General features: G+C 39.2%; 3 protein-coding genes, 2 long non-coding RNA genes and 1 other non-coding gene across 10 annotated transcripts in view; 5 read left to right on the forward strand and 1 right to left on the reverse strand.

The window, feature by feature from the left end:
• Positions 1–76,505, forward strand: part of LOC108177021 (protein enabled-like) — a 102,629-nt gene extending 26,124 nt beyond the window's left edge. Inside the window, exons 2-5 of one of the 2 annotated variants that reach the window (XM_070048733.1) lie at positions 45,731–45,880; positions 46,002–46,101; positions 73,961–74,044; positions 75,948–76,505. The gene's annotated coding sequence lies outside the window, so the exon portion shown is untranslated. The remainder of the gene's footprint in view (positions 1–45,730; positions 45,881–46,001; positions 46,102–73,960; positions 74,045–75,947) is intronic. The other variant, XM_070048734.1, reaches the window with a different exon arrangement.
• Positions 76,506–80,172: 3,667 nt separating this feature from the next.
• Positions 80,173–82,419, forward strand: LOC138843781 (uncharacterized). The gene is made up of 3 exons (XR_011378763.1): positions 80,173–80,297; positions 80,758–81,179; positions 82,076–82,419. It is a non-coding gene; the product is annotated as an uncharacterized lncRNA (long non-coding RNA).
• A 142,155-nt stretch (positions 82,420–224,574) lies between these two features.
• On the forward strand, positions 224,575–781,054 carry DIAPH3 (diaphanous related formin 3). 4 transcript variants are annotated; one of them, XM_051850008.2, is made up of 28 exons: positions 224,634–224,972; positions 269,010–269,042; positions 290,619–290,795; positions 313,666–313,770; positions 354,727–354,857; positions 391,224–391,298; positions 391,387–391,456; positions 396,427–396,563; positions 399,069–399,174; positions 411,844–411,954; positions 412,236–412,354; positions 413,129–413,245; positions 418,317–418,435; positions 419,722–419,786; positions 427,961–428,065; positions 430,470–430,772; positions 431,530–431,644; positions 482,506–482,601; positions 492,964–493,058; positions 497,143–497,244; positions 533,810–534,049; positions 555,474–555,603; positions 577,788–577,911; positions 586,075–586,240; positions 606,185–606,320; positions 642,193–642,288; positions 642,787–642,846; positions 779,844–781,054. In XM_051850008.2, the coding sequence occupies exons 1-28, from the start codon at positions 224,793–224,795 to the stop codon at positions 780,104–780,106; spliced, it is 3,576 nt and encodes a 1,191-aa protein (XP_051705968.2). In that variant the 5' UTR covers positions 224,634–224,792; the 3' UTR covers positions 780,107–781,054. The 4 variants fall into 4 exon arrangements, with proteins under 4 accessions (XP_051705969.2, XP_051705968.2, XP_051705972.2 ...); XM_051850009.2 differs by lacking the exon at positions 269,010–269,042 and having other exon boundaries at positions 224,575–224,972; XM_051850012.2 differs by lacking the exons at positions 224,634–224,972; positions 269,010–269,042; positions 290,619–290,795; ... (2 more) ...; positions 391,224–391,298; positions 391,387–391,456 and adding exons at positions 393,850–394,056; positions 394,345–394,479.
• LOC103349076 (uncharacterized) lies at positions 384,082–393,840 on the reverse strand. Its single transcript, XR_517278.3, has 3 exons — positions 393,734–393,840; positions 391,206–391,281; positions 384,082–387,921 (listed from the first exon to the last, which is right to left on the reverse strand). It is a non-coding gene; the product is annotated as an uncharacterized lncRNA (long non-coding RNA).
• Positions 504,590–505,500, forward strand: LOC100357840 (cytochrome c). Its single transcript, XM_008262288.4, has one exon. The coding sequence runs from the start codon at positions 504,665–504,667 to the stop codon at positions 504,980–504,982; it is 318 nt and encodes a 105-aa protein (XP_008260510.2). The 5' UTR covers positions 504,590–504,664; the 3' UTR covers positions 504,983–505,500.
• LOC127492224 (U4atac minor spliceosomal RNA) lies at positions 733,575–733,701 on the forward strand. Its single transcript, XR_007921383.2, has one exon. It is a non-coding gene; the product is annotated as a U4atac minor spliceosomal RNA (small nuclear RNA).
• Positions 781,055–934,635: the final 153,581 nt, after the last annotated feature.

A 934,635-nucleotide genomic window follows, 5' to 3' on the forward strand; every position in this document is an offset into this window, starting at 1 on the left:
CAGCTTGGCCCAGTCCGGTCATTGTGGCCATTTGGGGAATGAACCAGTGAATGGAAGATTTTATTTAGATATTTATTTGCATGCATTTCATAAATACAACATTAGGAACATAGTAATTCTTCCCACTGTGCCCACCCTCCCACCCACTTTCCCATCCTCTTCCTCTCCCCTCTCCAGTTCCCTGTCCTATTTTTCACTAAGATCTATTTTCATTTAATTTTATATACAGAGGATAAGTTCTATTCTAGGTAAAGAGTTCAACACTTAGTATGAGAAAGAAAAAGAAAGAAAGAAAAAAAAAACTGTTCCTCAACAATACAGACAAGAGCTGTTCAAAATTATTGCATCTCAGAGGTGATTTTGCTTTCTTTTCCCCCTTCCTCTTTTTCCTTCCTTCCTCCCTCTACTTTCCAGGACTAGAACCTGGGGTGCTGGCGCCGCAGGCGGAGGATTAGCCTATTGAGCTGCGGCACTGGTGCAACATTTTCTTTATCCAGTCATCAGCTGATGGACATCTGCATTAATTCTATATCTTGGCCGGCGCTGTGGCTCAATAGGCTAATCCTCCACCTAGCGGCGCCGGCACACCAGGTTCTAGTCCCGGTCGGGGCACCGGATTCTTTGCCGTTTGCCCCCTCTTCCAGGCCAGCTCTCTACTGTGGCCAGGGAGTGCAGTGGAGGATGGCCCAAGTACTTGGGTCCTGCACCCCATGGGAGACCAGGAGAAGCACCTGGCTCCTGGCTTCGGATCAGCGTGGTGCGCTGGCCGCCGCGCGCCAGCCGCGGCGGCCATTGGAGGGTGAACCAACGGCAAAAGGACGACCTTTCTCTCTCTCTCTCTTACTATCCACTCTGCCTGTCAAAAAAATAAATAAATAAATAAAAATTTCTATATCTTAGCTATTGTGAATTGAACTGCAATAAATGTGGGTACAAACAAGTCTTTCATATGTTGATTTCATTTCCACTGGGTAAATTTCCAGCAGTGGGATGGCTGGGTCATATGGTTAATCTAATTTTTGGATTTCTGAGGAATCTCCATACTGTCCTCTATAGTGGTTGTACTAGTTTACATTTAAAAAAAGTGTATTAGGGTACCCTTCCCCCACATCATCACCAACATTTATTATTTTTTTTAGATTTTTTTTGACAGGTAGAGTTATAGACAGTGAGAGAGAGAGAGAGAAAGGTCTTCCTTCCATTGGTTCACCCCCCAAATGGCTGCCACAGCCAGCGCTGCACTGATCCAAAGCCAGGAGCCAGGTGCTTCCTCCTGGTCTCCCATGGGGATGCAGGGTCCAAGCACTTGGGCCATCCTCCACTGCCCTCCCAGGCCACAGCAGAGAGCTGGACTGGAAGAGGAGCAACTGGGACAGAATCCGGCACCCATAAGGGATGTCTAACTCTCCCTGTCAAAAAAAAAAAAAAAAGTGTTTTCTACATTTCTGGATTTTTCTGACCTTAGTGGTATTTTTCAGCCTTTTGAGATTTATGATTTGGTAATTTCCATTACTAAATTTTTCCATTATTCACTTACCAGATTTTATATGCATAACTTGGTTTTTCATCTTTTAAAGAAACTTCCATCCATCTAATTATATATATTTCAGCACACATGAAACCTTGTTCCTCACATACCTTCAAAATTCGTTTCAGTGTAATTCTGTGTGAATGCAAATTTTAAAATTTACATCTGTCATCCAGGCATTTCCAAATATCTAGATGATTTGCTGGATTTTTAAATATCTCATCAGTTTTAGCATCAGATAGCCAAAATCAATGAGTGGAATTCCAGGAACAAATATTAGAATCTGATTTACAGCCTCTGCCAATTTCCCAGGCACTGAAACTCATTTGTTTGAGGGTTTGGTCCCACTAAAAATTAAAGAAAGTTTTAAATTACTCTGGTTATCATAGAAAATCATTTCTGGCTCCTTGCCTTCTTATCATATGGTTCTTCTCATCAAAACACAGCAAGTTCTTCCTTTACATTTTTATTCGATATCTTTTGGCTAAGCATAAAACAGTCACTATCAATTTCTCACCAGTTCCTGAACATTCCTAAGTTGAAATTATTTTAGAGTAGTTATTCATGGGGTTTGCAAGTTGAAATGAAAAAGCACTGAAAATCAATTTCATTATAAGCTTTGAAGTAAAGGGATGTTGCATCAAAAAACTTGACTGGTTGGTAGGTGGTATTTACTTATTTTATTCCGGAATGCTATAGCACAGCAGCATTTAAACCACTGAAAAACCCAGCTGGTGATTTTCTGAATATGTTCTCTGCACATAATCAGGGAAGTCTCAGCTTGACTGAGTGTTTGCACAGAATTCACTGAAAAGAATACATCTGTATTATTTCATGGCAATGACTTCATTTATAACATTATGCACTTTACTTCTCATAGTGGCTGCTTCAGTTAACGATCCTGTTCCGTAGCAGGTTGGATATTTTCCCTGGTGGGTATCAAAATAGTGAGACTAACAAACAGATCTCAAAACTCTGAGGACAGTTCAGAAATCAAAGTTTGCTGTATTCAATGGGCCAAAAGCCTAAGGTTTCAAAGCCATGCATATACAAGCAAAGCAATGTGAAGAGCAGCGATTGAAACCCAGAAATTTTAAGACATCAAAGTGTTAGTGGCATATTACCTTCTATGAGAAACAAGAGCTCTTCTGTAGTACTAATCATTCCAACTACCGAAAAGAGTTGAGCACAAAATGGAGTCCCAAGTGTACCAAATGTAAGTCTTGGTATCAGCGAATGACATTTTGGTGGAAATCACAAAGATATGGGCAATAGAAATCTAAAAAAGCAATCATCATTCTGTCTTTCTGAGCCATCATGCTAGCTTTCTCCTCTCTTTGCTTTACTGTGACTAATGTGTCACGGCAGAGCCTTGGGGTATTTCTGTTTGGGGCACATTTCACCCCATTCCTACTTAAACAGTGTATTTCTTTGGAGTCCTCAGATATTCCAGAGCAAACAGAGGTCTGTTTACCAGCCAAATTCTTATTGGGATATCCTAGCTGTGGAAGACTTAGGGGATGGCAGGGTAGGTCCATGAAAAGAAGAAAGGCAGCTTCTCCCAGGTCCATAAATAGAGGGCTATCTTTTTCCAGGGGACCAGGGAAGCGATTTAAAACTTACCTGAGGAGACAAAGGAGCCAGCCTCCAACCTATGTCTGGTGTATTTGGAAGGAGTTCTCCTGACTTTCATGACCATGCACCAAGTAAGTGATTTGCCAGGAGTCTTGGACCCAAGTTAAGGCATCAGGCTTGCGTAACTCAAAGCCTACAGGATCAGGGAGGTTCCCATGACTGAAACAGGCAGGGCAGGTCTACGTAAACAATGGTATAAGCATCCTGATAAAGGATAAGTGCCACTTGCCTTCAGGGGCAGAGTCAGGAGTGTGTGATGTTGCTGTTGCAGCCTAGAGAACTGCCTTGTACAAACAGGAACTGCCCCCCTCCTCTGACTCTTTGCTATCAAACGTCCTAATTTTTTAAAGGAAATTGTAAATCTGAGTTTTAGGTGTGATCTGATTTTCAAAATTTTGCTGATTAATTGAATCTTTTTAAAAAGTAAGATAAAATAAAAATGCTATACTGGCCAACAAAATTTAGGCTAAGCAAAAATATATGAAAACAAGATGTGGTGTATGGGCTCAACCAGGTGTATCCTGTATGTTATGTGATCTTAATGTTACCTTATTTCTGTAGGTTGTTGATTGAGAATTTAAGAGATCTGGGGATCCTATTCCTTTATATCTGATTAGCACTACCTACTTAAAATATATTGCAAATTCCAAAAACAAAAAAAATGGGAGATTAAAATTCAAAGTAATATAATTATTATGTTGCATTGAATTAGAATTGAAGGTGGTAATTTTGCTTTCATTTTCATCTAAAAAACTCGGTAGAAAGAAAAACCAGTGGTATACAGGCCAACCTACCAACTCCAGAGAACTCAGGAAGATTGCAGAAATAAAGTACTTAAGTTTACAATACCTATTGTGGATGAGATTTTGGGACTAAATTTTTTTTTTTTTTTTGACAGGCAGAGTGGACAGTGAGAGAGAGAGAGACAGAGAGAAAGGTCTTCCTTTTCCGTTGGTTCACCCCACAGTGGCCGCTGCAGCCGGTGCACCGCGCTGATCTGAAGCCAGGAGCCAGGTGCTTCTCCTGGTCTCCCATGCAGGTGCAGGGCCCAAGCACTTGGGTCATCCTCCACTGCCTTCCCAGGCCACAGCAGAGAGCTGGACTGGAAAAGGAGCAACCGGGACAGAATCCGGCACCCCAACCAGGACTAGAACCTGGGGTGCCGGCACCGCAGGTGGAGGATTAGCCTAGTGAGCCGTGATACCAGCCATTTGGGGCTAAATTTTTATGTAGAGTAAATTACTCAATCATCTGGTTTTTGGAATAGGCAAAGTTATTACCCAAAAAATAGATATATTAGATCTGGACCCAAGTAAGAATAAGAATTCCATTAATAGAAAATCTGGAGATGCACCACTAACATATAAGGTATCACAATATGATACAGATAAGGGAAAATAATTTACAAAACTATAGCACATTTAATTTATTTTATAAACACAATAAAATAAAATAACTGCACATATTAGTAAAGTAATTGTGGATAAGTTTAAAGGAAATGCGCCACTTAATTTATTTAATTTAAAAACAATTCAACTTAGCTCAAGAAAATGTGTAGCATTAATTTAAAAGACCAGGTTTGGAGCAGGTGTAAGCCTAGGGATTAAGATGTTTGTGTCCCACATGGGAGAACCTGGGTTCAGTTCCTGGCTCTGACTCCTATTCTTGACTCCAGCTTCCTGTTAGTACAGACCCTTCAAGGCAGCAGTGATGCCCCAAGCAAAGAGGGTCCTGCTACCCACGTGGGAGACCTGGATTGAGTTCCCAGCTCCCAGGTTCAGTCCTAGCCCAGCCTCCACTGTTGCAGGCTATAGGGGAATGAACCAGCTGCTTGGAACTTGATTTCCCTCCTTCTCTCTCTCTCAAATACATTTTCTAAAAGGAAAAAAATTCTTTATGGTTGATAGAAATGCAACATCAAAGAGACTATCAGAAAAAAGAATAAAACAACTCTTAAAATGTAAAGATTGCCCAAGCTGAAGATTATGTGAACATAATATTATATGAAGGGAAAAAATCCAGGATTCACCTTGATTAATGATGTATAGAACTAAACACATAATCATACATATGAGAGCTATTAAAACTGGAGAAATCTGAATAAGATTGATGAATATGTCAATATTCTCAATGTAATATTGTACTATTGTTTTTGCAAGATATATTTCCATTTGGTAAAAGGTACATGGAACGCCTCCACAATACCTATTGTTTCTTAATGATTGCATATGAATCTATGATTACCTCAAAATATGTTTATCTCAGAAATCAATAATTAGAAATTATCCATATTTTAAAGTTTTATTATAATTTCAAAATCTAATGAAACTATAACATATAAACGACAAGCTTTTCCAACAGCAAGAGGTAAGAATCTTGCTAGACACTTAATAATCACAGTGTAAAACATTTAAAGGGAGATCAGAGAGAAAATGAATTTACTTCAGTCACAGAAAGACATGAGGAAATTTCTACTTTCTATATCATCTTTTTAGAGAAAAAGGTAAGTGGTGTTATATGAAATGTTGGAAGCTACATGTCTAAGCCTCCAGTTAGTAGTAATTAGGTTGAGGTGCTATTCTTCAGAATCTATAACTTGTTGCTAATAGCCACTGTCAGCCTGAGGATAGGCACATGGCCTTATAATTTTTATATATTTAATGCTTATGAGAGTAGCTGGAAAATAATAGGCATTCAATAAAAGTTTACTTTTTATTTTAAAAATGAAAAAATAAGTACATGAAGCCCTGAAGATTAATGAAATGTCAGAGTAAGCATTATCCTCAGCTTGCCTTAACCTGGCTCCAAATCCTGGTGCTATCCCTAACTAACTGGGAAAATGTTCAAACTCTGTAATCCTGAGGTTCACACCCTTGAATTGAGGATAATGACAATAATATAACCTACTTCAACAGTGTTTGTGAAGCTACAAAAAATTAATACAGCAAGAGTACATTAACATATAGTAGAAGTGACAGTATATGCTCAGTAAAGAAATACCACTTATCTTTCCCCAATATTGGATAAATTTGATAAATGTAAAATAATAGTAATCACTAGCAAATAAGTAAATGGAGCAATTGCGAGAGAATAATCCTTACTACTAGTGTTCTTCATAAATACAATTAATTTAGTAAATACCTAGTAAATATCAGATAACTTATGAGACATTTAATTTTACTCTCATAATAACCTTGGGAAGTAAATACTATTATGATGCCCATTTTATACACGAAGAAAGTAAAGTGAAAAACGTTAACTAACTTACCCAAAGTCAAAACAACTTCAAGTTGGAGAAATCAAGTTTTGAGCTGAGAAGCTTCCTGGAGGGTCCATTCCTTTTGGGGGATTAAGAAAAAATAAAATTAAAGTGTTATCAAGGACCTAAACACAAAAGGACATTCCATGGGTTATCAGTACATATTTATTAGATATTAAATAGCAAAATTGTGAAGAGGAGGTCTCAGCTATTAAGAGAAATGATTTCTAATGGCTAACTGGTAAAGACAATTTTTTCACACAGAAGTATTCTATTTTTATTTTTGCATTGCAGCATACTAAAAAGAATAAACCCATTGTCCTTGAGTGAGTACTAAATAATGTAGAAATGGTTTTATAAATTTAAAAAACTATGCATGGATTAACTTTCTGATGCTTCAGTGATTCTGGAGAGAAGCTTCTAAAATGATCAAGTAATTTATGGAAGAATAAACAAAAAACTGTTGAAGAGAAAACTAATGCCTTGTTGCCTCTGAAAGAAACTGAGTGACTAGAAGACAGAGAGGGCTCAGGAGGGCAGAGGAAGCTTTTTGCTGCCAAGGACCATGTGGATATTTATAACATCATACACGGGCCATACATGGGCCATTTTATTTACTTAAAAAATAAGCATCCTATAGAATTTCAAGTCCTTCCTGCGGTAGCCTTTGTAGAGCCAGAGCAATTTTTTTTTTTTTTTTGTAGGATTTAGATGTCCTGAAAGGCTGGATGTTTCCCATGCCTGGTAGCCTTTTGACTTTTCTAATTTTACCATGTATGTATTTACAAAAAGAAATGAGCATGAGAATAAAATGACCAGGTCCCAAGGAATATGTTTGAGTACACAATTTGACATGTTTGGGATCCATAAATAACCCTTTCATAGAAACTAAAAATGGAAAGAAGGGAGTGCTGCTAAGTAGGAAGACAATTCATTAGTAAAACAGAATGAACATTTTCAAGCTGTAAACAGGAAGAGAAACTTCATATAGACTCACCAAGATAATAATTTCTCTTTCACTTTCTTGACTTCTAAAACAAATTTACCTACTTTTTTTTTAAGATTTATTTATTTATTTGAAAGGCAGAGTTACAGAGAGGCAGAGGCAGAACCAGAGAGGGAGGGAACAAGGGAGGGAGTGAGGGAGAGAGAGAGAGAGAATCTTCCACCCGCTGGTTCACTCCCCAAATGGTTGCAACGGCCTGCGGTAGGCAGATATGAAGCCAGGAGCCAGGAGCTTCTTCCAGGTCATCCATGCAGGAGCAGGGTCCCAAGGACTTGGGCCATTTTCTACTAATTTCCCAGGCCATAACAGAGAGCTGGATCAGAAGTGGAGCAGCCAGGACTCAAACCGTCACCCATATGGGATGCCTGCACTGTAGGCAGCGGCTTTACATGCTATACCACAGCACCAGCCACATTACCTAACTTCTAATACAAGATTGAAAAAGTAGTCTTAACTCATTTAAAAGTCGTTTAAATGTGTTATGATTAAATGGAATGTCTAAATATACTTTAAGAGGTACTTCAGAGAAATACTTATATATGTGAGAGAAGTGTTAAACTTAACTTGTACTTACTGTGCTCAAATTAATCACCCTATTATCTTCATTTCACAATTCTCTACACTTAGTTAAACACATGGTTTACAATATATTAAAGGAGGATATCTGAAAATAAGAATTAGATAAGCTTATGATATGATCAGTAAATCAAATTAATTTGACTCTAGATTAAGGATAATTGGAGAGAAACTCTTCTTAAAAAGAAATGATAAATCAAGACTATTAAGTACTTAATACTCTTTGTGTGTCATTGATAGAATATTTGTAACACATAAGTAAGCCTTGACCTTGGAACTAGAAATTTATTTCCCAAACTTTTGATCCCCCTGACATATTTTAGACATAGAGAAAGGTTTGTATAGCTTTGTGTGTTGGGGCCTGAGGGAGCTATCTTGATTATGGACTTCTGATCCATGAATTGACTTCCCTGAACACCCCAATGGGCACAGAATGGAGCATTAGCCTCAGCTGGACTGTTGGTGCTACTGTAATTCCAGGGGATGGGCGTGTGTCTCAACATGGGCTTACCCAAATCTGCTCTGGTAGCTGAGGTTTCCTTCCTTGTGATGACAAAACTGAGAAGTAAAGTTAGAGGTTTCGATTCTGTTCCCTCTCCTACCTTGAATCTGCCATATCGAGATCACCAATAACTTCAGGCTGTCAAAGCTAATGGACAGTTTTCTTTTCTCTAACTTCATCTCTGAGTAGTATTCAAGGCAGTTGACTCCTGTGTCTTCCCGTTGACAGATTTGTCTTTATGAACTCTTGGTTTCTATGGCACTACACTACCTGGAAAAGCAGGTAGCCATTTGCTCACTAGCCATTTCTTCTTATGCTTCTTTGCTGGCTTTCTTCTCAGCTGTTTTAAGGGTTGAATACTCTAAAGTGATTTCCTAGACATGCTTCTCTTTCCTAACTATATTCTTGCCCTGGAGGTTCTTATGTCCATCCTAGGACTTTAAGTTGCATCCACATGATAATGTCGTCTGTCCATCTACCATCTACCCTTCATCCTAAATTACTTGCTTCCTTCTCAACTTTTGCCATCTGAGTAAATAGTGCTGCTTTCAACCTAGATTTAGTTGCTAGCACAAAAAATGTGGACATTCCCAGTGATCAATTTCTGTTCACAATTGATCATAATGATAGGACTAAGAACCAAAGGGATCACATAAACAAGAATAGTGTCTGCAAATACTAGCTGATAGAATCAAAAAGGGAGAGAATGATCCAACATGGGAAGTGAGATACACAGCAGACCCATAGAATAGCAGATGTCCTAAACAGCACTCTGGCCTCAGAATCAGCCCTTAAGGCATGCGGATCCGGCTGAAAAGCCCCTGAGAGTATTTCAGGCATGGAAAGCCAAGACACTCTGGGGAAAAAAAAAAAAAAAACTAAATGAAAGATCTCCGCGAGTGAGATCCCAGTGGAAAGAATGGGTCATCAAAGAAGGAGGTACCTTTCTCTGAAGGGAGGAGAGAACTTCCACTTTGACCATGGCCTTGTCTAAATATGATCAGAGTTGGTGAACTCAGGGGGCTTCCATAGCCTTGGCAGCTCATGACAAGAGCCTAGGGTGATTACTGAGGCCATAAACAAGAGTGTCAATTTGTTAAGTCAACAACAGGAGTCACTGTGCACTTACTCCTCATGTAGGATCTTTGTCCTTAGTGTGCTGTACATTGAGATTTAATGCTATAACTAGTACTCAAACAGTATTTTTCACTTTATGTTTCTGTGTGGGAGCAAACTGTTGAAATCTTTACTTAATGTATGCTAAACTGATCTTCTGTATATAAAGAGAATCGAAAATGAATCTTGATGTGAATGGAAGGGGAGAGGGAGTGGGAAAGGGGAGGGTTGCGGGTGGGAGGGAAGTTATGGGGGGGGAGCCATTGTAATCTGTAAGCTGTACTTTGGAAATTTATATTCATTAAATAAAAGTTTAAAAAAAATGTGGACATTATCTGTAATTCCTCTCAGAATTGGAGGCTTGTCAATTTAGTTCCAAAATATTCTCCAAGTTCACTTATATCTTTTTATCTCCATTATTACTATGTTGTCCAAGATATAATGTCTTACCTGAACTACTACAATATGTTCCAAATGTACCTGGCTTTCATGCTCATCAACAATCACTTCTTGACACAGCATCATCTGGCTTCTTATTCAGATTTGATAGAAATTTTACCTTCTGAGAGTAGAGTTTCATGGCCAATCACTGGCAAGTTCTAATTTGGGGTATAGCTCTTCCCTCTCCAATGCTGTCTTTCTATTTCTCACTTTCCTTAATGTATAGCTTCCCACAATTGTGACATAGTTCCATATCTTGCTCACCACTGTGCCGTAAGAATCTAGTATATAGACTAGAAAAACATTGCTGAAATAACTATTCAAAGTAGCAATTAATTTAATCATTTAATTACTACTTTTGTACTCTACTGTAGAGTAGCAGATTAAATCACTGCTTGCAATCCCAGCATCAAGTATCAGAGTACCAATGCAAGTCCCTGCTGCTCTGCTTCAGATCCAACTCCATGTTAATGCACCTGGGAAAGCAGAAGAAGATGGACGAAGTATTTGGGACCCTCCACCCAAACTGGAAACCCAGATGGAATTCCAGACTCCTGGCTTTGGCTTGGCTCATCCCTGGCTATTGCTGCCATTTGGGATGTGAACTAGTAGATGACAGATTCTCTCTCTCTGTCTCTGTCTCTGTCTCTCTCCCCCACCCCCCACCCCACCCCATGTCACTCTGCCTTTCAAATAAATAAATCTTTTTTCTTTTTGAAAAAAAGTAGAAATTATTTTGCTTGGAGCTTCTCTGCATAGTTTTAAATCCACTACCAACAGATAACCATTCATGTGTTTCCCAGTTTGCTATCCTTTCACACCAGGTAATCAGCATTGCTCCCCTCATAATCTTACTGAAATGATCCCAAGAAGCACCCAACTTTATATAATTTTATGTGAATTGCTCCCATTTAATCCCTCTGGAATCTGCTTCATTGTTAAACAGCAAATAAATATTCAACTTTATTCCCTTCCAAATGATGTGTCAGTTATCCCAAACCAGTTACTTGCTAGTCCATACTTTTGCCAGCAATGAGAACTTGGGGCTTTACTTGTGGTGGGTCAATGGATGGCCTTGAATTCATATGACATGGGTTAATACCAGGTTGATCTCCTTACTTCCATGTTGTCTAATATTTCTTTTTTAAAATTTTTATTCTCTTCATTTAATTTGAAAGGCAGAGAGGAAGAGAAAGAGAGAAAGAGAGAGAGAGAGAGAGAGAGAGAGAGAGATCTTTCATCCACTGGTTCATTCCCCAATAGCCTGCAACAGCCAGACTAAACCCATGAGCCAGGAAATCCACCCAGGTCTGGGTGGCAGAGACCCAAGTACTGGAATTAACACTGCTGAGTCACAGGGTGTGCATTACCAGGGAGCTGGATCAGAAGCACAATACCAGGGTCTGGAACCAGGTATTCTGATAAGGTATGTGACATCCCAAGCAATGACTTACCCACTGTGTCAAATGCCCCTGTTATTTCTGATGCTCAAATCCTATTAAAAATGTTATAAGAGTAATATCTTCCTCAAAGACTTGTGTCAAGAATAAAATGAGATAATTTTGAAATATTCAAATATTATTCCTAACACAAAGTGAGCTTCATTACTGTGAGTAATCTTATTAATATTAGCATTACTGTTCTATTTATCATCTAATATTTGGCAGAGTTAGTCCTTAGGATCATTTTTATAAAGATTTATTTATTTGTTTGAAAATCAGAGTTACAGAGAAAGAGAGAGGGAGAAATCAATCTTCCATCCACTGATTGACTCCCCATATGGCCACAACAGCCAGGGCTGGACCAGGCAGAAGCCAAGAGCCAGAAGCTTCATACAGGTCTCCCACATGAATGGCAGGGGCCCAAACACTTGGACCATATTCCACTGGTTTTCCCAGGCCATAAGCAGGAAGCTGGATCATAAGTGGAGCATCCAGGACTTGAACTGATGCCCATTTGGGATGCTAGTGTCAAATTTGGTGGCTTTACCCACTATGCCAAAATGCTAGCCCCCTCTTGACTATTTTTTAAATTTTTGTAATCTAATCTTTCAGCTTCAAATGGAATTTTGATTGGAATAAGTAATAACTAATTTATTTATTTATTAACAAATTAATAAATAATAAATAGTTATAAATCACAGCATGTCTTTCAGTCTTCAAGTCCTTTTAGAGTCTATATTAAAGAAATGTTTTCCTTTTTTATTTTTATTAAGCTTATATAATATATATTCTTTTTATAAGATTGATTGATTTATTTGAAAGGCAGAGTGACAGAGCACGTGAGATTGTCCATCTACTGATTCATTCATCAATCATTGAAAACAGCTGAGGTTCCAAGAGCCAGAAACTCTATTTGGGTCTCCCACATGGTGGCAGGGACTGCTTCCCAGGCACATTAGCAGGCAGCTGAATTAGAAGCCAAGTAGCCAGGACTTGAACAGAAACTCCAACATGGAATTCAGTCCTCCCAAACTGTACTATAATATGCCCTTCTTGTCAAGTATATTCTTAAAATATATTTTATTGCCATATTTTATCGCCATTTCTCATTATGTCTTCTAGATAATATTCAGGCAGGTGTTTATCCTCGTGGATAAGACACACACATCTCATATCAGTCTGCCTGGGTTTGATACCTGGATTCAGATTCTGTTTCCAGCGTCCTGCCAATGCAAACCCTAAGAAGCAATAGTGATGGCTCAAGACCCACCTGGGAGACTTCTGTTGAGTTCCCAGTTCCTAACCCTGTCCAAGCCCTGGTTGTTGTGGACATTAGAAGAGTTAAGCAACACATGTGAGCTATCTGTCTTTCTGCATGATTAATTGTGGTTGAATTCTATAATTTTTTTTTCTTATAACGTATGGCCACAGACTTTCTCTCTAATGATTACTTTGCTCTTCTCTCTTTTTTCCCTTGGTCAGGCTGGTCTGATATTTGTCTATCTTACTGGCCTTCTAAATATTTTACATAGTCTATGAGGGTATTTCAAAAAGTTCATGGAAAATGGAATTAAAAGGTAAGCTTAGGGAAGAGCATAGGGGACAGTGGTTGATACCCCTTGGGATGGCCACATCTCATATCAGAATGCCTAGTTAAAGTCCTGGCTCTGACACTTGCCATCTAGCTTCCTGCTAAGGTGCACCCTGGGAAGAAACAGATGATAGCTCAATTACTTGGTCCCTCCACCCATGTGGGAGACCTAGACTAAATTCTGGGATAATGGGTTCAGCCTGGCACAGCCTTTGGGTATTGTGGGCATTTGGGCACTGAACCAGGGTTATATTCCTGGCTCCATTCCTTACTCCAGCTTGCTGAACTTGTGACATTTTAATAACTGATAGTATTTGTTCTACTTTACTATTTTTAAAAGAATCTTTTTGCTTTATTCTTGCTTTTTTATTTTTCTATATAAAATTTAGGAACAACTTATATGAGTACAATAAATCTGTGATATTTTCATCAAAAATACATTAGATTAATAAATTAAGGGCTGGTATTGTGGCACAATGGGCTAAGCTGCCACTGCAACACTAGGATCCCATATGGGCACCAGTTCAAGTTCTGGTTGCTCCATTTCCAATCCAGATCCCTGCTAACATGCCTGGTAAAGCAGCAGAAGATGTCCAAGTACTTGGGCTCCTCCTATGCACATGGGAGACCTGGGTGGAGTTCTAGACTCCTGGGTTTGGCCTGGCTCAGCCTTGGCCATTGTGGCAATTTGGGAGGTGAACCAACAAATGAAAAGATATCTCTCTCACACTCTCTCTCTCTCTCTCTCTCTCTCTCTGTGTGTGTGTGTGTGTGTGTGTGTGTGTGTTTGTAACTGTGCTTTTCAACTAAATGAATAAATCTTTAAAAAATTAACGAAATTAACTTAGAAGAAACTGATTTGAATCATAATTAAGCACATGATATCTTTCCATTACTTTTAAGTATTCTGTATCTACACTTCCTTGTATGTTAATGTTTTCTTCATATAAGCTAAGCAAACTTACAGAAATAACAGGTTTGAAATTTTAGTTTTATTCCTATGCTCTGGAACAGTTTAAATAGCATTGGATTTTTTTTAAGAAAAAAAAGAGGTTTTAGAATAATTCCTGTAAAATTGTCTGAGTCTAGTAATGTTTTTAAGATCACTCTTTGACAACTGCTATTTCTTCTTAGAAACTGGTATGTTTACATTTTCTATCTTCTTATGGTAATGTATTCATTTCATCCAGGCTTTTCAATTTATTTGCATAGACTTCAGCAGAGTAATCTCAGAATTCTTTGAATGTCCTCATCCTGGAATTACTGTCCCACTACTACTTATTAATTTATGTAGTTATGCTTTCCTTATTTTTTTTGCTTTATTAAGCTAGTCAGTTTGTGAATTCTATGTTTTCCCCTCAAAGATGAGGTTTTGGAGTTATTTGTCAGTTCTATTTTTCTATTCTTTAATTCATTAACTCTGTTTTTTAATCTTTATTAACGTTTTCTTTTTTTCTTCACTCATTTTATTTTTATTTTCCAACTTTTGAAATTGATAGCTTATCTCACTTATTTTTCCCATTCTTTTAAAAACCTTTTAATTAATTTATTTTCATTTTACTAAAAGGCAGAGGGACCTAGAGAGAAAGACTAAGAGGACAACTGCCATTCATTCCCCAAATGCCTACAACAGCCAGGGATAAGCCAAGCCAAAGTCAGTAGCCTGGAACACAATCCAGGCTTCTCATCTGGATGGTAGGGACTTAGGCACTTGAGCCCTCATCTGCTGCCTCCCAGAGTGTGCATTAGCAGGAAGCAGGAACTAGTCACAGAACCTGTATTCAACACTAGATGCTCTGAGATGCAAATATCCTGAGTGGCATCTTAAACACTGCACAAAACACCTGCCCCTGTTCCTCTGTTTTAAGTAATTTAAAATTTAGGGCTATGATCTTCTTTAGAACCAAATTTCATAGTGCTTTCATTATATTTATCTTTTAGGAATTCTGTAATTTCAGTGTGTAGCTCCTTGTGGACAATGCCTCAAGTTGTTTAAGAATTGTCCCTTATTAATTTTTAAGATTAATTTATTTTTAATTAAAAATAGAGTTACTGAGAGAGAGGGAGAGAGAGGTCTTCCATCTGCTGATTCATTCCCCAAATGGCCCCAAAGGCAAAGCTGGGCCAGGCAGAACCCAGGAGCTTCATCCAGGTTCCCCATGTAGGTGTCAGGCCCAAGGACTTGGACTAACTTCTGCTGCTTTCCCAGATGCATTAGCAGGCAGCTGAATTGGAAATGGAGCAGTTGGGACTCAAACCAGTATCCATATGGGATTCATGTCACAGGTGGCATCCCACGATGCCAGCCACAAGATGAAAGGAACTTATATTTTCTGATTTATTTCTAGTTTTATTGTAATTACAACATGATTGGTGATCAGGTATATTGATTAAGGATTGTCCTGATCTAAAATATGATCATTTTACATGAATTGCTTCATGGGCATTTGAAAATAAAATATATATGTGTGTGTGTGTGTGTGTGTGTGTGTGTGTGTATACTTATTTATTTATTTAGAAGGCAGAGAGAGAGAGAGAGATCTTCCATCTGCTAATTCACTCCCCCAGTTTACACAATAGTAGGGCCTGAGCAAAGCTGACACCAGGAGCCTGGAACTCAGTGTGGGTCTTCCATGTGGCCGGCAGAAACCCAACTACTTGAGATATCACCTGCTGCCTCCCAGGATACACATTAGCAGGAAGCTGGAGTTAGGAGCCAGAGCCAGGACTTGTACCAAAGCATTCCAATACAGAATGTGGGTGTCCTAACCACTGTGCCAAATGCTTGCCCCTGTTATACTCCTTTGGACTCAACAAACACGTAGATTGTATCTACCACAATGTTCAGTACTAGAGTTAGTACTTGAGAAATAATGCTTCTCGAAAGTTATAAAATCTTGATCTATTCTGAGGAAAAAAACTGTGGCAATCTAATCAATAAAGTAAGGAGGCTGTCAGTACTACAGCTTATTGTTATCACCAATCTGGAAATGTAGCAACAAACATGCTTTGTGGTTTGCACAGTTTTTGTTTATTATATATCATTTTCTCCTTCAGCCAGATTTGTGGCTTATAAAAATAACCAAATATTTGCTTACAAATTGTTATAATGAAAATCTGTAGCCTGCTGCAGTAAGATTCATGGTCATGATAACTTTGAAAGCATTTGTTTGCATTCAGAGTGTGGGGGAATAATTTAAATTTAAAATTTTTGCATAAATTATTTATATGTTGAGTCCAAGATGTAGTGCAATTACTACAACATTTTTTAGAAGTGAGGCAGAAGTTTAAAATTTATAAATACCTCTTTACATTTTGGCGGCACTAGATATAGTTTTCTAGAAAGCTGTATTTTTTGTTGTTTGAATAGCAGTTAGCTGTTTTCATTCTCTCTAACAGATGGAACCAAAGCATTGTGAACATTTTTATTAAAACAGCAAATGAAGCTATGAGAGAAGTGTCACATTGCCAAGTATTCATCTTGCAAATTAAATTCTACAACTTAGCAGGTGGTTTAAGTTCCCTTTAGAAATTTAAAATCCGCTTATTTCATTTCTCTGTGGTTTAACAGAGACACAGGTTCACTGCTGCATTCACTTACACAGAATCTGTTTGCATGTGTCTTAGAATTGACAGTTGGGAAAATATTTGCTAACTCTCACTCAAGATGGCTCATGATTGCCACATTCAGATGGTTGAGCCTCAATTTCTTTCACTATTAATTTCTGCCATTTGTCTCTGGAGTCTGTAAGAGTCTGAGAGATCCAAAAAGTCAAAGCTCACATTCAGTATGTTTGTTGACCAACTTGATATAGTACATCACTCAGCATACTGGCACCACACTATCCAGTTTAAAAAGCTACAATTGTACATACATGGTAATGCTCAGTTAGCTTACTTCTAGTTTTGAGAATGACGGTAATCAGCATTTCCAGATCTTTCTGGGTCTGTACTGATGGGCTACATCAAATTAGATTCATGAAAGAGCTACCTTAGTTGTTATTTCAGATGTAAGGAAGTAGAATTCCCTTAATTACTTCTAGTGTTATTGCCATAAGATTAATTTCATGAAAAGATCATTTTCCCTCCCCAAGAGTTCTTAATATTTTCTCTCTACCTACAGAATAAAATTTCAACTTATCCATTACAAATGTCTTCAATTTAACCCCAAAGTCTTCTTAAAGTAATTTTCAACAGATATTGTTCCAGATAAACTAGTCTCTTTATCCATTGTTTCTCAAGAAGAATGGTACTTCTCTGTCTACCTTTCTGTTCACCTATGCTAATGCATATTCCTTCTCCTCTTTGGTTATCTTAGTCATGATTTCCCATCAGACACAACTTAGTCATAATACAGTGAAGACTTCCTTAACTATCCTAGATCATCCTCAATTCTTTTTCTTTGGCCTCATCTAGCATCATTTATTGTGTGATGACTTCTATTGTTCTTATTTTTCAGTATACATTCTATCTGCCCAAAGTGAGGGATAAGGGATAGAGATATTTTATAGGCTGAATAACCAGCATCCCAGGAGGTAGAAGTTGTCAGATATGCTGATAGCAGTGATAAAATAACCCAGATTTTCCTAGGCTACATTCAGAAATAAAACATATAATAAAACATATAATAAGAGCTATATCATAGTTCTTGGGAGTTAAAATTATAGTTCAAGTTTGCTTCTCCAGGTGCTTCCTCATCTCCCTCCTGGCTTTTATGTGGACTCCACCTCCCCTCTATATGAAATTGTCAATTATAGCACTGGGTTTGTCAGGAATGGTCAGTAAACAAACAATGCCTGGCTATTGGTAAGTTTAAACACCGCATGTCCAGTGCGCTTTGGATCAGAGGTCTTCTCCAGGTTACCATCACTCGGGAATTCAGTCTAACATCCCATCCTTTTTTAGGAGCATTTCCATTGAAGAGGCAAAGGAATAAAGAGTGGAGAATCATTCATTGCTCTTAAAACCTTTAACAAAGAAAACACACACTGGCAGAAAGTTAGTCATATAGGTTAGTGAAACAGAATTGAGAGACAAGAAGTAAACCTTGACATTTATGACCAAATTATCTTTGAAAAGGGTGCCAAAACATTTTAATTGGTGAAGAATAGCCTTTCCAACAAATGGTGTTAAGACAACTGTTATCCGCATAAAAAAGAATGAAGTTGAACCACTTCTTCAATAATGTTTATAAAGATCAACTGAAAAGTATATTTATGGGGCTGACGTTGTGGCATAGCAGGTAAAGCCGCAGCCTGCAGTCCTGGTATCCTATATGGGTGCCAGTTTGAGACCTGGCTGCTCTACTTCCAATCCAGATCTCTGCTTTGGCCTGGGAAACAGTAGAAGATGGCCCAAGTGCGTAGGCCCCTGTATGCATGTGGGAGACCCAGAAGAAGCTCTTGGCTCCTGGCTTTGGATTGGCCCAGCTCTGGCCATTGTGGCCATTTGGAGAGTGAACCAGTGGAAGGAAGACCTCTCTGTCTGCCTCTGCCTCTCTGTAACTCTGCCTTTCAAATAAATAATTTTTTAAAAAAAAGTAAATTTATACACATAAATATAAAAGCTAAATACAAAATATTAGTGTAAAATGTAAAACTAAATGTAAAGGCTAAAATGATAAAACTTTTAAGATAGGAATAAATCTTCACAACTTTGACTTTCCTCTATATTACACAAATAACAAAAGAAAACGTGGATAAATTGAACTCTACACTAACAAGAAAATGAAAAGATGAGCCAGAAAATCAGAGAAAATATTTGTTGGTTTTTTTTTTTATTTGACATGTAGAGTTATAGACAGTGAGAGAGAGAGAGAGACAGAAAGAAAGGTCTTCCTTCTGTTGGTTCACTCCCCAAATGGCCACTACGGCCGGCACTGTGCCAATCCGAAGCCAGGAGCCAGGTGCTTCTTCCTGGTCTCCTATGCGGGTGCAGGGACCCAAGCACTTGGGCCATCCTCCACTGCACTCCCGGGCCACAGCAGAGAGCTGGACTGGAAGAGGAGCAACCAGGACTAGAAGCGGTGCCCATTTGGGATGCTGGTGCCACAGGCAGAGGATTAACCAAGTGAGCCATGGCGCCGGCCCTGAGAGAAAATATTTGTAAATCATCTATCTTACAAGGGATTTGTACTCAGAATATATAAAGAACTCTTAACAATAAAAAGATAGCCCAACTGAAAATGGGAAAAATATTTGAATGGACATTTTTCCAAAGAAGATATGAAAATGTCCAATAAAGAGGTAAAAAGACACTCAATCTCATTAGTCATCAGAGAAAGACATCATTAGTCACTAGAGAATTGAGAACCAAAATCACAGCAAGATACCACAAAGACAGCTAAATTTAAAAAGACAGAAATAAAAAAAGACAGAAAATGAATAGAGAAATTGGAGCCCTTAAATATTACTGATGGCTATATCAAGTGGTATAGGGGCTTTGGAAAATCGCTTAGCAGTTTCTTAAAACACAAAAATAACTCCTATATCACCCAGCAGTCCCTCTCCTGGCTATATAACCAAAAAAATTGAAAACATAGAGCCACACAAAAACTTCTATGCAAATGTTCATAGCAACTTTCATTGTAATAGACAAAGATAGAAAGAAGTTAAATGTCCATTAATTGATAAATGAATGAGCATAATGTAATATATCCAAATAATAGAATATTATTGAACCATAAAAATAACAAACACTGATACATGTTACAACTTGGATTAATCTTGCAAATAGCATGCTAAGTGAAAGAAGTCAGTCAGAAGAGACCACATATGGTACAGAATGTCTAGAAGAGGCAAACTGATAGAGACAGAAAGTAGATTAGTGACCAGGGAGAAGGGGAAGGGGAAATGGGGAGTTACTGCTAATGGATATGGAGTTCCCTTTAGGGTAATGAAAATGTTCTAGAATACGCAGTGGTAGCTGCACAACTAGGTGAATATACTAAAAGTTACTGAATTGTACAATTTAAGGGGATAGTGTGTATTGCTCTAAATTAGAGTTCAGTCAAGATTTAATTTTTTAAGTGACATCCATCACTTAATGTTCACTTACACTGGTCAGTCAAAGAAAGCCACATGGCCACAAGTTACCCAGATGGGACAGGGAGGTGCAATACTTCCATGTGCCTACAAGGAAAGAGGAAACATTTAGTGAATAGTGCTAGTGACTACAACAGGGGCCCTTTAACCACACAGGTGGCATGAATATTTGTGTGGGTTAATTGTGGCACTACACTGTCCTGGATACAATTATTTGTGTAGTGATAGGCATGTAACATAGGCAGGCCAGCCATCCCCTTATGTGATTACTGTACATTATAGGAAAGAAAATCTTGCAGTTGCTAACTAGGAAGACAAAAGTCTGGAACTACCAGAAGCTGTCCTTACCAGCCTTATGGAAAGAGCCTGTATCCAGCTGTGACTGTTCAACCGTGAGATTTTCAAGATGCAGAAGAATTCTAATTAAGTCATTCACTGCAGAAATGGAATTTCCATTTTGTAATTCCTTGCCCAGCAGATGTCACCCATATTTCCTGAGAAATTTTGACTATATTTCTTCTTTGCCACCTTCTGGCATCTACTCCCTTACCAAGAGCTTCCACTGCCAAAATAGGAGGAGCTGCCTTCGTAGCCTCCCAAGTTCTCCCTTATGTAATATCTCCAATGTTATACACACATACATACATGCACACGAACACATAAGCACAAGCAGAAAGAGATTTTTGATAGAGCTGATTCTTTCTATGCTTTACCACTGTGATAGATAGCTTCTAACATGGCTCCCAACTATTCTCATCTATCCCCACATCTGTATATCCCTCTCCCCTTGAGAGTGAGCAGGTCCTAGTGACTGGCTACTAGCAAACAGAGCACAGCAAAGTGATGGGATGATGCTTCCAATACTAGGTTGCAAAAAGCCTCTGATTTCTGATTTGCATGCCCTCTGATGGACACCAGATGCCTTGTTGTGAGTTAGATCTTTGTAAAAATTAAGAGTGGGAATGTGAGAGAGAGGAGGAAGAAGGGTTGGAGCTTGGGTCCGAGGGAGGGTAGGGTGGGAAAAATCACTATGTTCCTAAATCTGTATATATGAAATACATGAAACTTGTATAACTTAAATAAAATTTAAAAACAAACAAACAAACAAACAAACAAAAAGTCCACTTAAGCCCATTCTACAATTAACTTACTACTATTTTGCTTCTTGTCCAGTCCCAGAACTTAATAAGTGAGATTCCTGTAGTGGATGATCAGCCCACTGCAAATTGGATACATGTAGAATAAGAGTGTCCCAGAGGAATAAGGTTCCTCTGTATCCCATGGAATGAACATGCAAGTGGACGAGTTCACAGATCTTTGTAACTCAGCTGACACCTGGGTTGCAGCCTGTGAGAGACTGGAAATGGAAGACCTGACTAAGCCATGCTCTGATTCCAGACACAGTGCAAACTGTGATATAATTAATCCTGTTATTTTAAGTCACTACGTTTTGTAATAAATTGTTATGCAGCAATAGATAACCAATATGGTCTTATTCCTCAAAATCTTGACACAATCTCTTTTAGGTCTGGTTTGGGAGTCATTATATATAACCTTCCTCTAAACTTTTCATATAAGTCATCAATTCTTATTCCGTGTTCAGGGCCCTGAACAAAGTGGATCACGTCACTTCTCTTCCTTTCAGTAAGATGTTTCCTCCTCCAGTATGCTGCCTGGAGAAATTAAAATGTGGTTCCTGGGGTGGATATTAACGCCCACAGTGTTAAGCCATCATGTCGGACATCCACATCTCACATCTGAGTGTCAATTCAAGTTCTGGCTATGCTGCATTCAATCTAGCTTCCTGGTAGTGCACCTTGGAGGGCAGAAGATGATTGCACAAGACTCCATGTGGGAGACCTGTATGGAGTTCCAGGTTCCTGACTTCAGTCTGCTCCAACCCTGGAAGTTGCCACCATTTGGGGAGTGAACCAGCAGAAGGAAGATCTCTCTCTGTCTTTTTCTGTCTATGCTCTCCCCCTCTGCACTCTGCCTTTCAAATAAGTAAATAAATATTTTATTAAAATTGTGGCTCCTGCCCTCACTTGTTTTAACCACAGAGATTCAGTACAGTCTACTCCATAGTTTCTTCTCTCAAGATTACAGTATTGCTTTCACACTAAAAGAACCTTATTTCTCTAGGACACTCCTTTTCTACATGTATTCAATTTGCACTGGGCCGATCATCCACTACAGGAATCTCATTTATTAAGTTCTGGGACTGGACAAGAAGCAATATAGTAGTAAGTTAATTGTAGATTGGGCTTAAGTGGACTTTTTGTTTGTTTTTAAATTTTATTTAAGTTATACAAGTTTCATGTATTTCATATATACAGATTTAGGAACATAGTGATACTTCCTACCCTACCCTCCCTCAGACCCAAGCTCCAACCCTTCTTCCTCCTCTCTCTCACATTCCCACTCCTAATTTTTACAAAGATCTATTTTCAGTTTACTTAATGACCGTCTAGTTAACCCCACACTAAGTAAAAGAGTTCAACAAATAGTATGAAAAAAAAAATACACTGTTCCTCAACAGAAGGGACAAGGGCTATCAACAATTATTCAATCTCAAAATGTTTAGGGGAATTCTTATATGAGCCAGTGATGATTCTTCAATAAGCATCTGATCACATCACTGCTGCTTTCAATCTTCTAATGACCCATCCTTCTCTATAGAGTGATGCCCTCTACTTACATTTTCCCTCATGCTGCCCCCCACAATCCTTCCTCACATCCTGGAGTGAAGCCATGATGCATCTTGTGGCATTCCCTCGACTTGCTGCGATCTCTTGTACCTGTTATTGTTGGCCTATGTTTTCCTCTGTGGGAATCAGGGTGAAGGACAGGACAGAAGGAGGCAAAGAAGTGGTGTATTTGTCAGCTTTTCATTACTACAACAAACTATCTAAGAGGTTTATGTAGGCTCATGGTTTTGGAGCTTCACAGTCCAAACTTGTGGAAGCCCCTTCAGCTTGTCATCTGCTAAGGTCAGAGGTTGGCAACAGCAAACTTTGTGTAGAGGAAGGATCACATGATGAGCCATGAAGCAGAGAGTGGCTTCCAACTTAGCTTTTATAACAACGCTGTCTGGAGAACAACCTCAGAGGGCCCACTCTTGTTGACCCAGGGATCTCTCACTAGGCCCACCTCCTAGACATCATAATGGAATGAAGTTTCCTTCTTTTCAGTACCATTATCTTTTGAATTTGGAGATTAAATATCTGCAAGTATTGGGTATTGGGGCATCATATCCTATTCAAACTATAGGGGATACTTTTGTTTTAGCCAACTGTGCTTGCACAAGTCCCATGGTTTATCCTCATTCCCTCATTTCATTTTATTTGATGCCATTAATTTCCATGCATACATTTCTCTTTGTCTCTTCAGTACCTAGTGTGGTTCTTGTCCCATAGCACTTTCTTTTTTTTTTATAGCATTTTCTCACAAATTTAATACATAAATCAATGCTCTACAATGCTCTGGTTTTTTGTTTTGTTTTGTTTTGTTTTGTTTTGTTTTGAGAAAAGTCAGAAAGGCAGAGAGAGAGGGACATCTTTCATCTACTGGTTTACTTCCCAAATGGCTACAATAGCCAGATCTGGGCCAGGCTAAAGCCAGGAGCCTGAAATTCCATTTTGGCCTCCTACATGGGTAGCAGAGAACCAGGCACCTGGCCCATCCTCGTCTGCCTTCCCAGACACATGAGCAGGAATGCAGGAGCAGAAGTGGAGCAGCTGGAACTTGGGATCCCAACTGGCAGGCACTCTAATATGATATGCCAGGATTGCAGCTGGTCTCTTTAACTCATTGTGCCACCACACTAGTCCCTATAATGCTCTAGTTTTTAAACTAGTTTTTGATAGATAATGATAACTATTCACATACTGTCTTGACTTTTTCTATACAGATTTTCATTCACAAGTCCTATTTCCTCCTTTCAGAACCAAACTCTATCCATGTTGATGTCAATTTCTGTCCATCTTAGCTTCTTTTCAGGGGGTCCCCATGGCCCCCTACTTCTACAGTGTGCTCTGCTCTGCCTCAAAATTGAATTAGAAGATCATGAATCTGCTTATCAACTTTCTCATCCAAGGAACCAATAAAGTGTGAAATAGTCAAGCCTGAGATGGAATTGCTAAGTGAGCCCATGAATCTGTCTAGGAGAACCCCATAAATAACTCCACAGGAGCTATGCTGCATATGCTGGCTTCTTCTGTTATCTTTATGATTCTTCTCTCCTGTCTAACATCTCCTACACACAGACTCACAACTCTTAACCACTCACACACACACAGCCTTTAAGATGCTGGTTAGAGCTATATCTTACCATGGGAGCTCAGTCAGTGTCTCCTGCCAGCAACTGGGATCTGCCCCATCCCTTTGTTCCCATTAGCCCTATTCCCAGGGGATGTGGCCCAGCTATTCCCCTCCCTGGATTAGGTGATACTCAGTAAAAGATATACCTAGTGCCTAAAATATAGTAGAGTTATGAAGTAATTTCTCTCATGTAAGGTAATGGTCACCTGAAGCTCTCTTCCCTCTTGAATCTGAATGAAATCCCTGTCCTGACTGTGCCCCTCTATCAGGAGCCCTCCCTCCAATTTAACAATGCTCTCTGGGAAGGCTATTCCTTTTGTGTTGCTATATCCTGAATATGGTTGAATTTCTACTGGAAATGCAACCAAATTTGGCATTTTGTAATTTTATATGGGTTTTATTTTATACAAGTTGGGAGGCTTGGAGGGCATGGTGGAGGGCTGAGGATGGCAACTATCAACACAGTCCCTTTTTTTAAGATTTTGTTTATTTGAAAGTCAGTTACAGAGAGATAGAGAGACAGAGAGCGAGAGCCAGGTGTACCACGTGAGTGCAGGGACCACCACTTGGGCCATTCTCTGCTGCTTTCCCAGGCATATTCACAGGGAGCTGGATTGCAAGTGGAGCAGCTGGAACTCCACCTGGCACCCATATGTGATGCTGGTCATAGGCAGATGATTAACCTGCTATGCCACAGTGCCAGTCTTTCAACATAGTTATTGCTATCCAGCTCTATCAGTCTCTCCCATCTCTTAGTATACTCCCAGGTGAACTGTCTTGCTGAGCAAAGCTCCATCAACATGTGTGTGGCCTTCACTATTTATAGCACCATCTCAGCCACCAGTTTTGCTTTAAAAATTTGGGGGGCAGGCAGTTGGCATAGCAGTTAAGCTGCCACTTGGAATATTCAAATCCCATATGGGAGTGTCTGGGCTTGAGTCCTGACTTTGATCCCAATTCCGGGTTTCTGCTAATATGCATCCAGGGAGGCAGCAGTGATGGTTCAAATAGTCAGAAATCTGCTACCCACATGGGATAATCAGATAGCATTTCTAGCTCCTGACTATGGCCTGGCACAGCCCTAGCTGCTGTGGACATTTGGGTGGGAACCAGTAGGTGGGTGTTGTCCTTCTCACTGTGTCTTTCAAGTTAATTCAATCAAGAAAGAAAATTTTGAGAAACTTTCTCCTCATTTTCTTATTTCGTGTGCAATTTCTAGTATGATCGGACACTCTATTTCCTTCTCTGTAAATTCCTATTTAACTACTCTCACTCCAACAGCAAAGCATCTCTTTTATTTCCAAAGGTTGCTCTAGACCTGGGCCATTTCTGTCATGCTTTGGTTGTATTGGCCTGGCCCAGAGGTTTGGTCTCTCTCTCTCCAGGTGACCCTGCATGTTTTATTACTAAATGCCCTGTCTGGGAAAACCCTAACCATTGACTGGGACTGGCACAACAAAGCTTTTTCTGTTTCTTAGATGTATGTGCTGAGCCCGAGGCTCTGTTTTCTCCCACATCTACACACAGGGAAGCAGATTAATCAAAAAGATCTTAAGCAGGCACTGTTTGTTTTGCATGAACAAACAGCAATTTCTCTTTGTTTAAATTTAATAGTTAAAAATGAACAGTTCTGGTGATAATTACCACATATTTATATAGGCATTTTACCTTTTAAGTTCTAGACAAACAGCAGTTTAACTCAATTGGATCACATTTGTCAAGTCAAAGGTTAACTATCACTGGCTTTTAAAATTAGAGAAGACAGTGAACTAAGAAAACGTATCCAATTACTAGGCATGTAAGTATGTAAGTATTTTATTGAGGAGCATGAAGACAGAACAAGAAGAAGAGTAGATCAAAGGAAAGGAGTTTAACATTTGTCTATGAATGGTGGGGAGGCACATAAAAAATCAGCATTCATCACTGATACTCACATTTGTGCAGGCTGACTTTGGTCACTGAACCAATAAAATGTGTTTGTCATAGAAGACACTGCAGCACAAACCAAATGTTATAAATTTCACATCACAAAACTAATCCAGTTGGCACAGCACGTACCACACTCTGCGTGGGAATGTCGACAGTGGCATTTTTAATAAGAATATTGTTAATGATAATCTCATGGTTTATAAAATACCTTGCTGGTTTAAGACTCATGCTTTGTTTTAATCCTATTTCTAACCACCACAAGCAGGAATTCTCTTTTGTCATTGTGACAGTCTATTTGCACCTCTCTTTAAAATGTTTTGTAAGTGCAAGGTAAGCAGGTATTTTACTTAGAACTTATCTATATGGAAGCTTCCTACCTACTCCTATTAAATAATTCTAAATAGAAATGCTTGGAAAGAGGCCAAGTTAAAAATTGGAGGCAATTATCAGTTTGGAATTGGAAATAGAGTAGATTACATATAACATCCTTATAAAAATATGTATAGTTATTTTTATTTTAGAAATTTAATACACAATTTAAATGATAAAATTGTGGAAATGGAAGAACTACACAAGTTAGCAACCTGTCCACATTTTGATAGTTAAGTAACAAGTGGTTAACTATGTGCATGAGACCACACAACTAATAGCGGGAACGGAACTACTACCTACAGTCCTAGTAGATTAATATTCTCTGTATAGCCTCAATACTCCAGTAGTAAACAAAATTGATTTGAAACACTAAGCTTCATTGTATTTTAATAGATCAATTTTCCAAATGAAATTAACATATCAATATTTCAACTAGTCAAATAATTGACTTTGTGTGGATATATTGCCGTGTTTATTATATTTTGCATATTTAATATTCAGGATGTTCTTTCCATAGACCTGATTTTTTTTTTTAATTATTTGACAGGTAGAGTTATAGTCAGTGAGAGAGACAGAGAGAAAGGTCTTCCTTCCATTGGTTCACTCCCCAAATGGCCACTATGGCCAGCACTGCGCCAATCCAAAGCCAGGAGCCAGGTGCTTCTTCCTGGTCTCCTATGCGGGTGCAGGGGCCATCCTCCACTGCCCTCCCGGGCCACAGCAGAGAGCTGGACTGGAAGAGGAGCAACTGGGGCCAGAATCTAGCGCCCATATGGGATGCCGGCGCCGCAGGCGGAGGATTAGCTAAGTGAGCCACGGTGCCAGCTCTTCCATAGACCTGATTTTTAATCCTTACAGTTACTCAAGGTTGAGGAAAGGATAAGACATAGACTTTTAATATTTGCATCTTTTATGCTAATTGAGAATTCAAAATATTAACTTCTCTGAGTTTTAATATTAAAGTTTGACCTGAATTATAGACTAATATATTAATAGGGAATATATATTCATTCTCAGATAAGTAAAATGTTTAATCCATTATTCCTAAAATGATTTTTTTATTGTTGTCTTATGGGATTAGGGTGCTGATTCCATTGCCTTAGAAAATACTTTACAATACTCATTGAACAATACTTCATACAAATAATCTTTTTTGAGAATTTGAAATAAATTGGTGACTCTGATAATTAAAAATACAAAGAGCCTTCACATTATCACTTTATTAAATAAAGTCCTCCCAGTGACAGATAAGAGAAACCCAAAATTAAGCTGATAGAAACAACAAAGAAATGTGTTAACTTGAATAACAGAAAGTTTGATTTGGTAGATTTGGCAACTTGACCATGTTATGAAAGATTCTTTGCATTGGTACCTGAAGTGCCACCTTCCTCTTTTGTAGGGCAAATGCTAGCATTATCCCCACTTTACAAATGAAGAAATTTATACACCTTAAATGCTGCCTTCAAGATCACCTCATGGTCTGAGCATGGCTGCCAGTTACACAGTCACTCCCCTTATATGCAGTTTTGCTTTCCATGGTTTCATTTACTCATGGTCAACTGCTGTTTGAAAATATTAAATGGAAACTTCCATAAATAAATTCATAAATTTTTTATTGCCATCCATTCTAAATAGTGTGATGAAACTTCACATAATCCTGCCCAGGATGTGATCAGTCCTTGGTCCAGGGTAGCTCTGCAGTATATACCACTCACTGCTTCACACAGTAGTCATCTCAGTTTTAAGCTGGACTGTCTTACTATCACAGTACTTATGTTCAATAGTTCATACAATATGGCCACAAAATGTTCAATAGTTCATAGTGCTTATGTGTAGCTTAACATCATGTCACAAGGACAGTGCCATTCACCTTACTCCATCTTATCACATAGGCGTTGTATCATCATCATCTAATCACAAGGAAAAAAGGGTGAGCATATAGGATAATGAGATATTTTGAGAGATAGGGAGGGGAAGAGAAAAACCACGTTCATGTAACTTTATTAAATTGTTATAATTATTCTATTTTACTATCAGTTATGATTGTTAATCTCTTGCTGTGCCTGAATCATAAATTAAACTTAAGCATAGGTGTTTATATGTATCTATAGAATGTTGAACCATCTGCAGTTTCTGGCATCCAGTGGGGATCTTAGAACATATGCTTTGTAGATAAAGAGAGATTACTGTAGTCTGCGCTATGTTGTCAACATTCAGTAGAAGAGAGGGACACTGGGCTTCCTGTTGCTCTCTGTTAAGAGAGAGCACAAATTTTCACAGAAGTCTCCACCACACTTCTCACTGCATCTTACCAGCCAGAAAGTAATTCCCATGTTAAATAAATAAATAAATCTTAAGAATAAAAAAGAATTATTTGAAAGGTAGAGTGACAGAGAGAGGGAGAGACAGAGAACTCCTCCATCCACTGGTTCACTTCCAATATGGCCACAGCCGAGGCTGAGCTAAGCTCAAGCCAGGAGCCAGGAACTCCATCCAGGTCCCTCACATGGGTAGCAGAGTCTCAAGCACTTGGGCCATCTTCTGCTGCTTTCCCGGGCACATTAGCAGGGAGATGGATTGGAAGCAGAGCAGCTAGTACTTGAACCGGTGCTCCAATATGGGATGCTGGCATTGCAAGCAGTGGCTGAACCCACTGTGCCACAATGTCACACCCCTCATGTTAATTCTTGTACCAAACACTGGCAAAAGGAAGTAAGGGATTGCTTTTTACACTATCAGGCACACCCTCAAGTCAGGATCAGTCTTCTAAAAATGCACTGGTGCTAGAATCTCTGCGTCCAATAGAGGAGGTCCCAACTGCCTCCCTGAAAAAATATCCTCTTGACTTTCATAATACCACTTTCCTTCTCCTTCTGTAGCTGCCATTTCACAGATGCTTTTGCAATCTACTCCTCCTTTGCCCTCTCTCTAATTGTTGGAATTATGCATGCTTCAATCTTAGATTCTCTCTCTTTACTTTCTTTCTCTCCCTAGGTTATCTCACCTATTCCTATGGCTTTAAACATCACACTAAATTGTTAATCTCACACATAAAACTTTCTTCATTTTTCTTATTTGTTATTTGTTTAAGAGGCATATATATATATATATATATAGAGAGAGAGAGAGAGAGAGAGAGAAAGAAAGGTCTTCCATCCACTGGTTCGCTCCTCAAATGTCCTCAATGGCCAGAGCTGAGCCAATACGAAGCCAGAAGCCAAGAGCCTCCTCCGGGTCTCCCATGTAGGTGCAGGGGCCCAAGCACCTGGGCCATCCTCTACTGCCTTCCCAGGCCACAAGCAGAGAGCTGGATTAAAGAGGAGAAGCTGGGACTCAAACCTGCACCCACATGGGATGCCAGTGACGCAGGCAGAGGCTTAGCCTACCACACCATGATAGCATCGGCCCCCAAAACTTTCTTCTAAGATCCAAATTCATATATACAGTTTTGTTCCATGTGGACCTTCAGCGACTTGGGTTTATTTCACTTTGTGTCTTCTCTTTCCCCCAAAAGAATTATTCTAAACCTTAAACATACATTAGAATCTCTTGGGTCTTCTGAAAACATTGCTAGTTGCTGGGCCCTATCTTTGAGCTCCTGAATCAATTGGTTTGGATTAGAGGCTTAAGAATCTGCACTTATAACATGTTTCTGGATGATGTTGCTGCTGATGATCTGACACTCTGAGACAAATTTCCTAGATTGTTTTCTTCAAATGAAAGTCCAAAGCTGAATCTCTGCCCCAAAGGGAGTAAACCCAGTGTGGATCTCCAAACTATGAGTGGAAATAAACCTCCTTTTTTCATAAGTAGCGTGTCTTAGGTTTTTAGTTATAGTAACAAAAAGCTAACTCAGACATAAAGCTAAGTTAAAATAAGAGGATACTTCTAAAAAGGAAGTATAGAAAATGAACATTTTAATTTACTTTTTACGTGAACACTTCAAAGCCATCATCAACATATTCAATGAGTTAAACTCAACTCAAAACTAAGTATTATAACTGTTATTTAAATACCAATTTATATTTGCATCTGAAAATATGGTTCAAGAGGAACAAGTAGGGGTCTCTTCTACTTAACCCATTGGCAATTTTAGATCCTTAAAGCAATTCTCTAAACAAAGCTCTTAGACAACTCCCCTCCCTTGAAGGAGGGTGAAATTGCTTGCCCTTCCCTCCCAGGCCATTGCCACACAGTCTTACTTGGTGTAGGACATGAGGAGCCATTTGTCTCATTGTATTGCAATGGGAGGAGGCTTATGATGCGGTCACCATGTCTTGGTGGGCTTTTTCCTGTACTTCCTTCCCATAGTCCTTCTGCTTGTATATTCTAACCCTTAAAAACTCTGCTCTTTCCTTGCTTTTCACCCCTGGCTTAAGGCATATGTTTTTTCTTTCTTTCTGTAATCAATATAGAAGTTTATCTCTAGTTCAAGGCATTGGTTTGGAGTTGATATCACTTACTTTCATATCCTCCTGAGGCTCAAGTTGGTGGCCTCCAAGCATTCCACTTAATTCTTTCAATAAACTTCCATTAAACATTGAGTAAGGGGCCGGCGCTGTGGCGTAGTGGGTTAAGCCGCCGCCTGGAATGCCGGCACCCCATATGGGTGATGGTTCGAGACCCGGCTGCTCCACTTCCGATATGGCTCTCTGCTATGGCCTGGGAAAGCAGTAGATGGCTCGAGTCCTTGGGCCCCTGCACCTGCATGGGAGACCTGGAAGAAGCTCCTGGCTCCTGGCTTCAGATTGGTGCAGCTCCGGCTGTTGCAGCCAGTTGGGGAGTGAACCAGCAGATGGAAGACCTCTCTTTCTCTCTCTGCTTCTCCTTCTCACTGTGTGTGTAACTCTGACTTTCAAATAAATGAATAAATCTTTTTTAAAAAATTGAGTAAGTGACAGGCACTATGCCAGAAGCTAAAAAGTCTGTGAAAATGGTGCTTGTCAAACTGTAACATGGATAGCAAAGATTTGTACATTTTGTTTAAAATACAGATGTGAATGTGGAAGTTCTAGGACAGGGCTTAAGGGTCTCTATTTCTTTTTAAAATTATTTTAATTTATAAATTTCCAATACACATGCACCACTTTTACATGTTTATGGGACACAGTACAATATTTCAACACACATACACAGTGTAAATAAATCAAACAAGGCAACTGGGCTTCCATTTCCTTATTTTTTCTTTCTGTTTCAAGTCTACTAACTCCTCTCTTCCAATTATTTATTTAGATATTATATTGTGAACTCTAGTTACCCCCCTGTGCTATGGAACACTAGAACTGGTTACTTCTATCTGACTGTAATTTGGCACCAAGTATCCAACTTCCCACTATGTCACCTCCCTCAACCTTGCCCAACCTTTAGTAATCATTATTCTTAGTTAGATCAAGTACTTTTTAAAGCTTCCTTATAAGAGGGAACATGTGATAACTGTCTTTCTGTATTTGGCTTATTTCACTGAATATATTGACCTCCATTTCTAACTGTTTTTTTTTTTTTTTTTTTTTGAGAACATCAGGGTTTCCTTCTCTTTCATGGCTGAATAATATTCCACTATGTGTAGATACCATATTTTCTTTAACCATTCATCAGTCAGTAGATATCCAAGTTTGCTCCAGATCTTGGCTTTTGTAGATAATGTTGCAGCAAATACAGGAATGCAAGTTATCTCTTTCATATGCTCATTTCATTTCCTTCAGCTATACAACTAGAAGTGGGATATCTGGGTCATAGGACAGATCTATTTTTATTTTTTTGTAGAACCTCCATGTTTTGCATACCAACTGTGTCTAACGATTGCCTTTTTTCCACACACACTCACTGATGTATTTTATTTTTTGTCTTTTTTTGTAGTAGCCATTCTAACTGGAATGTAATGATATCTTTGTGATTTTGATTTTTATATCTTTAATGACTAGTGATGTTGAGTGTTTTTCATGTATTCATTGATCATTGTATTTTTTCTGAGAAATTTGTATGCAGATCCTTTACCCATTTCTTAACTGAATTGTGGGTGTTTTTTTTAGTTCCTTATATATTCTGGATATTAATCCTTTAACAGATACATTGTTTGAAAATATTTTTCTCCCATTCTGTTGGTTGCCTTTTCACTCTATTGATTTGTTTCAATCGAACCTTCCTAATTGAATATAACCTCATTTGTCTATTTTTACTTTTGTTACCTATGCTTTTGGGGTTTTTTTATTTAAAAAAGTCATAGTCTATGGCAATGTCTTACAGCATTTGCCTCACACCCTCTTCATAGTTTCACATCTTACATTTGGATCTTTGATCCATTTTTGAGTTGATTTTTGCACAGAGAGATGGTAGAGGGGTCTTGTTTAAGTGTTCTGCATATGGATAACCAGTTTTCCCACATTTATGGGAGAGACACTATCCTCTTTCCATTATGTTGTTACTATTTTTCCAAAGATCACTTTGCTATAGACATGTAGATTAATTCCTGGGATCTCTAATCTGTTCTATTGATCTGTGTATCTGTTTTGTTTGGAGAATAATAGCTCTGCAGTATGTCTTAAAATTTGGTAGCATGTTGCCTCCAGTTTTGTTCTTTCTGTTCAAGATTGCTTTGACTATTTGGTATTGGCTGTGCTTCTACGGGAATTTTAGGATTTCCTTTTCTAGTTCTGTGAAGAATGTCTGTTTTTTCATTGGAATTTCATTGAATCCACAAATTGCTCTGGGTATTATGGACATTTTAACAATATTAATTCCTTCAGTCCATGAACCTGGAAAGTCATCTCACTTTTTAGTGTCTTATTCAAATTCTTTTATCAGTGTTTCATAATTTTCACATTCTTCATTAACTTTATTCTATTATTTTATATTTTGTAGTTATCATGAAGGAGATTTTTTTTGACAGGCAGAGTGGACAGTGAGAGAGAGAGACAGAGAGAAAGGTCTTCCTTTTCCGTTGGTTCACCCCCCAATGGCCGCCGCGGCTGGCACACCGCGCTGATCCAAAGCCAGGAGCCAGGTGCTTCTCCTGGTCTCCCATGCGGGTGCAGGGCCCAAGCACTTGGGCCATCCTCCACTGCCTTCCCAGGCCACAGCAGAGAGCTGGACTGGAAGAGGAGCAACTGGGACAGAATCCAGCACCCCGACCAGGACAAGAACCCGATGTGCCGGCAGCGCAGGCAGAGGATTAGCCTAGTGAGCCGCGGCGCTGGCCCAGAGATTTCTCTTATAATGTATTTCTTTGAGTCTGTTACTTACATACAAAAATACTACTGATTTTTGTGTGTCGACTTTGTATACTATGACTCAATTTGTTATCAGTTCTAGTAGTTACTTGGTGGAGTCTTGAGTTTTTCTCTATATAAAATTATGCAATCTGTACATGGATAATTTGACTTCTCCTTTCCTATTTGTATGCCTTGTATTCTTTCTCTTGCCTAATGGCTCAAGCCAAAACCCCCAGTACTGTATTCAATAAGAGTGGTGAGAGTTGGCATTGCTGTCTAGTTCCAGATCTGAGAGAAAATGCTTTCAGCTCTTCACCATTAATATGTTATTGGCAATGGGGTTGTCGTATATGGCCCTTATTATGTTGAGATAAGTTCCTTCAATACCTAATTTGTTCAAGAGGTTTTTTTTTTAACATGAATTTTATCAAATGCTTTTTATGCATCTATTGAGAAGATCATATGATTTTTATTCTTCATCCTGTTGACATAATGCATTTTGTTTATTGATGTGCATATGTTGAAACATCCCTGCAACCCTAGGATAAATCCCAATTGATAAAGATGAAACATTTTTCATGTGTTGTTAGATTTAATTTATTAGTATTTTGTTGAGAATTTTGGTGCTGATGTTCAATAGGTATGTTGCTCTATAGTTTTCATTTTTTGTTGTCCAGTTTTGAAATCCAGGTAATGCTATTCAAACAGAATGAGTTTGGAAAGATTTTTTTCTTTTTGGATTTCTGGAATAGTTTGAGAACTATTGTCAATTCTTTCAAAGTTTGGCAAAATTCAGTAGTGAAGTCATTTAATCCTTGGATTTTCTATATTGTGAGACTTTTGATCATGATTCAGTCTCATAATTTGTTACTGGTCTGTTCCAGTTTTGTCTGTCTTCTTGATTCAATTTTGGTAAACTATGTGTATCCAGAAATTTACCCAGTTTTTCCAGGCTTTCCAATTTTTTGGCATGTACTTGTTCATAATTAGTCCCTCATGATCCTTGTGTTTCTGTAGTGTCGGTTATAATATCTCTTCTTTCATCTCTGATTTTATTTATGTGAATTTCCTCTTTTTTTTCTTGTTAGTTTAGCTAAATTCTTTATTTCCAAGATCATTGTTTGGTTCTTTTTCAAGATCTCTATTTTTTGCTGATTTTTTAAAAGATTTTGTATTTATTTATTTGAGAGGCAGGATTACAGACAGAGAGAGGAAGAGACAGAGATAAAGGTTTCCATCTGCTGGTTCACTCCCCAAATGACCACAATCACCCGAGCTGGGCCAACCTGAATCCAGGAACCAGGAGCTTCTTCCGGGTCTCCCATGTGGGTGCGGGGGCCCAAGCACTTGGGCCATCTTCCACTGCTTTCCCAGGCAATAAGAGCTGGATCAGAAGAGGAGTAGCCAGGACACAAACCAGTGCTCATATGGGATGCCAGTGCTACAGGGGAGGCTTAGCCTAGCCACAGCACCAGCCACCTGCTGATTTTAAAATTCATATCCTGTATTGTTTTCCTTTGTTCAGCTGTCTTTATTCTCTCATTTCCCTCTGAGTACTCTTATAATCACTCTTTTGAATTATTTGTCAGGCATTTCATCAGTTTCCTTTCCCCTGGATTCTGTTGCTGTTGCACTATTTATTGTGTTCTTTTGGGTGCATCCTATTGCCTTACTTTTTCATATGTCCTGTGTCCCTACATTGGTAATTGTGCATTTGGGGGATTAGCTGTTTCTATCCTTTTAATATGTGGTTTTAATGGTAAAAGGCTTTTTCCTGAAGATACGTCTTTAAGTGTCAGTTTGGTAGGCTGTTTTGGCTTTATTTGGATGCTGCAGTATATAGTCTCCTCATATTTTCTTTCTTTTTTTTAAATATTTATTTATTTATTTATTTGAAAGTCAGAGTTACACAGAGAGAGAAAGGAAAGGCAGATGGAGAGGGAGAGAGAGGTCTTCCATCCACGGATTCACTCCCCAGTTGGCTGCAATGGCCAGAGCTGCACCGATCCGAAGCCAGGGGCCAAGAGCTTCTTACAGGTCTCCCATGCAGGTGCAGGGGCCCAATGATTTGAGCCATCTACTGCTTTCCCAGGCCATAGCAGAGAGCTGGATCAGAAGTAGGACAGCTGGAACATGAACCGGCGCCCATATGGGATGCCGGCATTGCAGGCAGCGGCTTTACCTGCTAAGCCACAATGCTGGCCCCTCCTCATATTTTCTTTCAATTGCAATTGCTGTCAGTGGCAGTGGGGCATGAGTGTTCCTCTCAAACCCATCTGGGGATTATGGATCTGAACAGCAGCCCATGAGGCAAATTGCAGGATTACAAGGGTGATAGATCTCAGTCCCCTGTGGCTAGGATTGCAGAAATCCCAGCCTAGAATCCTAGAGGGGACCTTTGTTGGCAGGGTCATGTTTGGGGTCATGGTAGCACCACTTTAAAATCTGACAGGGCATAGAAGTACTCCTAGTTCTAGCCTCAGGTCTACACAATGTCTTGGCATTTCCCTGGCTTTTCTTCCCTCCCTCCTCCCCAGATAATTACTCTCTTGGTTTGATGTTGCCTTGGGTTGAGGGAACAGATTCACTTTTATTTGATGTTTTAGGTTCTAATCAAGCTTCTCAGTTAAGTGTCTTCAGTTCTCCAAACCCAGTATGGTATATGTAGGGTCGATGCCTACATATTAAAGACTGCCTGCTGCTGAGATGGGCTTGCAGCCTGAGGCAGCTACAACCAACCACAGGTGATGCTGGCCAAGATAAAAGTCCAATTGACTGGCCGGCGCCACAGCTCACTAGGCTAATCCTCTGCCTATGGCGCTGGCACCACAGGTCCTAGTCCCGGTTGAGGCACTGGATTCTGTCCCAGTTGCTCCTCTTCCAGTCCAGCTCTCTGCTGTGGCCCAGGAAGGCAGTGGAGGATGGCCCAAGTGCTTGGGTCTCTGCACCCACATGGGAGACCAGGAGGAGGCACCCGGCTCCTGGCTTTGGATTGGCAAAGTGCACTGGCCGTAGCGGCCATTTGGGGGTGAACCAACGGAAAAGGAAGACCTTTGTCTCCGTCTCTCTCTCTCTCTCACACACTCTAACTCTGCCTGTAAAAAAAAAAAAAAAAAGCCCAATTGACTGGAACCATGGGTCTTCACTCAGTATTCGGCTGGTCCAGTGACCACTCTATTTTGTATATGCTTAGTTGTGATTTTACCAGATCCAACATGCAGTACTGTGCTCACCTTGGTACTCTGCTCCCCAGTGGGTGGAGTCTTTTTCTTTGCTCTCTGTGATTTGGGGACAGGTGGTAAGGCAATCCTTTGTCCATGGAGGCTGACATTAAGCTGGGTCAGACCTGAGTTTCATAGTCACTGGGCCCTGCACAGTCCCAGGAACAGATTTACATGATGCTGGTAGTGATACAGGCCAAAAGGAGTCTGTCCCATGAACCACCAAGCTCTACCTGATGCCATCACTGAGCTTTCAACACAAAGGTCTAAGGTCAGTGTGCCAACCCACTTTCCAGTGACTGGAGTCCTGCTCTGCTGCCTGTTGAAGGTTAGGGAGGGATGGTTCTCTGCATATGAGTGGGGGCATGTTGGAGGAGATTTGGTATTCAATAATCCTGCTTTTGAACCTGCTTAAATGTCTGTGCAATGGTAACTGTGTCCCTGAAAGAGTTACTTAAACTCTTAATTCAGCTCTTTCTTATTTAGATGAGAGATTCACTTTTATTTGATGCGTTAGGTTCTGATCAAGTCCCTCAAGTCAAGTGTCTCAAAATGCAAATACAAATTTTGGTTTTATAAAATCAGCTGGGTTTAGAAGTAAATCTGATCTCAATAGGGAATTGTATCATATTGGGTTCCTTTTATGCTGTCACTATAATTGAATTGCCTTTTCACCAAAAAGATTATTTTGAACTCATGGAAAATGTCTTAAAAAAATGACAATGGAAGCCCAAAGGACATTCAATACAAAACCAAATTATTAAGGCATTAAAGGATCTAAGTTAAATCCATGAAGGCAAGAAAATTCAAAGCAAGGTTTATGGAACGAAATTCCTTCAGTTTCATGACTCACTGCATGCACATGGCTGCTTTCTTAAACATGTAGGAAGAAGAAGCAATTAAATCACCTCATAGACATAACCCCGTGGGTCTTTAAATCAATGGAGGAACTCAAAATATTGGTAATAGAAACAGGATCTTAGGGCATGAGTTGAATTTTTTTAAATGAAGCTTTTCATCATTACTATTCTCGCATCTTTTCTTTGTTCTTGGTATTTTCCTCAGCACAGTTCTCAAAAGCTATCTTTTGGCCATTAAAATATCACAAAAAAATGAGATTCCATTTCAAGTGCCATCACAATCCAGTTCACCTCATTACTACCTCCTGCTCCCAACCATCGCTGCTCCCTGGATTCTGTCTCATCTTTCTTTTCTTTCTCTCTATCAGCCCATCTTTACAAAAATAATCTTCCTTTGTTCTTTGTACTTGGCCCCTCATAAAACTTCAAATACAGAACCATGTCTTATGTTACTGACTTCCCCATATCTCTCTGTAGTATCCTCATGGCAGTGCATGGCTGTTTTCCACATCCATGTATGCAGCTATTCCAATATGATGAGCCATCAAAGGAGGTGCTCCTGAATCAGTGGGTGGGGAGTAGCTTTTGTCTATTTCATCAGATCATTCGGAGGGCCTTGAACTTGCCAGTAATGTGCTTCACTTTGAGCCCAAAAGCAAATGCTTCCTTTATCTTCCTCTAACAAGGTAAAGTAAATATTCAGGAATCAGTTTCACTTGTAACTCTTCCATAAGTCGCAGTAACCTCTGTCAGCTTCCCAGATTCTCTTTCTATGATAACTAGAGGGTGTTACTGCCTTGTGTAGGTGCCAACGATTTCACAGAACAGCTGTAAGTGTTGAGAAAAACTCTCCTCTCAGTTGAGCTTGGCCACATTTCTGATTCAATCATGTACACAGCTTTGCAATTCAGAATATCAGGCAGAATTTTTTTCTTTTCTCCTTTCCCTTTGAAATCAAAATATTTTGTTAATTGGTAATTCCTCTTGTACAGTTTCAACCCAAGGTGTTAACCTTTCCTTCCCAGCTGTTATCTAGGATACAGAAACCTCTAGGAAGGTAGAAAACACATCTAGATTGTATTTATTTGTATATTAAATCTGCAAGTTAACAGAAATATGCTAATTAACTTTATTACACACAACTTTCAGTTCTATATTCCTTTCTCCACTATGGTTCAATTTATTCAAATGAGCTACTGCAATGCAGTTCTGCATCTTTTTCACAAGATGGCACTACAAGTCTCTAGATTTATTATCAAGCAGGGAAATTCGAGTACAATAGATTCTAAAATTTATAGTTTAAATTACATAAATTATAGTTGAATATTAAAGGGAATATAATAGCAGAAAACTATATGATGATCTAATTTTCTTTAAGATATTTTAACTCCATTTAAAAAAGTAATAAGTGAAAATCAGAAAGAATTCAAGGAAATTGTGTTTTTATTTCTTCCTCGCTTTTAACATATATTAAATCAGGAAAACCTTTTTCTTCTTTAGAGTAATATGATATTTATACCAGTACAGAGATGCCAGAGTTCTCTTTGCTTCTAATTTTTTTTTCTAATTTTTCTAATAATATAGTAAATGTTTACTTGGAGGAGAACCATTTCTTCATTATAAATATATAAAAATGTCAAATTTTTTTTCATTAAATTTATTCTGGGAAGGAAATGGTAGGACTATGAATTCAAATTGGTTTCTTAATATCGTCTTTGAGCATGACTCTATGATCAGTAGATGTTTTTCACAAGCAGATACAAATAATGGAAACAATGGGAGAAAGAAAAGAAAAGGTAAAGAAATTGCCTAATTATTTAAATTCCCCTAAGTCCAAGCCTTGGCATATACATTTCAACTAACTCTATAGCATAAAAATAATAAACAATTATTTAGTTCTCTCTATATGCTGGACTTGATGCTGTATTCCTTAGATTCTTTGAGAACTTAATTCTCAAAGCTCTGTGGATGGTCAGTGTTATCAGCCATAATTTTTATAGAAGGAACTAATACTCAGCAAGATCATTCATCCAATCTTTTATCTATTCAAGAAGTGATTGATTATTGAATGCCTACTATGTGACTTGAACATTTCAGTATAGAACAGCTGGAATTTAAACCCAAAATCTGCTGAGACAAAAGCCCAAGACGCTTTCATTTAATTACTGAATTATAAAGAATCAGTTTCTCAGATAAGCCTATCAGACAATTACATAGTGAGAGAAAAATCTTACTGTAAAAGGAGTAAGCAAATTGACACACCACCATAAACCGCATCAGTCTCTTCCTCTATGCATTTTCCATAACGTTAATTTAAAGCTTCTCTTTGCAGGGTTCATTTGGACAAAATATGATGTATACTTTGAAATCACAACTATTTCACAACCATTTATTAGACACTTCAGAGTAAAAATCACTTTTGTGGAAGAGATGTAAGAGGACTGGAATAGCTTCCTGTCATAGTAGGCTAAGCAGAGGGGAAATTTTCTATATTCCTTCAACAACAACAAAAACACAGAAATTTTAGATGGAACATTTTCAATTATTTTAATAGTATGTAGCCAAACTCAACATGAGAAAAATCTCCAGGTTACATAAATCAAGAAGTTTCAGTGTGAAAAGGAATTAAAGCTGCCATTGTTCATGAAGTACTAGAATACCATAATTGGAGCCCTAATATTTTGCAAAGATAAGACTGAAGGTGCAGAACCTGTGCAAATCAAGAACTTGATTCCCTGCCTAAAATGACTAATGAAGAATTTTCCTGCCACGAGATCAACAGACCTTAAACAAAGCCCAAACACAACCATCTGCCTGCAGATATAGAAGAAACAGTACACAAAGAAGAGTGAAATCCATGCTATAGTGAAACTATCAATATTCACACTACCCACATTATGCAGAAATCTCAAGTTAAAAAATAATATGATAGTTGAAAATCTAAATAGAGGCTTTGCCAAACCACCCTAAGAGAAGTCTCAGGAAAGATAATTCTTATGGAAGATGAAGTCACAAGCAGTAAATAAATGAGGAAGTTTATTGGTAAATAAGAGGTCTAACAAAGTAGATATTCCACAACTCTGATAATAGAGCAAGGTAAAGGAGATTGTTTTTTAAAATTATCTATTTATTTATTTACTTTAAATCCAGAACAGAGAAAGAGGAAGAGACACAGAAAGAGGTCTTCTGTCCTCTGGTTCATTTTCCAAATGCCTGCAACATCCACGTCTAGGCCAGGACAAAACCAGGAGCCAGGAACTCCATCCTGGTCTCCCAGATGGTGGCAAGCACCAGAGTGCTTGAGGTGTCTTCCACTGTCTTCCCAGAAGGAAGCAGTAAGCAGAGAAGCTGGGACTTGAACCATAACTTCAATAGGAGATGCCAGTGTCACAAATGGCAGGTTAACCCGCTGTGCCATGACACCTGCCCCTGAAGGGGATGTTAATATAAATATGCTTGAAACAAACAAAGAGACAGAATTTATTTTAATGGACAAAACATTAAAACTAAAAGAAGTTGTACCATTTATAAATTTCATAAAAGACACAACAATCACTTAAAAAAAGAACATCAACAAACTTCTTTTTTAAAAAAATATTTATTTATTTATTTATTTGAAAGTCAGAGTTACACAGAGAGAGAAGGAGAGGCAGAGAGAGAGAGAGAGAGAGAGAGAGAGAGGTGTCTTCTATCCACTGGTTCACTCCCCAACTGGCCACAACGGCCCTAGCTATGCTGATCCGAAGCCAGGAGCCAGGAGCTTCTTCCCCATCTCCCACATGGATGCAGGGTCCCAAGGACTTGGGCCATCTTCTACTGCTTTCCCAGACCATAGCAGAGAGCTGGATCAGAACTGGAACAGCCCAGATACCAACTGGTGCCCATATGGGATACCGGCACTGCAGGTGGCGGCTTTATCCGCTCTGCCACAGCACTGGCCCCCAGCAAACTTCTTAAATAATAGCTTGCATACAGCGGGAAAATAGTGAATTGAAGGGGGCAGCACAGTGGCTTAGTAGGTTGATCCTCTGCCTGTGGTCCTAGCATCCCATATAGGCGCCAGTTCTAGTCCAGGTTGCTCCTCTTCCAGTCCAGCTCTCTGCTCTGGCCCAGGAGGGCAGTGGAGGATGGCCCAAGTGCTTTGGTCCCTGCACCCACATGGGAGACCAGGAAGAAGCACCTGGCTCCCGGCTTTGGATGGACATAGCGCCAGCCGTAGTGGCCACTTGGGGAGTGAACCAATGGAAGGAAGACCTTTCTCTCTGTCTCTCTCTCTCACTGTCTATAATTCTACCTGTCAAATAAAAAAAAAAAAAAAAGAAAATAGTCAATTGAAAATAAACCTATGAAAGTAAACCAGAACACAGCACAGAGAAATAATAATATAGAAAATGTGAAAGAAGAGTTAAGGGAAGGAAAGTATAGAATGTAGAGTTCTGGATCTGAAAACAGCTAAGAGATTTCCAGAAGTGAATAAAGACATGGGACCTCAAAGTAAAAGGGCGCACATTACTCTGAGAAAGACAAACAAAAACAAATTAATGCTTAGACTTAGAGTGAAATTGCAGGATAAAGTAATCAAACTTGTGAATCATGAGAAAATCTTGGAAGTAACCAGAAAAAAGACAGATTAACTTCCAAAATGGACAATCAACATGAGCATTGACTTTTCATCAACAGAGAAGGGGTGTGTGTGTGTGTGTGTGTGTGTGTGTGTTTAAGTGTTCAAAGGCAATAAGAATACTAAGCTAAACTGTAGTCTAAAGTGAAAGCAAGCTAAATACACTTCCAGGTTTATTTATAACATTGAAAAGAAGCACAAGTTGGCCAACCATGCACACTTTAGTTTTCTTTTGAAATGAAAAGTTACCCAAAGTGGAGGTGAAAACTGACAAGTACAATAAACCTGACTTCTAGTTAAGGGAATCTATAACAGGCCTAGTACTGGAAAGTACTTCCTTCTTACTGTCAGCCCTACTTGTTAGTTGCCTTGTTAAGGTACCTCCTGTTATGTAAAAGCAGACTGAAAATAAGAACAGCTCTTATTTCTATGAGGAAGAGAATGATGGAACCATAGAATTTTAAACTTCAAAATGTAAGTAATGAAAGTTTTTCTTAAGCCAGCGCCTTGGCTTACTAGGCTAATGCTTCGCCTGCGGCGCTGGCCCGGGTTCTAGTCCCGGTTGGGGCGCCGGATTCTGTCCCAGTTGCTCCTCTTCCAGTCCAGCTCTCTGCTGTCGCCCGGGAAGGCAGTGGAGGATGGCCCAATTGCTTGGGCCCTGCACCCACATGGGAGACCGGAAGGAGGTACCTGGCTCCTGGCTTTGGATCCATGCAGCATGCCAGCTGTAGCGGTCATTTGCGGGGTGAACCAACAGAAAAAGAAGATCTTTCTCTCTGTCTCTCTATCTCTCTCTCTCTCACTGTCTAACTCTGCCTGTCAAAAAAAAAAAAAAAAAAAAGAAGAAGAAGAAGAAGAATGTTTTTCTTTACCATTTTGTGTGTAGCTAGCTGTAAACGCAAAACACTGCCTTTTCCCCAGCTGCCATATCTGTATTGGAGCAGAACAGATTATGCAAGTGTGACTTTTGGTATTTTAAATCTGGTACAATCCACTTCTTCCTTGTCTAGATCTGTCCTGTACATTACAGGAAGTTTAGCACCTCTGATGTCCACCCACATTGCCAGTAAATGTCCCACCCACACTAATGATTTTGACAACTAAAAATTCCACCATTTGTTTGGAGGTCCTCTTTATTTCACTGCAGGACAAATTGCTTTTCTTTTCCAGCTACCACCAGAAATACCATAAGCACGGAGGTGATCTAAAAACAGTTCCCATCACTTTCCTTACCCATCCTTTTGTCACATTGCCATTTAAACAAAGCTGCCTGCAACCAGAACAGCAGTCTTGTGCTGATAGGTGTTAATTCACAATCTCTACCCAATTACAGCCAATGCAATCCACTAAATATAAATAATGTTCTCTAATTAATCAAGCATTAAAGTCAGTTCAAGTTATGAAAACTCATGCTGCAGCAGGGAGGCCTGCACCCCTGAGACCTCCACACAGTTTCTGTTCCCTGCCCACTGCCAAATCTGTCAGGTTGTTCTCAGTTCTCAGCCCTGATCACTTGATACAACAGAATACAGGAGATGCTAGGAACTTCAAGGAAAGCTGGACTTTTTCCTGGGGTCATACAGAAGGCTGGAAACCACTTCACAGACTGTCTTTGAATAGAAAAGCTAAGACATGCATATAGCGTAGGATGTTGAGGTATAAGAACTGGAATTGGTCCTCAGTGGTTAAAGCTTCCATTGTCTATGGGAGAGGATGGAGGATGAGGCTGGAGACAGAGGCAAAAAGCTGTTTATGAAAGACCTGCCCTGTATAAGGAGATTTGACTTTATGTAATAAGAAATCCAGAGAAAATGAAGGATTTTTAAAAAGATTTTATTTATTCATTTTGAAAGAGTTACAGGGCATGTGGGGGAGACAGAGAGAGATCTTCCATCCACTGGTTTACTCCCTAGATGGCTGCAATAGCCAGTGTGGGGCCAGGCCAAAGCAAGGAGCCAGCAGCTGCATCCAGGTTTCCCACATGGGTAACAGGAACCCAAAATTTGGACCTGGGCCATATTCTGCTGCTTTTCCCAGGTCATTAGCAGGGAGCTGGATCAGAAGTGGAGCAGCCAAGACACCAACCCATTCGGGATGCCAGTGTCGTAGGCAGTGGCACATCAGCTATCCCCCAGGATTTTAAACACAGAAAATGCTATGGTCTAAATATTTGTGTTCCTGCAAAATTCATTTGTTAAAACATAATCCTCATTACAATACTACAAAGGTGTGGGGGTTATTATGGGATGATTAGACCTTGAAGACTTCACCCACATAAATGGAATATGTGCCCTTACGAGAGAGGCCTAAGGAAGCTTGTTTGTCTCTTTCACCATGAGAAGACACAGTGGAGGGACCATCTGTGTAGAAGAGGTGCTCATCAGACATGGACTTCCCAACCATCCAGAACTGTTGGAAGTAATTCCTATTGTTTATGAATTACCCAATATAAGGTATTTTTATAGCAGCCCAAAAAAACTAAGATGGAAAATATGGCCAACATTTATGAAGAAACTACCCAACCTCCACTACAAACTCAGTTCCTTCTTACCTATCTGTCTCTGTCTCTCCGCTGCGGGGGGGGGGGGGGGGGGTGAACTATATATTCATCTTCCTGATTTCCTTGCAACTTACATGGTCACAGACCTAGTTCTTGCCAATGTGACATAAGAGGAGGTCAAATGCAGAATATTCTAAGATTTTCCCTCTTTTACAAAAGGGACAGGCATGTGAGAGGAGCTCCTTCATCACTCTGTCCTCACCCTTGCTGGGACTCAAGCCCAGACATTTTGATATGAGATGTGAACCTCCCAAGTGGCATTATAAGTGCTACACCAAGTGCTCAATTCTGATTTTTTAACATACAACATGCCATCAGGGTGTTATCATAATCCTGGGTCATTTTAAAAATTAATGAAATCATGCTCACATTCTTGTCATAAAGTATGTGTAATTCACATGAGTCATGAAATGCTAATGTTTCCTGGTTCCCTCTTTCCTTTCCAGGGAAGCAGTCTGCATTCTGTTTTAGGGTTACCAGGTTTGATCTTCCATTTGTAGGTGTGCTCCCACTGTGGCTACCCAAGAATTCTGCTAATCACCACCTGGGACTCTGGCCCATGGTCAACTCAATAAGCAGATGCTTTCTCCCCTGAAGCCGCCATGTTTTTTGGTCTCTATCTCTTCAGACAAGCACACCACATTGTGCAGGTAAGTGCAACTTTTTCTGCTGGAGTGCTAGCAGAATAGAAGCTTCTAGCTTCATAAAATATGTATTTGGCATCAAAATGAAGGGCACTACCTTCACAAGCAAGTTTGTCTTCCTTCACAGCTACTTTCTCTGCATGGAGAGTCAGTCATGCTCCCCTCTTCAGTTCTCTTCACCTGGAATGGCACTCCCCCCTGCAGCCCCGGGAACACTCCTCACCTTTGTAAGTAAGAGATCCCATTTCTGGGTTCTTTTCTTCTTCCCATCATATACTACCCCAAATATGATTTGGGTAGATGATTAGGACTGGGTTCTACTTCCATGTCCAAAAGTGGACACAGATTCTCTACACTGAGTTCCTCTTCTGCATTCCTACTCATTTCTTCACCTGTAACAAGCAGACAATAATAATACCTATCTGCCAGACTGGGTAGGAAGATTAAGTAATAGCTCATAGCTTGTATAAGGGTCAGACACACAGATATAACTACAGATGAGTTTGTTTCAAAATAATAGTAATGTGCCATTCCTTTGACTAACATAGGTAATTAAGACGAGTTTATCTCTCAGTGACAAATGTTAATTTTTTATGATATAGAATGGTAAAGTCCTGTCCTGGAGCAATTACTTTGTTTAAACAAATGAATAAATAATCACTAAGGTGTTAAAGTGGCACTATTCTGAAGAGCAAAAAAAGAAAAAAGAAAAAGAAATATGGGGAAAAAGCTGAGACTAGAAAAGGGCATTAGATTATCTAAAACATAACACAGAAAATAATGAGATTAAAAGTGAAATAAGAGAATGCAAAATATAGTAATAAAACATATTACAGAAGAACAAAGAGAAAAAAGAAGAAAACCAAGTTGCTTGTTCTATTAAGCAAGTCTCAGACTTAATGGATCTAGTTTCCTGTGGGTTATGGCCAGAGGAAAATTAACAGCTTAGGTAACAGCCAATCCTCACTGGAGGCAGAGGTCCAGAAAATTGCCAAGGCAATAACAGCTATTTATGACATTCTGAAGAAGGGATATTGGGAATTTCTTTTTAGTAAGCAGCTAAGACTATGGTAGAACACCATCCCATGGTGGAAGTGAGGAATGGAGTGTGTCCAAACCCCACCAGAAATGTAGTCAGCAGCAACACAAACATAAGGGGTGCTCCCAGTGACTGTTGAAGTCAATTGAGTTGACAGATAAGAGATATAAGAACAGTAGGGAAAATGTGGAACTAAAATGAGAAGCAAAAGCAGAAGCTCTGGGCTTTACAGCCTCAATAAAGAAGGAACACTGCTTTTAGTGCCAAAAGAATACTTGGCTTCAAATCCTGCCCATATGCCACTGGACCAGTCACTAAAATCCTCTGGGCCTCAGCTTCCTCACCTGCAAAAGGCAGTGATCTAAGAAATTTGTTGGGAATTTAAGGGAAGTCTTAAATTTAATTAAAGCCTCTGCCTGTTTTATAGTAAATACTCTATGAATTTTAGACCTCTCCCCCTTTCTCTAACTGCATATGAAACTATTTCTATAATGGAGAATTTAGGATATTATTTTCAATTAGAATAAAAATTAGAAAGCATGAGACTCAAAGAAATTTAAACGACGTTGTGTTTAGATGACAATTAAAAGTGAAAGCCGGTGTCACAGCTCACTAGGCTAATCCTCTGCCTGCGCCGCCGGCACACAGGGTTCTAGTCCCGGTTGGGGCACCGGATTCTGTCCCGGTTGCCCCTCTTCCAGGCCAGCTCTCTGCTGTGGCTAGGGAGTGCAGTGAAGGATGGCCCAAGTGCTTGGGCCCTGCACCCCATGGGAGACCAGGATAAGTACCTAGCTCCTGCCATCAGATCAGCGCGGTGCGCCAGCCACAGCGCGCAGGCTGCGGCGGCCATTGGAGGGTGAACCAACGGCAAAGGAAGACCTTTCTCACTGTCTCTCTCTCTCACTGTCCACTCTGCCTGTCAAAAAAAAAAAAAAAGTGAAAAGAAAATGAAATGGGTCTTAGGTATATTTCAGCTTTCTGAAAAATCAAAGAATTAGGTTACCAAGCATAACTTTACATGATGTATGTATTGTTATTTTTAGATAAACCATGGATATGACTGTCTTTATATTAATAATAGGTTTTATAATACTTTATTATTGTTAATAATAATATCAAACTCAAACTCATTGATGAATTTCCTAAATCATATCTTCACCTGAAAAACTCAGGCATCTCAATCTTCACATGTTCAAAACCCACGTCCTGAGTCTCTCAACACACAGATCTTTGTAGGGGTTCCTCAGTATATGTACTACGTGGTACCATATACATATATCAAACACCAAACACAAAGGTATTCTTGATTTGTTTGTTCCTTTAGCCACTACATCCAATTCATCTTCAAGTCCTTTACAATTTTATTTCTAAAACTTGTCCATTATTCTTCATGTCTTTTACCACTTCTGCTCCCAGCCACTATTCTAGTGCAATAGGTTTCCACTCAGCTTATGCGTTCTTAATTACTATCTATTCCTCACACAACTAAGAGAATGATCTTTTGAAAACAGGAATTAATGGACACCATTTGGACCTTAAAAGACTTCCGTGAGCTCCCTTTGAATTCAGAGTAAAATTCCACTCCTTTCCAGTGTCTGCAAGGCCCTAAATGATCTCACCCACAACTACCACTTCCTCATCTTACACTGCTTCTACCAGGCTCACCAATCTCTGACATTTCTAGAACATTCCATAGCCTTTTTAATTTCAGGGCTTTTGTGTTTGCTGTTCCCTTTGTCTGAAAAGTTCTCTCCCAGCTTCTGATAGAGCTGACCCCACTCTTCCTCCAGACAAGCCTCTTTTGAACATCCAGTGTAAACATTTCCTCTTTACTTTCAATCACCATTACAACATGCAATTATTTAATGATTTATTGCTGTAGCATTTACTTATCTGTCTCTCCCACTAAAATTTAGGCTATATTAGGGTAGAGACTGTGTTTATCTTACTCTGTCGTGTATCCCTTGCATTAGGTCCTTTACTAGCACCTATTAGATGTTCAATACCTATGTGTGAAATGAATGAACCTGTAGTCTCTTGCTGTTAAGAATATGTGTTTTAAGGGGAAAAAGTTAGCCCCCTCCCCCGAGATTGCAATCAAAAGTTTTTTCCTTCTTTAATTTTCTTATCATATTTTAAACATTTGCATTTTGTTGTTTTTGTGGTTATTCAAGCCAAACATGAAGATTACTTTCTCCCACAGTAATTAGCTCCTTCTGGGAAAACTTCATAGAAAAATTCTTTGTGGTCTTGCCCAATCTGAGCTCTGGACTTATGTTAATTTTTTTATTAAATCTTATCCCTTATATTACATCTCAACTGGCAAAAATGCTGATTGACAGCTTAAAATCCATGTCCCTCTCTTGGAGTGGGAATTGATACAGGGATTAGGAAACCCCAGCACAGGGTAAGAAATCCAACTGGCTGCTATAAATCTGAAGTCCTAAAGAACACCCAGGCCAGATGGTTTAAACGTGCCTCTTTACTAATAGCTTAGCACAAAGAAGAAAATACCTCCCTTGCTAGGTACCATGTTTCAAATGGTTTTAGAACTGGGAGTTAAGGTAATGAGAACCAGGTGAATAAATATAAATTTTTCTTGTTGAAAATGCAGGTGGTATTTTCAAGTGCAGCTGCTATGATTTGGGGGAAGAATTTTTTTCTAATTTTACTATTTTGAAACTTGATTTTTTCTTTGGAAAAGTTTGAAACAGTATATAAGCACCAGATGTTTGGATAGTTATTAATACTGACATTATCATTTGTATTAGTTACCTATTGCTGCGTAACAAATCACTCCCAAAACCTGATGGCTTAAAACAGTTTCTGTAGGTAGGATTCTGGGCGTGGCTTAATGAGATTCTCTGCTCAGGCTCTCACAAGCTTGCAGTCAAGGTGTCAGCCGGTCTGCAGGAATCTCAAGGCTCTAATGAGGAAGGATCTACTTACATGCTCACCCATGTGGATGTTGGCAGAAATTAGTTCTAGATGGGCTGCTGGCTGGGGGCTGCACTTAGTTCCTGCCCTCTGGAGGGCAGATCGCAAAGCAGCAGCTTTCTTCATCAGAGCAAGTGAGGAGGAAGGCAAGAACGAGTGCCAGCAAGTGACTGAAGTCAGTCATTCATAATCTAATCTCCGAATGGCATCTCTTCAATTTTGCCACATTCCTTTTTTTTTTTTTTTTTAGAACCAAGGAACCAAGTCACCAGATCCAACATACACCCAATGGAAGGAGATTCCTGTAAGGGAGTTAACCCATAGGAGGCAGGGATTATTGGGGGCCATTTTTAAAAGTCTACATATTTTAGGTAAACTGAGGCAATATCATACTATCCTTAAAAGCACAGGCTTTGAGAAAAGTAGAGATTGAATACCAAAATCTATTATTTACTACAAGTGTGACTAGACACATCTTTTAACCTATGCAAATTCCCATTTCTTTTTTTTTTTTTTTTTTTTTTTTGACTGGCAGAGTGGACAGTGAGACAGAGAGACAGAGAAAGGTCTTCCTTTTTTTCCGTTGGTTCACCCTCCAATGGCCGCCGTGGCCGGCGCACTGCGCTGATCTGAAGCCAGGAGCCAGGTGCTTTTCCTGGTCTCCCATGCTCCCATGCGGGTGCAGGGCCCAAGCACTTGGGCCATCCTCCACTGCACTCCTGGGCCACAGCAGAGAGCTGGACTGGAAGAGGAGCAACCAGGACAGAATCCGGCACCCCAACCAGGACTAGAACCCGGTGTGCCGGCGGCGCAGGCAGAGGATTAGCCTATTGAGCCGCGGCGCCAGCCTATTTCTCAATCTCTAAAAATTGTATGTACTCTATAGAGTTAGAAGGAGAATGAAGGGAGACCTCAAATTTGAGCACTTAGCATAGAACTCAGCATGTAGCAAGTGCTCAATTAACATTTTTGATTATTAATCGATAGTGCTATAGTACTATAGTACTATACAAGTGACAGGGTCATTAATATTTGTGGGGGGTATAATTAATCTACCAATTAAGATGCTCCTATCCTATATCACAGTGCCTGGGTTTGGTTCTTGACTGCAGCTCCTGACTCCAGTACCCACCAGCTACCCTGGGAGGCAGCAGATAATGACTCATGAAATCAGGTCCCAGGACCAACGCTGTGGCATAGCGGGTAATGCCAGCATCCCATATAGGCACCAGTTCGAGTCCCGGCTGCTCTACTTCTGATGCAGCTCTATACTTTAGCCTAGGAAGCAGTAGAAGATGGCCCAAGTCCTTGGGCCCCTGCACCCACATGGGAGACCCAGAAGAAGCTCCTGGCTCCTGGCTTTGGATCGGCGTAGCTCCAGCCATTGCGGCTATCTGGAAAGTGAACCAGTGGATGGAACGCTTCTCTCTCTCTCTCTTCCTCAGCTTCTCTGTAACTCTGCCTTTCAAATAAATAAATACATCTTTAAAAAAAAAAAAGAAGAAGAAGAAAGAAATCAGGTCCTTGTCACCCAGATGCGAGACTGGAAGGAGTTCCTAGCTCCCAGCTGAAGCATGGTCCAACCTCAAATATTTTGGGCATTTGGGATGTAAATCAGTGGATGGGAGCTCTTTATCCCTTTCATCTGCCTCTCTTTTTCTCTTCCTACCTCTCAACTAAATAAGTAAAATTTTTTAAATATTTAGAAAGAATTCTTGGATTAAAACCCAAGACCTGGGATGATGTTGATGATCTCAGTATTAGCTACAGTGACCATGAGATCAACAGTGTATCATTAGATCCTGTGGATTCTACTTCCAAACAAACCTTCAGATCTTCAGGTTCCTTCATTTCTCCTCAGACACACTGTATTTTCCAGACAACAGCAATACTCTGTTCTTTCCAATCCTCTCTTAAAGGTCCTCACCTGAAGCTCCCATAGAGCAACAAAGGTGACCTTTAGTACATTTTAAAAGACCAGTGCACTCTCCAGATTGAACACCTTACAATGACATCTTTCTACAAGAAATGTAAGTATTTCAAAATGGTCTATAAGAACCTGCCTATCTTTCCAACCTCATCATATCTGGTTCTCTCTGCACCTTAGTCTCAGCCGTTTCAGTTTACCTTTAGGTCCTTGAACATGGCAAGATCTTGCATATTTTCAGGCCTTTCTACATTCCCTTTTCTTTGCCAGGGACCCTCTTATCCAAGCACTTATTAGCTGACTCCAGGGGTGGGCTGGTGTTGTGGCATAATGGGTAAAGCATCTGCCAGCTTCCCATATGAACACCAGTACATGTCCCAACTGCTCCACTTCTTATCCAGCTCCCTGCTAATGGTCTGGGGAAAGAAGCAGGAGATAGCCCAAGTGTTTGGGGCCTGCTACCCATGAGGGAAACCCAAATGAAATAATTGGCTTCTGGCTTTGGCTTGGGCCAGTCCAGGCCATCATGGCCATCTAGGGAGTGAACCAGTGAACGAAAGATCTCTCTCTCTCTCTCTCTGTAACTCTGACCTTCAAAGTAAACTAATAAATCTTAAAAAAAAAAAAAAAAGCTGACTGGAGTCATCCTTCAGGTCACAGTATTTTTCACTGAGTATGGGTATCTTTCACCTTCCTCTTCCAATCCAAATGAGACTTTCCCTTTATTCTTTCTTAAAGCACCTTTCTTTTTTGTGTCACAATTTATAACTTTATCTTTTAGGGGGGGATTATATGCTTGTTTTTAATTTTTTTAAGTTTCTTTGTAAGGAAGAGAAATGCACAGAGACAGACAGATTTCCCATCCACTGGTTCACTCCCCAAATGACTGCAATGACTGAGGTTAAGCCAGGGCCAGATCTAGAAGCGGATTACACAATCCAGGTTTCCCGTGTGGGGGACAGGAGGAATCTCAGTTGTCTCCCAGTGTCTGCACTGGCAGGAATCTAAAGTCGTGAGTCAAAGCCAGGAATAGAACCCAGGAATGCAGGTGTCTTAATTACTAGGTTAAATACTTGGTCCTGGAGCTATTATATTTTAATATTTAATTTAATGTTTAATGTCTGTCTCTTCTGAAATGGCTGAGATGGTGACTGATTTATTTACCATTTTATATTCAAATATAATAATATTCAATATGTACTAGGTAGTAATTAAAGGAGAAATGGAAGAAAACCTCAAAACTGGTACTGCAAGTATAGTGCTGCCTAATATCAAACTTCTCTCCTTACTGGTAAAACCTCTATCTTACTTGTAACACTCTATCCCATGTTAAAAGAATTACCTAGACTTTCAATGTTTCAGGACTATACATATCCAATACTTAACATCTTTTTCTCCATTTCTTTCTACCTTATGGGATAATTTTTTTATATTTTTAAGCTAAGCATTTAAACTCGGAATATTCTCATTTTTTTTTTATTTAACAGGTAGAGTTATAGACAGTGAGAGAGAGACAGAAAGAACGGTCTTCCTTCTGTTGGTTCACTCCCCAAATGGCCGCCACGGCCAGTACTGTGCCAATCCGAAGCCAGGAGCCAGGTGCTTCTTCCTGGTCTCCTATGCGGTTGCAGGGGCCCAAGCACTTGGGCCATCCTCCACTGCCTTCCCCGGCCACAGCAGAGAGGTGGACTGGAAGAGAAGCAACCGGGACTAGAACCTGGCACCCATATGGAATTCTGGCACCGCAGGCGGAGGATTAACCAAGTGAACCATGGTGCCGGCCCCTTCATATTATTTTTATGTTTAATTTTAGCCAAAATAACATCAAAGATTTTTGTCTAGAGCTAGAATATTTTAGAAATATATCTAATCCTTACAGATGAAATGAGATCCTGTCTGGGAATGATTTCAAATAATTTGGAGCATTGGTGGGAACCGCAGGTTTAGATGAAACAAGATTGATGATTTTTGAAGCAGTGTGATGATGCACAGATGTTCATTATACTAGTCTTTATTTTTATTTAAGCCTGAAATTTTTAATAATAAAAAACTTTGGAGGATCCTTACAGCATTTTTTTAGAATCTCCTAGATTCTATATACCTGATGTTCTTCCTTCAGACCCTTAGGTTATGATTTTCCCCATAGCAGACTTAGAACCCTCGTGAATGCATGTGTGGTCTGGCCTAGGTTGTCTGAGTTCAAATCCCAACTGCATCAGCTACCAGCCTGTGTGATTAATATTCACTGGAGGAGGCTACATCACCTTTCTGTGACTAAACTTCCTTTTCTGTAAAGTGTCATAATGATACTTTGAAATGATGAATATAAAACACAGAGCCTGGCATGTAGTAAGTGCTTATTCTTGCTAATAATGAAAACAATTTATAAATTTGTTCAATTAATTATTTATTGAGTACCTATTCTCCATGGAGAGAACTATTCTAAAGGTAACTATTATTATTCCCAGATTTGGTTATTAGCTATAAATACACAGAAATACCAAACCAGAGGGGAAATTTGCAGACACTGAAGAGTTGGGAATAAAGAGTGAGGTGGTGAAGAATCAGAATAAGGAAAAAGGAAATAGTTATGGTACTGCCTTGTCTGTGCTTTCCGTCTTTGTCTCTGTCCTCTGTGTGTAGCATGGGGGACATAAGACAATGCCTTTGCTTTCTGAAGGACATAATATCCCATGGACAGAAGATGGACTTTGAGGATTCTTCTTACAATGGATCAGAACACAATTGCCTAGTTAATTAAAAAAAAATATTCTATGCACTTGGAATCCTAATCCATTCAGTAAGAACAAACCCAGGAGAATTTTTATCTCAGATTTAAAACCTCAGAGAGAAAGATTCCTGAGAATTCGATATGCATTTCCTTCTTGGACTACATCTAAAGGAAAAGCCCTCCCTTCGGTCATGTGTCTTGTGTTGCTTATTTATCCCGTAACCACTGTGGCCTGAGAAAGACCCAGAAGCTGGGGCAGGCAGAGTTTTTAACAAGTATAAAGCTTTTTTGACATTTTGAGAGCTCCTTTTTCCAGCTGCCTCATGCAGTTCCTGCCCACTAATTTTCCCCAGCCTCTCCCTGTGGCCAGGAGCTCAGACCCCCCATGGTGTCTGAGCCCTGGTGTGAGGTCCTCATCATTTCCCAGTATCCTGTCACAGCCTATGTACCGGCCCAACTGCTCAGGCCACACCGCCCTTCTGGCCTGCACCGTCCACCTCTGCTGTCCTGGTCAGTAGTTTCATGAACCTGCTGCCACCTCATTCCTTGTTGCTGTCAAGAGAAAGAAAGAGCAAGAATTATGACCTTGGAGTTTAAGACTCTTAACAGTAGCAGAATCATTGAAAGTTGTATTACAGACAAGAAAGAGAAGAAACAAGTAGGAAATCCTCCCTCCCGTTCTTCCTTCCTCAGTATCTCAGCTTCCTTAAAATGTGGAAGTTTTATTTAGAAAAAGAGTTCTAAGAAATTCTTTTAGAATTTTTAGAAAGTCTTAGAAACTAACTTTGATATAAGTCTTAATTATGTGACCTACTTCAGGGTAAATACAGAATGACTTTTTCCTGAAGTCAGAGCTCCTCTCACCTAATTGTGTGGTATCTGATGAAATAAGTTGACCATCATAGTCTTCTAAGTCATTTCTTCATGTTTTTATATTTTGTATGTTTTATATTTTTATGTTTTATAAAAGCTATTATTTTTCTTTTCTTTCTTTCATTTCTTTTTTTTTTTTCCCCTGAGATTGCTTATTTGAAAGGCAGAGTGACAGAGAGAGAGAAAGATGGAGAGATCAAGAGACCTTCCATCTGCTGGTTCACTACCAAAATGCGTGCAATAATCAGGACTGGGCCAGGCTGACGGCAGAAGCCCAGATCTCCATCCAGGTCTGCCACACTGATGGCAATGCTTTGGGCTGCAGGTTTCCCAGCCAGGCTTATGATAGGTTCTTCCCTCCAAGCATGAAAGAATTCAAAGGTGGAGACATAAAAGATGTACAGGAGAACAAGATTTATTAGGAGCAAAACAAAAGTGCAAACTCAAGAACCAAATAGAACATGAACAAATAGCTAAAAATGCAGAAATGCCTTGGGAAAAACAACTTCACCAAGGAAAAACATCCAACAGTGAAAAAAAGCCCTTCACAAAAGAAATGCCCCCAACCAAGAAGCAGCCCTGGACAAAGGAAAATCTCCTGACAAAGGACAAAGCCTCTCAAGAAGAGCAGGCCTTTGCTTTATATCCTGCAGAAGTGGAACCTTAAAGGTCACTGGGGGATGGGAACACATCCCTCCACCATGTTGGATATATTCAGCTATTGCTGGTTCCAAATTTGCACATTGTGGAACTTGAGGTTTCCAGTACTCCCAAAGAAGTATAGGGGTGTGGAAGTGTGGGGGTGTGGGCCCTGCTGGTGCATGGGAGCTGGGCTTGCACTGCAGGAAAAGAGAAGCTTGGGCAGTAAACAGAAAGGGAAGGGAGTTTTGGATGGCACACAGAAGAGGGACTTGCTGTGCAGGCTGTCATACAGGCCCAACACAGCTGTGGTTATCAAAACGTGAATTACCTCGAGCTGCCAATCACCAACCCACGCTGGTCTGTAAGGAGCTGTCAACAGAGGTTTGACTGGAGCCCAATGCTGTTGGCAAGGAGCTGTCCCGCTGCAGTTCAACTGGAGCTTTCAGACCCCAGTTCCTCTCCCCCAGGTACCCTATGTTCCCATAACTGCAGGGACCAAAATACTTGAGTTATCATCTGCTGCCTTCCCAGTCACCTTTGCAGGAAGCTGGACAGAAGCAGAGCAGCTGGGACTTGAACCAGCACTCCAATATGGCATGTGGGCGTCCTGAGCAGGAGCTTAACCCACTGTGCTACAATGCCCACTATGCTTTCATTTCTTAAATCATTACCTGGGAAGGAAATCATCCCATAGTACCTACCAATGATATTTATAGAAATTACATGGAAGAATTAAAAAGTCTTTTTGGCTGATGTGGTCTTTTTTAAATTGTTATGAATTTTATAGAGTAAATTATGCTTTCTAGTGACTTCCTTTCTAATACTGGTATAGGTGTGGGATGAGAGTGGTGAAATCGCTACTTTTAGCATTCCCAGGAGAAATCAGCAAAATTCAGTTCACTACATGCTTAGTATTGCTCAGTAACTATGTATCCTTCCCATGTGGGCTTCCTGTAGATACCATCAGAGCACCCATGTGGACAGTTCCCACTCTTCCTAATGTTTCCAAGACCTCCTTACATTTACTCCCTGCTCCTCTTTTTGAAACAACCAGTCACAGTGTGGGAGGTTTTCCTTCTCTCTGCTGTCATCCTCAACACAGTATCATTTCAATGAAGATTGAAATGGGTATGTGTTCAAGGGAGGCGATCACCAATTTGGGGAAAATGCTAGCAGTGGTATTCTCTAATAGGAAAATTTTAAGGGATAGCTACTTGCATCTTAAAATGTCCTTTGCAGGTTTTCAGGAAAGAGTAATATTGTGAACAGAAAAACATTCTATGCTGCACATGACTTAAAAATCATTTTTGTGGCGTTTTCAGTACGTTTTTTACTTCTCCCAGCACATCCTCCATTTCTTAAAGGAAATCAAATATTAATTTCAGAAAAAAATGATTTTGAAGACCTTAGAAGAAAGTTTTTCTCCCTCACCCAGTTCCCAGAAGCCCAATTCTTAGGTGTTGTCACAAAACTATCTCCCCTTCATCTTTTCCTTTCACCCTTTGTTCCACATCCTACTTGCCCTTGGTCCCTTTTTGGTTCTCTCCCTCATACAATACCTAATTTCACCCAATCTATGACTCTCTCCTGTCTTCTCATAGCCCTTCCTCTGTTTTGTAGCACTCCAGATTCATGATCAGCAAGCCTCCATGTTTCCAACTTTCTGAATGAACTTTGTCCCCATGGTTATACCTGAAGCGTGAATCTTCCCTGAGGATACCACTGACTTGTGCACTCTGCACCCTCCATTCGTCTCAGGGCTAAGCAGTAAAGCCGAGAATGTTCGTTTCTATACACAACCCATTTCTGTCCCTTCAAAATCCCAAGTCCCCTGCCTTCTAAGTGGCCACATTTTCTTCCCTTCTTTGACTCCTCTCTGACTCTCTTCAAAGACTCTTCTCTTGGGTAATTATTCTCATTGTCTTCCTTCCCATTCCTACAGCTGTATTGAATTTCAATGATTTTTTTTTTTTACTTGAAACACAGAGGAGAGACAGGGAGAGAGAACTCTCATCCACTACTTCAATCCTCAGATGCCCACAAAAACCAGGACTGAGCCAGGCTGAAGGCAGGAACCTGGAACTCAATCGAAATCTCCCATGTGAGAGGCTGGAAGGCAATCACTTGAGCCATCCTTGCTGCTTCCCAGAATCTGCATTACGAGGAAGCTGGAGTCAGGAGCTGGGGCCAGGAATCAAACCTAGGTAACACCACATGGGACCTGGTCCTCTTAACTGGCATCTTAACTGCTAGGCTGACTGCTGCCCCTCAGTAACTTTTAATGTCAAAAGGATATCACATCCTAGTCTCTTTGGCCTGGACTCCTCCTGTCCCCCAACTCCAGTCAGCTTTTCCTCGATCTCAGCTCAGCCACCCGCCCATGGTGATAGCCTAGTCTTTGTCATCACCATTAACAGCACAACTATAGCACATTTGATACGCTATCTTTGTTCTGTTGCACACATTGTAATAATTATTTGATCCTATCAATGTAAGTGACCACTTTTTATTGTTCGTCATTCCTCTTCTGTTTCCACATCTCTGCTTCCCAGTTTAGATTTCATGGTCCATCACCCCCAACCATGACTCCCCTCAAGACACATCCCCTTCTTACATCATAGTCACCTGCCAAGACCTCATTCTACTTGAACACATATCTACAGCAAAGTTGCTAACCTTTGCTGGGAAACCACACACAAGATTACATGGATATCCAAACTCAGGATCACAATCCCCAAATGAACACACCTCTACAGTCCTCCTCCACTTACCAGTGAATTTGCTTTCTTATTATTTGAAACATTCTTTCTTGCCTTCTCTTTCCACACTTTCTTATTCCTTCCTGCCAGTTGATGAAATTTTCATACTACCAACAGGTAAAATAGAATTAGGGGGACAGGCATTTGGTGCAGTGGTTAAGATGCTGATTAGGACACCTGCATCTCATATCCAAGTGCCAGAGTTTGAGTCCAAGCTCTAATTCTGATTGCAGCTTCCTGCTAATGTGTACTTCTTGAGGCAGCTGGTGATGACTCAAGTATCTGGGTCCCTACTACCCATATAGGAGATCCAGATTCAGTTCTAGCCTGCTGTCTCCAGCCTGTCCAAGACATAGCTATTGTGGGCATTTAGGGAGTAAACCAGCAGGTGGAAGATTTCTTTCTCTCTTTTCCTTTCAAACAAGTGAAAATAAATAAATAAATATTTTGAAAAATAAAATAAATCTTTACAAAAATAAAGATTAAAAAAATAGAATTAAGAACTCTTCCAACTAAGAAGCAGAGAAACTAATCTACTTCTCAGGTTCTCTGCCTTCCTGTGTTACCTCTTCTTGTTCCCTTCCTCTTCTTGTGCCTGAGTACCGTCTCTTCTCCCCTTCTCATGGACTTCATCCTCTTGATTATTTCTTCTCTCCAGCATCATCAGTCTCTGACCATGTGACTAGCACCACACTTTTTGTCATGTCCCATTTAAAACAACAACTTCCCTCCTTCACCTCACATTCCCTCCCAGCTCTCTCTTGATTTCTCTGTTCTTTTCACTGCCAGACACCCCCCAAGTGCCTGTTCTTACTGTATCCACTTCTTCACCCCTATTCCTTCTTTGGATAATTTCAGTCTGGTTTCTGCCTCCACTGATACAGTCCTCTGAAGGTCACTGCTGACTTCCAGGTCACAAAATAAAATTGAGATTTTTTTTTTTTTTGCCCTCATTCTAACCTCATAGAAATTTTCAAAATTAATTTATTTATGTATTTATTCAAAAGGCAGAGTATCAGAGAGAGAGGAAGAGAGAAGATGGGGAAAAAGAAATCTTTTATCTGCTAGTTCACTCACCAAATGGCCACAATGGGCAGGGCTAAGCCAGGCCAAAATCAGGAGCCAGGAAATTCTTTCAGTTCTCTCACATGGGTGCAGGGGCCCAAGCACTTGGGCCATTATCAGAGAGCTGGATTGGAAGTGGAGCAGCCAGGATTTGAACTGGTACCTATGTGGGATGTTGGTGGTACAGATGGTGGCTTTACCCACTACATAACAGCACCAGCCCCTACCTCACAGAAATTTTAGGCCCAGATGATAACCCCCTTTTTCTGTTGTGGGTTAGGTTGGACCTAAATTCCTATTCCAGGCACTTACCTCTTACTTAGAGAAGCATTCTAAGTATACACGGAAACACAATGTACAAAATGATGAGGTTTATTTAAAGGGTGAGGAAAACACAAACACGGAGACATTGTTCAGGGAAAGTGGGTCAGGAAGTGCAAAGAGAGAAAGTGATTTCTATAACCTGCCTGCTCTGAGTCCACATGGGGAAGGTGGCAGGGGGAGATAGAGACAGAGACAGAGACAGAGAGAGGGAGAGAGAATGAGAGAGGGAGGCCCCTTCCCTTTGCCAGGATTCTTATGATCTTAGGAAAGGGGAGTAGTTACATAGTACCACCCCCAGGCCCCAGGTAAGGGGAGGTACAATCTGGGGAAGGGATCATTTGATTCACATGTGGGTGGATAGGATGACATGGGGTGGGGAAGATGTGGCTTCCAGCTTGTGGCTCTAATCTAGCTACCTGCCTTATCCCATATCACTTCTTTCACACCTCAGAACTGTTTCAGTCCCTTCTGCTGGCTTCTCCTCTTACCTCCAGCTGGAATATTGGAGGATGTGTGTGTTCCCTGGTTTATCCTTAATTTATCTATGATGTTACTTTCCCCTCAAGCAGTCCCATTCACTTCCATGACTACTTACTCTCAACCCTGCTCTTGGGTGCTCACCTCTAGCCCCTGAGCTCCAGACTCCAGCTCCACCTCAATGGCTAGTGTTCATTGTTTTAAAAGTGAGTGGTTTAAAGTATTCCCTGTCCTTAAAATTGCTGCAGGGACAATGAAGGTGATCTCAGTTCTTGCCTCACACAGAAAAAGAATTTCCATGCAGACAGGGACAGTGAGCAAAGCAAGATTTATTGAAGTGAGAAGCCTCCTGCCACAGCAGTCAGGAGCGGGGATCCAAGGGGGGAATGCCTGAGAAACTTGCCAGTGTGGGATTTTTTATACACAATTTCAGGGGAGGAGCAGAATAACAGCTAACAATCAATCAGAGGACTGAGACAAAGCTCATCAGAGGGCCAGAATTGTAACCCTGTCTAGCCTGCTCAAGATAAAACAAAAGACCCATCAGAAGGTGGGATTGGTAATGTCCTCTTGTAATTCCTATGATAAAACTAGAAACTCATCAGAAGGGTGGGATCAGTAATTTTGTCGTGCTAAAAGGGAGCTTCTGGAGAGACTAAGCATTTTGTCCACTCTTAAAGGGATCTGCCCCTTTTCTCATCCCATCAGGGACCAGACCTAACTGCCTATTAGCCCATCTAACTCCTCACAGAATCATCTGCCTTCCAGTCTTTCACAACTCAAATCTTAGAACCACAATCTGTACCCGTGTTCAAGTTAAAAATCTAAGGGGAAATTCTGCTTCATCTAGTTTTCTCCTCCTCACTCCAATCAAATAGGAAATCCTATCATCTGTTTCTAAAATATATGTAGAATCTGCCCACTTGTCTTCCAGGGCACTGCAATATTTTCTGGAATGGGTTGATGCTTCTGCTCCTCCTGGATCCATTTTGCACAAAGCAGTCAGGAAGAGTAATCTGTTTAAATGCAAATTAGATCTTTTAGCACACCCTTGAGTGGCATCTCATTAAACTTACAATACTCTCAAAAATCACCTTACCTCCTACTCTTCCCTCAGGGCCCAGCCCCATGTCACCTTCTACATATCCTGGTGCCTCACTCTACCTTCAGTCTGAATGGGTGGCCCCTTCTAGCACCAGAGTCTACTCTTCTCTCCTACTCTTGCCTCTACTGTATCTTCCTACAATTCTGTCCCACTATTTTCCCTTATTGCCTGCCTCTTTCCTTATGCAGCAAATTATTTTAGAGCAGGGAATAAGATCATTGTGCTCATGATTATATCCCAGGAGCCTAGCACAGTATCTAGCAGATAAATAATTAAAATATAAATAGATGAATGGGTCTGCCAGAGATGTATGTCCTCACCCACCATAGCCACCATGGTTCACACTTCACATCACTCTCCTACACCCTTCTCCTCATGCTTCATTAATAATGAAGCTCATTATTGATTGAAGTGAATTTTTTCATCAATACAGATTTATTACCCTTTATTTGGTGAACACAAGACAAATAATCAAGCAAGTTTTATAGTCTGTAAAGATTTAGAGACATGAAAGAGTATATTTCTCCTACAATGGCTGCTGCCATAATTGTATGCGGAGTGGTAACCCATATCCAGGACCCTCAGCCTTCTATTGCTAATCACACTAAGATCTATCCCTAGGGCTTAACTCTGGGTAAGATAAACAGGGGAGAAGCCCAAAGCTAAATATAAAGTATATCTCACTTGAGCTCTTTTGAACTTTTTTTAAAATATCTAGAGTAAATATTAAAGATAATATTCAATTTGGTTTTATTAACTCATTTTTTATTCAATAGATATTTCTTGAGACCTCCATAAATAAGGTATTGGGTAGGTGCCAAAAATATAGTAGAGAAAAAGACTCAAAGAGTAGCTGCCTTCAGGGAGCTGACATTCTAATAGAAAGATAAATAACTAATTATGGAATCCACTTTTTTTTAAATACAAAAAGGTTTTTTTTAAGATTTATTTATTTATTTGAAAGGCAGGGGCTGGCGCTTTGACTCACTAGGCTAATCCTCCGCCTGAGGCACCGGCACACCGGGTTCTAGTCCCGGTTGGGGTGCCAGATTCTGTCCCGGTTGCTCCTCTTCCATTCCAGCTCTCTGCTGTGGCCCGGGAGTGCAGTGGAGGGTGGCCCAAGTGCTTGGGCCCTGCACCCACATGGGAGACCAGGAGGAAGCAGCTGGCTCCTGGCTTCGGATCGGCTTAGCCCACCGCCTGTGGCAGCCATTTGGGGGGTGAATCAACGGAAGGAAGACCTTTCTCTCTGTCTCTCTCTCTCTGTCTCTCTCTGTATAACTCTGTCAGAAAGAAAGAGAGAAAGAAAGAAAGAAAGAAAGAAAGAAAGAAAGAAAGAGTTACAGAGAGGCAGAGAGAGAGAGAGAGAGAGAGAGAGATCTTCCATCACTGGTTCACTCCCCAAATGCCAGCAACAGCCGGAGCTGGGCCAATCTGAAACTATGAAACAGGAGCTTCTTCTGGGTCGCCCACATGGGTGCAGGGGCCCAAAGATTTGGGTCACCCTCCACTGCTTTCCCAGGCACATAGCAGGGAGCTGGATTGGAAGTGGAGTAGCCAGGACTGCACTCATTTGGGATGCCAGCACTGCAGGCAGCAGCTTTACCCATTACACCATACTGCCGGTGCATAGAATCCACTTTTTAGTTGAGATTGTGATAAATACTACAATTAAGAAACTAGGAGAGCACATAAAACAGATAACCTCTCTTCACCCCTCCACGTACATTCCTTCCCTTCTCACTGTATGCTCTGGGAGATTGACCTTGTAGGGTTACACCTGTGAGTTTCCTTGTGCTCTGACCTCCCTTTGAGTTCCAAGATAGCTATGGTCCCAGCTCCTTCCATGGTTCTGACCATGGTGTGACAGCACTTGCATCCACTCTTCAGGTTCTGGGAACCACTTCTTTGGCCACTCAAGCGTAGGATTGGTCACAGCTCCTACATGCCAGCCTGGAATTCCTCTCTATTCATATGGTTTTCCCGTAGCCCTGCACACACCTTTGTGAGTCACGTCCCAGTGGGAACATGTAGCCCAATTCCTGTTGGGATCCTGGATAACTCAGAGCAGATAACTGAGTTCCAACTTAATTTAGACACAGGGAGTAGAGTTGAGGAAGATTTTCTTGACAGTGTCATATTCAAGCTGAGCACTGGAGGGTGCTGCTTCCCTGTTCCATCTTCCTTACACCTGCTCTTCCCCTCCCTAAAAACATCTCTGACAAGAAGAGTAGCAGCATCCTTCACTGTTGTCCTTTGTTTTAATCATTGCCTTGCATCAGCCCCAGCAGTAAACACTTTCTCCTTCTAGTTTTGCCAGAACGGGTCCTCCTCCTAGGTCTTTATGTCCTTTGAGAATTTTCCTTCTTCCTTACTCTTCTTCCCTGGTCTTTCACATCCTATCAGTTTCCTTTAACTGCTGCAATCCCTCTCCAATGCTACCATACAAGTGACAGTACCTAACTCATCTCACACTGCTCCGGTACATTCAGCCCCAGTAGATCATTCGCTGTTTCCAGGCCTTTGTTCGCACTGTTCTCTCCTCCTGGATCCCCTTAGCCTCTCCTGTCCCTTCACTTGAAATCCTATCCAGCTTAAATGCCACTGTTCTGTAAAGCCTTCATACAGGTCTCAGCAGGAAGACCTTGCTTCCATTATTTTTTGTTCCCATAAATACTTTTTTTTAACCTTTGTCACACTTCCTACATGCTTTATAGTTTTGATATTTGTAAAAATTTCTTACTTTTCTCCCAAGAGAAGCCAGCAACAAGGTTGTCTTTGTAACATCCACAACACCTAATAAAATGCTCAGCACATGGTAGGAACACTGTGGCTATTAATATTGATTTATACCTATATTTTCTTCTATGTTATAAAAAAATCTTTCAAAAGTTATTCCTTTATACAATGAAATAAATGAAAACATTAGTGTGCTCTCTCCGTATGTGGTCTTCGGCATGGTTACTTTCATAATGTGCTTTTTTATTGCAATGTAATTAAATTATACGGTTTAGCCCAACATAACTACGAGAAATAGAGCTAGGAATATTTCCTCCAGTTAAATCTCGAAGGTCTGATTTTATTCCTCTATTGCCAGTCTTTTCACACTAGAGAATCAGTGATGCCAAAATATTCATCATCTCAAAGAAAAGAAAAGAAAAATCATTGGAGGGCCTCCAGATACTGTATAGCCGCCTAGGGCTGTAGAAGTAGGAATGAGACATGGACAGAGTAATTGAGGGGAAAATGAAAATATGCTTCTTCTAGCTCCATGTTCCACACTCATACTGGGCTTTGGTGATATCTATTGTGGTTTTGGTGATACTGGAAGATGATAAATTTGGGAACTTTAACTCTCAAAGGTCTATTCACTTCAATGTACTCTGTAAGATTGAATATGGTTTTAAATGGATTTCTTTTTTGCTAAGCTACATTTTCAATAAAATAGTAATAACTATCCTTTACGAATCAGTCAGCAACTCTTTTAATCTTAAAACCAAATCTAATGCAGATATATCATCTCCATTTTATAGATGAAGAAATAGAGACACAATATTTGATTATGCTAGTCTCTCAGGCACAGTGTTCTGGCAACTGGTCTTCCCTGGTTCATCCCCATGTTCCTAGCCTCCTGTATGCATATGTCCTCCTGCCAGGATCACTGCGGGGAGTGCCTATTCGCTGGGCCATGCTCTGTATGTGCTATAAATGTTCTACAGCCCACTGAAACCTGCACCACTCAGAACGCCCTTTCTTCAGGGAGCTGAGCTGCATACGAGCTAGAGAAAAGATGGCCTGGACAGAAACAGAGCTGGAAAATGGACTGGACAGGATGCACCTGCAGTGTACCAGCCATCTCAGTGTCCTGAGAGGGTGCCCTGGCCCTTCTAAACCAATAACAGCCTGCAAACTGAGTCTGTGGATCTGCCAGGGGGAAGGGTTTGTGAAGGACAAAAGAAAGACTTTCTACCCCATACACCCAAGTGAGCATGAGCTGAGATCACGTCTCATCATCTATTTCAAAAATCACTCCTGTAAAAGTAGGTTTTAAGGTGATTGGAGGGAGACGTTTTACATGGCTTGCTATCTATATTTAATTACTTTTTTTCTCAGTTGTTACATAAGTTATTTAAACATCAAAAGCCTCAAAGACATGGTAAACTGAGAAAAACATTTTCTGTTGAATTGAAGTTGTGTTTTTTTTTTTTTAAATTGAGAAAGCAGTCATCTAAGTGTGTCTTCTATTTTCTCTCATATAACAAAACATCTCAACAGTAACATGAGAGACAGCATTCAGAAAGCATTACGAACACATTAAAAGAGCTGCTTTGGAAAAATGAGTCAAGTAAGTGTGTGTGTGTTTACCCCCTTTAAAAGTTACAAAAAAAGAAATGCCCTTCTTATAGGGTGATAGGTTGAAAAGAGGATAAGAGGGTGAACACAATATCTCATCTAAAATCTTGCAGGCAAAAACGTTTATTATGGCAGGAAGCAGAAGGTGAGCCTAGCTTATAAATGAGATCCTGCAGACGAAGGAGATGTATCTTGCTGAAGTATTACTGTACAGAATGAATCTTTAGAGCTTGGACTCTGAAGGCATAAACCATTGTCAAATAAATCTAAACTGATGCATTCATTTTTAATAAAAGGAAATGCAACATAGCATGGCCATGATAATATGTAATTTCATACTTGCATTTCAGTTCTGAGGGGTTATTTAATTTTCCTTAAAATATTACAAAAGGAAGAAAAAAAAAAAAACAACCTTCCAAGGGGTTAGATGAAAATAAGCATCACCTAGAACAGTGTTAATTTCATCAACATTTTCCCTGGCACTGAGAAACTTGGAGAAACCTCAAGTATGAAGACTCCCTATGGTTTATCTTTCTCATACTATTACATACCCAGATTGATGGCTAGATTTTTTTTTTAAATATTTATTGATTGATTTTATTTGATTTAGAGTTGGGGGGTTGGGGTGGGAGGAAGAGACTCTTCCATCCTCCAGTATATTCCCCAGATGGCCATAATGGCTGGGGCTGGGGGTGGTCCAGGAGGATGCCAGGAACCAGGAGCTTCATCTGGGTCCTCCAGTTGGGTATAGGGTCCCAAGCACTTGGACCATCCTCTACTGCTTTCCCCAGATCATTGGCAGGGAGCTGGAACAGAAGTGGAGTAGCTGGGACACAAACCAGGGCCCACATGGGATGCCAGTGTTGCAGACAGCAATGGGTTGAGGTGTCCAAGCACAGAGCCATCCTCCACTGCCTTCCCAGGCCATAGCAGAGCGCCGGATCAGAAGTGTTACAGCCGGGTCCAGAACCCGTGACCACATGGATGCCAGCATTATAGGCAGTGACTATCCACTATGCCACAGTGTTGGCCCCTCCTTGGATTTTTAACCTCAGCTCCCTCCCCCACACAGTCCTTTCCTGTTTCCTTTCTTGAATTCCTTCCCTGCTGTTTTTGAATTAGAATTAAAATTAGTTATATTACAAAACACCCACACAAGGAGGTAAATGAACCAAAAGAAGAAGTTATTTTAAAACAGTGGCTGTGCTACAATCCTGTATGGGGCATCCCCACTTCTAGCAGAGCACACAATCTGACTGTCTTAGTGACCCAGGCAGACATTGGACCTTCCTTCTCAATGACCACAGTCATCACCCACTTTTCTGCCAACACCTAATATGACAGAGAAGCTTCCAGTTTCTATTACACAACTGTATTCAATGTAAGAAGATGTAAGAATGCTTTTCCTGGAGCTCAGGTCATTCAAAGTAACAACTAAGTAATCAAGTAATCAACTAATTAACGATTTTCACTTTTTAAATCTGGGTGCAATTCAAAGAAAACTGATTTTCAGGGATATATTATGTAAAACTTTAATTTCTGTGTTGAAGTTAAGGGAGGAAATAGCCAGATGGTACCTCAAAAAAATAAACATAGAATTACCATATCACAGTCATTCTACTCCTACAGGTATACCCAAGAGAAAATGTGTTCACAATTTATGTCATGGAACCAAAACACCTAGTGAATGCCCTAATTTGATTTCTTTGTTATGAAATTAAATAGATATTATCAAATATATGGCATAATTTAAAGTGTTTAAGTACAGTCCCTCAATCTTATTCACAATAAAGTTTTGCTTCATTTGTTCCGTTTTTAGAAAGTAAGGCCAAGGAAACCTTCAGTCTATCTTTGGTCCGTTTTTGAAAAACCTTTTATGTAATTTAGGCTTGAATTATTTAAGCACACAAAACAAAGAACCACATCAGAACAAGGAAAGTAGAGCAACTGTTAAATCCAAAAAGAAGACTATAAAAAGTCTGTATGTTGGGTCTGAGTTATAAAGATGGTATGATGTAGTTATTCCAAATAATTTTAATGATTAGGGTAAGTTAATCTGAAAAAGGGAGAAAAGCAATTTGAAAAAAATGGAGACCATGTAGAGTACAATACGAAAGGATAAGAGAGCAAATAGGAAAAGAAATGGAAAGTGTTCAGGAAGCAATTACTTGCTCTCCCAGGGTTCTGTGAATGATCTAACAGTAGGTGCCCCGGGAGTGGAAAGGGGCCACTGCCATGAATAGGACCTGAGGGAAGTAATCAGAGATAAGAATAACGAGTATCAGAGGCATAAGATACAGAATAGAGAGGATGACAAAGTTTACAGCCTGAACTTCAAAGACATTGCACAATGAGAAAGGGAGCTAAAGCTGAGAATTAAATGAAGGGTCTGCTCACAAATATTATGAAACTGCAAGATGATGGAATACAAGCTCACTGAAGGAGGCAGACAGGGCGTGAAAGAGAAAACCCAGGAATGATGTGCAAAAAGCAGTCCCATTATCAAAAGCATAAATGAATTCTAAGCCCTCCTGTTCAACTGTGCGGTTAGGAAAGTTGAACATGTTGCTGCAGTCAAGAATATAATTCTCAGAAGAAAGAATTTAGGGAAACCAGTCTCCTCTAAACTGAAAAATAAAAAACCGAGTCATTGGCAATCGGGGGTGCCATGGAGCCAGAGTTTCACTTCCAAAAGTTCCAAGGGGATGCATTTAAACAGAAACTAAAACAGATAGAATCTTTCCCAAATGCAGACTGGAAACTGGGGAAAATAACAAATAGTCAAAGTCAATATGGGAAACAAAGCGAAAATGATACAGGAAGAAAATGGTTTATTCTCCATCTGTGTTTATAAACAAACAAGAAAATCACGATTATATTTCACTTCTTAAACTACATCAGAAACAGTTCTTCCACCTCATATTCCCCCCAAAACTGTTTGTTTATATTTGAGTATAAACATGGTGTTAAGCCTATTGTCTTTACTGTATTAAATGTCAGATTACATAGTATTATATCCAGCTTTGTCACTAATTGTCTCCATGTCTCATGTTTGTTAGTGTGGAAAGGAGTTGAAGACATTGGCAGTATAGGGCACTTGTCATCAGAGGACAGTGTGAGCTAATGTCTCATCCTCCGATTTTTTGGACACATTATATTTATTTTGTTCATCTTATTATTAGTTTTCATTAATGGCCACATTTCTACTGTGCCTCAGTCTAATTGTATGCAAGGCATAACAAAGATTTTAGTCAAAAACAATGTAAACTTTATTTGATATAGACTGAACATGATTCAAGAGAAAGCGACAAGCTCAACTTTTCCTCCATATTAAAATAATGAAATGCTACATTTTAATAAACATATTTTGCCAGAAAAATAGGAAATATGCACATTAAAATGCTTCAAACAGAAATTAGTCCTGTGTAATTAGTGTGAATTATCAAAATACCAGCATGTGGGTATATGTGTCCTATTATAAAAACCAGGTGCTTAAATAAGATAAAATTGCCTCCTGAGATAACGAGATTTGAGTTGACTTATGCTTTTTAAATATAGAAAAGGTTGTTTTAAATTCATCTCCATAGGTACCAAGTCTGTACATTTTATAAAAATGTTTCAAAATGAAATTAACAATGCAATGAGGACATCTGTATACATTTTATCCCCTCTCAATTTATCTTGGACCCTCAGAAAGGGAATTTAAATATCAGTCTAGTATAGAATATTAGTTGAGAAAATGGTTGCCAAAATGGAAGGAAAAATGTTTCCAGAATGTTAAGTTTAGTATAGAAATGAAACAAGTTTCTGAAAGAAGCGGGTGACTGGCTCAAAAGACAGGTAGAGAGTTTGGTCTTTAACCAAGGCCTGAACCTCAAGATAGGGTGAAAGGAACCAAGTGCAAGTTTGAATGCAATTCATTTATAGGTGAAGGGTCAGGATATAAGAAAGGTCATGATCAATGATCTTTCTTGATTAATTGAGAGGCAAAGTTAAAAGTTAAAAAAGAGACAGTTAAAAAAGCAAAACCACATGAAGTCTGAGTAGTTCTCACAGACTCCAGGCCTGAGTTTAACATTAAGTAATGTTAAACATTATCACATCTAGAACTCTAATTTTTTTACATAGCCATCAGACTTAATCTTTTATGTAGCTTCCATACTCTTTCTTATAAATGTTATCAACTAAACTAGCAGAGATACACATATTCTACTCTGGCTGAAGATCCAATGCATCAATCTCCAATTCTCTCAAGTTACCCAAGCTCACAAAAATTGGTTTTCCTCAGATTGATAAGGGAGGCCATTTCCAGAGCCCCATATATGCAAGAGGCTGCTTCTTAGCAATAACATCATTATGCAACCCCAGCTCCTACCGAATATCTGAGTCTCTGAAGACAGCGTTCTGGGGACAGAGCCTGTAAATTCTACGTTAATGACTTCAGTGTTGCAAAGGAAGATCTGTGGGACTGCGAAGTCAGTTTGCCCTGCTCCTTCAGTCTGATAGGAAACAACTTCAGCATCTTGTCCTTTCCCTTTTTTTGTTTGTTTGTTTTTATAAAATTTATCAGAAAAAGAAAAGTTTTGAATGCCTTACCAACAAAATTTACCTGTGTAGGGGGCCGGTGTTGTGGTGCAGTGGGTTAAGCCTCTGCTTGCAATGGCAGCATCCCCTGTGAGGGCTTGTTCAAGTCCTAGTTGCTCCACTTCTGATCCAGCCCCCTGCTAATGTGCCTGGGAAAGCAGCAAAAAATGGCCCAAGTACTTGGGCCCCTGCCACCCATGTGGAAGACCAGAATGGAATTCCAAGCCCCTGGTTTCAGCCTGACCCAGCCCTGACCATTGTGGCCATTTGAGAAGTGAACTAGTGTATGTAAGATCTGTGTGTGTGTGTGTGTGTGTGTGTGTATGTGTCTGTCTCTCCTTCACTCACTGTAACTCTTTCAAATAAAATCTTTTTAAAAATAAATAAAATAAAATTTAACTGATTAGCAATAGTATTTTGTTCATTCCTCAAGCATCAATAGGTAGACATAGACTTAGCAAGGTGGCACGGCCTCAGTTGACATAACAAACATTTCAACCTAAGGCAAGGTAGAGCCCATAATATCAAGACACTTGGCGAAATAATTGTCTACTTTGGGATGTGCCTTTTAAGTGTACCAAAGATAACTGCTTCAATTCATGTTTAAGCCTCAGGCAAACAAGATATTAGAATCTTCACAAGAAAAGCCTGCTGCCCACAAGGGGAGTCCCCTTGGGTCCTTGATTAATCTTCACAAAGTCCTGGGAGAGTGTTTCAAAACAACTGGCACTGAAAAAATTGTGGTCATCCAGGGCCTGAATGTGTGTGAAATGATTAAACTGAAAAGCACACTATATGGGTGAAGACAACAGGAGAATTCATGCCACCAGCATCTGACCCATACTGAAAGCACAGCTTCATCACCCTCCTCCATCTGTAGTCAATTCACATAAAAACGGGATTTCTGGATTGTATGGACTGCAGTAATAAAGCTGTAGATGGATGGCTGGGACAAAGGAAATGAGGAAGCGGCATGATGTCCTGGAAATAGCTGGGTGTGATTCAAAGAGATAGAGGCTCTATTAGCTGGAGCACAGCCTGTCCTCTTCCTAACCATCAGCAGACAAAAAGCTGTCTCGGTGGCTGGTCCTTGTGTGTCTGAGCACTGGGGATCTGCAGCTGAATAGGGGACATTGACTTGGAAGTCACGCAGCATCTCTGGAATCAGCAAAGACCCAGGACCCAACCAAATGCGAACACCCAAGGAGAGGCAAAACCCGATGATGTGACTGGATGTAGGCATATTTGCTAACTAACGATCCAATTCTTAATAATTGTAGTTCTTGAATCAGAGCAAGAGGAAACTGCAGGAGAGAGGCTGCTGCTCTGAATCACTTTGATTACCCTAGGCAAAAGCCAAAGTAATGGAAGAAGTAAGTTCTTCCTCCAGCCTTTACAAGAGAGGAACCTTCTGTCTGCTAACGGTTGTATATCAGCGTCATGTATTATGGTTCTGTAAGAGGCTAGCATTGGGGAAAGCTGGGAGAGGAGACACGAGCACTCTTCTGCAATTTGTGAATCTTATAGAAAAACCTTTCCAATATCAACCAAAACAGAACATAAAGATTCTTCAGAATACAAATTTGTCTCAGTCTGTCTCCAGTGACTTATTAGTCAGGAAAAGATTATCTGCCTTACCAGCAAAGGAAGCAGTTTCCTTTCTAGCCTTGTTACAGGAGATTTTTCACCTGCTCATTGCTTCAAGCAAGTAGTAAAGGAAATACGAGCATTGGGCCTAGCAAATGCAGGTGCAGTATTAGGGTAGATGTATGATATTGAGCTTTCATGTATTTTTCTCCTGTAGGGAAACAAAGTCCAGAAAGTCTATGGTTTATGAGGGATTGGTGTAGCTGAGCCCATGCTGAGAAAGTTTGAACACACAATTTATGTTCTGTACTGGAAGGGGGCTTCTGGGTGGGTCCAGTGAACAGCATCCCTCTGCAGGGTCAGGGAGAGAAGGAGGGACAACTTCTACCTCCTGCACTTGTGTCCCTGCCACCCCAACTCCACCCTGGCAATTAGATAAAATCATCCCCAGACCCCACTCAGTCACTCAGTCCTCCCAGAGACTGACAATAAAGTATGCTTCTCTGAACTGCATAATCCAATCTGACCACACTACTGGGTCAACTTCACTGCCCAATCTCCAGCCCTACCCCTAACCCATTGTCATGATCTTCTCCAAAGTTCATTCTGTAATTTTCCATAGGGCCAAAGCATGTTACTAGCCCATGTCTAAATGCACCTTCATCTTCTTATTTGGCCTGTCCTGTTTCACTATACCACAGCTGCTTCAGTCACCTGTTATATGTAACCCGTTTGTGAAAGGTGTATATAAGAGGGCATTAGCACAGGAGTTGTCTTTTTCTTTTTCTATATATTTCAAAGGCAGAATTACAGAGAGAGAGAGAGAGAAAGAGTTAGCAAGAGAGAGAGAGAGAGAGAGAGAGAGAGAGAAAGCAATCTTCCACCCTCTGGTTCACCCCCCCAAATGGCTGCAATCGTCAGGGCTGGGCCAGGCTGAAGCCAGGAGCCAGGAGTTTCATCCAGATTTACCACATGGGTGCAGGGGCCCATGGACTTGAGCCATCTTCCACTGCTTTCCTAGGTGCGTTAGCCTGGAGCTGGATCAGAAGTGCAACAGTCAATACTCGAACCAGCACCCATATGGAATGCTGGCATCACAGGCGGTGGCTAGATCCACTACACCACAGGACTGGTCCTGGTGCATGTCTCTGGACTGTACACTTTGTGCACTTTGGCTAGAGTATACAGTGTTCCTAAGTCTCCAGAATATGCAAGGGTGAGGTCAGTGTCTCCATATCCATATACCTCTGACTCCCACAATATTTCTACTACATAGTTACCCTATGTAGCTGATGGGGGAGAGATCGCATATGGCTGTGCATAAACCATTGGAAGAAAGAGTCATGAGACACACTGCCATGCCTGTTCTTCACTTTGACAATGGTTCTGAGAAGTGTTGTGTGAAGAATGCAAACCAGAGATTACGTGAGATATGAGAAGACAGAGGAAGCAGAAGATAAAGAAACAGGAGGAAAACATACACATGTGCTGAACCATATGAAAAAGACATTTGCATAAATCAAAAGTGGAATACTGGTACTTTCATAGTGTTTCGCCTAATAAAAAGAGACTTGGTGTGGTCTCACTTCAGTTGTACTCTAATAAATAAATAAGATGGCTCATGTCATTGGTTACTTAGCCATTCATCTACCAATAATTTATTGAGCTTCTATTATGTGCCAGGTTATGTTCCAAGGAAACATCAGTGAAAAGGACATCCAGAAATTTCATCATCACAAGACTGACTTCTGGTAGAGAAAGACACTAGTAAGTTATCAATGTGTATTCATCCATATATAAGGCTACTTCAAAAACTTTATGGAAAATGTAATTAAAAGATTAGTGCAAAAAATCTTGAAATCCATGCATATCAGTGGTCTTAAAAAGTCTTTGAAAATATATTTCATAAATAAAAACTATGGGTGGATTTCAAATTTTTTGCATCAAAATGAATTTATCTTTGAATTCCATTTCCATGAACTTTTTGAAGTCCCCTCATTTTGTATTTGTATTATACATATAAACACAAAAGCATTGAACGTATACATAGAATGTTGATAGTGTGAGTACATACATACAGGTAGTATTACTATATATCATAGTGCAGACTTTTCCCAACTTCCATGGTTCAACTTACAATTTTTCACTTAACAAAAATGCAAAAGTGTACTTATAAAATCACTTTTTTGCTTTCATTTTAGTATTCAATAAATTACATCTGATTTTGTAATACTTTATTATAAAATAGTCCTTGTGTTGGATGATTTTGCCCAACTATAGGTTAATATAATTAAGTGTTGTGAACATGTTTAATGTAGGCTAGGTTAAGCTATAACAGTCAGTAGGTTAGGCATATTAAATGCATTTCTGATTCAAGATATTTTCAACTTATGATGGGTTTAGTGGGTCATAACTGCATCATAAGTTGAAGAGCATCTGTTTTGCTAACATAAATCTAATATTTTATGTATGTGTGTGGACTTAGTGTGTGTTGTGTGTATGTATGCATATATATGGTAGTAATACAGTGATATATACTGTGAAGAAAAAGACAGGATATGCAGGGGGCATACAGTGTGCAATTTTAAATAAGGTGATTAAGAAAGTTTTCGTTGGTAAGTTGATCTTTGACAAAGACTGAAAAAAAAATGGGGAAAACCATGAAGATAATGGAAGACAGAGGTTATAGGAAAGGGAAAAAGCAAAAACATGGTGACAGAAATGGAATGAGCAAAGGGGAGAATGACAGAACTCAAAGTAGCAATGGGATCCACATCAGACATGGCCTTATAAAGCTTTGGCTTTTCCTCTGAGGGACCAGGAAGCCATTGGATGATTTTGAGCAGAAAAGAACTCTACTACTTTCATTTTTAAAGACTCACTCTGGCTGTTCTGTTAAAAATGGACTCTGTAGCCACGATGATGGAAGTAGGAACAACCATTAGAAAATTCTTATGGTACTACAGAGGAGAGAAAGTGGCAATGATAGAGATGGTGAGAGGTGGTCACATGTAAGGCGTATGTTGAGCGTAGAACGAAGGGGCTTGCTGAAAGATTAGTCACGGCATGTGAGAGAAACAGAAGGATTGAGGACAGCTCTGAGGTTTTTAGACTGAACAACTGGAACAATAAAAAACTGAAATCATAAATTGGGGAAACCTGCAGAAGTAGGGGTTGCATGTAGGGAGGCAAAATATGAAGAATTCAGGGTCGATTGTGTTCAACTTGATATGTCTATGAGATAGCTAAGGGTCATATAACTAGTAATATACATTCTAGAGCTAAGGCCATAAACATTTTATATATTTATATTTTAAAGCCCTTCAGGTGATTGCCTAGTTGTTTAAAATTAACTTTATTTTTATGTTAGCCCAAATGTTAATATATTCTTTTCTGAAATGAACAGGAATTATAACAACTGACTGCAAAGTGTGGTACAAGAATAAGCAAAGGTAGAATTTGATCCAACTCATTATGCATGTTAATCACACAATTTGGAAACCTTTGCATTTAAAAAAACATAAACACATTCTTCACTTTATCCTCATATATATGAGAAATAAAATTTGACTCATTTCTAATTTTTTAAAATTCATGAGCTTATATCTGGTGCTCAGTCATGCAGGACTGTAATTTGCTACTCTTATGTTCTCTTCTATTTTTTTTATAGCTCAGCTTCTTTGACTCTCTGCTGTCAGAACAAATGTGTACAAAATCCTCCAAAAGTGTGCACATCATCCCTTTTGATTTCACATGTATCATAGAAGTCAGGATCTAAACCCAGGTGTTAACCGAAAATTATGGAAGCCTGTTGTCTTGGACTGAGCTCCTCCTTGCACAACTCCCCAACAGACCAGATCAAACCAGAATGGAGTAACTCATGCTAAATGTCAAATAATCAAACTGAAACTCCAAGGAAACAGATTTCCAGACACACCAGTTTTTCTTCACAATAGGTGAGTCCAGTCTACCTGAACCAGTGTAATAAGGAAGTTTCCTCTGTGTTAACCTTTACCTAAAAAGTAGCCTGATGTTAACAATCAGGGTTGGTTTTTTTTTGTTTTTTGGTTTTTGGTTTTTTTTTTTGCTTTGTTCTGTTTCCTTGTACCAACCAAATGAAACCTCATTTTCTACTATTGTGCAATGGAAGCTCTTATTCTATTTTCTAAGGTGGTGACCTCCTCCATTCATGGATGGCAAATAAAAATCAATTCAATTTATAAGTAAATTTGTTGTAACTTTGTCTTTTGATGGTGGGTGGTGGTTATCATTATCACTATGGACCAGAGGCAAATGTATTGATATGTGACCCCAAAGTACAGTTATGTGCAGGCCATTATTTACTTCTTCTTTTTTTTTTAAGATTTATTTGCTTATTTGAAAATCAAAGTTATACACCGAGAGAAGGAGAAGCAGAGAGAGAGAGAGAGAGAGAGAGAGCTTTTCCATCCGCAGGTTCACTATCCAATTGGCCGCAACAGCCAGAGCTGTGCCAATCTCAGGCCAGGAGCTGGGAACTTTTGGGTCTCCCACGTGGGTGCAGGGGCCCAAGGACTTGGGCCATCTTCTTCTGCTTTCCCAGGCCATAGCAGAGAGCTGGATCAGAGGAGGAGCAGCCAGGACTCCAACTGAAGCCCATATGGGATACCCGCGCTTCAGACTGGGGCTTTAACCAGCTGCACCACAGCACCAGCCCCTATTATTTACTTCTATGACTGTACTGGTTCTACTCGAGAACTTTATCACATCTATTATTTGTTCCCCAAAACAATGGGATTTGATTTTAGATTTCAATTTAGAGGACACATTCTTAGATAATAAAAAAGAACAAAACAGAAATGAGGAAAAGATGTAGCTCAAGATAAGGATAGTTGTTTTTTTTTTTTTTTTTTAAGATTCATTTAGTTATTTTGAAAAGCAGAGTTATATAGAGAGAAGAGACAGAGAGAGAGATCTTCCATCTAGTGGTTTACTCCAGAAATGACCACCATGGCCTGGGCGGGGCCAGGCCAAAGCCAGGAGCTTCTTCCGGGTCTCCCATGTGAGTGGCAGGGGCCCAAGCACTTAGGCCGTCATCCACTGTTTCCTCTCAGGAGCAATAGCAGGGAGCTGATAGTGGATTCTGGCATTGCAGTGGTGGCTTAACTTGCTGCACCACAATGCTGGCCCCAAGGATAGAATATTTAACTGAAAAAAAAATGAAGAAAGAAAAGGAAGACAGAGCAATCAAGACACTTTGCCAAATTCAACCCTGTGTGTGTTATATTTTCTTCAGTTTTCCCTGCCTCCCATTTTACAGCCACTGTTATGCTGGGGGATTTTCAGATTCTGAGAAGACTGACTTCACGGTTTCGGTCTCTCCATTCCCTACATTCTCTATCTTTGTCCCTTCCTCCCTATTACCCTTCAGAAAGCTTTCAAATGGGCAGGCATGCCTATTAGCCTAAGCATGATATTTTGATCTAAGCAAAAAACCAGGGTGAGTAATTGGTTACACACTGAACAGCATAGTGCATTTTAAACTCAGGATTACCAGGTCTTCCTTCCCAAACACCTCCTGAAGAAAAAACAAATTCCTCCTGGATAGCTAGAATTCCAATAAATCTGCAATCTCATGCATGGTGTGCCCTACAAGAAAACAGGGAAGGCTGACGACTGGTATTTTTAAATTATCCAAATAATTACATGGTTCTTCATATCAATCCCCTAATATATGCATAGACTGAGATAGAGGCTTGTCTGCAATGCTACTTTTTAATTCTGCTTATGTGCAACTGCCGACTTTTTCTATGCTCTTTTTCCTTTGCTAGTTTTAAAAGAAAAGTAAGCAAGGGAAAAAAAAGGCAAGAAAGAAAAAGGAAAGATGAGTGATTTGATCATCACAAACCCCAAAGCCCTGTTAAAAAGTATTTGTACTTTAAAAAATATTTTTTGCTGAAAGCTTTTTCAGGAGAAATAAATTATACTGACTCTATATAAATAAAAACAGAAAGAGCAAAGACGAACATGAACATATATTACCAATGCTATTCATCAAATATAGTTGACACTTCAATCTAATCCGGCAAATGAAAACACAGAAGTTTATAGAGTTATAGGAAGTAAGCAATTTAAACATAGCAGGGCACAAGGTCATCTAACAATACAACTAGGAAGATGTTCTTTTTTCTTTCCTCTTTTTCTCTCTTTCATCCTTTCAAAGCTCTCGAATACTGATTGATAATCTATCTTTCTCACAGGGCGAGGTGATCTTTAAATCAGATAATTAATAGTAGCAGTCCAAATGTTCCTTCCCAAGTCCACCTTCCTCTAATGTCATAAAATAAAAGGACACTTCATGCATTTCATGCTATCATTATGGTGCAAGCTTTCTCTTTCCATAATAAAGTAATACATTTCTTAACTAATTAGTTCATTAATTTTAAATGTGATTCACAGTAAAAACTCTTTGAGATAGTTAATCTTCCTTAAGAGTGTGTTAGATTGTAAAAAACAGTTCTCTGAGCACCGTCACCACCAATCATTAATGGTCTGGACAGGTGAGGAAAGACAGAGCTGTGAAAACCACATCTCATTTGGTTTTGAAAGCAAACCCTCCAAGGCTGCTTTATAACCAGAAATCATAGCCATGTCACGCAGATGCTGTGGTAAACTTTACGGTTCCAATTAGGAACGGACAGTTTTCAATGCACTGCTCAAACACTTTGCTAGTCTATATGTAAATACTTCACTAAAATCACTGAACGGTGATGGAGTTCAATATTAATATCGCAAATTAAAGATGACATCTGAAAGTCTGCTCTCCAGAAGAGCGATCAGAGCTCATGGCAAGGCAATAATCAGCGGCTTAAGCAACGTTCAAGAGCCATGGGGGAGAAACAAATGTGATGGAGCTCGGAAACTGCACCGGTGCGTGAAGAACATACCATATTAAAGAACAACTGCTGATTGACCTGGCGATGAAGTGGAGGATATGACCATATGCTTCCATAAAGGACATTTGGAAATGGCTTCAAGATTATTCCCTGAGAGCTCATGACAATTACCTGGTGTATTCCCATTAATTGACAAGGTAAACTTTATATGTAGCAGTGAAATAAGCTGTCAAAATAACTTCCTGTCCTCCTGGGATGAAAAAAAAATTACCTGACTAATGATCCCACCAACATATTTTCCAGACAAAAATATCAGAGGATTATGCTGCCTGGATGTCCCGTATGTATTGTAGTCATTGCCTTTGAAAGGGGAGTCATTTCAACTTCCTTACTTGGGTCATTTGGACAGGGGAAAATAGGTATGGCAAAGTGGGAACCAGGATATATAAAGTTCTAGGAGAGGTAGGAGATGAATCAATGAAGAGTTTATAATCCCAGCACAGAGCCCTCTGCCTTATTCTAAGAATACTATCCTGGGCCAGCATCCTTTGGTAAATCATATTTTTGGAATAGAAACTGATAACTGATAATACAGCTAATGCAATAAAGGTAGCCCCCAGCATGATGCCTAAATCCAAGAATCTCTACAGGGGGAGCTGTGCACCACTATTCTTTATCTTCAGAAAGTGACAGGAAATGAAGCCGAGCATAGAGGTCAGTAAATATTTCTTCCCTGTGACAGTGGTCCTGAGAGTGAGCCCTGGGGCCTGGCTGCTAGAGTTCAAGCCCCAGCTCCCCTCCCTACCAGCTGGGTGGCCTTGGGCAAGTTACTTCATCTCTCTGTGCTTCCCCTTTCTGCTGTAAAATGAAGCTACCTCACAGATCAGGGCCTGGTGCGCACTCAATGGCTACTGCCTGTTAACTATTACCTTCCTGGCCCTACATCAGTCCAGGGACATATTTAGGGAGCAAATGAAGAGCTGTTCAGCTGCAGTTAATCAGTTTCCTCTCTCTGGTTCCCAAGCGAGGCAGGGACTGGGAGAGGCAGCAGTTGAGATTCTCCCACGACTCTGGCTGTGACTGACTGGTTCCCAGTGAAGAATCTACAGCCTGGGCTGCAACCTGGGAAAAGACCTGTGCATCAGGTAAGGGTCACAGTACCTCTTCCCCCTACTGTCTGTCTTTGCGCTGTGTCTGCCCTCACATTTTTCTGTCTCCAAGCACAAAGAAATGGACCCCATAGAATGTGGAAAACAAAGCCCTACCTCTGAGGACACGTGTTCCCCATGTCCACCGATACTACAGAAAACAGCAGACACCTGATGCCAGCTGGCACCGTCTCTCCAGTTCCCGAGAATCAACTCTTAAACTATTTGTACTAGATGCTTGTCTTGGGGCCTGCTTCATTTTTTTCCTGGTGATATCACTGGGGCCTGAGATTGGTTAGGGAACTGCAGTGGTTATAGTGGTTAATACAGTGGTTGAGTGTTAGAGATACTGTGTCCACTGCAGCAACAAGACAGACAGCTGTTGACAGGTGAACAAAGGATAAATGAATGAGAAACATCCACATCTTATGCTAACCTTCATGACTTTCATTTGCAGCCTCTCCTTTTGCTGCATATTCTTTGGTTCCAAGAGACTTTAGCCTGGGAATATTAGAAGAAAAGAAACAGGACATGGAAGCAGCACAAAGAGAATGCTGCTTTCTGCTGTAATTGCTGTGAGTGCAGAGACGGCCTGTGAAGAGCAGGTGCCACATTGGATTGAAATGTTCTCACCTGCACTTTTTCCAGGAGCTGGCACAAAGGGAAGGCTGTGACACGAGAGCAATCTCTCCGTAACAATCATCTGCCACAACTGTACCATCCATAATGGCGGTAATAGAGAAAGCAAGCCGAGGTAAAGGCGCATTGCCTCACCTCTCTGAGATCAAACAATGCTCAGATTGATGGAGGGGACACTTTAATATTTCCTGAAAAGTCCATATTTCTCAATATTGCTGAACTACCAAGACTGTTCCTAAGGTAAGGTTAAAAAAATAATTGTAGTTTGGGCTCCTGTTTCAAAAGAAGAACAAACCGTTATTTAAGTTCTGTAAGAGAACAACAGAGACACTGAATATAGACTGTGCCTCTGACCCATTGTGAAACAGAAGGAAAATAACGCAAGGACTGGCTGCCCGTGAATACCCTGCCCTGAATTCAAGAGTGGTTGGAGTGGGTAGGACAGGCAGGAGGGATGATTATTTTTTAATGGCCACTTCAACAGAGATGTTCATGCTGGCATTGTTCTTGGGAACAAAGCCTCCATTCTGCAAGACACTTGTCACACTCCAATTAAAAACAGAAATCATTGTTCAGGGGTAGTGGAATATCAGTTTCCTTCACCTGTATTTTGTCTGTTGTTGAAAATCTTACATAAAGAAAAAGTTACAGACCAAGAAGAGCTTTTTATAAGCTCAGAGTGCAGAATATTGCCACTTTAAAAAAATAACCATTTCTGAAAGAAAGCAGAGGTGTCAGAGACAAAGAGAAAAAGAGGGAGATGTGTCAGTCAGTCAATAGTATTTATTGAACACTCACTGTGTGGGGAGAACACAAAGGCCATGATGCACATGGTACTTGGTCTCCAGGAGCTTGCAAACTAATGAAAGGACCGGCACTAACACGAGAAAATGCTTTCAAAATGCACACATAGAAGAGACGACACGACTAATTGTAGCTTTAAAGAATTGTGTGCCCGGTGTGTGTGTGTGTGTGTGTGTGTGAGAGAGAGAGAGAGAGAGAGAGAGAGAGACAGGTTTAAAGGCTCTTGAAAGTAAAAAAATAGCTGTGGTAATGAAATCAGAGAATAAACACCACTGAACACAGGAGAAATGATACAAGAATACCAATTATTCTGTAGCACTTTTGTCTTTCAGTTGACTCTTCTCTGCGTGTAAATCAGAGGTGGAAATATAACACAGGGTACCTCTCTTGTCATGGGCATGTCGGGAAACTGGCTTCTCCCCTCGTCTGATAGCTAGCGCTTCAAAGATATGCATCATATTCACTACTGTTCCACCTCATGGAAGTGATTTGACTTGAAAATGCAATGACAAGGAGCCATATTGGGGAACAGAAATTGTTTACATAATTGCTTGGTCTGTTGGTGAATCCAGGCCTTCATTTAGAATTCATTATTTTATAAACTGCACAAAGGGATTTCCAAGTTGTCAAGCTTGGTTTGTAAAAAAATAAAATAAAAAGATATGATAAAATGTCTGGCACAAGCTTTTCTGACTTTAATTTTTTTCCCCTCTCTCCTATTCATCTTCCCAGTCATAGCGGGTACTCCATCAGCTGTGATAGCTGCTATTTTCTCTGGATTTAGATCAAACAACCTCAGAACATCCATCAGGGCCATTTTTACATCCTTTCTCCTTTGATGCCAAACCCCAAAGATTCCCCATCATGTACAGTCTGCAAGTTGTTGGACTGACAAGTATTAGTAACCTTGGAATGTCACCCAGACACCAGCTTTCATCCTGGAGGAGGCTAATGAATTTTGCTGCAACCAACTTGGTCTTGAAATGATTTTTCTTTAGGTCACCTTTTATAGTTAAAATAGTTTGCTTTCTTATAGTTTACTTTTTTCTGCTAAGCTAAAGTGGCAGAGAGAATTGAGCCCAAGGACAAGAATATCTGGAGTACAGAATTCTAATACTTACTGTAGAACTGTATATGTTTTAATCATCAGGGTAAAAATTTAATTTCTTAGGGTAGCTTTATCTGTTAAATGTGACTATAAAAGTATAGCTTACAACTTAGGGTTTTCAATTTTGTAAGCTTATTAGACCCTTTAAAATATATACATACAATACACACACATTTAATAAACTTTGATCATGTGTATGTACACACACATTCATACACATACAGACTGTTATGTTGAATTAACTGTGCTTTTGATATACCTTCAAGGAGAACATGCAAACTCACCTAAAGCTAACTAACATAATATTAAATGAATTTGTATTTTCCTAGGCATATTAGCATTGTCCATGCTCTTGAACAGGATAGTATACACATGTGAGACGTATCAATTATCAGTGCAATTTTGGTAAAAACAAAATGTGCCTGGTCTTTAAAATAACTGTATTCTACAGGGTGCTACAGAGTTAAGAACCACTGATCCAGGGCTATACTACACAACAATTATTACTACAATTTATTCATGTAGAGAGAGGGTTAATGGTGCCCAAATCAGGGGTCCAAACCCAGTATTCATGTCTTTATGCAATTACTATGCATTGAAGACACACACAAGGTGAGTCCCTTCCTATCCCCCCTCCAGCCACTGCCAAGATACCCAGGGGGGCACCAGCACGTTCCAAGGGAAAGCGTCATGTCCGAGGTTTCCAAGGTCATTTCAGAAGACTGTCGCATTCACTGATGACTTTTCAGACACATTTCACTGTGTTTGTCACAGACAGTGAGGAATATCCTTCACTCCTATTTGTGCCACACATTATTATTAGGCAGATGTCCCAACTAACCCCTTATGAAAGCAGCTCCCTCAGCTTTTCCTGCCTCCACTGTTTTGCAAAGGTCATGAGGAAGATATGAAATGTGCCCCAACTATCCTCTCCAGTCCCTGGCTCTTTATACCCGCTACCCGGACTACTGCTTCTGGAGGTCAACTACACCAGTACGTCTTGAACGTAAATGCTTATTTCAATCACCTGGGGATCTTGCTAAAATGCAAATTCTTATGTAGAAATGCTACCCTAGTACCTGAGATTCAGAACCAGGACTAGACACAAACTGTAAAAGGATGACAAAAAAAATCCAGCAATCAAAATAAATATTTTCATGTGATATTTTGAAAAAGTAAATTAATAACAAAAATATCTGTAAAGTATGCTGGTGCTTGTGGCACAATAGGTTAATCTGCCACCTGCCATGCTTAACCCATGTGGGTGCCAGTTCGAGTCCTGGCTGCTCCACTTCTGATCCAGCTCCCTGCTAATGCACCTGGGATAGCAGTGGAATATGGGCCAAATCCTTGGGTCCCTGCACCTATGTGGGGGACCTGGATGAAGCTCCTGGCTCCTGGCTTTGGCTGGGCCCAGCCCTGGCCTTTGTAGCCATTTGGGGAGTGAACCAGTGGATAGAAGATTTCTGTCTCTCCCTCTCTCTTTGTAACTCTGGCTTTTAAAAAATAAATAAATACCCATTATAAATAAAATATCCAAATTTAAATGCAGGAATGAAGCTCCCAACTGATGTTACCAGATCACATTTTTATCAGTAAGATTACATAGTCAAGAAAATTTTAGGGACTGACTTCTGGTATAGCAGTTAAGATGCCAGGTGGGATGCCTGCATTCCATATTAAAGTGCCTGGGTTCAAGTTCCAGTTCTGCTCCAGATTTCAGCTTCCTGCTAATTCATACCCTCAGTGGCAGCTGGTAATGGCTCAAGTCGTTGGGTCCTTGCCACCCATGTGGAAGACCCAGACTGAGCTTTTGGTTCCTGGCTTTGGCCTGGGCCAGTCCCAGCTGTTGCAGGCATTTGGGAAGTGAATGTAAGGATGGGAGATCTCTCTCTAATAAATACATTAGTAAATAACTTTTGAAAATTTATTGCATTCATTTTAAATAGATTAACAGTGAATGGTGCAAGTATTATTTTTCTGTTTTTAAAAAAGATTTATTTTATTTATTCAAAAGACAGAGTTACAGAGAGAGGTAGAGACACACAGAGAGAGTGGTCTTCTATCCACTGGTTCACTCCCCAATTGGCTGCAACAGTCAGAACTAAGCCAATCCATTCAGAAGCCAAGAGCTTCTTCCAGGTCTCCCACATGGGTGCAGGGCCCCAAGGACTTTGGCCATCTTCTGCTGCTTTCCCAGGTACATTAGCAGGGAGCTGGATCGGAAGTGGAGCAGCCGGGACTCGAACCGGCACCCATATGGGATTCCAGCACTTCAGGCCAAGGCTTTAACTCACGCCACAGCACCGGCCCCAACAGTTTTTAAAAATTAAAAAATTTTTAATTTTTAACTTACTTCAAGGGGACATGCCCTCCCATTTTCCAATTATGTATTAATCTGCTAAATTGGGCATATGCTAGGACCACTAGTGTGTATGCCACATCTCATCACATCCTTATAGCTGTGGAAACTTCACTCTACAGCCATGATTTTCAACAGGGAGGAGGGGTAATTTTGCACCCCTAGAGAGATTTAGCGAAGACTGCAAACATTTTTGTTGTTACCCTATCTGAGGGGTCTACATGTCAGGATGCAGCTAAACATCATATAATACACAAGAAAATCCTGTAGCAAAGAATTATCTAGCCTAAAAATGTCAATAGCATAGGCCGGCACCATGGCTTACTAGGCTAATCCTCCGCCTGCGGCACTGGTACTCCAGGTTCTAGGCCCGGTTGGGGCGCCAGATTCTGTCCCGGTTGCTCCTCTTCCAGGCCAGCTCTCTGCTGTGGCCAGGGAGTGCAGTGGAGGATGGCCCAAGTGCTTGGGCCCTGCACCCGCATGGGAGACCAGGAGGAAGCACCTGGCTTCTGGCTATGGATTGGCACAGTGCGCCGGCCGTAGCGGCCATTTGGGGAGTGAACCAATGGAAGGAAGACCTTTCTCTCTGTCTCTCTCACTGTCTAACTCTGCCTGTAAAAAAAAAAAAAAAAAAAAGTCAGTAGCATCAAAACTGAGAAGCCCTGCTATAAAAATAACATACCACAGAAAAAACATATCCTAGAGAACAGGCATTGTCATAGTGTAGTTTGAACTTATTTTTTTCTGATTCTTAACTTTTTCTATACACCATCTTCCCTTACTAGGGAAAAAAGAAAAAGAAAAAACTAAAACCAGCATTGGGGCTGCTCTGTGGCACAGCAGGTAAAGCCACTGCCTGCAGTGCCGGCATCCCATATGGGCACCGGTTTGAGACCCAGCTGTTCCACTTCCAATCCAGCTCTCTTCTACGGCCTGGGAAAGCAATAGAAGATGGTCCGAGTGCTTGGGGCTCTGCACTTGCATGGGAGATCCGGAAGAAGCACCTGGCTCCTGGCTTTGGATCAGCTTCGGCTATTGTTGCCATTTGGGGAGTGAACCAATGGATGGAAGCATTCTCTCTCTCTCTCTCTCTCTCTCTTTATCTCTCTCTCTCTCTCTTTCTCTCTGTCCCCCTCCTCTGCCTCTCTGTAACCATGCCTTTCAAATCAATAAATAAATCGTTTTTAAAAAAAAGAATTAAAAAACCCCAGCATTCCTATGTCTAACCCTGGTCATCGACTTAGTGATAGTCAATAAATAATACCTCTTTATGTATAAAGGTACAGAAACAGGCTTTCAGCTTAGCAGCTAAGATGCCATGTCCCACAGAATACTTGGGTTCTATTCCCAGCTCTGGCTTCTGACTCTAGCTTCCTGCTAATGCAAGGTCTGGGAGGCAGCAGTGATGGTTCAAGTAATTGGGTTCCCTGCTTCTCACATGGGAAACCTGGATTGCTTTCTTGGCTCCTTGCTTTGACTCCAGCCCAATTCAGGCTGTTATAGGCATTTGGGAATTAAACCAGCAGATGAGATCAATATATATTTCTATCTCTACTTCTGCCTTTTACATATTTAACAATTTTAAAAGGTTTGATATAAGAAAATTAATATTCTGGAGTTCTTAAGGGAAATGTCACTGGGTGAAAAATTGAAAAGGTTAGGAAGAATTACTACATGCTACTAATTTATAGCCACTTAAACATGCAAACCAAGAGGCTAGCATTTGGCCTAGCCATTAAGACACCCTCATCCCATATCAGATCACCTGGATTTGGTATCTGGCTCTAGCTCCTGCTCCAGCTTTCTGCTAATGTGGACCTTGGGAGGCAGTCGCAATAGCTCAAGTGGTTGGGATATTCTTACACACATGGGAGACTTGCGTTGAGTCCCCATCTTTGACTTGATCCAGCCCTGGCCATTACAATCATTTGGAGAGTCAACCAACAGATGAGAGCTATTTCTCTATCTGTTTCTCTGTCTCCATGCCTCTCAAATAAATTTTTTATAAGAAATGTAATAGAAAACCACTATGATTTTGTAGAAATTTGGCTCCAATAAATAATGTTTAACAAGTTGCATTCTCTGGTACAAGATTTGGAAAGCTAAATGTACACTGAATTTTTGTATCAACTTAGATTTGAAGCTAATAGAAACTCATCCACCTTTCCAAAAATTTTTTATGTCAGTTGAATCACGATATCAAAAACAAAGACAAAAATGCTTAGGAATATCATTCAAATAAAAATGAGAATATATGAATGAATGCAATGTCATCTTGTTATAGAAAGCTTATCAGTTGTGCATTTTCCATACCCTATTAGGAATAACAGACATAGAACTGGATATAGAAATTATGGTATGTACATACACTATGGAATACTACTCAGTGGCAAAAAAAAAGTGAAATCCTGTCTTTTGCAACAAAATGGATGCAACTGGAAACCATTATACTTAATAAAATAAGCCAATCCCCAAAAGACAAATACCATATGTTTTCCTTTACCTGTGATAACTAATAGAGTACCTAAAATATAATGTATTGAAATGAAATTGACATTTTGAGATTCAACAATCATTTATAGTCCTTATCTCTACTGTTGAGGAACAGTGTTTTTTTCTTCATACTATTTACTGAACTCTTTACTTGGTGTGGGTTAACCTTAGAAGTATAAAGTAAACTGAAAGTAGATCTTTGTAAAAATTAAGCATGGGAATAGGAGAGAGAGGAGGAAGAAGGGTAGGAGTGTGGGCAGGAGGAAGGGTAGGGTAGGAAGTGTCACTATGTTCCTAAATCTGTATGTGTGAAATGCATGAAATTTGTATATATATCTTAAATAATTTTTTTTAAAATTCACAAAAAGAAAAAAAATTTATAAAAGCAATAACATACATAGAACATTACATGGCACACTGGGAACAAAATAGAGACTTATAAAGAAGATACATTACTTTTCTAGTCATCTTTCTTTTTTCCACACCAGAGAAAGTTGAAGATTAGACACATCAAAATTATTTTTTTAAAAAGAATAGGATTCCAGCTGTTTGACCAAAAGAGGCAATGTCTGGAATATATTTCAATAATGTATTGCAACCAGATGTTAGCTAGAGTTTTCTCCTTTTTAAAGAGCAATGAAGCCTGTCCAAGAGAAACTCTTTAATCATCCCATTCTCCCTTTGGAATTATGGAAAATAGCCACTTGCAAATGCTGTGAGTCTGTATGTGTGAATGTGTCTAACTTCTGACTTGCTGCTTCATTTGAAAGAAATACATCTCTATTTTTCTATACCTCTTAGATATTCGTAAGTCTTAAAAAGGCTTGAATATTTTTCGAGACTGGCTTAAGTCATCTAAATTATACTCTGCCATAATTGTGAATGTTTTCTCTAAAACATTCCAAGGAATGATGAATTTTCTGAATATGTTGACAACCATTTTATTTTATAGAAACACAGAAAGTAGTGATTTTATATCATTTTCAATGACATTTCATAGGTAGATGGGCAGAGTTAGACAGTGAGAGAGAGAAAGACAGTGAGAAAGGTCTTCCTTCTGTTGATTCACCCCCCCAAATGGCCGCCATGGCCAGCGTGCTGCACCGATCCGAAGCCAGGAGCCAGGTGCCTCCTCCTGGTCTCCCATGTGGGTGCAGGGCCCAAGCACTTGGGCCATCCTCCACTGCACTCCCTGGCCACAGCAGAGAGCTGGACTGGAAGAGGAGCAACCAGGACAGAACCGGTGCCCCAACTGGGACTAGAACCTGGGGTGCCGACGCCGCAGGCAGAGGATTAGCCAGTGAACCGCGGCGCCGGCCAAAATGTCTGTATTTTTATAAAGCTGTTTCAACATTGCATAGAACATAAAAACCTATTCATAATATTCATGTTAGAGAAAACATTTTCTTGCTTCATTCATGCGACCACATTAAGTGAGTTCTACAGTTAAGAGAACCATTTATCTGGCAACTTTCTGCAGGTTACCAGTGGTCCAACACTATGAACCATCCAGTGAATTTGGAACAACATCTTGGAAGTGTGATGGGAATATGATACAGGACCTGTTTTTTTCATCAGTAGTCTCTAGCAGGAAGTGATAGGTTAATCACGGGTGCCTTTGTAACTGTATGATACAATATATAAACACATGAACATGTGGAGGGCTCTTTGTGAAGCGCTGACATTTTAAGTGATTCATGGCAGGGAAACCATGTGAAAGGAGAATGTTTACAGTGACCTGTGGTAGGAGCCTGTAGGATAGTCTGATTTCCTCTGGGAAACAGAGGTTGAGACTCAGGCTTCTGGGCAGGTAGTTTATTTTGGAAACAAGTGTGAAGGACCAAAGAGAATAAAAGCAGGAAGGAAAGGCAAATCAAGGGTGCATTACTGTGTTGCTCACCACTGTGGACTGCTGGAACTTTAACATGCTGGCAGTACTTGAGTGTCTGAATAGAATAGCCCACCCAAAGGACCCCAGGAAAAAGCATTTAACATTTGGTTCTAGGATCTTCTTCTTTTATTATTTTTTTTAAAGATTTATTTATTTATTTGGAAGACAGAGTTACAGAGAGAGGTAGAGACAGAGAAATTGGTCTTTCATTCACTGATTCACTCCCCACATGGCCGCAACGGTTGGAGCTGCGTGGAGCTGCGCCAATCTGAAGCCAGGAACAGGAGCTTCTTCCAGGTCATGGCCCAAGGACTTGGGCCATCTTCTACTGCTATCCCAGTCCATGGCAGAGAGCTGGATCAGAAGAGGAGCATTCGGGACTAGAATCAGCACCCATATGGGATGCTGGTGCTTCAGGCCAGGGTTTTAGCCCACTGTGCCACAGCGCTGGCCCTCTAGGATCTTCTTGGGATCTCCTTTTGGAGGTGTAGAGTTGTCCATTAGGAGGTAATTCTCCTCCCAGACCCAGGGTCATGGGCATCTCAGACCACAGCATGAGAAATTAGGGCAGGTTGTGAGCATCAGATGGGCCAAAGTGTTGTGCACCTGTTCACAATAGCCACAACTGCAACAGGAAACCAGAGTGAGTGGATGTGAAGCAGTGCTGAAGAGTCTGATAGGTCTCAAAGTTCAAGAGATTTAGAGGTCTCAAACAAGATTTAAGCAAAGAAGTCTTCTACAGAAAGATTTGGTCCCCTCTGTCACAATAAATGTTTTCATGAGGAAGTACCTATCAAAATGTCCTGGTTTTCATTTTGTTTTTTAATGAGCTATCTCATTTCCCTAGACATTCTACTAATAAAACTAATTTGCTTCTTGACTGTTATGTAAATGATATATCACCAACTTTGAAGGAAGGAAAACTTTGTCTTATTTTAACCTGGCTAGATTTTAATCCTTATTGTTTATACTTAATTATCTACAGAGACACCCTTACTTTAGGAGGATTGAGAGGCCAGCTGTTGGGGAGAAGGATTAGCCAATGTATTTTTGAAGAATTGATGTTTCTATAAACAATTTCAAGTCTCCTCAAATTAGCACCATTCTGATGGTTCATCTCATATAATCCAGCCAAAAAGATATTGAGACTCCAACAAGAAATATTTGCTCACAAGCTGCGCTTCAGAAATTGGCTACTGGCAACAGGGCCCTAGTAATACTCCACAGACGTGTGAACTGGAGCTCCTCAGAGAATCTGACCTCAGATGTGGGGGATGGGGAGTATCAGAGAACACCTTAGGGTTGTATTTTTGGCTTGGCAATTATAATGCACACATCCCATTTCAGAGTACCTAGGCTTGAATCCTGGCTCTGCTTCCAGTTCCAGCTTCCTGCTGATATGCAGCCTGGGAGGGACCAGGGGATGACCTAGTTTACTTGGGTCCATGCTACCCACATCAGAGGCCTGGATTAGACTTGCTTCCTGACTTTCGCCTGACTTAGCCCTGGTTGTTACGGGAATTAGGGGAGTGAACCAACAGATGGAAGACCTTTCTGTCTCTCTCATCCTTTCTAATAAATAAAATTAAAAAGAAAGAGAAAGAACAAGAGCATCTTGTAGGGCAACAATGGGAGCCAGGGTCCCCACAGGTCCTAGTCTGGCCCAGGACACCATGATGGGATAGTACTGCAGCTCTGGCTCATTCCAACCTCCAGGGGAGGACTCACGAAAGGTTGAGGAAGTTGCTCCAAAAACACAAGGGAGGAGAGCAGGATGTGAATGGATCATTCCTTGCCTGGGGACTTTTTGCCTGGGTCTAAGAGCAGCACTATTTCTCCCAGTCACCTGCTTTTTTAGAGGCCAAGCCACTAATATTCTGACAGCCTAAATACTTTTCCTTTGTGTGCTAATGCCAAGCATTTATAAACCAGGTTTTTGCAGAGTAGAAGTGTGTATATATATTGGAATCCTGTTTTTATCTGCAATACAACCAAGGGGCAACTCATTAGGAGTATTAAAAAACCATCTTTGTGCTTTATATATTACTCCCCAGACATTCATTCCACTTAGAATGTACTCCTAGTTTTAAGAGAATGAACTTGCCTCATTTTCATTTGATCTGTAATGGAAAATATAGATGACACGGCATATTTTCTTCTTTCCTTCAATTTTAAAGATGCCTCTTTATTGTTTTAGTATTTGTTTAGTATCTTCTGCAACATATATTTCCATCACAGATTCTACAGAAAACAACATTATCAAGGTTATGTAGTACAGACATGGTCACATCTACCTTTTCTTAAGAAGACAGCATTAATGTTGCTGTTACTATTGAACTGTTCTTGTTTCCATGAGGTTAACATATAAAAATGTATTATTCATGAAATGAAATGCATTTCATATATTTCAACAATTGTTATTATTGTTCTAGAGGGGGAAATAAATGAAAATGGTGGCAGTTGTAGAAATGCATCCTTATTCAGGACTTAATATACAATACCAATTTAGACTACGTACTTCTTCAACTTTAAGCCTTCCATTAAACTGCAAAGCTTGATGTCAGCTAAACTCTATAAATGTTAATTTAAGGTCAAGGTGCTCCTGGGAAACATTTGAATGCTTAGAGCGCAGCCCAAGAAAACTTCTTTTCAAAGATTTATGGGATGATATGGCTTCTTTCTGAAAAATAGGAACTCGGTTTCTACTTTTTCCAATCACTTTCTATTTCAAGCTCTAGGACACACTTTCCTTTATGGATCTTTCTGAAATATTTAATAGCATTCTGGAGATGTTAAAATGCAAATTTTTTCCATGTGTAATGTATAGTGTCTCTCCAATTTAAACCTCATTTAGTAATGCCAAATGCTTTGTATCACAAGAAATGAATCATCCAAACTCAGGAGTCTCTTCGTCCATAAAGATGGCCAAAACATAGATGCATAATTTTCAGTATCCAAGTTATCATGAGGTAGGGTTTTTAGGCAATAAACACTTTTCCTGAAACTAAATCATGTGTCAAAATGCGTAGAAGATTTGGTTCAAAAAGGCCTGGAGTCCACTTTCTCTGTTACCTAAATTATTATATGAGATAAAGTTGAGCAGGGAAGAATCTGCAATTGTTCCCTACTTTCAGGCTACCAACTTTGAGTAGGGAGCTGGAGTCTGTTTTTAAGGGGTAGGGTATTTCAAGAAGAAAGAGATTTCAGTTTATTATTTGCCAGGAAGCTCTAAAATCACTTCACTCCATATGAAATGTGAGGTTCTGAGCATGAGGTCTCAGAAGGAGGAGACGTTATCACCATATTCCTCTCCTCCTCTCTGGGACATGGAGTAGAGAGGACACAGTTTGCTGACTATTCTGGGAAGCCCCACTGTAGCCAGTGGTCTAGGAAGGCAGATTTAAGTAGCACCTGAAGCATTTAATGTAACATTTCCTGTAATATAGCGCCTCCTGGGTCAGGCGATGAAAGGCCGGACAATTTATAGGCTATCCAGACGTTGACTAGGTGGTTTGACACAACAGCTTTGTCCAGAAAGGGATGATGTTGATTAGGCAGGGCAATGGCAATTTTCTCTAAGGAATATAAAGGTAGAATTTAAAAAAAAAAAAAAAAAAAAAAAAAAAAAACAGGGTTGAGCAATTAGCAGGGGAATTGAAGGTGAAAGGACACACAGAGGCGGCCATTTGCAGAGGCCACGAGGCAGTAAAGGTTATAAATGAGCAGACACTCTAATAATGCCAGAGTCATAAAGAAGAAAATGAGCAGGGAGAGAGAAATTTCTTAGAAACAACAGGAAAGAGAATTTAAGTTGTATTAATCACAAAATTCCAGAATACAAACCTTCTTTGTGAGCCCCAGATGTAAGACTTTTTCTAGTTCCCTGGGACACTTACCATCTTTATTCCCACAAGTTTTTCTTTATACTGTCTTTATTCCCACAAATAATTTCTTGCTCATTGAGATACTCTCAGTTCTTTGTATAGTACTAACTAAAAGGGCAGTTTATGGAGCTGCTGGGGAATGCCTAAGAAGTAACTAATGGACCCTTATTTCCTGGATCACATGACAAAGTTGAATTATGCAGATCTAAAAATAATCATTGATTTCCTTAGGAAAATGCCGTCTAAGTAGCACCTCCTTTTTGATGGGAAGGGGAACTGGAGGCTGATGTGGATGTGGCTTGCAACAGTAGCAATGGAAGGAATCCAGATGAATCCAGAGAAACTGCTACTAGAGACCTAAGGGAAGAAAATCAGTCGTAGACTTCTGATTAATACTCCTAGTTGATGTTGTGACTCCTAGTCAAAATAAAAGCACATTTTGAGGACTCTATTGGTTGTCTGAGTATGGTAGAAAGACACAACAGTCCTTTGGAGTCCTCACGTAAAAAATATGCTGCAACCAGTGCTGACCTCACATTAGGAAATCATTCACTCCAGGAAATTCTGATCTAAAATAACCAGAAACAAGAAGAGCCTTATGAGAGGCTGGGATGTGGCAGAAGGAACAGTGGGGTAGGAATTTGGAACCCACCTGAGACTACGAGTATCTCATTTTACCTCTCAGGAGTGCACATGACTTCCATGGGATCAACTTTATTCTCTATGGTAATTTAGGCCCAAGTTTCTTCATGGGTAAAATTGAGTGGTGGGATTAGAAAATTAATAAGACATTAGTTCTAAATTCCGAAGGTCTCTCTGATTTGACTCTGATATATCCACAGGTGAGAACTCTGATCTCCCTGGCTACTCAGGAATGGAAAGGAACATTTTTAAGCTAATAGTGTTGCAACTGTTGGGTTTAATTATCACGTGGTAACTTGGTGTATAAATATCAAGTTTCCAAAAAGTTTTGGCCTAATCAAATTTATGAGATGTGTGAATATGAGAAAGTATATAACTACCTTTTGTAAGTAATACAAACAACAGTTTGTTAAACCATGTCTACAAACCTGGCCCCCTGAGCTAGCCTCCATCCTCAATCTCCTGCCTATTCTATGTTCACTGTTGGAGGAAAGCCCCTCATGGTAATTCCCATCTGTCTCTAGCTTTTCTGACAAGTTCATGGTCCAAGGTGAGAAGACATTTGCTTACAGGCAGTTATCTTAGTTTGGGGTTCCCCTTGAAACAAACCCTGAGATAAAGATTTGAGTTGATTTGGGTGCTGATACTAGGAAACTATGAAGGTGAGTGTGGGAGGGAGACAAGAAAGAGAAGAAAGCCAGGAAAGATACGTTATCAAGCCAGTCCCCCAACCTCCCTCATGCAGCTGGAATCAGCACTGGGGGAAACTTCAAGGATGCATGTCGCACCCCAGCTGAAGGGCAGTTACATACTAACTACAGTAAGTTTTGCTTGAGGAATGTAAAAGCAAGTCAATTCCTCAGCACTTCCAGCCTGCCCCCATAGGTTAAATGAGATCTGGCAGCAAGGAACAGCTCCAAGCAAAGAAATGCAGGTGCTCCCTGCAGGAAGTCACTGAAGCAGTAAGGGCAAGAAGACAGGGTTGGGGAAAGACAGGGTCTCTTCCAGGATCCTGTAACTCTTGCACTTTTATGAGATTGGAAAGGGATAAACTGAAGATCGATTCTTCTTAAACTTGCCTAAGTGACTCGTTATTCCACCAACTTTTAATGTCATAACACTTGCTAGACTTGGCCATTCTTACTCTGATGGAATACTTTACAAGTCAACTGCACCTTTAATGCTGCAATATGGAATTAGAATTTTGTCCAATTCAGAGAATGTTTAAAGAAACTTTCTAAGTTTTTGGAAGTTCAAAGTTCAAAATTTTTGAAAGTGACTCCACTGAAATGTATAATATTTGATTGTATACTGACAAGAACATGGATCTTAATTCTTCAAATATTGGAGTAGCATTCAAAAGTTTACCAGCTTACTTGTGTATTAAATAAATATATACTTGCCTTCTACAGTGTACTTGAAGCTGCGGTAGCTTCCAGGAGAACAATGATGAATGAGAGATGGCCCCCACACCCTAGGAGCTTTCCCTCCATTAAAAGTGATGGCAAAGGAAATAGCTAAACACAATACAGTGGAATGAACTCATTGACAAGCTAGCTGTATACAGAGAGCGCTACATAGCAGGTGCACATAGAGGGAATATCAGGGAATCTCGGGGTGTTGTAGAGCACAGAGAAGAAAGAGTATGTTGATAAGGCTAAAGGCAGAAGTGGGAAGGGTGTATGTGTGTGTGTGTGTGTGTGCATGTCCTTACATGTGTGCCTCTCTTTTTTGAATTCTGAGAGTAGAGTAGGTGGTTTCAGGCACAGACAGCTACATGTGCAGAGGCTTGGGAATAAAAAAGAAATGGCAAGTCACAGGAGCTTAAGGCAGAGAACAATCAGAGAAAAGGTTAGAGATGGAAGCTTAGGCCAGATTAAGGATTTAGATTTTATTGATAGAGTAGAGGAGAGTTATTGAAGGCTTTTTAATTCATATTTATTTATTTATTTGAAAGAGTTACAGGGAGAGAGGGAGAGACAGAGAGAGAGAGAGAGAAATCTTTTATTTGCTGGTTCACTCTCCAAATGGCCACAACAGCTGGGGATGAGCCAGGATGAAGCCATGAGCCTGAAATGCCATCCACATCTCCACGCGGCTGGCAGAGGCCCAAGTACTTGGACCGACTTCTACCTCTTTCCCAGGTACATTAGCAGGGAGCTAGATCAGAAGTGGAGCAGCGGAAGGTGGCTTAACCCACTGTCCCACAATGCTGGCCCCAAAAGCCTTTTAGTAAGGAAACATTATTATTTTGGAAATATTATTCTGGCTGTAGTGTAGGTGAAAGAGTGGAAGCAGCAAAGCTGGTGGCAGGAAGACAACCCTGAGACAGCTGCAGAAGCTTGGGTGAAAGATCTAGAGGTCTGGGCGAGTAATCACCATGAAAATAAAGAAGAAGGAGCTGTGACTTGAGCTTTTCTTGGCACTCTGAGTATAGGCTGCAGCCTTCTATTCTGTCATTCAACACTATCTATACCTCGGTAGTTGCATTTTTTGTTACCCGTCATAATTGTTAACTTGTATGTCTAATTCCCCACTGTACAGTAACTTCCATGAAGTGAATAAATGTTTATTTTCTTCTTGTGTCTACTTTGGCAGAAGTCTGCCTGATATGGAGTGGTTTCCTAAATGTTTGTTAAAGGAGAAACTGGCATCCCTTATATAATTCACCCACTTCCCTAGTTATATCACTTGACAACTGTAAGGAACATATTTAAACCAGCTTTCTATTTAAAGCACTTCAGAGTTACCATTTGCACTTCCAGGCTTATAACCTAATCCTTTCAGTGATTCTTTGAATTGGTTTTGAATCCTTCACCACCCTCCTTCTAATTCACCTCATGATACTAAACCCAAGGACTGTGTACTGCCATTTGGGGATCTTGAAAGAGAAAAGTCAAGCTCTAGAAGCTGGTGAGACTGAAGAATCCAGCCAGTTAGTATTATACTATTGACCAATGTCACCTGCAGCCTCTTTTCCAAAGACCTAGCAAGAGATGAAAGCAAAGTGAAAACCCCTCAAGGAAGTGAACAGTTTTTCCACACACTCAACTAGAACCTCCTCTGTGGGGATGGGGAGACTGTGGAGTGTGGGGAGCAACTGGGAGCAACTCGGACTAGACTAAGTTACTGGAATTAAGACTTATTCTATGCATCTGCTCTCCCACAATATGGCGCTGGGAGAGGAGGAAACAGCTTCTACACAGCTGCCTCCAGTTCAACCAATAAACAGCAGGACCTGCTCCTGATTGCAGGAGAGCAGCATACTCGGCGTGTGGGTAGTAGAGTTGGGATTGGTGGAAGAGGACTATAAAGGAGGAGAGAGACAACATGCACCAGGAACATCTATCTGAAGGAACACCTGTGCAGCCCCTGAGAGAGCCGGCCGGCAGTGTGGCGCTCCCCCGTGGAAGTGGGGAAAGTGGCTAGGGGGAACTGCCCTTCCACGGAGGTGGAAGGGACGGTAGCCAACCTGGGAAGAACCAGCAGCAAACCCGGGGAGGGCCGAGCAGACAAAAGAACAGCGCAGGGTCCTGTGTCGTTCCTCCACGAAGAGGGGGAGCGACATAATGGTGCCGTGACTCGGATATGAAGCCTAGGCAGGGTTTAGTGTCGTTCCTCCATGAAGAGGGGGAGCGACAGTGGAGGAAATGTCCCTGCAGCAGAGGTGGACTCAGCCCTGCCAGCAGAGGATGAAGAAGCACAAGCACTTGAAATGAGAGCCCAAGAGTGTGTGCACTGCAGTCCGTCCTTTAGGCTGCCAAACACAAAATTATCAACTTCATTCCCACTTACAAGGTACCCAACCATCTCCTTCCCACAGAACTAAAATATTTAACATTCCTGTTATTTTTCTGTAGATATACATGTATAGGCACATACTTTCTGGCAGCAGTAGGAGAGAGACAGTAATATTGAAGAATAAAAGTTCCATTGTTCTGCTGCTTCTAAAGTAAATGACGGAAATTATAAGCTAATTTGCATATGGGAGATTAGCAGAGTATCCCTTTATTCCTATTAATATATTTTCCCTTCCTAATTATAAAGATTTGAATCTTTTTAAAACAACTTTATACAAAACATTTGTGTGGATATAAGAACTGCATGTTAAATGCTAATTCTGGATGAGTTATTTGCATAACCTTACAAAGGAGCTAAATTGCTTGTATTTAATAATAAATAGAAAGTGTAAAAAGGATTGCGGATATCTTGAGAGAATGTGAAACAGAGAAAAAATTTGCTTCTATTTTAAGATATGGAACTTTTTCTCCACTTCGAATTTAAAACTACTCTCCACCCTCTGGGGAAAACTTGCCCTAACTTTCCGATAAGCTTCCTATTCCAAGGCACCTACAACATGACAACTGAAACCCACTGAAGGTGAAGAGCTAATGTGTTGTTAAGTGAACATGGATAACTTTCAAAAGATAAACTGCTTCTGAGATAGTTTTGCATGTGAAAAGAAGACTTTTGAAGATTATGGATTCTGTATAAGATAGCAAGAACAGGGAGAATTGTGGAAATTATCCAGAGAATTCAAGGAGAATCAAAATTCATAAAAAGGATTCAAGTCTTTTCTTTAAAGTATGTCACCTCACAGTGCTCACGACTCAGAGAGTAGTCACCATTCCTGCAGATGAACAGTACAAACATGCTAGTGGGTGAGACACACATGTAGTAACTAGGATGATAGCCATATAGCATTTTGATATAATGTTTATGCTCTCTGAAGACAGGCACCAGTCTCTTACCTGCATTCATCACAGTAGACCACTCATCCTTCTCTCTCTTCTCATCTCCCCAACTCTTTGCTTCATTGGCTCTGTGCTCTTGAATTTCCCTCTATCTCATTGCCAAATCCATCTGATTTTCCTTTCTTAGACCTCTAACTGTTGCCTTTCCCCAGGAGTCAGTCCTGAACCCTCTCTGGTTCTCCCTCATCACCTTTTCTCTAGGGTGTCTCATTCATTCCCATGACTTTAAATTCCGTTGATGTGTTCCCAAATACCACATTTACAACCCGAAACCTCTCCTCTGAGATCAGATTTACACATGTCTACTAACCAGCTCCTTCCAGACACGTTCCAGTACCTCCGTGGCAACATTCTGCCTCAAACTACACTATCCATGCATCCGGCCACGCAGATCTCCCCAAACTGCTCCACTTCAGTAGCTGGCATGACATCTACCTAATCTAGGTGCATGATATCAACACAATATCTTGGTCATTTCTGCATTGAATGTACATGTTCATCCCTTGCACTGCTCTTCTTTTCCACTACTGCCACTCTGATTTAAGCCACCATCTCACTTGGACTGTTTTGTGGTTTCCCGCATGGTATTGACACACATGACTCCTCCCAGCAGTTTTCCTCATAACAACCGCAGCAATATTTCTCCCAGACTTTTACCACTGCTTTCCCTGGAGCTAAAGAGCAAAGTCCATACCCTACTGCCACACTTGGTTTGCCACAAGTTTGCTCTGATATATAAACATGTCATTTTCCCACTAATACCTTTTCAATAATTTCCTACTGCATAAGAATAAAATCCAAACTCCTTACAATGGGTCTAGAAGACCTGAGATGATCAGGCTCTGGCCTATATGACAAAATTCAGTTATCTACTGCTCCTTCTACCTGTCTCGCTACTCTGCAGTCACACTGACCTTTCAAACTTTCAAATTCCCTGCAGTTTTTTCAGTCTCTCTGAATTTATATGTAATGTGTACCTACTGGGAATATTCTTTCTCTTGCTTTTTATATGACTATTTCACCTTAAATGTCACTCCTTCAAAGAAACCTTCTTCTACAATGTACCATGTTTGTTTACCTCTTTCTTTTCTTTAGAGCACTTATCATATTTGTATTTTTTCCTATATGTATTTAACATTTACTTGTTTACTTGTCTGTTAACTGCCTCTTCTATTGATTGCTAATACTGTAAGGAATATGATTAAATCTTTTTAGTCTTAAATACCCAGAGTTTAGTACAGTGCCTGTTTCACCCCTGTGCCTTAAACATTTTTGTAGAATAAGAGAAAGGTTTATTTTATTTTTTAAAAGATTTATTTATTTACTTTGAAAGTCAGAGTTACACAGAGACAGAGAGGCGGGGGTTGGGGGAGAGAAAGAGAGAGAGGTCTTCCATCCACTGGTTCACTCCCCAGTTGGCCTCAATGGCCGTAGCTGTACCGATCCAAAGCCAGGAACTTCCTCCAGATCTCCCACGTGGGTGCAGGGGCCCAAGGGATTGGGCCATCCTCCACTGCTTTCCCAGGCCATAGCAGAGAGCTGGATTGGAAGTGGAGCAGCCAGGACTTGAACTGGCGCCCATATGGGATGCCGGCACTACAGGTGGTGGCTTTATCCGCTATGCCACAGTGCCAGCCCCAAGAAAGGTATATATATGTATATACATATATATATAGGTATATATATATCTATATATCTATATATATATATAAGAGTTGAGGCAATTAAGAAGGTAAAATATTTTACAAAATCCTTGGGTAGTGAAACTAGTCAACTTCTTAGCATTTGGAATCTCAGTGGTGGGTTGCCACTTGAGGTCTTGATATACTTTAGGGTGGAAATTATGCACTATAGTAATATTTTAATGTCTGGAGAATAACAGTATTAAAATGTCAAGTACCTATTGTATTGAGATTTTAAATGTTTTAAATGATTTAAACTAAATTGCATCCTCATTATTTACTCACAAAACTCTTGTACAGCCCCAAGAAATAGAGTCAAGCCCTGCAATTGAAGATAGAGAAGGCTGAAGTGGTCTGTCTGTCATTGCAGGCCTCCAATTTTCCTAGCATGAGACAGAAAAACATTGTGGCAAGGTGACTGTAGAGTAGAATTATTTACCAGTGTGGGTTGAGACCAAACAAAACTAACTCTGAGAGGTCATGATTCAGTGGCTCCTAACATAGGCAGTGAGTTGATATGGCTTCTTGGGTTTCCACACTATTTCCTCTATTCCAATATATTTTTTCTGTGAGTCATAAATATTGCTTCCAGAATTATTCAGAACAATTACCTACACAAGGACAATGTCAAACGCCTGAAAATTCAAAAAAAATGCATTGAGATCTGCCAGGAAATAGCCTCTTCCCTGCTGATTCCCTCTGAGTGACATTTCAAAGCTGATTACTTAGCCCTATTCAGACAGATACCCCACTGCAATCAACATCCTTCTTGTGTTAGCCTAATAGGGATTTCGCCTTAATAAGAAATATAGAATTGGGTTCTTAGAGATAATTATGATAATAATTTTCAAAGGACAAGTCTTTCCCTTAATAAATAATCCTTCTCAAAAAGCAAGCATCCTTGAATCTTATCTCTGCTGTTTTTCAAATTAACATTTTAAGAAATCAATTTTGATACTTGAGACTTATGCAAGGATAAGTAGAACTCAGAAGTGATATATTCTGCTTTCATGTGGATGTGGATGTGTATCCAGTGCCAACAATGGGTGGGGAGGGGTAGGAAGGGAGGGAGGAGGGAATTAGCAAGTGTATTTATTAAAGTCTCCTTTAATCTTCAGATGCCAAAGATAACAACTGATTTATGTTCAATAATATATCCCACCTTCCTCATAAATTAATGAATTAAAAACAACAAAGGGTATTATCTCAGCATATTGTTGTCACTGTAGCATAATACAATACAGGTGATGTCTCATTGTGGTTTTGACTTGCATTTCCTTGATAATTAGAGACGTTGATAATTTTTTATTCAGTTGTGGAATTTGTGTGTCCTTTTTATGGATAAATCTACTCAAGTCTTTAGCCCATTTTAAAATCAAATTATTAGTTTCTTTACTATTGAGTTGTAGAAGTTCCTTATATATTTTAGAGATTAACCCCTTATCAAATACATGATTTTCAAATATTTCCTTCCATTCCTTAGGCTGCTTTTCCACTCTTGATTGCTTCTCTATATAGGAACTTTATATAGTTTGATGTTGTGCTACATGTTTTATTTTTGTTTTTGTTGTTTGTGCTTCTGGCATCATATTCATTGTTTCAATCTATTCAGTCTGTATAACAAAGTGTCATAGACTAATAAGTGTGTAAATAAGATTCAGTAATCACAGTTCTGGAGATTGGGATATCCTACAAAAAGGCACCAGCAAATTCTGTGTCTGGTGAGATCCCACTTCCTTGTACATCACCGTCTTCCACTGTAACCTTCATGTGTTACATGTGAGATCTCATATGGTACAAAGTGGTGAGAGATCTTTCCAATGTCTTTTAACAATAATTAAGAAGAACATTAATCCTATTTCTGAGGGCAGAGCCTCACCTCTCAGATATTCTGAAACTGGGGCATGAGATCTCAATATATGAATTTAAGAGGACATAACATTCATCTTAGATAATCCATGAAATGATTGTCAAGACCAACTTCAAGTAGTTTAATTGTGTTTGATAAGGATGCCAAGAAGAAAAAGTAGGGAAAGGATAGTCCCTCAACCAATGTACTGGAAATATCCATACTTAGCTTTGCAATATATTTGAAATCAGGAAGTGTGATGCCATCAGTTTGTTCTTCTGTCTTAAGACGAATTCAGCTCCATACTACCAAGAGCAATTTATAGAATCAATGCTATCCTGATCAAAGTACCAACAACATTCTTCTCAGATCTAGAAAAACCAATTCTAAAATTCTTAATGGAATCATACGGAAACACAAGAGAACCCAAATAGCTAAAGCAAGCTTAACAACAAAAACAAAGCTGGAGGCATCACAATACCAGATTTCAAGACATACTACAGAGAAATTATAATCAAAACAGCCTAGTATTAGCACAAAAACAGACATGTAGACAAATGAAACAGAATAGAATCTCCAGAAATCAATCCATGCATCTATAACCAACCTATCTTTGACAAAGGAGCAAAAATCAATCCCTGGAGCAAGGACAGTTTCTTCAACAAATGGTATTGGGAAAACTGGATCTCTGCATGCAGAAGTATGAAACTAGAACCTTACCTTACACCCTACACAAAAAAAAATCCACTCAGAATGGATGAAAGACCTAAATTTACAAACCAATACCATCAAATTACTAGAGAATAATTGGAAAACCTGGCAAGACATTTTCATAGGCAAAGAGTTCTTGGAAAAGACCCCATAAGCACAGGCAATCAAAGTCAAAATAGACAAATGGGATTACACTGAGCTGAGAAGCATCTGCACTGCAGAAGAAACACTTAGCAAAGCAAAGAGGCAATTGACAGAATGGGAGAAAATATTTTCAACCTATGCAACTGCTAAAGGTTTAATATTGAGACTCCACAAAGAGCTCAAGAAATTCAACAACAACAAAACAAACAGTCTAGTTAAGAAATGTGCAAAGAACTTGAACAAGCATTTTTTTAAGAGAGGAAATTCAAATGGTCAACAGACACTTGAAAAAAATGCTCAGGATTACTAACCATCAGGGAAATGCAAATCAAAACCACAATGAGACTTCACCTGACTCCAATTGGAATGGCTCTCACACAGAAATCAACAAATAAAAATGCTGGAAAAGATGTGGGGAAATAGGTATCCTAATTCACTGTTGGTGGGAAGGTAAACTGGTGCAACCAATGTGGAAGACAATACAGAGATAGATATTTAGAAATCTGGATGTATACCCACCATATGATCCAGCCATCCCAAACCTGGGAACCTACCCAAACAAAAAGAAATCAGCATATAAAAGTGTTATCTGTACCCCCATGTTTATCGCAGCTCAATTCATAATAGCTAAGATATGGAATCAACCCAGATGTCCATCAACTGATGACTAGATAAATAAATTATATATATACAACATGAAGTACTACTCAGCAGTAAAAAAAAATGAAATCCTATCATTTGCAACAAATTGGATGCAACTGGAAGCCATTATAGTTAGTGAAATAAGTCAGTCCCAAGAAGACACATATCATGTTTCCCTGATCTGGGGTAACTAACAGAGTACCTAAAATATAATGTATTGGAGTGAAATGGAAATTTTGGTATTTAATGATTGTTTACTTGTCTCTACTGTTGAGGAACAGTGGTTTTTTTTTTCTTCATGCTACTTGTTGAACTGTTTACTTAATGTAGGGTTAACCTGATGAGTAAAAAGTAAATTGAAAATATATCTTTGTAAAATTTAAGAGTAGGAATAGAAGAGAGAGTAGGAAGAAGGGTTGGAGCATGAACAGAAGGGAGGCTAGGATGGGAAGTATCACTATGTTCCTAAATCTGTATATATGAATTACATGAAAATTGTATACCTTAAATAAAATTTTAAAATAAATAAATGTTAGTTAAAAATTTATATTATAAAAAGATTGATTCATCTAGTAATGATATTCAGTGGTTTCATGTAAACTGTAGAAATATTTGCATATAAGATTAAAATCAGACGCTATTATAGAAATCAACTCAAAATGGATTAAAGACTTAAACATTAAGCCTGGAACAGCTAAGCCTGGAACTCCTAGAAGAAGATATACTCTCCATACTTAACTTTGTGACTCATTTGAAAACAGCTAATATGATGTCTCCAGCTTGCTCTTCTTTCTCAAGATTGATTTGGCTGGTAGTGGTCTTTAATGATTCCATATAAATTGTGGAATTATAGATGTGTTAGTGAGGATGTGGAGAAATTAAAACAGTTGCACACTGTTAGTTGGAATGGTGTAGCTCCAATAGAAAACCATATAGAAATTCCTCAAAAAAGTAAAAATGGGAATATTATGATCCAGTAATACTGCTTCTAGGCATTTATCCAGCAGTGAAATCACATCTCAAAGAGATATTAGCAACTCCTATGTTAGTTGTAGCACTATTCACAATAGCCCTAGATATGCAAAAAAAGTTTTTCCATCAACAGATGAATGAACAAAGAAAATATGGCATATACTATCCAGCCTTGAAAAAGAAGGGGAAAACAAGAAAGAAATCCTGTTATTTGTGACATTATGGATGAACCTGAAAGATTTCATGCTAAGTGAAATAATTCAAGCACAGAAAGACAGATATTGTATGATTACACTTACATGAGGTATCTAAAATGTTAAATTTGCGGAATCAAAGAACAAAATGGTGTTTGCCAGGGGCTGGGAAGAAAACAGAATGGAGGGTTCCTAAGCAGGCATAATGTTTCAGGTAAGCAAGACCTGCTGCACACACTGCACATACAATCAATACTGTACTATGCTTTGGACATTTGTGAAGAAGGATGATTTCATATTGTGTTCTCACCACAGCAAAATAATTTGTAAAAATGCAAGGCAGGTGGTGCTGGGATAGCTTGAGATAATTTAGCACCTCCAACTTCCATCAGCCATTCCCCCAACCTGCCTCCAATAAATATATAATTATGTATAACAGAAAATTTGTTAGGCTATAAATGAATCTCTAGCCTCCCACCCCACCTAAATTCACATTCCTGCTTCTAAATTGCTTATATATATGGGCACTCTGGACCCACTATCTGGAGATAGGCAATATGGTGAGGTTGCTAAAACTATATAAAGCTTCTAAAGAATAGGTTTTTTTGTTGTTGCTGTTTTTTTTTAAGGAGGCGATGGGAATTCTTAAAGTTCCCATAACACTATCTCTTATTACAACACCACGGTTCAAAGGGATTCCCAAATTTCATTCTTGCAATGGTAAAAGCACTGCACAAGGCATTGAGAGAGCAGCTGTCTAACTCTGTCATGCTACTATCAGCTATGGATCCTTACTCAATGCATCAGTTTCCTCAGTGTAAAATTAAATATACTAGATTTCTGTTTCTGGGAAAATAGAATACATGCATGTTCTCTATTTTTCCCCTTAAAGTCAACTTTAAAACCCTAGGCCTAGTTTAAACATATATGAAAAGACACCAGAGGGTGGAGAGAAAACTTGGACATAAGAAAAGACATGCTGATACAGTCAAAGTTTTATTTTAGACCCATATAGCTAAGACTTAGCGCTGAAGAAATCCAGAATATAGAAATGCCAATGGGAAAAAACAGCAACAAAATAGGTCATAATAAATACCTGCTCTCTCTAGCCAAGGGGCCAGAAACATGGCAGCCAAGCAAGGCATAAAACTATCAGATAATAAAAACCAAGCACCGCAGAAAAGACAATAGTCCCACCCCCAAACCAACCCATGGCAGGAAAGGCCAGGTGGAGTGAGGAGCTCTTTCCTCTCACATAGGGGACCAGGAGCTCCCCAAGCCCCTGCCAGTGTGCTGCCGGAGAAGTCCAAGTAGGAAGTCATCTCTGCTGACTCCTCCGAGTGTCACCAGACTTGGGAGTCTCTGGTTCCACCTGTCCAGCAGTAATGAGGCTCCTTCCTCCTCCATCCTGGCAACAGGATCAAGTTCACCGCCAGTACTGTGTCAGCACAAGCCACAAGGGGAGCCAAAATCCCACTCTTCTAATAGTAATAAGAAGCCTTTCTGTACCCAGCTGTCAGCAGAGACTGAGTGGGACATCTGGTCTTCTACCTCTGCCTGGAAGTAACAAAGAGCGTCCCACCCCTTTCCCTCACAGAGCACTGTCAGTGAAAGACAGTTAAAACAAAAAGCTGAAAAAAGACCCAGAGTTTCACAACGAAATACCAAACTGTCCATATTGCACCTGAACATCATTTCTTACAACACTAGGAAGACCTAAAACTGAATTTGAAAAAAAAAAAACTTCCAATAATGCCAACATTGTGATGACATAGGTGTTAGAATTATCTGACAAAGATGTTAAAGCAGCCATTGTAGAAATGCTTCAATGAACAACTGCAGACTGTTGAAACAAATGAAAAATAGAATGTCTCAGCAAAGAAATAAAAGATGTAGAAAAGAACCAAAGGGAAATTTTAGCATTGCAAAATACAAAAACTGAAATAAAATGCATGCAATATCCGAATGGAGGGGACAGAGGAAAAAATTAGTAAAGTGAAAAATAGAACAAAACAAATTACATGATTTGAACAGCAAAGAGAAAACAGACTAAAAACCATAAATGAACAGAGCCTCAGAGACCTACAGGACTATAACAAAATATGTAATAAATGTGGCATCCAAGTTCTGGAGAAGAGTAGAATGAGGATGCCATTTAAAAAGTATTCAAAGAAATCAAGAATGAAAACTGTCCAAATTTGGGAGGGGAAAGAAAACTATAAATTCAAGAAGTTGGATGAAGACTAAGTAGAATAAACACAAAGAAATATAGGACAAGACATATAATAATTAACCTTCTGTAAACTGAAAAAAAATCTTGAAAGTAGGCAGATAAAGACACATTACCAATGGCAGAAAAATAAGTCAATGACAGGGGTTTGCTCATCAGAAATCTTGAAGGCCAGAAGGAAGTAGAAATAAATGAACATATTGGACTAGATGAAAATGAAAACACTAAATACTAAAATTTACATTAAATTTGTAACACTTAAAGTATATACTAAAAAAGAAGCAAATTCTCAACTTAGTAATATTATATCTCACCTTAAAAACCTGGTAAAAAAAAAAAAACACAAAATAAACTCAAAGAAAGTAGAATGAAGAAAATAATAGACAGTAGAAATCAATGGAATTCAAGACAGAAAAACAATTGGAAAAATCAGTGGAGCAAAGATCTGATTCTTAAGAAAGATGATAACACTGACAAGCATCTATAGCTGACAAAGGAAAAGAAAGAAAAGACAAATCACAAATATCAGAAATGAAACAAAAGAGTTGACTAAAAGCTCTGCAGATAGCAAAAAGCTAAAGAAACACTAGAAACAGCTCTACACACATAAGTTTGACAGTTTACATAAAATGGACCAATTATTTGAATGATTACTATAATTCACACAATATGAAATAAATAGCTGCTGGGTCCTTGTTCCCAAGTTGAAAAAGAAAAGAAGGAACAACAGCCATGCCAAAAAGGGCATGGCCACATGCAGCCTGTTTGCTGCAGGAACTGCAATGCATGCCCAAGCCCCAGGTGTTTAAGAAGTTTGTCATTCAGACCATAGTGAAGGCCCCAGCTGTCATGATCATCTCCAAAGCAAAAATCTTTGCCACCTATATGCTTCCCAAATTGTATGTGAAGCTGTAGTGTTGAGTGAGGTATGCCATCCACAGCAGGAGGACAGAACTGGATCTCATGAAGCCCAGAAGAACTGAACACCACCACCCCCTTCAGACCAGCTCATGCTGTCCACAGCCTCCACCCATGCCCATCTACAGAGCTTCTTTAAGGGCTGAAGAAAAATTCCCTCTGGAAAAACAAATAGAGATGTATGCTTTAAAAAAAGAAGAAGAAATAGATCATTTGAATAGATGCATAATTATTAAATAAATTAAATGCATAATTTCAAAAATAATCAAAAAGTAATTCTTCGGTCCTAAATGGTTTTACTAGAGGATTCTACTAAATGTTTAAAGAATTAACACCAATCCTGTAGGATGTCTTCCAGAATGTAAAAGAGCAAGGAACACATCCCATTTTATGAATCTATTATGACTGAAACCAATACCAGTTATACAGTACAGAACAAGAAAACTGTAGATCATTGTCCCTTATCTACACATGCAAAACTCTTTTTTAAAAATATTAGCAAATGGGGCTGGCGCTGTGGCTCACTTGGTTAATCCTCCTCCTGCGGCGCCGGCATTCCATATGGGTGCCAAGTTCTAGTCCTGGTTGCTCCTCTTCCAGTCCAGCTCTCTGCTGTGGCCCGGGAGGGCAGTGGAGGATGGCCCAAGTGCTTGGGTCCCTGCACCTGCATGGGAGACCGGGAGGAAGCACCTGGCTCCTGGTCGGATCAGCACAGCACCAGCCGTGGCAGCCATTTGGGGGGTGAGCCAACAGAAGGAAGACTTCTCTCTCTCTCTCTCTCTCTCTCTCTCTCTCTCTCTCTGAATATGGCTCTACCTGTGAAATACATTTTTAAAAAATTAGCAAATGGCAGTCAGCAATACATTAAAAATTATATGCCATGAATGAGTGATATTGACACCAGGGATTCAAGGCTGGCTCAATATTTGAAAAATAATGTAATCAACTTGATAGAATCTACTATTTTAACCAAAGAAGAAAAATAACACAATGAAGGAAATCAATACATATCATTTGACAAAATCCAGTACCAGTTCATGAGGAAAGTTCTCAGAAAAATACGAATAAAGGGGAATTTCTTCAATTTAATAAACCATATTTATCAAAAAACAACCAACAAACCAAACAAAAATCCTAGGACCGGCATTGTGGGATAGCAGGTAAAGCCTCCGTCTGCAATACCAGAATCCCTATGGACACCAGTTCAAGTTCCCACTGTTCCACTTCTGATTCAGTGCCTTGCTAATGGCCTGGGAAAAGCACTGAAAGACGGCTGAAGTGTTTAGAACCCTGACACCCTCGTGGGAGATCCAGAAGAAGCTCCCAACTCATGGCTTCAACGTAGCCCATACCTAGTCATTGTGGGCATCTGGGGAGTGAACCAAAAAAAGTAAGATCTCTCTCTCTCTCTCTCTCTCTCTCTGTCTCTCCCTCTCTGTAAGTCTGACTTTCAAATAAATAAATCTAAGAAAGAAAGAAAGAAAGAAAGAAAGAAAGAAAGAAAGAAAGAAAGAAAAGAAATTAAAGAGAGAGAAACTGCAAACATTATACCTAATGGTAATTATAAGATTATCTGCTTCTACCACTTTCATTCAACATAATAATGGAATTTCTAGCCAAGTCATTATGACAAGAAAAGGAAATAAAAGGCACACAGATCAGAAAATGAAGAATTAAAACTGTCCTTACTACAGAAGATCTATGTAGAAAAGTTCAAATCTTTTTTTATTTTTTTCCCCAAAGAAACTGTTTATTTAGTGAGTACAAATTTCTTAAGTACAACTTTAGGAATATAGTGATTCTTCCAATCATACCCACCCTCACACCCCCACTCTCACCCCATCTCCTCCTCCCTCTCCCACTCCCGGTCCCATTCTCCATTAGCAATGTGGCAGGATACAGGATATACATACAAAAGTGAGCTGTATTTCTGTGTACTAGCAAGGGACGTTGAAATTAGAAGCACAATACTTCTTCAATAGCTAAAAAAAGTACTTACATATAAATTGAACAAGTCATATATATAGGATTTGTATGCTAAAAACTACACAAAGCTAATATAAGACATCAAAGATGTAATAAATGGAGAGACATTCAGTGTTCATGATTTGGCAGAGTAAAAGTAGTAAAAATATTGATTCTTCCAAAACTGATCTATAAGCTTGACAAAGTTCCTATCAAAAATTTAGCTAGATGTTTGTTGCAGATATATATATATATAAAGCTTATTCTAAATTGTATGTATATAGAAATATATAAGAACTAGATTAATTAAAACACTTTTTAAAAAAGAATAATGTCAGAGGAATCAGTCATCACATTTCAAGACTTCTTACATGGCTAAATTAATCAAGACTGTGGTATTGATGGAATAATAGAAAAACAGATCAATGAAATAGAACAGAGGACCCTTAAAAAGAGTCATACAAATATTCCCAACAGATTTTGACAATGGAAGCAAGGACAGTCCACTCAATAAGTAGCACTGTATCAGATGGACAGCCCTAGATTTAAAAAGATTAAGAAATTTCATTCAAAAAATTAACTTAAAATTGGCAATAGATTTAAATGTAAAATACAAAATTACAAAAATTTTAAGAAAAAAAGAGAAAGCCTTTCATAGCTAGTGTTAGGCAAACTTCTTTGAATTGATACCAAAAGTTTGATATATACAAATAAAAATGATAAATTGGACATCACTAAAATTTAAATGTTTGCTTTATGAAAGGCCTTGTTAAGAAGATGAAAAAACTAATAAAAGGCTGGCAGAAAATGCTGGAAAATCATATATCCAAATAAGAGCTTATATCAGAATATATGAAGAATGCTGAAAACTGACCAAAAAATAAAAAACTATCATAAAATTAGCAAAAGACAGAAACATTTCACTCAAGAGGCTATACAGATGGAAAATAAAAACATGAAAAGATGTTTAGCATCATTATCCATTAGAGAAATGTAAGTGAAAATTACAGTTAGATATCACACTATACATCTATCAGAATGACTTAAAGAATAGCAAAAATATCAAATTCTGGCAAGGATGTGGAGAAACTGAATCACTCATATGTTGCTGGTGAGAATGTAAAATTGTACAGTCACTCTAGAAAACAAGCATAGAATCTCTTAAAACACAAAATGAAATTTTAAAAAATGGGTCAGCATTGTGGGTCAGTGACGTTAAAGTGCTGCCTGCAACACTGGCATCCCATTTGGCCAACAGTGCAAATCCTAGCTGCTCCACTTCTGATCCAGCTCCTTGCTTATGTACCTGGGAAGGCAGCAGAAGATGGCCCAAGTGTTTGGGCCCCTGTACTCATGTGGGAGGCCTGGATGAAGTTCTAGGCTCCTGACTTCTACCTGGCCAAACCCCAGCCATTGTGGCCACTTGGGAGTGAACTGATGGATATAAAATCTCCGTGTGTCTCTCTTCATTTTTCTGTTACTATGCCTTCAAATAAATAATAAATATTTTTTAAAAAGATAAGAAAAAACCTGAATATGAAACTACCATGTGACTCAACTCTCTATATATATGTATATACACATATATATTATATATACATAGCAGCTTTCTTTATGATAGCCCAAAATGGAGAACAACCCAGATGTCCTTCAACAAGTTAAATGGTAGACAAATGGTGCACCCATACCAAAGAATACTGCTCAGCCACAAAGTAACAACTAGAAAAACCTCCAAAGAACTATGCTAGGTTAAAAAAGCCAAATGTAAAAGCTAATATTTATACAATATGTAGAAATGAAATTGACAATTTGAGAAGCAATGATTATGAACAGCTCTTCTCTTGACTGTTGAGGAATAGTTCTTATACTATACTTCAGTTTATCTTTTCCTATATAACATTTTCCTTATCTTTTTCTCTTTCATACAATTCATTGAATGTTATACTTAACATATAGTTAATTGAAAATAGATCTTAGTAAAGAATAAGAGTGAGCATAAGAAAGGGAAGAGTAAGGGGGTGGGATTGAGGGTGGGATGGTGGGCACAGTAGGAAGAATCACCAAGATCATAAAGTTGTAATTGCGAAATATATGAAGTTTGCAACTGCAAAGCAGTATAGTTCTACATACATTCATATGGATTTACTTCTAAGGGCACAACTTAACAACTTGCCGTAAGACCCTAAAATCCCTTAAGTGGCTGATAAAAATAGCAGCTTAAATGTTATAAAGATCAAGTGGATAGGAATAAGAGGTAAAGTGACCATACTGTTTAGAAAAAATAATAGAATTAAAAAGGAGTGAAGGCTCCAACATGGGAAGAAGTCCATACAACAGACTTATAGAATGACAACCACTTAAGTAGCACTCCAACCTCAGAATCAGCCCTTAAGGCATTCCAGTCTGGCTGGAAAGCCCAGGAAGAGCATTTCAGGCATGGAAAGCCAAGATACTCTGGAAAAAAATGTCATATATAAAGGACCTCTGTGGGTAAGACCCCAGTGGAAAGAAGTGGCCGCTAAAGGAGAAGGCATTTTTCTCTGAAGGTAGGAGAGAATTTCCACTTTGCTTATGGCCTTGTCAAGCTAGTGGATCTAAAAGGCTTCCACAGCCAAGGTAACTCATGTCAAGAGCCTTGGGTGATCACTGATGTCATACATAAGAGTGTTATTTGTTAAACAAACAACAAGAGTCACTGTGTACTAACTTCCCATGCAGGACCTCTGTCCACAAAAAGTTGTATCATGAGACTGTAAAACTTGTTCTCAAGAATCACTTTCTTGTAGTGTATTAAATGGAGGGTATTATTATGTCTCATAAGTTATAGTTATGTCTAAGAGGTCACAAAAGATGTATCATCCTTGGGTTCTTCTTTAAAGACAATAAAGTTTCAAAAAGAAAGGAGGAGGAAGGAAGGGAAAAAAAGAGAAATCACCTTCAAGAAGCAATAACAAAGAATAGCAATTGAGTAACAGTTCGTTCGTTCTTTCTTTCTTTCTTTCTTTCTTTCTTTCTTTCTTTCCTTCCTTCCTTCCTTCTTTCTTTCTTTTTCTTTCTCAGAACAAACAGTAGAGGGAGGAGGAAGGGGGTGGGTAATGGGTAGGAGTGTAGGTAAAGTGGAAAGGATTACTATGTTCCTCAGGTTGTACTTATGAGATACATACAAATGAGGGAGTTTTTGGACATTAGCTGCAGAGCTATGTTCACACACTTTATGTGAGAAAGAGGGATTTCCCTACATTGCTGGGGGCCAACACCAGAAGCATCCCCTAAAAATATCAACTCCCACCCTAGGAGATCTGGGTAATGATCCCATCTACCCTGCAACATCAGGACTGTAACAATTCATTCTAAATTTCTTGGTGCCACTGGAATCTACCCATTTACAAAGAGAAGAGCCTACCTACATTCCACCTCTCTGGACTCATACTCTCTAGAGTAAAATCTCCTGTATACCTTGAAGTCACCAAGTAGGATTGGCACAACATTTGGTCCTCTAGTCCTAGGACTAGGACTGTTGGTGTTATAAGCCATAGCACCAGGTGGACTCTCCTAATAGGACCTAGGAGAGGTCCATCTGTACCACACAGCCTAGAGCCATAGCAATTGGTGACACAAGCCCTAGCAACACTTAGGCTTGCCAATAGCACAAGGAGACAGCCATCCTTGTCTCCCTTAGCACCAAAAACAAGGCCCTGGCTTTCACATTCACCAGGAAGACTGATACCGAACTTTCTGTGGATCAAAGAAACATATCCAAGGATACCCTTATTCACCTCACAGCCACACTTCTATCCCTGTGAACTACAGTAGACCACCATGGCATCACGTATAGACACAGCTGACACTGATTAAGACAAAAGAATTCATTCAGAGACTATACTGCTAGGCTTACTTAGAACCAAAACCAAAGTAGCAACACAAGTGATACCCTACATTCCAGCTAAATCATAAGCTCTTTTTCAAATAAAACCTACTCCATAAAGAAGAAGGGATGAGTGGGGCCAGCGCTGTGGTGCAGCATGTTAACACCCGGGCCTGAAGCACTGGTATCCCATTTGGGCACCGGTTCGAGTCCTGGCTGCTCCATTTATGATCCAGCTCTTGGCTATGGCCTGGGAAAGCAGTGGAAGATGGCCCAAGTCCTTGGGCCAATGTACCCATGTGAGAGACCCAGAAGAAGCTTTTGGATCAGCGCAGCTCTGGCCATTGCAGCCAATTAGGGAGTGAACCAGCAGATGGAAGACCTCTCTCTCTCTCTCTCTCTCTCTCTCTCTTTCTCTCTCTGCTTCTCCTCTCTCTGTGTAACTCTGACTTTCAAATAAATAAATAAATCTTTAAAAAAAATAGATAGATTAAAAAATGAGGAAATAAGTGAGTGACATGAATGAAAATATTACTGAGGTAGAACTCATTAAGAACCAAATAGTAATTTTGAAGATGAAATTTCAATCAGTGAAATAAAAAAATATGAATGAAATATTTAACAGCAGCATAGACCAAGTGGAAGAAAGAATTTCTGATCCTGAGGACAAGAATTTTGAAATATTCCATTCAGACAAAAATAAAGAGAAAAGAATTAAAAAGAACAAAGAAAATCTATGTAAAATATAGGATACCATTAAATGAACAAATATCCAAATTAGAGGTGTTCCTGAAAGAGAAGAAAAGGAAAATTGCATTGAGAACCTGCTAAATGAAGTAATTGTTAAAAATTTCCCAGATCTAAAAAGAGACATGGACATCCAGATACAAGAAACTCAAAGAACCCCAAGGAGACTGAACCAAAACAGGTCTTCTTCAAGGCATATTGTCATCAAATTGCCAAAAGTTAAAGACAAAGAAAGAATCCTAAATACAGTAAAAGAAAACTGTCAAGTTACATATAAAGGAAAACCAATTAGATTAACATCAGACTTTTCCAGGGAAACCCTATAGGCAGAAAAGAGTGGGATGATATATTCAAGGTCTTAATAGAAAAAAACTTCTAAGCAAGAATATAATATTCCATGAAGCTATCCTTTAAAACTGAAGGAGAGAGGCTGGCACTGTAGGGTAGTAAGTAAATACAAATGGCCAATAAATATATGAAAAAAATGCTCAACTTCACTAGCAATTAGGGAAATGCAAATCAAAACCACAATGAGAGATCACCTCACCCCTGTCAGATGAATAAAATCCAAAACACAAAGAGTAACACATGCTGGAAAGGATCTTGACAAAGGGAACACTTATGCACTCTTGGTGGGAATGTGAATTAGTGAGGCCCCTGCGGAAAACAGTGTGGAGATTTCTTAGAAAACTAGAAACAGATTTGCCATATGATCCAGCAATCCCACTACTGGGTATATACCCAGAAGTCTTGAACACAATGTATCAAATAAACACCTGCACCATCTTGTTCATAGCAGCACTGTTCACAATAGCCAAGGTACCCATTATTAGATGAATGGATAAAGAAAATGTGGTGTATATATATGCATGGAATAGTATTCAGCTATAAAAAAGAATGAAATTCTGCCATTTGCATGAAAATGGATGCAACTGGAGCAGATCATATTGATTGAAATAAGCCAGACCCAGAAAAACAAATACTGCATGTTCTCCCTTATATTTGGAAACTAAAATTTAAAAAAACAAACAAAAAAAAGAAGAAAGAAAATAATGTCTGTGTGTATCAGCATTATTGCAAACATAGTTTTATAAAACTTTGTCTTATACCTTCATTAAACCAATGATTAAGAATGCTATACTACTAAAGTTTTAATGATATATGATTACTTTAAAATTTACTATATGTATGTGAAATGGTCATTTTTCCAATCAATTATTGTTTATAGCTGTTGTATATATTGTCACTAAACTAGTATCTTTTTGCTTTTTACTTGTTAACCTTCTTATTTGGTGAAGTAGTAAGCCTTTTTTACTGTAATGTAAATTTAAATTTGTTATCTCAGAAGCTAAATAAAAAAAGAAGGAAAGAGGGTGGAAGGGCAGGAGGGAGAAATATAGAGAATATCACTATGATCTTTAGATTAGTATCTACTTATCACACTGAATCTGTTAAAAAACTAATTAAAATAAAAAATTCTAAGGAAAGAAAGATATACCAAGATGGCAGAATAGGGAGGGAGCTTGCTGCTCTAGTCTAGGGGAAGACAGTTGTAAAAAAGTGGAGAGAGTGCAATCTTAGGGAAGAGCTTGGGAAAAACGCCAGAGGAAACTCCATGCAAATTAGAGTGAGACCATGAATCTGAATGGAAGCTGTAGATGCACACAACTCAGGAACCCAGTAGCCGAGAGCCTCAGCACCAGCTTGGAGAGTGAGGTGAGATCAGACTGCAGCAGCCCAAGCCATTGGCGAAAAACCTGTAGGAAGAACCTGGCATGGGTCTGCCTTGGAGACCCATAGGGGACAGTGTACCTCCCAACGAGAGGAAAAAAAGGGGTGCATGTTTCTTGATTCCCAACCACTCAGTACCAGTTTCCTATAACTAGCCAAGAGAAGGCAGATGCCATTTTGGACATATTTAACAGCTGCACCAGCTAGTAGTATCCAAGTGCCCAGCAATAAGCCAAGAGGAGATGTCTGAGTCTGGTTGGGAGAATTGACAGGAGGCTGGGTGCTCATGACTGTGGGAACCTTGTGTGCCAGGACTGGGAAAACACTGTGGCTATATGGAAGGGCATAAATTGTGGCTGGGACATTGGGCAGTCACTGTGGGCAGCTATACATGCTTAGGGCTCCCTGATTCCCTGATGAGGGTCATTGCTATGTGATCTGTGCTCACACCAAGGACTGCACATATCCTTTGTGTGGTTCTTGTGACAGCAGACAAATGTTGTACCTACTGAGGTTGGAGCCCAGGCATTGGTCTCCTTTGAGGACAGGAGGTGAGCATGAGACTATGCCAACAGAGCAAAACAAACCTTCCCTCTGATAAAAAAAAAAAAAAGAAGAAGAAGAAAAAGAAAAAAGAGAGAGAGAGAGGGAAAGAGAGAGATTTACCACACCCAACTTGGGTGTCATCTTGGACACACCCCTCACCCTGGAGCACTAAACAGAGCTCCCTGGCCACACCTAGCACATGCCTCAGGGTATTTGCTAAAAGAGCAGTTACTCCATTAAGACACAGAGGAATAGGTCAAAAATAAAAGCTATCACAGGAAAAAAAATAGCCAACGAGCCACAAATGTCTAAAAATAAATGCAGTAATTCAAGAAGCACAAATAAGGAAGACAATATGATACCCCCAAAGGAACACAACGCTTCAATACTACAATGTGAAAATGAAGAGAATGAAGAAATACCAGAAATGGAATTCAAAAAATTGATCATAGAATTACTTAGAAGTAATCAGAAGCAAATCCATGAACTAAAGAAATCAGTACATGATGAGAAAATTTTTTCTCATGAAATTGAAATTTTAAAGAGAAATTGAATGAAATATTAGAAATGAGGATTTCAATAGAACAAATAAAAAATTTGGCAGAAAGCCTTAACAACAGAATTGGTGAGGCAGAAGAAAGAATGTCTAAGTTGGAAGACAAATCTCTGGAAATTTTACAGTCAGACCAAAAAAAAAAAAAAAAAGGAATAAATTAGAAAACTAAATAAACAGTGTTGGAGATCTATGGAACACTATCAAAAGAACAAAGACACGGGTCTTAGGTGTGAAAAGAGAGAATGGATTGGTAGGCCTTTTTAGTGAAATAATTATAGAAAACTTCCCTAATTTGGAGAAAGAAAAGGAAGTCCAAGTACAGAAAGCACATAGAACTCCTAACAGATATGACCAGAAAAGGTCTTCATTATGACACATTGTAGTCCAATTCTCAACAGTAAAACATAAAGAAAAGATTCTAAAATTTGCATGAGAGAAATGCCAGATTACTTTCAGAGAATCTCCAATTAGACTCACAGCTGACTTCTCATCAGAAACTTAACAGACTAGGAGAGAATGGAGAGATATATTCCAAGTCTTAAGAGAAAAAAACTGCCAACCCAGAATACTGTATTCTGCAAAGTTCTCATTTATGTATGAAGGTGAAATAAACACCTTCCATAATGAACAGAAATTGAAAGAATTTCTCACTAGTCATCCAGCCTTGCAAAAGATGCTTAAGGATGTACTGCACACAGAAACACAGAAATGTGGTCATCACTCTGAAAGAAAGTGAAGACAGAAAATCCCCCAGTAAAAGTAAAAAGGAACTCCAATGTGAGCAATAAGAATATTTATGGAAAAATGGCAAGGACAAGATTAGCAAAAGACCAGCAAAAAGAAGAGCTATTGTTTTTTGAAAAAAATAAACATTGATTCACTGTTTGCCCAACTCACCAAAAAAAAGGGGGATGATCCAAATCAATAATATTAAAAATTAGAAATGAAAAACGAAATGTAACAGACACCACAGAAATAAAAAGAATCATCAGAAACTACTACAAAGAATTGTATGCCAACAAATTGAGAAACCTAGAAGAAATGGATGGATTCCTGGACACACACCACCTACCTATATGAGCCATGAAGACATAGAAAACCTAAACTGACTAATAAACAAGACAGATATTGAATCAGTAATAAAGACACTCTCAGTAAAGAAAAGCCCAGGACCTGATGGCTTCACTGCAGAATTCTACCAGACATTTAAAGAAGAACTAACTCCAATTCTTCTTAAGCTTTCAAAATGATTGAAAGGGAGGGAATCCTCACAAACTCCTTCTATTCCTAAATAGAAACTCCTTAATTCCTAAACCTGAAAAATACACAACACAGAAAGAGAACTATAGACTAATTTCCCTGATGAACTTAGATGCAAAAATCCTTAACAAAATACTAGCCGATTGAAGCAAACAATTCATCAGAGAGATCATTCACCCAGAGCAAGTGGGATTTATCCCTGGTATGCAGGGATGGTTCAACATTTGGGAATCAATTAATGTGATACAACACATTAACAAATTGAAGAACAAAAACCATATGATTATCTCAACAGATGCAGAGAAAGCATCATAAAATACAACACTCTTCATGATAAAAACTTTAAGCAAATTGGGTATAGAAGGAACATTCCTAAACACAATCAAGACAATTTATCACAAATTCATGGCCAATGTCCTATTGAATGGGAAAAGTTGGAAGCATTCCCATGAGATCCAGTACCAGACAAAGATGTCCACTGTCACCATTGTTAGTCAATATAGTCCTGAAAGTTTTAGTTATATCCATTAGACAGTAAAAAGAAATCAAAGGGATACAAATTGGGTAGGAGGATGTCAAATTATCTCTGTTTTCAGATGACACAATTCTATATATAGGGGATCCAAAAGACTCCACTAAGAAACTATTGGAACTTATAAAATGTTTGGTAAAATAAACACAGAAACATCAATGGTCTTTGTATACACAGACAATGCCACAGCTGAGAAATAATTTCAAAGACCAATCCCATTCACAATAGCTACAAAATAAAATAAAATAAAATACCTTGAAATAAATTTAACCATGGATGTCATTTTTTTTAGATTTACTTATTTATTTGAAAGTCAGAGTTACTCAGAGAGAGAAAGAGAGGCAGAGAGAGATCTTCTATCTGCTGATTCACTCACTAACTGGCTGCAATGGCCAGAGCTGCACCAATGCAAAGCCAGGAGCCAGGAGCTTCTTCTGGGTCTCCCATATGGGTTCAGGGGTCCAAGGACTTTGGGAAACCTTCCCTTGCTTTCCCAGGCCACAGAAGAGTGCTGGATTGGTAGTAGAGCAGCTGGTACTAGAACTGGTACCCATGTGGGATGCTGGCACTGCAAGCAGTGGCTTTACCCACTAAGCCACAGTGCTGGCCCCACCAAGGATGTCAAAGATCTCTATGATGAGAATTAGAAAACACAAAAAAAGAAATAGAAGACACAAAAATGTAATAGTCTTCCATGTTCATGGATTGAAAGAATCAATATCATAAGAATGTCCATAATATTGAAAGCAATTTTCAGATTTCAAAATACCAAGAACATTCTTCTCAGATCCAGAAAAAATGATGCTGAAATTCATATGAAAACACAGGAGATCCTGAATAGCTAAAGCAATTTTGCACAAGAAAAACAAAGCATCACAATATCAGATTCAAGACATACTACAGGGCAGTTATAATCAAAACAGCCTTGTACTGGTACTAAAACAGATGGATAGACCAATGGAACAGAATGGAAATGCCAGAAATCAATCCATGCATCAAGAACAAATTTATCTTTGACAAAGGAGCTAAAATCAATCCCCAGAGCAAGGACAGTATCTTCAACAAATGGTACTGGAAAAAACTGAATTTCCACATGCAAAAGTATGAAGCAAGACCCCTACTTTACACCTTACACAAAAATCTACTCAAAATTGATTAAAGACCTAAATCTATGACATGATACCATCACATTTTTAAAGAACATTGGGTAAACCCTGGAAGACATTGGCATATGCAAAGAGTTCTTGGAAAAGACCACAGGGGCAATGACTTTGAAACAGCCCTTATCTCAACTGTTGAGAAACAGTTTGTCTTTTTTTTATACTATTTGTTGAACTCTTTACGTAGTATAGAGTTAATCATATATGTATAAAGTAAATTAAAAATAGATCTTAGTAATAAATAAGAATGGGAATAGGAGAGGAAAGAGGAAGAAAAGTGGGAGAGTGGGTGCAAGGGCAGGTATGGCGGGAAGAATCACTATGTTCCTAAATTGTACTTATGAAATTTGTATTCCTTAATGAAAGGTTTTTTGGGGAAAAAAAGAAAAAGAAAGAAAGAAAGAAAATAAATATCAGAGAACAATAAAGTTGCAATCATCCTTCCACTAATCCTGGAATGAGCTCTTGGTAACCACACAGTGAGGTCAAAATAATGGTTCTAACATCTGACACCAAGTTAGAAACAAATCAGCATTATGAATAAGACTACTTGAAGCATAGATTTACATCTGCTCATTTTAGCAGTGAACCTTGTCATGCTTCTTGGATTTAGTAAAGCCAATCATTATTATTAAGACTTTTTAAAGCAAAATGTCTCCATAAAGCACAAAAGTATTTTTCAGCTACTTTTAGAGACACTTAACATTCAATCTAGGAAGAATGTTGTGTGGTGATCAAGTTTTAGATTCTATGTTCGAGTTTTCTTGCACAAAGGCAGAGGAAAAATGCCACATTCTATGACTTCCTCTTTTTAAATTTTTTATTGATTTATTGATTTTATTTGAAAGGCAGAGAGAAACAGAAACAGAGACCTTGCATCCACTGGTTCACTCCCCAAATTCCCACAACAGTCAGCACTGGTCTAGGCCAAAATCAGGATTCAGGAACTCAGTCTGACTCTGCTATATGGGTAGCAGGGATCCAAGTACTTGAGCCATCACCTGTTGCCTTTTGTGGGCCACATTAGCAGGAATCTGGAATCAGGAGTGGGGCTAGGACTTGATCTCAGGCACCCTGGGATGGGATGTAGGCATCGCAAGTGTTATCTTAACCCCTGCACCAAATGACCAACCATGACTCCCTCTTTCAGAATAAAATGTGCTGTATATACATAATGAAATATTATTAATCTACAAAAATTAATTAAATTATCTCATTTGCTCCAGAAATGGATGAAACTGGAGAACATCAGATTAAGCAAAATGACCAGTCACAGAAAGAAAATTACTGTTTGTTCTCTCTCTTATGCAATCTATATGGAAGCTAAAATATTCAATCTTAAGATAAAATAGTGGGGCCAGAACTCTGGCATAGTAGGCCAAGCCTCTGCCTGCAGGGCTGGCATCCCATAAGGGAACCAGTTCAAGTCCCAGCTACTTCTCTTCCAATACAGCTCTTTGCTTATGGCTTGGGAAAGTAGTGGAAGATGGCCCAGGCTCCTGGACTCCTGCACCCACGTGTGAAATCCAAGGAAGCTCCCAGTTCCTGGCTTCAGCTGGTTCCAGCTCCAGCTGTTGCAGATATTACTGGAGTGAGCCAACAGATGGAAGACCTCTGTTTCTTCCTCTCTCTCTTGACTATATAAATATTTAAAAAAAAAAGATACAATAGTAATCACTATAGGCTGGAGAGGTAAAAGGGAAAGTGAAAGGTTGGATAATGGCCAGTAAGCAAGTTAGATATAAGGAATAAGTTCTTAATGTTACACAGCTTGGTGAGGTGATAATAGTTCACAATTAACTATTATATATTTTATGATCAAATACAAGAAAGGAACTCCAAGGCTCCAATCATAAAGTAATACCAAAGAGAGGAGGATATTAAATACCTGATTTTATCAGTACACTGTGAAATATCTTATTGGTGCCCATAAATGTGCACAATTATTGTAATACAGTTTTTAATGTTTTAAAAAGTAAATAAAATTTAAGGCCGGCGCCGTGGCTCACTAAGCCAATTCATTTCCTTTGGGTAAATTCCAAGGAGTGGGATGGCTGGGTTGGATGGTAGGGTTATATTCAGGTTTCTGAGGAATCTCCAGACTGACTTCCATAGTGGCTTAACCAGTTTGCATTCCCACCAACAGTGGGTTAGTGTCCCTTTTCCCCCACATCCTCTCCAGCATCTATTGTTGGTAGATTTCTGAATATGAGCCATTTAACCGGGGTGAGGTGAAACCTCATTGTGGTTTTGATTTGCATTTCCCTGATGGCTAGTGATCTTGAACATTTTTTCATGTGTCTGTTGGCCATTTGGATTTCCTCTTTTGAAAAATGTCTATTGAGGTCCTCGGCCCATCTCTTAAGTGGGTTGTTTGTTTTTATGTTGTGGAGTTTCTTGATTTCTTTGTAGATTCTGGTTATCAACACTTTATCAGTTGCATAGTTTGCAAATATTTTTTCCCATTCTGTTGGTTGCCTCTTCAATCTCCTGACTGTTTTTTTGCAGTACAGAAACTTCTCAAGTTGATGCAATCCCAAATGTTAATTTTGGCTTTGACTGCCTGTGCTTCTGGGGTCTTTCCTAGGAAGTCTTTGCTGGTACTTATATCTTGCAGGGTTTTTCCAATGCTCTCTAATAATTTGATGGTGTCGGGTCGTAGATTTAAGTCTTTAATCCACGTTGAGTGGATTTTTGTGTAAGGTGAAAGGTATAGGGGTCTTGCATCATGATTCTGCATGTGGAAATCCAATTTTCCCAGCACCATTTATTGAATAGACTGTCCTTACTCCAGGGATTGGTTTTAGATCCTTGATCAAATATAAGTTGGTTGTAGATGTTTGGATTGATTTCTGGTGTTTCTATTCTGTTCCATTGGTCTATCCATCTGTTTCTGTACCAGTACCATGCTGTTTTGATAACAACTGCCCTGTAGTATGTCCTGAAATCTAGTATTGTGATGCCTCTGGCTTTGTTTTTGTTGTACAGGATTGCTTTAGCTATTCGAGGTCTCCTGTGTCTCCATATGAATTTCAGCATCATTTTTTCCAGATCTGAGAAGAAGGTCTTCGGTATTTTCATTGGTATCGCATTGAATCTGTAAATTGCTTTTGGAAGAATGGACATTTTGTAATATTGATTCTTCCAATTCATGAGCATGGAAGGTTTTTCCATTTTTTGTTATCCTCTTCTATTTCTTTCTTTAAGGTTTTGTAATTTTCATCATAGAGATCTTTAATGTCCTTGGTTAAGTTTATTCCAAGGTATTTGATTGTTTTTGTAGCTATTGTGAATGGGATCGATCTTAGAAGTTCTTCCTCAGCCGTGGCATTACCTGTGTATACAAAGGCTGTTGATTTTTGTGCATTGATTTTATATCCTGCTACTTTGCCAAAGTCTTCTATGAGTTCCAATAATCTCTTAGTAGAGTTATTTGGATCCCCTAAATAAAGAATCATATCATCTGCAAATAGGGACAGTTTGAGTTCTTCCTTCCTAATTTGTACCCCTTTAATTTCTTTTTCTTGCCTAATAGCTCTGGCTAAAACTTCCAGAACTACATTGAATAGCAGTGGTGAGAGTGGGCATACCTGTCTGGTACCATATCTCAGTGGAAATGCTTCCAACTTTTCCCCATTCAATAGGATGTTGGCTGTGGGTTTTCATAAATTGCTTTGATTGCATTGAGTTATGTTCCTTCCATACCCAGTTTGCTTAGAGTTTTCATCATAAAAGGGTGTTGTATTTTATCAAATGCTCTCTTTGCATCTATTGAGATAATCGTATGGTTTTTCTTCTGTGGTCTGTTAATGTGGTGTATCACATTGATTGTTTTGTGAACATTGAACCATCCCTGCATGCCAGGGATAAATCCCACTTGGTCTGGGTGGATGATCTTTCTGATGTGTTGTTGCATTCTATTGGCGAGAATTTTATTGAGGATTTTTGCATCTATGTTCATCAGGGATATTGGTCTGTAATACTCTTTCAATGCTGCATCTTTCTCTGGCTTAGGAATTAAGGTGATGCTGGCTTCATAGAAAGAATTTGGGAAGACTCCCTCTTCTTCGATTGTTCTGAATAGTTTGAGAAGAATTGGAGTTAGTTCTTCTTTAAATGTCTGGTAGAATTCAGCAGTGAATCCATCTGGTCCTGGGCTTTTCTTTGTTGGGAGGGCCTTTATTACTGTTTCAATTTCTGTCTCAGTTATGGGTCTGTTTAGGTTTTCGATGTCTTCCTGGTTCAATTTAGGTAGGTTGCATGTGTCCAGGAATCTATCCATTTATGATAGATTTCCCTGTTTGCTGGCATACAAGTCCTTGTAGTAATTTCTGATGATTCTTTTTATTTCTGTGGTGTCTGTTGTTATGTTTCCTTTTTCATCTCTGATTTTATTGATTTGGGTCTTTTCTCTTCTTTTTTTAGTTAGTTGGGCCAATGGGGTGTCAATTTTGTTTATTTTTTCAAAAAACCAGCTTCTTGTTTGGCTGATTTTTTGAATTTTTTTTGGATTCAAACCTGTTGATTTCTTCTCTGATTTTAATTATTTCTTTTCCCCTGCTAGATTTGGGTCTGGTTTGCTGCAGATTATCTAGATCCTTGAGATGCATTGAAAGCTCATCTATTTGGTGCCTTTCCAATTTCTTGATGTAGGCACCTATTGATATGAACTTTGCTCTTAACACTGCTTTTGCTGCGTCCCATAAGTTTTGATATGTTGTGCTGTTATCCTAATTTACTTCCAGAAAGTTTTTGATTTCTCTTTTGATTTCTTCTATGACCCATTGTTCATTCAGGAGCATGTTGTTCAATCTCCATGTGTTTGCGTATGCTCTAGGGATTCCTGAGTTGCTAATTTCCAACTTCATTCCTTTATGGTCTGAGAAGCTGCATGGTATGATTCTAATTCTTTTGAATTTGCTGAGACTTGCTTTATGGCCTAGTATGTGGTCAATCCTAGAGAAGGTTCCATGTACTGCTGAGAAGAATGTAAAATCTTTAGCTGTAGGATTGAAAGTTCTGTAGATATCTGTTAGATCCATTTGGGCTATAGTGTCATTTAAATCTACTCTATCCTTGTTGATCTTCTGTCCTGTTGATCTGTCTATTTCTGAGAGTGGAGTATTGAAGTCCCCCAGAACTATTGTATTGGAGTCTAAGTCTCCCTTTAAGTCCCTTAACAGATCTTTTAAATAAACCAGTGCCCTGTAATTAGGTGCATATACATTGATAATTGTTATATCTTCCTGTTGAATTGATCCCTTAATCATTATATAGTGTCCCTCTTTGTCTCTCTTAACAGTTTTTGTGGTAAAGTTTATGTTGTCCAATATTAAATGGCTACGCCCGCTCTTTTTTCATTTCTGTTGGCATGGTATATCTTTTTCCAGCCTTTTACTTTCAGTCTATATGCATTTTTGTTGGAAAGATGTGTTTCTTGTAAGCAGCAAATAGATGTGTTTTGTTCCTTAACCCAATCCGCCTATCTGTCTCTTTTAACTGGACAGTTCAGGCCATTAACGTTCAATGTGACTATTGATAAGTGGTAACTTTTCCCTGCCATTTGCCAAAGATATTTTCTAATATATGCTTTGAATTCCCTGTGATCTTTTGCTGTGTGGTTTCCTTCCTTTACCTTCTTTCATATTGATGACCGTGTTTCTGTGTTTCTGTGTGCAACACATCTTTAAGCATCTTTTGCAGGGCTAGATGAGTGGCAACAAATTCTTTCAATTTCTGTTTGCTATAAAAGGTCTTTATTTCACCTTCATTCACAAATGAGAGCTTTGCAGGATATAATATTCTGGGCTGGCAGTTTTTCTCTCTTAGCACCTGGGCTATGTCTTGCCATTCCCTTCTAGCTTGTAGGGTTTCTGATGAGAAGTCAGCTGTGAGTCTGATTGGAGATCCTCTGAGAGTAATCTGACGTTTCTCTCTTGCACATTTTAGGATCTTTTCTTTCTGTTTCATTGTGGTGAGTTTAATTACAACGTGTCGTGGTGAGGATCTCTTTTGGTCGTGTTTATTAGGGGTTCTATGAGCTTCCTGTACTAGGATGTCTCTGTCCTTCTCCAAACCTGGGAAATTTTCTGCTAATATCTCACTAAAAAGGCATTCTAATCCTTTCTCCCTCTCCATGCCTTCAGGAACTCCTAGAACCCAAATGTTGGGTTTTTCATAGTATCCTGTAGATTCCCAACAATATTTTTTAGATTTCTAATTTCCTCTTCTTTTCTTTGGTCTGACTGTATACTTTCCTGTTCTCTGTCTTCTAAGTCCGATATTCTCTCTTCTGCTTCACTCATTCTGTTTTTAAGGCTCTCTAATGTGTTTGTCATTTGATCTATTGAATTCTTTATTTCACTATGATTTCTCATCACTATCACAGTTTCATGTTCTACTAGTTGCTTCATTTCATTTTGATTCCTCCTTAATATTTCATTTTCACGAGAGATTTTCTATCCTGCCCAGTAAGGATTTCTGTACTTCAAGAATTTGTTTTTGAGAACTTCTTAATGTTCTTATCAACTTTTTGAGATCTGCTTCTTGCATTTCTTCTATCTCGTCATCTTCATAATCTTGAATTGGGGTGTCTTTATCATTTCAGGGCGTTGTAGTGTCTTCCTTGTTCTTGTTACCTCGGTTTCTGTGTTTGTTTGGCATTATGGAGATATTCTTTGGTTTCTTTGCTGTGGTGTTTTTTCTCATTATACTGTGATTCTAGATTAAGTGGACTGTCTGCTTTAGATGGAATTCTTAGAGGCTTGAGATTGGTGTGGCCTGAGAGCTCTGTTTGGTTCCTCAGGGTTAAGGGTGTGCCAAAGATGACACTCCCAGGTTAGGCGTGGTAAATTTCTCTTTCTTTCTTTTTTTGATTCAAAAGGGAAGTAATTCCACACAGCTGAATGGAATTGGAGGTCGTTAGCAGGCAAATGATATACCCACAGGAGCCAGAGATCGGAAGCTCTTTCCCAAGGACCACACAGGGAATCTGTGATGCCCTCAGTGTGGGCTCCAATTCTCCTGCATTCTCCCACTGGGTTGCCAAGGTTACTGAATTGTAGTGTCTCTGGAGAGTACTCACGTGAATTCCGTGAGTTCTCTCCCCCACCGTCTCTTTTTTCACAGTCTCAGTTCATTAGCACCACACATTCACTGGGTCCTAATCTCCTGTTATTTCACCGCCCACCCCGCCCCCTCAGAGTCAGGTTTTTCTGCTAGGCTCAGGGCCGGTGCAGACCTGAGGTTGCCCTGTTTATGATGTATTCCAAAATGGCGCCTGCTCTTCGTCTTGCTCGCCTTTGAGAAGTGAGCGGAGAGAGAGAAACCCGTGTCCGTATCAGTTACTTTTTTTTTTCCTCTCTCTTCTAGTTAGCCTGGTGAACTTTTCCCCATGGGGTTCAAGCCTCGTTCCCTCTAGTCTCCTCTTTCTGCTTGCCCACCGGTGTCTCGGGCTATTGAGGTTTGGCTCACCTCACATTCCAGCACCGGTGTGTTGAGTCTGACGCTGGTGTCCCCAACTGTGGGCTCCCACACTGTCCATGCAGGTCCACTGTGAATCACTAGTTCTGGAAGAGTTTCCTCTGCTGTTTCTTCCCCTACTCTTTTTTGAACCTGCAGTATCTCCACTTTTATTAAACTGTCTCTTCCCGGACTATCAGTGTGCTCCCTTCCTATTCCGCCATCTTGCCCCTCTCCCTGAGAAAAATGTTTTAAAATTGTTTAACATCTTTAGAAAATAAAGAGAAGATATTTTATATTGTGTCCATGAGGAAAAATAATCAGCAGATAAAAATGTGATAGAAGAAATAATTATATAAGAAGACTGGAAGATAAGACAATAAAGAGATAAAATTGAACCAAAGATAAATAAGTGGGAAGTAGGAAAGATAAGGAAACAAGTTGATTAAGCCCAGAGGTCCCACATGTGAATAAAAGGATTTTCAGAAAGGGACTACAGAGAAAATGAAGGGAAAAAAATTAAGAAAGCAACATTGAAAGCTTAGAGGAAAACCTTTAAAATTTTGAAAGAAAGGTTATTCCAGACTTAACTAAGTTATTAAATCAAGTGTGAGGATAGAAAAGACAGAATTTAGGGGCTGGCACTGTGGTGCAGTGAGTTAAAGTCCTGGCCTGAAGTGCTGGCATCCCATATGGGTGTTGGTTCTTGTCCCAGCTGCTCCTCTTCCAATCCAGCTCTCTGCTATGGCCTGGGAAAGCAGCAGAAGATGGCCCAAGTCCTTGGGGCCCTGCACCCATGTGGGAGACTTGGAAGAAGCTCCTGGCTCCTGGCTTCAGATTGGCTCAGCTCTGGCCGTTGAGGCCATTTGGGGAGTGAAACAGCAGATGGAAGACCTCTCTCTTTCTGTCTGTCTCTTCCTCTCTCTGCAACTCTATCTTTCAAATAAATAAAAATAAATCTTAAAAAAAATAAAAGAGTTCAGAAACTTTATTACCTCTCTTTGTACTTTGGAAAGCTACCATAGAATAAGCAATAAGAAATAATGCAGTAGGCCAAGAAATGTGCAATTGTCGGGGTAGGGGTAAACGCGATAAAACACAGCCCCCAAATCTCTGTGTTTTAACACAAGAAGTTTATCATTTATGCATGACTCCAACAACAACTGCTTTTTAATTTTATTTATTTTTATTTATATCAAAGACAGAATGACAGAAAGAGTGAAAAAAGAAAAGGAAAGGAAAGGAAAGGAAGAAGAAACAGACAGAGAGAAACCATCTGCTGGTTCGTTCTCCAAATGTGCGCAGCCAGAGCTGGGCCAGTCTGAAGTCAAAAGCCTGAATACACAGTCCAGCTCTTTCACATGGGTGATAGACAGCTGAATACTCGGGCCATTGCCTGCTGCTTCCCAAGGTGCTCACTAGAAAGAAACCAAAATCAGAATCAGAGCCTGTATGCAAACCCAAGCACTTGGATCTTGGATGTGAGCATTGCAGGAGGCATTTTAACTGCCAGGCCAAATGCCTGCCTGCTTGAGGTCTGTTACTCTTGAGAGCAATCCTACTCCAAATAATGACTTAAGGGCCAACTATCTTACCTCTAAGAGGCCTCTCCACCCACCTGAGGTTGAGAATAGTACACAAGAAATCTGTGATTGGCCTGGAAGTGGCTTATATCACTCTTATTCATATTCCTCTGGCCTAAAATTAACAACCTGGCTTCAAGTAACAGCAAGGGAGTCTGGGAAATGTTGTTTACTCCAAATTTAAAAAGTGCCGAGTTTGAAATTGGTGTGTCTTTTGGATGAGAAGTCACCAAGAAGTGGGGCAGGACACTATGATCTATCATTATCTTAATGATTAAACAGTGTGCATAATGGCATTTTCAAGTTATATTAAAAATAATTTTAAGCAATAATAAATGCATAAAATACATGGATATCCAACAAAACATTTAAAACTGGCAACCAATCTTGATTATGTGAAGTTTCTTAAGTTGCTTTTTTTTTTTTGTCCATTTGTTTGTTTGAGGATATGCCAGTGCATAGGCCTATTTGAAAACATAAAGAAACAAACGGGACAATAATGCTTAAGGCCAGCTAATATTTTATTCAAACTATATATAAACAACTTTTTATTAGATTTCTATAAAAATAATGAAGACATTTAATAGATATTAGAGTATATGATGAAGACTAAGCATTAAAATATGTGAGTCTAGATAGGTTTACTTTCTTTTAAAATTAGTCTATAAACCACCATCTAAAATAACCATTTGTGAATGTTTAATTGATATCTAATAATATTCTCTAGAATTTAGGGAATTAATCTAATTAATTTTGCTAAGTTGACAACAAAAAGCACAAAAAACAACTCAAGAAATGCAGACCATATAACAGATGACTGTTCTTATTACCTCTGGAAATAATAACTCCCAGGGAAGAGAAAATGTTCGTCATGCTGTTGTAAAATGAATGAAAGCTGCAATTGCAAACTCCAAATCCTGATAGCATAAACTGTACAAGAGGGGAAAGTGAAATTTACAAGGAACAATTAGAAAAATTATAAATACTTGGGTTTCCTAAAATTATTTTATAATGCATTTGATCACTGAGCTATTAAGATTTTTCTCTCATAAAATTATAATAAATTCTAGGCAGTCTGAAAATCCTATCAGCAGGAAGCATGTGTCTTTCTTTTATGCAATGTGGCTTTAAAATGAGCAATTCCCAATTATTAACCTTAAAACATCTCAACAGACAGAAATAGAGATAAATGCTTTGTTTTTCTGGAGCCCCACACCAGGCATTTTCATCATCTCCTCCTTCCTTCATAGGAAGCAATTAAATCTTTGCATATAAGATTTACAAGTCTTTGGAAAAGCAAAATCATTAGAACAAAACAATGTAGCCATTTGAAGAGAGTATCAGGGTTGGTAATAACAATTGAACTTGAAGTTATTAAGCAATAAATTGTTATTTTTTATTTTTGTAAGGGTTTTTTATTTATTTAAAAGGCAGATTTACAGAGAGAATGACAGAGGGAGACAGATCTTCTACCTGTTGGGTCACTCCTTAAACGGCTGTAATGGCTAGAGCCAGGCCAATCTGAAACCAGGAGCCAGGAGCTTCTTCTAGGTCTCTCACATGGGTGCAGGGGCCCAAGGACTTTGGCCATCTTCTACTGCTTTCCTAGGCACATTAGTAGGGAACTGAATTGGAAGAGGAGCAGCCAGGACTTGAATTGGGGCTCATATGGGATGCTGGTGCCACAGGTGGTGTCTTTACCTGCTATGCCACAGCACTGGCCCCTTGCAGTAATTTTTTTAAATGAATTTGGGAATTGTGATGAGTATCTGAAATCTTTACTTTGCATTAATTGATTTTTCTCCTCTAAGACAAGCATTCTCAGAGTGACCTCTTAAGAATTCTTCCAGATCTAACTCAGACTTCCTAAAGAAATATAAAGTACATTTTAAAATCAGTATGACATTTATTTTATTTTGTACAATTCTTGTGAAAGTTAGTAGTCACTTAATTCTTAGGGTTTTTATAAATACACTTCACTTTTTCAACCTGATATGATCTCTGTTGTTGCCAGGGCAGTGACACCATCATATATTGCTCTGAGTTAAGATTAATACATGCCAGCACCACGGCTCACTAGGCTAATCCTCCACCTAGCAGAGCCGGCACACCGGGTTCTAGTCCCAGTTGGGGCACTGGATTCTGTCCCGGTTGCCCCTCTTCCAGGCCAGCTCTCTGCTGTGGCCAGGGAGTGCAGTGGAGGATGGCCCAAGTACTTGGGCCCTGCACCCCATGGGAGACCAGGATAAGTACCTGGCTCCTGCCATCAGATCAGCGTGGTGTGCTGGCCGCGGCGGCCATTGGAGGGTGAACCAACGGCAAAGGAAGACCTTTCTCTCTGTCTCTCTCTCACTGTCCACTCTGCCTGTCAAAAAAAAAAAAAGATTAATACATAATGATGTTTGGCAGGTTTTAGTTGATGACATGCTGTTGGCACTGTCTCTTCAACAAAGCAGGGAAATTAACAGATTCAGTTTTTGAGTCACTACAGTTGAAGTTGCAAACAGGATCCCAGAAACCAAGATAGGAGTTGGGTTCAAATCTTCTGGGAAACTCAGCTCAGAAGAGTGGAAGCACCATTGAGAGAGAGAGAGAGAGAGAGAGAGAGAGAGAGAGAGAGAAAGAAAGAGAGAGAGAGGAAGGAAGGAAGGAAGGAAGGAAGGAAGGAAGGAAGGAAGGAAGGAAGGAAGGGAGGGAGGGAGAGAGAGAAAGAGAGAAAGAGAGAAAGAAAGAAAGAAAGAGAGAGAGAGAGAAAGAGAGAAAGAAAGAGAGAAAGAGAGAGGGAGGGAGGGAGGGAGGGAGGGAGGGAGGGAGGGAGGGAGGGAGGGAGAGGGAAAGAAAGAAACAAAGAGAGAGAGAAAGAAAAGAAAGCGTTTGATTTGTGAACATCTGTTGAACACTGATGAGTGTGCACCACAAGTGAGTGCTCACAGCAGATTTGCTGGACAAGATGCTGTTTCAGGGAGTCAGCACAGTGTGTGCACCTATGAACAGCCAAAGACCAGAGCCAGGAGGCAGCCCAAAGATACGGACAGAAAAAGACACAGTATAGAAAGAGAGCTATGAGCCAAGATCAATGCAAAAATGTCCCAAATGTTTTAAAGGATGGAACTATTTATTTGGTGCTTGCTTTGAACAAAACAAACAAAATCCTTAGAATACTGCCACCATTTTTGTCATGGTCCTAATATCTCACCAGGATTATGGTTGCATCCCTGTGTCCCCAAATTTCTCAGATTGGAAGTGAGATGTTGTCAAACTAACTTTTCTGGAGACTTCTTCATTCTCACTATTTTCTTTTCATATCTTCTGTAGATCAGTGAGTTGGAAGATCTCAAAAAAGACCCTCCGGCCGGCGCCGCGGCTCACTAGGCTAATCCTCTGCCTAGCGGCGCCGGCACACCGGGTTCTAGTCCCGGTCGGGGCGCCGGATTCTGTCCCGGTTGCCCCTCTTCCAGGCCAGCTCTCTGCTGTGGCCAGGGAGTGCAGTGGAGGATGGCCCAGGTGCTTGGGCCCTGCACCCCATGGGAGACCAGGAGAAGCACCTGGCTCCTGGCTCCTGCCATCGGATCAGCGCGGTGCGCCGGCCGCAGCGCGCCGGCCGCGGCGGCCATTGGAGGGTGAACCAACGGCAAAGGAAGACCTTTCTCTCTGTCTCTCTCTCTCACTGTCCACTCTGCCTGTCAAAAAAAAAAAAAAAAAACAAAAAACAAAAAAAAAAAAAACAAAAAAACAAAACAAACAAACAAAAAAAAAAACAAAACAAAAAAAGACCCTCCCTGTATTCATACTCTCAGCAATGTGAGTTTGCAGTCCCTTCCATTAAGAGGTAGAGTCTAATTCTATACCAGCCTGGGCTGGCCTGTGGTAGGCTTTTCTCAACATAATGTAGCAAAAATGATAGTGTGCCATGTGCAGGCCTAGGCTTTCTGAGACCTTGGTATGCTTCTCCCCTTGCTGCATGCATTTCTGCCACATGAGAAGAAGCATAAACTAGCGAGTTGTAAGTTGAAAGACTATGTGGAGTCATTTCAATCAACCACCAGGCAACAGCCATCCACCCACCACCATCCAAACACTTACCAATCACCAGCCAACTGCCAATCAGCAACACACCGTCCAACTATCAACCAATTAGCTTAAAGTGCAGATGAGTTATTCTAGACCACTCTACCCAACCTTCAAGGCAACTATGGCCTGGAAGAACAACTGAGACTCACTGAGCCTCCCAGATAGCAGTACCACTCAATCTTAGAATAAAGAACAAGAACAGGGGCTGGTGTTGTGGCATGGCAGGTTAAGCCTCCGCCTGTGGTGCCAGCATCCCAAGTGGGCTCCATTTCAAGTTCCGGTTGCTCCTCTTCTGATTCGGTTCCCTGCTAATGGCCTAGGAGAGCAGTGGAAGATGGCCCAAGTCTTGGGCCTCTGCACCCACATGGGAGACCCAGAAGAAGCTCCTGGCTACTGGCTTCGATCGGCCCAGCTCCAGCTGTTGTGGCCATTTCAGAAGTGAACCAGCAGTGAACCTCTCTCTGTAACTCTGCCTTTCAAATAAATAAATGAATCTTTAAAAAAAAAAAAAGGAACAAGAGCAAATGGCCTTTATTTTCAGTCACTAAGTTGGGAGGTGACATGTTACATAGCAATAACTGTTTAATGTAGCTACCAAACATTCTTTGCTTATTCCCACCTCTAGGCTTCTATAATTGTGTATCAACCTATTGTTCTGCCTGGAATGCCTCTTTCTTTCCCCCATCTTTGTTGAAACACTTTTAAGTCCCAAGTCAGACCCATGTCGTAGAACTCTCTTTGACCACTTCAATCTGAATGACTAGCTCCCTTTAGTTATGTTTTTTAAGACTGTCACTATTCTCTGACATTTGGTGTATCCTTTCTCAGGATTACAAGCCTCGAGGTTTCTGAATCCCTCACGCAGAGCTAGTTCATCCTGGATGCCTCACTGAAATGCACTTGCTGGAAGCGAACGGGTTTGGTATTCTCCTCACCTAGCCAAGCCATCGCCCCATGAAAGCATCACTACAACTCCCTCAACTGACTGTGTCTTGGAACTGATTAACAGGTGCAAAAATTTCCCTGTGGAAGATCTTTATAAAGAGAATTGATGGCTATATAAATACAGTTTACTTAAATCATCAATTTCCTTTAAATAAAAGAACTGTGTTGATTGATTTTTCATATATATATTTAAGGCTTAAGAGAATTCCTCCTTTGGAAGGGATATCAGTTTTTGTTTCTGCTTATTAAGGAAGCACTTCATATTCATTTTACCTGACACTACAGGAAATTGTGCATGTCTCAGGCTACATAACTCTTGAGCTATTTCTGAGATGCTTTGTCTCTTATTTCAAACTGTCACAAGGTCGGTTGACTCTTAACATGCACCAGGTAAAATAAGAACTATGTGTATATACATATATATGTTAAACACCATAATAAATTCCTATGATCTGTACTAGCCATGACAATCCCATGTTCTAACATCATTTTTTTCCAGAATTCCTGATACTTACACATGATAGTGCAAAAGCTACAGCATTGAAACTTAAGTGCAATAAGCAGTTATAACATATATACAAGACCGACGCCTTACCACTTGGCCACCGCGCCTGCGTTAGTTATAACATATATACTATTTGGTCTCATTCATTGCCTCAGTACAATTCCAAAGTTAGTCTGATTAATTTAAATATTTAAAATTAATATCTCATGGTAGCAGGCATTTGGTCCAGCAGTTAGGAAGCCACTTGCGACACCAGCATCTCATATCAGAGCGACAAGGTTTGAGTCCTAGTTCTGCTTCTGATTCCAACTTCCTTCTAATATTTACTCCAGGAGGCAGAAGGTGATGACTAAAGCACTTAGGTCCCTGCCATATACATAGGAGACCCAGACTGAGTTCTGGGCTCCTGGTTTCAGCCTGCTCAGCCCGGCTGTTACAGTCATTTAGGGAATGAACCAGAAAATGGGAAATAAGATTTCTGTCTCTGTCTCTCCCTATCTTTTAAATAAATAAAAAATAAAATAATGGCTTTTTTGGTAGTTTTTACTTTTTTGAATTTTCCTAAGAAACCAAGAAAGGCACACTTATTACAAAAAAAAAAAAAAAACAAACTTGTCTCAGCTTAACACACTTATTCTAATATTAAACAATGACACTACTGAATAGTATATACAGAGCACTCAAGAAATTTTAAGCCAATGTACCAGTTCACTCATGCAGAAAAAGTTTTGTGTTAGAAGTGGTACCAGTTAGAAATGAGAGTAGCACCACATAGTGAGCATTTACCATGTGTCAGGTGTATGCAAAAGCTTTCCCTTTAAGATCAGATTGAATTCTCACAACAGTCCGAAACAATAGCTATTAGTATCAATCTTTTTTTGATAATAAGGACATTAGGGCTTTGCAAAGTAACATGCCCATAGCCACCCAGAAAACAAACTGTATTTGTAATATCACAAGACTTATTGTTAAGGAGTCTGATGAATCACTGAGGCTGTCACTGAGATCATTCTGGTGGCAAAACATCTGTTTTCACCCACGTCACCTCTGCCTGGGTCATTCACTGCCGCCTTCTGTGTACAACCAGCATGAGGGAGTGCGCAGCATACTTGTATCATTTATGCGTGTGAATTTCGAGGTTTGTGTCTTCATTTTAAGTCTGCTGAACTTACTTGTGCTAAATTATTAGAAACTTGGTGTATTAAATCTTTGGAAAAAAATCACTAAGTTTTGAAAGATAACCAACAAGGAATTGCTTAGTCCAGAGGAAGCAATTACTGGTAGTAGAGTCTTCGGCAGGTGTGAGGTTGTTTAATTAGATAAGTGGTTTCCAGCCATGGCAGCGCACTGAATCTCCTGTGGAGTTCTCAAAAATCCTCACCTGATGATCTCTAGGGTTTCTAATTCAATTGTTCTGTGTGATGGATACTGGCACCAGTGTGTTTTTACAAAATTTCCAAATGTAATGTTAATAGAAAGATTAGGGAAAGAAAACCTCTAGTTTGGATAAGAAGGTCCTAGGACTGTTGACAAAATATTTATATATCCAAAACATTGAATCTGGCTTGGATTTTCTTCTAAATGTCTGAAGTACTGAGCTTATTCTCCACATAGAATACAAATTTCTCACCTGTAAACAGAAATGTGCCTTTTAAAAATTACAATATCTGGGGTGGACATTTAGCCTAGCAGGTAAACTGCCAATTGGGATACCCACATCTTGTATCACAGCACCTGGGTATGAGTCCTGGTGCAGCTCCTAATTCCTGCTTCCTCCTGAGGCACACCATCAGAGGCAGTGGATGATAGTTTAAGGAGTTGGGTTCCTGCCACACTCATGGAGACTAGGATTGGCCTGACCATTGTGGCAATTTGCAGAGTTAGTCAGTGGATGAAAGTTCTGTCTTTCTCTTCCTGAAATAAATAATTTTAGAAAATGACTTAAAATTTTGTTTTTATGAAAGTACTAAAAGAAAACAATTGGGGAGATATTTATAACTCTAAAGAGTAGAGTATAAGATATAAACCCCAGGCTTCCATAGCCTTGGCAGCTCATGACAAGAGCCTCGGGTAATTACTGACGTCATAAACAAGAGTGTCAGTTGTTAAATCAACAACAGGAGTCACTGTGCACTTACTCCCCACATTGGATCTCTGTCCTTAATGTGTTGTACTATGTGAATTAACGGTATAACTAGTACTCAAACAGTACTTTATACTTTGTGTTTTTGTGTGGGTGCAAACTGTTGAAATCTTTACTTAGTATATACTAAATTGATCTTCTGTATATAAAGGTAATTGAAAATGAATCTTGATGTGAATGGGGTAAGAGAGCGAGTGGGAGATGGAATGGTTGTGGGTGGGAGGGAGGTTATGGGGGAAAAAGCTGCTATAATCCAAAAGTTGTACTTTGGAAATTTATATTTATTAAATAAAAGTTTAAAAAAGATATAAACCCCAGAAGCCAAAACAAAAACACAATTGATATACTGGGCTACAAAATGATTGATTTTTTCTGTTTAGCAAGAATCATCATAAATAAAATGAAAAGAAAAACTTCAAAGTGAGAAAAGCTATTTGCAACACTCATGACAAAATGGATCATTTTCTTAACATACAAAGGGCTTGAAAGTGTTTAGAGGGCTTGGGACCAAAAATATCCCAACAGCAACTGGCATACCTAACAACCAAATCTTAAAATCTTTGAAAAGAGGCCAGAGCAGAATAGAGAAATGCTGACTCAGGGCTCGGGGAGAGAAAGGACAAGAGGAGCAGGAACATCATCTTGTGCCAGGATGTGGGGAGACGGTGAAGGATTGATGAGGACATGAGAAGCAGCTTCAATGGGACTCACTGGCCAGATCTGGGACAATCTGAGTATCAAAAAATAATAACAATAATAATGACATTGTAATCCATTGATAAAATAGGAATCCAGAAATCCACACTGATATATGTAAGTTAGTGAATCAAAAGTTAGAGGACTGGGGATGGCGCTGTGACATAGTGGGCTAACCCTCCACCTGCAGCGCCAGCATCCCATATGGACACTGGTTTGTGTCCCAGCTGCTCCTCTTCCCATCCAGCTCTCTGATAATGGCCTGGGAAAGCAGCAGAAGATGGCCCAAGTGTTTGGGCCCCTGTAACCACATAGAAGACCCGGAAGAAGCTCCTGGCTGCTGGTTTTGGATCTGCTTGGCTCTGGCTGTTGCAGCCATTTGGGGAGGAATCAGTGGATGGAAGACCTCTTTCTCTGTCTTTCTCTGTCTGTAATTCTACCTCTCAAATAAATAAGTAAAATCTTTTTAAAAAGTTAGAGGACAAATGGGATAGCTTAAAGTCTTTCCTCACAAAATACTTATTAAAAGAGAAAAAAATTAACTACAGAAAACTGGAAGACATCACTGTAACCAGGTGATCTAAGTTATTATTATAAATTAATTAGGTAAATCAAAAATCACATTCCATTTAATAGGATGCAATGCATAGCACATCTCCTCTGTGGTATTCAGGCAAAGATGTATAAAACGAATCTGCTCATGAGGAATCAGAGAGGCATTCTACTTGGAAACAGCATTAGCCCTGTCATGTTGAAAAGCATCAAGGTGACAAAGGAAAGGAAAGACTGAGGCACTCTTCTAAACTGAAAGAAACTAAACACTTATAACCACTAAAGGTAATGCTTGATTCTGAACCAGATCCCTTTTCTATGAAAGATACCATTGGGATGGTAAAAGATCTTGACTAGAGACTAGGATGAGGTGGTAGCAAATGATCAATTTTGATCTCCTGACTTGCACCCCTATATTATGGGTATATGCCTCTGAACTAAAGTATTGGAGATTATGGGACATTAAGATAGCAATTTTAAAATATTTTAGTAAAGAAAACTTATAGTATATTTGCAGTTTTTTCTGTAAGTAAAATGGTTTCAAAACATCTTAATGCATTGCAATTTATCGTAAGAACTCAATGAGGTAGAGGTGCAAATGTACATATTTCTCCCCAAGAAAAGCAAGAAAATTATGAATCCTTTTGATACTAGACATGGCAAGGTAAGTATCAAAAAAAAAAAAGTCTAAGGTTTCAAACACTGGCTTTTACCTTACCTCTGACATTTAAGCTTTCCCTTGTAAACCCCAGCAGACGGCTAGGGGTAAAAGGACATCTTGGAAGGGAAATTATTTACATTTCATTCTCAATTCTGTGGAAGAAAGAGGGAATCTGTAAAAAGATTATGTAAATAAAGCTCCAAAGTTTTTCAGCAGTTCTCTAGCAAATCCAAACATTTAACTGCAGTTTGAAAATGTTTTTCAAAAAAGCAAAGACATTTGTGAAGTTTCAACAAATATCTCACAAGCACAATTTTTAAAAAGTACTCTGAGGTTTTTAGAATGCTACCTCTTCTCAGAGATAAGAAAAACATGCTGTTCATTGAATTGGAGCTTCAAGAGACCTCTGGAGCTCATCTTCCCCAAGTACCTCCCACTGGATGATCGTCCCATTCTTCTTGTTCTGCCTTGGTGGGTGTGGAGAACAGATGGAAATCATCCTCTGATCCTGATGAGCTCCAGGGTCTGCAGACAGAGAACTGCCCCCTGCCCAGGCTGCAGTCATGCTGAGCCTGATTCCCCTCATATCTCCTCCAGCTGATGTCAATATTGATGTTCCATGGTTCACAAGCTCCATGGGCAACAAGCTCTTTAGAACAACAATGCTTAGCTCCTGGCTGGTGTTTTGCTAATCTTCCTGAACTGTGTTGCTTGTGGACCAGGCTGAATGGGCAAAGGTAGAAAATGCATTTCACTGGACTCTGAAGCTATCTGTAGGATCTTCAATGGTCACCTGTTACCCCTTCCCAGACTATAATTATCTTTGAAATAACACAGCCTCTTAATGTCATGTGGTCAGTTGCTCTTCCAAGAGCAACTGCCCTGAAGAAAGAACATCACATTCAGTCCCATGTTCCTCCTTCCTTGCCCATTTCTCCTGTAAGGCGCAAGAACCAGCCACCAAGTGGGTGGACCAAATTTCTCCTTCATTGTTTGCTATTATCTGTTTGCAGGCCCAAAGTGAAGCACTCCCTAGGCAAAAGAAGCCAAGGACAGAGATAAAATGCTAGATAGGGAATTAACCAGGGAAATTTGTCTCTGATAAACCCAAATTCACATTTTATGCCTGAAATAAACTGCAGGAAATCAATGCATCTTCATAAAACCATAGAGAACAGACTTTATAGTTACTTGTTCCAGCTGAATCCTATTGTTGAATACTCATAGAAGTTCTTGACATAATCCACATTCTTCACTTAAAGTTTTTTTTCCTTATTAGATAACAGGAAACAAGTGTTATGTAGTGTGGCTTGGTCTCTATAATTTATAATATCCTTACCCTCTTCCTGGCAAAGAATATACGGGTAGTATATTAAGCCTCTCAACTTCCTCTTGAGGTAAGAGTTATTATTTTGCCCATTTTTAAGGTGATAAAACTGAATCTTTTTTTTAACTTTTATTTAATGAATATAAATTTCCAAAGTACAGCTTATGGATTACAATGGCTTCCCCCCCATAACGTCCCTCCCACCCGCAATCCTCCCCTTTCCCACTCCCTCTCCCCTTCCATTCACATCAAGATTCATTTTCGATTCTCTTTATATACAGAAGATCAGTTTAACATACATCAAGTAAAGATTTCAACAGTTTGCTCCCACACAGAAACATAAAGTGAAAAATACTGTTTGAGTACTAGTTATAGCATTAAATCTCAATGTACAGCACACTAAGGACAGAGATCCTACATGAGGAGTAAGTGCACAGTGACTCCTATTGTTGACTTAACAAAATTGACACTCTTGTTTATGGCCTCAGTAATCACCCTAGGCTCTTGTCATGAGCTGCCAAGGCTATGGAAGCCCCCTGAGTTCACCGACTCTGATCATATTTAGACAAGGCCATGGTCAAAGTGGAAGTTCTCTCCTCCCTTCAGAGAAAGGTACCTCCTTCTTTGATGACCCATTCTTTCCACTGGGATCTCACTCGTGGAGATCTTGCATTTAGTTTTTTTTTTCCCCCAGAGTGTCTTGGCTTTCCATGCCTGAAATACTCTCATGGGCTTTTCAGCTGGATCTGCATGCCTTAAGGGCTGATTCTGAGGCCAGAGTGCTGTTTAGGACATCTGCCATTCTATGGGTCTGCTGTGTATCTCACTTCCCATGTTGGATCGTTCTCTCCCTTTTTTCAATTCGGGACATGCTCAAGCTGACTTACCTCAAACGGTAGAGTTAGAAACATACCAGGGGATTCCAATTCAATCCCATCAAGGTGGCATGTACCAATGCCATCTCACTAGTCCCAGTGATCAGTTTCTGTTCACAATTGATCATAATGATAGGACTAAGAACCAAAGGGATCACATAAACAAGAATAGTGTCTGCAAATACTAGCTGATAGATAAAACTGAATCTTAAGGAAGTGGCTTATCCAGGGCCACAGAGCCCAGGAAGGCTCTGAAAGGATTTGAAGCCAGAACTGACTGATTCTCACATATTTTTGTAAACTCATCTGTCAAAGATAATTGCAGCATTTGATGCATACAAAATAATAAGTGTGACATGTAATGTTCTGGTTATCTGTTGCATGACAGACTCCTTTCAACTTGGTGGCTTAAAACAGCTGTGCATTATTCTCCCTCACAGTTATATGGGTTCACTAGGCAGTTCTCTCTTGAGGTTTCTCACACAGTTGCCACTGCATGGTACCCAGGGCTAGTGTTACCTAGATACGCACCTGTGGTAGACACCCAGAATGGCTATATCCCTCACACACCTGGTGCTTCCACTGGGAAGAATTGGCTGGACATCGCCCTGTCTCCATGCAGTTTCTCCATATGGCTAACTCAGACTTCCTCAATATGATGGGCTCAGGTAGTCAGATTTCTTACTTGATGATTAACTTCTCTAGAATGTGTGTGCCAAGAGGCCCAGGCAGCAGATGCAAGCACTTTGTGACCTCAGCTTAGCATAGCCTAGCTTTTTGTTGCCTCTTATTTATACTTAGATTCAGAGGCAAAGAGAACTATAAAAGATATGACTACTGGTTGCCATGGGCCATAGGAGGGCCATCTTTGCAGACCTGTTGCCTACTATAAGTTAGGCACCATATTGGGTATTCTTTTTTTTTCTTTTTTTTGCTATTACATACAACACTGTTATGCACATCCTTTTATTTGTCTCCTGAGATATGTATAGTAGAGTGTTCCTTCAAAGATGTACCTATGAATGGTGAGACTGGGTCATGGGTCATAGGAAAACTAATGTGTAAATAAGTCTTGCTCTCTGCAAGCTCATATCCCTCGAGTACATTCTCCACACTTGCCAGAGTGATCTCTCAAATACAAATCTGGTGTTACTGCCTTATTCTAGGGTCTTCTGTAGCTCCCCACTGACTATACCAGCTACTTGCTTACTTTTTTAAAAAAACATTTATTTATTTATTTATTTATTTGAAATGCAGAGTTACTGAGAGAGGGAGAGACTCAGAGGTCTCCCATCTGATGGTCTGCTCCCCAAATGGCTGCAATGGCAGGGACTGGGCCAGGCCAAAACTGGGAGCCTCTTCTGGGTCTCCCATGTGGGTGCAGGAACCCAAAGACACAGGCCATCTGCCACTGCCTTCAGGCACATTAGCAGGGAGCTAGATTGGAAGTAGAGCAGCCAGACTCAAACTGGAGCCCACACGGGATCCTGGCCCTGCAGACTGCAGCTTTACCCGCTGCGCCACAGTGTCAGCCCCTATAGTTGGCCTCAAACTTGTATGCATTAGAAGTACCTAAGAGACTTGTCAAAAATTGCAGTGTTCTGTTCCTGGACATTCAGGTGCCATCAATCAAGGGCAGATGAGCTACTCCAAGCAATTCTGTTGCATAACAAAACTTGAGAATCACTGGATACATAATAAAGCCCCAACTGCTTAGTATATTGTAAAAGACAATCCACTATTTGGTTCCTGCCTATGACTCCAGCCTTCTCTTTGATCCACCTTGTCAAGCACCCTCAGAGCCACAAGATCAAAGGGCTTGAAGATCCTAAAATGTTTCTTGCTGCCTCCAACCTTACCTGCTGTGGTTTGTGTGTTCCTCGTAGGTTAATGCATTGTAGGCTGGGTTCCCAGTTTGGCATTGTGGGAGATGGTGGAACTTTTGAGAGATGGTGTCTTGTGATTTTAAGATAATTGGGGAGGGCTGGCACCGTGGCTCACTAGGCTAATCCTCCATCTGTGGCACCAGCACACCGGGTTCTAGTCCCGGTCGGGGCACTGGAGTCTGTCCCAGTTGCCCCTCTTCCAGGCCAGCTCTCTGCTGTGGCCCAGGAGTGCAGTGGAGGATGGCCCAAGTGCTTGGGCCCCTGCACCCCATGGGAGACCAGGAGAAGCACCTCGCTCCTGGCTTCGGATCAGCGCGGTGCTGCGGCCATTGGAGGGTAAACCAATGGCAAAAGGAAGACCTTTCTCTCTGTCTCTCTCTCTCACTGTCCACTCTGCCTGTCCAAAAAAAAAAAAATAATTGGGGTGCCATCCTCAGAAGGGAATATTGGTGTTTTAGAGAAAGTGGTCACAAGAGCGAAGTCTCTGAATTGCTCTCCGGCTCCCAGTTTAGTGATGCAGTCCCTCTTTTTACACATGCCCCTGCCACCTGTCACGAGGTACTCGCCAGAGCTGAGCTGGTGCCTATTCCAGACCCTAGACTGATATAAATAAGACTTTCCGTATAGAATTAGCCTACCTCAGGTACTTTTCTGTAGAATCAAAAAGCCAACTGATATTTGTACATTATCCCATATATTTCTTACTGTTGCTCCTGTAGTTTTGATTGTGATTATTTCTTTACTGCCAGCCTTTCTCTACTAAGGAGAAGAAATCTTTCCTGTTGCTACCATATCTTCAGCACCTTATATATAGTGCGTAGATGCTGAAGAAACGTTTGTCAAAGTCATTGATTTTTCTGAGATCACAAAACCAGTTAATGATGCATCTGGGAAGAGAACCTAGAGTTCTTTCTTTCTGATCAGTGTTCTTTCTACACCATAGTTGGTCTTACCTACTAAACATCACATTGCCATCGTATTCCCAGTTTGGACTAAAAGGAGAGGGCTGACCTTCATTTCTTCTTCTTAGGAAAGGAGTCCAAATTCACCCCTGGTAAGGGTGGGACGTATATAAATCCTCAGACCTCAATTTCCTTCCACAAGTTCTAAATTCTTCTTCAAAGCATAGGAAAGTTTGGTTCTCTTCAGCTTGGTAAACATCTTAACTTAAAAAATTTATCACGGTTTTTAAAGGTTGCCTTTGGGAAGATCATAAAGATTGACATATTTTATCACTCATCTTGTACCTATTTTTGATAACTTCATTTACATTATAAATCTTTTCACTATTAGTTATAGGTGTTTCCATTGCTTTAATAAATCCAAAAAGAACATATGTAATTTATACAAAACTACCCACATATTATAATGCATTTTCGGGGAATTTTTTTGAAATCTCCCTTAGAGCAGAATGTGAAAGGAGCTGTTGTTGTGTTGTTGGATTTGGCTTCCAGCTTTAGAATTCTCTCCAAACACTTTCTCAATCAGACTTCTAGGCTTTCTATAATTTAGTATTTTCATGCTTCTGAATTTCTGCTCTTTGTAAAAAAGCCATATTGTAGGCAACTTCAAAGAAAATATAAATTAAAAAATTTATCTAGGAAAATCAATGAGAGTGATTATTGAGTAAATGAGTTAATTCTATGTTGAAATAAGCCAAAATATCTCCCTTTAGTGACAGATCCTATTTTACTGATATGAATTCTTGCCCTGACAGGGAGCCACAGCAGACAATTTGAGACAAGAATAATTAATTAAAAGATACATTTCATGAGGCAGATGACATTGACAGAGTAAGAAATAAGCAAAGCAGGAAGGCAGAGCAGAATTCACAATCTGAAGATGAAGCACTGAAAAAAACTCAGCCCTTTCAAGTGGGGTAGGTATTTTCTTCTGATGAACAAAAATGCAGAAGGCAATTCAACCCTTTAGAGGTCTGCTTTTCATCAGCTTTGATCTGAAAATTGAGACAAGTGTTTGGAGCACTGTCACTGATAAGGAGGAAAGTGAGGGCTGGAAGCATGCTCGAACAGAATGTGGTTACTCACACCCTGAGCGATTAAACACTCACTGAATTTTTTTTAAGGCAAATTCCACAAGTCACACAGTCTCAGAAATCATTACAGAGAAAAAGCACACCATACACAGTACTTTCATAAGAGCAAAAGCTGTCATGACCACAGAATACCAAAGCAGAAGCTATGCACATATTCCTGGTTTCATCTTTCGTTTTTCTTATTTGTTTTCTCGACGTTGTTTTCTCTGCCACCGACAGTGTTTACAGTCTCTGACTGTCACATAATGAAACAGAAGCAGAAAGCCTTTATTACGGAGTTAGTACTATAGAAAGACACCCGTGTAGTTGGGTGTCTGACTTGCTTTTGTTTTATTATATTTTTATGCTCTCTCCTGGGGAATGAGGCTGTTTCCTTTCTATCAGGAGCCTGAGGAATTTCTGGTCAGTGGGTCGTTGGTAATGGAAAGGCCAAATTAATGAGGCCAGTTGCATGGCTGAGATGCAATCCAGTGAGATGTAAATTATTATAGACATTTACCCCCTAGGAGGGGAGGGGAAGAGCCTCCTCCAAGCCAACCCTTCAGTGCAAATCTAAGACTTTTGGGTAAAAGCAGGAGGTAGACCAGTAACTCCAAAACTCCTCCAATTGGCTGGAGTGAAGTTTATGGGACATGTGAGCATTTTCTTCAGGGTCCCTTTCTGATTTAGGAGGGGTAGTGGGTCAAGACTCAGCACTTCATCAGCTGTGAAACAGAAATGTCACATTTAACAATGGTGCTTTAGTTTCTCCCTTTGCATTAGCAGAGTATATGAAATTGTTTTCTGTATTGGTGCTAAATGATTATGCCTGTGTGACAAAGAAGTAGAGTTAATGAAATAATGAAAACATTACTCAGCACCCACTTTGTAGCAGATACTACAAGGCATTGGAGACACAAAGAAGAGTAAGACATAATAACAGGGGGCTGTGGTATAGCAGGTAAAACCTCCACCTGCAGTGCCAGCATCCCATATGGTCACTAGTACAGGTCCAAGCTGCTCCACTTCCAATCCGGCTCTCTGCTATGGCCTGGGAAAGCAGTAGAAGTTGGCCAAAGTCCTTGGGCCCCTGCACCCACATGGGAGACCTGGAAGAAGCTCCTGGCTCCTGGCTTCGGATCAGCCCAACTCCAGCCATTGTAACTATTTGGGGAGTGAAACAGCAGATGGAACACCTCTCTCTCTGCCTCTGCCTCTGCCTCTCTGTAACTCTGCCTTTCAAATAAATAAATAAATCTTTTTTTAAAAAAGGCCTAATAACTCCAGGTCTCAAGCAGTCATGGTCTAGTGGGGGAGACAGACCTGAAGACAGTCATTTCTGTATATAATGACCAAATGTGCTAAATGCCGTAAATAGAGTACACACTGAATTGCAGGGACACAGAAGAGGTGTGAACTCATTCTGCTGGGTTCCTATGAAAAGGAAGCCTAGGACTATGTGACAGAGGAAGTGATATATTTGTCAGAGTTCTCCAGGTAGAGAAGGCATAGAAGGCCATGGCACAAACAGGAAACAGCAAAGGCCAAGCCTGCGTGAGAGTTTGCAAATGGGTGCAGGAAACAACTCACCTGGAATGTACCAACACAAGCAGCAGCATCCAACAAGAGAAGAACTACACATCCTGCCCCCAGTACTGGTGTTCAATGGAAAGCAAACAGAATAAACATTCAAGTGGCTTTGAAAGGGCAAAGATGTAGAGGGAACGTGGTGGGGACTGAGGACAGCAGGATAAGATAGAGCCACTCCCAGAGCAGGGACATTTTTTGAGATGCTGGTTCTAGGTCCATACCTTTATTTTATTTTTTAAAAAGATTTATTTATTTATTTGAAAGAGTTACACAGAGAGAGGAGAGAGAGAGAGAGAGAGAGAGAGAGAGAGAGAGGTGTTCCATCCGATGGTTCACTCCCCAGTTGGCCGCAACAGCCAGAGATGTGCTGATCCGAAGCCAGGAGCCAGGAGCTTCCTTTGGGTCTCCCACACAGGTGCAGGGGCCCAAGGACTTTGGTCATCTTCCACTGCTTTCCCAGGCCATAGCAGAGAGCTGGATTGAAGTGGAGCAGGCAGGTCTCGAACCAGTGCCCGTATGGAATGCCGGTGCTTCAGGCCAGGGCGTTAACCCACTGTGCCACAGCGCCGGCCCCGGCCCATACATTTATTTGGTGGATTGTTTTCTATTTTTGCATACGTTGCCTTAGATGTCTGTTCTCTAAAGCTATACTGAACCCTGTTAGTGACTGGACTCAAAGAGGTATCTAGGATGATGTTGTTCAGATTCCAGATGAGAGACATAGAATAGATTTCCCCAAAAGGAGAACAAGTAGAAGGGAGATAAACACTGCCGCACTTGAATTTGGGATCCTGAGGGCACAGCCTCTTCAGAGAATGGAGGCGCTGCCAACAGTGGAATTGGGAGGCTAAGCCAAGGCTTGTCCCCTGAATGATCAGGGACACTCAACCAGAACCACTACCCAGGGGAAAGAATTTCAGAATAGTTGGGGCCTCCCCAGGAGGACCAGGAGGAGACCAAAGTTGGAATGGAAGTAAGATTTCTCAGGGTAGCCTTCCCTTACCCCTGTCATAGGTCAGAATTCTTTATTGGAGTTTCTTCAAGAATCACACCTTTATGCTATGGCACCTAGCTCAGTGTAGATGACTCCATTTCATTTGTATATTATGTCCTTGATGCCTGTCCTCTCTTACTAGACTATAAGTGTCCTCAGAAAAAATACTCCTCTGTTTTTCTTACCAGTATGCCCCCAGTGCCTAGCACAACACTTGGTGCTTAGTAGGTGTTCAGTTAGTATTTGATGAATTAAGGCAAAGTTGTTTCTCATCTTTTGGGAGATGGGTTCTTGGTTTTAATAGTGATGACATCTGTAAAACAGCTGCTGGGAATTTGACATACTAGGTAGTTTTTAAACATTTTTATATAAGGTAAACAAATTTCATATATACAGATTTCGGAACACAGTGATATATCCCACTCTACCCTCCCTTCCGCCCATACTCCCACCCTTCCTCCTCCTTCCTCTCTTATTCCCTGTCTTAATTTTTACAATGATCTACTTTCAGTTTACTCTATACTCATAAGATTAGCCCTACACTAAGTAAAGAGCTCAACAAATCCTGCAAGGTGTTTGACCTACAAGTTTGCTGATGACTGGCAGGAGATTAAGAGGAGGAGCAGTGTGCAGGGAGTAAGGCCTCAGTGGGGTTGCTGGCACCTTCTACTACTGTTACTGCAGGCAGGCAGCTTTCTCTCAATGTTGTCTCCCTCTCTACCTTTTCTCATATTGAAGTTCTTTCTGTTCTTTGAACATGACATATTCTCACTTGTCTCCAGATCTTCACACTTACTAATCCTTCTGCCTGAACTGACCCTTACCACCATATTTTATGAAGTTTTATTAAAACACAGTGTCATGGGCTGGCGCCGCGGCTCACTAGGCTAATCCTCCGCCTGCGGCGCTGGCACCCTGGGTTCTAGTCCCGGTCGGGGTGCCAGTTCTGTCCCGGTTGCTTCTCTTCCAGGCCAGCTCTCTGCTGTGGCCTGGGAAGGCAGTGGAGGATGGCCCAAGTGCTTGGGCCCTGCACCCGCATGGGAGACCAGGAGGAAGCACCTGGCTCTTGGCTCCAGATTGGTGCGGTGCACTGGCCACAGCGCTCCAGCCGTAGCAGCCATTTGGGGGGTGAACCAACGGAAGGAAGACCTTTCTCTCTGTCTCTCTCTCTCACTCACTAACTCTGCCTGTCAAAAAAAACAACACAGTGTCATGGACTTAATGTGTCCCCTTTCCCAAAATGATGCATTGAATTCTTAATGCTCACGGTGATTATATTTGGAGTAATAAAGTAAGTTCCCAAAGGTGGGCCCTGATAGGATTACTGTCCTAGTAAAAGAGGTACCTTCCTTTCTCCTCCTGTTTAAGGACACAGTTCCAGTCCACAAGTCAAAAAGAGTCCTCACCAGAAACGAACAATGCTGGCACCTTGACCTTAGATTGCTAGCTTCCAGAACTATAAGAAAATGAATTTCTGTTGTTGAAGCCACCCAGCCTTTGGAATTTTGCAATGGCAGCCCAAGCAGGCTTACATGCACAGCCATAGATTCATGTACATGCTGCCTGGGGTTGTTTCTGTGCTACAAGGACTGTGTTGCAGAGCGTGTGTGTGTGTGTGTGTGTGTGTGTATGTTTATATGTGTGTATATATATATATATATAGAGAGAGAGAGAGAGAGAGAGAGACTATAACACCTAAAATATTTACTGACTTTCCTGTTCCAGAAAAAATTTCCCAAAAATTGTTCAAGATCTACTTGCAACTTTCAGGAAATACAGTGGCTATAAGAGGAAGTGAAGGCGCCAACATTGTGGTGTAGCAATAAAAAGTTGCCACTCACAATGTCTGCATCCCACATGGGTGCCAGATCGTGTATTGGTTGTTCCACTTCCAATCCAGCTCCTTGCTAATGGCTTGAGAAAAGCAATGGAAGATGACCCAAGTAGCTGGAGCCCCTGCTACCCAGATGGGAGACCTGGAAGAAGCTCCTGTCTACTGGTTTCGGCCTGGCCCAGCCTGGGCCGTTGCAGCCATCTGGGGAGAGAATCAGCAGATGGAAGATCTTTCTGTCTCTCCCTCTCTATATATAACTCTTTCAAATAAATGAAGGGAGGAAGGAAGTTAAATGTAACAATATTGCAATCAACCAAGTCTAGAATGTGGTACATTCTGCCCCAATTTCTTCAACAAATGAGTGAACCTCAAAAGGGTTAGAGGATGGAGAGGGTGTTATAATGTAAAAAGACTTAATGAACACAAATGATTAGGCCAAGAAGATAAACAAATGGGTAAAATTTGTCAATTATAAAATACTGGGAATTAGTAATAGGACCTAAATAAATTAAAATGCAAATTTAAAAAAATGAGAGCTCAACAGAACATGTTGGCTGGCTGAATTTGACCAGACACAGCAAACTTGTAACCTTTCATGTGGATGATTAATGCTCCTTAATATAGTTTATTGTTTTTATTCATTTTTCCAAAAGTTCTTTCAATTAAATGTGTTATTTTATCATATTAGTAATTTTCTTCTTCGTAACAGATCTATTTAGTATTAGTATTTGAAATAGGTTTATTTATCACTCCCAAGACCTTCAGAAGTTTATATTCTTGGATTTCTTTAGACTTGGAATACCAGTGTTTTTGTCTATTGTACAATGGTAGGTGTTTTCCCAAGATTAGTCACAGATCAGGTTTGCCTATCCACACATCTCTCACCTTGTTAGCTCCATATGTACTGTTTCTGTTCTTTCTTGTGTTGAAAACACCTCATTTAGCACCATCTGCAAAGTTTAATAAATTCTTTATTTATTGTCTCTCAGAACCAACAAGAATATTAAATGAAATCCTTTTGGTTGTAATGAGAATTTGCAGAGCTCAGTCTTTGATTTGCTATGTAAGCTGAGGCTACTTAATTTCTAGGCCCTTCCATTTTTCCATTGCTTTATTCTCTCCACTTTATTTTTATTACCTTGAGTGCAATTTGTTATGAGTCTATCTCTTCTTCCTTGAGTGTCAAAGTCATAGAATGTCAAGTTGATGTATCTTCTTTTTACAAAATGGTTGCCTGTTGTGCTCACTAAGTAAATATTGCATCAGGGAGTCACATGAAGCAGTTTTTACATGAATGTGTTTCATTGATTCTACCATGTCACTTAGTTACATGTTGTATTTATAAAATGCAAAAAAAGAATAAATGCAATAAAATATGTGAAGCACACTAAATTCCTACTAAGAAAGTGAAGGAACATGAAACATAAGTTAAATGAAACTTAGCATTCACCACATGAACAAAAGATTATGTATAGAATTATAAATCAAACATCTATAAAAAGACACCCAACAGTCCCTTTGAAAATAAAGAGACAAAGGACTGAGAACTTAATAGAAAAATGGGGGAAAGACACAACATTTCACCAAAAATATAAAAAATGGTCCATCAGGTGAAAGGAATCACTGTGTTCCTAAAATTTATATTTATGAAATGCATGAAGTTTGTATACCTTAAATAAAACAAAAAAATTACCACATAAAACCACCAGAAAAAAGAAAATGTGTTCAAAATTGCTCATAATTGGAGAAGTTCAAATTAGAACAACACGGAGATAGGTGTTCTTACCTACTCAATGGGTGAAATTTAAAAGTATGAGCACACATTCTGTTGGCCAGGCTGTGGGAGAACAGACACTCTCATTTGTTCCTGGTGGGAATATAAACTTGTACAACCATTTTGGGGGGAATTTGGAAATATCTAACAACTATATATGCATTTACTTTTTAATTTTTGTACACTCCAAAAGTCTTTTTTTTTACAGTTATTATGCCAAGAATTCATAGAGAATGGGTTCCAGAAGCTGAAGTTCTTTCCTGCTGGTTCTGACCAAGTAGGCTTCTCTGGGTGGAGCAGGTCGTTCAGTTGAACCCAGGTAGCTTTCTCTTTGGCTTCCTTCTTTTTCTGATAATTTTCCATCACACGTTTTAAGAAGGTATCTGGGCTCTTAGAGTAATTAGCATGTGCAATACAAACATTTATTCTCTTGGCAAAAATCTTGCCCTTAACTTGTTTGTTTACAACAATGCCAGCAGCATGTGGATAACATTGTGGATTATTCCAGTTTTACCATGGTCACATTTATAGGGCAGTCCTTTTTGAACAATACCCATTCCCTTGATGTCTACAGCATCACCTTTCTTATAAATGTGCATGTATGTGGCCGAAGAAACAACTGTGTGTTTTCTAAAAGACCTAGAGAACAAGTATTGGGTGCCTCTCGTTTTTTTTTTTTTTTTTAAAGATTCATTTATTTATTTGAAAGTCAGAGATACACACAGAGAGAAGGAGAGGCACAGAGAGAGGTCTTCTATCCACTGGTTCACCCCCCAGTTGGCCACAATGGCCAGAGCTGTGCCAATCCAAAGCCAGGAAACAGGAGCTTCCTTCAGGTCTCCCACCTGGGTGCATGGGACCAAGGACTTGGGCCATCTACTGCTTTCCCAGGGCATAGCAGAGAGCTGGATTGGAAGTGGAGCAGCTGGGACTCAAGCCGGCATCCATATGGGATGCCAGCACCACAGGCGGTGCTTCACCTGCTGTGCCACAGCTCCAGCCCCGAAGGTGCCTCTCTACCTTCTTGTTCGCCATCTTGGTGAATTCCTGGAAGCTGGCAGTTCCTGCCAAAATGTACATTTACTTTTTTACAGATAATTCTACTTCTAGAATTTACCCTGATGACACATCTCCAACAATATGAAAATATACATGCACATACTCATTTCAACATTATTTGTAACTGAAATATTTGAAGCAAGCTTGGCCGGCGCCGTGGCTCAATAGGCTAATCCTCCACCTTCGGCACCGGCACCCCGGGTTCTAGTCCCGGTTGGGGCGCCAGATTCTGTCCCGGTCACTCCTCTTCCTGTCCAGCTCTCTGCTGTGGCCCGGGAAGGCAGTGGAGGATGGCCCAAGTGCTTGGGCCCTGCACCCCATGGGAGACCAGGAGAAGCACCTAGCTCTTGGCTTCTGATCAGCGTGGTGCGCTGGCCGCAGCGGCCATTGGGGGGTAAACCAATGGCAAAAGGAAGACCTTTCTCTCTGTCTCTCTCTCTCACTGTCCACTCTGCCTGTCAAAAAAATTTTTAAAAATAAAATAAAATATTTGAAGCAATCTCAACACTCATGCATCAAATGATTGAATAAATTATATGTATCCATAATTTATTATGGACAATAGTATGAGGAAGATTATTATTAACCATTATGGATTAATAACCAGGATGTACTGTTAAATAAAAATGCCAAGTGCAAAGGAGTATCACAATGTGTATGACAGTCTAAAAAAATAGACATGTATCTTATTTTGGCAACCAAGAACACAGGAAGAATAAACCAGAACAAATGATAGTAGTTACCTAATAGAGATGGATAGCTACAGCATGGAGAGAATGAAAGGATTGGAACAGAGGAGAAGCATGACAGAACAGTAGCACTTCTCTGAATATATCTTTTATTAATGTTATGACTTCTGGAATTATAAGGCTATTAGTCATAATAAATATTTAAAATGAATCAGGAAGTAGAGGAAATTCAAAGTGGAATAAACACAGCAATAAATTTGACTATATTATAAGGCTAAAGACAAAAAATGTAAACAAATATTTGGTTACTAAATTTGTTTCTCACTGGGGAATGGGTTAGCAGTTCCATAACTACCATATGTGTGTTCTAGGATTACTCAAATAAATACTGGGGGTAAGGAGAGCCTGGTTTCTCAACATAGTGGGAAGAAGGCAGGCGAGAATGAACTCTTAGGTGGTGGTTCGGAATCCAAAGTATCAATGGGATTCATAGTTACTAGTAAATGTAGAGATGGGTGGACATAGATGAGTGCATGTTGAATTTATGTGTTCATATATCTGCATGTATTTGTTAGGTACCTGTCTTCTCTGTGACAGCCTAGAAACAACACCTTTGCCATCAGCCCACCTGGCACTCACACCTTGATTTCATCTTAAAAGCATTTTCCAATAAGGGGAACCAAGACTTCTTGGCAGGTTCCAAAGCTGAGGGGAAAAAATATATATGCCTGAACCTGAAGGAACTTGAAGCATCTTTTGGTGCCAGAAAGTAAAGAAAAGGTCACAGCTTCATCAAGCATGTAAAAAGACATGGACACTCACTCGAGGGAGATCCTCATCTCAAGGCTGGGAAAGCAGTTCAGGTGTTTGGTGCAGTGTGTTAAGCCACGCGTGAGATACCCACATCCTGTATTGGAGAGCCTGGGTCTGAGCCCCAGCTCTGCTTCTGCTTCTGATTCCTGCCCGTGATTGTCCTGGGAGGCATCAGTGAAGGCTCCAGTATTTGAGTCCCTGCCACTCATGTGAAAGACATGAATTGAATTCCCAGCTCCTGGCTTTAGCCTGCCGTAGTAGCTCTGGCTGTTGCAGGCATTTAGGGAGTGAATCAGAGGATGGAATCTCTGTTTCTCTGCCTTTCAAATACAAATGAAAGAAAAAAAAAAAACTGGGAAAGCAGCAAAATTAATGAGATTAACATAAAACAAATATCCGTAAGTCCATACTTAAATGAATAAATGATATTTCCATGTGGGCCTTTCTTTTTCAGAATATCTTCATTTAAAACAATGTTAGCCGGTGCCGCGGCTCACTAGGCTAATCCTCTGTCTATGGCGCCAGCACCCTGGGTTCTAGTCCCGGTCGGGGCGCCGGTTCTGTCCCAGTTGCTCCTCTTCGAGTCCAGCTCTCTGCTGCAGCCCGGGAAGGCAGTGGAGGGTGGCCCAGGTCCTTGGGCCCTGCACCTGCATGGGAGACCAGGAGGGAGCACCTGGATCCTGGCTTTGGATCAGCACAGCCGGCCGTAGTAGCCATTTGGGGGGTGAACCAACGGAAGGAAGACTTTTCTCTCTGTCTCTCTCTCACTGTCTAACTCTGCTTGTACAAAAAAAAAAAAAAAAAAAGGTTAGTAATAGTCACCTTGCAATACTGTTGTAGGGGAGCAATTAATTGAGGGAAAGAGTTTGAAAGAACAGTTCTGAACACTGGGAAGGTACCTAGAAACAGAAATTCAGTTCCTTGCCTCATTCTCTTTGTACACAGTCATTTCCCAGAAAATCAGAATGTGATGATTTTAAAGTCAGATCACTGGTGGTGTTTTGATTTAGTTTTAGAAACAGGGTGTTAGTCATTTTTAGCAGCCTGCTTCAAAATGGAATCCTCTACTTATTGACTTGTCAGTGATATTTAACCTAGAATAGTCATTAGAAACTCATCACCACTTCTCTATGCATTCTGCCTTCAGCTTCTTCCCTCCAGGAGGTAAATTGTGGAAGTAATGCTCAGACTTAAAAACTGCCGGCGCTGTAGCTCTGCCACATACTCTGGACTGATGGCCATTAGGGGGCGCTGCAGGCTTAGAAGAGGTGATTTTTCTTCCACCGTGTCTAGCAGTGTGGGTGAAGTAGCTATCATTTGTATAAAGATGTTGATCTCCCACAGGAAAAGCTCCAGTTTAGCCACATGGGCCTTTCTGGTACCTTTTCTTGATATTTAGGTGGGTCCATTTTGGGGAATGTTAAAAAGAATTAAAAGAACCTGTTTTTCTAACTATTTTCTGTGGATTTTGTCTTCTTCTATGTGATCCCTGAAGGCGGAGAATGGTTCTACTTTTTTTGATAATCCCTCAGCATCCAATTTAATAATCTGAACATTGGACTTGATGCTATCAATACAGTTTTAGGTACAAACTAATCTTAGGAAACAGATATAAATCCAATTCTCCCTCTGTTAGACAGAGATAATAATACCTGCTTTTTTACCTATCATACAGAGATGTGTGCTCCCATCATCTTTTTAAAGCCAAAGAAATATAATATGATTTGTGTATAAGACCAGCATAAGGACGGATAATTCATTGGTACACCATTACTTCACTCATTCAACAAATATTCATCAAGCATTCACGATAGCCCTGGTGCTGTGGTACATAATAAGGATGAATAAGACTCAAAGCAAATATAAGATAGCATCTGCTCTCACTGAGGTTACAGTCCATTAGAGTGTGCCAAGCGTGTGAGCATATATAGTGAAGCGCCATGGTATTTGTGCCCTGATTACCATCTGCACAAGATACACTGAGGCACGATGAAGGTCAAGTAATTCTGAAATTATCGGGAAAGCCATGTGAGTATCCCGAGGAAGGGAGGTCCAGGCAGAAGTAGGAAGGCTGGTGTTTATGACACAGAGCAAGCAAGATGGAGAAAGGCAGAATTTGAGAGCAGCAAGTAAGAAATGAATGGAATGACGTTGGGCAGAGAAAGATGGCTTTCCAGGAATGTGCATGGTCTGCAGGCCCCACATCCAGATAGTAAGTGGAGTTCTGAGGTCCTCTGCTGGACACCCACTTTGGGTGGAGGTGATGTCTCCATGAGTACTCAGGGAGGTATAGGGTAGAGGTGCAGCCTGCTGGGGTGGAGGGGAATGATTTCAATCAGAATATGTGAAGCTTTGGGTACCCATGGGGTGGCAGGAAGAGATTCCAGTGGGTGGATTGTATAGGAATCTGTAGACAGGAGAGACTGCAGAGTTGGCAACAGGAACCATGGACTTGTTTGTGATATTTATGTATGCAAGTGGATGTGGTCACCAAGCAAGGGGTGAGTGAGCAGAGGCCTGCTATTGGTGAACCAATGGAAGGAAGACTTTTCTGCCTCTCTCTCACTGTCTAACTCTATCTTTCAAATATACAAATTTTTTTTAAAAAAATTTTAAAAAGGGCTGAAATAAATGGGACTATGAACAAGACTGACAGGGAATGTTATGGGTTAGAAAGACAAATAATAGAAATGTGGTAGCATAGAGGTCACAGGAAAAAAGATTTCTTTAGAAGACAAAAATAATTAGCATCGTGCGGTGAAGCAAATGTTAGGTAAAAACATAGACATTGAGCATGGATTCTTTGTTCAAGGAATTTTGACGTAAAGGGAAGAAGTGAGAGAGGTGTTACCCAGAGGGGAATCACGACAATTGAAATGAGGTTGTTCCTGCTTTTTTAATTTAAGGTGGCTGAAATGAGCATGTTGGTGGGCTTTGGGGAATGAATGGCTATACAGGGGAGGAAGCTGAAATTTAGGAGAGGGAGAGAACAGTGAATTGAGCAAAATCACAGAGGAAAAAAATGGGAATGAGGATGAAGACACTACCCATTTTACAAAAGTGAGATCTGATCTTTTTTTTTTTTAAGATTTTATTTATTTATTTGAGAGGAAGATTACAGAGGGAGAGGTAGAAAGGTCCTCCATCCATTGGTTCACTTCCCAAATAGCCACATTGGCCAGAGCTGAGCCCATCTGAAGCCAGCATCTTCTTCCAGGTCTGTCATGCATATGCAGAGGCCCAAGCACTTGGGCCATATTCTACTACTTTCTCAGGCCATAGCAGAGAACTGAATCAGAAGAGGAGCAACTGGGACACAAACTGCCTCCCATATGGGATGTTGGCGCTGCAGACAGAGGCTTAGCCTACTATGCCACAGTGCTGGCACTGTGGTCTGGTTTTATTTCAGATTTTGGTATTTGTAAAGCTTGTATTATTTGGTATTCATTTTGATTTTTTAAAAAATATTACAATTCTATTTATCTTCACTACAACTGTTTTGGTGCCCTTGAAATTTTGCACCATAACTTTTGTTCACACACACCCAAACACACCCACATGTTTACCCATTGGTGAAAATGTTTTTAGAAGAAATCCTTCCAGAAAGAGGTTAATCTTGGGACAAATACCAAGAACTAGGGGAGCAGGATGTGAGATGGAGGTAGACACTCTGTGGGTCTCAAGGCTCGGATTTCAGGGAAGCAGAAATGCTCAATGCAGGCCAGTGCTGTGGCATAGTGGGTGAAGCCAGTGCCAGTTCCAGTCCCGGCTGCTCCTCTTCCTATCCAGCTCTCTGCTATGTCCTGGGAAAGCAGCAGACGATGGCCCAAGTGCTCAGGACCCCGGCACTGGAGTAGGAGACCGGAAAGAAACTCCTGGCTTCGGACTGGCCCAGCTCTGACCATTGTGGCCATTTAGGGAGTGTGCTAGCCGATGGAAGACCTCTGTCTCTGTCTCTCCCTCTCTGTGTCTGTAACTCTACCTCTGAAATAAATAAATAAATAAATCTTTTTTAAAAATTAAAAAAAGAAAAAAATGCCTACTGATTTCCCTGGTGAAGTGAACAGGAAGGAACCATGCCAGAGCCCTCTGCTCCATGGACGGGACTGACTTGAAACGTCAGCACATTTATAATTGCAAATAGATACACACTAAATCATTCTTCTATGATCTAATCATCTTCTTCCTGTTGGGGGCAGTCTAATGCCCAGTAAAAATGCACCACACCCTTGTGAATGAGCTTGCGTTATTATCAAATTATGAATCTATGCAGTTCATTTACTTTAGCAAATTTCTGTCCTTTCATTTAGCTCAGTTTATGCCCTTCGTATTACGATGGCTTTTTCTCTCCCTATGTCTGATATATTCATGGGATAGATTTATGTGTTTCATGTTTTTGCTATTTTTCTGGCTGCATAAAGTGCTACCCACATAGTTGATTGGCATAGGTTTTATTTCTTCTTGAAACCTAATTTCATTCTTTATTGCAATTTACAATTTCCAGTGGTGATAAAGAGACGAATGAATTCACTTATGAGTATCAAAACTCATAACATTATAAAAATAGTTCATTGATGGCAAAACATCCCATTAGCCAGTCATGTAAACATAAGTAACTGTTTTGTCAGGTATCAGCAAAGGAACTGACATCTATTCATACTCTCTTTTCCAGTGTTGTGTTTGTAAACACTAAACAACTAACTCTCCTGAAAAAAAGAAACACATTTTTGTGTTTGCCAATTTCCATGGTGTAAATGCTCATGGTTGATTTCATGCTACCAACATAATGCCACTGAATATGCAGTGAGAAAGAGTTGCTACTGTTCATGATCTAACATTCAGATAAAATGAACATAAACAATAAATATAGAATAATGGCAAAATACAGTGACCAAGGTGTGATGAGTGTATTTCTTTACCTTTTAAAGTTTTTTTTTTTATCTGATTCTAAGTTCATATAACTTAATTTTTAAAACCTACTTATTTGAGGGGCTGACACCAGAGCGCAGTAGGTTAATCCTCTGCCTGCGGCACCGGCATCCCATATAGGCGCTGGTTCTAGTCCTGGCTGCTCCTCTTTCAACCCAGCTCTCTGCTGTGGCCTGGGAAAGCAGTAGAAGATGACCCAAATACTTGGGCCCTTGCACCCATGTGGGAAACTGGGAAGAAGCACCTGGCTCCTGGCTTCAGATCAGCGCAGCTCCAGCCATTGCGGCCATTTGGAGAGTGAACCAATGGACAGAAGACCTTTCTCTCTGTCTCTCCCTCTCACTGTCTGTAACTCTACTTCTCAAATAAATTAAAAAACAAAACAAAATCCTACTTATTTGAGAGGCAGAGACAGATGGAGAGACAGAGATTACTCACATCTACTGGTTCACTCCCCAAAAGCTTACAACTCTCCAAGGCTAGGCTGGGCTGAAACTGGGGGCTGGAAACTTACTCTGTTCTCCACTGTGGGTGGCAAGGACCCCACCTTTTGAGCCGTCACCTGCTGTCTATCAGGGTGTAGGTGAGATGGCAGCTGGCGTCAGAAGTGTAGCCCACACTCCAACCCTTGGTTATGGGATGTGGTCACCTCAACAGATGTCTTAGCCACTAGGCCAAATGCCTGTCCCTATAAATTTTGCTTTTTAATAGTGGCTTGCAAAATCCCTAAGAATTGATTAATTAGCTCTAATGGCCCATGTGGTCCAGCTCCAGCACACCACTGCTCCTCATTAACCATGGTGAAAGGAGTTGGTTGTGAGAAGACAGGTGTAAGGCACAAAACTCCTTATTTTGATAGAAACAGCAGCAGTTATGAGAGATGGTGGCTGGCTGCTTTGAAGAAGCAACAGGAAAATGGGGAGACTCGGGCAAAGCAGTACTAGCACTGCCCTGCTATCGAATGTGCCTGACATCACTGCTCTGCTGGGTAACTTTGTGAGACTGAATCATGGTCTTTATCTTGTAAGTTTGTAAAAACCAAGTATCTCACCCTGGACCTGGAAAATGAGCACTCCCGGTAAAGGTGGTTAGTCTTCTCAAATATAGTACGAGGATTTGTTATTTACAGAGTAATGCCTCTGGGACCAAAGCTCCTTTTAGCAAAACAAGATTTGGAATACTTGTATGGAATAAAAGTTCCATTTTCTCCAGTGTTATATCAAAGTCAGGACAACTTCCAAGAGTATTCTTGTGCTGTCTGCACAATGGGTTTCCTCCTGATGCACCACATTCAAGACTCATATTCTAATGGTTGGGAGTGCTCCATTCAAGAGAGGGCCAAGAAAACCAGTTGCTAATATGCTTTTGCAGACAATCACACCTGAAATAACAGGACTACAGATTGGAAAATGCAGTATCGGTCCTACAGCCATTTCTACATCTTATGACAAAGCATAATATCATAATGCATCTTTTTCATGAATATAGTTTCTATAGAGAACCTCTAAAAAGTTCATAGAAAACACCCATTGTGAAAAAACTATGCATAGACTTCAAAACTTTTTGTATTAAAATAAAATTTCCTTTACATTTATTTGGAAGACAGAGAGCGAGCAAGCTCCCATCACTGGTTCACTGGGTTGCAAATGCCCATAGCACCTGGGGCTGGAGCCAAGAACTTGGAATACAATCCTGGTTTCCCAAATAGGTGGCAAGGACCCAGTTACTTGAGCCATAACCTTGCTTCCCAGGATCTGTGCTGGCAGGAAGCTGCAGTCAGAAGCCAAGAATCAAACCCATGCACTCCAATGTGGGATATGGGTGTTTTAACCACTAGACTCAACGTACATTCCCCAAGCTCATTTTTATTCTAATTTTCCACATTTCTTTCCACATACTTAAATACATGTTCACAAATTTCCATTCCTTCAGCAAATCACATTTTTAATGTTTATTTTGGCTGTGAAACCTGCCAGTCAAACAAAGTATTTGGCTGCAGGGTGGTGGTCTTCAAAGATCTTCCTTTCCTGAACAGTTCCACCATTGCTGTTGAGTTGTGAGGAAGATTTTGCTTGATAAATGAGTTTCCTTGGCACAAAATTTAAGTTTGAAAACCACTAGTTAAAAAAAAGAAGAATCTGTACTGTGCTACATGACAAAAGAAAGAAAGAATTCATCTGGAAGCATTTGGAAAGTCACTGTTGCAATTTAGACTATGATACAAGCCAGTTGGTTCAAAGCTGAAAGAGATGTGAAAAAAAAAAAAACACTCTCAATATTAAATTGAAGATTGTTGTCCTGATATCATTCTTACTCAAGGACTATTGACTTTTTAAAAATCAAGCTGTTTAAAAATGTTGTGCTAAGGATGAAACCATATTCTATGACAAATGGACTGCACAAGCTGTCTTCACTTGGCCCTTATCAAAGCCGTTCACATGGTGCTTGGATGGTTTGTTTTGATGGGCAGAATCTGAGCCCTGCACTCTTATCTAGCTTCATTATTATGGATATGAACATGGTTCCACGAGACTCTCACTACTTCCACAAAAGGAGATTTTTTTTTAATGCAGCCTGATAAATTCTCCATTCAGTGAGAGCTGGAGAATGTTTTATTCTACCCTCCTGTAGCTTCAAGACATCTGACCTGAGTTTCTGCAGGAAGTTGATTTTATAGGGAGAATATTTAGGTTACAATCTGTCAGTATTATTCTCCTCCCTTCTCTTTCACCTTCCCCAAACCAGTTTTAAGTGCTGTTATTTTTTTTTTCCTTCCCCTACACAGAAAATACTCCAGGAGAACCTAAAACGAAAGACAAGGGTGCAAAGAAAGGAACAGGGAGTTTTGCTAAAACATCTGGAAAAACATTTTGCAGGAACATCAAGCTCTCTTCATCACTATATTAATTCAGATCAGGCCAACTCCCTCAGGGGAAACAAACAAACAAACAAATAAGTATAATCCTTTATCTGAAGCCCTACAGAACCACGGTTTCTGCTATACACGTACTCCCAATTAGTTGTTCTTTTCTAATCTTTCATAACTTAGAAGTTGAAAAAAATTTAACATGCAGGTCAGGAAAGAACAGCCTTCACTGGAGTCAACAGCATCAGACTCTCCATTTCTAAGCAAGGGAATCTCCTTGTGGGCTGGGCATTATGTTAAAACTGCATGAGTAATGTATTTCTTAAAATAAAATAATCTGAGGGAGGAAACCTTATTATTCTGATTTTGTGGATTCAGAAATTGAGGCTTAGGGAGGCTAAGTGACTTGCCCAAGATCGTTCAGCTAGAAAGTGGAAGAAAAAGGATACAAGCTTAGGCAGCCAGATCCCTAAGTGCACACTGTACAACAGTAGATGGAAATGAACTAGTGACAGGAGTGTAACTGCAGCCACACAGCAGCACTAGGAGAAGCGGAAATAACAGAAGATGCAGGGCAATTGCTCTTTGCCCTGTCCTGGCTATTTTGTGTCTTGCTTTTTAGCATTCATCTGTGTACTGTTTGACTCCTTTTTGTTTCCATACATAATGCAAAGTTTTCTATACCTCTAAAATGTGGCTGTGTGCCTTATGTCATAGCTTGTAAGTCAAATTTGTATAAATCAAAAGTTAGGCAACCTGGAAAGCATCTGTACATCCTTATTCCCTAGCTAAGATGAAAGAGAAAAGAGGACGAATAGGATAGGATTTTTATTGGGAAGCTGAGAGGAAGATTATAGGGAGGGCCAAAGTGGAGATGAGGAGGAAAACATAAATGATGAGAAAGGAGCAGCAATTGGAGCAAGAAGTTGACTCTTGCTTGATTCTAATAACGTATGTGTTAGCCTCGTCTTGTCTCTTTTTCCTCCCTTTCTCTTTGTCTTTCTTCTCTCCTTTCTTGGTGGTTTGGTTATCAATCTCTTTCCAGTTCTTAGGATCCTAAACGTGTTTAGGGCATCTCACTTTAAGGACGTTATTTGTAAGGATACCGCAAAATAAGAAAAGAAGGTACAACAGAAATTCTGGCGGCTGAGCAAGGTTGATAGCCCTTTCTTCACGAAGCCAGACCTCCAGGAGACCGGGAGCAGCTTCAAGATATGAGCAGGCAGTGTCTCATTACTTTCCTGTCTTCGTCCAGGAGTCCCCGGCGTTTCTGTCTTCACTTCTACTTCTCTTGCACCACTGAGATTCCACACTCTCCATTTACCTCCCATCATCTTCTGGACTTCTGATGCCACATGGCTTTGTCTGCCTTCTGTGTATGTCACAACTTTTGCTGAACCATAGGAGAGTTCAGTTTATTCAGTGTTGCATTCAAAGAATGTTTAGCTTCGATTGTATGTCTTGCCTCTGTGTTCCCTGGACACCTTTTAGAAAGTTCTCAAGAAATTTTCTTCACTGCCCCCCATCATACCCCAGAATAAATGTGGCCTCAGTAGTCATTGTGCACATGTTACTCCTCTCCCAGCCGCTCCTGTCCTAAGATCAGTCAGAATTTCTTCCCCAGCAATAGGAGCTTACTGGTGGTGGTGTTTTACTATTTCATTTGAAAAGGCAAGGAAGCAAAAGCATGAACGATGTTTTAAAATAACTCCAATGTTATCCCTTGGAGAGATTTTCAAGTGTTTTAGAATATAAATGTAGTATTTAATTTCCCTGATCTCTAGTTAAGTGTCATGTGTTGAATGAGATTGGTTTTGAATCTAGTGCTACTAAATGTCAAAATACAAAAATGCTATACATAGAACAAGGTGTCCACTGCAGAACACTAATGAAACTGCACCTCCATTTTGGAAGCTGCACTTTGAAATGGAACTGAGAGAATGGGTCAGTCTCGCCAAGTGACTAGGCCTTTAACGTGTATAACTTGACTGTCCCTGGTCCTTGCATATTCATGTCATGTCTTGTTTTGATCCAACCCAGACAGAAATCAGCTTCCTAAAATTAGTTTCCATTAAAATATCTAGTTATCACCACTATCTCATATTCTTAATATTCTACTGTAAATTGGATGAGAGGAGAGAGGTCATTCGGTTCCTTCCTTACTCCATCTCCTTCCTAGCTTTGTTTCTCCTGGGCCACATTAATTCTCCCTCTTTCTTTGTATGTAGCAGCATAGAGCAATGATTTTATTTTTAAAATGTATTTGTTTATTTAAAAAGGAGAGTTATATAGAGAGAGGAGAGATAGAAAGATCTTCCGTCTGTTGGTTCACTCCCCAAATGGCCACAATGGCCAGGGCTGAACCAGGCTGAAGCCAGGAACCAGAGGCATCTGCTGGGTCTCCCAAATGGGTGTAGGGGCCTAGGATCCTGGGCCACCTTCAATAGCTTTCCCAGATGCATTAGCATGGAGCTGGATTGGAAGTGGAGCTACTGGGATTTGAACACGAGCACTTATGGAACAATGGCACTGCAGGTTGTGGCTTAACCAATTGTACCAGAGCAACTATCTTTTTAAACTTGAGTGTGCCTTGAGGGTTCACCCACTACACCAATCAGTATCAAAGTACTACTTCCAAATCTAGATACCCGCATTCTGCTCAATACAGTTTGGACAGGTCTGTGCTTGGAAGCTGTGGCCAGCTTTACAGCAGCATGCCAAGTGAGGAATTAAGAAACCAGTCTTCAGAAACAAGGTAAAGAGCAGTGGAGAGGACAGTCAGAAAGAGAGCACATCCTGGGGTGCAATAGCTGTCCAATTCCTGGTCCCCATTCTCCCCAGGGCCAGATTGTGTTTCTCCTTTTTGTGTTGCATGAAGCACTTCACTGATAGTACTCTTTTTTAGCTTGGATGAGCTATTTACTTGTCAACCAAAAACCACAATTAATACATTCCCCTACCAAAACGGCATTCTGTTTTGTTGTCAGTCAGCTTCTCTGCGCTCTCCACTTGATTAAAAGCTTGTTAGGGGCAAGAACTGCATTTGTCTTGCTCCCTATTTCATTCTCAACTCTCAGTGTGTTTCTTGGACTCTTACTAAATATATTTGTAAAGAACGTAGAGTTATTGACTGCCAGCTGAGTACCAGGCTCTATTTTATGCATTGTGATTAAAAAGATGAAAGACAACGGGCCAGCGCTGTGGCACAGCAGGTTAAAGCCCTGGCCTGAAGTGCCAGTTCTAGTCCTGGCTGCTCCTCTTCCAATCCAGCTCTCTGCTATGGCCTGGGAAAGCAGTACAAGATGGGCCACTGCACCCACATGGGAGACCCGGAAGAAGTTCCTGGCTCCTGGCTTCAGATTGGCATAGCTCTGGCTATTGTGGTCATCTAGGGAGTAAACCAGCGGTTGGAAGACCTCTCTTTGTGTCTCTACTTCTCTCTGTAACTCTTTCAAATAAATAAAATAAATCTTAAAAAAAAAAAAAAAGATGAAAGACATGATACTTTATCTCACACTGCCTGGAATCTAGATCACTCCCAAATCAATCTGGTTTTACTTCTATTTTAATTGCCCCTTGTATTTAATGTGTTAGGACTCTTTCAAGGGGCAATAATACCTCAGATAACCAAATCCCTTGTGGGACAGGGATAAAACAGGCCTTGGAGACAACTGGAACCAGGGACAAATGTGGTCAAGACTCTTCTGCCTCCCTTGTCCTTGTGAATAGGTTGACTTCACCATATCTGAATCATTTCTCCTGAGTCTGGAACAGTAGCCACTGGCAGTTTTCAAGCTCACATACAGCATTGCAGCTTCAGCACTCAGGAATTATCATGTGTCATGGTTCCAACATGAAAAGTCCTAGGGAAGCCCTCCAATATGCTCAGCTTATGTGAAATATACTTCTCTGGGGCAATTGCCACAAAGGAATGGCAATAGGGTTATTTGAGTTTGGGTTTCCATCACAGCCAATAGGATCTGTAGGAAGATGGCAGTATCCAATGTCAATCATATGAATGGGGCATGGCCAGAATGGGTATGGCTACTCTTCTAGGCAAAGCTTAATCCACTCTATTTGGTCTGTACATTCTCTCTCCTCATACTCACAGCCATCAAACTCCTTTCCCTAACTTTATTTAACAAATATTTATTAAATTCTCATTTAGTGCAAAGTGTCCTGTTGGGTTCTTAGACTAAGATTTTAGATTTTTTATATCAAAATAATTTTTTAAAAAGAAAGCAAACATGTTCTCTTAACTCCTATAGTAGTAACCTAATCTTTCCTGCACTTGCTTTCCAGAGGTATAGGACAGTGAAACCTCAGAGTGCTGGCTTATTTGGACCATTCCAGGGCACACGAATCAGGTGATTTAATCTTTTATTCCTATCCTTGCCATCCCTAATCTGTCAGGCCGTCCTGAATCTATACCATCAGGCTTGTTTGTTCTACTTCTCTATCCTTTTATCTTGGTTCCATTAACTCACATCCAAAGATGTCAAGAGAATAAATAGCCCAATAAAACAAAAGAATATACTTCCAGATTTAAAAAGAAAGAAACATACACGAAATACATAAATCATGCTGTATGACAACAGTTCAGGAGATTGCATGGGAGGATCTTTCTGTTTCCAGTAGAAGCAAAGAAAAATGGAGTTTCCATCCCTTGCATCAGCTCTTGACAGCTGCAGTTATTGTGTATTGGGCAACAAAAAGGAGGAATGGGCATCAGAACTAATTTTGCACTCCCCACACACAAAAAAAAGCAGCACAATTCCATGGAAGATGATAGCAGATTTCCCTGGTGATTATTTTATAATCTGGACAGTTAAAATGTGAGTCTAATCTACATTTTGTCTAACAACTTCCTAATCACAAACATTTCCTCCTAATAAAGCGTGGATCCTTACAACATGGGCTTGGCATACCAGCTTCCCGTCACTAATGTCACACGTATGTAATGGAGACTCATGCCTCAGTGAGTGCTTCCCTGGTAAGCAGAAGGCACTTGTCCAAGCGTAATAAACACCTGGGGTACAGGTTCCTAAGAGTGCAAATAAAGATAAATTTGTTAGCCTGACACAAATGTTCTCTGGATCTCAAATTAATCTAATGTTATCTGACATTTGGCATGCTCTCTATCTAAGCCAAAAAGACGACTCTTTGGCCAGGATCTCATCACTCTATTTCAAGAAGTAATTGTTATTTTGCTTCCTGGTGCTTACATGCTGCTTCAGTAGGGTATATTGGGACTTCCAAATGCAGTATCTATGCTCTAACAGAGTTTGATTTGGAAGTCATTGTAAATCAAATATTTGGTTCCTGGAATTAATAATAATGTAAGGCTAAGCCTAACGTCAAAAGGGAACTTCCTTTTTTAGGTTCTTTACGTGACTTGATTTAGAAATAAATTATATTACCACTTTAAAATGCACTTTAGAGATCTCTTCATTTAAGCTCAGTTTTACAGTTGAGGAAACTCCAGACTCCAAGAAATCATTTCCCCAAGGTCACCCAGATTTACTGAAGGAATGCTAACTTACAGTAGAACACAATTTTGTTTTACCTTAATTATGGAGAAAGTGAAACTATTTATCACTGTTCAATATATATTCTAAGCATTTTGATACGTTTAGGATGACAAACAAAGACAATTTTTTTCTGTCAAGAAAAAGCCAGATTGGCCAGCAGCCAGCAAGTTTACCTGCCAACTTTGATTTACAAATTAATAATTACTTTATCTTCCTGGGAAATACAGATTCAGTGTAGCAGGCTTTGAGAGGGAGAGAGAAACACAGAGGGAAAGAGAAACCACTGAAGTCAACGGCTGTAGAGGGAGAAAACACCTGCTCCAATCTCCTACATTAGGTAAGAACAGACTTTACTACTACTGCTACTACTACTACTACTACTACTACTTCTGCTGCTGCTGCTGCTGCTACTGCTATTACTGCTACTATTACTCTTGCTAACATTATCTAACATAATCTAGCTCTCCTGGTGTCCCCCCAGAGCAAGCTCTGAGATGCAGTTTACAGCACTTGGGAATTTCGTCTCTTTCTCTGGCCAAAGCTTTCCGCTGTTCTCTGGAAGACACAGTGGCTTGCTCACCGCTAAGACTGTGATAAAAGCTTCCCTTCATCACTCTCCCTCCTGAAACACGCAAGATGGTATTGTGGTAGGGCAGAAGAGACCAGTGGAGTCATGTTGCATGTCCCTCACAGCTGAGTCCTGAGAGCTTTGTGATGCTGTGTGTTCCCCACAAACCCACCCGGGCTGGCAAGCTTCCCTTGTTTGCCACGCGGACCAGCAAGTCCATTCCTCTCCCTTACAGTTCACCTGCATTCTCCAGGGGACTTTTTGCAGACTTTCCCAAGCATTTGTCCCTTTTATTTAAGAAGTAACAACTCTCCCACCAACTACATTTGATCTTCTGTTGAAGTCAAATGCTCTTAAGTGAGCTTTTTTTAAAAAAAAAAAAATTATGTATTTATTTGAAAGGGAGTGTTAGAGACACACGCACACACACACACACACTCACACACACATACATGGTGGCGGGAGAGGAGGAGGAAAAAAGAGAGATCTTCAATCTACAGGTTCATTCCACAGATAGCCACAACAGCCAGGGCTGGGCCAGGCTGAAACCAGGAACCTGGGAACTCATCCAGTCTCCCAAGTGGCTGGCAGAGGACCACGTACTTGGACCATCTTTGCTACTTTCCTAGGCACATTGGCAGGGAGCTAGACTGGGAGTGGAGCACCTCACCTAAGACACAAATCAGTTGTCAGGATGCTGGTGTCGCAAGTGGCAGCTTAACCCACTGTACCACAATGCCAGTCCCTTCAGTGAATTTTTTCATTTCTAACTTTCTGCTCTTAAGACACTTAATCATGTATTTATTTTTACATTGTAGAAGAATTTAAATAGGAGGAAATTCACTGACTTTTCTGTGTTCTGTAGTAGACAGATTACAGAAATTATAGGTCCAATGACAATGAAGAAGAATCAATTCTAGCTCAAAAAAAAAAAATCATGGATAAATCCCCCCCAAAAAATAATGTTGAACAAGAGGGCACAAAAGAATACATTCTGAGTAAATTCCATATTTATTAACTTCAAGAGCAGCAAACCTAATCTGTGATGATCCAGGTCAGAGAATAATTGCCTCTGGCGGGGGTATCAACTCTGAAAGGGCATGAGGAGGTTGCCGGTGGTGTCAAAATGTTCTGTTTTGATGTAAACAGTGGCAAGATGGATTTATATAAACATCCACTCAATTATAGACTTAAGATTTGTGTACATAGAGTTATTCTTTAATTTTTAAAATTGTAAAAATGTTGTATGTCTACTTAAAAGAGCCTTTTTAATGACGCAGTGATGTGCTCCAGTCTTTGATGCATATAAGAAGCATTCCTTGGGGGCACTATTTCTGTATTTGCAGATTTCATCTTCAGGGTGTGCAAAGTCTATCATCCTCCCATTTGTTGATTGCGGAGGCTCGTGTCTCCCCAGCAGCCTGGTTGTCCCATGATGGGGCAGCTCTGTTCAGGCTTCTGTGCAGACAACGAAGGTCTGCAAGTTCTTCCACTGAAGTTGGCAAGGTCTTCCAGTGTTGTCTTGATTTCCTGATATTTTCTCCTGGTCAGAATCAGCTACCAGACATTTGGAATACCCACACACCTTTCTGGATATGCTAGACATAACACAAAAAAAAATCCAAATCATCCTTCAAATGTTTTAAGAACATTTCAGATGTGATGGCATCAGAATAGTGAGGAATACTATGGTAGATTCATAATAATCCCAAAACTATTACAAGAAACACAGGAAAGAGAGACTCCAATGATTATTACAGCATGCAACAACCCTCTTGTTTTCCTGAGTTTTCGTTCTTTGGCAACTTTTGTCCAAAAGTCTATGTATACTTATAAATAAGTCAAAAGCCATAATCATAAAGTATTTTTATATAATAATTCACTTTAAATTGATAAAGTGATCACTATTCTTATTTTGGACAAAGCTTGATATTTCCAAGTTTTTTTGTGTTACTAAGAGTGAATACCCTCAGGCATGTAATTTTTTTATAGTTTCGTCACTGAGCACGGTTTATATTTTCAGAGGTAGGATGCCTGGATGAGAGGGCTTCCACAGCTCATGGGACATGCAGTCAAGTTTGCTTCAGAAAAGGATTGTACTGACTTTTAATTTTAATTTTTAATGAGTTTTTAACAGATTCAACATGCTTTGTAAATACAATTCTAAGAACATAATGATATTTTCTTCTAAATGGCTAGAAATGCAGGATTACATCAGTTTTGTCAGTCTTGACAACCCTAACTAATATAAATTTGTTTTAAACAGATTTTAAAAGCCATTATTCACATACACCCATATGCACTGCAGTCATATTTTCCTCTTCCTAGATTTCGTTAAGCACTATTTATTTTCAGTCTTCATTGATCTGAGTATTCTGTATATATCATGTAAATTGGATCATATAATAAGTGACCCTATATGTCTGCCTTTTTCACTAGGTCTAATATTTTTAGGCTCATCCTTTGTATAACCAACTAATATTCCATTATGCGGATATACAAAATGTATTGATTTATCAGTTGACAGACCTTAGGATGTTTCTGCTTTTTGCAATTATAAATAGTGCCATTAAAATTTGCATAAAGGTTTTTGTGTGGGAGACCAGTGCTGTGGCACAACGGTTTAAAGCCCTGGCCGGCAGCATCGGCATCCCATATGGGTGCCAGTTCAAGTCCCGGCTACTCTACTTCCTATCCAGCTCCCTGCTAATGTGCCTGGGAAAGCAGTGGAGGATGGCTCTAGTACTTGGGCCCCTGCACCCATGTGGGTGAGCCAGAGGAAGCTCCAGGCTTCAGCCTGGCCGAGAGCCCCAGTCATTGCGGCTATTTGTGGAGTGAACCAGCGCATGGAAGACCTCTCTCTCTCTCTCTCTCTCTCTGTAACTCTGCCTTTCAAATAAATCTTTAAAAAAAAGGTTTTGTGTGTACATGTTTCAAATTCTCTTGGATATATAATTAGGAGTGGAATTGCATTCTAACTTTATATTTAACTTAATGAAGAATTGTTAAACTGTTTCACAAGTAAGTATAACAACTTTGTATGAGATTCCCAATTTTTCCACTGCCTTGTCAGCAATTATTGTCTACCTTTTTTGATTATAGTCATCCATATGTGTGGGAAGTGGCATCAGATTGTGATTTAATTTTTTTTATTTATTTGAAAGAGAGATTTGATGACTAATGATGATGAACATCAGTCCATGTGTTTATTGGTGACTTGTAGTTGTATATCTTCCTTGGGGAAATGAAAAATTGAATCCTCACCCATGTTTAATTAAATTATTTGTCTATCTTTGAAGTGCAAAAGCTCTTTATATTTTTTAAAAATATAGGATTTGCAAGTATTTTCTATCTTTTCTTGAATTGTTTTTTCACTTGGTGGTATGCTTTGAAGCACAAATGTTTTCAATTTGATGGGGTTTAATTTATTTAATTTTTTCCTTTTGTCATTTGTGGTTTTGGTGTCATTTCCATGAAAACATTCTCTGATTGTAGGTCACAAAGATTTACATACATATTTTCTTCTAGAACTCTTATAGTTTTAGCTGCTACAGTTAGACCTGTGAACCATTTGAGTTAATTATTTTTATGTGTTATTTTTTAATTTTTTTAAAGATTTATTTATTTGAAAGTCAGGGTTACACAGAGAAATGATAGGCAGAGAGAGAGAGAGGTCTTCCATCCGCTGGTTCACTTCCCAATCAGCTGCAACAGTCAGAGCTGCGCCGATCCGAAGCCAGGAGCCAGAAGCCAGGAGCTTCCTCCAGGTTTCCCACGTGGGTGCTGGGGCCCAAGGACTTGGGGCGTCTTCTACTGCTTTCCCAGGCCATAGCAGAGAGCTGGATTGGAAGAGGAGCAGCTGGGTCTCGAACAGGCGCCCATATGGGATGCTGGCTCTTCAGGCCAGAGTGTTAACCCTCTATGTCACAGCGCTGGCCCCAAATTAATTTTTAAGAGAACTAGGGTCCTGGGCCGGTGCCATGGCTCACATGGCTAATCCTCCACCTGTGGAGCCCGGCATCCCATATGGGCGCCGGTTCTAGTCGTGGCTGCTCCTCATCCAGTCTGGCTCTCTGCTGTGGCCCGGGAAGGCAGTGGAGGATGGGCCAGGTGATTGGGCACCTGCACCCATATGGGAGACCAGGAGGAAGCACCTGGCTCCTGGCTTTGGATCAGCGCAGCGCACCAGCTGTAGCAGCCATTTGGGGGTGAATCAACGGAAGGAAGACCTTTCTCTCTGTCTCTCTCTTTCACTGTCTAACTCTACCTGTCAAATAGTTTTAAAAAAAAGAAGAAGAAGAAGAAGAACTAGGGTCCAACTTTATTATTTTGATATGGATGTCCAGCTCCATTATTTAAAAGATTATCATTTCCCCCACTGAATTGTTTTGGCAGTCTTACTGAAAATCAGTTGCTATAAGTGTTAGAGTTTATTTTTGGATTTTCAGTTGAATACAATTGATTTATATTTCTATGTTTATTTCAGTACCACATTGTCTTTATTACCATATCTTTTTAAAAATATATTTTATTTGAAAGAGTGATATAGTAGGGTAGGGGAGAGACGGAGAGAAAAATTGATTTCCTATTTGCTGTTTTACTTCCCAAATGGCCACAACAGTTGAGTCTGCGCCAGGCAGAAGCCAGGAGCAAAGAACACCATCCTGGTCTCCCACATGAGTGGCAGGGGCCCAAGCATTTGGTCCATCTTCCACTGCCTTCCTAGGTACATTAGCAGGATGATGGATTGGAAGTAGAGAAACTAGAACTTGAACTGGCACTCTGATACGAGATATCAGTGTTGTAAGCTGTGACTTAACCTGCTGTGCCATGCAATGCTGGCCCGTTACCATATCTTCATCATAAACTCAAATCAAGAAGTAGGAGGCTGGTGCTGTGGAGTAATGGGTGAAGCTGCCGCCTGTTGTGCTGGCACCCTATATGGGCACCGGTTCGAGTCCCAGCTGCTCCACTTCCAATCTAGCTCTCTGCTGTGGCTTGGGAAAGCATTGGAAGATGGCCCAAGTCCTTAGGCCCCTGCACCCACATGGGAGACCTGGAGGAAGCTTCTGGCTCCTGCCTTTGGGTCGGCACAGCTCAGCCATTGCAGCCATCTGGGGAGTGAACCAGTGGATGAAAGACCTCTCTCAGCCGGCGCTGCGGCTCACTAGGCTAATCCTCCACCTGCAGCACTGGCACACCGGGTTCTAATCCCGGTCGGGGCGCTGGATTCTGTCCCAGTTGCCCCTCTTCCAGGTCAGCTCTCTGCTATGGCCCGGGAGTGCAGTGGAGGATGGCCCAAGTCCTTGGGCCCAGCACCCCATGGGAGACCAGGAGAAGCACCTGGCTCCTGCCTTCGGATCATCACGATGCGCCGGCCGCAGCGGCCATTGGAGGGTGAACCAACAGCAAAAGGAAGACTTGTCTTTGTCTCTCTGTCTCTCTCTCTCTCACTGTCCACTCTGCCTGTCAAAAAAAAAAAAAAAATACAAAAATAAATAATAAAAAAAAGACCTCTCTCTCTCTGCCTCTCTGTAACTTTGCCTTTCAAATAAAATAAACCTTTAAAAAAAAATCAAGAAGTGTTGTCCAGAGACTGGCATTTGGCTTAGCTGTTAAGGCAGTTGTTGGGATGCCCACATGCCATAGTGGAGTGTCTGGGTTTTCGTGCTAGCTCTGCTCTTGGTTCCAGCCACCTGCTAATGCATACCCTGTGAGGCAGCAAATGATTGCTCAAGTGCTTGGGTCTCTGCCGTCTACATGGGAGATAAGGATGGTGTTCCTGGCTCCCAGTTTCACCTGGCCAACCTTGGATGATGTAGGCACTTTGAGAGTGAACTAATGGCTGAAAGCTTTCTCTCCGATTCTGAAATAAATGAAAAGTAAATTTGAAAACATTTTAAAGACAAAATATGTGTCCCCCAGTTTGTTTTTTTCAAGAACGTCTTGACTATTATGGATCCCTTAAATTTCCATGTGAATTTTATAATCAACCTGTCAATTTCTGTCCCAAAAATTGCAGAATTTTGATAGGTATTGTGTTGAATCTGCAGGCTAATTGGTAATGTGTTGTCATCTTAGCAATATTAAGTCTTCCAATCTATGAAGTTCACATATCTTTTCCTTTATTTGGATCTTTATTATTTTAAATAATTTTTTCTGGTTTTCAGTGTGCAAGTTTTATGTACCTTTTATTAAATTTATTTCTAAACATTTTACTTTTTATGCTACCACAAGTACATTTACATTGTTAATTTTATTCATGAATTTTTCAGTAATAGTCTTTACAAATACAATTGATGTTTATATATTAATCTTATATCTTACAATCTCATTAGACTCATACGGTAGTTCTCATAGTCTTATTTTTTGATTTTTTAGATTCTCTTTACGTAAGATCATACCATCTGTAAATAGAGACTGGTTACTTTTTCTTTACAATATGGATGCTTTTTTTTTTTTTTTTTTTTTGACAGGTAGAGTGGACAGTGAGAGAGAGAGACAGAGAGAAAGGTCTTCCTTTGCCGTTGGTTCATCCTCCAATGGCCACCGCGGCCGGCGCGCTGCGGCCGGCGCGCTGCGGCCGGCGCACCGCGCTGATCCGATGGCAGGAGCCAGGAGCCAGGTGCTTTTCCTGGTCTCCCATGGGGTGCAGGGCCCAAGCACCTGGCCATCCTCCACTGCACTCCCTGGCCACAGCAGAGAGCTGGCCTGGAAGAGGGGCAACCGGGACAGAATCCAGTGCCCCGACCGGGACTAGAACCCGGTGTGCCAGCGCCGCTAGGCGGAGGATTAGCCTAGTGAGCCGCGGCGCCGGCCAATATGGATGCCTTTTATTTCATTTACTTGCCTACCGATTCTAACTAGTACCACTAATAAACTGTCAAATAGCAGTAGGAGGAGCAGATATTCTTGTCTTGTTTTTGATCTTATTGGGAAGGCATCAATTCTTTCACCACTAGCTTTGATGTTAGCAATGGGTTTTTGTAGAAAGCCATTAACAGATTGAGAGAATACTTTTCAAATTTTTTTTTTTTTTTGACAGGCAGAGTGGACAGTGAGAGAGAGAGACAGAGAGAAAGGTCTTCCTTTGCCGTTGGTTCACCCTCCAATGGCCACCGTGGCCGGTGCGCTGCGGCCGGCGCACCGCGCTGATCCGATGGCAGGAGCCAGGTACTTATCCTGGTCTCCCATGGGGTGCAGGGCCCAAGGACTTGGGCCATCCTCCACTGCACTTCCTGGCCACAGCAGAGAGCTGGCCTGGAAGAGGGGCAACCGGGACAGAATCCGGTGCCCCGACCGGGACTAGAACCCGGTGTGCCGGCGCCGCAAGGCGGAGGATTAGCCTAGTGAGCCGTGGCGCCGGCCGAATACTTTTCAATTTTTAATTCATTCATTTTTAAATTGTTAATTCATTAAATACTTTCTTACAAAAGGGTGTTCTATTTTAGAACTTTCTTCTGTGTTTATTAAGATTAGTGTATGTTTCCCCCATCATTCTATTGCTGTGATATATTACATTGAACCAATTTCTTCATGTTGAACTATCCAAATATTCCTATGAATATCTCTATTCACTGCTTCACTCCCTCATTAACTGTAATAGCCAGAGCTGTGCTGATCTGAAGCCAGGAGCCAGGAGCTGCTTCCAGGTCTCCCATGTGGGTACGGGGGCCCAAGTACTTGGGCCATCCTCCACTGCTTTCCCAGGTAGCTGGGTCAGAAGTGGAGCAGCTGGGACTCAAACCAGCACTCCTATGAGGATGCCAGTGCCACAGATGGCAGCTTTACCTGCTATGCCACAGCAAAGGCCCACATGTGCTTTTTAAACATGCATGGAAGAAGAAGTTAGATTTTAAAGACCCACAACTTTTATGCTGACATAGATAATCATTCCATATTTGGAGTGGAAATAGGGAATAATAAATCTAGTTTAAAATAAAGACATGTTCTTTAATGCCTAAGACAATTTTTAAATTTTATTTTAACTTCACCAAGCTAGGCAAATACATCAGACATAATCATATCTATCAGTTTTTAATTCTTTCTGTAGTTATTGCTGCTGGCTCCAGTTAGTGAATTTGACTTACTGAGTACCATGCCTATACACTCAGTTCAACATCTAATTCAACTTCCACTGACTTTTTCAACCCAGGAAGATATCAAATCAGAATAAACAATTTAACAAGTATGTGTATTGACAATTAATTTTGTTCAATATGCTAACAAAGAGCCAGTGTTACAAAAAAGCACTTGACATGTGAGAAGATTAGTTGGTATTAAGTTTGATTAGATTTTCAGCTAACCCACCGTTCTCCACAGCTCCATCACAGTGCCTGGGCATCCCCGTTCCCGTTAGAAATGTGTTGTGATCAGATCTGGAAAATCCCTATGCCAGATATATTTGGTATCTGAGGTATGCATATGTGAGGGGAGAAGAATGTGGGTGTGTGAGTTTAAATGCAGGAAAAGTAAACAAAACATTCAGAGACACATGCTGTGTTTTTGTTAGAATATATTAGGAGCAAAATTACCCTTAAAATTTGTCTCTAACTAGTAATTAAAACTGCATAGTATACAAGAGATTTCTTAGCTTTTTGCACTGTCACTGGAAAAAAAAAACTTTTGTGTTTGGAGATTTTGTTTTGAAGATTTATATATTTATTTGAAAGGCAGAATTACAAAGTGGCAGAGGCAGAGGCAGAGAGAGAGAGAAAGTCTTCCATCTGCTGGTTCACTCCTCAAATGGCTGCGATGGGCGGAGCTGCGCCGATTTGAAGCCAGGAATTTGAAGCCAGGAGCCAGGTGTTTCTTCTGGGTCTCCCATGCCAGTGCAGAGGCTCAAGGATTTTAGCCATCTCCCTCTGCTTTCCCAGGCCACAACAGAGAATGGATCAGAAGTGGAGCAGCTAGGACTCAAACCGGCACCCATATGGGACGCTGGCACTGCAGGTGGCAGCTTTACCTGCTACACCAGTGTCAGCCCCATGTTTGGAGATTTTTATCTCTCATTACCTTGTCACACTGGATCAGTATTGCACATAGTTAAACAAATTCTTATTCCAGAAACAGTGTCTGTGCTGACTATATTGAGAGAAAAAAAAAATGATTTAATCATTCTGGGATTCCCGCCCCCCCTCTATTTTAGTGTATTCACTGTGCTTTACAAAGCACTCCAACAGTGTCTATGTGGATCTAAATGTATGACTTAATTAATTGTGGCTACCATTAGAAGTTTGCCAAACAATATGTTATATAAAATTCTCCTCTTTCTCCTAAGTTATCATTTCCATGACATCATTTGATCTAGACAAGGCTATAGGCTTTATCACTTATGGCTGAATGATCCTAACCCTCTGGTCTCAGTTTCCTATTCCTAGCAGGAAAATATTTCTTTCTTCTCAAAGTTGTTGAGACAACTTTTCAAACTTTTGCTCTCATCAACCTGTGGTTATGAGACTTCTTCCTCATAGTCTGATGAACATAACATATGTATTCTCTTTAATCATAGACAGAATAGCTGGAAGATTGGTAAACTGGGAGAAATTAAAAACTGTTTCTGTAATCTTTCTCATTATATCCTCCATAGATAGACTCTCCACTATTATATCCCAAGTATTGTCATCAACACTTAGACACCTGCTTCCTTCTGAAGCAGAAAGATTTATCCCTTCTTAAAAAGTTTTCTCCAATCTTATCACCATTTATGTTTGCCTATTGCTAATGGAAATATTCTTCCCAAAGTCCAGGAAAATTGTTCCCTTCCCTCACCTTACTCACATAATCACTCCAGTTATGAAAGTATCTGCAGTCTTGGCAAGGTGGATCAACATTACAAATAATTGCAACTAGGTCATCAGAACTTGGGACAGATAATAAGCAACACCATTAGTAGGAGCCCAGAGAGCAGAGGTCAAGACATAGGTTTTCATACAAACGAAAGGCTCTAAAGCTGTCTATCGACTCTTTATATCCAGTGACATGGAAAGGTTTTATTCATCTGGGAGTGCACATTGATGCGTTGACAGAAGAAATTCCCTGCCTATAGACAACTTTCTTATCAGCATTAGTGATGAAGCTTGTGATAAGAGCTGCCACACTGTGCCTCCTCCTTATCTCCTTCTATGATTGCGAGCCCTCTCTGCACAGCAGCAAGAGCAGGGAAATGCAGAGCAAACAAAAGCCTGCAAACAACTTGAAGAAAATGGAAGCGTCTCATTTCTCATTATGAAGTTTAATTGAACTGCAAAGTTTTCTCTAAGTTTGGTACAAACTCATTTGGCAATGAAACCTGAACTGATAAAGGCTATTTACAGACTTTATTTATCCTTACTTGGTATGAATATTCATTCATTTCTCTGCTGAAATAACAATGTGCTTAATTGCAGGGCACAGACCTGTTGGGGATGTTATGTAATATCTATCGGCACACTCCATAAAGCATACTCATTCAAACACCTTCCTGAAAGCCAACAATTTCTGAATTCTAAAATGTTTCTAGCCTCAAAGGTTTTTGATAAGAAAGTATGAAGTTGTACTAGTTTTCTACTTAGGTTGTATGAAATTATCCTAGACATTTTTGTTTTATGTAGTACTATACTGGGCTCATATTCCTGATCCTAATTTCTTCATCAGTATTGTTAAATGATAACAGATTTCATCTTAAGCAGAATACTAGATGATTAATAGTAGCTAAGCACTTAGAATGATAATATGAGTGTATACATATATGCATAAAACATACATTTATGTGTAAACAGACATGTGCAGAGCTGCTATTATAAGCACCCTGAACTTAGAAAATACAAGTTAATAATTGATATTTTCATCTAATGAGCTATTTCTCAAAGGCAACACTTAAGAGCACTGGCTGGCAGCAGGCAAGATGGAGTAATGCTGAAATGTCTTCTTGTTTTAAAGAGACTGTCTTCAGGCAGAAAGCTTATAGATCTCTCTTCAAATTGCTGAACATCTTAGCGTAGCCTGATATTCATACTGAAAACTAATTTATCAACATACTGTTTCAGGAGCTTCTGTGTGGCATCTATATCTTTGCTAAGCACTGCAAGCATTTCTTCTTGATTACATTGCAGGAATATCTGAGGTTGCCATTATGGATTTTCAAAGAGCTGCAATATATATTCTCTATATTTGATTTTATATAATAGGATAATAATAATCACATCAAGAGTTGTTTTGAGGATTGAATAACACATTAAATGTCAAGTCCAATGCATTCCACATACTACTACTGTGCATTATCCCCAGTTTTCATATGAGACCCAGAAATTGTAGGTAGCCTGTTCAAGGTCACATGTCTAGTAAACCTGAAAGCTAACACTTGATCTTATTTTACAGGCAATAATTATTGAGAGGTTTTTCCACACCATCTCACTAGCTAAAATAAATGATGGCAACATTTATTATAGCTTTTTGTAAAATGGAAATGGCTACTGTTTTTACTGATAATTCAAATAATAAATACATGGTGATTACAGAGACAATTGCACAGATAAAAAATTTGGTAGATTTAAAGAAAAAAAGGAGAAATAAATCATTCATCATCATATCACCCAAAAAAACCATGTTTAAATGCAACTATAAACTTTAAGACATTTTTCTTCTTTGTTAAGAAATTTATCTTTTTTGAAAAGTAGAGAGATAGAGGGAGACACAAAAAGACAAAGAGATATTCTATTCACTGGTTCAGTTCCCAAATGGTCACAAGAGCTGTAGCTGGGCCAGGTCGAAGCCAGGAGCCAGAAACTTCATCTGAGTCTCCCATGTGGGTTGCAGGGGCCAAGTACTTGGAGCACCTTCTGCTTTACCAGATGCATTAGTAGGGAACTGGAGTGGAGATGGAGCAGCCAGGAGTCAAACCCATGCTATGATATGGTATGTAGGAGTCCTAGTTCTAATTAGTCCTAGTCCTAATCTGCTGTGAAATAATGTTGTTCCCAGGACCTTTATCTGTAAACACATGTAAATACAGCATAACATGGATGAGCATTTGACCTAGTGACTTAGGCACCAATTAGGACATCGAATCCTGGCTCTGGTTCCTGACTTCAACTTCCAGCCAGTGCATATGTGGGAAGACAACAGTGATGGCTCAAGTAATTGGGTTCCTGCCAATCACATGGGGAGCCCTGGATTGAGTTCCCAGCTTCTGCATTTGTAGAGTGAACCAGCAATAGAAACTCTGTGTCTATTTCTCTGTGTCTCTCTCTGCCTCTGAAATAAATTTTTTGAAGTACAACACATCATGTCTGGTATTATGATTTTATATGTTAGACATTTCTATACAACAGATATATATATTTTATATATATAAATATATATAAATATATAATATAAAATATTATATTTTATTTATGAATTTTATTTTGCTTATGGATGTCAAAGTAGTTAGTAAAAGGTACAAAACTGGATCTTTCTAAAATTCTACTTATTCCTAGGATTTATACCTTTGAGGCAGGCATGTAGCCTAGAGGTTAAGATGCCCCCTTTCTACTTTAGAATGCCTGGATTCAATACCCAGCTTCCTGTTAATGCAGACTCTGGTAGGCAAAGACAAGTCACTGGGTTCCTGTCACCCAACTGGGACACTCAGGTTAAACTCTTCACACCCATCTTTGGCCTAGCCCAGCCCAAATCAGAGAATGGGTACTCGCTCTACTTGCTTCTCTGTCTCTCTCTGCATCTCTATCTCCATCCACCTATCAAATAAAGTAAATGCTTTTTCAAAAGATTCACAACTAGTTTAGAAGTCTACCTGGTCAGTTTATGGAAGACTCAATCACTCCAACGTTCTCTTGGTTATTCACTACTGTGCATATTCTCATTACTTCAGAATGTCTTATTTCTGTTCTCCTTGCTTTCACCTGTGATGAATTTTCAGTAAATTGACAATGGTTAGGAATCATTTTGTCAGCAGAAAGGGCAGAATTCACTCTACCCTTTGGCTAATAGCCTGTGTTCTTGCTACATCTGCTAAGAATGCTTGAATCATTCCTTGAGAATGGGATATCAGATTCCATATCCTCCATTCTCATCCCAAACAGAAGGCTTCCTCATGCCCACACAACATTGGTGCCTTCTCAGTTGCTCTCCCAACTACAGATGAAGTTGTCCTTAGAACCACTTGCTGACACAGGAACACAGTTATTGCTATTCTGCTGCGGGGACCCTGTTGTGGAAAGAGAAGAGTAACTCCCAAAGATAATATTCTCAATTCCAGAATGCTCGATATAGGAAGTTTGCAGATGTGATTATGTTAAATAACTTAAAAGGGAGAGATTGTACTGGATTATCCTGGTGGGCCCAATATAATCAAAAGGACTCTTATTAAGCAGGAAGCAGAAAAAGAGATGTGAAGACAGAAGCAAAAAGAGATAGGGAGAGAGAGAGACATGGGAAGATACTGTGCTGCTGGCTTTTGTAAGGGGAGAGAGAGTCAGGAGTCAAGGAATGCAGGCAGCTTTTGGACACTAGAAGGGTGGGAGAACAGATTGTCTCCCAAAGCATGCAGAAGGAATGCAGCTTTTTCAGTCACCTTGAGTTAGTCCACTGAGGTTGAATTTTAGGCTTCTGATCTCTAGAATTCAGAGGTGGCAAGCATGTGTTATTTTAAGCCACTCCGTTAACAGTTACATCATTAACAGGAAAACAACACATACTGCACATGGAATTTCTTTATAGGGCCTGCGGTGTCCCTGGGCTATATGTAGGGAAATAAAACACAGGCATCCTTTCTACACAAACTCAGTTGGATGCCTATTGTCCAACACATCCCACCTTCAAAGCTTGACCACAGGAAAGCAGAGAACTGTATTCCTTCTTTGAGACCACTGCCAGCAGCCAGCTCCATTACTCTACTCTCAGTCTTCTAAGACAGAAAAGCCTGGCCAACCATTCTTCCATATTTCTCATCTTCTCAAACTAAGCATCTTCCTTTCAACAAATTCAGTCTGGCAAAGTGATAGCTTCTTGATTTATGTTTAATATTTTATTCACAAATATATTTGTTCTCAGTTGTTATTTGTCCTCCTCTTGAGAGAATATTGCATTGACTCAAAGATAATTTGGGAGAGAATCTGGGTTAATATCAATGTAATTTAGCCCTGTTCTGATAAACATCAACCAATATTTCCACCAACATTCTTAGTGACTGCAGAATATTCTATGATGTAGCTAGTCCAAGATTTATTTATTTTCCTTAATGCCTTTTGATGAACATTTTGGTTATTTCCAAATTTTTACTAAAATATAAAATGCAGGATGGAATAGTCTTCTACACATATATACATACACACTCACACGCATACACACACACGATTTATTTATTTGAAAGGCAGAGTGACAGAGAATGGAAAGATGGAGACATCTTCTGTCTGCTGGTTCACTTCCCAAGTGCCCTCAAGAGCCATGTCTGGACCAGGCCAAAATCAGTAGCCAGAAACTCCATCTGGGTTTTACATATGGATAAGAGCGACTCAAGTATTTGGGAATCATCTGCTGCTTCCCATGCATATTAGCAGGGAGTCATATCAGAAGTGGAGCAGTCAGTTCTCATATAGAATGCAGACATGATAAGAAGGTGGGAGAATAGCTTAACGTGCTATACCAGAAGGCCTGCTCTGTACATACACTTTAGATAAGAAAGGTCTAGAAACAGATTTCTAGGTTAAAGTGTTATATTTTAGATTTGGGAACATTAACAAATTGTTTTCTTTTATGGTTGAAAAACAAGAGGAATTACCGTAGGGCTGGTGTTGTAGCATAGTAGGGAAGGCCTCATCCCACAGCTCCAGTATCCCATGTGGGCTTTGGTTTGAGTCCCAGTTGCTCTAATTCTGATCCAGCTCCCTGCTGATGCAATTGAAAAAGCAGTAGAAGATGGCCCAAGTGCTCAGGCTCTTGCACCTGCACAGGAGACCCAGATGGAGCTCTTGGTCCCTGACTCCAACCTAGCTTAGCCCTGGCTGTTGCACCCATTTGGTGAGTGAACCAGTGGATGAAAGATCTCTCTCTCTCTTTCTCTCTCTCACTCTCTAACTTTGCCTTTTAAATAAATAAATCTTTAAAAAAAAAAAACCAGTAAACAGAGGAATCAGCCCATTTGTACAAATTTTTGCTTTTATATATACCCCTATATAAAAGTCCTTATTGTCCTTATAGGTGTAAGTTTTCTTTATCCTAAGAATAGACCAAAAATATTTAATTGACATTTACTGTTTCCATATTAGATTATTAATCAAGCTAACATTTCCTGTTTTTATTGAAAATTTCTATTTCTTCTATAGATCCTCCAGTCATGCTCTGCCCATTTCCCATGTTTTTATTTGTATTAGTGTTTATATGCCATGACAAAAAGAATTTTCCATGCTTGTCAGTTGTCTTCTTATTTTTCATTGATTTTTACTCTTTATTTTACTTTTATCGTTGCTCTGCCCCATGAGATTGTCAAGTATGTCAATCTTTCCTTTATATTTTCTGATTTAGGCATTACTCTAGCTTCTAATTTTGGTGCCATGTGTGATTTGCAAAGTGCAATATCTGAGCATTTGGATTACATAGGAAAGTTTAAAACAACTCAGTGACACATGTCAACAGGCTTTATTTCATAACAAATAAGTGTACTTTGATTTAACTGCAGATTTGGGGTCCTTAAAAGCTGTCAGCATAATGGAATGGCTTTCCAAAGGAACAGCAATGTTTATAGCAGCACGTCCCCTACAAAAGACACTCATTTAGTGTTTGTGGTTCAACTAATGAATTATATTTCACATTTGGCATCTTTTTCTGTCACAAACTAATAGACTTTCCAAAAACCCATTCACCTGAGACTGCTCTTTCTGCCATGCCTGTCCTTTGCAGAATTGTTCAAATTTTCAAGAGAATCCCGAATAGTTAGTCTCTAGACAGTTTCTTTCATTGTAGCCGCTTGCTATTCAGACATGTGACAGGAGTCCCATCACTGTTGATCACACTGGATTACCTCTGTGCCTACTGAAAGGTTAGTGTGCTTTTGCTAGGTAGGCCCAAGTCTGAAGTCTCCGTGGAAAAGATATCCTCTAAAGTAATGGGGTGGTGGTGGGGATCAAGACTATATTCACACTAAAACTACCAGATCAAATACTTTGACTGAACAGTCAATGCAGTTAGCCTACTTAACTGGTTAATATGTGAGCACATGTTTGCACGAATTAATAAAATCAACCAGTGATTTGGTATTTTGTGAATGAAAACTCTATTTTGGATTCTTTAAAACTGAAATCATTATCACAATGTTGACATTTCATTTATTAAAATTCCTTTCGTTTAAAAACACTTAATTGAAAAAAAGTGCAAACCAGTTGTATATCTCAATGTGCTTCATGTGATGATTTGATACATGTTCACATTGTGAACTGATTAGAGTGAAGTTAATTAATGCATTCATTATCATCCATAGTTACCATTTGTGTACAGATGGAAAGGACTCTTCAACTCCATTGTATCAAATTTCAAGTGAACAATACATTATTATTAATTAGAGTTACCACATGGTACATTAGATCCCAGGACTGATATTTTATTTCAACATATCATTGCCCTTGGTTCTCTGGAGTGTATGTGTATATGTGAGTTTTTGTGTGCATGTGTGTTGGGGAGAGACAGGTAGTAAAGTGGAATCAATTCCAGGTAATTTTTTTGCATGTATAAGTATTTTAACATGAGGCTTTTTTCCCACATCAATAACTCTTTCAAAGATATTTTGGTGAATTGATATTAATGAGCAATTCTCTAGATAAATACTATTATTGTTACATTCCAGATCATTTAAATGTCCCTTACTTAAAGTAGCTAAAGACATACTGTGGATGATTACACAACCATTAAAAAGACTGGGCATAAATTTTAAAATCAGATTTGTTAGCTATTTTCCCTAATGTACCTATGAGGCTCACTTCATCTGATACACATATTCAAGAATTATAAAGCTATGAGTGGAAGCAAAACTGATGTGTTTATTTTTAAAAATAAGGATTTCCAGCTCAAAAAATATTATCTTGATTATTTCTAAATGTCAGATACCTGGAATGCTAGAAATCTTTAATTTGATTTTGTTGAAATAGCTTGGTTAAAAGTTGAGACCACAGGTACTATGTTTTTCCCCTGATAAATTCAAGAAGCTTGTATGAAAAATATCTGATCTATTTTCATCTTATACTCTTTACTCCAGACATTCAGAAAGCTTTGATTCCTCTTGACCACAGTCTATCTAAATCAAATTCATTTTTGCCCAACAAAAAGTTCAGGAAGAATATATAGAAATATTATTAATGTTGAAATACCAAACATTTCTATAATCCTATAAAAAAGATAATTCTGAAAGGGTTTTTTTAATCTTGATGTATTCTTATTCATTTTTCTTGGGACCATTTTTTTCCTGAGATACAGGTTTTCTCCCATGGCGGTGAAACCAACTATTTTGCTAATAGTTAACAATACACTCTCTAGTTGCTCAGTCTCTCAGCTTTGGTTCCTTGACCTTTTCCTTCAGGAATGAAAAATTCTTTTCAAGAAATCTTCTTAAAGATATCTATGAGCTTTTAACAATTAAATTTGCAGGGAACTCAGTAAGCCTTCTGTCTAATTACTTTCCCTCTCTGGCCAGCTTGTCATCTGTGGCTGTTGATTCATGTGTGTGCAGAATACCTAACCTGCTCATCCTGTTACTCACCCATTGTTCCTTAGGCAAGATCTTGATTATTTCTAAATTGTACAAATTTCCTTTCACTTTTCTTGTTAAAGAAAATGTTTTGAAAGCGACTTCAGTGGTACAGGCACTTAAGAGACATGATTAATTTTATGCTTGTCCTCATTTATTAGCAAACTTACTTCCTTTTTGTGTATCTCCTTCCCCTGATATATTTGCTAACACCCTACTGATTAGTGTTAATCCTTTATGTTATTTGCATATTTTGCTTACTCAAAAAGCACACATCTTCTCAAGTCAAATCTTGTCTCCTTATCTGATATGTTTGCTTTGCTTCTTTGTTATGGTCTCATTCCCCACACAGATGTTATTTGTTAAAAAATCTTTTCTCTGCATATATTCAAGCAACTGTTCAATAGAGTTCTCATTCCTAAAGAAGCTAAAAGATATGCTGGGTTTTAATTAAAATCTCTTAGATTGAATATGTTTTTATTTTAATACTTTTCTTCCTCTGGATTATTTAGGATTTTTTTTCCTGAGTTTTTATCTTATTGATTTATTTACTTGAAGTACACACACACACACACACACAAAGTGAGATCAACCAAGTGAGTGAGCATGCTCCCTTCTGCTGATTTACTATTTAGATGCCCAAAACAATCATTGCTGGACTGGACCGCAACTGGGGGCTCGGAACTCAATGCAGATGGCCCAGGTGGGTGGCGGGAACCTAACTACCTCAGCCATCACTGTTGTCTCCCTGGGAGCATATAAGAAGGAGGCTGGAATCAGGAGCTGGAACTTGGTATCAAAGTCATGTAATTCGAGACACTGCCATCTTAACTACTAAGCTAAATGCATTTCTCTTTCTTGAGTTTTTGTATCATTAAGTCTTTACTATTATACTGCAGTGATACTTTGCTGCGATTATTTTTTTTTATAGCCATAGATTTCTATAAGATGCTTGCTTGTATTTCACCAACAGAACACCTTTTAAACTATCTGAAAACACTTAGACGCTCTTTTCTACCACTTGTATCACCAAAGTATCTAAAATTTTAAGATTAAGAACTAATTTAAGAGCCGGCGCCGCGGCTCACTAGGCTAATCCTCCGCCTTGCGGCACCGGCACACCGGGTTCTAGTCCCGGTCGGGGCGCCAGAGTCTTTCCCGGTTGCCCCTCTTCCAGGCCAGCTCTCTGCTGTGGCCAGCGAGTGCAGTGGAGGATGGCCCAGGTGCTTGGGCCCTGCACCCCATGGGAGACCAGGAAAAGCACCTGGCTCCTGCCTTTGGATCAGCGTGGTGTGCAGGCCGCAGCGCGCCGGCCACGGCGGCCATTGGAGGGTGAACCAACGGCAAAGGAAGACCTTTCTCTCTGTCTCTCTCTCTCACTGTCCACTCTGCCTGTCAAAAAAAAAAAAAAAGAACTAATTTAAGCCAACTCTCTGCTGTGGCCTGGGAGTGCAGTGGAGGATGGCCCAAGTCCTTGGGCCCTGCACCTGCATGGGAGACCAGGAGAAGCACCTGGCTCCTGGCTTCAGATCAGCGCGGTGCGCCAGCCACACCGCGCCCACCACAGCTGCCATTGGGGGTTGAACCAACTGAAAGGAAGACTTTTCTCTCTGTCTCTCTCTCTCACTGCCACTTGTACTGCCTGTCCAAAAACAAACAAACAAACAAAAAAAAGAATGAGACATCTGGTGACTTGATTGCTGTTTTTAGCCCTAGTTTATATCCTGTGGAACTGTATTTTTCCTACTTTCTACTTGTTGAATATTATGGTTAGTGGTGCATTAAGCCTGTGATTATATAGTGGATTAAAATTGTGTTTTTGCAAAAATTAAAAGGAAGGAGGAGAATTGAGAAAGGAATAGAGGGAGGGAAGGAAGTATGGTTATCTTTTTAGAACTGTACCTATGATAAACATGAAATCTGTTCTCTTTGTATCAATAAAAATTTTTGAAATTTTAAAAAAACACGGCTGGCTCTGTGGCTCACTTGGCTAATCCTCCACCTGCGGTGCCGGCATCCCATGTGGGCACCGGGTTCTAGTCCCGGTTGCTCCTCTTCCAGTCCAGCTCTCTGCTGTGGCCCGGGGGGGGGGGGGCAGTGGAGGATGGCCCAAGTGCTTGGGCCCTGCATCTGCATGGGAGACCGGGAGGAGACACCTGGCTCCCGGCTTCGGATTGGCACAGCGCCAGCTGTAGTGGCCTTTTGGGGAGTGAACCAATGGAAGGAAGACCTTTCTCTCTGTTTCTCTCTCTCAATGTCTAACTCTACCTGTCAAATAAAAAAAAATTAAAAAATCATTCCTAAGTTAAAAAAGACCCTTTTCCAGTTCTTTTTGATGCCATGTGTCTGCAGCCATTTGTTACCTCTTGATCTGTCTCCCTCCCCCCCCTTTTTTTTTTTTTTTTTTTTTTTTTTTTTTTTTTTTGCCACTTGTACTTAAAAATGGTCTGTATGAAGCCTGGGCAAAATGGTTTCTTTATGACACTAGTCCCCCCTCTTCAGTTTACTGGACTCCCAGTGCACTCTCTTTCTTTACTTCAATGCCTCACCCTTGGGTACTGGCTTTTTTTGCGTAGCTGACAGATGAGCATGACTCAGTAACACTCCCTCTGTGTAGAGGATTTGAAAATGTGATGTTAATTGTTACATAGATAAATGTTTTATGTGGGTGGAAAGAAGATTACCTGCAGGAGCTGAGGTATGAGTAAAGACGTGAAAAGTAGATCTTATTTTTCTCTTGGCAACTCTAGTTGTGTTTTCTCACTTCTGAGTGGATAAAGCAAGCTCCTCTAATCTCCCTCAGCATCTCTTTTTTGCATTTCTGCAAACCCTTTGGTCTCAGGATGCCTGTGACTTTGAGCTGGAGGATGCAGTCAGGATATATGGATTTTGAAGGATAGAATGTCTTCATCACTGCCCCCATGGGTCTTTTAGAGACCTACACAGCTCTCCACCATGGAGCTCAATACTGCAGATTCATTATATACATGCTGTGGAGAAACACAAGCCATTGTAATGACAAGGTGGTTTTCTTTTTTTTGGTCTTTATTTTGTTTTGTTTTTTAAAGACTTACTTATTTTTATTTGAAAGGCAAAGTGACAGAGAGAGAGGGAGAGACAAAGAGAGATTGATCTTCCATTTCCTGGTTTACTCTACAAATGGCTGCAATGACAAGAGCTAGGCTAGACCAAAGCCAGAAGCCAGGAGATTTTTCTGGGTTATGTAGGTGCAGGGACAAAAGCCACTGTGCCATCTTCCATTACTTTCCCAGGCACATTAACAGGGAGCAGGATCAGAAGTGGAGCAGCTGGGAATTGAACTGGTGCCCATATGGGATGCCAGTGCTGCAGGCAGTGGCTTAGCCTGCTATGCCATAGTGCCAGCCCCTTTTTTGTTTTTAGATACCAATTTTGACCCTCTTAGAAGTAATATTGCCCTCAGTTGATAATTTGTACTATATAGAAGAGACAGTAGATTTAACGCTTCAGTATCTCCTCTTGTCCTATCTCAAAGGTTGACTTCCCTTGGTTGAACAGAACTGAAAGCCAGGAGGAGAGTGATTCCCTGGCTGGATGGAGAAAGTAAATTGTGGATCTGGATAGGCAAATGGAGGATTCTAACTTAGACAATAAGCCAGTAGCCATGAAATGCAGTTTCTATGTGTGGCTATTTTGAGAATAGATAAAGCCAAAAGTCAGATTTGCTAATGCTATGGGAGTGAGAGAGTGAACAGGAAATCAGAGCAAGAAAGAGAGAGCTGAATATAGTGCACAAACAAACAGCTAATTCAAAACCTACTTCTTCCTCCCAAATCTTAAACTCAGGGGCCCTCAAACTTTGTGCAGGATTGACATTGTCCTGCTAGTGTCTTGATGGGTTCTTGATCAACCAAAGTTCTGCCAGGGATAAGGTCTAAAAGGGTTGAATACAGCATTTCATTTAATGGAAGAATAAATGAGGCTTAGAAGAAGAAGTGATGTGGAAGAATTAGAGCTTGTGTTTAAACCTCTAATATATCCCAGAGCTTTCCTGGTACATTGCCTTGTGTCCTGTCATTCCTCTTGCTGACTCAAATTTTCCAGTTCTTTCCTGATGGCTTCTACTTCTTTACCATCTGAAAAAAGAGTCCTATCTCCACTTTCCTCCTCAGAAGATTTTACAAGTAGCATATTAAGTATATTAGAAAATAGACCTAAAAACTATTCTTGAGCATTCACATACTTGATTTCTCTAATTTGAATAATTACTAATATCGCCAAATCTGCAAGCTGTGTGGTAATTTGTAGTTTTGCTGGGAGTATTAGTTTTAGATCTCTGTTACAGAGTAGCTATCCCTCATGTAGTAAAGCTGGCAGTCACCCTGGATGCATGTTCAAATTCAGCTCACTGCTTAGCAACTTTTTTTACTGCTTACCTCTGATTTTATTTGATATTTTTTGTTACCCAGAAATCTTGTATTTAAAGTATATGAACTTCATGCATTTCATAAATACAACTTTAGGAACATAGTAAATCTTCCCACCCTACCTGCCCTCCCACCTGCTCTCCCACTCTTCTTTTTTTTTTTTTAAAGATTTATTTATTTGACAGCTAGAGTTACAGACAATGAGAGGGAGAAACAGAGATAAAGGTCATCCATCCATAGGTTCACTCCCCAAATGGCCACAACAGCTGGAGCTGCACCGATCCGAAGCCAGGAGCCAGGTGCTTCTTCCAGGTCTCCCATATGGGTGCAGGGGTCCAAGGACTTGGGCCATCTTCTACTGCTTTCCCAGGCCACAGCAGAGAGCTGGATCAGAAGTGGAGCAACCAGGACTAGAACCGGCACCCATATGGGATGCCGGCAATGCAGGTGGAGGATTAACCTACTGTAACACAGTGCCGGCCTCTCTCTCCCACCTTTCCTTCTCCTCCCTCTCCTATTCCCATTCCTATTTTTTACTAAGATCTATTTTCTTTCTTTTTTTTTTTTTTAAAAAAAGGATTCATTTATTTATTTGAAAGTCAGAGTTACACAAAGAAGGAAAGGCAGAGAGAGAGAGAGGTCTTCCATCTGATGGTTCACTCCCCAGTTGGCCTCAACAGCTGGAGTTGCACCGATCTGAAGTCAGGAGCCTGGAGCTTCCTCCGGGTCTCCCATGCAGGTACAGGGGCCCAAGGACTTGGGCCATCTTCCACTGTTTTCCCAGGTTATAGCCGAGAGCTGGATTGGAAGTGGAGCAGCCGGAACAAGAACCGGCGCCCATATGGGATGCTGGCACTGCAGGCGGCAGCTTCACCTTCTAAGCTCAGTGCTGGCCCCCTAAGATCTATTTTCAATTAAGCTTATACACACAAGATCAACTCTACACTAAGTAAAGAGTTCAACTTTTGTAGCCACACACAAAGCAACTCATCCACATAAAAGCTTTGTTTGTAGTGATTCATATGGTTATTTTATCTGCATATTGATAGTATTTAGGAAAAGGGGGATTTGCAAATCAGTGAAAAACTAAGTCAAAAATAAGAAAGAATGAGATTTGTCACAGGATTTTACTTTTGTGATCTTTTTACATGGCAAATGTGAGAAGTCTTCATAAATGAACTATTAGTAAGAAAAAGGAAAGACTTGCTCATCTTCTTCCTGTTAAAGTCCTCAAACAAGTGAAACATTTTTTTAATTTGTCTCACACTCCTTGTAAGAGGCAAAAAATGAAGCAAGTGATTTTTTTTTTTTTTTTTTGACAGGCAGAGTGGACAATGAGAGAGAGAGAGAGACAGAGAGAAAGGTCTTCCTTTGCCATTGGTTCACCCTCCAATGGCCGCCGCGGCCGGTGCACCACGCTGATCCGATGGCAGGAGCCAGGTACTTATCCTGGTCTCCCAGGGGGTGCAGGGCCCAAGCACCTGGGCCATCCTCCACTGCACTCCCTGGCCACAGCAGAGAGCTGGCCTAGAAGAGGGGCAACCGGGACAGAATCCGGCGCCCTGACCGGGACTAGAACCTGGTGTGCTGGCGCCGCAAGGCGGAGGATTAGCCTAGTGAGCCGCAGCGCCGGCCCAAGCAAGTAATAATTATAAGAAGATAAATATGGGGCCCGGCACAATGGCACAGTGGGTTAACGCCATGACCTGAAGCACCAGCATCCCATATGTGTGGCGGTTCTAGTCCCAGCTGCTCCTCTTCTGATCCAGCTCTCTGCTGTGGCCTGGGAAGGCAGTGGAAGATTGCCCAAGTCCTTGAGCCCCTGCATCCACGTTGGAGACCTGGAGGAAGCACCTGGCTCCTGGCTTGGATCGGCACAGCTCCAGCCATTGCGGCCAATTGGGACTGAACCAGTGGATGGAAGACCTCTCTCTCTCTCTTTCAGTGTATGTGTGTGTAACTCTGACTTTCGAATAAATAAATACATATTTTAAAAAAAGAACATAAATATAGATGTTGTTCTGCTTAAAACAAAATTGCCTTGTCTCCTATAAAAGAAAAGATGTCAGAGGCAGCACAGAGGAATGCATTTATGTTATTAAGAATTTACAATTAAAATATTAAAATCTTGACATTATAAAAATGGTCATGAACTCATAATCATCATTTGATGTATAAACCCATAAACATTATTTGATGTAGTCATTAAAAATTATATTAGTCAGAAATTCCATTTTGCACAAAGAAATTAGGTAGAAGAATTTTATTAAATAAAATTAGCATTCCTAAAGATGTTGGAAATCTACTTTGAGTAACTTTTGCATGTGTTTGCTCAGAGAATTAAATATATATTTAAACATGTGAGTTATGTTAACTTTTTATTTTAATTATATATTCAATTCTGTGATTCATAGAAAATACTAGCAAATTTATATGCAGAACAGCTTTCAATGTTTATATAATTTCAACATGTTAAAATACATTTCTTAGATATATGATACCTTAGTAGGCACTAGATATAGACAATTTAGCACTACAAATGAATTCACTTACATGTTCATCAATAAAATGTAGAACATGGTTATTGATTTATTTTTGTCTATATATAAAAGGAACAATGGCGATGATTAACCTTAAAATGAAAGTCTGAACTTATTCTTTAGTTTTGCTTTTTCTGGGTTTAGAAGCAAGTATCAATTAGTGATCCAGTTTGTGCAAATCTGGCAATATGCTAGATAACTGTGAATTTATTTTCATATACAAATATAATTAATCACGTAAGTGACTATATGTTTACACATACAAATGCATTTAATCACATAAATGACTATCTAAAGCAATAAAGGAATGTTTTAAAAGGATACTTTTTCCTATGCCATGAAAAATAGAAAATGCTTTTTTTCTTTATGATGTAGAAAATGATATTCACTACTTTACAGTGCATAAAACTTGGTTTTATCACACTGCAAATGTGGAAATGGATTTAATGAGTGGTTTGTTTTCAGATTTCAGGGGATAGTTAAGTCTCATATAACAAATTATCTGTTTTTATATACTCAAGTAAACTATTATTTTTACTATCTTAATCACATATGTTGACTCTCTAACAAAACATATTTTAAAATCTCAGAGTTAATTTTATTTCCACTGAAAATATTTTCAATATAACTAGAAAAATCTTTGCAAATCATATCAAACTAATTTTTCCATACCTACTTTTAGTCCCAGTTATATGTCATTGTACTAATTATTAATCTGCCTTAATTTATAACCAACATTTCTGCCATAAGGAAATTTTAGTTACTTAAAAGTAGAATAATCAGAAACATAGGGCAACCTAATGCTAAGCTATCATTCCACCTCTATGATTAAGAATTAATGTTTCATGTGTTGTTTTTCACTTCTATCCACCTTTAAAATGCCTGTCTCTTCTCAGTCAAATACTCTTCCTTGTCTTGTTCATAGTCTTTCTGAAATTTTACCTCCATTTTATAAATGTTTCCAAGTATATAGAATTGTATAATGGCCTTTTCCAGTGAATGATAACAGATACTGATTACTGTGGCAGGCAAAATAAAGGCCTTAAAGAGGTCCTAATCCCTCTACCTTTACCAGGTATTCAATCTATACTGCACAAAGAGCTCAAAATGGATAGGAAAAAAAGAGGGGCAGGTATTTGATGTAGTGATGAAGATGCCACCTGAGATGTCCACATCTCATATCATTGTACCTGAGTTCACGTCCTGGATCCACTTTCCATCCAGCTTCCTGAGACGCAGGAGGTAATGGCTCAAATGCTTGCACCCCTGCCACCCACATAGGAGACCTGGACGGAGTTCTGTTCTCCTGGCTTCAGCCTGGCCCAACCCTGGATGTTGTGGGTATTTGGGAAGTGAATAGAGATGGGAAGCTCTCTGTCTGTCTCTCTTCCTTTGAAATGAAATTTTAAAAAATAAAAATTTAAAATAGTCAAAGAATATAAAGTTAATTACAAAAAAGCAAATCTGAATGACCAACCAAATATTAAACTCTCTAACAGTTAATGAATAGACAATTAAACTAGCAATGAAATAAAATCTTACCCTATCAGACCAGCAACAGTTTAAGTGCTCTAGTATCTATTTTTGGCAAGGAATTTTTTCCTTACCTTACTTTCCTTACTAACAATGAACTGGTTATGCATTGTTACAGCCTTTTGGGAAATCTATCTGTTGCTAAGGGAATTTTAAAAAACCATATCTAGCAATCTCATTCTAGCAATCGTTTTCATATATCAACCAATATATAAGCATATTGTATAAAATGTTTATTGAAGCACTGAATATTGTGGCACAAAAAAGAATTTTTGATGCCCATTAGTAAGAGAAAGATTCAATAAATTATAATAACATGCCTATCATGAAATTTGCAGCTATTCATTTATTTATTTTTATTTAAAAAGAATACCTTAAAACTATAGCAGTTGATTTAGAAAGGTTTCATAAAAAGAATTGTTTGGTGAGAAAAGAAAACAAAGAAGAACAGAAAAGAACGGGCAATATGATTTTAATTTTAAATTTAACAATGACCAGAAAAAAAAAAGCTGTATATGTGATCATCTCTTTATAAGTAGGGTGGACCATGAAAGTGGCCACACTAGCTGAAACAGTACAGAGAGATCTTAATGCTCAATGGAAAAAACTGCAGTTGTTCTGAGACTTTGAGGAAAATTAGTCAAAACATTACAATCTTTCTTACTGTTAGTTAAAAGTATGTAGAGAAATAAAAAACTATAAACTAATATTTAAATTGCAAATTAAAATATTAGAAGCATTAAGAATTAAAACTTTTTTTTTATAAACAACTTACTAAAACAAATTTGTCAAGAGTAGTTGGCATAGTGAGGACTTCTCATTGTATAACTTACGACACAGAGCAAGTATTTTTTTTTTTTTTATGCCTTGATGAATTGTACTTCTAAGTTTGGAGCAGCTCTGACATTTTACCCTTTACACTTTCAGTGTTGTGAAATATCTTCAGAAATTCCTTTAATGAGAAATCTGTTGTAGGTATAATTTGTTCGGGAGCATCATCCTCCTGGTCACTTTCCTCGTTTATGTCAATCAATTCACTTTCAGTAAGTTACTCTGGCTGCATAGGTAGGATCTCTTGAACAACGACAGTGTCAACATTCTTAGAGTCAGACATTTTCTTTTATAACAGCATTTAGGATTCATTTGAATTTCACTTCCAGCGTTGTTACTTTTCATTTCTTTGCTGCATGTTCATTTTTGTTGACCACGTCTGTGGAAATGTCACATGGAAGACAAGGAGACAACACAGTCACATGCTTTGCTGTCATTGCATAAACTAAATACAAAATGTGTGGGGCCGGCGCTGTGGCATAGCAGGTAAAACCGCCTCCTGCAATGTTGGCATCCCATAGGGGCGCCCGTTCAGGTCCCAGCTACTCTACTTCCAATCCAGCTCCCTGGTGTGGCCTGGGAAAGCAGTGGAAGATGGCCCAAGCTCACAGGCCCCTGCACCCACATGGGAAACCCGGAAGAAGCTCCTGGCTCCTGGCTTCAGATCGGCACAGCTCTGGCCGTTGCGGCTAATTGGGGAGTGAACCAGAGGATGCCTCTCCTTCACTAGCTGTGTTACTCTTGACTTTCAAATAAATAAATAAATCTTTAAAAATAAATAAATAAATAATGTGCAGTAACCAATCACCAACAGATTTTAAAATAAATGATATGACTGGTCACTGATCATGATGTACATTTGTAATTTACATACTGATTTGTAGACTGACAACCTAGCAGTGAAGTTTGTATTTTATGAAATCATTCACAGTTAATGTCCCATGGCAACTGAAATATGAACCATGTTATTATTGAGGGAGTGGTGTTACCTAACTGAAATTCATTTGTATAGAAACTGTGCAAAGTGAAAGCTTTCTGTACAATTCTGTGTGCAATGTATGATAATATGATCACATGTATGATAATATATTCACACATTTAAAATTGTTAAATTGTGGTAATAAATACTTAATATGAAATGTACTATCTTAGGTATTTTCTTTAAAGACTTATTTATTTATTTGAAAGGCAAAGTTATAGAGAGGCAGAGGTAGAGAGAAAGAGAGAGGTTTTCCATCTGCTAGATCATTCCTCAGATGGCTGCGATGGCCGGAGCTGTGCCAATCCGAAGCCAAGAGCCAAGAGATTCTTCCAGGTCTCCCATGCGGGTGCAGGAGCCTAAGGGCTTGGGCCATCTCTCACTGCTTTCCCTGGCCATAGCCGAGAGCTGGATCAGAAGTGGAGTAGCCGGGGCTCGAACTGGTGCCCATATGGGATGCCGCCACTGCAGGCAGCATCTTTACCAGATACGCCACAGTGCCAGCCCCCATATTAGCTATTTTTAAGTGTTCAGTTCAATCATGTTAAGTACATTCATATCATTGTGCAATGGATAGATCTCCAGAACTTTCTCATCTTGCAAAATTGAACCTCTATACTCAGTAAAAATGTGTGCATTTTTTAAAAAGATTTATTTATTTGCCAAGCAGAGTGAACAAAGAGAGAAAGGGAGAAACGAAGACACACACACACACACACACACACACACACCTTCCATCCATTGGTTCTCTCCTTAAATGACTTAATGGCAGATCTGGGTCACACTGAAGCCAGGAATCTGAAACCCAACCTGCGTTTCCCACATGGCAGAGTCTCAAGTAATTGGAGCACTTACTACTCCCTTCCCCAGCACATTATCAGGGAGCTGGATGGGAAGTGGAGCAGCCAGGATTCAAACCACTGCTCTGTTATGGCTATCCCATCATGCCAGGCCCCAAAATGTGTATGTTTTATGTGATTGTATAGTTGTGAAACATATCAAAGGATGTTTTTTACAGGTCATAAGTATGTATTAATGGGGAGGAATTTTTGATTTGAGGGAGGGAGAATTAGATAAAACAAAAACAGAAAAAACAGAAGAAAGATTGCATTAAGACAAGACAAAGCACATACCATATTATCACATTTATGTACTTATGATGAATGGAAGTATATGTGTGTAAATGTGACTAAAAATAAAGGTAGACAAACAGAAATAAAAATGAGGAGGAAGGGGGATATGGCAGCTGTAGAAATTAGCTAATTTTCTCATCTCTCATAATAGAGTCAATTGATACACTGAGCACCAATAAATTGAGAAAATGAGGCATAAGTACAATACTCAGTACTGTGGAGGGAATGGCTAGAAGAACTTTAAATAGAAGCCATTAAATATGATTATCTCTGCTGAATAGAACTAAGAGTAGAAAATGAGAGATTTTTACTTGGTACTGCATAATTTTTATGATGTTAAAATTGTTATTACCATAATTATCTTATTTTTATAATTTAAGAAATTTAAACTTAGTACATATTCTTAGGTGCACACAACCAAGTTATCCATTAAATAAATAAATATGGCACCATACAGGGCAATATCACTAGACAGTATAATTACCTGTTTTGAAATACGTGTATGATATAATAATTTTTCCTTAAGAAGTGAAATTTAGTAGTAGCATTAATGAGGAGAAAGACAGCACTACATTTAAGACCTCTGTGATCATTATACAGCTAGTAATATCCAACACCATAAAATACTAAGATGAATTAAGGTAAGTAGTAGGACACCAGTAAGAATATTAACCTAAAATTTGCAACCGATTTAAATAGTCTGTGGTCAGCTGTACTATATAATGGAAAAGTGTGTCAGTTTCCTCTTTAAGTGGATCAAGGCACTTTACCATCACTAGTATTAGGTAGCCATAATAGAAAAATGTATCCTGATGTAAAAGGTTTTCTGGAACATGTTTGATACTGAGTAATTTAAACAGAAGTCATTCATTTCTTTTGAAACAAGCCACATTTAAATCATGGTTCTAAATATAATGGTGGGCAAATTTTCAGACTCCCTGAGAATGTGTGAATGTGCACCAGTATGGGAGGGTGGAGTAATTGAATTTGCAAGAATTTATGAATAACGATCAAATAACCTTTTTTTAGATGCTAAAAGCCTGAGAGAGCGTGATAGCATGGCAGCAGCTGGGCTTCTCTTCCCCCTGCCATCCTGAGGAAACTATATTTAGGTATTTTTGATATGGAGCAGAATGTTGTGGGTTTTATTTGTGAATGATGAAAGAATGTGGTTGGTAATGGACATTCTTCTCCCTAAATTTTGGTATTGAAAGATGACATATTAATGTGAAAGATTAGATTTTTGTTTATGAAGAGAAGCAAAAGATTTGATTATACTTTCTTGATACTAATTTTCAGAATGGCTCATGTAAATGGTCAGAAAGAATGAAATAAATTGGCAAACCACATGTAGGAAGACATCTGTTGTCCGATCTTTGATATAATCATTAAGGCAAATAGAATATTTGTTTGGTCCCAGCTATTGCTGAATGCATGAGGATATCCATGCTACAGCTAGGACTGTCATAAAGGCTTTTACTACAGAGTTAAAAAGAGAGAGAAAGCAAAAAATGTGGCTCATGTATTTAACATTTATTTAGTATGCATTCTTCATAAGAAAATATTCAGCATTTACAAAGATCTCATGGATTAATACACACAAGTTTATAACATCTAGTATAGAGTTGGTCACCAATAAAGGAGCAGAAGAGTTTGGTTACAGTTAGAGGTTAGTGGTTACACAGCGTGGCACTTCTACCGTAATATCTAACAAACCCAATAAGGACTTTCCTGCCCTCACTCAGTCGTTCTTAAAATCATTTATTCTGGGGCTGGTGCTGTGGTGCAGTGGGTTAACTCCCTGGCCTGAAGTGCTGGGCATCCCATATGGACGCCAGTTCAAGTCCCGGCTGCTCCACTTCCGATCCAGCTCTCTGCTGTGGCCTGGGAAAGCAGTAGAAGATGGCCCAATTCCTTGGGCCCCTGCACCCACAAGGGAGACCAGGAAGAAGCTCCTGGCTTTGGATCAGCCCAGCTGTGGCCATTGCAGGCATTTGGGGAGTGAACCAGCGGTTGGAAGATCTCTCTCTCTCTGTCTCTCTCTGTAACACTTTCAGATAAATAAATCTTTTTTAAAATTTCAAAAAAAAAAGTTTATAACATCTTTCAATTAGGTCTTATATTTTACAAGCACATTCACAAACCTGTTAATCATCTAATGTGATTCAATGTGTTTTACTCCTCAATTCAGTTCTGAAGGTACCGCCCATATAGGCAAAAGTGAAGGAGAGATAAAAACCAAGGTAGTTAAGTAGATAATCTTCAAAATGTTTGGCTACTAAGAAAACAGGTTGCTTATTTTGGTGATTGGTCAGTTTTCCATGTTACTCTGTCTGTGTAAGGAAGGGAAAATGTTGACTCTAACATTAACTTTTACCAATTCTCGTGTCTACAATAAATTCCCTATTCAGCTCTTCCTGGAAATTAAATTGCATTCCTTTCTGTCTGAGGGTGAAGAGAGCTTCTTTCTGCTCTTCAATAAACTTTTAATAATGCATGGGCTGAAGTATAACCAGAATACCCACATGTAAAAGAAGGGAAGCTCGGGAATACAGTTCGGAAAGTTGAATGAGAGAGGCATGGAAATAAAACGGGCAGGAAAGCCGAATAACTGAAGGCCAGTAGGGAATTTGTAGGAAAGGGCTTCCTTGGGGTTCTTATGAAAGTTATATTTGGTAAATTTTTAAAATTCCCACTTGTTTTCTCCAAATCTTCAAAAAGAGCTTTGTTTATCATTATAGACTGTCCATCTGTACTGAGTGAAATTTAAGGACCAATCAAATCTTTACAAACAATAACCGCTTCACCTAGGGGAATACTGATTGGGAACAAGTCACACTCTTCATATTATTAAAGGTGAAGGTTTCTTGTCACCTGACATGCCACTTGTCCTTCAGCCATCTCTCAACCATTCAATATGTGTGTTTTGGGGAAAAAAAAAAAAAAGGCTTCAAATCAGCCAGAATCACTGCATTGTTCATGTGTAAAATTGAAAACTGCACCTGGACTTGCAGTTAATAATAAAATTCTTGTAGACTCTGGAGTCCACGCTAACACTGGGACTTGTTAATTTTTATTGGGTGTCCATAGTGGTGTATTATTTATTAAAAAAAAAAAAAGCTACACCAAGGCAGCCATTTGGCCCAGCAGTTAAGATGTGTTGTGTGATGACTGCATCCTATGTAAGAATATCTGGATTGGTGTCCTGACTCCACTCCTGCTTCCAGCTTTCTGCTAAATCACACCCTGGGAGGCAGCAGGTGATGACTCAAATACCTGGGTCCCTATCACCCAACATGGGGGACCTGGATTGAGTTCTTGGGATCCATCTTTGTCTCAGTCCAGCACTAGCTGTTATGGGTATTGAATGGATGGCAGGCCTGTATATCTATCTATCTGTCTGTCTCTCAAAAAAAAATTCTTTTTAAAAACCCTACAATTTGAGTAACAAGTCAAACCCAGTGAGTTTTATGTGGTAATTTCATGTTGTCCTTGCCTGTTCAGTATTCTGTTCTCCCATTTTTACAGGTAAGAACATCCCAATTTTCCTTTGAAGAGCTCCTCTTCAATTCCTGGTGGTTTGTGTGTACAAGTCAGTCCCGATTTCCCACATGCATCACTCCACCTCTTCCCTGAGAGTCCCTTCAATACACCTAGGCATTCCACCCAGGCCTGGCTTTAAGTACTTAGCAAGGAAGACGGCCTAAGTCCCTCTGGAGTAGGAGAAGATGAGAAAAGCACCGAGAAAGAAACAGAGACAAGAGATATGAGGCATGTCAGGGAGAAAGAGAGAAGGAAGGTACCGGATTACCTGACTCTCTAGCAAGACCAACTTTAAGGCAGTGCTACCCATATAGTCACAAACAGTTCTGAACTTGGAAGGGTCCCCACAGCTGGCTTCATGCTCTGCCATCTGCAACTTCTCAATAATTTTAAGACAGGACACCTTGATTTTTAATTTTATAAATTCTGTATCTAGTACTGATCACCAGCTCCAGATATACTTCCTTCTGTTACCTGGCCTTCCCAAGTACTTTTCTCCACTTTGTGAGAAAATAAAATGCCCTTCTGTGCTTAAGCTAGTTTGAGTTGAGAATCTGTGACTTGCAGTGGAAATGGGTCTGCCCAATAAATTTCCAAACCTGCACATTCTGTCAGGCCTCTGGTTGTGACACTATCAATGCTTGATTATCTGTGAAGGATAATTATTCACTTATGAATGATTTATGACACAATTTTAACACTAAATATTGTTTTCCTGCCATCTGTCATGCTTTTAACTAACTTTACAACATTAATTAGATAGTCCATGGAATGGAAACTAATGTTAACTACATACTAAAAATACATATGTGTTCCTATACTTATGTATATTTTAACATATAAAATATAAATATTACAATATGAAATTTTTAAATATAATATTACATATTTTATCTGGTACCTATAGAGCATGTAGTAAATGCGTGCTAGGGAAAATCATAATTTATATTTTAAGAATGATTCCCAGTTTATAAAATGCTTTAACATATGGCACATTACTATAAGAAATTATCTCTTTTGAGCAGAACTAATGGGTCATTGATAGGTAGATTATCTGCTTGGAACTGGATACATTTTCACATTTGAATATTTTTAAAAAAGATTTATTAACTTGAAAGGCAGAGTGACAGGAGAAAGGAGAGAGGAGAGAGATTTTATCTGCTAGATCACTCCCCAAATAGCCAAAATAACTGGGTCAGGAACTCCATCTGGGTCTACCACATGGGTGCCAGGAATCCAAGTACTTGCACCATCATCTTCTGTGTCACAGGGTGTGTATTTGCAGGAAGCTGGTGGGAAGTGGAGGTGGAATTTGATCCTATACACTCCAATATGGGTTGTGGTATCCGAGGCAGCAGCTTAACCTACCGCACCACACAACTGCCCATCAATGTTTTGAAGATGGATGAAAATAATATTCTACTGCCACATAAAAACATAGTTTATCTATAGCTGAAGTTCTCTTTGTAGTACTGGTTACCATATGTTGGTAAGGATATATTAAAGGAAAGCAAATTCATTTATGATCAACCGGAAGATCTGAAGGGATACTAGAATTCCAAGATGTGAGTGCTTCTAACTGGAGGAGTGAAGACTAAGGAAGGACCTGGCCAAAATGCTTGAAATTGTATGTATTAGATGAAAAAGAACATGTATCACAAATTCTGAAATGTTTGGAAGAAGTCCTGTGCTTTATAACCTCAGCTTAGAAAGTTAGGTCAAACAGAAGCACTGTTTAATTTTAAAAAGCATTTGGGCAAATTCATTAAGGAGAGAGGATTAAGTGGTTGCTAAAAGAAAATAGACTATGCCTGGACATTAAAGTTTAATACAAGTTTGAAGGAACGCTAAAATATGCTTCCACTGTTGTGTTTTTTATCTGTCAGAAAGCTGAAGGCCAGAGTTCTGCGTAGACTGAATGTTGTGCCCCTCCAAGTTCAGATGTTGAAACCTAATCCCCAATATGAATGGGGTGATGCCTTTGGAAGGTGTGTAGGGTGTGAGAGCAGAGCCCTCGTGAGTGGGATTAGTACCCTTATAGAAGACTTGAGAGGATTCCCCGGGACTGTCCCACCACAGGAGGGTATAGCAAGAAGACAACTGTCTATGAACCAGGAAGTAGGCTGTCATGAAACATAGAATCTGTTGGAACATTGATCTTGGCCTTCACAGCCTCCAAAACTGAGAAATAAACTTGTGTTGTTTTTTTAAGCTGGCTAGTCTATGGCATTTTGTTGTGGTCTAAATGGACAAAGACAAGTAACCTGGGTATTCATTTCCCCAGAAGAATTCAACGGGGCCATGGGGTACAAGAATTTTCTTTTATGCATCTTCAATAGCTCTCTTTATTTCTTTCTTTTCCAGCATAGTTTGTCCTTGATCAAGACCACTTTTCAAGAAATGGGTAAGTCATAACTCTTTCCTGTCATAGTGCAAATGAGGAGAGGATGTTTTATTTTGTTTACAATAGTTCACTCCCTCCTGTTAGTAAGAAATGGAAATCAGGTTTAGAGAATCATATAACTGAGAGAGGTGAGAAATAGAGTTATAGAAATGGCAGGACTTTAAAATGAATTCAGGATTTAGTAACCATCTGAAGGACAACGACAGATGGTAAGTTTAGAGGTGTACAAATATAATGGGACGAGGTCAGATGAATTTCGATAGCAATTGCAGAAGAACTGCGTGATAGTTTTAAGGAATAAAGAAGAGAAGAGAAACCATATGGTGAAATGATAATTAGGCTCAAACATTTGCCTTTAAGACAAGAAAAATCTTGAAACTTATTTACAAAGACACAACCGAAGGTAAAGGAAAAGATTTATTGGCATAGAAAAGAAAGAGAGATGGCGTTATAGGTCTAAATTACAGAGTTTTATAGTGATTTCTCAGTAAAATTAAAACTAAGGAAATACAAAGCAATTTAAATAATACAGAACTATGAATCAGGATTCCTAATTACAGGAATAGTAGAAAAGTACTCACAACTGGGACCATATCCCCAAAGAAATTATTTATAAAAACTCAGCAAAAACATTTTGACACTGAAAATAAGGCTGAGTGCATTTTCAACTTATTAAAATGCAGATCTCTTCTTCATGTCCAGGAAGGAAAGTAAACATTTTCTTAAAATGCAGAGAACTGTCTCTGCTGAGTGTGGGTGACTGGCTAAGCGTATTAAAAGCTTGCTAAACCCAGGGAACACTGCCTTCCCTAGGCTAGGCCCAAGACTGTGTCTTTTAAGGTCGACAGAAGGTAAAAGATTCATGACATCAAGCAACTTGTTAAAAGCTTTTTCCCATGCCTATTTTCTGGTGGAGGCAAAGTTGCCACATCAGTTTGTGGCAATTTCTCCTGGAGAAGTCGCCCTTCCTTCCTCTCATTGTTTTGAGGTCCTGAGCAGTGTGAAGGTGGAGTCCAATTTTAAATCCAAAGAGTAACATAGACCATGATCTACGCTTTACCCAGAGAGGTCAGTGTCAGCAGCCTGCAGAATGTTAGAGGGGTTAGAAAGCCGCCTCAGCCAGCAATTGGAGGAGCAGACCCTGGTCTGAAGTGGACAATGGTGCAGAGAGAGTGGATTTGAGTGGCATTAAGGATGAGGAATTGACAGGATTGAGAGATTGGATGGGAAATGTAGCAGGTTTCTGCTTAGGTGACTGGGAGGCAAGGTGCTATTCGGTGGGGTAGGTTTATTACTTGAGGTATGTATAGAAAGATTCTGAGTTCACTGTTGTATGATTGGATTTTAGGTATCTGTAAGGTAATCCTGTTCTATTCTCCTTTCCAATTCTGACCATCACACTTCTGGTGAATATTTTTTTTTTAATGCAAGTTAAATACCATTAAAATCACCAGTCCTTTAACCTAGAAAACAAAGAACATTGTTCTCAATGTATGTTAATTCAATTTGCCTAATTCTCAGAGAGGCAATCTATTTCATTCCTCCTTCCCAGATTTTTGGGTGTTGTTCTCTGTACAATCTGTACAACCTTAAATTGAGTGTAATTTGTCAAATATTTCTGCCTGGAATAAAATAGTGTGGAGGCTGGCAGGCATTGGCAACTGAATGGAGAAGGGCCTAGTAGTGGGGTTTTGAGAGGTTACTTTTTTAATGCTAAGATGTAGAATATCCAACTGCAATTGTAATTTCACAGAATGACAGTATGGACAGGACTTTCAAGGTGAAGGAAAACTAATCTTTATTGAGCATGTAATATGTAGCAGGCATTTTGCTAGAACCCATCATGTATCTTCAATTAATCTTGATAACATGCTTCCAAATTATTTTTCCTGTTATGTTAATGGGAGTAGAGATTCTCCAGAGACAAATAAATAGCTCAAAACCACCCAGGAATTTAGTGGGTTATTCCTATCATGTTATAGGGAGTGATATCATGCTCAGTATCCCATAACAAGATTATGAAAATTGATTCTTACATGGCAAAGAAGTTATCTCTTTTTATGTGTAAAACACTGATACACATACAGCATATAAATGGGTGTACAAATAGGGTTGCCTAAAATTTACTACCTCCTCCACAGAGACAAACCCAAATAACAAGTAAATAACTGCATTTCGAAGTTGGTGCCCATGGTAGAATCCTGAAACCCAGCAAGAGAGACACAGTAGCCTTATGGGACCTGGAGACCTGGCATGGTAGCATAAAGAGGAGCATAAATCACACCAGCAGCCACAACCACACTCTTATGGATGGGGAAAGGGTAAATGAGAGATCCCAGTGAAGTCTATCTCCAGGGATGCCAGGCACAGCAATTCCTCAATAAGGACAGGGAGTAGGGGTCCACAGTTGTTCTAGACTTAGAGTCCAGCAAAGGGATTTACTAGGAGTACCCATGGAAGCTTGGCTTTAGAGAAGGCACTCCCATTGCTTCACCTCATCCCCCTCCCTCAGAGCAATGGCAGTAGGATGCCATCTTGAGAAAGGAGCAACTGATGGAATCCAAACTTCCCTAGGGGATGCAGGTGCTAGCATATTCCTAATCATGGGTCTGACAGATATCCTGCCACAATAGAGAAAGACCTGCAGCCTCAAAAACCAAACTAGACACAGCAGCACATCTGTCATCCCAACACCTTACCCAAGCAATGCCTTGCGCTACAGGGGACAGTAGTTTGGCACAGCTGGGCAGGTCTTGCACAGGATCTTACAAATAGGAGCACTTGTTCCTAGAGTATTGGTATCTATTTCCTACTTCCTCCTTTCTTCTCAGGGTAGTACACACCACAGTGGAGAGCCTCTGCCACTGTTGCAGAAAGCCTCATGTCCCCACTGAACTTCAGGCCATACTCCTGCAACCGCAGTGTCAGTCCATGGGCTTCAGTGATGGCCTGTGTACTCCTACAGGGGCTGAGAAGAGCACCTCACATCCTCACCACCATGGCCTTCAATTATAGCAGATAAAGATTTAGGGAGACTACACTACAACTTCCAAATAGAACTAAAGTCAGAGTAGCCTACCAAACTGATACCCAAAGACCTTTTATCACAAAATCCACTTGTAAAAAGCAATGGAGATAACTGATCTAACAGATGTACAAATATCAACATGAAGACACAGAAATATGAAAAACAAGGCAGTATGATGCCTCCAAAGGAACATAATAATGTTTCAGTATCAGGTTCCAAAGACAAGGAAATTGACAAAATTCCTGATAAATAATTTAAAAATTATTAGGTAGATGCTAAAAGAGATATAGGAGCATACAGACCAATAATTTAATGAAATTAGGAAAATTATGCATGATATGGATGAGAAATTCAGCAAAGAGATAGACTTCTTCTTGGAATCAACAGCTCAACAGTCAAATAATAATTAGGACATTTGGTCTATCATTTAAGGCAATGGTTAAAATATTCATGTCACATGTCCATTGATTTGAGTCCTGGCCCTGATTCCTAATTCCCGATTCCTGTTAATGCAGACCCTGGGAGGCTACACGTGATGGCTCAAGAAACCAACATAGGAGACCTGGATTGAGTTCTGAGTTCCTAGCTTCAGCTTTTTCTAGCCCCAGCCATTAAGGCCATTTAGGGGATGAACCAGCAGATAGTCTGTGTGTGTTTCCTCTAAGTTCCATCTGTCTTCCTCCTAATAATAACTTTAAAAATATAGCTGAAACCACAACTATATACCAGATTAAACAGAAGAAAGAATATTTGATCTTGAATACATATCTTTTGAAACATCACAATCAGACTGACTAATTAATTAATCAATTAAAAATATAGAAGATGGTCTCTGCGGATATTTAGGCACTAGTAGGTAGACAAATACTCTAATCTTGGAATTCCTGAAGGACATGAGAAAAAGCATATAAAACCTATTCAATAAAATAGTTATAAACTTTCCTAATCCTGAGAAAGATGTAGTGAACCAGCAGATGGAAGGCCCCTCTTTCTCTCTTTTTCTCTCTCTGCCTCTCCTCTCTATTTGTATCACTGACTTTCAAATAAATCTTTAAAAAAAAGAAGGTGAAGGCAGAAAGTCCCCCACTAAAAGTACAAAGGAAATCCAAAGTAAACAATAGGAACATTTATCAAAAAATGGTGTGGCAAGTCCCTACTTGTGAACAATCACCTTGAATGTAAATGGCTTCAACTCTCCAGTTAAAAGATATAGACTGGCTGAATGGGAAAAAAAATCTATTTGCTGCCTACAAGAAACACATCTCACCAACAAAGATATAAGCAGACTGAAAGTGAAAGGATAGAAAAAGATATTCCAGGCTAACAGAAACCAAAGAAAAGATGGTGTAGCCATCTGAATCTTTAAAATATCAGACAAAATAGACTTTAACACAAAAACTTACAGGAGACAAAGAAAGGCACTATGTAATGATTAAGAAATCAATTCAACAGGAAGATGTCACCATAGTAAATGTATACACCTAGTTACGGGTACCTGGCTATTTAAAAGAAATGTTAATGGATAAAGGTAGACATAGTCTGCCATACAATAGTAATGGGGGATTTCAATACTCACTTTCAGCAATGGATAGAACAACCAGACAGAAAATCAGCAAGAAACAACAGTTAATCAACACTATAGACCAAATGGACCTAACAGATATCTACAGAACTTTTCATCCTACAGTTGCTGAATGCACATTCTTCTCACCAGTGCATAGAACATTCTCTATGACAGACCACAGGCCAGGCCATAAAGGAAGTCTCAGCAAATTCAAAAATTGAAATCATACCATGCGTCTTGTCTGACCACAATAGAATGAAGCTGGAATTCAACAACTCAGGAATCTCTAGAACATATGTAAATACATGAAGACTAAACAACATGTTCCTGAATGAACAGTGTGTCATAGAAGAAATCAAAAGAGAAATCAAGAAACTATTAAAAAACAAGTTTTTTTCATACTATTTGTTGAACTCTTTACTTAGTATACAGTTACTCTTCCGTGTATAAAGTTAATAGAAAATAGATCTTAGTTAAAAAATAAGCAAGGGAATAAGAGAGGAAGAGGGAAGAAGGGTGGGAGTCAGGATGGGAAGGTATATATTGTGGGAAGAATCACTATCACTATGTTCCTAAAGTTGTATTTATGAGATGCATGAAGTTTGTATACCTTAAATAAAAGGTTTCTGTGGGGAGGGAAGAATGCTACTCCCAAAAAAGACAAGCAAAAACTGAGTGAATTCATCATGACGAGACTGGAATTACAAATGGTGCTTAAGGGAGTCCTACATTCAGAAGCAAAAGAAAGATAACTACCATCATGAAAACATGTGAAAGTATGAAACCCATTAGTAAAAGAGAAATAGGAAAGAATTAAACCTTATCTATACCAGCTGGAAATCACCAGACCACCAAGATGAATAACCATGGAAGAAGGAAAGAACAAAAGATATTCAAAAGAAGAAGAAAATCACAAAGCTGCAGAACTACGTCTTTACTTACTAACAATAAGATTGAAAATAAATTGATGGGGGCCAGCATTGTTGCATAGGAGGCTAAGCCTCCACCTCCACGTCCATCAGCATCCTACATGGGCATGGGTTCCTGTCCCAGCTGCACCTCTTGCAATCCAGCTCCCTGCTGATGCACCTGGGAAAGCAGTGGAAGATGGTCCAAGTGCTTGGGCCGGAGACCTGCAAGAAGCTCCTGGCTCCTAGCTTTGGATTGGCCCAGTTATAGCTGTTGCAGCCATTTGGGGAGTGAACTAGCTGTTGGAAGATCTCTCTGTATTTCCCTCTCTCTGTCTGTAGCTCCGTCTGTCAAATAAATTAATAAATCTTAAAACAAACAAACAAAAAAGAATTAAACCTTATCTATACAGGATGGAAATCACCAGAGCACAAAGGACTAACAGAGGAAGGAAAAAACAAAAGATATTCAAAAGAAGAAGAAAATCAGTGCTTCAGTACTAAGTCTTTACTTACCAATAGTAAGATTGAAAATAAATTGACTATATTCTTCTCTAGTTAAAAGATACAGACAGGCTGAATGAATAAAAAATGAGACCAAGTGATATGTTGCCTGCAATAAATTTGTATTAGCAGAAAAGACAAAAGGATGGAAAAAGATATTCCACATAAAAGCAAGCAGGAATAGACAAAACAGACTGTGAGATAAAAACTGTATAGAGTCAAAGAAGGTCACTATAAGATAATCAAGGGGGGACTGGCGCTGTGGCATAGCGGGTTAAAGCCCTGGCCTAAAGCAGCAGCACCCCATATGGGCACCGGTTCAAGTCCCAGCTGCTCCACTTTCGATCCAGCTCTCTGCTATAGCCTGGGAAAGCAGTACAAGATGGCTCAAGTCCTTGGGCCCCTGTACCCACGTGAAAGACCTGGAGGAAGCTACTGGCTCCTGGCTTAGGATCACTGTAGCTCCGGCCGTTGCAGCCATCTGGGGAGTGAACCAGTGGATGGAAGACCTCTCTGTCTGTCTCTACCTCTCTCTGTAACTCTGTCTTTCAAATAAATAAAAGAAATCTTTAAAAAAAAAAAAGATAATCAAAGGATCAATTCGAAAAGAACATATGATTATTATAAATGTACATGTACCTAACACTGGAGCAACCAATTTTGTAAAACATACATTATTATATTTGAAAGGAAATATAGGCTCTAATACAAGAGTGTGCAACGTCAATACCCCAGTTTCATCAATGGACAGGTCATCCAGACCAAATGAAAAAAAAAATCAGAATTAAACTGTGCTATAGATCAAATAGTATATACTATACTTATATTTACAGATAATTGCATTAACAGCTATTGAAAACACATTCTTTTAATCAACACATGGAACACATTCTCTAAAATAGACTGTATATGAGATCACAAAACCAGTCTCAACAAAATTTTAAGATCAGGAAACATGTAATTTTTCTAATCACAATAGGATAAAACTAGAAAGCAAAAAAAAAAAAAAAACAAAACTTTGAAAATTATGTAGAAACGTGGAGATTGAACAACATGCTATTAAATAAACAGTCACTGAATTGAAAAATAGACATTAAAAATTCCTTGAGAAAAGTAAAAATGGAAGCACAGCATACCAAAACATATGGGATATAGTAAAAACTGAACTAAGAGGGAAGTTCATAGCAGTTAAGTACCTACTCCAAAAAAAAGTCATCAAACAACCTAATGAAACATTTAAAAGACTTAGAAAAGCAAGAACAAACCAAGGCCCCAAGTTAGTAGGAGAGAAATAACAAAGATTAGAGCAGAAATAAATAAAAAAGAGGGGCCCATGCTGTGGCACAGTGGGTTAATACTCCCTTGCTGTGCCGGCATCCTATATGGGTGCCAGTTTGGCTGCTCCTCTTCCAATCCAGCTCTCTGCTATGGCCTGGGAAAGCAGTAGAGGATGGCTCAAGTGCTTGGTTCCCTTGTACCCCCGTGGGAGACCCAGAGGAAGTTCCTGGCTCCTGACTTCCTCCTTTCTTATTTATGAGCCTTTTATTTTTATCTCTTGCCTAATTTCTCTGGATTAAAACTTGAAGGAAATGCTTCCAGCTTTTCCTCATTCATGATATTGGTGATAGTTTGCCATATATGTAACCATTATTATATTGAGGTGTATTTTTATATACCCAATTTTTTCTGAGTTGTTTTCATGAGTGGATGCTGAATTTTGTTGCATGTCTTTTCTGCACCTATTGAGATAATCATATGATTTTTATCCTCCATTCTGTTGATGTGTTATATTTATTGATGTGCATATGGTGAGCCATCCCTCAATCCCTGGGATAATTCCCATTTGTTCATGATCAATGATCTTTTTGATGTGTTGTTAGGTTCATTTGCTAGTGTTTTATTGATTGCATGTATGTTCATTAGGGATTTTGGGATATACTTTCCCTTTTTGTTTAGTCTTTGTCTACTTTTGGTATCAGGGTAATGCTGGCCATGTAAAATGAGTTTGTAAAGGTTCCTCCTCTTGCAATTATTTGTAATATTTTGAGAACAATTGTCATTAGTCCTTCCTTGAAGTTTGGTGGAAAATCAGCAATGAAGCCTTCTGAGTTTTTGTTTATTGGCAAATTATTGCTGATTTAATCTCACTAGTCCTTAGTTGCCTCTGTTTCCTGTGTTTTCATGGTCAATTTTGCTCCTTACTTGTATGGAGAAATGTATTCATTTCTTCTAGATTTTCCATTTGTTGGCATACAGTTGTTATTTCAGTCCCCAAGGATGCTTTGTGTTTCTGTAGTGTAGGATGTAATTTCCCCTTTTTATCTGTGATTTTATTTATTTGAATCTTTTATTTTCTTTTTAGAGGGCGGGTGGCCTATCTAATGTTTTGAGTTTGCTTTGTCATTAAAAAAAAACTCAAATTTTCATTTCATTTATCTTTTATAATTTTTTAGTCTCTTTTTCATTTTTAAAAAGATTTTATTTATTTGAGAGGTAGAGTTACAGTGAGAGGGAGAGACAGAGAAAGGTCTTCCTTCTGCTGGTTCACTCCCTAGATGGCCGCAACATGGGATGTGGCATTTTAACCATTAAGCTAAATGCCTGCCTGTTCCCCACTCCCGTACATTTTGAAGAATGATTTACATGGACTGTTTTGTAAAAATTAAATTTTTTTAAGAAAAAAGATTTATTATTTGGCAAAGCAACAGGGAGGCAGAGAATGATTGTATTAGCTGGTTCTCTCTCCAAATGGCTGTAACTGTCAGGACTGGACCAGGCCAAAGCCAGGAACCATGAACTCTATCCTGGTCTCTCACATGGATGGCAGGGGCCCAAATACTTGTGACATCATCTGCTGCTTTCCCAGATGCATTGGCAGGAAACTGGATCAGCAGTAGAGTAGGTGGGCCTGAACTGGCACTCTGATATGGAAATGTGGGATGCTGGCATCCCGAGTGGTGGCTTAATCTGCTGGGCCACAATGCTGACCCCTTATCTTTTTTTTTTTTAAGCATAGCATTTTTTTTTAAGATTATTTATTTGAAAGACAGAGTTACAGTGAGAGGTAGAGACTGAGAGAGAGAGGTCTTCCATCCATTGGTTCACTCCCCAAATGGCTGCCATGGCAGAGCTGAGCCAATCTGAAGCAAGAAGCCAGCAGCTTTTTCTAGTCTCCCATGGGGCTGCAAGGTGTCAAGCACTTGGGCCACTTCTACTGCTTTCCTAGGAGCATTAGCAGGGAGCTGGATTGGAAGTGGAGCAGCTGGAACTCAAACAGGAGCCCATACAGACTGCTGGCACAGCAGGCGGTGGCTTAACCTGCTATGCCACAGCTCTGGCCCCCTTATCTTTTTTTTAAGTATATATTTTAATTTGATTTATTTATTTGAAAGGGAGAGAGACAGAGAGGAAGGGAGGGAGGGAAGGAGGGGAGAAGGGGAGGCAGGGAGGGAGGGAGGCGGGGGGGGAGAGAGAGAGAGAGAGAGAAATATCTTCCATCCCTTGGTTCACTCTTCAAATGCCTGTAATCTGTTATAGCTAGGGCATGGCCAAGGTGAAGCCAGGAGCTGAATTCTCAGTTCAGATCTCCCAACTTGGTGGCAGGACCCCTAATACTTGAGCCATTGAGCCATCACTACCTCTTCCAGGATGCAATTAACAGGAAGTTGGTATTGGGAACAGAACCAGGACTTAAACCCAGGCACTCCAATTTGGGATGCAGGCATTGTAAGTGGCTGCTCCGAATGCCCACCACTAAATATATTTTTAAATTCCATTTTTTTTTCTGCAAACTTTGGGAGGTACCCCTGTACAGTAAGTAAAAGCAGTGATGGTTTAAATATTGCTGGAGAGAAAGAGGGCCCAGAATATTACCACCTCAGACATCTTTCTTTTCCTCACCCTCTGAGATGGCCCTCAGGGCATGGTGTGAATGCTTAGAACTCTGACCATCTTTGTTTGCATATCTGGGGAACACAGTTTAACCTCCTCATTTTGAGAGTAAACGGAGGCAAGTTTGCATTATGGAATCATTAACAACTCTAGTCATTTTATTATTTGGAAGTCAGGCACAGAATGGAACTGATTCAAGTATTCTATCTGGAAGTATTCCACCTAACGAGGCAACCATCACACTGAAAGACAGGAAGCGAAAGGACAGCCTGGGCCGAGGTCAAGGAAAAAATCTTTAGAGAGATGATGAGAGAAATAAATGAGAAGAGATTCTCAGGAAGGATACTGTCATCAACAGCAGCAAAGGAGAGAGATTAAAGACTGAGAATGAGGATCTGACAGTGTAAATTCTCTAGTGACTTGTGACCACAGTGTCAGGACAGTGTGCAGGCGTAGCATGATTTCACAGGCAATGTAAATATTTCAGACATCTCAGCAAAAATAGGTAAGGATGCTAATTTTGCTAACTATTGCAGCTAATTACATATTACCCTTTTATGACCTGAATAAAAACACCAATATGCTCTTCCCAGCAAATTGAGAAAATAACTTTTGGTCTATCATCTTAAGATGGTTTCAGCTAAGGAATAGAACACAAGCACGTAAAGCATACAAAGAGACACTTTAAGGAAAGACCTCAGGAAAGACAGGTTTTACACACATTTGATATTACTGAATGTTCAGAATACAGTAATCCACCTGAGGAAAAAATGAATGGTGATGAAACAGAGACACAGATGAAAGGAAAAGACAATTTGAAAATCTCCATGGGCACCGTAGACATCTTACAGCTCATTTTACATTTATTTTTGGCATTGAGTATTTGCTATTGTCAGACAAGTTATTTTCCAGTGACTCAACAAATTATATTTAGACTTTAGTAATTGTGCTTTAATATGAAGGAATTAAACTATAATCTTACAACAGTCTTAATAATTACCCAGTTTCTTTTTCCCTGTTTGTTTCAAATATTGGGATTGTGATCTGGTAGTGACATCTAACACTTTCAACTGAACCTTAGTTAAGTGTCTCACACTAATAGGAATATTTCTGTTCTCTTTTAAATGACTCTATCATCTACAAACATGGGCAGATTAATTTTCTAATCAAAACATTCTGGGTAACTATTAAGCATGACATTAAACTGTGTCATACTAATTACATTCCCTATGAAGAATTTCTATCTGAACTAACAGCATAAGACCCTGGAGAAAATTTATCAGAGCACAAATTCCTTACATGTAGTTTAATAAGAATTACATATCCATATAACAGTTTTGCTTTTCATATGCACCTTAAGTCAACTCAGTTCTCCCAGCGATTTATAATGGTCACAAGATTTTGTTGGCCTTGTTAAACAGATTTTTTTGAAAAGGTGTTTAAGCCTGTAGAAATGTGTATAATGGCAAGTGTTCAACTCCATTGTGAATATTTGTCCAAAATTAATATTTGCTTTTTACCAGTATATTACTCTCACTGAAGGAAAAAGAAATAACCAAGCAAAAGTAACTGAGGTATTAGGTAGGAAGTTAGATATGAGCTTATGTGTGTGTAACAGGCCTAAAGAGAAGACATCTATGTCCAGCATATGCTGCATCTCAAAGTCATCCTGATAATGTTTCAAGGGCAGCCTGGTATTTGCATCCTGCCCTGCTCCTTCTACCTGATAACCTGCCAGGTGGGGGTCCCCGCCCCTTCTGCCTGACAGATCTTCTGCAATCTCCCAGATGCAGCCCAGTATCTGCATGTCAAACACCCCGCTCCAGATCCCCATTCTCTAGGGGGTCCTGTTCACCCTTCCTCTGAACCCAGGATGGTGCCAGCTAGGCTTCCTCCTGTCTGATACCTTCAAAGGAAAACTCAGATAGGAGCTTCTTAATATTTGCATCCATAAAATCCTTTGTTTCAGGAAGAGATGTGTGAAGACAAATACCCATCTCCTTAAAAACCCCCAGCCTCAACCAGACTGTGTGCTCAGCCCTCTGCCTCTCTGCTGAGCCACCCGCCTGGCCTGGTCAGGTGTAATCTCTCCACTCAACCATGTAACCTCCCCCCCGCCACCACCACCGAGTCTGAGCGACTGGGCACACTCAGGTTCTTCAGGTTCTGTCTGGAGAGGTGCCCATCCGTCCTTATAAACCTTGCTATTTTTACTTTCCACTACTCTGTCTCACGCCTGAATTCTTTCTTGCGCGAAGACAAGAACCCTGCATTTCTCCGGTAACAGAGGTAACTGAGACACACCAAGGTGTTGGGGGGAACATTCAGTGTGAGTCAGAAAACATTTCTGTATAGTCCAGATAGCCAGTTTTTTGGCTTTGTAAGCTATACAACCTCTGCTGCAAAAGACTGAAAGCAAGACAATATATAAAGAAATGGGTGTAACTGTTCTCCAATAACTTTTTCTTTACAAAAAATAGATGGCAGATCAAAACCTCTTTTACTCACTTGGGTGGCTAGATTAAAAAAGTCATGACAATTGTTGAGAAGGTTGTAGCAAAGTTGGGATCGTCATGCACTGGTGGTGGGACTGTAGAATGGTACAGCCCCTTTGAAAAGTCTGGCAGTCTTCAATCACAGAGTTACCATATGACCCAGCAGTTCTATGTGTTGACAAAGATGCGTTCCTTGGGCCAAACTTAAGTCAGACTCCTCTGAGTCCTTTCTGATTGCCTGACCTTGAGCTTCTCTTTCTGTCTTTGTAGAAACCAGTTTGAGAAAGATTCCTTGTAAGTCAGTTTATCCCTTCTTCTTGGTATCTGATGGCCCTTGGCCCTCCATATCTTATCACATTGGCCTACCTTCAGCAAGAATTCTGTTGAGTTGACTTAGTAATAATCTTACCCCTGATGTTTCCACTTAGCAATTTTCCCTCCAGTAACAACACCCTTCTCTGCCTTCAGGCTCTAAACCTCAACTTGTTGTATTTGGAGTTGAGCCCAATCTCTCTCCCGCAATGCAAGACCCCAATACTGTGGTCTTTCTTAAAAAATATTTATTAATTTATTTGAAAGACAGTGGTGTGCGCACGCACGCATGCGCGCGCGCACACACACACACACACACACAGGGGAGTGGGGTTGAGAGATATGAATCTGTTGATTCATTTCCCAAAAGACTGCAACAGCCAGGTCTGGGCCAGGACAAAGTCATGGGCCAGAAACTACAACCTGGTTTTCCACATGTGTGGCAGGGACCCAAGTACTTGGGCCATTATTCACTACCTTCTCAAGCCCACAGTAGTAGGAAGCTGGATAGGAAGCACAGGGTAGTTGTGACTTGAACCAGCACTCCAATGTGGGATGCTGGCATTGCAAGAGCCAGCTTAACCCTTTAAGCTTATTTTGGTGGTCCCTCTTTGCTCTCTTTAACAGGTGCCATGGATAACTTTTTCAGTATATACTCAGGAGAATGAAGATAATTATCCCTCAGTATCCATGAGAGTTGGGGTCCTGGAGCAAAACTCTGAGTATGGCATCTAGTGGAGAAAAGCTAGGAATGCTGCAGTCCTATAGGCCTGGGATAATCTTCCATAGCAAGCAATTATCCATGCCCAAATGCCAATGGTGCCAAGGTTGAGGAACCCTGGTGTAGACACAAACATAATATGAGTAGATCAGTGATCATTTTGTGTAATAATTTGCTTCTTTCCCATGTAACCTTATATTGTAAGACAGCCACAATTTTAACCAAGACAGACAGCACATGGAGAATGTGCAGAAGGTACCATGCCCCAAATTTGGTAGGACAAGCAGTATTATTATTATATGTTGCCTTTGAGGGCTTGAAAAGAAGGTGCAAAGTCTGCTCTTGACCAGGTAATTATTCTAATACCCTGTCATTAAGCGCAAAATGCTAGAGAATCTGTGTACAGTGAAGCATAATGGTGAAAGTGATGATGTTAAATCAATTAAATTTGTAATTAAATGGTTTTTGTTTTAATCCAATGACCATTTGAAAAGCATGCAAGGCATAGAACTGAATTTTTAAGTTAACCTGAACTTGAAAGAGGAAAATGTAATGCTTTTCCTTGTTTGTTGACTTTTTATTCTGTTCTACTTTAAGGGAAAGAAGAGAAGAGGATGTGAGAAGAGAGAATAGAAGAAAGTAGGGGCTGGCATTTTGGCCTAGTGAATTAAGCCACCATCCTATATGAGTACCAGTTTGAGTCCCAGCTGCTCTACTTCCAATCCAGCTCCCTGCTAATGCACCTGGGAAAGCAGCAGAGGATTGCCCAAGTGCTTGGGCCCCTGCACTCATGTGGGAAACCTGGAAGAAGCTCCTGGCTCCTGGCTTCAGCCTGGCTCAGCCCTGGCTGTTGGCAGACATTTGTGAAGCAGCAGATGGAAAATTTCTCCCTTTCTGTCTTTCCCTCTCTCTCCATAACTCTGCCTTTTAAACCCATCAATCAATCAATCAATCTGGTTTTTTTAAAGATTTATTTATTTTACTTGGAAGTCAGAGTTACATACAGAGAGAAGGAGAGGCAGAGAGAGAGAGAGGTCTTCCATCTGCTGGTTCACTCCACAAGTGGCCATAACCACCTGAGCTGTGTGGATCTGAAGCCAGGAGCCAGGAGCCAGAAGCCAGGAGCTTCTTCTAGGTGTCCTAAGTGGGTGCAGAGGCCCAAGGACTTGGGCCATCTTCTACTGCTTTCCTAGGCCATAGCAGAGAGCTGGATCAGAAGTGGAGCAGCCAGTCTCGAACTGGCGCCCATATGGGATGCAGGCACCAAAGGTGGCGGCTTTACCTGCCCCCTCCCTCCTTTTTTTTTTTTAAAGAATAGAAGAAAATAGAAAGGCAAGGTGAAGGGGAGGAACAGATTTTTACTCAGATTTTTTTTTTAAATTAAACTTAATGTCATCCTGAAAGAAAATTATTGCACATGTTTAACATGGACTACCTAGCTCATTATGGGATCAATAAAATGGAACTTTGAGGAAGAATGGGAAGAGTTCAAGGAACTATCATAGGGTGGGCATTGTGGCAGAGCAGGTTGAGCTGCTGCCCCTTGGAATGCCTACATCCATATCTAAGTGCCTTTTTCATTCTGGTACTCTGTGCCTCTGATGTAGCTTTCTGCTAATGTCCTAGGGAGGCAGTGCAGCATGGCCCATGTACTTGGATTTCTGCCACTCAAAAGGGGGACCTAGATGGGGTTCCTGGATCTTGGCTTCTGTGTAGCTGAGACCTGGCATTTGTGGCCATTTGGGAAAGGAAGTAGTAAATGGAATATTCTCTCTCTCTCTCTGTCTCTCCCCCTCCCTTCCTCCCTCCCTCTCTCTCTGTGCCTGTGTCTTTGTCACTCTGCCTTTCCAATAAATAAATCTTTAAAAAAAGGGAGCAATTGCTAAAGTTTATATGTCTTTGTTAATTTGTGTACTTTGTTAAAAATTAACATGAGATACATCTGATAAATAAAAATTCATAAAGACACAAATGTACTCAATTCTGATATTAAATACATATTAGGATTTTGCTAGATCTACTTATATTTCCCTTTCATTAAATAGGACATTTACAGATACTTTCAAGTATCAGTGTTAATTCCTTCCCTCTTTGTCTTTTCTTCTCTGCAAGTAGGTGAAGTAGTTGTAGGAAGTTACATCAAAAAGTTTGTGAGGAAAACGGAATTAAAGGCTCCTGGCTTTGGATCAGCACGATGCGCCAGCCGCAGCGGCCATTGGAGGGTGAACCAATGGCAAAAAGGAAGACCTTTCTCTCTGTTTCTCTCTCTCACTGTCCACTCTGCCTGTCAAAAAAAAAAAAAAAAAAAAAAAAGATCAACTTATTTTAGTGTCAAGTTTTTTGAAATACATGCTCAGTTTATTTTATTGGCACTTCCAGGAACTTTTTGAAGACCATCTCCCTGATTTCCTTTTTTTTTTTTCCCCAGTGTTATTACATACATGCATACACACATACATATTAGATGCATTACATATATTCACATATGATTTTATTGGTATCAGGTTGATTATATCTATATTTTGAAATTTCATTTTTTCTTTGAGATTTATCTATGTTATTTCTTCACTATTAATTTATTTTAAACATGTCACAGACTTTCAGTGTATAATAAATCTCCATGTAATTTCTCTTCCCCTGACTACAAGATAATTAAATAAAAGGTTTAGCCATTTTTGCTATTACAAAATGTTCAAAATATGCACATTTTCAAAATTATAGCATTGGGAATTAAGCTGCTGCTTGTCATGCTGGCATCTAGAGCTTTAATCCTGGCTGCTCTACTTCTGATCCAACTCCTTGCTAATGTGCCTGGGAAAGCAGCAGAAGATGGCCCAAGTACTTGGTCCCCTCTGGGAGACCTGGATGGAGTTCCAGGCTCCTGGCTACAGTCCTATCTGTTTCAACCATTTAAGGGAGTGAACCAACCAACAATGGAAGATCTCTTTCTATGTCAGTCTCTCCCTTTCCCTCTCTGTCAAAGAAATAAAATAAATCTTTAAAAATAAGTTCAAAGATTATCTTTGTAAGCATATCTTTGGGCTTCTTCAGGAAAACATCAAGACATGGAATTGTTGGATCATAGGCACAGGCACCTTCACCTTCCTTGATATTATCAATTTGTTGTCTAAAGTGGCTGTACCCATTTTGTACTTCCACCATTTATCTATGATTCTTGTGTCCCTAAATCTTGGTGAAAACTTGGTAACATGGTTTGTAATATTTGCCAAAGTAATGAGGTAGAGTAGTTTCTTATTTTTAAATGTTGATTGGGGATGATTAGATCCCTCAACTTTCCACAATTTGTCACTCATTAAACGTGAACCCTCACAAGGATGGCATTGATAATTGTCTGAATGTTGAGGCTAAACAGAAATAATAAAGGACAGAATTGCATGTCTGTACTCCAGGCTTTTCAAAGTCTGCCTTTTTGTCCCCTTCAATTTTGTCTGAGACCTGTACACCAAGCCTGGTGCACGATAGCATTTCCATAATTACTGATACAGTGGAGTGTATCATCTTGTTGGGTGAACTGAATGAGGGGCAGATAAATGCTATTGTGAGTTTTAAATAACAAATACATATAAAATTCCTTTTAAAAATGTAAAAATTGGGGCCAGCAGTGTGGCATAGCGGGTAAAGCCACCGCCTGCAGTGCCAGCATCCCTTACGCGTGCCTCTTCAAGTCCTGGCTACTCCACTTTCGATCTAGCTCTCTGCTATGGCCTGGGAAAGCAGTACAAGATGGCCCAAGTCCTTGGGCTCTTGTGCCCACATGGGAGACCCAGAAGAAGCTCTTGCCTCCAGGCTTCGGATCAGCACAGCTCCAGCCATTGCAGCCAATTGTGGAGTGAACCAGCAGATGGAAGACCTCTCTCTCTTTCTCTCTCTCTGTCTCTCCTTTTCTGTGTAGCTCTGACTTTCAAATAAATAATTTTTTTTAAAATGTAAAAATTATACAAATATATTATTTGCACTGGTACATTGCAGACACATTGAATCTCTGAGGAAAAAGAAATCCAGAGTGCCTTTTGTTAATTTAAAAATTAATTATAGGCCGGCGCCGCGGCTCAATAGGCTAACCCTCCGCCTTGCGGTGCCGGCACACCAGATTCTGTCCCGGTTGCCCCTCTTCCAGGCCAGCTCTCTGCTGTGGCCAGGGAGTGCAGTGGAGGATGGCCCAAGTGCTTGGGAGACCAGGAGAAGCACCTGGCTCCTGCCTTCGGATCAGCACGATGCGCCGGCCACAGCGCGCCAGCCGCAGTGGCTATTGGAGGGTGAACCAATGGCAAAAGGAAGACCTTTGTCTCTCTCTCTCACTGTCCACTCTGCCTGTTAAAAAAAAAATAATTATAACAGCTCCTATTTCTTTATAGTAAATACTTTCAATGTGTCAAGGGCATGAGAAAGAAAAGAGGAGTCCCTTGGCACCAGAGACCTAGTTTGACACTACAGCCAGGCCTCAGCACTTTTAGGAACTGCCAGAGACTCATAGTGGGGTCACCTTGTTCTGATGGAGAGCATCTCACAGACCACCAGTATTAGACAAGGTCACTCTGTGACCATGATGATAAAATGAGAGAAAACAATACCACTTCCTTACTTTGTCTAAGCACGGAAAACAAAAAGGTCAGATACAAATATACCACTGTTAAGTATAATCATGGAAGCCATATGGACCGAGCTTTAGTTCTGGACTAAGCTTCTTTATTACACCCCAGTAGACCAGACGGAATGAAAATGGAGTCACTTATGCTTATTGCCACACAATCAAGCTGAAATTTGGAACTGTTCAATTTGCAAAAAACAAATCACCCCAGGAGATTCATAGTAACCAGTCATTAGGGAACTGGCTTACTTGAGATGGCAAAAGAAAGTTTCCTGTTTTCTTGTTTCTTTACTTGAAAGAATAGGGGGGAGAAAGGGGGATATCCAGAGACATCTTCCACCTGCTGGCTCTTTCCTCAAATAGCTACAAGAGCAAGCTGAAGCCAGGAGCCTGGAACTCCATCGCGATCTCCCATGTGGTTGCAGAGGCCCAAGGATTTGGGCCATCCTTCACTGCTTTCCCAGGTGTGTTAGCAGGGAGCTGGATAGGAAGTGGAGCAGGCACACCACAGTGTCCATGTGGGATGCTGGTGATGCAGATGTAGCATTACCCACTATGCCACAATGCCAGCCCCTTGATTTTTATTTTAACTGACATAAAAATTACACGTATTTATGGAGCACTATGGGATGCTGTGGTAAATAAATACATTGTATATTGCTCAAACCAGGGTAATCATATCTACCTCCTAAAACATGTATCATTTCTTAATGGTATAAACATTTAAAGCCCTTTTTTTCTGTTTTTATTTAAAGAAAAGAAATATATCACACTATCACCATACGGTGCAAAAGAACGTGAGAACTTGCTCCTATATAACTATAACTTAGTACCCACTGAACAATTTTTTTGCAAGCCTCCCTCCTCCTTACTATCTCCAGCCTTTGGTAACCACTATTATACTCCCAACTTCTATGAAATCAAGAAAGTTCCCTCTGCTTTAGCTTAGAAGAAAGATATTTTGAAATGAATAATCCACTTTTCATTCCTTGTATCTGCTTTCTTCAGTCGCTTTCTGCCTTCCCCTGCTCAGCTTATCAGGACATTCAGTTTTATAGAATGAAGTATTGCCCAACTCTTGAATAACAAATAAGAACACATTAGATTTTTAAACTAAATGTTATAATTGTTCTTTGGACACTAAGAGCAACCCCCTTCCCAGGAGATAGTATGACTGTTGCTTCTTTGTCAGTTTGAGCTTTCAGCTTGGCTTCTTAGCTTGTCTAACTGGATAAGATTAAGATACTGAATCACTGAACTGTCCCTGCTTCTTGACAGCACATAAAAAGCAGCAACTGTCCCTCCCTGTTCTCCTGTTCTGTGGTGTCATCTCATGATCACCTAACTAAATACAAATCCTCTAAGTGACTTTTTTTTTTTTAAGATTTATTTATTTGAAGGCAGAGTTAGGAGAGACAGATCTTGCAGTTGTTGGGTCACTGCCCACATGACCACAATGGGAAGGGGTGGACCAGGCTGAAGCCAGGAGCCGGGAGATTCATCCAAGTCTCCCACTTGGATGCAGGGGCCCTGGTACTTTGGCCATCCTTTGCTGCTTTCTGAGGAGCATTAGCAGGGAGCCGGATTGGAAGTATATGGAATGCTGGTGTTGAAAATGGCAGCTTAAGCCAGCGCCGTGGCTCACTAGGCTAATCCTCCGCCTTGTGGCGCCAGCACACCGGGTTCTAGTCCCAGTCGGGGCGCCGGATTCTGTCCCGGTTGCCCCTCTTCCAGGCCAGCTCTCTGCTGTGGCCAGGGAGTGCAGTGGAGGATGGCCCAAGTGCTTGGGCCCTGCACCCCATGGGAGACCAGGAGAAGCACCTGGCTCCTTCCATCGGATCAGCGTGGTGTGCTGGCCGCAACACGCTGGCCACGGTGGCCATTGGAGGGTTCTCTCTGTCTCTCTCTCTCACTGTCCACTCTGCCTGTAAAAAAAAAAAAAGAAAAAAGAAAATGGCAGCTTAACTTGTTACAACACAGTGCTGGCCCCTTATATGCTTTCTAATACCCTCTTATTGAGACAGTCCATGGTTCCTCACTTGATCTTAGCCAAAAGGCAGAGAAGCGATCCATGGTTCCTCAAAGTGCATTTTCTCACTTCCTGTGAGTGATAAACTTGTTGTATTATAGGTATTCCTCCTGCCGGACTTTGGCTGGAGGTCAGTGAGACTTCTAACAGCTTTAAATACATTATCTTGTTTAAGCTGAAAATACTCCTATTTTGTGTGTATTACTGTTATTATCCCCCTTTTGCCAGTGAAGACTCAAAGAAAATTCAACATGATCTTCAACATCACAAAGATAGTAAATGGCAGGAGTAACATTTGCATCTTGGTATAATTGTCCACAAGGTATAAGAAATTACTTACAGTTCTCCTGACCTTGCTATTCTTTTGGAAGTATCCCTAAAGATTAGATGCTCTTTGTTGAAAGTGTGGCACAGAAAAATAAAAAATAAAAAAAAGGGTATTCTATGAAGACGTCCTTGGAGCTAAGGCCCATTCTCTGAACTGCTGTGCTAACTCCCCAGAGAAACTGGAGCTGTTTCTTGTACCAAAATCAATACTGCATGTTTAACAGCGTCTTGGCCCACACCACCTCCCTACAGTCACAAGACGTCTATCTTAAGGAGATAGCTTTAAAGGAAAAGATGACTTTTAAAGGTAGGGGGGAGGAAACACTGATGTGTGAAAAAACTGCACTAGCCCAGTAGCTTGACCTTGGGTATACGGTCTACACAACAAATCCCTTTGCATGGTTTCAGTTCAAGGCCCTGCATTCCAAACCTTTGAAGCTTCTTCAATTCTGTGCTCTTGATTCTCTTAGCCTGGAATCTCGTCCCCTCACTCATTTCTGTCCTGCGAAAACCTGAGCATTCTACTTTTGGCCTTCCCAGACTCACTCTTTCCGATTTATTATCTGCTGTTTTTGTTCTCAACGAATTTTGGAGACGGTTGCTGTCATATTTACACTGCTTTGTTATGCGTGTCAGGGTTTGACAACTTTATTTCGCAGTGAGCTCCATAAAGGGCGTTGGCTCATACTAGCTCTGAGTTTTGGTGGCGTCTCTGCCACCCCAGAGTGAGCATTCGGCACTATGGCACGCGGCGGCGACTAGCAACCAGATCGGGAGAGCGTCCTGCTGGAGCCTGGTGGGAGTGCTGCTTCTCTCCCTCCCGGGACCCCCTCAAGTAAAGAGCCTAGAACTCCCTTTCCCAGCGGCTTTTACCCCAAGGCCAGCAAAAGGAGGGTTAGACGATGACTTCACATTTCACCGCTGCGCAAAAGCTGCCTCACAGCCGGTTTCATTTGCCTTCCACTTTTGGAAGAACTCTTCTCCAAATTCCAAATAACTCCAGGCATGTGACTTTCTTGTCAGTTTTCCGCATCTCTTAAATCACACCCCACCCACAGCAGTTAAGGTGACGGCCGGGACCCTCAGGAAGCTGCAGGAGTGAAACATACAGATGGCTCAGCCAGTCACACTTCAGGAAACCCGGAAGGGGCGGAGCCATGGCGTGTCATTGACCAGGAGGCGCGGGATTGGCGGGGTCCTGGGCGGACCCACGGTGGCGGGACTTTTCGGATGTGTTTGGCTGTGGCCCATCTGTAGCGGTTGTTCTGGGCTGGGCTGACGGCGTGGGCGGCGGAACCGGGAAGCCGGATCTGCCTCGGTTCGCTGAGCTGCCCTCAGCGTGTCGGGAAAGATGGAGCGGCACCGGCCGCGGCTGCGCCACCCGGGGCACGCCTCTGTCGCGGGGACTCCCTACCCTTCCTCAGCCTCGCTCCGCAGCTGCCGGGAAAGCAAGATGACGCGCAGGAAGGGACCCCAGCACCCTCCGCCGCCCGGCGGCCCGGAGGAACCTGGGGAGAAACGGCCCAAGTTTGTAAGTGTCGCCCGCAGCTGGGGTGGGGCGGCGTCCGCTCTGTGGAGGGCCTGTGGCTCTGATCTGGGGCGCCTTCAAGCTCTAGACTGCCGGGCGAGGGCCCACAGGGCCTGGGAGAATAACTTTGGTTTTAGGCATCCAGAGCTGCCAGTCTCCTTAGATTGACGACAGGGTTCCGTTCCAGTTGGATCCTGTGACAGATGCACTGGTATTTGTGTTGCCCCGTATTTCTGAGGGTTGATGTGAAAAGCAGTTCTGATACCTAGATGTTGACGCCATTTAGGTGGATATTGCATTTTTTTTTAAGTCGAACTTCTGCCCTATTCCCTGGTGTATGATGGTATAAGACATATCAAACTTTCATATCAAACATATCAACTTTCAGGTCACGGTATTACTTTTACTGCTTAATGTATTAATCTCGTAAGAACTTTTTTAAGATACATACAGTTTTCCAAGTTGAAACGGCTCGTTTTAAAACTTGGCGGGCCATGTGGTCACTGCTAAAGAATGTTTTGTTTAGTTTGGAAAGAAGTCTAAGTATTTCAGACTCGCTGTTCTGGTTTGCTTTTCTCATTTGCTTTAATACTCAAGGGAAGTGTCATAATTAACACCGTGTAAGTCTTCGTGTTGGTATCAACTAGTGAATGGATAGGCAGTGACGGCTGTTTGAGGGTTGGGTGTAAATAAATCATATAGGTAGATTTGGGGTGAGATAAACAGAGTTGAAAATTGAATAGCAATCCCTTTATTTTGCTGAGTATGGAAAATCCTTTTTTGGTGATAGTATGGCATTTGCCTTCTGTGCACAAGTGAAAATTGTGAGGATTTTATTTGTGATTCACAAATTAAGGGAATAATGTTTTGTGAATGAGGTGCTAAGTATAACTGTGGTTAAAAGTAATAGTTGAATAAACTTGAGAGCAGAACTGTAAGAAGTGATACTGAAAAGGAGAAACAATATGAATTAGTTATGCTAACTTAAGTATAAAAATGGCCATAGGTATGGTGACATTTTGTAAGAGGATCAAATACACATTTGCTGATTGTTACCTTGATAGGTATGAAGAATGAATAGGCTGCAGTTAACTTTGCAGTGCCAGATTTAGCTCAGTAGAAGACTGCTATGAGGCAATGACTTTTCTTCCTTTTATAGCCTTCTCTCTGGGTTAATAATCTTATTCCATTTTGTTTTTTTTTATCTGCTGTGGTCCAGAATACAGGAGGTGTAATTTTCTGTGACTCAGTCCCTGCAAGGGGGTCATAAAAAAACAGTATCTGGGGGCCAGCTCTGTGGCGCAGCAGGTTAACACCCTGGCCTGAAGCGGTGGCATCCCATATGGGTGCCGGTTCCAGACCCGGCTGCTCCACTTCCAATCCAGCTCTCTGCTATAGCCTGGGAAGGCAGTAGAAGATGTCCTTGGGCCCCTGCACCCAAGGATAGACCTGGAAGAAGCTCCTGGCTCCTTGCTTCAGATCAGCACTGCTCGGGCCATTGCAGCCAATTGGGGAGTGAACCATCGAATGGAAGACCTCTCTCTCTCTCTCTGCCTCTCTTCTCTCTCTGTGTAACTCTGACTTTCAAATAAATAAATACATCTTTTTTTTAAAAAGAAAAAACAGTACCTGAATTAATATTTAGGTTTAGTTTCATTGAAGGATACAATAAGTGATTTGGGTTGTAGCTTCTGTGCTCCTTTTCATTTATTTTTTTTTTTTAAAAGATTTCCTTATTTAAAGGGTAGAATGACAGAGAGAGGGAGAAACAGATATAAAGAGATATTCTATGTGTTGGCTCACTCCACAAATGGCCACAAAGGCTAGGGCTAGGCCAGATGGAAGGCAAGAGCCATGAAGTTCATCCTGGTCTCCCACATAGGTGGCAGGGGCCCATGTAGTGGAGCCATCTGCCGTTTTCCCAGGCATATTAGAAGGAAACTGAAGAAGGGAAGTGGGGTCTTGAACTGTTGGTCTGATATGGGATGCTGGCATTGCAGGCAACAGCTTAACCCACTGTGCTACAATGTGGACCTAATTTTTCATTTCTTGTGTATGTCTTATTGGACTTCTCAAGATGCCATTAGTCAAAAGGGTTATTGTAAAGATGAGGTGACATCTAAAAGATAATACGTTTATACTATAAAACTAATAATGCATCCAGAATTCTTTTTTTTTTTTTGGGAGAAGTCATGAACCATTACTTCATAATTAATTTGGAAGTAATTTGAACTCTTGATAGTCTATGAAACTAATTTAGAATCTTGCTTACATGGTAATTTCTTTTAGTTTATTAATTCTGTTATCAGCTATGTTTACTCTGCTGTCAACTTGTTCTGAATATTTGATGCTAGCCATTAGTTTTTTTTTTATTTTTTTTATTTTTTATTTTTGACAGGCAGAGTGGACAGTGAGAGAGAGAGACAGAGAGAAAGGTCTTCCTTTGCCGTTGGTTCACCCTCCAATGGCCGCTGCGGCCGGCGCGCTGTGGCCGGCGCACCGCGCTGATCCGATGGCAGGAGCCAGGAGCCAGGTGCTTCCTCCTTGTCTCCCCCAAGCACCTGGGCCATCCTCCACTGCACTCCCTGGCCACAGCAGAGGGCTGGCCTGGAAGAGGGGCAACCGGGACAGAATCCGGCGCCCCGACCGGGACTAGAACCCGGTGTGCCGGCGCCGCAAGGCGGAGGATTAGCCTAGTGAGCCGCGGCGCCGGCCGTAGCCATTAGTTTTTAACTTGAGAAGTTTCCTTTGCTTCTTTTTCAAATCTGCCTGGGCCTTCTGTTGTTTCTTCTTCATTTATTTCTTTAGAAATTTCCCACACTTTATTATTCTTTTTTTAAAATTTTCTCTCTCTTTCCCTCCTTCCTTCCTTTTATTTATTTATTTATGTTTTGAGGGGCAGAGAGAGAGGGAGGAGAGCTAGAACACACCTATCTACTCTCCAAATGCCTGCAATAACCAGGGCTGGGCTGTAGCTGAAGCTGGGAGCTGGGAACCCAATCCAGGTCTCCCACATGGGTGGGAGAGACCCAGCTACCTGAGCCATCACTACTGCCTCCAGGGTCCAAATTAATCGGAAGCCAGAATTGGGAGCCAAAGCCAGTATTTGAACCCAGGTACTCTAATACAGGTCATGGGTCCAACTGCTAGGTCACATGTGTATTCCTGCTTGGCTGTTCTTACTCTTTGACAGTTCTGGTATGTGTAATCTTTGGACTGTCTGCATTGACCTGAATTCTTGGTGACTTACTCTTTGCTTCATGCTTTAAAAATTTTGTAAGCTCATTGCTTTATTGTAACCTGTAGAATTCCAGGAGGCCTACACTGGAAATGCTTTTCTCTGGAGATAATTTGAGTCTGCTTTCACCAGGAGCCTGGGTGTACCACTAATTTGGGACTGTCCCCCTATTGATCTGGGTTTCCTAAAGAGAGCCTGGAGTTCTGGGCTCAGTTCTCTCTCTGTTCTTGGGCTAAGGCTTGGTATCTAAATTTCAAAGCTGCCTGCTGAGTGTGCCAGCATCTCATTGCTTTTGGTCCCACACCAGTAACCCTTGTTTTGGGGATGGAAGGTGATATTTGAGACCATCACAGATTCCCGCAGTGCTTTGAAAAGTGAATATTTTGTAGTTCAGTCTGCTATACTCTTGGATATCAAGTCAGTTCTTGGAATTTTCTTGATGGGATGAAGTGATGTTAGCCTGAATCTCCATCATTATCTGAGCCTCAGGCAGCTGTTTTTGACTGGAACAGGTAATATAGGTTGGTGGTACAACAGAGATCAGTGTAATTTAGGTGTTGGGTACTCTGCACACTGCTACAAGCCATTGGTAGAACTGAGTGGTAAACTGGTCACTTGTTCCATTCTTAGTTTAAGAAGGCAGGAACTCTAATACTCACTGAAATTCTGTTTTACTCTGAGTCCTGGTAAAGCACAACAAACAAATCATGTTTTCTGTTGAATGTACAGATGTAGGATTCACATTACTGGGGAGTTGTGTGAAAAATTTTGTAGCATAGAACTTCTCCCCTAGGTAAGTGTACATAGTAGAAATTAGTCTATTATAATTGGATGATAATTTGGCTGTACCATGAATGAACTACTCTTGTGCTTTTTTGTGAACTAACCAGTTCAGTAGAAAATTTATTCAATAGTGAATACTGAGATGCTAGGGATAGGTATTGGAAGGCAGCAGATCATTGCAGGAAGTGGAGAGGACAAGGTGGGCTCTTGGGGTAGAGATTCTGTGAAGGAAGGTAGAATTCAGTAGAATCATTAAGCTTGAAATCTGCTTGTAGGCCACCAACTCAGAAACTGGACCTGAGCCTTCTTCTTTTAGAACAGAACAGAACAGAACAGAATGGTACTGTTGTCTTTGTCATTGTGAAAAGCATTTCACTAACACTCCCTCCCTCCCACAGCTCTTAGCAAGATATAGTACATGCACCAGACTGAGCATGGGATGTTTGGCTTCAGGAAAAAGTATCTGTCTCTAGCAAGGGGGTCAGACCTTTGAAAGGAGGCCTATACATAGGTGATCTAAATTAGTGTAGGAGTTCCTATTGTGATTAGGAATATGCTTTAAAAGTCTTATTAATTTTAATGTAAATCTTGCATGTAATAATTCCCATCCCAATGCATTTTAAATTATTGTTCAATTATGTCATTGCAGTTCCCTCAGTTGAGGTTGTGAGAGATTTTTCACCCTGTTCATTAATATCTGTATATCCACTGTGTTTGGGCATTGTTGGTAATAATAGTTATCCTTTATAGGTGAGCCAAGCACTGTTCTAGGTGCATTATAAATATATACTTATTTAATTCTTACAAGAACTCTATCGGATGGGTGGTGTTGTTAGCTTATTTGCTATATGAAGAAACTGAGGCGTACAGAAATCAAGCTGCCTAAGGTCACATAGCTGCCAGTTGTTGAGGCTGGGATTTGAACCTAGGCAGTTTGTGTCCAGAGAACACATCTAGAATTATAGTCCTATATTGCTTTCCTTTGGCTATGGGGAGTTTCAGTCTTTACTGTCTCATCCAGGAACCATTAACAATAATTAGTAATGTCTTTAATGAAGGCAGAATTAGTGATTTCTTGAGTTAAGTCAGGTGTGAGACCAGATGAGTTGGTTTTAGAACTTTTGTTTATTATAGTGGGAACTTAAGCAGAGTGGAAACAAGAGAAGGCTTGATGAGATCAGAGCATCCCTTCCCCATTGCTGTGGGTTCATTTCGAGCTGGACTAAATAATGGCCCTCAACAAATATCCACTCCTTAATTCCTGGAACCTATGAATATTACCATAAGGTGGCAAAAAAAGGACTTCACAGATGTAATTCATTTAAGGATTTTAAGGTTGAGAGATTATTCTGAAGAGGCAAGGAACACTTCTAAAGTCACCAAAGGTGCAATAGCTCAGCCAGCACCTTGATTTTGGGCCGGTGACTGATTTCGGATATCTGGCCTCTAGAATGGAGAGAATGAATTTGTGTTGTTTAAGCCAACGAGTTTGTGGTGATTTGTTGTAGCTGCCCTACAAAATTGATATAGCAGGCATCACCTCTAGGGTGACCACATTGAAAAGCTTCAGGAAAATGATGAGATTCATTTAACTCTCTGCCTTCTGTTATCACTTCATTTTGAAGGCTTGGAATTTAGGTGGAAGGGATGCAAAATAGCCAAGTTACCACCAAAAAACAATGAACCACTGGGCTAACAACCAAAACTTTCATTCACCTTTTTTCTATTGCATCATCTTTACAGTTGCTAGAAAGCAGAGAAGATGAAGGTGATTTCTGTGTGCTCTTTTTTTGAACTTACTCCTTCATTGAATACTCAGTGTAAGTGATGCTTTTAGTTGTCCTAGAGTTAAACTGTCAAGAAGGCTTTTGGCACCTGAGTTTTCTTCATGTGAAAATTCTACCTAACACATCAGGCATTGTAACCTTCAGAACAAGGTAAAATAATTTTATTCAGGCCACTCTTCTAATGCTCTGAATTTTCCTGGAATTTCTTTCCTTTCTATTTTTTCTAATAAAGCAAAAAAAAAAAATAGATTTTTTTATTTTAATATATCAAATATCAAAAGAAACCATATCAAGCGGTTTTGGGTGTGCTTCATGTAGCTGCTCAAAGGGGATGCTATGTGGTGTCGAGACTTCTGGACCACTCTGGCTCTTTTCTTTCATGGTAGAAAGGGGGTGGGAGCAGGGATGATTGTCTCAGATTTAGAGTAAGGCTTAATTGCTTTTTTTTGAAGACTCATGTCTTTAATTATGAAGCAAGCAAACTGACATACATTTATTACACTGTGAAACCCTGCATCTCATCTACTCTATCTTGTAGCAATTGCCTCTGAACAGATGTTACCTGAAACACCTTTATGCAGTTGGTGGAATGCTAAAATTTGTCATGCTTTTATTATTGTTGTCTTGAATTAACTCTACTTTATGGCATAACTTTATTGCAGTGTCCTAGAATCTTTATGTATTTATTGCCTTATAAATTGGATTTAAAATTGGCTTTTTATATGGAATGTAAATTAACATGTGTATAACTTGTTTATGCTTGCAGAATAATATGAGAAAAAAACTGCCACGTATTACACTAATGTAATTGTCTTTAACTCAGCACATAGTATCCTCTAAACCCGGAATCAAGTGGATGCTAAAGAATATGCTTACTTTCACACTCTTGCTTGTTTATCCCAGAAACTAATTTGACTTTTAGATCTATAAAATATAGATTAAGCATAACCTTTTGCTTCATGGGATATTAAGGATCAAAGCATGAGCTTTCTTTGAACAGAATCTACAAAGGTAACTTTTCTCTTAGTAGCAGCGGGGTGGCATTGAAATACCTTACCATCGGGAGTAATTTTTCTCAAATGGCAATTCAAACAGTCATTATTAACTTAGAGGAGAATTTAGGAGCTTAAATAAGTTAAGTTTGGTGCTGAAACTGGTTCTTAGCAAAAACTATCTGGAAATACTTACCATAGATGTTATTCTTCAAAAGATCCACTGTTGTCCTTTCTTACAGTTTTTTTTTTTTTTTTTTTTTTTTTTTAATTTCCTTCTACTTTTAATTTTGTTTGAAAGGCAGAGAGACAGGGACATGCAAAGAGAGATCTTCCATCTCATGGTTCATGGTTGAAATGCCTGCAATAGCTAGGGCTGGGCAGGCTGAAACCAGGAGCTCCAAACCCAGTGGGGATCTCCCACATTTGTGAAGGGACCCAAGTACTTGAGTCATTGCTTGTGCCTCTTGGACTGTGCATTAGCAGGATGCTGGATCGGAAGTGATATAGCTGGAACTTGAACCAGGCATTTGCTATGGAATATGAGTGACTGAAGCTGGAGAGTAACCACTGTGCCACATGCCTGCCCCCACTTACAGTTTTTTATAGAAGAGGCAATATGAATGAGATTTATGAGCGGTGATTGGTACTGCTCTCAGGATTTGAATCCCAGCAATGCCACTTATCCCACGTATGAGCGTGGGCATTTACTTAATCTCTCTCTGTGCCTCCTTTTCCTTATTTGTGAAATGGGGTTCTCATGTTGACTGAAAGTTAACATCAGGGACTGGCGCTGTGGCACAGTGGGTTAAACTGCTGCCTGTGATGCCGGCATCACATATAAGCACCCAATTAAGTCCCAGTTGCTTTACTTCTGATCCAGTTCACTGCTAATGCACCTGGGAAAGCAGTGGATGATGGCTTGAGTGCTTGGGTCCCTGCACTCAAGTGGGAGAATCGGATGGAGTTCTAGGATCCTTGCTTCATTCTGGCCAAACCCTATTCCAGTCATTGCAGCCATTTAAGGAGTGAACCAGAGGATGTAAAAATCTCTTTCTCTCTGTCTCTTTTTCTCTTTCTTTGTAAATATGCCTTTCAAATAAATAAATCTTTAAAAAAAAAGGTTAAATATGTTAAGGGTCAAGAATAGTACCTATCTCATTATAATCTCTCTGTAAATGTTTGCCATTAATAAGTTTTCTGCTATTGTTATCATTAATAGTAATATTGATTTTTTTTTACAATTTTTATCTATATTTTAGAGCATGGAGAACATACAGTAGATATTTGAGTAACTTTCTGATTTTGGGAAATCTTAATTGAGCCAGGCTTTTTCATCGTGGTGTGATGGAGGCAAAGACATTCTAAGCTTCTATCCTGGCATGTCAGGTGATGTCTGGATTGATGCCAATTTCTAAGCTGATGGCTGTATAGTTAGGCCATGTTTTTAAGGCTTTTTGAGGGCTGTATTCTTTATTTGTAAAGTGGGGTTTATATAACTATGAAACTTGCCTACAAATAAAATTCATAAAAAAAGAAACCTACAAAAGAAGCTACCTCAAACTTAGAATTTTAAATTTGTGATACTCTGGTAGGGACTTGAATGATAATAAAATATTACTAAGATATGTATAGATATAAAACTAGTACAACTCTTTATGTTTATGGCCCTTTTACAACTATAAAACTGAAACAGATTTACATTTAAAATCCAAAACAAAACTATAAAACCAATAAAATTCAAATTAACAGCACCATTAATTTAATGTGATTGATGATGATGTCTTGCTGAAACTAAATCACCATTATTGGTTTTAATAGTGGAAAAATATGTGTAGATTTCGCTGTTTTTCTTTTTGTCGACTTGACTCTTGAATGGAAATGGAATCCCAGAGGTTGAAGAGAATTAGTCTAGACTAATGACTCCAAAGACCCGGCCTTACTTTCTTGGTAGAGGCCAGTCCTCAAGCAGTCACCATTTTTGTCTCAGGGTCCTGACTCGAGGTGTAGGCGAAGAACTGAACAGTTTTACAGTTTCTTTTTTAATAAAACGAAATTAGCCATATGTAAACATCTTTTAGTAAGTTGTATGAAACTAGAACAAGCAGAGTCAGAACAAATACCGCTAGCTTCCACATTCATTTTTGTCTCAAAAAAAATTTTTTTTTTTTGACAGGCAGAGTTAGAGAGAGAGAGGGAGAGAGAAAGGTCTTCCTTTTTCTGTTGGTTCATGGCCGGTGCTCTGCGGCTGGTGCGCTGTGCCGGTCCAAAGTCAGGAGCCAGGTGCTTCCTCCTGGTCTCCCATGTGGGTGCAGGGCCCAAGCACTTGGGCCATCCTCCACTGTACTCCCGGGCCACAACAGAGAGCTGGACTGGAAGAGGAGCAACTGGGACAGAACCCGGCACCCCAGTCGGGACTAAAACCCGGGGTGCCGCCGCAGGCGGAGGACTAGCCAAGTGAGCCATGGCACTGGCCTGAATGTCATCTTAATTACTAGATAATACTCAAGGACATGGTATGTCTTTTTTTTTTTTTTAAGTTTTATTTATTGTATTTATTTATTTGAAAGAGTGACACAGAGAGAGAAGGAGAGAGAGGTCTTCCATCTGCTGGTTCACTTCTCAATTGGCTACAACGGCCGGAGCTGTACTGCCTATCTGAAGTCAGGAGCCAGGAGCTTCCTCTGGGTCTCCCACATGGGTTCAGGGCCCTAAGGACTTGGGCCATCTTCCACTGCTTTCCCAGGCCATTGCAGAGAACTGGATCAGAAGTGGAGCAGCCAGGACTCAAACGGGTGCCCATATGGGATGCCAGCACCGCAGGCAGCGGCTTCACCTGCTACGCCATAGCACTGGCCCAGTATGTCTTAATTACTAGAAAGGGAGAGGGTAGGACTATAACTTTAAGTGTATAAATAAGGGTATTTTATGTGCTGAGAGACTTGGGGCATAGCCAGATAGCTGTGGTCTAAGTCACACCTTCATGAGGTGAAGGTAGCTAAATACCTGATTCAGTACAACAGCTCACTCCCAGGAGTTATTGTGTAGAATTTCTTGAAATCTTAGTAACATACATGTATTATTTGTGAAATCAGTAAGATTATATTCATTTGGTTAATTTTATTATGAAATATCTTTCCAGGATGTAGGGAGTTTATCCCATAATTGCTGCATTTTCCTGAGGTGCTGCATTTTCCTGGACTTCGTAAATTCAGTTTTTAAATAAAAGGTTTGCAAATTAGTGACATTAATTATGGACTTTGCTATAGAATTAAACTGTTTTTGTTTATTAATATCTTGGCAAGAATTCAATTCATAATGACAATTACAATTCATTTTTAATGAAAAATTTGACAGTCTGAGAAATGAACATAAAAAATGGAGTGAATATATTCAGAAATTCAATGTGATGGTTTCATTTTTTTATAAGGGGTGACAGACTCCAATTAAAACCATGTTCTAACTTCACCCAGCCTCTCTTTTGAGGGTATTATGTTGCTGTAATTGGTATGTTATCTTTAACCTGCTTATAGTTACTGTACGCATTTGTTTGTAAGCTTTTGGAAGTTATTTTTTCAATGATTCCTGGTGTGGCTTTGTGTTTACAGTAGATATCTTAATGCTTGGCTAATTGCAAATAGCGAATCTATGAAAAATAACTTTTTTAAAAAGATTTATTTATTTGATTATTATTTTTTGATTGATTGATTTATTTGAAAGGCAGAGTTACAGGGAGGCAGAGGCAGAGAGGGAGAGAAAGTCTTCTATCCGCTGGTTTACTTTCCAAATGGTTGCAATGGATGTAGCTGCGCTGATCTGAAGCCTGAAGCCAAGAGCTTCTTCTGGGGCTCCAACGTGGGCACAGAGGCCCAAGAACTTGAGCCATCCTCTGCTGCTTTCCCAAGTATATTAGCAGGAAGCTGGATTGGAAGTGGAGCTTGTAGGACTTGAACTGGTGCCCCTATGGGATGCCAGCACTGCAGGTAGCAGCTTCATGCCACAGTGCTGGCCCTAAAAGGTTTATTTATTTATTTTTAAGGCAGAGTTACAGAGACGGGGAGAGAGAGAAAGAAAGAGAGAAAGGAAGAGAGAGAGAGAGAGAGAGAGAGAGAGAGAGATCTTTTATCCCTTGGTTCACGCCCCAAATGGTTGCAAAGGCCAGGGCTGGGCCAGGCTGAAGGCAGGAGCCTTCAGGCTCCCTTTTAACTAGGGTACCTTCAAACTCCTCATTTCTGCAAATCTAAATAAGGTAGAATAGAAGTAAGTAAATGAGGTTCTATTATTCAGATTTCTAAACCTGGAGCAACCTGGCCAGTTTCTCTGGTGGAACTGGGCTGCCGCATGCTGGTGGATACCCTTCCCAACCATGTGATCTGATGCCCTTAGACATGGGTGTCTATGTGTTCTCTATGGTGCTAGCTAATCATCACACTGTAACATCGGTTCAGTTCTTACAGTGGACTGTGCACTATTTTAATAACTTAATCCTAACACAATGCCTAAAGGTATGTATTCTCAGTACTCTTGCTCAGCATGAGATTAATCAAGGCACAGGAGAGGTTAGGGGACTTTTCTGAGATGCCTTATCTGGGAGTAGGGCTCAATGGATGTGAACACGAAATCCAGTTTGAGAGTCCTGATTTTTAATGAGCTCTTTGGTCACCTTCTTTTTCATTTCTCTCAGAGCATTTATGCTGCTGGACCCTTATCACTCTCCTTATGTCATTTGTGGGCCTGGTTCCTTTTTGCTGTAAATAATTTTTTAAATTCAAGAAGTAATGTCATCATCTCTTAAAGTGTCCAACCGTGTACGAGTAGGACATTCACTAGATCAACAGTTAAGGTCCCAGTCCCTCCCCGCCTCCCCTACAGAGGGAATAATGGCACATATTTTCTTTTGTAACATTTTAATGGTATTCTGTGTGCAATTTTAAAGCATTCTTTCTCTCTTCTTCCCTCCTTGCAAGGGAATATGCCACAGCATTTGTTTAATAGATCTTATAGCTGGTCACCCTTGACTCTTAGCATTTACCTTGACACCCTTTTCAGAGAGGAAAAAAAAGGTGTTTTGCTTGAACTTGTAATCTTCTATATCTGCAACAACACTTCATGCTTTCTATTCCAATATCTACAGAACTGTCTTTTCCTCATCAGGGTTAATCTCTCTCTCACTGTTCTAAACCCAGCCCCATTTGGTGAGCACTGTTTTCACCCTTCACAGACCCTATTCTAGAAAAATACTCATATGCTTCCCACTGCAGAAGCAAAAGCAGAAGGGAAACGAAACAACCTCTCATCTCCACTTTCCAATGACCCTTTGCCCCTCTCAGTAGCTTGCTCTGCTTCCTTCTCTTTTGGCCACTTTTGGTCAGTGAGTTGCTTTCCTTGAAAATTTGAATGCCTTTTATACAGAGTTTGGCGTAGGTCTTGGTCCTTGATTTCAAGATGCTGACATTCAGTCTGATGTAGGAAAAGAGAAGTGTGAACAACCAGTATGTTGAAGTGATACTGGAGAGTCCTAGTTGTGTAATCTCTAGGAATTCAGGTTGTACAGTTACCTTGGCTTGAATCCTGGCTCTGCACTTTGATGGCTGTGTGATCTGGAGAATTCCTTTTTTTTTTTTTTTTTTTAACCTGTGAAATGGAAACAATAGTACCTGTAGTATAGGTTACATAGGAAGATTCAGCTTATTGTAATGGAGGTTAACATGTAAGTACTAAATAGCCCTGAACTTGTTGCTGTTATTATGTTGGCATTGGCAACATGTAGAGTACAGTCATTGAGAAGGGACTGAGCCACTTTGCATTGGTTTACCAACCTTGTGTTTGCTTCTGTCATTTAAGAGACTTTGGCAGATCAGTACCTGCCAACCTGGTGGTTGATTTTCTGGCTTTTGATGCCTTCAATATATTAGTACTCAAACCTTGCTTGAAACTTGGCCATAACCTGTTCTTTCCTTCTGATCTCTGTTCATCTTTTTTGTTTATTTTTAAATTTTAATTCATTCTTAATTTTCCCATTACCTGAAAACATAATGGGTATACATATACAATAAATATACATATATGATAAAAATATATTACAAATATCTGGATTACATATACCAGCTGGAATTCTTTACTGAATGTGTACTTTGCATTGTGATGTTGAATCAAGACATTAGCATGAGTAGAAGGTTTGAGATCCATTAAAATTAATTGTTGTGTGTCCTTCTGGTTGCATATTTTCTTTGGACATCATTAGAGGTCATAGCTCTTGAAGCACAACTTTAATGCTATAGGAATTTGGCCATTTTACTAATACTGGTATGCTCTGTGCATCCACCATTCCACTGGAATTATTTATTCCATTCATATTAATATCTTACAGATCTAACTGATGGAGGAGCTTCTATGTATTTGGGTCTACATTCTACTTTTAGGCTATATAATCTGTTCTTATAATTTGTCCTTGGTAGCCCAATAATCATGCCTGTCCACCTTGTAAGTGTTATATCTTCATCGTCTTTGAGACTCCAGTTAACTGTACCATAGCCTATTCCTTCTTCAGGTTCTCTCAACAAATGAAAATTATGAGAAACTTTAACTCCTTGGGTGGCTGCTCATCTCTCCCGCATTGCCTTCCTCCTGATTCTGCTCTTGTGTCTTTGCCAGGGCCACCCTGCATCCTACTCATCCCTTTTTCAAAACTCTTTAAAGTTAGTGTTTTTAAGTGCCTTATGCATCCTTCCAGCTTGAGGTCTGTACCACCTGGGTTGCTGCTGTTCAAAAGAACTTTCTGAGATGGTGGATATGTTCTGTTCTACTGTCTCTACTAGATATATGTTGCTTTTGAACACTTGAAATGTGGATAGTGTTACCAAAGAACTGATTTGTAAATTTAATTTGAATTAATTTAAAATTTGTTTCAATAGCCATATGTAGCTAGTGGCTAGCATTATTGGACAGCTCAGATCTAAATATATGACTCCTCAAACTCTATGTCTATGTTGGGTACTTCTTTTGTGCTTCTGTCCAAAATGTTCAGTTTATTTTCCATGAATGTCATAGAGGTGTACCAAACTCAGCATATCTCAACTTGAAGTCAGTTCTTTCCTCAAAGACTTTTTCCTGTTTTTTGAGTGAATGGCATCATTTAACCCTCAAAATTTTTCTTGATTTTTTTTAAAAGATTTACTTATTTGAGAGGAAGAGTTACAGACAGTAAGAGGGAGAGACAGAGAAAAAGGTCTTCCTTCCATTGTTTCACTCCCCAATTGGCCGCAACAGCCGGAGCTGCGCTGATCTGAAGCCAGGAGCCAGGAGCTTCTTCCTGGTCTCCCATGTGGGTACAGGGGCCCAAGCACTTGGGCCATTTTCTACTGCTTTCCCAGGCCACAGCAGAGAGCTGTATTGTAAGAGGGACTAGAACTGGCGCCCATATGGTATGCCGGAGCCGCAGGCGGAGGATTAACCTACTGTGCCATGGCACTGGCCCCTATTCTTGATTTTTTTCTTTTGTATCTATTGGTTACTCAAGAACCTTGATTGTGCCTCCTGGTAACTTACTGTAGCATTCCCCTCTTCTCCAACCTACTATTCCTGACCTCACATGTCTTCTTTTTGCTGGATTATTGTGTTAGCTTCCTAACTGATTTTTGTGGCTCTGGTTCCTGGCCCTACTCTGCTTTTACAACCTTGTTGCTACAACAGATTTTGGAGGAATACAGGTGTGTTTATTGAGGCTTCTTAAAATTCTTCAATTTCTATTTCCGTCACTCATAGTCTAAGGGCAAACTAGCATGGGTAAAATTCCTTTAATGATCTTGTCCTTTGTGCATTTCTCACCTAAATCCCTCAATTTCTAGCTGAAATCTGATTCTTGATCCATACAAATGTCTAGCATGTCCCTGAATGAGTTGTGCATCTGCGCAAGTTAGGCCTTCTCTCTGGAAAGCTTTTGCTTCATTGTTGATATGATCCATTCAATTGTCCATTTTGCAATGATTGATGTGAATTTGGATCAGGACCTGTTACAGCCCTCTTCTAATGGAACATTAGAGATGTAAGTTTCTGTAAGCTCTACTAGACTGACAGGTGTGTGAGGGGTAGGGCTGTGCTGGGGAGGAAATTTTCTTTTTTCTAGTTTCTAGTTCAAAACAGATCACAAGCATACTGTTGAACAACTTTACCTTTTTCTGTTTTTGATCCCAATCTCATATCTAAGAACCTTAGTCTTCCAAAAATGGCCAGATTTTTTGAACTGTTTTGAGGACACATGCTGAGACTTTGTTTATGCAGCATTTTCTTTTCTAGGTCTGTTTCAGCCAACAGGTGTTGACATACATTCATGTTTAAGTGTATTGCCTATAGCCCTTGGAGTCTTCATCTGTAAGTCAGATGTTTCTTATAGACTGTCTTCCAGTGACATAATGATTTACTCCTGTAGGATAATGTTTATAGCATGTTCAGGCAAAGGTAATGATGTACTTTCATAACCTCAACCAACCTTATGTGATAGGTTTATGAACAAAACAGTATCAGCAATGACAGGAACAGACATAGGAAATTATCTTTACATCCTTGCAAGATCTTTGGTCCTTAGTAATTCGCAAGAGGTTTTTAAGATTATTGGGTGCTTTCCCATGCCTGTGGCTATAACTCTTGTTTATTTGTTTTGCTAATGTGCTTAAATGATGCAATTTTCTTTCCTTTTCTTTTTTAAGATGTATTTATTTTTTTTGAAAGTCAAAGTTACACACAGAGAGAAGGAGAAGCAGAGAGAGAGAGAGAGAGAGAGAGAGAAAGAAAGGTCTTCCATCCGCTGGTTCACTCCCCAGTTTGCCGCAACGGCCAGAGCTTCACCCATCTGAAACCAGGAGCCAGGAGCTTCCTCTGGGTCTCCCACACGGGTGCAGGGGCCCAAGGACTTAGGCTTTCCCAGGCCACAGAAAAGAACTAGATCACAAATGGAGCCGGCGCCGCGGCTCACTAGGCTAATCCTCTGCCTTGCAGTGCCGGCACACCAGGTTCTAGTCCCGGGCAGGGCGCCGGATTCTGTCCCGGTTGCCCCTCTTCCAGGCCAGCTCTCTGCTGTGGCCAGGGAGTGCAGTGGAGGATGGCCCAAGTGCTTGGGCCCTGCACCCCATGGGAGACCAGGATAAGTACCTGGCTCCTGCCATCGGATCAGCGCGGTGCGCCGGCTGCAGCGCACTGGCCGTGGTGGCCATTGGAGGGTGAACCAACGGCAAAGGAAGACCTTTCTCTCTGTCTCTCTCTCTCTCTCACTGTCCACTCTGCCTGTCAAAAAAAAAAAAAAAAAAATCACAAATGGAACAGCCAGGACTTTAATCAGTGCCCATATTGGATGCCAGCACTATAGGCGGCAGCTTTACCCACTATGTCACAGCGCCGGTCCTGATGCAACTTTCAATGTAAAGCTATTGTGCTTTTAAAAGTCCTGTACAGATATGCCTGGGTCATTGCTAGGGTCTCCTTTGTGGGTTATTGTTGTCTCCTTTGGTGTTGTTGGAAGATTGCCCATGGTAGTTAGGCTGTATTTACTTGAGTTTGCTATTTGATTTATAGCCTTTAGTGTGTTCCTTACCAAACTTGTGACCTAGAATATTGTGTGTTGGAATTTCATTGTGTTGTCATATGACACAGTGCAAGTTTTAGTACTGTATTGGACTGATCTGTATTGAATCTCATTCTGGGATTTATATCTCCAAATTTTCTAAATTCCTTCAGATGACAAACATAAAGAAAAACATTAAGGTGAGGAGCTCATGTATCTCACTATGTTTAGTTCTAACAGGATAGTTACTGATATGATTTTTTGAATTATCAAAGAAGGAAAATAAGTGATCTAAGCTATTTATTTTTTTGGAACCTATTGGATTCAGGGCAGGTGCTTTGTTTCATGGTTTTTTTTTTTTTTTTTTTTTTTTGACAGGCAGAGTGGACAGTGAGAGAGAGAGACAGAGAGAAAGGTCTTCCTTTTGCCGTTGGTTCACCCTCCAATGGCTGCCGCGGCTGGCGCGCTGCGGCCGGCGCACCGCGCTGATCCGATGGCAGGAGCCAGGAGCCAGGTGCTTTTCCTGGTCTCCCATGGGGTGCAGGGCCCAAGCACCTGGGCCATCCTCCACTGCACTCCCTGGCCACAGCAGAGAGCTGGCCTGGAAGAGGGGCAACCGGGACAGAATCCGGCGCCCTGCCCGGGACTAGAACCCGGTGTGCTGGTGCCGCAAGGCGAAGGATTAGCCTAGTGAGCCGTGGCGCCGGCTCATAGGTCTTTATATCTAAGGTTTAGCATAGTGACTTGCTGGCTTAGGTGTTCGGTAATGAGATCCTGCTTGGTTGATATTTCTAAATGAAAAATAAAATATAACTCATATAACTCACATTTTATTCAGTCCTGGAACTGTAGATAAGAAGTGAAATTGTGCTCTTTTTCAGCTGTTAATTTTGCAAATATAAAATTATCATTTTGACTCATTTAAAAAATTATATTCATTTTATTTGAAATGCAGAGAGAGAGAAAGATTTCTTCTATTTCCTGGTTCATCCCCCAAAGGTCCACACTTTGGGGTGGGCCAGGTAGAAACCAGGAGTCCCAAAATTCAATTTCTGATGTGGGTGGTACAAAACTAAGGACTTGAACAATCATTTGCTGTCTCATATGGTGTGCATGCAGGAAGCTGGATTGGAGGCAGGGTAGCTATGACTCAAACCAGGTGTTCCAATATGGGATACAGATGTCCTAAGTGGTGACTTAACTACTATGCTACATAGCCACTGTCTTTTGACACATTTTAAGTTAAAAAAAAATCTAAAACATAGTAATAACAGGTACCAATCAAACTATGCAAGAAAATAATGGTATTTTAGGTTTTTTATGTTCAAATTTTATTAATATCTAAAAATTAAAATTTCTTTAATTAGGTCTGGATTGACTTGAGTGGTTCTTTTGGAAGGACATGTTGGAACATGGACATTTTCACAGCTTATATTTTGGTCTGAATTGGGACAGCATAGTTTGTAAGGCTTGTGGTGTGTACTAAAGATTTAAAAAAAAATCTGTGAGAAATTACAAAATCCCCCAATTGTTTATTATATTTCCATTGTATACCTGATAGAGCAATGTTTTAAGAAAGATTTATTTACTTATTTGAAAGTCAGTTACAGAGAGCTCTCCCATCCACTGTTTCACTCCCCAAACAGCCACAACAGCCATGGCTGGGACAGGCCAAAGCCAGGAGTTTCCTCTGGGTCTCCCACGTGGGTGACAGGGGTATAAGTTCTTTAGCCACTCTCCGCTACTTTCCCAGGCACATTAGCAGGAAGCTGGATTAGAGGTGGAGCAGCCTGGAGTTGAACCGGTGCCCATATGAGATGCGGGTGCTGCAAGTAGTAGCATAATAGTGCTGGCCCCTGATTGAGCAATTTTTTTAAAAAAGGGGAAATAACTCATCAAAATATGTTTTTATTAATGATGATCACCCCGCCATCCTTAGTCATTTGCCTAAAGTTTTAAAGTATGACATGATAATCGTGTTGTTATTACCACTTAATAACCTTTAGTTAGAATTATGCTCATCTAAGATTTCAAATTTCGTTACTCTATTTATAACTCAGAAACGGCTTTATCTTTCACTGTATGTCTCCTTTGTAGCTTTGATAACAGTGGCTGGCTATCCCATTGTAGCAATAGGGACTGGGGGAAGGGCAGGAGGAATGATACTGATGTTAGGAATTAGTTAATTAATGTGAGAGGGAGAAGAAAACTTAACCACTTTGCTGGTTCACTCCCCAAATGCCCACAGTGGCTTGGACTGGACTGAGCTCAAGCTGGGAGCCACGACCTTAACTGAGTTCTCCCGCAACTGCTTGAGCCATTACTTGCAGCCTCCCAGGTCTGCATTAGCAGGAAACGAGTCAGGTGCCAAAGCTGAGAACTGATCACAGGTACTCTGGTATGGGATGCAGCTGTCTTAACAGTTACACTAAACTCCTACTTTTGGGCCTGAGTTTTTGAGTCATAGTGACCCGGGTTCCATTCCTAGCCTGGCTACTCACCAGGTCTGGCAAGTCATATCTAAGCCACTCAATTGCCTGAGGTGTAAAATAGGAATAATGTGTAATTTATAGGATTGCTAAGTACATTAGTAATTGTGGTGAGTGCTCAGTATGTGGTGGTAGTAATGATATGTTGGGTTGTATCATATGGATACCAGAAGGACCAGTTTAGCAACCTTTGGTTCCAACTCAGTCAATGTCCACCTGTGTTAAAGAAATAGAACCCCATCCAGTATCTAGTTCAAGTTTGAGAAGGAGAGTTGTCCAAATATAAAGAGGTAGCTCCAGGAGTCAAGCACTATTAGGGTAGCTGGCCCTCACAACGGACTGAATCAGGAACTCAAAGTTGGCCCCTTCTTATTCTGTCTCAAGGGCCATATAGTGTAATTGTGCTTCTCACTTTCTATCACTTATATCACTGCATAATATGGCTTCCACTGCTTTTATTTTCACACAGTCAAGGTCTCATAATTATATCTCTCTCTCTCTCTGTGTACACTTGTCCTTGATCCAGGCAAAAGTAGACTCCGTTTAATCTCTGAATCTCAATTGCAGATTTCTGGGAGAGGATTTGATTGGCTCTGCTTAGGTTTATATTCTGCCTTGTGTTCAGCTGTGTCCAAGATTGGCTCACTAGGAGGGCTGGCTTTACTGCAATGACATTGGCATTCTCAGTGAAGGATTTGTGTGCATGAGGCAGATAAAAAAATGGGAGTCTACTGTATCTACATGTGTGCATGTTGGGTGATCCCTTGGTGGTAGGTTTGCTGTTAGGAGACTGAGTTAAAAATAGTTTGCTTAAATTGGTGGTTTTTAATCCTGGTGTGCATTATAGTCACCTGGAGGGAGCTTTAGCCTTGCCCATGCAGGGTCTATTTTGGGTATTTGGATTCAGTTGGTCTGGAAGATTACCCAGGCATCTGAAGAAGAAAAGAAGCAAACTTTCACATTATTCTCATGTGCAGTCAGATTGCAAACCCCTGGCCAAAACCTTTCCTGTGCTGTGATAGGTCTAGGCATTCAGAGGAGAAACATCTTCTCCACACATTTAACAACAACAACAAAAGACATAAACATTAAACTGCAAGACCAATAGTGATCAGTGAATCAAGGGAATTGTAAAGAGAAGGGCTACAGGAGGACACAGATAATGAAGGTTGTTCCATCCTTACTATACATTTGTATGAGTGTAATAACTACTCACACTGTTTACTTCACATCTCATTCATCCATCTGGCTCTTAGCCTCCTGGGGCCCAGGCAACACGCTGGCTTTGTGGATGGCATTGGAAAACTGCCACTGCTGAGTGTTCTCAGCCCCCAGATCTGAGTCCCACTGAAATAGAACACATGAGGCCGCAGTAGCTGAAAAGAGGACAGTCCAACTTATTGACACCCAGCAAAATAGACCTGCTGGCAAAGTGACCATGACAAAAATCTCTATACTTAAGGAATCCATGCGCAGTGGGGGAGACTGGCAGGCATTATTAATTACAAATGGATTTAAATGGCTTAAGGAATGGTTTAGGACCCCCGTGGGAGGAGATTGTTAGGGTAGCTTTGGATTGAGTGATCCCCTGACCCAAGATGATGGCTGTGGCATATTGGCAATGAAAGGAAATAACTCGTACTGAAGCCCCCTAACTCCAGGGGTAGTACACTGTATACTGTCCATAGTCTTCTCTATTCTCCTGACAAAGCTGTGAGGGCTGTGGCTTGTAAGCCTCATGGCAAACAGGTTCAGAGAGTTTGCATGTCTAAGGTCACACAGCCGACAGGTTTTAGAGCTGAATTCTAATCCAGGTGAATGTGATCGCAGAGCCCGAGCTGGTTGCCTCTGCCCACAGCTGCTCTGTTGTGGATATAAGGCAGGACATGCACCTCACAGGGAGGGTTTGTCTGAAGAGGGTAGGCAGCATTTGAAAGGCGGTTAGGAGGACGTCTGTGGTGACAGAAGCAGTCTGGGAACATACAGGAAAGAACTAAGGCAGTGTCTCACTCAGCACTTAGACAAGAACAGCTTAAACCATGGTAGGTTGACTTAACCTGGGGATTACCTGCAAAAGTACTGAAAGGAAAGGGCAAGTTGGAGGTACTGAGGTGACTCAGGATTAGTAACTGTAGTAAAGGAAAGGGGTTCCTGTGCCTGGGCTCAGGTGACCTCTGTTGGAGGATTCCTTGAGACTAATGCTCAAACTTTTTTTTTTTTTTTTAAACTTATTTCCTATTTGAAAGGCGGAGAGAGATTTTTCTTCTGGTTCATTCTCCAAATGTGCCTAACAGCTGGGTCTAGGCTAGGCTGAAGGCAGGAGCCAGGAACTCAATCCAGGTCTTCCACGTGGGAGGCAGGAATCCAAGTATTTGAGCTGAATCCAAGTACCTGCATTAGCAACAGGAAGCTTGGATCAAGGGCGAAGGTTAGACTCTGAACGCAGGCACCAGGCACCGTGCTACGGAAAACAGGCATCCTAAGTGATGTGTTAACTTCTGTTCCAAATGCTTGCTTTGATGCTCTTGAAGCCTGAATTTCTAAGGGGCCCTCAGGGTTATGTCTAAATAATTGTAAATAAGGTCCCCCCCCCTCTTTTTTCCCCCTAAAGTTTGGCTGTTCCCTCCATGCCCTGGACTAACCATATATTAAAAAAAATTAACTGAATTAACTGAGTTTGTCCAAAAATTGCTGTTACTGGCTTTCAGTGTTTTTGGGAGTTTTTCTGGCACCCTCTAGTAAATGACCAACAAGCCACTTAAAGGGCCTTGAAGTAAATGATTACTCGAGTGCAGGCCTTTCTCTCAAGTGTCTTAATGTAACTTGCATAATATGCTGACTTGACTGTTAAAAATGGCTTTTGGGGCAGGCATCCCCTGTGGGCACTTGTTCGAGTCCTGGCTGATCCACTTCCTGCTAACCTGCATGGGAAGGCAGCGAAAGATGCCCCAGGTCCTTGGGCCCTGGCACCCACATGGGAGGCTTGGAGGAGGCTTCAGACTCTTAGCTTCAGATCCACTTGGTTCTGGAACATTCTCTTTCTCTTTTTCTCTCTTTGTAATTCTGCCTTTCAAATAAATCTTTTTAAAAACATGGCTTTTATACTTAAAGTATAGTGACTATTCAGTTAGAAGAATAAAAGCCCATGTCCTTAAAATTGCCAAGGGCTCACTTGCCTTCTCCCTGACTTCATTTGTATTACTGGAGCCATACTGGCTGCTTTGCTCTTTGGGTAGTGGTCATACTTCTCCAAACAGCTATTGTGGCCCATTTTTCTCTTTGAAATACCTGTCCCCCCTCGCTCCCACCATATGCATAAACGCATGTAGCCAACTCCTTAGCCCACTTGCAACTCTTTGCTCAAATACTTCTTTCAAATGAGGCCCATGCCTTTCCCAGCTTCCCATATTTAACATTGCATCCTGCCAACTCTTTAAGCCTTCCAGGCAACCCCTTGGCCTACCCTGGTTTTCATTTTCATCAGAACATTCATCATTTTCTAATATCCTCTGTAATGGACTCATGTTTGTTGTCTGTTTCCCAAATAGAAAGTCAGTTCTCTTAGGACATAATCTTTTATATATACACGGACATATCCCTTATCAAAGACATAGTAATGCTTAAGTATTGCCTGCACTGATGAATATTTTAGAAATTCCATTCTGTAATAAGAATGAATTCTGTATTACAAGTTTTACTTGAATCATGGCAAAAACTGTTTGACTTTAGTCTTAGATCAATGCTACAATGTTTGCCTGCTAATTAGCATGTGTTTAAACATATATAATGAGCATGTGGAAACTGCTTTTTCCTTCAATCATCATTGAATACCTTGTTAAGGTGCTTATCTCACTGTTTTGCATTTTGTTTATTTGCTTATTTGTCTTTCCACAAATAACTAGCGAAGTTCTTGGAAGCTTTGCTTGTAAGCTCATAAGGGCAGAGACTGGGTCTTCTTTATATTTAATGCAGTGTCTTGCACATGTTGACAGCCTAATTATGTTGTGTAGTAAAAATTTTAGGATTATGAGACTAGGTCTTGAAAATATAAGTGGTATTTTATTTCTTTTATTTTGGCAGTTTGTCCTCATTTGTAGGGGATTATCAAGTGAGTGGTATTTACTTTAACTCTCTCAAGAGAGTATGATACTGTTTACATTTACAATAAAGAAATGATAAATTTCTTTTATTTTTGTCATTAACAAGTGTCATAAAATAGAAAAATAAAGCTAAGTCAATATATTGTTGCCACAGAAATTGAATTTGTGTCAGAAGGATTTGTGCCTGTGATGTAGTGATTCGTATATTTTTCTTGGAATTAAGTCTCTAGCAGGTGACAACATCAATAATTCACAGAACCAAGGAGCTTTTTGAGTTTGGTTAATTCATATATGTGAATTAGAAAACAAATGAATAATGTGCTTAATATATTCTGACATACTTGGAATTATGCATTAAAGACAGCCTATTAACTCTGCTCATAGTACTAGTTTTTAAGGTTTTAACATTTTCTTTTCAAATAAAAAAATCTATGTATTAGTAAAAGGAATTTGTATTTTCTTCTCAGTTTGAAAAGTGTTAACCTTAGTAACTTAAAGCTTTCTCATTATAAAAAACACCACTGTTGACAATTGGAAATATGAAAAAGAGCTTGAGATCACATAACCTAGATATATAAAGTTAAGAATGGATCCTGTCTTATTTTTTCTATAAATGAACGTTAATGAAGTTGGAATTATTGCAAATATAGTTTTACATGCCACTTCTTTCTCATGTAATGTTTTATTGTGAGCATTTGCCTTGTCATTGCAGCCCATATGGCAAGACTGATTTATTTAATCATTCCTATGTTTTGAGACTTGAGGGTTGATTACAATTGAAGCTATTTGAAATATTGTTGTAGTGATACCTATTTGCATATAAACCTTTCATATTTCTGATTTCCCAAGTATAGATTCCAGAAGTAGGATTACTAGGTTAAAGAATGAATGTAGAATTTCTTCCACTGAATTGATCACTAAAAAAAATTTCAGCAAATTGTTTCTTTTGTAGTGATGCTGGAATGTAAACAAAATGCTTCTCAAGTATATGCGAAAGAATACTTGATGCGGTATTAACCTGAGGAATATCCAGTCTACATACTTGTGTATAGGATAAGATGTGGAGAAGGTGGAGGCACTGTAAGAAGTAGCCTAGTATTCTGGATCCGCTTCAAGGTGATTCTATGTGCTCAGGAACCTGTTTTGTCTTTGTACAGCAAATATTTTGAATGCTTTTCAGCCTTCTCTAGATGAAAAAGATCCTCGGTTCTGTAACAGAACAAAACTCGCTTAAAAGGGGTTCAAAGATTTGAATTGCTTTTTCCCTGGCTACAGTGTTGAAGAGTTTTTGATCTAATAGTTCTCATATAGATGAAAAGAACTAGAAAAGCTGAAGAGAACATCTTATACAAGGCTTTAAAGCTGTGTTATTGGAATTAGCCATTGTTTGTTCCCTTTAATTTTTCTTCAACATTGAATGAGTTCATTGAAGGAGAACGATCACAGGAGTTAGAATGCAATGTGAGTTCCTTGAGTGCCAAGTTGCTGTGGTGCATAGTCTAGGGCAGATTTCCAAACAGTAAATTGATCATTAGTTTTTATAGGGAGGTGGTCATAGGTATATTGCAGGCTTGATAATCTTTTTTGTATCTTCATAAACGTGAATCTTTTCTCTCACTTTGTGGATTCTTGAATGATGGCTCCTTCTCAAAGCAGATCTTGGATGTGTGACAGTACACAAGTCTTGGATAACGGTTGGGTGTTTGTCTTCTTGAGGCAGACAGGATTATAGGTTTGAATAAAAGAACAGATTGAAAGTGGTTAGAAAACTTTTCCTAATTCTCACCCATCTTTAACTTTGCCTCTTATTTTTCTCCACTCAAACTAAAATGGCCACATAGAGTCAGTTTCTTTACATTATCAAAGAGGCAGCTCTTCTCCTGTCCTCTGTGCTATGAAAGCTGCAGTGTTATTTTTGGACTTTCCTGAGATGTTAAATCCAGAGTCCTTGACGAGCACTATTTTTCAGATCTACATGTGTTGTGTCGTTGCCATGGAGATGACCCTTCCATAGATGCTGCAGGTGTTTATGCGGTTAGTAGTAATATTACTTTTTCATAGCCTTTATAATTGGTGTTATGTTAAGAGAAACACGGGCATGTGGAACAAATTTTGTCAGGTTCAAGTACATACAGGTTATTGTCGAAAAGGAATAGTCAGGAGTTTAAAACAAATTGAACAACATTTATCAACCACAGATCATGATTAAGAGAAGACTGATCTTGGCCTTTTCCTGGTAAGGTGAAACTCTGCTGTGTCAGTAACTTGTATTTGTTCATTTTGTCAAACAAATAGTGTCATGTTGTGGTTTTATATAATAAACACTCTTTGATATTTTGGCACTAAATACGTACTAAGGAGATAATGTACCTCAGAGATACACTGTGTATGTGAGGGATGATGCAATTGGCAATTCATCTCATACCAGAAGTCATTAAAAAATTTTTTTTTTTTATTTTTATTTTTTTAACTTTTATTTAATGAATATACATTTCCAAAGTACGAATAATGGATTACTATGGCTTCCCCCCCATACCGTCCCTCCCACCCACAACCCTCCCCTTTTCCACTCCCTCTCCCCTTCCATTCACATCAAGATTCATTTTCGATTATCTTAATATACAGAAGATCAGCTTAGTATACATTAAGTAAGGATTTCAACAGTTTGCTCCCACACAGAAACATAAAGTGAAAAATAATAGATGATTTTTTTTAATGATGATGAAATCAGATCAGACCTATTGTCATGTTTAATCCCAGTGAGAGTCAAGTTGGGAGTTGATAGTTTCTTTTCTTTTCTTTTCTTTTTTTTTTTTTTTTTTTTTTTTTTACAGAGGATCAGTTTAGTATGCATTAAGTAAAGATTTCAACAGTTTGCACCCCCATAGAAACACAAAGTGAAATATATTATTTGAGTACTCGTTATAGCATTAAATCTCAATGCACAGCACATTAAGGACAGAGATCCTACATGAGGAGTAAGTGCACAGTGACTCCTGTTGTTGACTTTACCAATTGACACTCCTGTCTATGGCATCAGTAATCTCCCTATGCACCAGTCATGAGTTTCCAAGGCTATGGAAGCCCCTTGAGTTCTCCGACTCTTATCTTGTTTAGACAAGGTCATAGTCAAAGTGGAGGTTCTCTCCTCCCTTCAGAGAAAGGTACCTCCTTCTTTGAAGACCTGTTCTTTCCACTGAGATCTCACTCACAGAGATCTTTTGCCAGAGTGTCTTGGCTTTCCATGCCTGAAATACTCTCATGGGCTTTTCAGCCAGATCTGAATGCCTTTAGGGCTGATTCTGAGGCCAGAGTGCTATTTAGGGCATCTGCCATTCTATGAGTCTGCTGAGTATCTCACTTCCCATGTTGGATCACTCTCCCCTTTATTTATTCTATCGGTTAGTGTTAGCAGGTACTAGACTTGCTTATGTGCTCCCTTTGACTCTTAGTCCTTTCATTATGATCAATTGCGAACTGAAATTGATCACTTGGACTAGTGAGATGGCATTGGTACATGCCACCTTGATGGGATTAAATTGGAGTCCCCTGGTATGTTTCTAACTCTACCATTTGGGGCAAGTCAGCTTGAGCATGTCCCAAATTATATATCTCTTCCCTCTCTTATTCCTACTCTTATGTTTAACAGGGATCACATTTCAGTTAAATTTCAACACTTAAGAATAACTGTGTATTAATTACAGGATTAAATCAGTCATATTAAGTAGAACAGACAAAAAAACTACTAAGAGGGATAATGTATTAAGTTGTTCATTAACAGTCAGGGCTATGCTGATCAAGTCACCGTTTCCCATAGTGTCCCTTTCACTTCAACAAGTTTCCTTTTTGGTGTTCAGTCAGTTGTCACCGATCAGGGAGAACATATGGTATTTGTCCCTTTGGGACTGGCTTATTTCACTCAGCATGATGTGTTCCAGATTCCTCCATTTTGTTGCAAATGACTGGATTTCGTTGTTTCTTACTGCAGTATAGTATTCTAAAGAGTACATATCCCATAATTTCTTTATCCAGTCTACCGTTGATGGGCATTTAGGTTGGTTCCAGGTCTTAGCTATTGTGAATTGTGCTGCAATAAACATTAGGCTGCAGACCGCTTTTTTATTTGCCAATTTAAATTCCTTTGGGTAAATTCCAAGGAGTGGGATGGCTGGGTCGAACGGTAGGGTTATCTTCAGGTTTCTGAGGAGTCTCCAGACTGATTTCCATAGTGGCTTGACCAGTTTGCATTCCCACCAACAGTGGGTTAGTGTCCCTTTTTCCCCACATCCTCGCCAGCATCTGTTGTTGGTAGATTTCTGAATGTGAGCCATTCTAACCGGGGTGAGGTGGAACCTCATTGTGGTTTTGATTTGCATTTCTCTGATTGCTAATGACCTTGAACATTTTTTCATGTGCCTGTTGGCCATTTGGATTTCCTCTTTTGAAAAATGTCTATTGAGGTCCTTGGCCCATCTCTTAATTGGGTTGTTGGTTTTGTTTTTGTGGAGTTTCTTGATCTCTTTGTAGATTCTGGTTATTAACCCTTTATCTGTTGCATAGTTTGCAAATATTTTTTCCCATTCTGTCGGTTGTCTCTTCACTCTCCTGACTGTTTCTTTTGCAGTACAGAAACTTCTCAATTTGATGCAATCCCAATAGTTAATTTTGGCTTTGACTGCCTGTGCCTCCCGGGTCTTTTCCAGAAACTCTTTGCCTGTGCCAATATCTTGAAGGGTTTCTCCAATGTTCTCTAGTAACTTGATGGTGTCAGGTCGTAGATTTAGGTCTTTAATCCATGTTGAGTGGATTTTTGTGTAAGGTGTAAGGTAGGGGTCTTGCTTCATGATTCTGCACGTGGAAATCCAATTTTCCCAGCACCATTTATTGAATAGACTGTCCTTGCTCAAGGAATTAGTTTTAGATCCTTGATCAAATATAAGTTGGCTGTAGATGTTTGGGTTGATTTCTGGTATTTCAATTCTGTTCCATTGGTCTATCCTTCTGTTTCTGTACCAGTACCATGCTGTTTTGATTACAACTGCCCTGTAGTATGTCCTGAAATCTGGTATTGTGATGCCTCCGGCTTTGTTTTTGTTGTACAAGATTGCTTTAGCTATTCGAGGTCTCTTGTGCCTCCATATAAATTTCAGCACCAATTTTTCCAGATCTGAGAAGAAGGTCTTCGGTATCTTGATTGGTATTGCATTGAATCTATAAATTGCTTTTGGGAGAATGGACATTTTGATGATATTGATTCTTCCAATCCATGAGCATGGAAGATTTTTCCATTTCTTGGTATCCTCTTCTATTTCTTTCTTTAAGGTTTTGTAATTTTCATCGTAGAGATCTTTAACGTCCTTGGTTAAGTTTATTCCAAGGTATTTGATTGTTTTTGTAGCTATTGTGAATGGGATTGATCTTAGAATTTCTTCCTCAGCCATGGCATTGTCTGTGTATACAAAGGCTGTTGATTTTTGTGCATTGATTTTATACCCTGCTACTTTGCCAAACTCTTCTATGAGTTCCAATAGTCTCTTGGTAGAGTTCTTTGGGTCCCCTAAATAAAGAATCATGTCATCTGCAAAGAGGGATAGTTTGAGTTCCTCCTTCCCAATTTGTATCCCTTTAATTACTTTTTCTTGCCTAATAGCTCTGGCTAGAACCTCCAGAACTATATTGAATAGCAGTGGTGAGAGTGGACATCCCTGTCTGGTCCCAGATCTCAGTGGAAATGCTTCCAACTTTTCCCCATTCAATAGGATGTTGGCTGTGGGTTTTTCATAGATTGCTTTGATTGTATTGAGGAATGTTCCTTCCAAACCCAGTTTGCTTAGAGTTTTCATCATGAACGGGTGTTGTATTTTATCAAATGCTTTCTCGGCATCTATTGAGAGAATCATATGGTTTTTCTTCTGCAGTCTGTTAATGTGGTGTATCACATTGATTGTCTTGCGCACATTAAACCATCCCTGCATACCAGGGATAAATCCCACTTGGTCTGGGTGGATGATCTTTCTGATGTGTTGTTGCATTCTATTGGCGAGAATTTTATTGAGGATTTTTGCATCTATGTTCATCAGGGATATTGGTCTATAATTCTCTTTCAGTGCTGCATCTTTCTCAGGCTTAGGAATTAAGGTGATGCTGGCTTCATAGAAAGAATTTGGGAGGATTCCCTCTTCTTCAATTGTTCTGAATAGTTTGAGAAGAATTGGAGTTAGTTCTTCTTTAAATGTCTGGTAGAATTCAGCAGTGAATCCATCTGGTCCTGGGCTTTTCTTTGTTGGGAGGGCCTTTATTACTGTTTCAATTTCTGTCTCAGTTATGGGTCTGTTTAGGTTTTCGATGTCTTCCTGGTTCAATTTAGGTAGGTTGCATGTGTCCAGGAATCTATCCATTTCTGATAGGTTTCCCTGTTTGCTGGCATACAAGTCCTTGTAGTAATTTCTGATGATTCTTTTTATTTCTGTGGTGTCTGTTGTTACATTTCCTTTTTCATCTCTGATTTTATTGATTTGGGTCTTTTCTCTTCTTTTTTTAGTTAGTTGGGCCAATGGGGTGTCAATTTTGTTTATTTTTTCAAAAAACCAGCTCCTCGTTTGGCTGATTTTTTGTAATGTTTTTCTTGATTCAATCCTGTTGATTTCTTCTCTGATTTTAATTATTTCTCTTCTCCTACTAGATTTGGGTCTGGTTTGCTGTAGGTTTTCTAGATCCTTGAGGTGAATAGAAAGCTCATCTATTTGGTGCCTTTCCAATTTCTTGATGTAGGCACCTATTGATATAAACTTTCCTCTTAACACTGCTTTTGCTGCGTCCCATAAGTTTTGGTATGTTGTGCTGTTATCCTCATTTACTTCCAGAAAGTTTTTGATTTCTCTTTTGATTTCTTCTATGACCCATTGTTCATTCAGGAGCATGTTGTTCAATCTCCATGTGTTTGCGTATGCTCTAGGGATTCCTGAGTTGTTCATTTCCAACTTCATTCCTTTATGGTCTGAGAAGCTGCATGGTATGATTCTAATTCTTTTGAATTTGCTGAGACTTGCTTTATGGCCTAGTATGTGGTCAATCCTAGAGAAGGTTCCATGTACTGCTGAGAAGAATGTATAATCTTTAGCTGTAGGATTGAAAGTTCTGTATATATCTGTTAGATCCATTTGGGCTATAGTGTCGTTTAAATCTACTGTATCCTTGTTGATCTTCTGTCCTATTGATCTGTCTATTTCTGAGAGTGGAGTATTGAAGTCCCCCAGTACTATTGTATTGGGGTCTAAGTCTCCCTTTAAGTCCGTTAACAAATCTTTTAGATAAACCGGTGCCCTGTAGTTAGGTGCATATACATTGATAATTGTTATATCTTCCTGTTGAATTGATCCCTTAATCATTATGTAGTGTCCTTCTTTGTCTCTCTTAATGGTTTTTGTGGTAAAGTTTATGGTGTCTGATATTAAGATGGCTACGCCTGCTCTTTTTTCATTTCTGTTGGCATGGTATATCTTTTTCCAGCCTTTCACTTTCAGTCTGTATGGATCTTTGTTGGAAAGATGTGTTTCTTGTAAGCAGCAAATAGATGGGTTTTGTTTTTTAACCCAATCAGCCAAACGGTGTCTTTTAACTGGACAGTTCAGGCCATTCACGTTCAATGTGACTAATGATAAGTGGTAACTTTGCCCTGCCATTTGCCAAAGATAAGTTCTAATATATGCTTTGAATTCCCTGTGATCTTTTGCTGTGAGCTTTCCTTCCTTGGTTTCCTTCCTTTACCTTCTTTCATATTGATGACCGTGTTTCTTTGTTTCTGTGTGTAACACATCTTTAAGCATCTTTTGCAGGGCTGGACGAGTGGCAACAAATTCTTTCAATTTCTGTTTGTTATGAAAAGTCTTTATTTCACCTTCATTCACAAATGATAGCTTCGCAGGATATAATATTCTGGGCTGACAGTTGTTCTCTCTTAGTACCTGGGCTATATCTTGCCATTCCCTCCTAGCTTGTAGAGTTTCTGATGAGAAGTCAGCTGTGAGTCTGATTGGAGATCCTCTGAGAGTAATCTGACGTTTCTCTCTTGCACATTTTAGGATCTTTTCTTTATGTTTCACTGTGGAGAGTTTAATTACAATGTGCCGTGGTGAGGGTCTCTTTTGGTCGTGTTTATTAGGGGTTCTGTGAGCTTCCTGTACTAGGATTTCTCTGTCCTTCTCCAAACCTGGGAAATTTTCTGCTAATATCTCACTAAAAAGGCCTTCTAATCCTTTCTCCCTCTCCATGCCTTCAGGAACTCCTAGAACCCGAATGTTGGGTTTTTTAATAGTATCCTGAAGATTCCCGACAATATGTTTTAGATTCCTAATTTCCTCTTCTTTTCTTTGGTCTGACTGTATCCTTTCCTGTTCTCTGTCTTCTAAGTCCGATATTCTCTCTTCTGCTTCTCCCATTCTGTTTGTAAGGCTCTCTATTGTGTTTTTCATTTGATCTATTGAATTCTTCACTTCAGTCACTATCCCAGTTTCCTGTTGTACTAGTTGTTTCGTTTCATTTTGATTCCTCCTTAATATTTCATTTTCACGAGAGAGATTTTCTATCTTGTCCATTAAGGATTTCTGTAGTTCAAGAATTTGTTTTTGAGAACTTCTTAATGTTCTTATCAATTTTTTGAGATCTGCTTCTTGCATTTCTTCTATGTCATCATCCTCATAATCTTGAATTGGGGTGTCTTTTTCATTTGAGGGCTTCATGGTGACTTCCTTGTTTTTATTACCTTGGTTTTTGCGTTTGTTATTTGTCATATTGGAGATATTTGGTTTCTTCACTGTGGTGCTTTTTCTTGTTATACTACGACTCTAGATTAAGTGGACTATCTGTTTTTGATGGAGCCTTAGGGCTTGAGATGGGTGTGGCCTGAGAGCTCTGTTTGGTGTGCCAAAGGTGACACTCCCAGGTTAGGCGTGGTAAACCTCTCTCTCTCTCTCTCTCTCTTTTTTTTTTGATTCAACAGGGAAGTTATTCTGCACAGCTGAACAAAGTTGGAGGTAGTTAGCAGGCAAATGATATACCCACAGGAGCCAGAGATCAGAAGCTCTTTCCCAAGGACCACACAGGGAATCTGTTCGGCCCTTAGAGTGGGCTCAAATTCTCCTTCAGTCTCCCACTGGGTTGCCAAAGTTACGGAATTGTAGCGTCTCTGGAGAGTGCTCACGTGAATTCCGTGAGTTCTCTCCCCCACCGTCTCTTTTTTCACAGTCTCAGTTCAGTAGCACCATAAATTTACTAAGTCCTAATCTCCTGTTAATTCGCCCCACCCAGAGTCAGGTTTTACTGCTAGGCTCAGGGCCGGTGCAGACCTGAGGTCGCTCTGCTTATGACGTATGTCCAAGATGGCGCCTGCTCTTTGTCTTGCTCGCCCTTGAGAGGTGAGCGGAGAGAGAGAAACCCGTGTCCATACCAGTCACCTTTTTTTTTTTCCCTCTCTCTCTCTTCCAGTTAGCTTGGTGAAGTCCCCCCCCGCCCCGGGGGTCGTTCCCTCTAGTCTCCTCTCTCCGCTTGCCTGCCAGTGTCTCGGGTTATTGAGGTTCGGCTCACCTCGCGTTCCAGCGCTGGTGTGTTGAGTCTGCCGCTGATGTCCCGAACTGTGGGCTCCCACGCTCTCCATGCAGGTCTGCTCCCCTTCCAGCGCCGATGTGTGGACTCGGAGCCCTGGACTTCCCAAGTCTCCCCGCTGTTGCACTCCCCTTCGAGCACTTGAGCGCAGACCCTGCAGCTTGCGCAGCTCAGTCCCGCGGCTCGGCTTCCGCGGCTCAGTCCCGCGGCTCGGTCCTGCGGTTCGGCTTTCGCGCGCGGTGGGCGACCTTGTTCTCCCAGTAGGTCCTCCGATTCACGCCCACTGGATCCAGAAGAGTTTTGTCTGCAATATTTTCCTGGTTCTTTTTTCTGAGGCTACCGTAGCTCCCCTTTTATTAAACTAAATTTTCCCGGACTATCGGTGCGCGCCCTCACTATTCCGCCATCTTGGCTCCGCGCCTAAAAAATTTTTTTTAAAGGGTGCTGATTGGGTCTTGTTCCTTCATAGTAGTAAAGTTTGTCTCTCATGTCCTTGAAATCCTCTTGTACTTCTTGCCCATATCTATTATGTGGCTTACTTTGGGGACACCTGATTTATAAAGGGAGCCATGGGATGAGAAATGCACACCTGCGTGCAGGCTGGGGGAATGTGTAATGACTGATGGTAGATGGTGGAGCAGAGTTTTCACATGGTCCTGGGCATGTTGCAGGAGCATTACACGTGAGGGTACTCAAGTGATATCTTGAATCTACTGAATCGGAATCTGGCGAGGTGGAGGGCCTAGAATCTACCTTGTCAGGCAAAGTTTTGGTGTGATTGTTGTGAACACTGAAAAACTGAAAACCAGCTTATCTGGAGGATCTAGTTTATGAAACCTGTATCCAAATCAAGCATGTTCAGAGGCTTTCATCTTGCAGAGTTTTCTTTTGTATATAACCCCTCATAACAAGTTGGAAAATTAATTTTTGGTTGGTACAATTTAATTCTGATTATCTTAAAATATTTCTGTTTATTTGGCTTCGATGACAGTGACAAATTTCTTCAAACCTACCTGGACACCTGGTGGCAGCTGTGATGTTCTGATGACATCAATGGACAGATCCTTTGCTCCACTGGTCTGTTAGTTCACATAGATCGATACAATTCTTAGTTCACATGGATAGATAAAACTCACGAAAAGTCTTGACTGCAGCTTGGAATTGCTTCCATTACACATAGACCTCGGGTTCATGTATTACAATGTATTATATAATTTATTTGTCTTTGTTACTTGTAAACTAAGTTGGTGGGGGGTAAAAACTTCATACCTCTTGATATTCACAGCATTTAGCCCAGTGTGCTTGAAAGCTCTGAATCTATTTTTTTTTTTTTTTGACAGCATGTGCTGTCTTCAATGGAAGTTTTGATGCATCACTTAAATGGGAATATAGAGACCTATGGTCTATGTTTCTACTTTTTTTTTTTTTCTCCTGGATCCTATCTTCTTTTGAAGAAAAATCTATAAAGGCCTTCTTTCCCCCCTTCTTTCAGTTCTACTGTGACCCTCTTGACCATTCATCCTAGGAACTGTCATTAGCAGAAAACATTGTTACACATCTATATATGCTCTTACTTTTTTAGGGAGAAAATGAATTAGCAAGTTGAACATAGGATTACAGGAAGAAGGGTGACATTTTTAAGAGTCCTCATGTACTTTAATACCTAATAACATACATTAATTATAACAACCAATAACTATAGAATCCTAGGCCAACTAATATAAAAATCAGCCACATTTAGGTGTGAAAATTTAAATGTCTAAAGCTGTATGATTTTTAAAAAACTTGTTTCAAAGATTGACTTATTTATTTGAAAGGCAGAGGGGGAGAGAAGGGGAGAGAGAGGGGTAGGTAGGTATATAGGTACCTTCCATCTGCTGTCTCACTCCCCAAATCACTGCAATGCCCGGAGCAGTGCCGATCTGAAGCCAGGAGCCAGGAATTTCTTCCTGGTCTCCCATGCGGGTGCAGGGACCCAGGACTTAAGCCATCTTCCATTGCTTTTCCAGGTCATAGCAGAGAGCTGGATCGGAAGTGGAGCAGCTGGGACTTGAACTGGCACCCATATGGAATGCTGGTACTGCAGGTGGCATCTTTACCCACTATACCACAGTGCCAGCCCCTAAAGCTATATGATTTTTAATTTGTATTTTTATTCGGGGGGGGGGAGCAAATGTTAGTCTACATAATTGTTATCAGGTTATTTTTTTTAAAAATTTATTTATTGACTGGGGCCAGTGCTGTGGCTTACTTGGTTAATCCTCCACCTGCAGTGCCGGCATCCCATATGGGCGCTGGATTCTGTCCTGATTGCTCCTCTTCCAGTCCAGCTCTCTGCTGTGGCCCAGGAAGGCAGTGGAGGATGGCCCAAGTGCTTGGGCTCCTGCACCCACATGGGAGACCAGGAGGAAGCACTTGGCTCCTGGCTTCAGATCGGCATAGCTCTGGCCATAGCGGCCGTTTTGGGGGGTGAACCAACGGAAGTAAGACCTTTCTGTCTCTCTCTCTCACTGTCTAACTCTTTCAAATAAATTTTAAAAAATTATTTATTGGGGCTGGTGCTGTGGCACAGTGGATTAAGCTATCATCTACAGTGCTGGCATCCCATGTGGGTGCTGGTTCATATCCTGTTGTTCCACTTCGGATCCAGCTCTCTGCTAATATGCCTGGAAAGGCAGCAGAAGATGGCCCAAGTCCTTGGGCTACTGTACCCATGTGGAAGATCTGGAAGAAGCTCCTGGCTTCAGCCGGCCCAGCCTGGGCTATTGTGGCCATCTGGGGAGTGAACCTGTGGATGGAAGATCTCTCTCTCCTTTTCTGTCTCTGCCTTTCAATAATATATGGTGTCAACACTGTGGCACAGTTGATTAAGTCACAGCCTGCAGTTCCAGCATCCCTTATGGACACCGGTTGAGTCATTCCTGTTGGACTTCTGATCTAGCTCGCTGCTAATGCACCTGGGAAAGCAGCAGAAAATGACCCAGGTCCTTGGGCCCCTGCACCCATGTGGGAGACCTAGAGGAGGCTCCAGGCTCCTGGCTTTGGCCTGGCACAGCTCTAGCTGTTGCGGCCGTTTGGGAGTGAACCAGTGAATGGAAGATCTCTTTCTGTCTATTAACTCTGCCTTTCAAATAAAATAAAAATCTTTAAAAAAAGGTGTTTATTTTGAAAGGCAGAGTAATAAAGTAGGAGAGACAAAGGGAGCAAAGGAGAGAGAGGTGGATCTTTATTCCATTGGTTAACTCTTCAAAAGGCCACAATAGCTATGGCTACTCCAGGCCAAAGCAAGGTGCCCAGAAATCTATAGGGGTCTTTCACATGGGTGGCAGGGTCTCAAGAATGAAGCTGCTGATTTCCCATGTGCATTAACAGGGAGCTGGATCAGAAGTGGAGCAGCTGCCACTTGAACTGGCACTAGTATAGGATGATGGCTTGTAAGTAGTGGCTTAACCCACAGTAACACAATTTGAGCCCAAGGTTACTATTTTTATTCATTTATTTATTTGAAATTCAGAGTTACACAGAGAGGAGAGGCAGAGAGGGAGAGGTCTTCCATCCGCTGGTTCACTCCCCAGTTGGCTGCAATGGCTGAACCTGTGCTGATCCGAAGCCGGAAACTGGTTTGCTCCCTAGATGTTTGCAATGGCCAGAGCTGGGCAAAATCTGAAGCCAGAAGCCAGGAGCTTCTCCCAGGTCTGCCAAGCGGGTTCAGGGGCCCAAGTTCTTGGGCCCTCTTCTACTGCTTTCCCAGGGCTTAGCAGGGAGCCGGATCCGAAGTGGAGCAGCCAGGACTTGAACTGGTGCTCATTTGGAATGCTGGCACTGAAGGTGGCAGCTTTATCCACTATGCCGCAGCACTGGCCCATCATTTTTATTTTTTAAAGATTTATTGGAACATCAGAGTTAGAGAGGAAGAGACTCAGAGAAAGAGGGAGAGAAGAGAGCTCTTCCATCTGCTGGTTCACTCCCCAAATGGCTGCAATAGCTGGGACTAGGCCTGGCTGAAGCCTGGGGTTTGTTTCATCCAGGTCTTTCACATGGGTGGCAAGGTCCAAGTACTTCAGCCGTGTTCACTGCTTCTCCTAGGCCATTAGCATGGAGCTGGGGCAGAAGTGGAACACTGCTACAAAAACCAGCACCCATATGGGTTGCCTGTGTCGCAGGCAGTGGCTTTCCCCACTACACCACAATGCGTGCCTCCAAGGTTATTTTTAAAGGTGTGTTCCTAAGTTACTTTCATTTAACCATTGATTTTATATTTGTTTCCTTCTTGGAGTGGGTATCAGCAAATGCTATTCAAGAACTGGACTGATATGCACAGTTCATATTTTCCCCAACTGAAAGATAGTAAAGAATGTTACTGGTGGCTATAGTAACGGGCCAGTGCTGTGATGTAGTGGGTAAAGCCACTGCCTGCAGTGCTGGCATCCCATATGGTCACTGGTTCAAGTCCCGACTGCTCTACTTCCTATCCAGCTCTCTGTTATGGACTGGGAGAGCTGTAGAAAATGGCCCAAGTCCTTGGGCCCCTGCACCCTCATGGGAGATCTGGAAGAAGCTCCGGGCTCCTGGCTTCGGATTGGCCCAGCTCTGGCCATTGTGGACATCCAGGGAGTGAACCAGAGGATCGAAGACCTCTCTCTCTGCCTCTGCCTGTCTATAACTCTGCCTTTCAAATAAATCTTTAAAAAAAATTTTTTTAAACAAGCACAACAACAAAAATTATTCATGTTAACAAGAGCCTTGGGTTATTACGTCATAAATAAGAGTGTCGATTTTTGGCTGGCGCTGCGGCTCAATAGGCTAATCCTATTAGCTTGGAGTGGGTATCAGCAAATGCTATTCAAGAACAGCCTGTGGCGCTGGCACCCCGGGTTCTAGTCCCAGGCGGGGCGCCGGATTCTGTTCCGGTTGCTCCTCTTCCTGTCCAGCTCTCTGCTGTGGCCCCGGAGTGCAGTGGAGGATGGCCCAAGTGCTTCGGTCCTGCACCCGCCTGGGAGACCAGGAGAAGCACCTGGCTCCTGGCTTCGGATCAGCGCAGTGCGCTGGCTGCAGTGGCCATTGGGGGGTGAACCAACGGCAAAGGAAGACCTTTCTCTCTGTCTCTCTCTCTCACTGTCCACTCTGCCTGTCAAAAAAAAAAAAAAAGTGTCAATTGTGGGGCCAGTGCTGTGGCTCACTTGGTTAATCCTCCGCCTGTGGGGCCGGCATCCCATATGGGTTCCGGGTTCTAGTCTCTGCTGCTCCTCTTCCAGTGCAGTTCTCTGCTGTGGTCTGGGAGGGCAGCGGAGGATGGCCCAGGTGCTTGGGCTCCTGCTCCCACATGGGAGACCTGGAAGAAGCACCTGGCTCCTGGCTTTGGATCAGCGTAGCGGCCATTTGGGGGGTGAACCAATGGAAGGAAGACCTTTCTGTCTGTATATCTATATCTCTACCTGTCCAAAAAAAAAAGTGTCATTTGTTACATTAGCAATGGAAGTCACTGTGTACCTGCTCCCCATGTAGGACCTCTGCCCTTAGTGTGCTGTATTATGAGAATTAATGGTAAAACTACTACTCACACAATACTCTATACTTTGTGTGTCTGTGTGGGTACAGTCTGTTGAAATCTTAGTACTAAGTTGATCTTCTGTATATAAAGATAATTGAAAGTGAATCATGAAGAATGGGATGGGAGAGGGAGTGGGAGATGGGATGGTCACGGGTGGGAGGGATGTTATTGGAGGAAAAGCTGCTATAATTCAAACGTTGTACTCACTAGGCTAACCCTCCTCATGTGGCGCCGGCATCCCGGGTTCTAGTCCTGGTTGGGGCGCTGGATTCTGTCCCGGTTGCTCCTCTTCCAGGCCAGCTCTTTGCTGTGGCCTGGGAGGGCAGTGGAGGATGGCCCAAGTCCTTGGGCCCTGCACCTGCATGGGAGACCAGGAGAAGCACCTGGTTCCTGGCTTTGGATCAGTGCAACACGCTGGCCACAACGCACTGGCTGTAGTGGCCACTTGTGGGGTGAACCAATGGAAAAAGGAAGACCTTTCTCTCTGTCTCTCTCTAACTCTACCTGTCAAAAAAAAAAAAAAAAACAAAAAAATCACAAAATTTGAAAATAAAAAAAAAAATTGTTCATGTTTAAAGTGTCTTGCGTAGGCTAGATGTTTAAACAGCATTTCAAGTACCAGTATAAAAGTATATTGGGGCTTGGGTTGTGGTACAGCCTGAAGCAGCAGCAGTCCAGATCCAAGTGCTAGTTTGAGACCTGGCTGCTCTGCTACTGATCCACATTTCCTCTTATGCATCTGGGAAGGCAACAAGTAGAAGATGGCCTTAGTATTTGCGCTTATGCCAGCCTGTGGAAGACCTCGATGGAGTTCCTTTCTCTTGATGTTGGCCTGGCCCAGCCTGGAGTGTACGGCCATTTGGGGAGTGAATTGGCAGGTGGAAGATCTGTGTCTCTGCCTGTCTGCCACTCGGCTTTCCAGGCCAACAAACAAATGAACCTTAAAGTTTTTTTTTTTTCTTTTTTAAAATATGGATGCTACCCTTGTGTTTTTATATTTATAGAAGTAGTCCCAACCTTCTACACTTGTCTAAGGATTTTGTCATTTTCTTCCTTTTCCCCACTTTTCTCATCAATTTTAGCTTGATGGACAGTCATTACTTTATAAATGAATAAGCCTAGGAGCTGGCACTGTTGTGTACTAGGTTAGACCTCTGCCTGCAGTACCAGCATCCTGTATGGCTTCCGGTTCAGGTTGTGGCTGCTCCACTTCTGATCCTGCTCCCTGCCAATGACCTGGAAAAGCAGTGGAACGTGACCCAAGTGCTTGGGCTCCTATACCAATATGGGAGACCAGGAAGAAGTTCCTGTCTTCCTGTTTGAATTGATCCAGCTTTGGCCATTGTGGTCATTTAGAGTGAACCAGAAGTCCTCTCTGTGTCTCAGGCTTTTTTTTTTTTTTTTTTTTTTTAATAAACCTGAGCTTGATCATATAAACTTTATAATGATAAACTTGAATTTACATTAACATTGAAGCTTCCTACACAAGGGACATAGTCTGTACTTTCTCTACTAAGTATTTAGTATTTGTTCTTTTTTTATGTTTGAAGGAGATGTTGGTGGTCAATCCAGTTTTTCATGAAAGTTACTAGTGTTGAGATCTGTTCAGCTTTTTAATTCCAGCACGTCTTTAGTGGTTTGCTTCAGACAGCTTGTACTTCAATGAGTAACTGTGTAATCTCCATTCTACAGAAAGCTAAATCTTGAGGAGAAACATATTCTGTTTTATTATAGTAACAAACTTCTTAAATCAGTTTTTCAGCTGATTACTCTGTTCATCAGTATCTCTAGTCCTGTCATGGACCTCTGAGTTTGCTGTCATTTCTTGCCCCTACTAGCTTTTGTTGCTGGTGGTGTGACTCAATAGGTGGGTGCTCCTAGAAGAGAAGAATAATAAACTAGACCCTTAGTCTGCTTTTCCTTGAACTGTTATGGTTCCTACATCTACATTCTTCTATATTTCCATATTTTTCTCTATAAGTTATCCCTGCCTTATAATTCTATTATTCATCACATGCTTTTTTGGTGAAAGGATTACATGTAATAGTATCGATTATAACTGGACTCGTACATAAATACTTGACCCATTTTGTAAAATCATATTAAGCAAATTACCTGAATAAGATAGTTTAAGGATATTAAAAAATACGGCTGGGGCCAGCACTGTGGAGCATATTAATCCTCCGCCTACAGTGCTCCCCCCAGTAGATGTTTTCTAATTGTGACAGTATTCTAAGTAGGCTTTTAACTTTTATACTTGATTTCTTGTGCTTTATATTTTAATTATTAGGCCATGTGACATGTTACTGTTTCAGATTGACCATGTACTACTTTTCTTGTCACAGGAGCTTGAAGTAATTTTGCAGAAGTTATGGGAGTTGGGATTTAGGGTAATACTTCAATTATAAAATGAAATTGGGATGTGGTTAACCAAATGTAGTAGGATGGAAATTCCTATTGATATGAAGGCATGCATATTAGTACAAGGAGTCAGAGGAAGGGAGCCCTGTCCCTGTAGACTCAAAAGCCCCGTTGCTTTGTGTTTAATTCTAATAATTAGGTCTCTGGGATGACCGGGTGGCTGTCCCTACATACCTTCGAAACTTTATAGTTGTGCTCAAGATCACACTGATTCCTAAGAACACTGTGCATCTTTGTCAATTTCAGAGGTTGAATATAGTATTGATAAAGTAAATTTTACAGACCAGGATTAGATATTAATCCTTATTGAAACCAGTATTTCCTTATTCCCGGGTCAAAGAAGGTGGTTCTGAGAAGTCAACAGAACTGAGTGGTGTGGCTAATGGTCATTCATTTGGTTACATTCTCTTGGGCATATATGTTTTATTTAGTTTCTTTGTTATTTTTCCTTCACAGTAAAGGAAGGAACATCTTGGTGAGTGTGAGAGAAGTGAATTTTGCATGGTGATTTACACTGTACAGTTTTTTTTATTAGGGTATACAACTTAAATGTATTTCATATATGCAGACTTAGGAATATAGTGATATTTTCTATCCTACCCTCTCTCCTGACCACACTGCCACCCTTTCTCTTCCTTCCTGTCATATTCCCTCTCAAATTTTTTTTTAAAGATTTTATTTATTTGAAAGACAGAGTTACAGAGATAGGTAGAGACAGAGAGAGAGAGAGGTCTTCCATTCCACTGGTTCACTCCCCAAATGACCACAATGTCCAGAGCTGAGCTGATCCAAAGCCAGGAGCCAGGAACCTCTTCTGGGTCTCCTACATGAGTGCAGGGGCCCAAGGAGTTGGGCCATCTTCTACTGTCTTCCTAGGCCATAGCAGAGAGCTGGATCAGAAGAGGAGCAGCCAGGACTAGAACAGGTGCCCATATGGGATGCCGGTGCTACAGGCTGGGGCTTTAACCTGCTGTACCACAACGACACCCCCCTCCTCAATTTTTATAATTATCTTCTTTCAGTTTACTTTATACTCATTAACCCTATACTAAGTCAAGAGTTCAACAAATAGTAAGAAGAAAATAATCACTTTCTCAACAGTAGAGACAAGGACTGGAAACAATCATTGACTTTCAAAATTTTAATTTCACTCCTACACACTACATTTTTGGTATTCTATTAGTTACCACAAACCAGGAAAACCATTGTATCTTTTTGGGACTGGCTTCTTCTAAGTATAATGGTTTTCCATTTGCATCCATTTTATTGTTAGAGACAGGATGTCATTCTTTTTTTTTTTTTTAATGCTGAGTATTATTCCATAGTGTTTATATTCCATGATTTATTTATCCAGTCATCAGTTGATGGGACATCTGTGTTGATTCCATAACTTTGCTGTTGTGAATTGAACTGCGATAAACCTGGAGGTACAGATAACTCTTTCATATAATGATTTCATTTCACTGGGGTACATTTCTCGGAGTGGGATTGCTGGGTCCTATGGTATATGTATTTTCAGTTTTATGAGGTATCTCCATTATTGTCTTCCATAGTGGCTGTACCAATTTTCATTCCTACCAACAGTGGATTAGGGTACCTTTTCCCCCACATCTTTGTCTGTATTTGGTGTTTGTTGGTTTCTGTATGTGAGCCACTTTTTTTTTTTTTTTTTTTTTTTTTTGTATGTGAGCCATTCTGACCGTGAGGTGAAACATCATTGTGGTTTTGATTTGCATTTTCCTAATGGCTAGTAATCCTGAGCATTTTCTCGTGTGTCTGTCCATTTGAATTTCCTCTTTTGAAAAAATGCCTGTTCCAACCAGCTCTCTGCTGTGGCCCGGGAGCACAGTGGAGGATGACCCAAGTCCTTGGGCCCTGCACCCGCCTGGGAGACCAGGAGAAGCACCTGGCTCCTGGCTTTGGATCAGCGTGGTGCACCGACCGTGGCGGCCATTGGAGGGTGAACCAACGGTAAAGGAAGACCTTTCTCTTTGTCTCTCACTGTCCACTCTGCCTGTCAAAAAAAAAAAAAAAAAAAAAAGCCTGTTCAATTTCTTTGCCCAATTTTTAACTGGATCATTTGTTTCATTGTTGTTGAGTTTGAGCTCTTTATAGATTCTGGATATTAATCCTTTATCAGATGTATAGTTTTTAAATATTTTCTGCCATTCTGTCAGTTGCCTCTTTATTATGCTGAGTGTTTGTTTTGCAGTGCAGAAGCTTCTTAGCTTGATATAATCCCACTTGCTGTTTTGGCTTTGACTGCCTGTGCTTCTGAGATCTTTTCCAAGAAGTCTTTGCCTATGCCAATGTCTGCAGAGATTCCCCAGTGTTCTTCTCTATTAATTTGCTGGTATTGGGTCACAGATTTAGATCCATGATCCATTTTTGTGTTGGTTTTTGTAGATCGTGTACAGTAGGTGTCTTGTTTCATATTTCTGCATGTGGAGATACAATTCTCCCAGCACATTTTGTTAAAGATACTGTTTTTCTCCAGGGATTGATTTTTTTTTAACTCCTTTGTCAAAGATTAGTTGGTTGTAAATGCTACCCTGTACAAATTTTAATTTTGATTATTGAAGAGGTAGATTGATATACATAAAGGTATACTTAAGCATGCAAACATGAATGATGAATTTCATTCTTATTAAAGCTGAATTTAGCCTTGTGCCACCTCGTAAGTTAGATGGTTGTTAATGCATCTTGTTATAAAACAGCGGAACTAGTTTTTTATTTACAAAATGTTTGACCCTTTTTTGCCATTTTAAAGATCTAATGCTGTCGTGAATAGGAGGAAGAATTGATAATTGATTCCAGCTACTTGAATAAAAATCTTGCCCAACTCTGGGATTTTAAAAATGTTTTTTTTTTTTTTTCTTTTCTAAATGCTTATTTTATTTTTTTCTCTTGAACTGCACTTTGCAGGAGACTAATTTATTCACTTTAGGAAGTGGTCTTATGGTTGTCTAGTAAGGAAATCAGTAAAATGGTTCTCAAATAAGCCAGAATGAAATTGAAAAGTATCTACTGTCATCACTAGTGATAAATCAAACTGACGTTAAAGATGAAAATAGTCATTCCAATAGATTCTTTTTTGCTGCTAGAATTGTTTAATTAAGCTGACAAAGTACTTTGTTTCTATTATACTGAATGCTAATGGTAAATTTAAAATTTTACTTCTATAGCATGAAAAAAATCAATGATATTTAAACCTTTATCATTGTATGCTGTCTGTATACTTAATGAGAATTAGTGGAATTAGTTGGGAGAATATTGTACCATAATTAGGTCTCTAGTTTGTGAGGTCTACAAAGCCAATAAAGTTTAGTAAACATTTGAAACTACCACATACTGGGTAACTTCTGCCTGTCTTTTTGAAAAATTAAAACAATATATATTGTATTTTTATTAGACTGTCAGGAATTTAATTACATTCAAGTTAGTATTGTACAATTTTGAATGTACTCTATTAACTAAAATTAAAAACTGTCATAAATTACTCATGAGTTTTTTTCATTTGCAGCATTTAAATATTAGAACACTGACGGATGATATGGTAAGGCTATCCTCATTGTCTCCTTTGTTATGAATTTTAACTAACCATGTGATGTTGATAACAGGCTAGGCTAACACTTTTGAAATTCTAAAAACTGCATGTATTGGAATGTACTGTTTCTTATACATCTAAAATAAGCAGAACTAGCAAAAGGCATTAAAATGTTGCTTTTAAGTTGTGAAAAGGAATGATCAATGTAGTGATTTAAAAATTTAATTATAAATTGTTAGTCAACTTTGAATCACTCAAATCAAATTGCATTCTTTGGGGATGCATTCACATTTCAAAAAGGGTAAAAAAAAAAGCAGCTAAAGATGTGTCAGCTTTTCAGAAATACATACTTGCTAATTAAAGTAAGCCAGACTAAAATGTAGTGCATATACTTTAAAAAAGTTTTGCTTCAAAAATGAGAGAACCAGGTATATTTTATTCTATGATCTTCATGTTGTAAACAATGGTTTCTTATAATTAACACCGTTTAGCAGCATAGCTTGTTAAAATTTTTGAGAAAAATGCTTTTGAATGTAATTCATGGTTAGTGATAAAAGAACTAACAAGAATAAAACACCACATAAACAATAACTCCAAAAATATGTTAGCATGGTAATACAGGAAAAAAACATAGTGCTTCATTGACCAGGTACCTGGGCAAGGTAGATATGCAAGGGTCAATGAGACATAAATTTTGACATGAATGATTAAAAAATTTGAATTGTTTTGATATGTTGTATTATGACTCTAACAAGAATATTCTATGAAGTTTTCTGGAGAACACTTAATTTTTCATTCATAGTTACATGCTGTTTAGCAATGGGGATACATTCCAAAAAGTGTAATTCATAGAGTAGACTTTCACAAACCTAGACAGTATAGCCTACTACACACCTAGTCTATATGATAGATACTATCATTAACTGAAGTGTTATATGACATGTTACTATACTAGTACTTAGAAATGGTAGCAATATGGAGTACTTGTGTAGATTATAAATAGTCTCTGACTATGGAAGGTAGTATTTTACAATTGAGGACAATGAAGCTCAGATAAGGAACTGGTGGTGCATCCGTAGCTTGAATCTCATTTCACATGGCTCCAAACCCTCTATGTTTACTATGTTCAAACCATTTGCAATTGTTATGTTTGAACTTTTATGAGAATATACAGTGGTATGTATATATATATGTATGTATTTTTAAAAATTTATTTGAAAGTCAGTTACACACACACACACAGAGAGAGAGAGAGACAGAGACAGAGACAGAGACAGAGAGAGGTCTTCTATCTGCTGGTTTACTGACCAATTGGCCACAGTAGCCAGAGCTGTGCTGATCCAAAGCCAGGAGCTAGGAGCTTCTTCCAGGTCTCTCGCGCAGGTGCAGGGGCCCAAGGACTTGGGCCATCTTCTGCTTTCCCAGGCCATAGCAGAGAGCTGGATCAGAAGTGGAGCAGCCAGATCTCGAACCGGTGCCCATATGGGATGCCGGCACTGCAGGCGAGGACGTTAACCCACTGTACCACAGCGCCGGTCCCTACGATGGTATATTTGTAGCAGCTTTATTAAGATACAATTCATGTAGCGTACAAGTCAACTTGCCCACTGAAAGTGTATAAATCATTTTTTTTCTGTATTCATGAGAGTTCTACAGGCATCACCACAACTAATTTTAAGATATTTTTGTTACTTTAAAAATTGCCAGAAATACTTGTTTGTTTTCCCTCCGTTCCCCCAGGCCTAGCCACCTTTGTGACAAAGATGTGCCTATTCTGTAGATTACACGAAAATGGACATAAACAATATGTGGTCTTTTGTGACTGATTTTTCTCACTTAACTTTATAGTTTCAAGGGTTCATTCACATCATTACATATATCAGTTCTTCATTCTTGATTGTAGGATATTCTGTATGATGATTTTAGTGGTTTATATTTTATGGACATTCTGAATTTTTTCTTTCATTCACACACTATCCCTTCTTTATAGAGCTGCTCTGGCACATTGCCAACCCACAATATCTATACTAAGTTCTAGAACTACTCATGAAGTAGCTTTGGCAGGCCATTCTAGAAAACATCATGCTCTGTCTTATATTAATAATTGGATTTTTCTCTTAATTCATTCTCCAGCCTTCTCCCATTTCTCACTTCTCTCTTCATTCTTGGAACTGGCCTTGGTAGGGTTAAACTTTGGGTTGTTTGCCATGTTTTTAGCACCATGTTATTTGTCTCTGTCTTACTATCTTAAACCTTTTGAAGGCAGAGACTATATGTTCTTACTACTTCCTGTACCTGGCTTGTTACTTGGTGCATCACTAGCATTTTATTACTTGTTTTCTATTCCTGGTTGTTGTGAACAAATGAGAGAATGAGTCATTGCTTTGATAACTGGCCAGATATTGTGATTTCTATAGTTCTAGGCTTGCCTTGGCTGTGGTAAGTCTTCCTACAGATGGGTTCTTAACTTTTGCAAAAGTGTTTCTACGTTTTGTCAAGGAATGCCTGTCATTGTTTTTTTATTTTATAAATATTTATTCATGTATTTGAAAGAACTACATAGAAGGAGAGACAGAGAGGTAGAGAGATCTCCTGGTTCACTCCCCAAATGGCCAAAATAGCTGGGGCTGGGCCCAGCCAAGGGTAAGAGCCAGGAACTTCTTCCAGGTCTCCCTTGTGGGTGTAGGGGCCCAAGGACTTGGGCTATCTTAAGCTGCTTTCTCAGGCACGTTAGCAGGGAACTGGATCGAAAGTAGAGCTTCTGGAACTCAAACTGGGGATCCTATGGGACGCTGCCGCCACGGACTGTGGCTTAACCCACTATACCATAATGCTAGCCCCCCCACCCCAGCTCCCTGTCTTTCTGAGCTTCTGCCTGGATTTCTGACTATTGCTTTGCCCCTACTGTCATCTCGGGTGTACATATGAGTGTGTCTCATGGATTCCTTGCTGACTTTCTTCCTGTGGACTTGAGGACTGAACAGCTTTCTCTCTACTCCTAATGTTTTCTTCTGGTCATCTTCTTTGCTTTGTTTAGTAGGCCAGGGAAGAACCAGGTAGGTAGTCTGATTCGGGAAGCTAGACCCCTTATTGTGAAGTTTGAAACTGAGCATGGCTATCTTGAATAGGAGGATACCCAAGAGAAATTCTTTCTGACTTGCTAACTAATGCAGTGTGGAGAGATTATTGGATTTGGAATTGGAAGAATCTTATTTTAAGACAACTTTACTACTTGGTTCTGACTTTGCAGATTGGTTATTTGATCACTTATTTGTAAGCAGGATTGATTACTTTTTCTGCCTTCCTCATAGGGTTGGTGAGTTTAAGCTGAAGTGTGTTGAACTGCTGCGTTCAGTTCCATCCCTTTTTAACTCCTTTAAAAATTTCCTGATGTATGGTATGCACAGAGAAATGATGTGGCACATTTGCAGTTGAGCATTCCAGGGGATGTGTGTTTTAGATCAATGCAGAACTATGAGAAAGAAAAAGGTAGTTGGATATTTTGAGGGCTCTTTAAACTATTTTTGGTGTGTTGGAACTCAGGGAAGCATTTGCCACTGATGCTTTGATATGTGCTGGCAATATGTTTTCTAATTAAAGTTTGCCACCTGCATAACGTAGATGTTGCTAGTGTACTTCTAACTTAAAATTTCTTAATGTGACTAGCCATTTTGGGAAAGACTTTAAGAGGCACTGTAAGAATAGAGTTGTGCTCCAGTCATATATTTGAATAAGAGTCTTAGAAACATTAAATAGCAACGTGGGAAGCATTAATATTAAAAACTCATCTCTTTGGGCTGCTTTATTGAAGGTCTAAACATCCTTCAGATTTCAGGTTTATTTCTTGAATTTCTATTAATTGAATTTCACAGGACACTGTCTTGTAAAAAGCATGAAGGCTTACTATTGTGTTAGGATCCCTAGACATAGTTGATAGATTTTAAATGGTGTTTATTCTACAAATATCTGAGATTATGTATAAAGTATAGTTCATTGTGTTAAGGTAATATAAAGGCAAACAAAGCATTAGTTATTTTATAACCTTCAGTATTAATACTGGGGTTCACAAGGCGATTTTCTTCATAGGGATAGAAAGGTGGGCTGCACGGGATAGGGAGGGGAGGCAAGTTGGAAGAAATTGACTTTGGGTGTAGCAGTGCGGCCTTACCCCATGAAAGTGTCCACTGAGTGTTTTTGTAGTCTAGTAGTTTTTGGGTTGCTCTTCATTTCCTTATCCGTCATAACTATCTGTCTACAGTACTCCTTCTCATATCTTCATCTTTCCTTTCATCCACTGCAGCCAGCATTGTTAGTATCCCTTGTTTGGCATGTAGCAAAGATTTTCAAATCCCTCCCCCCCTTTTTTTGTTAAACTAGGATCTCACAGTAAGACATTTTATTTTGTGGCCTATTACACATAAATCTTTTCACTGTTGAAACCAAGTTTTAAAAACCAAAATTCAATGTTTTCTAATGAACTATGACTTTTTCCCCCATCTCTTTCCACTTTTCATCACTCTTCTTCGTGCCCTAAAAGTGATCTAAATTACTAAACTGATTTCTCAAACCCAAAATGATTGAAAGCTACAGCTAGAAAAGCAAATATTAGCTTGCACAGAAACTAGAGGAAGTCATGAGATCTTTCTGTTAGTGTTTGTCCTTTATTAAATGTAGTTATTTAGGAAAGCTAGGAGAGAGTGCCTGGTCTGGTACTTACAATGTGACTTTCTGTAAGTAATTTAGCTTTTGAACTTTAGAATTCCTGTATATTGGGATTTTTTTCAAGGGGAAAATATATAAAGATGATTGGTAAACCATGCGTTTCTGACATTAGTGGTATAGTTAGTAATATGCACCTTTAAATTTAAATATTAATATATCAGTGTACTGGTTTTAGGGGTGGAACCTGAATTTTGATAAATGTATGATTGTTCATACATTGCAGTCACAGTACGAATCGCTTGTTGCATGTGCTACTTTGTAGTCAGATCTGGTTCTCTGTCCTGGGTCTGGAAAAACATTGAACAGCTTCCTGAACTAGTAATTCATTTGCTAGAATTTCATATAATTGAAATCACAGTTTGTTGCCTTTGTGTCTGGCTCATTGGTGTTACTACCATTAATTTACCTAATTCAACAGTCTGAGTTGTTTCCAGTTTTTGGCTATTGTGAATAAAATTACTATGAAATGTTGAGTACCATATCTTGGGTTGACATGTTTTGTGTTTATATATTGTGTGTGTGTGTGTGTGTGTGTTGGGGGTGTGTGTGTGGGATTGTAGAGTCATGTTAAGTGTATGTTTAACTATATGAGAAACTGATGGGCTGGTGTTGGGGCAGCAGGTTAAGCTGCTGCTTGTAATGGTGGCATCCCAAATTGGAGTCCTGGTTCTGGTTATGCTGCTTCTGATCCAGCTACCTGCTAATGTGCTTGGGAAGGCAGTGGAGACTGGCCTAAATGCTTGGGCCCCTGCCACGCATGTGGGAAACTAGGATGGAGTTCAGCCTTCCCTGACTGTTGGGGGTTTTGGGGTGTGAACCAGTAGGTGGAATGACTCTCTCTCTCTTTCTCGCTTTCCCTCCCTCTTTGTGTTGCTTTACCTTTCAAATGGTGTTTTTTTTTTTTTTAAAGACCATTCATAGCAGAATTGATGAATTGAAGTATTAATGCACTGTGCCTCAGTGCTTGCCCTATCTGCTTGTAACAATGACTTGGGATAGCAGTATTGAAGTCTCCAACTGCAGTTTTGGATTTTTCTTTCACTTCCATTAGTTTTTGCTTCACATATTATGAAACTTCTTAATAGAATGTGCATGCATCATTGTGTACAGGATTGTTTATGATTTATTATGAAATGACTTTTAAATTCCTGGTAATGTTTGTTTGTAGTCCTTAGAAATTTACTGGATTCATCTATTCTACAGTTGCTTAAACTTTGTTTCATAACTTTAAACCTTTTCTACCTCTTTGTGTGTGTGTGTGTGTGTGTGTGTTTTCATTGCCTGTCTTAAACTATTGCTTCTCAGGTTGCTTTCTGTAGCAGCAACTACTCTGTGGTGTGTATAGGGCCTTACTTTGGTGATTATCTCTGAAGGCTGTAGCTGCTATGTGTATCTTTGTTTCCTCCAACTGAGACATGCCAATGCATTTGCCTTTTGAGTACTTTCATATGGATGTCCCATCTATAGTAGAACCTCTGTGTTCCACCAAATTAAACTCTTATCTCCTTAGACCTATTGCTTTTATATTTTGTTAGAAGCCAACTCCACCCTTCCAGTGTTTCTCAATAATTATTTATTGAATTTATCTCTTATTTATTCTATCAGTGTGTGAGTTCCCTTGTTTTCTCCTATTTTGATTATAGCAGCTTCCATTGCTCCCTCAAAAGCCAGCTTCCCTGGTGGCAATCAGAGTGACCCATTTAAACTACATCCCTGATTATGTTTTCGCCTCCTTGGAACTGACTGGTTGCACCCGCTATCCATAGAGTGTGCCTAAATTCTTTAGCCTGGCATATAAGCCCTCCACGATAGGATCCTTCCTCTCTAACTTAACAGATTCCCTCAGTCAACATGTGGGAACCTCTTTGGGAGTGGAAAGACATAAGCTGCTGTAGAATTTGCTTAGGGATTTGAAAATAACTAGATAACTGTGACTGGTTATTAGAAGTGTAATTGTATTAGGGTAAGGTTGTTTAATTGTTAGCCATGTACTTAAATAGTGTTCTGAATGTTAAATATATTTAATGTTCACAGTATGTCTCTGAGTAAGCAGTGTTATTCCCATTTTTGAAGAGGGGGCAATTGAGGCAAATGAGACAGCCAGGAAAACTCTGGCATGCTGACTGAACAGAATATGAACTTTACCCAGAGCATTATGGTGCCACTTAAATATTATCTCTTTCTTCTCTGAGAGTTCCAAATGCAATATCTTAAATATCTGGCTTTCTGCATTTGTTCTGTAGCCATCTATGAGACTTCTGATTTTTAAATTTATAAGGAAAAATTTTATTGTACCTATTGATCTTAATCCTGAGAAAATATTGTGAAGATATACTATGTCTAAAAAGTTCTCTAAGGTGACAAAGGAATGATTTTGAATATTTCAAGTAAACGAAAGGTCTATCCTCAAAGGAATGGTGATTTACTGAGAAGTGTCAACACGTAAAGGACATAAAAACACATCTCTGTATGGAAATGACATCATTGTTGTATGTAGCAGCAACTGCAGCCTGCTTCTGGATATAGGTTTTGGCTTTCCTAGTTCTCTTCCAAGTTTCCCACAGGAATGGAGTCCTGTAGAGCCACTGTGGATATCCCCAGGTATGGGTGTGGGATCTACTGAGTCTTTTTAGAGAAGCTTTTACCTCCTTGTTCTGTGGCCTACTCCCTGTTCTCTGTGGACTCCAGACTCCACTGGAAAAGCTATTATCAAACAATTCCTGTACATTCTTTGGTGTTTTCTGAGAAATTGGGCTCAAAGATTGGTTCCTTAGGTGAATATGGCCTGACAGGGATGGGCTTTGTCTACTTGGAGACTTTTCCTACATCTATCTAGATCTAATATGTCTTGAAGATGTGCTAAAAGAGACATCATATTTATGATAGAAAATAAGATATAATCTTAATTAACAAGTAAAGCACAAATTCAGATAATCAAGTAATAAATATAAATCATTAGCTTTTAAAAAAAGAGCTCAACTTTAAAGCAATTAAAGTAATTTTCTCTTGTTGACCTGCTAGGATAAAAGACTTCCTGTTCTAAATGGTATATTTTAATTAAGTTTTACTTGGTAATTAAAGACAAGAGATGAAGCAAAAGCTTTTTGTTTTTTCCCCTTTAAGACTATATATTGAAAACATATTCTTCTATATAAAGTAGCAGAAATACTAGCTTAGGACTGGAGTAACTCAATATGTGTGGCAAAATACATAATTTAAATCTTATAAAATTTATTTAAGTCAGGTGGGCCTTTTATAGCCCATTAATATCAGTTAATTAGAATTTCCTGTACTTAGATTTTTAATAGTAAGTAACATTTAAGTGCTATCTTAGAATCTTTAAATATTTATGGGGTAGTTTCGAGAGCTCCTCCTCAAATCAGCCGAAGTGTGGGAAGAAGAAGAGCTCTAAGAGTTGAATAGACTAAGATGCAGTGGAGTTGTTTATTCTTTCGTCCACTCATTAATTAAGCACTTTCTGAGTGGCTTGTACTGTCTTAATAATACAAAAAAAGATAAGACTCTGCTCTTGAACAGTGGGGAAACAGATGTGTACACAATCAGTAGTTGTGTAATGATGGGGGCTGGAACAATGTATAAGGCTTGCTTGAAGTAAGACCAACTTGATAATGGGAAGACTATAGAGAAGGGGATTTTTCATTTGAGTTTGAAGGATGTTAGAATTCGTGCAGGATGGAGTTGATTTATTTTTTTTTTTTAATTCTAATAACTTTTGTGGGATGTGAATGGAATAGATTCCTAGTGGAAACATGTCAGATTGGCAAGTAGAAAGCAGTTGTTGATGTCTTCAGAAGATTTTTGTCTATGACTAAATACTAATCTATGCTTTAAATGTACTTATTACAGTGCCATTTTGTATTATGTACATAGTGTAAATAACTGAGCATGTACAATTAGAAGTGTACTTTTGAGTAAATGTGGTAGATAAAACTTGGGTTTTGAATTTTTAAGAGATTTTTGTGTTCCTTACATTTGAATGTATATTTTCCTTGTAGTACCTTACATTATGGTACTGTTTACAGAAAGTTGGGGGCCTGTGCTGTGGTGTAGTGGGCAAAGCTTTAATACCATGTTAATAGAACATCCAGTACATGTTTAGAACCAGACTAATTCCTAGGGGATGGTTTATTGAACAAAAGAACAATCCTTCTTCAGACTTAATGCCTACTTCAGTAAATATATTAATAGGTAGTTTCAGAATAGTATATGCTATGTAATGACAAGTACTCCGTGGCCACCTAACACTTTCTTGTGGGACTGGAAGGGGTTGAGTTGTAGTGCAAACAGAACTGAAGATTGGGTTCAAATTAGCTAATAGAGAGGGATGAAGTATTAGTTTCTAGGCACATGGAACAGCATGTCCATGTTTAGGAGACTCAAGGTTGTTTGTCACACCTAAATCATAGTATTAAGATGGTAAATGGGGAAGACACTGTCGCAAGAAGTGAGGTTCAGATCAAACGTACCTTCAAGATATATTCATGGTGAGCCTCTGAAAGACTTGAAGTGCAGATTGAGGGGCAGGATCAAATCTGTGTTTTCAGTAAGATCAAGTCGCTGCCAATACAGAGAAGTTTTCAGAGTGGTATGGGTGGAGGGGTAGTGAAGACTTGGAAGCAGTTTAGGCTGCTGCAGCAGTTATTACCAAGTGACCTCAATCAGGATAATGCCAATAGGGTCAGAACATGAATTGGTAACGGATTGTCCATAGTTTAATAAAAATTAATATAAAAATGTGAAGTTACCACAATCCCAGTCACCTTTTGGCTGACCTGCATCAACCTCAGAAGTCATAATCAATTCCTGTATCAGTAAGCACCCCTTTGCTTCTCTCCCTACTTGGGTCCCTTCATCCTCCTAATCTGACAATATTTCTCAACTTCTCCAGGCTTCCCAAACCCTCCTACTCTGCCCTTTGGAACTCAAAGTCTGTTATCTCCTTTGAATGTTCTCTTTTCTTCTTGATCTAATTGAAACCTGGGTATTCTTTGATGGCTTTATTTTCCAGGTAGCTGCTTCCTTCAAAAGCTTCCAGCTCTTTTTGAAGCATAAACCATCAGAGTATACAACCTGTTGGATTCCTCCTTGTTGATCTCTACTGTACAACTTCTAGTTTTTCCCACTGATGCAGGGAAGGCATTAATTTCTTCTTTTCCACCATTGCTTTTGATATGAATCTCTATCCACCTACCAGTGCTTCCTAACCCAGGATCTAAGGACCACCAAAGAGTCTGTGGTAGAACTGATTATGCATCTGAAAAATAGGTCTTTGTTTTGTTTAACTTTTAAGTAAAATTTGGTTTGTATTCAACATTATGTTGAAAGTAAACCGGCTATTACTCCTTGTTCTTTAATATGCCAGTGAAGAACATCTATGGTGATAAAATTTTTTGATATGTTTATGACTTCATATTAGGTTTTTAAAATTGCATATATTTTAGGCACTTGAAAATGTATTGTGAGGAACAGTATATTAGTCCTCTATTGCCATTTAACATGTTTTCTTCAAACTTGATCTTTTTTTTTTAATTCATTTGACAGGGTTATAGACAGAGAGAGAGAGAGAGAGAGAGAGAGAGAGAGAGAGAGAGAAAGGTCTTCCTTCCGTTGGTTCACTCCCCTAAAGGCTGCAATGGCCGGTGCTGTGCCAATCTGAAGCCAGGAGCCAGGTGCTTCTTCCTGGTCTCCCATGCGGGTGCAGGGACCCAAACACTTGGGCCATCCTCCACTGCTGTCCCGGGCCACAGTAGAGAGAGCTGGACTGGAAGAGGAGCAACCGGGACTAGAACCTGGCACCTACATGGGATGCCAGTGCCAAAGGCGGAGGATTAACCAAGTGAGCCACAGCGTTGGCCCTGAAGCTTGGTGTTTTGAAACAATAAGGAGATCAGAAATTTGGAAATGACTTGAGGTCTTTTTTTTTTTTTCTGATTTATTTATTTATTTATTTGAAAGTCAGAGTTACACAGAGAAGGAGAGGCAGAGAGACAGAGAGGTCTTTCATCTATTGGCCGATCCAAAGCCAGGAGCTTCCTCTAGGTCTCACACGCGGGTGCAGGGGTCCAAGTACTTGGACCATCTTCCACTGCTCTCCCAGGCCACAGCAGAGAACTGGTTCAGAAGTGGAGCAGATAGGACCTGAACCGGCGCACAAATGGGATGCTGGCATTTCAGGTGGCGGCCTCACCCAGTACGCCACAGCACTGGCCCCATTGAGGTCATTCTTGAGATGATAACCAAGATGTTGTCTCAGGCTACAGTCATTTGAAGTTGTGATGGGTCTGGAGTGTGATACCAAGGCTCACTCATGACTGGAGACTGGACTGCGATGGTTGGTCAGTTCTTCCTACGCAGGTAGCTTCACAGGCTGCTCCATAATATGGCAGTTGGCTGTAGAAAAGATACTGCATGTTGTAACTTGTTTCTAGCAAATACTTAATTGTACTAATTTTCTTTCTTCAATAATACTACTTGAAGCCTTTCTAAATCAGAATAAATCTTAAGATGACCAGGTGTTTTTGGTGATGGGGGAGTGTAATGAATTTTCAAAGAAGCCTCTGGCTAAAATTTTAATTTCAGTAAAATATTCCTTTAGGGGGCTCGTAGTATGGCATAGCAGATAAAGCTGCTGCCTGCAGCACTGGCATCCCCTATGGGCACTGGTTTGAGTTCCCACCGCTCCATTTCCAATCTAGCACCCTGCTAATGTGCCTGGGAAAGCAGCGGAAGATGGTCAAGTGCTTGAGCCCCTGCACGCATGTTGGAGTCCCAGAAGAAGCTCCTGGCTATGGATTGGCCTAGCTGTGGCTGTTGTGGGCATTTGGGGAGTGAACTGGTGGATGGAAGAACTCCTTCTCAACCCTTTCCCCTCTCCCTGCCCTGCCCCAGCAACTCTGCTTTTCAAATAAATCCTTTTTTTTTTTTTTCAAAAAAGTTACACATTCAGAGCTAGAAAAGTCCTTGGTTGATGTTCAAGAATATTGAATAAGTCAGTATGCTGTAGTTTGTGGCAAGGTAGGAAATATTAGGGTGAGTTACTGGGTGGTAATTTTTCCCTAATACCAGGATACCTAGCTTATTAAACCTGAAGGTAGACTGCCAATTTTTCTCTTCTAAAGACTTGCTTATTTAAAAGGCATAGTTAGAGAAGCAGAGATCTTCCATCCACTAGTTGACTCCTCAAATGGTTACAATGGATGGGGCTTGGCCTTGGCCAGGCTGAAACTAGGAGCCTGGAACTAGAACTCTATTCAGGTCTCCCATGTGGGTGGCAGGGGCCCAAACACTTGGGCCATCTTCCAGTGTGTTCCCAGGTGCATTAGCAGGGAGTTGGATGAGAAGTGTTGTGGCCGGGACTTATGTGGGATGCTGGCATTGCAGGTAGTGGCTTAATCCTCTGCCCTACAATGCTGGCCCTGTCTGCCAGTTTTTCTTCTGACAGTGATATCTTGGTAACAGGTGATGTTACTAGCATATAGTAAAGACGCTGGAATATGCAGGCATATTGCTTAGCTGTTAACATACACTATTTCATAGAATTCTCATATTAGCCTTAGGATTCTGCAATGAACCTTCTTTCCAGAGTTTCTCTTGAGATACTTCCTCTACTTCATATTAATCATTCATTCCTAGTTGCTACTAACTCACTTGTCTTAAAATTTTCTTGGGGGTACTCCAGATATTTTGCCTCAAATTATAGTTAGTTCTTTATCATGTGATTTTTTTTTTAAAATTTTTACCCCTCAAGTGGCAAATGTTTGCAGGGATGGCATTATAATTTATGTATTTTATCTTTTAATTGCTCATTTATTCATACTTTTAACAAGTATTAATCTATCAACTGCTAGCTATCTGCCAGGTACTGTGCTGTAGGCTGAATATACAGCACTATATAATTGATATATAGCACTGTAATAGGGTTCTTTTGGTGTATAACAAATTACTCCAAAACTTAGTGAGTTAAAACTCCATTTATTACCTTGGTGGATCAGGAATTTGGTAATTGCTTAGATGGGTAGTTTTGGCTTAGTCTCTGATGAAATTGCAGTGAAGGAGTTGGCCAGGAAATATGGCCATGTGAAGGCTTGACTAAAACAGTTCACTCACGTGACTGTTGGCAAGAGCCCTCTTAATCTTTTGGTGGGAGGGCTCAGTTCTTGGTCATGTGGGCCCTCCTTAGCTATTTTTGAGTGTTCAGTGGCATACCTCAGTGAATGATTCAAGAAGGAGTAAGACAAAAGCTGTAATATCTTTTTTTTTTTTTTATTTGTTTGAAAGGCAGAGTTGGAGAGGAGAGATGGACATCTTCATCTGCTAAGTGGCCCCAATGACCAGGGCTGGGCCAGGCCAAAGCCAGGAGCTGGGAGCCTCCTCTGGGTCTCTCATGAGTGGCAGGGGCTCAAGGACTTGGACCATCTTTCATTGCCTTCCCAAGCTATTAGCAGGGAGATGGATCAGAAGCGGAGTAGCCGGAACCTGAATCAGTTCCTGTATAGGATGCTGGCACTGCAGACGATGGCTTAACCTGCTGTGCCACAGCACCAGCCCTTGAAATATCTTTTATGACCCATCTAGTCTTGGAAATCACACTCCATAATTTCCACGGTATCCTATTTACCCAAGTCCGAGGGTCATTGGGAACATTTTTAGAGGCTGGAGACTGTTGAATTAAATTAGTTGATGACTTGTCTCTCTTGGAAAAGAGAGTCAACATAAATAGATTTTTATAAATCATTGAAAAGGATGTATGCTATGAACTGTGATAGAGAACAGGGTGAGTTCATGTGTTGCTTTAGGGTGTCATGGAAAGCATTTCAGGTCTTTTTTTGGAAGCTCTGATGGATATTATCAGGAAAATGCTTAACCAGTTTGCTTATGGTAACAGAACAAGCAAATGGTGAAGTGGGATTCAGAAGTCATACTTGAGACATGTTTACATCAACAACAATAGGATAAAAATTGTTAATTAAAAAGCCAAGATATTTTAGTTGTTAGGTTGTTGATGCTTTTTAAATACAAGGCTACATGAAATATAGAGCAATATATGCTCTGTATTTCAATTGTGCATTTGATGGAATTAAGCCAACAAAAGTTACCTTCTAATTCTCCTGGAAACCACTCTTTTCTAAGGAAGTATGTTTATATATAGTTTTTCATATTTGTGAAATTTAAGATGATAAAAAATCTTCCTCTATTTAAAAAAAATCCTTGCTCTTTTGGTATTTAAAATATTGTAATAGTGAAAACCCCAAATGCTGAGTTTTCACTATTATAATGTTGTACTATAGCTAGAAATACAGGTAAGGGTTTTTTGGAGCCTGCCTTTTTTTTAATTAATCAGTAATGACAGTTCAAATAAAATTATCAGTGTGATTACTCAGTATGAGATAATACTCAGTAGGGTGCTCATTTAACTTCCCTTGAAGATAAGTGATATTAATTTATAAGACTTAGTGCACCCCAGACAGTTGAAGCTACATTAAGTGTGGAATACCACTGCCAAAAAGCATTATGATAGAACTCCCTCAGTCTTCTGTGTGTTTAACCAGGTCTCCAGTAATTCTTCAACAAAGGCAAATTGTGTACTTCACCTACCTGGGTTGTTTAACTTGAAGAATTTCATGTAAAATTATAAAATAGGAAGGGGTTTTCAAGTTTGCTTATATGCTGCATTGTGCCTTGCTTTAAGCAAATTGTGCAATTCTATGAAGAATAAATGACTAACTTTATTGTGAGTAGAATCATAGTAGCATCTCTTTATTTGAGAGATAGAGTTACAGACAGAGAGGGAGAGACATAGAGAAAGGTCTTCCATCCTTTGTTCACTCCCCAGTGGCAACAACTGCAAGAGCTGGGCCGATCTGGATCCAGGAGATTGCTCCGGAATTCCCTCGTGGGCACAGGGGCCCAAGCACTTGGGCCATCTTCTGCTACTTTCCTAGGCCATAAGCAGAGAGCTGGATTGGAAGAGGAGCAGCCTAGACATGAACTGGTGCCAATATGGGATGCCGGTGCCACAAGCAGAGGATTAACCTACTATGCCACAGTGTTACCTCCTAGTAGCATCTCTTTAAAAACTGAAGATTCTTCAGGATATTAAAAATGATTTAACAGGAAAGCTTACTCTGCACATAGGTTTGTAACTGTGCCCAGATTTTGCAGAATCTACCTGGAGTGCTCATCACATTACCTGGGAATGCTTTCTCTGTAATTCTGAGGAATTCAGCAGATTCAATTTATTACTCCTATGTAGGGGGGAAGATTGTATTTGTTTTCCTTCTGTGACTCTCTCCTTATTTTGTCTTTCATCCTTTCTAATCATGAGAAATGAATAAAAGCATTATGTTAGAAATATGAAATGCTGATTGATCTTTTGTATCTCATATTGCTCTTTGGACCTTTGTAGATTTATAGCTAGGAGAGGGATATTGCTAATTTTTCTTGTCTTGCTTTAACAAGCTATACTAGTAGTAATGTAGAGAGTTTTTTTCCTTTTGAGTAAAATCCAATCTTCACCTACAGCTGAGATGCTAAGCATACCAGGGAGGTGTGCTAAATATTTTGTTACTTTTTTTTTTTTTAGATTTTATTTGAGAGGTAGAGTTACAGACCGTGAGAGAGAGACAAAGGTTTTCCATCCACTGGTTCACTCCCCAAGTGGCCGCAATGGCTGGAGCTGAGCCAGTCCGGAGCCAGGAGCTTCTTCTAGTCTCCCACATGGGTGCAGGGCCCCAAGGATTTGGGATGTCATCTACTGCTTTCCCAGGCCACAGCAGAGAGCTGGACTGGAAGAGGAGCAGCTGGGACTAGAACTGGTGCCCATATGGGATGATGGCACCGCAGGTGGAGGATTAACCTACTGCACCACAGCACCTGCCCTGTTATTGTTATTTTTACAAGTCATTATTTGATATAAATGTAGTTTTACTTTTTGAAAAATGTTTTTTTCTCATGCTATTTTATAAGCTAAATACTATGAATTTTTTTATGTATAAAAGTGTTTTGCTGCTTGTTCTTTATATTCAGACATGCAGTTTTCTCATAAGGATTAGACAGTTCTATTCAGCCTAATGCTGCATTTCAAGTTTGGGCCAGTGCCTGACATCTAGGATGGGCTCTCTAAAAACCGGTCATTGTTACTTTTATGGCTTATAGAATTTTTTTTAATATTGGGGTTTTTGGTGAAAACTAAAGTTTTCTGATGTATTCTTTCACTGATAGAACCACTAGGATATGTGTTTGCATGTTAGCTTGTAAAGTGCTTAAGCTTATTCTCATTTATTGACATGTTTACATTTGTAATATTGATGGTGCATTAATGATGTTTTGCTTAATTTCACTTAAGTTTAGCATATTAAGCAACTTTCTTGAGGTGGGAAGAGTATGTGAAAGGGAGTCAGGATAGTTTCTTTGCTTGGGAATTTTGATTACATGTGTAACAGTGATGGCTCTGAAGTAGCAATTCAGATGATAGGCAGGGTAACCAGTCTTATTTCTTAAAACAACATCTTTGGTGCATACCTATTTTTGTTTATAAAGATTTATTGTGGCACAATAGGTTAAGCCAATGCCTGCATCCCATATGGGTGCTGGTTTGAGTCCCAGCAACTCTCCTTCTGAACCAGCTTCCTGTTAATGCACCGGGGAAAGCAGCAGAAAATGACTCAAGTCCTTGGGTCCCTGCACCCACATGGGAGACCTGGATGGAGTTCTAGGCTCCTGACATCAGCCTGGCCCAGCCCTAGCCATTGTGGCTATTTGGGGAAGGAAGACTGATCTGTCTCTCCATCTGTCTGTAACTCTGCCTTTCAAAAAAATGAAATATTAAAAAAGACTTATTCAGGAGGCAGAGAAAGAGGAAGACAGATCCATCAATTGGGGAATGAGCCAGCATGTCAAAGATCAAATGCATATGACAGAGTTGGGCCAGGCCAAAGCCAGGAGCCTGAAATTCTATCTCAGTCTCCTACATGGGTTACAGGGCCCAGGAACTTGGAACATCATCTGCTGCTTTCTCGGGCACATTAGCAGGGAACTGAATCAGAAATAGAAGAGCTAGGGCTTGAACTAGCACTCTGATGTGGGATGCAGGCTTTCCAAGTAGTGGTTTAATCTGCTGTACCACAATGTTGACCCCATCCATATCTTCATGTTGTTAAAAAAACAAATTGCCACTTTTTTTTTTTTTTTTTTTGACAGGCAGAGTTAGAGAGACAAAGGTCTTCCTTTTCTGTTGGTTCACCCCTCAAATGGCCGCCATGGCTGGTGCGCTGCGCTGATCCGAAGCCAAGAGCCAGGTGCTTCCTCCTGGTCTCCCATGCGGGTGCAGGGCCCAAGCACCTGAGCCATTCTCCACTGCCTTTCCGGGCCACAGCAGAGAGCTGGACTGGAAGAGGAGCAACCGGGACAGAATCTGTTGCCCCAACCGGGACTAGAACCTGGTGTCCCGGTGTTGCAGGTGGAGGAGCCAAGTGAGCCGCGGCGCCGGCCCTATTGCCACATTTTCTATACAGCTATTTAATTACCTGCTTATTATGTGCTTGTCTTTTCTGTTTGTTAAAGATAAACCCTATGTAACTCATATCTTCATACTACCCATGGCTAATAGCATAAATGCTCCATGGCTTGCCATTGCTTTTGTAGATCTGGTATTCCAGATAGCATTTCCCTTCAGCCTAGAAGCCTATCTTAATACTTTTTATAGTACAGGTCTGCTGGAAACAAACTCTGTCAGCTTTTATCTTCCTCAACTTGTCCTGTTTTTGTTTCTATTTATGAAAGGTATTTTCACTGCATATACAATTTCAGGATGATAGTACTTGCAGCACGTTAAAGATGCCATTTTGTTGTTTGCAGTCCTTGTTTCTGGTGAGAATCTATTGCATCATTTTTGTCCTGTAATTAATAATCTTTATTCCTCTGGTTGCACTTTTTTTTTTTTTTTTTTTTTTTTTTTATTTTTTGACAGGCAGAGTGGACAGTGAGAGAGAGAGACAGAGAGAAAGGTCTTCCTTTGCCGTTGGTTCACCCTCCAATGGCCGCCGCGGCCAGCGCGCTGCGGCCGGCGCACCGCGCTGATCCGATGGCAGGAGCCAGGAGCCAGGTGCTTTTCCTGGTCTCCCATGGGGTGCAGGGCCCAAGCACCTGGGCCATCCTCCACTGCACTCCCTGGCCACAGCAGAGGGCTGGCCTGGAAGAGGGGCAACCGGGACAGAATCCGGCGCCCCGACCGGGACTAGAACCCGGTGTGCCGGCGCCGCTAGGCGGAGGATTAGCCTACTGAGCCGCGGCGCCGGCCCTATTCCTCTGGTTGCACTTTATGTTTTTCTTTGATTTTTCAGCAGTTTGAATTACTTAAGTATGTGGATTTTCTTTTTGTGGGGGGAGAGGTATTGAGTATTGCTGAGCTTCTTGGGCCTGTGATAGAGGTAATCTTGCAAAATTTTCAGTGATTATGTCCTGAAATATTTCTTGTGTACTATTCTCACAGTCTTCTGCTTTTGAATATAAATTACACTTATATGACAGATCTTGGTTGCTGTGTTTTTTTTTTTTTTGTTTGTTTTGTTTTTTCCCCTCCTCTGCCCATCCTTTTCTCTTGTGTTTCAGTTTGGATACTTTTTATTGAGCTGTATTGCAGTCACTGTACTCAGCTTTGTCCAGGTTACTGTTAAGCCTATCTAATGAAATCTTCAGATCTGATAAAATACACGAAGTGTTCTTTTCTAATCTTTTTAAGTTTCTGAGGTTGTTGCTGAAATATCAGGCATGATATCTACTCTTTGTTATATCCTCTAGCATTGTCTCTGATATTTTTTATTGCTTATCTGTAATTCCAACATCAGGGCCGTCTCAGGAACTGCTTTTTTCCATGGACACATCTTATTGCCTCTTTGTGCCTAGCAGTAGTTGATTGTGGGTATTTTATTTCAGTGTAGCAGTTCGGTTTGGGCCTTATTGTTGGCTTTAGTTTGATTCAACTCATTTGTTTCGATGGCTTGGGATTTGCATTAAATGAGAATCTGGCATCTCTTGTCTGACTTGACAACTGAGCTACCAGCTTTCAAAACTGTTTCATATCTCTTTTGAAGTCCTGATGCCCATTTCTATATTTATTTAAAGATTTACTTTATTTGAAAGGGAGAATTGGAGGCAGGGAGAGCAAGAGAGACAAACATATCTTCCATCCATTGGTTCACTCCCCAAATGACTGAAACAACCAGGGCTGGGCTAGGCTGAAGCCAGGAGCTTCACCTGGGTCTCCACAAGCACTTCCACCATCCTCCACTGCTTTCTCAGGTGCATTAGCAGGGAGCTGTAATGGAAGTGGAGAAGCTGGGACTTGAACTATCACCCATATGGGATGCTGGCATTATGGGCAGTAGCTTAGCCTGCAGCACCACACTTTTGGCCCTGAGATCTATTTTTTTTTTTTTAATTTATTTGTAAGACGGAGTGAGACACACACACACACACACACACACACACACACACCAGCTAGCTTTATCTGCTGGTTCATTCCCCAAATTCCTGTGACACCTGGGGCTGGCCTGAAGCCAGGAACTCTGTGTGGGTCTCCCATGTTGGTGGCAGGAGCTCAAGAACTTGGCTCATCATGAACTGCCTCCCAAGTGAAGAGTGGGAAGCTGAATTGTAAGCAAGTAGTCAGGACTTGATGGTTACTCTGAAATAGGGTGGGAACATTCCAAGCAGTGGCTTAACTTGCTGTGCTGCAACACCTGCCCCTGTTCTGAAAAATTATCATTATAATCTCTACATTTCTTCTTGTCTCATCCTTGTACCTGTCTTTCTTTCAAGATTTTACTTATTTGAGAGGTAGAGTTACAGCAGAGGGAGAGACAGAGAAAGGCCCTCCATCTGCTGGTTCACTCCCCAAATTGCCACAGTGGCCGAAGCTGGGCCTATCCAAAGCCAAGAGATTGCCGTGCAGGTGCAAGGGCCCAAGGGCTTGGGCCATCTTCTACTGCTTTTACAGGCCATAGCAGACAGTTGGATCTAACCAGCAACCATATGGGATGCCAGAGCTGCAGGTGGAGGCTTGGCTTACTATGCCACAGTGCTGGCCACCAATGTAATCTCTACATTTCATTTCTTGAAGAGATCCCATTTCTTTAGAGGAATTAAATAATACCATGACTTATTATCCTTTTAAATTGAATGTTTATTTCCTTTTTTTTCCAGTGTTCAACTTTTTTGACTATACTAGCTCTGTCCAATAGAATTTTCTGTAGTAATGGAAATATTCCATATGTGCTTTGACTGATACAGTAGCCGCTAATCAGTCACCTGTGTGTGGGGACTAGAAATGTGGATATCTTATACTCTCCTGCTCCCTCTTTTTCCCTCTTCACTCCTTCCCTCCAATCTGTCGAGTTTCCCCCCACTAAACCCTTTCCCTTAAAAAAAAAAAAATTCAGTTCAGGGGCCAGCACTGTGGCATAGAAGGTTAAGCCTCCATCTGCAGTGTCAGCACCTTATACGGGCACCAGTTTGAGTCAGCTGCTCCTCTTCCAACCCCGCTCCCTGTTAATGCACCTGGTAAAGCATCAGAAGATGGCCCAAGTGCTTGAGCCCCTGCATCCATATAGGAGAACTGGAAGAGGCTCCAGGCTATTGACTTCAGCCTGGCCCAGCGCCAGCCACTGTTGCCATTTATGGAGTGAACCAGCGAATGGAAGATCTCTCTCTCCACTTCTCTCCATACTTCTGCCTTTCAAATACAAAAAACAAATCTTTAAAAATTCAGTTCATTGGTCACATTTCTAGTCCCCAATCACAGGTGATTGATTAGTGGCTACTATATCAGTCAAAACATATATGGAATATTTCCACATGTTCATGAAAAATTCCCTTTTAAACTGCCAGATGGAAAGCCACGACACTGTGGGGAAAAAAACAAACAAACAAAACACCTAAATGAAAGATCTCTGAGTGAGATCCCAGCGGAAAGTTTGGGTCATCAAAGAAGGAGGTACCTTTCTCTGAAGGGAGGAGAGAACTTCTCTTTGACTATGACCTTGTCTAAATAAGATCGGAGTTGGCGAACTCAAGAGGCTTCCCTAGCCTCGACAGATCATGACAAGAGCCTCAGGTGATTACTGACGTCATAAACAAGCGTGTCAGTGGTTAAATCAACAACAGGAGTCACTGTGCACTTACTCCCCATGTAGGATCTCTGTCCTTAATGTGTTGTACTATGTGAATTAATGCTATAACTAGTACTCAAACAGTACTTTGCACTTTGTGTTTCTGTGTGGGTGCAAACTGTTGAAATCTTTACTTAATATATACTATATTGATCTTCTGTATATAAAGATAATTGAAAATGAATCTTAGGCCGACGCTGCGGCTCACTAGGCTAATCCTCCGCCTTGCGGCACCGGCACCCCGGGTTCTAGTCCCGGTCGGGGCGCTGGATTCTGTCCCAGTTGCCCCTTTTCCAGGCCAGGTCTCTGCTGTGGCCCGGGAGTGCAGTGGAGGATGGCCCAAGTGTTTGGGCCCTGCACCCGCATGGGAGACCAGGAGAAGCACCTGGCTCCTGGCTTTGGATCAGCGCGGTGCGCCGGCTGCAACGCGCTGGCCGCAGCGGCCGTTGGGGAATGAACCAACAGAAAAGGAAGACCTTTCTCTCTGTCTCTCTCTCTCTCACTGTCCACTCTGCCAGTCAAAAAAAAAAAAAAAAAATCCCAATACCGGAATACTTCTTGATAAAATCACAGTGATACTGTGATTGGCAGTATTCTTTTTGCTTTTGGATTTACATAAATCTGAAGCAAGACATTCTTGTACTTAACATGTCTGCTGCTCTGTCTTCCTTTGTAGCTGGACAAATTTGCCAGCATAAGAATTCCAGGGAGCAAGAAAGAGAGACCTCCACTTTCCAGCCTGAAGACTGCATTTGGAAGCAGTGACTGCTCACTGGCCTCTTCAGAGATGATGGAAAATGTCCCAAAGCCACTGGCACAGAATGAAGTTCTGGAACTTTTTGAAAAGATGATGGTAAGAAGTTTGAGTGTTCACAAGATATTTGAGGGGGGGAAACCCCTTAGCTTCTGGTCATGTTAATGGAACATTAAGATATTTGAAATTCATATTTTGTGGGGTCATTTCTTATTTCTTTTAAGATAACACTTTAGCCCTAGAAAACTTTTTGGATGACAGACAAAAGAATCTGGAAAAAAAATTATACCAGTTTTTGGTTTTATATTGAGTTTATAGAAACAAATATTGTAAAGAATCAAATGATACCTTTTTTGTCTTGAGTAAAGGAAGTGATCATTCTGTCTATGTACAGTTGAATTTTTGAGTGGTCATAATGCTCTGCTATTTGAGTTAAATGTGCTGCGTTTTTGGTTTGTTTGGTGTTTTTTTTTTCTCCTTAATTCACAGGATACCTATGTTTTTTATGATCCTGTAGCAGTGATATGATCTGCCTTTCCTAGTAGAGATACATGGTTTTATTTCGGGTCGTTTTCAGTTAGATCTAAAAACTGGTAAATCTCTGACTCAGCGCCTGACTTTTAAGCTGGCTGTGCTCATTTGATCCCTACTTCCCATATGTTAAGCATATTCAAACTGCTTACCCCAAATTAAAGCTAACTTGATAATAAATTTATCTACATATATAGTTCCTACCGTCAGGTTGCTTATCTCCTAGATTTCAAAAAGATTGAACAACTAAATAAGAAATGCAGTATCTAATAACTAAGCTGTTTATGAGTTCCGAGGGAGAAGGTGTTACTTTAGTTTTTGAGATGCCTCATTGGCTTCAGGGAAAATGGGATGGATAGGCTGTTCTGCAGTTGAGGGAAATTGAATAGAACAGGTAAACTAGAGCTAGGTCTTCAGGATAGGATATGGATAGCAGAGGGAACGGAGGGTGCTCCTTTGACATGGAGGAAACAAGTGTGCAGTTTCTAGCTGTTTGAAGGTGGGTGGCAGCTAGAGGTTGGAAAATTTAGACTGGAATAAATTGGTGGATATTATAAAGATTTTATGTGTCATTCTGTAGAGTTGTATATTCCTGACTCAATTTTTTCTGTATATGTCTATTCTAATACCTGTTGGCTTTTAAAGGCTTATTAATTTTTAGGGAAATGATTATATTCAATATAACACGTGCATGAAATTTGACAAATGTTCATAGCTGGTCTTTTCACTGCTTGGCTGGACTCAGCAATGTATTTGCCATGACATTATTATTCTTTTTTTTTTTTTCTTTTCATTGCAAGTGATTGTGTCCAGTGGTATATGTGGAGGAGCTTTGTAAAATTCCAGAAACAAAGAAGGATTAGTTTGTGTGTTCATGGGCTTTTTAATGAGTCTCAGTGATTCCTAATTCTTCATTACTGAACATTTTTATTACTGTGGTGGTGGTGTTCTTTTTTCTTTGCCTTGGCTTAAGAACTCATCTATAATACCAGCTCTTAAGTGCTGATTTTGATTTTTTAATGTACACAAATAACTCCTTATTCTTTTGGTACCATGAGATGATGAAGTTTTAACCAAGAGAAAAAAAAAAAACCCAAAACTTTTTGCTAGCCTTTGCCCCTGTTAATGAGATGTGTATGAAGGTGGCACTTTTCACTACTACCTTTGAAAACTTATTATGGTAAAATGCTGTTTTGCCTCTTATTTATGTGGAATCATTTATCTGAATATCTGAGGTTCTGCAATCATGCTACTTATTTGTTTTTAAAGTTTTATTTATTGATTTGAAAGACAAAGTTAGAGATACTTTCCATCCTCTGGTTCACTCCCCAAATGGCCACAATTACCAGAGCTGGTCCAATCCGGAGCCAGGAGGTTTGACTGGGTCTCCCATGTGGGTACAGGCCCCCAAGCATTTGGCCATCCTCTGCTGCTTTCCCAGGCACATTAGTAGGGAACTAGATCAGAAATGGAGCATCTAGGACTCCAACAGGTGCCCATCTAGGATGCTGGTGCAGCAGGTGGCAGCTTTACTTGCTCTGCCCCAGTGCTGGCCCCTGTAATCATAACTTAAAAAAATTTATTTGAAAAGGAGATAGTGATAGGTAGACAGAGATATGGGGTAGGAGGGTCTTTTCCATCGGTTGGTTCACACCCCCAAATGCCTGCAATAGCCAGGGCTGGATCCGGCCAAAGCCAGAAGCACAGAACTCCATCTGGGCCATCCATATGGCTGGCAGGGACCCAGGAACTGGATGTACATTAGCAGGAAGCTGGATATGGAGCTGGGGATTAGGGACTCAAACTAGGTACTGGGATGTGGGTGCCCCAAGCAGTGACTTAACCAAATACCCATGCTGGAATGGTACATCTATGGCCTACTTTTGATTATATTGTTAAAATGTCTTTTTTAATAATTGCAAATGCAATCTAATTAGCTCATTGACAAACATTTATGAAGACTACATTTTTATTTTATTTTTTAGATTTTAATTTATTTATTTGAGAACTAGAGCTACAGACAGAAGGAGAGATAGAGAATTCTTCCATCCATTGGTTCATCCCCAAATGACCACAATGGTCGGAGTTGAGCAGATCCAAAGCCAGGAGCCAGGGGCTTCTTCCAGGTCCCGCATACAGATTTAGGGGCCCAAGGCCTTGGGCTGTCTTCTACTGCTTTCCCAGGCCATAGCAGAGAGCTGGATCGGAAGTGGAGAAGCCGGGACTCAGACTGGCACTTATATGGGATGCTGGCACCTCAGGTGACAGCTTTACCTGCTATACCACAGTTCCAGCCCCTACATTTTATTGTTAAAAGCACAATGACATAGAAAATATTGAGTACAGTTTATACTATTGCTATTTTTAGCAGGAAAAGAAGACTGTCACTTAATAGGATGTACAAAGAATCCTTAAAAAGTAAGTAGAAATTGCCCATCATGTAAAACTTCATGGATCTCAAAATATTTTTGCACCAAAATTCTATCTTACAGTTCTACTTTTTCATGGGCTTTTTGAAGCACTCTTGTACAGGGAAGACAGGTATAAGCATTTTTGATGTGTTTATTATAATCACTTTTAATAACTGGATCAGATCACTTGTTAAACAGGCCTGCCTGTTGGCAGAGGATCTTTTGCAATGAAACTCCCACTTAGCAGAACTGAAATGAAATTTTTGCTTTCTCAGTGCTATCTATTTGCTAAGGAGTAAATTAATCACAACTAAGGTCCCTTTCAAAAACTAAGGAATTGGTTCCTGGACTCTTGTACCGATTGATTCCTTTAGTTCATCACAATATTCCATGTGCTGTTGGTTCTGAAGCTTAAAGGTCTTGAAGCTGAGAAGGGTCTTTGTCCTTTTTAAAATATAGTTAGTGATGTTTCTCAAGCTTTTCAGGCAGTCATGGTTTTGGCAAAATTTAAAGCTATTTCTATGTCTATGGTGAAAGGGCTTGCACCTATCTGAAACATTTCTATAAAATTCTCTTGACAAAGCAACATTAATTCATGAGCCATATTAACCCTTTAGCATTTGTACCCACCAGAGGTTTTGTATGGTGGAAAATTTGGATCTAGCTTCTTGGTTTTTTTTTTTTTTTTTTTTTAACTTTTATTTAATGAATATAAATTTCCAAAGTATGACTCATGGATTACAATGGCTTCCCCCCCACACCGTCCCTCCCACCCACAACCCTCCCCTCTCCCACTCCCTCTCCCCTTCCATTCACATCAAGATTCATTTTCAATTATCTTAATATACAGAAGATCAGCTTAGTATACATTAAGTAAGGATTTCAACAGTTTGCTCCCACACAGAAACATAAAGTGAAAAATAATAGATGATTTTTTAAATGATGATGAAATCAGATCAGACCTATTGTCATGTTTAATCCCAGTGAGAGTCAAGTTGGGAATTGATAATTTCTTTTTTTTTTTTTTTCAGAAGATCAGTTTAGTATGCATTAAGTAAAGATTTCAACAGTTTGCACCCTCATAGAAACACAAAGTGAAATATATTGTTTGAGTACTCGTTATAGCATTAAATCTCAATGTACAGCACATTAAGGACAGAGATCCTACATGAGGAGTAAGTGCACAGTGACTCCTGTTGTTGACTTTACCAATTGACACTCCTGTCTATGGCATCAGTAATCTCCCTATGCACCAGTCATGAGTTTCCAAGGCTATGGAAGCCCCCTGAGTTCTCCGACTCTTATCTTGTTTAGACAAGGTCACATTGAAAGTGGAGGTTCTCTCCTCCCTTCAGAGAAAGGTACCTCCTTCTTTGAAGACCTGTTCTTTCCACTGGGATATCACTCACAGGGATCTTTTTGCCAGAGTGTCTTGGCTTTCCATGCCTGAAATACTCTTATGGGCTTTTCAGCCAGATCCGAATGCCTTTAGGGCTGATTCTGAGGCCAGAGTGCTATTTAGGACATCTGCCATTCTATGAGTCTGCTGAGTATCTCACTTCCCATGTTGGATCACTCTCCCCTTTATTTATTCTATTGGTTAGTGTTAGCAGGTACTAGACTTGTTTATGTGCTCCCTTTGACTCTTAGTCCTTTCATTATGATCCATTGTGAACTGAAATTGATCACTTGGACTAGTGAGATGGCATTGGTACATGCCACCTTGATGGGATTGAATTGGAATCCCCTGGTATGTTTCTAACTCTACCATTTGGGGCAAGTCAGCCCAAGCATGCCCCAAATTATACATCTCTTCCCTCTCTTATTCCCACTCTTATGTTTAACAGGGATCACATTTCAGTTAATTTTCAACACTTAAGAATAACTGTGTGATAATTACAGAATTAAACCAGTCATATTAAGTAGAACAGACAAAAAAAACTACTAAGAGGGATAATGTATTAAGTTGTTCATTAACAGTCAGGGCTATGCTGATCAAGTCACCGTTTCTCATAGTGTCCATTTCACTTCAGGAGGTTTCCTTTTTGGTGTTCAGTCAGTTGTCACCGATCAGGGAGAACATATGGTATTTGTCCCTTTGGGACTGGCTTATTTCACTCAGCATGATGTGTTCCAGATTCCTCCATTTTGTTGCAAATGACTGGATTTCGTTGTTTCTTACTGCGGTATAGTATTCTAAAGAGTACATATCCCATAATTTCTTTATCCAGTCTACCATTGATGGGCATTTAGGTTGGTTCCAGGTCTTGGCTATTGTGAATTGAGCTGCAATAAACATTAGGGTGCAGACCGCTTTTTTGTTTGCCAATTTAAATTCCTTTGGGTAAATTCCAAGGAGTGGGATGGCTGGGTTGAACGGTAGGGTTATCTTCAGGTTTCTGAGGAATCTCCAGACTGACTTCCATAGTGGCTTGACCAGTTTGCATTCCCACCAACAGTGGGTTAGTGTCCCTTTTTCCCCACATCCTCTCCAGCATCTGTTGTTGGTAGATTTCTGTATGTGAGCCATTCTAATGGGAGTGAGGTGAAACCTCATTGTGGTTTTGATTTGCATTTCCCTGATTGCTAGTGACCTTGAACATTTTTTCATGTGCCTGTTGGCCATTTGGATTTCCTCTTTTGAAAAATGTCTATTGAGGTCCTTGGCCCATCTCTTAAGTGGGTTGTTGGTTTTGTTTTTAACACATCCCTCTTACACAGCTGTTTGCAAGGCACACTTCAAAAAAGTTGATTGTGTGTTTAATGTTTGCAGTTCTTTATGTCTTATTTCTTCAATAATGTTTATTCATTGCCCTTTAAAGAAGGGCACAACTTATTCTTGCAAACGTATGTAAGCAAACACTTATAGCCCAACACTTCTAGTAATTCCTCCCATTCCTGAGATATTTAAATACTTGTCACCAGCAACACCAACATGTCAGTGAAAAATAAGAATACTGATGGATCATTAAGTATAAGCTTGATGCTAGGGACTATCATGCTCATAAGACACTTCCAAGGTCATTCCATGAGGAAGAGACCATGTCAGGATAAATATCTGATTTATAGTCTAAAGTTGGACCTCTTTGCAGTGCTGAAGCTATAAAATAAATATTAATTCAATATTTCAGTTTAATTACATGTCTAGATTAAAAAGATTTTTTTTTAAACTTTTATTTAATGCATATAATTTTCCAAAGTACGACTTATGGATTACAATGGCTTCCCCCCCATACCGTCCCTCCCACCCACAACCCTCCCCTTTCCCACTCCCTCTCCCCTTCCATTCACATCATGATTCATTTTCGATTATCTTAATATACAGAAGATCAGCTTAGTATACATTAAGTATGGATTTCAACAGTTTGCTCCCACACAGAAACATAAAGTGAAAAATAATAGATGATTTTTTTAAATGATGATGAAATCAGAGCAGACCTATTGTCATGTTTAATCCCAGTGAGAGTCAAGTTGGGAATTGATAATTTCTTTTTTTTTTTTTTTCTTTTCTTTTTTTTTTTACAGAGGATCAGTTTAGTATGCATTAAGTAAGGATTTCAACAGTTTGCACCCCCATAGAAACACAAAGTGAAATATATTGTTTGAGTACTCGTTATAGCATTAAATCTCAATGTACAGCACATTAAGGATAGAGATCCTACATGAGGAGTAAGTGCACAGTGACTCCTGTTGTTGACTTTACCAATTGACACTCCTGTCTATGGCATCAGTAATCTCCCTATGCTCCAGTCATGAGTTTCCAAGGCTATGGAAGCCCCCTGAGTTCTCCGACTCTTATCTTGTTTAGACAAGGTCATAGTCAAAGTGGAGGTTCTCTCCTCCCTTCAGAGAAAGGTACCTCCTTCTTTGATGACCTGTTCTTTCCACTGGGATCTCACTCGCAGAGATCTTTTGCCAGAGTGTCTTGGCTTTCCATGCCTGAAATACTCTCATGGGCTTTTCAGCCAGATCTGAATGCCTTTAGGGCTGATTCTGAGGCCAGAGTGCTATTTAGGACATCTGCCATTCTATGAGTCTGCTGAGTATCTCACTTCCCATGTTGGATCACTCTCCCCTTTATTTATTCTATCGGTTAGTGTTAGCAGGTACTAGACTTGTTTATGTGCTCCCTTTGACTCCCAGTCCCTTCACCATGACCAACTGTGAACTGAAACTGATCACCTGGAACAGTGAGATGGCATTGGTACATGCCACCTCGATGGGATTGAATTGGAATCCCCTGGTATGCTTCCAACTCCACCACTTGGGGCAAGTCAGCCTGAGCATGTCCCAAATTATACATCTCTTCCCTCTCCCATTCCCACCACCATGTTCAACAGGGATCACATTTCAGTTAATTTTCAACACTTAAGAATAACTGTGCATCAATTACAGATCTAAACCAGTCATATTAAGTAGAACAGATAAAAAAAACTACTAAGAGGGATAATGTATTAAGTTGTTCATTAACAGTCAGGGCTATGCTGATCAAGCCACCATTTCCCATAGTGTCCACCTCACTCCAACAGGTTTCCCTCTTGGTGTTCAGTCAGTTGTCACCGATCAGGGAGAACATATGGTATTTGTCCCTTTGGGACTGGCTTATTTCACTCAGCATGATGTGTTCCAGATTCCTCCATTTTGTTGCAAATGACTGGATTTCGTTGTTTCTTACTGCGGTATAGTATTCTAAAGAGTACATATCCCATAATTTCTTTATCCAGTCTACCATTGATGGGCATTTAGGTTGGTTCCAGGTCTTAGCTATTGTGAATTGAGCTGCAATAAACATTAGGGTGCAGACCGCTTTTTTTGTTTGCCAATTTAAATTCCTTTGGGTAAATTCCAAGGAGTGGGATGGCTGGGTTGAACGGTAGGGTTATCTTCAGGTTTCTGAGGAATCTCCAGACTGACTTCCATAGTGGCTTGACCAGTTTGCATTCCCACCAACAGTGGGTTAGTGTCCCTTTTTCCCCACATCCTCGCCAGCATCTGTTGTTGGTAGATTTCTGCATGTGAGCCATTCTAACCGGGGTGAGGTGAAACCTCATTGTGGTTTTGATTTGCATTTCCCTGATTGCTAATGACCTTGAACATTTTTTCATGTGCCTGTTGGCCATTTGGATTTCCTCTTTTGAAAAATGTCTATTGAGGTCCTTGGCCCATCTCTTAAGTGGGTTGTTGGTTTTGTTTTTGTGGAGTTTCTTGATCTCTTTGTAGATTCTGGTTATTAACCCTTTATCTGTTGCATAGTTTGTAAATATTTTTTCCCATTCTGTCGGTTGTCTCTTCACTCTCCTGACTGTTTCTTTTGCAGCACAGAAACTTCTCAATTTGATGCAATCCCAATAGTTGATTTTGGCTTTGACTGCCTGTGCCTCCCGGGTCTTTTCCAGAAATTCTTTGCCTGTGCCAATATCTTGAAGGGTTTCTCCAATGTTCTCTAGTAACTTGATGGTGTCAGGTCGTAGATTTAGGTCTTTAATCCATGTTGAGTGGATTTTTGTGTAAGGTGTAAGGTAGGGGTCTTGCTTCATGCTTCTGCACATGGAAATCCAATTTTCCCAGCACCATTTATTGAATAGACTGTCCTTGCTCCAGGAATTAGTTTTAGATCCTTGATCAAATATAAGTTGGCTGTAGATGTTTGGGTTGGTTTCTGGTGTTTCAATTCTGTTCCATTGGTCTATCCATCTGTTTCTATACCAGTACCATGCTGTTTTAATTACAACTGCCCTGTAGTATGTCCTGAAATCTGGTATTGTGATGCCTCCGGCTTTGTTTTTGTTGTACAAGATTGCTTTAGCTATTCGAGGTCTCTTGTGCCTCCATATAAATTTCAGCACCATTTTTTTCCAGATCTGAGAAGAAGGTCTTCGGTATCTTGATTGGTATTGCATTGAATCTATAAATTGCTTTTGGGAGAATGGACATTTTGATGATATTGATTCTTCCAATCCATGAGCATGGAAGATTTTTCCATTTCTTGGTATCCTCTTCTATTTCTTTCTTTAAGGTTTTGTAATTTTCATCGTAGAGATCTTTAACGTCCTTGGATAAGTTTATTCCAAGGTATTTGATTGTTTTTGTAGCTATTGTGAATGGGATTGATCTTAGAAGTTCTTCCTCAGCCATGGCATTGTCTGTGTATACAAAGGCTGTTGATTTTTGTGCATTGATTTTATACCCTGCTACTTTTCCAAACTCTTCTATGAGTTCCAATAGTCTCTTAGTAGAGTTCTTTGGGTCCCCTAAATACAGAATCATGTCATCTGCAAAGAGGGATAGTTTGAGTTCTTCCTTCCCAATTTGTATCCCTTTAATTACTTTTTCTTGCCTAATAGCTCTGGCTAGAACTTCCAGAACTATATTGAATAGCAGTGGTGAGAGTGGGCATCCCTGTCTGGTCCCAGATCTCAGTGGAAATGCTTCCAACTTTTCCCCATTCAATAGGATGTTGGCTGTGGGTTTTTCATAGATTGCTTTGATTGTATTGAGGAATGTTCCTTCCAAACCCAGTTTGCTTAGAGTTTTCATCATGAACGGGTGTTGTATTTTATCAAATGCTTTCTCGGCATCTATTGAGAGAATCATATGGTTTTTCTTCTGCAGTCTGTTAATGTGGTGTATCACATTGATTGTCTTGCGCACATTAAACCATCCCTGCATACCAGGGATAAATCCCACTTGGTCTGGGTGGATGATCTTTCTGATGTGTTGTTGCATTCTATTGGCGAGAATTTTATTGAGGATTTTTGCATCTATGTTCATCAGGGATATTGGTCTGTAATTCTCTTTCAGTGCTGCATCTTTTCCCGGCTTAGGAATTAAGGTGATGCTGGCTTCATAGAAAGAATTTGGGAGGATTCCCTCTTCTTCAATTGTTCTGAATAGTTTGAGAAGAATTGGAGTTAGTTCTTCTTTAAACGTCTGGTAGAATTCAGCAGTGAATCCATCTGGTCCTGGGCTTTTCTTTGTTGGGAGGGCCTTTATTACTGTTTCAATTTCTGTCTCAGTTATGGGTCTGTTTAGGTTTTTGATGTCTTCCTGGTTCAATTTAGGCAGGTTGCATGTGTCCAGGAATCTATCCATTTCTGATAGGTTTCCCTGTTTGCTGGCATACAAGTCCTTGTAGTAATTTCTGATGATTCTTTTTATTTCTGTGGTGTCTGTTGTTACATTTCCTTTTTCATCTCTGATTTTATTGATTTGGGTCTTTTCTCTTCTTTTTTTAGTTAGTTGGGCCAATGGGGTGTCAATTTTGTTTATTTTTTCAAAAAACCAGCTCTTCGTTTGGCTGATTTTTTGTAATGTTTTTCTTGATTCAATCCTGTTGATTTCTTCTCTGATTTTAATGATTTCTCTTCTCCTACTAGATTTGGGTCTGATTTGCTGTAGGTTTTCTAGATCCTTGAGGTGAATTGAAAGCTCATCTATTTGGTGTCTTTCCAATTTCTTGATGTAGGCACCTATTGATATAAACTTTCCTCTTAACACTGCTTTTGCTGTGTCCCATAAGTTTTGGTATGTTGTGCTGTTATCCTCATTTACTTCCAGAAAGTTTTTGATTTCTCTTTTGATTTCTTCTATGACCCATTGTTCATTCAGGAGCATGTTGTTCAATCTCCATGTGTTTGCGTATGCTCTAGGGATTCCTGAGTTACTAATTTCCAACTTCATTCCTTTATGGTCTGAGAAGCTGCATGGTATGATTCTAATTCTTTTGAATTTGCTCAGACTTGCTTTATGGCCTAGTATGTGGTCAATCCTAGAGAAGCTTCCATGTACTGCTGAGAAGAATGTAAAATCTTTAGCTGTAGGATTGAAAGTTCTGTATATATCTGTTAGATCCATTTGGGCTATAGTGTCGTTTAAATCTACTGTATCCTTGTTGATCTTCTGACCGGATGATCTGTCTATTTCTGTGAGTGGAGTATTGAAGTCCCCCAGTACTACTGTATTGGGGTCTAAGTCTCCCTTTAAGTCCGTTAATAAATCTTTTAGATAAACTGGTGCCCTGTAGTTAGGTGCATATACATTGATAATTGTTATATCTTCCTGTTGAATTGATCCCTTAATCATGATATAGTGTCCCTCTTTGTCTCTCTTAACAGTTTTTGTGGTAAAGTTTATGTTGTCCGATATTAAGATGGCTACGCCCGCTCTTTTTTCATTTCTGTTGGCATGGTATATCTTTTTCCAGCCTTTCACTTTCAGTCTGTATGGATCTTTGTTGGAAAGATGTGTTTCTTGTAAGCAGCATATAGATGGGTTTTGTTCCTTAACCCAATCAGCCAATTGGTGTCTTTTAACTGGACAGTTCAGGCCATTCACGTTCAAAGTGACTAATGATAAGTGGTAACTTTGCCCTGCCTTGGTTTTTGAAATTGTGTGATTTTTTTTTCTTTTTAAAGAAATATTACTTACCATTATCCAAGGTGTTAATATTTACATGAAGTGAAGCCTCCTTTTGAAGAATAGCTCTTTTTCCTTGTTAAGATAGTCCTTTGAAAGCTTGTGCTGATTTGATTATTTAATGAATGCGAAGTATAGTGTTAACACTTCAACATTTATACTTATTTTACTTAGGAAGTTGATTTACTTGTTCTTTGGGTAATAGTCTAGTCTAGGAATTTTTAGTTATACATCTTAAGGGCATTTTCCCTACTGTTTATGTTTTGGTGAAAGCTGAGTCTTTAGTTGAATGCCTATTTTGCTTTCTCTATGGATTTTAGATATGTGATAATTACTGTAATACAGTTTTGATTTCTGAAGTTCATTTCAGTGGTTACCCTTGAACTCCTCATAGATAGGTGTAGCTGTTTTTTGAGTGGGGTGAACATGATAGGTATAAGCTGCCTTGTTTACCACAGATGTTGCCTTTTCCAAGTGGTGCTATCAGCTTGCTTTTTTCCTTGGCCATAAATAAAATCCCAGGAAGATCCCAGAGATTGCCCTGTTGTTTTCAGACAAAGATTCTGTCTTCATATAAACTACTTTTTAAGAAGATTTATTTGAAAGTTGGAGAGGGCGAGAGAGAGAGAAAGATCTACCATTTACTGGTTCACTCCCCAGATAGTTAACAATGCCCGGGGGTGGGCCAGTCTAAAACCAGAAGCCTGGAATCCTTCATTGGTGCTGTCATTTGAATGGCAGGAGCCTGAGTATTTGGGCCATCTCCCACTGCTTTCCCCGGCTATTTGCGTGGAGTTGGGTTGGAAGTTGAGCAGCCAGGACTTGAATTGGTGCTTGTAAGGGATGTCCATATCACAGGTGCCAGCTTATACTGCAGCACTAAATTAATTTTCATGCAAAGAAAACTCCTTTTTCTACTTTGAAGCTTTCTCCATTTGGAGTCTCCAGTAGAGGCTGCTTTTGGTAGTGAAGTTGACTTCTGTTCTCCCTCCTTTTCTGTTTCTGCTCTGTAGACTGAGTCTGTCTGCTCCAGGATTAGAGGGTTGGTAAGAGGAAGAAGGTGTATTTTTCACCTGTTATTGGGGCCCTAGGGTTTTATATTTGTTGCTGTAACAAATTATCATGGATTTAGGGGCTTAGCACTAATGAATCTATAGTTTGTGAGTTTGGAAATCCAGTTTGTCTCAATTGGTTCATCTGTATTTAGTGTGAGGTGGCTGGACTTTCATTGAAGGCTTTGTCCAGATTGATTCAGGTTGCTGACAGAATTCCGTTCTGTGCAGTAGTGGGAATAAAGTCCCTGTTTGCTAGCTATCAGCCAAGGGGTTGCTCTTAGCTTCCAGAGGGCACTTTCTTGTCCTTTTTGTTTGCCCCTGTGTTCTAGATGTGTTGAGGTCATGCTTAGAACTTCTTCTCTGTTGTATCATTCTTCTTCCATCCAGAGCAAGTTCTGCCTTTTTTAAGGGCTCATGTGATTAGAGTGGGTTCACTCAGGTAATCCAAGATAATCTTGCGATTTTAAGGCCCAGTACCTTAATGCATCAGCAAAGTACCTTCTACTCTGCAGTATAACATATTCACAGGATCTAGAGATGAGTGCTGTGGCATCTGCTGTGGGCATTTTGCCTACCATATCTTCCCTTCTCCCCAGTCACACCTGTCTTTCTGTGTTGGGGATGTCTCCTTTGGTCCTGTGTCTCTGTCTTTTGATTTCATTCTTCTGCAAGGGTCATCTTTCAGATACATTACCTCTGACCCAGATCTTATCTTCCCTCAGATTCAAACCCTGCCCATGAGAAGATCATGTATCCTTTACCTGGTCCCCTCCAAAAGCTGTCTTCTACAAATAGTAATTTGCTCTGGCTGTTTTCTCTCCGTAGCTTTTGATTTGGGCTCTTGCTGTAGATGTTTATCCCTTGAACTGCAAGCAGCTCTCTAATGATCAGACGCCAATTTCCATGGGTGACACTGCTGATCTTTCCCTTTGTTAGTATTTTTCTTTTTGCTTTTGGGGACTGTGATACTTCATTTTTTCACCTGAGGTTTCTCCTCTCTGGCTAGTTCTTTCCGTTTTGTTTTCCATGTCTCCTTTATTTCTTGTCCGTGGTCTCTCTACTCCTGTCTTGTCTTTACATGCTTTGGTTTTTCTGTGCATATTTCTTGGGGCATTGGAGCCTTTTTGTGTTGTAGAATATCTGATATTACGCTGTGTCATCTATAGAAGAGCTGCCTCAACTTAACTCTTTAAAAAAAAAAAAAAAAGAAAGCTACACCATTAACACATCAAAAACTGAACTCATTGTTTAAAAAGCTAAAATTCCTTCTCCATCCTCAATTCCCTGTATTGGAAGTCCACCCAACAATCTGGGAGCCATACTTGGTCTCATTAAGGAAACTTTGTCATACTGAGTTACTTTTCTGTCCTTATTTGCTATAGATTTCATTTATCGTATGCTTAAGTCCAAGTTTTTAATACCTTTTATCTGGGCTACGACAATGAACTCCTGTTTATACTGCCAAGCCAATCCTAGAGAACTGTAATTCATGCTTTCAGTCTTAGTCCAAACATTGCTCTTCTTGAATATCTTCCATGATCTCCCAAATTTAGGAATTTCTTAAACCTGCCTGTCACGGATGTTTGAATGAGTCTCTCTTGGGACTTTTTAAATTTTTTGAATATCTTCCTTTAAGATTAAATCAAGGCTATATTATCCAATTAACTTATTGTCCCAAACACAAGCCCATTGAATTAAGTTCAGCTTTCTAACTTATAAGATTGGTAAAATACTGTATTTCTCTTTACTTTAGACCCTAAGTGTAGACGGAGATTAGCCGTAATTGCCAGTCTGCCCAGTAATACAAAACATTAAAATAATGAATGTGAGGGATTTCATGCATTCATATCTTTTCTCATTTTCTCACTTTCACTGTCTGTTGAGAATTAGAGCTACACAAGAAAGGTCACCTATCAGCATGCCATCATTAATGGGCATGTAAATGAATGCCAATGATGCCAAAATCATTCTGATGAAAATTAAATTCTGGACTCCTGGCCCAGACTTGTAAATGTTGGGGACAAAAATGGTTTAAAATTGCGCAGAGTACTTAAGTATGAATAACAATGCTCTAATCTTTTCCTGGGAAGGTGTTTTTCAGGTTTTTTCATAATGTAGCAGAAAGTATTTTTATAAAATGCCATCTCTTTAAGGTTCTGTTTGAAGCTTCTGCAGGCATTAAGAGCCTAGATGACCCACTATCCAATACATACTCTGGCTTTTTAATGTGGGGAAATGGTGTACATAATGCTACAGGCATTCACATTTGATTTTTGAAACAGTTTTCAGCATATAATATAAGATGTAATCTGTGACTATTGTGTGGAGTGTGTAAGGGATATCTGCAGGGTCACCAGGAGTCTGAATGAAAGGAAAAGCAGCAAAGATCCTTTTGTGTTTATTCTCTGTTTATTGATTGTTACAGATTCCTACCAGCAGTTATTTCAAGTACTTAGTATTCTTTACAATTCTACTCTTGTATATCATGAGCATTTCTTCTTATAAAGCAAAAACGTGTATTTAGGCTGGCCAGGTACAATGACGGAGGTTTTGTGGGAATGCCTTGTCCGATCTGTTGTCACCCATTTCCCTTTTCCTTGGGTAGAAATTGGAAAAATTCAGGGAAAGGTAGTTTTAAAGCAATTCAAAAAAGAGGAAGAGGATGAAAAGAGTGTAACATGTAGTATAAGGCAACAGTCAACTTGATTCATGGGTTGTGTTTGTCAGGGGGATGTCAATGCTTAGTTGTTTCTAGAGTCAGATAAATGATTAGGAGCAATGTAGGGATTAAGTGTCAGTGAGACCTTTTGACATTGAGAGATGGGAGATGAATTAAAAAATGGAAAAGACAGAATTAAAATTTTAGAACCGTAAATAATGTTGTGCTTTTAGGATGTTGAACTCTGAGGTTCCAGGATAGAATTAGGGGTTCATTATGGACCTCTTAGGAAACTTAACCAGTTTGTGTTCATGCTAATGTAATGTTAGCCAAACATATTACTTCCATGAAGAATTATGTTGGCTTTATCCCCTGAAAGAAAACCCATTACACTATTGAAATCAGATTATTTCTATTGACTTAATAGGAGTCAATATTTTTTTTATTGCTGGGCTTCCAATTTTTATCTTCAAATATTATGCTTATTGATCTATTTGTGTTTTGATTCATTATAATATTGTCTTTCTGGTATGTATTTTGTGACTAGTCATGCCTCTGCCTGCTGGTAATTTTTCTTTTCTGGCTTAGTTAATTTGTGCCTGACCATCTTCAACAACTTGCTGATTGTATTTATCCACCTAGTTCTCCAAATATTCAATCATATTAAATTTAATCTGACTCTCCATGGTGTTAACTATCCTACTCAACTTGATGTATGTAAATTTAATGAGCATGCTGTCTTGTAAAAATCCACATCCATGAGTGAAAATATTGAGTTATAATTCAGTTGAAAAAATGCCCATTCTCTGATTACTTGATTTGCTACTCAGTGTTCTAACCAGATGCGTGTATGTGCATAGGCATTAGTATTACACCTTTTTCACCTTTCAGTTTATTTTTATTTCATTTTACTTTCTAAAAGATAAAAATAAAAAATTAGAGAGATCGATCTTCCATCCTCTGGTTTACTCCCCAGATGGCTGCAATGGCCAGTGCTGAGCTGATCTGAAGCCAGGAGCTTCTTCTGGGTCTCCCACATGGGTGCAGGGGCCTAGGAATTTGGGCCATCTTCTACTGCTTTCCCAGGCCATAGCAGAGAGCTGGATCAGAAGTGGAACAGCTGGAACTTGAACTGATGCCCATATGGGATGCCGGCACTGCAGGCAGCAGCTTTACCCACTATGCCACAGCACCAGCCCCACCTTTCATTTTTGCCAAAGAAGATGTAGAAAATAGTCATTTTGTATCAATACCTTTTCTGTCTAGAATGGAGTCAAGTGCCTAATAACGGTAGCAAACTAGTAATTTCCTGGTTTCTGGGAACTTTTGACCACAATCCAACCTTTACAAAGAAGCCTGTGGAATGGAATGTCTCAATACTGGATTGACGTGGGTCCAAGCTACTGAGCCACCAGATGCCCTTGTACAAGTTATGCCTTGGTTCCTCTGGGTGGATACAGTGTAACACAAAGTCGGCTTGTTGAATAAAGTTTGGTCAAGATTGGAGCCCCATTCACCTCTTGACCAGGTGCCACTGGGCAGGGCTCAGTCACACCCTGACTTTGTTCCAGATCGCTGAAGTTTGTCAGTCTGTTAGTTTTACCTGAAAAATTGATGGACTTAGCTTGGCCAAAATTCTACCTCTGGACCCGGAATTTCTTCCTGTCTCTGTTGTCTGAGGATTAAGAATCTTAGGGGAGCAGCGGTTCTTCATGGTTCTGGGCTGGGGTTGTGTTAGCGCCAGCTCCCAGAAAATTACCTGCATTTCATATTAATACCAAAATAAGGTTTGCGAATGCTATTTGGGAACTTTTGTTGTACCTTAATTATTTAACAAGTATTTTAAAATTGACCATTATTGTCTAGACTTGGTGAAAGAGCCAGCGAGAATGGCAGATTTTTTTTTTTGAAGATTTATTTATTTGAAAGGCGTAGTTACAGAGACAGAGGCAGAGAGAGATCTTCCATCTGCTGGTTTACTCCTCAAAAGGCTGGAAAGGGCAGAGCTGGGCCGATCCGGAGCCAGGAGCTTCTTCCGGGTCTTCCAGTCTGGTGCAGGGGTCCAAGACTTGGGCCACCTGCTGCTGCTTTCCCAGGCCATAGCAGAGAGCTAGGTTGGAAGTGGAGCAGCCGGTTCTCAAATTCTGCCCATATGGGACACTGGCACAGCAGGCGGTGGCTTTACCTGCTGTGCCATAGCATGCAGATCTCAAGATTTTGTTCTAGGTGTTCTCTGTGAAGGGAGAAAAAGAAGAAGCTCATAAAGAAGAGCCAGGCTCTTGTTTATTTTTGACATTTTTCTTTGGAGTAATTTTTCTGACTTTATTATACCATTTAAATTTGGTTTTTGTAACTCTGGTCTTTTCTGATGGCAGAGCTCTGTTCCCGTATATTGTAGTTTAAATCTTTTTAGAATTCTTTTTTTTTCAGTGAGAGAGAGACAGAGAGGTCTTCTTTCCGTTGGTTCACTGCCGTAATGACTGCCACGGCTGGCACTGCGCCGATCTGAAGCCAGGAGCCACTTACTTGCTCTTGCTCTCCCATGCAGGTGCAGGGATCCAAACATTTGGGCTATTCTCCGCTGCCCTCCTGGGCTACAGCAGAGAGCTGGACCGGAAGAGGAGCAACCGGGACAGAATCCGGTGCCCCAACCGGCACTAGAACCCGGGGTACTGGTGCCACAGGCGGAGGATTAGCCTAGTGAGCCGCGGCACCAGCCCAGAATTCTCTATTTTTAATATCTATACCCAGTTCCAGTCATATTAACACCATAATATAGAACAATAACTCAATTTAAGTGTAGAGTCTAATATGACAGTAATTAGGGCCCCGTATTGTGGTGTAGTAGGCTAAGCCTCCCTCCGCCTGCGGCGCTGGCATCCCACAGGAGTGTTGATTCATGTCCTGGCTGCTCCTCTTCCTATCTAGCTCTTTGCTGGTGGCCTAAGAAAGCAATGGAAGATAGCACAAATGCTTGAACCCCTGCACCCACATGTGAGACCTGGAGGAAGCTCTTGGCTCCTGGCTTTGGATCTCCCCAGCTTTGGCCGTGCGGCCAGTTGGGGAATGACTCAGAGGATGGAAGACCTCTCTCCCTGTCTGTCTGTAACTCTACCTCTCAAATAAAATATATATTTTTAAAAGACTATAATTAACCAAAGTTATTTTTTGATGTTGCAGTTCCCAATTTACCAACACAAAATCATCTAAATACACACACAAACACATGCACACAAAGGTAGTACTATGTGTAGTAAATGAGGGAGTGCTGTAACAGATGACATAATTTATTGTGTTGCCTAATGTGTTAATAGAACTTTTTTTTTTTTTTTTTTTTTTTTTTTTACAGGCAGAGTGGATAGTGAGAGAGAGAGACAGAGAGAAAGGTCTTCCTTTGCCGTTGGTTCACCCTCCAATGGCCGCCACAGCTGGCACGCTGCGGCCGGCGCACCGCGCTGATCCGAAGGCAGGAGCCAGGTGCTTCTCCTGGTCTCCCATGGGGTGCAGGGCCCAAGCACTTGGGCCATCCTCCACTGTACTCCTGGGCCACAGCAGAGAGCTGGCCTGAAAGAGGGGCAACCAGGAAAGACTCCGGCGCCCTGACCGGGACTAGAACCCGGTGTGCTGGCGCTGCTAGGTGGAGGATTAGCCTAGTGAGCCATGGCGCTGGCCCAAATAGAACTTTAACATTGGCAATATGTTCTTCAGACACTAAAATTTGATTTTGTTACTTTTTTTTTTTTTTTTTTAAATACTTACTTGAAACTAGGTAACAGATATCTTTCATCTACTGGTTTACTCCTCAAATGACCACAACAGCAACATGTGGACCAGGCAAAAGTCAGGATCAGGAACTCCAACCTGGTCTCTCACATGGATGCTAGGGGCTCAAGTACGTGGACCGTCATCTGCTGTCTTCCAAGGCACATTAGTAGGGAGCTGGATCAGAAGCAGATTAGCCAGGACTTGAACTGGGGCTCTGATACAGGATGCTGGTGTTGCAAACGGTGGGTTAGTCCACTGTGCAACAGCACTGACCTGTGAATGAGATATATATCCAGCTAAATAGAAACTAATAAGAATTTCTTGTATAAAAAGTGTAGATATTTGTTTCTTATGTCCACTGAAATAGACATTCATATTGCCCATGAAATATTATATAATTGTCTTACTGATGAAACATTCAATAAGGAATAAAAGTAACAATGTTTAATTAAAAAAATAAGCATTGACATATTACAATAAAATATTACATAAAGGCTGTTAGAAAAATCACTGCCTAAGTTTGAATGGAAGAATAATCCCTTGATTATTCTTACTACTTGTTTAGGCCATCTCTGGCTTTCTGTATTTATTCAGTTCTGTTAATAAGTGTTAATTTAATATCAAACAAGTTCTTTTCAAATGGTTTATTAAGTATTGTTGGTATCCCTTCACCAGGCCAGGTACACCTGAGCACCAGGTGAGAAGGTTTGGTCCCTGCCTTTCAAATAAATCTTTAAAAAAAAAAAAAAAAGTTTTTGTCCCTGGTATCTTATTCTCAAGAGTAAACCAGAGCAAATCTTCTCCAAAATGTATCTGTAGCTGCCCCTGTGTCAGCATCCAAGGAACCTGGCCTAAAATGCTGGAGTGACAAAATGATAATTTTAACAAATGTAAGCTAAGAAGCTTGATAACTTGGTTACAATATGTCCTCCTTAATCTTCCTCAACTCCAGTTTCTTAGATAGCCTTGAGAAGATGCTTACTCTCTCTGGAGTTGTAACATAAAATCAGGATGTGCAATCTCTAGGACATAACAATACATATCCCAAGGTCTTTGTGACACATAGATGTTAAGTGCCACCTTCTCATGTTTTTTTTTCCTTTAACCTTGTTTCCCTACAGTTAAAACAAAATCAGTCTGTTCCAAAAATCTTGCATCCTTCATACTTTCCTTTTTTTTCTTTCCATTGTTCCCTTATTTCTTTTCCCCCTTTGTACATGCTAGAACTTTATTTACTCTGTCCAATGCCATTTCCTCAGGGACACATGGCAGTTGACGCCCTATGGATGACTTCATGTGCCTAGCAGGCGCCCTATAAAAGGTTGTGATATTGTGGACTCGATTCCAACCTTGGTTTATGGTAACATTTCTTTATTTCCTTTTGGTTTTCACACAAGGACTGTCATCACACTTTATTGAGGAAGGTGAGTGGTATGTTTAGATGATAGAGGTGACATTAACCAGAGAAAAGCAGTTGGGAGGATTCCAGGTCTTTCCCTTAATTCTAAATATACTATTGTACCAGTTAGGATTCTCCTGGAAGGCAAAACCAACAGCATGTAACAGACAAATGGATGATGGGATTTTTTAGGGAATTGGATCACTAGATTATATAGACTAAGTTCCATAATTGGTTGTCTGTAAGCTGGAGAACAGGCAAGCCAGTAGGGTGGTCCATTTCTAGTCTGCAGACCTGAGAACAGGGGGAGCCAATGGTGCAAGTCAACTCCAACGCCAAAGGTGTCAGATCCTGTGGTAGGGTGGATTGTGCTAATACAAGTGCTTGAGTCTGAAAGCAGGAGAACCTGAAATTCTGATGTCCAAGGGCAGGAGAAGGATGTCTGACCTCAGAATATATTCCCTCTCTGCAGGAATTGCATACAGGTCTCCCACTTGAGTGGCAGGAGCACAAGTACTTGAGTCATCATTGCTGTTTCTGGGGCACATTAGCTGGAAGCTGGATTGGAAGTCTGGAGCAGCTGGGACTTTAACCAGGCACTCCAATATGAGATTCATATGTTCAAGCTGAGTCTTAACTCACTGCACCACAACACCTACCCCTAATCAACCTTTCTTTATCCATCTCACTCTTCTGGCTTCTGGTAGCTGTTGGTTCTGCTGCTTAAGCTTTCTCATATAGATGAAAACATGGGATGTTTGTTTTTCTGTGCCTGGCTTATTTCCAGTAAAAATCTTTGTAGAAAATACCTGTATAAATTACTTACATTCATAATTTTAAAAATCAGCACAATGCCTATTTTACTATATAATAAATTTATGTGTGTTTCAGTAGCAACAATTGACTGTGACTACTCAGCAAGGTATAATAAGTCACATTAAATCTCTGCTTCAAACCACTGTGAATACAAGAGGTGTGGTATAAATTGATACCGGTGTATTATTTTGGGAATTTAAAAACCATACCTAGTATTGCCATGGGACACATAAATCTCAGAAATGGAGCACAAATATTGGTAAAGCTTAGAAAAAGCTCGGTGTCACTGTAATCTAGAGAATAGTTGAAGTCTTGGGAAATTCAGTGTATATTAAGCCATGTCATGCAAAGTATTTAATATGTAGCAACTTACATATGGGGGTCCTCAACATTTTTGGAAAAATGACACTAAAAGGTAAGCTTATAAAATGAAATTATGTATGTAAAAATAATCTTTGTATGTAGTTCTTTTGTAATACACAATTTACATGAGCTTTTCGAAGATACTCCCCCATTTTAATTCCATGTTACTAAAGGTTTATATCCATAGTTTCCTTATGGGTAAAATTATAGGGTATGGTTTTAAATAATGATTCTTTCATAAAAACACATGGATCTCTTGTATGGCACAGGACTTTTTTATCGTGCAATACTAAATGTAGATTTCCCAGCATGCTTTACTCCTGTATCTTGCTGGTAGCATCACCTCAGTCATGGTGACAAATGGCCTCCGTAAATTTCCAGAAAGACTTCCTAGTTGGTGTCAAGGCTTATTGACTACCACTCTTTTTGAGGAAAAAGATGAAACAAAAGCAATGGTTCACATACTAGCAACAGTGACATTAGTAATTACTTTAATTGGTATATCAAGTGGAACAGCTTCTAAGATGAAAGGAATTTAGACTTCTAAGTGCTTGAAGGGTTTGGTAGCCCAAACCTTGAGTCAGCTAAGAACATAAACTGTGGTATCTGATAGATGTAACACCCTGTAACACTTGGAAGAAACTTATCTTGCTGGGCTGCATTGGTGATCCAAAGTCCTGATTTTAGTAGGTCTCTTCTGAGTAGATATGGTATTTGTACCCAAATTGGGTGTCATAGTCTCTATCACAAATGACCCAGTGCTAGGATCAGGAGGAAATGCATTTGAGCTGCCCCTATTTGCCATTTCTGTCTTGGCTTTGACTCCCTCTTCCTTTGTTAGAAAAGCCTCTGAAGCACTATAGTTGATAGCAGTTCCTATATAGATGTTGCATATACCTGGCTTGTCCTCTTAGTCAAAATTAGGCCTTTATCAAGATCTGGGATGTCTAAACTTTGATTTTGGTTGACCCTGTGGAGAAGTGTTAGGTTTTAGGTAGTACCTGGTTGTTCTGAGTGTAACTTCTATGTGATTTAAGATATTCAGTTCTTTAACTAGTCAATATTTTTGTTAGGGTTGAGGGAGGAGACAAGACTACAGAGTGCTTTGCCTTTTGATAGTATCGGTGTAGGCAGTTGGTTTATTTTTTATGGTACCTGGGACAGCTTTTTTAAAGTGGTACAACAGTAGGTTCAGGTGCAGCAGTTGTTAAAATAAAATAAATACATTGTGAATCATAATGACCTTTCGAAAGGCAGAAATCTGAAGCTGTCTAATTATCCATAGTGATGTGAACAAAATTTTACTAGCCTGTTGAATTCTAAGTTTTTCTAGTGAGTGTTTTTTACCTGTTATAATGATCTAGAATGCTTTCTTCTGTCTCCACAGCACTTTTCTCTCTCCTTTCTCCAGGCAGAATGGCACGTAAATCTTTCCAAAACAATTAATGCTGCTTTAGTCACAAATTATTGATTTCTCCCCCCTCCATTCATAGTGTATGTAGAATTGCTGCTCTACTTAGATTCTAAAACAAGGCATTTTAATTGTGTTTTCCAGGAAGATATGAATTTAAATGAAGATAAAAAGGCACCATTGCGGGAAAAGGACTACAGTATCAAAAAGGAAATGGTGATGCAGTACATTAATACTGCTTCCAAGACAGTAAGTAAAACTGTCAAGTTGAAAAATACTACCAAAACATGTTGCGGTATGGAAAACAATGCATTTGTCTAGGGAACTGATTAAGTTTGTAGGCAACCATAATAAGAGGCCTTTGAATATATAATTAAAGGCACAAGTGCAATAATCAATTTGTTTAAAAATATTTTCCATCTTACAACTTTTGAAGTGCTTTTGTTTTTTATCCAGTCACATGGCTTAGAAACACCATGGTTGCTCTACTCCAAGACACCTTTTTTGTTGTGAATTAAGATGGTTATTGATTTCTGATGTCACTTATAAAAACAGATGATATTTGTATTGTCGAAAAGTGAGGCTGATTTTACCCTAGCCATCTAAATCAGGATACATAATAGTGGCTTAGAGGCAGATTTTAATGAGTTTCCCTATGGATAAAATTATCTTGTAGCAAATTATTAATATAGATCTTGAAAGGAGCATTAAGGATCCACATGGCTGCCAATTTTCCAGGAAAATGTGAAATATGTGGGTAGAAGTGATGACTAAACGTCTAGGAAACCATGACTGGCAAACAGAATCAATTGTGTTTATTTCATGAAACAGCAAATGAGTTTGACTAGTCCTATACAAATTGAGGATAAATGGACTGATTAAAAATATAAAATGGAAGCCAATGGAGAAGCAATCTACAGAAGGACAGTAGAAAAATTATTTTGGCTGAATTTGGAATAGAATTAGGACAATAGTTTAGCATACTAATTTTTGTTGGGTACTTTAACTGTGACCAGGTAACAAAAAGATAAGTTATTTATAGTTTAACTTTGTTTCTCTACTGGGCCATGTCTCATGTTTTGGCAGCCTAATCTTCAGTTTAGAAACTATGAATTCTGTGCTTCTCCCAGCTCTTGGATGGGTGGGCTGTGTGTCTTGCATTGTGATGCTGATACCAATTGCTTTTGTCCCTTAATTATATTTCACAAATCAGCATTAGGACTTTAGCATTCAGAGCTCTGGGGTTTTGAATCTGCTTATTTATCCTCTGTTTGGCCATGAGCATCTTATTTTACCCCTTTTATTCTTGCTTTTCCTCATCCATAAAATGGGAACTCCTACATCTTAGGCTTGTCAGAAGTAAGATGTTTCTCCATCATTAGAACATAAGATTTTTGTAATTGATGGCTGCCTGGGTGGTAGTTGTGGTTGTTTCTTTTGTGATTTGTTCTTGCTAATGAAATGATTAGACTATAATTAAAAATGTAAGGGAAAGCACATCAGTAAAGTTGTAAGTCAACCATTAGTCCACATTTGAACATTTTTATTAAGTGTGTGTGAACTGAAATAGATCTAATACAAAGTTTTTTTTTTTCTTCCAGAACATGTTTATAAAGTGCATGTTGGACAATATTTTAAGCACTGGAAATGTAGCACTGAGATAGTCTACCACTGTGTCCTATAGAGCAACATGGACACAGAAATGTATGTAATATGTGAAATGTTATTAAAACAATGCCAGGTGAGCAGAGATGGTGTAACTTATATATGATCAGAGAAACCAACCCTATTAGAGATTTTTAAATCTAATAAGCTGGAATTCATTTAATTTATTTACAAGGGACACATCAATTGGAATGGGTTAAAAAACTTGCATAATAATGCATTTTAATTCTTAAATTTGAGATAAATAGACTTAACAGAACAAACCTTTCTTGAACTTTGTAATAGATCTATTTCAGTTCACATTCAGTGATTTTAAACCTTAATCCTCTAATTATTTTGGACTAAGGTTGGAATTTATTTACCAGAATTAGGTAATTAAATGATCGGGATTGAAATAGATTAGTTATCCAAAGTGTGATTACGGCATTGACTGATTTAATTAGTGTGTGGAGGATCATGGCTTTTCCTAGGAGGCCTCTGGATAATTTGGCACGTGGATAACATTATAGCAAGTTCATGCTGACCAATCATTTATCCCTGCTCTGGAAGTAGAAATGCATTTTATTAACTGTAGGGTGTAGACTTTGTCATACAACTTTATTTACATTAATGACTAATGAAAAAGTTATTCTGAGGAAAACAATAAAAATTCATGGATAGCTTGTTCTATGGGAGGATGGGGAGTTTGTGTCATATATGCTGTTGGGATTTCAGCCTTAGAATTTACTTTGAGATTCTTTTTGTGGTAAGCAATAATTTTGTTTTTTGGGAAGTAGTACTGATGCTATAACTGATGACTTAAACATGCTTTAGGAATATTAACCCTCAAAGTTAGTCTTGAAATATGTCTAGGTCTTCAAAAAATTAGTGGACAATATGCACTATTTTTTTTTTTTTTTTTGACAGGCAGAGTGGACAGTGAGTGAGAGAAACAGAGAGAAAGGTCTTCTTTTGCCGTTGGTTCACCCTCCAATGGCCGCCGTGGCCGGCACGCTGCGGCCGGCACATCGCGCTGATCCGAAGCCAGCAGCCAGGTGCTTCTCCTGGTCTCCCATGGGGTACAGGGCCCAAGTACTTGGGCCATCCTCCACTGCACTCCCGGGCCACAGCAGAGAGCTGGCCTGGAAGAGGGGCAACCGGGACAGAATCCGGCGCCCCGACCGGGACTAGAACCCGGTGTGCCGGTGCCGCAGGCAGAGGATTAGCCTATTGAGCCGCGGCGCCGGCTGCATTCTCTTTTAATTCCATTTTTTACATGAGCACCTTGAAATATCCTTGTGATAAGGTTAATTTTTCAGAGTAGAAACAAAACTACTGGATGACAAGCTATGTTACTCCTAGAACTTGGATAAGTTTGAGTTTCCCAGGTATCTGAGTAATAAAACAAAATTTCTGCAGCTAGGAAGGACTATTAAAATTTGATTAAGCAGGGGTCACATTTAGAAGCTTAATCCACCAGAATCACATTTTCCTAATGTTGCCGGGCACTGTGTGTGATCCAGGTTGGTCCAGTACCATCTGGTGGGCTGCCATTCTGACAGGCATCTGAGAAAGATCCCCCTCCCTCCCTGAGAGGAGGAGAAACTGCTTTTTCCTGCCAATGGACCTGGTTCTGAGAGCTCTTCTATTACATGGGAGATACATGTTCCCAGAGGCTTAAGTTGAAGTTTTTCTTTACTTCTGCAAGTGACCCAATATATACCATCCATGTACATTTTTGCTTATGTGGAATCTCTCTTTAATTTCCTCTGAAAATGACAGTTCTATTCAAAGGGGCGTCTTCAAAGACCTTCTCTCAGGGCCAGCATTGTGGCTTAGTGGGTGAAGCAAAAACAGCAATTCTGTCAGTGTTCTATATTTTTACTTTAAACCTATTTTCTGTCAATAATAATTACCTATCTAACAGCATTTTTTCCAGAATATTTTTTATTTTCGTGAATCTTTGAAAAAAATTTTTAGAGAAAAACATCAAGCTAGGACCGACAGGAAAAATACCAAGTAGTTTCCAATATTCTTGGAGTTGTGTTCAAGACTTTAAGCCTTGGGGCCATCTGTCCTGGTGTAGCCGGTTAAGTCCTGGCTGCTCCACTTGCCATCCAGCTCCTTACTAATCTGCCTGGGAAGGCAACAGAAGATGATCTAAGTGTTTGGACCCTGTCTCTCTCAATCAGTGGATAGATGGGAGAATTGCGTCAAAGCCCTGTGCCCATCCCTTCAGATACTTAGCAAGATTATTGGAGAAAATTCCTTTCAAAGAGAATATAGGCTTTCCTTTTGTTCAGCTGTATAGCTGTAGGATGAGTCAGTTGTGCAGTTTACAGTACATGCCTTTAAGGTAGAATGTGATGTGATAGGTAAACTTGAAGAGGATCCATAGTTCCCTGACAACCTGAGAAAATTCTGCAAGGGATGGGGAGGAGGGGGTCTCTTAAGCTGCAACTTCCTAAGGATTTTCACTATTATCCAAATAGAAGGTAAATAGAAACAAATACACAAAGGGTTTTTTTCTTTTTCTTTTTCTTTTCTTTTCTTTTCTTTTTTTTTTTTTAAGATTTATTTATTTGAAACAGTTACAGAGAGAGGTACAGCGGGGAGAGAGAGAGAGAGAGAGAGAGAGAGAGAGGTCTTCCATCTGCTGGTACTCTCTTTAGATGATCATAATGGCCAGAGCTGAGCTGATCAGGTGCCAGGAGCTTTCTCCAGGTCTCCCATGTGGGTGCAGGGGCCCAAGGACTTGGGCCATCCTCCACTGCCTTCCCAGGCCACAGCAGAGAGCTAGATCAGAAGTGGAACAGGTGGGACTCCAACCGGTGCCCATATGGGATCCTGGCGCTGCAGGCTGGGGCTTTAATCCGCTGTGCCATAGCGCCAGCCCCCACAAAGGGTCTTCAAAAAGTTCATGGAAGATAGGTGTTATGAAGATGGTAGACATGGACTTCAAAAATTTTGTGCCAATATAAACATATTTTCATTCTGTTTTCCACAGCCTTTTGACACTGACTATAACTACATGTTCTCATTACTTGTTGGAGTTTAATTATCTTTACTGCTTATCTTAAAGTGCTTAAAACACTCCTTCAGATATTGTTGGGAGATGATTTTTGTAGTATAGACTTTAGTGCTTTTAAAGGACAAATCAGGTTTAGATCCATCAATGGTTGCTGCCTTCACTTAGTTTTCTTTTCAGGTTAGGGTGTGTGTGTGTGTGTGACAGTGGTCATATCAGTGCTTATTTTCTTGTACATGCTTGAGCTGTAGTCAGGTTGAGCTATGTCCAGCTATATTCTTTCTGGTTACTATGATAATCTCTCAAGACAGAGGTCATGGTAAACCAAAGATTAATTTTTATACAATTAAGAATGTTGAAAAGTATACCTGTTCAGAATAGGATTTAGATCAGTAAGATACTTTTTTCTCCCCTCTATCACAAAGGATTAGAAAAATACACAGTATGTCTTTCCCATCTGTCAAGAGGACATAGTCTTCTATTTACTCTGCTTTAAGGTTTTTCAGGGTAATCTTTTTCAAGAGAAATGCTGAGAGGCCAAAACCTATATCCCAGAAAAGCAGAAGCAGACCCTCGAGAGGAGTGGGAGATCTTGAAGTAGGAAATGGCTAAGAAGGACTCCAGATCTGAGGTGCCAAGTTTGACAGGGTAGGATGGAGAAGCTGGAAGATGCATAGTTCTGGGTGGGGTTTCTGAGAGAGAGTGGAAGACAAATTTAAAGATTCTGAGGGAAAGGTCTGTTGATGGCATGATGTGTCGATTATGTCTCCAGGGACCCTTCAGTAGAGACGAGTGTTTGCTCATGAGTACTTTAGGAGATAGCTCTCCCTGCCTCCTCTCCCCCAATTTAGTCTTGTATATCCAGGTGATGAAATGCTCCTGAGAGTTTACTTACAACAACTGTAGGGGTGGGTATTTGGTACAGTGTTAGTTAAGAGACCACTCGGGACACCCGCATTTCTGACTGGAGTGCCTGGATTTGAGTTCTGTCTCTGCCTTCAATTCTTGCTCCCTACTAATGTGCACACTGGGAGGGAGCAGATGATGGCTCCAGTACTTGGGCCGCGGGCACCTACATCGAAGACCTAGATTGGGTTCTGTGCTCCTGACTGTGGCCTGGCCCACCTCTGTCTGGTAAGAGAATTTAAGGGGTGAACGAGTAGAAGATCCTCTCTTCGCGCTCTTTCCTCTTGTCTTCCCTTTCCCCTGCCCCTCTGCCTTTCAAATACAATGAAAATATAAACAAAAACTTTAGACAAATTAGAACTATGTGTACTGCTACCTGTTGCAATGTCATTTTTTTTGTTGTATCACTATATGTAGATAAAATGCTTTAAAATTTTGTCTTTGAAATTCATACTTCTAGTTAATAGGCCTCTTGAATGTATTAGCTTGGACTCAAAGTTGTTACAGGATCTACATCTCCCCTTGGCAGCTGTATCACATCTGCAGTCACAAGCTCATTTTAGATAGGCTGGTTTTTAATAAGGAGTGTCTAATATCACATTGCTAAGATTCTTAATTAGAACATCCATCCTTTATTTTCTCATTCTGTTCTTTTTTGATGTTTTTTTCCCCGAGGGAAGAAGTAGAGCTTCCTTTATAAATGCTGCTGACATTTACCAGCTCCCTCTGAGTTTGCTTCTTTAGTGAAGCTGGTGTCTGTGTGACTATAAGTGTTCTTCAAAGGCCTTTATAGGAAAAGTTTGGAAAGCTTTTTTCTTTGAATCCTTTATTAAGTGTTGCTGTAGTTCTTGGTTAGACTTACTTTATAAGAATGAACTATATATCAGGTATTATAGAAAATAATTTTAAAAAGGTGCATAGATTAACAAAATTTTGTTCATTTAAAAATATTTATTATTTAAGAGAGTAACAGAGAAAGAGAAATATATCCCATCTGGTGGTTCACTCCTCAAATGGCCAGAATAGCTCAGGCTGGGTCGGAGATGAATTAACTTGGTCCAAGAACTTCATCTAGATTTCCCATGTGAGAGGCCGGGTACTCGAACCATTTTCTGCTGCCTTCCCTGTGTGCGTTAGCAGGGAGCTGGATTGGAAGCAGAAAAGCTGGGACTTGATAGGCACTCTGATAAGGGATGCCAGAGTTTCAGGTGGTGGCTTAACCCCCAGTGCTACAATGCTGAGGCCCAACAAAAGTGTTTTATGTATTTGAAAGTCAGAGTTACAGAAAGAGGGAGAGACAGGGATATCTTCCATCTGCTGGTTAACTCTAAATGGTTGCAACTGTCAGACTGAAGCCAGGAACTTCATCCGGGTTTCACATGTAGGTGACAGGGGTCCAAGCACTTGGGCCATCTTCTGCTTTCCCAGGCACATTAGTACAGAGCAGTTTCAGAAGTGGAACAGCCAAGACTCCAACTGGCACACATTTGGGATGCCAGTGTTGCCAGCAGCAGCTTAACTTGCTATGCCACAATGCTGGCCCCTAACAAATATGTTTTTAGAGGGCACAAAGAAATGACTGAGTCTAAATTTGGTTCATAAAGTGGAGGACTATAGATTCTCATGTGTGTAGGGTATGTACATATGTGTGTGTGAGTGTATCTATAACACAGTACTTAAAAGTGTTTATGAAAGCTCTTATTGTGATGCCATTTGTCTTAGCTCAGTAGGGCATGATGTTAATTCTGGTCATCTGTGGTATGATTCTTGGCATTTCTTGATCAGGAAAGAATGTTTCAAGAAAATATATTCAGATTTATATATATTTCCTCTAGATAGATTATATATTCAGATTTAATATGTTTTATCTAGATAGAAAAGTCCAATTTTTCAGTATAAGATTGACTTGTTAACATTATAATAGGTTATTTTCATACCTTTCTGTGTAATTTTTTTAAGTTCAGTTTCAGATGTTGATTTTTGGAAAACATCCTTAGATACAGGTCGGTTAAATTGTTTTTTTCTTCTATTTTCTCTGAATTGTTAAAGAGGTTTATATTTTAATAGCTAGAAACTTAGAGGAACCAAAGTTTTATACATTCTTGATAGTTAGAGTTAGTATGGATGAATCTTTGTCTTCCATTTCAGGTTAAGGATTTGATGAGATATACTGAGTAAATGTGGTTGATAATAGAAGCATCTCATAACTGTGCCCTCACTGTGGTTCTTTGCCTGTTTGTCTTTAGATTTGCTTTCTGACTAGAATATTTCAGAGCCTCAGGGCAATGAACCAATTTCTTGTTAAGAGTATTTCCTAATAATCTTTCTGGCACTTTAATTTCCATTTGTGCCTGTATGGGACAGATTTTATTTATACATAGATAAAATATTCTTCCAGGAGCTCACATTCATCCAGCTTCCTAGTGAGTTATTTCTGAGCAGTACCAGGAATATTCTCTGCTATTACTGCTTTGTGCTGTTTCTTTAGGTAAGAGATGATAGTGAAGGAACCAACCATTTCTTTTTCTAAAGGAATGTACAAATTAGAATTATGTTTTCGGTCTTTTTAAAATCTTGTAAGTTAAGATCCAGCCTCCCTTTTTATTACAGCATGTAAAAAGCAAAGGGTTTGCCAGATATAGAACTTATTTGCTAGCTTAATTTTTTTTAAAATAAAGATTTATTTATTTGAAAGGCAGAATTACACAGAGAGAGGAAGAGATGGAGAGAGGGAGAAAGAAAGATCTTTCATTTGCTGGTTCACTTCCCAAGTGACTGCAACAACCAGGGCCGGGCCAAGCTGAAGCCAGGAGCTTATTATGGGTCTCCCATGTGGGTGTGGGGATCCAAGCACTTGGGCCATCTTCCGCTGCTTTCCCAGGTGCATTAGCAGAGAGCAGTGGGATTGGTAGTGGAGCAGCTGGGACTTGAACCTGTACCTATTGGATTGCCAGTATTGTGGACATGGCTTTATCCACCCACACAACAGGACAGGCCTGGCTAGCTGAATTATAGAGACTGAATTGGTCAATAATGATTATTCCAGTTGTTTTCTTCTTAGTCATTTTCTTTTCTTTTTTGTTTTTTAAAGATTTATTTTTATTTAAGAGTTACAGAGAGAGGTAGAGCCAGAGCCAGAGCCAGAGCCAGAGCCAGAGAGAGAGAGAGAGAGAGAGAAAGAGAGAAAGAGGTCTTCCATTCTGCTGGTTCGCTCCCCAAATGAACGCAAAGGCCAGAGCTTCTTCTATATCTCCCACACAGGTGCAGGGGACCAAGGAGTTGGGCCGTTTCATACTGCTTTCCCAGGTCATAGGAGAGGGCTGGATTGGAAGAGGAGCAGCTGGGACTTGAACCTGCGCCCATATAGAATGCCAGCACTGTGGACTGGGGCTTTAACCCACTGCACCACAGCACTGGCCCCAGTCATTTTCTTTATTAAAGTTTATTTATTTCTTTGAAAGGCAATGAGAGAGGGAGGGAGAGGGGAAAGGAGGGAGGCCTTCCATCTACTGGTTCACTTCCCAAATGGTCTCCAATAGCCAGGGCTGGGCCAGGCCAAAGTCAGAAGCCAGGAACTCCATCTCTGTCTCCCATGTGAGTATCAGGGGTCCAAACTCTTGGGCCATCTCTGTTTTCCCACGTGCATTAACAGGGAACTGGATTGACAGCAAAGCAGCTGAGACTGAAACCAGTGTTCCAAAATATGATACTGTTGTCACAGGTGGTCACTTAATCTTCTATGCCATAATGCTAGTCCTTCTTCCTGGTCATTGAGTTGTGTTTGGCCTGAGACATTTTGTTATGCTCACAATGACTTCATAGGTTTTTATGAACATTACTTATCTGATAATCATCAGAGTAGTGATAACTTTGAAAGTGCTAGCCTGAAGGGGAACATGTGATTATGATAAAGATGAAAGTGCTGGGAAAATAACCATATGGAGTGAACCTTTTGGAATAAGGAACGTTTCTGAAGGAAGAAGTGCAAAATTAAAAGAATAATTAAAAGTGTACATGGTGTTTTTTTTTTTTTTTTTTTTTTTTTTTTTTTTTTTACTGAGCAAAGGGGAAAGGTAACTGATGAACTGAGGAGAAAAAAAGTGGCCAAGAATGATGGTTTTGAACCTTGATATCTGTTAGAGTCATTTGGGAAACTTTAAATGCCTCGATGTCTGGGCCTGACCATTTAACAGTGAACTTATCTCCTGTGGAAGGGACTCTGGCCTTGGTAGTAAGTCAAGATCTGGTGATTGCAGCTGTAGGCAAGAATGAGAAGCACTGGGCTGTGGAAGATGAACTTGATCACTAGATGTGTCTTGGGGTAACATTAATTCTACCAAGAGCTGAAAGTTGATAAAATTTAAAGGCTAAGCTTGGTGAACAGTTAACAAAAAATGTTATCTTGCCACTGTAGCTTCAAGGCTAATTTATATATATGCATAACTTAAAAATGAATGTTGAAGTGACATACACATATGGTAGCTATTAAGAAGTTCTCTGTAGCACTTGATGACTTGAAGAAATCGTCAAAGGGGAGGCTTAACTCCTATAATTAAAGAACCTGCTCTCTCCTGGAAAAAGATGCTCCATAGAACAGATGTCAACAACTAGAGCCTGTCTGGTTTTAAAGCTTTGGTGAAGAGATTCACCTTCCTAGTTAGTGGCATTTAATATGTAACTTAGTTTGAACTTAAGAGAATCGTTTCAGTTGTTTGTATTCCTAAACGGAATAAATTCTATGCATACCTTAAAAAAATCGTTGATGGATTAGTCATCTTGATATCCCAAAGGCATTTGTTTGTAATTTCATGGTGTCCTGATTTATTGTCATTTCCTAACTGGTGTAGTATAGCAATTCCCCTCTAACCCTCAAGAACATAAATATGATTGGTATAGCTTCTTATTACCAGTGCAATTCAATTTTCCAATCCCTTCATTATTCGAAAGGCTTCCAGGTAGATTAAGTAAATTAGAGATCTATCCATAGAATTCATTGAGGCATAAAAACAGTCTCAAATCCTAAATTTTGACTGTTCCTTGTATATTATTACATTAGCTTTTATTTGTAGACTTAAGGAAGTTGTATTGCACTGTTTCATGAGTAAAAACCACTTTCTGGCATGATTTTTGTTAAAGATGAATTTGGTATACTTTCTTAGTAGTAGTTTTTAGATTGTTTTTTATTCACCTTGGGCCTAGAATATATCTTGTAGTGTGTCTTCATTTTGTGAATGAGGGAGAGGCCCAGAGAGTATGATATTCCTGAGTTTGTATTGCAGCTAGAACTGGAAATCGGGGTTTCTGAATTGTTTTTAACCTTTTCATGAAATAAGACAGTTATAGAAAACACACACACATGTGCACACAATATAACTTAAGAAGAACATCACTCAGATTAATAAACAGAATCCCAGAAAGCTGTCCATCTTCTCTGCCCTAGTTTAAAGCCTCCGTTTAGATTTGTGTATATTTTCTCCTAAAAGCAGTCACTGACTTGTATTGAATAACTTTTTGAGTTACTTCATAATTTTAAGTTCACTATATTTGACATGCAGACAGAGCCTGGTTCACTCCTGAAAGGTCTACAACAGCCAACATTGAGCCAAGCTGAAGCCAAGAGCCTGGAGTTCAATCCAGGTTTCTCATGTAAGTGATTGATACTCAAGTACTTGAGTCATCACCTGCTGCCTCTCAGGGTGCACATTAATAGAAAACTGGAGTCAGAAGTAGAGGCAGGGCCGGCGCCACGGCTTGCTAGGCTAATCCTTCGCCCTGTGGCGCTGGCACACCGGGTTCTAGTCCCGGTTGGGGCGCCGGATTCTGTCCCGGTTGCCCCTCTTCCAGGCCAGCTCTCTACTGTGGCCAGGGAGTGCAGTGGAGGATGGCCCAAGTCCTTGGGCCCTGCACCCCATGGGAGACCAGGATAAGTACCTGGCTCCTGCCATCGGATCAGCGCGGTGGCCATTGGAGGGTGAACCAACGGCAAAAGGAAGACTTTTCTCTCTGTCTCTCTCTCTCTCTGTCCACTCTGCCTGTCAAAAAAAAAAAAAAAAAAAAAAAGTAGAGGCAGGACTAGCATCTAGGCACTCTGATAGGAGAGGTGATTGTTCCAAGTGACACCTTAACTACTACTCTTAAGACAGCTAGGTAGATGTTAGCCTATGTGTGTCTAAGAGGGGCAGAAGGATATGAGAAGTTTTAAATAAGTTTATGTACAATGGAATGAAGAAACAAGTCCTGAAAGCTAGACTCAGTTTCTTATCTGTCTCCCCTAGCCCAAGATATCCTTGTCTGTCCTTTATCAAAAGGAAGTCACTGAATTAAGGGAGTGATACAGTTGGCTCTACTAGACTGAAGGAGTTATTTGCTTCTCCAATAGATAAGAACCCTGATGGTCTGGAGGGGTTTGTTTAGGGGAATTTGAAGTCCAAAAAATCCACCAACCGTGTTTTCCAGAAGAGGGTGGAGGGGAGAAGAAACAGGAACTCTTACTTACGTCCATAATAACCCCAGTCTGAATGCAGACTGGGCTGTCAGTCCTTTATTGAGATGCCTGCCTGGTCTATCAGGTGTAGCAATTTCTGTCTCTTCACTTTTTCCAATGAACTGTGCTGAAATCACCTTCTCATCTGCTTGTTCATTGGCCACATTTTTTGTCACTGATAGAACAAATTTCTGGGGTTCAAATCAGTGGTAACACTACATCAAATAGCTACCCCACTTTATAGTTTTGTTACTCAAAAGTGCATCCCCAGGCACCATAGTTTATTCCTACTTAAATTTTAAAATTTGGAACATCTTAAAATCTTTTAATCTTTGGGCTCGCTATTCATCTCTTTATTTTATCCAGGACAGTCTGTGTTATGTGATTTGCATATTCATGGTAAAATGATGGGTCTCTATCTTCCTGCATTTCCTATAAAGTGGCAGCCACATCCAGAGGCCTGATCAGATTCAGGTTTGGTACTTATGTACTTTATGTCTAATTTGTTATTAAAATTCTTTTTCATTTAATAGAATACTTGTAAAAATAAGTATTCTCAAATACTATTTGGTTACTTTTTGACACAGCAGTTTCAGAATAAATGTTTTATGCATGTTTTCAAGATACTTATTTGGCGTATCAGCTTCTGAAGTTGACCAGTCACGATGGATTTGTATTGTAATTCATAACGAAGCTCAAATTATCTCATCTTTTGCCTAAGATGGGAACTGGGAGTTCAGTGCAGGTAGGAGACAGGGGTCCAGTTAGCTGAGCCATCACAGTTGACTCCCAAAGTCTGCATTAGTGGGAAGTTGGCATCAGTGCTGAAACTAAAAATTGAGCCCCAATACTCCAATATGAGATGTCGGCATCTTAACTAGCTTCTTAGCCATATCTTAGTGCTCACCACCAATCTTTGTTATTTTTATTTTTATTTTTTTTTAAATTTTTGACAGGCAGAGTGGACAGTGAGAGAGAGAGAGACAGAGAGAAAGGTCTTCCTTTGCTGTTGGTTCACCCTCCAATGGCCGCCGCTGCAGCTGGTGCACCACGCTGATCCGATGGCAGGAGCCAGGATCCAGGTGCTTTTCCTGGTCTCCCATGGGGTGCAGGGCCCAAGCACCTGGGCCATCCTCCACTGCACTCCCTGGCCATAGCAGAGAGCTGGTCTGGAAGAGGGGCAACCGGGACAGAATCCGGCGCCCCAACAGGGTCTAGAACCCGGTGTGCCGGCGCCGCAAGGTGGAGGATTAGCCTATTGAGCCACGGCGCCGGCTAATCTTTGTTATTTTTAAAAAATTTATTTCCTCTGAATCTCTTGTGACATTGTTGATTCTTATGTTTCTAAGTATGTTTTCATTTTGAAAATGATTTTTTAAATGTTCTAGTTTTCTCCTGAGTTCCTTCATTTTATTTCTTATTTTATCTTATGCTGCAATAAGTGTTTTTATGTCTTATATATCCTCTTAATGTATCTTAGCTGTTTTGAAATTGCAGTTTGATTTACGGGTTTGTCTTTGAGGTACCTTTCACTTTCTGTACGAATGTTTGGCTGAATTTTGATTTTGTTCTTGGTGCTTTGTGTTTATTGGAGGTTCTTGCCCAGGAAGGAAGTCCTGGCAACTCAGTAGTGAGAATTCATGCAACATGGGCTGTTTTAGGCTCTTCAGATTATTTCTGGGCTTCTGGTATTCATCCACAATTGGAGTAGGTCAGCCTCCCAGTTTCAGCTGCTATTCTCCATTTGGCCACTATGTTTGAATGGCTACCTCTGGACCCCGTGGGAATTCTCCTGTTTTCATGTTTGAAGACACCCTGTCGTTTCCTTCCATTTCTTCTGACATGGACATAGATACAGTGCAGGTTTTTTGGCTGCTGCAGTTTGTCTCCAACTGCTTGCATTTTGAGGTTTGTGGACAGGATATTTTGTCACTCAGTATTGTTGAGCTTTTTATTTTACCTATTTTTAAGTTTTTATTTGAAAGAGTTGCCGAGAGAGGTAGAGACACAAGAGAGGTCTTCCATCTGCTGGTTCACTGCCCAAATGGCCACAATGACTAGAGCTGCGCTGATCCAAAACCAGGAGCCAGGAGCTTCATCCTGGTCTCCCACATGGGTGCATGGGTCCAAGCACTTGGACCATCTTCTGCTGCTTTACCAGGACATCAGCAGGGAGCTGAATCAGAAATGGAGCAACTGGGGCATGAACTGGTACCCATATGGGATGCTGGTGCTGCAGGCCAGGACTTTAACTCGTTGCGCCACAACGCTTACCCCCCTATTTTTTCTTTAGGGATCAGGGGCTTTTTAAAATTGTGTTCCTGTTATCTACCCAGAGCCTCTGGTCTTCTGATTTTGAATCTCCTATTCTTATTCTATGCCAGTTTATGTCTTTGGTTGCAAAACAATTCAGGATAAATCCTGTCTTCCCTCCAGTTTCAGGGGAGAAATGTTGATACATTAAGGAATGACTTGCTTCTATATAAGTTTAAGTGATAACTCCAGATTTTGCTGTTTGTTTATCCATCAGCTTTTGTCAAACCTTTTACTGGTCCACGGCCCTCACATAAATTTAAGTGAAACGCTAGTTTTAGGCTTAGCTTCTATGCTGTTTATGCAGTGCTGTCATCTTCTCATGTAGTTTTGGGAAGTTATACAGGATGCACCCTTTTCTGTATCCCACTGATAGTTGGAAAATTCAGGCTGCCCTTCAGTACTGTACCCCACCCCTGGAAAAGTAGCTCTCATCTGCCTGTGTGTGTCTATAAATTAGTGAGTGTGTTAAATCTATCACAGCATGAAATCACTTCAAGCGCTGTGAAAGACTATCTTAAAGAATTTAAATTGATTGCAGATGTTAGTGCAATTAAGCAGGCCTGATGAGCTCAGAATCCTGTTTCTCAGATTTGAATATGTATTTAAAAGAATGATAGCGATGTACTCCATGTAAATGGAGTTTATGGGCATATGAGAATTTTTATCACCTTCTGTTTTAAAATGGTTTAGGAATGGGAAAAGTGATGTGCCCCTTGTGCAGGTACTTGTATTATTTAGAATAAATACATATTAGTCTTCAGTATGTGGTTCTGTGCTGTCCTTAATGAACTAGAATTAACACTGAGTAATTATTTCATTTGTCTACCACTGAAGTTCACATTGAATGCCTATGATTTATCCTGAAATTGTCCTGCAGGCAGGGAGGAATATTGGTTCATACCTATTTTTAAGAAGAAATGAGTTAGACAACCAAGTTAAAAGAGGTGGCTTGGATTCTAGAAGTGTAGGACCATTTTTTTTTGTTCCCTTGAGGTCAGACCTCTTATCTGGTAGAACTCGGCTTATTTTAAGTTGCCTTTTCTTTAAACTCCTGCAATGTAAAACAAAGTTTTCTGTTTACTATTCCAAAATATACAGGGTTCTACTTTAGAAGATGAATTCTGAAATAAGATTGTAATGAGATAAAGTAGAGTATACAGTGTGTTCATTTTCAATTTATTTCAAGTTGGTCATGCACATTAAGTAATTAAACTCATCAATTTCAGTAACACATTGTAAAATGTTATAGACATTAAGGCTTCATTACATATACAGAAGTAATATAAGGTAAAAATGGTGAATAACTGTCTAGATACCATTTCTAAAATACTAAGTTTACTTAAATATTGAAATGTAGCAAGATTAATGAGCGAAATATATCTTGCTTTCTAATGAATTAAAGTTGTGTTCTATATTTTACAAACGTTCATTTTACTTGTAGTGGTAGACTATAGTTTTTGTTGCTTCTAGCTTTGTGATTTCAGTAAATTCATTAATCCCCTCTGGTCTCAGTTTACTAAGTTATAAAATATATGTGTTTTTGTGGGAAGTGATGGAATAAGGGCAATGCTTGAAGTCTATTTTTAAGTCATTAAAGTACAGTATATAATGGGACTGGGTAGATACATGAGACAGCTGAAACCTTAAATCCAATTCATCTGTGGCATGAAAACAAAAGAAAAACTAGGCATCATTAAAAATGCTAACTATGTTGATTTTTTTTTCCCTATACAGAGCATACAGTTATATATTCACATGCCAACCTTTGGGTATAGAAGACCCTTTTCTTTGGATAGGAGTCACTTCTACTTTGGTTTTGCCTACACAAGACATATGCGTGAAACATCATCTGTAATCATATTTGTATGTCTTAAGTAGACCAACAGTTTACATTTATAACAGAATCTAATTTTAGGCTTTCATGAGATTTGTATGTTTTTTGCAATGTCTTTTTAGCTTACTCTACCTGATTTGAAAAGTAAGTTATTTCAAGTAACTTGCTGTGATCATACCTTTGAAGTCCTAATGTAATTTACCACAGAAACAACTTTTAATTTTCACATACAATAACTGTTAGAACACTTCATAAGTGTTTCGGGGTACAAAAAAAATTGATTCTTGATGTTTGTAGACTTGCATTCATAGGCGTGGACATGAGTCTCTTAAAGCATGAGTTGGTTATCTATTGCTATTTGTAAGGATAACTGAAAGCTATTACTGGTTGTCTATCTCCAGAACTCTAACTAAGTAGTATTTTGCATGTCATGATTTTTTTCTTCCTGTTCTTTCCCTCAGAGATACAAACATATCTTTCCATTATTTTATTCTTCTCCCAACTAAATTGTTTTTTAGAAATGATCCATTCAGTTCATACTAACTCAGACAAAAACAAAACAGTGATTTGTGCATCTGAGAAGTTTATGGGTTTACTGGCTGTAAGCAGACCTGGATGCATCCAGGTTCTCAAACGACTGGGGATTCAGGCCTTCTCTATTTCTTAACCCTGTCATGCTGTATCTTGGCTCCATTCAGGAAGTTTTTTGTTTTGTTTTGTTTTGAAGATTTTATTTATTTATTTGAAAGATAGTTACAGAGAGAGAGGGCTTCCATCCCTGATTTACTCCCCCAAATAGCCACAATAACCAGAGGTAAGCCGATCCAAAGCCAGGAGCCAGGTATTTTTTTCCAGGTCTCCCATGCATGTGCAGGCACCTGAGCACTTGGGCCATCTACATTGCCTTCCTGGGCATATTGGCAGGGAGCAGAATTGGGAAAAAAAAAAAAAAAAGCAACTGGGACTCAAACCTGCACGCATATGTGGCTTTAACCCACTGCACCACAGCGCTGGCCCCAACAAGTTTCTTGTCATGGCATATCTAGATGGTTAGCAGAAGGTCCAAGTTTAATGCCTATATTATAAGTCAGTAATTTCCAAAGATTTTAGATCACATATTCCATCTTTTTAAGATTTTTTTGAGAGGCACAGTTACAGAAGCAGAGAGAGAGAGAGAGAGGTCCTCCACCTGCTGGTTCACTCCACAATGGACCACAATGGCCAGAGCTGAAGCCAGGAGCTTCTTCCAGGTTTCCCACACGGGTGCAGGGGCCCAAGGTCTTGGGCCATCTGCTGCTGCTTTCCCAGGCCATAGCAGAGAGTAGGATCGGAAGTGGAGCAGCCGGGACGTGAACCAGCGCCCATATGGGATGCTGGCACTGCAGGTGGTGGCTTTACCTGCCACACCACAGTGCTAACCCCGATATTCCATCTTTTTTTAAGAAGTTGATCATACATGTCACTAATCAGTATGTTTTTTATGTGTTCACTGTATTCGTATTGCATTCCTTTTATCGAAATTGACTATATAAAGTGACATTTGAACATTTTCTTTCATAGTCACAAATGAAATCAATTTGGTTTTTCCTTTTTTCTGCACGCTTTATCTATGTTAGATTCATGACTAAAAGTGATGACTATATCTTGTTTCTACTACGTGGAGTATTTAAAAATATTTCAAATTATTTGCTGACTTGTTATTTTTAAGAGCTATAAAACTTTCTGGTCTGAATGCTTTTTTCAACTTGGAAATTTGTCTTCTGAAAATGATAATCCTGCTTGCACTCTTCTCAGTTTAAATTATCTGTTCTATCCATTATAACTGAACCTGTCATAGCCATTCATCCGTGTTCTAGATACAGTGCACAAACATGCAATAACCATTGCATTTCGCCAAAGTTCACGCTAACTTCTGTCTTGTTTTAACTCTGTCCTAATTTGAACTGGTTCCCCTGTTCTTGTACCATTCACTGGTCTTATTTTCCACTTACCCCTATTTAAAGATTGAGTTTGAATTTGCTTCTTTGTCTTCATGGCCTATTTGCTTAAAGCCCCTGGACAAAATGTGACATGTCCTGACCCTGGATTTAAGTGTTGCACTTGGAGGATGAAGACCTAATGACATACTTAGAGTTTATGTGTCTTCCAGACAAAACAGATACCGATAGAGAATGTTACCTTTATGAATTCATCATTGTCCACATGTGATGGGGTTGTTGGAAGCTCACACATTTGAGTGGTCTACGTGCTAAGACTCAATACGCATTTCATGTGCAGTCTTACTATCTAAGCTAACAGATACCAATACATAAAAATTCAAATGTACATTTAGTTAATATAATCAGAAGTATTATTTTCTATTCTCTTTACAGGCCGGTCTGTATAGGAACCCAAATGATAGAATTGCTTGCTTCCTTGGTTGGATGATCCTCTCTGGAGAGAGATAATTGGGCATCTGCTTAGACTATGTTAGGTCTTGCTGCTTTGTCTGCCTATAATATCATACTCTTTGCCTTAACTGACTTCTGCCTTCATGCAGTTATGTTTAAGTAATGTGATAGACTAGGAGCTCCATGAACACAAGAAATACTCCTACATACTGCAGCACAAACTAGATATTTTTGTCAATATGTCTAGGCATCCTCTTCCTGGGTGAGTCCATTGAGACTCTGTAGAACTTTGGGTCTCTAGGCATGTGTGGGGGGACCATGAAGACTGCAGCCTCTTATAACATGTGCTTACTGCTCTGAGTGCCCCCAAATTGATGACATCATACTTATAATGAAAATCATTTTATTCTGAGCTAACTCTTGATCTTGGTGCATGTGTGTCATTTTAGGTCATTTTAATGTGAGACTTGTTTTATCATATTTTGATTTTTTTTTCTCCTGAATTTGTTATCTGAAATTGTCATTTAAAATTGGGGATATCTTCTAATTTGGAAATGCATCTCCCATGTATATACATGTTGCCTTGTTACCTTTTACTGGGAAATCAGAGGAACTTGTATTTTAATTTTCTCACTATTTAAATTTTACAGCTTAATGATCTTCACACATTTTCTTATCACTTTTGAGAAGAGAATTTTCTTGGGACACAAAGGTTGTTTAAATAATCAAAACAAAATGATTAGAAATTCTAAGATCAGCTTATTTAGTAATCAAGTAACATTCCAAGTATCATTCATTTATTCAGATGTTCAAATTTAAAATTATTAAAATCAAAGATACAACTTAAAAAGATAAAGTATTACTTAATGACAGTCTTAACCAATGTGGAATAATTTCTTACTTTCGTACTGCTTTGTCTGGTCTTCTTAAATGAAAAATATGATTTGTAAAACTTTTCATATCAACAGTGCTGTACATGGAATTATTGTGATTATGATCAGAAAAGTATTGAAATATGATTTAGGGTCTGGCGCTGTGGTGCAGCGGATTAATGCCCTGGCCTGAAGTGCCGACATCTCATGTGAGCGCCAGTTCTAGTCCCGGCTGCTCCTCTTCCGTTCTAGCTCTCTGCTATGGCCTGGGAAAGCAGTAGAAGATGGCCCAATTCCTTGGGCCCCTGCACCTGTGTGGGAGACCTGGAGGAAGCTCCTGGCTCCTGGCTTCGGATTGGTGCAGCTCCGGCCATTGCATCCAATTGGGGAGTGAACCTTCAGATGGAAGACCTCTCTTTCTGCCTCTCCTCTCTCTGTGTAACTCTGACTTCCAAATAAATAAATAAATCTCTAAAAAAAAAATGCATAGTAAGAAGTAAATGAATAGGATGACTTTAAATTTTTATAATGTTTTTTAGTATTAATAATATAGTTATGGGCCGGTGCCGCGGCTCACTAGGCTAATCCTCCGCCTGCAACACCGGCACACCGGGTTTTAGTCCTGGTCGGGGTGCCGGATTCTGTCCCAGTTGTCCCTCTTCCAGGCCAGCTCTCTGCTGTGGCCCGGGAGTGCAGTGGAGGATGGCCCAAGTCCTTGGGCCCTGCACCTGCAAGGGAGACCAGGAGAAGCTCCTGGCTTCGGATCAGCGCAGTGCGCCGGCCGCAGTGGCCACTGGAGGGTGAACCAACGGCAAAGGAAGACCTTTCTTCATCTTAAGATACTGTTCCAAAAGTAATTACAGTCATAGAAAAGATAAGTACAAAAGTGAAAGCCATACATAATTTTCATTATTTCAATGGTGTCCTGATTATGTTGAATTTGGCTTTATTGGAGAGCCTTAGTAACTATAACATACAGTAAGTAGTATAAGACATTCTTTTATAATGATAAAGGTTTTCATCCAGTATTTTTTTCATAGTACGGAATTTTTCATTTCTAGGAAAAAACTGTTTATATACATAAGAGATATATGATAGAAATCTTACTGAACAGAGAAAACATTTTATCTTGAAATTTATGAAATTAGTCACAGCCTACTAGAAGTAGATTTTATATTCATTTTGTTCAGAGCCATAATTACAAACTTAGCAATGAAGCTAACTGATCAGCTGTTACAGGTACATCCATGTCTAGACACACACACAGAGTGGTACAGTGGAATTAGGTGGAATAGTCCAAGAACAGGAGGGTTTAAGTGGAAAATACAACAGTGCCTTTTTTTTTTTTTAAAAATTTATTTATTTATTTGAAAGAGTTACACAGAGAGAGAGAGTCTTCCATCTGTTGGTTCACTCCCCAGTTGGCCACAATGACCGGAGCTGTGCCAATCTGAAGCCAGGAGCTAGGAGATTCTTCCGGGTCTCTTACTTGGGTGCAGGGTTCAAAGATGCCCTTGGGCCATCTTGTACTGCTTTTCCAGGCCATAGCAGAAAGCTGGATGGAAACTGGAGCAGCCTGGTCTCAAACCGCGCCCATATGGGATGCCTGTGCTTCAGGCCAGGGCGTTAACCCACTGTGCCACAGCACTGGCCCTCAACAATATCTTGCTTCTGGAGATTGGTGGGTAAATACTGGGAAGGGACTTGTGGATTAGGGAATTATTCCCTAATAGTCATTTGTAAGAGCAGACCTAGGAGAGAGCTGAGCTCAAGGTTAAGGTCAGAGAACAAACATGTAAATATTTTATAAAATTGAGTGTCGGCCATCTTATTGACAGCTTTCTAGTAAAGTGTCTGAAAGGGAGACTTATCCTACTTAGTGTATGTAAAGATTTCAGACTCAAACCAAATCTGAAGGTATATGAAATTAGTGGTGGGGAAGGAAATACTGAGATTACTCCATACTTTATCCCTAATATCTACCACAAACAACTGATAGAGATGAATTAGTGGCCAAATGAATTACTAGAAAGATTTGAGGGAGATTTGGGTGAGAGGGTGGTTCCTTTTGCAAAGTTTTTTGGAAAAAGCAGCCTGTGCAGAGAAGAAGATAATAGAGAAAAGGGGGGAATAGGTGCTGGGATTAGACTGAAGGTTTGGATTTAGATGTCGTTGTTGTTGTAAAAACAAGGGAGAACACTTGTTACTTTGAGGAAGATGATTTAAGTATAAATAGAAGAAACGTAGTCTCCTTTTCCAAGAGGGAAACTGAGTCAGTTCGTTTTGCTCGTCTTTTGTCCTCTTAGTGAAATCAGTGACAAAGCCACATGTTGAGGGTAGAGTGGAGATAAGGATAGTTTGAAAGGATCTCATGGATTTTGATCAGGCATTGAAGGAAATAGGATATGAGTAAAAGGATCTGAAGGCTATCATGAGACCTCTTTCAGGTTGGAAAATAGAAACAAATATTAATGGAGATTAATGAGTCTTAAATTCTGTTTAGTGCAAGAACAAAATGAAGTCCGAACCAGACTTCTTTAATTCTGCATATGTGTATCTGAAAGACAAGAGTGGAGCTGTTCCATTTGAGTAAGGGTAGGGGGCCTTAGAAGCCATGGTTAACCCTGTTAAGGTCAATTATAACTTGGCGGTGGAAGCCTAGAGCTGTGAGGGATGTAATAGATACTGATGGATACTGTCCTGTTGGGAGAGACAGAATACACAGGAAGGGAACATGAGAAATAGGAATGAAAACCTTAGTGTCAGATTCTCTTTGGGTACAAATAGATAACAACAAACTTAATTGGAAAAAATAACACAAAAGTGACCTCAAGGTTAAGGTCAGAGGAAAAACATGAAAATACGGGTGCTTTCTAAAATTAAACATTCACCATCATGTTCATAACTTTCTGGTCCAGTGTTTGGAAGTGAGATTTATCTCACTTAGGAAATGAAAAGATATAAAAATCAAAGAATAAAAACTTTATTAACATTAAGAAAAAGGCAATAATCAAATATTCTATGGGTATTATCACTGTAGTTCTTTGGAGTAATTTAAATAATGCTGTCAATTATGTATAAACTTAAAAGCTTTAGCTATGGTGCTTTAAGAAATAATTACATTCTTTTTTCCTTAAAATAAGTTATGTAGTGATAGTTTCTTCATACAAACATGTAGAGATTTAGGAACACTGACATGGGCACTAATTTTTTAGTACTGGTATATCACACTTAACCATTCATTTGAGTAAGTACACGACAGTCTTAGTCTTCTGATTATCGGTATGAGAAGCTTGACTTGAACTAATTGAGCAAACAGGAGATCTTACTGGAACGAGAAATGATAAAGCCAGAGGTGGCTAGAACAGGGTCTCATGTGAGGCAGTTCTCTACCTAATCTCTCTTTGTCCTCTTTCTGAACACTGGTGTCTTCATTTCTGACTGCAGAATGGTTTTCTCTAAAACCTAGAAACCTTATAACTGTAAAGGACAATATAGACATGATCACTTATTTAGAACAAAAAGAGGGTGGGTATTTGGCATGGCAATTAAGATGCCCATATTCCATGTCAGGGTGCCTGAATTTGAGTATAGCTCTATTTCACATTCCAGCTTCCTGCTAATGCACACCCTGGGAGGCATCAGGTATTGGCTTTAGTACTTGGGTTCCTGTCACCCATGTGGGGGATCCACATAGAATTCTTGGCTCCTGGGTTTGCCCTGGCCCAGACTTAGTGGTTTTGGCCTTTGGGGAGTAACCAGTGGAAAGAAGTTTTCTCTTTGCTTCAAATTAAATGAAGCAGGGGCGGGGGGGAGGGGTTGGAGTGAGGGAACTGTTTAAAAAAGCCAATGTGAACTTTGGGACAAATTAAACATAGGCAAAAAGTTAAAATAATTCCAATGATTTTGACAGAGCAATACCTGTACCTTTCAATGAGCTTTCATGAATTGGCTGGAAAGAGATTCATCCTAACAAAAATCCAAGAAAAAAACTGGCTAAGGATCTGAAAAGACGAGAACAAAGCAAAACTGAAACAGATGTAAAGATTTTGTTAGCAATATTCAAATTAATTTAAACCCATCATGTATTATACTATTGTAGGAGGGAAACACACAGGTCCACCAGCCATGGGTGAAAGTATACAGATAACAGCATTTTTGGAAAGCAGTCAGAAATGTCTATGAAAGAGGAAAATTCACATACTCGTTGACCTAAGAGTTCTACTGGAACTGTGACAAAGAAACAAAGCACTAGAAGGTGAAGACACATACACAGAGATGTGTTTCATGTAATAATATATACTGTGTTAATAGGCCGTGGCTGGGGCTAACATTGTGACATAATGAATAAAGCTATAGCCCGTGATGCCAGCATCCCATATAGGCATTGGTTCATGTCCTGACTGCTTCACTTCTGATCCAGCTCCCTGCTGATGATCCCTGTCACCCATGTGGGAGACTTGGGTGGCTCAGACTCAGAAGCACCTGGTTCCTGGTTTCAGCCTGGCCCAGTGCTGGCCATTGTGGCCATCTGGGGAATGAACCAGTAGTCTGTTTCTCATTCTCTGTAACTCTTTCAAATAAATAAATCTTAAAGACTGACTAAATTACAGTTACTCATATGTTGGAATATTAGGACCATATTAAAGAATGTTTAGAGGGACAGGCATTTGGCTCAGTGGTTAAGGCACCACCCTGTAAAGAAATGCTTGGGTTTGATACCCAGCTCCTCTGTTAGCTCCAGCTTCCTGCTAATGTAGACCCTGGGTAGTGTCTATGATTGCTCAGATAATTGGTCTCCATGTGGGAGACCTGGATTGAGTTCCCAGTTAAGGGCCATTGATGGCAACTGAGGAGAGTGAACTTTCAGAAGGAAGCATATATGTGTGTCTGTCTCTGTTTTTCTCATGAATAATTTTTAAAAATTAAGGGAATGCAACCAGAAAAGTTAAAGAACTTTCATTAGGTCTGTACATATATACATATCTATATGGGATTATGTTTAGAGATTGAGAGAGATAGGGGGTTATATACCAGGTTTTTTGCATGATTTCCTGCTGATGGAAAAGGAGAGAGTGAAGTTAGGTAAGAAATTGTGCTTTTGTGGTTATGAAAAAACTACATTTCCAGCTAAGCGAATAAAGAAATTAACAGTTTAAAAATTTTCTAGGGAACCATATCAGAGTGCAATATAGTTTCTTTCAGAAATTATTAATATAGTATAAGTTGCCATATTTTAAAATCGGCTCAAACGAAAGAAGTTGAGGAACATTAAAGACTAATCTTAAGGCATAAATTGAAAATGGCAAATAAATTTGTCGTGAAGGAATTAAACTTGAGGTCACAGCATACGTTAGTCACTTCGGTCTATCATCCTAGCAAAGGGTCTCCTATCTTTATTTGCATCTGGCTTTCAGTAAATGTTGGCTGAATAAAAAGCTATGTGTATGCCATTTTGTCATGCATATTGGGCCTTAAGTATATATTGCATTTAATAAGTAGTGGTAAGTAACTGCTTTGGGAGATGTAAATCAAAAGAGACAGACTTTAAGCAAGAATATAATTTTTAAAATACAATTTAGAATGCTGGATACATATTTGTAATAAGCATGTTATTTTTAAACAGTTTGAATATCATATGGCATTATACCTTTCTGGTTTACAGAAAATTTCTTTTTCACTGAAGACAGGGATTGTGTAATTTTTGCCCTGCCCCCATCCTATCCTGTCCCCTCCTGGAATGTAGAATAGACACAATAAGTTATTTATGAATAAAAGTGAGTTATGATCATAGTATGTTTCACAGCCATATTAATATAGTTCAGTGTGTTTGTCAGTGGTGGTCTAGAATCAGTATTTCTTTCTGTTTAGTGTCATTGTGTTGGTTGCATATGATAGCAGTCTGTGAGGATTTCCATCATATAAATCAGTAGACACTACCAACTGTTTTTTTTTTCTGAGAGATGGTTGCTAAATATTTACCATTAACACCAGTGTACTTAATTGGGAATCATGACCTGTGATAGTGACTGTAAAAAGTATAAACAGTGATATCTTTCAGAATTGTGATTTAATTATCAGAAATATAACATGCATATGTCATATTTATGTATCATGGGATATTTGATTTTCTTATGTTTAAATTTTAAAAAGACTGATTTATTCATTGGAAAGCAGAGTCAGAAATCTGCCATCCACTGATGTACCCAGCTCCAACCATATGGTAAGTAAATCAGAAGCCAGGAGCTTCTTCCTGGTCTTCCATGTGGACATAGGGGCCCGAGTACTTGGGTCGTCCTCTGCTGCTTTCCCAGGTGCATTAGCAGAGAGCAGAATCGGAAGTGGAACAGCTGGGACTTGAACAGGCACCCCTATGGGATGCCGGCACTGCAGATGGTGGCTCCACCCACTACACCACAGCTGCAGCCCGGTGGTTGTCTATTAACGGGAGAAATAATTCTCACGTTGTTTTATCTTTTAATTGCTTTGGCAACCGACATATTTCCTTATGTGGGGTGAACACAATTTGGAATGAATTATAGTAATTCCTTTCATCTGCGTCTTGATAGCACACACGCGCCCCCCCCCCCCCCCCCTTAAGTTTATAGTAAAGCTGAGAAAATTTATTCTCTTACAAACCCATGTCTTGGGAATCTTCACTTGATCTTAGCCAAAAGGCCGAGAAGCGATGTCTTGGGAATCTTACAAGCCTTCTTGTAGGCTCATGAGTGTCTTCCTCACTGTTGCTTGAGTGTCTTCCTAATATAAAGCTTTTTTATTTTTTTTTCAAACACTTTATTTCCAGTCCTGCAGTGACTTCCTTTTACTAGAAGTGGGCTAGTGCCTCTCATGTTCTGGTGTTTTTTTTTTTTTTTTTTTCCCTCTGTTTCCACTTCGTATACTACCTATAACATGGGAATGTAGTTCCTAAAATCCACAAGCTCTTTGACCTGCGCCTCGACACTGTTGTTTGTTTATTCTCCTTCCAATCCCCACCTTTTGAGGGTTAACTCTGTCAGGAGAACTGTCCCTGTTTACCCAGGTAACAACTGGGACATCCTCCTTTCTGCTCACATAGACTGGATTCAGATCCAGGCTTCCCTTCCCTATAACTGTGTAGATGCTTTTTTCCATCTAAAGATGAGCATCTCATGGGCAGAATTTTCTTAGCAATTTTTGAGTCCCAATATTATACTACGTATTAGATAAGTGTTTATTGAATAAATATTTCAGATGGATAACAGTTATAGATCACCCTAGAAATTATAGAGTTATAAAATTAGGATTTCAAAGTTTTTAATTTTCATGTTTGTCAGTATTCTCAAGAGCATAGTTCAGTGGAGTTACTTTGTTCTTTGAAAAGTATTTAAAAAAAAAGTATCTAGGGGCCAGCATTGTAGCATAGTGAGTAAAGTTTCTTCCTGCAATACTGGCATTCCTTTTTTTTTTTAAAGATTTATTTTATTTATCTGAAAGAGTTATAGAGAGAGGTAGAGCCAGAGAAATAGAGAGAGGTCTTCCATCTACTGGTTCATTCCCCAAATAGCTGCAACAGCTAGACCCGAGCTGATCCAAAGCCAGGAGCTTCTTCTGGTCTCCCACGTGGGTGCAGGGGCCCAAGGACTTGGACTATCACCTATTGCTTTCCCGGGCCATAGCAGAGAGCTGGATTGGAAGTGGAGCAGCTGGGACTCAAACCGGCATCCATATGGGATGCTGGCGCTGCAGGCCAGGGCTTTAACTCGCTGAGCCACAGCGCTGCCCCAATAATGGCATGCCTCGTGGGTGCTGGTTTGTGTCTCAGCTACTCCATATCTGATCCAGTTCTCTGCTAATGGCCTGGGAAAAGCAGCAGAAGATGGCGCAAGTGCCATCTTAAAAATATGCAAAAAATTTATATGCTATCTGTTTAGAACATGGTACTGCCAGGAACCAGGAAGTATAAAAAACAACTTTAGCATTTTTTTTGTCTGTCTTTTCTTACACAGAGGACGAAGTATGTTGGGATGCATTATAAACCACTTTGCTGTGCTTCTGTTGCTTCTGCACATTTTAGTCAGTTCATTAATTTATCTCTTACCATCCTCTAGACCTTGAGTCCATCCTTCTCATTGACCTACAAAGTGTACAGTTTGAAAAGATGCAAATTAAACTATATTTAGGACAATAATCTGGGTATATTCCAAGCACATTTAAATTTTGCAGCTCCTTCCACTAGATAACCACTGCGAACATTTTATTTTGAGGAAACCAGAGGCCAGAGTCCCAAAGCTGGTAGTAGTGAGATGTGATCCAAAGGTTTTTGTTTTTCCCCCTCCATTTTTTGTACCATACCTGTTACTGTTATTTATATGAGGAATAATTTAGAGAGTGTATTGGATTTTGAGCTGTTCTGGATTTTTGAGCTTCTTGCTGATACAAATCAGTTAGACTTACAGTTGGTTTGCATATATGAGGATACTTTCAAAGCATTCATGGAAAATATATGCTATGAACAAACTATGCATGGATTTTGAAATTTTTTTCACCAAAGATAAACTTTTCAAAAAGTAATTTATTTGAAAAGCAGAATGATAGAGGAAGTGGTAGATCTTCCTCCTGCTGGTTCACTTCCCAAATATCCTCAACAACAAGGGCTGAGCCAGGCTGAAATCTGGAGCCAGAAACTCCCTCCAGGTCTCTCACGTGGGTGCCAGAGCCCAAGGAGTTGAGTCATCATGTCCTGTACTGCTTCTCTGCCCCTTTCCTCTGTACCAGGTGCATTGTCAGGGAGCTGGATCAGAAGCACAGCAGCAGTGCCTTGAACTGGTGCTCCAGTATGGGATGTTGGCGTCACAAGCAGTGACTTAACTGTTGTTCCACAATAATGGCCCTCCAAATAACCTTACCATTTTATTTCACTTTCCCTCGAATGTTCTGAAGTAACCTTCATATGAAGAGAGGCCAGGTGGTTTTCTTTTGCAAAGCAAGAAAAGAGAAACATGCAGATAGACTTAAACTGTAAATTTAACAGTGATTCTTCAAAGTACTGCCCAGAACTGTAGAGGCAAATAATTGTACAATTACCTGGTGGGATGGAAAAACAAATTGCCTAATTTTAAAGACTGGAACAGCTGGTGTTTTCTTATACCCCCAACCCCTTTTATTTGGTAAATACCCAATGAAGTTTAGTTGTGTTTTCCTTTCTATATAAACATAATCAACACAATAAAGAAGATAATGAACCATTGACTAAGAGCATCAGTGCAGTTTTTTCTGTGTGTTCAGATGTGCTGAACAGATCTTTATCCTTCATTGAACTACCAAATAGAGGCTGGCAAATTAGAACATCCATGTTTGTTTAGTCAGCTCCCCCATCCCCAAGTTTAGTTTGTTTTTAAATCTTTGAATTGAAATTTGTTCTTCAGGTGAAACTAAGTATTTTCAAGTTCTAACAGGTATACTGAAGAAGCTGAAGAAAAATAATGGCCTTACCTCACACCAAGTAGCTTTTTTTCCTTTAATTTGCACAGCAAGGAGTTGTGGTATTCTGTATAAAATATTTTAAATGACACCTTTATTTTAAAAGCTGAATTAAAATTTTAAGAGGAATTTGAATGTATCTGGCAATAGCACAAAAAAGAAGATTGCCTTTGAAAATGTTTTAGTACTTTTGGATTATTGTTCCTACTGGATACTTTGCAGATCTGAAATCTATGGCTCAATAAGCTGTCACTGAGTAAACACTTAGTAATCTACACCAGTTCAGAAGCAGGAGAGTGCCAGCCAGCTCTGTTTTAGCCACTGTCCTTTCTTCACAAGACAACTTCTGTCTCGGCTTCTAATCTATGGGTTAGTTTTTTTGTATTTTGTAAGCATTTTAAAACTTCTTTGTTGTGGGAGAATTCACATAAAAAATGAAAGTGTGTTTTAGAGTACACAATTCACTGGCGGTTAGCACCTTCACAGTGTTGTGCCCCCATCACCACCATTTAGCTTCAGAAATTTCTTGGTCACCCTAAAGGAGACTGTGCTCTCCTTCAGAAGTCACTGCCTGTCTCTCTTCACTTTGATGGATTTGCCCAGGAGAAACCCCTTTAGACTGACTCCTTTGTCCTTTATATCTTCACCGTTCTTTGCATATTTGCTTATCTTGTGCACCTTCTTCCAGGAACATCCTGTACTGTCCTAACTACAGTCTGTCTCTTCCAGGAGTGCTGGTTTCTTTTAGTGGAGAATAGTATTTAGAAACTAAGTTCTGGATACTCTGTCTTCTAATGGCTTGTTTTTACTTCTAGGCCCTTCTCTGACAGAACTAGAAATAAAAATGTGTGTTTGCATGCATTTGATATATGTAATGCATGTGTATACATGTGTGTATATAAAGTATGTATAGAGTTGTCCCTTGGAATCTGAGGTGGATTAATTCCAAGACCCCTCCAAGGATACCAAAATCCACAGATTTGAGTCTCTTATATGTGATGGTACAATGATTGCATATAACCTATATATATCCCACTTTAATTTCTGAATTACTTCTAATACCTAATACAATATAGATTGTAAATAATTCTACTCTTATTGTTTGAATACTGGCAAGGAAAAAAGTCTGTACATGTTTAGTGCAGATGTAATATTTTTAAATGAAATTTTCATGTTGTCATTTTTTTTTAAAGATTTATTTTATTTATTTGAAAGACAGAGTTACAAAGAGAGGTAGACAGAGAGGTCTTCCATCCGTTGGTTCACTCCTCATATGGCCGCAACAGCTGGAGCTGTGTAGATCCAAAGCCAGGAGCCAGGAGCTTCCTCCAGGTCTCCCACGTGGGTGCAGGGGCCCAAAGACTTTGGCCATCTTCTCCTGCTTTCCCAGGCCATAGCTGAGAGCTGAATCAGAAGAGGAGCAGCCAGGACTAGAATCAGCACCCAAATGGGATGCCGGTGTTTCAGGCCAGGGCTTTAACCTGCTGTGCCACAGCGCCGGCCCCCATCTTAACATTCTAAAAAAATTATTATTTAAAAGGCAGAATGAAGGAGAGAGAGATCTTCTATCTGCTGGTTTACTCCCCAAATGCCCACAAAAGCCCATCCTGGGCCAGGTCAAAGGCAGGAGCCAGGAACTCTGTCCAGGTCTCCCATGTGGGTGGACAGGTGCTGAAGAACTCATTTGAGCCCTCCTCCACTCTCTCCTAGACACATTAGTAAGGAGCTGGGTTAGAAGCAGATCAGCTAGGAGTTGAACCATTGTTCTCATATGGGAAGCTGGCATCTTTAGCAGTGGCTTAACCTGCTGAGCAACAGTGCCAGCCCCCAGATGCAATTAATTTTTCTGAATGTTTTTCTTATGGGGTTTGTGATATGGAGGACGTATGGTGCTCACAATGTTTATTGAAAAAGGGAATACTTTAAGGGAGTTCTTTGCTAAACTTTATTTTGTTGAGAAATGTATCTTTCTGTAGTACTTTATAGCTTTCGTAGTTTCTACTATGAGTTCCCATAAAAAGATCTGTGAATTAGAGATTTTATAGGCAGCGGAGATCTTGTTTGTGTTTTAAATGTCCTTAAAAGGAATATTAATATTGCAGTGACAGCTTAGTATTTATTTTCCAGGGACATTAGGGATGCTTAAAGTCATTTGAAGAAAGTAAGGATATTGTCACAGTGCATTTTAATAGTAATATATACATGGCAATAATTTAGATTATAATTACCCTCTTGGCAGTGACTATGCTTACCCTTGTTTTGTTCTATGCTGACTCTGCTGTTTTCTGAAAATACTGTCATTATCAGTGTAAACTATTCAAACAGTCTCATTTTGAACCATCTCATCACAGATATTATCACCTTAATACATATCAGAAATTCAGCAACTAGAATATTAAAAAGGCACTGAGGGAGATAATTTATGGTTAGGACTTAAATAAAATCCCATAGGCATAGAGACAGACACATACATGCAAGTGAGTTTGCACACATACATTCTTATTGAGACCTTGGGCTTTTTGACTCTTTAAGCTTTTTGTTGGTATTTCTGTTTTCAGCATTTTACCTGCTTGAAATGACAAAGTAAATGTCATAGAGAAGCATGTACAAAACTAACTTCACATGAATATAAATATTTCAAGCTCTCCTTACAGTTTCTTCATTTTAATTTATCTGTATAGGATATTTTAGGACTTCATGTTAGGAAAAAGCTGGTTTTGTTTTTAAGTTAAACGTGATTAAAAGGTTAAGCTACTACATGCAGTTGAAGATGCTGCCTGGTGAATTTTGGTATATGTTACCTTCTGGGAGGAATAAGGTATGACTTGGTGAGTTGGTTAATGGTCAACCACATTAAGAACATAATTTATGACCCCTTCTTCGGGGTCTCAAATAATCTAAGCAAACTTAAAGCAACTCCCAAGTATGAAGAACAGTATTAGGTACACAAAGGACATTGTCCAGACCCACACTGGCTTTAAATTGTGTCATCTTCTAGCTAAAAGTGCAGGCATTCTAGATATACATTTCACTTGTATTAAAGATCAGGCCATCATTAAATGATAGATTCTTCATGGTTGTAGAAAAGTAATTCAATTATTTGAAAAAAGAAAGGAGGTCACTTTTTCTATACTTTATGCTGATAACTGGCAATGAGATTTTTTTAATTTTGTCCTAAAAATGGAATTACTCCATAAACAAATAGGATAGAATAGCGAGGAAACATCTACTGAATAAGTCTTACATCTGAGCAGAGAGGAAATGCAAGCATTCAAGCAGGAACAAAAGTGTCTCTTCAAGACAGGTCAAAGGAAATGCTTACTATTACCTATAATGGCTACATAGGAAAAGAAAGATGGGTTTTAGAGAAATATAATGGTAAAGGAAGTATGTGAAAAGGTGTATTACTACTTAAAATACATCTTATAAGGAATTTGACAAGAGTCATCTGTGTACTTTTCTTTCTATCCTACACTTGGTGTTTCAGAATAAAATTTGCTAAGGGATTAAAAAAGATTTAAAAATTATGTTGGATAAATATCCCTCTAATTTTTGTGATGTCAGGCAGACATCCTTATCTCACTAATGTGTTTTGATACCACAGGGGATAAAGCTTTCTAAGTATTTTCATCTTCATAGCTAATGGACTTAGAGATATGCAGTAGTGAGTGTCCTTCCACTCTCCCCCCTACTTTCTACTTTCTTTGAAGTTAGGTAAAATGAAAGAAACACAAGAAGAGCTGTGCTTAAAAGGAAGATTTCTGATTATTCTTGTAACAGGGTATTTTCTCCTCTCAATTTCTGTTTTTGTACCTACATTTTGATAACAATTTTCCCCCTTTTATTATGTGTAAGACTAATCTCCCAATTATCGGTTTCTTTGCCTTTAATTTGAAATACACCTTTCTGAGTAACCATTTGTTTCTGAATTTTTTTCAATGTGATTTATGTTCTTTTAATCCTTGCCTAACTTTGATTTTTATTGTACCTCATTCATTGAAAGCCAGGCATTTTGTGAGGAGCTCATGACAGAGTGATGAGTTAGGGAGCAGACCTTGTCCTTGTACGGCACGTTCTAGTGGAGAGGGTGGCGTCACACAGACTTGTTGGCCTGTGCTTGCAGACTCCTCTTTCCTAGAAAATTGGGCTACCAACCTTACTGTTTTCCTTCCTGTTACTACCACTGTCAAAATGACCTCGTCATTCAAATATGTGATCCAGTCAACATCCCACTTCCTCATTTACTTGGTTTTATCACTGCCAATGATCTTTGTTTCTCCACCCTGAGTGACTGATTACTTTGAACAGTAAAATGCCACCTCTGAATATGATGCACAGACTACCTGTCTTTCCTACCTGTTCAGTATCCTCTCTTTAAGAAAGCTACAGAGCATTGAACATAAGTCTATTGATTCTATCATTTTCTTATCTGTCACCTCCTACTCCTGCCATGCCTCTACTTCTCTCCTTTTTGACCTAAGATCCACAGTTTTTTACTCTCTTGCACAAACTTTCAATTTGCCTCGTTGTCCGTGGGAACCCTGCCTGTGGTTAAACTGGATTACCTTCCTCCTCTACCTCTGTGTACAGGGCATGCATCTGGGAGGAACCTGTGCTTATTAGTCTTTTCTGAGTGATCCTAGCTCACCAGTGAGCCCTTACAGTGTTCAGATCCTACCACACATCCTCTGTCACCTGCTCAAGGGTGGTTTGTTTCCTTATTTTCCTACGTTTGTACCTACCCCTGCATCATCGATAAACATGAGAGAGTTGTCTATTCGTCTTGATTTCCTTCTTGAACTTCTTATCAAGTTTATCTCCAGTCCACCATGAAAGCTGCTCATGTCACATGTTGAGGTCACAGGCATCAGTAGATGGTCGCACAGTTCACTTGTTGAGACCAACAACCTAGGCATCATCTTTAAATTTTACTTAAACTTTGCAATCACATTATCAACAAGTCCCGTCCACTCTACACTTTAAAATCTGCCTTTGTGTTGAGCAAATCTTAGGCCTTCCATCACTGGCATCTTGTTTTGGGCTACCATCGGCTCTTGACCAGCTATGCAATAACCTTTCAGCTGGTCTGCTTGTTCACATTTTTCCACGTAAGTATCATTGCACATTAGATTCACTTTTTAAAGATTTATTTATTTGAAAAGCAGAGTTAGAGAAGGAGAGGCCGAGCGAGCGAGCGAGCTCTTCCATCTGCTGGTTCACTCCTCAAATGGCTGCAACAGCTAGGGCTGAGCAAGACTGAAGTCAGAAGCCAGAAGCTTCATCTGGGTCTCCTACGTGAGTGGCAAGGGCCCAGGCACTTGGGCCATCTTCTGCTGTCTTTCCAGATGCATTAGCAGGGAGCTGGATTTCAGTGGAGCAGCCAGGACTCGAATCAGCACCCAGATGGGATGCTGGCACTGCAGGCAGCAGCTGAACTGCAGCACCAGCCCCTGGATTCACTTACTTTATGTATCCAGAACCCTCTAATAGTTTTTCATCCCACTTAACAATAAAACCTGGTGTCCTTGCCATCATTTATATGACCTTATCAGAGACCAGCAAACTGTTTTTCAAGTGGCCAGCTAGTAAACGTTCTAGTCTGGGTATCCCGTGCAATTTCATAGTAGGTTTGGCTGTTGTTGTTGCTTCCTATTCCAGCTACACTTCATTCTCTCCCTCTTTTTTTTTTTTTTTTTTTTTTTTTTTAAGATTTATTTTTTTACTTGAAAATCAGAGTTACACAGAGAGAAGGAGAGGCAGAGAGGGAGGGAGGGAGGGATGGAGGCAGGGAGGTATTCCATCCACTGGATCACTCCCCAAATGGCTGCAATGGCTGGAGCTGTGCCGATCCGAAGCCAGGAGCTTCTTCCAGGTCTCCCACGTGGGTGCAGAGGCCCAAGGACTTGGGCCATCCTCTACTGCTTTCCCAGGCCATAGCAGAGAGCTGAACTAGCACTACAGGCAGCGGCCTGACGCCCCAACCCCCTTTATTTCAAGTCTTTAAAAGTGTAAAAGCCTGCTCTAGTGTGTGTCAGCTGCCTGCCTCCAGGATCAGATCCCTGCCTGTTTTGTCTGTTCTTGTCATCTTACTGTTTTTCATGCTCCCTGACACTTCGATGAGTTTTTATTCTCCTTTGAATGTGCCATGTTCATTCCTTCCATAAGGGCTTTGTATTTGCTCTTCTCATTTGCTTGCAGTACTCCTCTCCCAGTTCTCATGCACCCCCCCTTTTTTTCTCTCTAGTCTGGTTTATGTACAAATGTTGTTTTCTTAGATGTCATTAGCTCAGATGTGTGACTTTTAAATAACTGCTTCTTTTGTCAGTCATTTTGTACCATCTTGTGTATTTAAGTAGTGGCACCATAGCATAGGCCGGAAGCCTAGGAGTCATCTTTGTCTTGTATTTTATCCCTTTGTCCCCTACACTTGTGTGCAGTGCCCAAAACACAGTTGGTACTTGTTACATCCTCTAATAAATGGTAATTAAAGCTAATTTAATATAGAGTGGTATTATGAAAAATAAGTTTATAGAAGGGAGACTCTGTGTGGCTCATGAAAAGTCTCCCTGAGAAAGTCATTCTTAGGCTAGGTCTAACTGACATCATCTAGGGGTAGAGCAAGGGTAAAAGTGGGTGGTGGGCATTTGGGTAAGAGGAAGAAAGGGTTACAGGCAGGATTCTTGTGTACAGAGCCTTGAGCCAACAAATTGTTCAAACTGGAAAAAGTTAGTATGGCTGAAGTAAATAATTATTTGTAGCCATGTGTGTCTTTTTTAGTATTTATAGGTAAAATCTACCTGCTGCCTCATTTAAGTTGTTTCTCCACCTTTTTTCCATCCTCCAATCCAAATATACATTGTTGACAGGTTTGCTTCTATGTCTGAGCTATAAAGGCCCCAGAGACAAAATTGGCAGGTTAGTTTTGGTCTTTCATAGATACAGATCCTGACACCAAATACTGTTTTTGTGTGTGGTTGCTTTAACTCAGTATGCTTTTTTGGATTCTTCTTCTTCTTTTTTTTTTTTTTTTTTTTGCATTTATTAGAAGTGAATTGTTTTTATTGCTGAGTAATGTTCTATGGTATGGATACATACAAGTTGTTGATGAATTTTTTGGGTTCTTCCCAGTTTTTATGTATTTTGAATAGTTTTGAACATCACACAAATTTTTTTCATTTGTGTGCTGAACACTTAGCTGTACCATTGCTGAGTCATATGGTTACTTGTATATTTAACTTTAAAAGAAACTGTCAAACTCTTTCCCAAAGTGGCAATACTGTTTTATATCTCCATCAGTAGGGTAGGAGAGTTCCAGTTAAGAAGTGGGTATGTCGTGTTACCTCACTTGTGTTGTTAGTTTGCATTTTTTTGCGGACAGGTTTCCATGTGATCATTGACTGTTTGTATTATCTTTTGTGACTGAGGTCTTTTACTTGTTTTTAATTGAGCTGTTTGTGAGTTGAAGGCGCTTTTAAAAATAATCGGAATATACATCATTTATGAGATACATTTATCCTTACAAAAGGCAGACTGTCATGAGCCCTAAGTTTGTCTGTATCTTGTTGGCTATGCCACAAATGTGATGCCTGACTTCTCATTTCCTAGCCCACTTACCATAGTAGTATTTACAGTGAGCAGTTTTAGAGATTATATGTCCTTCTCGGCAGTAAGATTTGTTACTGCTCATTATGAAAATGGTGAATTCCCTCAAGCCTAGTGTTCTGTGGTGGCAGTCGACTGCATATGCTCACGTCTATTATGGGTATGATATTTTCATTGTTGGATTTGGAGGCTGGAGAACCAACATGTGCATGAAGTCCTTTGTGTGTAACCCGAGAGTCTTGTGTTTTTTCCCTCAGCTTCCGTGAAACACTAACAGGCTAACCTAGCTTGTATGTAGGGAAAATCTAACCCAAGGCAGTTCTTAACGTGTATTACAGATACCACTTGCCTCCCAACCCCCACCCCCTGCCCAAGTTTGGAGCCTATCTTTAAGTTATGAAATGAAACCTCTTAATAAAACGGCCTTTTGAAAAGTGAAGGATATAAATCTTGATGAACTCCAACTTATCAATATTTTAATCGAAAGTTACTCCTTTTTTTTTTGTTTTTAAGAAGTCATTGTCTTCGCCAAGGCAGTCAGAATTTTTGTCCTTGCCAAGACATTTCATAGTGTTAGTCTTTACATTTAGGTCTAGGGTCTAGGTTCACTTTCTTCATAAGAATGTTTGCTTGTTAGAGAACTATTTGTTGATGTGGTTCTCTTTTTCCTTCCTGAATTCCACTGGCACTATTCTAACATTATTAATTTGGTTACTATAGCTTTATAGTAAATTTTGAAACCTGAGAGCAAAAGCCTTGTTCTTTTTGCAGAATGGCTTTTGCTATTATAGATGTCCTTCCTTTCCTGCCTTATAAATTTTAGGATGTTGCTTTTTAATTTCTCCAAAAAGAATTGCTAATATTTTGATTGTAATTATATTGAATCTATAGATTAGTTTTCAAAAAATGAAATTCTGTACTTCTTAAAGGATTTCATAATTTAATTTCTTGATCCATTAGCATGATACAACCTCTTTATTTAGGTTGTCATCAACTTCCATCCACGATGTTTTATTTATATAAAGAGAACAGATTACATTATTTCATATAAACAACTTAAAGCACATATTTCCCTCATTCCCTCCCTCCCTCATTCCTTCCTCCATCCTTTCATTTTTGTTTTAATTGCACAGTTTTTTTTTTTTTTTTAAAGATTTATTTATTTGAAAGAGTTAGAGAGAGGGAGGGAAGGAGAGAGAGGGGTCTTCCATCCGCTGGTTCACTCCCTAATTGGCCACAATGGCTAGAGCTGAGCTGATCTGAAGCTAGGAGCTAGGGGCTTCTTCCGGGTCTCCCACGCAGGTGCAGGGTCCCAAGGACTTGGGCCATCTTCTACTGCTTTCCCAGGCCATAGCAGAGAGCTGGATCCGAAGTGGAGCAGCCGGGTCTTGAACCAGCATGGCGCTTCAGGCCAGGGCATTAACCCGCTGTGCCACAGCTCCGGCCCCAATTGCACAGTGTTTTATAGTTTTGTCTAGTGGTCTTGTCTTTGTTAAAAATTTTCCTAATTGTTTTATTGTTATTTATTGCTGTTTTGAAATTTCATTTTCCAGTTGCTGGCAGTTTTTAGAAATAAAAATGCAAACTATTTTTACACATTGAAGTTTTACTCTGTGATCCTGCTAAATTCATATAGATAATCATGTCCTTTGGAAATAGTTTTACTTTTTTTCCAAACTGTTTGTCTATCATTGTCTTACTGTGCTTGTTGGGATCTCTGGTACCATCCTGAGTAGGAATGTGAAGAGCAGACATAGTTCACCTGTCCTCAATTTTAGAGGGAAGGCATTCAGGTTAATCAACATGTACATTATAGTAACTGGAAGATTTTGTTATCAGAGACATGATGTTAAGTTTTATTAAAATGAACCAAAGCATTATTTAGGCTTTTGGATGCCTGAACTCATCTTTAGAGGTTCCTGTGACATAAGGAACTCATAGAACAGGAATCTGGTTATCTTTTGGTTCAGTTGAGTATTAAATATTCAGAGAATGGAGAGAACTTCCAGTGTTTTAGGATAATCCTTATTTTTCATAACATTGAAAATTTAAAAATATCAGAATAAGCACATGATTTGGACATACTAAGTATCAGCAAAAATACTTATGGAATTAAGTGATTGCCTTTGTGAGAGAGGTTTGAGATAGAACAGGTGGCTTTTGGTTTTTTATCTTTTAATACCACTTTTATCCAAGTGTACTTTTGCTTATTTTTAGATTTAAAAAGTAATTATTGCCTGAAATTTACCCGTATGTTGAAGAAAAACATCTTGGTTGTGAAGAAAAAACCACTATCAATTATTTCAATAATAAATTTAGAATGAACTACAAGAGATCATTTATTTTAACATCTGCTGATATATTTTGCACAAAAATATTGACCTGACAGCATCCATAGGGAAGTTGAGATTTTTATGAAACTGATTTTTAAGAAACTGATATGGTGAAGAATGGGGGGCTAGTTAGGAAGTAATGCTATATGAATAATCTGTAGGCAGGAAAAAGTCACATTCTTTAGAACTTATTTGTTAATATTGGGATATTTTCATGAAGTATACAGATCAATGATAAAAGTACCCTATAGATAATAGGTATCATGTTTTCACAAGTAAAGCATGTGTTTAATTACAAATATCTACAGAATATTCTTGAGGAGAAAAAATGGAGAAATATTGGATTAATAATCATGTGAAGGCACCTTTCTTTCCATCGCTTTTTCCCAATTTTCTGTGCTAAACAAGCAAAAATTTAGTAATTTAAACGCAAACAAGATATTGATACATGCTATCTCAGTGGAAATTGAATACATTATTTTTGATACCAGTAACTATCATTAAAAAAATTAGATGTCTATTTTCACTGCTCTCACCATTTCTCCTTTAAATATTATTTCCTTTATCATTTCTAATTCTCTTAAGATTTTTGCAATTGAATTTTTCTTTAATTACCACTTAGGCTATTTTTTGTTCATATCAATAGCAGTCTGCCCAGTGCTAATTTGTTTTGCATTACTTGGAATGTTTTCTCGAACATTATAGCAAATTAATAAAATAAATGAAAAAGAACAAACCTAATTTCCTGTCATCTTAAGTAATCTGCTTTTGAAAATGTATGAGTGCAATTCCTATCCTGGCCCTTGGATGTCTTATCGGTAATTTAAGTAGATATAATTCAGAAGTTTCATTATTGTTCAACATCCTCATTGTTTTTCATCTTGGCTGTGTATATGCCTTCTCATTTGTGATCTCAGAATTAAAGTCCAAGTTTTTTTTGGTGGCTTAAAAAATCTGCAGTCCCCTCTATCGCAGCTTTTCTCCTAGATGACTGTGTGGTTAGCTCTCTTAATTCCTGCAGAGCCCTCATTCACACACTTGAGCTTGAGGCCCTTGAATTCCTTAGACCGCCCCATTTTAAATTGTGTGCCTCATACTTCTACTCCTCTTCCAGCTTCCCCAATGGGCTTACTTTATTTCTCAATATAGTGCTTACTGCTATCTAACATACAGCATATTTTCACTATCACATTTATTTCCATCTTCTCTGCATCCCTTGCCTCCATCATAAAGCCACATGCCCCCAGGAATTTTCCTCTACTTCTCTGCTCTATTCTTGGTACTTAGAACAGTGTCTAGCATTTCTTTAAGAGATATTAACAATCGTTATGGAATAATGAGTGAACTCCAAGTTTTTGAGTTGATATTTCACACTGCAGTAGAGCAGTTCTTCCAAATCTCCCCCTGGGAAAGCTAATTGCATAGTAGTGCTGTATCACTCCATGATCTGGCATGTATCTTAAGTTATATTTTGGTCTAGAAAGTATCCCTTTCTAATTTCTGTGTCTCCCAAACCCTCACATACCTTTCTCCTGTGATTCAGTCTTGCCTAATCTCTGCCAAGTTAGACATTTCTTCTTTGGACCCTGGTACTGTGTGACAAGAATCAGACTACACTGACAATTATTTCCTTGCTTAGTTTGTCTTTCCAGACTTAGGTTTTGATAATTCTTGGATCTGTAGTGCCTAGAATTAGGCTTTTTATGGTAATTGAATGAATTAATGACTAAATAGCTTTTCCAGTATTGTTCAAGGTGCTAATATATTTTTTAACTTTTATTTAATAAATATAAATTTCCAAAGTACAGCTTATGTATTACAGTGGCTTCCTCCCCCCATAACTTCCCTCCTATCCTGCAACCCTCCCATCTCCCGCACCCTCTCCCATTCAGATCTAGATTCATTGTCAATTATCTTTATATACAGAATATCTATTTAGTATATATTAAGTAAAGATTTCAACAGTTTGCACCCACACAGAAACACAAAGTGTAAAGCACTGTTTGAGTACTAGTTACGGTGCTAATATATTTAATACAGTAGTTCCTGAATTGAGTTTTGATTTTCATTTTGTGTGTGCCCAAAATATATTACTTAATTGTTCTAACATTTTGCATTGGAAAAAAACAATTATGTTAATGTTGAAATCATTTGATACTCCGTTACTACTTTTTGTAGATCTGCAGATGGTGGATTTATAGATTTATGGTTAGAAGGAAGTCATGCCCCCAAATAATGCTAATCATAGTAGTTGTGTTCTGCTAGAGGTGGGTTAGATTTGTTTCATGGATAATCTTCATCCATGACTTAAATTTCTTGTGGCTTACTTTGCAGGGAAGTCTTAAAAGTAGCCGACAGATCTCGCCTCAGGAATTCATCCATGAACTGAAAATGGGGCCAGCGGATGAGAGACTTGTCACATGCCTGGAGTCCCTCCGAGTGTCTTTGACCAGTAATCCTGTGAGGTAATTTATCTATCTAAACCTCATCACGGGGGTTGGGTATTGTAGCATAGTGGGTTAAGCTGCCACTGCTTGGGAAGTCTGCATCCCAAATTGGGGTTCTGGTGTGAGTTCAGGCATCTCTGCTTCTGGTCTAGCTTCCTACTAATGCATATCCTGGGAGGACACAGGTGTTGGCTCAGATGCTGAGTGCCCTGCCACACATATGGGAGAGGGAGTTTCAGGCTCCTTGCTTCAGCCTGGTCCATCCCTAGCTGTCATGGGCATTTGGAGAGTGAGTCAGAAGAGAGAAGACTCCATCTCTCTCTCTTTTACTCTTTCTCTCTCTTTCTCTCGTTTGTTTCTTTTTCTCTTCTTACTTTCAGTTAAAATAAAAGGACAACAACAAAAAATCAGGACATGTTAAAATATTAAACATATATCTTTAATCTGTCATTTTTATTTAATGTTTTCTTCATGATGCCTTAAAATAGCCTGCATATCTCATTATCTCAAGGTAAAACTTGAACACATTGTATTTTTTTATGTATATAAATATTCTCAATAGTATGTTTTACATTCTTAATGAAAAAGAGTTCATGGACTTGGAAATAAACTGTTTTTTGTATACTATTTAAAAACTGAAGGTCTGTTTTAGAACAGTGATGACCCAGAAACTGTCAGTTCATGTGCTGAGTTTCACTCTGAGTCATGATGTTGTATCCTGTATCGCATTTGCTGATTCTTGTTAGACATAGCATGAAATGCTATTCATTTTTTTCTCCTTGTTGGAAATGACGTTTTTGTAAGGACTTACAGGTTAATGATGAGTCTAATTTTTGATGCTTCTGAGAAATAATTGTGTATGACATTAAAACATCAATATAAATGTATTTTGATAAACTGGACATGTTTAAACTTGTCACATTATCGGATGGTAGGAGATAGAATGGCTTAAAAAAAAAATCAAAATGTAGCTGAAGTATATTGCATGTGGTAATGTAGTGCCTGAAAGTAGGGAGGGGCTTCAACTTGTGAAGAAGCTATGTGCCAACCCTGAATTAGGTGGGTAGCTAAACAGAATGTTCTTAAAAAACTTGATTACAACTTGTTATGAAATATCTGAGATATTAAAGTAAGAATTTTGGAGCTATTGGAGTTTACGGTAGTTTTTTTTTTTTTTTTTTTTTTTTTTTTTTTTTTTTTTTACAGGCAGAGTGGACAGCGAGAGAGAGAGAGAGAGAGAGAGAGAGAGACAGAAAGAAAGGTCTTCCTTTGCCGCTGGTTTACCCTCCAATGGCCGCCGCGGCCGGCGCGCTGCGGCCGGCGCATCGCGCTGATCCGATGGCAGGAGCCAGGTATTTATCCTGGTCTCCCATGGGGTGCAGGGCCCAAGCACTTGGGCCATCCTCCACTGCACTCCCTGGCCACAGCAGAGAACTGGTTATTTATTTGAAAGGCAGAGTTGCAGAGAAGTAGAAAGAGAGAGAGAGAGAGAGAGAGCACTTTCATCTGCTGGTTCACTCCCCAAATGGCCTCAATGGCTGAAGCTGGGCTGATCCAAAGCCAGGAGCTTCTTCCAGGTCACCCACATAGGTACAGGGGCCAAAAGCTATGGCTTTCTCAGGCTGTGGCAGAGAGCTGGATCAGAAATGGAGCAGCCAGGTCTTGAACTGGCTCCCATATGGTGCCGGCAGTGCTGGCTTTTCTTGCTGTTCCACAGTGCCAGCGCTGATAGATTCATTTTCAGTATTTAAGAAATTAATGATTTGGGGGTAGTGCTGTGGCACAATGGGTTAATGCCCTGGTCTGAAGCGCCAGCATGCCATATGGGTACCGCTTTGAGACCCAGCTGCTCCACTTCTAATCCAGCTTTCTGCTATGGCCTGGGAAAGCAGTAGAGGATGACCTAAGTCCTTAGGCCCCTGCACCCGTGTGGGAGACCCGGAAGAAGCTCCTGGCTTCGGATTGGTGCAGCTCTGCTGTTGTGGCCAATTGGGGAGTGAACCATCGGATGGAAGACCTCTCTCTCTCTCTCTCTCCCTCTCTCCCTCTCTCCCTCTCTCCCTCTCTCCCTCTCTCCCTCTCTCCCTCCCTCTCCCTGCCTCTCCTGTCTCTGGGTAACTCTGACTTTCAAATACATAAATCTTTAAAAAAAAGAAATTAATGATTCTTCTATATAAAGAATATGTATTTATGTGTCTATTCTGATGGCTAGAATGACATACTATAATTGGAGGTTAATTGTGTAGAAAAGTATTGCATTGGAACTCTTTGATTAATACTTCTTTGGCCATTTCTGAGGCTTGGATGTAGTATAAAAAACTCTTGGCCATAGAAGTATTTAAAACTAAAATGCTCTACCTGCTGAGACTTGGTAGTCAATGAAGTTTTGACTAAGGAGTATGAAGAGTAAACAATAAAGTATATTTCAATTTTGTCTTTTTTTCCCCCCATTTTACCTCTTCTAGCCTGTTCTCTAGATTGTAGACTGTTGGTGGGTATACAATTAGGGACTTTATTATTATTTTTTTTTCTTCCTTTTTAATCTGTGTTTATCAGGCACTGATTTCAGCACATTGGAAATGCTCAAGATTTGTCTTTCTTCTTACTTTGGCTGTTGTGAGAAACTGAAATTGGATTAGAGAATTTAAGTGATATATATATATATAATATATATATTTTTACTTTTAAAAGATCTCTTTATTTATCTTGAAAATCAGAGTTGGAGATCTTCCATCTGCTGATTCATTTCCCAGATGATCGCAATGGCCAGGCTAAAGCCAGGAGCTTTATCCAGGTCTCCTATGTGGATTCAGGGGTCCAGACACTTGCATCATCTTCCGCTGCTTTCCTAGGCACATCAGCAGGGTGCTGGAATTGGAAATGGAGCAACTGGAACAGTAACTGGCACCTATGTGGGATGCTTGTGTCATACGCGGCTGCTTTACTTGCTACACCACAACGCTGGTCCCAGCAAATATGTTTGTAATTGGAAGAGCTTTGGTTGCAAGCTTTATCTGTTCCTATAAAATGTATTCATTTAAAAAAATAACTTGTTGAGCACTTGCTCTTTTCCAAGTATTATCTTAGGCATGGGCTTAAGTAAATTGGATCCAACCCCGATTTCTATGAAGTTTAAATGTAGGGAGAGAATTATTTTAGGGATCGAGTGGGGAGATAACTCACGCTCATTTCTCAGTTGTTCTGTCATCTACTGGGCTCTGGAGGTAGTCATAGTTTTTCATAATTGTTAGAGTAGACTATTCCTTCTATGAATTTTGAGCAGATGATCATAGCAAAATAAAATTGAAGGATTATTTGATTTCTTCCTAAAAACACTGGAAGTTATGTTTTTATGTTCCTTCCAGGTGAATCTTAACTAAAAAAACAACCAACTAACTTGTAGGATTATTTCTTCAAGAATCGGCTATTTTAGAATATGCTGCCAGAAATGCGTGTTTTCCCTGAAATGATTATTTGAATGGAAAAGAATAGAAAATGTTTTTTCTTTCATTCATTCACTCACTCACTCACTTATTTGAAAAGTGGAGTTATCCTCTGTGCACTGGTTCATTCTTCGAATGACTGCAACAGCTACACGTGGGGCATGCCAAAACCAGGAGGCAGATACTTCATCTGGGTCTTCCAGGTGGCTGGCAGGGACCCAAGTACTTGAACCATTATCTGCTGCTTCTTAGGTGCATTAGAAGAGAGCTGACTGGGAAGTGGAATGCTGGGACTCTGATATAGGATGTGGGTATCTCACGTGGTTTCCCTGCTGTGTCACAACACTCACTCTAGGATAGAAAAATCTTACCATTGGAGAAATTTCCCTGATATTGTACCACTTCGTATAGAGAGAAAATTGGAGACATACTTTCTTTGTCCAGTGTCTCATTAGGGAAATGACCTAGTTGGATATGTAAAACTTGGAAGTTAGACCTATGATGAAAGCTTTGTATTATCCTGTTAGGATGTGCCTGCTGATAAAGTCCATTTTTCCTATTTTCTCGGTTATGTATAGTCTGTGACTAAATCCTTAGGAAAAAAAGTCTGATTTTTTTTTAAACTTTTATTTAATGAATATAAATTTCCAAAGTACGACTTATGGATTACAATGGCTTCCCCCCCATACTGTCCTTCCCACCCACAACCCTCCCCTTTCCCACTCCCTCTCCCCTTCCATTCACATCAAGATTCATTTTCGATTATCTTAACATACAGAAGATCAGCTTAGTATACATTAAGTATGGATTTCAACAGTTTGCTCCCACACAGAAACATAAAGTGAAAAATAATAGATGATTTTTTTTAAATGATGATGAAATCAGAGCAGACCTATTGTCATGTTTAATCCCAGTGAGAGTCAAGTTGGGAATTGATAATTTCTTTTTTTTTTTTTTTTTTTTTTTACAGAGGATCAGTTTAGTATGCATTAAGTAAGGATTTCAACAGTTTGCACCCCCATAGAAACACAAAGTGAAATATATTGTTTGAGTACTCATTATAGCATTAAATCTCAATGTACAGCACATTAAGGATAGAGATCCTACATGAGGAGTAAGTGCACAGTGACTCCTGTTGTTGACTTTACCAATTGACACTCCTGTCTATGGCATCAGTAATCTCCCTATGCTCCAGTCATGAGTTTCCAAGGCAATGGAAGCCCTCTGAGCTCTCCGACTCTTATCTTGTTTAGACAAGGTCATAGTCAAAGTGGAGGTTCTCTCCTCCCTTCAGAGAAAGGTACCTCCTTCTTTGAAGACCTGTTCTTTCCACTGGGATCTCACTCGCAGAGATCTTTTGCCAGAGTGTCTTGGCTTTCCATGCCTGAAATACTCTCATGAGCTTTTCAGCCAGCTCCGAATGCCTTTAGGGCTGATTCTGAGGCCAGAGTGCTATTTAGGACATCTGCCATTCTATGAGTCTGCTGAGTATCTCACTTCCCATGTTGGATCACTCTCCCCTTTATTTACTCCATCGGTTAGCGTTAGCAGGTACTAGACTTGTCTATGTGCTCCCTTTGACTCCCAGTCCCTCCACCATGACCAACTGTGAACTGAAATTGATCACCTGGAACAGTGAGATGGCATTGGTACATGCCACCTCGATGGGATTGAATTGGAATCCCCTGGTATGCTTCCAACTCCACCACTTGGGGCAAGTCAGCCTGAGCATGTCCCAAATTATACATCTCTTCCCTCTCCCATTCCCACTCCCATGTTCAACAGGGATCACATTTCAGTTAATTTTCAACACTTAAGAATAACTGTGCATCAATTACAGAACTAAACCAGTCATATTAAGTAGAACAGATAAAAAAACTACTAAGAGGGATAATGTATTAAGTTGTTCATTAACAGTCAGGGCTATGCTGATCAAGCCACTGTTTCCCATAGTTTCCACCTCACTCCAACAGGTTTCCCTCTTGGTGTTCAGTCAGTCGTCACCGATCAGGGAGAACATATGGTATTTGTCCCTTTGGGACTGGCTTATTTCACTCAGCATGATGTGTTCCAGATTCCTCCATTTTGTTGCAAATGACTGGATTTCGTTGTTTCTTACTGCGGTATAGTATTCTAAAGAGTACATATCCCATAATTTCTTTATCCAGTCTATCGTTGATGGGCATTTAGGTTGGTTCCAGGTCTTAGCTATTGTGAATTGAGCTGCAATAAACATTAGGGTGCAGACCTCTTTTTTGTTTGCCAATTTAAATTCCTTTGGGTAAATTCCAAGGAGTGGGATGGCTGGGTCGAACGGTAGGGTTATCTTCAGGTTTCTGAGGAATCTCCAGACTGACTTCCATAGTGGCTTGACCAGTTTGCATTCCCACCAACAGTGGGTTAGTGTCCCTTTTTCCCCACATCCTCACCAGCATCTGTTGTTGGTAGATTTCTGAATGTGAGCCATTCTAACCGGGGTGAGGTGGAACCTCATTGTGGTTTTGATTTGCATTTCCCTGATTGCTAATGACCTTGAACATTTTTTCATGTGCCTGTTGGCCATTTGGATGTCCTCTTTTGAAAAATGTCTATTGAGGTCCTTGGCCCATCTCTTAAGTGGGTTGTTGGTTTTGTTTTTGTGGAGTTTCTTGATCTCTTTGTAGATTCTGGTTATTAACCCTTTATCTGTTGCATAGTTTGCAAATATTTTTTCCCATTCTGTCGGTTGTCTCTTCACTCTCCTGACTGTTTCTTTTGCAGTACAGAAACTTCTCAATTTGATGCAATCCCAATAGTTGATTTTGGCTTTGACTGCTTGTGCCTCCCGGGTCTTTTCCAGAAATTCTTTGCCTGTGCCAATATCTTGAAGGGTTTCTCCAATGTTCTCTAGTAACTTGATGGTGTCAGGACGTAGATTTAGGTCTTTAATCCATGTTGAGTGGATTTTTGTGTAAGGTGTAAGGTAGGGGTCTTCATGATTCTGCACGTGGAAATCCAATTTTCCCAGCACCATTTATTGAATAGACTGTCCTTGCTCCAGGAATTAGTTTTAGATCCTTGATCAAATATAAGTTGGCTGTAGATGTTTGGGTTGATTTCTGGTGTTTCAATTCTGTTCCATTGGTCTATCCATCTGTTTCTGTACCAGTACCATGCTGTTTTGATTACAACTGCCCTGTAGTATGTCCTGAAATCTGGTATTGTGATGCCTCCGGCTTTGTTTTTGTTGTACAAGATTGCTTTAGCTATTCGAGGTCTCTTGTGCCTCCATATAAATTTCAGCACCATTTTTTCCAGATCTGAGAAGAAGGTCTTCGGTATCTTGATTGGTATTGCATTGAATCTGTAAATTGCTTTTGGGAGAATGGACATTTTGATGATATTGATTCTTCCAATCCATGAGCGTGGAAGATTTTTCCATTTCTTGGTATCCTCTTCTATTTCTTTCTTTAAGGTTTTGTAATTTTCATCGTAGAGATCTTTAACGTCCTTAGTTAAGTTTATTCCAAGGTATTTGATTGTTTTTGTAGCTATTGTGAATGGGATTGATCTTAGAAGTTCTTCCTCAGCCATGGCATTGTCTGTGTATACAAAGGCTGTTGATTTTTGTGCATTGATTTTATACCCTGCTACTTTGCCAAACTCTTCTATGAGTTCCAATAGTCTCTTAGTAGAGTTCTTTGGGTCCCCTAAATACAGAATCATGTCATCTGCAAAGAGGGATAGTTTGAGTTCTTCCTTCCCAATTTGTATCCCTTTAATTTCTTTTTCTTGCCCAATAGCTCTGGCTAGAACCTCCAGAACTATATTGAATAGCAGTGGTGAGAGTGGGCATCCCTGTCTGGTACCAGATCTCAGTGGAAATGCTTCCAACTTTTCCCCATTCAATAGGATGTTGGCTGTGGGTTTTTCATAGATTGCTTTGATTGTATTGAGGAATGTTCCTTCTATACCCAGTTTGCTTAGAGTTTTCATCATGAACGGGTGTTGTATTTTATCAAATGCTTTCTCAGCATCTATTGAGATAATCATATGGTTTTTCTTCTGCAGTCTGTTAATGTGGTGTATCACATTGATTGTCTTGCGCACATTAAACCATCCCTGCATACCAGGGATAAATCCCACTTGGTCTGGGTGGATGATCTTTCTGATGTGTTGTTGCATTCTATTGGCGAGAATTTTATTGAGGATTTTTGCATCTATGTTCATCAGGGATATTGGTCTGTAATTCTCTTTCAGTGCTGCATCTTTCTCTGGCTTAGGAATTAAGGTGATGCTGGCTTCATAGAAAGAATTTGGGAGGACTCCCTCTTTTTCGATTGTTCTGAATAGTTTGAGAAGAATTGGAGTTAGTTCTTCTTTAAATGTCTGGTAGAATTCAGCAGTGAATCCATCTGGTCCTGGGCTTTTCTTTGTTGGGAGGGCCTTTATTACTGTTTCAATTTCTGTCTCAGTTATGGGTCTGTTTAGGTTTTAGATGTCTTCCTGGTTCAATTTAGGCAGGTTGCATGTGTCCAGGAATCTATCCATTTCTGATAGGTTTCCCTGTTTGCTGGCATACAAGTCCTTGTAGTAATTTCTGATGATTCTTTTTATTTCTGTGGTGTCTGTTGTTACATTTCCTTTTTCATCTCTGATTTTATTGATTTGGGTTTTTTCTCTTCTTTTTTTAGTTAGTTGGGCCAATGGGGTGTCAATTTTGTTTATTTTTTCAAAAAATCAGCTCTTCGTTTGGCTGATTTTTTGTAATGTTTTTCTTGATTCAATCCTGTTGATTTCTTCTCTGATTTTAATTATTTCTCTTCTCCTACTAGATTTGGGTCTGGTTTGCTGTAGGTTTTCTAGATCCTTGAGGTAAATTGAAAGCTCATCTATTTGGTGTCTTTCCAATTTCTTGATGTAGGCACCTATTGATATAAACTTTCCTCTTAACACTGCTTTTGCTGCGTCCCATAAGTTTTGGTATGTTGTGCTGTTATCCTCATTTACTTCCAGAAAGTTTTTGATTTCTCTTTTGATTTCTTCTATGACCCATTGTTCATTCAGGAGCATGTTGTTCAATCTCCATGTGTTTGCGTATGCTCTAGGGATTCCTGAGTTGCTAATTTCCAACTTCATTCCTTTATGGTCTGAGAAGCTGCATGGTATGATTCTAATTCTTTTGAATTTGCTGAGACTTGCTTTATGGCCTAGTATGTGATCAATCCTAGAGAAGGTTCCATGTACTGCTGAGAAGAATGTAAAATCTTTCGCTGTAGGATTGAAAGTTCTGTAGATATCTGTTAGATCCATTTGGGCTATAGTGTCGTTTAAATCTACTGTATCCTTGTTGATCTTCTGACCGGATGATCTGTCTATTTCTGAGAGTGGAGTATTGAAGTCCCCCAGTACTACTGTATTGGGGTCTAAGTCTCCCTTTAAGTCCGTTAATAAATCTTTTAGATAAACTGGTGCCCTGTAGTTAGGTGCATATACATTGATAATTGTTGTATCTTCCTGTTGAATTGATCCCTTAATCATGATATAGTGTCCCTCTTTGTCTCTCTTAACAGTTTTTGTGGTAAAGTTTATGTTGTCCGATATTAAGATGGCTACGCCTGCTCTTTTTTCATTTCTGTTGGCATGGTGTATCTTTTTCCAGCCTTTCACTTTCAGTCTGTATGGATCTTTGTTGGAAAGATGTGTTTCTTGTAAGCAGCAAATAGATGGGTTTTGTTCCTTAACCCAATCAGCCAATCGGTGTCTTTTAACTGGACAGTTGAGGCCATTCACGTTCAATGTGACTAATGATAAGTGGTAACTTTGCCCTGCCATTTGCCAAAGATAAGTTCTAATATATGCTTTGAATTCCCTGTGATCTTTTGCTGTGAGGTTTCCTTCCTTTACCTTCTTTCATATTGATGACCGTGTTTCTGTGTTTCTGTGTGTAACACATCTTTAAGCATCTTTTGCAGGGCTGGACGAGTGGCAGCAAATTCTTTCAATTTCTGTTTGCAATGAAAAGTCTTTATTTCACCTTCATTCACAAATGATAGCTTTGCAGGATATAATATTCTGGGCTGGCAGTTTTTCTCTCTTAGTACCTGGGCTATATCTCGCCATTCCCTCCTAGCTTGTAGAGTTTCTGATGAGAAGTCAGCTGTGAGTCTGATTGGAGATCCTCTGAGAGTAATCTGACGTTTCTCTCTTGCACATTTGAGGATCTTTTCTTTATGTTTCACTGTGGAGAGTTTAATTACAACATGTCGTGGTGAGGATCTCTTTTGGTCGTGTTTATTAGGGGTTCTGTGAGCTTCCTGTACTAGGATGTCTCTGTCCTTCTCCAAACCTGGGAAATTTTCTGCTAATATCTCACTAAAAAGGCCTTCTAATCCTTTCCTCCATGCCTTCAGGAACTCCTAGAACCCGAATGTTGGGTTTTTTAATAGTATCCTGAAGATTCCCGACAATATGTTTTAGATTTCTAATTTCCTCTTCTTTTCTTTGGTCTGACTGTATCCTTTCCTGTTCTCTGTCTTCTAAGTCCGATATTCTCTCTTCTGCTTCACCCATTCTGTTTGTAAGGCTCTCTATTGTGTTTTTCATTTGATCTATTGAATTCTTCACTTCAGTCACTATCCCAGTTTCCTGTTGTACTAGTTGTTTCGTTTCATTTTGATTCCTCCTTAATATTTCATTTTCACGAGAGAGATTTTCTATCTTGTCCATTAAGGATTTGTGTAGTTCCAGAATTTGTTTTTGAGAACTTCTTAATGTTCTTATCAATTTTTTGAGATCTGCTTCTTGCATTTCTTCTATGTCATCATCTTCATAATCTTGAATTGGGGTGTCTTTTTCATTTGAGGGCGTCATGGTGACTTCCTTGTTTTTATTACCTCGGTTTTTGTGTTTGTTATTTGGCATATTGGAGATATTTTGTTTCTTCACTGTGGTGCTTTTTCTTGTTATACTATGACTCTAGATTAAGTGGACTATCTGTTTTTGATGGAGCCTTAGGGCTTGAAATAGGTGCGGCCTGAGAGCTCTGTTTGGTGTGCCAAAGGTGACACTCCCAGGTTAGGCGTGGTAAATCTCTCTCTCTCTCTTTCTTTTTTTTTTTGATTCAAAAGGGAAGTAATTCCGCACAGCTGAACGAAGTTGGAGGTAGTTAGCAGGCAAATGATATACCCACAGGAGCCAGAGATCGGAAGCTCTTTCCCAAGAACCCCACAGGGAATCTGTTTGGCCCTCAGAGTGGGCTCAAATTCTCCTTCAGCCTCCCACTGGGTTGCCAAAGTTACGGAATTGTAGCGTCTCTGGAGAGTGCTCACGTGAATTCCGTGAGTTCTCTCCCCCACCGTCTCTTTTTTCACAGTCTCAGTTCAGTAGCACCACAAATTTATTAGGTCCTAATCTCCTGTTAATTCGCCCCGCCCAGAGTCAGGTTTTTCTGCTAGGCTCAGGGCCGGTGCAGACCTGAGGTCGCTCTGCTTATGACGTATGTCCAAGATGGCGCCTGCTCTTTGTCTTGCTCGCCCTTGAGAGGTGAGGGGAGAGAGAGAAACCCGTGTCCGTACTATTCACCCTTTTTTTTTTCTCTCTCTCTCTCTCTCTCTTCCAGTTAGCCTTGTGAACTTCCCCCCCAGGGGTCGTTCCCTCTAGTCTCCTCTCTCCGCTTGCCTGCCGGTGTCTCGGGCTATTGAGGTTCGGCTCACCTCGCGTTCCAGCGCTGGTGTGTTGAGTCTGCCGCTGGTGTCCCGAACTGTGGGCTCCCACGCTCTCCACGCAGGTCCGCTGTGAGTCACGCGTTCCGGAAGAGTTTCTTCTGCTGTTTCTTCCCCTACTCTTCCTTGAACCTGCAGTATCTCCACTTTTATTAAACTATCTCTCCCCAGACTATTAGTGTGCTCCCTTCCTATTCTGCCATCTTGCCGGAAGCCCAAAAGTCTGATTTTTGTAAGCTTTTGCCATCCTTGTTAAACCTGTAACATCACTGGGAGTTATCAGAATTAGAATTCTTTTCCTCTGAAACAAAAAAACAGATGAATTGATAAACAATGGATTTCTAGTGCTAGTTGTTGGGATAAGGATTTATCTAAATGAAAAAAAAAAAAAAACCAAAAAAACAAAAACGAGAACAAGTACTCTTACCCCTCAAAATAGCTCTATTTTCTCCCATCCAGATATGTAATATTCTTGAGAGCCATTCATCAACTTCTGAAAGTCTGCCTAGCAATTGCTAACCATGCTAAAACTTATACTATCCAGATAGTGAATTATGTGAAAACCAGTAGTTGAATACCAGATTACTTGCCTTGTTTTATGAATATTTGATTGATGTGATGAACACAAAGCTTTTTCTCCTAATAAGGTTTATTGATTATCCAATATTCTCAGTGGCAATTTTGAGCTTCTTTGGAACAGTAAGGAAAAGACCAACTTCTTAAAATTATCAAAAGTAACCTTTGGTGGATCTTGACGTAGTCAATAATTACATTTGAATTATTTGGTACATGTGGATAGAAACAGAGATAGACATATCATCATTATGATTGATATCCAATCTTTATAGTTATGACCCAGATGTATGTATAGAAAATAAGTTATAGAATGTGTCTTCATTTTCTCAATTTGATGGACCTGTCAAGAGTGAGATTTGTGTCTTGAAAAATTCTTAGTCTTATCAGTTTCTTTGTCTTGTGATTTCAGTTATTTTCCTTTAATTAAACTTAAAATTTACATTTTTGAAGTTTGTAAAAATATTCTCTCTTAAGTTTATATTTCTGTTAGATTTCTAAAGAGATTCTGATACTAGGTATGATTAAGTTGATAACTATAACTTCCAGACAATCATTTTGGAAAATCTTGCAAGAAAATATTCATGCTGGAACAGCTGCCAAATGTCATTCCATTTCATAAGTGTCACTTTTACTGCATTTCTCATTTCGAAAACACAAAGCAAATGGAAGTGCTTGACTTTGGAGTTGATCTATGTTCGATGCTGTGTGCCCCAAAAGTATGAAGATAGAAATAAAAAAAGCCATGGCAAGCAGTGAGATCAATGTGCTTATTTGCTCTCAATGTGGTCTGAAGAAAGTCTTTCAAGACCAGAAGTTTTTTAGTTACTAATTCTTTTGTTTTATAAAACTAATTTTTCTAAAAAGTCGTATATGTAAGACTCTTGGTACTAGCAGTACAACATATACTCATTTGCTTATAAGTGAAATGCGGACTATGACCTAATCTATAGCTTTCAAGTTTTCATGCATTCTTCCGTAGTTTTACATCCTCATCTTTTCTCTCTCTCCCTGTCCCGTGGCAGCAACTATCCTGGGTTTTGAGTTTTCATTCCCTCCCTTTTCATTACAGTTTTTCCTTGTCTGCGTTGCTAAGTAATAGGTAATTTAGTTTTATCTTTTTGAACTTGTACAAATGGAGTCATCTTCCATGTGAACTTTTTTTTTTTAAGAGATTTATTTATTTATCTGAAAGTGTTAGAGAAGGAGAGGCAGAAGCAGGCAGAGAGAGAAATAGAGAAAGAGAGACCTTCTATCTTCTGGTTGACTCACCAAGTGGCTGCAATGGCTGGAGCTGGGCCAGGCCAAAGTCAGGAGCATCTTCTGGGTCTCTCTGGTGGGTACAGGGGCCCAAGGACTTGGGCCATCCTTTACTGCTTTCCTAGGAGCATGGATCAGAAGTGGAAAGTGGAGCAGCCAGGACTCAAACCAGTGCCTATATGGGATGCCATGCTTTTTTAAAAATCCTGTCTGATAATCTGTGCCTAATAGTTCACTTTTTGTAGCAATTGTAAAAATACATTGGAATTTACATCTGATATTTGATTCTGAATTTTCAATTTGTTACTTTTTTTTAGGTTTATCTCCCCTACTTTTCTTGCTCTTTCTTTTTTCTTTCTGTATTTCTTCTTTTGCATCCTCTTCCTGTGTCTTACAACTTCTAGTAGATAGGTTTTATTAATGCATTTTTGATTAACATGTAATAATTGTACATATTGATGGGTCACATGATAGTTAAGACATTTATGTGGTGTGTACTGATCAAACTATGGTCATTCACATTTCAGTTTTGAGCTTTTGAGTTCCTCTCTTCCAGATCTTTGAAAAGTACATGTAACAAATAATTGTGATCTATAGTTAGTCACTTATGCTGTGGAGCTAGAACATATTTTCTTTATATGTGTTTTCATACCCATTGTCCAACCCTCTACCCTTTCTCATCCCACCGTTCAGCCTTTCCAGCTTCTAGTAATCACTATTCCACATTCAGATCAACTTTTTTTTTTTTTAATTCTGCATTTGGGAGAAAACATGTGATATTTATCTTCCTGTGCCTAGTTTATTTCGCTTAACACAGTGTCCTCAAGTTCTATCCATGTTGTTGCAAATGACAGGATTTCATCCTTTTATTAAATAGATGTAGCATGTTTTCATATTCATTCATCAGTTGTTTAACATCAAGACTGAAGCCAGGAGCCAGGAACTCCATTTGGGTCTCCCACATGGTTAGCAGGAACCTGAGTACTTAAGCTGTCATCATCTCCCTCCCTGCACAGTAGTAGGAATCTCAAGGGGAGGCAGGACTCAAACCCATGCAGTCCTATATGGGATGTGCATGTCCCAAGAGATGACTTAACCCACTGTTCCCCAATAGTCTCCTCCCCCCAACTTTTTTAAAACAATATTTCTAAGATGTGCCTCCTTTCTAAAAACATTTTTTGGGGTTAATTTCCAATAAGAAGTCAAAAAGTATGATACAATATTAATATTTTTTTGCCTCTTGATTTAAACACTGCCATGTATCTTAGGATATGTCTTGCATTTTTTATGTCTTGATTATCTGAGTCCATAGCTTTTATGACACTTAATATGGCTTATTAAAAGTATTTATTAAAAATGTCCTATAATTTTAGGCCATTTCATTGTCCTTTCAAAACTGTTTACAATAAATTCAATATTGATGAAAAATTTTCTGAAAGCAACTAGCCATTAATCTGATTTCTTTCAAAGAGAAGCAGACATACGCACACATACACACACACACACACCCCCCAGATACAGACCTCCTATCTGCTGGGTTCACTCTCAAGCCACAGGGATGAGTTGGGAACTTAATCTGTTCTCCCACATGGATGGCAGGGACCTAAGTCTTCTAGTGATTTCCTTCTACCTCCCATTGTACACAGGAGGCTGGAATTTGGAGTGGAGCAGAGCCTTGAACCTAGCCCTCTGATATGGGAGCTGGTGTCTTAATTGCTAGGCTTAATGCCTGCCCCCTCAAGTTTATTTAAATAGCCACTGTGGCTTCCCAACCTGACAATAAGGTTTTAGAGATCAGAAATTCATTTCGTTGTATGCCCTTATATTATTGAGTCACTATACATATATGCCTTCTGTCCACACTATCCTGTGAATTTGAGAAAGGAGACAAAATACTACATTGTTGTGAGACATTAATATGGGACTCAGAAGAGCAGAGGGTATGTCAGATTTGAGCAGTAAATAAAAAGGGAAATTTATGAAATATGTGAACCTGTCCTCAGTTTGTGAGATAGCAGATCACATATTCATAGTATCTTGTCGTGTGGGAAAAGTAGATGAGATACAAGGCCTTTTCCTGTCCTCATTTTGCTGAGATTCTATTTGGAGAGAAACATCTTGTATGCATGAAAGAATAAATGATGCCACAAGCTCTTTCCTAATGAAGTCCTCAGGTATGTGCTGAGGATAATCTGTCACTAGAGTACAGCACAGGGTTTGTTCATCTGTACATGCAACATGTGTATTCCAAGTGCTGTGTTAGGCACCACAATAAGCAAAAAGGTATATAGGGGAGAATGACCTAGGAAACAAGTGAAAAAAGTATAATCAGAAAAGAAAAAAAGAAAGTGAAGGACAGAGTCATTTAAACATTTTTTTAAATTTTTTATTTAGTAAATATAAATTTTCAAAGTACAGTTAATGGATTACAATGGCTTCCTCCCCCCATAATTTCCCTCCCACTCACACCCCTCCCATTTCCCGCTCCCTCTCCCATTCCATTCACATCAAGATTCATTTTCAATTATCTTTATTTACAGAAGATCAATTCAGTATATATTAAGTAAAGATTTCATCAGTTTGCACCCACACAGAAACACAAAGTGTAAAATACTGTTTCAGTACTAGTTATAGCATTACTTCACATTGGACAACACACTAAGGACAGATCCCAAATGAGAAGTAAGTACACAGTGACTCCTGTTGTTGACTTAACAATTTGACACTCTTGTTTATGGCGTCAGTAATCTCCCTAGGCTCTAGTCGTGAGTTGCCCAGGCTATGGAAGCCTTTTGAGTTTGCCGACTTCGATCTTATTCTGACCTGCTCTTGTCCTGACTGTTGATGTACAATGTAATACTTTATCCATTTTAGTATTTTCTCTTTGTTTTGTTCTAGTACTATTGGTTGAACTCTGTGATTAACACACAATTATTCTTAGGTGTTTAAATTTTAACTGAAAAGTGATCCTTGTTAATTATAAGAGTGGGAATAAGAGAGGGAGGAGATGTACAGTTTGGGACATGCTCAATCGGACTTGCCCCAAATGGTGGAGTTAGAATCATGCCAGGGTATCCCAATGCAGTCCCATCAAGGTGGCATGTACCAATGCCATCTCACTAGTCCAAGTGATCAATTTCAGTTCACAATTGATCACACTAATAGGCCTAAGAGTCAAAGGGATCACACAAACAAGTCGAGTGTCTGCTAATACTAGCTGATAGAATCAAAAAGGGAGAGAACAATCCATCATGGGAAGCGGGATACACAGTAGACTCATAGAATGGCCGATGTCCTGAATAGCACTCTGGCCTCAGAATCAGCCCTTAAGGCATTAGGATCTGGCTGAAGAGCCCATGAGAGTATTTTAGGCATGGAAAGCCAAGACACTCTGGGCGGGGAAAAAAAAAAGGGGGGAGGGGAGGGGGAAGACACCTAAATGGAAGATCTCTGCGAGTGAGATCCCAGTGGGAAGAATGGGCTATCAAAGAAGGAGGTACCTTTCTCTGAAGGGAGGAGAGAACTTCCACTTTGACTATGACCCTGTCGGAATAAGATCGAAATCGGTAAACATTTTTTTTTTTTAAATGTAGGCTGCTCACCACCCCAAGAACAAGAAACTATTTAGGAGAAATTGTGTGGTGGTATTGGGCCGTGGGCACATTCTGGGCAGCAGACATCCTGAGGTGGGGAAATACTGTGGCAGGGGGAAGTGGAAGGTCAAGTCGGAGGTCATCAGAGATTTTGGAAGTGGCCAAGTCATGAAGTGAGATTGGAGTTTTATTTTAAACAATGGGAAGATGTTTTAGAATTTCTAGCTGGGGATGAGACAGTGTGATTTAGCTTTGTAAAAGGCTCATTCCTGCTGTGAGGAGTTAGAGTTGCAGGAAGGCAAGGGTGAGCAGGGAGATTGAGTTGAGAGGCTTGGCAGTTCTCACCGAAATGATGAGCGTGGCTTGGATATTGTAGCAGTGGTGGAGCAAGGTGCGGGTAGGTAGATGGAGGCAGAAACTGTAGAGCTGTTGATGGATTGTGTGTGGAGTATGAATGAAAATGAGGAATTGACAATGATATGTAACCTTTGGATTTGAGCAAATGGGTCATACTAGAGTGGTTGACCGGTATAGAGGAGGGAACATTGTTGCAAGTTTGAATTTTGGAGAAGAAAATAAAAATATTCGTTTTAGACTTAAGTTTGATATGTCTAAGAATTTCACAGTGTGAGACATGAAGCCGCTAGATATGTGAGCCTGGAGCTGAATGGAGAGTATATACTCACCTGTTGTTTACTTGTGGATTGTGGGTAAAGCTCTGAGAAAAGTTGCCTGGGGTGCATGAGGGTGTGAGCAGGGGAAGTAAAGATATAGGAGACTTCTCAGAGCAAGGTGTAAGAGACTCCGGTCCAGACAAGTTCCAGGAACACAGGCACCAGAAAGGGAGGTAGAGTTAGAAAAACAGAGTGAGGAGTAGCTGATGGAGAGGACAGAAAGCTGGCTCCTGAGTTTAAGAAAACCTTTCAAAAGAAGGACCTGGCAAACCACATAGCACCCTACTGAAAGGTGGGGCAAGATAATACTTGCATGTATGGATTTCAAAAATCTTTGAGCCAAAATAAAACTTTTCTTTTAATTCCATTTGTGACAAACTTTTTGAAGTACCCTCATATTGTTTAAGGAAAAGGGGAAAAAAAAGTAGTACTGTTGGTGAGTTCAAAGGAGAATGAAACCTGAACTGGCCCTTGAAAGATGAAAGCCTTTTGGTTGCTGCATGCGAGGCAGTCCCGTGGAGTGAACACACAAAGGCAGCAGGGAAATTTATAGAATCAAGGGCAGGTGATGGGCTCCATAATTAGGACTGGCAGGTATTGGGTAGTAGTGGAAGTATTTAGGGTGGGAACAGATGAAGAAAGGCCCGAAGTATGACTGTAATTTCTTTTCTTCATATATTAGTTGTCAAATTAGTCTATTTAAAAGGAATAATTCACTTAATGCTTTCCTAAATAAAGGATTAAATTTTTTTTGTTTACAGAAACATTTTGATATATTAGAATTACTTATATTTATGGGGTTCTGTGTGATATATTGATACATAGGTATGTTGTATAATATCTAATCAGGGTAAATATATCTAATCAAACATCTTTTTTTTTTTTTTGTGGTGAAGGTTATCAACTTCCTATTGTAGTTTTTCCTGAATACAGAATTCTTGATGCTAAGGAACCTGTTTATCAATATTGAGTGTTTTAAACTGAGTATTTCCTTTTCTATAATATTTCTTTTAATAGTAGACTTTGACTGGAACATACCCAAGGGTATTTTTAAGAGTTTATTTGAAATGAGTGAAAAGATAAATAGGTGACAAAAAATTTGAAATCTATGCATATGAGAGGTCTTCAAAATGTTTGTGGAAAATGCATATTATGAAGAAATGTGTGCATTTCAGAATATTTTATAATCCAATCAGCATGTTTCAATTCCATTTTTTTGTGAAATCTCAAGTTCTCATACTAGTGTATATTATCTTGCTTACATTTTCCTTTTTTTAAGAAAGTTTTTATTTAATGAATACAAATGTCATAGGTACAGCTTTAGGAATATAATGGTTTTTCCCTCCATACCCATATTTCTGCCCTCACTCGTGTCCCACTTCCTAATCCCTCTCCCATCCTATTCTTCATTAAGATTTGTTTTTAATTAACTTTATATACAGAATACCAACTCTGTACTGAGTGAAGATTTCAACAATAGGCACTGCCTTCCCCCAAAGTATAAAGTACTATTTGAGAACAAGTTTTACAGTTAATTCTCATAGTACAACTCATTAAGAACAGAGGTCCCACATGGGGAGTAAGTGCACCGTGACTCTTGTCGATTTAACCATTAACATTTTGATGTATGATGTCAGCAATCACCTGAGGCTCTTCACATGAGCTGCCAAGGCTATGGAAGCCTTTTGAGTCTACAAACTCTGTTAGTATTTAGACAGGAGCATAAGCAAAGTGGAAGTCCTCTCCTCTCTTTGGAGAAAAGTATATCTTTCTTTGCTGGCCCCTTCTTTCCACTGGGGTAAGAGAAGATATATGGTATGATTTCAATTTCTTTTTAATTTGCTGAGACTTGCTTTATGGCCTAACATGTGGTCAGTCCTAGAGAAAGTTCCATGTACTGCTGAGAAGAATGTATTCTTTAAGCATAGGATGACAAGTTCTGTAGATATCTGTTAGGTCCATTTGGTCTATAGTGTCGATTAAATCTGCTGTTTCCTTGTTGATTTTCTGATTAATCTGTCCATTGCTGAAAGTGGAGTACTGAATTCCCCCATTACTATTGTATTGGAGTCTAAGTCTCCCTTTAAATCACTTAACATTTCCTTTAAGTAGTCAGGTGCCCTGTAGTTAGGTGCATATATGTTTCTTTTTTTTTTTTTTTTTTTTTTTTTTTTTGGACAGGCAGAGTGGACAGTGAGAGAGAGAGACAGAGAGAAAGGTCTTCCTTTTGCCGTTGGTTCACCCTCCAATGGCCAGGTGCATATATGTTTCTAATAGTTATATCTTCCTATTGAATTGATCCCTTAATCATTACATAGTGTCCTTCTTTATCTCTTTTAACAGTTTTTATGTTAAAGTCTATTTTGTCTGACATTAGGATGGCTACACCAGCTCCTTTTTGGTTTCTGTTGGCATGGAATACCTTTTTATTTTTTAAGAAAACTTTTATTTAATAAATATAAATTTTGAAAGTAGAACTTTTGGATTATAGCAGCTTTCCTCCCCATAACCACCCTCCCACACGCAAACCATCCCATCTCCTGCTCCCTCTCCCATCCCATTCTTCATTGATTCATTTTTAATTATCTTTATGTACAGAAGATCAACTTAGTATATACTAAGTAAAGATTTTAACAGTTTGCACCCACACAGACACACAAAGTAGAAAGTACTGTTTGAAGACTATTTTTACTGTTAATTCACATAGTACAACACATTAAGTCCAGAGATCCTACATGGGGTGTAAGTGCACAGTGACTCCCGTTGTTAACAATTGACACTCTTATTTATGATGTCAGTTGTTGCTGTGGATTTGTTCTGAGAGGAGGAGCGCAGTGAGGGCAAGAGGTGTGGAGTCACCACACAGACAGCGGGAGTGAAAGCGGGCCAGAGGCAAGCAGCCCTCAGACTCATTTATTTCAGCTGGTACATCAGCTTATATAGCTGAGGCAGCCAATCCGATCAAGTGGCGGTTTATGCCCTAACCAATCACAGCCTGTTGCCAGGCAGGCTCCATTGCCAGGTGGTTTCTCAGGGGGTTTCCAAAACCATTCCTGAGTAACTGATGCTCACTTGCCAGCGGCCATCTTGGGATGGCCTTCTCATTCCACCGGGCGGTAATCACTGGAGGCTCTTGTCATGAGCTGCCAAGGCTATGGAAGCCTTTTGAGTCCACAAACTCTGACCTTATGTAAACAAGGCCATAATCAAAGTGGAAGTTCTCTCCTCGCTTCAGAGAAGGTACCTCCTTCTTTGATGGCCCATTCTTTCCACTGGGATCTCACACACAGAGATCTTTCATTTAGGTCATTTTTTGCCACAATGTCTTGGCTTTGGCATGGAATATCTTTTTCCATCCTTTCACTTTCAGTCTGCGTGCATCTTTGTTGGTGAGATGTGTTTCTTGTAGGCAGCAAATACATGGGTTTTGTTTTTTTAATCCATTCAGCCAATCTGTCTTTTAACTGGGGACTTGAGGCCATTTATATTCCAGATGACTATTGATAAGTAACAATTTTGCCCAGCCATTTTTCCAAAAAATATTTATTTATTTTTTACTTTGAATTTCCTTTGAACTTTTACTTATGCACGTTTTAGAATCTTCTCTTTATGTTTTATTGTGGTGAGTTTAATTAAAATGTTTCATGGCGAGGATGTTTTCTGGTTATGTCTATTAGGAATTCTATGTGCTTCCTTTACTTGGATGTCCCCTTTCTTTCTCCAAAGTAGGGAAGTATTGTGTTATTATTTCACTAAAAAGGCCTTTTAATCCTTTCTCTCTGTGCCTTCAGGAACTCCTAGAACCCGTACATTGGGTCTTTTTATAGTATCCTGTGGATTCTCAACAGCGTTTTTTAGTTTTCTAACTTTCTCTTCTTGTCTTTGTTTCACTAATTTCCTGTGCTTTGTCTTCTAAGTCCGATACTCCTTTTTTCTGCTTTAGCGATTCTGTTGTTAATGCTCTCTACTGCATTTTTTATTTGTTTTATTGAATTCTTCATTTCATTTTGATTTCTCTTTAAAATCTCAACTTCATGGGAGAAATTTTCTTTCATGCACTGTATGCTTTTCAGTTGTTCTGTCTCATCTTCACAATCTAGTATTGAAGTATTGTGTTCTTTTGGGGGTGTCATACTTTTTTTTTTTTTGCTGTGGTGGCTTTGCCTTTGTTTTGTGGCTCTGTAAGTGGAATGTCTACTTTCAGTGAATATCTTGAAGCTTGTAGTGGGTGTGGCCAGGGAGTTCTGTTCAGTTCTCCTGGGCTAAGGGAGTGCCTAGGGTGACACACCCAGGCTTTGCACTGTAAATATCTCTCTATCCTCCCCCTCTCAATTTTTTAATCAGAAGGGTAATTTATTCTACTCAGCTGAGCTCCTCTCCTCAAAGGAGACCAGTGCCTAAGCACTAGCCCCAGTGGGTATACCATTAGTCCACTCTGTCCCAAGGACGACACAGAGGATTTGTGCATTCCTCAGAATAAGTTCAAGGTGAGCGCTGCGGCTCACTTGGCTAATCCTCCATCTGTGGCACCGGTTCCCTGGGTTTTAGTCCCAGTTGGGGTGCTGGATTCTGTCCTGGTTGCTCCTCTTCCAGTCCAGCTCTCTGCTGTGGCCCGGGAGTGCAGTGGAGGATGGTCCAAGTGCTTGGGCCCTGTACCCTCATGGGAGGCCAGGAGGAAGCACCTGGCTCCTGGCTTCTGATCGGCATGGTGTGCTGGCCACAGTGCGCCGGCCCTCGCGGCCACTTGGGGGAGTAAACCAACGGAAGAAGGAAGACCTTTCTCTCTCTCTCTCTCTCTCTCACTGTCTAACTCTGCCTGTCAAAAAAAAAGAAAAAGTTTAAAAAAAAAGGGGAGGGTTGTGCTGTGGCTGACTTGGTTAATCCTCTGCCTGCAATGCTGGCATCCCATATGGGCACTGGGTTCTAGTCCCGCTTGCTCCTCTTCCATTCCAGCTCTCTGCTGTGGCCCGGGAGGGCGGTGGAGGATGGCCCAAGTGCTTGGGCTTCGGATCGGTGCAGTGCCAGCCGTAGCAGCCATTTGAAGAGTGAACCAACGGAAGGAAGACCTTTCTCTCTCTCTCTCTCTCTCTCTCTCTCTCTCTCTGTCTAGAACTCTACCTGTCCAAAAAAAAAAGAACAAATTCAGATTCCCCAGCAATGTGTCTCACCAGGTAACCAGGAAGTCCTGAGCGTGTGGAGTCGCCCACTGTGACTGGCCAAAGTCTCAGCCACACCATGAGTCCTCCCACACATGCTCAGTTTTTTTTCCACAGTCCTGGTACAGAATCCTCACACAGTCACAAGCTCCTAGTCCTGTTAGTTCTCCCAGCCAGAGTCAAGAATCACCACTTGGTTGGTTGCTGGCCATAGACACGAGCTGGTGCAGCTGTTAATGTATGTCCAAATGATGCCTGCTCTATAGGCTTTTTACAGGATGCCAAAGTGATGGGGAGAGAGAAACGTGTCTGTTCCATCTTCTTTATTTTTTTTTTCTCCTTTAGTTTGGGAGGTACACTTTCCCCCACAGAGCTCCAAGATGGGTTCCCTCTAGGCTCTTCCTATAGCTTTATTGCCAGTAGCTTGAGCTGCTGCTGTCTGGAATTGCCTAACTTTCCAATGCTGGTGCATAGGCTCTTGGCTGCTGGGTAGGCGCTTGGCTGCTAGAGTCCCAAGTTGTGGGCATCCACGCCCTCCACGTAGGTGCACCATGTCCCTCTAATTTTAGTACAATTTTCTCTGCCATTTTCTCCCTAACTCTTCCCTGAGACTACACTCTCTCTGCTTTTTTAAAAACTATCTTCTCCTGGACTAGAGTAGTAAGCTCCCTCCCTATTCTGCCATCTTGGAACCACCTATACTTGGTTTATCATCATTCCTGTTACTCTTCCATCTCACGTAATATTAGGTGGGGAATAAATGACTACTTTTAATATACAATTTCTTTAAAATGTCAATTTTCAGAAAACACATTAATGGTTGTATTTTGAAACTTGGCTGATTTTACAATCAGAACATTACTTAGTTTCTGTATTCATGGCCTGGCCCTGTAATTCAGTGTAATTTTTGTGGATGGGCCATTGAATAGGATGTGAGTGTAGATTTGTTTTGCCCTACAGGGCTTGCTAATTGCTTTGTACTATCACCTAGAATTGTTCATTTTAAGTATTTAGTCACCTTGCTAAGGGTAGCTGAAAATGAAATCTTAAAATAAGCTATAATTATATTCTGCATTGGTGATATATTACCCTGACACAGGAATGTAAATTGGATCTGGATATAATACAGTATTAAAGTTGACCTTCTAAGTGTAAGGTATGAAATTTGTTAGTTTGTCACATGTGAGTAGCGTTGCATGTTTTCCCCTTTTAAAACGTTTCTTATATATATAATCAATATTTTTTAAAATATATTTCCTTAGGCACTTATATAAGATTATTCTTTGGGATAGTTAAATATAAGTATTTTTATTAGAAAATATAGACATTCTTATGGGAAAATAAAAATCTAGAAAAGCAAAATAAAAAAATGTATATTATTACCTACTTAGAAATACTTAGAAGAGAAAGTGTGTTCACAGAGGAAGTCCTCTTGTTTTAGTGTTGATTGGTTATTTGAAAGAGTTGGTTGGAGCATGGAATCACAAAGTTAATGATTCCATTATACCCTAAAATTAAAGAAAAATTCAAGACATAAATATTTTTTCTCACATTTCCTATGGAGCCCAGACTCTTTTTTTTAAGCAGACAAAGGCTGATTGGATAAACTATACCCATAATATTTGGTTGTTCTGATATTCGTGTTTTAAAGGGGAGTGGGAGCCTAGAGGCTCTTATGAAGTAATGTAAATGTAGAGTTCTTAAAAAAAACAAATGATATTTTCTTTATAGTTGTGCCCATACCTACTTGTATAGCAATTTTAGCAATATGTTTCAAAATAATTCAAAGCTTTGGACTTAATTTTCTGAGAAACTGCAACTCTTCTTCCAATGATATCTTATCTGTCCATGTACTATATAATTAAAATAATAAGTACAACTATCAAGGGATTTGAAAACAAACCCAACTGATTCTTGGTAGCAGCAGAAACATGTTGGATGCAGTACAGAGTAGAATATTAGCCTTGATGTTATACCATGGGAGTTGGCAAGTTTTCACACAAACAGTGGAAATCAGATAAATGAATGAACTGGCTAGGTGGAAGATGGATGTGTGTGTGTAACTTTTCTTCGTATATATGAACAAAAATTCATCTTTAAGAATAAAAAAATGCTTTATATACCATTTCTGCTTTTTACATATGTTAGCATCTTTCCACACCGACAGAAAATTTTCTTTTAATTGGGATTTCTTTTTAGCCTCTGGTAGGTTAAATAGCAATGATCCTTGCTCCTTTAGCTTCCTTTGCTTAAGTTTGTTGTAATTTATTCACTGTTTAAATTGTTTATTGCCTTCTTGTCTTTCAGTTTTCGCTCGTCAAGCTTTTGTATGTTTTTGTGTTGATGTTGGTTGTTCTTACTAGCCCTTTTAATCTTTTGCAATCAGGATTTCACTCAGAATTATTTACAAACTGCTCTTTAATTTCTGTTTTGTTCTTTTTAGCTCTTATTTTATGCGACCTCATGTTAGAAGTCTACTGTTGACTTTAATTTTGTAACTTCTTTCATTATGCTTTTTTATTGAGTTTACTTGGTTTTCCTTTTACCACTGTCTGTTCCTTTTCTCAAGTGCCCTAGTGAGAGCGTCTGCCTACTTTTGTATTTCAACAGTGGATGCTTCAGACGTGTGTATCTAGGAAGATGGAGTAAAGGTACTTTTTCCCATTTATCCTGCTAAAAAACACAACTGAAAAGACCCTAGATGGATAGCATAAATGAAACTAAGAAGGCAGAAAGATTGGGAACCTTGGAAACCGAGGCCAGGAGATGGTCGTGAGTTTGCTGGATTTCTTTTGCTGACCTTGTCGGTTAAGTCGTCAGCTTCCCAGGAATGTCAATGGGCATAGACCAACAAAATTCCTACAAAATTCTGCCCTCATAAACCAAAGGATGACAAGATGAGCGTCCAGCAAGACAGGAAAACTGACTATAACCATTCTGTGCCTGTCTGATGCCACAGAAGAAAACCCCTTCTCCTCCCATATCATCAAAAAAGTGGGAGCCCATACTTCTATGTCCAGACAGCAGTAATGAGGCATCCCTGTCCCTAATGGCGTTATGTCAGAGGAGACCAATAGAGTCAGGATTTACCATCACCCAATGGTAGCAGACACCCACAGTGCCCTTTGATGAGGCCAGTGGACGGTAGGTACATGGTGAACATAACCACACAGCCCTATCCCTTTCCACCAAGGTGGTAGCAGTGGAAGTTTGGTGGGTAATCCATATTCCTACATACATTAAGCAGTCTTACAGCCTTACCCCTGAGTTTTCAGTGGAAGCTGAGGCAGGGGAATTAGGACTTCTGTTTCCACCTGGCATAATGAAATGCTGCTGCTGCTTCCACTGGACTCATATCACAAGCAGCTGTTTAACTAAGCACCCATTTTTTTTTGTAACATCAAATCCAAAATTTCCATGTTTCTTCTGTCATACAAAGTAGGAAGATCTTAAACTGAAGGAGAGGAAAAAGACAAGTAATAGATGCCTACACTGAGATGACAGAGGTACTAGAATTATCAGACAATAATCTTTAAATCAGGCATCACAAAAATTTGTAATGGGTAGTTGTGACTAAAGACAAAATAATCACGAAAACAATGATAAATGACATTTGTAGGAGGAAATTTGAATGACAATGGATTTCTCATCAGAAATTATGGAAACCAAAGTTAGTAAGGGGTAATCTAGGAAGCAACAGGGGTTCATTTAGGAAACCACCACAGTGTCTTACTGCTGGCGGCATTAGGAGATGAATGTTGGGAAGAGACTTATGGTTTGCGTGGGCTGGTTATAGTGGTCATTTGAAAGAGCAGACTTGGGAACGATGATGTGGGTAGCAAACCAAATCTGTGAAGACTAATAAAGTGAATGTCTAGTAGAAAAAAAGGTAGTGAGTATATATCACACTGGTCAACTCTTGGTTGTGATAGAGATGAATTAGTAGCCAGAGGGGAAACTGTTTAGGGAGGTTTGGGTTTGAGAGTGTGTCTGGTTGAATTATTTGTGGAAAAGAAATCACTAGAGAAAGAACAAAGATAAACTGGAAATAGCTGAGATTAGTCTAATAATTTGTAGTTAAAGGTCTTAAAAATGAGGAAGCATGTACATTTCTCTAGATAAATATGTAGATAAAACAAATATAGATGGAATAAACCGGATTTCTTTTTCAAAGAGGAAAATTGAGTAGGTTAACACCACCTGGCTTCACTTTTCTCAGTGGAGTAAGGGACAAAGTCATGTGTTTACAGTAAGGTAGACTAGAGAGTAGTTTTGAAAAGTGATATGAGTAAAAGTATCTGATAGCTATTGTGAGGGACTGTTTCAGATTGGAAAAAAGAAGCAAATACTAATGGAGAGTATTGGTTCTTTAATTCTGTTTAGTGCATGAACCTATTTTGTAAAAATGGAATCTTTTTTTTTTTTTTTTGGACAGGCAGAGTGGACAGTGAGAGAGAGAGACAGAGAGAAAGGTCTTCCTTTGCTGTTGGTTCACCCTCCAATGGCCGCCACAGCCGGTGCGCTGCGGCCGGCTATGCACCGCGCTGATCCGATGGCAGGAGCCAGGTACTTCTCCTGGTCTCCCATGGGGTGCAGGGCCCAAGCACTTGGGCCATCCTGCACTGCACTCCCTGGCCACAGCAGAGAGCTGGCCTGGAAGAGGGGCAACCGGGACAGAATCTGGCGCCCCGACCGGGACTAGAACCGGGTGTGCCAGCGCTGCAAGGTGGAGGATTAGCCTAGTGAGCCGCGACGCCAGCCAAAAATGTCCTCTTTCCTCCCTCATTTCAGTATCTTAGAGAAAAAAATGGAGCTATTCTGTTCGAGAAAGGGAATTTGACCTTAGAAGTCATGGTTGACTCTCTTAGGACCCCTTTTGTGACAGGTCTGTAGAAGCCTAGGGATGTCATAGAGACTGACAGATTCTTTCCCAATTGGAGAGGCGTAGAATGCACAGAAAGGGAAGATTATAAAGAAAAGAGAATGTTGGTGTGCTCTTGTTGGCTACAAACAGATTAGAACAATCTCCATTTGGTAAATACCAGAAAAGTGATCTCAAGATTAAGGTGGATTAAGGAGCAAAAATACCAAGAAGCTAGAATCCATGTATAGGAAGTCAACCGAGAAAAGTAGCAAGTGACAGTTCCAAGGCTTCATGGAAGCCAGGGTTTCTAAGAATATTGGCACCAAAAGAGATGTACAAAAATAATGTAGAATATAAGGTTAAAACCAAATATTGGCACTCCTCTATTTAGATGTTGGCACTGTATATGGATGACTTAATTTTTTTTAAGTGTGGGAGATGGAGAGGGAAAGGTGAGACATTAGTTAAATAGATCTGGAGACTGCACAGCTCTATCAGCAATTGGCAGAACAACTAGATAGAAAATCATGAAGAATTTAGGGAAATTCATTACATTCAAGAGGTTAGACTAGATATTTATAGTACTCAATCTAATAACACAATGTTGATTCCTTTATTATCCCCATGAGACACAGATTAAAAGAAACCATATTCCAGTCCATAAAACAAACATCATCACTTTAAAAGGTGTGGGTGCAAACTGTTGAAATTTTTACTTAATTTATACTAAATTGATCTTCTGTATATAAAGAGAATTGAAAATGAATCTTGATGAGAATGGAATGGGAGAGGGAGCGGGAGATGGGAGGGGTGTGGGTGGGGGGGAGGTTGTGGGGGGGTGGGAAGCCATTGTAATCCATAAACTGTACTTTGGAAATTTATATTTATTAAATAAAAGTTAAAAAAATGGAAATTGGCCTGCACCGCGGCTCAATAGGCTAATCCTCCACCTAGCGGCGCCGGCACACCGGGTTCTAGTCCCAGTCGGGGTACCAGATTCTGTCCCGGTTGCCCCTCTTCCAGGCCAGCTCTCTGCTGTGGCCCAGGAAGGCAGTGGAGGATGGCCCAAGTGCTTGGGCCCTGCACCCCATGGGAGACCAGGGATAAGTACCTGGCTCCTGCCTTTGGATCAGCGTGGTGCGCCGGCCTCAGCGTGTCAGCCACGGCGGCCATTGGAGGGTGACCCAACAGCAAAAGGAAGACCTTTCTCTGTCTCTCTCTCACTATCCACTCTGCCTGTAAAAAAAAAAAAAAAAAAAAAAAAAAAAAAAAAAAAAAGGAAATCATACTGAGTTGTTCTCTCACCATAAAGAACTCAAAGTAGAGGTGAATAAGAGAAAGATAACAGGAAAAATCTCCAAATAGTTGAAGCTAAACATACATCTAGATAATCTATGTAAAAAGAACTCTCAAGGGTTACAGAATAAACACCAAGCTTTTCAACATAAATTGTGAAACTTGTATAATGCATCTACAATCAGTACGCTGAGGGAAATTGTAGCATTAAACATTAGAAAAGAGGGAAGGACTTAAATCGTTCATGTTTGTTACATCTCATGAATTTTGAACAAGCAGAGAGAAAAAAATAAATATAATTACATACATCTATTAAATTCATAATAGTGAAGACTAAAGGAGATTGGTGAATCAAATGGTTGTTTGAAATACAATTGACAAATATAATCTGGTAACAATAAAAATGATAGTTACTATTTTTAATTAATCACAGGGAATCACTACAGTTTTGAAGAATGGGGGTAAAGAATATTGTGAATAACTAGATAGAAATTGGACACTTGAAATGAAGTCAAATGTTGGAAAAGTACAAACCCAACATGAAATAGAAAATTCAGGGGCCGGTTGGTGCTGTGGTGACATGGGTAAAGCCACCTCTTGCAGTGCTGGCATCCCATGTGGGTGTCAGTTGGAGTCCTGGCTGTTCCATTTCTGATTCTACTCTCTTCTGTGACCTGGAAAGAAGCAGAAGGTGGCCCAAGTCCTTGGACCCCTGCACCCATGTGGGCGACCTTTGGATCAGCCCAACTCTGGCCATGGTGGCCATTTGGGGATTGAACCATTAATGGAAGACCTCTTTCTCTCTGCCTTTGCCTCTGCCTCTCTGTAAATCTCTGCCTTTCAAATAAATAGATCTTAAAAAATAATAGAAAAATCAGGAGGCCGGCGCTGTGGTATAATGGGTAAAAGCCATTACCTGTAGTGCCAGCATCAGTGCCAGCATCCCATATGGATGCCAGTTTGATTTCCGGCTGCTCAACTTCTGATCCAGCTCTCTGCTATGACCTGGGAAAGCAGTGGAAGATGACTCAAGTGCTTGGGCCCCTGCATCAGCATGAGAGACTGGGAACAGACTTCTGGCTTCCTGGTGGCTCAGCTCTGGTTGTTGTGGCCATTTGGTTAATGAACCAGCAGATGGAAGACCAGCCTCTTTCTCTGCCTCTGCCTCTCTGTAACTCTGCCTTTCAAATAAATAAATCTTAAAAAAAAAAAAAATTTGACCTTCTGATTAAGGAAATTGCTGATTTAAAAAAAATCCTTCAAAAGATCTATAGGTAAAGATAATTTTGTTGGAGAATTCTAACATACATGTATAGAAGAAGTTCTATACAGACTCTTCCAGAAAATAGAAGAGCAATGGATAATTCAAAATTTATTTTATGAACCTGGTATTTCATGATAGATAAGACAGACAAAGGTGCACCAAAATAAAATGCACCAAAATAAAATAAAACCCTGGGGTCAGGGTTGTGGTATAGCTGATAGTCATTGTCTGCGATGCTGGCATCCCCAGTGGGTGCTGGTTCATGCCCTTGCTGCTCCACTTCTGATTTGGCTGCCCACTAATAGACTGGGAAAAGCAGTGGAAGAAAGCCCAAGTGTTTGGGCCCCTGCCACTGACATGGGGTACCTAGATGAAACTCCTGGCTTTGGCCTAGCTCAGCCAATGCCTTTGTGGCCATCTGATAAGTGAACCAGTGTATGGAAGATCGCTCTCTCCCTCTCTTTGTAATTCTAACTTTCAAAGAAATACTTAAAAAAAAAAAAAAAAAAAAAAAAACCTAAAACCTGACATACGTACCTTCATGAATAAAGGCAAAAAAATCATTATGTAACACTATGTCCACAAGTTAAAAAAAAAGTGTAAAGCACTTTGTGGATTGAGGCAGAAGCATTTAACAAAATTCAACATATATTGATGTGAAAAAACTCAGAAAACTAGGAACAGAGAATATTAGGAGTTGAATTATGTTCCCAGAAAGATCTTTAAGTTCTAACCCTGACATCAAAATGTTGCTGCTGTTTTTTAGATTGAGTCCTTGCAGTGTAATTAATTAGAGTCATAAAGGGGGTAGAGTGGGCACATGATCCATAGGTTTGGTATCTGTTAAGATGTGCAAAGACATACATAGCCCCATGTAATGGCTGAGGCACAAGATCTTCAAAAATTAATAGCTTCCACCAGAAGTGAGGAAAAGGCAAGGAAGGAATCTTGAGAGACAATGGCCCTTGTAGCATTTTGGTTTTGGACATTTAGCCTCTAGAACTATGAGAAGATCTACTGGTTATTTCAAACTGCTTGCTTTGTGGGACTTTGTCATAGCAATCGTTGCAAAGTAATACAGACGGCAGCTTTCTCACTTAATGGAGACATCTGCAAAGTCCAACAGCTTGGATTGTAGTTAATGGTGAAAGTCTGCCCTCACCATTCTTGTTCAGCTCAGTGCTGGCAGAATGTAGTCAGAACACTATGGCAAGGAAAAGAAATGAAAAGCACACAAACCAGGAAAGATGAACTAAGACAGTCCCTATTTGTAGTTGACAGGATTATTACATAGAGAATCCTAAGAAATTTACCAAGAAAACTGAGTTGATCAGTGAGTTGCAGGATTCAGTATAAACAGAGTGCTGTTATTCTGAAAACCACAAATAGTTAAAGATCTGAATGAGTAGAGAGATGACCCATAATTACGAATTAGAAAGCTCAGTTCTGTTTACTTGATCATTCAGATCATTGGCAGAACCCAACAGCTGCCTGTGGTGTTCAGCATCTTTTATGGGTAATGCCTTTAGGTGCGTTTTCTCCTGCTAATAACCTCTCTTCCTTTATAATATTACCTTCAGGACTTAAGTCAGACACTAGCTGCTTTGACGTTTCCAGGAGACGTAGATGTTTTATCTTCTGTACCACATTTACAGCAGTTTATTCCATTATGGTAATAATTGTGTTCAACATTTGTTTCAGCCACCAGTGTGTGTGTGATCCTTTCAAGATCAGAGAACGTATTTTGCTCATTTTTGTATTTCTCTTACCTAGTGTAGAATCAAGCACACAGTGAACCCTTATCAAAGGCTGACTGCCTTCATTAATTGAGTACTTGAGTGTTAGTAGTAATGAAGCATCACCCTTTGAGCAGCAGTCAATCAAGTCCTAAAGTATGCTGTAGGTCAAGGACTCCAGATTCATCATCCTTGGTTCACAGGAAAAAACCTCTTCTGAAATCAGAGTTGATATTTCTGACGTGAAGGTTAAGACAGGCTTATTATTGCTGCAAAGAAGATGGCTTCTCTTTGTGACTTTATCCACATATATCAAGTAAGGGCACAGGTAATTGGTACCAGCATGTCTAGATGCAGTTTCTAGGTTATCATAATCCCTCTCTGTGTATCTCTTTCCTTATTTATAAAACTTGAACGAAGGTTCAGATTTTATGCTAAGCCATTTGAGTGTGTAATTCATTGCAGTGCTAGGACAATTAAGAAATGGTGACTGGGGGACTGGTGCTTGTTGCCTGCAATGCTGGTATCATGGGAAAGCAGCAGGTTCAGATAGGCCCAGCTCCTGCTCTTGCTGTCATTTGGGGAGTGAACCAGCAGATGGAAGATTTTCTCTTTTGCTTTGTCTCTCTGTGTAACTCTGCCTGTCAAATATTATTTTTTTAAAAGAGAAATGATTCCTATTCTCAAAAGAGAATGTATCGGGCCGGTGCCTCGGCTCAATAGGCTAATCCTCCACCTGCAGCGGCTCAATAGGCTAGTCCCAGTTGCGGCGTTGGATTCTGTCCTGGTTGCTCCTCCTCCAGTCCAGCTCTCTGCTGTGGCCCGGGAAGGCAGTGGAGGATGGCCCAAGTGTTTGGGCCCTGCACCCACATGGGAGACCAGGAGGAAGCACCTGGCTCCTGGCTTTGGATCGGCACAGCGCTGGCTGTAGCGGCCATTTGGGGGGTGCACCAACAGAACGAAGACCTTTCTCTGTCTGTCTCTCTCTCTCTCTAACTTGGCCTCTCAAAAAAAAAGAGGATGTATCATTGTAAGGTGGCCCTTACAGTCTGGTAGGTTTACTTCAGTTCTAATGATCTGTGATCCATTTATTCTCCTCTGAAGAGTGCATCTGGGAAGCAAGGTAATAACTAAAGGAAACAAAGTGATGGTGGGTGGGTTACTTTGTGACATTTGATAGTGCATTTGTTAGTGCTTGTTCCTTTTATCTGGACTGTTGCCTCTGCTGCTCAATGAGGAGACTATATTTGCTTCCTAAAATCAACAATCTGTCAGAAACCACTTTGCACACTTTTGATTTCATCCTGTGTTTCCAGAAGCAGTAACTGCATTTCAAAGCCTAAGCTGTGTTGGAACATTTTAATAGTGGTTTGAACATTGTAATTCTAGAGACTCCCCCCCCCCCCCCTTTTAGTTCTGTTGTCTTTTTTTTTCGCCTACATTGAGACCTCTTCTACAAAGTGCTACGTGGTAGTATACATACTTAGTTTTTCTTGAGGCAATTAAGAGTTTAATATTTCCTGTCACAGAAAGTTAAGAAGAAGAGTGTTAAATTAGCATTCTGCATACCACTATATATATATGCTGTTGTAAGGGATTTTTCCCCCCTCTAGTACCAATGTCATACAGATCTCTGTCATTCCTGTTTATGAAGAGGAAGCATTTGCACAGTGCATATTCTGGCCATGCATATGGTTTATAGTTAAACCACAGAATTGCCTGAGGGTACTATGCTGAAAGGCACAGAACAAATAGTGTAGATTTTGTTTGCTGAAGATCGATCATTTATAGATGAGTTGATAATTTTTTTCCAGGTTGTTTCTTACATGATAAGTTTTTCACTTTCATAGAAAGCTATGGATTTCAATAAACCCCTGTCAAGACTGCAGGCCTACCTATTCAATATCATCTTTTATTTTGAACATCTTTTCCAGAAAAATGGGAAGTGATATTTATACTCCATCCTTAAAAATTGTATTGCTGAAAATAGTAGGGGTGGGCAGGGTGTGGTGAAACCCTTTAGAGAATGGGTTCATGAATGACAACTTGTTAATACAGTGATAACTTGGCCTTGCAGATTTTTCAGAAAACATGGAGACCTTCATGCATATTATGCTTTCATTGGCTTTTTTTATGCATAAGTATTACATTGTTCTCTTTTTTTCTCAAGCATGATAGTTTCCTCTCTCTTCACCCTATCCTGTTTTTCTCATTTTTCATGTTTTGTGAAATGTGAGGTATAACTTGGTTTTTGGAAGGCTGTTGCCTACTTCTCTGATTTTATTGCTGTTGAGAAATTAATTCCCACAGTGAATTAGATAGAAGTCAAGTGATTTGGTATAATGCTTCTTTACATGCACTTTGTTTTTTAGAGAATGAGTTTATATGTAATATATGTGAGTAGGTATCAATTTTATTGACTCATGTTCTATAGTTGAAGAATTATCGGGGTGGGGGGGTCTGTACATAATTTGAGATCTTCTGTGGGTCCTGCTATTCCAGTTGCTGCTATTATGTTAGGGGTGATAAACTTTAAATATCTGTTCTATTAATCAGAGAACTTGCTGGTTTACTTGGATTGATATGTGTCCTGAATTTTATAGTGGATCACAACATAAGTATATTATGTACAAGAAATTTTTTATATTAACATAATTTAAAATTACTGTATTTTTGCATTGGGCAGTTTTGTGAATAGTAATCATATTCTTTGCAATGATTATAGGTGACAACAGAATGAATAATGCTAAACATTTATGTTAGTTTTAGAACATCTTTGTGGATATACTTTCAAATCTAGAGATTGTAGAAAAATGACTTCAAACAAGACATGGAAAGCCTACTGTGAAGTACTAACATAGGCAGGACTGGCGAACAGAGACTCTCTCCACATGTCTCAATACCAGCCTAAGTAACACTCTCAAATTACTTCTTACGTATTTGGTTTCAAGCTACCCTGCTGCATGTGAAATAAGAATAAATACAGAATAGGATGTCAACAAGGCAAGCAGTTAAGTGAAATGCTGTAGGTGTTTTCATGCAACATGAAAGCAAGATTTGAAATGCCCACAGGTAATCTGTCTGGAGCTGATAGTGGAGAGTAAACTCTTTACTTTTGAAGTAGCATTCTGGTTTGAAAACAGCAACTTCTATTTAACTTCTTCCTCACTCTAACTATAATGGTAATCTTCAATCTTCTACAAGGGAGTATCTTTCCTGTTTCAATGCATCCTTGAATTTGTTATTTCAGGGCTTTCAGTGGACAGAGAAATGATGAATAAAATAGCCTGATGAGAGACCTCTGATTTAAATACCAAATTTCTTTTCCTTTTCATAAAATCAGAAATTTCCAGTATTTTTAGATGGTCAAGTGGTGGTCATAGAAATAGGCAAATGAAGAAGATGGATTTTCATAATATTTGTAGCTTTTTATGAAAGCATATTTTATACGATTTTCACTTTCATTGGAAATATTGTACTGTGTCTTAACTAAAACGGTATGTTTTCAGAATGTGACTTAAACATTTTTATTCTTCATAAAGTTGCTTTTGGTTATTTGAATAAATTTTGATTTTTAGCATCTTCAAACTTTACACACAGATTACAACCATACATACAAACAAGTTTACAAAGAAATAGACACCTATCTTTTTCTTTCCCTCATTTTTGATGAGATTATTGTCAGAATTATATGTGTGTGTGTGTATGTATGCAAATGCTTTCCAAATTATCACTGATAATAGGTATTTATTTCTACCACAGTTGTTTTTCTTTAACCAGGGTGAGTTATTGTCTAGTGGAATACAGAAGGTGCCATGATTGGGTTAGTGAATGTATGGACATGTGGTTTAAATTTTAAAATGTTACTTTATATTAGAGATGCAGAGAAGTGGGGGGTGGAGAGAGAGAGAGAGAGAGAGAGAGGGAGGGAGGGAGGGAGGGAGAGAGGGAGGGATCTCCATATGTGCTGTGATTTACTCCCCACCTGCCCAACAGCAGGGAACTTAGTCCAGCACTCCCAGGAACCCAACTACTTAAACTGTCACTGCTACCTCCTAGGGTGCACATTAGCAGGAAGCTGGAATCAGGGAATTCAATTCATGCACTCTAGTGCAGGATGTGGGCATCCTAACTTTCATCTTAACCACTAGGGCCAGATGTTTGCTCAGAATAGATATAGCTCAACTGAGATGGAAACATGCATTTAAAAATGATGGAATTTTTTTTTTTTAATTTTTTTAAGCAACTAAACTTTGAAACTTATGGAATTCTTAACATCTTTAGGGATGCATTTTAATGTTTTGGGAAATTCTCTAAAAGCATCCCTTTTAATTATTTTGGTTAATTTTTTCAATAGTCTTTTTTTTGTCAATCTGCATCTTCCCCCTATAGATATTTCCAGTTTCTGTTCAATGGAAGTACCTAAAATGAGGCTTATCCAGGGTTATATGCTACATGTCTTAGAGCCAGATCTGGGTAGATGGGTGGGTGAGGTGCTGACTGGTAATATTTGCCAATTTCTGTGGGGCAAATACTTTGACCATGGGTGATTCGAAACTACCAATGTGCTGTCACTAAATACAGAGCTTGGAGGAGGAAATGGGCATACATAGTTAGCTCTTACTTGCCTGTGTAAGCTGAGTTTAGTACAGAACTGCCTTATCCCATCTTAGTGCCTTGTTTCCATGAGATTGAGTCATAGTGTTATATTATAGTTATGATTATGAATGTCAATTGTAAAATACTTGCAGATATTTAGTGTTACCATGACCTTCTAACAAGAATACTGACAACATATAATTACCTTTTTCCTGTTTTTCAGTTGGGTTGAAAGCTTTGGATGTGATGGTCTTGGAATATTACTAGATATTTTGGAAAAACTAATTAGAGGAAAAACGTAAGTATTGCTAATAATTGTTTTCAGTGAAGCTACATTTGTACATCCTATTACAATTTCAGCACTGATAACTTTTATGTCAATACAGGCAGGAAAATATTGTAAAGAAGAATCAACACAAAGTTATACAATGTCTGAAAGCCTTGATGAATACACAGGTATGTATGAGTTAATTAGTATTTATCCATCACCACTTCTGATATGAATTAGAGTTCTGAAATACAGAAATTCACTTGCACTAAACAGATGTGTTACTCTTATGTACTTTGCAGCACATGATGGGAAAAAATTACTGCATTGTATTGCTTCTATTTTTTTATGAAACCAGTTATCTTGGGACAGGGAGAACTGGGGAATGATGGACCCTCTTCTGAAGCTTAACTCCTCATATGTTGATGAATTCTTTTCTTTCTCTGCTCCCTTCTTCCCTCAACCACCCTTCTTCCTTCTTTTTGTCTCTCTTCCTATCTTTACCTATCTTTGAATTTTCAAAAGTATATCATGGTTCACTTTAAAATAGTACACAGTTATTAAATGAAGTCTGCAATAATACCGAGGGTGGAAAGACTGGATTCTCACTATTCTAGGAATATAGAATCTGTGATGAAATTAATGTGACGATGTATGAACAGGTTCCAGAAATGGAGCAATGGCACTTGATAGAAGTAATCTTGAGACCACATAATAGTATGGAGGATCTGCAGAATTGGATATTTCAAGAGGATACATCAAAAAGGAGATATTCTTTGAGTTCACTGCTGAAGTTAGATTTATCTGACAGTGTTTCTTTCTTCCCCTTATACTGTTAATTATAGAAATTGGCATCATCCCATGCCATTTCTTCAGCTTCAACAGCTGAGTGCATCTATTCCATGATGTGTGATGCTATGATAATTGTTTTAGTTGCCTTTTTAGACATCAAAAGAAGAAATTTCATGTATGATAGGATGGTTTTTTGTTCTACAACAAAATCATCTGTGTATTTCTGATTTATTTTATACTATTTTGCTTTGTTTTTAAAAATAAAATTTTATAGGACTACATTTTTGAATATTAGTACTTATTTGTTTTATCTTTTTATTAGCTGTAACAAATATTTATAATTTTATGGCTGGCGCCGTGGCTCACTAAGCTAATCCTCCGCCTTGCGACGCCGGCACACCGGGTTCTAGTCCCGATCGGGGCGCTGGATTCTGTCCCGGTTGCCCCTCTTCCAGTCCAGCTCTCTGCTGTGGCCCGGGAGTGCAGTGGAGGACGGCCCAGGTACTTGGGCCCTGCACCCGCATGGGAGACCAGGATAAGTACCTGGCTCCTGCCATCGGATCAGCGTGGTGTGCCGGCTGCAGCGCGCTGGCCGCAGCGGCCATTGGAGGGTGAACCAACGGCAAAGGAAGACCTTTCTCTCTGTCTAACTCTCTCACTGTCCACTCTGCCTGTCCAAAAAAAAAAAAAAAAACACACACACACAAATATTTATAATTTTAAATTATTCATGTCCAGTGAAATTTTTCTGGGGTCAGATTTTCTATTTTTAACCAAAAATTTTTTTTTTCTGTTTCCTGAAATCAGATATAATTTTCAAGGACAATAACTAATGTAGAAATTAAACATTCTTTTTGTATTGAACTACTCGTTTTTTGAGAATTAGATTTCAGATAGATAAAGTAGCTTTTTGAATGATCTATAGGTCTTGGAGTTAGTATGGTAATATCTGAAACTGTTAGCTTAATGTTAAATTTTTGGTAAAGTTTCTTTTTATTTTTTTTTTAATCCTTGAGACGGATAGTTTTCCTAAACTTTATTTGATCACATCTATGAGTAGAAATTTGTTAAACCTTACTATGCTGTCTTTAGTATAATTCTTCAATGATGAAAAAGAACATGAAGCCGGCACCGCAGCTCACTAGGCTAATCTTCCGCCTTGCGGCACCGGCACACCGGGTTCTAGTCCCAGTTGGGGCCCCGGATTCTGTCCCGGTTGCCCCTCTTCCAGGCCAGCTCCCTGCTGTGGCCAGGGAGTACAGTGGTGGATGGCCCAAGTGCTTGGGCCCTGCACCCCATGGGAGACCAGGATAAGTACCTAGCTCCTGCCATCAGATCAGCGCGTGGTGCCAGCCGCGGCTGCCATTGGAGGGTGAACCAATGGCAAAGGAAGACCTTTCTCTCTGTCTCTCTCTCTCACTGTCCACTCTGCCTGTCAAAAAAAAAAAAAAAAAAAAAAAAAAACATGATAGTTTACTTGTTAGCAGTAATTATGTAATTAATGTAAACAGATTTAGTAACATCATTTCCCATAAAATGGAAATATATTTGGAATAATTAGGAAGAAGGAAATTAAAGATAGTAATAAGGAAAAGTTAATCTGTCTAAAAGTAACTAGAATAGAGGCTTCAGTTTGAAGACTTTTAGCATGTTGCTGTGGGATGTGTACTCACAGCAGGAGTGTCCTCTTCTTAAAGTCAGTGTCTCTTGGCGTCACCACACCTTGGGTAGCTGCTCAGCACCAAAATCCATGTAGTGTGGACTTTGCCTACAAAAACAATAGTCTCCAATGGCTGAAATTCTACTAGGTAATAATGGGCATGTGGAATGCAAATGGAAGCTGGCATTGGTCTTCAGTTTAGAACAGGCCAGTTATCATATTACCCAGAGTGGGTCCTTGACATTCAGGAAAGATACGTCCTTACACCTTCTAATCTTTGTTATGCCTCTGTAACCTACAGTAGCCTTCATTAAATGCACTTTGTTGCTAGCACTGGTAAGGTAACTTTTTTCAGAGTCAAAAATTTGTTTTGTTTTCCTTTGTAGCTTTAGTAATCCAATGAGAGTAATTTTATACAAGTAGGCAGTAGTTTTATATTCAGTTAGAGATACTGTGTAGTGGTAATCAAAACTCATTCTAGTCTTAACATAAGTACCGTATATTTTTGTGTTCACCAAGTTAGAGAACACCTCCTATAAGGACCTTTGTGGTCACAGGATGTTGTTCAAAACAATGAGATCGGAGAATATTCATATTCTACCCTTTATCACATGGTGATTCTAGGGCTTGAGGCTTTTCAGGATGGTAGGTGGTATTGAAAGAGATCAGCATCAGTATCCTTGAGTGGCAGGAGGAGCCATGTAATTTTGATTCCAAAAGAACAGGTGCTGACTAAGAACATCCAGGTGGGAATTGAAGGTGAGTGTTGGAAGTGAGCTTGACTTAATTCTCAGGTTCATTAGGACAGAGCCAGTGCTTTGGTACTTGGTGACCATTGAATGACTTTCTGAGTTGGATCAGTTAACTTTATAAACTGCTTACAGTTCCTTAGGATGATTACCAAGGCAAATTGTAGTTTTTAATCCTGTTCCTACTTTTTCATTCTGTTTCCTGTTATGAAACAGCTCAAGATAACACAAAGGCAACCATTTCCTAACTGGGTTAGCTGTCCCTTTGTCAATGTTCCCACATCACTAAGACAGAGAACTCTCTCCAAAAAATCATGCTCTGGATTCTTTGCCCTTCTATTTGTGCTTCTTCCATTGTTTCTGTTTCTTTACAGATTTAAAGCAAATGGAATATTTCTTCACAATGTGAAGGTTTCTTTGAACAAATGACACATACAGAATAAGAAACTTATAAGTAGCATTTCATAACAAAACATTTGGTTCTTAATTTGGTATCAGTTCAACTTTGTTGCTCATATGTACTGCTTATTTTGAGTTAAGCCACAGTTAATAGGTCTATAATCTGGATTAAGGCCCTTTGATTTTACTGTTTTGTGGCAAGTGAACAACCAATCTCTCTCTCTTTAGAATAATTCTCTGTGATGTGTAATAGATAAATAGTATTATTTTATTGCTTCTGCTCATCCTCTGATATGAGACTTATCTTCTGTAAATTATAAGTGGGCCCAAGGGATGTAGGCATTCATAAATCAAAATTAACATAACTACTTATCTTCTAATTGGATCTAACATCCAGGCAGTAACAAACAAACTTTATCCTTATCTTAAATCATCCCACTTAGGTAATGTGTTTACAACTGCTTTGTCTGATGATAAATATCATTCTGATTAGAATGATACTAATATACTCAATGTGGCGGTTTCTGCACATTTATGAGTGAAGCAGTAATCTCTATGTCTGTACTACATAATAGGTGTTCAAAAGTCACATGTGGCTTTTGAACACTTGAAATGTGGCTAGTCTGAATTAACATGTGTTGGTGCTGTGGCTCATTAAGCTAATCCTCCGCCTGAGGCGCCGGCATCCCATATGGGCGCTGGGTTCTAGTCCCGGTTGCTCCTCTTCCAGTCCAGCTCTCTGCTGTGGCCCGGGAGGGCAGTGGAGGATGGCCCAAGTCCTTGGGCCCTGCACCCCATGGGAGACCAGGAGAAGCACCTGGCTCCTGGCTTTGGATCGGCGCAGCGCGCCTGCTGTAGCAGCCACTTGGGGGAGTAAACCAATGGAAGAAGGAAGACCTTTCTCTGTCTCTCTCTCTCACTGTCTAACTCTGCCTGTCAAAAAAAAAAAAAAAAAAAAAAGTGAATTAACATGTGTTATAAGTGTAAGACATACCTGTATTTCAAATGCTTAGAGTGAAAAATTGAAGACTCAGAAGTATTTTACACTGTTTATGTATTGTAATGAAACTTTGGATGTGTTTATTGCAAATACTTGTTTGCTTGAAAAACTGTACATGTGGTTCACATTATATTTCTCTTGGACAGTACAGATCTGTGCATTTACTTGAGGTGATTTCTGTCTTACCAACCTTCTTCCTTCCTTTGAAAAAGGTCCTCATGGCCTCAGTGTCTGGTTCAATATTTGGCTGTTGTATATGTTCCTGCTGAGAAATTACAAATATCTCACTGCTTTTCATCTTCTCTAGTTGACCACAATTCTATTTTTAATAATTATCAGCTGTATTGTAATAACCTTTGAGAGCTTATCTGGATTTTGTTGAGACATGTAGTTCTTGATATAAAGCGATTACTTTTATGAATTAAGAGTGCTACGTGGTCTTTGTATCTTCAGGCTTTACTAGATGTAAAAATGTATTCTGTAAAATGCTTTGAATAACTTGAAAGAACTATTTTTCTAACTCCTGACATTTAACTTCTTATTTTCAAAACCTTATAGTACGGCTTAGAGAGAATTATGAGTGAAGAGAGGAGTCTTTCCTTACTGGCCAAGGCCATGGATCCCAAGCATCCCAGCATGATGACAGATGTGGTTAAACTCCTTTCTGCAGTATGCATTGTAGGCGAGGAAAGCATGTAAGTGTTTACAACTTTTTTCTCTAGTTGTATAATTAATTTATAGATTCATTTAATGTCTCATTATCTATAAATACTCTGAGAAATATACACATGGATTCTGTTTCTTATGTTTTTTTTTTTTTCAGATAGAATTAATTCAAACTGTAGTTCAATGTATGTTGTCCTGTGTAAGTGGACTTGTTAGGTGATACGTGTAATGGCACTTCACTGGCTGAGAGTATAAAGGGCTTACTCATAAAGTACATATTAGAGTTTTAAAGATCTTGATCATATATGTCAGGGCAATAACTAAAGGCTATTACATTACATATGAGCATACATCAAAAAGTTTGTGGAGAAATAGAATTCATATATGTTGGGGCTGGCATTGCATTGTCATGGGTTAAGCCACTGCTTTCAACACCAGCACCCTATATCAGAGTGCCAGTTCAAGTCCTAGCTGCTCTGTTTCTGATCCAGCTCCCTGCTAATGTGACTGAGAAAAGGCAGAGGAAAATGGCCCAAGTGTTTGGGCCCCTGCCACTTGCATGTGAGACTCAGGAGTTCCTGGCTCCTGGCTTCAGCCTAACCAGCCCTGCCCATTGCAACCACTTGGGGAGTTAACTAGTGAACTGGTAAAAACTAGTAAAAATCTCTGTCCCTCCTTCCCTGTCCCTATTACTTGGTTTTAAATAAATAAATCAATAAATTTTTTAAAAAAGATTACAGTGTTGCCAAGAAAAATTAAAATCCATAATACGCATTTCCATGAAATTTTTGAAGACATATACATATTAAAACATCCTTTCTTTTAAAGAAGATTGTGGTTCTAATTATAAGGAAGCATTTACAAATTGTTTAAAACACATTGTAAAAGGATAAAAATGTAAAAACTGAGGAACCAAAAGAACTAACAAATATCCTTCTCATGTAAGTGTAGGCAGAGATCTTTAGGTGAAAATTTCTTTGTCTGGAAATCAGCTCTACTGTAGCTGATGGGATTAAGCCAGCTCAACTTCATGGCCTGTGTTGAAGAGTGAAAGGCACTAATTCAGGCTTGGCCCTCTGCCTCCTGTAAAGTGCCTGTAGTGTGTATCTGGGGAAAGGCTTAGCTGTACCCAGCTGGCAGTCCCAAGTATGCACAGTTGTAGGTTCACTTTTCCAGTTTAAAATTGCTTATGAGTTTTGGTATATAGATCAAATACAAATTTTATTTGCTCTCCATTGTATTTTCTGAGTTCCCCCTCCTTTTTCCATCCGCTGTGCCTGCTTAGTGCCTACTCCCTCCTCCTCCCTTTTCTCCTGCCTCCTTTTTGGACTCCGCCTGCCTTGTTGTACCTTCTTCTTTTGGCTCTTCTTTTGCCACCTTCTTCATTCCTCTCCTTTGTCCTCTTTATCCTCTACTTTCTCCCTTAGCCCCCCTTTAGTATCCTCCTCCTCCTTCTTTCATATTAGTTTTGCTTCTTGTCTGTTAGGATAGATATCAAAGTGCTATCTATTTTTTAGTACTACATGCCAGTGTCCAGAAATGATGAGCTTCTACGGTATGCTAGGTGTGCTGTTAACTATGAACTATTAAGCTACTTTTTTTTTTTTTACAGAGGAGGCAATATAGTTCTTAAAAATGATAATGAGTATATTATATTTGAGTTTTTATAATGCTCACATGTGTTTTTGGCTATTACACATTTACTTATCATTGGGAGGCATTCGAATGTAGTTGTTGAGCATGTGTATGGGGCTTACTACCCAGACTATCTGATTTCAGATCCTTGCTCTACAGTTTAGTAGATGTGAGATATTGGACAAGTTGCTTAACCTTTTTCTGCTTTAGTTTCCTAATCTATAATATGGGTCAATAACAGTACCTACTTTATATAGCTGTTCTGTACTTTATTTTTTTAAAAATTTATTTATTAGAAAGAGTTACACAGAGAGTGAAGGAGAGGCAGAGAGAGAGAGAGAGAGAGAGAGAGGGAGGTCGGTCTTCCGTCTGCTGGTTCACTCCTCAGTTGGCCGCAATGGCTGGAGCTGCACTGATCCCGAAGCCAGGAGCTTCTTCCCGGTCTGTCTTGCGGCGCAGGGGTCCAAGGACTTGGACCATCTTCTACTGCTTCCCCAGGCCGTAGCAGAGAGCTGGATTGGAAGTTAAGCAGCCGGGACTGCTGGTGCTCATAATGGGATGCCGGCACTGCAGGCAGCAGCTTTACCTGCTATGCCACAGCACCGGTCCCTTTATACTTTAAAATGAGTCAATATTTGTAAAGTATTGTGAGGAGAACCTGAGATGTGGTATATATTATGTAAGTGCTTGATTAGGAGGCATCTTTATGACTTACTGTCAAGGACAAATGAATAAAAACGTATCATGCTTAGACCAGTGTTTTGGTACATACGATGTGCTTAGTAAAGCTACTTCCAAGTATTATTGGTTGTCAGGATATATTGACTCCTTTTGTAGGATGAAGCAGTTGGGTTATTTGCTACTTGGAATTCAATTAATAGATTTAAAATTTCTAATAGCCTCGAGGACGTTTTAGAAGCTTTAACTTCAGCTGGAGAAGAAAGAAAAATTGACAGATTTTCTTCAATTGTTGAAGGCCTTCGGCACAATTCAGCTCAACTGCAAGTAAGTTTTACATACATAAAATCTGTTTTTAAGTGACATATCATCCAGATTGTTTTGTGACTGGCTGAGTATCTTATGAAGTTGTACATGGCATTTATCATTCTTTCACAGCATTATTTTTAGTGAGTATATAGAATTCTAAGTTGTGCTGTGTCATCATTTATGTGGTAGTTACATCTTGGTAAATACCCATGATAATATTTTAAGGTTACTTTTCTAAGAGTGGAATTATTAGGTTTTTCTGTAAGAAACTATCAAATCCTATGAATTGTTTATTCTCAATCTCATTAATTTATTAGAAATTTTAAAAAGTTTTGCCAGTTATGTGAATTATGCCTCCTGTTTTAATTTTCTTAACCAAAAAGCTGAGAGTTTGCATGAGTAATAATGAAACTCAGGGTAACAGATATTTTCAAAAGTACTTTCAAAAAGTCTCATTTAAACTTAAATATTAGTATGAAAGCTAACTACTATTCACTTAATTTCTCCTTTAATAAAAGGACACAAGGGATTTTCATTGGTATAATTATTGTTATGAGCAGTGCTAATCAAACCTGAACATCTTTAAAGAAAATATTTATACCTAGTTTTAAGCTCCAGACTTTAAAGTTTAATTGGGGTTGCTGGGACCTGGCCTTTGGGTGTTCTAAGAAGGATCCTCAGATGACACTAATGGGTAGTTAAATTTGGAATTTAATGTGCTAATTGATATGAAATAAATGCATTTCACAGGTAAAAGAAGTAAAATGTTGCTTTTATTTTTTAAAAAACCTCTCTGTAACTTGGCCATTTTATTATTTCTAAGTGTAATAGGAATAGAAAATCAAACCTTAAAATTAAAATGCAAATTAAAAATTTAAAGTTATTATTTGAAGAAAAATCAGAAAATGTTAGAAACTGTGCAACTAATGGATTTATTATGACATGTCAGGTGACAGTGTTAGGGCTATTGAGGAACCCTGTGGCTGGGATTGTTTGTCTCTGCAACAGGCAGGCCTGACCATCTGTGTGTGTGTGTGTGTGTGTGTGTGTGTACACACACATACATGTATATACATATACATATACATATATATGGCTTTTGTTGCTGTTTTCCTACTTCCTTTCCTGGCTCCTTCTTCCTTTCCTTTTCTGTTTCCCCCTGTTTCCTTTCCTTTCCTCTTCTGTATTTGTCATTTTATCTGGTCTCCTTAGTATGTTGTCACGTGATGCTTTTTTTTTTTTAAACCATCCTTTTTTCACCTTGTGCCAGCCTTCCTATTCACTACGGAGGAAGTATTAACATCTAATAAAGTGTGAAGATATTAATGAGGGTAGTCCTAAAGGAAATGTTGTGAAGTTAAACAATTAGATTATCCAAAGGTGTTTTTTTCTCCAAGCTCTATGAATCTGTAATATTTTCAGAATAAAATGTATTAAAAAAAAGTTTGGTATAACTGGGTCCTGTCTTTTTCTTTACAGCAGTGTTACACTACTTGAAGTATTTAAAGCTTTGAAAGATGGAATAAGGAATGCCTAGTTAAGAACAAAGCCTAATTCTGTCTAGTTATTACATGATCACCTCATTAATTGACTATTAAATCCAATACTTGGTTACATGGGATATTACATTTCTCTGGATAGGAGTTATTAAATTAAATCTATCTAATTTTAATTTCTTTTTAATTTGAGAGGCAGAGACACACACACACAGGGACAGACAGACAGAGTTTCTATCTGTTGGACTTCCCAAATGCCTGCAATGACCAAAGCCAGGATCTGGGAACTCACTCCAGGTCTCCCATTTGGGTAGCAGGAATTCAACTTCTTGAGACATCGGATTTTCTCTCAAGGCGCACCTTAGCAGGAAGCTGGAGTCAGGAACAGAGCCCAGACTTGAACCAAGCCATGCCTACGTGGGATGTGGGTGTCTTAAGTAATGTCATAACTGCTAAACCAAATGCCTGCCCCTGATGTTAATTTTTAATTGACTGTTATAAGAAGTCAACTAATATGAACTTGAAAGGCAAACTATGTGAATTGAAAATGTCTTTGGGTAAATTTGTCATTTCTTTTATGGGTTATTACTTTTATTGTAGGTACTAACCTGGAAAAATGACATTTCTATAGTCATGAATTTTTATTTAGCCAATGAATATCTTTAGAAAGAGTCCTATCAATTAAAAGTTTGGAATTTTATAGAAGACATTTAGACTTGAAGAAAACTTTAAACAACTGTTTATCTAAAGATTTGCTGTTTTAAAGTGATTTTAAAAACTGATTTATTCAGATAAATGTCAAAGTTTGCATCTTTAAAGTGTACGTTATGAGTTAAGACACTTGGCGTAGCTGTTAAGATATGGTTAAGACACTCATCCTCTACTGGAGTGCTTGAATTTGAATCAGCCTGTCTTCTGATTCCAGCTTCCTGCCAGTGGGCACCCTGGCAGGCAGCAGGTGATGATTCAAATATTTGGGTCCTTGTGCCATCCATGAAGGAGATCTGGGTTGAATTCCTGGCTCTCAATTTTAGCCATATAAAAAATGAAACAGAGGATGGCAACTGTTTGTCCTAGTCTCTGTGACAGATAAGTAAAATGTTTACAATTTTGTTTTTTTATATTGACAATTTTAAAACCTTTACCATAGTAAATTTTAGAACCATTTTATTGTTTCCAAAAGAAATCCCTTATCCCTTTAACTGTGTTCCTGACCCCACATTCCCTGTATCCCGAGACAACCACTGATGGACTTTCTGTCACTATAGCTTTGCATATTACATGCTTTTCACATAAGTGATAAACATGTAATATGTGGTTCTTTGTGATAGGCTTCATTCATGTAACATAATATTTTCAAGGTCCCATCCATGTTGGAGTATGTGTCACTATATTTTTTATTGCCACATAACATTCTTTTATATGGGTATTCACATTTTGTTGTTTGGTTCAGTTGGTGGACATTTGAGTTGTTTCCACTTTTTGACTGTTATGAATATGCTCTGAACATTTGTGAAGATGATTTTTTTTAAATGTTGATTTTCCCTGTTTGGTGGTAAGTGAATAGAGGTAGGGAGCAGGGGCATTAGCAGCAGGATTTTTCTTGGATAATTGTGGAGTCATATATTTGATTCCCATTCTTGAAAATTTTTGAGTGGTTACTCAATTTTATAAAAATAAATGCTTTAGTTGATGATGATAATGAATTTTTTTTTAAGATTTATTTATTTGGAGAGCAGAGTTTGCAGAGAGAGAGAGGGACAGAGAGAACAAGCTCCCATCTGCTGATTTACTCCCGAGATGGCTGCAATGGCTGGGGCTGGGCCAGGCCAAAGCTGGGAGCCTAGAGCTTCCTCTGTGTCTCCCATGCGGGTACAGAGGCTCAAGCACTTGGGTCATATTCTGCTGCTTTTCTTAGGCCATAGCAAAGAGCTGGATTGGAAGTGGAGCAGCCAGGTCTTAAACCAGTGCCCATATGGGATGCCAGCATCACAGGTGGTGGCTTTCCCCTCTACACCACAGCACCAGCCCCAGTAATGATATTTTCTGTTAAACTTGGTAGGTTTGGAAATTTATGAATGTCCCTTATAATTTTTTTTCTTTTGTTTGAAAAATCAGTAACTTGGAGAGAAGAAGAGGGAAAGAGAGAGAGAAAGAGAATCTTCAGTCTGTTGCTTCATTCCCTATATGATCTGCAAGAGCAGGTCAGGGCTAAGCTGAATCCAGGATCTAGGAACTCCAACCTGGTCTTCCACATGGTGGCAGAGACTCAAGTAGTTGCCTTTCTAGGCAATTAGCAGGAAGTTGTATAGGAAGCAGAGTAGCCAGGTCTCAGGATTCGAACCTGTGCTCAGGTGTAAGGATGCTGACATCACAAGCAGAACCTTAACTTGCTGTGCTAAAAAGCCTGTTTTTATCAAGAAGTGAATATTTATCAAGAAGTGAATAGTCATTAGCACATCATCTACATTAATTTATGTCTCATTTTTATGATACATTCAGGTTAAATTTCCATTGCTCTTGATAAAGAAGAGACAATGGGAAGAATTGTTCAAGCTTCTTTCTTTCGTTCAACTTTTTTGTTGTAAATTTTCCCTCTTTAGTGAGTTTTTCCTCATTGTTTTAAAGCTTAATATGTGAAATAGCTAGAAGGTGGTAAGCTTAAGCATATAAGGTACCATTTTCTAGAGAGATAACTTAGATTTTAAAAAAGTATATTCTATTTTCTAATTACTAATTATGTTCTATTTCCTTTAAAATTACCAAGCAACACTTTCCTAATGTATGAAAATACTTTCTTCTTTATTTTCCCCAAATAAAGTATATTTTAGAACTAGCTTGGCTATTAATTTTCCCATAAAGCTGGTGTGCTAAGTGCTCATTTCATTCCATTAGCTATATAATTTGCATTTATTAAAATGTACTAGTCTGGGTGATATCAGCAAATCACCAAATTAAAAATAAAACTTGTTTGTCACTGAATAAGATAAAAACCAATTGTTTGCTTTTAAATTAGAGAAACTCGGAGGTAGTAACAAAAAATTCTCATTGTTCTTTCATTGCGAAGTATATTTATAGCAAAGTAGTTTTTAAAGGAGGATTGTTTTTCTTGATAGTCTGATCATAATAATAAAGATAATTTACCTGTGATTATGATAGAATTGAGTATACTTTTTCCCCATTTGATGTAGTAAGAAAATGAAAAGCTGTTTACCTGAAATGAAATAGTTTCAGGCCTTAGAGTCTTATCAGAAAAGAAAGTATAGATATGAACATGGGGCTTAAAATAAGCAAACATTATTTTCTTTTCTCAAATATATCAGACAGGGTTATCCTGCTGCAAGCAACATAATCCCCTGTAGGTGACTTAGGCAGAAAATGCTACTGGGCACCTCACAGATTTTTTTGGAGCCTCAGGAAACTCCATGTGGATAATGCATCACTAGAAGTAATGCAGAACAAAAAGGCCATACTAAAGTATGGCAGTATTGTCATGGAAACCCTTTTCCCAACGCTCTGCCCTGGTCAGCAAGGGGACACTGGGAACTGACTGACCTCTTGCACAGCTGTCCTAGGGCATCATACACTCCACCCTTAGATCCAGTGTTGCTGTGTGTGATCAGCCCTTGACATTGTCCAGCTCTTTTTGGTAGAAGATGATTGAAATAAATCTGGGTTCAACAATTTTCAGTTTCTGCTATACTTTATTACTTTGATTTCTCTCCTCTTTTCTCTTCTGTGTGTCTTCCATATTGTCTTTGTCAGAGCCATACTTTGCTAGGTTATCAAAAGCATATTTAAATTCCAAGGAATTGTTAAAATCCTTTTTTGGTCATAAACCTGGTTGCACTGTGGTATGTTTTGGCAAGGGAAGGAACCATGGGAGTCCTGGAGATGCTTGGCTTTCCTCTGTGTGTCCTCAGGCCTGCAGTGATGGCAATCTGGACCTTCCTTGTCCTGTGGTGTCTTTCTGATCCAGTTCCCTTGCACTTGGGACTGTGGGTATAGCGAACAGGAAAGATCCGAGATTTTTTTTCCACTTGTAAAATAATATATTAGTCTGCCAGAGTTGTATGCATGCTATCAGAAAACATGAACTCTAAGTAAAAAACAAAGGATTTTATTGTCACTCATAGCAATAGTACTTTCCTGATCAATTTTGACATCCAGAGTGCGATATGAAAATGGCCAATTTCAGTAGGATGTGTTTGAGGAGAGAAACCCTGAGCTTAGAGGATATAAACTTTATATTATGGGCAGCATAATACCTGATTAATCTGATACATAGACTGTGATTAAACCTATTCAGTTTTTCTCATAGGGTATTTAATTAAGACTTCTGATCAATCTGATTCCAAATAGTAAGAAGAAGCTGATCAGAAACACTGATGCTCAGTCTTGCCTTTCAGGTCTCAGAGTCACTCAACTGAACAATTTCTGTAGCCCAACAGAGTCTACGTTAGAATGTCAGATGTCTTTCTCCATAAAATTTTTATTGTCTTTGCATTTGGCCAGAGGTATTGATTCAGATACTGAGTAATGTATTAGGCATTGCCCAGACTCCTCCTTGTTGAGCAAGGAGGCTATATAGGGCACTTGTTTCATTCATAAAAACCCTGAGTGCCTTCCAGGGCTGATACAGTGTCATTGATCATTTCAGTTAAAATCAGAAACAGTTTTCTAGTTGTGTGACTTCCATTGTAGGGATCACTGCTTTCCTGTACTTAGCCAGGTTTACTTGATTTTGTTTCCTCTATCCTTAAATGTTCAAAATTTACCAAAGTTTTATTTTGACCAAGTAAAGATCTTTCTGTAATGAATAGTCCTATAAAACAAAAAACAGTCTCTGTTATCTGAAGTTATTTGCAATATCAAGTAAGTTGTTTTCACATTTAAGAAATGAGCACATGTAGAATATATGGTATTCGTGGAGGTTTTTTTTTTTATTTGACAGAATTAGTGAGAGAGAGAGAGAGAAAGGTCTTCCTTCCATTGTTTCACCCCCAAATGGCCACTATGGCTGGAACTACGCCGATCCGAAGCCAGGAGCTTCTTCCTGGTCTTCCACACGGGTGCAGGCGCTCAAGTACTTGGGCCATCTTCCACTGCCTTCCTGGGCCACAGCAGAGAGCTGGACTGGAAGAGGAGCACCCAGGACTAGAACCCGGCGCCCATATGGGATGCCACACCGCAGGTGGAGGATTAACCAAGTGAGCCACGGTGCCCAGGGATTGTTTTTAAGACAATCATAGAGGCATCCCAGAAGGATGTAGAGATCAATTTGTTTTACTTCCTCTGTTTGACTGCTATTTTTGCAGAAGTTTACATAAGTAGATTGATTTTTTATTGACTTGTACTTCTATATCAAAGATATTAAGATAGATTGGGAAATAGTTTGCCATGATTGTTATAAACATTAAAGAAATAACAACATAACCTAATATGAACTCATGTTATCAGATGGAGCACATCCAGATATAAACTAATGATTATCATTAGAATTCACTGCCAGTTGTCTAAGTTTATATGCTTCTTCATTTATGCTACAGTAAAAACTGAAAGATAAAGTTAACTACTGTCTGAAAGGTAACTCTAAAGTTTCTTAATTAGCCAGTTAATTAGTTGATTAAATGACTACTGTGTACAGGACTCTGCTGGATATTGGAACTGCACAGATGAATGAAATACATTCCTGCCCTTTAGACGCATATACTCAAAATGTAAAGCTACCTAACATGTCACATGAAAACTGCAACACTAGCAACTTCAACAAACAGCAAGAAGGCTGTAAGAAAAACTGATGATGTCCTAGGGGGAGGGTCTTAATAAACATTTTTAAAAATCTAAGTTCTGCTTTATTTCTGGTCATGTAAGTTATAGCCTCTTGAAGCCTGCAGTTTCTTTTTGTATGGGATGCCTGCAGTTTTCAAGCTCTTGTTTTCTTACAGTGTATCATTTATAGAACATTCAATTGGAAGGATAATAAAATTATGCAATTTTATATTTGATATACTTTACTGTTTCTGTGTTTGTTCATATAATATAGACTGTTTAGTTTTTATTGTGAATTAATACTAGTATATAGAATTTAAATTTAAAAATCTTTGGAGTTTCTTTATTGGTACTGGAGGGAAAATATTTCCTTTTTTTTTTTTTTTTAAGATTTATTTATTAATCTGAAGGCAGAGTTACAGAGAGGTACCGAGAGAGAGAGAGAGAGATGTCTTCCATTCACTGGTTCACTCTCTAGATGGCTACAATGGCTGGAGCTACACTGATCTGAAGCCAAGAGTCAGGAACTTCCTCCAGATCTCCCATGTGGGTGTGGGGGTCCTTGGGCCATCTTCTACTGCTTTCCCAGGCCGTAGCAGAGAGCTGGATTGGAAGTGGAGCAGCTGGGACTAGAATGGGCGCCCCTATGGGATGCTGGAACTGCAGGTGGTGGCTTTACCCATTAAGCCACAGCGCCAGCCCCCTGTTATGTTCTTAACTTTCCCAATTGACAACATTGCAGACATTTGTCCCACTCTTTGTATTTATCTTTTTGGCTGCTCACTTTTCCAACCTTCGACTGTGTGGGCTTTGCTGATCTCAGTCTTTGTACTGCATCTTCAGTCTAATGCTGTGCTGGAGGAAATCCTCAGCTATTCCAAATCCTGGAATGAAACGTGCGTACACTTTCCTCTGGCTAGAGGTTATATTGCTAAAAACACTTTGTCTCATGGAAGATCCTTTTCTGATGATTAGATGAGTGAAAAGTGAGTTTATGTTGTTTGTTTTCCAAAACATTAGAATTGGACCTAGAGATAATTATCTTTATATAGAAACTTGTTTTAACCAGAAGTCGAGAGGGAATATTTCTAATGTGATAAGATGCATTTGGAACAAAGAGCATTTCTAGAGCCATTTCCAATTGTATACTTAAAAAAATTGAAAAATATTTGAAAGAGGGAGAGAAAGAGAGACACTCTGAGATCTTCAATCCACCGGGTCATTCCTCAAATGCCTGCAACAGCCTGGGCTGGCCCTAGATAAATCCAAGAGTCCAGAACTCAATCTGGGTCTTCTAAGTGGTGGTAGGAGCCCAAGTACTTGAGCCATTACCTGCTGTTCCCACTGTGTGCATTAGCAGGAAGCTGAGATTGGAAGCCAAGCCAGGACGCCAACCTAGGTACCCTGATAAGGGATTGGGGCAGCTCATGTGGCATCTATACTTCTGGGCCAAATGCTCACCCCTAATTCCATACTTATGTTTACTGATTGCATATGGTACATGTGAGACTGCAGTTGTTTTCTTACTAGGAAAGCAGCTTTATCCATTTGTAGAAACTAAACTTGTCAAGTCGCCAGTGTTTTCATTTTTCCAAATACAGTGATAATTGATTAGTCTTCTTGTTTGACTGCTTTTGACACAATTATTACTGTTTCCCTGTTGAAACCTCTTCCCATAATTCCAGGTTTAACCTATGCCACAGGCTGGTGCTACAGCTCACTAGGCTAATCCTCTGCCTGTGGCGCCGGCACACCGAGTTCTAGTCCCGGTCAGGGCGCTGGATTCTGTCCCGGTTGCTCCTCTTCCAGTCCAGCTCTCTGCTGTGGCCCGGAAGGGCAGTGGAGGATGGCCCAACTCCTTAGGCCCTGCACCCACATGGGAGACCATGAGGAGGTATCTGGCTCCTGGCTTCTGATCAGTGCGGTGCGCCAGCTGCGGTGCGGCCATTGGAGGGTGAACCAATGGTAAAGGAAGACCTTTCTCTCTCTTTCTCATTGTCCACTCTGCCTGTCAAAAAAAAAAAAAAAAAAAAAAAAAAGCCTATGCCACAGCGCCACCCTCCCTCCCCCTAGTGAGTTCTTATACCTCCTCTTCCTATATTACTCCCTGAATAATTTCACTTGGGATTTTGGCTTTTACATGTTATTGTTGAGCTAGTGTCTGCTGTATCTGATTTGCTTGTCAACTTTCTTTTTAATTGTCTTTTGAATCATCAATAGGTATTTCTGACTTACATCTCCAGAACTGCAGTCCTGATCTTTCTTTCCAATCTATTACTTCTTAGGTCTTTTACATCTCAATACATAACAGCTTTGCCCCTTACATTGCTCAGTTCAAATGCATGGAGTCAATCTTGGCTTATTTCTCTCTCTTCCAGGAATTTCATTTTTTCACAGTTGTGTTTCAAGCACAAAAAAACAGTGTCTGGTACCTAGTAGTCACCGATACATAGTCTTTGAAGAAGTGAAGTGCAGGTACTAATCGCAGAGAAGGTGAATTGCAATTTGATGCCCAAAGGGTAGAAATTAGTGATGCTCTTGGGAGAACCGAAGTTCTTTGTTTACTTACTCTCATCAGCATTACAGGGAGGTAGGTTTTGGCATGTCTTGAAACAATTTGGGTAACATAATGCAAGTTAATAGAGATCATATGCTACATTTTTGGAATTTCAAGCCAGAGCATGATTACTTTATGCCTCATTACTTAATGATGAACATCACTCTCATTTCTCAAGTTTCTTTTTCTATCCCCAGTTGTCACAAAACATGTACTCAGTGATTATTTTTTAATGAATTATTCCTATTATATGTTCTCTTCTAAAATCTGTTACTTTCCTTATGTTTTGTAGATCTGTTAAGAGTACTGCTTTATATGTAAACAACAAATTGGGGGGGCCTATAATCTCATTTATTTTAACTCATTCTCATCAAATTCTGTTTTTCTTTACACTTCAAAAATTGTTCAAATCCTAGTCTTGTTCACTGTAGTTACTTCTACACTAGCTTCTGAACTTGAATCTATTGTCTATTATTGTTCTTCCTTTGCATAAAATACTTAAGATTTTCTACTATTTCCCATTGAATTTGAACTTTGTGGCTCAACACACAAGACTCCTCTGTCCCTACTTTTCTTATCTAACCTCATATGTATTAACTCCTTCTCCAGCTCCCTCCCCTTACAAAGTAATACTCATGAAATTTGAATTTGTGGTAATTCTTGAATGGGCCATGTCTTTGTATAATGTTAATTCTTCTCCTTAGAACATCCTGTTCACTTCATCAAGCCACCTTCCTATTGATCCTTGAAGCAGGACTGTTATTCAGTGGTCTTTTTCTTCTTTAGTGTCTCTGTATTCCTATCCTATGCCAAACATAACTCTTATATAGCGCCCATTATATTTTAATTATTGTACCTAGTTGGCCTCATTGGGACAGATGACACATCCCAATTATTTTTGTAGTTCTAGATCCTTTTCTTAGTGTTTCCAGTAACTGGTTGGGATTTCATACATTCTGGACTGGCATCATCATCTGTTGGGGTGGTGAATGAATATTAAACCATGTCATACTACAGAACTGTAAAACTTAATATATGTGTTAAAAGCCGAGAGGCATTCTTTGGTCTTTGTCTTCATTACAAAATTTTTCACCTGTAAAGGACAAACATATTTTGGTGACTGTATATTTAGACATATGCTTGCTTGATAGAAACTAACTGAAGAGCTTTTGTTGGCCATTGTAATGGGAAATTTTTATTGGAATTGAGAAATAATTTTATAAATTCAACTTAAGTTCGTTATTTTAATTTCCTTTTCTGCTCTTCTATGGAGAATTACCCTTTTGAATATTTCCTAGACATAATCTGGATTATGTTTCTTCATTTATGACACTGTTATCTACATCTTACTTTCAGGATACTATAATCTACATATCTTTCCATTGAGTTGAAATATGCTGCTAATTTTTATGTTGCTTATATTTGCTGCTTTCTTTGAGTTGCCTGTAATTCGTGTACTTCTAGAAACCAGATGACTCGGACTGATTTACTTTCTCAGAACGTAGAGAAACATTATATGCTCTTTGAGATCTTTTAAAATTACATAGCATTGCTGGGCAAAAAATGTGGGTACAGGGTAATGACTGGCAAGGGAGTGCAAGGAAAACATTTTAAACTTTTTGACATGGACTGGTTACAGCTGAGTGAACGTACATTGCAAAGGTAAACTCTGTTTTAAGTTTTGCTTTTTTGAGAAGTATGTTTTCCTTTTTGCTCTTTCTTCTGACTTATTTTCCACCCTTACTTTAAGCAATCTTATGTTTTGACAGTAGAGACATGCTGGTCAGATTTTTGTATTTTAGATATCAAATATAACAATTACTATATATTTCAACCAGCAGGAATGAGACCCCTGTTGGTGTCTTAATCTAAAAATGGCACTTTAAATTCATATAAAACCTAGCCTTAAGGGATGGAGAAAAGACAATTTAGGGACCAGCATGAGGTTAAACATATTGATCAGTAGTCCAGTAGTTTTTGCTAGACTTTGGGTAGAATGTAGACTTGGAAAAATAACATTATCAACAACCACAAAGAATACTTTGCTGCTCTAGAGGGAATCTCTTTTGCTTCCATTGTATGGATTTTAGATGATGAAAGATACAGTTCAGCCAGGGGTAAAGGTAGAGGAGTTGAAAGCTGGAGTGTTCAACATGAACTGAGAAATGTTGTGATTTTTAATTTTCATAATCTATAGTGTAATCCTTATATTAAAGCATTTTGTGAACTATATAATTTATTTCTGTGCTAATAAGCAACATACAGTAATTTAGAATCTTTGCCAAAATGAAAGAAGTACTACCTGGTCAATTAACTTTCAGGACTTAATTATGCAGTGTTCATTACATAGTTTTTAGGTCTAACAATCCCATTAACCACATTTAGGACTCTGTTTACCTTCAGGTCTGTGGGACTTTGGATTTCTCTGAATGAATGGGGAATTGTTTTATTGCCCTATTCTAAATATTATCCACCCAGTTGATATTTAGTTTTCAACTGGGATATGTTCAGTTTCTGATGTATACAAATGAAATGATATTATTGGAAAAAATCCCAACTTTTGGTTTAAGTGCATTTTTTTAATGGAAGGATTCCAATGGCTATTGTTTCTTCATTTCCCTTTCACCTTAATAACCTCCAAATAAGTAGGAAATAAAACACTCCAGTGAAACTATATTTCTTCTTTAATTGGTATTTGACCAAATTATTTTACTTAGAAATCCTTGTTTTAATAAGTTGTCCTGTGAGAGAAGATATTTGCTGTTACTTGGGGGGAAAAAAACCTTTTTTTTCCCCCAATTTTGTTACTCTTTGTTTAATGTTGGAAATCAAGTCTGTGTCTCACTGTGTAATCTGTTGTAGGTAGCTTGTATGCAGCTCATCAATGCCCTTGTTACATCTCCTGATGATTTGGACTTCAGGCTTCACATCAGAAATGAATTTATGCGCTGTGGATTGAAAGAGATATTGCCGGTAAGTGCCCTGCAGTCTCCTTATTAATATTTAAATTAGAAGAGTACTTGAGAGGGGGAAATTTAGATAAATTACCTTCAAGAATAATTTATCTGTGGGAAAAGCCTTGAGTATAAAAATGTATTTCTGAAATGTAGATATGATTATTGTTTAACAGTTTAAATATTTGAATGCTATAAATCAAGGTGAATGGTTGGTTTATTGTTTATATGTTTTTCATTAATTCTTTTGCATAATTAAAAACAAAATCATTCATCATAATTTCTATTTAATATCTCTAGAATTTAAAACGTATTAAGAATGATGGCCTGGATATCCAACTTAAAGTCTTTGATGAGCATAAGGAAGAAGATTTGATTGAGTTCTCCCATCGCCTCGAAGATATTAGAGCTGAACTTGAATATCCTTTTGTTTTGAACATTAGTCAAGTAATCTGTAAAATTACTGCTAAATCCAAAACAACCATGTCCCCTAAAATATTTAACCCACTTCATGTAAACAGTACAAAATGAAACATTTTTGTATCAGAAGAATATTGTTTATTCAGCTAATTTGTGTTTTTGTGACTCTGTACATATTTAAATGGAAGTTGCTGTTAACCAATCGAATCTACTGAACTGACTTCCTGTGTATATTTGTTCAGTCTTTTTTTTTTTTTTTTTTAATCTTGGCACTTTCTCTCCCTTTAATGTAGCATTAAAAATAGGTAACCTCTGCCTCCAGGGTGTGTGTGGTGCAGACTTGTATGGGCCCCATGTTAATCTTGTGTTTTGCAGATGTCTGTATTCCTGAAAACCATCAGATTCCTAATCTTAATCCAGGCATACTTATGGTAGATGATGCCTACCACCAGCTCTGGTCAGTTTTCAGTGTGGTATTCACAATACAGTATTCACAATGGACTATGCGCTGCCTTTGTGCCCAGCAGCATTTTTGCTTAGGGTAGGCAGGTAGGTTGTAGAGGGGAAGCCAGCAAGTCTCAGATCAAGTTGCCATTTCCAACACTTTCCCCTATAGTCAAATCTAAATACCTGTGTTGAATGTGCATGATGTCTAGAGTAGAGGAAGATAAACGGCAGTCTTTCAAAGCCTCACGGTACAGAGTCTGTATCATATTATTATAGCTGTTAGGTACAGAGTACACATAAATGTATCTATTCCTTAATCAACTTACTGATGCCCATGATGTTTACAACATGTTGTGGAATACTGTTAAGGAAACTGAAGCAGAGGGATATTTTATATCTATTCTTCAGCATCTTCTGCTGATTCGCAATGATTATTTTATAAGGTAAGAGGAAATTATATTTCAATGTTTTCTTTTCCTAAAAAGAACTATTATGAGATTCACCTGATATTTGATTTGGACAAGCAAAAAATTTTTATTCCTATTATAACATTTAATAATTGAATGCTTCCCCAGGGCATACATTTAGATAGATGCTGATAAAATGATCTTACTATTACCTTTTAAGCTCCAGTGATTTCTTGGCTACAACCTTTCGTCTGTGTAAAAATTCGAAGTAGCAACAAATTACTAGTTTATCATGTGAAGGATAATATTTTCTCCTTGTTCCTTAGGCAGCAGGAATGAAGTTGATAAGTTTCTTTTTATACGTTACATGAAGGGTACTAAACATTGCTTTTATTTGTGCTTAAGTAGGTAGAAAGTGCCTTAATAACATAGTTATGTTCAGTGTTTCTACCATATTGGAAAAGTTATATAAATGGCTTTTCTGGTTAGATTATATCCTAGCCAACTGAGCTTAATAAATTGTTTATCCTCCTTTCTCTACCTCTACTGCATCATAATGTAGCTATTTTTCGATATTAGCACCTAACTAATGGGCACCTTCTGAAGTTGAATGTGGGTGACAGGTAAAAATCCTAGCCAAGTCCCCAGCATATGCTGTATGCTTAATAAATGTTCTCTGATTCCTCTTTCCATCTTTGTTAATATTTTATGAGGGGAAACAGATCTTTGAATGAAATTTCAGCAGTGTTTCCACACATTTATACTTTGCTGAAATTTCATTCTAGCAGGACGTAGAGTGTGTCTTTTCCTACTTAATTTCAAGTGGAATGATTTGTTAGATCAGCCTCACTCAGGCTGTGTCCTCTCCGGGATGTCAGGCATTGTAGCACAATGGATTTTGATGTACCTAACAAGAGAAGAGAATGAGAAAAATTTAGATTCTTGAGTATTAGTCATACTTCAGACTTTTTTCCTTTTGTTACAACAAATCTTATTGGTATTCCAAGGTTTAGTAGTCTGTTATGAAATTTGATTCTTTTTTATATTTTGTTAAAATATCAAAATATTTTTGTTAAATAATATAACAGTGTAATGATTGAACCACTTTATAACTGCTAGATAAAAATACTAATAAAATCAGTTTTAAATATTTTGGGGTGTGCTTCTAATTATGCTACTGTATTTCTATGAAAAATTAAACTGAAGTTTCAGTTTCATTTTTAAGTAATGCCAAACTTTTTTTTTTTTTATTTGACAGGTAGAGTTAGCCAGTGAGAGAGAGAGAGAGAGAGAGAGAGAGAGAGAGAAAGGTCTTCCTTCCATTGGTTCACTCCCCAAATGGCTGCTATGGCTGGTGCTACGCCGATCCGAAGCCAGGAGCCAGGTGCTTCTCCTGGTCTCCCATGGGGTGCAGGGCCCAAGGACTTGGGCCATCCTCCACTGCCCTCCCGGGCCACAGCAGAGAGCTGGACTGGAAGAGGAGCAACCGGGACTAGAACCCGGCGTCCATATGGGATGCCGGCGCCGCAGGCGGAGGATTAACTAAGTGAGCCACGGCGCCAGCCCCATGCCATCCTTTTCTTAGTATATGTTTGCTTCTTTCCACCTCTGGTTGTTTGATGGCATTTTAATAACTCATAGTTCAGGACTGCTATTTGCTTTCAGTGGTTTGAATGTTCCTCTAGTGCTACAGGGGCTGTATCTTCCTTAGACTCTAATCCCTGTATGCTCCAAGAGGGCGTGTAGTTGTGTTTAGCTTCAAAACAGTAAAAAGCACCACCATCCTGGTATGCTGAGGGGACTCTGTCACTTTAGTGGAATCAAGCATCTCAAAGAAATACATTGTAGTGCTACCAAAATAACACTGAATGAGCTGTAGACTTCTAGCTATCTTTAGAATATCAACTTTTACGTTTGATGCTCATCTGTGTTGATTCCTACCTCTGCTCTTTAAGGGCCATGCCCTTGGTCTTGATTCTAAGTAAGTTTGCTAAGATGGCAGTGATTCTCCTAAGACTGCTGTCCTCAGAAAAACTCACACTTTCATAGTTAATGATTGTTGTCATTACTTATCCTTAAAAAGATTTTATACCTTCATTGAAAGGTTGTGTCAGAATTGTGGTCATTTACATATTCTTTTTTTTTTTAATTTATTTATTTTTGACAGGCAGAGTGGGCAGTGAGAGACAGAGAGAAAGGTCTTCCCTTTTGCCGTTGGTTCACCCTCCAATGGCCTCCGCAGCCGGCACAACGCGCTGATCTGATGGCAGGAGCCAGGTGCTTCTCCTGGTCTCCCATGGGGTGTAGGGCTCAAGCACTTGGGCCATCCTCCACTGCCTTCCCTGGCCACAGCAGAGAGCTGGCCTGGAAGAGGGGCAACCGGGAAAGAATCCGGTGCCCCGACCGGGACTAGAACCCGGTGTGCAGGCGCCGCAAGGCGGAGGATTAGCCTAGTGAGCCGTGGCGCTGGCCCCATTTACATATTCTTTTTGTCATACTTTATCTTTAGAAATTTTATTGACTTAGTTTTTTTTTTTTAATAGAAGGTAAAATTCTTTTTTACTGGTAAACAGTTCTATTAATGTTGTTCTTTTGGTTTTAACCTCATTATTTGGTGTCATAGAATTCAGATATACCTGGATTTTAGCTGTCCAGGAATTTTAGGTGACCTGAACATTTTAAATACTTTTGTTATGAACAAACATAATTTTTCATTTGTTATAAATTGTAAATTAACTCTTTCCTTGCAGAATACAAAGTGTTCTTTAAATGATTTCATGAATGGGAAATTAGAATCTTTGCTCATCTTCAGCTTTGGCATAAAAAAATAGAACATGATTGGAGAATGTATGTCAATGGCAGACTTTATTTCTCAGGAAAAAGCAGGGACAAGGGGCAGGAATGAAATGCAGCTTGGTAGCTGGATGATGGATAAGATCAAATTCCATTCTGCAGCAAATAATTAATGACTTACAATGACCACGTACAAAATTCCATGCTAGTTGAATGTGTGTTGGAGACGGTTTTCAATATTTGCTAAAAATACCGTAGAGGCAGTTGTTTGGCAAGTGGTTAAGTTGCTCCATAGGACACCTACATCATATTTCTAAATGCCTATTTTCAATCCTGGCCATTCTGCATCTGTTCCAGCTTCTTGTTAATATGCACTCTATGTAGATGTTGACTCATGTACTTGGGTGTGGGTCCCAGCCATCTATCTTTGTGTGAGACCTAGATTGAGTTCCATGTTTCTGGTTTTGACCTAACCCAGCACTGGCTGTCTATAGAAATTTGGAGAGTGAACTGGGAGATGGAAGATCTTTAAAGTAAAATGAAAATAAATATGTATTTTGAAAAATATGAGAGTAATCAAAGTTTATTTCAACACGTCTTCCAACAATCTTGATATTTTTTATTAGTGAGGTAATAACAATTTATTTTTATCCCTTAATGAAGTTGTTCATATACAAGTATTCCTGATGCATTCACTAATTCACCGATAATGCTTACAGAGATTGTTCTGAAATCCAGAAATACATTATTCTTTGCTACTATTGCCTCCTAAAAGTTTGTTTGCATGAGATTTTAGCTACATAATAAAATAACTTACAACTGAGCATTGTAGGGTTCACAGAAACATTTGCTAAAGGTATTAAAATTGACATGAAATAGCTTGTGTTTTAAAAATTAAAATGTTTCAAATAGCATGAAAATAATAGAAGAAAAAAAGGAATACAATAAATTTTTCAAAATTTCAAGTAAGACAGATGTAAATGTATGACCCTAAGTTTAAGTGGTCATATCTTTTTAGAAGTCAGGAAAATTAATTTGGAGAAGCATAGATAGCACTTTTCTTTCATTTGTTCCTGGGAATCTTTTCTTGAACATTTTTACTTATGCCAGTAAAGGTTAGTCATCTTTGCTGATGGTAAGCTGCGGTAAATTTTATCCAGCAACAATGAATGGCTTTACTAAGTTTAAGATAAGTAGGTCAATGGCAGTAAGTAATATTTCACATGGCCCAGATGGCTAGAGAGGCCAGCCACTTACATGATCTGGAGGGTTTGGGAAGGAAAAGTGTGCTAAAAACACTGAGGAAAAAAAATAATGTCTAGGGGGTTCCTGGGGGTGAGGACTGTATCTTATTAGAATACTACCACCCTGTCCATTGTGAGTTTTTTAGTGAAATCTTTCTTCTATTTCTTTCACACGTGGTGGCTTGAATATTCAGAAATGTTCTTTAACTTACTATAAATGGACTAAATTTAACTTTTTTGACACCATGAAGCATGTTTGGGAGTTTTAGTTATATTTTGAATTTTAGACAATTATTGCTATTATTTTAAGTGCTTCTGGTTTTCATTTAAATAAGAAACATTTTATATTATATAATTTATAGTATTGTTTTTTTATGCTGATTCCATATTTTAAAAATGATATATTGTATGGTTTGAACTTTCCATAGCACTCTTTGGAAAAGATTTTTTGTTTTCCTGGCTTGTATTAATTAAATGAATTATTGGTAGCTTCTTCAGTGTAGTATAGTGGAAAGCTGATGGTCTCTTAGGGACCACTCTTAAGAACATAGTGCTTCATCTTAATCTGTTTCTTTATGCCAGCTAATTAAGTCAAGGTCTGACTTTTGTAAGGAAATCATCTTGAGAGCTTATCATATGAGAGTATTTCACAAAGTTTGTGGAAAAGTATAAGTGAAAGATAAGTTTATTTTGGTCTAAAGATAATTTGAAATCCTTGTGAAGCTTTTTTATAATGGGCATTTTCAGTGAACTTTTAGAAAACCATGTGTGCATGAATTTCAGAGCTTTTTTGTACCAAAATAAACTTATCTTTTAATTGCATTCCCACAAACTTTTTAAAAATACTTTTACTTCATAGATTTTAAAAATAAAATATTTTGAAATAATTAGAAGAATGGTTATGATTCTATTTTCTCTCAGTCTCATTTCTAATCTGTTATGTCAGTTGTTGAAACTATATAAATGACAAATTAGAGAACCTGAAATCTGCAAGTTTACCAAAATATTTTGTTTTGATGTAAGTTACACTAATGAATTGGGTGTTCATTGACTCTTTGCTTTGGTTTTAGGCAACAATACTTCAGATTAATTGATGAGTGTGTATCCCAGATTGTTTTGCATAGAGATGGAATGGATCCAGACTTCACATATCGAAAAAGACTAGATTTAGATTTAAGTCAGTTTGTAGGTGAGTCTATATATTTTTTCAACGGATATATTTTACTGTCTCTTCTTACATGGCTTAGGTCTAGGGTATTGGTTGTCATGGGATGGTCTGTGGACTTCTGAAAGCCCGTGACACCCTTTTAGTGAGTCACTTAATAGTCAAAATCATTTATAGAAATTATTGGCCTTTTTTGTGTGTTGACATTTTATACTGATGATACAAAACAGTGGTGGATAAACTGTTAGCATTTTATTATGAATTAAAGCAGTGGCACTAGTTTGTAGTAGGTAGTGATCATTAATTTGTTAAGACAAGAAAATGATTTTTTTGGCTTAAGAATGATCCTTATAAGTGTATTGACTCTTGAGTAACATATTTTTAATATTCTGTGTTAGCAAATGGGCTATATACTTCAAGTACTTCTGCTTCATACCAAGAAATGATTAAAAAAATAACAATGTAACTGGCTGTTTTCTTGCTTTGAAATACTGGTTTTCATATATGTAACTTTCAGTTTCACATATACGTTCTTAAAAATGAAATAAAGGGAGCCTGTACCTCAAAGAAAATTATTGATAGAATTTGCTGCCAAGAAGAAAATATTTGAATTTTTAAATTTTGTATCTGCTACTCTCAGCTTGATAACTTATCAATAATTTAAAAAAAGTTCAGATGAGGTCAAAGATGACATTAATATCTGTGATTATTTTGCTATTATATAAGGAGATAGGTCAACATTTTGAATTGCTAGCTGAACAAAAATGCATATTTAAAATTTTAGTATAAACTACCTAGTTTTTCATCAGAAATTTCTCATTTATACTTCTAATATTGTGTTAAGGGAGTTTGATGTTATAGATTGATCAATCTTTGCTATGATTTCTTATTAAAAATTTTGTATTTTCATATTAGGGGAAGCAAATATTCATATGATTTAGTAAGTTTTTTCTAATTTTTTGTTCATCACTTTGGCCTGCTTTCTCCTCTTGTGCTGGGGCCATCAGCTTCTCTTCCTCTTTCAGAATATATATAGATAAGGGAAACCTGCATATTGTATGGTACAATGAAACTTTTTGTCTTGCTATATAGAAAATTGCAGTTGTGTTTGTCTTTTCTTTTATATTTTCTATTTTTTCTTGTCATGTGTAGAAAAGCTTTCTCCATTCCAACATTATAATTTTCAGCATTTTATTCATCATATTACTGCCAGTATTTATAAGTCTTCTATGATGTTTTCTTTCTGAACCTGTTATACAATGAATGTGGAAAGCTCTGGAATTAAGTCTTTACTATGATTTTAATTTTAGATGTTTGCATAGATCAAGCTAAACTGGAAGAATTTGAAGAGAAAGCTTCAGAACTTACCAAAAAAGTGAGTGAGTAACTTTGCAAGGCTGTGTGGGAAACCACTGTAGGCTTGGTTCTGTGGACTTGGCCAGTTTTTCTTTCTTTCTTATTTGCCGCTCTCAAGTATGTGCACGGATGACTTCCTCTGAGAAACACTTCCAAGAACATTGAAATCTGTGCATAAAAAGGTCTTAAAGTTCACAGAAAATGGATATTCTAAGGAAATCTGGGGCCGGCGCCGCGGCTCACTAGGCTAATCCTCCGCCTAGCGGCGCCGGCACACCGGGTTCTAGTCCCGGTCGGGGCGCCGGATTCTGTCCCGGTTGCCCCTCTTCCAGGCCAGCTCTCTGCTGTGGCCAGGGAGTGCAGTGGAGGATGGCCCAGGTGCTTGGGCCCTGCACCCCATGGGAGACCAGGAAAAGCACCTGGCTCCTGGCTCCTGCCATCAGATCAGCGTGGTGCGCCGGCCGCAGCGCGCCGGCCGCGGCGGCCATTGGAGGGTGAACCAACGGCAAAGGAAGACCTTTCTCTCTGTCTCTCTCTCTCACTGTCCACTCTGCCTGTCAAAAAAAAAATAAAAAAATAAAAATAAAAAAAAAAACTAAGGAAATCTGGATTTTAAACTGTTGTGCTCCAAAATAAACTTTTCTTTTCCATAAACCTTTTGAACTATTTTTTTGAAAGTGATAACATCCCCCTCCCAACCTTGGATCTGCCTATTCTTCCTTTGCTTTTGTTCCCTTCTATCTGACGTGCTACATAGTTAATATATTTGTATGAGGACATGACTGTATTGTTTCTTTCTCTGGGGAAATTTTATTAGGGATTTTTTCCTTGTCTTACTCCCTATCCGTGAACCAAGAAGAATCTGGTCCTGTGTAAAAAGAATGACAAAAGCAACAAAATTCTTTTTGAATGAGTGAATGAATAAGTGATTGAATAAAATATACAGAATTAAAATTTGAAGATTGAGGTAATTCTTAAGAAATCATATAGGTTAAATCCTTAAAACTGAAATCTTAATTAAAATTTTAACAGAAAAAGTTACTTTTATTTTGATTAACACTATTATAGCAAGAAGAGCTATATGAAATTGCTGCTTTTTGAAGTCAGAGAGAGTGATTGAGATATTCTGTCTTCTATCTGCTGTATTATTCCCCAAATGCCTGTAACAAGGGGGAATAGGTAATGAAGCCAGAAGCTAAGACTCTTCTCTCACATGGATGCCAGGGACCCCAGTCCTTGGGCCATCACTTAAAGCCTCACAGGGTGTGCAAATCAGAAGTGGTTCCAGGACTTGAAGCCATGCACTCTGATATAGGATGTAGACATCCCAAGTGCATTGGAACCACTGTGCCAAATGCCTGCTCTTGCTTTGTCCTTTTATTAGAATGTTACCTGTTAAACTTTTTGTTAATTGGGTTCTTTACATTTCATTTAGTAACTCTGATTTCTTGCAGCCGGTTTGTTACCTTGAAGGCATGATAATTATTATTACTGCAACCAAGCAGGGAACACTTACGAAATGAACATTATGGTGTGTTAAACAACATGCCAAGGAATGTACATTTTTTATGTAGCAGATCCTAAATGTATCTTGAGAGAATTGTGCATGACTATAAACTCTGAAGATGAAACATGTAAATGATAATCATCCTTTCATAAGTTACTTCTAACTTATGAAAAACATTGTAAATGTCCTAAGGCCTAAAGCTTTGAGTTTACCACACACTTATTGAGAGGATGTGATAATCCCAGGCCTTTGGCCACATGCTAGGATTCCAGATAAGAAGATGATGTTGTCATTGCCCTGAAATAACTTCTTTTAGTGTGGGAATCAAATCAATGGATCTTGTAAATTAAGTGTCTTAAATGATTCGGTCCATAGATGCTTGTGTTCTAAGAGGGCATTCCCCTCAACCCCTAATCCACTTTTTATATTAAGCATGGTAACCACTTAGGCTTTTCATGGGAAAGTACAGGCTGAGCATCTCTAATCCAAAAGTCTGAACTGTGAAATGCCCCAAAAATCTGAAACTGTCTTAGTCCCAACATAACACAAGTAAAAAATTACCCAGCTGACCTCATGTCAGTCAAGATGCAGATATGTTGGAAGTGTTATGTGTCTGCAAATATCAGATATCCAAAAAATTCTGAAATGCAAAACACTTTGGTCCCAAAGGATTACTTAACCTGTATAAGTAAACTTTTAAGTCCTCGATTGGGATGCATCCTTGAAGGTATACATTTGCTTTTGTTGTCATTTCTAAATATGCAGTATATATGAAGGGAGTTTTTTTCAACTTTTTCCAAAAAGTGCTAAGCTTTAAATGTAAATAAAAGAAAGACCTTGTTCAAGGTTAGTTGTCTTTTTTTTTTCTAGTCAGAGATTATATGTCTTAAGTATATTCAGAAAATACTGTTTGCTCCATAAAAGGTTTCTATTGCCATACCATTTTGTATATATCAGCAAAAACTTTGCTCTGATCGTTTTACACGGACACATGTAAATACTTTGCTTTAGGCAGGAAGCTATCATAGTTGCTAGACACATTCTTTATTTTGGTGCATAAACTTGAAAAATGAAGACCAGAAATGTCAGAAAGTATATAGAGAATATTGAATTATCAACCTTCTTGTACAGATGCACTAATACATTTACCCTAGGGAATAAAATTAGGCAGAACCTCAACATTAACTGTGCTTCTTGACATTTTTGCGTGTAATTTTGTAAGTGCAATACTGCTCTTCTTGGAGAAGGCCATCATACTGGTTTTTATAAGGTATTCTTCTAATGGAGATTTATTTTATCCCCAAGGCTGCAGGCATTTTTGTGTAGATATTACAAAAATGGTAAAGCAAAGTTTATATTTTTTCTAATCTTTTTATGGGGAGTGTGTGGGAATTTTTCTTATTTAAAAAAAATTTAAGTACTATCAGTATGGCCAAGTTTAGCTATAGTATTACAAATTATTACTGTGGTTGTTTTGGTAGTTTTGTCTTTGGTCTCCTAAATAAAACTTTTCCTTCTGAATTTTAGTCTAGAGTCTATAAGATCAGATAGTGGACATATTAATATTTTGGAAAGGCTTCTTCAATTTTTTAAAGATTTATTTATTTGAAAGGCAGTTATAGAGAGGGAGAGAGGAATAGCCAGAGATCTATCTTCTGGTTCACTCCCTGAACGGCCACAGTGGCTGGGGCTAGGCCAGGCTGAAGTCCTGAAGTTGGGAGTCTCCACATGGGTGACAGATTCCCAAGTACTGAGGCCTCCACTGCGTTTATAAATGCAACATCAGGGAGCTGTTTTGGGAGCCTAGAAACTGGGACTTCAACCATGGTTCATATGGGATTCTGGCATCATAGGTGGTAGTCTAATCCTTGCTACATTGCAAGCCCTGGCTTCTTCATTCTTATTAGCATCATAATGTTTTGGGATTGACATGATGGGTTAGCAAGTTAAGTTGCCTCTTGGAGTAGACACCAACATCCCATATCAGAATACCTTTCTGAGTCCTGGCGACTCTGCTTCCCATCCATCTTTCTGCTAGTGTTCCTGGAAGGGCAGCAGAGGTAGGATCAAGTGCTTGGGCACCTGCCACCTATGTGGGAGGCCAGGATGGAGTTCCTGAATTCTGGCTTTGGCCTCAGCCATACCTGACTGTTGCCATCATTTGGGGAGTGGACCACTGGAAGGAAGATATCTCTCTGCTTTCAAATGAATAATAAATATATATATTTTAAAAAGAATTTAATATCTCATGTATTGGTATGTGTATAGCACTGGACATTGTTTTCATTGTAAAAAGAAATTTAACACCTCTAAGATTGTTGATACTGGGAGGGTGTGATCTTGATTCTACGGACACATTCTTACAAAATGGGGTTGACAGGAGGTGGCTCATCACTTCTTTTCACAAATACTGACTTTAATTATACATGGAAGGCACTGGCAATGTACTGAACAGAAAAAATTCTCATTTCTTTGAACTTCCATGTCAATGAGTGTGATTTAGATGTGCTGTACTGTGTTCTTATACTTTTTTTTCTCAGTGTGATAATCACTAATTGTTGTAGTAGAAAAACCTTTATGTGGTGTGTAAACCTAAAGGAAGGATTCCTTACTAAGAATTGGGCAGCCAGAGAAGACTTAAACTAGAAAGTGATATCTAATATGAGCACTGAGGGTCAGTATGAGAACTTGAGATATCAAAGAGGTCAATGTATTTAAATTTATTTTGAATTTTCTTTGTCTCAAGCTTCCTATGTCTAAAACCAAATTTACTTATGTTCTCCCTAATATCTTTCTTCCTCATATTTTATGTGGTATTTTTCCCCTCTAAATTGCAACACTTTGTTTCCAGCTTGCAAAAACACTGTAGATCTCTTAGATATGTCCTCCCTTTGTAAGTTTCCTTCATTCAGCAAACCACTAACTTTTTCGGATGCCACAGTCTGATTGCATTTCTTTTCTATTACCCTTTCCTCCACCTCAATTCAGGCGAGCCCTTAGTTCTTGCCTGCAGAACTGTAGTAGCCTCCGAACTCATTTCCATGCCACATGTACTGCTCTTTTAGTCCATCTTCCACATTGCTGTTTTTTAGATTTGTCAAAGTACAAATTTGATCATGTTATTTTCTTAGTATATATATTCTGAGTACTCTCCATAGTTCTTAGAAAAAAGCAATAACTCTTTGACTTACTGCAAAATTCCTTTCAACAATTTCATTCCTGTGTACATCTCTTACTTCGTCCCCTGCAGTTTGTTCTCAAATCTCCTTTGTACTCCATACGAAGGACTGCTTGTCATTCATCCACATGCTGTACTGTCCCTCACTTGAAATGCTAGCAATGTTTTCCAGTTAACTCTTCAAGTTCTTCAGATCTCATATTAAGCATCATTCCTCCTGGAATCACTTACTAGCGTTCAGTATCTCTTTCTTTCTCTTTTGTTGTTGGTAGTTTTCATGGATTTAGTGTTTGTTTTTAAATTGCCACCAGACATTGTGCTACTGATAGCACCATATTCTCTCCTGCTCTGCATTTGAGCACCTTGCTCCCTGAGGGATGTACTGTAGGCATGCTACTAGGTGTTAATTGTCTCATAGGAGGTCCAGACCCTGGGAGGTTCTTAGATAGTAAGCTAATAATCATATTGAAACCTTTGATGGTTTAAGAGTAAAGAAGTCATTTTATTAAAGAGCTGTCATGGACAAAAAAATGCTATGCATCAGGCCTGCTTGATAATGATGAATGATGAAAAAATTTTATAATACGTATTGTTCAACATGGTAGCCATCAGTGCCTTGTGTATCTGTCAGTGCTTTACCAGCCATAAAGCATGAAGGGAGAGCATGTAAGCTTAGGCGCAAGAATATATGGAAAATCTACCTTCAGTTTTGTTGTAAACCTAAAACTGCTTTAAAACATCACTTATTAATAAATCATTAAAGTATCTAAACATTAATTGAAAGGAGTTGGTGTGGGTTCATCTCAGTAAGTCAGACCCTGAAGGCAGAGACTTTGGAATTTTTTTTAACTTTTATTTAATGAATATAAATTTCCAAAGTACAGCTTATGGGTTACAATGGCTCCCCTCCCCCCATAACTTCCCTTCCACCCACAACCCTCCCCTTTCCCGCTCCCTCTCCCCTTCCATTCACATTGAGAATCATTTTCAATTCTCTTTATGTACAGAAGATCAGTTTAGCATATATTAAGTAAAGATTTCAACAGTTTGCACCCACATAAAAACACAAAGTGTAAAATACTGTTTGAGTACTAGTTATAGCATTAAATCACAATGTACAGCACATTAAGGACAGAGATCCTACATGAGGAGTAAGTGCACAGTGACTCCTGTTGTTGACTTAACAAATCAACACTCTTGTTTATGGCATCAGTAATCACCCTAGGCTCTTGTCATGAGTTTCCAAGGCTATGGAAGCCCCCTGGGTTCACTGACTCTGATAATTTTTAGACAAGGCCATGGTCAAAGTGGAAGTTCTCTCCTCCCTTCAGAGAAAGGTACCTCCTTCTTTGATGACCTGTTCTTTTTTCACTGGGATCTCACTTGCGGAGATCTTGCATTTAGTTGTTTTTTTTTTTTTTTTTTTTTTTTTTTGCCAGAGTGTCTTGGCTTTCCATGCCTGTAATACTCTCATGGGCTTTTCAGCCAGATCCGCATACCTTAAGGGCTGATTCTGAGGCCAGAGTGCTGTTTAGGACATCTGGCATTCTGTGAGTCTGCTGTGTATCCTGCTTCCCATGTTGGATCGTTCTCTCCCTTTTTGATTCTATCATTTAGTATTTGCAGACACTAGTCTTGTTTATGTGATCCCTTTGGTGTGGTGTTTTTTCTCGGTGTACTATGACTCTAAAGTGGACTGTCTGCTTTTGATGGATCCTTAGAGGCTGTGTTGGGTGTTGCCATAGAGCTCTGTTTGGTTCTTCAGGGTTAAGGGTGTGCCAAAGGTGATTCACCAGATTGTTCTCTCCCTCGCTTGCTCTCTATTTTTTTTTTTTTTTGACTCAGTTGGGAAGTAATTCCACACAGCTGAGTGGAATTGGGGGTAGTTGATGTATGAAATCTGGCCCCTGTGGGTAATCGTCTGCTTACCCCTGGGACCACACAAAGAGTTTATGCAGCCCTCAGTGTGGTCTCAAATTTCTCAGCAGTATCTCACCAGGTTGCCCAGGTTACCAAGTTTGTGTACTCGGTGAGTTCTCTCGCCCCCCCTCAGATTTTCACAGTCTCAGTTTGTTAGCTCCGCACTTTCACTAGGTCTTAACCTCCTGTTATTTCTCCCCACCAGAGTCAGGTTTTTCTGCTTGGATAATGGCTGGCGCCACTTTACATACGTAAAATGGAGCCTGCTCTTTGTCTTGATCAGCTTTGTAAGGTGAGTGGAGAGAGAGGCTAATGTCCATGCCGGTTCCCCTTATTTATTCATTTTTTTCTCTCCTCCAGTCAGCCTGGTGAACTTTCCCTAGTGGGGCTTCAGGCCTCGTTCCCTCTAGGCTCTTTCTGCCTTTCCCGGCCAATGTCTTGGGTTACCGGGGTTTTTGTCTCACCTTCCCTTCCAGCACTGGTGCGCAGACTCTGTGGCTGGGCTGCTGTGGCGGCTAGGCTTCTGCAGCGGCTGGGCTCCTGCAGCTCGGCTTCCACGTGGTGGGCGACCTTGCTCTCCCCGTAGGTCCTCCGAGTCACATACACTAGATCTGGAAGAGTTTCCTCTGCAATTTTTTCCTGTGGCTACAGTAACTCCACTTTTATTAAACTATCTTTTCCTGGACTATTGGTGTGTGCCCTCACTATTCTGCCATCTTGGCTCCGCCCCAACTTTGGAATTTTTTATCTCTATCTTTTAGTAAGCATAAGAAAGACAAGTACCTACTTCTTTGTGCTGTTAAGGACAAAGATTAAGGATTAAGGTTTGTTTACAATTTGAAGTCTGAATGCTACCTTTATGGGTTTTTGTTTTTTAAATGCTTGACTCCTACAGTCCCTCTGCCCTCCTTTTTCCAAAGATAGTCAAATACTGGTCCTTGATTAGGAGACCATGCATCATTTAAATGCACTTCTATTGGGAGAGGCCTCCTAAGTCAAGATGATGGCAAAGTGAAGCCATTTGAATGCAAGATGGGCATTTGGGGTGAGTTGTTGTATGAGTCAGAAAACACTGGATTCACCAAAGTTTGCTTCTTGCCAGAAGGTATGACGTGTAGGACTTTGAAAGATTAATTTATCACCAGTCTCCCAGTGATATAAGGAGAAATATGTTGTTCTAAGATACAATATGTATAGAGTAGAATTGCTTAATAAAAATACTAAAATATTACAATGGAGTCTTTCAAAATCATGTCAATCAACAAGATGCATTTCAAGTGCAAGTTTTTTGTAGTTGGGGGGCAAGGTTCAATGCTTTACTCCATTATTTTACATAAAACCATGATGATTTTTAGGGACTTCTTAAAAAAAATACCAAGGTTGCAGATAACTATGGGCTGGCTCCATCTCTGCCTTTTTCCATCTCTGCCCTCTTTTGAATGAATGATTGTGGTGGGACCTGGAGGGGACCTACAAAAAGACTGTAGGTAACTTAGCAAAAATCTACCAACTGCTTTCACAAATCCAACTCAAAAATCCTATATGAAGCACAGTGCTTTTCATTTCCATCTTTCTCTTCTCTTTTCAGTTTGAAAAAGAGTTTACAGACCACCAAGAAACTCAGGCTCAATTGCAGAAAAAAGAGGCAAAGATTAATGAGCTTCAAGCAGAGTTGCAAGCTTTTAAATCTCAGGTAAAATACCAGTTGGAGTGATTCTGGTGTTGAATCCATGCTAGGGGAGCAAAGTTCATGTTACATCTTCATAACATCAAAGTATTTAAACTTTAATTTCACCTGCATGCTTTCATATTCCTGTTTCTATGTACTTGTGTTTAGTTCTATAAATTTTACTTTGGAATGTTTTTCCTATTTATATTTTTAGAAATATCTCAATTTTTATTAATTGCTCTATGTGCTTTTTCCAGTTTTCTTCCTAATGTCATATCTTCTCTAAGTAATTAAGTATAAAGGTTAAGAAAGTCTTTTACTTGTAGATTTGTCATTCATCACTGATCTTTATCCAGTACAGGAAATTATTGCTCAATCTATTTATTTTTCAAAACCTTCAGCCGATGGGTTCCTTGCAGTGAAAGATAACCTCTAGCTGAATGAGAACATTTTCTGATAATTTTTCAATTTCCAAAAGTAAACAGATTTAAAACATGACAAAAGAAGCAAATCTGTATTATGAAGCAGATAGCTCACATCCACCCTCTCCACGTAAAACATTTAGATAGTAAGAAGTACATCATCTCTGTGCTTTATAAGAATGGGAAGTAAGGAGGTAGAATTTTCTTAGCTAATTTTTCAGATAGATGTGCATCAGGATAATGAGCAGTAAGTATAGTTTTGCTGTTTTTTGTTTAGCCTAATGTATGGTTATATTAAAATAGTCTCAGGTATACCATTTTGTATATTATTGGCAATTTTGCTTTCTTTAAAAGACTTAGTGGATAGTTGTCACAAAGATTATTTTGAGGATACCATTAAGGATAGCCAGCTATCTATTATTGTTTCATTTTGGAAATTAAAGAACTATAAGAAAATAATTTTTTAAAAAGATTTACTTGGAAGACAGAGTTAGAGATGGAGAGGCAAAGGGAGATCCTCCATCCTCTGGTTCACTCCAGAAATGGCCAGGACTGGGCCATATGAAAGTAAGGAGACAGGAGCTTCATCTGGGTCTCCCCAGATGGGTGTAGGGGCCCAAGTACTTGGGCCATCTTTCACTGATTTTCCCAGGTGCATTAGCAGGGAGTTGGATCATAAGTGGAGAAACCGAGACTCCAACCAGAGCTCATAACAGATGCTGGCACTATGGGTGACGGCTTTACCTGCTACACCACAGCACTGGCCCAGGAAAATGAGTCTCACGCATGATGTTTCCACCATCCGTGAGTTCACTACGCAAATGGCTGCAACAGCTAAAACTGGGCCAGGCCAAAGCCACAAGCTTCATCCAGGTCTCCCACGTGGCTACAGGGGCCAGGTACTGTGGCCATCCTCTGGTGCTTTCCCAGGTGTATTAGCAGGGAGCTGGATTGGAAATGAAGCAGCTGGGACTTGAACAGACATCCATATGGGATGGTGGTGTTGCAGGTGATGCCTCAACCTGCTGTACATGACCTTTCTTTAGTGCTGCAATTTGATAGTATTATCTTCCATTGAATTTGTTCAGTTTTCCTATTTGGATCCTTGTCTGTCATATTAAAAAGAGGAGCATTTACATTTCGAACTTCACAATGAGTTATAGACAAGGGTTGAAATACATTAGACAAGTTTTTCCTGGTCTTTACTAATATAAATTTAAGGACTTTGCCCCCCTTATTGAATGATTTCTTATAGATTATTCTAGAAAATTGTAATATGTAAATGTTTTTATATATACACACACACATACTCACACCTCACCCCCACTCATTTTTGGATAAGTTGCTGCATGGTGCTTTTCTATAAAAGTAGAATAAAATTAGTTGTGAAACAAAAATTAAGGAATCTCCTGAATTCTTTTTACATTGTAGGTGGTGTGATGATCTGTTTTTATAGCTACCAGAAGAAAGCCTAGAATTAGAAACTTAATATTTACCACCATATTCATTTCTTTGGATTTTAATTTGTAGTTCTCATGAAATTTATATTCCTTCTTTTTTTTTTTTTTTTTTTGTCAGAGCTGTATTGATGAAAATTGTGAATAAAATATCTACTAATCTGTGATCTCATTCTTTTAATTATTCACCAACCAAGTAATTCTTAGGTGCTGTGGATATAGTGATGAGCAAGATAGTCAGGGTCAGGCCTCCCAAATCATATTTGCCGGCCAATCATTTTATCAAATGAATCATGCTACAACAGAAGTGCAACCGTATCTTTGTTTTGAGGCATTAATATTTAAGTACAAAATGTATGTGTGTGTGAATATAATACAAATACACCCTGACATTCAAAGGACAGTACCATCTTTGTCATAGCAACCTGGGGTAACATTAGACTAGCTGTGCTTTATGCTTAGTGTTTTTGATAAGACATGCTCTTTGATTTGGGCTTTCAACTTCTTTTCTAACACTGTCTAAAGGTGTTATATATTTTTTTCCTCTAGTTTGGTGCCTTGCCAGCTGATAAGAGTATTCCTTTGACATCAAAAGAAGCTGGAAGTGGCCACCCAGCACCACCTCCTGCTCCTCCACTGCCCTCCTGTGGAGGAGTGCCACCTCCACCCCCTCCTCCACCCCCTCCTCCACTTCCAGGAATGCCAATGCCACTGGGGGGTCCTGTGCCTCCACCACCTCCCCTGGGATTTCTTGGTCCAAATTCTCCACCACCACCAGCATTGCCTTTTGGATTGAAACCAAAGAAAGAATTTAAACCTGAAATCAACATGAGAAGATTAAATTGGTTAAAGGTAAAAGAAGTTAGAGAAAAGTTGGAGGAAAATATAGTTTTACCTGACTTAAAATTCATTTGGATTTATATATAATTTCCAGTGGGCATACTAATGAAAATGACACAAAAAAAAGAATGGTACTTTTTAAAAAACATAACAGTTTTGAGACACAAAGCCCTTTAATATTGACAAAGGCTTTCCCTGGTTTATAAATTTATTAACAATTGGTAGTATTACAATAAAATTTAATTTGTAATTAAATCAGTAATTCAATATTATGATTATAGCCTATAGTTATGAAACATTTCTCAAATGCACAAAATGTTAGTTTTCTCTGTTGTTACTTGTTGGGAAAAGTATTCATAGTGGTTAGAAGCTGATAAATTTGGTCACAGGAATTATGAATCTTGCAGAAAGATGGTTTCCTGGTCACGTAAACTTGGGAAATTCTGTATAATGTATCTTGTGCTTTAAGACATAGTGCAGGTGACCGTTATTCAACACTCTGAATTATGCAGTAGAGAAGGAACAAATTAAACTTTATTTCATTCAGCTTAAAATCCCTAACCATTTATTTGATCTTGGAAACTTTTTCTTCCTAATAAGACTTTAACATCTGTAGAACTTGTAGTGGTTCAGTGTGATTTGGGAAAAATTTTTAGAGATTACTTTGTACACATCCTCTGGCAAGTATGGAATTGTAGATCTATACATATTGGGCTGGGACAGGTGAAACACTGAGCTGTTTTTGAGTCATTCTTGTCTCCGATTACAGATCAGACCGCAAGAAATGACTGAAAACTGTTTCTGGATAAAAGTAAATGAAACTAAGTTTGAAAATGCTGATTTGCTTTGTAAACTTGAGAATACATTTTGTTGCCAACAAAGAGGTAAATTTAACTTCATTGTTTATTTATTAACTTATGTAATTTTTAAAAAAATTAGAACATATCTTTTTTTTAAATATTTTATTTATTTATTTTTAAGAGGAGCAGTTACGGACAGGAAGGGGGAGACAGAGGAAAAGTTCTTCCATCTGCTGGTTCACTCCTCAAATGGCCAGAGCTGGGCCAATCTGAAGCCAGGAGCTCCCTCTGGGTACAGTACCCAAGCACTAGGGCCATGTTCCACTGCTTTCTCAGGCCACAAGTAGAGAGCTGATTGGGGGAGAAGCAGCCAGAACACATACCGACACCCATATAGATTAATAGTGCTGTAGGCGGAGGCTTAATCTACTTTACCACAGCACTGGCCCTTACTTTTATAATTTTAACATTGCTACTTTTTATATACCAACCTCTATAAAACATTTTAAGAATCCTATATGTACTTTTTACATTTTTAATGGGTAAGTGATCTAAGGATGTTGTTTAAAAAGCAGATTTTGTTATACAGTATATATTTTAAATTTTAAAAATGCAAGTGGTTAATAGAAACTTTGTTAAATTTTTGACATGTTTTTCAAGTTGTCCCACTTAAGTAAATCAGACTTTTATAAAGGAGGATATTTTCAGAAATAATTTTCACGTGATCATCTCCTTAAGAGAATATTTAGAAATTTAAAAAAATGGGGGCTGTTGCTGTGACGTAGCAGGTAAAGCCTGCAGTGCCAGTATCCCATAGGGGTGCCGGTTCAAGTCCCCTGGCTGCTCCACTTCTGATCCAGCTCTCTGCTATGGCCTGGGAAAGAAAGCAGTAGAAGATGGTCCAAATGCTTGGGCCCCTGCACCCACACGGGATGACCCAGGGGAAGCTCCTGGCTTCTGGCTTTGCATTGCTGCAGCTCCAGCTGTTTTGCCCAACTGGGGATTGAACCAGCAGATGGAAGACTACTCTTTCTCCCTCTACCTCTCCTCTCTCTGTATAACTCTGATTTTCAAATAAATAAATAAATCTTAAGAAAAAACAAAAGGAATTTTCCTCTGGTTAGAATTTTGCCACACTTTGGTATCACAGTGACTGTCACATAATTTAGTCAATTGGTATGAGTTACATGAAACAAATCTCAAATTGATGAAGTCTTGAAAGTTTTCTGGGAAAATTTTGATTGGATTATACAATCTTTTCATTAAAAGCAATGGCATTCGTTTTCCAGGTTGTTTTGTGCTTTTATAGTGTGATTTAAAAAATAAAAAAGGTATTGCTCTTTTCTGAACTCTGAATTTATTTCATTCAGTCTCAGGAGCCTGCAACTTAAATTTCAAGGCTGATAAGATACACTGTTAATGTTTAAGTATTATGTAAAACTCACATTTATGGTCTATAGCACAAAGCACTTAAATCAATCATTAATTACCCTTTGACAAAAATTAAAGAACCTTTTACACTATAGAGATATGCTGCTGATATCCCTGAGCTCACCAGACACAAATTGCTGACAGGGAGAGACTGTACCAGAAGGATGAGGGTGGGGGCTTGGTGGAGAGAGGGAAGCAATGATTTCTTAGAATGCCTACTATTTACTATGTACCATGTTGGAAAAACTTACACCTCTGACTTAACCTCATCATCACAGCAACAGAAGGTTGGCAGATACTTGCAAAATTCATTTGCATTCCTGTGAAATGTTTTCTAAAAGATAAATGTAAAGTAGGAACTCCTTCTGAAAAAATAATTGTGGATTACAAACTCTTCCAAAAAACTATCTGTAGATTAAACTAGCTTTCTAGAATTTGTGGTTAACCAAGTCTTCAGCAGATATTTTTAAGCACCATTGGTCTTGACTAAAATATTATAAATGATATATTTTGATCTTTGTGAATGGAGAATTTTCTCAGCAAGTTCACCATAGGAAAAATTGTGAAGTAAGCAGATCTTAATTTTACCTTTTGATTATGGAGAATCAAAATTTTCTTTGAATAAGATTAGTGCACTCTTCAGGCAATCAAGGGAAATATGTGGCAGTTAAAATGTGTATTTACATGTAAAACACTTTGGAATTTCAGATTTCATAATCTGGATTTGATTAGTTTTCCCTTTGGCTTTCCTAGTAGGTGCAAATGGTGATACCCAGAAGCTATTTAAGTAATGCTGCTATCCAGCTACTCTTTTTTTTTCCTGCTCTTTACTCTGATTACTTTCTTAATTAATGAGGCTTAAAAGGGAAACTTGTTAGCATGTCTTTAATTTAACTGTAGTGTTAGCCCTAAATGAAATAATTGGGCCTTTAAAAAATTCTTAAGTCATCTAACTTTAGCTTTGAGATTCAAGGTGGGGGGAGGGGGGTAAAGAATCAATGTACTTGCTCAATTTAATGCATTATAAATATTGTGAGAAATGATTTTTATTCTGGATATTCTGTGTTTCCAAGCCTCTCTGCCTTTGTATATGCTGATCCCTTAGCTTGGAATCTCTTTCACTGGACTGAGAGACTGGTAGAGGACAAGGACATCTTTTGCTTCCTCTGAGATGCTGTGTTCCCTTTTCTGTGACAGTAGATGTAATTTCCAAGGTCAGCAGAAGAGATGGGGAAACCCTGGGTTGTGACCCTATGTAATGCTAACATTTCATAATACCATCTGGAGATGAGCTGTGAAACTATTTTTTGGTCTGCTAGGTAGAGGATAAATTCTAGACAATATTTTTTGGGGAACCCTAAGTGTGCCTTTTGGTATTACTAGTAGTTATATGTATTTTATTGGTAAAGGCCTGTCATTTCTGCCTTCAGAGCAACATGATTTTATATAGATAGCTCTAGTTAAGCCTTCCAGCTTGCTTTCTTACTCCTTTTTAATCTTAGGTTCAACACTGGGCTGGTGGATTGGATACCTTGCTCCATCTTGTTGCCATTCATGGCCTGGCAGCTGAGGCACTAGTTCAAAATGTTATATGCCTGTTTCCCTTGACTCCAATGGTTATTTTATTTGAGTCAGTTTTGTAACTTCTGTAAATCTGGAATTAAAGCTGGTCATTTACACATTTTTTCAGTTCTAGATGAAAATTAAGTTGCCTCTTTACTCCTTAACAAGGGGCGAGGGGTGTATAATTGAGGCTATTAGATGCTGGCTGATTTGCCTCACTACTAGGCAGGGAAGTACACAGAAGGTAGATTGCTGGTGAATGGTTGGATTTTAGAGAAATGATCTTTCTTTTCTTTTCTTTTTTTTTTTTTTTTTAAGTTGCAGTAACTCTTGACTAAGAAATGGAGTGATTTCTTTGATTACAATGACGGCTCTTCCATCCCAAGCATCTAAAATTGTATATGCCAGTCTTATGTGGTTTGTACACATTTTCAGTGGGTTGTAAGAACAGGAGAAATTGACCCAGTCATTTAAAGAGAACCTTGATATTTTCTGTTACACCGTCACATAGTCTTTATTTTTGTTGAGAAGTGTGGATTTTTTTTTTTTTTTAACAGTCACCACTACTTTAGCTTTCTGGAACTTTTAGGTTCAGATTACTGGGGTTTATAGAGGACCAAGTGGAGCTAGCGCTTTTGAGCACCTGTGGTGTACCACTCTCTGAGCTGGCTCTTGTTTTTATTGTTTAATCTGGATGACATTTCAGCTGAGATCTTTTCTGTTGCTCTGTTGATTGCAAAAACAATTCTGACTTCTCACAAAACCATTCTGTTCCAGTTACCTGTAGATACACTAAGATACTCTTGACAAGAGATTGGACATTTCTTTTTTACTCCTGTTTTCCTATATTATATTTTAAATTTACTTGTTAAATTGTATCTTTCTTTTCTTAAGCTAATCTGTGATTATTTACAACATTGTTTTAGTGGAAATGTGCCTTGTGCCATATCTTGCAAAGTACAGAAAACCTTTCTAAGCTTTTGTGGTGAAATCAATTATTTTTCCCCATTCACTTGTACATTTATTCTTTTATATTTTGCTATAAAGTGTCTCACTTTGGTTTTCCTGCTTCTGAGTTTTTGAGATCCATTTTAGCTTTCCATGTTTTAAATTCTTCTGGCAATATCTATGGGTATTTCCCCAAATTATTCTTTATTTTCTTTTTCTCCTCTCTTGTTTCTCTTTCCATTTGGTTACCACTATTCAAGTCCACAGATATTTATTGGATGTATATTCACATTATATGTTGGTCCTGTGTTTGGCCTAGGGCACCCTGCAATGTATAAATTAGACACACTCTCTGTATCCCTGTAGCTTTTACAGTTTTCATGAATCTCAAAGTTCTCATTTGATACATAAGAATGAGAGGTGGAACAGCAAATGCTGGTTTTGATTTTTGGAAAGATTGCTATATTTCACTATCTTTGGCTTCTGTTAATACTTAACAAGGTTATAATAGAACACGGTTAATATATCTGAAATGTAATCACAATATTCATGTATTGAACATTTGGTATCATCAAAATAATGCTAATGACCTGTGTATTTTTTACTAGATTGGAAGCATCTGTTGGTTAATTTTTACAGGCTGTTGGAAAATGGATTAAAGAATACTAACAGGTTATTGATGTTAGATTTGTCAACTAAAATTAATATTAATTACTTTCATTATTCACAAACTGTTAACTTAATAGGGATTAAAGAGCTTTCTAGAAGTATATGAATAGTCTAATTCAGTTAGACTGATTTATTATGAAAATGTGGTTCTACAATTGTTAGCTTTCGGAAGTAATCACATTTTATAACAGGTGCATCATATTTTCCAGATAGGGCCAATAAACTAGTTTATGAATAATCTCTCAACTGAATAGTTATGGCATATGGAAACAGTTAATGGATTATGCACTTAAAAACAAATCAAGCTTAAATTTCTGACAACATAGTTCAGTGGACAAAGTATTGGGGGAGTAAGCGATAAACCCTGGTTTATCCCTGAGACTTGGCTGTGTTTGAGATGTCCTTTTATATTTAAAACACTGTTTCTCTGTGTGAACAAATGTATATGAAAGGTCCAAAACTAGCTCATAAGCCTACATTAAACTGAGCAATATAATTTGTAACAGAAATATGGTTCTTGAGGAATGTGTGCTATCAGAGAGATGATGCCAAATGAATGCAGCGTATCTTCAAAATATTAAATTTCTGAAAACAGCATTTGCCAAATGCTAATTTGTAATGATTTGGTGGGAAGTCAGTGGAGAATTAAATACTTGACTTTGTCTGTGGCTGAATCTCAGCAGCTGAAAGGATAAGGAAATTATGAAACTGATCAGGACGGTCTTGCTTCACCATTAGAAATGATATCATTGCTATCAGTTGTATTCATTGGGTTGCTGAAGAAATGAGACTTTATTCTGAAGACTTTAGAGAACTGAAATGTAAAGAGAAGAAGCTAAAGAAAGTGGGCTTATTTAAGCCTGGAATCACAGAAGACTTTCCAGTCCACACCATGTTCGGTTTATATGTTCAGTTACACAGCATATCTTTGATAGAGAGTGAGAGAAATTTTAAAGGTCCCTGTAAGTGGACGTGTTTCTTGTATACTGTACAGGTGCTTTAAACAGAGGAAGGAAACCTGGACATGGAAGTGTAAAACTCTTCCTCTTTTGCTTCTTCCATTGGAGAAAGGATTGGAATTTAGACAGTAGATGTGACTGGAGTCACTTGACTAGTGGTGGTTTAGGGGATGTTTATCATCCATATTGTAAATTCACTGTGGCATTTTAATTCCAACAGCAGTTTTCAGTGATGAGCCTATAGTCATCCCTTAACGTTCTCTTCCCAGGGTTTGCTGCTGCTGCCTTTTTTTTTTTTTTTCTATTTTGTGCTTTATTCTCTATTTAACAGAGTGTCTCTTATTGCCCTCTGATTGCTGAAAATCTACCCACAATTTCAGGTGATCGTTTGACTTGCTAAATTATGTTCTATCTCTTAGGGCTGCCATTCACAACTAATGCACATTATTCCTTGCTTGAAAATATAAAAGACTCACCCTTCTGAATTCATGATTTGTATCCTAGAATATTATCTTATGAATCTTGTTATTCACCCCTCCAACTCCCTGTACACATAAACACACACTATTTGCCATAGATATATTCTGATGGAGTTAGCATTATAACCTGATTCCATCCTTGGAGCACAAGGAGAGAGAGGAAAGGGAGTTCAGGATAGGAGGAGAGTCACAAGTTCCTAAGTAGTTGCAGAGGTTTTCTTGCTGGATTATGTGCTAGATAGAGGCAGTGTTTGGTGCAGTATTTAAACTATGGGGTAAGATGGCCCACATTCCACCTCCAAGTACCTGGGTTCAGTTTCCAACTTGAACTCCTGATTCCAGCTTCTATCCTTCTCAAGGCAAAGCATAGGAGGCAAAAATACTGACTTAATCACTAGTTTCTGCCACCCATGTGGGATAACCTTCCAATGGCCGCCGCGGCCAGCACACCGTGCTGATCTGAAGCCAGGAGCCAGGTGCTTCTCCTGGTCTCCCATGGGGTGCAGGGCCCAAGCACTTGGGCCATCCTTCACTGCACTCCCGGGCCACAGCAGAGAGCTGGCCTGGAAGAGGGGCAACTGGGACAGACTCTGGCACCCCGCCTGGGACTAGAACCCGGTGTGCCGGCGCCGCAAGGCGGAGGATTAGCCTATTGAGCCATGGCGCCGGCCTACATCCCCTCTCCTTGCTTTGGCCCCTTGGCTAATGTGGGCATTTGGGGAGTGAACCAGTGGATGGCTGCTGTCTCTCTGCTTCTCTGTGGGGAGCAACTCGGACTAGACTAAGTTACTGGAATTAAGACTTATTCTATGCATCTGCTCTCCCACAATATGGCGCTGGGAGAGGAGTAAACAACTTCTACACAGCTGCCTCCAGTTCGACCAATAACCTGCAGGAGCTGATCCTGCTCCTGATTGAAGGAGAGCAGTGTACTCGGCGTGTGGGTAGCAGAGTTGGGATTGGTGGAAGAGGACTATAAAGGAGGAGAGAGACAACATGCACCGGGAACATCTAAGGGGAACATCTGGGTAACATCTGAGCAGCCCCCGAGAGAGCCGGCCGGCGGTGTGCCGCTCCCCCGCGGAAGTGGGGAAAGTGGCAGGGGGAGCCGCCCTTCCACGGACGTGGAAGGATCGGCAGCCAACCCGGGAAGGACCAGCAGCAAACCCGGGGAGGGCCGAGCAGACAAAAGAACAGCGCAGGGTCCTGTGTCGTTCCTCCGCGAATGGGGGAGCGACACTTCTCAATTTTTTTTTTTTTTAGGATTTATTTATTTATCTAAAAGAGTGACAGGAGAGTGAGAGACTTCTTCCATCTGCTTGTTAACATCCCAGATGGCCATAATAGCCAGGGCCAGGCTGAAGCATGGAGCTTCATCTGGGTCTCCATGCATATGGTCCAAATGCTTGGGCCATCCTCTGCTGCTTTTCCCAGGTCATTATCAGGGAACTGGATGGATGGGGAGGAGCTGGGATATAAACTGGTACCTGTATAGGATACCGACACTGCAGGTGATGGCCTTACCTGCTATACCACAACTCTAACCTGTCAAATAAATTTTTAAACAGGAGTTTGATACTAAATAGTATAATAAAACCTTTTGTAACAAAAGCTTCTGATCAAAACAACTTTATAATCTTGAATTTCACATGTTAGATTTTGAGGTGATTATGTATGTATTCATGTGTTTAGGAAAGGTAGTTTTTTTTTTTCCTGTCACTCAAGGTTAAATCATTCAGCATTCAGGCATAGGATCTTCCATCTTATGTCATACTCTGTGCTTAACACATGATTTCACATATTTCATGACATCCAAATAGGGTAGCTAGAATAGAGACCTTAGGTCCACCACAACTCTAACTTGTCTAAATGTATCTCTGTATTTTAAAAGAATGGATATATCGAAGTTAGCCACATCTAGATTCTTAACTGAGTCTCTGGATAGAGCTAAAAAATTTTTGAACATGGAAAAAGAAAATTAAAATAATCACTTTTATAAATTTTTAATTGGAAGTTAGCTTTTCCTTCAACTGTAAATAAGACAAACACAACAGTACCTATGACATTTCCAACAAAGGATTAATATTTACTTTCTTAACTGAGTTGTCATTGATGTGTCAGAATATTTAATCTCATCACAACTTTAGCATTACAGTAGTTAAGAGAGCTGCAGCTACTTCCTGTTACTTTTTTTAATGTACATGTTATCAAGAGTCATAATTTGTCCACTGGGTCCTCCCAGAAGCACAAGCTGTGATGTTGGAGTGCAAGAGTTACTTTCAGAGGTCAGCAGGGTAGGTAATGCATTTGAAGGCTAAGACGTGGGAAAGCAGGACTGGGTATAAGAATCTGAGAATCTGTTGGACATCTGCCAATTTCTCAGCCAACCCAGTCAGGAGGGAGCTCTGGAGCAAAGAGCAAAGAACCCCTCTTAGGGGGAATCTGGTCTTGCATCATAATGGCCAGTCCTTACTACTTGTGCCATGCTCAGTCATTGGTGGAGGGCTGCACTGGAAGAGCGTGGCTGGGCTTAAAAGCTGGGTAGGATCCTGAGGTGCTATTAGCTTGGAGACTAGATACTAAAAACACTACTTGCAGCTGAAGGGAACTTTCTTTCCTAACAGGAGAAATAGGTAGTGCATTACCATGGCTGTCCCACATTTATATTACTATTGCTTAAGCTGATTTTTCAGATTTATTTATTTGAAAGTCAGAGTTGCAGAGAGAGGGAGGGAGGGAGGGAGATAGAGAGGTCTTCCATCTGCTGGTTCACTCCCCAATTGGCCGCAACGGCCAGAGCTGTGCCGATCCGAAGCCAGGAGCTTCTTCCAGGTCTCCCACACCGGTGCAGGGGCCTAACGACTTGGGCCATCTTCTACTGCTTTCCCAGGCCACAGCAGAGAGTTGAATTGGAAGTGGAGTAGCCGGGTCTCAAACTGGCACCCATATGGGATGCCGGCACTTTAGGCAGTGGCTTAACTCATTATGCTGCAACACCAGCCCTTAAGCTGATATTTTCATACACTGGTATGTTTTCTTATTTGTTTCAATAACTATTGAAAGAGTCCTTAATACCAGTACATAATGGTAATTGGTTAGGTTACCTCCACCAATTCCAAATTAATGCTGAAGTGTTCGAAATATTGAAATATATCAACCTTTTGAGACAAGTGAAAAGTTACCTGTAAAATGTGGCTTACAAAGATTAAGGATAAGATATACTATGGTTCTTTGGTTTGCTATTTTTTTTTATAAATTAGCTTTAATTTTTATTCATTTGAAAGGCAGGCAGAAAGAGTGAAAGAGGCCCGCCTGCGGCACTGCACACCAGGTTCTAGTCCCGGTCGGGGCGCCGGACTCTGTCCCGGTTGCCCCTCTTCCAGGCCAGCTCTCTGCTGTGGCCAGGGAGTGCAGTGGAGGATGGCCCAAGTGCTTGGGCCCTGCACCCCATGGGAGACCAGGAGAAGCACCTGGCTCCTGGCTTTGGATCAGCGCGATGTGCGGGCCGCAGCGCACCGGCCATGGCGGCCATTGGAGGGTGAACCAACGGCAAAGGAAAACCTTATTCTCTCTCTCTCTCTCTCTCTTTCTCTCTTTCACTGTCCACTCTGCCTGTCAATAAAAAAAAAAAAAAAAAAAAAAAAAAAAGAGTGAAAGAGGCAAAGACATATTCCATTGGCTAGTTCAATCCCCGAATGTCTGCAACAGCTGAGACTGGCCCACCTTGAAGTTAGGTGTCAGAAACTCAATCTGGGTCTCCCACCTGTGGGGCTAGAATCTAACTACTTTAGCCATGATTTGCTTCCTTCCAGGGTATGCATTAGAAGGAAGTGCGAACAGAATGGGGAGCTGACCCTTGATGCAGGCACTCTTGATTTGGGGTGTGGATATCACAACCTGTATTCTAAGTGCTGTGCCAGATACCTGGACTTGGTTTATTTGTCAGTGCTTATTTATTCATAACATGTTGTGAAAATTGGTTATTACCATTCTGGATGGATTCAGGGTATACACTGCATTGAGCAATCATCTATGCAACTTGAACACTTTACTTTTTAAAAGATTATTTATCTGAAAGAGTTACAGAGAGAGCTTCCATCTGCTGTTTTACTCCTCTGATGGCTATAACAACAAGCTCTGGACCTGGCCAAAACCAGGAGCTTCATTTGGCTCTCTCATGTGGGTGCCAGGGCCTTGAACGCTCCGGGTATCCTCTCCTGCTTTTCCCAGGCTGGTAGGATGGAGCTGGATCAGAAGTTGAACAACAACAAAAAGTCACGTGGCTGGGACACGATTCAGCACCCATACCTGCCATGGCACAATGTAGGCCCCATCACTTGAACACTTCTAGATATTCTTACATTCACAGATGGACCTGGAGAATGCTGAAAACTATCTAGATAGCTGTGTACGAGTAAATTTGTTTTTTGTTGAATTCCCATGTATTTGTTGCACTTAAAAATACTATTCTGAGAAGGGCTCCACTTACCTGATCATGGGGTTCTGGGCAAAAGCGTTAAGGACCTTTCTTCAGCCTTATGATTTGTGCAGTGGTAGAAGTGAGGTGGGTGTTGGGGGCCTGAGCCTGGGCTTGACTGCTGTCTCTTCCTGTGTATGTAACTTTTTTTTTCAACTCAAGGGACCAATGAATTATTTATAATGAGATATTTCTTCCAACTGAAAATGATTTTTAACATCAGACTATCTGTTTTTGAATCTTTAGCAGACTACTGTAATGCATTTGTTAATAAAATTTTTTTCTAATATGGATAAAATACAAACCTCTTTAATGAGATAATAAAACAGAATTAATATATTTTCATACAGCTAATGTTTACTTCTTTTATATTGTTTTATTGGTTCCCCAAAACAGTTCTGAGAGAGGACCAGGGAAAATATGACACATTTTTCCGAGTACATAAGGAAAAGTTAGTCTCTTCAAGTGGAGCTCAGTTAAAAGGAGCAGCCACTCTGGATGGAATACAGATCTGAGTCGAAAGCCGTTGCTCTTCTGCTATGCCATGCTGCTTCTCTGATTAAAAGAAATCCTATTATGTTTTATTTAAAGTGCTCTTCTTTGATTTAAAATAATTTTCCTCTCATCTCCTGCCACCTTAGCACTGCCCCACAGCAGTTCACCCTCATCCCACAATTTATATTAAAGGCTTTAAAAACTTGCCGTTTTTTATTAAGACCATCTTTCATCATTTGCTACCTCTATTCACTTCTGTAAGTATTTGAGCTGTAAATACTAACACCATGCTGCGGAGTGTACACGAGAAGCGAGGGACTCTGTGGCGTCCACCCTGCAATTGGGCAACCCCGGCCTTTACAGCTGCAGTTTTTTCCTTTATGAAATGGGGGACATAATGCACATCTCATGAGGTTATTGTGAGGATTCTATAATGAAGATTGTAAAGCATCTTTTGCAGTGCCCAGCTCATTGTGTTGCTCAGGAAATGTTACCCAACTTTAATTTTGAGGATTCAGGGCTCACTTCCACTTGTAAAATTCTATCATCTTCGAATCTTCTGCAGTGTAACAGTTCCTGTGACCTAAGTCCATCTATATAGCTCCTCTTCCAAAAGCAGCTTTCAAAACAATGAAACTATTAACTGACCTATGTTGACAGCTGCTTATGAAGGTTACTATACTGCTGATTTGTTCCGTTAACTAGGTAACATAATTCGGCACATCTTGCTCCTTTCTTTATTGTGTCTTTTTAAGAATTTTTGCTTTCATTTACTTTGAAAGGTAAGAAGATAAAACAGGGACAGACTTTCCTTTTACTTGGTTTTCTCCCCAAAATCTTGCAACACCCACAGCTAAGCCAGGCTGAAGTCAGGAGCCAGGAATCCAATCCCCCAAGTGGGTGGCAGGGACCCAACTCTTGAGCTATCATCTGCTGACTCCCTGCCCGTGCATTAATAAGAAGCTGAATGGGAAGCTGAGGAGTTTGGGACTCACTTGGATATGGGAGGTGGGTGTCCCAAGAGGCAGGTGCCAAACACCTGCTGTGTGTGTATATAAATACATATTTAAAGATTTATTTATTTACTTGAAAATTAAAGTTACACAGAGAAGGAGAGACAGAGAGAGAGAGGTCAGTCTTCCATCCGCTGGTTCACTCCACAGTTGGCTGCAACAGCTGGAGCTGTGCCAGTCTGAAGCCAGGAGCCAGGAACCTCTTCCTGGTCTCACAGGTGGTGTAGGGGCCCAAGGACTTGAGCCATCTTCTGCTTTCCTAGGCCATAGCATAGAGCTGGATTGGAAGTGGAGCAGCTAGGTCTCGTACTGGTGCCCATATGGGATGCTGGCACTGAAGGCGGTGGCTTTACTCGTTGCACCACAGTGCCAGCTCCCTTGCTGTCTATTTTTTATGAGTGTCTTAATTGTCAGGTGTTTTGTTAAGTTAAACCAGGGGTTTGGTGCATTTAGAGTATAAATATCTGGGCTTTTTTTTTTTATCAAATTTTTTCTCATGATTTTTTTTCTTTCACTTGGTTATTCATGGGGCTAATTTTTATAATTTAAAGAGATCTAAACATTGAAATTTTTGACTTTTCTTGGTGTGTTATTTAGAAAACTGAGCTGGAGACTTCAGAGTGATCTTGAAAAGTATATTCATCTTTTATAAAACATTACTGATTCTTGTTAACAATTATTTTTGACAGTTATTTACAGTTTCAGAGATTAGTGAGGATGGTATGGATGACTTAATATAATTATGGAGCTGGGATGCATCAAGGCATAGGGAACCTTTAGCTGATAGGCAAATAGAGTGCCAACTAAAGCTTATGGGCCGATTTCTCCCTGGGGTTTGCAGGAAGTGTGATAACTGTTAATTTTTTTAGTCTCATAGAGTGCTGGTAGAAGGCTTAAAGTACTGATAATTTTACAGGAATATATTACTTTTTTTTCCTCCTTAAGCCGAGTCGTGTTAGCTAAAAGAAATTAGGTGGATGAACCGTATGAAATTGGTGAAATGATACCCTTTTGACATATCAAAAGCTTCATATCAAAATTTCAAATATCAGAAACTTCATATGGTTCAATCTAATATTTATTTTTAAAACTTGTGACAAAGGAATTAAGAAATGCCTTTAGTTTGTAGTTTAGTTAAAAATTAGTATTAATATTCCTACTTCCCTACTAGCTTAACTGATCGATAAGAAGTAGACAATTTAAAAATTTTAACTGATGTGCTAATATTGCATTTATTTATGTGGTACCATTTCAGGGTTCAGTAGTTGAATACATTCAGGATAAACATGTGTTTCTTAAAAAGGCTGTCATTTCTTTATGCTTTATATTTAAAATTCTTCCAATGTCTTTTAAAAACACAAGTATTATAGTATGTGATTATATTCTGTAGTTCCTCACTGTACAGTAGAACACCAGAACTCTTATCCTGTACAATTCTACCTTAGTACCTGTTAGTCAAACTTTCCCGTCCCTCCTTCCCTCTCCAGTCTCTGGTGATGTAGTTCCACATAGGAGTGAGATCCTGTGGTACTTGGCTTTCTGTGCTTGGCTTATTTCATCTGATACAAGAGGGCAAAACTGTTGAAGTGAGAAGTTTTCATCTCAGAATGTGACTTCCAGTCCCAAACCTATGACTAGAAGACCCTGGAATTTTAACATGCTGCATTATGTATAAAAATCAGTCTTAACCTTGTAAATCTGACAAAATTTGTAGGGAATGATTAAAAGAAGACACATGGTAGCTGGTGATCTCAGAGTTGGTCAGTTTGACATCCTAATGACATTGACTCTAAGTCAGCTTCCTGTACGTTTTTCTTAGCTGTCCTGTCAGTTTCAGCATAGCTTGGCTGGCAGAGGCCCTGGCAATCATGTTCACAAATGGGGGCTTTATATTAGTTTCTATGACTTCCATAACAAATTACCACAGATTTAGCAGTTTAGGATGTGCAGGTTCATTATCTATGTCCAACATAGATCTCATTGGGCCAAAACCCAAGTTATCAACAGGGTTGGTTTTTTTCTTTTTTTATTTTTATGAAAGCTGTAGGGGAGAATCTTCTGGTTTCTAGAGGCCTCCCACATCCCTCAGCTTTTCACCCCCTTTCCTGTCTTCTAGGCAAGTCCTCTCACTACATCACTTCTACCTGGCCTCACCCAGTCTCTGCTGCCCTTAAATCTCCTCCTCTCTCTCTCTCTGACCTAACCAAGGAAAGGGCTGTTTTAAGGACTCATCGAATTCAGTGGGGCTGCAAGAATAATCCAGGCTGCTGGCCGTATCTCAGACTCCTTAACCTCAGTCACATGTGCAAATTTCCCTTTTCTGTGTAAGGTGCTACAGTCTCTCCTTGCAGGGATTACGACGTGGTTCTTTTTGGTAGAGGGGGCTGGGGCAGTGGTATACCATAAAATTGCAGTATGCCACAAAATACTCTGCCTGTCAGTACCATTTTTTAATGTAATTGGTTTTTCCTCTGGCCTTGGATTGCTTTTATAGGAAAGCCATTTTTGGGTCCTGGGGTGTTGTGACACACATTTTTAAGTCATTTGTTCTGTTCATAAGTGTTTATTGAGGTTTGGATCTTTATCAATTACATTAATATATGCTTTTGTTACCATAGCAAAGTACCTTTCTGGATTTGTTATATGTCTTTCTTAGTGCCAGTAAATATTTTCCCCTGTATATTCAAATATATAAGTATTATATTTAGCTAATATAAAGTCTATCATCTTTCCAGTTCATAATGTATACGGCTCTGTTCAATTTTTTTTTCTGGGAAATTATTAAATTCTGTAAGTACGTATTTACATTATTTTTTGACCTATAAATATACTCTAAGAATCTGGAGTAAAGAGCCATAGGCATTTAAAAACAATTTTTCTGAATTTCACTTACTACTGTTTAAGGATAAAAAAGACTAGTTTTCATTTAGAAAGCATTTTTAAATCATTAGCTGTTTCTACAGTGCCTGTTGATGAACTGAATTGCTCACTTTAAAGTTGAATTATATTTTAAAATACAGATCTTTATCCTTAATATTTCAAAATATGGTTTTGTCTGAATAATATTTATGTTCATCTGATAGGGACTTTGGGAAGAGAGAGACCTTCTTCTAGTTCATATATTACTCAGACCTAATAAGCATTTACAAATGAATATGATACAAAATTTAATTACATATTTCAAGATGTTACTATAATTGTATATTTCAGTGGATAATTTAAAATACAATGTATAAAGTTTATTTTAATAGGAAAAATTTCATCACTGAGGGAAAGCAAATTTATCTAAAGATCTAATGCAACCACATTTCACACAAAATAAGCAATTTATTGTGATTTAATTGTTGGCTTTTAGTCATTTGCCAGTCTACCCTTCTATCATCATGTTGCCTTAGACTTAGTCTTCCTGAAGCAAGGCGCCTCTTCTTTAATCTTCTTTTCTTTTTCAATTAGAGAACCAATTATTTTTCAGAGTTTCACAGGTCACAGTGGGACAGTTTGGCTCTCTGCTCCTGTGGCATAAGATTCAACCCAGGAGAGCTAGAATAGCCAATGGGATAATTGTGTTTGTTTTTAAATGAGGGATGTTAATTTTTAGAGCTTTTATGATTTTCTATTTTAAAATTGTGCTTTTTCAGAATGACATATATATGCTGTTTTAATTCATTTTGAATTTTATTTTTCTGTATAAAATGAATATCATCTTTTAGGGTTGACCAATTATTTATCCATTACAAGCTATTAGGATATTTAGCCATGTGTTCAGTAACAATATGGAAAATTGAGGTTTGTGTCATTTCAGTATGGCAACAGTTTTAATAACAGAACATGTACATATACAAATATAGTTATAAGAGTACATCAAGGGGTTGGCGCTGTGGCGTAGCAGGTTAAAGCCCCAGCCAGCAGCATCAGCATCCCACATGGGTGCCAGTTTGAGACCTAGCTGCTCCACTTCCAAACCAGCTCTCTGCTATGGCCTGGGAGAGCAGTAGAAGATGGCCCAAGTCCTTGGGCCCCTGTACTCACGTGGGAGACCTGGAAGAAATTCCTGGCTCCCCAGTTGAGTAATCAGTGCATTGTTAGAATTGTCACCATCGTTCTTGCTCAGATAATTGTGAGCACAGAAGACAGTTAACCACCTGGCATGTTCATCCCCTGGCCGCTTTTGCACCTATGAGATATCCTTTATCAACAAAGTCACCTCCATGAACGTGTTCTCAGTGAGTAAGCAGGGCACCACAACTTTAATAAATCAAAATGTCTCATTATTCCTGGTTATACTAGGAATTTAGAAAGGCCAGAACAGCTGGTGGAAGCACAGAGGAACTGATACACAGGGAAACGGAAGATGAGCGCCCGCTAGGCCCCAGTGACTGCTCCATCCTCATGTGTAGGTTTCCTATTTTAATGTGGGAGGCTGAGAACTAGAGAATTCGAAACCCTGACCCTCAATATCATATCATTATCCAGAAGTTAGAAAGTTACTCCATAACTTTTGTTCTTTCCTGTTTATGCTCCTGGGACAGCAGAATAAAGGAGAGAGCCTCTTGGAGGTCCTTGTCCATGGGTGTGGCAATGAGCTAGGTGTCAGGTATTCTGATGGTCAGCAGTTATGTGCCCTGTTTATCCTGTCTATGTCCTTTACATGTTGAGAAGTTATGATAGTCATTTCATTAATTATATTCTTCATTTTTTTTTTTTTTGGTTAAAACATAGCTTCCAGAATGCTCTCCTTACATAGTCTAAGTTAATCGTACAAGCTATCTTTAGATTTAATCTTTTATCAGTTGCATAGTTTTCAATTAAAACCACACTTCTTGGTGTGGTGTTCGTATCCCTCTGCAGTTGAGTCTAACTTGCATTTCTGGTTACATTCTTCTTGTGATTGCTCTGTTTTGCATCTTCTATATCCCAATAATGTTGGTATATTTTTTTTAACTAAATTGGATTCTACCTTTCAATGCCCCTACCTCATGATTCCATCAGTTAGTCTTGGAGTGCTTTAATTTGAAGTCCCTACCATTCTTTACCTCCTGGTAAAACTCCCACTGGCGTTTGCTGCTGCTGCCACAGCCATATTTATTTTTATATTTTACTTATTTGAAAGGAGGGGGGGCTATCTTCCACCCACTGGCTCACTCTCCAAATGGCTGCAAATGGCCATGACTGAGTCAGGCAGAAGTCAGGAGCCTGGAACTCCATCTAGGTCTCCCATGCGGTGGCAGGGTCCCAAGCACTTTGGCCATCTTCTGCTTTCCCAGGCTCATTAGGAGGGAGCTAGATCAGCCACAGAGCAGCTGGGACTCCGACTAGGGGTCTGAGAGAGGATGCTAGTGTAACAGTCGATGGATTAACCCTCCATGCCACATCACTGGCCCTACCACTGCTTTATTGACACTATGTCTTTTACTGAAAAGGCAGCTTAGACTTTAGACCTGACCTCTACCTTCCATTTACTTATCTTTCCTACCTTCACATGGCTGAACTTTTTCTTTTCAGTACCCAGAAAATGCAAAAACCTTAGGAAATTTCTGTTTTTCCTGCTTCTTGGGTATCTAATTTCATGTTCTGTTACCTTTCCCTCAAGTATTTATTGTTTGGCCACACTCAATGGCTTTTTTTTTTTTTTTTTCCCTCCCCAGAAACTTTTTAGTTAGGGAATTCAAGCTTGATGCATTTCATAAATACAACTTTAGGAACATAATGATTCTTCCCACCATTCCAGCCCTCCCACTCCTCTTCCTCCAACCTCTCCTATTCTTATTTTTTACTAAGATCTATTTACAATTAACTTTATACACATATGATTAACTCTATACTAAGTAAGGAGTTCACAAAATTGTATGGAAAAACCGAAATTGTTGCTCAACAGTAGAGATAGAGGGATGTTCAAAGTCATTGTATCTCGAAGTGGTAATTTGACTTCTATAGATTACTTTTTAGGTGGGTTTGTTTGTGTTGAAGAATGTTCCTTCTATACCTACTTTGTTTAAAAGTTTTCATCATGAAAGGGTGTTGTATTTTATCAAGTGCTTTCTTTGCATCTTTTGAGATAATCATTTGCTTTTCTTCAGTTTGTTAATGTGATGTATCATGTTGATTGTTTTATGAATGTTGAGACATCCCTGCGTGCCTGGGATAAATCTCACTTGTTCCAGGTGAATGATATTTCTAAGGTATTGTTGGATTCAATTGCCTGGTATTTGAGGATTTTTACATCCATGTTCATTAGTGAAATTGCTCTGTAGTTCTCTTTCTCTGCTGTATCTTTTTGAGGTTTAGGAATTATGGTGATGCTGGCTTAATAGTAGAAGTTAGGAAGGATCCTCTCCCTTTAAATTGTCATGAATAGCTTGATAACAATTGGAGTTAGTTCCTTCTTTAAATGTCTGGTAGAATTCAGCGATGTAGCCATCCAGTCCTGGACTTTTCTTTATTACTGATTCAATTTTTGTCTTGGTTATCAGTTTGTTTAGATTTTCTGTGTCTTCATGGCTCAATTTATGTAGTTTATGGTGTCTAGGAATCTGTCTATTTCTTCTAAGTTTGCTGATTTGCTGGCATATAGCTCTTTGTAGTGATTTCTGATGATTCTTTTTTTATTTTGGTGTGTCTGTTGTTACATTTCCTTTTTCATTGATTTAGGTCGTTGTCGTCTTTTTTTGATTAGTTGGACCAGTGGTATGTCAACTTTATGTTTTTCAAGAAACCAGCTCTTCATTTATGCTGATCTTTTGTGTTATTGTTTTGGTTTTAACTTTATTTAGTTCTTCTTTATTTATGTCTTTTCTACTGAGTTTTGGGTTTGACTGGCTGTTGTTTTTCCAGGTCCTTGAGATGCATTGATAGTTCATTTATTTGGTGCCTTTCCAATTTCTTAATGTACGCACCAATTGCTATAAACTTTCCACTTAACACTGCTTTCTCTGTATCCCATAAGTTTTTTTTTTTTTTTTTTTTTTAAGATTTTATGTATTTACTTGATAGGTAGAGTTACATAGAGAGGGAGAGACTGAGAGAAAATTCTTCCATTACTCGTTCACTCCCCAGATAGCCACAAAGGACTGAGCTGAGTTGATACAAAGCCAGGAGCCCGGAGCTTCCTCTGTGTCTCCCATGTGGGTGCAGGGGCCCAAGGACTTGGGCCATCTTCTACTGCTTTCCCAGGCCATAGCAGAGAGCTGGATTGGAAGAGTAGCAGCTGGGACTTGAACTGATACCCACATGGGTTTCTGGTGCCACAGGCAGAAGCTTAGCCAACTACACCACAGCACCAGCCCATCCCATAAGTTTTGATATGTTGTTTTGTCATCTTCATTTGTTTCCAGAAATGTTTTATTTCTCTTTTGATTTCTTCAGTGACCCACTGTTCATTGACGAGCATGTTGCTCAGTCTCCATGTGGTTACATATGTTCTGGAGATTCCCAAGTTGTTGATTTCCAGCTTTATTCTATTGTGGTTAGCAAATATGATTGGTATGATTATGATTTTTTAATTTTCTGAGACTTGCTTTATGATCTAGCATGTGGTTAATCCTAGAGAAAGTTCCATGCACTGGTGAGAAGAATGTATATCTGCAATGTAGGATGTAAACTTTGTAGATATCCATTAGGTCTCTCTGGACTACAGTGTTGAATAACTTTGTTGTTTCCTTGCTGACTTTCAGTTTGGCTGATCTATCCATTGTTGAAAAGGAGGTATTGATGTCCCCTATTGCTATTGTATTGGAGTCTAAGTATCCCTTTATATCCCTTAACATTTCTTTTAAATAGCCAGGTGCACTATAATTAGTTGCATATAAGTTTATAATAGTCTTAACTTCCTGTTGAATTGATCCTTAATCATTACACAGTGCCCTTTTTTTTTTGTCTTTTAACAGTTTTTGTGTTAAAATCTATTGTGTCTGATTTTAGGATCTACACCAGTTCTTTTTTGGTTTCTATTAGTGTGGAATATATTTTTCCATCTTTTCACTTTCAGTCTGGGTGCATCTTTCTTGGTGAGATGTATTTCTTGTAGGTGGCAAATAGATGGGTTTTGTTTTTTAATCCATTCAGCCAATCTGTGTCTTTTAATTGAAGGATTGAGGTTCTTTACATTCAAGGTGACTTTTGGTAAGTATCAACTTCTGATAAGTATCTGCCATTTTTTCAATAAATATTCCTATTGTTTACTTTGGATTTCCTTTATACTTTTACTGTGATTTTTTTTTTTTGCCATCATCTTTCATTTTGATGACCTTGTTTCTGTGTGTAGAACATCTTTAAGCATCTTTTGTAAGGCTGAAAGGATGGTGACAAATTCTTTCAATTTCTGTTTGTTATGAAAGGTCTTTATTTCACCTTCATTCATAAATGAGAGATTTGCAGGGTGTAGTATTCTGGGTTGACAGTTTTTTCCCTCTGAAGACTTGGAATATATCTCCCCATTCTCTCCTAGCCTGTAGGGTTTCTCATGAGAAGTTTGCTGACAGTCTAATTGGACATTCTTTGAAAGTAATCTGGCATTTCTCTCTCGCACATTTTAAAATCTTTCCTTTGTTTTACTGTGGAGAGCTTGACTACCATGTTTTGTGGTGAAGAGCTTTTCTGGTCATGTCTTTTAGGAGTTATATATCCTGCTGTTCTTTCTCCAAATTAGAAAAGTTTTAGTAATTATTTTACTAAAAAGGCCCTCTAATGCGTTGTTTTTCCACGACTTCAGGAATTTCTAAGACCCCTAGGTAGGGTCGCTGGATAGTATCCCTTAGATCTCCCTTCCCTCTAATCCCTGGCTACCACCAATCAGTTTTCTGTCTCTATTGATTTATCTATTCTAGATATTTTTTATAAACAATCAATTGATATGTGTCTGGCTGCTTTTACTTAGCATAATATATTTTTAAAAAGTGTTATTTATTTGAAATGCAGTGTCAGGAGAAAGATGGGAATATCTTCCATCTGCTGGTTCATTTCTGAATGGCTACCACAGCTAGGGCTGGGTCAGGCTGAAGTAAGGACCCTGGAACTCCATCTGGATTTCCCACACAGCTCTCAGGGAGCCAATTATTTGGGCCATCATCTATTGCCTTCCAGGTGCATTAGCAGGGAGCATAATATATTTTTTAAAGATTTGTTTATTTACAAGGTAGAGTTACAGAGAGGGAGGGAGGGTGGGGGGAGATAGAGATATCTTTCATCCACTGGTTCACTTCCCAGATGGCTTCAATGGAGCCTCTTCTGGGTCTCCCACGTGAGAACAGGCCCCAAGGACTTGGGCCATCTTCTGCTTTCCCAGGCACATTAGCAAGGATTTAGATCGGAAGTTGAGCAGCTGGGTCTTGAAGAGGGTTATATGCCACAGTGCCAACACCTGGGCGTGTATTTTAAGGATGTGTTGTAGCATATATCAGTACTATGTTACTTCTAATGTATAAAGGGTTTCATTTTATTCTTAGACACCACGCCATGCTTTCTGTGTCCACTCATTCATTGATTGTTATTTGGGCTGTTTTCACCTTTTGGCTAATGGGAATGGAGTGCTTTACACATGTTTGTGCATGTATTTTTGAGTACCTGTTTTAATTTCTTTTGGGTATATACTTAAGAGTAGAATTGCTATGTCCTATGGGAATTCTGTTTTATGTTTTGAAAAGCTTTCCATCTGTTTTCTGCAGCTACTAAATCATTTTATATTCCCATCAGCAATGTATTAGAGTTCTAATTTCCCCACATGCTTGCTATCACTTGTTGTTTTCCAGGTTTTTTTTTTTTTTTGATGGATATTGATTTTAAAGTTAAAAAAGCCTCAAGGCTTTACTCAAACTATCCACTGACAATGATTTGATTAGATGTAAAGAGAATCAACTGTATTAACTCCTATTCTTATAGAAGCTCATAAAGTTTTTAATTGAGTAGGGAAACCTCAGGATACAAATAACCCACAATTGTAAAAAGTCTATTGAGAGAGTAGTAGTATAGGATTCACAAGTATGAGGAGCTGGCGATTTTACATGAAAGATAGATGTGTTAACTGTTATTTGGGAGTGAGTGGGAGCTGACTTTGTGGTGGAGTGGGTTAAGCCACCGCCGGGGGCTGTATTTGAGTGCTGGTTCTTGTCCCAACTGCCAACTGCTCTGTTTCCTCTCTAGCTCCCTGTGAATGCACTTGGGAAAGCTGGGAACATGGCCCTGCTACCCATGTGGGAGACCTGGATGGAGTTCTGGCTCCTGGATTCAGCCTTACTCTGCCTGAACTATTATGGCCATTTGGGAAGTGAGCCAGTGAATGAAAGATCTTTGTCACTCTGCCTTTCAAATAAATACTTACATCTTAAAGCTATTGTGTGACATAGGGTATTTTGTTAATACCATAATAGACATTATGCATTTTGTTAAAATTATGTAGATCATTTAATTATTTAAAAAGCTATGATTTATTATGATACAGAATGAGTAAAAGAAAAAATAAATCTACTACCTTTTTTCTTTTCTTTTTTTTTTTTTTTTTTTTAAGATTTGTTTATTTGAAAGACCGAGCTCTCTCTGTACTATCTACTGATTCACTCCACATCTGCTGGGTCTGGGCCAGGCCAGAATCTTCTTCCAGGTCTCCCACGTGTGTGCAGGGGCTCAAAGGCTTGGGCCATCTTCTGCTTTCTCAGGTGCATTAGCAGGACACTGGATCAGAAATGAAGTATCAAGGACTCCTGGAGCCCATATGGGATACTCCGTAGGCAGTGGTTTAATGTGCTGCACCACAGCGCATGTCCCCCAACCTTTCTTAAATTCATTTCAGAATTTACATTCATTTTTTTTACCCTTTAAAAGTTCCTTTCTTGTTTATAATGTTTCTAACAATTATAGTACATGAAAGTTGTTTCCACATGCTATGGTTTCTATGCTGTTAAATAGAGTTGCTAATTTGACTAACCCACACAGTATTATGATTAGTCATTGTATCACAGCTGTTAGGTATATTTTAAAATTTGATTTAAGTTGGGATAAATACAAAAGACTATGAAAGAGAGAGCTTCACTTACCCCACACATCCTTCATTTCTTGGCTTAAATGCAATTCCTTTGAGAAATGACTTCTTTACCAAGATTAGGACACATTATTTCTTTGTAATTCAATTCCGCAGTGCCTTTTTTTTTTTTTTCCTTTTGTAGCACTGGTTTGTGCTTGTAATACAGTTTCTATTTGTGTCTGTGTGTATTGGAGTCCTTTCCTTCCTATTCTGCTATGTTCTCTTGGAGTGCAGGAGCCTACATCTCTTAGCTGCTGTATTTGCTTCTCTCAGAATAGAGGCTGATGTTTATTTTCATAAGCATGCTGGGAAGGTGGATGGAAGACCTCTTTCTCTGTCTCTCCCTCTCCCTCTAACTTTACCTCTCAAATAAATCTTCAAAAAATGTTGGGACGAAATAATGGAAATTATGAGCAGATTCTAATGTAGAAATTAACATTGAAGTTTGTTAGAAATCATCAGCTTTGGAATAAGATCACCTGGTTGGAACCCTGTCTTCACCATTGTGTTACTTGGGTTCAATTTTTAGTCTCTTTTGGATTAGCCTCCATTTTGTCATCTGCAAAAGAGTTAATAGTTACTGATAGGATTATTAGGAGATGATGTCTATTAAGAGCCTAGTATGATACTTTATTCACTTTACTCTATAAATGGCAACTATTCTGTTATTGTATTTCATTTTGTTTTGTAGTGCATCAGGGCAAACAAGTGGAGTAGCTGTCACAGCCATTATGAATGTGATGTAGGATAGAATGTTCTGTAACCTACTATAGCTAGGAGTCATTTTTCATTCATATCATTCCAGATTTTTTTCAGTGATAATTTTTCTAAAGCATTTTGTTCAATATCACTTCTAAAAATGTTTTAATGAGACAATATAAAACAGTTGTTTTGTAAAATGTGATATCCCCATTTCCCATGGTGGTCTTTAAATTATATCAAACATTTAGATTTTTGTGCTACATCCAAAATATCACTACATTCATGAAATGGTACATTCATGAAATGGTACAGTAAGTAGGGTCAAAGCTTATCATGGGTTTATTTCAAAAAAGTAGAATGTTAAGCAAATCAGGCAATGGGCCATGCAGAGTTAAAGTTAGAGGAAATTGCTGTTTGTGGTAATGACATTTCCTTAACTTCTATGGAAGACTATTGAACATGAGCATACGACTCTTTATTCTAATTGTAATGCATTCCTGTACCCCATAATCTATGAGAGTGTTCACCTCTGCACTCTGTCTGTCCAGCTGTTGTCTTGAGCAATTATCAGTGAGTTATTATTCCGGTATGAGCTGTGTCATGCTCGAAAGTGGGATGAAAAAATGTTAATGAGCATGCATGAATGTTGGTTGATGAAGGTTAAGTGGTTGCAGATATGCACTCTGCATTCTTTTCTGTGAATGTTCAGACTGAGGCAGTGGGTTCTGATGAAGAATTACAAACAAATGGTGCTGATTGACAGTTCTTGATTTAACATTAAAATAGTATCTAAAGGCAAATTCTGTGTTTCAGCTGAATAATAGACACAGTGTTGTTGACCCATGTGCTCCCTACACTTCAGCACTGGTTATATTTTACAATTTAAATTTTTTTCCCATTGTAGCAGATTTTTACATTCTTTGATTTTTATGTTACATATTATTTTAAAGGATGCCTGGCATTATGCCGGCTTAAAAAAAAAAAAAAAACCCTAGTGTAGCTGTTATGTCTTTGTTTTTAGAATAATAACTTTGTAATTTTAAAAAATGATTGAATTAAAATATGATGCATAATTGCTGGCCATGTAGATAAGTATGGGTCAATATTCATCAGCAATATGTGATGTGTTTGCATGTATTTTGAATGATTACCTAAGTGTTCAGCATTTGTTGATTTGTAGGTTAATTATAATTAGCTGTACATACATATCTTTTAAGGAATGTCTTGAATTGATTGTTGTGAACATTGAATGCATACTATTTAGCAGGAACTGCAAATACAATCTATTTTTAAGAATTGACAATGCAAGGAACAGACTTAGGTAGTATTGGTTTATGTTTTTTCTCATTGTTTTCTCCATTATTACTGATTGTGGAAATGTATAGAGTCTGTGCTTTGTACTCTTTAAATGCTGTACAGATATTTGTTTTATCCTATTTCAGTTGAAAGGAAAACACATAAGGCCCATATTGCTTTGCATCCTGCAACAGAAGTACCTAAAATGGGGATATTTGTCCCATAATTATAGGATTGTAAGGTTAGGATCTGTAGCTATCATTTTATCAATTCATGGATGACAAATGAAAGCTATATCTGGGAGACATATGACCTTTGCCAATAGAAATGGCTTGTGACATATTTGGATTCTTTGTTGATCTTTGAGAAATACTTCAATTTTTCACATGCCCTATCGAGAGAACCTCCCCTTAACTCATTGCCTACTTAATGTGTGAGCTTTTGATAACAAGTCTGAGTGTTACCCTTTTTTTTTTAACTAAAGCATATTTTAATGTGTGAAATTTTCTTTTAAATTTTTAGTTTATAGGTTTATAATTATTTTGCATAAAATAATAATTATTGTAGAAACTACTCATATTCTGAAGGAAACAGGAGCAGAATGCTCACCTGTCCCTTTTAATAATGGTTCCTACATTCATATTCCTGTGCAGAAGAGAGCCTTATCTCCCAGCCCAGAAGCTTTGTGCTTAAGGATTTTTCTCCGTGGAGCTCTGTAATCCCTATTGTATTAACTGCTTAAATCTTAGTGCTACTGTGGCCTTTTTTTCCCTCTTAGCAAGTGAAATTGGATATACAAATCATATTCCCTAAAGGCTGGCTACTTCTCAGTTCTATGCTGAAGACTGAAGTTGTTTGCCATCAGCAAGCAGGGATCTGAGTTAGTTATTGAAGTGGTTCTGGCAAATTATGCCACCAGCTGACCAGCCAGCTGATGTTCTAGTCAGCCAAGCAAGAGATTGTACTGGACACATCTCTTAGGAAAAGTACTGTCCTATCTTCTGGTATATAGTACTGAGCCAGATAGTTCTACTCTGGCCTTCATGTAGTATATAATCAAATGGAAAAGACAGAAAATAAACAGGAGATAAAGAAAATTGGCCATTGATTTTGAATGTGCTATGAAAGTAATAAACAGGATAGGATGTTGGTTGCTAGTTTGGAGAAAGTGGTCAGAGAAGGCCTTTGAAGACGTAATATTTAAATAGACTCAAAGTAGAAGTAGGAACTAGTCAGGAATTGAGAGTTAAGATCGCCAGGCTTAAGAAACAGCATGTATGAAGGTCTTCAAGTTGGAAAGAATCTGTTATCTAGAATCCTTGGGAAGTTTAGTGTGATTGGCTCATACTGGGGGCGAGGGAGAGGGGGCATGGGCAATGGTAGGAGACAGGGTACAAGGCCTGAATTGTTGAGAAAAGCTTGAAAGAAATATTTGAATTGTTTTCAAGGATGAATCATAATAGGATTTTTGAAAGCTGTAAAGGAGGTGGCCAAGGCAGCAGTAGGAACAGTAGGGGCAAAGGAGGATTTGGCAAAAGTACTGAAATAACTACTGACCTAGGGATTAGGTATGTAGATGATGGTGGAGTTGCTGGTCTACAAAGTTGATTGTTGGGTGGTGATAAAGGCTAGTTAGTAGGCAGTTGTGAGCCTACTAACCTGAAAAGACTGATTGATAATGACAAATTCTTTGCTTCTCACCTCTCTAAAAGGAGATATAAAAGCTTGTTAAAAACACATTAGTGGTAAACCCAGTAGTTTTTGACTCAGCAAAGCATTAGAAATAAACAAAAAAGCTATCGGAAAGCTCAGTGCTTGTAAGACATTGAGTAGTGTTACAAGTCAAATCTATCAGTTCCATTTCCCAAACTTGGATTATTACAATTTTCCTTCTCAAGAAAATTGTTTTGCTTTGTAACAGAGATGCACTAGGAATATATGTGATGATAATTTTTGAAACAAACCTTCCTATTCTGTAATTGCTTTGTGTTTTTCTTCTGTATTCTTGTGGGGAGCAACTCGGACTAGACTAAGTTACTGGAATTAAGACTTATTCTATGCATCTGCTCTCCCACAATATGGCGCTGGGAGAGGAGTAAAAACAGCTTCTACACAGCTGCCTCCAGTTCAACCAATAGACTGTGGGACCTGCTCCTGATTGGAGGAGAGCAGCGTACTCGGCGTGTGGGCAGCCGAGTTGGGATTGGCGGAGGAGGACTATAAAGGAGGAGACGGTATGCACCAGGAACATCTAAGGGGAACACCTAAGGGGAACACCTGTGCAGCCCCCGAGAGAGCCGGCCGGCGGTGTGCCGCTCCCCTGCGGAAGTGGGGAATGTGGCAGGGGGAACTGCCCTTCCACGGAGGTGGAAGGGACGGTAGCCAACCCGGGAAGAACCAGCAGCAAACCCGGGGAGGGCCGAGCAGACAAAAGAACAGCGCAGGGTCCTGTGTCGTTCCTCCACAAAGAGGGGGAGCGACATAATGGTGCCGTGACTCGGATATGAAGCCTAGGCAGGGTTTAGTGTCGTTCCTCCATGAAGAGGGGGAGCGACAATTCTGTGTTTTGTTTCTTTTGCATGGTATCTATACAAATTAATAGATCTATATTTAGAAAGCAACTCCTCATTGATAAGAAAGGAATGCATGTTTAATCCTGTCCCTGACTCAGGTTTGAAGGCCTAAATGCAATAGCAGTTAATTCCATGAAGACTTTCCTGATCCATCTTATAAAATGTTGTTTTTTGCTTCTTTGAACGTTAAAGTGCTTCACTGATGTTTTTCCTTGACTGACCTCAAAGAATTTAGGAAATTAAGGCTGTTAGTCATTGAAAAATTTACTAACCTTTTCATAAACTCTTTTGCCGGGCTTCTGATAGGATAAATATCAAAAGGTACCTGACCTTTGTAATACTTTTCACTTTAATGTAAGTGATGGTATCATTGTATAATTTTGGCTGTGCACATCTTCGTGTTGCAGTTTTCATTGCAGATAATTAAGACCAAGCTGCATGTTGCCTTGTCCGTATCCTTTCATAGAAGGCCTGTTTCACTGATTTGCAAGTGAATGAATGAAGGGATGAATTAATGATACAGCTTAAGATTTTCTTTATGGTGACAGGGGAGCCCTTGAGGGAGATTCAAATTGAGAGCCATTGTAGTTCTGGTGGCTGTCATTGTTCTAATAGCTTTCTTTACTTGTTAATCTTTACTTTTTAAAAAAGATATTTGTTTAAAACAAGAATGATAGATCTTCCATCCACTGATTCACTGTCCAAATTACCTCAAAGGCTGGGGTGGGCCAGGCCAAAGCCTGGATTCTGGCACTCCATCTGGGTCTTCCACATGGATGACAGGGGTTCAAGCACTTGGGACATCTTCTCCTGCTTTCCCAGGTGCATTAGCAGGGAGTTCGGTTGGAAGAGGAGCAGCTGGGACTCTAACTAGCGCCCAAATGTGAGATCAGTATATCACAGGTAGCAGCTTAACCAGCTGCAACACAACTGTGGTCCCTCTAATGACTTTCTTGGCCCTGGGTGTCCTTTTCTTGGAAGTGGAATGTCATACAGTTGGAGTTGCCTAGAACATGGAAGCTGATTTCTAATCTTCAGTCTCCCTCTAGGTAACTTTGTGGCCTTGCAGAGGTCAATTTTCCTGTCCTCAGTTACATATCTATGAAATTTGTTTTCTCTGTTTGAGCATTCTGGAGTTCTTTGAAGGTGCCAATCTTTAGTATAATAAGTAAACTACCAAAATAAACGTTTATAAAAAAGAAATTTATTATTTTTCTTTATTTGAAAGGCATTATCGGGCCGGCGCCGGGGCTCACTAGGCTAATCCTCTGCCTTGCGGCGCCGGCACACCGGGTTCTAGTCCCAGTCGGGGCGTTGGATTCTGTCCCGGTTGCCCCTCTTCCAGGCCAGCTCTCTACTGTGGCCAGGGAGTGCAGTGGAGGATGGCCCAAGTGCTTGGGCCCTGTACCCCATGGGAGACCAGGATAAGTACCTGGCTCCTGCCATCGGATCAGCACGGTTCGCTGGCCGTGGTGGCCATTGGAGGGTGAACCAACGGCAAAGGAAGACCTTTCTCTCTGTCTCTCTCATTGTCCACTCTACCTGTTAAAAAAAAAAAAAAAAGGCATTGTTAGAAAGGGAAAGAGAGGGGGAAACACAGAAAGAGATCCTCCACTTACTGATTCACTTCCCAAATGCCTGCAACAGGCGGGGCTGGGCCAGGCTGAAGCCAGGAGCTTCTTCCAAGTCTCCCACGTGGATGCTAGGGCCTAGGGACTTGGGCCATCTTCCACTGCTTTCCCAGATGCATTAGCAGGGAGCTGGATCGGAAGTGGAGCAGCCAGGACTCCAGCTGATGCCCATATGGGATGCCAGCATCTCAGTTCTCACAACACTGGCCCGAGAATAAACTTTTTAAAGAAAAAAAAAAAATAAAGCCCACCATATGCAGGCTAAGTAGAAGAGGAACTGTGCTGATGGTGGCAATTTGATCGTATTTATTTTCTTATTTAAGAACAGTAAAAAGTTGATGTAACATGTTTATGTATGGAAAAAATATACATATAAGAATGTTTATTAATTTTGGTAGCAAAGGTTTAGAAGTAACTTAAATATTCACCAATATGAAAATAGTTAAATCATGGTATGAGGAGATAAACTATGAAGCAGTTAAAATGGTTGTTGGGGAAGGGTATTGTTAAACCAGAGTTAGAGAGGGAAAGACACAGAGATTGTCTATCCCCTCCCTCCCTTGTTTCCGTGTTCCCTCCCTCTCTTCCTTCCTTCTTTCCTTCCTTCCTTGTCAGAGAAAGGGAAAGACACAGAGATTCTCTGTCCACTGGTTCACTCCCTAGATGGCCACAAAGGGCAGGGCTGGGCCTGGTGAAAGCCAGGAACTTATTCTAGGTCTCCTGTCACTCCCCCACTCGCGGAGGAATGACACCGGACCCTGCGCGGTTCTCTTTGCCCGGTCCTTCCTGGGTTAGCTGCCATTCCCTCACTTGTGGAGGAACGATGCCGTCCCGGGTTAGCTGCCACCCCCCCCCCCCCCCGGAGGGGCAGCACCCCCACCACTTTCCCCGCTTCCGCGGAGGAGCAGCACACCACCGGCCGGCTCTCAGGGGTTCCTCAGATGTTTCCAGTGCACACTGTCTCTCTCCTCCTTTATAGTCCTCTTCCACCAATCCGTACTCTGCTGCCCACACGCTGAGCACGCTGCTCTCCTCCAATCAGGAGCAGGATCAGCTCCTGCAGCTTGTTAGTTGAATTGATGAGGCAGCTGTGTGGAAGTTGTTTGCTCTCTCTCAGCGCCATATTGTGGGAGATCAGATGCATAGAATTAGTCCTAGCAGTTCCAGTAATTTAGTCTAGTCTCGGTTGCTCCCCAGTCTCCCACATGGATGGCAGGGGCTCAAATGATTGGGCCATCTTCCACTGCTTTTCCCAGACCCTTAGCAGGGAGCTCTATAGGACCTGAGGCAGCCAGGACACAAACCGGCAGTGGTTTCACCCACTATACCACAACACCAGCTCCACCAGTGGCTTTCTTTCAAAGGATATTTGTAGCATGTGTGAGGGAACATTCACTTTTAAAAATATATATATTTGGATGTTATTTGACTTGTTTTACAGTGAATTTTTAAATTCTTTCATAGAGAATGAGTCTAGAATAACAGTAGCTAGAATAAGTATGTTGAAGTTTTTAAAACAATCCTTATATAATCTGGATATGTACTAAGTGGAAAGTAAAAGGTGACTTTGCCTTAGTCAGTGTAAATGAGTCTCAGAAGTTGTAACAAGATATGTGAGTCATTTGTTTTATTTTTAAACAGGCAACGGCTTAGAAATGACCTTAGCTTTCCAAAGTGAAAGAAATTTTTGTCAAGTATATTACATATACAGGGTTCCATTAATTCAGTAAACTCCATTCAGAAAGCAATATATTTGATAGTTAATTATTCCAAATGGTGCCTGTGATCAAAAGGGACACCCATTTGTAATGAAGGAAATCTGTGTAATAGTTGTCCTGAAGAATGTTTGCTCAAGTGTGAGGATTGAAGTAATTGATGAAGTGAGAAGTTGAATGTATCTTTCTCAGGCTTAGAAGGGACAGCTTGCGAAAAGCTGAGAAAGCATTATGCTTATTCCAGTAGCTAAGCAAAGAGGGTTGAGTTCGGGAATGAGATTTGAAATTTGATAATTTGACATAGAATATTAAATAGATCAATAGAGATGTATGTTTTATGTGTTATACTTCCTTTGGGCATTTGCATGCATATCAAAGGAAGAAATAGCTTTTCATTGAAATCCTTTCCATCACCTTATTTCTTGAAATTTGAAATATTATATTAGCTGCTAGTATAGATTTTTTTTCCTGATAGAGATTTGGGGCAATTTATATCCAATGTGAATTTCTGTCATTATTTGAAAAATCAAATCTGATGCACATGTTACTGAAAATACATCCAGTGGCCCTTTTAGCAATCACACATTCTGCATTTACTACTGAAAAACCAAGATACTCTCACAGATGGCCCGGCTCTCTAAATGTGCCATGCATGCACTGTTCTTGTCCTCCACAGCCTGCCTCACACTGCTAAAGGCCACTGTGAGATGATTTTTCCAGAGGTGCAGACAGGAAGCTGGGCACAAATATACCCTCAGCTCTGGGGTTTCTGTTTCTTCTTTAGACTTTCATTTCTCCCCAGGCCCCTCTGCCCTGGTCCATTTTTATTTGAAGGAGGAGGGAACAGAGCACACCCTATAGTGTTGAATCTGAGTTCTGATTTTATCCCTTTAATGCCCACCAAATTCTCCCTAGTCTCAGTAAGGGCTTTTGTGTTTTCCCTTTGTGTGACACTGTTGTCCTTTCCTGGTATTCGGCATCATTTGTTATCCTCTGCTTAGGTAGAAAGTATTACATACTTAAAAGCAGGTTTTGTGACGAAATTAAATTTTTCCCCCTCTGTAATTACCTAGCTCTTCTAATTGAACCATACAGCTTTCCAGAGCATTGTCTCACTGTAGATATTAAGAGAAATCTAATTTTATCCTCGGAGCTGAAGAATGATCTCTTCTTCTGAGGGTTCTCTCTCCTCCTCTGAGGAAATAAATGCCATTGATCCTGAAATGGCAAGGCTATGGGACAGAGTTTAGCAAAGGGAAAAAGAAATTTCATCTCTAGTTATCATCTCCAGTTATTATCCAGCTCCTCTTTCTCTGCGGGGTAGAATGAATCTTAGTCATTTTGTGTTTAATTCCATTCAGTTCTTAGGTTATCACATTTGCAGTTTCTCCTGATGGGCTAGACAGGCTCAGAATGGCCAGAAGGAATTAAACACAAGCATCGGAGTCCACAGTCCTAATGACCATTTGCCAGACCCTTAGCTTCTCCATGCTTTAGTTTTCTTATTGTAGAATGAGACTTTTGAAATTATATGATTTTTCCACTGTCCATTTTAATTGGGGAGAAAAAAGGATTTGAGGCTTTTATAAATTCAACTAAGTATATGAAATATGGATTTGATGTTTCCAGCACAAAGTAAAATAATCTTAAGGATCTGAGTATGATTTATTAAAACATTGTAAAGATTAGAAATTTTGACATGTGCCAGAGAGTCCCAATTACTAGGTGTTCCTAGATATCAAAGGTGTTATTCTATTTAGTATTTCATTTCCTATACTGCAGTATGTTGCTGGTTTATGTCTTTTGAACATTAACTTTTATTGTCTTATATTTTCATGAAATGTTTAAGCTATTGATAGTTTTTAATTAGTTAGATTGGGGAGTTTACAATTAGGAATATTTTAGTTCCTGTAAAAATTCTTCTCCACTAAGATTTTAATGCTTCTTTGTGCAAGTGTCAGGTAGTCCAACACAGTTGTGAAGTAATTGAGTTTAAAGTGAAATTTTCTAATAAGATTTAAGCCAATGCATTCCCATTAATGAAAGGTTTCCTCCTTCCCTTTTCACAGAAAGGTTCTATTAAGTACTTTCTTCCTTTCAGTAGCAGATTTGGTTGATGTGCTAAAAGTAGTTTTTTTGAGGACTGGAAGACGTTGGGAAGTTATGATTTTATTTAAAAGCCCAAAACTTAAAATATGCCTGCTGTTGCTTATCTTAGGGCATTTTGTGGGGTTTGAGGGTATATGCATCATGCAGCAGTTTCTATATCTTGTCTTGGTTTAGCTCCCCATTTTCCCTATGAGATTCCCTGGTAAGATGTATACTCAGGGATTGCCAAGAAAGGAAGATAAGAAAGCATTTTATTGTTAATTTGGCTTTTCTTAATTTATGAAGTCAATCTATAATTCCATTTTAAAAGGTATTTATTTGTTTTCATTTTACTTGAGGAACAGAGACAAATTTTCTACCTGCAGATTCCTTCCCCAAATGCCCAAAACATCCTGGGCTGGCCAGGTTGAAGCCAGGAGCCAGGAATTCCATCTGGGTCTTGCACATGGATGGCAGGGACATAGGTACTAGACCTGTCGTCTGCTGCCTCCCAGGATGTGCGTTAGCAGGAAGCTTGTTTGAAGCAGAGGAGCCTGGACTCAACCAGGCACACCAATATAGGAAGTGGGTGTTCCAAGTGAGTATTTGACCACAGAATCAAACACTAAATTTGGTTTTTGTCTGAGTATTCCAAATAGGACTCTCCAGTGTTTGGTTGTGGGTAAATAATTTGATGCTGAGGCCAAAGGCCCGCTTAAGTTATTTTTTCTGGAATCTAATTCTGTATTTTATCCATGTGCCCTCTGTTCTTGTAAACCTAGGAAAGTTTTATTCAGAAGCAGACTAGATTGGCAAATTGGGAAAATGCAGATTCAGTTAGAGACTGAATCAGTGCTAGCTGAGAGAAGATGGATTTGCATAACAAGAATGGGTAGGTGTGGCCTGGTTTTCTGGAGTGGTCAGCAGGATTGAGTCTCTGAGTCTAGTGCAAATCAGAGTTGTTGTAAGCCCATTGTAGTGTCCAGATTGGGAGGCAGAAAGGTCACTGTGATATTTCTCAGGCCTAGTGACCCATGGTTAGATATCAGATCATTGTTCCCCTTGGCTGATTCAGCTCCCACCTTGTGTCTGTGGCACTTTACTCATTAGTGAAATCTCAGCAAATGTTTGCATTTTGCAGCTGGGGGGTCGATTTTAACGTAGAGAATGCCATACTCCCTCACTTAAACTGGCTCTTTAGAAAAGAAGGGAATAAAAGATGAGAGGACTATACTCCTATGCCTGACCATTTCAAGAGGGTACAGGGGGAGTTGAAATAGTCAGATATTCCTTTCAAGGAAAAGCCCACTGTTGCTTCCTCATTGAACATCTTTAATGACAGCTTACTTGACAGTGGGGTTCCATAGTCTTCAAAATCTGAGAGTTGGATGTTCAAGAAAACAAGAATGTGATTTGGTTCTCAAGGAGAGTAGCTCAAGAATTAAACTCTGTACAATTATGAGGGAGACCTGTGAGACCTGAGCCTGGATCAAGGTGTAGCTATTTTTAATTAGACCTCCATCTTGTAACTTGGGCCTGACCAGGCCCTGAACTCTGAGCCAGAAGCTCCTAAAAGTAAATAAATGAACTCCCCTTGCAATAAACTCTCCTAGCAACAGCCAATTAACAGATAACAGAGAAATACTTCGAGTTCCTGGTGTCTTCTCAGGGCAGATAAGGTGATTGATAGCTACCTGAGACCCTGCAGTTCTGCACATACACCCCATCAGCTCGGACCCTATGCTTCGGCCAATCAATTCAAAAGGCATCAACCCCAAAGCCATCCAACCACCTTTAGTAGGTCCGTTCCCGCCACTGGATGCACTGATCAATTCTAGGAGATGTCCTTTGAATTTCCCGCGGGATGAGATGATTTGCTAAATGGTACCATGATGTATAGAATGTCTCTGAAAACCCTATAAAAACCTGTAAACTCAAGGGTCGGAGCTCTCAATTCAGACTCGCTGTGTCGGTGTTGATTGAGAGTCCAGGCCTGGACCTGCAATAAAACTCTTGTGTGCTTTACAGTGGTATCGGCTCCTTGGTGGTCTTTGGGGACAACTGAACTGGGCATAACAGACCCAGGTTGAGGAGTGGGAGAGGATGAATTAATTTGTTACCACAATAGCTGTACTGTGTTAAGAGTAGTCACACAAGTGGGTATGTGTGAGGGGTCTTGGGCAGTCCAGAACCACAGTGTTTGTGGTAGAGATAGGTGTAGTTTAAGTCAACTGACTTGCTGTGGTTTCAAGATTTTCTGGGCACTTAGATTTTTATCTCTTCGTTTGAAAAAGCAAAGTGTTGACTGTCCTCAATCTTGTAGACATTTTCAAACCAAGAGATTAAATTAGTCTTATTAAAAAGTGCTTTGAAAACAGAGTTTGTGAAGATATTTTGTATTGAAAATTGTGATTATAAATATGTAAAGCTAAATTTTACCATTTAAGTATATATTGTTATGCAACCATCATCATCATCCATTTCCAGACCTTTTTCATCTTCTCCATTGTAGTCTGTATCTATATTCAACTCGAACTCCCCAATTTCTCTCTAATCTAAAGATTATTTTTAAAATCATCCATTTTCCCAATCATAGAATGACATGAATCCTGCTATTCCTCCTTGAGCCTTTTTCTTATAGTGAGGAGGCATGTATAGGATATTTGGGTTGCATGTGGTGCTGCAAAAATAGGTGTACACATGAACTGGCATTTTATATAGATGTTTAGAGGCTACACAGCATGGAATTAGCAGAAAGTAAGATAATACAGACAATTATGGTTAAAAAGCCTAGATTGAAAAAAAAATCCATCTTCATATGATTGTAGGAACTCAAATTAGTAAAGAACAGTTGATTATGAAAAACCGATCAGGCAAGTAACAGTGCTCTAATTGGCTTAGCTACTTGGAATGTTTCTAGAGCACTACCTGGAACCATCTTATAGCACAGAGGAGTAAGGATTTAATGACTAAGAAATTGGGGAAATGACTTGAATTCCATACTGAACTCTGAGAGATGTGAACTTAAAATCAGGACAGGATAACTACTTATTGGAAAGCTTGTATAATTAAGGTTGAGTTTAATTCAGCAAAGTCTTCCATATTATCTGAACGAACCTTCCTTTCTCTGTGTCTCTCTGATACACACACACACACACACTTTCTGATCAGAGGTGGTATTTATATGCTTTTCCTATGTCAATGCCCAACCATTGTTGGCAACATGGTTGTGCTTCTTACAGCAATGGCAGGATACTTGAGCTTCATTTTCCTAACATGAAAGCAAGTATTAATGTGAAATTTGTGTTGATCTGGATACTTTGATCGGGTTTTTGCATAAATAAGAAATAACAAATGTAAGTATTCTGTTGTTAAATAGAAGTCTATTTTAAATTTTTCTTTCTTGAGCCTATTTTGCTGTTGGTGAAATTCATTTTCGGTACTTTGGAAGAATGGTCATTTTTATGTTGAACATGTCTTCTACCAAGTTTTGGATAATCACACTCATCATTTTGATGAAGCTATCTGTTTTGCTTCCCTTACATTCTGGTACACTGGGGATGGTCTGCTTATGATTTAATATTACTTTTTTTTTTAATCTGTCAGTTGATATAAAGTATTGTTATTTTGCTAGTCTCAAGTTGCTTAACATTGTGTGCAAATACTAATAAGTTGGCTTATTTAGTCTTTGCATTCTCTGTTAGATATCCTGAATTACCTGTATCCTCGTTGGGATTTCATCCTTTTTTAAAATTAGGAATGTACACTGAGTTTTCATTCTTTTCATAATAGGTTTTCCCCCTTCAGTATATTCTCTTGCGTGTGCATTAGCATTTCATGCATTAAGTTTCAGACTCTGCTCTGTAATTTCTTTTTGCAGAGATATATTTCCATTTTCTAATATCAGAAGATGTGTGGGAGAATGTTGTACTAGCAAAAACAATGTAAGAAGATTATTTTTTATGAATTCATATATTATTCCATGATTGAGAAACAACAGCATTCAGGAAGAATTCACAGAGAACAAGGACTGGGAAGATTTTTTGATGGGGAGTGTTTTATTTATTTGAAAGGCAGATATATAGAGAGAGAAAGAAGGGAGGAGAGAAGAAGATCTTCTAGCCACTGGTTCACATCCCAAATGGTGGTAGCGGCTGGGCCTGGGCCAAATTTAAGTCAGGAAGTTCTTCTGGGTCTCCCACATGGGTGCTGGGGCCCAAGCACCTGTGCCATCTTCTGCTATTTTCCCAGGCACGTAAGCAGGGAGCTCCACTGGAAGTGGAGCAGCTGGGACTCAAACTGGCCCCCATATGGGATGCTAGCATTGCAGGTGGAGGCTTAGCCTGCTATGCCATGGCACTGGCCCCCTTAATAATCCCTTTGTATATGTAATAATGGTTAAACAATACCTAGATACAACCTTAAACAAAATAGTTAAATCTTTCTCCCTACTCATATAGGACTTGGGTTGTAGAGAAAAGGCTTTCAAGGCTATTTGTTTTGTGACATTGTCTACCTAAAAGAATTGTCACATAAAGAGAAATATGTGTTTGTTTGCTACTTTTTTTTATGATTGCTCTAGTTGAAATAATCTATTTCACGAGATTTTATTTAGTGCTGCAGCCATTCCTTCTATATAATTCTTTGCCTTGAATTGTCAAGCAGACTTCTTCTTTGCTAGTACAATACTCTGATTAGTTATGGCAGTCATATATTAATATTTGAATAGAAAAATAGCCTATCTGTTTTTCCCTTGATTATTTTCTATGTAGTTTTGGTGCATAGCCATTTATTTATGTGCCTAGAAATATTTAAACTGGTTTGACAGATCAGATATGACTAAAGCAATTTATACAATTATGGTTTTCAATACCAAAGCATTTACTTTGATATTTTGCCAAGGGTGTATTGTCAACTTAAAATAATTCATTCCAACTTTCTTTACTTTTTTTTCTATGTATTCCATATCTCCTGCCTTCCAGCTACCTAAATCTTTGAAACTGTATTATTCCATCACAACCACAAATGGTGTTAACCCTTGAAAATCTATTTTCCTTTCTCAGTAACTCTACTATTGTCAAGTTCTGACCCTTTGCACCATCATTTTATATACATTGTAGAGCTGAATAAATGAATCCTATCCAAAAGTTGTTCATCATTTGTACAATAGCGATAGGTGAATTTTTGGCTTTCCCTTTGGAACTATCCCGGTAGTTTTTTGTCAAACCTTGAAACCTGCTCATTGTGTTCAGGAGACATTTCCTACTCTAGGCCTATCCACCTTCCCACTCACCCTCTCATATAAAATTGGATCAAGTATAAACACAAAGCTTAAGGAATTTTTCTTTTCTTGTGTGCTTTCTACACAGATTCTCCATGCTGGAGGTGCTCTAGGCTGATTGTATTTTGCTCAGTAGCCTTTCACAGGCCTAATCATAGCCAGGCTATTTCTGTGACTTTTAGCATGGAGCTTATGTCTTCTCTGCTTAGGTTTTTGCATCTATAGTATGATGAGGAGGATCTCCATATTCAAAGGCTATTCTGCTTCTCTAATTTGGTTCCTATAAAATTTAATACTCCTTACCAGGCTCTTAGAATCTCAATCGTTAGAAAGCAAAGAAGAAAATCAACAGCAGTTATGCAAATAATTGATAGATATCTCCCCACCACACTTCTCATTCCATATATCTCATGTTTTTCATTTCTGACATCATTTGTTTGCTTTATTTCTGTTGAGTTGAATTTATTGGTTTTTCTCAGTGCCATCAAGAAGAATGCTTGCTTATTTAATCAGATATACTTTTTACCCTCTCAAGGCTAGTATAATAATTTAATTAGCAAAAGGTAATTTATTGTGAATGATAACATGGGAACTATAGTCATACTCATGCTAAATGAATGCTGAAAAAACTTAAAATGCTTAATATTTCAAAAGCAAATTGTCATCAGATACATTTAATCAAGGAACATCAATAAAAATAGAATAAAAAATTACCAGTAACATTTACTGATTGAAAATACTCAATTACACCAAATGAAAGACTTTTTTTATTAGCTTTTCTGTCTCTAGTAATAACACAATTAGAACTGCATATTGTAGAGTGTTTTGTGTGTGTGTGTGTGTGTGTGTGTATGTGGGTATTTTTTGCTATCATGAAATGATAAAATTTATATAGAATCTTATTCTTAAAAAGATCACATTTTCAATCTGATTAGAACATAAAGGAAAATTAACTAGAATAAAATGTATAACCATGTGCCATGGAACTATGATTTTTAATTGGAAATTTAGTATGAAAAGATTTTGAAAGGAGATTCCTTATATAATTTTGCTGCTATTTTTGAAACTTTGAAAATAGAAAAAGAATAAAGTGGAAACATAATTAAAAAAGACTTTTTCAGTTCATGGCTCTCGGCAACATAGAAAGTTTTGTCATCTTTGACTTCATTCTGACATAAAACCCTTATAAAATGCAGCATATGCTGTGTTAGTGATCAGAACCGTTTTTGAACAGTATTAATCTTCTCTTGGCAAAAATGGAGCCTTACACAGTGTCTCTAGGAAGTAAGATTAAACACAGTCCTCTAATGACAAAAAAGCTAGATCACAAGTATAGATGGCACTAATAATCTGACTTTATGATTCGGAGTTTCATGTTAGACATGAGAAAATCTAGTCTTTGTTTTCTGCTGGCTTTGGAAGAAGACTCCACCAGTGGATGGGGTTGAGTCTGAAATGCGGTTTAATTTTGGCTGCTGAGTTATGCTTATGCACTGATTCTGTCTCTGACACTATGAAGGGAAGGTTACAGGAAAGCAATTATCTCATTGCGCTCTCAGAATCTACTCTTAAGAGGGCAGTGTCGCTTTGTCATAGATGAGTCACATATGCCATAGTGAGGTTCAGTGGCTGTCGTGTGAGGGACCAGAATGTAGAACCTGCTGTGCTGATTCCAAGCTTGGGTTCCCTGTGGGGTATGGCATGCTAGTGTTTCAGAGCTGTTGCCAGCATGGCTAACTGGAACTGAATTTTGTGTAAAAAAATTCATTTCCTCTAAATGTCCTTGATTTTTTTTTTTTTTTGGACAGGCAGAGTTAGAGAAAGGTCTTTCTTTACGTTGGTTCACTCCCCAAATGGCCACTACGGCCTGGGCACTGCGCCGATCCAAAGCCAGGAGCCAGGTGCTTCCTCCTGGTCTCCCATGCGGGTGCCCATCCTCCACTGCCTTCCCGGGTCACAGCAGAGAGCTGGACTGTAAGAGGAGCAACTGGGACAGAATCCGGCGCCCCAACCGAGACTAGAACCCAGGGTGCCAGTGCTGCAGGCAGAGGATTAGCCTAGTGAGCCGTGGTGCCAGCCCTCCTTGATTCTTAAATCCTTTTTAATGCATCCTCCTTATTTGACTTTTAACTTAAATTTTTTCATCGTCTCTGAGTATGAAAAATTATTTCAAGTCCGTCTATTTGGTTAATAAACTCATGATCTAGTTTCAAATCAACATATGCATATTTTTCCCTTAGTTTTTGATTCCTGTTGTTTTCTCCAAAAACTCTGCTTCTTCCTCTTGCTGTGCCTGTATTCTCACTATTGAACTTCCAGCTTTCTCCAGCAATTCTTTTACTCTGACTGTTCAGTAGCAGCAAAGGGAGAAAGCCATTTGTGTTTTCCTTTTAAAAAAAAGTACATATTTTTAAAATTTCTTATGTTTTTAACAGATTCAGTATAGTTTGTTCATATAAATCTAAGATTATGTAATTCCTTTTCTCCATCCTTTCTCCTCTCTCCCTCCCAACCTCCTTCCCTCTCTTAGTTTCTTATTTTTTTTTGTAAGCTTTTTTGAGACAGAGTGACAAGACTGGGTACATGCTCCCCACATAGGATCTCTGTCCTTAATGTGTTTTACTATGAAACTTAAAACACTACTAGTCGAACAATACCCTATACCTTGTGCGGTTGTGTGAGAGCAGCCTGTTGAAATCCTTGCTTAGTATGTACTAAGTTGATCTTCTGTATATGAAGGTAATTGAAAATGAAACTCGATGAAGGGTGCGATGGGAGAGGGAGTGAGAGAGGGGGTGGCTGCGGGAAGGAGGGAGGTTGAGGGGGAGCCACAACAATACAAAAGTTGCACTTTGTAAATTCACATTTATTAAATAAATAAAAAAAAAAAAAGAGTGACAGGAAGGTGGAGGAGATTGTCCATCCTCTGGTTCATTCCCCAATGCTACCAACAGCCAGGACTCAAATATCAGGAGCCTGAAAGTCCATCTGGGTTTCCCACATGCTTGACAGGAACCCAAGTACTTGAATCATTATCCACTGACTGCCTCCTGGGCACATTAGCGAGAAGCTGGATCAGAAGCATAGTAGTAGCCAGGACTTGAAACAGGCACTCCGACATGGGATGCAGGCTTTGTAAGTGATAACTTAACATGCTTTCTGGTCCATGATACCCATCCAATCTCTTTTATTAGAAAGGCAGAATTGGGTAAAATTCCTTCAGTTTCAGATTTAGAGGTTGAAGAGGTCAAGGCTGCTTGTAAACCTTTCTTTGCTTTTTTTACTTTAAATTATGAACGTAATATTCATCATAACCAGTAAAAAGAATGTTGCAAAGGCAGATATCTTTATTCTTTTATAAGGTCTGTTGCTTAAAATTGCATTATTGTTTCACTGATGATGATGATGGCAGTTACAATACTAGGATGGCTATAATGGGCTTATATAAGAAACTGAAACAAATGAGTGCCTCATGAGTATCCAGTAAAGGGTTAAAATACAATGGTTACTTCTGTCTGCCTTTTTCTTTAGGTAGACTAGAAGATATTTCAGAATGTGAAAGATGCTGGTGAAAAACAAACTGACTTAAAAATAATAAAATATATCTGGTTTCTTAAAAACAGAAATACCAAGTTGGTGAGATTAAGGATGGGGGAGCCCCTCTAACAGTTTCATTTGCCTTTGCAAGTTTTTAAGTAATGTAACAAGACAACAAATAGGTTTACAAATGAGAACAGGGGATAAGGAGATAAATGGGTCATTATGAGTGTTTGGTACAGGTAAACCTATGACAATCATAACAGGAAGGATACATCTTGAGTGCCCTGAAATCCAAAATCTGAAATACTCCTAAATCCCAAATTTTTGAGCACCAACATGACAACACGAGTGGAAAATCTTCATTTGATTTCATGTTCTGAGTCATAGTCAAAACACAGGCAGATTAAACATATTGTATAAAATTACTTACAGACTGTGTGCATAAGATAAATATAAAACAGATACTTTTTGTGTATATATGGCTGTCTTGTCCCCATAATATCATTACGGTTAGTCAAATATTTCCTGATCTGAAAATATTCAAAACCCAAGGATTTTTGTTCCAATATCAGATAAAGGAGACTTAACCTGTACATTGTGTCTTTGTCTCAAACTTCTCCGCCTTCTTTCTTCCTATCCAACTGTTCTTGAACATTAGCTCGTGAACTGATTGTTCTCAAAACAGACTTCTTCTAACCTCTTCCTCATTAGCTGTTGGATTAAATGAATTAGCACCTTCATCCTCTGATTGCTTCATCCTGAATATCTCCTTGTTCATATATGCATGCGAATGACCACATGTATACCAATCCAAAAGATATTTATTGAATACCTGCTGTGTTTCAGAGCTTACTTGTCGCTCCTTTGCGTGCTCGCGGGAGAACGACACCAGACCGGACACTGTTGTTTAAGCGAATGACTGCATTGTGCGCTCAAGTTTGCTCCTGTGCTAACCGCATTCTAACTGCATTCCACTTGGTGTGTGTCCACATTCTTGTTATTCTTTTGGCGGTGGTGTGAGATGTCTGCAGAGCCTCGCGGTGCATAAGCGAATCCCCGCCCCCCCCACACCGCTTCTATCTCACCTTTATAGTCCTCTCCCACCAATCCCTGCTCTGCTGCCCGCGTGCTGAGCACGCTGTTCTCCTCGAATCAGAGGTTGGATCGGGAATCAGCTAATTGACGAAGCAGCTGTGTACAATTTGTTTACTCCCTCTCAGTGCCATATGGTGGGAGATCAGGCACATAGAGTTAGTCTCAATAGTCTCAGCAGTCTAGTCTAGTCTCGATAGTCTCAGTACTTATTTCGCCATGTTGCGGGAGACGGGCCCTGCTCCCCACACTTACTCTTGGTAGAAAATATAAAACGGTATACAAAGTTTCTGCCTCTAAGCAATGCTCCACAGAGGGAAGAGATGATATCAAATTTATGAAGTATAGAGAGTAAATGCTTCGTAAAAGAAAGATGCAGAACAATGACAAGAACAATGTGTGAATGTGGGATTTCTTTCTATGTAAAACAATAAAGGAAGGCTTTGCTAATGGGTTTTAACAGACTAGCTCTGCTGCACTATTGTAAAGGGACTGCAATTGGTGAAGCCTGGATATGGTGAGATGAGTTAGGAACTAGTGATGCAGGTGAGAAAAAAATGGTAGTCACAGAATGGGAAGTAGTAGTAGTCAAGGAGGTGCTGAGGAGTGATCATTTTAGCAAATATTTTGAAGTTAGAATTGACTTGATTCACTGATGGGATGTTTTTGTGATGGGAAAAAAAAAAAAAACAACTAGCTTTTGACTTAAGCACCTGCTGTAAAAGCATTCCCATTTTCTGAGGTGAATAGACCTTTAGATGAACAGATGTGTGGAGGTGGATTATATAAATCAAGAGTTTGGTTTAGGAAGTGTTGTCATGCCCATTAGGTATCTAGGTTAGGTGTTAGTAAGCAGTTGGATAAGGAATTCTAAAATTCAAGAGACAGGTATGAGCTCAACCACTATTTAGTCTACTTCCCATGGAATACTCTCCTTTGGGAAATCATCTGTTTTCTCCATCACTCTTGCTGCTGTTCTTGGTGAAGATACCATTTTCAATGTCTTTCACATGCTTAGTCTTCAGTGGCTCTTCATTACACTGGGAATCAAATCCAGATTTTTTTTTTTAAACATTTATTTGGAAGGCAGAATTTTAAAGAGAAAGAAAAAGAGGCAGGCAGGTCTTCCATCTACTAATTCAGGCTGGTGCTGGGCCAGGCTGGAGCCAGGAGCTGCTTCCGGGTCTCCCATGTGAGTGCAGGGGTCCAAGCACTTGGGCCATCTTCTGTTGCTTTCCATGTGCATTAGCAGGGATCTGGATCATAAATGTAGCAGCCGGGACTCAAACCGGCACGTATAGGGGATGCTGGTGCTACAGGTGGCAGCTTAGCTTGATACACTACAGCACTGGCCCCTCAAATCCAGATTCTTAACCCTGCTTGAAAGGTCTTCAATGATATGGTGCCTGATTCATTTCTAGGGTCATTTCTTTCCTCTCAATGTTGCCTTCCCTCTCTACTCCCCTTTCGTTCTGTTCCCTCTCCTTCCATTATTTGTTTCCTTTCCCCACGCATCTCACCTGGCTAAATCCTTTTCTCTTCTAAGCTTTTTCCTAGATATAATTTATTCCATGAAACTTATATTTGACAAGCATCTCCCAGAATGCTCTTTAGACTCCTGTGATTCTTATCAAAACATTGTCAAAGTTTCTCTATATTATAATGGTGATTGCTTTCACAGTCATCTCTATTGGGCCTTAAATATGTGAGCCAGGGATTTCTATATCTGGTCTTGTGTTGTATCTGTATTGCTAACAGAGTTCCTTTTAGTTGATGCTTTTTTATTGGAATGGAAGAATGTATAAATGGCTAATAATAAAACCATGTGTGCAAATTTGGCCATGATTCTATATAATATCTAGGAGTATTAGTTAGACATAGAACACTTGATAATTAAAAAATACAGGTTATATATGAAGAAAACTATGTTAATTTAAATGATTATATACACTTGCCATGTTCATGTCTTGGGAGGTTGAGAACCGTCAGGATGCCAAATCTTCCACGATATATTTACCAGTGCCTTGCAATTCAAATGGATTATATTTTCAGACCTTTCAGTACTCAAGTTCATGTGGGAAAATACTTGAGAAATGTGACAAAAATTTAGGAAAGGAAGAGAAATAATTTGAACAACCAACAATAAAATGTACCATGAATCTATAGTGTTTCATGACAAATGATAGTTCATAGAACAGTGTAACAGATTGGAAGTCTAGAAAAGTAGACCTACTGTATCTAGTTAACAAATATAACAGAAAGATATGACTTAAAATCCATTGAACAGGATAATTTATGATTCATAAAATGATACAGAAATAATAGTTAATTCCAAGATGGAGAAATAGGGAAGGAGCTTACTGTTCTAGTCCATAGAAAGACAGTTTAAAAAAGGAAAAAGTGGAGAGAGTGCAATCTCAGAAGAGTTAGAAAACTGCAGAAGAAACACTATTGCATTTAGAGGGACACTGTGGAGCCACATGGAGGGTATGGACCTATATAACTCAGGATCCCAGCAGCCGAGATCCTCAGTACCAGCTTTGGAGAGTGAGGTGAGACCAGACTGAAAACATTTGATAAAATATAACACCCTTTCATGACAAAAACAATCAAGGCAATTTATGAAAAGCCCGTATCCAGCATCCTATTGGGGAAAAGTTGGAAGCATTCTCATTGAGATCCTGAACCAGACAAGGATGCCCTCTGTCATCATTGCTATTTAATACAGTCCTGGAAGTTTTTGCCAGAGCTATTAGGCAAGAAAAAGAAATAAAATGGATTCAAATTCAGAAAGAGGGACAGTGCCGCAGATCAATAGGCTAATCCTCCGCCTGCGGCTCCAGCACCCCGGGTTCTAGTCCCGGTCGGGGTGCCAGATTCTGTCCCGGTTGCTCCTCTTCCAGTCCAGCTCTCTGCTGTGGCCCGGGAGTGCAATGCAGGATGGCCCAAGTGCTTGGGCCCTGCACCCGCATGGGAGAACAGGAGGAAGCACCTGGCTCCTGGCTTCAGATCAGCGTGGTGTGCCGGCCGCAGTGGCCATTGTGGGGGTGAACCAATGGAAAAGGAAGACCTTTCTCTCTGTCTCTCTCTCTCACTATCTAACACTGCCTGTCCAAAAAAAAATTTTTTTTCAGAAAGAGGAATTCAAACTATCCCTGTTTGCAGATGACATGGTTCTATATATAGGGGATCCAAAGACTCCACTAAGAGGCTGTTGGAGGGGCTGGCACTGCAACTTAGTGGGTAGAGCTGGTGCCTGCAGTATTGGCATCCCATGTGGGCACCAGTTTGAGTTCCCAGCTGCTCTACTTTCAATCCAGTTCTCTGCTATGGCCTGGGAAAGAAGTAGAAGATGGCACAAGTCCTTGGACCCCTACACCTGCATGGGAGTCCTGGAGGAGGTTTGTGGGGAGCAACTGGGAGCAACTCAGACTAGACTAAGTTACTGGAATTAAGACTTATTCTATGCATCTGCTCTCCCACAATATGGCGCTGGGAGAGGAGGAAACAGCTTCTACACAGCTGCCTCCAGTTCAACCAATAAACTGTAGGACCTGCTCCTGATTGGAGGAGAGCAGCGTACTCAGCATGTGGGTAGCAGAGTTGGGATTGGTGGAAGAGGACTATAAAGGAGGAGAGAGACAACATGCACCAGGAACATCTATCTGAAGGAACACCTGTGCAGCCCCCGAGAGAGCCGGCCGGCGGTATGCCGCTCCCCCGCGGAAGTGGGGAAAGCGGCAGGGGGAACCGCCCTTCCACGGAGGTGGAAGGGTCATCAGTAGCCAACCCGGGGAGAACCAGCAGCAAACCCGGGGAGGGCCGAGCAGACAAAAGAACAGCGCAGGGTCCTGTGTCGTTCCTCCATGAAGACGGGGAGCGACATAATGGTGCTGTGACTCGGATATGAAGCCTAGTCAGGGTTTAGTGTCGTTCCTCCACGAAGACGGGGAGCGACAGAGGTTCCTGTCTCGTGGCTTCGGATCAGTGTAGCTCCGGCCATTGTGGCCATTTGAGGAGTGAACCAGCAGATGGAAGACCTCTGTCTCTCTCTTTCCACCCACCCTCCCCCACCTCTCTGTAACTCTGCCTTTCAAATAAATAAATCTGAAATAAAAAAGAGACTATTGAACTTATAAAAGATTTTGGTGAAGTGGCAGGTATAAAATCAACGCTTTAAATCAGTAGCCTTTGTTTATACAGATAATGCTATAGCTTAGAAAGAACTTCTAACATCAAACCTGTTCACACTAGCTACAAAAAAATTAAATAACTTGGAATAAATTTAACCAAGGATGTCAAAGTTCTATATGATGAGAATTATAAAACATTAAAGAAATAGAAGAAGTCATAAAAAAATGGAAAACCTTCCATGTTCATGGATTGCAAGAAGCAGTATAATCAAAATGTCCATACTACAGAAAGCAATTCACAGATTCAATATGATACCAATCAAAATACCAGGGATATTCTTCTCAGATGTAGAAAAAACAATACTGAAATTCATGTGGAAACACAGGAGACCCCGAATAGCTAAAGCAATTTTATACAACAGAAACAAAGCCAGAGGCAGAGGCATCACAATACCGGTTTTCAAGGCTTACTACATGACATTTATAATCAACATACCCTGGTGCACAAAATCAGACTTGTAGTACAGAATAGAAACGATGGAAATCAATCGATGCATCTACAACCAACTTATCTTTGACAAAGGAGCTAAAATCAATCCCTGGAGCAAGGACAGTCTCTTTAATAAATGGTGCTGGGAGTACTGGATCTCCATGTGCAGAAGTATGAAACTAGACCCCTTCCTTACACCTTAAACATTCAGTCAAAATGCATCAGTCGCTGGAGCCATGGCTCACTAGGCTAATCCTCCACCTGCGGCACCGGCACCCCAGGTTCTAGTCCCGGATGGGGCGCTGGATTCTGTCCTGGTTACTCCTCTTCCAGTCCAGCTCTCTGCTGTGGCCAGGGAGTGCAGTGGAAGATGGCCCAGGTCCTTGGGCCCTGCACCCGCATGGGAGACCAGGAGGAAGCACCTGGCTCTTGGCTTCAGATCGGCACAGCGTGCAGGTCATAGTGGCCACTTGGGGGGTGAACCAATGGAAAAAGGAAGACCTTTCTGTCTGTTTGTCTCTCTCTCTCACTGTCTAGCTCTGCCTGTCAAAAAAATAAAAAAAATAAAAAAGCCAAAATGCATCAGTCATCTATATGCACTACAGGATACTATCAAATTACTAGAGAACGTTGGGGAAACTCTTCAAGATATTGGTATAGGCAAAGACTTCTTTGAAAGTCTCCAAAAGCACAGGCCGTGAAAGCCAAAATTGACAAATGCGACTACATCAAATTGAGAAGTTTCTGCACTGCAAAAGAAACACTTAGCGAAGTGAAGAGGCAATCAACAGAATGTGAGAAATTATTTACAAACTATGCAACTGATAAGGGATTAATATCTAGCATGTATAAAGAGCTAAAGCACCTTAAAAACAATAAAACAACCAACCAAGGTAACAAGTGGGCCTGCATTTTTCAAAAATGGAAATCCGATGGCCAACAGACACTTGAAGAAATGCTCAGGATTGATGGTTAATGCAAATCAAAACCACAAAGAGGTCCCCCCGCCCCTTTAGAATGGCTTAAATACAGAAATCAAACAACAAATGTTAGCAACGATGTGGGAAAAATGTACCCTAATCCACTGTTGCTGTGAATGTAAACTAGTACAGGCACTGTGGAAGACAGTATGGAGATACCTCAAAAATCTGAATATAGACCTACCATATGACCCAACCACCCCACTCCTAGGAATTTATGTGAGAGAAATGAAATTGGCATATGAAAATATTATCTGCACCCCCATGTTTATTGTAACTCAATTCACAATAGTTAAGGTATAGAATCAACCCATATGTCCATCAATTGAATACTCGGTAAAGAAATTCTGAGATATGTACACCATAGAGTACTACACAGTACTCCACGTAAAATGAAATCCTGTCATTTGCATCAAAATGGATGCAACTGGAAAACGTCATACATACTGAAATAAGTCATTCCCAAAAGGACTAATACCATATATTCTCCTTGATCTCTGGTAACTAATAGAGCACCTAAATGCAATCTACAAAAGTGAAATTGACACTTTGAGATACAATGACTTTGAACAATTCTTGTCTCAACTGTTGAGCAGTTTACTTTAGTATAGAGTTAATCGTATGCTTATACAGTTCATTGAAAGTAGATCTTAGTCAAAAATAAGAATGGGAATAAGAGGAAGGAGGAAGAAGGGTGGGAATGTAGGTGGGAGGGAAAATAGAGTGGGAAGAATCACTGTACCTTTAATAAAAGGTTTCTGGAAAAAAATTTACTTTGGATTTAAATTACCATGTATTTGTAACCTTTAAGCATAATTATTTCCATGGTAATTCAAACTCAGGATTTTTTTTACCTGATGAAAACATGTGGACAATATTTAAAACTAAATTTGGTCTGTCATTTTATATTATTTAATGTGTGTTTCCTTAAATACTGCTTTAAAATTGGTATTCAGACCTAATTAAACTCATGTTACAAAAAATTTTTCTTTTTGGACAAAAAAACTAGTTAAGAAATGTTTTGAAAAATAACAAAGTCCTGATTTCAAACTATGTACCAAAGCATGTAATTACCATATACCACTTTTGTCTTAAAAATATAATTCTGGAGCATCTTGAAACAATGTACCAAAATGTGTAATTACCATATAGTACTTTTGTCTTTTTTTTTTTTTTTTTGAAAGGCAGAGTGGATAGTGAGAGAGAGAGAGAGAGAGAGAGAGAGAGAAAGGTCTTCCTTTTTGCCATTGGTTCACCCTCCAATGGCCACCACGGCTGGCGCGCTGCGACTGGCGCACCACGGTGATCCGAAGCCAGGAGCCAGGTGCTTCTCCTGGTCTCCCATGGGGTGCAGGGCCCTAGCACTTGGGCCATCCTCCACTGCCTTCCCTGGCCACAGCAGAGAGTTGGCTTGGAAGAGGGGCAACCGGGAAAGAATCCGGCGCCCCGACCAGGACTAGAACCCTGTGTGCCGGTGCTGCTAGGTGGAGGATTAGCCTGTTGAGCCGCGGCACCGGCTGTACCTTTGTCTTAAAAATAAATTCTAGAGCATCTTATATATGTGAAGATCTTACAGCAGCTATCACCTGAATGTGCTTTGAATATTTACTTGTATGTGTCTGCTTAAACAATTTCCTACTGTTTTTTGTTACCCAGATTTTAATAAGATGATTGGCTTTCACCATAAATGTTAGACGTGTACACAAAAGAAGAAAGATGATAGGATCGCTTAATTGGTTATAGCAGTTAACCTTGACAAATATATACTGTACTGTATCTACAGGTCATCTTTTATTGCCTAGCATGATGTATTTATTGCTGTATATTTCTATCCAGGAAAAAGTGGTTAAACTCATTTATCGATTTTAAAATGCTCAGTCAAAAGAACTTGAGTATTAAAATTTGGCTTTTTTTCAAAGTTTTGAAAAACAAATTGCAATCAGTTTACCTATTTTTGGGTGTTATGTCTTCTAATAAGCATGATGTATTAAAATAGCTGCATGTTTTTGTTTAGCAATTTAGAGCTAATTTCTTAACCCGTCCTGAGTATATTTCTGTAATTTTGTGCTGTTCAAATTTGCTAACTATATTTATTCTTCCATCAAATGGTACTAGTTTCCCTTACTGTTCAGTTTTATTTTCGTTTTTCCTGTTAGAGCTTTAAATATTTACCTCTAGTAGTTTTTCTAGCATGAGAGCTACCAGTTCTTATCTGAAACAGTTTAGGATTTGATCTATCTATTATATTGCTGTTATTATAACTGTGACTTAGAAGATTTTTTTTAATCTTTTTTAGTTCGTTTGATGGAAAGTTCACTTCCTGTCCTTTTGCAGTTTGTGCCTTACTGCCCTAATATAGATCTATCTTTGATTTTACAGAGAAAAGAGAAGAGGAAGATTTTGAAGAGAAGAAAGCTATTAAGAAAAAAATTAAAGAACTTAAATTTCTAGATTCTAAAATTGCCCAGAACCTTTGTAAGTATTATTTTCAATACTGTAACATTATCAAAACACATTGGAATTGGTTCCTTTAAATTATTTCATTTTGTTTATAATTAGTTTTTTATTTTGTTATTTTTATTATTTGTGTAATAAATTCAAAGTAGCTCTCCTTGAGACAAAGTATGGGATTATGTTTTTCATAAGATGAATGTGTATTAGAAAAGAAAATAACAAAGGGATTTAGAATCAAACTGTAGCTTCCACAACTGAAAACTTTCCTTGAAAAGTTTTTTTTTTAAAGAATTAAACATAAAGATTTAAGGAGTTTAGGTGATGACATCATATTGTAACATATTTTTGGTGGTATGTTACTTTTCTTAGAATCTCTACTGTTTGTGACACTTGATCATGCATGAAGGAAGTTAGAATATTAATGGAAATACGAATGATATGTAAAATGAATTCTGTTATTCCACCTGAGCAGTTCAAAGACTTTCCTTAGAAGTACTGACTGGAAATATTTTAGATTTAATTACTGTTACTGGAGCTAAATACATAGTATTGAATTGTCTTCCTGCCTGAAATACTATGAGAGAGGAAGGCAAATACTTTTGCTCCTAATTTATTTCTAACTGCGTTTTACTCATCAAATAGAACTCTACTTGGAGTTGAGATAATATGATCTGTGTATATAATACTTTCTGAAGTTGCATGAGGGACATTATATGGAGAATCTAGAGGGATAAAAAGTAGTGTGACTTGTAGTCTGCCTGTCGGTTATTACCTGCCTCAAGTGAGCTTTTTCCAAGCCTGAGAACAAAACAATCCTCCAGTGAGAGGATAAAGATCCATGCTATTGATTAAAGAGGGAGTTATGTCAGAGGCAGTGCGTGTGAAAGGTAGAGTTGGCATTCCTTTTATGAACGTTTTGGCACCTTCTCCCCTACATGTTAATTGTGACAGAGGGTCATCTCTTTTCTACAAGGTAGGCTGCTAAGATCCTCTTGTGGAGGCAATAAAGCTACTGCCAATATTCAGTTCTCTATTTCTGGGCACAAACTGCCTGCCTCTTTCACGTTAGGTATTACTGGGTGACACGCTTGGGCCATAAAAATGTAAGTGGAGGTGGCACTACTTGTGGGTGGAAGCATGTACTTGGTGGTAAGAGAAGTTCCAAAGGTCTCTTTCCCTTGGCACCCAGAATAGCAATCAGAGAGGTGTTGGTCATCCTGATGAGAGGATCATAATTAACAGAGCTCCTCTGCAGTATGTGTGCTGGGCCTATGATCTCAGTTGGGAATTTTGTGTGTGTACTTAGAACACTGAGATTTTGACACATACATTTGAGGGAATTTTCCTCCCTATAGGAATCTTTTCTCAGCTTGAAACACTGCATTATTAACTGAGATAATGCCAGAATTTCTATAGTCTGTGATATAAAAGGGATGATGATTTTGTTTGGGAAAATGCCCATGACCAACATTACAAATTGCTACCCTTGACTCCAAACAGCCTTGTTATGACTCCTGAAGAAATATATCATTTTAAATAGATTTGTTTCTGAATGGATCAGACCTGTTGATTTAGCTTAAATATCCATCTCTCGAAGTTGAATAATTAACTTATTGGACATGATTATAGAATATGCGCTCAGCAGGATTTCATGGTTAATTAAATCAACTAATAATTACTGATTGCGTTTGTGTTCTAGTTCTGTATCTGGTCCTTTAGTTCTTTAGTATATCTCTACCAGGGAGGTATTAGGATTGACCTTATAGATAAGGAATCCAGTGGATATAGCAGTTGTTACTGAAATAAGGTTGATGATTTTGAAGATATCCTAATAGATATAAGGTGTATATCTATTTGTATTTACAGATAACAAAATCTCATTATCATAGAAAAAGTGTCTTTTTTTGTTTTAGCTAGTCTATATGCCCCATTTTTTTTTTAAAGATTTATTTATTTATTTGGAAGTCAGAGTTACACAGAGAGAGGAGTGGCAGAGAGAGAGAGAAATCTTGCTTTGGCTGGTTCACTCCCTAATTGGCTGCAATGGCCAGAGCTGCGCCCATCCAAAGCCAGGAGCCTGGAGCTTCCTCCAGGTCTCCCACGGGGGCCAAAGGACCTGGGCCATCCTCTACTGCTTTCCCAGGCCATAGCAGAGAGCTGGATTGGAAGTGGATTGGCCGGGTCTTAAACTGGCACCCATATGGGATGCCAGCACTTCAGGCCAGGGCATTAACCCGCTGTGCCACAGCACTGGCCCCATCCCATTGTTTTAATTGAGAAACATTTTTAAAAGTATGAGATCCAAGTTCTAGAATTTATTCCATGTCATGTTATGATGTAATTCATTAGGGATTATTCTTGCCCTCTTGATTGTAGCAAGTGTTAATAACTTAAGGTTTAAGAGGCTTTAGCAGCCTATAATCTTCATTGTAATTATAGTTTGATTGACAGTTGTTTTTAGTCCATAGAATTCAGAGCATTTAGGATTCTGAATTTTGAGAAGGGTCTTGTTAGATAGTGACAACTGTTTTTAAACGAAATAAATTTGGCTAAAACAGCGGTCAATTGTAGAATACTGGTACTAAAATGGAGAAATTCAATTCTAAAATTTGTTGAAGGGTAAAATGATAGGTAGATGTCTCAAGTGAAATTTTCTACAAAAATGGTAGGAGAAAGTCAAAAGGTTTCCTATTTTTTGAGTTCACGAACGATTTTTTTTTTTTTTTGAAAGTCAGAGTTAGAGAGAGAGAGAGAGAGAGAGAGAGAGAAAGGTCTTCCTTCCATTGGTTCACGCCCCAAATGGCCACCACGGCCGGCATACTCGGCCAGTGTGTGGCTCTGATCCGAAGCCTGGAGCCAGGTGCTTCCTCCTGGTCTCCCATGCAGGTGCAGGGCCCAAGGACTTGGGTCATCCTCCACTGCCTTCCCGGGCCACAGCAGAGAGCTGGCCTGGGAGAAGAGCAACTGGGACAGAATACAGCACCCCAACTAGAACCCGGGGTGCCGGTGCCACAGGCAAAGGATTAGCCTAGTGAGCCATGGTGCCGGCGATTTCATGAAGTTTTTTAGCAAAGACTCTGGACTAATCATTAAAGACAGACTTCAGGCATTCTAGGCTCAGGAGTTTTGCAAGATTCATGGGTCTTACCAGATGCCTTTTTTTTTTTTTTTTTTTTTTTTTTTTTTGAGTGGGTATTAGAACAGTTAAGGGAGAAACTTTGGAATCCACAAATGAATGTAAAGGTTTAAATATTTATAAATTCCCTTGAAGAAAACAAACCTGACTGGTTCTAAAATATCTGCACTTCCACTCTAACTGAACTCAAAACTTCCTACTTGGATCTGTGTAATCACATTTTGTAGGATGTATGAGTAAAAAGATTCATTTTCATGGGTCTTTTGGAGGCTTTAACTGAGTAGTTCTAATGTTATTCTCTGTAAATTTAACAAGTATTTAAAAAATAAAGTCTGTACTTGTGAATACTCTCTTAGCTCTTAGGTCATTTTTAACCCTCGTGTAACTTTTTTTGCTCTTTGGTATTATGCAAGTACATTTAAAAAACTAATTTATGAACTATTAAAAACCCCATTGATCTTTATCAATGTGTATTTAATAGTATATGCCATTTGAAGTATAGAATGACACTTGGAAGTAGCAAGCAAATAATAAAGGAGAAAGTAAAAAGAAAGAATTAGTATCTATACAAAGCAAATTCTATTAATATTTTTCTGTTTTTGTTTATAATTTGTTATATATATTTCACTGTTTGTCTTATGCATTATATTCTTACTTAGTTGTATTAGTGAGATCCTACAATTATTGGATGTGTAAAGTTAGTGAATCTTGAATAGTATCCTCATTTCTGATTTTACTTAAGATATTAGGGGATCCCCAAGATTACTCTCAATTTTGATAATTCATTAAAAGAACTTGTTAAACTGTTCTTACTTATGGTTATGCTTTCTTACAGTAAAATAGAAATTAAAATCAGTCAAGGGGAATGGAATGTGGGCTGAGTTGAGAAAAATTCTGAGCATGATGTTTCCAATTTTCCTATCCAGTTGAGTTGTTGGCAGCATTAACTTCTCCTGGGAACAGCATGTAACAATACTCACAGAATATTGCCAACCAGGGAAGCTCACTTGGAGCATGAGGTTTATACTGAGGATTTGTTAAAGTTGACCCTCACATGACTGATTGTAGTATCCAGCCCTTCCAGAGGTAGAACTAATACCACTGTGTAGTCCAAAGCCCTCACCATAAATTGCATTGTTAGCATAGACCATCTGATGCAAGGCAACATGCCTAGGTAAACAGGCACCCTTATCTGGAAGGACATGCCAAGGATTTAGCTTCATAGGAGCCCAGGGCCTCACTTGGGGAAGATTAATCTTTTATATCATCACACTTTTTATTCAGCATTTTTCCTATATTGGGTTATTTATATATATAAATATATATGTATGTATATATGCACACACTTAAATATTTTAAATATTTATTCATTTTGATAATCAGAGTTACAGAGAGAGAGATCTTCCATCTGTTGATGCACTGTTCAAATGGCCCAGTGGGCATCTGGGCCAGACCAAAGCCAGGAGCTTCCTCTGCATTTCCCATGCGGGTAGCAGGGGCTGAAGCATTTGGGTTATCCTCCGCTGCTTTCCCAGGCGCATTAGCAAGGAACTGGATCTGAAGTGGAGCTGTAAGGAATATAACCCATGTCCATTTGGGATGCTGGTGGTGCAGGCAGACGCTTAACCTGCTATGCCACAGGGCCAGCCCCTAGTCATATGTTATATACACATGACATATGAAGGATTTACAGAATGTGTGATGCAGTTTAAAATTAAGACGTCAAACACTCAAAGCTGAAGAAAAACATTACTTCTGCTTTAAAGGCTCATCCTTGGCCCTCTCTAATCTTATCCATCCTTTCTGTTAGAGGTAAACGTACCCTGAATCTTACTACATATTTATGGTTTTCCAGCCATCGAAAAATTTAATGAAAAATGTGTATTATGGGAACAAATTGCATGTATTTCAAAATTTTTACACCAAAATGTGTCTTTTAATTCTGTTTTCCATGAACTCCTTGAAGATTTTTCCAGCCATGGAAAAATTTAATGAAAAATGTGTATTGTGGGAAAAAAATTGCATGTATTTCAAAATTTTTACATCAAAATGTATCTTTTAATTCTATTTTCCATGAACTCCTTGAGGATTGTTTCTAGATGGTAAGTTCAGCTTGACCAGTTTTACATTTTACAGAAATAAAACTATGTTAATGCATATAGCTGTAGGATACTCCTTTTTTCATTGCAATGTTAGGAGCATCTGCTTTGAATATCACACTTTATACACCCAGTGTTAGGTTCTTATTTGGGTTGCTTCTGATTTTTGTTTTTTAAGATTTTCTTTATTTGAGAGGTAGAGTTACTGAGGGAGAAGCAGAGAGAAAAGTCTTTATCTTTTGGTTCATTCCCAGTTGGCTGCAACGGTGGGAGCTGGTCCCATCTGGAGCCAGGAGCCAGGAGCTTCTTCGGGGTCTCCCACTTTGGTGAAGGGGCCCAAGCACTTGGGCCATCTTGTACTGTTTTTGTAGGTCATAGCAGAGAGCTGGGTCAGAAGAGGAGCAGCTGGGACACTGACCAGGGTCTATATGGGATGCTGATGCCATAGGCAGAGACTTAGACCACTTTGCCACAGCGCTGGCCCTGGGTTGCTTCTGATTGTTGTTGATACTGATGCATGGTTGGGCAGATTATGGCCCTCAGGCTGAATCTGGTCAGCTGTCTGTTTTCATTTGCTGTGGCATTGGCTTACATACTGTATGGCTGCTTTGGTGCTGCAAAAGCTGAGTTGATAATTATAACGGAGACTGGGTAGTTGTGTGGAAAGCCCTACATTATGAGTATATTTCTTCCAGTTTACTTTTCCACCAGCAATGCTTGAATGTTCCTAATGAAAAGTCTCACCAATGATTAGCATTTTACAGAGACTTGTAATTTTGTGTAGTTCTTAACATTTACTCTTAAAATATGCAGCTTTCCTGTTGTGATTTCTTTTTGATCATTTATTGTACTTTTTAAGGCATCCTTACTCACACTCTATGAATGTTAAGGTAGTAGTTTTCTGTGTCTCTTGCTGATGCATTTTTGGATGACTTTCTGTCTTTCTCTTTATCTGATGTCTATTCCATCTGTCAAGTTTTCAATTTCAGCATTTAATTTTTAAATTTCTGTTTCTATAAGTTTTAGTCTTCCTCAAATCTACTTATTAATAAGATCTTGTTTCTGCTACCCAACCTTGCAAGCTTTTCTTTCATTTCTAAAAATTATGATTTTAACAGAATCATTGCCTCTTCTTCCTTTCAAGAAATGTTTTTTAAATGAAGATTAAAAAGTCATGTTTTAAAAATATTTCTGTGTCTTTCCACTTTGCCACACAGCCTGAAACTGTTATAGTACTATAATTTTGTTCCCCCCAATATCTATTTTATCCTACGTGTAATTCTATACTTTTAATTTTTAACCCCTTTTGTTCTTTTTCGTATCTATAGACTGTGTTTCTTAAATAGAATTTGTTTCTCAAAGCTGCTCCGTAATTTCAAGACATCATACTTTCATTTTGTTAAGTTTACGATCTGGATATGTCTTAGCAATACACTTCTCAATTGGCTTGCTTCTAGAATTTAACATATTACATTTATTTGCTATTTTTTTATTTGTTGAATTAATTTTGTGTATTTTGCCCACTTCGCTGTTTGGAGCTCATGGTATCTTAATTATTTTGGATGCTTGTTTACATTTGAAAAACAAGTCTAAATTTTAAGGCAAATCCCCCCACTCCAACTTTCTATTTTGTATCAATAACATTAACATGTTTTATGTTGTCAGATATTTTCATTCTTTCCATTGATATTTGTGCTTAAGAAATGCTCATCTTACCATAGATAAGTTAATTTATGTTAAATTTCTTCGTTTCTTCCTGTTTATTTTCCTTAATATTTATATTTAATTCATTACCAGCATCTTGTTGTATACATGTGAAGATGTGTATTTGATTCTCACCCCTTCAATAATTGATTATCCTTTTGAGATTATATAGCTATATTTATGTGCTTCCCAGATTACTGTGGAGCTTTGCTTTTTTATTCTGTCTGTTTTATGTCATTCAGATTATTTATTTCATCTTGTTCTTTAGATAATGAGGATAATAGACATCCATAATTTCTAGCACAATTATCTCAAATTTATGACTCCTTGGGTACAGAAATGCATGAATGAAATGGTGATATGAACACAAGTGGTACCCTTGTTCATCTCTAGATGTCATGTGAAATCAGGAATCAAGCCTTAGTTTCAGAGCAAAGCGGACAGTGTTTTCTGAGTTTTGTTAAGCAGTGTCTTTAGTTGGAGATACATGCATACCAAATGATAAAATATAGTAAATTTAAACTTAATGGGTATTGATATCAACTGAGGAGTATATTTAAAAAGTGACGTTTGGGGTGAGTGTTATGGTACAGTGTGAAAAGCTGCTGGTTGGGACATCTGTGTCTCTTATTGGAGTGCTAGTTTGAGTCTCAGCTGCTCTACTTCTGATCCAGCTTCTGGCTGATGAGCTTGGGAGATAGCTGATGACAGCCTAAATACATGAGTTTTTGCCATCCAACTATGAAACTTAGATTGAGTTAGCTTTGACCTGACCCACCTTAGGTCATTGCTACTAATGGGTATTTGGGGTGTGAACTAGTGGATGGAAGAGCTTTGTCTTCTGTATCCCTCCCTGACTGTCACTCTGCCGTTCAAATATATAAATCAGTCTTCAAAAAAAAAAAAAAAAAAGTACTGTCTATGTGTCCCTAGAAACATAATGGAGTAAGGGGGTACCTAGGAAATGTGTTAAGTGGGGGCTCTTCAAATAGTTCATAGAAATATATTATGAAAACTTATGTGTTGATTTCAGTATTCTTTGCACAAAAATAAAATTAATTCTATTTTTCCATGAACTTTTTGACGTGTCCTGTTATCTCTTGCTGTGGAATATCTTTGTATACCACAGTAGCTTTTTTCTTTTTTAAGGATTTACTTATTTATTTATTTGAAAGGTAGAGTTAGAGAGAGGGAGAGAGATCTTCCATTTCCTGAAGCCTCAAATGGCTTCAGGAACCAGCAGCTTCATCTGGGTTCCAATGTGGGTTCAGAGATTCAAGCAGTTGGACCAGCTTCCCCTGCTTTCCCAGGGGCATTAGCAGGGAACCAAATTGGAAGTGAAACAGCCAGGACTTGAACTAACATCCATTTGGGATGCTTTGGGATGCTGGTGCTATAGGCAATGGCTTAACCTACTGTGCCACAGCGCCAGCCCCCAAAGTAGCTTTTAAGATCATTGTTATGGGCCGGCGCAGTGGCTCAATAGGCTAATCCTCCGCCTCATAAGAAATAAAATATGGCACTCCTAGCTTCTTTCTCACAGAGGGTAAAAAGCATAGTTTAATAGTAATTCAGGGGCCGGCGCCGTGGCTCAATAGGCTAATCCTCTGCCCGCGGCGCTGGCACACAGGGTTCTAGTCCCGGTCGGGGCGCCAGATTCTGTCCTGGTTGTCCCTCTTCCAGGCCAGCTCTCTGCTGTGGCCTGGGAGTGCAGTGGAGGATGGCCCAAGTGCTTGGGCCCTGCACCTGCATGGGAGACCAGGAGAAGCACCTGGCTCCTGGCTTTGGATCAGCGCGATGTGCCGGCCACAGTGCGCCGGCCGCCGCAGCCATTGGAGGGTGAACCAACGTCAAAAGGAAGATCTTTCTCTCTGTCTCTCTCTCTCTCTCACTGTCCACTCTGCCTGTCAAAAATCCAAAAAAAAAATAAAAAAAAGAGATCATTGTTATAACACTACATATATGAGGTATCAGGAAGAATGTAATTAATTTTTTTTAAGATTTTATTTCTTTGAGAGGTAGAGTTGCAGACCTAGAGAGGGAGAGACAGAAAGAAAGGTCTTCCATCCTCTGGTTCACTCCCCAGATGGCCACAAGGGCTGGTGCTGGACTCATCCAAAGCCAGAAGCTGGGAGCTTCTTCCAGGTCTCCCATGAGAGTGCAGGGATCCAAGCCCTTGGGCCATGTTCTACTGCTTTCCCAGGTCATAGCAGAGAGTTCAATACAAAGAGGAGCAGTTGGGACACGAACCAGCACCCAAATAGGATACTAGTGCTTAAGGAAGGGCTTAGCCCATTATGCCACAGCACTGGCCCCTTTAATTAATCTTTAGAATAATCAGTAATAAGATATTAACCCATTTAACCTTTTAGGATAATTTACCATGAAAATTTGAATATTTTAGTTACATGCAAAGACTAATCCTCTAGCATATTGTCTGCAACAATTCTGAATAGTGAAGTGCTGCTATTACTTGTGAAAGTGTTAATGTACTGCTTTGCAGTTTTCTTAAAATACTTTTTCTGAACCACTTTGTAGAGCTGAAAGATATACAAAGTAATTACGCATACTAGGGAACATGAAAAATGTCATGAGGAACAGAATTAAATAAGCTTATATTGATATAACAATTTTGAAATCATGCAGTGGGGGTCTTCCAGAAGTTCACGGAAAATGCATATATGAATAAACTATGTGTGAATTTCAAAAACTTTTTGCACCTTAAGAAAGTTTTCTATTAACTTCATTTTTTCAAAAACTTTTTGAGGTACCTCTCTTACGTTTACTCAGGTATTATATGTGTATACTAGGATTGTATAGTTCTTGTAACATTTCTATAGTATAATTAACATATTTCAGGTTTTTTTTTTAGTTAAAATTAGCTGTATTCCTTCGAAAGACAAGTAACTAAGCCTTTAAACATCAATTTTAGGGGTAGATTTGGGTAGTTGTAAGTTGCTGTTTGGGATCTGTGTCCCATATTGGAGTGCTTGGGGTATGTCCTGCCTCTGCTTCCAATCCAGCTTCCTAATGATGTGCACTCTTGGAGGCAATGGCTGAAGTGCTTGGGTGTCTACCACCCCCGTGGGAAATCCAAATAGAGTTCCAAATTCCCAGGTTCAACTTCATCCTGTCCTGGCTGTTGCAGGCATTTGGAAAGTGAACCAGTGGATGGAAGATTTTTGTCTCTTTCAAATAAACTGAGAATAAATAAGCAAAATCTTTAAAAACTATTGAACTTGGAAGGTATAATGTGGGATTATTGTTTAAATATTAGTTATAAAACTCGAAAAAATATAAAATGTTTAAATGAAGTTTTTCACCTACAGCATTTATAGTAATTGCTTAAATGCTCTCATTTATAAATATGCTTCTGATTTTATCAATAGAACTACATTTTGAATTATATTACTTTATTCCTCTCCTCCCCACCAACTCCTTTAGCAATTTTCCTCAGTTCCTTTCGGGTACCTTATGAAGAAATCAAAATGATGATATTGGAAGTGGATGAAACACAGTTGGCAGAGTCCATGATTCAGGTAAATAAACAGGCAGAACTTAAATTCTAATATTTCATTGCAAACTTCTCATTAAATGGAAATCTGTAAGTGAAGCAAAATTCTTAACCCAGTTCATTCAACTGGAAAATCATTGCTGCATAATTAGTTTTAACATAACTTCTGTGTAGCCAGGAGATAAAACTCTGCATCTTTTCTAACAGCAAAACTGAGTATAATACTATTATGTTATTATTTTAAGTTAGTTTTTGGAAGTTGTATTGCTTTACGTATATTTTTGTGTTTTTTTGTTGCATTTATGACTGATAATATATTTGAATTTAAATTGATTTCTGTAGCCAAGTGTTTCCTTAGCTTCTAAAGTTGTGTTATTATTTAGTATAGGTGATTTCTTTTTGTTTATATTTACTTCTATTAACGATCTTACTTGAATCATTTGCACTCCTATGAATACTGAAGGTTGTTTTCTTCGTATTCTGGATTAATTCAGAAGTCTTTTTAAAATGTTTTTATGCACAATGTTTTTTTAATGAATCTTGATGTTGTACCAGTTACCTGCTGATTTCCACATAAGGGATCAATAATATGTATTTTGATAGAATGGAGACTTGGAAAATAAGAGCATACTTGTTGAACATCTACAGTTAAACATTTTTTCTAAAAATGGAGATATGTGGAAAAATGATATTTAGGCAGTAAAAATCATGGTTATCAATGTCAATGAGTAATAAAAATTATTAGTTATTTTAACTCATCAATAAGTGCTATCTCAAGAAATTCCAAGTTTTGCCTCTCCTTCTCTTTGAAACATCCTCATGTAATATAATCTATTTGGTGATTTGTGTTGTGAGTCTCTGAGGGTCATGAATACCTAATTCAACAACTCTTCTTTTTTAAAAAAGTTTAAATTTTTAATTATTTTTAACAGATTCAGGGTGATTCGTAGATAAAATTCTAAGAACATCTAAGAACATAACATTTCCTTCCTTCCCCTTTACTCCCTCCCACCCTCTTTTTTTTTTTTTTTTTTTTTAGTTTTTGATGTAACACTTTAAATTTTCATTACAAGAAAAAGGCTTAATACTAGCAGTTTCTTCTTTTTTTTTTTTTTTAACTGGATTTTTGTTTCTATTGTTGATTGTGTATGTGGCTTCTTGCTGGGAATATTTTTCATCTTAATACATGCTTGTTTCTTATAATGAATTTATAAACATTTACAGAGTTGCCTATAACTTGATTACTTGAATATTTTAGAAAATCATGTTGCTTTTTTTGTCTAGAAAAAAGATGAGATGCATTTTAAAATTCACATCCCAAGTATATTCAGCCCCATAATTTCATAATGTATTAGTTTTCGGTTGTTGCTAACACAGTTCACACAGTGTGTTAGTAACACAAATTTGTTATCTAGTATTTCTAATAGAACAGATGTCTGGCATGGGTACTACTGTGCTAAAGTCAAGGTGTTGGCAGGACTGTGTTCCTTTCGGTAGACTCTAGGGAATAATCCATTTCATTTTCTTTCCAGCTCCTCACTGCTGCCCACATCCCTTAACTTCTGAACTCCTTTCTTGATCTTCCAAGGCAGCAATTTATATTTCTCTGTGCCTTTCTGTTATAATCACATCCCCTCACATTCTATGGTTTCCACTCTTAAGGAAGTTTGAGATTACATTGGACAAGCCAAGATAAAGCAAGATATTTAATTTATAGTCAGTTGTTAGTAGTCTTAATCACATCAGTACTCTGAATTCCCTTTTCCCTGTAACCTAATATTTTCATAGTTTCTGGGGGTTAGACTTAGATATCTTTGGAGACGATGTCATTATTTCTGCCTACCATATTCACTTAATATGAAACAAGGCTTCTGAATTCAACACTTAAAAATTTATTTTGGACAAACATAAAGGCTTGCATATAATCATGGAGAAATAAAAAGTTATGTTGTGTATAATCTTTAAAAATGTATTTTTATTATGAAGAGTTGACTCTTTTGATGAGGACATGTAGACAGAGCATTACATTGTAATAATCATTTTGGCTGACTCTGTTCACTCTCATGGCTTTCCTTATCCACATGCAGCAAGAGGTCCGTAGTATGTAATTTCTTAAGCCATTTTTTCCACATCAGTCTTTTACCGATCCACCTTTGTCCCATCAGTCTTTTATTAATCCACTTTGTAAATATTTTATTGTATTCCTTACATGCAGGGGGCATAATATTAGGTTTAATCAGAGAGAGACTTTGCTTTCTTGGAGTTGATCATTTGGCAAGGGAGGTGACATTTATAAATATCATTATAAAACCAGATGAATGTAGCTTTATGAAGGGCGATTTAGAAGCAGGATGGTGAGGGACTGTGCTGTCACTGTAGAGGCAGGGGACCCTGAACGTTCACTAAAATGGGGCTTAGTAAAGGGCAGGGAGATTTTTTACAAGTGTTGTTAAGGGAAGTTGCTCTGATGGAAATAGTCTATCGAGCTATGAAGGAAAGTGCGGGTGTGTGTGTGTGTGTGTGTGTGTGGACTACTGTGTAGAATTTAATTTGACAGGACCTTAATTTGTAGAGAGTGTGGGAGATTTGGCAAGGAGAGATCAAAGGAAGGTGGGGCCTGTACTCTTACAAATCAGACTACCTTGTTCACATTAGAATACAAAAAATTCTGAAGTGAAAAATTAGTAAATTTTTTATGACTAATGTTAAACTCTAATTAAATTTTAACTAAAATATTCAAGGGGATGTGATGATCATCTCGAAAGGGTGCTATAGAAATGAAGTGGCAGATGTAACAGGTAACTTGATTCTGCTGTCAAGTAGACTGGTCAAAAGAAAATATAAACAGGCTTTGTGATCTCAGGCAGTTTCCCTAAGAGAAATGTCCAGTGATTGGGAAAAAAAAAATATTCCTTTATTATTTTTGCTCAGTTTGGTAGTGCTGATCTTAAATTGCCACCCTTTTTGTTTTTGGCCAGTCAACCAAGCCTTTGTCCAAAGGTACACAGTGAGTCAGTAACTTGTTCTTCCATCTAAATACTTCTAACATATCACATTTTCTAACACTGTTTTCAACTAATACCACCTTTGGGGTATTTCCTACCCATAATTCAGATAATATAATGGTGGCTTAATTATAATTTATACATGATTTGGGGCTTGTGCAGAATTTACTGAAATTATAATTTGGAATGGTGAACACTAACCACTCTTCTCACCTCCCCCCCTTTATTTTAATATAATGTAAATTGTTATAACACTACTTGTTCAGGCAATTGTTTGATCATTAAAGTTCCCTGAGGAAAGCATAATTATGTGTATTTCCTTAGTCTTCAAGTAATTCTCTTTTGTAAGTGTGTGGCTTGGGGAGGCTGAGCATGGATACAGGAGTCAGAAGAGCCAAGTGAACCTGTGGTGTGTGTACTGTAGATGAGACAGGCAAAGAGCCTTACCACCATGAGCACTTAAGTTCCTAAAAGAACTCTTTATAAGCTTTTTATGTGCAAGGTATATTATCCTGTTTTTTTATTGCCTTTTAAAATTTTCTTCACATCAGAAAAGTTACTTTGACTTTATTTAAGAGATGCCTTCAGTTTTTTTTTTTATTAAAACCATAATCCTACTGCTTAAATCTCACAAGCACTGCTATTAAAATTCCCTTGATTTCTTTTTCTATTCTTTGCCTTACCTTTTAGTAGCAATCTGATGATTTCTCTTCTCCCCCTGAGTGAAGTGTTAAAATATGTTTGGCTTTGCTGAAATTTCTGACATTTAATTCCCTAAAGCTGCAGTGTAATGGATCACATTTATCCAGGTGAGAAAGCTGTTCCTTTGGTATATGTTGAACTCTTCTTTCTCAATTATAAGTTAATCAAATAAACATTCAGGAGAGCTTGATTTAAATATATAACAACCCTGGGATATAGAAAAGGAAAATTGACTGTTGTCAAGATGCAGGGAGTGTTGCTTATGGCTTAGTAAAAAGGAGGTCCCTAGGAATGAAACGACAGGTTAGCTTCTGTAATGGTTTTCATTCTATAGTTTATTACTTTTCCTAGAATTTGAGAAATATATTTAGTCATGATGCTGTCTTTGGTCTTAATTTTTAGAACTTAATAAAGCATCTTCCTGATCAAGAGCAATTAAATTCATTGTCTCAGTTCAAGAGTGACTATAACAACTTATGTGAACCTGAGCAGTTTGCTGTTGTGGTAAGTACTGTGTCCCAGTGTGAAGTCTTTAAGGAGATTGATAAATGTGTCATAGGGGAATAAGAGCCAGAAAATGTAAGGCTTTTTTCACATCATTATTACTCACATACATTTGATGTTCATCTTGCTCTTTTTTTTTAAACCTAAGAATATTTGTGAGAAATTATCTTGATTTAAAATAAATATGGAAACTCTGACCTTAATTGAAGTTTAAAGGACTTTTCTTATGTTCTCTATTTAATGCCACAGTGCAAAATGAAAACCACTCCTTATGAATAGAGAGTATGTTTGTGATTTATTCTAGAGCTATGCATTTCAACATATTGCAATTTCTCATTCTAATCACTTACGAGTTCATCTCATGGTTTAGACTCTGAAATTAGAAATATAGTCTCTTTCTTGGCAATGAGGGTGAAAAATGAATTCAGTTACAAAAAATCTTCGAGGCACCTTGATAATCATCTTGTTCAAGCCTCCTATATTAAAGAAACTGGGTCTAGAGAGGTGAAAAGACTTGCCAATGGTATATATTACAGCTATATTGTAAGTAAAAATGAAGGTTTTTATCAAATTTTATTTCCCTGCTCTTTTCTCCTGCCATTATATTATCATTTTAGGTTGGTTACTGTCATGATAATGATAGTTTAAAGTAGTAGGTTCTTAATAAGTTTATTTATTTTTCACCTTTCATCTTTAGTTGTATTACCAGTCTCCAGGCTTAGATGGGATTGTAGTTAATATAATTTTGAAAATTCATGTTGGCTAACTTAAGATGTATGCATTTATACTGTGTTTGTCATGTTGCAGGCATTTGTTGTTACACTCCTTCCTGTCTCAACTCCCTTCCCCTCGAAGGTCACAAAACTCCAAATACAACAGAAAACAGCAGAGATTTTTCTTATTCATCTTACATGTTTTATTGTAATCTTTAGGAAAACAAAATAGGGGCTGGCGCTACAGCTCAGCAAGTTAAAACCATCTGCAGTGCCAGCCTCACATATGAACACTGGGTTTGAGTCTGAGTTGCTCCACTTCCAATTTAGTTCCCTGCTAATGTGCCTGGGAAAGTAAGGGAGAATAGCCCAAGTGCTTGGGCCTCTGTACCCATGTGGGAGACCTGGATGAAGCTCCTGACTTTGGCCTGGCTTTTGCAGCCATTTGGGGAGTGAACCAGTAGATCAAAGAGATACCTCTCCTGTCTCTTCCCCCACTCTCTCTATAACTCGGGCTTCTAAAAGAAAAAAAAGAAAGCAAACAAAAATACTTTCTCCTTTTTTTATTTTTTATTTTTATTTTTGACAGGCAGAGTGGACAGTGAGAGAGAGAGACAGAGAGAAAGGTCTTTTTCCATTTGTTCACCCTCCAATGGCCGCTGCGGCCCACACGCTGCGGCCGGCGCACCACGCTGATCCAAAGCCAGGAGCCAGGTGCTTCTCCTGGTCTCCCATGCGGGTGCAGGGCCCAAGCACTTGGGCCATCCTCCACTGCACTCCCAGGCCACAGCAGAGAGCTGGACTGGAAGAGGAGCAACTAGGACTAGAACCCGGTGTGCCGGCGCCGCAGGTGGAGGATTAGCCTGTTGAGCCATGGCGCTGGCCACTTTCTCCTTTTTAGCCTAATTCCCCAGGGTGTTCTCTACCTCACACCCCCTTTTTGTTTTTTTCTGAATTTCCTCGTTGGCTCTTTTATATTACCTGGTCATTTTGCTCTTTTCTTGATCTCTGATATTCTGCTTGCCATATCTTCCACATGAATGTAGGTAAATAAAGGAGGAATTAAGTTTTGAACCAGCGACTATTTAAATGTTAACTTTTGCTCACTTTTTTTTTTTTTTTTTTCAGATCTGTTTTATGTGTTTGAAAGGCAGAGTTACAGAAAGAGAGGGAGAGACCGAAATCTTCCATCTGCTGGTTCACTCCCCAGATGACTGCAATGGCTGAGTCTAGGCCAGGCCAAACCCAGGAGCTTCTTCCGGGTCTGCCATGTAGGTGCACTGGCCCCAGGACTTGGGCTATGTTCCACTGCTTTCCCAAGTGCATTAGAAGGGAGCTGGATCAGAGGCCGGCACTGTGGCACAGTGGATTAACACCCTGGCCTGAAGCGCCGGCATCCCATGTGGGTGCTGGTTTTAGTCCCATCTGCTTCTCTTCAATCCAGCTCTCTTCTATGGCCTGGGAAAGCAGTAGAAGATGGCCCAAGTCCTTGGGTCCCTGCACTCTTGTAGGAGACCCAGAAGAAGCTCCTGGCTCCTGGCTCCTGGCTCCTGGCTCCTGGCTCCTGGCTTCGGATCGGCTCAGATCCGGCCGCTGAGGCCAATTAGGGAGTGAATCATAGTAAGGAAGACCTCTTTCTCTGCCTCTCCTCTCTCTGTGTAACTCTGACTTTCAAATAAAAATAAATCTTTTTAAAAAAAAGAGAGAGACGGGAGCTGGATCAGAAGTAGAGCCACTGGGACTCAAACCCATGCACATTAGGGATGCCAGCATCACAGGCAGCATTTCTATCTTATATGCCACAATGCCAGCCCTTGTTCTTTTGATTTTTGAATTAAAATAATATGAAACATAACAATTTTGAAATATTTTCCATGTACATTAAATCTGAAATGCATACAAGGTTATATGAAAATGACTCTATAACTAGTAACTTCTGCCATTGCGTATCTTCACAGAAAAGATTTAAACTATTCCCACATTTTTCTCATTCACAGGAGACTCAACTGAAGTTTGTAGGTATTTTAAATATATTTAAAATATCCAGCTAAGTTATGTCCTATTTTTGAAAATCTTGAATGTACCCCCAAAGCTTTAATTTACATATTAGATTCCTAAAATACTGTCTCACTTTAAAAATGAAACTTTTTAAAATTATGTTTGCATCAAAGATGGGCAGTTAACTTGAGATAAGCTTAAACTACTGTTTCTTCCAAGATTTTTCTTGCCTTAAAAACACATATACTTTTTGTCTTAGCCTAGATTCATCTACTAATTCATTGCTACCAAAAAAATCCTCAGTTAAATAAGAAATAGTCAGGGGTTGGATTAGCCTTAGGTCCTCCTCAGTACTGAATAGCAACAAAGCTTGACTTTTCAGTTATTTTCACCATAGATAAACTTATCCTTATTTCTGTTTCATTTTCAGGTTCTATAGACTGATACTGTGTCTTGTAGAATTTTAATCTTAACAAAAGTTATCTTAAAATACTTTACATTGAGTTTTTACTCTTTTCCAATTATATGAATTAATTTGATTCATATAATTACCAATCCCTCAGAAAATGTTTTTTTTTTTCCATGTCAAACTAACTAGTGGACACAATCTCTGAAATTGTTTGCAGTATATAATCACCTCTAATTCTTCAAGAGAATTATGTAAAAAAAATAAGATATAGCTCTACCAGGATATTGGAATTAATTTATATTATTGTTTAAAATTTTTATTTATTTATTTGAAAGGCAGAGAAGTGGACAGATTTCTCTAATCTGATAATTCATTTCCAAAATACTCACAACAGCTGGGTCTTGACCAGGTTGAAACCAAGAGCTCAGAGCCCAATCTGGATTTCCCACATGGGTGACAGGGACCCAAGTACTTGAGCTGTTCTCCACAAGTTCACATCAGCAAGGGTCTGAAACTGGAATTAAAAGTGATGCCCTGGGGTCCGGTACTGTGGCGTAGCACGTAAAGCTGCTGTCTGCAGTGCCAGCATCCCATAAGGCCTCCGGTTTGAGTCCTGGCTGCTCCACTTCTGATCCAGCTCTCTGCTATGGCCTGGGAAAGTAGTAGATGACCCAAGTCCTTGGGCCCCTGCACTCCTGTAGGAGACCCAGAAGAAGCTCCTGGCTCCTGGCTTCGGATCGGCTAAGCTTCGGCCATTGTGGCCAATTTGGGAGTGAACCAGCAGATAGAAGACCTTTCTCTCTCTCTCTCTCTCTCTCTCTCTCTCTCTCTCTCTCTGCGTCTCTGCCTCTCTCTCTCTCTCTCTGCCTCTCCTCTCTCTGTGGAACTCTGACTTTCAAATAAATAAATAACTCTTTAAAAAAACAAAAAGTGAAGCCTTGTCTCAGGCCGAGGCATTCAGCATGGAATGGGGGCATCCTAAGTGAAGTCTTCAGCAGTATGTCGGACATCTACCCCAGGTTATCTTTGGATAGAAAGTGTGCAAAAGTAATCCATCAAAAATGTCAATGACCAATGTCAATTAAATTCACTTAGAATGTCTTAGAAATAATATGTAAATTAGAAAGATGTTTGATCTTTATCATGTACTACTAATATACAATAATCTAAGATTCTGTGTTCTAAAGAATGTACCAGAATTTTTTTATTTGAAAGGCAGAGAGACACACACTTATACATGTCCATACAGAAGGAAGGAGAGAGTGAGATCATCTATCTGCTGATCCACTTTCCAAATGCCTGCAAAAGCCAAGACTGGGCTGGGGCAAATCCAGGAGCCCAGAATTCAATTCCAGTCCTGGTCTCCCACTTATGTAGCAAGAACCCAAGTACCTAAGTCATCATCTGCTACCTCCCTATTTATGCATTAGCAAAAAAAAAAAAAAATGGGTCTGAAGTGGACTTGGGACTCAAACCAGGCACTGTAGTATGGCATATTCATCCCCCAAAACATTATCATTTCCCTGTGGTAGGAACTTTTGAAACTTCTCTCTACTAACTATTTTGAAGTATGTATTTGAAATCCAATGGTATGAATCTGGACCTGACAGCTAAACAACAGTGACCTATTTTTGTAGGTGTTAATATATTTGTGTCTTCTTTCTTATAGGAGATTTTATTATATGAAAAATAACACATAAAAAATCTGAACCCAAGAGGATGTTGTGATGCAGCAGTTGGGTTGAACTGTAGCTTGAGATGCCCATACCCCATACTGGACTACTGGTTTGAGTCCTAGCTTCTCTGATTCCAATTCAGCTTCCTGTTAATGCATCCTGTGAGTCCCTTGGTCCTTGCCACCCTATTAGGAGACCAAGATGGAGTTCCATACTTTTGTTTTCAGCTTGGTCCAGCCCTGAATGTTTAGGCATTTTGGAAGTAAGTCAGCCAATAGAAGATCTGTCTCTCTCTGTGTATGTGTATGTGTTTTGGATACATACAAATTAAAAAAAAAAAAAAAAACCTGGAAAAGCTGCCATTTAATGCTGAGTGATGGGGTTCTATTTTAAAGAGTTCTCTGGGAAGAAGTTGCTCTCTCTGTCTATTTGTAATGGGCTTGTAATGAGTAAACTATTTACATGCTATTCTTATATATTGGTTTGGGTCTCCAGCAGAGGACAGAGACAACTTGCTAATGTGCTTAGGAGAATTTAGGACAGAAATTTCTATTGAGAAATTGGTTAACATTTGAGATGCAGGAGCCTCCTATTTAATTCAACCTAACTTTATTAATAGATTAAGAAATGAAAATATACTTCTAGAAACTGTTACTAATTGGATCAGTTGCTTGTGTCTCTTCAGCCCTGACTTTCTTCCCTCATCTGTCTGCCAAAAATATTGCATACTTCCCAAAGGTTGGCTTCTGTAGAGTGGAACCTGACTTTTATTTGTATGACTGCATTTCTTATATTCTCAGAGTGTCTTTGATCAATAAGCTATTAGGTAAAATCACTGTGTTCACAGTGACATGGTTTAACTGTGAGACATGATTTATGTAAATATGCAATGGGATCAGAAGGTTAGCTGAAATTTGGAAAGAGTCCTAAAAATTTGCATTTGAAGCTTGGTATAGTAGACTTTCTTTGATTAAAAATTCTAGGTTTTTCAGTATTTGTCTCAATGTTATTTAATTTAGTTAAGCAGCCTGTTCTTCAAAGGAATCCAACATTTATAGGAAGATTGAACTGAACAAATGTCCTTGTCTTGTGCTGTATTTTGTTATGCCACCATTTGGTGTCACTGTAGGGCAGGACTTTTAAACTGTGTAGTAGAAGCCTCCTTTTAATTTAATGAAAAAAAGTAAGAAGTTCATGCATATCTCTGCATTAAAAATGCCTTGTTTTAAAATATACCACAGTATTCTTGTTGTAAAATATTCAAATAACATAAAAATACTGAATATAGTACAGAAGTCTTATGTATCCTACTTTCTTCTCTGTATTCCAACAAATTATCATTTTTAACAGTTTGTTGCACTTTGAATACTATTTTTGTTTTTACTAAGGTATGTATATTCATCTGCATGTTGAAAGTACATTATTCTGGGGGCCAACATCATGGCGCACTAGGTTATCCTCCAAAAACTCCTGGCTCCTGGCTACGGATCGGTGCAGCTCTGGCCATCTGGGGAGTGAACCAACAGAAGGAAGACCTTTCTCTCTGTCTCTCTCTCACTGTCTATAACTCTACCTGTCAAATAAATAAATAGAAAGTACATTATTCTGAAATTTTTTGCCATATATTTTAAAGATTTTTTTGTGTTGTGGTATTTAAGAGTTTAATTCTTGTATTCATAGCTCATATTATGTTTTTTTTTTCCATCTTAATCATGGTATTAATGAAGGATGCTTATTCCCAGCACTGAGGGATTTTTTAGTAATTCTGAATGTATCTTTGTGTGTGTATTGGTAGGCAAAGTATCACAGATACGAGCATAATCTTGATAGCTTTAGATCTTTTCTGTACCTCTCATTAACTCAATGATCTTGAATAGTTGTTTTGTATCTCCGTTTCCTTATTTATGAAATGGGACTCTATTAGTTTTCCACGGCTGGTATAACAAATTACCACAAGTTTAGCTCCTTAGAACAACACACTTTGTTTTTTTTTACACAATCTGAGGCTCAGAAGTGCAAAATGGGTCAGCCAGGCTACATTGCTTTTGGGGGCTCTAGGAGAAGAATTTGTTTCCTTACTTTTTTCGCCTACAGTCTGGTCATACTCCTTGTCCCACAGTGGAGTAACACTCTGATTTCTACTTTTGTCATGACTCCTCTCTCTCCTGCTTCCCTCTTAAAAGGAATTACTCGGTGATATTATGTTGTGCCTTCCCAGATAATGCAGAATAATTTCCCCATTTCAACGATTTTTGGTCACATGTGCAGTGTATCTTTTGTCATGTAAAGTAACATATTCAAAAGTTTCAGGCATTTAGAATTTGAAATTGAAACACTTATTATATATTTGTTGGCTATGTATTTCTTTTTAGAAGTGCCTATTAATGTCTGTTTTGTTTTCCTGTTGCCTTTTCTTTCTGTATAGTTTGTAGGAGATCCACATAAAATTTATATTCCATTCCTTTGTAAATATCAGCACGTTTCTTCCCTACTTGTCACTTATTTTTCCATTTTTAATTTTGATGATTGGTTTTAAAAGTCGATTGAAATCGGCTTAGAGAGCGGGACGTCCAGCTTCCTAGTGCGGTCCTTTGGGGCGCGAGCTACTAACGAGCGAGTTAAAAATGGGTGATGTTGAGAAAGGCAAGAAGATTTTTGTTCAGAAATGTGCCCAGTGCCACACTGTGGAAAAGGGAGGCAAGCACAAGACTGGACCAAATCTCCATGGTCTGTTCGGGCGGAAGACAGGTCAGGCCGTTGGATTCTCCTACACAGACGCCAACAAGAACAAAGGCATCACCTGGGGAGAGGACACGCTGATGGAGTATTTGGAGAATCCCAAGAAATACATCCCTGGAACCAAAATGATCTTCGCTGGCATTAAGAAGAAGAATGAAAGGGCAGACTTGATAGCTTATCTCAAAAAAGCTACGAATGAGTAATAGCTGGCCACTGCCTTATTTATTACAAAACAGCAATGTCCCGTGACTTTTTTTATGTGCACCATAATTTAATTCTCATACACCAGAATTCAGATCATGAATGGCTGACAAAATATTTTTGTCCAACAGTCTAATATTGCCTTGTGTGGTTAAATAGGAAATTTTGGTAGTAATTCCAGTTCAGTGAATGCCCTCACTGTTTTCCCCTTCTAAGGATATGATTGGACTTAACTAACAAAACTTGTCAATGCCATACCAAAACCTGTTGGGAGATTGGATTTAGATTTAAATGCTGGGGAAATTGCCTCACTGTCTCAGAACTGAACGAGATTCCCTTGTTCTTTACCTACCTAAGGCAAGAGCTGAAGACATTTGGAAACGTCTACTTCGTATTTTTGGTCTTAGCTGTGGCAATCTCATTAGAATTTCCTGTATCTAAACTTCTGCCTTTTACTTACTGAAAGGCATTTTAGTGTGGTTTATGCATATCAAATAAAGAATATTTAACACTTCTCACATTTTATAGATGATCTGTAAGGTCAGGTGCTTTGAACGTCAGCATGACCAGGTGAAGTAACAAGTTACACTTGCTGTTGAATTCTTTACTACCTTAGACTGAGTTAGAATTCAGGATTGTCTATAAGCAGCCATTTGGAAACACATAACACTGAGGAGCTACTGCATATTTGTGTTTAGTAATGGTGCTTTTGCCAGCTCATGGAAGGACTAAGGTAGAGGAGATACCATCAGCACAAAACCTCTAAAATATGTGATCACAAGACTTAAGAGAATTAAAAACAGAATTATAGATCATGAAAAAAAAAAAAAAAGTCGATTGAAATCAAGAAGACCCTGTGACTCAGTTACTGATAGAGGTGTGTTCTGTTCTTAATCGGAGCATGGAAAGTAGCAGTTGCTTGGTGTATTCTTGAATTAGATTATATGGAGAGTCTCTGCAGGGATGTGAAATCCAGAACAGAATACTACTTGGATACCCTCTTTGGCTCTTTAAACTCTCTCAGTTGCTTCCTCAAACTTCCACATCAATGTCCAAAATTCCTAGAAGTGTGATCAACCCTAAAAAAAGAAAAAGCTTCACTGAAGTATAACTAACATACAATAAGCAACCCATAAAGGAAAGAATTTGTTCATGGAGTACAGTTGAGACAGTGAACAGACTCAAAATTCCCAAATGTTCCTTCTGGACCCTCTGTTATCTACCCCCTCCCTCCCTCCCAACATCAGGCCTTTTCATGTAGGAATTGCTGTGGTCCACTTGCACCTCATCCATCTTTTTTTTTTTTTTTTGACAGATAGAGTTAGACAGTGAGAGAGAGAGAGAGAGAGAGAGAGACAGAGAGAAAGGTCTTCCTTCCATTGGTTCACTCCCTAAATGGCCGACATGGCCAGCACTGCACCGATCTGAAGCCAGGAGCCAGGTGCTTCTTTGCAGTCTCCCATGCGGGTGCAGGGCCCAAGGACTTGGGCCATCCTCCACTGCCTTCCTGGGCCACAACAGAGAGCTGGACTGGAAGAGGAGCAACTGGGACTAGAACTGGCGCCCATGTCGGGTGCCGGCACCACAGGTGGTGAATTAACCAAGTAAGCCACAGCACCAGCCTCATCCATCTTTTTCTTTTTGTTGAAGGCACCATGCTCATGTATCTCAATGTGCTTTCTTTCCCATCTCTCTCTCCTTTGAGAAAGGCTTTCTGGACGTCTTTCCCTGTAGTGTCTATTGTTTTCTTCAACATTCAGTATCCTCCTTTTTTTTTTTTTTTTTTTTTTTTTTTTCTTTTACCCTAGTACCCTGTTCATATCAACTAAAAGGTAAACTATTGTCTTTACTTATTTCCTGAATTTTTTGTTGGCTGGAATCATGTTCATTTTTGTATTCCAAGCACATGGCATAGCTTCTGGCCCATGATGGTAATATGATATTGGTTAAGTGAATGTATGAAATAATGAAGAGATAAACAGCAAGGATGGAAAACATTTAGTAAGAATAATAATCTTTCTGGGGCCGACGCTGTGGTGCAGTAGTTTAATCCTCTGCCTGTGGTGCCGGCATCCCATATGGGCGCCGGTTCAAGTCCTGGCTGCTCCTCTTCCCATCCAGCATATCTGCTATGGCCTGAGAAAGCAGTAGAAGATGGCCCAAGACCTTGGGCCCCTGCACCTGCATGGGAGACCCAGAAGAAGCATCTGGCTCCTGGCTTTGGATTGCTTCAGCTCCGGCCGTTGCAGCCATTTGGGGAGTGAACCATTGGATAGAATACCTTTCTCTCTGCCTCTCCCTCTCTCTTTCTGTAACTCTTCTTCTCAAATAAATAAAATATTAAAAAAAATCTAAGAATCATTTTAAAAAGAAAAATGAATTTTTCAAATAATCATTTTAATCTTTGTTTAAAAATGAACTAATGATGTCTTTGAATGTCAATATGTAATTTTAGAAATAGATTCCAAAAGCAATACCTTTAGATATAAAAATCTGAATTTCCCCTTTGATTTTTTAAAGGTTTATTTATTTACTTGAAAGAGTTATACCAGAGAGAGAAAGAGAGGCGGGGGGGGGGGGGGGTCTTCCATCTGCTGGTTCACTCCCCAGATGGCTTTTAGAGGGAGAGGGGGAGGGGGAGGGAGAGGAGGAGGGAGATGGGGAGGGAGAGGGAGAGGGAGACAGAGATGGAGACGGAGACAGGGAGGGAGGTGTCTTCCATCTTCCAGTTCACTCCCCAGGTGGCTGCAATGGCTGGAGCTGTGCTGATTCAAAGCCAGGAGCCTCTTTGAGGTCTCCCATGCAGGTGCAAGGTCCCAAGGACTTGGGCCATCTTTTATTGCTTTCCCAGGCCATAGCGGAGAGCTGGATCAGAAGTGAAGCAGCCGAGTCACAAACCAGCACCTATATGGGATGCGGGCACTGCAGGCGGTGGCTTTACCTGCTATGCCACAGTGCCGGCCCCAATCCTTTGATTTTTAATAAAACTTACCACCTATGTAATTTTTGCCATTTAACTTGTAGGTTTGTTGTGGTATTCTTTGGGCTTCTAATACCTTGCTATGGATTAGACTTTTTCCTGATTTCCTTTAACTTGGAATGTTGTATTGTTTGTGTGAACACTCATGGTACCCTGTGCAGTACTTCTCTTGATACTTTGTGGTTTTATTTTCTGAAAGGTATTGAAGTAATTATGATTTGGTATAAGAATCATGGCTCTTGGTGACACAGAAAAGATTGACAAAGTGAGGAATCTGAAAGCATATTTCCATTGACTATCACATTTCCGGTCTAAATATATAAAATTTTCTTACATTCCCTAGGTGTTGAGTATTTCAAGTTCTTTGGAAATATCCAGATACAAAATATATTCCCAGAGTTAGCATTTTCAAAACACTCAACAAAGGCCTCAGAATTAGTCTAATGTAAGTTCTTCTAAGAAGTCATTTTGGGAACCAGCATTGTGACATAGTAGGTTAATCTGCCACCTGGGATGCTGGCGTCCACTATGGACATAGGCTTATGGCCTGGTTGTTCCACTTTTGCTCCAGCTCCCTACTAATGGTCTGGGAAAAGCAGTGGAAGATGGCAAAGCACTTGCCACTCAGGTGGAAACCCGGATGAAACTCCTGATTTTGGTTTGGCCATCTGGTTGTAGCCATCTGGGGAGTAAACCAATGTATGTAAGATCTCTCCCTCTCTCTGTTTCATAAATTATTTTTTAAGAAAGCCATTTCGGCTTTGTTTAACAACTCCTTTCTCTTGAATAATTCATCCTTGATCTCATCTGGCAGTTGCTTAAGTCATATTCATCTGAGATTGGTAGAATTTGAGTACTGCCTTCCCCAGGATAACAGAAGTTCATTTTCATTCAGTGATACCAGTTTCTGGTTTTTCTTCAGTTATCTGGTTCCATCAAATCCCATGATGCTTTTGATAGCAATTTGGCAATCTCAGGTGCATATTTTTAAGTACACAATGAAATCATATGTTTATAATAATAAACTTTTATAACTATAATCACAACTACTTAAATCGGAGATACATTTTTCTTAACAGCGTAAGCATTCAGCTATTGTTTTCAGTTACTCTTGTCACTGTAATTTGCAAGCTTCATGACACACTTCTACCAGCATCCAGGCCTTACTATAAACTCAGAAGCACAGATGTGTTTTCTCTCACCTAGTTCAGGGCTCATTAATTCATCTTACCTCGAGTTAGTGATTTTTAGCTAAAATTCTTCAGACCTTTAATGCCGCTATAATTTTCCATTTGATCTGATTTCTGCTTTCCATCTCCTTTTAATAGCCTGAACAAAAATAGTCACAATACTATTTGAATTTTTAATTAAACTGATTGGAATTTTATGGGTTTATAGTGAATATCAGCTGTTAGCTCAAAGATAACTTTTATCTTGCCTATCATAACTTTTTTTTTCCTGAAGATCTTTTTCCTCACAGATTTCTTCATAGTTCTTTTTTTACTTAACACAGTTGAGTTACATGTTGACCAAGCTTCGTAGATCAGGATGCACATCTTTTCTTTGTGTGTTTAATTGATAAACCAAAGTAATGCAGAATAGATTTATCCAGGTAACAGTATATTGCTGACATTTACAGAAAATTAGAGGTCTTTTGATGGCTGAACTTATTGATTTCATTGTTTATTGTGTCTTTGAAGAAATTTTCTAATATTTATTTGCTATATCATTAGATGATTCTGAGGAAGCAGCTCCATGTAGCAACTTTTCCATTGGTGTAGATTTCAGTCTTTTCATGTTACAGAGCCTTGGATTTGAGGGGTGAACGTAGGTCTTGAAGTTATATTGGAAACTTCTCCAGAAATGTGCTTTATTTGATTATCTTACCTCCTTGATTTAGCAATGATGTATTCATAGTTCCTTCATTTGACAGATATTTATTGAACACCTATTTTGTGCAAGCCATTGCTCTAAGTTTATTGCAGTGTGCCTATCTCTTAGTCCTTATTTATCTTATGTTTTAGTTGGAGACAGTAAGACTATACAGGAAAACAAAAATGCGATAATGTGATATTGGATAGGAAATGCTGCAGAAGAGGTGAAGTGAGGGTCTGCATCAGTAGCCTGGTAAGAGAGGGCTTCTTCAAAGGGGCAGCAGTTGAACAGAAGCCTGAATGACTTGAATTTGGTGTGTGGATATCCTGAGGAATCTTATGACAAAGAGAATGGCTCACAGGCACCAAAGCTGTGAGGGAGAAGTGAATTTAGCTTTGTCAGGCCAGTGGCTGTGGCAGAGTGAAAAAGGGGACATGGGAAGTAGGAGATGATGATCAATAGGACCGCAGAGCCTTAGTGTGAGCCCCATAGGAAGGAATTGGAGAGCTATAAACAAGGGAGAGAAATGGTCAGAGTAGTGCTTCCAAGGTGTCATTCTGGTAGTGGGGTAGATTCAGATGATGAGATGGGGGAGTATAATTGAAGCCAATGGCTGGTTACTAAACTATTTCAATGGTCTCATTGTTAAGGTTGAGAATCGGTGGTGTTGAGAAGTGGTCAGATTCTGGATGCTTTTGGAAGCAGTGCAGATAAGATTTCTGACAGAGAAACCAGCTTTGTGTTTTTTTTTTTTGTTGTTTGTTTGTTTGTTTGTTTTTTTGTTTTGTTTTGGACAGGTAGAATGGACAGTGAGAGAGAGAAAGAAAGGTCTTCCTTTTTCCGTTGGTTCACCCCCTAATGGCCACTATGGCCGGCACACTGTGGCCGGCACACCATGCCAATCCGAAGCCAGGAGCCAGGTGCTTCCTCCTGGTCTCCCATGAGGGTGCAGGGACCCAAGCACTTGGGCCATCCTCCACTGCCCTCCCGGGCCACAGCAGAGAGCTGGACTGGAAGAGGGGCAATCAGGACAGAATCCTGCGCCCCAACTGGGACTAGAACCTGGTGTGCCGGTGCCGCAGGTGGAGGATTAGCCTAGTGAGCCGCTGCGCCGGCCCCAGCTTTGATATTACAAGGAGGAGGGAATGCCTTGTCCAAGAACCAGATTGTGGGAGGGACAATTACTTAACCTATGTAGACATCCAAATGGACATATGAAGAATGCATTGGCATGTATGCTGGGAGTTCAGGGGTAGAGGTATAAATTGAGAAGCCAACAGCATAAAGTGGCATTTAAAGCTGTGGGACTGGATGAGATCACTGAGGCAGTGAATCAGAAATGTAACCTAGGAGGCATTGAAGTACAGTGTGAAATATGCAAACCTTACTGTTTTTCCCAGTGTTCTCCCTGGAGAGGGACTCATCATCAGCAGGGTTTTGTTTGTTTTTGCTGCTGGTTACCACCTCTCTGAGGAAAATTGCAATCCACGATCTAGGGAATTCTGCAAGGTGATTTTATAATATGACACTATTGCAGGTGGTTTCAAAAACTAAGCATGAGCTGGGGTGAGAGGGCTGTTTAGCATTTGCAGTGGATATAATTCATCAGGGACTTTTGGCAAGAAGCTAGTGGTCTAAAGAACAAGTCTGTGGAATGAAAGAGAAACCTGCTTTTGCTTGCAGACCTTGCTCATGGTGAAGATAATGGAATCGTCTGTACGACATCATAATGTTAACTGTATGGTATCTGTTATGCACTTAGGTAAAGTTAAAAATGCCAAAGTGTGCAGGCATATAAAATAACTCTCCTTTAATCAAGGGATTGAGTTCATTTAGTTCAAATCTACATCAAAATAGTAATATCAAATCCTGCCATTAAGTGGAAAAATCACTCACATGCTAGCAATTGTGTTGTCTGTGGAGTGGGAGGATAAGTGGAATTGAGCTCTGAATGAATTCCCTTAGTAGCTTTTGTTATCCTTGTTCCCTTGAAATTAGCAGAATGTCAGCTGTATTAAATAAAGCTGCAATTCTTTAATTTATTAGAACTAATAAAAACACAGCATGATCAGAATAATATGCTAACACTGGCGAGTTGCTAACAGTAGTGAGGTTTTCAAAAAGTTTGAAATTTCAGTTGTGATTATATTGATCTCTCCCTTTCTTTTACTTGGTGGCAAAAGTCAAAAAGGTTTGCTTGTGTTTTCTATAATGTTCATGTAAAATCTGAAGGACTTTGCTGAAATTAAGAAATAATGTCTATCTCAATGTATGTTCAACACAGTTAGTTGCTAATACGGTAACCAGCAACTTGGTTAGACAGTGTGTTTTTAATTCTCTTTGGCCTTTGTTTCTCCTGGTTACTCTGAAAGCTTTCCTCCTTCATGTTCTATTGGCATGATGTTTGGGGCCCCTCTTCTCGGAGCATCCTTCTGGCAACTGCATACCCCATTGCCCAGAGCATTTTATGTCCTCTGTCCTGCTTTATTTTTCTCATTGGCTTCTCATTTCCTATGCTATGTTCTGACCAGTAGCCTGTTGTAAGGATGTCCGTGTATCATTCTCCAGTGTCCAATGGTGAATTTCTAATGTCTGAGATCAAACCTGGTGTATTGTAAGCACATGGTAAATAACTGATGAATGAATATGTTTATTTCTCTGAAATACTTTGACTTGTTTAAATACTGCAGAAACCAAAACCATTCAGCTCTTGGCTAAACCAGATTACATGTTCCTGGTGTTGAGTCTGGGCTAAAACAACTTGGTCTCAGTATCTTAAATGCTTCTGGTTCTTCATTGCATTTGTAATATGTTGAGACAAATTAGGTTTGAATTCTGAATTTACCATATATAAGCTATGAGATTTTTAGACTTTTTTTTTTTAACATCTTTTGATTTTGTTTTTGAATGTACAACCTAGCTCAGAGAATTGGGGTGAGATTTATGAGAGCAGGCGTGTGTGTAAGGTATAGTGAGTGCCCAGTTTTCTTAATTCCTGCCATTACCTCACAATTTTGTTTTGAATGCTTTTCTCCTCTGCTGTTTTCCAGTTAGGACACACTTTTAAGAGCCATACTCGGGGCCAGCGCCGTGGCTCACTTGGCTAATCCTCCGCCTGTGGCGCCGTCATCCCATATGAGTGCTGGGATCTAGTCTCGGTTGCTCCTCTTCCAGTCCAGCTCTCTGCTGTGGCCCAGGAAGGCAGTGGAGGATGGTCCAAGTCCTTGGGCCCCTGCACCCACATGGGAGACCAGGAGGAAGCACCGGGCTCCTAGCTTCGGATCAGCTTAGCTTCCAACGAAGCCCTTTCTTTTCTGTCTCTCTCTCACTGTCTGTAATTCTACCTGTCAAATAGATAAATAAAAATCTTAAAAAAATAAAAATAAAGCCATACTTAGGGCTTTATGACATAGCAGGTTAAGGTGCTGCCTGTGTTGCTGGCATCCCATATGGGCACTGGGGAAAGCAACTGAAGATATCCCCTGCCACCCATGTGGGAAATCCAGAAGAAGCTCCTGGTTTCCAACTGGCCCACCTACAGCCGTCTAGGGAAATGGAAGATCTATTTCTCTCTCTCTCTCTTGTTCTCTTCCCCACTCCCCCTCCTCACCCCAATCCTTGAAACTCTTTCAAATAAATGAATATATTTTTTAAAAAGAGTCACACAGTACTTCACAGTTAGAAATTTTTCTTCAGCATGTTTTATAAACGTGTTCTTGCTTCCATTACTGTCTTAGAGATACTCTCAGTGGTATAGACAGCTTCATAATTCCACGTCAGACTCTGTCCTCTCATTGCTCATGGCCTGTGCTCTTGACATGTGGCCAGCACGTCACCCTATTGGTTATGTCTGTTTTTCTCTTATTCTCTCTCTTGGCTCCCTTGTGCTTGCCTGTCTCCTCCCTGGCTTGTTTCCCGTTTCTTCAACACTTGATTAAGGGTCTTATTCAAGTTTTGTCCTCTACTCTCTTTTCTTTTCATACCTGTCTCTTTCTTAATGTTTTTATCTATCCTGCAATTATTTTACTAATAATTCCTTTTGAACAGTTTTTGGATACTTCAGATATTTTATACTTTAGCTTTTAAATGCACACAATTTACTGAGCAGCAAAGAGATGAGTTATGAGTTTACATAAAAATAAATACTGACTAATGAACATTTCAGTTAGGACCAGTTTTCATGACTCCTAGATCTCATATTGAGACATGATACTGAAATATTTTCTTTCCATTGGAATGGCCTTTAAGAATACAAATTGCTAACCCTGATCAGGATAAGCTTCTCTTCTGATATTAATTGCACAAGTTGGACCCAGAGATAGTTGCTAAAGTACTTGTACCCCTAGCTCTCTGACCAGGGATCTAAACCTGAGTCATCCTTTAGTGTACAGTGATAGCTTGATGAGTGTAAAGAAAGGACCAAATTTGAAATACTACAAGTTCTGACAGATATTTCGCCTAGTAGTTAAATGCTCATATCCCGTATAGGGGTGCCTGGGTTCCATGCCTGGCTCTAGCTCGTTGTTGTTGTTGTTTTAAGACTTGTTTATTTGAAAGGCAGAGTTACAGAGAGGCAGAGTCAGAGAGAGAGAGAGAAAAATAAGTCTTCCATCTGCTGGGTTGCTCGCCAGATGGCTGCAATGGCCAAAGCAGAGCCGATCCAAAGATAGGAGCCAGGATCTTCTTTTGGGTCTCCCACGTGGTTGCAGGGGCCCATGCACTTGAGCCGTCTTCTATTGCTTTCCCAGGCCATAGCAGAGAGCCCTACAGGGAGAGGAGCAGCCGGAACTCAAACTGGTGCCCATATGGATGCTGGCACTCAGGCAGCTTTCCCTGTACAGCACAGTGCCAGCCCTTGGCTCTAGCTCTTGACTCCAGCTTCCTGCCGATGTGAACTGCCAGAGGCAGCCACCTACATGTTAGACTTGAGTTGTCCGCTTTGAACTAACCTGGTCTGGTCCAGACCTGCCCCAGCTGTTGCAGGCATTTGGGGAATGTACCAGTACTGGGAGCTCTCTGTTTCTGTCTCCCAAAAAGTAAAACATTTAAAGAAAGCACTATAATGTCACTTAACTATTTCATATATTATGAAATAGATTAATCTGCTTGTCAGTCTCTTGTACAGTAGGCTAACTAGAGGAGAATGAAATCTTTGTTGTATTTTTTGAGGTATAGTATCCATAATTTGTACACTTACAAGATGAGGCTCTGGATAATTTGAGCAGGGAGACAAATTAAGTTTGGAGTTTTAGGTTAATAACATTATGTATTGCATCAAATGAGCTATTATAGATCAGGGAAGTAATTATTACCTGACTTATTTAATGAGATATAGTTCATAAAATATTTATATACATTTATCTGATACATTCCTTTAAAATAGTTTGAGGGTTGCAAGAATTGCAGTTCATAAATTGGTAGAATAACCAATAACCCTGTAAGCAGAAGACAGAAGTCAATCTGAATATTTTTGATTCCACATTTCTACATTTCATTTTGTTTCATGCATACCATGTCATTTCTAGGTTTAGGGCCCTAGATATGATGGCAAAGAAGTAGAGGTGGGGAAGAAGGAAAATGAATGTGAAGGGGAAGTCTTTTAAGGCAGATTTTACCCTGCAATGCATTTTTGATCAGTCTCATTCCTGCTTTTCTTTGGAGAAAATGAGAATGATTTTTTGTTTCCTTTTGAAACACATGGTCCAAATAGGAGGTGGGTTTGGAGAGGTGGGTTCTTGCTCACCACTGAATTCACTTGGAAAGGCCTTTGTATTCTGTCCCCAGGTAAACAGGAAAGCTGACATCCTGATGCTAAGTATTTGAAAATGTCTTTGGAATACCCATAATCAGTTCTATGAAGTTTTAACTTAATTTACTTTGGAGCTCCTGGGACAGGAGCATTTTATGGTATTTTGGACCAATGTTTGTATAAGTTGTTCCCCACTCACTCTGTGCTTGCTTTGTACTTTTATTTTGTATTGAATTATATGTTTCATTAAACAACCTTATATTCCATAACAGACGTGGTTCTTTTGAAAGGATAAATATGTTGTGTTTTCTTTCCTCTCACACTGGGTCACGTTTACTATCGTTGGAACTCAGCTATTAGCCATTATTACTGCTATTTTTCTTTCTTTTCCAAGGATGCCAATTTTGTATCCAAATCCAGAAAGCATATTCATTTAGAAGAGGGTAAGTTAGGGAATAGGTAGAATAATTTTCTCCTTAAGCCATTTGAAAAGCCATCATTAACTGATAACTACCAGTGTTGTCACTACCAAATCAGTTGAATTATTATATTTGTATACATTCCAAATGTATTAGGAAATCCTTTTTGTGTCTGTCTGTACTGTACCACTTATAGCATATTAACTTTTATTTAAACATTAAATAATGAAGACTTAGAGGCATAAATTTTATTTTAAGGGCTTTATGGTTTGTGGTTTTATGCTGACATTGTGATTGTGCCAGAGTTGATTCCATCAATTGTTTGTCCATTGATGTCACTTGATGTATATCTCTTTTCCTGTTTTAAATGATGTGGCATTAGTGCAATTTTATGCTTTGGGCAGATGGAGCCTTTCCATCCTTTGCAAGTAGCTCCCCTTAGATCCACTAGCCCCAGGAAAGCACCTAAATCATTTCCGATCAATCAAATGCACATATGTTCTGAAAGGATGTAAGCTTTCAGCAGCCTTACATTATGGGTTTCCTTGACACTATATTTTCCAAAGTTCTGACCTAGAATTTTAGGAAGCATTCTATATTTTGAATGTAATTAAAAGAAAACTAAAATGCTTTCTTTTATTGTTTACTTCTCTGGGTGCTGTTCTTTCCTACTCTATTCTTTTATGCTCCTTTGGGGGGCCTCTTTTGCGTTTCCCTACCATCCAAGGAACTATATCTGCTGTGGTCTCAGCCTCTTATTTCTTATAGGATTCTTATAACCTCCTTTAGAATAATTTTGACTGCTGTTTTTAGTACTTATTTATCTTACCAGTTAGAGACAACTTGCTTACCAACTTTGTTCTCCCTAAAATGCAGGGGTCTCTCTCTATTTTTGTGATCACCTGACTTAGCTAAAGTCTTCTTTATTATGTCCATTACCTGAATCCTACCTTTTGTCTTGAATTCAGCAGACTTTCCTTTCTTTCCCATGCTTTAGTGTCCACTTGGTACTCACATTCTGCTGAAATTGACTAAGCAATGGATGAACTTTATTACTGTAGGGCAGAGGAATTTCCTGAAAAACATATCATAGCGATTTGATCTGAGTGCTCTGGAAATGCATCTACCAAAGTGTCGGTTTAACTGAAACCTGAACCCAAAAACTGAATGAATTTCTGAAAGGCCACTTATTCTTAGAAGTTTATGGATGAGTTTTGTCATAATATAGAAGCAGAATAATAACTGTAAACAGTCAAGTCTAAGAAACACAGCAAAGTGTCATTCTTAATGGGTTTTTGTTTGGAATACATACCACACTTTTGTTAATATTATGGATTCAGAAATCAAGAATTTATAAAATGTTGTAGTTGATATTAAAGGCAAAGAATCAATCATTTAAGAGTATGTGGAAGTGGAATTACTGCTTGAAAATATGAGCTGGTTAGCAAAAAAATATTTGAAATGGCTTTGTGATTCATTACATTAAATAAATTTGCATCATAGAGGACTTACCTTTTGTAACTCTCTGTCACAAGTGTCATTGACCTTACCTCCCTGGTGCACCACCAAGAACTTGAATATCAATCTTTGGATGTTAGTTTTTGAAATTAGATCCAAAAATCTGGCTCAGTTATAGTTTTTGTTATGGTCCTACTCCCAGCTCCAACTTCCCTTTTTACTGTGTGACTAACCTTTATCTCATTTATTTGTCTATCTTGAACATTTAATTAACTACTTGCAAGTTCAGAGGATTTTGCCAAGGTGACTCTTGAACATAAATTTCATGCTTTTAGTATTTTCAATGATTTTTTATTTTAATTTTTTTATTTAGTAAATATACATTTCCTAAGTACAGTTTATGGATTACAATGGCTTTCCCCCACCCCCATAATTTCCCTCCCACTCGTACCTCTCCCATCTCCTGCTCCCTCTCCCATTCCATTCACATCAAGATTCATTTTCAATTATCTTTATATACAGAAGATCAATTCAGTATATATTAAGTAAAGATTTCATCAGTTTGCACCCACACAGAAACACAAAGTGTAAAAATACTGTTTCAGTACTAGTTATGGCATTACTTCACATTGGACAACACATTAAGGACAGATCCCACATGAGAAGTAAGTACACAGTGACTCCTGTTGTTGACTTAACAATTTGACACTCTTGTTTATGGCGTCAGTAATCTCCCTAGGCTCTAGTCATGAGTTGCCAAGGCTATGGAAGCCTTTTGAGTTCGCCGACTTCGATCTTATTCCGACAGGGTCATAGTCAAAGTGGAAGTTCTCTCCTCCCTTCAGAGAAAGGTACCTCCTTCTTTGATGGCCCCATTCTTTCCACTGGGATCTCACTCGCAGAGATCTTTCATTTAGGTCTTCTTTTTTTTTTTTTTTCCAGGGTGTCTTGGCTTTCCATGCCTAAAATACTCTCATGGGCTCTTCAGCCATATCTGAATGCCTTAAGGGCTGATTCTGAGGCCAGAGTGCTATTTAGGACATCTGCCATTCTATGAGTCTGCTTTGTTTCCCACTTCCCATGATGGATTGTTCTCTCCCTTTTTGATTCTATCAGTTAGTATTAGCAGACACTAGTCTTGTTTGTGTGATCCCTTTGACTCTTAGACCTATCAGTGTGTTCAGAACCTCTTATTAAATGAAATTCTGAGAAACATGCAGGGATTGCTATTTTTATAGTATGTGTTTTATAAATGTTTATGAAATAACAATGGAAATTCAAATTTAAAGGAAGATAAAGCAGATTTACTCAGTTTGAACAGTATTTTTGAGAAAATACATCGTCTAAGTGACAGTGATATTGTACCAGTTCATCATAAGTATATATATTTTTGTAGTTGCCATTTGTTGATTATTTACTGTGTTTCAGGACCTGTGCATCATGTTTGAATGCACTGTCCATAATGCAGCTGGTGAACTCTTAAAAAATTATATGACACTGCCACTCCCAAGCTTAAAACTGATTAGTTTTTGAAATTCACTTTTTGTTATATCAGTTTAACTATTCCCACTTTATTTTGATTAGTCATGGCATGGTTTATCTTCTATATATCTTTATATCTTTCCTTTTGACCTGCTGTTCTTGGAGGCAGCATTTTAGTTGAGTCTTGCTTTTTTTTTTTTTAAATCAAGTCTGACCATTTCTGTCTTTTTTTTTTTTTTTAAACAAAATTATTATTTGAGAGGCAGAGTTAGAGATCTTCCATCCATTGGTTCACTCTCCCAAATGGCTGCATTGGCTGGAACTGGGCCAGACCAAAACCAGGAGCCTGGATCTCCATCTGAGTCTTCTATGTTGTTGCAGGACCCAAGAACTTGGGCCATCTTCCACTGCTTTCCCAGGCATGTTAGCAGGGAGCTTATTAATCAAATATACAGCAGCTGGGACTGGACTTGGCTACATTTGGGAGGCAGGTGTCACAGGTTCCAGTTTCACCCACTGTGCTACAATGCTGGCCTCCATTTCTGTATTTTCATTGAAGTATTTAGATCATCTCAATTGAATTTGGTTATTCATAGTGGGCAGTGGTGGGGTGGAGTAGGGTTTGAATCTCTCATCCTACTATTTGTTTTCTGTTGATCTTATATATTGTGAGGTACTCTTTTGGCTGTCTTTTGCATTGAATATTGTAATGACTCCATTTCATTTGTTCACTACTAGCTTTTCTTTTTCATTTTACTATATGACCAGTTGCTTTAGGCTTTGGAAAAAAGATTTTTTAAAGAGACTTTAAATCTATTTTTTAAAAAGTCAAATGCTTATTCAACTTTAACATTTCCATTGTTTTTAACTCCTTTGTGCAAGTGTAGATCTCCATGGGGAATCATTTTCCCTCTTCCAGATGGACTACCGTTAACATTCCTCCTAGTGCCAATGCATTCTGTGAGTTTTTCTTTTGGTTCTTTCTATTGATTTCTAATTTCATGATTTTCTAGATGATCTACTTTCTTTTTTTTTTTTTTTTAACTTTTATTTATTTATTTGAGAGATAGATTTAGAGACACAGAGGGACAGAGAGGTCTTCTATCCGCTGGTTCTAGCCACAATGGCTGGAGCTGAGCTGATCCGAAGTCAGGAGCCAGGAGCATCCTCTGAGTCTCCCACACAGGTGCAGGGTCCCAAGCACTTTGGCCATCTACCACTGCTTTCCCAGGCCATAGCAGAGAGCTGGATCAGAAGAGGAGCAGCTGGGACTTGAACCGGTGCTCACTGGACTCCAGCACCACAGGCAGAGGCTTAGCCCACTATGCCACAGCTCTGGCCTCAAGATGATCTAGTTTCTATTCCTTCAACCTCATTTCTTACTCACCTCTTCCTTGTCTACTGTTTCAATCCTAATTCATATTTTTTGTTTCCATTTCATGTTTCCTTTTATTCTTGCTGCTCTGTCTTAGCCAAAAGACCATTTCTTCACAGAACTACTCATTGTAATAACATACCCCCATCGTTGTATATTTACTTTCATTTTGATTCGCTTTAGTACTTATCATATCTAAAGAGGTCTTGTGTGTGTTATATGTTTTTGCGGTTTCCTATCCTTAGCCTACTTACTTACAGCTTAATCTTTGTTGTCCAAGTCCTTGTTTTCTTATATTCAGTATGAATCCCCAAGTCCTAAAACAGTGTTTCATGTATAATAAGGGTTTGATAATTTTCATAGGTAAATTAAAGCAGAAGCACATCTATCTAGTTATTTAAAAACTCCAGAAATAAGACATTTCATTGCATAGATGAAGTAACTTTTTCATCCAACCAGCAATTGTGACCATTCAAATATGAACTATGGTTATTTGATGTGATACATCATTTCTTATGACATTCATTCTTGTATTTCTGTTTGCTGTGGATGCCTGCAAATGTTGCTTTTATTATGGCTTCTGTATTTTTCATTACTAGATGCAGATTATTTTATATGGCTAAGTTCAAATTTGAAATTGTTGCTAACTCAAAATAAGATTTTAGGCATTTTGTTATTTTTCTACTTTGGGATTTTAAATCTTGTATGTAGACAACTAAAAAGTGAGGTATTTAAGACCATGATAGAATTATGGGCTGTTTTTGTTTCTTGTTTTTGATGATGATTTCTTTTTTTCTTTTTTGGTATGGAAACATACTTTCTAGTTAGCCCATCTATGTACTGTTGAAATTTTATGACACAATCTGCTTAATTTGTTTCATTTGAAGAAACAAAACAAAACATCATTATAGTCACATACTAATTACTAGCCATGCATCATTCATTTGAAATAAAGCCTAAAGCATTTTGTAGTTATAAGCAAAAAGGTCTCTTATGATTCATCACTTTGTAAACAACATTGTTTTAAGGTTGATTTTTAGATCTGACTATCATCTAGTGCCTGGGAAGCAGTTTTCTGTTTTCTGCAAATCTTTATTATGTAGATCTACACACATTCTTGTAAGACTGCTGTGGGAGTGTAATGGAAAAGGTGAGACTGGACTTAAGAAACTAAATTAATGTAGAGTTAGGCACTTTTGTTGCAGTTTTGGCTTAAGGTGTAATTATTGTAGATGTATGCTGCTTCGTTTACACTTTTATGTGGTGCCCTTGAACAAACACCATTGTTTCTAGACATCTCTGTAAAGTTGTTTTAATAAAGTTGAGTAAATACCACACTGAATTGGTATTCTACTCATTGCCATTGTCCTATGGATACAAATGTTAAAATTTGATGAAAATTAGTATATACATATTTACATAGCTAAAGCATCTCTCATAAATTACTATATAGGATATATTACTATATATAATATATATATATATATTACTATATATACTATAAAGGAAAAATAGTGATTTAACATTAGGAAAACTTGTAGGTATGTGTATACACTAAGTTGTTCCTTGTTATCTTCAGGAGATTGCTTCCAGGACTCCAGTGGCTATCTAATTCTGGATATGCTTAAATTTTTTATATAAAATGCACAGTATTTGCATATAACCTATGCATACCCTCCCACACACTTGGAACCATCTCTAGATTGCTTATATTTAATACAATGTAAATGGCATGCAAATAGTTGTTATCCTCTGAGCAATTTAATATAACAGGAAAAACTGTGCATGTTCAGTACAGATGTGATTCTTTTTTGAATATTTTCCATCTGCAGTTGTTTGAATCCATAGCTGTGGAACCCACAAATATGCCAGGCTGTCTGCATGAGTATATAAAATGTAAATAATTCGTTAATATGAGTAAAGAGTGCTGTTTTTGTATTTTAAAAACAAATTATACCACTATAACATTTTTAAAATCCAGTTTATAGTAATATGAAAAACTTAACATTTAATAAAACATTTAACAACAAATATAAACTTACAATGATACAACTTGATAAGATATGCAAAGCCAGTGTTTTCAGACTGTGGACAACCAGTAGAGAGAAGTCACAGTTCTTGAGAGAACAGAAACTCATAAATCTCATAAATATTTAGCCTTTGGCTTGGTGAAGTTCTCCAATTACAGCACATGGCGGTGAATTTTAGCAGAGGATGTGGTTTTCTCTGAACTGCAGAGACAGAGATCAGAATTTATGACAGCTAGAATCTGCAGGGCCAGGCACTGAAGAGGGAGGGATAGTGCAGAAAAAGGAGTTTAGGAGTCATTGTGAGTATAGCCATTGGATGTGTGCCTGAGTACTGGACTTTCATACCCTGAACGAAAATTGCCACAGGGGAAGATTGGAGCCGAGACACTTCAGATCCAGCACTACTGGGAGGCATGAGACTTCTAGCCTTGCCAAAAGAGAGAGATGATCTTAACATCTCATTAACATACTTGACAGTTCCATCAAGGAAAGAGTTATGCTCTCAGAATGAGGGCAGCATACCCAAAGAAGGATTTACCCCAGACTCACCCCCTAACAAAACCTGCATTGTCTTGACAAATAGGAACTGAGTCCCAATAAGTTAGAGGTGTTAAGTAAACACCTCTTTATTTCTACAGAGCTCTATTAACAAAATATAAATTATCACTCAGGGACTGATTGCCTGCTAAAGTAAGAATGAGCAGTCTTCAAAGGGTTATTAGAGAACTAAAAGTTATCACAACATTGAACATGTATGATATTCAATATTGATCAGAAAATTAAAGAACGACATGGGACATACTGTCAAGGAAAAGAAAACTGGGCCAGGGTTTGCGTTTCACTTACAAAGGTATACTGCAGATATATAAATATGTTCAAAGAACTAAAAGAAATGATCTTCAGAAAATTAAAGGGAAAGATGGTTTAAACAAGGAATCTTGCCAGGGGCGTGACAGCAATAATATTTATCATTTGAAAACCCTAAAACTAAAAAGCTCAATAACTTAATTAAAACATTTAGTATATGGCTGTAATAGTATATTAGGCATAGACAAGTCAGTGAATTAAAAATAGGTTTATAGGTATTATTTTACCTTAGGAATGTAGCAAAAATTGAATGAAAAATGAATAGGTCACCAGATACTATGGACAAAATGTGATTTATTCTAAAATAGCTATAATTGGAGACCCAAAAGGAGAATAGTGAGATTATACCTGGCAAAATATTTGTGAAAGTAATGGAGTCCAAATCCCAAACAAATGAAAAACAAATCTAAGAAACTCAGCAGATCCCATCTAGGATAAATATGAGCAGAAAGACTTCAAGCCTCATCTTAGTTGAATTGATGAAAAATCAAAGAAATTCAGAAAATCTTGAAAAGGCCACATTACATACAGGAAAGAAAAATAAGAAGTGTTGAAGAAATAGACAATAGAAATCAGTAGCAAGAATATTTAAAGTGTAGGGGAGAAAAGCCCTGTGTGAACTCAAAATCCTTTGTTTTTAGACCTTTCAAAAAGGCAAAATAAAGACATTAATAATATAGAAGCTGAAAGAGTTATGAAGTCAGACCTGCCCTACAAGTAATACTAAGATTGCCCTTTAGGAAAAAGGGAAATATACCAGATGGAAATTCACATCCATAAAAAGGGATGATGAGTACCTAAAGCAATAAACAAAATCTCTCTTTTCATGATTCATTTAAAAGAGACCTTAAAATTAAAACAAAATCACCCTGCAGAATGGGGCTGATAATGTATTTGGAGTGAAAGATCTCATAGTAGGTATGCAAATGATGGGGTAGGACATTGGGAATTGTGTTGTAACATTATGATGTTTCTAAAACAAAGCTGGCAGTGGGAAATGAGAAATAGAAAGAGGTACAATTTTGACTTAGTAGTAGCTGATTAGATTGATATCTTTTTTTAAAATTTTTTTAAAATTTATTTATTTATTTTGACAGGCAGAGTGGACAGTGAGAGAGACAGAGAGAAAGGTCTTCCTTTGCCATTGGTTCACCCTCCAATGGCCGCCACGGTCGGCCCGCTGCGGCCGATGCACCGCGCTGATTCCGATGGCAGGAGCCAGGTGCTTCTCCTGGTCTCCCATGGGGTGCAGGGCCCAAGGACTTGGGCCATCCTCCACTGCACTCCCTGGCCACAGCAGAGAGCTGGCCTGGAAGAGGAGCAACCGGGACAGAATCCGGCTCCCCGACCAGGACTAGAACCCTGTGTGCCGGCGCCTCAAGGCGGAGGATTAGCCTAGTGAGCCGCGGCACCGGCCAGATTGATATCTTAAAACCATGTTGTTAGTCCTGGAATAATCAGGCAAAATATGACAGATATAGTTCATTCAGTAGAGAAAGTAAAATATAATAGCATTTGCTTTATTTACACAAAGCAGGAAAGGGACAGAAAACTGTGTTTTAGTCCATTGGCTGCTGTAACAAAACACTGTGAAGCCTGAGGCTTATAAACAATAGAAATGCATTTTTCACAGTTCTGGAGACTAGGAATTCCAATAGCACCATGCTGGCAGATTCCAGGCTTGATGAGGGCCTATTGTCTGGTTTATGGAAAGCATCTTTTAGCTGTGTCATCACATGGTAGAAGGACCAGGCAATTTTCTAGGGTCTCTTTTATATAAGGGTGCTAATCCCACTTGTGAGGCCCTTGCCTTCATGGCCTAATCGTGAAGCCCCCACTGCTAATTCCATCACATCAGTGATTAGGTTTTTATCATGTTTTGGGGGCAGACACATTCAGCTGGTAGCTGTGGGGAAAGAGCAGAAATAACATATAGAAAACTAGAGTAAATAATAACTGTAATGTGTGTCAAAAGTAGGTATAATCCTGGGTAAAACATATTATAAAAAATTGAATGTCATTACACAACCACAAAAGGGTAATTCTCCATGAATTTTAAATATGTATATACCTTTAAAAACAAAAACATACATATGTATGTAACTAACAAGATCAAATTCATGAAAGAAAACTTGAGAGAATAAAATACAGAACTAGATAATCACTCAAATATGAGACTTTAACACTCTGAATAAATCTGTTAGACCAAGACATTAGTAAATATTTAGAAAATATTTAGGGCAGCGCCACAGCTCACTAGGCTAATCCTCCTCTTGCGGCGCTGGCACCCTAGGTTCTAGTCCCGGTAGGGGTGCCAGATTCTGTCCTGGTTGTTCCTCTTCCAGTCCAGCTCTCTGCTGTGGCCCTGGAGTGCAGTAGAGGATGACCCAGGTCCTTGGGCCCCTGCACCCTCGCATGGGAGACCAGGAGGAAGCTCCTGGCTTTGGATCAGCGCAGTGTGCCGGCCTCAGCACACCGGCCGTAGCGGCCATTTGGGGGATGAACTAATGGCAAAGGAAGACCTTTCTGTCTGTCTGTCTCTCTCACTGTCTAACTCTGCCTGTCAAAAAAATTTAGAAAATGATACCTAGCAAGCAACTTGTTCTGATTATAGAACACTATTCACAACAATTACAGAATACACATTGTTAATTGCCTGTGGAATGTTTACTCAGGTAGACCATATGGTAAAATAATCCTCTGTAATTTTCAAGAGGTTAATACCCTGCAGAGTAAATAGTATCTGCCTAGCAGAATTAACCTAAACAGTAATGATAGAACATCTGTTTAACACACAATCTTAAAACAATGTTTTAAATTTTTGGTGGACCAAAGAAATTATACACGAAAACACTGACAAAGCACATTATCAAATTAACAGTATCAGGAATCAAAGGGAATCTCCTCTAAAACATTTAGAAATTCATGCATGAATATGGATGCAAGACTTGTTAAGAAAATATGTTCCTATCAAATATTGCCAGACATTGAAAGACAGTGTCATGTGGCCAGTTGAGGTTGATTTCAGGAATGCAAAGTTGGTTTAATAATGAAGATTTATTAATATAGTTAGCCATGTTATCAAGAAAAAAAATACCAGATTATTGAGGAACAAAATAGCTGCAGAATAAAAATCTTTTGACAGAATTCATCTTGTTTTTTAATGATAAACTTTTAGCAAACTGAACGTGAAAGGAAAATTCCTCAACCTGGTAAAGGACATCAATGAAAAACAGAGGACTAGGCAAAGTTTTCAGCTGGGAGTTTTGTATGGCCCACAAATGATGTGATATATATATATATCTGAATGGCCCTGGGAGAAAAAAAGGTTCCCCACCCCTCCTAGCTACTAAAATCATGGAGCATGCAAAAAAAAATTAGACTAAACTAGTGTTGAAAAAGGACAAACTTAGAGGACTTAGACTACTTATTTGATATTAAGACAGGTTTTGGTTTATGACTATATAAAAACATTTTCCAAACGTCTAGAAATAACCTCACAAAGATCCTGTTAGCTGGTTTTCTAAAAGGGCTTCAGGGTTAGTGAATGGGGAAAGTATCTTTGTAACAAGTGATGCTACAAGACCTGGGTGTGCGTTGGACTAAAAATCCCAAACTCTGCAGCACAGCGCACTACTAATTACTGAGCAATGGAGTATATAGCCCTGAACCTGAAAAAGATGAAACGCTTTAAGAATAAACCATACACCAGTAAAGGCAATGTGAATCAGTATAAATCACTTTGCAAAAGTTAGGCAATTCATTAAAATGAGTAAGATATTTGTTAGAAATGAAAAGAGTACTACAAGAGTATAATAGCCTGTAATAGTTTCCTCAGGTTTCACTAACAAATGCGCACAATCTTGGTGACTTAAAACAGCAGAAAATTATTCTCTCATGTTTATGGCAGCCAGAAATCCTAAATCAAGGTGTCCACCAAGTTAGTTTCCTCCTGATCCTGTGAGGGAGAATCTGTTCCGTGCCTCATCCTGGCATCTGATAGCTGCTCATGGTCCATTTCCTGGTGTGTAGAGAAATGACTCCAGTTAGCCTCTGTTGTGATCCCATCCCCCTTTGCCCTCCTTTCTCTCTTTCCTCCCCTTTCTCTTCTGCCTTCTTTCCCTCTCCCTGACCCCCTCTTTGTTTTATGAGCCATTGCCTTTAAGAACTATCTTAAATCCAGGATGACCTTAAGATCCTTAATTACATCTTCAAAAACTCTGTTTCCTAATAAAGCCACATTACAGGTACTAGAGGTTAGGACTTCTGTTAGACACGAAGGGTCTGTCTGCTTAGGGCAGAGCCAGATCATCGGCCTCAAGGGAGCTCTAGAGGAAGGCTTTATCTACTATGACAAGCACAGGAGTCAGTGGGCAGGCATAGTTTCCTAAAGAAACTCCCTCCCTGAGAAGTCATTTGCCAAGGCTTTTGTACCAAGGGTTAAGGCAAAGTCCAGAGTATAGAAAAGGGAGAAGGGGAGGTCCCTTCCTGCTTACAGTGTACATCATTGTTTTTTCTTCTAAATGGATCTAAACCTGGATTCTTGATGCTTTAACGTCTCTTTGTGGGGCTCTGTACCCCTTTGAGGACCACAGTGCAAGACCAGCTTTCCTGGAGTGTCTTCTGAATAATAAAGCCAAGAAAGGACTTTTTCTCAGATTCTCTGCCTGTGTTCTAGTGCCGTCCTCTCCCTCCCTTTTAACTAAATGCTACACTCTTGGTTATGCTTGGACGTGACGTTTTTTGGGTCTCTATTCAAACCAACCCACTATATAGCTCCTAACTGAGAAAAAAAATTTCAATCAACAGGATATTAGATAAACAAATTTTGGTATATTCCTACATGAACTGCTTATTAATAAAACAGAACTACTAAATCACATCACATGTGTATGAATTTCAGGGACTTTTTTTTTTTTGAGTGAAAGAAGCCAGACACAGAAACTGTTTATGGTTTCATTAATATAAATTTTAAAAATAGTAAAAACCAAGACATAGTGATAAAAATCAAAACATTGGTTTCTTATGAAGGAGTGGAGATTGTCTGGAAGCTGGTGTGAATGAATTTAATATGGTTCTGGGTTTTTATGCCAGCTTTTTAATTCAAAAGATATGAAGCTTATGTGTTGAGTGTTTGCTAGGATTGCCAATTTAAATAGGAATGCTCTTGCTCTCTAGCTTTACCACCTGTGGCTTTCCCACTTGCAGAGCCTGTGTATCTGTGGAGCTTCTTTGGACCTGTAATAAAATCTGTGATGGTCCAGAATTGATAAGGATTTGTAAACAGGGGTCACATCATGTCAGACTGGTAGTCTACTTCTTGACCACCTGGAAGAACATACATGTTATCCTTTTAATATTTTTCTTAATGTCTTGGCTTTGCTCTTTGAAACATGTAAAAATTGTACCATATGCACTTCACTGTTGTGTAGTCGTCTTAAATAGTTTTAGCATGGCAGCTTTAATATCATAAGAGCACATTTATTTTAAAAACATTTTTGATATTCTGAGTACTACCCAGACATAAGGCACTTGGATAGCTATTTTTTTTTGAAAGGCTTTCTCTAAGTGAGATGAACTTTTATTTTTTTTCTACTGAGAATTATGGAGATCTTGAACATATTGGCCCGCTAACAGTTGAAGAGATATTTTTCATATCGTTAGAAAAATCATGTTCAAAACTTTTTTCTGTATCTTAGTTCTATGTTAGATCATTACTTTCTTAAAGTACTCTCTTGTTTTTCACAAAGATACATTTATTTTTTCATATTCTTTTCTCTCTCCCACTGAACTGAAGAGTTACCTAATAGGGACGTATTATTAGTGTGTAGTGTGGAGGAACAACAAAAGTAGATGGGGGAAGTATTGAAAATTCAACTCAATAGGAAGTAGTTGGTGTATATGAGGGAAAAATGAAATAAATTCTTTGATAATTGCAGGCTGAGCTCATATGTAGCCTTATTCTCTGTTTACTGTGCTACTTAATAGCTTTCCAAAATTCATTCTTGGAAAAAAACATACTCTGGGGCCAATGCTGTGGAGTAGCATGTTTAGCTGTGGTCTATTGACAATGGAATCCCAGGTAGGCACCAGTTCAAGTCCTGGCTGCACCACTTCCTGCTAATGCACCTGAGAAAGTAGGAGAGGATGACTCAAGTGCTTGGGCCTCTGCACGCATGTGGGAGGCCCAGAGGAAGCTCCTGGCTTAGGCCTGGCCTAGCACAGGCCATTGAGGCCCTCTGGGGAATAAACCCAGTACATGGAATATTCTCATTTTTCTTTTCTTTCTCTCTCTCCCTCCCTCCTTCCCTCCCTGTCCTTCCCTCCCCCTGCTTCTGTCTGTAACTCTGCCTTTCAAATAAATAAATAAATCTTCAAAAGAATTTGAAAAAAGAAAACATAATAGAGGAAGTTTGAGTACCATACGATTTTCAAGGTGTGAATATTTCCACACTGTGATGCTTTGGGTGTTAAGCATACTTGGTTAGCAGCAGGTTACATTTTAGCCCACTTTCTACTAACATGTAACTTGAATGAGTCGTTTACCATTCCTGAAACTCTGTTCCATTATTTCTTATAATTAGGTATCTACAAAGTAAGTAAAACTGAAGCTAATAACTTTTCAATCAGGTTTCTTTACTGTTCAAAGGTTAAATGAATGGTAAGTTCTGTAATTATTTTAGGAAAGTAACAAAAAGGTGGAGCAAATACTAAAATATCTTTTGAGGTGTACCTATATTTAGTCTGCATAGTAGGATGGGGTAAAAGAAAATCTCAATGTATTGTGAATATTTTGATTTTTGAGACTTTCTTTTGTAAAAGAAATTTTAAAGAAAACTAGATAAGGTGATGAACAGTTTCTGGAAAAATAACAAGTTGATTTTTCTTCATTAGAATAGAGGATAAAATTAAAATTATGTAAAAGGGATAATTGTAATGAGACTATGGGAGATTACAGGGACCTTTTATCCTTTGGGGCCATTAAGACAGATGGAAAGAAAGATGTCATAGGGTTACAGTGTCCTAACCAAGACTTTCTCTTCTTACAGCACCAGGGGAGGGCCCCATCAGTACTTGCCTGTTCATTGATTTTCTAAAGGTCTTCTCATTGTACTTTCTTGCTGCTCCATCAAACAATATTTTGAAGTAAAAATTACCCTTAGAGTACTGGATATTACTGCTTACTTGATTTTCACCAGTGCTGGTTTTTAAGATTTCTTCCTTTTGTCCTGTAACATCTGTGCATGGTACAGTAAGGGAGGTAGAGGAACACTGCTCCTTGTTTAAGAGAAAACAAAAGTGAAATCAAAGTATTTTTGGTTCCTAAGATTTACTTTCAGATTATAACTCATCATTGTCACACATTTTGGAATTAAACATATATGCTGAGACTCCTTCACAATAAATTTGAAGTGTACCTCTGTAAGAAGTAAAATTCTCATTTCTTCTAATATTCTAACTCTTAACTTGCAGTTTACTTTTGCTATAATCCTTTCTTCTTTTTAATGACTTTCTGTTGCCATTCAGAATATTATTTGAGTACTCTCACTTCCATTTTTGCATATAGTTTAGATTTTGGCAGCCAAATCAGAGTTGAAATTTCCTTAGTAGGAGAACAGAATGTGGATCCTCAGTGTTGATAGAATATAGGAAGTGGTGAGGATGAGGAAACATTGTTTAGGTTTCCTGTGTATATGAAATATATATATAGTTTCCTACCTTTTTTTTTTTTGTAAATTTGATTCCATCTGAGGTAGTATACATGGATTTAAATGAGAAAAAAGGAACTTTCTATTACCTAGATCCTAAGATTTAGATTTTAAAATAATGCCTTAACTGCTTTTTCCCTTAACTAAAAGGGTAACAATTTTGTCTCGGGGATCCTATATGGCTAAATAGTGCAGGAACAAGCCCTAGATCTCCCCAGTTTCTATTCCAGCTCAGTAATTAATTAAAATACATTTATTTAATTACTGTTGAAATATTAATTTACGTAAACTTGGAAGAAAGAACAATATGAAAAATTTTAAGAAGTATTGTTCCAAGCTGTTTTTAGGTCCCTTTTCCTGACTTTGCTTTGTCAGGGTTTTGTGTGTATGTGTGTGTGTGTGTGTGTGTGTGTATGAATTTGTAGCACTTTGGTGTGCATTATATCACAGACTTACTCTATATCTTTTCAATGTACCTGTCCCTTGTGCCAGATAGACTCATTACTCATACAAATCTAGGTTATATTTTTCTAGGAAAATTAATTACTTTATGCTGGCTACATATGGTTAGCTTGTCAGTAGGAAAGCTTTAACATATTTTGGGACGGTATAATGTAGGCATTTAAGCGGTTTTTTTCCTCTTTGTGCATGAAATAGTGCATTAATATATAATAATAATGTTCTTCATGTGCTACCGGAGAATTCCTTCTCATGTTTGTTTCAAAGTGGCAGACACCTGACTTCATAATCCCGAATAAGGGCACTGACCAAATACAGGTGCCTTGGGCCCATTATAGACCTTTTGAATGGCCATTAATAGTGCATTCTTTTGTACATCTCACTACCCTAAAGGATAGACACATAATTGCAACAGAACAATATTCATATTACCAGTGCAACATGGATATCTCCCATTTGATCCATTTAATGTTAAGAAAAAATCCAGGGAAGTTAATCCATTTGAGGAGATTCAATGTATTTTAAGACAAATCAATTTGCCTTGTGAGAAGTAAGCTCTGCTTCACTCTTTGTGCTGCAGATACAGTGTCCACCAACAATGATTCATGCCCTAAAAGAATTGGTAGCCCAATAGGTTAACCCTTTGTCTTTTTACAATTTTATGGCACTTTAATTAACTCTGTAAAACTCTTACATTAGTGTTTGTTGAGCTTAGAATACTTCAGTCTTCCAGGGGCAAAAAAAAAAAAAAAGTTTTTGCTAGATAGGAGAATTTGAAAATATTCCTTGAACTCAAGGAATTTAAATGTATTGCTTATTTGTAAAGTAGACTCCTTATTAACTACATTATTTGAGCTCATAAAGCCTTGCTTGCATACACACAAACATTTAATATATCAAGTGGCTGGAAAGAATGCTAGGTATAAATTGGATATTTATATTGTTTGGCAATGAATCAGCTAACATATTTTGTATAGTGTGTTTTATTTTAAATACCAGTCATTTTGTAGGCAACTGCCATCTTGAACAGTTGTGATTTTCATTGTATCTGGCATCCTCCAATCTTCAGATAGTGCTGCAGCCTTTTGTTTAGGATCTGTGATCAAAAGAAGTAGTCCTTATTTTAAGCCTATCATGTTTTATCTCTGTCCCCCGCCACCACTCCCTGGCCTGCAATCAAACTATTTTTTTGAAGAGTTATTTATTCGAAAGGCAGAGTTACAGAGAGAGGTAGAGAGGTAGTTACAGAGAATGATCAGCCTTCCATCTGCTTGCTCACTCCTCAGATGGCCGCAAGAGCCAGGTCTGGGCCAGGTGGAAACCAGGAGCCTGAACTCCATCCTCCCACGTGGGTGCAGGGACCCAGGCACCTGGGCCATTTCCACTGCCTTCCCAGGCACCTTAGCAGGGAGCTGGATCAGAAGTGGAGCAGCCAGGACTCAAATTGGTGTTCATATGGGATTCTGGGGCCTCAGGCAGCTGCTTAACCCACTGTGCCACAACCCCTGACCCCTCAAACTATCTTTGCTATTACAGTAACTATTGGACTTCAAGAATTTTACTATTACTACCCCATCCAGATGTTTAAGTCTAAAATTCCCAATGAATTTGGTCAGGGAATTCATATCTAGCTAAATGCAAGTAAGACTGCAGCTTAGAGGTAAGTGGTTATTCCTTTTATGTGTGTTGACAAAACAGTGAGCTTAAAGGTGAGAACTTGCCCCTGTGTTCTTTTTAACACCTTCAACAGCCAACATTCCCAGCAGAAACCTAGAGTCCCTAACAGGGTTAACCTGGCATGTGCTAGACCCATGGCTTTGCACTATTTCTGTCGGCTGCTACTCCTGCATTTCTTACCTCTGATTTTGCTAATTTAGTATGTGCCAGGAGTCATTCTACTTTCCTGTGTTTCTGAAGAAAGTCAATTTACTACAAATTGGGACCTATTTACTCCCTATCTAACGCATACTGTTAGTCAGCAGGGCTTCTGAGGACAGCAATTGCTATTTGAAGAAAACAAACCCTCTTTAGACCTTTTGAATATGTTTTAAACATGACCCAGTATATTTCAGTATTGAACAAAGATTATTTAATGATTTGAATGCTTTATAATTTGTGCCTTGTGTATCTTGTGACCTTCTTAAAATTTAGATAAAAACAAATGTTTATTTCTTAATTAAACTTTCTTATATGTTAAAAGGTTTCTTTTCATTAGGCATCTAAATTGTTAATTTTCTTTTTGAGGATGATTCTGGATTCCTTACAAAAATAAGCAATGCTTTTCTCTCTTCCTGCCATCAGTTTTAGGGACATATTGCTTCTTTGGTACTGTCATACCAATAAATCATCCCAGATTACTTGCAGTCGTACAGTACTAAAGTATACCATGCATTTTAAAGGAAATCTGCTATTTTCTTTTCAATCAGATGAGCAATGTGAAGAGACTACGGCCACGGCTCAGTGCTATTCTCTTTAAGCTTCAGTTTGAAGAGCAGGTGAACAACATCAAACCTGACATCATGGCTGTCAGTACTGCCTGTGAAGAGATAAAGAAGAGCAAAAGCTTCAGCAAGTTGCTGGAACTTGTATTGCTAATGGGAAACTACATGAATGCCGGCTCCCGGAATGCTCAAACCTTCGGATTTAACCTTAGCTCCCTCTGTAAAGTGAGTTTGTTTTTAAAAAACACGTATTTGCCTGAACACTTACTCTTAAATGTCAGCCCTGATTACATTATTTAAATATTTTTATTTTGATGTGCTCATTATCAAGAACTTGAACTGAACCATGAAGTCAAACTTAGAGTGAACTGAGCTAATTTACTCAACCTCTGAACTAAATCCAAATATTAATTTTCTCTGATCTGCAAATCCAACTGACAGATTTCATTTAATAACAAAAATATATCATAAACCTGTGCCTTCTCAAACCAATGAAATAGAACATTAAAATATCATTTAAAGTTAGTCTTTCTTCAGTTCAGGTACATGTATATGGTGGTAATTGGGATAGACATTAATATTTTTAATTTATTTAGATGTTTCTACATATTTCTGTAAGCAGTCTAAAAGGAGAGAATAATAAGACTATATGGTGGGAAAGTGATTATATTAGGAACAAATATTCCTTATAAGTCATTGATAGTTTTGAAATGTTTTTATCAGAATCTAATTTTAGAGAATATGAGAATTGTTACGTTTAGATTTTTTTTCCTTCTTTGATTCTATCACAGGTTGAATTTCCTTAAGAGCAAATGCATTCAATGTTTTATGTAACAGAGCTCTTTGCTGAGGAGTGGGCCATAGTAATGCTTTATTGATCTGCTTACAACAAATTCTTCTGAGTTACACATCACAAGGAAAGCTTTCTCTCATTCTTGACCTCATAACATCTATACTTCCTGATTAAGGAATTTGGTTATTGCTATTGCCAGTTAGGTAAGGAACTTGAGAAACAAGTTCAGTTTTAACTCTGCATTTACTGAATAATCACTTTTTGGTGCCTACACTGTATTTTTTTACAAAATTTCCCTGAATTTGGCCTTCCATTGGTAGCAGTATCTTGTTTTTCCTCTCTCCCATTTCCATCTTTTTATTTTCCTGTTTTTGTTTTCTTACGCTGCTATATTTGATCGAGTGACACAATTCCTACAACATATATTGAGCACTGACTTAGGGTGAAATTCTGGGCTAAATGATTTACCAGATCATCTCTTTAGTGCCTAGGCTAATGTTTACCTGGCATTTATGGAACTCACATTTCCAACACATCAACCACTAATTCTGGTCAAGTGATTTAATGGAGCTAAATAGAAAAAGCTGAGGCTGCGGAGTTCAACCAGAGAGGCTAGCTTAGCTACAAGGGAGTAAATATTCAGAAAGAAATAGAAATTTGAGGATGAGAAGGGAAGATATTCTAAGCAAGAGTCAGCGGTTCACATAAAGGCTTATAATGTAGTATGTGTGAGTATAAAGGGTGTTTTACTAGTATTGGAGTCTAGAAGGGACAGGAATAGGGGAACAATAGGACTGAGGTGGTAAATTAGATTGGATCATCAAGAGTCTTGAATGTCCTTCTCAGAGGTAGAGTTTTGATGTAGACATGTTAGTTCTAGTCTAAGGCAAGTGATGTGATCACATATTTTATAAAAAGCTAATATCATCAGCAATTTAGTGGTGGTTACTAAGCTATGCTGTCCAGTACCATTGCTGTGAAGCCATGCATGAAGATTTAAGTTAGACTTAATTAAAATTTAAGATAAAAAAATTTAATTCCTTAATCACAGTTGCTACATTTTGAGTTCTCAATGTCCATACATATAAGCACCATAAATACGGCATGGTTCTGTGATTTCAGAAAATTTTATGGACAGCACCTGATTAGAGGGGTACTAGGTACTAGTAAGGAGATACTTGATGGTAAGCTGACTTGCAGAGCATGACTTGGGAGAGTGAAAGAGGAACTTGACCTGAGATGTTAGATGGGGAAGATAATACAGGATAGATTGGATGGAAGGATCCAAGACAACTGCTAGGTTTCTAGGTTTGCCAGCTGGAGGGAAATAGTGTCCCTGACATGTTTGAAACAGTTTGCTCAAAAGGAAATGAGTTTAGAGTTTTGTTGTTTATTGCTTCTTTTTATTTTAATCCTAATACCTTAAAGGGCATTTGATTGAAGTGCCTTTTCCAGTTATCTAGCAAATATTTGGTTGTCCACTCTGTAACTGTTAATATGTTTTGAGCTTATACAGTTCCAAGGTAATGTGTTGGCAAAAGGGGTTTGAGATAGGATGACAGAAGGGACGGATGGAGGTGTGCAAATTTAAGAACCTCTAGAGAATTGTTAGAGTTTGGTGTTGATGCGCTGGGAGGATAGAAAAGGAGGAGGAAAGCAGGACTGCCAATTTCAGGCTTTCCCTAAAAAGGGAAGCAAAGGAAGGAATACAGGGATGAGGAAAGAGTGGGGGAGAAGTTAAGTCCACAGCTGCAATTCTACTGGCATTTGTTCCCAAGTGCACAGTGTCTGTTCCTTTTTAGGTTTTGCATCTCAAAAATAAAGTTGGCTCTTAAAATTTGGCTATATGCCCTCCCTCATGCCTTCCTCTACAGAGAGCTGTTGGCAGAGGACGGTGTCTGATTAATGAAGTGGAATAGCCTCATACAGTGCATGGTACTTAGTAAATACTCAATAAATAGCTGCTGAATGAAGGAAAGTCAGTGCAAAAGACAGAATGTGGTGTCTTAAGTTTATTGTGTAGTTGAAAATAGACATCCTCTCATTGAAATACAGTCATTGCTATATAGGAATTTAAAAGTCTTTTACAAATGCAGTACGTGCTGTTGTTATTTTACTATAGTTAGTCTACAAACCAGTTAATCTGTCTCCAGATAAAGAATTGACTGCATTTTCATGCAATGATACTGGGTATTTTGATCATCCCTTTTAGGAGCTTTCTGGTGTGCAAGAAACAAAATAAATACTACAACTTTGTATTTTTTATTAGCCTACATGTCAAGTTGAAAGCATATATTGAACAAGATGATATCTCATCATGTTTCTTATCAGAAGAAGCAGCTTGATCTTTGACAATTGTGATTGAATTTTCACACTGAGTATAAAGCATTTGGTTTGATGATAAACCCCCACAAAAGGAATTCCATATTTATTTGACAGTAGACAGTCAGAGAAATATTTTAATCTGCTAAAACATGCTGGGTAATTATATGACATTTAGCATCTATATCCAAAATCCTTACAATTAAATGCCCTTTATAAATTTAGCTCAAATATGAAAAATGCATGGATTCATATTAAATTGTCTACATTATTTATAAATAAGTAGAAGCATTTTGAATTCTACAAACATTATAGTTTAATTTTAGTAGTATTCCATCTTTGTATGCATTGGTGATCAGGATAACTAATTATGATATCTCAGTTCATACAGAAAAGGATTTGTTTGCTTTTTTTGTATCTTAAAGATTTGATGTGGCAAATATAAAGGTCAGATATGAGATACAAAGAAAACTTTATAATACATTTTTAAGATGTAAATAACAATTGAAGTTGATATGTACATACAGAACTTTCTGATGGTTAAAGTGAAATACACTTTCACGAAAATTCATGAGCTAAAAATACTGATTTCTCTGAATAGCTGAAGCTGAACTTCACAAGACAGCACATGTATCTTTCTAAAAGGAAAGTGTGGTGTTAAGCATATATTTCTTATCAACAACAGTTAAAGAATCAGTTTCTCAAGGATCTTTGTTTAAAAAGCCTACTATCATCACCCCCAGTGTAATTGGGACCTCTTCAGGCCTTGCTTTTCTGTGAATACCCTCATGGTAAGGTAATGTGCTTTTCAGGAAAGTGATGCTGCTACTGGTTCAGATAACATAGAGTTAAGTCTCTCACTTTCTGCTGGCTTGACTTTTTGAAAGGATAAATGGTAAGGCATATAGAAAAATTGGGAGGGACTGCTTGTCATTCCTAATATCCTCATAGATAGTTCTGAAACTTAGGTAAAAGATGGGTAGCACAATTTTGAGATTATATATATTCTTTTTAATGGACCTGCTATTGATTAAATGTTAATCTGTGTCCTTGGAAATCTAACCACCAGGTGGTAGATATGTGTTTGACCTAAATGCATACTGGGGAAGATTTATATCTGGTTAGTGTACAAGGTATTTCCCCAAGAGAATCTCTTGGTAGAGTGGAGTTTTTTTTTTTTTTTGTTTGTTTGTTTGTTTGTTTGTTTTTCATTCAAGTAGATCAGCATTCTATCTTACCAATCAATGACCCAACTGTGGAAGTTCAGCACTATATTGAAATATGAGATAATTTTTATTTATAAATTCAAGAAGTAGATGTTAAGCAGTCTACACACAATGACTATAACGTGTGTTTAATGATGTTTGCTAATGTCTAGTGTGATGTGTGACTTTTGAATAACAAATCATGCTGACCAATACAACAATATCGTGAAGCTCTTGTGCTTTAGGTAATTAAATAAACTGACTTCCTATATTGAGAAGATAGATATAAATTTTGAAGTTACTAACTCTAAATCAGTATTTATTTGTTTTCTTTGGAAAGATTACAGACATAACTATTGATTCCATGTTAAATTTATTCATATTACATCTTTGTAGGAAGCATTTTATTCTCAATGGCAGTAGAACATGGAATGAGTTCATCTCACAGTTGAAGCCATTAAAGGATACAACTTGGTAATGGGACTGTGGAGTAGGAGTTAGGTGTTACAGAGGTGTGCATTGGCAAGCAACATTATTTTTGTCTAAGTTCTCTTTACTGTTGCATGAATTTTTTGTCAGATCTTTTTGATTGTTTAAAAGCACATAGTAACAAACAGTTGAATAACTTCACCAAAGCTGTGATGGAGATGACTTACAGAACAAGAACAACAACAACCGTTGGATTTCCATTTTTCTTTCTATCTCCACCATTCCACCAGTGATAGTGAGTGGCTTTTGGAAATTGTGAAGAGTTCTTTTCTTGGATGGCATGGTTTGCAGCCTGCAGCCCCCTTTAAAAAAATACCAGAGTAAACCCCCATGCCAGTTTGCTAAACATATAATGTATAGATGTGGATCCTGATTAGTGTTTTTTTTTTTTTTTAAAGAGCTCCTCGGGTGATTTTAATGCTGAGAACCACTTATCTTTCATCTTCTCTATTTATGTATCTCAATATGGAAAATCTCCAATTGGTCCTCTGGGACAACAAACAAACACTGGAAAAAAAAAACTAACCAAAACAAAAATAAACATTCTTACTTCTTTCCTTAAGGATGAGTGTAAAAATATTTCCAAGAACTGCTGCTTTTCTTTTATGCCAAACTGAGCGTAATTCTGAAAATGAAGACTTTAAAACAGAAGAATTCCAGGCACGAAGTAGAAGTGATGAAATAAGTTGAAGGACAGTGTCCTGAGTCATGTTTCAGGTCTTTACCTTGAATTTGAAGAGTTTTGATATCTGCCTGTTACAGTCACATAGGTGAATACATGGAATTGTTTTTTCTGCAATTCTGATCCTTACATATCACTTTTCCTTCACTCTATAAAGTTATTTTTAAGAAAGAGCTCTGCCAAACAAATCTATTGTTCCATCTGCATTCAGTGTGTTTCAGAAGGATTTTTATCCTTTATCAGATTGGCAAAAATCATACTAGTAGATTTTTGGCACCCTTTGAGGGTAAAGTATTTATGGGCCAAAGACTTGCAAATAACAAATGCCACTCTTATTTTAAATTCAGCCAATTAAATCACAGAAATGCTGATTTCCAAAGCAATATGAAACTACTTAACTTAACCCCCCTCTTAACTCATTCAGTGACAGATTTTTATCTGTATCATTTTCTAAGAAGTGTTTGTCTTTATTAAGTCATGTTTTTGATAAATTCTTTTCATCTCACCTTTGTTTTTTGTTACAAAGCATTGAAAATTAGAATACTTTTAATGTAATATCAAAGATTAGCTTTCTCGGGCACTACCAGTATATTGCTTATGTGCTGTCATCTCAGCTCTCCCATTGATCCAAACATCCAAGCTCCAAATTCTTTTCAGCACTATTCATGTAGACAGCTACCACCCATCAGAGGTGGCAGCCAAGACGAATCTTGCCTGCCATTCCTGATTTAGTTCGGTCTCCTAATATATTTTATAAATCATTACTAATACTCTAGGAGACTTACTGCTTACCTCTTTTTTTAATCAAGAACCTGAGTTGTTACTGCATTTTTAAAATCAAGACAAAACATATAATAGTATTATCCAAGAGTACCTTGACTAATAGTATTTGTGAATGTTTGTTCGAGAGGGCCAGAAGAGTATAATGGTGAAATGGTTTTATATAGGCTTTGAATTAGTTCCAGCATTGGAACATAGTACCTAATAAATCCATTACCACTACAGTGAACACTGAAAGATATCATTTGAGATACACCAGGATGTTAAGCCCTTTAAATGTGAAACTCAGAAGTTCCTGTATTTGTTACAAAAAATAAAAATATTTAAATGAATGAATATAATTACTTATATTAGTCATCAAAATGAAAATAGAACTTAAAAATTTACATGGAATAAAAATGCTTAGAGGAAAATTTATGTCATTGGATACACTTATTAGATAAGAAGAATGATCTAATCTTTCACCTTAGGAAACTTAGAAGAAGAACAAATGAAATCTAATGTTGAGTAAACATTTGGAGAAGATATCAATGGAACTGAAAATAGGAAGTTAATAGAGAAAATCAACACAAAACTGGCTTGTTAATCATAAGAATGATAAACTTCTAGCTAAGCTAGTTAACAAAATGGAGAGAAGATAAAAGTTAGCCATGTCAGAAGTCAAAGAGAGGAGTCTTGATAAGTGTTCCCATGGATATTAATGAAAAAGATGATTGAAAAGGACTTCAAGATATTCCTAGAGGGGCACCCATTGTAGCTCAGCATGTTAACGTGCATTTTGGGTGCTCAGCATTTCGTATCAGAGTGCCTGGTATCTAGTCCTATCTCTACTTCCAATCTAGTTTACTGCTAATGTGCCAAGGAGGCAATAAATGATGGCTCAAGTACTTCTATTCCTGCCACCCACTTGTGAGACCTGGTTGGAATTTCCTGGCTTTGGATTAGGCCTAACCAAGCCGTGGCTATTGCTGCCAATTGAAGAGTGAACCAGGTGATAGAAGATCTCTGACTTTCCCCCTCTCTCTGTGACTCTGTCTTTCAATGAATAAATATATAAATAAAATTTACAAGTTGATGGAAATACTAGAATTACAACACAGAATTGTTTTGATGCCAAAAATGTTGAAATCAGATTTTTCATGTTGACCAAAATAATCTTACTCATACTAAATAGCAGAGAGGAGATTTTATTTTCAATGAAAATAGTCAATAGATTGAAAAATGTGGCTCTGGAGCAAGGGAAAGTTTCTCTTTGTTAGAGACAATATGGACAAAGCTAATAAGCAAATCAAAAGAGAGAAGTTTACATAGTGACTTCGATTCCTTGGTATAATTAGGTATACATGTTCAGGGGCAAGTGAAATCAAATAACTTCATGTGTCATGTGCAGACTCATGGGGGAGGTGTGGTCAGTCAATATTATGTCAGAAAGATGGTCATTAGTGCATATGTGTAAGCTGACCTGAAGTAATTTAGAATCTGCAGCTGTTTTCAGAGTAAAGTCTTGAAAAAGTCTGTTTCCTTCTCCCATCAGAGCTTACTATGGGACATGACAGTTCCTTGCAGTGAACAGTAAATCAGCACTTTATGTGAGTGCCTACTTGTGGTGGTTTTCTTTGTGGTTTCTAGGAATATCTTTACCAACTGGACTATAACTCCAGGCTTAAACTCTTGTCATATTTTTCTCTAGGACTATCGATCTAACAGGATCTTTTGTTAATTTCTATAGCTGTAATACACATTTTCCTATAAACATTTGAAAATCCCCAGTAAAGGAATATTGTGAATAATTCTATTTCCTCAAAATTGCTAATCTAGAGAAATTGAACCAGCTCCTTGAATGAACAATCAAGTTACATTACAAAACTCACACAAGAAGAAATCCATCCAAATAGTCGTATATCTATTCAAATAATTGGATCTGTGGTGAACAAAAAAAAGTCCACATGGCTTCATCAATAAATTCTACCAAACTTTGAAGGAAAAATGAATACTATACATTTTGTCACAGTGAATAGGACCAAAAGGAACACTTTCTAACTCATTTTTGGGGCCAAGCAATTTTACCTTTTAAAGACAATGTTAGCCATCGTGTCAATGGCATAAAGAAGCAAAGTCATATCAATATGTGCAAAACGGGATTTTTGACAAAATTGGACACTTCTTTATGATGAAAACTTTTCTACAAACTAGGAATACAGGGAAATTTCCTCAAGTTGGTAAGAACATCTACATAAATCATAGAGCTAGTGTCATCCTTAATGGTGAGGAACTGGATACCCTTTTCCTAAGGTCAAGGACAAGACAGTGATTCTTGTCTTACCATTCTTATTCAGTATCTTACTGGAAGTCCTAGCTAAAGCAGTAAGAAAAATAAATAAAACATTCAGGTTGGGAAAGCAGAAAGAATTCTGTCTTCATTTATAGAAATGATTGTATATGTATATAAAATCCCTAATTATTGATGAAAAACATCCTTGGATTAATTCTAACAAAGTTTAAGGATATCAGGTGATATAAAGTCCATTGTTTTTTATATACCAACAATGGTAAAAGCAGTATATCTCTTCCTGTGTTCCCAAGAAACATGTTGGTATCAGTCTAACAAAATTCCTACAAGATCTGTATAAAGAATCTTTGATTAAAGAAAATCTGATAAAAGATATTCCATGTTCATGGAATGGATGTCTCAGTTTTAAATTGCCAATTCTAGTTTGATTTATAGATTTGCGAGCCCTGATTAGAATCCCTGCAAGATATTTTGTGAATAATGACAAACTGATACTGAAGTTTTTAAGGAGAAGCAAAATATACAGAATAGACATCACAATTTTGAAGAGAAACTGTGCTGAGTCTGACACTGCTTCAAGATTTAGTATGAAGCTATGGTAATTAAAACTTTGTGGGGTTGGAGAGAAACAAAAAAAGGAACAGAATAAAGTCCCCAAAAATATACCAACATACATATAACAGCTGATCCTTGACAAAGAAACAAAGGTAATTTACTGGAAAAAGAATAGTCTTTTAAAGAAAAGATACTAAACAACTGAACACTTGTATGCCAAAAATAAAGTGACAAAGACCTCATATCTTTCTCAAAAACTAACTCAAAATGTGCCATAGACCTAAATACTAAATGCAAGGCTACATGTTTCACAGAAGATAACAAGCTGTAGCAAAAAAATATGGGCAATGACTCTAGATACAACAATGTTAAGTTGGATTTCATTAAAAACTTACATGACAGAGAAGCCACACAGTAAATACTTGAAAATCATGTTCCTTAAGCACCATTTTTTTTTTCAAATTATATCAAAACTCTTAAACAACAAAACCAAATTAGATGCTGGTGCTGTGGCATAGCTTTAAAGTCATCACCTGCAGTGCCGGCATCCCATATGGACAGTGGTTCATGTCCTGTCTGCTCCACTCTGATTCAGCTCTCTGCTATGTCCTGGGAATGAGTAGAAGATGGCCCAAGTGGTTGGACCCCTGCACCCACATGGGAGACCAGAAAGAAGCTCCTGGTTTCAGATTGGCCCGGCTCCAGCTTTCACAATCAATTGGGGAGTAAACCAGCGAATGGAAGACTTGACTCTCGCTCTTTGCCTCTGCCTCTTTAACTCTGCCATTTAAGTAAATTTTATTTAAAAAAATTAAAAATGAAGAAAATAGGTAAACCCCACCAAAGATTTATGAAGGGGTTAAAATAGGCTATTTTAGCTTGTTGACTATTTAAATTAAAAATGCATGAAAAAGAGCAGGTGCAAAGAGATCACCTTGACCTTTGTGCTGTTTCTTAAAAATCAGAAAATTTGTGGAAATGCCTTCCCAGTGTGAGAAAGATGCAACATCTATCTTTAAGGACAAGAACTAGAATCAACAAGATTCTATGCAGAATTTGTTTAAAAAAAAAAAAAAAAAACTCTCTTAAGCTTCCCCATGTAATTTAGTTACTTCTTCAGAGCTAGCTATTCTTTTTTTTTTTTTTTTTTTTTTTTTTTTTGTCCAGTCCACTATGCAAGTAACTGACTCTTACTGCTTCTTTGTTCAGGTACCCAAGCCACATAAACCTTATATGAGTATTATACCTTTCATCTATTTATATAATGTCAGTTTAATTGCTGGACAAGCCAGGTTTCTAAGAGCTTGGAGGTAGAGTTTTCTTCTTAAAATGCTCAAACTAAAACAATAGATGATTCAAATCCAAAACATAACAGCAAATGTTGGTGAGGATGCCATGTAACAGGAGTCCTCATTCATTGCTAGTGGGAATATAAAATATATATTCACTTTGTACAAAAGACATTTACAATGCGGCACACCGATCTAACAATCTAGCTAGTAATTGTGCTCCTGGGTATTTTCCCAAGTGAGTTGAAAACGTAAGTCTATACAGAAGCTTACATGTGAGTATTTTTAGCAATTTTGAGCCCTAATGTAGCCCGTGGGCTCTAGTTAACAATCACTTGTCAACACTGGAATGCCTTTTGTGATAAATGTTCCACACTAGTCCCAGAATATTAGTAATAGAGGAATTGTGTATACAGAACAAAGAATATGTAGAAATAGTATTCTCTATTTTCTGTTTTTTTCTTCTAATGCTAAAAGTCTTCAAAAATTTTCAAGGTTAAAAAAGGTTTTAAAATTGATGAATTTGACCCATTTTGTATTAATGAACTAAGCTGTTCACTGTAATTTTTTACTAATCATTCTCAGGAAAAATTCTTAGTATTAAGAGTATTAGTATTTAAGTATACTCTAAGCACTTTAGTTTCATATAGCTTTCGACAATAATTTCAGCAATTTTTTTTGAAGTTCCTAGGGCTATTTTTTTTTTTAAGATTTATTTATTTGAGAGGTAGAGTCACAGACAGAGATAGGGAGAGAACGAGAGATCTATCCGCTGTTTACTTCTCAAATGGCCCTAATGGCCAGAACTGGGCTGATCTGAAGCCAAGAGCAAGGAGCCTTCTTCCAGGTCTCATGTGTGGATGCAGGGTCCCAGGTACTTCGGCCATCTTCTACTGCTTTCCCAGTCCAAAACAGAGCTAGATCACAAGAGGAGTAACCAGGACACAAACTGGCATCCATATGGGATGCTGGTGCTCAGGTGGAGACATACCCTACTATGCTACAGGGATAGCCTTTTTTTCTTTTTCTTCCACCATTTCCCAGGCACTTTAGCAGGGAACTGTTTATGAAGTGGAGCACTTGGGACTGAGACCCGGTGCCAATAGGGGATGGGTCGCATGTGGTGACTTAACCCGGGTGTAACATTGCTCTCCTGCTAGTGAGCTTTTTGAAGTTACTCCAAGCAAGAATATTTTTATAATCTTTTTGAAAATTGTTTTCCTAGAGTATTTTACTGATTTGCATACAACTGCAGCATCATAGGAAAGCGCCAGTCTCATTGCAACCCTGCTATGATTAGGTCGTCTTGGTTAAAATGTGTTTGGAGAAAGGGGCTAATATAGTTGGTCAAAAAAATAATTTTTTTCTTGCTGTTTAATGATTTACCTCTCATATTTTTAAATGAAAATTAAGCAATTAATATAAATTTTATATATGAGTACCATCAGTTATTTGTCCAATGTTTATATTACCTACTAATTTACCTAATATTCGTCTCTCTTTAATATAAAGTGAAATAAATGATTGATGACCCTATCATTGTCTACCACAGCAACATTTACATCTTTATTTCAATATTTTTATTGTCATCCATGTTGGAGTTATACCAACTTTTTGAAAAATTTTACCAGCAAAATGATCATATAAAAATATTAGTGTACTTTGACCCATTGAATAACATTGTTTATTCTATTATGATGGTTGGCTTTGCCAGTGGATTTGTGCCAGTATGTTGAATTTTTGAGTGTCCTCTCTGAGCTAATATGATATAGCCTTTTTCAGTAATTTACCATGTACCATTTTCATGTAGCTCCTTTAACATATTTTTTAGAGAAGCTATTTTATGCACATACAATTTCCTTTATTCTGCAAAGGATTTGATATAGGATATGATGTTACCATACACTTGTGTGGAAATCCATTGAAGATTAAACTTTATAGATATCTTTTCTTCTAACTATATTATTACAATATTTTCTTAATAGTAATCTATCATATATATGTATATAGCTTGCTGTATGAAAGATGTAATTCCGATGGCATTTTATTCATTTCAAAGATAAAACAATAGAAAAGATAACATGCTATTAGAACTAAGTATGCTCCCAGGGCAGAGACTGTCGTCGTCGTCTTTTTTTTTTTTTTTTTTTTTTTGACAGGCAGAGTGGACAATGAGAGAGAGAGAGACAGAGAGAAAGGTCTTCCTTTGCCATTGGTTCACCCTCCAATGGCCACTGTGGCCAGCGTGCTGCAGCCGGTGCACTGCGCTGATCCAAAGGCAGGAGCCAGGTGCTTCTCCTGGTCTCCCATGTGGGTGCAGGGCCCAAGAACTTGGGCCATCCTCCACTGCGCTCCCGGGCCACAGCAGCAGAGAGCTGGCCTGGAAGAGGAGCAACCGGGACAGAATCCAGCACCCCGAGCAGGAATAGAACCTGGTGTGCCGGCGCCGCTGGCCTGTTGAGCCTCGGCGCCAACAGTGTCTTCTTTCAGAGGCTTTCCAGACTAAAACTGGCAGGTTATAGAATTTTGTATTTTAAGAGGCATTAGTCTTCATTTGTTATCTTCCATTTTGGTCCACAGCGTTTTTGAGAGTTTTATATCCTTTGGTGAGGAATAATAAACTAGACAATATATAAATATAAATTTCCAAAGTACAACTTTTGGATTATAGCGACTTTTGCCCCCATAACCTCTCTCCCACCCGCAACCATCCCATCTCCCACTCCCTCTTCATTGATTGATTTTCAATTATCTTTATATACAGAAGATCAACTTAGTATATACTAAGTAAAGATTTCAAGTTTGTACGAACACAGAAACACAAAGTATAAAGTACTGTTTGAGTACTAGTTTTATCATTTTTTTTTTTTTTTGACAGGCAGAGTGGACAATGAGAGAGACAGAGAGAAAGGTCTTTCTTTTCCGTTGGTTCACCCCCCAATGGCTGCTGCAGCCGGCGCACTGCGCTGATCTGAAGGCAGGAGCCAGGTGCTTCTCCTGGTCTCCCATGCGGGTGCAGGGCCCAAGCACTTGGACCATCCTCCATTACACTCCTGGGCCACAGCAGAGAGCTGGACAGGAAGAAGAGCAACTGGGACAGAATCCGGCACCACGACTAGGACTAGAACCTGGTGTGCCAGCGCCACAGGTGGAGGATTAGCCTATTGAGCTGTGGTGCCGGCCATAGTTTTACCATTAATTCACATAGTATAACACATTAAGGACAGAGATCCTACAAGGGGAGTAAGTGCACAGTAACTCCTGTTGATTTAACAATTGACATTGCTATTTATGATGTCAGAATCACCAGAGGCTCTTGTCATGAGCTGCCAAGGCTATGGAAGCCTCTTGAGTTCACAAACTCCTACTTTATTTAGACAAGGCCATAATCAAAGTAGAAGTTCTCTTCTCCCTTCAGAATAAGATACCTCCTTCTTTGATGGCCTGTTCTTTCCACTAGGATCTCACTCACAGAGATCTTTCATTTAGGTCATTTTTCTTGCCACAGTGTCTTGGCTTTCTATGCCTGAGAAGCACTCATGGGCTTTTTAGCCAGACCCAAATGCCTTAAGGGCTGATTCTGAGGCCAGAGTGCTGTTTAGGACATCTGCCATTCTATGAGTCTGCTGTGTATCCTGCTTCCCATGTTGGATCGGTCTCTCTTTTTTAATACTATCAGTTATTATTAGCAGACACTAGTCTTGTTTAAGTGATCCCTTTGATACTTAATCCTATCATTGTGATCAATTATGAACTAAACTGATCACTTTGACTAGTAAGATGACATTGGTACATGCCACCTTAGTGAGATTGATTTGGAATCCCCTGGCATGTTTTTAGCTCTACCAATAGGGGTATGTCCGAGTGAGCATGTGCCAAACTGTATATCTTCTCTCTCTCTTATTCTCACTCATACGTTTAACAGGGATCGCTTTTTAGTTTCAGTTAAATTTAAACACCTAAGAATAACTGTGTTAATTAAAGAGTTCAACCAATAGTAGAACAACAACAACAACAAACACTAAAAGGAATAAAATAGAAAGTTGTTCCTTGACAGTCATGACAAGGGTTGATCAAGTCATTGTTTCTTATAGTGTCTGTTTCACTTCTACAGGTTTCCTTTTAGGTGCTCAGTTAGTTGTCACAGATTAGGGAGAACATGATATTTGTCCCTTTGGGACTGGCTTATTTTATTCAGCATGATGTTTTCCAGATTCCTCCGTTTTGTTGCAAATGACTGGATTTTTCATTTTTTTTTACTGCTGTATAGTATTCTATAGAGTACATATCCCATAATTTTTTTATCCAGTCTACTGTTGATGGGCATTTAGGTTGATTCCATGTCTTAGCTATTGTGAATTGAGCTGCAACAAACATTGAGGTGCAAACAGCTCTTTTTTTTTTTCCCCATTTAATTCCATTTGGATAAATTCCAAGGAGTGGGATGGCTGGGTCATGTGGTAGGGCTATATTCAGGTTTCTGAAGACTCTCCAAACTGTCTTCCATAGTGGCTTTACCAGTTTGCATTCCCACCAACAGTGGATTAGTGTCCCTTTTCCCCACATCCTCACCAGCATCTGTTGTTAGTTGATTTCTGTATGAAAGCCATTCTAACTGGGGTGAGGTGAAACCTCATTGTGGTTTTGATTTGCATTTCCCTGATTGCTAGTGATCCTGAACATTGTTCATGTGTCTGTTGGCCGTTTGGACTTCCTCTTTTGAAAAATGTCTATTTAGGTCCTTGGCCCATCTCTTAAGTGGGTTGTTTGTTTTTGTTGTTGTAGAGTTTGATTTCTTTGTAGATTCTGGTCATTAATCCTTTATCAGTTACATAGTTGCAAATATTTTCCAATCTGTTGGTTGCCCCTTCATTTTCCTGACTGTTTCTTTTGCAGCACAGAAACTTCTCAATTTGATGCAATCCCAAATGTTAATTTTGGCTTTGACTGCCTGTGCCTCTGGGGTCTTTTCCAAGAAATCTTTGCCTGTGCCTATATCTTGCAGGGTTTCTCCGATGTTCTCTAATAATTTGATGGTGTTGGTCATAGGTTTTGATCTTTAATCCATGTTGAGTGGATTTTTGTGTAAGGTGTAAAGTTAGGGGTCTTAATGTTTCTGCATGTGGAAATCCAGTTTTCCCAGCACTATTTGCATAACTATATTTTAAAGTGGTTAAGTGCTTTGTATTTGCACAGATGTAGGTTCAAATCTTAGCTCTACCGGATAAGTGAGAGGTAATCATGGGTAATCTACATGTTCTCTTTAAATTTCTTTTTTCTCCACTTAGTAACGTATATAATGCTGGTTTCTTCTTCACAGGGATGTTGTGTATTTTAAGGGCCTATTGTAGAATATATTATCTTGCTAGTTCCTGCGTCATAACAAAGCACCAAGCAGTGAGACTTGGTCATCCTCAGAATTAATATTAGAAATTGGGGTCATCTAGCATGTTCCTGGGGCCATTATAAGATTCTCATACTTTTGTATTGTTTCTGGTATTCACCATTGTCTTCAACATCACAGTGCTACTTTAATACAAATTTAGGTTATAGTAACATTATGGTAAGGAAAAGAGTTACTAATTTGACAATACTCTTTAATTTTCTTAAAATTTATATTAGAAACAAAGAGAGCCCCCATCTGCTGGTTGGTTCTAAATGCCTTCAAAAGGCAGAATCTAGAAGCTAAGAAAATCAATCTGGGTCTCCCAGGTGGGTGGCAGGAACCCAATTTTTTGGGCCTTCAACACGTCAGTGTTCTGTTGGCAGGAAACTGGAATCCAGAGCTGCTGCTCCTGATATTTTTAAGTTAAACATTTCATTGTTCAAAAACTAAGTTCCTTGGATTCTGAGGATCACCAAGGATCACCGAGCAAATACTTAGTTTTCCTTTTTTTTTTTTTTTTAATTTATTTTATTTATTTGAAAGAGAGTTACAGAGAGAGGTAGAGACAGAAAGAGAGGTCTTCCATCTGCTGGTTCACTCCTCAGATGGCTGCAATGGCCAGAGCTGCGCCGATCCAGAGCCAGGAGCTTCCTTCGCATCTCCCATGTGGGTGCAGGGGCCCAAGGACTTGGGCTATCTTCTACTGCTATCCCAGGCCATAGCAGAGAGCTGGATGGGAAGAGGAGCAGTGGGACTAGAACCAGCGCCCAAATGGGATGCTGGTGCTTCAGGCCAGGGCATTAACCTGCTACGCCATAGTGCTGGCCCCACTTAGTTTTCCTTTTAAGAACATTTTCCCTTGTGACTACAAGAGCACAATATTTTTTAAGGGCCATCCAAATTTGTAACGAATACCTTAAACATATTCCAAAGTCTTGCATTGTATCTATAAGAGAATTTTGCTCCTGACTGACAAGTAGGCCATGATTTATTACAGGATCTGCTTTTAACATTATTTTGTCTGGAATGAACAGAGTGGTTGGAGAAACTCCATCCATCTTTTTGTTTATTTGACATTTATAACACATTAAATATACCTTAAAAAAACAACACAGAAATAAAAAATTCTGTTTAACAGTGATGATTACTCATCAGTAAGACAAATCTCTTGACTCTAATACAAAAACGCATTCTGTCAAGTAATGTCTGTTGAAATTTAAATAAAGCATGTGTGTAACCTGAACAAATTTTTTAAGGCAAATATTTTAGTTTCATGTTATTCCCAAGAGTTAGCATCACAAAGTGGGCTTCAGTTTTTCCTTATTTTTATGAAAATTAACACTATTGCCCTCTTTCTTTCTTGGTTTAGCTCAGTAACTGATTATGAGTGATTAATAGAAATAGAATATGATTTTTTAATTGTTAATGTTTATTGGAAAATGAAAGAAGAGCAAATAGACTTTGATAAATACATTTTGTGGTGCTTTCATACTTTTGGAAGACTTTTTTTTATGATTTGGGAAAGGGAGGAAGAAAACAAAATCGTTTAAACCTGAGGAATTCCTTATCAGCATTGTAAAATTTTTCCTAAGAACTTAAGACTGTAAATAAAGAAGCTCTGCCCTCGGGCTTAGAGTCACAAAATATTTGTAAATGAGACACTATTCATTATCAACAAAATGCTTATCTGAACCATTTATCATTTATTAGGCTTAATTTTAAAGTTACATATTTGGAAGTTTGATTTTTTATTTTTTCAAACTCACAGTTATTAAATACACATTTGAAATGAGGGGAGAATTAGTTTGCTGTTTACTATTCACTAAGTATGTTTTGTAATATTAGACTGATAAAAAACATACTGGTTGCTAAACAGTTGTTTTCAGTAACCATAAGAGCACCCTCATCCCTGATTTGTTTTTTTGGTTTACATTGTCACTACATAACTTGAAACCATGTTTGTCCTGAGTACTTAACAATTTGTTAAACTAATAGATGCTATGAACTATGTTGTGTTCCAGAGTTGTAATGCTGAATTCATATTGCCATAAATAACTAATCAGGAATGATCCAATTGGTTGCTTTTTTATTGCAAAGATTATACCAATCCTAGCAGTTACTGGCTGTTTAGCTAGTTACAAAATATTACTGAGTAACTTTTTCCAGACCTTTCATGTTCTAGAAATGGATGGTGCTTTATCATCATTCCATACCTGTCATTTGTCTAGTTTCTTGTGAAAAGAACCTGGTAAAGAAGAGTGCAGACTGGTGCCAAGTGAGTTGCTGCCTATGTACAATAGGAACAGTAGTCCTGGTATAGTCATTCATATAAAGATTTGGTCATAAAACCAAACACAGGTTTTATGATAGCTCTTGATCATACAAGAAAAAACTATTTTTTTTCAGTTTTCTGCTGGCCTTATCTAATACACTTTTATAGATCTGACTAACATTCTCAGGTTTATTTGTAAAAAACAATCTTCAGGAAAGATTCCAATTGATCCAAACAAAAATAATATTTGAACTGAGATTATAACTAAGTTTCTTCATTTTATCCTACTTTTCAAAATTATATATTACTGTGTCCACCGATACTTAGACATATGTTGAATTATACTTAATATGTTCAGAGTAGAAACTGAATTTGTAATTCCATTGATATGTTTGGTTCTATTTTCTGATTTTACCTGTGTGAAAACTAAGGTCCAGTAACTTACCAATGGCTATCACAACCAGGTAATGGTGTGTTTTACACATTACCAGATCATCCATACATGTTAGTAAAATTTTGTCTAGCAGCAATGGAATCTGAAGTATATGTTTCTAAAATGCTTGGCTGGATGTTGTGGAATATGTTCCTCTTAAAGAAGGTTTTAAAAAGACTTAAGTTCATATATTGTCTTATTTCTAAAGTGCCAAATGCCATTCTTTGAATTGCATATTGAGTAGATCTTTGTAGCATTTGAACCTATGGCATATGTAATCATGTGAGAAACATGCTGTGTAGGTGGGTAGCTCAGTGTTCACAGGACTATGAAAGTTTTTAATCAGTAAGTAGCATGTATGTTAATGTACAAGTATGTGATAATACACTCTCTCATTCTCCCACTATCAGATATTAGGTGTTATTTAATGTTTTTTGATAGTGGTGTAGTATTTAATGCTATAGAATTTTTAAGATACTGTATATGGAAGTGTATACATAAGCATAATATATAACTTCAAAAAGTTCACGGAAAAATAGAAGTTAAAAATGTTTATTTCGGTGTAAAAAATTTTTGAAATTCCATGAACTTTTTGAAGTTCTCTCATATGTATATTTGAACTTACTTTAAAGTGGGAGATTGTTGGAAAGGAAGCAAGTAAATAGAGCTGTGCACAGTTAACTATGCCAAGAATTTCTAGCTCTGAATTAAATTCTTGGTATGAGAAAAATGATTTTTTTTTTGTTTGTGAATCTGCTGTGAATGGTTACTCAATGATGGGGAAGTCTACCAGACTATTAGCCCTGTGTTCAAGTTATTCCCCTGTAGATCACTCTCTGTCCTCAATCACTACAGATAACTGTTTCAGCTTGACTACCTCTCTCCCTTCTCATATCATTCCTTGGCCATTTCAAATTGGATCGATCCACCTTGGTCTTCTCTTTAAGCTGCTATCCTCTTTCCTTGCGTTCTACTTACCTATTTGCGTTAATCTGATCAATTAAATAGCTTTGGGAAGAAAGCACTCACAACTTGGTGTTGCTGGGTTAGTTTATTCTTGATGGTCTGTCATTGTATTCTCCACACCAGTTGTATCATCCTTGAGGGGTAGAAAGTTATTTCTTGGGAGCAAAAATGCCTTACCATATGGTTTTCCTGCATAAAGCATATGTTTCCAGAACATAAACAAATGTAGCTTACCTGTGTTTTGAAGTTTTACAAAGTGCAGACAGGAGGAAAAACATGCCGGAAAGAGGCCTTGGGTGACAATAATGAAGAAAAAAATGTTGAGTAACACTGTTCTACATCTATATAAATTGATGTTTTTTCAGGATGCTTTCACTTGGATATTACTTAAAAACATCAAATTAGGCCAGCACCGCGGCTCAATAGGCTAATCCTCCGCCTTGTGGCGCTGGCACACCGGGTTCTAGTCCCGGTCGGGGCACCGGATTCTGTCCCGGTTGCCCCTCTTCCAGGCCAGCTCTCTGCTGTGGCCAGGGAGTGCAGTGGAGGATGGCCCAAGTTCTTGGGCCCTGCACCCACATGGGAGACCAGGAGAAGCACCTGGCTCCTGGCTTCGGATCAGCGCGGTGCGCTGGCCGCAGCGCGCCGGCCGCGGCAGCCATTGGAGGGTGAACCAATGGCAAAAAGGAAGACCTTTCTCCTGTCTCTCTCTCTCTCTCTCTGTCCACTCTGCCTGTCAACAACAACAACAAGAAAAACATCAAATTCACCTGTCCAAAACTGAAACAATTATCTTCTTTGCCTACCTTACCTTGTTTCTCCTCCTTTCTGACCTGTCTCAATTAACAACATCACTTGGGATTCTGGCCCACTAAGTCTCATTGTGCACACTCCCAGGGCACAACCTCAGTTTAGAGTGCCCTCTTTCCTACCTACATTATTGCCACAGCTTTTGAAATTACCCTTTGCTGTAATCATTTATCCACATTGCTCATTGTTTCTTTCTTTTTTTATTTATTTTATTTGTTTGAAATGCACTGTGATGGAGGGAGGGAGGGAATAAAGAGGAGAAAGAGGGGGGTGTGGGGAGAGAGATCTTCCATCTACTGATTCACTTCCCAAATGGCTGCAACAGCCAGGACTGGGTCAGGCTGAATCTGGGATCCTGAATCTCCATCTGGGATTCCCACCTGGGTGCAGGAGTACAACTATTTGGGCCATCTTTCACTGCTTTTGCAGACACATAGCCAGCGAGCTGTATTGGAAGTGGAGCATCTGGGACTGTAGCTGGCTCTGTGAAATGGTATGCTGGTGTTGCAGTCAGCGATTTTAGCAGCTGCAGCACACGCCTGCCCCATCTGATCATATCTTATTCAGCCGATAATCTTCCAGATTTGCTTCAGAATCAAAGTCCCATTTCTGTTGTATGGCAAATAAGGTTTTTAAGTTTCTACTTGCCTTCCCAACACATATGCCCTTTTGTTTTTAGTCCCTTAGCCTCCTCATATGTGCCCTATTCTTCTTTGTCTGTAGCCCTGTTAAAATACTGCTCCATCTGCCCGAGAGACTGCACTTTGGAATTTTCTCCTTCCTTTTCCTGACCGCATACAGCTTCTTGTTTCCAAAAGTTCAGTTTAGACATCTTGTCCTCTCAGATGCACTTGATAATTCTTTTTACTCTACTGTTTATCAAACCAGGGCAAATAAATCTTAGCTTAGTGTTTTTTGTTTTTTTTTGTTTGTTTGTTTTTTTGTTTTTTTGTTTTTTTGTTTTTTTAACTAAACACCTTCTTAAAGACAGATGTGTTTTATTTATTGATTTTTCTTCAATTTGTAGAATATTTAATAGGCATTCTGCAAGTGTGTACCTAATGATAAATGGATGAATGGTTAAGTCATTTTATGTACAACTATTACGTTTACTTCCTGGTTATTCTTTTTACTAAACATTTCACTATTTCTTCCCATACAACATTGCATTTTAGATTGGATCAAACTTCTTTTTTAGTAAAAAGCAACAAATAAAAATAACATTTTAAATATTCAAGTTTTTGTTTCTGTAAACAGGAAACTACTTCTACATTTCATTTATTTCTTAACTATGAAATACAGTATTAGCATTATTTAAGCAGGTAGAGTACCATGATATTTTTGACCTTGTGTTTTTTCTCCCTCTTACTCATTTAGCTAAAGGACACCAAATCAGCAGATCAGAAAACAACACTACTTCATTTCCTGGTGGAAATATGTGAAGAAAAGTACCCTGATATCCTGAATTTTGTGGATGACTTGGAGCATTTAGACAAAGCCAGTAGAGGTTTGTGCTGTTGTAAAAAATATTTTTTGCTGTGTTTTTCAGTTCTAAAAGAAAAGGAATTTTATTTGCACAATATACTTTCTACTTTGTTGCATGTTTTCTCTTTAAAGAGTGTTTATGAGTTGTCATGATTGAAGCTTTGAGGTTCGTTTGTTTAATTAGGTAATGAGGCTTTATGTTTAAAAACACACAGTTTTGTAGCTTAACTCTGTGGGTATCTTCTAGCCTCACTCTCTGCTTCTAACCCTCCCTGAATGTGGCCAGCTGATGCAGTGTCATCAGGAACTCTGAATGAAGGCTCCATACCTGAGTACAGAAGCAGCTATTGATGTCCCCCTTGTGCCTCAATTCCAAATCTGTCTCCTTCCCCATCATAACTGGGATCTCTTTGTCCTAGCAGACAGCAGACTGCCAGAGTTTCAGTGTACTCCTTCCCCATGTAAATTTCTAATCTCTTTCTAGTCTCCACTGTGGACATAGATCAGGTTGTTAAGGGCCATTAGAAAGGAGATGAGCTATTATTAATACTGGTTATAGTATGATTTACAGCCACATTTTTTATCACATTAAGAATTCAGTTTTCATTTATTTCTCAGAATGATTCTATGGTAACAACTTTACTTGGCTCCAAACGATTTTTGAATACATTTTGGGAGACAAGTCATGGTGGAGTGTTTGTATTCTTCGAATGTGAACACCAGTCATTAGTAATGTCAAATTATTTTTGTAATCTGTTTGTTTTCTGAGATTTGCCAACTTGAAGGATACTGTTTTTTTTTTCCATATTAGATTGAGTATCCCTTCTTTAAAAAAAATCTCTTTTATCATTCCTGATGCCTTCAAGGTTGTTCTTGCTTCTATGAAGTGGCAATTGTAACACTTTGTGTGCCAAGAGACATGTGATTGGATGAGATGTTGTTCTAATAACTGTCCTGAGGTGTTCACTTCTTCAAAATATATCTTTCATATAATCTGTTGGGGGAAAAAAATCCTAGAAACCAGTATTGAACTTTTTACTTCATTTTCCACTAAATCCTAAAAATCTATTGACGCTGTGATACTTACTTGCCTCTGTGCTACCTTAATATAAGAAGAAAAAATATCCATATATATATGGAATTAGATTCTTCAGTGGAATTTAACAAGAGAAAGACAACCAAATTATTTCTAATATTAAGCTACATGAGATTGGACAAAAAGGCATAGAGCTAAATGAGAGATCAGCTCTTAACTTGATGATTCATGAACTTGCTGTAATTGATTTTGCTTAAGTGGAATTTCGGAAATTTTGGAACATTTGTGTAAGCAGGATGAAAAAAATAGATAAATAGATGTTCTTGATGAATGTTAAGTTTGATAAGTTACAGAATAGTCAATGGAAAAGTGTTATATAGTACCTTGAAATATATAGAGTACTTTTTCTAGGGAGAAGATGGTTGAATAATTAATAGTTCATATCAATCTTAGAGCCTCAACTAGAATTCAGTGTGATTGTTTTCAGATAATCAGTGTGTGCTTTTTTGCCCCATTTACCTTTTTGCATACTTAAAACTGAACAGTACATCTTGCATAGCTATAAAACTGAACAATACACTGGCACCTACCTCTTTAGATCTGTTTCTTTATGGTAGAATTAATTTTCTACCTGTAAATTAGGTTTTTGGAATATTGATGTTGACTTGTTTGATGAGACTTAACATACTATATATGAAATTTTGCTTATTAAAATATTTGACTTTCATCAACACTTGCAGAATTGTAGCTTATAATTTGATAATTTTGTTTGTTTTTTTGTTGTTGTTTCAGTGGGACGTTCTGGGGCTTTGGGGTGTTTAGTTTCCATCTGGTATGGAGGAGACAGGCACATGTGTATGGGTCAGCAGATACTCTTAATGTATTTCCCAAGACACAGCCAACATTATATTTTAAGTAGAAAAGCCTTCACTGAGATGTGATTTTATAGTATAGGTGATTGGGGAGCATAATTTCTTTTTGTGATTATATTATCTTACTAACAAATGAGATTTTACATGAGGAAATGTAATGTTTTGGTTGAAATAAATAGGTTCACATGGGTGGATTTCAGTGCTCTTCTATGTCATCACTTAAAAGTTTCCAGATTTGAAATCTCCTCAGTGAGCTATCACATGAATTAAAAAGTACCTTTGTTTTTGAGTCATAGCAAATCCTGGTCATTAGGTACTCCTAGATCAGCAGGGGGAATATTCATTGCAACTAATGAGTCTACCCATATGACAGTTTTCAAAAATCTACTTCATTAGGACTGCTTTTTTCCTAAGAGATAATGGCTTACAGCTTATCTGTTCTATTTCTGTGAAAATATTTTGGTTCATTATTGTATTTCTGTATACCATTGTAATACTTCTTTCTTTTATGGACTTTTGGAGGCTGAATACATTTTTCCCTTTTTTTTAAACAATTAAAATTAATTGGCTCATCTATGAAGAGTTTATTGATTATTTCCCAATAATGTTTCAGTATTAGATTTTTTTTAATGAGTAGTGAATATGACAAAATGGATTTTTTTGTTTGCTTGTCTTTTGGGGGGTGGTATGTTAAAAATAAATGAAGGTAAGTTTCCAGCATCACCTTGATCAACCGTTTTTGGGTATCATATCTCTACCATGTATTTTGATTTTGAATCCTAGAAAGGTCTTCCTAATCCAGCCTCGAACTCATAGTTTTCTTGTTTATTTTAAAGCCAATGTTGAAGGATTGTTCCATATTTTTTGGAATTGTACCCTTGTGTTGCTGTTGATTCAGAATGTCCTAACTGTGGTACAACCCAGTCTTCCTCATTTATGGGTAACTTCTCACCTAGCTGACTTCTCTTCCTTACTCTTAATATGCTTTACTTCTCCTGCCTCTGTGTATTTTCTATCTGTTGTTATTGTTGGTGTTGTTAGCCTTATGCTAAACCTTTTTCCTTTTTTCTACCTATAGTTTCTCCTTAGCTGGTCTCTTCTATTACCAGTGACTTAACTACTATCATTATTTTAATTATTTATTAATTTATATTCTAGACTTTCCTTCCTAGTTTTTTTTTTTTTTTTTTTTTTTTTTTTTTTTTTTTTTTTTTTGACAGGCAGAGTGGACAGTGAGAGAGAGACAGAGAGAAAGGTCTTCCTTTGCCGCTGGTTCACCCTCCAATGGCCGCCGCTGCAGCCGGCGCACCGCGCTGATCCTGGCAGGAGCCAGGAGCCAGGTGCTTTTCCTGGTCTCCCATGGGGTGCAGGGCCCAAGCACCTGGGCCATCCTCCACTGCACTCCCTGGCCATAGCAGAGAGCTGGCCTGGAAGAGGGGCAACCGGGACAGAATCCGGCGCCCCAACCGGGACTAGAACCCGGTGTGCCGGCGCCGCAAGGTGGAGGATTAGCCTATTGAGCCACGGCGCCGGCTTCCTTCCTAGTTTTACACTTGTATATTCAATAGATTTTGCCGTTTCCATCTGTGTCTTAAATAGGTATCAGGCTCATAATATGCCACAAAAGGAGAGTCTTGACCCTTACGCCTTTTATTTCTCCTCCCACATTTTATTTACTTTATCGTTGTGGCCTCCTTTCTCCTGATTTCCTTTCTCTCTTTGCCTTCAGCACCTCAACCCAGAGTGGCACAGCGCTTTCTGCCTCAGTTAAATCTTTGGAAAGTTGAAGCATAGCCTATAATACTACTTAGTTTTTTCCTCCTTTAGGGAACTTAAAGTATATTTCATCCTCCATTTGGTGCTTGTTCCTGGTGCCTCCTGGAAATCTCACAGAAAGTTCTATGAATTCTATTCTATTCTTTTAGGATAAATTCATAGATTTCCTAGAAATTATTATACCACTATTTAAGAACTGCTGATTTAGACCAGGGATGATTTATTTCATGGGCTGCTGGGAATGGAATTAACTTCTAGAGGAAAAAAAATGTAGTACTCAGTGCATTATCAAAGGAGGTTCAATGATTACCCATTTCTATTTTTTATCATTTTGCTGCTATCTTATTTCTAGTTTGGGGGAGAATTCTTTGTTATCTTAGTTTTTATTTGTTCATCTGTTTTATTTTATAGACCTCTGTGCTTTTAAGACTCTTAATTATTTGCTTTTAGCCAGCAACTCCTTGGTTTGACACAAATATTTGTCTATTAAAATACATCTCCTAGTTTCCAGTTCTACGTGCATTTCCAACATTTTGTGATAAATGCTTTACTAAATACCAAATGTTTATCTTTTATTCACCTACTGTGAACACGCAGAACACTTAATTTCCAGGTGGCTGCCACCTGGAAACTGTATAGTGTTTGAAAATTTCAAATGCATTTGCTGTAACCAGCAGACAATGTTTTCAAGACTTCTATTAACCTTCTTGTTTTATAGCTTTCCAAAAAATGCCAATTAAAATTTATTAGTGAATTCTGTATATATTTTGAATATTCCAGATCAGTTAATTCAGTTGCACTTTATATCCTCCTGCAACAGAGTAACCTAGTTAACATTGTGTTGGAACTATTATGTCTGGGAGGTTATAGGTCAGGGCTTCATAATTTCTGCAAGACATATAATTGATTTGATGTTTCAAATCAGGTGTGGGATATTAATGTTTTATGAAAATATACTAGTTTACATGTTTCTGCCTATGTAATGAAGTAAATTGACAGACCATAATGGTTGTGGGAGTGTTTATAATAAAATAATTTAGTTGCAGAGGACAACCTTATGGAATATTGATCTTATTGAATTTCAGAGAAGAACCCAAAATTGTTCTGTTGTGGGCTCCTTTATGCACTTTATTTTATATATAAAGTCCTATCCTCTCTCTTTTTAAAGATTAATTTATTTATTTGAAAGGCAGAGTGAGAGAGAGGGAGATAGAGCTTGCATTCATTGGTTCAATCTCCAAATGGCTGCAATTGCCAGGGTCACACCAGGACAAAGTCAGGAGCCTGGAACTTCTTCCGGGTCTCCCATGTGGGTGGCAGGGCACAAGCACTTGGATAATCTTCTGCTTTCCCAGGTTTATTGGTAGGGAGCTGAAGCAGAAGTGCAGCAGCTGGAACTCGAAAATTTTGACCTCACACGTGGCAGCATAACCGGTTGCAGCTCAACATGGGCCTTCTCATAATTTGACTGTGTTTGGAGACATGGATTCATTGGTCAAAAATCAGGTTGTTAAGGTGGCCTCAAAACCATTCTTAATGAGGTCCTTACAAGAAGAGAAATTTTGGACTCTCAGTCAGTAGGCATGTACATATACAGAGAACAGACCACATGGAAACATGAAAGATTGTCATCTGCAAGCCAAGGATAAAGGCCACAAAAGAACTAAACCTTCCAGCATCTTGAATGTGAACTCTGAGATAGGAAATTTGGCTGTGGTATTTTGTGATGGCAGTACAGGCAAACTAAATACACTTATGTGAGACAGGTTTCTTGTTTGCTCAAAGTTCTTTGGTTGTAGACTAGAGTAGTGTATATTGAAAGATTTTTATGCTTTTTTAGGTCAGTTGAAGAAGCAATTGTAGTGAACTAACTGTTCACTAGTGATCAATTTAGGAGCATCAAAGTTCTACAAACTATCAATTATCACATGACTTTAATTATAATTATGCCTTCCATTTTTTGAATAGGTATGGCGTAAATTAGTATGGAAATGTGAAGGCATTCTGAATGGACGTTCCTAAACATTCATGTTTAATTTCAGGGTTACATCTATAGCATCACTAGATTTCATTTCAGAATATGTCCATTTACATTACACTGTACCAAGTTTATGTTTTGTCTTATTTTATTCACTATATCCATATGTGTATTTCTTTTCCACTGTGTTTTGCTACTGTAATAGTTGCAATTTAAATATAAGCAAGTAACTGATAAAAGCTAATCACACTGAATTATTTGTTAACTGTTTTCCTAAAAGGAGATGTAGGTAGATTGTTTTTCCTTTTATGAAAATACTAAAAACACTGAGTGTCTCTGGCCCATGTAATGCAGATTCTGCAGTTAGATTTTGGGTAAAAGCTTATGGCTGGTAAGATCCCCTGTGACTTCTTTATAGTCACATCTTAGTGATCTCACTTAAGCTATCTAATAAGTATATTTAATAATTACAGATAGTTTTACTATGAATGTAAGCCAAATACAATAAAAGCTAAAAATTTTAGAATTATAATTTGTGTATAGGTAAAATTTTATATTCAGCAAGTTAACACTTGTAACAATAAAGGTACAATGAAATATATCTGGACTATACCCAATGTAGTTACAGGGTTTATGTGCATTGCAAGCGTGATGTGCTGGTGAAGGGCCATCTATTTAAATCATGCCAGTTTATTTCCAGGGCTTATCTATATGGAGTTAGAATCAAAACTTTAAATCTGAGACTCAGATCTGGTGTTGTGAGGGTAATTATTTTGTAGTACGAATATTAACTCTTTTGGAAAGCAGCGATTTGGAGTAGAAAGATCATGGCCAAATAACGAGGATTAAGGATTCTCTAGCCGGATGTTGAAGAACACTTGGCACGGAGGAAGTACTTGTAGCTGAAGATTGCTTTTTGAGATACCGAGCTAGGACCATTTCGTGAATCTGCTGCTGCTTGGGGTGATAGATGATGATGAAGAAGAAAACTACATCAGGAAGACCTCTATATCTTTTTGGAGGTTAACAGACAGAACATGGCATCAATACAGCATTAATCTTTTCAAGAAACTAACAGTTTACAGTGTTTGCAGATTTTTGGCTGGCTACGGATTTGTAATAGCTACTCGAGCACTTGTGTCAGTGTCACCCATGAGCCATAGCTAACATCAAGCAACAGGACAGTATCACCAGTGATGACCAAGGTCTTAGAGCTCTCTTAAGCTGCAGGCTGTAAAGCAGTTATTTACTATACCTCACTTTGCAACTTGAAGTGCGACATTACAAGCAAAGCAAATGAAAGAAGGTTTCAGAATATGTTCTAAAGGATAGCTTAACATTGCAAATCTATACACTATGAAGAAACCTAAGGAGTGGATGGAACAAACACATTTTTGCAATCTCCTCAATTTCACTGGTGACAAGGTTGACATGTAACTAGGAAAGGAAGAGGTATGGAGCTAATCAAATGTTGCAGGCAGAATTGCCAACTGTTTCCCAGAAACCAGACTGTATTTATATAGATTGCAAACAAGCAAAAAACAAAAAAACACAAATCTTACATTAATTTTTTAAATTAATTTTGAGAGGCATAATTCCCATCTGTGGGTTCATTCCCCAAATGCCTGGCATCTAGAAACCAATCCAGGTCTCCCTTGTCTGGGATGGGGACCCAATGACTTGAGCTGTCACTGTTACTTTCCAGGGTGCCCATTAGCAAGAAGCTGGAATTGGGAGTGGAGCTGGTACTGAATCCCAGGCACTCTGAAAAGGGATGCAGGTTCCAACATGCTGCACCACATACCTGCCCCACAAAATCTTGAATTAGTAGTTCTATTAGCTTCCTAGGGCTGCCATAACCAATTACTGCAGAGTGTCTTTAAACAACAGAAATGTATTCTCTCATCTTTCAGTAGGCCAGAAGTCCAAAATCATGGTGTTGGTAGTGTTGCCAGTGTTGGCTGCCTCAGAAGCCTCTGATGGAGACACTGTCCCCTCCTTCTCTCCTCACTTCTAGTGGCCACCTGCAATCCTTAGTGTTCTTGGCTTGTAGATGCATTACTTCAATCTTGTCTCCATCTTCTCATCACTCATCACTGCCTTCCTTGTGTCTCCCAGTGCCTTCACTTCTGCTTGTGAACATCAGACAAAGGATCATCCCATCTTGAGATCCTTTATTGATTCCACTATAAAGATTGTGTTTTTGAATAAGTCACTTTCTGAGGTTCTGTATGGACATGAATTATGGGAGAACACTATTCAACCCACTTCTGCTTGTCTTTGTCATTACTCCCTTAATTGTGTGGAGATAGCATAGTTATCTTTTTTTTTTTTTTGAAAGATTTATCTATTTATTCATTTGTAGTCAGAGTTAAGGGTGGGAGGGAGAGAGAAATCTTCCATCCAGTACTACACTTCCCAGATGGCCTCAATGGCAGGGCTGGGGCAGGCTGAAGCCAGGAGCTTCTTCTAGGTCTCCCATGTGGGTGCAGGGGCCCAAGCACTTGGGCCATCTTCTGCTTTGCTTGTCCTTTAGCAGGGAGCTGGTTTGGAAGTGGAGCAGCAAGTTTCAAACCTGAGCCCATATGGAATTCTGGCGTCACAGCTGGTGGCTTAACCACACTATGTCACAACACTGGACCCTGCAGCATTATCTTTGTCATAAAACAGTTGAGGGAAATTACACTAATAGGTCTATATGGAAAGCACTTATCATTAAGTTGTAAAAACGGTTTGGTTTTTAAGGGTTATTGCTGATGAGCTTGTGAAATAGCCTTTGCGTTATTTATCATATGAAAATACTGAACCATATGAGACTGAAATTCATATATGCCTCTGAATATAAAAAATTTTTAAGTTGATAGGCAGTGGTAGCTACAGTAACCCTCAGATGTGATTTTATTTGCAAAGCAAAAATATGATTGCAATTCTAGTTTGCAGAGTGGCTATTTAGACCATATGCTCTAAAGCTAGGCTACTGGGCATCAAACCCCAGCTCACTGGATGTATAAACTTGGAAAAGTTCTGCATTCTTCTAGGGACTCAATTTTCATACCTACAAAATGGGGACAATGGAGTACTTAGATGTTTTCTTTGAAGATTCATTAGGTTACTGTGTATGAATATTTTCAAAGCCTGAAGGATACCTAGTAAGCATTGCATCAGTATTCTCTACATTTGTTGTAATAATGGTTGTTGTTTTTCAGTGATTATTTCTTGTTGACCCACATCTGCCAATGTTGTCATGAATGATGCAGGCAAACATGTCTATGAATAGTTATTATTACAGAATTTTAATATGTGTTGTCAGAATTCATTTGAATATATTCCAACTGTGTTTTGCCTGAAACTTTTGCAAGCTTTAGAACATACAACCAAGAATGTTATGTATTTGTTATTGAGAAGTGTTTATGCCTTTCAAAAAGTTAAAGAATAGCATACATGCAGAAAATTATATCAGTTGAAAGTGTGAAGCTCAATGTGTTTTCACTAGGAGGACCTGCTAACATCAGGAATATGATTGGAAAGTAGTTTCTATTTTTCCTCCTCCACAACAATCTGAAAGAACTTATTTCCTATTTTGAACTTTTATATGAGATTTCTTTTGAAAACTAAGCAACCCTTCAAAATAAGTATCAGAAGGCTATTTGGTACAGCAATTAAAACTCTACTTGGGGCCGGCGCCATGGGTCACTAGGCTAATCCTCTGCCTGCGGCGCTGGCACTCTGGGTTCTAGTCCCAGTTGGGGCACCGGTTCTGTCCCAGTTGCTCCTCTTCCATTCTAGCTCTCTGCTGTGGCCCAGGAAGGCAGTGGAGGATGGCCCAAGTGATTGGGCCCTGAACCCGCATGGGAGACCAGGAGGAAGCACCTGGCTCCTGGCTTCGGATTGGCGCAGCGTTTTGGCCACTTTGGGGGTGAACCAACAGAAGGAAGACCTTTCTCTCTCTCTCTCTCTCTCACTGTCTAACTCTGTCTGTTAAAACAAAACAAAACAAACTCTGCTTGGGATACCCACACCCCATATCATAGTTCCTGGGTTCCTGGTTTCTGATCCTACTTCATGCTAATGTGCACCTTGGGAGGCAGCAGGTGATGGTTCAAGTACTTCTGTCTCTGATATGACATGTGGCATCTGGATGTGAAATTGCTAGCTATTGAATGCTAGAGCTAGGTGGTATTTTTGCAATTTTAGTTTGAGTGGCTTGTAGAAAGCCATATAGAAAAAGGAAGTTTTGGTTCAAAACTTTAGAGTAATGTAGGAAGGCCAAGTATTTTTTTTTAAGTTTCAACACTTGAGAATAACTGTGTATTGATTATAGTATTCAACCAAAAGTATTAAGTAGAACAAACAAACAAACAAAAATACTAAGAGGGATAACGTATTAAGTTGTTCATCAACAGTCAGGGCAAGGGCTGATCAAGTCACTGTTTCTCATAGTGTTCATTTCACTTTAACAGGTTTCCTTTTTGGTGCTCAGTTAGTTGTCACCGATCAGGGAGAACATATGGTATTTGTCCCTTTGGGACTGGCTTATTTCACTCAGCATAATGCTTTCCAAATTCCTAACAGGGATCACTTTTCAGTTAAAATTTAAACACCTAAGAATAATTGTGTGTTAATTACAGAGTTCAACCAATAGTACTAGAACAAAAAAAAAATACTAAAATGAATAAAGTATTACATTGTACATCAACCGTCAGGACAAGAGCTGATCAAGTCACTGTTTCTCATAGTGTCCATTTCACTTCAACAGGTTTCCCCTTTGGTGCTCAGTTAGTTGTCGCCGATCAGGGAGAACATATGATATTTGTCTCTTTGGGACTGGCTTAATTCACTCAGCATGATGTTTTCCAGATTCCTCCATCTTGTTGCAAGTGACCGGGTTTCATTGTTTTTGACTGCTGTATGGTATTCTATAGAGTACATGTCCCATAATTTCTTTATCCAGTCTACTGTTGATGGGCATTATTTTGGTGTTTACTAGGAGCACATTGTAGGCAGAGGGAAGACCTCTGTGTAGAGTTGTAGAGGCCCTAGGATATGATAATGAGACTGGAACAGAAAGGAGGGTAATGTGACATAGAAAAGCCATATTAAGGAAACATTTTAAACTATTTTTACAATCATTTCCTATAGTGTACCTCTTTCTTTTTAATATTTACCATATCTTTTTAAAATTACTTTTGTTTCTTAGCGGCAGATAAAGATCCTGAAATGCCTACAATGGCCAGGGCTGGGCTGGTGTTGGATCAGTAGCCAGAACTAAATCCTGGTGTGCCATGTGGGTGGCAGGAATGTGATTACTTGAGTCGCTACTGTTGCCTTCCAGGGTCTGCATTAGCAGGAAGCTGGAGTTCAGAGCAAGAAATCAAATCAGGTACTCCAATGCAGGATGTAGACAACTTAACTACTAGGCTAAATGCCTACTCCTGATATTTACCATATTCTTGAATATCTTGTTTGTATAAAGGAATTCTCAAGTTCTTATGAGTAAACATGGGTTCCTTTTAGCTGGCCTTCTCCCACATTAGTGGAGTTTTATTTTCTAAAAACCAGTCTTACCTTTGATACCCTCCTTGTTATTCTGGAGAATAAGAAGGCTATGTCTTTTTCCATAGAGTAGGTGAAATAGTACAACAGACTGCCTGGAAGCCTTTAATTGGTTGTATTCATCATTTCCTCTACTTGTCTTTTTGTCTTTCTTCTTTACAGCTTTCATAGAGAATATAGGCTGTTATCTTGCCATGTATTGTAAAACAAAAACAAAATAAGGGTGCCTATAGTGAACTAACTAGGAAATACAAATTGTGGTCTATTCTTTCATGAAGTCCATTAAGAATCAGAACAATGGGAATAAAATCTGAGAAAATATTTAAGCATCACCTCATTCAGTATATCTTTGTCTGTTATTAACTAAGATGCATTTTATTTGTTGTAATTAAAAAAAAACTTATTGCATTTTTGTGCTTTTTCATCATAATGATTTTATAATGATATTCCATAATGTAGATTTTGTTTTAGGCCTCCTTAATATTCAAGATTTTTGTAATATTAGAGTTTGTTTGGTCTATATGATTTCATTGTTTAACTGATATTTATAAAATATTATAGCATAATTATATTAGTTTCACTTTTCTTTACTTTACCTAAAATTCCTGAAAGGAGGTTTCTAGGAAAGAAAAAAATTATTTCAGCTGATAGTTTGATGGTTACAGTTCAGGATTAGACAGCCTCATAATCCTGTGTCTGGTAGCTGCAAAGCTTGAGCCAAATAATAATCAACCCTCTCATGAAAACCACCCTCCAAGGGTACACCCCCAGTGACCTAAGCACACTCCACCCAAACCACTTCCTATCTGCCACAGTTAGAACAAGTCTCCACCCTCAGTCCATCAGCCATTAACATTAAGACATCAGAGTTTAAGCATCTGCATGAGTTTTGGGGAGACAAGGCTTATTCAACCCATAAGAATAATAAAATACCTACATTATTGAAATTGTTAAAAATTATTCTGTTAAGAACCTAAAAATAGTTTCCTCCAAAAAGCAGATGTTTGAATGAAGGAAGTTTAATTTAATTCGAATATTCAATTTATTGTATGATATGAGTTTTTTCTTTGAACAAATCAGTTTTCCTGAATTGTGTCATGAGATATGTAAGGATTAATATGGTGTTTCTTATGAAATAATGACCAATACTTCCTAGAGATACTTAGAGGATTTGTTTTTTAATTACAAAGATGACTTAAATGTTTGGAGTCTCTCCTCTCCTTTTTTTTTTGTGTAAAATCTTAACATAGTACGTCATGGAAGCCACAATGGTGATTACTTTAAACAAATATTTATATTTGTTATTTTAACTTTTATTCTAAAGCTTCTGTAATACCCATGGTGTATAATTATCATGATAAGACACTTGGAGAAGTCTGTGACTTAGATTTTAACGTCCTAGATATTTAATCTGTTGTATTTTCCCATTTCATTTTTAATACGTTTATCTCAAGAGGTTACAGTTAAATCCAAAATCCATTCCTTCAATAAACATTTGAATTTCTGCAGTACATAATGTAACTAAAGGTACAAAGATGAATAAAATATGTCTTCCCTTAAGTAATTCTTCACCAATTGGGAGAGAAAGACATAAGATGAATGTAATGGAGTAGAATAAGTGCAGAGAGGGATAATCACCAGTGGTGATGGACAGGAAAGGCATCTTACTAGAGCTACCTCACTAAGGTACTCACTGGAGTTTTTGATACCTGGTGTGAAATGACTAGTGGTTACCTGAAGGTGTAGAGTAAGCTAGGAGGCATAGGCACATGTTATTTCCAAGATCAAGTACAGCATGGATGAAGAAGGATGTGGGTAGGGGAATTATGAAAAATGTGTTGTCTTTAGGGTTATGAATAATAGAATGTGAAGTAGAGCCAGCAGGTTATGAACCTTTCTTAGGAGCTCAAATATTAGGTAAGTGGTTTACTAACATGCTTCATTCAAAGAGGGAAGGGATGTCTTTAAATTGCTGTTTGTCTGTAAACCCCAAAGTACATTATGGAGAAGGAGGTAGAGTAAAACAGTAGATCTAAGATCAGTGAAGAGATAAGAGTTCTCAATGACTTGGATGGTATTCCAGTGCAGAAGGAATTAAGTACTCTTTGTCAAGTAAAATGGGTGGGGCGTCATGATTGGATCTAAGGATTGAAGGAGAGGGAAGGGTCAAGACTAGTAGGTGACTAGGAAATGGAGTTGGTGGCTTTTTTGCTCACTGAGGTATGGAGACCATACCTGGGAGCCAGGTCGGGGCAGAGACCCATGATGTTTGAGGTGATTGATACCTCATTTGACTATTAACTAAGTAAAATGCCGAAGTCATCAAAATTGCCTTAAAATAAACTAGTCAACTCTGTTTGATCATGGTTTTGTTTTGTAACTTTTCTGAATAATGACAAGGAATAAAAAGTATGACTAACCACTTGGTCAAGAAATGTGACAAAATGGAAAGATAAAATTCACATACAGGTCAGATGCAGAAACACCAGTAAATTAACACTGCTCTGAGAGCGTGCAATTTAAAACTCCTTGATCTACTTGTTATTTCTAACAAAAAATATTGTCATTGACCTCAAAGAACTTGACATGTGAAAAATGTAGATAAAATTATCTTTGAAGATACATAAAGGGACTTTCTATGGAAATGTAATTGCTAGAAAATGCAAAGCAAATTCTTAAAGTAGTTTTCAGTTTTACCCATCAGATGACTCCAAACATTTGATTATATTTTGTTAGACTGGAATTACCACACTCCTTTTGTTGTGGAATCCCAGAGCCTGGGTCTGCTCATCCAATGCACAGAAGGCCATCACTAAGGAAAGTAGAGATTTATTTGCAAAGTCCAGAGAAGAAATTCTAGCCAGCTATACTCCTTGAGTGATTGGGGGAAGGCATCTTTATAGAAGGAATTTGGGGTTGAGAAGTGGGTGTTGAGCTCCAGTGCAGATCCCTGGTTGGTTCACAATACTGTGGCTATCCTTTGATTCCCATGATGGGAATGGTTGTCATGTTCATTTTAAGAATTTTGATGATGATGAAATGAGTTCCAGTCAGTTTGGGAGTTTTGTGCATGTGGTAGGTACTTTTTGCTCAGGACCTGGAGCTCCTGAATAAACCTTCAGGACAAGATCTCTGATAAAGATGTTTTCTGTTGAAGAGACAAATGACCCAGGATCTTGGACCTTGTGGGGCAAGACAGAGCTAATTGTACAATTCCCTCAATTTAGTGAATTAACTTTAGTTTTCCAAAAGGTCAAATCTCTCTCCTACAACTTCTCCCTCTTCCTCTCCCTCTCCCTTTTAAATATAATTTATTTGAGATAGAACTCCTATACTCTGGTTCTTGCACCAATACCTACAAAAAATGTGACTGGACCAGGCAGAAACTGGGAGCTAGGATAGAATGCATGTCTCTCACATAGGTGGCAGGAACTCAACTACTTGCGCCATTGTCTGCTGTCTCCTAGGATACACATTAGTAAGAAGCTGCAGTAGGGAGCAGAGCCAGGTCTGGAACCCAGGTAGTTGGCTATGTCATGTGGGAATTTCAAGTGGTGTCTTAAACACTAGGCCAAATACTTGCCCTAGTTAGTTAACTTTAGTGAAGGGCTGATTTACAATAATCAAAGCGGAAAAAGAAACTTTAAGAAAGGGAGGTCTGGGACTTTCTGACCTGATAGTATCTAGTATCTCCATCCAAGGTACTAGATAGGCACTTGGTTTTACTTTCTCTTTTACAGTGTCCTTTGATCCCTATTTAAAAACCAACAATAAAAAGTTGGTCAATTACATTTAAATCCACTTAATTGTAATGTATCATTACTGTAATCAGACTGCTGATGTAGCATAAGAAATGGCTTCGTGGGATTTCCATCTGTAGAGTAGTGGTAGGAACCATTGTTTAAGATAGCTCCCCTGCTGAGAGTGATCCAACATGGGAAGCGAGATACTCAGCAGACTCATAGAATGGTGGATGTCCTAAACAGCACTCTGGCCTCAGAATCAGCCCTAAAGGCATTCGGATCCAGCTGAAAAGCCCATGAGAGTATTTCAGGCATGGAAAGCCAAAACACTCTGGCAAAAAACAAACAAACAAACAACACCTAAATGAAAGATCTCTGTGAGTGAGATCCCAGTGGAAAGAACAGGTCTTCAAAGAAGGAGGTACCTTTCTCTGAAGGGAGGAGAGAACTTCCACTTTGACTATGACCTTGTCTAAATAAGATAAGAGTCGGTGAACTCAAAAGGCTTCCATAGCCTTGGAAACTCATGACTGGAGCATAGGGAGATTACTGATGCCATAAACAGGAGTGTCAATTTGTTAAGTCAACAACAGGAGTCACTGTGCACTTACTCCTCATGTAGGATCTCTGTCCTTAATGTGCTGTACATTGAGATTTAATGCTATAACGAGTACTCAAACAGTATTTTTCACTTTGTGTTTCTATGTGGGTGCAAACTGTTGAAATCTTTACTTAATGTATACTAAACTGATCTTCTGTATATATAGAAAATTGAAAATGAATCTTGATATGAATGGAAGGGGAGAGAGAGCAGGAAAGGGGAGGGTTGCGGGTGGGAGGGAAGTCATTGGGTGGGGGGAACAAATGTAATCCATAAGCTGTACTTTGGAAATCTATATTCATTAAATAAAAGTTAAAAAAATTATATATTGTATATTTAATTTTCAGTCTTTGAAAAGGTCTTTGAATTAAAAAAAAGTCTTTGAATTAAAAAAAAATAAGATAGCTCCCCTACTTTCTATAATATTGGCCTTAAATGCTTGAGAATGCTCTAACATTTGTAATATTCTACAAATATTATACTCAAGCTGACTTCCACAGTATTCTCGGCCTTCTGCTATGATGACTTTCTTTACTTTCCCTTTGATTCCAATGTCCCTTATTTCAATATTGTAAGCTCTTTGCTTATTCACCTCCTTTTTTTTTTTTTTTTTGCTTATTCATTTCTAAAAGGAACATGATGAACTTATTAAAAACAATTCTTCATCCTATGTTATAGTATTAAGTCTTTTAGGAAACATCTGTGAGGTAAAAATATGAGGTAAGGTTGTTCCATTTCACTGAGTGGAAATTGAGAAGTTGCTTCAATTCAGAAACAAATTAACTCCTGACCCACTGGCTACCAAGTCTTTCATCCAAGTTGGAGTAAGCCCTTTACTCAGCCTCTGAGAATCAACATCGTCTGGGATGACTCCATCTTCAGTTACAGTAGCTGACCTCCCCTACCACACAGTCCCTGCCAGGGCAGCCCATTGCCTTGGGCAGCTGTGACAGTGACAACTCAGAAGAAACAAATGTGTTTCTCTTCTACCTCCCTACATGTTCTGGAGTTCTAGCCTCTAGACCAGATGCTACTTCTATTTTCCATATTGTCAAATAGAAGATTTTTCTTTGGTTTCTGTCTATGGTTTCCAACACAGAGCTCATAAATGTTCTGAAACTTTCTGAGTAGTACGAGGGTACTTTGAATCTGGCACCGTGGCTCACTAGGCTAATCCTCCGCCTGCGGTGCCGGCACCCCAGGTTCTAGTCCCAGTTGGGGCGTCGGATTCTGTCCCGGTTGTTCCTCTTCCAATCCAGCTCTCTGCTGTGGCCCGGGAGTACAGTGGAGGATGGCCCAGGTGCTTGGGCCCTGCACCCGCATGGGAGACCAAGAGGAAGCACCTAGCTCCTGGCTTCAGATCGGTGCAACGCACCGGCCGTAGCGACCATTTGGGTGGTGAACCAACGGAAGGAAGACCTTTCTCTCTCTCTCTCTCTGTAACTCTGCCTGTCCAAAAAAAAAAAAAAAAAAGAGGGTACTTTGGATGCTAATGTGATGACTAAAGGCAGATGAGGATATAGCTTCTTGGTGGGGACTGATCTCCAGGGTACTAACAAAAGGTGGTAGAGTTAGAATTAGCCCACTCCTGTTGTCTGGGATGAGGGCGGTGCTGAAGCTTGAGTTCACCTAGGAAGGGCAATGATTCATTGGTCTTGCCTATGAAATGAGTTTTCACTAAAGATTTTGACACAACAAGGACTAGGGGACTTCTGAGTTGGTGAGAACATGGGTGTGCTGGAGGGTGGTATGACCAGAGGAGGCCAGAGTACTCTGTATCACACTTGCCTGCCTGTTTCTTCCTTGCCCTACGCTTCTTTTCCATTTAGCTCTTCCTGAGCTGTATGCTTTATGACAAAACTCTAATTATTACTTGAATATTTTCTTGAGTTCTGTGGATCTATTCTAGTAAATTATGAAATTAAAGGAGGGTTTTTTGGGAATCTCCAAATTAACCAGTCAGTAAGGAGTATGGGTAGGCACCTGGTCTTGCAGCTGGCGTCTGAAATGAGTGCCATCTGTGGGAATGAGCCCTTCTATCTGTGGAGCCTGATACTAACTCTGGGTAGTACAGGAATTAATTGAATTCTGGGACAATTATTGTTGGAGAGTTAGTGAATTGGTTGATGTTCAAACAATGTATTTAGTATCAAATTAAAGAGTCAACTCCATTCCCTCTGTGTTTTCTTTGTGCTTGTTGTCATATAGAAGTACCTCAGACTTGTATTTGCTTGTTCTCCAGATTATTCTTAATTTGATGTGTGTGTATAACATAATTGGTTAAACAGACTAAAATGATTTAAGTATGTAGTTTTGATATGGACAGGTAGGTAGCTCAGTGAGGAGGAACTCTTTACTGCCAGCAGCATCTATACTGCATCCCTTTACCACCCAAACCCCGCCCACTTCCATGCTGATCCAAAATGGCTGTCTGCTAGCGAACCCTTTGCCTATTTTACACAAACACCAGGCTATATTCCTAGAGATGACCATGTATGTGCTGAAGACCCATGTGGAGACATCATGACACTTCAAAGATTCCCAAACAAGAAACATGGAAATAACTGATGCTTAAAACCTACCCAAACACCACTCCATTTGAATAAGTAATTATGGTATCACCCCTAACCTGTAGAGTGACAATCCCAACTTTGATGGGGCAGTAGCATTTCCTTCCTCAGGAAAAGAGGTCCACATTTACACTTCAATGTGAACTTGCACTTTCAATCATGCTTTCTTGCTTATCTTTGTTTCCTCCTTGAGACATGAACTTGGAACAAGCCCAGTGGGTGGGTCTTTTCCACAACCGATTTGTACATTAGTGGGCTACCACTTTAAAAATAATCATTTAAAGATAAAGATTCTATCCTACCCAAAGAAAAAAAGAATATGTAAAGTTTATTTTAAAAAAAAAAACATATCTACATATATCTAGTCATCCATACATCCATCTGTCCATCCATGCAGAATGCTTTGCCAGCGTTTAGTTATTTGATCCGTTTACTTAACCCACTCAACCAGGCCTATATCATGATGTTCTTGTGAGTATTAACTTGCTTGATTAATGGAAAATACAACAGTTTCTAACATATGCAAATATTCAGTAAATTTTAGGTGGTTTTATAATTATTTGTATTCTCACTACTATTTTGATTACTTATATTGATACAACTTTCAATTAGAACATAATCCATGGTACTATGTACATGCATGATTTTTAAACATTTTTGAGCACGTGTTTACTTAAAAGATTTTTTGTTATTAAGTATTTGTTTAATCAGACATTTTTCGGAAGTATGAAAGTAAGCTACCTGTAAGATTTTTTTTTAAATTTTTTTAAAAATTTTTTTGACAGGCTGAGTGGACAGTGAGAGAGAGAGACAGAGAGAAAGGTCTTCCTTTGCCGTTGGTTCACCCTCCAATGGCCTCTGCGGCCGGTGCGCTGCGGCCGGTGCACCGCGCTGATCAGATGGCGGGAGCCAGGTACTTCTCCTGGTCTCCCATGGGGTGCAGGGCCCAAGCACTTGGGCCATCCTCCACTGCACTCCCTGGCCACAGCAGAGAGCTGGCCTGGAAGAGGGGCAACCGGGACAGAATCCGGCGCCCCGACTGGGACTAGAACCAGGTGTGCTGGCGCCGCAAGGCAGAGGATTAGCCTAGTGAGCCACAGCGCCTGCCACCTGTAAGATTTTTTGAGAAATGATAGAGGAAACGTTAACAAGACATATGAGAACAAATAGTCTAGGGGAGCAAAACAAATAAAAAGAACAAGTGGTAGTCTCTGCTGTAATAGAGATAATAGAGAACTTAGGAAAGTTAAAAAAAAAGGGAGTTAATGAAACACCATAGATCTAATGAAATAGACATGTTGGTTGTGGACAACTGACCAACAGACATAAAAATGAAAGAGCGTGACCCAAGTACTTTGTCCAGCCATGACTGTGTACAGCGGGATACTGGGGACACAAGGTAAATATATTGAATGAATGTACTAAATGGCACTAAGATTGAAACCTTTTATGTACTCTAGTGTCTATCTAAATTACAGTTCAATTTTAAGGACTGCAAAAAGCGATACATGCGTAGCAAGCTCCTGAGACTACTTTTATGAGTGTAACTTCAGAATGTCTTCACCACAGGGAACCCAAGACTAAAGCAGCATCACCTGTGAGGCAAAACAGTATTGTATGTGACTTTCTGAAGAGTCCAGTCATTGGACTTCTTAAACATTGTGGGAATTAGATTGCTGATTTTTATAGCAAAATATGATAAAATTTTATTAAAAGCTATTAATGTCTCTTAGAAAGGCAAATGTTATTTTGTGTATAGCCGGATTTTTAAAAGCAAAAATTACACCTGGGGTTTAAGCAGTATTATTTTTCATACCTCCTTACTATCCCATCCTTTTGTGCCAAGGTGATAAATATTATCAAATATCCCCAAAACTTGTTGGAGGAATTGCTATAGAACATCCAAAACTGGGTCCACTTGCTGAAAACTCAGCAAGCCATTTGCTAACACTGGAATGGACAAATGGACAAAAAGTTTATTTGGAGTGCACAGAGCAAGGAGAAAGATGGCTGCCACTCAATTCCCGGGCTCAAGAAATTACAGGCAGTGATTCTTTTTTATTTATTTATTTATTTTTTGACAGAGCAGACAGTGAGAGAGACAGAGAGAAAGGTCTTCCTTTGCCATTGGTTCACCCCTCAATGGCCGCTGCAGCCGGCATGCTGCAGCCAGTGCACCGCGCTGATCCAAAGCCAGGGGCCAGGTGCTTCCTCCTGGTCTCCCATGTGGGTGCAGGGCCCAAGGACTTGGGCCATCCTCCACTGCACTCCTGGGCCACAGCAGAGGGCTGGACTGGAAGAGTGGCAACTGGGATACAATCCTGCACCCCAACCGGGACTAGAACCTGGTGTACCGGCGCCGCAGGCAGAGGATTAGCTTATTGAGCCACAGCGCCGGCCGGCAGTGATTCTTAACAATTTTAAGTGGAGAGAAGCAGCGCATGAACAGTTTCCATTAAAGTAGCATTTAGTGTGAGCTTCTGCTTGGTCCGTAGAGCACATGAGTGTCACACATGGGTTCAGATCTGTTTGGATCTATGGGTAGATTGAATATGACTTTGGTCAGGGCTTGTGAGTTTCTTCAAAGCTCTCAGAATCGAGGCTTTTGCGTTAAGGTGTTGTAATTATAGGGGCAGTTTGAGTCTCATGATTCAAGTTCTTGACTCTGGCTTTATCTTTGTGTCTCTGTCTTAATTTAATGAGTTTCTCTTTACACAGGAACTTGGAGCTAAGGAAGAGATGCTGGAGTCTGATAAAGGCTATATCGAAGGCGTAGGGATGGAGCTAGGCTTCATAAGCAATAATTTTTTAAACACAGTTCCATTTTGTTTGGTGTTTAGATTGTTTCCAAAGATACTTCGATTCTTACAGATAAAATTTGACTTGTATCCATTCCTCAGTATTAATTCAAAGCCTGAACATGACAGATTACCTGAAATTACTATATTTGTTTTTTAAATGTTTATTTTTATTGGCAAGACGGTGAAGTGGGGAGAGAAATATATCCCTAGATCTTATATTTGCTTATTCACTTCCAAAATGCCTTCAACAGTCAGGGCTGGGCCAGGCTAAAGCCAGGAGCCTGAAACTCCATCTGAGTCTCCCACATGGGTCACAGGGACCCAGTTTACTCTGGGTCTTTGTCTCCTTCCTCCCAAGATGCACCAACAAGAAGTGGATTAAAAGTAGAGATGTCAGGATTTAAACTGGCTTCCTAATATGGGATGCAGGAATCCCAAGAGTCAGCCTAACCCATTCAACACAACACCTGCCACATTATTTTTTTTTTTTTTTAAGATTTTATTGATTCATTTATTTGAGAGGTAGAGTTACAGAGAGAGGGAGAGACAGAAAGGTCTTCCGTCCATTGGTTCACTCCCCAAATGGCCGCCATAGCTGGAGCTGGGCTGATCCAGCCAGGGGCTGCTTCTGGGTCTCCCACGCAGATGCAGGGACCCAAGCACTTGAGCCATCTTCTAATTCTTTCCCAGGCACATTAGCAGCAAACTGGGTCATAAGAGGAGCGGCCGGTACTCGAACCGGTGTCCGTATGGGATGCTGGTGCTGCAGGAGGAGGCTTAGCCTACTATGCCATAGCACCGGCCCTGCCACATGATTTTAAACTTAACTTTATATAATTCAAATAGATCCAAAGCAAAATATTTTTGTTTTTTAAAGGAAATCATATAAAGTTAAAGCAAATATCCAAAAAGTTGGTTTGGACCCCATTTCTTCTTTATGTATTGTTAATTTTCAAAACCTCTCTATCTGAAAAAACTGATAATTTTGTTGCATTTGTAGTGCTTAAGAACTCTTAATTATAAATAACATTTCTTAAAGATGCTTTGTTTGTATGAGCATTTGCTAAATTTCATGTTATATTTCGAAGTCTCCTGTTGAATTTTCCTCATACCTGCATTCTTTTTAAGGAAAGTTTAAAATAACTTTTGTGAAATTCATCTTTCTTATTCCATTATTATTAATGAGGGTTTTCACAAATGTTTTGTTGCTAGAGTGTTTTACCTTTTATATATTATAATTTTGTCCTTTCAAGGCATTTAATACACTCTCTTTTAGTCTCTGTAGAAACGCTGGAAAAGAATTTGAAGCAGATGGGAAGGCAGCTTCAACAGCTTGAAAAAGATTTGGAAACCTTTCCCCCTCCTGAGGACTTGCATGACAAGTTTGTGACAAAGATGTCCATATCCTTTTGATATCTAAATAACTTAAGTCACAAGTCAACTAGAATTACAATTCATCTAATGTTTTATGTGTATTTGCATAGCCAGCATGCCATATGGGAGAAGGTACAGCCTTTGCCTTTTGCAGGGAAATTTATTAGCCTTTTTCTTCATGAATGACTACAAATGTATTTCTATTACTTTCCATTCTTTAGCTCTTTATATTAACTTGAATAATCATATGCTCTTTCATCATTTCATATACCTTATTTCATACTCATACTCACAATACATTGAAAGATTAAAAGTCAGTTTGAGGGAGCTGGACTTTACAGTCATGATTTAGACTTTTTAAAATTATTTCAGGAAGCACATGTCACCTTATAAAATAGTGATAAGAGTTGGTTTCTATTAGAAATTAACTTGTACTCTGCAAAATTTTATTCGTTTAGAAATACTACATGGTTCCAAATTCAGAATGGACAATCACTACTTGTGTAAATATTCTTCCAAAATAAAATTGCCTATATATGTACCTGTATGTTTCTGTAAATATTTATGTTTGTGAGTATATATGTCTGTACATAAAATAAATAGCTTGAGGCTTGTGCCCTTTTCAACTTATGTTTTTCTTTGTCTTAGTTATCTGTTATTGCTAACTTTGTTTCTTAATCTCTAATTAGTAAATGAAGTATATGCTTTTTTTTCCCTGAAATTAATATTGAGTGGCTCTTTAAACCATTCTATGAAATTAGACACTGATGCCTTTTGTGTTGCAATAAAATATTACTATAATTCATTTGTAAAATCCCACATAGACTTCTGAATTCTGTATGAAAGGATAGCCTACTTCTAAAATGATAAGTAGATTCTCCTAATATTTTGTTTTAAACTGAGGTACTTGAAATAAAATGATTGCTTTTCCTCTTTCTCTTTCTTCTGTCCTGAGATTTAGTGATCATAAAATTATTATTTGGCTCATCATAGATGTCATTGTATATGCTTTCAGCTTAATTGTGAATTAGTTCGGTTTTAGCTTCCTTCACTGTCTGTCGGGAAATATAAAAATGCACTCTAGCAGCAATCAATTCAGCTAATGCGTTTGTTTCCTTTTGTATCCTTCCCACTCACCAGTCTTTTTTTTTTAATCGAAGGATGAATTTGACTTACCCAAATATATTTTTGCAGTATCTTCTCATTTGACAAAGTATATCTTTCAAAATATATTATTACAGTTATATCTGTTTCATCATTGTTGGCCTTTTACCCATTTTGTCATATGAAAATGTTCATATGTGTGTTTATTATTTTAATCAGTAAGTTTGGTTAATTGGAGTATTTTTTATTCTCTAAAGATGAAAAGCATTTTAGAAAATATTTTGCTTACATACAGTTTCTAATAATAGCCTGTGAGTGCATTAATTATGCACTGAACTGAGATGGATTCTTGAACACAGAGTAAAGGTTGTAGAATCTTGCTCACTAGATGATCTCAGGACGTATCTATACTTGTATTCATGTGACACAGAAAGCTGAATGATGTTGGCTTCTTGAAAGGTATGCAGCTCATGAAAAGCAACCAGCAGGAAATCAGAAACAGGAAGGATGATGCTTTGTTGGAAACAATATTTCATTCTGAGTACAATTATACTCTACGGACAAGAAAGCTACTATATCCTGTCGCTAAATATCACAACCTAGATGCCTCTAATGAACTGATTAGCATTCATGTACCTCTTGGAAGTCAGATATATGAACAGTTGGTGCACTTTGCTATTGACAAAGCTTATAATCATAAATATTCTTTGCCGAGATTAGATTGCACTCGTTTGCTTTTCATCTTAGTTAGACATACTAGTTTCGAAGTAATTAAATTCATTCATTGCGAGGCCTTGTTTACTTTAATTAGGACTGACAACAAGTCATATTTTGAATATTAAATGCATTTATACAGATCTTATTAAAATGACAAATTGTGAGCTTCTTAAATTTTAGAAAATGGAAGAATTTGGAAGCTAAGATGCACAATGAATAATAATGTATTTAACTGAAGTTTAAGTTACTAATGCTCAAACTTTGTTTATATTTTACATTGAATACTTGTTAGTTGAAGCACATATCAATTTTTTGGTTCCTCATCCAATTCTGAAAGAATATATTACTAAAAATGCATGTTTACAAGTGCATTTTGGTTTAAACAGTATGATTTAATGACTGTTAATCTGTCAATTGTTTTAAATTACAAAAATTAATTTTGGTTACATGAAATTTTACTAATAGTGCCCATTATAATAAATTGTATTTTTATTCTTCCAGTGTATTCCTGCTTTTATATCAATTTCTTAATATAAAAATATGAATTTAGTATGCCTTTAAAAATCATGTACAATTATTTCATATATCATTGACTTTTTTAAATAATAATTGTTACTTTCCAATTGCTAAACCAAAGCAAAGCTATATTTAGAGTTGAATAGCTGCACAGAAATATTTACTTGAAAAATGTGAAATACAAATTTCAGGTAGGGTCATCAGTATCATCAAATGCAAACACTGCATATGAGATATACATACTTATTTAATTATTATTGAGAAAATTTAGAAAATATCAGAATTTGTATCAGATAGTACCCACTCCTTTCTTTTGACCTTTAAGTTCTATAATGTTTCTTATTTTAAGGAAAATAAATAGTTCTTAGAACATTGCCCTTGAAATATCCCTTGCACAAGTCTTGCCCTTTGGTTTTGTTTTCTTCTTACACCTCTGCTGAGTCTCTAAAAAGAAGTTTTGCTGTACATTTATGTATTCTTGTATTTCTGACAACTTATGTGACAAGTTACTTCACTCTTTCTCAGGTTATATTCTTTAAATTTCTTTGTTGAAATCTCAGTTGATTTTTGTGCTTTCTTTTTTTTTTTTTTTTCTCTATATGTCAATGGCTTTGGTATTTCTGAAATACTGGATAAATGCTAACACCATCCCAGTACATTCATTGAGAGACTTCACTTGTTTTGATATTCTCTGTTGCATACATCGATATATTTTTCTTTAATTGAACTGCAGTGAGGAAGTGAAATAGAAGATTGTAGGGAATGAAATGGAAGTTTGTACAAGACATAGCCCCAGCTATCTGAGTGGGAAGTTGAGTTAGTGGACTAGTTATTGTAGCTAAGGTGCATCTGTTGAGTTAATCATCTCACTTATCCCTCCTCTGTGCTCCGTTCTTTCCTCTTATCCACTTAACCCATTCTTAACAAACTTCAAGACCTAGGATAAGAGGCGGCCAGTGTGGTGCAGCTGGTTAAGGTGCTGCCTGCAACACCTATTTGAGTCTCAGCTGCTCCACTTCTAATCCACTTCCCTGCTATTGCACCTGGGAAAGCTGCTGGAGGTGGCCCAAGTGCTTGGTCCCCTGCCATCTATATGGGAGACCAGAATAGAATTCCTAGTTCCTGGCTTTGCCCTGGCCCAGCCCAGCCATGGCAGCCATTTGGGGAATGAACCAGTGAATGGAAGATCTACTTTGTCTCCCACTCCCTCTCTGTCTCTTAACTCTGCCTTTCAAATAAATAAATGTTAAACGGTTGGGGGGGGGGGTGGGAATAAAGAGAGAGAGACAGATTGAATAGCTTGCTTCTTATCCTCTATGAATCTTCAAACTAATTATCTTTTTCTTTCCTGATGTCTTATCACCTTACAGACAGTGCTATACAACCTAGTGCTCACTGTTATTTCATAGTTATGCTTGAGTTGCTTTAGTCTCTTAACTTCTTAATCATGATTTCCCTGACTACTCATCCTGAATTATCCTGTCACTGTATAGAATATTGAAAGTTTTATTTTCTTCATCATGCTTATCACTATGAATATCTCAGTCATTTGTATATTACTCTAGAACATAGGAAGTGGTCCTCAAAAATTTAATTGAAAACACACATTAGCTTTTAATTCAGTTTTTTTTTTTTTACATAGGTAGGTGTTGAAGTGTTCTCATGTTTCATGACAGCAGCGATTTTGCCTGTTTTGCTAGATCCTCTTTTCCGAGTGTTTAGAAGAGTGGAATACAGTAAGATACAAGGAATACTTTTGGAATAGCTGGCTTAATCCAGGAAACTTGAAAATCTATTAAAGGTATGAGACTTGGGGCTGATCGAAGCTGGTCCTTTTAAGTTATGATAATGGAAGTTGTAGGCATTGTTGATATGGCAGAAGTGCAGCCATGAGAGTGTGGCCTAAGATTAAATGTAGGATGTATTTATGTTACAGTTTGGGAATAAGCTCAACTGCCAGACAGGAGAAGAATTCCAGATCTTACTTGTGTACCTTAGTTGACTTTCACTAAATAGTTGTGTTTCATTGCATGTGAACGAAGATCTGGCTGTCACATATCTTTCAAATGTGAGGATTATAGTGTCTCAAAAAGAGATTCATTAAGATTTTCCCTTAGCTTGATACATATAAAGGGAAAGAAAACATATTACTGAAGACATTAAGTAGTTGGAATGCATATCAATGTTTTGTAATTAGTGTTACCAAATGTTTGTTCAGTATCTTAACGTATAATTTCAAAGGTCCTTACAAATATAAAACTATTCTGGGGAAAAATACTTAAAGCCTAATTACTAACTGAAATGGGCATTACTTTTATTTAGAGTTTAACAGTTCACACAAGGATAGCCATGTTTCTTTATTTTATTTGAAAGGTAGAGATAAGAGAAGAAGAGAAAAGAGAATCCATTGATTCACCCCCTAAATGTCTGCAATTGCCAGGGCTATACTAGGCTGATGCCAGGAGCTTCTTCCGGGACTCCTACTTGGGTGCAGGGACCCGAGGACTTGGTTCAGCTTCTGCTGCTTTTCCAGGTGTATTAGCAGGGAGCTAGATTGAAAGTGGGTCAGCCAGCATCCATATAGGATGCTGGCACTGCAGGCCTCAGCTTAGCCCACTGTCCCACGGCACCAGCCCTGCTTCTTTATTCTTCTGGATGATATTGATGACTAATGTTTTCCGTTTCTCATCAGTGCCAATGGTATGTGTCTCATTCATGTTGACCAATTATTCTATCCTATCTGTCGTTTTGTAAATTCTGAGAATTAATTTGGATATTTCCAAAATTGTTTCAGTTTAATCAGTTTTGCTATTCCTGAGGTTCATTCTTGTTATTCAGAGCTCCACTTCATTTATTTTGGGAGTAAATTATTATATATATTATGATAAAATATTCACATAAAAGCTCTCTAGCTGTTAGAACAAAACTGTCATTCTAGATCTTCTAGATCATTCTAGATCTTGGCCATCTTTCTATTGCATCTTTTGTTAGAATTGTACTGTTTTTGAAAACATGCATAGACTTGTTACTGATGTTTCTTGTGATCTTAACTTGAAAATCTTTCTTTTCTAAAAAAAAAAAAAAAGGTCATTGCTTTATTTCAACCTGCTTGCCAAATGGATTCTTAAGAATGGTCTACTTCTAGGTGTTAGCATGAAATTACTAGTGTTTGTGAAGCGTCTATTATTAACACTCAAATCTTAGAAGCAGTGATATGGGCAGAAAAGGGGTAGCTATAGCACCATACAGTTAGGGACACTCATCAAAATAGTACCCTTAGCTCATTTTGGGGATACATTTCAGAGATTCCGTTGGTTTTTAATATGAATTCAAATGGTTTTTGTGCATGTGCATTAACATGTTTATGTGCAGTTTTATGACTAGAAGTTCCATGCTGTTTCATCAGAATTTTGAAGATACCTCATACTCTTGGCAACAAGTCTAAGAATGATGCCTCTAAGGTGAAATAAGTAATCAGCATTGATGTACTTGCAGTTGACTCGTCTTAATTCAGCTAAGGAAGGTAGAACATAGCATCTGGAGGTGACAATGAGAGATGACCATCTTTGCCAGAAATGTGATAGAGACAAAGCAGTACTAAAAGATGAGACTAGAAGGGAAAAATCACAACCTTGTTATAGATCCAGGAGCCTATGTCTCATGACTTTCCAAAGAAGTGCAGTGGATTATAAATGCTATTTCCATTGAAAGAAATGATTATTCATTAGTCATAGCTGTTCAGTTGAGTAAAGGCATCATACAAAAAGAAGAATTGAACAAACTGCTGAATGATAGGTTTGGACAAGCAAAGGCAGAAAACAGTTTCTTTTTAGGAGTTAAGATTATATAAATAATCTTATATATATATATTCTGTATAAATAATCTTATATATATATTCTGTATCTAGGACATGCATGATTTGAGGTGAGAGTTTATAGATTGAATAGGTAAACCAATTTATAAATTGATGCTGATATCTGATACTTCACATTGAAATGCATCACTATATGTTCCATTTAATGGTAGTTTCTGAGTGAATTTCAAATATGATCTTTATTTACATATAAATTCACATTACCTATAACTTTTCATGAATATTGATGATATACATGAAAACCTGTAATGTGTAACTCCATTCTTATAATTGCTTGTGATTCTGTAGTTTGACTAATTATACTAAATGTTTTGTTGTTCATTCAAGAATTTCAAGATGTTATCATACATAAACACATCGGTCATTGGCACTAGTAACATCTAGATTCAAGAAAGGGTAGAGAGGCATTTTGCTATTCAGATGAATATAAACTGAGTCATATACAGATCTATGATTTTTTTAAGGTCATTAAAACATCAGTACATGCATTGGAATCCACACTCCCTACCTTCTAATCTATTCCTTCTGAACTACTATATATATTACTTAGCAGAGTATGAAAAGAAACAGGGATAGGAGGGTAATAGATAACCTGTTGATTGAAGGTAGACTTGGGTACAGGTGAGTTGTGATGTTTGGAATGCCTCATTTTCTTGCTGGGAGGTAGGGTTCTAATTATTGGAATCCTATTGTGTGTCCTGGCTTTACTCCTTACCTTAGTTCTGTTTCCTTTTTCTTTGTATTTTATTTTCTTTCTCAAAACAAGGGGTTTACTTTAATTTCCTTATTTCATCCTGTGCTGGGAAAAGCTCTGACCGGAAGAACCATCTTTTGGAAATTCTGGGAAAAAATTGTTATTTTTAGATACAGACATTTCAATTTGATGTATTTCTTTTAGATTGAATCTGTTTTTTGTTTTTTTTTTTTTTGATTCTTGAAAATGTTACTAATGTCTGTTTATACTTCTGCATTAATCATAGATTTAAAAAAAAAGCTGGCTGCTGTAAGTTTAGCTATGTTTTATTTCTTTACATACCAAAAGAACCATAGACAATTGTGAGTGATTCTCGAAGAGTCATCTTTTCAGAGTGTAGGGTAGTGATTTCATATCTGAATATATCAGCATTTTGTTGTATAACAAAGGAGGAAATTCTATGATTTATTTACAAAATCTAGGTACTATCACATCCACATTAAATTAGTGTACTCAATTTTAGTGTGCTTTGAACTATGTTTTAATGAGAAAACATTTCTGTATGAGTATGCATGTGTGAGGATAAGCATAATTTTTAGTCATAATGCATGGAAGAAATTATGTCCAAATTTTCCAAAAATGAAGTTAAAACATTTAGTTTGCCTATATAACGTAAGAAGTTTTTAATGATCCTTAAAATGGATAAAAGGACAATAAAAGTATTTATTTATACTACTCAGTGAACCTTGTGAGTATTAACTCTTTGAGTCCCTGCAACAACACTGTAAGTCAATTGGCAGTGTTATTCTTATTTTACACATGAGGAAGTTGACACGGCAAGGTGAGGGCCTTATCTAGAGGTACACTACTCCCAAGTATAGGAGGTATGAATTGACTCCATGTTGTCTAGTTTCACTCAGTGCCTCCATTGCTGATTTCGGTATTACTCCAATTATTCATGCTGAACTATAACTCGCATGATCTGCATGATATAGATTATTGTTATGGCAAGTTGGAAGAACTTGTTACTTGAAATTAATTAGGAAAGAAAAAATGTTAAAATATATACGTACTTGAGTTTTCTTGTAGTTTTGTCAAAGTTAACTAGAAATTGAATTGAAGATTTCATTTTTGTGAAATATTGTTTTCATTGTTTAAAGTGATTTGTGGGAATGATCATTAGAAATTATTTTGGAATTTCACTGATATAATCACGGTGCCAGTAATAACTGAACACTGGGTTTATTACTTTGTAAATTTCAGAAAGCCTTAACTATACTATACAGCTTTGTTACCGATGCAAAAGAACAATATGGGAACCTTTCAAAGTTACATGCAAACATGGAAAAATTGTACCAGAGTGTAATGGGATACTATGCCATTGATGTGAAGAAAGTGTCCGTGGAAGACTTTTTTACTGACTTGAATAACTTCAGAACAGCATTCATGGTATGCTAAAAATTTAGTTTTTTAAAAGTGTTTTTATACTATTCAATCTGTTATTATCTATTATTATTGCATTACTTCATTCCACTCTTGTTGTCTGCAGTGAAACCTACCTTTTCTGATGTTGGAAGTTAGCTTTTAAAATTTCAGGTTTTAAATCTATTGAAAAATGTGAGGTTTGTTCTCTTTTTGGCCTTTTCAACATGAAGTTGTAATCAGAAATTTTGATTGAAAAAGTGACAAATTCTGAAGTTCTTCATAAAGACTTCCTCCTGGCTGATTACAGAGCACTTTTGTAATAAGTTTTTGGCTATGAAATTGTTTCTTTATGCTTAAGATCAATTTGTATTTTTGTGGTATAATTTTACCAAATTCCATACAGCTCTTATGAAGCTTTTTTTTCCTTTTCTTTTCTTAATGCATTGTACAATAAGCTACCTGTGATTTGCCTTTGAATAGATTTTACATTCTTAGGGTTTCCTTTAGAGACTTTAATAGGGAGGTCAGGTCTTTGATGTGGAATCCTTTCATTTAGGCATTAAAAAGATCTTTTGAAAAGTATTAGCTGATTAGATGGGGGAAAAAAAAAAACCACACACGTATTAAAGTGAGAAGGCATTGTTACCTCCCTGTGAAAATGTGATACATTTCTACAATGAAAAACTGTTATTCTTAATAGAAGAGTAAGTCATTTTTATATTTCAGCAAATGTTTGTGAGGATTAAAAAGTTTTGTGGTGTAAAGAAAAGGAAGGTTGAATTTAAAGAGATGGTTCTTTTTAATCACAGGAAAACATCATGAAGTTTATTGGAGCTGGTTATTATCACTTGATTATGATTAGATCACCTTTTACCAAACAGGCATCATTAAAGGAAAATATCTACAGTACCCAATCACTTACAAATCTAGTTTATTTCTTCTAGAATCATTCTAAAATCACAGTGGTTTTTGAGATTATTTTTTCACTATCAATGATGAGTTTGTGATATATTTATGTGCCATGTATTATACAATATATTATTTTAAATATTCCAGTGTATTATTAGGCATTGTGGATAGGTGGAACTAGCAAAGGCTTTGCCAACATCTAAGAGAGCTACGTGTGGTTTCCACACTAGTTATGTGCCTATGTTCCATTTAACCTTTCTGGACCTCAGTTTCCATACTATAAAAAGAGGTGTTAATTCCTTTCTGTTAAATATTAAATGAAGTAATACATACTACATGTTTATGCTGACTTCTGGCACCTAACTGCCAGGGTTAATTTAGCTTTGGGGTGCTCAAATGCAACACATTCCACGGAAATAACTGGCCCTTGGCTGATTCCTGAGACATCACTTGCAAGCCCAGGAATTGCCTGCTTTATAAATGTGTTTTTTTAAAAAATCTAAAAACTTGCACCATCCTAGAAAAGTCTATGCTAACAGTGCAATTTATGGAGAACACTTGTTTTTTGTTCACTTGGGGACTTGGGCCACATTGTGTCTTCTCTCTGCCTTTGACATCTTGGTGGGGCTGGACACTTTGAAGATTCCTTTTGAAATCAGAGAATGACCCCCTAAAATTTATATAGAAATGTGGCCCTTTAAAATTCCCCAGAAACGCTATCTGGGGTGCCACATATACTACTGGAATTTGGGATGCCATACGATTTCACCATATGCTTGCTAATAAATCCCCAATATTAATAAGCCCAAGAGGGTTCTTGCCTAATATTTAGAGAAGAATTCTAAATGAGGCAGCATGGTACATTTTAGGCTTTTATTTAGTGTGAAAGATGCATAGGAGAGTGAGAGCTTTATTAAGAGAGAGAGGTAAATCTGGGTTCATACCGAGCACCAGGAACCAGCCATGTAGAGAAGCATCTAGGCCATGAAGCCTAGGGCTGATGGCACAAAGGCATGTGCCCTGGAGGTGTGCAGGACTACAGCAAGCCCCCTCCTGGCAAGAGGCCAGGGAAGAAGAGAAGGCCCGGGACATACTGTGTCCCAGGCTTTTAACCCACTTCCAAAGGGGAGTGGTTAATTAACCTGATTGGCTGGTGGGCACCCAGGGGTGGCCAGGTAGGGGCATGAGGTCACACAGGGGTGTGGTGAAGGTATCAGGTAGGGTGTGAGGTCACACAGGGGCGTGGCTAAGGCGTGGTCTTTCAGCTCACAAACCTAATTGATTTTAACCTGTATGCCTGCCTACTTTACTTTTATGCAGGGATTTCAAGTATTCTGCACCAAAATAAATAATTCCAGTTTCCACAAACTTTTTGAAGTACCATCACATTCCTTGTCATTTAGAGTTTGCAAGGGTCCTAGAAGTAGCTGCTATCACAGGTTCATCACACATCAAGCTAAATTAAAATTTTTTAAAGGTTAATATAAAAACTTTTAAATAAAAGAATTTGGAGAAGAAATTTTATTTAGAATAAAAAGTATATAGAAGTCTGAAACGGAAGTGGTTGTATTGAGGTCCTGAGATTTCATGTAGGTATTTATTGTTCTAATTCTTTGGGAAGGCAAATATGGTTGTACTGCTGGAATTGTTAAATATATAGATATTGTTTAAAAGTACGCAGTGCTAATATTGGCAAAAACCTTAACAAATAAATGTTTTGTAAGAGTCCTCTGATCTCTTAGGAGGATACTAAATTGTATATTATTTTGCTTTGTAAGGCAAGGTCACTTGAATGAGTCAGTATGAAAGTACTAGGTCTAGGGGCTGGCGCTGTGGCACAATGGGTTAAAGCCCCATATTGCAGTGCTAGCATCCTGCGTAGGTGCTGGTCAAGTCCCAGCTGTTCCAATCCAGCTCCCTGCTAACACGCCTGGGAAAGCAGTGGAGGATGGTCCAAGTGCTTGGGCCCCTGCACCTATGTGGAAGACCCTGAAGAAGCTCCTATCTTCGGATCAGCTCAGCTCTGGCCATTGTGGCCATTTGAAAGGGAATGAACCAGCAGATGGAAGATCCACCCCCTTCCTTCTTCCTCTCTCTACCTCTCTCTGTAATTCTTATCTTTCAAATAAATAAAATAAACCTTAAAAAAAAAAGTCTTGAAAAAATAAAGTAATCAGGTCTTTAGCTACAGGTGTAGAATTTTAAATGTACTGAAGGTCTGTTCTGGAGAGCCACATAAATACAAAGGTAAAAATGCATTCACATATTTTTAAGAATTTATTTATATTATTTGAGAGATAGAGTTACAGACAGAGAGAGGGAGAGGCAGAAAGGTCTTCCATCCACTGGTTCACTCCCCAGATGGCCGCAGTAGCTGGAGCTGGTCTGATCTAAAGCCAGAAGCATCTTCCAGGTCTCCTACATGACGGCAAGGGCCCAAGCACTTGGGCCATCTTCTACTGCTTTCCCAGGCCATAGCAGAGAGCTGAATCAGAAATGGGGCAACTGGAACACAAACTAGCTCTGCAGGTAGAAACTTAGCCTACTACACCACTGTGCCGGCCCCACATATTTTCTTTTTTTAAAAAAAATACTGTTAAGATGTTTCTGTTATTATATTTGCTACTGACATTTAGGTGTACTCTTTGTCATTTCCATTTTGTATTTCATGTTGAACCATGTCCTCACTCCACATGTATTCCTTTCTATGGCAGTTTTCCATGGAAGGTTTTCATTCAAGTTCTGACCACTTTAGTTACCAGAGCCTAGAACACTGGCTAAATTATCGTACTTATCTTTCTGATCTGTGGTAGTAACATCTGTGTCTCTAGTGAAGTTCATGACATATAATAGATAAATTTGTTGAGTGGCAGATCATCAATAGGTGACATATTTTAATTGCTAATACATGAGATGCGAACCATTATACTGGGCACTGTATTCAATCACTTAGTCCTTATAACAAAAATCAGTTGTGATATGTATACTGTTACTCTAACCATTTGATAAGAAAACCAAGGCATAGAGAGATCCTGACTTGCCTCACTACAGAGCTAGCAAAGAATTTAGATACAATGTAGGCTGTCTGACTAGGCTCTGTACTATATATGACTGAATTGTGTTAATTCTTGTTAAATATGCATCACTAACGTAAAACCTATCCTCCTTGGAAATTCTTTTAGAAGTCTACATTTATTGGTTTATGAATATCCAAAAATACTTATATTCAAGATTGTTTCAGATTTTAAGCATGAGCAATTAAAACTATTTATCAAAGCCTTTCCCTTTAACTTTTACTAATTCATATACTCATCACTATTGCTAGCTCACAGCTAATGTGTTTATATATATATATATAACTCTCCAGGTTGGTTGGTTGGTTGGCTGGTTTGTTTGTTTATTTATTTATTTATTGCTTGCTTGCTTATAAGAGCATTATTACAATAGCTGTTGGAAGAGCATCTGTTCCAGGCTGCTGCCTCAAGCCATGTAGACCAAGGGGGAAAAGTTTTAAAATCTTGTAGCTTCTCTTGAGAAACAGCTGTTCATTTTGACAGGAGTTTAACTCATCCTTCTTGTATTTAAGAATTCTTAACTGGGAATTCTTTCTGTGTTATTATGTGAACAATCTATAGATAGTATAGTATGCTTATTGACATTGACTACATTTAGAATGACTGATCAACCTCCCCCCAAATGGGAGTCTTCTTTGTAATTTTGTTTAGCATCTTTTTTATGTCTGTTAACAGGAGAAAACCAGGATTAATTCCTATTGATTTAGTGCTTATTTCTTGCTAGGCCATGTGCTCAGTGCCTTACATGTAGTGCCTATGTGGTCTTCACAATGTTTCTCTGAGGTGCAGAGTACTACCTGGGGGTAAATTTGAGTTAGGGAGGTGCTATGCCTTTGCAAAGGCACATTGGAGTTGGTCGGAGCTCAGTTTGAATAGAAGCCTGCCTGATTCCAAAGGCTGTACTTTGAACAGTTTCAAGTACACTGCTGCTCAGAGTTAGCAGGAAAAGTCAAGCTTGTAATTTTCAAGTGTGTTCTTGCTAACTTGCTGGAGACACTAAGTATGAGTAAATACAAGGCATACTTCATGTTCTTACCCCTTGGTACAACATTCTATTTAAGTCGATGGGTTCATGATAGAAGAAGGTTTTCAGGTCTCGTTCTGTTTCAAAGCATGAAATGTCCTCTTTATTAGTTATTAATTTATTAATTTATTAATTCATTTATTAATTAATTTAGTTATTAATTTATTAATGTGAGGCCTGGTCTCTGAGGTGGGAGACAGGTGACAGGTAGAAAGCAGCACATTTCTATAATAGATTTGTGTATTCTGTGGGGCTCATGTGAAGTGTGAAGTTCAGATTGGAAGTATACTCATTATGGGCTGAGTAAATGAGGGACCAACTAGACTTCCAGTTTTTTTTTTTTTTTTTTTTTAATTTGCTAAGTAGAAAGGAGATAGAAGAAAGAGAAGCAGAGAAAGAGCCCTCACCCACTGGTTCTCTCAAAGAATTATCGAAATGGCTGGAGCTAGATTGAGTTCAGGGCCAAAGCTGGGAACCAAGAATGAAGGCATTTTCTAGGTCTCCCACATACTTGGTTCGAACCCATCCACGTACACCGTAACTGCTGCCTCCCAGGGTTTGCAGTAGAGGGAAACTGGAGTTAGGAGCCCAAATGGCATATCAAACCCTGGTACTATAATGTAGGATATGGGCATCTTAGCTGGCCTTTTGTGAGGCTAAACATCCCGCCCAGGCAACAAGAGTTATACCAAGTGAAGTTCATGCCTTTAGTCATGTAGTATTATATAACAGTAATCATCATTTTTCATATCTGGCTGTTTTTAGGCTCATTACATGCCATTACCAATCTACTTGTTATTAATAGATGATATCATGCTTCTACAAGATAAATTGAACTCATTATAGGATTTTTGTTGGATTCTGTTAGCAACCTCATATTCGTTTTATTTTTCATCAACTGTAGAATGTTCATATTTGTTGTTTGACTTTAAACCTAATTTTCCTGTAGGTCATTGGTCACTGTTGCCTCTTGCAGTAAATGTATATTCTGGTCCCACTTCCCATTCATATTAGAGGATTCTTAGTCTAACTGCTTTAGCTTACATGGACTGAATTACACAGTTTGAACACTTTCAGTTCTTATCTTGATGATGCATCACTTATTTTTTGCTAAGAATTCTTTTGCTCTTTTCTATCAAAAATTGTTAGCGCAGTGCAATACTCTTAGGTACTTAGCATATTTCTCTTGATACCTTCCTTATTTGTTTTAACATCTTGTCTTTGAACAATACTTTCTAGTGTTTTCACCTCTTTATGCCCTTTTGTTATTTGTCTCCTTATATATAACCTGTTTCAAATACTTTTTCTTATCAAATTTACCTATTAAAACATACTATTTTTGTGTTTTAGTGAGACATAGATAATTGCTATATGGGCCCTCTGAGTTTACAATATCACATGTTCCCATGTAGAATGCATTTTGGTTTGTGTAGCTCTGATTCTGAGTGGATACACATTTTCTTTTGGGAAAAGACCATTTGACATCCTTTTTATTAATGGTTTCTAAAGCCCTTAATATCTGGAAACCCTACTTTCAGGTTAGGATTTAGAAGTCGGCAAAATAAGAGATTGCTACAACACACATACAAAATAGGAGGGATTTGTGATGCCATTATTTTTCTTTCTTGTATATGCATACAGAAATATGTGCCAATTGTTGCAGTGATTAGTTTCCTTCCCATAAAATGCAGTCTCTTCCTCCCTAAAATTCATTTCCCCACATGTTTGACCGTAACTCCCATCTGAATTGTATGATGACAATCAAGGAGATAAATTATTAGCTCTCATTTCTTTACCTCTTAAGTAATTGATGAATTCTGATAGCAGGCCTCACCCAATTTGTTGGTTTGTTTTTGAAGGTAATGTTTTGCTGCTTACCTCCCTAATGGGAAGACAGCGTGTGGCTGAGATGGCAGTCCCAAGTTTAAGCCACCTCTGAAGATTACTAGTTATGTGACTAACTTCACTCAACCTATTTCCTGAGACTTAATAGCATTTGTTTCTTAGGGATGCATTTGAAGATCAGATGACATAATTAACATATACCCTCAAAATAAGTTAGCTATCTACATATGGTAGATTAGTAATTTTACCTTTTTCATCTCTTTTTAACAGGATTGATATTTTAAGTATTTTATCCTTTTTTTATTTTATGCTTCCAAGTAGGATACTGTGAATGGAATAAATAGCTACCCATTTCTCAAGGATGACTTTAGTCTCTAGATTATTTATACATTTTTGTCAAAGTTATTTTTCACCAGTTGAAGATGTGTCATTCATACTATTTGCAGACTTTAAGTTGACTTTGGGGGTATATAATTGAAATACTTGTAGTGAACAAATATAAAATCAATTATAACTCATTTAATCTCACTGCATCTGTTAAACAAATACAGTTTGTTATTCCACTGAATTCTCAGTCTAAAATAGTGAATTGCCAAACAAAAATGAAATCATCCAATGAGAGGGTATTTTTAGTGTTAAATTTTCTTGATAAGTAGAACAGCTAGAACAAAACTCATTTTGCCAAATGATTTAAATTACCCAACTTTGATATTTGTCAACTCTAAATGCCATTCATGCTGACAACTGTGTGGACCAACTAGACAGTAAACAGGAGTGTCTAACCACTAAGTATTTCTTGTTTGCTCCATAAATATTGTAAATGGACTTATTTTATATTGTAGGGGGAAAGAAAGTCATGTACAAGTCCTATGGTTGAGTGTTAAGCCTGCTTATACAATTCTAATAGTAAGCATCCTCCATTCCTTATTTCAGAGGATTACCCTTGAAAACGTGATATTCCCTTTTCTGTTATTCACACACAAGAGAAGGGAGAAAGAATGAGAAGGGCACCTACTCTAAGGATACTTTTTTGTTATGTTTTAAGCATAACCAAGTTCACATGGGACATTGGGGGATCTTAGTTGGCTATATCCCTTGGAGAGGCCTTGAGGGGTAGCTTTAAAAAAAAAAAAAAAAGAAAGAAAGAAAAAAACTTCCCCACCACTAAACCTAAACCTCCCTTTAAGCACTGTATGACAACCACATCATACACAGCTTTGCCTTCATTTTATGCTTATTTTGTGTGATTATACTTTCCATATAGGGCTTATGTCGTCAGTAGCACCTTTGTTTTTCTGATACCAGACTTAGGACTAAAAAGCTCCAAACTTAGAAGAAAATATTTTAACTATAGGTTCCTTTTATTTCTTCTTAACTTTTGGTACCTGTTTATTTTTTTAAAAAATTCAGTTTAGTTCCATACTTAGAAAAATTTGAAAAATTATCACATGTATCACTTTCTAAAGAAAGAGAGCATACAAGGCAAATCAAATTATGCTTTGGGTAAAACCTTCATTATGAACATTCATACTCTCCAAGAATTGATTGGAGTATCATTTACTTGAGAACATTGCAAAAATTTGAAGGAAACACAAATGAGCTCATAACAAAGTGATGAAGGGTCATTGATATGATCTCTCTGAGAAGTTAATCTGTAATTTGTTGTTTCATTTAAGATTAACTATACAGTAAAGAGCATCTTGAAGCTGAAACAGTTGAATCATGTTTTCGAATATTCTAGTGTGCTTCTCAAAGAATAGTTTCCCACTTTCATAAGCTTCACAATCACAAAATTTCAACTAATAATTTGGAATAAATTTTCTAGTGAACTGTTTTTTGCCATAGCATAGCATATCAGGCTCTCCTAGTCTCAGTGGTACATTCTTTTAACTGGATCTGGTAATACTAGAAAAATCAATCTCATTAATTTTACTGTCATTCTAGGTTACTTCCTAACAGATCTATTGAGCAATATCGAGGTTTCTTAGAATAGACTGACTTTCCATTAAGTTCTTAAAATCCATTTTCCATTTTTTGCTTTTGTGAATATTTTAGTTAAAAAGGAAATAATTTTGCTCAGACCTGACAAGTAGATCACATGCTTTGTATATTGAAGGCCTTTGTGACTAGTATTCATTTTTAAAATATTTTATTTCATGTTCTACTACAGGAATACACTTTTAAGACTTTTTTCAAATTAAAATCTTTTCCATTTATTGCTGAAATTGAAGCTACCAAAAATTTCTAGAAATTAGCCATTATTATTACCTCTTCTCAAAGGTAAACAAACTCCAACCAAAGTGTTCAGAGAAATGTTAGACTTGTACATGGTTGCTGACTATGAGAAAATCTGCCTTGTTTTCCCAGTACCTACCACACACTCACTTGGAAAGCATAGAGATTTTAAGTCGTATTTTTCTAGTTTTACTTTAGGGATTTGAAACAAAAATTAATTACTTAGAGTACTTAGGCAGAATAAAAGATTTTTGAAGTTAGTGAAATCCATGCTAAAGAACTTCTCGAGCTTACAAAACTTGAGTGTCCACTACTATGAAAAGAAACATAACTCTGAACAAGAAGCTCATAAGCTTTTTTTAAATTTTTGTTTAATTTTTTTGACAGGCAGAGTTATACAGTGAGAGAGAGAGAGAAAGGTCTTCCTTTTTCCGTTGGTTCACCCCCTAGGTGGCCAAATACGGCTGGTGCGCTGCAGCCTGCATGCTGCGCCAATCCGAAGGGAGGAGCCAGGTGCCTCTTCCTGGTCTCCCATGCGGGTGCAGGGCCCAAGCACTTGCGCCATCCTGCACTGCACTCCCGGGCCACAGCGGAGAGCTGTACTGGAAGAGGAGGAACCGGGACAGAACTGTTGCCCCAAGTGGGACTAGAACCCAGGATGCTGTCGCCGCAGGCGGAGGATTAGCCTAGTGAGCCGCGGTGCCGGCCATCTCATAAAGTTTTTCAAATAATTAAATCACAACTAATTATCTAGATTAGTAAATATACAGGATATTATAATATGTTAGAAATGTTGAGGTAGATAGATGAAGCTATTTAAGTGGGCCAAGACTCAGAAATTGAGATAAGTACAGTCAAAAAGGATCTTTAGGAGTCTACTTATATTTTATCTTCCTGTTTTTATATTTTATCACTTAATACGATTCTATCATATAAAAAAAGACTGACATCTGTCCAGTAAAGCTGTATTTGGAATATAAACAATTTAGGAAGAATCAAAAGGCACACTGGTATTTTTGGTTTTACTTTTGGGGAAAAATAAGACAACTGTTAATTCTATCATTGAGCAATGTTTTAAGCTAATTTATCAGGAATTTCTAATTTCAAGTTAAAGCAATACTTTGGGGAGAATACACAGGAAACTACACTAACTTTCTTTTCCAGAATAGAATCTCATAACACATATTAGATTTAGAAGTAATAACAACAATGTGCATATATATGTAAATTAAATCTTTAGAGGTATAATAGCTACGCTTAAGGTTGAGAACTACATCTTGCCTTCCATATTTAATTCATCTGTATACCTTCCCTGCCAAATAATCTAGCCGGTATTGGATGAATCCATTTCACTCCCAGTTAATTCAGCGTACCATCATTTTCCAATATCTCTGAATAGAAAGCATTTATATTCTCATAGAAACTATGAAAATTAGCATTCCCCCATATGATTGATAGAAGCATATATAAACAGATGTAACCGAGAAAGTGGCTATCTTTGAATGGTTTCTTAATAAATTGGAGATATTTGGTTAATGATATTTTAATAATAGTAAAAATTAATGATTTTGGCTGGCGCCGCAGCTCACTTGGCTAATCCTCCACCTGTGGCACTGGCACCCCAGGTTCTAGTCCCTGTCAGGGCGCCGGATTCTGTCCCGGTTGTTCCTCTTCCAGTCCAGTTCTCTGCTGTGGCCCAGGAGGGCAGTGGAGGATGGCCCAAGTCCTTGTACCCTGCACTCACATGGGAGGCCAGGAGGAAGCACCTGGCTCCTGGCTTTGGATCGGCGCAGTGTGCCGGCTGCAGCTCACTAGCCATAGTGGCCATTTGGGGAGTGAACCAATGGAAAAAGAAGACCTTTCTCTCTGTCTCTCTCTCTCTAACTCTGCCTGTCAAAAAAATTAATGATTTTATAGTAGTAAAATAATGTTTGCTAACTTTTGCATAAGACTGACATGTATAAATGCCAGGCATTGATTGAATCATGTCCATATAGTCATTCCGTTCTTAACATATCCCTATAGAATAGGTACTAATTTTACCCATTTTACAAAAGAAGAAACTGAGACTTAGTCACATAGCTATATTTCTGCCAAAGAGTTATTTGAACCCAAACAACACGGCTTCAGTTTTCCATCTCATTATTATACTTACTTTCTAATATCTAGCAATACATTTCAGTTTCTTTGTAATTTCTAAAACTAGTAAAATGTTACTTTTGAAGACTTCCTTGGTTTTCAGTTCAACAGTTTAATAATTTTTTTAAGATTTATTTATTTATGGGGCCGACGCTGTGGCGTAGCATCCTATATGGGCGCCAGTTTGAGTCCCGACTGCTCTACTTCTGATCTAGCTCTCTGCTATGGCCTGGGAAAGCAGTAGAGGATGGCCCAAGTCCTTGGGCCCCTGCACCCACATGAGAGACCTGGAGGAAGCTCCTGGCTCCTGGCTTTGGATCGGCTCTGTTCCGGCCATTGAGGCCATTTGGGGAATGAACCAGCGGATGGAAGAACTCTCTCTCTCTCTGCCTCTCCTTCTATGCCTCTCCCTCTCCTCTCTCTGTGTTAACTCTGACCTTCAAGTAAATAAATAAATCTTAAAAAAAAATTTTATTTGAGAGGCAGAGAGAGAGAGAGAGAGAGAGAGAGCTCCCATCTGCTAGTTCACTCCCCAAATGGCAGCAATGGCTGGACTGAGCCAGGCCAAAGCCAAGAACTTCTTCAGGGTCTCCCGCATGGGTGTAGGGACCCAAGGACTTGGTGCATCTTTTGCTGCTTTCCTAGGCTTATTAGCAGGGAGCCGGATAGGAAGTAGAGCAGCCAGGACTCGAATTGGTACCCAAATGAGATGCCAGCATTGCAGGGGAGGCTTAACCTTCTAGCCATGGTGCTGGCCCCCTCAACAAATATATTTTATTTTTTAATTTTTTTAGGATTTATTTATTTATTTGGAAGTCAGTTACATAGGGAGAAAAGGATAGGCAGAGAGAGAGAGAGAGAGAGAGAGAGGTCTTCTACCCACTGGTTCACTCCCCAGTTGGCCGCAACAGCCAATGCTGTGCCGATCTGGAACCAGGAGCTTCCTCTGGGTCTCCCATGCAGGTGTAGAAGCCCAAGGGCTTGGGCCATCCTCCACCGCTTTCCCAGGCTGTAGCAGAGAGCTGGATCAGAAGTGGAGCTTCCAGGACTCAAACCAGCACCCATATGGGATGCCAGCATTGCAGGCAGCAACTTTATCCGCTATGCCACAGCGCTGGCCCCAACAAACATTTTTAAATGATCTGCTCAGCCTTGACTTTGTATGGTTGTATGCTTACTAACTGGATCATAAAATACTGTAAAAATACCCAGAAATACACATAACAGCATAGAACTGCCACAATATACTAAAGTACTTAAGAAATAAAAATTTAAGATCTCTGTGTTGTTCAAAGTTATAAGTGAATATATTTATTTGAGAGGTGGAGAGAGGCAGAGAAAACAAACCCCTATCCTCTGTTTCACTCTCTAAATGCTTGCCGTGATTAAGGTTGGGGCAGGCCAGACCTGGGAACACAATTGAGGTCTCCCCCATAGGTGGCAGGAATCCAGTTACTTGAAGCATCACTTTTGCCTCCCCTGATAGCAAGCTGGAGTCAATAGCCAGAGTTGATAATCAAACCCAAGTATACCTATGTGGGACAAGACTCTTATACAACTAATTTAACCAATGAGTCAAGCAATTTTGAAAAAAACAAAAACAAAAACAAAATAGAACTTACTGAAGTGGAAGTGTGATGGAGGAGTCTGAATGAGAGAGAGGGCAGGGTAGGAAGTATCACTATGCTTCTAAATTTATATATGTGAAAATATAAATATATATATGTGAAAATATATAAATACAATATTAAAAGAAATTAAACACCAGTGGATTCAAGAGAAATTATAGTCAACTAAGGAAACAGATATTTAATTGCCCAATTGATCTAAATACTGTGTACTATGCAATCCAGAGAGACAGTAGGATTAGAAGTATAAATGCTGTTTAAAACATGTTGAATAGGATGTATAATGAATGTCCCAGAGGATGGAATTGAAAGAATGAGGACGATGTTCAAAATGATGGCTGAAATTTTCCCAGCTCAAGAAACCATTGAGGGGCCGGCACTGTGGGGCAGCAGGTTAACGCCCTGGCCTGAAGCGCCAGCATCCCATATGGGCGCCGGTTCGAGACCTGGCTGCTCCACTTCCAGTCCAGCCCTCGGCTAGGGCCTGGGAAAGCAGTGGAAGATGGCCCTGAACCCATGTGGGAGACCTGGAAGAAGCTCCTGGCTCCTGGCTTCAGATCGGCGCAGTTCCAGCCGTTGTGGCCAATTGGGGAGTGAAGCATCAGATGGAAGACCTGTCTCTCTCTCTCTGCCTCTCCTTCTCTCTCTCTGTAACTCTGACTTTCAAATAAATAAATAAATCTTAAAAAAAAAAAAAAAGAAACCATTTAATAGGAAGTACAAACTAATGCAAAAGTGGTAAAAATTTAGCAACAGGCAATTCACAGAATAGAAAATACAGATATTTTATATGATGTGAGAGGATGCATGAGTTAATTATTCATTGTGGAAATACAATTTAAAAACAAGTCAAGAGACTATATATATCTGTTAAAAGGGAAAGAATTAAGGAAGGCTGTGATAAGCTAGTAGTAATAGTATACATTGGCAAAACCAAAGAATAAAGATTCATACAATCTTTTTGTTTATCAACTCTACCACCCTAGAGATCTGTGGCTTTCAATCTGTTTTGACCATGATCCACATTGTTCAATAATATTTTACAATGAGAGTATTCTTATGTATATTTTTATTACACAAAGCTTTAACAAATAATACTTAGCCTTACTGCTGTGTTACACTCAAAAGCTGTCAACAGTATCTAAACTGACTTAGGAACCAAGTAATGGAAACTGCTATTAAAGAACTCTTACACACAGGGACATTTACAGAAATGTTCATATCTGTATTGTTCTTCATAGCTAAAATGTGAAAAGAACTCAATTCTCACTGATAGGCGAGGAGAGTAAATAAAAAACAATTTAATATTATAGGCAATAAAAATCAAATACCATTTATATATAAAAATATGAATGTATCCTAGAAAAAAATATTGAATGAAAACAAGTTATAGATGTTAACATCGAGGATGATACCATTTTCATAAAACTCAAAGATAATGTTCAGGATAATAATAGCCACAATTTACAGAGCATTACTCTTTGCAAAACACTCTAAAATTTTATATATATATATATATATAATATCTTATATACTACATATGTTATAATACAAATATAATTTTATATATACACACATAATCATTTACATTTACTGGCTTTGGGACATTTTGATTTCTTTGAGAAGAAAACATGTTACATAGTGCTGTCATATACGTTTACACTAGTCACAGTAAAGTTCTTATTACATAAAAATTGGGAAATAATAAGCTCATATGTTCTCTTTCCGGAACACACACAAGTACATACACATGTATTCCTCAACACATATTAACATATATTAGCAAATGTATTTTGTTAATATGTCTGGATTTTTCAGTCTGCTGTTACCATAAAAATTATTTGAGTCCTGGGCGTTCAGGTAGGTTATTGACTGCCTTTGAAATAAACAGGCAAAATAAGAGTATAGTTTTGAAACCCTCTGTGGTCACCACTAGGACAGTGGTCAAAGTCCAGGGATCTTTTGGATAAGGGATGTACCAGACTGCACCTGGGAAGTTACTGTTCAAAGAGTTCCTCTTAGAAAATATCTAGCTGTTGGGGCCTGCACGGTGGCTCACTTGGTTAATCCTCCACCTTCGGCGCTGGCATCCCATATGGATGCCGGGTTCTAGTCCCAGTTGCTCTTCTTCCAGTCCAGCTCTCTGCTGTGGCCCAAGTACTTGGGCCCCTGCACCCACATGGGAGACCAGGAGGAAGCACCTGGCTCATGGCTTCCAATCTGCGCAGTGCCAGCCATGGTGGTCATTTGCGGGGTGAACCAACGGAAGGAAAACCTTTCTATCTCTTTCTCTCTCACTGTCTAACTCTGTCAAATAAAAATTAAATAGAAAATCTCTAGCTGCAAGTAGTTGCAGGGCCGTGTATTTGCCAATCTGCATGTAGAAAAGCAGGTCGAGAATAAGATGGCTTTTCAGAAAATTGATCTTATAGCCAACTATCTCTGGCTTTGAATTTAGGACCAAAGCAACTAAGAGGCGGCTGTATCCTGAATAATATCATAATGTCATTAAGCATTCAGCTCTTCCATTTTAGGCTACTTTTTTTTTTTTTTTTTTTTTATTTTATTTTTTTGACAGGCAGAGTGGACAGTGAGAGAGAGAGAGACAGAGAGAAAGGTCTTCCATTGCCGTTGGTTCACCCTCCAATGGCCGCCGCGGCCGGCGCGCTGCGGCCGGCGCACCGCGCTGATCCGATGGCAGGAGCCAGGAGCCAGGTGCTTTTCCTGGTCTCCCATGGGGTGCAGGGCCCAAGCACCTGGGCCATCCTCCACTGCACTCCCTGGCCACAGCAGAGGGCTGGCCTGGAAGAGGGGCAACCGGGACAGAATCCGGCGCCCCGACCGGGACTAGAACCCGGTGTGCCGGCGCCGCTAGGCGGAGGATTAGCCTAGTGAGCCGCGGCGCCGGCCTTAGGCTACTTTTATTTCTTTGGAATAAAAGAAATATCTCGATCTACTATTTGATCTGGGATGTTAGTTTGCCTAAATACTTATTACAATGCTGTCTATTGCTATTTTTCCAGCTAACATTCTCATAGTTAAAATTTCCGAATGTGTTGTAAATAAGATAGACTTTTAAATGAAAATCAGTAGTGCATTTTCCATAAAACAAAAACCGTTTTAAGAACCCCAGGCCGGGCCACAGCTGCATCGCAGCCCCTGGGCCGCCCACTCTGGCCTGACCCTGGGCAGGCGCCTAGGGCCCATCAGTGATGCGCGGCCTCAACGGCCTTCGCGCCGGCGCCATGAGCTCGGCCCAAGGATGGCCTCCATGCTGGACATTGTCATCATTGCAGGCGTGATCGTCTCTATGGCCCTCGTCCTGATCTGCCTCATCCTCGTCATGCTACACTACCTGTACCGGCACAAGGGCACGTACCACACCAATGAGACCAAGGGCATGGAGTTCGCCGAGAGTGCTCACGCAGCTCTGTAGGGCTGCCTCCCGCTCCAGGACGCCCGCGGCAGCCGCAGAAAGCAGTACTTGATCTGAAGGGGGCCCCCAGTTGACCTCCCTGAACGCTTCCTCCACCTTCGGGACGGAAGATGCACCTCGCCACCCACCGCTGCACCCGACACCACCAGACAGACTCAAACGCCCCCACTTCATCCCAAGGCACCCGCCTAGGAAGCCGAGGTGCCTGCTGAGGAAGGAAAGCCCGAGGGCTCAAGCTAGGAGAGGTCCGATCGAGACAGAGTGGCCACCGCAGGAGGCCAGCCTGTGTTCCGGCAGGCAGAGAGAGAATCCCGGCACACAAGTTTCCCTGGGTGGTGCCAGGTGTCATTCAGCAGCCTCAAAGTCTCTGGTGACTGTAACCCGGTGGGTGGGCAGCTGAGCCCCCGGAAGAAGGGACTTGATTCATCAGAGCATTGACTGGGGATTGTGGCATCAAATGCCAGTCTTTGACATTTGGGGGCAACAGCAGGCGCCACGCCCGAAAGGTAGCTTTGCCTGTTTCCCATTGGCCTAGCCCAAAATATTTGAAAATAAATTTGAAATGTAGCTGCGAAAAAGGAAATGAAACTACTCCAGACCTTATTTCTAAATGTAAACATTCTTTTTATACATCCTAGAGAGTAATTTTGACTTTTTTGACCCAATAGAATACTAAAAGGGTGTGGGAATTATATCTGGTGTTAGATCTATTAAACAGTTTAAATGAAAATACATGTATATATATACACTGAAAGTAGAAAGTTCATATGAGAAAATTTTATACTTTAATAAGATTCATAGTAAACTACGATATATTTATCAATGGCAGATTTCTCTTACTCATTTCCTTCAAGCAGAAAATATGGCTTTGATTCCTAAATATTTGCTCATCTTTCTTTTCATTACAATCTACTCTTCCTACCCCTCCTTCTTTTCGTGTGGGACATGGGTACGCCTGCACATGTAAGTTCACGCAGGTGTACACACTTGGCTTTGAACTCATGCTTATTTTGTCTTTTGTGATGACTTTTCCTACCTCCGTATTTTTTTTTTTTTAGGCAGCTATTGTCTCTGTGCTGACTCTTAACATATGTGATAATATAAAGCATCACAGTGCAAAAAACACCATAGCTAGCTTTGAAATCTTGCAACACACTTCCTCTTACTATTTTAATTATGGTGATCATGTACTTAACCATTCTGTGCTAGAATGGGGAAAGCTTGATCCAATTTGCGATTTACACTGTCTGTTAAAGCATTTAGTATTGCAGCTGATATCTCCTAGCTTAGCATTAATAATTAGTGTTAATGTATGTCAGAAACTGTGGATAATGTCAAAGTTTGCCTACAGGCAGGTTATCAAATTGACTGCCCACAGTTTCATGGATGCTGGTAAAAGAAACAAGACTGGATCACAGTCAAGAAATAGTTTATTACAGCAATAGCAGTAGCTAGGGTGATCAAGATTTTAGCTTCCAGGACCAGATAATACCTGCATTCATAGCGGTATGTGTTACCAGAAAGGAGTCTTGGACTGCCAGACCCAGTCTTCTGTAAGTAGTTAGGCTGCCTAACTTTTGCTCCAGTGTATCACTATGGATGGTAAACAAAGCCATTGGCCTAGGAGGGAAGCAGTTATCCTGCAAGACTGTTCATTATTCAGTTCTTTGTTTAAAATTGTATTTTAATTTTAATTTTTAATTCATTTTTAACAGATTCAACCTGATTTGTAGATAAAAAATACTAAGAACATAATGCTATCACCTTCCTCCCTCTCCTCCACCTCTCTCTTCCCTCTTTTCAGTTTTTCACATATTTTTAGTTTATATTACAGTAAAAGGCTTGATGTTTCACCATATAAGATGTTAAACAAATAAAAAACAAAATGTTTGAAAGATAGTTTGAAACAAGTGCTTGATTGGTGTTTTTATCTTAGAGTACTGAATCTCACACTTCGCTGCTTGAAAATCTTTAGTTATTTTCCAGTACCCTTAAAAGAAAGCAACCTCTCTCTTGTTGGCCCAGAAACCTTAAATGATTATACGTCACCATACTTCCTTGCCCTCATCTTAACAACATGTTGGCCCTTTTGTCTCTCAAACCTGCCAGTAGCTTTGTATTTGCACCTCCCTCTGCCTGGTATATTCTTCCCTGAGATCGTCACTTAGCTAGCTCCTTGACAAGATTCAGCTTAAATTAGAAAATTAGTTTTTTTTTTTTTTTCAGTGCCAGCACACAGCAGGCATTTATTTATTTGTTTTTTCTCAGAAACCTTTTATTTAAGGAATACAAACTGTGTGTATATCATAAATACAACTGTAGGAACAGTAATTCCTTCCACCATACCCACCCTCCCAACCACACTCCCACCCCTCTTCCTCTTCCCTCTCCTTTTCCCATTCTTATTTTTAACTAAGATGTATTTTCAGTTAACTTTATATACATATGATTAAGTAGAGTTCAACAAATAGTATGAAAAAAAAAAAAACTGTTTGGCTTTATTTGACCATAATGTATAGTAACCCCCAGGCATTTTATCATTTTTTTCATAGGATTGTTGACTGTCTCTGCCTCCTGCCCCACCCTAACACATACTATCTAAGCTTGTTTCAGAGCTTTCTCTTGTTCTTTCTGAACTCCTTAGACCTTACCGTTAAAGCAGTTTCTTGCTGTTTGTTGAGTGAATGAAAGGATGAATGATTGTATGAGCTTATATTTCCTGAGATTTTTTTCCTCATTTCCTTTGATTGTTTTGATCAACAATATTAAACTTGTGTGATTTCAAATGAAGAACCTGTGCTATCTCTAGGGTTCAAAAATAATAGTACAATACACTTGAAACCAAAGTCACCCCATAATATAAACCACCTATTATTACAGCTTAAATATTTTTATCTTTAATACTATTGGTGATAAACTACTGATATGATAATGTGTTTGCTTTCTTAGGGACTTAAAGTATATTCTCTATGGGATGTTGTAATATATCACTCTGTTGTTGCTTACCAAAAGTCACGTTTACGTTCCAGTCCCCACTAAGGCCATATGAAAGGCATTTCCTTATTTGTAAAAATCTTAGAAAGTAAGAAACCAGTCATTTAAATATATATATATATAGAGAGATATTTTTTTGATAAGCACATTGTTGATTTTGATCAATAGTGGAACAGGGTTTGAAATATCAAATATTTAGTTGTCTTTTTGACATTTCTTTTAACATGAGAAAATGTTATAAATGATTCATAATAATATAAAGTACCCATCATAAGATTTCAGCTTTTTTCTATCATTTTTCCAGTGCTGGATAATTTGCTAGGTAAAAAAAGTATAATACAGTTACTAGATACTATTTTGAAAATGTATATGGAAAATTTTTGATTTATGAGTTAAATGCTTTCTTGTTAGTTTCTGTCTCCTTTCTAACTTTTAGTTAGTTACTTCCACTAAGATGCAGATATTTTAAACAAAACAGTCACAACTTTAGATACATGGTATATTTTACCAGGGTTGATGTACATCATTTAAAAGACTGTGCTACTAATATAAGTACTAACAGTCATCTAAAAGACATTTAATTGTGGTTCTGCATTGAGTGTAATTTTGGATTGACAGTTTTCCAGTTTCTTATTGAATCAAGATGATTAAAATTAATTATTTTTCAAAATTTATTTGTAATAGCAAGCAGTAAAGGAGAACATCAAAAAAAGAGAAGCAGAGGAAAAAGAAAAACGTGCCAGAATAGCTAAGGAATTAGCAGAGAAAGAAAGACTTGAACGCCAGCAAAAGAAAAAACGCTTACTGGAGATGAAGACTGGTAAGTACTATCAACTTTGTTTCTTGAACATTGTACTCCAAAGACAGGGGGTTGAAGGTGATAGAAAGGAAACTGGTTATACCAAAAAGACTTAAGAACCATACCAACCAATTGAAAAATATATTGAACTTGAGTGCATTCATTCCAATCCCAATAAATGCCTGTGGAAAATAGCAGTGTGAAAAATTTGAATACTTTTTTCTCATAGACATGAAAGTATCATATCAATATATTCCAAGGTATCTTTTAGAAATTCATAATGAAATTTTACATACAAAGGTCATGATATGCAGGGTTTAAGTCAAAATAATTTTATGTGGCTGGGAAGTAGTGAGCTTATAGATGAAATCAAATTGGCTATAAATGCGAATTGCTAATGTTGGGTATCAGGTACTTGGGATGGAAGGGTATGTTCAGTATACCATTTTATCTGCTTTTGTATATTTCTACATTATCTTTAATAAAAAGTCTTTGGGAAAAAATAGAAAAGAAGAAATTTTAAATTACTCTTTTGCAGAAGCATGTACACATATATTTTATAAAGCAAAAAGGCAACACTTAGAAGCAAAAGAATTAGGTAAATTGTACTTTTATTTTTATCTCCTGAAAATTCTAGTTCTTCCGTCTCCAGGTCACTAAGGATTGCAGAAAGCTTTAATTAAAATTCATCAGCTTCACTGCTAAATCACCATAGTTTACAACTCAGGGTTGCAAATTCACCTAAGGTTTCCCCTGGGATAGACAGAGATGCCTACTTCGCCTTCGTTACCTTCACTTTTACAGGCATATTTTATGTTTAATAAAGCAAACTGAGTACCTTAATGCATTGCACTTGTTTTTCCCTGGGAAGAAAAATCTAAGCACAATTTCTTCTTTATTACGCTTGAAATTCAGGCAGCGTTCTCAGGAATATCTTAAAGTGTTAACAAAAAATGAAGATCAGACAGGTTTCATTACTAATTTTTAAAATATGCTTCTAGAGTTAATTTGAAATTAATGTATTACTTACTAATTTATGGAACATCCTGGAATTTGAACATTAGCTCTTTTAGTGTTGGCTAAAGAGTTGTTTAGATGAGTTACTGGCTGACACATTGGCTGTATTGTTGTTGATTGTTTCCCAGAGCCCATCACACAGAACCTCTTAGGAATTCTGTTACATTGATTTGAGAAGTTGAAACTCAATAGGCTGCAAAAATCATAATCAAACTTCCAATATACTCTTAGTAATGTTTTAATTTAAATTTATTTCTCCTGAAGTTTTCTTAAGAGTAACTTTATTTTATCTCATTTCAGTTTAAACAATACTTTGAGATTTACTGCTAAACATCTCAAAAGTAGAACATTAAAAGACCATTGCCTCTATTCTGCCTATACATAGAATCACTGTTAATATTGTCCTAGCAGTTTTAAATTTTTGTACCTTTCAATAATAACTGTGATTCTAGGGAATACACAAATTAGTATCTCTATTTTGTTTAATGTTATAAATGTTTCATATTTTTCATAACCTATTTTTAATTTTGTAATTTTTATTATCTGTGTTAGCAACCCATCAGATATGCAGTATCTAACTTGCATTAGTCAGTAATAAAGTCATAGAGCTTTAGGTAGTTCCAGCTTTTCAATGTGACAAATGTTTATCCATTAATAATTTAAAATGTGGAGCTGACATTATGGTGTGCAGATTAAACCGCAGCCTGCAGCACTGGCATCCCATGTGGGTTCTGGTTTGAGTCCTGGCTGCTCCACTTCTGATCCAACTCCCTGCTAGTACACCTGGGGAACCAGTGGAAAGTGACTCAAGCCCCTGGGCTCCTGGGCCCCTGCACCCATGTGGGAGACCTGGAAGAGGCTCCTGGCTTCTGGCTTCAATCTAGTCCAGTCTTGGATGTTGCAGCCATTTTTGGAGTGACCAGCGGTTGGTAGATCTCTCTCTTTCTATCTGTAACTCTACCTTTCAAATAAATAAATAAATCTTCAAAAATAATATAATTTAAAATGGGTAATTATTTTATTATGGTATTGAAGAAAAAGAGAAATATTTTTAAGACTTATGATGCATATTGCTAAATTCTTCAAGTGTTCTTCTAATTGCCCCATTTTCAACAGTGGGCTATTATTGTGCCTTGGTGAAGTCAATCTCTTAAGTATTTTGCTTGTTAAATAGATTTTTTAAAGTCTTGTTTTATCTTAATTTGTATTTCCTTGCTGTGAAAGTTGCAAAGTATCTAAGTATTTATAGTTATTTGTATTTCCTGTGCTGTAAATTGTGTTGTCTTAGTCTTATTATTTTATACATTAGATTATTACTCATTCATATTTACTTTTTAAATGTTTTTTCCAATTTGGATTTTTATTTTTGTATTTTCATATATGTTTAAGTATTTTATTTTATTCTGTTATGTGTTGTCTTTTGTGATTTTTTTTTTTTCTGTTACCTTTAAGTTTAGAAAGTCATCCTCTCACCAGTTTCTTAACAACCTTGCTGGTCCACACTCAAAATGCCTGCAATAACCAACCGGGGCAAGGCATAAGCCTGCAGCCTGGAATTTGGTCTGGGAGTCTCACATGGAGGATAGGAACCACCATCTGCTGCCATACAGTGTGTACATTAGCGGGAAGAGGACATAAAGTAGAGCCAGGATCTCTGATATGGGATGTAGTTCCTAGCTAACCACTGCCCAACTACCTACTTCCTCAGGCCACTTTTTATTGTTTTTTTTATTCATCAACAAATGCTTTTTTTTAAAGCTGGGATTACAGTGATCAATAAGAATAAACAATATCCCTGCTGTGGTGAAGCTCAAAATTCTAATGAATTTATCAGATAACCAAATATATAAGGTAATTTCAGATGCTTTATATGAAATAAGACAGAATATTAAAATGGAGCCTGGCTAAGGGTGGTTGTGGTGGCGAAAAATTTAGTCTTAGAACTAAGGTAAATATTAATAGATACCAAATTTCTTAATTTAAAATATTCATAAATATCATCAGAAATTGATAGAATTTATAAGCAATGTATTTCCAGATAAGTAGATGTATGTCTGTGGCTAATGTAGTATATATTTTTTAAACAAACTTCTGTAAGGATCAGCTAAAATTTTTTTCTTGCAGGTGTTATATTTTAGTCTACAGCATTGTACAACTCAACTCTTTATTAGAAACTTTGAGTCTGACTTTCCTAGTCTTTAGAAAAAGTGAAAAAATATAGAAGGGCGAATTATTGAATATATATTAGTTTTTTGTTATCTCTCTGGACCAAGAACTTTTTGTTTTATCTTATTTTCGTATGTAGGACACACACCCTAGAATGATAGAGGAACTGAAAAATCTTCACATAGCTCTGCCAAAAATCCACAGGGAGCTTCTTTCCATATATTTTCCTGACTTTAGCATTTCTACCATGCAAATAAGAACTGAGTTTTTTCAGATGTTCAAATTCTTGCATCACTCCCTGAGGTAGTAGAGTAAATTAAATCCCTATTCTTCCTTACCCATCATAAATCATTACTTGCCCTTAGCAAGGGAGCAGGCAACTGTTTTCAAATCTACTATTGTTTATTATCACTATCATTTCAGAATATAATTTTTGTTAATAGAAAGAAAATAAAGATAAAATGATGGGCTAACTTTTACCAAGAAGAAAGATGAAACATTAAAATCCTTTTCAGCAAAAAATTAAGAAAACACAGAATCTCATATCATGTTAGAGCGCTAAGAGGTCATTTTTCTCATTTTTGTTTTCCTTAATACTGATGAGCCTGGAGGTCTCATAAACATTCAAATGTACAGTTATTTCTGTTGAATGATTTGCTGTTGTGTTGAATAAACAAGCAGATTACATTTTCATGATGTCTTTATTTTTTGGTATGTGAATTTTGAATGACTTGTCTAAAGCTAATGTTTACATTTATATTACTTTAATTTAGAAAATATCTAAGTGTTATACAGCTTATATAGAAGCTAGTAAGTATAAACAGTAGTACTTACTTAAAGAGCATAGCAATCCTTATATGTAATCATTTCTTTTCAGACAAATAGTAATAGTGGTTTTATGTGATTATGTACAACTTTTTCCAAACTCCATTTCTATTTCTGAATCATGGAAACAAATAGGGCATTTGATAATAGAATTCAAATATTATGCTTTAAGACTTCCTGACTATGTAAGTTGATTCACATAATTTTTAAATAGCACATCAAAATGGCCTTGAAATGGACCCAGTGTTGTATAATTATGTTTTGTGAGGGAAGTAAGTAAGAGTTTATTTAATGGAGCAATAAAAACTATATGAGCAGCTCCTATATTTTAGTCTTTAGGTTACAATTTGTCTATTATTTATTAGACTTAAATGTCTCATTTGGTGCAACTTCAGTCTATTAAATAAAGAGATAATTAGCTTTTAGAAATCCGTTGTTTACCCACATGGCCAAAACTGCTCCTTTGTTTTCCATTCTGTAATTTAGAATAACTGAGCAATTAGGCCTCCATTTTAGAGGAAATGCATATTACATAAATACTACTTGGGAATGTCTCTGCCAATCTCAATAGATATGCAATTAATGGGTGTACTTGCTTTCATAAAGGCTTTGACAATTATCCTGTCCTCCACAAATATCATAAAACTTAGATTATTTTCCATAATTGCACATATTCTACTTTTTTGCAGTAATGCTTTCAATTTTCTAGTGTTATTGGCAACTGATGCATATAAATAAGCCAATAGTTTTTTTTTTAAATAATTTCTCTAGAATGGTAGAACAAATTAAATGACATTGGTTTGGATATATTTCTCTCTTTCCCCCATCTTTTATAGAACTGTAATAATAAGAGCAACAACATTTGTTGATCACATATTATTAGCCAGCTTTTGCAAATATTTATTATTGTATGCAATGTTTATCACAAACTAGTAAGAATATTTTTATCATCAAATTTATTTGTTCATAACCATAGATTTAGCAAGCTTTGAAGCCAGTGCCTATGTCTTCTTACTGGAGGTCATATTTTTAGCCACTGATGATTGAACCATAGTTCAGGAAGAAGGGGCTAGAATGATTATTAGTAATTCATGGCTGGCCATGGGCTATACCTATATAGATGGAAGTTGGAGACGTATCTTTCCTGAAACCTTGAGTGGCTATGACAACTCTCTCTTTGATACCTTGCCTTTGATTTGAGACCAAATGTTGCTTACCTTTGCATTTGGAAGTTTGAGGAAGATTGCCAAAGTTAAGGATGCTTCCTTCCTCTGGTTCAAATTTCATCTTGATTGTTCTCATTGTCTTAAATTTTTTTTTATATTCCAAGGACAAGGAGGATAACAATAGCATCACGCCTCTGCATTTGATTGGGGATTCTTCAATGGAGTAGTAATTCTGGGCCCCTTAAAGCAGCCAGAGCTCAATCAACAGTTCTGAGGAGGGTGGAAATATCTTTAGTCCTTTCAATGTTGGACCCAGAATAGACATTAAAGAACTGCCGAATCTGTAGTATTCTAGATTTTAGAAGTTGCACAAACACTGAGTGAGCTTAACTCAAGAAGTGGTGCCCATGGGGCCAGCACTGTGGTGTAGTGGGTAAAGCCGCCGCTGGCATCCCATATGGGCTCTGGTTCAAGACCCGGCTGCTCCACTTCCAATCCAGCCCTCTGCTATGGCCTTGGAAAGCAGTAGAAGATGGCCCAAGTCATTGGGCCCCTGGACCCACGTGGGAGACCTGAAAGAAGCTCCTGGCTCCTGGCTTCGGATTGGCGTGGCTCCGGCCATTGCAGCCAATTGGCGAATGAACTAGCAGATGGAAGACATCTCTCTCTCTGCCTCTCCTTCCATCTCTGTGTAATTCTAACTTTCAAATAAATAAATCTTTTTTTTTTTTTTTTTTTTTTTGACAGTTAGAGAGACAGAGAGAAAGGTCTTCCCTTTCCGTTGGTTCACCACCAAATGGCCGCCACAGCTGCCGCACTGCCAGGAGCTATGTGCTTTCTCCTGGTCTCCTATGTGGGTGCAGGGCCCAAGCGCTTGGGCCATCCTCCACTGCCTTCCCTGGCCACAGCAGAGCTGGACTGGAAGAGGAGCAACTGGGACTAGAGCCTGGGGTGCCGATGCTGCAGGCAGAGGATTAGGCAAGTGAGCCGCGGCACTGGCCAAAATAAATAAATCTTTTTTAAAAAAAAAGTGGTGCCCTGAGACACCTCTTCTGCCTCCACCAATTCTACTTTCTAACTTTTTTTTTTTCTTCTGATGTTATTAAGAAACCTAAAGTGTATTCTGTGAATGATGTCAAGGGACATCTGGTAGGAATTTTTTCCAAGGGCCTCTCTAGCCATTTAGGTATATAGGTGGTCCTTTATGCATAGGAGTCTTTTTTTCACTGGCATAGCACGGCTTCATTTATGAGAACTCAGAAGCCAACTTTGTGTGCACTAACATAAATCTTCTCTGTGTAGTCATGGAAGATTCACACACCATCCTCTGTCCTTTCCGAGAGGCCCAGAAAAGACCCCAGGAGGCTCTCAGACTTCTCTTATACAACGTATCTGGAAACAGTGATTTTTTTTTTCTTTTCTCTTCTCTCCTTTTCTTTTTTGATTTTATTTCTTGAAAGTTATCTAGGTCACTCTTTGTTAACATTCTTTGTAACACATCCTTATGCTAACTTGTTTATGGCTCACCCAATATTTATAAACCATTTTCAAAGTGTTTTCATTGTCCTTTTTATGAGTATTATATGATTGTAGCTACATGTGAAGTAGAAAATAAACTCCAATTTTTGTTTATATTTGCTTTAAAATAAAAGATAAAATGTAGGCTATCATAAACTTTATTTAGGGCAGAATAACTCAAATGCTTATAATGTAATATGGATATTTCTGGGAGTTGTACTAAAGAAATCTTTATACCACTTCTTCATAATTTTTTTCCTATTACCCAACACTGTTTATTTTCTAGGGAAAAAGTCATACTAATCAATTATTTTGATCTTATCACAATGTGGAGGGCTGTATAAGTTTGATATCTTTTTGTGCAACACTGAATATTCCTTAGCTAACTCTCTCCCTTAATTACTGGTTACTTACTCAGTATGCACTTTCCAAACTAACAAGTTGTTGTTAAATTCTTCTAATTTTGCTAATTCTTGGTGTAATTATTTTTTGACTTCTTTTTTTTTGGTTCTGCAAATAGAAAATTGGGTTATTGTGTGTTTTCTGAATTATGCCTAAATTTATCCATGTCTTAAGAAAATTTTCCCATATATATTCCTTATGTGAAGGACTTCGGAGATCTCCAGTTGTTTCGATGCATAGAAAGACAGGCTTTTAACCTGGATGGCACTTTTATAGATGTCTCATCTATCACTTTTAAAAAAAGAATATGTATTTATATTATATTGCATATAATGTAAATAATTAACATATGATAAAATATATTAACATGGGCCGGTGCTGCGGCTCACTTGGCTAATCTTCCACCTGCGGCGCCGGCACCCGGGTCCTACTCCCGATTGGGGCACCGGATTCTGTCCCGGTTGCTCCTCTTCCAGTCCAGCTCTCTTCTGTGGCCTGGGAAGGCAGTGGAGGATGGCCCAAGTGCTTGGGCCCTGCACCCACATGGGAGACCAGGAGGAAGCACCTGGCTCCTGGCTTCAACCGGCGCAGCACGCCGGCCGTAGCGGCCATTTGGGGGGTGAATAAACGGAAGGAAGACCTTTCTCTCTGTCTCTCTCTCTCACTGTCTAACTCTGCCTGTCAAAAAAAAAAAAGCTTTAAAAATATATTAATATGACATATATTATAGTTGAAAAAGAAGTGAAATTGATACCATTACTAAAGCCTGATGTTTATCGGTGCCAATCAAAAAATGGTAAGCACCAATCGGACAAAGTTGTAATAAAAACAGGATTGCTTTCACACCTAAATCCACAGATATGTCCACAAGTCCTTTTGCAATTCATAACTACAAAATGCCCTGAATTTATAGTTCTCCATGACTTCTCTGTTTCTGTGGAGCTGTTTATATCATCCATTCTTCCTTAGGTACAATCATTCTTCTCTGAATTTCTGTATTTGAAAAAAAATTATTTTTAAGTTTATTTGAAAGGGGGAAGAGGAAGGAAAGATCTTCCATCTGCTAGTTCATTCTCCAATTCCCTGCAATAGGTTAGGGTGCCTCAGGCCGAAGCCGAGAGCTCAGAACTCCATCTGGATCTCAGGAACCCAAGTACTTGAATCATTACCTGCTGCCTTCCAGGGCATGCATTAGCAGGAAGCTGGATGCAAACGGAGTAGCGGGGATTCAAACTAGGTACTCAGAAATGGGATGGGGGCATCCTAAGTTGCAGCTTACCCACTGCACCACACTCTTACTCCGGATCTATTTCTGCTGTGCGCTCTGCCATAGATACTTTTCCACTAATTCTTAACTGGATGAATGTTATCAAATATCTCTAAGTACAATTCTTGCATCCTCCAAAATATCTTCTCTGAATTATTTGTATATGATATTAAATATTCTGTTTCTTATAATCTCACCATGTATGGGCTATTTGTGCTGATTTTATTTGTTTTATTCTAAATGATGCTAATAGGATTACATTGTTTAAGATCATGTCCTTATACATTCTGTATCTCATAGGACCAACCATAGTGTAGAAGCACATTTGATGAAATTTGTCCAAGGATTGATAACATCTCTTTCATTTTGTGTTTGTTTAGCATACTGATATTTTGGTGAAAAGTAAAAATATAAATCAGTTTATAAACCTAGAGTCAAATTACCCTATACCTCTTTTTATACATAAAAATGTATGAGAAAATAGCCACACCTACTGCATTACATATTGCCTATGACTGCCTTTGTGTGTGTAGCTCAATTGTGCAGCACAAAAGCCATTTTTCCCACACAACCTGAAGTAGTTGCTCTCTGGCCCATTGTAGAAAACATTTGGTGACTTCTGTCATGGATCAAGAAGTCCTAGACTCTGTATTCTCTTATGTTTAATATACAAACAAACCTATCACATTTTGCTTATCTTCCTGTAGTAAAATGCAAAGCATTTGCAAAAAGACCAATTTGTGTGGAAAAATCAAGAACTACCAGTTAAATGAGTAAAAATGTTAAACAAGATGATAATTGTTAAGAAAAAATATTTAATCACAATTCTAACTTCAAAGCCTTATCTGATTCTGAGATTCTGTTAATATGGAGTAGAAAATTGTGCAGCTGGAACTGCTGAAATGCTAGCAGGCATTTGGGCAGCTGATTGTTTCAGAAACCAGCTTGAGCACAACCAATGCGCTTTTATCCCTTTATTCCAGCTTGCACTCCTCAGTGTTTCTGTACTATTGTTTGTATATCTTTTGAGATGAAAATATCAGCATGTCAGAAGGGCACAGGGTGTAGCCAGGTTTTTATTTCTTTATCCATAGGCTGGCCCTCTCCTATTTTTTGTCATTCTAAAATTAACTCATGTCCCATTTTCCTATATATAATACACCTATAAAAGTTCATATTGAGCAATAAATATACCACTTATGGTAACTTTGACATTAATATTATGTCACTGAAACATTTGCAGAGTCAAAAATGTGGGTCTTAATGGGTTAAATCCTTAGAGTTGACAGAGATTTGTTTTGCTAGTGCTAAACTTGATCATGAAGGTTGCTCAAAGTCTAAAGTGATTATCTCCAAGAAGGAAAAAAGAACTCAGTAGTATTTGGCTTTTGTTGATATAAAGTGATGAATAAATATACCCCAGGGCAGACTGGGTAAATTAAGCAGAAAAATTGAATATTTACATGCTACTTGTAAATGGTATAAATAGGCATTAGTGTTTAGATAAAATTAGACATTATTTTGTAATAGGATTTTAAAATATTGTTTCCTGGATGGCTTCCTTCCTCAGATACCCAATATTCTTCAAGAAAATTAGAAGTAACATAATATTAACAGAGTTAACATTGAGGGCAGCTTTAATACAGGCTAGAATGCCCCAAGGCAGGAAGAATATGACAGACTTGTGTAGTAACAGAAAATAGATAACTGACTGTTCTTGAACCAAGCAATTCTTTGGAGACCATTGTTTGACTAGAATGAATTGTCACCATAGAACATTCAATAATAATTATCATTAATGGTTAGAACTGACAGTGGTTTTAGTTCAGTATAATCTTTGGATGCTTATTTTTAAACTATTAGTGCCATTCAGGCAGGAACTCTTGCAAATTAGAAACATTCTGTGCAAATTAGTGCTGAATCAGAAGTTCCGTCATCAACTTTGAAGAGTGTTCTATAAAAGACCACTGCTTTAGGAAGCTGCTTACATTCCCTTTAAAGTCATTCCAACTCTGATTCCCTGACTGGCATTGAGTTAGAAGATTCTAAATGTGTGCTAGTACCTCTTTTTAATTTCTCTACAAAGTAGTTTTGAGTGTTATAAAGTCAAGAAGATTGTTTACTGGGGATAAAAAAAAGTTGATTTTAATTCAATGGACAAAAACTAAGAAATCACCTCTTGCATTCAAGTTATGTTTTAGAAGTACTGATCCTTCTAGTGCTTTTTGCATTGATGATTTCTGGTTTCCAGTGGAGTTTCTCAATGAAAATTAGATTGTAATTTCTGATGGATTCTATACTTTTCAAAACAATTTTGTCCTCTATTATTTATTTCGGTGTTCTGGGCCAGTGATGCTTTGTTTGGATGATGTAAAAAAAAAAAAAAAAGCAGTGGTTTTGAGAGTACTCAGTCATTATTTCTGGAATGTATAGAACATTTTATGTCATTAAATACTATATAAGTCTATTAAATGTTTTAACAGATGATCCTGTCATTTTGCTGTGATTCTGTTGCTTGTACTCTGTAATTTTGGCTTTAGTAGATGAAAATATTTCCTAAAATAATTGGAAATACTTTCATCCTTGAAAAAAGATGCTTGTGTTCTCCCTCCCCATAGAGTGAAACATTTAGAAATCTTTTCCATGGGATATTTGAAGAAACATGGAACTTGCATTTTTACCAAGTTGTAATTGGTTCTACTATTTCAACACTTGAGGGTGTCCAGCATTGCAATCTGAGGAAATGCTATTTCCTAAATCATGGTGTCTGATGAGATTGAGCACAAAATGTTATGATGTTATATTTGGAAGCACTGAGGGCAGTTAAAGACAGATTGTTCTCTGCTTAGAAAATACTAGAGGAGCTCAAATGATATCAAGCTTTGTTCAGAACTTCTATACTTATGTTGTGGGAATCTTCAAGAAAGTTGTTTTCAAATCTTTCCTCTCCCCATGAGAAAATTTCCACTTTACATTTGATACCACCCTATTTCCAAAGCATTGTATTTTTTAAGATTTATTTTATTTATTTGAAAGTCTGAGCTACACAGAGGGAGGGAGATAGAGAGAGATAGGTCCTCTATCCAATGGTTCACTCCCAAATTGTCCGCAACAGCTGGAGCTGCACCAATACGAAGCTAGGAGCCAGGAACCAGGAGCTGCCTCTGGGTCTCCCACGTGGGTGCAGGGGCACAAGGACTTGGGCCATCTTCCACTGCCCTCCCAGGCCATAGCAGAGAGCTGGATCAGAAGTGGAGCAGCCAGATCTTGAACCGGTGCCCATGGGATGCTGGTGCTTCAGGCCAGGGTGTTAACCCGCTGCACCACAGTGCTGGCTCTAGCATTCCATTTTGATATCACAGAAATAGAATACTGGTTCAAGAATCATTCAACACTAGTGACAGATAAGGAAAGGGGAAAGTATCTCCAACAGTGTTTACTATTCTTAGAATCTGAGGACCCCATTGAGATATAAAATTTCCCACGTGAATATTACAACCTGGCTTACACAGGCCTCTGTAGGTGTGATGTGCATGTGCATGGAAGAATGTCCATGCATACACATTTGCATATACTTTTAGCCAATTTCAATAAGAAGTCATTTGATTCTGAAAGTCAGAGGTTTTGCAAAATTATTATATTCTTTCTAGAAATTATCAGATGTCTTTTTGAAATAAATGTTTATTTCATTTCAGTAATTAGATACTCCATATTAATCTTTTATGGAAAAAAGAGGAAATGACATGAAACATTTACCATATATTAGTGGTTTTTAAATGATATTTCAATTAGTTTTCTGATATGGCTATGAAATTTACTTCTTATTATATGTGAAGCACAAAGATACCAGTGTTTCTTGATCTTATAAAACTAAAACTCTTTTATACCAAATTATCCATGTTTAAAAAATAAACCTTTAGAGTAAGCTGCTGTTTCTAAGATAGCATCTTTCCATAGCAGGTGTTCAATAAGCACTTTTAAAATATTTATGGCATTCATGTTTGTGGGACAAAAATTCCTCAATTGTACATGTTCTATTTATGGAGATCTACTTAAAATAAACTGGTCCAATTCTAGAATAAGATATGACATGTGTCAAGTTTGGTTTATGTGCTATTATAGTTTTTGTAACAAATTGGAGTTGCATAATCATGACAGCAAACTCAGGTGTGGTAAGATGTAACTCTTTCTTTAGTTGCATGTTAATCTGCCACAGTTATTAATTTGGAATTCCCTTCCTCACTCTAGCTTCTTTCTTCTGCATTAGATGGGTCTCAAGTCTGACAATTGGCTTGTGGCACCCTTCTAAGTATATGCATTCTTCTTCCTTGTTCAGTTCTGTCTAGGTCTGAAATGGCCCTGGCCCCTTTACCCTGACATAGTTTCTGCTGTCTATTTGGCTAAAGTTGGTGGCTGTTTTGATCTTAAATGGTAACTTGAGAGATCCCTTAGATTTTTCTTGGGTCCTTCCTCAGCTCCCTAATATTGGTGATTCTTAAAATAATCAATTGAACTTACACTTTTTCTCTGCTACCTCTTTTTTCTTTTTTCTTTCTTTTTTTTTTTTTTTTTGTTTATTTGACAGGTAGAGTTTTAGACAGTGAGAGAGACAGAGAGAAAAGGTCTTCTTTCCATTGGTTCAATCCCAAATGGCTACTACGGCTGGTGCTGCATCGATCTGAAGCCAGGAGCCAGGTGCTTCTTCCTGGTCTCCTAGGCAGGTGCAGGGGCCCAAGCACTTGGGCCATCCTCCACTGTCCTCCCGGGCCATTGCAGAGAGCTGGACTGGAAGAGGAGCAACTGGGACTAGAACCTGGTGCCCATATGGGATGCCAGCACCACAGGTGGAGGATTAACCAAATGAGCCATGGCGCCCACCCCTGCTACCTCTTTTTTCTTTTCAAGGTTTATTTATTTATTTTTTTTTTATTTGAGAGGCTGAGTTACAGACAGAGGGAGAAACACAGTGAACCATCTGCTGGTTCACTTCCCAAATGGCTGTAATGGTCGGAGCTGAGTTGATTCGAAGCCTGGAGCTTCTTCTGCGTCTCCCACATGGGTGCTTGGACCCAAGTTCTTGGGCTATCTTCCACTGCAATCCCTGGTCATTATCAGAGAGCTGGACCAGAAGAGAAGCAGCCAGGGCACGAACTGGCACTAATATGGGATGCCAGTGCTGCAGGCGGTGGCTCAGCCTACTATGCCACAGTGCCAGCCTTTTATTCCTCCTTGGCCCAGGACCATAGGCCCTGATCCAACTACAGCACTCAGCTTCTTGTGGGTGCTTCTAACTTTCTTGTGCCTAGACTTTTTCCCTGGTCACCTGCCACAGATGCAAGACACATCTGTAGGAAGCACTCTCAACAGTTGTGCATGTTTGACACAAGTCACTTCCACTCTTTGTGATTCCACAGGAAGCTTTATGCTATATAGATCATTTCTTCCTAGAAAATGGAGTATAGAGTTCCTCTCCTGCATGTAATGTCACTTCCAATCTCTCCCCTACCAGATAGAGGCATCTTTTCCCTAAAAATGTACGCACTCATGCTATGTGGGTAGTTTCTGTACACAATAAGAACATACAGTGAAATGATGGGTTCCAAGCCTGTGAAGCCAATGGGCTGAGTAAATTAAGACTCGATGGCAGGAAATTTACTTTTCAACCAACAATAAGCTCAGAATGATGTGTGGGAAGAGATGAGGCTAGCCTGAAAGTCTGGAGTAGTGAGTATGCTTTGGATTTTTGCTTCATACTGTAGGCACTCTCCAGAGGCATTCAACAGGGCAGTGGTATGGTTTGCTTTTAAATAGATGGCTCTGTGGCAAAGACGCAGATGGAACACAGAATGTAGGGAGACTAGAAAGAGTTACATTAACTACGAGACTGTTACGCTCTTGCTAACAGATGGATGTGAAAGGCCTGAAGAAGGATGTACTAAGAAAGAGAAAACAGGATGAATTTTAAAGGCAGATGAGTTTCCCAGAATGGGCCAGCAATAGGGTATGAAATTTAACTGCCCATTAACAGCTTCTCTCATCGAGGCAAATGAAAACCAACTCCTTTGTTAACAAAGATAGCTTGGACATATTTTGTAATTCGACTAACCAAGAATCTCTGGAAACAAATCTTGTTTAGCTTCTGAGGATAAACTGGAAGTGACCTTGTCCTTGAGAAGTTGGTTGAAGCTTGGGGTTTAAGCACGGCAATGGGAGAGAATGTATCCCATTATCCTCTTGAATTAAATCAAGTCAATTTCTCTCTTTCAGCTAAAACCAGCCCACAAATTCAGTTCCAAGACTGTGGCATTCTCATGTTCAAACTTGCTCTTAGGTCATGTTGTAGTAGTATTTGGTGACTTTTTGTTATTTAAGTACTCACAACCCCTTATTTAACATTTTGAAAAACATTCCCAAGGCTCCCATATGATTTGCTTTTTTGGTTATTAAATGAGAAAAAATTATAAAAATGGATATTAGCATGCCTTCTTTATTAATAGAATTATTTATTACTATAATGGTGGAAAATTATATCAAAACTTGCCTTCATTAATAAATATTTATTTATCACATATTATATCATGGTACTTTCTTGGGCATTGAGAATATAGGAGGAAACCAAATAAGGAAACAGCTCTGCCCTTGTGCCTTATATTCTGGCAGGAGACAGATGATATTTAATGTAAATATATACTGCTGACAGTCCACAGATTGCAAGAACAAAGGCAGGGAGAGAAGATAGTCACTGTGGAAAGAAGTGACCTTTTAGATTGTGTAGTTTACTTAATTTACCAAAATTCTCAACACCATGGACAGTGCCGTATACTCTCTGAATCCAAGAGGTATTGTGAAATAAATGCTCCAGCTCAGGAGTCAGGGGAACTGGGATTTCATCCCCTACTCTACCAGTAGCTAAGTAGTAATAGCAGGACGTTTAACTTCTCAAGGCGTAATTCTCCTCATCTCCAATATAAGTTTACTCATAACTTGGAAAAATTCCATCTCTATTCTGTAAATTAATTTTTAAATTAAAAAAAAGTCTTGCTAGTGACTAAGCAATCAATTTTGCTTAACCCTCTATTCAATCTTTCTATGCCACTATGCTCTGTTACAATATAAGCCTTGTTTTAAGACACATCTCATCAGATAGTAAATATAAATTTCTCTTTATATGTAGTACATTTTTACATTTGATTTGTCTATAACACTTATTTATAACATTTATTTTAAGGTTGCCAATTTTGAATAGTTTCCCCACAGTTTTGATCAGTGAAAAAAAGACGTGCTTAGAAAAAGTTACTAGTGGGGGCAACCTAGGGAAATATACGGCTGGATATATGTGTTTGTTGATAGGCAAACCTTTTTATCAATGAATCATGTTATATGAATTACTAGTTTGCTATCTATGGTCTTTATTTTCTGAATGGAATGTTCCTTATATGTATGTAGCACAAAAATGAAAGTGCCATATATGTTACAGAATCAGTTGACCTTTCTGCAGATTGACAACTTCTCATTTTTTCCGACACTCAATACACACTTCAGTCTATTAAGAACAGAACTCATTAACATGCACAAACTAGCAGCCTGATCTAGTTAGAATGCATCTTTAATGTGTGACATGTTCAGTGTAGTATAACTACTTACTCTTGTCATAAAAGGTAGAGTGGCCTCTGGTGATCAACAAGGTTCTGGGATCAATCTAACCTGGAAAAAATCTTTATCCGTAACAACTGTCATTAGAGATGACTAGCATTTCACTAATTAGCTCACCATTTACAAGCCATAAGCTCCTCACAGATGGTAGATGTTTATAAACACCCACAGATGTGTGTGCAGCTGACTCTCAGTTATCCGCAGGAATAGGGGACAGAGATAATTTAGATTCACTTACAGTACAAACCCCTCATTTCAGCTAGCTTCAGTCTTCTTTCTCTTTGGACTTTTTACCACAGCTGTTAATGAAGTAGCAAATTAACTAATCTAATTTCAACTTCTCCTCTTATTGATGCTCATACCCCCTGATGAAAGTACTAATATGTACAAATGTGGTCACAAGATGGCTGGCAAGAGGCTGGCAATGATAAGCACAAGCTTAGATGAATATACTGCACAGCAGAGAATTGTATGCTTATTGCTGTGTGTCTAGTGAGAAGTCTCAAGTTGTGCAGCCATAGAAAACAGCCCACTTCAAGAATGTTACACCTAAATCTCCTGGGCAGAGGAGAACAGCTCCCTAAATTCTAGAGAAAGATGATACCATTTTCCTTAGCAGTCTGATCCTGTGTTAATCATTTTTTTTTTCAGATGCTTCAAATTTATTCTTAATTGTTCATTGTAATGTCAGCCTGTCTACTCTCTCATGCTAAATGAAGATGAAGAAAAGTAGCCATACCTGGAGCACCATGGTTACTTCTTCATCTTACTGGCCTAAAGAATCATGGGGCTTGCTCTTCTCTCATAGGTTTTTTTTTTTTTTCTTTTTCTTTTTTTTTTTTTCCATAGGTTGTTAATCTAAAACTTTCGTTCATTCTCCTTTGTGCAGTTGTCCAGGCAGGTTTAAAGGCAATATTTGTAGCACAGAGCAAGGAGCCATGTGGATGTAAGTGAAGCCCCCAGGCCATTTACAGAGTGAACTCTAAAGGGCAACCATTGTATTTCCTAGTGACCTACTGTGTCTTCCCAGACTGAGCACTCACAAGTTAACACAAGTTGTTTTCCAGAGTTTCTTTACTTGATGAACATTTCTTTAATTCAGTTTATGGAAAAGAAAATTTAACTTTTCTTAAAAAAGTTTATTTGAAAAGCAGAGTTACAGAGGGAGAGACAGAGAAAGAAATCTTCATCCACTGATTCACTCCCCAAAAGGCCACAATGGCTGGGACTGGGCCAGCCAAAGCAAGTAGCTTGGAACTCCAGGTCTCCAAAGTGGGTGGCAGAGGTCTGTCCAAGTACTTGGACCACCCTTTGCTGCCTTCCCAGGTGCATTAGCAGGCAGCTTATCAGGAGTGGGAGAAGTGGGTCTGGAACTCACGCTCATATAGAATGCTGGTATCACAATGGGCTGCTTAACCCCTGTATGCAATGCCAGCCTTACTCAATTAATCTTTATGGTTCGAGTAGGATTGGGCTCCTGAACTCAGACCATTAAACGCTAGTCTTGGGTTAATGGTGCTGAGCAGGTGAAGCTTAATCCTATTATGGTGTTTGGGAGGTGGGTCTAGTCGGAGATTTATATGACTTTGAACACCATGCCCTGTCAAGGTAGTTCTCATAAGAATTTTGGTTATCAGTGCAGATTTGGGCTTAGCTACCCTCTATGTTTCCTGGTTCACTATGTGACCCTTCCATCTCGTGTGCTCTGCCATTTACATCCCGGTGCCTGTCCAAACTTGGACTGGCGGGCCCCTGCGAGCTAGATAAACTCCCTTTCTGTATAAGTATCTTGAAGCAGGTATTTAGTGGAAAAAAATTGACTAATATAGGTGGCGACCAAAGTTAGTGTTAACTACTTCTGTGGAAGAAGAGTGTAGCACTAAAGAAAGAAGTCTTGCAGCACTGGAGTTGTCCAGCAGATCTGTAACTCTTCAACTAAGTGATACTTTTTTCACTGAAGGGAGTTAGTAAGTGCTAGCTGGTTATATGAGAATTCTACTGACGTTTCCCTGATAAGAAAAATGAGAACTCAGTGAAGGTGCAGAAATCTTTCTATACATATTTAGTTTCAACAGTTGTTAAAAATCACTCTGAGGCTTTTGACTTGAACAGTTGGTATTAATCACTGAGATAAGGGAGGAAGAGGTTTGGTGAAAACTGTCATGAATTCAAGTTTATATATTTTGCATTTGAAATATCTATAGGATGTTCAAGTTACTTTGTGTACTGAGTGATTGGGTAGAGGCTAGTGTAACCTACTCAACCCCATTTGCCTGAGATTCCCCTTGTTTTAGCACTGGAAGTCCTATGGTCTAGTAAACCCCATAGTCTTGCAAATCAGGATGATTGGTCACCCATGTTGGTGCTCAGAAGTAGAATATGTGCTAGTAGTTTAAACTTGGGAATTCTTAGCATGCTAGACCATGGGAATGAATAGATTACTCCAATGAAGACTGTGACAAAAGGTGAAAAGCTGGGCAGATTTAGAAGTGCAGGTGGGGCCGGCACTGTGGCACAGTGGGTTAAGCTGCAAACTGCAATGCCAGCATCCCACATGGGCAATGGTTCAAGTCCTGGCTGCTCCATTTCCAATCCCGCTCCCTGCTAATGTGTCTGGGAAAGCAATGGAGGATGACCCAAGTACTTGGGCCCCTGCACCCGTGTGGGAGACCCAGAAGAAGCTCCTTTTCTCAGTGTGGCCCAGTCCTGGCTGTTGCGGCCAACTGGGGAGTGAACCAGCAGTAAAAAGTTTCTCTCTGTCTTCACGTCTCCCTCTCTCTCAGTAACTTGCCTTCAAATAAATAAATCATTTGAAAAACAAAAACAAGTGAAAAAGGGAAGTGCCAGAATGGGAACTTGAAAAGTAGTGACCATGGAAGTAGCAGGAAAACCAAGAAATTCTGGTGCTGTGAAGTCCAAGGACGACAGCGTGTCAGAGAGAAGGGGTACTCAACAAATGCTGCCAAGAAATCTATGTTTCACCGTACTGACCATTGTCCCACTGAATTGAGCTTAAAATAGAACTAAACGGTATTGATATATGAATATGGGCATGACCCTGAGATACAAGAAAAGGGTAGCAACTAGAGGGAACATGGAGAGCAAGAGAGGGCAAAGCAGGTGTTTTGAATTTTAAAATGCAGTTAGGATTGAATGAAGAGAGGAGCTGAGGAGGAATTAATTGATTACTAGTACAGTGAGGTCCTGGGTGCAGCCGGCAGGTGTGTGAAGGAATAGGATGCCCCTGCAATTAGAGGAGTTGTATTGGTAAGCAACATGTCCCACCACTGTGACGGGTGAGGAGGAAGAAGGTTTGGGCCCAAATGCGGATACCCTTGTGGGTTTGATGACATGAAGCTAAAGCTGTCATCAAGTGGTTTCTGGTTTCTCTCTGAAATAGATGAAGAAGTGTGCATGTCTGGGAGGGAACTGTGGAATCATGGATGCAGCCCCTAGGAGGAGTTTGTGTGAGAGCCTTTTGATGAAACAGGCGTGCTGAATAGCAGCAGGAATCCAGTTAAGGCAGCATGTCCTAGTCCTGATTCTGCAGTCCATGCACATTCACCATGCTTGCTGAGGTATAGTTCCAAAAGTTGGAAGTTGAGGTTATAGTTCACTAGGCGTCTGGGAAGGGAAGACAATAAGGTAAAAACCAGACAGAAAAATATGGTCAGAGTAGTGACCCACAGAGTCTAAACTGTTTAGCAGGGATGTGAAGACAGTGAGGCCGGGCTCTGGACATTTCCATGGGTAGATGGCAAGTAGAGGCTGTGGGAAGAGAGGACTGAGAAGGACAGGGTCAGAGAATGGTCGTATGAACTTAAGTTATTAGAAGTAAAACAGATCTGGGTTGTGACAAGATTTCAAATGATGGCCAGGGGAGAGGGTTCCACAAAGTAGAGAAAAGGGACTGGTCCCTGGAGTTGAGATCAAGAAATTAGTTGTTCATATGAAACCAGATTTACACAGGATGATGGCAGGACTCAGCTGTCATTGTCTCATGACAATGCTCTGAATGAGAGAGTAGACATTTGCATGATAAGATTATGTGGAACCAGAGAGATGGCAGTGGTGTAACCAAGTGATGTGTACAAAGGAAAGTGCTTTCTACCAGATGGGGAAAAGTGATTTTCTGATGCAGCAGCAAAGATCAGAGAGAAAACGAACAAGTATTCCCTGTCTTCCACTTACTTTAGGCACATGAGATTTAAGGGGATAAGCAACCTATCTAGAAGGGTACAGCAGAGACCATCCTCTGGTTTCCGAGAAGAGCCACTTGGAATTAACAAGGTCTGCTGAAGTAGCAGAGAGGTTGTTGATACCAGTTATGCTGGAAGAAATGTACAGAGAGATCAGGAGGACTTCCTCATGTCTTAGGCAGTGGAAACAAAGACTGATAGTGATGGTGGCTTAGCTAACTTCCTGATCTTAAACCAATGACAGAGGTCAGCAGTGCATGGGCTATAGGGAGGATCCATAAGCCACTGCAGACCAGGCTGATTGTACTCTTTCCAAATAATTCTAGTCTCAGAAGGGGAATGTCTCTGGTCTGGACATTAAAGGTATTGTCAGGTTCTGGGCTAGGCATCTGACTCTGGTTAATTTGAGAAGACCTCATCTGTGCAGGTTGATGCAGTTCCTTGCTATGTAAGTTATTATCACTTTGGGCCTGAAGGTGTTTTCCTAAAACGTGTTTCAGTATAAATCAACAAAACTAAGGATCTGAATATTTCTCAGTTTTCATGCTACCATTTTATCAAGAAAAACTTATAGTAGAATGAGCTTTAAAATCAGAAAAATACAGTTTCGAATTTCTCTTTTGCTACCTACCCATTGTGGGGCATTGGACACATTCTTTTATGTATTTGAGCTCCAGGTAACCTGAATTTTAAATGGGTCAGATAATAGCTGCTTTTCACAAGATGAGTGATAATTAAATTTTAAAATCTAGGTAAAATGGTCTACACACACCCTAGCAGACAGGCATTCAAATTGATAGTTCCTAGTGTGTCTTAATTCATATTTAGATTTCTTTATCTCATATATTCCTTATTTTCTAAATAAAACTGTTCTCAAATTTACCTAATATCAGCTATTATGTTGGGGCTTCTGTATTCATTTTGTCAGCTCTGGTAATCTGGTGTATGTGTGGTTAGAATCTTCCATTGTTCTCTTGAGAGGGTTTAGCACATTTTTGCCTCCAGTTTTTTTGCAATTATTAACGAGTTCATAGAAAGTTCAGTTGTCTCCAGTTTTCATTTCTGTTATTTGCCTGCTTCTGAAGCTTATGTCAATTCCTTTCTCTCCTCACTTTCCACTCAGATTCACCTAATTGTCCTTAAAATTCCTTTCTTTCAGAAATACATTGCTCTTTTTTGATTAGGATTTTTAAATTTCTTCAGTTTTTAATACTCATGTGATGATTTCTGCATCTGATTGAGAAAAGGATGGGGAGGAAACATTGTATTTGGGCAGAATAAATCTGTATTTCTTTTTTGAAATGAAACCAAAGAATGAATGCTTATATTACTTTGAACAAAAAGATCATATTAGAAATGAACCAAGAACTTCTGATGGTAGAATTACTTCATTTGGGCAACATTGAGAGCATTGAGGTGGGCTTTATCTTAGAACATTCTTAACGCCCAAAATGCTAATATGTAAATTTCCACTGTTTATCATGATACCAAGGGTTCCTCTATTTTAAATTACAGATAAAACATGTATTCCAAAATGTATGTGCAAGTACAGGTATGAAAGGGTAACCCTTGAAGTCACAACAGTAAGTGTGACCTCCACTGCCTTGTGTCAAACCATTTCACAGCACCCTGCTTTGTTTCTTTATAACACTGGTCACACAGGTAGTTGCTAATTATGTGTTGAAACCACTCTTGGACTATAAGTCCCATGGGATCTGGGGCTGGGCCTGGCCCAGCCTAACACTTAGTGCTAGGTGCTTAAACTGCACACTTTATAGTTTTATATTTCTACTGCTTGAACAACACAGTATGAATATTCTGTCAGCACCTCAAATCAATTCATCTAAAACCTAACTTTATCATGTTCCACATAAAACCTGATTTTCATGTTCTCATTTTGGGTTAATGATACCACCATTTTCCCAGTCACCCAGGCTTGACACCTTCACACTATGCCAGCTTTAATCATAGTGAAGTACGGTTTTGATTATTTCACACCTTTCAAAAACATTCCATGGCAGTTCCTCAGCCTTGAATGCAAGCTCGCACAGCCTGCTTTCCTGACCTTATCTTTCCCTTCCTCCAGTGTGCGCCATATGCTGCTGTCAGAGCATGACTGCTGTGGCCCCTCTGGGCCCCATGCCGTGTTCCAGGCACCACTTGCTGGCCCGGTGTACCTTCAAGTCCATTTATCCTGGCTTCTCCCAAAAGAAAACTCCCATGAAATTGCCATAGTGTCCCTTTGCTCCCTTTCCCACTTTTCTGATTCTTGGTATTGAATTATGCATTTTCATTATCAGAAATCATTTCATTCTATGTTCAAAAACTTCACAAGGTAAAAAGCCGATGAAGAGTGTTTGTAAAAATTCTTCGCTAATGTGAGAAAATGTTAAAACAAATCTAAAACATCCTCATGTATTTCCAGTGGGAAGTCAGCACTTACAAAGCTTCAGCTCCTCAAGCTTATTTCTCCTGAAGCTCTTGTGGGTGACAAGTGTCACTTCTACCCAGAAGTGGTGCTAGTGTAGCATGTAATTAACCTTTTCCTCTCTGGGCTACCCTGTGATCAAAGGGTCATGGTGTTCACTCTGTTGTGAGAGTCACATCTTGTTAAATGTCCTTAGCAGTTCACATCTACATATGTATTTAAATGCCTTATTTTCCACTAACATTCTGGGCTTTTGCAACTGAAGGTATCTGTTCAGCCTCTTAGACCCCACATAATACAGGAGGCCAACAGCAGCAACATTGTTTCTGCCAGGGAATCAGTGCTGGTTGTTAGTTATGCTTTCTTTAGAAATTGTTGGAATAGGTCACCTGAACAAGCTCATCAAAACTAAGCACTTAAATACTTTACTTAGGCGCTGTCTTAATAGTCATTTACCCACTGTGGAAGAATGATTAAGTAGTGCCTTTCTTCAGAACGTTGTAGTACTGTCATAAAACCTATCTGTGGCTTTGTAGCTATTAGGTACAAAGTTTCATAGAAACTTTGCTGCTCATTCCTTTTATATGGGTATTCTCTTGTCTTGTATCTGTTGTCTTCATTGATAAAATAAGAGCTTGACCTTTTTCACTTACTATATTTTGGAGATGGTCCACATCAATAATTTAAATATACTTTATAATTTGTAAACATCTCAACATACTCTAGTAAATGGATACCATAGTTAATTTAGTCTCTTGCTGGTGGGCATTTAGATTGTTTTCGGTCTCCTATTATTATATACAATAGTGTAACAAACATTCTTCTATATATTCCTTTGCATACATTCAAGCTATGTATTTAGGATAATTTTCTTAGAAATTATTGCATCATATGGTATGTACTATTTTATTTTGCTTAAAATTACTGAATTAGTTTAGCTTGGAGTTTCTTCTGGGCCTCCCACACCAGTGTAGGTGCCCAAACATTTGGGCCATCTTCTACTGCTTTCCCAGGCCATAACAGAGAGCTGGGTGAGAAACAGAGCAGCTAGTATATGAACTGCCATCCATATGGGTTGCTGGCACTGCAGGCGGAAGCTTAGCCTACTGTGCCACAGTACTGGCCCCATGGGATTTATTTATAGTTCCTCCAGTGACGTGTGATGTGATCTATCTTTCCAAGCCTTCACTAATACTGATTTATCCTTATTTCTAAAATTATATATGTATGTATGCATTTGTGGGTGGGGGCAGATATAGAGAGCTCGCATCCTCTGGTTCATGCCCCAAATGCTCCCAGAAGCCAGGAGCTAGAACTTAATCCAGGCTTACCACATGGGTAATAGAGACCCAACCAACATTATCTGCCAGCTCCCAGAGGGCCCATTAGCAGGAAGCAAGAATCAGCAGTGGAGCTGGGACTTGAACCCAGTACTCTGATGTGGAATGCAGTTGTCTTAATCACTAGGCCACATGCCCATTTTCACTTGTTACCATGCTGGTAGATGAAATTGATTTATCATTGATGTATTTAGGATATCTTTAGTTATAAATGAGGATTGAGAATTTTCTTTGCTTAAAGACTTAATTGTTTTTATGATGTTTTAGTTCATTCAGGACACTATAACAAAATACCATAAACTTGATAGCTTATTTTTAAAAAGCTACTTAATTTCTCATAGTTTTGGAGACTGGAAAGTTCAAGATCAGGGCCCTCGCAGATTCGATATCATGAAGGCCTGGTTCACATGTGGTAACCTTTAGCCATGTCTTCACATGGTGGAAAGGACAAAGACTGCTGCTCATTCCTTTTATATGGGTATTCTCTTCCCATTTCTGAGAGCTCTGCCTCAGTAGTTTAATGACTATAAAAATTCTAAAAGGCCTCACCTCCTAATATCATCACCTTGCAGGTTGGGATTTCAAGATAGGATTGGGGGTGGGAGCGCAAATATTCAGACTATAGCAGATGGGTCCCCTGAATTTATCATTTGTTCACTTGTTAATCTTTTTCATACTGAGTTGTGAATGTCCTTTTTTTCAAGATCAATATTCCTGAAGCCCTGTTTAAACAATGTGTATAACTGGAAAAAATATATTATATATGCTCTAGAGTGTATATATACACTCTAGAGTATCTGTATATACTCTACTGTGTTATAGTGTCCTGAATGGACTAAAAATCATAAAAATAATTAAATATTTATGCATAGAAGAAAATCCTCAATCTTCATTTATAACTAAAGATATCCTAAATACATCAATGATAAATCAATTTCATCTACCAGCATGATAACAAATGAAAAATATAGTTTTTCCATATTGCCCTTTGTACTTTTACAATTTGATGTTTTAATGTTGAAATATATTACTTACTTGCAATAGACTTACTACTTAGACTTTGGTCTAAGAAGTAAGGGAAAGTTCGGAAAGACTCTTGTCATCGTAGAGAAGTAACTTTCTTTTCCCTATGATTTTGTCAGTTGTTCACATTAGCTTTAAAAATGAATGTTTTTAAAACTCCAGAAGGTAAACTAAATGTTACTGAGTTCAAAGAAATGACTGTAATGTCAAAATCCTGTTCTTACAACACAATCTTTAGAGGAAAAGGTTTGTAAATTAATAATGATGCCATCTGATTTATTACAATGTATTTATATTACTAATCTTCCCTGTATGTTTATATAGTTGAAATTTCATCATGGAATTCATGATATCAAAAATAGACTTTTTAAGGTTGAAGAGTTTTATATAAGAATAATCCTTTATTTTATAAATGTTAGATTTATAATCCTATTTACAAATAAAACATTAAATTATTTAGATTTGATTGGATTACTATAATAATTCATATAGTAATTTGGTTTACATATTGTGATATATCTATTAAAAATGTGTTGATTAAGCTGTGAAAATATAGCTTTATGTTTTATCCAAACAACTAAAAGAAGGCCCTGTCGTCTGTGCTCAGGCTTTTAAAGTGGTTTCTACAGCTCCAAGATAGGAAGACGGGAGCAGCAAGCCGAAGTGCATTCATAAACTGCTACAATTCCTTTCTGTAATTCCTGAGAGAGAGAGTGGTTTCCACATATACTTCCTTTACTCCTAGAAACATAGCAGATCACAGAAACATCCCAGGACCACCCCCAGCTCAGCAGCAAGGAAGCCTCTGGACATCAGGGTTTAGTCCTTCCAGCCTCTGGGATGGAAGCAGATAGGGAAGGAGAGGATAGAAAGTGGAAGTGTTGCATTGGTTGGTTACAGCACATGCCACATTAGTGAAAAAGAATAGTTGTCGCCATGTTGAGTTACTAATGGTGCTGTTTATTGAGGCTAAGTCACGTGGAAGGCACTGTTTGAAGCTCTTACCAGATACTAGCTCAATTAATCCTCAGAGCAATCTTTGCAGGTAAACACTGTGATTCTCCCCATCTTGTAAGCACGGGGAGGCACAAAGAGATGAAGATGGTCCATAAGGGGCACATAACAGGAGTCTGACTCTTGGACTGTGCACTTAATTGCTCTGTCTTAGGGGGAAAAACCTTCCTTCTCCTTTCTTCTTTGAAAATACTCTTTTTTTTTTTTTTTTTTTTTAACTTTTATTTAATGAATATAAATTTCCAAAGTACAGCTTATGGATTACAATGGCTTCCCCCCCATAACTTCCCTCCCACCCGCAACCCTCCCCTTTCCCTCTCCTCTTCCATTCACATCAAGATTCATTTTCAATTCTCCTTATATACAGAAGATCAGTTTAGCATATATTAAGTAAAGATTTCAACAGTTTGCACCCACATAGAAACACAAAGTGAAAAATACTGTTTGAGTACTAGTTATAGCATTAAATCACAATGTACAGCACATTAAGGACAGAGATCCTACATGAGGAGTAAGTGAAAATACTCTTAAGTTTTCTCTTCTAACCTATAAAAAGAAATAGATTTAATTTAGATTATACAAATAATGCAATAGAAAAAATGGAAATACTAAACTATTGTGGTTACTTTTGGTAAAATTTCACTTCTTATGGCTGAGCCAGTCATTTAATTACAGTATAAAAGAGAATAGTTTTGATTATCATTTTATCAGTTAAATCCCAGTGAAAATTTTCTAACTCTCTTGACTCAAATAAATTTTTAGTTTCACTTCTGGATTAAGACAAGGTGAAAGACTTTGTGTTAAGTTATTCCTGACTTTTTGCTCTCTGGTTTAAGCAGTATTTTGAGCATTGTTCTAATTGGTTAAGATTGAAGTAGGTTACCTCAAAAATCCATATAGTGTATTTCCCATTATGATCCTATGGATATTGTTTATTAGTTGTATACTTTCAACAACTCCTTGGGGAAATAGATTTCCTTTCCTACTCCCATTCTGAATTCCAGGTTTTACTCTCTATGTGACTTTCTACTGGCATCATATAAAATGTGATGGAACTCACCAAAAGAATGTCGGGAGACAATGGGAAGTGAAGGGGGAGCTATAGAGGACATGCAGAGGAAACACGATGGATCATGGTCACAGATTGAAAATAATCATTTCTTCGTGAACTCCCAGCACATGTTTGTCGGCTGTGTGATTTAGCTCAGTTCTCAGCTTTCCCTTCTGTTCACTACACATCCTCTCCCTAAGAGAGCTCATGTGCCACCGAGGTGTCAGTAACCAAAAAGATGAACTGGGGCTTAGCTCTTACAATGTGCCCAGCACTCTGGTGAGCATTTTCCATGATTTATCACCTGGAATCTTCCCAGTACATCTGTGCATTCAGTGCCATCCTTCTTCCCATTTTAAAGTAGAGAGGGGGAAAAAAGATGAGAGCTATGAAGGTTAAATGATTTTTCCAATTTCATGCTGATTGCTATTTAAAAAGCCAGTATTCAGGACTAAGTTGTTTAAATTCAAAACCTTGTGTTCTCTACTACTTAACTGTGTGTGCACTCTTTCCCATAATTTCAGGTGCAGCATGTATGCTTCTAAATAAAATCCAGGATAACCAGTTCCCCCCCCAAGTTTTAAGTCTGTTGGTCTCTCTGCCTTCAGGATACTTTTGGCCTATGAATGAATATCTCCTAAACTTCTCAACGTATCCAAAAGTGAATGCCTCTCTAGAGTTGGCCCATTCTATCACCAAAAAAGATTTCATACTGGTTAATGGTATCAACATACCTTCAGTTGGCCAAAGTTTCTTTAATTCTCCTTCTTTCTCTTTCCCATTTTCACCACTTCCATTCCTTACTTGGTCCCTGCAATCACATTTTGCCTAGATTTAAATCGCTAAGCTTTCCTCTCCTTATTTTCCTTGCCCTCAGTTTTGCCTGTTCTCAGAGTGATCTTTCTAAAATGGAAATTTGACCATATTTCTTCTAGTTTAAAACAAATTAATGGCCCCTGTAAAAATAAAACCCAAGCTTCATTGCTTGGCATATGTGCAAGTTGGTGAGTTGACCTCTTTCTCTGGCATCCTGCCCTCTGTTTCTACTTACACCCAATTTTCTTCGATGACTCATGTTCTTCCAGAAACCCTGTCTTTGTAGCTCTTGTGACAGCTTTAGCAAAGCCTTCCCTCTTGCAGGAGCACTGGCACTCTTAGAGCAACTCGTTAATTCTCAAGTGTCCAGGCAGCCTTCTGTGAGTGCTGCTCCCTCGGCCCCATTGTAGGCCCTCCCGTCCGTGGTGCCCTTGGCGTATCTATCCTACAGTTAGCCCATCATATTCTACTGTCGTTACTCGTCTTCCTCCCCTACTTAAAGGAAAGCACCTTAGGTCAAGAGTCAGTGCTGTCTTTGTCATCTCTCTTCCTCAGCCTTCGCTTTTTCCCTTCCAGTTGTTTCATTTACTTTGTGTTTTGCAATGAGATGCCTATAGACTCCTCAATTAATAGGCTCACAGCATAATACAATATCTTCTCCCTCGCCCCCCTCAGATACCCTCTCCCATTGCCTTTAGGCAATCACTTTTCAGTCCTACTTATTTCTCATGGTATTTGGTTGTTCCCTATTTCAGATAATATGCATATACTATTACTTATAGTTATTTTAGACATTGCTGAGATTCTAATAAGTGGTTGAGGATTTAGATTGCTTCCATCCACTACCTGCTTACACTTCCCTGGTATATCAAGAGATGGTGAACTTAATAGCCAACGTTTTAACATTGCCACTGTGCATATATTTGTTTCCTGTCATCTTCTGCTCCTGCTGCTATAACAAAAATCCTTCAGCATGGGTAAATTATCAAGAACATAAATTTATTTCTCATAGTTCTGGAGACTGGGATGTCCCAAACACAGCACCAGCAAAAGCTGAGTCAGGTAAGGGCCTCGCTGTCCGCTCCCCAGACCATGCCTTGTTGCCATGTCCTCACGTGGTGAAAGTGAGGGACAACTCCCTCGCACCTCTTTCCTGAGACACGAGAGCTGTGCCCTCAAAACCTGACCACCTCATAGCGGCACCAGCCCTTAATCCTGTCACACTGGAAGTAAGTTCCAGTGTATTAATTTTGGAGGGACACCATCATTCAAATCATAGCACTTTCTGTGGCACAATATTGTTATTTTTTGAATAATACATACATGGTTTTAATTTACTTATTTGTATTTTCATGGACCTGTTACTAGTTTTTCCAAAATGTCCAATAGATCTATGAAATAGTCATCAGTTTTGTAAATGGTCCAATAAAACAGATTTGCTATGAATTTCCTGGCCACTGTTTTCTCTGATAGCCCTGACCTCTTTCCTATGATCTGAACTGGAGGCTCTGGGACTGGGATATGCTGGAAACTCTTCCCACCATTTTGTTCTTTTGTCCGCTCCCCTCTCCTGGATTCTGGATTCTCTTCTTCTTTTCTGTATTATACAAAAGCACATCTTCCAGTTTCTTTCCAAGAAAACAGGTATAGATCCTAGTAGATCAGCTCTTGTTCTTTTCTATCTGTTGGTAATCTGTATTAACACTGAGAGATCCAGTCAGTACCATTCTAATTTCTTTCCTTTGTGTGTGTTCTGTTTTGGTTTGTTTGCTTGTTTTTAGCTTCCTGGAAACTTGTAGATTCTTCTCTGTATCTTTAGTTATATCTGTAATACTGGTGTTGTATCTTGGCAAAGAGAACAAAAGAATTGTTCCCACCAGATCACTGGCTCCCCTGTTTTCTCCTACCCTTTGCATTTAGGTAGTGTGCAAGATGTGCCTCTTCCTATGTTGGAGAGCACTTCCAGGTTCATCAGCCTTGGGAGGGAAGGATACAGTCTGAATCCTGATAGTGGTTAGTGCCTCTCTCTGGCCGCGGCCCACAGCACTGAATGAATATTTTTTATAATATTAAAATGGCTTTCAGTATTCCCTGCTTTTGTCTCTGAATTTGAAGCCAGGTTTCCAACTGACTTCTAGAACTGTAACATGTTCAAAGGGAAACTCATTGTCTTCCCCACCAAAATCAATATTATTTTAATTTTTTCCTGTATTTTCTCATCTTTCAGCCACAGGCCGCAGAGACCCTCACATGTGTGCTTAGCAGCTCAGCCCTCTTCCTGTCCCTACATCCTATTGATTCTGTTTTACAAATATCTCATCTTTAACTCTCCCTTCTCCATTTGCCTTGACACGGAAATTTTTAAAATGCAATTTTAAAATTGGACATGGTGGTATGTTATTCAGACATAGAAAGGCTTCAACTGTTACAGTTAGTCTGTTTAAAACTTTTCAAAACAGGAAAGAGGCTATAAATATTTTGAAGAGAAACTGAATTCTTAGGCTGAGATTTTAATAACTGCTAATTATTATTTCGCTGGTTTATGTTAGATAATGTAAACAAGAATCATTTAAACAAAAATTTAATATATCCCTTCTTTTGTTTTTATTTATGTCTTTTGCTTTTATACCTGCTATTCTCCTGCCAAGCATGCTGTTCCCTGCCCAGTCACTGCCATGGCTACCTCCTGCTTCTTTAAGTCATCAGTCACTAGGGAAGCCTTAGATCTTCAGTAGCTCATGTCCATCACTCTGTGCCCATCACACTTTTGTACTTCTGGGAACAGAAAAGATCTCTGATTAACCCGTGAGGCATAGCTGCCTTTAATTCCTACTCATGTCCTGGCACACAGTAATATGTGTGAAGTAGACATGTGTTAGATGAATGTGCTGAATCCATTTTTAGTATTTAGAGGAGCATCTTCCTTACAGGTTCTCATCATACACATTGGTTTCATCTCGAGAGTCTATTCAAATCAGAGTTTCCCATAGAAATGGTGTTATGCGTGATTAAGGCCTTGACCAACAACATAATCAAATGCACTATAAAAGAATTACAGTGCTTGAAACATTTAATAATAAACAGATAATTCATAAACTTCTATGGTTCACAATGGAGTTCATTTATGAATTTGTGTCCATAGATTTTTATATCACTTAGCAATTTGCCAGGTGCTTTCATTTGTATAATCTCACTTGATCCCCTCATTAACCCTAGATATGTGTTTTCTCCACACCTCATCAGGAGTGATTATGGGAGCACTCCAGTGTCACTCAGGTAGTCAGGTGAGAGCTCAGACCAGAATGCAAGTTGTTGTCTTCAATGTTGTACTCTTTCCATCACACGTGTGGGAGTGAAGGCCACGAAAAGCTACCAGCTCTGGTGGACGAGAACAAAGCTTAAAGGTTCCAGGGAGAAAGTGATGGACAGGAGAAAGTGTTTGTGGGGGATCACAGGCAGGTACCTTCAGCTAAATGAGTTGTGATAGAAATAAAAGATTGGGAAACAATTGGAAGCATTGTGGGGGGAAGTGAAAGAGTTGGGACTTTGTATTGTGGGAATTGAGGGACAGAGAAAATTCATGACTGGGGAATTGAAAGTCATAACTCTAGTTTAGGACTTAACTGGTAATGTATGAGATGAATTAAAATCGGGGAGAAACTGGAAACAATCTGACTATGCAGGCAACTCATGCAATTTTCCGGGAGGGATATAATTCAGATACGTGTCACCAACAGTGCAGTCACAAAAGAAATAGCTGATCAGTTCAGGAGAGATTAGTAAGTTCAGTCAACAAGACTTGGAAAATAGGGTTTGACATTTGATTGGGACATCACCTGGGATACCTGCATCCCATATCACTGTCTGGGTTCCAGTTTCCTGCTACTGTGGAATGTGGGAGGCGGCAGGTGATGGCTGAAGTATTTGTGTTCCTTCTACCAGTGTGGGAGACCCAAATTATGTTCTGGGATCCTGGCTTTGGCCTGGCCCAGTTGTTGCATGCATTTTGGAATGAAGAAGGGATAGAAGTACTTTTTTTTCTCTATTACCCCCTCTATTTTTTTCTCCTGCTTTTCAAATAACATCTAAATAAATAAGTTTTAAACTTACTAAAGAGATTCGGAAGCTAAATATATGTGTGAGACAAGGAGAAAGGGAGAAACAAAACTGTATTTGTTGTTTGCAGTGGTGATAAAATACTCCCAATACTTCGCTCTCCTCTGTCCATCTTTATCATTTATTCTACTGCTTGATTTGTCCTTCTAGATGACCCTCTTAGGCCTCAGTCATTAATTTAGTCAACATATACTTACCAAACACTTTCTACATAATATTAACATTTTTCTAGGTGCTGAAATAAATCTATAACTTAGGTCTTCAATGAGCTCATGGTCTAATGGTAGAAACTGTCAAGTAAACAATATATTGTAAAGGATTTGTTGCAGGCACCCTATTCAGGCCATATGGGTCAGGGAAGTATTCTTAATTCTAGATCTTGAAAGACAGGTAGAAGCTACAATGGGAAAGATATTCTTTGTGGAAACCCAGCATGTTCAAAAGCGTGAAATAGTGAACACGGAACTGGATCTAACTTGCTCACTGGGCCTAAACTCATCAGCATCTACCTCCTAAGCACAGCATAACTATCCCACTTAACTATAGTAGAATTATTACACTTTGTAACTTAACTTTGGCACAGTAAAATCTTCTAATATCTGGTCCATAATCAAATATTCAAATTTCCCAAATTATCCCAATAATGCCATTTATAACTTCTTTTACAGTCCAGGTGCTAACCAAATGTAGTTCTTGATTATGTATGTATGTAGGCATGAGGTTGCTGGATCTATTTAGACTCCTTTAGTCTAAAATAGTCCTCTAGCATTTTCTTTGCTCTTTCCACCTCTCTCTCTTTTGGTCTTGATCATTTTTGTCACATAAAAATACTTTGTGTAATTGCTACCTCATGGTTGGATTCCAATTAAATATTTTTTTAAAAGATTTATATGTTTATTTGAAAGTCAGAGTTAGAGAGAGAAGGAGAGGCAGAGAGAGAGAGGTCTTCCATCTGCTGGTTCACTCCTCAAATGGCCACAACGTCCGGAACTGTGCTGATCAAGAGCCAGGAGCTTCCCTAGGGTTTCCCAAGCAGGTGCAGGTGCCCAAGGACTTGGGCCGTCTTCTACTGCTGTTCCAGGCTGTAGCAGAGAGCTCGATTGGAAGTGGAGCAGCTGCTGTAGATGCTGGCACTGCAGGAGGTGGTTTTACCCGCTATGCCACAGTGCCAGCCCCCCAATTAAATATTTTGATACAATGGACTAAAGAGGTTATGTTATGGATCTCGTGAGGTCAGGGGATTGCATATCCTTCCCCCGACAGTGTTTTGCTCAACAACTTTTGCAACCATTGATGATTCTTGCCTAAAGCATTCCTTACCATAAGTATTATAACATGGGGGCCGGCGCCGTGGCTCACTTGGTTAATCCTCTCCTGCGGCGCCGGCATCCCATATGGACTCCAGGTTCTAGTCCCAGTTGCTCTTCTTCCTGTCCAGCTCTCTGCTGTGGCCCCGGGAAGGCAGTGGAAGATGGCCCAAGTGTTTGGGCTCCTGCACCCATATGGGAGACCAGAAGCAAGTACCTGGCTCCTGGCTTTGGATAGGCACAGCACCGGCCATAGCGGCCATTTGGGGAGTGAAGCAACGGAAGGAAGACCTTTCTCTCTGTCTCTCTCTCACTGTCTGTAACTCTACCTGTCAAATTAAAAAAAAAAAAAGGACTATAATATGTTGAATTTTCTGTTTCCCTTATATCTTTTGCAACTATTATTTGATACGCTAAAGAAGAGCTTTATTTTTCTAGTATTTTTAAAGTACTAGTGTGGATGCATTGTTCTTTTTTTCCCCAATGTATAATAGTCCACTGCCATCACTGCTTACTTGATGCTGAAATTATCTTAAATTTGGCAGACAGTCTTTGGATCTTGCTACTCTGTCATTGTGATACATCACTATTTTGGAGCCCTTTGTTTTCTGGCACAAAAAGATGTTCCTGACTGATGTTACATTTTCTTGGCCTCAGCAATAAAATCAGCTGTCCTTTAAGTGTTTTCTTTCTTTTTAGTGGGTAATGGTATTTAGAAACCATGATTGGAGCACTAGTATGCTCATTGATACTGCCATTTCATTGTTTCTGGACTCTTTTGGTCTATAAACCTTGAGGAAATTGTCCTTTTTTTTTAAGCTTTGATACTGTAAATCCAACCCTATACTTCATGGTTTTTTCTCTCCATCTTTCACTCCAGATTTGTATCCCCCCCTCCAACCCCCAACAGTGAGCACTATGTTACAAGCAATGTCAGCATATTTGCTCACTCTTATGATACCCATGTAAATATTTGAGAATCACTACAGCAATACCACAACGAACAACAAATTGCCTGTATCATTCATACCCCTCCCCCCTACTTAAATCTTCACTATTAAGAGTACTCACAAGATACTTGGATTAATTCACTGTTTCTCTTTCTTTATAGTCAGTGCTGTCGGTAAGATAACATGTTCATTTTTTCCTGTTTGGTTTTGACTGTAGGATATTTTTTTACCTCTCATATAAGTGTGAGATTAAAAAATTAATATTAGATTTTAAAATGTTTTCTTCTAATGAAATATATTTACTACCCTTAATATTTGGAACTACCTGCTATTCTTTTAGGAAAAATGTGGTTAAGCTGGAATGTAAATTCTCAGAGATAGCGAGGTAGTTATTAAACTGTCTGAAATATTTAATGTATTTTAATTAAAACAACCATCAAGCCACTTTAGATTTATATTTACATGTAAATTAACAACCTCCAAATATTCTATTTCTCACCCACCTTTTTTTTTGAAAACACCTTCAAGGTTTAATACTCTTCTAAAAATATGAAATAGAAGCAGATGGAAAAAGCTTGATACATATTTATATTTATATATCTGTTTATACACTGTAAATGAGTGTGTTATTTGTACTCTACTGCATTCACTTGTCAACTGTTCTCTATAAAGGGATTGTATCTCAAAAAGGAAAACAAAACAAAGAAATAAATCCATAGGAAAGTAAGTTTTCATTATTTTAGTTGTCATGTTATACCAGCCATAAAGTTTCATACAGAATGTCTGTAAATAACCTCTTTTGCATGAGCAAAAAAGTCCTTAGTGTTTCATTGAACTGAGTTGGGCTGATAGCTTCTTTGAAAATTTTTTCTACAGCTTTCATTAAATAATATTTAGCATTGATTGCTATAAAGAACTATGAATGTTACAATGGTAATCTGTATTTATAGAGAGAATTGGCTCTCTATCCACATTCTTTGTTAATTATATACAGAATGTCAATTTAAACTAATCAGAATGAGATCTAGTCCTTTAGATTTGTGAGAGCCTCTCTTGGCTTATTTTCAGCATTATAAAAGTTTGTAATGATTACCGTGTGCTATCTCAAGTCAAGAAACATTTGTCCTCTGATATGAAATATCGATTGTTGGGAACATCTTCACAAAAGTTCATATGGAAGTATAATTTTGTATGATAAGCACAGACAGCAGCATCTCAGTAACAAAGTACTGTCGCACACCTGGCCAGTTTTAGAATAGAGGTTCATAGCTTCAAAATAGCCCATTTCTACCAGGGAAATGTGATTTATGATAACCGAGACACAGATCTGAGCAGAACCAGATTCCATTTGAAGTTTTTCTGCTGCTGAGCTATAAAGCATTTCTCTGAAGTGAATCAGTGGACCTCTGTCCTCTTTAGTGGATCGTAACACAAGCACTAATGAGACAGATTTCGTTAAAAGACAGTTGATTTATGAGAGAGTTCGAATTCTATCTAATTTTGAAATTGCTGGTTTAGTCCAAGTATCTGATCTTTTTTTCTCCTTACCATCACCATCACCCGCCTCTGTGTATGCTTTGACATTGCTATGGTAACCCTGAAGGCTGATGGAATTCCCTGCATCTCTTTTCACAGAGGGTGATGAGACAGGAGTGATGGATAGTCTGCTGGAGGCCTTACAGTCGGGGGCTGCCTTCCGCGACAGAAGAAAAAGGACACCGAAGCCGAAAGGTGAACATTATGCTTGTTTCATGTTGCTTTATAGGGTACTATCACAGAGAAGAACACTTTCTTGGGGGAGGGGAAATAAAAAATTCTTTTCAAGTCATGTGTCAAGAATGCAGTGCTGTGGGCAACAACTGTTCAGAAGGTTCATAAGTTTGCTTAATCCCTTGCAAAGACAAATGTCAGAGAATTATGTCTTCCAGTTGGCCGATGTCACCAGCACATTAACGAATCAATGCACTGAACCTAGAAAATCCTGATTAGTGTGACAAGTCTCATCTCCAGAACCATATGTACCTTGTCCCAGTGGAGTTTACAGTAGCATAATTAAATGGGAAGTAAAAGTCATAATATTACTGCTTCATGTATTTCAGGGTAGTGAAGCATTGCTTTGCTTCCAGAAATAGTTAACCTTGGAAACAAGTGTGTCTAATACTGTTAACTTCTTGAGATGAACAAACCTCTCTATTAAGTTTCTTTTGTATATATGTATTTTTTTAACAGATCTCCGGCAAAGTCTCAGCCCAATGTCTCAGAGGCCTGTTCTGAAAGTTTGTAACCATGGTAATAAACCATATTCATAAATTGCACACTTCTCTTATCTACTTTCATGTTCTTTATCTGTGGTTTTAGTGGGCTGCTATGAAAGTTCTCAAGTTTCAACATAACTAAAATAGTAAAATGTGTGGATGTGGATATTTGCTGCGAGATTGTGTGCCCATAGTTTGCATCCTCACGTTATGGCCTTAAGGTTGTGCCTTATTATGCCTTCAGGTCTGTAGTGGATGTTTATTATCATCATCATTATTATTAGAGGTTATTTTCATGCATTTCTGATTGATGTTGTCCAGTGAGCCCTTTCAAAAGTAAGGTGTTCTCGTTATACTGTTTTAAGCAGTGGATCTATTTTATATCAAGGCACAATTTCAAGTATTGAATCTGTTGCCTTTTTCACTTTACCTGATTTGCTAGTAAAATCAGAAATATCTCAACTAACGTTTTTACAAAATCATAAGTAAAGATGAGCTTCTTATGATACTGTGGAAAGATGTGCTAAAATCACTAAAAAGGAGGTGAGTTCACTTAGACTCTGATATTTATCTAAAGTTGCCTTCTTTCAGAAACCTCTCACCAATTTACATGCCCAGCCACTTGGCGTGGTCTCTATTCAGGGCGCTGTTTTATGTTGATTGGCTTTTATTTTCTCTGGTTCCCTTTTCATGGATTATGCGTTTCTGGTTATCTTTCATAGTCAAACACATTCATTCATTTTGAGTATCATTTCTTCGTAGTTGATTGTCACCAAAGTTAACCAGATGTGTAAGTGGAAAAACACCTCAATGATTTCAGTCAAAGGCTTTTTGGGTCTTGATGAGTTAAGTTTTAGAATTACGAATACATTACTGAGAGAGGAACTTGTGCCAGATGTCTAGGGTGGCATGAATAATTTCGAAGTAAATAAGAAAAACATGTGGATGTTATAATCTCTGGATAGTCATGTTCATCTTTACTGCCCAAGGTAAAGGACAGATAATATGTCTTAATAAATGAATTTAAAAATCTGCAATAGTATTTTTAAATGGATTTTTTTTACTTCTTTCAATATGTTTGTGTGATGTTTGTCTTGCGTTTCCATATTCTAACAATAGGAAGGGAAGTTGAGAACAAGTCAGAGAAATTCATTGTGAATAAGTAATTCCTATCTTTGGGTTTATGATTTAGAGCCATTGTGACATAGTAAATCATAGCAAGAAATGTAAAGAGTAGAGCTGTCCTGGACTTTAGAGATTTTGTTTTGTAGATGAAGAAATCGAAGTACAGTAGGGCTGAACACTTGCCAAAGGTGCACAGCTAGTTAGTGACACACTGTGACCACAAACAGTTCTCATTCCAGTCCCATTTCTTTTCTGATTTGATTTTTTATTATTAATCAGATAACTCAAACCCTATTGTAAATCATTAAAGGAAAGAACTATAGCAAAAAGCACTGTGTTTATTTCTGATTATTGAGGTATGTATATGTATGTATATTTATAGAGATACCTATTTATATCCATCCTATACTTAATTTTAAATAAGTGTTTTCGATATTTTGTAGGCAAAAATTATTTAAGACAACTTTGTATAGTGGCTTTCAGGAACTCGTTTCTTATATGACTAATGTTAACAAAATATCTATAATAATAAGACTCAATTTTAATTACTTATAAATTACGATATTTCTGTTTATTATATAAAAACAGATAACAATTACGTTTATACAAAGCTAATAGGTACTGTCTTAAGTTTTAAGGCTATTGAGATAATTAATCTACTAGATTATACATACAAGCCAAAGAAGAGAGATCACAAAGATCAAATCTTCTTTTCAAATACTAACATTGTAAGTTACAACATTATAATTTTTTCGATGGGTATTTCTGTTGTGTTTTCCTCTCATATTTCTAACCAAGAAGAAAGCCAAATGACCAAATTTAACTTGAAGAATTGTTTTGTATAAAGAAAGATTTATTAAAGTAAATGTCAAAAAATGCAGGATTTGTTAAGGAAAATTTCATCATTGCAAAAGGGTCATAATGATTTTAGGATTTATTTTTGCAGTCTTTGTGCTTCTAAAAATTACCTCATGCTTTTATTGAAAAACCCAACCTTAAAACTGAACTTATTTTACTTTTTAATTTGCTTCCATGTACTTAGTGATATTTATATTTCTGCATGTATATATTTGTTGATACTGATCTTGTAACCTGTTTTTAAAGGGTTTTTACATTTTAATTATTTTTATATGCTAAGCAAAATAAGAGACAATAATAATAATAATAAGCAATGTTACAGAGTTAATTGGTTTTCTAAATGCCAAGAATTTTGTGGAATGTTTTCTACATAGTACCCCATTTAATCTTTCCGATAGTCAGATCAGGTGATCAATATTTTTTTCTCCATTCTATGGGCAAAGTAGTCAACAGTTAAAATGGTCCGGTAGATTGCTTAAAGGTCTTGCATTCAAGTTTTGTACCTGAGCCTATGTGGCTTTAGAGACTAAGTTCTTAATTTTTTTGCCATGTCATACTCTGAGAACAACTGCTGGAAACAGCACCTAATCCCTTCCCATCCATTAGTTGATGATTTTTTTGTTTGTTTCTTTTGTGACATAAAGTTGAGTTGTTGAGACACAGCCTCTTCATGGTTCTTGAGCCTTCGGTGTGCCTTGTCTGCTGGTCCCAGATTTAGCCACTTGATAGCACTGTTTTCCTACTCTAAGATTGGATTACAAGGATAATCGTCTGGATGTAGTTATGGGCACTTTTTAATTCTTTTAGTAAACTCAATACAGGTTGAGCATCCCTTTTTCAAAATGCTCGGAATCAGAGGTATTGCACATTTCAGATTTTTTTTTTTTGTATTATAGAATACTAACGTATACATAATGAGATATCTTGGGCATCAGGTTCAAATCCTGATAGGAAATATATTTATGTTTCATATAGCTTGAAGTCTTACAGTTTTATCCAGTACTTTTAATATGCCTGCATTTTCACTATGAGCACCCCATGAGATGAGGTGTGGCATTTTCTACTTGTGGTGTCATGTTAGCACTCTTAAGTTTCAAATTTTTTTCCAACTTCAGACTCTTGAACTAGGAACACTCAACCTGTGTTAAAGCATCTGTACTAAGTTTTAAAAACAAATGCTATCTTAGAACAAATCAGGTTTATGTTTATATTATTTATATTTATATATATATATTTGCTGCAACTTTGATCTTTTATTATCTGTGCTTTTTTTAAAACTATAGCTATGATCCAAAATTTCTTAAATTACTTTTTATGTATACACAGCATCTTTTATTTCAGAATGAAAAAATGCTGGTACTGTATTCCCTGAACACCTGGGGCTACAATGTTCCAGTATGTATTTGGCAAACTGACTTCCAACATTGTAACTCTAATGGGCTTTGGGAGCATGGAAATACTAACTAATTTATTTAGCCCTTGTTCTCCAAATGGGGAAGAAGTATATTGAGAGTCTGATGCCAGGAGAAGAAATTTGGACTATTGTGGTTTATGAGGAGTTTGTGTAGAACCAAAATGAACAATGTAAATGAGAAGGAAGAATTGAAAGGACTACATGGCCCCGTCCTTGCCAATGTGGATTGGCTGCAAGGCTGAAGAGAGAATCAAAGAACACATGTGAAAGTTTGAGGACAAATAATGGATCTGGAGTTCTTGTTGAGACTCTAATGCTGCATTAAAGAATGAATTATCTAATAATACTCTAAAACAAGAGAATGGAAAGTCCAGAACAGAACACTAGGAGTGGACTGAAGAAGTGAGGGAGATGCAAAAGAAAGATAAAGAAAGATAAAGAAATAAGGAAGAACTGCATGGTAGTGGAGCTTGTGTCATGAAGTCAGAAAGAACAGTGTCCAGGACTTGATGTCCTCATTTCTTTCTCTGTTCTTGATTGTTTTAGCGCTGAGTGACTAGTGTTTTTTAGGGTACATTAATTCCTATTCTCCTCAGGATCTTCTTTGTAAACTCTCTATAACTTTTGTGACAGATATTTTCCAAACAGAATTGTTGAGCCACACCTTTTGGTGCATCTGCCTGAAATGTGATTGCATCCTCATTAGGTGTTTCTCTCTTCATTAAGTAGTACAGTGGGATTTTTTTCCCCCAGTTAAATGGATACAGAGTAATCAGAAAGAATTCTATAAACTATATGCAATTAAAAACCCTAATGATAAAACTATTTAGCTGTGACAAAATAAGATAAAACATAATCAAAATTTTAGGCAAACAAGTATTACGCACTTTTAGTGAACATCCGTAACCTAAACAAAATCTTGCCATATTATCTTTACACTAAATCAATTCTTAATAGCCTTAATTTGGATTTGATTATCTATTTTTACTCTTCCATTTATAAATGGAGCTTTGAGAGATTTTTATAGAAATAGGATTGTATTGCCTCAAGGCACAGCTGCTCTGCCACTCTATGATTCGAAGTCAGAATTAAATGTGAAGCTAGCTAGATATCTCTGAATTAGCATATCTTTCTACAAAATAACTCTAAGGGAGTTATACATACAAGACAGGCCTTGGTGCTGTATCCAAATTTCATATACAGCTACCTCCTCTTTAATCCACTCAATCTTGGGTCTCCTCATTTCTTGACCTATCTTTTCCTCCAGCAGCAAGAATTTGGCCTGAGGCAGAATTCTGAAATCTGAAAGGGGTTCAGTGGTGTTGACCAAGCATTAATTACCTTAAAGCTTTGAAAACAAGGAGGACCACACCTAAGCAGTCCTTTTCTAAAGAAGCTTGTCTATCGAAGTTATAAATATGGACAGTTACCATTTCCATTTCTTTTAACTTTCCTATTTTTAAAAAAGAACAGGCATATGGAACAATATAGTGAAATATCTTTTCTAAGTGGCATTGCCCTATATTCCTGAGAACATTTTTGGCTCTTTTTCTGATGAACTTGTGCCTGCCAAATAACCTAAGAAAGGGAGCTATTAAAATACTAATTGTTCTTGACACCCTTACACTTGGGCTTTCAAGTAGAAGCAAATGCTATCTGTAGCTGTCAAAAGACTGAAGTATTTTTTTAAGGGTTTTTTTCTAGCCTGGGAATGTAACACAATCTGGGTGATTTCACATTTTTCTGAAACATCAGTATCTTGTATTTACTATGTAGTCAAGCAAAAGGAAGAATAGACTCAGCAGGGCTCCTGCCTGGGGAAGGATGCCCTGTGGGTTGATGGGAAAGGCTTATTCTTTCTAATTTATAGTCAGGGCAGGACAACCTTTTGTCATAGTCATTATCAAGCAGACTCTTAAGCATGAACAGGTTAGAAAATTCTCAAGTAGTGAAGACTTCCAGTTGTTTGAAAAGGACATTTATGCAAGAAAATAGCAAATGCCTTTCATTTAATGAGCATTCACAAATGTATGCTGAAGGCAGGAATAAATTTAGTGAAAAGGAGATAAAGAACTACTGTCTAAGGGCAGTAATGTCCTTGACTTCCTTGAAGTAGTTGCTGTGATTAATATGGCTCTTGTTCTGTGTGTGTTCCATGCTGTACTATAATTAGATGATCTTTTAAAAATCTTTGCCCATTCTGACCTCTCCCTTTTCTGGCAGTAGAGGTTCAGAATCCAAGCTTCTAAAGAGTTAATAAATGGACTTTAGAACCTCTTTAAACTCTATCCTTTTGAATTTTGTGCTTGGATTTGTTTTTTATTTTTTTTTCCTAGTAATAGATCTGTTAATTTTTGCTTATTTCTCTAAAAGGAAAAAAGAAATGATAATTAATTATTGATTATCTAATTGATGGATTGTTTTAAATCTACCCTATTTCACATGTTAGAATTTTGCATATAATATACATAAAAGGAAGCCATTTCTACCATAACTGTTTTCCATTCAAGAACTAAACTTTGATTGGCTGATTCTGAACATGAAAAACATGTCAGACACTTGGTTGGCCTACAGATTTAATGAAAATAATTTGTTAAAAATAAATAATGGGGCCAGCGCCATGGCACAGTAGATTAATCCTCTGCCTGGGGCGCCAGCATCCCATATGGGTGCTGGTTCCAGTCCCGGTTGCTCCTCTTCCAATCCAGCTCTCTCTTGTGGCCTGGGAGAGCAGTAGAGGATGGCCCAAGACCATGGGCCCATGCACCCGCATGGGAGACCAGGAAGAAGCACCTGGCTCCTGGCTTCAGATCAGCGCAGTTCCGGCCATTGCAGCTATTTGGAGAGTGAACCAACGGAAGGAAGACCTTTCTGTCTCTCCCTCTCACTGTTTGTAACTCTACCTCTCAAATAAAATAAATAAAATCTTTAAAAAAGTAAATAATTAAGATCTAAGGAAACAGTGCAATTGTGGGGTTCTCTGAGCGTTCAAAGGAGGGACATCATTTGTTGCTGAAATAATCACTGAACTTCTTGGATGTCCCACCACACACCAGCTATGATTTTGAATAACTTTTAAAATTACTGCTTTATGATAGCAATACCAGCCCCAAATATATTTTTTAATTTTTTATTTATGTGTTTTCCCCCCAAAGGAACCTTTTGTTTAAGGGATACAAATTTCATGCATTTCATAAGTATAACTTTAGGAATATAGTGCTGCTTCCCACCATCATCTGACCTCCCACCCACTCTTCCACTCCCCCTCTTCCTCCTCCTCCCCCCTCTTCCCAGTCCTATTCTCCACTAAGAGCGATTTTCAATTAATTTAAATAATTCTTTAAAAATGTATTTCAACTTGAATTTGGAAGGGCATTCAAACCATAGCAGGAAGATCAAGAGAAAATTTAAATACAGAGATAATCTAAATGACAATCATAATAAAGGCTTTGTGGACACATTTGGAAAGCTTTAGTGGTAAGCAGTAAGAAAATAGGAAGATTTTAGAAAAAGAAGAGATATATAATCATAGTATGCTCCTTGACCTGTACCTCCATACCATACTAATAGCAACCCTATGGTAGATTTACCCCAAGATGGTCCTCAGTGATGGAAGCCTCCTGATAGTCACACCTGTGGATAACTGATTAAATATGGCAGAAATGATGGTATGGCACCAAAGAGATTAGGTTATAAAAGATATGCAGCCCTCAGCTTGGGTGCTCTGGCATACTTTCTCCCTCCCCTTTGGCATTCTGAGTGGCTTTTTGGGAGACACACACTGCGGAACTGAACTTTAGTAGAGCAGCTGTGCGAACTTGGCAGTTCATCCCTATTAAAATATAACCAGAAGCCAAAATCTCTTCTTTCATTAGTTATCAGTCTCCTTTTCTCCTAACACATACAGATCATACCTGTATTTTTCATTTCTCCTCCTCACTTCTGTCCCCCAGTACTGTCTCAACCTAAAGGGGCTTTTCTCTGTTCTGTCTTGCAGCTTACCATTTTTCTGTGATCTGGAAACTGCAATGAAAAATCAGGGTTGATAATGATAGTTCCCATAAGACAGGATAATAAACATGCTTTTTGCATATAAGATGGACACTTTTCCACCCCTGTGTGTGTGCTGTAGATAATGTTGGCCCATGATTTTGCAACACATTTCAGAATTATTTTCTTCCTTTGTCATTCTTAATATAAGAGAAAATGATATAAATGAATAATAGAAAAAAATCAAGTACCCCTGAACATTTTTACCTTTACTGCAACAGCAGCTTTCCAGTGGCGCCTTCATAGATGTGAGCTTTATAGTGCAGTGAGTTAAGCTACTGCTTAGAATGACTGCATCTCCTATCAGAGTGCCAGTTTCAGTCCTGGCTTCTCTGATTCTGATACAACTTCCTGCTAGTGCATCCCAGGAGGCAGTAAGTGATGACTAAACTCATCATCTTAGTGGGCTCCCTGCCACCCACTGAGACACCTAGATGGAGTTCCAGGCTCCTGCTTTGTCCTGACCCAGCCCTGACTGTTGTGGGCATTTGGGGAGTGAACCAGCAGATGAAATGTATCCCTCCCTCTCTCTCTGCCTTTCAAGTGGGTGAGGATAAACAAACATTTTTTAAAAAGTCAAGAAATCTTAATGAGCAAGAGAATTGTATGAAATTAGCATTTTGAATCACTAATGTTACTTAAAACCATTGAATCATCTATAAATGGTTTTTTTTTTTTTTAAGATTTATTTTATTTATTTGAAAGAGAGAGAGATTCCATCTACTGAGGCTGGGCCAGGCTGAAGCCAGGAGCCAGAAGCCAGGAGCTTCAACTGGGTTTCCCACATGGGTTCAGGGGCCTAAGGACTTGGGCCATCCTCCGCTGCTTTCCCAGGTGCATTATCAGGGAGCTGGAGTGGAGTAGCCAGGACTAGAAGCAGTGCCCATATGGGATGCCAACATTTCAGGCAGCAGTTTAGCCTGTTTCACCACAACACAAGCCCCAAATAAGTGAGTTTTAATTAATTGCACTGCTCTCACGAAAGCCAGGGATGTAGCTGGAACTGTTGATGGTTTGAAAGAGAATGGTAGTATGACTGTCTCTTTTACAGAGTAAGTAAGAAGAAATATTAAGTATTTTTTTGCTTCGAAAGGGTCTATAAATTGAAGGAAGCATTGGCATGCATTAAGAGAGCTGCAATGTCCCATTGATTCTCAAGTAAATTAGAAATTATTAGTGTTAGCCATGATGTATATTATTGTGATGTGATACCATTTGGCTCAGTTTTGCCATTTATTAGCACTAATATCAGAATAAATGATAATGATCATTAAGTGCTATGTACATGATCATTTAAGTAATCATGCCTGCAATCTTCTTCTATTAGTCAAACCTCTTTGGGTTAATTAGTCAGAGAAATTGTCTTTTCCTGATTTTAGAGGAATAATGAAATAAAGGAGAACTGAAATACACTAAAAACAAGAGAACATTACCATTTACTTCATCTATCGACTTTTCATATCTTTACCTAGTCCAGTATTGCATTCTCAAGGTTAAAAGATTTGGCAACTTCTTTTCATTTTGAAATATGATAATTGGGTCCATTAAATTATATGTGCATACTTTTTTTCCATTTGAAGCATTTATGCAGTAGAAAAATGGTAATATGTGCAAATAAAAACATCATCCTCATTTACCAACACATCCACACTGAATGATGAACCAGTAAATACTGTTTAGATTTAGCATTAAAAACGCTAATAATATCTTAAATTTTAGTTCTGACTAGGAATAACTCAAAATATATTGAACTTCAAGGCTACAAATATTATATGGGAGACAACTAAGAAACTTTATTATCGAGCTTTTTATCATTTGCATCTTGTTAATATGGCTACTCTGAGGAGTTCTGATGTTGATGTTTGATAAACCATAAACAGAGTTTTATTTAATCCAACATGCTATTTTATCACTGAAAACATATTTCATACCTTTTTCTTAGTCTTGCCCAAATCCCAAAAGGAGAAAAGATAAAGAACAGAATCTTTTAAAATTCATTGTGATCCGTCATCGGGCAACTTGTCAAATGATAATGATGGTGCCGCTGCTCTGTTTTTTTAATATGCCGGCAGAAATAACTGAAGGGCATCATGCGTTAAGGGAAATCCAGCGCAGTCTTCAGGGCAGAGAAAAGCACCGCGCGAGACAGCTTCTGGGACCTGTTGCCACACTTGGAGCCTTTGGCAGTAGTATCTTCCCTGAGAAGTCTCAAGGCTTTCATCACTTCTTAAACACTGGGCTCTCTGTTTGCTACTCACTTACTGGAAACTGGACACGGCCTATTACTCTCCGTTCTATTAACCTACTTTCTCTTCCTCCATTGCTCTCCGTTCCCTCTCCTTGCCTGGATATGAAAAGACACAGTCTGCTGAGGGTGAGCAAGGGAAGAGAGTAATGAAAAGCAGTAACTCTAGCTGCAATATCGTGAACATTTCTACTTCCTCAGAATTAACTCTGTAGCTTTCATGTATTTTGTTTTAATAATCAGAAAAAAGGATTTTGAATAACTTTTTAAAAAAGATTATTTATTTGAAAGAGTTGGGGGGAAAGAGAGAGACTGTCTTCCGTCTGCTGGTTCACTCACCAGATGGCCACAGCCATGGCTGGGCCAGGCCAAAGCCAGGAGCTTCATCCATGGGTGGCAGGGACCCAAAACTTGTGCCATCTTCTGTGGTTTTTTTCCAGGCCATTAGCTAGGAGCTGAAGTGGAAGTGGAGCAGCTGGGACACGAACTGGAACGCTTATGGGATGCCAGTGTCACAGTTGGCCACTTTTCCTGCTATACCGCAATGCTCTCCCCAATTTTGAATAATTTTAAAATTACTGTTTTATGATAACTTTTCTTATTTTGCTGTTACCACTCTCCTTGTGGTTGTACCCAGGCTCCTAGCCCTGTGCTTGTTGATTTTAAAGGTTTTAGCTACTTTTTCTGTTTTAGGACCACTTGGTTAGTCACATACTCTTCCTCTAAACAGATCTCCAGTGTTACCTATAATCGCTTTATATTTTCACATCACGATCTTCTTTAATCCCATTACTGTCATCTTCCAAGAAATAGCTAACACTATTCCTACGGTCACAATTAGAAGTAAAAGACTAACTGTACAAAGTATTGCCTCAGCGAAGCCTGCTCTGTTTCAATGAGTTGCTGGTTCTGTGTTCCCTTGCTCTAGGGAGCTTTGCTTTGTCTTCTTTAAACTTTCCATATAGTCTCTGAGTTCTTCCATCATTTGAAATGTAAACTTTATACTGAAGAATAGCATACATATAGGAAAGTACACAGTTGAAGTAGGTAGCTTAGTGAATGTTCGTTAAATAAATGGTACTCAGACCAAAAAACAATATGAGTAGAAATCTGGTAATTCCTTCCCCTCTTCCATGCTGTCGCCATGCAGACCAAACATTTCCAGACTGATGGTATTGGCATATTTTAAGTTGTGCCTCTTATAAATAGAGGCAAAATTGTAATTCATTTTTTACTGTTGTTTACTATTCCTCTATATGAATATACTACAATTTATTTTTTTCTTGGTTAGTAGATATGTATATTTTTTCTAGATTTTGGCTATCCCAACAAGTGCTGCAAAAAACATCGCTATTATTTGTGTCTTTGGGTTCTGTCAAGTATGTGCCCTGCACTATAATTGCTGTTTCCTTGAATAGACAAGGAAATAGGTAACATTGCAAATATGTTTTTTAAAGATTTTATTTATTTATTTGAGATGTAGAGTTACAGGCAGTGAGAGGGAGAGACACAGAGAAAGGTCTTCCATCCACTGGTTCATCCCCCAAATGGCCATAATGGACGGAGCTGCACAGATCTGAAGCCAGGAGCTTCTTCCTGGTCTCTCATGCAGTTGCAGGGGCCCAAGGACTTGGGCCATCCTCCGCTGCTTTCCCAGCCCATAGCAGAGAGATGGATGGGAAGAGGAACAGCTGGGACTAGAACTGGCGCCCATATGGGATGCTGGTGCTGCAGCAGAGGATTAACCTACTGTGCCACAGCGCTGGCCCCAAAGTCGCAAATATTTAACTTCAATAGGTACTGCCCAACAATTTTCTACAATAGTTGTAGCAGTTTATACTTCCATCAGAAATGTAATTCCCAGTACCTCATTTCATTTCCATTATGAGTGATGTAAGCAACTTTTCAGATGCTTTACTGGCTTTTGTAGGTATCCTGTTATATAAATTGTCTGTTAAAGTCTTTCTCATCTTTCTACTAGCCCGTAATGTTTTTCACACTGAAAATAGATTTTGCTATCATTTAAAATCCCATGATAACACTTAGATCAAACCAGTAGTTTAAATGAAGGACTTTATGTAACTTTATAAGAATGTTGTATTCTACATCACTTGACAGAGTAGTTGACCTTAGGTTGGCAGGTCTCATCATGAGCACACATTAAATTTTAGAGTCTGCTACATGCTTTTTCTATTCTGTTAAGGTCCCCGTGGTACAGTTGTCCATTGTTTTTTTTCTCCTTGTCATATGAGCATTAGTCTGACTCCTCTGACTGAAGTCTGGTCCTTCAAGAACATTCTTTTTGAAAAAACTTACTGTGTCATAAGACTTCAGAAAGCCATTTTGATGAAAGAATGAATAAGCGAGTGAATACATTAATAAAAACATGAAGGAAAATAAGCAAATGACTGTGTAACTTCATCTTGAAGTTGGGCCTCCCAACTCTATATCTGATATACATTATATTATCCCAGTATTTACTATTAATCAGAATTATTGCTTAAGTAGGGTGCATTGTTGTCACAAAATCTTGTCCTCTGGTTGTAACCCACAAACGTGAATCAGCAGTCAGCTTTCAAGGTATGAAACATAACATTTAAATTTAACTTTATGGTAAATTCAAATGTGTTTTTATTGATTTCCTTAACATACATGATCTGTTACTAAAGAAAAATACCATATATTTATCCCCCAACACAAGATTCATAGTATGATGAGTTATATCCAAAATTAAGTGAATAAATGTATAAACTTTTCCCTTAATGATTGCTTTCATTTATTTGCCTCACAAGAGTCTATAGTATATTCTAAAACCAAATTTGTAACATATTAATTAAAATAGTTTTAAATTGAGAAAGAGTTAATATAAAGTAGAAACCACTCATTTTTGAAATCTTGATTTTCTGAAAGTGGAAAAAATACATGGTTTACTGAATATGTGTACCTAAATCCATCATCTAACATCTTCCTCTATAAATTGTAGCATTAAACTACATAGTTATTCATTTATGCATATTTGATGAACATTTATCATTAAGATCTAACATGGCATTTTGTTATCTAGTCTATTTTGATTGCTACTTTTAAACTAATTGAGCTGCTTTTTGGGATCAAATATGCCCATTAAAAGTGAAATATACATTAAGTTAGTTTAGAAACCAATATACTTGATTTTCCTGATTATGGAAACATCTATCAGTGGTAGAATTCCTTAAAAATGAAGAATAAAGGGGAGAGAATAAGCTATACCTATAACCTAGCTACTCATTTTTAAACACTGACATCCTGAAATTTTTTTTTGAGATAGCATATCTTTAATTTACATTGTAGTCAACAGCTAAATGCTCCAGTAAATAAAGAGTTCAACAAGTAAAAAACAAAAAGACCCAAATTTAGCAGAAATATAAGCAAGGCTATATATAATAAACAAATGGAAAAATGACTATGTCACCCATATACAATAAATTTCAAAGTGATCACAGATCATTAAAGCTATAATAGTATAACATTCTTAACCATTAGTTTCTAAGACTAAGTTTAAAAAAAACTGTTTGCAGCTATACTGATAGACACAAGCATTTTTTTTCTTTTTTTAAATTTTAGCTCCCACATATAGGGGAGAACATGCAGAATTGTCTTTCTGTGTCTAGCTAATCTTATGATGTTTTCCAGTTGCACCCATTTTGTTGTAAATGGTAGAACTGCATTCATTTTAACAGCTTAATGATATTCCATTATGTATAAATTCCACATTTTCTTTATCCATTCATCTGATGATGGATACCTTGATTGATTGTACATTTTGTCTACCGTGAACAGTGCAGCTATAAGCATGGTTGTGCAGGTATCTCTTTGATACAATGTGTTCATGTCTTTTGGGTATATACCCAGAATTGGGGTTGCTGGATTGTATGGAAAGTTTATTTCTAGATTTTTAAGAAATCTCCAAACTGTTTTCCACAGTGGCTGGACTAATTTACATTCCCACTAACAGTAGATAAGTGTTCCCCTTTCTCCACATCCTCGCCAGCATTTCTTACTCTCTCTGTTTTGGATTTGAGCCTTTTGACAGGGGTGAGGCAATATCTCATTTGGTTCTGATTTGCATTTTCCTGACAAATCCTGATGGGGAGCCTTTTTCCACAAAATATATATTTGTTGGCCATTTGTATTATTTCTTTTGAGAACTGCTTGTTGAGGTCCTTTTCCCATTTCTTAACTGGATTGGTTAGGGTTTTTGTTGAGTTTTTTAAGTTGCAGACATATTCTGGATATTAATCCTTTGTTGGATAGGTAGCTTGCAGATATTTCCCCCATTGTATTGGATGTCCCTTGATTCCATTGGTTGTTTCCCTTGCTGTGCAGAGCTTTTGAGAATGATATAGTCCCATTTGTTTAGTTTGTTTCCTGTACTCTAGGGTTCTTATCCAAGAAGTTGTCCCCCACGCTAATGTCTTGGAGTGTTTCCCCTACATTTTCTAACAACAACTTCATGGTCTAAGGTCTTAAATTTAGGTCTTTGATCCATCTTATGTTGATTTTTGTATATTGTGAGAGATGTGGACGTTCTAATTTTTAATGTATAACATTTTAAAATTAAGTTGTACATTGTAGATTCTGTTATGAATATTTCTATATAGTATGAATTCCTCTTTAAGTTTTTAAAGCTTTTATTTTTGCTTATGTGAAAGAAAGCATGAGAGAGAGAGGGGTAGAAAAACAAAGAGACCTTCTACCTGTTGGTTTACTCTCAAATGACCTCATTAGCAGGGGCTGGGCCAGGCAGAAGCCAGGAGCTTAGAACTCCAACTAGTTCTTCCACGTGGGTAGCAGGTGCCCAAGTACTTGGACCAGGTGCGTTAATAGGGAGATAGGAAGGAAATGGAGCAGCCAGTGTCGCAAACTTCTGATTAATCCACTGCACAATAACACTAGCCCTTGGATTCCTCTTTTAATAGTGTTTCAATGATTACAGTGTCCTCTAGTAAGAATGGCCCCTATATTCTTTTAATGTTTGATTTCTACATGTTTTGAAAATTTTTACCATCATAAATAACACTATTTCTTCAGGATATGTTAGAAGATCTGAATAATTTTAAGGCTTTTTTATGCATATTGTTTGTATTGACCTAGTTGAGGTAAAGGGATTGTACTGAGTTATAATGCTACCAACAGCCTGTGGTAGTATCCATTCCTCTAATCTTCAGTAACACTAAATATGTTCCAGCACTTTAGATAAAAGTATCTCATTGCTTTGAGTTTTTAGTTATCTGTGAAGTTACAGTTTTTTCCATAGTTTATTTTGTTTAATTTTTGCTTTGAGAGATAGGCAGAGTTCCCATCTACTGGTTCACTCTCCCAAATTCCCACCTAAGCCAGGTTGAAACCATGGCCCCTTAACTCAATCCCAGGTCTCCCAGGCTCTGCATTATCAGAAAGCTGGATTCAGGAGCTAGAGGGTGGGTGGGTATAGAACCCCAGAAGTCTGAAATGGAATTTGGCATCTTAACGAATAGGCTAAGTACCCACCCCTCCATATTTTTTGTGTAACAGACAAAATGGGGGGGGGGGGGGGCGGCGGGGCAGAATGACCAGAAATGAGTCAGATAGAAAAACTTTCTCAGCATTCCCTATCAAACTACATCTGCCCTTAAGGAAAAATTCAAAACTTTGATATTACTTTCTCTTCTGTCTTCATTCTCCACAAGGAGATATAATAATCAGATGGTCCATTGATCTTTCATTAGTGCTAACAGAGAAGGTTTTATTCACATAATTTGATCTTTGGAAATTCTAAGTACTAGCAACTCTTGATGTACTGAAGTCACAGGGTAGAGATAGGGAGACAGAAATCAGAGACCTCTGTCTCCAAGCACGTAACTGGTTAGGAGGTAGCTGGAACCTCTGATAGTCTCACTCCATCTTTACTCTGTGTATTTGGGAAAGTAGGCAGCAGCTTAATGGATCTGCAAAGATACTGATTACTAAACTTAGTCTATTTGATGCCTGCAGAGCCAGTGGAAAGAAAACTGAGCCAACCAGCTAATTAGGTTTTCTTCTAGACTTTTCAATGGCAGTTTTCTTTCTCTCTATTTACCACATGAATCTAACAAAAGGTATTTTGACTGTGAAGGTATTTATAGATTATGATTTTTTAAATGTATACTTTGTGTACCTTATATATTTCTACAAAGAAATTGAGAACGCTTACAAAAACAGGCATGTAACAATCCTGTAATAAAAAGAAAACAGATTCTGTAAGAAAACACAAGAAGGCTGGCTTCCCAGCTTCTCAAACTTCAGAATGTATCAGGGTCACATGAGATGGACTTGTCAAAACACAGGTTCCTGGGCCCAGACCAAACTTGGTGATTCGGATATTGTTGGCTATTACAATTTGCATTTTTTAAAGATTTATTTATTTTGAAAAAAGAAGAGAGATCTTCCACATGCTGGTTTATACCCTAGGTGACCACAATGCCCAACACTGTGGTTGGCCAAAAACAAGAAGTTATTCCAGGTCTCTCATGTGGGTAACAGGAGCCCAAACACTTAGGCCATCTTTTTCTGCTTTTTACAGGCCATTAGCAGGGAAATGAATCAGAAGTGGAGCAGCCAGGACATGAACCAGTGCCAATATGGGATGCTGGTGTCACAGGAAGTGCCTTTACCCACTATGCCACAAAGCCAGCCCCTAGAATTTTTATTTTTTTTAAAGATTTATTTATTAATTTGAAAGTCAGAGTTACACAGAGAGAGGGGAGAGAGAGAGAGAGAGAGAGAGAGAGAGAGAGAGAGAGAGAGGTCTTCCATCCGATGGTTCTCTACTCAATTGGCCGCAACGGGCAGAGCTGTGCTGATCTGAAGCCAGGAGCTTCTTTCAGGTCTCCCATATGCGTGCAGGGGCCCAAGGACTTGGGCCATCTTCTGTTGCTTTCCCAGGCGGATCTGAAATGGAGCAGCTGGGTCTTGAACCAGCACCCATATGGGATGCTGGTGCTTCAGGCCAAGGCGTTAACCCGCTGCGCCACAGCGCCAGTCCCAGAATTTTCATTTCTTAACCATTTCCTGAATCTAATCTAGAGAACCCCAGGTCTAGATCATTTTCTTTCTGTTTTGAGCATTTGGAATCATTATTGATTAATATTATATATTTTGTTATTAAATAGTTTCTACTTATGAACCATATATCCCAGTATGTGATCATACATAATAAGTCTATTATTTTTATGAAATTTTTCATATGAATAAAAAAGATATGATTGTATGTTCAGATGGTTCTAAATGTTGGCTATGTACAAAATCCCCTGAGAGTTTTGAATGCACACCGATATAGAACCTAATCTCAACATATTCTGATTTAATTGATCCAGGATGAGGCTTGGGCACTGTGATTTCTAAAACTACCTTGTGCAGCCAGCATTGTAAGGCACTGATAAAGATAAAAATGGGCCACATTGCCAAGAGATAATAAGATTGTTTCAGTTGTGGCTTAGCCTCCTATTAATGTGCCCAGCCACCATTCTCCTTTTTTATCTGTATGGTATGTTTTTGGTTCTTAAATACACCATTTCGTTCTTCTGTTAATTGAACTTCTTCCTACTTTTGATGAACCATTTCTCTAATCTATGAAGGTCATTTTAAATTCTACTTTTTTCTTCTAAAGCATTTAACCCCTGCCCAACTAAGTACTCTCTGCAAGTTTAATGAGCAGATTTTCAATTTCCTAATTGAAACTGTGCTCATTAAGTTTTAATATTTTATAATTTTATTTCAAATTATTTCTAGCAAGTGCATGATGCTACCTTGACTTTGTCCTGGCTCTGCATGTTTTCTGTTATCAGTGAACCATATTTAGTGCTTAGAAGTTGCATGGCAGTGAAACAAGTTCTATGACTTCTAAATAATTTAAAAAAAAAAAAAACAGAATCTGACTCTTTATAGTGTTTAGTCTAAAAAAAATGCATGTAACATGAGTTGCGTGAGCAACACAAAAAAGTAGGCATTTATAGACAAAAATTAAACATCGAAAGTGTAGTTCAAAGGGCAGCTGAATGTAAGGTCCTAGCTATAGCTGTATACAATAGAGGTTAAGAGTACTGGCTGCCACTTTACTAACTGTGTAAGTTAAGCAAGTTTCTTGCTTCTTGTGCCTTAATTTTGTCATCCATGTAATGGGTAACAATCATTTCAGCCTTGGCTTGTTATAAGGATTAAAATCAGCTAACATATGGAAAGTTCCAACACAGCTAACACAGAGCAGCAATTCAATAAATAGTAAGGACTAAGTGCCAATTTATTAAGGAAAGATAGAAGAAGGTAGTATATGTGTGCTTTGCCATGGCTGTCAGTCATCCATATGTCACACAGATCAGATATGCCTTCTAAAGTGACAAAGGAGGCTAATCCAGAAACTTTTGTTTTCACAAGTTAGAGCTTGTTTTTCCTGTCAGCAAATAGTTTATATTTTTGTTCTCAATGCACTGTATTTGTTATTGGAAATTGTGCTTTTGTAGATTACAGCTATTAAGTGCCAGAGCCAGGATTCAAACTCAGAATTCACATCCACAGGTTGATAACCACTGAATGGCAGAAACAGAGGGACTAAATTGCCCCAGGTGAGAGGAGTGGGAATGTATTTGAGAAAGATAAAATTCCAAGAAGAATAAAGTAACTAGTATTTGACCGCTTACTACATGTCTTACATTGTTAGGTGCATTATTTACATTGCCTCCAACTGAGGCTTAGAAAGGTTAAGTAACTTGCCCAAAATCATAACGCTGATAGATGACAGAACCAGGAATTGAACTCAGCTCTGTGACAGCAAATTCTGTTCTCTAAATCACTTCAATAAATTGCCTTTCTTCGAATAGAATCAGGAGATTACTTTTTTCTGGAACAGAAGATAACACTCAAAATATCAGGAGGAGAGGACAGAAAGATAAGGTGCAGAGGCAGGGTAGATAATAGGAGTTTTGTTTCCTTCCTGTTTGTGACAGAGCAAATAGGAAACCCCAGCGAGGGATGATGTCTTAAGTGTAGCCTGTGTTTGAATTAGTTAAATAACCAGAAAGTGAAGGTGTCCCAGGAGAAGAAAGCTGAGAGTGGCCCAGATGAGAGTTTTAGAAACAGAGAGAGATTAGAAAGGGTGGGCTAGAGGGGTATGCAATTTATATCCTTTATCTTCTTTTCTGCTTTGATTTACTTAAAATAAGTAAATGTCAAGGGTGATCTCTTTGAGGCCGTAAAAGCTAACAATTTTCTAGTGCAGCACACATTTCGTAGCACTTTACGGTTTTCCAAGTGCTCTTACATACATTATTTTGTTTGATCTTCAGATATTGGTGGACATTTTCACAATTTTGCTTCTATTATCCTAAAATATCTATAAGCACAAGAAATGTGATTTGTTGATAACAAATTGGACAGAAGACACAGCTGTTCTGGAGTTTCTTTCACATACCTGTTTGTTTTGTTGGTTTTTTTTTTTTTTTTTTTTTTTTTGGACAGGCAGAGTGGACAGTGAGAGAGACAGAGAGAAAGGTCTTCCTTTTCCGTTGGTTCACCCCCCAATGGCTGCTGCAGCCGGCGCACCACGCTGATCTGAAACCAGGAGCCAAGTGCTTCTCCTGGTCTCCCATGCGGGTGCAGGGCCCAAGCACTTGGGCCATCCTCCACTGCACTCCCGGGCCACAGCAGAGATGTGGACAGGAAGAGGAGTGACCGGGACAGAATCCGGTGCCCCAACCGGGACTAGAACCCGGGGTGTTGGCGCCACAGGCGGAGGATTAGCCTATCGAGCCGCAGTGCTGGCCTCACATACTTGTTTGAATATGTTTATTTTGTTAGAAATGACATGTTTAATGATGATCAAAAATAAAAAGTATAGATATTAATCTGAAAATATGGGCTATCCGGGAGTATCTTGAAAGGATGATTTATTTTCATTTGACACGTTTTTCTAACTCAGTAATTTTAATATTACCACTGCTCAAACTTGTTTCAAGCAAAGTAGTTTTCCCTGTGTAATTCTGTTTTGTGTCACAAAATATCAGTATGATTAAAAACTTTTTTCAGGCTTACTTTGCTATAGCATTTGGAGTTAGAAAAAACTGCAAACTGTTTTGTCTGAAGCTTGATGACTTACAAAAGCTCTTCATAAGTTAGAATTCTGTAAATACATATCTGAGTCAGGAAAGAGCAGAAACCTCAGATATTTAATTTTTGGAAAATCTTCCAGTATTGTCCTTTAACTAAATTTGGACCAAAATTACACTAGATCATGTTTGTTTGCCTACTTACAGTAGTTTTTTTAAACTCTTCAATTGTTTCTGCTGCTGCTGTTCAGCTTGATTGGCATTAACCAAGATTCTAATTTATTCAAGTTATAGAGTAATATAATTTATGTTCAGACTATCTATATTTACAAGCATTTTGTTCCAAATCAGAACTAGCTAATGTTATTTTTTTAAGAATTATTATTTGAAAGTCAAAGTTATAGTGAGAGAGAGAGAGAGAGAATCAGAGAGATTCAGAGATCTGCCATCCACTGGTTCACACCCAGGTTGGCCGCAGCAGCAGGGGCTTGGAGCCTGGAGTTTCTTCCAGGTCTACTACGTGGGTGGCAGGGCCCAAGGACTTGGACCATCTTCCAGTGCTTTTCTGCAGCCATTAGCGGCAAGCAGCCTGGACATGAACCAGTACCCATATGGGATGTAGCATAGCAAGCAGTGGCTTTACTCACTGTGCCACAATGCCAGCCCTTAGCTAATGTGTTTCATAAAGAATTCAACCTCTCTTTTCCTTCCCCCACCAGCCTCATGATACAATGTAATTATTTAAGATACTGTACTGATTAAATTGAATATCATTGTGCTTCTCCTATATACACTACTATTTTTCATTTAGACTTCTCCCATTATAGAATTTGTACTTTGTTAAGAGTCTGAAGCTTTAAAATTACTACAGTATTATTTATCATGGTATAACATTTACAGTGTGGCTGAAATAAAGCAAATCCCATTGTATATACATAGTTTTGAATTCCAGCTTTGCCACTCATTTGCTAGTACTGACTGTTATCTCTTTGCAACTCAGTTTAAGCATAGATTATATCCATTTTATATGGTGTTTGTGAAAACTAAGTTAAGCCTTACAAAACACTATGCATTCAGTAGATGTTCACTGTTATTATTGAGGATAACATTTAGTCCTCTGTACACAAGGATGATGGCAGAGAAAGAGACTATACCCTGGAAATATTTGAGTTTTGAAAATCTTAGAAAGACAGCTGTCATCTGCCGGATTATGCCAACTAGCCTCATTGTCCTGTGTTGCCTGAACATACGCCCTCTCTTGACTTACTAAGAATTACTCATAAATCGGATCCGTAGAATGTTTTCTATGACTATTAGGGTCACTGATCTAATTATGTGGCAGAGGCATTTAATGGTGACCAGGGTAGCTTACTTATATATGTCATTTAGATTAGTTTTTCCATTTCACTTGTTGTACTACATACTACCAAAGGAATTTCAGTTTTCTGCTTTAAAAGTTTACTTCAAAGCCATTGTGATAGATGATTTAAGAGAGCTGCAAGACCACAGCACTTAATAGAAGTTAGATATCATTGCTACACACATCTTAGAGCATGGCTGAATATCCAGGTGGAAGGAAGCATGGGGTAATTTTATTTCACCGATTGTATACATTTATATCGTAGCAACTGAATGAGGAAAAGTGGATTTATAAATAATGCTGTGGTAGCAATAAAAGGAAGTTCTCTCTCAAGGTATTTGCAAATAGAAAAATCAAATTAAGAGGGATCTAATGTAATCATTCTTTATTTCACTGGAATTTCCAAAGAATGGATCAATAACGGTCTTTTGATTCAGGCTGTTAACAGCCAGGATCTTGGCTCCCCAATTAATAAAACAGTTCTTGTTAATTAAAGTTAAATATGACGGCAGAGATCTTTGTGCCATGAAGCGAGAGCCTGATCTAGGGCTATTTTGTTCTGTACTTGGTAGAAAGTAGTATGCTGTTCTCAGCCAAAGCCCTATGTTGTCTGGGCAACTCCCGTTGCCATAGCAATGAAATTCTTTTGCGGGAGCAGGGCGAATGCTAATTGTAGCCATTTGTTGTTCCTTCTGTCGATCCCTTAACTAGCACAGTTGTAGAGCAGCCAGAGACTCTGGGTGAACAGCACGGAGTGCCCCCAAAAGCATTGCTGCTGAAGGCAACCGGCTGCTCTGCTTAAAAAATCATTTGAGCAGCCGACAGTGCTGACAGTGCCACTATGTGGGCAGAAGCACAGCTTGACTCAGACCCTGACAACTGTTGCTCTGGGACTTAGAGGGAAAGAGAAGGCTGTTTAAAACCTGTTGAGAAGGTACTGATGACATGGAGATTAATTTGACATCAGTCCCTCAGAGGTAGGTGCTAGGTGTATCCTAACAACTGTTTATCCAGGCCTAAATTCAATAGTGGAATGCCCAGAGGCTGCAGGAGACAGATCAATGGTTATTTTTTATTTCCATCTAAAACTGCAGTTCTGTGGCCTAAGGTAAAAATATTCGTTTGCTTGAAACCAACCAATTGTAATTCATACAGGTATTAGATTCAGTTTGTACTGGTAACTCCCTCCTCTCTTTATAATCCTTTATATATATAGACTTGTAATTTAACAGCCAGAAATGAATTGAAACTGAAAATTAACTTAACATAAACGAGAACAGACTCTTTGAAAAATGAAAGATAAAGTGATATCTACCAATCATAGGGTCTTCCATGCTAGTTTAATTCAAGAAAAAGTCCTTAAACCTGGCAATTGGTAACTATTGTAAATCCTAATTGCTATAGGTGTTTGGGGAAGAAAGAAATCATCATAATGGTAAGAAAACCACATGAGATCATATTATACTATCTATACTATCTGTACTATTATAGTTTCCCTTAAAAGTGTTTTGACCCATGAAATTGTGAATTTCATGAGATTTTTTAAATCTATGCTGCCAGTTACTATGTAAACATAGCGATAAACTTCAAGGTAGTGTTAAAGGTACAGTCTAATGTATATGTCTCATAATTGAGTGGACAGATAGTACATCCTGGCTGAAATATTAAAATTCAGGAGAACTGATATTGTAGGCTTGTCCATAGCAAGCTGCTGTTACTGTGGCTTCATGTTTGTATTAAGATGGTCAGATTTGTTATAATGATGACACAGTCATAACTACAGTTTCCCTTTTTACCAGGCAACAAGGAAGGATGTCCTTTAAACTCAGTGTGATTTTTGTTTTTTCATTCAAAGTACTCCATCTCTATTTAATATTTTTATCACTTGTCCTGCTCCTCTGGAGAGATAGCTACCAGAGTACCTACTCAATGCCTGAAGAGAATTAGTTTCTGATGATGATCATAATGAACCATTTCTGTGCTTCAAACTCTAAACAGATTAGTCCCACTCAGTGATGAAAATGGACAGCATTCCATAAATTCCCATGAGAAAAGATTTGAATTTTTTTTAATTTTAATTTTCTAAGGCCTTATTTTTTTCACGGTTTTTAATGAAGAAAATGCCTATGAAGTGTATAACCGAGATTACTTTTGAAATATTATATCCATCTTATTTGTGAACTTTATAAGCAGGATATTTTAGATATATTTTAATAAACTCTGTGGGCTTTACCTATTTGGTTTCCAAAATACTGAATTCTCAATGCAATAAAGGAGAAAAGAGCTCTAAAATGTTAGGAATACTCTTTATTTCTCAGTCAACAGAGATTGAGTTCCTGTCAGATTTACCTACAGTTGTGACTCTCGTACCTTCCAGTGGTTAGGTTTCCCACAGGGCACTGAGAACAAATAAACTCTAAAAAATCCTTACAGTGATGCTACACATCCATTTGTCTTGGCAGAGAGAATTTGTGTTACCTTGAAATTTAGCAGGAAGAGTGGTGTGTACCTTCACTCCACCAAATTTCTTTTCCCTAGTGGTCAGAGAGATGAAAGCAGTAAAGCTTGCATTTGAGATGAAGAACGCTTTAATAGTGAAGAGTTTTCTGCAAGCACCTAATGGGAAGGCAGCCCTTGTGGTACCTACACCATCAACCCAGCAGCAACTTTGTTCCTGTGGCAGAATCCTCCCCATTGCTGCTTGCAGCCCATGGCCTTCCAGTGGAAAGACCTGAAGCCGTGTATCTTATTGCATGCTGTTATAGTGTAACATGCCCTGGCTAGCTAATTGATCCAAGATACAGCATTCCCCAACAATTTCTAGTAGAAATTATGAGTTCCCAAGCTTTCTTTTAGAATCCAGCCACTTGATTATAGTGGGACTTACACATGGATTATCACTTAGGAAGAGTTGACCATGAAGAAATCCAGGAGCATAAATGGTTCTCCTCCTGCCATTCTGGTGTGGATGGCAGGACAGTTAACTCCTGAAGTGTGCAGGAAAATGCGGTCATAGGCATCATTCAGATGGGAGATGTTTACACTTCTGAAATGCCCTCACAGCACAGTGTGACTCAAGAGGAGAGGTTTGATTGTTCATGAGGTTGGAATACCCTCTCCCTCAACTTGAGATGTCTTCTTGAGAAGGTCCCAGTGTACGAGAGGAACCTGATGGCTTGCTTAAAAGTATCACTCCACTAGGAGGATAAGAGAAGGAGTGATCTGAATTTTAAAATTCTATTTTAACCCCTGCTCAAACTGCTCACGCCTTGTTCCTCCTTTTAAATAAAAGAAGCTTAAAGGAGCTACATCCCATGATGATCCTCCCAGGAAGATTGATGAGCCATTCTAGCAATATGTAGGTGGGAGCAGGCTGATTTGAAAGTCTAGCTGCAAAGTCCGTACCTCATGTGAATATTTATTAAAAATTTCACTTCTTCTTGATTTATGCCAGTGTCAAGCCTCACCAAGGACATTATCTGGCAAATCTCTTCCTAAGTGTATATGCTTCAGTGACAGTTCTGATAATATTGATGACATTTTTTTCATATACGGATAATTAGTAACCTGTTAGATATTTTCTTGGGTGTTTTTGTATTTTAGTTTGGCTTGCTGGTGTAGTCATTTTCTCATTCTTTTTCAGCCAAACATATTTAGCAATGTTATCTGAATTATTTTTAGTTACATTAAGCATTAAGCATTTTTTCCCTAAAAGAACTGGTCAAAAGGGAATATTTCCAGCTACTAATTATATATTCATGACTCTGCATCTCAGTATGATTTTATGACTTTTACATGGTGGTAAAGTTTTTACTTTTTAAAACTAAAATTCATTTCTCCCTTTGTCATTGCATGAAAATTAGTCAAGCCAGAAACTTTCTATTTAAATATTGTATGTAATGATGAATACTCCATCAGTGATTCTAAAGGTTGCTGCTTGTCATCAGCTGGGCAGCTTCTTGATGTACTTCGTTCCAGACCTACTAAATCACAGCTTCTGCATGTAGGTGTTGAGGGACTGGTTTTAAACAAATTCCTGAAAAACTTATTGTGTGGCTAAGATGTCTCAAATCAGAAAAGGAGAGTTTTAGAAATAATGGCCTGGTATCCTATTTCTCACCTTCTAATATCAAATTCTTATGTGAAATCAAGGTTTGATTTTTTTTTTAAGGTTTATTTGAAAGTGTTCCAAAGACAGTGGGAGAGACAGAGAAGGAGAGAGAGAGAGCACACATGTGCACTTCCATTTGCTGGTTCATTCTTCAAATGACTGCAACAGCTGGAGCTGGGACAGGCCAAAGCCTGGAACTCCATCAGTTTTCCACTTGGGTGGCAAGGGCCCAGGTACTTCGGTCATCTTCCGCTGCTTTCACAGGCACAGTTAGCAGGGAGCTGGATAGGAAGTGGAGCAACCAGGACTTGAACCGGCACTCATATGGGATGCAGGTGTCTCAGGAAGTGGCTTAAGCTGCTGAACCATAACAGCAGCCTCAAGCCTTAAAATCTTTAATACAGCTCCAAGAAAATTCAAAACTGGCAGGTACTTTTCTTTTGGGTCCTTGTTTGATGTTTTTCTCTAAAAAATTTTTTTCAAAGATGCTTGAATATAAAAGAAATCAGAAAAAATTGATACATAGGTAATTATTATTGACTGAAAATAAGTTTAAAGTGAAAGTAACATAGGACTGTGACAGAATTGCTGTTTTTAGGATGTAAACATTGTTTTAAAAAAAACACTCCAGAGTGCAAACAAACAAAACTTACCAGAGTACAAATTATTCATTGGGAAAACTGGTTTTCAACCCACATCTTTCTGAATGATCTACCTAGAACCCGGAACATACATTCAACATTAAGACAAACTATCAAACAAACAGAGCAAGTGTAATAGGGTGAAGCAATTAGAAAAGCTTGTTGAAGGGCCAGCACTGTGGCGTAGCCGATAAAGCTGCCTCCTGCAGTGCCAGCATCCCATATGGGTGCCGGTTCAAGTCCTGGCTGCTCTACTTCCTATCCAGCTCTCTGCTATGGCCTGGGAAAGCAGTAGAAGATGGCCCAAGTCCTTGGGCCTCTGCACCCACAGAGGGGCGGGGGAGGAGACCGGAAGAAGCTCCTGGCTCCTGGCTTTGGATCAGCGCAGCTCTGGCCGTTGTGGCCAATTGGGGAGTGAACCAGCAGATAGAAGACCTACCTACCTACCTACCTCTCTCTCTCTCTCTGTCTCCTTCCTTCCTTCCCTCCCTCCTTCCCTCTCTCCCTCTCTCCCTCTCCTTCTCTCTCTGTGTAACTCTTTCAAATAAATAAATAAATCTTTAAAAAACAGAAAAGTTTGTTGAAAACATGATTCTTAGGTGTAGCCATTTAGCAATTGAGATGCACATGTCACATTTTGCAGTGCTGGGGGTCAACTCCTGGCTCTACCACCTGCTAATGCAGACAGACCATGTTAGGCAGCAGCAATGGTCCAAGTGGTTGTGTCCCTGTCCTTGGGTTCCTATCACAGGGAGACTAGTTTGAGTTCCTGTCTCTTACCTTTGGCTTTCACATCCATTGTAGGCATTTGGGGAGTGGACCAGGGTATAGGAGTGTTCCTTCTTTCCCTTTGTGTCTCTTCTTCTTTCTCTTTTTGTCTCTCAAATAAATATTAAAAAGCAATTTTAGAAATCCCTAATGAGTTCATTGATTATGTGCATTTTTTTTTCATTTGAGAGACAGAGTTCACATCCATTGCTTCACTCCTCAAAAGCCTAAATCTGAGCCAGGGTGAAGCTGGAAATAGGAAACTTAATCCAGGTTTTCCACGTATTTAGAAGGGACCCAAGCACTTGAGCCTTCACCTACTGCCTCCCAAGGTCTGCATTAACAGAAAGCACATATCAGAGCTAGAGCTAGACATCAAACCCATTTTTTTTAATATTTATTTGAGAGGCAGAATTACAGACAGAGAGGTTGTCCAGCTGCTGGTTCACTCCCCAAATGGCTACAATGGCCAGAGCTGGGCCTAACCAAAACCAGGAGCCAGGAAATTCTTCCAGGTCTCCCATCTGGGTATACGGGCCCAAGCATGTAGGACATTTTCTGCTGCTTTCCCAGGCCAATAGCAGGGAGCTGGATCAGAAGTGAGCAGCCGGGGCTCAAACCAGCATCCATATGGGATGCTGGCAATGGAGGAGGATGCTCAACCTACTTTGCCACTGTGCCAGCCCCTCCACATTAATTTTTTGTGTTTGCTAGTAACAATTTACTAGAGCTCCAAGGAACAATACAAGGTAGGCTGCCCCTTTACATGCTGCTCTCTGTGTAATGGGAACACGATGTTTCCATAAAGTCTGAGCTCAGTCACTGGAGTATAATGAACTACCAGTGAATGACAACTTATCCTATATTTAAATGTGCACCCTTGTTTTGCCTCATATGTCAATTAGGAATTTGTAACCATTGGCTTACAGCTAATTCTCAGTTGTGCAAGGAATTGCACACACCAGTCAGTCATGAACTTTTTTCTTTTCTCCGACTCCTAAAGTTATGAGAGAAATCCAAACTTGACACACTTGCTGAAATACCTCTTCTAAGATATCTTCCTGGTCCCCTGTTGGATGCAATGCTCCCCAGATATACCAGAAGATGGTAGGAAAACCTTGGCATTCAGTTTTTAGAAGATAATTAGGGGTCGGCGCTGTGGCATAGTGGGTAAAACCGCCACCTGCAATGCCAGCATCCCATATGGGCGCCGGTTCAAGACCCGGCTGCTCCACTCTGATCCAGCTCTCTGCTATGGCCTGGGAAAGCAGTGAAGATGGCCCAAGTCCTTGGGCCCCTGAACCCACGTGGAAGTCCTAGAAGAAGCTCCAGGCTCCTGGCTTCGGATTGGTGCAGCTCCCGCCATTGGGGCCATCTGGGTCGTGAAGCAACGGGTGGAAGACCCCTCTCTCTCTCTCTCTCTTCCTCTTTGTAACTCTGCCTTTCAAATAAATAAATAAATGTTAAAAAAAGAAAAAGATAATTAACCCCTTGGTCAAACAATTTGATATTCATACTTGAAGCAGTTTTGGCCCCTGTCATGTTGTCTTTTGGTCCCTTTTCCTTTCTGCTTTGCCTTCTCTTTCACTTCCTTGCTTGGCAGTTGTTAAACATGCTGACAAACCTCAGGCTGCGTGTTCAAGCTAGAGGAACAAAGAAAGACAAAGAAGTAACTAAGTTTTAAAATCCTTCTTCCCAGCAGGCTAAAGTTGTCAGTTCTTATGAAGGCAACTGTTGTAAGAATCCTTCCTGGGACAAAAAGGCTTTGAGTCTTACAAGTTATTCGAAAACTCCACTCCAGCTAGTTCTCACTAAATTGCTTTCGCCTCCACATCTTTGGTCAGTTGGGATTCTTCCTCTTCTTTGTCCAGGCATCCTCTTGGTTTCAAAGTTCTCTCAGATGTCACCTTTCAAGCCTACTCCTTGCCCCACGGAAGATAACCACAGCTGCTCTGTGCTGCAGGAGGTCGTGCCTCTGATAAAACTGTTAGTTGTTGATGCAGTTACTGTAGTAATCTCTCCTACTGGGATGTGTACTCTTGGGGAGCTGGGACCATCGGCTTCATCTTTCATTTTCTGTTGCCTAGTAGGGTGCCCAGCAGACCATATGAAGTGAGCTTTAAGGTTACTATTATTTCTACTCACAGTGTCATCTGTGGCTGCCTCCATTTTGTAGCCAATTGACCAATATCACCAGTTTCATCTGTCTAATTGGTAATTATGTTGTCATCCAGCATGAGACATGTTCATAGCCTTCACTAAAAACTTTGGTTTTATTTTGGGCTATCCCTGTTTTTTTAACTGAAATATCACATACATGCGGAAAATGCACGATTTCTAAGACAAGTTCTGTGTATTTTTGCAAAATGAACACATCATGTAACCAGTACCCAGAGCAGTATAGAAATTTACCCCCCCCATAAAAGAATTAATACTAACATAAACTTTGGTGTAAGAAATATGCTTTGCCACCATTTAACTTGGAGTGTGTGTATGTGTGTGTGTGTGTTTTCAGACAAGAAAATGACAGTGATGCCTGTGGTATGTAGATTTTTTTCCCTCTATTAAAGTGCTTTTTTATTCTCCCAGTTGCAGTCCCTTGACAATTTCAAAGGAAATTGAATTTAAATATGCTTTTCTAGCTGCATTTAAATGTATGTAAATGGATTGTAAATAAAAACTTTAAAGGAAATGAAAATGCTTTACAAATATCCCATTAATTCCCCAAGTATGTGCCTGTGACTCTGAAAAAGGCAGTTGTCATGGAATCAGAGGGCTAGAAGAGAGCCTTCAGCTGATCTGTGAATGGCCATCACAGAAAGATGATGGGCCACTTTTTCTCTGAAATGTGCAGAAAAGGAAGCTTTTTCTTGGCAGTGTTCACTTTTTCTTGACAGTCCTGTTTGGGCTGTCTTGCAGGCATCTAAGAGGTGGGGCAATGGTGATAGCATTCTTTCCCTGGGTTCTAGGTCAACTCTCAGGCACCGGAGGCAAGGTGCACCTGGATCCTCTTGTCCCAAGTTCCAGAGTGAACCTGTCCGTTTTTCTTGGCCTGAAGTTAGAAACATTCTTCCCTGCCTCAGTCCCCACCACTGCATCCTTCACAATACATGCATCACCACATACAACATGCGCCTTGCAGGCGTACACCTTCCGGATAGGTTAACGCCGGCGAGACCTCGGAGACACCAGACGCGTTTATCGGCTTTTCAGCTTTCACTTTATTTTTCAGCAGACTCGCGTTACATGTCGCGAACGCCCGCCCTGTTACCGGCATTCATTCACAACTCATTCATTCACAACTCCTTCATTCACCACTCCTGCTTACTACTCGCATTCATTCATAACTCCCGCCTGTTACCGGCGTTCATTCATAACTCCCGCCTGTTTCCGGCGTTCATTCACAACTCCGCCTGTTACCGGCGTTCATTCACAACTCCGCCTGTTACCGGCGTTCATTCATTCCTCCGTCTTTTACCAGCATTCATTCACTCCTCCGTCTTTTACCAGCGTTCATTCATTCCTCCGTCTTTTTCCAGCGGTCATTCACTCACTCCCGCCCACCGTCCACCTATTTATATATATCATTCACGGAAAACATGTTACCAACTAAGTGTGGGAAACATGCAATAACAGGATGCTTAAAGTCAAAACAGGATCTTGCAATTAGCAACGGGCAGGGTGGAAAAAGCCCAGCACTAAACTTCTTGTGCTTGTACATGTCGGGAGGGGCACAGCTGGCCAGGCTGTCCCGTTCCCCGACATCTCCCCCTTATTTCTTTGCAAAATGGAGTGGTACTGTGCCTGTCTTAGGTGACCAAGAGCATCTATCGGGCTTACCCGTCATTGGCACATGAACATGAGGTGTGGAGGGAGCGTTCATGCCCTGTCTTAGGTTGCCTTGAAGACCTCTCAGAACTTACCCGTCTTTGACTACCATTCCAGCAGATTCAGCCACACCTGAATCTGTCCATTTTGCATGGGGTACTGGTTAGCTGGCTTGTTTAACCACCACTTGCGTATTAACAGCCCTTGCAAAATCCGAACAATAATTGATCCTGTTATTAACATGCTACCCAAAAGACGGGAACACAAACTGCAGTAGATCGAATAACACAGGGTATGCCAACCAGGCCTAATCTTGCAATAAATCCGTTCAGCAATATATCATCAAGTGCCTGGGCGGTAGATCTTGTGATGCTATCAAGTATGGACAGTGTGGAGGTTTGGCTCACGGCCATGCCAATAGCGGCCTAACAAGCTGATAACGCCGCAATTACTGCAACGACGACCACGGTGACTCCAAAGTCTCTCCTGTGTTGAACAGCCATAGAGAAGTCCTTCTCAGGCAAATACACAACTGGAGAGGGAGAGGTAGGGCTCTCAAGAGACCCCAATACTCATCCAGCTTGGCCATCGTCGGTGACAGTGGCGTCATTATTAGTAGGAGTAGGATCACGATCATCTTGCCACTCTATTGTTCTTGTCCGTCTTTCTGGAGTCCAGATTGGATTTTTTTTTCTTCCTGTGGGAGAAAACAAACAGCGCCTCGTACCCTTCTTATTAAAGGGTATGGGCCTTTCCATTTGTTATCTTGTGGGTCTTTCCACATAATCATTTTTCTAACGTGTGGCTGAGCTTCTGTCGGTTCATGGGGTTTATTACTATTGGGGGTCTGTTCCAAGATTACATGACGTTCTGCCGGGGTAAGACCATCAGCTTTTTTATTTAAAAAATTTATGGTAAGTAAGGCGAGGTTGAGAATGTCTTTAGGGGAACGGGATAGTGCCCCTATTCCCCCTTTTTGTTTTAATACAAAGTTTTTCAGATACAGATTAGTGCGTTCCACAACGGCTTGTCCAGTAGGGTTATATGGGATGCCGGTTAAATGAGAGATATGAAAAGTTGCTAAAAACTCAGCAAAAGCCTTAGAAGTATAAGCAGGTCCATTATCAGTTTTTATTATATTAGGAATTCCCCAAGAAGCAAAACATTGTAACATATGTTGCATTACATGGGAAGTGGACTCTTTGGCGGCGGCGGTAGCCATAACTACTCCTGAGTAAGTATCCACCGTAACATGGACACAGGATAGCTTGCCAAAGGCAGGGATATGCGTTACATCCATTTGCCAAATGTGACATGGATAAAGGCCCCGGGGATTAGCTCCAGTGGGCATAGTAACAGGCTGATGAATAACACATTTTTCGCAATTTTGGACAATAGATTTAGCTTTACGAATAGGGATATTAAACCTCATACTTAAGGTCTTACTATTAACATGCCAAAGTTTGTGATATTCTGTTGCCTGTTCCAAGGCAGTGCAAGCTAAAAGGAAGCGGGAATGTTGATCGGCAAGGGCATTTCCCGCGGTGAGAGGACCTGGAAGGGAGGTATGTGCTCTAATATGGGTGATAAAAATGGGATCTGATCTCCTAAATAAAGCGTGCTGAACAAGCTCAAAATAAGGAAACACTGTAGAACTTTTGGATATTAACGAAGGGGAGCCTAGCCTCTTAACAGCATTAACAACATATAAGCTATCAGAAACGATATTAAGAGGACCCTCAACCATATTTAATAACTTAGCCACTACAGCTAGCTCTGCATGTTGAGGTGAGGGAGATGCAGTAACTGCATGATGCACCTGACCTTGTAAAATAGCCACCCCGGTACCTCCTTTTGCTCCATCAGTAAAAGCTATGGGTGCTTTGGGAATGGGATTAGAATAAACTCTTTTAAAATAGTGTAAGGGTACCGTGTCACAAAATCTAACAACAATGGTCCTTCTTGCCAGAGTAAAGCATAGGGATAATGACTTTGTATGAACACCAAAATACTTAAGGGCATAGTGGGGTCACACCGCTGCATAGCGGTGCTCTTAAGGCGCTGTTCAAAATTTTTTAATACTGCTTTTGCCTCCTTTGTAAGTTGTCTGGGTGAATTTAGGCATGCATCGCCTTCCAGAAGTCGGAACAAAGGGTGCATTTCTTCAGTAGTCATTTTACAATAAGGCCGAATCCAGTTTAAATTTCCACACAATTTTTGTAAGTCATTTAAGGTTTTAACATGATGAGTGGAGATGATGGGGGTTAAAGAACTCTGCCCAATTTGGTTTCAGGCGCCGCGGTGGGTGGGGAGTTGAATCCCCAGTATTTATAAAAAAAATGCGGCTTCATCGTCATTACGAGCACTTTCGTTTTCAAGCATTTGCCTTCTAGTCTGTTTCTCCGGCCCAGACTCTAAAACTATGGGCCTCATCTCGCTGGAAGCATTGCCGGCAAAACAGCAACAGCGCATAGGATGACAGGGTGGTTCGTAAGGAGGAGCGGAGGGCATTAAGGGCAACTCCGAGTATAGTGGCTGCGAATGTTTTGCTTTTGGTCGGGCTCCCCCGCTTGCTTCCATCCTTTGTTCCTCTATACTATCTCCTTTTTCGCTACTATCATGGGAGTCTTCACTGAGCTCCTCCAGTAGTTCGGAGCCTTCATCTAAGAGTTCCCCGATCTGGTCATCCTCCGACCGTAAAGCAGTATCTATCAGATACCACAAGCGGATCACTCCCTCCTCGACTCCAGCGTTTCGCAATTCACGTCCCACCCGTCTCCACCGAACCTGTGACAAATCTCCTTCTTCAACAAACCAAGGACAAGTTTTATATAGTATCCTCGTAAAATTGCACACAGCTACACTCTTTACGGGCGTCCCCGTTGCCTTTAAAAGGCGGCTAATCAATAAGTGCATTTTCGTGGTGGACTCTGTGTTCCCCATTGTACCGCGGTATTCCTAGGCTTTTTCCCCTAGACTCCCGTCTATAGACGTTTTTTTTCTTACCTTCTTTCCGCGTCGCAGTGATCCGAGTCACGGCACCAGTTGCAGGCGTACACCTTCCGGATAGGTTAACGCCGGCGAGACCTCGGAGACACCAGACGCGTTTATCGGCTTTTCAGCTTTCACTTTATTTTTCAGCAGACTCGCGTTACATGTCGCGAACGCCCGCCCTGTTACCGGCATTCATTCACAACTCATTCATTCACAACTCCTTCATTCACCACTCCTGCTTACTACTCGCATTCATTCATAACTCCCGCCTGTTTCCGGCGTTCATTCACAACTCCGCCTGTTACCGGCGTTCATTCACAACTCCGCCTGTTACCGGCGTTCATTCATTCCTCCGTCTTTTACCAGCATTCATTCACTCCTCCGTCTTTTACCAGCGTTCATTCATTCCTCCGTCTTTTTCCAGCGGTCATTCACTCACTCCCGCCCACCGTCCACCTATTTATATATATCATTCACGGAAAACATGTTACCAACTAAGTGTGGGAAACATGCAATAACAGGATGCTTAAAGTCAAAACAGGATCTTGCAATTAGCAACGGGCAGGGTGGAAAAAGCCCAGCACTAAACTTCTTGTGCTTGTACATGTCGGGAGGGGCACAGCTGGCCAGGCTGTCCCGTTCCCCGACAGCGCCTTCCCTCTATTTGAGCACCACTGCGTTACCCAGTCCATCTTTATTTCAAGACTATTTTATTGCATTACTATCCCAAACACTTTCCCTTCTTCCTGCTTTCCTCCCATCCTGTTCATTCATCCCCTCGTACTACCACTGCTAAGGAGGTCATCCTCACATACAGGTAGCTTCATTCTCCGTATACATTCTAGTGGTTTTGAATGTGACTTCCTCACATGATCCTGCCTCAGCTCCTCCAGGCTCATCCCTTCATCCAGGCTCTTTTCTTCATACTCTACCACCAGATTCCTCATCTTGGCTATACTTGAGCTTGAGTCATTTGCAGTTCCCAGCATGATCCACACTTTTCAACTCTGTTACAATTCTTGCATCTTCGAGGAGTGTCACCTGTTCACTTCACATTCCAACCTTTCGTTAAGACTCAAAAAGTGATGTTCTCTTTGAAAATGCCCACTCCATCTCGCAAATCTAGCATCCCTTTGCCTCTTTTTGAGTTTTATTACAATCTAGGAAAGGCAAATTGTCAAAGCTATTCAAATGTCAACATAAACATTTAAAAATGAAACCTGACCTCATGTATTGAACACACATGTCTTGCTCTGTTCTTTCTATACATTCATTTTCTTATTTCTCCTGTTAGCACCTATGCGAAGGTCACATGCTGATTGTTTTGAATTACTACTCATCTGGATATTGAGATGGGTCGAATGAAAGTGAATTCATGTGCTCTTCAACTGAGATTCAGGTTTCTTCACATATTTTCTTCTCATTGCCTCAGTCTTCTCTTCCTTTCATTGCCCAGCATACCAGTTGTGGTACTTTGTAAAACCTCCTTTTTTTTTCTTTTTTTCAAAGATTTATTTATTTATTTATTTATTTGAAAGTAAGAGTTACACAGAGAGAGGAGAGGCAGAGAGATCTTCCCTCTGGATGGTTCACTCCCCAATTGGCCACCAAGGCTGGAGCTGAGCCAATCTAAAACCAGGAGCCAGGAGATTTTTCTGGGTCTCTCACATGGGTGCAGGGGCCCATGGACTTGGGCCATCTCCTACTGTTTTCCCAGGCCATAGCAGAGAGCTGGATTGGAAGTGGAGCAGCCAGGTCTCAAACCGTCGCCCATATGGGATGCCAGCACTTCAGGCCAGGGCATTAACCTGCTGCTCCACAGCGCCAGCCCTTGTAAAGCCTCTTAAGCCACAGGCTTTTTGTGATGGAGCCTGATGATCACACTCCTTTTCCCTTAGCTGTCTTCCTTTGCCAGAAGATGTGTCACTCTTACTGCATTTCTCCTTTTGCCCCTCACCATGTGCCTTCTCACACTGCTTGGGTGCATCTCTTCCTTACTGCAATCATATCCTCAGTTGTTTTCCAATCATTCTTTTCTGGAATCTGAAATGTATTTTAGGAAGTAGATACTGAGCTGAAAATCTGCAGGAGTATGAGTCAGCAGTTAGCATCGTGTACTTTAGGGTTTTATAACACAGGTTTTATAGCCCAATAAAACCCATTGCCGGGGCGGGGTGGGAGGGGGGAATTTACCCTCAGTTTTCTGAGGATAGGGGAAGTTAACTGACCACACACAGAGTAATGGGAGGAAAAGGCATATAAATGTATTAACTTGAATGGAGGCATCACAGGAGAGTGACTACCCAGTCACATAATGACATTCAGTAACTTATATACCCACTTTCATTAAGGAATAGTGCCTAATGCAGACAACTGTAAGTGGTAGTCAAACTTTTAAGGGAATTGAATGGACCTAAAGAACTGACAATAGTTTGTAAGTGATTCTCTTTGTAAACTAAATAAATCCAAAGAACAGACAAAGCTGGTGGCAAAGTCAGCCTAGGTGGGGGCCAGTGCCCTCATCCCAGATGCTCCACTTCCCATCCAGCTCCCTGCTAATGGCCTGGGAAACAAAGGAAGTGGCCCAAGTCCTTGGGCCCATGCACCCACATGGGAGACCCAGAAGAAGATACTGGCTCCTGGCTTTGGCCTGGCCTACTCCCAGTCATTGTAACCATTTGAGGAGGGAACCAGCAGATAAAAGGTCTCTCTCTTCTCTCTGTAACTCTGCCTTTCAAATAAATAAATAAATCTTAAAAAAACTAGCTATGGTGACATTGCTGTTTTCCTATAATACATGAGTTTAATTCTTGCTGGTTATTGAATCTCAAGCAGGAAGTGAGACAATTGTGTATATTGACAAAGAACTTGCTTTAATGGGATAAGGAAACTTCAGAGTCCCTACCTACCTAAGGAGAAACAAGGGAAGGTTAGAGAGACCTTGATTCTAATGCAACTGTTAAGGCCTTCTAGCTTCTCATTCAGAATGCTTAGCATGTCAAAGTGTCGTACTTGGGGTTTCATTTTCTGAGACTCACCATTTTTCAATGACAGTTGAGACTTTTTTAAAATTTTCATTTAACATTTTTCTCTTTAATTTTAATAGATGTGTGCCTATTGTTTATCTTTTGACATTTATACTGAAATATGTACCTACAGAAGAGGGCATAGCTTGTGGTATTTTCTCTAAACATTTAATGTTCTATTACCAGTTCCCCCCCAGAAGCCCTATTTTCTGTTGTTTTGTAGTCGTTAACCCCACTCCTGACCTCCCCAACTCCCAAGGATAACCATTATTGTGGCTTCTGACACCCAGTTGCTTTTGCTTGTTTTTGAACTCCACATAAATTGAATGGAATGTCATGCCTTCTTTCACTCAGTATCGTAGCTCAGATTCAATCAGGATGTTATATGTAGCAACTGTGGTAGCTCTCCCCACTGTATATTATTCTATTATGTGAATAATAAGTAATTTGTGCAATCTGAGGTTGGAATCTGTTTGATTTATTTCAGTTTGGAGTTACTCTGAGTAGTGATGCTATGAACATTCTTAGACATGTCTTTTGGAGAACATATGTATTCATTTCTATTGAGTATACACCTAGGAGTGCACTAGTTGTGTTAAGGCATATGCTTATGTTTAGCTTTAGTGAACACTGCCAGGAGGTCTTACCCATTTGTACTTCTGTCAGCAGTCAATGAATTTACAGTTGCTTCACAGTCTCACCAGTACTTGGTATTGCCTAGCTGGCTGGCTTGCTGCCTGCCTCCTTCCCCCCTTCCTCCTTCCTTCCTTCCTTCCTTCCCTCCTTCCTTCTTTCCTACCTCCCTCCCTCCTTCCCTCCCTCCCTCCTTCCTTCCTCCCTCCCTCCCTCCTTCCTTCCTTCCTTCCTTCCTTACTTTTCCCCACCCTTCTTCCTTTCCTCCATTCCTTTTTTCAATTTTAACTATTCTTCTGATGTGTATTGTTTTTTATTTGGGCCTTAATTATATTTTCTTCAATTTGTAACCTGTTTTTAAAGGTTTTGTTTTGTTTTGTTTTGTTTATTTGAAAGAGATACAAGGAGAAGGAAAGAGACAGTGAGCTTATACCTGCTGGGTCACTCCCCAAATGGCCACGGCTGGGCCAGGCTGAAGCCAAGAACTTCTGGGTCTCCCATGTGGGTTCAGGAGCCCAAGTACTTGGGCCATGTTTCACTAATTTCCCAGCTACCTTAGCAGGGAGCTGGATCAGAAGCAGAGCAGCTGAGAAACAAACTAGCACCCATATGGATTGTGCTACCCACAATGCCACAGTGCCGGCCCTTAATTTGTAATCTTTTATGCAGTATTTATTCAAGTGTTTTGCTTGTTTTTCTATTATCTTTTTTTTATTAATTTTAGGAGTTCTGGTATATCCGGGATCTAAACTCTTTGGATATATATTTTAATTCTTTTTTTTATTTGTGTGTATCTCATAAATACAACATTAGGTACATAGTAAGTCTTCCCACTGTACTCACCTTCCCACCTACTCCCCCTCCATTTAGTCTAAGAAAGAAAAACAGAAAAAAAAATGGAATAAACTAAGAGAACTGTTTAAATCATTATTTTTTTAAAGATTTATTTTATTTATTTGAAAGGCAGAATTATAAAGAGAGAGGGGCAAAGAGAGAGAGGTCTTCCATCTGATAGTTTACTCCCCAAATGGCCACAACAGCCAGAGCTGGGCCATGCCAGGAGCCTAGAGCCAGGAGCTTCTTCCAGGTCTTCCACAAGGATGCAAGGGCCTAAGCATGTAGGTCATCCTCCATTGCCCTCCAAGGTGCGTTAGCAGGGACCTGGATCAAAAGTGGAACAGCTGGGACTCGAACCAGTGCCCATATGGGATGCTGACACTGCAGGTGGTGGCTTAACCCACTATACCACAATGCCCCTGATCCTGATTTTTATAGCTCCTAAATTTAAAACACAAACTCTGAAAAAGATATGGTTTCTATATAATGAGGTGCTTTTTTTTTTAAAGTTTGAGTTTATTTAACTATGATTTAGCACTATTATGTCAAAACTAAATGGACATGACAAAATGTTGTCAATTGAAGACAATATCCATGGGTAAATATCAAACAAGAATCTATGTGTTTAAGATTCAAGTAGTTCTCACAGACTTCTTTTTTTTTTCTATTTAGAAATAATATTCAAATAAAAAGTCCAAAGTTTGAAATTTAAAAATTTTTACTTTCTGAATTTGGATTATAGATGTCATTAGCTCTACTGTATTTGCATTTGACCATGGTTTTATTCTTGCATAAAATCTTTATCATTCTGCCTGATCATTGGTGGAGTTCAGAACCTACTACCCTAAAATATGGTACCTTAGCATTTAAAAAACATAAGAGGCAGGTAGGTCTCTCTGATCTTTCCCACCCTTCTTGAAGAGGCCATAAAAGAATGGTCTTTTTCTAAAGTATATCATTAGACTCTCGTTATAGAGCGATTTCCCTTACACCTGGAGGAAAGGAATGAAGACACAGAGAAGGCAAGAAGATACCTGAACAAACAAGCCTTCATTTTTATTGCCATAGATCACACCTCTTTTATTTAAAAAAAGATTTGTTTATTTGAATGTCAGAGTGACAGAGATCTTGCATCTTTTTGTGTCTCTGACATGCACTTCAATCTGTAGTATTTTCATTATGTAAGATATGAAAAACGCTGTGTAATACATGTGTAATACAAATGTGTGATACAATAGCATAAGTGCTCTCAGAATACTTTCCTCTTTATATATATTTCCTCAGATTTTCTTCCTGTATTTTCTCCTGTGCCCTCCAAAATATCTCTACAATGAGAGGAAATTCAGGTAAAAAGCTTTCCTGTATATTTCTTCTTTCCTGACTGTCCCATCCCTTACAATCACTCTTTCTAACAAATAGCACCTGTTTCATCCTGGATTCCTTTAACTTGATCATGTGTGCCTTGTCAGGGGTGACTGTGGGTTAAATGCTAAAAATGACCTGTTAATAACTAGTGACCTTGCTTTCCTGCAAGTCCAGGTTATCAGTTACTTTCACCTTTATTTGTTCACCATCTCCATTGTTTTTGTTTTGTTTTGTTTTGTTTGTTTGTTTGTTTGTTTCCTGTTCCATCCTTAGATGTGGCTTCTTTAAGCTGTTCACAGACTGTATTTGAGAAAATGGCCTTCAAGCTTTGGAGCTATGCCTTCTTTTTATTTCTTTCTTTTTCTGTCCTCCCCTGATCTCTAGTCTCTTACTATAGTGTGAAAAATGTGAGGGAGAACATAAACATTGTTTTTCTAATATGCTAGATGAAATGATTCTAGCTTATCAGAGTAAATACATTAAATATTTCCTCCTTAATTTAAAAGTTTAGATCCTTTGCATGCACCTTGGAATTGTTCTCAGGATACCCAGGCTAGAATTAAACTTTTGGCTTTTGTAACTGGCATTTTTATTTGTTGCTTAAATGTCCATTGTTTGCTAATTTTACAGACTCCAAAGGGTCTGGTACTCAACATCAGACTTAGCATTTGGGAGAACCCAGCAAACAGGCTAGTTAAATGTTACCATTGCTATCATTGTAATTACCATTCATAGACATCATTCACTGAGGATAATCTATCTGACAGGCACTGTGTACTATCTTACTTAACTCTTCCAACAGTCCTATGAAGCAAGACAGACTATTCTGACTTGTATATATTCATTTGTATGTGTTCCCATGGGTGCGATATGGTCAAGGCAGACTTGGACAAAGTTCTTTCTGACTCCAAAATAGGTCTTTCTTAAATGCTGTGCTTCACATGTTCTTAAATTGTTCCTAAACTGGGGTGTGTTTTCTAAGGAAGCAAAAAATATTCTGAAATGATTCACAACATAGATTTGACTAAGCAGATAGCAAAAGATGTGTATGTGTATATACACTAAAGTTTCATTACTGGTATGTAACTGTACCCTTGTGTCCCATCCACGGCCCCCATTGTGTTTTTGTAGTGTTTTGCGGGAATCGGGTAGCAGTGTAATAGAGGATGTGTATACAGATGAGCAGATTCAGGGTCAAATCCTGGCTTTGAAATTTACTTGACGTTTCATCTCTTTATGCCTAAGTTTCCATTTCTTTATAATCCATAAAATAAACATACTTCTTAGAGTTCTATGGGTACTAAATAAATTCTCTATTTAAAAGATTTTTGTATGGGGCTGGAGTTGTGGTACAGTGGGTTAAACCACCACCTGGCATCCCAAATGAATGCATGTCCATGTACTGGCTGCTCCCCTTCCAATCTAGCTTCTTGTTAATGCACCTGGGAAGGCAGAGGAACATGTTGCAAATACTCCATGGCCCACATGGGAGACCTGGGCAGAATTCCAGGTTCCTGGCCTCAGCCTGGACCAGCCCCTGCCTTTGTGGCCATTTGGAGTGTGAACTAGTGGGTGGAAGAACTCTCCCCTTTCCTTGTATCCCCTCCTCTGCTGTAACTGTGCCTTTCCAATCAATAAATAAGTATTTTTAATTTTTTAAAAATAAAAGCTTTTTGTAGAATGACTGCCCCAGAATAATACCTAATGAACATGAAAGACCATAAATATAGTACTTCTGACACTGCTGGTGTTTGTTATCACTGGTAGCCAGAACAGCCCTGTGAGGGGGTCGTATATTGATATTCATATTACCAACTGACAAATGAGAAAATGAATGATAAGAGGAGTTATGTGACCAGCTCACATTGCTACACGGGGAGTAAAGAATGTCTGATTCTTGTGTCTTATGATTTTTCTACTATACCACACAGCCTCCCAACAGTTCAGGATTAGGTTGCCAAATACATTCAGGATTCCAATTTCAATTCAGTAGATGGAATATAGTTAGATTATTTTATACAGCACATTATTCTAAAGGATCACATTCCTAACAAGATGCAAATTCAAACCTTCAAATTCCTTTACCAATCCCTCTACTAACAGTTGTTAATTTTGATACTTTGAACTCAAGCAGGGGGGATAGTTCTTTGGAGCCTGATCAGGAGAGATTAAAGGGTAGTAAGGAGAGAGCTTAAATGTCAACCCTAAAGTGTTCTTAATACATGAAAATGTATTGCCTCACTCTGGAAGAAGGGAAGCAAGGAGGGATGGAAGAGGAAAGAAAAGAAAATACTTCCAAAGAGAGAAAGTCATTGATTGTAAACACAGTCGAGTTGTTACGGACAGATGATATGTTAGTGAAAATATCTCAGCATACAAACAGGCATAAGATAAATATACACAGTGGTCAAGCTGACTGCCCAGAAATCTAAGAAGACAGATTTTGTGTCATGCTGCAGCTGTTTCTGGAACAGATGCAGAACGGACTTGATCTAAAGAATTCCCTTATGGGTGCCGCAAGCTGTTAGATGAAGGAGTAGATTTTTAAAGTGGTGCCACTCAAAGATACCTTCATGGATTAGTGGGATTATAGGCTTTAGTCATATCATGTTGAAGAATATATTCTCTGGTGTGTAGTCTCTTCTGAGTAGTCTCGGGATTTGACAGCAGGTCAACTCCCTCTTAGCTGGGACCTGCCCAGCATAACAAACCCCCCTGCACTGGGAGGGAAGAAAGCTAAAGAGAGTAAGAGGGTTCTTAACCAACGCAAGCACTGCTCTGGCAGTCAGGGGCCTGCTGCAGGTCCGGCCAGTGCACGCAGCTCATCCACCTCTGGAAGTCCTCTGCTGAGCCTTCAGTCCTGGCTGTCCCCCAACCGCTTCCACTGTCGCCCTCTCCCTGCAGTGGTACTCTCTCTTTGGCAAGCCACCTCTTGACCAGGATCTCAATTAGGTTGACATCAGGCCATTGTTGCCATGAAGCAGGTCTATTCAGGGAATTCTGTAAATCAGACAATTTCAAATTATAAATGCCTGTGTCTGTTTCTGAGGGTAACCACTGAACTCAGAAGTATTTCAAAGTAAGGGTTTGTATGTGAAGGTGAAGTGAAACTAATATTTAATGAGCAACTACCATATGCCCATTGTGGAACTCAAAGTAACTTTGAGATAAATCCATATTCACAGATGAGAAAAAGCTGAGGGTAATAGAGTAACGTACCCAAGGCCACACAGCTAGTTAGCCAAAGCCAGATTTAAATCAAGCTTACTCAGCCTACACATGTTGGGGTTTGCAGCTGGTAGAACTGCTTTGCTAAGGTCTTTATTATTTTTTTATATTCAATAGCTGGTATAACATCTTTGATTTCATGCCAGTTTTGTTTACCTGTAGTTCCAGTATCTGCATTTTGTTCATTTTTCTATCTTTGATGCTTAGCCTAGGAACTATAGTAGGTTCTCAATAACTGGGGAGTGAATGATAAATGAGCACATAAAAAGATTGGCATTGTAATTAGGCTGACTGAAGTGTTATTCAGTCTCTTTGACCTAATGCTATGTCCTTTTTTAAAATTGAGAATAAAAATGCCTGTATGAAAGGTTTGAGGAGTACATTACACTCATCTATATAAAGCATCTTCAGTGCGTTTTTTAAAATAGGTCATTCATATATGTTAATTTCCTGTCCCATCCTCCCCCTTATGTGAATGCTTTTTGATACTATGATTTATCTTTGTTTTATTCTTATTGTGCAGAGTCCATACCAGAATCATTCTTTCCCACTGGGATGACATATACCATGTTGACCAATATAATATTAAAGATATCCTGATTTTTATTGAGTATTTTTGATGTAAAAAATAGTAAGATGTTACAGATTCTCAAAGTGTTCTCTCAATCCTGCAGATTAAATGAGTGTCATTTTCTTTTCCTGGAAATAACCAGATGTTATTCAACTATACACAATATTTGAAGCATACTAGTTTCTGTTTAAGTAATAACTTTTTCTAAAAAATTCTGTATTTTCATATCTACATAATATGGCCTTCTATTGCAATTAATATGCAAATCTGTGCTTGGTGACTAATATTTATAATATATTTAAATTTTATTTTATTTCTGCAATAACACTGCCAAATACAAAAATCTGAGAAATTTTGTTTAAATATTGGTAAGTATTCAATTAAAACATGATACCAGATCTGAAATAACCTTAATGAAAATGCCACTACTAAGTATAAAATAACAGACTTTCTGCATATAAAACTTTCTTTTTTGGAAATTTTAGTGGTTCACTTTAGAAATTGAATTAAAGAATAGGAACATTGGGAGGTGTTAAATTTTTGATTAAAGTGGAGGCTCTGTCTAAGGACATTACTTACATGTAATATTAGCTACTTCAAGAAATAAGCCTTGGGCATTAATCTCACTTAATAGTTATATTTTTAAAATTTGAAAATAAAATGAGGCCAGATGGACTAAAGGAGTCACCAACACTTTTCTGCATGGTGGAGTTGCTATTGATTTATGACAAATGCCAGTGAGAGCAGGCAGAGACTGGGTTGTTGCTGTCAGATGAGAACTGAAACCAGACAGGTTTTATTATCAATCACTGGTTGTCTGTGTAAGACAGCAGTGGCCATTATAATTGATTTGATGGCTCTGAATGACGTGAGCTTTGGTGGCCAAAGCGGATTGTGGCTGCTCAGCTATGTATGACATTGACATGAAGAGAAAGTGACATGACGCCTCAGAGGCAAAGTTTGGTGACTTGAAGGGGCTAATCTACTCACCAATTCGGTAATTCATAAACTTTGACTTTTGATATGAGATCATGTTGTTGAGAAGTAGGAAGAAGAGAAGTTCCTAGTTTTGTTTTGTTTTGTTTTTTTTTTTTTTTTTTTTGGTTTGGCCTCAGGTGCTTTCTGTTGGGTTATATTAGATTTCTTTGTTTTCTTTTTACCCTTAAACTCTGTAAGCCATGAATAATACTTAGGTGTTTTAATGCAGAACATCATGTATTATCTGTTATTTTCATTTATAAGCCATTTCATGGGAACATGAATTTGAGTGGAGGACAAAGAAAAGTCATAAGAGTCAGGAAACTACCTTCATATAAATGCCTTAATCCTTGAGACTGAAGAATTAAATACATTGAATTTTGTTAAACAGGACAAAAGATTAGAGTTGCTAACTATATTGGGCTTAATTAAGTCAGCCACATTTCTGAAAGTTTCTATGTATTAGCCATTTGGGCAACATTCAGGTATGTATATGGGGTATGTGTGTGTGTAATGGCAACTTGGTTTCCCTGCTAATTATGCCTAATTGTTTCCAATATAAATGGATTTGGGGTCTGGGCCAGACAAGGTAATATTCCCTCCCAGCCACTCATCCATTGATGTTCACTTTGAGGGATGCCTTGGGAAATCCCATTTGGAAATAGTGTAGTGTTCATTTAGTGATCTCATTGTTTAGTGCTGAATGAGGAAGTTTCATGTGCCACTATTTGCCCTCCCTGACCCATGAGGACCTATTGAGAATGATGGTGTAAATACAATGGGGTGACTTCTGTCTTGGGATTTCTTTTTCCCTTCAGAGGCCATGATACTGAAGTTTCTGAAGACAAATATAATTAGACCTTTACATATTAGATCTCATTCTTCAGATTTTATCTGTAGAGAACCCTTTAAAGTTATGTGCTTTTCTTTTGGAAGGACTTCTTCCAGAAATCTGATTATATAATTTTATTTCAAACTTTGAGATGATAAGACAAAAATTACTTACTAGTTTTTCAATAGTAGTTGAAAAATATTGATAAATATTTTTCAGTAGTTAGATTGTGGGTTGACTGGAAATTCACTTTTGACTTTGTTTTGAGAAAAAGAAATTTCTGGAAATCTTATAAGTTTTACTTAGTAATGAATATTTCCATGTTCATTAATGTTGCTCCTCTACTAAAAGTTTTTTCTTGGTAGTCTCCTTTGGAAAAATTTGCCATTCAATTATACTTCTTAATGAGCAATGAAGTAAGAAGAAAGGAAAACATCTAAGTGAATGACTTCAAATTAGATTCTAGATATTAAAGGAACCTAAAGATCTTCTATCATAGTTGGCATTCAAACTTTTTTAACTGTACTCACATTTAGAAATGTGACTTACATTAGAAATATGATACACTAAGACCCAAACATACACATACATGTACACCTAAAAAACTGGGGAAAAAAAGTTACAACTTTCACACATAGTATGTGTGATATATTCTTTTTGTTTGTTTTTGCTAATCCATGGTGTTCTAATCTGCATTTATTTTTAAAAAAGATTATTCTATATAAAGTCAGTTTTGATGGATAGAGGACTAAAGTATTCCACTTTGACCATGGCCTTGTCTAAATATGATCAGAGTCGGTGAACTCAGAGGGATTCCATAGCCTTGGCAGCTCGTGACAAGAGCCTAGAGTGATTACTGATGCCATAAACAAGAGTGTCAATTTGTTAAGTCAACAACAGGAGTCACTGTGCACTTACTCCTCATGTGGGATCTTTGTCCTTAGTGTGCTGTACATTGAGATTTAATGCTATAACTAGTACTCAAACAGTATTTTTCAATTTATGTTTCGGTGTGGGAGCAAACTGTTGAAATCTTTACTTAATGTATGCTAAACTGATCTTCTGTATATAAAGAGAATCGAAAATGAATCTTGATGTGAATGGAAGGGGAGAGGGAGTGGGAAAGGGGAGGGTTGCGGGTGGGAGGGACGTTATGGGGAGGAAGGAAGCCATTGTAATCCATAAGCTGTACTTTGGAAATCTATATTCATTAAATAAAAGTTAAAAAAAAAAACAATATTAATTAAAAAATAATTTATTTATTTTAAAGAGAGAGAGAGACAGAAACAGAGATCTCCATTCTGCTAGTTCACTCTCCAAATGCCTGCAACAGTCAGGGCTAGACAAGGTTGAAGCCAAGAGCCAGGAACTACGTCCAGGCCACCCAAATGGTAGCAGGTACCCAAGTACTTAATGCACCAACTGCTGCCTTCCAGGATGCATACTAGCAAGAAGCTGCTGGACTTGAACTCAGACACTCCAAGATTTTACTGATTAAGAAACTAACCTTGAGAGGTATCATTTGCCAAAAACAAATGAAAAAAGGAGTACCAAAAATTAAGCTCCAGGCTCATAAGGAATTTGCAGACTGAAACCTACATAGGACAAAAACAATAACATGAAAAAGCAAGCCCTAATGCCAACCTACATGAGATTGTAAATATTTACATTACACTAATGTGAAGAATATGGATAGACTAGAAGACATGATGAACTAAATAACAATTTGAACTAAGTTTTGAAAGAGTATGGGAAGATAAACTTTTTTCCACACATTAGCATTTCAGGGAAAGTTATAATAGCATTCCATACGGATCAGAAAACATGACAAATCTTACAGAATAATGAGGGTCAAAGTTGGAGATTATTAACTCATTTTGGCCATATTGAGACTATAACACTGCTATTGTTCCAAATTATTGAAATGTCCCTCAAAGATTCAACGTGGTTTAGCACGGTGGATCATTTCTTGTTGTAGCAGGCTTTTAAGTATATTCAGCAGCATAAACACCAGGATTATGACAAATAATCAGTAAAGACCATCTAACTGTTCAAGTTTTTCAAATTCAAATAAAACCAGAAAATAGAAATATTTTCTAATTTAGGTACAAATTCTTCATTTCATCTGAAGAGCTCAGCAACCTGACTTCTTGGTTCTTGCCATTTTCCTGGGCTTTTGTTGTGTTGTTTTGTTTTAATCATTATATTTAACGTAGATAACAAGCAGCCTCATGATCTTTGAATATGGCAATTATGTCTTTTTTGTTGATTTACTTGCTCATTCTGTTTCTAAGCTTTTTACCTTTGGTGATTGGTGTAATGACAGAGCTGCCTTTATGGTGTGAAGGCACAATTTGCAGGTCAAAAAATGTTATGCAGAGGTGTAGGTATGGTGCCTGTCTAATTAGGTTGCTTAATATTTATCAAAACGGCATTCTTTTTGTTGTGCTATTGCTCGTCTCACTGTCCCAAATATTCTTTCTTAATGTAATTATGATTAGAATTTTTTTTTGTGCGCTTAATGGGATATTAATCAGAGTTAAACCTTTAAACTCAAAATATTATTGGCTGTTGGACATAAAATCTGCAGTTTCTTCCTCAGTGTTTTGTGGTTACATACTGGAGAATTCTCTATGTAGATGTTCATTGTACAGCTCCCACAGCATCTGTTTTGAGGCTTGGGCTCTAGTTGGTACTGCCCTCATAGACCTCACAGAGGGTTCACCTTCTGCCAATGCAAGTAAAGAATAGCAGGAAAATAGTTTATTATCAGTTCTGTGAATGAAATAAATGAGATGTGAGAGCTGGCAGCAGCCTTTCCTAGACAGCGACACTTGAGCACTAATGCAAAGGGAGACCCTGAAAGGCACCAACTAATGAAAGAGCCAGAAAGCAGCAACATGAATGAATGTATGGATGTCAGAAATATCTGGGCTCGTTCAAGGAACCCACAGAAGGTGACGTGGACAAGAGGTGGTGATTGAATGAACAGTGAGTAGTGCGATAAGTGAGAGAGGTAAGGTGGGACCAGACAGCACTGGTCTGAACAAGCAAAGGACTTTGGATTTTATGTTGACAGTGGCAGTGCTCTCTCATTTTTATTGAGTGGTTAGTAGGTGCTGGAAACTGTGCTAAATATTTCACATGCATATATCACTTGATCATCATCGCATCCCTGTTTAGTAGAGGTAATACTTAACTCTGCTTCATAGACAGCTAGTGGGAGGCTCAAAAAAGTTAACTTGCAAGGTAATAAAAGCTAGCATGAGGTGAAATGTCTTCAAATCCCAAAAGCCAAATCCTCAAGTACTGCACTATGCCTTGTTATACCAGCTCCATTTTACCTTTAGCTAGTTCTGCATTTATTTCATTGTTGAGTTTTTAAAAAATATTTTCCTGGAATTGCTAAAAGTATGAGCAACAAAAGAATAGCAGACTGACTTTTCTTTGATGTATTTCTGCCCTACAATTTCCTCTTCTGTAACAAAAATAATTTAAAAGCTATTAACTCTTCCCAGTTTATTACATTTCTTTTTGTTTTGATTGCCATTAGGTGGTCAAATTCAGACTTTTCCTGTATAATTTTTTCAAGTACTTCCAGGTTTATGAAACACAAGAGTGTAAATTATCCTACTGCTACAGTAGGGATAAAAACAAAAATATTGTTGGAGACTGGGCACATAATGGAAATGGGTGTGCAAGCAGAGTCCTGAGGGAATTGAAGAAAATGTGCTTTGTCTGAAAAGAGGAGTTGCTACTTAGTTCAGCCTGGGGTGCCTGTTTTTCTGTTTGCCATATGATACCAGAAATGTATGTTTTTCTGTCAAATGTCACAACTTGCTCCTTTTTTAAAGTACTCTGATCAGTTAACACCACATAATAGGGGTGGTGTCTGGCGTGGTGGTTAAAACACCCAGGAATACCCACATTCCACATGAGTGAGCCTGGATTCCAGTCTCGGCTCCACGGCTGCTTCTAGCTAATATGCACCGTGAAGTGAGCACCATGTAAGAGACTTGGATTGAATTCCAGGCTCCAGGCTGCAGCCTTGCCCAGCCTCAGATAGTTCAAGAATTTATTGGAGTAAACAAGAGGATGAGAGCACTGGAACATTTGTTCTGTTTCTCTCTTTGCTTTTCAAATAAATAAATAATTAAAAAAATAATACCTTTATATCAAAGCCCAATTAAATTTTCTCCTAATCTTTTTCTCTCACTTTTAAAGCTATGGTTAATTTTATGATCCATTTTAATTGTATATAGATTTGTGACAATTGGTATAGATTTAAATTTTTAACTTTCTATTTTGACATAATTATATTTACAGAATATTATAAAATGGCATAGAGTGATCCCATAGACCCAGTTTCTCTCCAATAGATCTAGTGCATAACCAGAAAATTAGGAAATTGATATTGGTACATTTTACGGGCCTCATTCAGAGTTCATCATTTTTATAGTTGTTCATTCGTGTATTTGCAGTGTGTAGAGGTCTGTGAATTTCTTGTCCATTTCGTTATTGATATAAAATTCTCTCTAGTGATTATTCCATCTTTTTTGTGTATGTCCTCTAAGGGTTACTATTACTATAATCTTATCAGACCAGAAAGAGAGAGAATATAATCTAGCAAAGAGAAAATGTCGTAACTAATTGCCTAATTTTTACATGAGGCCTTTTTCCTTCCAAAGTGAGTGAGTCCTGAGAGTGTGATTTTTTTTATTCCAATCCACTGGCTCTAGTCAAGTGTCTCATATTTCATTGATGGAACTTTTAAAAGTCCACAACATTCTCTAGGTATCCTAATACTTCTCTTCCTCATTCATGAATATCTTTACCATGTCTGTTACTTTCCTTTCTTAGCATCTCGTGTGTGTGTGTGTGTGTGTGTGTGTATGTATATGTATGTTTGCTTATTTTGAGAGACAGGGCTTCTGTTCACTGATTCACTCACCAAATGCCCACAATGACCATAGCTGGGCCAAAGGTGTAGCTGAGATGCAAGAACTCAGTCTACATCTTCCACCTAGAGCTATCATCCCTTACTGCCTCCTAGGGTTTGCATTAGCGGGAAATTGGAGTTAAGACCTGGAATCAAAAGCAGACACTCCATATGGTATGCAAGCATCTTAATCAGCATCTTAACTGCCAGGCCTAACACCCATGCCTGCATCTCATTATAGCTAGTGAAGTCATTCAGAGCTTTCAGCTCCAACTTGCTAGTAGGAATTCAGCATGTGCAGTCAACTCTCCTCTGAAGATTAGCTTATTTAACCTGTTATAGCCCTTACTCTTGTTGCAGTAAGTCTTACCTTTGTGAAACCGTGTTTCTTATTTTAGTTACTCACATGTATAGACTTTCCTAGTTGCACAGATGGAGGAAAATGTATCCACGTAAGTACACTGACTTTTTCCAATCAGCACTCTTACATGTATGAAATTGCTAAAAAAAAAAAAAAAGTATACTTATTTATTTTTATGTTACATCATTCTCTACATATTCATTTTGGCTTTTTCCATGTCATGATCAACTAGTGTTTATACATAATCACTTTGTTCCAATTAACCTTGATTATATTAATTTTATAGCTTTAGTTCTTGATAGGTAACACATTCTTATTGTTAAAATGGAAAAATTATACTAGTTTCACTTCTTCCTCTGTCCTTTATATGCACTCTTTCTTTTTAGAGAGTCAAGTAATGTTACCTATATATCTTCTATGTTGTTAATGTAACATATCTCTGTTTATCCTTGCCCCATTTCTATTGAGTTATTTCTTCTTTTTCTTATTCCTGGGAATTCTTTGTTAGTTCATAAAGCTATCTAGAATGTTAGACATTTACAATAAAAATTACCTACAGATATTTTTTCTTATAGATAAGTTAATTATAAAATTCAAGTAGAAAAACAAACAGTAAGGAAACTTTAAAAAACAAAACAACAAACCAGAATATCTGAATTCCCAGATATTCAAACATAAAACAACAAGCAAGAAACTAGGAGAATACATTTCAACTCATAAAGGATTGATTTCTCTTTTATTATCTTTTTGATGCCTAAGCTGTCAAACTTGTCCAGTAAGAACTCTCTTTAAGTTTCAGAGTACTTTTAAAACTACCCCAGGCATTTTTGAATGTGTCTTTATGCTTTGACAAAAAGACATCCCAGGCCCATTCTGACTATTTTCCCTGTTGCCGTACGACTTAGAAACAACTACTCTCCACAGACACTCACTCTCTTTAATGGAGATCAGTGTTTGACACTAGAATATGAGCATCAGGGCTGCATGTCAGATTATGTGTGTGACGCATGAGACTTGCTGCGTTAGGCCACAGTTGGGCCTCTTTACCAAGAAAGCAGATGAGAAATTCCTCTCCTAGGTTCACAATGGCTTATTTTCTCTACATCACATCTTCCCAACAATGGAAATAACAGCCAAATATATGTAGCTCAAAGTACAGTGAGGCAGTGTTTTGCCCTCCTGTCTGCTAATTCATTTCTTTGTCCCAAAAATCCCATAAGGCATAGGTATTATTATTATCATTGTTGATATAGGTGAACAACATTAGGCACAGAGAGGTTAAGTAATTTGCTCACAGTTCAATAGCTAGTCGGGTCCACAAACCCATGCATTTATCCATATTCTTTATTTGAAAAAGGAGGAGAGGTGGTGATAAGGACTCCTCTGGGAAAGAGTTTCCAAATTCTTGATTCATGTTAGGTAGACATTTGGGGAAGAGGCAGACTGAATTAGCCCAGGCAGGTTCTGATCATCCTCTGCTGCGGACAGCAAATAATTATTTACTTTGCCCTCCGTGCACTCATGGATACTGAGTTTCCTAAACAACCATCCACACCCCTCAGGAACTACAGCCTGGATGTGACCGCCTGCTGTTGCCAGGGCACAGTAAGCACCCTCTTTGTTACTGCAGGTTACAATGACCTGGCAGGAAATCTACAGAGATTTGCTTTGTTTTTGAAGAGGTTTCTTCAGATAGAACTAATTCACTGTCCCGTTGAGAGGCTGAGTAAGGAACAAAACACTTAATGTAAAAGGAGATTCTACTTCTATTTCTTTGAAGTTCTTTAATCTCTTTACAGAAAAGGTAGTTTCTATGAAAGGGCTTTATAACTGAGTATATTTTATTATCATCATTGATTTCTAACCTCTAATTACCATTCACTAGGAGCTCTTAGCCAACAGTCTTCTATACTTTTAATGTATTTCTATTTACTGCTTTCCCCTCAAGACTCTTTGCTTTAACAAAAAATATTGAAATATTGTATTATAACACCAACTTGCCGGTTTTCCTTAAATGCTTAGTGAGACAATGAAATCATTAGTTGAAAATTAAAATAACAAGACAGAGATTGCCCCTCCTATGGGTGACTGGTCACTGGATCAACCATCTGAGTGCCTCTTGGCCAGACCCAAGAAGCAAGCTCTCAGGCTAGATTCATGCCTACAGGCAGTGAATGGAAAGGGTTGGGGATTCTTGAGCTGCTCAATCTCTTGAAAATAAAGCCGTGAAGTAAGTATAAGGATTACAGTACAGAGCTCAGTGATAAAAAAATCAGAAAGAAGAACAGGCATGTGAACCCAGTCAATATCTGGAGCTCATGATTGCTCTTTCCCAGATGCATTATATTCCGACTACTTACTTCTATCTGTGAAAAACACATCCATAGACATTCAAAATTATTTCAGGGATTCATGTTTTATTGTATGTGCCTGCAGTAGGAAACATCAGTGACATATAAAGAATTATATGAGAGCTGGTGCTGGGTTACAGCAGGTTAAAGGCCTGGCCTGCAGCACCTTCATCCCGTATGGGCACTGGTTTGAGTCCCGGCTGCTCCACTTCTGATCCAGCTCCCTGCTAATGTACCTGAGAAGGCAGCAGAGGATGGTTGAAATGCTAGGGCCCGTGCACCAATATGGGAGACTCAGAAGAAGCTCCTGGCTTTAGCCTGACCCAGCTCCGATTGTTGCAGCCAATTGGGGAGTGAACCAGTAGATGGAAGATCTCTCTCTCTGTCTCTCTCTCTTCCTCTCTTCCTCCCTCCCTCCCTCTCTCCCTCTCTGCCTCTCTCCCTCTCTCCCTGTAACTCTTCCTTTCAAATAAATGAAAATCTTTACAAAAAATTATATGCATGGGTATGTATATAGGTCTATACATACACACTATTTATATAGAAATGGAAATAACTAGTTTTGTTACAAAATGCTTCTTGTAAATTTAGCTATGTGAAATAATAATATATGCCAATGTATATATTTAATTCTAAAATAATACACTTGTAACATGAAGTTTCAACTTATATAATAGAACTGGCTTTACAACCTATTAAATATGGCCACTATGTTTTCAAGAGAATACTTACTCACCAAATTAATAATCAAGTTTGGGTCTTAATAACTAATTACAATTTTTAGCAGAGAAAAGGCACTGGTCATCAAAGCATTTGATGCTGTTTTCTTCCCTCTTTGTAATAAGGCTTTTACTTAAGTTGCTTTCTGGTGCTTAAAATGGTAGCGTTCGTGTTCTAGCAATAATTGTGGAGGTTTGAGTTATTAAAATCTGGAATATCAATTCCTCCCCTTCTGTGACAGTTCTACCACTAGGGAAGTAAGGCTTACAAGGTCTAATTACTGCAGCGTTTTGATATTCCCAGCTACAATATTGGCAGGAATTTAAGCCATGGTAGAATTCACTGGTGACACCGTTGTAACTAGAAAGCACAGAATCTGTTTTCAAGCTTGTTCAGGATGGAATCAAGTATTGGATGATGTCAAATAGTCTTGCTGCAAGTTCAGAAGTGCCTTGGACGATTCTAATGTGAAATGCTAATTATTTGCAATAGAATGTAAATAAGGTGGCACTAAGTCCTATTTGCAGTGACTAATGAAAGCTGTTGTACTGTAATCACTGAGATCCAGAGCAACAGGGCAATTCATTAGAAAAACCGTAGTTGACAAGCAGTTAATGCATGCTAGTCTGGACCTCTCCTCCTGCTACTGTTTATTTCTATTATTTCTTCTTGTTGATAATAATAAGTCCCATATGGAAATGTATAACAAGGATAAGAAGGAACTGGCAGTTCCATTTTGCCAAGCTATGTCAAATATCTAGAGACTGTAAATCTTCTTTAGCTTTTCTTTGCTTAAGAAAAACAATTTCCATATTAGGCTTGATTGAAAAATACAGTGATTTTTGAGTCAGCAAATTGCTAGTCTAAGAATTTTTCATGTTATCTCTCCAGACCTGAGCAAAACTTAGCCGTGTTAGAAATTATTTTTTCTCTAAGTATATATTACTTTTCAAAGTTCAGCCACATTTGCACTTCTCATATTTTAGCATTAGAATACTTTTAACAAAAACACTATACTGCTTGAAACTGCTCCCCTCTCTGTGTTATAGACGAGGTGCCTTAGTAAATAAAAATTGAAACTTGAGAATTGCTTTCCCACTTTAGGGCATACATTCATCACAGCAGCAGGAGTGCAAGATGCTACATTGTTTTTAAACTTGTATAGCCAAAGTTCTAACTTATAGAAACACTAAACTCAACTAAATAATTATTTTCTGTTCCCCAGAGAGATATAAAATCAGAAAAGTATCTTCAATTATGTGTAGTGTTTAGAACTAGTTCTTTAAAAAAAAAAAAAAACAACTTTATTTTACTTGAAAGTCACAGTTACACAAAGAGAGGAGAGGCAGAGGGAGAGGGAGAGAGAGAGCGAGAGAGAGAGGTCTTCCATCCGCTCCCCAGATGGCTGCAGTGGTCAGCACTGTGCTGATCCAAAGCCAGGGGCTTCCTCCAGGTCTCGCACGTGGGTGCTAGGGCCCAAGGCCCTCTACTGCTTTCCCAGGCCATAGCAGAGAGCTGGATTAGAAATGGAGTACCCGGGACTCGAACTGGCACCCATATGGGATGCCGGCACTGTGGGTGGCAGCTTTACTCGTTATGCCACAGCGCCGGCCCCTAGTCTTTAGAACTAGTTTTTCCATTAAATATTCTGGACTATTATAGCAGGAAGTTAGGTCTTTTGACTTAATCAATATTTTATGTCACATCCGTTTTAGAAAGGATGTAAGGATTTAAGTCGATTACTGAAACTTAGTTTTGAGCTTCCAAAGAGCCAAAGAGAAAAAGAAACAGAGCTAGTTGTAAAATGCCAAAATCGAAGCATCCTTCCATCAGGCACAAATTAGAATCCACATCCAAGAAAAGAAAACCTAAACGAAAGGAAATACCCAAGGTCAACTGAATTGTGTGTAATTTTACTCCTCAGTAATTATAATGCTATAAATTATATAACATTTATTTCATGCCTTCTGTCTCGAAGGCAGATGTCCCAAATCCTTTACATGATCTCGGGTTCCTAGGCTGGGTGGGGTAGAATAAGTCACTCTACTGTGGTAGTGCATTCAAGAGATTTTCTGCAACTAGGATTACCAAACAAAACATAAGGTGGTCAGTTAAATCTGAATTTCAGATAAACAATGAACACTTTAAAAATATTTATGTGTCTCAAATAGCACATCAAGACATGCTTAAAAGATATTCATTATTTATCAAAATTAAAAGTTAGCTAAGTGACCTCATGCAACCCTATCCCTCAACTTACTATGGGTAGGCTTTTTTTTTTTTTAATGTGTGTGTTTTTTTTTTTAATTTTTTGACAGGCAGAGTGGACAGTGAGAGAGAGAGACAGAGAGAAAGGTCTCCATTTTGCCGTTGGTTCACCCCCCAATAGCCGCTGCAGCCAGTGCGCTGCAGCCAGTGCACTGCGCTGATCCGTAGCCAGGAGCCAGGTGTTTCTCCTGGTCTCCCTGCGGGTGCAGGGCCCAAGCACTTGGGCCATCCTCCACTGCACTCCCGGGCCATAGCAGAGAGCTGGACTGGAAGAGGAGCAACCGGGACAGAATCCGGCACCCCAACCGGGACTAGAACCCAGGGTGCCGTCGCCTCAGGCGGAGGATTAGCCTTTTGAGCTGTGGCGCTGGCCTATGGGTAAGCTTTATAAGTGTAATAGAGGACTGTCCCCCTTGTCTCAAAAGCTGAGTATCCATAGTGACAATCATAGTCTTTTTTTTTTTCCCTTCTGTTAACCTTCTTGGAAATTTGAGGACAGCTAGGCCATTATTGTCCAACAAAGGAAGACTGAACCATTATAATGAAACAAATCTAAGACTTTTATGGAGAGACTTGAATATATCAAGCAAGCCCTAGATTGGTGGGATAAGATCACACACAGCACACACACAGACATTTTAGCTGTTTCCACTAAGCCAGAGACATTGCATCATATGGAAGGCTAGCAACTGCCTGGTGGAAGCAGATCTAGAACATGCCTAAACCTCATTACCTCTGGAAATGAACAGGAGCCTGCAGCTGCAAGGATACTTTTCCCGAAAAATAGGGTCTCACCAAATCTGAGCTTAGTTCTCACTGTCTTAACTTCCTTTTATACTTGTGGTTTTATTTATTCATTTTTAAATATTTATATGTTTTGAAAGTTACAGAGAGAGAGAGACAGAGAAAGAGAGATCTTTCATCTTTCAATTCATTCCCTAGAAGGCCATAACAGCCAGCTCTGGGCTACGCTGAAGCCAGGAGCTTCACACAGATCTCCCACATGGTTAAAGGGGCCCAAGTACTTAGGCCATCTTCTGCTACTTTTCCCAGGCGATTAGTAGGGAGCTGGATTATAAATGGAGCAGCCGGGGTGTGAACCAGTGCCCATATAGGATTGCCAGCATCACAGATAGTAGCTTTACCTGCTGCACCACAATACTGGCTCCTATTCTTAGAGTTTTAAATCTTGGGAGTTATTCGGGAAGTACTTTCCCTAACAATCTGGACAGCTCAAGTCAAAGGGATATTTTATTTTATTAAATTTTATTTAAGGTATGCAAATTTCATGTATTTCATATATTCAGATTCAGGAACGTAGTGATATTCCCCACCCTTGGTCTCACACTTCCTCCTCACTCTCCTATTCTCACTCTTATTTTTAATAAAGGTCTATTTTCAATTAACTTTATACACACAAGATTAACCCTACAGTAAGTAAAGAGTTCGTTGAAGGGAAAAAACATGTAAAGGGGATATTTTAAACACTGGGGTTCTCCTGGTCCTGGAACCTATCTCATTGTCACCAGAGTTAGCACCCCACTAGTCCCTGAACATTATTCTGGACCGCTGCCTTCCCCATGGACATTTGGAACCAGCATTGTTCTTCCTCTTCAACACAGAGTATGAAACCCATTTCTTGGATGGGATGTGTCTGTGCTAATGTACTGTAGAGGTCAGAGTTCTGTAGAAACCAGAATCCTGTTCAGGATTTATAATGGCATATTAGATGGATTCTGGTATTATTGGGAGAACTGAAACAATCTATATTGAGCTTTCTTGAACTACATCCTAAACCACAGAACAGGCTGCCACCTCTTCTGTGCTCCTTCTATGATGCAGAAACACCTGCTTCCTTGGAATCTGCTGGCTACAGAACCTCACTGCCACTCCCTGACAAGAAGTCCCATGGTCAGGAAGCTACCACTGTTGCACTCAGTCCACGCTGGCCTATCCAATAGCTGTCTTCTTGCCATTGAGTACCCACAGCCTAGCCAGGTCCTGGGAACTCTGCTGAAAACCAGATGCTTCACCATTCAGACATGGAGCAAAACCAGTGAAAACATGGCTCAATCCAACTTCTTAACCTCATTCCAGCTTCCTAACCTTGAGCAAATTGGAGAATGGGCAAACAAAATCCTATCCAAACTGCAAGAGGTGCTTTATGTGATTTTTATCTTCAGCAGAACAGGAAGGGATTCTAGAAGATAGCTAAAAATAGACAGACACCATGACCAGGTAATCACATCATTAATTCCTTGAATCCTATAGATGGCAGAAACCAATAAAGGTCATGCTCTAAAGATTTCAGATCCCTTTTGGAAAATATTTCCTGAGGGCCATTTTTTAACTTTTATTTAATAAATATAAATTTCCAAAGTACAATTTTTGGATTATAGCGGCTTTTCCCCCGCATAAACACCCTCCCACCCGCAACCATGCCATCTCCCACTCCCTCTCCCATCCCATTCCTCATCAAGATTTTCAATTATCTTTATATACAGAAGATCAATTTAGTATATACTAAGTAAAGATTTCAACAGTTTGCACCCACACAGAAACACAAAGTGTAAAGTACTGTCTGAGTACTAGTTATACTGTTAATTCACATAGTACAACATATTAAGGGCAGAGCTCCTACATGGGGAGTAAGTGCACAATGACTACTGTTGTTGATTTAACAATTTGACACTCTTGTTTATGATGTAGTAATCACCCGAGGCTCTTGTCATGAGCTGCCAAGGCTACGGAAGCCTCTTGAGTTCGCCAACTCCAATCTTACTTAGATAAGGTCATAGTCAAAGTGGAAGTTCTCTCCTCCCTTCAGAGAAAGGTACTTCTTTGATGGGAGGGCCATTTTTTTAATTAACACCAAATTCTTTTTTTTTTTAGCTTTGACTTGTCATTTTTTCCCAAAATAAACTTTTATTTAATGATTACAAATTTCGTAAGTACAACTTTAGTAATATAGTGATTCTTCCCAACATACCTGCCCTTCCACCACCCACTCCCTCTCTGATTCCAGTCCTATTCTCCATTAAAAATCATTTTCAATTAACTTTATACACAGAAGACCAACTATATACTAGGATTTAAAAAATTTTCACACACACAAAAAACTGAGAACAACTTTTACAGTTAATTCTCGATACAACTCATTCAGGGCTGAGGTCCTGCATGGGAAGTAAGTGCACAGTGACTCCTGTTGTTAATTTAACAATTAACACTCTTATATATGATGTCAGTGATCACTTAAGGCTCTTGACATGAGCTGCCAAGGCTATGGAAGCCTTTTAAATCCAAAATATCTACAGTATTTAGACAAGGCCATATGCAAAGTGGAATTTCTTTCCTCCCTTCTGAGGAAAGTACATCCTTCTTTGATGACCACTTCTTTCCACTGGGGTCTTACTCACAGAGATTCTTCTTGTAGGACATTTTTTTTACCACAATGTCTTGGCTTTCCATGCCTGAATTCAATGCTCTCTCATGGGCTTTTCAGCCAGAACAGAATGACTTAAGGGCTGATCCTGAGGTCAGAGTGCTATTTAAAGCAATTATCATTCTATGAGTCTGCTATGTGAACTGCTTCCCATGTTGGAACATTCTCTCCTTTTTAATTCTATCTATTATTACTAGACACTTGATCTTATTTATATGATCCCTTTAACACTTAATCCTATCTATATGATAATTTTATCACTTGATATGATCACTTTAACACTTAGATGGCATTTTTACCACCTAGTTTAATGGGATTTGGGGTACCATAGCAAGTTTCCAAACTGTATCCTTAGAAGTAAGTCCATAGGAATGTATGCAGAACTATACAACTTTACAGTTATAAAATTGCTCCTAACTCTATTTTATTCCCACTCTTATATTTTACTAAGATCTATTTTCAGTTCACTTTATACACATGTGATTAAGTCTGTGTTAAGTAAAGAGTTTGACAAATAGTATGAAGAAGAAGGAAAAAAAACAAAACTGTTCCTCAACAGTCAAGACAAGGACTGTTCAAGTCATTGTTTCTCAAAGTGTGTCAATTTCACTTTTACAGGTTACCTTTTAGGTGCTCTATTAGTTATTACAGATCAGGGCAAGTGTAGTATTTGTCTCTTTGGGACTGGCTTATTTCACTAAGTATGATGTTTTCCAGATTCATGCATTTTGTTGCAAATGACCAGATTTCATTTTTTTTTTTTACTGCTATGTAGTATTCTATAGAGTATACTTCCCATAATTTCTTTATCCAGTCCTCAGTTGGCAGCCATTTAGGTTAATTCCATGTCTTAGCTATTGTGAATTGAGCTGCAATAAACATGGGGGTGCAGATAACTTTCATATGCTGATTCCATTTCCCTTGGTTAAATTCCCAGTAGTGGTGTGGCTGGGTCATATGATAGTCTTTATTCAAATTGCTGAGGTATCTCCAAACTCTCTTCCATAGTGGTTTTACCTGTTTACATTCCCACCAACAGTGGATTAGGGCACCTTTTCCCCCACATTCTCTCCAGCACTTGTAGTTTCTTGATTTCTGTATGAAAGCCACTCTAACTGGGGTGAGGTGAAACCTCATTGTGATTTTGATTTGCATCTCCCTGATGGCTAGTGATCCTGGACATTTTTTATGTGTCTATTGGCCATTTGGATTTCCCCTTTTGAAAAATGCCTGTTTAAGCCCTTTGCCCATTTCTTAACCAGGTTGTTTGTTTATTATTGTGGAGTTTCTTTATATATTCTTGTTATTAATCCTTTATCAGTTGTATAGTGTGCAAATATTTTCTCCCATTCTGTCGATTGCCTCATCAGTTTCCTGAGTGCTTCTTTTGCAGTACAGAAGCTTCTCAATTTGATGGAATCCCAGTTGTTAATTTTGGCTTTGGTTGCCTGTGCCTCTGGGGTCTTTTCCAAGAAGTCTTTGCCTGTGCCAATGTCTTGCAGGGTTTCCCCAGTGTTCTCTAATAATTTGAGGGTATCAGCTCATAGATTTAGTTCTTTTTTCTGCCTCTGAATTCCAACAAGGTTGAATACAGAGTCTTTAACAACCTAGATGTCTTATGGAAATCCAACTTTGAAACTGTTTTATGCCAAATTAAAATCTCCCTTATATGATTGTGTCTTTATTAAAAAGCTTTTGCCTTACTTTCTCTGTAAAATGGAATTCATCTCATGAAATATCACTAGCAATTAGTCCCATTCTGGCAATGATTTTGGTGGTATTCAGAAGCTGTTCCCAGGACTCCTCTTATCTACCTTGATTGGCTCTGCTTTAGTTCCTCTGCACACAAGGAAACAATCCAGTGAGACTGGTATTACTTCCTTCTTTGACCTGCTGTCATGGATGGATTGATGTCAAGTGAGACATACCCAAATCCACCCAAGTTTTGTTCTGTTTATGGAACAACCTCTTTAATACTATTATTACCATTATTTTGTCAGATGGACCTTAAAAAGTTCCTAAAGCTATGGTAAGAGGCAAATAGGGTACAATTTGTGATATTCTAGAATTGTATATGAGTCTATTACCTCCACTTTTTCCCCTTGGGATTTTTATTGCGTAGAATAGGAAGAATCCTGTACCATCAATTCATCTAGTTCTTATACATTTGTAGAAATTTTGATAAATAACTCTAAAAGAAGTCAGAGTTAACAGCCTAAGTGCCAAGTATGGTTTTTCCTCTTACATTACTTGAGGAACCATGGTTACATAGAAATCACAAGGCAATAAATGCAATAAAGATCATCTTTATTTAGCAAAATAACTTTTATTACCAACACATGAAAAATGAAACTGACAAAGTAAGTTATAAATTCCTATCAATCTTTTGAAAGTTTCATACATTTACTCGGTAAAAAGGCCTTATTTGCAAATCCCACTGGAGCTATTCTAATCAAATTTTTATGGAAGCTGGTTATATGGTTAACATTCCCTTTTGGGAAGATGGTTAATTTTTTAAGTAGAATATCAAAAACAGGATTGTTATAAAGTAAATGTTATATATATATAACATAGAAACTATATATAAAATACTTGATTTTTATAATGTTTAGAGAATTATTTGGAAAGCATTTCAGTATGAGAATTTACAGTGGGGTTGGTCTTTTTTTTTTTTTTAAACAGACTTATTTATTTGAAAGGCAGAGTTAGAGAAAGAGAGAGAGAGAGAGAGAGAGAGAGAGAGAGATATCTTCTGGTTCACTCCCCAAATGGCCTCAATGGCTGGGGATGGGCCAGGCTGAAGACTGGAGCCAGAAGCTTCTTCCAAGTCTTCCAAGTGGGTGCAAGGGTCCAAGTACTTGGGCCAGCTTCTACTGTTTTACCAAGCCATAAGCAGAGAGCTGGACTGGAAGGGGAACAACCTGGACTTGAGCTGGCACCCATATGGGATGCCAGTGCTACAGGTGACAGCCTTACTCACTATGCCACAGCACCAGCCCCAGTGGGGTTGGTCTTTGGCACAGTGATGAAGATGCCACTTGGGATGGTCATGTTTCATATCAGAGTGTCTGGGTTCAAGTCCCAGGTCTGTCCCAGCTTCTTGCCATTATGTACCCTGGAGTCAAAGTTGAGTCCCTGCAACTCACATGGGAAATTTGGATTGAGCCCTGGGGTCCTGACTTTGGCCTGGCTCACCCTCATCTATTGCAGGCATTTGGGGAATTAACCAGAGGACGGGAGCTCTCTCTTTGTTGTCTTTCTCTGTGTCTTTTTCTGTCTCTTCTCCTCTATACCTCTCCTTCTCCCTCTCTCTCAACCTTTCAAATAAATAAATTTTAGGAATTTAAAAAATGTAGTCAAGTGTGTATTTAATGGGTTCTATTATTTTGGATTGTTTTAGTACAATAAGGATATTTAAAAAAGAATCATAAGAATTAAGGCTAAGTTTCTATAGTTCTTCTTTACTAACAAGTCCACACCCTACCCTACATAAGTACTTTGTTAACTTTCACTTGAGGATTATTACATATGCTAGTTAGTCAGTGACTACTTGCAGCAGAAAATGAATCATTGGGGCAAATAAATAAATGAGCTTATAATATTTGCTTACTAGCTTAAGTAACAACCAGTAACTGTGTTCTGCTAAGCTTCTACTTGACAAATTCTAATCTTTTTCCTCTGTGTTTGCCTAAAATCTTCCTCATACATTCAGTTTTATAGATAACTGTCAGGCTCATATAGAAGAGAGCTCTCTGCAGAGGTGATGTGTTTTACAACAGTTTATGTGTGCAGCCAGCATTTGCATGCACCAGCCACATTTAGAATACTTGACGAGATGCTCTGGTTGTAAAAGAGAACACAGTGGGCCCTGTCCTGATCAAATTCAGTTTTGCAGAAGAAACAGTTAAGGTTGATATCTAGTTTTCAATGAGCTTTTTCTCCATAGTACAAACTTAAATGTTTTAATGAAACTATAACAATTTCCATTTTTTTCTAGAATTTGCTTTTGAATAAGTAGTAAATTCATATGGTTCAAAATTACAATTTTCAAAAGAAAATACAGTGAAAAATACCTCTCTTCCCATTATCTTCCAACTACCCATATTTTCCTACCCAAGAAAAATGCATATTGGTTTGAATTAGGTTCAAATGTGTATAAAAACAAAACTCAAACACTGACTTACACAAACACTTCTAAACTGAGATATGCCAAGGTTGTCTATCTGTGATAAAGCAACTCAGGACTTCAGCTCCTTTTATCTTTATACCTACCCTTTGCTTAGTCTTTTTCAGGCTGCCTTACAGAGAATACCTTATAACAAAGAGAACTTATTTGGCTTACAGTTCTGCACATTAACATGGCAGAGGGCAAATCATGACCAAGAGGTGGGTGGGGCAAAGGGTGGACTCATTCTTGCAATAGCAACATTAACCCATTCATGAGGCAAAGTTCATGTGACCTATTCATCTCTTTTAAAGACCTCACCGCTCAACAGGATTACATTGGAGACTGTTTCCAACATGTGAACCTCACAGAACACATTCAAAGGAAATAACTTTCTTTATCCTTTAGCTTCTACTTCTCAAGGTTGCCACTTGTCTGCCTTGACTATGCCTGAACCAAGTACATCATCAGCTAAGGACAGCCTTCATTTATTTCACCCTTTGTCTAGAGTCAAGCTTTTTTATATATATAACATGTAAGTATCTTAGCTTGCAAGTTAATCTATTCCTCATTAAATTCATGTTTTATTAGATAAGTAAAATTTCACAGACTATGAAAAATAATATTAAGTATTGTGTTTGATGGATATTTTCTCTAAGTAAAAATGTTACTCCTCATTATAAATGCTGAAATTCAAACCAGGATTACACGAGTATATTTATACCACTTCACCAGTACATTGTTTTGCCAAAAGACATTTTATTTTATGACTTAATTTCAAGAAGAATGCCCTGAAAGGAAGGCATTATATGTTGTATCACAAGAAAAAACAATTCACTGTGTGTGTGTGTGCGCGCGCGCGCATGCGTGTGTGTACTCGTGTGCACAGTGCCTTTTAGAAGGTTGCATTTCCTTATCAGCAGCAAACTGTGAGCTAAATCTTAGAGAAAAAAATAGACTATCAGTCATCATTACTTGGCTTATTTCTGGATTGGATTTTGAATATATTTTCTTTAAGTTATCAGTGAGTTAGGGAAAAAAACTTTTTGAGGTGGCACTGTCATTAAATTATATGAATGTGATGAAGTATATTCTCACAGAAGCCTTAATAAAATATATGGAAAGTTATCCTCTAATCTTTCTGATTATTGAAAATATCACTGTGTTAGAATGCAGCCTACCGAAAGGATTGAAAAATAACAATTACTTTTTTAAAGAAAAGTATTACTTTTGCCTGCCTTTTTCCAACCTTATATTATCAAAAAAGTCTCAATTATATATGCTGTATAATAATTCTGTGTGCAATAATGTTACCTTTTTTTGTAAGAAGTTTCATTAAAAGACAATACAGTTCAGCTTTGGAAACTTAGTTAATGGTGATGTGCTTCTCAAGTAGTATTATGTTAACAAGGGCACACTAAGCTAATTCATTAGGTTCATCATATTGAAGGCCTATGAATAGGATTAGATAGTATATTTTATTTATGCTAGTAACAGTTTGCTGCTTATAATGATTTGATTTGAATAAAACCATCACTATATCTGAAAAATATTAAAAGATAGACAAGTGCTAAGCAGATCTAGTTTTCTTTTGGAGTTATTAAATGAGACAAGAATGAGAGAAATTTCACATTGTATTTACAAGAACTTTTCACAGTAGCTTCTCTAAATATTGGAGACCTTGTTAGTGTGGTTTCTGTTCGTTTTTTTTTTTTTTTTTTTTTTTTTTTTTTGGGAGCAAAGTTAAATGTGAATATTTTCCTCACCACAGATAACATGATGTTGGCCAAGAATATAACCCTGAGATTTTTTTCTTTTTCTAAATTTTTTTTAATTTTAGTTTTTAAGTAATTTTTAAGTATATAAAGTGAACAAATTTCATTTATTTCATATATACAGGTTGAGGAGCATAGTGATACTTCCCACCATGCTCATGTTCCCACTCACCATCCTCCTTCCTCTCTTGTTCTTTTAATTTTACAATAACATACTTGAGTTTGTTTTATAATCCTAAACTTAACCCTCCACTAATAAAGAATTCAGCAATTAGCAAGAAAAAAAAAACCCACTGTTACAGTATAGATAAGTCCTTTAAACAATAATCAAATCTAAAAATGTCAATTTTGCTCATATACATTATCTTTTTTGTACTCTATTAGTTTCCAGAGATCAATGAAAACATATGGTAATTGCCTTTTTTGGGACTGGCTATGTCACTAAGTATAACAGTTTCCAATGGCATCCATTTTGTTTTTGAAAGACATGGTTTCATTCTTTATTATGGTTGAATAGTGTTCCCTAGTGTAAATATACAGTTTCTTTGTCTAGTCATCAGTTAAGGAACATTTTGGTTGATTCCTTATCTTAGCTATTGTGAACTGAGCAGCAATAAACATGGGGGTACAGATAACTCTTTCATAGGCTGATTTCATTTCCTTAGAGTAAATTCCTAGGAGTGAGATGATTGTGTCATATTGGTAGATCTGTTTTCAGATTTCTGAGGAATCCATACTGTTTTCCACAATGGCTGTACTAGTTAACATATCCACCAACAGTGGATTATGGTACATTTTCCTCCACATCCTCACCAGCGTTTGTTTGCTGATTTTTTTTGTGAGAGCCATTCTAATTGGGGTGAAGTGAAACCTTATTTTAGTTTTGATTTGCATTTCCCTGATGGCTAGTGACCCTGAGCATTTTTTCATGTGTCTTTTGGCTATTTGAATTTCATCCTTTGAAAAATGCCTGTTCAAGTCTTATGCCCATTTCTTAACTGACTTGTTTACTTTGCTGTTGTTAAGTTTCTAGAGCTCTTTATAGATTCTGGATATTAATCCCTTATTAGTTGCATAGTTTGTAGATGTTTTCTCCTATTCTGTCAGTTGTCTCTCACTTTGCGCATTGTTTTCTTTGCAGTACAGAAGCTTCTTAGCTTGATGTTAACCCATTTGTTAATTTTTGCTTTGATTGCGTATGCTTCTAGAATCTTTTCCAAGAAGCCTTTACCTATGCCCATGTCTTGCAGTTTCCCTAATGTTCTCCTCTAGTTGTTTGATGCTATCAGATCATAGATTTGTGTCCTTGATCTATTTTGAGTTTATTTTTGTATAAAGTGTAAAGCAAGAGTCTTGTTTCATATTAGATCTGAGAAAAATGTTGGTATTTTGATTGGGATTGCATTAAATCTGCAGATTGCTTTTGGTAGTATTCACAATTTGGTATTCTTAGTTAACTAAGATTTATTTATTTGGAAGTCAGAATTAGAGAGGGAGAGAGAGAGAGATCTCCCACCCACTGATTTATTACCCAAATAATCACGATGGCCAGGGCAGGGCCAAGCTGAAGCCAGGAGCCAAGAACTTCATCTGGATCTCCCACGTGTGTGCATAGGTCCAAGGACTTGGGCCACCTTTGCTGTTTTCCTGGAGGCATGAGCAGGAAGCTGGATCAGACAGGGAGCAGCCAGGATTCAAACCAGTACCCATCTGGGATACTGGTGTTGCCTTTACCTGCTAAGCCACAGTGCTGGGCCCTTTAGTTTTTAACAGGTTCATTGTGCTTTATAGATACAATTCTATGAACATAATGATATTCCCTCCCTCTCTCCCTAACCTTGAGATTTTAGGGTGTTTCTTTACCTGTAAAACTGCAATAACAATTCCAACTATGAAGAGTTCTTGTCAGAATGAAATTAATTAATAGTATAAAAGGACCGTACTGTTGCCTAGTATATACCTCCTCACTACTTGTTAAATTTTCTTTCTATTGGTAGAATTTCATGTTTGTGTTTAGTGATGTCTGTAGAAATGATTAGAAATTTGAAGTTGGTGACATATGATGATGTGGTAACACTTTTTCTCTTTTTTTTTTTTAACTTTAAGGATAGCAAGGTTTATCCTTCCAGACCTATGATTCTCTTGATTGCGACCAAATCAGTGGTGGCAATGTGAAGTAGATTTATAGTTATGTAAGAAAGTCAGCCAGTGCTTTGCACAGATAACTGAAAATATAAGCAAATAACTTATGGGGGAGTTGGTCCTATGAATACAGTATTTTTACTGTATAATCCACTTTTAAACTAATCATAGCACATGGCTAGGTTTCTCCCAAAGAAAGTAAGTGGTCAGACTGCATAGGCTGTTAGGTTGCGGATTGATGCAGGAGTTGGAACAATGGGGAGCTGAAAAGACCATGTATTCCTATCACTTGGTGGCACTGAAGGTGACCGGTTGGCAGATGCCTTCCTTTTTACAGACTGCTGTGCAGATCCCTGACATAGTCCTTAAAAATTTAAATCTGGGCCAGCGTCGTGGCTCAATAGGCTAATCCTCCACCTGCAGCACCAGCACACAGGGTTCTAGTCCCGGTCGGGGCGCCGGATTCTGTCCTGGTCGCTCCTCTTAATGTCCAGCTCTCTGCTGTGGCCTGGGAGTGCAGTGGAGGATGGCCCAAGTCCGTGGGCCCTGCACCCACATGGGAGACCAAGAGAAGCACCTGGCTCCTGGCTTCGGATCAGCACAGTGCGCCTGCTGCAGCGCGCCAGCCGTGGCGGCCATTGGGGTTGAACCAATGGAAAAGGAAGACCTTTCTCTCTGTCTCTCTCTTGCACTGTCCACTCTGCCTGTCAAAAAAAAAAAAAAAAATTAAATCTGCGTCGAGCACTGTGACACAGCAGATAAAGCCACCACCTACAGTGCTGGCATCCCATATGGGGGTCCAGTTAGAGTCGCTGCCACTACAGTTCCTGTCCAGCTCCATGCTAATGCATTTGGGAAGGCAGCTGAAGATGGCCCAAGCGGCAGCCTAACCTGTTACACCACAGCACTGGTCTACCATTTCAAGTTTTAAATGAGAATAATACCTGTATATGCTGATTTAAGTTTTATTTTTAAAAGATTTATTTATTTATTTGAAAGGCAGAGTAGGGGAACAAAGGGTTTGGGAGAGGAGAAAAAGAGAGAGAGATCTTCAACTGCTGGTTCTTTCCCTAAATGTCTGCAGTGGTTGGAACTGGTTCAATCCAAAGCCAGGAGCTTCTTGCAGGTCTCCCACATGGGTGCAGGGGCCCAAGCACTGAACCATTTTCCATTGCTTTCCCAGGCCATAGCAGAGAGCTGCATCAGAAGTGGAGCAGCCAGGATTCAAACCAGCACCCATATGGGATGCTGGCACTGCATAGTGCTGGCCCCCATGTTATCAAAATTCTTAAAACTTTAATGATAACAAGATTTCTTAACTGTTTCATAAACTCAAAGTAGTTCTAAGGTGATCATTAACTCAGTGTGTTTAATATTTTTTTCCAAAATGTCAATCCTCATTGTTTAAATTTCTATTTATTTATTTAAAGGCAAAGTGACAGAGAGGAAGAGAAAGCGAGAGGTCTTAGATTCACCAGTTCACTCCTCAAATGGCTGCAATAACCATTTAGGCCATTTTCTGTTGCTTCTCAGGTGCATCTGCAGGGAGCTGGATTGGAAGGGGAGCAGCCGGGACTCAAACCCGTGTCCATATGGGATGTTGGTATTAACAGGCAGTGGCTGAAATTACAGCACCACAATGCTGGGTCCCATTTTGTCAGTATTTTGAAGATAAATATGTACATTCTTGATATAATGTACTGCATTTCTGTGGCATGTTGTGATAGTTATCAAAGTATTTGAAATTTAAGGGAAAAATTAAAAAAGAATTGTTTCTTATCACCTTTTATCGTGTTAAATAGGCCCCTCTGTCACTGCAGTCACAGAATAATCCTAAAGGATTGCTGATGTAACAGTGGGCGCTGCCAAAGAGTCAAGTATTTCTGTGTTGGTAGATAGATAATCTCATTTAAAGCAGAAACCAGTGAAGGAATATATTTTACAATAATTCTATCAGATCCACTATTATATGTTATTAAGTAACCTAATAAAAGAAGTACAACATCAAAAACCAGGTTTCAAATCAGCCTCATCTGCTTAAAGTGTGACCCTTTTTGAATTATTTAAGCTATCCTAGGTTCGGTTATGTATTTGTAAAATAGAGAAGATAATACTATCTGCTTCAAAAGGGTTTTGTGAGCTCTAGAAGCTACTCAGACTGAAAGATTTAGTGTGTTGCCTGGTACAGAGAACATCTCCTTGAGAGGTAACCATGTTTTTGTTGCTCATATTCTCTTGTTGTTATCCCTTTTTACTAAACATTTCTTGGCAGTCCAAGCCAAGCATTATTCCTATGGTCATAAGAAAGGTAGAATCATGAATATTCATAATTTTTAATGTAACAATTGCTATAAAAAGATGAGATGCCCATAACCAATTGCTTGTAGTATATAGCTGAGGTTTTGTTAAAGACATATTTGTGTGTTAAGATTTTAAATATAGTTAACATTAATATGGCATGTATATATAATATATGCAATATATTATATATAATATAGTTAACATTAAAATTGTGCATGTATATATGTGTGTTTTTTAATGTACTCTCACCCTTTTGCAAAGAGTGATTCTTAGAAATTCTCAGAATTTTCACTATCTTTTTTTTTTTTTTTTTTTTTTTTTTTGACAGGCAGAGTGGACAGTGAGAGAGAGAGACAGAGAGAGAAAGGTCTTCCTTTGCCGCTGGTTCACCCTCCAATGGCCGCCGCTGCAGCCGGCGCACCGCGCTGATCCTGGCAGGAGCCAGGAGCCAGGTGCTTTTCCTGGTCTCCCATGGGGTGCAGGGCCCAAGCACCTGGGCCATCCTCCACTGCACTCCCTGGCCATAGCAGAGAGCTGGCCTGGAAGAGGGGCAACCGGGACAGAATCCGGCGCCCCAACCGGGACTAGAACCCGGTGTGCCGGCGCCGCAAGGTGGAGGATTAGCCTAGTGAGCCACGGCGCCGGTTCAGAATTTTCACTATCTTATTTTTTTTTTAATTTTTGTTTTTAAGATGTATTCATTTGAAAGGCCGAGTGATAGAGACTTAGGCAGAGAAACAGAGACACATCTCCCATCCCCAGTTTTACTCCCTAAATGGCCACAACCTCCAGGACTGGGCCAGGCCAAAGCCAGAAGTCCAGAACTCTGTCCGGGTCTCCCTAGTGGTGAGCCATCTTCCACTGCTTTCCCAGGCACATTGGCAGGTAACTGGATTGGATGCAGAGCAGCAGATTCTGGAACCAACACTCCAGTATGGGATACTAGCATCGTAAGAGGCATCTTAACCTACCGCAACACAATGCCAGCCCCTAAAATCTTGTCTGCAAGACAAGCACCATATACTTTGATACACCTAGCATCACTTATTTCTTACAACAAATATTGCTGGTGAATGCTATTCTGATGTTAAGAAAAAATGTCTAAGAGAGCTTATATGACATACTCAAAGTCATACCTAGTCTTGTGTGAGATCACTGTTAATTCCACTAAGCTGCAGCCACTTTGTTACAGTGCTGCAAGTGGGACAAACTGGGACTTTGCTCTCCCCCTTTAGCAGGGGGAACATATTTCGTGTTACTCTACAGAGCTCTTAAGTGATAGACTGACCTCTCTCATGACAGAGTGGCCTTTTTATCAGTCATAATCATCCAGCAAAGGCAGGGGAGTTGCTCAGCAAAGATGTTCTGAAAGAAATTGAAGGGTACATGAATAACTCATTTGTCTGTAAGGACCTTCCAAAGTTCAATCATATGCCTTCAAGTCATTGTTTCCGCATCTCCTCCCCTAATCAGATGCCATATTCTGAAGAGTTTGCCTTCACAAGGTTTCTTCAGAATCCTCTTAAAAATATAATGCTATAGAACACATATGTTAATCTAATATTTGATCACCTACTTTCCTAAGTAGATCATTTGTAACACTTCTTGAGGTGAGTTTTTAATTTTTATTTATTTGAGAGACTCATATATATGTGTGTGTGTGTGTGTGTGTATCTATATATATGAAAAGATCTGATCTACCAATTCACTTCCCAAATGCCCATAATGGACAAAGTTGGGCCAGGTTGATGCTGGGAGGCAGGAACAAGTGCAGATACCATGCTGGCGTGAACACAGTCACTTGAGGCATCATCACTGCCTCCCAGGATCTATACTGCAAGAATCTGGAACCGGGAGTCCAAGCTAGCAGTGTAACGCAGGTACTCTGATGTGGGCCAAGCATGTCTTAACTGCTAAGCTAAACACCCATTCCCAAAGAGAATTCTGAGTAATTTTTTCAAAGAAAAAAAAAAAACAATATGCTGTCACTAATATTTAAACAATGGATGGTTACATATTAAGCAGTAACAAATATCATAGAAATGAAAGAGAAGATGACAACATGGTGCTTATAGATAGATAAATGGGAAAACTAAGGTTTCTCCTGTTTGCTAGCATATAATCATCTCAATTTATAAGAAGCTTTCATTAAAGGAAAATTGCAGTACTGCCCTTTCTCATTCTTCTGCCTGCCTCTATTATACTTGGTGGAAAGGGGAAACTTACTGGGGTAGTGGAAATAGAACACTTATTTGTATTCTCCAGAAATAGTTTTCTTTTAAAGTTGAGCTATGTTTATGTGCTAGAAATGAGGCTGCATGCTCTCCATACCCCCAGTCGGCTTCCTAAGGGCCCAGTCAGCTACCTGAAAGCTACCAAGAAAAGCCTAGATTTCCTGAAATAATAGAACAGATACCCCTCTTGTTTAAGGCACTTGATAAATAATTTGTTACTTGAACTTGGATCACCTTACTGATGTAGAAGGCATGGATGGAAGAAACACTGAAGGTAAAGTTGAGGATGTGGAATCTTCTTAGAGGAGAGGAGTTACAAAGAAAGGTAAAGTTTGAACAAGAGTTTTAAAGTCTTGAATTTGTTTTCTTGTTATGAAAACTTACGTTTAATTGAGGTTTCATTCAGGGTTCAGTAATTCCATCAAGGTTTTGGACTCTTTTACCTTCTTCCTGCTGTCTACGGCTATAGTTCTTGGACTGAATAGCTAGTGCTCAGCTAACTGGTATCCCATTAACAGAGCCATGTCCAGAGACACATGGGTCCAAGGAAGAGCCCTCTTCTACTGAATTTCTTTCCAGGAGGGACAATATTTAGTGGAAGTCATTGGATGGGCTTTTAAATTTTATTGGCCAGAACTAGAACTTGTGACTGCATAGGTGGCTGGCTTTGCCAAGAAAACAGTCTCCCAACAGGTCTTCTTTCACCTCTTGTGTTAGCCCACCTGCTGCCACCAAATTATTCTTCGTGAAACACAGGTCTAATCAGTTCATTTGGCTTCTCAAAAATTGTTGCTGGCTTTCCTTTGTCTGCTGAGTGAAGTCTGACTCCCTACTCCTTTCCACCAGAGGTCATGCTGTATGGTGGGTGCCTAATACCAGTCCTCAATACATTTGGACTGGATTTTAGTCCTTTTACTTGTGAAAATGTTTAGAGACACATTTGAGATCATATATTGAGTTTTTAGGTTTCAAAAAAGGGAGAATTTCAAAATACTGCAGTTGATGTATTATGTAAAGAAACAATCAATATTTATTGAGCAAATACTTATTTTTCACTTCTTGTGAGCCAGGCATTGTACTTGGAGTATAACTTAAAAAAAATAAAATAAAATATTGTCTTCATGGAGCCTACTGTCCAAAAAAACAACTTATTAAAAGGAACAAGTAATTTGTAAACATGATAGTGGCTAGGAAAAACAGTCAAAGATGGTGTAGAGTTAATAACAAGAAGACCAGCCTACTCTGAAGGTTAGCTTCCCCAAAGATGTGTATTTTTATGTGAGTACTGATCCATCTGGGCAAAGTGCTGAAGGTGAGTATTGGGCCAGCTACATGGAGAATAGATGGGAGAAAAAAAAGCATAGATTGGCCAGAAATCAAGCTGGAGGAATTCCCATAATCCAGACAGAAAGATGGTGAGGACTTGCAGTGGTTTGAAACACTAGAAATAGAAAACAGAGACTACTGAACATGGCACGTGATTTTATGTGGGCAATGAACATGACTCTGAAGTTATTAATTTGAACAGATGGATGAGACTGTTGTTTCCTGAGGAAAGGATCATTTCTTTGTTGGATAAAGAGGAGTCAGAAAAGGCTTACAAGACCGTGTTAGCAGCTACCCAGCCAACCCTTTGGAGAACTGGAAAGCTCTTCCGGATGTTGCCAGGGGCCAGAGAATACAGTGCCATCCTAATGATGTGTCTTCTGTCTTTTTCATTCCCTCTGTTTCTATTGTTGCTGCCAGCTGGATATAATAGTTAGCTTTTTGGCTTAGGTTTACACATAGTTTTCCGTACTTTATGACTCTGACCTATCTCCCACTCTCTGGTCCTTGAGTTCAGTGTTTCTATACTATTTGTGCCCTTCTCTATGAAAACACATACACACACACACACACACACATATCCCCAAGAGAGGAACTTACAGGGTGAGTTGGACAGCACCTAGTTTAGAGTGTCCTGTTGGGCAGGGTCTCATGCCAGGTTGCCTCCTGCCAAATCCACACTGCCTATGGATCAGATACTGCCCTTCTGTGCAGTGAGCTGTGTGATTGAAATCGTGACAACTTTTATTCATCTGTTCATGCGACAAAATCTTTTAGCAATAACTCTGTGCCAAACAATATGGTAGACTATGGAAAGAATGCATAGCTTGGCATTATTAAAACTTAGAACTCAATTCTGGCCTTCCCATTCACCAAATACAAGAACATAAGCCAAAATTATTCTGAAGTTCTCTATGCCTTGATTTTTTCATCTGTAAAATAGACAGTAATTTTGAGTTGTTCTGAACATAAGTGAAGTAATAGAAGTAAAGGACTTCGTTTCCTCGTAGCTATCATTAGTGCGAAGGTAAAACTGGCAGTGTTGATACTAATGGTGACAGGGGTGGTAGAATAAAAGTAACGGCACTGCTTGTGATAATGGCAATAGAGAAAGTTATTGAGGCCATGGAAATGGCATGGTAGTAAGGGAGGTAATAGTTTTTGAGCATGACAATTGTGGGGGTGTGAGAGTAGATTACATGTGCAAAAACCTGCCCTTGACTACTTTGCTCAGAAGGGCTGTGGATGAGAAAGGCACTCAACGCATCAAGGACTGTCCAGTACAAAGGAGTTTTTAAATTTAGTTGGGCTCTATTGTTAGGAAACAAATCACTATGCTCACTTAAACTTGGACCTTGGAGAGTATATTTTATGAGTTCAACACTGAATTACTTTCACAGTTCAAGAACACTGACAAAGTGACTTAAAAGTGTTCAACAATTATCTAACTATTTCAGAAAGTCAATTTAGGGGTAGAAAGTCTATATTAAAATGGCAAGAACAATGCTCAGTCGCATGCACTTAAAAGAGCAAGTTAAAGCCTGGCTTCTTGGCCAGGGTGCATTATAGTCATTCAATTACATCCTCTGAGCGTTTTTGTGTTTTTGACAGAACAAACTGATTTCAAAGTATAGCTTTGTTCTCTGTAATAAATTGTGTTGTTTAAAAACTTTCAGGCAGAATTTAGAACACAGTGTGAATTTTCTCTTTGTTTTAATTTTTTTTATTTTTACTTGTTCATTTGAATAGGTTATATGGGAAAAAAATTTGGGGAAAAAACAAGAGGTAGTAAATAAGTTGAAGAAATTAATGCAATGGTAGTAATAACCAACATTTGTTAAGGCAAAGGTTTAAAGGTCAGGTCTGTGAGAAAATATTTACATATACTTCGCTTAATAATCATAACAGGCCGGCGCCGCGGCTCACTAGGCTAATCCTCCGCCTAGCAGCGCCGGCACACCGGGTTCTAGTCCCGGTCGGGGCGCCGGATTCTGTCCCGGTTGCCCCTCTTCCAAGCCAGCCCTCTGCTGTGGCCAGGGAGTGCAGTGGAGGATGACCCAGGTGCTTGGGCCCTGCACCCCATGGGAGACCAGGAAAAGCACCTGGCTCCTGGCTCCTGCCATCGGATCAGCGCGGTGCGCCGGCTGCAGCGCGCCGGCCGCGGCGGCCATTGGAGGGTGAACCAACGGCAAAGGAAGACCTTTCTCTCTGTCTCTCTCTCTCACTGTCCACTCTGCCTGTCAAAAAAAAAAAATAATAATCATAACAATCAGGAGATGGAAACCAGTGTTACTTTCATTTTGCAGATACAGAAATTAAGGTACGGGTGTCACAGCACAGCAGCTGAAGCACTGCTTGGGATGCCCACATCCCATATCAGAGTGCCTGGTACCAGTGTCAGCTACTCTGCTTCCAAAGAAGCTTCCTGCTAATGCATCCCTGGAGCAGGTGATAGCTGAAGTACTTGGGTCACTGCCACCCACCTGGGAGACCCTGATGGAATTCTAGACTTCTAGATTCAGCGTGGCCCATACAGGGCTATTGTGGGCATTTGGGGAATAAACCAGCAGATGGAAGTTATCCCTCTCTCCTCTCTTTCTTTCTCCTCTCTTTTTCTCTCTCCTGTCCCTGTCACCCATCTTCTCTCCCTCCTCACTGTAGCCTTCAAGTATATGGGAAAAAAAAAAAAAAACATTAAAAAATTAAGGTAACTAGCATTGTGGCACAGTGCATTAAGCTGCTTCCTATGACATTGGCATCCCATATGGATGCTGGTTCATGTCTCAGCTTCTCCACTTCCAATCCAGTTTCCTGCTAATGCACCTGGGAAGGCAGTGCAAGTTGGCCCAAGTCCTTGGGCTCTTGCATCCATGTAGAAGGACTGGAGGATGCTCTTGGCACCTGACTTCAGCCTGGCCCAGTCCTGGCTGTTGTGTCCATTTGGGAAGTGAGCCAGCAGATGGAGGATATTTCTCTCTCTCTCTCTCTCTCTCTCTCTGCCTTTCAAATAAATAAATAAGCATTTTCTCATAAAAAAGAAATTGAGACTTCAACTTCTGCATGCTCACATCTCCAGTGAGCCAGATATCTGGTTTTAACCACATTGGTCATTTAGCAAATTCTTTATTATTCCTTATTTCTTGATTGTTTAACAGTAAGAGCATTAAATCACCATTTTATTAACATATCCCTAATCATTTCTGATTTAAAAATTTTCTTGTTTTCATTTTATTTGAAAGGCAGAGAGATCTTTGGTCTGCTGGTTCACTCCCCAAATGTCCACAATAACCAAGGCTGGTCCAGGCTGAAACCAGGATCCTGGAGCTCCATTTGGATCCCCACATCGGTGGCAGGGACCCAAGTAATTGGGCCATCACCTGCTGCCTCCAGTGTATTTGTTAGCAGGAAGCTGGATCAGAAGCGAGCGGAGTAGCTGGGACTCAAACCAGACACTCTGGCGTGGGTTGTGGGTGTCCTCAAGAGCTGCACACCTGCCCTTTGTTTGCATTTTTTCATAGATTTAATGAATTAGTATGTTTTTGAAAGTAGTTATCTCTAGATATTGGGGGTTATGATTTCTAAGTTTATTTATTTATCCTTATATCCCTTATATGAAAATATAAAATCCCTTAAGAAAAATCATGAGTGTCAATAATTTTTTGGTGATTATGGACTTTTTAGTTTTTATTGTCCACAAAGAATATGTTGGGTTTATTATTGTTATTATTCAGAAGAAAAACTATGGCATTTTTGAATATTATTATCATTATTAAAGCAATATATCTTCTTAAAAAATAGGAAATTATCATTTAAGAGAGAGACCAGGTCTGTGGGATATAAATTTGGAATTTACCAGTAGGCAAATAGTGTTTAGTAGGTAAATGTAACTGGAGTAGATGACATTTAATGATCAATGAAATGCTGCCATTTAGGGATAACCAGGAGGTGGTAGAGGAAGAGGAAAGTTTAGGGCAATAGGAAGGGAAACCAAATAAGGGTCTTGTTTCCATAAAAGGTCTTCTTTCCCTAAAGGAAGAAAGAATTTCGGGGATCAAAGGAAAGCAACTGTGTCCAGTGCTGTTCATAAGTCAGGTATGGAGAGAACCAAGAAATGACCACTGGATTTAGTAATGTGGAAGTTACTGGCCATCTTGAGATGGAAGACTGTTGTGGTTCCTGGGCAAGAACAAATCCTGACTGGAACGAATTCAATAAAACAAGAGAAATTAGATACTGAAAGTATAGATAAGCCGGCGCCTCGGCTCACTAGGCTAATCCTCCGCCTTGCGGCACCGGCACACCAAGTTCTAGTCCCGGTCGGGGCGCCAGATTCTGTCCCGGTTGCCCCTCTTCCAGGCCAGCTCTCTGCTGTGGCCAGGGAGTGCAGTGGAGGATGGCCCAAGTACTTGGGCCCTGCACCCCATGGGAGACCAGGAGAAGCACCCGGCTCCTGGCTTCGGATCAGCACAGTGCCCCGGCCGCAGTGTGTCCGCCGCGGCGGCCATTGGAGGGTGAACCAACGGCAAAGGAAGACCTTTCTCACTGTCCACTCTGCCTGTCCAAAAAAAAAAAAAAAAAAAAAGTATAGATAACTCTCTCAGTGGAGCTTGATAAGACATGGAGAGCAATGAATAAGTAGTTTGAGGGAGAATTAAAATCAAAAAAAGCATTTTTGTTGTTGTTGTCGTTGTTAAGATGAAAGAAATCCTGACATATTTGTTTGCTAAAGAGAATAATCCAATGAAGTGAAGAGAAAGAGATGAGATGAGTGAACTGTTAGATCATTGTCTTTGAGTGAAAAATTGTAAAGTCTGAGTGTTATGAGGGAGGGGACTTTACCTCATTGGTAAATGGGCCACTCACCCTAGAAATGGAAGGAAAGTAGGGATGTAGGTGGAATGATGTCACCAGTGAAGGGAATTGGTGGACATTGTTTTCTCACTGGTTTAGTAATTTATTTTCATTTCTTCTCATCCAGTTTAAGAATTTAATAAGTTATTTTTCCAATCATAGTTTATTTAAACTACTTCATAGAAACATTAAACCTTGTAATGAAATGCATCATCAGTTCTTCTAACATATAAACTTTGGAGAATTTAAACTTGCCAGAAATACTCCATTTTCTACTTCAATTCTTTTGATTCCAATTGCCTTTAATATGCTCACCCAATTTTAACCTTCTAAAACCTTATTCTGCAGTTTCCTTCCTAATACATTGCAATTGTGAAAAAGTCCTTATTGCTTTGAGCTTTCACGTTTAACTTGAGAATACCCTGTTTTCCAGATATTTAACCAGTTTCTAAATCACTTAACCAGGTGCCAGTGTACTACGTTTAATGTACCAAGTAATGATTACTGATTGCTGGTCAATCCATATTCTAATTGTGTTTCCCCTCAAGGTATTGTTCTCTTGGGGGAAATTGTCAGCTGTTCAATGTTTTGAGACCAGAAACATTTAAAAATGCATTAAAACTTAAACTTGAAGCTTGGTAGGAACACATTTAGCTGGCTTTACTACTAGGTTCTAATCACTTCTTTCATGTAATGAATATGACTTCATTTGTGTTAGTCTGTTTTCTCAAACAGATGGATGTAACCACTTTCTGAAATTATTGCTACAATAACTGCTAATAATATAATCAGAAGTACTTCCTTGCATTTATATGCATATGTCATTGCTACCCCATCAAAATATGTCCATGGAAAACATGTTATTAATATGAAATGTCAACATATTTCTATTAGTACTTTCAGTTTGAAGGAATCAATTTAACTCTCTTTATCCAAAAATTATACTAATCTGAGTTATTAATAGTAATCTAAGGATGGTTAATAGAATAAAACAAAAGGAGACAGAAGGAAGGTGATCTTTCAGGGACTGTTTTCTTTCCTTTGTTGTTTTTTTGTTTGTTTGTTTGTTTACATTTCATTTACTTTTTTAACCCAAAAAACTTTAAGGTATACAAACTTCATGTATTTCATAAATACAACTTTAGGAACATAGTGATTCTTCCCACCTGCACTCACTCCCACCCTTTTTCCTCTTCCCTCTAGTATTCCCATTCTTACTTTTTAGTAAGATCTATTTTCAACTAACTATGCAAATATGATTAACTCTATAGTAAGTAAAGCATTCAACAAATAGTATGGAAAAAAAATCCCTCAACAGTCAAGAGAAGGGCTGTTCAAAGTCATTGCATCTCAAAATGTCAATTTTACTTCTATAGATTACCTTTCAGGTGCTACTGGCTTCATAGAGGAGTTTGGGAAGATTCCCTCCCTTTCAATTGTTTTGAATAGCTTGCAAAGAATTGGAGTTAGTTCTTCTTTAAATGTGTGGTAGAATTCAGCAGTGAAGGCATCCGGTCCTGGGCTTTTTTTGTTGGAGTGGTCTTTATTCCTGACCCAATTTTTGTCTTGATTATTGGTGTATTTTATTTTCTATGTCTTCATGGCTCAATTTAGGTAAGTTTTATGTATCCAGGAATCTATCCATTTCTTCTAGATTTCCTGGTTTGTTGGCATACAGATCTTTGTAGTAATTTATGAGGATTATTTCTGTGGTATCTGTTGTTACCTTTCCTTTTTCATCTATAATTTTACTGATTTTAATTTTTATTTTGGTTAGCTTGATCAATTGTGTGTCAATTTTTTTTATTTTTTTCAAAAAACCAGCTCTTCATTTCACTGATCTTTTGTATTTTTTTCTTTCAATTTTGTTTATTCTCTAATTTTAATTCTTTTCTCCTACTAATTTTAACTTTGGTTTGCTGTTGTTTTCTTAGGTCCATGAGATGCACTGATAGTTCATTTATTTTGTGTCTTTCCAATGTCTTGATGTAGGCATCTATTGCTCTTAACATTGCTTTTGCTGTAGCCTCTAAGTTTTGATATGTTGTATTGTCATCAATCATTTCCAGAAATTTTTTGATTTCTCTTCTGGTTTCTTCTGTGACCCACTATTCATTCAGGAGCATGTTGTTCTGTCTCCATGTATTTGCATATATAGAGATTCTTGAGTTGTTGACTTCCAGCTTCATGCCATTGTGGTCATAGAAGATGTATAATATGATTTCAGTTTTTTGGGTTTGCTGGGACTTGCTTTGTGGCCTAGAATGTGATCTGTCCTAGAGAAAGTTCTGGGCACTAGTGAAAAAAATGTATATTCTGAAATTGTTGTATGAAAAGTTCTGTAGCTATCCATTAGGTCCATTTGGTATATAGTATTAATTAACTCTGTGTTTCCCTGCTGGTTTTCTGTCTAGTTGATCTTTCCATGGCTGAATATGGAGTATTGTAGTCCCTATTACTGTTGTACAGGAGTCTATGTCTCCTTTTAGACTCATTAGTATTTCTTTTAAATAACTGAATGCCCTGTAATTGGGTACATATTTGTTTGTTTTTTTTTTTATTTTTTTTTTTGACAGGCAGAGTGGACAGTGAGAGACAGAGACAGAGAGAAAGGTCTTCCTTTGCCGTTGGTTCACCCTCCAATGGCCGCCGCGGCCGGCGCGCTGCAGCCGGCGCACCGCGCTGATCCGATGGCAGGAGCCAGGAGCCAGGTGCTTTTCCTGGTCTCCCATGGGGTGCAGGGCCCAAGCACCTGGGCTATCCTCCACTGCACTCCCTGGCCACAGCAGAGAGCTGGCCTGGAAGAGGGGCAACCGGGACAGAATCCGGCGCCCCGACCGGGACTAGAACCCGGTGTGCCGGCGCCGCTAGGCGGAGGATTAGCCTAGTGAGCCGCGGCGCCGGCCCCATATTTGTTTATTATAGTCACCTCTTCCTGTAGGATTGACCCCTTAATCATTACATAGTACTCTTCTTTGTCTCTTTTAACAGTTTCTGTGTTAGTCTATTTTATCTGATATTAGGATGGCTACACCAGCTTTTCTTTAGTTTCTGTTAGCCTGGAATATCTTTTTCCATCCTTTCACATTTAGTATGAGTGTATCGTTGGTGAGATGTGTTTCCTGAAGGCAGCATATAGTTGGGTCCTGTTTTTAATCCATTCAGCTGGTTGGTATCTTTAACTGCAGAGTTGAGGCCATTTACATTCAAGGTGACTACTGATAAGTAATGAGTTGGCCCTGCCAGTTTTCTGTAAATATTCCTGTTGTTTACATTGGTTTCCTTAGTACTTTTACTGGGAGATTTTCTTTCATAGTGATGACCATGTTCTGAGTTTCTGTGTATAGTAAATACTTAAGCATCTTTTGTAAGGCTGGACGAGTAGTGACAAATTCTTTCAGTTTCTGTTTGTTATGGAAGGTCCTTATTTCACTTTCATTCATAAATGAGAGCTTTGCATGGTACAGTATTCTGGGTTGGCAGGTTGTTTTTGTTTTTGTTTTTTTTTTTTGTTTTTTTTTTTTTTTCCCTCTTAAGACTTGAAATATATCTCACCATTTTCTCCTAGCCTATAGGGTTTGTGATGAAAAATCAGCTGTGAGTCTAATTGGAGATCCTCTGAAAGTTATCTGGTGTTCTCTCGTGCACACTTTAGACTCTTTTCTTTAATTTTTTAAAAATTTATTTATTTGAAATGCAGAGTTAGAGAGAGAAAGAGAGGCACAGAGAAAGAGAGAAATCTTCCATCTGTTGCTTAACTCCTCAGTTGGCCACCATGGCGGGAGCTGTGCCAATCCAAAGCCAGAAGCCAGGAACTTCTTCCAAATCTCCCATGAGAGTGCAGAGGCCCAAGGACTTGGGCCATCTTCTACTGCTTTCCCAGGCCAGAGCAGAGAGCTGGATCGAAAGTGGAGCAGCTGGGACTCGAACCGGCACCCATGTGGGATGCTGGCCCTGCAGTGGCAGGTTTGCCCACTACACCACAGCACCGGCCTCTTCTTTAAGATTTACAGTGGAGAGTTTGATTACAATATGTTGTGGTGAAGGTATCTTCTGGTCATGCCTATTAGGAGTTCGGTCTGCTTCCTGTACTTAGACAACTCTTTCCTTCTCCAAATTAGGAAAGTTTACTGTAATTATTTCACTAAAAAGGCCATCTAATTCATTCTCTCTTTCCATACCTTCAGGAACTCCTAGGGCCCCTGTATTGAGTGTTTGAAAGTATCCCGTAAATCTCCAATACTATTTTTTAATTTTCTAATTCCTTTTTTTTTTTTTTTTGGTCTGACGATGAAATTTTCAGAGACTTGTCTTCTAACTTGGATATTCTTTCTTCTGTCTACCAAGTCTTTGTTTAAGGGTTTTCAGCCACAGTTTTTATTTGATCCATTGAAGTCTTCATTTCCAATATTTCATTTTGATTTCTATTTAAAATCTCTTTTATGGGGAAAATTTTTGTTCATGTCATGTATGGATTTCTTTAATTCGTGGGTTTGCTTCTAATTACTTCTGTGTTATCCTACAATCAATTTTTTGAATTCCTTTTCTGGCATTTCTTTAGTCTCTTCATTTTCACATTGTAGTATTGAAATGTTGTTGTGTACCTTTGGAGATATTATGTTGTCATCCTTATTTCTGCATTTAAGCATTTATGGAGATACCTATTGGTTTTTTCTGTCCCCCCACCCCCCACCCCATGAAGGCTTTTATCTTTGGAAATGGCCTAGTCTTTCAGTGAACACCCACAGGTGTGTATTGGGTGTGGCCAGTAAGCTCTGTTTAGTGCTCCTGGGGAAGGGGAATGTCCAAGGTGACACTCAAGTTGGGTGTGGTAAATCTTCTTTTTCTTTTTAATCATAGGGTAGGGTTTGATCAGCTCAGTTGGTGCAGTCTCATGCTCACCTCCTCTCCAATTAGACCAGTGCCTGGACACTAGCCCCAGTGGGTGCGATATTCATCCGCCTGCCACAACAACCACACAAAGCATCCATGCAGACCTCCATGTGCACATGGATCCTTCACCAGGCAGTCAGGAAGCCCTAAGCATATGGAGCCATCCCCAGTGAATGCCCAGAGACTAAGCCACACTCTGCACCCGGCCACAAAGCCACAGTGTTTTCATGGTCCTAGCAAACAAGGCTTCCACAGCCACAAGCACCCAGCCCCCTTTCAATTCTCAGCCAGACTCCAGTGTCTCCGCTCAGTTGGTTGCTGGACATATGGACACAAGGTGGCGCAGCTGTTACGTGTGTCCAAAAGGGTGACCGCCTCTCATAGTCAGTTACAGGACACCAGTGCTGGTGGTCAATGAGAGAGAAATACACCCCACTTTTTTGTTTTTCCTATAAGTTCTCAGGTACACTGTCCTCCACAGCACTCCAAACCAGGCTTATGCCAGGCTCTCCCCACAGCTTTATCGCCAGTGGCTTGTGCTGCTACAGTCTGGTTTCACTTCAGTCTCTAGAGCTGGTGATGAGGCTCTCGGCTGCCAGAGTCCAAAGTAGTGTGCATCCACACCCTCCACATAGATCCACAGTGTCCCTCCAATTTGCATGGAGTTTCTTCTGCAGTTTTCTCCCTAACTCTTCCCTGAGACTGCTCTCTTTCCCCTTGTCTCTATCTTTCTCTACACTGGAGCAGCAAGATCCCTCCCTCTTCTGCCATTTTGGAATCTCTTCTGTAATCGCTCTCTCATAATTAGTGTAGACCTCTCATAATCAACACTTATTTTGTTCAGGAATCACATCTTTAAAAATAGCCTCTTATAGTCATGGCTATTGGTTTTGGATATTTTTAAATATCTGATCACTTTGGGGATCTTAATGGTTTGTAAATAAAAATGTCTGAATATTTTGCCATATACATATATATATATATATATATATATAAAACTTAATCATCATTAGCAACCATCTTTAAGTTTTGTGGTTTGTATTTTGACCTCATAGCTCCTCAAGTGAAAATGGAAAAAGCGACTTTTTTTTCTTCACAGGAGATTCTTATATATGTTCTCGAGTTCATGTTTGAGGGTGATTCAAAAATTATATGATCTAAGAAATCTATATTCTTAGTGGATAACAACAGTATTTAAGGAAAACCAAATAGTTCAATATTGTCAAACACAAAATGAAATTGTTCGCTTTTAAAAACCTGCCTAGTAATATTAGCCAAGGAAAGTAATGCATTTTAAACTATGAAATACACAATTTGAGAAATCTGACTAATCTCATTTACTGTAACAGCTAGTGGTATACTTCCCTATGTTCTTAATACACTCTTTGTTCTTTTCCATATTCTTTAATGCTTGCTATTTGGTGGACATTGTATACTCTGAAAATTATGCTTCCGTATAGGACTAAAATAATGAAGAAAACACTAAAATACTATTTCAACAACATTTTTATACTGATAAAATTTCATTTCTTGAAAGTGCCTTCAGAGCCAGTTTTAAAAATACACAAGTCCCCTTTTTACTTTATAGTTTCCCCTCATTGATCTGAGGTGATTTTATAAGATTCCTTTTTTTCTTTTTAATCAAACCTCACTCTAAAGAGCTTGTGTTGTTTCTAAAGTCAGATCTACTTTTAAGGGGAAAAATTTTTGCCTACATTGAAAACAAAGCGCTTCAGGCCCTAAAGGCATTCTTAGAAAAATGGGCACACTGTTCTGAGCAGGCATGATGGAAGGAATAAAAACTTCCCACTGGAACTTTTGAGGGGATTTGTTGTTGATTAGGGTTCTTTTGTGTTTTAAGCTCCATTGCTGCTCTCCTGTTATGAATATAGATGGTAGGTACCTTTTGCTTTTAATCCCTGATTTTTGCTGGTCTGCTTCTTTTGAGTAAGAAAGATTCTCTATATTCATTTATTTTTATTTAGAAAGGTGGAGAGATCATAAGAGAGCTTCCTGCAATGGGGCCAAAGCTATTAGTTTGAAACTCAATCCACATTTCGCATATGGGTGGCAGGAGTCCAATTACTTGAGCCATTACCTGTGCCTCCCAGTGTCCACATTAGCAGGAAGCTAGAGTCAGGATCTGTAGACTGGTATTGAAACCAGGGAATCTTATATGGGTCACCAGCATCTTAACTAACAGCTTCACCCGCATGCTAAACGCCTTCCACTGTGTTCACCTTTGAACATCCACTCCCTAACTCACTGGCGCATAGTAAGGGCCTGGTAAATGGTGGCAGAATAGATTTTCTATTTTCTTGACTGAAAAACAATTGCAGTTTTTCGGGCTTCTCTAATCTTACCAGTGTAGTGGCCATTGAAGGCATCTTTTCATTCTTTCCACATATTTTAAAAACTGAGGGTGCATCTGTGGGGGAAAAAATAACAAAATCCCCAAACCTCCTACAGGTCACATTCTATTGAAGAAAAAATAATAAGCTAAGTAAATAAGATATACAATATATTAGATGGTGAATCCTACTAAGAAAAACTACTAAGGCAAGCTTGTGCTTCTGTGGCGGAGTTGAGCTGGTAGGAGATCCAATGCTCCTGCCAGGAGCCACTGGGCTACTAGATAAAATACAAAACCCATCTGAGAACTATGGCAGCACTGAGGACCAGAGGAACTAAAATTTTGGAGAGGAGTTGACCTTCAAGCATGATGATATGGGCAGCTGCCAAGATTAGATCTAGGCTGAGATTCTGGAATTGGCCCCAGGCAGGGAGCTTTTGGACTGTGAAACCAGCCAAGTTTTGGCAGCCATGTGAGACTGGACTGGCCAAAAGACAGTTCGCTAAGTTCTGGAGGTTTGACAATGAGAGGTTGCGCAGGAGACTACAAGTCTTAGCAGGAAGTCTCCTGTTGGTAAGGAAATGACAACCTGCCTAGTAATCTAAGGAAAACCCTCAAGGTCACGTCCTGGGAAATGCAGCAAATCAAAGAAGACTGAGCCTTACTAAAACTGCCATTAAGTGTAGCTTTGGCTTGGTTCCTGATTGGATTAAAGTAAGGAGTTACTGACCTTTTCTTCAGGATAGGAAAGTGCATGCTGCAGTAGATGATGGTATTGTCTAAGGCCTCGTAGGCTTTTGTATGCTGTTTCTTAGAATGTACACACTCTAGATTTTACTAAAGCATTTCTAGGCATGCCAAGAGGTTGGATATGTGAATATACACACATAAAGTAAGGCTGTAGATGATCAGAAACTAGCCTTACGAGAAGAGATCTCTGAGATGAATATATTTCATAAAATAAAGGAAAAGAAAGATTAAGTAGATGAAAAGACAGTGTTTTACAAGAGAATTTAAATCTACAAGGAGAATTAAATGAAAATTCTAGAACTAAAAAGTATAGAATATAAAGTTAAGAACTTAATGATGGATAAATTGGCAGTTTAGACAAGCAAAAAAGCATGGATGCTTTTTGAAGTGGAAGATCCATCGAAAGTAGCTGATCAGAAGCACAGCAGGGAGGGGAGGGAGAAATACTGTATATAGAAAAAATATATATAGAGCCGGCGCCGTGGCTCAATAGGCTAATCCTCCACCTTGCGGCGCCGGCACACCGGGTTCTAGTCCCGGTTGGGGCGCCGGATTCTGTCCCGGTTGCCCCTCTTCCAGGCCAGCTCTCTGCTATGGCCAGGGAGTGCAGTGGAGGATGGCCCAGGTGCTTGGGCCCTGCACCCCATGGGAGACCAGGAAAAGCATCTGGCTCCTGGCTCCTGCCAGGATCAGCGCGGTGCGCCGGCTGCAGCGGCGGCCATTGGAGGGTGAACCAGCGGCAAAGGAAGACCTTTCTCTCTCTGTCTCTCTCTCACTGTCCACTCTGCCTGTCAAAAAAAAAAAAAAAAAAAAAAAAAAAAAAAAAAAGAAAAAATATATAATAGCAATGAAATATAAAAAAAAGGTTTAACACAGCATTGTCCAAAACATTTACAATGTGCACACATAGGTAACTTAAACAGATGAAACTAACTTTAATTTGTTTTATTTAACCAAATATATTTAAGTATCATTTCAACATATAATAAGATATTTATTAATCAGGTAATTTGCTTATGTTTATCCAAGCAAAGTCTTTGAAATCCAAGTATATTTGTCACTTCACCACATCTCGATTTTGATTCCCCATTTCACAGGCTCTGTAGTCACATGTGGCTCTGGCTACCATATTGGACAGATCAGATTTATGTACATATAATTAGAATACCAGAAGGCAAAGAAAGAGGACAGGAATCAGAAGCAATATTTTTTTTTTTAGAAATTGGGAAAGTGGATAGAGAGTTCCAAATACTGGTCATAGGAGGCATGAGGTAGTATTTGGTCTTAAATGAACAGAGGACACAATGCTTCTCCATGGGGAAGTACTTGAAGGTAGACAGGTAGCAGACTAGGGAGGGAGTAAGCCTTACAGATGGGTGAGGAAGGCTTTTATAGGCAGAGATTTAAGGCAATCGTGTGTTTTTTTTTTTTTTTTTTTTTTGACAGGCAGAGTGGACAGAGAGAGAGAGACAGAGAGAAAGGTCTTCCTTTGCCATTGGTTCACCCCTCAATGGCCGCCACGGCCGACACACTGCGGCCGGCACACCGCGCTGATCCAAAGGCAGAAGCCAGGTGCTTCTCCTGGTCTCCCATGGGGTGCAGGGCCCAAGCACTTGGACCATCCTCCACTGCACTCCCTGGCCATAGCAGAGAGCTGGCCTGGAAGAGGGGCAACCGAGACAGAATCCGGCACCCCGACCGGGACTAGAACCTGGTATGCCAGCGCCGCTAAGTGGAGGATTAGCCTATTGAGCCGCGGCGCCGGCTGTGTTATCATATTTTTAAATAACAGCAAAGGGAGGCATTTTGCACAGTGGTTAAGATAATACATGGGATACCCACATTCTACATCAGAGTGCCTGGATTCAAGTCTCGGCTCTGTTCCTGATTCCAGATTCCTGCTCATATGCACCCTGGGATGCAGCAGGTGGTGACTGAAGTAGTTGGGTCCCCGCCGGCATATAGAGGACATGGATTGAGTTCCTGTCTCCTGTCTTTAGCTTCAATCAACTCCAGCTGTTGCAGACATTTGGGGGTGAATAAGCAGATAGAAGAACTTTCTCTCCTTCTCTCTCTGCCTTTCAAATAAATAAACCAAATAAACATCAAGGCTGTGGAGGAATTAATTGTGAGACTAGGAGATTAAGTCAGCAAAGGGTACCAACAAAGGGTATCAAATCATGTAAAGCCTTAATAGATTTCTTGAAGTTTGTCCAGAGAGAAGTATTACTGTTTACTTTTATGATGGGTATGTGCCATAGTAAGGAAGAAAAAACTCAAGGCCTAAAAATTCACTTTGGTTTATCTACATTTGTTAATTTAAAAAAAAAAAAAGAATGCTTAATAAGAGAAATTGACTGATAAAGTCATATAATGCCTTTGAAAATCTGTCTCTGCATACACAGTGTGAAAGGCCAGGGAGGGTGTGTTTGTTTTGAGCTTGGCTTTAAGAAGCCCTTTTCCCCTAATCTCTAGGACATGATCAAGCTCTGTTAACAAAATATTTTAAATATTAGCTTTACATTTTGTGGATGTAATAACCAGCAGGGAGATCAATACAATTATTCATTTTCAAATTCCTTATATTTTCTTAAAGATTGAAAATAACCACATTCAGTTTCTCAATTAAAGACATATTTTTCAGTGATAAGTAGTGCATTCTTTATTATATTATGTATTCATTATATTATATATTCATCATATGTTAAGCAATGGGAAGATATCAAGTCATTAGAAAGATAAGGCATTTCCTGAGCTGACAAATGAAGATTTTAAAAATGAGAATGCCTGGCTGTTACATATCATCTTCCTGTCCAAATGTATGGAAAATATAATCTTACAGTCAGTTGGAAAATAAATTGTGAGTTCTCATTCTTTGTGTTGGATGAAAGGTTTAATCATGGTAAAGGAACTATCTTAAAAAAGGAAAACAAACGGTGAGAAAAGGTTGAGGAGTGTAAGGAATAGGTTTCTTCAGGGATTGACATTAGCTCTAGGCTTACTTAACACTTTTACAAATAATCTGGAGAAAGGCAGTACTCAGTCAAATATCAGAGGTTTTAGAGAACGCTAAACTTTCCAGTAGGAAAGAGTCAATAAATTGGTGTGCATCCTCAGGAAAGACCTTGTGAATCTGTGCAGGGGAGCAGGTAAATGTGGAAGTGGACAAGAAGGCACTGAATGACGGTCATTCAGTCTCTACGTGTATGTGTGCATGGGACTTCACAGAAATGGCTTTTAACCTTTCTGAAGGATATCCACATTCCTTTGAGAATCTGATTAAAGTTATGAGCCCTTTCCCTAGGAAAAAGTTTTGTAACCCCCATAACTGGAAGCCATGCTTTCAAGGTTATCTTGAATGAGCTAAAAATTTCAGAAATTTTTTTTTTCTCAATCCATTCACTCAGTGAATGAACAAATATTTATTGTGCTTTATCTATAAACTTGGACCTGTACTAAGTACTAGGGATACAGAGAGACCAAGACAAACTTAGGCTCTGGGAAAGGAGATAAAGAGGTATTTATGGTGTATAATGTAACAACTGTTCGCATCCCCATGCTAAAGTGTCATGAGTGTCTCTGGAGGGGCACCTGACTCTGACTATAGGGAAAGCAAGGATTTCTGAGATTACCTGTAGTTAAAATAACAAGAAAAGCAGAGTGAGGGACACAGGTCTTTATTATATGTATATTATAAACATTTAGTGTCTGTGGATCTGCTATACTCAAGGCACCTCAACAGAATAAGGCAATTGTTTGTTTTTTATTCATTTGAAAGGCACAGTGACAAAGAGAAAGACATCTTACATCAGTTGGTCTACTTAAATGTCCACAATAGCCAGGACTGGACCAGACTGAAGCCAGGAGCTTCCCCCACCCATATGGGTGGAGGGACTCAAGAAGTTAAACCATTAACCACAGTCTCTCGGGATAAAGCAATTAAAATTAGCAGAAGGGCAAGAACAGTTTCTAAATGTATGGTGTGGTTTTTTTATGTATATAAACTCAAGAACTGAGAGAGAACACTTTAAAATATACACATGAGGATACTCCAAAAAGTTGTTGGGAAATGAAATTAAAAGGTAAGTTTATTTTGGTGCAAAAAGTTTTGGTTTTCGATGCATATGAAGGTCTTCAAAAAGTTTGTGAAAATACATTTTAAATGCATATTATGAAAAAACTGCATGGAATTCAAAATTTTTACACCAAAAATTTTTAATTCCATTGCCCGTGAACATGCTGAGGTACCCTCAAAATACACCCTAAATATGTATGTATACATGTAGATATATGTGTGTAGATATATGTATATATATGTGTGTGTATATATATACACAGGATATATATATATACACATATGTGTGTGTGTGTGTGTGTGTGTGTATCAGTGTTAACTTACTTACCAAATCCCCACATACAAACATAAAAGATAAGTATTCTTTGAACTTACTGGGTAACTTTCTTTATTAAGTAAATGAACTTCTGAATTAGTTATCTTAAAGATGGTACTAGAGGCGCCGGCACTGTAGCATAGTGGGTTAGGCTGCCGCCTGCAGTGCTGGCTTCCCATATGGGTGCTAGTTCGAGACCTGGCTACTCCACTTCCAATCTAGCTTTCAGGTATGGCCTGGGAAAGTGGAAGATGGCCCAAGTCCTTGGGCCCCTGAACCCGTGTGGGAGACCCGGAAGAAGCTCCTGGCTCCTGGCTTCAGATTGGCACAGCTCCAGGCGTTGCAGCTAGTTGGGGAGTAGATCAGTGAATGGAAGACTTCTCTCTCTCTTTCTTTGCCTCTCCTTTTCTCTCTATATAACTCTGACTTTCAAATAAATAAATCTTAAAAAAAAATGGTACTAGAAGTAGTAATTAATAGAAATGAAGATTTTTTGATAAATTTTAGAATATCAAGAGAACTAAAGTTTGACATTTATAACCATCCTTTTCTTGGGGTTGCGTTACTGTCCAATGAACGCATAGTGAGGGCAGTACTGCTAACGCCTGAACAACACGTTCGTATCAGCTAAAACTTCGGTTTTAGCTCGGTGCAATTTTTGGAAAAAATAAACCTCCCTTTTTCCAAAAAAAAAAAAATTTGCCATTTATAATTGTTTTAACAAAGATACCCAAGCAATCTTTATTAGTCAAGATAATTAAGATTTGAGCCGGCGCCGTGGCTCAATAGGCTAATCCTCCACCTTGCGGCGCCGGCACACCGGGTTCTAGTCCCGGTTGGGGCGCCGGATTCTGTCCCGGTTGCCCCTCTTCCAGGCCAGCTCTCTGCTATGGCCAGGGAGTGCAGTGGAGGATGGCCCAGGTGCTTGGGCCCTGCACCCCATGGGAGACCAGGAAAAAGCACCTGGCTCCTGGCTCCTGCCAGGATCAGCGCGGTGCGCCGGCTGCAGCGGCGGCCATTGGAGGGTGAACCAACGGCAAAAGGAAGACCTTTCTCTCTCTGTCTCTCTCTCTCACTGTCCACTCTGCCTGTCAGAAAAAAAAAAAAAAAAAAAAAAAAAAAAAAAAAAAAGATAATTAAGATTTATGATCATAGTGGATAAATCATAGAATCTCAAAGACTCAATATAATAAAGATTTTTTTTTCTCTTTCTCATGAAGTCCAATATTGGACAAGCAATCCATCTGCATCATATAATTACATTCTATGGAAGGCCAGGGTCTCCTCTGCCTTCGCTGTAGCAGGCGAAGAGGAGTAGAGGGGTTACTTGGACTCTTAACCACCTTGCCCTAAATGTGACCACATATCATTTAAATTTATAGTACAGACCAGAGCTGGTCACATGGCCCCAACGTAATTGCAGAAGGATCTAGGAAATGTGGAAGGAACATGGAATATTAGGTGAGTTCTCTGATATATCTCCAACATGGTATTCTTTGGGGACCCTTGTTTGCAGAAATAAGCCTAGCGGCCTAATAAAGGAATTTATGGGTGCCCGAATGTGCATGGTTTCATGCAGACATGCATCTCTCTATCCCAGGGTTCTCCTGAATAGGAAACCATTGCCAGAGAAATGGCTGGCTACTCTTAAAAATGTTTCCAGCTCAGTAATTACTGGATAAAAGGGAAGAGGGCAATTAGACACTGTAGTGAGATGGGCTGTTATGACAATTGCTGTTTTCTCTCCCTTGATCTTTCCCTGTGATAAGATAAATAATGGGTGAAATGGGAAAGTGGTATCACTAACAAGGGAAATATAAAAAAAGAAGCACAGTTTTTTGCTGTAGAAAGTAATTGTGTGTCTAGGCATGGGGAATTGAAGAAGGAAACAGGTTATACACAGATAGAAACTGAGGCTTGTTGGGGCCTGCGCTGTGGCTCAGTGGGTTAACGCCTGGCTTGAAGCGCCGGCATCCCATATGGGTGCCGGTTTTAGTCCTGGCTGCTCCTCTTCCAATTCAGCTCTCTGCTATGGCCTTGGAAAGCAGTAGAAGATGGCCCAAGTTCTGGGGCCCCTGCACCCGCTTGGGAGACCTGGAGGAGGCTCCTGGCTCCTGGCTTTGGATCGGCACAGCTCCAGCCGTTGCGGCCAATTGAGGAGTGAACCATCAGATGGAAGACACTCACTCTCTCTCTCTCTCTCTCTCTCTGCCTTTCGTCTGTGTAACTCTGACTTTCAAATAAATAAATTAAAAAAAAAAAGAAAAAGAAACTGAGGCTTGCAAAACAGTATAGAGGTGTAAAGTCTAAAGTCTAAGCCTGAAGCCGTGGAGATAGAGGAGTTCCCTGGAAAATGTGCGCATTTAAAGTTGACAGAGAGGGAGTGTGTGTGTTTAGAGCAGTGAGACCATCACAGGAATGAAAGGAGTGAGCTATGTGGCCCCAAGGGTAATAAGAATATACCATGAATTGGGGGAAGAGAGTGACTGAAAGATTAGATTAGAAAATCCAAATAAGGCCATTATTCTAATTCAGCTGCCATAAGCATGTATGGTAACTAACTACCAGTCTTACCCAATGGGCTCCGATTCCAAACTGTTCAAAGTCCCAGAGCTGTGAGGATGTCCTGGAGAAAATCCAACTGCAAAGATAGAGTGAATTACTGAAAGTACTTTCTAATAATGTCCTGACATTAAAACCAGTTGCTGAAAAGAGTGGGTCTCAGGGAAATAAATTTGGAAGTCATTATTAAAATGATTGTTGTTGAATCAACATCTCACATTTTCTTTGGACCTTTTTATTTTTTTTGGGGGGGGGGGGATGATTTATTTAAATGAAAGGTAGAATGAGAGAGAAAAGGAGAGACAATGAAAGAGAGATCTTCTATCTGCTTGTCCACACTCCAAATGACCACAACAGCCAGGACTGAATCAGTCCAAGGCCCATAGCCAGGAACTCTACTGGGGTCTCCAGTGTCAGTGACAGGGAGTCAAGTACTTAACCCATCACCTGCTGCCTCCCAGGTGCATTGGCAGAAAGCTGCATTAGAGGGAGTGTAGTCAGGACTTGAACTAGGCACTCCCATATGGGATGTGCACATTCCAAGCGACAGCTTAATCCCTTGAGCCACAATGCTTAGCCCCTGGCTGGTTCTCTTAAATTGATAAAATTGTATCATCTTTTACCTGGATTATTGGAAATCACCTTTTAACTGACTCCTTTCTTCTACCATGTCCTCAGTTTGTTCTGAATACTACTAGGTGTGCTGCTTCAAGTGTAGACAAGAGGGACCAGCATTGTTGTAGAGGGTAAAGCTGCTGCTTACAATACTGCCATCCCATAGTGGAGCATCATTTTGAGTCCTGGGCTGTTCCTTTTCTGATCCAGGTCCCTGCTACTGACCTGGGAAAAGCAGCAGAAGATAGCGCAAGTGCTTGGGCTGGCCTGGCCCAGACCTGGTTGTTGCAGCCAATTGATGAGGGTAATGGATGGATGATATTTTCTCTCTCTCTCTTTTTACAGGCAGAGTGGACAGTGAGACAGAGAGAGAAAGGTCTTCCTTTTGCCCTTGGTTCACCCTCCAATGGCCGCTGCAGCCGGCACACCACGCACTTGGGCCATCCTCCACTGCACTCCCAGGCCACAGCAGAGAGCTGGCCTGGAAGAGGGGCAACCGGGACAGAATCCCGTGCCCCGACCGGGACTAGAACCTGGTATGCCAGCGCCGCTAGGCAGAGGATTAGCCTATTGAGCCGCGGCACCGGCTCTCTCTCTCTCTTTCTTCTTTTCAAATAAATAAAATAAGCTTTAAAAAAATGGTTCAGTCAGTTAAGTGTAGATGAGATTAGGTGAGTCTTCCCAAAAGCCCTGGTGGAATAGGAAATCCGCACGTACAAACCAGCCATCCCCATCATCTCTCTGACTTCATCTCTGCTGTTCCTACCCTGGCTCACTACACATCAGCTGTCCCAGTCATCTTACTATTCCTAGAACTAGAACACTTAAGTCTTTGTACTTGGGACATTTTACCCATGAAAAATATGCAAGTATGCCTACTCCATCTATTTCTGTAGATCTCTATTCCACTTTGACTTTATGAAAGATGCTTGTTCTGACCATTCTCTGTAAAATATCAATCTAACCCTCCACATGTTGACCTCGCCTTTTTCTCCATTCTATTGATACCCTCTGACATACCACCCTCTGACATACTATGCATTTATAGTTCTTGTTTGTCTTTCATGAGCCACCTGCTGCTTTTCCCCAGAGTATAAGCTCCATGAGGTAAGGGAAGTTTTCAGTTTTTTTGTCTACTTTTCTAGAGCTAAGCTTGACCCATAACAGGAATTCAATAAATAACATTTGAATGAATGAGTGGATAGGAAGAGTGACCCTTTCTTTTAAATATTTCATTCCTAATGAGTGTGTTTTAACACTCAAAACAGGAAAAAAAGACATAATATTAAATTTGTACTAATTTAACCTTAGGAATTATTGTTTTTCTAATTTTGCCTCAGGGAACACCTGTGAGCACCCATTGAGGCCCACTACCCCATACCATCCTAATTATAGATTTGTTAATCTTTGCCAAATTATATTTGTTATTTATAGAACATAAATCACTTCAAGCTGATTTAAAGAAATAAGAATATTGCTTATTTACCCTTTTTTTTTGGAAGCAGGAATGTAGCTTATTGTGCTATTCCTTTTCTCAAGATATCCAATTACAGTAGTTATCCTTGTACTAATTTAGCAACTTTTTTTTCCTGAACATTTGCTCTGTTTGTGCAACAGAGATTTTAAAGGGAGAGATGAAAAAGGTTTTTGCAAGTGTTTTGTTATCTTTAGTGTTGTTACATATGATTTTCATATTCAAGTGGTTTTAGCAACTGCTTTGTGTGGTAGCAGTGACTTCCAAAAGTAGCTTGTTATCATGGGGGTTTCATTTGTTTTCTTTCCCCTCTTTTTATTAGTTGTTTTGTGGAGTGAAATCATCTTGTATTCCTTCATTAGAAAGACATCATTTTAAGTAATCTTAAGTCCTTGAGAAGACCAGTTTATCGCAGGGAATCAGACTCAAGACAGAAAAAGACTTAAAAACCCCATATTAAGCTTAGAGTGAATTTATAATCAGACAACTAATTATTTAATTTTCTTAATGAAGCACTTTATAAATGTCAGTGTAAAAAACTGTAGTGCAGAAAATAATAAAACATGAAATATGTTGATAATTTTGAGAAGGAAGACTTCAGATGTTTGGAAGGATATTGCTCCTATTCCGGTGATTGTTAAGTATTCTTTGGTTTATGAACATTTGGGCTGATGAATTTTATGAACTTCCACAAGCACTTTACTTTTACTAATATATAACTTTCTTTGCATACTAGAACTTAAAATAATAGTAAGGGAAAAAAACAAGACCAGGGTCATTATTTACTTGTAAGCAAAATTTTATGTAGAAGCAACTATTGTTTTCAAGTACAGTTCACATCTTAGAATGAAAGCATAATTATCTACTATTTCTAACCCCTTTCTTGGAGACATAAAACCATTTGGACAATACACAAATAGCCAATAACTATTTGAATGAGTTAAGAGTTGTTTTTAAACATCCTGAGCACTTTTTCTGCTTTCCTTTGGCAATAAGAGATCTTTTTTTCACAGCTTGCTTTCAAGTGAAAACCCAGACTCCAGTCCTTGGATTCTGGGTTATTTCAATGGAATCAGATTCACCAAGAGGAAGAATGATTCTTAGATCTGTCATATGTTTACAATCATACATGTGCCATCTGTTGCAGCCAGAGAGTCAATGCAGTCTCCTGGTCACTCTAATGACTAATGGCCATCCATACAATGTCTGATGTAGTGATCTTTAAATAAATTATATGAAATAATTATATATGCCATTATATGAGTCTCAGTCCCTTATTTGAAAAAGCTTTGTGCAGTCTCCCCTATATTATTATCAGCATATAAGATAGTTTGATGAAGTATTATCATTGATATTCATATTGAAGTGTCTGAATTTTTACAACGATCATTAAATTATATAGCCCTCAGTATTAAGTTCCTAGTCAATTTAAATGATTCAGAGTTTGGAATGGGATAATCCAGATCTCTTGGGAATATGATTCCTTAATTCATTTCAAATATAATTAAGTTTATTTTATAAGTAACTATGATAGAATCACAAATTTACTTAGACTTTCTTTATGAAAGTAGAAGCAAATACATTTCGGTTAACAAAATGATGTTTTTGGTTTCTTTATTAATGATTTACATAAATTTGGGAGCCTACTTAATCACAAATAGGGAAAACAAAAAGCACCATAGAAAATTCAATTTAGCTTTACAGAGATTACAGCAGCACAATTCTTTATCTCTGTTAGTATACAAAAACACTCCTAACAGTGCATCAATTTTCACAGCCATTTAGTAGATTAGAAAGCAATTGTAAACAGCACAAAACCCACATTAACGCCTGTCAACATCCTGCCTTTTGCTCCGTTATAGATTTGTTTGAAATAACAGTGAGATCTAAAATGATTGCATCGACATCACAGACTGTATTATAAATATGAATGAACACACTGTAATGAGATGCATAGTACTGTATAGCAGGCGTTTGTCCTCCCTGTCATGGTAACCAGTTTGTGACATAAAAGAACATAGCATTGTCTCTAAGAAATAACTTTACATGTTCTCATATGGGAATCATAGCAACTGACAGGTTTTTAGATGGCCCTAAATTTTGTATTCCAATATTGTACCATTAATAACCATATGTAGTTTAATGTTCAAAAATCAGTCCAGGTAATATGCATTTCATTGAGCTGTTTTGGATTATTGTGATTATTAATTTCAGTTTCATGCCATGTTGATTGTTAGCTGATTATCTTGATTGATTTCTGCACAAAAGCATAAGATCAGGCTACCCATCTCATCTGAAAAGAAAGTAGTCAATGGAAATGGGTGCAGTTAAAATGCAAATCATTTTGAAAGGTGAATCCTTACCTATCTGGATTCTTAAGCAAGGATTTAGTAAACTATTGTTTTCCTTTGTTTCAGAAATGAGAATATATGTCTTAGCTGATATGTTTTATTTTTAAAGATAACCACATTGATAGGTTTTGGTGGTAGAATGAAGAATTTTTTAAAAGACATTTTTCTTCATACCATTAGATTAGAAGACAGGGTACCAGTGCATATCTTTTTAATTGCTTGACTCAACTTGAATTGTCATTCTTTTTTGCATAAGGGTCATTTTGTTCTATCACTTAATGTCATTTTGTTGAACACTCTTATGCTGGTCAAAGTCTTAGTACAGACTTTAAGGAAGTCTTTTAGTATTCAGAGAGAGGAAAGTGCACATTGCAGTATTGAAGACATGAATCCAATTTGGCTGTGTATTGACAGTATCAGCAGATCCTTTGCCTGACTATAGATCTCTCTTCTTTGTTAGGAACTTTGCTGTTGTAGTTTTCTGATACTTAGGAGAAGGGACCAATGGCCATCTGGGGAAACTGTTTTTAGTGACTTTTCTGTATGAGGTTGTATGATTTGTGCTTTACATATGTTATATTATCTCATTAATACTTCCTCCCTATAACTTAAATATTTGAAAGAAAGATTCCTCTGCCTCTATCAATTTGTGAATACACCAGTTCCAGGGGACAGAATACAGGTTAGATATTGCCCACTGTGGCTTCCCTCATCCTAGCCAGCACCTGAGTTCCGGTATTGGGGAAAGGGGAGAACAACACAGTGCACATCTTGAAAGAATCCATTTATGCTTACCTTCAAGTAAATATCAGCTACACTTTGGAATTTTTAGTCTTATTTCTTTTCACTGTGAAGTGTGTATTTAATTGCACTGGCCACATTTTATCTACAGGAATCCTGTTTTTCAAGTAGAAACCACCTGTACGATGAAACCTAACTGGCACCCTACAAACTGGTCACTAGTAGCTATGGCAGTGGATCAGTGAGAAAGATGATTCATGTTTTCATTTTTATCAACCGTAGAACATTATAATGCTCATGGAAATATTCTTAGTAAATTATTCAATCAAATAAATTTTGCATGAGGGTTTTACTAACAAGTCTAAAAAATTATTTTCAACTAAATTCATTTAGACAGATGGATTTTGTTATCCAGGTGGTTGTGTATTTTTTGCTTGATAACCTATTTGGCAGCACTCTTTTGAACCTGTGAATATTTATATTTCAGGGCCCTCTCAATAATTAAGAAATCAGGACCAGATGTTTCCGATGACTAAACAACTTTGTTTCATTCTAGAACTGTAACATTTTTTTACTTTGTTTTTGTTTTTCAATAATGTTTTCCCAAGAATGGGGAACAAAGCAAGCATTTACTGAAGTCATATGTTCACTAAGAAGCTATGTTAAGGCTAATTTACTTTATTAAGCAGAAATGTAGGCATCCCAAGAGCCTTATTTATTTTAACTATCAAGCATTTTAGAAGCTATAAAAATTAGCTGGTTTATAATGTTTTCAGTTACTTTTCTTAGGCTGTTAAAGAATCCAACTAAGAAACAAATCTAGCTTCAGAAAGTATGAAATTATACTTTTCTGCAATGTAATACCAAACTTTTTGCTCTTATAACTTTCAATTTTTCTACTAGGAAGTGTGCCAGAAGTCTTCTTTTGTAGTAAACTAGACCGAAATCACAGTGTATCAACTTCATGCACTTGTTCTTAGAATGAACCCTGAACCCTGACATAGGAAGAGACTCTGGATTCCTATCACCTTCTGTGGAGGTTGGGGGATCATACACAATTCTCCACAATTTTGCCAGTCCCCTATTTCATTTTAGTTTGGTTAATTCCATTCAAAGAATTTTTTAGTACTGTTGAGGTTGATTATTGGTTACTGATATCACAGCCTAAAATATTCAATAGACTTTTTTTATTTTTTGACAGGAAGAGTGGACAGTGAGAGAGAGAGAGAGAAAGGTCTTCCTTTGCCATTGGTTCACCCTCCAATGGCCGCCGCAGCCAGCGCGCTTCGGCCGGCGCACCGCGCTGATCCGATGGCAGGAGCCAGGTACTTATCCTGGTATCCCATGGGGTGCAGGGCCCAAGCACTTGGGCCATCCTCCACTGCACTCCATGGCCACAGCAGAGAGCTGGCCTGGAAGAGGGCAACCGGGACAGAATCCGGTGCCCTGACCGGGACTAGAACCTGGTGTGCCAGCGCTGCAAGGCGGAGGATTAGCCTAGTGAGCCACGGCACCAGCTCAATAGACTCTTCTATCTGTCCTGCATCTATAGTGGTAGGCAAACCACAGGTGTTTGTTTGGTGACTTTGGGTTATATTTGGCCCCACAAGAATAATTCAGGTTTATAAAAATTAGGCCACTTATTTGAGAAATCACATTTCAGGATATTACTAAGGACTTTTTTTGTGGTGAATTTAAAGTATTGTGTACCAAACAGATTGTCATTTCATAATGCATTTCAGAAAATGTTTCTTGGAAATGGTCTTCCTTTGTAAATGAGGATCTTCAAAATCACTTTAAATTCAGATTTTTAAAAATGTAATTTCCAACGTAAATTCAGGCTCAAAGTTCATTCCACAAGCAAGAAACTCAAATTTGTTGCATAATTTTGTGGTAATTTCCTTTGCTTTTTTTATTTTAAAATGCTATATCATTTTCACTGTTTTAAAGATATTCTATCAGATGCTTCATGAATTTTACACCAACTTGGTTACTTTTATCGAAGATTGTGGAATATGCTATTTTGGTCCTGCAATTAGTTTTCATGTTAGATTGCAAATACTTCTATGATACCATGTAAAATCCATCCAAAGAGAATTATGTTAAATTCTCTTTACAAGTGCAAGGATTTCCACTGGTAATTCTCTTCATTCTTTGGCATGATGATAGAGGAAGGCATTTCCAGAAATTTCATGGAAAGCGCACATTATCTTTTAATTCTGTTTTCTATGAAGTTTCTAAACTTGAACTAAGTTTAGAACAAGTTCTATGAACAAGACCATCAAAGAAGGCCGGCGCCGCGGCTCACTAGGCTAATCCTCCGCCTAGCGGCGCCGGCACACCGGGTTCTAGTCCCGGTCGGGGCGCCGGATTCTGTCCCGGTTGCCCCTCTTCCAGGCCAGCTCTCTGCTGTGGCCAGGGAGTGCAGTGGAGGATGGCCCAGGTGCATGGGCCCTGCACCCCATGGGAGACCAGGAAAAGCACCTGGCTCCTGGCTCCTGCCATCGGATCAGCGCGGTGCGCCGGCCGCAGCGCGCCAGCCGCGGCAGCCATTGGAGGGTGAACCAATGGCAAAGGAAGACCTTTCTCTCTCTCTCTCTCTCTCACTGTCCACTCTGCCTGTCAAAAAATAAATAAAAAAAAAAAAAAAAAAAAAAAAAAAGACCATCAAAGAGATCTTACAAAAGTACATCTGGTCAGGCCATATTCCTAAGTTCCTACCATGTCCCAGTATTTCCTGACTCAAGACTTGGGTCACGTCTCCTGTCTCAGTCCAGCGTGGTCACTACTCTTCAATCTTCAGGGCCTTCCACAGGGCCTTCCATGCTTTTCCTTCTGCCAGAAATGCTGTTTCTCACTAAACCTGTCTTGCTCACAACTTACCATTCCAGTCTCAGATGTAACACTCTCATAGGAGCTTTCTTTTAACTGCCTTCCCTCTAAAACTTAAGTCAGGTTCCCTATTCCACTTCATAATTGCATCCTTCACTTTCTCTTCATTGCGCTTACAAGTTATAATTACATATTTGTTTGATTATTTGTTTAATGCCTGCCTCTCCCAATAGAGTGTAAGCTCTATGATTAAAGAAAGAATTAGAGTCAGAGGAAAGACTTTATTATAATCAGTATTTCACATTTTTGACAGGTAAATTAGACCCAAAATAACTCCCAGGGAGCCATCGACAGCCTGAATAACGTGAAATCAAGGAGAGGCTATGTGGTGTAACACAGGAAGGCTACCAGACTGTTGTCACAGGCATAACGGAGTGGTAGCTGGGAATGGGGGCGAGTTACCTGGAGAGAATGCGCTCTTGACTGTTTTACTCTGTCACTTGGAACCTGTCTCTTGATCACTCTGAGCCTCAGATTCCTGGTCAGTATGAGTAAATTGGAAGTTCTTTGATCATAATACTGTCAACCTCAGGCAGAGCACCCAAGGAAAGCTTGGTCTCTGGTATTTTTTGGTTGCCAGATGACAGATTACAGGTGTGAGCCTTGCTAAGAATTCCGTACAGAGCCAGGAAATATAGAGCTGGGGAGGAGGAGGGCATCATGGGCACTGGAGGAGTACAACTAGGAACAGTTTAAGTCACCTCTTTGGCTCCAGTTCATAATCATTTATGAATAGTTCATACCTCTTACTAGCCTCCTAATCATAAACCTCATGCTTCCTTTTTCTCACCAAATTTTATAAATTCTCACCAAAACTTGCTGGGTAAATTCTGTTATCAGAATAATCACTAAGAATTCAACTTTGAAAGATTTGAGGAATCTATGCCAGTTAAGATTAGAAAAAATAAATTTCATCCTACTTTTATCTATCAAAATCAAAGACCAGAAAATTCTATTAACTGGAGTTGAGATACTCTGTAAATTGATACTTGGCTTTTTAAAATCTCTTTTTTTTATCTGTTTTAGAATAAATGCAGTATTCTAGTCCTCTCAGGTACATTGCATAAGCTTTCCACTGAAAGATCAGGATGATTTTTAACTCATGTTTACAAAGAATTGATGGACAGTATTCCTTTGTGTTACACATGGAAGAAATGCAGTTTACAGTCTTAAACGCTTCATGCAGCCCCTTCCAAATAAAGTGTGTACTTGAATATTACAAAGTTCCTCACAAATTTATAATGTACTTGAGCTGAAATATTTTCCCCCTCGCTTCCTTCTCTCCCACTCTCCAGCTTTGCTTCCTCTCTCTTGCTCATAAGTTGAACAGGCTTCAGATGAACTTTTATTCTACATTTTCCTGATCATGTTTATACTGAGAGTGTTTCTTATCAAAAATGTTATAATTTTGCTAACAGAAAGCACATTAGTACAACAGAAGCAAGCATAAGGGAACACTTGACATCTGCCAGTTTTAATCTTAACTGGTGATCTTTTACCATATTTCCTAAGAATTAGATTAGGCAAGCTTTTATCATCTTTGATTTCGTCTTGCAGTTCAGCAAAAGACTACCAGAGGCTGATAGTATGACATACGGGCATTAAAACAAGACTATCAATGTAAGTAAACAGAAATTCTAATCTTTCACATTGGGCAAGTGTCTAATTATTTTTCTCAATTTAGTCATCCTCTTTCCTTTGAAAATTCCAAGGAGATAGAGTTCAGGAGGCTGCAGTATGGGACCACCTTTGCTTCTACACTAATTTTGATCCTTTCTTTATTAGTTAGTCCTTCCTTCAACAAATACGTAAAAATTTTTCCGACAGACAGCAGGCTTCGTACCTCCCCTTGCATTTCTACCATCAGACCCTTTCATATCCTGGCATCTTCTTTCTGCCCCTTCTCTCCTTGAAATGCCCTTTTACCTTTTTTTATTTGACACACTAGTAAGGCCCAACACAAGTGATACTTCCTTTGTAAATTACTGAGAGGCTTAGACTTAATTTCTTAGAGTTTCTTTGTCCTCTTTGCTCTCCCAGCATTTTTTCCCTAGCTCTATTTTAGTGGTAATTTATCATTTATTTGTTTTAACGATATGCTTGTCTCTGTTATACAGAAGTGCCTCAAGGCTTGAGATTTTATTCATCTTTACACCTCCTGCCCTAGCACAATGGCTGGGAGGTGCAGGGTGGGCAATTCATTGTTGTTGCTTCAATGCATGAATTAAGCAACAAATTACATGAGATGTCTGACAAACAATCTTCTACTTGGGAACCAATGTTATTCCCAAAGTTAATTTTTAAATCAGTTGTTTTAGAACTCACAAAGCAATTTCCCATAGAAACTAGTGTTATGAATGTTATAAATGATGATGTTGGGTTCCTAGGCTAGCCCTCCTGAGTCTGTTTAACCCATAATATAGCTGAAACTCTAGGCAATTGCAATGAAAAATATCAGAAAGCAATGCTGTTAACAAATGTGCAATTTTTTCATTACATTAAGTAAATACAATTCCTCTTCTGTGTAGAAACTGCAATTCAGGGCAAATTATACCATCAGGCAGGCATAACATGATCTACTGACAAGAGTAGGATGGCTGAACGTGGGCCAAGCTCTTCTACTAACTTGCCTGGTAAGTTGTTCAACTTGACTATGCCTGAGGTTCTGCGTCTGTCCTGCTGTAACTCTTGCCTGCCCTGGTTGTAGAAAAGGTAGACAATGTCACATAAGAACACATTGGAATATCTAGAGCATAATAGTAATGCAGTGAGTTTCATGGCATAAAGTACCCACAGAGAAATGTCATTAAACTGAATCATAAACATTTAATGGAGTACAAAATAAAGTAGCAGAGCTGGAATTTAACTCTCAGTGTGCCTACCCCAGAGCCTGGGAGCTGAGATGCCACCAAGTTATCCCACTGGTACCAGGACCAACTCTAAGACATGTCAATCCATCTCTATGGACCTTCACCTCCAGGGTGAAGGGACATTGTTTAGGTTAGATGACCCTGCAGCTCCTTAGTCTGGAACTCTGTATTTAACACTGTTTGGACACAGGGTAACTTTAGTTACATTAAAAAAAAAAAATGTCCTGGAGGGGGTTGTAACTATATGATTTGAACTTCAACTTGCTCTTCTGCTCTGATCAGCTTGCTTTAAGTACCAGTTGCATGCATCTTATTTATCCTAACTGATATAGTTTTTCTGTTAGTGTGCTGAATATGCCAACCTTAAAACCAATTTGTTCCCCCAACATCTGCCATCAAAATCTATGTAGAAACTAGCTTCTATCACATTCTGTCTCCATCCAAACTTGCAGAATAGCAGTCTTCTTGCTCCTACTCAGAGTTCTGCTTTCTCCCATGAAGGGGGAAGTTTTCCTTCACAATTTGCCTAAGAATTTCTCACTTGATTCTGGTGGAGCAGATATATACTCCAGCAAACTGTCTAATCAAATTTTATTCTCTATTAGGAGCCATCTGTTTGCCGATGACTACTGTTTGTTTTTTATTTTAGTGCAACCCATTTTAGCTCCTTCATCTGTTTTTACCGTACCACCTGCACTTCCCATTTTCCCAGCTCATTCCTTCCTTCCTCTTGTGTGGGTGAGGAAGAGGACAGGGTGTGGACAGCAGAAGTCTGCTGCACTCCTAACAAAACACTTGAGACTCAAACACTTCTCTCTGGCTGAGAAGAATGCCTCTCTCTCTTTTCAGGCTGTCAAAGCCCTCTTCATTTTCTACCCCATATGTAAGCTTCCCCAGGTGTCTTGTGGCCTTTCAGGAGACTTTCTTGCAGCAAAAGAAAGAAGTTGCTAAGTTCTTCCAATCTAACTTTCTCTAATAGTAGATCTACATTTATTTAATTGAGAGGCAGAAAAGCAGACAGACAAAGTGATCTTCCCGACCACTTGTTCACCCCCCAAATGCCCACAATGGCTGGCCAAGATGGCTGGGGCCTGAGCCAGGGGCCAGGGACTCAATCTGGGTGCTCCATGTGAGAAGCAGGAACCCTCCTACATGAGTCATTGTCTTGCCTCCCACAGCTCATGTTAGCGGGAGCTAGAGTCAAGAGTCAGAGCTAGAATGGAAACCAGCTGTATATCCAAAGTATTAGGTGGTGTTCTGACCAATTTCTTAACTGCGAGGCCATACCCCTGCCCTGAGATTCCCATTTCTCTCTCCCTCAATCACTGCTTTCCTTCTGTGCCTCGGGGTTGGCCAGTACATAATTAGTAAGCAGCCCTTGTAGGTAGATGATTGCTTTGGGGTTCAACTCTATTATTACAAAAACAATTTTCTGCATAAAATTTCGGGCACAATATAATACCAAAAATATTAGCATTAGACAACCAGATTAGATGTTTTCTTTATTATCTTCACATGTTCATCTGCCTGAAATACTGCTTTTTCTGAATCATAACTGTCTATTTACAGATAGGGCCTTGGTAGCATTTTTAGCGTGAATAGATTCCCCTTGAGTAGGGTTCCCTGAAAATTGTGTAAGTCCTGCTGTTACTTCAGTGCTCTAAGCCTTGTCATTGCTAAGCTTGACTTCACTTAAACTATCCTTGGGTAGGCCTCTCGCCTCTGCATTCTTTTGCATTTGTAATGTTCACAACTCATTTGGCACTTCAGTAACACTCCAAAGGAGCCAACAGGAGGTTCCTTTCAGATCAGTGACAATATTTTACACCTCTTGGTGTTTCTTTGTGTCTTATACATATAGGTGCTCAATAAACATGTATTGATTCATTATTGCACTTGTTTTTTAGGGTGAAATTTTCAGTTGCTGCTTTTTTGATCTTTTCAGTTACCATTTTCTTGTCAGTGGTTTTGATTTACGCAGGTGCTCTTGGACCATCAGTAGGTGATGTTTATCAATAAAAATCCAGAGATGGTTTTAATGTGTTTGGGAAAAGAAATTGAATAAGGAAGTTCATATTTTACAGTTGCAGATGAACATTGTGTTCATGATTAACTGCAGCAAACATATTTTGAAACAATTTATCTAGCTGAGGAAAAGACTACAATAGAGCCATCCCTTGTGACCACAGTTTCAATGGCTTCCTTCAAAAAGAGTCATTTTGAAGTTTTTGTTTCCTCTTTCTTTTAATCTCTCATGTTATGAATAATATTTAGTTAAAGTCCCAAAGCAACTGGGTGAAAGAAATCTTCGGTGTAGATTTGGATAAACTAGGAGACGTTTACTGTTGAGAATGCTAATCGCAGAAGGTTTCAGTGCAGTCCTTTGTTCTCTTGCTCCTCGTGTCACTCAAGGATTGAAGTTTAAACACCCGTGTGTTTTTGACCACAAGAAAGCCCTCTAACTACGAAGGTCTCAGTTATTAATACATGTCATATTGCGTTATTTTAATTACCATCTCAGCAATTCCCAGATGGGCAATAATGGCATGTGGTTGTCCTGCCTGTCCTTGTGGAGGCACTTCCTAGAGTAATCGTCCTAATGTGCGCGACTTTGAACTTTACTGTTCTTCAGAACTTTTCATTTTACCCATATTTGATTAGCATCCAGTTTACAATTTTTTTTTTTTTTTTTTGACAGGCAGAGTGGACAGTGAGAGAGAGAGACAGAGAGAAAGGTCTTCCTTTTGCCGTTGGTTCACCCTCCAGTGGCCACCGCGGCCGGCGCACCACGCTGTCCGATGGCAGGAGCCAGGAGCCAGGTGCTTTTCCTGGTCTCCCATGGGATGCAGGGCCCAAGCACCTGGGCCATCCTCCACTGCACTCCCTGGCCACAGCAGAGGGCTGGCCTGGAAGAGGGGCAACCGGGACAGAATCCGGCGCCCCGACCGGGACTAGAACCCTGTATGCCGGCGCCGCTAGGCGGAGGATTAGCCTAGTGAGCCGCGGCGCCGGCCCAGTTTACAATTGTTTAAGAGTGTTATATTAATTAATTATTCTCTAGGACCTTTGAATACATCACTTTCAAAACACTGAGTGGAGATGTCAGGTTTTTGTCCTGACTTCTTGCCGAAAGTATTAGAACTCCATTTCCTATATTTTTAACCACATAAAATCCTTTCTTCCTATAAATTGCCTGACTTTACTGATCACAAAGCATATTAATAGATGGAAACATTTTTTATTTTCTTTTAAGGATATATTTGTTGAGGACGAATACTTCATTAGCAGGAAAGTTTTTATCAGTTATAATTCCCTTTTATAGTTGTTTTTTAAGTCCAAACGAAGTTATTCCTCTCTGGTTTAAACACGTTGGCTGGTTTTTCGACTTGGATGAGTTTCACTGTAAATTGCCGTGCGATGTGACTTGAGTACCCAGGAGCTGTCAGGATGGCTCAGTGATTTAACGCTGGTGTCCTGCAGCTTTGACTGTAATCAGCAGATGCTGTGATATTACCATAAATGTTTTCCTAACTGCTTCTTGTCAAAAAGAGAAAATTCCTCCTGCACTGAGTCTGCTGCTTCAGATTCAATTCAGTTTGCCTCCTTTTGCATAATTAATGTCCCATGATGATCTCTAACCTTTTGTTTTTAATATTGCCGCTTGGTCTAGACTCACTCGTTACAGGGAAGCGCCACTAAGAGCAGACAAAGAGGAGAGGCTGGTGCCTTTACATGAACCCCCAGCATCTCCTGAGCTCTGAAGTTGTTACTGTTTTATATACCATCACTTGTCAAAGATCATGAAAGGTTCTGGTCTCTGCAATGTTTTTCACTGTTGTGCCAGGGCTCTGTTCTACTTCAGAGGGCTGTTTCTGTAACGCTTTGGTGCACATGGTTTTGCCTGAGGATGTGTGATGATAGGATCCGCTTTTAGAATGTGCTTACCATGGGTGTGTAAGCTGATAAACCTCTGACATGAGCCAGGCAAAAGGCTTCCTGTTCTGCAAAACTTTCCGTCCCTCTAGCCCAAAGTAACTCAAGAGATTACATTTGCTACAACCAAGTAAGTGTGTATAACACATAAGCATGTGTTATAAAAATGAATACCTCATTTCATCGGTGAATGCATTTTATACATAATTTCAGTGGGAAACGATCCTTGAGTTTCTTAAATGCCTTTGTCCTGAAGAGCCAAAAAAGTTCTTTCCTGTTTGTTCTTTCAGAATTTCTAAATACTCTTGCCTGACAACCACCTGTGAGCTGATTGTTTCTTTCTCCAGTAGAACACTGATGTGAATAGATATCCTTGGTGATGCTATTCTGACAGTATAAGATAACGAGCTTATATGACATCCCTTCGGCACAAAATAAGGCCTATAGTCACAGGCAGATTTAAAGCTTGAAACTGTCCAGTAACCCTGTTATCTGAAATTAAGGTTCTGCCTGTTCCTTTTGTTTCAGACAAAAGGGTGAATGAGTCTCATATTTTCTGGGGCTTATCTATGTTTTCACTTACAGGAGATTACACGAGCAAATATGACTTTATTTTCAGTGTCATTTTATTTTCTTCAGAGAAACAAAGAACTTTAAAATGGAAGAGAATCTTGGAGATCACAAAGTGTTCATTTTGTGACTGCCCAAGCTGAGCCTAAATGACATAAAATCACAGGCATGGGGCATTTGGTTTGGGGATTTTCAACTTTTCTCTGCTGAACTGTTAACTTTGAATATAGGTTTGAGGTCATCTCAGATTGAAACTAAATAAAAGAGAAACACAGAAATTTAAAAATAAATGTACCAGCCCCCAAATGGGTTACACATAAAAGCAAGATTCAGGATCCATGAAACTTTTTATGCTTTTCTCTCGCCCTCTGATTCTCCACACTGTTTAAGCTTAGAGCAGCTTGAGTCTCCTGCAGTACCGATGTGTGTTTCTTATTCACCACTATCAACAGCAAGCCCGCTTTTCCATCTCTATTTATCATTTCTTTGTATTACCCAGCCTCTTCTGCAATGGAGAGTGCCTCCTTGCTACAGAACACCTCATCTGTCATCCAGGAGACAATGACAATGTGCCACTTGAAACCCAGACTTTCAATTTCTATTCTGGTTCTGCCTTTTCCTAGCTCTGTCACTAGAGTAATCCACTTAACTTCTGGGTTCAGTTTCTTTGTTAGTAAATAGAGATAAGCTATAATCACCACCTCCCTTCAGGATCCTGTGAATGCTCTGTGTGCTAATGTGTCCACACACCTGCTTCTGTGAGACCCATGTTTGATAGCCAGCAAGAACTGGGAAACACTTGAAAAAGGCAAGAATATAAGAGGAGCCAAAAGGCTTAGATTTAATTAAACAAGAGATTTCAATGGTTCTTTTAGTCTGTTTCTCATTCCCAGTTTATTCATGAACATAACATATTAGTTGCTACCCAAAAATAATGTCACTGATATGTCTCTTGAGATATGTGAAGGTGAGGGTAGAAGGGAGCTGTTTACAAAAGTACCGACCTTTTAGGAAAATGTCAACTGTTTCCCTGGTTCTAAGAAATAAAAATCTCCTTCCCACCCTTCATCCTTTATCTTCACAAAAAAAGCTCTTCTTAATTTCTTTCTTACCTTGATAACTCTAGATGTCCTAAAATCCTTGAACTTGATTTTAAGTGTCTTGCTGTTACCATGCATTAAGAGGAAGCTGTCAGGTTATTTTAAACGATGAAGAGCTGTGATTCATAAGTATTGGAGCGGCCATTCTCATCAGTTGTGTTATTTGGAATTTGGATATCCACTCACCTAGCCCCATCAAATGAACACATAAATACATATCACAGAATTTAGTACTGAAACCGTAAATTTACTGTTACCATATGTAAGCATAGTCAGCTAGCTATGAGAGGGTACTTTGAAACTCTCGGAAACAATTTTTTTCCTTTTTTGTACTACATTAAAAGATATGTCTTGAACAGTTTTTCCTAAAGCACTTATGGTTCTGTATTAACCCACTGTTATCTGTCCCATAGAAAATCTGTTACTAATCTGTCTGCTGCACCCATCAGAAAAGAGGGCTAAACACAACCACCTTCAAGATTTGTGATGAGAAAATACCTTGTAATTCCTTTATTTGTTTGGTGATCTTTACTTTTCAAATAACTTTCACATGATTAGTTTTGTCACAAAAAAATCCTTTGTAAGTTTGACTTATTTAATAATCTAAAAGGTTTTTTTTCTGAAAAAAAAAAAGTGCTGAAATCTCAAGGGATTAAGATAATTCTTCAAAGGTATAAAAAGTGAATGACAGAACCATGAAGGAACATTTACAGTTTTTCCTTTTATATACAAAGTACTCTCATTAAAGGGCATCCTATGATCTAAATCTTCACAAGTATACAGCTTGCAACTAACCAGATGAGTCAGGGCAAATTGTTTTTGGTTCTCTTTCATGTAAATCCAAAGAACAAACAAATCAATAAGCGTACAGCTCGATAAACGAAAAGGTTGTTCCGTGGCAGTAAACTCAGTTAAAACCAAATCTGTAGAGACAGCAAGGAAAGGGAGAAAGCTAACCTTGCCTCCCACAAAAGGGTTTTTAATTTGCCAGGCTGAGCCCTCTGCAGGGGACCCCAAAAGGGGTCACAACAGCAAACCAAGAACATTGGCATGGTCTCACAGATGACAGTTGGCCTTCTGGCCTTGTTTCTTTCGTTGTTGTTTGGTTTGGTTTTTTGGTATATTGGGGTTATTAACTTCATAGAGTACATGAGAAATAACTGGAGAGGAGTTGTTAAAGCTCCTTGTCAGGTGTGTTACACAGAGAGGCACAATAATAAGTGGTTGTGTCACCATCATGACCATTTGGATTAAGATCTGGTAGGAAAATGTCTTTCGTAGAGCCGAGACAGGTATTAAATATGCAATAACCGACATGGTATACTGACATCACATGCTACAAAGGAAACAGCTGTGAGACTGGACAACAGGTGGTGAAGGCGAGGGCCGAGGTGGCGTCCCTGGTAAAGAAAGCACTTGTGACCTGGTTTCAGACTCCATGTGGACAGCATGGGGAACTGGAACACTAATCTTTCAGGAGCCACCCAGGTAGAATGATGAAACTCGGGTTACCCTCTCTTTCTCTTGTAACCCTGGCAACCAGTGAACTAGTGGAAGAGGGACCTCAGTGGAAGAGCACTGCAGGTAGCTACCATTCCCAGCTACATCTGGAACAAAAGTGTCTCAAATTCAGGCCTTCTGACCACGAATCCATTTCTGCCTTCGTAGGTTATTCTTGATATCCTACCCAGTTCACACTTTATAGGCTGCCAAATTTGACTACTCCATAGCTGCATTTCCTCATGGTCCTCTTTATTCATCCCTGCCTCCTATCATTCAGTGAGTCCACCTGACATCCCAGTCTGTTAATTTTCCTTAGAAGATTTCCTCTATTTAGACCCCATTAGCTTCACACTGCTTATGCTTCCTTCATGCACCACCTACAAGGGTACTTCAAAAAGTTGGTGGAAAATGAAATTAAAACATTAGTTTTGTGCAAAAAGTTTTTGAAATCCATACATAGCTTTGTCGTCATACCCATTTGTCATGAACTTTTTGAAGAACCTTTGTACTACTACAAATAGCATTCCCCAACCCTCAGCCTTAAGCACCTTTTTTAAACTTAACACAACCACAAGAATTAAACTTTGGTGTTTAGTTACTTAAGAGTCACATATCCTCATTTCGCTAAGAGCCATATAGATACCAGATTTATATTGTCTTTTTAAAACTGAGAAGCATAAGTGAATACCCAAAACACTTGGAACTGTTCTTGCTGTTTCTCCTTGTTATATACAGAAGGTAATAGGGAGATATATAAGGAGATATACGTATATCACTGTGGTTAGGTTGTAGGCTTGCTGGAGGCAGGGACCATCTGTTTGTTCTCTACCATTTCCCTGACACCTAACACAGTACAGCCCACTATCCACACTCCGTATTTTTTGACTAAGTGAATGGAAGCATATTTTCCATCTTGTATTCTGAGTATACCAAAGAACATAGACTCTGGCCTCTTGAATGTAGAATCTTACAATGAAATATGACACATCCATCAGCATGCAAGTTACTGTTTTTAATTTTAAAGATTTATTTATTTAGTATTTGAAAGGCAAAGTTACAGAAAGGCCGGGGTTGGGGGGTAGAGAGATCTGCTAGTTCACTCCCCAAATGGCCACAACGGCCAGAGCTGGGCTGATCTGAAGCCAGGAGCCAGTAGCTTCTTCCAGGTCTCCCATGTAGGTGCAGGGGCCCAAGGAGTTGGACCATCTTCCACTGCTTTCCCAGGCCATTATCAGAGAGCTGGATTGGAAGTGGAGCAGCAAGGACTTAAACCAGTACCCATAAGGTACTGCAGGCAGCAGCTTTCTCTGCTACACCAAGGCATCAGCCCCTAAAGTACTGCTTTTAAAGCAAGGAATGGAGAGAATACAGACTCTACTCTAGAAGCTTATAGTTTGGAGCAAGTGGCAAGAGCATGGAAAACAATCATGGCCGGCTCCGCGGCCCAATAGGCTAATCTTCCACCTTGCAGCGCCGGCACACCGGGTTCTAGTCCCAGCGGGGGCGCCGGAGTCTTTCCCGGTTGCCCCTCTTCCAGGCCAACTCTCTGCTGTGGCCCGGGAAGGCAGTGGAGGATGGCCCAAGTGCTTGGGCCCGGCACCTCCTGGGAGACCAGGAGAAGCACCTGGCTCCTGGCTTCGGATCAGCGCGGTGCGCTGGCCGCAGCACGCCAGCCGTGGCGGCCATTGGAGGGTGAACCAACAGCAAAAGGAAGACCTTTCTCTCTGTCTCTCTCTCACTGTCCACTCTGCCTGTCAAAAAAAAAATAATAATAATAAAAAGAAAAAGAAAACAATCTTGCCAGGCAAACCAGAATACAAAATATACAAGAGAAGTACAATGGAAGATCAATGGGAAGTGACGTCACAATCATTTGAAGTGTTATATGTAACAATGCAAAAAATAACTTTGAGTATTTTCTAAAGTACTTGTGAATCTGAGCCAAGATTTTGCTGCTGCTTTGAATAATTAGTTAAATAGCAAGTGTAAGTATAGATAGTATGTTACACCATGCAAGCAAAAGCCCTGGGAATGAATATCCCTGGTCCTCACTAACTGGATAACTCAATAGATCTTATAAATTTTGTTGATTTATTTGAAAGGCAGAGAGACAGACAAATCTCCCATCCACTGGTCCACTCTTCCAAATGCCCACAACAACTGGGGCTGGGCCACACTAAAGCTAGGAGCCAAAACTCAATCAAGGTCCACCCTCAACTAATTGAACCATCACCTTGCGGCTTCCCAGGGCAGGCATTAACAGGAAACTGGAGTCAGAAGCAGAGGTGAGACTTAAACACTTCGAAATAGGATGAAGACATCCTGACCAGGGTCCTAACTGCTGCACCAAACACCCTCCCCTCAGTAGGTTTTTAAGATATCTATCAGAAATAGTAGTGGTCAAAACAAAGCATCTCATGGCTCCCTTTTGGTTCCCTGTGCTGGTGTAGGAACACTGTGGGTTTCTCCTTCTACATTATAATATTAAATAACAGAACTCTAGTTTGGAGCCAAACCCCAACCTAACTTATCTCATATCTGGGGCAAGTTTCTTAACTCCTCAAAGCCTCCCTTTTTCATCTGTGAACTGGGGAAAATAAAAATCATACCTCACTAGGCTGTGTGAAGATTCATGCAACATGCCTTGTGTGAACCTCACCTCTCATAACTGCTCAACCATGTTAGTAGTATTTTCGTAATTAGATTTTCATAAAGTATACCCTGAAATGGAAAGAATAAAATCAATTCTTGCAGTTTTTTATAGGATAGTAAAAAGGTGCATATAATTTTGTTAGCACTAAATCTGAGTCCCAAGTTTGTGGACTGCATTACAGTTTAAGTTTTGTTTTTTAAAAAAGTCTTTTGGTGAGTCACATAACAAAGTTCATTGGACAGACGAGGAGGGACCTTCTCTCCATTATAATCTTTACTCTGATAAGTATGACTATAAATGTATAACATAAAATTTGAGTATTTCAGGAGAAAAACAAATTCAAGATATAAAATGATCAAATTAGAAGGTTCATGAGGATTACAGCTACCAAATGGAGTAGGCAAAAACTGAAAACACATTGTTGCTGTGTTCCATTCCAGAGAGAGGCCTTCTCATGTCATGAGAGTCCATTAATTGTGCAATGGTTCCTTTCCTCTTCCAAATAAAATAATAGCCAGGAAAGAAAGGTAGTACCATTGTAAAATTTAAGACCTTTAAAAATGGAATAATTAAGTAGAAAGCATTGTTATCATAACATAGTAGTTGTGAAAGAATGTACTGAATGTACTACATTTCCATATTTTTTAAGTCACTCAAAGTTACTCAAGGCACTATAATGTCCACTACAAGGTAATGGTTGGTGACAGGTGTAACTGCCTGACCTCTAGTGGCTGTAACTTATACTTGCATCTCAGTTGATTGGGTTAGGGGGGAATAAAAAGAAAGAAAAAAATGCTAAGGCAAAGGAAAGAAAGCTCAGATCCTAAAAAACAGTTCTATAAATATTTTACTAGCTTCCCTAAAGTTCTGTTAGGGAACTTGTTGGGGAACTGTCTCAAAGAACAGAGTTCAGAACCAATTTTGAAAATCTTTGAGCTCAGGTGTTTGAAATGGGTCAGCAGTTCCTTTCCTGGGGTTCAATAACTGGGCAACTCTACAGCACTTTTAGTAGACCTCCCTAAGTCCATCATAAACCCCCAGCATCAGTAGTTAGCAATATTTCTTTGGCTTGCATGAAATATTTGGAAAAACTGATGGAATCCCGATGTGTAATCATGTATGTCTTGATTAGCTATCCCTATGAACACTATGGCTTTCATAGTGGGGCTATTGAGCATTCTCACAAGTGATAGCATCTCTGTCCCTCGTGTGCTCCATGTTGTTTTTGAGACAATCCGTCTGAGTTTAGGGTGCTGTTTGTAACCAGGAAATAGATTGAAATGGACCAAAAACTGAGGAACATAAACCCTCTGATTACTCTGAGCCACTGGACTGATAGTGATGTGCTACACTGAAAAGAGAATCTGTAGTATCTTATGGCTGAATAATTCAAAATAAAGAACATTTTGCCACATGATAACAACATATATTACTTTGTCACATAAACCCTACTAGAATATATGGTATCATTTTTTTTTTCTTTTTTATACTTTATATCTCAGTTAATTGAGAACTCCTATTTATCTCAATACTTTAATGAATTATTAGAAATTTATGATCAGTTCATGTGAATCTCCAATAATTTTTTTAAATTTCAAACACCACATAGATTATAAAGTACCATATGCTCTATCACTTTCTGTGCTAACACTTGTAGAAGCTCCCTTAAAAAGAAATTTGCTGAGGTAGGCAAATAACAGCGAATATTAGGATGTTGCTTGGGAAGCCTGAATTCCAAATCTTAGAGTCTGGGTTTGAGTTCTAGCTCAGCTTCAGATTCCAGCTTCTTGCTAATATTGAGCACAGTGGGAAGCAACAGCTGAAGGTGCAAGTATTTGAGCCCCTCCTACCCACAAAGGAGACCTGAATTGAGTTCCAGGGCTCCTGGCTTCAGTCTGCTTTAGCTCCGACTGTTGTGGGTAACTGGGGAGTGAACCAGCAGATGGAATCTCAGTCTCTGTCTCTCTATCTCTGTCTCTCTCTCTCTCTTTACCTTTCAAGTAATCAAAATAAATAAATTTTTAAAACTTAAGAGAACTAAAAGAAACGGAAAATAATTATTCATCTCATCCATTTTCCTGATCTTAGCACCTGCTTCAGTTTACCAAGAGTACTGCACTCTCATTGCTTTCTTATACTGCCTGCTGTATGGTGCATTTCTAGGGCTCTGTGTTTCATGTTACCATAGAGACAGGAGGGGCTCCAAAGCCCCAGGAAGATGAGTGGAAGCAGGTCTTTGAGTTAACAGTCCCTGCTGGCAAGAGAAGCCCGAGGCAGGAATCTATAGCAGTAAATGGAAGGAGGGAATTGTGTGGTCCAATCGGATTGTGTGTCCACAGAGTCCTAGGAAGCACCGCCTGAGCCAATGCGGCATTAAAAATGAGTTGTTTACAGACACCAGTTTTAGAGATCTCAGTGCAGGCTGAGATCAGTGCAGTTTTCTTTTTTCAATAAAATTTGGTGTTTCATTTGTAAGAAAATAACTGGTGACATTGACCTATTCCTTTTACTGTTTTCCTCATTAAAAGGGAATATCCTCTAAGAAAGGTCCTCTTTGCCTGACTTTTCTTCCTGATCAAAAATCTCACCTTTAAAATTAAGGTCGATATTCTTTCACTCAGCCAAACCACCAGAAGTCAAATTGCAGTGTGAACAAAAGAGACCACAACCAGCACCCAAGTAATTTATCTAAATATGCTAGTTATAGAAACAAGTAGTTATATAGCTACAATTGTCATGCATTCCCCCCAAATTTTAATTTATGTGAATTTATATGAACTATTATATTTCCTACTATACCTTTATGTCATTCTTGTTAATATTTTTATTTAGGAGATTGATGCTAATAGATTTTAAAATTATGTGGATTTTTTTCTCCCATGTCTTTTCCTTAGAGATGATGATAAGTTCTGTAGGGAAAAGGGAAAGAAGAGAAAAATTTTTAACATAAAAATAATATAAAATATAATTTTAAAAGAATAATAGTTTGTGAATTTTCTTTAAATAAAGCCAGTCTCCTATTTGGAGCAGAGTAATATCCATGCTCAAGGCATTTGCTGGATTTTTGTTACAAATCTAACAGTCTGAGCAGGGAAAGAATTCAGAAAATTTCAGAAACGTCAAATTTCTCCCTAGGTTACCTGTGGAAAATTATCCTTTGGAGGAAGAAAGCCGGTGTTCTGTATATCTGTGAATAGAATGAGATTGAGTAGGGTTCTCTGAGACACTCACTTTCCTGAAACTGACTGTAGGAGGCAGTAGTGTACCAGTCTGAGCTGCTTTCTTGAAGGTAATGTCTATGATTCTTGCCAGATTTCTTTTTTGCACTCATTTGCTAGAAATACATAAAGCTAAAACCTTGGAAATAGTTTTCTATTTCATAATGAAACTTGGTACCATCAATCCAGAACAAGATAGTGCAGATACACTATGAATAGAACAATCAAAAGAGGCTGGATTATCAGCTTCCCAAAATGACAAGTCTGTGAACCTCACCCCAACATAGGTCCTGATCCAATGAGAATAGAAAAATGGCAACAAAGAATATTTTGGAAAGAAGGAGAGTCACATTTAATAAGTTATATCCTTCTTATTTTCACTAATTTTATTGAAATGCCTGTAGAAGTATCAAGTAAATATAGGAGAGTCTACAAATGGTAACCTGGTCTCTCTATGCTTCCTGGATAAACGTGCTTGTCAGTATTAGCATTCAAGTTTCATCAGTATATTTTAATATTTACCCATGGTCTATTTTTCCATTGAAAAAAGCCACATAAATTCAAATTACCTGGAAATGTATAACTGTTCCTCCTCTATATAAAAACAAAATCATTATGAAATGCAAAATATTGGTAGGTTGCATTCTTTCATTTGATTGCTTTTCCTCCTATAATAACTGATTCCTTTAATAAATTTTCTTTCATTTATTTACCTAATCTCAATACCTCATTTGAGTGTTTTTCTTCTAGTATTAGGGATATATGGATATATGCAATTTGTTTCCCTATGAAGTTCAAACCCAACATATTTATTTGATGGTTGGTCATGATTAGTGTATATTCTGTGAACATAGGAAAAAGCAGACTTTACTAATACATACAGGAGTAGGACTTGTGATTTTCATTTTAGTACCTTTTGCTATAGCCAAGTGAACTACACATCTACACATGGTGACTTATAAATTATATTTTTTAGTAAGAATGGGGAAATGAATAGTATTAATTTCTACTAGTATATGGATTATTCCAACTTGAAATTTAAAAAATTTTGTTATAATCCCTAAATATATTTAAATAAAATTATTAGTGTTCTAATAATATAGACTCTAACTTGTGATGAGAAAACTTACCACCAAAATTTTCTTTGATGATATATCCAACTCCAGCTTCTCAGACCTATGCTATCAAGTGTGATAGCCAATACTCAGAAGTGACTCTTGAGTTCTTCAGGTGTGTCTGGCCTGAATTGAGATGTACTATAGGTGTAAAATACAGATGTGATTTCAAAGATTTAGTTCCAAAAAAAATGATAACTTAAAAGCTTTCATTAATTTGTTTATATATGAAATTATATTTGATGTTGGGTAAAATAAAATATTATTAAAATGAATTTTACTTGATCATATTCAATATTTAATGCAGCCCTTAGAAATTTTTATATTGCACAGATAGCCCACTTTTGTGACTCTCAATATATTTCTATTGGACCATGTTATTCTAGGCTTAATGCTGGGTCTTCAGGAAACCAGAAATTACAAATTCTCCTTCAGTCAAAGCCTTCAGTGTCAGGGTACCACAGCTGGGACGCCATGGTAACTTCTTGCTATTTTATCCAGGGAAGATGGTAAATCCCATGCAGGAGCCAGCTGCATAGATACAAAGTGTGTCTGACATCTCTCCACGCTGCCCCACACAATCTCTGCTGTTTGATCACTTCTCCCCTGAAAATTTCTCTCAGTCCCCCTGAGAATGAGTTCCTTTCTCTGTTTTCCTGATATCTTTCTGTGTCTGAGGTCAGTGTGGCTTCTCATCATTCAGCTATCTTGGGCTGAGTTACAGTAGCTTTATTACAATAGCTTTATTACAACAGCTTTAATTACAGTAGCTTTGTAGCATGCTTTGAAATTGGGTGTTGTGATGCCTCTATCTTTATTTATTAATTGATAAGAATCACTTCTGTTCTGAGTCTTTCTATATTGCTTTGCTTTTCCTTTCTTTAATATTTTGTTTCAGAATACATTTCAATTTGCAAAACAATAATTGTGAGGAAGTAATACAAGGAGTTTACATATACCTCTTATCCCATTGCTCCTATTAATGTCTTACATTAGTATTTCTTTGAGTAATCTGAATATGTTAGTCCACTACTTTCTAACCTCTATTATGTCTGCTGAAAGGTGATCTCTTAATCTTATTAGAGTCCTCTTTATAATTTCTATCTCAGTAATAATCTCTTTTATGTGTTGTCACGATACTTTCTGCTATAGTTTGGATATGCCTCTCCAAAATTCATGTGTTGGAAACTTAATCCCCAATGCAGCGGTGTTAGAAGGTGTAGAATATTTGGGGAGGTGTCTGGGTAATAAGGGTAGGGCTGGGTTCTTACGAATGGATTAGTTCTGCTATTAAAAAAAGCTTGCACAAGTGAGGCTGTTCTTGCTTACCTTTCTACATTATACAGTATTAGGCCATCTGGCTCTTACCGGATTTTGGCACCTTGACCTTGGACTGTGAGAAATTTCATCTTTATAAATTGATTAGTATCCAGTGTTCTGTTACAGCAGCACAGATGGAATAAAATGCTCTCTTTTTTGTTCATAATTTTATTTAATTATTTGAGTACACTTAGAATGGAGACATAATTTCTGTTGGTCTTTTTTTCATGTCTCATGACATTTTTGAAAAGTGGACATTTTAAAATATACTTGCCATATTATCCAGCAAGCCTACTACTGGATATTTATCCAAAAGACATGAACATATTGTATCGAAGAGATACCTCACCACCATGTTTATAGCAGCCTTGTTCACAATAGTCAAAATATGAAATTAACAAAGGTGTTCATCAGATGAATGGGTAAAGAAAATATGGTACACACACATAATGGAATATTATTCAGCTATGAAAAAAATGAAATTTTATCATTTGTATCAAAATGGTTGCAGCTGGAGTACATGATGTTGAATGAAGTAAGCTGGACAGAGAAAGACAAATACTCATATTCTGGATCTTGTATGATTCCATATGAATTTTAGAATGATTTCTTCCTAATTCTGTAATGAATATCATTGGTATTTTAATAGGGATTGCACTGACTATAATTTGCTTTAGGCAGTATGCACATTTTAAAGATATTAATACTTCTAATCCATAAGAAATATTTTTCCATTTTTTGTATCTTTGATGATTTCTTTCATCAGTGTTTTATAATTTTCATTGCACAATTCTTTGACTTCTTTGGTTACATTTATTCCTAAGTATTTGATTTCTTGAGGGCTAACTAATTTGGATGGGACCTCTTTCTTGATTTCTCCTTCAGCAAGATTATTATTGGTGTATAAACACGATACTATGTTTTGTATATGGACTTTTGTATCCTGCAACTTTCCTGAATGGTTCATCAGTTCTAACACAGTTTTGGTGGATTATCTCGATGACGTCTTGTCTTCTGCAAACATGGATATTTTGACTTCCTCTTTTACAATTTTGATGCCCTTATTTGTTCTCTCTTGCTAATACTTCCTATACTATAATGAAGAAGTGTGGTAAAAGTGGACATTCTTGTCTTGTTCCAGTTTTAAGAGAAAATGCTGTCAGCTTTTCCTTATTCAGTATAATATTGATAATTGATTTTTCATACATAGGCTTTATAATTTCTTAAAGTTTGTTCCTAATTTGCTGAGGGTTTTAATCATGGAAGCTTGTTGAAGCTTTCTTCTGCATCTATTTAGATGATCATATAGATGATCATAGTTGTGATTTGTGATGCTTATTGATTTACAGATGTTGAACCACCCTTGAATTGTGGCAATGAATTCCACTTGATCGTGATCTGTGATCTTTTTTGTGTAGTATAGGATTTGGTTTGATAATATTTTTTAAACTTTTTAATAAATATAAATTTCCAAAGTACAGCTTTTGGATTACAGTGACTTCCCCCCACCCCATAACCTCCCTCCCACCCGCAACCATCCCATCTCCCGCTGCCTCTCCCATCCCATTCACTGTTTGATAATATTTTGATGAGAATTTTTACATCTGTGTTCAAAAGGGATTTTGGTCTGTAGTTTTCTTTTCGTGTTGTGTTTTTGTTCAGTTGTGTTATCAGAGTGATGCTGGGGTTCATCAGAGTTCCAGCCTGGTCTGTATTTTGGAATAGTTTGAAAAGTATTGGCATTAGATCCTCTCTAAATGTTTATAGAAATTTTAACTACTGCTTCAGTCTTGTTGCTATTTATGGGTCTTTTTAGATTTTCTATATCGTTTTTATTTAATCTTGGTAAATTATTACGTATCCAGCAATTTATCCACTTCTTCAAGGCTTTCTAATTTGTTAACAAATAGTTGTTCATAGTTGTTTCTTATCATTCTTTGTATTTCTGTGATATATGTTGTAATATCTCATTTAACTTTAGAGTTGTTTTGTGTGTGTGTGTGTACGTGTGTGTGTGTGTCTTTGCTGTTCTGGCTAAACATGTCCTTCTTTGTTTATCTTACTAAAAACCAGCTTTTTGTTTTACTAACCTTTTGTAAGTTTTGTTTGTTTCAATTTCATTTATTTCTGTTCTGAATCTTATTATTTCTCACCTTTTGCTAATTTGAGATTTGGTTTGTTCTTCTAAGTCCTTGAGAGCATTTTTTTTTTGAGATTTTTATTTTTTAATGTAAGCACTTTTCACTATAAATTTCTCTCAATACTATTTTTGCTGTATACCATAGGTTTTGATATGTTCTGTTTTCATTTGTTTCACGAAATCTTTCTATTTCCTGAGAGAATTCACCAGAAATTAAATAATTAATTTCTCCACTAATCCATTGGCCATTCAGGAGTATATTTATCAGTTTCCATGTATTTTTTTAAAGATTTATTTATTTATTTGAAAATCAGAGTTACACACAGAGAGAAGGGGAGAGAGAGGGAGAGAAGCCTTTCATCTGCCGGTTCACTCCTCAATTGGCTGTAACAGCCGGAGCTCTGCAGATCTGAAGCCAGGAGCTTCTTCCGGGTATCCCACATGGGTGCAGGGGCCCAAGGACTTGGGACATCTTCTACTGCTTTCCCAGGCTATAGCAGAGAGCTGGATTGGAAGTGGAGCAGCCGGGTCTCAAACCGGCACCTAAATGGGATGCCGGCACTGCAAGCGGCAGCTTTACCATCTACACCACAGTGCTGACCCCTCCATGTATTTTTTTAACTATGCAATATATTTTTTTTATTTAGTAAATATAAATTTCCAAAGTACAGTTTATGGATTACAATGGCTTTCCACCCCCATAATTTCCCTCCCATCTCCCGCTCCCTCTCCCATTCCATTCACATCAAGACCCTCCATGTATTTTTAAATGTTGTATTTTCCCTTTGTTGATTTCCAGCTTTGAAGATACATGATATGATTTCAGATGTTTAAAATTTACTGATGGGGGCCAGTGCTGTAGCATAGTAGGTTAAGCTTTGCCTGTGGCACCGGCATCCCATATGAGCACTGGTTCAAGTCACAGCTACTATATTCTTATCCAGCTCCCTGCTAATGCACCTGGGAAAGCAATGGAAGATGGCCCGATTGCTTGGGCCCTTGTACCCATGTGAGAGACCAGGAAGAAGCCTCTGGCTTTGGATCAGCGCAGCTCCAGCGGTTGTGGCTATTTAGGGAGTAAACCAGTGGATGGAAGACCTCTTGCTCTGTCTCTCTCTCTCCCTGTCTGTAATTCTGCCTCTCAAATAAATAAATAAATCTTTTTTAAAAATGTACTGATGATATGTGACCTAAGATATGGTCTGTCTTAGAAAATATTCCATTTGCTAATGAGAAGAATGTGGGTAAAATGTTCTGTAAATGTCTCATATGCATTTGCTCAATAGTATGGTTCAACGCTGATGTATCTTTATTGATTTGCTGTCTGGATGATCAGTCCAATGGTGACAGCTGGGTGTTAAAGTCACCCACTATTATTGTATTGGAGTCTAGTCTCCCTCTAGGTCTAATAATATTTGCTGTGTATATCTGTGTGGTTTTGTGTTGGGTGCATGTATTTATGATCATTACATCATTTTGCTAAATCAATCCTTTTATCAATAAAATGTCATTCTTTGCTTTTACACTTTTGGATATAAAGTCCATTTTATCTGAGTATAGCCTTCCCACTGGTTTTTGGTTTCCATTTGGTTGGTGTATCTTTTTCCAGGCTTTCACCTTCAGTCAATGTGTATCTTTATCTGGGTAGTGCATTTCTTAAAGGCAGCATTTAGTAGGGTCTTGTTTTCTGTTCTGTTTTGTTTTAATCCATTCAGTTATCTTTATCTCTTGACTGGAGAATTTATTTACATTCAAGGTTAATACTCATAGATAAGCACTAACTCCTGCCATTTTGCTGATTGGTTACTGATTGTATCTGATCTCTTTGTAAATTTGGTACTGTCATCTGTTTTCATGATGCTTTCTTTTAATATAAGACTCCTTTCAGGATTTCTTGTAAGGTTTATCTGGTGGTGAATTCTCTCAGTGTGTGCTTGTCTGGGATATTCTCTATTTCTCTTTCACTCTTCGCTTATATAGAACAGCTTTGCTGAATTTAATATTCTTGGCTGAAGTTTTTCTTCTTTCAAAACCTTGAATATATCTTCCCACTCTGTTCTGGTTTGTAGGGTTTCTGATGCCTGCTATTAGTCTAATTGGTTTTCTTTTATATATAACATGAAACATGACATTTTTCCCAGTGTCTTTTGGATTTTTCTCTTTTTTCCTTAACTTTTCACAATTTGACTATAATATGATTTGAAGAAGGTCTGTTTTGGGTGTGTCTGGTTGAAGTCCTTTGAGCTTCCTATATCTGGATGGCCATCTCTCTCTCAAGACTTGGGACGTTTTCATTCAGTAGGGTCTCGGTGCTTCTTTCCTTCTTTTCTCCTTAACATATCCCTTATGAATCATTTTCACTTAATTTTGAATTCTTCTCTTTAATCTGACTTAGTTATTTCAAACATCCTATCTTCCAGATTAAAAAATCTTTCATTTGGTCTGTTCTGCCATTGATAATTTCATTGACTGAATTTTTCCACTCCAAAACTGTATTTGACTCTTTTTAATGGTTTCTATATCTTTATTGAATTTCTTGTTTGTTATCTGTTGTTTTCCTCACTTCTTTAAATTCGTGTCTGTATTCTCTTGTATCTCATGGAGTTTCTTTAGGATCATTATTTTAAATGCTTTTTCAGATATTTCTGAAGAACTGTTGTGTTATTTTGGGTGGCATGCTCCTTTGCATCTTCATGTTTCTTGTTGTCCTCTGAACATCGGGCATAGTAGTTCCTTTTCTCTATAGAGAATAGGTTTCATCCAAAAAGACTTTGTTTAGATGGAATGTGGGGCATAATTTGGGTTGTGGATTTAGTTTTGGTTCTACGTGGGCCCAGAAATGTAACCTCTGTGTGAATTCTTTGGTGGTAATCAGTGACAGCAAGTGCCTCAGTTGTCAAGTATGCTCCAGTATACGGAAGTAGTGGTATAACTTTGACGCGTATGTGAGCTTCCAAAGGTATTTGTCTTGAATCCCCTGGTGAGTTGTACATCAATCACATTAGGGTTTGTAAAGGCTGTAGCCATGCTGGGATTATAGACTGGTAGTTACCAGCTTGAAGCCGAGAAATGCAGATAGGGCCCTCCAGATCTCACAGAAAAGTGCAAATTACACCAGAGGTTATAGTAATAGCAGTAGCAGTCCCATCGTTGCAAGGCAGGGCAGAGAACTGTCCCCAGTTCCCACATGGCATGCAAGGGTGATGCTGGGGTTATGCTCTGGCCTCAGCACCCTGTGGTAAAAGATGAAGGGGCTTACTCAGGTCTGGTCCTCTGGGAGTGTATATGGGCTGCTCCTGGTGACTAGCCCGGAGTTAGGGGGAATTTCTTGAGAGGGCTCAGAGCAAGCAAGTGTAGCTCCATGGCTAGTGCCCAGAACTCTGTGGCTACAGGGTTCACAGGGGTCTGCTCTCTGCCCTGGAAAGTGCCCTTGCTGCTCTGGGAGCTTCTGGTAGCAAAGAGCTGCTTGCTTCCACCTAAAGCAGGTAAAGTTTAGTAGCTTCTCAGGAGCAGCTCAGTTCTGGTGCGTTGGGAGCAGAGGGAGGCAGTGTGGGTTACTTCCTTGGAGCAAAGTAGTTGCTCAGACACCAGTTAAAGTTAGTGAAGCCTGCAGAATTGGCTGCCAGTATGATGGCAGTGGGCAGCACTTTCTGCTTACCTCTTCCCCGCAAGATGGTGTTCCCCAGCAGGGGAGCCACGGAAGCAGTGGTAGGCAATGGCAACATGCTTTCTCTCTCTCTCTGCTGGTTTTTGGAGTCCCTGTGCTCTTGGCAGTTATCCTCACTTCTTTTCTGAAGTGTTCCTTCAAGTCTGTCTCCTTAGTTCTGTATTTTATATCTAGAACCCTTTTCCTGGCAAGATGGTGACCTCTGGCCAGGCTACCAGTATAGGAGCAGCAGCAGTGCGCTTTGTTTCTCTCTGCTAATTTTCTGAGTCTACGTGTTGTTTGCAGTTACTATCACTTTTTTACTAAGACTTCCCCTTAGACATTCTTCTGGAAATACAGTTTTCCCTTTGTTACATTTTTTTTTTTCTGACCGAGGTGGTTGTTATATAGTATAAATAGCTGAAGTTCAGGTGAACTGGAATTCTTGTGCCCTTGCAAAATAATGCTGTTTCTTTAATTGTCAGCTTGATATGCCCACCTTCCCAGGATGCACCTCTTGCATCTAGGACCCTGGTGTAGGCTAAGACCCCACCCCATTTCTATATCCACTTGAGGTAGCACCTCTTACCTCATAAAAGGAGGTAGCGAACCATGGCAATGTCTCTTTTTACCACACACCACTCATGGAGGTCCCAGTCTTGCTTTCTTTCCCTCTTTCAAGGGCAACTCATAATGGGTATTTTGCTCCATGACTGTGTGTTTATTCTCTGACTGTTAAATAAATCCTATTCCTGTTTGCCCATGTTGCTAGGCTCCACTTAGTGTTTTTAGCACTGTGGGAGACATGAACCTGCATTGGAAATTAATATGCTCATTGCCCACATCAGATGCAGATCCTTTCTATTCAGCCATCTTGATCTCCATAGCTTCAGCTTTCCAATAATGTGTTTGAAGACATAAGGTATCAAGCACTCATTCTGAGATAAGCACTATGCTAGGGCTTGAGGCTACACCAGTGAATTAAATAGACAAAGATACCTGTCTTCTTGTGAGAACATATGCTCCAAGTTAAGTCATTGTCAGATGAATTCGAATTAGTTTTCTCGCTATGTTTATGTATGGCTAATATATCTATTGATATGGGAGAAATAAAGGAACATTTCTATGTATACAGTTATACACAAAATTAGTTCAATGGAAAATACGCTTCAACAGAAATCTATCCAAAGGTTAAATAATGAGTAAAGACAGATTTTTAAACAGATTCTTATTAAGCATATACTGAAAGTTAACCTCAAGTATTGTTTATGTGGAAATTTTTTAAAGGCTGTAATCAAAAGGATTCTGTAAATGTATTATTTGGAATAGTACTGAACATCCTAGTTGTACATACTTCTCTTTTCCTGAGCTACTAAATGTATATTATTTGCATGTTCCTAATAGAAATAACAGGATCCTAAAAATGTCAAAGCCAAACACTCATTGAATTAATTAATGAATTGACTATACCATAACTCCAGTTCGTGATCCCTGGAGGAACAGTTTGGCTTGGAGAAGAGAAGGCTTGGCTAATATGATCTTTATCTAAAAAAAAAAAAAAAAAAAAAAAAAAAAAAAAAAAAAAAAAAAACACCAAACAGGTTGAATTGTCAAAGAGGAATTAGCATTACTTAATACAACTCTTATGGGAAAAAACCTTTAGGGGCAGTGGCTAAGATTTCAAGGGAAGAAATACTAAATAGAAGGTGAAGCAAGGAGTCCAAAGGGGAGATGATACTACTTTACGAGATTGTGCAGATGTGACTGGAAGTCTTTAAATGGAGGACACCGAATAGATGCACTTCAAGCATTGGTTCTATCAGGTGACCAAGGGTCTTCACAGTCTTAAGATTACTAGATTCTGTGTTATATGATAACATAGATTGAAGAGAAATAGCATTAGTTATTCATCCAAAAAAGCATGTGAACATGTGAAATATGTAATGTTGAGTTGAGAAGTATAAGAAATAAAGTAAATTATTTAAAAGTGCAATATGGGATACTGCTTAGAAATGGCTTCAGAAAAGTGTTTAGTTCCCAAAGTATTTATTTAACTAGTTACTATTCAATGCAGCTCCCAAGTCACTAGCCTCTCCCCTAAGCCTTTATCTAATAAATAATGTGCTCTTTGCATTTCATGGTATATTTTGCATGGTGTAATGCCTTTTGTAATCATGGAGGCCTAAGATTTGGATTGAAGTTGCTGGGGGCAAATATCAACTGCCAAAACCAAACTGTCTTTGCTAACTTCTCTGAGCCTCACTTTCATTGTCTATAATATCCTAATACCTATCTTTTTTTTTTTAAAGATTTATTTTATTTTATTTGAAAGACAGTTACAGAGAGAGGTAGAGACAGAGAGAGGTCTTCCATTTGCTGGTTCACTCCCCAGATGGCCGTAATGGCCAGAGCTGCGTCTATCAGGAGCCAGGAGCTTCTTCCAGGTCTCCCACGCGGGTGCAGGGGCCCACAGACTTGGGCCATCTTCCACTGTTTTCCTAGGCCAGCAAGAGGAGCAGCCTGGACTCGAACCAGCAGCCATATGGGATGCCAGCGCCTCAGGCCAGGGCGTTAACCCGCTGCGCTACAGTGCCGGCCCCCCTAATGCCCATCTTTTAGGGTTGTTCTAAAACTTGTAAAATAGCATATAAAGGATTTATTATATATTTAGTATTGTTTAATAAGGACACAGTCAAACCATACCTGCTGTATTTGTTTTTCCCCATCTTCTTTCTCATGAACCACCAAATCAACTGATAAATTACTTACAACCTGGTATATATTAACTGATGGGCAATTACATATTTAGAAATATTTACCTAATAGCTGCTAAGCCACACACTACTGACCATAGTGCATAATAGCCTGAGACAGCTGTCAGTAGCAGATAGCAAGACCGGTAAACACATGCCATGATTGATTTTTTTTTCATGATTGATTTTTGTATATTAGTATGAAGAGGAAGCTGTTTTGGACACGAGCGTTTGGTTTGAAAATGGTAGGGCATTTATGTAGAAAAGTTTAGGGAGACCATAATGGATACAATTTTGAAGCTTTGTTATCTGCTGGAAATGCAGATACAGAGTCTTCTTCCTAGAGAAAATGTTTGAAGCAGTGAGCTCTTAGTGGAAAGAAGAAAGAAAGAACAGGGAAGTGGGACAAGGATCTGACTATGAACAATGACTGCACTGATAGAGATGTTTCTTTGAGAGTGGTTGAAAGAATAACTTACCAAAGAATCACCATCAAAATATAGAAGAGTAAGCATAACAAAGGACCGTGTCATGACTAACTATGTTAACCAGGAGTCTCTGGCTCTGAACATTAAGCCTGCTTCCTCATATACCCATATCACTTCTCTCAAAGGAATCTTATAAGAATCAAATGAATCAAAGTGTGGTGAAAGTGCTTACAAACTGTGGAATAGCCATAAATAATGGTAATGTGATGACATTGTTATTATTAATCATAGTAATATCCAAAGTCATGAATAAAATGCTACAGTGACTTCTGTTACCAGTCACCTAGAGTTAGGACAAAACTTCATGGTCTCAATCCTCCAAAAATACCAGCTACAAGTTTGGAATCCCCAGGCACCTCCCACTACAAATTCAGTGGTTCCTCTACTGTCGCTCCCCGTCTTCGTGGAGGAACGACACAGGACCCTGCGCTGTTCTTTTGTCTGCTCGGCCCTCCCCGGGTTTGCTGCTGGTTCTTCCCGGGTTGGCTACCGACCCTTCCACCTCCGTGGAAGGGCGGTTCCCCCTAGCCACTTTCCCCACTTCCGCGGGGGAGCGGCACACTGCCGGCCGGCTCTCTCGGGGGCTGCACAGGTGTTCCTTCAGATAGATGTTCCTGGTGCATGTTGTCTCTCTCCTCCTTTATAGTCCTCTTCCACCAATCCCAACTCTGCTACCCACAACACCGAGTACGCTGCTCTCCTCCAATCAGGAGCAGGTCCTGCTGTTTATTGGTTGAACTGGAGGCAGCTGTGTAGAAGCTGTTTCCTCCTCTCCCAGCGCCATATTGTGGGAGAGCAGATGCATAGAATAAGTCTTAATTCCAGTAACTTAGTCTAGTCCAAGTTGCTCCCCACACTCTACCTCCTCAGTTTCAGTAATATATTAGAATGACAGAATTCAGAAAAGCATGATAATTTACTATTATAGTTTTATTATTGCAAAAGGATTTAGTCAGAACCAGCCAGAGGAAGAGAGGCATGGACCTTTTATTGTCTTCAGGGACATATCACCCTCCAAGCACATCAATGTGTGACAATACATAGAGTATAGTCAGTCCTCCACATCCAAGGGTCTTGCATCCATTGATTCAACCAGCCTCAGACTGAAAATATTTGGGGAAAAAATTACATCTGCACTGAACTGAATATACACAGATGTTTTTCCTTGTCATTATTTCCTAAACAAATAGCATAACAACTATTTAAATAGCATGTACATTGTATTAAGTATCCTAAATCATCTAGGGAAGATAAAAAGTATACAGAAGGATTGTGCATCGGTTATACTCAAGTAATATGCCATTTTATATGAGGAGCTTGAATATCTGCCAATAGAATGTCAGGGGGTGTCTTGGAAACAATGCTCCCGGGATCCTAAGGGACAACTGTAGTGCCAACCAGAAAGTTCACCTGAACTTCAGAGTCCCAAGATTATATAGAAGCTCCATTACTGAGGTATGATCGAATCATCGATCACACAATGGGACTCAAACTCCAGCTCCTCACTCCTCCTTCGAGATTGGGCCAATAATAATAACCCTTGGTTCAATATGAATGGTCTTTCTGGCTTGGCCAACCCCCATCCTGTGCCATTCATTACCAGAAAATATCCAGGGCCTCCCATGAGTGACCTGTTTACCATAAACTATCAGATTATAGGGTCAAACTGTCGATCTGAGGGGCTCACCATAAGTAACACAATTTCAAGGGTTTACAGCTGCCCCCCAGGATCTGCTTGGGACAGATGCCAGCCAAATTCTTTATTACACATATCCTAAAATGTAGCAAATGTTAGAGAAAATAAGGCATGAGAAAATTCCATTGACTGGAAATTTTGAGGTTTTGGATGACTTTATAGGGAGGAGCTTCACAGAGGGGCATGGATGGATGTCAAATTAAGATTGCCAAGAGCTGAATGGAGGGATGAGAAAGAAGGAAGCAATTTTGGAGAGATGGGTCCAACTGAAATAACATATTACCAGTCAGACAGATAAGCAGTTGCCTGCAAGGGATTTTATTACCATTCTTGTTAGAGGCAAGAGATGGGAACTGCCCCTGCCTGTGCTAGGCTCAGGTGTCAGTGTCATCATGCGCTTCCTGTGTCTCTAGGCTCAATTAGGAAAGAGCAGCACAGAAAATTACAAAAATGGTGGTGCTATCTTTGAATTTTTATTGTAAAGGACAGTGATTTAGAAAAAGTTGATTCAAAGTGTATCTGAGTCTCTGCAAAGAAAGTCCTAGTTTAATTGTCAATTATATCCTCTGCTTAGAGCTAACTTTAAAAAAAAATCATCCGCTTTGTCTATTTTGTTTTAATAGGGGGAGAAATTGTTTCATTTAGTTGTTATCCCATAATTGATTTCAATAAGTTTTTTGGCACTCCTAAAAGATCTTAACTATATACAAAATGTCCTTTTGTTCTCTTCATCATTTTTATATATGTCCAGTACATAAGATAAAATAAATAGCAAAATTAAACCAAGGGAAGACAATTATTTATAACATCAGTAAATCATACTGAGGAAAGCCACAGGGATATGGGCTGCTGGCGGCCAGCACTAAGTTCAGTTATTGCATAGATTAAAAACATATATTTGTCACACACTTTACTATCATGTAGACCCAGTAGTGCTTTAAAAATTATATTTATGGGTCTTTTCTTTCCTCTCACCAAGTAAAGCCTTTGCTGTGGTGAATTGAAACAGCTACTTAGTAGGTCAAAGTAATAGTTAAGAGCAAAAGGTAAAGTGTAAGGAGAGTCCAAATTTCAGGAAGACTGACACTCAATTTTTAGCACACCAGACTTCTATATTCTTCCTCCTGTCAGGGCTGCCACAGACTTACCATTGACCAAAAAAGGCAGGAGTTCAATTTTATATTTCATCTGAGAGTTGGCACTTCAAAGAAGCCCTTGCCCATTAGAACCACAATGTGCTAGGAGATCAATACTGATGTAAAGGGACTAATGCCTCTTTCTGAACCATAACTGGTGTTTCCTGTAGTAGAGAAGGTTCCCCTAGAGGCCATCAGCTGGGGTCTTAGTCTTGGCTTCTTAGCTCACTGTTGGAATATTTTCTCATTTAGGTGCCAAGGATGCCAAGTTGCATACATTTATTTTGCTTTTTTGTCAGCAACTTTCCTGGTTTCCTGTGGTTGTTTTTATTTTGTGTGTGTGTTATTCAAGGAACAATGGAAATGTTGATACAGTTTGAGCTTTCTTTGTCATCCAAATCTTTACTCTGCCAAAGGTGACACGGGATCTAACTGCATATAGTTCATAGCCTTTGTTCTCATTTTTAAGTCCAGGGGATTTCTTGTATTTAAGAACTTTTCCCCTTTCCCACAATTTTTAACTTTGTTACTTAGTTTCAGAAAAAAAAAAAATGCTGTGATGTGACTCAAGATTCAATACTCACAGTAAAAATCATGTATTCTCATCCTGTGTATTTCCACAGAAACACAAACACAAGATGTGTAGATTGGATTCCCTTATGGATTGGATACTGAGAAAACAGCAGCTGATTCTTTGCCCACTTGTACCGTAATCACCAGTAGTCCTAGACATATCACACACAGACATTAATTGTAACATTTTGGGTGAAAAAAAAAATACCTTAAGCTTTGATTCATAAAATCATAGCACAAACTTTGGAAAAGTTAGTTTGCCTTAGTATTTTTAGATTCCATTGAAAATCAAGTGTTGGTAAGATTTGAGTTGAGGAAAAATAGAAATGCTTCTCTTTTTATTGATACCCTAGCCTTACCTTTCCTTGAGTCTATGTGTCCAAGTGTTTCACCTTATAACTGTCTAATTTCGTATGAAAAGGATAATCCCACCTGTGTCAAATTACAGTTTATTTAAACCTCTCAACATCTATGTAGAGCTCTCTATGACTTACAGAGCCATATCATCTCCCTATCATGTGGAAGTCACCAATTTGGAAACTAAATGCATGGTTTTGCATGGAATTTAGTTCTTCAATTTACCTTATACTAAGTCACAAGTAATAAGTAAAAAATAACAATAATGGCAGAAGACACCTGTAGCATTGTACCAATATCATAATAAGATTTCTGTATGAAGTAAATTTCCAACTTGGGAGTCTCTTATAGCTAGAATCATTTTCTCCAGTTGCAGTGGAACAGGTGACTCCTTTAACCAACTTCATTTATCTGCTCCACAATTTAAGATGTGACTCCCAGAGTTGCGTAGTTTTGGTCTCCCATGGCTGGGGATCAAGATAGGGAGTGTTGGGGAGCTGGAGGAGAAATTCAAGCATCCGGAAAGAAGAGTTGTTATCTGGGAATTTCTAGCAGAGCTATTAACTCATCCCCAAAGAACCCCTTGTAAATGTTCTGTTTTATTTCTTCAGTCATCTCAAGAATGGCCTGTTTGTTTTTTTATTTTATCTTGTATGTTGTTTCTCATGAAAGATTCTTCACCTGAAACCTCAGAGGTGTTAAATATCATCTTGGTTTTTCTCTTAGCCTTTGGTCCCTAAAGCTAGCCCACAGCTACTTTTGAGTTTTCTCAAAAGGGTAGAAATGGTCTTGTTTACATTGGCCTATCCATTGCTGCTCACGCAAGCCTCTGTAGAAATTCAGTGACCAAGGAGTAAAAGAGAAACCCAGGCTGTGCTAGGCATTTCATTCTCAGATCTGGTACAGATGGAATAGAAGTGGACTGAGTTATCCATATGGCTATGCAATCCTTGTTTTTTGGCAGCATGCAGTTCATTAGTGACCTTGACAAGAACAGTTTCAGAAGAGTAACAGGGAAGCAGGATTGTAGTGGGCTCAAAAGAAAAGTGAGAAGAAAAACATTGAGCAAATAGGTGTGGGCCATGCTTTCAAGATGTTCTGTTATAAAATGAGCCGTAGAATTGAGGTAGTCGCTAAAGCAGGATGTGGAGACAAATGAAGGTTTTGTTTTTTCTTCTATGCAACCTGTCTGTTGTAATGAGGGAATGATCACATGGCGAAGGAAAGCTGTGCACCCGCAGTAAAGAGAAGGATGCGCAAGGGGTGGCCCTTCATAAATAAGCAAGAGTAACCTCTGGTGCTCACCAGAGCTTGAGCAGTCCTGATGTGGAAGGAGCATATGTGTGTGTATGTGTGTGCACACACATACCAGGTAGATAATACACGGTGAGGGGATGGTTGCTTGTGGGAATTCTCATCCGCTTGCTTCTATGAATGTAGGGAAGGGAGGACCTGTTGGAGGCTTGAAAAAGAGAGGAAAACAGAGAATTGTGATAGGATCAATGTTGTGCTTGAAGTTCATAGTCATGAATTAAAGTGAGACTAGGAAAGAAGAGAAGCTTGCGTCTTCCCTTGGGCATCCTGTGGTAGTGTATTTTGCATAGGTAAACTGTCGGCTTTATAAAGTTATTGTGAGGATTCAACATGCCAGAAAGCATTCTGAAGTTGAAGTACAGGACATCATTATTGCGAAAGTTAGCTGAGAATTACTTAGCACTTTTGTTTGGCAAGAAGCTTTTCAATTTTCTTAAAGACAGCCTCAGTATGTAGAGACTGTATTTGGCTTTAGCCACTGATTTAGTCAATGACTGAGTCTATAAACAAATTACTTTAACCTCCTTTTGTTTTTTTTTCACCCCTCAATCTATGATGGTGGTAACATTTAAAAGGCAACAAAAGCTGTGTAAATAAAGCTGCTATATAAATACGAGCCATTCAGAAGATGGCATTTCAGCCTTGACTGATACAGAGAGGCCAGAGCCTATGAATAAGCCTTAGACCTTGGGTGAAAGATGCCTCCCATAGACAGTTTCAAAGAAGAAAGAGAAGAAGGTTATCTCTAAGTAATTGTCAATCACAGTACTTCTCTTACTCCTCACAGCCACTCCTTGTAGCTATTAGAACCTGAGATTTAGAAAGGTTATGTAACCTGTTAAAACCAAGCAGCAGAACTTGGATTTCATCTGAGGTTTACCATAAAATCCCATGCGCTTTTTCACTTTAGTGAACAGGACTCAATAAAGGGGCTGGCATTGTGGCGCAGTGGCTGAAGCTGCAGCCTGCAATGCCGACATCTCATGTGAAGGTAGTTCAAGTCCTGGCTGTGCTACTTCTGATCCAGTTCCCTGCTAAAGCAACTGAGAAGGCAGTGGAAGATGGCTCAAGTGCTTGGGCCCCTGGACCCATATGGGAGACCTAAATGGAGTTTGTGACTCCTGGCTTCAGCATGGCCCAGCCCCAGCCATTACAGCCATTTAGAGAGTGAGCCAGCAGATGGAAGATTCTCTCTCTCTCTCTCTCTCTCTCTCTCTCTGACTCGGCCTTTCAAATGTTTTTCTAAAGTATATACATAAAAATTACAGGAATATTTATGAGGGAACTTTTAAAAATTTGTGGAGAAATTGAATTAAAAGAGAATATCCATTTTCCATGGAATTTTTGAACCACTCTTAATTTTATATTTCAATATACACAAACACATTCAAAGGGTCTTCAAAAATTTCATGGAAAATACATGGTATGGAAAAACTTCATGGATTTAAAAAAAAATTTTGTTGCCAAACCAAACTACTTACCTTTTCATTCAACTTTTCCCATAAGCTTTTTGAAATGTACTTGTATGCATTTCAGATTTTAAGACCATTATTTTAGCCAAGTTAATCTCTTCTCTGCCATCAAACATTCAAGTAGACTTTCCCACTAACAGAATAAACTGGTTTCTTATTAATATCAGGATGGAGTAGCTTAGACAAAATCAAATAATAAGTAACTATAGGAAGATTTGGAGGACGTAACAGGAAGGTGACTAAAAATCTGCACTTAGCTGCAAATGCAGTTTTTAACAGTTTTTGGGGCAACAGGGTGGGTTCTGGGGAAAAATTAATTTATGTACTCATGGGAACTATAGGAGTATCATGTTCCACAGTGCTCTTTCCTACAGATGTAATATGTACATAATGAGCTATTGCACATAAACTGTTCTAAGAGAAAATCGCTTCTCTATTAGATCTTGATTTTTGAGCAAGAATTGCCCACCTGATAGGAAAAGTGTATTTATTTTCCTTCCAACAGCTAAAAGGTGATCATACTTCTAAAATTTGTTGAGATTGTCCAAGAAACTGTGTAAAATACTCATCCATCACAGGGAAGCCCCTGGTCAGGGAATGACAGTGCAGTAAATATCTTCACCAGCCACCTTTTAATGTACAAGCTGTTTTCGGTTGGAATTTTCAGCACTCACATAAAACACATTGTCATGAGTGACTGCTTGTGCTCCAAAGTCATTACTATTGGGATAATAGCGAATAACCAAAAAACTTTAAATGTCATGTCAAGTTTGTTGAAGCCATTTTCAAGCCCTGTTCAAGGTTATATGAATATTGAAGATGTCTGTTTTTAAAAAGTTGGAGATCTAGGAGAGAAATCACTCATAAAGTTGTATGTACATCATGAGGGTCACTTAATTAATAGAAAATCCAGGTCTTTTTGGGAAATTCAACCAGCCAGAGTTATTTCATCATTAGCTATTGCTACTCTCTCCTTATAGCTTGAGTAAGTCAGAATCACCATCATTTACCAATGAAAGAATAAATTTGTGTATATGTATACATGTATGTATGTATGGATAGGTATGCATATACTCATAATTGATAGTTGGATAGGTATGCATATACTCATAATTGATAGTTGAATTATGGTATAATTCTGGTATAATTCTGATTTGAAAGGAGTTTTGACAATTTCCCAAATTCACTATTTTTAATAGACTTTAAAAATTCTTATTAGAAACTTTAATTTCCTTTTTGAACAAAGGAATGAGGAATCTGATTATGAAAGTACTTCAGAAAGCTTGTGGGAAAATGACATTAAAAGGTTTTCTTCGTGCAAAATTTTTAAATCTGTTCAGTTTTTTTTCATAATCTACATTTTCCATGAACATTTGGAAAACCCTACATATGTATAGATTTCATTTATTTTTTTTCCAAAATAAATTCATCTTTTAACTCCATTTTCTGTGAACTTTTTGAAGTGCCCTTTTATTATTTGAACTAATGCTTATCTTGGGTCATAATATGTGGCAATAGTTTCTTTATCCAATGAATATTTATTGAGTCACCTACTTTGCACCAGGGTCATTGTAGGCCCTAAAATTATAGCATCATTTAACATTATGTCCTAGAGCTGGCTTCCCAGAGCAGAGTACCTGGGTTAGATACCTATCTCTGGCTCCTGACTCCAACTTCCTACAATGCAGACCTGAGGAGGCAGTGGTGAAGGTGCAAGTAACTGGATTCCTGCCACCCACACTAGAACTCTGTATTGCATTCCTGCTTACCTGCTTTGGCCTCAGCCCCACTACAACTGTTGCAGATGTCTGGGGAGTGAATGAATCAGTGGATAGCAGCTCTCTCTCTCTGTCTATATGTCAAATTATTAAAAAAGAGAGATGTACCTGCTGCCTCAAAGCATGTATCCAAATAGAGACAGATGATAGATAAGCAAATGTATAATGTGTCTGATAGTCATGAGTTCTACGAAGGAAAGATGGGAGGAAGGGTATTGAACAATGAAAAGGGTGAATGCTATTTTATGTGGGTGAACAGGGAAAGTCACTACACTGCAGTGGTGTTGAGCAGAGATCTGAATGAAATGTGAGACCACTCTCTGATAATAACCTAGTAGTGGGTATTTCAGGCATAAACGGAAGGTGTAAAAGAGAAAGGAAATAGCACTAGTGCTGGTGAAATGTATACTTTATTCTTAACTTCTGTGCCTTTATTTTAAATCTACTTTATTAGGAGTCTTTTGAATTTGTTTTATAATGTGTGTAGGCCTTGGTTATCACAATGATAACTTTTCTATTTCTTTCTTCCTTACCATAGAAAATCAGAAAGTGCAGTTGACAGAAGGGTCACGTACACACTACAATATCAATTGCAACTCAACAAGGACTCCAGCCGCCAAGGAGCTTAATTATAATCTAGACACTCATACATCTACAGGGAGGATCAAGGCAGTTGAGAAGAAGGACGCCTGTAATGTAGAAAGCAACAGAAAAAAGGAAATGGAACTTCTTGGCTCTGTTTCTAAAAGCGAATCAGTTCCCGAAGTTGAAGCCCTGCTGGCAAGATTACGAGCTTTATAAATTAAACTGGTAAAAAATGATTAAGCCAAGCATAAAGCCATAGTCCAAGCTGTACCACTTGAAAAAAAAATGCTTTTATATAAGTGGATTTATATAGTTTTAAATTAATTATGATATATGTTAGAAGAGTAAAGCTAAATACAAGATTGCAATGCTTTTTATATATACTTGAGGTTTTGACTCATTCAAGATTGTAATGGGCTTTAATGCTTTCTCTGTATGTCTCTCCTGGTATTCATCTGTACTAAATTTGGTATTAATTATACATATTGCTATAGAGAACATGTAGGTGGCCATGTGTTCAGGAATGTGTCCTTAAAAACATCTTTTTAAGTCACTGTAAGTTTTGCTTTACTATTTCAATATTAATGAATGTCAAATCATCAATCTCAGGTCTTCTACATATCCATGTGTATCCCATGTATATTTTTATCTAGGCCCAAGTTTTCCAAAAACATATGAATGAATATATCAGAGCTATAAGGAAATGACTGGTCAGCTTGTTATCATTGTTAAATTCATTTTAATTTGACAAGGTGGGGTACTCTAAGGCGGTTAAGCACATTTCCAAAAATAGTGCAATAGGAATGAATGCACTGTCTGCAAAAATGTTCACGCTTTGAAAACAGTGGTTATATACAATATTCTAGCACTGCCAAAATGCTTGGTCTTGGTCAAGAGAACATATTTCTCCTGGTAATTATGACTCTAGAATACAATCGCCATTTTGAAACTTCCTAAGTAACGAATTTTCTGGATTCTGTAAACAAACTTAGAGTAGTAACTTCTTTGATCTGACAATACCTTTAACAATAATCTGAATAAGTGTTTCAAGGAAAAATTTTGTATGTATGCAGATGTTGCAATTTTACCTCATTTCGGCATCATTCCTCTGTTAATTCCTCATAAAGAAAATAAACTTTCTACTTGCACTAAATGAAAAAAAAATGCTTTTTTTTTGTTAATAGTTCTGTGGATATGCTGCAGATAGACCAACTGTATGGCACAGTCTTAAGTACTTGCTTTATTACATGTAATAACGAAATGACTACTCTTTTACCATCAGTTAAAAAGAAGTTATTGGATCAGCATTGCAGTGTAGTGGATTAAGCCGCCACCTGCAAAGCCAGAATCCCATACAGGTGCCAGTTTGAGTCCTGGCTTTTCCACTTCCTACCCAGCTCCCTGCTAACACACTTGGGAAAGCAGTGGAAGATGACCTTGGGACCCTCCACTCACAACAGTGAACCAGCGGATAGAAGAGCTCTCTTTCTCTCCTCCTCTCTAACTTTGCCTTTCAAATCACTAAATAAATTTTAAAAACTATTCTGGCAAGGCCCAGTGCTTTTTATCTTCTTGTCTAAGTGGCAACCACTGTTTAGCTCTCGACTTAATCAAGTTGATTAATTAGAACTATGAACCAAACCCTGTTTTATAAACACTGGGGGAAAAGTGCTACCCATGGCCAAGGCAGGACTAAATTTATTCCTGCATGTATTGCTGAAATATGTGCATTTTTCCCTCTAACTGCAATTCCTGTTTTCCTGAAAACAGATCTGCAAACATCAAGAACATTGAAGGACTTTTACACATTTAAGCAGAAGTTAAATGAAAGCATTCTCATTCTAACAACCCATTCTTCACTTGATTTTCCAGACTTGGACTTCCTTTTCAGACACACACTGCTGCTAAACACTCTGGAAACCTGGGGCCAGGGAGCAGCCACAGGGGAGAAGCAGCTTGGCAAGTAAAGGGAAGTGAAGATGACATAGACTCCCAGGGGCCGAGGGAAGGACAGGGAAGTCCAGAGCAGAGGAGCCAGGGCCCAGAGCGTCTGTCTGCAGACGCTGAAGGACAACCTTCAAGCAAGAGCACTGTGAGCCCGAGGCTAGCAGCACCAGCAGCGCCAGCCTCCACGCGTCCCCAGCCAGCATTCACCCTGGATGACAGGAGCAAGCCCAACTAGAAGGACCTTGACCCAGGCGAGGAACACTCAGAACAACTATCAGAGGGTAGACAACCCCAGGAACAGATGGTTTCCTGTTTGAGATGGGGATAAGGGAGGATTTGAAAAGTTCATGGCATGGAAAATTCCTTTACTTCCATTTGTCCACGATCTTTCTGAAATCTTTTCACATTTTCTTTATATATGACCCTGCTCCAGTGGGCTAAGGGTATAATTGGAGTTTTAAAATTCATGATATTCCTTTAGCCAACTGCAGATGGAAGCTGTAGCAATGACCTTTAATTTGATATCAGACACTGAGGTACAAATGAGACGAAGTTTGTTCATGAGCATTAGCAGGTCTGATGGTTTATTTTGTGTGTCAGCTTGACCAGGATAAAGGATGCCCAGATGACTGGTAAAATATTGTTTCTGGGTCTACCTGTAAGAGTGTTTCTGGAAGAGATTAGCATTTGAAACAATTGACTGAGTAGAGATCACCCTCACCATGGCAGTGGGTGTCATCCAATCTGTCAAGGGCACAAATAATAGAACCAAAAAAAAAAAAAAAAAATGGAGGAAGGGAGACATCCATCCTCTTCTGCCCTTCGCTATCAGCCCTCCTGGTTCTTAGACCTCCAGACTTATACTGCTGGCTCACCATTCTAGGGTATTTTAGCTTGGACTGAAACCACACCACCAGGCTTTGTGGGCTTGTGGTTTGCAGATGAAAGGTGGTGGGACTTCTCAGCCTCCATAATTCATGAAGTCATTGCCTCATAATAAATCTTTTTCTGTAAGTCTGTCTACATCTATCTATCCATCTACCTCTGTCTATCCATCTATGTCCTGTTGATTATGTTTCCCTGGAGAACCCTGTCTTAACACAACAGGTAAGTGGTCAACTTGACACCATTTGATTCAGCTCAATGCCCTTAACAAGGCTGTTCCCTCCAGGCCAGTGCAAACCTCAGCTAGATTACCTTCCCTGTTCTCACATCACTTAGAGAAACTTGGCTAGAACATGCAGACAACTGAGTGATCAGTGAGTTGTCCAAAAGTAAAGATCAACAGCTAACAAATTTTCCCAGATATTTAAATAAACGTAATGCAAGAAATCTCATTATATATGCCTGTACATCCTTTTTTGTTAATGTATTTGGATATTTGAGCAACATATCAAAACTACCCATTGTTTATATGAGCAAGCAGGTATTTCAATAATTTATATTAAATTTTACATTATATAAGTTATATTAATTTATATTAAAGTTTTCTGGTAAATGTAAAATATGCAGTTATTCATACAAGTTGCTCCAAAACTCTTTCAGTTGTTACTGAAAGTTGTTATATAGTTGTTACTATCTAATTATTCAAACACAGGAGTTATTAATGACTTTAAAATGCTAAATTTTTAGCCATAAATGATTATTTCCTGGGTGATTCACTTTTATTTTGAAACATAATCCAATATAAATCTCAGTTCACTAGTCAGAAGCTAAATTGTTTAGGCTGTAATATACATTTCTGCTGCATTTCATCTTACAGATTAAACTCTGTATACATAAACACTTGTAGAATGGCAAACCTATTAATGATTGATTGTGTGACAAACTTTTGTACAGACCAGACCATGTGACTTTTGGAAAATAATAAGTCCTAATATGGAAACTGCTAATTTGATTGAAAACCACAGAAGTGGCATTCATTTTCATTTTTTTCACATTAATTATTAAAAATTTGAGAACCAAGAATTGTAGCTTGCTCATTTTTGTCTGGTGAATTGTTAAATTGTAGCTATTACATGCCCTTGCCAGGCGTGAGTGTGCTTAAAATATGTCCCAGGGCCAAATTATTCAACCATTTTGTTCTACAAGCTACTGTTTAGGAAAACATGTGGAGTTGCCAAAGGAGCACGAAGACTGGAACACACTGTGGAATCAAATCCAAGTCTCCTCATAACATGACCATAACAGAACCTTAACTTTGGAAATTTATATTTATTAAATAAAAGTTTAAAAAAGTGCATTGTTCCTAAATATACTTTTTTTTTTTTTATCTTTTATTTAATGAATATAAATTTCCAAAGTACGACTCATGGGTTACAATGGCTTTCCCCCCCATACCGTCCCTCCCACCCACAACCCTCCCCTTTCCCACTCCCTCTCCCCTTCCATTCACATCAAGATTCACTAAATATACTTTTGTGTTTTAAAGTGCTTTTCAGAGGAGCATTAAACTAAGATGGGGGATGGGGCCTGCAGTTAAAAAAAAAAAAAGAAAAGAAAAATCAGTTGTGTCCTCTAATTGGGGTTTAACTAGAGAGGCCTCTCTGTCTCCTGTTCAGCTAATTATAATTGAGTGTCATATTTTATCAACAATAGCCTCCCTTTAGGCATCTCCAAGAAGTAAGAAGCTAAAAGGATCTTGATTTGTTTCAGCAAATCTTAAATGATAAAATGTTTTCCCCTTTGCTATCTGTTTAGAAACCCCAACAATTGGGCAAATTTTTTTTAAAACCCTAGATACTGGCCGGCGCCGCGGCTCACTAGGCTAATCCTCCGCCTAGCGGCGCCGGCACACCGGGTTCTAGTCCCGGTCGGGGCGCTGGATTCTGTCCCGGTTGCCCCTCTTCCAGGCCAGCCCTCTGCTGTGGCCAGGGAGTGCAGTGGAGGATGGCCCAGGTGCTTGGGCCCTGCACCCCATGGGAGACCAGGAAAAGCACCTGGCTCCTGGCTCCTGCCATCGGATCAGCGCGGTGCGCCGGCCGCAGCGCGCTGGCCGCGGCGGCCATTGGAGGGTGAACCAACGGCAAAAGGAAGACCTTTCTCTCTGTCTCTCTCTCTCACTGTCCACTCTGCCTGTCAAAAAAAAAAAAAAAAAAAAAAAAAAAAAAAAAAAAAAAAAACCCTAGATACTGTCTTACAATTAATATTACCAACATTCTCCATGTTCCCACAGAGCTACATTAATATAGATTTCTTACTTGAGATTTAATTTTTAAGGGTATTCTGATATGGGATTAGAAACCAACTTTTTAGATCTGTTGTTTAACATTTTCCATTTTTTGATATTATTTAAAGTTTGAACATATACATTTTTCTCTTGGCATTTTTAGCCCATGTTTTATTTGCACTATAAAACTTATTCCTAAAAATTTCTCTTTTCCCCTTATTTTTAACTGTGGGTTACTAAAATTTGTCTCAAAGATGAGCCTCTGAGAACCTGTCTAATCTTATTTTATGTATAATATAAGTAGGTATGATTATTGGTCAAACATGTGGACTATGCTAGGAGGCTATAAATAGGTTAAATATGTAATTAAATTAAAATTGATGGATTAAAGTAAATAGGCTAAACATAAAAATGATTAGGTTAAATATAAAATGATTTGGTTGAAACAGACTGAAGCAACTGTTCTGGTGAACCGTTTCTTGAGAGTAGATTAGGTCCTCAAATACTGCTGTTCTTTTCTCCCCAAAGGGTCTGTTTTCTCATAGACATGGCTGCATCTGACAGGATAGATCTATCTTTGCATCAAAAATCAGAAGATAGAAGATTGACCCTAAGTATTTAGTAACATGTATACTTTATACACTTAGTCATATCTATAAAGGCAGATATAAATATAGGCATATATTAATGTGTAGAAATGTATATTTACATACTTTATAATCTTTCCTTTTAAAGGTTCAATATGCATAAATCACTCTGAATTAAAATACACCAGAATTAGGCAAAAATTAAGGTATTCATCCCATCAGGGAAGCTTGATTTTAGAACAGAATATTTCCTTTCCTTTCCTTGCCTTGCTGTAGGCACAAATATGTGGCCCTTTCCATGGAAAACCAACTAGATGCCCAATAAAAGCAAACAGGCACTTTTATTGGAAGAAAATGGCATTTTCTTTGGAGAGTCTCATCTGGAATCCTTTCCTTGACTTAATAACCTAACAACCATTCTGATAATTGTCAGAGCTATGACTGACATCACACACCCATGGCCTATCCAGAGCATGAGAGTCCAATTTGACTGTGATAATAAATAAAATCTTGTCGTACTATTATAAGATGTTTGGCAAGGACAAGAATTAAGACACCTTTACAACTCCCGAAGGAATCCGGTGATATTTCTAACGTGATCTCACACATCATCCTGTCCTGCCTGACCTTCTGTGTATCGCCCTCCTGAATTATAGCTTGTATCAGTTACCCCTCCTCCTTCCACAGCCTCTCCCCAAAGTAGAGGATTGCTGACTCAAAGAAAGCAAATCTGATTTTTAAAAACATATATCTTTGTCATAAAAAATTCCTGAAAGTCACTCCATGTGTTTTCTCCAGAACACTCATTGTTTCTATTAGATTAGGTTAAATGTAGTGTCTGGCTTTATGAAATGAATATAGAAGATCTCTCAGAGATCAATGTCCAGTTTCATTCCTTAGTCACATCTAGGGCCTGACATTATAGGAAATATTCCATGTTCACCAAGTCTGCCAGTTTACCAGCCACTTTTCCAATGATTAGTTCCTTTATCCTTTATTCAGGTACTTCTTTGTGAATCTGCCTAGAAAGGGAGTTTTTTTTTTTTGGGGGGGGGGATGTTGTAATAAATATTCTCATACTTTCCAGGGAAGCTTAACAAACCTTTAACTGATGAACTAAAGCAATGCACACTTTACATAAGAACAGGCACACTTCATGGACACTGTTAGGCAAAAAGGTATTGGTGGCTCATGGGATGCCAGGTGTGCCTGCAGGAACTCAGGGCCCTGGTCACACAGGACAGCCTCATTCAGGATCACCACTTCCTGTGCGTGGCCCAGCTACTGCATAAGGAAGGCAAGGTTTGATTCTAATCAGCCCCATTCTTCCGCAGAAGCTAGGCTTTTGCCAGCATTGTAGATTCCCTTTGTTACTGAGCCTCCTTTAAATTCTTTAGGTGGATGGTAACAGCCTACTGTTACCCTTCCAAGAACATATTTGCAGTTCAACTTACATAGGACCCAAAAGGGTTGGAAGTCATCCAATGGAGAACTGGGAAGCAGCAACTGAGTGACTCTGTATTTCCCTTATTAAACCCTCCTTGGAGTTATTTCAGTCCATGTGCCACATGATCACCACCTTCCTATTTAAGGGGAGCTGCATCCCCTTGAATGCTGAAATCAAAGCATGGAGAAAAGCTCTCCCATCCTCCTTTTGTAGAGTTGAGACAAGATGGGACTTCCAAAAGACATTACAAAGTTCTGAATAGAAAAGTGGAGGGATAGAGGAAGCAAGAAACATAAAGGCATCCGAGATAATCAACAGCAATGCTCATCCTCCACAGTAAACACGCCCCATCCATTTTGAGAAGCCAGTGTGTGGTGTGTGCAGCCTGCAGATGCAGAAAGAGACTAATGGCCCATTCCCTAGGGACAGTTCAACCTCAGGTATCCTGCACAATAGCAACCATTGTATCCCGCATTTTAGCATTTATCAAACCTCAGAAATGAGACACCAAGCCTTACCTGAACTGTCCAGTGTTCTCTGCCATACTAGAGTGAGTTGATGCTGGGGTTTGATGTCTTTGTTGATTTGGGTAGGTGATTCTTTTGCTATCGGCTGCTTGATGCAGAAGCCACACTCATCAATAGGCTGACAGTGCACTGACTGGAGGGTGTGGGTGGGGACAGAGACCTTGCACACCTACAGAGAGATAAGAGAAAGGCAGAATAAGGAGCTGGAGATCAGAGGAGGTTTGCTGAATGGTGCAGAAGCAGGAGTCCTCTGCAGTAAGGGCTGGAAGCAGTACATGCACAAGAGTGTGTCTGACTGTGTTCAGAGGGAGGGAGGACTCCACGAGGCCGGGAGAGCTGCCTTCAAATGCTTACGGGATTCACACAGAAGACATAATGAACTTATTCTCTGTGAATCCAGAGCATAGAGCTAAGACCAACAGATAAAAATAGAGTATATATGAAAAAAACTCTTTAACTGTACAGCTGCCCAGTGAAGAGAGAGAGAGGCTGTCCTTCAAGGTTATAAAGTTGCTGAGTCTTGGAATATGAGCAAGTTCTGATGAGAAACGTTGGAGGGCACCCGATTGCAACCCCTTGGCCTCCATCTGAAGAGAAAAGGGAGTCACTCCCAGCTGAAGCCCAGGCCTCCTGGCTCTTCCCACTCCCTCCCTCATTACACAGCCTTGCCAAGTTATCTTGACAAGCAGAGGCCAGACTGTTTGGTTGTGAGCTAATAAAGGAATCTATTAATCAGATAGGAGGTTGGCATATATGAGGTGTGAAAGGCTTTATCACTCTTAGAATCTGTGTTCTGTGATTTTATGGAATCATAAGTGGGCACCCTGGCCTTGGGGCTTATCACCTTCTTCCTGCCATCACGTATTCTGCTAGCTTATCTCTTCAAGGGACATAATAACTGTCTTGCTTTATTCATGTGCCTGCACCAGGTCTTGTAACTGAAATAAATCAGCCCTACCTTAGAAAGGAGTGGTCCAGACAGGCAAAAAGCCTTGTGGGAAGGAGCACCTGCTAAGGATCTGAACCGGTGCTGCCTTGGTCTGAGCAGTAAAGCGGCTCATTCCCAGCCTGTGGAAAGGCGGTGGTCAATGTGCGTTGTGCACTTACATGGCCAGAAGCTGTTATAAGCATGGTAAGTATGTTACTTTATCTGTATACCGACCTTATGAGAAGCAACTGATTGCTGTTGGAGACACATTTTGTCATTAAAGAGACTGATGCACACATACATAGAGAAGTAACCAATCCACGGTCAATGACAGCTAGTCAGAAGTAAATGGGATAAAACTCTAGGTGGAGAGCCTGCATTGTGCACAGCAGGATAAGCTGCAACTTGTGATGCTGGCATCCCATAATAGAGTGCCCATTGGAGTCCTGGCTGCTCTACTTCCTTTCCAGCTCCCTGCTATTGTGCCTAGGAAACCAGTGGAGTATGGCCTAAATGGCTGGGATCCCTGCACTTAGTGGGAGACCCCAGGTGGAGTTACTGCATCTTGGCTTCTGTCTGGCCTGGCCCAGCTGTTGCAGCCTTTTGGGGAGTAAACTGGCAGGTGAATAATCAATAGCTCTTTCTTTCTCTCTCTCTCTCCCTCCCTCCCTCCCCGCTTTCAGATAAATAAATTAAAACAACAATAATAACATCTACTTGTTCCCTGTGGTCTTAACTATTATATCCCTGGGTAACTAAAATGCCTCCTGGGAATACACGAGATCAACTCTAAATACTTTGATGCCCTCCATGCCTTTGCATGTGCTTTTATAGTTGCCCTTGTAGGTGACTCTCAACACACAGCTTTTCTTCCAAAATATCTACATACCAAGGATAAAAATGGATGCATTTCTCATTTGAATTTCTGACATCTCATTTTCTTTTAGTATACTACTGTCATATAATCACATAAATTTAAGCTAAATTGGTCTTGTTTTAATTTTTTATTTATTCTCATTTCATTTAGAGAGAGAGAGAGAGAGAGGACAGAGATCTTCCACTTGCTGATTTACTCCATAAATTCTCAAAGCAGCTTAATCTGGGAATTCAATCTGGGTCTCCAACATGGGTAGCAGGGACCCATGTACTTGGACTATCATCTTCTGCCTTCCTAGGATGTATAGTAGCAGGAAATTCAACTAGAACTGGAGTAGCTAGGACACAAAACAGGCACTCCAATATGGGGTTCAAGTATCCCAACTGGAGACTTAAACACTGCCAAACATTCACCCCAAAGGTGAATAAGTTTAAACATTAGAACTTGCTACCATAGTTGGTCAGAAGGACCAGTAATTGACAGGAGCTAATCCTGGGCACCTGCCCATGCATTGCTCCAGGTAGGAAAATTGTGCCTTCACAGACAAGCAGCTTGTCAGACCATCCATACTTGAAAGATTTGCGAGATCTCTGTGGTTATGGTATGGCAAGAGATGAGCACTTTCCCAACTGTTAGGTGCTCTGCAAAACAACAATGTTCATCATATTTTGTGTTCTCTGGCATCATTTTGTGCTTTCACTCCTTTTTTCTGTGTTCAGGGGAAAAGAGCAGCATCATATATAAATACTACCTTTGATAAACCTTATTTTTTGCCAAAACAATCCCTTTATAAAAAACAGACCTTTTAATAATATACAACAATGACAGTATATTTGAGTATTTTCATGATTATTCAGAATGTGTCAAGTTGTAAGGAGACTAGTCCACCCATGAAAGTATTTCTCACACTTCTGATTGCAGTAAGCTATGCATTTTGGCTTAACATATTTTGAGACGTTTCTGAATTCCATCATTTGGATAAGAGGCAATTTGTGTCCAATCATACTGAAGGTAAGAGATTTGTTGTGCATTAATCAAGCTTGGTACTTTCCTCCCACAGCTATTCTGTTTCCATTCCATAGCCAGCATTACTGACAAATAAATAACTGAAATTTTAAGACTACTTAAAAAGGAAATTTACCCCTCTTATTACTAAAGCATTTTAGGTTAAGGTTTTCTTCTGCCTATCCTTTTTGTTCGCACTGTCTAATCCTTCTAGTTAAAAATGCTGACATTCTCTTTTGCCCACTGATCTAGCAGCTTATCTATCCATTATCTGATTTGCTAACGGAGAACATGAGCTAGGTTTAGTTAATCACCATATCTTCAGTGTCCTGTATGATACCTGACATAAAGCTCAATGACCTTTATTTCAACTGGGCCAAGAATAATTAATGAACAATCTGTCTAATGAAAGAAGACCAATGGATCCATTAGAGAATGATCTTGGATTATTCTTAGACAACTCTTAATCTTTTGTTAAACTCTGTGTATATATGTAAAAAAGCAATTAAATGCAAGGGCCTATCATAAGCTGTCCAGATATCAGTCCCTAAAATAAACCCACCCATTCAATAATCTAAGGGACATGCTAGACACTGGGGATACAAAAGTCAACAAAATACTTGTTATGCTGCAAAATACTTGTTATGCTCCTTAGAGAAGTATGAAATGTGAAGGGAGGAGACAAACAAAGCAAGTGTGCTTTGTACAGGAAGTATAGGCTTAAGAGGAGAATAGAATGGGAAATTAACTGAGCTGATGGCGGATTAGGGGAAATCTCCTGGTTAATGATTTAAGTTGTAGCCATGAGTGGCAGGACTAGGCAGAGGCAGAATGGGTGGGACGGCACCAGACACAAGGAACTTGTACAAGGGTTTTAAGAGGGAAATAGCACGAAATTTCCACTTGAAGGGTCTAAAGATTGAGGGTAAACTAACCAAGCTAGCATACTGCTTCTTTCATGACACACAGACTCGGACATTTTTCTCAAACCATTGAAAATTGCTTTTTTATTTTGAGAGAGTTATCTGAATTTTACTGAGCCAACTACAAAAGGCAAACAACTAATAATCACTCATGGTATCAAACTTCCTTCAGAATGTGATTTCATTTTCATAAAGACATATACAAATAAATTAGGAGCTTCAATTTTTTATTGATTTTAGATACATCAAGATTTCCATAAATATATAGTCTGTGGTGAACAGCTGTTATATTAATTATTACAACAACTAGTTTGCACTAAATTATCTTGATATTTAAGGCAATCACATCACCTTCCTACTTGCTACATTTTTAGGCTATGCATTCATGTGTTTATTTTAGAAAATAGCCATAGGGTTTTGTGATTAAACCTGTCACTAATTTTTAACACTACTGATGCAAGATGCCATTAAATCACACATATCACTGTGGGATGTACATTCTTTAGAAATTATGGGAAGAAAAAATAAAGACTATGTTAAAATAGCCATTTGGCTTGGTTTCTTCAGAGAACTCTTTTTTTCTCCTTCCATAGAAGAATACCTTTCTGATAATCACTAACAGTAGTGTTTTATCTGAGATCCATGCCAGCAAGGTTGTATCTACTATGCAACTATGCAACTATGTAATTTTTAAACAATAGAGCAAAAATGCATAGATCAGCCAACTAAATTATGCTACATCAGTTTTACACACCCAGAAAGCATGAAACCATATTATGATACCACCAAAGTCGAATGAGCTAAACAGAAGCTAGCAAAACAGGCTTGGCCCTTTCATCTACACAAGCTTGTGTCATGCCACTTTTGGAAATACAATGTGTCCTGAAAGGGCAGGGAATCCATGCTTCTCAAGACAGGTACTGTTAGACAGCAAAGAATTACAAAAGAACTCCAAAGCAAAATGTGTGGGAACACACGTTGACGAATGTGTAGCTTTATTTCACTTCAGGGATAAAGGACTAGAGGGGAAAGAAGACCGTAAGCCCATTTGCCAACTGCAGATGTCACAAAGGATGTGATGGCAGGTGATGTGAAGATTTCAGGGCTTCCAGAGATCCATTACTCAGAAGGGTGTGGCCAAGCATCTGACAGTGAGACTCCAGGTGGGCTGCCAGCCACCAGAAGGTTCAGGCCAAAGGGACAGAACAACAGAAGGAGGAGTCTCTAGAACCTTCTTCCCTAGTGAGGGGTATGAAATGATCTCCCAGGATTAGGAGGCTCAACCGCTAGCTCAGAAGACCTCAAGTCTTCACTATGGTTGAATCTCTTATACTCACCTACTCTCACTGATATGGTACAACTACGCAGTTAGAAGTTCAAACAAGCTGGAATTTTCACAACCCTGCAAAGTGATATTTGTCGCTTTAGCTGTCAGTTTGATATGTCCATCTTCCCAGGATGCCACATCCTATTTGTATACCTGAGTAAGATACCACCCCTACCTCATGAAAAGAGGCTGAGAATGGGAGAGAGAGCTCTTTTAACTCCAGACCATGTTGAGAGGTACTGCCTTCTTTCTCTCTTTCATGGGCAACCCTCCAGCTCACTCGTGATGGATATTCTGCCATGTGGGGCAGCCCACACTTGTGTGTAAACGTATGTCTATTACCTCACTGTCAAGTAAACTTGTTCCTACTTGTGCACATCACTAATCTCTGCTTGGAATTCTTGTTTCTGTGTGAGGCAAGAACTTGGAATAGAAATTAAAATGCCCGTGCCAAGATCATCACTGGTTCACAGTAGCCCCCTCCAGGTTTCCAGGTCCAGGGAGATGTAGATATAGCACTGCCAGATTATCACCATCATTTCTCATCATAGAGCAAAGATGTGAAGAGAACCACAGCCTTACATGGCTGGAGTAAGTGCTTCAGTTTGGTTTGCTTCAGGAGAAGCTTGGGGCAAACAGACTGAAGAGCCTATCCTCAAAGATAGATCAAGAACAAGCAACCCTTACACAGCTGCTCATTTATTCACCACAAAGCCTCACATTCCTGGGCAAAAAATGGAAATCAACCTCATAATTAAAAATAAATATTCACGGGGTGGGGTATAGCAACAGGATGTTCTGAGTCATGGGGTTGTGGGGGGAATAGATAGTTACTAAGGAAAGGTGATACAAGCTGGTGACAGAGCTGTGCGAGTTTTGTGCAGAGAAGCCCAGGAGTCTAACAGAAACTGAGCAGGTCCATACAGAGGGAGCAAAGAGCACAGAGGAGCAGCAGAGGTGCAGTGGAGAAGCTGAACGGGGAGACTGACCCCACATCCTCACCCTCACCCTCCCTCGGCAGACCAGGAGAGACACAAGGTTATGAGTCCAGGGAGCTGCGGTTAGCAGCTCGCGGGAAAGCCAGGTGAACTGTGTTTGAAGTTCCAAGTGGGAAGAATAGGGGAATAGATGGAGAACTCAGGCACACCCCTGCCCATCCACATCTTCACCTCCCCCCAGTCAGACTTGTAGCCAGCTGGGAGAAGCCATATTGCTCTTTACATCTCTGACTGTAAACAGGTGCTACGACATTTGCCTCCCATGCATATGCCCACCAATTGTGAGGGTAACTTCACAACCCCCTGCCCCAGGAAGATGTTCTAAAAATTGAACTCCCTAGCTCATTTCACACACCAGAGCCTGGCCCAAGTAGGTGGGGCTTAGTGCACCAGAGCTCTCCTATCGGCCCCCATCATCACCCAGAAGTGAGCAGGACTTCCAGAGGCAGGGCTGCAGGTTTCCACTGGCAACACACAGACACATGGCAGCTCATGGCACAGGGAAACCTCATCTCAAGCACCAAAACACATATTAAAAATAAAAGCAACCGGAAATGCTGAAAAACAAAGGGAAAACTTCAGTAAGAGTAAGGAAGACAGTATGAGCCCCACAAAGGACCACTGTATCTCCTCTTCAAAAATAGAAGCTGAAGAAGAAGAGATTGAGGATATGCCAGAAACAGAATTCAGAAAATTAGTCATCAGATTACTTAGAAGCAATCAGAAACAAATTCACCATCTAAATGAAAAGTGTTCCCAAGAAATTGAGATATTGAAGAGAAGTCAAAATGAAATACTAGATACGAAGAATTCAATAGATCAAATAAAAAATACAGTGGAAAGTATCAATAATAGAATAAATGAAATAGAAGAAAGAATATCAGAACCAGAAGACAAATTTCTAGAAATAACACAGTCTGACCAAACACAAGAAGAAGAAATAAGTAAATTGAAAAACACAGTTGGAGCTCTGCAAAATTCTATCAAATGATCCAAAAGATGGATCCTAGGAATTCCAGAAGGCATCAAAACAGAGAAAGGATTAGAAGGCCTTCTTGAATGAGAGAGAACTTTCCCAATCTGGAGAAATAAAGAGACATCCAAGTTCAGGAAGTACACAGAACTCCCAATACATGTGACCAGAAAAGATCCTCACCTCAACACATAGTGGTAAAGCTCTCCTCAGTAACACATAAAGAAAAGATCTTATAATGTGCCTGAGAGAAATGACAAATCACATTCAGAGGAAACCCAGTTAAACTCACCCTGGACTTCTCATCACAAACCCTGCAGTCAAGAAGAGAATGGTGAGACATACCCCAAGTCCTAAGAGAAAAAAAACTGTCAATTCAAAATACTGTACCCTGCAAAACTCTCATTAATGAATGGAGAAATAAGGATCTTCCACAACAAACAGAAATTGAAAGAATTTGTAACTACTTGCCCAGCTGTACAAAAGATGCTCAAAGATGTGCTACACACAGAAACAGGAACATCACTACAAAAGCAGATGAACACAGATAATTACCCAGCAAAAGTACAAATGAAATCCAAAATGCATAAACATTAACAAATTGAAGAACAAGAACCATATGATTATCTAAATAGATGCAGGAAAAGTATTTGATAAAATACAACACCTTTCATGTTGAAAACTCTAAGCAAATTGGGTCTAGAAGCAACATTCCTCAACATAATTAAGGCTCTTTATGAAACCTATGGCCAGCGTCCTTTTGAATGGGGAAAAGTTGGAAGCATTCCTGCTGAGATCTGGAACCAGACAAGGATACCTGCTGTCACCACTGCTATTCAATATAGTCATCAAAGTTTTAGCTAGAGCCATTAGGCAAGAAAAATAAATCAAAGGGATTTAAATTGGTAAGGATGAAGTCGAAAAATCCTTATTTGCAGATGATATGATTTTATATATAGGGGACCCAAAAGATTCCATTAGAAGACTATTGGAACTCATACAAGAGTTTGGTAAATAGCAGGATATAAAATCAACATACAGAAAACAACAGCATTTGTATACACAGACAATGCCATGGCTAAGAAAGAACTTCTAAGATCAATCCAATTCACAAAGGCTACAAAAAAATTTAATACCTTGGAATAAATTTGACCAAGGAGGTCAAAGATCTCTTTGACAAGAATTGAAAAACTTTAAAGAAAGAAATAGAAGACACCAAAAAAATTGAAAAAAAAAATTCCATGTTTGTGGACCAGAAGAATCAATATCATTAAAATGTCCATTCTTCTGAAAATAATTTACAGATTCAATGCAATACCAATAAAAATACCAAAGAGATTCTTCTCAGATCTAGAAAAATGATTCTGAAATTCATTAAGAAACACAAGAGATATCGGATAGCTAAAGCAATCTTATAAAAAAAAAAAAAAGCCAGAGGCATCACAATATCAGACTTTAAGACATACCACTAGACCTTTCTCTGAAGGGAGGAGAGAACTTCCACTTTGACCATGGCCTTGTCTAAAAATGATCAGAGTCAGTGAACTCAGGGGGCTTCCATAGCCTTGGCAGCTCATGACAAGAGCCTAGGGTGATTACTGATGCCATAAACAAGAGTGTCAATTTGTTAAGTCAACAACAGGAGTCACTGTGCACTTACTCCTCATGTAGGATCTTTGTCCTTAGTGTGCTGTACATTTGATTTAATGCTATAACTAGTACTCAAACAGTATTTTTCACTTTATGTTTCTGTGTGGCAGCAAACTGTTGAAATCTCTACTTAATGTATGCTAAACTGATCTTCTGTATATAAAGAGAATTGAAAATGAATCTTGATGTGAATGGAAGGGGAGAGGGAGTGGGAAAGGGGAGGGTTGCGGGTGGGAGGGACATTATGGGGGAAAGCCATTGTAATCCATAAGCTGTACTTTGGAAATTTATATTCATTAAATAAAAGTTTGAAAGAAAAAAAAAAAAGACATACCACTAGAGGCCAGCGCCATGGCTCACTTGGTTAAGCCTCCGCCTGCAGCGCCGGCATCCCATGTGGGCACTGGATTCTAGTCTCTGTTGCTCCTCTTCCAGTCCAGCTCTCTGCTGTGGCCCAGGAAGGCAGTGGAGGATGGCCCAAGTGCTTGGGCCCCTGCACCCACATAGGAGACCAGGAGGAAGCACCTGGCTCCTAGCTTCAGATTTGCACAGCGCCGGCCATGGTGGCCATTTGGGGAGTGAATCAACGGAAGGAAGACCTTTCTCTCTGTCTCTCTCTCTCACTGTCTATAACTCTACCTGTCAAATAAAAAAAAGAAAGACATACTACAAGGCAGTTATAATCAAAATCACTTCGTACTGTACAAAAACAGGTGGATAGACCAATGGAACAGAATAGAAATGCCAGAAATCCATTCAAGCATCTACAACCAACTTATATTCAACCAAGGAGCTAAAACCATTCCATGGAGCAAGGACAGTCTCTTGGAAAACTGGATTTCCACATGCAGAAGTATGAAGCAGGAACCCTACTTTACACCTTATACAAAAATTCATTCAAACTGGATTTAAGACCTGAATCTATGACCCAATACCATCAAATTACTAGAGATCAATTGGGGAAACCCTGCAAGACATCGGCATAAGCGAAGTGTTCCTGGAAAAGACCCCAGAGACACAGGCAATAAAAACCAAGATTAACATGTTGGATTATACCAAATTGAGAAGCTTCTATACAGCAAAAGAAATAGTCAGGAAAGAGTCAACCAAGAGCATGGGAGAAATTATTTGCAAACCATGATAAAGGATTAATAACTAGAAAATATAAAGTGACCAAAAACTCAACTACAGCAAAGCAAACAACCTAGTTAAGAAGTGGGCAAAATACTTAGACATTTCTCAAAAGAGGAAATCCCAAGGAGGAAATCCAAATGGCCTACAGACACATGAAAAAATGTTCAGGATCACTAGCCATCAGGGAAATGCAAATCAAAAACACAATGAGGTTTCACCTCACCCCATTTAGAATGGCTTTCATACAGAAATCAACAGACAACAAATGCTGGTGAGAATGTGGGGAAAAAAGTACCCTGATCCACTGTTGGTGGGAATGCAAACTGGTAAAGCCACTGTGGAAAACAGTTTGGAAATACCTCAGAAATATGAATCTAGTCCAACCATATGACCCAAGCATCCCACTCCTTGAATTCACCCAAAAGAAGTGAAATCAAATCAAAATCATCTGCACCTCTTTGTTTATTGCAACTCAATTCACAATAGCTAAGACATGGAATTAACCGAAATGCCCGTCAATGGAAGACTGGATAAAGAAACTTTGGGATATGTATTCTATGGAATACTACACAGCAGTAAAAACAAATGAATTCTGGTCATTTACAACAAAATGGATGAATCTGGAAAACATTATATTTAGTGAAATAAACCAGTTCCAAAGAGACAAATACCATATGTTCTCCCTGATCTGTGCTAACTAACAGAGCACCTAAAAGGTAACGTGTAGAAGTGAAACTGACACTACTAGGAGCAATTATTTGAACAGCCCTTTTCTTGACTGTCAAGGAACAGTTTATTATTTCTTTTCATTTTTTAATTCTTTTTTTTCATACATAATACCATTGGGTACTCTTTACTTAACATAGAATTAATCATGGATTAAGTCAATTGAAAATAGATCCCAGTTAAAAATAAGAGTGGGAATGAGAGAGGTAGGAGCAGTACAGTTTAGCACACATTCCTATGGACTTACCCTAAGGATAAAGCTAAAAACATGCCATGGGACTCCAAATCCCATTAAACTAGGTGTTACTAATCCATTCTTAAGTGATAAAGTGATCATATTAAGTGTGGAATTGATCATATAGATAGGATTAAGTGTCAAAGGGATCACATAAATAAGACCAAGTGTCTGATAATAACAATAGATAGAATTCAAAGGAGAGAAAGTTCCAACATGGGAAGCAGTCCACACAACAGACTCATAGAATGACAAATGCCCTAAACAAAACTCTGACCACATAATCAGCCACTAAGGCATTCAGATATAGCTGATAAATCCCATGAGAGCATTTCAGGCATTGAAAGCCAAGACATAGTGGTAAAAAAAGTGTTCTGCATGAAGGATATCTGTGAGTGAGACCCAAGTGGAAAGAAGGGGCCATCAAAGAAGGAGGTATTTTTTTCTGAAGGGAGGAGAGAACTTTTGCTTTGGTTATGGCCCTATCTAAATACTCAAAGAGTTTATGTACTCAAAAGGCTTCTATACCCTTCACAGCTCATGCCAAGAGCCTTGGGTGGTTACTGACATAAAAAATAAGAGTGTTATTTGTTAAATCAACAACAGGAATCACTGTGCACTTACTCCCCACAAGGACCTCTGTCCTTAATGAGTTGTACTATGACAACAGGAAAACTTGTCATCAAATTGTACTTTATACTTTGTATGTCTCTGTGGGTACTAACTGTTGAAAGCTTTTCTTAGTATAGAGTTGGTCTTCTGTATATAAAGTCAATTAAAAATGAAACTTAGTGAAGAATGGGATGGGAAAGGGAGTAGGAGGTGGGATGGGAGTGGGATGGGAGTGGGGTTGGGAGGGTGGGAATGAGGGGAAGAACCACTATACTCCTAAAAGCTGTACATATGAAATTTGTATTCATTAAATAAAAGCCTTCTAAAAATACATACATACATATATACATACATACTTGCATACGCAAAGTTCTTCAGTCAGTTCTTAACCATTTATGTCAGTGAATGAGAGCATCAGCTTCCCCAAACTAGTAACTATGAATTACAGTCGATATCACTAGAAATGTATGCCTCACTCTCAATTTCTTGGCTTTTCCCTTGCCCAAAATTTCATTTTATAATTCATTTCATAGGGCTGTTGTGGAACTAAGGGTGGAAAAAAATAGAAAATAACTACATAATTGAAATAATTTCATGAAGCTTAAGTTTCAATATGGTAGGAACAAAAAGATTAACACTTAGAATTCACAAACCCTTTCGTTCTAACCAGACATCCCTTACCTTATATTGGGTTAGGATTTTATAGGTAAGGAGACAGGAATCAGAGGAAGAGCTGGTGGAAATATGTCCCCATGCTACCCATCCAGGGTGGCCTCTTAGATTCCTCCTATGGCTAGCAACATAAATCACTATTGTATTGAAGTACAGCAGGTGCTGGTTAAAAGTGTCCAACATAGCTATTGACTGTGTCCCCATAAGGACCTATCATCTACTATAACATCATTATACATTTGCCACAAATGAGACTTCCACTCCCATAATGCACGTGACACAATGACATCTCTGAGATTTCCCATAAAGGCCAGAAATTGGGCAATCACCAAGTTTTTGGACATCCTGGACCTGTTCTGGAAAATCCCACCCAAACAACCACCCCCATATGCCTCTGGATCACATAAAGGGATGACCCTAAACCTCATGGCTTGAGGTTCACCCTGGAACATGCCCATACTCCCTCTAGAGTGTGTGTTTTTGCTTTGCTAGTATATCTTACTCCTCTGCTAAACTTTATATATGTCTCATCCTTAAATCAGTGAAAAGAAATTGGACCCTTTAGCCCATCCCAAGGAGAGAAATATCCTAGTGGAATCAGTGGCAGGATTCACATTGCAAAGATCAGAGAGGGACTAATGGGAGAAGGGGAAAAAAAGATAAGTATAGGCATTTGGTAGAGACAGATGAGTGAAGAGAGACCTTAAAAACATTTCCCTGGGAGTTCCAAGATGGCTGAATGGGGAAAAGATGTGCTGATTTTGAACAGGAAAAGAAAGCAGAAGAAAAGCAAAGGAAGTGTATTCCCAGGGGAGAGTTGGAGAGACGTTTGCAGTGGAAATTCTACAAAGAGGATGCCTTGGAGCATCGAGAAAAGAGCAGACACACAGCAGCAAGCAGGGCTACCCCCACAACTCCCACAGCTGGGTGCTGGAGGAGATGCCAGCTTCTGAGAGTGGGGTGAGGGCAGACTGCAGCAGCCTGTGCCACTGCTGATGTTGCATGAGGGAGAGCCTTGCAGACCACACAAATCTGAGTTCAGCCTGGAGCCCTAGCAGGCATCAGGGTACCCAAATAATCCAGTAAAGGAAAAGCACATTTCTTTCTCCCCATCCCCCTGTAAGGGTACCCAGCAACCAGCAGGGAGAAGGCACAATCTTGACACCAGTACAGGCTGTGGCAGCCCTCATGCAAGTGACGAGCAGATGTTCCAGAGGGAAAAATCCATTCCACACTGACTTTTTGAATCTGGCTGAGAGGGTTGACGGAGGGCGGGCAGGTTTAGGATTGTAAATTGCTCTAATCCTCTCAAGCTACACAGGCTCTGGGGCTCAAACTGCTAAGGCAGAGCACCCCCAGTCAGCTGACTCTCAGAATTTCTCTGCTCTCTCCGTAGATGGGGAAGGCTCACGGGGCTGAGAGGGGATCCTGTGCACCCTGTGGCTATGAGAGCCCCATGTACTGTGACAATGGAATTATAATAGGGAATTACAATAGGGCGTGGGGTATAGCTGGGACTCTAGGCAATATCAGTTCCCTGACTGCCTGGGGTGGGTCATTGCTGAGGGTTCCATGCTCACACTAAGGTCTGCAGAGATCCATTTTGTGATTTATGTGCCAGCACAGGTGAGGGCTGTATCCACTATGGGCTAACCTTGGGCATTGAAAACCGTGCAAGAGAGATGAGGGTATTATTAAACCAATAGATATTATCATACCCTCCCCCTTGCTGACAATAGAGGAGATCTAGCACACCCAATCTGGGTGTCATCCTGGATTCTTCACCCACCCTTGAGTGCTGACCAAGAGCTCCCTGGCCCCACCAAGCATAAACCACTGGATATTCACTGAAAAAGCAGATAATCCACTAAGCCATAGAAGCATAATTCAAAGATAAAACCCATCAGAGGAGAAAACCAACAAGTATTTCCACAAATGCCTAAAAAATGTAAAATTATAAGAAACAAGGAAGACCACATGACTCCCCCAAAGGAACAAAACAGTTCAATATTAGAATTGAAATTGAAGATTGGTGAAATGCCTAAAATGAATTCAAAAGAATAATTACAGGATTACTCAAAACCAACGAGAATCAAATTCATGAATTAAAGAAATCCATGTGACATGGATGAAAAATTTTCCCATAAGATAGAGATTTTTGTAGAGAAAACAAGCTACATTTTAGAAATGAAGAGTTCACTATGTCAAAAAAATGCAGTGGATATAATTAACAAAGACTTAGACAGAAGAAAGAATATCCATGATAGAAGACAAATCTTGGAAATATCTCAGACCAAAAAAAGAAGAAAAATTAGAAAAATTAAAAACAGATTTTGAGATCTATGGGATACTAGCAAATGAGTCAACATATGGGTCTTTGGAGTTCCTGAAGGTATGGAAAGAGATAATGGATTAGAGGGGCTGTTCAGTGAAATAAGAACAGAAAACTTCCCTAATTTGAAAAAATAAAGAGACTTAGAAGTACTAACATACATTACAAGAAGAGATCTTTACTACAATCTTTACACATTATAGTCAAACTTTCAGCAATAAAACAAATAAAATATTCTAAAATTCATATGGGAGGTATGCTAGGTTACCTTTGTAGGACCTACAATTACACTGACAGCTAATTTCTCTTCAGAAAATCTACAGGCTAGGTGAGAATGGTGAGGTATAGTCTAAGTCTTAAAAGAAAAAAAAATGTTAAAAGAATATTGTACCCTGTAAAGCTCTCACATATAAGTGAAGGTGAAATAAAGACTTTTCATAACAACCAGATATTGAAAGAATTTGTCACCACTCATCCAGCCTTACAAATGATGCCTAGTGATGTACTACACAGAAACACAGATGGCAAAAAATCTCTTAGTAAAAGTACAAAGGATATCCAAAGCAAACAATAGGAATAGTTATGGAAAATTAGGCCAAGTCATTACTTATCAATATAACCTTAAAGGTAAATGGCCCAAATTTTCTAATTAAAAGATATAGAATGGATTAATGGATTAAAAAACAAGACCCGAAATCTTTACTTAATATATACTAAATCGATCTTCTGTGTATAAAGATAATTGAAAATGAATCTTGATGTGAATGGAATGGGGGAGGGAGTGGGAGATGGGAGGGGTGTGACTGGGAGGGAAGTTATGGGGGGGAAGCCATTGTAATCCATAAATTGTACTTTGGAAAATTATATTTACTAAATTAAAGTTAAAAAAATAAAAATAGAAACAGAAAGTAAGGATATTTAAGTAAAGATCAGAATTAAAAAAAAAAAGACCCATCTATTTGCTGCCTACAAGAAACACACCTCAATATCAAAGATACATGCAAACTGAAATTGAAAAGAAATGGAAAAAGATATCCCATGCTAATGGGAAGCAAAAAGGATGTAGCCATCCTAATATCAGACAAAATAATTTTAATACAAAAACTGTTAAAAGAGACAAAGAAAGGCATTCTGTAATAATTAAGGGATCAATTCAATAGGAAGACATGACTATAATAAATGTATATGCACCCAAGTCTAAGGTGCATGGATATTTTAAAGAAATGTTAATGAATCTAAAGGGAGACATAGACTCCAATACAATAGTAATGAGGACTTCAACACTTCATTTTCATCAATGAACAGACTAACTAAACAGAAAATCAACAAATGCCAATAGAGCTAATAGCACTATGGACCAAATGTACCTAACTGATATCTACAAGGCATTTCATCCCAAATTTGAACAATATATATTCTTTTCATCAGTGAATGGATCTTTCTCTAGGATAGACAATATGCTAGGCCATCAAGAAAGCCTCATCAAATTAGAAAAATTGAAATCTGACCACAATTAAATGAAGCTGGCAATTAACAACTCTATAAGCTCTAGAAAATATGCAAACACATGGAGACTGAACAATGTGCTCCTGAATGAATAGTGAGTCATTTCATACATGAAATCAAAAGGGAAATAGGGGATTGGCACCATGGCATAGTAGGCTAAGCCTCTGCTTCCAGTGACAGCATCCTATATATTCCAGTTCAAGTCCCAGCCACTCTATTTCCAATCCAACTTTCTTCCATGGCCTGGGAAAACAGTGGAAGATGGCCCAAGTGCTTTGGCCCCAGCACCCACATGGGGGAACTGGAAGAAGGTCCTGGCTCCTGGTTTTGGATTGTCTCAGCTCTGACAACTGTGGACATTTTGGAGGTGAACTAGTAGATCAAAGACCTTTCTCTCTGTCTTGCCCTCTCTCTGTCTGTAACTCTACCTCTCAAATAAATAAATAAATAAAATCTATAAAAAGGAGAAAATTTAAAAACCCTAGAAAGAAATGAAGATGTCAATACAACAAATCAAAACTTATGGAATACAGCAAAAACAGTTTATAGCAATTAATGCCTACATCAAGAAATTATAAACTCATAAAATAAATGAGCTATGAATGCATCTCATGGACTAGAAAAACAACAAACCAAACCCAAAATTAGGAGGAGGACAGAAATAATTAGAGAAAAAAATAAACAAAATTGAGACAAAAAATACAAAAAGTCAGTGAAATGAAGAGCTGGCATTTTGAAAAAATAAGCAAAATTGATATGCCATTGGCCCAACTAACTAAAAGAAAGAGGGAGAAGACCCAAATCAATAAAATCAGAGTTGAGAAAAGAAATGTAAAAACAGACACCACAGAAATAAAAAGAATCATAAGGAATTAGTACAAACAACTATAAGCAAACAAATTGGAAAAGCTAAAAGAAATAGATTCCAGGAGCCATATAATCTATCAAAATTGAGTCATGAAGACATAGAAAACCTAAACAGAACAATAACCAAGACGGAGACTGAATCAGTAATAAAGACCCTCCCGACAAAGTAAAGCTCAGGACCAGATGGCTTCACTGCTGAATTCTACCAGACTTTAAAGAAGAACATATTCCAATTTTTCTCAAGCTTTTCAAAAACAATTTAAAACTCCTTCTAGGAAGCCAGCATCACCTTAATTTCTAAATGAGAAAAAGACAACAGAGAAAGAGAATTACAGACCAATATCCCTGATGAATATAGATGCAAAAATCCTCAACAAAATACTAGCTAATCAAGCCCAATCACACATCAGAAAGATCATTCATCAAGACCAAATGGGATTTATACCTGGTACTCAGTGATGGTTCAACAATCAAAGAATCACTGTGTTCCTGAAGTTGTATTTATAAAATGCATGAAGTTTGTACATCTTAAATAAAAGGTTTCTAGGAAAAAAATAATTGTGATGCATTTCATTAATAAACTAAAGAATAAAAACCATATGATTATATAAATAGATGCAGAAAAAGCATTTGAAAAAATTCAACATCCTATCATGATAAAAACCATAACAAAATTGGGTATAGAAAGAACATTCTATTACATAATCAAGGTAATTGATGACAAACCCATAGCCAGCATCTTATTGACTGGGGAAAAGTACCACTAATAATGGAACTAATAATGGAAGCAGTTCCACTAATATCTGGAACCAGACAAGGATGACCACTTCCACCAAAGCTATTCAATATAGTCATGGAAGTTTTAACCAGAGTTATTAGGTGAGAAAAAGAAGTCAAAGGGATATACATTGGAAAGGAGGATGTCAGGTTATCCCTCTTTTCATATGACATGATTCTATATAGGTGAAGCAAAAGACTCCACTAAAAGACTATTGGAACGCATAATAAAAGAGTTTTGTAAAGTCACAAGATTTAAAATCAACCCACAAAAATGAATAGCCTTTGTATACACAGACAATGCCATGCCTGAGAAAGAACTTTTAAGATCACAAAGGCTCCAAAAAGTATTAAATACCTTTGAACAAATTTAACCAAGGATGTCAAAGATCTCAACCATGAAAATTATAAAACACCAAAGAAAGAAATAGACTAGAGCATTTAAATGGAAAAATCTCCCATGTTCATTGATGGGAAGATCAACATCATCAAAATGCCCACACTGCCAAAAGCAATTTACAGATTCAATGTAATTCCAATCAACAAATCAATGACATTCATTGCAAATCTCCAAAAAATGATGCTAAAATTCATATGGAAACACAAGAGACTCTGAATAAGTAATCTTATATAACAAAAACAAAGCTGGAAGCATCACAACACCTAATTTCAACACATACTACAGGACAGTTATAATCAAAACAGCCTGCTACCGGCACAAAAAAGATGGATAGAAAAATAGAACAGAATAGAAACTCCAGAAATCCATCTATGCATTCACAGCCAACTTATCTTTGACAAAAGTAGCTTAAATCAGTCCCTGGAGCAAGGACGGCATCTTTAACAAACAGTGTTGAGGAAACTGGATCTCTACATGCAGAAGTATGAAACTGGATCCTTACAAAAGAAATACACTCAAAATTGATCAAGGACCCAAATATATGACCTGATACCATCAAATTACTGGAGAACATTGAGGGAAACTCTGCAAGACATTGGCATAGGCAAAGAGTTTTGGGAAAAAACCAGAAGCACAGGCAATCAAAGCCAAAGTTGACAAATGGGATTACATCAAGCTGAGAAGCTTCCACACTGCAAAACAAACACTCAGCAAAGTGAAAAATCTTGCATGTACATGGATTTAAAGAATTGATGTCATCAAAATGTACATACTACCCAAAGCAATTTACAGATTCAGTGCTATCCTAATTAAAATACCAATGACATTCTTCTCAGATACAAAATTATGCAAAAATTCTAATGAAAATACGAGAGAGCCCAAATAGCTAAAGCAAACTTATACAAAAAAACAAAGCCAGAGGCATCACAATACCAGTTTTCAAGACATGCTACATGGCTGTTATAATCAAAACAGCCTGGTACTGGCACAAAAATAGACATATAGACCAATGGAACAGAATAGAATCTGCAGAAATGAATCCATGCATCTATAACCAACTCCTCTTTGACAAAGGAACTGAAATCAAGCCCTGGAGCAAGGACAGTCTCTTCAACAAATGGTGCTGGGAAAATCGGATTTCTGTGCTCAGAAATATGAAACAAGGCCCCTACCTTGCACCTTACACAAAAATCTACTCAAAATGGATAAAAAATATAAATATACAACCTGATCCCCTCAAATTACTAGGGGAAAACATTGGGGAAACTCTACAAGACATTAACATAAGCAAATACTTCTTGGAAAAGACCCAAGAAGTACAGGCAATAAAAACAAAAATAGACAAATGAGATATCAAGCTAAGAAGCTTTTGCACAGCAAAGGAATCACTCAGCGAAGTCAGGAGGCAATAGACAGAATGGGAGAAAATATTTGTAAACTATGCAACTGATAAGGGGTTAATATACAGAATCTGTAATGAGCTCAGGAAACTCAATGATAACAAAATAAACAACCAGTTAATAAATGGGCACAAGATTTGAATAGGCATTTTTCAAAAGGTAAAGTTCAAATGGCTAACAGACACATGGAAAAATGCTCAGGATCACCAGCCGTCAGGGAAATCAAATAAAAACCACAATGAGGTGTCACCTCAACCCAGTTAGAATGAGTCTCTCTTTAAAAAAAAAAAAGGCAGGGGGACAAGTGCTGTGGCACAGTGGGTTAACTCCCTGGCCAGAAGTGCCGGCATCCTACATGGACGCTGATTCGAGACCCGACTGCTCCACTTCCAATCCAGCTCTCTGCTATGGCCTGGGATAGCAGTAGAAGATGGCTCAAGTCCTTGGCCGCTGCACTCGTTTGGGAGACCCAGAAGAGGCTCCCGGCTCCTGGCTTTGAATTGGCACAGCTCCGCCCATTGCGGCCAATTGGGGAGTGAACCATCAGATGGAAGACATTTCTCTCTCTCTCTCCCTCTGTCTCTCCTCTCTCTGTATAACTCTGTCTTTCAAATAAATAAATAAATCTTTTTAAAAAAAGAATGAGTCTCATTAGAGCCTGCACTGAAGTTAGCAGATTAAACCACTGCCTGCAGTACCAGCATCCCATATGGGTACAAGTTCAAGTCCTGGCTGCTCCACTTCCAATCCAGCTTCCTGCTAATGTCCCTGAGAAAGCAAAAGATGACCCAAGTGCTGGTGACCTTGTACCAGAAGTTGTTCCTGGCTTTGTATCTGTCCAGCTGTGGCCACTATGGCCATTTGGGGATTGAACCAGTGAGTGAAAACTCTCTCTCTCTAGTTTTACCTTTCAAATCAATCAATCTTTTTTTTAATTGTTCTCATATATAAATAAAAAAAACATTAAATGCTGGTGAGAATATAGGGAAAAGGTACCCTAATCTATTGTTGCTAGGAATGTAAACTAGTACAGGCATTGTGGAAGACAGTATGAAGATTCTTCAGAAAGTTGAAAATAGATCTATCATATGACCCAGCCATCTCACTCCTGGGAATTTACCCCAATGATATGAAATCAGCATATGAAAGAGTTTTCTGTACCCCCATGTTTATTGCACCTCAATTCACAAGAGCTTATGTATGGAATCAAGCCAGATATCCATAAACCAGCAACTGTATAAAGAAAATGTGGTATATATACACTATGGAATACTACTCAGCCATTAGTAAAAGGAATAAAATCCTCTCTTTTACCACAAAATGATTGCAACTGGAAGCCATTATACTTAGTGAAATAAACCAGCCCCAAAAAGACACACACCATATTTATTTCCTGATCTGTGATAACAGAATAAAAAAATGTAATGTATATGAGCAAAATTGACATTTCAGGAATTGATTATTTTTACAGCCTTCGTCTCTACTATCAAGGAACAATGGGTTTTTTTCCTTACTATTTGTTTAACTTTTTATGTAGTGGAGGGTTAATCATTATTATAAAATAAACTAAAAGTATGTCAGTATGTCATTGTAACACTTAAAAGAGGAAGAAAGGAAGGAGGAGGGAGTACAAAAGCATGGGTAGGAGGAAAGGTAGGGTTGGAAGTATCTCCTAAATGTCCCATGCTCCTAAATCTGTATATATTAATTGCATGAAACTTATTCACCTTATCTAAATTTTTAAGTTATTTTTAAAAGGAAATGTCCCAGGAAAGCTTATCTTGCAGCATTGTACTTGGGGAAGGCCGGTTCATCGATTAACCAAAGAAAGGTACAAGAAACCTGTCTGCATCAGAGTTTTAAATATGTGATACATGAAGATGTATGCTGCTTGAACTGCAAGGGCCCTCCCACGCGCCTTTTTCTATATCCTGCATGTATATTGCGATGAGGAAGGACACTCTCACTACCCCTTTTTCCACATACATCCTGAACACTTTCCCAACCCTTACTCTAAAAGCCCTAGCATACATCTCCAGGAGGCAGTTTCTTCAAGGAACTCTACTCTCCCATTCTCTCCTTCTCTTGTCAAGAGTAAACAAAGCTTTCTTTTGAGCTAAATAAAATTTCTCTAAGGATTTATAAATTAAAAAATCACTCTCTGTGTGTTCTGTGTATAAAGCCCTGCAGTCTTCCTTCTAGAAAACCTTTAGTCGGTATTCCTATTTTTTCTCAATGTTTCTGGAGTCAGATCTGTGGGATACATGTAAAAGGCTCTGTTACACTTGAGTAACATCTCAGACAGAATCAGGAAGAGAAATCGAAACAGCCAACTTCTCCCAGAGAGAGACAGCTCTTCTGAAATTTCTGCAGCCATTCCAGAACAGAACATTTGATTTAATTTTTGTTTTTGTTCTGTCATTTTCAACCTCTGGCTTCCTCTACATTTAAGGCTTGTTGTTGTTATTTTTGTTCTCTGAAAACTGCAGTTTCAGCTTCCCGATCACATTCCCATCCATAATCTTAACAAACCCAATGGGTCCAGGAGACAACACGGCTCTGCATAACTTTTAGCACCTGAGATATACCCCACCGTGTGTGTGCCTGTTCCATACTGAGTGAAAAGAGGAATAGTTTTGCATTCAGGAGAGCAAATTAACTAATTAGCTAGTCTGACATGCATAGATGAACCACCACAGAGTTTGAGGATTCATATGAAGACAACTTCAGAGAAAAAATTTCATTGTGCAGCCAGTTATGAACCATGTATGTGAATCTGCCATTGTTCATAGTTGGGGTAGGCAAGATGGCAGCAACAAAGAGCCTGACGACTCAAGGCCTAAATGACTGTGGCTAACTTTTTGCTCACTTGAGGCTTTAATGAGGTATGAGGTGGGGGTGGAAGTGGGGAGTAGAATGCGCCACACAGTCAGAGCCCCACGCTGATGGTGGCTTTGCTAATCCGGCAGACAGCTTTTTGTTTGCCTTAGGTAGTGAGATGAAGAAGGTAGGGGAGCAGGCAGACAGAAGGAAAAAGAGCATCAGAAGGTGACAGGCTGGCTTTCATTGCCAGACCTGGAAGTGACGGCACCTCTGCACTCACGCTTCATTGGAAGGAACTTGGCCACCTCACTACACAGCAAGAAAGAAGTACTCTGGCTGTGTGTCTCAAGGAGGGAAGAACAATAGACCAACTGAAACCTCTGCACAGCCTTCTCTCTGATGTGACTTTCTGCCTTGGAGACTACTATTTACATGTGTGGGTAATTATGGCGGTCTCACAATGCAGGGATCCTCCGTTATAAAGTCCTTTAGTGTTTTTGTGACAGCTTGAATTACAGATTAGTGTTTTGATAGAGTGGTCTCTTAAGAGGAGTATGATCACCAGATACTAACGTGTACATAGGAAAGGTAATGATAACCAAGTGTGGATGCTGCTTTATGGTTTATAAAAGTGCAGCTACTTTAGGAAATGCACTTAGAGCATTACAACTGCAACAACAGACTGTTTTCAGGGAAACTTCTAGGGAATTGCAAACATTGGCCTTTTCAAATCACAGGAAGTTCTCTTTGTTATATCCTGCAGTCAAGGAAGTTTAGTTTTATACATATCTGAGGTGTTTTATGTAGAAGTTATAAAGAAAAAATATAAAGAAACTGAAAATCCCCTGAAATTTTAACAAAGTTCATCTCTAGTAACATTTTGAGAGAGGTATTATGTGTGTGTGTCTCCAGATAAAGAAATACCTCATCCCTTGACTTCAGTAAGTCAGATGCTGTGATGAGAGCCATCACCTCACTGGCCAGTGGCAACTCCCTCTCAGCAGCATCTGGGGACCTCCATCACTCCTCCTGGGGAGTACACAGGCTGTCAGACTGGAAGCTGCCGTTGAAACAGTAAGGGACTCTGGGGTCTGAATCCCTGTTGGTTTATTTTTTCCATTTTCACTACCAACACTTCAGCTATTGAAGGTGCTATTGAGAAGTGGTTCTCAGCCAGCGCCGCGGCTCACTAGGCTAATCCTCCACCTTGCGGCGCCAGCACACCGGGTTCTAGTCCCGGTCGGGCGCCAGATTCTGTCCCGGTTGCCCGTCTTCCAGGCAAGCTCTCTGCTGTGGCCAGGGAGTGCAGTGGAGGATGGCCCAAGTGCTTGGGCCCTGCACCCCATGGGAGACCAGGAGAAGCACCTGGCTCCTGCCATCGGATCAGCGTGGTGCGCCGGCCGCAGCGGCCATTGGAGGGTGAACCAACAGCAAAGGAAGACCTTTCTCTCTGTCTCTCTCTCACTGTCCACTCTGCCTGTCAAAAAATTAAAAAAAAAAAAGGAGAACTGGTCCTCATGTTCCCTCTAGGTGCTCCCCACTTGGCAGGCAAAGGTGCCCTCAGAGTGAACCATGGTCAATCCCAGGCTAATGGAAACCGTGTAGAGTGGCCACGGTTTGTGTCCAGTCTTTGAGATTCCCAAATTGTGTGTTCACTGTCCCATCTTTTGTGTGACTTTTTCCATGTATGTAAGTATATCACTCTCTACATATAAATACATTCACATATTTGTGTGAGTCTATATTTATATAAGTGTGCATAACCATATATTTGTTTGCATATATATAGTTGGTTTGCTGTATCCATAGGTTCTACAACCCTGGATTCAACCAACCTTGGATTGAAAATATTCAGAAAGAAAAAATGTGTCTGTACTAAACACATAGATTTTTTTCTTGTGATTATTCTCTAAGCTATATAGTATAACAGCTACTTACATGGCATATACATAACATTAGTGTCATAAGTAATCTAGAGATGATTTAAAGTATACAGAAGAATGTGCATAGGTTACCTGTAAATACGACACCATTTATATAAAGGATTTGAGCATCTAAGGATTTGATGTTTGTGAGGGGTCCCAGATGAACCATCCCTACTATCCCTTGGGGAGGCAGACCAAGCACAGAGTGTGTTACTGGCAAGGCTGGCATGGTGGTCAGCTTTTGTCTCCCCATGAGAAAGAATTCAGAAGAGACACAGAGATTGGCGGGAAGCAAGTTAGCGAAGTTTAATGGAGTACACCTGACAGACCAGGTGGGCAGCTTGGAAGAAAGCAAGCGTCCCATCTGTGTTTAGACTGGGGTTTTTATGGGAACTGGCAATCTTCTTCCCTCCAATTCCCACCCCACCAAATGTTATCTGGTAGAAATCTTCCAAGGTATGGGGAGGGCCCTCTTGGAGTGTTATCAGACAGATTTGTGGGTGCAGAACCTCGCCTACACTGTTACTGGACAGGAATATTTTTGGTGCACAACCTTTCCAAAAATGTTACCAGGCAGGACTTTTGATTCACAAATGTTGGTTTTTTTCTAAGACATCCAGGCTCTTTCCCAAACACACTTTTTATTTTTTCTTCTCATGCTCATGTGCTCATGTCTGTCTCTTTGGATAATAATACCAAAGGACGACTATACTAATTTTAGTCTTTCTCCAACATTTCTCACTTCATTACTGTCTTCCATACATGTGTAACTTAGACTCAGTTCTAAAGTTAATTGTATTACATTTCTTCCAAATAATGCATACCTTGTAAATACTAACACCAATTAAACCTTTGTAAAACCACATTCTTTTAAAAAAATATTGCTTTTTTATTTATTTGAAAGGTAAAGTTAGAGAGACAGAGAGAGAGAGAGAAAGTGAAAGAGAGAAATTTTTCTTCTGTTGATTCATTCCCCAAATGGCCACAATGACCAGGAATGTATCAAGCCGAAGCCAAGAACCTGGAGCTTCCTATAGGTCTCCCACATGGATACAGGGGCCCAAGTACTTGGACCATCTTTGGCTGCTTTCCCAGGCGCATTAGCAGGGGGATGGATTGGAAGTGGTGTAACTGGGTCTTCAACCAGAGCCCATATGGGATGCTGGTGCTGCAGGCGGCAGCTCTACCTTCTATGCCACAGTGCCAGCTCCCAAAACTACATCCTTAAGCTGTCCAATATTTATCTTCAGACTTTTCTTTCAATTCCATTTTTGAGTCACTGTGATCACTGTCATACAGAATTTCTTTTTCTTTAGTTTCCCTTTATTTACTGGTGTCTCTGCTTATCACTTCTTCTCTATCTCCACTCCTTCAGCATCATTTTGCATTGATCTTCAGAATTTCCCTTAGTAAGAATCTATTGGTGGGAAACTCCATTTTTGCTAGAGAAAGTTTCCTTAATTTTATTCTTGAAATACTTTATGTTTGCAAATTTTCTTTCAGCTCAATGATGATTTTATTCTACAAGATGTGTTGTTGCTGTGGAGATACCAGTTGTCAGTCTAACAGCTGTTATTTAGATGTAATCTCACTTTTCTCTGATGTCTTTTAAATGTCTTTGTCTTTGGGGTTCTGCAGTTTCAACATGACATATATAGCTATGGTTTTGTTTTTATTTATTCTAAGGTTCAGCGAATGTTCCTGAATGTCTTTCCATTTTCTGAAAAATTCTGCCATTATCTCATCAATGTTCCATAATCTTTTGGAACTCCTATTATATATATATATAAATATATATATATTATATATAGTGTGTGTGTGTGTCTGTGTGTGTGTGTATGACTTTGACTGTCTTCTGTATTTTAACTGTGCCTGAAAGTTTGCTATTTGACACTACACTTGGATACTTTCTTGCAATTTTCCAGGATGTTCATTTGTTTCTGGCTATGTCTAACCTTCCCTTTCACTCAAGGGTTGAGTGTTTGATTTTATTTTATGGTTAGATTTCGGAATTCTGTGTGCTTCTTTTCCAAATATGTTTGAGGGGCCGGCGCCGTGGCTCACTTGGCTAATCCTACACCTGCGGCGCAAGCATCCCATACGGGTGCCGGTTCTGGTCCCGGTTGCTTCTCTTCCAATCCAGCTCTCTGCTGTAGCCAGGGAGTGCAGTGGAGGATGGCCCAAGTGCTTGGGCCCTGTACCCACATGGGAGGCCAGGAAGAAGCACCTGGCTCCTGGCTTCAGATCGGCATAGTTCCAGCAGTGGCGGCCATTTGGGGGGAGAACCAACGGAAGGAAGACCTCTCTCTCTCTGTCTCTCTCACTGTCTATAACTCTACCTGCCAAAAAAAAAAAAAAGTTTGATTGGCTTATAGTAGTTTGTTACTTTCTCATATTTTTAACATTCTCTTGCATTTACTCACACATTAAACATGTTACTGTATAGTCTGTGTGTGATAATTCTGATATCTGAAGATTTTGTCAACTTACCTGTGCTGGCTCTTGCATCTTGTATCTTGTCTCCTTTCTGACTGCAAGATCATTTTTCCTGGACCATTATCTTTGAGAGTTTTCTAGGCCTGAGTTGAATTTGCATGCCCTCAGAGAAGATCTGCACTTCCTTCTGCCAGTTGCCTGGGGCCACTGCCAACTTGAAATTCTGGGACTAACTATAGCACACAATGAGAACTATGGTTGAAAATTCCCCACAGAGGCTGGGAAGTCACAGGGGCAGTTTTTCTCTCTGTCCACCTGGAGCCAAGATGGTCACCAACACAATTCCTTGCTCTCCCTTCCATGGCACAGAGCTAGTTTCTCTCTCTCTCTCTCTCCCTCCCTCCCTTCTTCCCTCCCTCCCTCTCCCTCTCCATTGTGATAAAGCGTGATAAAGTTGTCTTTCTGTCTGTGCAGCTACTACTAAAAGGAGACCTGAATCACCAGGGTTAGCAGAAGCCTCAGGGCCATTTCAGAGCTGTTGTCTCATAGGGTCTTAATTCAATTTCACTTTTGACCTCAGCAAATTCCTTAGTGTTTTTCCAGCTAATCAGTACATATTAAAAACTTTTAACTTTTTTTATGGTATTTAATGAAATTTTTTTAACTTTTATTTAGTAAATATAAATTTCCAAAATACATTAATGGATTACAATGGCTTCCCCCCCATAACTTCCTTCCCAGTCACACCCTTCCCATCTCCCACTCCTTCTCCCATTCCATTCACATCAAGATTCATTTCCAATTCTCTTTATATACAGAAGATCGATTAAGTATATACTAAGTAAAGATTTCATCAGTTTGTACCCACACAGAAACACAACATGTAAAATACTGTTTCAGTACTAGTTATGGCATTACTTCACATTGGACAACACACTAAGGACAGATCCCACATGAGAAGTAAGTACATAGTGACTCCTGTTGTTGACTTAACAATTTGACACTCTTGTTTATGGCATCAGTAATCTCCCTAGGCTCTAGTCATGAGTTGCCAAGGCTATGGAAGCCTTTTGAGTTCGCCGACTTCTATCTTATTTAGACAAAGTCATAGTCAAAGTGGAAGTTCTCCAAGAATAGTGTCTGCAAATACTAGCTGATAGAATAAAAAAAGGGAGAGAATGGTCCAACATGGGAAGTGAGATACACAGCAGACCCATAGAATGGCAAATGTCCTAACAGCACTCTGGCCTCAGAATCAGCCCTTAAGGCATGCGGATCCAGCTGAAATGCCCATGAGTATTTCAGGCATGGAAAGCCAAGACACTCTGGGGGAAAAAAAAACCTAAATGAAAGATCTCCACGAGTGAGATCCCAGTGGAAAGAATGGGTCATCAAAGAAAGAGGTACCTTTCTCTGAAGGGAGGAGAGAACTTCCACTTTGACCATGCCCTTGTCTAAAAATGATCAGAGTCAGTGAACCCAGGGGGCTTCCATAGCCTTGGCAGCTCATGACAAGTGTCTAGGGTGATTACTGATGCCATAAACAAGAGTGTCAATTTGTTAAGTCAACAACAGGAGTCACTGTGCACTTACTCCTCATGTAGGATCTTTGTCCTTAGTGTGCTGTACATTGAGATTTAATGCTATAACTAGTACTCAAACAGTATTTTTCACTTTATGTTTCTGTGTGGGAGCAAACTGTTGAAATCTTTACTTAATGTATGCTAAACTGATCTTCTGTATATAAAGAGAATCAAAAATGAATCTTTACATGAATGGAAGGGGAGAGGGAGTGGGTAAGGGGAGGGTTGCGGGTTGGAGGGACGTTATGGGGGGGAAGTCATTGTAATCAATATTCTGTACTTTGGAAATTTATATTCATTAAATAAAAGTTAAAAAAAAAAAAAAAAACCAAAGTGGAAGTTCTCTCCTCCCTTCAGAGAAAGGTACCTCCTTTTTTGATTGCCCCATTCTTTCCACTGGGATCTCACTCACAGAGATCTTTCATTTAGGTCTTCTTCTTATTATTTTTTTTCCCCCAGAGTGTCTTGGCTTTCCATGCCTAAAATACTCTCATGGGCTCTTCAGCCAGATCCGAATGCCTTAAGGGCTTAAGGATTCTGAGGCCTGAGTGCTGTTTAGGACACCTGCCATTCTATGAGTCTGCTGTGTATCCTGCTTCCCATGTTGGATCGTTCTCTCCTTTTTTATTCTATCAGTTAGTATTCGCAGACACTAGTCTTGTTTGTGTGATCCCTTTGACTCTTTTTTTTTTTTTTTTTTTTTGACAGGCAGAGTGGACAGTGAGAGAGAGAGACAGAGGGAAAGGTCTTCCTTTGCCGTTGGTTCACCCTCCAATGGCTGCCATGGCCGGTGCGCTGCGACCGGCGCACCGCACTGATCCGATGGCAGGAGCAGGTACTTATCCTGGTCTCCCATGGGGTGCAGGGCCCAAGTACTTGGACCATACTCCACTGCACTCCCTGGCCACAGCAGAGAGCTGGCCTGGAAGAGGGCAACTGGGACAGAATCCGGCGCCCTGACTGGAACTAGAACCCGGTGTGCCGGCGCTACAAGGCAGAGGATTAGCCTAGTGAGCTGAGGCGCTGGCCTCCCTTTGCCTCTTAGACCTATTAGTGTGATCAATTGTGAACTGAAGTTGATCACTTGGACTAGTGAGATGGCATTGGTACATGCCACCTTGACGGGATTGAATTGGAATCCCCTGGCACATTTCTAACTCCACCATTTAGGGCAAGTCTGATTGAGCATATCCCAAATTGTACATTTCCTCCCTCTCTTATTCCCACTCTTATATTTAACAGGGATCACTTTTCAGTTAAATTTAAACACCTAAGAATAATTGTGTGTTAATTACAGAGTTCAACCAATAGTAATAGAACAACAACAACAAAAATACTAAAAGGGATAAGTATTAGTGACTTGATCAGCCCTTGTCCTGACTGTTGATGTAACTTTTAACTCTTGAGGCCAGCTTTTTGTGGTGCAGAGAGTTAATCTACCACCTGTGGCTCCGGCATCCCATACGGGTACCAGTTCCTGTCCTGGATGTTCCTCTTCCAATCCAGCTCTCTGCTATGTCCTTGAAAAGCAGTAGAAGATGGCCCAGGTGGCAAGTGCTGTGGCATAGCAGGTAAAGCCACCGCCTATAGGGCTGGCATCCTATATAGGCGCCGGTTCGAGTCCTGGCTGCTCTACTTCCAATCCAGCTCTCTATTATGGCCTGAGAGAGCAATGGAAGATGGCCAAAGTCCTTGGGCCCCTGCATCCACATGGGAGACTCAGAGAAAGCTCCTGGCTCCTGCCTTTGGATGGGCGCAGCTCCTGCCATTGCAGCCAATTGGAGAGTGAACTAACAGATAGAAGACCTCTCTCTCTCTCTCTCTCTCTCTCTGTGTGTGTGTGTGTGTGTGTCTCCCCTAAGTAACTTTGACTTTCAAATAAATAAATAAATCTTTAAAAAAATAAAAAACGAAGAAGATGGCCCAGGTGCTTGGGTTACTACACCTACCCATGGGAGACCCAGAGGAAGCTCCTGGCTCCTGGCTTTGGATCAACCCAACTCTGACTGTTGTGGCCATTTGTGGAGTGAGCTGGTGGATGGGGAGACCTTTCTCTTTGTCTCATCCCCTTTCTGTCTGTAACTCTACCTCTCAAATAAATAAAATGTATTCTTTTAAAAAGCCAAAACTTTAATTCTTGCAATCCAGAAATTTTAACTGTTTCCAGCAGGAAAATCTTTTAGGTTATCTATTCCTCAACTCTGCCCATAACTAATTTTATCAGTATTTTTTCTCATGTAAGTCACATTTCTTAAAATGTAGAATTTTGTGTTTTATGTAGAAAATTATTATTGCAGGGGCTATTGCTATGGTACTGGAAGTTAAGACATTATTTGCAATACCAGCATCCCATATCAGAGTGCTGGTTAAGGTCTCAGATCTTTTGTTTCCAATCCAGCTCCCTACTAGTGCACCTGGAAAAGCATCAGGAAACAGCATAAGTAGTTGGGTCCCTGAACCCATGTGGGAGAATTTGATAGAGTTTCAGGCCTGGATTCCACCTGGCCCATCCCTGGCCATTGTGGCCATTCGGAGGAATGAACCAATGAATAGGAGATCTCTCTCTCTCTTTCTCTCTCTCTCTTTCTGTCACTCTACCCTTCAAATAATTAAAAAAAAAAATAAAAACAATTTTTCAAAAAAAACCTTTCTCCATAATTTTCCTAACTATATTTTTGAATATTTTTCTCCCAGTTGAAATTTAGAATTATTCTATCAACTTTCCTAATGTGCCTGTTAAGATTTTGACTGAGGTAGATATAGTTATCTTCTCATTCTCATCTTTACATTATTGTACATGTAGATATGTAGTATCTTATGAAAACATGACTGTTGTTCCCAGAAAACTTAAAGGGTTTCAATGAGGAGAGATTAATAGAGGGATTGCTTAGGGTTTGAACAGGTAGAATAGAACCAACAAGAGATGGAGCAGCATCCAGGGATAAACAATGGGAAGTTATTAGAATCCTTGAGCCTGAAAGGACAGAGGGAGAGACCCTGTTACTGTAGGCTGCAAGAGGGACTGTGGGGCAGAACCTCTGCAGGGCAGGGAGTAGACAAGGGAATGGGGAATAGATCCTCTGACAGCCCTCATATTCTGCTCGCTGGCTGCAGCCTACCATTGGATGAACTCAACCAGAATGCAGAGAACAAAGAGGCCAGGTGAAGCCCTTTTTAAAACTGATGTCCTGCAGTACAGAGAAAGGCACAGAACAGATCTGGTAGCATAAGTGGTAAATGCCTTGCACAGATCGATTTATAATGTGGCAGCTTTTATAGGTGCAACTCTGAAGTGTTGTTAGAATTTGAAATGTATTCACAGAGACATTCTACTGGAAGTAATTCTAGGGAAATAACAGATTCATTATCCTGAAGCCAGATGACTTCGTGAAAATCAGATGCATTGTTACTTGCACTGGTAACAGTTGTTGTCTACCTGGGGTATGACTTGTTCTTGGCTGCAAACCTTCCTTGTCATACTGTAAAGTCGAAATTTTTCTGGTGACAGAGAACAGCAGCCAGCAAATTGCCTGATGGAGATCCCTTCCCTCCGCAGACACAGTCTCATAGCCCATCTATTACAGGATGATCTCTCATTAACTTCAACTTGGAAATACAATTTTCTATTTCTTGATTGTAAAACCCCCAAGATGCCTTACGCTTTTTTTTCTCCCAAGAAGTGCAAAATGGTAAATCTTTCCACAAAGAGAATCCACAGAAACTAATAAACAGTTGTTTGAATTCAGGAGCACCAGGGAGGAGTGTAGAAATCAGCAGGGAAGAACAAACTGGGCTTCTTCCAGGTAAGGCGGCTAGGGAGCATCCCTCTGCTCCTTCCGCTAATTTCTCTGCCAGCCTCACCACAGGCGTCTGTGGTCAAACGCCTGCGACTCAAAGTGGGAAGTGAAAAGCCTGGTTCAATCAGCCATTGTCAGTTCTCTGCTAGACATTTTTCCCTCCAGATCTCATCTGGGGCCATAGACTCTTCCAAGACCTTCCTCCTAAAAAGCAGACATAGCCCACTCATCCTGGGAGGCAAGGGCATCAGCAGGGGGAGGCAAGAGCACAGGAGAAGGCATCAACTGAAGGACATGGATGGCAATGAGTGCCCAGCCCTTTCATTATCGCCAGTCATCTCTCCTGTCACAGGGCTGTATTAACCACAAGCTCTTGCTTTCTATGGAAATAACGACCTTCAATCCTGATAACGTGCTTTGGCAACAGGGCATTAAAGCAAACACAGAGAATGCCCCAGCCCTGGCCCTGGCCGCTCTGATGAATCACCCGTCAATGGAGTCTCAGAGAGAGACTCCAGCAAATGAACAGATTATTGAATTTTTTCAGGTCATTTGAAGTATGCATGCCTGCCGATAGTAAAGAAAGTAAATAGATCTCTGTCTCCTGTGTCATGTTTTTCATAATGCATGTTCTTGACTAATCCCAGCTCCAGGCTCACTCTAGCTAATTTTATTACATGATTTTTACTTGGTGCACCATGTTGTGGCTATGTATTTTTCTATTTTTTCCATCTGTTACTTTTTAATATTTATTCAATTTAAAAAATATTGGAAAAGCAGAACAACAGAGAGAGATCTTCCATTAGCTGTCCATCCAAAAAATGCCTGCAACAGATCTGGGACAAGCCAAGCCACGAGCCAGGAATTCCATACAGGAATTCCATGTAGGTAGCAGGAACTCACTAGCAGGGTCATTATCTGCTGCCTCCCTGATGTATTATCAGGAAACTCCCAGGTATATTAAGAAGCAGAGGTGGAGGGGGACTCAATTCTAGGCATTCTAATATGACTTGCAGGTATCCCAAATGGCAGCTTATCTACCGAGACAAATACCCACCTCTACCTATTTTTTTATTATTCTAGTAACAGATTCAAATTAACTTTATGCAGATGGATTTCCTTGCATTTTATCTTTCTTTTCTAAAACTATTTCCCTGTTTGTTTCCAGTGGCTCTGCTATCCTGGGTCCTGGGTCACTTAGCATCCTCTTCTTCCTCCATTCAACGTCTAAATGAAGGCCACCATTCCTTCCCCCTCTCCATACTGTCAGCCTTCACTGAAGTCTGCATTGCAGCTCCAAGCCCTTGTGAGAGCCCTGAATCTTCTAACACCTTAAGCTGGAGATGTACAAACTCAATTGGCCATTTCCCCTCAATACCAAAGAAATCCTCCTCCCAATACACTTACTTCTTCTCCACTTTTCCTATATGGTTTTCTAGTACCGTGGATAAAGACATCAGAGTTAATTTTTCAGTCTCCTTCGTCACTTCACATTCAGCATTTTCAGGCGAGGCTCATCGTCATCATCATCTCTCCTCAGGGTTTTTACAACAGTCTTATAAATGCTTCTCTCTGTGCTCTTCTGATCCACTTTATCAGAGGATACTGCTGGATTATTCACCCTAAAAAACCACTTTAACCACATACCATCTTTCATAAGACCCTGCTGTGGCTCCCTATTACCTATCCACTGAGTTATTGACTTCACAGCTTAGCATCAAGGGAGCTGCACCAACCTACAAGTGCAGTCCTCTTCTAATTTCCTAGATCAGAGGTCAGCAAACTGCAACCCATGAGTCAAATCCAGCCCAGCACATGTTCTTCTAATTAAGGCTTTATTGGAACTCAGCTATACCCATGTGTTTACATTATTATCTATGGCTGCTTTCACACAACAGCTGCGGAGTTGAGTTGTTGCAAAATATTTTAGTGCCCTGAAATATTTAAATATTTACTAACTGGACAGTTTAGCAGTTTGCCAACCTTTTCCCTTGACATAACCTAGGTATTAAAAACAAACACTATTGCTTGGAAACTATTTTCCAAACAGTAAGCCCTAGAGTTCTCATTTACACATTCTTTACTCTCTTAGATTGTTATCCTTGCCCCAACTCTGCAATTTCTTCACAATTATCCTTAAATTCCACCCCCTTCCTACAGAAAAACGTTTATCCAATTGCTGTCATTCATTCATCACTAAATCATTTGTTCTACAAATGTCTTGATTGTATATCTGTTTCTCAGCATTGTGACACACTGTGTGGACATCATGAGAAATCACATCTCCAACAAAGCTTATACTTCTGTGGCAAAGATCCACATCAAATAAATAACCACATACCTAGGTGTATGATTGCAAACTGTGATAAATGGTATGAAGCAAATGCCAAGGGGCCATTAGAAAATGACAGGGGATATCATTTAGATGAGAGAATCAAGGGAGTCCTCCTAGTGGTTAAGATTAAATGAGGAGCAAAGGATGGGATGAGAGTCTTCCAGGTTGGGGAGTTGCCTGCAAGAAAGCCCTGGAACTGAACACCATGGCTCACTGGGGCCTGAGAAGGCACATGTACCAGGAAAGGCTGAGTTGGGCACAGCTCCAATCAAAAGAGACTTTGAAGACAATCCTAACAGTTAACTTTTTTTTTTGTCCTGAAAAGACATTATATAGTTTTGAGCCTGGAAGAACATGCTCAGATTTATTTTTAACTCTGTTTGGGTTCTGCAGGGAGACTAGATAAGAGGAGATGACAAAAGCTCTCCTCTAGCATCTAACTCCAACTGCACTTGGTTAATCCTCTTCCATGACCTCCATCCCCTCCTACATTTTATTACAGGTTTTTGCAGAATACTGTGCTCTGTATCCCTGTGTGAACATGTCCTGCTGCCCTGCTAGGTGGAGGTACTTTTATCGATCATAGAATTTTTTGCACCACACACCACAATGCACTGCACAAAGAAAACACACAGTATAGAACGACCTGAATTTACAAACCTCCACATTCTCTGACCTTTAATATTTTAGGCTCAGCTCTGTTCTTGGTTCTTACTGGAAAATAATTAAATTTCGTTTATGGATATCTCCATGTGTAGAAGTAGGACTGGGGTGGAGGAGTGGCAGGGGAAAAACAGCCACTCTGTGATTCAGCTGATCAGTGGTGTACATGACAAGGGAAAACAGAAGTCCAGGAAACATGGGTTGGGTTAGTTTGGGTTTCCCCAAAAGCAGACCTCATGCTCATTTGAGATATGATCCAAGGAAGCACCAACAAAGAGTGGGAATGTGAGATAGGGAAAGGGAAGAAGTATATTGGTGAGCACACTACTTCTGTGGGTAACTGGGTTCAATCATGTAGGGGCTTCTGGGATACTCATACTATAGGATCTGCTTCAGATATTCCGCCTAAGAGGCAAGAGAAGTGGGATATTGATTCCTAATTCTAATTCATCACTGGTTACAGCTGCTCCAAGAGGTGTAAAGTCCCTGGCACTTCTGGCCCAGTCTCCTCTTGGATTGCTCACATGCAAGGTCAAAGAAAATCCTAGACAGAGAATCCAGGTGTTTGCAGCGTGAAGTCATCGGCAGGTACTGGATTGGTGCTCAGCCGCAGGATGTGACAGGGGTTCTGCTCAGGGGACATGCTGCCAGGTCTGAAAAAACAAACTCAACCCACAAATACAAAAGACTTTTAAGAAGTCTCTGTATACTCCATGTGAGAATCAACACTACAGAGTAGCATGTACGCCATCCATGACAGGTCACAATAAGTCCCTTATCTTTCCATTGTCTCTCTAAACCCTGCAATGGGATTTTTCTGTAAGATGAGCTTCTGATGTGAGTGTCTCATGTCAGAGTACCTGGGCCAGTGTTCCTGCTCTGTTCCTGACTCATTCCAGTTGCCTACTATTGTGTACCCTGGGATGTGGCAGGTGATGGCACAAGTAACTGAATCCCTGCCATCCATGTAGGTGACCTGGATTGAGTTCTTGTCTCCCAGATTTGGCCTGACCTAACCCTGGCCTTTGCAGGCATTTGGAAGGGAACCAGTAGATAGTAATTCTGCCTGAATGTCTGTCTGACTCTCAAATAAAACAAGTTTAAAATAATGAGCTTCTCCTGGCTCCTTGTTTCAACCTGGCCCAGCCCTGGTCATTGTAGCCAACTGGGGAGCGAACTAGCTGATGGAAGACCTCTTTCTCTGTCTCTCATTCTCTCTCTCTCTCTCTCTCTCTCTCTCTCTCTGTGTGTGTGTGTGTGTGTGTGTGTGTCCCTCTCCCTGTACCTCTGACTTTCAAATAAAATAAATAAATCTTTAAAAAATGAGCTCTGTGTAGTCAGTTGACCATACAAATAAATCATTGAACAACTGAAATTGCAATACACTAATGAGACAAATACAACATATGGGTGTAGGAAGGAAAGCAATTGAAAACAGTAACTATCCAAATAATTTCACTGTCTTTGTTTTAAATCCGTTTCCAGCAAGAACTAGAAACAATCTCATATTATTTTAATTAAAGAAGTCCTAACATGAAGAGATATGAGTGTGCTTATCAGGTGAGATAATGGGATACAAAAAAAAAGACACAAGCAACACTGACCATATCACTGTGCTAGGAGGCCCATGGTTAGTAGACAAATCCATGTGTCACAGCATGCAGGATATCTCATTTGATATTGATCCACCCAGTATACTGGAGGGAGCAAACACGATAGTTAAAAGCAGGTGGTTCTATCTCAAAAGAGTTAGGATGGAATCCCCATCCCAATAATTTACTGTGTGACCTTGGGCAAGTGAGGCAGTGTAATTCCAACAAGGCCACAGTACTGACATAATGAAATTCATGCCAACACATAGTGGGCATCCCATACATCATTTGCATATTGCTTGCAAGGTGCTCAAGCCTTTGGTTTCTTTGTCATTCAGGGCCACACAGCTACGAGGACCAGCAAAGAGAATAATGTGAAACTCGCACTCTTCCATGGCACAGGATGGAGTACTGATTGTTAATTTCAGAGACTGAACAATTTTATCAAGATACTCAAACACAGAGTGTGCCATCTGGACTAAAGCACATAAAGCAGAGGCTGAAAAGGCAGGGTAAAAGTCACATCTTCAGAAAAAAAAATTGCTGACTAACTTCCAGAAAGTCCCGGAATTCCCTGGTCAGAGGGGATATGTGTCTTTTGGTTTGCATGCAGGCTCCTGTGAGGGAGCGTCTGGCTCACCACTTTTATCCCAGTTCTCCCCACTTATCCCCATGGGCTTGCTCAAGAGCAACCTCATTCCCCACCAACTTTGCAAAACTGCCCCCGCTCTGAGCCCCATGCAGCAGCCTCCCACTCCAACCCACCGACTGTTCCTAAGGATTTTAAGCGTATGTAGTAGAATTAACAGAAAATCTATTTATAGTTGTTTTTTTTTTCTTGAGGAACTTGCAGATAAAATTTGCGAGATGCTGAAGTCCTCCCGGAGCTATTTCTGTACCTGGGGAAAGGTAGATTAGAAAGATGACTGTCGTCGGATGAATGGTGTGAACAGTCTCTGGGCTAAGATCCTGGAGTTTCCGCGCAAGCTGTGCTGCCAACCCACTGGCAGGCCACGGCAAATTGCTGACACTTGCTGTGCCTCAGTTTTCCCATATGCAAAGTGGAGATAAAAATACACCTCCCCACCGGGGATGTTCTGAGGATTAACAAAACAATATCAGTGAAGCACTTTGTGGTGTTATATACCCCAAAAGGTATTACCATTATAAAAATGCACAATATAAGACTCTATTTTTTACTTTGTGACTTTGATGGCATGAACAAACTTCACCCTCCAGCTTTTTAATATGATTATAAGCCCTTTACAAGAATAGAGCTTTCACTTTGCACAGCAGGATACATAATATTTCTTATAAATTTAATTTAGAAAGCGGCAGGAAAATAATGTTAAGGATTTGCCTTAAACCTACTAAAGCAAGGCAATTCCATTAATACCGCCACTCCATCTTTAACTCGACACATTGTGCCTTAAGACGACAGTCTTCTAAGATCCCTGCTATTCTTTGGAACAATAAAGGTAAACTTGAGATACAGGACACATTTTGTCTCTGTTTTCCTTTTTTTCCCCCAAAGCTGCCTAGTTGGATCCTTCACAGCCCCCTTAGTGTTTATTTCTCCTTTTGAAGTGTTCCAAGGTAAATTTCACTTTGACTTCCCATCTTCCATGCCAGCACCCCACAGTCCACTTGGAACGTCTGAATGCCTGTGGGCCTGAGGGTGTGGTTTCAAGTCTAAATGCCCTAGGTGAAAATGGAACTGGGAAACTTTCTGATTTTGGTGACAGATGCTAAAGTACCTTTTCATGGGACTGAAAATAATGATTTCACTACTTTGGATGAATTATCTCTGGTGGGAAGGGCTATGATTTGAATATTAGTTTGGGCATCCCCGGTGTGCAAAAGAATAGATCCCCACAGTTCTGAGTTAATGGATCAGTGTTAAGGGCTGGAGGACTAAGGATGGAGATTTGAGCCAATTATATTTAGCAGGTGAGCCTAGTGGAAGGTTTTTAGGTCACTGGGGCATGACTTCAGAAAGTAGTTCTCAGGAGAGGATTGGTTATATGAGCCTGATTCAAATAAGCAATATATGACCATATCTATGAGCATATAACCATATATATGAGCCTAGCTGTGCTTTCTGAGCTTCACGATTCCCTGTAATGACTATTCCTCTGCACATACTTCAGCCTGGCCACCCCAACCTCACCAACAACTGAACCGATAGGCCTATCTATTCTCGGACTGTGGACCTCCAAAGTCTGAGCCAAAAAAACCCTTCTTCTGTAATAAGCTTGTCTTAAGTATTTAATTATAGTAACAGAAACTGAGGCAGGAAACATCCTGGATCTCAACTTGGATAGAACCTGTACTCATTTTCTATGGCTGTTCTAACAAATTCTAACTTGGTGTCTTATTTAACACAATGCAACCCTATCATCTTATAGTTCTGTAGGTTGCAAGGCCAACGTGGGTGTATCTGGACCAAACTCAGGGTGTTGGCAGGACTGCCTTTCTTCTGTAGATTTAGGAGAGACTCTGTGACCCTGCCTTTCCCAGCTTCTTAGAGGTAGCCTACGTTCCTTCTCAGTGACTCCCTTTTTCCATCTTCAGAGCCAGGGACAATGGGTCAACTCCTTATATCTGCCTCTGCTGCTTCCATTTTCTATTTTTAAAGATTTTTGTGGTTACACTAAACCTACTTAGGTAATTCAAGATAATCTCATTCATCTCTGGGTGAGCTGTTAGAAACCTTAATTCTAGTGTCAATCTTAATTCATCTTTACCACATAAGTTAAAATATTTACAGGTTCCAGGAGGGGGCACTGTTCTAGCTACCACAGGTCAGAAATGTATCTTCTACTCATGCCTCATTGATGGCAGGAATCCCAGGAGCTGTGCAAATGGTACCATGGGAAGCTGTTACTGGTGTTAGAATATGCGCTAATCAATGTACTTCCCTACCCCTCAAATTTGTCACTCCATGGGTAATGCTCTTTTCCCTATCAGACCTTCCACCCCAAATCCCAGTTAGCAATCTGCCTGCAGTGATCTGTATGGATTTCAAGTGTGCCGATTCCTGAAACCAAAATCTGTGAGTCTTAGTCTTAACCCTGATTTGGCTTTGTGGAAGAAGTCAGTGCTTTTTGGTTTTGGGTTCCTGAGGGAAGCCAAGTTTGGCCAAAATCAAATTCCAAATGAATGACATTCGTCTTGATTATAATACATCCATGTGCCAGGTAGGCATTGTGGCCAGCTCTTTGTATGTCCTACTCAAGTAACATCCTTTAATTAACTTGGACAAACCCAAACTGGTTTAACACCAGTGTTGTGTTGGTCTGACAGGTATGGTCTCATTACTTGTTAAGCACCCGGTACCCTCAAGTGTCTGACAGCCCTCAAAATCCCTACCTTCATGCCCTCTCCCATCCTTTTCCCCTCATCCTTGTGTGGACTCTGTCTTAGGTCTACACTGCCTTATTGGAGGTAATTGGTTAATTACTCTAGGCATTTCTTATCCCTGGACAGAAGCCCCAAGGTACAACTGAAAGCAGCGAGGGGTGAGTTCCCACACCCTGACATTTTGAAAAGAGGACATCGTTGGTCACCAGGAGTCCTCAGATCATTCTGTAGGGCAGCTGTCTCTGTTTCACAGCTCATCTCATAGGGAAGCAAATGAAGCCAAAACATCCCTTCTGTGAAATCCCATAGTATTCAAAGAGGGAAGTGTACTAGATTGACTGGCAACCAAAGATTAATTGGGTCTATGTGGGTAAGTGGTTGATAGGACAAGGTCAGCCTTTGCTTTGTGTCAGCTTGAAAGAGGATGTTGGGAACGGAGTCAGGAGGCTGTGAAGGGCAGCCTCAGGGTCAGAAAGACAGCAGCTCGGGGAAGGCTCTGGGCTGTGAAGTAAAACAACCACAAGTGTAAATGACCCGGGGCTCTGATGATGTGCAGCAGTGATGTGCCGTGCTCTTAGGCTGACATTCAAATGACTGAAATATCACCCGCCTCAGCAGCCTGATCTATACTAAGGGAGAGTGAACTCAGATCATCAACCAAGGGTTTAACGTTTACTAAGCACAGTGTTAAAAGGTTTCCCAGTCACTAAGGTTTGAAGTCTTTATGATAATGCCACAGAAAGGTGCAGTTAATGCAATGCATGGGTGGCTGTTTAAAATATTTACCTCTAAATGAGCCTATTACATTTCTAAAAATACTAAGTCTCTAACGCATACAGCCCTTTCCCCCAAGAACAGATTCAAAGAAAAACATCAAATGCATAGATGGGCATCACTCTTATTCCCATTTGAAGCTAGAAACTATAAAATGAACCTAGCTGCCTCTTATTTTATCTGGAGGTCTGTTTTCAAGGAGGTATTTGGGGGAGGATAGCAAGAGAAAAACAGGATGTTTTTAAGTTTTGGAAGACTTATCCATGTAAATAATATAAAATGCATATGATTCTACATGGCACAACAGGGAACTGCTGATGTTTTCAAGAGAAAAAAATCCCAAGTCCAGGGCAGTCTGTACTAGGTATCCCAGAGCTGAGACTCCTTGGCACGCTCACTGATCCATATCCTGAATTTCAGTGTCAGAAACCCATGTCTCTGGAGGTTAGCATTGCTGCATAGTGGGTTAAGCCTTTACCTGCAATGCTGGCATCTCATATAGGTAAGCAGTTCGAATCCCAGCTGCTCTACTTCTGATCCAGCTCTCTGCTAATGGCCTGGAAAAGAAGCAGGGGATGGGGCCTGAATGCTTGGGCCCCTGCCACCCTTGTGGGAGATGCAGATGAAGCTACTGGCTCTTGACTGGAGCCTCACCCAGTCCTGGCCATTGTGGCCATTTGGGAAGACATCTCTCTTTCTCTCTCTCGCTCTCAATCTGTGTGTGTGTGTGTGTGTATGTATGTGTGTGTGTCCCCCTCTCTCTAACTCTGCTTGTCAAATAAGTAAATCTTCAAAAAAGAAACAATAAAAAGAAAATAAACCCATATTTAAGTGTTTGGTTTTCACAAAGTTGAATAAATTTATGGATTGACTCAAACTCAGTAGAGACTAAACCTAACACCGTTTTAGTAATATTAACTGAGAAGCACATTTATATTGGTGGCCAGGATCAACCTGGTATCAAGGAAATCAAGTTAATAATCAGAGGTTTTGCCAATTCCAAGTTGGCAGAATAGTGAAGAGCATACACTGCTCTAGGCTAGGGGTAAATAGTAAAAAAAAAAAAGTGTAGGAAGTACATTCTCAGGGGAGAGTGAAACCACAGTAGAAAATCTAAGGAAGAAGAACATTGGGGATTGGTCTGGAAGGTGCAGACACATAGCATGGACACACACAAAACCCCAGCAGCTGAGAGCTAGAGAAAGGGCCAGCTTTGGAGAGTAAGGTGAGATCAGACAGCAACAGCCCATGCCATTGATGATACAGCTGGAAGGAGAGCATGGTGTGAGTCCAGCCTGGAGCCCTAAGGGGGATGGGGTACTTGCTGACCCAATAAACTAAAAGGGGCACATTTCTCTCATCACATCCCTCCCCTCACACATACACACCATGGCACCTAGCAACTAGCTGAGCAATAATGGGTGCAATTTGACACATAAAAAGCAGCTGCAAAAGCTCTTGTGCATGTGCCCAGGAACTGGCTGGGACAAAATGCCATCTTATTAGCAGTACTGATAGCAGCAGCTCCAGTGCACACATCCAGCTAATGGTGGGGACAAGGCAATTTGGCTAGTGGCTATTGCATCTGCATACGATCCAGAGATTCTAGCGGAGGAAAAAATCCAAGTTATCTATTGACTTTGAGTCTGGCTAGGAGAAGTGATGGGTTGCTGGACACCCATATAGGACTGTGAGGTGTTCCCAGCCTCTCAATACTTCATAGGCTCCAGGAATCAAACGCCTAGGTGGAGTACCCACAAGCAGCTGGCTCTGGGAACATTGCTGCCTCTTTGTGATTGGGTCAGGCTAGTGGGGCAGAGTGGATGCTCTGCACCCTGTGACTGTGGGAGTGGAAAAAGCCGCTGCCTACAGTGCCAGCAACTCCAGTGGGTGCCAGTTCAAGTCCTGGCTGCTGCACTTCTGATCCAGCTCTCTGCTATGGTCTGGGAAAGCAGTAGAAGATGGCCCAAGTCCTTGAGTCCCTGCACCAGCATGGGAGACCTGAAGGAAGCTCCTGGCTCCTGGCTTCAGATTGGCACAGCTCCGGCTGTTGAAGCCAACTGGGGAGTGAACTAGCAGATGTAAGATCTCTCTCTCTCTATCTCTCTCTATCTCTCTCTGCCTCTCCTTCTCTGTGTAACTCTGACTTTCAAATAAATAAATAAATCTTAAAAAAAAGAATTTGTCACACTTGTCCATCCTTACAAAGGATGTTTAAGGATATGCTACGCACAAAAGCACAGGAAAATAATCATCATTATGAAAGAATCTGAAGGCAGAAAATCTCCCAGTAAAAGTACGAAGAAAATACAAAGCAAGCAATAGGAATATTTATGGAAAAATGGCTTGGCCAAATCATTACTTATCAATAAAAACCTTGAATGTAAATGACCTAAACTCTCCAATTAAAATATATAAGCTGTTGTCTAAATTTTGTGGATTCAAAATTTTGTGGATTCAAAAGACTTCCCTAGCCTAGACAGCTCATGTCGAGGGCACGGGTGATCACTAATGTTATAAAGAAGAGTGTTAATCGTTGAATTAACAACATGAGTCACTGTGCACTAACTTCTCATACAGGACCCCTGTCCTCAAAGAGTTGTATTATAATTGTGTCTAAGTGCTTGCAAAAGATGTGTCATTCTTGGGTTCTTCTTTAGAATTAAGTTTCTAAAAAGAAAAAAACAGAAGAAATGAAATTAACTTTGAATAGCCCTTGTCTTGACTGTTGAGGAATAGTTTTTTTTTTTTTTTTGGTGCAAATTGTTGAACTCTTTATTTAGTATAGAGTTGGTCTTCTGTGTATAAAGTTAAGTGACAAAGGATCTTAGTGGAGAATGGGACTGGGAATTGGAGAGGAGAAGAGGGGTGGGAGAATGGGTGGGAGGTCTGTATGGTGGGAAGAATCACTATATTTCTAAAGTTGTACTTATGAAATGCATTAAGTTTGCAAAAGGTTGCTTTGAGGGAAAAATAAAGTTAATTGAAAATAATATATATATGTATATGTGTATATGTGTGTGTGTATATATATATATATATATTATGCTGGCTTAATGGCTTAAAAAACAAAAAAGATCTACCTATTTGCTGCCCACAAGAAACACACTTCACACTTCACCAAGGTTACCCATAGACTGAAAGTTAAAGGATAGAGATATTCCATGCAAACAGAAAGCAGAAATGAGCAGGTATAGCCATCCTTATATCAAACAAAATAGATTTCAACACAAAAACTGTTAAAAGACAAAAAGAAGAGCATGATGTAATGAGTAAGAGATCAATTCAACAGGAAAATGTGTCTATAATAAATGTATATGCACCCAATGTAAGGGCAACTGGCTATTTAAAGAAACTGTTAATAGATATAAAGGGAGACCTAGAATCTAATGCAATAGTAATGGGGGACTTCAAAACCCCACTTTCATCAATGGACAGATCAACTGGAAAGAAAATCAACAAAGAAACAACAGAGTTAATTGATACTCTGGACCTAGTGGACTTAACATATAGACAGACTCTCTCATTCCACAGTAACAGAATGCACATTCTTTTCACCAGTGCATAGAATTTTCACTAGGATAGACCACAAGCCAGGCCATAGACCAAGTCTCACAAAATTCAAAAAAATTGAAATCATATCATGCATCTTTTTTGACTACAATGGAATGAAGCTAGGAATTAACAACTTAAGAATCTTGAGAACATATGCAAACATATGGAGACTAAACAACATACTCCTGAATGAGCAGTGGGTCACAGAAGAAATCAAAAGAGAAATAAAAAAATTTCTGGAAATGAATGAAGATGACAATGGGATACAAGAAAAGCACTGTTAAGAGGGAAGTTTATAGCAATTAGTATCTACATCAAGAAATTGGACAGGTACAAAATAAATGAATTATCAATGTATCTCAAGGACCTAGAAAAATAACAGTGAACCCAACCCATAATTAATAGGAAGAAAGAAATAATTAAAATTAGAGAAGAAATAAACAAAATTGAAACCCAAAAAAAGAACTGCTTATTTTAAAAAATAAAGAAAACTGATACACCACTGGCTCAACTAACCAAAAACAAATTACTATAAAGATCTGTATGTGAAAAAATCAAGAAACCTAGAAGAAATGCATAGATTCCTAGACACATACAATCTACAAAAACTGAGTCATGAAGACATAGAAAACCTAAAAAGATCAATAACCAAGACAGAAACTAGATCAGTAATAAAGACCCTCCCAACAAGGAAAAATCCAGGGCTGGCCAGCTTCACTGAGGAGTTTTACCAGACATTTAAAAAAGAATTAACTCAAATTTCTCTGTATTCAAATGATTTAAAGAGAGCAAATCCTATCAAACACCTCTACAAAGCTAGCACCCACCTAATTCATAAACCAGAAATCAAAACAATGGAGATAGAACTACAGAACAACATCTCTGATGAAAATAGACACAAAAATCCTCAACAAAATACTAGCTAATCAAATCCAACAACACATCAAAAAGATCATTTACCCAGATCTAGTGGGATTCATTCCTGTAATGTAGGGACGGTTCAACATATACAAATCAATCAGTGTTATATATCACATTAACAACTGAAGAACAAAAACCATATGATTATCACAATAGATGCAGAGAAAGCATTTGATAAAATGCAACATGCTTTCATGATGAAAACCTTATGCAAATTGGACGTAGAAGGAACCTTCTTCAACACAGTCAGGGCAATTTATGACAAACCCACAGCCAGCATCTTATTGAATGAGGAAAAGTTGGAAGCATTCCCACTAAGATCTGGAAGTAGACAAAGATGGCCATTCTCACCATTGCTATTCAACATAGTCCTGGAAGCTTTAGCCAGAGCCATTAGGCAAGAAGAACAAAAAAACCAAAGGGATACAAATCGGAAAGGAGGAAGTCAAACAATCCCTATTTGCAGATGACAGGATTCTCTATATGGGAGAACAAAATGACTCCACAAATAGACTATTAGAAGTCATAAAAGAGCTTGGTAAAGTGTCAGGTTATAAATTAACACAGAAAAATCAATAGCCTTCTATACACAGACAGTGCCATAGCTGAGACAGAACTTCTAAGATTAGTTCCATACACAACAGTCACAAAAAAAATTAAATGCCTGGGTCTAAATTTAAGCAAGGGAGTCAAAGATCTCTACGATGAAAATTATAAGACATTAATGAAAGAAGAAGAAGACACAAAAACTGGAAAAATATTTTATTTTATGGATTGGAAGAATTAGTGTTATCAAAATATCCATATTACTGAAAGCAACTTACAGATTCAATGCTGTCCCAATCAAAATACAAACAACATTCTTCTCATATCTAGTAAAAGCAATGCTAAAACTCATATGGAAACATAAGAGACCCCAAATATATAAAGCAATATTCTACAACAAAAACAAAGCCAGAGGCATCATAATACCAGATTTCAAGACATACTACAGGGCAGTTATTATCAAAACATCCTGGTACTGGCAAAAAAAAAAAGATGTATAGACCAATGGAATAGAATACAACCTCCAGAAATCAATCCATACATCTACTACTAACTATTCCTTGACAAAGGAGGTAAAATCAATTACTGGAGCAAGGACAGTCTCTTCAATAAACTAAATCACTGCATGCAGAAGTATGACACAAGATCCCTACCTTATACCATTCACAAAAACCTACTCAAAATGGATCAAGGATATAAATCCATGACCTGACACCATCAAATTACTAGAGAACATTACAGAAACTCTGTAAGACATCAGCATAGGCAAAGACTTCTATTTTTATTTATTTTTTTATTATATATATATATATAATTTTAGCTACCTCTGCAATTTTTCTACAGTACCATGATGTTTTCTTTTGTTCCTTTCCCAAGATTTATTTATCTGAGAGGCAGAGTCACAGAGAGAGGGAGAAACACAGAGAGAGATCTTCCATTCACTGGTTCATTCCCCAAATGGCCACAATGGATAGAGCTGTGTACATCTGAAGCCAGAATCCAGGAGCCTCCTCTTGGTCTCCCATATGGATGCAGGTGCCCAAACACCTGGGCCATCCTCCACTGCTTTCTGAGGCCACTACAGGGAACTGGATTGGAAATAGAGCAACCAGGACTCAAACAGGTGCCCAAAAGGGGTGCTGGCACCATAGGCGGAGGCTTAACCTATTATGCTACTGTGTAAATTATGTGACACTATGTGACACAAGCAAAGACTTCTTGGAAAAGACCCCAGAAGCACAGGCAATGATAATTTGCCAAACATATGTGTTATATCAAGCCGTGATGCTTCTGCACTGCAAAAGAAACACTCAGCAAAGTGAAGAGGCAACTAACAGAATAGAAGAAAATATTTGCAAACTATGAAAATGGTAAAGTATTAATATCTAGAATGTATAAAGAGCTCAATGAACTCCTAAGAAGATGGCAGAATAGGGAGGGAGAGTACCTTTATAGTAGTAGGGGAAGATTGTTAAAAAACAAAAACTGGAGAGAGTGTAATCTCAGGGAAGAGTTAGGGAGAAAACTGCAGAGGAAACGCCATGCAAATTAGAGGAACACTATGATCTATGTGGAGGGTGTGGACACATACAACTCAGGACCCCAGCAGCCGAGAGCCTCAACATCAGCTTTGGAGAGTGAGGTGAGACCAGACTGAAGCAGCCCAAGCCACAGCGATAAATCAGCAGGAAGAGCATGGATGAGTACAGTTGGAGCCTAGTGGGGGGCAGTGTACCCACCAACCTAGAGGGAAAAGAGGGTAGACACATTTCTCTCTCCCCCCACCTGCCCAGCACCAGTGCCCTATGACTAGCTGAGAGAAGGCGGACACCATTTTGGACACAAGTAACAGCTGTGCCAGCTTGTGTCCATGCACCCAGCAACCAGCTGAGAGATGACATCTGAGTCTGGCTGGGAGAATTGACAGGGGGTTAGGCGCTCATGACGGTGTGAGCCTTGTGTGCTGAGATGGACTGTAAAAACACTGTGGCTGCATGGGAGGGCACAGGATGTGGCTGGGTCTCTGAGCAGTCATGGTGGATGGTTCCACACACTCAGGGCTCTCTAATTGCCTGGTGAAAGTCATTGCTGCAGGATTCATGCTCACAATGAGAACTCTATGTGGCTCTTGTGGCAGCATGGATAAATATTGCACCCAGGGGGACTAGTGCTCAGGCATTGGTCACCTTGGTGGAGAGGAGGTCAGCATGAGACTATACCAACCCCTCTCATACAAAAAAGAGATTTGCAATGACCAACTTGTGTGTCACCTTGGACACTCCCCTCACTCTGGAGCACTGAACAGAGCTCCTGGGCCACACTCAGAACCTACTTCTGGGTATTCACTGAAAGAGCAGACATGCCACTGAGCCACAGAGGCATAGTCCAAAGATAAATGCCATACAGGGGAAACAAAAACCAACAAGTATCTCCACAAATGCTTAAAAATAAATGTAAAAATACAAGAAGCAAGAATAATAAGGAAGATAAAATGACACCCACCCAAAGGAACACAGCAACACTTCAATATTTTTTTTTTGACAGGCAGAGTGGACAGTGAGTGAGAGAGAGACAGAGAGGAAGGTCTTCCTTTTGCCATTGGTTCACCCTCCAATGGCCGCCGTGTCGCTCCCCCTCTTCATGGAGGAACGACACTAAGTCCTTCCTAGGCTTCTTATCCAAGTCACGGCACCATTATGTCGCTCCCCGTCTTCGTGGAGGAACGACACAGGACCCTGCGTTGTTCTTTCGTCTGCTCGGCCCTCCCCGGGTTTGCTGCTGGTTCTTCCCGGGTTGGATGCTGGTTCTTCCCGGGTTGGCTACCGACCCTTCCACCCCTTCCACCTCCGTGGAAGGGCGGTTTCCCCTGGCCACTTTCCCCACTTCCACGGGGGAGCGGCACACCGCCGGCCGGCTCTCTCGGGGGCTGCACAGGTGTTCCTTCAGATAGATGTTCCCGGTGCATGTTGTCTCTCTCCTCCTTTATAGTCCTCTTCCACCAATCCCAACTCTGCTACCCACACGCCGAGTACGCTGCTCTCCTGCAATCAGGAGCAGGTCCTGCTGTTTATTGGTTGAACTGGAGGCAGCTGTGTAGAAGCTGTTTCCTCCTCTCCCAGCGCCATATTGTGGGAGAGCAGATGCATAGAATAAGTCTTAATTCCAGTAACTTAGTCTATTCCGAGTTGCTCCCAGTTGCTCCCCACACGCCGCAGCCAGCGTGCTGCGGCCTGCGCACCGCGCTGATCCAATGGCAGGAGCCAGGTACTTATCCTGGTCTCCCATGGGGTGCAGGGCCCAAGTACTTGGGCCATCCTTCACTGCACTCCCTGGCCACAGCAGAGAGCTGGCCTGGAAGAGGGACAACTGGGACAGAATCCAGTGCCCCCACCGGGACTAGAACTCGGTGTGCCGGCGCCGCTAGGTGGAGGATTAGCCTAGTGAGCCGCGGCGCCGGCCTCAATATTATACTATAAAGATGAAGAGATTGAAGAAATGCTAGAAACAGAATTTTTTTAACTTTTATTTAATGAATATAAATTTCCAAAGTACAGCTTATGGATTACAATGGCTTCCCCCCATAATGTCCCTCCCACACGCAACCCTCCCCTTTCCCACTCCCTCTCCCCTTCCATTTACATCTAGAAACAGAATTTTTAAAAAATTGATCATAGGATTACTTAGAAGTAATCAGAAGCAAATCCATGAATTAAATAGATACATACATGATATGAGTGAAAAATTTTCCATGAAATGGAGATTCTTGAAGAGAAATAAAAATGAACTATTGGAAATGAAAATTCAATAAATCAAATAAAAAATAGGGGGATAAGCCATAACAACAGACTTGGTGAGGGAGAAGAAAGAATAATGAAGTTAGAAGATAAAACTCAGAAAATCTTACATTCAGACAAAACAAGAATAAAAAGAAATTAGAAAACACTCAAACAGTGTTGAAGATTCATGGGATACTATCAAATGATCCAATATATTGGTCTTAGGAGTTCCTGAAGCTGTGGAAAGAGAGAATGAATTAGAAGGCATTTTTAGTGAAATAATTACAGAAAACTTCCCTAATTTGAAGAAAGGAACACACAAGTACAGGAATCACATAGAAATGCTAAAAGACATAACCAGAAAAGATCCTCACCATGACACATTGTAGCCAAACTCTCCACAGTAAAACACAAAGTAAAGATTCTAAAGTATACACAACAGAAATGCCAGGTTATTTTCAGATGATCTCCAATTAGACTCACAGCTGACTTCTCATTGGAAACCCTATATGCTAGGAGAGAATGGTGAGATATATTCCAAATCTTAAGAGAAACAAACTGTCAACTCAGAATACTATATTCTGCAAAGCTTTCATAGATGAATGAAGGTGAAATAAAGACCTTCCATAACAAACAGAAATTGAAAGAATCTGTCACCACTCGTCCAGCCTTATAGCAGATGCTTAAGGATGTACTGCACACAGAAACACAGAAACATGGTCATCACTATGAAAGAAGGTGAAGGCAGAAAAATCTCCCAGTAAGAGAACAAAGGGAATCCAAAGTAAACAATAGAGTATTTATGGAAAAATGGGAAGGCCAAGTCATTACCTATTTATAGTATGGCCCTGACCCTACAGTTAAAACATACAGACTGGCTTAATGGATTAAAAAACAAGACCCATCTATTTGCTGCCTACAAGAAACACATCTCACCAACATGCAGACTAAAAGTAAAAGGTTAGAAAATGATATTAAATGCTAACAGAAGCCACAAAAGAGCTGGTGTAGTCATCATAATTAGACAAAATAGAATTTAACACAAAAAGTTAAAAGAAACAAGAACACTATATAATAATTATGGGATCAATTCAACAGGAAGATGTGAGTATAATAAATGTATATGCACCTAATTACAGGGCACCTGGCTATTAAAAAAAAAGTTAATGGACCCAAAGGAAGACATAGACTCCAATACAAAAGTAATGGGGGAATTCGATACCCAACTTTCAGCAATGGACAGATCAAGCAGACAGATAATCAGCAAGAAAAGAATAGAGTTAATCAATGCTATAGACCAATGGACCTAACAGACATCAACAGAACTTTTCATCCTACAGAAGTAGAACATACATTCTTTTCATCAGTGCATACAACTTTTTCTAGGATAGACCACATGCTAGTATAAAGCAAGTCTCAGCAAATTCAAAAAAATTTAAATCATACCATGAATCTTCTTTGACCACAATTAAATGAAGCTGAAAATCAACAACTCAAGAATCTCTACAACATATGCAAACACATGGAAACTGAACAACATGCTCCTGAATGAGCAGTGGGACAAAAAAGAAATCAAAAGAAAACTCAAAACATTTCTGGAAATGAATGAAGATGACAAAACATATCAAAACTTACGGGATACAGCAAAAGCTAAGAGGAAAGTTTATAGCAATTGGTGCCTATATCAATAAATTGCAAAGGCACCAAATAAACAAGCTATCAATGCATCCCATGGATCTAGGAAAACTACAACAAATCAAACCCAAAATTAGTAGGAGAAAATAATTAAAATTAGAGAATGAACAAAATTGAACAAAAAATACAAAAGATCAGCAAAATGAAGAGCTATTTTTGGAAACAGAACAAAACTGACACACCATTGGTCAAACTAATAAAAAAATAAAAAGAGTGGTGAAAAAGAAAATGTAACAATAGATACCATAGAAATAAAAAGAATTTTCAGAAATTATTACAGAGAGCTGTGTGCCAATAAATTGGGAAACCTAGAAGACATGGAGAGATTCCTGAACACATACCACCTACCTAAAATGAAGACATAGAAGACATAGAAAACTTAAACAGACCAATAACCAGAAGGAAATTGAATCAGTTATAAAGACCCTCACAACAATGAAAAGCCCAAGACTAAGTGGCGTCACAAGACATTTAAAGAACAACTAACTCCCATTCTTCTCAAGATATTCAGAACAGTTGAAAAGGAGGGAATCCTATCAAACTCCTCCTGTGAAGCCAGAATCACCTTAATTCCTAAACCTGAGAAAGATACAACAGAGAAAAAGAATCATACACCAATTTCCCTGATGAATATAGACACAAAAATTCTCAACAAAATACTAGCCAATCAAATCCTAGAACACATCAGAAAGCTTATTCACTCAGACCAAGTGGGATTTACCCCTGGGACGGTTCAGCATTCAGAAATCAATGTGATATATCACATTAACAAACTGAAGAACAAAACCATATGATTATCTCAATAGATGCAGAGAAAGCATTTGATAAAATACAAATCCTTTCATGATGAAAAATCTTAAGCAAATAGGGTATAGAAGGAACATTCCATAAGACAATCATGGCAATTTATGACTAAGCCATGGCAAGCATCCAATTGAATGAGGAAAAGTTGACAGCATACCCATTTATATCTGGAAGCAGACAAAGATGTCCATTCTCATCATTATTATTCAACATAGTCCTGGAAGTTTTAACCAGAGCCATTATGCAAGAAAAAGATATCAAAGGGATACAAACTGGAAAGGAGGAAGTCAAACTACCTTTATTTGCAGATGATATGATTCTATATATAGGGCATCCAAAAGACTCCACTAATAAGCTATTGGAACTCACAAAAGAGTTTGATAAAGTGGCAGGATACAAAATCAACACACAAATATCAATAGCCTTTTATACACAGACAGTGCCGTGGCTGAGAAAGAACTTTTAGGATCAACACCATCCACAATTGTTACAAAAAAATTAAATACCTTGGAATAAATTTAACCAAGGACATCAAAGATCTTTATGATGAGAATTACAAAACTTTGAAGAAAGAAATAGAAGATACACAAAAAATGGAAAAATCTTCCATATTCATGGATTGGAAGAATTAATATCATCAAAATATCTATACTACCAAAAGCAATTTACAGATTTAATGCGATACCAAAAAATACCAAGGACATTCTTTTCAGATATAGAAAAAACAATGCTGTAATTCATACGGAAACATAGGAAACTCTGGATAACTAAAGCAATCTTATACAACCAAAACAAAGCTGAAGGCATCATAATACCTAATTTTAAGACATTCATCAAACTGCAGATGCAACCGACAGAATTGAGGAAATTATTTGCAAACTATGTTACTGATAAAGGATTAATATCCAGAATATATAAAGAGCTTAAGAAACTCAAGAACAAAAAACAAACAACCCAGTTAAGAATTGGGAAAAGGATTTAAACATGCATTTTTAGAAAGAGGAAATCCAAATGGCCAACAGACACATAAAAAAATGCTCAGGATTACTAGGCATCAGGGAAATGCAAATCTAAACCACAATGAGCTTTCACCTCACTCCCCTCACCCCATTAGAATGGCTTTCATAAAGAAATCAACAAACAATATATGCTGGTGAGGATATGGGGAAAATGATACACTAATACACTGTGGGTGGAAATGTAAATTGGTACAGCCTCTGTGGAAGACAATAGGGAGATACCTCAGAAATCTGCAATATAGACCTACCGCATGACTCAGCCATCCTACTCCTGGGAATTTACCCAAAGGAATTGAAATAAGCATATGAAAGTTATCTGTACCTCCATGTTCATTACAGCTCAACTCACAATAGCTAAGATATGTCATCAACCCAAATGCCCATCAACTGAAGATTGGAGAAAGAAATTATGGGATATGCAGACCACAGAATACTACACAGCAGTAAAAAAAAAAAGAAATCTTGTCATTGCAACAAAACGGATGCAATTAGAAAACATTATTCTTAGGGTGGGAAGAATCATTATGTTCCTAATGTTGTATTTATGAAATGCATTAAGTTTGTATACATTAAATAAAATATTTCTGGAAAAAAAAAAAGAAACATGGCAACAGCAAAAAAAATCCAGTAGAGAAATGGGCCAAGGACTTTAGTAGGCATTTTTCAAGAGAGGAATTTCAAATGGCCAACAGGCACATGACAAAATGCTTAGGATCATTATCCATCAGGGAAATGCAAATCAAAACCACAATGAGGTTCCATCTCACCCCAGTTAGAATGGGTCTTGCACAGAAATCAAAACACAATACATGCTAGCGAGGATGTGGAGAAAAAGCATCCTAACCTACTGTTGCTGGGAATGTAAACTGGTGCAATCACTGTAAAAGACAGTACGGAGACATCTCAGAAATTTCAAAAATAAATCTACCATTTGAGTCAACTCCAGTCCTGGGAATTTACCCAACAAAATGAAATCAGCATATGAAAGAGTTACCTGTACCCCTATGTTCATTATAGCTCAATTCACAATAGCTAAGATATGGAATCAAACCAGATGTCTGTCAACTGATGACTGGATAAGGAAATTATGGTATATATGCACTATGGGCTACTACTCAGCGATAAAATAAATGAAATCCTGTCTTCTTCTGCAACAAAATGAAAGTAACCTGAAATACTTAACTGCAGAAATACATTTAATATTTGAAGTGATGGATATGCTCAATATCATGATCTAATCATCACACATTCCATCAAAGAATTCTAACACCATATTGTACCCCCGAAATATGTAAAACTATAGCTTGTCAATATGTAAGTTTTTAAAAGAAGGTAGAGACTGTTGAAGTGGTTTATATTAGTCATGGGATAACCAGTTAGAGTTATTCAAGCCCATAACTGAGTATCCCTAATAAGATTACAATAAGGCTAATACTCATTCATAACAGGCAGAAAGTTAAGCATTTTACATGCTAACAATGATTGTTTCTAATTTATGAAAGAGAAAAGTGTGGCTTAGAATTGATCGCTTGTTCTAGATCACCTAAGCTACAGTGTGATAGATTTGAGGTCAAACCCAGGTCTGTCTGACTCCAAGCCAGGCTCTTAACCACCATTATATACTTCTTCTGCAGTGACCGAGATGCTCAGGCTTGATTTACTGCCTCTTCCCTGACAGTGCCGGAAAAACATTGCCAAGTCCTGTCTTTCCGACGTCTCTCTGTTTCAGCTGGCACGCCAACCGTTCCTTTCTGTTAACATAATTCTCCTTCCATCTTCTCTCTTCTAATTTGTTCTTTACACTGCAACCACAGTGATCTTTTAAAACATGAATCTGATCCCATCATTCCCTACCTTAAAACCCTTAATTGAGTTCCATGGGAAAAAGTACAAACTCCTTTGCTTGGATTTCAATCTTCTTGATGATCCACCTGCTTTTTACCTCACTATCCTCATCTTTTTGTCCTCTTCTCCATCTCTACTTTATACACATGCTGTATTTAACTTTTATCTGTCATCATAATCTCAACCTCAAAGTAACTTAATTTCTCTTTCTGGCTCTCAGTCTATCAATATCTTCTCATTTCTTTCCATCTCTCAACCTTTCCTTTTTCTTCTCACCTCCTCTTTCTCCAGCTCCTCAATTATCCCTCTTTTCTGCAGATGCTACCCATTCATTCATTCCATGCTTATTTATTAAGCGTGAAATGCATATCAGGCTCTGTTCTAGGTACCAGGGATATAGAAGCAAACAACAGAGACAGGGAGCTTCTGTTGTAGTGGCGTAGACAAACAAGAATCCTAGTCAATAAAAGGGAAAAAACGCTACCTTGTGATAAGGGGTCTGATGAGAATTAAAGTGCAGGTGATTTGAGGTTGAGAGGATCAAAGAATCCTGGAGATGTGACTACGCTCTGTGATTTAAAGGAGAAAGCCAGCTGTGCAAACACCAGAAGGGCCAGCCTGTACAATGGCCCAAAGTTGGGAAGGAAGTTGGTAAATCAGGGCAACTGTGGTAGGAGCTGAACTTGTAGACAAAGACTAGGGTTAGATCATACAGGACTTTCTAACCCAGGAAGAGGAGCTTGGATTCCATTTCTTGAACAAAGGGAAACCACCTGACATGGGTAATGGTGAGTCTGTCTTATCTTTTTAAAAGTTCACTCTGTCAAGTGGAATGGGGTGTGTGTGTGTGTGTGTGTCTGTGTGTGTGTGTCTGTGTGTATGTATGTGTTGACTTTGGAAGAAACAATAGGCATGGGAAAAGCAGATTCATGGTATACCTGAGGGTTGGGAATTTTTTTTCTGGATTATGCATTGGGGGTGAGAAAATTGGGAGGTTTAGGTTGAGGGGAAGAAAACAATTTGAAGATAATGACTGCAATGTGGTGTGAGGAACTGAATGAGTGTGGTGATATTTTCATAGCTGGGAAAGACTGAGGGAGAAATTGATAAGTAAATGCTGTAATTCCTATGAGGATAAGGGAAGTATACATAGGATACAAATCTGATATAGTAGTGAATGGATTCAATTAATTATTTCAACTTCTATTCACTGTATCAGGATTAGATAATAGCTCTGATTCAACACAGCATTATTGTTTATCAGTTATGTGTTTTACCTTCTCCTAAGCTATCCCCACACAAATTATTTCCTGAGGTCAGTCATTTCTCTATGAAACCAATCTCTCTCTCTTAGATTTTAATTCTACTTTTATTTTCAGCAGCTGCTAAGTGCCTGAGGAAGGCAGGGACTATAGTTTGTTTTATAACCAGCAACTAGTGCAGTATGTAGCAGGTGGCAGATGTTCAGTAATAATTTATTAAATGAATAAATTGACCAATGTCTAAAAAATTCATGGAGGCAGACTTCAGTTTTATCAAACATTTTATAACAATAGGGACATTGGGGAATGTCAATCTGTCCTCTTCAAATCTAAGTTTTTCACAACAGAGATCATTAGGTGAGCTGACATATGTGCCATAAAGAGAGATTATTGAAAGAAATATACTATTTACAATAAAACAAAATGAAGTCTCAATTTCTTCTATGGTTCTATTTATCAGCATCCCTTTTCTTTGGAGGAAAATTGCTCAAAACATCCTGATACGGATGAGACTCCTGAAAACAAAACATGTCCAGAGTATCTGGATCTTAGGTTTCCAAACCAATTTCCGGTAGCTCCAGTTCCTCAGCTATAAAATGAAGGATCACAGCTCTCTGATAATGCACCTGGTAGGGCAGCAAGATGGCCCAAGTACTGAGGACCTTTCCATTCAATGTGGGAGACCCACAGGGAGTTCTAGGCTATTGGCTTTGGCATTGACCAGCTCCCAATGATTGCACCATTTGGGCAGTGAATTAGCAGATGAAAGATCTCTCTCTGTCACTCTGCCTTTCACATAAATAACTATTAAAAAATAAGGTGCAGTATCATGTTACTTCCTACCTTCCACCCACCAACATCATAAATACTTTGTTTTGAGGATTAGCTAAGAAATGAGTATAAAGCACTTTGCTTAAGCCAATGCAATGTTACATTATACCACTAATTTGACCAACACCCATGTTTATCCAATGCCTTGAAGTAATAAGCATTCAATTTTTCCATAGTTCTAGGGCTATAGTCATTTTAAATTTTTCAAAAGATTTCCTTATTTATTTGAAAGGCAGAATTTCAGAGAGAGAGGAGAAAAGAGAGAAAGAGAGAAAGAGAGAGAGAGAGAGAGAGAGAGAGAGAATGGTCCTGCATCTGCTGGTTCACTCCCCAAATAGCTCTAACGACTGGGTCTTGGCCAAGCCAAAGCTTGGAGCTTCTTCTGGGTCTCCCAGGTGGGTGCAGAGGCCTAAGCACTTGGCCCATCCTCTGCTGCTTTCTCAGGCACATTAATAGGGAGCTGGATTGAAAGTAGAACAGCTGGAGCTAGAACTGGTGCCCATATGGGATGCCAGTACTGTAGGAAGTAGCTTTACCCACTATGCTGCAGCACTGGCCATTTGGTTTTTTTTTTTTTTTTTTTTTTTTTTTTTTTTTTTTTTTGACAGGCAGAGTGGACAGTGAGAGAGAGAGACAGAGAGAGAAAGGTCTTCCTTTGCCGCTGGTTCACCCTCCAATGGCCGCCGCTGCAGCCGGCGCACCGCGCTGATCCTGGCAGGAGCCAGGAGCCAGGTGCTTTTCCTGGTCTCCCATGGGGTGCAGGGCCCAAGCACCTGGGCCATCCTCCACTGCACTCCCTGGCCATAGCAGAGAGCTGGCCTGGAAGAGGGGCAACCGGGACAGAATCCGGCGCCCCAACCGGGACTAGAACCCGGTGTGCCGGCGCCGCAAGGTGGAGGATTAGCCTATTGAGCCACGGCGCCGGCCTTGGTTTTAAGTTCTAAGGTTGAGTATATACACAAAGCAGCCTGATGCTGTTTGCAAGGATTGGGCTCCAGAAAAACTTTTATCTCCAATTTGATAACTAGGCTCAAGAAAGACAATATTATACCTACACTTACTGAGGTTTGTTGTGGACATAAAGTATGCAACAAAAACTCAGTAAACACTTTAGCATACTGCTATGTTTTGGATGTGGTTTGTTCTCCCAAAGATTCATGAGGTGAAAGCTTGCTCCTCAGTGTGATCATGTGGAGAGATGGTAGAATCTTTAAGAGGTGGGGTTGGTGGAAGGAAACTAGGTTGTTGCAAGTGCTGCCTTTGGGAGTGATTAATACAATTCTTGAAAGATCTCAGTTAGTTTCTGCAGGACAGAGTTATAAAAATGAGCAAACCTGGCCCCAAAATGCCCACAGCTTCTTGATTTACTGTGTGACTGCTCTTTCCTTCCTGCAGGTGCTCCCACCATGATGTCATCACAAGGTATGACACAGTAAAAGGGGTCCCCACTAGAGGTTGAGCTGATGGGGCCACCTGATCTTGGATATTCAGTTGCCCAAACTGTGAGCTAAATAAAACCTTTTCTTCATAAAGTACCCAGCATCAGATATTTTGTTATAGCAACAGAACACCCTTCTAGGAATGACAGAAATTGAAGTTCCTTCCAGTATTAATTATAAGTGTTTAATAGAAAGGAGTGAGAGTAAAGATTCCAATCTTAACAATAAAGTTCCCTGGGACCAATGGCACTAGAATGATCCTCTATCAGAGGATCACCCAGATAAAGCAATCAGATCATATTTAGGATTTTAAATTTATTAATTACTTGTGAAAATTTTGTTTTCTACAAAGGAAACAATTCTCCTTTCACTTAGACAATAGATACTTAGACAGACTAAAAAATCAACTTGTTTTCCCATAAAGGAAATAAAACAAACTCCTTCGATACAGCTAAGTCTTGATGATTTTTTTCTTCCAACAAACCCCAAAACATAGATAAAGTGCTTCAAGTGCCAATTTGAATTTGGCAGGCAAGTTGGGCTGCAAATGATCTAATTTATCTCAATTCAAATCAGCTTAGCAAATTTGGAAGATGCTACCCGAAAATAGGTAACATGGGAGTCACAAACACATGGATGGTAAGGTCTTTAAGCAAAAGTGACTTTCTAGGACAAACTACTTCCTGTTATCCCTCCAGTCAACAGTGCGTGCAGAAACCAGGGGGACAGGACAGGCTACTGGGTAAAAAGCTTTCCTATTTAAATCCTTGGCTCAAAAATAAGAATTACAAACCACCTGCCTTCTTTTCAGAGGGAAAGAAACTTTGAAAAGGCAACAATCTAGCTGAAGCCCTAGGAAGAAGTGGGAGTACAAAGAGAGGCCTCAGTGGGAGAACACAGTAATTATTCAATAATTATTGGCAATGAATAAAATGCATGAAATGCAGGTGTAAATTATAATGCACGAATGCCATCACATTCTAATGGCAGTTCCTCCTCCGCCCAGGAAAGAGCACCCCTATGGATTCTTTTTCCAAACCCCTTACTTTGCTAGGGGAGCTTTAGAAAGGGCAGCAGACTGTGGATTTATAAAAGTCGCAGCAAATTTCATAAGAGGATCGGGGCTCATGTTACCTAAGAATTTCAGAACTTCGCTTTCCTTTTCCTGACTATGGCAATTTTATTATAAAATATGAAGTATAAATTGATGATTTGATTTCTTCATCTAAAAACAATAATAAAAATCCAGTAGCATAGAAAGAAAACTAAACTGAAGAATGAGGCCTTCATGCATGGACAAACCTAGTCCTTTGTTTTTATGGCAATGAGGGCCCCGAAAACACATGATTAGTGTTATGCACTGCCTCTTGTTGGTCTGTTGCTATGGTTTACATGGTGATTTGTATTCATTTTCTCATTTGACACTCACAGCAATCCTGCTTTCAGCAGGAATTACTAAATGAAACAAGGAGTCTATCAAGCATCTGGGCTGTGCCTGCAACACAGTGGGGTCTTACAAGTGAGTGCCCTGGGGTACAGAGAAATTACAGGAAAAGTTAGGTGAGGTGCTCAAAGTTATGCTTCTTGTGCCCAAATCACCTCTCAGCTGTGGGTCCTCTGATTCCAAGAGCAAACCATATTCTCACAACCTTGGCTAACTTTCTGGGTTCTCAGGGCACAAGAAGAGAGAACCTGAAAAACACTTACTTAAGCAAGAGCCTCCACTCCTTCCTAGAGAGAAGCTGTTAATCAGTAATGATGTCAAATGGTTTAGCTATCACCTCCTTATTTCATTGTTTTGTTCTCTTCTAGAAGCATGATGGGCAGAAAAATGAGTTATCAAAATGGAAAGGGGAGGATCAACCCACAAGTAATTCATTAGTTTGGCTGCATGGAAAATTTTCAGAAGTTCCAAGTATTTTTTTTTTTTTCATGTGCTCAGTGCTTGGTTATACAACCTCAAGCAAGTAGTGCATTTATGGGATCTGTGCACAGCAGAAACATCCTGTCTCATACTCTTCAGATTCTCAGGGCCTATCTAGCAGAAAAGAAGGCTGAGATTTAGAAAACAGAAGATTTATTTGATAAATACATAAAACTAGAAAGAAAATCAGAGGTGATTTCTATGTCTGAATATCTCTGCCTATCATTCAGTGTTGTTCCCAGGGAGGTCTTCTCTAGTTACTCGGAAACAGAGCTGGGCTTCTCCTCCTCAGCCCAAGGACAACACTTCCATGTATATGTCTCACCTAGGTATCTTCTGATCTCCAGATCCCAATACAACTGGCTCTTGGTCATCCCTACTTGGATACCTCCCAGTTACTTCAAAATTAATGCCATAAATGAAATTTATCATCTGGCCCTACCAAATGATTCCCCCTCATCACTTGTGTCTTGGAGAATGGCCTCACCCTTCATGTTTCCTAGCTGAAGCCTGGGATGCCACAGCAGGATGTGAGTGGGCCACAGAAATCCAAATAGTGCCAATCTAAATAGAGCTCTGGTGCTCACTCCACTGCCAGGATGGAAGTCCCTGAAATGGCACGAGCTCCTGGTGAGAATACTCTTCCCACCACCTTCCTCCCAACTGCTCTCTAGCTTTATCCCTGCAGTTGCCGACGGTAATAAAAGTCCCCAGAACAGATCATCCAATATCTCTTAAGCGAGGGGTCTGCAAACTGCTTGATTTTCCAAATAAAGTTTTATTGGAACTCAGTTTAGATAGTACACTTTTCTATGTGTTATCTATGGTTGTTTTACTCTTCAGTGGCAGAGTTGAGTGGCTATGATGGAGACTAGAATGATTACACAGCCTGACATATTTACCAGCAGGCTGTTTATAGAAAATGTTTGCTGACCCTGCCCCAAGAAAACATCAGGATTAATTCCATTATTCCCTCCAAGCCTTATTACCTCAGTCTGCACAGAAGGCCATGGCTTATTGAATCCAAGATGGCTCTGTGGAGTTCCTACTCTTCCCTGAGATTCTGAACTTCTACTTGGATTTTATGGAACTCATAGTGTGTAATAAAAAAAAAAATACTTGAAATGCTCAGCCTGAGTGTTGCTGTCACCTCACTCTCGCAGCAACCTGGCTATCCCTTGAGACCAGTATTTTCTCTAGAGCTCTTTCAGATGATAGTTGATTGTCATTCAGCTCCTTCATGATCCTTTCCAGATCATTGCTCTCCCTGGCTCCACTCTTCCCCAAAATTTCTTTTTAAAAGATTTATTAATTTATTTGAAAGGTAGAGTTACAGAGAGGCAGAGGCAGAGAGAGAGAGAGAGAGAAAGAGAGAGAGAGAGAGAGAGAGAGAGTGAGGTCTTCCATCCACTGGTTCACTCCCCAGATGGCCACAATGGCTGGGGCTGTGCTGATCCAAAGCCAGGAGCCAGGAGCCTCCTCAAGGTCTCCAACATTGCTGCAGGGGCCCAAGGACTTGGGCCATTATCTACTGTTTTCTGAGGCAATAGCAGATCTGAAGTGGAGCGGCCAGGACTCCGACCAGTGCCCATATGGGATGCCAGCATTGCAGGCGGCAGCTTTATCCACTATGCCACGGTGACGGCCCCCCAAAATTTCTTTGACTATACTGCATCATCCTTCTAGAAATCAGTCACCATCCCTCTAACCTGTTACGTACATCAGTTGAAGAATTTGGCTTGCTGCAAACTTACCATTATTCTATTGGTAGACTTTGTGTATTGAGTATCTCTATGGATAACGTGTCCAATACCTTGTGATCACCTCCGATGTTTTCAGCTTCCATTGTGCCTTAGTTATCCAAAGCCATGGTGTTTTTATCTCTTTTTTGTTTTGTTTTTAAATTTGAAGGACAGAGAGATGGAGGCATAAAGGGGGCAGAGGAGAGAGACAGAGCTGTCATCTCCTGGTTCACTCCCTGAATGCTAACAATGGCTGGGGATGGGTCAGGCCAAAGCAAGGAGCCAGGAATGCAATCCAGGTCTCTCACATGGCAGACATTTAAATATTTGAGCCATGATATGCTGCCTTCCAGGGTCTGCATTAGCAGGAATCTGGAATCAGGAGCTGGAGCCAGGACTCAAATACAAATACTCTAATGTAGGACTCTGATATGGCATCCTAATTAGTGTCTTAATGCAAACCCAAACGTCTACTTCTGTGGTATGCTTTACTACCCAACATACACATCTCCAAAATCTCAGTTTTAAGTATCTCATTATGATTACTCCCTTCTGTTTTTCAATCTCACTACTCAGTATATCCATATCATTGGCTTTTTACCATTCTGAGACCTTCTATCCACTTACCTGACCTCTATTTACTGTCTATCACTACCCCGTGGCTTCATTTCCATTCTTTATCACGCTTAGATTTCATAGTCCATATTTATAATTGTTTGCTTGCATTCCCTCTCAGATCTCTTCTCCGCTTCTCTCTCCATCATTTCACATTCAAAACCCAGACACTGAGTAAATCCAACTTTTCATGTTCTTAATTATTGCTCTCTAGCAGTTGATCATGGCTGAGAAGATGTACGCACACAACCATGCTGGTTTTAAATTAGTCATTATACTCCTTAAGTGGTTTTTAACATTTCCCTTACCAATGCCTTCTCCCACTCCACTAAATAAATACCTCACACTTATTCCTCTCTAAAGTAACCATCAGTAATCATCCCCAACACACTCCCTTATATATACACTTAGCAATACCCTTGTCTTATTCCAATAAATAGGTACAATGCACTGTTCTCTTCCCAACTGTCTCTTCTCTTATTTTTCCTTCTACCCTTTAAACAAAGAATGATTTCTGTACCTGTCAAAATTAATCCCTATATTTGTGCATGAGATCTTACTGCCCTTTTGCCTGACCAAGGGCTGTACTTCTATTTTTAACTCTATTTATTGTTGCATCATCCATTTCCCTTTCTTTACTAGACAATTTTATCAGCATGGAGACTTGCTGAAATATTACTCATGGGACAACTCAAGTCAAATCAAAACAAAAATACCTCCTTGATGATATATTGCCCTTCAATTCCTTTTTTTCTGTTTATTATTTGAATAAAATTCCTTTACCATGGTGTCCACACCACATTGACAGTGAATCTTCACAGTTGTAAAGCAAATTCTGCCACACCTAAGCTGTCAATCCGGGGTTTGCCCGGAACACTGAGAATAAAATCCCAAGACTTTATCATGGTCTTTAGACCTTACATGATTAGACTTCCTATTTGATCTCACCTTTTATCCCCTTTCTCCCAAGTCACACTTTCTTCCTGCTTATCTTGCTTTACTTTTCTTCACAGCCATCAGTACTTGACTGTGGTCAGTTGAGTAATGGTTCCTCAAAGATGTCCACATCCTAATCTCCAGTACCTGTCAGCATGTCACTATACATGGCAAAAAGGCACTTCACAGATGTGATTAAGTTAAGGAAATCAAAATGGGGAGATTATCCTGGATTAGCCAAGTGGGACAAGTGTGTGTGAGAGAGAAAACAGAAAGATCAGAGTCACAGAATGAGATGTGCCGACACAAGTACAGGCTGGGGTGATTCTTGTGCTTAAGGGGCCAACGGCTGGGGTGGGCAAGTGACTCTCAGGAGCTGACAAAGTGAAATAAATGGATTCTCAGAAAAAAAATTATCGTACCAATACCTTGATTTTAATTCATCTGATTCATTTTCAGTTTTCTGACCTCCAGAACTGTGAGAAAATAATTCATGGTGTTTTAAGCATGTGGTAAGCAGTGACAGCAGCAATAGGAAGCTAATTCACTAGCATTATTTTCTTGTTTATTATCTGTCTTCCCCAATACAATGTAAGTCCATGAAGTAGGGAGTTTTCTTTTTCACCAGGCTATGCCTAGCAGTCAAAACAGTGGGAATTTGTCAAATTAACAAATACTTTATAGAAAATTAACAAATTTTTATAGAAAAATGAATGAGAATCCTTTTTTTCTCTGGCTGACACATGCCCTTCATACTTCCTTTTGCTCATGGTCACTAGTCTCTCATCTCAAAGACAGGATACATAGCTCATGGTAGCCCTTGACCTTTCTGAGCTAGACGTAAGCATAACAAAGAGCCAGCCCCTCAAAACAGAACTCTCTACAGCTCTCAGATCAGCCTCAGTTGGTCATTTGTGGAAAATTAAACTAAGGAGTTTGCCTACTTTCTGGAAAGTGATCTGTTTCTCCTGTGTACTGCCTGGTACCTAAGAAAGGAAATTAATAGGACAGATACTAGCTAGAAAGTAATTGAGCTTTAAACTCAAACTTTTCTTGTCTTTCTTCCTCACTGGAATCTAAGCATACAAGAACCAAGAATATCTTACTGCTTTATTCCTAAGGCCCAGAAGTATGTGTATAAATTATTATGCAAAATGCAGTCATTCCTGGCACATTCCAATAAAATGGAGTTGAGGGGCCATGGCGAGAAAATTCTCAGATCAAGAAAGCCTTATCCAGCCACTATCTCCTACAGCCAATCCAAGGGAAGAGTCTGACGTAAGTGCAGACTAGTTTTACTTAACAACTACGACTTGATGACTATCTTTACATGGTAACTGCTGCCACTCACCCATGAGAGCTTACCAGTATCTGCAAATCCCTCAAGTGCCAACTAACTTATTTCCAACTAACTTGGTAGATTTCTGCCCTAATAAAACTCCAACTATTCTTTTATTCTTTGGACATTCCAGAGGCAACCCCTACTTGATTCCAAGCCCCTAAACGGTGCCTTGAATGCTAGCCAACTCCTTATTGCCTGGCCAGAATCCAAATGCAGCTTTTCCTATCATTTGCTGCCCTTATTCCTGACTGTTTCTTCCTTACAAACTACATAAAAACCCCAGAACACCTTCATTCACAAGGGTGGTAATTTTGATACTCGGAGGTCTACTGCACCTTCATCTATTGGTAGATTAAACTTTCTCTTTCCTTTATCCTCAACCCTTGTCCTTGTTACTTTGTTTTGGCACCAGAGACAGGGACTGAGCTTTTGATAACATACTTACGCATGTACGTCCTGGATTGCAATTGTATTTTTGTGTTCCATTCCTAAGTAGAACTTCTTTTCTTTGGAGACTTGTCCATATATTTTGTTTGAATTTAAAATGTTTGATAATTGGTAGTCTCTTAACTAAACTTTAGGAATAGATGAGTTCTCTTTGGTTCTTCCTCTCTTCGACCCCAACTCCAGAGAGTCACTCAATTCAATAGATTTCTTTTGCACGGCATGTTTGCCACTATTGTCTCCCTCCATCTCTACAGATCTCCATCTGATGTTAACACTCCCCACCCCCAAGACCTCTTTAATGGCTTTTCTATTGTTTATGTTATGAAATCCTCACCCTTTGATGTGTTTTCATGGTCATTCATATCCAGCCCCATTCCCTATCCCGCAGTCTTAAGCCATGATTTCCTTATATGCCATTCCCTCTATCTCAATGAGCTCCAATGCCCAGACTATTGTGCAGTGTGTCTGCACTGTTATTTAGGCTTTCTCCTTCATCTGTGGTCTAGTTAACAGTTGCTGTATACAAAGCCACCCCAAAGCATTGTGGCTTAAAACAAAGCCATCATTTATTATTCTTATGGTAGCAGAGATTGACTGGACTCAGCAAAATAATTCTTGCTTGCATTCTTTCTCATAGTTACAGGTGGATGGTGGCTGGCATTCCTTATTCATATGGGTACCAGTTACTTCTGCTAGAGGGTTGGGATTTAAGCAGGAGCTGAGAATTGGGTTGGGAGTGTAGAGAGGAGTTATTGGAAATTTTAGAGTGGTGGTAAACAATTTTAGGAGAACTGAATGAAGCCAGAGAACAGACATTAGCCTGGTACAAAGTTCTTTCATCCAGGGGAAGTAGCAATGATCATAGGAAGATGGGGTGGGGATTGAGCTGTAGCAGGCTAAACTACTGCTTGGGACTCTTGTTATATCTTAATGCTAGCCGTCGCAAAGCACACCGGACACCGGAGTAAGGGAAAGGGTTTATTGGGGAACACCCTACAGACAGGAGTGAAGGGGCAGCGAAGGAAAAAGAGAAGGAAAATATGAGGGAAACAGAGAGGAGAGGAGCTAGCAAGGAGAGAAGAGAGAGCAGAAAGAGGAGAGAGGAGAGCAGAGCCAAGAGCCCAGAGGAGGAGGCTAGAGAGGAACCGAGAGAGAGCAGGAGAGAAGGGCCAAGAGCCAAGAGCCCAGAGGAGGAGGCTAGAGAGAGGAACCAAGAGAGAGCAGGAGAGAAGGGCCAAGAGCTAAGAGTGCAGAGGAGGAGGCTAGAGAGGAACTGAGAGAGAGCAGGAGAGAAGGGCCAAGAGCCCAGAGGAGGAGGCTAGAGAGAGGAACCGAGAGAGAGCAGGAGAGAAGGGCCAAGAGCCCAGAGGAGGAGGCTAGAGAGAGGAACCGAGAGAGAGCAGGAGGGAAGGGCCAAGAGCCCAGAGGAGGAGGCTAGAGAGAGGAACCAAGAGAGAGCAGGAGAGAAGGGCCAAGAGAACACATGTTCAGGAACAGGCCCTTTTAAAACTTTGCCTGAGGGTGGGCAGGGAAGCAGGAGCAGTGAATCCCATTAGGATGGGGGTGGAGCCTGGCTCAGGTAGCTGGGCCATGGGGCCACCTGGCTACAACTGCACCAGTTTCCTAACAACTCTGGCATCCCATATCAGAGCACTGGTTGGAGTCCCAGCTGCTCTGCTTCAGATCCAGGTACCTGTCAATGTGTATGGAAAGCAGCATAAGAATGTTACAAATACTTGGGTCCCTGACACCCGAGTGGAGACCTGATAGAGTTCCTGGATCCTGGCTTTGGCCTAAGCCTGCAAACTCTTTCTCTCTCCCCCCAAATAAATTTTAAAAAATTGTTTTAAAGTTTTAGGAAGCTGGTGGACAGACTTCATTGTGAGAAAAGACTGTCTCAGTATGCAGATAGTCTCTCAAATGGTCACTCAGAGCTGCCCTTAGAAGAATAGAAGAAAAGTTTGGGCCTGGTGCGGTCTCTTTTCTCCAGAGAACGTTTGATGAGACTCCTATGGGAAAGGAGTACATTAAGTACATTTCTTTTGCAAGAAGTTCCTTAGACAGATAAGGGAACTTTACACAGAGCTCCACCCTATACTTGGGTTCTGGAGAAACAAAGGAAGCTTAGAGAGATCCGGATTCTTGAGCACATTTCTTCAGTACATCAAAGCAATAAGGATTAGGCAACGAGTTAGTGAGCAGAGGAACTGAGAGAGTGCCAGAAGCCTTTGTGACATAGCCCCACACTCCACAAACCCCACCCCCTTCTGTGCTGATAGAACACCACCCCAGCCTTGATACACCCACTCCCTATCATGTCTCTGAGACTCACTTCCCCTCATGCATGATACCATGATGACCACAGGTGAAACTGAATCCCCATAATGTAAAGGCCAGCTAATTTTAAAGTTAATAATTGTGTATGGCCTGTGAAAGATGCTATAAATATCCAAATGACCCTTGGCAGAACAGAGGTTCCCCAGCCCTACTTGAACTTTGGTGGGGGCAGTTGCCATTCAGTCCTCATGGAGAGAGGTTGCCTACATTGGTGTCTCAATGTGTGCTACTGCTTTAAATAAATCCTGATTTCCTACACCTTTACGTCTCCACCCTGAAATCTTTCACACGTGGAGGAAAGAACCTGGAATAAACCCAGCTGGTAACCCTCTTCTTCACAACAGAGACGCCACACTGGGTGCCATTTTCTGAGCCCCAGCAGGCTAGTAATGCCTCAGCCATGAACCTATGACAGATAAGGAAAGACATTTCTTCGGCCCTATAGCGCCTACAACCTAGAAATCTCTCATTTGCATTTCTGCATCTCCTGCTAAATTGTGAGTGCCTTAGCTCCTCAGTCTGGATTTTCTCCTCTGTGCCCAGGCAGGCCCTTAAAAACTGTGTTGAATGTAAGACAAAAATCAAAAATCATGTTCTATTCTCAAAACTACTCATATGCTTCACCACTGGTACTTGAGAAGAGCATATCCAAATTAAAATCCTGACAGGTAGGTGAGTCTTAGGCAACTTAGATTGGAGGCCAGCAAACCGGGGTCTCCTTTTGAATAGATGGGATTTCACAGGCTCTTGAGCATGTTTAAGGTCAAAAAGAAAAAACTTAACTCGGTGCGAGGAGGTATCTTAAACTCATTTGACGAGGTCGAGGGTCGCTGCAGCCGACAGAACCGTCAGCTGAAGAAAAGGAGGGGCGGTTTATCACTGCTCTGGGGTAGAAAAGGCTTAGTGCCTTTTTTCTTAGTGGACTGGAGCTGTTTGTGGTGCGAGCCCTCAGGGCGCCCGGGCACCCGCAGAGATAACCGGCAGGCTCTGGCCTTCCAGCTGACACGAAGACTAGGAATTATCCCAAAAGTTTACTGACTGATCAAGCGTATAATAAATTAAGAAAACGTTTAGGCAGCAGTGATGAGAAGATCTAAAAGACTTCTCTGTTCAGATTTAATTTTCCAAGTAATAAAGTTTCTAGTATTAACAAAGGTGGTAGAGCTCCTAAAGTTTTTTTTTAAATCTTTTTTTAATTTCTTTGAATATCTCATTGCAATGACTAATCAGGAGAGGCCACCAAAATAGCAGGTGAGTTGAATTGTTCCATCAGCATTACAAAGCCAACATTTTAAGGATTCAGCCCTCTTGGATTTAATTTCCTAATTAGTTTTTTAAAAAGAGAAGCACAAAGGTTAAAAGCTGCTGTCTTTCTAGAATTCAAGTATTTAAAACCCTACTGCCAACCTGGAAACTGAAATTCAAAATTAAACAAAGCAATCTGCCCAGAGTGTCTAAATAAATATCTAATAAAATGTGCTTATAGATTAACCACACTGAGACTTCAAGGCACATCTCGCTATGCGCTCCTTCTTAAATTCAACACTTTGAGGGCAAAGAGTCTTCACTAGCTGTATAGTGAGGCTTATTTCATGCTGTTGGTGAGGTGGAAGCAGGAATTTTAGGAATACGGCTGATATTTTGTAACCTGGTGATCTAGTTCAGACTAGCATGAGGTGCTGATTTTTCCCTCAGAGTAAGGGAAGCAGGAAGCACCACCCCTGGGGAAGGGTGGATTCAGGAACATAAAGACTCCCCTGTTTCTTGAGAATCATGTCTAGAGTGCTAAGAAACTCTCCCAAAACTGGTCGAAGGAGTTGGTGTAGACCCTCAAAACTGGACCTGCTCACCCTACATGCAGTAAGTCAATCACTGACACCTGGGTGGTGGAAAAAGCAGATTTTTATTGCAAAGCCCAGAGCAAGGAGATGGGTAACTGATGCTCACTTCTCAGACCCCCAGAGGCAGCAAAGGCAATGAATCTTTTTTTTTTTTTTTTTTTTTTTTTTTTTGACAGGCAGAGTGGACAGTGAGAGAGAGACAGAGAGAAAGGTCTTCCTTTTGCCGTTGGTTCACCCTCCAGCCGGTGCACCGCGCTGACCCGAAGGCAGGAGCCAGGTGCTTCTCCTGGTCTCCCATGGGGTGCAGGGCCCAAGCACTTGGGCCATCCTCCACTGCACTCCCTGGCCACAGCAGAGAGCTGAAGGCAATGAATCTTACAGTTCAAAGTTGGAGATGGATGAACAATGTGTGATCAGCTCCTCTGGTTTGTTTACAGTGTACTTGGCTTTATTTTGATTGATTAGTAATAGGGGCCAACATGCTTCCTCTGAAATAGCAAAGGTGGGTTCTAGTTTGTTTGGGTCTAAGAGTAGATTGGGTATTTGTTTCTTTGATCCTGGCCTGTAAGTTCCCTTAAAAGCTCTCAGAATAGGAGCTAGCATTGACAAGTTAACTCTAGTGGGGTATTCTTGAGTCTTTATGATTAAGGATTTTTTTTAAGATTTTATTTATTTGAAAGGCAGAGTTAGGTTTTCCATCCACTGGTTCACTCCCCAAATGGCTGCAAAGGCCAGAGGTGAGCTGATCCAGAGCCAGGAGCCAGGAACGTGGAGCTTCTTCTGGTTCTCCATGTGGGTACAGGGGCCCAAAGACTCAGACCATCCTCTGCTGATTTCCCAGGCACATTAACATAGAGCTGGATCCGAAGCAGAGCAGCAGAGACTCAACCTGCACCTATATGGGATGCTGGGACTGCATGTGGTGGCTTTACCTGCTATGCCACATGATGATGGATAATATTAGAAGGTGGCGCCTTTTGAGAGGTGATTAGGTCATGAGAGTGGAATCTTGCAAATGAGATTGGTGTCCTCATAAAAGAGCTCCTAGACAGCTCCCTGTTCTTTTTGGTGTATGAAGACAGGAGAGAACTGTTGTATATGAACCAGGAAGTAGGCCCTCACCAGAAACCCAGTGTGCAAATGTCATCTTCCAGATCTCAGACTTCCAAGCACCCAGAACTACGAGAAACGAATTTCTATTGTTTATAAATGTCCTTGTCTGTAGTTATCACAGCAGCCTGAACAGATGAAAGCAGAGTGTTTATTTTAATCTCACCTTTTTCTACTACATGTTCAGTATATTATCTGATATATTCTGCATACACAGAAATGTTATTTGTAAGTAATGGTTCTTTTCTGTTTGTTTTCCAATAGGCATAGTTCATGTGCTCTCGGTTAATCACAACTTTCACAATTGGCTTTATATTGTTCATTATTATACCCCCAGTGCCTACAAATATGTGCAAGTTTAGCACATTTTCAAAGAAGTAGATTTTGCCCAGCTATTGTAGTAGGCAAACTTGTTTAATTTGGATTTTAATAGAAATGCTTATAATATTTCATCATTGAACATATTATTTTTTGGTTTGAGATAGGTATTCCTCTTTATAGGAAAATAGTCTGACATCCTTCATTTTCAGAGACCTTAAAATGAAGAATGGAAGTATACTTTATCAAATTTCTCTTCAGCATATACTGAGATTATTCTCTAATATTTCCTACTTAATTGGTTTTCTTATGTTGCCAATTAACAAGTTTCCTATAACATTATGCTTTGTGATGTGGATTATTAATTTAATGTACTGTTGAATTCACCTCCTAGTATTTTATCTGAAATTTTCACTAAAATTTCAAAATCAATTTGAGGATATGAAGTTCACATTGGGATTGCTTGCTGCCTTACATTCCCACACAGGGTAGCCCATGTGTTCCTAGAAGGAATGGAACTGATACCAGGAGGGAGATTACAGCAGACTCTAAGGATGGGATCTTTGTATTGTACATAGCAAATCCACTTTTTCTTCATTCCTCTGGAGCCACAAAGTGCACTGGCTATTGATATCTGAAACCTTTCATTAAGCCAAAGCACTTCTACTTATTCCTAATTTCCTGGACACTTCTACTCTCTTTTCTATGGTCATTTACTTTTAGGAGACATGAGCTATCATAAAACCTCCATTTTCCCATTTTTGTGGCAAAATTATTGCTGTTGTTTATTTGAGATAGGTTTAGCACTGTTATTTGCCTACGTTTTGTTGTTGGATGTTAGAAAAGCTGGACCCCCCCATTCATTATAAGCTAGAATAACTGGTAAAAAAGAGGGTTGAACTATGTGAGAGAACACCTAAACAAGGTAGCCTGAGTAGAATGTTAACTGCCAGGTATCTTCACACCACATGTTCAGTGCTGAGAGGATACAGCACCGAGAGCACACAGTGCAGTCCACCATACACATTCTTGCTGCCTCAGAGTACAGAATAGTATTCAGGACATGGAGAAAGTCATTGAGCAACTTTGGGGTTGGGGTGGATGGGAGAAGAATGTTTCACACAATAAACAGGTTTTTGACTAATCAATTAGTGCTCCCTGACAACACTAAGCAGAATATGCATATTTCATAACACACCTGAAAGACCAACAGAATGATTATTTTTAATTCTATGGCAACTTGAATTACAGAAAATAGTATTTCTTACATAATTGGAAGTTGATTATAATCTAGGTCCACATCTGTATGAACATAGTGGATTTGAAGGAGGCCAAAATCATGTTTTGTGTTGTTAAACTTTATATTTTTAGCCATACTGTGGGTGGGGTTGTGAAGACATTTCTGATATTCTCAGACTATTAAGATGTGCATAAGCAGGTTGTTCTGATCAAAAGCTAAAGCCACATAAGCTATGGTATTGTGCCTGGCATGTTACAGATGTGTTCAACAAATATTTGTGGAATAAATCTATGCATTGATACATTTGTACTAAAAGGTGCAGCTGATTATATCTGAATAAATATGAAGAAAGTCGCCAATATTTTCTACCTATTTGTGTAACACTATAATCTTTGAAATAAGAGCTGAAGGGAAAAATTGTAGTGTCAATTTCTATGAAACTACTGAAAGTATTATAGCCAGAGACCCTGGTAGGAGTAGCCCATGAAGTTATGCATTCAAGGTTCATTTGAGCATCTTTCCCTTTCTTCATATCTTGTCTTATGAACAGAGATTGGGATGAGTGGGGGTGGGGTGATAATTCAAAATGGGCTTCAGGGAACAGCAATAAAAATGATGAGCAGGTTGGATATATGATTATCAGGAGAGGCGAAGGAAATCAGGACTTTAGATAGGTGAAATGGAGAATAAGAAAAACTTAATATTTGTCTTCAAGGATATGAGAGGTTATAATGAGAAAGCTGCTGACCAGCCATTCTTTACTGTGATAGAGGATAAAACCCGTAAAAAGAGGAATCCATTCTAGTAACAGACCTTCAGGGTGAGCTCTATTCAGTCTCTGTTACCTATGCAGGTAGGGGTAGGAGTGACTGGTGATTCTCAGGTGATGTTAATGTACCAGCATCATTAATAGCACCTGGAAACTGGTTAGAGCTGGAAACCCTCAAATGCTGCCCAGACCTTTTGAATCAAACTGCTGGTGAGATTTAGCAAAATGTCTTTTAAAACATTTTAAGAAATTTTTATTAAAGTTTTATTTACTAGAAGGACAGAGCTCTCCCAGCCACTAGTTCAGTCCCCAAATGCTCACAATGGTTGGGGCTTGATGGGGTGGGCAGATCCAGGAGCTAGGAAATCAATCCACTCTCCCTTGTGAGTTGCAGGGACCCAATTCCTTGCTCCATTATTATTGCCTCTCCAGGGTCTGCACTGGTAGGAAGTTGTGGCCAGGAATTGAACCTGAGTGCTTCTATATGGGATACATACATGTTAACCACTAGGCTAAATGCCTACTCCTGAATTCTTCCTTTAATACTTGCTGTGCTAATAAAACTTGAATTAATAAACATTTGATTAATTAATTAGCAAGTGTAAGACTTCCTTTTAGTATAACTTATTGTAAGGCATTAGCTGACCCTCTCCATTTTAAACTTTAGTAGATCCCATAGCCTGTGATTTACCCTAAGAATTGTACATATGGCTAACATGTCAGTTTGCAGTAGATGGCATTATTGTTTTTTTCCTTACTTAAACTGTAAACTCCTCATCATGTCTATGTGTTAAGCAGGAAGACAGACATTAGCCTGTGTGTGTGAGAAAACAAAAGTGGTAATGACAGAAGGGGCTTATATGTCTTGAAGACATGTCTTGAAAGCAACCAGACATTTGCAGATCAAAGGCTCTCCTGATAATATCGAAAGAAAGGTCAGGGGTCTAGGGCTCAGCAACCTTTCTGCCCCGCAACATTCCACAATCACAACCCACAGGGGTAGCTCTGTGCCCAGGAAGCTTTTCCTCCTGGTAACATTCCAGAATGGGGGCTCGGTGGGATGAAGATCACCTCTTATTGGTAAATACCTTGGTATAAACACAAATGGGGCACTTGGTTTTCTATGGAGCTGCCCACCTGGTCTGTCAGGTGTACTTCTTCATTAAACTTGGCTAGCTGGCTTACCACCAACCTCTGTCACTCATTTGCATTCTTAGGAAGAGACAAGGACCTCTGCTGCAGCCTAACCAGCAACGCTCTCAGCAGCTGCTCTGCCTCCCCAGGAGAAATTAGGGACGATCTAGCAGCTGCTGAGGTCTGTTTGCTTCAGGGAAACTCCCTTTTAGCCTTCCTTGGGGATGCAGCCACAGCTTTCTTTGTGTTTAAGGAAGAGAAGCAAATCTGGGGAGTGCCAAGGTTCAGGTTACAGCAGTCACCAGAAATATACACTGAAGTCAAGCCCAGGGACTGCTATGGTAAATATGTGGCGATAATTAAGTGCATGTTGTGAATCTACTGGCTAAATCTTCCAGAGTTCCTTCCTTCTCGTCTCCAATTTTCCTGCTGAAAATTTCTAAGAAGCAAGACCCTTCGTTGCTGCTCAGAGCACAACCTAAGGCTTCAATGGGTTCTGACAGAAGGAGCTTTTTCTTTCCAGGCCCCTGGGCAAGAGTGCATCACTGCCACGTTTTCACCCAAACTTGTCTTCAAGTGTGGTTGTGGCAGATGGAATGAGTGGAGGTGGAATGAAGTAGTGACTCAGAAAAGTGGCTCTGATTAAACAGGTTACCTTGGTCCTAACTGGTATGATTGTGGGCAGCTAGTGCCTTCGTTTCCTTATAAGAACAGTAATTATTTAGAAGTTGGCTGGGCTAAAGGAGACAACACATGTAAAATACTTAGAAAAATGTCTACCCGGCCATAGGTAAACTCTTGGTGACAATTAGCATTTCTTGTCATCATGTATCCCAGGAAGTACAGAGTCGTGAATAAAGCATATGCATACCAGGTGCTCATTTTTTGAGTGTTTTCAAACTGGGGAAACATTAGAATCATCTGAAGTGCCAGTTAAATACAGTATTCAGATTTTCAGCCTCTGCCCCTGGAGACTGATTCACAAAGTCTGTGATCTGTAGCCAGAGTCCCCTCAGGTGATCTGTATGATAAGGCAACTTGGGGAAGCACTGCTATAAGTGAATAAGGAAATGAATTTCCAAGCCTGCAATCAACTAGTTTAAAGTTGGCTTCTGATTAAGAAGCCTGCCTTGGGCAGTCTTTGGTGCCTCAGGGAACCTTTAGGTAGGGAGAACTAATTTTCTTTCTTCGAGCAGTAGGTTAGGAGTACAGACTTTGGACTCTAAAACACTTTGATTTGAATCTGTTATTTGAAGTGTGACTTGGGTCTTTCTCAACTCCTATTTCTTTATCTGTAAAATGTAAGCGATAAAAGTTTTGTCCCAGTGGGATTCCTATGGTACTAAATGAGATAATTCACAAAGAAGCACAGCTCCTGTGCAAAGAAAAGGCTCAGGAAGTCATTATAAATCATAATCAGAAATAGTAGATTTCCCTTTTTAGTGTGATGAGTATCTCCTACTGAAACTCACCATCCTGTTGATAAAGACTATAAATTCTGTACAGAGTGGACAAAAGTAGGCAGATTATGGAGAGGAGTTGACACTTAGAAATAGCATTTAATCTGAGGGTAGGTCAAAGAGGTCATCAAGATGTAGCAAAAATCCGGAAAGAAAATTTTCAAGTTGTTTTCTGGTCCACAGAATCAGAAGACAGAATTGAGGGCAGTCACAGCTATTGACAAGTAAAGCAGAAATCACAGAGTGCTAGAAAGTGAAGATATCCTCTTACATCAGCTCTTAGAACCTTTCTAAATTTTCAAAGTTCATTTTTGAGGATTTTTTAAATAGTTCTTGGGAAAAATTAAAAGGCAAGTTTCTTTTGTTGGAAATGTTTTTGAAATCCGTGCATAATTTTCCCATGATATTTATTTCCATGACCCTACTAAAGATCCTTTATAGACTCTCCTATTTAAAGTATTGACTCTCTTGCCCTCCTTCTTCCCTCCCTCCCTTCCTTCCTTTTATGAGCAAATGCCTATTTACAGTCCTACTGTATTTTCTGAAGAATAAGAGCTTAATTTAGTTCCTCTGGTTCACCTATATCTGGAAAATACCTAAAAACCTCTTTTCTTGGTTGTATAGGCCTAATGCAAGTTTGGAGAAAGCCAGGGAGTCTTATTTAGTAGTTGTGTTTTCCTCTTGCCTGGTGGACTGAGGTCTGAAAGCTCAAAGGCAAGGGACCACCACTAGAAACTCATTCCAATACCAGATCCTCTTTAATAGTTCTGTCTACTCATAACTGTTCTGTTCTTCAAGAACTTGTGGATTTAGATGTTGTGGATGCTGCTTTGATTCTATTTAAGACTTTTGGGAGTACCCAATCAGTTAGTCTTTGGTGCATTGCTGCCAGTAACTTTCTTGCTTATTTATTCTCAGGCAATATAGCCCTTAAACTTCTCCCTCACTGGGCAATGAGAATGTTTTTCTTAAAAAACAAAACAAAACAAAAACACCACCTTAACACTGCTCTAACAACAAAAACAGCCAGCCAATAGAGCCTAAGCCCCTTCTTTTGAGGTTTAGGCGCCTGTGACTCATTTGTATCTAGATACACAGACTAATCTTATGTTCTCACCAACTGCTTTATACCCCAGCTTGCCTTGATGCCTCATGTTTTCATTTCCCTTTCACTTTCTCTGTCCAATAGAGAAGACCTGTTTAGCAATTTTTAAAAATATGGTCAGGTATCACCTTCTTTTTTAAACTAATTATCCTAGTATGTTCCAAAGAAAACTCACCATTCACACTATCATAATAAATCTAGGACACACTTTTTCCTCTACATCATATTATTCATGAAACCTGGATGCCTTTAACTTTACTGGTGTCTTCCTCTCACTAATAGCCGGGTAGCAGCCACCACATTGTGGTTGTTTCACACACATACTCAGTTATTCACAGAGACAACTGAAGAACCGCATGCCCTCACTGCCAGTAAACTGCTTAAGGAAGCCACGCAAAGAAGTATGAAGCGTATTTGTTTGAAAGGCTATTGGTGACAACTTATCCTTCATGCCACAAAAGAGTCACGGACAGAGCTTGCAGAGCCTTCCTGCAGGCGTATCAGCCACTTGAAGTCCCAGAGATGTTAGTAGAACACTTTTATAAAAACTGCTGCATCACCAATATTCTTAAGGGCACGGAGAGTACACTGTATGGAATCACACAGACATGGAAGTTGGACTCACGAGGCAGGCTTGGCATTTGGTGCAATGGTTAAGATGATGCTTCAGATGTCCACATCCCATATCAGAGTGCCTATGCTCAAGTCCTGGCTGTGCTTCTGATTTTACTTTCCTGCACACTCTGGGAGGCAGCAGATGTTGGCTTGTTTACCTGGGTCCCTGCACCCACATGCGAGATGGGATTGAGATCTGGTCTCCTGGCTTTGGTCTGGCCCAGTCCTGACTACTGCAGGCATTTGAGTAGTGGACTAGCAGATGGAAGATTTTTTTTTTTCTCTTTCTCTCTTTCAAATAAGTAAATGAATCAATTAGTATATAAATAAAGTACTTTAAAAACTAGAACTCAAAAAGTGACATTAAAAAACAAACTGGGGGCCGGTGCTGTGGCATAGTGGGTAAAGCCACTGCCTGTAGTGCTGGAATCCCATATGGGTGCCAGTTCAAGTCCCGGTGGCTCCGTTTCTGATCCAGCTCTCTGCTATGGCCTGGGAAAGCAGTAGAGGATGGCCTAAGTCTTTGGACCCCTGTACTCCTTTGGGAGACTTAAAAGAAGCTCCTGGCTCCTGGCTTTGGATAAATCCAGCTCCAGCCATTGTGGCCATGTGGGGAGTGAACCAGCAGATGGAAGACCTCTCTCTCTCTGTCTTTCAAATAAATAAGTAAATCTTAAAAAAACCAAACAAACAATATGATGACGTTTCAGGACCACCTTAACCTATTTCTTTCCTTTCCATTTTCCCTTTAATATATATATATATATATATATATATATAATTATACATCTAAATGAGCTTCAAATTTCTTTCAGTATGTATAAAATAAAAATTTAATAATGAAGTATTTTTTAAAGATTTATTTTATTTATTTGAAAGAGCTATAGAGAGAGGTAGAGACAGAGACAGAGAGAGAGAGAGAGAAAAAGAGAGAGAGAAAGAGGTCTTCCATCCTTTGGTTCACTCCTCAAATGACTGCAACAGCTAGAGCCAAGCCAATCTGAAGCCAGGAGCCAGAAACACATGGGTGCAGGGGATGGTGCCTAGTGCTGGGTAGGACTTGGTGTTTAAGTCCCCCATGTGGAATCCACTGACAATGTGGAGGGCAGGGCTGCGGGTGGGGTCGACATAGAGGGCGCTGTTGTTACCCCTAGGTGCTGGTGAAAGCCTTTGCTCTCTACTGGGCCCTCTCTGACAGCATCCTTGCAGTAAGGAGGCAAATCTAGTTTTAACCGGATGAATGATAGTCTAAGAAATGTGATCTTTGGTTTTTCCGTGATGTATAGCCGGAGTAGGTAAGTATTGTCTGTGCATTTTTTCTCTTGCTGGGTGACCCTTTCTTAGTCCTTTGGTTGCAAACAGCAGACTAATTGGCTGAGTTTTTCCTATACTTGTTTTTCTGGATTGCTACTTTCTCTACAACTCAACTGAGGGCATACAAAGCAACAAGAAAAAGCAAGGAACTCACTGCTATGTTATTGCTTAAGACCCAAGACCTCTTACTGGTCTGCTTTCTCTCCTACACCTTTCAGGGAATGTTTGCTTGCTTTTATATAATGTCCAGTGTTTATAACTCTACCTAATGAAAGAATATAAAGAGTATATTTTCTCTTCTCCCAGAACTGGGAATCTTTATGACAATTTTAAAATTAAGTCAGTATTTCAATTAGTGTGTTTTGTGGTATTCAATAAAAACAACTCTGAAGAAAGAAACCAAGAAATGCATTTTATAAAAATGGTTACTAAAACAGGCAAATAAAATTAAAATTGTTTAGATCTAATATGACTAACTTATCCCTTTAGTATGAAGATATAAAAGAAATTCATATGTAATTTCCATCTCTTAATTTGTGACAATATTATGTAATATGTAGGTAAATTTATAAGTTGCCAAAAAATAGAAATTACAATAAAGTCAAGGTATTCCTTAGGTAAATGTGTGTACATGTATACATGCATGTGTAGTATGTGTGCATAGATAAGTGGTCCTTGTAGGTATAATACACTGATATTCTGGTGTAAGTATAACCAAAGACACCATTATTGTATTTAACACTATTATCAAAGTTCCTACCTATGAGACAAGGAAAAAAGGTGTATAAACTGCTAAAAATGACTCAATCTGGCAGTTAGCATAGTTTTATATTCTATTAATAAGAGGTAGCAATGCTAGACTTTTCATAAGATAAAGATTAGAATAAATATTTCAAGATATGACTAGATAAAATGTTTTAACTACATCAAACCACACATGGAATCTTAAAAGGAATTATACAGAAAATTATCTGTAGGTTTTATCTGATCCGTCTGGAAAAATCTGGACTCTCAGAAAATATTTCACTTCCATTTAAAAGATCCGCATCACTAACCCATACTGTTTGGTTGATGGAAGGTGCTTTTCTTTGGATGATGGAAGCTTTTTCCACAGCTAATAACACACCTTAGGGATGCGCATTGAGAAGAGCTGAAAAGAAGTGCTTACATTTAAATACACAAAAAGGGCCCATTTCTGGTGCTCAGTATTTCCCACTGATGCTCTTTTTACCTAGCTCTCAACAGATTTTCCCTCATGAATAATAAATTCTTTGATAATAGTTAGGAGAATAGAGGAGGTAAAGTCATTAAACAAAAATTATTATTACTCCCAATTTCTTTCCTTTTTATTTTTATTACTATTAACCCCATTTGTGTGTGTGTATGTGTGTGTGTGTGTGGGGGGGGTATCTCAATTTAGAACATCCAAACAGGGACCCAATTCTTTTTCTATTTTGAGTGCCCAGCTTCCACCTTATCAGGAGTACATAAAAAAGGACTGACTAGAAGTTCTAAGAACTCAAATTATCTTGAGTAGTTGCAAAACAATGAACCTGTACTTTTTTTTTCCCTTTTATACTCTGACAATTTTTACACTGGGGGTGGAGGGTGAAGCAATGTAAGTAAAGTGAAGTGGAAACAATGGGTGTGGCTGAACCCAGGTATCTACTCAGGCAAATCCTTCTTGGGAAAGATGGCGTGTGGAAATGTAGAAACTGATTCTCCGGAAACTATAGGAATTCCTATATTGGAAGGCCTTTGTGTCTTCCCAGGGCTGAGAGTTCCTTGTCTGGTCATCACTGCTCTGCCATGTGAACTTTGCAGGTGTGAGAGGATACAGAAGAACACTGAGGGTCCTGGGGTGAAATGTGCTTGGTGATAACACCAGCACACAAGTGGTGAGATCAGAACACCTCCGAGTTTGAAAACAGAGTGGCTTTTTCCACATGTGCAATGTTGCTCATGTCTGAAATGTGACTGTTCGTTAAAATTACACTGTGGGCATTGCCTATAGATAGAGGTTCCAAGATTAGTTGGAAGGGCACCAAGGTCACCAACTGGATTAATGAAGTCAAGCAAAATAACACTCTCAGGGCTAAGAATACTGCACTTATCCTTTCTCATGTGACTGCTTCGATTTTTGTTGATAACAGTGGAATTTGCCATGAAAAGGGATAAAAAGAGAACTGGCTGGCTGCTTGTCCAGGGAAACCCTATAGGATTTTTTTAAAAACTGGAATTGAAATCTGTGGGTTAGGGATCATTAAGATTGTAAAAATCTGAGGCTAGAAGGTGATGGTGCTAACCTTCTTGAATAGGAAAGACTGGATTTATATCATTGTTTTTGAAAAGCCAACATAGAAATAATGTTACATGCCGAGCCCGCAGGCATTCTGGTGGCCTCTCAGACCTCCAAATGCCCTCTCCTCAGCTCAGACCAGGCCGAATGGTTAGTTTGTAACTCATCATTTCCCTTCTTTGTAGTCTTATGAGAAAGTTAACAAAACATTTGACAATGTGTTATATAGAGTATGAACGAAGCAGCTGAGACTATGGTGAGCACCCTGAATAAACCTCTCTGAAGCAGAAATTAGGATAAAAGACTCAACACTTTTGTTTTGAACATGTCTAGTTCTACAGCTACACATTTTTAAGGTCCTTCATTAAAACCCCCTTTGAATAAACTATAATTAATTTATCCCAGAAGAGCAAGACAACAGAAATTGTGCTTCTTCCACATATTATGCATGACCAGTAAATCTACACTTGAAGTTTACTTGTTTTTGTTCTTTTACCAGTCAAATCCAAAACAGTGATGAGCCTAGGATAGAAGGTTTTAAGGGCTATGTTTTAATGAACGACATAAAACATCATGAAAGTTTATAATTTTGACTGATAATGAGGAAGCAAAAGGGCAGAACAGAAGATCATTTGTTGGTATTAGGTACCTTGAATTTATTGTTTCCTTGACAAAGTCTCTTATTCATCTGTGACAAGAACCCTGCCATTTTGGGTGTTTACACTTGTCTCACCCTTCAGAATTGCTCTCTGTGGGCTTTTTTGCTGGCCTGGCTGCTGGGAGCTGTGGGTGTTTTATATTCATTATTTGATTAAGATTCTACAACTTTATTATGCAGGTCTTTTCTTTATTTTGTAGCTAAGAAGTTCAGGTAGGGAAGTGCTTTACCCATGGGCCAAAGCTGAAGTCAATGTCATGGTTGGGACTGAACCCAGGTCGGCTGGGCTTTACAAGGCACACCCTATTATATTATTCTCATGCAGCCACCAAAGTAAAGGGGCCAGGTGTACATAGATCAGGGGTCCCTGGAACTAGTTGACAGATTGTGCTGGACAGGAAGGGAACAGGTGAATATCTTCCAATCATAGGCCTCTGTCCTCTCCAGTGATGAGCAAGTCCCATCTGGTTCCTGTAGTCCTGACTTGCAAAAGAGGGTTGAATCCTTGGTCAGGAGTCATGGTCCTAGCTCCATGATGATTACTCATCTTAGAGTTCAGCTTAGATTTGATAACTTCAGTAAAACCTCTGACATCTTTCTGAATTGGGTTTCCAGATCATAACACTTAACAAATCATATCTGTGGTTCACATTATATTCTAAGATTTGTGAGGGCCTTGTATAGTGTTTCTTCAGTATCTAGCAAAATGTCTGGAGCTTGAATGTTTTTTTTTTTTTTTTTTTTTTTTTTTTTTTTTTTTTTTTTTTGACAGGCAGAGTGGACAGTGAGAGAGAGAGACAGAGAGAAAGGTCTTCCTTTGCCGTTGGTTCACCCTCCAATGGCTGCCGCGGCCGGCGCACCGCGCTGATCCGATGGCAGGAGCCAGGAGCCAGGTGCTTTCCCTGGTCTCCCATGGGGTGCAGGGCCCAAGCACCTGGGCCATCCTCCACTGCACTCCCTGGCCACAGCAGAGGGCTGGCCTGGAAGAGGGGCAACCGGGACAGAATCCGGCGCCCCGACCGGGACTAGAACCCGGTGTGCCGGCGCCGCTAGGCGGAGGATTAGCCTATTGAGCCGCGGCGCCGGCCAGCTTGAATGTTTTTTGAATAAGTAAAGACTACCTGTGGCTCTTTACCCTGAGTTACTCAGGGAAACTAGGTATCTCTGGAACTTGGTATCCTCTAATAGAAAATGAGTTTTTCACCTCTCAGAGCATTTCAGGTATAATGTTCTATGATATTCGCTACAAGCCATGCATCCTACTGCTGTGGGAGAGGGACAGACCATTTCTTCTTCCCATTGTTTTTTGGGCCCCAAAGTGCCTAGTTTATTTATATCCATTGAACAGATAGACATTTAGTCTTCTGTATCCCATGGACAAAGACAACAAAATCTAATTCTTCAGCATGTTCACTTGGCCTTCTAAAGGGAATTCTAGATCTGTGTCTGAGATAGTTATATGGTGCATAGATGCCTGCATTTTTTTTTTAATTTGACAGAGTTAGACAGTGAGAGAGAGGCAGAGAGAAAGGTCTTCCTTCCGTTGGTTCACCCCCCAAATGGCCGCTACAGCTGGCAAGCACTGCACCCATCTGAAGCCAGGAGCCAGGTGCTTCCTTTTGGTCTCCCATGTGGGTGCAGGGCCCAAGCACTTGGGCCATCCTCCACTGCACTCCTGGGCCACATCAGAGAGCTAGACTGGAACAGAAGCAACCAGCACTAGAACCTGGCACCCATATGGGATGCTGGTGCCACAGGCAGAAGATCAACTAAGTAAGCCACGGCGCCGGCCCCAGATGCCTGCATTTTAACTTGTTTAGTTAGAGGTAGTGGACAAAAGCCATAGACATGTAGGCTGCCAGTGACTTTCAACATTCCATGGATATTTCACAGATAGGATATCTGAGATACTTGGAAGTGCAGTGATTTTTCTCAGGGTCCCATAGGCAGGGAGTTGCAGACTTGGAACTAGGGTCTAGGTCTCTGACCCTAAATCTAATTCTTTCTTTGTTTCTTTCATTTCTTATTTGAAGTCAGAGTCACAGGGAGACAGAGATAGATCTTCCATCTGCTGGTTCACTCCCCAAATGGTTGCAATGGCCAGGGTTGGGCCAGGCCAGAGCCAGGAGACTCCAGTGTGGGTGCAGGGGCCCAAGCACTTGGGCCATCTGCTGCTCCTTCCCCAGGTGCATCAGCCGGAAGCAGGATTGAAAGTGGAGCAGTTGGGACTTGAATGGCACCTATATGGGATGCTGACATCACGAGTGAAGGTTTAACCTGCTATACCACATTGCTAGCCCCAGTCAAATACGTTTTCAATCCTCTATATTGTTTCCAGTAAGTCACTTGTTCACCAACACTAGCATCTTAAAATTTCATGTCACGGATTACACACAAAAATGATTTACTGCAAAACCTTACCCAATGCTTGAAGCAATAATGGCAAACACATACCCTGTGCCTTAGCAGGACACCATCCTGATGATGATGTTGAGAGGGGAGCATGTTCATTGGGACTCAAAGCCAATTTAATAACCTTTTCTTAAAAAATTTATTTATTTGAAAGGCAGAGACACACAGAAGTAGAGACAGAGTGATGCATATCTTTTATCTGCTGGTTTGCTCCTCAAATGGCCACACAGCCAGGTTTGGGCCAGGCCAAAACCAGAAGCCAGGAACTCCACCTAGGTCTCCCATATGGGTGATAGGGGTCTAAGCATTTAGGTATCTTATGCTGCCATCCCAGGTGCATTAGTAGGGAGCTGGGTTGGAAGAAGAGCAGCTAGGACTTGAACTGGCACTCTAATATAGGATGCCTGTGTTGTAGTAAGAGATGGCTTAACCTGCTATGTCACAATGCTAGCCTCCATACAATAATCTTTGTTTAATGCTACTGACATTCCACTGGGACCAGGAATTCCTTGTGTCTCCTTACCTTCTTCAAGAGGACCACTGTGCTATCTCAGTCAGTGTACCCTGCGTAGTTCCTCTCCAGAATGTTGGGCTCCTCAGGGCAGTGATTCTGAGCATCCTCTTTGGAAAAGCATGCCCCTCACATAAACTATTGTTTGGAGACATCTGCCTACAGGTGCTGAGAGAATGGAAGGACCTAGAAATTGACATGACTTGTCTAGAATGAGTTAGTAGTGATGAAAATTAAATGAATATCTTTCCTTCCCCAGAAATCTTGTATTTAAGGCAAACAAACTTCATGCTTTTAGTAAATACAACTTTAGGAATACAATGATTCTTTCCACCATACCTACCCTCCCACCCATACTCCCTTCCCTCTACCTCTTCCCTCTCCTATTTGCATTCTTACTTTTTGCTCTTTTTAATAAAATTTATACCCATATGTTTTATTTTATATTAAGTAAAGAGTTCAACAAATGGTATGATAAAAACTGTTCCTCAACAGTCGAGACAAGGGTCATTGCATCTTGAAGTGTTAATTTCACTTCTATAGATCAGCTTTTAGGTGCTCTGTCAGTTATCACAGATCAAGGAGAATGCATGGTATTTGTCCTTTTGGGACTGATTTATTCCACTAAGTATAATGTTTTCCAGTTGCATCCATTTTGTTGCAAATGACAGGATTTCATATTTTTTTTTTACCGCTGTGTAGTATTCCATGGTGTATATATCCCACAATTTCTTTATCTAAGCTTCAGTTGATGGACATTTGGATTGATTCCATATCTTAGCTATTGTGAATTGAACTGCAATAAACATGTGGGTACAGATAACTCTTTCATCTGTTGATTTCAATTTCCTTGGGTAAATTCCCAGGAGTAGGATGGCTGGATCATATGGTAGGTCTATATTCAGATTTCTGAGGTATCTCCACACTGTCTTCCATGGTGGCTGTACGAGTTTACATTCCCACCCACAGTAGATTAGGGTACCATTTTCCCCACATCCTTGCCAGCATTTGCTTGTTTTCTGTATGAATGGCATTCTAATGGGGTGAGACAGGGTGAAATAAAAGCTCACTGTGGTTTTGATTTGCATTTCCTTAATGGCTAGTGATCCTGAGCATTTTTTCACGTGCCATTTGAATTTCTTCTTTTGAAAAATGCCCATGTAAATATTTTACCCATTTCAATTAACATTTCATTGACACAAAATAAAAACTGAGCTCTGGGGCTGGCATTGTGTCATAGTGGCTTAAGCCACTGCCTGCATTGCTGGTGTCCCATATGGGCTCTGGTTCTTGTCCCAGGAGCTCTACTTCCAATCCAGCTCCTTGCTAATGGCTCTGGAAAGGCAATGAAAGATGGCCTAGGTGTCTGGGCTCCTGCTACCCATGTGGGAAACCCAAATGAAACTCCTGGCCCCTGGCTTTGGCATGTTCCAGTGCTGGTCATTGTGGCCAGCTGAGGAGTGAACCAGCAGATGGGGGATCCCACCTTTCCTCCCTCTCTTTCTGTTTGTAACTCTTTCAAAATAAACAAATGAATGTTAGAAAAGAAACAAAAAATTGAACTTGCTAGTGACAACTCAAATACCACTTCCCCTCGCTATAACAGCCCTCCTCCAGGCTTGCGGAATCTGACTCCCTGTGACTGCAGTTTCATCAGTTGAATTTCTGTGGATCCAATCCCTCCTGTTTCATCAGTTGTCAAGCCGCTTCTCTTTTAATGCAGCATAACAAACTATTTTACTAATGCATTTGTTGTGCAATGAGGTCCTCTTAAATCTAGTTTTGATGGTCATTTGGAAGCACAATGTACTTATAGTCTTCAAATGTTACTGTTGAAGAAACCTAAATCTGAATATTTCCCTCTCATTCTGATGAATTTCCATCACGGACCCTCATGTGAATAGTACAATTTAGCCAATGGCCTCTTATAGATAATAGACCAATATATCAGAATTAAACAGAGCTGAGTCCATGCATCTTATAAAATCATCAAACACCAAGTCCTCATGGTCACATAAATATAAATGAAAGCTTGATTGCATCAAATCTGCAGTGCTTGTGTTGGTAGCCGGCATGGTAGCATAAATTGTTGATTATTAAAGACATATGCATTTTTTCAGCAGTGTCTCCAGAGTTTGGACTCTTTAATTTTCCTTTGTTGGTCACAATATTTTATAAAATTCATATTTTCCCTCCCATCCCCTTCCTTTTCTCAGGAGGGAGGGATGTTTTGTAAAAAATGATGACAACAACAACAACAACAACAACAAAAAACAGGACAGTGCCTTCCTTGGATGTCAGCCCAAGTTCTAGTGTGAGGGAAATGTGTTCTTCCTCAAAATACCATGTGGTGGCACTGTGTCCTCAGCACAACACGCCCACTGTGGCCCTGGGTGGGTGGTCCTGGGAAGTGAGAGGGGGATTTTACACCACTGCACTAATTCTGACATAAGACAGACTGCAGATGGCTTTTCCTCGATCTTTTCCAGAAAAGCCCCGAAGTTTTTCAGAATTCTTATAACTTCTCCTCCAACCCAACAGACACTTTAGAGGAGAGTGGGTCTTCTAGTGAGGAAGAACTGAGGATTCTCAGAGGAGTGGCTTATAATGTGTGTCTTTCCTGTGATCTCAGGAGGAAAACCTGGGCCAAATGGCTCTAGGATTTCTCCATAGTTAGTTGAAACACCTGAAACAGATGACGCTGAACTGTTCTTGTCCTATAAAAAGGGCTACTTAATTGGGTTCAGCCTCATAGAAGGGGCTTAGGAACAGCAGCATGTTTGAGTTGGAGACTCGAGAACTTTGTAATTGAGTTTTCATAAAATAATCACGTGTTGATAATTATATATATTTGCTTGTAATTTCCTTGAAGGAAGCACTAATGGAAATTAACTGAGGGCTGTGTGTGGAAATGAAAAAATTTTGTAGCCACATTGGACAGTGCTACCTATTCTGGGCATGATAGAAGGAAAAAGAGAGTAAATGGCCCTGATACAACCATTAATAATTAACAGCATGCACATTTTAATACATGGCCTTTTCCCTTTCTTTTTCCTTTTTGGTTCTTCCTATCTTTCTCTTGCCAGTGAGCTGAAAAAGACAAGGAAAGAGAATTCACCAGGAAATACAAAATGTCCCTAAAATATAGTAGCTATAAATAGTCAAAATTTAGTGCAGCAGAATCAGGCATATGAATCATAAACTGTGATTTTACTAGTGTAAGCACTTAGAGGAGCAATTTTTCAATATAAAAGAATGCATTTTGAAAATCAAAGAAAACGTACTTGAGACACTTAACGTATGAGTGTGTGTATTGGACAAAGTGCAAGAATCCTGGCCAAAGAGACTGCATGTGGTTGGCATAGATTGGACTTTCTGACCCTTGTTATATTTGCTCCATCCATCATCACTCTCCATGCTTCTAGGGCCGTGTGTGTGGGTATGTGTGTGTATGTGTGTGGTGAGTGTGGGGGAAGTTTGGACTATAAAGAAATATATAGATATTTGAGTGTAAATTATTAGTAAGTTGGCTTTCATTACCTCTCTCCCCCCCAAAAATATTTCTGCTTACAAGCTTCAGTCTTGGCTATCACCCAGGCTTCCTTAGTGGAAGCCCCTCACATGGCTAGTCCACAGCACAACAAAGCTACCCAAGGCTCTCAGTGGAGGTAGGTCTGGGATGTTAAAGCTGTTCAATCTACAGTTGAAATCTTCTGTAAAATGGAAGTACTCCAGTAGGGATGGCACATTCCTTTTTCACTTCCATCATACCCAAGCTCTACTTTGTCTATTCTTGCTATGTCTCCTGTCACTGACCTATTTCAGTGTATGATCAGCTCTGAGATATCCCAGCCAATTTCTAATGATGTTTCTCCCTATTGAATGGCCAGGGTGACTTGTAACTTCTTTTTTTTTTATTTAGTAAATATAAATTTCCAAAGTACAGTTTATGGATTACATTGGCTTCCCCCCCATAATTTCCTTCCCACTCGCACCCCTCCCATCTCCCACTCCCTCTCCCATTCCATTCACATCAAGATTCATTTTCAATTCTCTTTATATACAGAAGATCAATTCAGTATATATTAAGTAAAGATTTCACCAGTTTGCACCCACACAGAAACACAACGTGTAAAATACTGTTTCAGTACTAATTATAGCATTACTTCACATTGGACAACACATTAAGGACAGATCCCACATGAGAAGTAAGTACACAGTGACTCCTATTGTTGACTTAACAATTTGACACCTTGTTTATGGCATCAGTAATCTCCCTAGGCTCTTGTCATGAGTTGCCAAGGCTATGGAAGCCTTTTGAGTTCACCAACTCTGATCATATTTAGACAAGGTCGTAGTCAAAGTGGAAGTTCTCTTCTTCCTTCAGAGAAAGGTACCTCCTTCTTTGATGACCTGTTCTTTCCACTGGGATCTCACTCGCAGAGATCTTTCATTTAGAACTTTTTTTTATCCCCAGAGTATCTTGGCTTTCCATCCCTAAAATACTCTCATGGGCTCTTCAGCCAGATCCAAATGCCTTAAGGGCTGATTCTGAGGCCAGAGTGCTATTTAGCACATTTGCCATTCTATGAGTCTGCTGTGTATCCTGCTTCCCATGTTGGGTCGTTCTCTCCCTTTTTGATTCTATCAGTTTGTATTAGCAGACACTAGTCTTGTTTGTGTGATCCCTTTGACTCTTAGACCAATCAGTGTGATCAATTGTGAACTGAAGTTGATCTCTTGGACTAGTGAGATGGCATTGCTACAAGCAATCTTGATGGGATTGTATTGGAATCCCCTGGCACGTTTCTAACTCCACCATTTGGGGCAAGTCCGATTGAGCATGTCCCAAATTGTACATTTCCTCCCTCTCTTATTCCCACTCTTATATTTAACAGGGATCACTTTTCAGTTAAAATTTCAACACCTAAGAATAATTGTATGTTAATTACAGAGTTCAACCAATAGTACTAGAAGAAAAAAATACTAAAATGGATAAAGTATTACATTGTACATGAACAGTCAGGACAAGAGCTGATCAAGTCATTGTTTCTCATAGTGTCCCTTTCACTTCAACATGTTTCCCCTTTGGTGCTCAGTTAGTTGTCGCCTATCAGGGAGAACAAATGATATTTGTCCCTTTGGGACTGGCTTAATTCACTCAGCATGATGTTTTCCAAATTCCTCCATCTTGTTGCAAATGACCGGGTTTCATTGTTTTTGACTGCGGTATAGTATTCTATTGACTACATGTCCCGTAATTTTTTATCCAGTCTATTGTTGATGGGCATTTGTGGGGAGCAACAGACTAGACTAAATTACTGGAACTGCTAGGACTAATTCTATGCATCTGATCTCCCACAATATGGCACTGAGAGAGAGCAAACAACTTCTATGCAGCTGCCTCGCCAATTTGTCTAACAAGCGGCAGGAGCTGATCCTGCTCCTGATTGGAGGAGAGCAGCGTGCTCGGCGTGTGGGCAGCAGAGCACGGATTGGTGGAGAAGGACTATAAAGGAAGAGAGAGACAATATGCACCAGGGAACATCTGAGGAACATCTGAGCAGCCCCTGAGAGAGCCGGCTGGCGGTGTGCCACTCCTCCGCAGAAGCGGGGAAAGCTGTGGGGGGGCCGGCAGCTAACCCAGGACAGTGTCGCTCCTCTGCGAGTACGGGAATGGCAGCTAACCCGGGAAGAGCTGGGCAAAAAGAACAGCGCAGGGTCCAGTGTCGTTCCTCCGGGAGAGGGGGAGCGACAGGCATTCGGGTTGGTTCCAGGTCTTAGCTATTGTGAATTGAGCTGCAATAAATATTAATGTGCAGACAGCTTTTTTGTTTGCCAATTTCATTTCCTTTGGGTAAATTCCAAGGAGTGGGATGGCTGGGTTGTATGGTAGGGTTATATTCAGGTTTCTGAGGAATCTGCAGGCTGACTTCCACAGTGGCTTGACCAGTTTGCATTCCCACCAACAGTGGGTTAGTTTCCCTTTTTCCCCACATCCTCACCAGCATCTGTTGTTGGTAGATTTCTGAATGTGAGCCATTCTCACCGGGGTGAGGTGAAACCTCATTGTGGTTTTGATTTGCATTTCCCTGATTGCTAGTGATCCTGAATATATTTTCATGTGTCTGTTGGCCCTTTGGATTTCCTCTTTTGAAAAATGTCTATTGAGGTCCTTGGCCCATCTCTTAAGCGGGTTGTTTGTTTTGATATTGTGGAGTTTCTTGATTTCTTTGTAGATTCTGGTTATCAACCCTTTATCTGTTGCATAGTTTGCAAATATTTTTTCCCATTCTGTTGGTTGCCTCTTCACTTTCCTGACTGTATCTTTTGAAGTACAGAAACTTCTCAATTTGATGCAATCCCAAATGTTAATTTTGGTTTTGACTGCCTGTGCTTCTGGGATCTTTTCCAAGAAGTCTTTGCCAGTACCTATATCTTACAGGATTTCTCCAATGCTCTCTAATAATTTGATGGTGTCAGGTCATAGATTTGTCTTTAATCCATGTTGAGTGAATTTTTGTGTAAGGTGAAAGGTAGGGGTCTTGCTTCATGATTCTGCACATGGAAATCCAATTTTCCCAGCACCATTTATTGAATAGACTGTCCTTACTCCAGGGATTGGTTTTGGATCCTTGATCAAATATTCTGGCTGTAGATGTTTGGATTGATTTCTAGTGTTTCTATTCTGTTCCATTGGTCTATCCATCTGTTTCTGTACCAGTACCATGCTGTTTTGATAACAACAGCCCTGTAGTATGTCCTGAAATCTGGTATTGTGATGCCTCTGGCTTTGTTTTTGTTGTACAAGATTGCTTTAGCTATTCGAGGTCTCCTGTGTCTCCATATCAATTTCAGCATCATTTTTTCCAGATCTGAGAAGAAGGTCTTTGGTATCTTGATTGGTATTGCATTGAATGTATAAATTGCTTTTGGGAGAATGGACATTTTGGTGATATTGATTCTTCCAATCCATGAGCGTGGAAGATTTTTCCATTTCTTGGTATCCTCTTCTATTTCTTTCTTTAAGGTTTTGTAATTTTCATCGTAGAGATCTTTAATGTCCTTAGTTAAGTTTATTCAAAGGTATTTGATTTTTTGTAGCTATTGTGAATGGGATTGATCTTAGAAGTTCTTCCTCAGCCATGGCATTGCCTGTGTATACAAAGGCTGTTGATTTTTGTGCATTGATATATCTTGCTACTTTGCCAAACTCTTCTATGAGTTCCAATAGTCTCTTAGTAGAGTGCTTTGGGTCCCCTAAATAAAGAATCATATCATCTGCAAAGAGGGATAGTTTGAGTTCTTCCTTCCCAATTTGTATCCCTTTAATTTCTTTTTCTTGCCTAATAGCTCTGGCTAGAACTTCCAGAACTATATTGAATAGCAGTGGTGAGAGTGGGCATCCCTGTCTGGTACCATATCTCAGTGGAAATGTTTTCAACTTTTCCCCATTCAATAGGATGTTGGCTGTGGGTTTTTCATAAATTGCTTTGATTGTATTGAGGAATGTTCCTTCCATAACCAGTTTGCTTATAGTTTTCATCATGAAAGGGTGTTGTATTTTATCAAATGCTTTCTCGGCGTCTATTGAGATAATCATATGGTTTTTCTTCTGCAGTCTGTTAAAGTGGTGTATCACATTGATTGTTTTGCACACACTGAACCATCCCTACATACCAGGGATAAATCCCACTTGGTCTGGGTGGATAATCTTTCTGATGTGTTGTTGCATGCCATTGGCAGAATTGTATTGAGGATTTTTGCATCTATGTTCATCAGGGATATTGGTCTGTAATTCTCTTTCAATGTTGCATCTTTTTCTGGCTTAAGAATTAAGGTGATGCTGGCTTCATAGAAAGAATTTGGGAGGATTCCCTCTTTTTCGATTGTTCTGAATAGTTTGAGAAGAATTGGAGTTAGTTCTTCGTTAAATGTCTGGTAGAATTCAGCAGGGAATCCATCTGGTCCTGGGCTTTTCTTTGTTGGGAGGGCCTTTATTACTGTTTCAATTTCTGTCTCAGTTATGGGTCTGTTTAGGTTTTCGATGTCTTCCTGGTTCAATTTAGGTAGGTTGCATGTGTCCAGGAATCTATCCATTTCTGATAGGTTTCCCTGTTTGCTGGCATACAAGTCCTTGTAGTAATTTCTGATGATTCTTTTTATTTCTGTGGTGTCTGTTGTTAAGTTTCCTTTTTCATCTCTGATTTTATTGATTTGGGTCTTTTCTCTTCTTTTTAGTTAGTTGGGCCAATGGGGTGTCAATTTTTTTTTTTTTTTCAAAAAACCAGCTTCTCGTTTGTCTGATTTTTTGTAATTTTTTTTGGATTCAATCCTGTTGATTTCTTCTCCAATTTTAATTATTTCTGTTCTCCTACTAGATTTGGGTCTGGTTTGCTGCAGATTTTCTAGATCCTTGAGATGAATTGAAAGCTCATCTATTTGGTGCCTGACTTGTGACTTCTAACACCCAATGTGAACTGTTCCAAGTCCTTTTTCCAGAGTCAGCTTATCATTATATACAAGGGCTCTGCCCACCACCCATGGAACAATCCCTCCTTTGTGCTGCCCCTTGACATTTGTAATTTGCTGCAGAAGCAGAGAGCTTCACACCTCCTGCTTTGGCCCAGGCTGCCTCTTCTGCACATGATGACTTTCCCTAAACTGTGGCTTGCATATAACATTTTGACTTAGCATACCCATGGTGAATTACATTTGCATTTATTCACCTAGTTCCTCATCCTATCTCTGCTATGTTGCAGTGGATGGAAGATAAAAGCACAGGTGGTATGGAGTGTCTTTCTGCTTTAGGATGTATACCAAGCTTCAACCAATGGGACTTTGATCTGTGAACAGGACAAGGAGATATTTCGATTTGGATTAATTGTCTTTAATGTTCCATAGAGATGGGTTCTTAACTTAGAGTACATGGATCCAGTGGGTCAATATATTTCATTATGTGGAAAAAATCTGCATTATTTAGGATATAAAATGGTTCTAGCTGGAGGAAGTAGTCTAAAACTGTAAAACAGTCTAGTTCTGCATACAGGCATATAGACTTACCTCTCAGGGTACAGCCTAAGAACTGATCATGGGGCTCCAAACCCATAAGAATCATCTTCATTGTTACAATGATCATATTGAATATTAAAGGCAACATATAGACTGGTCTAAGTTTAAAAGGGATGATATAAATAACATCAAGTACCCAATAAAAATAATAGAATTAAAAAAGGAAGGAAGGACCAACATGGGAAGCAGTGCAAACAGCAGACTCCTAGAATGACTTTCGCAGTAAATAACACTCTGATCTCAGAATCAACCCATAAGTCTTCCTGGTTGGGCTGAAAAGCCTGCAAGAGCATCTCATGCATGCATAGACAAGACTGTGGAAAAAAAAAATCCTACACGGAGGATCTCTGTGAGACCTCAGAGGAAAGAGAGGGTCATCAAAGAAGGAGACACTCTCCTCTGAAGGGAGGAGAGAACATCCACTTTGTTTATTGCCGTGTCCAAATACCGATAAAATCTATGGTCACAAAATCTCCCATAGCCCTGGCAGCCCACAACAAGAGCATCGGGTGATCACTGACATCATGAAAATGAGTGTTAATTGTTAAAGGAACAGCAGTAGTCACTGTGTACTTGCTCCCCGGGTAGGACCTCTGTCCCTATAGAATTGTAATATGAGAATTGATCGCAAATTCTCTCCCCAAACTGTACTCTATATGTTGTGTGAGGGAGTGGGGGCAAATTGTTGAAACATATGATTAGCATAGAGTTGGTCCTCTGTATATAAAGTCATACTAAATATGATCCATAATGAAGAAGGAGATGGGAGAGGGAATGGAAGGTGTGATGAGAGCGGGGTGGGGGGTTGGGGGAAAGAACCACTATATTCCTAAAGTTGTATCTATGTAAACATGCATTCATTAAATAAAAAAAGAAAAAAATGGTTCTAGGACCCCAAAAATAGTAAGAACCACTACTCTAGAGAAAAATGTGTGCATGTCTGTGTGTGTATATGCCTATGTTCCTATAACTCCTTTTTTTATTTTCAGAAAATTTCTTTCCATTTTAGAACATTTTTAACCACCTGCTACTTGTGATAAATTTCCTTCTGTACATTCCCATTTATGACTCAAATTTCACTGCAATTTTTAAGCTTTATCTTTTCAGTGAATTCATTTTATTAATAAAAACAGATGTTTGACAGTCTATCGGGAATATTGAATCCTAGGCTTCAAAGTTTTTGAAAGATGTCAGATTATAGAAATGATAACTTTTATCATAGATCTATTACTGAAGATCAAAGTTACAAAAATAAAATTTGTTAACCCAAGTTAACAAAGGGTAAAACAACAATAACAACAAAGATATAAGAAAATAGCCAAAGGTAAAAGTGTACATGGAAACTGCTCTGAACAATATACACATAAATCTAACATAATAAATCAAATACAGAAGCATGAATACAGATTAAAGTCTACCAAATGCTCCATTAAAATGCAACTATCTGGGATGGCAGCGTTGTGGTATAGTGGTAAAGCTGCCATCTGTAATGCCTATATCCGAAATGGGTACTGGTTCCTGTCCTGTCTGTTCCATTTCTGATCTACCTCCATGCTAACAGTCTGGGAAAAGCAGTGGAAGATGGCCCATGTGCTTGGGATCCTGTCACCCATGTGGGAGATGCAGATGAAGCTCCAGGCTCTGACCTGGCTCAGCCCTGTCCACTGGGGCCATCTGAGAAGTGAGCCAACAGATGGCAATCTCTCTCTGTGTCTCTCTGCTATCTATAACTTGCCATTCAGATAAATAACATAAATAAATAACATAAATAAACCCAACTAAAATCAACACATGCATCTACAATCAACTTGTCTTTGACAAAGGAGCCAAAACCAATTTCTGGAGCAAGGACAGTCCCTTCAACAAATGGTGCTAGGAAAACTGGATCTCTGCAATGCAAAAGTATAAAGCAAGACCCCTACCTTACATCTTACACAAAAATCCACTTAAAATGGATCAGAGACCTAAATCTGTTACCCAATACCATCAAATTATTAGAAAATATTGGGGAAACCCTGTGAGACATTGGCATAGGGAAACAATTCCTAGAAAAGACCCCAGAGGAACAGGCAGTCAAAGCCAAAATTGACAAATGGGATTACATCAAATTGAGAAGCTTCTGTACTGTGAAAGAAATGCTTAAAAAATGAAGAGGCAACTGACAGAATGGGAGAATTTATTTGCAAACTATGCAACTGATAAAGGATTAATATCCAGAATATATAAAGAGCTCAAGAAACTCAACAACAACAAAATAAATAACCCAGCTAATTAATGGGCAAAGGACTTAAACAGGCATTTTTCAAAAGAGGAAATCCAAATGGCCAACAGACACCTAAAAATATGCTCAGGATCACTAGCCATGAAGGAAATGGAAATCAAAACCACAATGAGGTTTTACTTCCCCCTCCCTGTTATAATGATTTTTATACAGAAATCAACAAACAGCAAATGTTGGCAAGGATGTAAGGAAAAAAGTACCCCTAATCCACTGTTGGTGGGAATGTGAACTGGTACAGCCATTGTGGAAGACAGTCTGGAGTTACCTCAGATATCTGGACATAGATCTACCTCATGACCCAGCCATCCTACTCCTGGGAATGTACCCAAGGGAAATGAAATCAGCATATGAAAGAATTATATTTACATCCCCTCCCCCCATTTACTGCAGCTCAATAGACAAAGGCTATATATGGAATCAACTCAAATGTCCATCAACTGAAGCCTGGATAAAGAAATTATGGGATATGTACACCATGTAATACTACACAGCAGTAAAATGAAATCCTGTCTGCAACAGAATAGATGAAACTGGAAAAAATTATATTTATTTGGAAAAAGTGATCTTAGAGTCCAAAAATGGAGAAAATTTGTAAAGATTCTAGAGAGGAATTTGCAAACACATTCCTTGATACCTAAATACGTAAATTTTTGAAGTGGGAGAATCAAAGCTTGAGCTCTTAAAATGAGACAAATGAGAGAGACTGATGTATTTTTATGCTAAGAATACTTTACATAATATTGTCAAAATTTTTTTTTCTTTTTGGCATGTTCCTAGCTTTCTATGACACAGCATGCCTTAGTGCTGTTTGGGGAAAAGGTTGCTTTGGGAAGGGAATATCATTATATTCTTAGAATTGTATTTACAAATCACATTGAATCTGTTAAAGCTAATTAAAATAAGTAGGGTTTGGGCTATCTCCATTTTGATAATGAAAACACGGTTGAAACTACAAAAATTATGAAGAGACTATATGGTAAAGAAAGTTGAAAAGGCGAAGGAAGGTAAAAGGAGAATAAAGAAAGAAAAAGGTGAAGAAGAGAGAAAGATTAAGGACTGCTGTAACTTTGGCCTCTGAGAGCTCTTGTGGTAGGCTGGACGGGCTAGCTTGTGTTGCTGTGTAAATATAAGGAAGCTTGAGAATCATGCCCTTTGATCCCTTATACTCATCTTACCCCTACTTGGAGGTAAGATCCCAATGGGAATCTGGTTGAGAAGTAGAAGATGATTGTCTTCACATGAGGTCTGAATTAGCACTAGAGTCCATACAATAAAGAATTTATTTCAAAGCAAAAGACATGAGCTGGATTCACTGGTCCTATTGTGTACCCTGCCCTCCAGAAGCAGCTGGTTTAATAACATAGTGGAGTAGTTTATTGAAGACTTTAGTTACATCTCTAGTTGGGAAACAGGTAATTGTTCAGCCCAAATGCTGTTGCACAAGATGTAGGTTTAGTTTGAGTCAGTATGCAGTATCTCCTGCTGTTTCCATCACAGCATGAACACTGGAGTCCTGAAACCAAAAGGGGGAATGGGAGTGGCACAGCTCTCTATTCTAAGTCATAGTTCAATATCATAACAAAATAATGTAACTCGGTGGCTTGTCAACAACAGAAAATTATTTCCCATAGTTCTGGATGCTGGATGTCCAAGATTTCAATGCCAGCATATTTGAGTTCCAGAGAGGGCCCTCTTCCAGGAGGTGAACAGCTGATTTACCCTATCTTCAATTGGGAGAGAAAGCTTTGTAGGCAAATTATTCCAATAGTCTTTCTTCTCCTATCTTTGGTTTAAAGACTTCAGCAACCAAGAGAGAAACATTTCTGTGAAGAAATGCAACAGTGCTGGAAGTTGACATTGTTACCAGGCCAACCACCATTCCTCTTGTTCCCGGAAAGTAGGCAAAAATAAGTGCTCCATGTTGACTGAGATATTTGTTCCTTATTATCAATGAGAAACAGTGTTACTGTTAGACAATGGAGAGAGGGAAAATTCTAGATGGAAGCCAGGCAATTCTCTGCAGTATCTCCTAGTTTTTCCTCATCCAGTGATAAGGGTAAGAAAACTGCAACTACCCTCCACGGGCAAGATTATCAAGGCTTAATATACCATGGGAATAAAATCTGGGTTATTCTACCATGTAAAGAACCTGGAGGTTTTTGCTATTGGCCATGGGAACGTGGGCTAGGTAAGAAAGAGGGAAATACAAATTACTTACTATAACCTTGTGACAACTTTGGAGATTAAGACTGTTGTATTTTCTTCCTTACTGTTTCATGCATATATTCATATATTCTAACTTTTCCTCTTCTGTTGCTTTTCACATTTTATTTAGACTAACGTTTACAAAATAGTTCACAGCTGGAGGACTGTCCAGGCAGAATTGTGAGAGATGAAAAGGAGGAGTAGACTTAACTCAGAGATCTTGTATTTGTAGCTAGAGGCAGTGGTAGTTTGAAATTTTATTTCCTTTTTTGTCAGGTGCCTCCTATGAGGAGTATACCATGTGGCAGAATTTTGTGTGCCATAGGTGCTCCTGAATAAATATATGCTAATATATGTATGTTAGCGCTTGGCAACCAAGTCCTCCAAGGGATATCAGTCATGTTTTTGGACTGCCTGGCACTTCTTGCAACCCTACTTAAATTTGTGGGGATATTTGCCCTTGGGAGTCACCCCACTGTAGCAAATCCCCTTCCTCAGAGTCTCTTGCAGTGAGGATACAGGTACCTCTTCTTCTGCCTGTTCATTTGTATGCTTGTTAATATCTCTTAAAATAAACTGATAAACAGTTAAAGTGTTCTATAAGCCATTACAGTAAATTATTGAGGAGGGGTTATGGGAGACCCCAATTTGCAGCCAATCTGACACAAGTGTGAATAACCTTGGGACCAACTGCTTGTGATTGACATCTTAGGGTTGGGGGCAGTCTTGTGGGACTCAGCCCTTAACCTGTGGGCTCTGCACTAACTCTGGGTAGTTAATGTTAGAATTAAATTAAATTGTGGAACACCACTTTGTATCCACAGAGAATTGTAGAATTTCTTAGTGTGGAAACTCAACACCTTTGGTGTCAAACGTATTCTGAGTTGAGAATTATTTTCCTTTATTATTTCTCAGTAGTTAGAAAGATTACATAATAGAAGAGGTGGGAGGAGAGCTTGTCAGATATGAGAGTATGTTACAACTGCATGGTAAGTCTTGTTGTCAGAATGTATCAACATGCACTTAATGGATTTGTTCACCCTAGTACACTTGCTGCTGTGATGGATGCTCTACTTGTCCTATGGGAGACTTAATACTTACAGGATGCTAGGAATATGGGTCAGAGATCTCTTCTAAATATTTCCCATAATTTAAACCTGGAGTATTTTCTGCATATCCTTTCCAAGCTTAGAATGAGGAGTTCTGGAAATCATTGAGTTTTCCTTCTTGCTGGTAGTATGTTTGCTTGGTTTTGCAAGTCTGGGCCGAGATCCTGACCTCACGGTGCCCAGGAGACTTTATTGGTCCTACTGAGGTCCAAGTCTCTGCTTCCCCTAGCTATTTGCTTGCTGGTGAGCTGATGCTCTTTCTTTTTCCTTTTTTTTAAAGGTTTATTTATTTATTTGAAAGAGTTACACAGAGAGAGGAGAGGCAGAGGGAGGAGGGTCTTCCATCCGATGGTTCACTCCCCAGATGGTCACAAGGGCTGGAGCTGTGCAGATCCAAAGCCAGGAGCCAGGAGCTTCTTCTGGGTCTCCCATGTCGATGCAGGGGCCCAAGGACTTGGGCCATCTTCTGCTTTCCCCGGGCCATAGCAGAGAGCTGTACAGGAAGTGGAGCAGCCGGGTCTTAAACCAGCACCCATATGGGATGCTGGCGCTTCAGGCAAGGATGTTAACCCACTGCGCCACAGCGCTGGCCCCTGATGCTTTCTTAAACTGCCTTATATTGAGGCTGGCACTGTGGGTTAAACTGCTACTTGCTATGACAGCATTCCACAGTACAGTGTTGGTTTGAGTCCTGGCTGCTCCATTTGTAATCCAGCTCTCTGTTAATATGCCTGGGAAAGCAGCGGAAGATGGCCCAAGTGCATGGGTGCTGTACTTACATGTGAAACCCAGATGGAATTTCAGGCTCCTGACTCCTAGCCTATGCAGCCATTTAGGGAGTGAACCAGATGATGGAAGATCTCTGTATCTCTCTATTCTCCTGTCAATCCATTGCTCTGACTTCAAATAAATCTGAAACAACAAAAACTACTGAGGCCAGAGTTATGGCACAGCAGGTTCAGCCACCTGCTTACTACACTAGCATCCCTAATTGGAGCATGAATTAATGTTTGTCCAGGCTGCTCTGCTTCTGATCCAGCCCCTCTTAATGTGCTTGGGAAAGCAGTGGAAAACACCCACGTATTTGGGCCCTTGCCACTCACATGGGAGACTTGGATGGAGTTTTAGGCTTTTGGCTTTAATCTGTCCCAGCCCCGGTGTTGCAGCCATTTGGGATGGAACCAGCAAATGGAAGATCTGTTTCTGTCTCCATCACTCCCTCTATCTCTCTGTTACTCTGCCTTTCAAATTAATAAATTACTGTTTTTTAAAAAAAACTACTTTATTGTCCTTCTCATTACTACTTCTTTTCCATATAGGAAGGAAAGTTCTGGAAGGATGTTCTTTATATCTGTTTCTTAGATATAATAGTTTTTTTGGCTGGAAAAATGTTTTCTGGTATTTCTGAAATAGAGCCACACTCAACTTAATTGTTTCTAGTAACAAGCCTTTTCCTATGATAAATAATTTTTCTTCTTCATAGTGTTTGCAGCTTTCAAATAATTGCTGATTTCTCTTTAGTCTCATTATTATAAATATTTATCCCCATTAGCCTTTTTATTTGCATTGCCTTTAGTGATTCTCAGTTCAGCTTTGTTTTCTATTTTCAGTCTATAACTGAATATAGGGCTACAACTTGACCTTGGACATGCTGCTCCAAGTTCTGTTCCACTGGCATTAGGAGAAAGGGGTAATTTCTTTTCTCCATGAAGCAGTGTCCTTATATTTACCCCTAAATAGGTTTCCTTTTGGTGAGAGCATGATGGCTTTAACATCACAAAATGTGCACGTTCCACATCACTTTCAGATTTTCCTATCTTTCCCCTTTTTTCCTTCTAATTTTTATCTATGAGTTTGTTTATTACTGTGTTATCATTACTGATATTTGCAACAGCTCTTAATTTAGCATCATCTGCAAACTTCATTTAAGTGGCACTTGCTATCTCTGCAAGATCATTAATAAAGATGTCAACCATAGCATCTTGGAAATTTCATCTTCAGGAGAAAGTGAAAACGTGGAGAATGTTCTGAGAGCCTCTCTTTGTTCCCTTGACTTTCATTTCGCTCCCAAGCTCTGCTGAGAGGCAGCTACCTCTGTAGGAAGAGCTTGTCTGCATGAGGCCTCTTGTCAGATTTTCAGTGCATTAAAGTACGTTTTCTTAAATAAAAAGTATTGCTGGCTTGCATTAAATCGACAAGAAAAATGTCAAATATTTCTAGAAAATTTGAAATGTTGATGCTTGGCAAGTCAGATGGGCAAAGAACTGAGGAATAAGAGTTTATTCCCAAAAAACTGATTTTGAGACAAATTGATTGATTTTCTCAGAGGTAGATGTGAATAGGAAGCTGCTTAAAGAAAGAAATGAACCACTCATGTATCTCAGCTGTGATTTGGGAGAAATTTATTTTTCTCCTCTTTCTTTCTTACTTGTTCAGGCTCCTTATAATATTCCATGCCCACCTGAGTTTGGGTAATAAAATAATACCCTCCAAGTCATGACAGATTCTTTATCTTTGACCATGAGCAAACTGTGTAGGTGCAGCAGTTAAGTAAGTAAGCTTTTCCCCTTTTGTGGTGTCCTCTGCCTGCCCTCTTTCTTCTCTCCTGGAGAAACACATACATGGAGACATCATTTATGTGGAGCGTATCTGACCTCAACTCCTCAAAATCTGACCAATCACTTGAAACCAAGAAGAAGAGAAAAATCTCTGTGAATTCAAAATAAGTAGTTCATGTACAATGATTATGATTCTACACACAAGTACAATCAAATTGATGATTTTTAGAGAATCATTTTAGAGGGGATTGTATATGATTTGTTTGCTGTATTTCCCCTTGTCTCCTATATGAAGTGGGTGAGGAAGTAAGACCTGTTTAAGGACTGAAGTATTTTCTGTCATTTGTATTGCTTCTCCAGATTTTAGCCTTCACCATGTTTCTCTGAACATCACTGAGGCAGAGAAGAAAGGTTTACACAAAACCAAAAGGGTTAAAAAAGATGCAGAGGCCCTACCTGCAGGGGTCCTGGGACCTGTTCCCTGGCCTTCCTAGGGTAAGGGCAGGAACTGATGGCAGACTGATATCAGGGGGAAGGGTTGTGTAGCCTCAGAAAATATCCCTGTGTTCTATGCACAATAAGAAGCAGACTCAGGCACTCAAAAGGAAGCTTTCTGCTAATGGCTCCCAATGTACATTGACAACCGATGACCACAGGGACTTGGTAGAAGACCTTGATACCACCTCCAGAGAAAAGGGTCCAGGAAAGTACAAAGTTGAGTTTCTTGCCAGCCAGATACATGGAGCCTGGAGTAAGATCTAAATGATTTTAAGAAAATAAAGGAATTTGATTATTTTGTCTCACCTAAACTTGTGATCTGAGATTCATCATTGTTGTAATTGACTAGTAGGTTGCTGAATTAACAGTAACCTGAATTGGTGATTCACTTACTGATTACCACAGTTAGTTTTTGTTATTGACACTGGGATAAAAAGACGCCTAAGATTGTTTGGAGAGCAGTTAACAAAAGTCCCTGAGGACCTTCAGTGCTCCAGAAGATGTGGAAACAATTCTTGTCCTCCAGTGTCTCTTCTTTCTTTAAGCCATGGAGCACCCCTATCCCCCAGACAGAGTACTTCCTGGCCTCCCTAACAGTTAGATATGGCCATGTTACCAAATTCAACCAATGGGAAATAACCAGAGGTACTATAACCAGAAGTAAAGTAATGTACTACATATTCCATGAAAAAGAACTACTCAACTGGTCTAGAAGTAGACCTATATCCCATTGAAACCATGTGTTTTTTGTGTCTTTGTTACAGCAGCTTAGCATTTACCTTAATACTGGTAATAGATATCACTGTTGGCTTGTGATAAATCATTGTCAAAAATGGAAGCAATTCCTGACTCCAACTTCCTGCTAACGGAGACCCTAGGAGGCAACAGTGATGGTTCAAGTATTTGGGTCCCTGGCACCTATATGGGAGACCTGGATTGAGTTCCTGGCTCCCAGCTTCAACCTTGCCCAGTCCTGGCCATTGGAACCCTTTGGGGGAGTGAGCCAATGGGTAGGAGTGGGAATGCATGCTATCTGCTTCTCAAAGAAGTAAATAAAGTTAACTAGTTAATTCTTAATTTAAAAAGGGACCAATTATATTGATATCCTTTTGAAGAAGGACAGATTAATTCTAAAATTTCCTAGAGAAAATTTAAGTTTCAGCCAACATCATATATGTAAACGTATAGTCTGTGATTAAATTCCACATTAATATGTAGTGAGTAGCTCCACTCTAATCTCCCCCGACACCTCATATCACCACATGCCTGATTCTGCTATTTGATTGGTACAACATCTGGACATGCATAATTTACCAGTGAATCTCATGTTTTCAGGTATTTAAATCATTTCAAGGTTTTCATTTTATTTGCAGCCCTTTCATGAATATTTTGGTCCAGAAATCTTGGTCTTTACTTTTTATATTTTCCTAAGGGTAACCTCTGAGAAGTAGGATATGCTATATCACCTTACTTCATTTTTCCTAACCCTGGACCACCCAAGACACCTCTGCAAACAGCCATGATAATAAAACTTTTCTTTCTTTTTTAAGTATTTATTTATTATTTGAAAGTCAGAGTTAGAGAGAGAAGCAGAAGAAGGGGTAGAGAGAGAAGTCGTTTGTCTGCTGGTTCATTCCCCGGATGGTCGCAATGGCCAGGACATGGCCAGGCTGAAGCCAGGAGCCAGGAACTGCCACCTAGTTTCCTGCTTTTGCAGGGCCAAGTACTTGGGCCATCTCTTGCTGCTTTCCTAAACCATCAGGGAGCTGGTTCAAAAGTGGAGCATCTGGTGCTCAAACCACTGGTACTACAGATCGTAGCTTTACCTGCTCAGCCACAGCTCTGGCCCCCAAACTTTTCTTTATATATACACATACACACCTGTACACACATACATATTCAAAGTGAGTATTATTTAACATGGTTTTTAGAAGCACAATTGTTCCCTCTAATATAGATTACAGGGACCTTTTCAGTTTGTGTACAATTTATTTTTTACAACCATATCTTTTACTATACTTTTATACACACACTGCTCCAATTCAACCACTCTGTTCTACACCTTAAACACAGCTTTGCATTTCGAACCTTCTTGCCTCTTTTTTTTTTTTAAAGATCTTATTTATTTATTTGACAGAGTTACAGACAGTGAGAGAGAAAGATGGAGAGAAAGGCCTTCCTTCCGTTGGTTCACTCCCCAAATGGCCGCAATGGCCAGAACTTCGCCAATCTGTAGCCAGGAGCTAGGAGCTTCCTCCAGGTCTCCCATGTGGGTGCAGGAGCCCAAGGACTTGAGCCATCCTCCACTGCACTCCCGGGCCACAGCAGAGAGCTGGACTGGAAGTGGAGCAATCAGAAATAGAACTGGCACCCATATGGGATGTCAGTGCCACAGGCAGAGAATTTATCTATTGTGCCATGGTGCTAGCCCCCCTTCTTGCCTCTTTAGCTTTTTTCACATAGTCCAACTGTTCCCGTTTGTCAAGAAACCGTAACATTCACTTTCTCTATGAGTGGGTCTTCAAAAAGTTTATAGAAAATGTGTTTTGTGAAATAACTATGCATGGATTTCAACATTTTTTGGTACCAAAACAAACTTATCTTTTAATTCTATTTTTCCACTAACAATGTGAAACCTTCTCATTGCGTACATCCACATGGATATTGTTACCATAGAACTGTTAGAGCACTCTGCTTTTGCTACATATTGAGCAACAGTCGTAGAATGTCACCTACATCATAGGGCAACACTAGAATAGCCCTGAATATTTCACTTGCGTGATTCTTGGCTTTTTATGCTGTATTTTCTTAGCTTGTGCTATAAACAAGTTCCAATAGACTGGGTGGTTTATATACCACAGAAATTTATTTCTTGTGGTCTGGAGACTGGAAATAGGTGATCAGGGAGTCAGCATGATTGGTTCTTGGGAGGACCATCTTGTGTGCTGCAGCTGCCAAATTCTTGTGTCCTCACATAGCTAGCAGAGGGTGGGAGTGCTCTCTATGGTTCCCTTTATAAGGGCATTTATCTCACTTGTGAGGTTTCTGTCCTCATGACATAATTATCTCGCAAAGGCTCTACTTCATAGTGCCATCACATTGGAACGATCTCAACATATGAATTAGATGGTAGTGGGGGGCATAAAATTCAGTTCATTGGATGTATGCTGAAGTATATGTTGGCAGAAACTTGTTCTCCCACAGCCCTGTAAGGTCTGTTTTAAACTCTCTGTGGTCACAAACCTCTGCCAAACTGATTGACAGCAGAGCTTAGGAGCCCAGGGTAAATGAAGCAGACTGACTGTAATGGCTGAGGCAGGTGCTGGTAGCTCAAAGTGATGGACTTTGGAATTTAGAGTCGTGTGGTGTTGGGCCAAATTCAGATATGCAAAGCAGAGGAGATGAGGCAGGACAGATGATTCAGAATAAACAATCCAAGAGACGTTGAGTCTTGAGAGGGAAAGGTTAAATTTCCTCAATTCCTAATGCAGTTCTACTTTCCAATTCTGGTTTACACAGGAATCGGCCATACTTACTTCTTTTTCTTTGAGACAGCCTTATAATAAATCACCATTTCACCTGAATTATCTTGAATGGGTTTCTGTTTCATGTGAAGTAAAGAACCTTGACGAGGACAGTGACTAACTAGGGGGTCTACATTCTTTGTTCCGTAGGTTAAGAACATCCTATACTTTTTTTTCTGCTACCCACAAAATATTGTCCTATAAATAGGTTTGAGTAATTTCTTATTTTTTTCTTTGTCTATTCACAACTTGTTATTCCATCATAATGAATAGGCTTTCTAAAAAATATCACATCCTTCTATGTGTTCTTTTTTTTTTTTTTGGACAGGCAGATAGGACAATGAGATAGAGAGACAGAGAGAAAGGTCCTCCTTTGCCGTTGGTTCACCCCCTAATGGCCACTGCGGCCAATGCACTGCGGCCTGCGCACCGTGTTGATCTGAAGCCAGGAACCAGGTGCTTCTCCTGGTCTCCCATGCGGGTGCAGGGCCCAAGCACTTGGGCCATCCTCCACTGCACTCCCAGGCCACAGCAGAGAGCTGGACTGGAAGAGGAGCAACCAGGACAGAATCCGACGCCCCGACCAGGACTAGAACCCAGTGTGCCAGCGCCTCAGGTGGAGGATTAGCCTGGTGAGCCGAGGTGCTGGCCCTTCTACGTGTTCTTACAACATTAGCATTTGTATGGGTCTGACTGGATTTGAGCTCTGGTTCTATCATTTACTGGCTGTGAGATCTCACTAGAAAGGGTGAGGATTATAGCAGAAAACTGTTGGAAAGCCATTTATGTCATTGGGATTAGAAACCATGATTAACCACCAGGGGAAGAAATTTGAGTTTGTGGTCTAACAATTACATTCATAATTTTCCCACTGAGCAAGTGCCATGAATAGAAGAAAAATATAGAATTTTATAAACCAATCAATAGAGCATATGAAAATATTTACTGTATTTATGGTTGGCAGATGTAGCACTATTTAAATAAAGTATATATTTATTTTAATAAAATTTAAGGAAAACAAAATAGATGTGTAATTGGAAGGTAATTAAGACATGTTATTGAATAAAACACAAAATCTAAAACAATATTTTAAGGTAAAATTATTCATCTTTGTTGTAAATATCATTGTGAACAGATAACAAGAGCTGACATTTACAGAATTATTACTACATCCTCAATATTGTATGTATTATACAAATTAACCCTCTAACAATGCTATGATGTGACTTAGGTAACATTTTCCACTTTACAGAACAGGAACATGAGGTTTAGGGAATAAAATGATCTTTCTGGGCTTTTAGCACATATAATCTCTATGATTTATATTCATGTCAAATATGTTGTTTTTATGAATATTTCTTTTTTTTCTTTTTTTTCTTTTTAACTTTTATATAATGAATATAAATTTCCAAAGTACAGCTTATGGGTTACAATGGCTTCCCCCCCATAATGTCCCTCCCACCCGCATCCCTCCCCTTTCCCACTCCCTCTCCCCTTCCATTCACATCAAGATTCATTTTCGATTCTCTTTATATACAGAAGATCAGTTTAGCATACATTAAGTAAAGATTTCAACAGTTTGCTCCCACACAGAAACATAAAGTGAAAAATACTGTTTGAGTAACAGTTATAGCATTAAATCTCAATGTACAGCACACTAAGATCAGAGATCCTACATGAGGAGTAAGTGCACAGTGACTCCTGTTGTTGACTTAACAAATTGACATTCTTGTTTATGGCATCAGTAATCACCCTAGACTCTTGACTCTTGTCATGAGCTGCCAAGGCTATGGAAGCCCCCTGAGTTCACCGACTGATCATATTTAGACAAGGCCATGGTCAAAGTGGAAGTTCTCTCCTCCCTTCGGAGAAAGGTACCTCCTTCTTTGATGACCCATTCTTTCCACTGGGATCTCACTTACGGAGATATTTCATTTAGTTTTTTTTTTTTTTTCCAGAGTGTCTTGGCTTTCCATGCCTGAAATACTCTCATGGGCTTTTCAGCCAGATCCGCATGCCTTAAGGGCTGATTCTGAGGCCAGAGTGCTGTTTAGGACATCTGCCATTCTATGGGTCTGCTGTGTATCTCACTTCCCATGTTGGATCGTTCTCACCCTTTTTTATTCTATCAACTAGTATTTGCAGACACTACTCTTGTTTATGTGATCCCTTTGGTTCTTAGTCCTATCATTATGATTAATTGTGAACAGAAATTGATCATTGGGACTAGTGAGATGGCATTGGTACATACCACCTTGATGGGAAACCCGGTCATTTGCAACAAGATGGAGGAATTTGGAAAACATCATGCTGAGGGAATTAAGCCAGTCCCAAAGGGACAAATGTCATATGTTCTCCCTGATCAGCGACAACTAACTGAGCACCAAAGGGGAAACTTGTTGAAGTGAAATGGGCACTATGAGAAACAGTGACTTGATCAGCTCTTGTCCTGACTGTTCATGTACAGTGTAATACTTTATCCATTTTAGTATTTTTTTTGTTCTAGTACCATTGGATATTTCTTTTAAGAAAACATTTATTTATTTGAAAGGCAGAATGACAGAGAAAAGGAACGAGAGATTTTTCTATCATTCAGTTGATTCCCCAAATGGTTTCCATGGTCGGGGCTAGACTAGGCTAAAGCTAGGAGCCCTGAATTTCTTCTGGGTCTCCCGAGTGGATAGCAGGGTGCTGTAGCAGGGTGTTGTGTTAGAAGTGGAGCAGCTGGGATGTGAACTGTTGCTCTGATAATGGTTTTAGCATTGCAGATGGTGGTTTAATCCAATGCAGCAGAACATTGGCTCTCAATATCAAGTCATATAAAACTCTCCTCCAGCACATTGTAGTGAACACAAACAATATCATTTTATATATGTCATGGTGTCTTGCTCACATTCAGTGGCACAGAACCTCCAGAGCTTTGATTAATTAGTGATTCCTAGCAGGATCCAGAGGCTGTTTGATGTGTTAATGACTAAATCTGATTGGGCACCGTGGGTGCAGCGATTGCTGAGGGTCAGGTAATTGAAAGGACTTGCAGGACTCTAACAAGGTATACTCATGAAAGATTTACTACAGGTAAAAATATACAGCAACAACACCAAGAGAGCATAAAGTAGCCTTGCAAAACCCTGGAAAACAAGAGCCCTGCTTGCAGGATCTTCTCTCTGTTGCACAGACTCTGTTTCAACTCAGGATACTGATTGACCACTGTGAGAGTGAGATAGCTGTGTCAGGGAAGCTGAGGCGCATGTTCACTGGGGAATCCTTTATATCTCACTGATTGCACATCAGGCTGAGTGACCAGGTAAGCCAGGTGCAGATCATCAATCGATACATTTTCACTAAATAGTGTAGACAAGCTGGTATTTGTTGCCTCCTGGGAAATTTCAAGATTTAAGCAGCATATTATAAATCATTAGCTAGTACATTTCATTCCTGTCTTGGCCAAAGTTCTGTATCATGGCTCTAGGCATCCTTAGAGATGCCAGCAGACAACCTATAATTCAATCTTGTTCCTACATGGCTTTGTAGTTCTTCCTTGCTCTAGTCCATACTGTCCAATATACTTTTTTAAGAAAGCTTTTATTGAATACAAATTTCATAGGTACAGCTTTAGGAATATAGTGGTTCTTCCCACCATACCCGCCCTCCCACCTCCACTCCCTCTCCTGTCCTATTCTTCATTAAGATTAATTTTTAATTGACTTAATATACAGAATACCCACTCTATACTAAGTGAAAATTTCAATAATATATACCCACACACATACACAAAGTATAAAGTACTGTTTGAGAACAAGTTTTACAGTTTATTCTCATGGTACAACTCATTAAAGACAGAGGTCCTACATGTGGAGTAAATGCACAGTGACTCCTTTTGTTGATTTAACAATTAACACTCTTATTTATGACATAAATGATCACCCAAGGCTTTGACATGAGCTTCCAAGGCTATGGAAGTCTTTTGAGTCCACAAACTCTGTCAGTATTTAGGACCATAAGCAAAATGGAAGTCCTCTCCTCCCTTCAGAGAAAAGTACATCTTCCTTTGATGGACCCTTCTTTCCAATGGGGTCTCACAGAGATCTTTCATGTAAAATATTTTTTGTCACAGTGGCTTGGCTATCCATGTCTGAAATGCTCTCATGCGCTTTTCAGCCATATCTGAATGCCTTAATGGCTGATTCTGAGGTCAGATGCTATTTAAGGCATTAGTCATTCTGTGAGTCTGCTGTGTGGACTGCATCCCATGTTGAAACATTCTCTTTTTTATAATTCTACCTATTGTTATTACCATACACTTGGTCTTATTTATGTGATCCCTTTGACAATTCTATCTATATGAAAATTCCACACTTAATATGATCACTTTAATACATAAGATGGCATTAGTACCCCCCAGCTTACTGGGATTTGGAGTTACATGGCAAGTTTTTAGCTTTACCCTTAGAGATAAGTCCGTGGGAATGTGTGCCGAACTGTACAGCTTCTCCCTCTCTTATTCCCGCTCTTTCTTTTTACTGGGATCTATTTTCAATTCACTTAATATACCTATGATTAATTCTATGTTAAGTAAAGAGTTCAACCAAGGATATTAAGTAGAAAAAATAATTAAATAAAATAATAAACTGTTCATTGACAGTCAAGACAAGGGTGATTCGGGGCTGGCACTGTGGTGTAACAGCTAAAGCTTCCACCTGCTGTACTGGCATCTAATATGGGTACAGGTTTGAGATCTGGCCGCTCCAATTCTGTTCCAGATCTCTGCTATGGCCTCGGAAAGCAGGTATTGGGTCGAAGATTTAGGTCTTTAATCCAGTTTTAATGGATTTTTGTGTAAGGTGTAAGATAGGGGTCCTGCTTCATACTTCTGCAAGTGGAAATCCAGTTTTCTCAACACCATTTGCTGAAGAAAATTTCCTTGCTCCAGGGAATGGTTTTAGCTAGTTGGTCTAATATAAATTGGTTGTGGATGGTTGGACTGATTTCTCGTGTTTCTATTCTGTTCCATTGGTCTATCCATCTGTGTTTTTTTTTTTTTTTTACTAGTACCAGGCTATTTTGATATAACTGCCCTGTAGTATGTCTTGAAATCTGGTATTATGATGCCTCCAGCTCCGTTTTTGTTTATAAGATTTCTTTAGCTATTGGAGGTCTCCTGTATTTCCAAATGAATTTCAGTGTCATTTTTTCTAGATATGAGAAGAATGTCTTTGGTATTTGATTGACATTGCATTGAATCTGTAAATTATTTTCAGAAGAATGGACATTTTGATGATAGTCATTCTTCTAATCCATGAACTTAGTTTATTCCATATTTTTGTGTCTTCTTCTATTTCTTTCTTTAGAGTTTTGTAATTCTTGTTGTAGAGATCTTTGACGTGATTGGCTAAATTTATTCCAAGGAATTGATTTTTTTGTAGCTATTGTAAATGGAATTGATCTTAGAAAGTTCTTTCTCAGCTGTATCATTGCCTGTGCATATGAAGGCTTTTGTCTCTATATGTTATATGAGATCCAATAGTCTCTTAGTGGAGTCTTTTGGGTCCCCTATATATAGAATCATATCATCTGAAAATAGCGATAGTTTGACTTCATCTTTACCAATTGAATCTCTTTTTTCTTTTTTTCTTTTGCCTGATGGCTTTCTAAACTTCCAGGATTATATTGAGTAGGAATGTTGAGAGCAGGTATGCTTGTTTGGTTCCAGATCTAAGTGGGAATGCTTCCAAGTTTTCCCCATTCATTATGATGCTGGCCATGGGTTTATCATAAATTGCCATGCTTGTGTTGAGGAATGTTCCTTCTAAACCCAATTTGCTTAGAGTTTTCATCATGAAAGGGTGTTTATTTTTTATCAGATGCTTTCTCTGCATCTATTGAGATAATATATAGTTTTTGTTCTTCAATTTGTTAATGTGATGTATCCTGTTGATTGATATCTGAATGTTGAACCATCCTTGCATACCAGGGCTAAATACCACTTGGTCTGAATGAATGATCTTTCTGATGTTTTGTTGGATTCAACTGGCCAGCATTTTGTTGAATATTTTTGAGCCTGTGCTCATCGGGGAAATTGGTCTTTAATTTCCTTTCTCTGTTACATCTTTTCCTCATTTAGGAATTAAGGTGATGATGGCTTCGTAGAAAGAATTTGGGAAGATTCCTTCTTTTTCAATAGTTTTGAATAGCTTGAGAAGAATTGGAGTTAGTTCTTCTTTAAATGTCTGGTAGAATTCAGTGGTGAATCCAACTAGTCTTGGGCTTTTCTTTGTTGGGAGGGTCTTTATTATGGATTCAACTTCTGTCTTAGTTATGGGTCTGTTTAGTTTTTTTTTTTAAGATTTATTTTATTTATTTGAAAGAGTTACAGAGAGAGGTAGAGACAGAGAGTAAGGCCTTCCATCTGCTGGTTTACTCACCACATGGCTGCAATGGCCGGAGCTGCAACGATCTGAAGCCAGGAGCCAGGAGCTTCTTTCAGGTCTCTCATGTGAGTGCTGGGGCACCAGGACTTGGGCCATCTTCCACTGCTTTCCCAGTCCACAGCAGAGAGCTGGATCAGAAGAGGAGCAGCTGGGACTGGAACCCTTGCCCATATGGGATGCTAGTGCTTCAGGTCAGGGCTTTAACCCACTGCACCATAGCACCAGCCCCTGTTTAGTTTTTCTATGTCTTCATGACTCAGTTTAGATAGGTTGTGTGTGTCGAGGAATCTTTACATTTCTTCTAGTTTTCCCAGTTTGTTGGCATATAGCTCTTTGTAGTAATTTCTGATGATTTTTTATTTCTGTGGTGTCTATTGTTACATTTCCTTTTTCATCTCTAATTTTATTGATTTGGGTCTTCTCTCTCCTTTTTTTTGTTAGTTGGGCCAATGGTATGTCAATTTAGTTTATTTATTTACAAAACCAGCTCTTCAATTGCCGATCCTTTGTATTTTTTTTTCAGCCGATCCTTTGTATTTTTTTTTTCAGTTTTGTTGATTTCCTCTCTAATTTTAATTATCTCTTTTCTTCTACTGGTTTTGGGTTTGGTTTGCTGTTGTTTTTCTAGATCCTTGGGGGTGCATAGATAGTTATTTGGTGCCTTTCCAGTTTCTTGATGTAGGCACCAATTTCTATAAACTTTTCTCTTAACACTGCTTTTGCTGTGTCTCACAAATTTTGGTATGTTTTATTGTCATCTTCATGTGTTTCCAGAAATTTTTTGATTTCTCTTCTGATTTCTTCTATGACTCACTGTTCATTCTCCATGTGTTTGAATATGATGTAGAGATTCTTGAGTCGTTGATTTCCAGCTTCATTGCATTGTGGTCACAGAAGATGCATGGTATGATTTTGGTTTTTTTGAATTTGCTGAGACTGCTTTTATGGCCTAGCATATGGTCAATCCTAGAGGAAGTTCCACGTACTGGAGAGAAAAATGTTTACTTTCTGGCTGTAGGGTTAAAGGCTCTATAGATATCTGCTAGGTCTATTTGGTATGGTGTCATCTAACTCTGTTATTTAATTATTGATTTTCTGTCTGGTTGATCTGTCTGTTGCTGAAAGTGTGGTATTGAAGTGCCCTGTTACTATTGTATTTGAGTCTGTATCTCCCTTTACATCCTTGAACAGTTCTTTTAAATAGCCAGGTGCCCTGTAGTTAAGTGCATATATATTTATAATAGTCACATCTTCCTGTTGAATTGATCCTTTAATTATTATATAGTGTCCTTCTTTGTCTCTTAATAGTTTTTGTGTTGAAAGTCTATTTTGTCTGATATTAGGATGGCTACACAAACCCTTTTTTGGTTTCTGTTAGTATGGATTATCTTTTTCCATCCTTTCACTTTCACTCTGTGTGCATCTTTGTTGGTAAGATGTGTTTCTTGTAGGCAGCATAGATAGGTTTCCTTTTTTCATCCATTCAGCCAGTCTTATCTTTTAACTGGAGGGTTGTGACCATTTACATTCAGTGTGACTATTTTTAAATACTGTCTTTGCCCTGCCATGTTTCCTTAAATTGTCCTGTTTATGCATTTTTTATTTCATTTGTACTTTTGCTGGGTCATTTTCTTTTTTTTAATTTATTTTTTATTTAGTAAATATAAATTTCCAAAGTACACTTTATGGATTACAATGGCTCCCCCCCCCCCCCATAATTTCCCTCCAACTCGCACCCCTCCCATCTCCCACTCCCTCTCCCATTCCATTCACATCAAGATTCATTTTCAATTATCTTTATATACAGAAGATCAATTTAGTATATATTAAGTAAAGATTTCATCAGTTTGCACCCACACAGAAACACAAAGTGTGAAATACTGTTTCAGTACTAATTATAGCATTACTTCACATTGGACAACACATTAAGGACAGATCCCACATGAGAAGTAAGTACACAGTGACTCCTGTTGTTGACTTAACAATTTGACACTTTTGTTTATGGCGTCAGTAATCTGCCTAGGCTCTAGTCATGAGTTGCCAAGGCTATGGCAGTCTTTTGAGTTCGCCGACTTCGATCTTATTCTGACAGGGTCATAGTCAAAATGGAAGTTCTCTCCTCCCTTCAGAGAAAGGTACCTCCTTCTTTGATGGCCCCATTCTTTCCACTGGGATCTCACTTGCAGAGATCTTTCATTTAGGTCTTTTTTTTTCCAGGGTGTCTTAGCTTTCCATGCCTAAAATATTCTCATGGGCTCTTCAGCCATGATCATCTTCTTTTGTAGTGATGTTGCTATTTCTGTGTTTCTGTGTGTAGCACATCCTTGAGTAACTTTTGTAGGACAGGGTGAGTAGTTACAAATTTTTTCAATTTCTGTTTGTTGTGGAAGATCCTTATTCCTCCTTCATTCATAAATGAGTGTTTTGCAGGGTACAATATTCTGAGGTAACTTTTTTTTCTCTTAGGACTTGGAGTATGTCTGGCCATTCTCTCCTTGCCTGTAGGGTTTCTGATGAGTGAGTTTAATTGGGTTTCCTCTGAATGTGATTTATCGTTTCTCTTGTGCACATTTTAAGATCTTTACTTTATGGGTTACTGAGGAGAGCTTTGCTACAACATATCAAGGTGAAGATCTTTCTGGTGGTGCGTATTGGGAATTCTGTGTATTTCTTGTACTTGAATGTCTCTTTCTTTCTCCAGATTGGGAAGTTCTCTGTTATTATTTCATTAAGAAGGTCTTCTAATCCTTTCTCTTTCCACACCTTCCAGAATTCCTAGGATCCATATGTTCGGTCACTTGATAGGATTTTTTAGATCTCTAACCTTGTTTTTAAACTTTCTAATTTCTTTTTCTTGTATTTTGTCTGACTATATTATTTCCAGAAATTTTCTTCTAGTTCTGATATTCTTTCTTCTGTCTCATATTCTATTGTTAATGCTTTCCATTGCATTCTTTCTTTGATCTATTGAATTCTTCATTTCTAGTATTTCATTCTGACTTCTCTACTATCCCAATTTCTAGGGAATACTTTTCATTTAGATTGTGAATTTGTTTCTGGTTGCTTCTAAGTAATCTGATGATTCATTTTATGAATTCCATTTCTGGCGTATCCTCGATGTCTTCTTTAGCTTCTATGAATGAAGAGTTGTAGTGTTCCTTTGGGGGACTCATAGTGTCTTCCTTTTTCTTATTAAGTTTTTTTTTCTTTTGTTTTATTTGGCATTTCCAATTGCTTTTCTTTTTAAAATGTGTCTTGGTGCTTGTGGTGAGATTTCCCTGTGCTATGAGCTGCTCTGTGTGCGTTGCAAGTGGAAGCACACAGCCCTGCCTCCAGGAGTCTTGCCCACTTCTCAATCGTGATGGGGGCAGATAGGAGAGCTCTGGTGCACTAAGCCCCTCCTGCTGGGCCTGGGTTTGCTTCTCACTGATGTGTGAAATGAGCTTGAAATTTCAATATTTAGGACTTCTCCTTGTTGTACAGCTTGCGTGGTGGTAGTGGGGAAATTATTGTGAAATGTGATCCTTGTTCTGGGGTGGGGTGTTTCAAATTGGCCCCTGCAATTGATAGGCATGTGCATGGGAGGCAAATGCCATAGCTCGCTGCTTACATTCAAAGATGTCACCAAGCAATATGGCTTCTCCCAGCTGGCTGCAAGTCTAGTTGGGGGAAAGGAGGAGATGTAGACGGACAGGGGTGTGCCCGACCTCTCCATTTGTTCCTCTATTCTTCTTGCTTGGAACTTCAAATGCAGGGTGCCAGGCTCCCCTGCCCACCGCTACCTGAAGCTCAATGCACTTGTGACCTCACATCTCACCTGGTCCACCAGGTGGGCTGGTGTCAGTCTCCCTGTTCGGCTTCTCCACCATGGCTCTGGTGCTTCCCTTTCTTTTTTGCTTCCTCAGCTTGTACCTGTCCAGTCTCTGTTGGGTTCCTAGTTTCTCTGCATAAAATTATCATGGCTCTGCCACCAGTTTTTATCCACTTTCCTTATTAATGATCTATTTTGCTTTGCGTGACTCAGTACGTCCTGTTGCTATACTGCCATCTTGGCCACCTATCTAGCCACCAGTTTTCACTCTTCCAATATACTTTCTGCAAAGGTGGAAATTATCTTGATATATGATATCCAACAAGAATTAGCCATAAATGGCTATTGCATACTTGAAATGTGGCTACTGTGACTGAGGAACTGAATTTTAAATTTTATTTGATGTTAGTTTAATAGCAACAAGGATAGAGCTACCATACTGGATAGCACAAGTGTCATCTCTCCCTTTGATGCACTGTGCTGTACCCATTGGGCACCATACCCCTTACATTGATGTTGCCCTTTATTCTAGGCAATGCCATCTTTGGTAAGTATTGCTGCCATCCCTGCTGGGTACACCTCTATCCTCTGGGCACTGTTATGTCCTATACATGGTGGTGGCAGACACCATTGATTGCCTATACAACAGCCATCCCACACCTCTTACATTCTCAAGTGTGCTAACAGAACATGCTTCCCATTCTAGAGATTGAAAATACTAGCTTCTCCTTTGTCTATGCACTTTGCATTTACATCAGGAGCAATGAACCAAAGCTGGTGAATGTAACCTGAAGGAACATTTGCTTTAGTTGAATGTTTGTGTCCCCTAAGAAGTCACATTTTGAAACCCTAGGCCCTGGTTGATGGTACTGGGATGTGGGACCTTTGGGAGGTAATTATGTCCTGAATGTGAAAACTTCATGAATAGGATTAATTTCCTTATAAAAGGGACCCCAGAGAGCTCTTTCACCCTCTCTATGCCATGTGAGGATGCAATAATGCAGAAAAGATTTCCTGTGCAATAAAACAGACAGATATAGTAGCTGTGGCAACCCCTATGGGACTGCACAGCACAAATCCAAGAGCCCAGTCCAAGCTTTGAGAATACCAATGTAATGTGAGCCTAGCTCCTGAGGACATCATTGCATTACTCTACCAATCCAGGAAATAGCTACTGGTTTTTCATTATGTTCAATAATAAAATTGTGCTTCAAATCTCATAGTGATTTTAATTGTAGCTCCCCCTCTCCAAAGACATGACTACATGGTGGGCTGAGGCAGGAAACAATTATAATTGATAACATCATATTTTACTCTGAATTCTTCTAACCAGGAATTTGTCACTTAAGAAAGGTCATTAAAAGAAAAAGTAGATGGGAGGTCAGTATATAGAGACCCCTATGTACAGCAAACTCTCCCAGAAAAGCTTGACTGATGGAGTAAGAATCTAACCAGAGGTAGATGGAGTCAATGTAAAGGCATGTGTATGTAAGAAGGAAACAAGCCAAATAGATGGGGCCAGGAAAGGAAGAGCCTAATGCACTGGGACCAGAAGTTGTCAGAGGAAAAGATCAGATTTTAGTCCTTATTGCTTCTCATGCTTACTCTTCTATTTCCTGCATCTTTAACTTCTCCTTCCTACTTTGTCTAACATTGCACTTCATTTACTTAGAAGAAATTATTGTTAGAGAAATAAAACTTCCTAGAGTGACCACTCTTCAGAAAGTACTCTCTGTTCTCCCTCCAGGAGGCAGTAGCTTTCTGAGTTGCAGCTTTGTTTTCTATAGTTATTCGATTGATGAATTGATTGGTTGAAGCAGAAAGATTGAGAAAAAGCTCCCATCTACTGCTTGTGAGCTAGAAACTCAATCTTGGCCTATCATGTGCTCCAAGAACCTGGTCACTTGAGCCATCACTGCTGCCTCCAGGTTTCATATTCATAGGTAAGAGGGAACCATAAACTGAGCCAGGACTTGGATCCAGGTACTTTAATAATATGGGACAATAGCATCTTAACTGCTGGTTCAAACCCCTATTCTACTCAGCCAAGTTTTTATTCTTTACCTCATATGTATGTACATATGAATAACACTGTTTTCTGTCATGTTTTTAATATTTTAGTAAATCTAACATACACTGCATTTCTTTCTTCAATTTACTTTGATTTTTTCTGTTCAGCATTGTTATTGAGCTATCTGTCTTGAAACTTGAAATTAGTTTAAAGGCTACTGCATAAATCCATTGATTAAATATTCTAATAGTTGTTTTCCTGGTGATGAAAAACCATTTCTTAAAAATTAGGGTTTAAAAATATCTATGTTTTTCATGTACATAGAATTTACAAATGGCCAAGAAAAATCTTTGAAGTAATGCTTAGTATCACCAACCATCAGGGATATGCAAATCAAAACCACAATGAGATATCACCTTACTCCTGTCAGAATGGCTGTTATCAAAATGATAGAGTAAAAAATGCTGGTGATAATGTGTAGAAAAGGGAATCTTTTTTTTTTTCTGAAAGAATTCATATGCTCTGTTTGCAACAATGTAAATTAGTGCCACTGTGAAAAATAATATGGAGATTTCTTTAGAAAGCCGTGGATAGAACTACCATATGATTCAGCAATCTCACTTCTGAGTATACACACAAAATACATGAATTCATTGTATCAAAGATATACCAGCTCCACCATATTTATAGTAGCACTGTACACATAGCCAAAATATAGAACCAACCAAGGTGTCCATCACCAGATGAACAGATAAAACAATGTTAAGTATACATACAATGAAATACTATTCAGCTATAAAAAAGAATGGAATCCTGTCATTTTTAGCAAAATGGATGGAACTTGAAGACATTATGTTGAATGAAATAATCCAGACACAGGATGTCAAATAACACATACTATTGCTTATTTATGGGGGTTAAAATAAAAAAGAAAAGAACCTCAATCTGAACACAGAATGTTGATTACTAGAGACTGGGAGGGATGGGAGAAATAAAAGGAGTTTGGATTTAAAACAAAGTTTGTGGAATCTTGGTGTGATTCATTAATTTTAGCACATCTACTAATATGAGACTAATGTGAGACATTAATAAAAGGGGAGATAGGATAAGGGGCATAGGGAAACTATTTGTATTACTAACTCAGTTTTTTTTTAATTTAAAATTATTCTGAAATATAATATTAAATATAGTTGAAAATAGTCAATATGGTCTATAAAGCTTGTTAATCATTCATGCCACCCTTACTCCAGTACAATCAGAGACTACCATATTCAGCTTTATTTTTAGAGATTTTTTATTTGAGGCAGTTTTTAAAAATATTTATTTTATTTATTTGTAAAAGGTACAGAGGGAGGGAGAGACAGACATAGAAAGAGATCTTTGCCGGCGCTGCGGCTCACTAGGCTAATCCTCTGCCTTGTGGCGCCGGCACACCAGGTTCTAGTCCCGGTCAGGGCATCGGATTCTGTCCCGGTTGCTCCTCTTCCAGGCCAGCTCTCTGCTGTGGCCAGGGAGTGCAGTGGAGGATAGTCCAGGTGCTTGGGCCCTGCATCCCATGGGAGACCAGGATAAGTACCTGGCTCCTGCCATTGGATCAACGTGGTGCACCGGCCTCAGCTCGCCGGCTGCGGCGGAGGGTGAACCAACGGCAAAAAGGAAGACCTTTCTCTCTCTCTCTCTCTCTCTCTCACTGTCCACTCTGCCTGACAAAATAAAAAAAAATAAAAAAAGAAAGAGATCTTTTATCTGCTGGTTCACTCCCCAAATGGGGTGCAACAGCTGTGGCTGGGCCAGGACAAAGCCAGGAGCTAGGGGCCCAAGAACTTGGGCCATTTCTTCTGCATTCCCAGGTGCATTAGTAAGTAGCTGGATTAGAAATGGAGCAGCTGGGACTTGAACCAATGCCCATATGCGATGATGGTTCTGCAGGCTGTGGCTTAACCTGCCACACCATAACACTGTCTGCCATATTTAGCTTTTGAGGCTGCCTTGAATAGTGTTTTATTCTGAAACTCAAAATTTTATTTCAGACATATCTGGAAAACAAAGTTTTGGCTTTCTTTCCCACAAATCCATAGCTCTACCACACACTACCATTTTTCCTTTCATCTTTTCCATATAGTTCTATCATAATTTTGTTGAGATTAATGCAGTTTTTTTGTATCTATGTAAAGGGAATATATTTCATGTATTTTATATGTACAGTTTTAGGAAAGACTGGGATTTCTCATTCTTCACTCCTTCCGTCCCATGTTTCCATTCTCCCTTCTCCTTCCTTTTTTATTTTATTTCAATTATTGCAATGATATATTTTTAATTTACTTTATAATCACAAGCCTAACTCTCCACTAAATAAAGAATTCAGCAAGTAGTAATTACAAAAATGCACTGTTTCTCAGGTGTACAGACAAGGGCTATAAATAATGTCTTAAAATGTTAATTTCACTCATATACATAATCTGTATATTATTTACAACAAATCAGGAAAAACATGTTTATCTCTTTGGTACTAGCTTATTTCATTAAGCATAACAGTTTCTTTTTTTTTTTTTTAACTTTTATTTAGTAAATATAAATTTCCAAAGTACAGTTTATGGATTACAATGGCTTTCCCCCCCCATAACTTCCCTCCCAACTGCAACCCTCCCATTTGCATCCATTTTGTTGCAAAAGACAGGATTTCATTCTTTTTTACAGCTGAGTAATATTCCATTATATCTATATCTATATGTACATTTTCTTTATCCAGTCATCAATTGATGGACAACTGGCTTGATTCCATATCTTAGCTATTTTGAATTGAGCAGCAATAAGCATGGGTGTACAAATAACTCTTTCATATGCTGATTTAACTTTATTTGGGTAAATTACTAGAAATGAGATTGCTAGTTCAAATGGTAGATCTATTTTGAGCTTTCTGAGGAATCTCCATACTGTCTTTCATAATGGTTGTACTAGTTTACATTTCAACCAACAGTGTGTTAGGGTACTTTTTCCCTCACATTCTCACCAGCATATTGTTTTTTGATTTCTGTGTAATAGCCATTCTAAATGGAGTGAGTTGAAACCATGCTGTGTTGTTCATTTGCATTTCTCTGATGACTACTGATCCTGAGCATTTTTTCATGTGTTTGTTGGACATTTGTATTTAATCCTTTGAGAAATGTCTGTTTGGGCCGGTGCTATAGCTCAGTGGGTTAAAGCCTGGGCCTGCAGTGTTGGCATCCCATATGGATGCCAGTTTGAGTCCTGCCTGCTCCACTTCTGATCCAGCTCTCTGCTTTGGCCTGGGAAAACAGTAGAAGATGGACCAAGTCCTTGGGCCCCTGCACCCATGTGGGAGACCCAGAAGAAGTTCCTGGCTCCTGGCTTTGGATCAGCTTATCTCCAACCATTGCAGTTATTTGAGAAGCCAACCAGCAGATGGAAGATCTCTCTCTCTCTCTCTCTCTCCCCCTCTCCCTCTCCCTCTCTACCTCTCTACCTCTCTACCTCTCTACCTCTCTCTGTATGTACCTCTCTCTGCAACTTTGTTTTTCAAATAAATAAAATAAATCTTTTAAAAAAAACTTTGTTCATATCCTTAACTCATTTCTTAATTGGATTGTTTGTTTTTGTTGTTGAGTTTCTTGACCTCATAATAGATTCTGGTTATTAATTCTTTATCAGATATATAGTTTGCAAATATTTTCTCCCATTCTATTGGTTACCTCTTCATTTTTTAAAAAAGTTTATTTGTTTATTTGAAAGGCAGAGTAATAGAGGGAGAAGCAGAGGGGGAGGAGGGGAGAAAGAGAGAGGGAAAAATCTTCCATCCACTGATTCACTCTTCAAATGGCCACAATGGCCAGAGCTGCACTGACCTGAAGCCAGGAGCCAGGAGCCAGGAGCCAGGAGCCAGGAGCCAGGAGCCAGGAGCCAGGAGCCAGAGGCCTCCTCCAGGTGAGTGCAGGGGCCCAAGGACTTGGGCCATCTTCTGCTTTCCCAGGCCATAGCAGAGAGCTGGATCAGAAGAGGAGCAGCCAGGACTTGAACTGGTGCCCATATAGGATGCTGGCACTGCAGACGGCAGCTTTACCTATTACAGCATTTTGGTAGTCTCGCCTCTTCATTCTGTTGAGTGTTTCCTTTCTTTTGAAGATGCTTCTTAACTTGCTGTAATCCCATTTGTCTATATTTGCCTTTATTGCCTGTGTTTCTGTACCTTTTCCAAGAAGTCTTGGCCTATGCCAATGTATTGTGGTGTTTACCCTTTGTTTTCTTCTAGTAGCTTGATGGTCTCAGATTTTAGATTTGGATTCCTCATCTATTGTTTATTCAGGATTTTTACATCCATGTTGATCAGGGATATTGGTCAATAGTTCTCTTTTTTGTTATATCTTTTTATGGTTGTGGAAGTAATTTGATGTTGGCTACATAGAAGGAGTTTGGGAGGATTCCCTTTCTTTTAATTGTTTTGAACAGTTTAGGAACAGTTGGAATTAGTTCTCCTTCACAAGTTTTGTGGAATTCAGCAGTGATGCCACCTTTATCCTGGGTTTTATTTGTTGGGATGGTATTTATTACTGATTCAATCTCCATCTTGGTGATGCATTTATTTAGGTTTATATGTCTTCATCTCCTTGATTCAATTTTGCTAGAGTGTATGTGTCCAGAAATCTATCCATTTTTCTAGATTTTCTAATATGTTGGATTATAGCTGTTTGTAGTAATTCCTGTTTTTTTTTTTTTTTTTATTTCGGTGGTACCTGTAGATGCATCTCCTTTTTCATCTCTGATTTTATTAACTGGGGTCTTCTCCCCCTCTTTTTGTTAGCTTTTTGTTAGTTTATTAATTTTGTTTATTTTTAAATGACCAGATTTTCATTCCACTGATTTTTCCTATCTTTCCTTAGTTTCATTTTTTTAAATTTTCTCTAATTTTGGGTTTGGTTCTTGTTTTCTAGATCTTTGAGATGCATTGTTAGGTCATATATTTGATGCCTTTCCAATCTCTTGATGTAGGCACAAATTGTTATAAACTTCCCTTTTACACTTCTATTGCTGCATCACATATATTTTGAGTGTTGTGTTGTCATCTTCATTCATTTCTAGGAATTTTTGATGTCCCTTTTGATTTCTTTTATTACCCACTGTTTAGTAACCTGTTGTTTGGTATCTATGTGTTTGCATATTTTATAGAGCTTCTTAAATTATTAATTTCTAGCTTTATTCCATTGTGTTCAGAAAAGGTAAATGGTACAATTTCAATTTATTTATTATTTATTTTTTGGAATTTGTTGAGTCTTGTTCTATGGCCTAGCACTGGTCTGTCAGAAAGAAGGTTCTATGCTCTGGTGAAAAAAATGTGTATTGTGTAATTGTGTGAAGAAATGTTCTGAAGATATCAATTAAATCCTCTTGGTCCATAGTGTAGATTAGCTCTGTTGTTTCTTTGTTGATTTTATGCCTAGTTGATCTGTCCATTGTTGAAAGTTGGGTATTGAAGTCTCCCATTACCATTGTATTGGATTCTGTGTCTTCCATTAGATCCATTTACATCTGTTTCAAATAGCCAGGTGCTCTGACGTTGGATGTATATACATTTACCATAGTCACATCTTTATGTTGAATTGACCCATAATCATTACATAATGCCATTCTTTGTCTCTTTTATCAGTTTTTAAAAGTCTGTCTGATATTAGGATTTCTATTCCTGCTCATTTTTGGATTCCATTAGCATGGAATATCTTTTTCTATCTTTTAACTTTCAGTTCTGCTTTTATCATTGTTGGTAAGATGTGTTTCTTGTAGGTAGTAAATAGATGGGTCCTGTTTTTAAGTCCATTCAGCTATTCTGTGTCTTTATATTGGATAATTTTGGTCATTTAGACTCAAAATTATTATTGGTAAGTAACTTTGTCATGCCATTTTTTCATCAACAAATTTTTGCATTAGATTTCCTTTGTACTTTTACTATGAGATTTTCTGCCTTACATTTTTTTCACAATGATGACTATATTTCTGCTTCTGTGTGTAGCAAGCACACCCTTAAGTATCATTTGTGAGGCTGGGGAGAAGTGGTGACAAATTCTTTCAATTTCTCTTTGATTTGGAAGTTCTTTATTACACCTTTATTTATAAATGAGAGCTTTGCTAGGTACAGTATTCTAGGTTGACACTTTTTTTTTTTTCTTTTAGGACTTGGAGTATGTCTCTTCAGTCTGTCTTAGCCTGTAGGGTTTCTAATGAAAAATCAGATATCTTTCTAATTGGATATCCTCTGAAGATAATCTGGCAGTTCTCTCATGCGCATTTTAATGTCTTTTTGTTTTGCTTTTGAAAATTTGACTATGATGTTTCATGGTGAAGATATTTTCTGATCATATCTATTAGGAGTTCTGTGTGCTTCCTGTACTTGGATATCTATGTCTTTCTCCAAATTAGGGATATTTTCCACTATTATTTCACTGAATAGATATTTTAGCCCATTGTCTTTCAACTCCTAAGAAATGTGCGTTTTGTCATTTGTTGGTATCCCATAAATCTCAAACATTATTTTTGGTTCTGTAATTTCTTCTTTTTCTTGTCTAAGATACTTCTAAAGATCTGTATTCTAGCTTGGATATTTTTCTTCTGTTTCACCAAGTCTGTAGTTAAGGCTTGCCACTGTATTTTTTATTTCATATACTGAATTATTAATTTCTATTTTTTATTGATTTTTCTTGAATATCTCTACATCCTGGCAGAATTTCTCATTGATGTCATATATGGATTTCTTAATCACATATATTTGTTTCTCTGTGTTTTTAAGCAAAATTATTACCCTTGTTTGAATTTCTTTTCAGTCATTTCATCAAGCTCTTTATCTTCATATTCTAACTTTGAAATATTGTGCTCCTTTTTGGAGTTAAGTTGCTTTCCTTTTTCATGCTTCATGTATTTCAACATTTATTTGTGGGCATCTGTGGTACACTTCTTTGCTTTCTCCTTGAGGACTATTTTCTTTGTGGCTTAGTGGAGCATCTTCTCTTTCCGTGGATATCCAGAGTTGTGTGCTGGGTGGGACCTGGAAGCTCCAGCCGGTGCTTGAGGGGTTGGGCAAGAGTCCAGAATGACATCCATGTTGGTCATGGTAGGTCTCCTCTATCATCAGCAGAGGGGACTATGATGGTACCTGCTGGCATTTTTATAGTCTCAGACCTTTTCTGTCAAGGTGAACTGACTGCCTTTGGTGAGCTCACCATGCCTGCAAACTGCACCTTCTCAGGAACATGAACCACACAGTGGATCTATGCACTCCTCAGTGTGAGCACAGAGACCTCCAAAGTGACCCTCTCCAGCACTTGGGGAATTCTGTGCCTCTGGAGCCAGATCCACTGATTGCCTGAAGACCCAGCCATACCCCCCATGGCCCATCACATAATCACAGGATTCCCACAGTCACAGGGCACAGGGAATCTATCCTCAGCCTTGCAAGCCTCCCCATCCATGGAGAGAGAGTAGGCATTCTCAGAGCCAGCTGCCTGCCTGACAGGCAGCTTTGCTTTGGCAAATTGAGTCTGACACCTTGATAGAGTGAGGGGTGTAGAGCACCATGCCATCACCTCACAGACCTAAGTGGATACCGTTCCCCCTTCCAGGACAAACTCAAATTCAGTAGGCACCATGATTTATCACACCAGTAGAATTCTCCAGTCATGCAGGGGCCACAGCAGTCTCTACTTGCCTTATTAAGATAGTGCTTCCATGGGGCCAGCGCTGTGGCGTAGTAGGTAAAGCCGCTGCCTGCAGTGCTGGCAGCCCATATGGACACTGGTTCGAGTCCCAGCTCCACTTCTAATCCAGCTCTCTGCTGTGGCCTGGGGAAGCAGTAGAAGATGGTTCAAGTCCTTGTGAGACCTGGATGAAGCTCCTGGCTCCTGGCATCGGATTGGTGCAGTTCCGGCCATTGCAGCCATTTGGGAAGTGAACCAGCCGATGGAAGACTTTCTCTCTCTCTCTCTCTCTCTCTCTCTCTCTGCCTCTCTCTCTCTCTGTGTGTGTGTGTAACTCTGAGTTTCAAATAAATAAACAAATCTTTTTTTTTTTTTTTTTTTAAAAAAAGAAGATAGTGCTTCCTACCTATGGTCACTGGGGACCTTGATGGGGAGGGGGAAGAAAGCATTGTGCTCTCATTTTATAGGGTTAGGTTGATACCCTGACCCGGCTAGTGCTTCAGGCTGAACTCAAAGCTAATGGGGATATGAGGTTTCAAGGAATATCACCTGTAGCTTGGGCTGCTCCAGGTTCCTCTCCCCTCACTCCAAGATGATGTCGCCCTTACTAGCCGGTGGCTGCAGGAGTCACCAGTGGTGTCCATTTGTTACTACATGGTGGTGCTGTCCTCATCGTTCTGCAGATTCCTTTTCTTTTCCAGGGTTCCTACTGTAAACTCCTCTCCTACTGTTCCTGGGAATGTGGTTCCTCCATTGTTTTCTGATGTCATACTGAGGTAAAAATCTTCATGTCTTTTCCCTATTCAGCCATTTTGAATCTCTTGATTAATGCATTGTTTTATGAAGATCCTAATAACACAGTCAGAGCAGAGTCATATGGTGATCACTGATTTTTTTCCTACACAACTTTTGTTTGCTCTGAGGTTAGTAGCAGTCACTTTGTTTATTTGGATAGTTTTACCCTTGTGCTTATAATTAGTGAATATGCAGAAGCTCCTTGGGTTGCATAAATATTCTCTGAATCCAGTGCACACTGTCAATATTCTCTCAATTTAATGTCCATGAAGCAGTTTGTATTTAAGCCTTCTGAGTGGTTCCAGTCCAGAATGATTGACTTTCATGTGGTGTGACTTACAGTTTTGATAATCAGAGGATCCAAGGAAGGGGTACTAATTCCTGGATCCCACACCTTTTTCCTTCTTGGAAAAAAAAAAGCTGACATCTTGAATTGCAAAAAGAATGAAATAATAATAACATTTCCATTGTCTTCCTATTGAAATGACTTAACAAGTATTATCATTTTGATATGTGAATGAGAGAATTGAAGTCAGACTGTAAAGAGAATTCTATATTGTTACTTTTGTCACTAATTTCTATTCTGAGCATTTTTCTGTCATTATATATTCAAAGCTGTAATTTTTAGTGCCTTCATGCAATTTCAGTATGTGCACACACCTGACTTATTTAACAATTTTATTATTTTTGGAAATGTAGGTTGTTTCCAATTTTTATTTATAATGAATAAGATATGGCTTGCTTTATTGATGAATACACTACTGGTAAGTTTCCTATTAAAAGGCCCATGGGAGATAAAACTTTTGAGAATTTATTCACTCCTCACAATTGGTAATTTGGCTGAAAATAGAATTATAGCTTAAAGATAAATTCCTATCAGGATTTTACCAATATTGAGCAATAACAACCTAGTCTTCAGTCTATTTATTACAAAGTCTGGCATTATTCTGATCTTAAGTTTAACAAACTCCTGCCTCCTAATCCAACACTTTTTGTTAATACAGTTTTATTGGAACATAGGCATACTCATTCATTTATATATCCTCTATGGTTGCTTTCATGTTATAAGCCCACAGTTGAGTTATTTTGACAGTTATTGTATGGACTATAAGTCCTAAAATATTTATGATATTTTTTACAGAAAAAAATCTCCCATCCTCAAATGGATGTCCTGAATTTGTTTCCTCTGAAAAAATTTATATTTTGGGATAGGTATTATGACACAGGGGTTAAGTCACACGTGGGCACTTGCATTTCATATGAGTGTGCCAGTCTTGAGTCCTGGTTGCTCTGCTCCTGAACCAGCTACTTGTTTGTGCATTCATGGGAGGTAACAGGTAATAGATCAAGTATTTGGACCCCTGAAAACCAGGTGGGAGACCTGAATGGTATTCTTGGTTTCTGGTTTTAGCCTGATCCAGCCCTAACTGTTAAGTACTTTGGGGAGTGAACCAGTAGATTGAAAGATTCTCTTTCTCTTTCTCTCTCTGACTTTAAAGTAGTTTAAAATTAATACATATTTTAAAATTTTATTATAGTTTATTTTTATAGGTAAATATACATTAAGAGGCTTTTTTATTTAAGGTAAACAAATTTTGTATAATTCATATATATAGATTCAGTAACATATTTCCCACCCCCCAACTCATGCTCCTATCCTTCTTCCCCTTTCATGTCTTATTACCTCTCAATTTTTACATTGATCTACTTTCAGTTTATTTTACACAAATAAGATCAACTCTACACTAAATAAAGAATTCAACAAATAGTAAGGAGAAAAAAAACACTGTTCCTCAGCCATATAGACAAAGACTGTAAACAATCATCAAACCTCAAAAAGTGAGTTTCACTTTTATACATTACATTTTTAGTACTCTATTATCAAAGATCAGGGAAAACATATGATATTTTTCTTTTTTGGGATTGGATTATTTGACTAAGTATAACGCTTTCCAGTTGCATCCATTTTGTTGCGAAAGACAGGATTTTTTTTTATTGCTGAGTAATATTCCATAGTGTATATATACCATAATTTCTTTATCCTGTCATCAGCTGATGGACATTTTGGTCAAAAGTAGAGCAGCCTGGTCTCAAACCACTGCTCATATGGGATACTGGCATTGCAGGTGGCAGCTTTACCCACTACACCACAGCACTAGCCTCAGTCCTTCATTTTTAATAGCTTTTTCCATTATTTGAAATATCCTCTTTTTTTCTCTCAATAATTTTTTTTACATCTTCACCATTTTACTCTAATTTATAGAATTATTTTCTGAGGTTTATATTCTGCCACAATTTAATTCAAAAAAGCATTTTGTTCTTATTTCAGTATATTTCTTTTTTCTTTGGAGGATACTTAATGATAATTTTCCTTTATTTTTATATTTTCCTGTTCTATACTCTCTTTCTCATGGCTTATTTTTTTCACTTGTTGTTTGTTTCGAGTCTCTGATTTCATATTTGTTGCCTCCTCAAATGCTGGTGATCCTTGATTCATATTTGAGGCAATAAGTAACCGTTTAAAGCTTTATGCTCATGAATGGACTTGCTGTTGTGGGCTGATCTATTTTTTTTTAATATTTATTTATTTATTTGAAAGTCAGTGTTATACAGAGAGAGAAGAGACAGAGAGAGAGAGGTCTTCCATCCTATGGTTCACTCCCCAACTGGCCACAATGGCTGGAGCTGCGCCATTCTGAAGCCAGGAGCCAGGAGCTTCTTCCGGGTCTCCCACGTGGGTGAAGGGGTCCAAGCACTTGGGCCATCTTCCACTGCTTTCCCAGGATATAGCAGAGAGCTGGATTGGAAGAGGAGCAGCTGGGACTCTAACCCGCGCCCATATGGGATACCGATGCTTCAGGCCAGGGCGCTAATCCGCTGTGCCCCTGTTTTAGGAATTGTATCCTAGCCATCAATTGAATCCAGTGTTCTCTTCTGTAGATTATCTGCCTTATAGCTCATCCTCTGTCTGCATGAGGCAAAGGAAATTATGCTGTTGCACAAATGAGGAATGGGATCTGTGTTGATGGATGGCAACTCTGCTCTACAACCACCCAACACACACACTTTTCCTGTTTTCGTACCTCTTCTTTGCTCTTTCTCTTCTTAAAGGGGCTGGAAGCAAGCAAGGAGCTATATTCTTATACTCGCTAAGTCTACTAATGACAAGTACATTTACAAGTTTTAGAAAGCATAAGAAAGGCGGAAACCACATTTTCATTTTCTGGTAGCAGTAGGCAATTTTGTGGACTTCAGCAAAAATGAAATTTTATGCAGCCTCAGGTGTTTCCTTGCAGATCAGCTGTGATCAATGCTTCACACAGCTATGGTGATCTCTGGCAGTTTCGTTAAGTTCTTGCCATTCCTGACTCTCTGAAATCCAAAAACTATTTTGAGGAGGAGCCATGCTTTCTCTAACCCTCGCTTTCTTTCTTTCTTTCTTTCTTCTTCTTTTTTTTTTTTTTTTGACAGGCAGAGTGGACAGTGAGAGAGAGAGAGACAGAGAGAAAGGTCTTCCTTTGCCATTGGTTCACCCTCCAATGGCCGCGGTGGCCGGCGTACTGCGCTGATCCGAAGGCAGGAGCCAGGTGCTTCTCCTGGTCTCCCATGGGGTGCAGGGCCCAAGTACTTGGGCCATCCTCCACTGCACTCCTGGGACACAGCAGAGAGCTGGCCTGGAAAAGGGGCAACCGGGACAGGATCTGGTGCCCTGACCGGGACTAGAACTCAGTGTGCCGGCGCCGCTAGGCGGAGGATTAGCCTGTTGAGCTGCGGTGCTGGTCTGACCCTTGCTTTCTTGTTCTGATAGTTTATAATCCTACAAAGCTAATTCTCTATATTGAATCCCTTCCAGACTGGTGCAGAATAAGTACTCCTTGAATGGCTTTTCAACTCATCCTTCTGTTTTTTTACTTCACCTTTTTTTCCATTTTCTTTGGTAACAATAAATTGGATCACTTCTCAGCTTTCATCACTTCAGGGTTTCTCAGATTTGGTAAGTCAATGATGACTTTCACATGCTTTTCAGACTCTAACGATGCCATTACTAATTTTTCATTTCTCTGTGTTCTCAGGGATTTATTAAATATATAAATTTATTAATTAAAATTCTGTCATTTTACAAGGGACTTTGGGGAGAATGCAATTGAATCAAATTTTGCATTTGATTCATCAACATTTTCTCTTCAAATCTTTCCCATATAGGCACTAACTACCCCTCAACTCTCAGCTGTACAATTTTCTGTTTAACTCCAGCTACACTGACCTTATTGATAGTCCTTGAGCTCACCAAGGTCTTTCCTGCCTCAAGATCTATTGTATATACAGTTGCTTTTACCTGATTTCTCTTCATCTCTCATACCAGTCCAATTTATACCTATTCTCTCAGAGAAACCTCCCTGGACCACACATATCAATTGGGTTGCTCCTTTTTGTTTTCATAGAACACAGTTCTTTCCCTTTATCACAATTGTATTTTATTTTCTTATTTATTTGTTTATTTAGGTAGCATCTCTTTTGTAGGATTGTAAATCTTATACTTAGTATACTAATCAAACACATTAATAATGTAATAAATAGTTTCTTATTTTAAGGAAAATGTTCAGAAAGGGGACATCCTGTATGGCTGGTATGACAGCTTGAATAGCAGCAATAATTTTCAAGTAGAAGGAGCATTATGAAAGATCAATTTGTTTTTTTTTTTTCCAGAAACTTATTTATTTGAAAGGTAGAGTTACAGAGAGGCAGAGGCAGAGAGAGAGAGAGAGAGAGAGCGATCTTCCATCCACTGGTTCACTGAACAAATGGCTGCAATGGCTGGAGCTGGGCTGATCTGAAGCCAGGAGCCAGGAGCTACTTCTGGGTCTCCCATGGGGGTGCAGGTACCCAAAGACTTGGGCCATCTTCTGCTATTCCAGGCCATAGCAGAGAGCTGGATTTGGAGTGAAACAGCTGGGTCTCAAACTGGCGCTCACAGGGGATGCTGGCACTGTCGGTGGTGGCTTTATCCACTATGCCACAGCACTAGCCCCCAAAAGAGAAATTTCTTAAAAGACTCACCCTCAAAATATAAATTTCCTCATCCCATTTTAATTCTACAAACTATCATCAAAGAAAAAAGAGAATAGGACCAATTTATATAGGCTGTGAGGCTTAGTATCCCCGTATGCCTTTCTTTTCCTCCTGCCCCTTTTTTTCTTTAATAGAAAAACACAGTCATTCTCTTTTTCATCCCTTTAGGCTTGAGCCTGTTGAAAACATTTCCTTAATAGTGTTCAAATAAAAAAAGGCATAGCAATGAGAAAATTCATATAATGAAATAATCAATGCAAATGACATTCCATTGTCCAGAAAAACCCTCAATCAACTCTCTTCGAATTAGTGAATTTGATGAGTAATTGTTGCTTAATCTCTAATTGTAAGATCAAGGCAAGCTGTCAGAAATACTGCCAATGGTAAATAGATATTTTACGATACTCATTTTTAGGTGGAACTTTAAAGAAATCAAAAACCATTAATCAAAAAAAATCATTCACACCAAGTGTTAACTGAAAAACCTCTAAATTTGGTAAAACTGAAATTTATATTCATCATCAAATGACACTCATCAATGCCTATTTTTCTAGAGTCTTTGAGAGCAGGAAAAGTTTAGAGATTTTCTTTTGTAATAATTATAACTATATCTCTATCATATAACTGAGGATGAAGAATAACCACACAGCTACAGAATCAAGAGTTTTCTAGGGGCTTGGGAGAGAGGAATAAAGAAACAAATTTATAATATTCTATGAAAATAATAATGATGTATCCATTGTCTAAATTCTCTTATGTTTTGGAAAAACAATTTAAGGCATAGTAGAAGTTTATAGTTCATCAAATGGCTTCCCATGTATTACTCATCTTATAATAAATTTTACTTGTAATGGTTTCTTAACCTCATTAGACCTTCTAAAATGACATGATTGGGTTAAGCAATCATTAAGGTTCTCTCTAGCTTTGATTCTGTTATGTTCTCAAACTGTGACTCTGCCTAATCACAAGCACAGCTCTGTGAATCCCTCTCCACTGTGTGTTTCTGTGTTTGTCTCTGTCACTTTGGTGTTCTCCCAGTAGACACATCGAAGGGCATGCTGATTAAATTAGTCAAATTAACTCTTTGCCTGACTCCATCCTCATTAGGCTAATGAGCAGACTTGGGAGTACATCTGTGTGTCTCAGTTGTCTTAGGTCAGATGCACTGTCACTAGGAGCACCAGTGGAAATGTGTAATTGTGACATTCTGTAGGAGCTTTCAGCTGGCAGCTCATTTTCCATCTTTGCTTAAGAGGAAGCATGTGGCTCTGCCCAATATAGGTTGTAATGTGTTGGGCAATCTTATTTTCTCTGCTGGATCACTGGAAAAGAAGGTGTAATTTTGTACCCCCGTCGCCCCCAGGAAAGACTTTCTTGGGTAGGAAAATGTGAGAGATGTTGAACAAGTATTAATCAAAGGGAGTGGGGGTTATCCTCACAGCACTATATGGTTAAAAGAGGTGATAGATCTTAATGATGGAGTAGCTGTGTGAATAGCTTCTCTATAGATTTGCTTATGATTAAGTATATGTTTGTGTGCAGGGGATGAGAGAAGGTGACTCAGAGAGAGATTTAGGGGAAGGACAAATGAGGAAGGGAGAGGCAACAGCTAGTTTCAAAGGTTGAGTGCCCTCTGGTTCTAAAAGCACACTTTTTTGAGCTAAATTGCATGTCAGAGTATTCATTTGAGTAAGTGACTCTTCACATACACTGGCTAAATGACTTTTACTGCTTGGATGCATTTATAAAGCTTAAAACACTGAGGATTGATAGCAAAATGGGCAGCACATAGAATGTGCTCTGTGCATGCTTTTGAGTGGACAGAATACTGGAACAACTGCTGTGTTTAGACATCACAGCAGTGGGAGGCGGTGGTGGCCTTCACAGTAGCTCCTTCTGCCTGAGTAAATAGTGTGAGTGAAGACAGTGTCACTCCCAGTGACTGTGGTCAACTTATGACGGAAACCTTTTATTTGTTCCAAGAAGGAAAAAATTTCCATTGAACCCTTTAAAGATTTATTTTATTTATTTGAAAGAGTTTCAGAGAGAGAGAGAGGTAGAGAGAGAGTGAGAGGGAGAGAGAGAGGTCTTGCATCCTCTGGTTAATTCCCCCAAATGGCCACAATGGCCAGAGTTGAGCCAATCCAAAGCCAGGAGCCAGAAGCTTCTTCCAGGTCTCCCATGCTGCTACAGGGGCCCAAGGACTTGGGCCGTCTTCTACTGCTTTCCCACGCTATAGTGGAGACCTGGATTGGAAAAGGAGCAGCTGGTATTAGAATCAGTGCCCATATGGGATGCCAGCGCTGCAGATGAAGGATTAACCTACTACACACACCACAATGTCGGCCCCAATAACATACAATTCTTAAAGTCTTATGAAATAAAATTTTTCTAGCCAACAAGGGACCCCACAATTACTGTGGGCTTTTGGAGCTAAAATGGTTCCTTGAAAACTGATTATTAATGTTCATATTAAAAAATGAGGAGGATGCTGTATTCTCTCTTTCTCCATTAGAAGAAAACCACACCAAGGTTCTCCCTTTGTGGGAACCTCTTTGAGGCCAGCAGAGTTATCCCAGGAAATATTGCTCAGTCTTCTTCAAACTTGAATATGGATGTGACATGAATACATTGGGAAATCAAGGCCTTTATGCACATGGTGTTACAATTACCAGTGAAATACTTGTGAAGGGGATTTAAAACTTTCCTCTGAATTTGAATTTCTTCCCAAAGTCTTCCAAGTATAAAAAATGAAAGTCTATACAATAAAACTTTTCTACCTTCAGCAAAATGACAACAAAAGAGAAGTCCCTTTTTCAAAAGCTATCTCAATTTGCTGTTTTAAAAATAAGAATGAGGGGTGGGCATATAGGCTTACTAGTCAATATAGCAATTAGAATACCAGCATTCCACATTGGGGTACCTGGCATTGATATCTCATTCTTGCTCCTGACTCCAGTTTCTTTTGAATGTAGACCCTGGGAGGCATCAGTGATAGCTCAAGTTAATATAGCCAGGGAGGCAGCTAGCAAGGAGGAGCTAAAGTCAGCTAAGGTCATCAGTCCCTTACTATAAACTAGCCTGCAGTGCCCAAACAACACTCTCCCTTGTTGTAGTGGAAAATGAGAGCTTCCATGGTATCACTGGTTAAAACTAGTGCTACCTAAAAATAACCAACGTGGTTGCTGGCTGCATCCCCACAGTGAACTTTTGCCTATTATAAGATCATTATAGGCCGGCGCCGCGGCTCACTAGGCTAATCCTCCGCTTTGTGGCGCCGGCACACTGGGTTCTAGTCCTGGTCGGGGTGCCGGATTCTGTCCCAGTTGCCCCTCTTCCAGGCCAGCTCTCTGCTGTGGCCAGGGAGTGCAGTGGAGGAGGGACCAAGTCCTTGGGCCCTGCACCCCATGGGAGACCAGGATAAGTACCTGGCTCCTGCCATTGGATCAGCGCGGTGCGCTGGCCGCGGTGGCCATTGGAAGGTGAACCAACAGCAAAGGAAGACCTTTCTCTCTATCTCTCTCTCTCTCTGTCCACTCTGCCTGTCAAAAAAAAAAAAAAAAAAATAAAACCATTATAATGCAATTACCATGACTGACACAGCTATTCCTATGATGTACTCGATACCATGCTGTTTCTGTTCTCAAAAAAGGGCAAGGAAATGGGTGGTACTCAAGTGTTACCCCAAAGTTCATCCCCTTTGAATATTCAGTTAAACACTGCCCCAGATACCACCCCTTATGCCTCCAGATCATAGAAAGAGAGCTCTCTCTTGGTCTTGCCCATGCTCCCTGTTGAATATGTTCTTTTGGTTTGCATGCAAATAAACCTTCTCTGCTGACCTTAACCTAGGTTTCATTATTAAATTTTTTTCTTGTGTCAGAGGCAAGAACCTGGACCCAATCACTGCTCAACATCTGGTGAGCCAGCCAAGAGGAAGCAGTAGTTTAACACAAACCCCAGCACTGGCCAGTGAATTTTTCTCCAGACTTTGATCTCCCTTGTGCTTTGGAGTGTCAGTTTAGTTTTTCCTTTCTCTCCTTCTTCACTGTGTTAGCACTTATAATGGACTAACTCCTTTTAACACAACTGTGTCTGACCCTCCAGTGAATGTTGGAGGTGGGAAGGCTGATAGCCAACACGTGCAGAATGGACACCTTTAGCCGAAGGTGTATGAGTGCCTGGGACTTGCTTCCAAGCTGTTCAGTGCCAAGAGACTCTCCTGTTTCTATCACCAGTTTGCCATGATGTTCTACAATGGCCAAGCTCTCTTTCGCTTAAGGTTTCCAAACCGCCAGCATTTTTGCTTCTGTGCGATGCATGCCCCTCTGCTCATTTAGTTACCCATATCAATGAAATGTTTGTTCCCTATGCAGTAAGTCTCTACCTACAAATGGGAAGTAAATTCTGTCATCCTGTGACCATCAAGAATCCTTGCTTTCTGGAAAACCCTCTAACATGGCCATCCCCATATTCCTGGCTCTCACACCAGTACTTGTACCCCCCCACTGACTTACTCTGGGGTTTTGTTTTCTCCATCATTTGTTACAGTGTTGTCACCCCCCATACCTATGTCAACACCTAGAACAAGGGGTCTGGATATGATCCTGCAAGGCGACTGACTGGTATTCTAAGAAATACTCTTTCAAAATTTCTCCACATTCTTTGAAAACATACTTTCTATTCTCCCTTCATAACTCATAACTTTCAGGATTATTTTAACAGTCATATTGAAGTGCAGAAGCTGAAGCACCAAATATGCTAAAACATTAAAAATGAGGCCTAAGACCTCTTGTGAGCAACCCCAGAGGCTGGGAAAGCCCCAGAGGTCATGGATGCCTGGTCAAAATGAAGGGGCTTGAGGATGCTCAGGTGCCATGAATCACGTTCAAGATCTGGCATGCTAGGTCTGAAATGGTCTACAAAAGGATCCTTGGAGCATTCAGGGTGCTGAAGGATGCCCTGAAATCCTGGGATGACAGATAAGACCTAATCCATTGACAGGGCTCTCGCAGAGCCATGTGTCACAAGCCATTCCTTTCCCTATCCTCATCTTTTATTTTTTGAAGATTGATTTCTATATTTGTAAAACAGAGAAACAGGGAGAGAAGAAGAGAAGGAGAAAGACCTTCAATCTGCTGCTTCATTCCCCAGATGGCCACAAAGGTCAAGACTGGGTCAGGCTGAAGCCAGGAGCCAGTTACTCCATTTGGGTCTTCCACATGGGGGGCAAGGGAACAAGCACTTGGGCCATCACTTGCTGCTTTCCTAGGTGTATTAGCAAGGAGCTGGGTCTGAAGTGGATCAACCAGGACCTGAACCTGCTCTCATATGGGATGTCAGCATCACAGGAAACAGCAGCAGGTCATGAAGAGGCCTTTTCAAAGATGGCTAACTCCCTGTGTACCTCAATAAATTCATTTCTGGGGTGCCTCCTTAAAATTGGGAAACTCTCTAGTTAGATGTTCTAAATAAGAAAGAGCTTACTTTCTTTTGTAACATTGGTCACTATATAATCTAGAGCATAGAGAAAACTCCCAGCAAAATGCAATCTTCAACTGTAATACTATCTCCCAACCTTACCTCTCTGTAAGAAACAGCACAAATGACTGGAAATTTCTTACATCCAGGACTTAATGGCCATCCTTCAAAATCCCACCCTTGGAGGGAACAGTTAACAACTGTTGTACCATTAATAGTATCGATATAAACAGTATACTGAATGAACTGGAGATGTGATGTTAAACGTAAGTTTTAGTGGTGGAATCTTTTTTTTTAAAAAAAGATTTTATTTGAGAAAGCAGAATTATAGATATAGGGTGGAGAGAGAGAGAGCTCCATTCCACTGGTTCACTCCCCAAATGGCTACAATACTATAATACTGGAAGCTGGGTTGATCTGAAGCCAAAAGCCAGGAGCTTATTCCAGCTCTCCCACTTGGGTGCAGGGGCCCAAGCACTTGGGCCATCTTCCACTGCTTTCCCAGGCCATAGCAGAGAGTTGGATCAGAAGAGGAGCAACCGGGACTAGAACTGGTGCCCATATGGGATGCTGGCACTTCAAGTGGAGGCTTAGCCTACTGCACCACGGTGCTGGCCCCCTTTCCTTTGTTTTTTAACATGAGAAAAAGAATACATTGTCATTTCCATGGTATGATTCAATGAAGCAATATTTATAACTACATATCAAATGATATGACATCCACTACTGTAGTGTTAGTTGTAATATCTTCTTTTTCATTGCTGATTTTATCAATATGGGTCTCATCCCTTGTTTTTGGTTAGTTAGGAGATTGGCTTATCAACTTTGTTTATTTTTTTAACTTTTATTTAATGAATATAAATTTCCAAAGTACAGCTTATGGGTTACAATGGCTTCCCTCCATAATGTCCTTCCCATCCGCAACCCTCCCCTTTCCCACTCCCTCTCCCCTTCCATTCACATCAAGATTCATTTTCGATTCTCTTTATATACAGAAGATCAGTTTAGCATACATTAAGTAAAGATTTCAACAGTTTGCTCCCACACGGAAACATAAAGTGAAAAATACTGTTTGAGTACCAGTTATAGCATTAAATCTCAATGTACAGCACACTAAGATCAGAGATCCTACATGAGGAGTAAGTGCACAGTGACTCCTGTTGTTGACTTAACAAATTGACACTCTTGTTTATGGCATCAGTAATCACCCTAGGCTCTTGTCATGAGCTGCCAAGGCTATGGAAGCCCCCTGAGTTCACTGACTCTGATCATATTTAGACAAGGCCATGGTCAAAGTGGAAGTTCTCTCCTCCCTTCAGAGAAAGGTACCTCCTTCTTTGATGACCTGTTCTTTCCACTGGGATCTCACTCGCAGAGATCTTTCATTTAGTTTTTTTTTTTTTTTTCCTCAAGTGTGTCTTGGCTTTCCATGCCTGAAATACTCTCATGGGCTTTTCAGCCAGATCCACATGCCTTAAGGGCTGATTCTGAGGCCAGAGTGTTGTTTAGGACATCTGCCATTCTATGGGTCTGCCGTGTATCTCACTTCCCATGTTGGATCGTTCTCACCCTTTTTTATTCTATCAGCTAGTATTTGCAGACACTAGTCTTGTTTATGTGATCCCTTTGACTCTTAGAGCTATCATTATGATCAATTGTGAACAGAAATTGATCACTGGGACTAGTGAGATGGCATTGGTACATGCCACCTCGATGGGATTGAATTGGAATCCCCTGGCATGTTTGTAACTGTACCGTTTGAGGTAAGTCAGCTTGAGCATGCCCCGAATTGCACATCTCTTCCCTCTCTTATTCCCACTCTTATATTTAACAGCGATCACTTTTCAGTTAAGTTTCAGCACTTAAGAAGAATTGTGTATTGATTACAGTATTCAACCAAAAGTATTAAATAGAACAAACAAAAAAAATACTAAGAGGGATAACATATCAAGTTGCTCATCAATAGTCAGGGTGAGGGCTGATCAAGTCACCGTTTCTCATAGTGTTCATTTCACTTTAACAGGTTTCCTTTTTGGTGCTCAGTTAGTTGTCGCCTATCAGGGAGAACAAATGATATTTGTCCCTTTGGGACTGGCTTAATTCACTCAGCATGATGTTTTCCAAATTCCTCCATCTTGTTGCAAATGACCAGGTTTCGTTGTTTTTGACTGCTGTATAGCATTCTATATAGTACATGTCCCATAATTTCTTTATCCAGTCTACTGTTGATGGGCATTTGGGTTGGTTCCAGGTCTTAGCTATTGTGAATTGAGCTGCAATAAACATTAATGTACAGACAGCTTGTTTGTTTGCCAATTTCATTTCCTTTGGGTAAATTCCAAGGAGGGGGATGGCTGGGTTGAATGGTAGGGTTATATTCAGGTTTCTGAGGAATCTCCAGACTGACTTCCATAGTGGCTTAACCAGTTTGCATTCCCACCAACAGTGGGTTAGTGTCCCTTTTTTTGAGAGTTAGACAGTGAGAGAGAGAGAGAGAGAGAGAGAGAGAAAGGTCTTCCTTTTTCTGTTGGTTCACCCCCCAAGTGGCCATTACGGCTGGTGCACGGCAGCCTGCGCACTGCGATGATCTGAAGCCGGGAGCCAGGTGCCTCCTCCTGGTCCTCCATGCGGGTGCAGGGCCCAAGGACCTGGGCCATCCTCCACTGCCTTCCCAGGCCTCAGCAGTGAGTTGAACTGGAAGAGGGCAACTGGGACAGAATCTAGTGCCCCGACCGAGATTAGAACTTGGGGTGCTGGGGCTGCAGGCGGAGGATTTGCCAGCGAGCCGTGGCACTGGCTGGTGAAGTGTGTTTTTTATACATGGCTCTTGTTTTTTATCCATTCAGCCAGTCTCTCTCTTTTTTTATTATTATTTGATAGGTAGTTACAGAAAGTGAGAGAGACAGAGAAAAGGTCTTCCTTCCGTTGGTTCACTCCCCAAATGGCTGCTACAGTTGGCACTGTGCCAATCTGAAGCCAGGAGCCAGGTGCTTCCTCCTGGTCTCCCATGAGGGTGCAGGGGCCCAAGGACTTGGGCCATCCTCCACTGCCCTCCAGGGCCACAGCAGAGAGCTGGACTGGAAGAGGAGCAACCAGGACTAGAACCTGGCGCCCATAAGGGATGCTGGCACAGCAGGCAGAGGATTAACCAAGTGAGCCACGGGACCGGCCATTCAACCAGTCTCTTTTTAAATAAAGAATTTAGTTCATTTACATTTACTACACAATGATTTGGTCCTGCCCTTTTCCCAGAAACATTCTTATTATTTGTTTTGAATCTTCTTTGTTCTTTTACTAGAACTTTCTTGCCTTCACTTTTTTTTTTTTTTTTTTTTGGACAGGCAGAGTGGACAGTGAGAGACAGAGACAGAGAGAAAGATCTTCCTTTTGCCTTTGGTTCACCCACCAATGGCCGCCGCGGCCGGCGCACTGCGCTGATCTGATGGCAGGAGCCAGGTACTTATCCTGGTCTCCCATGGGGTGCAGGGCCCAAGCACTTGGGCCATCCTCCACTGCACTCCCTGGCCACAGCAGAGAGCTGGCCTGGAAGAGGGGCAACCAGGAAAGAATCCGGCGCCCTGACTGGGACTAGAACCCGGTGTGCCGGCGCCGCAAGGCAGAGGATTAGCCTAGTGAGCCGTGGCACCGGCCATGCCTTCACATTCTTTAATGATGGTTACTGTCTTTCTCTGTTTCTATATGTACTACCTCCTTAAGTTCCATTTGTAAGGTTGGTTGGGTGGTGACAAATTGTTTCAGTTTTTGCCTATCTTGGAAGGTATTTACTTTACCTTCATGTATCAATGAGGATTTTAATGGATAAAGTATTCTGGGTTGGTAGTTTTTTATTTATGACTCGCACTATGTCTTGCCATTCTCTCCTGGTCTGTAGTGTTTTTGCTGAGGTCAGTTGGATTAGAGTTCCTTTTAAAGTGGCCTGGCATTTCCCTCTTGCAAATTTTAGGATATTCTCTTTATGTTTTAGTTTTGAAAGTTTGACTGTGATGTGTCATGGAGAGGATCTTTTTTTACTATATCTATTTGAGGTTCTATGCTCTTGCTGTATTTGTATGTACAATTCTTTCCCCAAATTATGGATCTTCTCTTATTATTTCACTGAATAGGTTTTCTAAACCATTTATTGCTTTACCTTCAGAAAATCCTATGATTCAAATATTGGTCACTTGATGGTATTGCATGGTTTTAGTCTTTCTAATTATTATTTTTATTGTTATTATTGTTATTATTATTTCTTCTTCTTCCTCCTCTTCCACCTCTTCCTCCTCTTTGTCTTGCTCCTCTTCTTCCTCTTCCTTTCTTCCTCTACCATGATAGTCCAACTGAGATATTTTAAGACCTATCTTCTTGGATATTATTTCTTCTACCTCACCAAATCTGTTGTTAAGGCTTTCTATTGTATTTTTATTTGACTTACTGAATACTTCATTTTTAGTATTTTTTGCTTATTTTTCAATATCTTGCTCTCTGCAGAATTTCTCATTCATGTCGTGCACTGATTTCCTTAGTTAATTATTTCTGCATTTTTCAGTAATCATACAAGTATTCATTTGAATTCTTTTTCAGGCATTTCAACAATTTCCTCTTATTCATAGTCCAGTATTCTATTGCAATCATATTGCCTTTATTCATGTTTTTTGTGTTTCTTTGTTGAATTCACATCTGGGGAAACTCCTGTTAATGTCTCCTCTAGAGAATGGGTTTTTTGTTTAAAGGTTTTTTTACTTGAAAGGCTGATTGAAAGGGTGGAGGGAGGACTATATCTTTCATCCACTGATTTACTCCTCAGATGACACATGACTGGGGCTAGGCCAAGACAAAGTCAGGAACCAGGAATTCCATTTGGGTCACCCATGTGCGTGGCAGGAGCCAAGTACATAGGCCATCTTCTGCCTTACTAAGTGCATTAGAAGGGAGATGTATTGGAAGTAGAGCAGTGAGGACTTGTATATGGTATGTTGGTATCATAGGCCATGGCTTAACCAATGCCAGCCACTGGAGTTTTGTTTCTCTTTGTTGGATTGGAGGTATTATTCCTGGAAATGTGCTTCTGGTTCTTGGTAGTGTGCCTAAGATTATATTTTTGTTCTAGGGGTGTGTTCTGGGTGGGGCCAGGAGTTTGGGTCACCATTTGTGGGTGGGGCAACAGCCCAGAGTGACACCTATGGTTACAGCTGGGAGGGAGAGGGGATGTTGGAATCAGCTAGTATGTTCACAGTCCCAGCACATCTCTGTGCCAGGGTGAACCAGCTGATTCCCAGTTTAGAGTGAACTCACAGTGGCAATGTTCCTCACACAGGCAACTGTACCATCTACAGCATCAACCTACTCTGTGGTATTCCTCTGAACCTTTTGTGAGATCTGTTCCCAATGTGTAAGGAGCCCTTATTCTCCATGATCAGACTGGCTGGGTACTTGGGAACCTAGCCACAACCTACAAGACTCTTAGTTCTATGCTCTGTGCCCAGAACTCCCACAGTCACAGGGTGCATAGGGTCTACTCTCTGCCCTGAAAACTGCCCTGTCCTTGTCCCTGGAGGCCTCTGGTAGCAGTGGCACTGCCTACTGTTTCCTGAGTTAGAACAGAGTTCAGAAGATACCCTACTGCAGCAAACTGAGTATGGTGCTTTGGTGGAGTAAGTAGAGGGATAATACACGGCTTCCCTTCATGGAGCAAAGAAGTTGACCAGACCTCCAGTGTAGGATCAAAGACAGTGGAGACTGTGGAATTCTCCCTGTCAAAGTTGCTAGTGATGGAGGTCTGGAAGGCCTCAGCAGCCTTCTCAGCCTTCTCCCAACTTACCCTGGCAAAATGGCACTTCCCAGCCAGTTGCTGGCTTTGTAAATTCAGGGATGGCTGGCACTGTAGTGTGCACTGTGTCTGTTCTCTTTGTTGCCCAGTGGAGTGTCTCTGTTCTGTTCTCTGCTGAAAATTTCTCTAAGTAGTCCTTCCTTTGTTTTTCTGGTATCTTTATGTGGCTGAGGTCAGTGTAACTTCTCACTACTGAGCCATCTTGAATGTTACCCACTTTGAATATTCAGTTAAGTCTTCACCACAGGCACTATTCGCCAAGCCTCCAGATCATATAAAGTGATGGAACTAAATCTTGTTGAATGCAGCTCTCTATTGAGCATGCCCATACTCCTAGCGTGTGTTTTTGCTTTGTATGTGAATAGATCATATTCCTCTTCTGATCTTTACCTACATTTCATCCTCAGATTCTTTTCTTGGATTAGAAACAATAGCCTGGACCCAGCGACCCCATGACAAAATGACTGGGTTCCTGACACCCATGTGGAAGAATTGGACTGAGTTCTCAGTTTCCAGTTTCAATTTTTGTGGGCACTGGTGGGAGTGAACCAGTGGATAAGAAATCTTTGTCTCTATCTACCTACTTCTAAAACAAGTAAATTTTCAAAAATAAAAATGTATTAAGATAACAAAATAATAATGTATTAAGATGTGGCTTGGAAAACATTAAAACTAATACCCGTGTCACAGTTTGCTGTGAAAATTGAACCTTGTTTGGGCAAATGTGAAAATAAACTCTAGCACTAATACTTATAATGCTGTGTGTTTGTAGATGTCCATATTTCTAAAGTTCTTCTACTTCTTTTATAATTTGATATTCATAATTTAGTGAGGGAGTTGAGAGGGTTGTATTATTATTCCTACTTGGAAGTTGAGGAAACTAGAACATGGGGTGTTCATAGGACTTTGCAGCCACCAAATGTCTGGTTGGTGAAAGAATAGGAAAAGGCTAATATCACCTCTATTCCCTGAATGTATGTACCCTCAAATTTGCTATATTGTCTCCTCATTTTCACCTTGTTCACAATAATCATGACTAAGGGATTGATGGCAGAATAATCTCCACAGACAGTAATAATGAATAGATGAGGCTGCAAGCTGTCCATCTCATGTCATATACCCAAAGCCTTCAACTGTAATTACCTTTCAGATTATTTTGTGGGGACTGTTCTCTACACAAAGACACCGATCCTTTATTATGCATTGATTTTCAATGAATTGTGATAGAATCAACTCTGTATCATCAATTTCATAGTATTTCCACATCTTATCAACATATTTATCCAGGGGTGTAAGTCAGTTCGTTGTAATGGAAAAAGTTTGATTTTCAGAGAGACATCAAAAGTGTAATTCTGGACTTTTCATTATAGTCTCAGATAAAAGATATCACTGCATCCTTTCCAGCATAACTCTCAAAATGGCTGTGTCCTTTTATAAACCTTTTTTACTTTGTGGTAGTTTCCTTCAGAGACTTTCTGTTTTTCATTGATTCTCCTCTGGTTGGTTCAAAATGCTAAAACATTTTTCTTTTTCATCAGATCTGTTCTCTTCAAATCCCTCTGCTGCCTTTCCAAACCACATTTAAACTTAGTGTTTTTTTTTATGATTCCTATCAAACTGAATTTTTAAAAGAAAAATGGTAAAAAATAATAATGATAATACAACTCTTCAATTTTAGCAATAAATAATTTTGGCAATAAGAAGGAAAATGAAACTAAATAAATTGAATGTATTTGCATACCATGCTGGAGACCAATGGTATAAGAAATTATTGGAGTCTCTTTTGTAAATGTCTCAATATAGAATGCGGCATTTTCTTACATCCACTCCCAAAAGGGTATGAATTATCTAGTCAAAAATGCTTTAAAAGATGAATGTGAACCAGATACTTAATAAACAGAGTAAGAAAGGGAACTGGTGAGGAAAGGAAGAGAAGAGTGGGGAGAGAGAAAGAGAAACTGTTTAACACAAGCTGGTGCTGTGTCATAGCCTGACATGATGCTATGTAACAGAAGCAGTATGAAGGATTTTTTTTTTTTTTTTTGGGGGCAGGCAGAGTGGACAGTGAGAGGGAGAGACAGAGAGAAAGGTCTTCCTTTGCCGTTGGTTCACCCTCCAATGGCCGCCGTGGCCGGCGCACTGTGCTGATCCGATGGCAGGAGCCAGGTGCTTCTCCTGGTCTCCCATGGGGTGCAGGGCCCAAGCACTTGGGCCATCCTCCACACTCCCTGGCCACAGCAGAGAGCTGGCCTGGAAGAGGGGCAACGGGGACAGAATCCGGCGCTGCAACCGGGACTAGAACCCGGTGTGCAGGCGCCGCAAGGCAGAGGATTAGCCTAGTGAGCCGCGGCGCTGGCCAGTATGAAGGATTTTTTATGACTATAGCTGCTTTTTGAAAAAGGTATTATTTATTTATTTATTTGAAAGGCAGAGTGACAGAAGAGAAGAAATAGAGAATCTTCCACTGTCTGGTTCACTTCCCAAAGGTCCACAACAGCTATGGCTGGGCCAGGCCAAGGCCAGGAGTCTGGAACTCCATCTGGGTCTCCCATATGGGTGACACGGACTCAGGTACTTGAGTGATCCTCAGTTGCCTCCCAGCTGCATTAGCAAGAAGCTGGATCAGAGGCAGAATACCTGGATATGGGCCTGCCAAGGGGCAGCTAATCCTGCTGAACCACAAGCCCAGCCCCTCTTTGGATCTCCTAAATAGGAAAACAAATCACATAATCTCCTACCTGTGTTGTTGGAATCACCTCCTGACTGACTTCCTCGCTTCCACCCTGTCCTCAGCGTATTCTGAGCACAATAATCAGGTGAGATTCCTCCAGGGTCGATGAGACTAAACAGCTCTTCTCCGGCCTCCCAGGGGAGTAAGAGACCTGCAAAGCCAGTCCTGTGCACTCCAGCATGGGATGCAGGTATCTCAAGCAGTGACTTAACCCGGTGTGCCACATAACTTCCCCCAGCTTTTGTAGGACAACATGGATATGGCTCCTACTGTTCCTGTGTTTGTGCTAAGGATTAGGGGCTGATGTGTAAGGAAGAGCCACAGAACCATTCATTGGAGACTTATAATCAAATGAAAAATAAATTTTAATTTTTCCCAATTTGATAATACTCCATTTATTGAATAAAGTACTCCACGGTGCACCATACTTGCATCTATAGGCACCTGTAAAGGATATTTCCTTTCGAGGCAAAAGCTCATGGTGTTTCCTATAAATATGGCTTGGGTCAAGACCTGCCAGTCTTGATTCATTGGTATTTTGAGCTGTCACAGAAGTCTGGGATGGGTGGGGGACGACTTAGTAAGCATGAGTTCCTTCTGAATCAACACGAATATTGAATCTCCTATCAGAATACACAGGATAGAATGATATTTCAATCATGTCAGTCTCCCATTAGCAGCAACTGAATACAATAAGCTCTAGGTTTTCAGAATTACTTTATGGAAAATGATATAAATCACAAATTAACTTTAAGACAAAGTGTAATTTTGACAAAAGTACATTACAATTAACATTAAGCGAATTGATTGGTCTGTAACACAGCACTGTTTACCAATGCAGTCTAGATGCATCTGCTCTTCTTTAACTGCTTATTTAAGTAGAAGTTTACGAGTTTTCTATGCTAAGTATGTTGCCTTAAATCTTTTTCTTTCACATTAGTAAATAGAAATGAGAAGATTTCTCTCTTATAAATACAGACCAGAAAGAGATCAATAGAATGCCAGTAATATGTTTTTCAAGATTAATAGATATTAATAAAGTGAGGTGATAAAATTGCTAATTGGATTCAGGAGGTAGAACTGTGGCAAAGAATATTTTTTAGAGGCTTAAAAAATTCTGCTTTTAATTTGAAGGAGATGAATTGGAGGACACCCCTTGTGTTGGCAATGGAATGGCCTAATTTTCTTGGGAAAGTCTCCACTTCTTGTTTCATTTAATCCTGCATTTGTGATTTTCTTAGAGCAGAGTGTTCAGTTTTCTTAGATTTTCTTCTCTGTTGCAAAATGACAGGGTTTGAAATTGCTTGATTTCAATTGATACCGTTTTCTCTGGGAAGCTGGAAAAGGCAGCAGGGGACAATTATTTATGCATTTACTATTTTATTGATACTTTGCATTGTACTTTCCAACTTAAACTGCTACAAATAAACATTTCATATTCGTCAAGTTGGAAAATGACATATTGGTGATTTTAACTAGTACCACCTTTGTCCATATGTGTATCTCTCT

Source organism: Oryctolagus cuniculus, chromosome 9 (genome assembly GCF_964237555.1).
Source record: "Oryctolagus cuniculus chromosome 9, mOryCun1.1, whole genome shotgun sequence".
Lineage (NCBI taxonomy): Eukaryota > Metazoa > Chordata > Mammalia > Lagomorpha > Leporidae > Oryctolagus > Oryctolagus cuniculus.

Coding starts and splice junctions, on each gene's coding strand:
- DIAPH3 (XM_051850008.2), top strand. CDS start 224,793: ATGGAGCGGCACCGGCCGCGGCTGCGCCACCCGGGGCACGCCTCTGTC. Junction 412,355..413,128: donor GATATTAGAGCTGAACTTGA/ATATCCTTTTGT, acceptor TAATCAACTTAC/TGATGCCCATGATGTTTACA. Junction 642,847..779,843: donor TCTGAAAGTTTGTAACCATG/GTAATAAACCAT, acceptor TCCTTACCATAG/AAAATCAGAAAGTGCAGTTG.
- LOC100357840 (XM_008262288.4), top strand. CDS start 504,665: ATGGGTGATGTTGAGAAAGGCAAGAAGATTTTTGTTCAGAAATGTGCC.